This window comes from Anas acuta, chromosome 4, assembly GCF_963932015.1.
Source record: "Anas acuta chromosome 4, bAnaAcu1.1, whole genome shotgun sequence".
NCBI lineage: Eukaryota > Metazoa > Chordata > Aves > Anseriformes > Anatidae > Anas > Anas acuta.
Window position 1 is genome coordinate 62,976,644 of NC_088982.1, and position 1,153,433 is coordinate 64,130,076.

Here is a 1,153,433-nt window from a genome sequence, read left to right on the forward strand (position 1 = left end):
CATGATTTTGTCAATGTAATCAGGAAGCTGCAATGGAAACAAGGGAAATATCAATTATGCAGAGCAAGTTGGTAATTATTTATGCTGCATTATTAAACTAGACGCTACAGATTGCAGAGATTTCTGGAATCAGATGGACTGATACTCCACTGAATACAAGCAAGAGCAAAGTCCCAGCAGCTTATGCAGACAGAAAATGGTTTAGAAACCCAAAGAAAGTTTCAGAATCAAAGTAGGAAAAAATCACTCCTGCAGTTGGTTTACCTGCATTTTTTTCCCCTAAACTTCAAAGAAGAACTGCATAAAGAGGTGACAAAAGAGATGAGATTGAGAAATAAAGGATCAATCTGAACTGCCTACATATTAATGATGAATTAGCTAGGGCCATTTCAAAAGGTAAGACCACTGACCAGAGCACAGGATTGTCGTCCAAGATCAACGTTACCTGAAAAATCCTATTATGATCCTACATCATAAAATACAAATGAAATAATTTCCTGCAAATAAATTTGCCATGAATAAATGTTTCATTTGAAATAAGATCTTGTCTCTTTCTCAGAGCCAAAAAATGTATTTGCAATAGCTAGGTATTCATTTCAGTTTGCTAATTTAAGCAAGAAAAACACCTACTTTACTTTTGGTAGCCACTTTAACAAACTACATTGCACTTTTGCAAGATGGATCCTTCTTCACAACTTTCCTGATAACAGGTTTTTTTTTTTTTTTTTCTTTCAAGTCTTTTGCAATTGGCAACTCCTCAAAAGCATTCATCCAAAATTAAAGCACTCATTTTTCAGCAACTCCTATGAAGGGGCCTACAGGATGCTCTGAGCAGGTGACCAGTAGTCTGACACCTTCGGTTCATGTACCACAAATTTGTGGTGCCGTCCATTCCTTCCTTCACGGTAGCTTACAAGGCCTGCTTTACTGGGAAACCACTGCTATCTCCTAGAGAGACCTGAGTTACCTAATATGACACCTCAAGGGCTGACTTTCCTGCTAGACAGAAACACACTCTCTTTTTGGTTCAACAGAAGCCTGCTAGTTTTCCCTTCTCCTTCACTGCACACTTGCTTGCACACTCAAGGTGAAACAACCTGCAAAATTTGGTGTTCTCCTCTGCTCAGAACACAAAACATTATTAGTTGGCTTGTATTCTTTAGCAGCTTGTGGCATTTTCCATTGCCTGGACCAGGTAGGTATTTTTGAACCAGGTATGATCCACAGGGATCCCTGTTTCAGGTAGCACTCATGCATTTTCATAAACTCTCATAGTTGTACATTGCTGTTGGCAAGGTGAGAAGATATGTTGACACTTTCAGGTGAAAGATGTAAAGACACCATGCTTGATGGAAAAATTTATATGCAAGGTGCTTAAGACGAGTCCACAACGTGGGCAGGTTCTATTGTTCTGGGCTTTCTCTTAACATCTACAAAGTTTTTAAAAGCGTTCAGGAAATAGAAGCGAGTAATTAGATTGCACATAAAAAGCCGTGACAGCCTCCTCCTGCCTTTGACAATGTGGTGAGCTTAGCAGAATTCAATTAAAGTTTATAGTGTATTTTACCAGGGTGGTAATTTTGATGTAATCATAAACAAAATCAGATAGGAAGGTTGTCATAATGGCAGCAAAGCATTCAGAGAGGATATACAGGGTCTTCTTTGTGCATTTCATGTCTAAAACACATTTCAGGTTATCCCTGAAGGCCTCTGCTCTGGCCTGTTAGCCAAATAATGCCAGCTTCGATAGCAGGAGGAAGAATTTTACCCAGGCTCCAATTTCTGGTGCTTTCTCAAAATGAGAGACATTTTCACTTCACTTTTTCCCCATTAGGTTCTCTAAATGAGCTTCAGGATTCAGAGGTTAAAGATTTTAATTAAAGAAGTTCAAGTTAAAAACTAACAATTCACTGTCACTTTTGTTAAGTTGCATTAAAAATCTGAGTCCGCCCTTTGTCACCATTACCACCTGGTTTTCTTCGGACTCACTGCCAGAGGACATAAGGAGAGAAGTATCCCTCAGTATTTTTTCCCCAAAATTGAGGTGTAAAATATCTATTCATCTCCTTCCAGGGACTTCTGCAAGCCCGAGAACAGCAAGTTCACAGCCATATGGAAGTGATACACACACTTCAACAGCGAGGACTAAAAACACCGTAGTCATTTGTGGATAATTTTCAAAAGCAAGAATTCCACCACCACCACCCCAGAACATGAAGGCAAAGCACAAGTGAAGGACGAGATGTCGCACACCCTGGTCACACTGCTTCACCACAGCGCCTAGGCCTAAGGGCCCCTGGAAAAAGCACCCACTGGCTTACCGTGACGTGGAAGAGCTGTGCACCTCCACAGGGACCTCCCATGGGACCTGATGGCCTTTGGGGCAGTCGTGCTGCAGTGGAGTGGGGGTGGCGACTGGCATGGCTTTTTATTTTAGGTGTAGGACCTTGCATTTGCCTCTGTTGAGCTTCCTGAGGTTCCTGAGCTTCCTAAGAAGCCAGCAGTGCCAGCACACTGCTGTGCCACTGCTGCTCAGGGCGCTCGGCTGCTATCTCTGCATGGCACGAGGCTACACTGCGTGCACACAGCAGGTTGTTCCAAACCAGCCCATCATCAGGCAGCTGCACCAAGCATGGCACTGCTAGTCGGTGGTGCAGCCTCACTTCGAGCACTGTGTACAGTTCCAGGCACCACAGTACAAAAAGGTCGTGAAACTGTTGGAAAGTGTCCATAGGAGGGCTGCAAAGATGGTGAAGGGCCTAGAGGGGAAGACGTAGGAGGAGCGGCTGAGGACACTGGGCCTGCTCAGCCTGGAAAGAGGAGGCTGAGGGGAGGCCTCATGGCGGCCTGCAGCTTCCTCACGAGGGGCAGTGCAGGGGCAGGCGCCGATCTGTTCTCTGTAGTGCTATCCAGTGACAGGACCCGAGGGCATGGGGTCAGGCTGTGACAGGGGAGGGTCAGGCTGGACAGCAGGAAGAGGCTCTTCACTGAGAGGGCTGTCGCGCACTGCAACAGGCTCCCCAGGGACGCAGTCACCGAGCAGTCACCGAGCCTGTGGGAGTTTAAGGAGCGTTGGGACTGTGCTCTTAGTCATAGGTCTGAATTTTGGGGTAGACCTGTGTGGAGCCAGGAGCTGAGCTCAGCGATCCTTTTGGGTCCTTCCAACTTGGGATATTCTATGATTCTATGATTTTTACCCACAATTTGAGTTGATTTCAGCTTCCCAATGTAAAACGATCTTCATCAAACTCCCCTGTAAAAGGAGGAGATCAATACACACCCCTGTTACAACAGACAAAAGGAAACCCCAAAGAAACGCCCAGAGTATCACAATTGAGTGAGAAAAGCCTTGCTAAATTGCATGCTGTTGGCAGTGAAAGTTCTTAGCCAGCTTATTTATATGTTACTTCAGTGTACAGACTTCAACCTTTTCTAGAAGCCTTTAAACAATGTAATTATCGTATGAGGAGGACATAAGAAGGAAGAAGATGGAAATTATATTTCTTGCCCTCAGTTTCTGAGGTGGTAAGGGTTTATAAATACAAGAGTGACCATGTGGTCTCTTATGTTCAGAACATAAGGGTAGCACACTGGGTCAGGCCAAAGGTCCACCTGAGCCAGTATCCTTTCATTGATGGCTACCAAAAGCAGATGCCTAGGGAAACAGGTAAGAACTGATCCACTGTATTTGGTACTTTCGCCTCTGAAGAACGTCCCCAGGACTCTGGGCAACCATTTACCCCTTGCATGTACTCATCATCCAGAGTTTCACAGAAATCAGGACATTTTTAGCATTCATGACAGGCTGTTACAAAGACTTCTACTGTGAAATTAAACTTCACATGAAGAATAGTTTTGTTTCTTTGGAATCTGGCCCACAGTTCTGGTATTGAAGGAATACTTAATTTATGATCCTTGCCTTATCATTCAGTGTTTTTAACCTCCATCATACCTGTTCAAGGTTGTCTTCTTCCCAGAGAAGAGGCATGGAAGGCACTCCACACCTCTGCTGGGTTGCTACTGTTCTCTGAGTCATCCTTTTTGAGATGAGGAGACCAGAGTCACACATTTTCAAGATACAAGCAGGCCTCAGCCTCTTACAGCACCATGATGATGTATTTTATATTCTCTTCTATTCTAATTTTAATATTCCCAACATTCCCAGAGGCTAATGGCTTGTCCAGAGTCTCATAAGGTCCTTTCATAATTTTTCAGGCAGCCTTCATCTTTGCTGTTAAGAGTAACATTTGCTGATAGTACTAATGCACATCCCTAATAGCAATTCACACCATTTCCACCTCATTTATGTATATACTAAGAATGAATAAATGAATATGAATGAATCAGCATTGATCCCAGCACAAACCCTCTGGAAGTCCATTGGTGATCTTTTACTACTGTGAAAACAGATCACGAAGTCTTGTGCCTGTTTTCTACCTTTTAGGAGTTCACTTTGCATGTCTAAATGAATGGCTGTATATGCAACTCTCATATGCTGTAAATGCCCTGTTTTCTTAAAAGGCTTCAGGCTTGAAATCTTGTTGAAAGGTCTACTGAAGTGTAATTTCTCTCTGCCTTCATGTTTCTTAAGGAACTTAGAGCAACAGACAGAGCAGTTTCCAATCGTTATATGCATAGGGAACTAGAAATTTTTCTCTACTTGTGTAATTGGGGTTGGTTTTAGGTAGTTTTCCTAAACAAATTAATACGATTAAAAAAAAAAAGTTATAGCCCAAATAGAAACCTTACTTAAAACGTCCATAGATTTTTCTTAACAGAAATCAAATCTACATTCTTGTACAGACATCTCAGTGTGCACCCAAATCTTAGAATAAACTAAAACCAAAGAAGGCTGAGACTGTCTACAGTTTCAGCAAGGACCTACCTTTTTTCTCCTATGCACAAAACTATTCCTTGCTTACTGCACTGTACTTCAAGATATTTTAAAATACAGCATCTTGCTAGGTACTGTATAATAAATAAATAAAAGTGGACTAAAAAAAGTATTTATCTCCAGGGCAGTTAAATGTTGGTTATCAGTTATTCAGCAAAGCAGAAATGGACATTGACCAAGGCAGAAACTGATAAGCAGTCTGAGCCTCCTCCTGCTCTCCCACATCAGAAGTGAAGACAGAGCTCCAGCAGTATAGTGCTCCAGCTGTATAAATACCCAGGATTATGGAGACTTCTCACAATCCAAGATTTGAAACCATAATGCTTAACACAGTTGCATTTGGTTCATATAGAGAGCATGCGTTTCCTGGAGCTCAAGTGCCCACATGACATCTATCTCTACATGATGACAGACAATTAAACAGAGTAAGAAGATTGACCTCCCCTTCCTCTCACAGATCTAGAGTTATCTCAAACTGAAGTTGCCTCCACTTCAATGACAACAGTACTGAAATGATAACAACCAGCTCTTCCGTGTAGAACTTGAGACAAACTCTACTCCTGAACAATCTCCGCGTGGTAAACAACAGCCGCACCAGAAGGACAAATGGCTGTGACGACAATCAGGTTAGCCACTGTCTTGGGTGACAGGAATAGCAGCCCAGTGCAGAGCTGCTGCAGTCTCACTCTTTCATATTATGTTGAGAGGGAATGCAGAGAATGACATTCAGAGAAATTTTTTGGAAGCTGGGTGCCAGGAAGTCTTTTGCACTTGAGAACAAGTTTACAAATTTCCCCCCACCTTCTGTCCTCAGGCCCCTGCCAGCTAGCAAGACAAAATTATCAGCTTGGAGTCTGCATTGCCAGGCTGAACTGCTGGCTGTGCCAACCTCACCCCATTTTGAAGCACTCAAAGCCATCCTGGGTATTTCAGCCAACAGAGTGTGACGATTTAGAAGTGCTTAAAACTTGTATTTCACTGATTTTAACACTAAACACCTTGCCATTTCATTCAGAAACTTTGACCATAAAATCAGAAAGAAGAGCAAATAACTCTTTGTGTAGAGTTATGTTTGAGACAGATAATGTGGAATTACAATTTCATAACTGAAATCTGAAAAAAATACTGATTCATAAATTCTCTGGCAGTTGCTTACTCTAAGGAAATTGGGTTCAATTTTCCTCTCACTGACACTACTCTGAAGTGTCAAGTAACTATTAAAGTCAATGGAGCTATACTTAAATACATCCTCTGGGAACAAATTAGATATACAGTTTTCACACCATGCAAATTTCCAATCTATTTCTACACGATTAATTGTATTTTTGACATCTGCCGATGATCTGTTTGATCCAAAGCTACCATCTTTTCAGTGGCTATTACTGCACTCTTACAAACACATCTCAGGCAGGTTTTTCACCTACACCTCATCATTGTGGGAGGCCAGATAGCACAGGCTTCCATGGAATCGGAGCTCCTGAGCCTTTCAACTCTGAAAACCTTTTACTGAAGAAAATGCGCCTTAAATTAATGAAAAGTAGCAGTCGTTCTCTTTCTTCAGCCCATCACTGTCAGTTTTTTTAATATTTTAAAAGGAAAACCAGAAAATTGCAAGTCAAGTCTCAAAACTGTAATTAACAGGAAATGCTTTGGATATTTATAGCTGGCTATTCCCACTTAGCAGGCTATATTAATTTGCTTTTTATTACACCAATCTCTTTTTTGTATGGAAGGAAAAGAGAAAGTTAATCTTGGCATTAATGTTATCAGATACTGGGGAGGGGAACAGTCATAATAACTGCATCTCTGAAGATGGAAGTAATATCCAACACAGCCATGCAAATCCACAGAGCAAATTAAAATCTGCTGGCTACCTTCAGTACGGTGAGGATCTATACTTAGTTACCGTTACGTGCTTATATTGCACAATCTGCAATCCTGGTAAAACACTCAAGAAAGCTTTGTTTTGATTAGGAAGAAACACCCTTTTAAGGGACTGCATTACCTGGTACTATAGACCACACCATTACCTTGAAAAACGTCCAAGAGCAAAACCACAACGAACCATCAAAATATTTTCTCTTTTTCCCCCTAAAAGAATTAACTCCAAGACAACTCCTTCCCCCTCCATTTATATTCGTTCTGCCATTACACATCTAATATCCACACTAATCCTTTAGGGAAACGAGAGCATAAATAATAGCAGCAGCAGCAACAAAACCCAAATGCAACAAACAAAAGACAACTAGTCTCAAAGCATCTCCACAGACCTTTCCACCTACACTCTCAACCACCAGCAGCAGAAGAAAAAGAGAAATGCCTGAGATTAATTCTTATCACCAGCTCTGCAGGGCTGTCATGTTAGGGGCTTCTGAAGCAATCTCTTCTGCCTCTTCCACCTGCAGACACTGGAGGTGGCAACAAGGGAAAAAAAAAAAGAAAAGTTAAAGCTTTATCTACCAAACAGCAATTAAATGCAAAGTGGCAGTGCCTGCCTTTACTTGCAACACTTGGCAGCAAGAGCTGAGACTACAGCAGGACAGAGGCTTGCTTTCGAGTTCCTAATTGCTCTCTGCAAGACAGAAGACTGAGCAGTGGCTCTTACCTTAACCCCTTCCTTCTAGCCGTATTTCTCATCCTTCTTAGCTTCCCTCTCCTCTGCTGCTTTCTGTCCCCAGCTTTCCAGGCTTGTGCAGCTCGCCCCTTCAGCACCGTCCTACAGCTCAGGCAGCTGGTGGCCTTCCACAGGAGGACAGGCTGTAACCACAGCCCTGCTCCAGACCTGCAATTACGTGTGCTCACAGAAGCTCAGCAGGAACCTCGAGATGCCTCTACTGAAGGCAAAAACGACCCTGACCTCTGCCACAAGAAGCAATTCAAAGCCACTGCATCGAACACTTCACGCTAGCCTAGGTGCTTTCCATATGCACCTTAACCCCTTGTCACTAGATCCTGTCTGCATGTTTAGGGTTGCTGTTCTAGGCCAGGCAGGTGAGAGCTGAGGTTTGTCTGACACACCTTGCACTTCATTCCTGAAGCAGATGAATGGGTCTGAGGTTTCATTTGGTCATCAGACAGCTCCTGAGGGTCAGACACCACGAGGGACAAGTAATTGGAATTACTTCTTTTGGAGTAAACAGACCCAAAATAGCCACCTAGGAGTACTTGTGCTGGGCACTGCTATTACGAAATCTTGGAGGGAAGTGGCAGCATGATACAAGTCTTACTCAAGGGCAGCTGTCTTATCCCCCAGGAGAGATCTGTTAATAAGCAGGACTGCCTGGCTTTGGGAACATTCAGAAACCCGCTTGGGATGCATCTGTCCACAGGAGTCCACGGCAAAGGAAAGCAGAACTCCCTGCGAGAGCCAGGCATGGGAATAAGGCTAAACCACAACCACGAAGCTCCAACAGAAATTTTCTTGGACTAACATATCGAGAAGTCAGCCTGCCTCGGTTATCAGCATGTCCACTAGGTTCACACACTTGCACAAACACACACACATTATCTCTTCACAGACAGCTTACTCAGCATCTATACATTAAGATGAACTTAGAGACACTATCACTACTTTGCTGTTATTTCTGAGCAGCACACTCAGGCTTTATACTATCCCTGGCTCCTAATCAGAGGCAAAAAACCTGCTGCATGATGCAATTATATTTCGCTTTCAGAGCACACGTTTCCTTCAGCATTACCGACACGGAAAAATCTAGCTGGAGAGTTACCCTAAGTAAGGCACAGATAAAAATTCTCAGTCTATGCCAAAGTGCCTTTTTATTTGTTTTGTTGGTTTTGTTTGTTTTCCATAACTTCAAAACCATATGGGTAGCTCATATGCCACTTTGGAAAGGTTAAATGAATAGGGGAGTTTTAAACATCTTGAACTTCTTTCATTTAATCTCATCTCCTTTATCATCATTTCTGCAATGACTCCAAAATCCCCCTGGCACTCAGCAAGTGTTCAAAAGGGCAAGAAGTGTTTTAAGACATCACTCCTTGAAAATCAATTGAAACCACAGAACAAATGCCTTACTTCAGCTTGGACAGTTGTTCAGAAATGTTCCTGGGCATGACTCTACTTACAGATTTATAATTTGCTGTGTTCCCGAGAACTAACATAAGCAGCTGGAGAAATGAGATTCATCAGGCTCACACCCCTGCTTCTTATTCTCATGATATCACTTGGCCGTGACCCCTAGGCTGGAGATAAGAGCCCTCATTCAGCCAAAGAATCTAGATGTGCAAGATGACCTGAAGGACCAAATCCTCCAGAATTCATCAGCCAGAAGATGCTAGTTCTGTGCCATCTTCCTTTCTCATGCAATTTCTGGCAAACCTGACACTATCTCAGGCAGTTCAGAGAAGCAGAATACCCCACCGTGTCCTTCTCTGGATTATCTGTACAGAATTCAGCTTCTAACTATGATGTCTCATGACCTAATGGATGTCTTAGAGGCAGTTTTGGGGGCTGGGAAGAAGGTTGGGAGGGTGACCAAAAGAAGCATGAGCGACAGAAATATGGTTATTTACAGGTAGGCAAAAACCACTCAAGACCAAGACAGTTGTGTTCATGTTTCATATACTAGATTAAAAAAAAAAAAAAAAAAAAAAGACAAAGCATCTTAAAGAGTTTAACAATTTGAGCTAACAGCTAAACAACTAAAAATCACGTGCATACATAGTCAATTCATTAAAATAAGCCATTACAGCCAAGCATTTCCTAATCAGATAATTAGCAGCCTCTAATGCAATTAAGTTTACACAGCCAGCAAGCATAATTAAAAGACATCACTGAAACAGAACCATTATCAAAGGATAAGGGTCTTTTGTCTGATTTTCATTTTTCTTTAGAAGGCTCTAGCCAAAACTCTATGTCCAAGGGAAACATGTAGATTCCATTTAGATGCTAGATGCATTTCCACAGATGATCAGAGGTTATTTTCAAAGCGTAAGATGAAAAAAAAATCCATGTAAGTGATACAGGAATATTTTAAAGCATTATTATAATTATGCTACTGTACAGTTTTGTCACAGCTGTTGGCTGGATTTACCACCTACCTGCTCTCCCAAAAGCTGGCTCCTACTCTCAGGTCCTACACCAGGGATAGTGCTAGGCTGCAGCTCAGAAAGGTTTAAAAGAGCAGCTCCTCCAGCCATGGGACATGCAAATGCCAGAGGTGTGTGTCTAAATAGAGAACACACAACATAAGCCTTGCATTCAGTCCAAAAGAGTTTACCAGCAAGCATCTCCCCACAGTAACAGCACGTGGGATAAGGCAGGCAGTTTCTGCCACTGAACTCGTTGAGCACATCTTTATTCAATACCTGGAACAGGCAAGTAGCTGCCCCTGGGATCCAGAAGCAGCAACGAACTCTGCAGAAAGCCTTAGGGCTTATTAAAGTTTCAAGTCCCGCAGTTTGCTGCTCTTGGCTTTGTCACATGCTCACCACTTCCACTCCAGTGGAACCTTTGCAAATAAAACCACCAGATCTCTGCTGCCCCTTGAAGCTGAGCTTGCAGTTGGATCCAAGAATACCCCTGGTCACTGTTTTAATGGCTTGTTCTGGATTACATTTCCTTTTTCTTTCTGGACAGGGAGAACACATATATTTTCAGGCTTTGCTACAAGTGTCCCTCTCATGTGTTGTTTCCCACTGCATTAGCACAACCCGCTTACCTCTGACTGGCACATGAAGAGAGGAACATGCGACAGCCTCCTTGTACAGAAAGTTTTCTTTAAAAACCGAATCTTGCAAGGTCCCAGGGCAATCCAAAACCTTGTACTGAAGTATAATACCTGTATAATAACAGCTCCTGAAGAGTCCCAGCCTCTTTCATTCAGTAGATTTTTTCTTAATAATAATCTATGTCTGAACTGGAACTCACTTGCGTACCATCAAAACGAAGATACGGAGAGATGGATCCTATCCTATCTGCTAAAGCTGCTGGAGAGAAATCTGACCCATTCTCCAAGCTTTCTGTCCAGGCTTATTCCCTGTAGATACAGGCCTACAAGGTATGATGCCCTCTACAAAACACAGAAGCCACGACACCTAGCTTAGAATAGATGCCACACTTGTAGGAGCTGAGGTTGGGTGACTTACACACTCTGCTCTGACACAGAAGGACTCAGAGACTGAATTAGGGCAACTGGGTGAAAGCACCTGTGCTACAGAGGAAAAGCTGTGAATTTGTACAGGTATCTTTGCACTGTGATAAATAAACGTGGCTGTTGCCTTGCCTATTTGTGCAAAAATAGTAATACAATTTTTACTCTATTGAAATATGGAGGTTTATTTACAGTCACTTAGAATTGAATCAGGTCCAGCTGCCACCTGTGATAGTGCAATTTAAAGCTGCAGTACTCTGTGCAATGCAAAAGGAAATAAAAGGGACCTCGATAAATATGCCATGCTCAAAAGGAACCACAAAAGCCATGAATTTGCACCAGAGGAAGGAGAACTTCATGAAAAAAATAAATAAAAATCACTGGTTTTAGCATTTGCAAGTCACTCAACACCAACAACCAGGTTTAGCAAACCCAAAAGAGGCGAGTTCAACTGATGGACAGTGTCACATTTTAAGACTGTTTTGTCACACGTGTAACCAAAGAACTAAAAAGAAACAAAGAAAATTGCATGGCAGCCACAGCAAGACACGGGACAAAAGCTGAAGTGACTAGAACATCTGTGAACTTTTAAACTTACACGAAAATAAAATAAATTCAGCAACACGTGATGACATTTCATAACTTTCAAATAGTTTTTAATGTAGGGTCTTTAAAACTTGAAAGGTTTTAAAGAGATATGTCATGCAAACCCTGAGACATACAGACACCCTATTCATTTCTCACTGCAGGCTGGCACAAAAGGCTGTCTGCATGGAGGCTCCCTCTTCGTTGACTAAGTTAATAATCTTTTCTTCCCCATAAAATAAATATCTATAGTTAGACCTGAGAAATCTCAACAGCACAACAGCAATCCTACTTTACACTTTGAGTAGAAAATATAAGCGCTATTTACCTTTTTTTGGTATAATTAGAGCCCTTATGAGTGGAGGGTAGAATAGTATGATGATGTAAAGCAAGCACCCAAGCCTTTGTCCAGTTGATGGTTTCCTTTAACACCATGCTGACTGCAAATCATAAGCAAAGCTCCTCTGACCACTTACCAGCGTCACGGGACAGCATGTGTGCTCTCATCAGCTCTCTCATCACTTATTACATGTCTCACTGCTGAGTGCAGAGAAAGCAGTGATTCATCTTGCAAAAGCTGACATCTTTCTTCCCAGAAAGGGAGCTTGATCTAACGCAGCTTCACAGGCCTGGAGGCTTTCTGGTCCCCTCAGGTAGGCCTCGTATGCTTAAGAGAAAAACAGAGCTGATGGAACAACCGGGGTCTCAGGGAACTGGCAGGGGTAGTTAAAAAGAGCAGGGGCCCACACTCTGTGCTATTTCTTTATCTGGGAGTTCTTTGCTAAACTTTTTCACCTGAAACCATTAAACCTTGAAAGAATGAGCAGATCAGATGTGCGTGAGAACTACAGACCTTATGTGCCTTCACCAGCACCACCTCCATTTTTACAGGCAAAGACACACATCGGATGGAAAATATCCAACCTCAACTCAAGATTAAATAAAGAGATTGCAGGGAAAAGAAACCAGCTACTCAGGACAAGAGAGCAAGCTGTCCAGCACTCAATGGGAATGGAGGCTTTCTTCCCATTTCCTCCTGCCTGCGAAGGAAACGCGTGGGTTTTTGAAGCGCTTCCCCTCTTTCAGCTTTCTTTCCATTGGCCTCCTCAGGACAAAATCCCAAGCAACGAGGAGGTGGAGCAGTCCTCCCTTCCGTTATCCATTAACACACCGATTTTCTGAGCCATTATTTCCCGTACAGCTTTCTCATTTTGCAGCCTGCTGCACACAGTGATAGTGTTTTACATTTTTCCGTGCTGCCGGAGCAGTGGCATTTACTACTGCTTTCTAATTACCTCTTTCCGCCAAGCAGCGTTCTCTCGCCTTACACAGCACAACCTCCTACCGAATAAAGACCTCTTTGAAGTCCAGCTCCTGACTTCTCCCAAAGAGTTCCACAAAATCCTGTTATTCCTCGCCGGAGTATACAGCAACTAATGCTGGTAGCAGACTTCTGATATTGATCTTCTCTGTCTAGTTAAATTTGTGAGTAATAGCCCGTAAATTTAAGATTTTAATGGGTAGATGTCAGCTCTCTGCATACTGTACTTGGTTTCTTGTCTTTTCTCTCATCTAGCAAAGCATCTGACAAGGGATTTTTAAGTTTGTTTTTTTAAAGTATTTTTCTGCTTGAGCTCAGCATATGGCAAACTTCGAAACAGGAGCCGAAGTTTCATGTAAGGAAGTGTAAGCAATGTTTCAAACACATGTTATGTCAACACCTTTCTCTGTCTCGGCAAACCTGGGAGAAAGCACTCAATGCAAATCATCCCTCGAGCTGCTCTCAGAACTTTAACATGTTGACTTCAGCGCAGGCTTCCTCAGGTTTGTAAATACAGATTTATTATTCTGTGTGTGCTTCAGAGCGAGTGTGCCCACACACCTGCTAAATAAATACTGCTGTTCCCTCTCAGACAAACACAGAGATTAAAATTATTTGTTTCATCCAAAAGGATCACAGAAGCCTGCATGACTGATTACCCTCTACACATTCAAATCCCCCTCCCTTTTTTCTTTTATATAGGTATATACAAATATTAAAAAAAATAAATGTATATATTTTATATATATATATAATATATATATAAGGAGCTCTGTAGCCTAAGGGCAGCAGGATCTTTTACCTACCAAGATTTTGCTCACACATCTTTCCCCATCAGACAGGGGATTCTGAGGTTCCCAAGCAAAATAAACTGTTTTGTTCTGTCATATTCACAGCAGTGTGTGTGACCCACACAATTCGTAGGAAATTAGTTTCAGGTCAGAAAAAAAAAAGGAAAAGAAGGCAAGGTTAGGAGAAGGATGGACACCAGGACTCTGTTTTAAGCTTAGATTGGTCCTAGCAAAGAGTTAAATGTGATTTCTAAACCCCATCCAGACTTCCCTTATGGCAGAGTGGGAGAATGTGCTGCATTATAAACAAACTTTTGCTGCAAGCCCAGGGCCCCTGCAGGCTACCCTGTTAATAACAAGTAGCCTGAACTATGCAGCCTGGTTTCCTACCGTGTGCTCTGGTAACAGATTCTCCAGTGCCTAATTAGAGTGGCTGAGCTCCTGCTGCCCTCTTTGCCACTGCGGAGGCATCAATTTGGATGTCATTCTCCTCCACCCCATCACAAGCTCTCAGGTATGCTTTAGGAACATTTTATTTTACAATCCCTGCCCTTCAGCCAACTTTTGTTCTAAGCAGCGAGTAAATGCAAATGCTGCTGAGAGGAAGCAGAGAGGCAAGCAGCCTTCCTAGCCCCGTGAACTTTGTGTCCTTGCAAAACTGCCTGCCATCTTCTGCTTTCACAGCAGTCCACGGCCCGGTGGTACCAATTGCTGAACGTGTAAGACATTGGTGAGGATGTTCTTCTGTGGCTCGAGGAGCAGACGGGCACATGCTGCCATGATGCATTTGTCATCGGGTAGAGATGGATCACGGGCTGCACAAGAACCATTACTCCTATTATCATTTTAAATCCCCTGCAGCTCCATGCAACAAACTGCACGTGCAGTAGTCCGCTGAAACCTGAGATCTTCTGCTTGAAAATGCCTTAACACCATGCTTTTCACAGAAATACTGTTTGATGTGGCCACCGGTCAAGGCTTGCAGTTTCCAAAAAGGAGAGCTCCAACAAACTTGGAGCTGATTTTTTGAGTTTTTTCCTCTCTGGCAAATCTTCCCCTTCCCCACCCCAAGTCCAAAAAGTTTAAAAGTTTAAGTTGACTTATCAGAGGAGCGAAGCCTGCTGCACACACTCACCTTGAAAGCTCACTTCAGTCTGGATAGAGAAACACCACTGCAAGCCTACGAGTAGGCTCCTCTGGCTGTTTCTGGGTTAGAGTTATTAATTTATAACTTAGGGTTTCAACTTAATGAATTGCTGTGGTACAGTTAAAAGGGTACTTTGTGATGGTCATAACTTCACATCCACAAAGTGTTCGTCTCCTGCCAATAAATATAAATTGCTCTATCACTGCAGACATTGTCAGGAAATGAACAGGAGATGATCAAATTGACTTGCTTTGCTCTTTTCCCCTGTAGCTGCATGTGGTATCCATTCAAAAAGTAAACAAACAAGAGTACAAACTGGTTTGATTGAATTACCTGTGATTGGAAGGATGTGCCTTTAGCCCTCCAGCTCAGCGCTGCCCAGCTGCTTTAATTGCAGCCAGTGGAAAAACTCCCTTTGATTTTAATGGGAAGTAGCACAACACTGATGCTGTGCAAATCTTGTCCTGGATATTGTAATATAGCGACTGCAAATCATTTGTGATCTCCATATTCAATACCAGAGACCGTGCTACGTAACGCAGACTTTCATGACACGTTTACTATGCCCAAGTACCAACATTATATTTACAGTCCATGAGTTTCTGTTAACCTCTCTAAGTTATATGACACAAAATCATTATTTAGAAATCACACAGCAATTTGACACGGGTAGGAGGGGGCCCAGTGTCCGCCTAATGATCTCAAACAGCATGAACAAGGCTAGATGAATAGGGATCGTTAGCCTATTATTTACACAGCATTTCTCAAAGCACCACAGAACTCTACCAAGTAAATGAAGAACATAGGCTGCAACACAAGGAAAGGGGAAATAATGAGTTTGGGGAAGAAATTTAAATTATTCACAGAAATCTCAATCCTGCTTCCTGCGGAGAGCACCAATTACTACTGCTTTACATGCACACAGCACACATATTCCCATACTGAAACAAAACACAACTCTCTAAATCTTTGCCATCTTCCTTGTTTAATAATACCTTACTCTGTAACACCTCAATACGTCCTCAAAATTACCAGTACGCTGAATCGCATGGCTGGGCAGGAATTCAGACTTCAAAAGGGAGATTTAGCCTGTGAGATGATCTCAGTGCTTTGCAAATAAAGACATTCTGGTGTAGGAAGACGTGTCAGTGGTCTATAAAAACTCTTTTTGCATAATACATCCCCCCCAAGTGAAACAGACTTCTGAAATCAAAAAGAGGATGTTATTTACCTATTTTGGACTACAGCCTGCAAGTTTATAATGCTGCATTGTAAGAAAATTGTTTCCAGCTGTCTGCAGGAACTGTTGAGTCTTGGTGGAAAACTCAAAAAAGAAAGGACAAACACACACTGTCCTCAGGTCCCTTACTCTGAGATCGCTGCTGCCAAGCTAGCCAGTAGGTAGTGTCGCTTGCTTGTCCTCCAATGCTTCGTGGTAGGAGTGATGAATGCCTACTCCCTGTGCCATGTGCCAGGGGGAACGATGCTAAGAAGAAAGTCTGATGAGCAATTTAGCAGATGCACAAGTAAAGGAGGGCCTCCCTGCCAGGAAGGGGACGTACAGACCTAGCAGGGCCTCGGTGCTCCTGCAGTAGGTACCTGGCCTCAAGGTGTGAGCCAAGATCGAAGCAAGAACAGAAAGAAACAAGCAAAGCCTTGAAAGCTGTGCCTCCTAGCAAGGGCTCTGCTAGTAATTTATTTATTTATTTATTAGGGGGTTCTTGGACTGGAAACCTCCGACTATGTTGGTTTGTGATGACATTTCTATTTCTGACAGCCCAGGAACACTGTGATTTTACAAAACAAAAACCACTATGTTTTTTTCAACAAACAAACAAACAAAAACAAAACAAAGAAAAAAAACACAACACTAAAACAGATAATTTAGTTGCCTTAGTTCAGCTTCACACTTAACACAGCACCGAATACAGCAGGTCTTGTCTGTAGGAGACATCCTAAAGAGCCTGCAAGCTGAGCAGACACAGCAAGAGGCTGTCTGGGACCCGTCATGTCAAGATGCCCTGTTGCAATACATCAGCCCAGTTTCCAGCCCCTTCGCTCCTGGTGGCTGTGATAATGGCATCAGTGATGCAGCAGTGACATCGACAAAGGAGAGGTAACCTGCCCAGTATAGGGAGGAATGTTAATTACAGGTAAAGTTTTGAGCTTCTAAATAAAGCTGAGCATGTGCTTTGTGGTCACAGCCGTAATACAACGCCCATCCTCATCTCTCATAAAGAGCCTGAGCACTTTTTCTCTCCGAAATGTACCAAAGACTATAAAATGAGGTGCTAGAACACTTAACTGCTAGCGCCCAAGCAAACAATATTATTACAGTGTATATAAAAGTCTCCTGGGGGATAGGTTGGGCATAAAAATTCAGCTGGATCATTAGGAGCCGATGATTTAACTGAGAAAGCAATATAAGTCTCCAAGTTGGCAAGAGAAAAACAAACTGAGTTGGAGAAATTATTTAAGGACTAGCAGACCAATAAGGGGGGTATTTCAATGCACTGCAAGATGCTCTGTATTATAGGAAAACTGCAAGCTGTTAGGGTTTCGCAGCTAATTCTTGTCATGCCAGTGACATTAGTATTTTTTTTTATAAAAATCCCGAGACAAACAAGCATGAGCAAGAGTCAGAGGAAGCCAGGAGCTCCGAGTACTGACCCTCCCTCTGCTCTCAGCCAGAGCAGGCAGCTTTGGGGCCCACAAATGCTGTACACAATTTTATACGTGTGGGAAACAACCTCCTTGCACTCCACACAGCCCGAGGATGCCAAGGACACTGCACTTGGGTGCCAGAAGGCTGCATTCAAGTCACTGGCATGAATGGGATGAAAATTTTTTCTTTGACTCATGCAGATCAGAGTCCAAAATCTCATTCATTTGCATCCCAGAATATCTGGTTTAACTTCTTGACACAGCTTCCATGGTTGGCACTACATGATGGGCAGTCTGTGCTCTCAGCCCTCTTCCCCCTAGCCCCAGAAGACATGAGATGCCTCCACCCTTCATCCCCAGCTTCCCAATTCCACTGCTCAGACAAAACTGCCGCTACCGCAGAGCACTGACAGGAGATCTGAAGGAAATGCATCACACCTGGTATGTTTAGGTAAGGTAAAATAAAACCTTAACTTTCTTAAACAGCTGCAGACACCAGACTCTCAGCAAGCTCCCGCTGGCTCTCAAGGAGAGCTGAAGTCCAAATGTCACCAGAAGGCTTTGAGAATGCCATCCCAGAAGCAAACAGCACGTATATAACGTACACAAAAGAAACAGTTTATTTTTCTACTGATCCATATATCTAAAATCAGCATGAGATGGGAACATTTTTGGCTTCTTTCCATCTTTTCTTTGGCCTGGAGGACTGAGGCAGAAGACACAAACACAGCAACGAGAGTTTCTGGGTGGCAAGGCAGAAGAGAACAAACACCCTTGCTGCTGCCCAAAGCAGAGAATGAAAAGGAGCGTGCTGCAAAAAATAGGATTGTGTTTGGTCATGAGAACCAAACCCTGTACCCTGACCTGGCTGCAGAAAGTAGCACTGAAGGCCCTGGGTTTGGAGTGATGCTGTTGGACTTCTGCAAGGCCCTTCTTGAGCCACGTCACCCTCTGCACAAACCTTCCTGATTCACAGCAATGGGAGTCACAGAGAGACAATTAAACATCACCTAGCAATGTCAGCAGGGAGTCTGAAAAACGGCCAGCATCTGTGCACTGAGTCCTGCTGGAGGTGGCTCAAATTCCAGAATCAACTTTTCAGTGAGATGACTGAAAGCAAAATGGGAAAATGGCACCTGACAAGTAGGAAACCTGAGACACGGGATTGCCAGACTGCCATGAGGCAGAGCACGGTCACTTCTGAGCTACATTTTTCCCTGCTCTGGTCAGGGAGGATTCTTGGAAAAAATAAAATGTTCCTAAAAAGCTTAAGGGAAAAATAAATAAATAAATAAATAAATAAATAAATAAATATGTATATTTGATACATATTTAAGGAGTTCTGTGAAATCTTTATTTCTGTCATCTTGATGCTAGCAGAAACACATGGTCTTGGTAACTGAATTATGGTTTAGATTCCCAGAAATCTGTTTTGAAATGGGAAATGTGAGCGCTAGAAAGACCAATAACATTTGTAAGTATACACAACGCAAAATCCATCATCAAAATATTACCAGCACTAACTATGTGACAAATACAGACCTTGCAAAATTGGATTTGAGCATCTCTGTTGTTCACAGACAGTAAGGAGTTGACAAGTTTAAGCAGAAGGGCTTATTTCTGACATGGTCCCTTATGTTAACAGTGTGTGCTTTGGGGTTTGCTCAGTACATGTTCGTAGAGTTACCCTTCTGATTTGTAAGCTTAAAGCATCTCATCATTAATCACTGTACAGTTTTCATTTTCTGCAGAGGATTGAGATTCAGTTTACTGCCACTCAAAATACAGATGAGCTAAAGCAAGAAAAAAAGATGGGCATTTGATTTTTCAATATCGGTGAAGATACTGATATGTGCCTACCTTACAAAAACGTCTTTCTGGATTGGGCTTTCAGGATGTTTGCAGCTTCGGGGATGGGCACACAGCTATTCATCAGAGGTGTGTTCTTCCAAGGAAATTTCCTGGTTGCTGCAATTAAAATTGTTATTAATCAAAATCTCTTCAGTTAAAAAAAAAAAAGTTAAGTACTTAAAAAAATATATTTAATATGCTTAAAGGAGTACACAAGAGGAAGTGTCATAGGAAAAAAGGTTACATAAAAAATTCAGAGAAGAGTAATTATGTTTATGTTCATTCAGAACATCCCAAACTGAAAGAACTGCTTAGAAGTGAAATAAAAAATTTTGTTTCAACACTTTGATACAATTTTGCTTACCAAGGTTGAAATGTCTAACACTTCAGAGCAATGACTTATCAATATTTGGAAAAATCATTCATTTTCTTATTTAAAAATCTTAATTAAAATAAACATCAGTTTTCAAGTATATAAATGGATGTTAAAACCATCTTTAGCTGGAAAACACATTTAAGAAATGAAACACTGTGCTTCTGCTACCCAGTGTAATTTCATCTATGTTTCAAAAATGAATTTGTCTCTGTTCCCCCAGTAATGCATGCGTTACTACTGTCACAAACTGGGATCATGTCAGTATCCCAAAACTCCCATTCAAGAGCAGACCTACTGTTACAGACTTAAAACACAGAATTGTACATGATTCAAGAAGAGAATGTATGAGTAGTTGCCCCTCCCACACACACACTGCAAGGTCCACAGGTTCCTTGGGTTTGTATAACCAAGAGGAAAAAGCAAATTAACTCAGTACCCAACTGGAGTTAAAACCCCTCTGCTCAGCTGTTGTTTCCTATGTACCTGGGCTACTCCATTATATAGCAATTTCTTCCTAAAAAGACATTAAATCAGACTTGCACTACTGAAAGATGTAATGGAAATGTCTTCAAAATAAGAGGAAATCTCACAACTGAAGGACACGTCCCGTTATTAGGATTATACTTTGGGATCTTGGGCTCCAGGGAAAACAGGTAATACTTCAGTCCTTGCGTGGTCTGGCTATGTTCTTATGGTCTGACATCACCACCAATTAGTGTACGAGTTTGAGTGAAAGAAGTTATTTCCCTTCTCTTCCTGCTGGATGCAGCCAATAGGTACCAGATTCCAGATTTTGAAAGCGTGTTTATTTTTTTTCCTTTATAACAAAGGCAAATGCTTTAATTTGGGCTGGATTTTTCACAATTATGCATCTAGTATTCCTATTTTCTTTTGCTTTAGAAAAGCTCAGCAGAAAATAAAATCAAAACATTATTAAGTGTAGTGAATTCTTCCAGTGTAGCTATTACAGCTATCAGGTATTTGCCATTCTGATAGCAAATCAATCATTTTTGCTGCAAGGAAAGATCAGGCATTACTGGTGTGAGGCTGTTGTTGCTGATGATGATACATACTGATGCAGCACAACTAGTTATTTTTATTAAGTATTTTTATTAAGAAGGAAAAAACTGGCTTGGAGCTTTCCAAATGTTTGGACTGAAGAAAGCACCTACAGAAATAGTGCCACTATTACAGTGTTTACAGACCCCAGTGGGAATGAGTGTGTCATCGTGCCAAAGGTTCACTAACAGGGTGAAAGACAGCTTCCCATCTAAAAAGCTGACGGGGGGCACTGAAAGGGGAAGAAAAAGAAGCACAGACATATATGCTGGTGCCACAGAGAGATGGGCTAGAAGCCAGTAAGCGCTGCTGCCCTACAAATACGCATGACTGTTTTCAAAGCTACTTCAATGAGCTCCTGCTTGCAAGAGGACAAAGGAGCTGCCATCTGACTGAGAAGCAATGCATTTTGCAGCATAGAAACTGCAAATAATGAGGGTAAGGAGGAAGTTCAAACAGTTTTAAGCACCCTCTTGTCCCCCTCTCAAAGCTAGAGGGCCCAGTGTCAGCCAACAGCCCTTGGGGCAAGGCAGCATCTGCCATTCGAAGCTTCCCCGTGGGCAGAGGGATTCACCAGAGCATCTGCAGCACTCGGAGCACGTCCCTTTGATGGTACAGGGAGAATCTCTGGAGCTGGACTGCACAATGGGTTTTTGGACACTTGGTTTGGAGCTTTTAGAAACCCTCAGTGGTCCTGTGGTCTTTTGATACAGTCAACATAAAGCATCCAGATCAAGGCCATGAGACCCAAGCGGTTTCTGTAGGTGGGAGAGTTGAAGGCATAGCTCTGCAGTGCCTGTATCTTATGATGACCTCAAGCCAACTTCACCTGTGTCAAACCAAAAGCCGATGAACCATCAGCTTGTCTCAGTAGCAGTGCTGCTCACCTACGGTAATGTTATAACGCATGCAGCACGTGATCCTGAAATGACAGCACAGATACATTTCCTTCTTCATGTCATGAAGCATTCCATTATCGACTCATGTTTTCCATATATATTTTAGTCCAGAACAATCATTCTTCAACTGAGATATCAGAAACCCAAGTAGCCAAGATATCCATGAAATTAAAGTTTATGCCTGCTAAATACACTGTGCTTAGCTTTTCCATGATCCCTGCCTTCCTCCACTGGTGACAGAGATCTCAGATCAAATCCAACAGGATGCACGCCATCCCCACCATTTCCCCTTTGACTATCAAATCACTTGACTCTCAAGTCCAAATAACCCCTTTCCAGACTTGAAGAATCATAATCGATTTGCCCTGCTGGAATTCAAACATGCAGTGCTGGCAGAAATAAGAGGAAAAAATAACTCAAGCTGCATGACAGAAAGCATAATAACCATACAACCACAACGTGTCAATGGGGTGCGGGGGGTGCTGCTCGTTCTCCCATTCATATTTACCACAAGTGTCTCACACCTCTCCATCCTGTTTCGATTAAAACAGTTTTCAGAGCAGTCCTCCTTGCAGTTGTAAATGAATCCTTCAAATATACAAATAGCTCACTGATGCCAATAGTCCAGTTATGTGCTTCTCCCCTGTGGGATATGGAATACTTCCTGAACTCAGAAGCAACCAACAGCCATCATAACACAGGCAGTAATAATAATAAATAATAATTAAAAATAAACAATATTAAAAAAAACAAACACCAACAACCCACACCACAAGACAGCTCTTTTTCAGGCTGTTTTGGGACTAAATGAAGGATAGGTAGAATAATAACCTTTTAGAGGGTTAATGGAAAAACAGAATAGGAAGTTCCCCATCAGGGAAGATTAATTGGGTTATGTCCAGATTATACAGCTGATGGCTGGGTAGAAAATAAATGTGCTGACACACGTGCTTGAACATTTCTCCTGTTTTGGCTTCTGGAACTAGATGCAGGCAAGTCTTAAAAATATTTCTACAGTTTTCTAAAGGTTGGATCTCCAGGTCTGAGCACAAGTTCCAGTACTGAGTTCCAGAAATGAGCTGATGAAGACAGAAAATTTAATAACCCAGCTACATGAAATTCTCTTCTGGAGTATATCACTATAAAAAGTATATAAACAAGTAAAGTATATAAACAAGAAGGGTATGGCCCTTCTACAATTCAATTACCTACATCTGCAGCTTAGATTGCAATTACATGAACTGCTTGACTGGCACCTAATTCAGGAGGTGCCAGAGTTCAGTTGTTGCCTACCTGACAGCTGAAGCTGTCCTGTTGCAGACTCCTGCGGTATGTCCAGCCAGCACGGTGAGGTGCCTGGTTAGGCTCACCATCCCAAAACGACCTCGTCATGCACCAGGAGGTAACATACATTTCAGAGGTTGGACTCAATGATCTTGAGGTCTCTTTCAACCTAGAAACTCTGTGTGATTCTGTGTGTGATACGTAACAGATAGGTGTGTCACTGAGTTAAATCTCTTTGTAGCCTGTAGGAGTGTTGTCATATTTTCCTCTGGGAAGAGTTTTGTGCAGACTTCTCTTATCTTCTCCTCTCTTCTCCTCTCCTCTCTTCTTCTCTTCTCTCTCCTGATAATACTGCAAGTACTGTTAGTAGGGTATTAATCTATGGTCTGTCATTCACACTCTGCTCCTCTCAATTCAATATACTCTTAACCTTGATGACAGAAACAAGACGTCAGTCAAGAGTTGCCTGGCTCAAGCGGTGGTCTTAGCCAGACAGCCTTTGTGAGATGTTTTCCATATGTATGTTAGGACTGAAAGAGTAGAAAAATTAATGACATAGAAGTCTGTGTTGTCCCTTTTAAGCAGCATTCCAAAAAGGCACAGTGACATGCCTCAGAGATGAAGTGATTAGATTATCACTAGAGAATATGGTATTAGTTTGGGGAGTTGTGCAGACATTATTATTTCTTTTATGACAGCAGTTAAAGAACCCATATCATGCACCGTGAGACCTGAGATGGTGATTATACAGAGAGAAGGAAAAAGAAAAATCCCCACCTAGGGAGTTTACATTTGAAATGATACTCAGGTACACTAATTATTATGTTGCCTGACATTTAATCAATCGCTGAACAATTTAAATGCCTGACAGAAATGAAATATCTCTGTTTTATTTATGTATGAGCAAGTTTCTAGCAGCAAAAACTTAAAACCCTATAAACCAATTATTATTCCCATTACCTCATCCTGAGTGACTCTCTGGGATGATAAAACCCATCTTATTTGGACTTATTGCTGCGAAATAGACTTCTAAGGCATAAGGTTCTCTAGATGGATGCTTTTGGGGAATTAGTTGAACAAGAGAGATTTAATCCATCCAAAAGTCGGTATACTTAAATACATGATGAACATAAAAAACTTATTGCTAATCCAAAGTGACAGGTACTAATAGGGTACTTAGTGGATTAATAGCTAGCATGCTATGCTGCTAGGACCATGCTGTTTATTTCAATCGCGTGCTTGAATGGATGCAAAAAATAAACTCAGTCCCTTAGGCACATTTAATTTAAGTGGACAAAATGCATGGTTGTACATCTACACAGGCAATTGAACCTGTAAGTTTATCTTCAAGATGCCATGTTACTTCAAGCTCTTGAGGAAAGAGTCATAAACCAATTCTGGAAGAACTATCAAGCTGCTTCATGCGGAGGTTTTGCTGGTTTTCATAGCACTACCTTTTGGCAAAGAGAATTTTTCAGCTTTATAGCACTGTCTCCCCAGGTCTTAATTAATACCATGCACAGGTGGCATGCAGGATAACCACGGTAAATCACACAAAGGGTTATGATTCTCTGAAGAACTGTTACTGAAGAGAGTCACGTCATAAAACAATAGGCTGGAAGGATGAAACTGTCACACACTACCCATTTCAGTTGTGGTTTTTTCAAATCTGCAATCTTTCCTTCTACAGAAGAAATCAGACATACTTAGCCAGCGGTCCAACCCACTAAAAAAAGGGGAAAGAAAGAAAAATGCACCGTAAGCTTCTGTCTCACTAATGCTTTCTGTGACGCCAGGTGCTGAAAACAGTTCACATGATGAGCAGATGATATCCCTCATACTCCTGGTGCATTTTTGCAGCTGCTGTCTTGATGAAAGTAGTGTCATGCTACTAACAGCTTGCTTCTGAAACCCCCAGACCACGTAGCACCAGAAGCTACACAGGCCTGATGAGTAAGAAGTAGAAGGCAGTCATTCTCTGTGATTGACAAATAACAATCCCCCTTTTCTTGTGACTATGCATTAGATATGGTTCCAAAATGACTTAGAGGTTGCATGTTTTTCTATGGTCACATACGCAAAGCCAACAAAAACCTTCACTTTTCTAAGTACCATTTCAGAGTTTCTGTTCTCAAAGGACTTTTTTTTTCCTTCTGCTAAGAATTTCTGTCCTTGAAATCCAACTAATGGACTTCCATGCAGTGGGAATTCCCATTTCAGCACACTCTCAGCAGTAACAGTGAAGGATGCATACATGGAAGACTGAAATAGAAATGCTGATGACGATGGCCAACAAATTCTGCCCTCAAAAGCCACTGCTGTAAGCAGATCCAACATTCGTAGCAACACACTGACGGTTCATCTAGCTCAGTTGTCTTTATCTAACGGCAGATACACAGGAAGACACTAAAAAATCACAAACATATAACAGTACTTTTACCAATTACTTTCCCATATTCTAGCAATCAGCAGATTCTGAACTTCCTGAGCCAGAGTTTGTACCTATGCCTAATATACTCGGAGCTTTCTAATTTGTTTAATCATTCAAAATGTTTTACTTTGCAGTGAAGAAAATGAATTGTAAGATGTAAAGGCCACATTTACATTAGGATTTCTTCTACTTATAATGATCTTTAGTACAACTGTTGGTTTTTGCCACTGGTACCTTTCTAAATGAATATACTTCAGTGAAGCTTTCAAAGTCTTCTGGAGCAGCTACACATGAGGCTTCCTACATACAGACAATGTATGTTTGATTCGCCAGCGGTCACCTTGGAGATTTATAATGGATTGAGGAATTGGTTGAATACCACTGGTCAGTATTTTGTTTTTAAACTAAGCACTATATAAATTAAGAAGAAAAAAAATAAAAAAAAAAAACAAAAACAAACAAAAAAAAACAAAAACAAAAACAAAAACTAACCCTGAAGACTTCACAGAAGCAAACATTTATTTTCAGTGAGAAAACCGAGAAGATAACTAAATGGGTAGAAAAGGTTTTAAGACAGTGTCATCAAGGTTATACAAACAACAGGAAAGAAAGTTCACATTACAGACCAGAAAACAAAACAAAACAAAGTAATTTCTCACTATACAGAAGAATAGTCATGCAAAGGTATTAAAAAACACATCTGCTTACAGAAAAGTCAAGAACTCAAGTAAGCGTACCAAAAAACAAAACAACCACCCACAAAGCTGCTCAGGAAAACTTTGTATCATCTAGCCTAAAAGTCAATAAAAAGTAGCAGAAAATGCTAGGAAAAGCAAAAATACACTGTCAGAAAGCTTGAAAACTGAAAACCTCTTTGACTGTGAGTCTATGATTTCACATTTTTAGCAGATAACCATATTTTACTCATTCCAGAAGAAAACCAACTTCAGCAATTTGTGTATTAAGATTTTGAGTAGAAACAAACATACTGCTAAGCAGATTTTAGCAGAACTATGTCCAGATATTTATAATCAAAGGAAGCAAACTCAGCTGCTTGGAGTGCTAGATAAAAAATCCCATCCCTGCAACAGATTTCATTCTCCTTGAGCCTTGGCAGACTCTCTCTAGACAGAAAAAAGTGATCATCTGACCCAGCAGTCATTGCTCAAGCCAAAAGCTGAGCTGTTGAGAATATCCCTTCCTAAACTCAAAAGCTAAGTAAGACTGATTTTCCAATATTTTTTTCATTTTCATCAAGAACCTCCAAAGGAAAATGTATTTGGTATTTAGAACTTGCTAACTGGAAGTTCCAAGGTAAAATTATGACAAATTGGAACCAAGCACTTGATACCTATTTATTTATTTATTTTTGCTGCTGCCCAGTGTTCTGGTGAAAATCATAGTACTAACTGAACACAGAAACATGCCTTTGTAATTCCAGGTTAATAAACAAATACTTTATGTTTCAGTAAAGTTTTCAGAGAAAATCCTTTATAGTGCCACTTCAGAGTCCATTGCTACTTGTTACCCAGAGACTATGGGACAGTTCTTACCGTATAACTTGCACCCACCCTACTGCACAACCAGGCGTGGTGCAAGGATGCGAAGAGCACTCTCAAGGAGAAGGATGACATGGAAAAAAATTACATTACAGCTCTGACTCCTGTCAATCCAGCACAGACAAATACACTCGGAGACTGAAGAGACTGGCATAAGGACCATCTCCTGCTGCCCCTTTGCACAAGCTGTTATTTTGCTGGCTCTGTCTGAAAGGGTGCCTTCCTTAGGAAACTTATTGGCATTACCTCAGGCAGCCTGTTTCTTGGTGTTTGCATAATATCTCAAACAAAATAACTTCATAACTCCATGCAAAAATCCAGACGCAGTGTGAGGTACAGCAGTACTCAAGACATAACCACAACTAGAACCCCAAATGTGGGCAGTCCTGCACCACTGCCAATCCGCCCAACTGCATTCATCACAAAAGGTTTGGAAGGAGAAGATTTGCAGTTTGATTGGGCATCTGCTTCTGCAAATCAAATCTTGTTGCAGCTGTTTTGCAAGACCTTTTTGTTGTTTATTACTCTTGTTCCCTAAATGAACTCACAAAAGAAGAGACGATCCTTTGTCCATCCCACCAATGCTCCCTCTGCTATTTGTACAAGCACATACTCACACAGTCTGCTAGAAGATCAAAATCATCCCCTTCCTCCCAAGAAGCTATTCGGTGAAGTGACACAGCATCAGCTCTACCATCACACCGTCTCAGAAAGGCAATCGGCAGGTACAGCTGTTCCCAAATGATAATCTACTCACACAAAGATTACACGCTAATTAGAAAGGGTTGAATAGATTTCTAAAGAAACTGTCCAAAATGTCAGTTAAACGCAGCCTGAGTTTATTATGATTTTCACAAAACTAGGGTGAATTGGTTTCATCCGCATTGTTCGTTCTCACGGTCCTTCTGTTTTGAGTTCTGGCCAAGGATGAGAAACAAAAGCACCAAAAATGCCATTAAGGGCCAAAATGGTGTTCTTGTTGAATCTGTAATACCAATGTGTTCATTATCCAGGCCTTTCTATTTCTCTGAATGAACCTGATCTCTACCATGCCACGTCAACCTCCTCTCCAATTCAGAATTTAAGAAAAGCTGCAGGGACAGAATACCAAACTATGGCTCCAAGGTTCCCTCTAAGAGGCTTTAAATGCAGAGACAAGGAAAAATATGTTCTAGTAATTCCTGAAAGCTTAAAAAAAAAAAAAAATGAAGCACTGAATAGTATTTATTACTAATTCCCACAGAGAAGAAGGAAGCACTGGAGTTACAGCCCTCCTCTCTCCTCTTTAGTAGAGGAGCACAGCTCATAAGGGCAATTATGGATCCCTAACCCTAAGTGGGTTAGGCAACACTTAAACCTTTGTTGTGTAAAGGAGCGGAGGAAGAGTCCACTTTGAAACATATCTTTAGATTTCAAGGCTGTAGGGATGCTGAGCTCATAAGATCTACCATAGCATCGTGGGATTTCACTCATTGAACGCATAACCCATAAGTCATTCAAGAAATACATCACTGCAAAATATCTGATCTTGATTTGAGGTATTTTTCCAAAGGAGAATGCTTAATCACCCTTCTGTAAGTACTTCTGTTGCCAAACACCCTCACATTCCTCAGGCTGGATCCCTCCACCTCAGCTGGATTTCTCTAACATGAACTCCTAGTTGCTCCCTGAATACTGGCTGACCTGTGCCTTGGCAGAAGTGTCATTTCATCTTCACAGTGCAATTCCACTCAGGAATTCTTCCAGTGGCACCACGATGGAAGCTTTGCAAGCTGGAAACAATACTGCTCTCTTCTGCTATCTAGAAAAAATAGTAACGGACCGGAAACCGGGCTGACGCAAAACACACTGAATTCTGGCATATGGAAGTAGCAAACTAATTAGATCACAATAGCTTAAACGTTCCTTTTACCAGACTGTAAATTTGTTTATTATTTGATTTATTACAGACAATCTGTTGAGGAAAAAAATTCAATCGCTGAGCGTTCAGTGAACCTTGTGTGGTCGATTATCTGATATTTCCCTTCATTATTGTCTGTTGTATTCTGTTTGAGTGTCTTCAAAAATAAATACGACTAATAAAATAACTGTTTTCTTAAATGCACAAAAAAAACCCCAAACAACACAACAAACAACAACAACAAAAACTAGCTGCTCAGATGTCTATGAGTGACTTTAAAACAGCCTGGAAATCATAACTGCATGAATCCTACAATGGGACCTGAGGTTTAAGAGTAATAAGAATCAGAGAATCATAGAACAGCTTAGGTTGAAAGGGACCTTAAAGATATCCACATATCTAGGTCTCCATCAGAACATAATACGTGATAGGACCTAAGACATTTATTAATAATGGTCATATTCTGATGCTAAATGCAGCCCTTTACTGAAAGCTGGGAGGAATCCAGATGCTTTGTATAATGGGATCCACTTCTTTGATTGTTTGCAGTGAAATCTAGGAGCACTGGTTTCCTGGTTCAGAGTTTCTATGAGTGGAATTAAAAAATCATTCCCAGTGGGAAAAGCCTGTGATAATGTCATCATTCTGTGTGTGTGCTAAATGACCAATGCCATGAATACGTTTCCTAACATGTTCCCGTGCCTGAATCCTGAACTTGTCAAGAACTAAGACGCATTTATAGACCTCTGATGAACATAGAATCATAGATTCATTAAGGTTGGAAAAGCCCTCCAAGATCATCTGGTCCAACCATCCCCCTACCACTAATGTCACCCACTAAACCATGTCCCTAAGCATCACATCCAACCTTTTCTTGAACACCTCCTTGGGCAACCCATCCCAATGCCTGACTGCCCTTTCTGAGAAGAAATGTCTCCTCATTTCCAACTTGAATTTCCCCCAAAGCTGAACACAGTGCTTGAGGTGCGGCCTCACCAGAGCAGAGCACAGGGGGACGATCCCCTCCCTGCTCCTGCTGGCTGCACCATTCCTGACACAAGCCAGGATGCCGCTGGCCTTCTTGGCCACCTGGGCACACTGCTGGCTCGTGTTCAGGCAAGCATCAATCAGCACCCCCAGATCCTTTTGCTCTGCATAGCTTTCCAGCAATCACATCCACCAGCTCCCTCAGCACCCTTGGGTGGATCCTATCTAGCCCCGTGGACTTGTGACAGTCCAGGTGGAGCAGCAGCTCTGTTTCCACTCGAATCGCCCCACTCACTAAAAAAACAGGATTTTTTCCTGTTTCAAGAAAGATTTTACATTCCTAAAGCCATCCTTGTACAGACTCACTGCAAATCAAACAACACTGAATTTAAGTAGTCCTCAGAGTGATTATTACTTTTTTTTTTCTTTCTAATTGCAATTCCACAGCTGGAAATCTTACCAAGGTCACCTTGGTTAAATTATACTGACTGACAAGAAAAACAAATAGCTAACTACAATAACTCCAAAAACTGTGTAACAGTTCAATCTGCTTGAGACACTTAAAAGGGAAGAGGGCTTCAGGATCTTGGAAGGCAGAAAAACAACGCAGTCTGAAGGGAGAGCCTCAACACAATAGAAACTGGCAGGTGACACCAGCTTCATTATAGAAGCTGTTAATTTGGATGCAACGGTGTCAATAAGAATTATACTAATGAAACTGTCCTCCAAAATGTCAGGCAGTGACTCTGGTAAGGCTTGTGTACGATTTTCTAAGCTGGCCTAATGTTTACAGTTTGATTCACTCCCTACGTAATTTCAGATGCCTTTCTAATTATTCCCTTCTGTAAGAGTACACTGTACAGAGACAAAAGCGGATGGAAAAAAAAAATACAATGCAGAGAATAACTGAACTTTTTTTTTTCCTGTGCATTTTCTTGGAGCACTGGTAACAAGATCCTTGTAAGCACAGAAGTGATGTGAATGTACTACAGAAAAATAGCATATTATACTTACACAGAAAAAATAGCTGTTTTATTACATTTTAAGCTATATACAAAACAGCTCTGTTTATTAAAAAAATCCTCAAAAGTTGAAGAGCAAAAATTGCACATCCTCTTAGCACAGCAGTTTTGTGGCAGAGTTGGAAATGCATAACAGGCAGACAGGAACTAGCACTTATGTTTCAAAGAAGACGCCTTCAATCTGGACTGGATAGCACTGTCTCTTACATTAAGATTGTTTTACACGATTGGGATTGCACATTGCTTTCCGTTAAGCATCCTTGAAGTCAGTGCAAGTCTTTGCTTTTAACTCAAAGAGGCAGTGGGTAAGGCTGCAGGATACATCTATTTGTAAATAGGAATAGACCTTCGGTAGTAATAATGGGAGTTGAAAGCTCTTCTTTGATGGATAAAAAATATTTTAGCCATTTTACAGTGTGAACACCACCCCATTGTTTTACACCATGTATCACTTCCCACCACGATTACGATGTTATGATTATTATGAGGAGAATGAGAATGGTTTCCAAGGGGCTGAACCATTCCTTGGAACTTGCAAACTGCATCTCAGGCAGGGACACAACAAAATACAGGTATGGTTGCTGTGCAGAATCCTTTGCTGACTGCCAGAGTTTGGAAAAGATTTAGCTTATGCCTGATCTAACTGCTTCTCCATTCAGGTTCACCACTGAAGCAGAGTTAAGAGAGGCCCAGGCCAACCTTTCTGGGAAGCCCTACTGCTCCAGCACAAGCATGCCTTGCTCACAACATGCACATTCAGTTCCTTTATCTTATTCATTCATTCTATTCAGAATCGTTTTGATCCTAATTGCTCTCTGGAGGCAGCCAATATACATAAAAAAAAACCCTAACTAGTTTCCCTAAGAATTTAAGACTACCCCAATCTGATGTCAGGTGATTTTTGAATGAATTGAACAAATCTGTCCATGTTCATTCCAGCTAAGATACAGGTCTCACATAAGAACAAGACTAGTTTGATCCTTGGGTCATCAGGGATGCTTGGAAGAAGCCTCCCTTGTGCTTCTCACTGCAAATTAAGGTTTGATTCCCTCTCACCACCACCACCATGACATCCTTTTATTTCCCCTTCTCTCAAGACAATTACAACATTAAACAACAAGCAACACTCCATTACTTTGGTCCCATGCAATTAAAAAGAAAAAAATAATAAGAAAACCTCAGAGGGAAGGAGAGAAGGGGCAGAAAGCCTGACTCTTTGTCTAGACAGAAGACATTTCTGTGTTCCACACATACTTTCTCGACAATAACTCACACCAAAGAACACGCATTAGGTGACATTTGGAAAATGCGATTCAGATTCACAAACCAAGCAGCTTTGAAACCTACCACTTAAATCTTTAAGTCTGTAGAATCCAAGTGGGTTACTGGATGATGTTCAAGCCTCGCATGAGATTAGGGCTTCTTGTTTTACAGTTCCATAAATGCACAAGACGACACTTTCTCTGATCCATGGATCAGGTATGACCTATAAAGGAGCGATGAGAGATGGGCCAACTGCCCAGCATCTCACAACCTTTTCCTGGTTATTTGTTTAAGCTCTTTCGTGGATCTGGCATCCTCCTGCAGGAACTTGGCTAATCAAGGCCAGCTTTTGGAGACTGGGAGCACCCTGAAGACCACTGAGATCATCATGACAGGATCCAGGCCTCTAAAGGAAAGAGAGGGAGCCCTAGCACAGACGCTCAACCATCCAAACTGTGCCGTTGGTGGGATAATTTTCACATGAATTTTGCCACGTCAGTTAGGATTATCCCAAACACTATTAGGGCCCAGCAAGGGGATTTTCAGGACTCGTTCCCATTTGGTAGATTGGATGAGGCTATCATCTGCAGAGAGAAGAATTTAGGAAAAATGGATGTGAGCTGACTCATGCCACACTTGCTTAACTCTTACAGCTAGGAAATACACCCTGGTCTGGTTTATTTAACAGGAAAGGCAGCAACTTAGCACAGTTGCAAGTTGTTGGGGCAAAAGCAAGAGCCCGTGTGGTATGCTTTAAGTCAGCCCTGCTGCTCCTCATGCTTCTGCACTGATAGCAGGCCTTGTTGGACATCCTCACCCATAGCTTCCCAAGCAAAATGCTGCCATGAGAATGGCCGCATGTCCTGTCGTAGACCAGAAAGACTTCACTCCTCCACGCACAGCCAGATAGATTCCTTGTGCACCGGGTCTCAGCACAGAGCCTGCTGGGCAGCAGTCAGAGCGAGAATGAGTCCTGCCCTTGTCCTGTGATGGATGGGGAGTGCCCAGGTGCAACCCAGAAGCTTCACAGCCATGGCAGAGCCAGGACCTGGGCACTTCCCAGGGCAACTGGGAGGTCCATGAACCAGTCCAGAACATTTCCCTGCACCCACTCATGTCCCTAAGCCCTGCAATCTTGGCTGTGCTTCCAACCCTAACTCATGTCTTCGCCTTGCAGATGCAATACACTCAGCAGCGCAGCGGGCTGCAGGAATAGCAGGGTCCGGGATCATTTCTGACCCACGTTCATTTTTCTTCAGGGAGATGCTGGACTATAAACATCATTCAACAAGAGCGGCGTTTTCTTTCCTTTCCACAAAGAGGCATTTAGCTCGGCTTGGCAGAAGGAGGTAAGCCTCCGGGAAGACATTATCCTGACAGCAAACACTGGTGGCTGGCTTTGTGTGTATGAATGTGTGTGTTTGGCAGGCTCTAGATGCTAAATAAATATGGGTTATTAATAAAGCGCTAGCTGGAGATGGAAAATAAGATTGAATGCTTCATCTTCCCAGAGCTGTTTCAGGATCTTAGGGGGGAAATAAAGAACAAAGACAATGGAAAATGGAGAGCCATGGGGGAGGGGTTGGGGGGAAGGGAATCCAATAAAGAAGAAAATAGCAGCAAGGAGGAGGCAGTAAATTTGTTTGGCTGTAAAAGAGGCTCAAGAAAACAAAGGGTAACAAAACAGCACTGGTAAAAACAAAACAATGCCAACCACCTCCTGCCTCCCAAGATTGAAGCCAAGATGTGAAATCGCACTGCCATAGCCAAGAACGCTTGCAAAAGGCTGAGAAGGAATGGGAGACGAGGAAGTAATCTCAAGGTGGAAAAACAAAATGCAAGAAAATCAGGCATAACGCATACCCAGAGAAGGAGAGGGACTTTGAAGTGCTGCCAGGATCTACAGAAATGGCACTGAGACCAAGGGGCTCTGCTCCGGTGTTCACCCATGTCGACATCCCAGCCAGCACAGCTGTAGGATGCACCTGCTGTCCTCTATGAGAAGCCTGAGCTTGAAGGAGCAGTACCAGTAGTTTTTCTCCTCACTGTGCCATTTCTGTAACCTTTTCCAGCTCACTAAGTAAACAGACCATGGATCCACATCTTTGTATTCTCCTTCCTACAAACTAACCGTTTCCCACAAGCATTATTTCTGTGTCAGGATGATGGTGTCCTACAGTGACACTATGATAATCCAGCTTTCCAAACATTTAGTACTACAACAGTTTTTAAACTTAGCCTACATGTATTTTAGCCTAAGAAATCTTTACTTTCTTACACTTTTCAACTAACAGAGGGCTACATTTCTGGGTCAAATGGCAAATTGCTACATCTACCTTTATCCAGCTCTATTTCATTTGTTTTTGCCAAGTAACAAAGGACCTCATTAATTAGGTCTCTTGGGCCTAGTTCTCTTCTACTTGTGCCACAATGTTCCTAAAGCTGTCATACAATTAACAAAGGCTACAGCCTAGCGTTGCTGCCCTATGTTTGACCAAGGCTATAGAGTGCTTCAGATTGGAGTGCCTGGACTTAATGGTCCAATTCTCTAGGCAGATGTCCTAGGATGCAGTCTGATTTTCAGAGACAGTATCCACAACTCCACTGGTTTTAATGCCAGGATTGCCCACGTGAGAGATTCAAAATTTGGGTAATTCATATTTCTTTGATGCAGAAGTGGAGTCCCTTACCCTCAGGGTTCCTGAAGCTTAACCTGCTGCTAATTCCTTTACTCTGCCACACACAGAAACACATCATCCAGGCTTTGACAGATTACTTCTGTGCTCCAAGATGAGAAGCAAACTACCTTTCAGGACAACAACAGAAGAAAAAGTCTGCCATGCAAAACTGCCTTACTAGTTCCACAGAATCAGAGAACCATTTGGGAGCAAAAAACCTCTAAAATCATCAAGACCGACCATTAATCCAGCACTGCCAAGCCTACCACTACACCACGTACCTAAGAACCACATCTACACATCTTCTACATACCTCTAGGGATGGTGGCACAACCACCTTCCTGGGCAGCCTGTTCCAATTGCTTATTGCCTGGGAGAAGAGACCGACCCCACATCACTGCAACCTCCTGCCAGAGAGCACTAAGGTCTCCCCAGGGCCTCCTTTTCTGTAGGCTAAATAACCCCAGCTCCCCCAGCTGCTTCTCATCAGATTTGTTCTCTAGACCCTTCCCCAGACCCCCCACCCATGTAACACAGATGGGCTGACTCTCTCGTTTTGCAGAAACCCAGCTGTGCTGCTCGCCATGCCAGGGCACAGAGCACATGCACGCAGCTGCTCCAGCACTCCACACGGGTCTGATGGCCCATGAAAAATTGATACTTACGTACACGGAGAGGCCAGGACATGCGGGAGGCATTGATCCTGCCTCACACATCCAGGTCAGCTATGCACGGGGAAAATGCAGCGAACCTACCTCAACCCGCAGAATACCAACTATTCACCAGCACCCAGCAAGGACCTCCGGGGGAGGGAAGGAAAAAAGGTAGGGCAGCTGAAAACCTGGCTGCTGCCAGCCTCACCGGGGAACGCTGCTACCAGAAGCAGGTTATTGAGAAACAGTTCACACTCCTACAAGTGCTGTTCAGGCAGAGACAATGTACAATTCCTTTGTCTTCCTCCTCGCAGAAGGAATACCTGATACTCCTGCAAAGGTCAATGCAAAATGTTCAATATGAGGCGTTTCAGGTGGCTCTTAGCCTCTGATGTTATTTTTGCACTCATTTCTACCCCCATACTTTCTACTAGCTGCACCGTTCCATGAAAACACTAAACTTTGCAAACATTGCATGATGGTGCTTGTGCTTCGTGGGCCCTCACGCAGTTCTCAGCTAGAAACATAGGAATGGGTGCTTCTAGTAGGGCTCTATCAGTAGAGAAAAATGAACTGATTTTACAGAACTCTGACTTGCCATGTCTTTTCATACGTATTCCCACTGAAATAAAATATACTGGTGTGGCTAGCACTCGTTATCCACTGCCAGCTAATTAAGTGGAGGTCACTTGTATCTTCAACTAGTCATATATACTGTGTATCACTCAGAAATCACTTTTACACAACAGCTCTGTTTTAAAGGTGGGTTCAAAAAGACAGAAATCAAGGCATTGCTACATACAGTGTGAAAACAATGGCAACTGCACTTTGTTTTATTATTCAAAGGAAGAATTTCCAAGAAAAACACCACTGGAGACTAAAACACTATTAGAGATGTCTAGCATACGAACAGCTCAGTACAGCGAATGCCAAGCAAGAGCCTCTGTGAAAAGTTACTGTAAGCTGCAGAGGTGGTTTCAATTTTTCAGGCAGAACATTTGAAACATCTTTTCCCCAAAAAAGCAAGGAAACAAACAAAAAAGAAAGGTCTTGACAAAGGTTCTCTTCTGCAAGCTTTACACTCCCTTTCCTCTTTAGTTTGTCCCACAAAAGGACATTTTGTCTCTTCAGCAGACAAGGGATGATCAGCTCAAAGCCCACTGGGAAAATAAAATAAAATAAAATAACCCACCCTCCTCTCTTATCAGTTAACTATCAGTGTATGTATATAAGCATTTTTGAACCCTTCTAGGCCTGATGCAGGCAGGCACTCAGTCCCACTTGCAGGATAAGCCCTGCTACAACAAAGGGACTACTCACATGAGTACAGGCTGCTCCAATGACAGAGCTTGCAAGATACAGGCTGCAAAGGAAAGAAGCGTACCTGCACTCCACATGTAGCTGTCCACAATTACTCTCATACCTGAGGACATGCTGCTGCCACCAAACTCTGTTTGACATCTGATGTTACATCCTCTGCCTGTCAAACGTTTCCCGCAGCCTAAGATGGGAGAAGGATTTTTTTTTTTCCCTTCAATTAATCCAGTTACTATCAAAGACACACATATCACACAGAGTGACACGCAAGGCAAAAATTAACAAGATTGGTGATGAATCCCCTGAGACACCTCTCTGCCAGGTATTCCACCCTCCTTTCAGCCCAAATTTCAGAAATCTTGTAGTGCACACTGCCTACAACAGAGAGCAAACCTTCAGATGATTCGTGGCTGGGGATTTCTGTCTGCCACTGCCTGTCACCATATTGCTCAGTGGAGCTTATAAGCTTGCTGAAGGCAATAAATAGCTTCCTAAACCCAGCTCATTCATATAGCTTATGCTTTGATTTCACGAAACAGCAGAATCTATAGCCAACATAACCCAAATAGAACAAAACTCTGAGCGCACTTTAACAAAAGCTTTTAGGCTGCAGGAATTAAAAAATGTGTACAAGGTGATAAAACTTGGTAATTGGTCAAAATCTCCCCTGTCTGTGATGGATGGGCTTGGATTTGTTTCTCAGATCCACTCTAGCTAGTACACTGTGGCCAAATATTGTTCTTACTTACCACCATACTTTCCTTATAACATGTTGTGATGTTAAAACATTCTACTTATGCCACTGAACGAAGCATTGTTAGAGGAAAGCTCGTGAAAGAATCCTAGAAGAGGTGTCATGCATAGCACAGAAACCCCAACCCAGCCAAACTAAGACAGGGATAAAATTTGTACCCTGCAAGAGGTTCCGCAGAGGTCAACAGGTTGCTGCCAGGTTTTACTGTTATGAATTCATTAGTCAGAAGTTCATCTATCTGAAAAATGGAGTATATTAATGATAATTGCCAAGCAAAACAGAAAAAAACAAGATTTGAATTGTGTAGTTTCTGTCTATTCTACTTCCAATGATTTTCAGATCATTTACTCTGTCCTACAGAGTCCAATGGATGCTTAATAGATTGAACCAATTAGTCCAGACTTTTTGTTGACAAAGAGAACAAAGCAGCGGCAGAAATAATCTGCTAAGAAAGGAGGGGGTTCACCCCAAGAAACACGCACGCAGACTCCTGTGAGTACATCTAGCAGCATTTGCAGCAGCTGCTCATGCAAGCAGTGCAGCAATACCCAGGAGAGCAGGACTCACGGGCACCAGAGGAAATTGAGTGACACTGAACAGCCCCTGCGGCTGACAGAGGGTCCTGTGAGAGCTGTCCTTCAGAAAACCAAAAAGTCCCCAGCCCCTGCCTGAGAGAACTGTTACCTGCATGGCTTTGCACGTCTTGGGAATCTGACCCAAAGCAAGGGAAAGCAAGAACACCAACTGCCTCTGTAAAACAGTATTATTTCAGCCTCCTTGGGGAAAAATTTATTTATCCCCTAAGTACTGATCTCAGTGGATAACTACAAGTGCAGCTGTTTCTGTTTCATCCTCCCCACTCTTACAGATATACTGAAGCCTCTCCAAGCATCTGGCTCCTCGCTATTGATAGGAATATTTGTGCTATGAAAATTACCTGACAAAAGTAGGGCTGGACATGAGAGGCAGAGGAACAGCAGCACGTCAAAAACCTAACTCCTGGAAAGAGCAGCACAGGCTGTACATACACAGAAGGTTTTGCAGCATGAAGCTGTATCTCAGAGTAAAGAACACCTTGGAGACACAGAGACCATATGCTCAAACTCAGAAGTTAGAGCAGACGTAAAGGCCAGGCTCTTCGAACAGCACAGGAGAGCACAGCTCAGCCCAAGCTCAGGACTCTCAAATGCAAAAGATTCACTGCAACATCATCACAACGTTGCTCTCCTTCCCACCTTCAACCAACTGATAGATTCCAATTCTTTCTCCCTCAGTCTCCCCTGTACTAAAACGATTACCTCCCCTTTTCCTACTGCTACAAAGACTCGGCAGAGGAGTGTGCCAAATGTACCCACACTTGAAGCAACAACATCAGCGATTTGTACAAGAAATCAGATAAGTTGAGAAGAGTTTATTTGCTGTTTATGCTACTGATCTCAGTCTCCGGGCCTATCTCTGCAGTATCAGATGAAGTGACTGTTAAATAACCCAAGCTGACAATACAGGCTCACGAGAACACTTTTTTTTGGTCTGAAAGTGTTAAAGTGATCTCTAAATATGAATTTCAATAGTGAAGGGCACATGCCCAGTACAGACCTATTATTTAAGGCATAGCAGATCCCTGCATTAAATCAGGCCTACTTATATCTGATGAATACCAGGGAAAAACACTTCAGAAGAAGAAGCAACAAACTAACCCTTACATATTGCTCCTTGTTAGCAGCTCCTAAAGCAGTTAACAATATGCAGTTTAGCCTGTGCTACCAAGGAGGGAAGTAGAAGCATAAAGAAAGGGAAATGGCTTGTAATCAGGAAAAGAAATTAGATCTTCTGAACCACCCACAGTCAGTCAGTTGTTTTCTCCTCTAGCATGCTCTCCTAGGCAAGCACATCTCTAAATGTGATGCCATCTTCTTCCACAAATAGAGAGAAGGAAGATCCCCAAGGTCACTTTAAGAATATGAAAAATATCTTCATAGCGTAAGTCAAAACATTCTTATTAACCACGCAAATGAAATCCTGTCTGAAGGAACACAAAATGATTAAACACTATTAAAATATTAACGGGGCACTGATCTGGTAAACATTTTCAGTATGTGGAAAAAAGCATTCATGGAAAAAACATGCAGTTAAGACTTCCCCTTCCCACCGTGTCACTCAGGGAACTTGAAGCAGAGCTGAGCGACTGGCTTTGGAAAGAAACATCCCACACCTTGCTCAAGTCTCCTCCTGTGAAGACACGGGGAAGCATTTATTCTGTTTGTGGAATCAGTGAGGCTTTTTTCCCCCCACACTTTGGCACCGGTGTTTGGTTGTGCAATGACTTCCACATGGTTCTCACATCTAAACAGGAACGAAGCAGTATGGTACCAACTGGTTCTGCTTACTTTATGATTTAGCCATGACATTTCTTTTCGAAGAGGATGTTTGGCAGGGGCAAACTAATGCTTTTCAGAATAGTTTTCAGTCTGACACTGAAATCAAAGGCCCTGTCAGTAGGAAAGGAAAAAATCTGGATTCATGAAAAAGAAGCAAGGTCAGAACAGCATGGAGAGAATGCCGGATCATATAGATGGAACTGGCAGAGACCCTAACATTTAACGTCGTCTGACATCTCTCGTTATAAGACCTTGTTTTCAATTACTTACAGCTCTGCCAAATTAACCGGTTTGCCAGCAATTTCCTTTGCTAGGTGTATACCTCAGACTGTTTTGTTGGTTTTTCTTTTTTTCTTTTTTTTTTTTTGGGGGGGTGGGCTGGGGCTTCAGAAGAAAATGTTCCATTGTTTCTGCAAATTGGAAACAGACTTTATTACAGAAAACACATTTGTTGTCCCCCTTTTAAAAATAAATAAGCAAATCAAATTTGAACTTTTTTTTTTTCACCGAGTGGCAGTCATGTTCTGGAATGTAGCTCACAATTTTGCAGTAGTTTAGAACAGAGGAAGTTTCCATTTTCCTCGCAAATAAATAAATAAATAAAAATCCTGGAATGCAACATGGATGGTGAAGTGTTAGAAGAAATTAGCAACTCTGCAGCAGTGTCTTGTGAAAGAGAGGACTGGGCAGTGGGATTCACTCCTGAGAAGTAAAGGAAGCTGTTAAAAGGAAGCATCTGAAAAGAGGAAGAGATGTTTGCAAAAAAAAAGCAAAGGCAGATGAGGAGCTCCAAGAAAACTGATGCAATCAGCTGTAAGTGAAGACTCAAGAGAGCAGAAAAATGGGTGAACTGAAGAGGAAGCATATGATAATGAGGAGAAACCACGGGGCTCAGAGGGAAGGCTGCTATGAAAATTGCACCGCTTGGAAAGAACGACTGCGGGGAAAAACCACCAAGGAGGATCCCAACATACATCCGAAACAGGAATTGGGGCTGCTTTTCCATTCACAAGCTACGACAGCCAAAGGTCTGTGCTGCTCATCCAGCAATGTCTGTGTAGCACTGTACAGTGGAATTTCAGCTATTTTATACTGTTACAAACAATCATAATAAACAAAGCTGAAGAAATGACACGGTGTTGTTTAGAGTCAAGCACTCAAAATCTAGGCAATGCAATGTCCATATAATCTTGATACGGACCATTTAAGACATTGTCTTTGCTGCACAAGGTGCTACTAGAGGTTATCTCTGTCCCAGAAAGACACTGTTTTCAAACTAACCCCAAATGCATCCTTTCCTTTCCTTTTGATTTTTCAATAATCAAAGTATTTTTTAAATGGATGCTTTCCCCAATGAATACACTCATTTAAACAGTGTACTTCTCAGCAAGAGCCTGATTCTTAGCACTAAAAAGCATGTAAGTATGATTGTCCAGACCCTGAAGAGCCAAATCTAAAAATAAAAGCAGAACCAGAACCAGAGAAGCATTTCTGTACTATGGGGCTTAGCTCTGACCAGTGACAGCTGGGGAGCATTGGTCATTGCACCCTCGAGCATCCACAAGATAAATTCTTTAAATAAATCCACATGACACAAGCTAAAGAACATATGCTGCCGCCCCCTATAATAAACTTTAGACCTCTGACAGAACAGATCAGCATCCAGAGAAACCATAACATGCTTTTTGCAGAAACGTGGTACAGACTAATGATATCACCAGTTTCCTAGGGGTGGGCAACAGCAGCAGTCTTCTCAGATGAAAATGCCTAGTTCTTCTTCTGATCATCTCAGGCTGACAAAGGTATCCAGGAGCACTTCATAGGGTAAATCTGGCATAACATGAGGAGAGGTTCAAAGCATAAGAAGTGTTTTCTCCAGCTTTCACACACCTGGGATGGCCACAACAGCACAAGGCACTCACCCCTGACAGAGCACACCTAGGTGTGGCAGAACTGGAAGCAGCAGCAGACAGACACAGCTGTGAATAAACTCCCTACCTACGCTTTGCTCTCTTAGCATCACCAGCAAGAATTTCTGGAAAGGATTAGAAGTGTTTGCAAAATGTTTTACACCTATTGGCATGCTTTTCCTGCAGCAGCCCTTGAGCTACAAGAGAAAATAAGCATAAAACCAAAATTCTGTTCATCAGTTTCCGTAGCTTCTCTAAGAAAGCATTTTCCAGTTGGAAAGGGGAATATCATGTTGTCACTGGAAGCACAACACACATATTTTCTCTTTTAAAGGGCAGCACGTGTTCCTAAGGCAGTTCTCATCATCGCATATAAAGAAGCAGGCTGAATCCAGCACTGCTGGTGCTGGGAACTCTGCAAACATTTAGGGTTTTTCATTTTTCCCAAGCAAAAATACCTAATTATGGCAGCAGAGGTAATGAAGAAAAGAAAATCCATTATCAGAAGGCTGATATTTACTCAACCGGGGTCCACACCTGCACTGGAAAATTTCCAAAGATCTGTGAATTGAGAAGACTGAAACTCAATGGTCTAGAAAAAAAAAAAAGCACTGGTGTAGAAGTCATGCATAATGTGGGACACAACCAGCTCCCTCTGGAAGCCTCGCTGCAGTATAAGCTACCTCTCAAAAGCCCCTGTTGTCTCCCCTTTGGCTTTCCAAGCTTCATAGCATACCACACATCTTGCCAAGTCTAGATCATGGGCAGGCAATTAAATCCTGGTGGGGCACATGGCAGACGTGTCTTACCTGCCTCTCTTGCTGATGCAATGAAAGATTTCACACTGGGGCTATGCATCACCAAAAGTTCACACACCAGTACTTCTATTTCAGGACCAAATAAACAACTCTGAACAGTTGTGGTGAGGATATTAAACTTCTTGCTTGAAGGCTTAAGTCATAAGAGAACAAAAGGAGAAGTGTGGGACGGCAGGTTGTACCCCAGCTGCATCCTGCAGAAGGACAGACACCTTCCCCTGATATATCTGGTGCTGGGCACTACCACAGCCAATGACCCCAAGCAGACAGGCTTCGGGTCTCATTTGTACCAGTCATATCTGCGCTTTTACTTTGCAAGAAATGCAATTTTTATCTTTATTCTTCTGTTTATCTACACTGTACACTGATATGTTTTGGCAAAGCATGTAAACTGGCTTTATGTACCAAGAAATGAACGTACCTGTTCATCTGAGAGCACAGCTGATCAAGAAAACAACTCCGATCCTTCCTGGTCATTGCTCCAAAGAAAAAGAGCCTGCTAGCATCATCTCTGAAGGCAGCCTGCTACTTTTCTTGGTTCCAATATCGGGGAGCTTCCTCAGGAGGTTACTGACTTCACAACCACTCTGGACACAAAACACATTTCATGTCCTGGAGCTCAGAGACATCCGGAAAGTCCTGAAAGACAAAGGTGTTACCCTATGAGCTGGATTACAAACTTCTGCCATATTGTCACAGTCTGTAACTTTCTCATGGAGGGAAGCAGAGGGAGAGGTACTGCTCTCTTCTCTCTGGTGACCAGTGTTTGGACCTGAAGGAACGGCATGGAGCTGGGACAGGGGAGGGTCAGGCTGGGGGTTAGGGAAAGGGTTTGCACCCAGAGGTGGTCAAGCTCCCCAGGGCAGTGGTCACAGCACTGAGCCTGTAGAAGTTCAAGAAGCATTTGGACAATGCTCTCAGATGTGGTCTGATTTTTTGGTAGTCCTGTGTGGAGCCAGGAGCTGGACTTGATGATCCTTGTCCTTTCCAACTTGAGACGTTCTGTTCTAAAAAACATGCTCTAAAAGTTTACTAACTTGTGCATGATTTAAAAATTATATTTTTAAGTGAGAAAGACATCTAGCTGAAGATATAAATACATCTTATAAGAATAGGTACCAGCAAGAGATAAAAAACCACCACTAATCTCCTTGGTAAGATTGATGGTTGGATGTCATGATCTTGATGGTCATTGCCAATCCAAACGATTCTACGATTCTGTCATCATTTGGGCAGACCCAGAAATGCTGCTCAACGCCTGTGAAGATTTTATTTTTTTCTGAACTTTTCAATTCATGGTCAAACGATAAGTAGAGCATGAACCTTTGGCATTTTAAGAGGGAACGCTGTCTGAACACAACTTTTGCAGTGTGCAGAAACAGTAGTGTTCAACATCCTATTAAGAACAGTAGCCAGAAAACTATAGGGCAAATTTTATTATCACTAACATTTCATTTACTTGTGCATTCACCCATTTCATTTTCTTTCAGAAATCATCTTCCAAGGAGAAAATTTGCAGTAATTTTTATGTGCAATGAATTACTCACACCTTCTAGGACAATAAAAATCAATCACCGCATTGTTCAAATTCCTGTTGATTCGTGTTCCCACTACAATACTTACTTTCACTTTTATTTTAGACAAAAAGAGAATTTACCCGAGTAGCTCCACTCACCGGCACCTGAGAATACTGCTAAGTAATAAGAAAACTCACTATAATACAAAACCAAATAAAAATCACACATTGACAGCTGACACCCTTAATACAGGTCTTTTCATCTCAGGGCTCAGTTGTATTCTACAAAGGAGCAAACTAAAAACAAACAAGGGGCCTAGTTGCCACATCCTTCCTGCTGATGGAAGGTCCATTTAGTCCACCAAGAGAGAGCAGGGTTCATGGCTTAATTATATTTGATATTTTTTACACTCTGATTTTAGGCTATTTAATTCCTATTAATTGAGGTGCAATTATTACCAATCTTAATACAAAAAAATAAAAATAAAAAAATCAAGAAAGAGAACAGGCAAAGTCTGGAAACAATGGTCATAGGTATGTCATATTTAAATAAGAACCAAATTTAAGAACCAAAACAGGTCACCCAAGGCAGACAGACCTCAGCTACAGCCATATTTTGTTTGACCACACATTTCTATGGAAATTAGCACTCATGATGCTACAAATTTAGTTCTCTAGAAATTGGAAGAAACATGATGCAGGGAGAGAGGAAAAAAAAAAGTAGTAAGAAACAGAGACTCAACTTTTTTCCCACCCAGAACTTTTCTTCTCAACCAAACTCCAGTGGGAAGTGCATGACGAAACCCTGCTGGCAGCTAGAGCTCTGCCACACACACCACTCCAAGACTGCACACTCATCTCCTGAGGACCCCAGAGCCCTCAGGACCACGCTTTGCACTACTTTGATGACTGCAGTTCTGGCTAATACTCCCTGTTCCATGTTAGATATTCTGCTGCTTTCTTAGCTAGTCTCCTTAACACTCTTTAGTTTATTTTATTATTTTTTGTGTAAACGTTTGGTTTTCCTAAAACAAACAAATAAAAGATATGTGTGTGTGGGTACTCACATATTAAAAAAAATTCGAGTGAACACAGAATGCAAGAGCACTTCAGTTTTGCAAGAACGAAGATAATCCTACAGAAGGAAATTCCAGTTCATTTTAAAAAAATAATATTTTCTATAAAACATTCAATTTAATGCCTCCAGTTCCCTTCACCTACCTTTTTTGGTGCCTAACTTTGCCACGAGTTATTAGGTTTCTGTAAACTGCCTTTACAAACCAACCAAAGCAGGCACAAGATAGAACACTTTCTGACACAAAATGCCCAATTCTTACACTCAATTACTTCCAAGTAAAATTTTCACCAAAGATTTTAACAAATTGATGGTTAAGTCTGTTAATTGCAGTAAGGCATGTCATAGGAATTTCAGCACAATACAGTAAATAAGTTTGCAGCTATATTTATCTCCTCTGATGTTTTGAAAAATTGCACATTGAATCAGCCCTGGAATAAGTGATATAGCTATAAAACCTGACAGGTCACACAAAGGGTTTGAGAATTAAGTTACACTTTCACATATGACTTAAATTTACTTTGAAGGGTTATTCGAAGCACAACAACGTGAATATATACCTAGTAAGTCAGATTACCAAGAAGAGTCCCAAAGAGGTGTTTCTTACTCCAGTGTTGCCCACTGACAGCCTGGACAAAGGGACACGAAGTACTCTTCCGAAATTCATAGATGATCTGTACCTGGTTCGGGGTCACGTGCAGGCAGAACGACAGAATCCAGGTACAAACAAACTTGACAAACAAAAAAATGGTAATTTCAATGTATGAGGTTCAATTGTATGGGAAGGTTTCTGCTCCTGGAAAGTGATGCACAAGTTCAAGATTGCAGAGCAAGCTGGCTGAGGAGCACCTACAGCAGAAAATCCCTGGGGGGCTATCAGGTAGCATAAGGTCTTTGCAGACTAGCCCTAAGCAAGTCAAAATAATTTGTCCCAGATAAGACAAATGTTTTGGCAGGAGATGTACAAAGAGAGTAACCTAAGCAACAACAGACTGCTCCTAGTCTCAACAGCAGCAAGCCCACGGAAGAAATGCTCGGCACGGTTTGACAATTCACATAGGATGTGGACAGGGCAAGAGAAGGCCAGAGGAGGACAACAAAAGTCAACTACAAAACATGTAAGAAGGACTAGAAGATGGGCTGTGACCTGTGAGGCCACCGCTGAAGGTTTGTTAAATACACAAAAGGTTGTTGCAAAGGGAATGATCTGTTTACCACAGCCATGAGAAAAAGGTCAAGAAATCACAGTCTAACACTGCACAGATACATCCGACTTTGGGGAAAATATTCCATCAAGAGTGAACTAAAACTGTTTAATAGGGATGCCAGGCTTTCAGCTCTGGGAGTTTGGAAGGATGGGTCCTACTAAGTCAGCTGTGCAGAAGCAGCAGGAAAATTAGGCTAAGACTCCTCTTCTGCAGCTTCTTAACGTCAGGTAAACAGCAGCACAGCTTCAGCAAGGTGTCCCTGCCCACATCAGGAGGCTTGGAATTAGATGATTTTTAAGGTCCCTTCCAACCCAAACCACTCTGTGATTCTATGACAAGGCACATAAAAACCAGAGTTAGAATTTAATAGTTTGTCTTCAATGACACAGCCTTCTCCCTTTCCACTGCCACGTTCCCACCATGGGTAGCAAACACCAGGCTTGCTTGTGCCAGTGGCCTGAGATGCTCTGACCTGTGCCCTTCAGCGACTCAGGAAAACAAATTGTGGAGGAATCACCACAGGCAAGGAGTCCTGATGAATGTTGACAAAAGGCTACAGGTTTACAGAGATCCCGGTGAAGATCAGAACCCCCTATCCTTTGTTCTCGCATGAATACTTCATGCTGTTCATTTCTCTGCCTACAAATATACAAAGGATTCCTCAGAGGCTTCCATACTGTCCATATGTACAAAGCTATAATTCTTCCCTGCTCCTTCACATCACAGGAATAAACAAATGGCTTACTCCAGGATTGCACCTTCCTTTTTTCATCTGTGTTTTGCATCAGCTTACTAGCCAAGGACCAAATGTCTACATCTGAGCACCCAGTGATTTTATTTGCCATTTCAGGCAGCACCTGCTTAGTTAACCTCATCTCCTTCGCACTTCCTTTTGCTAATGGGCACCCAAACCTTTCCGAAGTGTGCAGTATCTTCAAATATTAGTACACAAATGAATAGTGCTGGCACACACAAAACATTTTGCAGAACACAGGGCATGAATTCTGGCAAGCTAATACACATATACTGTAATTTTAGCTTGATGACATATGGATATTTCAGACTAGTTTTCAGCAATGGCAGTGCTATACACACAAAATATTGATAAAATATTTTCCCAGATACCAAAAAGTCCAGAACACTACTAAAAATGCAATTAATTGACTCCTTAATCCAGATTAAGGAGTAATTCAAGCAGTGCCCTGAAACACTGGTCAGGACACAAACACGGGACTCATTCTTTCATTATACAGAGTGCCTTACAGATTAATAGGTTTCCAACCTTAGACTGACCAGAGAGACACAGAAGAGCATCCAGGCAGATGCCACAAATGCTCTATTTGCCAAATACAGAACAGAAAACGTCAGGGAGTTCAGGCCATTCACAGCTCCTCTTGCTGGAGCCGTGTAAACTGCTGCAGCAGGGTGTGGAGGGGCTGTCAGAGAGCACTTACATAGGGCACAGGTCTTCGTGCTGGACAGTACATGTAGGTTCCTCCATCCCTGCTGTGAACATCTCTTCTCTTCCACAAAGCTCTTTACATTAGGGTAAGGTTTGGCAAAGCACCCGTTAACATGATTTAGATTTCTCATCCAACTATTTTTCATGAGCATGCTAATTTTAAGTGCTCTATAGATTTTTAAAAAATCAAGTTTGTTTATTTAGAAGCATGAGTAAGATATGAGGATCCAAACTGGGACCTTGAGGAATGTTTTCTGGATCTTACATAAGTTTCTGGAAAGGTATCTGTAGACTGGCTCTAGGCTGCTTTCTGGCCAGTACCTTATTTTAATTATTAGACTCACTCCACTGAAGTCTACAAGGGCATTGAGATTCCTTTACTGACTAGGCAAAAGGTAATCAGACTACCGAAATGTGGTCCACAGCTTTCAAACCTTCATCTTTCTCATTTGGTGATAAGAAAAAAGGGAGGTACTGAAAACTCGTGAGCTCCACATAATATCCAGTGCTGTATCCAAACAGCAACCAAAACAATGAAAACCATATTTCAATGACTGAAGAGCTAAAGGTTGCAATCCAGATATATTCTCTTTAGTAGCATCTGATTTTTATCCAGTGAAAGATACAATAAAAAACCACTGTTTCACCGCTGTTATTTCTCCTTATAGAGAAGCATGCCTGGAAAAACAGTCCAAATCACTGCATCATCTTATAGGGGTGCTACGTTTGTTGAAAGATTACTCAGAAGTCTGGTAACACTTGTGTTGTAAGGGTCATTCCTTTACATACAACAGGTATTAATCACCTACTTCAACTTCATCATGTTCAGCAAAATCACAGCTGGGTAAGCCCTGAGCTGCTAAAGCTCTTCTATAACAAGATGTTAATTACTTTACTTTGTTGAGGGGTGAAAGCTTAATTATTATGGATTTGTAACCCCCTGTTTGGCACTTTGGAACAGGATTTATAGTATTTCCTTCAATCATCAGGTAGTCAGGCTGTGTCATACACAAGGGGGTAGTATAGCACAAAGGCATAATCCTAGTTACATCATCACGTTGTAAGGCATGCAGAAATAGAAAAGCAATGCGGGAAACATCGCAGGTAGCAATTTCTTCAGCTTTCTTCTCTTCCCTCTCGCGAAAATAATCCACCCCAAATCTGGAGGCACGTTTTGGATTACATTCTCCACAGTTGTAAACCAGTCTTTCAGTGACTTCGTGGAGCTCTGCCAGCTGATGTCTGCTCCAAGCCTGAGCCAAATGTGAGTACGAAATGCTGGCTGTATTTTACCCTTGCAGGATGTTCTCCCTTCACCTAGGTAAGCATCCTCTCAAAGAACACACAAACTACCTCGTTCCAAAAGTGTAACTCTTTCTGCTTCTTCTGCAGTTATATCTCTTATCAGTTCCACCAGCAGCCAAGCACAAGTTACCTGTTATTAGCTACTGGGCCTCAACAGAAAGCTGTTCTGTGTGATCACGTCATACATAAATCCTGGAGGATCAACTCTGAATGAAATCGTAACAGCTTCCTTACTGGGTTTAATGGTAATCTTTATGTTGTCATCTTCATGTTTAGTATAAAACTCATTTTCCAGCATAAGGAGATTAGAGATATAAGAAAATAAAGTACAGAGAAGAAGATATCATTGCTCTTTGGTGGGAAGTAAAGTGAAGAATTGCCATGGAAGGCATACATCTCAAGAGGAAACCTTTACTGGCCAAACTACTTGTAAATATTTCTGTTCCAGCCTCTTGCTGTACACTCTCAAGATCCTCCAGTTGGTCCCCCGACCAACTACAAGACTTGAGGCATGGTTAACACTGCTGGTTTCAAGTCCTGTGGCACGTGCATAAAAAAATACAGCTGCAGTACGTCCAGGCAGCCTGGCAACGCCGAAAATGCTTATTTTCACCTGGTAAACTTGCTAATTGCGTTTGCAGAGTCTGTAGCAACTTTTCTCATCTTCAGTGCTAAAATGCGTGTGAAATATTATTTTAATTTGCTGTTTTACAGACTCTGACTGCTTCTGCTCCTCCATATGGGAAGGCTGTGCTATACCTCAAAATGATGACCAGAGACTGAACGGAGACTCCACTCCCCACGAAATGGGTAGCGTTATTTCCTGCTATCTGCAGCTGGCACTGCACAAGTTCAGCCCCTGAAGGACTCCTGGGTATGAACAGAAGGGAGGAGGCTTTCCCTTTGCATAGTAAATTAACTCTAGAGAATGGGGGAAATGATACTGAAAGAAGAGGAAGCGGCACTGACCCAAATGCCTTCCTCATTTGGAGCCTAAAGGATTTAACACAAGGTTTCTATCGCTCCCTCGAGAGACTAGTGAACCTCATTGTTAGGAAATCTTACTTGACATTTTCTTTAATTCTCCTTCAGCCTATTTCTCTTAGTTACTCTGCCTTAGCACAGCCCAAAAAGCAATTCTTGACCTTTTCTCTGCATTAAACTCTTGAATTTCACTTTAGAAACACTTCTTCTGAGGGAAGTTGACCTCTGACAAACACGTGCACAGAATCAAACCTAAAAACCTCACAAAAACAAACAAGCCATTCAGTGTGAAAGCATCGTACGTGCCTGACTGTGGCTTTAGTTCAGCAAGCCCCTGTCCCCACCAACAGCTCCAGTTCCTCGAGGCACCAAGACCCGTCCCCACCTAACGTCCTGGCAGCACACCGAGGTGAGTCTCTGAACCGTGGGGTTTGCAGGGAGGGTTTATAGAAGAAAACAGATGGGAAAGTCACCTACCTGCACAGCAACTTCCATTGCAACAGATGTAGGAAAACCTGTTCAGGACGGCAGTAAGATACACACACAAATCCTTTGAAAACAAGGTACTTAGATGTACAATATATACACTGAGGGATTAGATAGGCGTTTTGAGTTTTTCCATCTAAAATGAGCCTGAAAACTTGTAGCTCTGAACTATACAGCTAGGTTATTTAGCAAAAATGCGGTTGGATGGGATCACGAAGTCTGAACAGAGTGTGATTCAGAACACCTGTGTCATCGCAATTAGCATGGCAAGATCTAACATCTACACAATGAGGGAGTCAGCCCCTTTCATTTTAAGGGTTTCTTTTCCTCCCGTCTTTTGTCCTTTCTTTGCAAGAGACAATTTATCACGTTTGCTGAATAGAACATTATAAGCTACATCATGAGATAGCAAATGCAGCACAAACTACTTCTGAACATGACCTTTCTTATACAGGTACGATTTATAATGCATATACAATTTACAAAGTTTTCTGGAACTCATGCTTCAAAAAGTAAAGGTGAAAAGTGTTACCATGGCTAGAAACTCTGTTATTTTTAAAGGAAATGTTACTACGACAGAAATGTTTGACCTTAACTGAACAAGCTCCGGTTTTACCAAGGAGTCCACACTTTTAGATATTTACACTGAAAACAAAATAAAATAAAAAAAAACAAAAACAAACAAACAAACAAAAAAAACTTTACAATATCCTGCATTTCCTAGGAATCGTCCTAGGAATTATCAACATTTTAGAATGAAGACTGTGATTGTGTCATGTGTTTGTATATAGTGTTACTCAAAGGCATCCTTATCTCCAGTCAGGTCTCCTAAACAGCAAATACGAGCAGTGAATTTGTAGAATTCTTGTCCTGTACCTAGGCATAGCATCTGCTTTTCTATTTGGAAGTTAAACCCCAAATTGGTGAATATTGGTGTGTGGCTGCCCCCAACTCCTCTCCTCACTCCCCTTCCTCATGGGAAAAACACCACTGAAGGCTGTTGCCTTCAGGTCTACGTTATGAGCACTACTGCTTGAGGATATATCAAGGAAGTTTCCTCCCTGGCCATCCAGAAGAGTAGTTACTTCAGATAATTATGAACTGAGTTTAAAATACTGTCTAGCTGTCACTCCCCATATATCTCATGGAGGTTTCCACTGCCATGGTACTTCATCTTCACGGACTCTTTGATCTATGTATCGCACAACTACTGCAGCTAGCCACATTGATTGGTTGATACGATGGTTTTAACAAGGATTTCTCTCCATTCTCAAAGAGAATTTTAATCCATATTGATAGCCTGGCTTCCTGCGCTGGGTGCTTTTGTTAGCATCTAACTTCACTTCCAAGGAACTAATACTCTGTCATTTGTATAGACTTTGTATCCAAATACAGGAGAATCCAATTTTTTTTTTTTAAACATTTCACCAAGTTTCTAAGATAGATGTTGTATCAGCATCTTCAATTATATCAGACATTTCCATGTGTCCTGGCTACTTCCTAGTCTTCTCAGGAAGGTTGCACACATTTGGAGTCAGGCTGGACGTCTCCATGGCCTGATAATTTGTGACTTCACATTTTTCGAACTTTGCTGCTGTTGTTGTTATTCCCCATCTTATTCTTATCAGTTCTTGTCCTGCTTATTGTCTAGTAAAATATTTTCATAACTTCTCCCTGAAACGATGCTTCTCCCATCACCATCTCCCCTCAACACGTCTACATTGCTTAGCTTTCCCACACCTTTCTTTCAAAAAAAAGATCTAAAAGAGCTTTAAATTTCAAACACCACCTTGCTGGTTCTACATAGGTTCTCTGTCCCCATACAGCGTCCATCTACTCCAATTTTTCTCTCTTTTTTTTTTTTTTTCCCTAAAGGATATGTCCTTACCCTATGTTATTTCCCTTTACTCCACGACCTGAGATTTCCCAACTCCATCTGTCCCTGCATGTGGCACTGGCAGCATTTCAGAGAATGCTATCACAGACTCTTGTCTCAAATCTTCTACCTCAGGCCTTACTACTGCATGCAGTAACTCATCTTTTTCCTTTCCACATGATGGGAATGTGCATGCAGATACCAAAAGTAACTCCACTACAACATGACAAAGGCTGTGCTTGCCAGACACATGCACAAAAAGCAGCTAGTGTCTACACAGCTTGCACTGGCATAAAAAACCTTTATATCTACATGTGTTATAGTCAAATTCCAAGTTTGATAACCTACCTCCTTCCAACAGCTGAGATATAAGTCCCACCTACATTATTTTCCTTAGCTATCATCCTTGTCAGGTCCTGTAACTTCCCCACATGCCATCAGCTCTGTTTCCCCCTCAAAGAATTTGGTTGCTGCATGGGCGCTGTCTTTCCTAACACCACCACGTTTAAGGGATAACACATGACCTTGAAACCAGGACTGAAATGAAGTGAAAATTTCTGAGCCACATACAGTTCTGGTCTCCACAGCAACAGAGTGATCAAATCCATGCCCCCTGCTGTATTTCAAAAGCAAGACATAAATATTGCTTAAATAATACAGGGCTGTGGAATCAACAACCACACATACTTTTAGTTTGGAATAAACAGGCTCTTTACCTTCTTTTTTTAAAAGAATTAAACTTACCAGTGGCGATACCAAAACCTAGACTTCCTTCAGCTTTGCCTCTCCTTTGGTTTCACTGCTCAGTTCAGATTCTCTCTCGGGTATGAATGCAATTCTTCCATGAAGTGTAAGATGCACAAGGAATCCAAACCCCTCTTAAATATGTCAGGACTCTCCACGGAAGAAAGAGCCTTTGAGGTCTGGCTCATCTCCTCTAATGTTTTCCAACATCTAAATACAATGACGTCACGAATTAAATTAGAAGGCACATAATGGGTCAGGTAACATTAAGAGGTGAACTTTGGAGTTGGTATGGCGTTGGGTTCTTGTGACGAACATTTATTTCACCAGGGAGATGACTGATAAAATTTTGGCCTAATCTTCCTTATCTGCTAAAAGAATAGGTGGTAGAGGTGGAAGAGGTTGGCCAATCAAAAGAATAAAGAGACCCCGAAACAACAGCCCCTCTATCAACGCAGATTTTAAATACCAAAGACATGTCAGTAGTAGGAAAGCAGACTGTGTGTGCAAGTAAGCGGTCTGATTTAGAAGCTAATAGACAAAAAATAAATAAAAAATCTTTGCATGTAATGAGGAACGCTTCTAAAATTACCCCTTTCAGACATCAATAGCAGTACTGCAGGGCCTTGCTAATCTCTCCCTCCCCAAATCACAGTCACCTACTTTAGATCATTACAATTAGCACCAGCACCAGATGTTCATTTACACCTTCAGAGATCCAGGTTTGTAAACTGAACGCTCCTGTGTTATGCTAATGTGATTTTAACACCCTCAACAGGCTTCTTGTTTCTTTCTCCTCCCTGTTTTTGGAATCTACTGATAAATTTAATCTAAGAATACAACTCCTGGCTCTAGAAAAAGCTTCAGCCTTGGTGTCATTTACTGGGGTGACCCAGGTGCCTTGTTGGGGGTGTTTGTCAGCACACAGAGGGTGCCAAGGACATCTAAACACAGATGACAAATATCACAGAAACTGTGGGGAACCTTCAACTTTCTGGATAACAAAAGTATTCAGATAACACAGTTATCTGTTACACACTTCAAACTTTCCTCTGGAATCTTTGATAACTATAAGGCTGAGCAATATTAATTTTTCAAGTGACAAGTAGGAGGCTGAAACCTTAGTTCAAAGCCAGAAGCACATTTTGCTGAGAACATACATATTAGGATTTCCAAATTTCCCACAGCCTGTGTCCCTGTGCACCCCAGCACTTCTGAATATTTTAGGTTAACCTCCTTTCTGTAGGCAAAGTTCTGCTCTGTTTGAAATGTAGGCACTGTAACACTTGACCAACATCCATAACTTTATCTTCTGAAATCCATTTGATCCAAAATCCACTCAAAACCAAGATGTGTCCCTCTGATTGAGTCCGTCCTGGACACATATTGAGACTGCAGTATACCCTGAAAGCCACTGCAGTCTGGTGATGACTCAAGTTCTGGAGTCAGAAATCTCTCTCCAAAAACACAACAGCTCTTCCATCCACAAGAGTTTTCTAGGATGAGTATTTCAGATTCTCTTTACTGGAAATTGAGGATGTTGGCACAGTCCCACACTACCTCAGGAGGTGTTATCATGACCTTATCAATAAAACATCAAGACACTTCTTCGCTTCAAAAAATTAATGGGAGAAGTCTTTTTTTTTTTTTTTTTTCTTGGTGTGTGATCTTTCCCAATACCTCATTTTCCCTACCTCTCCAGGCATTTGGTGTCACAAAAAGCCCTCAGCTACTCCGCCACTTCTTAGTTTAACTCAGCAGAGGTTAATGTTGGACAGCAAACCGTGGATGTGAGCTCCTTTTAGCTCACCATCAAGTATAAAATTATTGGCAAAAGCCAAGTTCTTCATCAGAGGTCTAGCCAAACAGTTCTTCAAGATATTTGCTTCTAAAATCAACATTTAAAATGACGTACACCTTAATACAAGCTTTAGGGCATGTGAGGCAACCTTCCTGACCTTACAATATCAGCCAAACCAAGCTTCAGCACGTAAGGCAAATTTCTGGCATCCCCAAGAGGAGTTTTTAGATCAGTCTGCAGATGGGCACGACAAGACTTCCAATAGCCACAGCTTTGCATTGAGATGTATGACAGCATTCACCTCAAACTACCTCTGTAGGCATCAGAAGCAACTTTACTCAAGCATAGACAGGAGATAAACCATTGCTGAAAAATGAACAAGCCGAGCGAGTTCCTAGAGAAGCCCCAGAGAGCTTCCAACCTGGAGAGATGGTCATCAAATAAAAAGATGCTTGCATATTTCTGAATCACAAAAAAGAGACAAAGATGCAAGAGGAGCAGAGAGATAATAATCAACAGCACTGCTTGAAAGGTACTAATGCCCGAGATAGCTAAAGAAACTGTTCAGTGTAAAAAAAAGCTTTTGCTACGTATAATGGGTGATATGAAGGTAGGGAAGACATAAGGTGAACATCACAGTGGAGGACTAATGCTATGTAACAATTTGACAAAGGAAGCAGAAGTTTCTCAACTGGCACACCTATTATTAGACCAAATCAAAACTTTACAAAGAACCAACTTTTCAAACAAGCTCAGCAACCTGAAGCTCCCAGCTGATCTCCTGAAAGCCAGAACAGCCAATTCTGGAATTTCTGTCACTTTATTTACTCGGTTCTCTCAGCAGGAGCTACAGTACAGAGATCTGGCCCCAAACTTCCATTATCCAGCCCAAGTAAGACTCCCTTCTCCACCCAGAGTTTTACCTCTAACGCTATTAAAAGGGAAAACAAAGCACTCAATGAATTGCAGTGGCTTTTTCTTTTCTCCCCTCCTGTAAAGATGTTGACTAAGAAGAATCAAAAGGAGTGTGATAGAGAAAAACAGCTGCTGCTGTTTTAGATTAGCCTTACAAAAACCTGTTTAGTCTGAACACGATGATGATGAATTAGATAATTAAACTGCACTCAAATTATAATTGGAAATATCTTTTCAATTACAGCCAACCCTGAATATGTACCCCTGATATCTGTTCTTTTATGGCTTACACTGATGGCGATCTCTACGCGCACCTTCTCAGTTAAGTTGGTTGGATGCATTAGACATTGCTCTCGTGCCTACACGTGCAGAGGTAAAAGGACATAGAAAGGATTATTTTTATAGCCAAAGGGTCTCAAAAGCTTCACTAAAAATATCAGCCACTGGAGTGGGTTAAACACATGAGTACTGAGTCTCATATCCAAGCACAGACAGCAGTTAATGCCAGATACCTCAAAAGAAGGCGCACGGAAGACTTTTGGACCAAGACACAGAATGGCATCCTCCCAACTTTGAATATGCAGATGGTGATCCCTGTTGAAGTATGTTTCTGTTTTTTTTTTTTTTTAACCTCTTCCAAAATTCTCTCTTTTGTTTATTATTTTCTCTTGCCAGTACATAATCTAGTTATCACTGTAGTATCCAAGTTCATCTTTAATTATGTTAAGATTTTCACCTGAAAGGAGTTTCATAGCTGGCAGAGTGCAGAAAAAAAAAATAAATCACTGCCTTTATACAGGTTTTTACCATGCTTGTTATCATGGCTACCTTCATCTAGAATTCTTCTGGCCTACCTACAGCCTGAAGACAAAGTACAAAAATCACCGTAGGGGTGGGTAAACCCTTCCTGGGGCCATCCTGGGCATTTCAGCAGTCAGCTGTTAGGCTCTGCCATGAATTTTCTTCCTGGAATACTGACGAGTCTATGAAAAAAGAAATTAGGCTGCAATATTCCTTTTGACATTGGAAAAAGCTGAGACTGAGTGGTTCCTGAGGTCACCAGTTTTTGTTTGTTTGTTTTTGTTTGTTTGTTTGTTTGTTTGTTTTGTTTTGTTTTTTTGAGGGAGGCTTTTTCCACAGATGGGGAAGCAAGGAGTTTTCATTTAGAACAAAACCCCACAATGCTGGACCATGAAAGGGTTTTAATAGCTTGCTACTTTGCATTTATTAGGAGTGTACTGAACATGTCTCACACAGGTGCTAATGAAAAAGAGAGGCAGAAAGACCAGGCATTCTTCAGATAAATAGTTAGCTATTTGAAGTAACAAAACAAAGAAATAACTGAAAGGCTTCTGCAATAAACGCTTAACAGACGATGCACTGACAAACCACTACAATTACAAAACGTATTTTCAGAATGGTATGGTTGGCATAATGCACCCTGCATGCATTAATGTATTATCAAGGCACTTGTAAATCACTTTATCAATTATTGAACTGCAATAAAATATTTATAAATGGGCCCTTAATATCAAATGCAACCGTGACAATTTTTAACTGTGGAAAATGGAAGGGAATGTGTTTATCTTTTCATTAACAGCAACTTGTGGAGTGTTAATAAATGGCTTTGCCTTAACTCCTGCTTCACATGCTTCTGTCTTCAGTAATTCTGACTTCTAATGAAATACAAGTGAACAGTTTTGCCACGATGTACCCAGTAAAATAACCCATTTACAAGAGCATTTTCATGTTGTCACGAGTTACAGCCGCTACTAGGTAAAGAAACTACCTAGTTTAAGTGGGTAAAACTGTAAGGAGCTCTCCTATGGACTCTTTTTGGACTTGCTACTCACTCTAAGTACTGGTTTGAAACCATTGCATTTTTTCCATTTGATTTGGAGGAAGTTAGCAGAACGTGTGATAACATTTTTGATAAAATGTATGTGCGTAGAAATACTCCATTCCAAATAAATCAAAAAGTTTTCACCAAGGAGCAAGAAGTTTGATGACTGTCATCCTGAAAAGCCTGAGCAGATCCAGGGTGCTTCCCCTGTCCCCTTCCAACATCTTCCTTAAAGAAAAACAAGTAAACCATGAAATACCTAGGGTAAAACCTGGCCTTTCATTCCAGAAAGGTGATTTGGCCAGACGTCTGTCACACAAAAAGCCTTCTCAAAGGTTCTGTATAAACTCCGGTGAAAGTGGACATCACTGTTGAAACAACCTCAAGAGTCATCACCATTGTCCAGCTTCCATAAAAACAAAACTTAAATTTACAAAAGTCAAGTGACAATTATAATAGAAACAGTTTATAAGGTGTCTCCTGGATCCCTGAATGAAAAGTATATGCTTACTTTTAATTTTTATGAGGTTAAAATTTCCAAGATATTATTCCATAACCAAACTGGAACAAAGTAGTCAGGCTACTATTAAATCCCACCTTGGTGGCGCTGGCAACAGGGCAAAAGTGAATAAAATCTTCCCAGCAAGACGTGACTGACTGCATTTTTAAGTGGGAATCTGCTGGTTTGTTCAGCACAGCAGACAAGACAGGGCTTTAGTCATCCACCACCACCGACAGACTGCAGAGGATGAAGCATGCAGTCAGCTGCACAAATTCTTCTGCCAAGCTCTCTGGCCGAAGCTCCGATGCTCTTTGCAAGATCACTGTCAGAAAAGGAGTTTCTGAGAACCGTCTTTGCTCCCGTCACCACAGCCACAAAATTGCAGCTGTCAGAGCGATTCTGTACTGTAAACCAGCTAATCACAACCTGATTGCAGAGTCCAAACATCATCTGGAAGCCTTAAAGTGCTGCAGAGAGCATCATTTTACATTGTAAAGCAAATTGCTAAATACGGGTATGCTTGATGGGGTGAAACCACCAAACTGAAGAAGTCTGTGTTAAATTCCTCCTGTCCCATCTCACGGGGCAGGTTCAGGAAGCTCTCAGAAGCACAGGGATGCTCATTGACGTGCACGATGGCTCTTCAGAAAACACTAACGCTTGTTTGATTTTCAGTGCTTCCCTCAGAGAATAAAACCTTAGAAAGCCACAGTGGATGAAATGGGATGCATCCTGCTAATCTCAGCCTAGGAGATCTAAAACCTCCCTCTCCAACACAGGTTGCCAACTGCTCCCTTTCTGAAGGCCTTCCCTGGTTCATCCTGCCGTGATCTCACCACGAGCAAAAGCCTTGGAGTAGAGTAGCTAAGACACTGCTGGTGGCACTGTCATTGTAAGCTCTTTCCTACATGGACAGCAGCAGCATACCACAAAGCCTGAAGGAGATGAGTGCTTGGATGAAGGGCAGCCAGGCCAAATCTGCTGCACTGCTTTGCCTGCCCCTTTCCTGCAGGATGTCCAGCCTACCAGGTATGGTTTGCATTGGGAAGTGCCAAGACCTGGTGGGTGAGTAGATCAAACCTCCTTGTATTTTGCCCTTTGGGAAGATTTCTACTGTTCTTTTCAAGTCAGTCTCCAGCCATTTTAAAAGGAGATAGGCAAGGGAGGAAGAGAAAACACATTTACGGCCACTTCATCTGGTCTCTTGAATATTTGGGCTTACCCTTCATTTTTTGACGCTGGGCAAGTGTTTATTGCCAGAATACTCCTTCATCCTGCTCAAAAACGTGGAGAGCTACTCATGTTCCTAGGTAAGGTGTTCGATGGTTAATTACCTTTACACATACCGTTCCTAACAATGTTTAGCTTCGGCATCCATGCCCTGAACTCTTATCAAATATAAACAGCATTTTGAAAACCTGCAGCAATGAATTAACCTTGAATTAACTTTGCTTCCACTGAAATTAATCCTGAGCCTCTAAGACAACACAGCTATGTTCCCCACATGCTTGTGGCACACATAAATTATACACTCCCCAACACCGTGCTGACTGCTTTACTGCATACAAAGAGGACTAGACCTTCTAGCTCACCATGGAAAACATTTAAAGTGCCTTAGCTTCCCTTTGCCACATGTCAGATACACAACCACAGCAAATTCAGTAAGAATGATGGAGTAAAGTTGGATGCTCCTGGTAGCTGGAGCAGTTGCTGACTCTCCTCCCAGCAAATTCTGCCTCCTATGAAGTATTTTGCATCCCGATGTGTTACGGTAAATCAAAACCAGCACTGATTTACTTTAATGCACTAACCTTTTTGGGTAGCTTTGCAAGAGCTGTAGCTTCTCTGCAGTGGCACAGAGGGGCACGACCTCAAGGTAAGAGGCTGTAATAGCACGGGACAGACAAACAAGTATAATACGTATGTGTTGCAAGCCCAAATGTGCTCTGCCACTTTGCATGAGAACTTTCATTCAAGCCACCTGACAGCTGAGCAGCTCTAAGAAAAGCCCAATTCATCCTCGTTCAGTGTCTGCCTGGTTTTAATAAATGGGCAGAAGGCACTGAGAAATGTCAGCATGCATATGAGAGGTCTGCAGCTGAGATCGCAGTAACTGAAAAAATGTCTTACAGGCATCTGTCTCCCTTGTCATTATTTCCCCTAGCCAATGCATGGTTGACTGGGGGAAGAGTTGATGCACATCAGGGTCAACAGCATCCTGATCATAAACCCCAGTAAGAGCCTGAGTTGCCCCATCATCTTTTGATAACTAACTCACTACTTTGGTGTCTTCATGTCTGTGGTGCACAAAAACCAGGATGAACAAGGAGCATGCTGCCTACTGCTACAAGACCAGCACCCATGCAGGCTTCATCTTGTAGGAAGGAAGAGACTCCTTTCAGAAGCTGAAGAGGTAGAAACTGACTACCCTGGCTACCCATTGCCCTTTTTTTTTATTATTTATTTTTTAATTAAAGCTCTAGTCTGAGATCCAGTTCTTTTCCTAATAAAGCATTATTGTTTCACTCGCACCACAAAAGTAACTGCCTGCAATTTGCTAAGTGGAACAAAGGGTTCTTCTATTTTCCTCTAGCAATTTCTGCAACCTTTGTTAAAGAACTCATTACAGAAACACTTCTGAATGAATGACAGCACCTAATGATATTCTTCTTATGGCAGCAATACACAAGTGGGACTATTTTACCTAATTTTTCTGCAATGGCAGAGCACCCCTGCCACAGTTATGCTAACTCAGGCTACCCTCATCTTCCCTAGTTATTACAATGACATTTAAAAAGCAGATCTTAAATAGACCCAGCAATTATCTGGGGTTTAGCTAACAATGCCTACATGATAGTTATGCTACACAGCAAAGATTGTGCATCCCTTACATTGCAGAACAGTCTCTACCCCACAAGACAATAACTGAATTTAAAAACGGGCTCTGTGTACCTAATGAAAGTATGGGGGAAATAATGGTCAAATTTGGTATTAAGATAACCCTAGCCTAATAACTTGTTTGGATTTTCTTATTTTACTTTTTTATGGCAATTAAAACCTGATTTTTTTATTGAAAGTGTTTTTATTTATTTTTTATCCTTACTCTGACCAATTCTATTCATTGTCTGCAAGTCCTGTTGTAAGCCTAGATTAACTACCACAAGTTTGGAACTCTCTGTGTCATCTTTGCAAGTCTTAGATTAGAAGAATATCGTGTGAGCCTTTAAAAAGTAAATCCCATGATATTTAAAAGCTACCAGTAAGAAGCTTTATTTTCTCAACCTTCCCCAGAATACTATCAACTCCTCATTAACAAGTTTTTAATCCAGTTCATCTCATATTCTGCCCTCAACATAATCATCCTGCTTTATTAAATATCTGCTGCTTTTACGATTTACAGGGACCCAAACCAACACTTCAGAGAGGAATAGAAAAAATACCTCCATTAACAAACAAAAAAAAAAGTATCTGCACAATCCCAATGTCCCATACAAACAACCTCGAGGGTTAACCAACCTAAATGTCTCTGGGCTCAGTGGCATTTTTTTTTCAGCTGTCATTTACGCAGTGCTATGGCATGACATTCATTAAAAAAAGCAGCATGACTGAAGTTCAGCAACAGATAGCGGTGTCACAGGATAGATCAAATGTTCCAATATCCAGCACTTGAGATGGGATGCAAACAGCTAGCTCATTAAACCCGAGCTAACAAAATTGTTGTCGTGTCTTCTGTTTTCCATCTGCTGCTGAAGGCTTCATTGCACAGTTGGGCTGATACCTCAGCTCTCCTGTTTTGCCACAGTTTAGATTTGCATTTCTGCTCAGGTGTAATGCTCCTATTCAAGAGAAAATGCCATCTCTACAAATTTTGAAGGGGAAAGTCTGATCTCTCTCTAGGTTACAACACACCTCCAGCACAAGAATGATATCAAAGATATTCACCATTTCTTGTGGGTCACACAAAAGTTATCCATGTTCAAATTCCCCTCCTGTTCCTAAGATGACAGATCACAAATGCTCACATCAGGGCAGAGGTCTCAATCTTTGAAATTATGAATGAGTTCTTTTATAATCTGTCTTTATGCCTTGAACCAGCATCATCATTTGGAAATCAGAGAAGCCATAACATAAACGAATGTTCACTCTCAGTGCACTGAATGTACACTTGCAGTACACATTTAAATGCACTGGTCCAAATATCCAATATGTAATTCTCAGCAATCGAAATAGTTATTAAATTGGCTTATGAAGAAAGGAGCTTTGAGAAAATGCAGCTCTGGTTTACTGTTAAAAACAAGTCCGCATGAATAGAGAATTCTTCGTGGAAAACAGCACGTTGCTGGAAAGGAAGCAAAGAGCTGACACACCGTCAGGAATCATACCCTGCTTTCCCTGCTTGGATTGTGTCTCACAGCTGGAGAGAAGTCTTGTGCAATAAAGATAATTGCCCACCAGCAAAGACGTAAGACGTATACAGGCAGCCTCTACTAGCCCTAAACAAGTAACTGCTGACTTCTCCTTCTCTCACCATGCAAAAACAGAAGGAATTTGCCAAAACGCTGAATTCAAAGAAGGTGCCAGAAAAGGAGAGAAAGCAGGACTGGATAGAAAGCTGCGGACATATTAATGTATTAACCTTTGAAAACTCAAGCTGCTTTAGTTTTTCAAAAGCTCTGAGTTCTGAACACGGGTTATTAGAAGTAAAGCAATGCCAGCTCAAGCAGAGGCACACTTACCCTGTGGTAATTTCGGAGTCACTTGCTCACAGCCTGAAAGACATACACAATCTGACTCTACACGCTCACCTGTTACACCACAACCTGCCTCAGGCTAGGGCACGGGGCACTTCCAAACATACTTGCCCCCAGTTTTGGATGTATGAAGGTCAGCTTGGGACAACGGGGACGGAGGAAGATGGGCAACTGGAGGTTTAGGATGCTATCAGAGACTTAGAAAGGTGAGTCCAAGGAAAGCTCTTCTAGAATAGGAAACAGAAAAACATGACATTTAAGAGAAAAATACAGTCTCATAAAAGCCGTGTAGGCTATTTTAAGTATTTCAGTAAATACTCACTGCGATATGGGCATTGTCACTATCTCACTGAGTTTGTTCTTAACATTTAGACTGATCCAATGAGGCAAAGGACAGAAATATAGACAACAGAGGAGGAAGTTAAACATCTGGCCTCCCTTGAGGACATTTTTACTCGTAAAGCATTTCTTAGCCATTTCTTGTGTTTTAAAACCTTTTTGATCTGAGCTTTAAAGGGCTTTTTCATTTTTCTATCTACGTGCTCCTCATCACCAGAGAAGCTGTCACTGTACAGTCACTAAAGCTGATATAGCCCCAATACTTTTAAAGCAGAGAAGTATAAATATCTGTATTTTACTATTTTGTAGAATAACCACCACTTGGCATCTTTCACTGAGACGGGGGACCCCACTTCACTCAAGATCACCTCCACTGCTATGAACTGCTTAGAATACTTTGGCACTGCTGCTACTGAGCAGTGCCTTGTAAAGCTTCAGCTATACTTTCTGGAGATTCAGGTCTTATTTCAGACATCAGAACCTAAAAGTCCCCATTTTGTACAGGCTCCTTCTTCCTTCTTGAAAAGATTTGAAACAGAAATTAAATCCAGCCCTCTCCCCTATATATTGACCATCACAGCAGTACTTCGTAATCCCTTTTACATTTATTTATCGTAAAAGGCTGATAAAGTAGCACAATTTCTCCTGATTTATGGGGAGGGGCAACAACTGGAGAACACAGACTTCAGGGACACCCTCAGCTCCTCTGGCACCAAGCAGTCAGTCACTCCAGCTATACCAAGGTGCTCGGTGGTGCACACTGTCCCAAACCCAAAAACAATCTCAAATTGGTGCACTGGCCACAAGCACAGCTTCAGACCTTTCAGTCTGTTGCTTCTGCCCAGAGATGCAAAAGCATGAGATGAAAGTAGCCCTTTTAGAAATTATCCTTCTATTTAGTGCAGGCTGGTCTCCCAGACAGCTTAGGGTGTGCCTAAAACACAAAGCTAACAAGCCTTGATGTGAATCCTGTAACAGGGCAACAGGATGCCACTGTGTTTTCTTAAGGCTGTATAAGAGCAATAGCTGAGCTGCACTGTACAACAAATATGTTTATACACACCTTTTTTTCTTGGGTAACAGAAGGAGACCAATTATCATCAGCTATTGAAACGAAGCTGATACAGACTGTGAAAGAAAACCAAACCAAGCCAACAGCTTTCCACAGCAAGATGGGAATGAAATAAAGAGCTACAGGCATAAAGGAAATTTCCTGCCACGTCTTTGACCTGCAGTCCCAAGGAAAAAATCTCAGCAATCCTGAGAGCAACCATCTTGGGTACTCTTCAAAAGAATACACAAGAAAGGAAAAATGCTTAAGGAAGGAGAAATGCCAGGGGTGATTCCAGTAGGATTAGACCTCAGGTACTCATCCTCTTTCTAAAATGCTATGCCTTTCTTGTTACTGTTTAAGAAAAAATGGACTTTCATTTAAAATAAATTTCCAGAGATTTCATTTCACTTGCAAAGCTCTTTAGACTGGCCCGTGGTCTCACAGCAAGTTTATTTTAATGCAAATTCCAAATGAAATGCATGTGATGATGCAAAGGGTATTTATTTCTGAATAGTTTCCAGCACTGTTTTGCATCGAAAACAAATTCTATAAATAAGAAGAAACTACTGTATCATTTTGCCACAATCTGATCTGGATTCTCACTCAAGATAAACGGGCACAAATTTACCAAGGCAGTGGAGCTGAACCACTTGCACTGCCTGATACTCAGCTCCTTACACGTACCTTAACCACGTGCAATTTAAATGCAGGCTTCAGAGCGGTACTTAGGAGGAAACATGATTCTGCTCTAAGTCCCATTTGCCAGGGCACTAATGCTCCTCGCTACCACATCTCTGAAAGACGTGCTGAGGACGCCCTGATGATGTCACTGATGGAAACTGGCATTTATAATTTACGCCAATCCTTTTCCTGAAGCATAAACATCGTAGGGAACCAAGGAAGTCAGGGCATTCGGAGCTTGGGTGGATTGATTTTTAAGCACCAAGGGTTGCAGGCACTAATAAACAGAAATATTTGCGACAAAAGAACTATTTGGGGCAAACACAGTGAACTGAGCAGTCCTGCTCAGTAATGATACCACCAGTTTTGGAGCTATTGTATATTTTATCTGCAGTGCCAACGTTAGTTGGCAATATGTTGGCCACGGGGCACTTTATTTCCTTAGGTTCCTTGAAGAATTGCAGAGCATATTGCTTCAGCCAAGTCAGTTGGCATATCTCACTTTAACATTGCAAGTCTGAGGAAACCCTTGGCTCGTTCCTTTAATCCTTTACAGTGTGAGAAGCACCATGACTGCAAGTGGGCAAAACTGAAAGTTTGGGTCTACAGAGATTTGAAACTCCTTCCTGCTAGCAACAGAACTGCCTCAGCTCAAAGTCCTTCGAGCCGCAAAACCTACCCAGCACGGAGGGTAACGTCACATGCAGTCAGGCTGATCCTGCACTGCCATCCCCTCTTTGCTGAATAAAACCATTCACAGCCACTGGAGCTCCACCAGACTGGTGTAACTAAAGCCAAAATATTCATTGTGTTTCAGTGTACAAGGTTTTGAGAATATGAATTCAAATACAGGACAGAGTTCCTTTATTTTGGGCTACCCTGACACACTGTTTCCTTTTGGAATATCTTTCCCTAGGGAGAAGAAAATCATGATACATCAGCAGAACCTGCAAAACCAAGAACCATTCTTGTGTGCTGTAATGAGAAACAGGATTAATCTGTTCTAACTCGGAGTGTCAAAAGGGAAAATTCATAATTCATAAACTCTCATTAAAAATCATCATCCTATAATGGTAGGTAGTTTACAGATGACAAACCTTATTGCTCAAAACCCTCCCGAAACGAGACAAAGTTGATATAACCAGATCCAAATCTATCCTGTTTTGCATGCGCTACTTTTTACATTAAATAACTAAATTTGCTGACAGTATTCTCCCAAGAATTGGTCTTTGTTCTTCACAGAATGTTGCACCTTTCTGTTTTATACAAACACCATGTAATTTTTATTTACTCCTGTTCTCATAGACGCTTTATTCTTGGTTAGAGCCGATTATGTGATATACACCCAAATGCTTCCTGCTAGGTCGATCAATAGTTTATTTACAAGTTAACTGCCTTATTTACATTGTGGCAGAAGCAAACCATTTGCTGAAACACTGGTGCATAAATAAAATTGCTGAAGAAGAAGCCTGAAAAGGAAATTTTATCTGAAGAATGCTGTCTGTCCCACATCGAGTACAACTGGCACCTTGAGTAAACAAAATCACAGGGCTAGCATTACATCATGTTATAACATCTGCTGCAGGGCCCTCACAGACAGCCGCCTACATCAGAAGTACTGAAAGCCTGCTAATTACAAGGCAAAAAGCAGCAGGAAGAGCTGGCCTGGCATTTTCACTAGCTATGCAGGGAACAGTTTCCCTTTCTTGGGACTCTCTCGAGTTCAAGGATCTTCTGTCCTGTATCCGGACAGCATGGGTATTTTTTGAAAGGGTGCTTTTGTTTTGGGAAATTCTGTTTTTGCAAGGAAGTATTATTGATGGGGAAGGTCAAGATAGAAAAGGAGAGGAAGAAAATAAAAGGAAAAAGAAAGGGAAGGGAAAAAAAAGAAAAAAGAAAGGCATTTCCCAGAACAGCAGGTCTCTCAGCTGATTAAACACTCCCATTAGGTGTAGGAGAACTCGTACAAATTATGTTCTATAATTCGTACTCCCCTTTCCACACCCCACACATTTACCTTTCTTCTCTTGGCCTTCCCAAAGACTCTTGGCATGAAACTCTACCTTGAGCATCCTTTTCCGTATCCTATCCTCAAAAATGGTACCTTCTGGTTTCTATTTAAAACCATCTCATGGAAAAATTCCCAGTCAGTTGTAATCCTACCACCTAATGGTCCTGCAAAGACATGCTATAGATACCACTAAGATCAATTCTGTGCGATCAGAGTCCTTTTACTGCCTAGTTTCCTCCTCCTGTAAAGGTCCTTCAACAGCAGTCAGGTCACCTCCCAGTCTCCTTCTTGATAAGCTGAACAGATGGAGTTCTTTAAACCTTTCACCCATCACGTATTTTCTCCAGCCCTCGGCACATTTTTATGGTTGTTTCCTGCACCCACATCATTTTTCTAACAATTTTTGTATTATGTTTAGGTATCTAAATAAAAGCTCGAGTCTACCTTCTAGGCATCTCTTATCAGAGCAATTGAACACTGTCCACCTTCAGTGATTATAATTAACATAGAGCCTCACATTCTGTACGGCTCAAATTAAGCCTTCTAATACGTATAGCACTACAGGACTCATCCTACAAATACATCACCACATTTTTCAACGTTGTTTTCATTGTATCACCCAGTCACTATGTTTTATTAGCTTACACAGGAGCTCTTAGCACTTTTTTGACATGGTGTTGATACTGTGAATTCTTTACATTTTGGCAATCCACTTCCTCCGGATTTTAATTTCTTTTTCTTTTTTTTTTTTTTTTTTTTTAAATCATGTTCTATTTTTCCTCAAATGTAGTATCTGCACACTTGTGTTCAGGTAAACACAGATTTCCAGTTTTAGATAGATTTTTCATTTTTAAAATATTTTCTTTCAGGCAGGATAACAAAGATCACAGAAACATTTATGCAACTGCCTAAGGAAAACAGAGGAAATAAAGAAATCTCATAGCATCATAGAATCACAGAACGGTTTGGATTGGAAGGGACCTTAAAGATCATTGAGTTCCTACCCCCCTGCCATAGGCAGGGACACCTCCCACCACACCAAGTTGCTCAAAGTCCCATCAAACCTGGCCTTGAGCACCTCCAGGGATGGGGCAGCCACAGCTTCTCTGGGCAGCCTGTGCCAGTGCCTCACCACCCTTACAAATTCTGGGAAAGAATTTGTTCTGAATATCTAATCTAAACCTATTCTCTGTGAGTTAAAAACTGTTGCCCCTTATGTCAATGCTAAGACTTCTCCAGGTAAAAAGTCTCAGTCTTCCTGATAAGCCACTTTATATACTGAAAGGCTGCAGTAACATCTTCCTAGAGTTCATCCCATTGTAGAGTTGAGACTTCATCTCAGAAAGGAGATGAATAAAAGTAGAACACAAACAGCATCACAAACAGAAGGTCAGGTAGGAAGCTCCCATTCTCCTTAGCACAAAACCCAGAATTACAGCTAGCAACAGGAAAGCAAGGGGATAAATACCATATCTCACGTACTAGGACCAATTTCAGCCCTTTTCCATGTGGGAACAGGCAGACACAGCTGCAGGTTCCAGCCCACTCCCTCCCCAGAGCCCCCTGGGCACAGCAGCTGCCCAAATCCAGCAGCAATACCGGGTGCTCCCCTCAGGCTGGCAGAGGACCATGGCATCCTGAGAGATGAAGATCCCCCTTCACTGCTGCTCTCCTATTACCATGGTGTCTCCAAAGGACAAACAGTGCTTTGTGTCTTAAACTGGTGCCCACCTCGTCTTTACAGCAAGGCCTCTTCACATCCAGACCACACTTTCTGGAAGAAACACTCTAGCTGGATTCTGCTTGGAAGTAAGTGGATGATCAGGACTGTAACAGAATATTTCAGGAACCATAAAAGTGCTGTTATACAGTGCCATTTTCCATGGAGAACTAGTATAGGTGAACAAAGAGTTTTGAGGCAGCAGGTCAGGAGAAGGAACAAGGAGAGGTTTCTTATGCTTACCATAACAGGACAGCTTCCCGAATCCCCTGTGTGAAATGTCATAAATATCCAGCATTGCTTCCAAGCAGCGCAGTTTCTCTTGGAAGAAAGTAATTAAATAAGGAATAATGTTACTTGTCTACTCTGTGTAACGTTTGCTGATATCAAGGGGCAACGGGATAATGAGCTGCATTACAGTGTGGCACCTGTGCAGTTCTGCAGCTTGTTCTCAGTAGCTGACCCATCTTTTGTTCTAGAAATCAATAAACAATGAACAAGAAAAGGGTGAAGAATGGGTTTGTTGCTTATATTCTGCAGAAAACTGAGAAGATAGCACCTTAAAATAGCCAACTGCCCACCTCACTAGCTCCACTCCTGAGATCCCAACCAGAACAGGAGAAGAAAATTGTGGAAGTATCCTCCCTTGACTTGCTAAAAACATTTGCAAAATAAAGATCTGCAAGCTGCCTGGAGTTTTTCTTTGCTTTACGTTCCCCCTTCTGCTTATCCACTCCAAGCAGTGTGTTTCACTTCTCGGTGCTTTGATAAAAGAGTAATTCTGGTGGGAGTTTCAGGCTTGCCAATGGAAGGGAATATTTCTACAGGCACCCTGTCTTCCCAATGTTCTGTGAACACTGTGCAAGGTCCTGGGCAGTGATCTACAGCAGCTTGTCTGTGGAAGCACTGATCTCATTACAAATCTTCATGGTTAGGGGGCCATATATGATTCTATGAAATACTTGGGGGTGATTTTGAATAAAACCGACTGAAAACAGAGGGAGACTAGGACTTGGGATGGAAGGACTCCACAGATGGTGCGAGGAATACCAGCAGGAGTGCAAGGACTGTTTAATAAACAGCCTGTGCAGAGGTCACATGAATATTCAAGAGCCTGATGAAGCCACAGAAGTCTATGAGCAGGCCTTGAAGAAAAGTACAAAAGATCCAGCTTCAGCAAGCAAAATTGGAAATGCACTACCCAAAACTCATAACTATTCAAAGGCATTCTATAAATACTCTATCAGACTAATTAAGCATTGATTTCATTATTGTCAACATGTGGGCTTTGCCAGCGTTTGTTTTGTTTTCAGGTTGAGTAGAAGAAACCTTTAATTTCATAGCGGTAAACAGACTTGTTATCCTGAAAGTAAGTTTGCAATGTAATACGTATCTGACCAAAGTCACAGATACTGGTGGGTATAAACCTGATGAACTGTAGTTCTGCTGACATGCAGTTGGTATGGCTTGGGCCAAGCACCCAAAACCATGGTTAGATACTTCTCCATTGGCCTAGCCTTGGCCTACTGTTGGAAAAATAGAAGACAGTTTTGGGGAGAACTCGTAAGGTTTTATGTTTGTAGTGTTGAAGTCCTCGCCTCTGTTCACGTTATTGTTATGATCAGCTCAGTATGGTTCCTGTCTCGTGCCATGATATTCCAGATCTGTGCGGAATAATCTAATGAACAGTGATTAAGGTTGGACCAGATGATCTTAGAGGTCTTCTCCAACCTAAATGATGCTATAAAAGGGAGGACACTCAGACCCAGACTTGCCCCATCTGAGTCATGGTGTATAGTTGAATCACTTCAAGAATCAACGCAGAGAAAGAGAGAAAAAGGTGTGCTGGATCACCCTCTGCAGAGGCCAGAGATTTGAACTGCTTTCCCTGTCTTGTTTTGCTCATCTTACGCTTCTTTTAACAGAGAAATGTGGAAGCACCCCCAGAGCAGACTCATGCACTCCCAGTTAAGCATGCAGCAATGGCTGGGACAAGCCTCAGCACACTGCCCCATCCTCCACAGGCTCCCCAGTAAGAGATAAATCCACTGCACAGGCACAGAGGACTTGAGCAGCAGGGTCTATAAAGCTCAAAAGCATCAGCCTTAGGACCCAAGGGAAAAATAAAGGATTGAGATACTCGTGTCAAGACTTACACTCAGAGTAACCTCACTGCATGATACAGATTCAACATATTTTTCTTCCAGAGCTGAATCTCAGCGAAGGATGCCATTAAGCCAATCCCTTCTCATTTCTCCACTGCTGCAATAAGTGGCTGTGAAAAATTAAGCGCAAATGGTAAATTCCTCTTCAGGACTTACTCCACTGAAGGCCATATTCCCTTACGAAGAGAGCTTCTCTTCGACATCTGCGGCCAGAAGTGTTTGCATCTTTTTCTGCCATTCACAGGACAAGGTGTCCTGTAAACTTTGAAGAGGTTGCAAATGGACTTCACTTGTAATGCCCTGCCTTTAATCAGGGAGGAAAATGCAGGCCGAAGTATGAAATGATTTTTTTTTTTTTAAAGTGAAATATTTTAAAGGCTGTGGGCTGAGAGTATTTCAAATGTGTCTGTATTACATTCCTGGTTCTCAAGCTTTTTTATGTAAGAAACTTTGTCATCAAATGTGTTTTAACAAAACACTTTCAAATTCTAACAAAAAGAAAGAAAAAAAAAAAACACTTTTTGAAAAGGCTGAGAAAACACCATAGCACTGTAAAAACATTCCTAAAGAACTTGGATACCCCAGAAGTTTTCCATTTAGTATTTGAGTTGATCTAAAATTGCATCTGGGGGTGGAATGAATCTACTGAAGAACGCCACTTGGCTTTTGCAGAGGAGGAGGAATGGAGTGCCTGAATCTCGCCCCAGGCAGGTGCACTAAAGGAGCACAGGGAAGGGAATCGGCTGGGAAATGTGACCTAGCAAAACACAGAAGCAGTAGAGCAACAGAGGGAAGCAGCTCTGTGGTTGGAGATGTAAGCTACATTTGGTCAGAAAATGCCCACTGCGGCACGCAGCAGAGAAAGCAGTGATTCCTGCTGTCCTGCAGGAGCTGAGGACAGAAAGCAGCGTAAGATTTGCAAAAGGAACTAAGCTCCAGGCTCTCAGCGGTGCTTCTGTTCATACTCACCCCCTAAATAATACAAATCCAGCATAGCAAAACAGGGCAGCCAACCTGACACTCACATCCCTCTAAGGGGTGAAGAGCCCTACATCCCCACCCAGATAACCTCTGCAAAGAATAACTCTATATATCTCATTTTTTCAGGCAGTGGGCAATGCTGTGGTTTCAAAGCATGGTAACCAGACGAAGTCCAATCCATGTCACTTTGGGTGTCTTACGGACTCACCTTCTTGCTCTCACTGGTTGTCAGCCCCACTGTTTTCTTCCTGCATGACTAAAGATGAAGAAACTTTAGACAACAGTTGAGTCATCAATGCTTTTTCCAGAGTGGCAATAAAAGGGATTTAAATGGGATTTAAATCCCCTTTAAGCTGAGGAAGAACTGTCTGGAGGTTTCCCTGTCACCTAGTGAGTGCTGTGCACGTGAAACCCCTCAGGATAGTTGGAAAGAATTTAATAGAGCTCAGGGTGGAGCAATGACAGTAACTGGGTCAGTCCTGGACGTAAGACAAGTCCCAGCTACGTTTCCCTTAACACCCTAGGGAAAAAGAAAGATGATACTTGCAATACCTTTGGTGCTTGCATACAGCTTGCAGCTTTTTCTACTGATGTTTTGGGATTCTGATCCCTAAATTGCTGTGAAGTTTTGCTTTCAGCACCTAAACATATTAGGAGGCTATTTCTGAGACACGAGGAAACTCAAGGCTCCAGGAAGGACAGCAGTACTTCAGATTGATTGGTACAAAAATCACTCTTCAAAATCGGACACGGGCTTCTAAATAGCCCTGGGCAATCAGATAGTTTTAGCCACTACAGATGTTCTCTATATTAAGCCCTCAACAAAGGTTTCAATCAGCAGAAACCAAGGTTCAATGAAGGGCTGAACCAAAGGCCTAACCCTTTAAACAGTCAATTTAGTGCCAAGAAAGATGACATTTATTGAACTCCTATTTCCATCCCAGCAATCCTATGGTGCTTGAATCTTAATCCATTGTTCAAAGGCTGATTGGAGCAAGCCTGAAATAAAACGTTTGAATGAAATAGAAATATCAGTCATAAAATCTGCTTTCAAGTCCTCTGGCAGCCAGTGCAACCACAATAAAGCAGAGGGCTGTGTAAGAGAACGCTGGAATGGTTAAAATGTGCTGTAGCCATGCCAGGTGTAAGCAGTCTTCTCTAAAAAGACCTCAACAGGGATATACATGCAGTTTTTTTTCAGCTTACAGTGGGCAGTTTCAGAGCACTGATGCAGTAAGGTGGCTTTTGTTCCCTTCCTCTCCTGTGAAGCCCTGGTGATGACAGCCAAGCTTACAGAGCATTTTCTAGTGAGAACTGTGGGGTCTCTGTAGCTGACAGGAATTAACACCTGTGAGTGAGACCCCATCAGCAATGCAGGAGTACGTAAACATCTGAGAGATAGGGCAAAACCTGGCATCTTCCTTGCTCACCTAGACTGCAAGCTCCTAGGGATGGTCACTGCAGCCTACAGTAATGCTGCACAGACTCATGTGCAAATCAAGATCTACTGTGACCTGTCACCATATCTTGAGAGCTAACCCAGGCCTGCTGAGCCTAGACACAAACTGGCACACACTCATGCCCCTTCCTCAGCTGCACAAGAAGACCAGAGGGTAACGATCCCATCCCAGGAATGCCACCAGCAGTTACCCATTTGACATCACGGACAAATCAGACTCCTGAATTTTAAAGGCAGCACCAATTACCCAACCCTTTTGTGTACCATTAACAACCTGGAAGCTATTCATCTACCTAATTGCAGCAGTAGCTTTGTGTCTGAGGACGGGACTTCAATCGTTAGTATCTGACAGCCACAGACTTCTAATTACTATGTTTTGGAGCTAAATGGAAGTGGGGAAAATTGACAGGTAACCCTTCAGCTATCTCCACCTCAACCTAAGAGAGCTCTTACTCACCATCCAACCTTAATATCCCCTCTTCTATTTTTCATCCTGGAACAGCACACCCCTGTGCTAATCTAGGAGGAGATCGATATTCCGGTAATCATTTGCAGAAATATTCTTGCCTGTCAACTGCAGGAAAAAAAAAAAGTTCAACTCTGCTATGACGAAATATACCTAGGATGAATAAGATTCAAACTCTAGACGGTAAGAAAATTAAGGATAGATATGAAATGAGTTGAAAATTGAAGTACAACGTAGATTTGTGTTAATGAAGAATCAGTTAATAGGAAAATAGTGAGGGGATAAATTGTGAACAGGTGCTAAAGGATAAGACTTACACAAAACTAAAGGAAAAGGTCATGACAGACCACCAATGACCACACTGTAGCCCATGAGATTCACTCAGAGACCTGAAAAAGCAAAAAGAAAATCATAGAGCAGGAAAACCTACCAGTGTGCTTTTGAGATTCCATTTCTAACAGGGGAAGACGTTGCAGTTTGCTCTTCTGATGAAGAACCAGTTTTCGTATGGGAATAAGAAAGTTCTCACATGAAATATGAGAAGCAAAATGGAGGTCTGAAGCTGCATTGCAAAAGTCAGCAGCAGATCCAGGACCCAAACCTTAAGGATATATTTGTCATCATATTACCCAGTAATTGGGATATAGCAATATTATATTTATATTACATACACACACACAATTTATATATTGGCAAAATTGCCAATATACTAACATGTGAAAGTCTTCCCTTTCCCAGTAACCATCACAAGCCCACAATAGGTGATGAAACCATCATTTTTTTTATCTTCTTTCTTTGAGCATAATGGCCACCTGACTTCCAACTTGCTTGAAAGAACCATTACTTTCTGCATTTATTATCACTTTATTATTTTACTGCACCACATGGCTGCACACATAATTAAGGATTTAAATAATGAATAGATATTAGCATTATGTAAATCATCATCATTTTCCATTAATGTGAACTGGTGGTAACTGCCTGTGAATCACAAGCATTAGAAGTCAGACAGTCATACATTTTTAAATTTGAAACTATATACCTGTTATAAATTACAATCAAAGCAGCTCTTTTGACTACTCTTAGATTGTTCCCAACTCAATCTGTTGCACATCTGTTAGCAAAACTTTATATCCGAGGCCCTCGAGAGGATATGGAATATATTAGTGTCTTGAATTAAGACAGCATGGAATGTTCAAACCATGATTATCCCAACCAAAATTAAATCCTCTGAGTTAACATTATGTATGTCTATTCAAATTACATTTAGCTAAGGTCAGTTATGAAAAACAATTGCCATCTCACCACTTACTGCTCTCATCCATCTTTTTTAATAAACTCATTACTGAGATATAATTGGAGAGGTTCGCTTAGCGGAGCACTGGAAAGCATTACATTTCTTAATTCTTCTTGCACTTCTTGCTCTATTTCCACTGTGGCTTGGGGCTTAGCCTGCTGACACCCCAAACAATGAGTGCAACAGGCAGGCAAGACAACAGAACCTATTCTGGACAGTACACCAAGCAGTTTTCTTGTTCAACATATATATATTTTTATATATATTGCCAGTTTTTATTTTACCAGTTTCAGTGAAAGATACTGAATGAGCAGTAAAGGCTAGTGGATACCCTTTTACACTGCAAGAGTGCTCAGGATTCAGTGATAAGGTTCACTGTGCTAGCTTCACAGTTATCCACATGCAAGCTGTATCACTCATCAGGAATGAGGTCCTCAAACCATATTCCTTATGACATAACCTCTTTTCACATGCAAAGAGACCAGAAAATCCAGTGCTAACAACACTAGTTCAGTGATCATGAGAGGATTTGTAGAACAGGGTCTGGAACTGGAATCTAGGGACTTATTCTATTCTCTCTCTTTTGCTTCTGCCAGCACAACAAGAAAAACAACAAAATAGTTTTGCAGTCTACAGTTTTCTACCTGATCCTACACTGTTCTGTAGGGTAGGATTGGCTGTGGAAAAGCCTGCTGAGAGAAGTTCCACATACCATTGTTTTACAACAAGATCACTCACCTGGCTGACCAAAGGAAGCCAGTTGGTGTAATCTTCATGGATTTCAGAAGAGCTTTCGATACTGTCTCTCACAGTGTCCTTTGGGACAAAATGACCAAACAGGTCATATTTGTCCAGTTGTGCCAAGGTTTCCAACTCCTCCTGCTTGTTTCCCGTGCTGTGTGTGTTGCTGTAGAGGCACTTCAGCTGGCCATTGGTCATACCACATCTCCAGAACCTCTCCTGATTACACTGGGACAGTTCACAAGCATTTCTCTGTTGTTACTTGGAGTGACAGTGTTCACAGGTATCCCTTCTTCACTCAGAGGTGCATCCCATTCCCCCACCACATCTAGTTTAAAGCCCTCCTGATAATGGAAGAAGCATTGAAAAGAATCTGTATCCCCCCTTAAGCTATTTATGGTTATGTAGCCCTACCGTATATTCTGCAAAATTATGTTTTCCAGAAACAAATGCACACAACTTGGCAAACTACTCCTTATTCAGAATCCTATCCACGCTTCTGATCTTTTCTGCCTGTCTCTGAAACTTCCTAACTCTCCAAAATGGTTTGAGATCAGAGGACAAAACCTGCACACATTTCTCAAGGTATAGCACAGTGATGTTTTCTGTATCACTATTTTTTTCATAGCACCCAACTCTTCCTCCCCCCCCCCCCACCACTTCCCAGCTCTGAGGTGATGTTTTCATGCAATTAGTTTTCATAGCTGCAAGACTGCTGCTTGGCAGTAATGATTCACTCAGAGGCCATTATTGTGTTGTTCTCCCCCAGTGCATCCTTCTGCTTTTGTCTATATTGAATTTCATCTGCGATTTTAATGCCCATTCACTCAGTTTTATAAGATCATTCTGTAAACCTTCAGACAGCCTTTGTCCTTGCAAACCCAAGTAACTTCATACGAGAAGCCAGCTTTATCACTTTAATGCTCAAACCTTTTTCCAAGTTGTTTATTAACAACACAGACCTAGCAGAGACTCCAGTGATTGCTAACCTTTCACCAGAAGAACCAAGCATTTACTGATGCTTTACCTTGCCCACGCATCCAAGTGCACAGAGTGCATGCTGAGGATTAATCACAAGTGACAGGGAAGCGGCTGATTTATGTGATGCAAAGCCCTACCACCAACACTCTGAGTAAGGCAACAGTTTTAATTACAGTGGATTATAATGTTTGTAACTTACAATCACAGAATCACGATCAATCAAACTTGTAGTTGCAGATCACCACTCAAGGGATGGTAGCCTGCTTTGGCAGTGGAAGTGAAACCTCTTCATTAGTCTCTGGGTTTGTCAGACTGGTCTTAAGCAGTTCAGGTGCCAAAGATCCCCTTCCACTAATTTCCTAAGCAGAAGCACTAGCATGTGCACTGCAGTAGAACCAGCCTATCCAAAATATCATCACTGGTCTACATGTAGATATTTCAGATCAAGGTTCAGCATGTCTAAGCCCCAACAAACAAAATTTCTGTGGGAGACAGACAAGATGTTTGCAGGAACCCAGACAGATTGCAGCAATACACTGAAATAGTTACCCTCCTAAGTACTCTATGTTAGTCCCGCAAGGCTTTGTCTTTTCTCAGATACAGAATAGAATACTTGATAAAGTAGTGACATTTTATAATGAAGCCCATGAGCACTGACAAAACAAGTCTGAATGTTATTTGTACGGCTTGCTTGTGCTGAAACTGCTGTCCATCAGCCCAGTAACCCAACATTACTACTTAGTATTACAGGTTGCCTTTACCTTCTAATGGATGAACTTGACTACATCACGAAGAGAAGTAACACCCAGAGAAATTATCAGGTTGAGCTAACGAAAGGCAGGCATTAGATACTGGCTCATAATTCTGACTGCTTCTCTTCCTGGCACAATTCCCATAGATGATGCACAACAAAATACCAGAGGGAAGTTATGTGATCATGCTCCAACTGCAACACAGGGTTGACTGCCAATAATATGCTAATTCTAATTAGGAATATCAAAACAAACATTTGCAAAACGTCATTCAATGAGCCAGTGCTCCAGAAGTCCCTGCTGCTAGTTAGGAGCTAGGGAGTTAAAAACGAAGCCTTTCCATCTCTCAGTTTGCCCTGCTTTAGCTATTATTGCCTCCCTGGCAAGTTTCAGCACACACAAAAAGCAGACAAGTTGTTGATCAATAAATTTATGTATTTTTAAAACAACCATGAGAATCCACTGACTTTCAAAATAGAGATAAACCTCTTGAAATTTTAGAATAATGGAAGTATGGCTGAAGGACAATCTACATGTATATTCTGTTTCTCAGATTCCGCCCTGGTAAGCTTATCCCCTGTTCACCCTTTTACAAACCCTTCTAGCTTTTCTTCGTATGGGCAGTGGGAATGAGCAGCATCTCTTTAACCCTGTATTTCCTTTCCCCAGTACTTACATACCCACTGGAAACAGCAGAAGAAATCAAAACGTATCTCCCCCGTATTGACCACTCCCAGAACGAACATCAAGAACAGTCTCTGCTGGTCCAGAAAACAAGCCCCCTGTACAGATGGGCCCCCTCTGTTCATTTCAGAAACAGAATTTGCATGACTGATTTTCACTGACTGGGAATTCTCCTAATAGCTGCACTCCCTTCCAGTCTGCCAACCCCATACAGCTAGACAAGTACATAATAACATGGGTGAACAACTGGAAGATATTGAGCTCAAATAGTTATAGTAAATGGGGTTACATCAGGCTGGTGGCCAGTCCCTAGTGGGGTTCCTCAGGGCTCCATTTCAGGGCCAGCTCTCTGTGTTTCAATAAATGATCTGAACACAGGAGTTGAAGGCACACTAAGTTTCTGGATGATACTAAATGAGGAGCTGTTGAGTCCCTCCAGGGTGGAGAGGCCTTGTAGAGAGGTCTTCACAAATTAGAGGGCTGGGCTACCACCAGCAATGTGAACTGTAGTAAGAGCTAGGGCTGGATTCTGCACCTGGAGATCTGTACAGACTGTGGGATGAGAGGCTGGAGAGCAAAGGGAGATTAATGTAATCTATTGCCTATTATTAACAAGTTAGACCAGTGAGAAATTCAAAACAAACTAAAAAACACCTCCCCCTCCATCCACACTCTTCTACATCCTACCTCCAAGCATTGCAGTGGAACAGAGAATGGGGGCTGCGGTCACTCCATGGCTCTCTGGCTCCAGCTGCTCCTTCACGGTCCCTCTCTGCCCCTGCTCCACGCGGGGTCCCTCCCATGGGATGCCGTCCTTTCCAAAATGAGCCTCCGGGGGCTGCCCACAGGCAGCAGCTCTTCAAGCACTGCTCCCACACGGCTCCGTGGAGATCTGCTCCATGTGGGACCCATGGGCTGCAGGGGGCCAGCCTGCTCCACCAGGGGCCTCTCCCTGCACAGCCCGCAGGGGAACTGCTGCTGCCTGCCTGCAGCACCTCCTGCTGCACTCACCTGGGGGCTGCAGGGCTGCTGCTCGCTCCTCACTCTCCCAGCTGCTGTGGTGCAGCTGTTTTTCCTCTTTCTTAAATATGGTCTCACAGAGCTGCAAACAACATCGCTTACTGGCTTGGCTCTGGGCAGTGGCAGGTCCCTTTTGGAGCCAGTTGAAACTGGCCCTTATCAAACATGGAGCAGCTTCTGGATTCTTCTTGCAGATGCCACCCCTGCAGCCCCCTGCTACCAAACCTTGCCACGTGAACTCAATATAGGGTGCCACAATATGAGAAAGACATAAAACTGTTAGAGTGCCCAAAGGAGGGCTACACAGACAATAAAAGATCTAGAGGGGAAGACATATGAGGAGAGGCTGAGGCCCCTTGGTTTGCTCAGCCCCGAGCAGAGCAGGCTGAGGGGAGGCCTCATGGTGGCCTGCAGCTCCCTCACGAGGGGAGCGGAGGGGCAGGCGCTGAGCTCTGCTCCCTGGGGACAGCGACAGGACCCGAGGGGACGGCATGGAGCAGGGACAGGGGAGGGTCAGGCTGGGGGTTAGGGAAAGGTTCTGCATGCAGAGGGTGGTCAGGCACTGGGACAGGCTGCCCAGGGCAATGGTCACAGCACTGAGCCTGTCAGAGTTCAAAAAGTGCTTGGACAATGCTCTCAGACGTGGTTTGATTTTTGAGTGGGGCTACAAGTTGCACTTGATGATCCTTGTGGGTCCCTTGCAACTTGGGATATTCTATGATCCTGCGAAATACATATCTTGTAGAAACCAAAGGTGTAAGTCATTGAGTTGTCAATGAATCCCTGCCCAAATAAGTTTCACAGTGTCTGTGCTCTGCAAGAGCAGCAGGATCAATAAGTGGCCAGTCTTTTCAAAACCGCCCTCTTCAGATCAGCCATTGCCCTGGGCACTGCTGCCAAATCAAACAATCCCCTGCAAAGCAATTCTGAAAGCCACTTCAGCTCTAGAGGAAAGAGAAAAACTTGTAACAAGGATCATCAGACACACACAGGCAGTATGGAAAGTTTCACTTCTCCCACAGAGGAGACCTAAGGGATCTGCCCTAAGGGTCTCCTGAGCTCTCTTGAGCACCAGTAACACTGATGCAAAGCCTGACAGAGTTTAAGAAGCATTTGGCTGGAAAAGGGCATTAAGAAGCTCTTAGTCATATGGTCAGAATTTTTGTGTAGACCTGTATGGTGCCAGGAGTTGGACTGGATGATCTTTATGGATCCCTTCCAACTCAGGATATTCTATGATTCTACTCACAGCCTTAGCACATCACTCAGAGGGAGTTCCAGTATTTCTCCTTCTAGACCTGGAAGGAGCCTGTCACAGCAGAAATGGAACAGGCAATGACAGGAAGGTTGTCATCAACACTACCAGATGTGTTTCCAAGTTCAGGGAGTCCCACACCAGCAGCAGCAGTTATCCTTCTCCCCAGCATCATAAAACAAACTTGCAATCATTCCACATAAAAAGGCAAGGTCTCAAAAACTACAGCACGCAGCAGAAAGAGCAAAAGATCAAAACTATACACCAATGTTAAGATCCCTGAAAGTAGCAGGGGAGTTGTTAAATGAAAATGCTCAAACAGTCTTGACAAGCAGTCTCAGATACCACTATACAGACAACAGAAAAAGTTTGGGCCACCATTCAGCTGAGACATTTAGCAATATTGAATGGGAGTAATAGTCTTCTGTATGAATTTTTATTATTCCCTTTGAGTCATGGAAAGAATAAATATGAGGTTTCATTTCACTTTAATGATTTTCAGAATGAGGCTCTGAAAATAAAGTCAGAAAATAAGCTGGTTGGGTATCTATTTTAGCCCGTACTATCATACTGCCTCTAATCCCCAGTCCTGGATGAGGAGCCGTCAGCCTGGAGAAGAAAAGGGCCTGCCTCACATGTAATCTATTAGGTAAGAAATGGACAGGCAACAAAACACAAGGAAACAAACTTGTCAGCAACATTTGTTGGACTGAGCACACCAAGGGGAATAATTAGACCACTTTATTTTACAGTACTTAGTTAAGAGCCTTGGAGAAGTACAGTGGGAAAAGTAATGGTATTTAAGTGCTTCAGAGTAATAAAATTAGGATATAACTAGACCAGAAATTAGTGGATTTGGGGAATTTTCCCAGACACTGCGTAACTACCAAAACGAGCTTAAGTCCAGATTGCAACAAAAATATTAACTTCCTGGTTGTGCACCATAAGTATCCATGACGTCTAAACACAGTCTAGGAAATTCCGGTCAAATATCTTTATCATGGATGAGCGTTTATCACAAGCACCCCTAGGCAGGATACAATCAGATGAGTATTGAACCCCAGTCCTTTCAGCTGAATACCTGTGAGTGGTGGATGGAGACCTCACAGCAAAGAACTGTCCCTTAAACACTGTGAGGACTGCAGCTAATGTCAGCAGATGGTGCCAGTCAGTGCTGAGGAGAATCGTTCTGATTTCGGCCAGCTGGAACATTGGGCCATTAAAGTTTCATTGAAGAGGCTGAAATTCAATACATTACACTGAATTTTAGCCACAAGTTTGGTGACTTTTAGAAACATAATACTTCAGAAAATGCACTGATGTCCCTTTTTTCTTAGCATTATCAAACAAACAAAAAAAAAAGAAATCTTATCTATGGGTTCTGATTCACATCTCACCTAAAAACAGCTGTAGCTTGCTACTTTTTTATTAAGGAAATATTTTGCATAAGGCTGACATCCTTAAGAATTAGAAGCAATAATTTCTGCAGAAGTGCAATGCCTTGAAATCTCAGAACCTTCTCATCCATGAGTACAAAGCAAGGCGCATTTTGTATCCCACAACACATAAAGAAGCAATCTTATCTGGATAACCAACGTCTCTGTGACTATTTGCTCAAGTTCAGCCCAGATTATTTTCATGATCTTGTCAGGCCACACAAATCCATGAAATAAGCAGAGACAACAGCTCACATAAAAATTGCAGTTGGGTCTTTGCGTAGTTGCTAACCTGTGAGTAAAGATGTCCTAAACATATCTTTGTCATCATGTGTATTCAATTTTGAGCATTTTTCCATGAACAGGCCTTGTTTCCATCTCCCCCCCCCCCCCTTTTTTTTTTTAATTAAAGCTTTTCTTTAAGACACTTCCTCAAATGATCCGAGGAGTATTCCCCAATGATATTTTACTGTTGAGCAATAAACTACTCTTGGTGCTTTCCCAGCTCTCTTGCCAATGTAACCATGGAGACCTTGCCAGCTGCTAGAACATCTTGAGGAATTTTGTCTCTCTCTCAGTAGCTTCCCCAATGACAAAATCATTATTCAAAAATGGAGTCGTAATGGCTGCAGGACTTTTTGTTGTTGTTTTTACAACATTTAGTAGCTTACATTCATATTTTGCCAACTGTTGCATTCATTGCACATTATTAAATAACACTATCTGCTATTTGCCTAAGAACAGCATCAAGGGGAAACGTACAGAAGTTACCAGGTAAAATACATGTATTCTAACCTGTCACAGGTTAAAGACTCCAACACAATTCATGATATAAAATAGTACATTAAAATGATCAGTTAGCTGAAACAAAAACCTGTATTCATCCGCCTTCAGAGGGTGTTAGAATACAGCTACTGAATTAGAGCAGCATGGACTTTCAAGTCAAAGACTCTAGAAGCACCTGCCAAAAATCAAATGTAACTGCTGAAACTATAAATGTAAAAACAGGTTCTGTTTTTCATCACCTCCTTCCAGCATCCTTCATGTGGAACAGGTCAGGAAGCATAATTCAAGCAGGATGCCAAGAGAAAAGGTGGGTGGGGGGAGCACAATTTCCACCGTTTTCTTAGACCCTAATTGTGATGTTTTTCCACTCATGCTGTTACTGATGCCTCACTGAGGTTCTGATTCCACAACAAGGCAGAGAAAAGGACTCTTCTAAGTCCTTTCCTTTCCCCTTCTTCAGTTATTCTTTTTCTTACCACTCTTCCCTGTCCTCCACACATTAAGGGCATGGCTTGTGCAAACACGGCAGAATCTTTTGCAGCACTGCTACATACCAGTAGATAAAAGCACGGTGAAAATCAAAGCCTTAAACATCCCATAACAAAGTAGCCCAAACCAAGCTAGCACAAGCTAGCCATGACAAACAATGAGCCACGTCCATTTCTACAGCACTTAGGCTACTGGTAATGCCAACACCAGGTGCAGTTTGTTTATTTTGCTCTTGTTTCCTCAGCCCTCTGAGAAGTCTTCATTCCTAATTCCTTTCAAGGAAACCTGATCACACTTCAGGAACAAGAACTCCAGCAGTTTTAGCCCATCTCACCTATTTTGTGCTCTTTTTCAATCTTTAATACCAACAAAGGCTTCAAAAGTATCCCTCCTCTCAATCACTCTGAAGAAAAAAAAATAAACAATATTGGCTATGTCTAACAGGTTAACCCTTTATATTTCAAATGCTGCAATCAAATATACATACATATATATATATATATATATTTAGTTTTCCCTATTGCATTTAGAAATATGTGGCAACTATTTTTAACAGGCATTTTTGCCTATGCACTAAGAGAGTTCAGGCACATACAGAGCTCCCCTACTTCTGACCCTATTAATTCACCGGCGTTGTGTCCACACACAGCAATAGGCAGCCTCCATCACAAACAGCTTGCATAAGCTAGAGACGCATAGATTGGGTTCATGGAGAAAAAATCTCTCTCCCCAAAACTCAGCAAAACTGTCTCATAGATCCAGACCACAGCAAGGCATGTTTATGGACATGGTCTGGAGCAACTGATCCTGCTGGCCTGTGGTACAAGATCCAAGAGAACACTGACATCCTCAGACCATTTTAAATGACATAAGAGTGTCAGGAAAGGGACGGAGCAATACAAACACCATGAACTTGCCTGTGGTCAATGGCAAATCACAGCTTGGCATTGCTGTGGTCATGGATATTGACTGAGAACGAGGAACGTTGAATGGACTGTAAAGAGAAGGCCTGTCATGAGATGCTGAGACCCTGCCGAAGAGCCTTTAAGACTCTTTGAGAAGAAAAAAAAGGGGACAAATCTGCCTAAGTGAGCCCTACCACAATCAGTTTTCTACCACCACCTCCAATGAGCTATATCACAGGGTTTACCAGAACTGCAAAACACTCCCGATAGTTTAAGGTACCACAGCTTCTAGGTTATGTTTCTTTCTAGACTTTCCTCCATTCCTACAATCCGTTTGAGACCGAGTAGGAGCTGCACAGCTTCTGGGGCTTTCGTAGCAAAGACGAGTCATTCCCACACCGTGCTGTCAGGGAATGGCACTGCCTCTTCACAGCCTGAAAAGATAGGGCTTGAGATCTATTACAGGTGGCAGAGCATTTGCCAGAGCTCTAACTTTACTTCCACAGTATGCGAAGGCACCCAGTTATTACCTTCTCTTTTTTTTTCTTGCTGTAAGGTTAGAATCTATTCTAATACGAGATATATAGCTCTCATGCTGTACGAACATGCTGCAGCGATGTAGAGCTGTCCAACTTAACAGCTACTCTTGTTCTACTTCAAAGGTCTCAGAGGAAGCTGAAGCATATCTGTTAAGTGCACAGCAGCTTGTTAAGCATGGGTGATCTTTGCTGAAGTAGCTCTCTCCCTGCATTTTACTAAGATATATTTGTCAGTCAAGAAAAAGGGGGATACTGCACCTTTTTGAAAGCTTGTAAGGAGAGGATGCTAAACAACAACAGCTCAGAAATATCCAAATCTGTGCTAGCCAAGCATTTCACTCATTTAGTAGCCAACAGTTTTCACATAGATGGTGTGAGCAGGCCCTTCATATGAGTTGGTCAATGGACTCTACAGCAGTAGCCCACACAAATTTTGAGCTAGTTCCCCCCCCCCAAAAAAACTTCTCCCCATCCCATCCACCTCAGCTATCATAGGACCTCATCAGAAGACATAAGTGACCCTCACACGCACCCTTGCCATAAATATTAGATGAAATTAGGTTGCCTATTTATTTTGATGGGAATCACAAGACTTAGGTTAGGACAAGACTTCATACTTGAAGTCAAACCATTGCTTTGCAAGTGGAAGAGAGCAAGCAAACAGCTTCCTAACAGTGCAATCATGCACAGAATACATGAATACCAGGGCAGCCAGCTTTCCAGGCGTCCAGGTGACATGCAGTACCGGAGAAGGGCGGGAGGTCTCAAAAGTACAGGCTGAGAAAGGATTAATAATCTGGTGTAGAAAATGAGAAGTTGAACAAATCCCCTACCACAGCTTGAGCATGTTCTCTTGCTCTAGCTCAATGTCTGCTAAAGAGACAAGGACAGAGCGTTCTGTAGGAGCAAGCGTCCTGCCCGATGTAGTCTGGTATTAGGCCCGGTTTGTGAGAGAAACACAGGAGAAAGAAATTTAACACAAGGAGAGACAGATTTAACACAAATACCTTTCAAAGACGATCCTGCAGCAAGTAAGCATGTTCTTGCTTTTCCTTTTCTTCACTTGTGTCACTATAAACTTCATTTGCATTGACTTTGTCTATTTTGTATTTCATTGATATCTTTAACTTGACCTGACTTAAAACTGCCTAACAACATGGCACTCCATTCTTCTGTGCTGACAAATATTCACAGAAGAAATATCTTCCAGTGAGAGGTGTAAATCAGGACAGCCCTGGCATAGTGGGGCAGCAGGTAGAAAACCCAAAAATAGAGTCTCGGGAGAGCACATAGCACCCTGAAATCATGAACTTATTTTTAGCTTAAAGGGCAAAAGCCATACCTTCTCTATAGGGGAGGAAAAAGCAGTCCTCTCAACCCCACATGGACACCTTAGCTTTAAAAGGACAGGGAAGCAATCTACTTTTTTTTTTTTTTTTTTTTTTTTTTTTTTTTTTTTTTGCAAGTGTTAGCTGTGAAGGTAAACTCTTCATTTTAAACTCAGCCTGCTAATTCATGAGAAGATTAAAAACTGCTCTGGCATGACTAAGACTTTAATTGAAGTTCATTACCTTGAATTAAAGAACATCCTTTCTTCTCCACCACACCCCCCACCCCTCTCTGTGGCAGCAATGGCAAGAAGCCATCCCACTCTGAGAGCATGTGTGAACAGGCTCCTCAAAGTGCCCGTCAGCAGCCTGCCAAAATTGCTAATCCCAGGAACTTCAGCAACGGGAAAGCAAGCCCAAGGCCAACCACTTCTGAAAAGCCTGCCTGGTTCAAGTACGTTCAAAATTGTTCATCGTGATTTAGGTACAGTCTGCACCTTTCCTATTGCCCTCCACTCTTAGATGTGGTTCCTGTGGCTCAGAATTTTAGGACAGCCTGGAAAGTTTTTCTTCTCCATTCATATATGACGCTGACTTCAGCTTAAGCTAGAATTACTACAACAGGTTTAGGCTAAAAGGTTAAATTTTGATGCTTCCTTGTGAAAACATCAATTGGATGATGCCAAAATGTTCAGAAGCGTGTATGCATAATATGAATATTAAAGAATTTGAAAGAATTTGAGAAAAAAAAAAAAGTAGATTTCAAAGGCTTTTCATTTCAAATGCCCCGTTGATGTTTGTTTGTTTTTTGGGGTTTTTCTCCCCAGCAACAATAGTAGCAGAGAATGATACTTAGGCCATCTGAGCTTTCTTAAGTAAACACCAGCTATGTAAAACATATTTACAACATGTAAGATTTTTAAATTTGCAATACATAAAGAACTTTTAATCAGACTTCCAGAGGAAAATGTAGAGCTGAGTCCCAGATCAAAAGGGTAGATACCACGAGAAAACATATCCCAAAAAAAAGAATTAGCAATCTCTCCTTCCACAAACTACTGATTTTAGATCACTTTCAGCCATGTAGCCTCCAGGTGATTATCGCTGGATTCACAGCAAATGAACCCCTCACAGCTCTCTTCAATTTCCAATCCTATTTTCTACCTGTAGGCTTTACCCCAGTGATTGCTGGGCTCTAAACACCACAGCGCTTCAGTTTAATGGCACTCTAGCTTAGCAAAACTCTTCATGGTCATTAAGAGAAAATGATTGAATTAATTCAGGAACTCAAGAGCATTCAGCTGAACTGATATTAAACCTCAAGAATACATGAGCCAAAGTCCATTTAGGAAAAGAGAAGGTAAAAATGGATAATAAGAAATAGGCACAATTCAGTTTTAATCGAACCAAAGCATCTTAAGATGAAAACACTCTAATGAAGCACTTAATGACTACTTAAAATTATTTTAACAACTGATGACTTCAGAGAGTTTAAGAGATAATTTTCCCATCAAAAAGCTTTATGCAAAGTCACACCACAGATCCATTAAGTCTAGGAATTTAGGTTGAGTAACCCTACGTAGCTACTTCACAGAAAAGGGACATGCATGTCTTCTAAAGGAGATGGTGGTCTGTGTTTTTTTTATTTACATACACACAATGAACTAATGGGATTACTTTCACAGGGACATAAATTCATCAGATATAAGAAATCAAGCCTGGTTCTTTACAACCTGCACTATACTTACCAAGTCCAATAGAGCCCACAACAGCAATATGTCCAGACTCTTCCTCATTTTTGTCTACATTTCACAAGCAAGAAACTTCTCTCAATGTGATATATAAGAATTTTAAGTCCTTCAGTAGCAAACAGATCAAGACTTAAAAAATCAGAATGTGATATAAAAAGAAGGATTGTGAATGCCTAAAATCCTTGAAATGCCATGGACGTTGTCGGATAGAAATACTAAACTAGTTCTAGTGGTGAACCAGGCTCCATGGTATAGAGAAATCTGTCAAATGGTTTAAAACAGAGCTTGTAGCACCCTGGGGGTTCTGAGTATGGTAGGTGCCCATCCTGTCTGTCCCTACTCCCCATTTTTCCAGGTCGTGTCAATATCCAGTTCTTACCAGGAAGGTGGAATAAAATAGGAAAGGAAATAATAGGAAGGAAAAAATAAAACAAACCACCACCACCAGCAACAAAACTTTAATGATACCTTCATATTGGAGGGTGCAGTATGCTCAGAATAATTAGTCCGTTTGCTCAAATAAACTCACATCCTTTCATTCTGGCCTGAGCTGTAGGCAGCAAAATCCTATTTATTACCTCCTCCTAAATACATTTTATTCCCTCCCATTCCTCCAGTAGCTTAAAAAGGTAGAATGAGGAGAGGTCAAAGGTACACCCACACCTACGTGGTCCACTGGGTTAGCTAAGTTATTTGTTTCCATAGCAATGGCACAAACAGGCGAAATCTGGCCAGCATGACAGTTCATCTTTGATCCCCTAGCCCAAATGCTCTTCTACTCAATTTACAGCTACACCAACTGCACACAGTTTTCATCAGGAGCAAAGGTGAAGGTCATGCAAGCTCCTCAGCAGAAGACATTGCCCCACCAGACCCCATGAGACTGCAAGTCCCAGACAACTGTTCCAGATCTCTCCCTGTCAGCCTAAAGTAAGGAAAACTTGTTCCTCAGCTGGTCCAATCTTTGCATTTTTCTCCACCGCAACGTATTCTCTTTTTGTTCCTCCTAGAAGTCAGACAATCCCACCAACCTTCAAATATAAATGCCCTCGCTCTTCTCTGTGGCCCGTCTGACGTTACAAGGGCTGTAACTGTTATAAAGACTGTAGGAAGATGGCTGTAAGTCGTCATCTTAACCACAGGACTTGGAATTTTGCTGTATGTGGTAAGCCTTGCTCTACTCAGGCAAGCATCCAAGAATCTGGACTCTAGGCTTCATAAAGCTGGCCCTCAGCTAATGTGTCTGCATGAGAATTATGTTATATTACCTCACAGTATGAGGAGCGCTGCTCAGCAATTCAGCTTTTCATCTAAGCTAGTCATGTACTAACGTGGCAATTCTCATACCTGATTCTCAGCAAGACAATTCCTTTACAGATGTTTTCACGGCAAACTGATTTCCCTTGTGTTTCACTGTAGTTACAGTCAGCACTGTTAATTTATTTTTCCTTCTACAAGGCAATAAACTGTTGCACATTTTCCCTGGAAGGGAGAGATATTACTGATTTATGTTGCATAACAGGAAAGTCTGATACCAACCATTGATACAGATGAGCAAAGGCCACTGCAGAATCTTGATGGAGTCAACACAACCTACTGAAAATATCACTAGCTTAGCAGGTGACAATGACATCTTCTGCCTTAACGTTTATCTTCACTATCTTCAGGGCAATTTATTTGCAGTATATTACTACTTAAGCCGTATCTTTAGGGAAGTTATGATGCTTAATGTTTCATGCTTGCCAACTGTCTGGAATTCAGCTCAAAAATTTCCAGGTTATAGCAGCCATTCGCAGTACAGCTCCATGAGAAGTAGGATTTGTCGTGGTTGCAGATGTCACGGACACATACAGCACTTGCAAAGAAGAACCCCTCTCTCAGGTATCAATACAGAAAGGCGAGGCTTCCCACGGTCTTGAAAGTGAACAGGAAGAGATGATCCTCCAGGACTTTTCACTTCAGACACGTCAGACTGCTCAGAGAAGATGCACTCTTCACCGTCTTGAAAAGCCTAGAGGAGGCTCTGTTTGAAGCTTGGACATCTCTCAAAATCTCACTGTCCAGGAGATAGGAAGCCTTAGAACAGATGGAAGTATACATGTAGTCTGTTTTTTTTTTTATTTTTATTTTTTATTTTTCAGGTTCCTCTCTGTCAGTCTCACCTGTTTCCCTTGTTATGAAGATTTCACAATGCTTTGGTTCAGTTATGCTGCTGCACTGCACAATCCATAGCCACTGCATCTCTCTTAAGAAAACCTGTGCGTTGCCCGCTGAGAAGTCATCGCTGATCCACACAACACTCTTCTCTAGAAAAGAATCCACCACAGGGCTTTATCCTTGGGTAGGGGAGAGTAAAAGGCTACCCTACCGTATGCCTGTGCCCAGATGGAAGTCAAGGTCACCGCTGCACCTTGCTTGGCTGATTAACAAAAACACATGGGATGGAGAGGATATAAGCTATGCTTCATTATCAGACCAGTTACAAATGTTTAAAACTTTTTTCTTTGAAAATAAGTCAGACATTTCTTTTTGACAAAATAAATAAATAAATAAATAAAAATGTTTTGGAATATAATACAACAAAGACTATTTCTTCCAGACTTCCCTCTTTTGATTATTTTCAGTAAGAAATGAAAGTGACAACAGCAAGAAAAAAGCAGAGATGACACGCGACTGAAGCCAAAATATTAATCTGCCAACTTTTACAGCTTTGTCAAATTATTTGTTAAAAAATCTTGCAGAAAAGCCCATTGCCTCACAAATTTAACTACCTACAGGAATAATTTTTCAGATAAAGAGAGCCTCACCACTAAAGGAAGATGTATTCTGCATAAGATGGTAACAATGAAATTACCTAGATGTGGGCACAGAGATTGTACAGTTACAGTGAAGAATTCAGTGTCTGAAGGACAGTAAGCAAGCAGAGGCCTTCAGGCTGATTCTATCTGTAAAACATGTGGCAAACTCAACTGAAAGGCAACTTCCATTTGTGAAGAAGCAAGCTATGCTTTGTCTGTGCATTCACCCAAAACGCTCAGTCTGCTTCTTGTCAAAGTAATACCAGAGTCATAGCCTCACACATGCCCTGAGACTTTGGTAGAATTAGAAAAAAAAAAAATCATAAAAATTTGTACCCCTTAGGAATTAGTCACTAAAACCAGCACATCATAAAAGAAGCACACGAGAAACAAAGTCTTTTGTTCTTCTAGTTTTATAACAATAATGCTTCAAAACTGTTTTTGTAAATTTACCATTTGCATGCTATAAGCCAAAGAAGTTGACTGATCTCGTGATAATGTATTATTTTCTTGCTCTGTGTCTTAAGGAACAGAAAAGTATACAATCACCGTGTGTGTCCCTGTTATGCCAAATAATGTCTCAGACCATAAGACACATTAAACAAGATCTGAGAAAGGTTTCAGAGATGGATTTTCAAGGCCTGTGAGGGAAATGGCATGTCTATAGAGACAAACAGAACCAGTGGTTCCATGAAGAGTAAGGCTAGTCATTCATACCAGGGAATCCACAAAGGTGAGAGTAATGAGGAAGTAGGTTGCATTCACTCTGCTGCTCAGAGCAATTGGCTGGTCCTGCAGTAGTTTTTGCACTTGAACTTGCTGAGGTGAGGTCCTCTGTTAGCAGAAATAAAGCACTGCCTTCAGAAGAGCTTGGTGTTTATTTCTTCGGGGGTATATTTGGTTTTGCATTCTTGAGTTATTTTAAAAGTCTGGGTGCACCTCTCAAATAAGCACTTCCTCTTAGATACCTAAAAGACAGATGAACTAAGAACATAAATATGTGTCTCACAGTGTCCCCATACAGATCAAGGATTTTGTTTTATCAGCATTTCACAAAACAGTGAGAGGGGGAAGCAATGTCTAGTGCTATAAATTTCTCCTCTTAAAGAGGGAAATTAAAGAAGAAAAGAACAAGGTAAGTGAGCAAGATCAGAGACTTAGCAGCGGAAGAAGGCAGAAGTTCAATGTTTCCTACCAGGAACGTGTTGGGATATCTCCAGACTCTGCTATGAAGTAGGGACATGGACATCGTGTATCAGGTATATACCAGATCCATCAGTGGATGTTATCATCTCTACGAAAATTGTTAAGGGCAATGACTTGGCCACAAAACATCCTTAGAGAGGTAAAATTTTGTGCAAAACAAGTAGGTAAGATCTTCCAGATGCCTGCACATTGCATTTAATGTGGCTTTTCATTGCAATTAACAATTTACCCGGGTAATTTCTTTTCTCTGTGGAAAACAGGATAACTCAGAGTTCACTGAATTGACTCAGCCCATAGCTGAGCCAAGAGGTGAAATTTTACAAAGCAGTGAGAACGCATTCAGGCAGTTAGCAACAGCCTGGGGAAAAATAAAAATAATAATAAAAAAGCCTTAATCAATAAGAAGTTAGGAGATTGGGAGGATTTCCTCATTTCTGTTTCAATGTTTGTTATTCACCACATCCACCACCATTTTACACTGCCATTTCCCCAGCAGTGCTATTTTCTACTTGTTCAATATGCTGATTAAGCCTCCCACAGTGCTTGCAAAGGTCTAACTGCTATACCTATTTTCTAAGAATGCTCAGTAAAAATTAACAGAAAACTGTTAATTTTTTGGTTAATAATCTGCTATCATAGACTGTGGTGAAACTAGAATCAGCTTTAGTAAACTGTGTGTGAGGCAACCCGTAGGCTTAATAATTCAAAATCAGGTTAACAGAAAAAGGGCCAAATAACTTCCACCAAGTAACACAGTACCCCATCTAATAATTTGTTGTTGGTGTTTTTCCTGAAAAAAAAAAAAAAAAGGGGAAAGCTTGAGAACATGAAATCCTCTGGCTGCTTTAATTTATGAATGCTAGTCTGATAGTGTTTTTTTCCCTGACTAGAAGGGAAAAGGAAAAAAAAAAAAGGAAAAAAAAAGTTTTATCTTTTGTGTCTTGCACACTTTTACTTGCACAACAGGGTGCCTGACAGCACGGTGCTGAGCCAAGAAAAATAAACTGTCTTCTGGCTAGGCTAATTACAACAGGTTTATTTCTACGTTGACATGGTTATACTACCTCCAGACTTGGTGATAGGTCTGTCAAATATACGTTGTTATTTCTGCTTCACTGCATGTGCACAGAGAAGACATGTCCAGTGTCTTCCTACACACACTCAGTTGCACCAGTTTAATTTTACTTCTGATGAAAACGGGTGCAAAAAAGGCGGATGTCCAGGCACAAGTAAGAAATCAGCTCTAAATACGTGTCTTTTAAACTGAAACTAGCTGCCTTTGACCAAAATGCATGTAATCACAGAATCATTTAAGTAAGGAAAAGACCCTGAAGATCAAAGTCCAACCATGAACCTGACCTACTGAGTCCCATCACTAAGCCTTAGTGCCACACGGGCAAATTCCTCTAAGCTGACTTAAGTGGTTGAATTAACAGATTTGTGTAGATCTCAGGGCTACTGCATGTAAGCTCCTTCAAGAAAGGGATAAGAAAAATATCATATAAGAAAAATATGATTTTACTGAGAATTCATTCTATCCCAAGCAACTTTGTTTTTGAAAAGGTCTGGGTTTTGAAACAGAACTATTTTTTTTGATCTAAAACCAGCTCACCAGCACTCAGTGCTTCCACATATCCATCAGTTTGCATCAAAGAAACTGAGAATTATACTTGGAAGGGACCAGGAAGAGTTAAAAATATGTACCATTTTCCAAGGAAAAAGCATAAAATTTCTTTAGAGAAACAAGCATAATTGCCAGGCATTGATAAATTGTGTAAGGAACGCTATCGATGATTCATACCAGTAGAACTTGCTGCTAAATAAACTCTGACCTTGATACTCAAGAGACCCACTTAGAACATCCTGCAAGACAATGATATATTTCTCCCCACTAACCTTTGCGAGCAGTCTGCCTCTTCAGCTCCTTGAAACAAGCTAGTTCCAATTAAAGAGGAGAAGTGGAACTGTTTCATACATTTGTTTCAGTGACAGGATACGCAGGGGTTATGATGTCATAGTGCCAAGAATATCGGGCAAGAAAAGCTGGGTATGGGCTTTTTTTTTTTTTTTTAAATTTCAGATATGTATTGTTGCAACACGGCAGAAAATACTTCCTTGTCAGGAGGAAGGTGAGGGAGAGAAAATGAATCAGAAGATAAAGCCTCGAGCTGAAGGGAGGTAGTTGTGTCCACCTTCCTGCCCCGTGCTCACTGTGCAGAAACAGGCAAGTTATTTCACCTTCCTGCCATTCAGGTTCTCAGGTGCAGTGTGCAGAGAATAATACAAACTTTCTCCAACTTCTACAGTGCTGGGCCCTACCTTCTGCATGGTGCGCTCGCAAACATCACAGTTTGGTTTTATGTTACCAAAGGGGTAACTCCCAGTAAAGGAATGCTCAACAGAGAAGACAACCACGAGATGGCACAGTCTTCAAGGACAACTATCTCTATGAGAAAAATGAAGTACTTCCCACTAAAGGCAAGAAAGACACTGGGGAGAACAAGAACAGAAAGAAATGAGTAAGCTTTGGATGTCAAACCCCTTGGTCTCAGTGTCTGAACCTGAGTGAATCAAAATTTTGGAAAGGAGCCTGCAGCAGCCTGGAGGGAAGGACCCCACACTGCTACTCTGTTGGCCATGCTCTTCTGTCCCAGTTGCATTATTTATGCCAAAATACTGAAACCAGGTCCAAACAGCAGAACAAGTAGAAATCACTACCCACAAATCTAGTTACTGAACAAGTGGCTTGAATTTCTATCAAATGGATAAGGAAAGGTTCAGGGTGGCATCTGCATCCAGAGTCACTTTTCCTTCACAACTGGAAAATTACCCCGTAAAAGTCTTACCAGGTGTGTTTAAGGCTTTCAGTAAGAAGCTGCTGAGCATCCAAGCCACGAAACATGGCCCTGATCCTAGACCTTCAGGCAGTCTAGGCTTAGGATTCAAAGAGCAGCTGGGATGGACTTGCTCAGTGTTGAGCAGCAAGTTCACACAGCAAGTGGAAGACACGTGCAAATGTGCTCCTGGAAAAGAGCAGCCAAGAAATTGGCACAGTTTGCTTAAGGAGTTGAAGCACGGAAAGAGGCAGGAACATGAGAAAAGGTGACAGTGATGGAAGTGAATGGGACGTAGGGGATGTTTCATAATGTAATGTTAGAGAGGCATTAGCATGTTTGAAAGCAAAAAGACAGTGACTGATGCAGAGCAGCAGTGGAAGGATGTAGGAAACAGCACGGCTGGTGAGGACAGGGAACAAGCAGAGTCAAGGGATTTGTTTTCATCCTGATGTATGCTGAAAAGAAGTCTCAAAACATTTATTTTCTCCTGTGAAGGAAACTCCATTCTCCAGTCACATTCAAAAGGAAAAATAAGGCTGGTGAGGACTCAGTTCTGAACTTCCCCAGGATGGAAGGTGATTGATTCAGGCTTGCTTCTCTTTGTTTTTCAAGTGTGAGTGGCATTCATCTATGCCTATTACTATCAGTTAATGATAACAGAAATCAAACCATAAGTTAAAGACAGAAGAATCCTTTGCATCACGGCATTTGCTTTATGAGTCATTGTTGCCTGCAGATGAGGACTTCTTGCCATACTCCCAATATACGTCAAGTCATTAACATTTCTGCTTTTGCCTCAGTTGTAGACAAATAGAAACAGGATAATTCCAGATCCTTCTCAGTGTTTCAGAAATATATTTTAAGAGATGAAGTTAACTGAAACTTTCTTTTCCAATTACCATGCTATTTGCTTCTAAGATCAGTCTTGTTGTGCCATTAAAAACAAACAGCAATTTCAGGTATTTGTGGTGGATCCCACTGTTACTGTACTTGTTCAAGTTAAATGCCATTCTCTTTCTCCTGCAAGCGATGACAAGGACCATTTAAAAACACTGATTGCTAATCTTACAAGTAGAAATGCAGTATACACAAGCAATAACAAGCAGTAAATAAAATTTTCTTCCTGTCTCCATCCTTACTTGTACAGAAAAAGTAACTTCAGCTGGTTGAATGCTGGATCCCTGTCCTCCATCTCAGAAGTTTTGTGTTTGTTAAAGACACTGCAGGAAGTTTCATTATTAAATTAAATTGGTAAATGAAAGTCCAAGCAATTAGTTTCACTAGAAGAAGAATGGTCCTACTGATCTGTTCCAACCTAAAGGCTGTTACTACAGACACTAATTGTTGTAGGCTGTTTCCTCCTGCCTTCCAGGTCTACTGCTACTATTCTCAGAAGATTCAAATTAATTCACTTGATTTGTTGCTAGCCCTTACCAGAACAGACTTTAATACATTGCTGGTGCTTTAAAAACTCACATAGTGGGTTTCCACAGTAAATTTTATATCCTAAAAAAAAAATAATAAAAATTTAAAAATAATTGGAAAGTAGTACATATAAGCATAGAAACTTAGTATTTAACACAGGCTTTTGGGTAATCATCTGTTTCCTTGAAGGGGTTGTGAATTTTCCATTTCTCTATGGCAGAGGCTTCATTTCCTACATGCTGAAGGTTTTTGCATTCATACGCATAGATATTTCAGATCTAGAACCAAGCCAAGACCAAAGACATGTCTCTGGCTCATAGCAGTCCTGTAAAAACTCCATTTTCAGTTTAATATGCAATGTTAAAAGTGTTCTTTTTTAATAGGTCATACATTATATTTCTATTTTCATAATAATGATAGTCTCCACTTTACTACCTACAGCATATATCATCTCATATAATATTAGCAACATAAACAATCTGGGCCTGATCTATGGAAGTTAATGGGAGTTCTTCCCACTTTGCAAAAGATGCAGTGAAATCTATCAAAATAGAAAATGACCTACTTTTAAATTAAAGATGTGATGGCAAATGTTTATTGTGCAGCATAAACATTTTAATATGAAAATAAAGAAAGACCAAATTTACTATTGTAAAACTCTTTGTGGCATAGGAAAGGGTATGTACAAAGAACAAAAAAAGTGGTAGTAAAGTAAAAACAAAAAACCCACAGAATTCTTATTGTCTCTAAAGCAAAATCTTTGTTACAGCAGATCTGATTACAAAATAGAAGCCCTTCAAACTAGATGCCCTTTCCAAAGGAAATATCAATGTATAACAGTGTTTAGGAGGAAAACAAAACAAAACAACAACAACAAGCCAGTTTGTCATTCCAGTCCCAAGAATCCCATCAGAAAAAACGGGAATTTGTTGGGTGTGGGAGTCCAAGCTGGCTGCCTTACACTGCAGTACTAACAGAAGCTGGTTGCTTCTGTTCTTCCTCTGGTTGCTCAGGGTGGCAGGTCTCAGCTGTTAAATCAGCCTTCTCCCAGGAGAAGGGAGCACAGAGATGAGATCTATCTTCTAGTACAGGTTCCCAGCAATAATGTGAAATTTCCTATGGGAAAATCATCTGAAAATCATTTGTGAAAATGTCAAGAATATGCCTAACAAGTATGGGACAAAGGTTGAAGATGCAGGTCCTTTAGAAGAGTTTCAACTACATTTCAGGTGGGCTTTCAAAACCATCGGCCTGACCTGGATTAAAACCAAAATGTCTCACCAACCGTGGCAGCTTGGTATGGAGATTAAGCCATCCACCACACACATACATAAACATTTAGAATTAAATGCTAAAAAAGCATGTTTTGCTCTGAACTTCAGCCTTGACATTACTTCCAAAGTGAAGGTATCTGTAGGCCAGAACCTTTGAGGCACTGACTATATCTGTATTTTCAAAAAGGTGTGGCAGACCAGCAGTGACTGTATCCAGACCAGCTGGTTACAGAGATTCCCAAGTACCTGCCTTGTATTGCTTCTGCTGAAGAAGAAATATCTGCAGTGCATCTGGCTGAGGAGCAAACGCCTCGATGGCAATTTTAAAATATGACTGCAATACTCACCTCAGCTTCCTAGTATAAGCAATGAGTATTAAATAAAGTTTAAATACATATAAAGTGGGTAAAAGACGATCATACGAATGCCTAAAAGTGGAGCTGAAATATCTCTGTCCTTTCTTTGTAGTAAGCAAGTTCACTAACACAGACCCAGCAGGCTGCAGAAGTATAAATGACTTCAGATAATTGGTAAGATACAAAGAAACCTCTGCTTGGACAAAAGCATAATTAGAGTGTCCTATCCAAAAGGAGCAGCACAAAGCAGGAGATCTCAGAGCCACTGTGGTACCATGGAAATATTATAAAGGGGAGATTTTTGTCATATCCTTCCATATAACAGGAAGCATTCCAATATATATAGCATCATTTCACAATAAAAACGTAACACTTTTGAAGCAATGAACATCTTAGTATCCTTTGGAGGGTGTGGGGGGGAATGTAACAGTACCAGACCTCTTTGAGGGTTAATTTAACACACGGTAAAAATGATTACACTCACAACAGCAAGAATCCAGAGATGAAACAATGACGCATGATACAGTGAATTGCAGAGATTATATTAAGTGTTGACATTATCGGTGGTAATACTGCAACATGCAATTTGCAACACCATGCCCTAGTTTATTTCAGCGCAGAAGGGAGTCTAATAAAAGCAAATCAACTCTCACTGGACCTGCAAGTATTTCTCATTTCCCAAAGCAATACTTCAGTCCTTCAAGAGAGGATCAAAATTGTGACTAGGAAAGCTGGCCAAAACAGCACTGACAGCCTAGGAAGCAGGTGGGGCTGGTGGGTTTTTATATATATATATATATATATATTTTTTTTTTAAATTTTGGATTCAGCTTGAATGAAACTCAAACTTCTTCCTTCCTTTCCTCTCAGAAAACCAAGATGCCCACGCTGATTCCAGTTCCATGCGAGGACATGGGCTGGATTCAAGCCTTGCCCCACCTGTACCAACTCCCCAGGGGTCTGACTCCATCTCTCAGAGCTGCCTCCCCTTCACTCAGAGAACCTCGAGGCCTTGGTACAGAACTAAACAGCTCAAATGAAGCAAGCTCTGTTTTTCTTACACGTTTACTTTCAGCCCAAGCCATAATATGTAGAGAAAGCCATATGGCCAGCAATGACAAACACCAACATTTGTCTGCAATCTCAGTTTTGCTGCGAAGAAAAAGGTCAGCCCCTGCTGACAGTGGTTTTACATCCCCACTAATGAGGTCACACATACACATTTGGTAGTTTTTTGCTCTAGAAGGTTGGTAGCCTCATGGAGAATAGTCTTCACTGCAGCCTGAGATTCACAGTCTCTGGGAGTGCTCAGCTGGACACGTACCTTCCTTTATAAATCTCTTTCCTTTTGGGACATGGTCAGAAAAACAGCGACATGAAGGACATGTAGCTATGGGAGCATGGAGCTTATCAGTAGTCTCCATATCAGGAGACAGAACAAGTTCAGAGAAGAGCACAGTAACTTGGTCACGAGAAACGTGAAGCTTCATTCAGGCACCTCAACAGTAGCAAGAATTTTCCAATCAATACACAAGCAAAAATCCTCACTGATAAATTAGGTAATACAAGGGACAGCCACAAGAATCTTAAGTATGCCCAACCATTGTGGATAATCACTGATCTCACTGAGATCAGAGGCAAGTTTCTGGCCCTTCAGCTCAGGATCTTCCACCTTCAGCTCTGGAGGCACAGCTACTCCACACCTCATCCCCCGTGGAAACTCTTTTCCTAAACAGAAAGCCATCCCTGCGAGGTCAGGGGTGCCAGTAGGAAAGCACTGATAGGATTCTCGGTGGATGTCCCATAAAAAGCCCCCCACCTCAAAAACAGTTCTACTCTTGTATCACACCACAACAGTATCAATGCTAAAATAGGTAATTAAGTTAATTGAGAAGAACCAATCTTCTGACCACTAAGCTCCTTAGGGAGCAAGCTCTAAATTCAAATAGTTATCCCTCAGGCAGCAGGAGGAATTACAATAATCCTCGTGTTAAAAAAGAAAAGTAATTTCTTTTTTTCACAAAGCTGGTGGATGGGAATAAATGGTTGTAGGGACTAGAACGCCGATAGAGGGGAAAAAAGGAGGGGAAAGGATGAAGGAACAAAAAAAGTGCATCTGGAAAAAGACTAGAAAGATGCTGATGTAGCATGGTCTTGTGGGCATCCTTTGTCAGGCACGTTCCCTGTCTTTCCTGACTAAAAACATTTATTTTTTTCTCATTAGAGAAAGAACAGAGAAGACTCCGTAATTATTCATTAGATACAAACATAGAATAAATTGATCTTTGCACATCATATCACTTCAAACTTTAAATACACAGAGACATGTGGTTAAATCAATATTCTCAAAGGAGACAACACTCTCTAATAGCTGGCTTTAATAACCATAATTTTGCAACCCACAGTGCTTTGAACACAGGAACGAATTAACCATGGCAAAGCCGAGTCCCCCTAGGAAGGAGGTCAGCATTACTGTGTCAGAGCCCTCTTTCAGCTGTGGAAACTGAGGCCAAGGGATTACCGGCAGCATTTACAAAAGGAGGAGGCATTAAATACCATGATCCCACCGGCTTTCTGTCTACACTTACAGGCCTAAATGCCTATTTCACTTCCAAAACACCATTTAGAGTATGAATTATTTTAATGGCCAAATTTCTGTAAGGGCGTTTGAAGTCCCTCAAGACACGGGTAGTGATCCAGAAGGTAAGTAACAGCAGTCACCAGGAGAAGACTTGCTATGCACCTGTCTCAATTAAACCACAAATTCCCTCTTAGAGTCATATAACGGAGAAGCACTGACTCTAAATGGAAACTGAATTTATCTCCTTTTTTTTTTTCCTTTTTTTTTTGGTCACATCTCCACTTGAATTATGCATTCAGGTGTGCACTCACAGAGGCTAACCTCCTATTGGTTTCCTTCCTAGGCAGCTCAGCCCCTATCTCCAGCTTTAATAACTACCAGCATGTGACATTTGTGGATCAGGATGTGAACAGATTTAATGATAATGACATGGGAGCAAACAGATCCAAACAACCCCAGCACGGACACAGCACTACCAGAAGATGGAACAGAACCACCACGTTTCTTCAAGAAGACAAAAAGAAGAATGGTGAAGGCCACAACAGGCTGAGAAGACTGTCAAACTAAGCATCTTTACTACAAAACACAGTGGGAAAAAAATTCCACACCATTTTCCACAGCAATATCTATTAGCAGGCAGAACAGAGCCCAAGAAATTGTAACATCTGGGAAGATTTTTCCTGTAATACAGAAAATCAGGCTGTATTTTTCTTGCAGATAAGTGTCCTTTAACCCTGTGGTCTGTCAGACACCAGGACTGTATTTGTGATGCACTTTACCCAGGAGAACATTGTGTTAGGTACACAGGACCCCATCTCCCTTCCCAACATCACATTTGTCATGGGGTTGCGTGCTTCCTTTGTCTCCTGTTTCTCTGCTGTGACCCTTTGTACCATTCAGAGACAACCAGGGGAATCCCAGACGGCACTGCACTCAAACACAGCAGTAGGTTGCCACAGACAAAGATTTCTAGGTATCAGAAACACAACACCAGAAAAGTAAGAGTCACTTGTGGCAGCAGCCACAAAGCACCCGGCTCCATAGGGCTTGTTCCTGTTCTGGACCAGCTGAGCACGGCCAGGTACAGTGGGAGAGACACACGAGCAAGTGTCTGCCCTAAATGCCACTTTCTGAAGTACCTGCACCACAACCAAAGTTTTCTATGACCCTTCTGAGACTCAGTACATGCTGAAATCACAACACAAGGAGGAAATGCCAGTTAGTTCAAAATTTGTCCACGAATACCACTGCCATTACTACGAGCTAACCCATTAATTGTATTGCTCAATACTTAACTCCAGATTTCTGAACTCACAGGTTCTTGGAGAGAAGGCCTTTCTCTACATATATGAGCATTTGAAGAATTAGATGCAAGGCAGGGGGCAGCCGTGCCAGGAAGTAGAGGAACTATGAATAGGATGAGTATCTTAGGGGAATATCTGCCCTGTAAAATTGAAGCCAAACAGTTTAGCTGCACGAGGAGAGGTTTGTGTTTGCAGCAAGCAGCAGAAGCCGAGAAGAAAGCCACAGCACCACTTTTTCAAGACCGGTTTATCAGTCATAAAACATATCCCCTAAAATATCTATCTTGCAGGTATGGTTTGATCCTGCATACATTTATTTTGTGATACCTAATAGTGCAGATAAAGTTTCCAATATGTCCTAAATCTGTATGTGCACTCCCTTGCTTTACAGCCGAAATTGCTGAAGATGTTCTGGTGCCTGATAGCAAATGAAAGCAGCAAAAGCTCTGTAATCTCTGCAGCAGTGAAAGGCCTCACCGAAGGAACCCGATGCTATGTCAGGGACATTTGCAATAATCACATTTAGGAAGGGAATGTGACACCACTTGTTCGATGTGATTGAGTCTATTGCAGAGACTCATACGAGCTAATTAATCACCCGGATTGCTGAAGGGGAAGAATCCTTTCCAGGCAGATTTATAGGCGTAGCAGGAATCTGCCTGAGAACTTTGTGCTCTCCTTCTGCGTGTGCAGAAAGGAGTCAATTGTGAGGCTGGCACTCGCATCGCTGATCAGCAAGCGTGCTAACAGCAAAACACAGTTCTGCTGGAGCTGGGGAGCTTACCCCAGCCTTAAATAGATAAAGCCCTTCGACGAATTTCCTCTGCAAAAGCGGAGATCAAAGTTGAAAAATTGTATCACATATCAGGCTCTGAGCTGCGGTGACAGCTGGAATAATCTGTTCAGTATTTAAAATGTTTTAAAATTCACTTCTATTTTTAGAGATCCTGATTTTTGTCCTCCTTAAGCAATATGAAAAAATATGCAGATTGTCAACTTCCTACCATTAATGCAGATGAGATCTACTTTTATTATCAATAAAAATTAGCTGTGTACCTTGCAAAATCTTCCAAATCGCCCTTTTCAATTTTAAGGCCCAGATCCTATAAAATTACATTCACATACAAAATGGCAAGCTTACAAACAGCATTGCTGCACGCAGCACAAACACCAGTGACCCAATCAATTCCCAGGGGAAAATGCACCCTTCTTTCTCCGATAACTCAAATTCCAGTAGAAATGGGATTTGCCTTGCAAAAGCCAAGTGCATCTTCATCAGTGCAGTAAGAAAAGCACAGGAAAATACTGTATCAAAAGAGAAAGAATGCTTTATAGAAAGATAAACACCAAAACAACGAGCCAAGATGCAGGCTGACTCGGATGTTTGTTCAGCAAGTTGTGTAGACACCTACAGCCTTCAAGCAGGCTGGACTGGTTAGAACTCGTTCCAAAATGAGTCTTTTAATTGAATTCAGTGCATAAGATATTAGACTAAACAGTTAGCTGGCTAATTATTCCATACTCAGGGAGATGCACAGTATAACTGTGTTACGGCATCAAAACAACCCACTACGACAACTAAGTGTTGTTACAGATGCAAAGAGTAGACAGAATAGCAAGTCCTTCTGATTGGGTTTCTGACAGAAATATCTTTATCTTGATCCTAAGAAGACAATTCTGCTTAATCCAGCTATACACACAGGTCTTCACTATCTCAGTCATCCTCCTTGGCTGTTGCTGCACATGTGGACTTCCTCTGAGCTTCCCTTCTGGTAGTTCTGCTTTCAGACCACAGAATTAATGTTTATTTCTAATTCATACATTTCCCATAGCATCCCAAACAGAGATATTTCTTTTTTCCAGATGCTTACTGCTACCCTAAAAAAAAAGCTGTACAGGTTTTGTTCAAGGGAAAAAGATGAGTGATTTTCAAGAAATATGACAGCATTTTCTGAAAGAGTCTATGCCTTGAGGCACAGCAATTGTGATTGCCTGATTGCGTAGCAGCACAAGTATCTCAGGGCTTATATTCTTTTGTTGTTAAATACACCATCAAATTGGATTTTAAATACACCATCAAATTGGAAATGGAGGAGGGGGGCAATCCTTATTGTGTTGCTTCTTCCTCCTCCCTCCCTTCCCCTGCCCCCTCACCTTCTAACAAAAAAGTATTCCGCAGCATTTCTCAGATGACAACATTGAATATAGGCTTGCCCGTGATGGTTCCAAGTGAAACAAACATGACTAAAGTGCATTTACCTGAAGACCAATTCCAGGAGACCCTGTGCTTCAGGGAAGCAGTGAAGCATATGACTATCACAGAAGAGATCCATATACGCTTCAGTAACTTCTCTATGCTGAGGTTTTAAGGATATAATCCAGAAAAATTCTCTTGCCCAAGTCCAAGTACCTTTCCTATCTGGCAAAAGATATTTTTTATTTCAGTATGTATTCAAGTCCATAGCAGGTTGAGCACAATCTTTTTGAAGATATTTTCCTTTCTTTTTCCTTCAGAGAAACACAGCCTTCTTACACACAGGCGAACTCACACACTGGCATGGCCATTCAAGTGGAAAGATGTTGTTTGAGATATTCACTTAACTCAGATGAAGCAGGATCTCCTAATCCCACAAGAATCACATCAGCTACCAGAACTTCGGGGGTGGGTATCCCCTCCTTGATTTCAATCCCAGACTCCTCACAGGGCACATGGGGATTGTTTTGCACAAATTGCAAAATGTGGTGCAGCACATGCCACAAAAGATTGAACCCCTGAACTGCTTATATGTGAATACACAGGAAGGGTCTGTGTTTGCTGGAGTAGGGTCTTCTTAAACCCTGCTCCAAGCACCTGGTGCTTAGGGACACGGCTTAGTGGGTGATATTGGTCATAAGGTGATGGCTGGACCAGATGATCTTGGAGGTCTCTTCCAACCTTAGTGACTCTCTGATTGTACGATTCTGCTTTAAGGATCACTCCCTTCTGGTGGGGAAGAGGAGTACTATCTGTGTTGTGATGCACAACTGAGAATGATTTAATGGAGTATTCCATTTGGTTCCCATCTGAAAAATTTTAAGGTAAGAATTTGCATCTCCCCAAGAATAAACTGTGAAATTTATTTAAAATGCATTTGAGAATGTTTACAGTCACGTTTCTGAGCCTCCTGCTGGTGGCAGTGATCAGGATGAAACAGTATCAGTGACATGAACAGTGTGACAGCATTATGTAAGAGATTATGAAGCAGTTTCAAACCTGCTTTGATACAGCATTAACAATCAGCAGGAAAAAAACTTTGTTTAATATTTCAACAACACGTTTAAAAGTTAAACACTTTCATTCCTCTGATGGTGTAAAATCCTGAGCGGTACCGAGATGGAAAAAGGAGACATGTTGAGTCTTTTGTCTCCAGTGTAGGACTGTCGCAGAGATCTTCTCAGAAAACATCCTTGCATTTTCACAAGATGGCCAACATCAGCAGAAAACCTGACTAGCAGCTGTTTCCACTGCATTTCCTTACGGGTACGACATTGCTTTCTTTGTCATTCTTTGCCATGAAAACAGTATATACAAGTTAAAGCAATTTTATAGAGCCTGAATGGAGACCTCCCTCTTCACTTCCCTCCTCAGTCAGCTGCAGAGAACAGTAAGGTCATCTCGTAGCCTCCTTGTCACCAGGCTAGTTACACCAAGTGCCTTCCGACTCCCCTCACAGAACATGCTCTCCAGTCTTTTCACCAGCTTTGTCTCCCTCCTTCGGATGCATTCAAGTGCCTTAACATCCTTTTTACGTTGTGGAGCCCACAACTCCACACAATATTCAAGGCGAGACCACACCAGTGGTAAATGCGAGAGAATCACCTCTTTTGACCAGCTGTGTTTAATGCACACCACTTTATCTCACAGTTGGACAACTTGTCCAAGAAGGGTGCTTTGAGGGGCTGTGTTAAAAGCCTTACTAAAATCCAGAAAGATTTCTGCTGCTTTCCTTTCATCGACTAAGTGGGTGTTCTTATCATAGAACAAGATCAAGTTACTAAGGCTGGACTTTCTCCTGATGAACACATGTTGACTATGCCTGATAATAGCTTTGTTCTTTAAATGGATTTCAGTGGCACCCAGGATAACCTTCTCCATATTTTTTCCAGGTACTAAAGTTTCGACTAATAGATCTTCAGTTTCTTAGTTTTCTGGGTCTTCTCTCCCACTCTTCTTGTAGCTTGGTATAACGTTGGCTTGCTTCCAGCCAGCACAGACCTCACCAGATGCCCAGGACTGATCCCCTCATTCTGGAGGCTGGGTGCATGTTCTCCCACTATTTTAGCCATATGAAAGACAGCATCTATCTCAAAATGGGGTCAGACATTTTAAAGCTTCTTTAAAAAAATGTATCTCACTCTGAACCATTACAACCGGCATCCCATCAGACATTTCATAACAAAATGAGAATAACATACTGATTAACAATTAGTATTTTTCATTACCACGTGTGAATAACAATCAAGCAATGAGCCTACTCCATCAATAAAGGAATTGCACCACTGCTGGGACACACATTGCCATTTGAGGACTCCAGAGATCTTTCAGATCCCTTCAAAAAAATTTAAAACACCGGAAAAATTGTTTCTTTCCTTGGCATAAATCTGGCAAAGTAAATTAGCTCTGTTATTGTGAAGCACACGGAATTTGTTTCGTTGAAGTCACCATGGAATTGTTAATGCTAGAGCTGAGACCTGCCTACAGTAGAAAAGGTCACAGGTCTCAAAGTCTAGATCCTGGCAGGGATTAGGGAACACCACCGCAAACATTTTCTTGCCGTGTGCCCATGAAAACCCCGCCCCATCTTTTCAAATGTCTTTGTCAGACTTTCTTCTTGTGCTCTATGAATCAAATTATCACTCACAAAATCATCACTGCATTGTTTTGCAATTAACTGAGTTTAGATAATTTTAGGTAACGACTGCTATATTATTTAAGTATTCTTACTACGAGGAAATATGTGAACAGTCCATTTCCTGCTGAAAGTTTAATACATTTCTAATAGGCAGTTTATACAGTTTTTGATGGCACACTAAATCATCTAGTATTTAACTGTGGCACTAAGATTGATTCAGCTTTGCAGTGGGAATAGAACAACTGCATGCAGACAAGAGTGTCACCTAAAGCTGAAACATGCATAAGTTAAGAAATAATGCTACAGTACTAAATCATAAAAGAATATGGAAACTTACTCCTATGAAACTAAGCTCAAGTAGGATAAACAGCTTCCTGGATCAAGGTACAGAAACCTGACTATGGTTCTGATTTTATTTTTTTTTCCTCCTCCTGGCTGTCCACTTCAGGTCAGTGAAGAAGGAGGGGGAGGAGGTGCTCCAAGCACCAGAGCAGAAGTTCCCTTGCAGCCTGTGGAGAGGCCCATGGTAGCACATGCTGTCCCCCTGCAGAAACTGGTGTACCACAGCAGAGTAGATAGCCATGCTCCAGCCATGGAGGAGCCCACGGTGGAGCAGGTGGATCTGACCTGAAGAAGGCTGTAGCCCATGGAGAGCCCCCACAGGAGCAGCCTCTGGGTGGACCTGCAGCGTGTGGGAAGGAGTGGAGCAAGCAATCTGGTGGGAGCTGTCCCCAGTGCAGGGGACCCAGGTTGGAGCAGTGTGCTCCTGATGGATGCACCCTGTGATATGGACCCGTACTGGAACAGACAGGAACTTCCACCACCAGAGGGTCTTTCTCCAACCTGGCTTGGCCCTCATGCAATAACCCAAACAGACAAAAAGCCCAGCACACCTGCAACTAGCACTTCTCTGGTCTTTCCCTCCTGATAACGTTATGAGGTCCATGATCAGCTACTTGCCTAGAACCACTTTTCCTTGCTCCTAATCCTCTCCACATCCTGTAAGGAAAGCCCAAGCCTTCACTCAGAATTAAATATCTCCTTACACTGCACAGCCCTATGCATTAAATATCACAATGTTTAAACATAATCATCCACATGTGCAAGGGCTACAAACAGGGAGATAATCAGATGCCAAACGGTTGCCTATTTATTAGGTGCCTAAAGATACAAAAAAAAAAAAAATAAAAAACAACTTTGGGTGCGTGGTGGTTTTACTCAGCTGGGCAACTGAGCACCACCCCTGCAGCCCCCTGCTACCCAAACCTTGCCACATAAACCCAATACAGGCGCCACAATATGAGAAAGACATAAAACAGAGTGTCAAAGTAGGGCTAACAAAGATGGTGAAGGGTCCAGAGGGGAAGATGTACAAGGAGAGACTGAGGCCCCTTGGTTTGTTCAGCCCCTAGCAGAGCAGGCTGAGGGGAGGCCTCATGGCGGCCTGCAGCTCCCTCACGAGGGGAGTGGAGGGGCAGGCGCTGAGCTCTGCTCTCTGGGGACAGCGACAGGACCCGAGGAAAGGGCATGGAGCTGGGACAGGGGAGGGTCAGGCTGGGGGTTAGGGAAAGGGTCTGCACCCAGATGGTGGGGGTTAGGGAAAGGGTCTGCACCCAGAGGGTGGTCGGGCACTGGGACAGGCTCCCCAGGGACGTGGTCACGGCACTGAGCCTGCTGGAGTTCAAGAAGCATTTGGACAACACTCACACATGTGGTTTCATTTCGGGGTGGTCCTGTGCAGAGCCAGGAGTTGAAATCGATCATACTTGTGGGTCCCTCCCAACTCAGGATATTCCCTGTTTCTCTGACTAACTACCGGGGCCACACAGCTAAGAACTCCTGCAGATTTCTCTAGGAGCTCTGTACAATAAAGCCTTCCCTTCTCTGCTGGCACACTTTGTATTTCCCTCCTAGGGAGCTCAGTTGAAAACGTCAGTCATCCCCCACACTAGAGAAAAACTTTGACACTCTTAAGTTCAGAGAATGCACTGAGAGAATCTGCAATTATTTATTTATTTATATTTCCTTTGTTTCTAAACCTTTGATTTGCGAGAATCACTGCCTAAATTTCCTGGCACAATAATTATAAATACTTCATGATAGTATATGAATGTAAAAAATTCTATTTGAAGTTTTGATGAGTCCGTGATGAAACATTCGCGCATTGAGTTTTCACTCATCTGGGGACTTCGATGCCACAGTCATTTACAGAGGATAAAACTTCTACGTTACTTCCCCCATTTCCTCATTATTTATCATCCCCTTTTCTCAGCTCAGAGTGCCATTTCCCAGCAGAAAATTCTGTTGATTTTAGTGTGAGTTACACACTTAAAAACTAGAAGGAACTGAGGTAGCTTCAGCCAGACAAAGGATACACTTGGCAAGAACGCACACGTATGAAAGCTTATTTCAGTGACAGTAACATCAAGCAAATGACGAGCTGGGAGCTACCTGTACACCTGACAAGTGGAGATGGTTTTAAAGCACAAGAGTACAACATAGCCCACTCTGTACATGATTCTGTTGGGAAAAAGAGAAATAATTTCCAAGACCAAACCAGTGCTTAGCCCCGAACAAATCATCACAGAGGTGTATACTATTTCCTCAATTTTCTCTGCTGGTCTCTAGAGACTAAGTGACAGGATTCTTCAATACATGTCACATAAAACCTAAAACAAAGTACTCATGTTAGTTGCAGCCCCTGAAAATAAAACTGTAAAGCTACCAACAAGGCAAGGTTGGTTTCCCGTTCCGAATTGTGAGATGAAACTACACCTGGAAGCACAGTGTATCGTCTCCTCTGCGGAGCTCCCGCAAAGGGTATGTGGTGATACTGAGGAGAAAACTCATCCTAAAGGGTCATCTTGGACTAGACACACAGCATAATAGTGCAAAAGCAACATCCAGGCAAATGCGATATGGAGCAAGTAACTTACAGAGAGTGAGAGGGACAACAATACATAGAATGTAAATTCCTACCTGTTTATCACTTAAAATGTATACAGCAATTAACTCTACAGTCTGTAATTCAAGGATACTAGCAACTCACATTCATGAGCCCACTCGCACAAATGAGAAGTCACCTAACACAAAGCAAGACCTTCCTTAGCAGATAGACCATAGGAAGAAAGCAGATGCCTTTCTTTATTAGAGGTCAGACAGGCAAGGGCAGCACGGTCAGAACAGAAATTCTAGTCTGTATGTACAGCTTAAGTGGAACCACGTAGGTGACTTCCCTATGAACAAGGAGTTTAGTGATTTGCACATATAGTCACCCATTCCACTTGAGCAGCAGCCTTCTGATAGGATATTGACAAAGCTTTGAGATTAACTGAGAAGTTGCAATGTGCCCCCTACATGCCTTTTCTTTCCCTTCTTTTCCCTTACCACACTAACACCCAGGCCACTAAGCAACCTTTGCAGTTCATACAACAAATGGCTTGCAGGAGGCAATATGGAAGCATCAAAAATCAGGAAAACGGGCTTCTGAAGTAGCAGTATCAAAAGCATTGGCAGCAATGAAGAAAAAGGAAATGTTATCTTAAATAATCTCAATGATGACAGGTGGTTCAAGAAAAGAAAATAAATCCTCAGTTTTATTTCAGCTCCTCAAACATCACATCGATAATTCTGAGGCAGAGACTAAAGCGTATCTGTAACTAGCTTTATCTTTATTACAAAGTTAGAGCTTTTATTGCAATTGTCACCTAAGCTTAGAAGTTCATATTTACATTTTACACGGTGCTTATGATTTGTTTACAACGCTGACATTTTCAATCCAAGCTCCATAAAATATGAAGACAGAAAGAGATAGTGTACAACCAGCTACAGAAACTTTCAAGCAGTCCACTGAAGCTCCACAAAAAGGCCACTAAAGTTACCAGAGTTTAAATACTCCAAACAAATAAATAAAATAAAATAAAAATAAAATAAATTTAAGATGACAAGGAACAGCCTTGTGAAATAATATCTCCTTTTGCTTCTTCCCTGAAATGATCCATCTCAAATTTGCTTTTCAGGTTAACCCAGGAAAACAGATCTGTCATTTTTAAACTAAAATAATAAAAATAGTTTCTCCTTTGAAATCTTCATTAGCATGCATTATATCCATTTCTAGCATGGTAGCAGTACTGACATTTTTAGATTTTCATGATTCTGAATGTCAAGCTCAGAAAGAAGTAAAAACCACAATGAGATTATTCCTTTTGAAAACATTCTTTAAAAATAAAAGACAGAAATTCTGATGAGAATGGTGATAAAGCAGCCAAATCTTGATATGAATAACTATCATTATGCTGAATAGTGAAAGGAAAGACATATAAAAAGACCTTTAAAATCACACAGCCAGTTGCGAACCAGACTGTGACTACTGGATTTCTTACGTGATGATTGCTCTCTGAGTCAGGAAAACCACACGTGCAATCCCATACGCATAAAAGGATGGAAAATCAGAGGCACTTTTCCTTACAAAGAACTTGATTCATTGGGCCTTTACATAATTCACAGCACTAAAAGTGCAGAGGATATCCAGAGAAGTGTCATTCATGACATTTTTCCATTGCCCCAGTTTAAAAAAAAAAAGCTTCTAAACAGGATTATGTAAATTATGTGAATACGCACACATTTATGTATGGACACAAACCTCTACCATTTCTGAGGCACACGTGCCCTTTCACATTTTTTATTTCACAAAGAACATAAAAACGCTACTGCCAAGTTTTCAAGTCATCACCATGGCAAATGAGCTTTTTCCATTTGATCATTAATTTAAAAAAAATAGAACTAGTAATGGAGTACATGCTACTTTTATCCCTTTTAAAAATACCTTCTACTTGATGCATTATGTTTTGCTATGTACCAGTCAAATTAAGCAGAGGCTGGCAACTACATATGGCAACCTGATTAATGGCTTTTAATATGATTTATGGGATTCACTTTAGTACATTGGGTCATTCTGATTTTTAATATATTCCTACAGATGTGAATGAGCACCACATTAAGTTCTGCCTGAGTAAAAAATTTCCCATTGAGATTGAAATGACTGAACATTTTCATTTAATGAGGATTGTCTAAGGGTTTGGGATGAGATTTTTTTTTTTTAAGGCAGCTCAAGTGCCATCTAACAGAATCTTCAGAAAAGCTGATACCAGCAAATACCAGGCATTTTAAAGACACTAATAACTATTGAAGTGCACATCTAGGTACCTGAAGCCTAGAGAAGATTCATGCCTTTTCAGATTTGGTGGTTCTCCGGGGCTCTATCGGTCTGCAAAGTCCTCTGACACCACTTTACTACAGCTGAGGTTTCTGCCCAGCCCCTGTATATTTTCACATTTGCATTGAGCAACAGAATGCGTATGTCCCAGCTGTAAATGGATCCAAATCATTCTGCATCAAGATCAGCTATCAAAGACATGGAGGCAGAAGAGACAACACCAGTTTCTTTGTGTTTTTTTTTTTTTTTTTTTTTTTTTTTTTTTCCTCTCTCCTTACAGCAGGTAATAATAACAAAAGAAGAAACATCGGGATCCAACATCCCTCTCTATCTCTCACCCACTTTCAGCAAATGCTTATATTACACACAGAAAAATCTGTCTGGATTGAATGAAATGCTTTGTTACACCATTGGTCATCTGGAATGATGATTTATTTATTTATTTTTTTTGGCCACAAGATCCTGCACAGACTTTTTGTTTTGCTTTGTTTTACAGTTCTGCAAAACTGAATGAGAAGAAACTAGTTTTCTTGTCTTTAAAACAGCTAAAAATGCAGCATTACTTTGGAGCTTTCTCCTGGCCCTAATACTGCTTCTTTTCATGTCAAATGATGAAAAAAACTAGGCCATTACTAAGAACTCTGAAAATCGAGCTCACTATTGAATACTTGAATTATCCAGCTTCTTTCTTTTGACAACAGTTTCAGAAATAATATAAAAAAGTAAGCTAAAAAGAGGGTATAAACACAGCAGCAAAATATTTGTTGGAATTCTGAAAATTTATAACCAGTCTCTACAAACCAGAGGGTCGAGGGAGAAAAAAAAATGGGCTAAAATGGAACCACAACATTTTCTTTTTTTTTTTTTTTTTTTTTTTCCAGTAAACATGCTTTGGTCATTTACAGATATTTTTATTTTAAAGAAACACAATTTTGCAATAGCCTTGCATTATGCCTGCAAAAGCTTTTTATTGTATCTCTTTCTCTTACAGTTTTAGGCAATGTTTGGGCCTATCTGGCAGTAAAGACAATTCAATTCATTAAGCTTAATTATATGGGATTGGAGTCAGGGATTAGTTTATTGCTTAAGTGTACACAATAATTATTACTGATGTTAAGAAGGATATTTAATCACTAAGAGGATCTTACTGCATTACTGTTGGTGACACTGGCACCAGATTACCAAAATTGTGTCTTTGGAGTTCATCAGCATCACAGGACATTTCTCATTTTGCTCCTTTCAACATTTTTTACTTCCCTTTGTTTTGTGGACCAACACAGGAAATACAGGAGCAGGCCTGTTCAACTCATTTCATTGGGGAAAATTAGCAAGCGCTAAGACTCAAGAAAATCTTATAGATACAACAGGTTTTGGGCCCAGGACTTCAAAGTCCAACAAGTCAAAAGAGGCAACACACAAAGATGCTGAACATTGAAGTCAAAACTGATGCAAGTTTCTTCATCCTTCATTCACAAACCAATGCAGAATTGGCAGGTTACAGCCTTCGGTAAAACCTTGCGGGGCAGTTTCCCATCCACCACACACTTATGGCTGTTTAGTCAAGAACCAGGCTGTGCTTTATGTTTTTGCAGCAATTTTGGATGCTTCTGCCTAGTTCTACTGTAGTTGGTCAGCGTGGTGTAGGAAATAGTGTCAGGAGAGTCTTCAGACTAGGGGGTTAGGAAATCAGTCTTCTATCAATGGTCTCTTGTCATCTTCCAAAATGGGCAAGCTAACACCAAAGCAATAATCTGTCATAACAGGAAGCAGCAACTCAACCCTTTCCATGAAGCCTTTGACCTTCTGGAATGTTTCCAGTCTTCACAAAATCATTGTGATCTTGCCTGTGTTTGTTCCAGAACAGCTACGTAACCTACGTCCACTTTAAAGGGCATGCCAGAACAAAGTTGATGTGCCCTATTCTACCTTGTCTAATTTTAAGCAAAGTTGCTAGACTCTGCCCTTCTTTATACCTGATATATATGAACCTGTCAAGTAAGTAGGAGTGTTTTTTATGAACTCCCTAAAAAGAAACCCCCAATCCTAAAAAGAGTAATATATGTTAATATTCTAACACAAAACTGAAAGCCCATCATTGTTATATAATTCTCTGTTTCTGTTCCCTCGTGATTAAGTGTGAGGTTATTTGCTGTGTGTGTGCTCACAGCAGGTAACGCTGCAGCTCACTGTTCTGTAATATACTGCAGGAACAGTTCAAAGCCAAGAATGATACTTTAACTCAACTGCTCATCACAAACTCATTTGGCTGGCAATAAACTATTTGTCTGGAATGCATTACACCAAATGATGGTAAGCTACTTGATGGGCAAAAGTATTATGGAGCTCTTACAAATAGCTTTCTTCATGAATAACTGAGAGGTTGCTTATTAAAGATTTCCAAATATGGAGAAGGAAAAGAACTTGCAACCAAATCTTTTTTTTTTTTTTATTTATGATACATTAAAAGAGTATTTTTTGTTTGGATCTACTAAAAGAGTTTAATGCTAAACTAAATCTTGATTTCTGTAAGATTCTTTAACTGCTTCAAGAAGTTCTGTTCTGTCTAGACCATTTGTTAAACAACAATATCCTGTTCAACACAAGCAACCGAGACATTTTATTTCTAAAGTCTTTCCTTCTTTTTACTGCTATCAGCTGGTCTCAAGCTCAAAATACATTCTACTCCCACTCCCCTCATTGAGGGAGAAGAAGAAAAACTACTGAACACTGCATTCAGAAGCAGAAGGTCTAAGAGAAAAGGCCTAAGTATCAGTAGCCTTGGTCTCATTTCCCATCCCCTGGGGCTGAGCTCATGGGAATATTAAGTGGCTTTCACTGCAGATTCATTTTGCAGCTTATCTGCCTTTGAAATGACATAAACCATGCCTCTGCCAGCCACAGGAGGGGTCTGGTCTATGCTTCCCACTTAGAGCAGAAATGGAAACACAAACCAGCTATCGGACATGGGCCGTAGAGACAGTAACTGCTGATGATGCTACTGTTATCCTAAGTTTCTATTTATTTATTTAGTCTAATTAAAGATATGTGAAATCAGCAACAACAATATCACTCTGGGACAAAGAAAACTAACTGATCATAAAAGGGCTTCTTGTGAGAGAGAAGAAAAGATTATTTTGGAGAGCAGATTCCTTCCTTCTGTATTTTATGGAAGACTATGCAAGTGAGTAAAGCTCAAAAGGAAGCAGGAATTCTTTCAACTGGAGCAAGGAATTTTCTCTTGCAGTTTTTCACAAACCCATCCAAGCTCTGGAACCCACATGCTTACAAAGGACAGCTTCTCATCTTGTGCTGTTCTAATACTTGCTGGCAGGCCTCAAAGACTGCAGAGATATATTACCAAACCATTGCTCTCTACATCTGTGTTTTCTACCACAAGCAGTATTAATAAAAGAACTATTAATAGACAATAACGATCTGTGAAAATATTAACATCATCCTATTGCTAGTCTATGATTCAAGTACTGCCAAGTAATCTGAAGGACTTGGGTTTGATCAGAGTATGTATTTCCTCCTGTGGACTACACAGCTAGCCTGCAACTTCTAACAAATATTGTTTTGGGCACTTGCACAACACAACATGGCAAGGTAGTCCTATCTCCTCCCAGAGTGCCCTTGTCTTCAAGCCCATCTATTTTCACTGTTTTCACTGTATCTCAAGGCTTTGGTGTGTGCTAACTTGTTTAATATGGTAAGTGCCATTTTATTTATTTATTTTTTTTTTTAAGAACTTACTCACTGGATATGAACTCTATCTGTAACAAAATTCAGAAGGGAAACACAAAAATGTTTCCCACATAAAACACAAAAACACATAAAGCTTCCTAATTGCACTCTGTGGGCCCTACATTTCCAGGGTTACAGAGAAAAATGAAGCTGCATCCTAGTATACAAGATGAGTTGTTCCACTATGCATTAACAGCAAAGCTACATGACTTTCAAGTGCATGCTATCCTCAAATGCTAAAAATCAGGAAACACACAGTGCCTGAGACCAGGAAGCCAGGAGGGATGATGACCATTTCCTTCATCTGATCTTTTTCGTGTCATCATCCATGACTCCCAATAACCATGACAAGCTTATGATGTCTGTCAAATCCTTAGCAGCTACTTCACAAAGTTAAAGAGTTTGTCCACGTGATAGTGAAGTTGTACCAGCACTTAATTACCTTCCCTGACAAAACAAGATGTGCCTTATTCCTAGCTTCTTTCTAGTTTTTATTCAGCAGGAACAACTGTAATTTTGAATTACAGTTTTCTGCTGTTGCTAAGCTTTCACTCCTGCTGGTGGATGAATAAAATGGATCCACTTAATTAGCCAATTAAGTTCTACAGGGACAGCAGAGTCACCAAAACAGTCAATACTGAAATTCCAATGCAGAGCTGGACAACCCATCTTAGGGCACACTCAAAGAAAAGAAGAACCCTAAGGTGTGAAGAGGGGAAAACTTGGAGGAGGGAGGGGATGAAATTTCAAGCCATTTGATTACTACTTCCATACAGGCAAGTTTTCCCACATGCCCTAGCAACTTGCACTTGGAAATATACCTGACGAATTACCTTCACTTGCCAATACTCAGAGAGAAAGAGAGAAGTATGTGCACGGAGTGTGCAGCTTTTAAACAAACGCACATACTTTGCTGTAAAAATGCTCTCTTTGTTCCTTACTTAAGTATAAAGGTGATAGCATCATCCAATCAAAGGAAGAAGCAAGAGCAGTTCAAGGAGAGAATTATTTTTATTGTAAATTTCCAGAGGGAATTAACCAATTTTCTGTATTATGATAGAATCAGCATATTGTAGATTGAACCTGTTGATAATGTCAAAGCAGAAGAGGCGCTCTCAGATTTGTGTGTCTGCTGAATCTCAAACACAAAAGGCTGCCTTACTTTTGTTTGCTCGGCAGTTTTTTCATCACCGTGCACATTATTGGACCCTACCGTGGCTGCGGCGAGCACTTGAGCCTGGCTGATGAGAGAAGTGAAAATACTCCTTGAACCTCATATGATTCAGTACTTGGCAACAACCGCCCGTCCCAGCAACGCACGGGTGATGGAGAAAGAACAGGGAGGAAATGAGATCATGGCCATAGCCAAAGAATTTTTTTGAGCGTGACTACATACCACACTGTTTAAAATAAAAATACTTATTATTGCTATCCTACAACCTAATCCTGAATATAATTACTTTATACAGAAAAGAAGTTGGCAGGCTACCAACATGAAAATAAGGGCAAACACAGAATACCTAGGAAAGCAAGGGAGCTCATAACCTTCAAATCCCACTTTTCTACATTCAATTAGCATATATATTTTAATGGCTGCTGCAACATTCAGGAAAATGACATAGTACCCTTCTGGATATATTTTATTGAAACCGGTGGATTTGGTGGTAGATTTAATGAAATAAGCATTAAAGATGATATTTTAGTTTGAATTAATTTTCAGAAGAACAGGTATGAGTGAATAGGAAAGAGAATGGGACTGAGCTACTCCAGTAGCAAGCTGTCATTTTAATCTAATAGATAAGTAAATTAAGTAATATTGCAGAAATGGGATGCAGCCTAACTTCCTGCCAGAGTTCCTGTATTTCTTACTGTTCTCCTTTCTTAGAGAACAGATGCAGCAGAGCACTGCAGCTTCTAGTCTTAAGAGCAGTAAATAGGACAGATCCAGTTTCATAGAAATGGAAACGGGAAAAAAAAATAAAAATCAAGTAGCCACAAACTCAGGGTTAAGTACTACACCAAAACACAGGTGGTACAGCCATTTAAGGACCACTTTGACCTTCTACCCTTAAATATGGTATGAAACAACCTCTAGGACTGCTTTGTTATTTAATCTTCACTGTGGCATAGAAACACAATAACCCCTGAAAACTTGTTTCAGACATTAATTACTCTGATCATTCAAACCAAAGCTGCACTTTAAATTTATAGTCACTGTATATTGCAGCACCTTCATATGGTAAGAGGTATCTGACTATCCAATTTTTCAGACTTCCAAATTAATATTGCTAGACTGTGATCAAATTATTCCACTTTTCCTTTGAAGAAATAAAATATATCAAAAAGTGTGCTTATAACAAATAGCTCAATTCTCAGGATCTCAATTAGCCTCCTTGCACTTCTCAAATTTCTCACTCCTGCTTACACTATAGACATGAAAATTAAAGATGCATTCCATTAATGGTCACACCAGCACCAAAGCACAAGTAATATAAATGCTGCTCTCCTATTGTGAAGCGCCGTTTATGTATTCAGAATTCATACAAGTCTCTTGACTCATAATCACGGTAGGACATCCATCATTCAGCATTGCATCCATCACCCATCATAAGGGCCAACCCATCTAGGTTCCCGATAGACACACGTGTACTTCTACAGCAATTCTACATTCACTGTTCAGGACGATAGAGTGATCAGATGCAGCCTGCACGGGTTTATGAAAGGCACGTCCTTGCCTGACTAACCTGATTTCCTTCTACGACAAGATGACCCACGAAAGATGAAGGAAAGGCTGTTGATGTTGTCTACCTGGGTTTTTGTAAAGCATTTGACAGTGTTTCCCCACAGCACTCTCCCAGAGATATCGTCTGCTCGTGGTTTGACCAGGTGTATAACTCGCTGGGGGAGGAACTGGCCTGGTGGCCAGGCTCAAAGAGTTGTCAGGAATGGAGTTGGATCTAGTTGGCAGCAGGTTACTCCTGGCGTTCCCCAGAGCTGAGCATTGGGACCAGCTTTGTTTAACATTTTTGTCAGCAGTCTGGATAAGGAAACCAAGTACACCTTCATTAAGTTTGAGGGTGCTAGCAAATTAAGCAGGACTGCATTTCAAGTACTGTGTTCAGTTCTGGGCCCTTCACAAAACAGATGGTGATTTTCTTAGAAAAGCAATGAAACTGGTGAAGGGAATAGAAAACAAGACATATGAAGAGCAGCTGAGGGAATTTGAGTTGTCTAATCCAGACAATAGGAGGCTGAGGAGAAACCCCATCGTTCTCTAAAACTACCTGAAAGGATGTTGCAGGAAGGAGGGTGTCATTCTCTTGTTTCTGGTGATGATAGGACACAAGGAACCAGTCTCAAGTTGTGCCGAGGGAAGTGTAGGCTGGATACTAGGAAGACTTTCTTCGTGGAGACAGTGGTCACACATTGGAACGGACAGCCCAGGGCAGTGGTGAAGTTGTCATCCCTGGAGATACTGAAGAGATAGGTGGGCACGGCCCTAAGGGACATGATTTAGTGATGGGACTTAATAGGTCAGATTGATGGCTGGGATTGATGATCTTGAAGGTTTTTTTTTCCAACTTAAGTGATTCTATGATTCTATTGTAGTTTCATAGGGACCACATTGATTTTGTACATTTCTGTTTAAGTAAAATGTCACGCAATACCATCTCTGCACTAAATCTCTTCTGCAAAATGGATAATAAAAGTACTTTTCTGCTTCACAGAGATATGAGAGCCTGTACTGAAACACTTTCATACTGTGGTATTAACAGGCAGCAAAGCGATGCAAATATCTGTTTTAAATTAAGAACCATTCAATTTTTTTCACGCACAAAAAAAGTTCTGAAAAGCACTTCCTGCTTTAGAACAAGACCTTACTGGTGGGAAAGCAGCGTGAAGAGGTTTGTGTTTCTGAAAAGCCAGGCCCAGAGACTCTGTGAACAATCCTGGAAAGAGAGACCAAGTACAAGAGATAACGCTCAGTCAAAAAAGCGGGCAAAGACCTGGTGTCATCAGAGGGAAATGAATGTGAATGCTAATGGAGAAATCCTAAGTAGGGGCAGTGCTGAGGCAGCAGACCTGCACCAACCTAAATCCCTTGGTGCTATTGCCTGTTGAAACCACATCTTCCTACTGGAACCTTCAGAAAGGATCCCTAATAAAATCCCCAGTCTATGGGTGTACAGACGAAGTTTCAAACGTGCTCATCACCTCGCAGCTCCCTTTGTTCTCAACAGGGAAGCTCTTCCCCATTGTTCTCAGCGAGAGCAGCTATGAACACTTCCAGAAGTCTAGCCCATGATCTCAGAACCCCTCCAATTTGCAGGATCAAAAATAACTTTCACAGTGCATAGCTTTACAGCCAAGAGGAACGTAATTCACACCGATGCTGGGTAAATAATTTATTCATGTATTTGTTTTAAGTCTTAATGCCTCTTTTAAACAAAGCAATAAAGATCTCTAGCAATGTTAGTGTGCAGTTTTAGTACCCAGAAATAAATTAAAGGAAGAGTACATACTCTAACAAAAAGAAAAGGGAAAGCATTTTTTCTTCAATGCAGTACATAAACTGGAGAATTGCATTAAGGACACCAAAAACTCATATGAAAAAGGAGTTTCATTCTACATTTTTAACATTTGAGGGAGCTGTGCAATGTCCTATCCCTGTAACGAAGACACACCAGAAGGTTCCTGCAGTCTCTCTAATCAGTAGATTTAAGTAACAGATCACTAAGTCACGCAGAAGGTTAGTAGTAAAAATGTGAGGAAAATGCAACTCCTTCTGCACTCCCTTTAGTGTTCTGCCCACTAACAGTTAAGAAATCAATAGTGAACAATAATAATGAAAATTATTTAATTCTCAGAAGGCATGTTCTCTTTCAAGGGCCAAGAAAGGTAATTAATATGTGCACCCTCCATAAGACAGGCAGATTAATCTTAAGTTTGTACAATTTTTACATGCTTTTGTCATTGTCCCTGCCTTCCCACCCCCTTTTTAAAGTATCTATCCATCAATGTTCAGATACTCCACTCAACTTCAAAAGGAAAGTAGCATCCTTCTGCACACAGAAAGTTACAGGACACCACCATCTTCCTATCTCCCAGTGCAGGTGTATCTTCCAGAGCCAAAGTGCTGTGACAAAGCTCTTTAGACTGAATATCTTGGGAGCTACATCACTCCCCACCTGGAGTACTGCATCATCTTGGAAGATTGCCTAAGCCATCCCCTTCCTCTGCAGAGGTATGTCCAGGCTTTTCCTATAAAATCTCTGCTACCTGAGACTCAGCATCATACCCAGGCAGTCCAAGGCCTTTATCTACTCCCACTGTTACAAAATTTCACATAACTCTTATCCAAACCTTCCTTTCTGAAGGTTAGGCCTACCACTACCAGTCCTATCAGTAGAGCAGCCATGTATATAGCCACAAAAAGTCAGAGCTCTCCTTTGATTCTTCCTTTGTAGGAAAACCCTTTCCCTTTACCAACAGCAGAATATTACTTCTTCACAGTGAGACACAGACAAAAAAACTACTAAATGGAACAGCAGAAGCTCCACTCGTTTGGATGTGCCAAGACAAACAGACCAGATAAAAACCAGTTGCACTGGGAACAATTTGACATTTGAAGGAAGGTATTTGAACTGAATAACCCGCAAGGAATATTCCAGTTCTTTGAGTCAGAGAATGGCTCTCAGAACACTTTCTTCATTTTCCTTTTTTTTTTTTTTTTTTTTTTTTTTTAAGGGTTTTGTCCATACAGATCTTTTGTTGAATATGCTTCGCCTGTGTACAGAACCTAATGCTCGGAGGCCCGATCTCTGCTGAGATTTTTAATTGTCTTTTTAGCAAGAATGCAAACTAAGCTGATATTTGATTCCAGTTAGTATCAACAGCTCATCTTTTGAGCATCCTGGCTGTCCTCGACCACCTAGAAATACCATCCAAGTTATGTCTCACATCTCCAGAGCACTTCAGAAATTCTGAGCTAATATTTACTTTATAAAGCGATTTTGATTCTACTTGTTTCCTTCTACTAATTGCAATATAGTTAATTTGTAAACAAGGTTGTATTTAAATCTTTCAAGCTAGGAAATTATTATACAGCAATGAAGGGGGGGGGCAACAGAGAATTATTTCAAGAATCTAGCATATAACATGCTGTGCCTGTGTATAAGCATGCTAATCCTTTCCTGCTTTTATTTTACAAGGACTCAGCACCAGTCTATGCAAATGGACTGTAATTATTCTTGTAACCTACAAAGACCTCGGATGTCAGTATCTGGTGGAAAATCCACAGAGCAGGTAGCTGTGATTTTTCTAATTTGACATATTCCTGTTTGCTAAGGATTTTTTTTTTGTTTTAATTGGAAACTTCTCTGGTGTTGGAGAGATGTTTTAATCAGCCATCAATCTCCAACTTAAAGATGTAAAGCAGGAAAAAATGAATTGTGAAACTAAAACGCTTCTACGTGATAAATGCCCAACTAGGTCCATTCAGGAAGATTTATGAGGAAAGATTTATATATTTAACTACCTTTTAAAAATTAAGTAATATGTCTTCTGAACATCTTGCTTTTCGTTATCACCTACCAAAATAATCTATGGCATATCATCTGCACATTGTCTCTTATCATGTAATCTGAATAGGGAGGGCTACGGTTTTAAAAGAGATTTTAGGACAGTTTCCAAAGAAATGTTAAATAAAATAATTATCCTCATAGTTAGTTCTCTAAAAGACAGGTACATAGATTTTTTGCCGTATTGCATAAGACAATCCTGCTTTGGGCAAGAAATCAATGCGTGACATTCACAGCTCTTCTTCTGTATCAAGCACGTTTAAAACCATTTGGCAAACTGGGTCTTTCCAGGGTGATTTACGGCAAGTGGGGCACAGTCAGCCCTGGATGCTTTGGGAAATTCCACCAGGAGCACCCATGCCTTCATCAATCATGAGGTAGTGCTCGGGATCTGCCACTCTTCTTACTTGTTCTACAGTGTCTCTACCGTCAATAGCAAAGTTTGATTTCTCTGTGGCTGGTGAGCCATAACTTCACCTTTCCCCATTATATTTGGGCTCAAGATGACCCTTCCACCCAGATGGCAGAAGACAGACATCCATGAGGAGGAACAAGACAATTCCTGCAATTTTGTTTCCCAGAGCCTGAATGCTTGTTTGAAAAGTGGAAGGGCTAGAGGAGTAAATACGCTCCAACAACATTTTAGATTCTGTGATGAAACAATCTGATTGCTGTAAAAACAAAAGGGCTATAGAGCTTCTCATGCTGTCATCCTGGTAAGACAGCTGCTGCTGCTCTAAGGAAGCCAGGCTTCTGTCATAAATTAGATTTCTCCTCTTTTTTTTTTTTTAATTGATTTGATTTTTCTCTCTCATGCAAGATGAGATCATGGGAGCAACCTGAAACTGACCAACAATTAGCACAACGACAAAACTTGTCAGTTATTTTTCAACAGAAGCCCAAAGAAAAGCTGAGCAAGATGCAGACATGTCAGATACTAGGCCTTTTATTCCCCTCTCATGCTCTTTCAGTGCCTTTCTGCATTTCCCACAGCGGATGACAAAAGCTGGACCTTATCCAAACAAGAAACCACCCTAGCTAATGAAGGCATGATCTTTCCATCCCTGCTTAAGCTAAAATAAAGACGACTAAAGGCGATGTGGCCATATGTCTCCGCGCATCCTTCCAAACCCTCCCGACTCTCTCCCCCTACCTTTTATCCCTTTTAGTCCGCTTGTGTGGCATCAAGCTCGATGAGAGATGGAAGCATGGCTGAAGCATGCAAGCACCAGACTGATAGGAGATAACATGAACGCAGATGGCTACAAGGAGCAAGAGAAGCATAACAGAAGAAGCAGTGCAGCAAGTTAAGAATTACACTGGGTTTACAGCCACTGCAGATCACCAGAGCAGCACTAGTCAATTAGAGATTTCACACAGCTCGGGAATACCAGCAATCCTTATAGGAGACTTTTTGATCTAGCACACAACACAACATTATCTTAGCTAGTACATCCATTTTTAAAACATAAAGCTTGAGATAAAGTACTGAAATATACCTGTCTTCAAAGTGTACTTTCATAGTCCGTGTACTTTTCACAGCCTTTGAAGTTCTAGAGCCAAACTTCAAAGATAAACGAATAAACACATCCCATCTCTGCTTGGATAATTTTTCCAAACTTCACCTATGCAAAAATTAAATGAAGTCTAGGTTTTATGACTCTTTCAGTCCCCCTTTTAGGGGAAGTATTTCTGAAACATTTCGGTCATTTAGGTACTAGGGCAACTAGTACCTAGGTACCACACACATCCGTCATTTCAAATTGCTGCGCTAATGTTTCCATTCCATATGTGTAACTAATCTCAGCAACAAAGTCTCTGTTAGTACGGACAGGGTAACCAGTGCCATGTAATCATAAATCTGTGTGAAGGAAGTTAAACAGATACCCGCGGACTGATGTTAATCCTGATATGATTGACAAATTGACACAGCAGCGAGCTGAGAATATTTTTCCTGCCATTTGTCTATTTGTTCATAAGAAACACAGCAGCAACTCTGTTTGCAGATGTGCTTGATATATTTAGATTTCTTCACCTGTGATACAGACTTACAGAAAGTTCTTATTTGGAATAACAATCAGACAAAATAATTCAGTAAGGAATAAACTGTAAATAGTGCTGGATTCTCAAGGCGACATAGAAAAGCAAAAAGAAAAGGTGAACAATTTCTCGTGAAACTAAGCAGATGCATTATTCAGTTACCTGCTATTTAATTCACCCACTGGCATTCTCTGCCTCAACCCAGCAACTCCCAGGACAAACATTTCCCTCTGACACACTTACACACCTGCTTCAGCCAAAGGACTTCGACCACCCGACTGCATTTTATTCCTGCAATCCCTCCTGCATCATACAGAAAAGGTAAATATTTCCGAAGTTCATGAACTGCTAAGGAACCCCAGTTTCCAGATCAAAATCACTGGGAGGTAGGGACCCAAATGGCTTGAAAGATTCAGGTTGTTAGGCCTCTCTCTGCCACTCAGATGAACTTTGGTTTATACCCACTTAAAAGCCTTTGAAAATGGGTTTAAGCGCTTAACTCCCATTGACACTTAAAAACTAGGTCCATGCTCAGAGCAAAAGACCAAGCAATAAATTCTCAATATTATCCTTGTTGTTCTTCCTAGGTTGGATACTCACTGGGGACCTCATCCATTCATTATAGCTCTCCAAATCAGGAGTTGCCAGAGGGTAGATCTTGCAAAATAATCACAGCACAACAAAGCATCTTCTTGTTATTCGCTGCAATGGGCATACCTCCTAAAATTACCTGGAAAGCATATGACCACAGCACCACTCGCTAATTTTACTTGGTGCTGAATTTAAGGGACAAATTGCTCAGTTCCAAATTAGCTAGTTTAATTCAGTTATTACAGGAGATGAAAAAGCAGAAAGCTTCTCTCAAGCATTACATCTACTGTAACTCTTTTGATTCCTACTTTTGGACACTCATGTTGTGTTTTGATGCAGTGCATGAAACAAACCAGCACAGCCTTTGCCAAAAGTAACAACATACCAGCCATTCTGTCAGGCCACACAAAAAAAAAAATCACGCTGCAGTTTGGGTTATCAGGAAAGAATTTCTACCAGTGGTAACATTTTACATTTCAGGTAAGTTTGCCTCCAGCTCCAGCTACACTTGTATTCATTGATGCTGTTACAAGGTTGAACCAGCCTAATCAAGATCCTCTCCAGGCCTTTCTCTTCCTCCTCCCATTATAGACCCCTCTTTTCTCATTTCAGCACAGAGGCTACAGGAGCTGTGGTCTCACTGAGCAAGAAAAGCACAGATCTACTTTGCAAGAACACGATACCTGGATGTATGACACTAGAGAGTAGACTGTGAGCAAATACCCTCTGAAGTGTTCCTCTTATCTTGAAAGCTGTTTAAACTCCCCACTTTTAACTGTGCCTGAAATCAGCGGTACCACTTATGTTAATCATATTTTGTCTTATGTTTTCATACATAGTAGCAGAGTCATCTCAACGGGACCATGGCACAAGTAAGACTTATCCCCTTCTCATCACCAAGTTCCCAGTGCATCAGAATATTATTGTCACACCCAGTAACCTATTCCTACTTCCAACTTAACTCTAAAACATGCTGCACTTAGCTCTTTGCTTCTACTCTTTCCTTGTGCCACAAGTCTGGGATGCCTCCCTGCAAGGCGGAGGAAGTGAAAGCCTCCAACCACCCATGCCAATTTCTTATCTCACCCATTCAAACCAAAGAAAGAATTTTGGCAGAAGATCTCCTGAAAAAAATGAAGACATACTTCAGTATGTCTGTGACAAATTAAGTTTTTAAGAACTCCACGTCCAATTAAAACTTCTTTGATTTAAAGAAGAAACGTAAGAAAGGGAACATACATGACAAATTATAGAAGCCAGATTGTAGATACAGGTTGCCATGTATCTGAGCAATTACTACCTGTTGACTATTTATTACCTGTTGCAATGGATTACTTGCATTGTAATAATTTTTTCCTATAAAAATCTGTGGTAGGAGCAATCACCAGGTTCCACCACCACCAATTCTGTTGCATTTTAGAGAAAGCCATATAATAACATGAAAGGGCATCACAGACTCTGACCTTGTGGAAAGGTTGTTGTAAAATTGCATGCAAGGCCAAACGTGCATCACTGACAGACACACAAATATTTTCCCTAAATCGTACCTGGAGACTTTCAAGACCAAATCTCTTCCCTTCACACTTTGAATGTGACAGTAGAATCAAGCACTAGTTTTGGTCTCTTCTTCCATTATTTCCATGCAGATAATCATAGAAATAAAGCATTAAGTACTTTATGGAGGTATATGCTGACAGTCTGCACACAAAAGAAGGGCAGGAAAAGCTGGCTTTAGGAGGAAAGCCAAGTATTTGCATGAGTTTCAGCTGGGCCAAGAGTTTGATGAAATAGAGAACAAGCTGCACCTGTGAATTCAAACCTTGCCACAAACACCTTCCACTCATGGCTGGGTACTAGAGAAACACTCCTTTCTACCAAGAGTATCTGAAATGAGAAATAAACACAGGATAGCTATACAGCTATACATAACACAAGAATATAAACCAAGTGTGCTGCTTAAAAGACAGTTCAGAAAAGCTCAGCTTGCTTTCCACTGCTTTGGAGTGAGGAAACACGCTTCAACCACACGAGCCAACAGAGCTCCAAATTGCGTGGTATTTGAACACAGCTATTGTGCAGAGACCTGCAAAAAGAATCTCATTGAACCATGAAGACAATGAAAGTAATTCTTTTTTGACCCTAAAGAAAAAAATGGTTTTATAAAGACACCACACTTGGACTTGGCCAGCCTCTTGTGTCCTAGGTGCGTGTCCTAATTTACAAGCCCAGAACCTCAATCACTTTAACCTCTCTCTGGGTCAGCACCATTTACAGAAAGTATAGTAATTTCTTATAGGACAGACAGCTCAGAAACTCACACTAGATTATCTTGTAGACTGATTTTCAATAGAAAGAAGAATAAAAAAATCCTAGCCCTGGCTCTGAATCATGTAAACCAGAGCCCTAAACCCTACCTCCAACAGGGGTCAAAGAAGTATCCCAATTCATAAGCTATTCAATGTTCAACCAGAGAAGAGAATTTCCACCATGATTTAGGGATGGTGCCAAATCCCTAATATGAATTTCAGCATTTTGGAATGAACAAGCTTTGTCAATACTTTCAGCAACCACAAAAAAATTGGATGAAAAATTAATCATTAAAGAGCAGTTTGTAATTCTGCGTTAAGTTATCTTCTCTTCTGAGCATTTTCACCAATTCTGAAAGGGGTTAATTCTGTTGCCAGTGGCAAGATGCTCTCTTCTTTCTTGTTTAGGAACCCACCAATCAGGCCAGGAAAAACAAAACAAAACAAAACAAACAAACAAAAACAAAACAAAAAACAACAACAACAAAAAAAACTAACACATGCCTATTAAAGGAATTCAGTAACTGGGCCTGTTCAACCTGGAGAAGAGGAGGCTGAGGAGAGACCTCATCACAGCCTACAGCTTCTTCACAAGGAGCAGTGGAGGGGCATGTGTCTATCTGTTCTCTGTAGTCACTAGTGATAGCACCCGAGGCTGGAAGCTGCAACAGGGGGTGTTTAGGCTGTTATATCTGGATTTTTTTTACTTTTTTTTTTTTAAACCAAGAGGGTGGTTGGGCATTGAAACAGGCTCCCCAGGGAAGTGGTCACAGCACCTAGCCTGCCAGAGTTCAAGAGAAGCATTTGGACAACTCTCTGACACATGGTCAGATTTTTTTTTTTTTGGGGGTGGTCCTTTAGGAACCCAGGAATTGGACTCGATCCTTGTGGATCCCTTCCAACTTGGATGGTCTGTGATTCTTTGAATTCTCACCCCTATGCATCTCTAAATCCTTAAGATAAAGTATAGAGAAAACTCATTTTTTTCTATGAATCTAGAGCTTTGTACCTAGTCAGTAGAGCTGCCCAAAGCCAAGAGAAACTTATGATGCTTGTGTATGCCCTTCAAAAAGCATGATGATGGGCTTTTAAAACACAGCAGGGAGAGCCACCAGAAATGATGAAGCAGTTAAACGTTAAGTATCTGCTGTTGAAATGATTAAGATGCCCTTGCTGATATTGGCAGTAGGGTTTTTGGGCTGTGTCAGAAAGCCACAACTTCATTAGGAGTAAGCTTGAAAGAAAAATTAAGCTTTTTCTCTTCTTCATTGACATAATGAAAGCTTTTTACCTCCCTGTTCCCATCGATGTAGGTACAGTTACAGGTGGTTTTCTTTCCTAATCATCCTTGTAAAACACTTTTGCAGGATGATTTCCTTGGTATTGTCTGGCATTTGAATAGCACTTTTTCAGTTCCTTTTCATCTGTTCAGTCTGTATTATTAGATTAGATGAGCATCTTTATGGAGTATTCTCTGAAGCTATTTTTTCATCCCTGGCTTTCCTCAGCACTTACAGGCACAATCTGTAACAAGGTAAAGGGTAAGGGAGCTATTGATTATAGTGCTATCACCACCAATACCATCTCCATAAATAAGGGATTTTAACACAAACTGGCCATAGGACAGAACTGACAGGATTGGTTCTGCTTTGCCTAAAGAATATATATGCATGCAAGGGCTGTTGAGCAACTAACATTCATCTGCAGACCTACCAGTTATGCTACCTTGAAAATTAATATAAAATGCTAAGCAACAGCCTAAAAATGGACAAAGGAATCAAATCAGGACAGAATGAAGAAACAAACATCCAAAGAAGCTGTATTAGGTACCTGCCTCGCTTTGGCCTTTTGTTCTTACATTCTTTTGGTGAAAGCTGTGCATGCTGCAATTATCCACGTGGAAATATTCCTAAAATCTGAAGGAACATGGATATCTTAGGAGAAGGAAATTTGGAAAGGACAGGCTCCTTAACATGTTGAATTTTTTCAACCTTTTCTACAAGCTTCCATGGGTTTTATAAGCTATAATATACATATCAGATGCACCTGATAAGATTCTGTTTCAAACGATCAATCATCATATGACTTGTGATCATCGCATCTTCTTGCATCACTCATAATGAATTGTTTTTTTCACACACACACAAAAAAACAACAACACCAACAATAAAGCTTTGGGTTAAAAGCCGTAGTATTGTATTTCACATTGTGTTTTCTTTAAGATGGCAGGATGATTCAGCACATGGGTATTTAAGCATAGGCTGAGGGAGTTGGGGTTGTTCAGCCTGGAGAAGAAGAGGCTCCAGGGAAACCTTACTGTGGCCTTCCAGCATCCTAAAGGAGGCCTACAGGAAATCTAGGGAGAACTCTTTGTCGGGGGTGTAGTGATAAGACAAGGAGTAATGACTTTAAACTAAAAAAGGGTAGAATTAGATTAGATATAAGGAAGAAATTCTTTCCTAAGATAGTGGTGAGGCACTTGAGCAGGCTGCCCAGAGAAGCTGTGGCTGCCCCATCCCTGGAGGTGCTCAAGGCCAGACTGGATGGGGCTTTGGGCAACCTGGTCTGGTAGGATGTTTCCCTGCCCATGGCAGGGAGGTTGGAATTAGATGACCTTCAAGGTCCCTTCCAACTCAAACCATTCTGTGATTCTTCACTGAACACTCTTCCACCCCATTCAAGGCAGCATTTCCTTCTTCAGGGGCCTGTCACAACTGCGAAGGATTGTGGTATGATGCTAACCAGTAAACAGAAAATTGGTATTATCACCATTACTCAGGTAAGGACCAGAGGAAGGCAAACTAATGCGTGAGGAGAATTGTAATTGCAACCACCCAAACTGAAACAACATGAAGGATTTTTGATTTTACTCTTCAGGGCACGTCAGATAACACAACTCTTTATATAACCAGACCTGTTCACATCTGTAAAACTAAAAATGACTGACCACTCAACACTATAAGCCAAGTTACCAGGCACACTATATTAGAAAAATCTGATGGATAATATTACACCACAGCTTTTTATCTACCGAGATGAATCTAAACATGTGGAAACTTTTGTCACAACATGACTAAACCCAGGAGTGGTGGGTGCAACAGCTGAGCTCTGCTTTGAATCAGGCCTACTACCTTATTTTGAACAAATACACGTGGAGTCCAGTTTTTCCACATATCCACTGATACCAGACAAGGTTCATGCTTGCTCAGCGGGCAGCTAATGGGTATGAAGGCTGTTTCTTTTTTAAGGGTCAGCCAGATCATCCAGAAACATTTGCTATGCTCACCTCTCCAACTCATGAAACTCCGCAGCTATGTCAGTGAGTGAGCCTACCAAGAGGTGGCACTGGAAGGACAGCGTTTGGAAGGAGGCAGGGAAACTTCTGCCCCAGTCAAGGCTGGTGAGAGCTTGCACATAGAAATCCCGAGGAAACCCATGGATCATCTTTTTCAACATGTTCAGTGAACACTTCCACCTAGTTCTGCAAGCACATCACAGTAAAACTCATCACACAAAACAAAACATGCATACTCCAAAGAATGAAGGGTTCATGAAAGGTCTTCTCATTATGTTTTTAAAAACACAAACACTAGGCACTAAGAAAAGCTAGCTTCAATTATTTTCTTTTCACCAAAAGAAAAGTTGTCAGAAGAATTATTTTGCTATTTTCTGAACAATGCTGATAATGAATTGGAAAGAAAAAGGCCAACAGCAAGGCATTCAAACTTAGTTTAAAGCTCTATTTAACCTTACAACTCTGTACAAATGTACGACAATTTCTAAGGTTACCAGTTTGCTTTTAGTGAGTTTAAACCTGATACACAGGAACGCATATTTACATGGGAAAATTTCAGCTACCTACAAATAGGAGAAAATTCACAAATCATGGTGTTACAAGAGTTCCTATAATATTATGTATGGCAGGGCACCCCTACTTGTAGTAAGCACAAATTATCATAACAGTACCTAAATTAAATTTTAGACACTTTGCTAATGAAGCATTTCAGTAGTATCCATTACAATACGGATCGATGATCCTGAATCAACTTACTGGAAATTCGTATTCTGTGGGAAGTTTCAGAAGCAAGTTTTTCTTTCTGGCTGGTGAAGAACAGCTCTCATTTCATCAGCCCTCCCTTGATCTTCCCTGGCTTCTCCACCAGAACAAAGCAACAGTTTCTGGTCAGGCTGTTTTTGTTTATAGCCATTCCGACAAAACAATTTACCGCAATATATTTAAGTCCCAATCCCGAGGGAATTTATACGCATGCTTTAGTTCATTGTAAATGAACAAGCTGCTGCAGTTAATCTGCTCATAAGTAAATCTAAGTGTGTATATTTGCATGACATAGACTCTAAAATCAGACAAAAACTTGGCCATGTTAAATTTAATCACATATAATAGCATCTATGTATGCATTTGATGCATTTTGTTTATAGTTTATTTTGAATAATACAGTTCTGAATTAAGGTTGTGTGTGCTGATTTGTATGCAGTGGCCCAATTGGCTTTTTCCCCAGACATATTACAAGATGGAAATAAAAACACCTGGTTTAACTGACATTTCAGGTTAGGTTGGTCACTCGGTTTCATCACAAGCAAAAAGTTGTAATATAGCCTTTATAAATGTTTACTAAATATTGAGCAGGTCTTTATGAAGTGACTGGATAGTTTTGCAATTCATCATAATCAAGAAGTAATTCATTTACAACATAAGGTAGTTCTTACAACTAGCAGATGATAACTGCAGTGGCAGAGTTTGTACTTAAATTCCTTAAAGACATGTACATAAATTCCTTACAATCCACACCTAAATTACACCTCTGTATGCGCACTCTTAAAATTTGTTTTATTGTCATTGGGCAGTAATACATTTGTTGGTGGGTTAATTGGTTATTTTTGGTTGGTTGGTATTTGGTTTATTTGTTTGATTTTTTGCTTCCAGTGGATGTAACAATGGAAAGAAACAAGTAAGACAGGGAAAAAATATTAAATGCTTCATAACCATCTGTACAACAAGCAGATGGAAACTCATTTCTTTTGCCTGTGTGAAGGCAAAAAGAAAATATCTGAGAAACAAGTCAAACTCACCAATTTGTTCCAACAAAATGTTATCAGAGTCTGTCACATTTCAATTACCTATGTAATCAAATCATAAATGAAAATCACACAGCATGCAGAATACCTCTAATGTTCCAAGTCAAAATATATTTTTTATATAGAGGGGTAACTCACATCGTTATGCTTCAAACTGATTAACACAAACTGTACCTATAATTAGATGTAACTAATGTAATTTAAAGAGAAAACTAATATTTGAAACTAAGCACTGTAAGTAATCTTGTTGCCTTCCAGTCAGTTACCATGTAGAAAATGTGCTGTCTCACTGATTATTAAAAACATCAGACTCTTAATCAATTCTGAGGACATAACTATGTTTCTAAGGTAGTATCTCACAGATGTATTTCAAAGGAACAAACTTCTTTTTTTGTTTGCCTGTTTGTTTTCTGAAGTAAAAAGCACACAGTTCCTCCATTAGTACTGTACAAGGATGAACCAGAAGAAGCAAACTAGGAGCTGCTGCAGTGTAACTAAGATTATAGAAATCTGAATTAAAAAAAAAAATAAATAAAGGAAAATTTCTATGAAGGTTAAATGACAGCTACTGTTATATATCCAAAGCAACATCTGGAGTCATTACAGCTAATACCTTTCTTAGGTATTAGCCTAAATTATTAATTATTAAATTATTAGCCTATATACCTCAACAATTCCTGCAAGATTCAGGTGACAGGACACAACCTGTTGGGCAATATTCTCTAAGTACGACCTCCCCCAAGTCTGTGAGATGTTTCTCTCCTCAGACTATCATTAACATGATTAGGACTTTACGTACAAACAGTTTTTCCTTCCTACAGCAGGTATAATGGGTTCCGCTACCTTCACACTAACCTCATTGTGTGGTCTCATCCACCCAACAGTTTCAGATAAGCAGTGCTACCATGTGCTAACTGTTGAGGTTTTTGCACAGCAGCCTCCTTTGCTCCATCCATCATAGCTGAAGGAAAAGCGTCACATGCCTGTTAGTCCCCAAATCTAAAGTTATCAGACATCAGTATTTTTCACCAACTACCCAAGTAGGAGGACTGAAAGAAGGGACCTTCCATTAGGATTATAGGAAGTCTCAGGGCCCTCTCACATATTAAATGACAAGGTTTCTTCTTCCTCTTTTCCACACACGAGAAATTATGGTAATCTCTGTCTAGTTGCCCACAGACAGAGAAGAAGCAAAGATAACTTTGTTATCTTGCCCTTGTTACCAGGGCAAGAACAGCATGGCAGAAACAGGTAAGGACCATACTGTACACCCACCCTGAAGAACCCTAAGCAGGACCAGAACTTGGTACTTCTCGATTCAGAAGACATAAAACCACAGTAATATGTTATTGCAGGATGAGAAAGTCTTATTACGCTAGCACAGGAAAAGCTCTGTTCTCTAAAGCTAGGCTTATGATGCTCAGGACCACTGCAAGCCCCCATTACTATCTCCCAGACGATTTGCCATGCTGTTATACGCCCTGCTGGCCAGTGAGCTCAAGGTACTGTGGTTTCCAAAGGGGACTCATTGCCTGAAGGCTTCACATGATCAAGGAGACATGCCAGCCATTGGAATTTACCTTATTTAATCTCACTTTTCAAGCCCAGCAACACTTTGTATTGAGCGTGACTCACCCACCTGTAAGGAAATGGTTTGAGACCACCCACTTCTTCGAAGGCCACCAAACACTACCTCCTAGCAAATAACTTGCCAGCATAACTAAATTCAAACCCTTGGCATCACATTGAAGTACCATCATGCCTGCATTCATCACTACTTACAACAGCAGCAGCATTCTGAGGAGTACATTCACAATTTTCACTTCAGGGTAAGTGTTGAATGAAGACCCCTTCTCCCACACAGAGAGAAATGGAAGAGGAAATCTTGTGACAAAGACGACCGTCATACAAAGAATTCTGAGCTTTTATGAGGTACGGTGCTCGCTTTAAAAGCCAGTTATACAACATCCAGAGAAAAAAGTTATGTTTTTCTACACAGCTGTAGTCATTCTATAAAATTGAACAAGAAAGAGTAGCACCAACTGGATTTCTAATTTCCTCCTTAATGCCAAGTGCCCAGAAGCCAACTGCTTTAAAGATCTCACGTTGGCAGCGGGGCCAACCATAAAATTACAGTTCTTACCCTTGCATCCATATGATCCCATCTAACATTCAGGCAAAGTATTTTCTGACAGACCCTAGCGTTCCCTTCTTTACCTTGCAAGAGCAAACACCTGACTATTCAAAAAATTAAAACAACAGAGGTGGGCAGCAGCAATACTGTAACGCTTGATGCCAGTTGGGCTTCAGCAGGTTCCCTCAACTGACCCACGATTTCCCATATTGCAGGCTCTGAGCAAGCACCAATGTCTGCCGTCAGGCCCAAATCTAAAGCCTTCCCATCCAAATGTGAGCCTCTGTGGTGGAGAAGTTAAGACAACATATTTCTAAGAACCAGTACCCACAAGGATGAAGGCGTATCATTAAGCACCTCAGAACAAGAGGTAAGACCACTGCTCCCCAGCGTCCCCGTGGCAGGATGTCATAGGGTGAGGTAGCTGCTAGGGAAGTGACCAATATCTCAATCAAGACAAGATTTTGTTGCTGAGTATCTGTCAAAAGTTTTTCTGTTGGACTGAGTTTAATTCCATGGACAACAAGGGAAGGAATATAAGAACCTGGTACCGTATAAGCACACACCCAGCATATGAAATGAACACAGAAAATCGGTTGTCTTCTACCATAGAAGAAATAAAATACATAAGCACAGAGCAACACTGAGCATGTACATGTAATTAAAGAAATAACCAGAGATATTCAAAAGTCTAACACTAACATATTACAGGTGCTGTTTAGCAAGTTAATCCACACAACAAGGATGGTTGCTCACACTTGATATTATGCACACAGGAACCATGCTCTTGCAAGAATTTTACCTCCATTTCAACTGCTTTGGTTTGGGGGGTGGTCTTCCACCTTCTAAAAATCTCTTGCTCTACTACAAGAGCAAGTTGGCATCACACACTGATATGTGGAATATGACCGTAACTGTGAAATAAGGAAATATAACTGGAGTGGGGCAGGGAAGAGGAGCAGAGCTGTCCTCCGGGAGAAAGAAAGTAAAGCGGCATCAAAGGAAAAACTACTTTCTGTAGGCTGAGAACTGTTATTGCTCCAATATTTCATTTGGGGATGCTATCATTGAAATTCTCAGGAACTGCAACTTGTCAACCTTCAATGAGCTTTGCCAGTAGCATGATCACATTAACCTTAACCTGACTGAAGGTCACCACACACACACGGAGAGTGAGAGTAAGAGAGAGAACCAGATATTGCAATTGGGGATTATATGCAAGGAAAAAAAGACAGACATAGAGAAATTAGTATTATGCTCTTATAGCTCCCGTGTTGATATTCAATGGCTGATGTTGAGTTTTAGTGGACACATCATTGGTTTGTTAATAGCAGAAGCCATAAAAGCCTTAATGAAGCCCCCATATGTCCCCTGGCCACATAAGCTAAAATCCTGTATTCTTGTTTCAGCACTTTAAAAAAAAAAAAAGACAGATTTTTCCTATGCATTCTTATTTTTAATTATTATCTTGGAGCGTTAGGTTCATATTTTGTTTGCCTCTTCCTGTCACTAGCTTTCACTTTCACTATTCTGACATCCTGAACTGTTAAGAGTCAATGTGTAACAGCTCTCAAACTTGGCTGTCAAAATACTGGAACAATTTTCTTGTGTTTATCTTCTTTGCTTTCTAAGCGTTTGCAATAAAACCTGCTTCCAAATTCAATGTTTGTGTTTAAGAGGCTGTAGTATTAGCTAGAGAGTCTCAGAGTGCAATCCTGGTGATATTACATACCATGAAGCTAGCGCAAAAGAAATCCAGAGCTTTCTATAGCCAACTTCTTACTATGTAATGCAAGAACAGACTTTTTTTTCCCCCTCTCACTCCCTCTCTGAGAGACAGTTCATTAAAGAAGCATCAGAAATTGCTTTCTCTTTTTTTTTTTGTGATGGATTTTGTGCTCGTAAGAAGTGACAGATAATGTTGGTAGCTGCTGTTCAGTCTTTGGGATGTTCATCTGCCCAAGAAGCCATCCCAATTCCCAGTTCACCAGTCAGGTTTATAAATCGTGCAGCAGCAAGTTGTGTTAAATGGAAGCGCGATGATGTTCATGGCCACAAAACACCATCTCTGCGCGTTTGACACCAGTGATTTAATAAGTTCCTCTCCATGCTGTTGCCACAGGGTTTTAAATAGGTCTTCCTTACAAATTATCATCAAACAAGACACGGGGCACTAAATTGCCTGCCATATAAGAACTGCCAACATTCAAGGCACTTGTCATGATGCCATCCAGCAGTGACCTGCCAACATAGGGCTGTTAAGGAGAACACAATGCCTTTATCTCCTCCCACTGGAAGCCCTGGCCGTTCTGCTCCACTACCTCCTGTGGCAACACTAACTTCAGAAAACACACATCACAGCTGAATTTCACAAGACGATTCATGCAATCAGAGGGCACAATTAAATTACGAATCCATTGTGAGTGTGTGATGACTAACTGGTATCAGAGCACAACCACGTTCCTAGGTTCTTCCTTCTAACCCACCACAGACCTAATAACTCACCATCCTTATCCTCCTCTGACAAATCTAGATCGTTTCAGAACATGCAACACAGCTGCAAAAATTCCAGTGAGAGAATGGTACACAGCCCACCTCAAAGTCATTTTGCCAAAGCCTGAACTGATTTTTACTAGGGTTGTGAAAGATTTGATTATTTTACATGCACAAACACCCATCTCCTAGGAAAAATGAAAAAAATAAAATAAAAATAATGGGGAAAATTGAGTGCCTCTTTTGAGTTTCACAGATCTCTATGTCAAACTAGTTCAGAATCACAATAGCCTCCAGAAGCCTGAAGTCTATCAAAAGAGATTTCAGGGCCCCAAGAGGACGAGTAAAGAACTCAGGAGCACAGATAATGTTTTCTTCAATCCTCCCAGTAATGGGGAGAGACAGGGAAAGAAGCAGGCAAAGCCAGGTCAGCAGTACCTGGCTCCAGGACTGGTGCCTCTGCCAGAATTTTGGGTTTTATAATCATGAAATAATCTTTCAGACAAAAGGTCAGCTGGCACCTGGTGGGACCCACATGTCTCAATGGGGAAAATGTTTCTCAGCCTATAACCTGGCAAGACCAATTGAGAGGGCTTTAAACTAGGAGAATACCCTTAGGAACACTGAGGTTCAGCAAAGAAATGGTACAGCACTACCTGAGAGTGGCAAAGCTAACAAAAGCATCTGTGCCCACTTCAGGGAGCACTGTTGTTTCAGGAGCACATCTGAAATGTTTGTAGATCTCAACATATGCAGTACGAGGAACAAACAGGGTGAACTGGAAGCTTTGGACCTTTCCCAGAGCTATGGTATCATTGGTATTAGAGAAATAGGGTGGGACAAGTCTCATGACAGGAGTGCTATCACAGGTAGGTCCTGTCTTGGGCATGGTGATCATGAAATAGTTGAGTTTAAAAATTTTGGTGTAAGGAGACAAGGTCTGAGTTGCCACTCAGTTGCTGGATTTTAAAAGAGCAAACTAAGTTTCACAGGGAACTATTTTAGCAGTGTCCCCGGGGAACTGGCTTTGGAAAAAATATATATATACACATATATATGACCACTGGAAGCAAGGTCTGGCTTCATGAGGAGATTAGAGCTGCAGTTTACATCTGCATGGAGAACACAGGAAAAGTCAAAACCCAGCTGGAGTTGACAGTGGCCACTGTAGTGTCAGAAATTTTTTTTTTCAAGTATGTCAACAGCACAAGGAGGTTAAAGCAAAACACTGGAAAGACACTTGATGCAGACAGTCAGCTAACAAGTAAGGACAAGGAAAAAGCAGAGGCATTTAATGCTCTTTGTCTCAGTCTTTAATAGTAATGATGGTCCTTGCCCAGACCTCCGAGTTGGCAGCCCACAGATGGGGAAACAGTGACTTTACATCTGTGGTAATCAGAATTGTAAGGGACCAATTGTGTCAGCTGAACATTTATAAGTCCGCAGGGCCTGACGGAGTTCAACCCAGAGTACTGAAGGAGCTGGCAGATGTTATAGCTGGAGCCCTCTCAACAATTTACTGGAAGCTAGCCAAAGTTATACCAATCTACAGGAAGAGTGTGAGAGAAGACCCTGGAAACGGCAGACCTGCTAGTCTGAACTTTAGTACCTGGAAAAATTACAGAGAAGGTTTCTACTAAGGTGGGCAGCCAAGCTCCACCACAACCACTCCCACTCCCACTCCCTGTCCTCAAAGGGAAAGGGGGAGAAAATACAAAGAAAAAGGCTCAAGGGTTGAGATATGGACAGGGAGATTACTCAACAATTACTGTCATAGGCAAAACAGACTTGGTACAGGGAGTAGAAAAAAAATTGCCTATTACTAACAAGCTAGACCAGTGAGAAAAAAAAAAAAAAAAAAAAAAAAGAAAAACTAAAAACACTTCCCTTCCCTCACATCCATCCTTTTCTACCTTCTTTCCCTGAGTGGCTTGCGGGAACAGGGCAATGAGGGTTGTGGTCAGTCTATAGCACTTCGTTTCTGCCGCTCCCTCAGGGTCCCTCTCTGCCCCTGCTCCATGTGGGGTCCCTCCCACGGGATGCGGTCCTTCCCAAACTGAGCCTGCGGGGGCTGCCCACAGGCAGCAGCTCTTCAAGAACTGCTCCCACACGGAAAAAAAAACAAGTTCCTTGCTGCTTCCACCTCGAGCTGTGCTCTTGCTAGGCATCTGTTAGTGAATATGGCAGGTAAGCCTCTACAGCGAAACCAAGCTGCTGGACCAACCCAGCCGTCAACTGGGTGAGCCAGCTGGGGGAAAAACTTGGCTTATTATCAACCTACCTAGATCTGTTGCATGTAACTGAGCCTATGACATGGTGTCCAGCCACTGGGACAAATAATTCGCTTAAAAACTGTCTAAACCACTTGAAAACAAACAGGAGCTTAGAGACACGCTATGAATGACACCTCAGCCAGGTAAAATTCTGCATGATTTATGTTAATTGCAGCGATTTACACTGCATGATTTACATTAATTGCAGCAGAGCTTCAGTTGTATCAGGCCCTAAACTACAGCCTGGGCTGTAAGTGTTGTTGCAAAATGCACTTAACATGTTCATAACTGCTGAAGAGATTTAATAATTAATTTAATTAATGCCCATGTGGTAATCTGGAGGTAGAAGAGCATATGGACATCCTCTCCTGACTCATAAAATCCCGACTTCTACCACCATAAACACAGTTACACCCATTAAGTGATCTAACTCCATTTAAATGCGGTTGGGTGACTCCAGTGCCCCCCTTCCAACATCCACATGCTCACTGGGAGCCTGTTCTAGAAGTTCACCCCTCTTCTATACAGCAAAATCTCTTCCAGTTTCTGGTCTAAGCTAAATCTGCAGTCAAGTTGTGGCTATTCCCACCCCACACCGGATGTTGTCAAGGAACAAAATTAGCTCATTTCTTTCCCCAGCTTTTAACTCCATCTATTTAGAGAAAGTTTACTTTGTCTCTGGGCACAACGTGCCTGATTAAAAAGTCACCTTCTCCTAGTACTCTAAAATGAAACAGGCTTGCCCTTCAACACCGTTGCTCCCACAAGCAGACCCACCTTCTTTGATCAGTAAACCCAGTTTGCACACATCATTCTCCATCCTCACGTCTAATAATTAAATCACTTATTTAAGAACAAAATGGTACACTGGGAAGAAAAAGTCTTCAACTGTGGAACACCTTGCACAGTTCCTAGTGATCACTGACCACCTTTCTCTCCATCCTCCCACATACTCCTCCACGAGCACAAATGGCCTAGTAAAGAGAACCCATATCACCTTGAGCACTTCATTTTGGGACACTTTGGAACAACTTAGTTAAGGCTTTTGGACTGGAAGGGAGGAAAAGGCTGGTAGTGTTTTTCTGAAAGGGAACAACCTTTCTACAGAAGCATTTTGAAGAGTATCCTCTGAAACCACCTACACATGGAAGGTTCTGCTCAGACTTGATCCAGAGCTCGGTCTCTGCACAAACAAGACAGTGTTCACATGGACACAAGAAGACACCTATCATGCACTTAATTGCACACCAAAATTAAAGTCTAGCAACAGATAAGTAAGTATGGAATGAGTAGTGTAATACTTACCAAGTCTAAATAATTACCAAGATATAAAAAGAGACTCCCCGGCCACCCAGCGCTGTTTTGCTTGCTGTTGGCTTACTCAATAAATTCCTTTCTATGGCTAATACAATGCTCTCTGAAAAATTAAGGCGGCAACTTATAACAATCTGGGCCTGCTTGCCCTGCAAGTGCCGTGTGAAGACACTCAAGATAATCTGCTCCATGAGCTTCCCCAGCACTGAGGTCACACTGACAGGCCTATAGTTCCGCGGGTCTGCCCTCCGGCCCTTCTTGTAGATGGGCGTCACATATGCTAGCCGCCAGTCAGCTGGGACCTCCCCTGATAGCCAGGACTGCTGCTAAGTGATGGGAAGCGACTTGGCCAGCTCTTCTGCCAGTTCTCTCAGTACCCTCAGGTGGATCCTATCTGGCCCCTTGGACTTCCATACATCTAAGTGCCGTAGCAGGTCGCCAACCATTTCCTTGTGGATTATGAGGGCCACATTCTGCTCCCCATCCCCTGCCACCAAGTCAGAGGGCTGGGTACCCAAGAGAACAACTGGTCTTGTCGCTGAAGACTGAGGCAAAGAAGGCATTAAGCACCTCAGCCTTTTCCTCAGTGGGGGCTTCCCTATGGCCAGCCTGCTCTCCAAGCTCAGCACGGAGCCTGCGGGGAAACCTCCTGCCAAACGTGTCAGTGCCGTTCGTCACGGGGTTGTGCCGCAGCTGCACCCCCTTACGAAACAGAAGTGGAGAGAAAGAGTGGGCATTGCGGGCAGCAGCCGCAAGCAGCTTGTGCGCATCTTTGGCTTTGCAGTTTTGAAGGCACAAGACGAACACTGTGGAAGCACTGGGGCGTGAAATGGAGAAGGTGAACTATCCAGAGGTGGCTACGGAGAGCATGTTGGCGCTGGCAGAAATACTTGGAAAGCTGATGGCAAATGGCTTGGGTGAGGCCTTCAGAAGAATAGCCTGCTTCTCCAGCTGAAATCAGCTGGAAGTGAGCTCCTGCCCCCTCCTCAGTGAGCAGCATCTGTGCTGTCTGCGCTGAGGAATTTGTGGGGAGGACCTGGGGACGCAGCAGCTGGGAGCGGAGGCCTGTGGCTGCTGCCTGTGGCCCCACTGCCCCAAAACAGCTCCAGGGGAAGGAAGGAGGGCTCTGTGCGGCCCGGGATGTGTCAGCCACGGAGCCGGGCTGGTGGCATCGTGCCACGGGAGGGTTGGGAGGGCCCTGGCCTTTGCTCCCCATCCCCCTCTGTGCGTGTCTGGGCCCAGAGATTCAGTTCCCCTAACCAGGACTCCCTTCTCTCACAGCTTGTGGCCTGACGAGGACTGGGAGAGTGGTGCTCCAAGTGCCTGACTTCAAGGAGCTGTGTGAGAGGCTGGAGACCATGGAGGACGGGTCTCCATGTGAGAGACCCTCTGTGCCCTTGGGGCAGGGGCTCGTCCCAGCCCTGCTCCGGACCTTTTTCCAGACAAACACTGTCTCATGGTGCACAGAAACTTCTTTCTTTGGAGACAATCAGGCAAAGGCACGGAGGGGAGCAGCGCTGCCACCTCCGGCCCTGCCCTGTGACGTGTCCCCGTATCTGTGGCAACCCTCTGTGAGGCGCGAGGCCCCTCAGCGAGGTCACAATGGCTGGGTGCCTTGTAAGTGCTGCGGTGAGGGCAGGTGGCCCATTGCCTCTCAGCGGCCACAGGAGGAGGACCTGGAGAGAGATTCTGGGGTGATCCTGCTGTGATGGAGAGGCTGAGAGGATTTTTTGGTAAGGGGCAGTGGGAGGCCGGGGGCTGCATCCCCATGAGTTCCCAGCACCACCAGAGATGGGTCCCCAGCCTGTGCTCTTGGTGCTGGGAGGATGCCTGCCCCACCTGGTGCGAATCCCCACAGCCAGCCAAGCTGATGCAAACTGGTTGTTTCCTTCCATCTTCCTTTGCTTGTGTAGGGATCAGGACTAGACGAAGACGTCACAGGAACAGTGGCAGAGAGACGGGGTCTGAGACTCTTGCCACCTCTGCCGCCGTCGTGACTTCCTTGTTGAAGAAGCTGCAAGACAGAGAGGTGAGCTGCGCACATCCTGCTGTGCCGTGGGGGGTTGAGGGCTCCCCTCCACCCTCAACGCAGGGGTCTTGCCTGCTGGCCCCTCCGGTGTCCTGCTGCTGGGCTGACGCTGCTGCGCCGCCTCCTTTCACGCAGCAGCTCAGCCTGGAGCTGCCCAAGCCTCCGTCCTTGTCCTAGCCCTGCACCGTGCTCCCAGGCTGGCGCCTGGTGCTCGGTCGCTTCCCAGGGCTTGTCGGCAGGAGCATCTCTACAGCTTCCCACCTGCTTTCTCACTTAGCTCAGCAGGGTGAGGGAGTTGGGGGTCACCCCAAGGTGTGAGACTTGCAGGCAGGAAGAGTCCCCCAGGGGCACAGGGGCACCACCGGGCTGGTGGGAAAGGCAGTGTTTAACAGGTTGTTTTGGGTCACATTTTCCTGCAGCTCCTCTGTGCCATCTCTGAGGTGATGTCTGCTCTGCTGACCACGAGGGAAACCGGGGACGTGCTTGTTTGCCTCTTTTTCGCCCTCCTGAAGCAGGTCAGCATGGAACTGGGGACACTGGTGCTGTTTCCCCCCCTGAGTCTTCCGGCAGAAATCTTCAACGAAATGGAAGAAGAGGAGCTGGTGTGCGGGTAAGGAGCAGCAGGAGCAGGGAACGGGGGGCTTCAGTTCCCCAGCCAGGCACATTTGTTCGTGATGCTGAGGGAGCCAAAGGGCTGCCCTGTTTCCCAGGTGTGGAAATTTCTGAGGGTTTTCTGTGGGTTTTCGTTCGCCAGACCCTACAGCGCTGCTCTGGAACAAGTGCTGAGAAGACTCCTGGACGAGAGGTGGCAGCGGGTGCTCTGGAATTATCGAGTGTGGCCGTCCCTGGACGTGCCTCAGTGGCACTGCAACGCCGTGCAGCTCCTGACCAGGTGAGAGCCCAGGGCTGCATCTCACCTCCCCCCGGGAAGCAGCCGCAGGACCCTTCCCATGTGCCTGGGGAGCTCTCCTGGGAGGCAGGGCAGCGCCTGCACCGCAGCAGGGGACGTTTCGGGCCGCGGCCCAGGGCCTTCCCACCTGACCACGTCACCTGCTTGTGCTCTCTATGCAGAGTGCTGCTCCGTGCCCAGCTCGTCTCACGTTTGCTGATAAACAGCTTCATGCTGTGGCTGCACTCCCCCTCACAAAACCTGCAACTCACGGCGCTGGCTTTCTTCGCAGAGGTGAGGCGGCGCGTGGGGAAGGGCGGGCTCAGAGGGCTTTCCGAAAGAAACTGCTGCTTGGGGTGTCTCTTCATGGAAGAGACCGGCCCAGGTTCCTTCCTGGCATTGACAGAGCTTTGGCTGTCTTGTAGGTGGTGAATGACCCGCCAGCTGAGGGGAAGCATCTCCTGAAGCCCCTGGTGTGGGTCTTCCTGGAGAAGCTGAAGAGTCCGAGCCATGCTGTGAAGCAGATGGCAGTGAGAGGCCTGGGCAGTGCTGTCAGTGGCTTGCCCAAGAAGGTGAGGTGCACTTCCCTCTGCTCTGGCTGCAGCCCCCCAGCAGAGAGCCGGGCAGGGCTGCAGGGCAGTTGGGGAGCCTGGGGCAGAGCAGCACAGGCAGATGGGGGCTTCCCAACAGCCAGGCTGCTCTCCCAGCTCAGCACGGAGCCTGCGGGGAAACCTCCTGCCAAACGTGCCAATGCTGTTCGTCACGGGGTTGTGCCGCAGCTGCACCCCCTTGCGAAACAGCAGTGGGGAGAAAGGGTGGGCATTGAGGGCAGCAGCCACGAGCAGCTTGTGCACATCTTTGGCTTTGCAGTTTCGAAGGCACAAGAGGAAGATCGTGGAAGCACTGGGGCGTGAAATGGAGAAGGTGGACGGTCCTGGGGTGGCTGCGGAGAGCATGTTGGCCCTGGCAGAAATATTTGCAAAGCAGACGGCGAAGGGCTCGGGCAAGGCCTTCAAAAGCATCGCCCGCTCCACCAGGAAGTTCTTCGATGCCGTGAGTGAACCTACTTTTCTGCCACTTGTCCGAGGGGCGTGGGGTGGGCGGGGGCCTGCCTGTGCTGCGTGGAGGTGCTCCTGCAGGCAACCAGCTGCTGGGGCCCCTCTCTCTCTGCTGCGGGTGGGACGCAGCGAGGGCCCCGGCGCTCAGGTGCCATTTCTTAGGGATGGGACGAGGAAGGGACCTTCCACATGGAGGGAAGGGGCCAGAATGAGGTGACCTCGTTCCCAGAGCACCGCTGCCAACAGCACTGCTCACACGCCCTCCGTTGTCAGTCCCTGATGCTTCGTTGTTGGAGAGAGGCTGGGAGGAGGTGCCTTCATGACCCAGCTCACAGATGGCTTTCTGGGTTGCAGGAGCAAAAGGAGCTTCGTTTTGCGGCCTTCAATCTCTACACGGCCCTGGCTGCTGGCACCAAGGGCAATCTCACCACGTTCTTCAGAGCAGAAGTGGAGCAGACGTTGGGCAGACTCTTCCTGCACCTCCAGGACCCCAGCTGTGCAGTATCAGGCGTAAGTACCCCCTGAGCTTCTTTGCAGTCCCACAGAAAGGCTCCCTGAGGAGCTGCCTCCCGGGCACAGGAGAAGGAACGACCAAGCACAATGCTCTTTTCCAGGCTTGCAGGGCAGCCCTCTACAGCTGCGCTCCTTTCGTCGAGCCAAAGGGGCTGCAGGTGGTCGTCAGGAATTTCATCGGGTGCAGTGGGGCAGAGCTGCAGCGCAATGTGTACTCTTACCTGGTGAGTGAGCCCTGTCCTGGGGGGATGCTGGGGCCATGGGAGTCGGAGGGCTCAGCAACGAGGCCTCTCTGGCCCAAGCAGAATTCACACCTCCCTGCTCTCCCCCAGGAGACAGCTGCTCCGGAGCTGCTGAAGAAACTGGAGCACCAGCAGGAGTCACCACAGGAGACGCGCTTCACAGATGCCACTCTCCACGTCCTTGGTGAGAGCCGGGACCGAGCTCTCTGCTCCGCTCCCACCGGGGCGGCCCAAGGGCTGCCAAGCGCTGCCCCAGCCGCCTTCCCTACGGTGCCCAGGAGGGCACGGCCAGGGGCCATATCTTGACACTGCCTCTTCTTCCCCACACTACAGAAGCCAGCCTGGAGCACCAAGAGAGCACAACGCATGCTGAAGACATCCCAGAGCATGCAGAAGATCTCTTCGGGGACACAGAAGACATCCCCGAGCTTGTAGAGGCCTGAATAAAAGTCCAGAGAGCACAGTGGGTGCAGACCGGGTCCTTCCCAGGGTGGTGTTGGTGGGAGCTGGGGCCGGGCAGCGCTGCCTGTGCAAGCCTCTCAGCACTGGTGGGATGGGGAGGGTCATGGCCAAAGCACCAGTACTCTGATCCCCCCCATCCATGTCCAAATGTAGTCACAAGGCTGGGAGAAACAAGAAAACCTTGAAGAAAATTGGGAGGCCTGTAGCTTGTGTAGTCTTTCAGCCGAAAGAAAGAGACAGGTAGCCTTGAGCTAGCAGAAGCAAGGAAGGTAAGGGATAAAAGGGTAAAAAGAAGGAGAAAGCCAGCTCCAGACTGGTTTTCTGACTGGAGTTACCTTTTGCTCGTAAAGGGGCATTAACATATGTTAATGTGGGATTTGGTGTCCCTCCCTCCACCGCTGCTCCTTTGTCATGAGCAAACTCAGTGGAGATAGCTTAGGTGAGCTAAGATAGCCAATCAAAAGTAACCAAAGAGAGGGTTTTCACAAGTTTGCTGCGTATAAATTATGGTGATTGGAGTCAGAGGCGTGCTTGCTTTGAGAAAGATCGCCAAGCACCTGACTCTGCAGAGTTATAGGATTCCTTATTGAATTAAAGGGCCTTCGTGTGGATTCTGACTCGGTGTGCCTATTGGCGCGGGCACGAACCTACGGACTACACAAACACGGCCTGGGGCAGAAAGAAAATCAAAACGGGGGCAGCTGAAGGCGGCTGGGAAAGCAGCTGGGGAAACTGGGCTGGGGCAGGAAAACAGAGGTGAAATGTTGCACGCTGTAGCTCAACACCAGTCTGTGTGCACTGGTTTGGGGGCCCAATGTGGAGATGAAGTCATCAGCTGTCTCTGGGGGGCTCAAAATGAGCCTTGTTTGGCTGGTTTTCAGGCTCAGCAATGCAGGCAGAGTCCTGTGGGTTTCGGCCTTTAGAGGAGGCTCGTTGGGCAGCTGTGGGCGGCTTGAAAAGGGAGACCAGCTGCTGTGTTTTGTGGGCTCAGCCAGGCTCATTTGTCCACTTTGGGCGCTCGCACACGGAGAGTAAGCAGCGCGTTTTGGGGGCTGGGAATCGAGCCCAGTGCCAGTGTACTCCGGCTCAGAAACCCAACCCAGCGGCTGCTTTGGGGCCAAGCCCTCGGCCAGGCCAGACGGCCTGTGTTAGTATGTATACAGTGCACAGCTGGGGCATTCACATTTCAGCTCTGACAGCCATCGAGTTGCCCAGGCTGTTTGGACAAGCCCCAGCTGTAATTCCCTGCAGGCAGCTAATGACACGCACAACGCAGCCGGTCAGCGTTCACACCACGTGCGAGCACAGCACCAAGATGAAGACCGACCGTCGTGACACAGGGGGCCGGGATCAGGAACAGGGGCCGGGCCTCGCCGCGCAGCTGCCACCTGCACGGCTCCGCCTGGCGGGTGTGAGGCAGCCCCTCAGCGCCCTTCCCGAGGAGACCGTTACATGGCCGTTAGGTGGCGGTGACAGTCGTTACGTGGGCGTTACGGCTGTGAGATGGCCGCTTCTGCCTCAGCTTTTCCCTTCGTCACCAGAAGAAAGGAGTCTGACACCCAAGGCTGCGGTTCCCCGTGGTCTGAGGGCTGCCAGCCCCGTGACACTTAGCACAGGTGGCTCAGCAGTTCGTTCCGTTGGCTTGTCAAGGCAAGCAAAGTTTAATCACACGCTCACAGAATCATCTGGGTTGGAAGAGAGCTCCAAGAGCGCCTAGTCCAACCTCTGACCTAACACTGACCAGTCCTCCACTAAACCATATCACATAGCTCTACATCTAAACATCTTTTAAAGACCTCCAGGGATGGTGACTCAGCCACCGAGCCCTGGGGTCACCACTAGTGACCGGCCTCCAACTGGATTCACTCCATTCACCACGACTCTTTGGGCTGGGCTATTCAGCTAGATTTTAGCCCAGCGAAGCGTACACCATTCCAAGCCAAGAGCAGCCAGTTTCTGGAGGAGAATACTGTGGGAAATGGCATCAAAAGCCTTACTGAAGTCAAGGTAGACCACAGCCACAGCCTTTCCCTCGTCCACTAAGCGCGTCACTTTGTCATAGCCAGAGATCAGGTTCGCCAAGCAGGACCTGCCTTTCATAAACTCATGCTGACTGGGCCTGATCTGGGCCTGCTTGCCCTGCAAGTGCCGTGTGAAGACACTCAAGATAATCTGCTCCATGAGCTTCCCCAGCACTGAGGTCACACTGACAGGCCTATAGTTCCACGGGTCTGCCCTCCGGCCCTTCTTGTAGATGGGCATCACATTTGCTAGCCGCCAGTCAGCTGGGACCTCCCCTGATAGCCAGTACTGCTGCTAAGTGATGGGAAGCGACTTGGCCAGCTCTTCTGCCAGTTCTCTCAGTACCCTCAGGTGGATCCTATCTGGCCCCTTTGACTTCCATACATCTAAGTGCCGTAGCAGGTCGCCAACCATTTCCTTGTGGATTATGAGGGCCACATTCTGCTCCCCATCCCCTGCCACCAAGTCAGAGGGCTGGGTACCCAAGAGAACAACTGGTCTTGTCGCTGAAGACTGAGGCAAAGAAGGCATTAAGCACCTCAGTCTTTTCCTCAGTGGGGGCTTCCCTATGGCCAGCCTGCTCTCCAAGCTCAGCACGGAGCCTGCGGGGAAACCTCCTGCCAAACGTGTCAGTGCCGTTCGTCACGGGGTTGTGCCGCAGCTGCACCCCCTTACGAAACAGAAGTGGAGAGAAAGAGTGGGCATTGCGGGCAGCAGCCGCAAGCAGCTTGTGCGCATCTTTGGCTTTGCAGTTTTGAAGGCACAAGACGAACACCGTGGAAGCACTGGGGCGTGAAATGGAGAAGGTGAACTATCCAGAGGTGGCTACGGAGAGCATGTTGGCGCTGGCAGAAATACTTGGAAAGCTGATGGCGAATGGCTTGGGTGAGGCCTTCAGAAGAATAGCCTGCTTCTCCAGCTGAAATCAGCTGGAAGTGAGCTCCTGCCCCCTCCTCAGTGAGCAGCATCTGTGCTGTCTGCGCTGAGGAATTTGTGGGGAGGACCTGGGGACGCAGCAGCTGGGAGCGGAGGCCTGTGGCTGCTGCCTGTGGCCCCACTGCCCCAAAACAGCTCCAGGGGAAGGAAGGAGGGCTCTGTGCGGCCCGGGATGTGTCAGCCACGGAGCCGGGCTGGTGGCATCGTGCCACGGGAGGGTTGGGAGGGCCCTGGCCTTTGCTCCCCATCCCCCTCTGTGCGTGTCTGGGCCCAGAGATTCAGTTCCCCTAACCAGGACTCCCTTCTCTCACAGCTTGTGGCCTGACGAGGACTGGGAGAGTGGTGCTCCAAGTGCCTGACTTCAAGGAGCTGTGTGAGAGGCTGGAGACCATGGAGGACGGGTCTCCATGTGAGAGACCCTCTGTGCCCTTGGGGCAGGGGCTCGTCCCAGCCCTGCTCCGGACCTTTTTCCAGACAAACACTGTCTCATGGTGCACAGAAACTTCTTTCTTTGGAGACAATCAGGCAAAGGCACGGAGGGGAGCAGCGCTGCCACCTCCGGCCCTGCCCTGTGACGTGTCCCCGTATCTGTGGCAACCCTCTGTGAGGCGCGAGGCCCCTCAGCGAGGTCACAATGGCTGGGTGCCTTGTAAGTGCTGCGGTGAGGGCAGGTGGCCCATTGCCTCTCAGCGGCCACAGGAGGAGGACCTGGAGAGAGATTCTGGGGTGATCCTGCTGTGATGGAGAGGCTGAGAGGATTTTTTGGTAAGGGGCAGTGGGAGGCCGGGGGCTGCATCCCCATGAGTTCCCAGCACCACCAGAGATGGGTCCCCAGCCTGTGCTCTTGGTGCTGGGAGGATGCCTGCCCCACCTGGTGCGAATCCCCACAGCCAGCCAAGCTGATGCAAACTGGTTGTTTCCTTCCATCTTCCTTTGCTTGTGTAGGGATCAGGACTAGACGAAGACGTCACAGGAACAGTGGCAGAGAGACGGGGTCTGAGACTCTTGCCACCTCTGCCGCCGTCGTGACTTCCTTGTTGAAGAAGCTGCAAGACAGAGAGGTGAGCTGCGCACATCCTGCTGTGCCGTGGGGGGTTGAGGGCTCCCCTCCACCCTCAACGCAGGGGTCTTGCCTGCTGGCCCCTCCGGTGTCCTGCTGCTGGGCTGACGCTGCTGCGCCGCCTCCTTTCACGCAGCAGCTCAGCCTGGAGCTGCCCAAGCCTCCGTCCTTGTCCTAGCCCTGCACCGTGCTCCCAGGCTGGCGCCTGGTGCTCGGTCGCTTCCCAGGGCTTGTCGGCAGGAGCATCTCTACAGCTTCCCACCTGCTTTCTCACTTAGCTCAGCAGGGTGAGGGAGTTGGGGGTCACCCCAAGGTGTGAGACTTGCAGGCAGGAAGAGTCCCCCAGGGGCACAGGGGCACCACCGGGCTGGTGGGAAAGGCAGTGTTTAACAGGTTGTTTTGGGTCACATTTTCCTGCAGCTCCTCTGTGCCATCTCTGAGGTGATGTCTGCTCTGCTGACCACGAGGGAAACCGGGGACGTGCTTGTTTGCCTCTTTTTCGCCCTCCTGAAGCAGGTCAGCATGGAACTGGGGACACTGGTGCTGTTTCCCCCCCTGAGTCTTCCGGCAGAAATCTTCAACGAAATGGAAGAAGAGGAGCTGGTGTGCGGGTAAGGAGCAGCAGGAGCAGGGAACGGGGGGCTTCAGTTCCCCAGCCAGGCACATTTGTTCGTGATGCTGAGGGAGCCAAAGGGCTGCCCTGTTTCCCAGGTGTGGAAATTTCTGAGGGTTTTCTGTGGGTTTTCGTTCGCCAGACCCTACAGCGCTGCTCTGGAACAAGTGCTGAGAAGACTCCTGGACGAGAGGTGGCAGCGGGTGCTCTGGAATTATCGAGTGTGGCCGTCCCTGGACGTGCCTCAGTGGCACTGCAACGCCGTGCAGCTCCTGACCAGGTGAGAGCCCAGGGCTGCATCTCACCTCCCCCCGGGAAGCAGCCGCAGGACCCTTCCCATGTGCCTGGGGAGCTCTCCTGGGAGGCAGGGCAGCGCCTGCACCGCAGCAGGGGACGTTTCGGGCCGCGGCCCAGGGCCTTCCCACCTGACCACGTCACCTGCTTGTGCTCTCTATGCAGAGTGCTGCTCCGTGCCCAGCTCGTCTCACGTTTGCTGATAAACAGCTTCATGCTGTGGCTGCACTCCCCCTCACAAAACCTGCAACTCACGGCGCTGGCTTTCTTCGCAGAGGTGAGGCGGCGCGTGGGGAAGGGCGGGCTCAGAGGGCTTTCCGAAAGAAACTGCTGCTTGGGGTGTCTCTTCATGGAAGAGACCGGCCCAGGTTCCTTCCTGGCATTGACAGAGCTTTGGCTGTCTTGTAGGTGGTGAATGACCCGCCAGCTGAGGGGAAGCATCTCCTGAAGCCCCTGGTGTGGGTCTTCCTGGAGAAGCTGAAGAGTCCGAGCCATGCTGTGAAGCAGATGGCAGTGAGAGGCCTGGGCAGTGCTGTCAGTGGCTTGCCCAAGAAGGTGAGGTGCACTTCCCTCTGCTCTGGCTGCAGCCCCCCAGCAGAGAGCCGGGCAGGGCTGCAGGGCAGTTGGGGAGCCTGGGGCAGAGCAGCACAGGCAGATGGGGGCTTCCCAACAGCCAGGCTGCTCTCCCAGCTCAGCACGGAGCCTGCGGGGAAACCTCCTGCCAAACGTGCCAATGCTGTTCGTCACGGGGTTGTGCCGCAGCTGCACCCCCTTGCGAAACAGCAGTGGGGAGAAAGGGTGGGCATTGAGGGCAGCAGCCACGAGCAGCTTGTGCACATCTTTGGCTTTGCAGTTTCGAAGGCACAAGAGGAAGATCGTGGAAGCACTGGGGCGTGAAATGGAGAAGGTGGACGGTCCTGGGGTGGCTGCGGAGAGCATGTTGGCCCTGGCAGAAATATTTGCAAAGCAGACGGCGAAGGGCTCGGGCAAGGCCTTCAAAAGCATCGCCCGCTCCACCAGGAAGTTCTTCGATGCCGTGAGTGAACCTACTTTTCTGCCACTTGTCCGAGGGGCGTGGGGTGGGCGGGGGCCTGCCTGTGCTGCGTGGAGGTGCTCCTGCAGGCAACCAGCTGCTGGGGCCCCTCTCTCTCTGCTGCGGGTGGGACGCAGCGAGGGCCCCGGCGCTCAGGTGCCATTTCTTAGGGATGGGACGAGGAAGGGACCTTCCACATGGAGGGAAGGGGCCAGAATGAGGTGACCTCGTTCCCAGAGCACCGCTGCCAACAGCACTGCTCACACGCCCTCCGTTGTCAGTCCCTGATGCTTCGTTGTTGGAGAGAGGCTGGGAGGAGGTGCCTTCATGACCCAGCTCACAGATGGCTTTCTGGGTTGCAGGAGCAAAAGGAGCTTCGTTTTGCGGCCTTCAATCTCTACACGGCCCTGGCTGCTGGCACCAAGGGCAATCTCACCACGTTCTTCAGAGCAGAAGTGGAGCAGACGTTGGGCAGACTCTTCCTGCACCTCCAGGACCCCAGCTGTGCAGTATCAGGCGTAAGTACCCCCTGAGCTTCTTTGCAGTCCCACAGAAAGGCTCCCTGAGGAGCTGCCTCCCGGGCACAGGAGAAGGAACGACCAAGCACAATGCTCTTTTCCAGGCTTGCAGGGCAGCCCTCTACAGCTGCGCTCCTTTCGTCGAGCCAAAGGGGCTGCAGGTGGTCGTCAGGAATTTCATCGGGTGCAGTGGGGCAGAGCTGCAGCGCAATGTGTACTCTTACCTGGTGAGTGAGCCCTGTCCTGGGGGGATGCTGGGGCCATGGGAGTCGGAGGGCTCAGCAACGAGGCCTCTCTGGCCCAAGCAGAATTCACACCTCCCTGCTCTCCCCCAGGAGACAGCTGCTCCGGAGCTGCTGAAGAAACTGGAGCACCAGCAGGAGTCACCACAGGAGACGCGCTTCACAGATGCCACTCTCCACGTCCTTGGTGAGAGCCGGGACCGAGCTCTCTGCTCCGCTCCCACCGGGGCGGCCCAAGGGCTGCCAAGCGCTGCCCCAGCCGCCTTCCCTACGGTGCCCAGGAGGGCACGGCCAGGGGCCATATCTTGACACTGCCTCTTCTTCCCCACACTACAGAAGCCAGCCTGGAGCACCAAGAGAGCACAACGCATGCTGAAGACATCCCAGAGCATGCAGAAGATCTCTTCGGGGACACAGAAGACATCCCCGAGCTTGTAGAGGCCTGAATAAAAGTCCAGAGAGCACAGTGGGTGCAGACCGGGTCCTTCCCAGGGTGGTGTTGGTGGGAGCTGGGGCCGGGCAGCGCTGCCTGTGCAAGCCTCTCAGCACTGGTGGGATGGGGAGGGTCATGGCCAAAGCACCAGTACTCTGATCCCCCCCATCCATGTCCAAATGTAGTCACAAGGCTGGGAGAAACAATAAAACCTTGAAGAAAATTGGGAGGCCTGTAGCTTGTGTAGTCTTTCAGCCGAAAGAAAGAGACAGGTAGCCTTGAGCTAGCAGAAGCAAGGAAGGTAAGGGATAAAAGGGTAAAAAGAAGGAGAAAGCCAGCTCCAGACTGGTTTTCTGACTGGAGTTACCTTTTGCTCGTAAAGGGGCATTAACATATGTTAATGTGGGATTTGGTGTCCCTCCCTCCACCGCTGCTCCTTTGTCATGAGCAAACTCAGTGGAGATAGCTTAGGTGAGCTAAGATAGCCAATCAAAAGTAACCAAAGAGAGGGTTTTCACAAGTTTGCTGCGTATAAATTATGGTGATTGGAGTCAGAGGCGTGCTTGCTTTGAGAAAGATCGCCAAGCACCTGACTCTGCAGAGTTATAGGATTCCTTATTGAATTAAAGGGCCTTCGTGTGGATTCTGACTCGGTGTGCCTATTGGCGCGGGCACGAACCTACGGACTACACAAACACGGCCTGGGGCAGAAAGAAAATCAAAACGGGGGCAGCTGAAGGCGGCTGGGAAAGCAGCTGGGGAAACTGGGCTGGGGCAGGAAAACAGAGGTGAAATGTTGCACGCTGTAGCTCAACACCAGTCTGTGTGCACTGGTTTGGGGGCCCAATGTGGAGATGAAGTCATCAGCTGTCTCTGGGGGGCTCAAAATGAGCCTTGTTTGGCTGGTTTTCAGGCTCAGCAATGCAGGCAGAGTCCTGTGGGTTTCGGCCTTTAGAGGAGGCTCGTTGGGCAGCTGTGGGCGGCTTGAAAAGGGAGACCAGCTGCTGTGTTTTGTGGGCTCAGCCAGGCTCATTTGTCCACTTTGGGCGCTCGCACACGGAGAGTAAGCAGCGCGTTTTGGGGGCTGGGAATCGAGCCCAGTGCCAGTGTACTCCGGCTCAGAAACCCAACCCAGCGGCTGCTTTGGGGCCAAGCCCTCGGCCAGGCCAGACGGCCTGTGTTAGTACGTATACAGTGCACAGCTGGGGCATTCACATTTCAGCTCTGACAGCCATCGAGTTGCCCAGGCTGTTTGGACAAGCCCCAGCTGTAATTCCCTGCAGGCAGCTAATGACACGCACAACGCAGCCGGTCAGCGTTCACACCACGTGCGAGCACAGCACCAAGATGAAGACCGACCGTCGTGACACAGGGGGCCGGGATCAGGAACAGGGGCCGGGCCTCGCCGCGCAGCTGCCACCTGCACGGCTCCGCCTGGCGGGTGTGAGGCAGCCCCTCAGCGCCCTTCCCGAGGAGACCGTTACATGGCCGTTAGGTGGCGGTGACAGTCGTTACGTGGGCGTTACGGCTGTGAGATGGCCGCTTCTGCCTCAGCTTTTCCCTTCGTCACCAGAAGAAAGGAGTCTGACACCCAAGGCTGCGGTTCCCCGTGGTCTGAGGGCTGCCAGCCCCGTGACACTTAGCACAGGTGGCTCAGCAGTTCGTTCCGTTGGCTTGTCAAGGCAAGCAAAGTTTAATCACACGCTCAGAGAATCATCTGGGTTGGAAGAGAGCTCCAAGAGCGCCTAGTCCAACCTCTGACCTAACACTGACCAGTCCTCCACTAAACCATATCACATAGCTCTACATCTAAACATCTTTTAAAGACCTCCAGGGATGGTGACTCAGCCACCGAGCCCTGGGGTCACCACTAGTGACCGGCCTCCAACTGGATTCACTCCATTCACCACGACTCTTTGGGCTGGGCTATTCAGCTAGATTTTAGCCCAGCGAAGCATACACCAGTCCAAGCCAAGAGCAGCCAGTTTCTTGAGGAGAATACTGTGGGAAATGGCATCAAAAGCCTTACTGAAGTCAAGGTAGACCACAGCCACAGCCTTTCCCTCGTCCACTAAGCGCGTCACTTTGTCATAGCCGGAGATCAGGTTCACCAAGCAGGACCTGCCTTTCATAAACCCATGCTGACTGGGCCTGATCTGGGCCTGCTTGCCCTGCAAGTGCCGTGTGAAGACACTCAAGATAATCTGCTCCATGAGCTTCCCCAGCACTGAGGTCACACTGACAGGCCTATAGTTCCGCGGGTCTGCCCTCCGGCCCTTCTTGTAGATGGGCGTCACATTTGCTAGCCGCCAGTCAGCTGGGACCTCCCCTGATAGCCAGGACTGCTGCTAAGTGATGGGAAGCGACTTGGCCAGCTCTTCTGCCAGTTCTCTCAGTACCCTCAGGTGGATCCTATCTGGCCCCTTTGACTTCCATACATCTAAGTGCCGTAGCAGGTCGCCAACCATTTCCTTGTGGATTATGAGGGCCACATTCTGCTCCCCATCCCCTGCCACCAAGTCAGAGGGCTGGGTACCCAAGAGAACAACTGGTCTTGTCGCTGAAGACTGAGGCAAAGAAGGCATTAAGCACCTCAGCCTTTTCCTCAGTGGGGGCTTCCCTATGGCCAGCCTGCTCTCCAAGCTCAGCACGGAGCCTGCGGGGAAACCTCCTGCCAAACGTGCCAGTGCCGTTCGTCACGGGGTTGTGCCGCAGCTGCACCCCCTTACGAAACAGAAGTGGAGAGAAAGAGTGGGCATTGCGGGCAGCAGCCGCGAGCAGCTTGTGCGCATCTTTGGCTTTGCAGTTTTGAAGGCACAAGACGAACACCGTGGAAGCACTGGGGCGTGAAATGGAGAAGGTGAACTATCCAGAGGTGGCTGCGGAGAGCATGTTGGCGCTGGCAGAAATACTTGGAAAGCTGATGGCGAATGGCTTGGGTGAGGCCTTCAGAAGAATAGCCTGCTTCTCCAGCTGAAATCAGCTGGAAGTGAGCTCCTGCCCCCTCCTCAGTGAGCAGCATCTGTGCTGTCTGCGCTGAGGAATTTGTGGGGAGGACCTGGGGACGCAGCAGCTGGGAGCGGAGGCCTGTGGCTGCTGCCTGTGGCCCCACTGCCCCAAAACAGCTCCAGGGGAAGGAGGGCTCTGTGCGGCCTGGGATGTGTCAGCCACGGAGCCGGGCTGGTGGCATCGTGCCACGGGAGGGTTGGGAGGGCCCTGGCCTTTGCTCCCCATCCCCCTCTGTGCGTGTCTGGGCCCAGAGATTCAGTTCCCCTAACCAGGACTCCCTTCTCTCACAGCTTGTGGCCTGACGAGGACTGGGAGAGTGGTGCTCCAAGTGCCTGACTTCAAGGAGCTGTGTGAGAGGCTGGAGACCATGGAGGACGGGTCTCCATGTGAGAGACCCTCTGTGCCCTTGGGGCAGGGGCTCGTCCCAGCCCTGCTCCGGACCTTTTTCCAGACAAACACTGTCTCATGGTGCACAGAAACTTCTTTCTTTGGAGACAATCAGGCAAAGGCACGGAGGGGAGCAGTGCTGCCACCTCCGGCCCTGCCCTGTGACGTGTCCCCGTATCTGTGGCAACCCTCTGTGAGGCGCGAGGCCCCTCAGCGAGGTCACAATGGCTGGGTGCCTTATAAGTGCTGCGGTGAGGGCAGGTGGCCCATTGCCTCTCGGCGGCCACAGGAGGAGGACCTGGAGAGAGATTCTGGGGTGATCCTGCTGTGATGGAGAGGCTGAGAGGATTTTTTGGTAAGGGGCAGTGGGAGGCCGGGGGCTGCATCCCCATGAGTTCCCAGCACCACCAGAGATGGGTCCCCAGCCTGTGCTCTTGGTGCTGGGAGGATGCCTGCCCCACCTGGTGCGAATCCCCACAGCCAGCCAAGCTGATGCAAACTGGTTGTTTCCTTCCATCTTCCTTTGCTTGTGTAGGGATCAGGACTAGACGAAGACGTCACAGGAACGGTGGCAGAGAGACGGGGTCTGAGACTCTTGCCACCTCTGCCACCGTCGTGACTTCCTTGTTGAAGAAACTGCAAGACAGAGAGGTGAGCTGCGCACATCCTGCTGTGCCGTGGGGGGTTGAGGGCTCCCCTCCACCCTCAACGCAGGGGTCTTGCCTGCTGGCCCCTCCGGTGTCCTGCTGCTGGGCTGACGCTGCTGCGCCGCCTCCTTTCACGCAGCAGCTCAGCCTGGAGCTGCCCAAGCCTCCGTCCTTGTCCTAGCCCTGCACCGTGCTCCCAGGCTGGCGCCTGGTGCTCGGTCGCTTCCCAGGGCTGCTGCTCCCTCGGCTCCTTGGTGTAGCTGGACGCAAGCTGGGACAGGACGCGCTGGTGCTGCCTGTGGGCTCTCCAGAGTGAGGGGCAGCAGCTCGCAGCTGCCCGGGAATAAGGGCAAAGCAAGAGGTGTCATGGTCTCTCCCTAGGGTGAGCGAGCGGAGACTTACCGCCGCCTCGAGCACGTCTTGCAAGGGGATGACACCCATCTGCGGAGCGGCGTTGTCAACCGAGTGCTCGCAGAGGTGTCTGGAGACATGAAGGCAGCCCAGGTGAGCTTGTTCTCTAGGAGGACGAACGGAGCAGCCCGCCTCTCCCCAGCTTTCTCCTGGGCAGCATTTCAGCTGTGGCTCTTTTTCAGGGCGCGATGACCGAAGTGACAGCAGCTGCTGGTGACGTCCTGGTGGCTCTGGCTCGTTCCCACTTCGAGTTTGTGATGTCCGAGCTCCAGGGCCACCTGAAGAGCATGAGGGGAGGAGCATGCCAGGAGTTTGTGCTCAGCACCTTGAGCAAACTGGCCAGCAGCTATGGTATGGCCCCTTTGGCCTCGTGCTCTGGGAGATGGTCCGTGACGGCCAGGAGCAGGGCCCCTGCCCCTCCCTGAAGGCTATTTTGGGCCGGCGGGCTGTGGGCTTGTGGCACCTCCTCGCCCGGAGCTGGGATTTCTCCCCAGCCCTCCTGCCCGCGGTGCTGCTCTGGCTCTGGCTGACCGTGGCTCCCTCTGTCCCTCTGCCCGTCCTCTCTCTGCAGCCCTGCGGTGCATCCCCTTCGCCCAAATGACGCTCGCTGCTCTGCACGCCGTGCTGAGCCACGTGGAGAGCAGCCGGATCCTGCGCGCCATCTGCAGTGGTGAGTAGAGGGGAAGGGGCCGGGCGGGCTCTCGCTGCCTCGCTCCGATCGGATGGCGGCGTGGTCCTGCGCTGGGGGGCAAATTTGGGAAGGGCAGGGCGGGGGCTGCAATGCTAAGTGCTGGAGGGGAAGAGGCCTGCGAGGAGGAGGAGGAGGAGGAGGTAGAGAAGGAGGCTGAGGTGCAGTGGGCAGGAGGGGAGAAGGGGCACCGTAGTTTAGTCCAGATACCTGGAGCACAGCACTTGCCGGTCCCGAGCTGAAGCCTGGCGAGCCAGGGACTGCTCCACGCGGGCATGGGAGCCGGGCACGCTGCCTGTTGCCGGCTTTGACGAGCTCCTTTCTTGTGGTGCAGTGCTGGAGCAGTGGTCGAGGGCGATCAACGCTTACTTCAACGCCTGGGAGCAGTGCCCCTTCCCTCGCATCGGGGAGGCGCAGCTCTGCGAGCAGGTGTACGGCCTGTTCTGCCACGCGGTGGGAAACTGGCTGGGCCGTGACGAGGAGGAGGAGGTGAGAGCTGCTGGCCCTTTGGCAGGGGAACGCTTGCTGTCCTCTGGAGAGAGCCAGAGATGTCTCTCCTCTGGAGAGAAGGGAAAGGGAAAGCCCCCTGTGGGCAAGGCAGGCATGTGCTGGGGGACGCCGAGTGCTGCACAGCCCTCAGAGCATCTCGCCTCTCTTCCCTCTGCAGGACAAGCAGGCCGTCTTGGGAGCAGTGGCTGCTATGATGGCCGTCGTCCTCCGTGATGCACAGCACCAGGACAACGTGTGGAAGCAGGTCTTCTGGCTCCTGCAGCAGTACCAGGAGCTCCAGGAGACTTGCCGGGTGACAGAGGTGAGGCGTTGCGCGGGGTCTGGTGCAGCTGTGGGCAGGGCTTCCCCATGCCACAGGCGTGCTGGGTTTCTTCCTTCCCACGTGCCTTTAACCCGCTCGTCCTCTCCCTTCTCTTGTAGAGCCTCCGTTATTTCCTGACGACCTTGGAGGAACTTCACGCTGTCGCCCCCCAGGACAAGCTCCGTGCCATCGCTGCTGCTGTGCACCACCAGGTAAAGGGAGCCCGTGCCTGTGCCGCTGGCCCAGGTCCTGCAGGCCGCATTGCCACAGAGGGGCGGGCAGGGCAGGGCAGGGCGTCCTTCCACCAGGACCTTCCTGGAGCTGCCTCGAGGCTGTGAGCACCCCGATCCTGGCCCGAGGGGCAGCTCAGTTCCTTCAGCCGTTTCCCCCTCAGCCACCTGGCAGGAGGCCTCTGGAGTGCCGGGACCCAAAAGGCAGCCTCTGATGGCTGCTCTGCCTGCGATCGGTCTCTAAAATGGACCTTTTTCCCACAGATTGTGGAGGAGGACAGGCAGCACAGCGCAGGCCACAAAGAAGAACTGAGGCAGTGCATTGTGCTTCAAGGTAAGGGAAGGAACGGGACGATGCCCGTCGCGTGCTCGCAACTTCCTTGTGAACCTCAGCCGTGGGGTTTTGCTGACTATTCACGCAAAACGTGGTGTCCTGCCCGCAGCTCGAATCTGCCCGGAGGAGACAATCATGTTCCTGCTGTCCCACCTGAGCAGCGAGGACGAGGGCACCCGCAGGACAGCGCTGACTCTGCTGGGAGCTGTGGCACGCACTGACGGTCAGTACCACAGGCCAGGCCTGGGGCAGTCGGGGGGCTGAAGCTATCTGCTGTCGGAGCTTTCAGGCCCGGCAAGGCAGTAGTAGCTGCAGAAACAAAGTCCTTCTGGGACGCCAGTGCTTCCCCTACAGTCAGAGCCCAGCCCTGCCGTGCTGTCCCGCTTGTGCGTGAGAAGCCTGGGAGCTTCGAGGGATCCCTTCTGCCATCTGAGCCCTGCCTGAACGCGGACCTCTCTGTGTCTCTTGTAGAGCCTGCAGTGAGAGAGAAGCTGCCCCTAATGGTAGAGGCCGTGCAGCCCTTGTTCGCTGAGGCCGGCACCCAGGTGAGCTCATTTGGGAAGGAACAGCGAGAGCAGTGGGGCAGGGCAAGCCCCCTGAGCCGGCAGGTTGTGGAGCTGTACAAAGCCGAGCCCCGAGCCCAGGCAGCGAAGGCTTCTCCTGCGCGCTCGGTGCCTCTCCATGGGCTGCGGGGGCTGCCCCAGGCGAAGGTGGCTTCCCTGTGGCTGCTGGCGGGGCAGACCGTAACCACAGCGTCCCCTTGGCAGGTGAGGAGCGCGCTCCTGGGTTTCATCAGGGACCTGCTCAGCGTCAGCATCCCGAGCTGCTTGGCGTGGGAAGCGGTGGCGCACATCTTTGTCGAGTTCAGGCGGGCCTCGGACAGACTGGTAAGGACAGAGCGGGACACCCGCGGCTCGGTCCCGTGCCCAGGCTGTGCCGAGAGCTCCCTCAGTGCAGCGCTCGCTGCTCCCGAGCTGGGGCTGGGACGTGGGGCCTGGCCATCCTCCTCCTCCACAGAGCCTCCTGAGGCAGGAGCTGGGAGTAACGGGGGGTTTCCCAACGCTGTCTTGCAGGCAGTAGAAGACCTCCAAGAAGAAAGAGACCTTCGGGCCCAGTGCATAGATGTCCTGGAGTCTCTGGATGTCTCCGTTGGAGGCATGACCCAAGTAAGTGGTCCTGCTCCCCGCTGCTGCAGCCGCTGTGCACCTGCAGGGTGTTTTGGCCAGCCCTCACCTGCCCCTTTTGGGGAAAGGCGTCCTTTCCCTCTCCGAGCTGCGATGGGCATGCTGACGTGCCAAACTGCCTCCTCTTCCTCTGCAGCTCTTGTGGCCACGGCTCCTGCAGTACATGGTGCCGGCCCAGTACTGCGGCCTGCTGCTCCCGCTGTCCCGCTGTCTCCAAGCCGTGATCGAGAGACAGAAGCAAACAGAAGGGCAAGAGGACAGCGAGAAGCCTGATGCTGCCCAGGGGCAAGGTGAGAGCAGAAAGTGCCCCAGCAACGTGTGCTGGGCTCGGCCAGGGGCTCCCTCCCAGCTGCATGGGGGCGTCGAAGGTGCGAGGGGCTGGGGGCGAGGTGCTCAGGGGCTCACCCTGCCTTTCTTCCTCCTTGCAGACAAGATGCCCACGCCACAGGCGCTCCTGGTTCAGCTGCTGGTGAGTAGCGGGGCCACGGGGAAAGAGCTTTTCTGGCCAGGGGCAGGGGGAGGTGCTGGGCAGGGCTGCTTTTGCTTTTTGGAGTCGAGCTCCCTGGTGGGAGAAGCCGCGTCCCCGGCAGAAGGAGTGAGCCCGTCTCTCTCTGTCCTCACCTAGGTGGTGGCGGCTTCTGCTGGGTGCGGAGAATGCGGGGCCGCTGCCCTACAGCTGCTGCAGGCACTGCAGAGCAGGATCCACAGATCCCTGAGGGACCTGTGGCCCATGCGCATCCCCTGCATGCTGCAGTACCTGGAAGGTAAGGTGCTAGTGTGGAGCGCCGGGCTCAGGAGAGCTGGAGGGGGCAGGAAAAGAGCCTCCCTCCCAGCACGGCGGAGGGGAACCGCTGCCGTCCCCCTTCCGGGCAGCCAGCGTGGAGGCTGGGATCTGCTGGGATCGGCTTGCCCCTGGGGTCTGCAGCCTGGCAAGAGCTGTGGTGCAGGCAGTCTGAGGCCCTGTCAAGCCTGGGACTTGTGGGGGTCTGGGCTCCCAGGGAAGGAGAGCGCGGAACTCTTCCCTGGTGCTGGCTCAAGTGACAGCGAGGGATTTTGCTTCCTCTTGCTTTGCAGAGCATCCAGAGGGCTCCCTGGACTCCGAAGAGTGGCAGTGCTATCTGCTTAAGGTACAGCATCCCCGGGGGTGAGGCTGCGGGCAGTTGTGCCCCCGCCACTCCTGTGCAAGGCCCGGGCAAAGGGCGAGACAACATTGGCCTCCTGTCGTGTTCCCCCCCAGTTCCTGACGGAGTCAGCGGAGGAGATGCAGGAGGACCAGCCATGGATCGTGTGCCTGAGCCGGGAGCTGAGCCAGCAGCTGAGCAGCTCCTCCAGCAGCGAGGAGGACAAGGTTTGTTCCCTGCCTGCGCCCTCCTGGCAGCACAGCCCGGGGCACCCGGCTCCGGGGCTGGGGCTGAAGGAGCGCGTTCCCGTGCGGGCTGTCGGCACCGCTCCCCCTGCCCTCGCCCCAAAGGTGCTTCCCTCCGCTACCACGGCTTGGGCTCGGTCTCTTCTCTTGCAGGAGTTCCTGTACCGGGCTCTCGGCACGGTGCTGGCCTCTTGTCGGCAGTTCACCCACGTCCAAGGGCAGCTGCTGAAATACTTGAAAGAAACGGATGCCACCAGGCCGTGTGACAAACAGGTGAAGGTTCCTCTCCCTCTCCTGTCCCCGCTCTGCCCAGTGTCCCCATGTCCCTGCTCCGGACCTTTTCCATTTCTTGGGAGCTGCCGTTTCCCTCGGGCAATGTCCTGCCTTGCCGTCGTACGTGTGCCAGAGCTCACTCCCATTTCTCCGTCATTGCAGGGAATAGCTTCCGTGGTCTCCTACGCTGCTGAGCGCCACTTCTACGTGGCCCTGGATGCAATGAGCACGGTCCGCAAGGCGCTCATCGAATTCGGCAGACAGCAAAGGGTAATGACTGCAGGCTTTGAGTGTTCGGCCTTCTCTTGCCCTGTTTTCACTTCCCGAACGGTGGTGGCCGAGTCGTGGCACCCACGTTGCACTTGTCCCTCCCGGTAGAGCTACCTAAGACGCCTGCCCCCTGCAGAAAGCTGAGGGCCAGGAGCCCTGTGAGCTGTGGCTGGCTCTGCCCCTAGCCTGGGGGCCACGGGCAAGCCTTCCACGGCCAGCACACCCCTGACGGGCACGGGCTGCTCGCCTCAGGGCAGGAACGGGACAAACTCTTTCAGATGCTTTTCCACGGCCCTGCACAGCCGAGCCAGACAGCTCCCTCACAGCCCCGCTCCCCAGCCCCACAAATTCGCGGCGGCCCGGGGCACAGCAGGGCATCGGACTGACATCTCGGGGCATCTTTGTCAACACAGCTGCCGGACAGGGAGCGGAGACTTCAGGCCACACGGGCTGCAGTCATGCTTACCTATGGCAAGATTGCACTGCGTGCGCCCAAGGCAGAACTGCTGGACTGCGTGGAGAAATGCATCCTGGCCAACATCCTGGAGCTCTTCCATGCCTGCAGAACAAAGGTAGGGGCGTGGGGCACAGAGGAAGGAGCAGGGAGGGCTGGGTGCCCCCACGTGCCGAGATGGACGGCCTCTTTCTGAGCGTCCCCTGCGTGCTTTGTCCTGAACGTCCAGCCCCAGCCCCGAAGAAGCCCTCGCCCGTGCTCCTCTCCCAGCTCTCCAAGCAGTTCAACTGGTGTTTTTCTCTCTCCGGTCTCAGGAGCTGCAGCACAAGCTCGCCCTGGTGCACAGTATCCAGGAGGTCACCCATGCCATCCAGGTTGTGGACACCAAGCAGAGATTCAGGCTCTGCAAGAAGCCGGAGGTGCTGAAGGTCCTGCTGGTAAGTGCCTGGAGCTGGGGCTGCCTGCAGGGGAGGCAGCTTTTCCCGGAGGTCTCCAGCTCCTTGTCCCCAGCTGCTGGGCCCTGGGGCGCTGGCACTCGGTGGCTCTGTGCTGGCCGTGGGGATGAAGGGGCTGGTGCGGGCCCCTCCGTGCCCCTGCCCACCCTGAGTGCGTCTCTCTGGGCCTTGCAGGACCTGATGAGGGAGGATGGCTGCGACAGCCCTGTGTCCCGAGTGCATCTCAAGGTGCTTCAGCTGCTGGAGCAGTTGAGGTGAGCTCTGTGCCCCAGGCTGGGGGGCCGGCTCTGGGGCTCAAACCCAGCTGGCGTTTGGGCCACTCTGGAGACGGCTGGTAAAGCCCCTCACTGTTTTACTGTTTTCTCCCCCTTTTTCTGCATCCAGCAAGCTGGAGCCTCGCGTGGACTGGGAGAAGAGGTGCTCCCAGGTGGCCGTGTGCTGCTGGAGAGTCCTGTCGTGCCCTCCTGCGGACACAGAGCTGCAGGTACCTGCCAGCCCTTCCCTGCACACCTCTCCGTCGGGATCGCACCTCAGCGCTCCCTGTGCTCTGGCAGCTGCCGCGGTGCTGAACCTCAGTCCTCCTTTCCCGCTTTCAGCCTCTGCAAGCGTCGTGTGAGGAAGCTCTGGGCCAGCTGATGACAGCCTTCCTCCAAGCGGAAGGCACCTCCCGCGCCTTCGCGGACATGGTCTCGGTGAGTAGCCGTGGGGCAGAGCTGGGGCCTTCGGGGATGCTCCGAGGGGGATCCGTTCCCTGCTGCGATGCCAGGGCAGGCAAAGGAACGGGCCCCGCGGGAGGCAGAGCCAAGAGCCAGGCTGGCACAGGGAGATGCCGGTGGGGAAACGGCTCCTGGGGGAGGGCAGGGGGGTGGCAGTGCCGGTGCTTGGCGGGGCTGGGGCCACGCGGAGCCCCAGGGCAGGGGCCAGGAGAGGAGGGAGGGAGGCAGAGAGGGGTGGCGGGGGGAGAAAGAAGGACGCCCGTCACGAGACACGTCTGCTCCACCCCAGGTCTTGCTGCACCAACTCACCTCAAGGAACGCGTGGCAGCAAGAGAGGGCCCTGCAGCTCTGCGCCCAGCTGCTGGGCACTTACGAAGAGCTCTTCAAGTGCTCGGTGAGTACGAGCCCCGCGTGCCCCATTCCCTCTCCCTGCTGGCCACGGCCCGGGGAGGCGAGCAGGCACTGGGCTGCCTGCGACCTTCCTCCTGCCTCTCGCCCCCACAGAGGGAACTCGCCTGCTCGGGCTTCGGCTCCTTGCTCGGTGTGCTGGGGCCTCTGCTGAGCGACTCCCAGGCCACGTCCCGGCGGAGGGCAGGGGCCTGCCTCAGCTGCCTTCTCCGGATCCAAGGTGAGGAAAGCGGGTTCTTCCTGGCCCCCAGCGGCCCCATCTTCTCTTCCTTCCCTGCCCAGCGCGGCCACTGCTTCCCATCCCCCTCTATGCGTGTCTGGGCCCAGAGATTCAGTTCCGCTAACCAGGACTCCCTTCTCTCACAGCTTGTGGTCTGGCGAGGGCTCAGAGAGTGGTGCTCCAAGTGCCCCACTTTCATCAGGGCATCAGGGAGCTGTGTGAGAGGCTGGACACCGTGGAGGACGGGCCTCTGCGTGAGGACCGTGCCGAAATAGCGAAGGTAACTGGCTCCAGAGAGTGGGGTGGGGGCCCCAGTGCCTTTGTCAGGAGGTGCGTTTTGCATGCAGGGAAACAAGACGAGAGGAGATGGTTCTAAGCCTCTCCGCTGCAGGAAGTACGAAAAACAGCGTGTGCACAGAGGAGTGTGCCCCGAGTGCCCTCTCAATGACCAGTGAGCTGCTGAGCTCAGAGGCCCCTCGCGTCTCCTTTCTGTCCGAAAGAGCTGGAGCAGAGCCGTGACAGTCTCTCCTCTCTCTCCAGGATGTTTGCCAGTACCTCCCCCAGGGACAGGCCAGAAGCTTCATGGCCTCCATCACGAAGACCTTCTCGTGCACTAACCAGGAGCATGCACGAGCAGCTGGCGACTGGCTGATCGCATTCCTGGAGACACGCGGAAACGAAATATACCCAGAGGTACGGGAGACACTTGTTCCCCTCGGCCTTGACTTTTCTCTGCTGGCTGTCGTGCTGCGCCTCGTGTGGACTGAAGAAACGCAGCCCGAGCGCGGGGCTGAGGGGACCGCACAGGCAAAGGATACGCTGAAGTGTTCCCTCTCGCCCCTTTCCTTGCAGGTGCCTGAATTCATGAAGATCCTGTGGGAGGCCAGGCACACCGTGCAGCAGAGCCCCCTCAAGGACCTCTTCTTCAAGGCACTCTGTCTCCTGGCCAGCTTCCGCAGCCAGGCTGTGGTGGACACCCTCCTCCAGACAGAATCGCCCTCAGAGAGGTATGTGCGCTCCCCCTTGCCCCTCCGTGGCCACCAAACAGCAACCCCATGGCTTGCCTGCAGTGGGGGGATCCAGGGAAGCAGCAGGTCCCATTCCTCCCCCAGAAGCCTGAGCTCTGCGAGATCGGGCGCTCGTGTCTCTGGGGAAGCAGGCATCGTGTGCCCTGCTGCTAGCGAGGAGAGTGTTTGGCCTCTGGGGAGGGAGGGCACCAGGGGTCCCAGAGGACAGGGCTCACAGGTGAACGTCTGTTTGCTTGCAGAGACGAGCGGCTCTGGAGGAGCCTGGGCAGCAGCGACCTCGGGCCTAGGGTGCTGTATCACTTAATTTGGACACTGAACGAGGCATCTGAAGGCAGGTGTCGGCTCACGGTTGCTGATCAACCACTGGATCATCTCAAGGTATGCTCGTCGGCAGGAGCATCTCTACAGCCTCCCACCTGCTTTCTCACTTAGCTCAGCAGGGTGAGGGAGTTGGGGGTCACCCCAAGGTGTGAGACTTGCAGGCAGGAAGAGTCCCGCAGGGGGACAGGGGCACCACCGGGCTGGTGGGAAAGGCAGTGTTTAACAGGTTGTTTTGGCTCACATTTTCCTGCAGCTCCTCTGTGCCATCTCTGAGGTGATGTCTGCTCTGCTGACCACAAGGGAAACCCGGGACGTGCTTGTTTGCCTCTTTTTCGCCCTCCTGAAGCGGATCAGCATCGAACTGGGGACACTGGTGCTGTTTCCCCCCCTGAGTCTTCCGGCAGAAATCTTCAAGGAAATGGAAGAAGAGGAGCTGGTGTGCGGGTAAGGAGCAGCAGGGGCAGGGAACGGGGGGCTTCAGTTCCCCAGCCAGGCACATTTGTTCGTGATGCTGAGGGAGCCAAAGGGCTGCCCTGTTTCCCAGGTGTGGAAATTTCTGAGGGTTTTCTGTGGGTTTTCGTTCGCCAGACCCTACAGCGCTGCTCTGGAACAAGTGCTGAGAAGACTCCTGGACGAGAGGTGGCAGCGGGTGCTCTGGAATTATCGAGTGTGGCCGTCCCTGGACGTGCCTCAGTTGCACTGCAACGCCGTGCAGCTCCTGACCAGGTGAGAGCCCAGGGCTGCATCTCACCTCCCCCCGGGAAGCAGCCGCAGGACCCTTCCCATGTGCCTGGGGAGCTCTCCTGGGAGGCAGGGCAGCGCCTGCACCGCAGCAGGGGACGTTTCGGGCCGCGGCCCAGGGCCTTCCCACCTGACCACGTCACCTGCTTGTGCTCTCTATGCAGAGTGCTGCTCCGTGCCCAGCTCGTCTCACGTTTGCTGATAAACAGCTTCATGCTGTGGCTGCACTCCCCCTCGCAAAACCTGCAACTCACGGCGCTGGCTTTCTTCGCAGAGGTGAGGCGGCGCGTGGGGAAGGGCGGGCTCAGAGGGCTTTCCGAAAGAAACTGCTGCTTGGGGTGTCTCTTCATGGAAGAGACCGGCCCAGGTTCCTTCCTGGCATTGACAGAGCTTTGGCTGTCTTGTAGGTGGTGAATGACCCGCCAGCTGAGGGGAAGCATCTCCTGAAGCCCCTGGTGTGGGTCTTCCTGAAGAAGCTGAAGAGTCCGAGCCCTGCTGTGAAGCAGATGGCAGCGAGAGGCCTGGGCAGTGCTGTCAGTGGCTTGCCCAAGAAGGTGAGGTGCACTTCCCTCTGCTCTGGCTGCAGCCCCCCAGCAGAGAGCCGGGCAGGGCTGCAGGGCAGTTGGGGAGCCTGGGGCAGAGCAGCACAGGCAGATGGGGGCTTCCCAACAGCCAGGCTGCTCTCCCAGCTCAGCACGGAGCCTGCGGGGAAACCTCCTGCCAAACGTGCCAATGCTGTTCGTCACGGGGTTGTGCCGCAGCTGCACCCCCTTGCGAAACAGCAGTGGGGAGAAAGGGTGGGCATTGCGGGCAGCAGCAGCAAGCAGCTTGTGCACATCTTTGGCTTTGCAGTTTCGAAGGCACAAGAGGAAGATCGTGAAAGCACTGGGGCGTGTAATGGAGAAGGTGGACTGTCCTGGGGTGGTTGCGGAGAGCATGTTGGCCCTGGCAGAAATATTTGCAAAGCAGACGGCGAAGGGCTCGGGCAAGGCCTTCAAAAGCATCGCCCGCTCCACCAGGAAGTTCTTTGATGCCGTGAGTGAACCTACTTTTCTGCCACTTGTCCGAGGGGCGTGGGGTTGGCGGGGGCCTGCCTGTGCTGCGTGGAGGTGCTCCTGCAGGCAACCAGCTGCTGGGGCCCCTCTCTCTCTGCTGCGGGTGGGACGCAGCGAGGGCCCCGGCGCTCAGGTGCCATTTCTTAGGGATGGGACGAGGAAGGGACCTTCCACATGGAGGGAAGGGGCCAGAATGAGGTGACCTCGTTCCCAGAGCACCGCTGCCAACAGCACTGCTCACACGCCCTCCGTTGTCAGTCCCTGATGCTTCGTTGTTGGAGAGAGGCTGGGAGGAGGTGCCTTCATGACCCAGCTCACAGATGGCTTTCTGGGTTGCAGGAGCAAAAGGAGCTTCGTTTTGCGGCCTTCAATCTCTACACGGCCCTGGCTGCTGGCGCCAAGGGCAATCTCACCACGTTCTTCAGAGCAGAAGTGGAGCAGACGTTGGGCAGACTCTTCCTGCACCTCCAGGACCCCAGCTGTGCAGTATCCAGCGTAAGGACCCCCTGAGCTTCTTTGCAGTCCCACAGAAAGGCTCCCTGAGGAGCTGCCTCCCGGGCACAGGAGAAGGAACGACCAAGCACAATGCTCTTTTCCAGGCTTGCAGGGCAGCCCTCTACAGATGCGCTCCTTTCGTTGAGCCAAAGGGGCTGCAGGTGGTCGTCAGGAAGTTCATCGGGTGCAGTGGGGCAGAGCTGCAGCACAATGTCTACTCTTACCTGGTGAGTGAGCCCTGTCCTGGGGGGATGCTGGGGCCATGGGAGTCGGAGGGCTCAGCAACGAGGCCTCTCTGGCCCAAGCAGAATTCACACCTCCCTGCTCTCCCCCAGGAGACAGATGCTCCCGAGCTGCTGAAGAAACTGGAGCACCAGCAGGAGTCACCACAGGAGACGCGCTTCACAGATGCCACTCTCCACGTCCTTGGTGAGAGCCGGGACCGAGCTCTCTGCTCCGCTCCCACCGGGGCGGCCCAAGGGCTGCCAAGCGCTGCCCCAGCCGCCTTCCCTACGGTGCCCAGGAGGGCACGGCCAGGGGCCATATCTTGACACTGCCTCTTCTTCCCCACACTACAGAAGCCAGCGTGGAGCACCAAGAGAGCACAACGCATGCTGAAGACATCCCAGAGCATGCAGAAGATCTCTTGGGGGACACAGAAGACATCCCCGAGCTTGTAGAGGCCTGAATAAAAGTCCAGAGAGCACAGTGTGTGCAGACCGGGTCCTTCCCAGGGTGGTGTTGGTGGGAGCTGGGGCCGGGCAGCGCTGCCTGTGCAAGCCTCTCAGCACTGGTGGGATGGGGAGGGTCATGGCCAAAGCACCAGTACTCTGATCCCCCCCATCCATGTCCAAATGTAGTCACAAGGCTGGGAGAAACAAGAAAACCTTGAAGAAAATTGGGAGGCCTGTAGCTTGTGTAGTCTTTCAGCCGAAAGAAAGAGACAGGTAGCCTTGAGCTAGCAGAAGCAAGGAAGGTAAGGGATAAAAGGGTAAAAAGAAGGAGAAAGCCAGCTCCAGACTGGTTTTCTGACTGGAGTTACCTTTTGCTCGTAAAGGGGCATTAACATATGTTAATGCGGGATTTGGTGTCCCTCCCTCCACCGCTGCTCCTTTGTCATGAGCAAACTCAGTGGAGATAGCTTAGGTGAGCTAAGATAGCCAATCAAAAGTAACCAAAGAGAGGGTTTTCACAAGTTTGCTGCGTATAAATTATGGTGATTGGAGTCAGAGGCGTGCTTGCTTTGAGAAAGATCGCCAAGCACCTGACTCTGCAGAGTTATAGGATTCCTTATTGAATTAAAGGGCCTTCGTGTGGATTCTGACTCGGTGTGCCTATTGGCGCGGGCACGAACCTACGGACTACACAAACACGGCCTGGGGCAGAAAGAAAATCAAAACGGGGGCAGCTGAAGGCGGCTGGGAAGGCAGCTGGGGAAACTGGGCTGGGGCAGGAAAACAGAGGTGAAATGTTGCACGCTGTAGCTCAACACCAGTCTGTGTGCACTGGTTTGGGGGCCCAATGTGGAGATGAAGTCATCAGCTGTCTCTGGGGGGCTCAAAATGAGCCTTGTTTGGCTGGTTTTCAGGCTCAGCAATGCAGGCAGAGTCCTGTGGGTTTCGGCCTTTAGAGGAGGCTCGTTGGGCAGCTGTGGGCGGCTTGAAAAGGGAGACCAGCTGCTGTGTTTTGTGGGCTCAGCCAGGCTCATTTGTCCACTTTGGGCGCTCGCACACGGAGAGTAAGCAGCGCGTTTTGGGGGCTGGGAATCGAGCCCAGTGCCAGTGTACTCCGGCTCAGAAACCCAACCCAGCGGCTGCTTTGGGGCCAAGCCCTCGGCCAGGCCAGACGGCCTGTGTTAGTACGTATACAGTGCACAGCTGGGGCATTCACATTTCAGCTCTGACAGCCATCGAGTTGCCCAGGCTGTTTGGACAAGCCCCAGCTGTAATTCCCTGCAGGCAGCTAATGACACGCACAACGCAGCCGGTCAGCGTTCACACCACGTGCGAGCACAGCACCAAGATGAAGACCGACCGTCGTGACACAGGGGGCCGGGATCAGGAACAGGGGCCGGGCCTCGCCGCGCAGCTGCCACCTGCACGGCTCCGCCTGGCGGGTGTGAGGCAGCCCCTCAGCGCCCTTCCCGAGGAGACCGTTACATGGCCGTTAGGTGGCGGTGACAGTCGTTACGTGGGCGTTACGGCTGTGAGATGGCCGCTTCTGCCTCAGCTTTTCCCTTCGTCACCAGAAGAAAGGAGTCTGACACCCAAGGCTGCGGTTCCCCGTGGTCTGAGGGCTGCCAGCCCCGTGACACTTAGCACAGGTGGCTCAGCAGTTCGTTCCGTTGGCTTGTCAAGGCAAGCAAAGTTTAATCACACGCTCAGAGAATCATCTGGGTTGGAAGAGAGCTCCAAGAGCGCCTAGTCCTGTTGCCGACGGAAGGAAGACCCAGCACATCAATATGAGTGAACAGTGAACTTCAAACTTTAATGGATAGCTCAGTCGTCTTTTATCTAGTTTGAACATAATCAACTCATACATATTGCAGAAACTAAGCTCAGGATTGGTTGACACTTCCCGGGCTTTTCAGTCTGGTCCTCCTTCTTTTGGCTACTTGTCCCACCTTAGGGACTTTCCCGATGGCCCAAGGGCATCGTGTCCTTGAGCCTGATTGGCTCTCAGCCAGCGGTGTACGTGCCAAGGCTCATGTGAGTTGAGTACGGTGCTTCACCAGCCCATTGTCTCCCAACTGCTCAACATTCACATGTCCTGCCTCACTTAACGATTCCTCCACAATTCCCCCGTTTTTATTTTGCAGCAGCTATAATCAATATAACTATAAGTAGAACACGAAATTCCTCTTTGACGAAGAAAAACCATCCACCCATGTTCCCCAAGAGATTTAAACCAACCTTCAAACCAACTATCTTGTACTACAATTTTTTGCGTATGATCCCTTAACCATTTCAAACATAATCAACTCATCAACGAAAGGATCAGACGCAGAAGCGAGGAATAGGCAAAATGAACTTTGTCCGGTTTGTTTTGCCCAAGTGACCCACATATTGGTTTGAGGATCGATTTTACTTAGGATGGCACTATTACGTCCAACCGTCATTGTCAAAGATAATGCAACCAGAATCCCTTGTGCCATTAGATCAGCCATGGTTGCTGTTATTCGTACTTGATGACTTTTCTTCAATGGCTGGTTTAACACATCGACTAGGAACCCAGGTTGGCCCTGTAGGGGAAGAGATACACACATAACCTCGCCCCATATAAATCACATCAGCAGGCCCCAGCCATTGTCCCGTTTTCGTATCTCGGTACAGTACTCTCATAATACATTTATTATTATTTTCAGACTTAATGTAATGACGTGTCGCGGGTGGTTCCTCATCATCTCCAAATACACACAAATGATTGAGAACAAATAAGGTTTTATCCACCCTCTCTCTAATATCTGTAATGTCTTTAAACTTTTCCAAATACTGCTTAACTGTTCCATTAGCTCTTTCTACTATAGCTTGACCAGTTGGTGAATGTGGAATACCAGTTATATGCTTAATGTCCCACAATTCCATAAATCGCTTAAGTGGCCCACTAACATAGGCTGGACCATTATCTGTCTTTATGGTTTGTGGTACCCCCATTACTGCAAAACAACTGGCAAGATGACGTCGTACATCCCGAACTTTTTCCCCAGGCTGCGGTGTAGCCCAAATCATGTGACTATAAGTGTCTATCGTTACATGCAGATATCTCAATCTGCCAAATGCTGTGACATGAGTGACGTCCATTTGCCACACTTCGTTGGTTTTAATCCCTCTCGGGTTTGTTCCGATTCCGATTCCCACACCCGAATTGTAATGACTACACGTTGGGCAAGCTTTTACTATCGCCTGCGCATCAGCTCTAGACAGTTTGTAAGCCCGCGCAAGTCCTTTAGCGTTCTGGTGAAAAATAGCATGAGCCTCCCGAGCTCTGCAAAAGGGTGACAGTGGTGCTTCAGTGGCTGTTGCGGCGACTAGTCGGTCCGCTCGAGCGTTGCCTTCTCCCAGGCCTTCTTCCCACTGATGACTCCTTACGTGTATTACTGCATACGGTTCACTTCTTTGAGCTATGGCGATCTGTAGACTGATTATTAATTCTGACAGCCGTTCATTTTTTAAGTCTCTTAAGGCTGAGTCTTCTATACGATTTGCTATGCCTACTACATATAAGGAATCGGATACCACGTTTAACGGAACATCTCTCCATTTTATAAATGCCCATACTACTGCAAGAAGTTCTAGTGTCTGTAATGAGTCTTTATCTTGGGCTTGTAAAATTTGGTGTTTCCAACCATGCTCATCCTTCCAAGTCACTGCAGCAGTTTGAGAGCGTTTCCCTGCGTCAGTGAAAACTGTCACTGCATTCTTAAGTGGGATAGACGATCGTTTTGGCTTAGTTATCCATCCCTGGTTTTCCATCCATGTCAGAGAAGTTGATTGTAAGGTTTTTGCTACTATAGTAGCGCCATCCTGTAGTAGTGCAGCTTGTAACTCTTCAGAGTTTTGTATATACCATTCCAAATCGCCTGGCTTCATGGGTAACCAGATAATATTTGGAGGAACCCCATCCACTTGCAATATTCGATTCCTCCCCTTCTTTACTAATTCTGCTAATGTTGCAATTTTTTCTTGAATTGTTCGTCGAGGTTGTAACGGAGGAGCTATCCATTCTAATACCACAGTTTCTCCTCCCTTCTCCCCCGTTTTTATTTTTTGCTGTGTTATGGCACCCATCAGGCATTTTGAGCCACATAGAACGGTAAGATCGAGTGGCTTGTCAGATATACGTCGATGCGTGACACTCGTTGTGATCAAAGATGCGATTTGTTGTAGTATTTCTTGTTGTTTTTCTGATAGTGTCACTTTTGAAGCAGGATCAGTTCCTTTTAATAACGGCCGAAGGGGATTTAACAGTTCATTCGGAATCCCGACTACTGGCCTGATCCATTGTAAATCTCCCAGCAGTTTTTGAGCATCATTAAGAGTTTTGATATCCGATTGGATTGTAAGTTTTTGAGGCTGAATGGTGGAATCTGTAATTTTCCAACCCAAAAACTTCCAGGGACTTGTCTCCTGAACCTTTTCCGGTGCAAGTACGAGTCCCATTTGTTTTAAGGTCAGTGTTAAGTCATTTTTCTGTTGTAGAGAAAACGGTTCCTTCTGGGCTAACAAAATATCATCCATGTAATGATAGATTATTGTCTCTGGCCATTTTCGTCGAATCGGTTGCAGAGCTGCGTCAACATAAAGCTGACATAACATAGGTGAATTACGCATTCCCTGGGGTAATACAGTCCATTCAAATCTTTGATCTGGACCTTCACGATTTATTGCCGGGAGAGTAAAGGCAAACCTCTGTTTGTCATTTTCATGGAGGGCTATTGTGAAAAAACAGTCTTTCAGATCCACAATCAATAAATGCCAACCCTCTGGTATCATAGCAGGGTTAGGTAGACCAGGTTGCAGTGCTCCCATAGCACACATTTGATTATTAACCGCTCGCAGATCGTGAAGTAAACGGTATTTCCCTGATTTCTTGGGAATCACAAAAATTGGAGTATTCCAAGGGCTTGTTGACAGTCTTAGGTGCCCTTGTTGACACTGCTCTTGTACTAGTCTGTGAGCATGTATTAGACTTTCCCGTTTTAGCGGCCACTGCTCAACCCACACAGGTTCATCAGTTTTCCATTTTAGTGGGATTGGGAAAGTCCAAGCAATGGCCATACCTATAAATGGTGATCTGACGTAAGAACCATTCCCATCTGAGCAAGTATGTCTCTCCCTATCAGAGCTTGTACTCCATCTGGCAACGGTAAGACAGATACACTGCATTTTACAACTTTGTCACCTATTGTCCATTGTAGTACTGGTGATCGACGAGCAATAGTTATACCTCCTACTCCTGCTACAGTGGTACTTGATTCGAATGTAGGCCAATGCGGTGGCCAACTTTGCGCACTGATTATTGTCACATCTGCGCCAGTGTCCAACAATGCCTCAATTTGCAGTTTCTCATCCTTTAAACATACTGTGATTTTTTGTCGTGGTCTCTGCTGCATGCCAAGCGTTAATAACGCTATTTTTCCTGTGGAGCCAAATGCTCCAAGTCCTCGGTCCTTATTGACCATCGGTGGTAGAGATGCCGCAAGGTGTGGCAACGGAATTAGTTGAGCTATCTTTGTATTCCGCGGCACATGCATTGGAGGAAACATTGCAGAAACTATAATCTGTATTTCCCCACAATAGTCTTTATCTATAAGTCCAATCAATATTTGTAATCCATTCAAGGTAGCAGACGATCTTCCTATCAATAAAGCTCCCACAGGATCACCATTGACAGTAACTGGTCCCATAACTCCTGTTCCTACCCTGGTGGGTTTAGAGTCCAATAGCGTTACATCTACTGCTGTTGCCAAATCCAAGCCGAGACTCCCTCTGGTGGCTGGTCGGAGGTAATCGGTGTCGTTCCGGCCTCTGTGGTAAATGCCGCTTTTTGTGTCGTCGCGGGGCGGTCCTTCCCGCTGCTCTGGCCGTTTCCCGACGCACCATACCGACAGATTGCTGTGTTATGCGTATTGGATTGGCAGTTCTGACACCACACTGATCTCGTTCTGCACTCTCGTTTCCTATGTCCGGTGATCCCACAGCGAAAACAACGCAGTTGCAGTGAAGACCCTCGGCCAGTAGGACGGCCTCCGGGCGTTTGCAAAGGAGCAAGGGCAGCGAATATTTGATTCTGCGATACCTGTGCCTGTTCTTTCATGCTATTCCCTAGTTGTTTTATTACATCTACCAACATAGCATGCGGACCCACGGGTACCTGAGCCATCCTTTCTAAACCCTCCTCAATTGTCCAAGTTCCCGGTAGCGTAGCTAATATACTACGAGTTGAAGGGTTGCAGTTTTGAATTGCACACTGCTTTAGAATAGCGCCCTTTAGATCATCAGGTACCCCAGCCGCTTGTATTGCGTTTGCTACTCGATCAATAAACAACCCAAATGGTTCCTCCCTTCCTTGCTTGATACCCATATAGGATGGTATCCCCCCTGGCTCTCTAATTTGGTCCAAGGCTCTTCGAGCCAATCTCATTGATTCTTTAGCTTTGTCTGGACCCAGCAACGCTTGTGTCTCTAATCTATAATATGGTCCGAGTCCCATCAATTCCTCCAACGTGACACCATACAACGGATCTCCAGGTGCCCTTATCACAGCTACTGCCTCTTGACAAACACTTTGCCAATGCGCATTAAAAAGAAGCTGTTGATGTTGTGTTAGGATCAGCTTCATTATACCACGTATGTCCCCGGGGAGCAATATATTAGTTCCCCAAATATAATCTAACATTTGCCGAGTAGGTTCCCCCTTTAAACCAGAATCATTTACTGTAGATCGTAATTGAGTTAATAGTTTCCAGTCTAAATTTGTCATATTAACGGTCAGATTCCCCTGTGCATCTGGTGGAGAGTATACTACTGGAAAAGCTTGTGTTAACTGTGCTGCCGTTTCATAATTCCCTTCACGCAGTGCCTCATTTGCTATTTGCCTCCATAGACCTGCTCTTCCCTGCACCCCCGTTGTGAAGGGATTTATATTTGATGGCCTTTCACTTGCTCCTTTCTCACTTTCTATTGGAGCAGTTGGAGCTGTTGGTAGTGAGAGCTCCTCCTCTGCTACAGAGGACATTGTCACAGGCACCCCCGAAATTCCCGAGGCCCCCTGTGTAATAGTAAAAGTTCTAACGGAAGGTGGCAACGGGCAATCTGTTCCTTCCATATTTATTTGCTGTGGATTAACACTATTAACCCTTCTTGGTGGTCCTGACCACTCTGTTGCAGCAGCGGCAACTGTTTGTTCATCTTTATGTGTGGCTAATGCATTAGCCACTATTCTCCATGGCCTCATCAAATCTCCCAGTAAACTTAACATCGTTCCTAACATCATCAAACAATTTATTTCCAAATTTACGCCACTCTGTTTGTTCAAAAAACTGTATCAGGCCTTGTAAAACAACTCTTAGCTAGCCCATATACTAATAACCCTGGCAAATCTTTTTCTACAATCTGTATCTAAAATGCTCCGCTTTTCTAAAAAGCATTTGAGCAAATAATACGCCGCTTATCTTTTCATACCTTTATATACGTCGGTTGCAGCCTTTGCAAAGACCTCGGCGGCGCTTTTCCGGCGGGACCCTAAATAGGCTCATCCCGGGTGCGGGGACTCCACGTCCTTTTCACCTTCCCGGCGCGGGTGCAGGGATTCTTGTCCTTTTCACCTCCTGGGCTGCGTTGCAGGACCGGCTTCTCCTTTATTCCGTCCAACCGTGGCCCTGGATCACTGCCAGCAGTGTCCAAATCCTGTTCAGACTTGTCCCTGTTCGGGCGCCAATTTGTTGCCGACGGAAGGAAGACCCAGCACATCAATATGAGTGAACAGTGAACTTCAAACTTTAATGGATAGCTCAGTCGTCTTTTATCTAGTTTGAACATAATCAACTCATACATATTGCAGAAACTAAGCTCAGGATTGGTTGACACTTCCCGGGCTTTTCAGTCTGGTCCTCCTTCTTTTGGCTACTTGTCCCACCTTAGGGACTTTCCCGATGGCCCAAGGGCATCGTGTCCTTGAGCCTGATTGGCTCTCAGCCAGCGGTGTACGTGCCAAGGCTCATGTGAGTTGAGTACGGTGCTTCACCAGCCCATTGTCTCCCAACTGCTCAACATTCACATGTCCTGCCTCACTTAACGATTCCTCCACATAGTCCAACCTCTGACCTAACACTGACCAGTCCTCCACTAAACCATATCACATAGCTCTACATCTAAACATCTTTTAAAGACCTCCAGGGATGGTGACTCAGCCACCGAGCCCTGGGGTCACCACTAGTGACCGGCCTCCAACTGGATTCACTCCATTCACCACGACTCTTTGGGCTGGGCTATTCAGCTAGATTTTAGCCCAGCGAAGCGTACACCAGTCCAAGCCAAGAGCAGCCAGTTTCTTGAGGAGAATACTGTGGGAAATGGCATCAAAAGCCTTACTGAAGTCAAGGTAGACCACAGCCACAGCCTTTCCCTCGTCCACTAAGCGCGTCACTTTGTCATAGCCGGAGATCAGGTTCGCCAAGCAGGACCTGCCTTTCATAAACCCATGCTGACTGGGCCTGATCTGGGCCTGCTTGCCCTGCAAGTGCCGTGTGAAGACACTCAAGATAATCTGCTCCATGAGCTTCCCCAGCACTGAGGTCACACTGACAGGCCTATAGTTCCGCGGGTCTGCCCTCCGGCCCTTCTTGTAGATGGGCGTCACATTTGCTAGCCGCCAGTCAGCTGGGACCTCCCCTGATAGCCAGGACTGCTGCTAAGTGATGGGAAGCGACTTGGCCAGCTCTTCTGCCAGTTCTCTCAGTACCCTCAGGTGGATCCTATCTGGCCCCTTTGACTTCCATACACCTAAGTGCCGTAGCAGGTCGCCAACCATTTCCTTGTGGATTATGAGGGCCACATTCTGCTCCCCATCCCCTGCCACCAAGTCAGAGGGCTGGGTACCCAAGAGAACAACTGGTCTTGTCGCTGAAGACTGAGGCAAAGAAGGCATTAAGCACCTCAGCCTTTTCCTCAGTGGGGGCTTCCCTATGGCCAGCCTGCTCTCCAAGCTCAGCACGGAGCCTGCGGGGAAACCTCCTGCCAAACGTGCCAGTGCCGTTCGTCACGGGGTTGTGCCGCAGCTGCACCCCCTTACGAAACAGAAGTGGAGAGAAAGAGTGGGCATTGCGGGCAGCAGCCGCGAGCAGCTTGTGCGCATCTTTGGCTTTGCAGTTTTGAAGGCACAAGACGAACACCGTGGAAGCACTGGGGCGTGAAATGGAGAAGGTGAACTATCCAGAGGTGGCTGCGGAGAGCATGTTGGCGCTGGCAGAAATACTTGGAAAGCTGATGGCGAATGGCTTGGGTGAGGCCTTCAGAAGAATAGCCTGCTTCTCCAGCTGAAATCAGCTGGAAGTGAGCTCCTGCCCCCTCCTCAGTGAGCAGCATCTGTGCTGTCTGCGCTGAGGAATTTGTGGGGAGGACCTGGGGACGCAGCAGCTGGGAGCGGAGGCCTGTGGCTGCTGCCTGTGGCCCCACTGCCCCAAAACAGCTCCAGGGGAAGGAGGGCTCTGTGCGGCCTGGGATGTGTCAGCCACGGAGCCGGGCTGGTGGCATCGTGCCACGGGAGGGTTGGGAGGGCCCTGGCCTTTGCTCCCCATCCCCCTCTGTGCGTGTCTGGGCCCAGAGATTCAGTTCCCCTAACCAGGACTCCCTTCTCTCACAGCTTGTGGCCTGACGAGGACTGGGAGAGTGGTGCTCCAAGTGCCTGACTTCAAGGAGCTGTGTGAGAGGCTGGAGACCATGGAGGACGGGTCTCCATGTGAGAGACCCTCTGTGCCCTTGGGGCAGGGGCTCGTCCCAGCCCTGCTCCGGACCTTTTTCCAGACAAACACTGTCTCATGGTGCACAGAAACTTCTTTCTTTGGAGACAATCAGGCAAAGGCACGGAGGGGAGCAGTGCTGCCACCTCCGGCCCTGCCCTGTGACGTGTCCCCGTATCTGTGGCAACCCTCTGTGAGGCGCGAGGCCCCTCAGCGAGGTCACAATGGCTGGGTGCCTTATAAGTGCTGCGGTGAGGGCAGGTGGCCCATTGCCTCTCGGCGGCCACAGGAGGAGGACCTGGAGAGAGATTCTGGGGTGATCCTGCTGTGATGGAGAGGCTGAGAGGATTTTTTGGTAAGGGGCAGTGGGAGGCCGGGGGCTGCATCCCCATGAGTTCCCAGCACCACCAGAGATGGGTCCCCAGCCTGTGCTCTTGGTGCTGGGAGGATGCCTGCCCCACCTGGTGCGAATCCCCACAGCCAGCCAAGCTGATGCAAACTGGTTGTTTCCTTCCATCTTCCTTTGCTTGTGTAGGGATCAGGACTAGACGAAGACGTCACAGGAACGGTGGCAGAGAGACGGGGTCTGAGACTCTTGCCACCTCTGCCACCGTCGTGACTTCCTTGTTGAAGAAACTGCAAGACAGAGAGGTGAGCTGCGCACATCCTGCTGTGCCGTGGGGGGTTGAGGGCTCCCCTCCACCCTCAACGCAGGGGTCTTGCCTGCTGGCCCCTCCGGTGTCCTGCTGCTGGGCTGACGCTGCTGCGCCGCCTCCTTTCACGCAGCAGCTCAGCCTGGAGCTGCCCAAGCCTCCGTCCTTGTCCTAGCCCTGCACCGTGCTCCCAGGCTGGCGCCTGGTGCTCGGTCGCTTCCCAGGGCTGCTGCTCCCTCGGCTCCTTGGTGTAGCTGGACGCAAGCTGGGACAGGACGCGCTGGTGCTGCCTGTGGGCTCTCCAGAGTGAGGGGCAGCAGCTCGCAGCTGCCCGGGAATAAGGGCAAAGCAAGAGGTGTCATGGTCTCTCCCTAGGGTGAGCGAGCGGAGACTTACCGCCGCCTCGAGCACGTCTTGCAAGGGGATGACACCCATCTGCGGAGCGGCGTTGTCAACCGAGTGCTCGCAGAGGTGTCTGGAGACATGAAGGCAGCCCAGGTGAGCTTGTTCTCTAGGAGGACGAACGGAGCAGCCCGCCTCTCCCCAGCTTTCTCCTGGGCAGCATTTCAGCTGTGGCTCTTTTTCAGGGCGCGATGACCGAAGTGACAGCAGCTGCTGGTGACGTCCTGGTGGCTCTGGCTCGTTCCCACTTCGAGTTTGTGATGTCCGAGCTCCAGGGCCACCTGAAGAGCATGAGGGGAGGAGCATGCCAGGAGTTTGTGCTCAGCACCTTGAGCAAACTGGCCAGCAGCTATGGTATGGCCCCTTTGGCCTCGTGCTCTGGGAGATGGTCCGTGACGGCCAGGAGCAGGGCCCCTGCCCCTCCCTGAAGGCTATTTTGGGCCGGCGGGCTGTGGGCTTGTGGCACCTCCTCGCCCGGAGCTGGGATTTCTCCCCAGCCCTCCTGCCCGCGGCGCTGCTCTGGCTCTGGCTGACCGTGGCTCCCTCTGTCCCTCTGCCCGTCCTCTCTCTGCAGCCCTGCGGTGCATCCCCTTCGCCCAAATGACGCTCGCTGCTCTGCACGCCGTGCTGAGCCACGTGGAGAGCAGCCGGATCCTGCGCGCCATCTGCAGTGGTGAGTAGAGGGGAAGGGGCCGGGCGGGCTCTCGCTGCCTCGCTCCGATCGGATGGCGGCGTGGTCCTGCGCTGGGGGGCAAATTTGGGAAGGGCAGGGCGGGGGCTGCAATGCTAAGTGCTGGAGGGGAAGAGGCCTGCGAGGAGGAGGAGGAGGAGGAGGTAGAGAAGGAGGCTGAGGTGCAGTGGGCAGGAGGGGAGAAGGGGCACCGTAGTTTAGTCCAGATACCTGGAGCACAGCACTTGCTGGTCCCGAGCCGAAGCCTGGCGAGCCAGGGACTGCTCCACGCGGGCGTGGGCGAGGGAGCCGGGCACGCTGCCTGTTGCCAGCTTTGACGAGCTCCTTTCTTGTGGTGCAGTGCTGGAGCAGTGGTCGAGGGCGATCAACGCTTACTTCAACGCCTGGGAGCAGTGCCCCTTCCCTCGCATCGGGGAGGCGCAGCTCTGCGAGCAGGTGTACGGCCTGTTCTGCCACGCGGTGGGAAACTGGCTGGGCCGTGACGAGGAGGAGGAGGTGAGAGCTGCTGGCCCTTTGGCAGGGGAACGCTTGCTGTCCTCTGGAGAGAGCCAGAGATGTCTCTCCTCTGGAGAGAAGGGAAAGGGAAAGCCCCCTGTGGGCAAGGCAGGCATGTGCTGGGGGACGCCGAGTGCTGCACAGCCCTCAGAGCATCTCGCCTCTCTTCCCTCTGCAGGACAAGCAGGCCGTCTTGGGAGCAGTGGCTGCTATGATGGCCGTCGTCCTCCGTGATGCACAGCACCAGGACAATGTGTGGAAGCAGGTCTTCTGGCTCCTGCAGCAGTACCAGGAGCTCCAGGAGACTTGCCGGGTGACAGAGGTGAGGCGTTGCGCGGGGTCTGGTGCAGCTGTGGGCAGGGCTTCCCCATGCCACAGGCGTGCTGGGTTTCTTCCTTCCCACGTGCCTTTAACCCGCTCGTCCTCTCCCTTCTCTTGTAGAGCCTCCGTTATTTCCTGACGACCTTGGAGGAACTTCACGCTGTCGCCCCCCAGGACAAGCTCCGTGCCATCGCTGCTGCTGTGCACCACCAGGTAAAGGGAGCCCGTGCCTGTGCCGCTGGCCCAGGTCCTGCAGGCCGCATTGCCACAGAGGGGCGGGCAGGGCAGGGCAGGGCGTCCTTCCACCAGGACCTTCCTGGAGCTGCCTCGAGGCTGTGAGCACCCCGATCCTGGCCCGAGGGGCAGCTCAGTTCCTTCAGCCGTTTCCCCCTCAGCCACCTGGCAGGAGGCCTCTGGAGTGCCGGGACCCAAAAGGCAGCCTCTGATGGCTGCTCTGCCTGCGATCGGTCTCTAAAATGGACCTTTTTCCCACAGATTGTGGAGGAGGACAGGCAGCACAGCGCAGGCCACAAAGAAGAACTGAGGCAGTGCATTGTGCTTCAAGGTAAGGGAGGGAACGGGACGATGCCCGTCGCGTGCTCGCAACTTCCTTGTGAACCTCAGCCGTGGGGTTTTGCTGACTATTCACGCAAAACGTGGTGTCCTGCCCGCAGCTCGAATCTGCCCGGAGGAGACAATCATGTTCCTGCTGTCCCACCTGAGCAGCGAGGATGAGGGCACCCGCAGGACAGCGCTGACTCTGCTGGGAGCTGTGGCACGCACTGACGGTCAGTACCACAGGCCAGGCCTGGGGCAGTCGGGGGGCTGAAGCTATCTGCTGTCGGAGCTTTCAGGCCCGGCAAGGCAGTAGTAGCTGCAGAAACAAAGTCCTTCTGGGACGCCAGTGCTTCCCCTGCAGTCAGAGCCCAGCCCTGCCGTGCTGTCCCGCTTGTGCGTGAGAAGCCTGGGAGCTTCGAGGGATCCCTTCTGCCATCTGAGCCCTGCCTGAACGCGGACCTCTCTGTGTCTCTTGTAGAGCCTGCAGTGAGAGAGAAGCTGCCCCTAATTGTAGAGGCCGTGCAGCCCTTGTTCATTGAGACCAGCACCCAGGTGAGCTCATTTGGGAAGGAACAGCGAGAGCAGTGGGGCAGGGCAAGCCCCCCGAGCCGGCAGGTTGTGGAGCTGTACAAAGCCGAGCCCCGAGCCCAGGCAGCGAAGGCTTCTCCTGTGCGCTCGGTGCCTCTCCATGGGCTGCGGGGGCTGCCCCAGGCGAAGGTGGCTTCCCTGTGGCTGCTGGCGGGGCAGACCGTAACCACAGCGTCCCCTTGGCAGGTGAGGAGCGCGCTCCTGGGTTTCATCAGGGACCTGCTTAGCGTCAGCATCCCGAGCTGCTTGGCGTGGGAAGCGGTGGCGCACATCTTTGTCGAGTTCAGGCGGGCCTCGGACAGACTGGTAAGGACAGAGCGGGACACCCGCGGCTCGGTCCCGTGCCCAGGCTGTGCCGAGAGCTCCCTCAGTGCAGCGCTCGCTGCTCCCGAGCTGGGGCTGGGACGTGGGGCCTGGCCATCCTCCTCCTCCACAGAGCCTCCTGAGGCAGGAGCTGGGAGTAACGGGGGGTTTCCCAACGCTGTCTTGCAGGCAGTAGAAGACCTCCAAGAAGAAAGAGACCTTCGGGCCCAGTGCATAGATGTCCTGGAGTCTCTGGATGTCTCCGTTGGAGGCATGACCCAAGTAAGTGGTCCTGCTCCCCGCTGCTGCAGCCGCTGTGCACCTGCAGGGTGTTTTGGCCAGCCCTCGCCTGCCCCTTTTGGGGAAAGGCGTCCTTTCCCTCTCCGAGCCGCGATGGGCATGCTGACGTGCCAAACTGCCTCCTCTTCCTCTGCAGCTCTTGTGGCCACGGCTCCTGCAGTACATGGTGCCGGCCCAGTACTGCGGCCTGCTGCTCCCGCTGTCCCGCTGTCTCCAAGCCGTGATCGAGAGACAGAAGCAAACAGAAGGGCAAGAGGACAGCGAGAAGCCTGATGCTGCCCAGGGGCAAGGTGAGAGCAGAAAGTGCCCCAGCAACGTGTGCCGGGCTCGGCCAGGGGCTCCCTCCCAGCTGCATGGGGGCGTCGAAGGTGCGAGGGGCTGGGGGCGAGGTGCTCAGGGGCTCACCCTGCCTTTCTTCCTCCTTGCAGACAAGATGCCCACGCCACAGGCGCTCCTGGTTCAGCTGCTGGTGAGTAGCGGGGCCACGGGGAAAGAGCTTTTCTGGCCAGGGGCAGGGGGAGGTGCTGGGCAGGGCTGCTTTTGCTTTTTGGAGTCGAGCTCCCTGGTGGGAGAAGCCGCGTCCCCGGCAGAAGGAGTGAGCCCGTCTCTCTCTGTCCTCACCTAGGTGGTGGCGGCTTCTGCTGGGTGCGGAGAATGCGGGGCCGCTGCCCTACAGCTGCTGCAGGCCCTGCAGAGCAGGATCCACAGATCCCTGAGGGACCTGTGGCCCATGCGCATCCCCTGCATGCTGCAGTACCTGGAAGGTAAGGTGCTAGTGTGGAGCGCCGGGCTCAGGAGAGCTGGAGGGGGCAGGAAAAGAGCCTCCCTCCCAGCACGGCGGAGGGGAACCGCTGCCGTCCCCCTTCCGGGCAGCCAGCGTGGAGGCTGGGATCTGCTGGGATCGGCTTGCCCCTGGGGTCTGCAGCCTGGCAAGAGCTGTGGTGCAGGCAGTCTGAGGCCCTGTCAAGCCTGGGACTTGTGGGGGTCTGGGCTCCCAGGGAAGGAGAGCGCGGAACTCTTCCCTGGTGCTGGCTCAAGTGACAGCGAGGGATTTTGCTTCCTCTTGCTTTGCAGAGCATCCAGAGGGCTCCCTGGACTCCGAAGAGTGGCAGTGCTATCTGCTTAAGGTACAGCATCCCCGGGGGTGAGGCTGCGGGCGGTTGTGCCCCCGCCACTCCTGTGCAAGGCCCGGGCAAAGGGCGAGACCACATTGGCCTCCTGTCGTGTTCCCCCCCAGTTCCTGACGGAGTCAGCGGAGGAGATGCAGGAGGACCAGCCATGGATCGTGTGCCTGAGCCGGGAGCTGAGCCAGCAGCTGAGCAGCTCCTCCAGCAGCGAGGAGGACAAGGTTTGTTCCCTGCCTGCGCCCTCCTGGCAGCACAGCCCGGGGCACCCGGCTCCGGGGCTGGGGCTGAAGGAGCGCGTTCCCGTGCGGGCTGTCGGCACCGCTCCCCCTGCCCTCGCCCCAAAGGTGCTTCCCTCCGCTACCACGGCTCGGGCTCGGTCTCTTCTCTTGCAGGAGTTCCTGTACCGGGCTCTCGGCACGGTGCTGGCCTCTTGTCGGCGGCTCACCCACGTCCAAGGGCAGCTGCTGAAATACTTGAAAGAAACGGATGCCACCAGGCCGTGTGACAAACAGGTGAAGGTTCCTCTCCCTCTCCTGTCCCCGCTCTGCCCAGTGTCCCCATGTCCCTGTTCCGGACCTTTTCCATTTCTTGGGAGCTGCCGTTTCCCTCGGGCAATGTCCTGCCTTGCCGTCGTACGTGTGCCAGAGCTCACTCCCATTTCTCCGTCATTGCAGGGAATAGCTTCCGTGGTCTCCTACGCTGCTGAGCGCCACTTCTACCTGGCCCTGGATGCAATGAGCATGGTCCGCAAGGCACTCATCAAATTCGGCAGACGGCAAAGGGTAATGGCTGCAGGCTTTGAGTGTTCGGCCTTCTCTTGCCCTGTTTTCACTTCCCGAACGGTGGTGGCCGAGTCGTGGCACCCACGTTGCACTTGTCCCTCCCGGTAGAGCTACCTAAGACGCCTGCCCCCTGCAGAAAGCTGAGGGCCAGGAGCCCTGTGAGCTGTGGCTGGCTCTGCCCCTAGCCTGGGGGCCACGGGCAAGCCTTCCACGGCCAGCACACCCCTGACGGGCACGGGCTGCTCGCCTCAGGGCAGGAACAGGACAAACTCCTTCAGATGCTTTTCCACGGCCCTGCACAGCCGAGCCAGACAGCTCCCTCACAGCCCCACTCCCCAGCCCCACAAATTCACGGCGGCCCGGGGCACAGCAGGGCATCGGACTGACATCTCGGGGCATCTTTGTCAACACAGCTGCCGGACAGGGAGCGGAGACTTCAGGCCACACGGGCTGCAGTCATGCTTACCTATGGCAGGATTGCACTGCGTGCGCCCAAGGCAGAACTGCTGGACTGCGTGGAGAAATGCATCCTGGCCAACATCCTGGAGCTCTTCCATGCCTGCAGAACAAAGGTAGGGGCGTGGGGCACAGAGGAAGGAGCAGGGAGGGCTGGGTGCCCCCACGTGCCGAGATGGACGGCCTCTTTCTGAGCGTCCCCTGCGTGCTTTGTCCTGAACGTCCAGCCCCAGCCCCGAAGAAGCCCTCGCCCGTGCTCCTCTCCCAGCTCTCCAAGCAGTTCAACTGGTGTTTTTCTCTCTCCGGTCTCAGGAGCTGCAGCACAAGCTCGCCCTGGTGCACAGTATCCAGGAGGTCACCCGTGCCATCCAGGTTGTGGACACCAAGCAGAGATTCAGGCTCTGCAAGAAGCCGGAGGTGCTGAAGGTCCTGCTGGTGAGTGCCTGGAGCTGGGGCTGCCTGCAGGGGAGGCAGCGTTTCCCGGAGGTCTCCAGCTCCTTGTCCCCAGCTGCTGGGCCCTGGGGCGCTGGCACTCGGTGGCTCTGTGCTGGCCGTGGGGATGAAGGGGCTGGTGCGGGCCCCTCCGTGCCCCTGCCCACCCTGAGTGCGTCTCTCTGGGCCTTGCAGGACCTGATGAGGGAGGATGGCTGCAACAGCCCTGTGTCCCGAGTGCATCTCAAGGTGCTTCGGCTGCTGGAGCAGTTGAGGTGAGCTCTGTGCCCCAGGCTGGGGGGCCGGCTCTGGGGCTCAAACCCAGCTGGCGTTTGGGCCACTCTGGAGACGGCTGGTAAAGCCCCTCACTGTTTTACTGTTTTCTCCTCCTTTTTCTGCATCCAGCAAGCTGGAGCCTCGCGTGGACTGGGAGAAGAGGTGCTCCCAGGTGGCCGTGTGCTGCTGGAGAGTCCTGTCGTGCCCTCCTGCGGACACAGAGCTGCAGGTACCTGCCAGCCCTTCCCTGCACACCTCTCCATCGGGATCGCACCTCAGCGCTCCCTGTGCTCTGGCAGCTGCCGCGGTGCTGAACCTCAGTCCTCCTTTCCCGCTTTCAGCCTCTGCAAGCGTCGTGTGAGGAAGCTCTGGGCCAGCTGATGACAGCCTTCCTCCAAGCGGAAGGCACCTCCCGTGCCTTCGCGGACATGGTCTCGGTGAGTAGCCGTGGGGCAGAGCTGGGGCCTTCGGGGATGCTCCGAGGGGGATCCGTTCCCTGCTGCGATGCCAGGGCAGGCAAAGGAACGGGCCCCGCGGGAGGCAGAGCCAAGAGCCAGGCTGGCACAGGGAGATGCTGGTGGGGAAATGGCTCCTGGGGGAGGGCAGGGGGGTGGCAGTGCCGGTGCTTGGCGGGGCTGGGGCCACGCGGAGCCCCAGGGCAGGGGCCAGGAGAGGAGGGAGGGAGGCAGAGAGGGGTGGCGGGGGGAGAAAGAAGGACGCCCGTCACGAGACACGTCTGCTCCACCCCAGGTCTTGCTGCACCAACTCACCTCAAGGAACGCGTGGCAGCAAGAGAGGGCCCTGCAGCTCTGCGCCCAGCTGCTGGGCACTTACGAAGAGCTCTTCAAGTGCTCGGTGAGTACGAGCCCCGCGTGCCCCATTCCCTCTCCCTGCTGGCCACGGCCCGGGGAGGCGAGCAGGCACTGGGCTGCCTGCGACCTTCCTCCTGCCTCTCGCCCCCACAGAGGGAACTCGCCTGCTCGGGCTTCGGCTCCTTGCTCGGTGTGCTGGGGCCTCTGCTGAGCGACTCCCAGGCCGCGTCCCGGCGGAGGGCAGGGGCCTGCCTCAGCTGCCTTCTCCGGATCCAAGGTGAGGAAAGTGGGTTCTTCCTGGCCCCCAGCGGCCCCATCTTCTCTTCCTTCCCTGCCCAGCGCGGCCACTGCTCCCCATCCCCCTCTATGCATGTCTGGGCCCAGAGATTCAGTTCCCCTAACCAGGACTCCCTTCTCTCACAGCTTGTGGTCTGGCGAGGGCTCAGAGAGTGGTGCTCCAAGTGCCCAACATCAGGGATCTGTGTGAGAGGCTGGACACCGTGGAGGACGGGCCTCTGCGTGAGGACCGTGCCGAAATAGCGAAGGTAACTGGCTCCAGAGAGTGGGGTGGGGGCCCCAGTGCCTTTGTCAGGAGGTGCGTTTTGCACGCAGGGAAACAAGACGAGAGGAGATGGTTCTAAGCCTCTCCGCTGCAGGAAGTACGAAAAACAGCGTGTGCACAGAGGAGTGTGCCCCGAGTGCCCTCTCAATGACCAGTGAGCTGCTGAGCTCAGAGGCCCCTCGCGTCTCCTTTCTGTCCGAAAGAGCTGGAGCAGAGCCGTGACAGTCTCTCCTCTCTCTCCAGGATGTTTGCCAGTACCTCCCCCAGGGACAGGCCAGAAGCTTCATGGACTCCATCACGAAGACCTTCTTGTGCACTAACCAGGAGCGTGCACGAGCAGCTGGCGACTGGCTGATCGCATTCCTGGAGACACGCGGAAACGAAATATACCCAGAGGTACGGGAGACACTTGTTCCCCTTGGCCTTGACTTTTCTCTGCTGGCTGTCGTGCTGCGCCTCGTGTGGACTGAAGAAACGCAGCCCGAGCGCGGGGCTGAGGGGACCGCACAGGCAAAGGATACGCTGAAGTGTTCCCTCTCGCCCCTTTCCTTGCAGGTGCCTGAATTCATGAAGATCCTGTGGGAGGCCAGGCACACCGTGCAGCAGAGCCCCCTCAAGGACCTCTTCTTCAAGGCACTCTGTCTCCTGGCCGGCTTCCGCAGCCAGGCTGTGGTGGACACCCTCCTCCAGACAGAATCGCCCTCAGAGAGGTATGTGCGCTCCCCCTTGCCCCTCCGTGGCCACCAAACAGCAACCCCATGGCTTGCCTGCAGTGGGGGGATCCAGGGAAGCAGCAGGTCCCATTCCTCCCCCAGAAGCCTGAGCTCTGCGAGATCGGGCGCTCGTGTCTCTGGGGAAGCAGGCATCGTGTGCCCTGCTGCTAGCGAGGAGAGCGTTTGGCCTCTGGGGAGGGAGGGCACCAGGGGTCCCAGAGGACAGGGCTCACAGGTGAATGTCTGTTTGCTTGCAGAGACGAGCGGCTCTGGAGGAGCCTGGGCAGCAGCGACCTCGGGCCTAAGGTGCTGTATCACTTAATTTGGAGACTGAACGAGGCATCTGAAGGCAGGTGTCAGCTCACGGTTGCTGCTCAACCGCTGGATCCTCTCAAGGTATGCTCGTCGGCAGGAGCATCTCTACAGCTTCCCACCTGCTTTCTCACTTAGCTCAGCAGGGTGAGGGAGTTGGGGGTCACCCCAAGGTGTGAGACTTGCAGGCAGGAAGAGTCCCGCAGGGGGACAGGGGCACCACCGGGCTGGTGGGAAAGGCAGTGTTTAACAGGTTGTTTTGGCTCACATTTTCCTGCAGCTCCTCTGTGCCATCTCTGAGGTAATGTCTGCTCTGCTGACCACGAGGGAAACCCAGGACGTGCTTCTTTGCCTCCTTCCCGTCCTCCTGAAGTGGGTCAGCATTGAACTGGGGACACTGGTGCTGTTTCCCCCCCTGAGCCTTCCGGGAGAAATCTTCAAGGAAACGGAAGAAGAGGAGCTGGTGTGCAGGTAAGGAGCAGCAGGGGCAGGGAACGGGGGGCTTCAGTTCCCCAGCCAGGCACATTTGTTCGTGATACTGACGGAGCCAAAGGGCTGCCCTGTTTCCCAAGCCTGCCCTGTTTCCCAGGTGTGGAAATTTCTGAGGGTTTTCTGTGGGTTTTCGTTCGGCAGACCCTACAGCGCTGCTCTGGAACAAGTGCTGAGAAGACTCCTGGACGAGAGGTGGCAGCGGGTGCTCTGGAATCATCGAGTGTGGCCGTCCCTGGATGTGCCTCAGTGGCACTGCAACGCCGTGCAGATCCTGACCAAGTGAGAGCCCAGGGCTGCATCTCACCTCCCCCCGGGAAGCAGCCGCAGGACCCTTCCCATGTGCCTGGGGAGCTCTCCTGGGAGGCAGGGCAGCGCCTGCACCGCAGCAGGGGACGTTTCGGGCCGCGGCCCGGGGCCTTCCCACCTGACCACGTCACCTGCTTGTGCTCTCTATGCAGAGTGCTGCTCCGTGCCCAGCTCGTCTCACGTTTGCTGATAAACAGCTTCATGCTGTGGCTGCACTCCCCCTCGCAAAACCTGCAACTCACGGCGCTGGCTTTCTTCGCAGAGGTGAGGCGGCGCGTGGGGAAGGGCGGGCTCAGAGGGCTTTCCGAAAGAAACTGCTGCTTGGGGTGTCTCTTCATGGAAGAGACCGGCCCAGGTCCCTTCCCGGCATTGACAGAGCTTTGGCTGTCTTGTAGGTGGTGAAGGACCCGCCAGCTGAGGGGAAGCATCTCCTGAAGCCCCTGGTGTGGGTCTTCCTGGAGAAGCTGAAGAGTCCGAGCCGTGCTGTGAAGCAGATGGCAGCGAGAGGCCTGGGCAGTGCTGTCAGTGGCTTGCCCAAGAAGGTGAGGTGCACTTCCCTCTGCTCTGGCTGCAGCCCCCCAGCAGAGAGCCGGGCAGGGCTGCAGGGCAGTTGGGGAGCCTGGGGCAGAGCAGCACAGGCAGATGGGGGCTTCCCAACAGCCAGGCTGCTCTCCCAGCTCAGCACGGAGCCTGCGGGGAAACCTCCTGCCAAACGTGCCAGTGCCGTTCGTCACGGGGTTGTGCCGCAGCTGCACCCCCTTGCGAAACAGCAGTGGGGAGAAAGGGTGGGCATTGCGGGCAGCAGCCGCGAGCAGCTTGTGCACATCTTTGGCTTTGCAGTTTCGAAGGCACAAGAGGAACATCGTGGAAGCACTGGGGCGTGAAATGGAGAAGGTGGACGGTCCTGGGGTGGCTGCGGAGAGCATGTTGGCCCTGGCAGAAATATTTGCAAAGCAGACGGCGAAGGGCTCGGGCATGGCCTTCAAAAGCATCGCCTGCTCCACCAGGAAGTTCTTTGATGCCGTGAGTGAACCTACTTTTCTGCCACTTGTCCGAGGGGCGTGGGGTGGGCGGGGGCCTGCCTGTGCTGCGTGGAGGTGCTCCTGCAGGCAACCAGCTGCTGGGGCCCCTCTCTCTCTGCTGCGGGTGGGACGCAGCGAGGGCCCCGGCGCTCAGGTGCCATTTCTTAGGGATGGGACGAGGAAGGGACCTTCCACATGGAGGGAAGGGGCTGGAATGAGGTGACCTCGTTCCCAGAGCACCGTTGCCAACAGCACTGCTCACACGCCCTCCGTTGTCAGTCCCTGATGCTTCGTTGTTGGAGAGAGGCTGGGAGGAGGTGCCTTCATGACCCAGCTCACAGATGGCTTTCTGGGTTGCAGGAGCAAAAGGAGCTTCGTTTTGCGGCCTTCAATCTCTACGCGGCCCTGGCTGCTGGCGCCAAGGGCGATCTCACCACGTTCTTCAGAGCAGAAGTGGAGCAGACGTTGGGCAGACTCTTCCTGCACCTCCAGGACCCCAGCTGTGCAGTATCCAGCGTAAGGACCCCCTGAGCTTCTTTGCAGTCCCACAGAAAGGCTCCCTGAGGAGCTGCCTCCCGGGCACAGGAGAAGGAACGACCAAGCACAATGCTCTTTTCCAGGCTTGCAGGGCAGCCCTCTACAGCTGCGCTCCTTTCGTCGAGCCAAAGGGGCTGGAGGTGGTCGTCAGGAATTTCATCGGGTGCAGTGGGGCAGAGCTGCAGCACAATGTCTACTCTTACCTGGTGAGTGAGCCCTGTCCTGGGGGGATGCTGGGGCCATGGGAGTCGGAGGGCTCAGCAACGAGGCCTCTCTGGCCCAAGCAGAATTCACACCTCCCTGCTCTCCCCCAGGAGGCACGTGCTCCCGAACTGCTGAAGAAACTGAAGCACCAGCAGGAGTCACCACAGGAGACGCGCTTCACAGATGCCACTCTCCACGTCCTTGGTGAGAGCCGGGACCGAGCTCTCTGCTCCGCTCCCACCGGGGCGGCCCAAGGGCTGCCAAGCGCTGCCCCAGCCGCCTTCCCTACGGTGCCCAGGAGGGCACGGCCAGGGGCCATATCTTGACACTGCCTCTTCTTCCCCACACTACAGAAGCCAGCGTGGAGCACCAAGAGAGCACAACGCATGCTGAAGACATCCCAGAGCATGCAGAAGATCTCTTGGGGGACACAGAAGACATCCCCGAGCTTGTAGAGGCCTGAATAAAAGTCCAGAGAGCACAGTGGGTGCAGACCGGGTCCTTCCCAGGGTGGTGTTGGTGGGAGCTGGGGCCGGGCAGCGCTGCCTGTGCAAGCCTCTCAGCACTGGTGGGATGGGGAGGGTCATGGCCAAAGCACCAGTACTCTGATCCCCCCCATCCATGTCCAAATGTAGTCACAAGGCTGGGAGAAACAAGAAAACCTTGAAGAAAATTGGGAGGCCTGTAGCTTGTGTAGTCTTTCAGCCGAAAGAAAGAGACAGGTAGCCTTGAGCTAGCAGAAGCAAGGAAGGTAAGGGATAAAAGGGTAAAAAGAAGGAGAAAGCCAGCTCCAGACTGGTTTTCTGACTGGAGTTACCTTTTGCTCGTAAAGGGGCATTAACATATGTTAATGCGGGATTTGGTGTCCCTCCCTCCACCGCTGCTCCTTTGTCATGAGCAAACTCAGTGGAGATAGCTTAGGTGAGCTAAGATAGCCAATCAAAAGTAACCAAAGAGAGGGTTTTCACAAGTTTGCTGCGTATAAATTATGGTGATTGGAGTCAGAGGCGTGCTTGCTTTGAGAAAGATCGCCAAGCACCTGACTCTGCAGAGTTATAGGATTCCTTATTGAATTAAAGGGCCTTCGTGTGGATTCTGACTCGGTGTGCCTATTGGCGCGGGCACGAACCTACGGACTACACAAACACGGCCTGGGGCAGAAAGAAAATCAAAACGGGGGCAGCTGAAGGCGGCTGGGAAGGCAGCTGGGGAAACTGGGCTGGGGCAGGAAAACAGAGGTGAAATGTTGCACGCTGTAGCTCAACACCAGTCTGTGTGCACTGGTTTGGGGGCCCAATGTGGAGATGAAGTCATCAGCTGTCTCTGGGGGGCTCAAAATGAGCCTTGTTTGGCTGGTTTTCAGGCTCAGCAATGCAGGCAGAGTCCTGTGGGTTTCGGCCTTTAGAGGAGGCTCGTTGGGCAGCTGTGGGCGGCTTGAAAAGGGAGACCAGCTGCTGTGTTTTGTGGGCTCAGCCAGGCTCATTTGTCCACTTTGGGCGCTCGCACACGGAGAGTAAGCAGCGCGTTTTGGGGGCTGGGAATCGAGCCCAGTGCCAGTGTACTCCGGCTCAGAAACCCAACCCAGCGGCTGCTTTGGGGCCAAGCCCTCGGCCAGGCCAGACGGCCTGTGTTAGTACGTATACAGTGCACAGCTGGGGCATTCACATTTCAGCTCTGACAGCCATCGAGTTGCCCAGGCTGTTTGGACAAGCCCCAGCTGTAATTCCCTGCAGGCAGCTAATGACACGCACAACGCAGCCGGTCAGCGTTCACACCACGTGCGAGCACAGCACCAAGATGAAGACCGACCGTCGTGACACAGGGGGCCGGGATCAGGAACAGGGGCCGGGCCTCGCCGCGCAGCTGCCACCTGCACGGCTCCGCCTGGCGGGTGTGAGGCAGCCCCTCAGCGCCCTTCCCGAGGAGACCGTTACATGGCCGTTAGGTGGCGGTGACAGTCGTTACGTGGGCGTTACGGCTGTGAGATGGCCGCTTCTGCCTCAGCTTTTCCCTTCGTCACCAGAAGAAAGGAGTCTGACACCCAAGGCTGCGGTTCCCCGTGGTCTGAGGGCTGCCAGCCCCGTGACACTTAGCACAGGTGGCTCAGCAGTTCGTTCCGTTGGCTTGTCAAGGCAAGCAAAGTTTAATCACACGCTCAGAGAATCATCTGGGTTGGAAGAGAGCTCCAAGAGCGCCTAGTCCAACCTCTGACCTAACACTGACCAGTCCTCCACTAAACCATATCACATAGCTCTACATCTAAACATCTTTTAAAGACCTCCAGGGATGGTGACTCAGCCACCGAGCCCTGGGGTCACCACTAGTGACCGGCCTCCAACTGGATTCACTCCATTCACCACGACTCTTTGGGCTGGGCTATTCAGCTAGATTTTAGCCCAGCGAAGCGTACACCAGTCCAAGCCAAGAGCAGCCAGTTTCTTGAGGAGAATACTGTGGGAAATGGCATCAAAAGCCTTACTGAAGTCAAGGTAGACCACAGCCACAGCCTTTCCCTCGTCCACTAAGCGCGTCACTTTGTCATAGCCGGAGATCAGGTTCGCCAAGCAGGACCTGCCTTTCATAAACCCATGCTGACTGGGCCTGATCTGTGTAATACACACTAAATGTTTGTTCATTGTCTTTTGTAGTATAAAAACAAGGAGTTCTGTTTGAGGAACAGGAGTTGCGAAAGCTCCCTGCTGAAGTAAGGAGCTGTATATAGCTTGGCTAGACACTATGAAAATTCTTTTGCTTAATGTAACAAAAAAGAGAACCCCCTCCCCTTCTCTCCTTCTGCATCTCAGTTGCCTCTTTTGTTCAAAGACACTGCTGCAAAGCTCATGGAACCATCTCCTGATAAGTTGCTAACCTAGTATATCAACATCCTGTCTTCCTGTCTCACACTGGGCCAACATGACCAAATAAAAAAAGAAGTTGAACCAAAATGCCAAGGAAGACTACGGCCTTCATCTTCACGACCACCAGAGGGACAGAGACGACCCCCTAGCAACAGTGCGCGCAGTCGCAGAATATACCAGGATGTGCTGCGTAATCCTGGAATTACCAAGATATAAAAAGAGACTCCCCGGCCACCCAGCGCTGTTTTGCTTGCTCAATAAATTCCTTTCTATGGTTAATACAATGCTCTCTGAAAAATTAAGGGGGCAACTTATAACAGGTAGCAGTAGAAAGAAAGATCTGAACATGGGTAGCTGTAAGTTAGTTCCTTGCAGGAGCAGTTTGTGGTCTCTCTTAGGAAACCATTGCGACCTACATTTGATTTCTCAGAAACCTAGGCTCCCACCACAAAATATAAACGCTAGCTACTCTCTTCAATCCATCCCTGAACATTATGACACATAAGATCTGATTTTTGCATCTGTCAAAGAGTAATACTGAAATGCTATTTTATTCTCCATTACACCTCTAACACTAGAATGCAGAAGGTACTCTTCGTTTATCTGTTGACACCACAGCAAAATTTTAAGCTGGTGCCTCAGAGAGTAGAAGCTGAATTTCCTCTACTCCATAAAGCCTGGAAGTTATATCTTCAAAGCAAGTACTCCGTTTATCCCGAACTATGGGAGTGTGTAACTTCACACATCTATCAGCCAGTCTATAGGCTACACTTTGCAGTGCACTGCTGTGTTTTCTCAGCTAGGATCATTTTGATGAACACAGCATGAGTGAACAGCAGAATTTCTTTCGAGCCCAAGCAGGAGGGGGGAACAGACTGGTTATGAAAGTGTTTGTCTTCTTGAGCAACTTTGAGGCCCTGCTTCCCAAGAATTGGCCTAACATTGCCTGCTTATGGGAAGCAGAGAATATCTTCACTCTTTTACTTCCAGACAGTTGTGTTTTTTTTTTTTTCCCCTTTTCATCAAATTACTCCTATCTCAAACCCACATTTTTTTTTTTTTCTTCCATCTCTTTCCCCCACCATCCTGCTGAGGAAGTGGAATGAGAGCAGCCGTGTGGTAGTTAAAACAAAATGGGTGGGGGATGGAGGGATGGAGCCTTGGACTGTGCACAACCCTAAGTGACTGAAATCTGTGAAATTAAAGTGGGACAAAGAAACTTGCTGAGCAGCGTGGGACTTTTTTAGGATTCCCATTAAAATGCTGCTTCACTCAGCAGATCTGAACATTCCTTCTTTAGAAGCTTACCTTGCCTCAGTGCACTGTTTTGTCCTTCAAACCAAACAAATAACTAAACTCTTCACTTATTCTTAATTTGCCCTTAAAAATGAAAATTAGAAAAATAATAAAAAAGAGCAGACTGGCCATCCTAGAGAAGGGAAAAACACGGTACTGTCCCCATTTTTCTGTAGTGAACTCAACTCTATCAAGGTTCGACTGCCACATGGTCCACATAGTTTCCGTGTTCACTGTTAAGAAGCTTTTCCTAGTATTAACCGTATATTTTTATTGCTTCTAATTAGGTTAAATACTTCCTGGCTTAACCTCAATGAGACACAGAAAACTTGCTCATTGCCTTCCTTTTGTGAGTGCTTTATATACTAAAAGAGATCTCATTTTTAGATTGAGCAAGCAGTTGCTTTTCTTAAAAGGTAGAATTTAGTAATATTTACAGCTTACCGTTCTTAGTAGAAAGGGACAGTGGTTACCGTAGGACTCTGAGGTTAATCTAGATGTTCTTGCAACACTTGCAGGAATGCCTAAACCAGTAATCTAACTGGGTTCTTCTATCAAACAGTAGAGTAAGTATCTCTCCTGATGTATACGTTCTTATCAATGCATCTCAGCATATTAAGAGCTACATTTTCTGCAACTGCATTACCTTGTAGCCTTTACTATTTGCTCCAGTACACCAAAAAGATTGTTCTTGCTGTTTCCCAATCTGTTTTACAGCTGCCTGAGATTCCTCGAGATTGTACGTGTCCAAACTGAAACCAAATGGCTGCATGCCTTCAGGCTCAGACCTTCTCTGTGGCCTCAGGTAATTGTTTTACTACTCATCACTTGTAAGGCAAAAAGCTAAACCAGAACACTCCAAAGAGAACTAGAGAAGTTCATGACAAATTAATAATGTTTACACACAGCAGCTGGAGGCAACATCTAGCATGAAGTCCCATAACTAATGATTAGTGCGGTGTCATTCGTAGCTGACCACCTCTTCATACTTGTCAGCTCCAGTCCCTGTCAGACAGAATCCAGGGCTACCAGACAAGTTCAGCTGTCTGCTGCTTACATCTGCCGTATGTCCACACAACGCATGGAAGCAGATCTCAGGAAACATGTGCTCGCTAATATGGACATCTGTTCCCTAAATACAGTTGACTTCTCTGCGATGAAACCATGGCTTCACAGCCTCCCATGTCTGCAATTTAATTAGCTCCCTGCACCTTCAGTCCGTTCTTCCACGTTGCAGCAACTTCTCCGTGGGCTCAATTTAGAGAACAGTCAGGGTAGCTGTGTGAAATAGCCAGCAGTCAGGCTAGAGACAGGCCAGCTTCATTTATTCTGCTGAGAGCTAGTAAATTGTTTGGGAAGCTGTCAAGTGCTGAAAAATTGTCCACAACAGTTTCTCCTTATTTTGAACAATGCATTACTCATTTGATCTAGGTTTTTAAACCAATGAGATTTTTCAAAGTATCAACAAGAAACATATACTTTATTTAGAGAAAAAACACATAATCCAAGTATTTGAACAAAATGGTATCAACTTTAAGTTCCAAACTGGATTCGTTAATCCTGAAGTCTCTACCCTGTCACCCTTCAGAGATAGATGAACGACTGGAAAACAGCTCTACTCCAAATCCAGCCCAAACTTCCACTACTCCACTGAGAATTCAGCAACTGAAGCCTCCTCGGAGCAGGGACCACAGGGCTTCCAGTGCTCCCAGACTCCTGGTTTCACTACAGCTGAAAAGGCAGGATGCTTTTGGAAGGAGGAGCTGTTAAAGGACAAAAATGCCACCTTCTCCCAGTCACAACTTTCTCAAGTGTTCATCCCACAGCAGGATCACTACAGAGAGCTGGAGTCCACCTCTATGCCAAGCCTTGGCCCAGATCCTGAGAATGATCAGTGTCTTCCATCCACATACACTGTCACCCTGCTGTACAAAGGAATGCATGCACTCCCAGCCCTATAACCAAATGCCTCTGATATATGTCCTTGTGACACACCTGTGAAATGACTGAGTGCTATTAGCACTTGTTATACAGGGGTGATGAACTAAAAAGACCAAGGATTCCTCCACAAGGAAAAACTTATGTGTTCAAGCATGTATGGAAACTTAACAGTGCGACCAGTACCTGTAAAAGTTTATGTGGAATGGCAGCTCACATAAAGAGCCAAGGTCTTCATATGCTGTGGCTTTCCTACCAGAAAATTCACACAGTTGTTCATTACTCAGCTACGCACCCATTACTCACGGAGTTTTCTATTGAAAGTCCAAAAAACGTGTCTACAGAGTCATAAGAAATTCATGGCAAGGCCATCTTTCAGTGCAGCTCAGGTGTATGCCAATTTCCTCAAAGTATACGGGAGGTTCACATCCTGGAAGTCTATTTATAAATCAATTCCAAGAGCAAAGCTTCCTCTTGACAAGGATATTCTCTGCGTGCTGCACCAGGCAGGTGAATGTGGCTGAAATGACAGCAGTTTCACCTCCTAAAGCCTCTTATTTCCACTGTAATTAAAATGCATTCACAGATAAAAGGCTTGTGGTTAGATTGAAAGGAATAGAAAGATCAGGCTGCAAGTGCTGCACGTACTCTTCAAAATGGAAAGGTAAATCAAGTTTTAAATTCAAGGTGCTATTTTTGGAGTGGATTTGGACACATTTCCACTCTTAACCAGGAAAAAAAAAAAAGGAAGGAGGAGGTAATGTCAAAGTTTAGCAGCACAACATTAAAATCAGAAGCTCGCTTTGGCCTCCCAGCAACTGATTTAATAACAAAGGCAGACAAGAAGCACTATAACGCACTTTGGCTCCTTATTATTATAATGCAGAGCATTTAAAGTCTAAATTGTCTCACAAAGGTAAGGTCTCATCAACCCCACAGCATGGAAAATTGAGATGGGAAGCAGTCATCTGACCCGCTCCGCTCCAAGGCAGAAAAATGGCAAACAGCATATTACCCATCAGACTATACCTCAAGGGAGCCTACTGCGGACTTGGGCCTTCTACTATACAAAGAGATGCACAAGATCAACATTCAAGCTCCAGCGTATCATAGTTTATAATTTGTTAATGACTAGTACTGGTAGCAAGGCTTAGAAGGGTGGACACAAGTCTCAAGTCCTCACAGGTCTGTTTCTGTTGCTAGTCCATTTCTGTGTTCCTGAACTGTGTCAGGTTGTGCCTAAACACACGAGACAGCCTGCCGCAGGAGGTCCTGGGCAGTCCTGGGTGGACAGCAAGCAGATCCATCTCCACACAGATCAGATCCTATTTTTACTGTGGAATCTAATAAGAGACAAGTCACTGTTTGCAACACTTTCACATACAAGAACACAATGCCCAATACCACCGCCATGCAGAAGATAAGCTTATCCTAGGGAAGCATAATTATCATTGCAGCAAATCCTGCGCAAAATTTCCTGAGGCATTACCACAGGGTAAGAAGGTTATGATCAGTAACGGTGATAATTACAGCTAACAGACAACTCCAAAATAGAAGCGTGCTTTGGACTAACCAGCACCATCAGATCACTGCTGTTGACAGGACATGACCACATGCACAAATTCAGACATTTCAACATTGCTTCATGCTAAGGTGTATAAATTCTCTAGCTTACAGCAGGTGCAGAATATTGATCATCATTCTATTCATATTGTTTTAACAGAAGAGGTTTTATTAATTTATTAATATATGTGGCCGTCTCCCAGATAGGAACGTAGCACACATCTGTATCTAACCAGACTCAGCCCTGATTAGCATGTTTTCTCCAAGCTCTAAGCTTTCAGAAGTCTCGTAACAGAAAAACAAAACCAAACAAAGCACAACCATTGTTTTCCACCTGTTCTCATAGGGAAACAAATGCTGACTTATATACAGGTTAGAAACCCAACATAACAGGGGGGTGAACACCCTACCTGTATGAATGCTATCTTCAATATCAAGAAATCCTCAAGACTACTCATTTATAATTCCAGCCATTCCTGATCATTCTTTGCTCCTAGAGTTACATGGCATACGGTGCACTCGATAACAAATTATCTTCCTTCGTCTCCTTGCCAGAAGAAGAAAGCTGTCACTAAAGCAGCATATAGTACATTTAGTCTAGAAAATACATTTATATCCTTAAAAATGAAGCCTCCTTGCCTAAGTTTTGACAGGCCCTGAAACAATTCTGCCAGGCACTTAGCTTAATTTAAAAATAATAATAGTAAAATACACACACACTGCTGTAACAGGCTAGTAAAGTTACATATTGAAAAATATGGCTATGATACTCAGCTTACACAAGGAACAGAAGACAGTACTCAAAATCTCACAAAAAAAGGAAAAAACACGCACCCCACAACACCCACGACATCGCTATCCTTCGGCCACTGCAGAGAAGAGACTTGATTTCTAGCCTGGGAAACAAGTCATGTTGTTTGAAACAAGTCATAGTGCAAAGCTCTATGCAATGTCGTCTCCTAACAGGAGTCAAAGATGCTATTTTTTTTGGTTCATGTCTGGACACTGCACTCTTATTCCAATTTCAGAGAAATTTGAAGGATATACATTTCTCACAGGAGACAATCCAAGCCTTGGGGACCCAAACAACATTCCTATGCTGAGGAATGCAACAGGGGCTGCTGCAAGAACTCAGCATAGGAAGAACTGGAAGGAGAAAGGTGGCAGAGGCAGCCTCAGTTTCTTTGATGGTAACTTCATAGTTAAAAACACAAAACCAATACCAACATGCCCAGGAATGCCTTAATACCATATGTGAGTTTGTGTCACCGTTGACAGACCTGAATCTCAACAAACAACACATCTGTACTTAACTTCTGACTATCCAATATATGTACTTTAGTCTGGATTAGACACATTTTCAAGTCTTTTCTTCTCAAATAGTTGCTTATGTGCCTTCACTTCTAAGATAAATCCCTTGATCTCACCATCTCTATCAAGTAGATACAGCTACTGGGGTTATTTGCTGCCTCCATGTGCAACCAGTAGAGTTGACTCAGCCTCTTCCCTGTGAATCCAGGGAAGGCATTTTAAGCTACTGTTTTCATAAAAGCTAAAGATTTTCATATGGGCCATCTCTTATGAACATTCAGGCTCACTGTTCAGAAACTTAGATTAAGTTCATTCACAAATATCATTTCAGCACAGAAATCTCTAAGTCTACCCTTTAAGCATCTCCTATGTCAATCAAGTCAATAAATAGACCTTCATTCATCAGCAACACTGTATGCTGCTGGGCCAAGCAGTTTTTCTCATTACTATAAAAAGCTGCAGTTCAGATTAAAAAAAAACAGACAATGATATTAGTTATTATCCATTCTGCATCTCAGCATAAATAGACCCCCCTTTAAATGTACACATTCTGCCAAATAGTTATGAGGCTGAGTTTCTTTTTAACTTAAAGAATATCAGTCACTATCCAAGACACACTAGTAGTAAGGGCAGCCAGTGGACAAACTGAGAAAGACAACTGTAAAGCTTCCCGGGCCTCCCACTCACCACAGCACAGTATTCTCTGCCCCTGCTTTTATCATTTGTTCACTGGTTGTTCCAAATATCAGTTCCTGAGCAGGTCTGTGAGTTCAGACAGCGCAACACCCCGCTATGCAGATGGACAGCATGTAGGCTAGGCACAAAACTAGGGCTCAAATTAGCAGGGATAGTGTGATAAATTGTCAATGCGTGGCTTGTCAGAACATTCATTTTCAACACGGCAATTTATTTTCTCTTTAAGATATGCTGCCTGCACCCATTTGCATGTGAAATGCAAGTGCAATGTACTTTATATTCACTAGGGAATTGTTTCAGAAAATAAACATCTCAAGTCCCAAGCCAAAGCCATGAGTTCTGTGAGGGAAGCCAAAAAGGGAAGGATCTCTCTGCCCCGTATTTTAAAAGCTAGGGTTCACGATTTCACACAGATAACATTTGCCATACACCGTCACCTGCACATCACCCTGACAAGTCAGCTAGGTACCTGCATGGAATCAAGGCTCCTGATCTTCAGTAACATCCACTTTAAGTTAGATTCTACAATCATTTCCACTGAGGTGGTGTCATGACAAAACAGAAGCAAATGAAGATCCTGTTGTCATAAATACAGGATACAATAACAGTTTTTTGCACCCACGAGTTCTCAAAGGAAGCCTCAAGTCAATCATAACTGAAGAAAAGAATCAAATAAAATGCCAGGAGTAGGATAATCAAATAATTAAGCAGCATCAGCTAGCACCAGATTCACATTCCCTCAACTACAAAGACTTCACAGCAAGCAATCAGCCACTGCCAGAAAGCTGAGCATTTGGGAGCAACGCCGAAACACCTTACACATTTGAAGTATTGGCATTTATATGGGAATATAATGATCTGCAGCACCGGCAAATGCATCATGACAAACTATTATCTGTACTGAGACTCCAATCAAATCCCTGCTGGTAAAACCTGAAACAACTATTTTATAAAGCTTTTTGTCAAGCTTTATCAATACCCATGTGCAATTGTAAATTCAGGGTTTAAAAACCCTGAAAAAGATTTTTTTTCACAAATCTAGCACTACCCAGTCAACATAAGGGGACCACAGTAAGAGAGGGATTGGTGGTTGTTCTGCTTAGATTTTAAGAGGGCAGTAGATGGCAGCTGACTGCCTAAGCTTCTTTTAAGTTTTGTTTTTGAAAAGTCTGCTAAATCAAGAGAGATAAGCCGTTAACTTTAAAAGGTCCAAACATTACCCCAGATTGTTTTTAAACCGAGTCGTTCTACGTACTCAGTGGTAACCATGAAGCTTTGACTTTCCTTGAAAAACAAAAGATGCACTCACATAATTTCCAAATCACTTGTAAATCCTGAATCACTTTCCTCCCACCTATTCAAGGGGTTGTTATGGTTGTAGGCTTTTTGCCAAGGTCATCAGTTTGCACATATTGTAGATGTTAGGATATTTTACCAGAGTTTAGGGATGGAAACCATCCCTTGTCTATTGATTTGATAACTAAGATTTACTCCTGAAAAATGTACATTTTCTTTCCAAGTTGAAAACCTAAGGCCATATGGTTGTTACATAAACACTTCACAGTGTCAGGCACATACAACTATTAATTACTATGGGAGAACCCTGCTTTTGTAGCTTTCAGTCTGAACTTTATTTAGTGCAAAGCATCTTGTCTTTATGCCTTCTTGTATTTGACATGCCCTGAAACTGCTTACTTAAGTGCCCGTAGAAATGTAAACGAAGCCATGAAATACTTCAATAATTACTGTGCCTGACCTCTGGCAAAGGATTCGCCTAAATTAAAACCTATTCGAATGAGCAGACCTTGTAGGAAAACATCCAGTAGGGATTAAAAAATGTCCACAGTCAGAGACAACCACAGCCTTTGATAAATTGTGCTGTGGCTCATTACCCCATAGTAGGGTTCTCATTCTGTTTCACTACTTGAAAGTCCTCTCAGCCCTACAGACAGTTTCAGTGCTTGGTATTTTCATTCCAGTCTGCCACAGCAAGTCTGTACAGCTTGGAATATGACGGTGTGCTGACCCACGCTGGCTCTAATTCAGCAAAGCACTGAACAGCATACTGAGCCTTAAATAGACACTTGTTTCCAAGGCTTGATTGCATGGAGTCACTGCTACTTTGACCAGTAGAGACCAGAGATTGGGACACCTATGAAAAGCATGAAGATAATCTTTTAGCTGGGGCTGTAACAGATTCCATCCACTATCAACCAGGGAGGACCTCTTCTACCTGTGTGGTAATTCGCTCCTACCAAGAGATTACATGGTCACTTCACAAAATCTGGAAGGAACGCTGCTCTGGTCTGGTAGACAAAGGCAGGATTTTCATACATCAAACAATACATCTGAGTACAGGCACTTCATTTTCCCCAGAACTTGCTGTCAGAGGAACAGTACTATACACACATGCACAGTAGCACGCCACAGTTGTTTCCAGAGAGCTCAAGAGTTATTAATTATTGTAAATGATGCTGTTGCAATCACGTGACTCCAAGAGCCTAATAGATAAAACCTCTACTCAGCTGATCCAAAGATTTATTGTATGTCAGCAAAGTAGTTTTCCCTCGCAGGGATGTTGCAAAAGAGCTTAGGTTGTCTGTGCCATGGGCACTACCTTTCCCCCATGATCCCCAGAGGAACTGAATGTTAACTTGTTGTGTCCAGCCAAGGCCAAGGAAAAATATATGGACACTCCAAAAAAATGCATGTCCACAAGGACAGCAAGCCTCTTAAAGAGAACATACTACATCACAAATACAGCTGGCAATTCAGAAGACAAAACTTGGTCACAGAATGCTGGTCTAGTAGCACAGCCTCATTTACCACCTTTCCTTCCTGAATAAACACCTCTATCATCTTTTTCCTGCACACTACCCCTCATTTTGCCTTTTCATTATTTCCTTTGCCTTGAAATTAACCTGCTCATTCTCTAATTTTATTTTGTGCAAACAATTTGCATTCCACAACTTCTTATTCCTTCATTCAACATACTAGAAAGTAGCTTACATTAGGGACAAGAACAACAAAAAAGAGAAAGTAAATTTCTCCCAATGAAAGCAGGCTATGAATGACTTGCATTTTAGTTCAAAAGTCCCCTCCTCTACAGACCTGCAAGGATAGCTAAAAATAATAATAAATCAGTTTGTATTGTATTATGCTATGCATTTGAATGAAACACAGGTGAATGCAACACCACCTTTAACGCTAATATTTGGATCAATGTGTTTAAAAATCAAACCTCCTGAAATGACACGGATCCCCACAAATAGATAATTCTCCACGACATCCACAGAAATATATATATAAGTTGTTTTTTTTTTTTTTTAAACTCAAAAACCTTATATAATCTACAATGGGTTAACTTTTCTCAAGTATTCTTATTAAGCAGTCTCAGTCCCCTTGTAAAACCAGAGCAAAACCTGGTTTCTGTCACAGAAGCCACAGTCCAGTGAAGGATTTGCTTTCTGTTGTGTCTATGTTAGCTCTTAGACTACACTTTTCATTCCTGCAGAAATTTTAATTGGGTCCATAATTAGTCTCCACCTCCCTGCCTTCACATACCTTTTCCCAGCTCCTTTTTCAGAGTGCTAGATCCTAACAATATTAACATTCTCCTCTGGAACCTCTTGAGATCCTAGCAGTAATTTCATGCACCAATAATATTTTGCTGAAAATAAACAGACCTAAAACATTAGTAACTTGGGAATTACCAAGAAGTCACACGTGTCCCGATGCACAGCCAAACTGCCTGGTGACCTCTGTAATTACGTCACTCATTAACATATCCCTAGCCAGCCCAATTTGCCTCTCGGTGATGGAAAGCATACCGACCCAGCTAAGCAGACTGAAAAGGTGCGACCGACAAAGGCAATGAAACCTAATTGGATAGAACCCAGGTGCCATAAAGATTTAGGCACACTGGATTGTTTTCTTGTAAGGGCTGATGATCAGATTCCAAGCCTAGAGCAGGAAACAGTTATTTTGTCTGGCACAGCTCTCATATTATACTTCTTAAAGAATTCAAGTCACCTCTTACATTTCTACTAATTACTGGCCAACCTCTACCAGACCATTCTAGACAGAGACATGCAAGACTTCACTGCTGTCTAAAACGAGGGAACTATTCCCCTGCAAAGCATGAAGGTCTCCATATCCATAACCCTCCTTCTCAACAGGCAACATGGGAACCTTGGGCACGTGCTAAGGAGTGAGTAAATGCAAGAAGAATATGCTAAAAATATTAAAAACAAACAAAAAACAGGGCTTTAAACCTCCAAGCACTGAGATGCATTCAGAAGAATGAGACAATCTTCATCCATATTATATTCAGTGATCTCTTTATACCAGTAAAACACTTCCTGCCATCCTTTACAGCATAAATGCCTGGTGTTTTTCTCCAAATTATAAAGCTTTACATATCTGCACCAAAAAATAAATAAAGGCATCTTTGTAACCTCTAGACCATCTTTCTCAATCGCAATAGAAACTTCAAGGCTTCAGACCATGAAAGAGATTGTTTAGGGTGATGTGGAATCTTTGTTACCAGAGTTGTTTTTCTTTGGAACTTTCCAGACAAACATGCACTGAAGAAATACACAAGGGTATCTTTCCCAGGTCATGGGAATGGAGTACCTGGCCTTTGAGATTCATCCTTAAATAATTTTCCTATGATTCCACATCATTTCTTGAGGAATTTTATAACAAAACAAGTAGGAGATGGACAATGCATGTTTTCCCCTAAATTTTTTGCTTTCCAAAAACTCAACTACAAGACGTCTCTGTCATTTCCCAAGGATCAACTTTCTCATCTAAGGTAGTCCAATGCAGAAAGAGAGGTACTCCAAAGCTCTGTTCAGATATTGCCTTCTAGATGAGGCAGGTTGAATCAACCTCTGACACATTGTCTGCCCAAAGACTACTGGCAGAGTCTGATTTACTGCTTTAGACCCAAATCCAGCTACAAAGGAAGATAAATCCTTCCCTTAGTCTGGCTCAATCAACAGGCAACTGGAAACAGTTTTTAACACTAACAGGCAGAAAGCAGTACAATATTCTAGATCTTCAAGCAAATTACTATATCCTTAAAATATTTTAATTCAATTCCTACTTCTTTGGTTTTGAATACAACTGAACTCACTTGTCTCCACTTCAGAAAACAGACATTTTTCTGAATTTTCCATTAAACCAAAATGTGGAGAATGATTTTGTGGTTTTCATCCATTTTCTTTTGGTTTTAGTGGCACGTTGAAATCTGCAGAAGAACAATCACTTGCTCTCATTATATTCCAATCTTCGATTACAGCACTACAGAGAAGATCTTATTCTGAAATTACTTTTTTAATGGGAATAAGTCAATCACAATTTATTGAGTTCTCAAACTGTAACTATGATGGCAAACACCGTGCATAAACTACATCAAGATAACAAATTACAGTAAGTAATATCCAACCACAGAAATGTAATTATACAGTTTCAGCATTTCTTATCAGGGCAGTTGAAAGAACTGAAATGAATCTGAAATCTACAACGAGTTGTGTTACATCCAACCTGAGATCCACCCAATGTGCCAGAGCCTGCTGCATCCAGGCTTCAGGATCAAGCTCTGCAAGACAATAAGTGCTTCAGGAAAAAGGTGTTAAAATATTCTCACATCCTAGCATTTACAGATTCATACCAATTCCTGTTGGCAAGAAACTGGATTCCATTTCTCTTTCTACACTTACCAGTATCATTAAATACTATAATTCTGAGTATTACAGGCAAATCTCTAGTCCATCACTCCCAGCACTAAGGACTGGGATACATCTGAGCTGCCTTTCTTTGCTTGGCAACAGGTATGGATAAAGCAAAAGTGAAGAGATACCTGACAACCTGTCACGTCATATATGAAAAGGGTACGAGTGCACATATCAACAGTTAGATAAATTATGGCCTACAGACAATGGGTTGCAGTAAGACTCCTAAATGATGCTAACTCTCTCCATCAGAGACTTTGCTATGACCCTGAGCCAACTGTTTATCTTCTTTCCCCTCTCTATCATAACAGCTCAGATTGCAGCTTCTTTAGGAAAGAAATGCATCTATTTACTTAGCATAAAGAGTAAGAGACCCTTATCTTAATTTGATCCTCTAGGCACCACGGTAATTACAAACAACAATAATCAGTGGAAATGATCAAATAATTAATGTGAAAAAACACTGAGATGCATCTTATAAATTATTCAAGCAGCCACAGTTATTAATAACTTCCTAGATTATTGAAACTAAGCCAACAATAAAAATTAATTTATTTATTTTTCCTTAACCACTTCCTTCTGCTACCGTCATTCTGTAAGACAGAAAACTACAATGGCATGTTTAGCAGCAGTGGTATCCTCACTGAAATTAAGTGTTGCCTTTGGATAAAAAGGTTTGAAAGAGAATTTTTCCATTATAATGACTTGCAAAGTCATAACATTTGTGTCCATATGAAGTTTTACAGATGCTCTTTTATTATTTTTAATTACCAAATATAAATTTGGGTCCTGTATTACCTGCCACACCATCTTAAAATAATTCATAGAATCAGTAAGGTTGAAAAATACTTTCAGGATCATCTGGTCAAGGTTACGCTGTCATCCCATAACTCTGGAAATTTGTAATCCTAATTCAAGCACTAGAAATATAACATGTAATGTACATCAAAAGAAACAACATAATGCCAAGCACAATTTTCTACTACAATAAGCTGGGGATTGGCTGAGCAGAAAATTCATCTTTTGTGCTGTATGCATCAGTAGGCCACAAGTGAAAATCAGACCTCTATCAAATGCTTGAATGATAATGACTCTTGTGAAGCTATTTCATAAGTGTCAGAAGACAACAGAAATGGTTTTCTGAAGTCCTGGAGTCAATTGTTAGCTCTCTAGAAGTCAAGGTAACAAAGAAATTTGGTTTTGCTCACTTTCACATTGTTCTCAATATACCCAGCTTTGGCTCCAGGTCCTCTGCATTCCACATTGTTTATCAGAACAAGGTGTTCCTAGAAGATGCAACTTTTGCACTGATCCAGAATAACATGGGAAAGCAGCAAGAAAATGAATTAGCTGCCAGAAACTCAGAGAAGGGAACTTACTTGTATTTTACATAACCGAGATGGTTAAAAGGCCAGAAACTCCATGCAAATTAGTTCAGTGACACTGTTTGTAAAACCTCAGTTTTGCCACTCTATGCTTTATGGTTTAACCCAACAGGTAGCTGACAGCCACTTCCCACCCACACCCACCCAGCAGGATAGGGAAGAGAACTGGAACAAGGTAAAACTCATGGGTTGAGATAAAGACAGTTTAGTATGACAGAAAAGGAAAATAATAAATAATAAAAAGAAAATACAAAAAAGTGATTTACAATGCAATTTCTCACCACCTGCTATCCAATACCCAGCTAGTCCCTAACCAGCAGCATCCTTGCCAGCCAGCTCCCTCCAGTTTCATTGTTCAATGTGACCCCATATGGCAGGGAATATCCCTTTGGCCCGTTTGGGTCAGCTGTCCTGGTTCTGTCCCATCCCAGCTCCTGCTGCATCCCCAGCCTCCTTGCCGGCAGGGCAGTATGAGAAGATGGATAGTTCTCAACTTAGTTGTTGAGCAATGCTTATACAACTAAAATAGTGTGTTACCAACATTATCTTTGTCCTAAATCCAAAATAAAGCACAGTACCAGCCACTATGAAGAAAACTAACCATATCTCAGCCAAAACCTGGACAGCAAAAACACACCCAATGTACTAAGGATTACACAGCCCCATGATTCAACTTTACATGCAACAGATTGGACCAAAGATGCAGACTTCTTTTAAAGCAGCCCAGAATATACTGATGAAAACACTGTCCGTTGATGCAGTATAGTCCTGGACTGCAAGTGTAAAGCAATAAAAAAAAAGCAAAAAAAATAAAGCAATAGCTTCACTGAATGCACCGATGTATGAATGTTCCACATTTGGTTCTGTGAAACAGTATGATCTGCAGCATCTTCACAGCTGTCTCTGCGCACACATGTAAAGAGATGGCTCATTTATATAGCTTCCTCCAAGATAGAAACAGTTCAAAAAGTAGATAAAGTCTGCAGACATGCAGTTCTACAAAATTTGCCAAGACAAAGTTGTTAGTTGCTACACTGAGGACACCTCCACTGTTCTCAGCAGCCCATGTTTCATAGTTTTCCATAAAACATTATTGAACAGGACCTCAGAAAAAAGTGTCTGCCTCCATCCCAATAAAGGAAAAGTGCAGTTATGTTGTTTTTCATTATCGTGCAAGAACTTGAACTGCGGGAGCACCAAACCCTGATGATACATGAAAGTCCAAGGAAATCAACAGACAACACAAGAAATGAAGCATGGGTCAATAGCTTGTGGAAAAAAATCTGCTCAAAGAAACAACTGAGCAGAGACTAGGCATAGTAGGAAGGGAAACTGCAGTCTTGCATCAGAAAAGGCACCATTTCATGAATTACACAGAACACTGTGCTAATACCATTTCTTCCTGTATAGTCAAACACCTGGCAGAGTGTAGCTAACAGCAGAAAAAAAAACATGTAGTGAACCCTTGGCAGAGATTTGTTAGCAAGTCTAGTATTACTGGTACTGAAAATTACTAACACCAAGAAACATTTCAAATGTATTCCTCACACTTTGAGTCAGAGCCCATGACTTTGCTGTACTGACATGTGGGCTATGAATATCCACCCAAGAAATAGCACACGACAATACTACCCTTTCCCACTCAGTAACCAAGACACATTTCAGACCTATAAGGAAAATGAAGCACAGTAGAATCACAGATCTTTTTTTTTTTTTTTCTGGCCTTAAGACAATTACCACTTTGTGACATGAAAAGACTAGCACCAAGTTAATAACTCCAGACACTAAGTTTTCACCTTTATCATGTTTAGCAACCATGAAGTTTTGCATTATCTTTAACAATGTGTCCCTGACTGTCCAGTTTGGACACCTGGTCAAGGAACAGGAAGTACAACTGCTGCTGCTGTTGTCTAGAGAATGGAGTTTGACACCACAGAGGCAAACAAAAGTTCATATAGCCAAATAATTTAATTGAGGCAATAAATGAGTATTTTTACTGATTCTAGCCAGACTCTCTCTACAACTGAATCTCAGCTACAGGATGAAGCTGATAACAGTGAAGTGCACAGTGATGACTCAACTAACATTAAGTTTTACTCTAAGAAGCAACCATTTCAAGTAACCATTAGAATTAAAACATTTCTTACCTTCAGAGCAAGATACAGACAGTGTGCAGTAGAAAACGTACAGGGACTGATTCTGAGAAGCACAACCAACAGTGAACAAACACCAGTTCGGCAAGTGCACTCTCTGCCTAGGCTGAGAAGGGGATCCTAAGAGGGGAAAAAAAAACCACAAAACATGATGATGCTTCTAAAACCCTATGAGAACACATACATAAAAGGGACAAGTGGTCAGTGCAAACCCATCCATAATCAGAACGCTTTAATTGTTCAGCATTGATTTGAAAAGCTTACCCACCTCTTTCTCTTTTCAATGGTTCTTTAGCTTATAAAATCATATCGCTTAATCTTCCACAGAATCATTTAGGTTGGAAGAGACCTCCCAGATCACCTAGTCCAACCTCTGACCTAACACTAACCAGCCCTCCCCTAGATGCAGAGCTTAGTGACATGATTTCAACATCTTTTAAACACCTCCAGCTTCATAGCCCTGCTCTGGACATGCTCCAGGGCCTCGATGTCCTTCTGGTAGTGAGGGGCCCAAAGCTGAACACAGCGCTCGAGGTGCGGCCTCACCAGAGCAGAGCACAGGGGGACGATCACCTCCCTGCTCCTGCTGGCTGCACCACTCCTGACACAAGCCAGGATGCCGCTGGCCTTCTTGGCCACCTGGGCACGCTGCTGGCTCGTGTTCAGGCGAGCATCAGTCAGCACCCCCAGATCCTTTTCCTCTGCACAGCTTTCCAGCCACTCTGCCCTGAGCCTGTAGCGCTGCCTGGGGTTGGTGCCCCACGTGCAGCCCCCTCACACTTCCCAGGGCCCTGACGAGGCTGCCTTCAGCAGTCACACAGCCAGCTCTGGCATCACGGTGGTTTTGCCAGGGTCATAACTGATCAATATTTGCCTGACCTGCTATTAAAGACCAGCCACAGAGACTCAGATCCTGACCAGAAAGTCTAATCTACTGTATTTTTGTGATGGAAATCGTTTTCCTAATATCTACCTGTTTCTTCCAGAAATTTAGGTCCATTAAGTCCTGTGCCACTCACAACATTTCCCTCCTCTTTTTAAAAAGAAGCATCTTCCAGAGATGCTGATATTCTGTAAGTCACTATTACTCTTAAGATAGGGAAATACACCCAAAATCTGGCAATACATCTCCTAATTATTCTAGGGAGAAATTAGGCACTGAAACTTTTCCCTCAAAACAATAACATTTACCCTATTGTTAACAAAGATGTTTGTACAACAAGCATTTTGCCTCTTGCAGTTAGTGCTACTTACTGTCTGGTCAGCATAAGCTCACTTACAAAGTCTACTTCTACAGAACATAAATTTATACTAGGAATAAAATGGGGTCGTTTTTATGTTAAAAACTTTCCTCTGTCGTATGTTTATGTCCTGTTTTTAGGGACGAACACCCCAAAAAGACATCTTTAAATTCCAAAAGGTGAGTTTTCATCAGAAATAAATGAAGCCAGTCAACTTTTTTATTTAAAGGAATAAAAAAATCCCTCAAAAATACCAAGGAGAAACATACGACTATAAACAATCCCCCTGCCTACTTTGCCCTCACTGCATGTCTTCTAGGCAAGGCTTCAGCCACACCTCCAAGGCTCTCTGGGTCATTGCAAGCTCTGCATGAGCCCTGAGATCCCTACGGTGTGCCCATCTGTCACAGCAGAGGCTGTACCGTGCATTCACCCCCTGCTCTTTGCAGAGCCCTGTGGTGACCTTCCATCTTCCCAACAACCCTAAGTCTTCCAGCCTTCTCACAAAGGCACATATCAACTCTCTTAAGAGATAAATTCATGCATGCAAAAAGTAAATCCATGCAGGCATTTCTATAAGCAAGCTCTGACTCAAGGTAAAGGAAGTGGAGAGTGGGACTTTCTGGCAGGTTTACCATAAATCTGAACAGAAGCAGTTAAACCAGTGCTCTCTACCTGAAATTCACCAGTGGTAACTGTAAAATGTATAAAGCCAAAAGAAGTTCAGAAAAGATTAAGGAAACAATTTGAAAAGAAAAATAATGATAAAAAAGCAGCTATTCTTGCTGTCAATTCTTCAAACAGTATGATAAACCTGAAGGCAAACAAGCAATCTGAAGACTGCTCCTCAGGAAAAGTTATAGTAACAGATTCTGGGAATCTCTCACATATGTGTTATCAAATGGCTAGCAGTATGTCTCAGAGTTGACTTATGTCTACCCAGAGATGGCAGCAAGCCTTGCAAAGCATAGTTTTTGCTCTTGAATTGTCATCACATCTCTCCTGGTCCAACTTAGTAGTCTGAACCCAGGAGCATTCATCATTCACATAAGGTTCTTCCTCCAAAAAGTAAACGCCTGGCTTGTTCAGCACAATCTCATTCTGGGGGGTGAGGGATGGAGCCCCTTGTGCAGGAGGGATAGCAAAAAGCAAGTATTTTATTTTCAAAGCAAGTTTGCTTGGAAATGCATTTGCATGTGTAGGATGAGCTTTAGCACATACATCCTTATATTTGATAAGCATAAAGCTAAGAAGAAGTTTGTTTTTCCTGATGTGAACACTTGGACAAAGATAATCTCACATCAAGGGCAGCTGTGCTACTGCTGGCCCAAGGGGCAGTCACTAAGAACCAGCTCTTCATCTCTACCATGTACAGTGGTGCAAGTCTGGGACCACACTGCCCATTGCACCTACTTGAAACCTAGTTGTGAACAAGAGCACTTATCACTAGAACAAGAAGGCCCTCAGCTTCCTTTCCTAACATGACTTCAGACAAATCTCCCACCTGCATTTTAAATCTATCAAGCTTTTCTTTCAAAATGACACTAAAATGAGGCTTGTGGGTATTCAAGATTAGCTTACAGTAAATGGAAATTAAAGATTAGCTCTCAGTCAAAAATAGTGGTTCACAGTTCTACACGCAGCTTGCAAACAGACTCTGGAAATATAAGACCCTAAATAACAGATGATATTGCAAAGTGAGTGGATGCCACATGGTGAGATACAAAACCGTCAAGGAAAGAAGACATTTTGTAAAAAGTAAATAAAAATGTAGTACCAAAAAGTGCCTATATTTATTTCATACCCCCATAGGATTTGGTTTCATTCCCAAATGTTGCTATACCAATAAATCCTCCTTCCCTAGGAAGCTACAGCAGCACAAAGGATAGAGGAAATGACACATAAACAATCTGTGTGTTGACAAGAAGGCAATTTTGTAATATGTTGTTATTTATGGGCGACGCTTAAGCAGATGGAAGATGCATCAAAATGAGAGTTTCATTTAGAACATGCAGGCCATGGACAAGTCTGTGCAGAAGCGGTGCACCACGGGGAAAATACAAGGAACTGCATTACAACATTTAAAAGATACACCTTGTATGTAAGGAAGAGTGTGGAGTGAGGCCTGAAGTGCACCTAGCTGTGAAGAGCCCTCTTGCTTCCAGAAGATGCAATGGGCAGATCACGCGATTGATCATGCTAGAAGTCTTCACCAGCACTGAGCCCACAGCCCAGATTTTGCAGATGGACCTCCCTGCCATTTTACTGCTCCTTCCAGGTAGAAGTCTTCCTTTTTACCAAAGAAAGTCCTGAATTGCAGTCACAACGGTGAAGGCATCTGCAGGATTTGGCCTCCATTCCGCACACTAGCTGACTGGAATTGCATTCATTACTCCACTTTGTTCATGAGATCCCAGAGACTACAGCAGGGGGAAGGAACAGGCTGGCCTAAAAGGCCAATGAGCAATTTCCACCCAAACTCTGAGTAACACAGCACGCAGCTCCCCGTGAATGCACTCATTTTAGCTGCATTGCTTTCCATCGCATTAGCTCATGCATGAAAGGGGGAAATAAATTAGCAAGGGAAAAATATTTATGCCTCCTCCTCTCCCTCCCCACTATTTCATTTGATTCTAAATCAATTTGGAAGCCCTGCTGGCTTCAGGGCCCTGAAGTGCTGACAGCCTCAGGGAGCTTTTAATATCTGCAAGTCCAACTCTCTATTTTCCTCTCAATTGGCAAGGCCCCTTAGTCATACCATGGGACACAAGAGGGAGGAAAGCAGTTTTAAAATAGAAGCCTTTTTCTAATAACCAATTTCATTTCCTGATCAAAGCTGAATTTTAAGAGTTTCCCACCCACCACTGAAGCATCCGCACACAATGCTAGGATAATAGCCATCTCACCCCCCTCCCACACCCTCTGGCAGTCTAGCTCCTCACGTCAGATGAGTGTGTTTACCAAGGGTTAGGTTTGTAGCTTGGTTTCCCAAACAGTTATGTGGTCTGAATGTGCCTTTCTGTCTCCCTCTGCTAATTCCGAGCTCATTAGCCTATTTCAACTGCTTTTGGCAGGAAGGAAGAGGCCTCAGAAACGTTTATGCTTTTTGCAGGAATCAGCTGCAAAGGGAGTGAACAGGCCACTCAGGACCTGGCTGAGGAAAAGGCTGTGCTGTGAGTGACCCCCGATCAGGCCCCAGAAAACCTACATAGGAGATGCACCTCAAGGAACAAACTCATAGGAAACTAAGGTTCATTAGCTGTGCTCCTCCTCAAGCTATTCTTTCTCTTCCTTCAGCTCCGTGCAAGCTTCATGATGCTAAACACCAATCCAGCCAGCAATATTTAACAATATTCTGTGTCCAGCAAAGTATTGTATGTACTTTTGTAAAAAAAGCATCTGCCCATTGTGTTGATATCAGCCACATTGTGCTCATGCCAGGACAGAAACATTCATGGTAAAAAGGGTGGAAAAGAAGCCAGGGCTAGGGCCTCCTTTTCTTTTGGTGATGTAGATGGCTCAAGTGCACAGTAAATTTCAGAGTCTATTTCTGGAGGTGATACATGAGGTCTGTTATGTTGATAACTGCTAGACAAGGCTCTCCGTGTGAATATAAAATCAGCTACCAAGAAATACAAGTTTAAAACACTGTTTCAGTTTGTCTGGAAGTACTTGCAAGCTCAAGTTAAATTTAGCTGATAGATACAGCAGGGAGTAAAAGACAGTAGAAATGAAAGTGGTCAAACGAACTACTTAAAAGTGCAGTATTTTGACACTTCTCTTCAAAGTGTTTTTCTCTCCTCCAAAAAGTTGTGGATTTTTTGTTTGTTTAAGCAGTATTGTCTCTCTCCACCACTGAAACAGTGTTTCACCTAATGCTTTTTACAATTTTTGGTAGACTTTGAAAGGCTGAAGTTTCTGCTTTACCAAAAAATAAAAAAAAAATACAGGAACAAAAATTCTCACTTTCAGATCAACAGAGAAAAAAAAAAAGGTTTTCTTTTTAGTTTTTGTTTTTTAAGAGAAAAGAAATCTGAAATTCCCTGAGAGTTTCTCTTCTACAGCTTTTCACAACTTTGCATCGTTAAGCTAAAGAACAGGCTTGAAAGAATTATGACTTCTGCTTCGTAAAAATACAAGTAGCACACTTTCTGTCTGAAGCCTAAGAGGGCTTAGGATGACTTAAGAGAGCTAGCTCACAGTCAGTACTGAGACTACAGGCATACATAGCATTAGCTTAAATACACGGGTTAGAATGAGCCCAAACATTAAAAGCTAGAGCGGAGAACACACATAATACAGCCTGTTGAAATGGGTTGGTTAAATGGTTTTCTAGATTTGTTTTGGCACTGGTAAACACCCACAAGGTGATTTAACAGTAACACAGCCATAGCAATACTGTGACTGCATTGCAATTCGGATGTCAGGGAAATATTTCACACAATAGCCTCCTAGGAGGAGCTGCCCGGTGGGGTAGCAGGGCACATCACCCACTATTGTTTATGAGCTCGGCAGCAACCCAAATATGCAAAAAGAAGTTAACGTAGAATATATAAAGAAGCAAGATCAAGGTTTTTTTTTCAAGAGTCCCTTTTCTCAGGGGTAATGATTATTAAAAACCTTGATTTGCTAATCATAAAGGTTAAACTAATTTTAAAAGCATGAAAATGAATATGGATTAGATACTGTAAACTACCTTGTCTCATTATTCTACATCTTGATAGAGATGACTGCTTTGGCTTTACAGGAGAAAAAGAAAAATGAGGGAAAGAAAGAAATACTAATTCATTTCTTCCATGGTTTTGCTCAATACCTCCAGAGGTGCACGTCAGCAGAAAGCAAGCCCCACATCACAGCAGTCCCTTCACCCACGCAGGGGTTCCCACGGAGCAGACTGCAGAAAAGAGAAACAAAATCCAGGTTTTCTGATCAAAAGACAGGAGTAAGCACAAAAGCACAATGCAGACACGCTAGAGGTGACCTCTCCTCTCTACTTACTTCAGGACCGGACCAGGCTAGGCCAAGGGCAGAGGCACAGAGTGTTATTTCAGGATCCACTCCACTAGCCTCTGGAAAGGTGATTAAGACCTCCAGGCATTATGAGCTCAGGTGCTGACCATTAATTAGTGTTGTGTGAGCCCCTACCCTTCCCTACCAGCTGACATCAATTGCCAGTAGCTGCTGTGGCTACAGAGGCTATGGGAAGCTTCTGGAAGCAACAGGGAATGACAAGTTCCCTATTCCTCCTCCTCCACCCCAGTTAATAAATGTAACAAATTTATTAACTAGTAAATTACTGAAACACCAGTTTAGTTTCACATTGAACCTGTATGCATGCCAAGCTACCATTTGTGTAGAGCAATGCAAGGGGATCCCTGGGCTGCACCTCGCATCAGGGGAGATGTAAAGAAACAAACTTCTGAACAGCAAACAGCCTGACATCCAAATAAAAGGCATGAAATGCCTAATCATGGTGCTGGCAGAGAAGAAAAAAAACACCTTTTTTGATGCAAACAGGATATTTTACGTTCTATTCACCTCAAAGCTTCCAAAATATGCCCTTCCTCTCAATTTATTTCATTCTTACAATGTAAGCAGTGGTCAGGGTATTATGAAAATGTTTACACGAGCTTTTCAAATGCAAAATAAGAAAAAAAAAACACAAAACAAAACAAAACAAAACAAAACAAAAAACACAAGGAGTGGAGAGGGCAGGAAGAGGAAAGGAAAGGCCAAGAGAAGAGTGATCATCCACCAGACCACAAGCCTGGTTGATTCCTTCTTATCCCCTCTTTGTTGCTCATCTCACCTGCAGTCCCAATCTTTCCCATGTAAAATGCATGTGGCAACCTCAACTGGCAGAAAACAAGGGTTAGGATGTATCAAATTCACTGATTGACACTTGCTTTGCCAATGGTCCTCTCTTCCTCCTCTGTAGTGCAGTACAACTCGCGTGGTGATAAAACAATGAATAACAATAATAAAAGTGCTCTGCACACATTCTAACTCGAATAATTGCTTTCTGTCTCTCTACATTCCCCCCAAAGTCTCAGCAGGATGCAGCGACTCCCATTACCTGCTTTGCTAACATGAAAAAAAAAACCCAAGCTCTTAAAGCAATGCATCCCCAGGGACATTAGGAATGTATTTACACAGCAGAGACACCTTGGCAGCAAACGCCAGCATCCCCATGGCTGCCTTCAGAGATACGGCAGGGAAACAATAGCAGCATGGAAGGCTTCAGCACCTTTGCCAGGTACGGACTGAGTAGGAAAACCAGGAAGGCTTTCAGCTTTTGCTATGAACATCCAGATCTGGTTCCCTCACTGTGGTGCTGCAAACTCGTGTGCTCCCAGAGTATAGCCAGCTAGTTGCCTCAGGCACCACCAGTAAGGGCTTTGCTGGCTAGAAACACCAGGGCAGCTGCCTTAGTCACCTAGCATTTGTACCCTTTCTGCAAGTATATATTTAGTCCTTGGTGGTACGTTATTACTGCCTTCCTTTCCCATGTCAACACAGAGCAGTACTCGTTTCCTAGGCTCTGCTACAGCCACGCTCATTTTACTACATGGCACCAAAACAAAATGCCAGAAGGGTCCGGACAGAGACGATGTTGGCAGCCCTGTTACACACCAAGTGCCTCACTGAACAGTTCCATCCATTTATAGAGAAGTCAGATTTACAGAGAGGTGAGCTGGTTCGCTGACCCTCAGCTGTTTGCTCAAGACCCTGCAAGATCACAAAGACAGGAGAGGCATCTGCAGCTCTAAAGGTCTAGGTTCATCCTCGGTCCTTCGTAGTTACTCAGTCATCCTCTTATCCTTTCTCTTCTTACACAGACCTACCCTGTGCTTCCTGGCCTGATCTCCCCCATAAAAGCACACATGAATGTAATAAAAGCAAGAAAAAAGTAAAAGAGCCCTGGGAAACAGTAGAGAAGAGAAAGAGGTAAAGGGTTAGAGATTTGAGGAGATAACGATGGAGAAGAAAAAGAGATTGGTAAGAAATGGTGCAAGGTAGACAAGCCTGGGAAGGCCATGCATGGTTTTATACTGAAATGGAACAGGGACATAAAAGGTGGGTTGCCAAAAGCTCTGTGTACTGGTCTGCCTCTTCTGTTTATCTTAGTGATATAACACTCGTACCAATATCAATGCTCAGGTCAGTGCTAAACAGTTGAGGAGCTCCCCACAGGGAGTGTGCAACATAGATTAAAGTTAGCATGCCGAACTGGAGGAAAAGGGGCTCAGGAAGAGAAAAGAAAAGAGGGAGAATAGGATCCTGCTGTGCTGGAAGACGTGCTCCTTTGTGATTATACACGCTCAGCAAAGTGCTGTTAGCTTTTCTCTCGGTCTTTGAGAGAGGGAAAGTCCATACCTATGCAACCATGACAACAGCACACAAATACAGATTATCTGCACAGTAAAATATGCACTTTAAGAGACCAACAGAAGGCTAAAAAAAATAAAAAAAAAAATAAAACCCAAAACCCAATCTACAAGGCTTACAGCATGAAACTCTTCAGTCACTGGACCACTAGTATGAAGCTGGCCACCACTATAGTCCCAGAAAAACTTCAGAGGTTGGTTCACATTTATTGGGTACATCTAACCGCTTTTGGTATGTCTAAAAAAAGCAAGCAAACAACAACAGTAACACTAAGCTGTAATTTCTCTCTAAACTTTAAAACTACTGATGTTTTTAGCATTGTCATTATACCTTCAGTCTGGTGTAACCCTTAACATCCGAAATGACTGCATTTATCCATTCATCACCATCTGCTGCCAGACGAAGAGTGACAAATAACCAGTAATGTCACTCAGCTTCGTCCGAGTGCTGCTGGAAAAACAAGAGCCACTTTTCCCAAGGTAGCCACACCACACCAGCCGTGTCCCTCCGGCTACAAAAGAACATCTGTGAAGCCTCAGCACAGCCTCCCAGCCCCAGCCCTGGCTTTTCCCCTGGTGATTCACTGACCAGCAGAGCCCAGTGCATCGGGCTATTAAAAGGTTAGCTTTGCGTTAGGGAGAGGTCTGTAATATGGCCAAATATGCCTCAAAAAGAATTTCATCTCGGGCCCTGTGGGAACAGCTTTGATACTCTGTCTGTAATGAGTTATTATTGTGAATCTTAATATTGGTTTATCATCTAGAAGCTCCAGGCAAGATCAGGCCCCCATAAATTTTTGTATAGCACGCTGAGAGAAAATCTCTGCTGCAGACCTCTCTGGTCGAAAGCCTGGCTCGTTTCAGTGGAGCCAGGATATAATCCCGAGCCAAGAAGAGGGCAGAGAGCCACACAGCACAGCAAGTCTCCAGGGGAGCTCAGTGGAGAGTGCTGGACTCCAGGTTCGCACTGTGATGCGCCACGTGGCAGAGCACTTTTCCTCTCCAAGATGTAGCTGGTATGTCAATAGGCTGTCCCTGCAATAGCAGCTTTGCAGAAGGGCAGCACTGGGCCGTACAGGTAATTCTCCTGGGCAAAGAAACACGCAGGCGGGTAGCTGATGCCACCTGCCCCTGACAGCCTTTCACATCACAAGTGCTTCTCAGCAGGGCAGCTCCACTATGACTGCACACATTCCCCGCTATATGGGTTTGTGTGAAAGCCGGCTGATCACACAACCTATTCAAAGCCTCAAGTGAGGGCTCTCAGGGCTTGGTGGCGAGGAAAAGAAACTTAATGCAATTTGCCTGCCATCAGCCACAGCTCAGCAGCAAGAGATACACCAAAGCTACTGATCCAGCCGTCTTAGGAGGGGAATGATCGATGGCCACTTCGCAAGCACAACGTCCTGCTTCAGTGCAATGTGGAGCCTGTGTTTCCTAGGCCATACAGAGAGGCTGATGCATTGGCTTGTGTAACAGGATGAGTATGTTAGCTACTGAACCTGTAACTTTTACAGCCAAAGACTCCACGTTCAAGCCCTGTTGTCAACAATCCACCACAGGGTGCCTTACATTATAGTATCTCCGTACAGTAGGGGTTACCATGGCTTCCAGCATCGTATATTGCTACTTTTAAATATCACCATGTCAACTAAAACTCTACAAGGAGTTGCTGTGTTTCTCAAGGGATTGGAAGTTCATGCTTTATGGCAGTAATTACGTCCTTTTTTTTTTTTTTCTTTTCCTTCCTGCCACTGGTACACAGTGAAATGCAAACCAGAAGCGGTGCCATGCACAAAACGGTGCTTGGGGTTTTTCAAGACGCCGTGATTCACTCTTGTGCCTTGTCATCCTTCCAGATGGAAAAAAAGAAAAAAAAAGAAAAAAAAAGAAAAAAAAAGAAAAAAAAGTGACATACTTCTCTAAAGTATAGCTAGCACACAGTGATCATTTCTGACTATACTAAGGGCGGATTGTCGTTGCTATGACAATACAGTAAAAAAAAAAAAAAAAAGGAAGGGTGACTCCTGAGTCCATGTAAGCCATCCTCATTCATCCCCACATCACTTCACATTTGATGCAGAAGCTTACTCAAAAGGATCACTTCTTTTAAAGAAAGAGAAGGGCTGGAGGGATATACAGTGCATTACTTGCAAGACCAGGAGATTAAAGTTTGGGAGCTCAAGGAGGGATTTTCAAAACAGCTCAGCTTTGGTGTAACTCTGCTTTTAACACAGCAGTGATAAGACTCCCATTGTCTACAAAGTGCAAAATGCTACTATTTTCCTTGGTGAAAGAGGATCAGCAGCACGTGGTTTCAAAAACGCCCAGCAGTTCTGAAGTTGTTTGGTACCACAGAAACATGTTTTATCACTTCATACATGTGTTTTAATCACAAAAGCTTGGAGTCTGACAGAATTGCCTGTCTTAAGAAGACAGGACACTGGCTGCTATGTATGTATAATAAATAGCCTTTGGCTGAGACCTAGCAACCCTGAGTGGGGACTGTGGCTGTTTGCAGAAGCTTGTCCTCATTTTTCCTCAGCCATCTCTTAGCTAATGCCTGTTGCTGTGCTCCAGAAAAAAAAATAAAATAATAAAAATAAAAACACTGTATGGGAACAGATGTGATGTACCTAAGGAGATGGCAAAGGACAAAACAGAGACAGGTTAAGTGAAAAGTCCCTATCCACTGTTTCTCTATAAAATCTTTCCTCTTTTTTTCCAACTTCGTGGGCTGAACAAACTCTACCCAATGTTGAGCGTCTGGAAAAATACACGTCTACAAAATGAAGGGGAAAAAAATTGGGAAAGGACAGCAGAGCACTGTGAACAGCAAGTGATGTGCTGAAGGGATGGTGAAAGTCTTTAACAGCAATGTGACAAAGAGAAGACAGAAGGAGGCTGGTGGACAAGAAAGCTCATCAGAACAGAGGCAGTACAAGAGAGAGGCAATTCTTTTAAGCCGGTAATTTGGGGAGGGACCCCAGGCAATAAGACCAGTTTGCATCTGCTGAAGGTACTCTCTTTGCTTACCACCATAGGCCCAACCATACCACTTACATTTGCTTTCTGATGGCAAGCAAGCTGAAAGGAGAAATAGATTAAAATATCAAGGGATCACAGAAGCCCTCTAAGGGCACACCCTTCCCTTCCAAACTCAAAAATGCTAGCAGAGACGGTGCCCACCTTGAAGCATAGCAGATACTGGCACGGCGGCGATGCTGGATATCAGTTCCCAGTCACCTATTCTTTACAGGCACCCAGACCCACCCACACAGCTAGATTTGAAAGACCATCGCCTAAGCAGACAGCTCTGAGGCTCTACAGCCACAAAAACACAGAGGCCCTTACAGAGGGTGGTCCGTAACCTCGCGTCAAGCGGTATCCATGACCTGTTGTTGCCCCAGAATTCACTTCCATGTACCACAAACTCCTAAAGCTAAGGTTTCCTTTTTTCTCTCTCCTGTTTTCCTCGTGCCATTTCTAACTGCATGATCAGCCCTTACTGTTTTTTATTTGTTTAAAATGAAATGAGCCTAAGGCTGTGCTTGGTTTCTGCATATTTTATTTGATCATGCTGTACTTCAAGTATAACATTCCTTCAGTGATGTCAGGTCTCAGCAGCTCTGCTGGAGCTCTAACACACAGAGAGGACAGATTCACTGCCTCATGTATTTTCAAAGGCTTTTTTCTCTTCGTTCACTGAGAATTATGCAGGAAGCTCAGGCAGAGCCTTCATATATTCTGCAGAGACCTTTAATTATAAGTTTCTAGGATGTATCCAGCTACTAGATTGTACCATTTGAGGATAAAGTAAGAGAACTTGGTGCCCCTTTGCCCTCCCACTTATACATCACTTTGAGTCCTTAAATTAACATTGTGTGCCTGCTCTAAAGGAACGCACCATCCTTAACCGTGAGGCATGCATGCCCCCAGTCTCATCCATGCAGGTCTCTTGTTTGCACCCTACACACAGCCCTGCTTAGCTTTCCGCATCAAATTAATTAGGCCTCCTACTCATGTGATGTGGGATCCTTTTAGCTTGTCCCCAGTGGGAAGAAAGAAGCTAACCTCATACTGCACAAACTCGGTGAACAAATTTGAGAAATACGCTAGCCTGGCTTTGTCACTAAAAGTCAGGAATCCTCATGAGGGTGTAGCTGCACTGATAAAGACATTTATACCATTAGTGTTTCCCTAAGATATACTACAGTATGCATATTGCAAGTGTAGCTAAATTAGCTAGGCTGGTTTAGGTAATAGCTGGGATATTGCCAAAATATCCTATGACAAAACCAAGAGCTAGGAACACAAAAGAGGCAAAGTGACATACCCAAGGTTTTAGAGCAGTTCAGTGGTAAAAGACACATTAGACACATTTATCTCCTTTCGAGCCCAACAGCCCTTACCTCTCACTCCGTAAAACAGACAGAGCTAAAGCCTATAGCAATTGCCTTCACTTAATCACTAGATCATACAGCTTGTGGGGAGGAATGAGTCAACAAATCACAGGCATGGCCAGGGCCAAGAAACAAAAGTAGTTTTAAATGTCAAAGCAGACGTCTGATAAGCTCCTGGTGGCTGGGGTGAAGAAAGCTGAAGTTCAGGGAGGAGGGACACACATTACACACAGTTTTTTGGCAAGGCAACGGGACATTCGAAATACAGTTGAGCTTGAGCAAGGATGCGAAGAGCAATTGGGGGGACAAAAAAAGGTCAGGGGACAAAGCCAAACAAACAGAACAAGCAAGTCTCTCCCTCACCTTTTCTACATTCCAGCCACAGAGAGAAGCGGCTTCAGCCTTGGAGACAGCAGCAGCCACTTCAGCAAGCCATGGAGGGGCTAATATTAAAGGTTAAGCCAAACTTTCAGGATCTCTTTGCAAAAGTGTGCAAACACAGTTAGAACTGATACCCACGCACTCTAAGTAACCAAAAGTCTTCAAATAATTCTGCAGCCCAAAGAGATGAGCTTAGGAAAGGCAAAACAGCAAGGAACTGTGGAAGGGACTTAAAGAAACCAACCAACCAAACAAAACAACAGAAGAAAATCCCCAAGCACTGCAGGATGCAGAAATGACATTATAATCCAATGTATTACAATTACCAATTAACAGCTAAGAGCACCAGCATCTAACTTCCTTCTGGAATAAACGCAATGCACATGCTAGATGCAGATGTACTGAGTTCATTCAAGCATACCTTCCTTCGCATCAAACCCAAATCTATACCTGTATTTCAGTTTACCTGGTGGCATCAGTCGAAGAGCAAAGAGATTTGTTTACTCAAATCATCTGAAACTCTGCAGGAGGCTAGAGCTGCCTAGTAAGCTGAGTCTCATACTTTAGAGGCTGCGGAGCTTTTTCCTTACAAAAATTTTGGTTTTGGAATTAGTACAACTCTTACACTTTGCACACAGCGGGGTTGGGGACAGTCAGTATTTTCTCCTACCACCAGGATAACTACAAATTCCTTATAATGCTTGCAAACTAGCAATGCTACTGAAACCATCCCATCCACTGCTATTGTTTGATTTCCAGCCTAATAAAGGGAGAGAAGGTCTAACACCAGCCCATGGCTCCCAGATTTTGTTAGAAATAGCAGCTATATGGTGTTCTCTCTAACGTAAAGGAGAGGAGCACTCAGCTGTTTCATGTCATGCTTGACAGTAGCTGTCAAACAGCACGATCGGGTGAAGCAATCAGAGGCAGCGCTCTAGCTACATCATAGCCTTTGCTGTTTCTAGCATCACCTGGTATTAAAAAGGGGTCTGGAAGCAAGCTTAACTGTTTATATTGCAAGATAACCTGAGAGAAGGTAAAAAGTCATAGAAAACAGAGTTTGGTTAGTTCTGCTACATACTGAACTGTTTATTCCAAGTAGCATATCCATAAATATGATTTCAGTGGAAGGTTTGATGAGCTGTGTTATTTAGGTAACTCTAGGCAAATAGAGAACTGCTAGAAGCACCCGGTTCCTTAAGGTCTGTATTCATTTGTGTTTATTTTGTGCAGATGTTTGAGTTTTGTTTGTTGAGTTGAAATGACCTGAAATTAATTTCTGTTTTACATTATTGGGAAACTTCATTCTGGATTCCAAGAGGAAGTACTGCTGATTTGGGGATGAGACTCTGCATCTTCAAGGCATAATGAAATGATGACCTGTAGCCTTTGGGAACAGAGCACACCTACAGAAGTAGCATTCACCATGTCCCCTTGCACACTCACACACACACTTAGCTAACAGCTCTGCCAAGAAGCTTCCTACATGCTCACAACCACATACAATAAGTGTTTTTCTTCCATGAAACACTTCTAATTCATTAATTTGACCAATATTGTTTCATGTGGTTTATTCATTTCACTCCTACCACTTCATTTTTTTGGGTGAGTTTCCCCCAAAAGTAAAGCATTAGCAGCATTTCCCCAGGAATGGGAAATTCCATCTGCTGTTGCACAGGTTCCCAGACCCTACTGCTCAAAACCTAGCAGTGGTATTTTTATTAAGAAAAACAGAACTCAATTGGAAAGTTAGCCATTTCATTAACAGAAATTAGAACACCATGATTTTGGCAGTATTAGAAGAGAACTGGGGCTAAAAAGCTTATCTCTATAAAGAAGTGCGGGAATGTTATGGAATTACATCGTTGCCATTACAGAGTTGAATTTCACACTATGTTGGCTGCAGCATCAAGAGATTAACTATTTTCTCATTTTATGCATTTTATGGAGACTCAAGCTGCACCTCTTAGGGGTTTTACAAGGAAATACAAGAAACATTTATTTCCAGTTTATTAGAAAATGTGAATAAATTTCATTGTAACAATAAACGCAACTGGAAATAATAGTTGGTAAGAGCTGGACATGACTAAAATTCTGGATGAGAAGTAAAATTTAAATTCTTCCTGATACCTGAGCTAGAACTACATTGCAGCATGTGATATGCAGCATGAGAACTGAAAACAATACCTGGAAGAATATACTGAACATACATGTACATTATCCTAAATCTACAATACTGAAAACTACGTGGAAGAAAGTAAAGGGAGAATGATTGTAAGAACAGAGGGAGGATAAAAACAACTTTCCAGGAGGCAGATGACGTTCACATGCAGTGTACCACTCATTATTTTTCTTCATGCTGTCCCACGCACATGTGAATAATGCACCCAAAAATGACTACAACAGAAACTCAAGATTAGAAACACGTCCTGACACCTTCCTCTGTTTGAGCACCATAATGTCCAGAAATCATGGCACAGTTTTGTCTTTTTTTTTCCCCCCTGCCATCTTGTTATAGTCTGCATTTGAGACATAAAAGGGCCATCTCGTCACATCTAAAGTTGGGTTGCTCCACTAGTGGATGAACAACATAAAACCCGGAGCAACTTCTGAACTTTGCCTCATCTCTTGAAATTCTTTTGGGCATCCAAAATTATCTGATGGATTTAGATCTCTAACTTTCCCTTGGCTTCAGTTGTAGCCATTCAGAGATACTGAAATCCAATTTTAGTGCAAATCTACTTTATCTGAGTGCAGTTAAATCAACTCATTTCTTTGATTGTAGCTTTTAACGCTCTAGAGATGTCATGCTTGTATGCACTTGCAAGGTACACTTTAGTGTACCTAGCTCAGGGATTATGTGTAAAAACATCATCAGTATGGAAATAATTATTACTTATGAATTAAGATTAAATGATTTTGACTTCAGGTAAAAAAATAATGACCATAATAGAAAACCTGGTTACAAATGCTGTGATGTAACTATGATCTCTGAAGGACAACATCCCTTCCTAGAGTAATTACTCCCCACTCTCATCTGGAGGGAAAAATAATTGATTTATGGTACCTGATCAATAGGGTTCTGCTATATATGCTATTTCATATTGTGAGTATTTAGCAAACCTTTATGATGATTTTGTGCTCAGCAGGGAAATTCTCTTTGCACATCCATGCAGAAACAGTCCCCTTAGCTTATGAGACAAAGGCAATGTGTCAGGTAAAGCAAAGGAGATACTAACAGTTTTTATGTTAGAAAAACAGTTCTCTCTGCTAATATATTAGTTTGTTTTTTTTTTTTTTTAATTAATATTTGAAATTCCTCATTGGAAACCACTACTACCAGTAATTCTTTTAATTAACCAGTATCCGGAATCCCATAATTTCTGTGTTCTGCACATTAAACCAACTGAGCACTTATGTATTGTGTTTCTCTAACACTTTCACTTTCTGGGCTGGTGCTTCAAAAGAATTAACAAATGAGGAGCGTTAACCTAAGGAAGGACAGACGATGCTTTAAGGTCAGTCTTCAAGCCAGAGCACGGAATGAATTTGGCATCCACTGTGTCAACGGAGGTCTGCGTTTATCTGTATGTAGGAGATGGATGTATGCTATTTTATTACAATATCTCATTACTGGTTTTATTAGGATCATTTTGCAGGTTTTCAGAGGGGATGCTTTTTTTTTTTTCTTCCCAGTATTACTATTCAGTGCCTTCTGGAAGCTGATAGGGGGAGCTATTATCACAAAATGTCAAACGCCAGTAATGCAGAGACAGATCTTTCACTGCAGTACAGTGGAAGTAGATTTCAACGAATTTGGTGCCCAGTCAGTACTGGGAAATGCTGAAAGCAGTTGCAGGGAAGGCAATTGTGAGACTGGTGTGATGAGAGAGACGTTTTTCAGTGAAGTGGAACAGGCTGAAGTGATGCTCAGAAACCCTGAGAAGTATTACATCTAATTAGTGTGGCTGTGCAAATGATGTAACAAGGCATTTGAGAATGAAACTGAATAGCAGTTGGATAAAAGATTAATAATCAGTATGTCTGACATCTATCAGCTGCCCAAGAGAGGACTGCATCAGAAAGGTCCAGATATAGTAATCCACACTGAAATAAGATGGTGCAGAGAGATACTGGAATAGTCAGTCAGAGGGAGTAGATGAGCAGCTGCAGAGTGGAAAGCTGAGAACAGATGAAGTCCTTACATGTGCATTTCGCTTTGGACCACACTTCTGGTGGCTTGGAAAGCCAGCTGCCACTTTAGTATCAGCTTTATTTCCACTGCCTTCAGTATGTTCTCTTACTTGCCCAGAGGAGTATTTCCATCTTGAGTGCTAAATATAGGAAACTACCTTTTCTCCTTGTCCTCCTCCAATATATTGACATTATTGTGTTGAGATGGTATCAGAAACACAGAGGGAATTTTCCACTTTCAGAATTATGGTTTCAGATTGTCTGCAAACTTGGGAGGAAATCATGAACTTATTTGCATGTTGATTATTACTTTTTTTTTTTTTTTTTAAGTGAAAGAGGAACATAATATAAGAGAAATAGGTAATTCCATAACTCATATAAGTCACATATAAACTGTGACTATATGCACCAAACTTGGGCCTGACCACTGGGATGTAAGCATGTCTCAGGATCCAAGTTTAATATGTTATTTTATGGCTATTATCTGTACAGATAAGGAAGATAAGGGATAAAGGATGAACTTTGCATATAGGTAAACTGCTTTGCCAAAAACTTCAAAGCGGCAAGGGCATCAGTGTTCACTCACTAGCCACAGGAAATGGCCAAAAACTCAAACAAAATCATCCCATTGCTCTGCCAAGACCATGAGTCCAAACAGATCATAAGTTATTTGGTGAGAGAGGGAATACCTCTATTAATATTAAAGAAATTACACTAACAACTCAGTTAGAATTTGCCCAATGGGCAATGACCAGACCTAGCTACAGTGATTAAAGGACCTCATTCATATCTAATGATCACAGAGAGTAATAATCTCGTTGTAAGAGGCAATCAGACACTTGTTCGCTCTTATCTTTTCTCCACATTTGTAGTTACTAAGAAAGGATCTGCCTTTGATCATTTTTCCTGCGTTGCCCTTTAAGTCATTTCATTAAAGGGCCAGAGTTTCCTGGATTAATGGTCATTTGTCATTTCCCCAAACCAATTTTGCCTCTAGTCCGTTGAGACTTCACAAACATTTCCGCAAATGTTTTTCAGAACTTCGGTAGTTACAATGGTTTCTTTCTGAAAGAGCACTGTATTTCAATAAAATATGTGCCAGACTGAAAACACTTCCTTCATGGGGAAGACTTGCATTGTCTCAGGGTAGCACAGCTGTTCTGATTGTTAATAAAAGAAATTCACTCCTTCATATCAGTGAAGGGCTGAAGTTCAGAGGCTGTGCTTTTCTTCAGCATTCGGAGTTACCTGGGAGACTGTATTAATGCCATCTTAATAATTGGACCCGACTTTCTTCAGCAGGGATATATATTTTTTTCTTTTTTTCTCAGACAGAAGCAACTTTTCATTTTTCCTATGGCACAAGATCGGGGCAGGCGAGTTCAACTGCTCCATTCCCATCCTATGCCAAGACTGCTCCCCTTTCAACTCCAGCACTCTTACTAAGAGGTACAACAAATTTAACATAACTTCACAGAGAGATCTCATACCACTTTAAACCAAACAATACATCTTCATCCACCAAATGTAATTTATCCCACTTTTACAGTGGTGGTATAGCGATAAAGAGACACTAAAGCATTCGCTAATTGTGTTTTACTTGTTGGGCACCTACCACAAGACACGTGTGGCCAGATTTTCAGAGTGCTTTTGAGGCAGGTAACTCCCCTTGCACGTCTGCAAAGCTGTTAGCGTGTTAGTCATTAGGGTAACACCAGAGACCCCTCTGAGGCTCTCTAAATACCAATGCCAGAGTTGTCAGATCACTGAGTGATACCAGCTAAGAGCCTGAGGAGGCCTTTTTACCTCAGCAAGCGAAGCCCAGGCCTAAATATGTGACCAGCTGGGTCTTCCCCCAGATGAAGCCTGGGCAGGTGCTGCATTTCTAATCCCTGCTGATCAAGTGGCTGCGCTGTAGTTTGGTTTGGGCAGGTGAGATGACACGTGAGCTCAGATATCAAGACAGACAGTTCCTGTTAACGGCAGGGCAAGAGCACGCATGTAGCTGCTAGCAAGCAGTAGTAGGACATGACAAGTTGCCCACCCCTGACATCCCTCTTTAGTTAAGTCCATGCTGGAGCTGAACCTATATCCTCATCACATTCGTGGGGATTGACCATGTTGAAAAGAGTCTGTTAGGGTTTGCTCATAGTCAATCACAGCACTGTGCAAGCCACAATACCACATTCTGGTCCTCTCATTAAATACCCTCATCAATTACAACTGCAATTTGTAAATGTGATCGTGTTTCTTTTATTTATTTATTTATTTATTTATTTAATAGTAATTCACCTAAGTGACTCCCATCCAATTGACAGGCATATACAGGTCACGCTTCATTCAATTCAGGCGGTTCAGTTCAATCAGCACTCAATTCTTTTCAGTGAAACCTTCCAGAAGTAGGCTGGCCAGGACCCATGAGATGCAATTGTAATAATAAATGCCAGTCTTTTTGAAATACATGTAGGTCTGAAATGCCTGACTGGCAAGACAGAAGGCAGCAGAGAGCTGAAGAATTGAATCTCATAAGAGTGCTTCTTAAACCCAAAGTGATGTGGCTACCCTACCAAGCATCTCAATGAAACAATAAATACTATTTTACGCAGATCCAAAGAAACAAGGGATCCAAGGAAATGTTTCTCCAAGCTGAATGGGCATTTCCCAGGACTTGTTGATTTTATGACCTCATCTGTGCCCTTAGCTGTCAGCAAAACAGTGCTGAAAGCTCCCCATTTAAAGCAGGCCATAGCAAACAGAGATTTACCGTCTATCCAAAGCTTGTATAAATTTACTGTGGGCAAAAGCTCAACAAAAGCTTATAAAAGAGGTACCTGTGGCTTCCAAATTAAGCTCATTTTCTCTAATTAGCCTCCTTTTTCACAGCTTTCCCTTTTCCTCCACTCTTAAAAAAAAAAAAAAAAAGCAGCAATACCATGAATGCCATAAAATTCATCTGCTTTGACTGAGCAGAGACTTAACACTTCAAAATTTTGCTGGAAGAGAAGTATAAACTTCTAGCTCTATTGCAAAGCAGACAAGGGAAAACAGGCACGCTGGTTGAATTGGATGTAGCGGTCAGAAATCTTATATGTTTGCCTGATGTTAATTTCCATCTGGTTATATTCCAGAAGAATCTGTCCCCTCCTTGGACATTAACTCCCGGCATAGTTGTTCATTGTTTATAGGCCAGTTTCTCTGTTACCCCTTGCCGCTGACAGAGCAAAAATTCATTTAATCTAATAAAAGTCTTACTGAAAGCAACCAGTACAGAACATCTTCATGGCAAATGCTGTCCTTGTCATTAGATTATCATTGCAAGGAGGAGGAGGCAGGCGATTTGTTCATTAACTTTAAGCAACTGCAAATAAAAGACTGGTTTCCTAGGACCAGTCTATAACTTAAGAGCTCTAAGCTCCTAAAATAATTATTTTAGTAAGTAGCTTAAGAGGAGTTAATGACTCTAGGGACTAGAATGGGCTACAAAGCAAAGAATAAGGTGCTCAAGTTCCCTGTGCTGGGCTCTGCCTGAATTCTTGGCTGCCTGAAAGCCCAGTTCATCTAGCCTGGCTTTAACCTCTCTCTGCAGCACTGGGAGAGGCAGGTACAGAGAGCAAAAAAAAAGAAAATCCACAGTTAAGTTTGGGTCTCCAATTGGATTCATCTGATCCCAAGAGCATCTTAGCTTTCCAGCTGCCCATGACACAAGGCAAAAGATACCTTCTGCAGCTTCCCATGGGAGCAAAAGTATAAATTGGCCAGAAAACCACAGCCCATATCAAGCAGCGGAGCTATCGCTTCCTCATTCTCAGCAGTTTCACATTTCAACCAGTTCTGCCTTGCATTGGGCACGTGCTATTGTTTGCTTCAAAAGAAAGGCGAATTCAGCCCATGGCACTGGGGTTTATTTGCATATCCCTTCCCAGCAGCAGCTCTGCTATCTGATGAGCTGACTGACTTCCACCTACCCTCTTGCTCCCCACCGAGGCAGCCACAGCTGCTCCCTGCTGTGGGTTACTCATCTCCAGGTCTACCACTTGTGTAAGTACTCCTGACATTGCTCAGCCAAAGTCAGAGCCGTAGTTAAGTGCGCTTTGAATAACTGCTCTTGGCTAACATTGGTTCTCTTGGCTGAAGCAGGTCTGAGGAGACGGGGGCTTCTGGATGGCAGAAGGCAGGGAGCAAGATAGACGGTGATCTCTGTGCAGCATCTGCAGTCCGAGGATGCTACCCAAACGTACCTTCATTTAACTTAAACTCATCTGTCTCCACAAAGCAGTGAAAAATTACTGTGCTTTCAAACAGTCCTGTACCCTGACTTAATTGCAAGAGAAGAAAAATAAGTCCAGCCACCAGGACTGTTAGCTGAATCACTCACAACTTAGCCTGCAGGAATGAGACTGGATAAGCAGGGAGGCTCTTTCTGCTCCTAATACACATTGATCTATTCACTGCATGCTGAAAACCTTCAAGCTTTTATTCTGTACCAACAAACAGTGCAGTCATTTAGGTTGTACCAGATATTTACCCCCTCCCTATCTCTCCTCACAGACATGAATACCATTATGAATGCAAATAAAGTACCTGTGAAAAACAAAGGGTCTCACAATCAGTGAAATGCAAACTGAGTTTAATAGAGCAGGCCTGGAAAATCTTCAGTAACGAGTTCTCCATAAATGTATCATACGGAGGCAACGTGCATGTAATACAAGATTTTGAGTCAGCTTGTTTGTTTGTTTTAGCAAAGAGAGTTATTATCAAACTACTTTGAAATGTTTACACTGAAGATGAGGTTTTCTCTCTGTTTATTTGTTGTCTGCAAAATATGTTCATCTTTTCACACAAGGATCTTGATTTGTACCTGAATCCAAAGCTAATGATGCTGACCAAAAATAATTCAGTAAACCTCTTTAAAAGGACAATAATAAATTCCTCCAAAATAAGGGGAGAAATTTAGGACTAATAAGCCAAAGAAATGATAGATCAGAGAGGGTTTAAAAATCACCTAGTTGTTGCTCAGCCTAATTTAAATACAGGAAGAATATCACGTTTCATCAGCTTCCATCTTCAAATTTAAGAGCTCCTTAAGTCCTCCTTTATACCTGAAGAGTCACTAGCACATACATTAATGCTGGCAAAATCCATTTACTGCAGGCAAGGTGTTCAAGTTCACCTCCTTGTTTTCCCCAATTGTGTTAATTTCTCTCAATGTTCTTTGTTTGTAGTAAAGAAACAAACAAGCACTTTGTGTTCATTAATCTGAAGCTCTTCCCCAATCATTTATGTGCATTTTGGGACTGTGCTTATGAGCATTGCCAGCATTCAGCCTGTGCTTTGAAATCCCCAGCTTATTTTGCCCTTTGGACATGGCTCCTCCATATCTCACTAAAATAAAATGTAAAATAACCTGGCATACCTAAACACATTTCCTAAAAGTACTCAAGTCTTCTGAAAAAATGAAGCCATCCACATTTTAAATAGTAATTAAAATTAAAAATAAATGAGAACTTTGTCAGAGACTCCGAGGCATTACTGTTCAAGGAAAGCCACACATCCTCTCCCATCCTCCCTCAGCCATGGAAAGAAACCCTGGGGATGTGACTCACCCTTTTGCAGCATCCTGATTTGTATCCTGATCTCTTCCCTAGGAAAAGAGCATCTTCTGTTTGTATCTGAGGAGGATATACAGCAGGAATTTACCTTACAACTTGACTCTTTGGTAGCTGACAGGGCACATGCTGTAAAGACATGGGCCTCCTCCATCTGCTTGGGCACAAAGTCTCACGAAACCAAGGTCTTAAGGCATCTGCCACCTCACTCAACTGCACCTAAAATTGGCCCATTCAGTCAGATGTTCCTGAAGAAGGACAGGAGGGAATCAATCGTTTCATACCAGCCTCATACCCTTATTGATATAGAAACAAACAAACAAAAAAGTCTTTCTCAGACTCCTGTTCTTTACATTTCCTTTTTTCTTTTATTTCCTCCCCCCACATAGGCATAGCCCTGTGACAAGCAGCCATTCACATTCTTTACAGAGGGGTCAGACAAGTCTATCCCAGCAGATATCCTAAGAAAAGAAGAGAAACCTTTAAAATTGTGTCAGTTCATCACCAAATCTCAACCTCCCCGACAAGAACAACTGTAGCACCTTACAACAGCTGAAATACCAGAGTGGGTCCCTTACTGGTGTTAATGAGTTGCTCGCAATTGATTTATACTTGCTGTCATCTGCTCCAGTCTAGCCATATTTTCAGTGCTGCTTAGAACATACCACTGGTAAAAAGCTTTGGATATTTCCTGCAGTAGCACAACCTTTTGTCGTCCAGCTATTGTATCTACAGGTACAAACCCCAGTGTTTCTGCACCAACTCTCATAAGCACCCCATGGCCACCTCTGGCATTCCAGCACCACCTCGGTCCCATTTCAGGAGGTAGAGGGAGGGTGCTCAGGTCCTTCTGCTCACTTCTCCCTGGTACCCCCCTCATCTTTGCCCAAACTGACCTGGATCCTGCAGGGAGCTCTGCTCAGCTTTCTTTGGCTTTCCTTTCTTCAGATGGGCAGTGGTTGGGAGGCCAGCAATCGGATGGAAAATGGGTCATTGCTTTAAAGACCTGTAATGTGGGTTAAACCAGTTCTTAAAGCTCATGGTGGTTGTACTTCTGTGTGGCTCAAAACCTACTTCAAGATGACTTCAGGAGTGGACAGCTGTTTCACCCATACCTCAAACCATGCATCACTTTGAGGACAGGCCTTACACTTACCCTGTCCTGTTACCCATGCCTGTAAGTCCCTATGGTTCAAAGCATTGGTGCACTCCCATCTATCACCTCTTCCCCCTCACCTCCTCTTCCATCGTAGACCACAGTTCTCTAAAACATTAATTTCTTGCTCAAGCCAGAGCCTAACTTTCCCCTTCCCCTCACTTTGTAAGCCTTGCTAGGACCTGTCTTGGTCACATGTATAGTCTCGTGGGGGCATATGTAGTGGATGGGGACATACCTGTACATCTCCATGCTGATGGGCTGCTTATCACAGACTCACAGAATGGCTGAGGTGGGAAGGGACCTCTGAAGATCACCTGGTCCAACCCCCTGCCAAGCAGGATCACCTAGAGCACATTGCGCAGGATGGCATTCAGGTGGGTTTTGGATATCTCCAGAGAAGGAGACTCCACAACCTCTCTGTGCAGCCTGTCCCAGTGCTCTGTCACCTTCACAGTAAAGAAGTGCCCCCTGTGCTTCAGTTTGTGCCCATTGCCTCTTGTCCTCCCACTGGGCACAACTGAAAAGAGACTGGTTTCTTGTGCCTTCTGCACAAACCCCAAGCAGGTGGGAGAGCACAGAGGACACAGCTTGTTTGCAAAACAGTGACAGTAGAGGCCAGTAAATTTAGTTCACCAGAGGAGAAAAAATAAATGACAAAAGGATCTTTTCCCACTTAATTACTCTTTTCTTTCTTTCTTTTTTAACTGCCAATTTCCTGCTTCCTTCTCTTTTTTTTTTTTTTTCCTTTTATCCAGGGCTGTTTTCTTCCTGCTGTCTAAGAAACCGAAGCGAATTGTTTTCAGTGGATCTATCTACATGTGTGAAGATAGGCATGAACAGAGCTGCTCATAAAATCAGCACCCTGAAGAGATGAGATCATTTCACACGTGCTGTTTGTTTCCCGTTATACTGGGGAATTTACAGTGGCTGCTGGCCACTATAAATACTGGGCTGGTATGAGGTATTTCTCATATATTTTACCGCAGTGTTCGCTGCTGCATTTTTGTCCTAAGAGTCATTTGATTTGTTGTAATTGATTTGGGTGGGTTTTCTTTCCTAATTAACTGTTGTTATGATGGAATGATGCAATCCTTTTCACAAACCAGAGCTTAGAAATGAAATTTGGAATAGGGTAATAGCAGGAGAATGGAGGAGCGCCTTACCTACCAGGAAGGCCTAGTGATGGACTGTGAATCCAATTAGCCATGGCAATTTTTGGTGCTCCTCTCATTAGTGGTGTGAGTGGACATGCTCAGTTTTTCCATGCTTGTGGTCAGCACCCTGCAAAATGCATTTCTTTTTAAGACTTATTAAAAAGGACATACATCAAGAAGAGCTCCTGAGCTAACATTGTGGCAGAACTTGCCTTTTGCTGGTGGCTGCACACATCTGCCCATCACTTGCTCTACTGGTTGGTGGGTGAGGCCATGGAACTTTGCAAACCTGCTGCCATCTCTGCCGAAGACTTCATCTGCACAAGGGCACACACACAACAGAAGGAAAGATCAGACGAGGCTTGTAGAGAGAAACAACACCCCAGTTGCACTGCCAACCAGTCTTGATTTACTTTGGATGCTTAAGTCCAGGATCAAATGCTGAAAGGCAGGCTAGAAGTGAAAGCATATCTCACCATTTATCCATCTGTCAAGCCAACGCATTTACCTTTGTTTAACTGGAATGCATGCTGTTATTTCTCTGCTTGCTTATTTTCAACAGAGGGTTGAGAGTGCTAAAAAACTCTATGTTGAAATCCTTTTCAGTTGTTAACCATGATTTTGGGAGGGGACTGAAACCAGGACTTGCAGGAATTCTTTGAGAAAACCTGAATCCTGTGTCTTATTTTGGAGATACCTCTTGAGAAAATTGTCATACAAGCCAGAAGGTCTCTATCAGCCTAGGCTTGAGATGGAAAGACTGTAATCACAGCACTCAAACTCTCCTCTGCTTTTCCAATACCATTGCAGCTGTTACAGTACTGGTATTTCCACCTTGATCAGATAATAAAAAATGCAAAAGCACCTATGTGTATCACTTGAATAACAAAAGTAAATATTATTGCTCACAAATATTAGCTAGTTTCTCCTGAATTTGTCTCTTCCCTTTCCTTCCCTGAGATGCCAGGCAGTGAAAACTAGGGTTTGGTTTTGTTTTGTTTTAAATCAAACCATAAATTATGTATATTAGAGAATATATTTAAAAAAAAAAAAAAAAATGACACTCCAGGGTTCAGATGCTGCAGGGTGTCCTTCTCTTCTGCAGAAAAGGTTCTTGACTTGGTTTTATGATGCACCAAGGTCAGGACTCATTGTCCTGATGTCATTGCCCTCTCAGGGGTCATTAAGGGTAGCCTAAGTGGATCAAGCCAGGGTACTTTGGGCACTTGCTTTTTCTGCCCAGGCCAGGATTGCAACTTCCAAAGGCAAAATAGAAGCATTTCTGAATTAAAGTCTTTTTGGATATAAACAAAAAACAAACAAACAAATCAATCCATTTTCCAGTAAAAGATTCTAATACTGGCATTTCCACAGGGGAGAAAATCTCTGCCAAAAACAAACAAAAAAAAGCAAACAAATGAAAAACACCCCCCCACACACACACATACTTCTCTTACCTAGAATGAAAGATATTACAGAAGGTCTTTTCCATTTAGTTTCAGGCAGACAAGCAAAGATAAGATAATGGCAAGCTTTCGTCAAGTCACAGCCTCTATGTCATTATCCATTTTTTCCTTTTATGGAGATGTCCATGCTGGGAGAAAAAAATGGCTGTCTTTATCTGAAACAAAAATGAAGTTACAAGGAAGAAGTAACAATAGCAAACTGTTCAGTGTTTAGTAAGGAGCAGAAATTATGTTTTCCTATTGGCAAAAGATCTCTTCTGATCCTGGGTTTCAAGAAATGGTGAGCTTGTGGAGGATGCATACAGTAAGCACATGCAGATACACTTTTTTTTTTTTTAAGGCCATGAAAAACATTGTTTAATTAAATAACCAGAAACAATTTTATTGAGCAAGAGTTGATCCTCCCTCTGTTTTTGCTCTTTCTCTTTTCCTTTTGCTTCTCCAGTCCCTTAATAACAGATGGGCACAATGGTGTTAAAAATATTCCCAGCATTCCCAATGGCAATACTGAGGAGAGCTATATGCTGCTATTAACATTAATTGGCAACATTGCCCTTGATGGACAAGCTATTATCTTCCTAAGCTTTAGTTGTCCCATTCTGAATACTTATCTTTATCCAACTCGTAAAGTCAAGGTCCCACTCTATTGTTTTCTCCCACAGAGGGTGATTTATTTGATAATACGGTTTCAAACACAATTTCTTCCTAAATTGTCCTATCCATTCCATTATTTCTTTTCTATTATCTCCAAACTCCAAAACACTAGGTAAAAAAATTAGGTGCCAAATTCACTGGAAGTTTAGAAACTCAGACTGACATCTCTAAATCCCTTTGATGAGATTCTGTGATGTCCTTCTGTCTTTCCAATTAACTTGGAGTGGTGCAGTTGTGATAAAAAGATCTGGTCAGTATTTGTCTTCCAGACGTTGTGTAAATAAAAGTATCTGTATTTCATCTACACTTAGTCATTGTCACAGTTGCAATGCACATTTTTTTTTATTTGATAAAGGTCATGCTTACTTCCTTTCCATGTCACAGACACATTCTGCATGTGCAGAGAGTGTCACGATTAAATAAAATTTAAAATAGACTGGAACAGGTACTAGTCAAAATGCTCTTGGGGAAAGCAGTGATGTTTATATTATCAGGACAGCCAAATCTTTAATGCTGTGATACTGTCATAGCAGTTCACAGCTAAGCCACTTTATAAACGTTAAATTTCTAAGGAAATGGAAATTCGTGTTGTACTAGTTTCAGAACGTTACTTCCACGTGTCACTTAGATCCTGAACGTGCAGTTGCTGTACAGCAAAGAACTTTGCCAATATGAAGATGTAGGTATCGGGATTTTCCTTCTATGTTTGTACGAAAATCTCAATTTTTGCTGCCCTGTTCCGTGCCACCCCCCCCCCCCCCGAAGTTATGTAAAAGTCTTTCTTCTCAGCATGGTCTTCTGTTCACAGGAAGATATCTGGGGCCCGGTTCTGCCAGTGCATAGACAAAAACCAGCAAAAAAAAAAAACAAACATTTCCCTATTGCCCAAGGAACAGCTATTTGAGGCCAACACTGTCTGTTGACCAAAACTCATCATCTGACAACAAGACCAAAAGGCAAATTGATTTTGTCTGTCTGTCAGGCAGGCTGGAGCACAGATTCTGCAGCTCTGCCTCCTTGGCCCCATTCACTAGACTTTGCTCAAGACAGACAATTACAGAACAGGCACAAAAGCTGGCAAATTGACATGATTTTTTTTTTTTCTCCCCACTAACACAACCCCTGGGTGTAGCTAGTTTGCTCGTTTTCCATATACCCACTCTAAAGCACTGAGTCTATTTAGCTAGGTAGGACTGGGTGAAATCTGTTGCTTTGTTACTGCCTTGAAAGCTCTGTAATAATGCCTTACCATTTCTTCTTCCGCCAGGTGAAAGCCCTTCTTGACTTTCAGGCAACATCTTGCAGACAGCCAAGAAGAGACCCGTGTGTTCAGCATCTTGTAATAACTTCAATTCTTTGCTTTGCTTCAAACTCGTGGCTTTCTCAAGAGCAGGGTCATTGTACTGAAACAGAAGAGAGCAAAGCTCCAAGCTATCAAGCAGAGTACAAGCAGATTAGGAAGAAATGAAATTCATCAATACAGTGCCCTCTTGGTCAAAAGTTCACTAAGAGAGAAGGGAGCTGTACGATGCCCCCATCTCCTTTTAATTGGCTTGGAGCTGTTTCCTACCATGCTCAAGCAGATGTGGTGTCAATAGAAGTCATGCAAAAGCAGAAACTTTTAATTATTTTAAAATCGCCTGCGTCATCCTGGGGAGCTGTGCTTAGAACTTGACAGGGAGAGAGAGGGAAAAAAATAGAGAGAGAATGAGCTAATATTTACTAGACTAAATCTCTGAATTTGCTTCCAAAATATTTGTGCCCGCTGTTTATTAATGTAAGAGTTAAGTTGTTCAGCAGCACATAAGGAAAAATAAAATGCTGTAAGCATTTTTGCAAACATGAGTATTTGTGGCAGAAGCATTGTGTGATTACATGGGATTTATTTAAATCCTTCTCTTACCTCAAAAAATTGCATCTGTCTGGGAAGGGAAGAAACAGGTCACCATGCAACCTACTGCAAATAACAAAACAACTAGCTGTATATTGGGTATCTGAAACTTTGGCTATAGGGCAGAAGTTAGACTGAAATACCTTTGCCACAGTGTAGGCAAACCCATATTTGAAATATGGCCACCATGGGACAGATCACAAGCTCACGATAACGTTTAGCGAGAGTGAAACCTAGCTACAGCAGGCTCATCTGAAAATAAACATTTCATCTTAGCATAATGTGCAACAAATACATAACTACATGTTGTGAAAAGCTGAAAACTTCCCCTCTACCATCATGGCAAAAGTGCTTTATAACACTGATTTGGCATTTCTCACAAACATTTTATTGACCTATCTTTCTCAGCACTGTGAAATTAAGCCACAACTGAAACCCTCAGGTTAAACCTAGCTCCATTATCCAAGTACCTCCAACCAATGTGAGTTTTAAAAGTGCTTACTGTTCACTCATTTCCCACTAGGTGTTACGAGGCACTTTACCACTGAGTCCAAAAAGAGATAAATGAGACTACTACAGCAAGCTTTGAAATACCCCAACCTACCTTTGTTTTCTGCCTTATGAAGCAAAAGAAAGATCAGAGGAAATATTTGTTGCTGATCAAATATTGATTTATTATGATAAAAATTCTGGCCAGTTATGGTTATCTGCAAGCTGTATTTTTGCAGGGCTGCTCTTGGTACCTGCGCCTCCTGGGACTTAGTTTAGCACATCAAAGTGTCTGTCAGCACCAGTTGTTCTTTGTAGCACTAACAGGATCAGTTCAACAGTAACTCCCCTTGAGGACAAATGTGTAGAGCTGCTGAAAAGCATCCTAGAAAACAAAACAAAACAAAAAATCTTACCAAAAAAAGAAGGAAAAAAAAAAAGGACAAGTTTGTGCAGGATGGGCAACAACAAAGTAGGGGGAAAAAAAAAAAAGTAAGCACTTGCAGTGAAGTCTCTAGATTTTTTCTTATGACAAATACCCGCTTTTCAAATTTCAGAAGTGACATGTAATTTTTTACTCTTTGGCAACACCACGTAGCCACAGCTAAGTCTGTTTCTGCAAATGCCCCCACGCAGACACCTTTAGCCAACACAGACAGTCCTTCTGCAGTCTGTGGACGGTCTTGTCTATCCAGACCATGTAGATGGTGCTCTCCCCTCCCTATGGTCTCTCCAGCTTGGCATCATACAGTCACCAACTATGCTGGGACACCCAGATGTGTCTGGAGGTACATTCAGTGATGCCCAAGCCCGGGCTTCCAGGTAACATGTCTGTTTTGAGCACAAATACACTTTCAATGGTGACTTTGTTGGCATGTTTGAAACCATGCACCCCATACTTAATGTATCAGGTGTAGGATGCACTTAAATGCCTGCAGAATTAGGGCGCTGCTCGATACAAAACATACTAATAACCATCCTGAAAGCTTAACTGCTTCCTGCTATAAATAACTGATTTCCTTTCTCCCCTGTGACTGTTTGTGTATTTCTTTAAGATTCTCAGTTTAAAATAAACACAGACAAAAACAATACATTAGAAGGTGCCAAACTGTACATAATGGAAAGGCATGTGGAAGAGCGCACGCTATTTTTGAAAGGCTGACAGACTCAGGCAATGTTTTTCTTAGTTTAATAATAAATAATCATAACACTCAAAGCACACGTATTGCATTAACAAGCACGGGATGACACGGAAAAATGCTCAGGCTTTTGGCTGGTGGAACTTACTTGCACAAACTGTTTGCCAGAAGTGACAGTTCGAAGGAAGATGGGAAGGCATCTCCTTGGATCAGAGGGGCCTTTCATCTAATTCCTAATTACTGTAGGTGCCCCTCATTTGTCTGTTGTTTTGTGTTGACCTATTTTAGTCAATATGACTTCTGGTGTTTCGCAGCAAGGATCACTGCCAGGGAGTCACAGTGAAAAAAAGGCTGGGGACTACAGCTAAGTGAGAACTTTCTAACCCAGAGGGGAGCCCAGTACCTTCACCTAGGTGGAGCTGAGCCTAAGAGTCTGAGCAACAAGGATAGCACAAAGATAGCCCAATGGTCAGGGACATTCAAAGTCCATCAGGCAAGGAACAAGGGAAAAACACACACAGAGGCAAGTCTAGATGAAAAGAAATTACGGAGAGTACACTATAACTCAGTCCAAAATAGCAGACAGGTAGCTCACCCATGAGAGGCAATGAGACTTCAGCAATAGAAAGAAAGAATAAGGAGGGATCTATAAGAAATGCAGCCATAACCAAGCAGCAGGCTGAGCAGCAGAGAGATTGCTCTTTGACTCCTGAGAGGAAAAATTGCTTGAGATTTCCAACTGATGAGGAAGACTGCACTCCAGGCTCCCGGTTTCCTTGTTTTCTGAAGTGATGGAGGTTGATAGATCAGGGTATAAATGGATGGATATCTTCTGGTCACTTTGGACAGAATATTTGTTACCTATGAGAGCAAAGGAATGGATGCAGCAGGGCCAGACTGCGTTGCTCTGGTTGAATTTTGATCCACAGAATTATGTTGCTGTTCCTCTCGGTTTTAACCAGAAGAAAACACATCACAATACACTCTTATTACAGTCTCACATCTTCCCACAGCCTTCCTCATCTGGAAGAATATGACAGAATCCAGCAGCTGCTGCTCCCAGCTCACCTTCCTTCCCTTCTCCTGTTGGCTTCTCTTCCAGCTCTCAAAATCAGAGAGGCTCTTTGCTTCACTCCGCACAATGTGGCTTTACATTTTGTTGGGCAGCAAACCATGCTGGCGTTCATGCTGACTTTGTTTTATTCAGCTCTTTCCCAGCCACACATGTACAAAAGCTGTTTTTATCTTTCACCTCTCATTCAGATGTCATATACACCTCTACTTTTCTGAGCTGTGCTCGCTTTATAACCCACTCACTCAGAAAGCTGGCAGGTGTCTGCTTCATTCATGTTGAGAATTTGTCTCTTATCTTCAGCAAAACTGTCCTGGAGATTTTGGTCTAAGTGACACCTTTCATATGTTTTTAGATATCATCTGGGTCTAGCCAGGAAACCTGGATGGATAGGACAGCCCACACTACACAAAGGTAGAGCCGAACAATGCTACAGCTGCATGGGATACCTGTGGATGCATCTCATCCCCATGAAGGCAAAAGGAAGATTTTCTCCAGAGTACTGGCTTGCATTCGGAGTTTGGATTTCTCAGAGAGTTTGAGTAACTAACTGGTAATGGCGGTACTTAACTCAAACAGCAGAGCCCGTCAGGTGCAGAAGCTTTGTAGAAGGAGCGAGGGGGGCAGCAAAATTCTGTCTCCAGAAATAAATGCTCAGAGTGATGTCATACTCTGCCAGCGCGGCGGCCGCAGCTGGAAAGCGTCCTGTTGCTTTCTAAATGTGAAAGTCATTGTATAGTTATATTTCATAATCATGTACACCTTACGTTTTTAACATTGCCGGGAAGACTGTTTAAATATCTTAGCACAAAGGGAGTGTTTGCAATAATCCTGTCTCCTGAAGAGACACAGCCCGTAGAGCTCAGGATGGTCTCTGCTGCCAACTCTCCTTTTAGCAAATGAATTCCCATCTGCGGGGGGGCGGGGGCTGCGCTGGAGAAATTTCAGAAAGAGATAATAAGACATTTATCCACCAGAATTACGGCTAAATAAAATTTGGCATAAATTCAGCCTTGTCTAGCCTAACAAATACCCGCTCCGCAGTTTTGTTAACTGGTTTGTCATAGTTACACATACAGGCACACCTGTACACACACATGGTGCTTTTTTTTTTTTTTTTTTTTGACATTTCAAAGTACTGAGCACAGAAATAGTACATTAATGCCCAGCCTGTGCAATCAGTACCCTTCCCACTAATGTTTCCCTCCTTGATTACCCTTACTGATTTCATACTGCTGGTACTCAGTTGTACCTTTCATCTATTTATGAAAAAATGTACATGCACGATTGTACACTAGTTTTAGACAACGCTTTGAATGTAAAGCTGATCAGATAATAAGCCTGTTTCTATTTCATGGTAACTATGGAAGTTTTGAACTGAAGTGTGGAGCATAACCAAACCTCACCAGATGCTTTTTGCAAAAACCCAGTCCCACGTCTTCCTCTCTCCCCTGCCACCCATAGATCAAAAGTTAAGATTTTCCTGCATGTAGCCTTATGGCTACTGCATTTACATAAGCTTTTTCCAGTCCTTAGTCTGAATTAAGGCATGATTTTTCATCCTGGATGTCTGGTGCTGAGAGCGCAAAGGAACCTTTTTTTCACATCCAAAGCTCGTGTGCTAAACCCCAGGAGTTTAAGAAAACAGAAAGATGTGGAAACATCACTAAAAGGAATGCATAGCCCAGAAGTGCTATGGTGTGACATGACATCATATACTGGCTGAGACTGGCTTAAACAGCAATGTTCTTACTGGTTCCTGTACAGTTGAGCTGAAGGCACCTCCTGTAAGCATCAAGAATGGTTATTGAATTGCAGACCATATTTTGTCTAGGGATCTACTAATGAAATGAAATAATTTCTGGGACAGATTGCAGGCGCCAGGTTTTCAGCTGCTGTAAATCAGCATAGCTCCGTACATTTATACCATTTGAGTGTCCAACCCAGGGTGTCCACCTGTATGCCTAGTTCATTAAGCTGGAGGAGAAAAGGCGTTTTGAGGATGGGGTGTACACCCTGTATTAAGTGTCAGTACCCCACATATGCTTTCTTGTGTCCCTTGCATATTCATTTGGTGGCAGATCTGTAGGGTGTATTCAGGACTGGACCCAACATTAAGAAATTTGCCTGGCCTCTGGTTCAGCATTTCAGTCAAAAGCAACCAGACTCCAAAAGCTACCACGACTTGTTGGAGGAAAATACTCCACATACTGCCTTAAAATAAGTTATACAGAAGGAAAAATACAGCTTGGGGCTTTCAAAATGTGTTCACGTTATACAGACGGGAGTCCTTAGCATGCTGGAACAGGGAGCAGAGCTTGGAGGAACATGGTTTTACAAAGTCAGAGTAAATTAGAAAGAAAATAGATAAAATCCCCTCACAGTTCACAGTTAAAGAATAATCATACAGCATCTGCCTTCATGTCTGAGGCTGCATTACAATGAAGGACACACTCAGTCTCGCAAACACACATTGCCGGCATGGCTTATCATCTCCTACCTCTCAAGCTGATCCTTCTGCCTCAGTTAAGTAGTTTTCCATTGACTTTTTCTGTTCCTCTTCAATGCAGTATGAGCTTTTGATGACATTGGCAGTTATGAAACTTCTAAAACTCAGATCTTGTTTAATATGAGGACAATCTGATTTTTCTGGTATCTTTTCTTTTGTACTTACCCTGAAATGGTTCAGCCTTTTTGAAAGGACTCAGACTCCCGAAACAGAGATGGATTTCTGTAGAGTTCAGCTCTGCTCCTGTAAAAGTCAGAAAGAATGAGCAAAGGGGAAGAGAAATGCATTACTGAACACATACCACTTCTGATATTCAGCCCCTCATTTACTTACGTAGAGATGAGGGAATATTGCTAAAATCTCTTTAAAAACTCACTGATTCAAAAATTTACACTTCAATATCAATTTAATGGGCCCTTGTGCCTTTGAAGAAACAGTAACCTTTCGTCCTAATTTAACCCTCATTTATTTATCTTTACTTTTTTCCACTCTCACACCCCTGCCCCCTTATATTTAGCTGGTAGCCAGTTTCTTTTAAATGTCACCTGCTATGAGGAAGGTTGTTAACCTGTTACAGATCTCAGCTGGATCGTTACGTACCCCCATCTGCTCTTGGTAATATTGCAACTCTGGAATTGTTAGTAAGTCATTACAAACTTCCTTTCCTAGATACTTGCATCTTTTATGGTTCTGTTACAGTGCTGCCTTAAAGATTTTGGGCACTCCTGATTTATATAGGTGTGTCAGGCCAAAAAAAAAAGGCAGAGTTTCCATAGGGATGTCCTGCAGCTCCTCAATGCGACCTGCACAGTGCAGAGGATGTCTCCCCAGCATCTGTGTGAAGCTGATTTTGTCAAAGAGAGAAGATGTGACTCCTCCATGGTCACGCATATGCATATATGCATATATATATAGATATATGTATATATCTATCAAGAACCACCTCATTCTCTCTTTATGTTCATGACAGCACCAAAAGAAAAACACTCAGGGACTCTGCGAGGCTGCACCTCCTCGTCCCCATGCCCACTGCTCACAAGTGCAGAGGCTCACGCTCTTGCAGAGCAGAGGTGACACTGTCAGAGAAGGATAGCTGGTGCTCAGGGAGGGCAAGCACAGCTCAGTGCTTGCATGCCACACTGTGCTGCTCTGAAGGGCTGCAGCATTAAAACCCCTAGGTCAAAGCATTTGCTGCAATCTGAAATGCTTTCCTCCATGCTGCTTTAGGGTCACCATCAGCAGATGGCAGGAATCACAGCTCCTTTAAGCCCAGCAATGATTCCTCCCTGTGCTCTGGCTGGCTTTGCTAGTAAGCCTCCGTGCTGGATCTTGATGCAAATCTGTGGTTTAAAGCCACTCGCTGCCTCTTTACTAACTGTCAGCACTTGGTAATTGTCTTAAATTTTGCTTTACATCACCATCAGTGCAGAATACTACGGCAAACAAATAACAATGGAGGAAAACATGGTAAATTGATCTTCCAAGACCTGTTTTGATGACAAGCAGAAATCAGAAGACTGATTCAGACATGTGGGGCAACCATTAAGAACATGCTTAAATGGATATATAGGTTTAAATGCCCTCCTGAACCTGGGACTAAATATTTGCAGATTGAATCTGTGCTGATTAGCACCAATAGCCATGTTAAATTTCCATTGAGCTCATGATACGCTCCTCCTTAATAGAGTGGTGAGGGAGTAGTGTACCCTCACTTCTTATTCAAACAATTATGAAATTATTTTGATTCCAGAACTAATTAACTGGACTGTATCTTAATCATTCGTCCTAGTATCATACAGACTGTAAGCAAGCTATCATATGATTCCCTACCAGCCTGATATATTTCAATTTAAACGTAACTTAATAATTGCAGCACCAATTAGTTAAAATGTAAGTAGGAAAAAACATTGGATGGAGACATCTTAATTTAAATATAATCCATTAAGTAAAAACTGCTATTCTAATTAGTGATAATGTAGCACAATTAGGAAATAAAATTTGATTGGTACATTGGAATTTAAACTTAATTAGTAACTGCTATTCTAATTAGTAAATGCAATACATTTGGTGCAGGGTTTTGTCAGGAAGAAGTGCACATACAGTAGAGATGACAGTGGGGAAAGAGGCATGAGGAGATTTGAGGCAGGTAGTGCAGAGTAGAGAAGTTAACCAAAGTCAAGCTCAACATCCTGTGTCTGAGCCAGCACTGACCTTGCAGCAGGAGAGGTTTGATATCACTCAAAATCCTTGACGTGGAAGAGAATTTGCCATCACCTTCAGGTGGTCTGCTCCCACGGTTAAATACTTCCAGTGCCCTGATTGAGAGTTTCACTTTGACTTTTACAGTTTTGTTTCCAGGTATGGATCAGCAGGGCAAATTTTGATAAACTAGGGAAAATAACTGCGGAAGTCAGCTGTATCAGAGAACTCAAGGTTTTGAATTAGGAAGTGTCTAGGACAGCTTTATATCAACGGCACTAAAACTAAGACAGATCTGCACTCTTATGAAGGGGAAAAAATTGCAGAAAGGAGCTTGAGACCTAGCTCAATCAATAGCCTTCTTGGGAAAGATATTACAAATTTTTGTTTTAAAATGAGAGGGGAGGAACAATAACAACAAAAAAGGCATTCGCTTTTTTTTTTTTTCTTCACAGACTAACCACAATAGTTACAGCATCTATTTCCTGGAAAACAGCTCATTTAAACTTCTTGCTAGGGATGCATATTTAGCACTGTTTTCCATTGTATTACTTTGCATTTATTGACACTGAATTCTGTTTCATCAAGCAGCCACTTCCTGTCTTCAACTCTTCAGTGGAAATTTTAGTTTTGTTTTTCTGGGATAGCACCTTACTGCTGGGGAGTTCTGCTGCTTCCCAATCACCTTTGTTCCAGTCACCTCTGACCTTGCAGAACATACGAAGTCCTGGTACTGATCACTAAAGGATGTCAATTTTTTCTTCCCTTCATTGCTTACCTTTTAACAGAGAAAACATTGTATAGGAACAAATCAACGACAAAGAATTAATATATAGGAATGCTATGCATACATCAATGAACATTTTCACTTATTCCATGGCTTTGGTGAAAGAGTCTTTGTCAAATGACTTTCAATATCCAATGTTTTATATTGATTGGATTCTCCTTATTAATATGTGTTGCTACAGAGAGCCTTAATGGATTTGCATGGTAATAACTTCCCTTTATAAAAACTACATAGACATTTTTTCCCACTGTATCATATTTATCCAAATGTCTACTTATTCCATTTTTAATTACAGTTTACACCAGATGCTCCCAGACTTCACTTCGAAAACATATGTTATATTTTCCATTCTCCTGGTACAATGGGCTATTTAAGGAGCACATGAAAGACACAGCTGGTAGGTCAGCACTTTCATACTTGAGTTCCTTTACACCCCTTGTGAGAATTAGTTAGTCCTCACAATTGGTTACTGTTCATCTTGTTAATTTATTTGGAAACCTTTTGTATCAGTAATTTAATTTCTGATTGCTTGTCACAAAAGCGTCCCAGAAAGATGTCGCAACGTGGGAAAACTCCCTCGGTTCCAAAAATAATTAATTTTTTATGACTTTTTCTTACATAGTCTGAAGTTTCTGACTGTCCCCTATTGTGCCTCAATCATTTATTACCGTTATAGACTAGATGGCAAATCCTTATTTCTGATGTGTTTGGGAAGTAGAAAGCATTCTCTTGTATTTAGCAAGAAACATCTTCTTGGGCTCTTATTAGATTTTAGCATTTAGCTTTCCAGCATTTGGGATTTCTTTGGTTTTGGGCTGTGGTTTTCTTTTTTTGTTTGTTAGTTTGTGTGTGTGTTGAAACAGAATTCCTATGTTTCCTTAGTGTCTTCTTTTAGTACCCTGTTTAACAATAGTACCTTTATTTATTTATTTGTTTATTTTTATCTGATTTTTCTGATGGATAACACCTTTACCCTGAAATTCTGCTCTGCCATACATAAATGTATAGATTACAGAATAAACGAATGCTGGTTAAATCCAATAATTTGACCCTTTCAGTTGCTCCTTTTATGTATTTATTCCTGTTTGGTTTAGCTAGATGACTAGGGAGTAAGCCTTTTCCTTCTTATTCATTCTTTCTCAAATTTCCCCTTGTGAAGTTAAAAACCTGGAAACACATTTTCTGTTTCTGCATGTAAAGGTGGAAGCAAAACACCAGCATGCATCCCCTGTGAGCAGCGTGTAGTTTCCACTGCCTTCATGAACAGGTTACAAAAATATCAATTAGAAGCTTTATCGGGATAACTGGGTTGGCTTTGAGGCAAGTACGGGGACTAGTTAACCATAAATAGTTGCCTGCAATGTTGGTTTTTCTGCCACTTTACAAAATATATGAGGGTTATAAACACCAGACAGAAAAAGAAATAGTTGTTTTTTAAGCTGAGGGCTCGAGCTGGTACAAGAATAAATGTATTTAACAAAGTCATGAATAAATTAAGGCTGCCAATTAGAAGGCAGTTCATGCCTATCAATGACAGACTTCCAGACAGAACAGCAGTTTAGGAAAATGCTAGTTTCAATACGGGGCTTCCTTAATCTATGGGAAAGATCATGGGATTTGCTTTCTATTGTGGAAGAACTCAACGTGCTAACTGAAAGAGATCCAGGTCCCCAGGACGCTTTTGTGTTATTCTGCTGGATTAGAGAATCCTACCCTATGAAAAAACTTTTGTGCTTGAAAAGTGATTCAAGATGCGATTCCCCACAAGATCACCCAGCCAGGAGCTGAAATTCCTCCTCTAACATTTGTCCAATGCCCCTCCTGCACAGATTGCTCGTCTGCTTTTCCAGTGCATATTGTAAATAGGAGAATACGTGAGCCTTTCAGTCTCATAGAAAGATGCCAACCGAGCCAGCAAAATCTGCTGGTATTTTGGCCCTGCAGCGTCATATAGCTACACTGTCAGAGGTGTTCTGTTAAACCCAACACTCCACAGATTTGAGTGCACAGAGATTATAGTCCATAGTAAGTATGTAAAGACACTTGTCTGGTCTCAGGGACTCCTTGAGGCAGAGAGGATATAATCACACCAAACCAACCTTGATGGGTTTTTCCCTTCCGTGAACTTATCTAATCTCTTTGAACCCAGGTATGTTTCTAGGCTAGCCCATGGTATTGGCAATGACTTTGATGGTGTAATTCTCCACTCTGATTGGGGGAGAAAGAAAAAAAAAAAAATAAAAGGCTGCTTTTGTTTGTACTGGATCTGTCACTTGGCAATTTAATGTTCCTAGCTCCTGAATTATAAATACAATTGACTTTCCCCTCTCTACCACACTAACATTTCTATAGGTTTCCCTCGTACATACCCCAGGAAGTTCTTTTCCAAACCAAAGAACATTAGGCCGTTTAGTCACCCCTTATATAAAGCTATTTCATATTTTTGATAATCCTTATTGCCTTGTTTTGGACTTTGCCCAGCTCTGCTAGATCATTTTTGAGCTAGACAAACTGGAATTGCACACAGTGCTCAAGATGTAAAAACACCACACATTTAAACAGCAGCCTGAGGGTGTTTTCTGTTCTCTTTCCCTAATAATTTTTAGCATAACTACTAATGAGGACTGAGCAGATGTTGGAACTCCAAGACCTCTTTCCTTACTGGCAGCAGTCACTTCAGAGCCCATAACTATATGTGGAAAGGTTTGAAGATTTTTTACCCCATGCAGAGCTGTTGTTTCTAATGATTTTTTTTACATCCTGAAGAAAAAAAGGCTTTGAGTCACCCCAACTGGCAAAATGTCATCTCCAGCATATAATTCCCTCACTGATATGTACCAGAAACCACTCACAAACAGACAGCTACATCCACCCAGTGCTCCAGACGCCTTGTAAACCTGAATTCTGGATACTTCTCTCTTGCAAAGCTCTCTCCACCAAAGAAACTCACATAAGCATCTGCTTAATACCACTGCTGTTAGCTAAATATTTAAGCACGTGGTTACCATTACACTCCTAGCAAATCTTCTCATCTCCAGCAACGTTTCAGCATTTGCTTGAATTTAAGTGTAAACTTACGTACTTTCTAAGTGGAGCTGCCTTCCTGAAAAAAGATCTTACTGAATGAATTAACTAAACAAACCCACACTTCCTAAATCCTAGGCTTTCTCCTTCTGGGAATGCATCGAGTGTGCATAGCTTAAGAAACGAACCCGGTGCTGAAATCACCCATCAGAATTATTTTACACCAGCAAGTGCAAATGTGTGCCTTCTCAAGAAATGAGAGCTGCATCCAAGCCAAACTTTGCTAAAAAAGGAGCTGCAGACTGAGGGGAAATCTTGAAACAACCACAGCGGGCTACCAGGTGCACACATAGAACAGAATCACAGAATGGTTTAGGTTGGATAGGACCTTAAAGACCTAAGGCCTTTAAGACCTTAAGGACCTCTAGTTCCAACCCCTCTGCCACGGGCAGGGACACCTCACCCCAGACCATGGGTCTGGGGACATCCTCACCCCTTGGTCATCTTTGTGGCCCTACACCAATTTTTTTCTAATATGTTCATGTATTTTTTTTTTTTATGCTGGAGGCCCCAGAGCTGAACACAGGATTCCAGGTAAAGCCTCATGAGAACAGACTAGAGGGAGAGAATCACCTCCCTCAGTCTGCTGGCCACACTTCTTTTGATGCAGCTCAGGATAGAGTTGGCTTTCTGGGCTGCAAGCCCACACTGATGGCTCGTGTCGAGCTTCTCATCAACCACCATCCCCAGGTCCTTCTCCCCAGAGCTGCTCTCAGTCCATTCTTGGCCCAGCCTGTGTTTGTGCTTGGGATTGCCCCAGCCCAGATGCAGGACGTTGCACTTGGCATTGTTGAACTTCGTGGGGATCACACAGGCCCACCTCTCAAGCTTGTCCCAGTCCCTCTAGATGGATCCTTTCCTCCAGTGTGTCAATCACACCACACAGCTTGGTGTCATAGGCAAACTTTCTGAGGGTGCACTCAATCCCACTGTCTGTGTCACCAACAAAGATGATAAACAACACCAGTCTCCGTACTGACCCCTGAGGAACACCAACCTCCACTTGGACATTGAGCCATTGACTGCAACTCTTTGAGTGCAACCATCCAGCCAATTCCTTACCCATCACATCACCATTGCCAAATCTGAATCAAGATAAAACATCAGCCTCTCTCTTGAAAAGCTTATCTGACCTTGGTTTAATGCCACAGGAGCCCCTTGAGGTGTGTGCATATCAGATTAAATGCACTCATGGTTTTAAAAAAGTCATTATTGAGCTTTAGATTTCCTCTGGTAAGTTAGTATTCAAATCAGATCACTGCCCTGACGTTCTGCCTGCTTTTCATTTGGGAAGCAAGAGCCACTTAATCTGCCCTTATGTGTTTTACTGGGAAAGTATTCCTTCCTGGTCTTCTTTCGCTGCCCAGGACATGGAAAGCCACACTACACAGAGGTGCAGAGCTGGGAAAAGTCTTCCCCCCGGGAGCTCCCAGCATGGCAGTTGGTGTGGAAAACACAAAAACCTCTCCAAGGAGAGAGATGTTGCTGTGACTGCCAGCTTGCATTAAGATACACAAGTATTTATTAACCTGCATTGCCAGTTTAGCACACTGCCTTCACGTCCAAACCTTTAAAAGCCTACCTCAGCTTTTTAGAGCAAGCTCTACCATTTTATTGCATGTTTTTACGGCCTCTAGCACAACAGCATGGTCCGCGACCTGAACTCTTTGGCTAAAATGTGATCCCAAGACCTGATCGGTAATCAACAGGTCCCTGTCAAGCTGGTAAATGTTTTTCTGCAAACTGCCACGGAAAGTAAAGTAAATGGAGATAAGGGACTTGCTCTGAGTCACATCATGAAATAGTGTTTGAGGGAAGAACATTACCTGCCTGTTCTGTACAAATTGCATTTCTCCTCCATCTGCATGGACTGAAATTACAGTTTGGCTCATACAATGGACCTGAAATAAGCACAGCATTCACATTGAAGGACTTGTACCATTAGGCCTTAGTGGATAAGTAGTGTTTGTTCCCAGAAAATGATGGTCATGTCCTCTAAATGCCCTTTTGCAGTGATGTATTTTGATTAAGGATCCTGAAGAGCCCCTGATAAAGAGCCAGCGTGCCCTCACACCAAGCACTAAGCACTGCAAGAACATCTCAGCTAATTTCAGCTGTCAAAAGATTAACGGCCTCGTCACAGCAGTCACCTGGGTACACTGCACTCAAGGGAGGTTTGCCGCTCTGGCAGGCTTCACCGTCCCCCAGAGATACCTGCCTCTCTGCAGGAGAGGGTGATTCATGCTATCCTCAAATAGGCACGTAAACTAGGGATTTGCATCACATTTTGGTAACGTTTCGCTCTCCCCCTCAGCCCCTGATGGCTCTCAAGGGAGCCCAGATACCCAGGACTGACCCCAGGGCCTGGTAGTTAAAATAATTTAAGATAAAACCCTTGCAATGAGCTTTTTCCAGCCCCAAGCAGCCAGCCACCTAAATGGGATAGATCTTCAGCAGAAAGCTCTACGGCTGTCAAGCCTGCTCCTCTGTGCAAGACAAATGCCATCCTCACTTACAGACATGGATTGCAAGTAATTGCATTTCAGACAAGATTTTCTATCCTTGTCTCCGCCGAGCCACGTGGGGATGTTCTCTTTTCAACATACGACTGAGCATGGCTTTGGCATGTTCTGTGCAGAGTATATTTGACATTTTAATTGATGCCATTTGTTAATTAAGAAGGATAAATGATGACAGGGAGAGGGGAGGAGATCTTATAAAGAATGAATAATAACCTCATTCAAAAGCAGGTAATGAGGTACCAAGCTAAAAATATGTAAGAGCTTGCAGAACTGTCTAAATGTTTTTCAGAAATCCAGTGCTGCCTGTCTCGTTTTTTCCTTATCGCAGAAATGTCAGGGAGCCAAATTCATCAACGACTCCTGACACAGGCTCTTTGCTGAAGGATTTGCTCTCGAGAAAGGCATACAGACCTTAGTTTTGCCAGCAGTGGCCACGGTGTAGATTGCCATTTGCCCTTACCTTTCTCCCTGCTGGCTATCACCACGGTGTCCACCAAGCAGAAGATGGGGCCACCATGCTGGGGCTGGATGAGGAAGCACCAAACGGCATTAAGGAGGAAGGAAGTGGAGTCAGTGGCATGGTACTGAACACTGATTCCCTTTCAGAGGCACCGGCTGCGTTTGGGGATTGTTTTCCTTGAATACTGTCTGTGTGCTGCGCAAAGCCCCTTAACAGAGATGAACAGAGCTGTGTCTGTTAGCCAAGATGGTTGCTCTACAGAAAAGCAGATCCAGAAATGTCTGGGGTCTTGCCCCTTTTCATGCAGACACACAGCCAAGAGAAATTGGAGGAAAGGCCAGGCAGAGGCTGGAGAGGAGAGAAAGGCAATCGGTGCCACCTGACACAGGGAGAAAGGATGTCACACCCAAATTGCCCATAAACTCCTCAGATATGGTGGTTAGCACAAAGCAGGGCTCTTATCACCATCAAGAGGCAGACTGTCTTTCCCCTCTAGCTTCAACAACCCTTTCCCATCCAGCCTGACATGGCATTTCTGCCTCTCCTTCTTCCCTTCACAGGGCCAGGCTTGGCCCAGAGATGCTCCCTACTGCCCTGAGCATGGCCCAGGCTCACCCCTGTCTTCCTCATCTTTCTCTCTCTCCTCTCTGCTCTTCGCATTCATCTGGAGAAGCACTGGTACCTATTTCCATCTCCGCATGAGGTATAGCACAGTAAATTCTTGCATCTAATAATGGGCTAGAAAGGCTGCACACATGAAAGCTTTTTACCACGGCCTATAATGAACATACAACGCATGCTTCCTAGGAGGAAAGGTGACACAGTTTACAGGAGGTCTCCACATCAAGGAGCACAGCAGTGAAGTTGCGTTGTTGGAGGAACCAGCAATGCACCAACAGATCCCACGCCTCCGTTCTGGCTTTTCTTGGGAGTCTGGGTTAATGCCAGCAAGCCTCCCACTTGCACCAGGCCTCTGCTTCCCCCAGCACAAGGGGGAAAAGCAAGGATGAGCATAACCCTATACAGAGCTGGGAGATGATCCCAGCACTACGGCAGTGGCAGGGGTTTCCACATGTAGATATACTGCAGAACTGCCAGAAAAGTTCATCTAAACTTCAGAAAAAAAAGATAAAAACATGAAAAGTTTGCAGAGGTGATTAAACCCAGCTCCAGATTGGTGCAGGCTGATTGTTTGTAATTTTTATATATTTTTTTTTCAGTATTTGTTTTAGGTTGTTTACTCAAAGTATTCATTTGTTTACCTTGTTGTTTTTCCACTCCCTACATCTGTTCATTTGTTTAAGTATGATTCTCCTCATTTTCCACTTCTGTTTCCTCTCATTACAGTGGAGCATCTGCTTAGCACTTAAAAAATCAATCAAAAATAATCTTATACTACGGAGCAGAAAGTTTTCATGAAGTACAATTGAAGAATGATTATTGTCTGCATAATCCCCTTTATTATTACTATTTGTTTAGAATCCAGCTTGACAAAAACTCTGGATAACCTTGGCAAATCTTTTTTGTGGAAAAAAAATGTGTGGGGAGAAGATGCTCTGAGTATACCAATGGGGAAAAAAAAAAATCAAAGAAATGAGACCATTGCCTTTCCGTTCCTTCCATAAACCCTGTCAGCATCCAGCTTGAAAGAAGAATAATCTACAGAGGTCTAGGATGTTCCCTGCTAGCTGGAAATCCCAAGTCAGGATGAGGCTAGCTGTGATCTGACTGTAGAACCTCAAATGGGAAGCTCAGATGGGTACATTAGTGCAGGGCCCCTGGGAAACACAATATGACCATTGCCTCCAACAGTTCCCCTTCCCTGCTGTGCCCTCCTCTCCTTCCCCCCATCCTTGCCCAGCAGTTGCTGCGGACACTCACAGTCCTCGTCGCCTTCCCTGCTGCCTGGAGGGGAGCCAGGAGAGCATTCCTTCATTCTTCTGCCTCCTTTCTGGTACGGAGCCAAAGCTCCCACTGCGTACTTGCACTGAGGAATCTCACCTGACCTGGAGAGGATTAGAGGGAATTGTTTTGTTGATTAAAAGGAAGGCATGGGGTCTGGGATTAAAAGATATAGGGAGTGCATAACGTGACATGACACCAAGCGTCTTCTTGCTGACTTCTGGCTGCAACGTTGGGTGTTTAGCATGGGTGATTAAACAGGTAGATGAACCTCTTTCAGGGAGAGCTTGTGCTTTTCCAGCAGGCTCCCAGCCTATCTCCTGCTTACATCTAGGAGCTCATCCTGCTGCCAGCACTCAGTCCCTGTGATTCGTGATTGTACACGCCACATCCCTAGCTCAGTCCAACCTTCCAGATTGTTTATTTCGTTCTGCAGCCACTGCTTTCAAAGAATTGTGAGCAGTGACTCATTAGAGATTTCCCCAAGCAGGAGTGCAATGGGTTAGTTATAGTCATTTTAAAGTAATAAAAACATAATTCTCTATTTTCTCCCTAGGATGTGATCACAGACTGCACTAAAATCTTACTTCCTAATGTCATAGACTGGTCTTCTTCACCAATCACTTGCACTTTTCTGGGTCTCAGTGCCCTGTTTTAGGACTTGGACTGCACTGGAGAGCCCAAATGTTCAGAGGAGAGCAAGCATCACCCTCAGGGCTGCTTTCCTCCAGCATGTGCCAAAATGGGAAATGCAAGGAAGACCTCTAGAGCAGTGTTCAGCCATGGATTGGCCTCCCCTCTGCAGGATGAACCTACTCCCTGTGAATAAAGAGAAACTGCAGCAGATCTGTACTCATTCTGGGCTGTTTACTCAGACACTTCTTTCACCTCTCACCTGACACAAAAAAAAGGGAAAGAGCTTCTACAACACAAGATAATACTTACTATATAAAAGTACTGTTCCTCTAATTAGCAGAGATATTCAAGGTAGTGAGTAGAGGAGAGCTTTTTTCTGCCTTATTCTACTGTAAAGATATGCTATCATTGAGAACATCACTTAATTAAATATTAGAAACGAGGACACTTTGAAATTAAATAATTCTATTCTCTAACAATTCTTTCTAATGTTCAAATATTGGTAAGGAAAAAAATATAGCCCTGCCACAGTCATCTGGTACTAATTGGTTTTTTATTTAGTTCAGTATTAAAGCACAAACTTTGAGGAAAAAATTAATTCATTGCTCTCCAGTGTGGACAGCTCACGATGAGTAATTGTGCAGAAAGAAAGAAAACAACCCAAAGTCTTTGTAAAGCCCAACATCTGATCTCAGTATCATCCATCATTCTTTACAAAACTCTAGCTGACGCAGGACATACATCTTTCTTTTGATAAAAAGACACATCTTTCCTATGCTTCCCTAGCATTAAAAAGCAAACCAAAGGTAGGATTTTCAAAGGTACTTACTTCCTTCTCCTCTCTCTTGATTCTCATTGAAGCCACTGCTCCCTTCGCAGAGACCAGGACAAGCCAAGCACATTGAAGCACCCCACATATATAAAAATCAATAAATGCTTGTTTCTATCATCTTGATTGCGTTGGGTTCATGATATGGAAGCCCAAAGGTCATTTGGGCCAACCCAATCCACTGAGGTTACTCCTCCCTTTGAGGTATCTCTTTAGCCCATGACAAAGCTTTTCTCATGGTCCTGGTTGCTCAGGAAGCAGAGATGACCCTGCAGGTGCCTTTTTCTCCTTTTGGCTTTGTCGAAAGATACAGAGAAAAGCAGCTAGAATCCCCAGGGGCAGGAGAAAAGAGTGGTGGGACTGCTTTGGGGTGCAGTGCCAACTTGCACAACGGGGGCTTGGCAGCCCACGTGGCCATCCCTGTGCTTCCTCAGACAGCATGTACAAGCATGAGCCAAATTTTCTGAAAAGCAATACCAAGACTTGTGTCAATACCAGCAGGAGCTGGAGGAGGGCTTTATACATGCCTGGCACATCAGGGAAACATGCAGTCGAGGATAAAGGACAAAGACTTGCTCAGGCCTGCCAGAAAGCTGAGCGCCTGGATGCAGAGAGCAACTGCTGTCCTTGTCCTCCCCTTGTGACAGTCTTGCATAGATCTGGCATGGGGTTGCCGGTCCCCATCCCAGCTCCTGCATCAGCAATATTCTGTGAGTGAGGATGATCACAGGGAAATTGCATGTGTGAGACTCTTAGCTGGAGAAAACCCTTACAGCAGACACTGTACAGGTGTACTTTTAGGAGAAACGGATGGATTTGACCATGTAAAAAAGCAGATGAGTAAAGACAAGGCAGGTCCTAATTTCTGCTCATCAGCCAATCATTTCCTCTAACAAGCTATATTAAAAGTTATAGACTATCCTGTTTTGCATGGCTGGTTTTCAAACATATCATGCTCTGGGGACAGCACTCTTCCTGGGAAGACAAAGGAAAGGGGAGAGGGGGGAGCAGAACACAAAGGAAGCTACAAAATCTGTGGAGAGTTAACACACAAGGAGATGGCAGTCTCTTCATTAGCACTGAACAGGAGCAGTTTCATAACACGTGAAACACTTGCAGATCCTTTTGTTGCACCATCTGTTTTGTCCAGCTATATTCTCATACTAATCATCTTTACTCCTTGTGAGTAAGTCCCTTAGGAAAAAGCTACAGAGCATGTTTAAATTTATTAAAACTATCACAGTTTATTAAGAGTCCATACCCAGTATCTTCTCCCTTTTGCACCTGCTGGTGCAGAGAGAAAAATGGTGGTGATTGCAAAAAGGTTTCTCTCATCTCTATGCCTCCCACTGCTATCAGTGGCAGTCACGAGCATTGGATTTGCTATGTCTTGTGCACATCCATTGCAACGTGTAAAATACTGCACCAGCGTTCCACATCTTTCCAAAGGCCTTTTGTCAGAAGATTAAGAAGAGGTGCAGATACAGTTTACAGCCAGTCTAAGGAGAACAAGGATATAAATGAGAAAAGAACAGCATCCATGAAAACTCTCAGCTGCTCTCCCATTACCTAGAGCAACGCGTTGACACTGCCAGACTTACCAGTCATCATTGGCAGGCATCAACCGCTTAGAGGTCCAGAGTTGACATCTCCCAAGACAGCAGAAGGAGTTTTCTGCCTTCACCATCCTTTGCCAACAGAGGAAAGCAGAAAACCAGGCTGGTCCCACAAGGAGCCAGGGAGCATGATACACCACATGGCTGAAGGACTTCGTACTCAGGATTTTTCAAGACATCTCTGAAAGCAGCAAGAGTTTTGATTGGGCTCTTCAGCTACACCGTGAGAGTGGATTTTTCAGTGATAGCAAAAAAAATTTTTTTTCTGGTCTGAATTATCATACTGTGCCTCATTTTCCTCCCTATGTAAGGAATGCCAAAAATATTTTCCTGCTTTATCAGTAGTAGAGGTCAATATCTGTGCTCGCAGGGCTGCCAAGCCATGACCAAAGAAAGAACAGGACTGCGAAGTACAAGAGTGAGCTTGGACTCAGGTTCACTGAGCAGTTTCTTCACTGAGGTTAACACTATTGCCACTGCTTTGGTTTCAACCCCCTGCCTAAGCCTATCTAACCCACACAATGTGTCAGAAGAGCAGCTTTCCCAGCCCATCACCCACACCATTAACACAAATCCAGCTTACTGGGCGACTAAGATGTCAAAGGGCCTAGAGGGGAAGACGTAGGAGGAGTGGCTGAGGGCACTGGGCGTGTTCAGCCTGGAAAGAGGAGGCTGAGGGGAGGCCTCATGGCGGCCTGCAGCTTCCTCACGAGGGGCAGTGGAGGGGCAGGCGCCGATCTGTTCTCTGTAGTGCTATCCAGTGACAGGACCCAAGGACATGGGGTCAGGCTGTGACAGGGGATGGCTAGGCTGGACAGCAGGAAGAGGTTATCCCAGCTCCTGTCAAGCACAGAGGGGCTGCACCTCCTGCAAGGAGCTACCCTGTGAGGGGTCTGTGACCCCCAACCCTCCCAAAACATTGTGCCACACTCCAGTGGCACAGGAACCCCAGGAATGAGATGAGGAGGGGGCTGCAGGCCAGGGCACAGGAGGGGAGGCGGAGGGCAGTCCCTGTGCCCAAGGGGCAGCCTGGCTCTCTGGCAAATAAAATGGCCTGAGAGAGCCACCCCCAGGGAAGGGGCCCTCAGCCCCCTGACCCTCCTCCTCCTTCCACACCAGGGCCTCTTTCAGGCCTTTTTCACAAGACCCCTCCCAACACGGCCATGTTGGGCCTGGGGCGTGGCACGCCATCACAGAGGCCTCCTGATGTTACAGTGGCTTTGCGGAGGAGGAAGAGCCCATGGAGATGGATCCACCTCCATCCTATCTGACATGGCACAGCGTCATCGTGCCAGGGCTCCCACCAGCGAGACCATACCACCGTCTTCGCAGAACCGCCCGGACTGCTTCATATTCCCGGCCCTGCCTCCGCAAGTAGGGGGGAGAGGCCATCCGCTTACCATCGCAGGCTTGCCTGCACCGTGGCCTCTCCCCCTCCCCTCATCCCCATCCCCATCCCCTATCCCCACCTCTCCTGCAGAGGTGTCATCTCTTCTGCACGGAGTCCCAAGCACTGGGCAAGAGTGCACTCGGCTTCCTCTGGGCTGCTGCACCGGGGCGACAGGAGAACCCTTCCCAAGGCCACGCTGGCCATGGGGTGTCTCGGCCTGAGGACGAGAAGGCTGCCCAAGGGGTGCCTGAAGACGAAGCCCTGCCCTGCATGGCGGTGCCCAGAGAAGAGCAGCAGATCCCTCAGAACGGGGATGCAGACAGCTGCTCCTCTGAAGAAGCAGAAGTCTTCAGGTCTGCCTGGAAGAAGCGCAGGAGTGCAACGTAAAGGCCCTTCAAGTTGCTTGGTTACCACTTCTTCCCAAGCTGGGGCAACAAACTGATAGAATAATCATCAGACAAATAATAAATAAATAAATACATTGCAACAAGAACAATAATAATAAACAACAACCAGCAAAACCGCTTTCCTCTCTTTGGTGTCATTGGTCCCAGCCAACAGGGCTTCACGAGGGGTAGGCCCTATTAAACAAATTTGATTTCCTTTTATGATAAGATCACCCGTCTAGTCAATCAAGGGAAACCAGCTGATGTCATCTTTTTGGATTTCAGTAAAGCTTTTGACACAGGTATGTTCTATGATTCTCACTGAGGTGTCAGCTACTGCACCAGGCCCTGGGCTGAAGCAAGGTCAGTGCACATAGTCCTTTCTGCCCACTTCACTGAGGGTGGTAACTTCAGGAGGCTGCAACGTGCCAAAGCCACCAGGCCTTGTACACCATAGACCACACCTGAGAAGAAGAGTTTCACCTCATGTTTTCTTGGTTAGAGCTATGCCAGGCTTGGTTTATATGGGACGGAGTGACATGGCAGTTGAGCACATCTGAATTTTCCAGCCGAAACCAAACAGATACAATTACTCCTGTAAAGCCTTTTTTTTTTTTCCTTCCTTCTTCTTTTCCAAGCTTAACTCGCTCCATCCAGGCAACTGCTTTTATCTGTACTGGCCAGTGACTCTCCAATAAACAAACTTGCTTCTCCTTGAGGAGGGTGCCAACCTAATTGGACTCCTGTGTAAAACCCACTGAAGCATGAACAGGCCATCTAGGGTGCTCAGAAACCCATTCCTGTGTAATTGGCTTCCTTAATGACTCACACACACACTCACAGAGTATAGAAAGGCTTCCCCCTCAGATTTGTTCACAGTACATACAGCTTTTCACCTGTAATGTAAGAGTCTCTCCCCCTCTCCCCCCACCCCACCCTTCATTTTTTCCTTTCTTGAATTAACCAGGCATGGAAAAAAGGGGATCTGGCTGAGTACCACAGCTAAAGGATGAAAATCACATGCACATGGAGAGCGAGCAGGGACATGCCAAAATGCCATATGGAGGGTAAACAAGCTGTAGTGACCTTCTTGGGCTCTATCAAATATTCATGGGAAGCAGGCTCATGGGGATACAAAACTAATAATGAACCCACCCAGCATCCTGGCACTCTGGTTTCCTCTTTCGCAGTGCTACCTCATCCCTTGCACACCAGATGCCTGCCAGCCCACCAGCTCAGGCCAGACCCAAACCAAGCCAGCTGGTGGGCTCCAGCCCATTGGTAATACTTGAAGCTAGAAGCATAGAAAGGGTTCAGTGTTGTAGGGGGTTTATTTGCATCCAGGCCTTTTTAAAATGAGAGAAGAGGTTGGCTCCAAGAATGATGCCAAATATGGTGGGAGAGAGAAAACTGTAAGGCTTTCAGGGAGACCTGGCAACCCGTGGACTCCATCAAATTAGAAGATCAGGATGGCTGTTTTGCAATACCACTGTCAACTTTTTTACATTTATACCTTAAACAAAGACCTAGGGGGTTTTAGCCTTGCGGAACATGTTCATTGGGTGCTTTCTGGACATCAGCAAAGGCATGTATTGCCAAATTACCATCCTCTAACATGAAGAAAGCCATTTTATTAAAAGCCAGCCATTCAACCATAGCAAGTTACAGTTCTTGAAGGATGTCAACCTTGAGTTTTCATTCTACAGTGCATTTCAAAGGAAAAAAAATGGAACCTCCTATACAGACAGCTGGAAGAATGAGCTACACAAGATGAGATAATTTTACCAAAGGACAATGATCTATTTGAAAGCAACAAGGATATACTGAATGGAAATGATTCAAATTACACTGATGTGAATACGTAGGAAAACTACACATGCATAAGTCTTAGCATCAGTGTTTTCAGCTTTAATCTCCTAAAAAGGAAGGGAAAAATGGCAATGTTGTCATTGCTCGAAAGACAGCAGCAGTATCTTGATTTCAGTATTCTCTACCTTTCTTTGAACTGTTTTCGTTTCTCCTACATGCTTCAAAGCTAACAAAAGGTATTTTAAAGTAGATGCTACTGCCCAGAGGTGAAATGGAAAAGAAAAGCAAAAGAAGAGTTGTATGAAGACAGAGGGCAAAAATAACTAGACATGTATAAAAACAACCTGGTCCCCAATAAAAACAGAGTTGGAAGCTTTAAGAAAGAGCTTAAATGTTTCAGAAAGCAGCTTAGATCTCTTGCAGTAACTACCTGAAGGTGAACATTAAGGAGCCATTTGCAATATATACTTTTATATGTCTTTACATAGTAGTATGGCTATAATTTTAATCACCTACCTTATGCTTAGCCCATTAATTCAGTATATATGGACTAACATCTAGTAGTCCAGACCTTTGAACAGGTCCAACTGATTAAAAAAGCCATCATGCATATAGGGAAAAAAAACAAACAAACAAACCAAAAAGCAACAAAAAGCAACAGGGAAAGAGAGAAAAGCAGAAAATAATTTTTCTTTGTTGTCCTGTGAAGTTGCTGCAACAAAATCACGTTCATTTGTGGTTTATCGGTGGAAAAATTTGTATTAAAGTATTGGGAGATGTTAAGCGAGGAAGGTCAAAGTGAAGGCAAAACAGGATTCCATCCTGCAAATACCTGGGAAGAAAAGCTTGAAGGGAGGAGGAAAAGGTGCTGAGAAGATGATAGAAGCAGATGGGTATCGGTGAGGTAGCAGGGATGAATAGAAAGACGAGAGCAAGCAGGTAGCTGTACAACAGGGCAGTGCAACAATAGCTTATTGTTGATCATGATGCTATTTTAACCCTTGGGGTGTTTTGCTCTCTCTCATAACCTAGGCAAATGTTTTCCTTTCACAAGCAAGCACACGCACTCGGGCATGCATATGGATACCCCTCTCACACATCCTGGATCACGAGCAGCATCCACCACATTATCAGAAATGGTCTTTCTTTTTGACCCAGCACATCAGCAGTTCTGGAGGGGAAGTCCTTTTATAATTATTTACTTTGTCCAAGGAAACTCTCCTTTCCCCCCACACAAAGGGATCTCGAGCACAGCATTATGTACCAAATAACCTCTAGAAATACGGCTTGCTTTGTTTTTTTCTTAATTCAATCCACCCTTCTGTTCACTTTGGTATTCTTTGCTCAATGTCACAGCAAGAACAGCTTTGTGATTACCTTGCTACATGTTTATAATTAATTTCTCTCAGGAGGATTACAGCCAATATTATTACCAAATGCATTTCCTAAGTATTGAATCCGCATTGGTTCCAAAAAATACATACGATTTATTTTCCCCCTAGGGAGTAGGTATTTGTAAGCAGCAGATTACTGACATGCTGCAACCAGAAAGCAAAACATATTAGCAATTAATACAGCATTGTGAATAAAAGCCTTCTCACTTCAGAAATCTCTCAATGGCAGCAACTCAGCAGTGCCCGTGTCATGAAAACTGCCTCAGGACTCAAAATACCAACCAAGGTTAAGAGTAAGAGCAGGGGGTTTAAGCACACTGTGGCAGAGACTATCCTTTTATTCTGTCTTTGAACAGCACTTACCAGACAGGGGTCCTGCCCTCCACCTGGTGCTCTGAGTGCTGCCACAAGGGATGTAGGGTAACGCGTGCCCATGAGAAAGCTTCGTGTTTTTTGGAGGAGAGATGAGGCCTTCTAGTGGGATAACTACCAGAATAAGTTCTCTTCTTAAAACCACCATTATTTCCGAAGGAAACGAGAGATTTCTTCTTCCCCAAATCATTAGCTTCTCCCTGCCCTCCCCTCATCAGTTTTCCATATTATTTTCCTTAAAACTCCCCCAAATCTGTGAAAAAGTCACTTCTGTTGATATCATTCTTAGGCAAAAGCAACTTTTCCCAAGAACACTAACTTCAGAAGGAGGTATCTTTAACCAGCTCTGAAGTAATAAAGTAAATAGCCATGGCATGATCTACTATGCCTTGTAAATCAGTAACCCCTCAATACAAAGGAGCACAAGAAATCTCACAGTCCTCGTTCAGTTCAATACATGTAGAATCTTATCCTTCCTTGCTGAGCCATTCATTGAAAGGAGCAAAAGAGTAGTATTTAATTAATAAAATACCCACTGGGTCACGAAGCCAAGCCATGGATGCTTGCTAGAAGTACCTTTGTGAGCCTGAAGCAAGCTGTAATATCACAGCCCATGCCCATGCATGCTCTCTGCAAAGCTGCTTGCACTGTGCAAGGTTGTTTCTTTTTCCTTTAGTTCATCCCTAGGTCACGTACCAGAACCTCTTCCAGGGGTCTTGAAGGAAACAGCTGGTGCTCAACGCACATTCTTCCTTAGGTTTATCTTTATGCACAGACAATGCAGGGAGGAAAGCGTGTAGCAAGAGGCCTGCCAGCTGTCTCCGCGGGCCTGAGCCTATAACCCTTAAGCCCTCTCCTTTGTTAGCTCCAAAGAGGTTGCAGGCTGTGGGAGCACAAAGATGAACAAGCCATCCAGGAGCTCCGTAGCACGGGAGGAGGTTGCATTAAAGAGGGCTGGCAAGCCCCTGCTCACAGACAGGTTGAAAATCAATTCCTAATTGCCAGTGTAGGTGCGACCTCAATTGCTTCTCACACAAACACTCGAGATATTGTACAAGAAAAACTGCTGAGAAACCACCAGTGAGGGCTTTTAGCCCTTTCCAATAGCACTTGGTCAGTAGGGCTGAAATGGTGCAAAGTGGATCTGCAAGAGTCCACCCCTCCCTACCTCCCCTTTATTTGCCCATCTGTACAACCAGTACGTAAACCTTTACTGGATGAATAAGGTAATTTGCAAATGTTAGTAAAACATTTTGCAAACCAAAGAAGGGAGAGAGAAGGAAGGTTTCAACAGTGTGATTTTCTTTAGCCAGCGGTAGCTTTTACAGTAGTCTTAAAGCGTGTGCCCAGGGCTAGTGGTAATTGGCGCATGGGGGAAGCCCGAACATCGCCAAGATCTCCCCACGGATATCCTAATTGTTACAGCATCCAAGCTCTCACCTAAGGAAAATGGTCTGCAAGGTTTTTAAGATGTAATTAATAACATTCAAATGTCAACAGCCTTAACCTTTTCAGTACCGTTTGCTGAAGCAGAACATCCAACTCCCAGCGCTCACGCTCTGCGGTTGCCCCAGTACCCTTTGACGCACTGTGCATTCGAGAGGATGGCATGTTACAATTAAGTCTGCAAGTCTGGATTATGAAAAAAAGGGCTTGGATGACAGGAATAAGTGAGCTTATTCACCTCCAAATTACACCAGCAGGACTGATGACGGTAATGCCAATTAAAAAAAACACAACATGAAACTTGTTTTCCCCTTCCCTGACCCCAAAGCTCACACTGCTTCATGCTGTCTTTCTTTTGATAGCTATGAACTTGGAGTCTGGCTCTCAGCCAGCTTTGTGAGTTTTTTTTTTTTTTTTTTTTTTTTTAAGATAACTTTGTGTGGTAATGGAAGCTCCTTGAAAAACATGTGTATAGCAACTCAGCTTTTGTCATATGGTATTGACTACCATAAGGTTAAGGCTATTAAATGACAAGATCTTGACAAAACTTCTGGCTTTTGATCTTGTTTGTGAGTGTACTTGCTGGGAGATATTACTGTATGCAAGCCTTGTTCTTCTTCCTCTTTGCTCATCTAGCTTGAAAAAGGGATACTGGGCCACGTGAGCCTAAGGTCTGTCCCAGCAGGACCATTCTTACAATATTCAAGACATACAGGACAAAAATCACTAGACTTCCGATTTCTCTTAAAGCATTTTGCTAAAATGCTTCAAAATGTATTTCCCCCCCTTATTTTAACTAACAGAACAGATTTTCCAGCTGATGATGTCTTGAGTTATGGCACATGCATTCACTTGGTAAGAAATGGTAACGCCTGCAGCTTAGCTGGAGTGTACAAATGTGTTTCTCATAGTATAACCTCCAAAGTAGGGGGAAGTCAGTATTCTGAAGAACAATTTAAACAGAAACAGATTTGTTAACATACAATTTGGCTGCTTGCTTGAAAGTCATAGCAAGATGAATTTCTGGGTTGTTTGTTAAGGCAGAGCAAGAGTATTTTGTTTTCTTCCCCAGGACGTCAGCTCTGAATACATCCCTGCAGCACAGCACATTTTAAACCTGGATTCGATGCTGCAAACTGCTACTGTTTGAAACAGTGAGCTGGTCCACAGAGAATTGCGATAATAGGGCAAGAATGACAAAACTTCAAAAATAACGTGTTTTGGGTTCTCTGCATTTTTATTCTTTGATGTCTACAGTTTGGAGTGATATATTTTACGTCCCTTCCTGCACCGTAAAAGCAACCCCCTGGCTGGGAGGACTCCAAAGCTAAATGAATGAAGCAGTATGTAGGGATCCCTGTGAGGGGTGTAGGTTTCCAAATGTTAACTCTGGTGAATAAAAGTATAGGTCTCTGCATTTTTATTTATCTGTTTTGTTTCCCACCTCTCTCCAGCAAACAGTTATGAGGACAGAAGAATGACTCACACATTTCAGGTATCTCAGGTAAAAGGAACATCTTAATTCTCATTGTGACAGCCTGACCTCAACCTCTTCAGGATGTTACACTCAGTTTATTCACACCCTCGCAAGTGAAAGCACATTTCTCCATACATTCACTGGGAGTTGCGTGCTACTGTATAAATTTTTATGTAATTTTATGTACCAGTGCCTAAAACTTGTTCTAATTACTCTCAACTTCGACAAGAACATGAGTAAAAATTCAGCATACTAAAACCAAAAGGGACCTGGATCAAATGCAATCCATGTGTTGAGTATGCAAATTGCCCCATGTCATAATCATAACTGTATAATCTGATTGTCTGAGTCCAATTATTTTAGATACTCCTAACAATCAATAGAGATTCATCCCTATAAACCTATTTGACCCCTTTTCTCAATGAGGCATGATTACACACATAACAGTCCTCCATTAACCTTTGCTTAGGTTGGAATTAGTGATCAAATCTGACATACAAGTGATGGAAAGTTGCCAGGCAGCCTCAAAAATCCATCATCAGAACGAACCCAACACTGTGGCCCTTTCAGGGAACAGAATTTCACCTGACAAGGTGGATATTAAAAGATAAGAGAGGATTTATTGATCTTTCATTTCTCTCTACTGCTCTGTTGTTAATTGCAAATGTTACAAGGAAAAGTATTCGGAGTAAGCGAAGCTTTCCAATATTAACCTCAATAAGTGAATTAAGCAGCAATACTCCACATAAAATTGGAGATCACTAATGGGTCAAAAAACGCAATTCATTCTTGCTCTGGGCAATCAAGACTCTCAGATATAGACCTCTGCAACTTACTGCAAGCCTAGTAATTGCTACCCATTACTGCAATAATCAGAGTCTGACCCCAGGGATGAGCAATACCAAAATCCTGTTGGATTTCGGTGGCAATGGGGCAGCAGCCGCCACCAACGGGCCTGTCCTTTGAAAAGCCCAGTCAACAAGTCACCTTACACACTTGAACAAGACTAAGTAATTTAAATTGCTTCCAGAAGAGCAAGGGGTTAAAATCATCCTGAGGCTATCCTGCTCATATCATGGTAAATCTGGAGCAGTGTTAATTAACAACCACAAGAGATTCTTTTCCAATTAGCAGTAAAAAAAAAAAAAAAAAAAAAAAAAATCCACACACGTGACCGTTCACAGGCAGCTGTATTTCAGAAGTAAAGGCATAACTGATATTTAAAGCTTCCAGGTTAGCCTCCAAATTATTCCTTAGCATCACAAAGCTCAGATGAAATATAGAATAATTCTTCTACAGCAGCAGGCACCAAGAGCAGCTGTGCAGGGATCAATAAAGTAAAACCAGGGGGCGGGAAAAAAAATGTGAAGCCTGGAATAGCAAATACAGTATTGTTGCTTACCCCACTGCAATTTGCTTTTACAACATGCAGAATTTGTCATACCCGATTTAAAGGTCCGAGGATGCCAGTAGCCTTCCTTTAACAAAAACAGCACCCGATGCTTTGGAAGAAGGCAGAAACACTCCGAACTTGTGAAAGCACACACAAGTAATAATAATAACTTTAAAAAAAAAGTATATTGCAATATAGGAAGGTTCCTACACATCATCCTACTAGCTCCTGGGTTAGCAGCACGAAACACCAGCTTGGCCTTGCTCTCTCAAAGGTATTCCAAAGTCTAAGGGTAGCTGCAGTGCAAAGAAATAGGTAAGCTACTGATCTCAGCAAAAGAGAAGACTAATCAAAGGTTATTGAAAGCACCTAAAATTGCTAAAGTAGCACACTTGTGATGGTTGAAGTCCTCTGCCAGTATCTTTTTCTTTGTATGGCCCTGACTGAAGTGAAGGAAAACCAGGAGGCTTTTGGCATTAACTTAGTGATGGCACCTGGAGAAAGACTTCAGAGACACACATGGGATTGATTTTGTGTTTGGCTTGTCTGTTAGAGATAGATGGAAAACAGTGGCAATATGCATTTTAATGAGTTTTAAATTTTGAGGATACCAATGAACCATGACATATTATGGCATGGAGTTAATAAGGTCAGCTGTATGAAGATAAACCATATGAGAAATTATAACCTCTAAATTATGAAAAAATTAACAGCAACTACCTTATATTTGAGCATATACATCCAATTTTGGTTTGAGCCACAAACAGCAGATGAACATGTAGTAACTCAATCTAAATTGTTTTCTTCATCTTGCACATGGACTAGATCCTTAAACTTCTGCCCTAAAATCAGCATGAGAGCTCACCCACTTGTTGATATGCAATACACTTGCTCTGTCCTTTTCTCAGCACTCTACCTGAGCCTCACACCTCTGTGAGGCAATGAAGAAGTATTATTCCCTCTTTGCACAGGTGAGAAATTAACATAATAAATAATAATTTAAAAAAGAAAAAAAAAAACAGCAAGCCAAGTTCTTTGAAATTAATAGAGTTAGGCATCTAAATAACTGGGTGAATATGGACATTAAAGAGTCATCTGCTTTCAGGCAGAAATTTCTCCTGCTGTGCTTCACTTCTAATGTACATATTCAAAGGCCTACCTTCCCCCTAACTTTATTTTATTTATTTTTTTTGCAACATGTGAGCTTGGAGCTGACTTGCACTTTGTGTCCTAAGAGCTGTCTCATGGGTCCTTCAGCCCAGAGCCAGCATCTCCCCTTTTCCACCTGCCACTTAGAACAATGAGCCTATGAAGAGCACACTGCTGTGTTTTAACCCATGATTTAGAACTCCCAGAGCAATGGTCTGAGCCATGGACTTCCCCATGGAAAGCCTGGGACATCCTGGAATAGCTCAAACCATCTCTTAATGGACAAAAAAGAAAAACAACAGAGCTCTGGCAGATCTAGGATGTGATAGACTTTCCCTCTGTGCAAACACAAGTGATTCAGAAGTCCTCTCTCTCTCCTTCAAATTCAGCAGATATTTTGCTTCCTTGAAGCTCTTGTTTCAAACATTTAACACTGAGCTGAAAATACACACACCCATGTTGTACTTGCAGCCCCTTTTAATGAAACCGATGATGCCAGTGACCTCAAAGACCACATCTAAAAGTTCCTTGCCAGCAGTATTTTCCAGAGAAGATAGCAGGGTGACAACACTGCAGTTCTGCTGTGAAATAATTGTACATTTTATATCCTTTATCTTCCTCTGGCACTGATCTTGTGGGCTTCAATGTACTGGAGTTCTCTATAATACAGTGACGTGAATATAAGCACCTTTTCTAGCCAGCTACAGCCAGCTAGTTCATATAGCCTGGGAGCCAACAGCAACCTACATTTGTGACAGTCATCGGTAGACTTTGGTCACAGAGCTATTCTTGCTGATGTTCAGAAAAGGCTTTGTTCATTACAGACATTCCAGAAAGCCATCCAGGATATCAAAGAGCTGTTTTACATCTGCCTATCTCAGTGCTGTTTTGTGTATGTGACTAACTCCCCTATTAATTTCTTATCTCCAGTGTCCCAGTTTCATCTCCCACTACTAAGTTGTCTCCCTGTCAGTCACTAATGATTTAAAAAAAAAAAAAAAAAAACAAAAAACTTTCAAAGTGGTATTTGCTCTTTTGAGATCAACCCTTTTACAACCGAACGAGTGAGGAAAGCAGGCACAGGATGATGCAAAGTATCAGGGGAAGAAGAGCCAAAAGAGCCCATTAAAAAGAAGTTGCTGGTGTCGTTCATCCATTTCATACGTAACTGCTTCTTTTCCAACAAGTAATCACACCATGCTGAAGATGGGCAAAGTTCTCATTAGATAGCATAGCTCTTCAAAACAAACCCTGTGCAGCGCGGGCATGATTCATAAAGAGCTGTAAGGCAGCACAAAACATGTTGGCACAACAGGATGCTCAGCAGCACGGGTAAAAGCACATACAGAAATTATGACAACAGTGCCTACTGAAACCCTCACAGAGTTCCTTCGCCCCCAAATTGCTAGGAAGTGTGATAAATCCCTTCTGCAAAATCGGTGTCCCTTTCTCTCTCCCCTCCTGCAGTTTCTGTAACGGTCTCTCTCGTGCTCCGACTTCCTTGCTGCTTCTCTTAGGAAGGACAGCAATTCATTGTGTGCGGGCAAGAACAAAGGTGCTTTAGAAAACCGTTCTTTCACACATTTGTGATATTTTATTTCTCCCAGTTCTGCATGTTTGTTTGCATTTTGCAGCTTCCAACAATTTCAGAGGCCTGCGTTCATAGTTTATTTTTATCTTGTCTCCATGGCTTGTAAAGAAAGACACAGTACCTCATCTTGCCAGGTAACACAGCAACATTTTTTAAGGCATTTTGCTTAAAGTATTCTTTGTTCTTTCCATGCCCTTCATCCTTCACAGCCCTACAGCAGCATGTAGATAGTCAGGCATGCGAATGGGGCAGCAATGCCCAAGATTTACACTCCTCATCCTGAGCTTTCTGCAGCCTGTGATGCTATGCAACAGCAGTAGACAAACTGAACGTAACTATTGGTCACTTCACACACAATTTGGCTTTGTACCCACGTCCAGTGACTTACCTCCTCCATGTATGTGGCTATACATGGGCACTGAGGATCAGGCTCAAACCCAAGTGGTGCTCCAGGATCTTCCACAATGTGTTAAGTGCACCTCAATTTTATCAGCAAGTCAGTCACACAACTCTAACCAGTTTCCTTTTTAAGTGTTTGTTTCAGTATGTTTTGGCCCACCTAAATATGTCACATAATTAGGAGAGTGATCAGCTGAAGTGCAGGCACAGGTGTCTCTGCTTGTTATTTATCTGTGCTGCCTGACATTTAGATGGGAAACAGCAAATACCTGTGTAGTGCATCTTGTGACAGCCCTAGCCTCACCGTGGAGGAAAATAGTCATCTCAAAAGCAACACAAAGGGGCGGGTGCCACCCTCTGCAGAGCCTTTTCTTTTACCTTAGAGATCCAGTGCCCCAAGGAAGGCATCTCCACTTGTCTCACTGCTTAGCCACCATGGAGACAAAGCAGATGGAGCTATTCTTTCCTGCATACTGAAAAAGTTTCTTGTGTTCTTTCCAGCACCTGACTGTAAAACTTCAGGGGTATTAATATTGAACTTGGGAATGGGGCTACGGCATGCTTACGTAGTCCTGCCGATGCCAAAATCCATCTAGCAGCTACAGTGTGACTGCCACCTGGATCACCTCATTTGGTCTGGCTGCACTGTGCTTACAGGGCTGGAGAAATGCTACTGTACTCACCACTTCCAGCAGGACGTATCCTCAGGGCTAGGAGCAATTCCCTATGATGATTAGCAGAACAAGAAGCCAAACTAATTTTAATCTAACTATTAACTACAGCTACTAAAGAGAGCTGCTGGGGGTAGGTGACTGCTAAACCACATAGCCCCACCAGTCCCTTCTTGCTTTCTTCTCAGCCTCTTACACCACACACAAAAAAATATTAATTTATTTGAAAGCAGGGACAGTTTTACTCTTTATACTGCATTTTGAAAGTGATTGTGAGAGTAAAAAGTGGGATCTATTTGCATTCAAATCCCTACACAGTAGAAAGACATGCACTTGTGACTTGTCCCTATTTAAGTCCACAAAGAAATTCAATTTAATCCTGCGAAGTAATACTAAGTAATGGGTCATGACCTCTGATCCAAGGATGTAAACTGAGGTCCCTTCTTCAACTGTCTGGTTGCTAATAGGGAAAAAGCACGTGCAAGAAGCAAGACTTCAGCTGGAGATATTTTCCCATAGTTACATTTCCTTGTTTACTCAATGACTCCCGTTCATACCCATGGACTAATTCCCATTTGCCCTTTTTGGAGTGGAAAAACTCCAGTTCCAAAACCTTGTTTAATTTTAATGCATAGGGCATTCAGAGTAAGAGCTGAGACCTCCAGAAACTGCATGTAACCCTTTTAACGTGGATTGCATTGGTTCCACACAGGTTACACTACACTATGGTATTTAGTAGCTCAAACCACATCTGTGAAAAAGATCGCAATCTCAAAAGCAAGCTGTTGAGTGGATTGCAGGAGAAAACTTGTTCAGAAAAGAATAGATCAAATCCTTGAAAACCGGGCCCTGATGTTTTCTATTGGCATTGCAAATGTGACTGTAATTGGGAGCTGTCAGCTCTCAGGTAGCAGTTGCAAATTAAGGTGATGAACCAAGGTAAGAAAGGGAGGCGATAAACAGAGACACTTTACTGTCTGCAGACACACACTGTCATATGTGAAGGCTGTAACACAGAGCACTATTTATAACAACACTCCTTTGGAAACAGCTCCTAGTACCGTGCCAAATAGCTACAGGTTTTAAAAGAAAAAGGGGCAGGGGGTGGTGCAGATTTTCACGCTGAGTTTTCTTCCAGTTGCTTTTCCCCTGCTCTGTCCCTGCTGAATTCTCCCTGCAGCTCTGCAGTGGGTTGCTCTGTGATGGTGGGCCAGTGCCTTCACATCCAATACCACTCTTTGTCCTTCATCCCCTGATTGTGCAGTGCATCGTGCAGGCCTTACATTTTCTCTTTGCAAAGTTAACAAGAACTGCAAATGAAATTATGGCTCATTTTCCTCCCTAATCTGTTTTAACTACAGTCTCACGTATGTATAATAGCATGTGGCTTAGGCTAGTGTATATCTCACCAGGATCCTTGTCTTCTGAAGCGGATTTTGATGAGCCACATCTCTGCAGGAATAAAACAAGAATGTATTCTCATGACGCTTCGAACATTTTCTCTCAGAACTTGGATCAAAAGCAGTGTGTCCATTGTACTGCTAACTCTGCTATGGATGGATCTTCTCTGATTCCTGCTGCAAGGGCAAAATGAGTTAGCAACCTGAATGGGCCAGTCATGCTCCATGTATCACCACCCAAACAAAGCCATCTATTTCCAAATCCAAATTGTGCCCCCCATTTACATACAATTGGGTACATTGGGCTGCATACCAACTAGTCTGTGGAGGTGCCTTGCACTTTACATTAACTGTGGAGGGAGCCTGGATACCCAGGGGCTTGCCTGCTGTTGATGGCTAACATTAGGGGAGATGGCTCCAGCTATTTTGGCCAGGTCTGAGGACTCATGAAGCCAAATGCAGTCTTTTCTCTGGCAGCTTGGGCTCACACACCAGTATTAAAGTGCAATCAGCATTAGTTCAGCATCCATTTTGCATTGTGGCATGTGCTTATACCACAATAAAGCACCAGTTTCGGGGTTTATTTTATTAGCTACATTAATTACTAATCACCTGATTTCATGTTACAAAACCTACTTTCACCAGCCTGTCGACTCCTCCCTAAGGCTGGCACAGGTCAAGGATGCAACTCTCATTTTTCATGTTGGTGCTCAGACACACTTCTCCCCACTTAAGTTGATTACGGCTAATTAAAAGTTTATATTATAGAAAGACCAGATAAAATGCACTTTAAAGTCATTCCAGAGATTTTGCCAACAATAAAACGAAAGCCTTTCTTCCAGGCCATGTTTTAAATTCAGACTGAAGAGTATTTTCTGCAGTGTTTTATACCACTGCATGTATATTTCAGGCTTCCTTGTTTTAACAGAATTTATTAAGCTCAGGAAGATGTCCAGCATTGTGTCAGTTTTGTCTCAGGTTAGTTACATACAGTTAATGGTGCAGTCAAAGTGGTTTTCAGATGCACGTCCTGTGAAGTGGCTACACTTTCTCTCCAGCTCTGTTGTGATGCTTAAGGCAAAGATTTGTATCAACCAGGGCTGGGAGTGCTCCGTGGTTTTGCCTGCTCCTGCTTTGAGGAAGCAGACCTCCTCCTCCCTCATTTGGTGACTTCTCATTTCTTGCCCTATAGGCTGGATGTACTGCATGAAAGTTTCAACAAGACGTTTTGCCTGTGTGCTATACATGCATAAGCCCACAGGCTGAAGGGAACTCATCATAAACACCCTCTGTTACTGCTTTTTATCACTATATGCCAATATCCTGTTTAATATATCTCCCTTAGCATGTTTTACTTTAAAGATGACAGAAACTTCCCATTATAGAGCACGCTGACAGTGAAATAAATCAATAAATAAATTAAAATAAAGGAAAAACATCCTTTCAAATGCATAAAACTGCAGTAACTTCCACCATTACTGTTTTAAACATCAAAAGTTACACCAGTTTCCGACAGCTTTCCTTGATTTACTGACAGTATTTAAGAAGTGCATATTTTATAGCACGTGCTGCTACCAAGCTGTATTTCAAAGCATTCAGCCCACATCGCATCTGCCTGCTTGAGTGTGGTGTAATAGGAGAGGACAGCCTATGCAAGCTGGGTTTGATAGTTCCAGGCATATTTTTCACCAGGAACCTCATCAAGTTCAAAGCCCATGATTTAGCTGAGGTCAAGCACAGGATAAAAAAATACACCGACCTATCTTTGACTAGGACCATGTCTAGATGTCCCACTTTTCCTTGCTGGATTGACACACAAAGAAGGGAGATATTCTCCCTTTATACCTCTGCTTTAGAGGTTCTAGAGGGAAAGCAGTGCATGGGATTTTCCTGCTACCCACCCACAGAGACAGCAAAACCCTCCAGACTTACCTAAGATGGAATTAGGATGTCCATTTTATGGGCATTTTGGTAGCTGCTGACCTGATCTCAGGATCACTGAAGTCACTAAGAAGTTTCATGGCATCTTCAGCGATGGCTCCAGGAAAGTATAATACAGAAGAGGGGCACTTATTAAGGGAAGGTATTAAAACCAGCGATTCAAGCAGCATCAATCTCCACAACTTCCACATCCCATGCCCAGGAGATCTGTCATGAAGATATCTGTGGGTGGGAATAATCTGCTTTGTTTTCCTGCTTCTATTTCTGTCCAGGAAAGTTTTGAAGCATCTCTTTCTCAAAAGCCTTAGAAGGTTTCAGGGTGTGTATGTTGGGGTGTGTGTGGAAAGGCTGGCAATGCTGCCACAATACCACCTAGGAGAGGTCCTTCACGATCATATTCTTCCAAGTTCCCCCATGTGGACAGTCCATACCACCAGCAAAGACATCACCTGGAGTTACACCCAGAAAAAAGAGGGATTTTTCTGCCTTGCACCATCATCACATTACTGATAATTGTGGCTCTGAGACAGCACGGTCTTGAAGGCTGTTTAGTTATCAGACTTTATACACTTGCTAGTTGGAATTACCAGTTGTAGTCAGATGACATTCGGAAGCCATGAATGGCCATGTAACACTGTTAAAAAATAAATGAAAAGAAACTTTGTATTTTCCCTGTCCTTCAGTCCCTTAGTGGAGGACAGCTCAGACATATCCATTCTCCAAAGCCTTGCAAAGCAATTCATGTACCCAAGGGAGCTACCACTGATGATACACAGCAGAGGTGGTCAGGTTGGTGGGAGTTACACAAAGCAGGCAGAAACAGGGGCAAGGATCCAGCCCTGTGTATATTTATAATGAAGAGGAAATAGCTAGAAATAGCTTTTACAATGCCTTAAATGCCATTTTCTAACTGCAATGTGTGCCAGTGGCTGCCCAGCTTGATACAAGTGAATATAACTTTGCAAAAGCAACCAGGAGCTCTCCGGTGTTTCTCACGATAAAAAAGTTCTCTCTGGCAGGGGCAGTTATGTGATCTTGCTGCCTGCACTCTTGCCTTTCCACTCTGAAGTTGTTTTTTAACCTCTCTGGCCATTTGTTCCTAAACACAACAGATGGATCTCTCACAGGCATTTAGATCCTACACGTGTGGTGGAGCTGGGTTGTAGGTAGGGAAAAATTCTTCCCTCTCCTTAGCCCCCAGGGAAATGTCTAATTACCTTTTTTAGGCACTGGCATATCTGCACAGGAGAGAGGTGGTAGAAAATGTGCTACTTCCAGTGTCTGCAAAGAAGCCTGGTTTAAAGTACTTACTGCAATAGCCCTAATGCAACGCACAACCTGTGCTTATTTGTCCTGAGGCAGCAAAAGGCTTTACCTGGATAAAAGACTGATTGGGACTGATAGACCAGCTGTGCATAACTAAATACAAGTGTGAGTCCAAGGTGGTTGGTTCTGCACGCAAGAAATTTCTGTGCACTTTAGAAATTCCCATGCTGCCTGCATCGGTAACATGCCTGTGACTCCAGAAGATAAGACATACGCAAGATATCCAAACACTGGAACATGAAGATGACTGGAGTGCAAGGCTGGGTTTATCAAAAGTCTATCACAGGCAGATGCTCTGCAGACTTCAATGAATACTTTGCATTTCAGTTCTTTTCAAATGCAGCTCTGTAAACAGTGAATAGTCCCACTGTTAATGACTAGCTTGCTGTATTTATAGAAAGCCAGATGTTATTTAGCTATAGTGGGATTTAACAAGCAGTCTAAGAACTGAGGGCTTTTATTTATTTATTTATTTATTTTTATTTTTTACATATTTTACCTTTAAAAAACATAAAAATTTCCAGCAACTGATGCATTAAAGTTTTGTTGCAACAACAGCCCCTAATAAAAGAGCATCTACGATGCTTAGCAGCACCAGCACAACACAGGACAAGGGAGTGATGTTTTTGTAGGAAAAGTTACACAATTTGGAAAGGAGACTGGGGTTCAAATAGAAACAAATGCTCTAGCACTGCAATGATCCTTTATAAGTCAGTCTCTCTCCTCCTCCTCTCCACTCTTTCCTGCTTTGAGCACAAACTCTTTGCAGAGAGGGAGTGCTTCTACAGCACGCGTGTAACAATACTGGGAATCTTGGGGCTCTCTTGTTGGCAAGGGCATTTTTTGGCATTACTGAGATACTGATAATAATTGTAAATCTCTTCCTACCAATTCCAAGTCTAATTTTTTTTGGTAAAAATAATATTTTGGTCCCCATCAGTTTAGGTGCCTACTGTCCATGTCAGACTGCTCTTCATCCAAGCAGCTAGGGCCAAAACTTGAAGAAGAGGTAGGGAACAGCCAAGACAAAAATGAAGTGCAATAAAATAGAATTGCTAAACATAACTGAAGGTCTTCTGACTCTACCACGGACTAGATGTTGCTTTGACAATGCTGCTGGTCAACTTATGAATATCAGCTATTCAAACTCAAAATCATGGTATTCAAACTTCTCTTTTAAACTAAGCAAGGGCCCAGGACCTACAGGACAGCAGTCTTTACAACCTGCAGAAGTCTCAAGACTCTAATGCTAGAGCTACAGCTGCCCAGGGAGCCCAAGCGGCATTTTCTTCCTGACGTGACAGTCTTCCTAGCACAGCACTATGTAACCAGCTGTTAAGGCTGGGTCTAACTCAGGCAGATCTCCAAAAAGCCAGTTCACCCTGCAGCTCTCTTATTTGCGATGAGGCATCCCTCCTTTTCATTGCAGCAAACCCAGTTAACTCTCCACATCCTTCTCCCACCCACAGGGAGCCAGAGACTGGGGTCATGTCACTTTTTGACAGCACATTGCCAGAGTGCTTCCTCTGCCTTCTGAGACTGAAGGAATTTTTTATTTTTAATTTTTTTTCATGCACAAAATTGAGCCTCTTAATTCCAATGAGGACCCTTGCTATGGTTGAGAATGGTCTTTCATTGAGTTTTATATGGAGAAGAGCTATCTTCCTTACTGACATTCTTATTATTTATTTATTCATTTATTTTATAGCAGGTCAGGCTAGTTTCTTGGTATTTCTTCTGCAATGCGCCCCCTCCAGGTCCTGCACAAGTACATTCACGGCTTTTTGTCCCTGCCCTGAGCCTCATATACAGAACTGAAAAGCAAGCTGCTTTGTCTCAGCCAGCATCTGGCTGTGTATGTGCAGAAATACAGACCCCTTTCACAAACCCAAACTGATTTCTTTCCTCCACCCAAGAAACATTCCAGCAGATATTACTGTGAGGCTGACAAGGCCGTCTTTCTTTCGGGGTTTAAGGCAGAAATCCATACCTCGCTTCTGTGATATACGTGACTCACACTATCAACATGTCAGCCTGGATTTAAAGAAAATACATGATCACATCTCCTAGGGGATCTGAAAGCACAGACTAGGAATGGTAGGCCATCTGTCCCCAGACCAGGGAAAAAGTTGATGACAGGTGCAGTGGTTGCCCTGCTACCTTCAACGTCTCATTCTGCAGCTTGTCTTTTTTTACACTCTTTTCCTCTGTTCATTCAGGCTAAGGCAAGGAGCCTTTGTTATTCAATACGTAAAATACCTTTCTGCCTCCTAATGCAATGCCTCTACCCCATGGGAGAGGGAGGGAGTCACACAGTGGCCAGCCTCTTTGGGTTCAAAAGGTGCCACACTGTTAAACAACGTGATTGATCTGCAGGTGAAGGCACCGGAAAATAGTTCAGAAATCAAAAGGAAGCAAAGCAGGGAAATGCCATAAATTGGGAGCTGAAGAGCCTGCTGCCCCGTTTAGCAGAACAGTATTTTCCTTGTCAGGCAGCAAGTCATCGTCTGACAGATTCATAACAGCAACTATTAGCCGGTTCATGCTCCTTATTCCTCGCCTCCACGTTTATGCTCAGCTGATTTTACTGTGCAGTGCAGAGGAGGCACAGGCAGATGAACCTGTTGTTGTTAAAAGCCTGGTTTCCAATCTTGAAACCCTCTGTGCATGCACCTACATCTGCACTTAGACCTAAAATTGGCACTTGACACCCACTGAAAAAGGTAAGCGCCGACAGGCTCTCTGAATCGCTAATCAGTGTGCAGGTGTTTAATTGCTGAATTAAGAACCTGATTTTGAAAACCGAACTCTAAGTGTCTGCATTTCTGTACCAGCGTTAATACTGCCTTCGGAGTTTTTCTAGGGGAAAAATAGTGTGTCTGGTTACACAGGGCAGTTCCCATGTTTTTGTTTTTTTTTTACACACCGATCCTCGATGCTGTGCCTCTGCCTAGCATCAAGTTTCCACCCTGTTTTCCTCAGGCAAAGGGGATAACAAAGGGCAAATTATTTCTCTTGTAACTTCTGCTCCTGAAAGCCTTCCTCTGTGTTCCTGGTCCTCCCAGCCTACATGAAAGTCAGGGGAGATGAGACCGGAGGAGCTGCAGAAGACTTGAGGCATACCCCTGTTACTATTTCAGGGTGGCTCTGAGTGACTCTTTTTTGTTAAGAGACTGGAGATTGAACAATCAACTTTTTTTTTCCCCCTTAAAAAAAAAAAAATCAATGCCTTGACTTTAGAAATAATTATGGTTGCAATAAAAGTTGGGAAAGATCAACTGGGAAATAAAGTGCAGGATTGTTAACAGCAAGATCCCGTGAGATCTGATGCATCAGAAAATGTTGTGATTTCTCTCCTTTTAAGGTCATATAACTAAAATTCCATATTTTTTTCATGAAGATCAGGTTATAAGTACAGAAAGATTGCCAGGTTCCCTGTAAGAGCAGCTGGATGACGTGTTTTGCCCCCTGTTCCTGAGGCTTAATGTAGGATACCAGCTCTGTTCTTGCTTTCAGATCCGTCAGTTTATCATTCCTTTATAAGGGACGAGCAAGTCAGGCCCAGAAACAGTTAACAAAGAGCAAAGCCCATTTCACTGTCTAACAGCACAAGACTTCTGACTCCACGCTGGAATAAAACTTGGTGATCCACCTAGGCATGCTGGTTTGTCCAAAGACAAACTGTCTGGAGACACATTGTCAACAGGAAGCTTTGAGAGACATGTTTGTTCGATTCAGGTGACCCCAAAAGCCAATACAAATAAAGCAGGAGAAGACAAGGAAGACAAGGAAGGTTTTTTTTTTTTTTTTTTAGAGGAAGGTGGTGTTGTAGGTATACATTAGCATGCTACAAAAATGTAAAAGCAGCTGTACAGTTAAACATAATCTCAGGCTACAAAGAGAAAGATTTTATATAATTATATAAAATATCCTGGAAAAGGAACCAAAACAGTTCTGCTGGCATAGAATAATCATGTTCTACGGGGAAACTAAAATCTGAATGCCAGAGAAGAGAGTTCAAAAATCATTTGCCTTTCCACTCAGGTTTTAACACACCGATGTCAGTAAATGGTCAGACTTCAAAGGTATGTAATTACATCTACACTTAAACATACCTGAGTGAAGCAAGGCTGCAGGCTACAGAATACAAGACCTCTACAGATGGCTCAGTCCAGGGCACTTCGAGACAGCAGTTAAAAACATTTTCTTTGTGCCTAACCTGAATTCTTCTCACAGTAATTTAAGACCACCAGTCCTTGTCCTATCCACCATACAGAGGCAGCTGACCTCCAGACTCTGGTGTCACTCACATTGTTATGCAACATAACTAACACCTCCGGAGATTTATTTCAGATTACCTGCAAGTTGTAGTAGTTGGTCTCTGCTCCAGATTCTCATAATGTGTGTGATACTCCCTATAGCAGAGGGACTTTTTCTGAGACCATTGTTGTAAGTGAGTGATCACCTTTGGCTCTGTATATTTAATATTCTATTCTGATTTTTTCTTCCCTTTACAAACACAAGTCCTTAAAAAAAAAAAAAAGTCCTTTCAATGGCACTGTACCATGCTTTAATATTTAAACATTTGCCTTTTTAAGGAAGGGTCAATAAATCTACACTGTTGTTACAGATAATTTGATGGGTTGATGGGCAGAGGCTAAGGCAATGGGGTTCAACAAGGCCAAGTGCTGGGTCCTGCACTTTGGCCACAACAACCCCATGCAACGCTATGGGCTTGGGGCAGAGTGGCTGGAAAGCTGTGCAGAGGAAAAGGATCTGGGGGTGCTGATAGATGTTTGCCTGAACACGAGCCAGCAGTGTGCCCAGGTGGCCAAGAAGGCCAGCGGCATCCTGGCTTGTGTCAGGAATGGTGCAGCCAGCAGGAGCAGGGAGGTGATCGTCCCCCTGTGCTCTGCTCTGGTGAGGCCGCACCTCGAGCACTGTGTTCAGCTTTGGGCCCCTCACTACCAGAAGGACAGCGAGGCCCTGGAGCGCGTCCAGAGCAGGGCTACGAAGCTGGTGAAGGGCCTGGAGCACAAGGCCTGTGAGGAGCGGCTGAGGGAGCTGGGGGTGTTTGGTCTGGAGAAGAGGAGGCTCAGCGGAGGCCTCATTGCTCTCTCCAGCTACCTGAAAGGAAGGTGTGGGGAGCTGGGGTTGGCCTCTTCTCACAGATAACTAGCGACAGGATTAGAGGGAATGGCCTCAAGTTGCCCCAGGGGAGGTTCGGGTTGGAAATGAGGAGACATTTCTCCTCAGAAAGAGCAGTCAGGCACTGGGACGGGTTGCCCAGGGAGGTGGTGGAGTCACTGTCCCTGGGGGTGTTCAAGGAAAGATTGGACGTGGTGCTTGGGGACATGGTTTAGTGGGTGACAGTGGTGGTAGGGGGATGGTTGGATCAGATGATCTTAGAAGTCTTTTCCAACCTTTATGAATCTATGATTCCCATCCTCTATAGCTCCTCCACAAGGTCCCAAATGAATTGCTCACCTCTACAGCGCAGCTCATGCTTTCAGCATACCGCAGTTCCCTCTTTTCTTCTCACATTGAGCCTGTATTTCATTTCTGAAATGACACCCTGGGAGTGCCCAAATGGAACAATCAGGAACTGGTTCACCAGAAAGTGGCAACACATTTGAAGGAGAAAATACAATAAAACGTCCAGCTGTGTGTGATTTATATCAGTCTTCCCTGATTTCTGATCAACTTTTGGTCTGTAACCCTAATTTCAATTGTTAGACCCAAGTTTTTGTACCAAATCACCCTCTATCATATAAAATAGACTAGATGAAATTATACAAACATCAGAACATCTGATACCGCCTGTGTCTTCGCAGAGGACATTTAGTTTATTACCCCAGACAATGACAGCAAAGCCTTGCCAGATGAAGCTTTTAACTGTCAGTTACCCAGAGCTAAATGTCCCCACCTCATTTCTATGTATCCTGTTCCCTTTTTCCCTACACATATTGGTTGCATTTTTTCCACACTGCTGCATGCTCTTGGCAGTAGCTTAGCTCCCCAGGACAGCCTCAAAAAAATGCTTGCCCTTTTGTTTTAAAGGTAACTGATGATCATGAGAGCAATGAAAATAGCGTGGTCTTACCTTGTAGGCTCCTCCCTACTTCACTAATGTTATTTTAATACAAACAGCAAATATATTACATTTAGTAATGTAACATATTCCTGTTTGCTGAAATATATGCTGAAATTATTCCAAGTTATTCTATCTCTTTATTGCTACTTATTTTCTATATTTTTTCTATAAACTATACAACACCTCGTTATTGTACCTACTTGCTTTCTGCCCAGTACTTCTTGTTTAAATTTAGCCCAGTCTTACCATTTAACTTTTCTGAAAGTTTCAGGGCAGAGATATCATCTATTCCCTTTATTCCTTACACAGATACATCTCTCTCAGAGCAGCTCAGAGAAGATTCAGACAGTGGCTAATTCAACCTTCTGGGTCCTCTGGAGCTTTGATGTGCTGTCAGAGCAATGGGAAAGCCATGGCTAATCTGAATTTGGTAAGAGATTTAATATCAAGCTCAGATGAAATAAATGAAATGGAAAAAAGATGGCATCAAACACACATGGTGGAGAGATCATGGGGGGTTAATTGGCAACCTTTCCCTTTGATCATGATCCAAACATCACTGAGCCTAAAAGCCAGATGTTTGGTTTGCTACCTCAAGGAACCAAGGGCTATGCGTATAACTTATTAAAAATAAATAAGCTATGTTGTTTTTTTAAAAAATGCTACCTCTGTGCATGAACTTTTAAAACTTTCTTTGTAAAAGTCTACTCAAAGGCCTTTGAAATCGAGCAGGCCACAGATGAGGTCAATTTAATAGCTGATTTGTGTTGTATGCAACTTTTCTACATCAAAGTTCTCTTTAGATAATAAAACGTTGACCTCTTTCATTCTCTTTGGTTCATACTTTTTATTTTTAAACTTAGCTGCTTCAATATTGTCGTCAATAAGAAATTCTAAGCACGCATGGGATAGCACACACTTAATTATACTCTGAGTACAGACTTCCAGAAAGACAGTCTACATTGTGGCCAATCAGCAGCATTTTTGTGCTGCACTCCACACATTGCAACACACGTTGCTTTAAATGACTCTCACACTACTCAGTTCTGTCTTTCACTGCTTTTTGCACCTGACAAACAGTTCAATCATTAGCACAGTGACTTGCATTCCTCTATAGGAAAAATAGATGTTTATGATGGTAGGACAGGACCTGAGACACTGCTGCGTGTATAATCAGATCTGGTCCAATAAATGAGATGCAAAGGACCAGTGCATGGTGGAGTGGAGATCCAGGTGAGACTTGCAAATTAAGCTTTTTTTTTTCTTTCCTATTTTCTTCTTCTTTTTTTATTTGTATTTTATTTTATTTTATTTTTTTCTGGACATTTTACTTGCGGGTGTTTCTCTGATCCATCAGAAGAAATGCAATTACCCACGGAGCAATAACTGCAATAAATATATGAGCTAATTCTGTACTCTAAGTATGAAATAGGGGAATTGAAGCGCTGCCTTAGATGGCAACTTCAACCCAGCTCTAGTTTGACATTCCTACCAACCTCCTCCACTGTATATTTGCTTGCTCCAGAGATCACTTCAAAAAAAGTTCAATCACTACCTTGGAAATTAGAACAAGCTTGTGACTTTGATAACCTTCTGTAAATCAACTTGTGCAGTGCATTTCCGAAATTGAAAAATTCTAAATCTTTTCATCAAATATTTACAAAACAGCTCATATTAGACTGAACGCAAATGCTCGTTTTCGTGTTGAAACCTCTCCCGGAGCTTCCTAGAGCTCTGAACACATCTAAGTCAGAATGGAAGTGCCAGCCTTTTTGTGGTTTGCAGCACCAAGAAGCTAGTTATAAGGTATTTTTAGACAACTAGACAAGCCTGGATAACAAACTGAGCTTCTGGTGCTCATTTGAACTGAAGCACCCAAACCCTTTGATGTTTTCTCATCATTAATTATTTTAGCATCAATGTTAATTGCCTACACAATGCATGGAATTGACAGTACATCGAGGACTCAGCCTGCCTACTTTGTAGCCAGCTAGCTGGGGATGCAACTGCTTTGCTGTTCTCATTACTATTCTCATCAGGCCAGACATGAAATAAAAGCAGTGACTATTTTTTCCCCCCGACAGTCTGTTGTGGGTGCGAGTCAGATCAGATAGTTACCAACAAGAGAGAAAATGGACTCAACTGGCATCGCTATAGAAGTCCACAGACAGTGTTTTTCCCCTTTTAATTATTAGCTTCAAAAGATAAATGCAGGGACATTAAGGCAGGCTTAGAAAAGGCTGCATAAAACCGTTACACATGCTCTTACCACAGGGACCAATTTGCAAAATTAATACAAAATGGAAACAAAGCATTCAACGGATATAAAGCAAAAATATACTGAAACAAAGAAGAAAGGACAATAGGATTCTTCCTCCTCTGCTGTAAAAATGCATCATTAACATCATGAATCATACCAAAGTTAGTCCAGGCTCAAACAGCTAGGGCTGCTCAGCAGCCTGTGCAGTAGCCCAGTGTGCCACAGTCCCATAATTAGAGCCGCAGCAGCTCACACACGTTCCAGATGTACACACTTTACATGCTCTACTCAAAGAGATGATAGCATTTTAACCCACAGCATGCAGAGGTAATCTCACTGTTTATGTCCCTCGTGCGTCTTCCTTCCCCTTGCCTTCTGGAGGATGCAAATCTGTTCCCAGTTTGAAACTTCTCCTCTTCTGCAGTTCAGGGTGGAGGAGCTTGGGAGGCTCTGCTCACATCCACACCTGGCAGGCAGTGGATGCAGTGGGGTTACCCACACATGTGGCATGCCTCCAGGCTCAAATCATCCTTCTACAACATGGTTCAGTCCCAATGGTCTGGATCAGCAAAGACCGATCACATAGATGGGTTAATCTTGGCATGTTTTTGTTTTGCTAAGCTGGACTGGGGGCAATTACACTGCAATTATGTTGTATGAACTATGTGAAAACGATGATGACTGGCAGCAAGAGGTGAAGAGAGGGGAGGGAGCCCAGCATGGGGGTGAAAGGCTTCCTCCATGAAGCTGCAGCTGGAGCAGGAAACATAAGCATAGCCTGGGCCTTGCTGGAAAACCCCGTGCTCTGCCCTTTCTAACACAGCACAGTGGATGAATAAAGAAAGCAATACTGAAGCTATTTCCTTCTGCGGGGACTGCAGGAGCCTGACAGTGTAGTGCTGTTTAAATAACCAAGTCAATCTTTTGCACAGAAAAGCAAGGTTTCACCCAACTCCCTGGGATTTAGAGGAGTCCAAAATCCCACTAATCTGCATGTGTCCCAGATGCAGGGGAAATGCAAACCCCAGTGGCGATTTTTACATGCAGACTCAGAAGAGGACTGCAGAGATGCTCTATGGTGTTATCAGCTTCCCATTCCTAGGAGCAGAGCATGGACGGGCTGGTCCAAGATGCCCAGAAGTCATCAGAAAAAGTAGCTTCAGTAGCCAGACAACTGTACTTCTGGGCTCTGATTAAATATAGCCTGCTAAGCTACAGCAGCTGGTGCAGGAACCCCTCAAAAGCCCCATTTTCCTGCAGAAAGGCAATGTTTCATTTAATCAGCTAGCAAGCCAGTGATATTGATCCCATGTTCCACAGCACTTGAAGAAAATGTTTCAGTTTGTACCCGCAGCACATACCAGATCCACGCAACCACATCTCACCAGCCCTTTCCCAGTTCGAGTTTGGGTTTATTTCTGTGTCTTCATGGCAGCGTCCCCCTGTTTCTGCCCCCGTGTCCTCCTTAACACAGCTTAGAAAAAGCAAATGCAAGTGGATTGCCATAATAGCCATCTTCCACTGCACAGGACTTTCATGAACCAGATTGAGGATGTTGCACGTTGGCAAAACAGATACCAGCTGGCTGCTCCTCATACCATCCCAGACACATGGGGTTATAACTGAAGGACAACAAGGATCCAGCATGTGCATAGCCTGAACACACCAACACAGAAATCTTGTAGCAGAACAAAATATCCCTGTAATGCTGGGCTGGATGTTCTGAGCTCCACATTCATGTCGCTTTTCCCTATACCTCTCCTCTTGTTACTAAATCAAGTTTCTTGTTTGTACACCATGGCCATGGTGGCAGCTTCTACTTAGATGCTCAAGTCTTTGAAAGTGTTATCATTACTATTATTGTTATCTCCAGTTTTTCATGGTTCATGTCACTTACTGCAATTTAAGAGCAAGCTGGCAACTGTCACAGACCTGTAATTGGAGTTACTTCGATGTCCCACCTTAGGAGCCAGTGGTAATCCAACAAGAAACCATCTAACTCTGTTTTACCCAGACTGGGACAACCCTCCACTCCCACTTACTGTACATTATCAGCCAAGGTTTTAGGCATGCCTTTTGTCTCACTGTGGTTTGGGGTGTTTAGCACCACAGTGTCACTTAGTTCCCCTGCCAACCAACTTGCATCTTCTTGACAGCAAACAAAGAAGGTGATAATTTGAAATTTTTGCACCTAATTCGGCACCTGTAACAGTGTTTATGTCACCCAGAGCCTGTGCCAGTGTGGTTCCAGTTTCTTCCTCTGCAGTTTACAAAGACCCCTTTGTTACCCACACACCTTTCCTAGCAGCCTGCTCACTGCAAATCTGAGCCACATGTACGCTGGAATATTGGTGTGTTTTAGCAGAAAATGGTATCTTAGTGCTTTTTCAGTCTTTACTATTTCTCACTGCACCTTCCAACCTAACACAAGCCAAGGCAGACAAGAGACCTGCCCTAGCAGCACAACAGTCTGGGCCAGTCTCATGTGCAAAGCTGGAAACTTTGAGGCCCACCTCTCCCTTCTCCCACCACATACACATCTAGCAAGGAGTCCCAGCATCCTCCCAACCCTCTGGTCCCCTATTCGAGGATCATATAAGTGTCACAGACTGTCATAGTCAAGCTTATTTGGAATAAATTAGTAGCCAGAGTTGTACTACTAGTTGACCATCCCTAGAAGCTTTGGCTCTAGAAATGGAGTTGCAGCATGCCCACGACAGGCAACCTGCAAAGCTGAACCTGGATAGTGTGCCTGGCTTAAGGAGCAGGGCACAAAGAAAGTGATGTTTCCTTCTGGCAGGTGGGCTGAAGGGACGCTGGAAACTGATCTCCAAGTAGAGTACATGCAAGAAGAAAGGACGAGGAAGTGTCTGAGGTCTCAGGTCAGAGGAAAGCTTAGAGTATAAAATGTACAATTTTGGAGTCTGAACAGAGGACCAAGCCACCCACCCACTCTGTTTAGGAGAAGGAAGCCCATACCAGCACCTGCTCAGGAATGTGCCTGTGTCAGGCATCATAGACTGGGGCTCACTCCACAAACTTTGTTTACTACACAGCCAAAAATGACACTAAGCCCTGAGTTGCCTGCTTGTTTGCCCATGAGTTCAAAAATAAGAGCAAACTTTCCCTCCTCCTCCTCCCACAACAAACAAGCAGAAAAACAATCCACAAAAAGATCACATGCAGTTAGATCTGACTCAATTAAACCCGATGCAATTATTTCCTGCATCAGGTACTTGCTGTCCTTGTAAAACCAGCATAAAGCATGGTCTCACGTTCCCCAGCTGATTTAAGGAAAATGAGATCCTGCAGCGCACAGATTTGGTGGGAATGACCATCACACTTTCCTGCTCACTACAGTCAGCAAAGAGAGATGGACAATTTGTGTCTCCAGGAGGATGAACCCACCTCCCTCCTTTGAAGAAATACCTCAACTCAAATTCCATACGGCTAAATTTTGTGTGCTGTGATCGTCCCTTTTTGGGAGAGAGATGCAGTCCCTGGCAAGTAGAGGTATTCCTGTCTGAAAAAAAGCTATAGGTAGGTGGAGAGGGTGGGACAGAAAGGTAAGACGGCCTCTCCGAGGCAGCCAAGAAACTGGTCACTGTGCCAAGTCATTGCCTGTCTTCTCTAGTCCCTCACGCTGCCTTTCAGCATGAATCAGCCATCTGGCTTTCTCTTTGCTTGTGCTTTGCTATGCCAACAGAGCTCAGCTCCGCCACGCGCACAGAGCTATATTTAGGGGAAAAGGACTTCAGCTCCATCCAGCCAAACAGGTGGTGGAAGGGCTTTTGGAGGCATCGCTCCTGCACAAGAGGATAGGGGAGGCAAAGCTAACCCCAGCGCCAGACATGCTACAGCTGTGACCTCTAGCTACGCCAGAGCTGCTCCTGTGCAGTCATGGCATTGAAAGCAACGTGGTACCTGATGCAAAAGCAAACCACACTGTGAAGAACACGGGGAAAAAAAAATGGCAAGGAAGGACATCTGCCGTGATATGCTTTTCCAGAGTGCCTGAGGAAGGAGCAGCTGGTCACACTCTCGCTGCAGCCCTTGGTGTCTTACAACCAGACCATCTTGCTTGCTCTCTGCAGCTCAGTACATTCAAAGTCTTTTCTTAACAGTGGCTACATGCTGGGTCTGTCTTGCAGTGTCATTACACACGTGCCCTCTCCGCTGTCCAACAGAGGTTTTCCCTTTCCCACAGATGCTCTAGGGCCTCACTTCTCCACTCTTTGGCCCCGTCACTCTCCACCTCCATCAGTCCATGCATCAGTACACATCACTGCAGCTCCTCTCAGCTTGCTTTCCCTCATCTGTCTGAGTATGCAAAGACTGAGGCTCTGTGCACCTGCACTCCTTGCACCTTGAAGGGGTTACAGTATTACCTTGCAGCAGAAGAGGAGAGAGGGACGGAAAAGGTTAATGAGGCAGGTTCCTGCCAAGCCAAGCACAATGCAAACAAAAGGCCTGTAAGTGGCAGAGTGCATTTGCAAGCCTGAGAGACTTCACAATGAAATGCCTTTTCTTCTTTCTTGTTGTCTTCTTGTTACAGGGAAATAGCAACTGGAGAGGATTCTCCTGCAAGTTTCACACTGTCTTCACTGACAGCTAAATGATGTCTTGATTTTGAAACCCAGAGACCGCATCAAAGAGGATCTGCAAGGCTTTCTCTCCCACTATATGCAGCAATCTCTTTGAAAATGATACGCAATCAGAAAGGCAATTGTCAGCAGGCACCGGTTCAGATGATGAATTAGGGTCAGCGGTCCGCCTCCTTGCAGGTATCTGCTCTGTCCACTTGTGGAGGGGACACAGGGGGCAGGACCACTGCTCGCCCTCACTGCTTTGCCAAGACCCTGAGACAAGGTCTTACTTGTGTGTGTACAGAGTGATTGCTAAATTTACAGGCACTAGACTTGAAACAGGAGAAAATTCAGGAACAGGTAAAAGAGAAGTGTTATATTACAGGTGAAGCAAGGACCAGATCCAACTGAGGTTCAGGGAACTCCCTCTTTTGGTCATGGTGCCAGCAGGGATTGCTAGCACCACCTGTTCCCCACGCTGTGCTTCTGCCACCCTGTTCTTCCTGAGTCCAATGTAGCTTTCACCTGTCTGCCTGGACTATAAATGCTCTGGAACAGGCTAACCTCTGTATCCTCTCTTTGCCCAAGGATGCTGACAGAGGACTGTTACCATGGTGCAAGCAGTACACAGGCAGCCAGACCCTGCCTTGCTGGAAGCAGGAGAGGCCATGCCTCAATGCAAGTAGCAACAAAATAAAACAATCTCCCTCATTCTCATTATTATTTTTATTTTTTATTTTTTTTTTTGTGCAGACTCTGGCCATCAAAACCTATTAAAGTGCATTAGCTTCAAAAGTCACAGCAGCCCAAACTACGCAGATGGCCAGCGGTCTCTCCACACTAATTCAGCCTAGCCTAATACTTGCTAAAGAATTGTCAAGTCCCCTTTTCCTTAATGCTTTAAAAAAGAAAAAAAGAAAAATGCAAACACATACCAAAATAATGAGTACAAAAGGTTATTTATCTTTTTTAAGCATGCAAATCATCCTTTTCTCTCTCCTTTTAATCTCTCAGACTCATCTGACTGCAAAATTCAAAAGGCTATATTAGCCTCAACTGAGTAACTTTTATTATCATTTCCCTTCCTCCCCTCAATCAGCAGATGTAACTTTCCTCTGGAGCAGTGAAGCTTTACAAGCCTTCAGAAATGATTCCAAATAAGGACAAATTAACAGGCTGCCTTTTATTTTCCATTAAGAGGCTGCCAGGGCATCTCCCAAGGAGCTCCTGTGGGTCTGACCTCAGAAAACACCGTGCCCTCTGCAGTAACTCTTCACATATTTCATCCCTCATCCGTAAGGACTCACCCCAAACCACTCGTCTCTGTAAGCCCTGCCTGATGAGTTCATCTCCTGCAAAGGGCACTTGGATCCTGGGGACTTGTCTCCTGGGAGTGCACCCCAGGAGGCACCAAGCCCTCTGGGCTGGCATTAATACCTCTCCTCAAACACCCCTTGAGTTTCTGCTCCGGGAGTGACAGGATGGTGGTCACACACAGCTCTCCAGATGCTCTCCCTGCTCTCCGGTGACAACATGAAGACTGCCTCCTAACTAAGACATTATACCCAAAGCATGATGTGGGCAACCTGCTTCATGTCTCCTCTTGGCTTTCTCAGCATCCCAAAGCTCACCTGGGAAGATGGGTTGCAAATGAACAGTCAAGATTCAGGCTGTTGCGAAAAACCACCTGGGAGAAGCTTGGGACTAAAAGCCTAAAACTCTTATTAGTCTAATTGCTTAATAAACTGAAGGCACTTTACAGTCTTTTTCTGCTTAAAAATAAGAGGAAGCTTTTTTACAAAAAGATAGATGACAAAAGGATTATTATTATTTTTTTTTAACCACGTCTACCTGTTATCACAAAATGCCGTTACAAAAAGCAAGTCTGTAAGGTCAAATGGTATTTTACATCTAACTAACAAAACCTCACCTTGACAGTCGTTTTCATTGCGCTCCAAACTGACTGACAAATTGATCATTGCACACTCAGGCACGTCTTTCTTTCAGAAAAGAGAAGCAAGTGCAAAGCAGCCTTTGCTGGATTTTCTCCCCAGACTATTTTCCTCCCCAGAAGTGCATTGCATTCAAAGAATCCCACACAAAAGAGAAGTAAAATACTACTTCTGCTGACTTGTATAAAAAAGAACCTTCTAAAAGGTTCAAATTGTGATTATAGAGCTGAAATATTGCTAGCCCACAAGTGGTTGGGAAAAATATATATAAATTGCAGTTCGGTGTTTTACAACAATTATATTTTACCTCTTAAACTGACTTGAAATCCTGACAGATTTACTGCAGATTCAAATTAACATACCATAGCTGAATCTTACCGTTGCCTTAAGTTTTATTCTAACAGTTATATTCCCAACAGCAGCAACTAGACTTTTATTGTTGAATAATTTTCACTAAGTAATATAAACACCCTTTAGATTTCGGCTTTTGCCTGTAATTCAGCTGAGGACGTTACCACTCAGCACCAAGCTGCACCCACCGCTCTTACTACAGGGGAAGTCACACATCCACGTATTTTTGCTCTTTGGTGGTTGGAGGTAGCAGGAACTTATGGGTGGAAAGAGGTCTGGAAGAGTAACTAATACTCTTATGGGCTAGCTGCTGTTGTCTGCTGATGTTGCAATGAGAAATGGTTTTGGGCCAACTGAAGGACGCCATGGACTTTGAAATAATTCCCATGATAAATACTGGCTCTAAGAGGTATTGAGATGTGATTGTAGGACAAGGCCTATTTATTTGTAAAAGGAAGCAAAACCACAACTTGCTAACCAGAATTTGAAAGGCTATCTGGGGGTATTCAGCAACAGGAGAAACTAGGAAGATCTGGAGCTGGGTTATTTGGGGAAAATTATCTTTAATAGGCATTGAGACAGGCAGCTGGATTCATGCACCCAGGAGCTCTGCAGTACTTTGTTCATGTGAAATTTGGGCAGGCAGGGACCTGCTGCTCCTCCCAGGCAGTGAGCTGAAGTGCTAGTGAGTAACACTGTCCCTCGACCTGGGGCCAGCAGCACGGACTGCGGGCACACGTCTGGTCTTACAGCAGCTACCGTCACCCGCTGAGATAACATGGCAGGATAACATCTTTCACAAGGGCTCGCTCTTGTAAAATATCCTCTACATAATTGATCACAGCTTCTTTTAAAAGACCGTCAGGAAGACTTAAGGTGAGGTGTAAGGCACATTCATGGCTGCAGTTAATGCCACCACCAGGAACCCGAGCCTGCTGTAGCCAGAGCCGTAGTATAACAATAGGCATTACACAAAGGCTAGCAGTGTGACATAAGACAGACTGAAGTCATGGTTTACCCAGGAAATCCACTCTCCTTTCAGTGAAACAGCTCATTCATGCCTTGCAATGCTTATGCTCCTAAAAACCAAGCCTGGAAAAGGCAATTTTCAGGTGACTTTCAAGTCTCACTCTGTGGACTCAAACCCAAATACTCAAAATCATCTGTTATTCACCATGATCGATTTCTTATGAATGCAGAGAGACTGCTTGCTTATTTATTTATTTATTTATCGGGGGGTGTCAAGTTCAAATGCATTTGGTTTCTCAATAAAAATAAAATAATGCTACGGTACTTTGACAGACAGTATTTCAAGCCTGCAATTAAAATGAGCATTTCCTCAGCTACGAAGTCTTCCTCTGCCTTCACTGTTAAGAAGCTTCACATCATTACCTTGGACCACTGCTGACAAAGTGAAATTTATTATTAAATTCAAAAGATGACTTCATTATAACCTTGTTGGTCTGCTGATAGTTCGCACAGAAGTTGCTATACACATACATCAGGCAATCGTTACCATTTGTCAATTGGTATGTCCCATATATCAGTATAGATGGGAGAAAAAAAGTTAATATGTCCGATGTCCCTTGCTTACACAAAAAGTTCATACCGAATTTGATGTTTCAAATCACACACTTGACAATTTTATTGTTGTCAGTGATAAGGGAAAAAGCTCAAATGAAACCAACGTCCTTTGCTGTCAAAGACAAGGGTATCTCGTGTCTTGAATGCCGTCACAGACAGGAAATTGCCTGCACTGGTTTCAAAGAGATTTCTGGAAGAAGAAGGGAACAACTTCTTGACAAACCACACTCTTTTTGAAAATTGTCTGTCAATCAAGGAAACCAAATCTGCGATTAGATGTTAACTCTTTCAAGGAACACCGTAACCTAGTGTTGTCCAAATGGCGTATTTAGGCACATACTTCAGTACAGCATTATTTGGCAGAGAATAGCTTTGTCTGATTACTGAAGTTATTGGTCCTACGCTACCAATTTGACAAAAAATTCATTGATTGTTTTAGTCACCACCTATTTATCATTTCTATCTGCAGGTGTTTATTGCCCTGAGCAGTGGCTCTGGAAATGCTCAAACAACCATTGTTTGATTCATAAGCCTGGAAAGAGACAACCGTGGTGTTCACTGCTCACAGAAGACGTACAGAAACAGGGGGTGCAGAAGCAAACTGGTGAGAGCTAAATAGCACAGGCCTGGACGACAGAAACCCTCACCTGGGAGGGCTGAGTACTGCTATCTTCTAATAGAGAAGAAGGAAAAAAAAAAAAAAAAAGATGAAACAAAGATGACAACAACAACAACAAAAAAATCCAATCCCAGCACAGGAAAATTAGAGGATATGTGCTTGGTTTGTGATTTGCAGGAGTACATATCTCTGTGAAAATCTGCCCATATGCCAAGCCTGTTTAGGAATCCCACAGCTCTCATTCCCATAGACATAGGGTTTACTATTTTATGCATATACAGCACCTAGAGCAATGATGCTAAGGCTTTGATAGGGGATCCCTCTGGGCATGACTGCAAAATGAAATTAAACGCTAAAGCTGGAAGTTTGGGCATTACAGAATAGAGGGCAGTAAGTTCACAGCATCCTTTCCCTCTCTTCCACTGATGAGCAATTCAAACAACCCAAATGTACCAGGGCTGTACCAGGGTACAGCCAGGGAAGTTTGGAACAAGATTTTTATCTAAAACTGCATAGAAAGAGATCAGAAAATGCTAAAATGAAAGGCAGCACAAGAAAGCAGCATGTTGTACACCACAAAATATTAGGATGCTGGCCACAGTAAAATGTTAACAAAGTCCAAATCAGTAAGTTCTGGCATCAGACATTTACGCAGCCCTTTAGAGCAGCCATAGAAAATACTACAGGGTTATACAATCCCCTGCTACAGGATTTAAAGTAATCTAACTATGAGATAAAATTAATATAAAGATCAGATTATTCACTTTCTGCCCACTCCTCTTTCTCCCAGGGCAGCTGGGTAAATTGTTCAGGAGACTTTCAAATTGCTGGGAGGAAGCCCACTAAATCTTTTTACAGCATTCTCTGGGTCTGATTGGAAATGGGATTTCAGCCCATGCATCATTTATCTGCTTTTGCAATTTTTATCTCAGTTGCTCTCCACTCTGAGACCACATCTGGCAATATCTACAACCGTTCTCTACTCATGAAAATGTGATGAATACCAGGGATTGCCCAGGAGATTCATATTAAATCTAACAGCTTTATAATAGTCAATAACTTACCTGTCAGGTCAGGGTATTTTATTAAAGACCATACTAAAGGCTTTTCTGTATTATTACGTTATTGAATATTATAGGTGGTCTTCACCACAGAAGAAGAGAATGTCACCTCGTCTGGTTTAGTAGCTAAATAAATACATATATATGTGGGGGAAATCTACATTAGCTAGCGGCACATTTTTGAAACGCCAAGGCCCCACTGACATGCACATATGTATTTGCTCTGCTCCATGCATTTTTGTTTCTGTGTTGGCCTACTACTTTTCCCTCTGTGCCAAACTAGCATCCCCTGAGAGGTCCAGGACTGCCTCCTGCAGAAGTTGTTCTATTTCACCCTCTCTCATGAAGCGTTTTGATTATTCCTCCCTTTCCCTCAGGGTAGGATTACTCTTGGCTAACATCAGCTGCTGACCATTTGCTGCTCTGAATTACCTCAGACTGGTTGCAGTGTGAGGGATGGGGGATCTGATTCAGTCCAGTAGCCTCCAACCCTGTGAGCATCGGTACTGAGTGCTGCTCAGGGCTCACAGCAAGAGGTCCAGGTCAACAGCATAGGCTTGGTAAACTCACCTCATTTTGCTACCTGTTGGGAATATGTCTGGTTCAGTCCCAGCTATTCATTACAGGGGCAAAAATTCTACGACTAGTTTAAATGCTGTATTTTGGACAGGACGCACCCTCTGCCTCCTAACCTGATCTCCCATCACAGCACCTGATCTTATAACATTGTCCAGCAGGCAGTTAACCCATCCCATCTCCTAGGTCATACTCTGCACGTTAAGAACAGTTTTGTCCTCACTTGAGATTGCATTATAGGCTTGAACAATGCAAGATATGATTAACCCAAGGCACTCCAGCAGCCAGTCACTGCGGTTGCAGACCAATGAGCCCCTCTGCTCCCCCACTGTGGGAATCACCCAAGATGTTTCCCTCCATGTTTTTTTTTTTTTTTTTTTCTCTTTTTTTTTTTTTTTTTTTTTTTTGTTTGTTTGTTTGTTTGTTTTTTGGGGGGGAGGGGGATGGTGAACAGAGATGACCTGTTGTGTGGGAGAAGGATGAGAGGAAAGAGGAGCTGCTCTGAGGGGCTCAGCTTTTCTCCCAGCAAACATACCAAAGCAATAAGCAAACACAAATGATTGATGGGTTGCATAAACAACGTGATACAGCACATCATGTTCATAAACAGAACAACTGCTCACTACAAACCCAGGATGAAGAAGCTGTGTTTTAAATCTCTACTCATTTTGCAAGCAGCACCGAGCTCAGACACCAGGCTACCATGACTGACATGCGTGCTCTGGCTCCACCTCAAACGAGAACAAATGCTGCTGCTCTTGAAGTCCATTCAGCAATGTTTAAGCTAGTTCAACTGTAGTGGGTTTACGTGGCGAGGTTTGGTAGCAGGGGGCTGCAGGGGTGGCCTCTACAAGAAGAATCCAGAAGCTGCTCCATGTTTGATAAGGGCCAGTTTCATCTGGCTCCAAAGGGACCTGCCACTGCCCAGAGCCAAGTCAATAAGCGATGTTGTTTGCAGCTCTGTGAGACCATATTTAAACAGGAAAAACTGCTGCGCAACAACAGCTGAGAGAGCGAGGAGACTCAGCCAGCCCTGCAGCCCCCCGGGTGAGTGCAGCAGGAGGGCAGGAGGTGCTGCAGGCAGGCAGCAGCAGCTCCCCTGTGGCCTGTGGAGAGGCCCCTGGTGGAGCAGGCTGTCCCCCTGCAGACCATGGGTCCCACATGGAGCAGATCTCCACGCTGCAGCCCGTGGAGAGGAGCCCACACAGGAGCAGGGGATCTGGGGGGAGCTGCCACCCACCCGTGGAGAGGAGCTCCAGCTCCCCCTTTACTTTTGAGGAGGGGGAGCGAGAGAGCGGTTTTGGTGGAGCTCAGCAGCCCACCTGAGTGAAACCACCACATCAACACGTGTAATATTTGTGTGAGACAAGAACTACCCCACAGACACCTTTCCTACTGGGGCTCAGTCAGCACCATAAGCCTCCCCTCTGCACCTCCCAGCTTCCCCGCATGCACAAGCCCACATCGCTACCCAGGCTTATGTGTGTGAGGTGAGGCCTAGAAGGGCAATTAGAGGCTATTGATGCCATGGGTCCCTAGCAGCTTTCTGTGCATGATGCAGGGTCTTGGCACACCTTGTCCATGTGGTTTCAAAGCCAAAATGTGCCAGGAGAGCCTGTGGAAGTCAAAATTTTAGGATGAAGCAGCAAAGTCACGGGTGAGGTCTGAACAAGTGACTACCTTTGCACTGGGGATGGGTGAGCTCTGCTGGTGCACAAACCTCGCTGAAGGCTGGCATCTGTGATAAAATGGATGGCTCTTCCTGTCAACAACCATATAGTTTCTATTTAATAAACAATCACTTCTGATTTTTATTTATGTATTTCTTTTTGGTGGCTGGTGGCTGAAGACAATTGGTCCATTTCCCACGGTTGGACATGGAAAACACATAGTAAAGGACTACGACAAATATACATGCGAAAATTAGAGACAAACGTGGAACGGGAATGCTAAAGAGACCAAAAAATTCTGAAGATGTTTTCAATGCCACAAAACTGTGACTCCCAACACCCACTCCTTGTTAGCTCCCTGTGGAGCTCTCCTGTGCGCTTTGCTGAAATGCCGTGATTTGAGGGCGAAGGCTGGGAGGAAGGGATGTCTCACATTGCAAGCTGCAGCTGGGCTCTGTTAAATATTGCAGGTGATGGCACCAAATTGTCTCCCTGACTGTGACTCCAAAGCGATAGTTCACCCAGCCCAAGTAACACCAGGCACAAAGCAGCACAGGGCTCATTTGGAAACGCAGGTGTTGAAACCAGGCAGTAATGCAAAAGGCAATGGTACCCAAGCCAACGAATAAAAGAGAAGGTGCCACCTGACACAACCCCTCGGGATGCTACCGAAAAGCTTGTGCTTTGTGGCATGACAATGACTGAGAAGGAAAGTCAGGTTACAAGCATTCCCAGAGCCCCAGTAGCAGAAAAATTGCATTTGCTTCCCAGCCCCAAAAAGCAGCTGGACCCACATCTCCTGTCTCCACTTGAACACCCCCTTACATGGGTGCATGCACATCCTTTCCCTCCCTCACCGCTATGAAAATGCCCAAGGTGAGATTTCTCACTGATCAGCAAAAGGGCATCTGAAACTGCTAATGAGTGTAAACCCTTAGAAGCCCTTTTAAGCAATTTTTCCCCCCATCTCAGACAACAAGACCAGAACTGCCTGGTTATGTTACTTTGAAGGACTTGCTGGGTGTTACGCTGCATATATGTGCTACAGAGGATGGAGTCATAGCTGAGGAGACAGTCTGGGGAGATACAGAGGTCTGTATGTACTTGCTGCAGTCACCTAAAGACTCTCTGAAGAGGACAGATCTCGCCTTCCCTCCCTTTTGCAAGGTGGGTCTGGAGAAGAAGTGTAGAAGAGAGATCAATTCATGGCTATGGCCGTGCTGGGCATGCCCTGCTTTTGGTGGAGCAGCACTCTGGATCCTGTTTCAGTCTTTAGGAGGGAGAAGCAGTAGGAGTTGATTTCCTCATTTGTATTCCTGCTCAGAAGCAAGAAGCAAATCTGTTCTTCTGAATTCACATCATGTATCCAGCCAAGCCACTGTATGCCCTTTGGATGGATTAATCTACCTGCTCATAGCTTCACTCTCCAATTCCTTCTCTGCCTGAGCTGCTATACAGTATTCTTCATCATGCCACAGGAGCTCTTGTCCGAACTCTTTCCTGGCACTGCTAGACACAAGACAATGAATGCAAGGAGCTGTGCTGATGCCAGATGCCTCTTCCCCAATTTAAGCAGCAAGGTGTGCTGACAGAATGCTCCTGGGCCACCCACCCCTGAGCTGATCAGCGTGGCCTGCTCATTTCTCCTCCAGTCTCAAGCATCCAGCCAGTAATGCCAAATGAGCCATGAAAACTTATGGGAAAATGGTGACTTCAGTTTGCCAGTGACTTAATTTCTCCTCGTTACAACAGTGTATAGGGAGAGTAATTATTTCCGGAAAGCCTTTTCATACTCTATGGAGTATTAAATAGGCAACATTGGATTCCCTTCATTTAAATTGTTTCCTCTGTCAAGGTAAATCCTGTGCTCAGATTCCCTCCATCTCTTGCTCATTTTCCTGGCTTTAGCAGGCTGAGTCTCCCTAATTGACCAATTATGACCACTAACTAAATCAATCATCCAACTAGAGGTAGATGCCTGCATTTATTTATCTGGATCAGGAATGCTGTAGATCACTGAAATTGTAGGTCATTGAAAACTACACTTTCCAAGCAACAGATATCATGAGCCTGACTGGCAAAGAATGTGCTTTCAGATAAGAAAGAAGGAATAAGAGGGTCAATTAGGTTATAATTGGCTTGGATCCCTGCCCTCTCATATACCAGCTTTATTAAAACCCTATAGTTGAAAACAATAGCTTATCTTTGCTTCAGCAGAATTATTTTTAAAAAATGGGGCTTCACAATATGGGGATCGCCAGCATGAGATATCTGTTACCAACAAATCTGAGATTATAAAACCCTAAGGGCAATCAGATTGTAAAGCCAAAGGTCATCATGGAGAGGAGATAGAGAGGACAAAAGTGCTCTTCTTCTGCCAAGCTAAGCTCAAGCTTTTGGAAAGCGTGATTGACTTCTGAAATAAAACACTACTGGTCTAAAAGGAGCCATCCTGCCTGAAGTTACTTGAGCCCTGCAGCTGAGCCATTCCTCTTTGCACTACTATGGGGTTTCCATAGCCTGGAAATGGCTCTGTGGCTCCGGGGATATCACAAAGCAATCTCTCGTTATGAGCATTTGTTCTGGGGAAGGAGAGAGAAACTCCTCTTAAGTCTTTCTTAAACTGACTTTTCAAGCTCTCACTCTAGATATCTATTTTTAAGCTAGCCATATGTGATGAAACTGGCCAGTAAGCCCCAAGCCAGGGAGCTGGTGATAAAGCACTGTCTGCCAGCTCAGATCCAATGTCATTTCTCTGACCAGGCCTCCAGGAGCAGGGCTCCCACTTGTTTTCCAGCTACCCACTGTCTGGTTTTGCAGACTACCTTTTCCCCCCAGTACTGAACCAAGCATCCTTGCTCTGTGGGGTCTGGCAAAAGTGTTGCTGTTGATTTGCTCCACAGCTTGGTTGGGAAATGTTGAGAAGGCATCTCACGGCTCCCCTGGGGGAAGCAGAGTTACGTGAGGTCAATCCTGAAGGTATTTCAGGTAACAGGGAAGCCAGATTGCTTGGAGGGAAACAACCAGAAGAGCATCAGAACAAGCGCACGGCACCTGGTGATCATCATCAGCTTTTTTTTTTTCTTGTTGCACTACTGCTCTCACACCTCATCTTTGCATGACAGGACTTTGTATGAAAGGCATGGGAACTGAGAACTTGAATCCCAGCCTCATTTCTGCTCCTCACTTGCCATTTGGCTTGAAGCAAGATATTCATAATCTTATATATCCACTTTTGAAGGTGTCATGAGGACTAATCAGGCCCAGGTTTATAAATAACACCTTCTACATGCAGCATTGCACGCCTTACAGTCAGCATAATGCTGGGCCTGGGGAAAAATGGCAATGCAGCCTTCCTGATAGCTCCAAAGTGTCCTGAGGACTGTTACAGTGAGGGCTTCTGAGATGGCTAACAATCATGACACCTTCCAAATAAATCTTTGGATTAGAAAGAAAGTCTAAGGATGGATTTGGAGAGTTGCCCACAGTGTTTTTACTCATATAATTCCTTCATCTTCCTCATTTCTTACAAGCTATAACCTTCCTCAAACATTAGGGAAAGAAAAAAAAAAATATTGCAAAAATTTGCAACATTTTAATCCCTAGAAAGTATAAAAATTCATTCAAATCTTGTCTCCATTTCATTCACCCTGAATATACATGCATGTCTTAACACTCAGAGGGGTGACAAAAGAAATTCCTCCTCTACAGGGCAAGCAGCAAATTTTGATTAAGCATGCATTTATAGAATAAAATTTCTGTAATAACTGTCTGCCTTTTTAACCATATATTATAGAAACTGTCAGCTACATCTTACATGTATGTGCAATCGCCACATATTTAAAAAGAGAGAAAATGAATGCATTTTTTACCCACATTTAGCCTGGAGAGGCTTCATAATTTATTACCTCAGCTTGCTGTTGCTATGATTGAGCGATGGAGAAAGGGAAGCCTCCAAGCAGGGATCATGGGAATATAAAGGGAATTGGCACACGCGAGGAGCTGAGAAAGTCTTGGGCTTGTGGCCTCATTTTGACTCCTATCAATGCCAAGTGTAAAATAATAGTCTGATTCAGAGCTAAATGCCATCTAGATTTCCCACTGAGTCCATTAATTCTCTTCTTTTATTGTGGCAGAAAGTATTAAATACCTCATGCTAGAATCAGGGTTTCATGCAGGATCTGTATTCCAATTAAGCAGCATCCTTTTCCAATTCAAGACATTGTATTGATTTGTTTGGGGGTAGGGGGCATTCTTTTTCTCCTATTTTTTTTTCCTCCCCCCCTTTTTTTTTTTTCAAGTTAAAATGAGCAATTTATTCGTTCTTTATCCAGTAGTTCAAATTGCAGATTTTTTGTCAAGCTGCTTCCCATCAGAGCTGGTGCATTAGTGAGGAGAGTGGCTGCTCTCAGAGTAATATGTGGATATTAGCCTTGCTTTGTCCAGTCAGATCCCCTCTCTGCAATCTTTGAGGATTATCATCAACTATGAATTCCAAAGTGACACCTGCTAGAGGCAGTCCAGCTAATTATTTGCAAGCTTCTCTGCTTCTGCTGAAGTTTTGGCAACTGGCCTGTAAAGAATGACTCTGAGCTGTGTTTCCACAATAAAGTGCCTCTAGGAATGACACAAACTGCTTTTCCCAGCCAATGCAAAAGGCATTTGCCTCCCTATCACCACAAAAACAATATTAAGCAGCTGCTCAGCACTCTTTCTGAAGGCGCTTCTGTCACTGATCAGAAGAATTTAATAATGTCCAGATTTAATCCCGCAGAACAGAGCTGGGCTCCCAGCAGAGACAGGGTGTGTGGAAGCTGGTTTTGAAATTCAAGTTCTCTTATAGGCAGGGGAACAGCTGGAGGTGTTCTGTTTTGAAACATTTAGTGAAGGCCAAACGAGCAGATTGGAAAGGACAGTAGCAAATTATACTTTAAAGTTTATTTTTCATTCCGTGCTGGAATCACTCTCCTAAAAGCCACCAAAAAAGAGTTCCCTATCAACTTATACATATATAAATATAAATAATTTGGAAAATGCAATTTACAGAAATGAAAATAAAAAAATGCAATGAAAAATGAAATGAAAAGGTCTCATTTAGCTGGAATGAAAAGCAGCCTACCCAATATCCAGAAATTTAAGCAGACGCATCTTTGTGGTACACAGATCCTATCAGGGTGGGTGAGGGGACATCAGTCTGCAATATCAATGAATGTCCCAGCAGACAGGCTCAGGAACTTCCCAACAGACTGTGTTGTAAAACAGAAGCCTCACCATGCCAGGCTTTTCCTACACAGAAGTGAGGACCCTCTGAAGGTGGTCAGTATACCCAGCGTCATCCAAGGTGCCTCAGTTGGGTTCTTCCAGAGGTTGGGAGTTAGGCTGTAGGAACCCTCCACAGCTTTTCTCTGTTTTATCTCACCCTTCTCTGTCCACCTACAGAAAGGTCATTTTGACACCAAGGTATTTCAACTATTCTTCATAAAATGGAGGCTGTTTGGTGAGGTAAGCAGAAGCAATTGGTTAGAAACAAGTGTTTGCAGAGGTTTGCGTAAAGCCAATTTAGATAATACCTGCCGTTTATCCTATAGGACAGATGTTCTCCCTGTTCTTACTTTATTGTTTTGCCCTGTAAGACTGGGGCAAAGATTAAGTTAAAACTCACAAAATCTGCATGGAAAATAAGTCCCAAATGTTCAATTAGAGGGCTACGCGTAGGAAAACATGGAATACTCAGCTCCAGAAAAGTCACCCTAAAAACAAATAACCCAGCAACCTCCTATCAGATACCTCTTTTTTCTGCATTCACACCTGCCTTGCAGTTACCACCTTCAAGCCTTCCTGCTCCCTTGTGCTGCTGCAAAGGGTGAAGAGCTGATGATGCTTGGCCATCTCCATCCCTTATTCTGATTTTCTTGCCGTCACAGGCAGTAAGGACGCTGGTTATTTTCAGACGTGAGATGTCTGGTGTTTTTATAAAGCCGAGCAGTCAGCCAGGTTATTCCATGGTTATTCCAGGTTATTCCTGTCAAATACTAAACACTCCCCAGCATTCGCCATCAGTTCCCAGAGAGCCCTCCTCACTGAAACCACTTACTGTCTCTCCAGCCTTTCTGGTGACCCTGTTTTGGGTCACAGTTTTATACCTGCAGTCATCTTACTGCAAGATCCAACTTGCCTCCTCCTGCCTAAACAAGAAGCACCTGCCAGTTTCGGAGGGACTTCACCTAACCTGCAGCATGCTGTGAAGACAACGCTGGAGAAACATCTCTCTTTGCTTCACTGAATATATAAATGTGAATTCCAGAGTGCTTCTATTTCAGAGTTTAATAAAAACAGTTTGCAAAATTCACATTCTCAGCCAAAAAAATGTTTGCTCCCTTCTACCCCTTATCCTTTAATAAATCCTTGGCTGGAAGCAACTCCAAACCTCAGACAGAGCACAGTGCAACACAGCATTTTACACCCATCCTCCTTGCAGCTGAAGCCAGACTAGACTTCCCAGAGCGGAGCCAAATGTCCCTTTTGGCTCAGAAACGGGCATCCTAGGGAGGGAGCCCAGCCCCAGGGCTATTTTTATGGAAGGAGATGTGCTCTGGGGAAGGACAAGGCACAAACCCTCACAAGGTACCACCTGAAGTACATTTTAACCACCACAAAATTGCAAATTGTTTCAAAAACTCCACAATTTTATAATTTTTCCTTATTTTGAGGATCTTAAAGCCAAAATTTAGTACCTTACCTTGTCAGCCGTAGCCTTGCAAAGCCAAACCAGAATCCCATCACTCCTTACACTTGCACCAGAGATACTGAGATCCTGCCTCAGCTGTTCTTCATATCCTTCATTAACCAAACTACCTCACACAGTCTCAGGAGAGGGGAATAGCCTCCCTATCACTAAGAAATAAGCAAGACTTCGGGTTTTGTTGCCAAAAGTCACCTTTTTTCTTTTCTTTTTTTTTTTTTTTTGTCTCCAAAATAAAAAAAAAAGTAATTCTGTATGTTTTTCTCTTGACAATTCTGGGCCAGAAATTGAGCTCACAAGGGCTGGTGTAACTTCCTGCTATTCACTGGAGCTGGGACAATTCCCACCAGCAAAGAAATAAATTGTCATAAATGAGGAGTGATAACACTTGGTTTCAGTAATGTGAGATTACAAATGAGAGATTTCTATTTTTATTTTTTACTTCTGGTCTCAGCCATGTATAGGTAGGGAGATTTTTTTTTTTTCCTGTGAGTTTTTATTCCAGCCCACCTGCGGATGATGGTCTCTGAAAATTTTCCCCCTGAGGAAATAATAAATTCCATTTTCAAAGTTATCTCAGCAGTAGGTGGCACTGCTGGGACTGAAACCTCTGAAAGGGAAAAGCGAAAATGCAAATTTCATTCGCAGAAAGGACTGTTGGGATTATAATTGCTATAAAATATCCCATACGTGCAGGTTACCCTAATAACCACATATTGATTATAAATTGTTTCCATAATTGCATTTTTAATGCATGAAGTTTCTGAAAGCTTTGCACATGCTCTGTAGTACGAGACAGGGATGTTGCATGGCCGCAAGCAGGCAGGCGGGCTGGTAGCAATTAAATTTTGATTTGTGTATCACAACATATACCTTCGAGTTAAGCTTTTTTGGAGTGTGGCTGATTGTTTATCTGTCTTACAGGGTAATGAAGAAGCTTCCTATTGTGGGGAGCATTTGATTTATAGTCTGCAAGATATCCTTGCTCTTATTTAACAGGATTAGGCTGACTTCTTTTCTAGGCCTAATCTCTATTAGATATTGTTATAAAATGTGGTTACACATTATTTAAAGCATGAACATTTATAATACTCGGGTGGACTGAAGCTGTTAAGCAAGTGTGCCGTATTTCTTTGAGAAAACCTGTGGGAAAGTAGGAGTACCGTGACCAGCAGCAGAAATTGAGGTGACTTCTTGATACAGAGCTGGACTTATCCCCACCACCACAGGTGCCCTGCATTTCACCTTGTGTTCAAGTGTCTCGTCATCTCTCAGTCCTTAAAAAGAGCCTTTTTAGGGGCTCAGCTCCAGGCCTGCAAGGTCCATTTTCATCAGCATGGGTTACTTTGGGGTGATCACGATGTACTGGTGTGCTAGCACGCCAGGTTCTACAGCAGATGAGAGCATCTCCTGCGTTGCTTCTTCAGCATGGCAACCCAGCTGTAAAGAGGAGAGCAAAGAGATCATTTTTTTGAGGGGGATGGGCTGTCTGCTGGCATTTCCCTTGTGGGTGGGCAAGAATGGAGACTGGGATATTGGTCAGAGATTCGGGTTTGGTCTGTTCTCCCCCGTTCCCCATGATAGGACAAAGGGGAAAGGGCTAAAGTTGTGCCAGGGGAGGTTTGGGTTGGATATTAGGAAAAGCTTCTTTACCGAAAGGGTTTTGAGGCACTGGAACAGGCTGCCCAGGGAAGCGGCTGAGTCACCATCCCTGGAAGTCTTTAAAAGACGTTTATATGTAGAGCTTAAGGACATGATTTAGTGGAGGACTGATTAGAGTTAGGTCAGAGGTTGGACTCGGTGATCTTGGAGCTCTCTTCTAACCTAGATGATTCTGTGATTCTGTGATATTTCACGCCATCAAACCCGTGGAACCCCAAGGGTAAATTTATGCAAACTTATAGCTGAGGAAGTTTGGAAATTGCAGCTGTTGTTAAGGAAATCACTCTAGCGCATCTCACTTAAAGGACGCTCTTCTGTTCTTTTGATTTCTGTGGGATCTTAGGCTTCGGAGCAGTCAACCAAGACCTCTATTTGCACATAAAAACCTCGAGCCCGTGGAGGAGCATGTGCCTGCTTTGAAAAAATGTATGACAAAGCAGAAGAAAGTACAATTGTATTTCTCAGTGGCACAGATGTCTATATGAGTATCAGGATGTGCTGGTTCTTAGTAAACAACCATTTGCTTAGAAGAGATGGAGGGGGGGAGAGAATTAAAAAGCTGGGAGAAAGTATTTCCTCATATGTAAAAAATAAAAGAAGAAAAAAGGAAAATTGTGCAAAAATATTTCTTCCACAGCACGGCTCTGCCTGCCTTCACAGCTGCAATGCAACATGCGAAAACAAAAAGCACCATTTAGGGCAAACTTCTCCAAAAATAAGATACGCTTATAAATTATGCACTGGAACAAAAGGGAATAAAACCAGCGTGCCAGCAAATGATGTGTGTGCCAGCAGCTAGCTCTTTTAGGTGCTACTTGCAAAACTCACTGGACAAGAAACTGAAAAGTGCTGTTACATGGCGTAATCCTGAACTGAGCGGGGTTTTAGCTGGGTAACCCCATATTCGCCTCTGACTCACTTGCAAGTGCAGGTAGGCTGAGCAGCTCTCAATTTTGGGGTTGCAGGTCTTAATATATGTACCAGTGCTGTGGCACCACTTCCACTGCTTCTTCTGTTTATGGGTTGTGCAGGGTGGCTTTTTTTTTTTCTTTTTTCTTTCCCCCAGTCTGTGACCTCCTGAAATTGGGAAACAGGCATCGTTGTGTTCCAAACATTGATCCTATTTTCAATAATAGTAATAATAATAATAAATCACCAGATACAACTTTGGACATACGCTGGTAGCTTTTGTCACCATGCCAGAAAACGATTAAAAAAAAATTACAGAAATTACTTTTGAAATAATTTACCATTTCCTCTTCATTTTTTAAAATCTCTTTTCACTTTGTTTTGGTTGAAAAGCAACAATAAAAAGTCAAATGTGGGAGGAAAGACTTTTTTTTTGACAGAATTTTGGAATATGCAACTGTTTGGGGAGAAGCACTTTTTTTTGTCATTCTCATTTGTATTCAATAATGCAGGTTTTATTTATTTTTTATGTACACATATACATGTACAAACAAGCAGACACTGCCTGGATATTTTTTTTCCTGCATTTACAGTGCCTTTTCTACTTTGCCTTAGTTGTCATTGTTGTTTTTAAATAATAATCATTATCCTAGCATTTCATTTGAGAATCTGATCATGCCAGGAATGTAAAGATGGTGGCACCTCGTTTCCTATGATCTGAAAATCAAAATGTAAGTGTTCTGCTCTTGAGTTGTGTTGTATGTAAGCAAACAAAGAAACAGCACAGCTTTGTTGCCTTCTTTGGGTTTTGGATTCCTCCCCTCCCCCCAGGAATAAAGGAACCAAAGCATTAAAGGGGGCTGAGTATCATGGAAAGGGTTGTTGTTAAAGAACAAAGCTTTTCTTTTAAAAGATTTAAACGTATTTTAACCACTTCTTTCAATCTCCCACTCTCCTGTTCCTCTGGCTCTCCTATAACTCTAGTGATATTTTAGTCAGAAAGAGATTTACTAAATATTGTTTATTTTGTTCATCAGGGATAAACTAAAACAAGTTCTGGAGTAATTTTGGGGGGTTGCTACATGTGGAAATTCAACCGTGTCTTCTGTCGCCATTTATCATGCTAAAACCAAACTCGGGACTGGTTTCATTCAAGTCATGTTTCTCCAGACAGATGACTCCAGGTTGCTCTCTGCGTGTTTCAGAAGGCAAGACAGAAATATGACCCTACGTTAATGTCTGGGCCCAGGGCCCCTAGACATCAATGGAACTATTTCCACTGGTTTCACTGGGGTTTAGATTAGAAGTCCAAGGCAAGTTGCATTTTTTTAAACAAAATTCTCAGCACTCGACAGCTCCTACTGCAACTTGATAGATACCTCTGGAGACCCCAGCTGGCTCAGTCATTTGTAAATCAAGCCACTTAACTGGCTGCCAAAACATGAACTTGGGAGTGTGCGTGTGTGTATGTGTATATATATATAAAATATTAGACACAATTTTAAGGTTAGCAGCATTGTAAATTCCAAATGTTCATTTCATGGTGCTTTGGACAAGAGAAAATGTGAATGGGACTTGTCCTCTTTTAATTTACAAAGTTTTATCCTGGTGTCACTCTCTTTGCTTTAGTAGTGTTATTCCCGATTTACAGAAGAGGAAAGCGCTGTTTTGCTGTCTTTGCTGGTATTTTCCTTACCGTCCGTAGCATGTCCCTGTAGAGCAGTGGAAGAAAGGGAGGAAACTATTGAATATTTGGGAAGCGAATGTAGCTATTGACTTCCAGTTTGATGGCACATATTGTGGTGATCTCATCTGGACTTCTGATGATCCCCTTTACGCACCTCCTTCTCATCCGCAGCTGTGATTCGGGATGGCTCCAGCAGAAATGAACTTCACTCCTGCAGCGTGGCTGGGGAGCCTAGCCGTGATGTTTTTGTAGGTCTGAGACTAATAGCTATGACATCTCTTAATCTACCTGTGAATTTGCACAGGAACACCAGGAAAATGTATTGCATGCTTCCCAGGAGTGCTAGGAAACACAATCCAAAGGACACTATTCACCATTGCTTTATCCCTAGGACTCATCATTTTTCCCCCTCAAGTTAACCATTCAAAAGGAGCCAAGACACATGAAGAGGAAGCTACCTGGGAAAACATTAGGGAGTTATGCACAGCTTCAGGAAAAAGCAACATTTCAAGGATGTTTCCAGAGAAGACCCAAGCAGAGCAGACAGCTTGTGCTCTCCTTGGCTAATGATCTCGTCCCATAGCCTGGGTTATAAGATCAGAGAGGGACCTGCTGTATCTATTCCCAGAAAATTGAAGATCCAGTTTTGAGTAAGAGGAACTAGCAAAATATGGAGCCCTTGGCTTATCAATTTGCCTCGTTTCCTCGTGTCCCCACATCTATAACAGCTGGGGATGATACACCTTCCTGCATCCATCACCTGCTGGCTCCTGTGGCTCCTGCCTAACCTCTCTAACGATCCTGGCACCCAGCCTCCCTTTCACTGCAGTGGCCTCTTTTTGTCTCTTGTCAACTAATTAGACCTCGCAGGCACATCACCAGCATGTGCAGACAACAAGGCCTAAAACAATTATAGTTTTTATTTAAAAAAAAAGGTACCAGATGTTTACTGCATCTTATCCAAAGGGGTTTTATGACAGGCTCGGCACACTCCCAATAGAAGAGCATCTGCGAGTCTCCAAACTGAGAGACTTCATTAATTCCTCAATAGTCTCACTTCTATAGGGGCCTAAATTTTTCTTGTTTTCCTCCAAACAGTGCAGCAGATCTCAATGGCGAGGGATTGCTACTTGTGCCACGCAGCAGCATTTCTTGGCAGACGGGGCGTTTTGCGAAGTTTTGGCGTGTCACCAGTCCTCAGCATCAGAACGTAAGTGAAGGATGCAGCTGAGTTTTAGGACTGGCAGGGTGCCTAACTTTCTATGAAGGCTGAATTGCACCTGCAGGATGGGAGACTCATTTGAATTCTCCATGAAAAAAATAAAAATAAACAAATAAAGGCCAGAAACTAATATGAAAAAGCTCATCATCACCGAAGGAATTCATAATAAAGGAGGAAGGAGACAGTAGGTCTGCAGTGTGTACATACTCCTCATTCCCATTTGTTAGGGGATATCTCCACTAAAAGCGTATTATTACCCGTTAGTGTGGAGCAAGACCAGTCAGCAGGTGATCAAAACTCATAAGGTATTGTCACTGCACAGGAAGATGTGCTGAGGCTCTCGTCCTCCCAGTGCTGGGCAGGGAGCTGACCCTTCCTCAGCTGCCTTCACGCTCCGGGCACCTGCAGCTTGGGCGGACTGGTGCTGGCTGCTGAGTCCCACTTCGGATGATTTATGAAGGCGAACAGTCTCGCAAGGCCCCTGTTTGTCCACAAGCAACACTGACACCATCATTTCAGCCTGTGGGAGCCCGAGAACAGGCTCTTTCCTGGGAAACCTGCTGCAGCAGGGCCGGGAAAGCTGCGGCTGCTCATAAATCACTGCAGCGGGGGAGAGGAAGAGACCCTTATGTCTTTATCAACACGACCCTTGCGTCTGTTCTTTGTCTGACAGTCATGGTTCTGCAATAAAGGCAGAAATATTGTTGGCTTCCACAGCAATTTACTACAGGGGAAAAATCAGGTAGTGGCTTCAGTGAAAGCTTGACAAGCACAACTAGCACTCAGCTGTGTGCTGAGGAAGCACGAGCCTTTACCCTACAGGGAAGGAAGGTGGGACTGCTTAAGGTGTTTTCCCCTTATTTTTCACCCTTTACCCTCTTCCCACCAGCCTCAGACCCAACTCCGAATTCTGTTTTCAAAGAAGGAAGCCAGGGAGGGGTGCATCCTCACTGCCTCCTTTTCCCCTCAAACTTCCCTTGGGTTTAACTTACGCAGTTTCTCTGGAGTTTTGTCCAAGAGAAGGAAAGAAAAAACGAAACCAGAGGACAAACGCCTCCTGAAGGAAGGATTGCCACAGGCCAGACAGCAACCACAGCTAGGGATCTGTGTTTTCTAGACAGAAAAAGGAGCAGTGGTATCCTTAAAGTAAAATGTGTATGTGCAGTAGTAATTTAGGTGACCAAGAGGACACACAGCTAAGTTCCTGCACACCTTCCCAGTGGAGGACTAGTTAACTGATAATTTTAATTAACCTGTTTCAAGCTCAGAGTGATTAAAAAAATAATCGGTGGCTGGATGAATTAGAGCCAAGCCTCCTGCCCCCATCTTTCTCCCGGTGGAATCTGATAACCAGTGGAATCCCTACCACAGAGGGATAGTTCGCTCCTGTAAAAGCTTAGGTGTTGTTCAGGGGCCAATTTTCAGCATCTTATTTCATTTAGAAATAAAGACATATTGAAACACCACAGGCTCACCTCCTTTCCTTCTGAAGAGTTTGCAAAGGGGACAGCAGGGAGGCATCTTCCAGCATCCAAATCATCTAGCAAAGGAAATGCAAAGCAATAGTTTTTTCTTAGTCCCTGTCTCCATGTCTTCCCCTTCCATTTTCTTTTTCTACAGTGACCTAGCCCTGCACTCATTTGCCAGAGCTTAAGAAAAATAAAAAATAAGGATCTTCAGAACATCACCACAATCCTTACAACCACCTCTCCCCAGCTATCAGCTTCTTCAGCTTGAGAGCACCCTGCAAGCAGTGTTTTAATGGATGGTAACGGCACACCTGTCCCCTCACAGGTGCTGAGATGTTTAGGGAGCCCTCTTCATCTCTTCCACTACTAAGAAGAGCTCAATTCTGATCTGTGGGACGGGGACCAGCTGGTTAACCCCAGCAGACAGTATTCATCACATGAGCTTCACAGTGAGACGTTAGTGGTGGGAAGGCAGAGAACTGAAAATACTCCTTGAGAGCTAAATTCCCCCTCACATCAATCCTCCAGATGTCAGTTTTCCTCCTGCTTTTTTTTCTTTTCACTGGTCTAGCTGAGAAGGTGCCTTCTGTCCTCAGCTGAGTGCAGGTCCCATTGCACGGACCGGTGCTGGTGAGGACCACATCAGTGCAGCCACATCCACACTGCTGGACGTGCCTGTAAAAAGCCTAAGAACAATCTGTCCTCCTGCTGCATACCACAACCCCTGGAGGTGTGTGTGGGGTGGCATTTGGGCTGGTCTAGCTTCAAATGCTAAAGAGCACACGTTCCTAAGGATAAATGGTAAGTGCTGTTTATCAGGGGAACTTTCAAAGGGCTGGTTTTGAGCCCGTCTCAGGACAGCACTGATAACCCTCGCAGGAGCACATCTCACCACTGTGAATAGGAGTGGGGACATGGTAGCCCCTCCTTACCTGCTGACAGCTGTAGCAGGAGCTGTGGGGTGCTGCACCTGCGGTAAGGTCTTCCCATTTCACCCACCTGCTGGAGCAAGCAGGCTGCAAGCCTCACTCGTCAGGGTAAATCAAGAAAACTGGAAGTAAAACTGACAGCAATAGTAATTTCGGTGGAATGGTGTATTACCAGCAGCGTTATTGCATCCACTGCCTTTATTAGTGTGTACGCGGTGTGTAATAATGTAATTAGGTTTCACAATGTGTAATAATGATTTTTATGCAACTCAACAACTGCACATTAGGGGAGGGAATTGGTTCCCATTATGGAGCCAGAACAGCTCTTGGGCTGATGCTGCATACCTGATAGCGCATCCGACAGGCCTCAGGCCCAGGCCGTACTCCAGTGGGAGATGGAGAACAGCCCAGAGCAGGGATTTTATCCTCTGCAGCCCCCCAGGTGCCTGCACTGCTTTCTGTCCCACACCTTCCTGCACCGGCAGCATCACCAGGTTCCTTATCACATCCCAAGGGACCCTGATACACAGCTCCTCCCCACAAACAAACAGCCTGAACTGTGTGGGGGAGGAGAAGAGACTTTTGCTGAGAAGGGAAGATGTTTAGCTTCCTTGGGGAAGGCCATTTAGGAGCCAGGCTGTGCCCACAACAACTGAACTTGACCTGCTGGGAAGCAAATGAGGGGCATGGCATTAGATCAGGGAGGGAAAATGTAGGTGGGGGCTTAACAGGGGCCTGGCAGTGCTGGAAGCTGAAAATAGCAGAAATCCCACTCCATCAACCTCTTGGGCACATCTTTAAATACATTTCCAAGCCTGGCCTAGCTTGAGGCAGGAGAGGGAGCCAGCAAGGAGCAAGCCACTGGCTGCCTGAGGCCACTGAGAAGGTCAGGAAGAGCTGGGACTGCAGCGGGCCTGGAGCTAACAAAGGAAAAGGGAATCTTAAAAGCAGTCTTTGACCACTCAAATATGTGGATGGGAATGAGGAGACATTTCTTCTCAGAAAGAGCAGTCAGGCACTGGGACGGGTTGCCCAGGGAGGTGGTGGAGTCACCGTCCCTGGGGGTGTTCAAGGAAAGGTTGGACGTGGTGCTTGGGAACATGGTTTTGTGGGATGGTTGGACCAGATGATCTTGGAGGGCTTTTCCAAACCTTATGAGCAGCATCCACCAGCTTGCACCTCCAGCGATGCAGCACAGCCCTGCAGCAGGAGGGCAGTGCTCAGCTTCATGGCAAAAGCCTCGCTGATCCCTGCCCGACCAGCAGCACCACATGGCTCTGTGCTGTGCCCTCGGAGAAGCTAATTCTGACAACAAACATTTTACTATTTCAGAATAAATCATTTGGCTTTCCCTCCAAGCAGGCTTGTTTCAAATGCCACTTGCTCTGCCACCACTGCTAATGAGCACGAGTTGACCCATTTATTCTCTGCTGCACTTTCCACAGCAAATCACAGCTTTCCTGCGAAGGTACAGAATACTAGAGCCACAATTTCATTGGCAAGATTTTTTTTTGCTTGTGAACCCATTAGTATTTTTCCCTGAACAGTTTTCCTCCCTCGTCTTGCTAGACTGGAGAATTGCTCTTTTGCAGGTCTGTTCTTTCTGCTATTCCCTTGGCTTTGGTGAAATATATATGAGATGACTCAGAGTTTGAACTCTCGGTACATGTTTCTAATACAAAGTCTGTGTGTGTCTAGGGACTTAAGACAGATATTTAATTTTAGATGAGAAATGCTGATGACATCATGCCTTTGATTTCCTTGCTGGATGCGTGTGCAGCAAGCACATGGTGAAGCTGTTCAGCCATGAGAGCCTCACAGCACTTAGGAAACCGCTTAATATTCAGGAGAGCTGGAGAGCCACGGGCAGCTCCTAGGTGGTGCTTAACAGGAGCATGCACCACAGCTTTTAACCCAGGTGAATCCACGATAACAGGCATATAAGGGTAAAAGATCTCGCAAGGAAAAAAAAATATATATATATATATATTTTTTCTTAAGACTGCTTGATGCAGCTGCTGCACGCCCTGGACACCAAAGCTCCAAGCAGAGGATGTCAGCATGGAGCTCACCCACCACCACCCCACGCACCATGATACATGATTTACACGCACACCCCGTGCTGCAGGGGTTGGCTTCAGCCTCGCCATTGATGCCTTCAGCTTCCCACAGCAGCAGACGCCAGCAAGTGCAGCCGAGCAAAAGGGAGCACGCACACAACAGACTCATTTTTAGCTTGAAAGCTAAAAAAAGAGGCATGCCTCGATTTTATTTTGAAACATGACTAACTAAAAGCTCATCCGCGTGGAGGGAAGCTGGTGAAAAATCAGACTCCTGCAGCACCACCTTTTAGTCAAGGCCATTTTGGTGACATTACGGTGACGAATTTTCAGCCTTTCCTACAATTATATACCTCCCCTACACAGCAGGCATCATCCAAAAAGATCGAGGAGAGATATTAGCATGGATAAACAGGGCATAAGACAGGAAATTGAATCTAATTGTTCAGACAAGAGGCAAACTACAGCGCTTGTACATCAGCAGGAGCAGTTAGTGCGTAGCGTGACTTACCAAGGGGTCCAACATCTTCCTCTTTCCTTCAAGAGCTGCAAGCACTTAAAGCACCTTCCTAAAGGATAGTGTCTGGCTCAGCCAGGAGTTACAGACATGACGCCAGCACCATCAGCTTCATTGCTTGGGTCTGCAGAGGGTATCAGTGTCCTTCTTGGCATGCTGGGGGGCCTCTAAGGAAGACCCAAGCCTGCTGCTGTTACTCTTATAGTTAAGGACCACAGCTGGCATCCAGGTGGGCACAGAGCTGATTAAAACAGCTGCTGGCTTTCACCTGTTCCTGCAGTTTTAAGCAAACATTGCCATTTGGCAGAAGCCATCTTTATACAGAAGAATCACAGTGCTTGCTGTTGTGTTTTTGGTTTTTGTTTTTTGTTTTTTAAGACCTGGTCAGGTGCATCTCCTAATTGCCTTAAATTAAGGTGTAACCAACCTGGAGATTGTGGACATCGCAGGTAGAATAGTAGCTAAGTGAGAAGGAACAGTGAGAACCCACTTGCAAAGATGCCCAAGAGACATCCCAAACAGCAGCTAAGGTCCTCTTCCAAAGGGGCAGAGCCTCTCACATCCAGCAGTGTGCTTTGGTGTGTCCCCATGGCTCCGGGGCAAAATCAGCCCATGGTGCACTTGAGGACGGCGGGGTGTCATGTCTGTCCTAGAGCCTGAAAGCCTCACAATTAATGCATTTCCTATTCCTGGTGCTAAGAGGCCAAGAGCTGCCTCCTGTGCGAACAGCTCATGAAGCACGACTGACTTCTTAGCTTGTACTGGTGTTTTTGATTAATTTTGCATCGCTCACATTTACGGGCTGTCCAAGAAAAGCAACTAAAAATCTCGTTTTATGCCCCAAGGAGTGTGTGCACTAGTCCTTGGTGAACCGAGTTTCCCGAGGCTCAGCTGCTCTCGCCAGATTTGCCCATTGGGGCAATTTCCAGACACTATGAGCTCTGCTGGCTTTGCAGGCTAAGGAGCGTGAGGAAGCAGAAGCGTCCCAACATTTGCATGGAATATAAAATGTGCTGGTTACACACAGCCTCTGCTAAGCTCAATACTGCCAAATATTGCTATTTGCTAATAGCTGAGGCTGTGGGCAGTGTCAGCAAGGTGCACAGGTGGCTAGATAGCAGCCTGTATGGTGGCAGGCAACCTTCCCAAACATTCACAAGCCACGCACTGGCCACAGGAACAAAGCATCTCTGGACGACGATGCTCCCCACGTGCTTTGCTCTAACTCCTGATAGCTCTGCAGGGAGGGGGTGTGAGGCATGTGTAAGAAGGTATAACATTTTGCTGAAGCTCATTGTCCATCATCTTACTGCTGTATTGGGTCATGGAGTCCGTGGGGTAATCGTGTGCTGGGTAATGAGGCAGTGCCTTTAACTACATTTAAGCCTTCACCTCTTCGTTTCCCCACACAGAGCCACTTGCTGTATTACCTAAGGTGTACTGGCATGCTCAATTCACCTTCTCTGGACACTACTTACTATTTTATATCCCTCTAACATATCACTTCTTATGTGCCCTGCACTAAAAATATTTCCAAATGGCTCCTGAAAGGGAAGTCTCCTCCTTGGTTTAATAAATCCTCTTTACTCAGGATCCCTGGGAGGAGCAGCGCGGTCGGAGGGCACCCCAGCTCAAAGCAAACACGTGCCATCAATCGGCCGCCTGGGATTAAGCCTCCTCGGAGAATTATTCCAGCAAAAGCCCATTGTTGCCTGGCCACTTTCCCGGCTGGGGTGCTGGGTGGGCAGATGTCTTCCTTCCCCCCTTTGGCCGGGTTCTCCTCAAGCTGTCGCAGCAGAGAGCTGAGCAGCTCAAGTGATTTCTTCCAGTGTGCGCTGAAGCTTTTCACTTCATTTTATCTGGAATTGGGGTTTTCTCATGATCTCTCGACCCAGCACGAAGCAGAGCCCTGGGTGGGGATGTAGCCGGGGCGATCCTCCACCTCCACGGAGGTTTTGGAGGCCGTCTTTTACAAATGCTGGCTGTGTTTTTCACATCACGCTGTGTTCACATACATATAACTACTGCTGAATGCTCAGAGGCCAGCCAAGCAGGTAGCTTGGCACCTACAGCAATGCTTCTACGTATTTGGGGTACTTATGGTGACTTTGACACACTACCACTCAGATCTCCTGTATTAGGGTCTTTTTTTTTTTTTTTTTTTTTTTATGTGAAGGACTGCGGTAGCTAATTGCAATTACCAAAAAGCATATACAAGAGAGCTTGTTGATTGCCGGGAGACAAAGACACTTTGGAAATCTTGGATTTTCGCTATAGATGAAAGCCTATAAATTTAAAAATAGACACCATGTTATCATTTACAATTTCCGTTTGCTAACAAATTCCGCTAAACAAAATTGGTGGCTGATTAAGTAAACATTTATACATAAATAAAACAGTGAAGATCTCTTCAGTTATTGAGATGCAGCCAGTTCAGTCTCTTGTAAATAATACAGTGATGAATTCTGTCGTTACAGTGCATGATAAACCTACCTAGCCTCAAAGTCTTAGGCAAACTAATCCATACGCATGAATCAATCAGTTCATTTTAGTCATACCAGCATTATATAAATGCCACTAAAATCAATGCCTGAAAGACGTAACAGATTAATAAATCCTTGTGCGGTACATCTACCCGGGATGCAGCCCTACAGCACGTAACTTGCACCCCCTACAACTATGTGAGTGGTTTGAACGAGGCATTTTAACAAAAAAGCCTCAAGGGCAGGCCTGTAATGAGCAGGCATGGATGAGAAAAGTCTGGCGTATTATTAATTTCAGACAATACCAAATTCTTTTTCATAATGTACATTTTATTAATGCTCTCCGTGATAGCTTTTCATATGGTTTCATCGACAGGAGTACAGTAATTACAATGTATTAAGATTCATTCCATGCCTGAGGAGTAAGGAAGTTCAGTTAAGATATGTAAAGCAAGTGAAACATAAATCACTGTTGACTTGGGGCTGGATTAAATCAAAACTCTGCCCCGGGGAACCACAGGGCCGAGGGGTTTGCTAATGGGAATTATTGGCTTTGCCAATTAAGTTCCTGGATCCCTTCGGTGGCAGCTGATTGTCTGCATTATCCCAGGGCCCTGGAGAAGGCCACGCAAAACGCGCTGGTGCTCTTCCAGCGATTTCACGGTGGCCGATATCTGCAAGAGGTAACCCGTGTGCCATCGGCCTGGAGGCAGGAGGCAGGATTCATCATTTTTATTGGGACTCGGGCTGGTCTCTACAGCCCTCACCATCAGTTACCGGGTGTCAGCCTCGTCGGGGCTGAAGAAAGAGACAGCGAGCGCCGTCGCAACTGGCTCCAAGAATAACTCTTCTAGACATCGTGTCAAAGGCTTAAGGTGCAGGATGATAGGATTGTCTGGGGAGAGAAACTCATAGTGAGGGCTTGAATGAAAAAAAAAAAAAAGAGAGAAAAAAAGCAATCCGGAGGATTGCTGCTTTCCAATAATCTGTTGAAAAAAAAAAAAAAAAAAAAAAAAAAAAGTAGAGGATTTCTGCTTTCCTGCAATTGCAGCCCCCCTTTCACCCCAAGCAGCACCCCAGAGCTCCCAAGGGTTGGGCAGCCTCAGGCCAGGATTTAGCACTGCCCTTCTAGGCTCTAGAAACCGTAAGGACCATCCCCTTGCGACTGAAAAAAATCACGAGCTTTCAAACTTGGAGCTTTTTATTTTCTTCCAAATTCCCTGTCTAGTTCCCAGAACCTTTCCAGCATAAAGCAGGGGAGGTTGTTCACATTTTGTCCCTTGCTGTAGCCCAGGAAGGAAAAAAAAATAAATCTGACAGCCTTCATTAGGGGTGCAACCTGAGTCTCCTCCTTGAGATGACGGCCACCTTGCCCAAGGGACACCGCGCAGGGCTGGAGGAGAGGTGGGCAAAGGAAGAGGTGAACAAAAGCCTGGTATCTCCTGCGTGCCACAGCGATAAATCATTCAATCGCTCGTTGCTGGGCAGCTGTGAAGTGCTGATGGTAACAACAGTCCCACAGAGCCAGGTGACAGCGGAGGTATTCAAGTATGCGAGAGGAAAACAACAGCCCTGCAGCGGCAGGAGGCTTCCTGGTGTGGGTGCCTAACCCCCTTGGCACTACCAGGCAGCTTCTGGTAAGCTGCTGGCCTTTCCCTGCCAGGAGTGAGGGCTCTACCCCAAATACCACGCTGGATTTGTGCAATGGGTGTTTCTATAGCTACCAGCAAGCTACCAGATAGCCGTGCTAGCGGGCTTTTCATAGGGAGGGGACGCTTCCACATTGGCACTGCTTCACTGAAAAATGCCAGGTGAAATAGAGGCTTTTATGTCTAGGGAAAGTTATTCTGGGCCACATTTTTCCATCTGCTATGTAATTTTCTTCTGCTGCTGTTGGGCTCAGAGTCAGTAAGGACTCAGTAAGCTCTGAGTTGTGCAGGGTGATGAGGAAGCTCCAGAGCTCCCCTGTGGTTTCCACCAGTGCAGAGGAGCTGCCCAACACCACTAACAAGTCTGCAGGGTTTGGTGTATGTTTTCCTTTTTTTTTTTTGTATTTTTTTTTTTTCTGTTTCTTTTTGTGATTAATATTAAAAGCCTCGGGGGAACCACGCTGATGGGGTCTGCATCCCTTACTGGTGATTTCTGCCCATCCCACCTGCCATGCCCGCACCGAGAAGCCCGGGCCGTAGCTCCCTGGGGAGGACACGGGCCGGAGAGTTCACCCCGCTGACAAGACCGAGGGAGAAATGCCTGCTGAGCCCCCTGCCCACCGTCCTTCAGGTGCCTCCTGCACCGGCCGCAGCGGCACACCTGGGCTGCCAGACCCCTGCCGCAATGCCAGGCAGATGCCGTGGCTTTGCATATATCCATTCACAGCCGAGCTGATGGAGAATCGTTATCTTCGAGAAACTAAGGCTTATTTTTTTTCCAAAAAAAAAAAAAAAAATCTCTATTTACACATGACAGCGAAATCCAAGCAGCATTCCCTGGAAGCTTTTGCTGAGCAGAGCTGCTGCTAGACGTACGTGCCGGTCCCTATGTACAAGTGACAGCTTGAGAGCACTCTGCTGGCAAGTTCACCTTCCTCTGGTGTGAGGGCTGTTTCTTCATCCCTTTTTTTAGTTTTTTCCTTCCCTTGTTGACCCTCCCTGTATTTACAATAGGGCCCTAGCTGCAGCAGGGTCGCCTTTATACAGCCCAGTAGGTGAGCACGTAGCGGGGTGCACCAGGGGGGGCAAGCACGCTCAGCTGTCTGTAAGCGTTTTCAAGTCAAGAAGCCGACATCTGGAGCAGAAAGGCCTCCTTTGTTACTACAAAAGATTATTATTATTTTTTTTTTTTTTTTGCTCGTTCTGCTTAAAAGAAGTGGCCAACCAACAAGCGTGCTTCCCGGGGCACTGCCAGGCACAGGGCAGCAGCGATCTCAGCCGGGCTGGTTTCTCCGTGGGGACGAGGGTGTTTGCCGAGGGTTTTGTGGAGACTGGTTCGTGGGCCTCTCCCGTCTGCGTGGTCCCCGTTGAGGGATGGGTAAACCGAGGCACAGAGGAGCTGAGGCAGCACAGCAGCGCGGGCTCGCTGGGGCAGGCTTGCGGGTGTCCCCGGCGCTAGATGACACTGTCCTCCATGGTCACTCTTCTGAAGACCGGCTCCTGCTTGGGCGTCCTGCTGCTTTCTGTGGAGAAGAAGGAGAGAGCTGGTAAAGCCCCCGAGCAGCACCCAGCCACGCTCCACAACCAGCTGGATGCAGACCTCCCCAATGCAGCCACCTGCTACTTTTTAAGAGCATTTTGACCCAACCAAAAGGCAGCGAGGCTTTCCTCAATATTTACGGGACACTGCTCACTGCAGGAAGGGCCACAACAAGGTGCCCGCTGCTCCCCGGGGTGGCCCTGCTCCACCAAGGGGAGCCCAGAGCTGAGCTGCAACCCTGAGCTTGCACCAACCCAGCCTGAACAAACAGCGTTTCTCACGGGTTCCCCGTCCACACCCTTTTTAATCGGTAGGGATAACTGCAGAGTAAACGTTTCTGTTTTAATATCAGATACATCTGTGCTATTTGGGGTGGAGTGGACACACGCAGACGCTCTCATAATAACATTCAGGGAGTGGTTAATAAAGACCAGACACATCCAAGAAGGATGAATGCTGTCCCTGAGCTGTTTCTTAAGCATAAATCATTTCACCCCATCTCCCACCCACCCGAGGGCCAGAACATCCCCGTTGCAGCAGATCTGCACGGTGCCATTGGAAATACCACCAGGAACTGCTCAGGCTTATCCCTCAATGTGGCTATTTTTACTGCTCTTTCGGGGTTTTCGGAAGAGAAGGGAATTTCTTCATTTCTCGTTGCTCATCTCTTTTTTTTTTCCCTGGCAGTGGGATGCCCTTTCTCCTCTCGTTTACGCTGCTGCTAGCTCGGTGGGCTGCTTTGCATCGTGGTGCAAACTGCCTGCGTGCGTATTGTAACCGTGGGGAGAAACTAGAAAACCCCACCTATTTAATACAAAGCACTCTGTAATGCCATGCTATCCTTTTACCCGTACGTACAAATGGCAGCCACACAAGCAAGAAGGAGGAACCTGCTCAGAACCTGCAGGCCGTGAAGGCACCTGCACCAAAGCAGCAAGGTTCACAAGGCTGTGAACCATAAAACTTTCATTTTTAAAGAGAAGAGGCTAGGGGCGTTGCCAGCCACGCTGTGCTGGAAACGCTGCAGCTCCACCTGGCCACCCAGTGTACCTGGGTGGTGCTGCTCCCTGAGTGCCAAGCCCTCAATCCCCCTTTTATCTCCCATAAAATCAGCCCGGCTAATGAGTCTGTTGACCACTCACCCCCCAAAAAACATTTATCAGCAGAGGTTACTGGCGGCTCGTGCCTCCAAGGTGGGACACCAAACCTTCGCAGCACAGGAGCTTGCTTGTGCTTCGAGCACTGAGCTTTCCTGCCACGAGGACCTGAACCAAGCTCTGCGTGAGCTGCCTCAGAGGGAGGTGGGAGAAGACAGGTTGCAAACAGCTTTATTATAGCCATAATTTACCCACGGAGCATCCTGCTGCTGGAAATAACCTTTCTAAAGCTGTAAGGGTACACGCAGCTGATTACAAGCGGCAGCCAAAGACACCGGGTCATCCGTGTGCGTGGAGTTCAGAGCAAAGCACCACTGCTTTTCTGCACCACAGAGGTACGGGTGCTGCCCCTCCGGTCACGGGGAGCCGGTGTGAGTGATGGCACACGTGGCACCAAGGGGAAGCCATAAATATTCAACGCGTTGAGGCCAAAAATAAAATAAAATAAAGGAAATAAAAAAGAAATAAAGGAAAAGACACCTGTAGGTTCTCGCTATATTCACTCTTGTCACCAGGATGGGACTTTTTGCCTATTAAAATGCGGATGCTTCTTGTCTTTGGGCATAATATCCCTTTTAAAGGTCTAGGATTCGGGCCGCAGTCAACGTGAGGCCGTGAGCTGCTGGCAGCACTCCCCTCACACCAGCTGAGTCAGTCGTGCAGCTCCGCTGTGCTCTTAAGTTGTTGTTTGGGGGTTTAAGCAGCACTGTGAGAATATCAAGCATTTGCTTCCAGCACATAATAACTGCTCTGGGTTTACCAATATATATATTTTTTTATTATTGAGGTTTTAGTTTGGGTTTTTACATGTGTACAGAGTATTTAAGGAGTAGAAACATAAGAAAAGAAGCAAGGGAGGAGGAAATAAAAAAAGACAGCAATTAGTTAGAAGCTGAGTTTTTTTTGTTGGCATTGTGTGGGAGAAGACTATCACCACCTGGAGAGCCAGATACGACGAGCAGTAACCACCTGTAGCAAGCTATTCTGGTGTGCAAAAGTAAGATTTCCAAGCTCTGGCTGTCCTGCCTAGTCTCAACATCTCAGCATTGCACAGATCACCTCTCCTGAACTGGGAGGATGCCCACATGTCCCCAGGGCTTGCTGCCCTCCTGCGGGTACCCCTTCGGGTGCTCCTCCAGCTCCCCTCCAAGCCAGCAATGAGCCCCCTGCTGCTGTCCTGCCAACACCCAGCAGCAGAAGTCAGCAGCAGCAGTGATGATTTCCTCATCTACAGCCTCTGCTGTTTCTACAGCCTCTGCTATTTCCTCATCTGTAGCCTCTGCTCTTGTCCCTGCCAAGGATGCCCACGGATAATGCGGCCACTGCTGCCTTCCCCAGCAGCATCAATCGCTGATTTTATCTGGTTTCAGCTTCATTCCTTTGGATGTTCTCGGCTGCGTTACCAGAGAACCTGCGACGACATGACACTTCTGTAGTAGTGTTCATGAGCACAGACTATTTAAACCCTGAAATATTCATTAAATAAAATTTGCATAGAGTCTAGCTGCATGCAGCAGGTAGCTAAAAATAAAGACCTTCTCTTTTTAAGTGTAAGGAGGAGATCAGGGTGTGACAGATGACCAAGCTAGTGCTCTTCGGCTTTCCTGAGAGAGCTTTTTATAAGATGAGCTACCCTTTTATTCCTGTTATCCAGGCAAGTCTGCAGGGTACTGTACTCTTTATAACCTCGTAAGATCAAGAGCATGTGGGGTTGTATGGCAGCGAGGCTGGCCAGCCAGAGAAGAGCCCCAGTGGGGAAGCAGGATGGAAGCAACAGGGACACGGGTAGCCAAACACAAAGCCCTCCCATGGCTCAGCACCTCCTTCTGCCCCATCCCTCGGGAGCACCTTGCTGCTCGTTGTCTGGGGGCAAGGAGGAAGGGAGCAGGCTGGTTAGCAAACACAGATTTCAGGGAGCTCAATGCAATTAACAGGAGGAAAGGAGCAGCACTGCGGTAAACAGCATTGCCTACACGGTGTCGCCAAAGCTGTGATGATCCTCCCCTACTTCCAGCCTACATAGTCTTGTAGTCTGTCTTGGCGTGTGTTTCCCGTTGCGTCTCTCCTTCGCATGTTTTAGGGAGATCTTTACAGTCTTATGCAGCTCGTCTCCCATGGTTCCTGCAGAAGACTGACAAGCAGAGCCCATCAGAGCCAAAGCGTCCTTGAGTGGTGGGAGACGTAGCGATAGTCCAGCAAGCTTGTGCACCAGGTAGCTACAGGGCGCTCTGTGATGGGAACGCACTGGGAAAGTAACCCTGGGTTTGTGCAGATTAGAAAAAGCAGGGGAAAAAAGGATTCACCACCTGCAAAACATCCCAAGAGGCTTTCCAGGAGTATGCGATGCACAAAGCGTGGCTCAGTGCTCACCTCACAGCCTTGAGCTTCTCCCTTCCCCTTTCCCACTGGCATGCAAGGCTTTATGAAGGAAGGATGCCACAAGCTACATACTGACACTGGAAAGTCTCACTCTTTACATGCCCAGCAACCAGCATCTCCAAAAGGTGGTCCCATGTTTCCAAAAAGCGCAGCCTGTGTACCAGGTGGATGGCTTTGTAGGACCAAGCACTGCCTTTTTGCCTTTACTCTGTTTTTCATTGAAAATGGGATGCTCACCGCAGCTGAATGATGAAGTTTTAATATTCTATCTATCTCTACATGCGTTTTTTTCCCTCCCTTTCTTTTAACAAAGCTCTAAAAAAGCAGATCCCTAAACACTTCAACCCAGCTTGCCAAGTTGCATGCCCCGAGCGTAGGTACGGCTATAATACCGTAACAGCTACTTCAGCAGGCTGCCGTGTGTGCCACGTGCTGTTCTCTCGTGTCTCTCCACCTTTGCCCACCACGAAGAAATGCCCCAGAAGCATTTCTTAGAAGAAATGCCTCCCTCACGCTCTGAGTTTAGGCTCCAAGGGCTTGAGCTGAGCTTCATGTGCTGCAGTCTGCATGGACGACACTGCTACGATCCCAGTCACATAACGCCTGCATCCACTGAGCCATTGATCAAAGAGCAGAAACCTTCACCATGCCCATAATCAACTATCTAACATGACAAGAGACTGCTTTGACAGGGAAAAAAATGATGAAAATACCCCCCATCCTGCTCCCTGCCCTCCCCGAACCAAACGACAGTTTTAAAACATTTTTGGCTTAATGTAATTAATGATGTCTATTTCCCCTGCTTTGCGATTCAGCTGTTACCAAATCTATAAGAAGCACCAACAGCGAACCCTGTGGTGCCAGATCAGCCTGGGGACGGAAATAATCAGCTTGAAAATAAGCAGCAGTTTTTGCAATCAAAGCGCTAATAGGCAAGGAGGCCGGAGGGGAGACGCTGAAGAGAGAAGGGATGGAAAAGGGGGGAAAAAAGCCTGTTCAGCCATAAATCAAAAACACGTGGGAGGAGAACCAAAGAATGACAAAGATATTCGGTAGGACACAAGTCACCCCATAGCAAATCCATCACTGGTTTGTTCGTGCATAGTTTCAGCCACTCTGCACCGATCACCCCCCTCCCATTTTATCGTGGCAATATTTGCTACAGTGGAGCTCCCCCTCTGTGTGACATAAATCCCACCTGGAAACCTGATTTTTGGAGACTCATACTAGCGGGCAGAAGAGACCGATACTAATGGGCCCTTTTAACTTTCTCTGAAATACTCCGAAGTGTGTCGGGTGTTTCGAGGCTTTGCAGCCTCAGGTGGGCACGGCCACAGGGTCCGCACCGCTCGCTTCGCATGGCACGCACGGCTCTGCCACGCGCCTCCCAGCTCAGTCCCTGCTGGCACGAAAAGTAAAACCGAACGGGGAGGCACAACCTGGCTGGCCGACAACCCTTACGCTACGACACCAGGGGATTCCCAAGGTCAGGATGCGAAACGCCGAAATCTAGACCCCGCCGGGAGGCACAGCTTGGTCAGGAATAGACCTCATTGCCTCCCCGTGGCATTTTGGCGTGAGCAGCTGGCTGCAGGAACACCTCAGGCGGCCCCAAACAGACCCTTGCACAGACCTGATTGCTCCTGGGGGATACGAAGGCAGGCTGGGCCCTTGGCCGTGGGATGGGAAGGCTGACGGGGTCTCTAGGGCAACGTGGCTGGCGGTGGCGATGGCGCCTTCTGTGGGGAACGCCCGGAGCAAGAAAATAAAGAGACAGCAAACAAAGACTGAGGAGGCCTAACGGGGACTTGTTTTACTCTTTGACATGCTACCAGCAGTTTTTAATCTCAGAAGAATCAAAATTAAAAAATTAAAAATTAAAAAAAAAAAAAAAGAAAAAAAAAGAAAAAGGAAATTACAATGATTAAAAAAGTACGACACATGAAATACTACACTCGAATCATCTGCACGTCACCGTCTGGTATATACAGTAGGCACAAAACAGACCTGGAATAACCTGCGAGAAACGTGGACCAGCTTTGTTCTCGCCCCTAAACAAGTCTCGCTAGCCTGATGTCTCTCGTCAGCCGCAGCCGCGTAACACTTGTGCTTAAATTGCTCAGCTCAGCTTCCCTTCTTTGGCATTGCTCACCCATGCCTTACAGGAGAGGAAACGTACTGGAGACAGCAGCAGAGGGAGGAACAGCAGAGAGGAGCGATTAACCGTACAGTACATACATACAGTGTCTTCTAAATTGTGATCAGTTGTTTATTGGTTGGCAAACAAGCTTCACTTTTACAACAAATATTAGTAATGAGGTCATTCAACTGCTGAGACCGTACAAAATGATCATAAATTAAAAAAAAAAAAAAAAAAAAAAAGCGGAAAGAAAAAAAAAAAAAAAGAAATTATTCTCCGTGCTGCTAATTTACCTCTGGAAAGCCTATGTTACTTAAAATCCTGTCAAATAAATAACTTTCCTGTTAGGCGAAGTAACGAACAGAAGACTTCTTTTTCTTTAAAAATCACTGCAAAAAGTACTTTTTAGATCACTACGCATCCATCAGTTTTCTTCGTAACCACTGCAGTACAAGTGCCTAAACTGGGGGCCGGGCAGAGCCGTGAAGGCCCTTCAGCTCCTACGGGGAAGTCGCCGTCTCATGCAGAAGCCCCGCTACGACTACAAAAACCTCTTGGCTTCTCGATGCGAGCCTATGGCCTGGGTGAGGGGCTGCTTGCCAAAGACGCTTCGCAGGATTATTGTTACGATCAGTTGTGCACTGTAAACATCAAGTTTGCCCTGCTCTATTCTGCAAAAGGTCTGCCGGCAATACGCCGGCCGAAGAGAAAGACACAGCAAGGAAATAAAAGACTCCCTTGGCTGGAAAGAAACTGTTATCGCGTTACTAAAAATGGTCCTTAGAAAGTGGTGTTTGTATTTTTTTTATTTTTTATTTTTTTGCCCAGTGAGACTTTTTACCGGGATGGGAGGGGCAGGGGAAGAGGCAAAAGGAAAGAAAAGAAAAATAGGAGTTATGAAAAACCTTGCTCCTACTGGTAGACAAACTTACAAGACCAGCACAACAGAAAAGTTCTTATTTTTTTTTTTCCACTACATTAACAGGGACGCAAGTTCTGGAGGAACAGAAAGCAGACTATATGTGCAATGCTAGTATCTGTACATTACATAGAAATTGTTCGATTCTCTTTTTTTTTCTGCCATTAGTTTTTTATCATCAGTTAATACAGCAAAACGTAAAATATGCGTTTAGCATATAATTCTAGGATTCCCTTCCGTCTCATTTAATTTTTGTTTGGTTTGCTCCGGCAGCAAAGGGTGCTGCGGTCAAACCCAGCTGTGAGTGACCAAAACCCATTACGTGATCTGGATTTGTAATAAACAGCTTTGCTAGCTCGTTTGTTTTGTGCAGCACTCCCACCTAGATGCGTCATCTCTACTAGTTTCAAATGCACATTTTTGGCCTTTTTTTTTTTTTTCTTTGCCTTTTTTTTTTTTTTTTTCTTAAACCGGGTCTTCGGTATTAAGAGCAACACAGCATCAAGGATTGTTTAAACAAACACAGCATAACTTGAGAAGGCCACGAAGTGTGCCGTTATCTGTCCTATCTCTTTCATTAACATAATGAAGTCTGTCTGAAGGGAGGAAGGATGGGGAGGAAGAGGGGCGGCAGCAGTTCCTGTTTGTTTTTTTTTTTTGTTTGTTTTTTGTTTTTTTCCGGGCTGGCCTAAAAATTCCAGTAAAAAAAGTCCAAGAGTTTCATTTTGTTTAGAACAGCATGAAGATTTAGGAGTACACACAATATTACCACTGCTTGTATTAACTCAGAACAGTAAACCGAGTGTTACGGAGGGGCTGTTTGTTGTCTGTTTGCTTAATTTTTGCTTAATCTTCTATAGACTAGTGACCAAGTGAGCGGGTCCTTTTGCATTGCCGTCCGGGGGAGTTCCCTCTTTGTTTGGCGGGACTATAAAACCGTCGCTGCTGCCTCGACCTAGCTGGTAGTACGTGTGTAGCTGATGGACGTGGTTTCTGGAGCCTAGGTTGGGCATGCTTTTGTAGTAAACATCGTCGGCATCACCGCTTTTGGCTGGCGGGGGGTCGGTCTGGGTGCTGGCGGTGACGCTCTCTGTCATGGGCATGCCAGCCAGCGTGGGCATGCTGGTGTAGAGAGAATCCCTGTTGGGCGACTGGAGGTCGTCCGTGTGCTCGTTGGTCAGCAAAGGGAAAAAGCTCTCGCTGTTGTCTTGCGGGATGCGCCGCCGGCTGTAGAGGTGGGGCTGGTGGTTGTCTGCCGAGTACACCCGGGGGGGCAGCAGCGGGGCGTCCGACTCCTCGTGGATGAGCTCCAGGCCCAGGCTCTCCTCGTGGGTGAAGGAGGTGGCGTCGTCCAGCACGATGGCGTCGTCCTCGCTCCCGCCGCCCACGCTGTTGACGAGTTTGTTCATCAGGTTGCGGCTCTGCTCGCTGGAGCGCTCGTGGTTGTTCAGGTAGGAAGGGATGTAGTTGGAGGTGAGTTCCTTCAGGATCTTTTTCTCGAGGGCGTTCTCGGTGTGGTTGTACCCGCGGTCAAGGATTTGCACGCAGTTGCTGAGGTACTCGCCGCTGGCGATGCTGTAGCTGTTGCCGTGATTACCATTCAGTGGTAGAGTATCCGTGACACTTGTATCCCTGGCATTGTTCAGAAGCCCCTCTGAAAAACATTACACAAGAGAGGGTGACTTGTACAAACAGGAGGACACTCACGCGGGATGTGCACACTCAAAACCCCCTTTCCTAGGCTGCCACGCTGCTGGGGGAAGGCACCTGGCGGGCCGGGCTCAGCAGCGAGAAGCGCCTCGGCCAAAACGAGAGGGCACGGCTCCGCCTCGCCGACTTAAGGTCTGGCCACCGAAAATTGGAAAAGTGCTGCCAAGAGTTTTAACTTGATGCAGCAAGAGCTGGTGGGAAGGAATAAGCTCTCCTCACCAGCATCTCCTACGTGGCTATGGTGCGCGGCTGCTGCCAGAGGCTCGGGGCTTTGCTCTGAATGTCTCGGGGGGGCTGAGGGATATGTGAGCCTGAGCTGGCCCAAACAGCCCTTGCTCCACGCTCTGTGGCAATTCACTCCAGCTGAGGAAATGTATTCACAGCACAAGGCTAATCATTACCCAGATTTCACTTAGGACTGCATCCTTACTTGCTTTGAAGGTGAAAAATAAATCCTCTCTCCACGTCAGAGGAAAGGCATAGGCCCTAAAGGCAAGATTTGGTGATTAGCTTGTGCAGACATGCAAGACAGGGGCGCGGAGCGCTTCCTGTCTGAAGCTTTTTGGGAATAAGGCTAAATGCCCTACCTCTCCTGCTCCACGGCCGTGGCCAAAATAACTTAGTTGATGCTGGGCAGGTGGCATTGCTAATGTAATCAGTGCTGCAGACAGCTGCTGCCGGCTCTCGCAGAGCCTTTAGAAGTAGCTTCTATTTTACTTTCCCAGTGAAAGCAGAGGGCTTAATGAAGATAAACTACCATCGCTGCCATGGTACGGCAGGCTCGGGGGGACCTGCACAGAGCGACAGGGTCTTGGGGATGCCCCTAGGCCTGGCTCGCTACCTTCCTGCCTTGCCTGCTGTGTCGGACAATGCAGCCCAGTGAAATTCAGCTGCCTGGCTTGCATGAGGAGCGTTTAATGCACAGACAGCCACAGATGAGACCTTTGGATTTTAGCAACAAATGGGCCTGGTCACTTCTGTCCCACTAACTGCCTGCGTCAACGCTGCCAGCAGAAGTCTGGGCTTGACTCCTGCCTCCCTCACGCTGCGGGGGATGGCGGAGAAATGCTTTGAAAGCAACGTGGGACGAGTGGGCAAGGGAGGAGAAACTCGGGCCACTGGCAGTTTAAGCTGCCCTGCTTTCTTTTTTTGGATTATTGGCATTCCCAGAGCGAGGAGTGCATGAAATCGTGTATCTACCTTTCAGCTAAGGGTTTCGGGCGTTGCCAAGAAAATCACAAGCAACTCCCAGCAAGCAGCGGCTGATTAGAGGAGCCTTTAGCCAACAATTTAGGGTTAATGGTTGCTCACGCCATGCTTGGTACATGGCATGGGTACCTTCTGAAAATACAGGGTTTAGTCTATATCTGCGATGTAGTAGTTGTGTATGTCAACGGCTGGAAAATGCTACTGCATGATTTTGTTCTCTTTTGAGTGAAATGCCCCAAATGTGACCGAGTTTAGGTTTCTGAAGCTTAGAGCGTGCTGCTGTGTCCCGTGTTTCCAGAAAACAAGGGAACTATGCAAAAAAAAAAGTTAGCTAGCCATCACAGACATAGAGCAAAGCCACTTATTTTCATGTTGGAAGCTCCCCCAACGAGCCATGATGTTTAGGGAGAGATGAGGGGTGAGCGTTTTAGGGGAGGCCTGTATGCGATGCGAACAGTGATCGTCTGATGGCTGGGCACTGTATGCATTGAGGCACCGAGTGCCGCTTCTGCTGCCAATGCATAGAGCTGGAGGCCGGGGGGGTCAGCGGGGAAATAAAACGGAGGCATTGCACGTGAAAACAGAGCGGGGTGGGGAATGAAACACGCCGTATAAAAATGCCACGACCTTGCAAATTAAAAGGTGAAGTTCAAAGGAATCGTACGCACGGCTAAATGAAAAACTAGGCTGGGTAAATGATACCACAAAAACGGGAAATAAACAAAGAAGGCACCATCTAATCTTATCTCTCTTTATATATATGTATGTGCACATACATATATATACCCACACACATACACACGCACACACGTACATATACACATGTATATTCATAAGCTTTAGATTCTTCCAATTTCAAAACTGTGAGATGAATTTCCTTTATTAACTACATCATCTATATGTGATGCAATAAAAGTGAACTAAAAAAAATTACATTTGATATGCAATGTTTAGCTTTACTCCCATACTTGTCTCTCTGTAGGGCTCTAAACGACAGCATGAAGAAAAGGAAAGAAAAAACAACAAGTAAGCTTACAGCGACAGTAGGAGAAACATGAGTAAAAAGCAAGTTGATGATATGCAGAAGAGAGTTAACGGAAATAATTTTCACTGCCCAGAATACATGAATTTGTTACATGGTTTATTTCAGGTTAAAAATATTGACATTTTAGACAGAAAATTATTTTACGCGCAATATCAATAGGCTACATTTCATTAAAAAAAATAATCACATTTAAAACTTTTTTTCCAATGCCATTATAAATGTCCAGCGTGCAACACAAATCAAGAAATAATCCCTGGAAATTTTAAGAAAAGTCTAAAGCTCGCAACAGTCATGCTTGAAAAGACAGGCACTGTCAGTGTCATTTCCAAAGTCTTAAAACGAATGGCTTTACTTACTGTTAGTTATAATAACCCCTGGCAGTTGAAACTGAAATCCATTTCCTTGCTAAAATGTTTTGCTGTCCATCCTTTGCAACAGTGCTTTGTAAGAGTACGACTTTGCTCATCATGGGGCTGCTGGCACGTTACACACTTTTGCAAGGAAGCTATTTTTTTTTTTTTTTTTTTCCTCGGTTCTTTTATAACCAAAACGCATGGAAAGCTACATGGACTTTGCAAACAAAGGTGAGAGAAATAGTAGATCGAATAATGGCATCTCTAAATGAAGCTATCGAGAAGGAAGGATTAAAAAAAAAAAAAAAAAGAGAGAGCCAGAGATGAAGATGAAGAGCCATTGTTTAACTGTCAGCTTCCCTCTTTGCACTGGTCTGTGGCACGCTGTGATTTAAGCAGAGCTCGTTACGTGATTTCCTTCTTCTCTTAAAATTATCACTCCTGGAAGCGGTTAGGCCATTCTGAGACACTTAGGCATCCAAGAGACCGAGCGAGCGTACATCCATCAGCTGCAAATGGCAGCAGGCGCTGTGCACGTGCTGCGGGGTGCCAGGCTCCTCACCTACCACCTCCTCCTTCTTCTACGCTCTGTCCCACTGAAGGAATTGCTTTTGCCACCAGTAAACAGGCTTTGGCCTTTTGGGTTCTCATCCCCAGCCTCTTTTCAATGCTCCTGCTGAGACTCTAACACAGATGTGGCAGCTTCGGCTTGAACAGAGAGGGTATTTTAATGCCTGTAACTGGGGAGGGGGAGGCATGGACAGAAGAGGTAAGACCCCAGGTTTACCCTCTCTATAGTGTCCTGCCTCTGTCCATGGGCAGCACCAGAAGTGGCAGATGAAGGTGCAAAAAAATCATAGCCTTGGTGACATGGGATGAGTTAGTAGAGTGACGTGAGCTAGCGAGCCCTCACTGCACACCAGTCCCAGCAGAGGCTGCAGGGTTTTTAATCCCAAAGAGCCCAAACTGCTTTTGCTAACCTTCGTTTCCCCTGCGGGATCTCCTAATATTCACACTTTCTAATGGCATGCTTGGTCCCAGGACAACAACCAGTTTGCAAAGCAATAGCCGTACCGCTTTCTCTGATCATTAATTAACTTGCAGCTTCCTGAACACAATGGGCTGCATTCTGCTGCCTGGTAAAGTCAATGGGAAAGCTCCTGCGGCTTAAATGGGATCAGTAGTGGTCCCACTTTCTTTAATCTCCTACGGATGGAGGCTAGGCAGGTTTCTCTCTTTTCCATCCGCTTGTGTTGCACCAAATAGCACTTCCGAATCAATAACACTATTTGTGGAACAATACGTTGTTAACTCAGGCAATTGTATCAGAATCCAGTCTCAACAGCTAGAAGAACACAAGATTATTAAAATGTACGTAAAACCCTTTTGTCACATTTCTGCTCAAAACACTTTTGTTCGCTCAAGGCACCCAGACTTGCACATTAGGCCTTGTCTTAAGCCAGATGTTGACCCACCATTACCTGCTGCAACCTGTTTTGAAAGTCCCTCAAATCTCAGCATTATCATGCAAGGAAACACACAGAATATCAAAGCTTGTTCTGACATTGGCGATACACAGAAATTCCTATAACGCAGAGCATTTCAAGCTTAACAGGAGTCCCTTTTAGAAAAAGCATTAGTGAAAGCAAATTGATTGCACAAAGTTAGCATGGCTTAGGAAATTTAGGAACAGCAAAAAGGGCAAACACACGTGCTTCCTTGTGGTTTGAATGAAAATACCCTAGTGATACAGTTTGATATCTATTCCTGTTGTGAACAGTACTCTGCTATACAGCATAACGGGGATTTTACTCTTTGCAGGATAACCATCGTTATTCTCCCTTCCTTAGGGATCCTTTACTGGGATGGGACAGCTTCACAGGGAGGGGACCCCTGACATGCTTGGAAGTAGCGTTACTCTGTGAGGATCTGGCCAACCCTCAAGCAAGCCCCCCTGGATCAAATGGAGGTGGCAGAGCCGTCACAGAGAGGAGCTGGCAGAGCTCCTTCCTCCCCAGCTGCCCCTCGGGTCTTGGTTAAACACACCTGCCTGTCCCTACAGCAGCACCTGGACATCTGCCTACAAACCCCAGCGGTCCCCACGGCTGGAGGAGTCTCTCCACGTAGGTGACAAGAGGCTGATCTCCCAGCAGGAGCCTCAGCTAGGTACCACTGACTCTACCTGTTCCCTTTTTATCACCGCAAGGAGGGTATGCCAAGAGCTCCTCGTCTCCCCTACACCTTTTTTCTATTCTTTCTTTCTTCTTACTTCCTAATAGCATATAGAAAACGTATTAATGCAAACGGCAAAACGTTTCCTACAATGCCTAAGCTCTGCTTGTTAGAGCCGACCTCCACTCCTCGCTTCAGCTGTCATTTTTTTTTCCTACAGATCAAGGGCGGTTTTGCTTTGTTTTGCATTTTTACTCGTGTAACCTCTGGCAGACACGCCGGTGCGCTGCTGACCGCATTTCTCTCTGCCATTTCGAACGAGCAGCTTTGGTGTCAAAGGCCATTTTAGCTTCACTTACCTTCAAAGGTGTTCCTGTTTCTGAAATGAATGGTTTAACGAGGAAATGTGCTGACAACAAAGAGAGGAATGGATACGTCTGACAAAACACAGACACAAGACCAAAACAATACAAAAGCACAGGGATTTGAAAAAAAAAATCAAAATAAAAACTACTATGAATGCTTTGAGTGGGACTGATGAGTGTCTCTCAAAGTGAACTTGATCGCTCATGGAAAAAAAGCCTAAGGAAAATGGAAAAATGCACTGAAATGAAAGGAAAGGGGGGGATCATTTTTGTGCCCAGTTCCAAAAAAACAAAGCGTGTGTGTGGGGAGAAAAAAAAAAAAAAAAAAAGGAAGAAAAAATAAAAGAAAGAAATGGGCCAAAAGAAGCCACAGAAAATGGAATTCTCACTAGAAAAATTAGAGAGAAACTCCAGCACACCTTGTGCGTTGTACATGCTGACAGAAGGGTTGTTATAGACCGCCGATTCCCCGAGCAATGTATTATAAGGGTTGTTAGTGCCATGAGGACGAAGCAGAGCATTGGTTATAAGATGATTAGCCATGGCTCCTGGAGCAGCCCGATAGAAAGACAGAGAAAAAAAACAACAACAAAAAAAAGGTCAATCAGGCAAATGTGGCATAAAAAAAAGGGAAAAAAGAACATTCAGAATGACAACAGTTGAAATAGTCCTGATTACAAGCAGCCAGCTAATTAGACTCAAAAACTGTAGGCCACTAAAGCAGCACAGATGTTACTGACGATGCACAAATCCAAACTGATGCAAAAGAAAATGGATCAGAAAGCAGATAAGCTACATTTATGGTGGTTCCCCAGTTGCTCCGAGTGTAAGCAAGGCTATGCCCACATGCTTGCTACAAATAAACACAGGAAGATGGCAGCCTACACAATGGGGGGGGGGGGGGGAGAACTCTCCAAAAAGTACCAAATGAAGAAGGAAAAAAGAAAAAAAAAAAAAAAGATTAACATAAAACAGCACATTTAATTCCCACTGTGTGTTAGGATCCCTTTTGCTTGTCCTTTGAAACACATCTTAAATTGAAAATAGCGTAAATAAAGAGAAAGGATGGAAAGTGCATCCTCTCCGGAAGGCTCTCGGCACTCATCGGAGAGCTCTGCTCCACGAACCAGTTTCTCACTGCTAAGAGGGCAAGTTTCACTTCAGCTCCTGGTCCTGAAAGCCTCCCTGTACCTCCTGGCAGGTGGGGAGCAAGAGCACCGCAGCCCCAGCCGGTGTTTCTATCAGGAGCAAGAGTGGACCATGGAGATGTGCCTTCTCTTGCTCTCCTCTTTCCAAGCAAACACCTTATTTTATTTTATTTTTCAGCACTCCCTGCCCTCCTTGCAGTCATTTCTGACCACACAGCCAGCAGCCAGCCTCCCGCTGAGGTCTGTCCCTTGTGGTTGCAGCCCCTGGACTTGTGCTTTTTAGGGTCATCACGGTTCGGCAGGTGGCTGCTGAGACCCAGCGTGTTTCCCACCACAGGCATCAGCCCACGAAGCAAAGCCTCCCCCCTCCTTTTAGCTGACCACAAATCTATTAAGCCCTTGCCCCATTAAGACTCCTCTGGGATCCGGAGAGGCAGCTGACACAAAACCTCATCCCAGGGCAATTCCCAGGAATACTCAAGGACATTTATTTTTTACCTCTTGGGCTAAACCATTAGAGCAAAACCTTCCCAAGAACAAGCAAGTTTTTGATGGGCTGACTCCAGCTAGCCAGGACAGGGCTATCAGAGGGCAAAGAGGAAGGGAAGGAGCACAGAAAACAGACCAGCACCTTTCTCCCCAGCCTGCTGCCACGCCAGGGCTGTCTCAAGCCTTCCAAATATTCCTTCCCAGCTTCCAGCATCCTGGCTCAGCCGCTAGTCAAACTATTAGCCTTACCTGGCTGTCACCAGTATCTGCTGGCCCAAACCCAAACAAGCCATCGAAAAGCCAATTCCTCAAAACCAGCCGCTCTCACAGCGATGCCTTTGTCGCTTTTGGGGCAGGGGAGACCACCACCTGCTTCCTCTGGTGGCGGAGGTGGCCCCGTGGAGGCAGCCTTTGCAAGGCAGGCGAGGTTCAGGGCACAACCTCTTCTCTGCAAATAATTACCTGGCTTCTGCTCTGCCTTGCCTTGCCTTAGCAGCAAGCCCTCTGAAAGCTCATACCAACAGAGTATCTAAAGAAAGCAAAAGCCGGCCAAACCCACGGACCTCCAGAGCTCCAGAGTTGCCTCCTGCAGTGCTCGTACACTGGCTCCACGTCCCAGGATGGCGCTGCTCTACGATTGCAGGTCAGGAGAAAGCAGCCCGCTGTCCTGCCCCTCTTTTCTGCTCCCCCCCAGCCCTCCCGCCCCGAGGCGCATGGCATTAGCAGGTCCCTTGGCCTTTTGAGCGCAGGACATGGTAAGGAGGCAGCACTGCATGAGGGCTGCATGCCAGGGAGGCTCCTCAACACATGCAGCTGGAAAACATACTGTTGTCTCTCACCTGATGGTTTTGGCTACACTGATGAACTGTTGGGATTGGAAATAAGGAAACAAAGCTGTCTCCTGTAAAAAAACATTATATGAACACTTAACTAAGCAACCTTGAATATAACTCGTAGTCAGATGAGTCAATCCTTTCTTTCAGGTAACGCATTTTATCCATTAATCTCCTGTACAGGTGGGGCAAGGGACTGTAGGCACAGCTTGTCTTCTTGCACTGGCTTTACACAGTGTGCCTACCAGCTGCATCGAAGTGTTTCTGCTTTTAGGCCACTTCTAAACAAGCTGGGCCATAAAGGATTCGAAACGGGACTCGCTTTTGTTCAGGTAACGGGAATGTCCAGAGCTAATGCCAGTCATACATCCAGAAGTGATATAACCCTCCCATCTGAGATTTAACCCAACCCCCAAGGTGGTCACTGTGAGATTCAATAAGGAAGAGGAAGATACACCTGCCACGTGATTTCGGATGCTTTTGCTTGAGGCATCTTCAAATGGCAGCTGCCAGAAAGAGCAGCTCACTCGATATATTCCTGGTCTGATCTCACCGAGAACACGGCTCCTGCAACAAAGGCAGGGATGCTCATGGGGTCTGCCCCGTGTCAGCCGGGCAGGTCAGAGCGTTTAGCACCAGGGCTGCTTGTGCCGCGTGACAGGAGACAAGAAGGGACAGATCTGTGTCAGCACACAGTGCCTGGCTTGCCTGGAGGCACCAGGGGGGTTCTTTGCTGTCCAGTGGGCTCTGAAACGAGCTGAATTCACACAAACCTGGCTCTTCTGGACTAGGTCATTTCTGGCAACGTTTAATGCAGATCTGCGGTCCCAACTATAAACACCACCAAAGGCTGAAAACTCGGAATAAGTCATTTTCTCTCTCTCAGGTGTGTAAAAGAGGATGCTTGGTATAACACAACAGCCCATATGCAAATACTAAGCAAAACTATTGTATCTTCTGCCTTCCTCTCTCTTTATTCCTGAGGGCGAAGATTTTTTAATTTACTGATGTAAATGCCATTTGTGATGGCAGTGCCGAGTAATTCTCCTGATGCAAAGCCGAAACAAACCCACCCATAGCACTTTCTGCTCGCTTTCAATACTTTTAGGCACTGGGCTGGGCCCTAAGGACTCAGCAGCAGGTTCCTGTCTGGGTGAGCTGGCCACAGCAAACTTCACCTTCTGTGAAAATTTAACCTCTGGCATCTTAAAAAGAAACTGGCATACAGCTCGTGTTCATTAATCTGGGCTCTTGTTTCTCCTTAGCTGCTTTAAAGCTGCAACAGTCCCTGCCTCAAAGGACTTTGAGAGAGAACTGCATTCAGGCTCCAGAGAGCCTGTAGTTAAAGCTTTAGATAAAACAATAATACAACAACCAAATCCCCATTATTGGGTTTCTCCTTCCCAGGAGGGAGAAAGGAAAAGGTAACACCAGCCATACTTTTAAGTATCATCCTGCCTTTTTCATAACACTTTGTCATTGCCATAGCAACCAGCGGGGCTATTAGAAAGGATGGATTAAGTCTGCAGATGAGGCACGAGCACAAGAAGCAGGTGGGCTACCAGACTATGACCCCGTTTGCATGAAAATGGCCTTGGTAATCAACAGCCAGCAAAGCTCGATAAAGAAAGCCTGGGATGAAAGCAGCACTCTCTCCCTAAATACGAGAGAAAGTAAATAGGCTGATTTGACCCTGGGTGCCACGGTCTCACATGACTGAAAGGCAGAAGGATCAGGGCTTCTTGCACCTACTGACTGCCCCGAATCTCCTCCTTCGCGATGTGAGCCTTGGCGTGAGGCTGGCAGTGTGCCTAACACCCTCAGCAAGCAGCGTTTGTCCATCGCTTGTTTTTCTTTACTCACTTCTGGCTGGGTCCTCAGCTCTTGTCCTCTTCTGTGGCATGACACTGACTTCTCCCAGCAAATCACACAGCCCTTGCTTTGCAGCCTTTCGGCAGTAACATGCCCTACACAAGCGATCCCTCTGCCATCTCCTGAAGCACCTGAGCCCAGCACACAATTACCAAACGTGCTCCTTATTTGCTTAGTTACGCTGGCTGGCTTCGGCTCACCTGCCTTGAAACACCTTCACTTCTGCTAGCCAAAAATGCCCTGCTGAAAGGAAATCCACTCCATTTGCAAACTTGTCTTGTGCTGTGTGCATGTGGCCCTTAAGGGTGGGAAAAAGATGAGGCTTCAAACTCAAAGGCTCACCTGGGCATCTGCTTGTTCAGTGGGATGAGAGGACCACAACCAGAGCCTGTATTTAACATCAGTAGAGCAAGAATTTGGTGTTATGACCATAAGAGAAAGCTGCACCCTGTTAAACATAGGTAAAATTTAGACACTAGCTAAAAGCAAAGGATGAAAAGAAAGATGACAAGCATGTGTCACCAGGCTCTAGATTGTATCATTCGGAAACAAAATTCAAACCATTTCTCGTGGGCAGCTGGCTGACAAAGCCACACAAAGGCATTTAAGCTAACTTGAATCATCTGCGTGGTCTGCTCAGCAGGAAGGGAAATGTATCCCAGTGCTCCTCCAGACCTTCTGAAAAATAACGTCATCCAGCATGGCCCAACCAGGCTGCAAATGGCTTCAGCTTGCCTGCTTTAGTCTGGGTCATCTGTCCACAAAGATAACAACGCCCTCACATATCACTCTTGGCTTTCTATCTCTTCAATCCCATGCCAAAATTGGCTCTAGCCTTGCTGTGAGTATTTCAGCAGGGTGGGAACACGCTGGGGAAGGGAAGATTTCCCCAACACCCAGCAGACATGCCTGAAGTGCAGTTTTGCAGAGAAAAGAGACCAAAGTGTTTAACAAATTGAATCTGACAAAGTAGTGAATCAACTGAGCATTTAAAAAATGTCCAAAGAAAAACCCATGTTTTCCAAATGAAAATTATTTTTTTTTGGTTGTTTCCAAAGAGTGATTTGTATGAAAGCTGACTTGGACTTTTTCTTATGATGTCATCTTTTCATTAGAGCAGAAACAGAAATAAATAGCTTTGAAAAAGCACATCGGAGTTGTAACAAAATGTTTCATTGCCTCTGACCCGGGAGTCCCCAAATGTAATTTTTCTTGGTCTTTTTTCATTGTTTCCCGAAGAAGGAAACAACAATGAAAACATGTACTGCTGTGTTTTTGGCCAACCTTAATCTTTCATCTGACTTCACATTTTCCCATCCATGCAGCTCTTGCTACTTCCATCCCACAGGGCTAGGCTAGGGCGCTGTGCTCCTGCCCGCTCTGCCTCCCAAAGCAGCCAACTTATCTTTCTGTCCACAGCCACCATAAATCAAGCACCTCGGCTTCTCACACTTCATATATTTGACTTCAGACCACCCTGCAGAGAGAGAATGGACACATCCCCGGGAGGTACTGCAGTGCCTGAGCTGCCAGCGAGGACAGGGGACTGCTGCATCCTGGACACCAACTAGGTGGTTAGAGATGACTCCTTGACTCAGTGCTCATTTAAAAACAAAACCAACCAACCAACCAAAAAAATATTAATAAATAAAACAAACAAAAACAATAAAACAAGCAAACAAACAGATCTGCCATACCCTAACCATAGTAAATAATTCATTTCCTTAACCTGAACGTTGCTGAACCAATCTTGCTGTGCAGATCTCAGTTTGTAAGTTCTGGCTGGCTCTGTACCTCACTTAGCATTAACTTTTTTATTCCGCTTTACTTCCAGGGAGAGAAAATATATTCAAAGCAGGTTTGTATGAGTCAAAACTCCAGTTATCATCGTGACTGTCCTTATCAGCATTCAGTAGTGTCCTTTACTGTATTACACACAGATTTTTCCTGTATTTAAAGAATCCTGGTCTTCCACATGTTCTCTTGCAGTTTATTCAAACGATTAATGCAATTATGAAAAGTGAAATCACACATTTGCTGAAGGACCAGAGGCATATTCAGCATTTTTCCTGGTTCCCTTCAACGAATGCTCTGATGTTTAGATTTATCGAACTCTGTTCTTATAATAGCCAACAGGATTCAGTTAATAAACTTCAATAAACCTCCCTATTAAATTTCTCTCAAATAGGTTTGTTGTCACTTGCAGCATCTAATCTATTCATTGAGAAGCTATTAATACTGACTGCAGTGAAATGGAATTTCAGCAAATGAGGTTGTTAAGCTCTGGGCTATCCAGAGCTTAACAAAATGAAACATCCCATGCTTTTATGCAGAGACAGGGCAGGGAAAGTATTTCTTTTTCCCTGTTTTCTTCCTTTCTTACATAAAATTTCAGATGATAAAGGTCTGCTGGATTATAATCTGCAGGCCACGTTCCAAACACATTGCTAGTCTACAGGGATTTATAAATATTTGCCCCAGGATAGAGGTCATCACTTAACCAACTGCTCAGAGCAGAAACACATTCCCAGAATGGGACATTTCTTTTTACCATTGCTGCCCCATCAAAGGGTTTATAATTCTCTATACTGTGACTATACAAAGGTGCATTATCCCTCATTGTTCCTCTTTATACTTATTTCTCACTAGTCTTAAGCTCTTAGTTGTAGGGAGCCTTGCCTATGGCAGAAATTGGCCTGTACTTACAGGAATCTGTATAAGCAGCCATGCTTTCTTCCTCCCTCTTTCACAGTCATCATATTAAGATTGCTCTGCAGCAATACTCTGCTGGATCTAATACTCCCCAAAGCCCGCTCTGATTTCAGAAATTGCCTTGCCCTTACTTTTCCTCTTTAAATCTGATCCACCTAATGACTGAACTTCCAATTATATGGCTGTCAATCCTAAAATCAAAGCCAGTTCATAATATCTCCCAAAGGAAGAATGCCACGTCACTCACTGAAATCACTGCAACAAATCTCAGCTAACTCAGTCCCAGGCAGCAGAAAGGCAAAACAGACGGGAAGACAATCGGCACTGGGATTCATTTCGCACGTAAGCAGAAATATGAGCTAAATTCCTTAAGTTTTGATCCTTGAAGCAGAAAATCATAATTTTTCCTGGCACAAAATGTATGGCTGACTGGGAAAAAAATGTACAACAGAACAATAAAAAGAGAGAGCATGGCAATCACTAGTCCAAAAGGATACTGCTTTTACGTTACAAAACAGAAAATATTAATTTGCTTACAACTACCTCAGCTCCCTGGAATTCATTTCCAGTTCATATCTAATTATCAGGATGGTTCATTCTGATGCCAGATACTGACATTTAGCCAAAACAACAGCCACTTAACGGGGTTGCAGAGATTTGTGCCTCCAAACAGCAATCCCTCCTGGCTGATTCAGTGCAACTGCACGTGGGCTGCTTCACCCAAATACGCCACCCATTTGGGTGTGGGACCCAGGTGGGGGCATCCATAGGGCCAGGGAGGGTAAGGGGAGGATGTACGCACTCTGTAATGGTTACAGAGAGGTAACAAAATGCAGGGGCACAGGGTGTGAAATCAAAGAGTTAAATCTTGGGCAGTTTCATCAGAAAAATGCCAGGGGCAGTGGGATGGTGAGGTAAAGAAATGGCCTCCTGCGCCGGGCAAAATGGAGATTTCAGAGTCTTGACACAAATCAAGCTTCTGAAATCCCCGGGCTATTTCTTCTGGAGGATCTCCTCGCTGTTGTGACCACTGGCACAGGCATTTCTGGTGCTGGGACAGCGTGTGCTCTTGAGCACCGCTCTCCCCAGAGAGGGAGCAGAAGCCACAGCACTCATGAAACTGTAGTTAGACGAGACGCTGGAAAAGAGCCCTTGGGCTTGCTCTGGATTAGCACAGAGATGCCTCTGGGGAATCTCACCCTGCTTTTTGCCCTTTGACTTTCACCAAACATCCAGGGGACACATAAACACCTCAGAAAAGCGCTACTCCACTCTCAAGAGGCAGTCTTGACCATAAAGGAACAGAAATTGAACAGCTAATCATACTCCTGAGGCGGGAGGAAAGTGGGTTTTCATTGCTGTTGCTGTTTGTGGATAAATCAGATGCCTCCAGGCTCCAGGACTGTTGAAACCCTTGAAAATAGGGACTAAAGAACTAGATTTCCCAGGGCTGGGGCTAAAAAGTGGGAAGGGAAATGCTCAAGGGCAAGGAGCACTGGGTCTGTGCACCTGCTGACTCAGGGGAGCATTGAGCACAGACACCTCTCAGCACCCTGCAAAAAGGACAGGCTCTGGAAAAAAGTGCCCTACCTTTGACTGAAAGCAATGTTGATGATGAAACGAGATTTGCACATTGGCAGACAATGGTCTCCAAATGGCCACATCCCCTATCAGGGCCACCCCAGGCTCAACTTCAAGAATCACAAGAAGTACTCTGAATTTACTGCTCCCCTCCAGAAAACCCCGAGAATCACTAAAAAACTGAGCACAAAGCATCTAAAGCATCTCCAGGGCAAAACTCAGCTTTAAACAGATGCACCTCTTGCTCTGCACCACGTCCCCAGTTGCGCAGTGATGGTACTGCCAAGGGCAAACTGTCTGCGGGAGACAGACACTTTCCTTTAGTCAAATTATTCTTGAACCGTTTGGTGCTTAGAAAGAAAGAATGCAAAGTAGTTTTACACCCAGGAATATTGTGATGAGCTCCCTCTAGGCATCTGCAGATTCATTCATGAACCAGGAAGGCAACCACAGGCGCCTTGGACGTACTTGGCGGTCTGCTGTGCTGAACCTGGCGACAACAGTGCCACAATAGGAGTGAGGATAAAAGAAAACGAGCAACCCAGCACATTTGAAAATGTGCTTAAACGTTGTACTGCTCACCATTAACTCTGCCTGCCAACTTGTGTGCTCATATAGCCACATCCTGCTCATTAATAATGAAAACAAAACAAAACAACAGACAAAAAAAACAGAGAAACTATCTTTGTGAAAGCCACGATATGAAAACTGACTGGCTTCACAGGAGAAACGGGAGCGCTGCCTGCTGCTAACTGTAAAAAGAAAACAAATGGAGAGAAAGCAGAGAAAGTATTTCTTCTCTAATATCTTCCAGCCACGAGAAGAGTGATTGGTGTTACTCAGAGCAGGTAAGAACCGTTTAGCCTGACTGTGATACATCAATTCATGGCGCCCTCCGAAATATCCTATCGAGATGAGCAGAGGCATTCCCACCTCTCCCAGAGCTCAACTGCTCGCTATTTGTCTTATATGCAACATAAATTCGGCAGAAATCTGACTGTCACACTGGTCTCATAAATCCATCAGGGAGCGAATGAGCCACTTGAGAAAAGACTGACACCTGACAGCGGTAACGCTGCCACCATCCACATTTCCACCTGCCCTCCACTTTCTCTAGGCACTGCCAGCAAAGGGTCAGCTTTTCGATGGGCTCAGATGAGCAGCAATCACTCTTGGAAGTGTATGGGGATGGCTCACCACGGAGAAATTATTTAAGCTCACGAACAGGGGCTGACACGGCTTGCATGGCAGCTTGGATCCCTGCTCTGAAGCCAGCAACTGGAAAAAATGCTGAACCAGGTTAAGCTGTTCCTGGGCAGCTTAAGTGATTTTGTGGGATAGGAACTGTTTTGTGTTTGTTTTTTTTTTTTGCTGGGCACAGGCACTGGCAGTTTTGTGGGGTATCATTTGGTGAGAGGGGCAGTGGGATCCACAAGAGCTGCTCTTAGCATGGCTTGCTGGAGCCCCTCCTCCAGAGAAGTTTGTGGTTTGAGATTCCCAGGGAATGTTGATTTTTTATTTTACTTTGTTTTTCTTTCCCCTTTTTTTTTTTTTTTTAAACCTCTTCTGTCTCTCCTTCTAACCACACCAAAAGCCACTCTGCTTTCACTGCTGTATTGACAAGTCATGCCCAGACCGTGACACCTACTACCACCAACCCTATGCGGACAGCTTAACCCAGGCATCTTCATCTCACCCTACAGAAGAGGAAAATCTGGGGAGAGCAACCCCAAACTGACTCGCCTTAGTACTTCTGTGCTTCCTTGGTGCTAACCTGCAGCTACTATCTTTTTGGAATGACAGCCCCCTGCCAAAGGCAGGATTTCACCTTCTGCTGCGTTTCCTAAAGAAATGTCTCCTAAAAATGCAGGCTGATATGGCCATCTGAAGGTAATTTAAAACTTCACCCACCCTCCCTAAAACACACACAGCCGTCCCTGCTGAGTTAACGGCACAGATAGGGTTTCAGCATGGAAATCGCAGCTAATTATATTTTTGGGTGGGTGGGAGGAATTTGATGGGAGATTTCATTTAGGAAACAATCAGGTCTCAGTTGGGTTAGAAATCAGGATATTAATGTTCTTCATTTTAATTTTCCTCTCTGACTCAGATTCCCACTGTTTGAATTTGAGCTCAATTTGTTCTGTTCATTATGAAGAAATCCACATGAATTTGACATTAAACTGATTATCTCTGAAAACAGTAGCAATAATTTCCCTTTTTCCTGTGTACGTTTCAGATTATGTCTTTGTGGTTGATATGAAAATGCAGGGGAGAAATAATAAAGCCAAGGGAAATCGAGTATTTATTCTGAAGCACTACTTAGAAGCTGAGACGTGCAATGACACTTGGGCGTTAGGAAAGAAAAAGCAAGGGACAGGGACAAAGAACGCCCCCATCTCCATTTTCCGTTTCGGTTTGTCTTCATGGGAACAAACATGAAGCGAATATTTTGATGGTGTTTCTGGCCTTCATCCCCCCATCCAGCATCTAGTATTTTCTAGCAAGTCTATGTATGCATTCACCCTTGTGAGCAGACTCTTGGGGCCACAAAGAACAATTCGTTAAGACTTGCCACCTTGCAGAAGGAGTCGCCGGAGGTCCCAGACTCCAATCCTGCACCAGCTTTCAGGGTTTTTCTGATGTTTCTGCCTTGAAGGACATGTGAAGCAATGCAGACTACCAAGAAATCTCTCTAGGAGACCTCTGTGGATGAGGGTAGAGGAGATTGTGAGCACTGCTTTGGGTGTGAGTGGACTAAAGCGAAGAGCCACAAGTCAAGGAGTGCACATAACTCGTGTTTCTCTAGGAAGACTGGGGCTGGACTATTAAACTTGCTGTCTAGTTTGTAAGCCAAGACACAGCACTGCAGTGGGAGTACAGCACTTGACCAAGCACAACAGACTTCTGGAGTAGTTTCTATTTTCTAAGAAATTTGGTAGCTCTATCCCTAGCTCATTTATTTTCCCAAAGAGGAAAAATCCACTGCTAATACACCGGGTATTATGAATACACCAAGTGCTTGCCACGAGTGAAGATACAGTTCCCCTTACCTGCTAACTTCAATGGGCACACATAGCTCTATCAGCACGTTTTCCTGGAACAAAATACCATCTCATACCAACAACAAACTCTTCCTTCTTCTCTACTGCTCTCAAGCCTCACCAAAACAAGGAGCACTCCTTCTTTTAACAGGTAACTCCCATTTTTCCTCTAGAAAAATACATCAAATCCCTAACTTGAAAACCTAAAAGGCAACAAAGTATCATAGGGTTCCTGATGACTTTTTCTCTCTCGGTTGTTTCATACCCTGAGAGAGAGAGAGTAATTACTGTATTACCTCTCACCTAAGACATGGATAAAAATAGGCTGGAGTCACATTGCTGTCTTGTGCTGACTGCTTGTTTGCCAGGTTGTCTAAGCTATCAGAGTGGTTTCTGACAGTAACGCTCCCGAGGTGTAAACAGACCTGTCCCTCACGCTCAGGATGTAGACACTCGGCTGTACCCAAGGCTAAGGTCCATGCCACACCGTCAGAGCCCAGCATTCACATTTGCAGCAGTCCCCTGCAATCTGCTCCTCCTGCCATCAGCCCAGTGCTGAGCAACAACTCCATCCCAACCCCATCCCCGTGTGCTGTGCAAGCCCGTGACTAGATTTCACAAGCAGAAGTGCAATAGGATTGGAAAGACAGTAATGATGTTAATTGCTTTTAATCTCCTGCTCTTTTTGAAAACTGTCTTAACCCCAGGTACCAAAGGCTCTGCTGTTGCAACCACACAGTTACCTGCTCTGTCTTCTGATGAACCCAAGATAAAGTGAAGGCCTGCCTGTTGCTTTCTCTTTATGCCTTCTACTTTTCAGCCTTCATGGAAACAAGTTCTAGCCAACAGTCCATCCTTCAGGGATGCCAGCATGCTTTTTTGGTCCATTTTTTCAGCTTTTCTGCTGAGTGTCTGTATCAAGACCTCTTAAGCCTCCCAAATGTCCTATAGGCAGACTTTTTTTCTGCTTACAAGGTGATCAGCTTGATCCAGTTTTTATCCCATTTACCTTTTGTGGTTCAGTCTGAAAGAGCTTACAGTTATAACTTCGACACTGTGAGCATGCCCAACCCTAGCACTGCTGGGACGCTGCTTGGGCAGGCTGTTCCTCGGATGTTAAACAACCTCATCTGGGCTTCTAATTCAACACTGGCAATTACTTTGCCATGTGGCACTTGTCCGAGCTCAGCACGGCCCCACAGCCTTGGCTAAGGTGTAGCAAAGTCTAAATAACTCTGCACCAGGGGAAGCAACCTGGGAGACTGAAGTCAGCTGGAAGTCACGGCATTCATATCCCAGCTGCATCAATTCCTAGTCAGGCAAGAAGGATGACAAAATGCAGGCTTGGGGACTTTGCAAGCAGGCTGTTCCACAGTGAATTACAGTCTAGTCATGCCTAACATAAATAAAGGGCAGTCCTTGCTGTGTCACACATGAGATATAACAGGACAGGAACGCAGAGAAAAACAGAAACATTAAAAGGATCATGAGCACAGGGAGATGAGGAAAGTCCCCAAAGTAATGTCTGTGCTTTTTATCTAGCAGGGATTGGAGTCACGGACAAGCTGGAGGACCACTGAGACTAAGTCCTTGAAGCAGCAGATCCATCTCAAATCTTCAGTGCTGGGAGGAGCACAAGGTGTTGTGAAATAGATGGCAGAAACATCCAGCCAGACCCAAGTGGGAAAAATGACTGTGAGGAGCAGAAAGGCTCCTGGATCCTGAAACGGAGTACATGTCTACAGGATGGACTGGCATGGTCTTCCTTTGACAGCAGAGGGGGAAATCCACGGCCAGTTTCTGTTCCCTTCCTCCTGGTTTCAGTGGTATAACTATCCCAAACCCACACACTAAGCTACGACAAGAAGCAAGGAGGAACAAAGCCTGAAACACTTCAGACTAACCTTTAACTAGAAGCTGCCTTCAGAAAAATATCTGAAATGGTCATGTATGTCTTGGGAGCTGAGAGTGAATACAGGTTTCACTACAGAACATGCTACATAAGGCAAGTCTGGATTTATGTCTGAAATTCCTGGTAGGATAAATGAGTATAACATCAGGCAAGAGGTGAAAAACCAACGTTACAGCCAATGATTTTGTGGGGAGGTAGCGGGTGAAAGAGGGGCTGGAGCTGGAAAAAGCTGTAAGCAATGTGACTTCTGCTAAATCAGAAAAAGATACATTTACATGTCCAAAGGAGGGATGCGCCAATACAGGTATGACATTCCAGACGTGCCTATGAGATTCACTGAAGAAGGAGAAAAAGGGATAGGGTGATATAGGTGATGTTAATCTTGAAACAGGAAAACAGGTAGCAAGAGCAGACTTGCCTGGGACGTTAGCAAGCAGCAGGGGGCTGCAAGTGCTGTGAATGTGATCAAGGGAAAAAGGCTTAAATGAGAAAGTACCCGGTTAGAGGAAGTTTCACTGCTTTCCATTTCCATGACAGGAGCATGAAAAGCCAGCGACAGCTTAGGAAATGTGGAGTCAGACCAGGAGCTGAAGGATGGGATGATTCTGCAGAGAAAGAATCCTTTTTTTTTTTTTAATTTTATTTTTTTTCCCTACTTTAGAAATTGGGATGCTGTCTGAAGGTTCTGGGAGAAATACCAGTGCACAAAGAATGTTTAATTTGGGATTACACAGACAGTTTCATGTAGAAGGTATCCAGCCTGGGAGGCCTAGAGAAAGACTTCTGACAGGGTACACAAGCCTGCTGTATCAACCCCAGGCAGGGAATGATACCAACCAGACAATTCAAGGTTTGTACTTCACTCCTCTGAGCTTTAATTGCACACTTGTAAATAAAACATTAATGAAATGGCTCCTTTAAAGCTTGATATATATTAAAATATTAAGAGGAAGACAAGAACTGTGAAAACCACATTGCCCCACTGGTCCGTTCAGGCTTCAGCTCCCTCTGGAGAGACTGAAGAAACAACTTATGCTTTATGCAAAGCCCTAAGACCATGAACATTTCTTTCCAGCTGGAATAAACAAGATAAAGTGTGAAATATCTGGGGCCCTGTGCAGCTGGGTTCCTGTTGATGTCAGGTGTATTTTCCTAGCACAACTGACCACCTGCTGCTTCAGAGACACTAACTCCCGAGGAAATGTTTTAACCTCCACTTTGCAGATCCGTCTACCAAAAAGGAAAGAAAACAAACAAAGCCAAAATAAATAGTTTGCCTGCCTGTGTGAAAAAGAGAGAGGGGTGCCCGTGCGTAATAGTACAATTTATTCAAGTCCCTTAAGTTTCCCACCTAAAAGGCGTCCCTTTGAAGACAGTTACCAAGCTGTTTATGCAGTCTGTGGAGAAATTCAGGCCCTTTGGGTGATTCATCTCATCTGATGGCACACCACAGAAATAGCTGGATGAAATCCACTTTGAAGATGCCTCCCCCAGCAGCTCATTTCCCAACTGACCTTCCAATAACAGGTACGTCTAGCAATGGGCTCTTGCCACACTGGGATGAACATTACCCGCTTAAAACCTCTTGACAGCTTTCCCAATTTATGGTCATACTCCCATATTTGCATGAAAAAAGTCAAAACTGACGAAGGAGGGATGCCTTTCTTCTCCCAACAAACCCAAGATGATCCTGTTTGCCAGAGCACTTCCCTTTTTAGCCTCAGCTGCATCAGGGAAGAAGGAGAAATCTGTGCTAACTAGAGGAGTGAACATTTCATGCATAACACATTTTGGTTTGCCACTGAGACTGAGTGATGGATGGCAGAGGGGAGCTGTGGTTCTTGCTGTAACCTTTTTACAACAACTGATCCCCCTTTAAATTAGCCCCAGAGAAGCCTGGTTGTAGCTCTCCAGTCTTTGATGCAAAGATGTAGAGAAATGCAAGGGCAACACACATGGATAAATCAATAGGAAAAGAGGCGTTTGCAGGAACGGCATCTTATAGCCATCTTTATCAACAAATCTCCAGTGCAAAATGAAAATATACCGGCACAAAATCCTTCAGAGTGGTTTGAGGGATAAAATAACCTCCGTGTTAACCACGCTGCCTTCCCCTTTGCACTGATCTGGGCAATATATGTAATGTTCAGAGAAATTAATCATATATCCTTCGTTCCCCAGCACTCAGTTGTCAATGCTACTAACAGCACAGTCAAAATCCTTCAAGCCTATCTTTATATTATTACACAGGCCAACTTTGCCCTAAAATCAGTGGGAATAATGGGTGAATAAAGCTTGAAATAGAACCAAAGTCCCAGTTCAATTTTCAGTTGAGCTTTTCAGAGTCTGACCATCAGCACTGGAAATATTTTTGATTTTCACCATCATGAGAGAGCAGGTGGGCCCAGTGACTCAAATTCTGCCCCCTCCTAATTCCAACAAAACGTGGGTGGGCACTAAAAGCAGAATTTGGCATCTAGTTTCTCAAAGTTGAGCATTAAAGTAATTGCACTGGAGGTGAAACAAACCCATCTCTGAGGCTTTTTTTTTCCTGCTATTCCCATACTGTTGTTTTCCCATAACTCACTGAAAAGACTTTTTTCTTTAAAAAAAAGCTGTTCAGATTTCCTCTGGTGCCAGGCACCACATTTTGTTTGTCATGCCTCTATTTCTGTACTTCTCTGATAGCCTTTCCTCCACAGATGTCTGTAAAGTTCACGTTAGTCAGTTCTTCAGACTAGGTATTAACATCGACGCAGACCATTTTGTTCCAAGCACACAGTTTTTCTTACGTATGTGCTCTGCTGTTCATTTTTGCTTCCACAGAGATGACAGAACTGCTATGTACCCAAGGCAATCACAATGTCTATGATGCTTAACACAGGCTGTACAGTACTGTGACGGCCCATTTTCACCGCCAGCAATGAGGCCTAACACCTCAGCAACTTATGGCGCTCAGAGTTTGTCTGGGGGAAGGTGGAGGGTTTTTTTTTCCACTTTTTTTTTTTTTTTATCTTTTCCTAACTCCCTTCCAGAAATGACAGTTCTTAAAAATGCGTATGTAAAAATAGAGAAAGAAAAGAAAACAGGAAACAACCACCACAAAACCTCCTACCACTTAATAACGCAACATTTCTTGTGTGAGTGAATAGGGTCTGATGCCATCTGAGGTAAGGAGGAGAGGGGAAAAAAGGGGCAATATATTTTAGACTCATTACAGCCATCACAAGAGTTAGAGATAAGAAAAATAGTTTATAATTACCTCTGTTGAGTGAAGCTGAACTGTTTATATCTCCAGTAATAAAGGAAGACTCGGACTGCTTTCGAACTGTGTCATTCCACATCCTACGAATCCGGCTCTGAAGAGGGATTGAACCACAGCAGGTAATGAATTTTTAGCAGCTGCAGATAGGTTTCTTTCTGCCTCACTAAAGATGGCTATTGGCATGTCTAGCTCAGGATGAGACTTGTTTCTATCCAGCTGTAAGCAAGCAGTTGCTGTTTCATTATAACCCGCCTCGTGTATACCAGACACTGCCTGCCTGACTTCATAACACAAATGCCTACCTCATATAAGATGTGCATAATAGGATTGCTCGGATTGCTTACATCTTAATTAAAAAAAGCAATAGAAATCTCATATGAGATGAACCCAGAGCAACACAAGCTACAGATTTACCAATATAGCACCCAATAACTGAAAAATAACTTACACACGGAAGCAAGCACGCCTCCTGTATTACCTCGCGTAGCCTGTGCCTAGTTTTTGCAAAGTGTAACAGAACAGTTGATGTGTGTCCTGCTGTTCCTGAATGAATGGAAGTTTTCTATAGGTATGATCCATCTTGGGGCATACAGGTTAAAAAAAAAAATCCACCACAAATGAGTAACTTCTGTTCCCCTACTGAAAACTGTGCGATGATTTTGCCATCTGTGGTAGAGCTGCTGGGGAAACAGTGTCCTGAATGTCCTGGCCTTCTGTTTTGTTTCTCAGATACACAGTGAAGCATCTACCTCCGTGGCTTTTACACCACTCTCCTGCTCTTCCCCATGTATACCTTGCAAAAACTCAAAGTCAACTACAGTCCCCTTGCCAAGGGGGCTCACCTCACCTCAGAGAGTATGATCCCATGGCTGTGTGACAGTGCTGCTAGGTTGTCTTGGGGATCCCAAATGCAGTCTCCCTCTGTGACAGACCATGCTTTTTTGTAATAGCTAACAAGACAGTGCTCCCTGTAGTGGAACTGTAGCCATGCAAGATCATCTAGGCCTTACTCATGTGGTCACAGCTGGGAAGTGTGTCCTGCTCTGCTCGTTACCTATGTATTAATGGCATCTCCTAATCACGCATTAGCCCTCTAGAAATGGAACCACAATGTAACATGCTGCCCATGCACTTTTATAGCAATTATTTTTCACCTGGACATTTAATCTATTGTATTCTTCTGACATGATACATGTGGATTAATTATTCTGTAGCCTAAGTGCTTTTCAGAGGTAAAAAAGGATCTAATGAGTTTTGCTCCTCTTAGACTTTCCTGGTCATTAGTTAGGGGTCAGATATACTTAACAATACTCAAGATCTCCATCCACCCTCTGAGGTTTCTCCTGCCTGTGGTAGGACTCTCCTTTGCAAGGACAAGCCTCTAAATGAAAAATAATCTGCCTCTGTACCTCAAAACTCCCTTGAAACAAGGGGGTTGCTGCCAGGGCTTTGAAATCACCCACCTAAATGTTTCTGGATACAGTATTTTTGCACACTATTGATTACTATAGGATTTGATGGCCTACTGGGGAGAAGCCCCTTATTCTGTTGCTGTTATTTTCGCTGCATAACATCCAAACCTAAGTAAATGTCAAAGTGGAGCTCTTGGATGACATCTTGGAAGCCACAGAAAATAAATAACAATTTGCTCCAAGACATAAATCGCACATTATGTTTTCCTGGGAGGTTATAGACTGTTATTCACTGCATGTCTTTCATAATTTAATAGTTGAACTGTCATGTATAATTACTTCCATTAGTAATACTGAATAAATTTGTGTTTGGTTCCTATTGATTAAGAAGTAAGCTTCTTCATTTTATATTAACTGTTCTTCCATAAATCTGTATCTGTATGTACAAGTTAGCTTGAAAATTACTAAGTGTACAGTCTACACAAACCCTGAAATTTAGATGACCAAAGCACAAAAAATCCAGTGACTTAGTAAGATAATCTGGCCCCAATGGATTCTCTTTACGGATCTATAAACTGAGGAATATTGAGTGAGGCAATGGAATTGATCAAACCACTGAATGCCATAAAGCCTTTCACTGTAAAGGGCTCCAAAACTCTTGTAGTCCTTTTCTAGCAAGAAAAATATGTGTTTGTTACTGTATCATTCCTGTACATGGCAATAACAGTGGCAAGAACCTTCAGATTTGCAGTTAAAGGACATGCCAGGATGTAGAACAAAGCTGACAAAATGCCCACAGCTCCTGATCTCCATGGAAAGCAGGCAGTGCAGCTCAGGTTATGAGCACTCACCTGCCTCTGGGAGGCAAATTTGGACTTTTTGTTCTCCTTGCAATTATTTAGAAAGTTCTTGGAGAGGCACTAATTGCCATCACATCCCAAGAGATGCAATCATATTGAATTCAGGTCTGTGAAGGAGGGAAATCTCGGCAATGTGCTGGGTATAGCTCTAAGGCAGCTTCTTGCTGTAATCTGGGAGGGTGAGGCATGGAGCAGAGCTTCCCACCCGACACGAACGATACTGGCGTAGAAGTGCCAAGCGTTGGGATGTGCACAAGAAGTGTGGGTTACCTGTGAGCCTGTGGAATATCTTCCAGGTGTCCGTGACCCCGAGGTTTTTCCTGAGCCAATAGAGCTCTCTGTACTTTTCCCACTACAGCAATGCGTACGCAGGCATTTTCCATACTCTTTACGTACCTAGCCAAAGAAACAGTAATGGTGGTTAGCAGGCAGCTCCTCCTCCGACCCACAGCCTTCAGATTTTCAACACAGCCCCTGATTTTTCCTTGGTGGTTCATTAAAACGATAGCTGTTGCAGGGAAGAAGCCCATCACACCTCGCAGCTGAACGCTCCCGACATGTTAGCTCACCATTTACGACTGCATAAGGAACTGCTTTTATGCAGCAAAGCTGCTTGTTGACACCAGTTGGTTGTAGCTGCCTCTGAGGCACATCAAAGGAGCACTGGAGAAACTACAGATACACTATTTCTGACTGAAAATTAATATCCTCATAGATTTGATGTAAACTGGCATATTGGCTCATCAAGCTACTAGAATTTATTGCTTCTGGCAAGGGACTAAGAAGAAAAAAAAAATCCAAAAGAAACATATAAGAGCTATTGATTTATTTTTTTTTTTTAATTTTGTTTCTTTCAGTCAAATTGAAATCTGAGGCAACTGTACAGCCAGCATCCCTAGTGATTATATTCACAGGCTATAGGGATGGCTGGAGCCGCAGCACAGCACAAGCCAGTCGTGTTTTAAACGGGCACTGCAGTCAAACCTGGGCAGCTCCTCACCTGGAGTAAAGCCTTGCCACCTTTTGGGGAGCTACACTGAGCTGCAGGTCTGAGGATGTGTGATCTTAATGGGCAACGATACCCAGAAAGCAGACGGGACTTGGCTGAAAATGAGCAGACTGTACTGAAAAGTCAAAAGCCGGTCGTGCTGCCCATTGATGGGGAAAAAAAATACAAATACATGCCTGCCCAAAACACCAGTTGAGGTTACTTGGAGCACGCAGTTAGCTGTGAAATTTCCCCAGACCGTCTATGAGCATTTGAAAACTCTGTGAAACAACTGTTTAAATAGCAAATTACAGCTTTTTCATTAGGCTTTTCCTTAAGCGCTTGAGACAAACACAATACCATGAGTGCCCAATATGCTCGAGTGCCTAATCAATCCTTTGCTGAGGGAAAATAATTCAATTGCTTTAATTAGCCACCCACTGCTCGCCTCTCTGCAGCTTTTTTGCTGATTTTCTAGTCCATGATAGATAGGAAAGGAAGGGATATTTTTTTTCCTCCTCAAATAATTCCTCCCTCAGCTCCTGGCTCAGAGAGAAGCATCCCCCCACAGCCAGGTACCGGCTGCATTCTCCTCCCCTCCGTGTAGCCATAAATCAGGAGCAATCCCACAGTCATCGGGGATGGTTTAAGAGTGTAGACTGGCTTGAGGGAGAAGGGAGCATGGGTTTTGAGTGTCAAATGAGCACCCCGAGAGGCAAGGAGTACAGTGCCGTGCTGGGATGCCATGCTAGGGACTGAGCCTTTGCGAGGCAGGTTGGAGGTGAGAGGATGGGACAGTGAGAATGGTGCAGGAATTCAAACCCCTTGTCAGAGGGGCACCTGCAGTTTTAACTAGCCCTGGTGAAGCTTCCTACATTCTTATCATCATCTTGCCTGGAAACGTTCTTGTCAAACGCTTTAGGATCATCAGCATTGCATTTGCATCTAGCTAAAGCTTTACACCGCACACATCTGGGATGAAATGGCATGCAACAGAACTCTGAACCACAAAACTCTCTTCTGAGTCCAAAATGATGTTTTCATATGGCTCTGCTGATCCTCCCAGAAGGATCACACTGGGAAATTGGGGCCTGGATGTACCCACATCTCTTCCCTATGTTTATCTTGGATGAAGAAGCTGGCCTTTGAAACCACGATGTGCATCAAAAGTTATCAGCAGACATGCACAGATCGGGAGGGCTCCGCACTACTGAATTTCAGTGGAGAATAAAATGGTTCTTAAAAATATTTACTGCTGACTGCCAAAGGCTGTAAGTTTGATCTATATACACACAAAGATTTTTTATTTTTATTTTTAATCAGAGCTTACCTAAGTTATTCCGCTGTTAACTTGCAAATGTTAATTGGGGCATACTTCAAGCTCCACCAAGAAGCACTTACCGTGCTTGTTTCAAGGAAGATTTTAAAAATCCCCCATTAGGACCAAGCAATGCAAAGTCGCATGAACTGTCGCAGAGCGTAGGTCCTTCAGTGCTTAAAAGAGCAGGGGAAGCAGTCCCTATTACCTACTTCCCCCAGCTTATCCTGCTGCAGAAAGGGGTGATTCCCTGCAGAGCCCAAATGAAGACGGAAAGCCTCATTTTGCTGTGAGAGCGCTCAGCCACACGAGGACCCTCTGGATGCCTGTGGAGTCGCTCACACTGGCACAAGTGCAAGGAGAAGCTGCCCGAGGGCGGGCAAAGCCCTTCTACAGGTTTGCTACCGTAAAGCCCTGCAGACCATGAGCTGCCTCATGTGTTTCCTCCACCACGCTCATCGCCACCACCACGCACCTTCCTTATCACCTCACCCCCCTGCACCTGCAGCTTTCCAGCCTCAATACCACCCTGGTTGGGTGCAGAGAGACAAATCTGCTGGATAGGAATTGAGGGCACACAGGTAACGTTAGGCTGCAGTTGTTAGGCAACAAAACACACCATTAGCACCGCTTTTGCCACTGGGAACCGTCTGTCTTACCTTTTTCTGGAGGACACAATGGAAAATGAATATAAACATTCCCTGCAGAGAATTGAATATGGTGAAGAGATACGCCATGATGACTGTGCTTTCATTAATATACATGAGTCCAAACGCCCAGGTCAGTCCTAATAGGCAGAGTAGAGCTATTGCACCTATAACCCAGGACCTAGTAGGAGAAACAAAACAAAAAAACAAAAAAAAACAAAAAAAAAAAGGAAAGAAAGGGATTGGTTTTTCGTCTACAAAAGAAGGCACATGTCTGCAAACAGGGAAGGCTTTGGCTGTGGTTTTAGCAAAAAGAAAACAGCATATCAATATGAGTTGTAGGGATTTTTGTCTTCAGTTGGATGCAGTTTACAAGTCTTCAAGCTTGAGGAAATATACAGAAATGGAAATGTTATGAGCATGGAAATTTATCATAACCAAAGCATATTTGTATCTGCAATGTTTCTGGATTTTTGTTGTTGATTTTTTTTTTTTAATGTAAAAGCAGTGCTTATGTAAATGATATGTAGATGCTGGTTCTGTACATGGCAGGAAAAAAAGAAAACAAACCAACCAAAACAACAACTCTAAATGTCACTTTTTTTAGTGTCCACTGGTTTCACTGGGGCAGGACTGCCAGCTGGACTAGCTGCTTTACCATTAGCACCAAGACACATTTATTGCTGGTTTTTAGCTAGTCCCATATGCCTGTGAGCCAGACAAACGACGACAAGCAGGTGGGCAAGCCCTCACCTCCTGCCAGATCAGCTCCTCCAAAGGAGGCTCTCTGTGACCCTGCTTCACACTCCTCCCACCGTGTGATGAGGGAAAAACATATATATATAAACACCTGAGCACTCACACACCATGTTTGCTCCAACAGCAGCTGCTGCCCTGAGAAAAGGAGTGCCAGTCCTACCTCACATCAGCTGCAAAACTGAAATTACTGCTTGCTCCGCCCCAGGACAGATCTGCGAGCAGGGGGGCAGCCACTACCTGGCCCAAAATATTCCTCAAGCAAACAATTTTGACTCACTTTGTCCCGGCAACCTTCAGCTAGCACAGACAGTGTCCCACCGTCCTTCTGCTGTGCCTCTGGGAGACGGTGCCTGGCTCCCCCTCAGAGATGCCAAGGGCAGTCGGAGGAGCCAGGGATGAGGAATGGCTGCTACATGCCATGTTTTTTGCTTTATTTTTTTTCAGGTGGATTTTAGGCAAGCTTTAAGCCCATCTGAGACGGCAGGAGAAGCATTCCATGCCACCGTACTAAATAACAGCTAGCCATGTGCTAAATTAACTTCTCAGAGGCTAATCTTCCAATTCCAGGACATGAGGTAAAGTGTGACGAGCAGGATAGGGACAGAGGGGGGACTGGGTCCTGCTCCTAACCATCCACCTAATTTCCACTTGCTAAATTACCTACAGCTATGAGGGAATAGCTGCTGCATGGAGGACAGAGTCAACTTCCAGCTGGGAAGCCCAGCTGCATAGCAAGCAGCACGGTGAGCATCCCTTTGCCCTTTCCCTCATGACCTTGATTTTCTCCTCTCTACCCCTGGCATAAACAGGTACAAAATCATAAAAAGGAAAGCCATGATACCCATCAGTCATCCCCAGTCTTTGCTCCCTTTCCTCACCATTTAACCCTTCGGTTCCCCAGAGCATAGAGCCTGCAGCCAACTGGTAACTGCTTCCGTGCCTGCCCCAAAGCAGCCCAGGGTGCTACAAAAGGGCTCAAACGCCCTGCCTAAATTTTAACTCACTAAGATACTTCAGCCTCATAGAAACATGTCTGGAGTTTGGGCGTATTTGGTTTTTCCTCTGCTAAGCAGGGCATGGGGCAGGGGAGAGAGAGATAAGGCAGCAGCAGCTCAGGGGAAAAAGAAGTCGTGCGCAGGGCAGGCTGACAGTCTCTACGGCAGCTGCAGCTTTGAATCCTCTTGCTTTTAGCAGGGCTTGTCACAAACAGAATCACACCGATGTCGTATTAATGTTCCCTGTTGTTTTTCTTTAGGTATTAGAACGAAAATACAGCATTATGTCTTCCGCTGAAGTTTATAAAATATGTATTATTTAACCACATGACCAGCAGAGCTCCCTGAGGTAACCGCTTCCTTAGACTGTTCTTTAAAAATCACTATTATGTATCTATCAGACCAGAACAGCTCCTTTGAAGCATTTCCAGTCAATCCTGCTAATAAATATTTACCGTGATGCAAATTGAAAATGCACTCTCAAAACACTTTGGGAAGGTAGCCACTAGATTAAGTGTACAGATTTACCCACTTGGTTTATTACTCTCCCTGAGATTCCACCATCAGTGAGAGCACATTATCATCTTAATTGCGGGCCAATTTTTAAAATACAATTTATTTATTTTTCCTTAAAAAACAACCAACAAACAAAAATAAATGAAGTGGAAAACACCGTTGTTTTTTTTTTTTCTTCCCCCTTCTCACCGTGATTAAAAGGTTCCTACATTGATAGTGCCTTTCAAAACTGATCCACAGGACATCACAAAACTATGCTGCCCTAAAGTCTAGCCAGCTCTTGAACCCGATCAAAGAGCCTTTGGCTGCAGTGGTGCGCAGGAGTGAAACAGTTATTTAGCAACGAGAGTGGAAATATGCTACCTTCAGTGATGGAAAGGAAGCTTTGGGTTAGAAGACCCTCAACAGGGCAAACTGTACGAGATACAGGGTTGTGCTTCAGAAAACAGACCTGGAGATAAAGAGGGCATGGAGATTACTTTGAATGGGTCCGTCCCGCACCCGCAGAAAAAAGAACCAAGCAATGAAAGAGAATGTGCGAATGATGCTGCAGGAATGGACACAAAGGACTCTTCACCAGAAGAACAAACTGAAAGTCTACTGCAAAGCCCATCTGCTTCTAGGTTGTGCTACTGTGCTTTACGTTTTGTTCGCAGGAGAAAAAGCACGGATGCCCTAAGGCACGTAATTTCTAGGCATTTTTGGCTTGCTTGGCGTTTTTGTTTTTGTTTTGGTGTGGCTTGTGGTTTTTGCCTTTTCCTTTGTACAGACTTGCTGTCGGTTTTTCATGTTTTTTTCTTTTCTATAGTGTCATTTTGGAGCAATAAAGAAATAAAACCATCATGTTCTGGTATAATTGAATATTAGAGGTGTACAATTAGGGACAATTGGGTACTCCAAGGTGTAAGGAGACCGTGCACTGAATACAGATTAGCATGCACTGCACCCATTAACCAGAATGTGACTCGTGTGGAGGACCACCCGTGTACCTCTGTAAAAATTTACTTCTGTATTTATATTGCCATAAAGCACTCTCAGGGATAGAGCACAGTGGACTGGAAGGTTGCTGCTGGTATAACAAGTCTGTACAACACAAGATTAATCGGGAACGTTCACCTTGAATTCAAGTTATGCCCAATCAAAGAATATAAAGCCAATACAGCGACAAGTGGCTGGCGATACGTATGCAGCACATTTACTCTGCACGTTAGCTGTATGCCTGGCCGTTTTCCTGCACAGTTTGCTCTTCTGCCTCAAATGTGAATGACAGAAGCTTTAATGATTTTTCAATATTGATCTGACAGCTGGTTCATGGGACCACACTGATAAATGAAATTTATCAGCCATTCAGGTCATTCTTACTTGATGAAGGGTCTGTTATCCTCATAGCTAAAGAATGCGTAGACATAAAGACAAGAACACCAACATTAGAAATATAACGACGTATAGAGAATACAGCTTGCTGCTAGTCCCCCCCCGCCCCTTCTCCCACCAGCCAGCACCAAAACCGAAGGCAGAACCACATCAGGTGTGCTTGGTACGCACAAAACGTATCTCTCTGGAGAAAACTAGCTTTGAAAGTCCTGCACAGCCACCATGGAAAGCTTGCACACATTCAGGTGGCAAAACTTCACGGCACCTCCAGCGCTCTCCATCTGATGCACTGCAGCGTATTACAGGAACCTCTTTATTGCTTTTTATTTTTTCATAAGCGTAACTCCCAAGTTGCTGACTTATGAGCCAGACTACAGCGTTATCTTCTTTTTGAGATAATGGCATTAGGATCTTCTAAAAGCCTGAAGACAGAAACCAATGACCTATTTACTCCCTTTTCACAGGGAAGGACAAAGAAAGGACTCAGGAGAGCAAAGAAGCCTGCTGCTGCTGCTGAAGGAGCAGCTTGTGTCCCACTCCAAACAACTTTCTGCCACCATGGGGACAACAAAATTAGCTGCACCCGTAACTCTGTGCCTCTCCCTGCCTGCATGATGGCTGATATACAAAGGGTGTAGAGGGCAGGACACCTCCCAGGCCCTCTCTGCCCTCGTTGCTCAGTGCTTTTGACCTGGTGATCCGTGGCAGCAGTGCCATGGGTGCCAGAGGTAGAGGCTGGCTCAATATGCTCATTTCATATTAGGTTTAGAAAGCAGCTGGATGAAGCTGAATGATCTTCAGCAGTAACTTTTGACTGAAAGGGACACTAGGTATCTCCACTATGAGGCTTTGTTTTTTTCTCCTTGCAGTGGCTAAAGCCATGGAGGGACACCTTCTGCTTCTTCCTTGGCTGAGACAGAAGAGGCAGTAATGCTGCTCCCAGCTGCACCCTAGCACGGTCACTCAGGGGCTTTGGGAAAGAACAGGAAAAATCATTGAATTGGCTAATCCGGCCACACTTTACTCTACATTTACCCTACCCCCTTCTGAGCAGTGAGAAACAAGTAGATGGGCAATAGCCTTGCAGACTAAAAAGGCGTACAGGCTGTGAGGAGATCATAAGCATCTTTCAGAGCTTCATGGAAAATAGTTAGTTGTATTAGTACATGAACATATGAACTGGTTTGCTCAAGTTAGTACCTGAACCTATGCCTGGCTTCAACAGGGCTCATCTGCAGGAAGAAAAACCATGGGGGACGACTGCTCAAGCAACTGCTGTTATAGCCTCCTGGGACTGAACTTGCCTTCATCCTCACCAGTCACTGACAGATCCCCAAAGCTCTGCTCCGGCATCCAACCACCCTTTCATCTTCCCAGGCTGCCGTCCCTGCAGGCTTTCCTCCACTCATCTGCTGCCATGCCGAAAGCTGCCTGCCTTAGATCTCGTGTCACATCTGCCAGCCCTGTGAGGACATCCAAGCTACCCCATGGCAGTCGGTGCCTCATCCCACACAACTGAATCGTACCGCTTCTGTCTGGGTACAAAGGCAATACATCCACTGTTCCTGTGCCCTGCACTCATCTCTGTGCTCAGAAAATGGGAAATTGGGCACGCCGATGGAAAGAACGAGAGCTGAGCCTCAATAACAGTGTCTAATGATAACATGAGGAAAGCACAAAGCACACCTTGATAGTCTTGTTGCACCGGGGAAGTATTAATTCAGTGATAAATTCTCTTCAAATGCTTCAGCCTGTGCTGATCAGGAGGGATAAATGAGTGCAGAGGAGGTAGCTCGGTGCAGGAAACTCCTTTCTGGGTTCAGCTGCAAACATGCTGCATAACCCTAATGAAGTGCCCTCAATGGATGGAAACTTGTGATAGGTACCCATGCGTGTCCCATGCCATTTCTGTGCACAGCCACCAAAACTATGGCCCTGCAGAGGAGTGACTTTTTTTTTGGAGAACTGACAGAGGATTTTTTTCTCTGTTGCTGCTGCCCAGACCCTCGCAAACGTAATTCGGTGAACTGCAATAGCCTTTCTTCAAGGCAACTGGAGGCTCTGTTTCATCTTTGTACAGACAAAACATGAAATCACTAAACTCGGATTGCTTTTTAGCTTGAGGATAACACTTCAAAGGAGCTCTAGAGAGAACTGTCAAAAACACCCAAGCAGTTTGTACCCCATTTCCACCCCGTTTGGATATGGATGTGCCTAGGACCCACTGCCCAAAGCATGCAGTGAGACATTCAAGCACTTCATATCTCTATATATACGGCCTGTAGGACTTAGTCTCTGATTTTCCTCATGAAATACAGATCCTTCCTTTTCATTTCACCAACTTAAACATTGTAAGAAGCCTAACTCTTGTGTTAGTAACAATTCCTGTCTGACAAAAATTACTCCAGAATGTATTTTTTTTTTCCAGGTAAGATCTGTGAAATCTATCAGCACTGCATTAATACAGTGTTATTATCTGCAACACATTTAAAAACATCACTTAGATGAGAGAAAAGCCTTGGAACAGTCTTAGCTCAGGGGAAAATGTAGCTGCTAACTGGAAAACTGAGATTGTGTTTACTAACAGGGCAAGAAAATAATAGCCAAAGCATAAATCCTTGGAAAACCGAGCCTAACACAGCCTGAGGGGCTGGAGATAAAATGGTTTCTCCAGAACTGATTGGGATAAATCCTTCCTGGTTCCTGGTGGTAGCCATGGGATTCAGCACGTTCAATTCTAACTACATAGCTCTGATCTCTTCACAGTTATCAGGAGATTGGCACCCCCAAATTGCAACTTATCCCGTATAAGACTAGGTATTTAAGGCAGGTGAGACTTGGCCACTCCTTGAAGAAATGCCCTTCTCCAGTGACTAGGGAGGAAATCTGAATAATGTCTTAGTTGGGGGCTTTACTTGCAAATACCTGAAGTTAAAAAGCTGATCTTCAGTAGCTGCATTATCCCTGTAACTCTGCAAATCTTACCTTCCTTCCCTTGTGTTTCTTCACAACCCAGATGATGGATAGTGGATGGCCTCCCAATCCACAGAAATACCTAATCCATTTTCTAATCTTAAAAAAGCCCTGACATTACCTTGGGGCAAAGACTTCTTAAGGTTAATTACACATCATGTAAAACTCTTTCAAAATCTTATTTAAGTTAGATGTCTTTCATTTTCCCTAAGCACTTTCGTTGTAAATTATGAGAAAGGATTGTTCTTATTACTTCTTACATTCCTGTGATATTTCCAGATCAATACCGATTTTTAAAGTTGCTAATATTAGCTACTTATGTCCTTGTTTGGATGCTTGAGAAATTTCAAAACTAATGCATCCCGGGCTGTTTTCAACAAACAGAGAAGACAGAAGCTTGGAAGTCTCCTTCGAGCTGCCTGTCTTTTTAAAACGCCAGCATGTACCTTTTTGACACAAGGTGACCCAATTGCCAGAATATACGCAGACAGCTCAATACAGGGGCACAGATAATCTGGAAGTTATATACTACAGTGCAAACCACTTCCACATAGGTGGTTTAGCATCACTCTGGATTATTGAAACCTTCATTTTTTGGAAGCAGGAATAGTAAGGCAAGAATTTACCTTTGCATTCATCTTAAAATGCTGATGAACTGACAATGCCTGTTATCAAAAAGCAGCTATGCAACTCTCATTTAAAAATAATAATGTCTGTTCTTCCGACATTTTGAAGAGTTGTGTTTTTTCTATTTAAAAAAATGTAGTTTTTAGCTACATTTACTGTAAAACTACCCCTCTAATAAAACCGACGTAACCAATCGACTTCACGTGTTACCATTTTACTCAGCCCTTTATGGTTTAACTTTATCTAATGCTATCTTATCACTCTTTTCACAAGTTGAAGTATTTCCCCATATCTCTAACATCAGGAAAAGGCCTGAATGGAGCAAGCATGTGGACTCAGAGCTCAGGCCCCAAAACACATGGTTTGGCTCGCAAGCAAAAAATGCCAAAGTGAATGCACAGTGAGCAGGACCTTTAGTGGCTGTTATGAGTGATGAAACCCAAATAAAAATAGATGGATGATGTGCACCCTCTAGCACATTCAGAAAGACCCAGGGAATTCATTTTAATATGGCACAAAGAGAGTACAGAGACAGATGTTTCCTGCAGAAAAGCACGAGAGACACAAAATAACGTGTGCTATTGTGCCTCCCTGCTGTCTGCCAATATGAAGCAATAGGGAGGTTTGTTTGTTTTTTTTTTTTCCTTTTTTTTTTAATTTCAAGGATTACAAACGATTGATTTATCGAACTTCTGAAAATCTACAGGAAGTAGCTGGAAAGTCCAGAAGTGCCCTCATAAAGCAAACGAGTTCATCGCTAATTAGTGGAGGAGCATCTTCACATTGAGAAAAATCAATAGCGAGCAATAAAGGAGTGCTTAAAGGATTTGTCTTCACATTTGGTGACAAAGTTACTACGGAAGTGGCATGAAGTCAAATCTTTTCCTAAGCACCTTCCTTAGGCTGCTGATGTAGGCTTCCCTGACACCACGCAGGCTCTCAAAAAATAGTCCCCGGGTCTCATCTTTTGGCTGCTTCCCCGTCTTTGACAACAAGCCTCCATCCTCCATTTCCCCCCAGCCCACTGGTGCTCGTTTGTGGGTCTTGCTTTGAAGGCAGACTGGCTTGTTTGTGAAAGGAGCCGTGTGCCTTTCAGCTTCACTTGCAGAAGAAACCCCTGGCTTTAAATTCCTTGGAAATCTGTGAAGGTCGGGGTGCTACCTCCTGGCAGAAGGGAGATGCCAGGCAGCTCCTGCAGGCCACAAATCCTTTCACCCTTCCTAGGGAAGTGATGATGAGCACACAAGGGCTGTGTGATCAGAGATGGACCCTCCACGGCACGTGTGGCCACCAGACATCCCATCTGCACTGGGGTTGTGCCGCCAGTAGCTCTGAAGATTTTATCTGGACAAATGAACCCAAATTTGCCTTGGCCCTGCATGATTTGGGGTGGCCTACGTCTGCTTTTCTCTGTCAAAGGCAGAAGTATCACCCTTTTCCCACTCAACTTGCCTGGGGAAGTCATGGCCTGCTTTCTGAGATTTGTTCTTAATTATTGCAATTGGAAAGAGCAATTCTGTTAAGCTCGCCTAATTTTCTGTAAGTAATTAATTACCCTCTGAATTGCCTTCCCTGTTTATTTCCTTCCTCCTAGCTTTGCAAAGGCATGCCATGATTATTCAAAACACGCTAATGTGTAACCACATATCTGATTGTTTCCACACGATCCAGATTCCGCACAGCCTTCAGACACATTTGTATTTCACAAACAGCACCAGCAGGGCTTGCTGACAAAATACTTAAAATGTATGGCCTTTTAAAACAATAATCATGATTTATGGGTTCACAGAAAGACCTTAGGTATTTAATATCTTCCAGAACACTCTCTCAGATCAATAACCGCTGATTGATTTTTTTTTTTTTCAAGTTCTGGGAGGATGACACGTGTCAGTGGAAAGATTAGTGCTTTCCAATCGCCGTGCAACATTAACACAGCCATCACAAAAGCCACAGATAAAGAAGCAAAACCCAAAGCCCAAACGGTCAGGTATTAACCAAGCCGAGCTGTAAAAAACGGAGACAGCAACAAACAAAATCCAAAGCTTCAATCAACATCAGCAGGCAAGAAAGGCACGGGGAAATACAATCTCGGATGGTTTTTCAGCATAAGCAGGGTTTCTGTCTCCAGGGTGCTCACACACTCCACGCCCTGACAAAATATAAATGTGTTATATCTTCTCTTGGTAGGAAGCTCGTAAATACTTCATTCTGTGATTCTCTAAGTGATTCTTCTGGGTTTGTTTTAGGCTGCCTGCTCAAAGTTTGCTATGCAGAGATGCAGATGAAAGCTATACAGAAATACCACTGAGGTAACCAGCATGGTGTTTTCTTGCCCAAGAGCCAGGAAGACAAGAAGCCAACCACTGAGCTGATGAAGGCATGGTGTTAATGGATAAGGGCTCTCAAACCTTTATCGGAAACAAAGATCATAGCCTGAGCTCCTAAACTTTGGGTGGTGGTAGGTTTTCTATGGGAGATAAAAAGCTATGCCTTGTTTTCAGAAGCACACAGGTCATTTGACCATGCTTACAAAAGATTTAAAAAAATAATAATAATTTAAAAAAATAATTAAGAGGTGACCCTTCCCTGAAAGGCATCCCTGGAGCTGCAGTGCTCCCAGCCCTCTGTCCCCAGAAGTTAAAGAGTCCAAAACTGCAGCACACAGCACAGCTGGCAGGGAAGCAGAGATTTTCAACGCACCCTTCTTGAACAGCCCACTCAAGTTGTCTTGCTACTTTGTTAGTAGGGCCGTACAAAAATTTGAACAGAAAGCCTGTTTTTCCAGGCACTGCTATATTATTTAACACTCTAGGTTATAGTAACTGGTAAGGCACCAGTCAGGGTTTCGGGTCATGTTTAACAGAGGTTCACTGTGGCTCCTGTAACTGTTTGCATTCTGTAGCTTGTGTTTCAAACCCTTTGCACCTTGTCCTTTCCACCACTCCAGCCAACACACACACCTCCTGGCATCTGCACGGGGTTCAGTGTGGGTGCACGTAACCCCCTCTTCTCCCTGCTCACTGCCCTGGCTGCTGCTCTTCACGACCTCCCTTCTGCCACCTGCCACATACCCTCAGCTCTTTCTTGGATGGGGATCGAGATGCTGAACGCACAGGATTGAACACCCAGGTGCTGTGCTGGGCCTGCTCCCAAGGGCTGGAGCCTTACGCCGGGCTGCATCCTTGCTGTGCACTCCCAGGCAGCTGCAAACCCAGACGTAATGACAGATTAAAGTGCTCTGCAAGTCCAGCCCCCCGCATGAATCCAATGGGATATTCAATTCCAGAGCCTTTGGCATCACAAACTATATCCAAGTTATAGTGTCTTAAAAAATAAAATAAAAAATCCAGGAACTGATCGGTGAATCGACTAAATCTCAATGGAAAAAAATATGAAATAATCCTTGCTGTCTCCCTAGCTTCACTTGTTTTTAAAATGGCTGAAAGCACCAATTAATCTTTCTTTAGTAAAAGGATACCCTCCACGAATGGCTTGTCTGCACCAGTAATGCAGGCTCTTCCTACCCCAGGATAAGGATTCCTGCCTGTTCAGAAATCTAACTCGTTCCTCACTGCAGCAAACCCAGGATGTTTACTTTTTCTGCATTTCAATCAGCTGAGTAAATAAAATGAGATTGGTAAACCTCTGTTCCTGCCAGCACAATACTGCTGCGTTAAATCAAAGATTTCATTTAAACAGTTCTGCAGATGTTTTTTGGAAGTTCTATTTAACCTTTAGTTTAAATTTTATACCTAACTCTCGAGGAGATTTTTACGACTTCAGAAAAACTGCAGGACTGTAACAACAAGCTAATCTGGGGGATGGAATTAGTCATGTCTCTTTAAATAAAATACATATGTTGAGAAGCAAGAAAATGAGCAGATAATCACTTACACCCATACAACATATGGGGAGAGCAGGATATGGAAATGGTTTGTAAAGTTGAAAAGGAGGCGCATTTTGGAAAAGGGGCTTCTCGTTTTTGTGCCTGATGCTGTAGTACACCTGACCATAATTCCCAGCATGACAGACTTTGTCTACAGCATGTAACTTCCCTCACCCCTCGCCTCCCCGTGCTTGGGCCAAGCTCCCTAAAAGAGCCCAGATTTGGCTATGTGAGGTTTTATATAGCATTATTAAATGTTGAGTCTTTGCATTTGGCTCCTGATTTTTGCGTTTAGGTTGCACATTCTCGGATTTATTTTTATTTCTGTAAGCCTGTGAGCAAGAGACTCCTATGGAAAGAAAAAAAAAAAGATTAGGGGAGCATGGTGTGAGTCTTTTTTAATTTGGGAGCTGAGGCTCTAAGGAAAAAGAAAAAAAAAAGAAAGGTCTACCAACTCAAGGCTTGCTGGAAACCCCAAATGGTGTTGACAGTGAAGTTGTGTATCCTCCTCACTGTTGTTAGCTCTTACTAGAGCTCTGTGCTTCTGAAAATCAGGCCTGAATGTGCTGCAGAGGGGTGCCCTGTGAGTCACGGGGGCCAAATGCCTGCTTTAGACACTCAGCATTGGTGTCTTCCTCTCTGAATAACGCACATCCTCAAGCAGCGTGGTGTAGCAGGTTAACCTGCTTTTCTCTGTGCTCGTGGACACAGACAAATGGGTATTTCCCCTCTCCCAGCACCTCCTCCTGAGCTTGGTTTTCAATGACAGCCCACGGGGCTACAGGCTGTATTTCCTTGGAGGACAATTAGCAGATGAGAAACGTGGCCTTTCACTGTGGAATAAATTCAAGAGAGAAAATAATTACTGAAGTTAGCTGAGACCGTTCAGCTTTCTTCGAGTCAGAAACCGAGGAGAGCATACACTTTTTCATTTATCCATTAAATCAGGGCCATGTGTCTTGAGCCTCAGACCATTTGAGGCTCCCATGGCAGCTGGTGAGCCTGGGGAGGCTCATTTTGGTTACCTGCAGGCTAGGGGGGTGGGATTGATTTCTGAAGTGCTGGACATTTCTGTATCATCCACGTTAATAGGATTTCAGCATGTGTTCTTGTGAATCCAGCCACAATAGCGGAAAACATTCTTTCCTGCGTGTGCAGAATAAATACATTTGGAAGGAAATTTCGTGTTTTTGATGGAGTGCTTATCCTATTGTTGAAGGAGAAGAGATGGGAGCACGTTTACACAAGAGGGAAGAAACCTGCAAGAAGAGCACAGCGACTAATGCCAGGATTATACTATCACAAGGCCCCTAATTAATACTGACTCTTCCGAAACAAAAGGAGCTACCAGCTAAGAGTCTGGGTATCCCTGTCTGAAAGAAAGAAAGAAAATTGCATTTCCTGGATGATTTTGGGGCAGGTTTCTATTGCACTGGACAAGCCTTTCCTACAAGCCCAGGCCTGCAGCCCGACACACTCCTCTTTGAAAGGGTCCCCACAAGTTTTCCTTTCTAAAGAGCATCCTGGTGGCCTCAGCACAAGCCAAGCTATATCCTGGCTAAAACAACAATGCACCCACCTAAATAAGACAAAAGAGGAGGGAGCTGGCAAAGCCCTCTGCTGCCTGCCTTCTTTTTAGTGGGTTTGTAACTGCGCTCAGCAGCTCAAGCCTACGTGTCACCCTTCCAAAGTAAATAAAGTAAAATCTCACTGCCACAGACTGCAGTGCGGGAGGACGTCAGGAAGGCTCGTGTAGCTGCGGGAAACACTGACAAACCTCAAGGGGGAAGAGGGAAAAGTGTCTGTGGGAGCTTCAAAGGGAAGATTGCATCTGTAAGGAACAGCAAGAGTGGCTTCTGGTCTCTGCTAGGAGAAAGCAGGTTTCACTCTCTCCCCTCTGGGCATCTGGAGATCAGCTGGGATTCCTGTGTAACTCCAGGCATGGCAGTGTCCCAGCCACACCGACGAATTCTTCTAAGCTGCCTACAGGACCTGCCTTTTATTAGCTAAATAACTGCTCTCCCTACCTGATTTTCTACCAGTTTGCCATTTCGTTAATTAACAAGCTCTATGCTGTGCACCACACAGCAGAGAGAGGACCTCAGATTTCAGCAGACATGGTGAAGAACATGTCTGGATCAGTGTAGTCCGTCTTTTTTTTTTGTTCCTTTACTAAAACCCTAATGATGACTCTAATGAGGAGTATTTAAACAGCTGCAGAACAAGGCTTTCACGTAAGCACTGTACTGATCCTGCATTTTGCACAGAGAATGGGGTTAAGACTTAGGAGACATACGGATGCTTTGCCATGTTGCAGCATCTGCTCCAGGTCGGATGAAAACCTGTGTGAGGACCTAATCCAGCAAGCTACGTGCCTTTGTACCCAGAAAGGATTTGATGGATGGAAAGCTTAAGAACTGTGCTGGACTAATTCACATACAGATGCATTCTCCTTTGTCACATAAGGCTTCTTAGAGGAATGCGAATATAAAAAAGAGGCAGCGTACTCCCATCCCCGACAGTCTGAGACATTTCACACATCTAACATCTACCCGGCACAATGGCAAAGTGTGAAGGGAAGGCTTAGAGCTACTCGACTCCAGAAATCACTCTACACAGCAGCAACCTCCGGTGAAACAGCCTCACAGCTGGTCTAAAGCAATCCAGCTGGTAACACGCCTTCACGAGGAGCCATCTGCTAGCAAGGGTGCATCAACGCCGTACCGACATGCCCACAGTCTCCACCTCGCAGGCTACAGATGCGAGTGGCACAGCAGGCTCTCCCCGTCCAGAAAGCTGGCACGTCCCTGGCTTGGAAGAACTGCCTTCCTATCAGCAACACGCTTCCCTTGTAGGTTCGGAAGAGCTGCAGGAACTAAAACTCCAAAACAACACGTTGCCAGATACTTTTCTCGATGGTGGATCAGTTTGTGTTGGTGAGCAACCTCGTGGAGCATTCACATCCCAGTTACACCCTCAGATGGGCCACAAGTGAGACACAAATCATGCCGACAGAGCTACCAAAGCCTAGAGGATCCTCCCTGCTTTCCATTTCAGCTAACCTGTGTTTGCTGACAAGCCACAAAGAGAAGAAAGAGTGATGGCCACAGTGGGCCTCGACCTCAGCACACGGCGTGAATAAATAACTCCAACCTAGAAATGGCCATTGGAAAAGGCTGGGAGGAAATCTTCCCTCCCGCTCAGCATCTGAGGAGGCAGGGTCAAAAGCTACGTGCACCACCCATGCATGCAGCCTTTCCGGCGTCCTCTGCACTGCTTCATGTAGAAGCGATCTTTAAAAGGCAAAAGAAGAGATCCCTACCCAGGGCAAGCTCTTAACATTTCTGTTTAAATGCACTGAAGGCAGAAACCAAACCCTTCTGTTTCAAAAGCTCCTGTTGACAGTACCTGTCGTGAACTGGCGTCTAGTCTGCCCTCCTGGTGTCAGCAGCTGGCACAGAAACCCTTGCAAAGCTGAAGAGCACATACACAAGCTCACATCTCCCCACCACACGGGAATGTTTGATATGGAAATGCAAACAAAGTAAAGCCTCTCCCTCCGAAAATGCAACCCTGCCGTGAGAAACCACACGGCTGCAAAGCAGGACTGGAGCAGGGACCTCACTCTTTTAGGGGTACACCCTCTCAACTGGCTCAATACCCACCTGACACACGCAGGATGCTCTCCGAGTGGAGAAGTACCCACGTACCTACCCGACAACAGATTTGTCCTTCCCCAAAGTGCTGGGCTAAGCTGGAAAAGTTAATGTGGCTAAGAAGTAAGCCAGCTCTTTACGCGTTGAATCTCTTGCTGGGTAACCCCTAGGTACCCAGCGCTCCACTGCAGGAATGTCAGGTTCTCCCATGCTGGCACAATAATACAGAGCCTGTTCCTGAAGGTTAGGGAAGTTTATTTTTACAACTTTGCACAGTGCCTACAAATCTTTCAGCTGCACAGCATCTGGTTCAGGCACTGCCCTTTGAATGGCTTTTCTGTTGGTGCAGTAATTAAAGGTATCCCAGGTGACACCTGATCCCTTATCAAGTTCATTAATTTAAGTGGAGTTATTTGGCTCTCTATTTTCTATACTTCATAATGTATTTCTAACCTTTAAAGTGACATAGGCAAGCACCAGATTGCAGGAGCTCTTATTAACAGCCTATTAAAATATTTTATGGCCTTTATTTTTACATTGCCACAGGGAATCAAGTATTTTGCTGTTGTTGAACTGGCTCAGGATTTATGTTGCGAGAGCTTCGCCACAGCCCAACACAGAGCAGTGCTAGGAAATGAACTGGGAGAACAAACTCCCATTCAGCTCCCCGCATGCCGTAAAGCTGTCAAATGCAGATCACAGCAAGGGGCCCTCCAATCCAGGCCCGAGGTTTGGTTTATGTTGTTTTTTTTTTTTAAATACAAACTGATAAGACAAGATCCAATGCTCTGGAACCACACTGAGAGCCCCTGAAGTCAACGTGCGTATAGAGAAAGAGATCTGGGAATGTTTGGACCAACCCTGTAAAGCTACAGAGGTAAGCTCACAAAGGCTCCTTCTGGTCACCTCAAAAAGATTTAGGAAGATCTTGTTCTTACCTAGAACAAAACTATGATCCTACCCACAGGATTTCTGGAGATGGTGAGCCCCTCACATCTCCAGGAAAGCTATCTCAAAAAGGTAAATTCCCCTCTCTGTTAAAAATCTGCACCTTCCCCTAACTCAAGTATATCCGATACCACGATAACACATAACTTTGATTTAGAAACTTACGCATCTGATTTCTGCTTAGGTTTTCATAAATTGCAATCAAGTCACTTCTGAAAATCTTGTTTTGATAAACTTCAGGCTCGGGGTCCTCCTGAGTTTACTTTATGTTCTCTCTTTCTTTTTTTTTTTTTAAACATAAAAAATCATTTGTAATGAAGCAAAATGTTTGGAAGGGTATCAGCAGCATACTTTAAAGAGTTTTAATTGCTTGTGTTTTCAAAATGTTTTAATGAAGTCAAATCACGAATAGACACTCATCTGCCAAAGAACCTATAAAATATTTTACAATGACATGGTAATTGACATAACTGGTTGTATAAATTCCTGGCATTTTAAACAAAGATACTACAGATTAGCACAAGCAAGATTATTCAGTAGGCAATTATTATCTCTGCTTTAATTATAAAAGCTTTGGTGTTTTTTTTAGTTGATTTTTTTTCCCCGATTTTTAATTTAAATGTCATCCTGAATGGCTTTCTAGACAGATTTTGTGTGGGTAACCTCAGAAAGGCTGTTTCAGCACACAACCCCATAGCACTAATGCATGACGAGTAGTCATGTTGCAAGTCCCAAGCGTTATTAAATGGACCGTTCCTTTAGCGCCTCATCCAAGCCTGTCTGAAACGAATGAAAAACTGTCATGCTGGGCTCAGTCCTGGACATCCAGGAGGGACTGCTCCTCCAGTTTTGTCTTCCAGCTGAGTGACGGCAGGAGAAACAGCGACACGCCACAGAGCAGCCTGCCCACGAGCCGGACAGGGACAGATGTGGCAGATGAACACCCTGCGGGTCCCTGAGCTCACAAAATCACAGACTTACTTAGCTGTGCCTGCATGCTTGCAGGACCGGGTCTCCTGCACTTGGAAGGGAGCTGGTCCCGTTTCCTTCCAGCCCTCCAGCAAGAAGCTGAGCCTAAGATATAAAAACTTCACCCCAAAGACCACGCCATGGCATGGTATGCCAGTGGCATTGCCTGCTGGGGAGTTTTTCAAGGGGAAGCTGATCTACTTGGAATTGAAGCAACATCTGCAAGAGCAGCTCAGCATTAACAACAATAACTCGCTGAGAACTGTCTTGCAACTGTGCTATTCAGTTGTTTCCTGTCGAGCTCCCCTCTCGCCTCTTCTCCTGCTCCTGTCGTGCAAGAGAAGGGATGACCAACTTCCAGCAGCATTACTGCACAACACGCTTCTTTTCTGGATGTGTACTAAAGCACTGACACCAACAATTTCCTCCTGAAGTTCATTAGATGGTTTTCTTAATTAGCCGGCTCCCCATCTTATCACACGCTGCACCTGAAATCCCAGTCATATTTTTGAAGCGAGTAATTAAAGCCAGAAGTACTTGGATAAACAGGCACTGGCAGAAACTAATATTCTATCCATCTAATGAGGCAGCTTGCTAGACAGTAAGATGCCCTGGCTCAGACATCATCCAAGGCAAGGGCAAAACATGCCTAGGATGGCAAGTGCTTCCTCTGCTGTGGGCACCCCCAGGTAAACCCCGGTAGCTTTGCTGAAACTAATCAGACTGTGCGGGGAATTTGGGTCATTAAATCTGTCAGTGGCCAAAATAAACAGAAAAGAAGCAAGGCTGTGCTCCCAGCGCAGAGGAAAAAGCAATGATCAATAGTTTCAACACCTTCCCTGTAGAAACTGCAATAATTACCTGGTAATTATTGGGCACAATTTCCTCTTATGTAAAGGGAATAGGAGGTTACCTGCTTCAAGGACAGCAAATGCAACTTTGCTTCCTTCATGCAAAATTGAATGGAAAATGCCACCACAAGCACTGCCTGAACACTAATGCAAGCTGAGTCACTTCAAAGACAGTCCTTCATCATCAGCCACTTGTTGGTATCCATTAGAAACCACTCTGCAGCGCTGTAATCCAGTCTATTGCCCCTTATTATCATTGCTGTCAGCAGAGTTGATTCCCCTGTATGCCTTCAGAGAAGAACAGGGGTATAAACAGCAAAAGAAAGAAAGAGGCAGAGAGAAAGAAAAAAAGACAACCACTTACTTGATATTGTCAAGACATCCAGATTCGGGTTTCAGTATGGCAGTATGATGAAACATTTTATAGAGAGCAATCCCAAGGAAGATTACATTAAGCTGCAAAAGAGGGAAGGGAAAAAAAAAAATGGTTACATGACACGGCAGAACGTGATGGGGAGAAAGTCAGTCTCTCCTCTGTAACAGATGAGTTGCTTTAGAAAATTAGCTCTCACTACAGTTTTATACAGACCGAATCACAGAAAATTGCCAAGTGTTTTATAAGGTGACCTGGCCTGTGGAGTGCGGAGCAGTGATGCCACAGCTTTACCAAAGCTGTGGTGCCGGGTGTGTTACTGATATAGGGCTGGTTCCAACATCAACTGTAGTGCTTCAAATGACGTTATAGCAAATGAAAAGCAATTGCTCTAATGGCTCGTCTGTGTCTGGGAGGTGTACTGTTGCAAAAAGTCACTCAAAGCTTCTTGCTTAGCTAGCCCCATAGAAATCAAACCCATAAAAGCATCTTTTTCTGTGAATTTCTGCGACTTTGTCTTTTAAATATGCTCTAATAGGGGAGATGGGCAGGGAAATTGCTATTGTTGATGATGCTTAGCACAATCCAATGTTGAAAAAAAAAAAGAGTTTGATTTGTTCAGTAAAAGACATGATGCTGTTGCAATGCCTTAGTGCTAACAGGGCCACCAGTTCCTGGAAAAGCATTTCCAAAAGCTCAGTGTTTTAGACATTATCAGAAAGGGAAGATATCTTTTCATTAATGCATTGCTTATGGGGGGAAAAAAAAAACAAACACGTAACAGTTTTGGCTAGTGGTTCAGCCCCCCCCCCGATGCGGAGGGCTGCTGAACTGGCCCCCAGTTGCTGGAGAAGCAGGGACAATGTCTGCATTGACGTGAGAGTGCCTGGTTTGCTGCATTAGCCAAACCCTCGCCCATTCAAAACAAGGGATGGTTTATTTAAGCCATATTGTAGCGATTAAAGTTTGAGAAAACTCCAGCTGTCTCTAAAGTTGTGTGCTCTACCTTGCCGCGGCGTTAGCTGATACGCTGGCAGCGTGCTAACTGTGAAGTCACAGGAGCTCCAACTTCTGCAGGGGAGGAAAAAACCCCCATAAAACCTCTCTTCCAGTCCGGGCTTTATTTCATCCCCCACACCTCAGATCTCCCTTTCTGCAGGATCCATACACAGGTTTATTCGAGTTCAAAAGGGGGGACAGCAAGTGGCAGTTTGGCGCTGCTGCGCACCCAGCAGCACAAACCAAACCTCTGAGCACCCGCTCTGAGGCAGTGTCCACAGCACACACCACACGCCCTCCCCTCCCTGTTTTGATCAAGTGTTTCACAATGCAAAGAGCCTCCTGTAACGAGCATCTAATTGCTTGTGCCAGGTGGGGTCACGGAAGAACATGCCTTTCTCAAATTAATCTGTGTAAATTAAAGATACGGAGTAAAGGGACAGCAAAAGTTTTATTTCTTGACCTGAGAGATGGAGTAGTTAATTAGGAGTTCTTACCATAATTATCAAGGTCGCTGGTCCTATAAAGCTCCAAATGAAGTAGGTGTCAAGACGGAGCCAACATCTGTAATGAAACACAGGGGAGAGAAGGCATTCAAGGACTGCACCCAGGACATACATCAAGAGTGAGCGAGTGACAGAGAAGAATGTGAGCTGCAAAACACGCCGGTGGGAGACAGGAAATATTACATTGCTTGTTCATTTAAATGCTGAATTATGTGCCCAATTTCTGACAGTGCTATTGATGGAGTAAGATAATTACCTCTGGAGGAAGGAGGGGGAAAATGGCACAAGGCCTAGTTGCTATGGCTTTCTGTGTTGGTTGGGAAATAATCTTAAAATCTTTTTTTTTTTCTTTAAGGAAGGAGTCCGACAAGCAGCCGTGGAGCTTCTTCACTTTAAACTCAGCTTTCCTCTCCAGCCCTGATGCAACGCAAGCTGTCTGTCAGCTGTCAGGCGAGATGACATTTCTCCATCAAGCCGATCCGAGCAAATTTGGTGCAAACAGGAAGCACGATTTTGCTAACAGAAGGCTGAGGTTTAATTAGGTTCAGCAACTTCCCCTTTAGAGCGTTTGATTTCCCTGAACCTCCAGAGTGTTTTGTTTCCACTGATGTTTCAAGCGTTGCATATGGTCTGTGCTATTCCATGAAGTTGATTCATGGCCTAAAACTAAATTATTAATCGCTTAATTTCAGCTGCATTTAATACTCCCCCCATTTTTTAGGCCCCTGGGAAATTACATTTCCATTCCTAGTTCATTCCGGGCGACAGGAAGATAAAATGGAAGTGACTGGTTACAAGACAGATGAATGTAAATTCTAAGAAAGTTTCACATGATGTTTAAAATAATAATATCTTGTCGTGTTTGCGACGCTGCAAATCACAGCTCCATTTATACGCCGAGGACTAAGAAAGCGTAAAAACACTCTTACACTAAACGTCCAACAAAATTTCGTAATTAGATAAGCGACAGGAACTGTATATGGGAATTTATCATGGTGCAAGAGACAGTGATTCTCACAAATGACAGCTCCAGTGCATGTGCTGCATTTTTTTCCCTTCCAATGGACTTTGAAACAAGCAGAAAGGTTTGTGCCAGCAGCCCCACAGCAGAGATCAACACGAGTCTTCTGCTGAGAGAATAAAACATGCCCTGAGCCTCAATGGCTGCGAAAAGTCAAGATATGAATAAATTCAAGGATGTAGATAAAGCCTCCCATTTCCCTCCCCGACTATCCACACTTCGGGTCTCTGCAGCCTTAAAGAAGTATCAATGTTTACAATCACGCCCGTGTTTATCACAAATTAAAATACAGTCACTTCCACGACACCACTCCCGAACCGACTCCGCAGCTGTTCATCAAAAATCCTAACGTGGCTGCATCCAAATCGTGATGCGAGCGGCAAGCAGAGGGGCCTTCAGAGCGACTGCACGGAAATCTTGTTTCCTCCACGGCTGCTGAAGTTCAAGGTGATTTAGATGCAGCTGGTGATGGAGCAACACGAGTGACTCTGAAGTATTTCAGCCTGATTTCCTATAGGAAAGGGTTTATGCGATCATGACATCTGTGCATCACCCATAACAACGCCTGAAATGTCAGCCAATTGCAACTAGATTTGACAGAGGAATAGAGGTTTCAGGGATAATGAAGTACCTGTAAAGAGTCCCCCTGCCACGAAAAAAGATGTTTGCATAGCAGCAGCTCACGCATTATGGGACATTTAAGTCTTAATAACTACCCCATCCCACAGGGAAACAAAAATTACCTAGTGCTTATCGTGCTTACGCCTCGACTGCCAAACATGAACTGGGAAATAGGCAGCCCCACAACTTCTTCCCACTGATACGAGTGCTGGGTGGAAGAGGACCCAGTGGTGTTTCTTTTCTTTTTTTTTTTAATGTCAATATTTTGAACCTTTTTGCAAATTTATCATGCACAAAATCCTTGGTTGGGAACACGATGCATTGGAGTTGCCCAACCACTCAGTTTTCCTTCGGCATCAAGTGCAAGACACTTCTCAGAAAGCCACTGGAGGATGAAAGGCATAAAACCTCTCTCCATCCCTTAAAACACATTGGCTAGCCACGTGGTCACAGCTGATGCAGCTGGGTTTGCTCACGAATAGATTGGGACATGGGGAAAACCTGCACCTATTTGCCTACACCCAAGTCCTGCCTCGCCTCTGGGCGGGATCCCAGATCCCAGCTCCTGGATTCCCCACGGATCCCAGGACTGAAATACAACAAGACGAGGGAAAAGCTGTGCCAGGCGAAGCACAGAAGTGTGAAGCAACTAGTTCCTTCCCTGCTAGCCAAATGAACTTTCTTGCTTTCCCCTAAAAAGCGGTCCCTGTGGTTATGCAGCGCAATGCAGTGATGATGGAGGGGTCCCAGGGATGGCAAGCAGCCGAGAAGGCAGGTCAGGGATCCATTATGCTGGCATGCCAAGGTCCTGCTCCCCAGCCACGTGGGGCAGACACCAAGCAGAATGGTCCCCATCCCCTGAGAGGCAGATTCATCTGAGCAAGGATGAGAACGCAGCTTGCAAAAAAAAAAAAAGCAGAATGGGCTTTCTCGCCTCTCTGCGTGCTTTAAGGAAGGCGATGCGATTTTTTTTGTTTGTCTGAATAGAAAAATTGACTTTCTATGAAACCTTGTATGACAGGCAGTGCTGGGCGACTGAACTGAAAGCTGCAGGGTTGCATCTAATCCACACGGGGATTTTGAAAAGCCAGGCCTGCCGTGGTCATCGGCGAGCGGTGCAACTCTGAACCCATTTAAGTCCCACCTCATTAAAAATGCAAATTAAGAACAAAACATCAAAACACAGGCGTCCTGCCAATTCTGTTGCAGAGATGTAAATTGCTAATCAGACAAGTACCACACTGAGCTTTTCTTCCCTTAAAGACAAAACCACGCGCACAATGAGCTGCATAAATGAGCTCCTTGAAACAAGGAAGCAATCAGGCAACTCACTTCCAAAAAGTTGCTAATCTTGGGCTGCCGAAGTTACTTCTGACCCCCATGCACAGCTGCACTGTGAGCACGGACTTGCTTATTACACGTTTGTGCTCCGCTGCCATTAAGCAAACGAGCTGCTTCAGGGCTCAGCACAATGCAGAGCAGATTATCTGCACATCCGCGGACGGGGAACGCTGCTCCAGAGCCCATTACCGTTAGGAAGAGGCACACCAGCATAGGCAGCGCTGTGCCTGTAATGAGTTCCGTGGAGCTGCTTTCCTTTCCTTTTTAATTTCCTCCTTTTCCACAATGACAAGTCGCTCTACTCACCTCCAGCTTTTCCGAAGCAATAAAGGCTACAAAGAGTTTGCTCGATTTTCTGCATGAAGAGAAATCAAACACTAAACTATCCCCGGTGTGTATTAAATATAACCAATAAACAATCATTAGCTGCCATCGGACCATAAAACGCGAAGAGCCCTAACATATCATGTTGTTCATGGGAGTTCAGCAGTTCGTTTCACATGGCCATACAGCCTCCTTGGCTGTGTGTGGTAATGGGATATGTATGAACAAGCCGTGCCTTTCAGGGGTGCAATATATGTTCTCCAGCATCCCCATTGCTCAGGCTTCCTCTGCCAAATACCCAGCACAAGCACTGAAAATAAAACAAGTTCATGGGGCCATCCAAGAAGCACCGCGTTGGTAGGAGCTCTTTTCCAGCAACATTAACATGCAAGTGATGTCGGCAGCTGGCTGATGGAGTTGGAGGCTGTGTGTGTACACCCGGCTTTCATTTTGCTTTATGACAGCTGGATTTCTTGCCACGTATATCCTGCTTTATAGCATACCAAGGAGGGGAGGGAGAGAAACAATAGAGAGATTCCTGGCACGATGAATTTGATCACCAGTAGATGAATATACCTACAAGTACGTTTCGTAAAATATATTGAGCCATTCAAAGCATAGCTGCTCTCCTCTGAGATTTGTAATAGGCATTGATATAAAACCCAGGGCAGTATGTGATACGGAGTAGCTTCTGACTGTCAGTTTTGGACGGCCTGCTACTTGAGCAGGTCTTCTCACAGGGAGAGGCTGCCAAAGTCTTAATCCGGGTTTTTACTGAATTTTAAACACAAGTTATTTTCACACAACAACAACAACTGCAAATACGATTTTCCCTCTGCATTTTGCAGCACTGCCCACTACATCAGATGTGGACAGGAGATAAATGGATTCGGTTAACACACAGGACAAGGCAAGTGCAGTTTTTAAAACTGCAATCCTGATGTCATATTTTTTTTTTTTGCAGCAAAACTTGAGATGTGGCCATTTAAGACTCAGCAGCTGATTTGTTACAGCCTTCAGATCATGGTGCTTGCTTCCAGTTATTTTTGAGACCTCAGGTTTTCTCATGCCTCTGAAAAGACCTGGTCTGTAAGAAATGTCCACTTGGAGGTTTATGTGAGCACTGCCAGAATCACCTGAGGTCTCCTGACCTCAGTGTCTGCAGTGGGGCTTACCTGCTTTTCACATTTACTTTAGAAATGACAGCCAGAATGAGGTGAGATGCAACACTTCTGATGAATTTGGGTGAAAGGGCAAGCACAGCTCTGCTTGCTCATAAGAATATTCCCAACTGACCCGAATGGGATGGTCTTTTAATGTAATCGCTGTGCTACTGCCTGGTTATAGCATTGAACTAATTAGCCCTAAATCTTCTGCTGTGGGTGATTTGAACTGCTCTTAAACAAACAATAACAAAAGGGAAAGAATCAATGCCAATTTTTGGAATAATTAACCGTAAGACAGTATCTTTACTAGGCAGCTACTCCAAAATATCAATATGAACACCGGGGTGGAAAATCACAAGCACTAACAGATGAGCAAAGAAACAGAAAGAGGAACTGTTTTTGGCTGTATTTGCCTGTTTTTGACTACATAATGTGGGCACGAGGGTTGGATTCAGAAAGGAAAATGAAATCAAGAAACCCTACGTGGGGTGTCTAAGCAAATCCTTCTGATATGTATGAAGGGTGGCACCAAATGCCAGGCAAGAAACAAATAACACTAACAGCTCCGTAAGTCCTGCTTAAACAAATGCAATAAATAATGGAGGGAGGCAAGTAATATATTCCAGAGGATGTTTTACAAAACCCGGCAAAACCAAGCAACTTCTTGCAATCAAATTATGTATGCCTGGCATATAGTTCACTACAAATTCTAATCAGTTCTACCCTTCTAATAACATTACACAGAAAAATACATCATCATCCATCAACCAGATGGAGCATGATAGTTATACAAAACATATTGTATGTTTTTTAGTTTTCCAGTATGAGAACGTGATAAAATTGTGCACTCTCGAATTAGAGATTATAAATAAATATTTTAGGCTCTACAAATCTCTGTAAATATTTATTTGCAAAATATTGTATATACATGTTTAGTCATTAAAAATACTACTTTATGCTGTGGGGAGGGAGAGAGAGCTTTTACTGACAGAGGCATATGACTGCTGCCTCATCAACACAAAGGCAGCAAAGTTTTGTTGTTCACCTCCAGTGAATTTCAGCTCAACTTTCTGTTTGTACCACCTACGTATGGAAATATTTGGGCTGGGAAAAGGCAGCATCTTCCACGGAACTTGTTTATTTTGCTGTGCTTCAGAAAGGAACTTTTACACACTTACAGGAGTGGAAATGTTGCAGCAGTGCAAAGCTGCCACGGTGCTTTATGGGTGCCATGGTTAGGTGCCATGTGTTACCTGCATGCAGGTACCTGTCCCACCTTACATTTGTATGTGGTTTGTCCCTGCCAAACACCCAGACAGACTTTGAGAAGATGGGAGAGATGCAAATCAACCGAACTCTGATGCAGCATTGTTGTCTCATGTCCAAAGTGATACCCTGGGCTTGGGGAATTCCTTTAACTGCAAGAAATTTTCCATACCCGAAAGCGACAGAGCACTGTAAAATGATGTGTTCAGTGCAACTTTTCATCCAAAACCAGCTGCTGTGATGGGTTTTCTTGGTGCACAGCACAAAGCATTGGGAAAGTATGCAAAAGGATTGCTGTGGTGCTTAACTCCTGCAACAGAAATCATGGGGTGAACAGCGTGGGAGGCAGCCAGGAAAGCAAGCCTGTGCCTCGTCATCCAAGTTACTCCCTGAGGGCACTATACAACCAGGCTGCCAAAAAGACTGCTGGAGATGCAGCTCCAGCAAGGGCAGACGCAAAAGAGCATCTCAGCTGGCCTTCCAGGGGTCCAGACTCATGGCCTTCAGCCCTAATGGGTCCTCAGTAGAAACACCACAGCAGGAACAAATTTGCCTGAAGGGACAAACAGACTATTGAGGCAGAATGTTTCAATACCTGACTTATCGCCCAATTATATATCCCTCGCAACAGGACAGGAACAGAAGAGGCAAAAAAGCAGGAATCAACTGATGGAAACACTCTCACCCACTGCACGAATTCCAGAAACTGCAATTGGATGTTCTGCTATTTTTTCTCTAACCCATAGGCCTGTCAAAATAGGATATGCTACCTGAGATAAATTGGTAGAGCTCCATGAAAACTTACTCCCTCTTGCCCTCATCCTATGTGGGCCATTTCCTTCCCACCAAGTATGACATACACAAATTTAGGTTGCTATTCTCCCACTCATGGAAGAAATATGATGCAAATATCCAGCTGGGATTGACCCTACCTGTTGGCACAGTACTGGATCATGAGCAGCTCCACTGTACTACAGGTTTGCTTCTGCAAGGAATTGGGTTCATATATGGCAATAAGGTTTGCAGGCAAAAATTCTGCAGTTAGATTTAACAAAATATCAACTACTGCCATGGCCTGACCCAACCTATGCTAAAAAAGAGCTTTCAAAAACGCCACTGGCTCATTGCTACTTGTGCCTTCAGACCGAGCTTTTAACTGAGTTAAAATGACAAAGGAAAGGCAGCCTGACAAGGGAAAGCAACAAATAAAATAAAATAACATCAATAAAAATACATTGTTAGCGCTATTGTAACAAAGCTGGCAAAGAAATCAAAGGCTCAATTTTTCTTTTGTTTTCTATTAGACGGTGTTGCTGAGCATCTAAATTGTGCTTTGATACCAGCTTCAGCAATACTGAAGACATTTAAGAATATTCATAATGGTAAGTGATGTAGCTGTTCCGATTTGCAAAGAGGGTAATGTACCCTACAGTCACCACCTAGCTAAGCCTCCAAGCAAAATAATTTGATAGAACACTGAAAAAGAAGAAGAAAGCAACATCTCATCCTCTAAGTGAGAAATACTCTTTGGTTAGAGAAAAAGGATGACCTGGCTGATACAGGACCAAACTGAGACTTGGGCTGTCTGGGCAGAGACTTGGCACAGCCACCTCTGCTGATATTATGAAATGATGTGGCGAAATTTTCCCCATCAGACTTTCCCAGAAAATACCTTTGCAAATCTCTTCATGGTGGGGAACAGTCCATGATCATGGACTACACTGGGAGGCACAGAGCTATGTCTCCCAGCTGAGTGCTGCCTGCACAAGCAGCTTTCACCTGCTGGGTCTCCAGCCTTTTGGCTTCCCTTTGCCCTCCCCTCTCCCATCCTCCGGCCCAGAGCCAAGCAATGCCAAGCCCCACTCACACTTTGTCCGTGCCATAGCTCCGGTAGTCCACCGCTGCTGACACAGCCACGATCAGTGCAGGCATGCCGTAGCCGACCAAATAGAAGTACTTCCTCCGGGAGTGTTCACTCTCAAAAACCTCCACCAGCATGATGTAGAGCTGCACCCCCTCCAGGAACATCCAGGTGAAAGCCGCCAGGAAGAAGAAGTGCAGGAGGGCAGCAAAGACAGCACAGGCAATCTGCAGACGAGTTTAAAAGAGCAAGAGAAGGTGTTTGTGCTATGCTAACTTAATGCAACAGTCAAGATTACATGCAGACAGGCTGGGAAGTTTAATAAGAATGAGGGAGTTCATCTCCAAAGTAAGAACTTTTTTTTTTTCACTTGGGAAATGTATAAGAACTATTTCCAGAGTGACACATCTGTGCATACAAACCATATTCAAATACACAAAAGGAGGTATGTACGTAATCTGGCATATAAACATATAAAGATGTGTGTAGTATAAGCACATTTTTATAAGCTGTTGATTAAACACATACACACACATTATGTACAAACAAAGTGCATACAGCCTCTGAAATGAGCGCAGACCTTTTCCATCATTCCTGCGATCTCTGAGTCAGACCCTCAGCTCCCAGTGTGTCTCCAGGGAGTGTGCGTGTGTGTATACATATATTTACCTTTCAGACTGGTGTGTGTGTTGACAGACAGAGTCATGAATGCATGCATACATGTGCAGAAGCGTGCAGACTAGATCATAACTGCCCCAACACACTGGGGTTTTGTCTGTAAATTCACAAAGGCTGTGTTTCTGCTTCCCAAATTCTCCCTATCGACTATTTTTGCTTGGGAGACTTTCCGAATGTCAACATGCCTTGTGAATATCCTTGGGTGCTGAGGACATAGTCGGATGTGCACCGGGGATTTCCCAAAAATCAGTTATAGTGAGAGGAAGGGAGTTACGCAAAGGGATTTGAAAAGCTGGAAAGACTGTGAAAAATCCATTCCAGTTCTACGAAGAAGGCCTTTTCTTTTCAAAAACTGAACAGCAACATGCTTTCTAGAATTAAACAGATGCAGAAAAGCATCATTTAGGGAATAACTTTTCCCACTCAACCAGGAAGAAATCTCAAGACAGATAATACTAGCAAGCGCCTTGGTCTTCTTTAGGTAATTAAGATCTGATTTCCAATTAACAACCTCACCCTGCAAGGACTCATGCATGAGATTAAGGCAGCACTGGAATATATCCCACTCCATGACAAAACATCCTATATGCAGAGGTGAGAGTGCACTTTCTCTCCCTCCTGCAGTGGGAGAACAAAGCACTTGGCCTCTTACCGGCTGGTCAGTCCGGTTGATGCCAATGAGGAAGAGGAGTTCTGCTACAAAGAGGCTGATGCACAAGTTCTTGTGAATCGTGTTGCGGTCACTCTGCAGCCCGCGGAAGAAGCAGAAGGTGAAGATGCAGATCAGGAGGCAGACGAGTGACAGCAGGATGCCAACCCACGTGATAAAGTCCAGGAGCAGGTCATGTACTGCATCGCTGTGCTGGAGATAAAACAAACAACAGCAAAAAAAGATCAGTCACATGCTGTATGATTTCTAATTCATCCCAGGCAAAGAGTGAGGTTGTCTGAGACACTTCCCAAATATTTTTATCCAGTCACCAAGCTGTGGCACAAGGGACTAGTTTTGGCTAGGATAGAGTTAATTGCCTTCCTAGCAGCTGGTATGGTGTTGTGTTTTGGATTTAGGACGAGCTCCATTTTTCATAAAAACATGGCAAACAAGAGGACACAGTGTCTAAAGAACCATCACACACTTTGATTAGGTGTAAAAATGTTTCATATGAACGACATTGTGGAGATGAAAACCATGAGTCAGTTACAGCCATTTACCAACAGTGAAAAAAGACTCTCTTTAAACATCCACAGAGGTGTACGAGCTTGAAGGGTTTGGACAGAAAAAGATCGCTTAAATGTCTTGTCTTTCTTTTCACTTGGGAAAGAGAAGGGAATTTTGAAACCCTGTATTTTAAAACTCCTGGGAAGTCCGACTGAACCCTGGAACACTACCCAGAAGAAAAGACATCACTTTTCACATTAATTTTGTCTTAAATTGAAACAGAACGGCAATGTGAAGATGGTTTGGAAAGTTCCCTCTGCTGAACCTGCAACACGGATTTACCCCAAACCATGCAAACATGTCCATGCAGTGGACAAGTTGGGCAACCCAGCAGCAAAGTTTTGCAAAGAGCAGCATAGGTGTGCTCGGGTTCTGCTGATAAACCCCTGGATTCCCTGCTGATCATCTCTGCCGATAAATCTCTGGATTGCTCCTGGGCTTGTGCTGCATTTACTTCCCCCAAAAAGGAGGGGGTGCTGAGACCCTAACACCGAGGGTATTCCACCACCTTACTAAGGCTGTAAAAGTCACCAGTGACTCCACAGGTTTCCACCAGATGCGGTGAAATTAGAGATATCGTTACTTAGTAAAATGTAAATAAGAAATGAGAAATATATGGTGAGTTCCAAGGAGGCTGCTCGGGGCTAAGTGGTTAGAGTCAATGAGCTGAGGGAAAGATTGCCTGGAAATCTCCAGGGCCTTTTCAACAAGACCTGAGAGCCTTGAAACCCAGCTTTGTGGTCCACCAGCTTGTGTTGTAAATGCTTTTCACATTCTCCCCACTTCTGGCATTTTGATGACTTCGGCATTATATAGGCTGGCAAATACAATAGTGTCACACTTCAAAAAGCCAGGACAAACTGGAAACATTTTCCTCCCTGTAGGATAAAAGCCTATGACAGATGGAGGGAAAAGGTGATTAATTTATCCATTTTCTTTGCCTGCCTGCCAATGATAAAGCCACATCAAATGTCAGGCCTTTCCTGATATACACTCTGCTATGTCAGCACCCGTGAGCAGCAACTCAAACCTTTCAGCTCTTTGGCTTTATCAGCGTGAGTGATAGGCATCAGATGATAATGAAAGGAGGGGAGCGACTTTCCCCTCCGTCTCTTCCATGATGGAAGTTTTCTTTCCAGGAAGACTCCCTGCAGGGGGTGGAAGATGAGGGCTCCTTTCCCCAAACACTCCTGCAGTTCTTTCTGAGCATTTCTGATCTCTAACGAGTACAACAGAGAGGCAAGAAATTCTCACGTGCTTCTTGCAGACCATGATAGCAATGCCAATTACATCCAGCTACTTCAACAGCACCCAGACAAAGAGATGAAGTGCACATCATTTTCCTGGTGGCTGTGCATTGCTTCATCTCGGTGCTGTTCCAGCTCATCCAGCCCTCTTAACTCAGAGCAAAAAAATGTGAATGCAAACATCGTGTCTTGCAAATCACTCTTTCTTTCATCAGAGGCTGCCGGGGAATAGGAAGATAACATCTCCCTGAGCAATCGTGCCAGCTCACCTGGTTAGATGGACCTGCTAGGCAGAAGTGACAGAAGGCTCTGGGACTGGTAGGTGGGTGGCTGTAAGGAAAAGGCAACCACGTGGATCTGGAAGACTGAGTGACACAAGGCCAACGGCACAGCCTCGCATATTCCAAGACAAAACTAGCCTGGCACGAGGAGCACTCTCAGAGCATCTTCCTCTGCACGAAGCAAACCTCACAAGGTCTCAGCTCCTGCTCTTCTATCAAGAAATCACTGCTCTACTGACACGAAAACACAACGCAGGATTACGGGTGGATTTGCTTCTGGAAAGGAATCCTGCTACTCATACAGACCATGAACCCCAGAGAGGGGCTGCTTGCCCACGACGCTCACCCTACTTAGCAAGGAAGGCCAACTTCATTCCCGTGTTATTGCTATCACTCCTACCGCTCTTCTTTTTAATATTAATCGCTACGTTAATACTGTTTCTATGTACATCACACCCATCCCTGGAGTCCTGCGAAACGACCATGAAAACAACTTCTCCATAATTACAACCTCCTCCCCAACCTCAACAAACTCGCAGAAGAACAAACAAGGAGGAATAATAACAATAAACTGGGAACAAGAGCAATTTAAAAACTCCTCAGGGCAAAAAATAAAAATAAAAATAAAAATAAAAAAAGATTTTGCAGCTATTCTTGTAAAGTCCAAGAGAAGAAGTGGGACAGATTTCAAAGGCTAGGTGTGCTCCACCTCATTTGGGATGACCAATTTTGGGTGCCACGGCAGAATCCCCAGGGCAGTGAGGACTGGAGAAGCACTGGTTTTGTACCTGCATCATGTCTGAGCCCATTACCCTGACCACAGAGACGACCCAACAACAAATTCTTCTCTTTCCCCTGCTCCTGCCCAGCACGGCTCAAGCATTCCCTGACCAAGGACAGAATAGCTTTGATCCAGGCACTAATGACATCCTTCCAGAACTCTGCAAGCCCTAAGGTCCCTAAAGCACGTGAAATGCACCTGGAACCATCAGTGTGCTGGTAACAGTCAACTTGTGCTTCTCAATAACCTCCTGAGGACCTCAGCAACCAGAAGAGCCCATGGGAGATGACAGATGTCAGGACGAGGGATAATTTTCTGATAATATCAATCAAACATCAACTTGCCTGAACACATCACGACTTTCAAGACTGGTGCTACATGACCCAGCGTGCAAGCCACTGAGTTTTGGTACTGCTAAAATGATGCTAACTTTAAAGATAAGTTGACACACGGATTATTTTCAGCCTAGGAGCAGCTTCCTAAGTAAACTGTGCAAAACCTCCCAGGTGGATTTATTCCTTTGAATTCCGTAACTGCAGGGCAGGCTTAAAAGCCAGCAGCAAAGTTTGCACGAGCATTGTAAAAACAGAAATAAAATAATCCACTTCAGTCAGAGGGTTTCTCAATTAATTAAGTTTTACATCTGCAATTTGGGCATGAGCCTGACCCAAAATCTCAGCGTAGGAAGAGCTCCCTGGCTTTGGAAGAAAGCCCTGCTTTTGCTCCAGAGGAGCTGGAGGAAGGGAGCTCTGATGGGAAGCTTTGCAGGAGGAGTTGCAGGAGCGCTGTGGTAGCCACCACAACAGGGTGAGCAGGCAGCCGAGATATTATCCGGGCTGTGAAATCAATGAGCAGCTCTGGCAGTGCCTGCACACCAGCGCTGAGCTAATAAAAACAAATCCCAGGGAACGTCAGCTTATGACAGAACGGCTCTCCCCGAGATGAACAGCCATTTCCTCCCTTATTAAAAACATCAGTAGAAGAAAACAGCAGCCAAACTGAGCTGCCAGCAGCAAAGGACACATTCCTTTGCCTAATCTGTCCCTTCAGGAAAGGAAAGAGTAATATGTTTGGGGGTGGAGGAATAAGCAAGCGGTAAATAAAAACACAGTGTCACTGACTTGCTCAGATACGACTCCTTGGTGCCCAGCAGGAGCTGGCAGAGCAGGGCTGGGCAGAGGCCCAAGTGGGACAGATCTGAACTCCTGCACGTTGCTAACGCTGCTCCTCAGATTTGTAGCTCTCCAGAGCCGCGTGGGCTCCCTCTGCCCTTTTTCCCCATCGCTGGTGTCAAGAGAGGATTACTGCTACAGCCTCGCTGTAATGCTTCGTGGCTAAGCACAAAGGACTTACTTTACAAGCAAATGGTTTTGTAGATGTGCCAGAAGTGTCAGCTGGGCTACACAGACCGGGAGGAAACCCCAAGGGTTCCTGTGGCACGTCTGTGCTGCCTGATGGCACCACTTGCCATGGGTATGCAGGCACGAGAGGTTTCAAGGGGGGCTTTCCTCTCTCCATGGCTATGCAGGACACGAGCTGGAGGGATCCCACTGCTCCAGCACCCTTCCTGCCCCTCCTTTCTGTCCCTCTGCTCCACAGGGACACAGCACCCCCTCCGTACTCTGCAAAGGCAGCACGTCTCTGTCCTGCTGTCACAGGCACTGCCAGGACCTAACCCAGGAACAGAAGAACTTCATGGCCACCTGAAGCCCCTGTGCAATGTCACTGACTCCTGACTGCGGTCATTTGAAGTAAGGCTTGAAATACAGACAGCTAAATGGGTGCAGCCCTCACCTCACCATGCATTACAGACCATGCTGAGGATGTAGGGTGTGGAAAGAGCTGGGTGTTTCCGTCTCATTTGCTGGCACTGCTGCACCTTCCCTGTGGCAAGGAGGCTCCGTTGTGTGATGCAGCGAAGCATGGGCTGTGTGAAGCGGCTCGGGCCGGTGATCACAACGTCCTGGCCCTCTCCCATGCTGGCTGGAGTTAGCAAAGCAGCACAGCTTTGCTTACTCATAAGGCAGCTCTAGCCCAAGAAATGAGCTACGGCAGCGGTGCCAAGCTCACACTGCAGATGTCTAGCCAGCCAAGCTGCTGGCTCGTTAGCTTCAGTTCCCAGCAAAATCTGGTCACAGCACTGGCAGCTTCTGCTGTCGCACACCGATGGCCTTACCCAGCCCGGCTCCAGGAGACAGCTGGGACGTGGCTGTGCCACACCATGACCTTCCCTTCAGTCCTCAGGCACTCAGCTACACTTCCTAAGCTAACGAACAGCACAAGCCGTGTGTCCTCTCATCCACCACCTCATCCTGCTTATTCTTGTAAGAGCCAAAGCATAATCTTTCCCTGTCTTTATTCACCTCATTCACCTCTTTCAAAAATGTGACTCGAACTGGTTTCCAAAGAGCAATCCAAGTGGTTAAGACACAGCGAGCCTGAAAAATTCAGCCTAAGTATGATCAATGCACAACAATCTCCCTAACTTAAGGACTTTATTTAGGGGATGGTAGGATGAATTGGACTGGAGGGATAAAGATCAAAGAGATGCACATTTAGCCTGTCTTTCATAGCCTAAAATCTGACCAAGGGGGAGCTTGCCCTGAACCTTACACTTAGTGAGAAAGGAAGGTGGTGGCAATAAATTGGGCAAGGCTTAGTGCTTGTGAACAGGAGCTATTTCAATGGTGAATTTTACAACAGAGGGGTGATACAGCCCCCACTCTGCGACACAGTTCCTTACCGAGGGTCTAGGCACAGCTCACAAGTCAGAGAGCCAAGAAGGATGATCCTAAGTAAATAAATACTCACTGGACTGGTGGGAAAGGAAGCCACAGCTGATAAGCTTCTGTGTGCTCAAATTTCTAGCACCTGGAAGTGCAGAGCTCAGAAACTGCAAGTTCAGTATGCAGCAGATTCCACGGTTCAGCCGAAATCTTTTTGAAGCCAGACTCTACATTTTTTTTTCAGGCTGGACACCCCAAAGTTACCTGAGCAGACCTGTGTCAGTACCTCAGGGAATGCCCAGATAGATGCTGACCAGCAAAAAAGTCCAACTGGCAGAACTAGGACTAGCAAGACAGAGCTGCAGCTCAGTTCAAGAAGAGTGTGTTAAACTGAGGGTGGGGAACTCAAGGAACTCCCTGCAGTGATTTACTCGCCTACCTAGACAAAAAGCTCAAGGGTTGCCACCGGTTACCACTCTGAATCGACCCCGTAGGCATAGATTACTTGACCTGATAGGTTCACCACAGATAATTTCTGTGATTCATGACAGGGCAGTCAGAGAGCACGCTAGATATTCTTAACAGCAAGGTTTGGGTAGTTTTCCAAGAGAGGCTAGGCAAATGCTAACATCGTTTTGTAGGTAAAACATTCATAGCAACAGCAGCACGCAATATATAACCGACTGTGCCTTTTACATCTTATTCTTGGAGTTCATCGGTGTCACCGATTTCTATTCCTAACACAAACTCAAATACTGCTGTACCTGGAATTTTAAAATCTCATTCAAGACGAGCAGATTTAATAACTTCTCTGCTTAATTAAAAGAGTTCTTATTTAATAACCTTACAATAAGTTACGTATTGCAACGTGTAATATACCTTTTTTTTGAGAAATAACACTTTTGATGGTACAAAATGATTTGTCTTGCAAAATTCATCATATAACGGTTTCAGTAATTTAATTCTGCAGTTAGTGTTTTTGCAATCCTTCACCCACTTCTGCTTTCATTCACTGCTGTTTAATCCCACAAGTGCTAATATATGGATAAGACAGCACTGCAATAACTTTAGCTTGCTCTTTTTATCTGAAATGGCTGTATTGCTTTAGGCAATGGACCACTGCATTCCATTTAGACTTCATATATTTTTATTCCTTTCTCTCCCCAGCTTGCCTTATGCTTCCATTCCCCAAATAATTAGCATGATGTAATGTGTGTGTGGTATTGAATAACATTTGAAAGCTCCAGATTAATTGCTAGAGTTAAAACACCTTTCTTTTTTTTTTCCCCTTTCCCTTTTTGTTTTATTTATTTTTATTTTTTTTTTAAGAAAAGTAAGCTCTGGCATTCACTACACACTGATAAGCAACATTTATCAACCCTAAGGTACCTTTGTTTATTCCGTTTTGGGTGATTTTTAATTGCATTTTCCCACTAGCTCTGAACTTGTTTTCTGGCTGCATATTTTTCCCATGGTACATTTAAGATGCATCTGCTATAATTATTATGATGCAAAGCGCAAGCTTATATGAAAAACAGCTTGTAAATTCTGAGAAGTAACTCTGCAGCAATTACATAGGAAGAATGGCTTATTTAACTATGGGCTTTCTCCCATGGCATGGGAACCTCTATGTTTTTATAGCATTTAAAAATCGTAATGATCATCTCACTGATACAAACAATTGATAGATATTTCACATAGACCTCACCCATGTTGAATGAATCTCATAATTTAGCAAAATATCCATGAGACTGCAATAATCTTCCTATAAAACGAGCCAAATGCACTTCCCAGCTGATGAAAAGAGGGATTTATTTCCAAGTCTTACATTCTCACAAAGAGGTTCCCATTTTCTCAGGAAAATTGTCCAAAAGGGCAAGGACCACTATGGGCCCATAAGGTCAACCCTTGCTGGGAGGAAGCATGGCAAAGTTGTGCTCACAGGTCACTACATGCATGCTGTTCTCTTCCCATGCTACACAGGACCCTGACCCGTGGTGCATTGCTCTTCCCCACAGCTACACACCCTGACTGTGTGCACAGCAGGCCCTTGGGTTGGGGCACTTTTGCTTACCCTGCTGAAATATATTTGTCCTGGTCCTGGAGAAGAATATCTAAGGTAGGATTTTTCTAGGTGTGCCTGTTTTCCATGGCCACGCTTTCCAAAACAAAGTCACTTCCAGGGGGGCTTCTGGGTGCCTCCAAGTCACTGTGCACGTAAATCAAGTCTGCAGGGAGGCTTTCTGTTGGGGTGCACAAGCAAATCCGAGCCCAACTTATTTTAACAGGCAGAAAGCACCTGCAAAAGTAAAATCTCCTCCCCTTGATGGAAGTCCTATTAGGACTGGAATTGATACCAGCAGCTTGGTCTCTTGATGCATACCAATAAATCCCTGCCACCCATGGTCAGCCAATGTCATTTTCTGCCCCTCTGGACAAAGACATATTGCTGTGTCATGCTGGGAGCCAGATGGCCATCAATCACCTGCTCAACGGTGCTACCTTCCAACTCCGCCTCGCCACATACGCACTGCTAATAATTAAACCCCAGCCCGCAGCTCCCAGAGCAGCCACCGAGGTCTCCTCAGGAGAACACGCTCTTTTGCCATGCTATCAGGGAGGGAGATCATTCATGACCAGAAATGACACTTGTCAGATCGGTACTGCCTTTTGATTAAGGAGCAGGACTCAGATGTCCACTTGCCACGCCGTGTGGTGCTCAGTCCTGGTAGGTAAGGTTTTGAGAATACTCATTACAGCGAAGAAACTACGGTTTCAAAACCCCACCAAACTCAAGTCAGTAAATTACAGACCTCGATTACAGAAGAAAATTGTTTTTGTGGCAAAATTTCCAGAATACTATTAATTGTGTATATGCCAGTCACACTTAGGGACCCTAGTGACTGACCAGAACGCCACTGTGTGAGGTCCTGCACCAGCACGCAGCATCCTTTCCCCAAGGACCAACCTATCTCACAGATGACTAAAAAGTCTCTGAGGCAAGGAATGCCTTTTTGTACAAAACACAAGGCAACAAAAAGACAGTAAAGTATGCATGCAAGATATGAGTGTGAGTCAATGGATGACAACAATCCCCATTTATTTTTAAACCACCACCTGGGGTGGTTTTACTCAGCCGGACAGCTAAGCTCCACCACAACCACTCTCTCACTCCCTCTCCTAAAAGGGAAAGGGAGAGAAAATATGAAGAAAAGGCCTCAAGGACTGAGATAAGGACAGGGAGGTCACTCAACAGTTATAGTCATGGGCAAAACAGAATCAGCACAGGGAGATTAATGTAATTTTTCACCTATTACTAACAAGCTAGAGAAGTGAGGAACTGAAACCAAACTAAAAACACCTTCCCCCCATCCACCTTCATCCACCTCAGAGTCAACTCACTGCAACAGAATAAGAAATGTGATACATGCTACTTCCATTATTTGCCTCAAGTTAGCTGTAAGGCCATCTCCACCAGCAGACCGGAGGAAGATGGTACAATGAGGAAGAGCAAGGTGCTGAGTAGCTGGAGGGAAGAGCTATGGATGTTTGCACGGCAAACACTTGCCCTCACCCTGAGACTGGCATGATCAGTAAGACAGACATGCCAGGAAGCTGTCCAGTTGTATCAGAGTCAAGAAAGTGGGGCAAATTAGGCTGTTAAGTCAACGATATTTTGGCTTCAGCAAAATGACAAAACATGACCTGAAAATCTGGAGAGCACTCACTAACACCCAAAACATCCGTGGGAAGGTAGCACAGGGGTTTGGCCCTCAGGAAGCTTCCAGTTGCAGGTCTTTCCAAACTGTTGGATGCGCATGGGCAAGCAAGGGTCTTGCTTTCTCTTTCTGCAAGATGAGATAGCACCAGCACTACTAGTCTAGTGTGCTTCAGGTGAAATGCCATGCAGACAAGGCCGACCTACTTGAAGTTTGGGAAGGGACCTGTTCAGTGCTAGCCCGTATCTGCACCGTGCAGTACAGCTCACGTTCATTCACACCAGTGGAGTGGAAAGCTATCTGCATTTCCCAGGTGCAACCTTCGGTGACTCAGGTATATCTGTTAAACCCAGGCAGGCGATAACCAGACAAACATACACTGCTTGTGAAAATTCAAGCAGTTGTGGGAAACTGGCAAAAACGGACTCAGACTGCTCAATACCATTATCCTGTAAGCATGTGCTCTGAATAGGGCATTTCTTCAGACAACCCCCAGGATAATGATGCCACAGCCATTTGATGACACATCTCCTGGACTGGTAGTGAATCCTGCAGAATACAATGAATATGTCATTCTGCAGCAGCAGATCCATCCTGTCCTTCTCAGCTGGACCCAGCTGTTGTGGCAAATGAGCCGCCAGGCTCTCATTTCTTTTTTTGCAGAGCTTTGGTCATGCATGACAGTGCTTTAATATATATTTTATTGCAGCTCTTCACATTCCTCTTCAGATTATTAAGTGAAACAAAAATATACAAAGGAATGACACTGGAAGACTATTTAAGAAAAGGTCTTTTAAAATTATAATAGCTTTTGTGGTTATGCAGCCATGGAAGTGGCTCTGAAATATTCTGCCGGCACAGAAGCTCCTACAGGATCTATCTCAAAACAGTGAATTCTGCAGTGGTGCCAGGCACACAAAATGGAAACTCTACAACACAGAAAATCATGAAGACAAAGTCCTTCAGGAATCAGGGCTTTCTCTTCTTTCTACATCAGGTGAGATTGTTTTCAATCTCACTAAATACTGCCAAGACAGCTCAGGTCATGAGGACTGACTCAACCATTATCCTGTTCTTGAAAATAATCCCGGCTGAAAATCCCATATTTTCAGGAGTAACTTCATTAGCCCCAGTGGGGATAGCCATGTGAGAAACCAGCATTACATCACGGACCTAAAGGCAGACAAAGGAACTAACTGCTCATGTAGAAGCCTTGGGTGGATGGACAATCCAGACAGGATGGTATAATAGCTTCCTTTTTGTGTGTAGCTTGTTGCCACATAGTGAGACACAGAGAACGTATCTTTAGCTGGTGGCTGGAAAAAACGTCTCCACACATGCACCTCACAAATAAGTGCAGCATTGTATTTGCCCTGCAAGCAGGGTGCCTGACTCACACCCCAGAAGGCAGGCTCTGTCTGATCCTGTCCCACTACCAGGAGATGTTCTGGACCAGTAAAGCAAAGGATGTGGTACTAATGGCCAATTCTGCTCACTTGTCTTCTGCAGCTCTGAACTTCCCATGCCAGGAGCTCAGTGCAGCCTTCGCATAGGTGTGACTGTTTCCTTTTTCACTATGTTGCAGAAAGAAGGTTTACGTGAGGTATTTCCCACCATTTGTTGGTGTGAGTTGCCATCACACAGCAATTTTCCTGAGCAGCTGCGCTTTGTGGGGGTCACACATAAATTATGTTACATTAGCCACTTTTTCTGACCAGTCCATTGGCAGACTGTGATTTTGCAATGCCTACCTTAACCTCCACATGTGCCATCAGGACTGCGAAGTTGGTTAGGTGATTACACGAGCACGTGGTGTGTGTCTTGTTAGTTGTCAGGAGGCGACATCCCTGGGTGGACCAATACCCTGTCATTGTACGCTTGGTATAGCTCCAGAATGAACAGTTTGGATTGAAATTTTCTTCTGACTGCTGCAAGGAAGCAATGAGTAAATGCAGTAAAATGATAGGGTTTCAGAGATTTCTAAATGCGTTATTTATTTATTTATTTTTTCCCAGAGGCATTTTGTAACTCTTACCCTTTAATTTTAGATAAATAATCAGCAATGACTTAGATGTCAAGTATTACTTGTCGACACCAGAGAAAGTTAGGTTGTTGCTGCTCTGTTTGCTAATGCAAACTTAGTTCTTTGTTCTTGATTAATTTCAGACATAGACTAAATTCAGCTCTAAAAACCAGATTGCTTCATTTGCATTGCAGAGCAGAGAAATTAATTGCTTTAAGCAATCAACTTTTGCAATGACTGTGCTTGGCTAATAGGACTAGCTGTCCTCTTTCACTGTAATTCCACTTTCCTCTAATATCCCCTGCCACCATGATAAAATAACATTATGGCCCATTCTAATATATTGTTAGTTTTTAATTACAGAATGACGTGTGTCAGCAACTGAGCAATGGACATCAGCTCAAAGTAGACTTTCGTTACTTTTATTAATGCAATGTAAAAGAGACGTTCGCCATAAATAACACAAAGTGCAGAGGAAAAAATGTATAATTCTAAATCTAATCAAGGTCTGCTGGGGGCCTCAGATCAGCCAACTTTTGTGGCAATTTGTTTTAGAAATTGAAAAGAAAAAAGAAAAAGCTTTTCAAACTCACTCACCTTGATATGCTTGACAGTAAACACCACAGGATCAGCTAGGTAAACCTTATTGCTGAACTCTTTGTTTATTGCTGCCGTGATGACAGGTGAGTTGACAATGACAGAGTGATTAGTCGACATTGCTTCTGTTCCTAATTTCATGCTGGCATTCTCCGTGGAGAGATAGGTGCCCAGGTTGTTGTACAGCACAAAGGCCACCCTGATTTCACCTAGAAGGGGAGGGAGAAGTTCAATATCCAGGTCATCGCACTAGGTTTTGTTTTAGACAACAAACCTCTTCTCTGAACCAACTTTAAAACTTTTTTTGAGAAAATGTTAAAAGGACCAAGATGTGGCATATGAAAATTCACCTTCTCCTGTCTATTCCAGTGAGTACCATGAGGTGCAAGAGGAGGTCCAAGGACAAGAAGAGCAGAAGCAAAGGTGGGCTTATTTTTGGCATAAGTGGGAGTAATGGGCTCCAGGGAAAAGAGGCCAGGTGGCCCATTTCCCATCTGACATAACACTATTCTCTGGCAATGCTTGAGAAACATATTTCATTCTGGTCTGCCATGGAGATGCCATACAATATAATATATAATATATATATAATATAATTTAGTCTAGTGCAAACTCCTTTAATAAATTAAGACAACCTCAGAAAGCATGGGGTCAAATCTGGGAAAAGAAATCCAAAACCTTCCAACACAATTCCAATCTCACATGAAGGATAAAACAGAAATTGCAGAAATTTGCCAATCTGATAGCTTTTCTCTCCATAAAAATCAAGCCTGCAGAAAAAAAACCCACAACATACTACCAACCGTTTTTTTTTTTTAAGCTGAGACCATCCAGTTTGCCTTCAGTTTTGCACATTTTTTCACAGACTACAAATAAGAACCAAATGTGATTAGTTTGCCTTATAAATATTAGCTGTGGGGAAGCATCTTTTGTTTCACCCCAGCTAATGCAGAAGGTGAAGCACTGATGACCCTGGGCCCTTCCCAACCTAAATCCTATGACAATTTTATTCCCAGGTCTTTGGCAATCTCTGCGTGGGTGTAAAGCTGGTACAAATTGATGTGAGTCTCCTGATTTGACCAGAACTCCACCGATATCATGCTCAGAAATACAGACTCTCCCTTGCTGCCAACAAAATTTCTCTTTCTCTGTTTTTTTTTTTTTTTTTTTAATCTACTCCAAAGTCCACTAGTGGAGTGAAATACACATCCCACTGCAATTTTGCTACTCATCTTGGGTTTTACGCCAACTCTAAATGAAACTTTCCTCTTTAAATCATACATACAAAAGTACCAAATCCCATTAAGGAATTCTATGGCAAAGCTCTCTTTCTGAACCCCCAGACCAAATTCTTCTCTCAAAAATTGTCAGAAATTTTGGCAGTTTTAATGCAACTGGTCTGTCTGTAATAATGTCCTATTGTTCTATGCTTTGCCTACAGTGATCAAAGTCTGTAGTAGAGTGCTTTCCCCCTACACACAGGTTAATGTTGAAAAGACAGCCCCCATAGAACGCACACTCCTTGCAGAGTGGCAAAGCACCCAAACGAAGTACAAGCTTTAAAGAAACTCATAAATAGGAGCATGTCAGGCCCATTAGTAGAAAGCCTGGCACTTTGAAGTTGGTCTAGAGTGGGGCTGGAGAGATCAACAAATGTGTCTGTTCAAATTCCTGATCTGGAAATAAATGACTTGGCAGCTTGAAGACAGTTCACGTACAACATCATCTTTAATTTATGGTATATCAGGAGCTTCATAAGCTACAGAGAGAGAGGCACTGAAGATTTAGACTCTTAACAGTTAATCAACCTTTCCTGCTACACTGGCTCATTACTAATATTTGCTACTATTATTTCTTCCCTCTCTTTTCAGATACTTGCAGAGTGCCCCACTGTGGAACAGGTTACTCAAACAAGCCTCTTATCCTGTACAAAGGCTTCCACTGCAGACAATAGTAGTTAAAAGGACTTTTCTGGACTCAGAACAGTGCCCCAACAGAAACATCATTTAGGGATCTGGCATATTTTTAACAGCACGTAATGCTTTTGAAGGCTGTCAGTCACTCGGCAATACAATACTTTCCTTGTCAGCCAACTTAGCCTGTAGTTAAGAGCTTGGGAAGCTGGCATTAACATTAATGTAAATATTAACACAGTGATTAATACTATGCTTACAATTGGTTAAACACAAAACAATGTTTACAAGCTGTTCATAAACAATGCCTAAAGCATGACTGATTCGGAAGGCCAGCATGGCCAGAAGTTTTGGACCTACCATTTCGACCATTTTGTTTCAAGGTATTTGCTGACAGCTGAATGGCGCTACCATGGCCCAGGTTCTGGGGAAACTTCAGATCTTCCAGATTCCCATCTGTGCTCAGCCTTGCAACCTCCAGCTCTGTATGCAAAAGAGACCAACAATAAGAAAAATCACTACTGAAACAATCCTCTGTGCAATACTTTGAAGTTACAAAATGGTGCTCCAGACCACCTGAAAGCAGAGGAATCAAGTTACAGTGTTTCACACTAGACTCTGTTTGGACTCCTATTTCTTTTTAAATCTCTGCCCTGAAGAAGTTTTAAATTTAATTAAAAAAAAAAAGCAAATAAATTCTACTCTCTGTGGAACACAAAAGACAACCAGTTCTTGTAAACAAGAACCTCAGGATATTAAGGACAATGGTTAAAATGAAAATCTGAAAATGTTACTTCTTTGCCACTGGCGATTGCTACTTTCTGTAAATGTTATCAGTGCTCAGGATCTGTATTCATAGAAAAAGAAAGAAGAGTTGTTCTCATTTTACATATGCACAGTGGGAGTGCTGGTGCTTTCCATCATGCTTGTTTTTTAATTAAAATCAACAATCAGCCAAATAAAGACACAAATTTGTATGAAATGAAACACAATTGCATTACAGTGAACCATCTCCCTGTGAAGCGATGCTCTCATTGCCCTAGTAGGTATTTTGCACTTAAAGCCAGGAGTAATAAAGGCAGCTTAGGTGTTCATTTTCCATGGGATTTCAAGGGTAGAGAGTTGCCTTATTCCTTTAGGCTCTTCTGGAAAGACTTCTAACTCTTCCAGACAAAATGCCAAGCCACATCTAACAGATTGCTCTCCAGTTAACGTATGGCCAAGACAGAAGCCAGGCTCCACAGCCCTTTCTCTCCTTCTGGCTGCTCTCAGTATTTATGGGCTCTGCTTCTTACGGATATTGTCGGTGTTTTCCCGGACGATGTCCGTCTTCAGCAGGTTATCGGCCAGCACGAAGGCACTGTCCTCCACGGTGTCGAGTAACTTGGTGGCTGCTCGCTGCTGTTCACTTGCGTTGAGGTCCCTCCATGCATTCAGAGCCTGTGGCTGCAGGAGGTTGTTCACCGTCTCCACCATGGCCTGCAAGGGAGAGGAACTGAGTAAGAAAGGACTTTAGCAAACCTAAAGTCAAGACTGCGGACATGCACTCATTTCCCTCCTCCACACACGTTAGTTTATAGGGACAGGGCAACATTTCCTCTCCCTGACCATCAGGGCAGCCTAAAATGGAGTTAGTTATCATTTATCGCATTAGACACAAGAAAGAGAGGTCTTGATTTTATTCTAACGCAGGCTGTGCTCAGATTAAGAAGGAATTAAGAACTAGGGGTGACAGAGTATGGGTGGAGAAATCCCTAAGGAAACGTGCATGAAAATATTTTTCAAAACCCATTCGTGAAGCAGGTTGCTGCTATCAGCTGCACCAGAATTCGGAAGCAGGGCTGGGGCACCCATGGAAGCTATTCAGTAACTATCTGCACGGGTTAGGCTCGATACAGAACACTTCCCACCACATAACCTCTGTCAGGCTGTCACGGCGATGCAGAGATAGTTGAGTTACGCCGCTTCATCCAGAGAACCAGCAGGTGCCCCCACAGAGACTTTGATAAGCCGTGACATTTCAAATTGCTCCGTTCAGGAAGGAGCCGGCCCCATAGTAACAACCTCAGGACCTCCTGTGGTGCACCTTGCGCCCCGGGCTGCCCTGCACAAAGAGCTTTCCCATGGAGAGCTTCCCACAGGTTAATCTAGGAGCACATCCAGGGTCACACGGAACCACGCCGGCCTTGTGATCGCTAAATTACAGCGCTAGAGGCCTACCCAACCTGAAGGTTTCGCTCAGCCTTAGACCTCTGCTTAGTAACTAAGCAGAACTGACTCAGCTGTCTTCCAGGCAAGGATTTTCAATGAGACCAGCCACACCAGCTGGTAAAACTGATTGTGTGGAGATAAATAATATACTTTGACAGCGTTTTCTTCTGCTGGTTAGTGTCTAGACATGAGGCAGGCCTGCCCCACAAAGAAACACCTCCATTACCAGCTATCGCTGACTACAGAATCCAACCTGCCCTTTGAGATGAAGGCGCCATTCTCAACAATTTTCTGCATGTTGAAAGCGCAGTCATCAAACCATACCTCTGATCTTCAAAGCAAAGACAGTCCCATGGGATTTCTACATGTTGCAAGCCTAAAGTACCCTCCATGGCTCACTTTAATCAAAATACTTCAGTATTTACTCCTGACCGTTCTCCAGCAGCATGCTAAGGAAGAGCATTACAATAGTAACACATGGCACAAATGCCTCATTACTCTCTCCATCTACCTGAAAGGAAGGTGTGGGGAGCTGGGGGTCAGCCTCTTCTCACAGATAACCAGTGATAGGACTAGAGGGAATGGCCTCAAGTTGTTCCAGGGGAAGTTCAGGTTGGAAATGAGGAGACATTTCTCCTCAGAAAGAGCAGTCAGGCACTGGGACGGGTTGCCCAGGGAGGTGGTGGAGTCACCATCTCTGGGGGTGTTCAAGGAGGGGTTGGACGTGGTGCTTGGGGACATGGTTTAGTGGGTGACAGTGGTGGTAGGGGGATGGCTGGACCAGATGATCTTGGAGGGCTTTTCCAACCTTAATGATTCTATGATTCCCAGCGTAAGGCATGCTGACGTCAACTCTGGGTCACATCGAAACAGAATTGGATTTTATTGTTATATCCATGTGACCTTCAAGAATTTTCAATTACAACAAGGTTCAAGGAAAATCAAGGACATCTAGACCTGCCACTGCTAGTGCTTTTAATCCCAGCAAAGACGTTTCACTTAGATAATGCCATGTGCATCCTAATCTTAAATGTACTTCAGGTTGGATGTTTCTCATATCACCACAGCTCCTGCTGGAAGACAGAGGCAGAATCGGGCACCCCGACAATAAAAAGCCCCTACTCTCCAACCTAATTAATGACAACTTAACTCAGTTGCTTTTCTGACAAATCTCTCCTTTACCTTTAGCAGATCTTTCCCTCCCTGGAAGCTATTGCCCTGGTCCTGTGATTAATAGACAACATTTCTCCTGAGCCTCACAGCTTGGTTTCCAAAGTATAGAGTAGCCAATGCTTCCATCACTGAAGCAAACTGAAATGGCAGAAAACCTCTTCCTTTATTGCCACTGTAAAAATCTTTTTCTTGTAAAGCTTTTACATTCCAGAGCTGGGATCCTGTTCTCATTTGCTGTTAAGCAGAAATTACTAACCATACATCAATTTCTTAAACTAATTATTAAACTAATTTTCCTAAGTAGTCTAAAAATCATCTTAACAAATGTGGTGTGTGCACAGAAAAAACAGGTTAACAACTTCAACGGCCAAAAAGAAATACTAAAAAAACATTGCGTTTAAGTGTGGTTTTTTTTTCAGCGTTTTAAAATCTTGAAGCCTAATCGCTGTAGCTCTTAATAAAATTCAGTAGTTTACTTTGGTAGCTTATCTCCTTTCAGGCAAAAAGGAGGTGTTATTCTTTCACAGTGACCAAAAAAATCAACTATTTTGCTGTGCTGGCTCTACACAACATGGAGTTTTCTCACAAAGCTCTTATATTCCTGGAAAGAGGAAAATAAGGATTTTTCTCACCTTTCAATATTACTGTGCAGACTACAATTTGCCTTACTTCTATTTAGCTCAGTTGTTAATAGTGTTTTTAAATCTCTGCTAAAACAATATGCTTTCATCAATATCTGAGTGGTGGAAATAGTCTTTGCAGCAGATCTAGCTCCTGGCTGTGGATGGAAAGGCAATGCTTATTTGTCTAAATATGAAACAGATGATGACATATTTGTGTTATGGTTAAACTGTTACACTGCGAAGATATTTCCCCAGAAAAAAAAAAAAATTAGCATTTATTTATTTATTTAATAACTAAGCATTGTGCATGTATGCATACAAAGCTTGACAGAGAACCTCAGTTAGATTCCTCCTGCAAAATGTGTGCTCTCCGTCCAATGGGCATCGTGATGCTGAGCATCCTTTAGAAATGACTAAATTTGAAATCAGCTACATCATATCACTTTGGATCCTGGTTCTGACACTAAAACTCTGGAAAGATTTCCAAGGACTTTGGTTCGGGTCCTTAGCAGAGATCTGAGTGAAGTTGGTAGACTGTCATCACTGGCATTACAACCAAGATGAATTTAGTCCATAGCTTTTCCCAGAGGGTCAATCCCCTCACCTGCCTCAGTGCATTAATCAAGTGTTCCCCGCATTATATTTCTGAGTGCAGCACTTCATTATGGCTGAGTGCTGCAGGCTGAAGCCAAGGAGATGAGGTGCTAATGAAATGTTTGCATTTTGGACATGAGCTGAGGTAGGTGTTTAAATGAAACAAAACAGCTGTTAAAGCAACAGTGTCTCTTGAGACAGAGATGCCAACTGGGAAAAGTTGGGCAGGGAACCAGGAACTGTGGAAAGTCAGGCACATGGGACGAGTACTTGCCTGTGTCTTTGCATTTAAGCTGAGGCTTTGTGGTTTAGGTGGGTTTGGCACCAACTCCAATGACTTTGTGGTCTGATGAAGCTCCAGCATAGGAGCAGCAGTGCCAATCTTCCAGCAAAGCCTCTCAGTGACCAGCAGAAGGGTTAGCCCTGACAGATGACCCTTGAAATGAAGAAGGCCTGAGACAGGTCTGCTAGGGAGCTGATGACTTGTTGGGTTTTATCTGAGACCCTTGGTGATGGTGATAAAGGTGGGTATTTTCAGAGGGAGCTAAGGAAGTTTTGACCCAGTTTCATCCCACCTCGCTTCAAGAATTTAACATGCAGCACAGTCAGGAGCCCAGAAGCTCTCTAGTGTCTTTTCCCAGTCAAAGTAGAAGGAAGGATCATCTTCATATAGGTACCCAAAGACACGTGAGTTTAATCCTGTCCCTGAAGGACCCAAAACCTATTTAAGGGTTCTGCATGAACCCTTACTGAAGACCTTGTCCCTGCTTCCCAAGCTGAAGGTATTCCACTGTTGTATTTTAATTCTCTCCCCTACCTTACTCCTCTTCCAAAAGCAGCTCAACTAGGTGAACAACTTCCAACTGAGCCAAAGCACTCTTGTGAGCCTCATGGACTCCAACATAACTCTATGTCCCCTACAGCACAGCACAAAACCAACGCCAAGGTTGCAGAGGCTTTAAGAATGAACAGCGTACGCACATATATGCCCAGGGAGAAGGACAAAAGTAACTTAAATGATATCAAGGGAGTGCTTTCAAAAGGCAGAGCTTGCTTGTTTGCAGCCTTAAAGTATGAAGAAATGATGGAAAAAGAGCACCAAGAAATAAAACATCCCATCTATTTTTTTTATCCCGAGATCTGTAGGTGTACTGACTACGGTATCAGGGTGCCTATACAATCACTGAATGCTAAACCCCCTTAATGCAAGCCCGTACAGAACAACCATTCTGGGTCTGATGACAGGTCCAATAAGTCTAATATTCTGTCTCCAACAGTGGCTTCAACTGGACATTAAGAGAAGAGTAATGCCAAGAGCGGAAGATAAATCCCAGGATGGCAATTCCTTTCATTAGGTGGCTATACAGCCTCACAGAGCATACATTCAATGTAAATAAGTGTTAATAAATTGCAGTGGGAGATTTTTTTTTCCCAGATAAGGGCATATGCTCATGGTTTCTTGATTTTGTCCCGAGGTTACAATACAGAAACAACATGTAAGACTTCCTTCTCAAACACTTATAAATTGGTATTAAAAGCTGCGTTGTCAAAAGGGCAACTAATTAGGAGTCTCACAGTAATTACACATCACTAAAAGGCTGATCATATATGTCCCATTGATTTCCTCTGTGACAGCTGCTTCATTCCATAAAACTGATTTTTGCATGTTGATTTATTTTTATCTTCTCCCCCTCTAGAAATGCCTGGCAAGAATATCTGTCTATGTGACACATGGTTTAAACCTACAGGATAGTACATACCCAGCGACACCACATCCCTTTGTTTGTCTCTCACCATAACAACACCTAAAGCATTGTTGTTTGACAAAAGTAGGCTCTGTAATGTAAAATCTGTCTTCAGCTGGGAATTGAACCTCAAAATTACCAAGAGATGTCAGGCCTGCTAATCTCATTGCCGATTTTGGACCAGAGCTTGTTGTGCTGTGCTTAAGCAACTCTCCCGGTGCTAGGTCCTAAAGGTGTTAGATCCTAAATGTTTATAGTTCATTCTAGCTTTTCACTAAGCAGCTGATGGAAGACGGAAACCCCAATGAATTTAGGACTGGAGTACATTTTCAAGGGTGTGTGAGAAAATATTGCTTCGTGCCAAGTGAACACCAGCAAGCCCTACAGGGAACACTGGTTGAGCGCCTCTGCTCAGTAATTTTCAAATTCACGGGTTGTCCTTCCTTACAAAACAGCACCTCCTTAAGATGAGACTGGAAACAGTATAAATTATTTTGCATGCACCTTATATCAAAGTCTAAGCTCCTATAGCGGCACTGGGTGAATAAGGAGAGTGGCATATGGCATTAAAGCACCACTTTTGCAATGACATTTCTACTAAAACTATGTGCTTTTTATAACTTATAAACCCCTATCTCACACTGCTAACACTCGTCTTCCTTGACCTAACTGGAATACTTGATGCAAAGCACTTTGAAAAATTAGTACAGAAGGAGCTCCATCAACAAAGCTGTACTTTGCATTGATAGACTGAAATCATGGCTGGTGCATGAAAAAAAAAAAAAAGCAGTGCTTGTACAGCTGCCCCTGCACAAAAGGTGTTTGTTGGTACAGCTTCGCTAAGACAGGTTTGCTCACTCTTTCCTAGAACAGTGGTGCTAAGACCATAGAGGGCAATCACATAGATGCAGCCTTTGGCTGTGCTTACAGGTTGAGGTTCTGGTCCTGTTTGAGGCCTCTGGGTACTACTCCAAAACAAGTGCATCGTCATCTTTATTCAAAGCATGCAAAAAATGTTATTAGCCCACTTTTTAATAGCAGCTTGAGATTTTATGGTAAATCGGTGGAGAAAAAAAAGCACGAAAACCCTTTCAGGTCTAAAGTGCACAGTGAAAATGAAAAACACTTCAGAGAGTAGACGCACTGAAATGCGGATATGGTTCAATGATTGCAATATTGTGCTCTTTTTTTTCCCTTCTTTCTACTAGAAACTAGTAGTACTTTAAAAGAGCTTACCTGCCTCCTTGCTCAAGAATAGCTCATTTTTGTCTGTATTCATATGAAACACCCAGTGCCAAAATAACCCCTTTTTTAAAGCTATCAATATTTGCAAGACTCCAAACTAATTGAGTTAAAGGCATAATCAATGATATTGAAGACAAGTTCCGCTGGAAGCTGTGCAATTGTTGCCTCTGGCCCTAAAAAGTACCAGTACAAGAGAAGCTCCCATTAACTCTGAATATACCTGGTATAGCCAAAATGGGCACTCCCAATAAGAAGATGGGGATGAAAACCTGGATTTGGGCATGTGAGGAGGGCTGGTTCTGGCAAGGTAATTGCACTGAAAGGGACCAGCTCATGAAATGATGGATTTCAGAATGGCACCCCAATCCCTCTACAACAGGGTCACCAATCATACCGAAACAGTCGTCTGCTATGTAGGACTTAGGTCAAAAATAGATGCACACATTATTTCCTCAGTTCTCTAAACAAGAAAAGGGTCTTTTTGGCTAAACGATGGCATTACATCCTGTTTCTTAGCTGAGATGGGCATTCAAACGTGTCTGACAAGGCTCTTCACCCTTGCACTTTTTTTTTTTCTTCTTGTCATTTATTAATTCCAAATTAAATTTAGTCTCTGGTCAAAGCATAAATAAGCACACTGGAGACAATTCCTTTACGGGGAAGCCCAGCCAATGTCTACGGCTTTTTGCAAAGCAATTTGGTCATCAGAAAACAACAATAATATTCACTGAAATGGATAGACACATATTTAGATTGAATCTATCTGAACTGTGGTTAAAAATTAAAATCATTAGAATACCTACTGCTAATCTCCACATCTGCCTTCAAGACTCACCCAGAAACACCAGTCCACATCTAATACCAGAGTAGGTGACTAGCAACTGATGACATCAGTTTTGACAAACTGAACCAAAACCCACGATTACTACTCATGGTGAAGATCTTCAACTGGCCTTGCAGAGGAATTTCCAAAATGACTCCATAGATTCAGGATATAGGTTTTCAAGAAAGAGCATGCAATCTCCTCTTTTAAATGCTACACAAAATGTGTCTGCTCCAGGCACAGGAACTGTACCAAATCAGAAAGCGCCTGAATTTCAGCGGCGCCGAGAACTCACTGCAGTGGGAATAAAGGCACTGACCTTTATTACAATTAGGCCATCTACAAAAGCTTTCTTATGGAATTAATGGTCTTGCACTAGGCATGCAAGGTTTGCAATCTTGGCCTTCAACTACCAGTAATCTCCTAGTGGGAGCACAAAAAAAAAATAAAATAGGAGATCTAAGAAATAAAAGGTGGTTACAAATTACAGGGTATGGTTTTTTACTTTGCTTAGTATATGAGGAAGAATATTTTAAGGTCAGAAGGCATCTGTAGGACTGAAATAAAAGCAATTGATTGGGAAGAAGGAAATAACATATGATCTATTTCATCTAATGAGATCTTCCCTGCAGAATAAGCTGAAAACTGCATTTATGAATCATCTGTATTTGCTGCCCTACTGTTTGGGATTTGAGACTATACAAGCAACTGTTAGAATAATTACACAGGGGAAGTGAGTAAAGATGTAGAAAAAAAAAAGAAAATGGCTTGCAAACAATAAGTGCTTCTTTGATGGAATATCCATAGCCTTCAAGGGAACTCCTAGGGTGGCCATGAGATTCTTCTTTTCTCCCAGTGGTCCAAATTAAAGGGACATCTCCCACTGGCCTCTATGGTAACTCGTATTGAGACTTTTTCCTGTGCCACCAGATTTAAGGGCTGAGTCAGCCTAAAGCAGAAAGTAAGCACACAGTAACACAGAAAACATTTTTTTTTTCAGTTTTGCTGTGTTACATGTGACAGTATCATCATATATGTAGCTTAGCTGTAGGTAGAGGAACATGCGGTCATATTCCTTTTTAATATTTACTTGAAGAATTTGGGATTCCAGCCACAAACCCAAGGCTGCAGCTTTGATCCTCCTCTCCCCTAACAACAGGCTCAGTGCAGCAGAAACACGCGGGGTGGGGATTTATATTTTTGCTCTTACTGACACAAATCAAGTGCAGGTTTATCAAGCTGTGAAGTATATTAAGTTCACAGAGTTTTAACAAAAGGGCTACCAACCCACAGAACCCTGCTGTGAGTCACACTTCTTTCAGATGTCCTTTTAATTATATTAAATGAAAGTTTGGGGCACTTTGATGCTTAGGGGCAAACATCTAGCTATCTTGAAAAAGCTGCTGAAAGTACTCCCCATAGCTATAGCTAATATCCTACATTGTATGCACACTGCTAACCAATTTATTCCAGCCACTTTAACAACGATACCTCTCCTGACAGGCCACGCAGAATAGCATCAGGAGTTGAGCAAGGCACAAATCATTAGAGGACTCTGAAAGTTGTTTGACACGCACCGCGGAGCTCTTTGTCATACAGCCAATTAAGTGACCAAACAAGGAACTCGAAAATCCTCATTAATTTGCCCCTTTCTCTATAAATGGAGGTTAGAGTCTTTCTTGTTGCAGGCACAACAAGAACACAGCTAAACGTGGCGTAATTCAATTTACTCTCCGTCTCAAGAGCTACAAGTTTCTTTCGTTTCATCCTCACAGAAGTTTGAGCCAACTGAGCAAGCAAGCAAGAAGGAGAAAAAACAGAATTAATCCACTTTAAATATTACTGGCAAAGTCCCAGGCATACCTTTTATCTACCGAGAGCTGCTGGGTTTGAAAAGAATAGAAAAAAAAGTCTCTTCTTTTACTCAGTCCTAAACTTAATGGCTTGAATCCCCTGGGGGAAAGCCTTTCATTTTTGCTTAGTACAGCAATTCCAACAGCCCGTGTTACAAGGGTGAGGTGTTCAGAAAACTTCCAGGAGAACTGGAAGGCTGAGGCTGACTGCAGCCACCTGCTGCCATCTGCTACCTGGACCCTGCCAGGCTCTCAGCACTGGCCTCGCTGGTGGCTGCAATGCCACCTGCACCCAGATGCGCTTGGGGTCCTCATGGGGCGGGTGGCACCTCTATAATCTCCATGTAGTGTACAGACAAGCCCCGAATTACAAAACAGGGCCAACTCATTTACAGGACAGCCCAGAGGATAGCAGGAACCAGAGCAGAAAATGCTGTTAAGCCAGGAAAATGCTGCAAAAGCAACGCTCTGCTGCTTCCTTCCACACCTCCCACAGAACAGCCACTCAGTCTATCTATTGTATTCACCATCCTCCAGCTTTGAAGCAACTGAGACTGGCTTAAAAAAAATAAATAATAATAATGGGACCCCCTCGGGAAGTTTTTGCCCTCTGAGATCTGCATCTCAAATGCAGCACACAGTTTCACATGGGAAGGGGCTGCTGCCTGGCTTCATGATGCCTCTCAGCTGCAGACCACAAAATCCAAGCAGAGCAAGGAGGTGAGCTCAGACGCTCTAATCAAGAGCACACACGTGCTCAGGAGGACTCTGCATGTCTGGACTGTGTGGTGTGAGCTTTTATTAAAAGCTTGTGTTTCCCATGTTTAAGAATTCCATGTTAATAGGGCCTCCCTTATTGTAATATCTGAATGTTTTGGTTTGGTTTCGTGTGTGTGTATTATTTTTTTTTTTTTTAAACTTTATTACCCTTCTCGTATTCCCAGAGGTCGGGGGGATTTTATCCACAGCATTATGAGATGAGGAGCTGGGAAACAGTGAGCATGTGTCACTTGCTGAAGGGCATGGAAGAAATCTGTGACACCAAACCCAGTTTCACAGCTCTCCGTAGACAAATGTTTAGTGTTTCCTGCAACTCCAGAGCTTCACTATATGGAGAAACACCTTCAGAAAATGAGTAAGTTCTGAAAAAAAAAAAAAAATCCAGAAAATTCTGACCAGCTTATGTCACACATCAGTCACCAAATGAGGCTACACTCACCCAGTGTGTCACCCATTGTGACTCACTCTCCTGCACAAAGACTTTTTCCTTCCCTTCCCAAAATAGAGTGCCAGGAACAGTGCACTGCGGAAAGGTGGGCCTGAGTAATGCGGGGAGATGCAGCTCCAAGGGGAATTGGTGCAGAGATCTTCAGCCACTAAAAAGCCAGTCACCTGCTCCAAGCTCTCCTTAGCCGATGGAGAACCCTTCCAAGTCCACTCACCCCACCCCTGTTGGACATCCACCTCTGTAAGCTCAGCCCATCTAGGAGACTCCTACCATCACAAATTAAAACTGATGTTGCAGTTTCTTTAACATCATGGCGATTGGCAAACCCCCAAGCTGTTGTCTGTTAACTTGCATTTATCATACCACCCGTCAGATTGGCTCTTGTTGGATTTTTGAGAGAAAAGAGATCATCTACCACATTTGCAACTAAAAGAGGAGCATCCATAATCTCTGTCTTCACTAAATAAAATCCCTGAGTTTATAACTCAATAAATATTGTGGCATTTTACAGACATATCTAATCAATACTTGTTTTAATTATGACATTACCCAGAAAAATAAGATGGTAATCTGATACTGCGTCCCCACTGTTTCATCTTTGAATGACTCAGAACATTTCCAGTTCCATTTTACACATTTATTTATCTTATTAATTTATTTTGGACTCTATAGGACTTTACACCTCAGCTGGCACAGGGGCTCTGTCATAACCTCTTAGGTTTTGTCAGCCCAAAGAAACCACTGACTGATATTAGTAATTATCATCTTCTCAAGTTACCCTCCCCTTCCCACAAATTCACCTGTTTTCAATTGCACATTTGATTTTTATAGTTACTGAGCATCTCTCACATAAACTGTACGGTGTTATCCCTTGCCTGGGGAGCACAGCTGTGGATGCTCTTCATGACAAAGGGACCAGCAAAAGGAGATCATGTCAGCAAGGCTGAAAACTCAATTTCTCTGCCATCGGTGGCATAGTTCCACGGAGCATCGACCTCCCAGTGACTTCACAAGATCTGGGACTTCCCCATTTAAAATCTGTTGAAAAATTATTGCTAAGTTGTCTTTGCCAGCTCAGACATTTCACTACCTGGTAAAGGAGAAGTGGCCTGTAACAGGAATACCTGCAGTCACATTTAATTGCTATCACAGACAAACACTCCCCCACAAGATTTTTTGCTGACTTCAGCAACATGATTTTCCAAATGGAAACATACTGTATGAAAATATGTCTAGATACATTATTTTACCTCCATATATTACAAGGCTGAGCTGAAAGGTTCAATTAGGTCATCTAATTCATTCTTCAAGCCCTCCATTACAGGACTGTCCTCTTCAATAGATTTACCAGCTTTGTTCATATTTACACTAAACAGCTTAGGCAATGAGCTTTCATCAGCTTTGGTCTACTACAGAGGTAGGCAAATGATTAATGTTTAAACATAGAAGTAGCCTTTCCAAGTGAAAGGCAAGGAGTCCTTGAAATTAATGGTAAGCTTAAGTCTATGCAGAATTCAAGTTTTTATTCTATCAATGCCAAGATTTCTGTAGAGTATATTAAATCCACTATTCAGTACTGTTTGAAAGAAGACAAAAAGACCAGGAGCCTGCAATGAGTCTGCAGAGTGCACCTGTGCAGCTAAGGAAAGGACAAGGTTGAGTAGCATCCAACATCCCCAACAGGGGTGTGCAGTCCATGGTCAAACCAGCTTCACCATGTTTCAACCGTAGACGAGATAGCCAAACTGGGAGTAAGCACTGAAGGGTAAAATTTCCTTAAAATGATAAATGATCCTAGGGGAGGTCAGTCCAGATATGATACGTATAACTCCATAACTCATCTTTATCCATTAACGTTTATGTTAGGGAACAGATGAGGGATGGCTTGCTGTCATGGCCAAAGGGAAGACAGACATGCTACCAGCACTGAGGTGAACTGTTTTATATTTAATGCCCTAGAAATCTAAGCCATCTAATCTTCCAGATTAAATGAAGTATGCACTCACAAAATAAAGTCAGTATGAGCTGTAGGAACTTCCACTATGCAGAAAAAAATCAGGTATTGACAGCCCTCTCCGCAAACGTGGGTTTCATTTTCACACCTCTGTTATATATACACACATAAATAATGACCAACCATCCGTAAGTTTAACATCGAAGTTCATAAGCACAAGACAGAAATTAGGAGGTAAAACACTCACATTTCTTAAAGCAGCATTAACTCACCCATAGTATACAAACAGCTTTATACAAAAGTCACTGGAGCAAGTGCTACAAACCTAGGTGACAGGATAAATAACGTCATGACCCAAGGCCCCGCTCTTGAAAAGACCACAGGCAGGTCTTTCCAAAACACTGGGACTTGACTTCGTTCATGTAAACACAATGTGAGCCTGCACATTCAGGCCGCAGCTGGGTGAACTTTATGGGATGTTATGTTCCTAATCCTATATTTAGTTTGCAGCACTCTCCTCCTTCTTACATCCCTCTGCGAGGACACTCTGCATTTCATTATGATTCTACCTCCTCCCTCATGCCAAGTGCTGCAATTTTGAATTGTTTCTAAATTTGCAAGAGAAGAAGGAAAAACAAGAAATCGCATGCAGCAGCTATTTGAGTGACACGTTGCTAGCAAAACCCAGGTGGTCTGGAGACACCTCTGCGAGCAGGGGGTTTTGCATTCTGGAATTGCATGCATCCAGACTGTTCTGCTTATTCCAGTGTCTGAATGGGTCTTGTCAGATCTCCCCTTTTTTTCCCCCCACTTCCTTGTTCAGAGTTTTTGTCCCACATTTTTGTCAAGGCTGTGAACAACCGGGCAAGTGGGGAAGGGAAACGAATAATGAAATGATCACATTATCCTGTAACCTTAACCTTAGAACTTGCTGCCACACAGGTGGTAAAATCAGATTGACAGACAAGAACCACTTCACAGTCACTCAGTCAAACAACAACTGGACATGTGGATTAAAAACACAAGAAATACCTGGACATAGGCCCTGCAAGAGCGCTCCCTTTTCTGAAGCTGAGTCCATAAAGACAGCAGATTAAAGACGGAATAGAAAAAACAAGTTAGTGACAGAACAAGGGAAAAAATTTTGAAGAAAATGCCTATGTGAAAACCTCATTTCTCTTTTAAACAGCTCTTGAGAACGAACCAAACCAAAGGAAGCATGCGAGTTAGGCAGCAGTGGAAGGCTGGAAGGACGGGCTCCAGAGATAAAGGTTAGTCCTTTTGCAGTTAAGCACACACTGGGAACTTTGCAAGAGCAGCTGTTAGATGGTAGAGACACTTAGGTAAAGTGGAGGTGGTCAGGAGACAACCTTTTCCTTACAGCTTGGAGTTTTCATGTCAAACAAGGCTGGGATGGATGGGGATAATTGTTATTTTTGTGAAAGGAGAGTGGGCTCTGCAGCTGGAGAGTGCTGATGGCATAGTGAGCTATAACCCAGCTTTGGACAAGCAGGGAGCAAGCTGTACGCAGGATATATCTATACATAGGCCTAGACTCATCCTGAGACACCTGCTCAAGGCAGAGCCTCTCATCCAGCTTTACCTCACCTTAATGCCAGCTCTGGAGCACGTCAAGTGTGATCATACCTGAAGCTGTGGGAGAGAGCGTTGCCCAGAGCTCCTGAATGCATGAATGGCCATTGAAAAGCTTATAACTAGGAAATGGGAATCAGATTTAGTATTTCCAGTTGAGGCCATTTTCTCCTCTTTGGATTAAGCTGCTTGTTTAGGACTGAATTTTCCAATTTTCTCTTATACTGCATTGTGCTTTCCTTTGTAATTACTGGGTCTAAATACTTTATATGCTGAATAGCCTTTCCATAAAGAATCCCACCTTCTTAATAGGAGCCACATTTAAGACTGTACTTTGATATGCACTTGCATGCCTCCTGCCTGATAACTGCACTTCAGTGTGTCATGAAATTCAAACAGGCACTTATTTACCTCCCTGGGACTTTGCAGGCTGTCTGCAGCAGTGAGCTAGAAATGAGACCGCTCTGCAGCAGCGCAACTAAAGTCAGGCTGCTCGGAGCCACTGGTTTTGGTGGGTTGCTTTTTGCTGAGGTACCTGAGTTGGAAATGCCTGTCAACGGAGATTCGGGGTAACATACTCTCAGCTCACAGCAGTGCCATCCCATTAGGACAGCTGAGAGCCAGATCTGTCCCCAAGAGTTCTGAGACCCCGAAACAAACAAAGTACGCTCAGGTATCAGGCAGCGTCTAATTTCAATTTCTAAATCATCAGTTTCTAACAGTAGAAACCTTCTCTGGGTAAACTTGGCCAGTATGAAGACTTTTCAGACACAAATGGAGATCAAAGAAAGCCTTGCTGGAAATTACAGAGCTATCTACTTGGGGGTCTCACCAGTCCGCTATAGAACGATTATTACCTTAATTAAGCCTGATCCAGTGGAAAGCACAACGCTTTTAGTGACAGGAAAGTGGCTCCTTAAAGATGATGGCTTTTAAAAACTCTGATTATGCCAGTTTACTTTAATTCATTGTTTATCAGCTTGTAAAAAATAATAAAAACCATAAGAGCACAGGTGAATGCTTTCAGATGGAGCATGAAGGCAAATCCCCAGCACATTTCCTTTAATGATTAAAAGAATATTTAATGGCTAGTGCTTACTTTATTTCTCCTTTCTGACTAAACAACACTAACTAAAACTCTTTGTAAATTACTTTTTCCTTTTTTTTTTCTTTCTTTTTTTTTTCTTTTCTTTTTTTCTGGAAATACTCTTGATCAGTGAAGGGGAAAATGGAGCAGTAACTCTGCTGCCTTTTGTTTGCCCGATACTACTTCCAAGTCGAATTCATGCATTCTTAAATGAACACAGAGCAGTTGCTCTTCTAAAGAATTAAGTGGGGAATGAGAGCAAGTAAATTACCGAGCCTGTCATTTGGATCACTGACTCGCATCGTTGTTTTGCAGGACTCCACACGGTCCAGAATTTTAATGTGGAGTGCAATTGATTTGTATGAGCTGCTTGTGCAAAGCTGATGGTGGTGGTGGTGGGGGAATCTGCATGGGGAGCCACAGGAGGGACAGCAGAGCTCAGCAGCTCTGCCTTTCTGAACCTTCCCGTGACATCGGTAACTCCCACCTTTCCCCAAGATACAACCCCATTTTGTGTAATCGGAACAAATATTGGAAGGTAGGATATAAAAAGGTGAAAAATATGTGATTGCAAAGCTGAAGTGACAAAATGTTGGGTATGGCTAGGACATATTCAGAAGAGCAAGCAGACTAGAATCATGAAACCCGTTAGTAGGTGACATTAATTGCTGGTTTTACCTCATATTGTCAGATATCGCCATAGTTTCAAATAAAACCATGGTTGGATTATAACAAAAATGTTATGCTGATGTAACAGTTAATACAAGTATTACCTACTTTGTTATAAAATAGCTGGAAGCAGCACTAATTAAAAGCATCAGGACAACCCCATTCCTTGCACATGCAAAGCACATGATATGCAGGACTTCAATTCCCATGTGGCTGTAATTTTAAACAATCCCGAAGCCCTTCTCATTTAAAACAGAATCAGTCCACAATAATATTTTACAACAGAAAGACAACGTTACTTCCCTGAAAAATATGTTTCTTCAGAAGACACGGAAGAAATTTTAGGCTTAGCTGGGATCATTTATTCCCCGTATAACCTTGTGACCAAATTCTGTTCTCACTTACATGGATGCCCGAACTGTCCGAGCCAACTACACAGTTGAGAACAATATCTGGTGTCTTATTTTAAGTAGGTGGCCAATATAACCATGTGCTGGTAGCCACAGGATTCAGCTTCACTTTGTTCTGATGACCAGGCCTGCACAATGCACTGCCTGAGTCCCAGATAATTCTCATCCTGTGCATTTACATGAGATTCAGTGATGAAGAAGGCTCTGGACCCAGGAAAACCTCAACTTTAAATATATTCTTACAGACTCCACAGCCAATATTTTCCTCCCATAATTGGCAACGTCTAGCATCTTTAGTATGTAGCAGGTGCACTTAAATATAGAAATGACAAAATGGCTAGTAATTCTTTTTCTTCAGAGGGCACATAAACCTCAGAGTCATCGTGCAGAAATGTGCTTCTGGACTGTCACAGGTAATTATTACAAAGGCCCTCTAATACTAAAACATCTTAAGCACCTTAGATGTAAATAAGCTGCCATCTAATGTGACTTTGATAAATGTATCTCAAGTGTAAATAAATGTGTATCTGCTTTTGTTTATATTTATGCATAAAAGTGCCCATTTGACCTTCACATCCAGCGTCTTTTAATGTTACAAGATGAAAAATCAAAACTCAGACTGTCTCTGCATCTCAGGGTTTTAAAAATTCAAATTTTCTGGATTATATTACATGTCGTTTCACAGACAATTCAGCACTGGAAACGCTGGGCAAAAGTCTCGTCTCAGTCACGTTGGCACAAATCCACAATAATTGCCATGGTATCACTTGAGTTATTCTCATACTGAGCCACGAGTGCTGAGACCACAATGAAGTACCAGGAGTACATATATCTACACATCTAATGGTATACATTTCCCAGCACCAACAGTACACTTGGCATTTACAACTGTTTCGTTTCTCAGCAGAATAAAATGCACTGTAAACGAAAAACTGCCAGGTACTCTTGTCTACTAAGAAAGAATGGCTGCCCTAAAATGGCACTTGTTCAGAATGAGATTTCTAATAGCTCTCCAGGGACAGCCAAACCTTTCTTCAGCCTCCTGTCCTTTCCCAAGGCCCTTTGTTTTTACCTTATTTAAGCTGCGTGCAGCGCTGTCCTTCCCGCCTGGAGTCAGGTTTCGGAGCTGCACATCAAGCAAGTTGACCAGCTGGACCATGGCAGACACGGAGTACGTGATATCACCAGCGTACAAGTGGTTTTTCGTGTGCTCCGCAAGTTCTCGGGCGATATTGGCAGCCATCTCCCCCGACTTCATCTGCAATCGAGAAAGCAGGGGAAAAGGTTGTCCCTAACTGTTAGTATGACATTACTCCAGGCCCCCCAGCCCCACAGAAGAAACAAAAAGGAAACACAAATAGATGACATAGCTCAGACAAACAAGAGGAAAAAAGCTGACAAATTCCATTGCATGGATTTAGCAATCAGGTGTTAATTTAACATGTAGCGCTTGCACACAAGAGATGTGCTCCTTACCTCAATGGGCACTACTTCTGTGATAAGTCTAGTGATTCTTAGCTTAAAAACATACTAACTCAGGAGTAAAAGGTTGAAGCCTTCAAATAAAGTCTTGCTGGAAGGAAAAACCAAGTAGGCTGTTTGGTTGTATCTGCTATTAAAAGACTCTTATTGTCTAATTGAGTTATAAAATTCATGACTCACCTACAGAGAAATTCACTGTGTAATTATTTGCGAAGCTCTCTCTTTCCATAATGTTTTTTTCCTTCTTTCTTGCTCTCCTCACCTGCTGTCCCTTTCCTCTCCCACACCACGAGGATTGGGATCAGGGCAGCTAGTCCCACCTCCTTTCTATGAGCAGCCCAGTACAAGAATACTATTGCAACTTTCTAATCTTCCTTCATTATATGCCACTCCAATCTGAAACGCATATGCATAGGGAATATGCCAGGCATAAGGAGAAATTACACAGGATGACATTTAAATGAAGGTCCCACTTCTCCGTCAGGCTTAATGACCAACTCTGCTGGGTTCTTCATATGAAATTTCCCATTGTCTTATCTTCCAACAGTTAGGAATCAGATATTTCTCTTCCTCCCTCAATTTCTGGTGCTTATTGTAAAAGCAAGATTCCAGAGAAAGATTGCAGACAGAGCTTCTACCTCTCAGTAAATCAATTAGCTCAGTTATAAATGAATAACTTACTTCCATCAATTTGACAGCAACAGCCCATCTGATTTAATGAGATCTAACTGAAGATGTTCATATGCTCATCTTCAGAGAATTAAAGCGTATGATGATATAGATAAGACAAATAAAGGAGATAATGTGTTGTTCTTCCCATTAGAGCAATGATAACATATATTCAAAAATTGAATGATTTCTCCTTGTAACACACAAGGCTAATGCCATAGAAACCAGATCCTATTCTTACAGCTGCCTGATCTCCTAAGCAGCTGAAGAATGCCACATGTCAGCACAGGGGCTGAATTTTAACCTCCTCCATTGGCACCCGGGCCTTTAAAGAATGGCTGCATCAAATCCCTTTACATATAGAAATCAATGACAGGATTTTCCTGCAGTTTGTCCCTGGAGCTTAACATGTATCATGACAATGTTTTTGTGCGCCCTACAGAAAACTGCAAAATTCCAAGAAGTGCATTTTTTACTCGTGTCAGAAGAAAAAACACCCTGCTACTCAGCATTTGATGCATCCATTTTCCCTTGGGCTATGCACCTTCGCAGACTGGCCTACTCATAGCAAATGGCTCAGCTTCTACAAAGTCAAACCCCAGAGTTTTCCTCCTCTGGAATAACCGCTCATATTGAGCTGCAAGCTATCATTGCTCCTACCTGTCTGCAAACCCAGTTTGGCCAGATTTCCTGATACACCATTCGCCTGGGACATCGTGTCTGGCTGAGGGGCTGATGAACTGCTTCCTAGCACTGACACTCATTTCCAAACTTCTTCACTGTCGCCCAGAGATGCAGCTACAAGCCAACAAAACAGTGCTGAGACACTCCTTCTATCCTGCCTGCGTGCATAATGCGAGTGGTGCCCACAGTGATGGCCATGAGACCTAGTAATGCCAACCTCCCTAATTCTTTCAAGCGTTTGAAGCTGCAGTTTTGGTGTCCTCCATGCAGTCCTGTCAAAACCAACTTCTGCTATCAGTCCCTAAATGCTGACTAAAATGCATGCCTGGTGTTGTGTAAAAACATGACTGAACTTTTTGCATTAATTATACGTAACACAGCAAAGCTCACTGCTGCCTAAGAGGATGCATTTAAGTCATATTCCTTGGGAATTTCCCTTCTGTAAAGCACCTCTCCACAGCTTCCCCTTCATTACTGCTGCATGGAAGACAAGCTTCTTATTAGTTATTCCTTCCCAAAAGTGTAGTAGTCTTTAAGTCAAACACTAACACAGTCACCACCATCCGCAGGATCAAGAACAATCTTACAAAGTTCTTTGAAGGTCAGGCTGTTGCTGCAAGGCAGGCAAGAAGTAGAGAAAAAAGGTACAAATAACTGAGTTTTCTGCTGGTAGGCTGAAGAAAAATAAATGAAGTAAAAATAATACATCTCTTTTTGACTTGAGACTAAAGTTTTTTTGTTTTTTTTTTCCATTTTCTGTCTTGATTGTGAAAAAAATTAAGATTAAAAATAAAAAGGATTGTGGGATAAAAGAAAACATTCTGTTCAAACTAAATTTAATTTCTGGTTGTTTTGGGTGGTTTTTAGCCTTTTGCAAATTGCTTAAATCTGGTCTTAGAATGCTAATTTGAAGGAGAGAGAATGTGTTTCCTGCCAAAAATCTAAGCACACAAACCCATACTTCCCTAGCTTTGTCAAAAAATGCTCCCCTCTTCATTTGAGCATGCTGGCAGCATTCAGTCCAGATTTACAAATGAGCACTGGCACACCTGAAACCATGCTGTGCAACCCTCGCTAACATTTTTCTAGTTTATACCGCCGTCTCTCATATTATTACAACTGAAAAGACTGTGAAGTAATGGTTGTTGGGTAGGGCATGTTTTCCTGCCTGCTTCAGATACTCCAAGGAAGAGAAATAGGGAGTTTTGTCTGGAAGGACTAACAACAGCCCTTCTGCGGCGTGCTTGCTGTTTCATCCCTACCTTTCTCACAGGGAAATGACTGAAGAAGAGGATGGTAGAATAAAAATGAGGGAAATTGCAGAGAAGATGACTTTAGGGAAGAAAAATCACAGGAAATAAGAAAGATGCCGGGTACGGGAGCAAATGTGCTGAAACATCAGCAGGCATAATGGCAAAAATATTTTCCTGCAGCCTGGGGCAGACAGCGATATAGAAAACAAGAAAACATGGTATGAAAGACTGAACTAGGATTTTTAAAAATAGAGGCATGCAGATGGACCAGCCAGCTTTAAAGGCCACGGAGCTGAGGTCATTTTCTGGAGGGACAAACATCTGACAGGTTTCATCAGGGCCAAAACAGGGGCTGTGGGACAACTTCCAACACCGCAAAGACTTCGTGGCCGTTTTGTTTCCTTGGCAGAGGTTTCATTATGCACATGCGTTCACATAACAGGGTCAGAGCATATCTACCATCCTTCTCTTTTTTTCTGAAGAAAGTGTGACTCCAGCTGACATCCAAATCCAATTAATGTCCAATTAATATCTGAGAGCTGTAGCACCTGTTGCACCAAGTACCTTGGAGTACCCTCAACACAGTCAAAAGCACCCTGGATGCAGGATTTCACAGGGGTGTCACCAAGGCTGTGACTTCACCCTCAGGCCTGGACACAATGAGGTGGTGACATCCTCCACAAAACCCCACTTTTTCTGTCATACGTGGCCAAGCAGATCCTTCTTATTATCCTACAAAACAGAGCCTCGAAGCTGGGCTTAGTGGGAGGACCCTCCACTGAAAGTCACAGTGAGGAAAAGACATTTTCAGGCATCTTGCAGAGTATGCAAAGGCCAGTACTGATGGAGGTAAGAGATAAAACAAACAGGCTGAGGCTGAACGTATGACCTCATGATTAGGGCGATGCAATGTATCCAAGCTGACCTTTTTGCTTCCTTTTACTGCTTGACTCTGGAAGTAACCCACACAGCAGTGCATAATTCAATAGCACTGGCAAGTTTATTCTCCTGCTACAGTACGAGGGCATGGTAGGCACCAACAATAAAGTTAAAGTAAATGTCAGGGGGCCAATGAATTGCTGAAGCAGACATTTGTTCTGATCTTCCATCAAGCACAATAACTCTAATGGAAGCTAATAGAGGGTTGTAAAACCTAATACCGTGATGCAAGCAGGCAAACACCCAGCGTACGGTTTGAGCAGAGCAGGAGAAAGAAAAGAAGTAATAATCCTTTGCTACAGAGATGTGAATGCAAGCATGGCATTCCCCTACCATCCCTACCAAGGGAATTGTCCTGTCCAGGCTGGGGATGTGTAAATCCAGTGCCTAATTTATGAACAAATCAGACTCCAACTCTAAGGCCAGTGATGATTGCCAATCTCCTTACTCAGGCAGGGGCACCAAGTGGTTATTGGTTATTTCTGAAGTGATTTAATATTCTGTTTGCGGTAAGAATTACTGAATGAAAACCCCAACACAAGCCTGTAGGTAAGCCTGGCATGGCTTTCCTCTCAGAAGGCACTCCTGGAAAGGCTGGAGGCAGATCTCCATAGTGGTCGGGCCACAGGGTCCCAAGTTCCCAGAAAATTCCCACACATGCACCAAAACATTAGATCCAGAGCTGTTTGGCAGATCCCCTTAGTCTTTTCATTGACTGATGAAAGGTCCCCAAAGCTGAACGTAGCTAAATTTCTCCAGAAAAACAATATCCTCCTACCCTTCCCCCTCCAAAAAAAAAAAAAAATCCTTCCCTGTTGTGGCCTGCTCAGCATTTCTGAAAACCTGGCTCTTCAATTTTAGCCTCTTTTGAAAGCACGTAACAAATTAAATGTGCCTCATTTGTTAGGCAAATGATAGCTGTGGTTTCAAATAAAATAAGCCTAACCTTGATGGAAATTTCATCAGTGCAGGCTATTATTTCCCTCTGCTAATGGCTAACGGCCTAGCCATCTTCACCGAGCAGCAAGAGGTCTCCCAGCTGCCTGGGTGAATTATGGCTAGAGTAAGTAATATTAACCCCTCCAGGATAAGTACGTGGGTCATAAAACAAGAGTTGCACAGCTGCTAATGGCAGCAAAGGCAGTCTTTATTAATCAGCTAGCCTTAGCATATGGCAGGAGAGCTGCCCAACCTCCTGTGTGGGACAAAAGCACCGGGAAGGACCAGGGGCTTCCTAATGGCTGTGCTGTCCCACAGCAGCCCCACATTAACCAATGTCTTCCCCTATTTTGGGGGAGGTGTGGGTATAAATCCAGCTGAAGTTGAGCAGGGGTAGTCGGTCACAGATTGATGAGCCTCAACTAAGATGGGGGACAGTGAGGAGAAAGACAGACAGCCCATTTGTAGGGTCATCCCATCCCGTTCACCAGCGAGCACGAGGTCTCCCAGAGCGCAGCACGGCTAGCCTGCAGTACTGGGAATTTCTTGCTCCGGCTAAAGGAGTGAATAAATCCACCCAAATTGCTATAATAAGGATTCAGCCCACAGACTCTATGGCGTAAACACACATCTGGTCTCTGTTTGTAATGAAATCAGCTGAAAGCACCACTGTGCATTAATAACAAAAATGTTCAACATATTGCTACCAAATAAGCTCTGCTTGTCTTGAACTTCCATTGTCACATGTTAATGCACTTTTAACACTGATAAATGACGAAGTGCTACAAAACATTCATCAAGGGACTTAGAAGTCAAAAGATATGCATTACTGCAGCATTGTTTTCTATTCCACCACTGCTTTCACAATTTGGGAAGAAGTTAAAAACAGAAAGTCAGTAGCGCAGCACAAACATTTCATACTGAGCCTGCCTTTCTTTGGTAAAGATTTCTCAGCTACGGGGTTTATCCTGTGCTTGCATGGCGGGAGAAAATCCTTGGGGACGCATGAAAGGGAAAGTTTCCTTTTGCGTTGTCGGCACTTTCCACATGTCCATCTGCCTCCTCCTCTGTCTTCCTCCTTTTCTTGCCACAAACAAGAATTATCATTCATTCCAGTTTAATTCCACTCTCCAGCCCATTTCCTTTTCCTTCCCTCACCCTCGTTACCTTAATTTCCATCACATTTTTGCAGTCTTTTTTTTTTTTTTTCTTTCTCCTTGCAATACTTAGCTACTACACACGGCTCATACTGTAAGCATGATTGCTGGTGATTTTGGGGCCTCTGGAAGGTCACTGCACACACTTGGTGTGGTCAACATGTGGAGGAGGTTTTACCTTCTGAGTGATGTGGTTGATCCAGGGAGAAGAGCAGTTGCTGAGGTCTGGTCCTTGGGGCTCCCAGATCCCATCTGGTGCAAGACACCGGAAAGTCGCAACACCTGGAACAGGAAAGGCACCGTGTTCAGAATTACCACCTGAATTTCCCCCACAGGACTCCATCTCACAGGCTTCACGTCACACCGACAGAAACATCACGCAAAGCCTGGGAGCTTACTAGTGCTTGGGACCTCAGCAGGATGCCTCTGACTCGTCTCAGTGCTCTCATCTCCCATCACCTTGTTGCTTAGGGCTCTCAGGCATAGAAGACTAATGAAGTAGGGCAGGGATAGCATTTCCATTTCACCTAATGGAGACTACGGACAGACGTCTTTGCCTCAGGCCAGATAGGAAAGCTCCCAGGGAGTAAGGAACTGAAGCTGGATCTCAACCATTGAGCCAGCACCCCAAGTGCTGGGCTGGCCGTTCTGCCTGCTCTGCCCCGCTGCTGGTGCCTCAGTATCAGACCCCGAGCTTTGACTTCCTTGCCCCCCGCTGCTTTATGAAGGTTTTACTGCTCTGAATCATCATTAAACCGTTTGGGTGGAACCATGCAAAAGTTTAAATGCTAAAAATGCTAAGATGTAATGCTGGGCTTTACCATCCACCCCTGACCATTAAGAAGGACTCTAGAGGAAAGTTTTGTTTGGCAAATACCTCCCAGATCCCTGCTGCAAAAGACAGTAAAGAGTCTCTGGCCCTTCCAGACAAAGAAAAACATGTCCAAAATGATGCAGTTTAAAGAACTTTAAAAAGCAAGAAAGCCAGTACGTAGATTAAAGACTCTGCATCCTATAAAGTGCTCTACCCTGCAGAGCTAAACTTTTCAACGGGGGAGTGAATTACATACTAGGTCTGATAGTAGCGCCGATTAAAAACAGTGAGGGTTTGCTGATGCCTTCAAAGGGAGTGGGAAGAGGCCCACTGCTAATATACCGTGGCTTTTAACAAATCACATGAATCACTGAAATTAGAGACTGGAAAAGCTTATTGCCTACACCAGACCATCCCCTGTCAACATGTTGGGTTTGTTCTTTTTTTTTTTTTCCTTAGCTATTTCCATCCAACCCTTTGCTCTTCTGCTTAGAAAATAGCTCCCTGCATCCAGCCTTCATTTTCCCTTTTTATCATTCCTTTCCCTTTTCACAGCTTCAGTTCAGGCTACCCTTTCCTCTCTCTGGGAACCACATGATACCTTTTGCACACCTAATTTTACCAAACGGGGCTGAGAAAGACAGTAAAAATGTTTTTTACCTACTCTCACCATTGATGTCTTTCCATGCCTCTCATCCTTGACGTACATTTTATCAGCCTGACTTCACTGAATTCAAGAGAGAGTCAGAATTTGTATACACAGGTGTGAATGGCTCTCCAGGGCAATAGAGAGGAGAATTAATAGAGCCTCCTCTGCAAGCCAGATCCCTCCAGCCCTTATTTTCAGGCAATTTCCTCCACCTTCCGATTTCTTCTTGGCAAGCTGGTTCTCAGGTCTGGACACCAAGACTAGCTTGAATAATAAACTCTTTCCCAAAAACTGCATTTGTTAAAATACAGTAAACTAAACCATATGTCAGAGCCCATTATTCAGTCCATTGTGTTTTAATTTGGAGAGAAAATCTCCAAAAGCAACTTTTCGGAAGAAAACAACTGAGGGAAGAGTAGAAGAAAAGGAACAAAACCCAATAAACCATAAACCATTTTGAAAGAGTTGGCTTGGTTTTCTCCCTGCTTTCCCTGCTGATTGCACCGGATGCTGGCTGCAGCTTGAAAAATCACTCGTGGTGGTTCAGGAGTACGATCTGGGAATACCTGTGCTAGCAAAGGCCAGCCACGGCCTTTGAAATGCAAACAGTGAAGCAGAGAGCTTCATCAAAATGTGTGTGTTGTTGTTGATTTTTTTTTTTTTTAGCCAAACAAGTGAAGTGTCAGCCATCAACACCCCAGTCAGTGAGCCCAGAGGCTACAAATACAGCCAGAGCAGGGATAATAGGCGTACTGTATACAGCTTGTGGAGGCAGGATTTCTTATAGCACATCGAGCTCAACCCCGAAAGGTTATTAGCTTCTCTTTTCCTTCAGCCAGAGCTTGGGATGCCAAAGATTGTGCACAATGTGCTCAACACATCGAGGCTTCAGCCAGGCCAGCTGTCTGCCATACTTCTCCAAGGCAGTACAGATCTGACAAAGGGCTATGGCGTAATCCACTGATGAAAACGTGTCTGCCACAGGGGCCTTTGGTCAGGCCACCTCTCGACTTACCTATGGAGCCCATGGGACACGGCTGCTTTGCCATCTGCCCCTGCCGGGTACGAGACCACATAATATCACGGGCTTCCATGGGGTCGCAGCTCTCCGCGCCCGCTGGGGGCAGCTGGGAGGAGGCAGGAGGCAGGTGCGTGGTCATTTCGTCGGGGACATCAGCCATGGGCGACGGCGTGCTGGTGCTCCTGTTCCTCCTGCCCAAGGCGGAGGTGGTGGTGGGGCGGCCGGTGCTGCTGGTGGCCATCCGCGGCGTGGTGCTGGCAGTGGTGCTCCCCGGGCCCAGCGCCCCTGAGGTGGATATTCCTGAAACAAAACCAAAGCTGGTTAAAGAGAGGGAGGGAAAAAAGGCAAGTGGAGTGGATTCAGTCCCGAGGCTGTCCCTGCAGGGTGTAGCAGGAGCTGCAGCGAGTGCGGTGCTTGCTGCCTTTAAGAGATGCTCGAACTCACGGTGAGGGAAGCACACAGGGGGGTAATGACCACTGGAGCACATCTGATTTTCCAAAAGCACAAGCATCTGATGAAAATAAAGCAGCATTTTATGCCCTCCCCGTTTTTCTTTCTGGCATTTTAATGTACAATCTTATTTTCCATCTTTTAGGGAGCACCTAGCACAGAAGTGCTTTTAATTTTTTAGTGTTTCTGAAGACCCAGCAGGTTTGGACAGGAAAACATTTTCCATGGTATAATAATAATAAAAAAAACCAACCTGCACCACAAACCCAACCCCCCAAAACGAAGCAGACGGAGGGATGAGTACAGGGGTGCTCTCTGAAGCAAGTCCCTCGTTTTCTCTCCCGTGCCTTGCTGCCTCATCCCCACAGCAGCGCTCAGCTCGAGCTGCTGGCCACGCAGCAGGCACAAAAGCACACATTAGCCCAGCCAAATCCTCAAGAGTTTAATCCTCAAAAGGCTATTTCATTTACAACTAATGGTGGGCAGTCAAGCAGCAAGAGGTGGCGAACTTGTTTTAGAAATGCATTAACCCGTCCTCCATCCTGCCAGAGCTGCGCTAAGTGTGGTAAATATTGAATGATGTCCACCTTCTAATTACCTTGTTTTGCCTCCTGTTTAGATCCAAGTTTTTTTTGCGCTGACTGCAGCCTCACGTGGCTTTCTTTGTGGCTTGACCTGAAATCTCAGGTCTGGAAGCCGAGGCTGGCTACCTCCACCACCCCTGCTGTGCCCCAAAGTGCAGAGGCTTGTGCAGAAGTCTGCTTTTCCCCCGTCCCAAAGATAAGCACCCTCCTGCTTCTCTCAACATAACACTTCTACTCTAGTCAGTAACAGATGTTCACGGCTGTCCCATCAATCCCCCCAGCAGTACAGCCACAACGAGCCAAGGAGGACTTGTCTGCTCTCAGTCCCCCTCAAATTCCCATGCCACACCTCCCTGATGTCTCTGCCAGCATCCAGAAATCTTTCAGTGCGATGCTTGTACCACGTCCAGCAACAGGAATTGGAGTTTCTACATTAAAGACAGCCACGCGTGAACGCCAGCCTAGCCAGAAATTAAAATTAAATGCAGGAATCACCCTTTCGCCCCGAGGAACAGCCTCGTATCAATTCAGCTGTGCGAGCAGGCTCAGACTACAAGCTCCTGAGAGCCAAGACTTTCCTTTCTTCGAGGACTGGTGAAGCAGACCGCTTTCGCTATTAACGCAATACTCGTTATTAATGTGCAATGATATTGCTGTCACTGGAGTTCAGGTAAACGCTCATTCAAGTCAACCTATTTAAAGCACAGAGATGACTGCCTTTAGTGTGGAACAGGAGATCTTCCATCCTGAAAGCTTTTTTTCTTTTTTGTAATTTAAGTAATTACCTCGTGCCAAAGCCACGGTGCTGTGAGCAGTTCCCGTGGCCCAGCATAATCAATAATGTGGCAGCTGAAGTGCACGCTTGCTCTGGGCTTAGATAATATCAATCCAAGCCTGAGAAACCCTCTCTGCAAAATTTAAAACTAAGTCAGAAGCACCATAAACACAATTTTCTGAGGCATCGGACCTTTTGTTCCAGAAAATGTTCCACTTACAAGTACCAGCTCCGTGATTTCCAGGAAAACTGGATGTGGGCTAAGCAGCCTGATCCAAAATCTGGTCTCCCACCTGAGCCAAGAGGCTGGTGGACAGCAGGACTTCAGGAGTCTACTTTTTTATTTTCTTTTCTTCTGCTATTATAGCATATCAGATGCTTTAGCATCAGTTCCTTGCTCTCTGTATTTCTCCCCCTGTTAACATCGGTCACCTGTGGTTCAGCCCCCAGCCTTTTGCACAAGTTTCCCCGTTTTTAACCTTGCAGGGAGGCACTTCACTCAGATGCAGGTCAGCAATGCTCACGGGGACTTGGACTGATTTGGGTTAAGGGCTTTGACTGGAGACTCTCCAGCAGGGCTTGTCAGCACGGGAGGCTGTGGTTTCTGCATGTGCACTTGCACACACACACATGCGATGCTCAAAGGTTTGGGAAATGTCGACATTTCAGCAATCACAGAGCTCACTGATTAGACTTTCCAGCCTTCTCGTGCCACCTCCCTTCCACTAAGAGCCTTGGGTTTGAACGGTTTCCAACAAACACAAAGCCAAATTCTGCAGACATTGACAGATATCTTCTAGGTCCTGCTCGAAGCTGTGCTACAGCACGAAGCGGCACATGATTTCCATCTGACATTGCAGGAAGGACAGAAATTCGTAGAGAACTTCAGCAGAAATTGTCGGCTTTTACTACGGCAGGTCTTGCCATGAGTACATATTTTATGTTTTCATAATAACAATCAGTCTGATACATAACTACCTGCAGCTCTTCTCCCCTTTAGTCATGCAGTAACAAGTTACTTTCCATTTGCAAAACGAGCCACCCCACACACCACAGGCACAGAAGTACCAAGGAGAAAGAGCAGATGCAGTTTTAAGGGCAAAACTGGTAAAACACCCTTAAAATCATTCTTAGAGCCATTTGCAAGCAGATAGAAACAAATCTCCAGCACCCAACAGAGAAGAGTAACTACGAGCTGAAACTTAAAAGATTTTTTTTTTTTCTGCAAGAGTTCCTGAAAATGAGTTGTATTAAGCCCTAATTGGGCCATGGAAAAGGCAGCAAAGTGCCCAGGCACCCAGGAGCCTGCTCGCAGGGGTATTGCATTTCTGAGCCTCATTTTCACTGACCATTATTGAATACCTTGTGGCATGTTGCTTCTGGAATAGCCCTGGCAAGTTTACTGTGTCAGCTATGCACAAGGGACTTACTGGTATTTTCCTTCAGTCATAAAAAAAAGAAAAAAAAATGTTTTATCTTTCAAACCCCCTTGGCATTGGTATCAAAATCTCTTCGAGGGCCTGCTCTTCCTATTTTTTTTCTTCTTCATCTGGGCTTTCTCTCTGTAAAAATACACATCTCTGCCATTTACATAGCATAAATTATAAGAAGATCCAAAAGAGCCGACCTGAAGTGCTCTCGTGGAGCGAGATGGAGGGGATGGCACTGGGTTCAGCTCAGAGGGCTGGTTACTCAGTGCCTCAACTCAGTAACAAGCTCCAGTGAGCATGACGAACGCACCGACACCACCCAGCTTCAGAGCCACCGCCACTTGCTGATGTTGCTCACACAACTGTGTGCTTTAAAACCAAGTTAATTGGTTAGAAGGGAAGGAACGAGAGATCAGCATCATTTGCATGTAAATGATTCTCAAATCCAAGCAAAACCACGCCAAGACTGCAACCTGTGCACAATTACCTAAGCGCAGGCCAGAGATCAAACCTCCAGATTATCTCAGGCTGCCAGCAAACTGTGATTTTTTAACTTGGAGAAAACCAGCACTGCCTGAGGTCATTTTAATAGAAGGACTCTTCCGAAAATACTTGGTAGTAAAATCCTTGCCCAGAGACGAGTGGTGACCTTTAAAACTCATCCACACTGTTACAAACAGGAACGTATAGTCTCGGTTATTTTAATTTTACTGCTTGCTTTCACCACGTTTTGCCATATCAAGAGTTTAAAAACATGTTTTAGGCAAGACTCAGTTTTTACTCCTACACTCAAGTCCCAAACATTCACAAGACTTTACAAAACTCAATCCCACGAAGCACCGTCCCCAGCACAGTGCTGGGACAGGTATTTTCCCAGTGCTCCTAAGAAAGCGAAGTGTGGTTGTTGTGGCTGTGGAAACATCTCTTTCCCACAGACACCCCAAAGTGATACTTTGCTTTTTTCTCCCCTGTGCTATCCAGAGAGCTGGTGCTAAGAGCAGAAGTCTAAGTTTTGCCATCAGTCAGACCAGAGTGGCAGCTATAAAAAAAAAAAAAAAAAAAAGCATTTCCAGGTCCACAGGGGAGTAATTGCAACTCCCAGAGGAACCTCCCTCTATTCCCTGCACATTTACCGGCAAGAAAAAGCAATGGCCAATCTTTTCCCCTCTTTCCTTTTTCCCTTGCACAGAGCTCAGGTGGAGGAATTTTGCATGGCCAGGGGAAAGTCATGGGAGGAATTTGCTCACAGGAAAAAAAATCTCTCTATGTAAATGAGGTTCTCTTTCTTTTCTCTCTCCGTTTCCTTCTTTTCTTCTTTCCTGGCCTAAAATGACAAGCACACAACCAACCAGCACTTCATATTGGCCACCAGGAAAACCCAGCACCGATGTCCTGCTTTCTCCTCTGTTCACATCTTCCTGGTGCTCCCAGCCACGGGTGGCAGCTTTTTGAAGAGTGTTTTCCTATCACAAAAGATTGTGCAAAGCAGTCTCGATTGCAGTCAAGCGTATTTGCCATCACTCCCAAGCTTCCTTTTCTCTGATTTTTCTTTTCCTCTTTTTTGCACCAAAGTATCCAGCCTATAACCAGCCCACGTAGTTAGAAGGAGAGACCACGCTTGACGTTTTGTGAGCAAGGTCCAAGCAAGCTCCCATTATTTCACTCTCCTGCGAGTTTTGCCTTCCCCAGCCTGACGCTGGAGCAGATGTGTTGGGGCACCGGTGGCCAAAAGACCCCTCTTGCTCCTTGCGCTGCACGTGGTGCACGCAGAGCCACTCGCTGGCAGCTCTCAAGCGATGGAGGTACAACTAATCCAAGGGGCTCAACTTTTGGGGGAGGATAAAGCAATCCTACCACCCTCTTGAGCACATCCAGGCTGTGTGTGCAATTATTTATGCACATTAACTGCTGCACAAAGACAAACGTAGCGCTGCTCCTTCCTGAAAGGCTGCACAAACCTGAACGTCTCCCCTCTCCTGTAACTGGTGTTGTCCTTGTATTTGGCAAATGCATCATTTGCTTACATCAGCCCACTTCTTTTTTTTCATTTCTTCCTCTGAACAATGGTGCAAGTTGTATTTAAATAGCAATAAGACGACTTAGGCATGTCTTGAAAGAAGAAGCCCAAACCTAATGCAGTTGGAGGATTATATCACAGCTGTTTTTCCCTTCCCTGGCACATAAATGCATCTCCTGGGAATTAGTTTTCTACAGGCATTTTCAAACGCACTTCAGAATATTTTCTGAAAGTCACTAGAAAAAAAAAATCATTTGAAAATAAATATAGTCCCATTTTTTTTTCCACATACTGCAATGTTACAGCAAGCCCATGCCTCAGAAGACATCACCCTGCAAAACCATCTCAGGCTGGATGTCCAGAGGAAGACCAAGGGCCACACATCAGTGCCACCCCGGAGCTGCAGCATGAAGCATCAACAACGCCAGATTAGCCCGAAATTATGTACAGCTCCTTTCACGTGTTTGAGAGAAAATATGATTTATTTTTTATTGCAAGTGAAGGCCAAGCAGGCTTCACATCAAACGTCTGAACAGCTCTCGCCTGTACTCACACACACAGCGAGCAGCTTGTGTAAGCTAGGCCAGAGTCATATGTGAACATAAAAGTTCACACACTTGTGTGTGAACAACTTCGGAGGGTTGTTTTTTTCTGGTTGTTGGAGCTTTATTGACTGAGACTGACAAAAAGCTCACAAAAAACTATTTGTAGGAAGAAAGATTAGATATATGATGGTCCCAAAGCGTTCAGCATATCACGTCGTCTTGAACAACATGACTGCATGTAGTCCCGGACACTGGAAAAGTTGTATAAAGTATGAGTGCATACTTACAGATTAACGTAGTTCCTTTTTTCCCCACTCTTACCTAAGATCTGAGGTAGCAGAAAGGAGAGCAGAAAGGTCCATTTCTGCATCTGAGAGCAGAAAGGTCCATCCAGCTGTGGACTGCTGCCAAGTGGAAACATCCTCTCTGGATTTTTTTCTCCTACCTCGCCTAGCAGGGGATCGTGATTTGTGCCCAAGGCTACTCTGCCCGCATGTAACAGCTCTGCTGAGCCTGGATGGATGCTGCGATGGATATGGGCCAGATGTTGAGCGAGTTCCCAGCACTAGGGAGAAACTTTCTGCTCTGGTCCAAGATCTGGTGCAAACTCAGCTGTTTCTCTGCACTCCAAGCTGGAATCACTTAGCACACTTTTTTTTTTTTTTTTCCTCTCTGGATCTCCATTTGAGAGCTTAAAATTAACCCAAAAGACAAAGAATGAGAACTCGAGTGTGCAAAATTTTCACAACAGGTTCAAATCCAGTCAATCTGCCCAAACTCATCCCTTCTCGCTGCACCACAAATACCAGCAAGGAGAGTTAAAAGCAACCACCACGCGGGACCAATTTCCAACAGGCAAAAACCCATCTCTGTCCAAGCCCTTTCGAATCAAACCTTCACATTTCTGACAGTGATCAACTGCTCACTACGTACACCGAATTGGTATGGAAAGGTCAAGTTGTGTGGAAAGCGGTCTAGTTATTATTGTAAAAATTTCACATTTTGCCTGAAAAAAAGAGTCCAAACAACTGATTTTTTTTTCTTCATTTCAACATTTTACCCGTAACTGCAGGGGGCTAGAGCACAGCAGCATACCTAGTCAGGACAGGAAATTCAGTCCTACAGCACACGAGCATCAGCTGCTGCCTCCACCATGGTCCCTTTCAATCAGTCTCAGTGGCCAAAGACAGTACTTAAAGTCTTAGCCCTGTTTTTCTACCCAGGATCTCTGCCAAATCCACCTCTGTGGACCTCTCGTACGCTGATGCCGTATTGCTATTTCCAGACTTCGCAACTGATTCTGATTCAGCCCGGAGGAAATGTAACTGGACCGTCATGTATAAGACATAAAAAAAACTTACATTTTTTTCAACATCGTTCTGTAATGCTTTTAGAAACGCAGATGAACTATGCCCATAGGATGCCTGGTAAACAGGAAAAGATTACAGAAGAGCAGATCTAATAGACAGTACATCAGGATTTATTACAAATGGACTAATCAAATAGGTTTGAGAGTTCAAGAGCTATTTTTAGGCAATCTAGCTTTCTATTGCTCTCCTTCTCAAAATCACTGTCAGATATGGTTGCTTTTATTTTGAATTCATGGATTTTAACATATAAAATCTGACTACTATTTTTTATAATCCACATGCTATTTCATACAGGGGAAAAAAAAAAAAGCAGACAATCCCTTTTTAAGGGCACACCAGCTGCATATCATTACTGAATGCATGGAGTGAACTTCTAACCTCCACAACAATCTCTGTCCCCTGGCATGATTTACATCCATCAGAGCCAGTGGTGCAGATCTTATGTACTGTCTTTCAACTTGAATCCTTCAAACTCTATTAAAGAGAAACCCAGTAGGAATTCCTCCGTATCCCATTGTTAGAGGAACCGCTTTTGATTTCAGTAGCAGGTGCTGTCAGTTTTTCATTCAGACCATGCTAGAGCACAGACACGTGAGCGCTGTGCTTACAGCTTCGGGAGTTTCACTGGAGGCTGAGATTTTAAGGTTTTCATTTTGTTTTTTGCTTTTTAATTAAACCACGTATGTTTTATCCGTGAGAGCTGAAACTTAAAGGTAAGTTTCTATGCAAAACGAGCATGTGTGTAGCTGCTAAGGGGGAAAATAATTTTTCCCCTCCATTTGGCGACGGATGTAACTTTTTCCTTTGTGTGTTTCCTGCTTGTTACCTACACTTCTGCGTCTTTAATTAAAGAACTTGCAAGCCTTCTGCAGAGGCAGTGCCAGATGGAGCCAGTCCTTCTCCAGCAGCTCTCCACCTCTGCACTTGGGATGAATGGAAGCAAGTGCAGGAGCCCTAAAATGACTATTCATGCCCCAGCATTTTCTGACCTACCCAATCAACACGACGAGTGCTTCCAGGTGCCAACAGCGCTCAGCTTATATTGCTGTCTGAAATGTTTTTTCCGTGCAAGCTCAGGCACAACTTTAATACGAGCAAACTATCATCTTCAAGTAGTCTCTGCTCATCTGTGTGTGTAATATCTCCAATCTCGGTGCTGGGCCGCAAGATGGCCAATTGCATTCAGATAAATGCCTTGGACTCCTTTAAACATATCATAATCTGCCTGTGAAATGGCTGGATAGTTACTTTCCAATTTGTGAAATGGTTCAAAGACTGTAAATAAAAAAGAAATTGGACAGCTTTCAAAAGTACAGATTAGAGTTTTCAATTCTCGGTGATACAGTGCTTCCCAGCTACACTCCTGTGATCTCCGTATTAATATTTAAAACCTGATTGTGTTGTGCTCTTATCTTGAACAAGAGAGCAGAGTACGACCAAACCCAGGCAGACAATGTGCTGGAACAACAAGATGGCAACTCCCCAGCCCTGCAGCACGCACTTGTGCGAGAGGCATGGGTGGAGAGGTGGGTGGGAGCCTTCTGTCCTCCCTTCCTCCCATCTGATTTGGCATGTTAAAGTTACAAAGGCAGCTTTTTGCATTTACTGGGCACCTCCCCTTACGCTATGTGCGCCATCCCTCAATCCCAGCTGCTCTGAGGCTCAGGGTTTGAGTTCTCTCTCAGGTTTGCACACGATTGCTGAGCATCCAAATGAGCCCCGATGCCCAGCGGTTTAAGCGCAAACATGCTCCATGGGTGGGCTGGTCAACTAAAAAAAAAAATAATTAAAAAATTTTAAAAAAGGAAATAGAATCCCAAAATACAAAAGGTGGATTTCAGGCTGCTTATACCCTTCATCTAGCCAATTTTAGGCTAAATGAATGGGAAGGCTTAAAGCTGGGACTGCCATCCGTCCCATAAATGCTAAACCCATACCACACTTCCAGCATCCTCTGGAGCAAGGGCATGATAAACCTGCCAGCAAAAGCTCACCTTTTGTCTTTCACCAAAACTGTCTATTTTCTCCTCCTGCTACAACCCACTGTTTATTTCAAACCTTATTCAGAGAAACCAAATCCTTCTCCAAAGCTGCCAAGTGATTTTTCTCTACAGGGGAATTGCTCCGCTCAGTCTCTGACTGCATTGGCTTCTGTGTTATTTATATATTCCATTTATTCTTGCTCCTGCAAGAAAAACAGCCTGAGCTCCGAGGAGAGCTGATTATTCAAACGAGCAGGAATAGGGAAATGCTGAGAAAGGCTGTCTTGTCTTGTCCTTCAGCTATGCTCTCACGCACCTCAGTGTGCATGTGGGGTGAAGACCTCTCCCGTAAATGACTGCTCCTGAAGAGAGGGTAGAGATGGCCTCGGCCTCTCAGCCACATCTCATTTTGCTTTTTATAGTGCAGATTAGGTCGATCATTTCACCAGACTTGCCAGCTTACCTTACAGCCCTGGCAGGACAGACAGAAGAAAGGGAGGGAACAAGCTGGCGCTAAACAGAAGAAAAAATCTTCCATAAAAGCAAATTCTAAGAAGCTGACAAAACTCCATTGTGAGAATATCAATATTCAGCTGCTTTAAGAAATAAAGCAGTTTCCCTGACAAACCGTAATACTGTTTAGCTCCTTTCCAAAACTCTTTATTGCTTATGTAGAAACGTCAATATTTTGTAAAGCTCGCTTCTAATAGCTGTATTCATGTTGGCTCAGGGATCTGCCTAAACAATGCTTAACTAGAGGACTGGTATCTAAATTTGTTTTATAGATATCTGGTGTTCTGCGGAGGGCTTTAACAATGAAAGAGCCATTAATATTATGAAAAACACATTTGCTTTAGCAAAACAGATTTATAACAAATAAACAAACTGCAATACGGGGAGTTTTAAGTTGAAGCAAACTGGGTAACATTTCCATACGAGCATTTGGCACTTAAAGACGCAGGCAAAACAAAGTACACTATCCAAACCACAGCCACGTCCTACCAAGGCTGACACACAAGCATCCCTTACCTGTATTGTGGGAGTATTTTTGTAGAGAGAGGGCATTGGGGTGCAGGTAGTGATGCTGAATATGCAGCAATTTGCCTCAGCATCATTTCAAGGAGATGCAAAGATCTCCAGGCTGAAGCCTCTGGTGCTGAAGTCGTTGTCATGGCTGGTCATCTGTGTTGAGAAGTCACGCTGCAAAGCTGAGAGGCTGTAAGGACCAGCATCCAGCTTCGAAGAAGGAGTTTTAGCCCTGCTTGTTTGGCTCAGCACCACCAAGAGCTGCCAAGTCTCATCAGGTCAGCTCTGGCCAAGGTGCAGCTTCAAACTCTAACTAGAGGGGCTTGATAACAAGGTGACAATACGTAAGAACAAGGTGGAAAAACCTTCAACGCTGCTTTCTTGCTTCACACCTGTCAGCTTTCAGATTATTCTTGCTAATGGCTAGTTCAGACCAGCACACTGCAATGTAAGTTTAATATTGGTTCTTGGGAAGAGGATGAATATACCCACTGGCCTTGTGGGGCTTTGAATGAGTCCCACAGAAAAGACAGACATCAAAAACCTACAGGAAAGTGAATAGTGGTGCTGAAGTGCACTATATTTTAGCACAAAGCCATATTCCTGCCTCCCCAGGTTTGGCACCTGGTTTGGCACACAAAGGGCAAAGAAAAGAGGAAAATGCTAAAGATTAGGCACCCAGAGGGATTACTGGTCCAAACCAGAGCACAAAAGACACAGAGGAACATTAAGATGCTGCTGTGTTAGAGATTTTGAATCATGTACTCTTGACCTGGAAGCCTGAACTGCACCTGATCCACCTGGGCTACCAACAAAGGTGTTGTGGATTCCTGCAAGCAGCAGCAGAATAAGAAGTTGGAACTGGTAAAGAAAAGCAGGTAGGACAACACAGAAATGAGAAAAGTAAATGTTAGATTTTGCAGATTTTTAAAACGTGTGAACTCATTGACATTGTGTAAAACATATGCCAGTAGAATTAAGTGCCTGATGCCACTGCAAAGCAGAAATGTAATACTTTGAGCAAGAGAATCGTGTCTCTTGTAGGGGGAAAAAACAGATTCATATATTCAACGTGTGAAAAAAGAGGAGATGGGAGAGAAAGAGAGAGAAAAGGAAGCCTGACTTGGTCTAATGCATGTATCTTAAAAAAGTACCTACTGTCTGGTTAAATGTGAATGCATTCTTACGTGATTAAAAGACTCAAAAGCATAACAGAAAACCAGGAAAAGAAAGAAAAAAAAAATAAGTAGCCAAGCAATTTGTTTCAGATTCTGAAATACAGCAGAGACTCTTTGTTCAGATATTATTGCAAGTATAGGATATAACTACTGATACAATACAGAGCTAGAGAGCTGCTGTATTCCTCTAGCACAAAGGCTAAAGCTCATTTTATAGCTCTCACAGGCAACATAAAATAAATACACCAATCTAGAGTGTGATTATTATCCCCCTCCACCTTCAGCATCAAATACTGAAATATTTTTGTTTTGTAAATATTTCACATCAAACCGTTCAGTGCATGTGTTGGGACCTGTAACGCTATTAGCCTTGAGCCTTTCACATTCCATGCATGCATCGAGACGTCTTGTCAATTCATGGGGAAGAAGTATATTAGTTTTTCGAGTCATTGCAGTGCTTTACAGGTACTAAAACCTCAAAATCCCTAATATTTTACATTATCCAGGCAGAACTCTCATTTTATAATAATGCTAACCCAAAATCTAGCTCACTTATGTCATCAAAAGCAACTCTTCTTCCATTATCTTAAATGTAAATGAGAAAAAGCATGCAGCTGAAGCAGACAGAATAATTTATAACAAGAGGAAATCTGTCAGGCCAGGAATGCTAAAAACAGAGCATAATACTGAACTCATTTGGAAATAAATGAAATAACTGAATTTCGAATATGCTGGTCAGGCTTGAGATGGCAAGGGAGCAAGAAGGTCTCCTGTGGTAGACCCTCATGGTCAGCACCAAGCAAGACAACAAATGTTTTAATCTTCTAAATTAAAAATAATAATAATAAAATAAGAGTAGAGCCTGACTGACCATTCATCTGAAACACCGAGATTCTTGGCATGCCAACCTGGAGCCACTCAGCAAAATGGAAATTACAAGTGTCAGTAGTGCTGGCTTGCCCATTCTGTTCAGCCACCACAGGGACTGATTCAGTGCAGAAAAAACACACGGCTTTGCTTGAAGAGAGAGAAAGAGACCGAGAGGTTTTGATTTAAGAATCTGAATCAGCCAGTCCATGGACAGGAAAAAGTAGCAACCAAAAGCCCAGGACCTGAGGTGCTCTTTGGAGGTGCCTCACTACAGTGATGACAACAGGAGCTTACAACATCCAGGCTCCTGCAGTGCCACCACCTTCACCATACTAAAATCTCCATGCCTGAGACTGCAAGTGCCTCAACTGTTTGCTCACCTTTCTTTAGGTGGTGCTGGAGAAGGCATAAACCTTTCCATGGAAGACTGGAAAATCCCGAATTTCATCCAGGGTGGATGATGATCACAGACTGGTGGGCAGAGGCAAGACAAAGCTCAACCCAAACTAGAAAACTGACTATCCTTACTTCCTTCTTCTGCAGAGGACATCATCCACCTCAGTCCACAGCCTGCTCCTGGGAGGTGCTGGGATGTAGCAGTAAAGCAAGGAGAGCAAGGAATGCTTGGTCCCCCCATTGTAGGATGAGGAAATTGCTAGCTAATGCAATAGCAAGACCCCTTCTCTCACTCCAGACTATTCCCCAAGGACTCTCCCTGTGAAAAGTCCAAGGCTCAGACAAGGTATGGGACCAAAGGGCCCGCTTTTCCTATCTGTGCCAAGCCTGGCATGTCCGCAGTATGTTTCTGAGTACAACATACAACTCTCTAATCCTCTTGGCAGCAGTCGCTTGTACAAGGTCAGTCCCCCTGGCCCACAAGATGTTTTTCCAAATTAAACTCTTATTTTCCCTTATTAAACTTCATCTTTGAGCTAAAACAGCGACACTGATTCAGTTAAACCACCGCTGTCTCCAGCTTTCGTCGAGAGCAGAGTGCACAGAAGTCTCACAGACTCTGACGCCTGGGCGAACAGGCTCCAACGAAGCAATGGGTTTGTTTTGCATCCTAACTGAGATATTTCGCATTCAGTAACAGCAAGGGGCTGCATCCCGTGCTGAAGAGATCCAAGAGGATGTCTAAGAGCAGCCTGCCCGAGCCACCTGTACCTCTCAGGGCACGGTGACCCAACATTTATTTGTCACACGGGGTTTTCAGCCCAGTGCCAGCTGCTGCTCTCAGTGGAGACAGGGGTGTGTGTCCCTGAGGGGAGCTGGACATAAGGAAAAAACTCACCTCCCGGTCCAGCCAGCTTTTAGAGATGAGCAAGCACTCACCGGATAACAAATCTGATTAATCAGCTCTGGTTGAGTATGCTCTAACAGAAAGGAAATGTTAAGCGTGCGCAAAGAGAACCAAACAAAGCACATCAGGAAGGAGCCGGGTCTAAAAGCAGATATTAGATTTCTTTTCTCCGTTGCACTCCGAGCAAATATTGTTCGAGGATGTTTGACAATCTGTTTGCCAGCTGAAGCGTGCAGCATTCCGATAACAATATAACAGAAAATTATGTGTCCATTCCTGTCAAGCCGAGGCAAGTCCAAGCTGTGCTGTTTGCCTACACGAAAAACAAAACCGTGGAAGAACTGGGCTGGGACAGCGAGAGCGTATTGAGGGAGAAGGGACAGTGCTGGGGAGCCAAGGGTGTAAAACGCAAACCAAGTGCCAGGGCCAGCTCAGCTTAATGATCCCTTCCTTGGACAATTAGAATATGAAGTTGACCCTTTCCAGGTTGCTTGTTTGCCTTTTTATAGTGTCAAAATCCTAAAGCCCAGCGCAGCGCCTGGCTGGATGAAAGCAGTACGAGCTAGCCGGTGTCGCTGAACATTTTTTTTCTTTGGAGACGATTTCTCTGCAGGGATCCTCCAAGTGGGAAATGCGGTGTTAGATTGCCTTCATCAGCCAAGAGAAACACTGTGCCGGCGAGGCTGAGCCCTCGCAGATGATAGGATTCCTGCTGAAACTTCAGGCTGACATTCAGAAATCCCCCAATCTCCCTCTTACCCAGATTTCTCTCCCTGCATGCTGAATAAAATTTCATTCATGTGAAACCTGCATTACAGCTCTCCGGGCACGGCGCTGGCTCGCCTCCACCGAAGGGGAACTTAAATCACTATTTTTAGCTCTTTTCCTTATCCCAGGTCAGTTCCAAAACTTTCCCCTGCACGCCTCACCTGTCATTGCCTACGCACCACTTCTCCATCTGCCCCCTGGGTAACAAGTTGCACCTTCCAGCTTTATTTCTCCATTGTTTGCCATCTGCTTTTAAAAATTGCCTTGCTTTCCCTTAGGCACAGAAGGGTTCCTGTGCAGAGGGGGAACGTATATGGCCTTTCTGCCCAGGGCTGCAGATCCCCAGAGCACGCCTCAAATTCTCCCGACAAACCTTTCCATCTTCCAGGTAGGGGTCTAACGAACCGAGGGAAGCCCACCTGAGTACCAAGGGCAAATGAAGCTTATAACACCCCGGGCATTTTGCTAACATTTATCATCAGCTTTCCTTCTGCAAAACCCAACGCAGCAGGACACAGGGAGGGGAGGAAAAAAAGCCTGCTTTCTGGCTACATCCCAGTGGTAATATTTGCTGAATTACCACTTTGGAGAGCCACCGCCAGTAGGGCAGTGCTGAAGCCTGATTGCACGGTGGAAACAACATTCATTTTCCCACCCTCAGAACCACCAGATGAGCTACCTGCGTTGCTGTGTGTGTTTATATTTCTCTATATACCCTTTTTTTTTCCTCCACAAAACAAATTGCAATTAGAGTTAACTGCATCTGATCAAACAGCGCATGAAAAAGGATGTGACAGGAGATTTTCACTCGAAACACCTGTCTGTGTAACTGGTATCCTTTACAAGTCGTTTGTTTTTTTATTTTAAAGACAAACTGAGCCATAACTGATATCCATAAAAACCTTTGTGATTCAAGCTTCCTTAAGGTAGGTGTGTACGGTAGGCAAAGACATATTTTTGCCCATAATAGCTGAGCTTCCAGGAAAAAAGTAAATTACAGGATATTTAATCCTCGAACAACCAAGCCTGAAGCCAAAGGCATCCTTCGTAGGCCAGAACACATTTTGTAGAACAAAACTCCCCAACATACCACACGTGTCGGTGCGATCTCCCTTGCTGCATGCCTCCCCGGCCACACTGCCACGCAGCACAACGGGCCCACAATGAAGCTCTGCTTAAAGCTTCCTCCTGGCAGGGCGTCCTCAGTTTTGTCTTTGAAATATGGGCTCGCTTCACGCTGTCCTTGGTGGCCAAGGTGAGATGAGCTGCAGCAGATGCGCAGCTGGCAAGAGTGATGCGAGGCAATGATTTCAGGAGCACGGCCCGTCATTTGGGCCCTCGGAGGGAGGCAGAGAGAAGGATTTGTCTTAATGCCTGCCTGAGGAGAAGGTTTAGGTTGCAGTTAGAGCAGCTGGAAATTTATTCCAGCCCGGCGATGCTGGAGGTGGCAAAGGGTGCCAGGGAGGAGGAAGGCATCACCTCCCAGAGCGGGTCACGGCAGCCTCTCTCGGGTAAAGCAAAGCCTGTATTTCCCCAAGCCAGGAGGCCAAGGATGAAAATAGCTACAGAGTGAAAAAGCACTTCAGACCTTGAAAAGCAGGGCAGCTAGCCAGATGCTGTCCCGAGAACACCAACAAGTTGTGACAGGGATGTGCCGGCAGTGAGAGAAGGAGTCGGGCATACTCTCCTCGGGGAGCTCCTGCTCTGTGGGTCAGTGACAAGGCTTGGAAAGGAGGCATGATCTGGGGCTCCTTGGTTTGAAATCATTGCCTTGGAGATGTTACAGTCCTTTGCAAATAAAGAAAACTCTTCGGTCATGAGATACTTACAAACTCGTTGTCTTACCGAGAGCAGGAAGAGAAATGTGCTGTGCCCAGAGCCGCACGCAGCCCGCGCCCTTCCACGGGGGTCAGGCAGGACTCTGCAGGCTTCCCTTACCCCTAATTCTTGTTCTTGTTATTTTTGCCATAGGAAAAAAAATATGCAGACACCATAAATAAGACATTTAGGTCAGGACTTTCATAAACAGTACCCGAACGTTAGTCTCTGAAAAAGTGGCCTGATTTGAAAAGCACTAAGAAAGCAGCATCTCCCACTGACTTCAAAAAGCACTGCCTTGTGCTCAGCCCTTTCATGTCTCGGGTTATTTAGGTGTCTCGGCCTTACTTTCCCCTTTGAATTTCATCTTTGCATAGCACAGGTTCAGCTTGTGAGTCCAATCAATTCGCACATGTGAGGCCAGACCTAACCAAGCCCTAAAAGATGAAGGCACCCGTTTCACTCAGCCTAGCCAGGAAATCCTGACTGCACCTCGCAAAGCATGGACTTCAGTATTTCTATCACTCCTAAAACACCTGCAATTACTGGAAAACCACAAACAGCCACTTCATGCATCTCTGCACGTGCTTTTGGATCTAAATCTGGAGGTACTCCCTCAACGGGAGAGGGAACCCGATGAACAGTTCGGTCCATCTCACGGTGGCTGAAACATCTCTCATGGTTTGCTGTGGCAGCACACCTCACATCTTTGCATTCACTGGACAAAATTAGCAGCAAGGCCAATGCTTATTATGGTCAGGTTGGATTAGGGCTGGTAGCTAGAGAGCAGCGTCTCAGTGCTGGTGAGCTAAGATTTGCTCTGAAAAACCTGCAGAGAGCCTGTGCTGCCCTATTTCTCTCCGCTCACCGGCAAAGAGTCCTGCGACAGCCTACGTGTGCGTTCTGCCTCCCACATCACTGTTAGAGCATCAAATAGAGTGCTTTCGGTGTCTGAAAAAATCTTTGCAGCTTTTTACCAAGTTTCGCTGCTGGAAACAGCATTTCTACCTGTGTATTCTGGGATTGCATTGTACAACATACTCCACAAGTCTTCAGAAAATACCACGTGAAATAAAGCACTGGTGGGTTTTGTGGTGTCATCTTAGTGATATGGTTTAGGGGAAGATGTGTTGGTGTTAGGTCAGAGGTTGGACTAGGTGATCTGGGAGGTCTCTTCCAACTTAGATGACTCTGTGATTTGCAGCAGAGCTGAAAGAGACTGAGAGTTTTGAAGTATTTTGATTTGCTTTTCAAAAAAAAAAAAAAAACCACCCACAACTGTGTAATTACTAATAATTATATGTGACATAACTTAAAAAAAAGCAAACAAAAAAAACAACAGCTGACAGCATGTTAACCTTGCTAACATGGTAGTGCCCAACGTGGCAGCATGCAGCCTCCAATTTTTAGTAGTTTTTAAGTCTAGGCTTAAGGTTATTGGAGCCAACACTTCAGAGCACAGCATGGGCTGAACTCCTTTCCTAGCCATAGACCCAAACTTCTAAACTCTTGTTCACTCCTGTTCTCCCTGGGAGATGAAAAAAAAATCCAGATAAGGCAGAATTAACTGAGGCATCCAGCATCTCCCCCAGGCAGCACCTACCTATCGGCTGGGATCTGCCGAGTCCAGGTCAGATTACAGAGGAGAAGAGCATATGAAATGCATTTTGCTATGAACCACAGAACAAATGAAATCATATATGAGGGATCAAATGCTTCAATAGCACAAGCCAGGCACTGTTCTGTGTGCTCTGCCCATCAGCTCAGTCCCAACAAGGGGTGAATCTGACTTAATCTTTTGCACAAACTCCACCAAATGCTGTTTCAATTGAAAAAGGCTTAAGGTGAGATTTACTTTTTTCCACACAAACTCCTGCCACAAGCACTGCCGAGATACTTGCATGCATTAAAACATGACAGACACTAAATCACAGAGTGTGTTATATTTATTTTTAAGCACAAGCAGGCATCTCTCTGAAAAGGACTTGTACCATCCTCGATTTTAATTCAGCTCCCGTTTGTCTAAAAGAGGCATCCTCAGCCTCTGCAGCCTCGCCTGGCTTCTGTGCTGCCGTTAGCGAGGCTATCAAAACACCACGCACCCACGTGGAGGTAAGCACTTTTTTTTTTTTTGTCATTCCTCTGGATATACTTATAAAAAATGGATCAAGGTTTCTCCAACCTTGTTTGCTACTCGTGTTTGCCCTCTCCTTGTACCAGGAGCACGTTCTGGTTAAAAAAAATAATAAAAAAAAAAGCTAGTTGATGCTAAAGTTACAATGCCACAGGCAGGGTTTGATAGGAAGGGAATACATAACAGAAATAAATTAGTCTCTTACCGAACAAGGACCCTGTTTCTGAATAAATGTCCTCAAGAGGAGGGAAAAGCTGTAATGAAAACCTAAGATTTATAAAACATAACTAATTTGTTAAATTGCCTTGGAACAGATTTTTTTTTTCTTCTTCTTCAAGATTTCCATGGAGATACCAGTGTTCCTTCCATAAAGCACTCTGCAAGCCAATAATATAAAATCTGCTGCTTTGACACCTCACAAGACACCCGACACTCCTCGAACGGTGCCGGTGCTCCAGGTGCTGGAGGTGGCGGTCCAACATTTTGGCTGTTTGATTAGAAGGGATCTGCGTCCAGTTATTGCTATTTCCAGGTTTTCGATTTTTCTTTCGGCTGCCAACAAATTTTCAAACACATTACACGCCGCAGATCTTGTGGTTTGGAGCTCCTCCAGCACTTCGCTAACATCTGCCAAATTCCTGTTAAATCCAACACTGGCTGATGAGCGCTTTCCGATGGTGTGAAACTTAATGCAAGTAACTAGTGGAAGCTTGGGAGCAATTAAATTTTAATCAGAGATAAGTTTAGTTTTTCAGCATTGTGAGTTATCTCCAGTGTCTAAATAGCTAATATATATTATAATCCTCTGCTCCCCTTGTAATCGGCAGCGTTGAGCCACAAAAAGGGGAGAAGAGTAGCAGCTAAAGAAGCCCCGTTCCCAAGAAAGCCACCTACCATATTAATAACCCATACATCTTTCCTCTCTGACGTGCCATCTGTAGCCCAAAGTGCTCAGGTGTGTTACCCAGGCAGATTCAAGCATCTGCCCCTCTCTCCTCACGCTCCTGCCCACGATCACCCCTTGTCCCTCCCTGCCTGGCCCTGCTGGCAGAGCTCTTTATCTCGCTGCTCTCAGGGGCAAGAAGCAGGACTAATGCTCCATTTTGAAACCATGTTTTGCTGCCATCCAGCCTCCTTCCAGCATGCACCAGGTCCTCGAGCACAGGTTTGCTTATTCCTGAGGTCTTGGCTTGCTTTTACCTGAGATCTGGCTCCAGGTGCGCCCGCTGCAGCAGGACACCTCCAGCCCGCCTCCAAACTCCTTCTTCCCCCAGGCCACGAGTTTATGTTGGCCTGTCAAAACCCAGTCAAAAGCTGCTGAATCCTCAACCTTCCACATCCTCGAGGATGCACACAATGAAAGAGATGGCTTCTGATAAAATAAATCAAGCCTTTCTGTCTCTCGGTGAGTGACGGATGCGAGTCAGAGTCCCTTTACTACGCTGCTACAGTGGGCTCAAAGCTTTCCCACTGCTCTTCTGAGTTCAAAAATCTCCCGTTGTCAATCCAGAGACTATTTTTGTGTGTGCTCTGGCAGGACCGATGTAGCAAGTGGAGCTCAGCAACTCCCAGGCTGTTTTTAATGGAAAATGTACCCCCAAACACAATGGTTGGCAGCCGAGGGCTGGGAACCATTTGGAGATGAAGTGGAAGGATCCCTGCGAAAGCCACTCTTTGGTATGAAATCTTTGTTCAAAGGCAGCCCCACAATCAGAGCCAGGCTTCAGGAAAGTACAAAACACAGCAGTGGGCTCCCTTGCCTCAGAAGACTACACAGGAAAGGGGGAGAGATAACAGAAGCTGGCTATTTTTTATTTCTTTGCAAGTGAAAATATCCTAAACACCCGCAGCATGTGCAGCGCGGGGAAGTTAGATGAACAGCTGCCTGGAACCAAGCACTAATTCATCCATTTTCCTCTTCGGTAATGAATATGGACAATGGGAAATCAGTAGATGCAGAAAACCCACGATTTTTATGGATTTACAGACTGATTTTCCTTACCTCATCTAGTCATTTTCCGCCTGTGCGAAGTGACAGCACAGTTGGTGTAAAATACTACCAAATCATCACAGGGATATTTTTACCCTCAGTTTCCTTCCACGGGTGCAGAAAGTGGCTACAGGTGTCAAAGGCATAGAAAACCTGTCTTTTAGGAGGGAGGAGATCCCATTCAGCAGAACTAAAAGTGAAATTAGTTTCGTTATCCCCACTGTGCTCCCTAGTGCACGAATGTGTCAGGCATTGTCTCCTGGGAGCCACGCTTCCCTCTCTACCCCTGCCCCGAATTTTTGCCACGGCAAGTGGTGTGTGCCACCTGGCACCTCTTTAGAGAAGAGCAGGAGGAACATCAGTCCCAGCTACAGTTCTGGGCTAGAAACAGCCGGTTTCTCTCACGTTTTTCACACCGTCAGAATCACACCCCACTACACATTTCTCTTGGTACATCACAGCCTTCAGCTCAAATCCGTCTGGATTAGTGATGGACTGAGCTGGGCTCGAGGGGAGATTGAATATGGAGCGAACAAACCGTGCTCTGACTCGCACAGCCCCTCCTGGATCCTAGTTGGAAGTTGTTTTTTTTTTCCTAAACACTGTGTAGGGTGAGAGAAACATCTTCGTAAAATGTGAGTGCAGCTATGAGACAACCTTCTCTTTTTAGTTAATGGCAAACTTTAAGGTCACGTTCATTACGACAAGGCAGCTATTCCCATGCGCAAACACAAAATGCCTTTGATGTTGAATGTATCAGCGGTTTCAAAATGCACCAAATCCCACAGAAGGCTGCAAGGAGAAAAGGGGAACTTCCATTTCCCACCAAACCCGAAAGGATAATGCAGAAGGCCATTAGAGGATGCACATTCGAAGAAACCACTGCTCTTCAAAAACACAAATGGACACTCGAAGGAGGCACAGCCTCAGCATCAGCTCCGGCCTCTGGGGAACACGGCCAGTTCTGCCCCAGCCTGGGTACCTCTATCCCAACCAGGCTCTGGGGTTTGGGTTAGATCCATCTTGCTGAGTAACTGGCACAGAAAGCAAGGACTGTTAGCCAAAAATCTGCTTGCCAACCTTTATCTTTGATACAGGCATTGACTGCAGCGAGTTACTCACAGAGCTACTCGAGCATCATCTAGCAGAGCCCAAACAACTCACCATTGGCCTTGCTCAGCATCATTTTTGTGCACACACACACACACAAATACCCCATCAGCAGACAAGCGACCCTCCCCAAAACTGCAGGTTTAAAATCCCCGACTTTAAAAAAAAAAAAAAAACACAGAGAAAATCCCATCACTTTTTTTTTTTTTCCTCCAGGTGAAATTAGCTACGTCTATATTTGGTATCTGGAATGCAGCGAATACTACAGTCCCCAAAAACCATGGCAACCAGAAAATCTGAGCAACACCATTATTATGATGATTATTATTTTTAAATAGTTCTTCTCACGGCTGAGACTCCTGCTTTGGTTTTTCAGATAAAGGTGAGGCGGCTGGGAGCCTCCAGCCTGGAGCGTGTCTGCTGGCTGAGCCGTGCATCATTTCAGGGCTCTGGGAGGTTTTGCACTGCCTTTCTTCAGCTTTTCCCTCAACCACTTTCAATCAAAACCTTCAGCTATCCCTCACTCACAGCCAGTATCTTCATCCGAGCATCTCCACCCTAGGAAGGAGGTTTTTTTTTCTGTCATACCCAACAATATGAGCTATTTGGACACAGACCCTTTTTTTTTTTTCCAGGTCTATATTACATTCTTTTCCCTATAATCTTTTTTCCCTTTGTCCACTTAAAAAAAAAAAAAAAAAAAAAAAAAAAAGGTGAAATGCCATCAAACAAAAGCAGAGCAACAGCTTGCTTTAAGGCTTCCTCCCAGCTGAAGGAGAGTAGCAATTTGCAGCTCTCTCCCTGCATCAAGAGTAGAGATTACTGCCATTTAAACCCACTTCCACCTTGCAATTTCCACCATTTCCTACTACTTTGCAGCCTGGACTATTAAAAACCAAGACACCAGGGCTGAGGTCTGACTTGAAGAGAAGCCCATCTCCTTCTGCTCGGGAATTACATCATATTTCAAGGCACTGCACATCTTTCTGTGGACAAAATTAAGTCCAATAAAACCAATTTCCGCTCTGACATTATTCAAACATGGCCACAATCAAATAGAGTAGAAAGCCAAATGAAAATCCCAAGCACTAAAGTGATTTCATAGATGAAGGCTGGAAAGCCTCACAGATTTGAGCCCTCCCTACCAGTGAAGGATGTCCTGCAGTACGTTATCATCCGCACGCCGCAAAACTCTGAAGTCTGGGGAGTTTTTAGCTGTACTCATCATTTTAAGTGGACTCCCTTCTTTGATGGTTTAAATCCCGCTATGTGATTATCTTCTCCTTTAATACATCACTTTTTACAATAGCAGTCCATCAACATTGGGAACAAACCCCGGCCAAAGAGATATAAGGATGAAAGACATGCACATGAGGGGCACAGCCCAAACGCAGCCTCAGTATCTACGCTGGGGGTGGCTGCAGCTCACCTTTGCTCGGGGCTGTTGCTGGAGCTAGGAGAAATACCTTTGCCTTCTGAAAGCTGCTGTACAGAAAGCTCTCAGTTACCCAATCCACACTGTTAGTTTCTGCAAAGATTTCTGATAAGCTGTCTTTAAGTGGAAAGAGAGAAAAAAAAATCTTCATATATTTGGATCCAATAAAAGTTCCCTGCGTTTTCTTTTTCCTTTAGCTCATTTCTTCACCTGTGCATCTTTTGGCCAGCTGCCTGCTGCTCTGCCCTGTCTCCTGAGGCTGCAAGAGAGTGGCAGAAGAGATTTTCTCTAAATCCTTGCTCATCTGACAGTGACTTGCAGTCCCCAAATCCAAACCCACTCACTGAGAATGCCGTCACAAGAATGCCTGGTTGCAGCTTGTCCCTGCAACCCTGACACAGCTTCAGGAAACGAAGCAGACGAGCACAGACATTTGTGCCATTTCAGTACGGGGACGCACGTTCACAACAAACATCCGAGCAGCAAATTAAACACACAACGTGCCTCCCTGCTGCCCGCCAGCCTGCGAGGCACCGAGAAGCAGTAGCTGCACTACCACCCTGAGGACACAAAGAGCAGAGCCAAGGCTGCCTCTCAGCCCTGCCTGCAAACTGCAGTGAGCATTTCCAATCCTCTTCCTTTTGTTTCTTACCTCTTCCTTATTTTTTTTTTCTTTAATTTGTTTATTTATTTATGTATTTGTTTTTGGCATGTGAACAAATGATAACTGAGAAAACCAGAGAACAAAGGGAAGATCAGGGACTGCAGGTAGCTAGATCATTATGTATCCCAGCTAGGGCAAGAGTTTAAGCCTCCAGGGCTCACTTGCCAAGTTATTTTAGAGTTATGCCAAGCGAGCTGTGCCCTCCGAAGCTGCCTGGCATAGGAACTGTTGCGAGGTGAAGCGATGAGGTTCCCAGTGCTGCAGGAGGGATGTCAGGCTGCAGGAGCCACCAAGCACACAGGCAGCTACTTAATTCAAGCACAATTACAGTCAGTAAAAGCTGCTTGTTACTTAACATCTCCCCAGCATCGGAGCTGGAGAGGTGCTGGGGCCCTCTCTGGGGGCAAAAGATTTTGGAGAAGAGGCTGGTGTTGCCACACAACCAAACGCTAACCTCACGCTGGTATTTCTAGCAAGGTGGTGGTTGGTCTTACCTCATTTTGGTGTCCTTGAAACAGGGAGGTCCCAGGTGGAGAGACCCCTCAGAAAAAGCAACCTCTATATGCAGAAACGCTCAAAGACCCAGTTTTGGTGGGTGGGAGCTCCTACCTTGCTCAGCATGCACCTCTGTTCCTCCACCCTCACTGCTCCCATAACCCACCCAGGATCTTCCCAGCACCTCCTGCACGGCTGAACACAATTAATCCTAATTAGCTATTCACACAGCTCTTTGTTTGCTCCTGTTTTGCCTTTCCTCCCCCATTTTTCTTCCTTTCCATTTCTATTGGATTTGTGCAAGACTTGTAGCTTGCAGCCAGCAGTACGAGCTACAAATGGGGCTAAAACGCTTTGTACTAATACATTTTCCCCTTCCCATGCCAATGTTCTCTTATAAAGCACAAACACACCTCTGGGAGTATACTTTCTTGATCTAATTTGTAATTGTCTGTGCAAACAAAGCAGAAGGAATATGCTAATTTCACCAGCTACTGATTGCAAGAGCTGATGCTCCTTGAGCTGTTTGTGCCATTTCTCATCACGCCAATTCTTCCGAAGAAGAAATAAATTGTCAGAAAGTGCAAAATGCTTTACCCATGTGTGCAGTTTACCACCAGCATTGTCTAGAGAGAACAACAAAGAAAAATGTATCTAAAAGTACTGTTGCTTTTTTTTTTTTTTTTCCTTTTTACGTGTGTATAGGACAGCCATAGATTTCTGTCAATACCTGCTCATTTCAGAAATATTTAATTAATTTAAACCTTAATTAAGCTGTGTCAGCAGTATCCGGCCAGCTCCACGATTGCCTTTTCTATTTTCCCCCAAAGCTGGAGCTTCTAAAGAACCAAAAAGACCACAGTACACGAAATAAATATCCACAGGGCGCCACAGTTAAAAATCACTTACTAGAGAAGCTGGATGTATTTGTGGAAGCACGAAATGCCTAATCTCACAATCAGGAGAAGGAAACATAACAATAAAACCTGCTCTCTCTACGACAAGTGATGGCTTCTTGTTTATGCCCAGCCTTTCCTGCTATTCGGAAGGAGCCACCCTTCATGAGTGATATACCACAGGGTAGGGAACGAGGGGATGGGCAACGCTTTCTCCTTCTCAATGCTGCTTTAGCTCTTGCTCTCAAGGTTGCTTCCATTTGGCCAAAAGGCAAAGCACATCTTGTAGGAGGGACAGGCTGAAAAACCCTCTGCAGAATTGGTCTCTGCTCCACCAATGCTGCCTGGTCCCCAGCTCGGCAGCCAAATTCAGCATCAGTACCGCACTTCCCAGTGCTCGTTTTAAGTCTCTGCTGCAAGCGAAGGGCTCTCAACGTATTTAGCGAGCAGGCAGAGCAGCACTGCCACGGCACTTTGGCAGAAAATTAAGCTCCTCACCATTTTACTGAAAGCAGAGAGCCGCAGAGGTGCTGTCTGCGTGACCACACGCAAGCCCTGCATCTGGGAGCTGGGCCGCGAGGCTACGCCGGGAGCAGAAATCCCCTCCTGCTAAAGGAGGCTCGGCACCTGCCGTTCTCCAGTCTTAGGCCTTCGTTTGCTCCAGTAATGAACACCTTTGCAAAAATAGCTGCAGATTAGAGAAGGAATTAACCTCCAAACAAAGGAGAAGCTTAATTAAGCATTGCGCTAAATGAAAACAGAGGGGAAGTACAGGTAAAAAAAAAAAAAAAAAAAGACATGACAGCTGCGTGGACTTAATTCCAATTTCCCCTCCTGTAGGTCATTTTACTCAGTGTAATTTCCTTTCTGTATTTGGACAAGTTTGTTACTGAGGCACTGCCCGTTAACAGAAGGGGTTTTGTCGCTTTCCATTCACTCATACGTTTTTTAATGCTTTGCATTATGAGCCCTCCATCAAAAAAGCAAAACAGATTTAAATTAGACTTTGGGAGTATGCCATTTCATAAACTTCTCCCCAAAGAGCTTCAGCTAATTAAACAAATGATTGCAAAATACTCACAGTGTCAACCCTGTCAGCTTATATGCGAAGTATCTACTCCAAGCTGCGGTTATTTAACCAAACACAATGTGGAAGAGCAACGTGCTTTAAAGATAAGCACAAACCATTGGCAATGAGGGGGTGCCCACTTTTTAAAACCATGGGTGGATTACTGGGGGACAAAGACTCTAGACATCCCTGTCCACAGCCCTTGGAGCCAGCAGGTAGAGATATTCTGGTCTGAAAAGGACAGGAACTGAAGATTTGGGTGGTCCATTTGACAGACTCGAAAAACATGAGCGATCTGTGCCACTCTCACTTTTGGGGCTGAGCTCTGTATTACTGCAGGTTAGGAGCGGTTAATGATGCTGGAGGAGAACGAGAACTCAGGATCTTTGCTGTTAGCTTGCAGAGACCTGGTGCAAAGCTGGGAAGAAGAGAGCTGGCAGGAACGGGTGCCTGGGGTGGGTAATCAGGAGAGCAAGCGTTATTTTATTACTGTGTGTACAGTTGCTGGAGGTGGTAGCTCATTTACTCCAGCAGCCAAAATTCCCACCTGTCCCAAACTAAAGCATTGGAGGAGGGATATTTTAAACCTCTCTACATGTTGTGTATAACATAACACAGGCATTTTGTCCTTCCCTTTCCAGTTCATCTTGCTTTCCTCAACTCTGAACTGTGCGACTTGCCCAACAATCCCTCTCCTCTCCTCTCCTCTCCTCTCCTCTCCTCTCCTCTCCTCTCCTCTCCTCTCCTCTCCTCTCCTCTCCTCTCCTCTCCTCTCCTCTCCTCTCCTCTCCTCTCCTCTCCTCTCCTCTCCTCTCCTCTCCTCTCCTCTCCTCGGCCACTGTCCTGCTGAAATCAGCCATGTGCAGGGCTCGCCCTGCACGGTACGCGAGCATTCGGATGAGCTCCTACCCATTCAGTCCTCCCTTTGTGGCTGCTTCATGCCTTGGCAGCACTATTAATGAGGAAACAGTTTTGAAAGGGGAAAGTCAGTTCAGAACATTCCTTTAGGAGGAATGCCAAGATCCTTCCTTGTTTATTTTCCTTGTTTTGTAAACATTTTTGTAATACTCGTCAATACAGTCTGTATAGCATATTTTTTTTAAAATACCCAGCATGGACATCGTTATCTTGCTCGTGACTTTGTCCTTTTCTTTGACTCCATACACCAAAAGCAATGCATTATGTCACCATTCTGCTTTGTGCATTGTGCTACTTGATTGTGGGCTCTTAGTGAATCAACCTAACATTAAATGAATCAGAAGGTACCTAAATCACATAACAACAGCACTGGAAATGGTCAGGAAACAGGAATTAAGGATGAATGTTCTGTTTACATGATCAAAACACATTAAGGCATGAGAAATGCTGAGAAATTCTTCACTGAAATGTCTGGTAAAAGCATTTAGTTTGCTTCTGCCAAGTTTTCTTTTAGTGGAGCTGGTTCCAGATCCCTACTGCTAAGCAAATTAAAAGTTCAGTAAATAAATTCTGCCAATTGTTTGGTTTTCTCACATTTTTCTCTTTGAATTCCTCTCAAATTCAAGCTTGCTTTTTGTCTTTAAACGTGACCTACAATCTACGGAGTATTAAATCAAAATGGTGCATTAACTTCACTTTTCCCCCCGTAACTTTATTAATGTACAAAACCCAGCCTGCATAGTTATTATCACGAAATATTAACATAATGTACCTTTTCCTTAGCAACAGCTATAGTATCTGGGGAATGCAGCCCATAATAATGCAGCTTGATCTAGAAGCACAATAAAATATAAATAAGCTTGTTACACTTCAGTGGCACACAGGATTCCATCGCAAAAGGCCTTCATGAATTTAGAAACCTTGTCTTCTTCTTACTCTCGAGCCCAGATTTTGTAAAGGAAGATTTATGGACACACATTCCTTTTTTATTCCAGAAAATGAAATGTAATTGTTTACTCAGTATTATTTTGCTGCATGTCTACTACTAAATTTGTGGGCATAACACACACACACACACATCTGTGCAAAGCAGCAGTCTGAAAGAAATAAAAGACGAAAACAGGACTTAGAGAAAAACAGCAAATCTAAAGGGGAGACTGCCAGCACAGCACCTATAATTGCGGTAATTTTTTAAAGAAGAAACACAACTAATTTTATTTTTTTTTTCCAGGAAAAATACAGCTGCAATGAAGCAAGGGATATACTTCTTACAAATTAATATGCTTCATCTAAAGTTGTCCATTCATGAGACTCCCAATGTACCAGATCTGTCAAAGGAAAAAAAGGAAGAGGTGAGAGCCTGCTTAGCCCTCACACGCAAAGGGGAAGAGGCTTTCGGGAAACTCATTTCCTTAGCTGAAGGTCAGTATATTTGGCTGCACTAAAAATATATCCAAAACACACATGTAAAGGTGTCTTCAGCTGGGTGAGAGCAACATCTTCTCTTTGCCCCATATCCAGCTCGTTCTCCCCAACCCCGAAAACTTGGCCAACAGCCCCATGGCCTGGATCGTGCCCTCATGTCCTTCTAACTCCTGTAATTACATTTGCAAACCATAATCTCCCTTCTCAAAGGCAATCAAGATCTTTTAAATACTGCTTTCCATCAATTTTCCAGGAGAATGAAAAACATTGAACTAATTTGAAGGCAATAACAAACCATTTGGATCTAGAGGATAGCGGCCCTTGTCTTCTGAGCAAATATTGCCGTTATCAGGCCAAAGTGACTTGGCTGAAAGTCTGAAATAACCAGACCTCTTAAGAGAGAGCCAAGTTACAATCTTAACAACAGGTCTATGTACTGTTTATCTGTTAATCAGTATGTAGCGTGCGTTTATTAAAACTGGGATTTCCAAAAGCACACTTGAAGAGCTGGGTACCCAATTCATGGAAATAAATTTCCCTTGGAATGGATTATAACACATCACCACAATTCCCCTGTACAGAGCGATATAAAAAGTGAAGATTCAAATTGCTTTAAGGAAATTCAAGGGCCAAAATGTTAGAAGGAATCAGACCATTGACTCTCTGGTGGAAACATCTCTTTTTTTTTTTCTCAACAATTTCTGGTTCAACCCAAAATGATTCCAAGTGTCAAATAGCGTAAAAAAAAATAAGAGGGAACAAAAAAACCCACAACTGTTTACCTTCAGAAAATCCTACTGCAGAGCTTTCTGAAGATCCACCAAACAAACATGAAAACTCCTTCCCCTTTTGACTCTGTGCTGTCAACAGCAAGCATGAACCAAACATGATTTGCTCGTATGAGGAATTGGTTGCCTTTCTAGAGAGGCACAAGTCTGATGAACTTCAATGAGATTACATCAAACGTACTGACTGACTACTAAAATACTTCTGTGCTTTATTGGAAGGCAGCCAGATACCACCAGTAAATAGCCCAGGTCTTTATCAGCTGCTTTTCCTAACTTGTCTCATATACAAACCTAGACTTGACCACAGGGTCATTTCGGATCATTTTTGTCAAGTGAATGTAGTTGGACATCATTTATGAGAGGAACTGAACCTGTTTTATTCCCAATCTAACTCCATACCATAGATTTTACTGGAATTAAAGTAAACATTACATTGCTTACATTTCTTTCGTAAGGGGAAAAGACCTTCCAAGGGAGTGATTTTCTTTAAATACATACAGTGAATTTTCTAGCAGCTTTTGTTGATGATATAAAAACTCTAAAATAACAATCACAGAAACAGAAAAATATAACGAAAAATATTTGCCAGTAGAAGATGCTATAGATGTAATGCAATATTCCACCGCTGCAAATATTTTATCATACATGCCACTCACAAATCCAAGTTATAAGTCTGGGAAGCATTAATTTTTTGTTAGGTAAACATACCATTCATTATCTAGTCTAAAATCATTTTGTGCTGTCAATGGAAAACTCTATCAGACATGAAGAAGTCATCTGCTATTATAAATGGTGTTAACTGGATCATTTTTCATCCAAATTTATACCTGATGAAGAATAAAACAAACACTACCTCTGTAGCTGCAATAGAATAAAACCCATTTTCTCATTAAGTAACTACATCAACATTGCAACGGGAGGTGGCTTCCTATCTCGACTGCTAACTAACTGTCCTCCCAGATTTAGAGTATCAATTTGTTCTCCACCAGAGTTCTCCACCACCCAAACTAGGCCATAAATTAAAAAAAACATACAATAAAAATGCATAAAAGTAATTCTGCAGTGGGACCTGTGTCTACCTGACCCTTTGAATTTGTACCTATTTGTGAACATCCACAGGTCCTGCCCTGAAAAACAGCTGGGATCTTATGTCCCACTCTAATGCAAACCCATGTTTCTGAAGGACTCCTTTAAAATAAAACATCATCCTCATATGCCCCACCTTAGATTTTCAAGTTATGATGATACACTTCATTGTATAAGTCATGGAGCACTTCTGCAAATAGGCAGCACGTGACGCAAGAAGCAAGATATTGAAAACGATGCCAATAGCATGGTTGCCCTGCTTTCCAGGGGCTACGTCCTTTGTGTCGGAGAGTTCCCCTAAGAAGTGCTATCTCACATCGTATGCCTCTTAAACTTCTTTGAATGGGCAACATGAAGGCCAGTTATGCCTCTCAATCAAACTGCTACAGACCGATACCGCTCCCTTTTAAACATCCGTATGGCTTCGGTAATCAGTGGACCTGAAATTTGATCTCTTGTATGATTTATTTGCCCTCCTCTCCCATTACACAAATATAAATATAACAGGCATTTTTCTACAGGCCTGAAATGATCCAGAATTAATACCAGATGACAAAACGGACCATGTACCAGGAGGGGAAAAGTTACGGTAAAAGCTCCTTCCCATTAATGGGGCCATTCATTCATATGGCCACTATTCCACAGGGGAGCTGGACATAAATTATGTATTTGACATCTAGTTATAGACGATTATATCTGACATAATGAAGTTATAATGGAAGGAGTTTGCACATTGTTTGGTTATTAAGTGCCCATTTCTTGTCCCTGCACCAGGTGCAATGGTGATAGGCCATACAAATCATCCAGAAGAAATGCCAAAATGGGCTCCCTTACTGATAAAGCACCACACATGTTTATTAATTTAACAGCTTGTCTTATGTCTCCCCCATCTGCTCATTTAAAACAGTTATTTGCCCTATAAATATTTCAGAAAGAGAAGTGTAGCCAAAAATTAGTCTGGCAGAAAAGGGAAAAAAAAAAAAAAAGTTTGAGAAGAGTCTCATGCTGTACGCAGCGCTGTGTTCGTTTCCACATCGAATTAGTTCCATGGCTTTTTTTCAAGCTGGTAATAGGACATTCACTTTGGATTAGTGATGCTTGAGGGTGTGCTGCCATAGCTGTCTCTGCTTTCCAGCTGTTGCCACTGTCGGATGGGGGAAAACTTGCCCTGCTGACGGCAACTGGCACAACTCAGTACAAGGGAAAATGAAGCCCTCTGTCAAAAGAATCTCCCGGGTGGACATCTCTGTCCACTTTGAACACATCAGAGTGTACCGTAGCTTAAAACAGCCTAAAAAATAACAAAATTTCAAGGCATCTTTAAATGACAGTCTGTGCTGATTTCCATAGAAAAACACTTTAAAGAAAAAAAGGTAAAAAAGCGAGTTATAATGCTTTTTTTTTCTTTCTTTCTTAAGATTTGTAGGAATAATGGAAAAGGTGTTAAACATCAGTCAGACTCTTTCTTCCCCTCGATTCCTTAAATATTTTCAAGTGGTAAATACTTTGAACAGTTCCCACCAGCATACAGGATTTAGCACTCCTCCTTGAGAGACTTTGTTTGCTCCGGTTTACTGCTAGAGAAAATGCTGTTATCTTATAAATAAACAGCAATGCCCTGAGGTGCCCCTCTGCAATGAAAACACACATTCCAAAGAAGTAAGAGCAACAGTTCAACACCACAGTAAAAAAAAGGAATCAGCGAAAGGCATTCAATTAACTCTTTCTGACTATGGATAGCTACAGGACGTAAAGCGGACCTTGCTGATCATAGCAAGCGGACAGGAGGATTGCAGGCTTGCTGCAAGGTTTCCAGAAGCTCTGGCTACCCTGGTTAGGATGCTAGCTATCCTCATTCATGCTATCTAAATGAGGAATTAATAAATGCTGAGCATGGCCCGTGTTCAAAGCAGCTGGCTGCTTCAGGGAAATCAGCGTGTTCCACAAAGATGAACATTTCAGCACAGATCTGAACCGTGAGGACAGATTTTTGAAGAGCTGTGGCTGGGACTGGGAAAAACATCACATACTTCTATCAGAGCTCACAGTCCATCACATTCACAACTCAAACAGGCTCCATACCTGGCAGCCGCATCCCTGTGGCTGCATCTACCACACTACCCCCCCAAAAAAAAACCCTCAGTCTCCACACTAAGTTGTTTGAAGACTCATCTCCAGCATAGAGGCTTTGAATGAGCAGCCCATCATGACAAAAAGCCAAGTTCAAATGAAAAAGAAACAGCAGAGGAGTCAACAAGTGGATCTGTACAGATGCGTTCAAGGTAAGGCAACTGAAAATTGACTGCACATATGGTTGTTGCAAAACCTTTCCACTGACAGTAGGTTTACAGTGAGATTACTGTGAATGGTTGCCTCTCATTCAGTTGGTGAAACACCAGTTACCTCTACGCCTCATACACCCTACTTGCCTAAAAAGCCACGTGGGACAGAGCCGATGAAAAAACACCGTGTTTTCCTCATGGAAAACCAGAGAGGCACTGTAAAGGATTCCCAAGCTACATAAATTAGGGGGACTCAAGCCAACGATGAAAAAGCCTGGAATTGGGAGGTATCTGGCCACCTTTAGTTCAGAGCAGGGCCACCAAACAACACAACTCTCCCACAGCACTGTCACCGGGGAAGGAAGGCAGAGGGGTGGGTGTTTCAGGGCCTGGCAAGCACGGGATGCGTGACTCCGTGTGTCAGCTTGAACTCATCCAGGGAGCACCATCGGGCCTCACTGCCCTGATCCCCCTTTCCCTGGGTCTGGGAAGGAGGACCGGGCTGCGCAGTAAGCCCTGCTGGGAACCGGCTGTCAGATCCTCCCAGATCGTCTGCAAAGACATCGACCCTCCATGGGTCCTCTGGGAGGAAGAAGAAAGAAGAAAAAAAAGACCCAGAATGCGTGCATTCAAAAACCTCATCTATTTTTGGTAGTAAGATTTTGCAATGCTTCTGATGTTCAGGAACAGTTGATTATTCTTCAGACTTTGCAAACGCAAAGATAAGTGACAGAGTGGGCCCAGTTTTTGAAGGAAAAATGCATGAAGGGGCACACCACTGAGTTGGAAAGACAGAAAAAGTAGCAAAACTTCTGTTTGTCTCCCTGACTCCATGCCCTATAGGATTCCCTAAAGGAAGCGATTCTGCATCTAAGGAGGCTGAACCACACAACCGAGGTTTAGAGGAGAAAAAACCAAGCCTGTACTGGGGCCAGAACAACTTCTTCACTTGAGAAATATGCACGGAAAGGTGAGAACCTCTCTCCCGAATTTGCTATGTATTTGTAGAACTGGGGACCAATAAATGGTTTTGCTTATAATTTCATATTTTGGACATACACTGACTTCAAGTATATCAATCTCCAAGACAACTCTGTCTCCTGAGATTCGACTTTGAAGGAAACCATTACAAAATGCTAGCTCAACAGGGTAGGAGAGCTTCCTGGACTGCCTAGCTGTAAAAGCCAGGCACATATTTCATGTTTAATATGATTCCACACGTACACTAAAATCTGCTTCTATAAAGCTTTATAAATAGTTTTAGTGTGTAGATTCAGTAAGTTTAATTCACTCTATTCGCTGTATTTTAGTACCTGGCAGAAACTGAGTCCAAACTCTAAATTTAATTTATTGCTGTGTATGATAATTCCATAAAATTCCTTTCTAAGCCAGAGTGTCAGAATTAGCATTTATCTCTGAAATTCCTTGCTATTGTCAGCAACCAGCGATCCATTTTTAAATGCAGGTTCAATCCTCAGCCCAGGAGAACACAACTGGTGGGTACAAGAAATGTTTGACTGGTTTGTCACGACAGACCAGTGATTCACTTCTACGGCTCATTACAACAGGGCTGCCCGAGTGAAAGGAAGAGGCTCCTGAAATACTAACAGCTAATAACTACTCGTGGAGGACACGAAATAGGGCTCACTAAGGTAAATAGATTTCTCCTCTTTCTGCATTAGCCTCAGCATCCAGCCAACAGTCCTGGCTTGCAGTATCTTCAGGACCACACGTGATGAAGCTGAAGACACAACTGTAGCCTCAGCAATGTCACAGCATTTTCCTTATTTCCAGTGGCCCAAGGTCTTGGCTACCCCTGCAATCATTCTGCATGCAGATGGTGTAAACAGTTGTGCAAAAATAACGCCACCGCATCTGGATCATCAGACGGAGAGGAGCCGTAAAAATAATGGTGAACAGTGCTTTGCATAATAGAATTAATTTTAAAACACCCTCAAATTAAAAAGGGGGTGGGGAGAAGTCAGTGTCTTGCTTCAAGCGCTGATTCAGCACCTTATTTCTATTAAGTGATTTACGGTGTCATTACTGCAGTACTATACAGAGCAGTGGCTCAGAGTAATTACCCTGTAATGTATGATGACACTAATGTACTAGTAAACTACTGGAGTTTATACTCTATTCAGAACTAGCATCAGGACTCTGAAAGGCAGGTAAAAATGCACTGCATGCATAAACAATGTGGGTAAATGTCACCAGTGATAAAATTTTTAAAAAGGAGAAGGAAGAAGCAGTTACAAATAAATCTGCCAGCTGAGAATTGCAGCTGCACAGACCCACGGCAGCACTAAATCTGTATCATTTTTAATACAGGAAGGAAAGATGTTTTTATAACCCTATCCTGGCTTCATTTCCATTTATTACAATTAAAACTTTAAGGTGGCTACCACCTTTCTTCTTTCTGCCACTGTAAGTGCAACACTGACCTGTACACGGTGTTCAGTCAGTGCTAGGGGGAACATGGAAGGGAAATGAAGGGCATGAGAATGATTATTGGCATAAACTCACTTTTTTTATTTTTAAAGTACCAGCTACTGGAACTGTGGTGAATCAACAATAGCTTCAGAATAGAGGTGTTTTTTTGCCCTCTCTGTTTAAAATAGCCCTCGTGGTTATGAGATAAGGCCTAGAACATAACCTGAGTGTGTGTTCCATGGTGTCAGGAAATGTAGCCAAACAAGCAAACAAAAAAATCTCATCACCTTCATACACTTAGAAAAAAATAATCATGATTTTTAGTACACCCTAGTAGATTTGGGGTGCTGAGGCTGGAAACGAGTCAGCAGATGCATAAAGAGATGTACATGCCCCTGGGCCGAAAGAAAGCCTTGCTCTTCCCTGTGAGACAGTACCAATTGCCACATTTTTAAGACTCCCCACAGTCACCAGCTAATGGATTGATGTCTTCAGAGCCGACTGCCTCCCTGGCCTTCTCCTGTTAAATTATACAAGGGATTCAAGTCCTTCTTCCAGTATGTGGCAGCACTAATATCACTCCTTCCACTCTAAGCAGTCCTTTCTTTAAGATGTCTCAGCTGGAGTGGGGGATGCCCCACTGAAAGCAGCTAATGCAGCCATTTATGTTGGATAAACTCTATTTCACCTTCTCTTCAAGTGCTGCAACTGTTCTGCCTGACACACTTTGCCCTGTTCCTGGTGGCAGGAGCATCCGTCTCACAGAGGTAGCTATGCCCTTGTGAACGGCAGGCTACTAAAAATTTTTGTTAGTCTTTAGCTCTTTTACCTTGGAGAAAGCAAGGCACGGCATCATCTTTGCTGCTGTTTCATCGTCCTTGAGTCTTTCACAGACTGCTTCAGACCCCGCAGCAAAGATTTACATTGACCTATTCTAAGTAAGCTCTGAATCATCACATTCAACCACAAAAAAGTTTTTAGTGAGAAGGTGCTGGATGTCCCACCTGTTTCTGCATCACTGAAGTGCTCTGCTAGAAAATTTAAAGCAAATTTTTTAAAGCAAATTTTATCACAAACCTGGAGGTTTTCCAAGTGGCTTGGAAGTTGACAATCTCAAGTGCACGTGTTGAATCTCAGGGTAACTCACCCCAAGTTGAATGGAGGTGGTGGACTGCCAGGAGATTGTGTATGACCAGCCTCACTCGTGACAAGCCCAGCTTTGGAGAGAGGACTGTGAATCTGGCAACCTCATGCCCAAGCTCTGCCACCCAGCACATGGTTCTACCCAGATTAATCTCACTATACGCATCTTCACGTGGCAGTATGAATGCATACTCAGGGTCCAAGCCTGTTTTCCCCAGGCCACGGGGCAAACAGTGAGGGTTCATCACTCCACAGACAGCTGAAGATCCTTCAGATCAGACTGGGAGATCAAAGGCTCACATTCACACCACTTGATTTTCACCACTTAGCAGAGGCACCTGTGCAGGGCTTCTGTGGATTCAGTGCACATATATTAGCTGCTAGCATTGCTCCCAAGGGCAATCAAGTGACTTAGAACTGGAATCAACCTCTGCAGTGGACACGTCTCTCTACCAACTCGAGAAAAAACCTTAAGCAATGTCAATGTGAATTGAATCCAGACTCAAACCGCTGCACAACTCCTTTTGTGCCTTCAGTCGCCTGAAGGCAGCTGAAATCTGCTTTTCTACATCCTGCCACCAGCCCCCTTTCCCTGTGCAATACCATTAGGAAGGAAATGAGAAAGGCAGAGGGCAGGAGCTAAAGTACACATCTCCCTGCAGAAGTAAAGTAGTGAGGAGAGCAACGTGGCTTGTGAAACAGATGGCATATTTAGAGCTACATAATGCGGCACATGGGACATGGTCTTCTCTCATACAACTGTCCCAGAGGAATTAATTTGTTCCCGAGAGTGTCCTTGGATGGAGCATGGTAACTTTGCCGTGGAGGCTCTATGAACAAATGAATGAAATACGCTCGTGTCTATGGCTCTTTGGCGATGCATGTGCATGGAGACTGCTTCACTGACTCACCCTTGGATGGCGGTCGCTCCAGATCCGAATCGAGGTGGATCGGTGGGGCAATATAGGAAACTTGCCCGTGGTGAGCCTGCCCTGTGGACAAATAAGTGTTTTAGTGGCACTGTTTCCTGCAGAGGTCTACCAGGGCTATAATTCAACAGACAATATTTTTATGGCATGGGACTCTGAATAGGTTTGCAAGTAGTTTTTCCAATGCATGTTTTTCACGTTCGTTGACATTCAGAACAAAGATGAACTTCCATTTTGTGGAAAGTGATCATTTTTTGTGATCAAAAGTTGAAAACACTCCAATTTCTTTTGCTTTTTCCTTGCAGATACGGGTAGCTATTCAGAACTGAAGTTGTACCTGCTTCACCACTACCATGTACATTTTGCACAGCGTTCTCTTAAGAGGCCATATGCCACAGAAGACAAGCAAATTCACTCAAGCCCATTCAATCTGTTAATCTTACTCTAAGAGGGAAGCAAATACTTCTGTATCGCAACAATTTGTGAAGGACGTATGGCATGAAGTATAACTGCATCTGTTTGTCCCACCTGCAGGTACGGGTTTGTGGAGCTTGGCATTGCTTTCACCTGAGTGGAAGTTTTTCAGTTCCCAACACTGCTGTGCAGTTTCCCAGTTGCTAAAGACCCAATTCTTCTCCAGTAATTTGGAGGTGACTATATCAAGAAACTTTTATTTATAATAAAAACATGTTGCTGTAATTCATCTATTTACTGTAACAATTTACAGGGTTATTAATCTCTTTTTCTAAACACGGAAAGTTAATGACACATAGATTACGATAACAGCTAGAGTAACCTTCCTGTTTCAAGTAATATTCGTGCTGCAATAAAAGCAGTTGATTCCTCTTATGAGGCACATTCCAAATAATTAATACGGCTCCCTGTTGACACTTGCTGTTGTTGCTCCAAGCCATTTCCAAGCTAGCGTCACAGGCAGTGGAGCAGTGGTACAGTGTTCAGGCTTCTTTGTAATGACATCCAGGAATACCACGAGCACAGTATGCTGGTGCACATAATATGTTGAAAGCATCTCCTCAAGGGGATAAAATATTAATGGCAAAGGGGAGAAAAAAAAAAAACAGAAGTGTGTCTGAATGGACGGGATATATTTACTGCTTTACACTGAGCCTGACTTAGATAATTTGCATTATTAGTAGCCATTACAACAACTGGACGCTATTCAGGTTTAAAATCTACTGACACATCATAAATTCTGTCTTTGCTTTTAAGTGCTTTAACATGGGAAACCTGCTTCAGGCAAACCCATATCTAATAACGAGTTAACTCTGATTTCCCCTTCTTGTTTACATGTTAAAAATCCATTTGATGTCATTACTGAATGCAAGTTATCATCTAATAGCTGCTCAGTTCTGCAGTGGAAATAGGTAGATGGTCTCCTCTCACTCCAAGCTGCTCAATGAGCAGAATCGGTGCCCTTCTAACTATGGGACAGGCTCCCCATTTGCTGCATCACAGATACCACTGGAATGCAAAACAGCTGAGGTTGGAAGGGACTTCTGGAAATTGCAGTTTGTGCCCATTGTTTCTTCTCCTGTCACCGGATGCCTCTGAGATGAACATGGTTTTATATTCTTTATTCCCTATCACCCCACTCCCATCATGTACTTATGTACATCGATAACATTCCCCTGGACCGTGTCTTCTCCAAGCAGAACAGCTCCAGCTCTCTCAGCTTCTCCCCACAGATCTTCAGTCATCTCTGTGGCCCTTTACTGGACTGGCTCCAGTAAGTCATAGAATCACAGAATCATTATGGTTGGAAAAGCCCTCCAAGATCATCTGGTCCAACCATCGCCCTACTATCGCCCAATGTCGCCCACTAAACCATATCCCTAAGCACCATGGCCAACTTCTTTAATACCCCCAGGGATAGTGACTCCACCACCTCCCTGGGCAACCCGTCCCAGTGCCTGACTGCTCCTTCTGAGGAGAAATGTCTCCTCATTTCCAACCTGAACTTTCCCTGCTGCAACTTGAGGCCATTCTCTCTATTTCTATCACTGGTTATCTGGGAGAAGAGGCTGACCCCCAGCTCCCCACACCTTCCTTTCACATAGCTGCAGAGAGCAATAAGGTCTCCCCTGAGCCTCCTTTTCTCCAGACTGAACAACCCCAGTTCCCTCAGCTGCTCCTCCCTGTCTCTCTTCTGCTACTAAGCCCAGAAAGAGACTCAGCACCCACATGTAGCCTCACCAATACTGAGCAATACTTAATCTGCAGGCAATGCTCTGCCTAATGCAGCCCAGGACACTGGTACCCTTTTTGCCCCTTGGGCACATTTCTAGAACATTGCTAGTGATCCAAACCAGAAAAAAATAAAGAATAATTCCGCAAGTTTGGAGGGCTAGGCTGGAGTAAAGATACACACGCAGTATAAAAGACTACAGAACATCTGTAAGTTTAGACATTCATTATGATTCAGTAATAACTAAGGAAGTTTATGAATGTTTTATAAAAGCTTTTACCTAATATGGAGGAAGCGGTAGCATCAAATGATTACATGTGATAAATGAAACAAGTTGCAGAAAGCTTTTATCTACTTGCTGCTGATAAAAAACACTCTGATCCCAAAAATATCAAACTTGACTCCTGTTAGACTGTATATTTCTCACAATATTAATAAATCAAATTTTGGGTTTTAATACTCTCTATAAAAAAGCAATGCATACAATTGCTGTACTTCATTTTCTGGGCACGAATGCCAACTTAGTTTCCCTTCAGACTCATTATAGCTTTTCCCTAAGAGAAAAAAAAGCTCTCCACTGTTATCTATGGCCACAAATACATGCTCAGGTTCAAGATCCTTTGCAAACCTTCTTGTTAATCAACAGAAACATATATTTTTTCTTTGATTTCACTATTACTTGCAATAGCTACACACCTGAGTGGGTGGAGGGAAGGGAGGCAAGGCAGGGAGGCTGGAGGAAGCCCCAGCAATGAGACCACTGCACAAGTACACAGAGGGAACTGAGTCAGGCAATCAAACCTGAGTATCAGAGTATGGTTCTTCTGTCTTTAGCAGTATTAAAAGTTTTACTAATGACTCCATTAAAACCCTCAGCTTTGTCCAGTGAAACCACACAAGATTTTGAGGCTGATACCACTGATGCAGCTCAAGACAGACTGACAGGACAGGTTTGCCAAATGATGCCAACCCCTGTCCATTTCATATGAGTTTAGCAGTTCTAGGTGTTTACTTCAAGCCTCAGCTTTAGGACTGAGTGACCCCAGACAAGCTCCCCTTTCCAGTTCCAGCTACCACAAACACTTGGAAAGGGGAATGAGAAAATATTTTCTTTTTATAAAAAGAGGTGGGGGGGAGAAGGCGGGCAGAAACTCTCAACATCTCCCTCTCCAAATCGCCCAGTCCTTCTGGTGTTTGCACGTGTTTGGTCTGTGCTGCCAACCTCACAGCACCGGGAGGTGGGACGTGGGCCTCCATTGCCCACGTAACCATCTCTCAGTGTATCAAGCTTTGATGTACACCTGCACATCTATTGCTCCACCTCCACAAACCTATTCGATCGAGTCTTCAAGAGCGTGAAGAGCTGCCCACAAGCTAACCAACACTGGGCTGTTGTTCAGGTACCCAGCCCTATGGGAGAGGCACTGGCTGGCGTCAGGCCCTCCCCAAATTTTACTGAACACTCTAAAAATAACTGCACCTCTTTAAATAAGTGACCCACTTTTTAGACATTAAAAAAAAAAAAAAAAAAAAGAGAAAAAAAGCCTGTTTCTAACAAAATACCAAAGGTCAAGATGTCTCCGTTTCTGATGGAAAGTTGGGCATGCCTTGTATTATAACAGCTTGCACGGCCCTCTCCAAATCCCACTCTGACTATAACCATCTGGTGTTTCTGCAGCCGGCTCTCAGGTAAAAAAGTAAACAGCAATCAAATGTAATCATCAAAGTAATGCGTGATGAAGTTGCCAATTTTGTATCTAATCACTTCAGTCGGGCTCCGCTTCCCTCACTCCTCTTGCTCTCGAGGCCCAGCCACCGCCATGGCGGCGGCCTCCTCAGGAAGGCGGGCACCGAGGGCTGAGTGCTACAACGGTTCAGTCCCTGTCTGCTGTTGTTTTTTTTTTTCTCTTTTTTTCTGTGTATCATGCTGTAAGGATTCAAGCCTGGCCAGTGCTGCATAAACATCACAACCACCTTCTTTGCCAGCAGCTTCGTGCTCTCACCCGCACGTCAAGTCAGTCAGCAAACCCCGGCTCCACTCCCTCCCACTGCGGCACAGACCCTCAGGCAAAGCAGAGCAAACACCCAATTTGACGTGGGCAGCCACAAACGCCCTGCCTTCCTTCTTTCCACCTACATTGCCTCCCTCAGCAAGGATAGGGAGCAACCACAGCAGGCAGGACAAATGCACGTGCTGTGGCAACGGGATGTTTGGTAGCTGCAGTTTAGGGAAAGAATCATAGAATCACAAAAGCTTGGAAAAGCCCTCCAAGATCATCTGGTCCAACCATCACCCTACCACCAATATCACCCACTAAACCATGTCCTCAAGCACCACATCCAACCTCTTCTTGAACACCCCCAGGGATGGTGACTCCACCACCTCCCTGGGCAACCCGTCCCAGTGCCTGACTGCTCTTGCTGAGCAGAAATGTCTCCTCATTTCCAGCCTGAACTTCCCGTGGCACAACTTGAGGCCATTCCCTCTATTTCTATCACTGGTTATCTGTGAGAAGAGGCTGACCCCCAGCTCCCCACACCTTCCTTTCAGGTAGCTGCAGAGAGCAATGAGGTCTCCCCTGAGCCTCCTCTCCTCCAGACTGAACAACCCCAGCTCCCTCAGCTGCTCCTCACAGGAGTTGTGCTCCAGAAGTATAGACATGGCCTGGAAAGTCCACCTGGTGCCATGGCCTCCCTCAGGAAAAGGAAACAGAGGAGATGTTTGTGGATTAGAAGGAGCACCTGGCTTTTCAGGTCTTATACATGAGAGATGCAGCACATCTTAAAAAGCCAGTAACTTACAAGAAAAGAGATGGCATTTTGTGAGGACTGTGGGAAACGTAAGAGCATGCATGGCTTGAGGGATTTTTTTTTAAGGGATCTGAATGCTTACAGACACAAAATAAACATTGACACATCTTCAAAAATCTGGCCTTAAATAATTTAGCCTACAGATTTTTGTGATAAAATTACAAAAGAAAATCTGCAAATGCATGAACAAAAAAAAAAAATAAATAGCAATAGAGCAGTCTCATCCAGTTATCTATTAAAAACTCTTCCCCTTGGTTGTTTTTGGAAACATAGCCACCACTTGTAGCATGTAACAGTGCAGAACTCCCTTCTGACCCTATTCCAAGTTTCCAGTGCCTGGTTATCTCAATGTTATCTCTACTGTCCCCATCCAGGGGAGATCACTGCAACACATTTCTTTGCTGTCATGTCAGACTGTATCACTTGCTTGTTTTTCTACCCATTTTCCATCCTGTTTTGGTATATTTTCTCCTTCTACTGACTCCCTTCTGTTCTTGAGATCCTTCTTAGACAGTCTAGCTAGCATTTCACCCAGATCATTTAATGTTGTGCCTGTACCTCTCACAACTCACTGCTCCCTTGCACTGCCTCTCCTATGCCCCTTGCTTTCAGCACCTCTGAATACAGCCACCTCTGTGGACTGAACTCTTCATTCTGTTTATCCATCCACTAACGAGTAAGTTAATAACCGTGAAACTGCACATCGATTCCTGAGACTTTGATTTCAGTTCTTCACCTCATTTTTTTTAATAATAATGGGATGGGCACACACCACTTAACATACATATCCTAAGAAAAAGTCTCAGAAAAGATACCAGCAATTTTAATAAAATCATTACATATAAAGTTTAATTTACATGCTACAGCTCCCTCCTTCCCACCTGCTCCTCTCCCCCTCCAGTTGAACATTTCCATTTTCAAAAGCAATCTAGTTTGTCTGGTGTGATTGATCTGATCTGTAAAAAACAACATCACTTTTTGACCACATTTCTGTAATCCTCTGTTAACAGGATTTTTTTTTTAAATTTAATTTATAATCTAGATGAAGACTACATTCACTTTGTTGGATTGCAATTTCCAGGATCATCACTCTCGTTCTCTTTAATTTCCAAAATTAGTACATTTTTCTTGTCATTTTTTCTCCAGTCATGGGTCTTTTTGAACTGCATAATATGTATGCATATATAAAAACATATGGAAAGAGAAATTAAAGAGCTGGTAGGTTTGCTAACAAACTCTTCTGACATGCCATTAAACAAATTTCATTCAGACCTATTACTCTGCATATATTCAGGCTTCTCCCAGCAGCCTTTTTACTGCCTTTCATCAATGACTATCTTTGCAAAACATCATTTCCTCACTGCCCACCCTTTTCCATTTTGCATTAAAAGCTTTCTTTTTAAATAAAGCTTTTATAAAGCCATTCCCTACCTCAGAAATGTCAGAGTTAGCACTGATTCTGTCCACCGCTTCATTTATTCACGGACTTTTATGGGGTTGCTCTCTTTCATCTGTACATCTCTCTTTCATCTTTCATTGCCCTTTTAAATCCTTAAGGTTGTTGTAACTCATCTACTCCCTCTTCTTCCCTCTCTCCCAGGATTATTTCTTCGTCCTCCCCTTGAAGCCTTGCACACTTCCGAATACAAGAAAACTTCTTTTCCAAAGAGTGCTCTCTGAGTACATTAGCTCTGCTCATTTGCCATTTTACCTCTTTTATTTCATACTAGGAGTGATTGGAAGCTTAAAGCAACCGCAAAGGGAAAAGTATGGTATCCGTGAGCAAAGCTGTGTCCAGGTGCAATGCCTGTGGGAAGGGCAGGACTGCTAGAAGCAGCTCTGAAACGAGGAGGATGGGTTCCATGGCACCATGGTCATAGGGTGGGCAGCCTGTTTGGGCACATGAAATCTGCTTTGATACATGAATTTCACTGCTCTGCCTTCCAAAGACAGGAAAACCCATGAGGAATCAATTTGCAGAAGAGGAGAAGGTCGGTTCTCATCTCCCTGTAGGAAGCTGTGTCTGAGTTCCCCAGTACCAACCAGAGGAACCTGCAAGCACAGCCACAGGGCCATTAAATGCAAAAACAAAAACAAAACAAAACAAAACAAACAAACAAAAAAAAGCACACCTCGGAGTTAAGGAAGAAACCTTAATAAAAGAGGCAGGGAGAGGGGTGAGTTGGGAAGACGTTTGGCTAAGTCCCTGCTATACAAGCATCTCATGTTTTAAAGTGAATGCAAATCCACGAACAGCGCCTGACAACATATTTGTGTGAGTGGAAAGCATGATAAAATGGGCTAATCTTTTTCCAAGAATGTACTATTTCTGTTTTGAATCTGTCACAATAAACAACACCCTTAACCATGGGGGAAAGGAAATCAAAACAGCATTTTTTGATGACCAAACCGTCCCTCTTTTGACAGCCATTACACAGGAGGATCTATGCTAGCTGAATTTCTGGGAATGCTTTGCAACTCAGATTTGAACCATATACAAAGATAAGGATAAGAATAATGCCAGAAGAATGGATTAAAGCCTGACTGTTACAGCAGCTGAAGCAACTGGAGACTTTTCACTAGTGGCAGCTGCACACTTTCAAATGAGCTTTTGGGACTCCGAAACTCAAGCCCCATCTGAAGTCAGAGGTAAGGAAGCTTCTTCAAGTCATACTGAGATTCCTCCCTATGCCCTGCAAACATTGCAATTTGTGTTCTGTGTTTGGTTGAACCTCACGCCTCAGTTAGAGGCTTAAAACATTGGCTGTAGCAGGGCCTAGACTCCAGGGATGCTGTGTAGACTCCAGCAAACAACCCAGAATTTACTCTGCAGTATAAGAACCTGGTATGCAACAGAGGAAGAGGAAAAAAAGTCAGGAAATATTTCACGTATTATAATTGAATAGTGTTAAATAATTCCTGTCTTCCCCACACACAGAAGAACGTGGAGGAAGGCCCTCTCCAGGTCTGGCTTTCCCCAGAGCCTGGGGCAGGGAGCTGACCTGCAGGGCTGTGCATTTTCTAAGATGTGCTCCCCAAAAGCTTGCCCAGCAGGCTGAAAGAAAGATGACACATCATATTACCCTTCTCCTCCCAGATGTGTTCATCGTGCTATGAAACATGATTTACCACTCACCTGCACTGGAAACTGGGGAGGGAGGAGTGCAGACAAGACTGAGGGATTTGGAGCAATGCAGTGCTCAGAGCCCTGGAGGAGACGATCAATGTCCATAAGCAAGGACTGTCCAGAGCAGCTTTAGCAGTGGCAAACACAGCGAAGCCCCAGGAGTTTTCTTGGCCACCTCTCAAAGATTTAATCTGATATGAAGAGCGCTGTGCCAGCTCTTGCTGTCCGAAATTCCTCTCTTTTCCCAAAAGTCAAACAGGAAGTTTTCAACCGCCTTAGTGGGCTGTGGACCACGTCCAGCAAATTCTGCCCCAGATGGGACTGAAAAGACTTGGGACAGAGAAGTTTGGAAGAGGGGAAACCCAGCCAAAGCCATCCAGTCCATCTCCTGCAGAGGCAAAATAGTTCCTTATGTTGTTTTGAAAGGTGCCTCCTCGAGGCTGCCCACTGCTTCCTCCAAGACACCGATCTACAGATCCTGCTGTCATGATTACATCTTTGTTCTCCCTGTCTTTGGGGAGGGATTCTGCTGCCTTCCTGCCTGTTTCTGCCTTATTTTCTCCCGTTTCTTGTTGTTTTTACCCACCAGTATTTCTTTAGTCCTGCACTTTGTTGCTGTGGTCTCAATAACGCGCACATTTCTTCCCTCTCTCAACTCCATGAACTGGGCATTATTAAACAAGGGTGCAGCTTCACATCACAGCTATACCATTTAACAGTGGTCTCCCTTCTCTCAGGACACTGCCGTGCATTTCCACCCCCCTGTCACAGCAGATCTGGCAACTAATGCAAGCAGAGAGCAAGCTAGAGCTGATCTGATGGAAAACGACCCACCGAAAGCAGTAATTACTGGTTTTCAGCTGGATCAATGAGCACCACCAATTCAGTCTGCCACGGCAGCAGCGCCAGATCCGATAAAACATGAAAGAGCCAGGGCTAGGGGGGCGACGGGGACAGCTCTCAGTCTCGGTGTAACATAAAACCACACCTGGGAACAGCAGCAGCGTTGTGTCTAGATGCCCCTCTGTTCCCACACAAGGCTCTCCCCTTGCCCCAGGAGACTCCCACCAGTTGCATCCTTTCTTTGCCACCTTTCAGACAGCTTTCAATCCACCTGCCGGGACAATTTAGAGAGCTACATCTCACAGCTCCAGGTCAAAGGTTCTCATGAAAGCCACCTGCATTACAGCACGCTCACTCCTTGCATATTGAGCTGGGGACACAGCCCTGTCTTTCGGTTAGCTGGGCAGCTGTTGTTAGTGCAGGAAGGGGAGCAGTGGGGAAGAGGAGAAATCAGGCAGTGCTTCTTGCTACGTTGAGCTTGAATTTCAGTGGCAAAGCATCCAGGGGAGGCTGTCAGAGAAATCAGCTGAGATGCTGGATTACATGGTAGGAGACACATTTGAAGCAGGCAGGTAGGTATGTGACTCACCAGCACAGAGATGGTAATTGAAGTGTCTTGTGGTTTCAAACAGTGTGAGATGCAGTCCAAGAATTTGTCACTCTTGCTTTCTTCCATTTGTGACAGCCTGTAGCAGATGTCCACTCCAATATGCTTTTGTTTTCCAGTCTGTATGTCTTCGCATAGCCGGCATGCTCTCCATCCCCATGTCATACCTCCCTGATCCTGCCTATACCTCTGCTGTGATCCTCTCTCCCTCTGTCACCTCCTGAGGAGGTGAGCCCTTACTTTTTGCTCACCTGCTACATCAGACGAGTCTCTCTCCAGGAACTCATGCCTACAGCCTCCAGGAACCAATATAAACACGCAGCCCTGCTTCCACAGCTCCTTACATGCAACCTCTCATCTAGCTTAATGACCTGCATCCTCCACTGCCACCAAACCACACACCACAAACTTTAACTCCTATCTTCCACAGCTTTCAGACGCTCATTCTGTGACCAGTCCTGCACTGTGACTGCGGCCCAAATGGGACTGTCAGACAATAAAGAGTTACAAGGGTCTTCCTCATTACGGTATTTTTATCAACTTCTATCATTAAAGAAGTGCAAGAAGATGAGTAATTTGTTTTCCAAGTGGGTCCGTGCACCCTAACTTCATTAATCACTTCTTTTGATCTCCTACAGAAGCTTTGAGATGAGCAGCACAGCCTGCCTGCCTCTGTTGCCAGCTTATTGCCAAGCTCGAGCTAAGCTAAGGTGCAAAAAGTTCCTGCAAGAGGGGATGTACTTAACCCTAAAGCAAGTGATCAGACAGTAAGAGAGATCAATACGAGATTATTTGGTAAAGAAATGAAAGGAGGGTGGATATTTTCTCTGTGAATTTAAAAAACAGTAATCTAAGCCACCTGATACTTTCTCTTTTCTTTTCTTTTCTTTTCTTTTCTTTTCTTTTCTTTTCTTTTCTTTTCTTTTCTTTTCTTTTCTTTTCTTTTCTTTTCTTTTCTTTTCTTTTCTTTTCTTTTCTTTTCTTTTCTTTTCTTTTCTTTTCTTTTCTTTTCTTTTCTTTTCTTTTCTTTTCTTTTCGAGATAATATAAGGTATGTCTCAGCATGAAGGACATGGCTGCCTGTAGAGAGATTTTGACAACTCCCCTCTGAGTGCTAAAATGCTGTCAGCTGAAAAACTGAGCTGTTTGGGCAAATTGATCCAACTCTGACAGACTTCCTCTCTGTTTTCATGTTTTCTCTCTCAATCAAATACCTTCTTAAAAAGCAAGCTTTTTAGTCCCATTTTAGAGAAGCAGAAGAAGAGAAGAGATCGCCTACCTTTGTGGCACTGCTCTTTAACCTGTGTGGATGGACAAACCCACGAGAGGGAGAGGAAGGTCTCAAAAATCATTTGCAGCTCCCCAGTCGAGATGTCACACACAGAAAGAGGATCTGAATACAAGGGCTTCTCCAACTTGCAAATATCAGCTGTGTGCGGCCTTTCTGGCTACCAGTTGACAGATTTTGCAGGTAGATGGTGACAGCGCAGGAAGCAGAGCTTTTAGGCCTGAGTTTATCTCAGATGCCAGTAACACGCAAGCAGCTGGAGCAGCTGCCCAAAGAAAGCCTCACTGAGGTTTTTTCAGTAATCATCAGGAATCATCTCCCCCTTCCTCAGCCCAAAGAAAATGAAATCTAAGCATTTTTAAGCCTGGTCCCTAGCTGTGAATATATCTGTAACCTTTCCGCATCAGTGACAATTTTGAATACAATTTTTGATGGTCAAATCCTGGGAGCACTCTTACCACTTTATAGCAAAGATTAAGCGTGCTGCTGTCACAGTCAGTAAAAGAGCATCTTTTTATATTGCCTCAACTGGGAACTCTGGAAATCTCTAGTCCTCTAAGGTGAAGCAGGGCCAAGAAGCCTGAAAGCGTCTTGCACAGACAACTTGGGGCTGCACTTTTTTGCACTCTTTTCACCTTTGCATATAACAGAGCTTTGCAAATTGACTTCTAACTTGCTATTTGGGAGCTTCTGCACAGTTTTTCTAGCCAGCTATCAAAACATGTTGATTTTTATTTCTCTTTCCACTTTTCTCACCTGCTGTCAACTCAGCTAAAGGAAACCACGCTCAATGTGACCGATTTTAAAAATAATTTTTAGAAGTTATTTTAAAAGACCTGTGCAGCAGAATTGCTGATTTATATATTCAAGGAAATCTAAAGTTTGTGGTGTAAGAATTTTGGTGAAGCCCACTATGGACCCCATAAACATCATTATGTCCCTTTCCATTGCCTCACAAAGCCAGCAATGACACGGGAGGTTTCACCATCTGTTCCTGCCATCCTGCACTTGCTTCCTTCCAGACGACCAGGGACCGAGGAGTTTGCAATGGGTCACAAAGTGCACAAACCCACCAATATAGCTCTGTGCAGAACAGAGGTCCATATATTCAACATCACTCTACAAGCAAGATATTTTATACAAGGTCAAAAATATACACATCTCTCTATATATATTAGAAGTAGATATTCTGTATTTTGAATGTAAACCCTAACTCGTTTCATCCAGGTCTCTAGATCATTCTTTTCTTAGTTCCCACAATGTTACTGTAAGGCCTCTGGATGACAGTTTTGATTACAATTCTGCACATTTCCTAGAATAAAACAATCTTGATTGGTACTTGTTGAATAATACATACTAATGCCAGCCCAAGCTTCCTTCACACTGTATGAGCCATGCTGGATGCCTGTCCTCTTCACAGGCAGTAAGTGGATCTACAAGGGCACTGCTCCGTGGTACTTGCACTGGGGCAAGAGTCTTGAGGCTGCCAAATTTCCTGATCCATTGATCTCTCTGTGCACATGGAGGGGGAAGAGCCATGCTACACGGTTTCTGATGCACCTGTCTGGCCCAAAGAAGGATTACAGGAAAAATACAGCATGATAGAAAATGACGTGATGAAGTCTGAGGAGTACACCCAAAAGATGGTGAGTTTCAGCCCAAATGAAAACTCTTTCAGCTCTTTCTGCCTTGGGCTCCTAGTCTTTGCTGTGAAAGATGCTCCTTAAAAATTAATAGAGAACTTTAGTTCTGAATATGCAACAGGCAACAGTCAATTTGTCCTTAGTCATACACTCCATCACCTCTGAAACATCACCCAACAGCGAGAAAAAATGATATATACTTTTAAATTATCTTAGGGGTACAACCCCTTGGTTGCATTAATGAATGGATAGATTTACATGCCCATATGCTGGTGCTGACCACTATCTCAAGCTAAATTTCCTCTAACAGCCTCACCTTTGACCTTGCATTTGTGTCTCTTAAACAGTCTTCTGATCAAAGAACTGACAAATGGAAGCTTCAATTCCCTGGCCAAACTGGCAGCTGTCAGTGACACGAAGCTCTTTCCTCACCCTCTCCTGACCTGAGCAAAGAAGAAATGCCAGTATTTCTGAATAGCTGTCCCAATGACATGGGAATAAAAACCCACTCTCAATAATATTGGCCACTCCAGCTCTGACAGTCACAATAGATTCGGTTTTAAGTAGCAGTGGCTAAATGGCTTGCTCAGTGGCTACTAGAGCAAGAATTATGTGTACATAATGTACACATAAAGCTCCTTCTCACAGGAGATTTCATTGTGTGGGAGCTCAATCTTCCATTGTCCATCCCTCCAGGGATGATTTAAGGGTTTTCTGCTCAAGTTACTGGATTCGGGGAATCACGCTGTTGTTATTTCCAGGAAATTCAAACCAAGGCAAAAATGGACAGAAAATAGTGGGGAAAAAAAATCCATAAACAAACCAAAGAAACACCTGACACATCTATGCACAGCATAAGACTTGCTTGCCTTCACTGAAGGTTGGAGATCCTGGCATTCAATCCCAGATCACTACAACCAGGGAGTTTTTAATTCTCAAGAAGCCAGCCAAAAATCTCCAATTAGTTTCACGTAGATGAGAGGCCGGATTGCAAAGTGTCCATTACTTGATGCAAAGGTGGCTTTTTGCTCAGGACAAGCAGAGGTTTAAAATACCAGGAGATTTTATTAAGGGATGAGATCAGGAGAAAGGAGCAATCACAAGAAAATGCAGAGGGGAACAAAATACCTGTGCTATAGAGGGTAGATGCCTACATCTTCTGCTTTATGAGCTGGATAAGCAGGGAAGCAGGTTTTCCGTGGGTACCTCAGTCATGCTGACTGCAAAGGTTACAAGTGACTGGAACAAGCTTAGAGCTCCCGGGACAAACAGAAAAAAAAAAAAAAAAAAAAGAAAGGAAAAAAAAAGAAAAAGCCTAATGCCTAGGTTTATCAGGAGCTTGAAATGACATTGCTCAAAATCTGGTGCTCATAAGACATTTCACTGTTAACCTCTGGCATAAAAGTCTGGAGAGCCACCCCCTGAATTCTAAGATTATTCTAAGATTATATCCTAGGACTTTTAGGCAAAATGCAAATAAAACTCACAAGAAATAAGAATTATTATGTATCTAGGCTTTTCTCTACTATGTCCCAGATCTTTGTGAACTGTATTTTAAAGCATTTTTTCCTCTTAGAAATGCAAGAAGACTTCTGTATTTTTAAACAAAACTGAAAATACCATGAATACCATGATCACAGATGCTGAGGGTCTCAAAAAAAAAAAAAAAAAATCATCACTGAGCTCAACGATGCTGTCACTGGAACTGACAGTCCTGGAATTTAACTCCAGAGACCAAAATGTCCTACCAGCTCCACTGGGAATATTGTCTCCCCCACAAGGAGATGGTAAGTTGGGAACTGGAACATCTCTAAACAGCCAAAGTGCCTGGGCAGCTCAGGTCTGCAGAAAGTCGTGGAGTCACGAATTACAGCCATACATTTTAGCTATTCAAGGTCTATACCAGGCATGTGCACAAGAACAGTGAGACAGCCTGAATTGTTCAGTGGGAGAAATCATATTTGAAACAGCACGTCGGGTTTTGATTAAACTGGCAATTAGGAAAGCAAGGAGCAACATGCCCTGGGGTTGCAGAGATGGTAAGCTGGTTGGACAAACCTTCAGGTGGTGCAATCAGCTGCATGGTCTTCATCCGTGCTGACCTGCCTCGTTTGGCAGCAGGCTTCTTTAGAAGGGGCAGCTGGGAAAAAGGAAGAGATCAGGAGAGGAGCAGATATCTGGCATTATGCTCCGAAGCTGGTAAGGATCTTCAATCCTGTTTGTGAAGTTTGGCACCACTCAACAAACTGATGCATCTTCACCATTTTGATTTTCACCATTCAGAGGAGAAAGGAAACCAGAAATTTTATCATAATCCCTGAAAGTTAATGATTATCTACGAAAATTTCATCAGTCTCATCTACAGTGACCTCCCATTGAGTAGAAGGTCTCCAGCATGAAGAAACGAGGGTCAGCTGAGGTCAGCGGTCCTACTACTCAGGCTTTAGCTAAGAAAATTGTCGTAGACAAATGAAGCCATTGGAAACGTCAAAGCTGATCAGTATGTACCACCAAAGGATGGGCTGCTGTCAGGTAGAGATTGTGTAGGCACGCTTTGATGTCAGCAAACCCTTTTTGATCTGGTCCGTGTCTCCCAATTTCAGACCAAAAGGTCCAGAATTCAATTTAAAATACTATCAATACCGCGCTAACGTGGACAGAAAGGAGTACACGATAAGCTTAGCACGGAGTGCAATGAAATGAGAAAATATCACGACCATCTGAGGATGCAAAATATGACTTAGCTGGAATCTCAATGAGCACCCAAGCATTTGGGAGATGCTGTGGTTGAATGAGGGCCCTACGATGTCAAGACGCAGGGTAAGCTTGTGCTGCTAGGAGAGGACTGTGCACCCTTCACCTCAGTGAAACAACTACAAAATAAAAAGGGCCATATTCACAGTTAGCTCTGCTGGCCACCTCCCTCTCAGGCCTCCACTCCTGGCATTGTGCATTTTCAGCCCCATTATGCACGTTTCGGCTCCCCTTGCTGGCTCCTTGTTAGTGCAGGGCACCTGACCATCACAAACCCTGGCACACGCAGCATCCCCTGCTAAATGCCAGCCCCAAGCCTGAAGCGGAATCTCAGCCTTTGCATCTAGCAACACAGAGGAAATATGTAGATCTGTCTTAGTACATAATTAAACACTGGACAGTGCTGGTTAACTCGAGATACCAAATGCAGCTGGGGTGGAACATGAAGGTTTGCTCCCTGTGCAGACTTCACGTGTTGATTTTTATATAGACAAAAATGTCACCAGCAGGCACAGTTATATCTTCCTAACGCGAGATTTATGAAGATAAAAGATTCTATTGCGGAATTGCAGATAAATAAATCATCCAGTAATTCACTTGGCGTGCTCGCTCCTTTTGCCCCAGAGCAAAATCCAGGACACGACTGATCTTCTTACTGGGTGATCAGCAAGCTTCAACTCTCCCTGGCCAGTCCAGCAAGGACTGCTGAGATTTTCTGATGTTTGCCATCTGCATAGGAAAGTTACAAGCTACAGAAAAAGGCAGAGTATGAAAGAGTCACAAAATGGCTGTAGTGCCAGCTAGGAAGGTCAGGAAATACTCCTTGTAAGATCCTCTCTAGGTAGCTAAAACACACGGTTTCTCCGCTTGGTCTAAAAACGCACCTCGGTCCAGGGTGTAGGGCTCAAATCAATCACAAGTACAAGTGCTTTACATTGCTCTGGCAGGACTGAGGAGCCAAACGGGTGCTGGTCAGATAAACTTGCCCTCTGAAGGGAATTCTGACGTGTGAGCACCTATTTTTGTTATGGCCTTGAACACAAAGCTAAAAGTTCTGAAGGAGTGCGGCTTTCAAAGGACTCTGACTCGGAGGTGACCAAACCTTTTGGTTTCATAGAACTGAGTTTTTTCCCCCCTTGGGTAATATTTGAATGTCCCACGCTAAACATAAAATTCAAATAATAAAAAAGAATAATTAACATTGCTGAAGCCAACGGTAGCATCCAAGTTGCTCGTTTTGATAGTTTCCTGCCAAAAAAGGACAAGTGTCTGCCTGCAAAATATTTTGGTTTTGTATCAACGGGACAGTTTCCAACATAAAAAAAAATATATATATATATATGTTCTAATGACAGTCCATTGGTGTGCTGTGGTCTAAATGTATATTTTTTTTACATTTAAGCACCAGGGTGGCATAAAAAACCTTTAACCTTAATAGAGGAGGAGGCTGAAAGCAGCGGTGTCTCAGCTGTCCCCATTTGCCACCTGGCTGACTCTTCTCCTGCCTGTGAAATTCTGCCTCCGAATTTCCATCGGGCTGACGCTGTCTCCTCTTCACAGCCATACCTGCACTTGGGAACACCGGAGGTCAACTCAGGAACCTCCCCTTAACAAGTCAAGAAAACATTACGGTGTCAGAGTTTGGACTGAAGTCGTTGCTTCGCTACAAGCTGTAGGAAGATGTCCTGAGTACGAAAATCTGCCCATTCCCTCACTTGCTGAGTAACTTTAGTTTGGGGTAGGCCTTTTGTCCAAACATTTAATCTCACTGTTGGCCATCTGGCATTATCCAGCAGAGCCCAGGACTGTCGTTACTTTGCCACTTCACGCTAATCTCGCCCAGAAGATCCTGCAGGCAGGGAACTCGGTGAAGGGATGGAAATGCACCAATTCCCTATACAGTATCTGGAGTAACATGGGGAACCAAACAAATTAAGTAGGTCTGCATAGCACCTTGATGGCTGACTAAAGTCAGGGAATCCTACCGAATGTTTTTATCCTTTTATCTATCAGAACACGTGCATTGCTTAGGGCAGCTTCATCCAAGGAGAAAAAAAATAAAAATTAAAAAAAAAAAATAATAATAAAAAACACCACAAAAAAAAAAAAAAAAAACTGTCTGTAAAGCTACCAAGTATGTCCCTGTCTTCCACGAGAATAAATGTATATTTAGTTAAATCACCTTGGCAACTGAGTCAACTTGCAAACCCTGTTTTTTCAAATCTATCTAATTAATGTGCAATTATCTAGTTCTATATATACACGCGTATAGACGTATCTCAGATGTGTACAACTTATTGTTGACAGTACTTCCTCCAGCAGCATTAGCTGCAGACTGGGCTATGCTCAGTGTCTGATTTCAGCTGCCGAGAGATGAAGCCTGAATACCAAACAGGCCCCAGCAAACATCTCAGAGACGCGGGGATGGCTTTGACCAGGCAAGTAAAAGGGCCCTCCAGATGCCTGTCCAAAAGAGCTGTCCTGCTGAAGCAGCACAAAGTCTTTCCAGAAAAGACTTCAAGTCAGGTTCTTCGCCTCCTGAAATTCAGAAACGGGGCTAACTTTGACCTTGAAGCACTGCTCATAAAAAAAAAAGCAGTGTATTTCAGTAGACTACAAATCCAGGTATATAAAAGTCTGTAAAGACAAGATGATTTTTTTCCCTTAATGCTTTGAAATTGCCTGAAGATTTTTCTTTTCTAATAACTGGATCTATTTTTTTTCACGCATTCAGTAGAACAATCTTTATGTTGTTAATAAACACATTTGTCTAATGAATATCTCTTGGTAATCTTGCCTGTAATTCAGGAAACCCAAGTGCAGCTGAGATAAAAATATGCACATACTAAAAGCTCAAATTGAAGAAAAAAAAATCAATTCAAAGTTAAATTACCCATCTTAAATTTCAGTATAAAGGCTACCAGAAATACCGAGTTCTTGAACTTCAATTAATCTTTAGCTATTAAGCCAGAATGGAAAAGGATTCTTCAGAGCCTCCGAAGGGGAGCTGCACAGAGCTCAGGCCAGCTCGTGGCTGGACGTCACTATCGCTTAAGCTACCATTCATGGCTCCACTGGGCTGTTTAACTCGTGCTTCTCTCAGGCTCCTTTGGGTTTCTTTTCTTTTTTTTTTTTTTTTTTTTTTTTTTCCAGGCATCCGCGTGTGACTGCCTGCATGTGTGTGGCACACATTTTCCAGCTTCACTTCTCAGGGATTAATTGGCAGAAGTGCTTGTCATGGTTAAATAATTTTATTTAATTTGCACTGTGTGAAGATATTTGGGCAAAAGGGAAAAATAATTAAAATTTAATTACTTTTTTTTTTTCCCCCTTTATAATGAGAAACAGTTGCATTCCTTGGAGACTCGGTTAGGAATAGAACATCACTCATTTTTATTGTTAAATATGCAATTCAAAAAAAAAATCAATCATCAATCTCTTGTAGGAGAAGAGTGACGTGCAGCCAAGCCTAGAACAGGTAAGACACATTTCCAGAATCAACAACAGCTTAGGTTTATTAGGATGCTTTGGGGACAAGATTACATCAGCATCCCATAGAGTAATTTTTAGGGGACTTTCACACAGTTTCTAGGTATATAAATGCATACATACAAACATACTTTTATGAAGGGTTCGGAGATGTCTCTCCAGGTAGTCACACCAGCTATGGGAAGTGCTGCCCCCAATGCCAGGTCAGAGGCTTTGCCACACATGCTAAGAAATTTCATGAAACTGGACAACCTCTCATTTTTTCTAGTTTCGGGCCCATCTCAGGCATGAATACTTCCAATTAAAGAGCTCACCCATTGCCAGCCGCAAGCCTTGCATTTTCCCTGGCTCCCTGCTTGATCCCAACAGCTGCAGCCACTTTTGGCACGAAGACAACCTCTGCAGTAAGATTCACCCACAGAGATGCCACGTGGGCATCCTTGGCTGGTCCCAAGCTACACGGTAGTAGATAACCATCCAAATCACCCAGTGCATCTGCTCCCTCCAAAGCTCCTCACCTCCAAGAGAAGAAGCAACAAACTCTAAGCTCCTCCAGCAGCACCACGATGCCAACCAGGTCTCTGCAACCCATGCACAGCAGCAAGACTTATGGTTAAACACAAGTTTCAGGAAGTTTTGGGTGAACTCCTGGTATGCACAAACCCAGGGTTGCTGTTTCAGCATCTGCAAGGCTTCCAGGGGAGATGGATTAAAGAAATGCATGCTGCATTTTTTTAACAGGTATTCCTTTTGCAAATTAAAATTGGCTTTCAAATTAGAGCATGGAGAAGACAGTAATGTCTCTGTAACTCAACTTTCACCATTTTTTATAGATCTACTCTCTAAAGCAAATGCATTTGTCACTGATAAATGTCAACTAACTGTAGAGAGAAACTATTCTCCAAATCCTCACCCCAAGTCTGGAAGTAACAAGGAGGAGCAAATTCATTGCCATGCTTAAGGCCATGGATGTGCCATGCTTACTGCCTTCCACCTCCAAACACAAGGCAACACCTTGTGCACCAGCTAGTCCCCAAGCCATTTAAGGGTCATTTTGGCTCTTTTGGATATATCTTTGACTACAGTCGATGCATCTGCTGCCAAATGCATTGGGGTGATGGTATTCAAATGTGTACGAGAGCACTGTGGTCCCAAATTTCGTTGTTAAGGGAGGAGAGGAGTTGCGCAGCGCTCCTTGATAAATGCTCATTTTTATGTTTCTTCTTTCCAACAGAAAAGTGAGAAAGAGGGGGTAACACACCATTTTTCACAGTGCTTAATGTAATGAAACCACAAGCCTAGATGAAGCCTCTCTCAGCTACTATAGGTTTGGGATGGCCAATAACCATAACGAAATGCCCAAAGGTGAAGCTTACCCAGAATATCACAAAATACGGTGTTAGAATGAAAAAAATACATTGTTTATACAGTAATATCACAGCGTAATAAGTGAGACATTTTTTAGTGCAGCCAATTCATGATTTCATATTAAGGAAATGGCAACCTCTTCCCACCAGAATATGCTAATACAGGTTGACATGAAAAACCCGGTGTGACTCTGCCCATGATATAATTTAATGGCCATTTCCCAAAGTGCTTCTTCTGTCCTCTGCGGTTCACTTCCCTGCCTCTCTTTTACTCAGTATAAATACAGGCTCCTTTAAAAAAAAATAAGCAGGGAAAACAAAAGGCAATAAAGCCGAAGCAACAACCAGAAAACCCATTTGGAACTAAATCTTCCAATACCTTATGGAAAAACTGCTGGAACGAGTTTTTGCCCTTTCCAATGGACAGATGTTCTCATCAACGAGAAAATTAGAACTTGATGACAAACTCTGAGGTTTAAATGTCACTCCCTACCACTCTGGTTCAAATAAAAATGGAAGTGGCATTAAGAGAGCAGTATGCAAGCACTGCAGACTGGTAATTTCTTCTAATTAAAAAACAGAGTTTACAGAAGCATTTAGTGATGCTCATCATAAAGAACAAATCTGAAAGTAGAAGGCTCCTTTCTTGTTTTCAGTGCCCGGCAAGCTACTTTGCCACTGCTAGTGAATTACCTTTCTCAGTCTATTCAGGAATTTCTGACTCAAGAAATTTCTAACACCTTTAAAAAAAAAAAAATAATTTAATGTCAGAGCTACCAGTGACTCCTGCAGAAGGCAACCTCCTGAGCACGGGGTGTAAGGTGCGAAGTGTGTAATTCAAGCAGCACTTCTGTGACTTATTTTACTTGTGATGCAAAAAGGTATAATTGGACTCAATGGCTGGGCAGTACAACCAAATATTTCCAATACAAGTATTATTTTACTTCTGCAGCATGGGAGAGAATACCCCCACAAGAAATGCACCCCTCGAAGTGCCACGTGGATTGTCTCTTGGAGCCTGGGTGCCCTTTCTGGAAGATATGCTTTAGTTAAAGTCAAGTCATTAGGCTCACTACAAGGGGAAGCGGATGAAATCCAATCGAATGCATTACAGAGGTCAGGCTAAATGAGCTAATGGTCCCTTCTGGTCTTAAAAAATCTATTAATCTAATTTAATTCTCTGTTCTACTCTTCATACCCGAGTCAATTTAAACTCATTTATATGAAAGGAACACATTGCAGTGGCCTTACACAACACACCATGCACTTTTCGGCTACCCAAAAGCTTTGCTTAGTTCCCACCAGGCTCAGAAGGAGGTTTTTGTTGTTTATCTGCAAGAAGAGCTTGTATTTACACGGAAGGCACCAGGCAGAGGACCCTCTCCCTGCCCAACACTGCTATTTCGTTGCTTCCCTCTCCCCCAGCCCTTTTGAGCCTGAAGCATCTGGTACTTTGTGAGGACACAGACCTGAGTAGGTACGTAACATGAAACATTTGCTTATTCGGTGCCAGTCCTTTTAAATTGTCTTTTATGTTTCACTGAAACGTACCTTAAGTCCTGTTGCCTCTCAGCGCATTTTAATCAAGCAAAAATCCTATTACAGTGAAGAAATCCCGTTGCAGAGAACAATCACTGTGTTGTTGTAATGGACGCGTCTCTTTCAGCTAGGCCTTCATCATCTGCTTTGCCCCCCCCACCATAAGCACACCCTTGAAAAAAGCCTATTCAGAACAAAAATGCAGGGCAGATACCGTGACTCAGCTTCACAGGGGCAGTCACTGTTTGTTTCATACAATTTATATTGTCCTCTTCTGCTGATTTGGACACGAATTAGGAAGTCAAAGTGCCCATTCCTTCCAGGACTCGCTCCTGAAGTCCAGGTCCAGACCCCCACCAACTCTGGAGGATTTATCTAAAGAATGGCTCTCCAAAATCTTTGGGATTTTGTTCCATAAACTTTTTTTGTTGTATTAACCTTTGCCTGTACATACTTGGAAGACTGCTTACCCCCCAAAAAATGAACACTGTTTTATTCTTGCTTTCTTCATTACCAATTCTCTTGATTTAACATAGTCACTATGCCAAAATGCACTTCAGGAAGGTATACTTCAACGTGTCCTTTTTTTTTTTCTAAAAAAAAAATATTTTTTTCTAGGCTTTGCCAGTCTTCCCATGTCAGGCTGTTGACAGCATCACTGCCTAGCATTTCACAGCCCTTCACGGCTGGTCCCACTTCTCCAGAAACATGAAGATCTAGGAACCAACTACAAAAATTCTTTTTGCATGTTCAACATAAATTCAATAATTTTCCTGTGATCAAGCCATCAATCCAACCCTACCATGAGAGTTCAGCTGGGTTTCTGAGTACTAGGCTGACCTTTCCACTTCTCCTATATCCTTTGGGTACTTTTCATCCCTACAGTTATACCTTAGGTGTCCGGAAAGTTTACTTGCTGCTACATTTGAAGGATGTGGGGATGCTAAATCACAGCTTCCTCAGGTCAAGAGAAGGCTCTGCAAAGCCTCCTTCAAAGGTTCACTAATTTTGTAGCTTACGCCTAAAGAGCTTTTTTACTCCTCTTTAACCTCTTCTATCAAGGCCAGGATCCTGAAAAGCATCCCTTGCGTCCTCTGCTTGCTTCGACTCTAAAGCAGAAAGCATCAGGGCATCTGCATCAGCTTTTTTTGACCTAAAAAGAGGAAAGAAAACCTGGCATGGCAGCACTGCAGAGTGCTGGCGGCACTGAAGAAGTTAATTAGCAACGCTGAACAAGGCTTCAGGAGACGAGTCTTAATAAGTGGTGCTAAAAATATTACAGTATTCATTTCCAGAACAAACACAATCAGTGGTAGACAAGCGAGGAGAGCCATGGTGGAGGTATTTTCAGTGGGGAGCAGGAAAAAGGCTGCTCATTGAAAAAATACCATAGAAAAAAAAAAAAAAGAAGAAAAAAAAAAGCTGGCACATGAGGAAGGCAACCTTGTCCCCATGTCTGCAGCCACACCAGAGCAGAGCTGCAGGGAGCACAGGGTGTTTGCACCCTATGGGGTGAGCCACGAGGAACTAGGTGCAGAATTATAATCTAAGTTGAGAGGGCAATGCATTGAGAAGATGCCATTTAACACACATTTAATGTCTTTTATCCCTCTGCGACCACTGCACTACCTCCAGCAGCACATCCAAAAATCACCGGTCTCCTTTTGTTATGAAGCTTGAAAGTCAAGTTTTGCTTAATCACTTCTTTCTCACTGACCTTCCTCACTGCCAACCCATGCTGGCTACCCACCAGCCCAGTCCCAAAGCACTCCAGCTTGTAAGACCCTAGGAAGAGGACATGGACACATCCCAGCCTGTGGGGAACAGGAGCTGTGACTTGCGTGCAGATTTTATAGCAAATTCCCATATGGTTTGCAACGGGAACAACCCAACTCCAAAGAGATACAGCAGCAGCCCAGTTTAGCTCCCCACAGGATTAGTTCTGCTGTAACATCTTCTGAGGGTGGCTTAAAGAGGTGCCCCAAAGAGGACTTCTCTGCCTCTGCATGGTAAAGCTGCCTCCCGTTCCACACCCACGGAGAGAAGTGTGTTGTTACTTAGGAGAAGGGAGCAACCACATATTTATTCGTACTGGAGAGGCAGTGAAGATACTCCCGCTGTGCTAACCAAACAGTATTAATATTTATGAAATGCTCCACAAAGGGAGTATTTTGAAGCTGAGGAATCTTGCATTTTAAGTTTTCTTTTCTTTTTTTTTAAAGATAGAGAAGGGAGCTCAAACTTCAGCTTTCTTGGTAAAAGGCAGAAATCACTAATTTTAGAAAAGCGTCCAGTGGTATGATGCTTTGTTATTCTGTAATCTAACACTGCTTTATAAAGAGAAAAAAAAAATAATCAGGACAAAAATGAACAGAGAGATTAGGCCTCAAACTGGTGAACAAACATGACTTGTGCACTTCTGGATCCCAGTGTGTCCCAGTTAGGTGAAATATCCCCCTGTCCTTCTAAGCTTCATGTACTGGCTGTCCAACAAATGTAGGTTGAGATGCCAGCTTTGTTATAAAAGATGAAGAGTCTTTGTGCTGCTTTCCTCACCTCCGAACTTAGACAGGTCTTTCTGTCTTGAATAGCAAAAAGGGGACTGAAATATTTATAGCATAAATGGGACAGGCATATATGTGCAAATATCGAAAGATAAAAGCCAAGGCTCCGATTCATGATACGAATTAGCAAAGGTTGCTGAAAGCAAGGGCTGATCTCTCCAAAAACCTCCAGCAGCACTGTGCAACCAGCAGCTGTCACTGTAAGCAACGGAGAGGAACGGGAGGGAGAGAGCTAGGGATGCTCCTAGATGGGAGGAAAGCAACTGGAAAATAAAAACACAGGAGAAGCTGCAATTAAACACTCAGCAGCTCCCTAAAAACGGCCCTTGTCTGCCAGGAGAAGCTGCTCACCCGAAGGGCTCAGCTGGCCTTTTAAAATGCGGCCTGGATTCAACTCCAGAGATGCTAAGCATGTCTTATCGCAACGGGATCTCGGAGCGATAGCAATTCATATCCTGTGCACAAGTGGGGTTTAAGATTCGGCAGCCCTTTTGATGCATTTCCCAGGCAAGGATGTATGGCATTAAAGGCGAGCGGTGCAGGAAGCCGCTCTCAGCTACCTATTAGCACGTGACAGCTCTGAAACGTTCAAGATCCTCTGCCCACTATCCACATTACTCAGCTGTCAAAGTAAAGGCCTCAGATTTATGATGTGAAAATTACATTTTAACGAGGTGTCATATGTGTTTAAAGTTCTTATTCATCACCATACCGCCACATCTTTTACCCAAGACACAAATGCACTTAATTAGCATATTATAAGGACGGAGGGTTCACCTTATCTGCATTGTAAAACTGCTTTAGGAAGACAAAAAAAAAAAAACACATCGCCCTTACCGAATAAAACGGTTGCAATCACACGTCAAGAGAGCATCCTGCAATATTTAAGACAAACGTGAAGGATAAAAGTTTGACAGGCACCCTCTGAGGTTTTTAAAATATCATGGATATGGATGGAAGGCTCACATCACATTTCATTACTGGACTGGCACTCCACAGTGTTAATATGCAATATAGGAAAGCCACTTAAGCACAAAGAGGCTGTATTATAAGCCCTATATCATGTCACTATCTTTCTTATGTATAGGGCATATTTATTTATTAACTTCTTACAGCCATTAAATAGCCAATATTGTATTTCCAGGGTCTCTTGGACATAACTTAATGGGAAGAACAAAATGTCTCCTCAAAAGTGGGAGGTCTGCATTTTCTTTCCTGCCACAGAAAATCACTAGTGGCCTAAACGGAGCTTTTCCAGCAGAGGATAGCTACGGCCAGGCAACGAGGGCAGCACTTCTTTCCCCAATGCCTCATGCTCCAGTGCTACCATCCACGTGCCTGCAAAGAGCTCCACCATCACCAAGCGTCACTGCAGGTGGCTGCCACCATACCCGGATCCCAAACACGCACGCAGGGATCCTTATCTCAGTGCTGCTTTATCTCGAGGCCTTACTGCAGCTGCCCAGGGAACACACAGGAGCTATGTGTGCCCTGCTGAGGGGGCTGAAGCGGTGGAAAGCCACGGTCATGCCCTGCCCAGACAGGCCACGTACCCCTGGCCTCCACCGAAGCCCTCCTGTCAGGCTCCGCCATTTCAAAACGCCCAGCACGCGGTGACAGGCCGTGCCTTAATAAAAGGTTGCTGGTACAAATCACACTGTGAAAACCACCTCAGGGCAGGTTCTTAATCACTCCGTGCTATCAGAGGCAGGTTGGGGTTGAGAAGGGTTGTGTCTATGGCTGCTGACCCCGTGCCACAGCACTCGGTGACACGTGTGTGTCACGGCGCAGCCGCCCCCATCACTGCAGGGTACAGCACCGGGGTGGGCACAAGGGGTGCTGGTGGTGTTTTACACCACACTGAGCAGCCATCTGCCCCAAAAAGACCACGGGAGAAAATCCTTGGCTCTGGGCTTCTTCACAGCTGAGCTACGGGACAAGGCTCCCCGCTCTTTACCTCTGGCCTGAAGGGCCCATGCATCATGAGCTCCCTCACAAGGACAGCACTTCAAACCTTTAGAAGATAAAACTTTTCCTCTGGCCCACCTGGCACTGGAAGATATTGGCCATTTGGTGCTGGGCTGGGAGCTGTGGAGGAGCCACGAGGCGCTTGTTTGTATGCAGCGATGTGAGGGAGCGCGGGATCGGAGCGCTCAGCTTTTTGGAGAGGAGGATTTGTTGATACTTCCCTGAGTTTGTTTATGCAGACTGTATCACAAGTGGGTGATGATTAAAACGGGTAACTCTGGTGAATATTAAGATTTATTAGGTTGTAGAGAATTTTTCATTCTTGTTGGTATGGGCAGGTTTACCTCTTTCCACGTCTAGTGGGGTACAAAAAACATCGACCCGAACACTTTCTGCGTTAAGCATCTTGAAGCACGTGACAGAAAATACTTCTAGATTTGCATTGCTATTCTCACTATTTCATCAAATCAGCAAACTCAAGATCAGCTATACAAGAGAAGAAAAAAAACAAAACAAAACAAAATAAAAAACCAACCTCAGGAGCATTTATTGAAAAACACCCTCAAAAAAAAAAAAGAAAGAAAAAAAAAAAAGACATTTTAGAGGCCAAAAGCTGAAGGAAAAATGCTTCAAAGATTTTTGGTGCCTTCAGGTTCACTTCTCGAAGTGAATGGTTTCAGAGGGTTTGCAGGCAGTGAGGAGTATTTGCTTTCAAAACTGCTTTTGTGATAACCGAAAATAATCCCAGCCAAATCCAAAATTTCAAAAGGAAAAGAAAAAAAAAAAAGGGCAAATCCTGAAAAGGCACCGTTTTCAATTTTTGAAAAAGAATAACACTTAATTTAATTCAATCCAGAGCCCTGAATTGTTTCTAGGTCAGATGAATCCAGCTTTGTAGCTCACCTAAGATTTTAGTATTTTTTTTTGTCTTTCCTTGTACCTTTAGCTGCTAGAGAAGCCAAGCACGGAAACTCCTGATTTTGACACATTTTCTGTGAGATATAAAAGCCCGTTTTTTCAATCAACGAGTTGGAAAAGCTCTATGACAGTGAAGATCTCACAAATGCACCAAACCTACTTGAACAAACAGACCTTTAATTAAAACATACAGAAAGTGTTTAATCACTGTGAAGAGTAAGAGGATATGATCTCTGCCTTTCCTGTAAGACAAAAGACTTCTGCCTCCTTCCAGGTTCCCTGGACAATCTGGGAAAAGACTAAAAATGTTTAACTCTAAGTGAACCGGACCCTCCAGCACCTGTTTTTCCAATTTCACATATCCTTGAAATGCATGATACTAGAGATTTCAAATACGTTACTGGCTATTTTGGTTGCTAAATACATCACTTTTCTTGTTATGATCAATGTTTTGGTTTTAAGAGCTCTGTTTCTAAAACTTCACCCTTAATTGTTTTTTAACAACCAATTTGTTTGACCCATCAATTTTACAATCGTTCTTTTATTTTCTAATTAAGCTGATATTGTTTACATATTTTGTTACTCAAACTGTAAAGCTATAGATAGTAGCTGCAAAATGCATTCTCTCTTTGAACATTACCTTACTCTAAAGAGAGAAACAATGGCGATTTTGAAAGAGGGAGAACATATCCATAGTCCACTGTTTATAAAAATGAATAAATAAAAAAAAGAATATTAAAAATATATCCAGGGTTTTCACTGCTTTCCCAGTGTTGCATTGGCTCCTGTTCTGCTCTTTTATGGAAGAGCCATGATGGGTTTAATCCAGCCATATATTTACTATTATATATGGAGCAACGCAGGATGAAATTTCACATTAGCCATAAAATGTGTTGCATTGGATCCTGACCTCAGGAAAAAGAAAAAAAAAAAAAAGAGTCATATGGACCTGGTCTACTAGCTCCCCTCTACAAAAGAAATTGGTGTTGAGCAAGTGTTTGCTCACCTATCCAACTCAAAATCAGTGCTTCTGTTTCACTGACTAGCAAAATAATGTTCCCACTAATCAGGCTGTGGGGGTAACAGAGCACTGAACTGGCTCTGCAAAGATGTTTTTCTTCACTTTGAAGTGCCGTGGCCCATTCGAGTTGTCTAATCGAAAATTTCACTTTCTGTCAGAGCAGCCCTCTCAGAAGTCCTGTAAACCCGTAAAACAGTGAGGTAACGGGATACGAACACAGTTCTGCCAAACAGGAAATCCCAGCAATTTTCAGAAAAGAGAAATGCATGTAAAATTCAGCTTCGTGCCCACATTACAAAGCTATCAAAAATGTAGGAAAGGAACATCGGAGAATGCTTACCAGATTCCCTGACATCAACTTAACCCTCTCCTTTCCAAGATCAAAAGCCAATATCTACCTCAGCTTTCCATTGTAGTCACTCTTGGGTTTTAAATTCTCATCCAGACATTGGCAAAATTAAAGGGGCAAACAGAGTGACACGGGGATACATCCAAGCCTTACACTTAACACATTTCCATACCTCTGCAAGATTTTCAGCTGCCCTCATACCTCGCCAGCTTAGACACAGTTGGGAAAATGGGATGTGGTGAAGGCATTTATTTTTTTCACCAAAAGAAGTGCAGATTTGAGTTTTTCATTGATTACAGCTTTTTTATTAAAGATACTATTACTGAAAATGGTCACCTTATGAAAACTGAGTAGCAGAGAGTCCACTGTAATACCTGTAAATGATTCACTGAAAAGGAGAGAAACCCTGTGAAATATAAGGGATGCAACTGATTTTCAGTCCTTGGGGATAACCAATAACTCACAAATTGCTCTGCTTCACTCCACCACTCAGAAAGTACATGCTCATCATTAAGCTGGGAGAATGAAAAGTATTACTTCATTTTTTGCTCATCTGAGATCTTGCAGAGGTCAACAACATTGAAAGGGTCCTTGCTCTTCCCTTAACAGTCACTTGGGCTTGTTCATTTGCCTCTTCATGATATCTTTCTCCTCTTCCTTACGTTTTTGTATAAAATTGGAAATTCACTGCTCTTTTACTACTTCTGTTCCACCCCTCCCCAGATTTTCATATTGCCAGTTTCTTTCAGCATCTCTTTTTATTTTAATTTTTTTTTAATATGGATGACAGGCTGCACAAAGGAAAAGAAAAGCTCAGCAGCAAAAACCTCTTTGCTTGTCTTTTGGCAATCTGAAGCTTTAAATCCACTGATCTGCTTCCTAGCATTTCTTATTATCAAAAAACAATATTTTTGGCATAAACATGTTACTAACCAAGTAGTTTACTGTCTACATTATATTTCTTTCACATTCCTTTTTCAGCATTTCTAAATACACAGTCCACCACAAGAAATACCTGATAACTCTGACTAAAATATGTTTATGTATAGCAGTAATCATTTGAAAAATATTGAGGTAATACAGTTTGAAAATTCTTGCACCACCAAACAAGTCTGACCACAATTTAGGCTAAGTCATGATATTAATCAAGTAGCAACTGTAACCACAATAGTTGCAAAATGATGAAGTTGGTAATCTTTAGTGACTATAACCCAACTAAGTAATTACCAGCATAATTTATGACATGGAAAACACATGAGAAAGCTGGAAATCCTCTGAGGACTGGATGTTCATATCTTAGAGAAAGTATTCTAAGACATAGACCTGAATGAAATTCAGAGGGAAAAAAAAAATCAACTTTAAAGAAAGGGAAACAAACCAACAATTTGGTAGATTTTGTTGTCAGTTCCTCTCCTGACTCTAGTGATACACTTGTGGGTGCACGCTCACGTACGCAATTATTGTTGGCTTCTGTAAAAGGCCCGGACTCCCCCAGCTTAATGGAACCAACTCATTTAAACTGGCTGGCAATTTGCCCCACGCTGTTTGCAGTGACAGTATCTTCCATGCTTCGTTTTGCCAAAATTCCTGCAGAAGGGATGATGATCTTATGTATGGAGCAAAATTCAATTAAGAAGAAAATAGTGTTACTATTCCTGTGATGTGAGAAAGAACACGACCATTTGGAGACTGTTTCGGGTTAGCTATGGGTAGCACACTCCTTTCTCTATTTTGTTTCAAGCTAAGACATTAAAAATATATTCTGCGTGTATTAACAACTGAATATCCATCATAGGTCTTGTGGTGGGGCTAAATTTACAAACACATGCAGATCATTAACACAGAAGCATATTTCAATTTGACACCTTATTTGTGTGGACAAAGAGAAAACCCAATTTATATTTTGGTTCAATATCGAAACCCTTACCTGCTCTGCTGTCCAGTGGGCCAAAATCCAAGGAATACTTCACTACATGATAGTTGTTCCATACATAAAGGAGGTTGTCCCGGGGATTATAATCCACAGCAGCAATGTACTGATAGGAGTTTGGAAAGGGCACATCCACCATGCTATCCTTGCTTTGGTCAGTGTTATATATGTAGTCTATTTTATTCCCCGTGGCTTCATTGTCGTCATCTTCATACACAGACTTCACCACATATAAAATCCCACAGATCATGAAGGCGTTAGAAGCTGACCTCTTGTCATAGGCAGTATCCCATGTCCCTTCTATCCTTAACGTGTAAGGGTTTAACTGGCTAATGACTATTTTGCCATTATTTTGTTCTGTTGCATAGATTACCCACAGCCCGTTCTCATCCACAGCCAGGTCTATATCAGACTTGCCTCCCCAGCGGTAGGGAGAGGTGTCATGGTAATTTGCGTTAGCTATGATCGCCTCCCCGCTTTTTATTCTTGTCCGCAAGTCAAACTTGACTATGTTTCGGGTTCGCTCCTTGTTGAAGAACAAAGCCCCATCGTACACCACAAATCCCGTGCCGTCCACGCGGTGTGGGAGTTTGTAGGTTGTGGTTGGCCTCCCGGCAATGAAGTCGTCCTTGGAGGAGTACTCCGTCAGCGTGTCCGTTCGGTACGGCGTCCAGGGCATGTAGTAGATCTTGTCAGATGCCTGCAGAGGGTCTTTGCACCAGGCACCGGACTGGTGGTCAGATTCGAATAAGTGCTCACTCTGGTATACTCCTTTTAGCAGTCCAGGGCAAAGAAAAACTGTTGGAGAGGAAAAGAATTTCAAACAAAAAAACAAAGTTAATGACAGTCCGGGGGTGCTTGGCCCAAACACTGAAACAGCCTCTAGGTCTGCAGCAGAGGACACTTGAGATCAGAGGAAACCCACAAGCAACGACTTGTAACTGGAGACCAGCCTTTCCAGCGGCCAAGTCTCTAGAACAAGACTTGCTCCACCAAATTGATTGTTTTTCTGCTTTTTCTATCAACTTCGGCTCATTTTCTTATTGCTTTTCAAATCTATTTTTACAGGTGTACTTACTTGGACCGCTCGCCTTTGTAAACTCTGAAATGAGTGTGTGCCCCCAAAGGATTTCTGGGTTTGTATTTCCAGATTACATTCTGCAGTGAATCTGTACCTACTAGGTGAAGGAGTAAACTCCCGGGGAATTGTTCCACATAGTTATTTTGAACAGCCCACTGAAGAGTGGCCTAGAAATGGAAATAAAAGAAAGAAAGTCCCATCCTTATAGCCCAAGTGATATTAAATATTTAACGGGTACCAATAGCAAAGCAGAGGCGAATCCCTTAGCAACTCAGAAGAGCATTTAAAGCAAAGGGAGTGGGAGGGAATACCCAACTACAGCCCGGTAGTGTAACTAGGAATGAGGTTTTGGAAGCCGCTACAGGACACACGAAACATGCAGTCCACACAATTGAAAATGAATGATGTATGAATGCTGAAAGGAAAAGAAAAGGAGAGAAAGAAGAAAGGAAGGAAGAAAGGAAGGAAGGAGGGAAGAAACAAAGGGAGGAAGAAAAGAAGGAACGAAGGAACAAAGAAAGAAAGGAAAGAAGGAAAAGCATCAAGTTCACTGGAGAGGAACCCAAGGTCTAGATTTTAATCAGTTAAAAAATGTCCTGTTAAATATAGTAGTGATTCAAACTTAAGAACATATACCTTCTATTGTTACATGAGAGGAGCACAGAGGAGCAGTTGGACTAACCAGGGTGCTTTGCTGCTCAGACTTCGGGGGGGATGAGGGGGACTGGCTCGTGGCCGAGGCATGGGAGGAAGCTCTGGGCTGATGTTGGGCTCATGGAAAGGCCAACAGCCCAACCGGCTGCATGGGGAGGCAACAGCGGGGTGTGAGGGATGCTGCGGAGCCAAACAGGCTCGCTTGGCCCTCACCATCCACGTCAGCACCCTTCCGACCCGGAGGGGCTGCACGTGCTTCAGGGGGAGAATATTTGTTGGTTGGTTGTCATGCTGATCTTCGTGAGCTTGAATAACCACCACGATGAGATAGGCAGCGGGGAGCCACGAGGAGCCATCCCACCGCGGGATTAGGGTAGCACAGGGCCAGCAGATGGGATCCCACATCTGTACTCCCTGCTTGGAGGTTAACCAATTATTTCTGAAACTTCAGAAATTGATAATATCCTCTGGAGAGCGAAACAGGAGGAAAATCAGATTTAGCAGCTGGTGTAAAAGCATATTGCTCTACTGGAGTCTTGGTAACCACCCCAAGGAGCTGGTACAGGGGTGCCATTTCTGAAAGGCTTTTGCAACGTAATTAGATATACTTATGCACATACGTATGTGTGCGTGCTTTCCAAATTCTTCAGGGCAGGAGAAAAGGGAATTATCTAAACCTTTGAATAGAAAATTTAATGAAAGGAAGTGGCACTGGTAAAACTTTTCAGCAAAAATGAGTTATCTCGTGAAGTTGAGCAGCAGAGAGACTAAATAAACTTTAACAAAAAAGTAGTGAGAATTAATGACAGAGTATTTCAACTAAAACGTTAAACTGTTAAATAACTTAGCCTATACATAAGTAATATATATATATAATTTGAAAGGTATTTAATTACCTTTTTGTTCCACTTCTATTGTAGAGAGAGAAGTAAAGAGAGAAAGGAGAAAAGAGAATAGATTAATGGTACTGTATTGGCCAGGTACTTTTCTTTACCTCTTTCATATGAAAAGGAAGATTTAATAATTTACTTTAGATACTACTACATTATGTGAACATTTTTAATATATATATATATATATTTAAAGCCCTTCCGCCCATATACACTGAATAATATGCGGACAAGCTGATCAAAATACAGGCATATTTTAACTTTACAAATATTTTAAGAGGAAAAAAAAAAACAATACTTGGGACATACCAAACCCCCTGAACTTTCTGAGATACCTTGTCAGCAGCCTTGGACTAGGTTCACAAAACAAAATGAAATACCCATACTCTGAAATACAAGTGATCCAGATTTATGTATAGAATGAACTTGTCCAAGGAGAAACATTATAAAATACACATCCTCATATATTTAGCCAAAAACCTGTAAGATAGAGATGCCTACTTTATTGAGCAGAAGAATATTCCCTTATGACACTAACAGAGAACTTATGAGAGTCAAATGAAGCCCATCGGTAGACATTCGCAGAATATTGTCCCATGTCTTAGAGAAGCAAGCTCAGGAGGACTTGGGAAAAAAATAAAAATAAAAAAAGCACACACATTTTAAATATTGTAATACTTACATGATTGTCAGTAAAAGTCCGAAGACTGATAATGATAACAAGTTAAAAATATCTAAGCGCTCTTTAAAAAGCCCAACCCCACATCTTGCAGAATGTTTTTCCTGTGAATTATTCACCACGCATAATAATGCTGCAGAAGAGGCTGTGTCCCTTTGGACACAGCCCCTTGCAGCCAGAATAAATATAAGCAGTGCACTTACTAATCTCTAAATGCTCACTTTCTGTATCTCACAGCCTCCTGTGAGAGGCTCTGGGGGCTGTCATCTGGAAGCCCCCTGTGGTTGTGGCACCAACCCCTTCTTCTGGCTGCAGCTGTGTGCATCCCAGGGGGATGAGGGTCCTGCCTGCCTCTGCCCCATCCTTGGCTGTCTGCGGGGCAGGATGCTGCCAGTGGGTCAGCAAAGAGCTGGTGCTCTGCTTGGATCCCTGAGTCGTGAGCCATGCCAAGCCAGCAGTGCACAGCAATCACGAGGCTGCTACAGAACAAGCCAAATGGCCAAATCTCTGGAAAAAAAAAAACACCTATTTCTTTAGAGGAGGGTAGAACCTGGAAAACGATGCACAAGCCTAACAAAGGAGCAGCACTGTTTTCTGTGCACCTGCCTCTCCTTCAAGTGGTACACAGAAAACCTCATGGCAATACACTGAAATGTCAGGATATCGCTCTTGCGTTTACCAGTGGTGGTGTGTTGTGTGTCAGCGCTTTTCTGAAAAGAAAACCAAGCACATGGCACGGTGAGGCCCCCAAACAGCTTCTGCACTCCCCTTCCTCGGGTGTGCTGGGTCTGTAGGGCCCCTTCCCTGAAGGTATGGGGGAAGACAGGCCCCATAAAATATCACCGAAGGAGAAGTGAGAACTTGCCAGTAAAGCAGTACGGTTTTGACAGCTGAGAGATCTCTGTTCAGAGGAGCGAGACAGGAATGCAAAGGTATGCACACGTGCTTTGTTTTCGCTTGTGCAGAGCTCGCTCTGGCCCCTTCCAGACTGAGACACTTGCCAAATGACTGTCCTCCAGTGCTGGGATTGCAAACCCTCTGCATTTAAAAGTCTCGTTCGTTTGGATGGGAAACTGCAGGCTAAATGGAAGATCAACAGGCTCAATAATTTCAGGATAAGGCTGCAAATGCATTGGCTAGACATGTGGATCTGCACTTCACCATGTGCAGAGGCGCGTGTCCAGGGCCAGCTGTATAACAGAAGCTCCCCAAACGAACATTTCTCCAAGCTTAAGCAGTCTTTTTTTACCTGGGCTTTGATTCAGGCTGTTCTCTACCTTGTAACAGGTTGAGGTTAAAGGTAAATGTTTTCCCCATGTGGCTGTCAGGGCTCTCGTGAGCAGAGACAACACGTTTCAGTGCAAGTACCTGATTTTGCAAGGGAAAAAGCCAGCAGAGCTAAAAGGCACCAGACCCAGTGACTGGAGCAACTCACAAAGCAATCGCTCGTCCTGTCCCAGGCTGTTATAAAACAGGTATTAATAAAAACACTAAATATCCCTTGCAAAAGCAAGAAAGTAGTGACAGCCGTCCAAATATATGCCTCCACGCAACACCAATTCTTCTGGCCTAATGGGACACTGTACCTCTGGCAGCGTAGATGGCTGTAATTTATGTTTCACAATGAGCAAAAGCGTTTGTAATGCACTCCAACAACTGAGCAATATCCTAAAGTGAAGCTTCTGTGGGAGATAATACATTCACAACGAGCTAGGTGACCTGAAACACTGATCACCCTTATCCTGAAGAGCTTGGGTGTGCTGTCAGTGCTCAGTGCCACAGCCAGTCCTGTTACAATCCCAGACACGCTGCGTGTTTTGGTGAGCTCCTGCACGGTGCTTTTGGGATGCATACAAGGCAAAGCACCACATACACATTTTCTGATTTAAGACTTAATGCTTTTAAATGTCACTAATTCCTCTGCTTCTGCCTGGGACAACATTCTGTTATTCAACAAGGTTGCAAGGAAAGCTCGGAGGGCTTACCTCATTGCATTATATCCCAAGGAAGGGTTGAATTAGGGTCTGATTGTTTCCTCATTTATGCAAAAATAGACTGCAAACCTGTTTGTACACAGCATTGACAGAATTTTTTGAATTTTGTCCGATTACAGTCCATTTTACACCTCCACAATGCCAAAATACATTGGACTTGCCCGTTTGTAGCATTTAAAAGCACAGGAGGCACCTCATCTTCCCCTACAGGGATCTAAGAAAAAAATGTGTACACGTAGTTATTTCTCTTTCCGTGAGACCTTCTGCTTCTACTACTGACGGCGCATTCGTTTGAACAGAGCACGGGTATTTCACCTTGATATCCTATGCTGCTTGCAGGCCGGTGCCTTTGGCTTCCACAGCATGGGGGGCTGGAAGGAAATCAAGAACCCCTCAGTGAGGCTGGGGGAAGTTACCAGACTTTCCACGCGCCCTGGTTTCCACCCATTTCTTCAGATGGGAGAGAAACCAAGCCCAACATGTCACTGTCAGCCGCTGCAGCCTGCCCCTGCTGAGCCCAGAGCCGAGCAATCAGGCAGATTCACTGCCACCCATTCAGAGAAAATCACACAAACAAATTAATTAAATACTCGTCGTGCTGCCGGGTAGAGGCTCTGAAAACACGCTCTTAATTTCCGGCACAATTAACACTCGAGCAACGTTAACTGCTCATTTTCTTACCACCACGTTGAGCTGCACTCAACTCTACAAGGCACGAGCACACTGCGGCATCAGGAGGGTCCTGCAGAGAGCTCTCACTCCCTGGCACTACTTCAAACCCACAACGTGAGCACAAAACTCCTGGAAAAAACAAAAAATGAGCCGAGCAGGGGGGATGTTAAATGCAACTGCAAAAGTAAACAAAAAGTTGTGCCCTGTACTCTGCCAGCTGTTTTCTTCAGGACAGATGTGTAACAGCAGAGTAAGCGAAATCCAATCCCTGTTGCTGTCCTTCCCAGGTCAAACTTAATATGCAGAGACTCAGCATTAAGCACGTAATTAAAGATGAAATTGAAGGGCTTCTAAAACAGTTTTTTGAGGCTGACCTTAGTGGTGTAAGACGCAGCACTGCAGCTATTCTGAGGGTGCTCCGTGCCAGATGTGGCTAACTGCTGTTCTCCTGCCCCCACCAACCAGCGCCTTGGACCAGCAGCAGAACAGCCACAACTCTCTCAGCCTTTGACTCGAGGGCTTCCCTACAGCACCCAGAGACAGCTCTCCCAATTTGCATGGCTCTCCCCAGCACGCACACACCTTTCAGTGGGTCGAGGAGAAATAGGTTTGGGAACCTGCAAACCTAGCAAGGTACCCCAAAGCGTGCCCAGGGAGAACTTGCTCAGAGACGAAGATGCTCTTCCTTTTTGAAGACGCATCCGGGTGCCTGATTCTTGGTGTTTCTATACCAAAACAAGGGACTTGTTCAAAACTCAGTCCACCAAAGCACACGTCAATAAATTCCCTTTTAGCTACCACACTGGGAAGTCCAGACAATTAGGCAATATACAAATGGTACCAGCATCAGACTCACAGCATGGGTTCAGCGTGGTGGGTCACTGATGAGAGGACCCAGCAGTCAGTCCTAAAGAAACTCCAGGCTACAAGAAAATCTGCTGCTGGGTACGATGTCCTCCTGGTGATGCTAATAGTAAGCTCCTGAGGGGTTTCTTTTCCCAATCCCTACGATTTATACAAGTGGTTGAGGTTCCCAAGGGAATACATCAGCCAACAGACCATAGGCAACACAAGTGGGGCGTGCACCTTGCAGGAGGGTCATCATCTTCTCGCCAGTTCCCTGGCGCAGCAGATCTAAAGTAAACACCTCTCTAAACGCAGAGAATGGAAATATGTTACTATTTATTATTTTGTGCTTAACAACACACAAACTACAACATATGGATTGCCAGAACAGTCAGAGAGATAGATAGCTCAGCATCGATATGACACAAGCTGTTTTGGCAACCTCGAGTTCAAAATGCTGCGCAAGTACCAGCCCCTGTTTTGTTCTGCTCTCCTGACACGTAATTAAAATGACAAAGGAGACCACATAGCCAAGCTCCGTGCTCACTCCCTGCAGCACACATGCAAACCAAAGCAGGTTGGACCATTTCTCTCACCCTGATATGAAAGCCTGGGGTCCCACTGTAACACAGCTGGGTGGCTGCTGCACCCTCAACACCCTAATAATGAGCAAAACCAGTCACAGGCACTGCAGCTAGCTGCAACCAGCAGGAGGCTGGCCCACATTTAGACTTTGGGGAAAGGAAAAGCAACAGCAATACGGTGTGTAGCAGGCTGGTCTTTGGTCTCTGTCCCTTCAGTGCAACTGTTCCCGTTACAGAGGACAGAAGCCTCCCTCCTCACCAAGCTGCCCCCTTAGCTCCTGCCCTGTTTGCCCCCAAGAAGCACTTACTTTAAGAGCTTTTCCTGTGAAAAGTTGCAGCGTGCAGCCAGAGAAGCTCTCTTGGGTCTAGGCTCAGGAGCAATCAGAGAGAATGGAGGAATTAGGATTTCTGAGACTATTTTGCAAATAGGGTATGTACGGTTGCCACCTTCCCGTTTTTGCCATCTGATTCCGTTTTACCACTTTTTTACTTTGCCCTCAACATGACAGGTTTACTAGAAATCATTTCCCTTACCTTTCAGAGCAAGAACAATGTCAGGTTCCTTTAGCGAGGTACAGTAAATAAATAAATCCGTAACAGATTGTGCTTTGTGCCCTGCCTCTGCTTTACCTGGGGGATCTCCCCTGGGGGCCCAGGCCCCATTAACGTTACCTGCCTTAGCAGCCCAGGAGCAACTCGACACTTGAATGTAAAGCACACAGACTTCCCGTCTCCAACCAGAGGAATGAATAGATTATTCTTATCAATTATTGCTGTTAATTAACCTTCTCGCAGCTGCCAACTCCTGTTATGAAAGAACCCCACACAGCTCTGAGCCTCCCTCCTGCCTTTCTCCTCCCGACCAAAACTGTTCTGCGAGCTCAGGTTCAAACTTTTTCCAGCCACTCTTCCCTTTGCCCCGACACTGAACCCTGGGGAACACCGCCTGTGACCATTACCAAATGGATTTCACTCCACTGTCAATGACCCTTTGGGCCTGGCCACCCAGTTTTTTACCCAAAAAAACAATCCAGCCAGCCAAGCCATGAGCAGCCACTTTCTCCAGGAGAAAGCTGGGCAACCACGACTTATTGCACAGCAGAAGTGCTTGCATTTCACAGCAAGTAAAGTGCTAATCCTTTATTTAATAAAAGGGAGGAATACTTGCTCCATTTCTACATTATATTTTTCATATAATACCCAGGCATCCATAAACACAGGTGCTCTGTAAGTAACTTGTGTTACAGGGGCCTCATATAACACCTTCCCAAAATTACCACTTCCTAATTAATTTCACTGTGAAGTTACAGAGATTGGAAACGTCGATAATCCATAAACGCTTTCACAAGCCACAACCTAAATGAGATCCTTAAATATGGTATCTATGGATTTGCAGAAATCAAAGCTGTCAGTTTTCATAAATGGATTTGTTTTTTTTTAGATTTTTATTCATCTGATAAATTTGTGAAACCTTTCAAACCATTAATTTGGGCTTCCTTGAAATGTCAGTGCTTTCAGTCTGCTTTTTAATACATAATAACTAAATTTAATAGATGTTCACTAAAATAATACTAAGGATTATTAATGTTAAAACACACGTCAGCGTAACTTAGAGTCATCAGGACCCAGGAAACCACTAATGTACATTAACTCTTGTCCACCAGAGGTTTCTGCCATATGAAAAAAAAAAGTTATAGCTTCCTACAAAATTGTTTTGTGCATTATAGATCAAATTTTGGACTTTTTGGGTAGAAGCCATCTTTTTGCTAGAGATTTGTATAATGAATGACAGGCATCGGGGGCCCTAGCCCTCACGTGGACTCTCCCCAAAACCCAAGAAATAACAAATGCTTTTCCATGGCACTGTCCCCTCGAGGCCAATTTTCTAGGAGCTTAAATATTATGACTTCATTTCCTCATTTTAGGTACCAAAACACACAAAAAGTTATGCCTTTAAATATTTTGTTAAGGGGAAAGAAAAAAAAAAAAACAAGCATCAGTCTTTCAGAAAGCCAATGAAACTTCTGGGTTCTGAGTTTTGGGGTTAAACAGTAAAACCCCTGCTACGTGCCCAGCCCTGCAAGAGCCTCTGCTCTTTGGCAGAGCAGAGATCAGCGAGACAGTTCTCAACTGTTTTGCAACATTCGGCTTTCCTGAAATTCTCTGAATGATTTCTATTCTTCCTTTGACTCTCTCCTCTTGTTATTATTCTAGGTGGCAGTCACAGTGACTGGCTCCCCTGAAGAGGCAGCCACTTCATCAGCTTCAGCAGATGCTGAATGTGATTGTGCTGTGCTTCTAAATGTATTATACAAGAGGTAAATATTTTTTGCTCAAGTAAAGATAATTCACTTAAGGTATAATGAGCCCTGAAATATACTACACTGAATAAAAACATATTAAAAAAGAAAAAAGTAGCAGGTATTGTTATATTCATAGTTCATCTTCAGAAGAAGTATCTGATTTTTTAATGTGTATAAATCTCTTCTGTGGTGAGATTTTATGGTTAGAGTGCCATCCTAGAGATAAAGAAGCCTGAAAACCCAATTCATCCTTGATAAGGCATTCAGGAGACAAAAAGGTTGCTTATGCTACTCACTGTGTTTGTCAGAGGTGAATCATTTAATTTTCTCTGCTCTGTCTGAAGAAGCGACATAACCAGGCAAAACGGGGCAGGGCTGCTCCATTGCCTAGGTATGACCACGGCCACCACTTTTCCCAGGTTTGAGAAATGCCACGAGCATTGGCCACTGCTCATCATCAGGGGCAGATAAACAAGCCAAACAGACTTCTGGTGCAACCCTGTGGCTGTCACACATCCTTCTGTTACCTCTACATGACATAAAAAAACAAGCAGCAACTTCTTAATTTACTGCAACAATCCCAAGTCGTTGTGCAGCCGCATTTTCCTTTTGAAATTCAGCAATTAAAAAGCAGCAGCAAGATGAGTTTGGTGTGAGAGAAAAAAAAAAAAAAAAGGCTCGTACAAATACTGTGTGAAATTCAATTACAGCCACAAGTCACTCAGCCAAACTTCCATTGGCAGTTGGCCTCGTATTGTTTCCAGCATGACAGCAGATGAGTGAGCTGCTATTAAATTGCAGCAGAATCAGCCACCTGGACATCATTCTCCCATAATAAAAAAATAAAATAAAAAAAGGAAAGAGAAAAAAGAAAGCCCGGATCCAGAAGGGGATGTAAGCACTGCAGGGCTGAGTGTCCGCAGGGCTTTTTCGGCAGCTGGCTGCTGCTGTCAATGGCAAGTCTTACGCCGAGCACCCAGCAGTCTTCTGCAACACAGCCCCGAGGCTCTAAAGAGCAAGAGGTGGAGATCCGGGCCCTGAAATGAAGGCTTGAATTAAACCTCATTCGGGCTGTGAGCTGCTTTCTAAAAGAGAGAGGCATTGCTGTGCATTACTTTCAGCTCCAGGTTAAAAAAAATAAAAAAATAGATAGCCAAGCGTTGTCCAAGAACGTTTAGCGTCCCTCTGAAAAAAGTCTGGGCACAAAATGAGCACTGAGCTGCTCCCTGCCATCGGGAAAGGCTTCTGCACATGTGGAGGTGGATCAAGAAGTGCTGGCAGCAGGGTTTTGTCCTCCAGAACTGCTGAGTGCAGCTTTCCAGGACAACAACCCACGGTGCACCTCATTGTCCTTGTTGCCCACTCAGCCCAGGAGAACTCAGAAATGGGGCACAGGCAACAAAAAATGGTTTAAAACCCCACAAAGAGCTTTTTCAGAAATAATTTTGCTTGGTACAGTCAATCTAACCCTTGGAAGCTCTCATAAGCAAGTTGGAGTCTAGGTCTTACTGGTCTTGGTCATTCAGTCCACCTGTAACTGGGTTGGGTGAACAGGGCCAGAAAACCACCCCAGTTCTTCCTTCTCCTGCGATGTTAAAAGCACTGAAAGATCACTTGGCAACAGGGCAAATGTAGCTAATTCAGATAATTATTATTTGCATAGCTATTTATATCTTCTTTGCCAGATTAATTGTAAACCCTCCTTGTCTGACTTTAAAAAAAAAAGGAACAAAAGCCTGATGTTCATTAAAGATTTGTCCTCGTCCAGGCATGAGATAAATTTGGGATGTCGAGAGCTTGACAGAGCCATCAAGGCAAATGTTAGGTACCTTGCCTTAAGCCATAAACGGGAAGGGAAAACATCCTAGGTGGGGGAGTGCTGAATTGAAGCTCTGTGTCTTTTGGTCAGATTTCTCTCCAAAGAGGAATAAACTGTTTGTCATACTGCCAGTTCCGAGACTAGCTATAAAATAATGGATTCCACAGGCCCAAATGAGGCTAATCATGATTGCCAAGGCATGTCTGTGCTGTGAGAAGTGAGTGAAATCTGATGCTCTTTAGAGAAAACATTTTTTGAAAAGCTCTTTGCTCTGCAATAAGCCTTGGCAGTTATCTCATGTCTTTGAGTATCTACCATATTTCTTGTTTGATTGCGAGGCATATTGCTGACACCGGCTGCTATGGCTGAGTTTCCTTTAATAATGCTTGGTAGGTAAAACACCACTTCGTTTCAGCTGTTGAGAAAACCGTGAGGATGGATTTTGCATCAGCTGCCTCTCTCAATAGTACTTATTCTTAAGTGTCTCCAACTGGATGCTGGAGTAAAATGCCCATCAAAACAAGAAAAGTCTTTCCACAAAACCGGGCAATAAACCAACGCGTTTGTTTTCTCCTCTCTGAATCGGGGAACACCTACGAAGTAGCTGGAGAGGTGGGATTTTACCGCAACTGCTACGGAGAGCCAGTGAAGAGCAGAGAAAGGAGGCGTCGGAACTGGTGCTTTGGAACAAGGTTTTACAAGCTGCACGGCCAATGTTAACAACATGCACTATTTAAAAAAAAAAAAGAAAAAAGAAAAAAAGAAGAATCAGGAAAAAATCAGGCCATAACTTCTAGCATTTTCAGGCGTAAGTAATGAACCCAAGTTACACATATGCACAGGAGTGATTTGCAATATTTTAAGATTTAAAAAATTCGCCAACCATGTCAAATGCACATACACTCATTTAGGTACTGGCACAGATTACGCTTCAAGGCACGCTCCCAAAATGCTCTGAAGAAACAATCACTGGAGCAGCAATAGTCTGACACCCACATCCAGCTACACATCACCAAGGCAAGTATTGCTGCTTAGGAGCCTTCATTTCATCTTCTGCTTTCCTCCAGCTCTCAGCAACAAAACCTATGCTGAGATGCAGGTTTTTTTTAGAGGAGATCGTGTCCTGCTGAAGGTGAAAGGCCAGGCTCCTGTGGTTTTCCCCATGTCCTGCTCCAGATGTGCTGGGGAGATGGGAGAGGCTGCGGGCACGCCTGCATACGTGCAAGGGCACAACCGCCTCCTTGAGGGATGCAGATTTAGGCAACACCAAACGTGCCTCTTCAGAGCAGCTCCTCCACTAAACTTCGGGGCGTCCTCCAACCCCAGCTGAGCAGAACTCCCTCTTCTCCGCTGTGCAGCAGCATCTTTCTTACCTCTGTTCCGCTTGTCTCCTTGCCGCGCCAAGAACTCATTAATCACTGGCTGCAGAAGCGCGCAGAAAGCCCTCGCATACTTGCCGAGCTGACGAAGGAGCAGAAACGGAGCCAGGGGCTGGCGGGGGTCCCCACGGTGCTCTGGGGGAGGCTGCACCAGCCAGGCTGTCACCAGCGGTGGCTGCCACACAGGCGGAGCTGGGCAGGTTGGTGTTGGGATGTGTTGACTTAACGAAGCACGCAGGTAAACGTGTTAGCGGCGGGCATCTCGCACAAAAGGCATGCCCCGAGCCCACGCACGAACGAAAAGCACTCTCTGCGTTTCAGGATTTGGATCCCTACCGTACGAGCCGAGGACTGAGAAGGATGACATTGTATTTTATACTTCATTTTTTTTAATGAATAAGTGCTGATATAAAGCAGGGACCTAGCTGGGATGGAACTGTCACTTTAAAGGAATACATCTGAGACCTTTAACTTGTGCTGGTATATTCGGCGAAGTAAAAATATTATTCTGCTTGGGAGAACCACAAATTACAGCAATAAAATATATGCGGTGAATACGTAGAAATTTGGTACTATTTGCAATGAACTGAATATTAGGCACCACTAAGACCTATCATTTTCACCATTAATGAAAAAAAGACTATTTTATTTCTAATTTAAAGCATATGAATTTATGAAGGTTCAGAAAAGTCTTTTGTGCGCTTTTGCAACAGCTTAACTTCTAATATATTTTACATTCGGAAATTAGGATCCCTGAGCTCTTGCACAATATTTACTGGTGTACGTTATTACAGCGGTCAGTATGTGGTGCCCTCTCTCTATTTCTTAGCCAATGCAGTATTTTCACCATGGCATCAATAGATTTAAAAAAAAAAAATCTCACTGGAGTAAAAAGAAAAAATTATGTGACAATGAAACACACTCATTTTGCTATGAGGTAATTCAATAAATCTGTCCACTTTGCTAAGGCTTAGTTTTTATGTAAAACAACACTTACTTATCTTGCTAACTTCAAACTGGAAAAAGAATTAAGGGTGAGGTTCAGTTTTCAGCCCAGCTTTTAGTAATCTGAAAATAGGAAACAGGGCTAAGAGGGGCCCTAAGAGGTCAAAGGGACAAAGCCAGACGCTGGGGCTATGCACGCTTCAGGCTCTCTCTTTTGAAATCTCTCTTTTGGACAATTTAGATGACGAAAAACCCAAGAATGAAATGGCCACGTTGCTGGAGGTTCCCAAAGGGACGTCTGCAGGGCCGTGCCTATATGGTGGTGGTGATGGGACATCAGCCTTTTCCTTTCATTGTAGCCTTCCTCTTCTGTTGTTGCGTGGCCTCATCTACCAGATCTTATGGGAACATATTAGAGCCTAAGCCCATGAGCAGCACAAACAGAGCTTACAGTGTCTCCTGGGAGAGCCTTCTGAAGATGCATCTTGCCATCAAACTACTAAATAAACTTGGGGGTGGAAAGAAAAGGAAGAAGCTGAGAATTTGAGAAGAACTGGACCAAACCCAAGCACAACTGGGTCACCTAAGATGACCTGGTGAAAAGATGCTGTGCTAGGCTAGAAGGGAAACAGTTTAAGCAGCATCGCCATTAAGACTGGTGAGAAAACACAACCCAGAAACCCAGAATCATTGAATCATTACAAAATTCAGATCACTTGTAGGCATAATCCAACAAAAGTTTGATCTTCTCTTTGGCCTCAACAAGCTTATGAAACCCTAGGTGTTGAAGGCAAGAACAGTGACTTGAGTGAGAGATCGTGGGTAGCCCACCCTACTAGTAAAAGAAGCTCGTGTGGCCTGATATTTCACAAATGCCTACTTTTATAAAAATGTTACGAATTTTTAGCGTGTTACCACATTGTCACCGAGCTAATGAGAAAAACAAGAGAACTCCTGCGATGGCTCTACCTGGCCCCAGTGAAGTGTAACACCTGCTCCTTGGCTTTAAGGGCATTCCTCTAAATTAACAGAAGTCCAACCCATCTTGAAATGCTCAGAGAATGGCACAGAAAAGCAGCGCTGGCTCTTCTCCTTCAGCGTCTGATCTAGGGTATTTTCACCTCGTGTGTCGGAGGCTCAAAGACTTTTAATAACACCAGATTTTGTGACCTGAGACTCGGAGGAAGGATGAAAGTGTATGCGTTATCTAGAAAGGCCGAGACTGCCCTTCTCTGAAACAACAAGGAGGGGGTGACAGGAGGCAGGGAGGGGGCTCTCGGCAGCTGGTGCTGCCTGTCCTGGTGTCAAACTCTGACACAGGGGAAGGAAAAAGGGAAGATGAATGGATCAGCTCCAGCTCTGCATGCTCACAAGCAGCTGGGAGACACAGCTGACACAGGAGGAGGAGGAGGAAGAGGCAGCAGAGCCATCCTGCCCTCTGGCATGCGTGTCAGCAATGCGGTGTACTCAAGTTTTTGATGACCCCAGGCCAGGCTTTCAGCGAAGGAGCCCAGCACTGGCTGCAGTGTTCAGGCCAGGCCACCTCATAGTCTAGGACTTTTTTTTTTCCATAATTTATGACTTCATCCAGCAGAACATGTGCCACTGAAACACACCATTGGAAAGGAATACAAAATGAGCACCAACATGCTTTCTTTAGGCTCCCTCATTCACTTCATATTGTGTTTCAGGGTGCGGTAGATGAAGAAAAGATGTCCCCATCCCCACAGAAATCCCCACAGCCCTCTTGCAGGAAGGCACATCCAGAAGAGCCCAAACAAACCCACGCTTTCTTGTCCTCTGCCTATGTGACCACATGTCCATCTCTTCCAGTCGACTTATCTGCCACTCTCGCCCCCAGCAGCTGTGCAGCAAATAAAGTGTTCCTCACAACAGCTGCGAAATGTATAGGTAAAGACAGAGCCGATCAATTTACAGGAACCCCCCGCCACCAAGCCAGGCTGCTAAGCAGTTCATAACCCCAGCAGATGCCTCTGGTTTCAAGCCTTGGGAACCTTCCCGACAAGGCTCTGGCATCGCTCTTTTCATGACCAACAGGCAAGAAATGCAAACTGGGAACAGCCCGCTTTGCTGGCTTCCAGCTCTTCCAGAAGACCTCTCTGAGAGTTTGCAAAATACTAGAACTAGGTATTACACAGCTGCTCCCTCCAAAACTGCCCCCGAGTAAGAATTATCCCCAGGTAAGGAAGCAAACACAAATGTCAGCACCCTGAAGCCTTGTCAGAGCAAGGATCAGTGACCCCGCACACTGGCCATTTGTCAGGTATCCAATTCACTGCTTACGGCAATTCTGAGTTCACAACTCTCTAGGAATACTATTACTGCAAAAAGAAAAAAAAAAAAAAAAAAAAAGATTTTACAGTTTGCTCCAAATCGTGCAATGAAGTCAGAGGAAAACTGGACCAGGTGCTCACAACACAATCTGTAGCGAATTAAGTGAAGTGAAATTGTTTGACATATGCACAGCCGTGCATGAACGCAAGGACAGGAGAAGTTTGTTCAACGAAAAACTGAGATGACAGGTCCAGTACCGTCAGAGCTCTTTGGAGATCTGGATGTCCCACAGAAGGCCTCCATTTGCTAAACATGCATCATTCCTTCCTGAAACACAAGTGGAGCCAGGAGAAAGCATTCATAGAATAAACTGCAGGAGCACATTACAATCTCTTGTTTTCTCTCTCTCTCTTTTTTGGGAAAGTGGGGGTTGTGAAACTTGACTATGTGTAAGTCAAAAGCAAAATACAACCCCCCACACCACATTAGGTATTTTAAGATATTTAAATAATAATAATAATTTAATTCCAAAGCCGCATACCCTGTGGACTGGACTTGCAATTTTAACTTCTCAAAAACTTGTTTCACTACTTAAAATTCTGGTCGTCTCTGATTGCATCACGACCAAATAGAGAGAGAAGATACCAGCCAAAAAGAACAAGGCTCATTTTCCTAAAGAAAAGAGATGAAACAATAGCTTCATGACTTATGTGCACTGAAAAAAAAAATAGTTTTAGAACTATATATATAGTCTCAACTTGTCATGCTGATTCTCCTAAGCAAAGGCTTTCAGAGATAAAAAGGTATTTTGTTTTCACTTGGTAAAAGTTACGAAAACAGTATCAACACTAAATAAAAAGTAAAAATCCCTAAGACAGTTGGTTTTGCTGTGAAGAAAGATGGCTTTTTCAGGAATGTACCTTGTTTTGTTCCTCATAATCCTATTTTAAACACAAGCCTCACAGATGTTGCAAAACTGCTTCTCTCAACATTCCTGTTATGTATGCTGGGATTAAAAAAATCCCAAATTGTGGATCAACAAGCCAGCAACAGCACTTCCACTGGGGGTGTGACTGCCACAGCTGCGAAGATAACAGGCAAGGAAATGTACTGTTGCTTTTGATGGTACTTTTCCTATAGCAATGCCCCAGGGCCTGAGTGGAAATAGGCAATGGTCCACTGCTAATGTGAGAAAAGACTGCTCTCCCGACAGCTTGCAAGCTAAACAAACAAAATAGCCAGGGTTAATTAAAGATTGACTAAGATTCCCATTTGGGAACAGTGGCAGGAAAGTATTTCCTGATTTGTTGAAGGTCACTCAAGGAAGCCATGGAAGAGATAGGAAATAGTGCCAAACCTGGATTTGAGGGCTTTAACCATAGTCAAATATCAAATAAGAAACAAGTGCAAGGGTAAGGCGTGTCCATGGATCCTTTCCTCAAGAGATGGTAACTGCAAATGCAGCTATTGGCACCCTTCCAGTGTGTTGCATGCAAGATGGCAAGGACACCTTGCCAGGTACTTTTAAAGGGTGGGGGGGATCACAACACGGCAAATTCCTTTTAGAGATCATAGAAACATGGATAATTGTTCTGTCCATCTAGTCCTGCAGCTTCAGTGTTGTGAACTCTCATGGATCACTTTCCTCAGGGCAGAGCATGGAGGGGTCAGATTCAGCTGCTATCATTCAAGCCTTTGATGTGTTTTCCATAAACTCAGAGCTATCTTCTCTCTTGCAGCCTGCCTGGATGCTTGTTGGTTGTTGTTGTTGTCAGCAAAGCCTAGGTGAGACTAGAGAATGACTGTGCATGAGGGAATCTGACTGAAGGGACTGAAAACGTTTCTTACCTTACAGCATCGTTTTCAGCTGTTTGGGCTTGCCAGTTTTCCATGCACTTCCCAGTGACAGACTCCCCAATACGTTCAACTCCAAAAGGTTGGTTCTTTGAGTAGCAGAAGGAAGAAAAGCCTGTGTGGGATGTTTCTCTGTCTTCTTCAGCTTGTCAAAAGCTTGTTTCTTTTCCCTATGAGAGCCAGGCCTGGCCTCCACCATTTTAAGGTCGAACTCCCAGAATGGGCCGCACATGTGACAACCACCAGGAGGTTAAATCTGATCACAACACAGCTGCTCCCTTTTACACGTCAGCTCCCAAGAGGAGGGGCTGTGGTCTGTGCCCCGGACAAAGTGCCAGTTGCCTTCTGGATGCACTTCAAGTCACCACAATGCTTGGCAAAGACCCCGAAGCATCTCCCCCAGGCACCCCGTTGTTGGAGCAGCTGTCTGTGAATGGACCTGCTGACGGTACCCATCCCGGGAATGGGAACAGCCAAGGAGGAAACAGCCTTCATCTCCAGCAGTAAAAGCTGCTGAGATGCCACCAGCACGGTCACCAGTGGTGAAGCATTGTTGTGAAGAAGGCCTGAGGCAGCTGGGGATGGAAAGGGGGGTGTTGCTCAAGGGCACCAAATGCAGGGAAACAACATGGGGTTGGAGCCACAGCCCCTTTGGAAACTGGTCCAAGGGTGCTGCTGTCCTTCACATCTCTAGGAGAGCACCAGGGCATATGGTGCTCTCCCTGGTGCTCCTTCTCCCCCATTCCTGGTGTCTACACAGCCTGTTAGATGCCAATTTAATCATGAGGAAGAGTATGTGCCAATTCACCACTAATTTGATACAAACAGAGCTGCCCCAGTTTGCAGTGTCAAATAGACAAAGGCCTGTTTTCTAGCGATGGCAGAGGAATTGAACAATCAGCGAGATGCCACCTTCAAAAAGCACAAACCAGATTCATCAGAAGTAGAAAATACAACAGCAAGAGCAGTAGCAAAATGAGATTTCAGATGCTTCAAGAAGATAAATGCCAAGATAGACAGGTACCAGTGGGGCACAGCAGGGTAGGCCCTCTGTTACGTTTTCAGCTTTGCCTGGCCATGATTGCACGAGTAGTGTGGTATTTGTGATATGCACACATGCACACAACAACTTGTCACAAGAGCTTTGACTCTGAATCCTACTGTAAGGGTAGCAATAAGCCTATTAGATTACACAAAAAGTCACAGAATCATCTAGGTTGGAAGAGACCTCCAAGATCACCGACTCCAGCCTCTGACCTAACACTAACAAGTCCTCCACTTAACCATATCACTGAGCTCTACATCTAAACACCTTAGCATATTCATGCAGTAAGGACAGAAAATAAAGAAAACAGCAACTCCTCCCCCTTTTCCCCTCCACCAAGAAACAGCATGGCATGTAGTTCTTTCCATGAAGGGGTTAAGTGGCTCTGCAAAGCATATCTTGCTACCGCTGCTCACACCAAGGATAAGTAGAGAATATTTGGTGTTCAGAGAGGACCTCCGCTCCGAACACTGCAGTCCTCGGGGAGGAGCTCTGGGAGCAGCTCAGCATGATATTTTTTTGTTACTTTCTTTGTTAATAAATCTAAAGGGGACTTTGGGCTTTACATGCAACACGGACCTTATTTATAGAGCAGGTCAGGGAAGACTCCTGCTCACAAAGTCGATAGTGGAAAATGGCACCGCTGTACACAGTATCATCACACCAGGGACCTGAGTGTGCAGAGTGCTGAGCTTGTTGACTGTAATCAAAATTTCTGATTCGTCTTCCAACCTTTAGCCATATAATGACTATGTTTCACAAGCAGAAAACTGGAACAGAAAATAGTAGCCAACAGGTTAGGGCATAACTGGGTCTCCTTCTGGACCATCAGGATTCATCCAAGTCACATCCAGTCAACACAGCGTTTGCAATCATGACCTTCTCTGGCAATTACAGCTCCACTTTGCTTTTAAAATGCTTTATCCAGCAACGATTTTGCAGCTCCATGAAGCATTCCTGATTAGATTTTCAACACTGTTACACATGAGGTCTCTTGTACAGAATAGTTTCCACACAGAGAATGTGAGAATTGCCATTCAGCAGTTTTCAGTGCACGTTTGGAAGAAAAATAGAAAGAGAAAAATAATATATATATATATATACACACACACTTTTTTTTTAAAGGACTTTAGAAGTGCTCGAAAATTCTTTTAAAACAAGTCTAAGGCTTTTTTTTTCTTTCTCTTTTTTTTTTTTTTCTCAACATGTGCATTTAAGCAAATGCATATAAATAAATGAATGTGTGTCTAGAGCACAAATTTAACTCATGGGATCATACGTGTTCAGAAACTGCAATCCAAAATTACAACCACCAATAGCATCATCATAGGCTATTGCCCTCAAGTTTTATGGCAAACAAAGGAGGAACAAAGAGACTTTTCAGCTTCTCTAAGATTAACTCTACATATTGGAGTTGGGGATAGGAAATACGAATGGGATATCCAACAGTCTGTAAGAAACCTTCAGATCTTACCAGACAAAGCATTACAGTGGACATTTTAAAGAGAAAGGGGAAGAGGAGAGATGCATTATGACCAAAATAATTTGCAGTCCAATAGGAAGAACACTGAGTTTACTAGTGTGAACTCATTGCTAGTTTATTTAGAAGCAATATCAGCAGAAGGAAGGATGGAGAGATCTTGCACCTGCTAGAAATACAGCCTCTAGCACCAACGTGAAGCTGTAAAGTCAAACCCTGTTTCCTTCCCAACGATGGTAATCTAATACTAGGGAGTCAGGGTATTAGCAAGAGCAAACCAGGAATGACAAAAGGAAAAAAAAAAAAAGAAAGAAAGAAAAAAAAAAAGCATGACTTGTCCTCCTTATACCTTCACATTGCAATGCTTCTGACCAAAGTATAAAATGTTGAGATGCAATTGGTTTAAATTATCTCCATAATCACAGACAGCCTTCTTTTCCCTAGGATGCTATGTGGCAAGCCTGGGCATCCCCTGAAGCACTTTTCAAACAGCTTGCATTTGGCAGCTTCGTTCTGCCACCAGAAGCTAGGAGAACAAAAACCCCAGGCTGCAATTTCGGCTCTGCAGGTATATGCATGTGTTAGAGTAACAGCTTCATTTCAGGGGAGCAGGTATCAATAAGAGAGAGAGAGGTACTGGTGGTTTGTTCACATCAGTATTGGAAACTTCAATGTTTAGGAAAACAAACAAACAAAAGGAACTGGAAAAAATGATGGGACACAGACAAACAGCAGTCAGTTCCTATGTGGTTACTCTATTGCTATGTCTTTCAGCTGATATAGTTCTAACTCTTTTAAATCAATTTATTGAGAAGTTCAGATCAACCTACAGGTTCTACACTTACTGTCAAGTATGCACAGGCCTGCAATCAGCAGGCTTCTTATTATTTTATTTGGTCAATTTGCTTAAAAGCAATGAAATTTTAACATCAACACAGTTAGGGAAGTTCCACCCCAAGTAACTAGATGTGAGATTTTAGTATGTTGCTCCACTACCAGTGAAACAGTCAAGGATTAGTTCTGGACAAAAAAAGAAAAAGAGAAAGAGTGCCCAAAAACTCTATTAATGATGACTTCACACTAAATGGAAGAAGACTATTTTTTCTATTATTTCACTTGCAAGGTTCACCTGCCAGGCTTGCTATTTTTCTCACTCATCCTTTCACAATTACTCAGTTGCTTGAGCAGCCAGGAGTATCACAGGCAGTACAAAATGTCCACTGCCAAGCACCTTTAGCAAGATAACCATCAAACAAGGCTGTATTAATCATTTCTTGCAGACTAAACTTTACAGAGTCATGACCAATTTTTTACAACACTTCACTATTTCTGTCTATTCCAAAAAATTGAGGGTTAAGTTGCATGCTGCAGGTACACAACAGAGTATTTATACTTCCAGCACTTCCCTTTTTTTTTCTTTCTTTTTATTTTTTTTCTTTTCTTTTCTTTCCTTTTTTTTTTAATTTTTTTTTTTAAAGTCCATGTCAATTAGGTTTGGAGTCTGGCACACCAAGAAGTTGGAAAACATCTTCCACTAGGTATGTACTAGTGAAGAAGCTTCACCTCCGTACAAGCATCACTGATCAGGCATCTCCCTGAGAAACTACAGTGATTTTTGTTTAGATTTAGGGTAAGAGGAGGGCTCAAAGGTTTAAGCAGCAGTGCTGAAATTCTCTTTTCTGCTCCAACCCATTTCAAGGCAGGCAAAAACCCTCCCAAAAGGCCAAACGGGAGCATTTTCCAGTCCAAAATTCAGGTCCACATAATAACACATTCTTTTTCAACTAGAAAGACAAGCAAGTAAAGCCATAGTTTTCTTTGCTTGCTGTCCAGAACATCACTTGCTTTGCCATGGGTTTTTACAGAGCTGCCACACACCACCACAGAAATGTCTCTGCTGCAGGACTGCCTGAAAGGAGACATTGGGATGCTGCTAGGTTTTAATTTACATGTGAAAGAAATCCTGGCTTTTCCAATAAAATGTGTTTTAGAACAAGAGATATTTGCATATTTATTTTTAATGGAACTAACAAGCCACATAATAAAACCTACAATCAAAGGCAAAACACTATAACATTAATTTTCTCTTAGGTACCTCCAATTCAATATTTTCTGTAGCACATCATTCTTTGGGGCTTTAATGTCTATGCTTTTATAGACCTAAAACAATTCTTACTATTTCACTTAAAAGACAACCTGCAGGGTGTGAAAAGGAGGCTCTAATTGACTTATTTGGTTTTATGACAAACTGTGTCCCCAAATTCTTTATGCAGCAAACTGAATTTTCAAACCGATGCTTATCGTATGCACAATTCTTTCCAGAAATGAATTTTTAAAACACTGATACTGGACAGACGACTGGGGGTAAAGAGCTTGCCTGATGTTTTTAAAACTAATGGTTGCACTAAAAATGTCAGTCTGAAGAGGAAGTAACAATTTTGGCTTCTACTGCTAATTTCGTAGGTTTCGAAATTGTATTAGGGCTTTCATTTACTGCCAGCGTTAATCAGGAGACATATAGCTGTAGGTCAGTGCAATTATGTGCATTTAGAAGCAAGTCCATCATTTCTGCATAAGATTTTTCTTTTGAAGTGAAGAACGGTTTTACGGTGAATATATACTGTTATTCTTCAATAAAAGCTTATTCCTCCTTATTTTTAGATCCGTTACACACACACGATTCATTCTGGGAACTTGTGCAGTTGAGATTGGCGGGCTGTATTTAGAACAGAAGTTGTTCTCAGTTTGAGGCTTTCTTACTGATCATTAACTACCACGCAGCTGGCAATGAAATCAACCTCACAATTGTCTTTTGAATGCGATAAACACGTAACTGGGTCATATCATCGCTGTGAATCATCTGTAGCCACTTTTACATCATGTAATTTAATATCCATTTGTAGAAGAGCTGACACTACCGCTCTATTCTTGTTCAATATTGGAAAATTTAATTGGCTACCTATTTGACTTCAGGCAAACGGTGATATAAACCAGACAAACTCTCACCTCTTGACCCTATTGATTGGCCAAAGTAAAACACACCGTGGATGCCGCAAAAGCCATGTGAGCATTAAGTTAGGCTAATTCTGCATTCCTGGGACTGAGCAGCCCTTCAGTACTCTCTGCCAGCACGACGAGAAAAAGTTATGAAAAAAGGGCCTGAGCTGAGCGATTAGCAGTAAATCCAACGCTCTACAAGCTGACATCCTCCTGGAGCCTCGTCTTCCAAGAGACCCTCTGCTCCTGAAAGGTGAGGTCAACTGCAAGGAACAGCATTTGGATTTAAGAGGCTGAAGCTTGTAAAGCCATAGTCACATCCATGCAGGTATATTTATGGTAGAGTAAGCGAGAATCTGAGAAATGAAGTGGAAAGAGCATCGAAGGGGGAGAGGAAGGGTGAATTTTCAATAAAACCTCCCTGAATTCAGGCAGAGAGAAAAGAAAGTGATAAATAATCTCTCTGCAGATAGCTTGCATCTCCACACTGTTTAATGGCATTCTTATACCCGATTTCCATGGACTCTGGATATCACATGAAAACCAACAAATCTTGGCTACCCGGGGCTCCTTCCAACAAATTCTGCTTTGCAATGAGCCTGTCAGCCTGCTCAGATTTACTCAGCCTGCAAACCGTGCTGCAAAGGTAACTGACTGCACATGAAATGGAGGAGCTCAGTGTTGGACCAGAAGCATCACAAGGAGGATGATCACAGAACAAGGGAAGAAGAAAGCTTTCATGTCTCGTGGAGCTTCAAGCACCCAGATTTGGGTGGTGGCAGGAGCTGCTGGCTGAGGTACTCTTGCCAATGTACCTTATCCATATCTAAGTCTGTTTCTTCTCACGCTGAAGTCTATGGGAAAATAAATCCTTTAGGCATTGCACAACTCCCACTGCACTCCTGCAGAGGGTGAGGAAGACCCATAGAGCATAGTATCTCGCTACAAAAAGACTAAGTATGCTTTTTCATGGGAAATCCTCTATATTCAGGTCTGCCCAACAGCACGACACAGGGAGTTTGTCCCATGCTTAGCAAAGGACACTGCAGAATTCTGATTCTGCCTGATAAAAGTTAAATAAATTGTATTTTTTCCAATTAAAATAAATACCTAATGCAGTACTTCAGAAACTTCTTGGTTAACTTTACAGCTTTATTTTGATTCACTTATTTTCTTTTCCTGAGGAGAGGGCTGCGTAAATGCTGCACTGTTAAGGGAAAGAAGTTCAAACTTTATATAAGGGCTTTTTGCCCAGTGTCTCTTGGCATGCTTCCTTGGGTTTTAGATTGCTTTGTATGGTGAAGCATTACAGAATAAGATAACACTGTGTTATCTAGGCACTAAGGAAGGGCTTTGCGCTAAAGAAATTGAGCCAGAATTTCTTTTCAAGGAGAGCAGAGAGTGCATTTGAATAAGCACTAAATTCAGCAGGGGAATAACTAATATGATTGGTTTTAAAGATGCAGAAATGAATATTTTGATGTATTATGAATGTTGTGTGAATTTTAAAAAGCTGGAGGAAGAACGTACATGCTTTTTACTCCCATTTTCAGCCAACACGCTGTAGCAATTTTATAAATCAGAAAGTAAGCAAATGCTTGTGATTTTATTTTTGAAAGGCTACTATCACAAAATACCTTTGGCTCATTTGTTCTGGCAATATGTGCCTTAATGATGTATTTCACATCATAGCCAGCAAATGTTTTTGCAGCATGTTTTGTAGAAGTGATGAAGATTTTTAACAGCCTGTTCTCCACCAAATTAAGCACTGATCCTGCAGATGCTTACACAGTTTACTCGTTTCCACATAAAGCATGTGCACAGATAGTAAAATAGTAAAGATAGGCGCATGCTTAGAGAATGTAGTCTCCAAGATGGTCAGTCCAGTTTCTGAAGACTACTGGGCTGTGATCATCTGAACATAAACGAGTTACACCTCTGCTCTCATCTGGATCGCTCTTCAAGAGCCATGCTTTTGTTCTGCAACGATCTTTCACATGTTGTGTTTAGAGAAACCATTTTATTTCTCAAACAAAGCAATGCAACTGATATTGACTGAAAAGAAAATCGGCTTACTGAAGGAAAATGCAGTATTTTCCACAAAGCCAGGCACCTGAAAAAGCACTCATCAATGTCATCAGGATACGCACTGGTCTTACGTTACAAATCGGCCCCTTACAGTAGCACTGCAAAAACTTCTTGAATCTTCAGGTAGGAAGTTATGCAGGACCTCCATTAACCAAGGCCCCTTAGGAAGGGCTGACCAATACTTGTGCTTGCAACCATGAATCTCACCCTTGCCCAGACAGGTGCAGCTCTCACCAAGCTGAGCTGAAAAAGAGCAGGATCCTCTTACACCGGAATTGATGTTTGCTCACAGTTTTCCATCATGCAGTATTTCATGGTCTCCATTTTCAGGTTATTAAAATAGGATATTATCCAACAAGTGGAGGGGAAGAAGGGGTCAGGGAGTTGGTTCCTGTCTCAGACATGGCAACTAAAGCTGCTGAGCAACATGTGTTTCTCATTTGAAATGTATCACTCATTCTTAAAAACAATAATACATACCATCTGTTGTAGCCATTCATAATTGATAAGATTTGGGCTGACTTTGACTGTGAAAACCCATTTTAACATGAGTATCAACATGCACACGAAGAAGTGTTGCAAAGCAATTTGTTGTTCCTTTCCATACATTACAGCCAAGGATGGCCAACTGTCACTTGGCACACACAGGCTGCTCTGCAAACCCGATTCATCGAGCCATTACGAGGCATCATCATCTGCCCTCCAGAAAAATAGGTTAATAATTAGGCGCCGTTTCCCTCCAACAGTTAATAACCAGATTGCTAGATGCTTGTATGACTGGACAGAACGGTTGACTCTGTATCAACAGAGCTATTAAAATGCAAGGATACACAACAGAAAGCACTCTTTTTCTCATAAAAAGTAAAAAACAGAATGGTTGTCTTGTATACTCTAGGGCTGGTTTGAGACTTTGATAGCCATTTAATTTTGTCTCTGAGAAGAGAAGGGAAGACGGAGTGGTCCCCTTTGAGAAAGAAAAGCCTTTCCTTTGCACTGCAAATGTCTCTCCCTATTAACATCACCACAGCTCAGATTTCTCAGCTCACAAATCTGAAGCCCCAGACTCACCCAATTTATTAACCAAGGCTACGCTGAGTCTAATGCTGCCCAATTTCAATCCGTACATTCAAATTACCTCCAAGTCAACGAGAAAACTCCCAGGTGTTTCAGTGGGCTCTCATCAAAAGCATGGGCTCGGAGACAGCTACACCTTTATTAAGCCCATTGTTGGCTTGGTTTTAAACTCCAGAAATTAAAGATGACAATTTGACCAGGATGTGTTTGCAATGGCCTCGATTTGAAACACCGACTTTTTGTTTCCAAAGCGCCAGCGTGCGGATTTGTCACTTTATGATAATTGCTGTGTCCCCCCACACCACAGTCATCTGGAACATATTTCATTATTGACTTCATTTAAAACGCACACGGCATGTGCTCGCTCTTCTGAGCAAGCCTTTAAATGGACAAAGGCTGATTTGTTCCTTCTTCACAAATCCTGCCTCAGCATGCAAAGCTATCCCTGGTTTAGGTTTATGCTGTTTGTGTGTAGCCTATATAAAACGTAAACACGCTGACATTCATCAAGCTTTTAAGCACATGCCTAGGTGTAAACACACAGGTGGTCTCCCTGGGAAAAACCCCAGCGAAACCTGGGGTACAACTGCAGACATTCTCTGTACATGCAGCCTGTGTAGTGGAAACACACCATGTGAACGAAACCTGCTGCCAGCACTCACACACGACTGCATTTTCGCTGTTACATTTTAATGTATGATGCCTCCACATTTTTAGCTTTCTATCGAGTATCAGCGAACAGCCTTCCCTTTTTCAGGTGCTGCTAACCTGAGTATAAATACTCAGAGCAGCCACAGGACACAAACGCAATTGAAGCCGGGCTAATTTCATTTTATGACAACAGAAAGACCACCAGTAGCGATTCTGTGCAATTTTACACCAAAGAGAGCCACTAGCCACTCCTTTCCTCTCTCCCAAGCGAGGCTACAATATCAAAGTCACGTACCTTACAATTTCAAGGTTTTGTGCCAAATCTTACCAATAATAAAAAAAAAGTCTCCAATATCACTTACATATCGTTTCCTGTATTTTCATCTCCTTAGGGTCAAATTTTCAAGCCTGAGTCTGCATTGGCTACAAGGCCTCTACACACACACCTTCCCTCCTCCTGCCCCCCTTTTAGCTGTGCTGCAAAAACATGGGAAATGTCTCCTAAGGTTGCATTCGGAATAGCACTTAAATGCACGTTTTGTTGCTTTAAATAGTAACATAGGTGGAGTAACTCTAGAGTGTTTCATATATAGACATTGGAAGTAGATTTCCAGGGAAGCTTAGCTTTCATTAGGGCACCTCAATGTAACGGGCTCATTTTCAGAATCCCACAGAGTGCAATAGCTCCCATCCTGTTTAGCAGAGCTATTATTTTGCAGATCTGAACATCCGAGGTTTCTGAAGCTTTCAGGTTTGCGTGTCTGTGTGGTCCCACAGGCCTATGCAAGAGCTTAAATTGAAGAATGTGCAATTATTAATTTTTAAAGCAAAAGGATAAATGCCTGACACTGCTTCTACTGTGATAAAAAAAAAAGAAGAAAAAAAAAGACGACGACTTGGTAGATTATGCAGGGATATGCTAGCCCCAGCCTCTGCTGAACTAGTCTGTGCTCTCCAGCAAAGACAATAGTTTCACTATGACAGACCACTCAATGCACAAGAGGGGAAAAAAAATATTGAGAGTTAATGAGGCACTGCTGAATAATACCTTCACAGAAGCACAGAGAAACCAGGTAGATGTCATCTGCAAGGTAAATTAAAATTATACATCTCTGAGGATTATCAGTGAAATTTGAGATCTGGAAGGGAATTTGCTTTTGATATTGGAAGGGATAAATACTCCATGTAAATCCTTTTATGTGGGTCTGTAGAGCGGAACAGAGAAATTAAAGATAAATGAGATTAAGGCGTTTTTTAAAACTACATTAGACATATTTAAGTTACCCATGGAGGGAAAAAGACTTTGGAGGAGGAGATTAGTTTAGACCCTCAGCAGTACATTCATCTGGGAAATCATTTGGAACAAATCTTTTCTAATCGGAATCGGTCGCTACCCCAGCTCCCAAAAGGCAGCCAGCCCCCCCAGCCCCCTTCAGGAACAACCTGCCATAACTGCACAGGCTTTCCTCCTGCTAGATAGCGTCTGTAGGAAATGCACGAGCCTTGCAGCTCGTTGCAGCCAAGGTCTTCCTCCTGCAGTGCCAGGAGAGCTGATCTGGCAGCTGGCAAGGACATGAGCCCATTGAGCAAGTCAACATTTCTGCACTATCTGGCAACCGGCAAATTTTGGGTGAGGTTTAGGAAAGGAAACCCATAGAGATAAGTTATTCTGTTTCTTTTTTTTTTTTTTTTTTTATTCAAAAGGATGCCCTGGGGAGGGCCCCTTTGCCTCAGCTTCCCACAAATCCTGCCATTTAATTCCTCTTGGAAAGGGAGACAGAAGCTAACCAAAATCAAATGCTGTGCAGTCTGTGTTTCTGTCTCCCCTGCCAGAGTTTGAGGTATATACAACTATTATGGTTTTATACAGGCCTATATTGTTATTAAAAGTTGACTGGAAATGTTGTTAGCAAGGAAAGTGGAGGAAATGAGTAAAAAAAGTAATACATTCAGATCCATTTGGCTCTCTTCCTGGGAGCCCTTTTAATATAAAGAAACTCAACAAAGCTGTATTTTTAGATCTGGAAAGATGCGTTTTACTATTTCGCACACTAAAGGGATTTACCTTAATACACTCAAAATTTCCCCCTCCCTCCTCCTCCCTGATGTGCTAGAAGAAATGAACTTCAATCCTAAACTTAACCACTAGATACAGATATCCCCTTTTCCCTATTGGCCAGAATAAAAACCAATAAATGTATTTCATTTCTTTTGTGGATTTATAATAGCACCTGGCAAGGATGGTCTTAATCTCCTTACACTGCTTGCACCAATGACAGAAACCTTTGCGGTATTTATTGAGAGAGAGATGAAAGAATGATACGAGTAAAATCTGGAAATATAAATATTATCTTCATGAAGATCTGTTATAAAATATATGAAATCCATATCGGCCTCTCTGGAGGGTGCTCGGTGTAATAGCGCAATTTAGACAATAGGTTGTTAAAGATGGGAAGAAATACATTCCTCTTAATGACACAGAATTGTTCAGAAACAATTGTCAGCTATGGGGTCATGGTTAGACAGCCAATTGGTGGCAAATACCTAGAGGTACACCTGTCAGGAGTAGAAGAGAAATACCAGTTAGTACAAAGGACCTAAAGCCGGTGGTTTCTTCCTGTATGTACAGCAGACAAGCTTGACTGCAGGGGCCAGACTGCTATGTTTTCTAGCCATCTTTGTTAATTAACCCTACAGAGATATATTTCAAAAAGTAGAAAGATGTTCCATTATTTGGATACGGAATCACCAGCCACTTAGGTGGGGGAAATCATGGATTATTAATGTATTGAGGAATTGGCCAGAATTTCATTATTCTTTCTGCCCAGCATGGTTACAATTTCCATTATTAGCTGAGATACTATCAATTACTCACTGTGCTGGAAATGGGTGCGACAAAGATGGATTTCTTGAAAAAGATGAACACCTTCAGAAAGCCTTGGGTTGCTAGAAACCTGGCACAAAGTTTGCTGATACTGAAAGAAAGCTTCCCAGTGCCTTTAAAGACTTTTTGATTCAGATGCAAAGGCACTCAGACAACAGATTTAAAGATTTTTAAGCCAATTTTAGTGGAAGTGACTAAATAAACCCAGAGCAACGGTGTACACTTTCTCACCAGAAGTGGGACAAGACTGGGGATAACAGTGCTCTGAAGTCACGCTGGTAATTAAGTTACTCCCTTAGATTCATAATCTTCATAAAATGAGATAAATCTCATTTTTCATCACAGTTTTCCATCTTCAGCTTCCATAACAGAAACCAGTCATGGAGGCCTGAAGGAGAACTGACAGAGGTCGACATGAAGGAGAAGATCCAACATGAGAAACACGCAGCATATCTGTGGTAAAGTCTTTGACTTATTTGAACTTCAGGGCTCTGCAATGCAAAATTTGTGAGCAGGAGATGATGGTGGGGATGCAGATATGAATGTACGACCTGTTCCTCTACCACGGGAACCTTTTCAGATTATCCAAAGAAAGGAAGAAACCTTCTCACAAGCGTATTTGCTAAAAACTGTAATGAACATTAAGCTACTGTCATGCTTAGCATGCTCCCCAACATTCCCCTCAATATGTTTGTGAATTTTACTCTTGCAAACGTGTCACTGGTCTCCATTTCACTTTACACCTACTTACGAATTAATTGGAAAGGAAAAAAAAATAATTTCTTCTTAATTATATCTGTCACCAGGAAAAGAATTGCACCACTGCTGCTGTTTCTCTCACATATATTCAATGTTTCCTAAAAGATCCTCAGGATTTTCCAAAGAAACGGAAAAAGAAGTTCTGAATTTCCCTTAAAAAAAAAAAAAAGTCAGCAAACCTAAAGTCATTTTTCTTGCCTTAAGTCTTTGAGTTTGGGCTGCGGGTGTTAAATTTGTGTCACGTGTAGCCCAACACGTTGTGCCATTCAGACACCTGTCGGCAGATCATGCTCCTGGCTGCTGCTCTCATAGTTCATCATGTAACTGGTCAGTTCAGCCTTCAGTTAAAAAAGCCATTTTGTAATGCTGCAAAAAAAGAGTATTTTTCTTTGGACTGAAACACAAAAAGTCTGGAAGTACTGAAACTCTTACAATAAGGCTGACAAAGAAGAATGTGGAGGGGTGTACATCCTCCTTGTGGTCAAATTAAACTCTCCCCTGCTATCTCCTGTAATATTTTGGTCTTCGCTCTGCTTGAGCGTGAGACCTTCAACAACTATGAAGCTTGTAGGTGTCTGGCTCAATTGTCAGACTTCATTTTAAGGCTTACTTCGCTTCCATGATTACTTAGGAGTGCAGTTTGAAAACAGGATGGTCAGAGAAGTAACTCTCAAATATTCACATGACTAAACGGGTACTTACTGCGGCAACTCTTCCATAACAATCTGCTAAGCTACAAAGCCATTTTTCTAACCAATATTAATACATGTCCATCACACTTTGTCCTTACTAACTTTCACAGCAAATGTGGAATAAAACACCCCCTGATAGCTGACAAGCTCACGGATGCCCAAGCTGTAACCTTGTCCAACCTTCTTCCCCTGACGCATTTCAGATCTAATCCAGTTCAGCTCAGCAGAAACATTATGATGTCTTTTCCAATAAATACATGTGCACAATTCAAAGACACCAGGGAACACACCCTGTCGGGCATGCAGATAGGATTTTCAGAAGCAGCATGTGCTGTAAAGACCAACACATCAGGTAGCGGAGGCATTTCAATACGCTAAGCCTGGGTGGTGAGCCAGTTCAGGGGCTGACCTGCCAAACACTCAAGAAAAATAAAAGAGAAAAAAGATGACTTTTCACAGAAATACCATGATGGCACAAGTTGGGGAAGAAGTGTCCCACAATCTAGAGGAAAGGACAGAGATGACAGAGTCAGCAGCAGCTGGCTTTTCACAGGAACATGCTGGAAATTATGGATGGAGCAGGTCATGGTGGCCTTCATGATGCAGAATTGGCTAACATTTGTTTTAACTTCTCCTCAGGAGAAAATCCACAGTACTCTGCTGACAGCAGGCCTTTAAACAAGTACACATTACAGACATAAATACTTCAAATATCCTTATTTTTTAATTTTACTCAAATTCAACTCATATTTAAAAATGAAGCACGTTGTCGTACATCTCATTGACTTCACCATTTCTCACAAAAAAAAAAAAAAAGATTTTTTTTCATCTCAGGCTACTCTCAAATTTTCAAACACATTTATTTCCCCCAGCTGTCAGCATGTAGTTTCCCTCCCATTCCTGAAAACCTCACATTCACCTATTTCACAGATAGCTCACGAATTTCGCAGATAGCTCAGCCTCCAGGCTAAGAGGCTTCAGGTTCGCAAAGCCCCGCAATATCGAGTTATTTTAATTAAGGGTGCTTTCCAGGCAGCTATTGTCTATGTGCACTCTCCCCACCAGTAAATAGTGAAAGAAGACTGATAGGGGAAGTAACAGGTCCTTTGTTTCTGCCTCCTTGGACAAAGGACCGACAAGCAAAGCTGAGAATTTCAGTGCATACAAAAGAGGGTTTTTGGCCGCAGTGCCCGTGAAATTGTATGCCTTGGAAGAAAGGCAATTTGTCAGCAGGATACAAAGTAAAGAGTCTTTGCTCAGAAATAATCATAATGGGTACTTAGTTATTTTTTTATTATTATTATTGTTCCCAGCCCACGCGCACAAATCATTTATTTAACTAAAACAAAGGATGCCTGGCTTTAGAGGGGAATTCACTCTTTACTGACCAAAGTGTCAATAGCCTTGTTTAATCCCTTGGCATTTTCTCCGTTTTCTCTGGGGGAAAGTTCTCTTGGGAAGAAAAGGGGGAAAAAAAAATAGAGCAAAAGAAACTGGAGAAGCCACAAGCTCATTTGTTTACCAAAATATGGCATTGCTCTCGGTGGGCACACGCTGCTTCTCAAGCAATAGGGAAGGTGTCAAGAAAACGCACAAAGGGAAAATGTGGAGGCCTCATAAGAGTCTTACAGCACTTCAGAAATAATTAAGAACCATGTTCTTGGAAAAAAAAAGTGGTCTCATTAAATTGTTTTCTGATTGTAATTTGCTCCCCCTTCTTTCCCTTTCCACCAGCAATCTCGGAGCGATGAAAATATCAGTTTGCTTTCTAGTGCTTGTATTCTCTTAAAAATGTCATTATTCAATTATCTGTCTATTCACTGGCCCTAAGGTCCAGCGGAGCAGATATTGTGAGCCTTCATTTAATGTTTTTAAATGCACTTCAGTCCACTTGTGATACAATAAAACTTTATTGAATTCTGTTCCCACATCACACTTACCATCCCTCACTTTTATTGATATGTGAGCCTATCTGCTCTTCTGTCAGCAATAAAAGGAATATTTCTAGCAAAGAAATGACCTTTCCTCCTATCAATATCGCAACTGGGAAATGTGATTTCAGTTTCCATGTTTAAAAATAATAATAACAACAAAAAGTCTTAAGAAAAGATGAACACTGCTCCACCATTGTTTTCCTTCCCTTTATTAGCATTAAAAGACTAGGAAAATGTCTGCACGCACCAAAGGTATTTGATCCCTCTCTAACATTTATTACCTAGAGGAATGGAAAGGGAGGACAATTCATCCTGCCTCAGAAGTCACATTTTTCCCTTGCAGGAAATAGTCCTTGGAATAGATCTTTCCGATATTAAAACCTGGTAGTAGACTTGTCGCCCGGACGAGCTGCAAGTTATCACAGTGTGATATGATAGGTGAGGTGCTGCCATGCCCAGGGCATGAATCTCATTCCCTCCTGCTCCTGCAGTCCTTTCTATCAATGCAGCAACATGCTTGGGCCTGTGGAGCTCCCACCCTTTTTTTTTTCCACTTTGCCCTGCTCTATACCTCAGTATTTGTAAGTCTCCTGCAGGTTTTCACATTCTTTAATAAAACAGCTGGGTTTTGAAGGACAACAGCACACAAGATATTTTTTTTTGTTAACTTCAAAACCTAGAACCTAGGGGACTTCAGAGCTCAGGAAAAACTGAAGGTAAATTTGACCTAGCTATCCCCTTTCCAACAACGTGATGGATCCACGAGAGCCTGAACGGTTGTCTGAAGGGGAAAATGAACAGACAAAACACTCCAAAATACCTCTGCACTTCAAAGTCACACCTTTTTCCAAGCTGAAATGGAATCCAAATGTGGGCAGTCCCCAGGTTTCAGCTGTGGCCAGTGGGAAACGCTTGTTCACAGATGATCTCCCTAAGCTCTGATTTCAGGTGTGCCCCACCAAGTGTGACACGATGGCCACAGCCCACCGAACACATGTGCAAAGTGCAGAGGCTGTATTTGTGCACAGACTATATGTGCATAGGCAAAACCAGTATATTGGTTGGGATTTGTCAGATTATAAATTGAAAATGTGTATTTTGATTGATATATTATGATGCTTACAATGACAAGTAGCTCAGCAGTTCTCTTACCACCATTAGTCCTGTGAGACTGGAGACTCTTGCTTGTCACCAGTCTTGTGTATGGGCAGCATTGGATAAACAGCTCATCTGCTTTCTGCACTGGCTCACAAGTAACACTGGAAGCCCCTTAGTACATTATAAAGATGAAATAAGGAAAATTATACTCCTAGACGTACTGTCACTATGAGAACAGGAGAATAAAAGCGCCATAAACAGACACATGCTGGAAGTGTTTCTGTGGTATCCACTGTCAGAGTGTTACACCCAGCTTCGCAAAACCACTTCCAACACGGCTGTTTCCATTACCCGTTTAACACTGCCCAGAAAAGAAAGAAGGGGAGACGGATGTGCTAAGAAATAACAATAGAATACGGGATCACAGGGATCCTTGCAACACGGGGTTTCTCATACATACACACAGCAAAATGTAGCTTAAAATGCAGTCTCAGACATATCTCTGCAGTGTGCCACGTCTCCACAACAATGGCAAGCTGCAGGTCTACAATAGCACATATTTAATAGAAAACCATGGAAAAGCTCTCTTGGTCCATAGCCATTAAAATAAAATTCAGCTGTAAGAAACATGGATTAAAAAAAAAAAAAAAAAAAAAAAAAAACAACTACAACAACAAAAAAACACAACAGTATTTCAGAAGAAAAGGAGAGGTATTTCAAAGAGACACCAGAGGATAAAAAAACAGTATCCACCAAGGTCTGGTTTAAGCCAAGATTAATTTGGTGACTGTTTCTGAGATCAGAAAAATATGGTAACTGATGCCAGTGAAGCCTATCAAATTAGGTCATCTTTTTACTTGCTGCAATCACCTGCTGCTTTTCACCTGATTGTTATTATCAGAGAAAAAAAAAAAAAAGCACAAAAACAACACACACGGTTTCTTGTAATGACTCCCCATTTATGTACATAGCATCTGCCATCGCATAAACTTACTGCAGGGTCAGGAAAATGAGGAGAGGATAGGACTAGCTCTATAGTCATCTGTTTTCCCCACGCTGAGAGTAACTGCAGCCTCATGAAATGCTCCTTGTCAGGGGTAACCCTAGCAAGTACACAGGAGTGCTACAGGGAGGGTAATATAAAGGGTGTTTTAAAATATATGAGCTACTGAAGTTAGGAGAGGAGGTTTTCCCCTCCTGAGAGGAAAGGGGGATATTTTCTTCTCGAAAATGTTCCACGTTATTGGAAGAGTGAAAAACGAAATTAAAATAAAATAAAATAAAAAACTCACAAGAGAAGCGGGCAACCCAACTGAGAGTTTTAAGTTCCGTAATTTTCCTCCGAGGGAGTGTATACACTAGCCCTTTATTGAGTGTAAGTGTCCAAGGTCAGTCCTAACATCTGTTAAAGACGACTCCTAAACGCTGCTCTGCTGAGACCCACATGAGCTCCCCTCTGCCACCAAGCCAGCGCTTGGCTAAACCCTACCTCAAAGTCCACAAGCAACCACTCGAAACCTTAGGGAGCAAACCATCCGACCTGACAAAGCAAGCTGGAATTGCACACAAATATACGTGCCTGCTGAAATATTAATTCCTTTGTTACGCAACTGCTGTGTTTCTTCAGGAGATGGCCATCTGGTAGATGCTGCTGTTCACCAAGGGCTTGGTGCACGGAGCTGCGGAGCAAATGCCAGTGGCTGAGCAAGGATTTCCCTGGCATCGCCCTAGCAGCCCTGAAGAGACCATACAGCCTGCTCCTCTCCTGCAGCCAAGCATCCAGAACTGTAGCTGGGGTCAGGTAGCGGTGCCAAGAGAAATGGATATGAAAGGACTTGGGCAGCAACCCAAATTGGGCTGAAGCACCTGGGCTTGGTGACAAGAACCCAGTGGGAGACGGTGCTTCTGTGCAGGACCAGCTGAACCATGGCAAATGGCTGAGGCGTCACCGAGGGGGAAACAGATTTTATCCACCAGGAGTAGCTTTTGTCCAGATACACCCTTGCTGACCTCGTTTTCCTGAGCTCACCCCGTTCCCCGTTGCTTGTATGGTTTTTGCTTGTGGCACTAGCCACGGGGTGCTCCTGTGGCCCACGTGAGGAACATCTGCTAAGTCATGCCAGCCATTTTCAGAGAGGAGAAGTAAAAGGCAGTAATGAAGCCAGGGAGAGACTGAGGCACGAGAAGGCCTTAGGTTTCACACTTCAGAGCAGCAGATGAGACTGCACGGTTTCCATGAATGCAGGCTTGTGAGCCAACTTCCATGGTTCTACACTTGTGAGGATTTGACCCAAAATTTCAGTCAATGAAAGGACGCAGAACAATAAACCTGGGAGAAGGAATCCTATGTACAATATGCTTGTCCCCCGCTTCCTCCCATAAGTCTACCCACATAGGCAGTATATTTGATTCATAAGCAAACAGAGCAAACAGCCACCAAAGTCACTAACTTAATTGCAAAGGTAGCACAGCTTGCTGTTGTTGTTGTTTTCCTCACATCATTCAGGTCATTAAAACACATTCAGTCCCTACTGTACATTTGGTACTGAGCAACCTCTCACAAGAGTTATTTTAAATCTTGTACATAAGGCCGATTAACACCTCGGGGCATAATATTCGCATATTACCTTTCTCACAAGGCACCACTATTCCTCTTTGTTTTATATACAACAAAGGCTACAGAGGGGTACTGGGTAATGACTATTGCTTTACCAGCCCAGTCTCAGGAGGGAACAGCATACCTCATGCAAATCACAAATCATAAGGAAATACAACCTGCTATGATAAGTAGAAACCTATCCCCCCTCACCCTCCCTACGCACAGCGTTGTTTGTACAATGAAAGACCTCATTTAGAGTGGAATACCTTCAAACCAGTCATTTGCTACGGCAGACCTTAAGCCCTTAATGTCACGCTTCCCATGGGTTTAATAGCTCACCCCATAAAAAATATTCCATCACCGTATTTAGAAGCTGCACATTTTTGTGTAGAAAAATCAAATACAGACCCGCTGAGCACCCCCCCCCCTTTGCCCGAAGGCAGAGAGACACAGAGTCCCTCAGTGAAGAGAGATCCCTCTGCTCAGAGATGAGGTCTCAGCTGCAGCCCTCACTTTGAGGTTTCCAACTGCCTCACAACAAACAAAACCCTCTGCAACCTTTCCATGTCACAGCGGCAGGCAGGCGGTCACCTACCACACGAGGTTATCGCTTCCCCTCCAGACAGCCTGCCTGGCCTCTCTCAGCCATGTCTGCCCTCCTGCAGCCCATGCTTGAGGCAATGGTGCAGTGCCTGTTTGCAACGAGGATGCTCTTAATCCTCCAGCTGAATCTTAAATTTTGGCACATTGAAGTCTCCTGATACTCTCTCAACACAACTCTGTGGCCTAGAAGCACCCATTCCTGAGCCTGTCTTCTTATTTTGAGAGGTATACTATGAGCTTTGGGTTTTGGCCTTCACAAACAGAAAACCTAGAAATAGTGCTGTTATTCACTGCTCAGCTCTTTACAACTGCTAATAAAAAAGTACACTCCTGGTATTACCGGTCTTACTTCTTTTTGAGGTATGCCATTTCTGACAGTATGACCATAAGTGCATCTAACAGATTTGCTTTCCACGGAAAGCAAATTCTGAGGTACACTTAACTTTTTGTAACTCTGACATTTCCCATTCAGCCCATCCTGCTGTAATCCCAGATGACTGTCTTTCCGCCCTCAAAAATTCAGGCTAAATGGCAAGTATGCAATTTGCCTTCATAATTTTTGAAGCTTACAAATTAGTAGTTTCTACCATCAAACATCACGCTTCCCAAAACATAAGCTTTCTATCTTCTTGCTGTTACAATACTGTATTTAAGGCACTTATCAAATGTCACCAATAAAAGGACACTAAAAGGAAGTGCACTGCCATTCAATGACAAGCATAAAGTTCTGGAAAGAGAAGCTATAAGCTAGCAATAATGTTTTATTCCTACGGTATATGCATTCACTATGTATACGCATTCACTAATGAAGCTTTACAAATGTTTTCCAAAAAGGTGACACATAACTGTAACACTGCATAACAAGGCAAACATGGGGTACTATTAGGATATTTTTAACCTAAGCACAAACCTTGCACAGAGGACAATTTTTCATATCTTATCACCTCAGTCTCATACGATGCACATAGTTTGTCATTGAGTGTTTATTTGTCCTCAGGCAAGAAGAGACAAGCTCAAGGCTGGCCCAATCTCCACAATAAATCAGTTCTCCATTAAAGAAACAAATGCAAATATATCAAGATACATACTGTAAGGGACACATTCGTACTGAACTTCTAGGTATTTATATGTCCCAGGGCAAGGGTCTGGAAACACATCAGGGCCAGCCACAACTGCACATTGGGTCCGATTACTGCATCTGAAAAGCAAAAGAAGAGAGTCAGAAAACAGCCTGGGCAGAAGGACAGGTCTGGCACATCTTCTGGCACAGCACCAGCAGGGGTGAAGATGCAGAAACTGGGACTTCAGCATCAGCTCGGGAAGCTCCCCAAGAGAGCATACAAAGGCTGATGGCAAACACTGACACACGTCCCCATCAGCTTATCACTGCTCATTAGGCAGCCATTTTCTTGCATGCTGTCTAAATTCCAGCTAATTCATACCCATAAGATAATACTTTGCCTGTACACATAACAAAGAGGTGTTTTTTGTTTTGTTTTGTTTTGTTTTTCAAAAGGGGAGATGAACAGTGGCAAAACCCCTTCCCCTCCAAGCAGTTCTTACAGCACCAGGAGCTATTTTTTTCAGAACAAGTTGAGAGGAAGATTTATAAAAAATGAATATGGGTGTGTGGCCCTCTAGTTCTTGAAATTAGCCTTAAATATCAGTGTCACAACTAAATGAAATGTAAAAGCTAAAGCAACAACATTTGTGGCAAAAATAATCACTGTATATTTTACGGCAGGCATAATAAATAGATTTTACAAAATATTTACAAAATGTTTCCACAAAAATAATCATCTTGAATAATGTTGTTTAATGCAAAGCGAAGACTGGAAACAGTAACACTGAGAAGAAAAAGAACTATTCACCAAATACACTGTCTAGAAATATCTGCAGAAAGCTCTGGACAGATTGGAGAGCTGGGCGACCACCAACCGCATGGAGTTTAACGAGAGCAAGTGCCGGGTCCTGCACGTGGGGCAGGGCAACCGTGGCTACATGTACAGACTGGGTGACGAGATGCTGGAGAGCAGCCCCGCAGAGAGGGATCTGGGGGCTGTGGTTGCCAGCAAGCTGACCATGAGGGCTATGAAGATGTCAAAGGGCCTAGAGGGGAAGACGTAGGAGGAGCGGCTGAGGGCACTGGGCCTGTTCAGCCTGGAAAGAGGAGGCTGAGGGGAGGCCTCATGGCGGCCTGCAGCTTCCTCACAAGGGGCAGTGGAGGGGCAGGCGCCGATCTGTTCTCTGTAGTGCTATCCAGTGACAGGACCCGAGGGCATGGGGTCAGGCTGTGACAGGGGAGGGCCAGGCTGAAAGCGAACATTATCCTCAGCGAAGGTCTTACTGTTCCCCTACAACCCTTCCCATTGCAGCACTTGTCTTTCAGGTGGAAAGCACACCCAGGCTGGGCGCGGAGAGATACCAACCCTGCAGCACATATGGCTCACAGTTATGGGTGATTGATTTGTACGTGTGTGTGTGTGTGAACACCCACATTTGCTTCTGTTGTCATGGTACAAGCACTTCTGTGTACAACTTCCAAGTATTTGGGGGATGCAAACATTCAGGAAACAGCAATCCTACGGAGAAAATTCCTTCACTTTTTTTTTTTTTTTTTTTTTTAACGAACAGGAAACAGAAATAAATATGATTAGTCTTTGATTTTTTATCCTTTTGCATGCCAGAAAGAGATCTCCTAAGGGCTAGACCACTACATTTACTTTCTCTAAGATGCTGCCTCCTCCGATGTGACACGGGACCTCTGACCCCACTGCTCTTCTGGCAGAAGCCACAACATACAGCACAGAACACATTTAGCTCTGCAGTGGAAATGCTTTGTGTTTACCTGAGGCTATAGTTTGTCAGGCTTAATGAGGATTTTATTTGAGCCCATAAATTAAAATTGATTCATTAGTCACTGCCTTAAGCTCCATAATTTCTTTAATTTTACGGAAAGATTAATAAGAGCTGATACGCTTGCTCATCAGGCTCTTTTGCTGGATAACAGATAATCCAGAGGGCTGGGATGTTTTCATGTTTTCTTGTTGACAGAAGCCAGTTATCACAGCAAGTGACTAGTTTTATCATATACACAGAAACATAATTTTATTAAAAGAAAGGATGACTTTGTTGTCCTTACCCTCACTACTACCAGACAGGTGGCTTGGCTGGGATATCACAGGTAGTTTGGACTGTGTGAGTGGGCAGCCTTCCAGAAGAGGCACTGAACATCATCCAAAACTTCACTTTCAACAAAAATCCTTTACTGGGCTCAATGTGCCTTTCAAAAAGCAATTGCACTGGCCTAATCAATAGTTTCGCTGGCAGTAGGGACAACCCTGGCCATGTTACATAGAATATAGGAGCAATGGATCAAAGAGACATTTCAAAATAATGAGTCAGGATCCAAAATTATTAGGATTTTGAAAGGGGGAAGGAACATGGAAGAAGCAAGAACAGACACGTTTAGGGCTCATCTGCATGTGTTTTCTTGTTTTTCTGTCTGTAAAGAAGCGTTTGCTTTGAATGGCCAAGCCTTTCTCTAAAGCCATTTCTTTTTCATGCTTTCAAGGCAGCAAGAACTCGGAACCAGCATTTTGAATGCAAAAACCAGAAGCAAAAACACGCAATCTAGAAAGCTCCAGGTTCATAACCAACGTTTGAAAACCTGGGTTATAAGCCCAACTGCTTCAGGCTGCTAACACCAGCTTTAATATCCCCCGAGGGGGGATTCCTGTGTTCTGGAATATCACCACAATATAAGAGGTGAATGGGGAACATGGGTTGCTAGGATGGGCTTTTTCCCCTAACGCTACCAAGTGCTGCAGCCTCCCTGTACATTAGTAGTTCCCTACATAGAGGATGGCAAAACACTTGCCTACCAAGCACAGAAACGTCAGAAGAAGGTGAGATCAAACTGTCAGTGCCACCTGGGGAAAAACAACTGAAAACAAAATGAAAAACTCCCAAACAAAATCTGAAATACTAAGTGCTATCAGTACCTCACATAACTTTCAAAGAAGGGCTCATAAAAACAATAAATAAAATCTTTCCCACACATATTTCAGCACATTTCATACCAGCAGCAAAACTGTGCCCTGTACTTGGCATTTTGAGTTTCTTTTTAAGACCTCAAGATGAAACCTGCAGGTTTTCACTCCAGCATGCTTAAAGGAAGAAGGCAATTTGGTCTAAAAATGTCAGGAAAAAAAACTAATACCCATTCAACCAACTATTACTGTCAGACATCAGCCTACAAAAATTTTAAGGCAAGGAAGAGGTAAGAAACACTCATCGGTAAAACTTCGGTTGCCGTGGTTTTGCTCCTACTTTTTTCTACTTTTATAACAGCTTCTTGGTCTCTTTGGTTTTGTCATTTTTCATTCCAGACAGATTAAAGGCCCAGATGACACTAAGTGACACACAAGAGGTGACTTAGAAAAGGAGATGCATAAAAGAAGATGCATCTCAAGCCTTGAAAAGGGAGGGAAAAACATGTAATTGTACCTTATTCTTTTTCCAGCAAGCCAGCCCACGAGCAGCACAAGCTTTTCCTTCTAAATCACGGTATTTTACACTGATTTCTTGTGATTTCTTGGTGCTAATGGCAAAGCAGGCTCCTTTTATTTGCTGAGACGAATTAGGGCAACTGCAACCAGGGAAAAGATAACTCAGGGATATGCCACCTTTCACCTCTACCTTCGAATTCTGCCCAAGTCAGTAATTGCAAAAAGTCATTACCATGGCAAGAGCCCTTGGTGGCCTGCTGCCTGCTATGCTTCTAATGAGTTGGGCGCCATCCAGCTTCTGGTAGGGATATGTCTCTGCTGCAAAGAGGGCTGCCCTAAGTGGCACCCTGTGCGTGTTTTTGTGGAGACCATTGAAGCTAGCCAGCTGTGGAAAGGGGTCAGCATCCCCCTGCATTACACCATAAAAAAGCAGCTCCACATCTTGCTTGATCCCCCTCCAACAGGGCAGGATCTACCTGCATCACTGGCTCTAGGATAACAATATTCCAGGAAACCACAGTCACCCTTTTCCACATCCATCTATACCTCTTCCTACTGCCTTTTCACAAGCACCTCTTATTTCTAGTGCTGATTCATTGGCTCCTGCAAACAAATCTACTTCTTTGCAAAGGTACAGGTGCCTAACAAAAGATCTGAAAACGAAGCATAACCTGAGATCTCCATTTTCACCCCAACTTGTGAGACTGAATGCCGTATGCTCAGGAAAGGAGAATGCCCCAAACCCTCCTAAAAATCAGCCTGAGGCACCCAGCATCTGAGAAACCAAAGTTCATATTATTTACATACGTGTTTTGGAGAGAAAAGCAATCTCCTGGAAAGCACATGAACTGTCCCACTAACAAGAAAAGAAGGGTAGCTTTGTTATTTTTCCAACTATACTGATTTCCTCTTATCAAGGTAGCTGTTCTGTCTTTCAGATACGGAAAAATGTTTATCCTAGAAGAGAGGTGTTGATCCAGTACAACTGCAACAGAAAATCAGGATTATTTTTGCAGAACTTCTTCCTGTTCACTGGAAAATGAATTTCAGGAGTTTAATGTGAAACAATAATAATTCATGTGGTATTTGTTTTTCATTTACGACAGTGGGATTGAAGGAAACATTTGAGTTCAGAACCAGCTTCAGGGCTCAACTCTGTTTGCAACTCTCAATTCAGACTTTTTTTTTTTTAAAGAAAGAAAAGAAAAACCAACAACAATAAAAACTTAATTTCCCTTCAGCATACTTCCATTCCTTCTCCCTAGCAACATTTTTATGATTTTTAAGTGACAAGGTCATCTTATGATAGTGAGGGAGAAGCACTTTAAGACATAAACAGCTGCTTATTCCTGGTCTGACATCTTTGATTTTTTCCAATGCTGACATTGTTGATATATTTACCAAACCAGAAAGAAAGAAAGGAAGAATAGTTTGGCAGGTGATGTTTATTTTAGGCCTTTCCAGAAACTTTAATAGCACAGACATGTCAACAGCATCAGGCTAGACATGTCTGGGGTGTTATGTTTGCCAGAAAATAAAAAAAAATGCAAAGACAGCACAAAATAAAAGATCAATCCCAAAGAGAAGCCTTTCAGCACTAATCATCACAAGCACAATAGCAGTAAGCCTTCCAGCTCCCCCCACCCAGGCAGATGGGTCATTCGCCCCAGAAACGAAAAGGGAGTGCCAAAAACCACAGGGGCAGCCTCCATAGAGCTAGGGACCTGGGAGAAGAGCAAGCAGAAATCTTTGCACAGGGCTGCAAAAAGCTTCGAGATCCAAATGTCCATTTCATCCTCAACACACGGTCTTCCTCCTGGTCCTTATCCCTCAGAGGCATTCTTCAGAGGTGGAGCAACCCTTGGTGTGGCCGGGAGCTCCTGTGAACGGGGTGTGCTGGAAGCCACTCCAAGCGGGGACATCACCCACCTCCCTCTGACACCAGGGGGAAAGCAAGGATGCAACTTATCAGACCTCAAAGCCCCGGAGTAGGGTCTCAAACACCTTTGAGGTGCTTAGCCTCTATCTCTTAACCAGCTCTCACGGCCCTGGTGGTTTCAGAGCTGTATCTTGCTCAGAAGATGGATTTTCCCGGGGCCACTGTAGTCGCCTTCCTGACCCCGGCACTGAAATGCCCATTCCTAAGCCACAGCTCTGAAATGCCTGATCTCACCCACACATAGCTCAGCTCTTAATATGCACTTTTAATAGTTAAAATGTTTATTGGCCTACAACTTCAGGGCGTTTTTACACTATTTGCACTAGCTTTTAAAGACAGGAAGAATGAGAATTGGGCTATTGCAGGAGGGGTCTTAAACACAGCACGGAAAATTGCAGGCCACACAGCCATGAACCTGGCTTTAAACTGGAAAGCCCTGAGCTGCCATTTCCTTTACTGCTGTTGCCAAACCCTGCTTGTAACTCATTCTACCCTCCTTCTCCTGTAGCACAAGGCAATTCTTAATGCCTACGTGTGCCCACCGAGCCAGCTCATCTGTGTTCATTACCACGAGTCACCAAAACCCAAAGATATTCTTTCCCTCTTCCCTCAGCTGAAACACCTATTTCATATAGGCAATATTTTTGTAAAGATGAGGAAGCCATCATGTGACTAGACATGCTAATATAGCCAAGACATCAATATCCAAGCCTGTTTCTCAAGGTCTATTATACTTTTCTAATGGTTTTACAGTAAGAGACAGACTTAATTCATTATCCTTCATGGCAACGCTGCAAGACATCCTTTTCCTTCTCTGAAACACGAAAATCTTCTCTCTGGATGACTGCTTAAAGAAAAAGCCTGTCATGGTGAATAAATCATCCAGGAGTGTGTTCTTCCCTGTCAATATGTGATATTTCCAAATCAACCCTTTAGGAAGGGCCAAAAAGAAAAAAAAAGAAAAAAAAAAAATATAATAATACCCTGGAGAAAGAAAACAGGAAGCAAAGAGAAAATTCCCTGATAAGAGGAGTCTAAGTGGAGTCAACACGATGGCTTGCAAATAAGAGGAAAAATTAAAGAGAAAAAAAAAAAAAAGGAAAGGAAAAAAAGAAAAGGAAAGGAGGCAGTGGAGTGTAGAAGGGGAGAAGAGAACCACAAGCCCTGGGAAAAGCCTCTGGTTCCCCACATTTGCTTTCAATAACGTTCTGCACAAAAGCAAAGCCAAATCCTCCGCATGTGTAGCTTTCAAAAACAAAGAATTCCTCAACAGAACCTTCCCCTGCCTCTGCAAAACCTTAAAAGCAAAGGACCTAATGACAGGGAGATGAAAATCCAGTTCCTGTAACATTCTCTTCATTACGAATTGGTCTTTTTTATTGATCTCTCGGAGCATGGAGAAGCTGGCTCTCCAACCTCTGCTGTGCGGTGTAATTATCTGTGGTGTTTAATGCTAGCACAGACGAGTCCCGCTGCACGCTGCATTTTGTTGTTTTATTGACGGGTTTTAATTATCTATCCAGGTGCCCGAGCTGTCAGTGAGGCTGCTTCTTATGTGATCAAACTAATAGAGAGAGAGGCACCGAGCACTCTAATTGCAGCCACACCAAGCGGCTCCGTGGAAGCACGCCAACGAGATGCATTTAAACCGCTATGGTTATTGTAAAATCTTACGATGTTTTATTTGAAATAGATTCCTCCCTCTATAGCTTCGACCCATTTCATTCCTCTGATTATTATTTTATATTAAGCAAAGCAAGATTGAAGAAAAACAAACCACCGAAACCACACCAAAACCCGAGCCAGGCAAACAGCAGAAAAAGCCTGCGGAGCCAACCTGAATTTGAGCAGTAAAGGTCACCGAGGGGACTGCCTAGATGTATGAAGGAGAGCCTGGGAGCAAGATGGAAAACAGGTCCTGGAAATAATTTAATACCAGTTTTACATAGGAAAAAAAAAGGAAAAAAATGAGAAAAAAAATGTAATTAAGCCGTTTCAACTCATTGATAAGGCCCTTAAATTTTAACAAGAAACATTTAACAGCAAATTCACAAGATTTAACAGATTTAAGAGCAATCCAGGGCACCCCTTGACATGCTGCATCTGCTCCAATGCCAGGGATTCCTCAGCTCAGGAGGTTGAGGTCTGGGGCAACACCTGCCAGTGGGGACAGCACGGATTTGTCACCCAGCCTCCAAAGGACAGTCCCCCCAGGCAACAAAAGCTTTCTCTTCCGTGCTGCACCCTTGTGTGCATTAACTTTTCTCTCTCGCATCCCCAAAGGCAAGCAACAAGCACCCCAAGAGGAAAGCCTGACAAGTGCCTTGTACTAATGTGCCTGGCTACAGCCACCCTGTGGCAACGGGGAACTCGAACTTGCCTGTTGCAAGAAACACTCGTCATTAGGTCAGAAATGACAAAACGACAGCCTGTCCAAGCAATCCCAAGTGTTTGGAAAAAAGGTTTGGGTTAGCACGGAGAAAAGCTCTGCACTGAGCACCTCTGAAGTAGTCGCAGCGATGCTCCAGCTGCGAGGAGCTCAGGACACAAGCAGGTTTGCAATGCTATCACCTTTTCTTGTATGCATCCATAGGGCTGCAAACAAAACCAGGCAAGCCTTCAGGCTGTAAAGCTCATCTTTTAAAGGACTACATCTCCCCTTTTACAGGTACTTTACTTCTTCCAACTCCATAAACTCCTGTAGCACCCTAATAAAAATCCACTTTACAAAACACTGGCAGGATATCTGGAGAGGAGAGTAAACACCTAAAACAAACCAACCCATAAAATGCTCGGTGGTTTAGCCAGAGTTAACACTAGTTAAAATAACTGTGAACAGAAAACAGTCTGGCTTTTAATTTGGGTTAGGAGGTCAAATTAAAGGCTAGAGGAGGTCTGGGCTGGATTTCAGCTGGCACTCCACCCTACTTTGTCTTCATTGCCATTTTAACGCAAGCCAATGCAAGCTGAAGCCCATTTTTTTTCTGCTTCCTCAGCGCTGCCATCAGGAGCTGGGATAGCCAGAGCAACAGGTAAAGGGTTATTTCCTCCACAAGAGCTCTGAAATGCATTCAGAGCAGACTACCACTACCTACTCATCCCGTGTCTGCAGCACAGGGAGGTGGCCCAAAAAAAGAGATGATGCTATGGCAGACACCAAAGTGCTGCACAAGGAGCCTCACACTCACAGAGCAGCCCACCGTGGTGGGTGGAGGTCCCAGCCTGCAGCTGGTGCTGACAGCTCCTGATGCCCAGGACTTTTCCCCGTGTCTGTGCGAGGCGTTGGGATGTCCTCTTCAAGCCTACCTCCTTTGCTGTGCCTGGCAATGCTGCCCCTGTGCATGCTCAGCCTGCTGGAGGGCTGCTAATTCATGCTGCAGACAGCAACAGCCTTGGCTACTGCAGTGGGAACAGCCAGAGCTTGGGTCAGGACCACACGTTTCAGGGCAGAGAGGAGAGGTGGCTCACATGTGATGTGCTTCACCTTCCCAGGCATCAATAAAAAGACTTCATTTTCTTTTCCTGTCATTCTCAAAAGCTGCTGCTACACTCCACCTCTCCTCTCCTCAGAAGCCAGTCATCCTGAAGGCAAATCGGAACATTTAGACACCTTTTAAATATATTAATAACAGCTGATACAAAAAGATATTTAGTCCTGTTCTTAAAAGGGGAAGGGAAAATCTTGTATTACTTCCACTGCATCCCCACTCAATAATTGTCATATTTCCTTGCAGTACAAGGAAGGAATTACACAGCCTGTAACAAACGTGATGCTGCAGTTCACTGTCAGCACCCAACGCTTCCCTCCTGGCCTGTGACAGATTCCTGCAACAGGAAGAAGTGAGATTAGAGAACACTGTCTCTAAACAGGCTAAAATAATCTGTATTCATGGGCTGGTAGGTTTAATGTATTAGCCTTTCACCTCTGTGAATAGGGTTAAAGAAAGGTTTTGGGCCAAAATCATTTGTACCGCACTCCATCTCAAATTTGACATAATAATTGAATGTCTGAATGAAACAAAAATGAATACGTCCAAACAGCACAGGAGGTCAACGCTGGGCAACTCCCTGATGAACTCAGAAGTGAACTGGAGGCATCGATGCAGCACTGTTTCTAAAACCCACAGCAACCTCTCTCTTCATCACTCTTGCCAACGGCATGATACCGAGGTGATTTTTTTGTGAAGGTCCACGGTTTCTAGTTATGAAAGCAAATGCCCCTCAGCCTTGTGGGGGGAAGGCTGCGATAGGGAGCTTCCCAACCAAGTGAGCCATAGGATCAACACGTGGCAGGTTATGCCTTTAGCATCACGGCTAAATCAGTTCAGACAAAAAGACAGTATTAATGAATGGAACAGCCCGCCGGGGTCATATACTATTAATACAGCATCTGTTAACAGCCCCTGAGTTCGTACAGCACCTTGTGCAAAGAAGTCTTGGCCAGTCTCCGGCTCAGGCACTAAAGCAGTAAAAATAATAATCAGAAACAAACCAAACTTTCTCAAAAAAAAAAAAGAGTCCTGAAATGAACCAAGTATGGTTTTGATATTCAAAAGGGATTATTTTTTTATTCCAACGTAGCCAACTCTGCCTCTTTGATCTCCAGCCCAAAGCTTGAATAAAGGCAGCCTGCACTTTGATTCTAAGCTCTAGAGAGAGCACAGCATCACAAAACCTTCATGCGCTTTCCAGCCCAGTGTTGCTTAGCCAAAGCATATACAGAAGGAAACTTTTTTTTTAAAAAAAAATAAATAAATAAAAAGCCTAATCTTAGACGTATTACTTGAAACTGACATCGTCAAGTTCCTCACAGTGTCTAAACATAGCACCAACCTTTCTGCGGGTGCATGCAGAAACGGGGGAGCAGATGAAGGGATGCATTTTGGAGTGCATTGGCCCAGCAGATCCACTGGGAATTCTCAGCCGTGCTCAACACACAGCTGAGAGATGCCTGGGATCACACACCTCTGTCCTCCCACCACGCCATTCCCTCCCCATCCTTCCTGGGGGAGTTTTCAGCTCCACATGCACACCAGCTTTTCTCCCTACCCCATTCTCTCCAGTCACCCTCCCGAAAGGGACACTACAGATTTGGCTAAAAAGACTCCCCCAAGAAAAAATCTGTTAGGAAAGCAGCTTCTGAACATCAGTAAGACAACGACTACTAGGAAGAGAGTAATAGGGCTACTGGGAAACCTCAAGCCTCTTTGTAAAGATGAGGAAAATACCATATTAGTGGAGTGCTGGCTATTTCGTACTGCAGAGTCTGCCTAACGCCATGCTCATGGAATTAAACATGCTATAAAGCTTCCTTGGAAGAAGCCAAAGTTTTCCAGAGCAGCTTTGCCTCGCACCAGAGCTGAATTTTTCAAACGAGTTTGGTTCTTGGAGTAGCTACAGAAAGGCCCAGCTGTTTGAAAATAGCCTGGGACTCCGTGGTTCTCATGGACAGCAGCAAAGCCCATGGCTATTAAGCGCTTTTCAGACAGCAGGCTATGTCATGGAGTGCCTAACCACTTGGGTAATCCAACCCAGATAGCTCTGTGGAAAAAAAAAAATAGCAAAGCAAAACAAAACAAAAAGAAAACCTGCTTGGGATTGCAGAGCAGCATTAGGTGGGGCAGAAACTGGGAAAACCACATTCCTGAGCATGGAGCATGTCTCCTGCAAGACAACTTTAAAAAAAAACGTGACTGATGCTGCTCAGACATACTAGCTGAAGTCCAGGGAGATGGATGAAAGGGTAAAGATGCAGGATAAATTCATCAGATGTCTCCATAAATCATTTCTATAGTTCACATTTGTTCTCTGCCTTTCATTACTTACATTTCTAAAGCCACTGGGTGCCTTGGTGCACTGGATCTAATAAAAAGGAAGATAAATTTTAACATCCTTTTTTGAAACATCTTAAAATGATCTAGCTTTCTTCTGCATGCTAATGGCAAGCATTACAAGGAGCGCACTGTCTCCACACAACTCAGCAGGGCTGGAGGTGAAAGCAGAGTCCCACCGCGACCCGGAGATTCACAGCCCTGGCTCTCCCCTTGGCTAATGTGAAAGCTCTTGTTTCTGGCCCTCATTTTTCGGCAGCCCGAATTCTGTCACCGAATCCCGCCGTCGCTTCTCACAGACCCTCTGACTCAGGGGCGAAATTCCAGACTTGAGAAAAGGAGGAAATATTTGGGGAGATTGGGACTTTGCGAAAGAACTTGAGCTGCCCGACAGCTGCTGGGAGATGTGAGCTGCCCCAGGGGGTCCCAGCGGAGCGCGCGGTGTTACACACGCGCGCGCACGCACACAAAAATCATTAAAGTTTCCGTCTCTAAAGTTTCACATTTAATGAAAAGATAGCGTGCGAGATATCTGGAGAATTCTTGGGTTCTATTAACAGCTCATGATACTCGCCCTGCCAAGCGCTCGGCCCCGAGAACCTCTCCGGCACGACAGCCCTGGTGGAAGCGATGCGGGGGACCCAGGGCCAGGCAAGCGGGCCAGCAGGTAGAGCTGCCCTTCTCCTCCTCCCTGGTGTCAGGAATCGGGCAGGGAGCTCGCTGTTGTGTTGCTGGAGCTGTTGGCGTTGTTCTACTACAGAAGCAAAGACCTTTGTAACAGAGCTTAATCCGGCGCAGGTTAAACAAAACAAATGACTGCACAAGTGAGCAATTAAAGAGCATTCCACAGCCAGCACTGGGAAAGCCTCGCTGTTGATTAATTAGGTTCAAAGGGGCAAGGCTAACCTCCCAGTCCCCTGAGAAAGAGACCACTTAGCCCCTTTTAAAAAAAATTAAAATAAAAGTCCAGCATTCTTATTTAACACTTGAGCATCAGTTAAACAGCTGCTAAAACAGTGAAACAATTACTTGGGACTGACCTACATTCAGCTGTATGACTTTATTACATTCAGGAGAAACTTAATTAAGCGTCTGTTACTTAATAAAAGCAAATAAAATCCTCCATTTTATGACAAGGAGCTGCACTGCTGCAGCCATGTGAAGCTCTCAGGTTTGGCAGTGGGCTTCCCAAGAGAAGGCTGCTCCCCCCATCTCATTCCTTCCCGTTGCATATGAAAGCTAAGCACATACATGAAATTTTTATGCATTAAAACTCCTTGAGTGGAGCTAGCTCCGTCTCCTAGGCACTACCAAGGTGCAGAGGGCTGTAGCCTCTGATATTTGCCTGGGTTAACTTATGGGACCTGCTGTACCTGCACACTATGGTCTGCACCCAGCAATGCCATGGGCTTGGCCATGAATGCTTCAGCCCTGCCAGAAGAAAGCCATCCGCAATCAAGTGCACTCCTCTCTTAAGAAAATGCATACAAGAAGAGTTTTAGCAGTCCATGTCACTGAACAGACTCCCCAGACCGTCCACCCAAGACCTCCCTTGAATAGAAGCATTTTTAAGTTACAAATTACCAATTTAAGTCACTACCCTACACTGCAATCGTGACCAACTTCCCTCGAGGATTATCAGCCAGGTACCACATTCTCCTCCCTAAAATGCTCATTTTGCTTTCTTGTTCCCCTGCACTCACACAAACAGCTCACCGGCTCCGATTTACCAAAAGACCTGGTTTTGAGGGAGAAAATTTGGCCCCAGTATTTTACAAATAATAATAAAAAGTGCTTAAATTGCAAACATCTGTCTGAAAACACTCCCTGGCTTGCCCAGCCCCTCTGGATGAATAGGTTCATTGAACTGACCATGGATGCTCTGACAAATTTTGGAAGCTTTGGTGAGGCCGTGGGAAAATTTCTTCCCTGTGAGGGATAAAACACAAGCGGTGGTCCTTGCTGAGCTGCAGCCACAGCTGGGCAGCTCTGCACCGCTTGCACCACAGCCAGAAAGTGACTTGTGAACATACGATAGCTCCTGCAGTGCTTCCCAGCCAAGGGGTGACTTGCCAACTGGCTTTTGGTCCTCGTGAACTCCGTGTTGGATGACAGACACCACAGAGCTGCTACTGGACCTTTCTGCCACATCCAATTCTACTCGTGCCCATATTCATTTGACCTTACCTTGTCCCTCACTCCTCCTTTGTTCCTACTCTTTGCAGTACTTCAGTGGTTGCAGGTTTTGCTCAGTATCTGCAAGTTGGGTTTAATTCCCTGGATGGCCATCGACCCTTAGTTTGCATCCTCCAGCACAACACCATTATGGGGGCAGAGTCCAACTTCTTCCCTTTGCAATGGGCTTCACTTCTTCTGAGTAACTGAGGAAGCATTTTGATAGGGGCTGAAAATGCCATCCCACCTTCCTGGTAAAAGTTGGACTGCTAGAATAAAGACTCTGCTGCCATCTGACTTGGTGAATATTTGACCCATTTATGTATGAGTGAGAGCAGCATTGGAAAAAGTGATACATTCAGTTCCACATAATGTCATTAAAATTATGATGACTTAAAATCCTGCAGGACTTCAGTAATCCATTCGGCAGCCTGCCTCTCCCAGGTATTTTTCCAGTAAAAGTGAAGAACAGTGGCGAATGGTGTCTCAGGTGAGGATATCTTGACTTAGCTTCATGGCTAAAGAAACTCTTCATGTACTCACTACTGCTAACCCTGATGACTGAAGAAAAATAGGATAGGGGCTACGTTTTATTTTCTTTCTTAGTATATACAAAAGTAGTATGTTCAGTCACAGGTGGCACCCAATTCTTCCTTCTTTTTCTCAGCGTATCTATGGAAAATCAATTCTTTTTCAAATGTTGAAAAGATGGGATTTTTCTTGTGCCTTCCTTCCCCATAATAGCATTGGTGTCACTCCAGGTTTTGTAAATTGTGTATGAACAGCCAGTGCCCTTCATTATGCTGAATTTAGTGTATGCAGGCATACAGACACTGCTGAGAAATAGTTAACTGTGAACAGATTGATGAGCAAACCCTAAAATATTAAATATTCATAGTAATATAAATAGTAAAATAGTGAAGTAAGAAAACCCCTTTGTCCCAGGTAAGCCTTGTATCTGTCACTCCCTGGAACCACACAGCCCAGGAAAGTGATGCTTCGGTTTCCCAGCTAATGACTACTTACCCTGTAAGTAATAACCAAGGGCTCAGGCACTTGATGCCGTGGCCTCTGTCTTTATGAATACTCCAAAATCTCTCTAAAAAAGCCAGTGAGTTTCATTTCACTTACTCCAACATGACCAAGTAAATAAATAATGCTATTTATGCACTGCACACCATTTGTCAAGCCATTTGTCATTTCTGATCTTTCATTGCTCATGCAGTAAAACTATGCAGGATTTTATTCAAACCTCCCTTGCAGGTGTGATGAATGCTTTATTTATACAGCAGCATTTCATCTTGCAGAACTGTTACTATGCAAATACAGGCCTTCAGGACCCCGTGTGGTGTAAGCAGGAGGTGTAAAGAGATGAAAACTGGAGGCAGTACCATTATTAAAGCCGAGAGGTGAATGGAGGATGGCTCAGCTAAATTGTGAAATATACGCCATAAAAAACATACCCCTTCAGAAAAAGCGTTCACTCTCCATCATCGGGCAGAATGAAGAATGAGGACCTGTTCTCAAAGACCATTTTAAAGGTCAGCACGATGCTGCGAGACCATGCCCAGCTTATCAGTGCAGCCATGACACTGGCGCTCGCTGTTACTAGCGAGCGCGCTATTTCCAGCCAAATCACCTCCCGTTGACTTCCCCCAATCAGGATTCCAGCCAAAGGAATGAAAAACCTGGAAAGAGACGCTGCTACAAATGATCACAGCTGAGTGAGTGACGAATGAATTCCCTCGGGCAGCCTCTTCCAGGAGCTGGAAGACCAGGCAGGGAGCGGTGAAGACTCTCCTGGGAGTTTTGCTACCAGGCACAGTGAGCCTGGGGACAGCTCTTCTTCTGGTACCTTCCTTTCTCCCCCTGGAAAACGGGAAGCATTATACTGAACTCCCCACAATGCCTACTAAAATCCACAGATAAAAAAAATACTGTTACTACTATTATTTACTGAAGTGAATCTCCTGCCGAAACCTGCTGGTTCTTCAGGGACTCCTTCAGAAGTAAAACATTGTTGAGATTAAGAGCGTCAAGATATGTCCTCACTTTCTATTTTGCATTGCAATCAATAAATCGTGGCTTGAGTTGCACTCATGGAGTACACACCACATGCTCCCCTGTCTTACAGGAGCTTCACATACATTTGACTTAAGCCAGTTTGTAGTAAAAGAGTAAAGGATCAGCCCCACACCAGTGGGTCTGGTAAGGAGCTTCCTTGGTAATTTTCATCAACATGAAGAGCACGGAGGCAATACCTCATCAGCTCCAACCCAATTTTCCTGGCAACTCCCAACTGCCTCAGATAAATCTGACGGGGCTGCCACCAGGTCTCTTAATTTTGAGGTAGCTGGGGAAAGAAAAGGTGAGAGAAACAGCTGTGGGCTCCGTCTCAAATCTCTCCTTCCTCCACTTTTTAAATTTCAAGATGGGGGGGATTCATAAAGAACTGTGTAAACAGACTTCAGAATCATGTTTATTGCCTAAGCAATAAAAGATTAGAATTGACAAATGGAGAGGTTTTTGGAGACACAGATGCTACAATCATTTTAATATAATTTGGATTTCCAAATCAGTAATTACTCTATCACATATTTATAATTTTGTAGATGCTACTAGAAATGCTGATGTCTTTTTCTATGCATAGTAATGAGCAACAACAAGGGCTGTTAATATAAAGCCTGTAATGTTTGTATTCATATGTAAATAGGTTATGTAAACGTTTTAGACATTTCTCACTAAACCGCTGAGTTCTACTCTAAGTGGCTCTATTCCTAAAGTAGAAAATCACACTCTGCATAGAAATTGTTTACTGGTCTGTCAGCAGAGCCGCCAAAGCAGCGAGCTGGATTTATAGGGGTATTTACATCTCTCCATTAGTGGTGATAGCAAAATAATTGGCAACCTATAAATGCCCAGACAGACACGCAGGTTGGCATTTAGAAAGTTGCTTGCTTGCATGTGGTTACACGCACATTCAACACATGCACAAACCTTCTGTGCACACACACCAGAGCTATACCTGCTCCTAATTGACTTAGGATAAAACTGAATAAGGCACATTAAAACACCAACACGTGTCTCCAAGCAAGAATAAATTAAATTAAAAACTAGAAATTTATTTAACTCCAAAAATGCTCTAGACAGAGGGGGGAAAAAAAAAAAAAGTGGGGTTAAGTGCCCCACAGCCACCCTTTTCACTCTGGGGTCTCTGTCCCACACAGATGTTACCATTTTTCCTCCAACCCCTTCTGCTCAGGCACCTGCAACTGCAGTCTTCAGTTGTCCCACCAAGTGTGGAGAGCTTGGTGAAGGCTCCTGGGGCTTCCACAGGCCACTTCTAACACAGCTGGAGCATGGATATACCATGGTGGTACTGTCATTTACACGGCTTGATGTGCCTCCTTAAGGAAAACCCTGGCTCTCACATCTTTGAATATCGTATGCCTGCCTCCTACTAACCTTGATGAGATCTGTTCTTAGCTGTGTGATACAGAGAACCACAGCTTCAGACTTGTTGTTTGGTCTCACATCCAGCCTCAGCCCTTTCTCTTCTGCTTGGACAGATTTATTTGCAAAAATGATTAGTAACAGTAAAGGCTTTGGCAAGACAGCCGGGAGACCCCCACAGCTCTGCTATAGCACATGCGTAACTCTCATTTGTATAGAAGACAATAAATGTCTTCTTTTCATCAACAAAAATAAAATGGAAATGACAACAAGGAAGCCAACATTCAGCTGTTCCTCCAGCAACTTTCAGCATCCTCCACCATTTAGGAATACTTGGAGAGTACTTTCAAGATCTGTTCAGTCCTTTGCTTTCAACAAGACTGCCAAAAGCTGCCAGGGCAGCTGGTGGCATTTTGACCTTGCTCTCTCCTGCTTTCCCTGCTCCTCCTTCCTCCTTGATTTCTCTTTGTTTCACTTTGAGGCGCTCCTGCTCTGCTCCTGGAACTGCATTAACACCTGAAGAGCCAGTGCACGTTTATATCTGATGCAACTGTAGTGCTACTCACCCTGCCCTCTTAACTGCTGCCTTACAAAGCAAAGCAACACCATGCCATAAGGCAACTGGGGACAGCGAGGCCAACAGTGATACTGCAAGCGGTGCAGTTATTGCCATTTCACCGGTGAGCCACAGTGATATGGGATGGCCTGTGACAATCACAAGGATGTTTCCACTGAAAATAGGGGAAAGAAAAAAAAGGGAAACAACAACAACAACAAATCAGGCAGATAGCTTTACAGAAAAAAAGAATAATAAATTTCTCCAGGCCAAGAGTGTAGACTCTGCTATGCCCCTGCCAAGAACCATTACTGATACGAGTAAAAGGACTACTGACGAGGTGAGTAAATCCATGAGCACTTTTTTTTTTTTTTTTGGAAGGAAAAAACCTCCCCCTGGCAAGGCTCTGTTTGTACACTGGTAGAGCAGTATTGATTTCAGCAGTTATTCCAGTCCCTCAGCACGGGAACTCTGCAGTGAATCAAACCCTCTGCAGCTTTGCCCCTGCAATTACGCTCGTGCTACCGAGCACCGCGATGCCCACTGCTAAGAAACTGGGTCACAGACTTCTTTGGATTATGTTCCTTCGAAAGGGGACACTCTGGGATATGATAAATGATCAGCGCTTTGTGGTGATGATGTAAGTGTTAAAATCTGGTTGCATTTATTAAAAAAACAGTCCAATAACAGAGAAGTGAAAGTCGTTCTGCCTGTTCACCTGGAACTTGTTACATAAAGCGAAATAGCAGACAAGCACTCACAGCAAAATGAAAGCTTTTTGCTCCTGTTTGGTGAACCTTCACCCATAAATTTTAGGATGAAAAGGTAAATAATCAGACATATGGCACATTTGTTCAGCATCACTGGTGGTCTGACATCACTACGTTACTTCATTAGAGCTGTACACTTACCAAATCTGATCAGATTTCTCATTACCTAACTGTTTCCAAGCAGGACGATTATTTTTACGGTAACAGTTTGAAGAGTCACCCCCAATGGGGGACCAAATCCTGCTCTGGTTTTGTGGCATAGCTCCTGACCTGATGAGTTGGTAGTCCAGCCTGCAGGCCCTGCAATAGACTGGGTGCTCTGAATAATGTTCTGAACTAATGTGGGACTCCTGTGTCACCCAGGAGAGAGGACTGTGGTTGGAGGAGCTAGCCTTTGCCCAAGGTCTCCACGGGGAGCCGAGTCAGCAAACCTCCGAAACATTTCTGTTAAGAGTATCAATAAAAGTAAGGTGGGATGAATAAGTTTTGGCATTTGCATTTAATAAAAATAATGCTTGCTTCATAAAAACCTCTTTCTGGCATAACCATATCTAAACTAAACCAACTCAACACCATCATGAAGTAAACGAGGCTAATAACTGAGGGCCTTTTGCTGGTCGAGCTTTCCTCATCCTCTGTAAAACTGGCTACCTTGGCCTTAAATTATTTGCTAATAGAGCTATCCTCAAATTGTGAGTCCTAGAGGTGTGGTGCAATGCCTTCCTATGCTGCAAACCAGCGTAACTGCGTTGGCAAGACTGCTTAATGCAGAGCAGAGTGCAGACAGATGTCCAGTGTGACTGCCAGAGGCTTCCACATACATCAGGAAAATCCCATTCGGCTTTTCCTTCCTCTGGTGACAACGTATTGCTAAGCATCTGCTCTTAAGATCCCCTCCTCCACATTACTTCACAGCATGATTACGAAGGCATAAACCTGGAATCTCCCTCAGCACACACCCCAAACCCTCTCACCCTTCTGCCTCTTCCCATATCGCCCTCCAGTTCAGGCAACTGCTGATAACAGCAACACAAAGGGAATCACACACCTTGGTTCAGACACAGCCTGAATATCCATCTAGAGAGACTAAGCATTTATATTAGTAGGTCGAGGCCTTTCTGCTTCTTTGCCCCCTTCTTTTTTTATTCTTTTTATTTTTTTTTGTTATTGATGTTAAGCGGGGATCTATTACTATTTCACCAATAAAATAAAAAACAAAAAAACTATGGTCTTGTGAAAAACTACTAAGAAATTATTTCTTTCTTTCCGTTACAGATGTGTCGTTTGCTCACATAAGACATACCGCGACAAAAGATATTTAGGTCCCTATCAATTCATCCTAAATCCACTCGGTTGCGGGTTGGGAGAGAAAGCAGGATGGAAAGCTAAAGCAGGAAAAAGTTTGTAATTTCATACCACGCTCCGGAGGGCTGCAGGGAACATTCATCTTGTCAATTCATCTGCTTAATCAAAGAGGTTTAATCAAAGTGCAGTTCTAGAAACCACTGGCTAACGTGGACAAATGATAAGAATAATTAACCACTCAAATCATTTGTAGGTTGTCTGTCATCTGCTTCTAAGCACATCGGAGGTTTGAAATAGCGTCACCTGGCTTATTTAGTAAGCTGGATCCTTCGCAGGTCTGAGTCAATGAAGACTCCACGGGGCTCCCCCTGATATCCCCAAGGCAAGCAGAGCTGTTACCAAAAACCACTGCACTGCTCCAGCCTCTGCTCTTCTTCAGGCACTCCTAGGTGTCCACACCAATAACAGCTGGGCTGGTTTGCATCAGCACAGGTGAAGCCATATAACTGAAACAGTCAAGTATTTTTGATGGGATATTTTCTCTTGGAAAATGAGGAACCGCTGAATCAAAATGCCGTGTGGGAACCTGCCACTTGTCTAGTGTCATTTAGGGAAAAAAAAAATCCGTTTAAAATGCATTTTATGTTCTCTTGTTAAACCTGATAACGTAGCTTCGAAAAGAAAATATTCTGATTCAACAGAAACATCCATTTCAACGGAGAACTGGTTTTATGGATAATTTACAAATGTTTGATCTTGCACCCATTCAGATTTGTTTTACATTGTCATGCAATGGCAGAAATTCCTGCAGCACAGAATATGCAGTCTCCAGGCAACTCCAAGCATCGTTTTGTTTCCTTCACATCTTTTAACTCAATATACAGTTGCTCTCCAGCAGCTGAGTGTGTTTTCAGCAAATGTCAAGTAATGCAGCCCTTATTCACCAGCATACAAACTACCTCAAACTGACCTGAGATTACTACAGGTTTTCTCAGAGTATTTATAAAAATACCTTTGAGGGTTACTGCAAAGCCACTGACCTCCAGTACCCTTCCAGCCAGCCAAAGCCATTCCTTGGTTCCCAAATTCTGGATGCTTACCATATTTCTAAGGATTGCCTGAGTAGATCTGCAAGCATTAAGACGCAAGGCGAGCACGATCATGACCATGAGAGCCCCGCAGCCTGGGAGGAAGTAGTCAGAGAGAGACAACCCGAATCTCCTGCAGGAAGCAGGCTCACGAGAAGGGAAAGATTTCGGAACAGTCCAACTGTGCTGTAGTATCTTTTAAGTTGAGCAATTTGTATACCACTGAGCATTCAGGTTTTGTAAAAACACGCTTGTTGCTCACCAAAAGTTATCTCCCGACTTTTAGATAAGGTTTGCAAAAAGGACAAACAGCCACAGTGAAGGCAAGATGATGACCGAAGTGATTTTTCCACCACCATTAAAACTAAGAACTGGGACTGCCAGAAGAATAAGGTCAAAATCTCCCAGTTACTCAGAAGAGTCAGGGAAAGAAATAATGCAGCGTGCCCCTTGGGATGTGGGCAGTCAAAAAGAGGACAAGGGGATCTTTTACTCATAGTCAGCAAGATGGACCTTGTATCTCCACACACCAGGACTATGAATCAGTAGGGAAACCAAAGCACAACCGCAGGTTGACCATGATCTTTTGAAGAGCGAGCCCTAAAAAAGAAAATCTGTTCAGACTAGCCTGGTGAAACTTGGTTTTCTTCATCTGTTAACTTCCATAGATATAGATATACAGATATATTTTACACTACTACACCTTGGTTACACAAGACCAACTTATTACCTAACATGTTGCAGTGGCAACTGCTGTTTATTACCACACGCTACGTTGCTGTTCACTCAAACACCCAAGAAGAACAATTTCACTTCTCACCCCGCATTGTTCCTTGGGGCACACATTCATATCGATGCTACACGTCATTACGCTGAAAACCACACATTAGAAATGTAAGTTTCTACCTGTTTGCCCCTTTGTTTTATCACTGATTATCAGATTAATCGAAGCAATGATTTATTTATTTTTTTCTTTCATCTGCTTCTAAACACATTCTGCTGTAAGTTGTTTTCACTCGGGTCGGGAGATGGCTATATAATACATTAGACATTTGCCTTTGCAGCCTTGGAAAGGGATTTAATCAGTACATGAATGAGGCTTAAAGAAACAGAAAGCTTCCTAATGCAAATGCAGCTGTGACTGATAAGAAGGACAATGGACAGAAATCCTTGACTTGATTAACTTAGTGACCTAGAAAGAGGGATGTGTCTCATTCCAGCAGTGCAGAACAGAGAAACACTCATTAACTGTTCCATTCTGCTGAAAGGATCCGTGGCGCTCACTTCCGCACCCAAAGGAGCCATTCACCAGAAACTTGGACACACTAGGGAAGCCTTTCTTTCAGTTTCTGGCTGTACAAAGTCAAACAGAGGGACAGACTTCACATAAATAAGTGTCTTTCTCTCTCCCCCTCTCCCTCTCTCACTCCCTGCTTCGCCTTTTCAGAGGGTTCAGCTGGTCCTAAACCACATACAGTAAGAAAGATTATTTCAGAAGGGCTTAATTCACTTTGATGTGTTGTTTTGTTTTAAGGGGATGTCTTTTCTAAAGACACACGAGCGCGATTAACTGTTTCATACCTTCGCACGTAACGTGTACAGATGTATTGTCATCACTGTACAGGAAAGAGCAAAATTCAGCAAGGCTAATCTTAGCAAAACCTTTCAAAATATTTCAGACACCCTGTACACCTTCAAAGCTGTGTGGACAGGAGCTAATTAAATCTCTCACCACTCTTCTGATACAGATGGGTTAAGAGTAGTTATCTATGCTTTGCAGGTGGAAGGAGGGAAACAACATGACACGCTCCCGAATTTACAGAGGCTGCAGGCATTTTGTTCTCCGGCACCTGGCTCTAAGTGCACACCCCAAAACCATGTGAAGCTGTGTGGGCAGAGGGGGTCATGCCCTGCCCCAGGGGGTTCGGGCACTCTGAAAAAAGATGTGAACCCAGAGCCAGTCTCCTGGCCCTAAGTACTCGCCCCACAGAGCAACACTGAATTTTTTACACAGAAACTGAACACAGAGGCCTTGTAAAGAATCAATTAGACATTACAAGAGGATGCAAAATAAAGGGGGAGAGGGGACAGGCTATCAAATGGAGAGCAGAACCGTGTATTTTCTCCAGAGCGTCAAAGGGCTGGCTCACATCCCTACCCCAGCTACTGCGGGGCTGACTGGCAGGCAGGAGGATGGGAATTCAGAAGCGTAAGAGATCTTAAAGAGAAGACTGACCATCCTTATCTTGCCACTGTGGTCCCAATCCTCCAAACAACAGGGGTTTTGAAAATCAGTTAACATTCTGAATGAAATACCTGACCGTAAGAGCGGGTTCCTAATTATCTACCGATTGTGCTGAGTCAAGGCTGACCGTACTGACCACGCAGGACAGGGGGCAGGTCCTGATCAAGCAAAAGCAAACAAATCTGGAGACTGCTTACTGCCATGGTTCATGGATTTTGGCACATTGGCTTATGGGATGCTGGGATTGCAGCCTATCTCCAAGGATACTAATGGTGCTTCCTAAGAAATAAGACATGCATGCCTCTGAATGCCGGTATGAGCATAAGTGTTTTCTTTCTCTCATCTCAAATCAGCAGTGTACAAAAAAAAAAAGAAGCATACAAAGTTATAGGATCTTACCTGAGCCTCAGCCCTAGCTGGATAATATCACTAATAACTCATGCTGGGTCAAGGATTACGGAAGGGATGGGATAAGGGTATGGGAAGGCAGTGGCAATGCCAGGACTCTTCAATGGATGTAGCTCTTCTACAATCCTAGGCAGGTAGACTGAGAGTTAAATATCTTGGATGACCAAAAGAGTGACAGAGACCTTTGGGAGCTGGAACAGTGGTGACAATCTCTGGGAGAGCTGGCTGAGATTTCCAAGGTAAATTTAATCTCCCCAGTGCCACCAGCATCACCTTCCACACACAACCCTTCTCATAATGGCAATCATCTCTTTTGGTGGGGTTCAAATTTCCTCCTGGAGCCACATCTGAATCAGAATAACATTCAAGGAGTTAGGGCAGAAGAGAGTTTATGGAGAACTAGGGCAGGAAATAAGAGCTGGGTAATCTAAAGTGAAAGGCACTGAGAAGCAGAGAGGCTGAAGACCACCGAAACACAGCTGGATGCAGTTTGCAGAGAACACACATCTTGAGAGCTGAGCAGGGTGAGGAACCAAAGGCAGGACCAGGAACCAAAGGCAGGACGAGGTGTGCAAGGGAGGGGGCCAGCTCTTCAGGGCACAAAGCACACAAAAAGCAGCAGCGAGTCCTTCCGGGGAGGATAAAGCAACAGCCCGAAAGTGGGATCCTTCGGAGGACAGGGGGAAGCAGGAGGTGCCAGCTTCTCCTGCCAGCCTCTGAGGCTGGCACAAGGTGATTGATAGGGAACACGTGAGATGCATCAAGAAAAGGAAGGAGAAGGAAGAACCGGCTAATTTACCCACAAGCAACTAACGGCGCCAAAATCGTGCTAGGGTCAGGAGCCAGGCAAAAATCAGCAGCTTTGACTAGACAGGAAGATGCTGGGCAAAGAGACAAAGACAAGCCAGTTTCCCTGCAGAAAGGCTGTGGAAATGGAGGTAGCTAGGAGAAACACAAGGAGTGGTTAAAGAAAACACTCAAAAAACACAGAAGGTATAAGAAGAAAGACGGCAATGAAGGAAACTTGATCTAGAAAGGGAGTGGAGTATCTGATATGAAGCTGTAAGTATGAGCTAGTCGGTGGCGAAGGGAAGAGGGAGGAGAGATTTGTGAGTTTGGAACAAATCACTTAATTACAGATAGAAGCAATAAAGCTTTTACCTAAAGCCTCCTTCTTAATGCAACTCCCAGACAGTTTGGTGTGTGCCTGCCGATAAGGAGCTAGTCCAAAATAAAAGTGCAAATCTTCGAGTGCTTAAAAGGTTTGTGCATCTTACCCTGCCGACAGGGATCGTGTGGCCACAGCCAGCAAAGTCCGAGCAATGGACATTTAGCAGCCAGGCAGGACTGCAAGAGGAGCAGGGCTCTAATTCTGGGTGAACCATCTGACAAGGTGGAAACAAACACCCAAGCAAGCTGCCAGAAACACGAACTTCAGAAAGCAGCCTCTGCATAGTCCAAATTAGGGGTATACATGAGGCCTGATGAGAAATAAAGTCTGTAACTACAGTCTGAAATGAAGAAGAAGAAAAGCGCTATTACCTCTAAAGGAAGGCTTGAACGTTGTTTAATTCAAAGCAAATGATTGAAAAATCGCAGGAACCTCTCTAATCCCATCACTGACACCTTATTTTCCAGCCACCTTATCTAATCTTCTTTCAGCAGGGAGAGGAAAAAAAAAAAGATTTTATTAATTGAATTAATAAAATCCCTTGTTGACTCCGGTCCATCCTTGGTGATAACAAATCCTTTCCAGATGGATTGTAATTTCCATTTAATCTTTTATTCCTCTGCCAGTCAGCAACCGACATGGTATGAGAACTCATTTCTGGCTATCACCAACATGGTGTTAGATGTTCTTCAGAAGGCCTCCGAACCCTTAAGGGGGCACTTGGGAAAGATAACGCTAATTTAATAAAGGTGGGAATTTAAAGGTGATGAGTTAAAACTGCGTGAAGACAACACACGGACTCTCCCAGTCAGAATTAGCAAGGCTCTAATTCAGTTTGGAGCATTTCGGAAGGGAAGTGCTCGACGCCAATTTCCCTCTTTACTCAGAAAATGAAACAAGCTACAAAGCATCAGAGGCACTTCTTCATACCGATGGAGGCAGCCACAAAATCCCTTTAAATTACTTTAATTAATCAATTTTAAGAGTAAATTCAGATCAGTTTACTTTAGTATCCCCACCTAGATAATGTGATCCCAAGGAGGGAGTGAAGGTTCATCCTAAGTTGATCCTGGATAAGGAAAGATGGAAAGAGCAATTCAGACAGCAGCTTTTCTCAGTCGTTTGTTAAGCAATATATCCTTTTATCATCAGCAATGCTTCCCTGAATCAACCTGAAAGAACAAGCTCCTTCCCTGCTCAAGTATGGTTAAAGGATTAAAAAAAAGAATTTCCTCACTGTAAGTGACTGTCACCCACAATACAAATTCCCTACCCTGAAGAAAACCCAAAGAAAACGTTTCTTTCAAAACATAGGAGGGACAGAGGCAGGGAGAGACACCAAAACTCCCTTCCAAAAAAAACAGAAACTCAAAGCCACTTGGTTGTTGGGAGAAGAAACATAATAATAATAATGATAATAATAATAATAAAGTAATAACAGAGGGAGATGCAAAATGTAAAGGAACGGTCAGAACCACAACGGAGTGTTAAGCCAGGCTTTGTTAGACCTAGGGTTTCGATTTCCATTCAAAATGAAAACTACCATTCAAGCAAATCCAGAAGAGAAACCATCTCTCTCCTCCTGGCATAACTGTTTCAAAGCAACTCCAGTCGCATTAATTTACCTATGCTTAACTGTTGTAGTCACAGAAAAGCAAGTAAAAGCTGCACTGAAAGCCATAATGAACCAGCATGTTAAATGAGTTCTGACTCCTCTCTTTAGTGGTCACTTAGCTCTGCATTGAGCCAACAAAAATAATGTTTATTTAAAGGACTAATAAAGAACAGCCGTGATAAAATAAATCAGGTTCATTTTCCCTAATTATTTTTCCTGTTTCCTTGAATGATTTACCTATGCTTATTGAAATGCCATTACCAAGTACCTGCAGGTAGACAGCTAATGATTTTAATAGGGACGGTGTTTCAACCATTATGTTCAGATGTTAATCACATCTGTATAAAATCATATTCCTAATAATAGAGTGTCATTCTGCACACATTCATACAAAGCAGTTACACATGGGGCTACGCTAATAGTAAGTTCCTGGTCTGAAACACAATTTTACTTGGTTACTTGTGGCCTGGAGGCATAAGTATACAAATGCACATACATATTTTCAAAATACACATACAAAAACATATACACAGGTATAATATATTCCAGAAGACACCACCCAACATATGAAAGAGGGGAGTCCAAGTACGATCAGTTATGATGTACCAGCACGTGTAAGACCGCTCTCTGAACAGGATTCCTGGAAATTCTGTTTGGATGGCTCTGAGGACTGCTTGCACATCTACAATGCTGAATGCAGAGATGTCTGGACAGCTGGTAGCCCAGCTGGAGCTACTGTAGGTCCAGAAATCTCGGCTGTGCACACTGTACAGGCACCAATGGAATTGCACAGCACAGGCACAAAGGGTCCAGTAAGTTAGGGAAATGTTTGGTTTAAGGCACGTGCATGAGGGCAACCCATGGACATCCAAATGCTCATTTCCATGGAGCGTTGCACTGACTTTCTGAGCAGCAGAAAGTCAAGCAGATAGCCATGGACACAAGCTGGAAGCCTCCTGCATCTCTGCTTCAAAGGCACCTGGGACAGAATTACAGTACGTCTGAGATTCAAGGCAAGGAAATCCTCACTGCTACAGACACTGATATTTTTCTTCATTTTCATTCAATTAAACTTCTTTGGTTAAATGCGGTACCCAAACCCAACATACCATCTGCTTAAAATATATTGGAAAAAAAATCTTGATTTACTAAGTTAAATTAGAATCAAACCCAGTATATTAGGACATTTCTGATGTAAAGCATCTGAAGGGACTGTACCACAACCAAAATCTATTACATGTTTTTTTAGCTGTAGAAAAAGTCAGCTGAGAAAACTTTGATACACTTCCCATATTGGGCATTCTGTGCAGAAGACTTCTCATTTCCCTCCCCTCCTCTTGCTGTCAAAATGAAGAATTGGGAAGCATTTACCCAGAAATTGGCATAGTCTGTCAAAGATTTAGCAGTGTAATTGATGGGAAATCTAGCGTGTTTAGACAGCACTGACTGACATTAGCCTCTACACCATAGCATGCCAAAATTCTTATGCCATTACAAAACACGTCCAACGAAAGTGGTCCAATCTCTGGCAGCTTGTAATGGCAGCTTGTTTGGATATGACCAAAGCGGCTTCATCCAAATATAGAACATAGATTTACTCTGTGAACTATTAAAACTGGGTCTGTAGCCAGTAAAACATAAACGACATGGGACAGGACACTGTTAAACAACAGAGGCATAAGATAGGTGATAGCATTCAACAGCAAAGTTGCATACATAAGGATGCAGCAGTTTCGTAACAACACGGACTAATACCACCAATTAGTACAAAAGTTTCAGAATAGAGATGACGTTCATTAAGACAAAAGGTTACCGACAGGGAAGAGCTCAACATATCAAACGTGGTATCAACAAATGCTTATGATTCAACTGGCTAAAAGTTTTTACGTTGTATTTCCTGTGGGGCACATTGTGTGATATATGCAGACTTAACATGAATGCTCAACGCCTGTACACAGAGCTATACTACATCTTTGCTTTTGTTTGTTTGTTTTATTTTTATTTCTTTTGAGAAAGTCTGTAGGCAGACAGCAGGTATACAACTCCAAGCTCCCCAGAAGACAGCTGAGCATATATATTAGACGACAAGCTTTGAAAGATCAAAGAAATGTCCTTGACTGAAATAACAACAATAATGGTCAAGCGAATAGCATCTCTTTTTTGATGTTCTTTAAAAATTCAGTTTTAACCAAATTCCTCTCTCCCTCTGTCAACTTGTCTTCTAGAACTAAAGCCGTGTTGTGCCAACGCAAGCTTCTTGTGCAACGATACCATAAGGTATAAAGGTGTATGGACACAAAGTAAGACAAGGTCTTTTATTACATCCCCTGTGCTATACTAGGATGACTTTTCAGATGCATAATCTCAAAAAAAAAAAAAAAAGTTCTTAAAAGATTAAAAAAAGCAGAAAAGGAAAGTGCAAAGATATTTGAAGTATTGAAGCATTGGTCTCTAAGACATTAAAGCATTTACTTACTAAAATTAGTACTATGATGTTAGGATGTGATAAACAACCTCAGATTAATTATCAGTAAGAAAATCTTTTTATTTTTTTCAACGTCTGCCATACACCTTAAAGCAGGGTTTTATAAGAAAAAACTCTGCAGTAATGGAATTTAAGAAAGGAAGACAGCTTTATATAAATGTGCTTCTTGATAAGCATAATTTCCGTGGGTAGCAAACCATACAAACCAACAAAAATATGGAATTCTTAAGTGGGAAAAGATGCATGCCCTTATTCCTAGTTAGTAGTAAGGTGGCGATGTTTTCTTTACGTACAGTTTTTGCTGGGCTATTTTTTCACTGTAATAATAATTCTTCATTTCTTCATTAAGTAATATATTATAGCAAAGAAACATAGGGAATTGAAGGAAGTAGTTAGGATTATGAAGAGTATAAATAGTGGCTCATTATTTCAGTATTCTGACACAAGTTCTTTTTAGGAAATGGCTGAAATGGAAACAAGATTCACCCGAATCATGTTTTCATTAGCAAGAACCTATGCCAATTGTTAACTGAGTAGCACTGCCAAACACAAATGCTTTAACATCATGAGTTAATCCCCTTAAAATTACTAAATTGGTTTAAGAAACAAACTGTATGAAGAGCAGAGATATTTGCCTCATACCTTTGAGCACAAATCTCTCAAAAAAAACCTTGGTTTTGAATAGCTGAACTGTAAAAATATTGTTTCAAAATGTTCGAATACAACATGCCTTCATCAGTTAGAGAAAAAACATTCAGTCTGCTAAAGGTGAGAAGAAAATTACTAGCATTGGAAACTTCAAAAAGCTACTCCTCGGCTTCTCTCCACTCTGCAAAGCTGGGATATTATTAAAGTTGGAAAAGACCAGCTTCTCTCGCAGAAGCAAATGATGGTTCTGATCCCGCAAACAGATTGCAAGTGTTTCCAGGACCAGAGTGGATGAATTGAAATCAATTCCTTTTTACAGCTTGTAATAGCAGGATCATCTGTATTCTGCACAGAAGACAATCCATTGCAGGCAGGCAAGCAAATTAGATATTCTTGGGGTTTGCAAGCTGAGCCTGTTATTTATCATTAACAACTGCAGTAATTATGCTGCAAATAGCCACCTGTTTAAATTACTCAGGTATTTGTGTACCAGGCAGAGTGTTAGGAAATCTAGGCACGTGGGGTTTCAAGGAAGGAAGTCCACAGTTCAATAATTGAGTCGGATCTTATTAAAAACAGAGGGATGCTTGGAAAAACTGTAAACACTTGCAGACTGGGGAGCAAGCATGCACTCAAAATGCTGCCACACTACAGGAACGCTCGCAGAATATGGATACATCCTACCTGCTCCTTTGTGGGGCAGTAACTTGATTAAGCAGCTCAATTCCTGATTTTCCTTCTGCCTCCCCATCCCTGACAGCTCCCTTCCCACGCCCAGAGCACTGCCTTAATTCAGAGCTGTTCCTTGATGTGCTCTGGCTTCCTTGCCTACATTTAAATGTTCCCGTTTTGTTCCACATTTCCTTGTCGCAATGCATTCGGCGTTTACCCATCCCAACTGCTGTTCCCAAAAAGACGCTGTCAGATTTTGTGCAGGAGAAATCTGCACACGAGTTATTTAGACCATGCATCATCTTTGCCCAGGGAGCACAGTTCTGGGAAGAGATCTGAACGTACAGCCCTCACAGAAGACTGATAGGAAGTGATTCAAAAGGCTTTAAATGAACGCTTGTTAGCTGTCCATTTCAGAAACTTCAAGAAAACCCACTAAACACAGGAATTAACTTGCTAAATAATTAGCTTACAACTTCACCACGTCAGCAATGCACACGTTCCTTCAAAGTACAAAGCAGTGGGACTCCCAGCTCAATGTAGCTTCTTGATTATATTTTGTGTAATATGATCAAAATGCTGCAATGATTTCAGTGCCTTCATGTGCTAGTACGGTTGACAGTGTCAGTACCCAACAATATTTTGGTTGTTAAGTGAACTACACTGCATTTACTATTCCACGCAGGGAAGGGAACTAGGAAACTGCACTGACTTGCAGAAAGAGGCACGGATAGTTTTTGGCACAAAACGCAGCGTGATAGACTATTAATAGGAAATGCAGCCTTAAACAAATATTTAAGAGTTCCAAATAAGATGTGAAGAGCTTCTTGGCATCATATTAACAACTTCCATTTTCTTAAGATAATGCTGTTGCATCCTCAAACAAGTTCTTGGATATAGAATAGAAATGTTAAGCCTTAGCTCTTGCTACTACTAGCCAGTTTTCTTAGGCAAAAGCTTTAGGGCAAACTGCTTTCGACTGCTGGAAAATACCCATACTTTACTCAAAGGGTTAGTGATTTTATGGCATGCGTTTCTTGCCAACTCTCTGTCAATTTACTTTTCAACTAATTTAACACATCTTGACTCTGGAGTGTTTTTTTTTTTATTTTCTTCCCCGCTGATATCACAATGTCAGAGATCAAAGGCTCGCTCCCATCTTCCAGCTCGTGCTACACTGAAGCAAATTACCAGATATGTTACAGAAAATTCGCAGCACTCACCCAGACGTGGTCACAAGCAACCCAACAAAGCCTTGAACACATCGCAGAGTCAGGGGTACTGACAGGCCAGAGCAGGAACAGCAGGCTAATGAACTAGGAAAATGTGGCTCCTATACCAAACAGGCATGTACACATGTGTGGGCTGGAAAGAAAAACCCCAAATCCTATTGGGGAAAGAAAAAATAAAAGAAGGAAAAAAGATACATGCAGTTTCTTTTAGCTTGTTTTAATAAAGCTAGTAAAGAGATTTGTAAAGATTTGGCAGGTCTTTTTTTAACCTGTTCTTGCCCATACGCGTGAAGAAGGACTTGGGGAACGCTCAAAAGAAAATAATGAGCAAACGTCTACTAAAGACCAGGTCAAGCGTTTCTAGCTCACCTCTCTCCCCCTTTCAGCACGAGCTAATCCTCCTTTGGCACCGAAATAAAGAAATGCAAACAGAAATCCCTTCTGCGTTGGCTGCCTGCCTGAACTATAGTGTCTGTAAACTTTCATTGAAAGCCACGTTGGAGCGAAAATGAATTCAGCGAAGACAATTCATTGCTACAATAAGTGGCCCTTTCATAACAAAACATACCTGACAGTTTGGGTTTTATGACCTACATCGGAGGAAAAGACGTATGTGTATACAACACCTGGCAAAAAGGCATGAAAAATAGTGAATAGATGGGTTCCAACTAAGTTTGGAAGCATACTTCAAAGTAAAAGACCTGTGATAGTGGTGATATCGCACATGGAAAATGAGAAGGGGGGAGATTTTTTCTCACTTCTATTTTCAGTGTTTTGTTGTTCACAGCAACCACCCCACCCTGCCCAAGCATTCAAAGTAATTAGCTCTGATAGCCTTAAACCAGTAACTAAAAGATAAATTAACTATGCAAAAGGACTAAATCCAGCCAGCATCACTGGCTGGGCAGAGCTTCAATCTGAGGTTATTCTGTGGAGAACTCCACAGCAAGCTAACCAACACTTAGCAAGAAATAACTAAAAACAAAACAAAACAAAACAAAAAAACCCTACCACCAAAAAAAGCCTGCGTAGAGAAAGCATGTGCTACCTGTTACAAATATAAGAAAACAAATCAGGGTGAAACCACTAACTGAAAAAGCTTCAACATCAATTTAATCTAATTTAAAACATTAGAGAAATGAAAACGTTGCTAGTTTATGATTGCTGTCATATGAAGTGCATTTGGAAAGCCATTCGGGATCTTTCATGCCTCTCCCTTCTGCTCCACCTTTGATGTTTCAAAACAATTTCAGTAATACTTTTGCAAAACCCCAAACTGGCTAATAAACCAGAAGAAAAGCCACATTCCCAAACACCTGGGCAAACCGAAGCGGAGTGTACACAAAAACCCCAGCTGGATGTTTGGAAATGCAATTTTTGACCATTTCCCAGTGGTTTTCATGTCATATACCTTCAAGCTATTCAACTGTACTACCAACCTATCAGATGTAATAGCTAGATGGATAGGAGGTGATTAGCATCAGAAATTTCTGGTTAGGTGCTGGAACACCCAAGGCATTCAAGAGGAAAAAAGGAGCAGGACATAAATAGTGCGAATCATATAGGGTGCTTGATAATTCAGTACAAAAGGATTTTTTCTGCTTCTCCAGGAGGGTGGCAGTGACAAGCACCAATGAGGAGAAAAACAACTCAATACAATCTCAACAGTTACCAGTTACTGGGACTACAAAGACAACAGCTTCCACAAAGAAAAAGCTGTCAGGTTACAGCAGCCAAGCATGGAATGAAGATATTTAAATTAGATAGTGAAGTTGTAATTTTTTTCCTCTTTTTTTTTTTTTTTTTTTGGACAAAATCATCAACCTTCCAGAGGTGTAATCTTTCTCCTACTTGTCAGTGAAAAATCAGAATTCGATTGAAACTTCCCAGGCAACTCTGAAATGTGTGGTTTTAACACCCATTCGCTTTCTCTGTACAGCAGTTACCAAAAAGCTCATAGCCTCGAGCTGGCAGCTGTGTCGACACAGTGCTGACAATGTGCCCCAAACAAAGTCTGCCCAAACCACTCCTGAGAGCATTACACCAAAGTGAACTCTCAGAAACCTCCTATCAGAGCACAATTCAGGGCTGATGGGCTTCTCCCTGAAGATTACATTACATGACACGCAATGCAAGGTGCCACGTTGCTCCGATTTAATGAAAGGTGCAACCCCAAACCAGTCTGAACGCAAGATACCAGCGTGAAGTGCCCTGAATCACACCTATCGATGAAGTGGTAGCCAGCTGGCTGTACACAGAACAGCTTTCAAAACAGGTAATTTATAGAAATTTATTCTATAAAACATCACGCACTTATTTTCCCCATTTTACTAGCGTACCGGTGTGAACATCAGGAATGATCCCACCCCTTCCGATGGCCCACTGCAGCTGCCATAGAGCAGACAGCCCTACCAGTTGTAAGAAAACTGAACTGATGACTAGAGGACAGATGTTTTCAATTATGTTTTTAGGCATCTTATTCAGTCCTCTTTCCAACAAATGGCATCTTGCTCATGTAAATGTGAAATACCCAGGATAAGGTTATATGAACAACTACCATATTTTCTGGACTAGATTCTCCCAAGTGCTCAGCTCCTGTTTAGGCTTTTAAGTGAACCAGCCCATCTTTAAAGGGTCTGGCAGCCAGCAAAATAATAAGTCACACTGTTATTCCCCAAGAAAGCTACTTTCCAAAATGACAAGCCTTACCCCTCTCAGTTGTCAAAACACAAGCACAAAGCCATACTACCATGCTTCGTCTGGAGCAGAGATTGTACCGACAGTAAATGCCAAATCCCTCAAAACTGGATAGTCACACGTATCATCACTGGAAGCACATAGCACATAAAGTTGTTTTCATTTGGATTATTCACGGACTTAGTGTTATTTACAAAACAAACAAGTCTGTCTTCCAGGCGCTTCTGGAGCACGCACCTCGTTTTAAGCAGGGGTCCATCCCACAGCCAACCACATCCTTCATTACTTCTGTATTTTTGTAAATCAGATCATTCTGACACCAGGTCTACAGAAACAGGGAATTAGTTGTTTTAAAAGGAGAGTCAGAATTAGTCTCAGCAGTGTGAATGAAACAGAGGTTTTACTAATGGTGAGAGCAGCTTGTTCACACAGAGTGAGCTGACTCAGGCTACAAAATCCACCTGAAACTCTAAGCTCCCGCTTCACAGAGGGCATTTTAACTCAGGTTGATGCTGTCCGTCCAGTTTTAATTGCCCTTTTTCTTTCATCTATTTACTCCCTCGATATTCCTTATTCTTTTAAATCCACACGCGATCCTTGCACGGCTTCTAACTCACACACTTCAAAGCCTCCTCCCCGAGCAGTTTACCATGTGCCAGAGCTGACTGTGTGCATTTCAGCACTGAACACTGATGCAAGGAGAAAGGCGATTTTACCCACAGCTCCTTGAGCATGTGAGGGAGCTTTCTTTTACCGTGAATGGTCTGTTGTCACCTTGGCTGCAGTCCTCCATTAACGTGACTTGGGAGCTGGTGCCAAGCTGCAGTCTCTGCACTGCGACCCCCCTTTTTATTAGCTTTTCTTTTTTTCTTCCTTTTTTTTTTTTTTATTAGGTCTGCATCTCGACTAAATGACACAGAATATCTTCCTCAAGAATGAAAGCGATTTTCTAGCCTTTGATTGCTGAAAGCATGTTTGATAAATTGAATGAGAAGGCATAAAAAAAAAAGGGGGTGACCAAGAACAAGAGATGTTAACAATGGAGCTCTTATATGAGGAGGATTCAGGTCATCAATTTTCCTTCAGAATGAATCAAATACTGTTAACAACATGGAAGCGGCTCCACGATAAGATGCACAGACGCGCTCGAGAAATTTAATGCTTTGCCCCTCATCACAGAATTTACAGCATTTAATCGACCAAATGGAAAGGCAGAGGCTCTTATCAACTGGAAAGGGGAAGGCATGACAAGGGAGCGGGCTGGGATAACGAATGCACACTGAAGTCATAGGACTGCTTGTAAAGCCACTCCAGTGTCTCAGCGACACTGAGGTTCTCGCAGATAATTAAATTACATCTCCCCCATGGGCACAATCTAATTTGGGATATGATGGAAGTAAGGGACAACCTCCATTTTCTTCCATGCCCCAGAGGACATGGGGGATTGCTGAGTTAGAAGCCTGATGATCCACATCAAAGTTTGCATCTGTATCAGCGAGCTCTTCTGCTTCTTACTTCTGCCTTTATCCAGAAGCTTTCCCTCTCATCTTCCTCAACTCCTCTCTCCAGACTCCTTTCCAAAACACTTTCCTTGAAATCTCTCTCAGTCATCATGCAGACTTCCATCCTTGCAACCATCCCATTTAAGAGTGACCATATTTGTTTGCCTCCGGGCTGTGCCCACTGCATGCTTTGATCTCTTGCCATTCTCTGAATTCAACTCGCTAGTATGCAGTACATCACAGGTAACACCAACCAAAAAAAAAAAAAAAAAAAACAGCAACGAAACCAACATAACCCCAAAACAGCAATAAAACAACCATCCAGCACTGTACGAGATCATCCAGTTCTCCACCAGATCCTTGTGCACATCTCTTCTACCCCAAAGGTGTTTCCAGTAGCTTGGGGGTTTGTTTCCATCTAAACTCCTCTAAGAGGCAGGGGTGAAAGAAGTGCTTGGTATGGATGCAAACCCTCACGTGCAGAAAGGTCTTTATTAAACAATGTAAAGGATGCAGCGTTCAATGAAAATTTAAAAAATCTACTAATATAGACACTGTCATTCTTCCCCATTACCTATTTAATGGTAACAGAAAGGATGCCAAGTGAGCTCTACAGATCATCCAATATGTTTCTGGCCTCTATCGATGTAACCATGCATTTTAATGCACGAGAATGTCACAGACATGAAGTTTTCTAATATTTCTTGGAAACTGAATTTTACTTACTGTTCACAAGCAACCTGTCCCATATAAATTAATGCCGAAATTAATATATAGCACCCATTTCCACACCAAACAACCTGTAGGCAAAAAATTGAACAGAAATTGAAGGTTATTGGCAGTAATAGTTGCAAACAGCTGTCCAGGGGAGTTCTCTCTGCTCATGACATTCATCTAAACATTGATTCAGCACACAAAACTCATCTTCAGTAATCTGAATTTGATCTGCTAGTACATTTATTTCGTATTTTTCATGTTACTTGAATGAAACAGTCTTTTGGCTTCTGGAGAGCAGAGAGACAGATATATTCCTTTGGTAACTACAGCATCAGCCTCCCTCAACACATTCGTTGCAGGATTTCTGTGTTGACAAGTGTTTCATTCTTTCTATTGATCCAAAGCACACATTAAAATGGCTTGCAGAGGAGGAATTGCTCTTCTCTTACTTTGTTCAGCAGTTGCCGCTCCATAGGGCCCGAAACCTTGTGCCTTCACATTACAGAGAAGTGGACAAAATGCATTTTCCTATAAGATGTGGCAGATTCCTGTCAAAACCAGCTTTCCTGCCCATTCTGGTCTCAGTAGCCACTTTTTTTGTGGAGATCCCAAAGCTCTCATGTGGCCACAGGGACCAGCCAAAGGTCTGGGAGAGGTTCCATGTGCCACTTGTGTGTGGTTGCAGTCGATGCTGCTGATAACCTTCCTTGATAACCTAGTACAAACTCATCATCTCTGCTACAGGAAGGATCCATCCTGGATTCATGAATTTACTCAGTGAGAAAGGGCACTGGTGACAAAATCTTGGTAAGCAGTCTGTAACCTTCAAGTGTCACAACAGTTATGGAAAAAAATAAATAAAAAAAACACAGTACTCCCTTCAGCCCCGTGGGAATTGCTCACGGGACTGCAATCTCAACAAGGTGTTTGTCTCTTGATAAGCAACACTGAAGCTGAAAGAGAATTTTTTCCATATAACAGTAACAGTCATGTGAACAAGGTTTATTAAAGAATAATTCTCATGCTGCATTCACATTTCAGCCAACATGCTATATCCAGGCATAGATGTAGACACAGCCATTTCATCACAGGAAAGACTACACGAATGGCATCAGCTCTCATTTCAAAAAACAGAAGCTACTGCAAACCTCAACTGAGGGGGAAGTCTGTTTTCTTCAGGCTGTTTCCAAGAAAGCACACGAGAAAGAAAATTATATGAACCTCTAGAAATGCCAGAGGCTTTGACCATGCACCCAATGCCCTGCAGAAATTTTCGTTTGTCTGTCACCTATACAGATAACAGAGGTACACACAGCCATGAGATACTGCTATTGCATCTTAATTCTTGACATGAGCAGGTATATGCCTTCCTCTTTAGGACAAAAGAGAATGGGAATTATCCCAGCAATCCATTCCCTGCATGTTTCTGGGTAGAATCAGGATGAGAGGTGGAAAGTTTGGGAATGAGCCCTTTTTCCTCTCTGTTGAGCTTGCCATGGGTGTGTCCACACTGGAAAAGGGATCAGAGATCCCCACCATAGCATTATTTTGGCCTGTATGCCAAATTGTATTTTTGTACACTGGTTCTGTTTTACTGTGCAAGAGTAAAGTGGGAAATAAAAAAAAAAAAAAAAGAAAAAAAAAAGAAAAAATAGAAAAGGAAGCAGCTCAAGTCTGAGTTCTGTGTGTGACAACATTATCTGCAAGCAAACCACGTTTTATGATTTTCATGACTGCAGTGACAAATTCCTGACCATATTATTGCGGGTGTCATAGAGACAATTAAGCGATCACCCAGAGATACAGACTATCACACAATCCTGCTGTCAGCAGCAATCAGAAGCATGAAGTACATCTGCAACAAAATGGATCAGCAGAAGCAGGATCAGTGACATCAATTCATTCTAAACAACTTACGGAAAAGTAAATGCCACGGACAGGCACAAAAATAGAGATCTTGCTACATTGAACGGGTATATTATGCATTAAAAACCCCGGAAGGTGTTTGCACTGAGAAAAGCAAAAGCACAGTGCTGGCAAGCCAGCCGGTTAGGACCGCAGAAACTTCTGCCACTTGCCCCAAGGGTATCCACGAGCTCTAACACAATATTCAGATGCCAGAAAAACAGAATAGAGAATAACATGATGTGTAATATTATATCTGGTGAAACCTACTAAATCAGTGACAGCAGGGATCGGAGAGAAGGGAAGAATTTGCCTTGAAGGCAAATTATAGCACAACTGCCTGCTTCACGGTGTCCTGAGCGCTGGTCTAGTTAAATCTCCATGAAATCAGTAGGGGATGCTGAATACTCTGGGTTTCAAAAATCATTATCAAGATTAACATTTATAGTAATAGCATGCATTTGCATACACTGTAAGTGGAAAAGTCATTAGCAAATAGCACATGAGTTCAGACAAGACTCAGCCTAACAAACCCAGAAACCATTTCTCCCCTCTCTGCGTTAATTCTCGGTCCACAGCATGCCGGACAATGACAAAGCACTGTATGGTTTTTAACCAGAGGATCAATGGCACCACAGACAACATTCCAAGGCTTTCTTTGGAAATGGCCCTTTTTTCCCCAGCCCTGCTTCCCCCCACCATTGTAATGTAAATTAAGTACTTTGCAGAGGTTTTGACTTCATAGAGAAGTTCCTGTGGCTTTGAGTAGAAAGTTTTCCCATACCTACAGCTTTGGCCTCCTTAAAGGTATGAGGAATAAAGATAGCCTGAGATACAGCCCTATGGGATAAATTCATTCTCTCAGCACAACTAAGCTGGAGGAGCCAGGAGTATTCGCTTTTCATGTTATTAACTCAATTAAGCACGCAGTAACGATTGCTGTATAAAATGCAGTGTATCTGTGTGGATGTAAAAGGCAGGCTCAAGGAGTCTGAAAATGCCCTTATAAATACAGCAAAAATAGACCAATAAAATATTTTGTAATGACTATTTATGTGTGTGTAACAACTCATTATTTCAATTCTCCGCATCAGGGATTTCTTGTTTCTTCCCTCTACCCCTTAAATAAATCTAAATAAATTATACATTTAAAAACAGTCTATGCATCTATAACAACAGAAACAAATTTCATTTAACATCCAGCTGTCAAAGCCAACCCTTCTGTCACTCTTTATTCAAGTCTGTTTTACATAATTCATGTTGTCTTAATTATTTCCTTCTCTTTCTGGTTAGGGTAGCACTTAAGGATGAGCCACTTACAGCGCAGTCATTTCCTTCGGAGATGGCACGACTGGGTGACACGATCACTTACAAAAAATTACACTGATGTTACAAAGTCCACAGGTGGGGAATTATGTACACGCAGGGCCTATCAAGATAGGACATCAGTAGATCCGCATACTACAGCAATAAAAATAGCAGTGCATATGCATGATAGCGGGGTTTAATGCAGACATCCTGTGCTATGAATAGCCTTCCTTTTTGCTCCTTTAACTCCTTTACAAACAGAAGCTGATACGAGTTTATGGGAAGCAAATAAATAGAGCCCTAGATTGAATGAGATGGATTTTTATTTATTTTTTAGGAAATCCCCCAAAACTAAAATTTTTTAAGTCTCAGCCAAGGCCCTCCCCATCCTCCACCACTCCATGCAATTAGTCGGTTGGTAGGAATTACAAACAGAGCTTTAGTCATGTGTACACCAAACTATATCTAAAGCAATACACACATCACTCCAGAAATATCCTGTCCCATTTGCACAGGATAAATAATTAAATTGTTTAAAGTGGTCTAATTTATTAATGCCTGGAGAGGCCTTCATTTGGCCACTAAATTTCAAGAAGCTATGTTCATCAGTTCAATACAGTTAACAATCATAAATCAACTTCCTCATCGTACATGACTAATGAATTTACTACATGATGAAAAAAGCCAATTCCTCAAATTAAGGTTTCACTCTAATATGTTTTTCATTCTCCCTACTGCCCTGCGCTTTTTTCTTCCCTCTTCCTCCTCTCTGTGGGCTCCTGAAATCTGCAGCAAAAGATCTTCAAAACTAATAGGCTGGATCCTGCAAAGATTTGCTCAGCAGACTAACCACTACCCCTTAGGCGATGCTCTTGGTTAAACTGAACCACTGATAAAAAAAAAAAAAGAAAAAAAAAAAAAAGTTATTTAAAATATTGCAGCCCTGCCAGAATCGGATCCAGGCTCTTGATATTCCAAAGCCCCACTAGAAACTTTAGTGACCACTGCACACACCTCTGCCACTACAAACTCAGCTGGCTTTTTGTATGTATAGTCCTATACTTTCCACCGTGCTCTGCTGCCCTGATTGCTTTGCATCTCAACTTACTCAGAGCCTCAATGAAGCATGATCACTAACTCAAAGCTGAAATAAAATGGCAGGAACATCCCCCTGTCTCACGGCTTTCACTATCCCACAACGCAGCCCGAGGCCAAGAATATGAGAGTGGATTTATCTATTTCTGATGGCCATATAGAGCCACAAGCACAGCAAAACTCAGGGGTTTTGCCTCCCTGTGTAGAGGAAAGATCAAAGGGAGTGAATGCTGTCCTTGTAAAATGTTAACATAATTCTATAATAGCTGACCAGGCAACACCGAAGAAATTACCCTCTTCACCAGTTATGTGATATATCTACCAACGTAGAGATTGACGTCAAATCTGGATGCAAAGATAGCTCATCCATCCAGTGTTCATTATAATGCTGGTCATGGGAAATCACTGAACATGGAAACTGCCCTCCCTGGCATAGAGGGTGATATCCCTGCGGAAAGCATTTGCTGTTGCAGCAACACAAGGGCTGTATTGAAGAGTACAGAACCTCAGTGCTTGCAAATCAGGGTGCTCTGCCTACAGTTGGCAAAGTGCAGCTAACCTAGAGAAGTTCAGGACAGAAGTCCACATAGTCTAGTGAAAGTCCCTGCAACCACATCAAACAGATACAAGGATTAATCAGAAATATGCAACAGCACGGGTTTCACAGTTTCAGAGAAAATGTGATGATCACCTGGGAGCAGAAGGACTCTGAGAAGCACCTAGCAAGAAAGAATCGAGCAGACTAAGTCAGGATAAAATAGAAAGCATTAAAAGCAAGAGTTATGGCCTCCTCCACTGCCTGATAATAAGATAATAATAAAGTAAAGAGTTTGGATAAGATTGAAAAATTTAAGATGATAAAAGCCAAAGGCTATATCCTTGAGCGCATTATGGAGCTAGCTCCCTTGGACCCCAGTTGTGAACCATGGTCTTACACACCACAGGAAAAACAAGCAGATACGGTCACTGTGTCAATTCATAGATCTGCAGTCATAAAAGTCTGGAGGTGCTGAGCTGAAAGTCATGACACCTGCATGGGACAGCAATTTTTCAGCAACACATGTGGTAGAGCAGCACAAGTTTAACAGGTATCCAGGGCACCTTACTTACTTCACGGTTTGAAAGAAAAACAGATGACCAACAAATCACTGAAAGATACTTAACATAACAATCTGGATTTGCTAGCATGCTGCAAGACCTTTAGGGTCTTCTGAATGTTGATACTGGCTTTAATTCTCCTCTAAAGAGATATGGGTTGCTTCCTGACTTTAAATCAGTTCTACTTTGTGTAAGTGAAAGACACAAATCGTGAAGTTTCCTCTTAAAAGAGGCTGTCATTTGCTATTTTTCTGGGCACATGTTGCTGTACTTTCGTATGTGTACATTCCTCTCTACATATATGCAGTCATACAAGAAGTATACACAAACATGCCAAATATTGCACATTAAAGAAATGCATATATTTAAAACATCATACTGTATATGGTCTATTATGGCAATAGCCATCTGGAAAGGAAAAAAGTAGAGAAGAAATAATTAAATGTAACCGTACTAGATTTTTATACTTCTGCCAACCTACAGGAAAAAAATAAATTACTTGCTACTTCTTGCTCTGTGAGCAAATTAACCATTGCTGCAACATTTTTTTTCCACACAAAGACACCCAAGCTACATTATATGGCAATGAACTTCAGCAGATCAGCTTGCGTATAAGCATGTTGTTTGCTGCCACTGAAGGTAGGACAGGACAACTTCCATCACCATTAAAAGACACAGCTCTGCCAATCGGTCTCCCTTTCAATAGAAAACCTATTTTGTTGTGTGGTCAAAACATCTTAGTACCATTTTGTTCTTGTTAAACCCTCCCTGTGGTGGTTTTACCCAGCTGGGCAGCTGAACTCCACTACACCGCTCTCTCACTTCCCCTCCTCAAAGGCAAAAAGGAGAGAAAATACGATGGAAAGGGCTCAAGGGTTGAGAGAAGGGTTGATTCCTTCTTGGGCCTTAGCTTGACCAGCAGGGCCTTGCTCAGCTCTCCCTGCCCGCTTCTTCAGGCAGGCAGATGGAGAGCTCTTGTGCTCTAAGGAAAACATTCTTAAAGAGTCCCCAGCTCTGCTCAGCTCCTTTGTCCCTGAGGACAATGTTCCAGAGGATCTCAGCAACTAGGTCTTTAAATAACTTGAATTTTGCTCTTCGGAAGTTCAGGGTCCTGACTTTGCTCTTCACCAAACCCATACTCCTCAAGATCACAACCTCAACCAGGGCGTAGTTGAAGCAGCCCAGACTGCCTCCAGTCTTGACCTCTTCAATCAGCTCTTCCACGTTAGTGAGCACCAGGTCCAGTAACGCTTCTCCTCTAGTTGGTTTGTCTAATACCTGGACCAGGAACTTATCCTCAATGCACGCTAGGAATATTTTGGATTGCTTACAGCCTGCTACATAGTTTTCCCTGCAGACCTCAAAGATTATTCAACACTTACCTGTGGTCATGACCAAATACTCCAGCCATTTCAGCTGCCAGTGCTAAGCATGTCTTTAAATCAGTGCTGCAGCTACTGCTGCTTTGTTTCTCTTCTAGCTGAGCAACACCAGACTGCGACCAAAGCCATGCATGTGTCCTATAGATTGCCTCCTTTCTGTAAGAGCCTTAATAAAATTTGTGATATTCAAAAAGTGTCAGGCTCCTGATTTCGCATTCCTCTTCCACAGCTGCCTTATTCTTGCTGAAACAGTCGAATGAAATTATGCATGGAAACTCTGCTGAGAATTTTCTTCTTCATGGAAGAACAAAAAATGCCCGACATGCTCAGAATTCAAATCAGAACCAAGAGGGCCCTAATTCCGTATACATGTTATCAATATGGTACACATTTGAAAACTGCACAGTACTTGCCAAACTTGAGGGTATGCCCCTGGGAGGAAGGGATTAAGATGCAACCTTGGGTCAAAAGAGGCTACACAATCAGGATTTCCCATACCAACACTGAGGAAATTAAATTCATGGTGGAGATGTTCAGCTCCTAAAATGCAAGGAAACACTGGAAGAAACTAACATGATTAAAAAACATGAATTAATTCTTTTATGCAGGAGAGCCCAAAAACACAGATTTGGCAGGAACTCTCCATAAACTCGCTTATTTATTCATTCATTTTAGTGGCCATGCTCTACTTTGTGAATTATTACTGATAATTCAAGCGGACATGTAAAAATGAAGTCAGTTCCCACATATTTTAATACATATTATAGAGTCTCAAAAAGCATTACTATCTTTCACCATAGTAATAGTTTCTAAGTGTGCATATCTGTGTGCATCTCCAAAGATGACAGCTGAAAAGGGGGATATTTGTTTTTAATTTCTTAATTATACTTTTTCCCCTCAGTGCATTAATTTGGCAATTCAAGGTTTCTGCTCTCACTGAAGGGTGAGACAACAGGGCCTATTGGAGCCCTGATTTTTGGCACCACCTCACTCCTGCTTTCTGCTTGAGGCTGCTTCCCCTCTGACTGATTCTTAATTTGAATGAGATTTCACTGAAGACTGTATCAGAACTGCAGCAAGCTAATCTTATTAAACCATACGAGTTTAAAAACTCAGAGCTTGATGTCAGGCAGGCTGTTTCCAAATTGGTATACTTAAGATCCAAATTAGATCATGAGTGAAATATTAAAAGGCACTAGAGCCACTTAAGAGTGAACTTCCATTTCCAAAAGAAATTTCTGGACACTGGGAACCTGGGACTCATGCCAGTTCAGTGGGAGTCAGGCTCCTGGCTGCAATGAGTCCTTTTAAGTGTTTTAACTCTTAAAATTTAAGCTATTGAGAAAGGCTGTTACGACAACAAAGGACATTATTTCACTTTCTTAATACCAGCACAAATGTATGGGCCTTCCCTAAGATACTCCCACCCAAAGGCTCCTGACAAAATACACCTTAGGGGGACACGATGTTAATTGAAACTGAGCCCATAAGCTGATGCAATGAGATGTCTTTCGAGAAATGTCAAAGAAACTTTTCATCCCCTTCCTTCCGCTCCCTTTGCTCTTCTGGTTTTTAACTAATAGACAACTTGAGTTTCGCTCCAGCCATCTCTGGATATGCAGTAATTAGAAATGGGGGAAGTGACGACAGTAGGATGCCACCCACCCACCCTTGGCTTGCAAAGCTGCTCACACATGCGGTTTGTAGGGAAGGAGGTGGCTGCCTTGTCACCCGTATGTCCCATCAACCTCCCACTATTCAGAGAGATGACCCGTCAGGTGCCATCACTCTTTGGCCATGATCCAGGCAAAAAAATAAAATAAAATTAACTTTGCAGAGATCGCCTTAAGCTCTTTTACCCCTGCATCAACTTCAAACAGCTCCTTTCACACATGCAGAGTTATACAAGCACATGAGTGTTTTCGGGATCCCAACCCAACACTTCAGACATTAGCTTGCATTGTTTGATGCCTGACTTTAACTCTTTACATCTAACTACAAGTGCAACTAATCAACAGAAATTGATTTTCCAGAGCTCCGTCTAATCCACTGCATTGAAGGTGACCTATATTCTTTGTGTATGTATGCAGTTAGGGTTTCTGGTTGTTGTTTTGGTTTGGTTTTGTTTTTGTTAAGGTCTCTTGAATATTATATGCCTGTGTTTAGCTGTCTGCAGCTTTGCCAGTAATTCAGACGGATGCCAAGGAACACTTCCGACACAGGCACGTTTCAGAGGGATTTCTTCCCTGCTCCTACAAATGCCAACAGTGAAAAATCACTCATCTGTTTTTGCACAGCCAACCCTCAACTACCCAGCAGAAGATCATTCAAGGTACTAAGTTGAGCACACACCCTGGTCCACCAACTTTCCAAGTGGCCAAAAGAGCCGATCATTTATCAGGAATAGAACAGACATCTGGGGGAGGGACATTATTATATTTGTGTGGTTTGTAATACTGAGTCAAATGGGACTTGCTGCGCAATTCAAAGCCACCTGGGAAAGGGAGAGAGGAAGCAGGCTTTCCAAGGAGGCCTCAAAGTCTTGTATTTATCACAAACTGTTTTTTCTCCCCTCCTCTGTGCATTTCTTTGTGCCTAAGATAAAGAAAACCTTCATCATATGAGTAGGCTTCACAGGAAAAAAAAATAATAAAAAAAAACAAGTAATAAAAATATTTTGCCTTTCTATGGGTAGAGGCTGCAGCCCGAACTGAAAGGCAGTGTACAGTACAGCTCGTCTTCTCTCAAACATGGCAAGGCAGAACTAAAGGGCAGCCAGAGAGAAACAATGGCAACACTCATGACAAAACCAAAAGCATCTCCCCTAAATAAGTATTTGTTAAGATCACAACTTCCTCCCTTGGAGAGAATACATTACAAGTAATATGACAAATACGTACAAGTTCATGAATGGAAGTGGAAGAGGTAGCTCGGGTACCTCTGTCTTCAGTCTGAGGACACAAGATGAGGAGGACAGCAACGAAATTAAAACCTGACAAAGCCAATCCTATTTTTCACATATTAAGCTATTATCCTGTTGGACACAGAGCTCCTGGAAGTCAAGACCAGAGCCGTAATGAAATTCAGAAAGGCTCTGGGCATTTGTGTGGATATCAAGAACACCCAGCAATTACAGGTAATGCTAACAAAGAAAATCTAGAAAGGATATGGAAAAGGTCTTGGGCATTTGGGTGAAAGCCCCTCTCTAACTAAAAAGGATTAGGATGAAAGAAGGTGTGGGGGTAGCTGAGACAGTCCGTGCACCTGCCCGCAAAGGGATGCCACGTGTTGCCCTGCAAAGCAGTGGCCTTGCAGGGCACTAGGGCAGACCAGTGAGCGCACAGGGAAACCCTATTCTCTTTCTGGCTTATTTCCTTCCAGCCAGCTCCAAATCCCCCCTTCATCCCTTGCATTAGTTTTATAGCTTCGTACATTTCTCTTGCCCGTAACTCCATCTCCCATTCCTCTCGGTGTCTCTGCAATAAAGTTCTTCCTTCTTTGTCACCAGTCCTACTCTGAGTAAAAGCCTGTTATATACTGCCTACTACGAACTGCAACACTCGGTAACAGACTGAATGCTGAGGCCGTAATTCAGTCCAGAGGCTCTACTACTGCCCATAAACTACTCGCTGTCTCCCAGTTTACGATGTCAGCAGGACTCCAGCTGAATTAAGGCTTCTACTGTATATAACTGACACCAATGCATTATCTTATGCATAATGCATAGAAGATGGCTCTAATCATAAATCCCACATCCTGCCCTTCTTTTACATCACAGATGCGGCATGGCATCTCGTACGCGCTGCTTACTGATACATAAAATCCTTCTCCTGAATCATAATGGCAGCAGAACCTTTCCTTGGGTCACTGCTTCCAATAAAAGCCTTTCATTCCCTCTTTTCCCCAAAGAGATTGAAATAAACTTCAGCTCATCCCACTAGCAAAACTCACGCTTAAATTTCGGGGCCACGTTGAACTGACGATCCAGGAACCCTGCCTGCGCCAGGCCGTATTTTTGACGCTGGCAAGTGAAGGATTTGTGCCTCACAGCCATCGTTCATCTCTTTGGGTCTCATCATCACGCAGGCAAGCACACTGAAGCTTCACGAGCATTCGGTATCAGCAGAGTGATCACAGAAAATGCAAAGCCCTGTGGTGGCTGCCAAACTGCTGGTGTGCGAAGGTGAGAGTAAGGTCTGCAGAAAGCATCTGCAGTCCTGCAGAGAAATGCAGAAATCCCAGTCACCCACATATAGAGAGGGTGAGCTATACGGGCCATTGCTCGTTTTACCCATTTGAGAATGGAATAAAGAGTTAAAGCAGCAAACAGTCCAAAAATGATGCAATCAGAAAAACGTACTGAATAAAAGCTTTGAAATATCCCAGGGAATTGACAAACCCCTCTGTATAAACCCGATTTTGACCACAGGAACAGACTAACTGAGCTCTTTTGTACCAAGAACAAGCAAACAAACAAAGCAAGAAACCAAACCAACCAACCATCCAAAAAACCTACGCAACCAACTAACCAAAAAACAAACAAACCTCAACCCACCACTGCAAAACAAAACATAATATAGATGACTTTAGAGTCATCCTTCATCACAACCCTTCAGCCATTATTTCTAGCTAGAAGACTGAATGGAGAAGGAGCGCCCAGGTATCTTTCTGCTCAAACTAAATTATTTATTGTCTATTTTAAGGTAGTATAAGTCTGTTTAACCTGAAAAACAGACAAACAGACTTACACAGTGTTGTGCAATGCTCCAAATACATCTAATCTTTTTGACAACAAGACCAGCCCTCTGAAGACCACATTCAGGTAGGTTAAAGGTGTATGAAGACTGAGCAGAAGCATCTCGCTGCTTATCACTTCAGCAATTTAGGTGCTACGGTCAGGATGAAGGTGCCTGAATTCAGGTTTTGCACTTTGGGCACCTGGGATAATCGTACAGAACCTATTTCAGTGATAGGGGAGACCTGTACCTGAGGGCCTAGAGCAGCCTGTTCCTGCACTGCCCTCCGTGCAGTTACAGGAAGGCTTTCTGTGTGCTTGCACCCACCTCCTGCAACGTGGTAATGAATGCAGTACACGTCTCAACTGGCAGACTCCACTGTCAGCAACATCTCCATCTCCGCTCCACGGTTCCTCCCCGGGTACAAATTAGTAGCTGTTCTCAACAAGCCTCAAATGTTTAGGAAAAAAAACAGATGACAGGAGCACATTTCTCATAGGGCTTCTCCCACCGGCAAGAGCTACACGCGGCAGGCTGCCAAGGGTTAGCTCGTCCCTTCCCTCTGACAGGCTTGAGCCAGCCACTTTCACACTAGCAGAGTAATGGATGGAGTAACAAACCTGGATTTTCTCTGCACGGATGCCAGCACCTGGTACCTTCAGCACTTCTGAGGCCTCTACAAGCCGTGAGCTACCCAAGAGATTACCCTACGTCTTCCATTTGTCGGTTCAGGCCAGCGGATGGTGGGGGGAACAACCAAAAAATCAAAAAGCGGGCAAACTGAAACAGCCTTGGGACAGTTGCCTGGTGTTTTGCCAGCTCAGGTCTCTATTTCTTCAACAGTGGCACGTTGGAGTCACATCCCAACAGCTACCAAAAACCAGCAGCCACTGCGCACTGCGACTGTCTCCTTATTTATTTTTTTAAGTGGGGTGTTTTATAGCTGGCCGTGGCTACCAATTGGTACCTGGGGAAGCCTAGGGCATTACTTTTGATCTACAGAGCCTTCCATGGTTTGGAACCTAATTACCTTCCAAAACTACTACCTTCTCCTCATCTGTTACCATGGCAGCTGCAATCAGCAGAGATGCTGGGGCTGACAAGCCCTGATTTACTGTGATACCAGGGCAATTCCAGGGGGCTGTCGTTTGCAGAATTTACTCCTGCTTGGTCTGACAGCGTTTTCAAGAAAGGAAGAGGTAGGATAAATTAAGACCGTACAGGCTGGGAAGTAGCGATCTTTTTTTAGAGTGATTCAACAGTTCAGTGCACACTGCTCCACTAGCATTAGATTTTTTTTATTTTTTTCCTCTTAGTAATAGTGTACGTGCCCTTGTCCCAGGGTCAAGGTATAGATGAGATTAGTAGACTTTGCTTCTTTTTAATCTATCTTCCTGCGCAGCAAGAAAATAGATTGCTTAACCAAGTGGTAAGGTTTGTTTTCTAGGATTTAAAGTCAAAATCTGATGAACATGATCTTCAGTGTTCCCTGTTCATTTCCACTGGTTACAGAAAACACTGCTTTAACTGAAACATGAGTATTTTTCCATATTGATGCTTTTCATATGGTGATCTCAAAGAGCCAGACTCATGCTTCCCAGTGAGAGAAAAGCCTAGCTTCCCACTGCAACAACTCAGTTCTTCAGAAATCCACTTCCCATGCCATCTGTGTAATAACAAATTTAGAAAAATGAGTAGTATCTTGGCAGTCTTCACAAAATGTACTCAGGATGCAGGGGAAGGCGGAGGGGTTCCTATCAAATGGGGCATTCTGTGTCTGAGTCAGAGGTGATGACGACGTCTAAGCAGGGCGCTGTTTTCTGAGAAATACGCCATCCATTTTTTAGGGCCTGACACAAGTGTGCTGCAATTCAGCCGAAATCTGCTCATTCAGTCCTGCTGATGGCCTTGTAATCACATCACGAGGCAGAGCCTCCAGGTCTGCAGTTCTGCTTGTCCTGAGCATCTTCTGGGTGCTTAACAGAACGAGCTGCTTTACATAAAAGATTCTAGGAGAACATCCCAAAATTGGCACGATCTAAACCAGCAGACACTTTAGCAATGATTAACGTGAATTATTCTACCTGTAAAACAGAGATAACCCAGCCTCTTTATTTCCTAAGACAAGAGTAGATCACTGGCATTTGAGAAGCGCCTTGAAAATCGCAGGCGCTGATAGCATCAATAACAGCACGCTACGCGATGCAATATTATTACAATAATAATGACAGTCGTTTCAGACTCTTGCATTTTTCAGGTCATCAACCAAAAACATTAACAAAGCACAGCCCTTCAGGAGATGAAAAATCTTTGCAATGTAATGCAAGCTGGTTCGTACAACCTTCTTCTCCCCCACCCTGTGCAAAGTGCCTGCCAGCATCCTTCCAGCTCCCAGGGAAATGTGAAGCGCCCCTCCTCACCCAAAAGTATCAGGCCCCCAAATGCTTCACGGGAAGCCAGAGAGCATCTAGAAGCTGACAACACTTATACGCTCTTAATTTCACTGACTTTCTTTGTTGTTGTTGTGTTTTTCTTTCTCTCTCTTTTTTTTTTTTTTTTTTTTTTTTTTTTTAATATTCTAGGTCTTGACTTGCACACCTCATCAGCAATCAGCAATGCCACCACAAAAACCACAGGGACCAAACCATGCATGTTAGACTTGAACCTGAAGGAACCTACCTCAGCTATCGAACTGCAGCTCAGCAACCAGAAATTTTCTCTCTGCTCAGCCAAAAGAGGTAAAATGCAATGCCCACTTGCAAGGCCCAGACCCTGCATGCCACTACCATGGCAAAAAACGGGACTTGCACAAGCTGTGCAAGTGGTCCCGTTGGCATACTGAGCTCTGAGTGCCTGAGCGATACACGAGAGTTCCCTAGCAAGAGCTTTCCATATTTTCTACCTTCAGGAATTTGAAAAGTGAGAAAGAATTTGGCTTTGATTTTGGGAACAGATGTTAAGACCTGTGAATATTTCTCCCCTGGCTCCTCTGTTACACCTGCTGGTTTCGTCTCATTCCTCTCTCCTTTCTCCTCTCCTTCCTCCAGTTTAAGAGCAATGGACAACAGCTGGGGTAGAGAAGGATCATTTTTTTCCTCATATCTAGAAAGCAACAAGAAAACTTTGAACTTGCCTTTAAGGCAAAAACTGTAATTGTTTTGTGTGTGTGTGTGTATATTCAGACTTCCCTCCTCATTTCAAGGTTAATGCTGACAGGAAAGGACAAAAAGCTCAGTAAAACGGTCTGCTTCAAATTACTAAGTTAAAAACAAAGGTGGTACCAGCAGCGTGCAGTTCTGCAAACATCCACGTGAAGCCTGATCCATCCACCAGCCTCCTTCCATTGGCTTTAACTCGGAAAACTACATGGGCAGATCTTCGCTCAGCAAAACACTTCAGCATGTGCCTAAAAAGAAGCACATGCTGGCATGTGTGTCCGAATCAAGGAGGAGGCAAACAAATGTTTAACTCCCTTGCCTGCGCTGAAGTCTTGAATTTTTGGGTCAGTTTTAGCCAGTGACTAGCTCCAAAGACTACAGTGAAACCACGAGCACGCAAAAAGAGCCACGCTGGGTTTATCTGTCTGGGACATGTATTTATTTCCTTGGCAGAAAGCATCCACAAGAAACGCAAGAGAGAAGGCTGAGAGCAATTATTTTTCTTTTTCTTCTTCTTCTTTTTTTTTTTTTTGATAGAGTAAATGACAGTGTTAACATTTATAAACACAAAGGCGATTCTTATGGGAATAGGAGGCTGCTTTTCCCCATTGTTTGAGGAGGACTCTGGCTGTCTGAATGGATGACACGTTAACTTTGTGGCATAGCTGCTCAAGGGAGAGCATGGTGAAGCCTCCCATGGCACTGTGCACACAGTTTACAATGGGCCTGGTTAGAATTTAATTGTTTGTTACAGTCCTCAGAAAGACATTGCTCCAAAGCAAACATGCTATGAAATAATTTTTCTCTAATTATATCAGAATAACTCCAGTCCATAAAACACTCTTTCTGAGCTTTTATGGGCAGCTGTTGCTCTCACGCTGGAAGGAAGAGCCGGCAAGTTTGAAAACAAAATAGGCCACAGAGATTTAATTTCCTATCAAATAGCTCCCTACAAGCTGTTTAAACTTTCTTTACTTAGAGAAATACTCTGAAGATTTTAGAGATTTTCAGGGCAACAGTTGCAGCAAGAGCTCCTTGTGTTCTCACTGCTCAGGGGGCTCCGCAAACACAGCATCAGATTTATGCCTTTCCCTTTCAAAATAACCCCATGCACTCGTCTGCAAAATTAATTTAAATAAACATACAGAAGAAAGGAGCATGCCAGCTCAATTTTGGGGAGGAGAGAGGAGTCCTTGGGGGAAAAATTGCTAATATCTACCATAAATCTGCTCCCTCGCAGCCTTGGCTCACATACTAATAGCTCCGTCTCTCAGACACACGCTTTTCCTCCCTACCTTTCACTCTTCTCTTCCCTGCAAGCCACGCCAGGATGCCTGTAGGTTGACTGGACAATGTTGCTGATTAAAAACCGCGAGCAGTTAGAAAACTTATTATAAAACCTACAGGGGGACTGTGTATTTGTGAATGCAATAATTAATCAATGCAGAATAAGCATGCACTGTGCATATGTTTTTTCTCTCCGTATGCAGACAGCTTCGATTACCGCGAGGGCTACGTTGCCCCCACTCTATCGCGTTAGCAAAGACAAGTTAATTGTATCAAAACTTGCATTCATCTGCAAAACCACCTAAATAATGCTGAATTGATTAATTTTGCAGGTAGAGGCTTTCAGAAGAAAATGTCACAGTGACTAGGCTGTCAGGATTTTCCTTTTAGGCTATTTTTTTCAGATGCTCAGCTATAAGGCATATGCTGAGCTGTGAACTGGCAGACTGGTTCGCATCTTAGGAATGTATTTCATTTTAATGGTTTTATTATTTTTTTCAACTCTTTGAATTAATGGAGATAAAAGAGAAATGAGAATGGCATATAAATGCAAAATGGAGTGTCGTCGTCATCCCCCTCCCCTTTTAACCTGCCTTTTAACTAGAAGCAGGTCATATTTACTTTCAAGAAACTCACAAGTACCCAATTAATAACATGATTGCGCACTTCTTCAAGAAAATTGATCATCACATACTTAAATGAAAAGAGCTACCACCCTTTCCTGAGAGTCCTTACTGAAAAACAGCATTAGGCAAGGATATTAATATTCAGCCAGGAGGGATTCACATTTCCCTTGCAAGAAATCTCCCCCTCGCTGGTCATTCCTGCCTAAATGGGAAAGCAGAGATGCTCTGCCTGAGAAGGTGTGCTTCCCTGCTAGCTCTCTGCTAAGCAGTTTGGGTTGGCAGTGACAGTGTGCAGAGCCAAGTAATCAACGTGAGTTTTCATCCCAGCACTGTGGGCACACAGTATGATTATGTGCTCTCCTTGAGCAAGGTGCCAACATTTATTGCAGCTTTGCTACGCATGGGAACTGACCAGAAGCTTGCAGAGCTCTGTGTGTGGCTGGGAAGCTAGTGCCTGGAGGACATTACCACATATAAAAAAAAAAAAAACAAAAAAACAACACATATATTAATACTTTGTAGTGGCTCCACAAAGGGGATGACATGGTTTTCTTCTGCCAATATGCAGATGATAAAGGGTTTCTGCTTGAAGCCACTAACAACCTGTACAGGAGAATTACAGTAATGCTACTAAAACCATGCTGAATTCAAGGCACTGGATGATGTCATGTTCTTACCCTTGCCACACATTTTGAAAAAGCAATCATCACAGTCTTACAAACAGGACTCGAAGCAGCAGTGCAGGGGGGTTCGACATAAAGAAGTGCCAAGTCAAATGGGCTTATACAAGCCGTTTGCAGCAATGAGCACATTTGTCATGAGACCTCTCAGCAACTTGGGTTCTAAATCTCTGACATGGAGCAACTCTGAAGGGAACTCAAAAATATCCATTAACGTGTCAAATATAGATGAAACTCATGTTTTCTGTTGCTCACACAACTCCATTTTTAGTGCAAAGTATCTTGCAACAAACTATAGCAAGATACTCCATTAAAACTCTGCACTGCTTTAGCCATTAGGTCACCATACAAACACTGTTGTCATGACATCAATTAGCGGCACTTTGCTTATGTCGATACTATTATTAATATCCTGAAACACTCATTTCTATTACTATTTAATTAACAGCAAAATGTCCTGAATAGTTATTTGTGCGTAGTTATTAAAAGAAGCACGCTGAATGTGATTAAATATCAAGAACTGTGACTTAAAAATCCTTCCCACACCACTTCTTGTGCCAAAGAATATCCTGAAAAATTTAGAAATAGTTAAAGGCTTTCCATAACCAGGATATTATAGATTGGAATAAACTGTTAGGCCCTGGCTCTGCACTACAAGAGTCTATCCACGTGGAACATACCTCAGTTACCGTTTTCAGATGCAGTGTTAGCAATTAACTGCACTAGTATTTGTACAGAAATTTAGTAAGTCTTCTGGAAAAGCAGTAACCCTGAACAAGTTCTTGACTACAAATTCAGATCCCACCTAAAACTGAGGCTGGCAACACGATGAGCGTTGGAGAATTTCCTTTGTGTTTTAGGAAATTGAAAATGTTATTCTGAACGCAAAATATTAATAGTTCAAAGGAAATTACTGACCACCTATGCAAAGACAGCAGAGCAGAAGACAGGCGGATATGAGAAAGACTTCATGTCTATTCATGAACAGCACTGGTATACAGGCATTTCAGAGGTAACATCGAGAGTCTGTGGATATCAAGCGGGCTGATTAGCAGTACTTACCGCAAATGTTATTTATATTGTTTGATCCTGACCTACTCTGGTAAACGCACAGTTTAGCAATGATAGCTGTAATTCTGTGCCCGTACACAGACACTAAGAACCTGCGTTTTCTCATGCAAACACACAAACAAACTGGTGTGTACGTACCGGATTAAAAAAACAACAGTCAGCAAACAAAGAATATTAAATGCTATACCTTTGAGTCATAATCTTATAGGCATCTGGCAGATAACAGCGGATATTCTCCATCTGAGCAGGATCAGAGTCACAGATTTTATCGTCAGTCCTCCCGTAGTTGGCACTTTCAATCATGATAACATCTGTTCCCGGGCAGCGGAGCTCGATGGGGTAACTCTCACAGGACAGCTCCCTTCGGACCACAGCCATGGGGACCGGGGCTCGGCTGAAAGCTGCAAGGATTAACACAGAAACACAGCAAACATTTACTTTTCCACGCTGATAGGAGGATTAAAAGCAGAATGACATTTAGCAGCGTTTTTTTTGTCTGTATGCTGTACCGAGATGTGCTCTGGATAGCTTGGGTACCCTCATAATATGGCCTGCAGAAGCGAGGTCTGATCCCCAGCCTGCTGGCCACCTGGAGAAATCACTTCCCCGCTCAGCTGCTTGCTTTTCTCATCACAAAAAACACAAACGATCCCTTTTGTAAAGGGCTTTAGAAACACCATATTGAGAGAGCTAAACAGCAACTCCGGCGTTGTTATTACTTCGGCTTGCTAGGTGAAAGGCTTTGATATATAAAATTACAGCCCGGGGTTGTGCCTGATCAGCTGGGGGAAATGGTCTGTCCATGAGCAACGCAAGCACCAGGATCCCACCTGCTCAGCGTGACTGCAGCTGCCCTAACATCTGCATGGCTCCCAGTCCTTTTCCAGGTCCTCAGAACACACACAGGTGCCAGAAGGTTTCCAGCACCGCCTGCAGCGTGCCAGGGGCTGGCCTGCAGGTTCTGGGAACCACCCCGACGTCTGGTACCCGCAGTGATATTTTCTGATCTATGTGCACTCGATACTGCCACATGCTTGGGAAGTTCATTTAAACAGACATCAGAAATCTTATTTGATTAAAAAAAAAAAAAAAAAAAAAAGTTGGCTCCGTGTTGGCAACAAACAAAGAGATGTGCTTTGAGACGCCTTGAAAACAAAGCCCAAAGTATCAGTACACAAACTCGAAAGACAAGAAGCAGCAATACTTCTCATCTCCACAGTCTCTTTGATCCAAAGATCTTCAGCAGCCTGAACAATGTGAAATGCACCGATGCCCTCACACCCACGTGAACTAGCTACGTGTTGTCACTCTCATTTGAGCCACAGAAGTGTTACTTGTCTTCCAGAATATCTTTCAGCAATCCCATGGTGAAGCTGGGAACCAACTACTTGTTTCCCAGCCAAACGTGCTGGCCACGAGCCGAAACAAAAGCCAACCCCTACTTTTCCTTATTCTACAAGGATGAAAACCCCAATACCACAAAGGTTTCCAGTTGTAGGGACAATGTGCCATTGCATCAATGTCTTCTCTCATAAAACTTCAACCTGGTGCACACACTCCGTGCTTCCTTATGGAAAAAGAGTGCACTGCTGTTTGCGTACCCCTTAGCTGGATGAAGGCTGCCTCTGTCTGTCTGTCTGGCAGGCAGCGATCCAGCACATTACATTAACTCCTGTGCAACATCCCATTACTGTCAATTGTCTCATTGAGATCCGCATTATCGGACAGATGAACCTTTCCATTTCTGTGACTTTGCGGGGATTACTCTAAAAGCAGATACTAGTGATGTGGTAGAGCTGTGGACTAATTGCCAAACTCCTGAGACAGACGTGCATTTCATTCTTCGATAATAGCTTCTCCGATTACCATAGCTTCAGGGTTTGGATCATGGAGGATGTGCTTCTTTCCCGAGATTAGAGTAACAGTTTTGCCCTGGTCTCTTATTGCACCATACATCTGTTTAATGCAATAAACCCATAGCGAAACCAAATCCTCGTGTTTCAGAAAGGGGAAAGCCAGGAGAAAAAGCACAAAGCTCCAAGATATAATTCCTCGTTCTCACCTTTGGCTTGATATTACTAACCAACTACGAGGTGAGCGGAGGAGGAACAGGACGTGGAGGCACAGACAAGATCTGAGCAAAGAAAAAAGCCCAACGCTTGACTTGATGGCAAAAGGGAAGAGTTTCTAGTTGCCTGCATTACCTTTCGCGATCACAGGCCCACTGCTGACCAGAAACTTTCAGGTTCAGGAAGGAGCTGCGGTGAGCTCGCTCTCTGCTAGCTCCGTACTAAGCCTGAGCAGGTTGGCAATATGGGAGGCAGGTGGTTTTGAGCAGATTTTGGCAGAAGGCTGAGGCCAAGAGTACTCTCTCCTACTGCCGTGTGCTTAGAGGACTCTATGAAGTGCCAAGAAAATGGCACAATGAGGTATACAGCTAACATTAGCTGTTTGAGACTAAGTCTTGGCCAGTTTCTTGGGGAATTTGGGTATTTTCTCTAGGAGGTTAATGACCAGTTCTGTTTTATGCAAAAGAAAAGGGTTGGAAACAGAGCAGGCTCCTCTCTGGCCACTTGCTCCATTGGGCTGTGGATGTGTCTGTGGACTACCATAACCACAAAGACAGATGCTAAAACTAATTTATTTTTGCAGTTCCCACTACAAGAAAACAAAAAACTCTGAAGCATGGTGACCAGAGGTTTGAAAGTGCATTTTTGCCATTAATTCCTTTGCCTCTTTTGCAGTAACTATGCTATATTGTCAAGGAAGGCAGGCATTAAAGATACGATGGCTGAGGAAAACCCTGCTTAAAATCATAGAAATTAATTGACTGGGAATTCACTTACACAAACCTGGTGTATTTGTCAAAGAGCAATCCTGTACGTACGCAGCTAATCTTAACTCTCATGTTTTATTAGAAATAGGACATCAGGAGCTGCTACCAGCAATATGGTTTCATTAAAATAGAAGTTTATCTGAGGGCAAAGACAGTGTCCTAATCTCACAGCAAGTCTATCAACAAGGATGATGCAGTACTTACGGCTTCTAGTGGAGGATTTTACAGTTAAAATGAAAATACAGAGGTTTAATAAAAGCTATTGCACACAGTTCTGTACCAGATGTGAGAGCACATTTCTTGTATGTTCTATATGCACGTGAGACTTTATGAAATCTATCTACTAAAACTGCATGAATGTTAATGGGAATGGGGATGGGGATGGGAATGGAAAACAGCTCATATTCTACTTCCCATTAAAGAGTACCTGGATGGATGCAAATGTTTCCAGATGTGGCTTGTTATACACTGGAATTCACCTTTTTGTTTCTCACACAGTCACTCAACCACCTGCTATCAGGACAGCTCTCGTTTATAGATACCTTACTGTGGTATCACACAGTCAACAGTTATTTCCTGGATATATGGCATAAGATAAATGTGACACCTTGGACGAGCTTTGTTTGGATCAGGAATTAGGGATAACGGAACACCATAATACAATGAAATAGGAGAAATCAATGGTGCATGTTTCCCATCCTGCCATTCTCTATCAAATGAGTTGCTCCACGTGGCCTTTCTCTACCCTGATATCTGCAATAAATACTCCAAAGAGAGACTTGAGGTTGGTTGTTTATCTCCTTTGCAAGCACATTTGTTGACATTGTGTCCCTATGTGATAATCTTACTTTATCATTTTTACTGGTTTTCCAGTGAGGAGCAAAGATTTTTTTTATTATTATTTGTGTGTGCTTCTTGCTATGAAATAAGATACATCAAAGCCCATCTGTGAAATACACAGCACGACTGTATTAATTCATTAATCCATTCTCTCTCCTTTGAGCAGCTCCCTATCTTTGCAGTCTCTCACTGAGCTCCTTATTTAATCTCCTAAATAAGTGACCTAATTGTTGGCTGGGAGTCAAGAAGAGCTGACGGCTGCTCACTACGTTGGAAAACAGGTGCCTTTTTCCAGGATCCTATGTGCAGACATCAATCTAGCACAGACAGCTGAACCTAAAAAAATTGAAAAACGCTTTTTTTTTTTTTCTTTTTTAACATTTAATCATGTGCCAGTTTGAGTCTTCTAACTGCGGCCGTTTGGTGGCAACCCATGCTCCTGAGCTTACACAGGGCAAAGCGAGAGGGAGAAACAGTCACAGACAGTGTCAGGATTTTATCTCAGCGATTTAGAACTTCTTTGTCTCTGCTAATTTCAGGAGCTTGAAAATTAAGTAAGTCATCAAAATCTTGCGCTTTTTCTCCCCCTTGCTTTTGACCTCAGAACATAATTGCCTCTTGTCATGCCTGCAGGGCATGGGCTTGTAGTTATCACTGTGTGCTTAATCAAATGCTGAAATAGCCTTTAAATTACGTCTCTTCTTGGCTGCTAGAGACTTGTTGAGCTCTGTTACATTTAGAGGCATGACGGTAGTAGATGTACTTTTAAAAGAAAAGTGTGGGATGATGTTTTTAATTAGGTATTATATGCAATTTTCCCAGAGAAATGATGTTCTGGCTCAGATTTTTCGGAGTGAAATTTAAGTGCATATTTAAGCACGGCGAAACAAAAAGCTGGAAATGTAGAGATAATTATTTTCACAAGCTCTACACAGGATTTGGTCTGCCCAGCTAAACACCTGACTTACTGTTCCCAAAGGCAAACACACCACGCTGGGGGAAAAGGTTTCCTGCTAGTTTGGAGAAACACTTCTGTGTTTGTAATTTCACAGTACTTAATATTCCCACCATTCATTTTGATTCTGCAGGAGGAAAAAAATAAAAAGTTATATATATATATATATATTTATATAAAGCCACTCTCTTATTCTGCAGCCTACTCTGGTATGGGTACAGGCTGAAATCCCATTTGGGTTACAAGGCCTTCTATGAGTGTCGCTCCCCAAAGAAAAGCACATGCCCAAGTGCTTTTCTACACCAGGGTCCCACTTTTCCTGTTAAGAAACAAAGCAGCGTTACCGCATTCATTTGCAGCACGCAAACAGAGCTCAGTGTTTCTTCTCTCCCTTAATCCAAATTACATCTGGCCTCTGATCTGACGAACAATATTGGCAGCAAACAAAAACTCAAGTTAAAGATAGCGACAACAAACATTTCTCCCATTTGCACTGCGCCCGTCCCCCCAGCCTTTCCATGCTCACAAATATTAGTTTAGTTCTGACAAGATTAAAAATACCGGCTGGTTAAAAGTTCTCGGGAAACTTGTGATCGGAATACAAACAGGGAAATGCTCTTGTCTCTCCCCTGCTTTCTCTGTGTATGCTGACAACAAATTAAATAGCCAGGAAGCCTGTGTCCTTTCTAGCGGGATGGGGTAGAGGAGCCTTCCTTCTGCTCTCAGCCCACAGAGGGGTTAAAGGTGGAGCCTACAGACAGCGGCTGGTGCCGAGTTCTTGCAGGAGATGCTTCCAGCATCCACAGCCAGGTTCTCCAGGGAGGAAAGGAAGGCAGCGTGGCCAAACGGCTGGAGCCTCTGACAGTGCAAGGCTGGAGCCAGGCAGGGCCCGACTCCACTCCTGGCTCACCCCTCCGGCCCTCAGCTGATTGCTGTCTTATTAATGAAAATGAGAAAACTATCCTCGCCATTAAGCACTCCAAAACCTGCCCCAGAAAGGAAGAAACCCCAGAAGGTGAAGAATATGGCTTCAGCCTGTCTTTCCTCATATGAATTGAATACCCGCACCCCCGGGCTTTATTATTTCCTAGAACAATTTGCGACTTTCCTTTGTGCATCTTTACCCTAAGCAGAGCCCACCTCCACCCAGCAAACAGCCAGCTGTGAGCAGACCTCACTAACTGCAGGATCATCCTCTGGAACGGAGTATGCAAAAAAAAGACCGAAAAGAAATGCAATCCTGTGCAACAACCTAGAAAAGACAACCAAATAAAAAGTCCAAAAAAAAAAACAAAAAATCAAGTCCTTCCCTGTGCATTTTATGTGGAATTTGAGGTCAAAAATGGTTCCAGCTCACAAAAAGTTAGTTAAGATCATGGAAAAGAACCAAAGCATTCCAAAAAGAAAGGTGGGAGGCCGAATTTAATGTGCTCTTATAAAATAACGTGATGACCTACCTTCAAATTAGAGGTCAGAAGTCCAGTCCTAGCCTGAGTTAAATGTTACTTAACCAAATTCAGTTAAAGTACAAACACCAAGCTGAGAACAACAGACAAAAGACATCCTGTCTCCAAGGGGACAGTCCAAAGCAAGAATATTAATATTTAGGCCACATCATGGGAAAAATCTATTCCCAAGGATATTTCCCTTGCAGTGAATCATCTCATTTGTAATGAAAGACACGGACGAGAAGATACTCAGATACAACTGCTCTTTAAATTCACAGTCTTCCTGTGAGGAAATTAACTTTCAAGAGTAGGAAAACTGTAAAGATAGGGTAAGAACCTGGGGTTGAAGTCCTGCACTGCAGAACAGAAGACCCACAAACAACTCTCATGCTAAAGTCACCCTCCAGCCTAACACAGACATCGCTTAAATATCAGGGTTTCAAATCCTGAAGTCCTCGTCCTCAAAATTCAGACGCTGGGGCTCTCAATAAAGGAAATGTTAAGTTCTGTGCAAGAGACCATTCTTTCTTTTTGCTTGTTTGTTTTATAACAAATCCACATACCACACACCACACCAGTGCCCTGGGTAAGGAAAAACATGACACTTATCCAACCCCAAGTTACTGCTGTTACAATAGATGCTTAGCTGTCTTCAAAAAGCAGGGAAGCTTTGACTTTGACATTGCCAAACAACCTTGAAGTCTCAAATTTAATTCAGTACAAATTAATGTGGTGAAGCGAGTGGAATTTGAGTAATAACAAAATTCACCTCATTTTAAATTACTCCACTGTAGCTTTTTATTATAGCCATTAGTAAGGTTAATTTTTTAATCTCAGATAAAAACTTTTATCAACCACCATAGCAGGTATGCTCATAGAGGCACTCAGGTAAATGAGTACCAAGGGTTTAGCCCTTGTAAGGAAAAAGGATTTGTTTATCCTTTTCAGATTTTGTATTAAATCAGAAGTTCTTCCGATAATTTATTACCACTTTATTTACACTTTATTACCACTTCCACCTAAAACACCAGATTAAATTCTTACAGATGCTAAAATAATGTCAATCTGGAATAATTTCCCTGTTAACCAATAGAGTTGTTTGTTTGTTTTTTAGGTGTCATCTGAATGGGCTTCAATGCATAGTAAATCGTACACACACAAGGATTAACGGTGTCTCCGGCTGGATATTGCCCAGGAGCTGAGGACATGCTGTTCCCCGTCACCTGCACCACCACGAACTGGGAGGCAGCAGCATTGAGCTACAGGAAGCAGGACAGGGATAAAGATAAGGAGACCAAGGAGGCTAAACCTGATTTCTAGCCCACTGTGAGGGAAAACAAAAACACAAAAATTAACAAAAACAAATAAACAAGCAAGCAAGCAAACAAAAAAATCAGGACCCAATCCAGAAGTCATCAGGTTCAGAAATCCTTTTTAAGTTAGATACAAATCAGGTTAGATGTATTTGGGGTTTAGCTGAAATACTGTGACAGCAAATAATGTATTCCTACCAAGTAACACCTCCTCAAAGTTAAAGTTTAATTTTGATTTACAGTTCCCTGAATAGCCTCTGAAGGGGACCATTAAAGCTCTTGTAGAAATATCTGCATTATTAAAGAAATGATGAACAGCATGGTGAGGATTACTCGGTGATGTTTATGGACTTGTTTAGCAAAGCAGTAAATCTATTTTTAAGTTTGCATTGCCCAGAAAGGAGAACTGTGTGAAATCTGAAGAAATGTCCAGAGAGAAAGGAAAGCAGGCAAAAGGGAAGAATTTCTCTGCAAGTTGTACAGGCTATCATTCAAAGACCTGTATACAAATTTTGGGTGCCAAACATTTAACATTTAAACCAATTCCGTCACAGCACTGTATGTCAAGAGTGACTCCCGTAGAGTTAATTTTACAAGAAGTTACCCAGAACTTGAAGCCTAGCCATTTTTCAGGAAGTAATATGGCTAAACGGTAGACCATTAAATAAATAACTGTGATTTTTCTTGGTGCTTTAGACATCACAGCCTCTTTGAGTCTCTGCCATAAATAGCAACAGAGAATTTGCTCTTTCCACTAGCCGTAACTCTGCGAAAGTTTTATAAAGAAGTCAGACTGCTTGAAGATCTTGCCTCTCAGAATTGTAATCCATCATAAATGTTATATATACATAATATATATCTATGTGTACACACGCACACTTCTATAAATGCATGACGTGTGTAACATGGGGCTGAACAACCCCAACTGCCTCAGCCTGTCTTCATAGGAGAGGTGCTCCAGCCCTCGGAGCATCCTCGTGGCCTCCTCTGGACCTGTTCTAGTGCATCCGCGTCCTTCTAGGGCTGGAGGCCCCAGAGCAGCACTCCAGGTGGGGTCTCACAAGAGCTGAGCAGAGGGGGAGAATCATCTCCCCTCAACCTGTTGGCCACATCACAAAGGTAACCCATCCCCAGCCGCTGGATAGGGATTTGCAAAGCATGGCATCTATTAGCTCCACCTCAGAAGTAGAGGCATGAGGTCCAACATCCTTTTTGCTGATGCTTTAGCAAGAACTAACAAGTAGGCTTTGTTGAGCCATTCTTTGTGACCCTCCAAATCCTGACTCTCAATGAAGCCTTTAATGTAACTCCCCTCTGACTCTGAAAGATCAAGGATTTCACTCCAAATACACTAACATCTAAAAAAAGCTTTGCAGAAGCGTACGCTTTCATCTGAACGTCAGCCAACTTTATCTACTTCCACCAAGCTTAAAAATAAAGAACAATAGGAGAATTAATTCTAGGAATGAACTGAAATGCACACACGTGCTCCAGGTGGAAACATATTCCAAATAAAAACAGATTTTCAGGGAATCACTTTTTTTTTTTTTTTTCCTGCAGATAACTCTCCTCCTCAATGGAAAATAACAAAACATTAAGAGTAATGAATTAAATTACCTCTACAAAATGGTTCGCTTGCTAGGAAGCAAACCCAAAAATCCTAAGTGTCCAGGTTTCTTATTGCACCCACCTGCTCACAGAAAACACTGGGGTTAAGTATTTTCCCCGTAATGCATCCTGTGCAGATACTGATCTGGAAATACTGCATATGTTCATGGGTGTAAATATGAACACACACAATACTGCCCATCTCAAGGTGAGGCAGAGAAAAAAATCTGAAGTAACGCTTACCTGCAGACTCCCCAGATGCTCTGAACAGAGTAATTGTTCCCAAAAGAGCCAGGTGAAGAGGTCTGCAAAAGAGCTGAGGGCTCATAGGATTCACACCGGGGAAGGGATGCTTGTCCTGCGGTACCACCGTGACTGCCACTGGCAAACCAGGGTGGCTGGGGCACGCCAAGGTGGAAGCAAAACCAAGCATGAATAAAGTCACAAGGACATTGCGCTCAATGAAAGCACCGTGGCACCAGATGAAACCTGTAGGGTTTATGAAACCCCGGTTTATGAAAGTCTCTAGAGCTCTGGATACCATGATTTATGGCTCGTCCTGTGGGAAAGCACAGGCCAAGACACCTGTGTGTATAACTGAACCCAAAGAGGGTCTGTGCCACAAAGGACATTTAAACTAAAATACCAGAAGAGGAAATATATGCACATTCGAGATGTAGCACAGAAAAGGATAGCCATGTGGCATGGGTGACAAACAGATACAGATGTACTTGAGGGCACAACGCTCACCAGTTTCATGAAAATATGGTTGAAGAAAATCTAACTTGCTTCAGGAAAAACACACTGCAACCAGCTATGATGGATGGAAGGCTTGATTTCTCAACACATTCACTAATCTTGTTTCAGATTCTTCTCCTGCAAGAGCTCCCTCTCTAAGCAGATGAAATTAAATCTTTTGTTGATCTGCCATCAAAAAACCAGACAAACAAACAAACACAAATCTAACTGCCCGACAAAACCAGATAGAGATAAGGGCAAAGAAAAGTTTTCAACATAACACCTGATGGAAGACTCCAGTCCTAAAAATGGGGCTGATCCCCTACAGACACAGTATCAGAAAAAGCTGGGCTTTTTCAAACCTGCTAGGACAGCAGAGGAATCACAGGCGGCGGGGATGCAACTCAGAGGCAGCCTGCAGCAGAACTGGAAGGGCAAAGTTAGTTAAAAGTTATTGGTTAACTTTCTAATGTAAGCATGTTACGGCACATTTCTGTGAGCTTTCTAACAAAGGATCCGTTTCAAGCATGTTTTCCTGTACTTTTAACACCCATCACTTTCTGTAGGTGTTTCAGGCATCGTTATCCTGGAGTTATACATACCTCACATCTAGAATTTTCTGCCTTTTCTCAGAATAAAATTGTTGCATATTTCCACCATCTTGTGCTTGCAATTCGTATCTGAGGAAATTGTTCTGCTATCACTGCCCTCCAAGGGCACTGCTGGAGTATGAGGGAAAAGCTTTATAAATGAAATCAGGCTTTTTTAGTTTTTATTCCGTGGTAAAGCACCTTAAAACACCCCCACAGGACTTACCGTGGCAACACTCTGCAGAGGTAGGGTTAACAAATCTGTTTGGCAGGGGATGTAGGGAACTACCTAAAAATACCAAAGGTCACAGAGAAAGGCTGGTGTTGAACCCATTTTTTCTTAAAAAATAGTTTTCAAAGCACTGGAACATTTGCCATGGGGACTTTTGGGTGAAGGTGCTACCACATGGGATGTTGCTTTGGTGGAGGGTTGCCATTACCCCTAGACTCAGATAAGGAATGAGGAAAAGCAGCCCCTAAATCTCTCTCTGAAATTTTTTCATGGCATTACTGTCTGAGAAGTAGATGCTACAAGTCTCAGGCGTGACTGGAAAAAGTAGTAAGGTAGTGTTGCCTACTAAGCATAAAAGTTAAGGAAATTTTATAGCAAGACTGTCTGAGGGTAGTTTCATACAGGATCCTGTTCCTATTGTTTATGTCTGTTGAACAAAGACAAACCAACACAAAAAGGTGCCGATGGCCAAGTAATCACAAACCAATTTAACTTGGAAAGCAAAGTTAAGACCACAGCCCTCCCTGGTAAGATACCTGTTTGGGGGTTTTACCCAGAACAGCGTCCTGTAGATGAAAATATTTCACACCAAACTGCATAGAAATAAAACTTTAAGCATTTAAATGCGAACAGTAAATTGAGAAGTCCGATTCCAGGTGACAAATTCCCCACTCTACAATCACGAGAAAAAGCTTCTTTTGTTAAGAAGTTTACCCTCGCTTGAAAAAGAAGACAAAGGCAGCAATGCAGTTTTAACAAGTACAAATTGCAGTTTGGAAACAAAGCTTGCAGTTATGGAAGCTCAAAGTATTAAAAAGCAAAACAACACCAACACAGAAAACCTGCCTACCATCAGATTAAGAAAAAATATGCTCGTAAAACTTTTAAGTAGCGGCAGTATTTTTAAAATAGTGAGGTGTATAGGACAAACACAGCCAGGTATCAAGCATTAAATAAACCCTCTGCACATATCCCCCAACTCACTCCAACCTGTATTTGGAGAGAAGCAAACAGATGTACTCATAATTCAGAGAACAAAAGCACCTCTTTATCACCATCAGATATTAGGAAAGATATAACAGCAAGTGCTACAGCCCGACATTTTTCATTCTGCAGAATTAGATACCTTAGATATAAGAGCTTGTAGAAAAAAAAAGAAAAAAGACACCCTCTTAGGAAGCCCGTGCTGCTTTTTAACTCGATCTGGGACACTGGCACATTGCTACCGGCAACTCTTAAAGAAATCAAGGTTATGAGAACAGAACATAACTCCCATTGCACACAGGAAAAAATGCATTAGCTCTTGCTTCTCAAAAATAATGTAAGCATGGAATTGTCACCCCAACTTGATGCATTTCTGGAAGTTCAGCAAGAACCTCATCAGTCCAGTATCATTCAACACACTTCTTGATGATCTGAAAGAAAATAAACTCCAGGCTTGCCAAATCTGCAGTCAGTGCAAAACCCGATAAAATGTTAAGTAATGATATGGACCTTGTCAGCTTTGCAGATTGATCTGTACACTGTTCGAGCAGACCATGCTTTAACACAGACAAACGCAAGCCCAAGGAGGAATACAAGAAGTGCTCATTATGTGAGACCACAGCCTAGCAAGCAGCCACTCTGAAACAAAACTGTTTGCATGATTGATAAGCATTTGAACACTACACAGTGGCTCAAAGGGCAAACATGATCTTTGTGAGTATTAGGAGGTGAATACAAGGAGAAGTGGGAAGACAAAATTGCCCTGCATATGATATTAATGAGTCCATTAGGGGAACATGTACATTGTGGTTTCTGTACTTCAAAAAAGATTGTCAGAAACTTTGAAGGAGGTTTTGCAAAAGAGCTTAAGATAAATTTTAAAAAATAAATGAAGTAGAGTCTGGAAAACCAGATTTATAGTGAGACACCAAAGGTGCTTAAGTCTGTTTAACTAGGACAAAAAAAACACTGCAGCCTGGAGGTTTCTACAGAGGGAAGCTATTTCTAAGGACAGTGAGCTCTTCAGCAGCAAAAGGCAAGCACGATGCAATGGTTGGAAGCTGAAGGTAGATAAATTCAGCCTAGAATTAAGGTACATATTTTAACAGTGTGAGTAATTTACCATGGAACAGTTTACTTAGGTATGTGATGTATTCCTTATCAGCTGAAGTCCCTAAGCTATGCCTGGGTATTTTTCTGGAAGATATGTTACAGCTCAAACTGGAGATATGGGAGCCTGATGCACAAATCACGGGGTGAGATCTCTATTGTGCACAGTCTGGCTTGTTGATCATAGTAGTCTCTTTGTATTTTAAAGATCTATGAAGATTTAGGAGAAAGAAAACAGGAAGAGAGAGGGACGTTTGGCAGCAAGGAACTTGCCGAATTTATTATCTCAGTAAAAATAAAAAATAAAAATGTCTCAGTCAGCTTTTATGCAGATACCTGCTGCGCTCATCCATGCAAAGAAGGTTTGTATCTTGCCTTTATCTCGTGGTTGTGAATGGACAAAAATGTTCCAGGACAGCTTCCTTGAATTCCTAGGAATAAAAGATGCCAGGGAGGAGGAAGGGAATTGTTTAATGCAAACCAACAGATGGGATTTCAGTCAGAGGCTTGCTTTGTTTTCATAATGAACCATAATCTGTGTAATCTAAAACAGTTTTTATTTGTTGCAGGAAAACATAAAGACTGCAGCTACGGCACTTGAATTGCTTTCTCAACCATTTGTTACCAGAGGTGCCTCTTCGTTGCCGAAGGTGCACTGGACCTGGCCCAGTCAGCCACATGGACAGGTAGGGCAGATGAAAGTATAGATGTTACACTGACATTTTCAGTAGGTTTTTCTGTGTGTGTGTTTTGTTTTTTGTTTTCTTTTCCCTTTTTGTTTGCCTATTCATTTATTTATTTTTACCTTCAGCCTTCCAGTATGTGCACAACACAACACCGAATCAACAGCAGAGGCAGTTATGGGCCTGGTACGATGTTACTGGGATGGGTTGAAGGCATTATTTCGCAAACCCTACATCCCAGTCACATTGATGCATCCCAGTCACATTGATCCCGTGTATCGGTGTGGTTCCTTAAGTCCTCTTTTTGCAGCCACTCGTGTCAGGCATGGAAAGGTAGAGAAAGCCAGCAGCACTGCAGAGATACAGGGTCTCCACTCTGCTGACAGCTCTGTTCCACAAACCTGCTCTGCCATACGTTACCTTATACTACATTATCTCCTATACCTCAACATAGAAAGGTGAGCAATTCAATGTTAAGGTGCAAAGAAAAGATAAACTTAAGCTACTGGGAAGCCTGGAGCTGCAGCAAGTGGGTGCCACGTACATTGCTTATTATGTTGCTACGGCTCAATATTTAGGTCTCAGCAATGTCAGACATCTATTTGTGGCTTCTCAGCACACTTGCATCCGTATAATGCTTTGCAATTTAAAATACTGACTTCTATTCATACATATTTCCTCATGTTATTTAAGTTCATCTTCATATTAAAAATAAATGGATTTAAAATGTAGGCAGCTATGCATATAAGCACTCTGCTTGAAAGACATACTTTATCTTTAAATAGCAGCAATCAATATACGCAGTATATAACCTAAACAAATTTTTATTATGAATCCTTAATGGATGTATGCTTTGGTCATTTTTATTACTAATATATTATTGATTTACAGAATACATTACCACCTTAGGCACTGGGATCCACTGGAGTCCTTAGGCTGTGCATATAGTTTTAGTCAAAACAGGAGCTGAAAGTCAATAACCCATTTACCACCAGTGTAGACCCTCTCTGGCGTTAGATATTTTAATGATGGTCTGACTCTCACAGAGGAATCACTTGTCTGACAGTGGCATTTCTAAGTCATCGTTATTAATGTAAAATTATCCGTGAGGCCTGCCTGCTTATCTTTCACACTGCTTTATTGCCAAAACGCTTTGGGAGTCACAATTACGAGGAAGGCATTCAGACTAACCTTGCAGAGCCCTCCCAGGGCAGGGTTTCTATGAAATCAAAGCACCCACTTGGGCTCTTTTGCTCTGAATCAACGAATGGTTCCCCTGCCTTTGTTGCCATTCACATCAGGGAGCAGGGATCAACTCCTGCGGTTGCCCAGGAGAAAGGGAACCAAACAGCTTCCTTTGATACGAATACTAATACCACCAGACAGGCAGAAGACACGCCAATCAGCCCCCCCACTACCACCACAAGCAGGCTGCAGGGAACATCCTCCGCTACTCGGTTAGGCTTCAGGAAGAGTCTACAAGAAGGTGGGTACATCACAATATGGTCACACAAAGCAAATCCAAAATGTTCCTTTACTCCTGCAGACAGAAGGGGTTGGGGGGGACAATTAGGGTTACAGTGACTTTGGAGAAACAATCCCATATTGTTAACAAACAGCTCTACGTTTGGAAGGCACGGCAGTGTGGATGTCTTGCTGGGATATTACGCCTCAGGCAAGCGAGGCTTTACGCCAAAAGCCAAGCACAGAAATGGCAGAGATACGGTATCACAAGCATCATACGTTCTTCAGCTGCTCAATGAGATTACTTTACAATCTAAAAATCAGCTACTTCCAGAGTAAATCCCAAGTCGTATATTGCTTTTCTGCTTTTAATACATGTTAAGAAACAGATGAGAAACCCATTGCTTGGAGAGAAACGTCTGGAAGTGGGGACCCCAAGCCCTGCTTTTGTTTCCTCTTTGCTTTTTTTTTTTTTTAAGCAATGCACGTGAGGACAAATTAGTAAAATACATACAGAATAGGAGCGCGATGCTCCCTTTTTGCAGCAGAACAAACTACTGCAACAGAGACAACAGTAATCAGAAACACGCCTGAGAAAATAACAGCTGCAACAGCAAAAGTCATATCAATTGCTTAGGCCTCTATGCACACGGAAGTTAAGTGAGGTGAAGCGAAAAAGTTTAATTCACCGAAATTGCTAAAATTAAACAAATAAGCCATCTAAAAAGCAGGAGGCGACTTCCTGAAAACCCTTCTGTAACGCACACTGTCACACTGAAAGTCGATTTCTTTCAGTCTTTCTCCCATTTCTGACCTATGGCACAGTGCTCACCATGATTTCTTGCCCGTGTAGGGATGGTTCCCAGCAGGTGCCATGCAAGGGATGCACAGCATCAGCCACACTGGGCAGCCAGCTCCGTCCTGGCCCCTGTTCTAACACCAAAGGCAATAGAAGAGCTCCAGCAGTATTCTGAGAGGTCCCAGAGTGTAACGAGAGCGTGAATGAGACCACGATAGTGCTCTTGACAGCCCCCAAATGCTGCAAAATCAAAAAGACTAACCTTTGAAGCAGTACAGGAAAAATCTTACAGAGACCCAGCTTACATCCACGAGGCATTTTGTATGCAGCCCTTTCTGCTTTCACCTTCATTCACCAGTGCCAAGAAGGAAACGAGACCAAATACAAAGTTATTCTAACTAATTCTTGTTATTAATGGATTTGTCACGCAACGTGATAGTGCCCCCTCTGGCATGGCTTGAGTCCAGAACCCCCAGGTTTGATGGCAATTCCCATTTTTGTGACCACGCTTACCGAACTGCCATCCCTTTTCAGCACGTGCAGAGCACTGTGATTCTGGTAAACTCAAGAGTTATTTCTATACATCTTGTGGCAGGCAAGGACAGGACAAAACACCATGTTTCTACAACTAAATTCTCTTTTTTAATAAAATTATAGAAAGAGGTGCCACAACTTCAGCTAACTTTAAAGCCATGGGAAGAAAGTCGTGGCAATTGTTTTTATCAACTGTGTTATTCTCCCAGATTCCCAGTGAACACTGCAATCTGTAAGGCACACCAGAGCTGGAAAGTAACATTCAAGTCATATCTGCCTCTCTCGTTTTTAAACACATAGCCAACACTGCTCCACTGAAATATCTTCCAAACAAAGCAAATACCTTCCAAAGATATTTTTCTTTCCCCAAATGCTATTTAAAACAGCTAAGCGAGATAAACAAACAGAACCCACAGGAAATGTTTCCTTTCAGCCCAGCTGAAAAGCTTAGCTGGATCCAACATAGCAGTTGGGGAGAAGCTTTTTTTTTTTTTTTTCCCCCTTCTTCTCAGTTGTTTCATCAAGAGAACTGGGGCAGAGAGATGGAGAGATGCAGGGTAGGGGATGAAGGAGCTGTGGGCTATCAGCAGTTGGGTTTGGTTCAGTTTGGTGAATTTGCCTGTATTCTCTATCGCCCACCTTTTAGGTGCACACAGATCTTGGCATTGTGATTTCTGCTGATCATCACCTGTGATGTCTTTGTCCTCCTGCCACGCAAATACCATGAACAACAATCTCCATGCCTAGAAACCCGTCCACCACAGGCAAGTGTATTCACAAACACTGCAATCACTTCCTTATGTCAGGAAGCTGAGTAAGTCATCCAGGTCAGCTTGCCATAACCCACAGCAACAGCCATTTCTGTTACCCATAAAGAAGTGTACCTTTTTCCCTTGGCAACAGCTTCTTTCCTGCATCCACACTGACGTTCTTGTACTGGACCAACTCCTTGAGAGCCTGAAGGGCTCTCCTGATGCTGTCAGGCATACACTGAGGATGGGGTGGTATCAAAGGATGCAATGATTTCTCCACAAGCACTGGCAGTACATTGTGCTTCAGAAGTCATAGAATCATAGAATATCTTGAGTTGGAAGGGACCCACAAGGATCATGGAGTCCAACCCCTGGCTCCACACAGGTCTACCCCAAAATTCAGACCTATGACTAAGAGCACAGTCCCAACGCTCCTTAAACTCTGACAGGCTCGGTGCCGTGACTGCGTCCCTGGGGAGCCTGTTGCAGTGCGCGACAGCCCTCTCAGTGAAGAACCTCTTCCTGCTGTCCAGCCTGACCCTCCCCTGTCACAGCCTGACCCCACGCCCTCGGGTCCTGTCACTGGATAGCACTACAGAGAACAGATCGGCGCCTGCCCCTCCACTGCCCCTCGTGAGGAAGCTGTAGGCCGCCATGAGGCCTCCCCTCAGCCTCCTCTTTCCAGGCTGAACAGGCCCAGTGCCCTCAGCCGCTCCTCCTACGTCTTCCCCTCTAGGCCCTTTGACATCTTCATAGCCCTCATGGTCAGCTTGCTGGCAACCACAGCCCCCAGAGCCCTCTCTGCGGGGCTGCTCTCCAGCATCTTGTCACCCAGTCTGTACATGTAGCCATGGTTGCCCTGCCCCACGTGCAGGACCCGGCACTTGTTCAACTTCATGCAGCTGATGATCGCCCAGCTCTCCAATCTGCCCAGATCTCTCTGCAAGGCCTTTCCACCCTTCACAGAGTCAACAGCTCCTCCCAGTTTGGGATCATCAGCAAATTTGCTCACAACACCTGGTCCTCAAATGGACCCTTGGGGGACCCCACTGGTGACCGTCCACCAGCCTGATGCGGCCCCGTTTACCGCGACCCTTTGAGCCCTACCTGTCAGCCAGTTATTCACCCATCGGATGATGGTTTTGTCCAGCATTTGGACATTTGGTTAAGTAGGATACTGTGGGAAACTGTGTCAAAAGCTTTACTGAAATCCAAAAAGATGACATCAGCTGGTTTCCCTTGGTCGACTAGATGGGTGATCTTATCATCCAAGGAAATCAAATTTATTTACCAGGACCTTCCCCTCGTGAAGCCCTGTTGGCTGGGACCAATGACACCAAAGCAGAGAGGAAAGCGGTTTTGCTGGTTGCTGTTGTTTATTATTATTGTTCTTTTTGCAATGTATTTATTTATTATTTGTCTGATGATTATTCTATCAGTTTGGCTGTGTTGGGAGGGGGCTTGTGCAGCCTGAAAGAGGCCCTGGTGTGGAAGGAGGAGGAGGGTCAGGGGGCTGAGGGCCCCTTCCCTGGGGGTGGCTCTCTCAGGCCATTTGATTTGCCAGAGAGCCAGGCTGCCCCTTGGGCACAGGGACTGCCCTCCGCCTCCCCTCCTGTGCCCTGGCCTGCAGCCCCCTCCTCATCTCATTCCGGGGGTCTCTGTGCCACTGGAGACTTGAGGAATAGAATTAGCAAAGGTGAAGTTACAATGCAGCATCTACCCTGGCCATGTTCATAGGCTGCCCTTTCTCTTACTTCTCCAGCCTGGTCTCCTTCCTCCCGGTACCAGGGAGTTCGTTATGGAGACTTCTCTGGAAACAAGGGAAAACAGATACCAGAAACACAAAGCATTGACAACGGCACGGAAAGAGCAACAAGCATAATGGCACTATATCCTTTGCATTGATAAATATATTTTCCTTACGTCTTCATCTGAAAAGTGTGCACCTCCCCATTACGTAACGGGGGCTACTCAGTGTAGCAGCGTTACGTCAGGCTGGGCAAGTACCGAAGATGAAAAGAGACGGTGGTTGGGCAAGCACAGGTGAGAGGCACTATATGTGCCTGCCCTGTTTTTTCTAAGAGCTTCTCCTACATGTCGGCAAGCATATCACCATGTTCTGACAGCGCGAGTGCTCCTACGTACTTGCAGGGGCTGCCACACAAATACAACAACTGCAAAACACTGCAATCCTGTCAAAAGAAACTGCAGTACGTCTTTCATAAATGCATGTGCTAGGTCGTTTATGGCTCTTGGTGGGTGTTCTTTTCATCTTGTTTATAAACCTGGTTTGCCTCCGAGATTAGGGGGCACAGGGAACTCGAGAAACAAACTGGTCACAACGATTAGTCAGAACAAGTTATAAGACCTTTTTTTTGCTTAGAGCAGTTGCAAATGCCTTAAGTCATCACTACTGGCTTTCAACACTTCCTCTGAGATGTCCATGCAGCTCTCAAACAAAAACAAACTGGTAGGCAACACAAAGGGAAGATGTCAAAGCAAGGAATGAGAAGGAATAATAAACAAAAAAAAAAAAAACACACAATAAATTGGAACAAAATTTAGTGGCAAATTACAACAGCAGCTCTGTTCTCTCAGCAGTACTCGGGACTGCTAAGTGATCCTGCAGACATCCATCCCAATACACCAAAAGGATGGAGAGAAGCAAGGTCTAAAAGAGGTTAGAAAATAGGTACTTCTAACTACACAGACTGCTCCAGTTTTCTGGGTTATGCCTTATTTTATCTCCTTAAAACAAATGACAGCACCTGGTGGTTGTTCAGTGTTTTCAATTTCTCTGGATATTGACCTCGTTATCTTCACTTACTCCCAGTGTATTTGTTGATAGAGCAACATCAGGACCTTAACCAGAGTCTGAAGACAAACGCAGTCCCTGGTCAAGGCTATTTTACACACATACATAGGCACGGTTCCCACAACGTTTGAGCACATTTCTCATTTTTCTGCTTGCCATGCAATGGCAGACAGAAGAGTGCTCCTGTCCTCGCTTTATACACTAACATTGGAAGGGATTTTGAGGCGGGTCCAGAAGGGAATGGTTGGAAGGACTGGTATGAGCCTTGATCCAAGCCAACCCTCACTCCCCATTGTGCATCTCCCCTACAAGCCTTAGTTTTGCAATTCTATCAGCATCTCTGGTAGCTTCATGATTGCCAGAGCCACATTCAAGCACCTTGTTCCCCCTCACCAGCCATCTCTGGAAGCTTCGTAACACATGGTAACGAGTCCAAGCACCTCACCAGACTTGCAAAGAGTCTATGCAAGAGCAAGATCCTCAACCTGGACAGTTTTGCTAGCCAATTGAGAGGGCTGGAAATATTTGGGCAAGGAAAGACACTGCTGTGCCTCTCTCCTTGCCTCAGGACTGGTCAGACCATGCACAGTGAGCAGGCAGCGTCCTGGTGTGTGGGCATGCTGACAAGCAGGCAATGTGCACATGCCCCAAAGTGCAAAGCCCTGTTATTATGAAGCACTCTCTCTCCCAAGCTTTCCCACACCAAGGAAGTTCCTTGCTCTAAGTAACTTTCTGGCTTTCACCAAGATCATTAAAGAATCAGCTATTAACTTGACAGGTAGGGGGAGGAGAGGCAATTCAGCTCTGCAAAGCACACATAAGGCACGGATCTCTCCTTGCTGCAGAAAAAGACGCAGACAGAGCTGAGGGTACAGCAGCAAGTTGCATGTCTTCTGAAACTCCAACAGGCCTATCAAAAAACATCCCCATTTACACTTCACTCAAAGGCTGCTTGGTTACTACAGACCAACCATTGGAGATATGGGATGGTGTCCATCCAAGGAGAAACTGAAGTCCTCTTTATAAATATGCTATGGAAACACTGAACTAGCTTCATCAGCTTGGAAAAGAGACAACAGCAAGGAATGTGCTTGAATTCTATGACATCAGTAATGGTGTGAAGAAGGTAAATAGGAAGTAATTTCTCAGTACTTCTCATAATACAACCAGGAGGCAACCAATAAACTACTCACAGTGCCAAGGCTCAAACAAGCACGATGATGCATTTTTGCAGAAGTCAAAGACATTCAAAAAGAACTAGACACATTCATAGCATAAGGTCCATCAGTGGCTTTAACATGACAGTCCAGATGTTGTCTCTGGATTAGACAGTCTTTAAATCAGAAACAGGTAGTGTATGCCACAACAAATACCACAGATATGCCCTTATTCTCATCCTGCTTTTCTCTTTACCCCCATCTGCTGCTAACAACGGGTGGAGACAGGACACTGAGCCAGAGGGTCTTACAGCCTGATTCAGTAGGGTTTTCCTTTTGGGTCTCACTTTGTGGAGCAAAAGAAAGAGTAAGGTAGGGGGATACTTAAAGTCACCTTAAAGTTTGTAAACAAAACGAGGTGTGATTGTGAGAAAGAGGGGAAAATCAGGGCTAATTAATGTAAGTCACATCCCATCCAGCTACTGCACAGAGAAAATCTTAAGAAGGACATGCATTACCCTCCTCTTCCCTGCACCCTATTGCTCTATTAAAGAAGGTATCATTACATCCGTAGAAAAAGTTATTTCCTAAAGAAAAGATTTTCAAAGCTTCCACTGGCTTAATACTGCTCTCTCTGAACTCTGTGTTGAAACTCCTGTTGAGTTCAATGATAGCACTGAAGGGAGGCAGCAACGGCAGCAGGGGAGAGCACATCTCACATGCTAATCCTCCAACTAAGGCTAAAAATCACTAAGGGAAACATTCAACAGGAGCCCAACATACATTTTCTGTCTCTATCACCTCAAATGTTAAGAACTAAAGTAGAATACAAAGTTCTCAGATACCAACACGACAAAGGCAAGTGTTTTAACCTAGTTCTGCTTTCCAGTCACCAAAATACCTTTCCCAGTTCAGCCCCCTGCTGCCAACCCTGCAGGAATCAACCTCTAAATCCCTTCTTCGTGGATGGGTACCCTTCTTTTAGGTACCAGCATCCCAGGGGTTAATTATAAAACAAATATTGATCAAATCTAGTCTATCCCACACCCAGCCAGATGGTGCAGCTGTCAAACAGCTCTGTCATTGTGTAGGAAGAATTAATTGTGTGCTACTGGTCCTACCGTAAGCTCACGGCAAAGTTACATTTTAACAGTCAAATTAATTTCGAGATTTCACTTTGTTCTTGCCATTTTAAATCACCATTAAAAAAAAAGATACAATATTTCCAGACTATAATAAAGCACTTTCCCGTGATCTTTAGCATGGTTCTATTAATACACATCACTCAGCTTTTATAGCTTCTCCCAGCAAGCCTCACGTGAGATCCGTGCAATAATTCAGCAAAGGTTTGCCCTCACTCCTCGTGCATACCTGAGACACTTCTCGACTGCATTTTAATCAAATCTGTAGCCTGCATAAAACTAACGAGGTATACACGGCAGCTCAAAATTCACCTACTAAAAGCCAAAAAAAAAGCTTACTAAGCAGCATATAGTTACGCCATTCTATCAGCATTTAAAATATTTATATAAAAATTATGTAATACATTGAAAATAAAGAGGTATAGAGAAATGCAGTAACAGCCAGGGCAGGCAAAATCACCGGGCCATTTCAGAGAACTGTTGTTGATGTCCCCAGATAACACAAGCAATGAAGTACCATCACAGATGCTGAAAGAACAGATGATTGGACTAAAAAGGCTTCGCTGAAGTAAGGAAATAAATCCAAAGAAATCTCAGAATAGTCACTTTGCTTAGCAGAAGTTGCTGAAATCACATGACATAGAGCTGCACCCAGGTGAAAAATAATATTTAGGTCTGAAGAGCTGTCTACTGGAGTGTTCCTTCTCTTTCTTTCCTACAATGAAGAACATTGGAATTGCAGCTTCCGAGGTGCTTGAAGTGCTTGCACCATTGCATTTTAGGGCTTTGAAGAAGATCTGCCTTTTGAAAGATAATAAAGATGATCTCTGAAACTTAGTAGGGTGGGTGAGCAATAAAAAATAAAATAAAAGGAATAAAATAAAAGTAATAATAACAAATAAATAAATAAATAAAATGAAGGGAAAAGCAAGAGAACCACTACCTTCCAGCCTGGTCTAGGGCAGCACCCCTAGCCCATGCTGGAAAATTACTGAGGAGCCTCAGGTTTCTTGCTTCTACTGTTGTCTATCTGCCCTTTAAAAGATCCAGGAAAGACTATTAAAAATGCCTTGTTTCCACTAAGGTGAATACTGGCCTGTCTGTATCTGCAATACAGAGGGGTCTAGCACACAAATCCATCAGACAGCCTGGCAGGAGCAGCAAGCACCATCATCTTACAAGGATCACGCTTTTCAGAAGAGCAGAGGCTGCCTGGCTCCACAGCCCATATCTAGAAGATGACCCGTTGATAAACATTGGAGGAAATCAGTTTTCTGCTCTATTTCTGCTTGTGTATGGGAAAACATGGCCAAGGGCTAGCATCAGTCACACCAGCCTACCGGAGACCTCGGGGTTACCGCATGTGGCTGCATCTCTGCTATCCCCACCTGTACCGCAGGACCTGTCTTCTTTGGAAAGTTGGAAAGCCTTCTCACTTTACTGAAAAGTCTGTGAAGGAGGATTTACTAGGAAACATTTATTATACCTATTTCTACAGAAAAAACTTTTGGTGACTTAAAGCCAGGTTTTTAAATACTCTAGCGTAAGAGCTGACTTCAAAAACCAGCAGGAAAAGTTCAGGGTGCACCAGATATACTTCAGATATTTCAGTTTTGAGGACAGCAGCTTTTCTGAGAGGAACACGAGCGTGCATCCTACAAGGCCTGCCATGTGTACAGATGCCATCCCCACAAGCTATACATTTTCAAGCTACCCAATATAGCATAAGTATAGTCCGTGGCAGAACAACATGACTTCCTAACAAAGTATGCTACTATTTCAGTTTGACACTATACCACCCAATTTCATCGCTTTCTTCACTATAAAAATTACACACAGCTACTTTTAAACTCAAAAAAATAATAAAAATAAAAATTTGCAAGCCATCACTGGTTCATCTCTAATTTACTGTGTTATTTGGGAATACCAAAAAGTTAAAAGAGACAACAAAATCTGAAATGCAGAATCTAAAATTCTAGTTAGCATCTACCTGTCCTTACACTCGGCTTGACACACATGTGGGTTAGGAAAGCCTGCGTGTCAGGTCAATGTTGTTCAGTACATATAACATCGAGAAAAGCTGGCTGAGAATTTTCTGACAAAACTTGTTCTTTCATCAGAAAATGATGATCTGTCAAAACTAAATCTGTTCATAGGAAGGAAGGAAATTCTGAAAAAAAAAAAGTTAAAAAACCCCAACCATATATATATATATGGTTTATATTTATATACATAAAACTTCCAAATTGTCAAAACATCCCACTTAAACATCTTCTAAATTAAAGGATTGAATTAGTTTAGAATGCCTTTTAATTTCCAAACTCTTACTATTTTTTTTAAATTATTCAAAAGGTTTTATTATTAAAAAATTTGGAATTAAAATATAGTGCTTTCAAATACAATGCTTCTGCTGATGAGTTGTCATGCCCTCTTCCCTTACTCCCAAATTATATAGTGATTATGTTGATAGACTAACATTCCAGTCAGGAAAAGTTTTCCTTTCTTTCTCCTCTGTCCTGGCTGTTTCAGCATGATCAAAAAAGCCTTTTTCCTCTGACTCTTCTGAGTAGGTAGGGACTTTGTACTGTCACAGCCATGCACAGAGCCACACTCCACTGAGTTCCTCTAAGATTAGGATTTTATGGAACAAATAATCTCTGATGAATGTTGAATTTGAGAAATAGAAGAAAGCATGAGAAGAATAGGTGTGTTTATCATAAAATTTAGTTTCTTAGAGAATATCAGAGAAAAATCCCCATTTTCACTGCAAAGCCTTGCCACAGATGACACATTTTAGGAGCTAGCTGTGTAGGAAAAGATGTCTTGTAATTCACCACCACCACCACTTTCTGGTAAAAGTAACCTCTCTGACAACAACTGCAACACAACACAAATCCAGGCTCAGGTGAAGTAGTTACAGCAGCAAAACCATTACAACCTTTTTTCCTCTGAGCTAGAATTACCACTGCCATTTTCACCCCACGCTTCTGACACTCGAGATATCTGAAAAAAAAAAAATCATCCTTTTCTGGACATCTGACTCAACTGGGAAAACCTGAAATGAGACCTGGTCATTCTCCATCAGGACGAGATGGAGAAAAGACAGCACTCCCAGGAGATTCTTGCAGGATTTTATTCCCTTACCTGATGTGATTTTTCTTTGCTTTCTGTTTTTTTTTTGTTTGTTTTTTTTTTTTCCCCCTCCATATGAAGTAGTTTAATGATTTCTCCTTGTGCTGGGAACTCACCTACCTGCGAAGTTTGAAGACAGGGCACACTATACCAGCACCATTAAAAAGTTTGCTAATTTGGTGAGCACCATCTGTCGCCGACTGTTCTCCCCAGTTAGCAGAAGAGCAGCGAGCAGCGCAGAGCATAAAAGCCTTAAAGCCATGCAGAACAGCTGCATTCACAACAGCCATATTAACGATTTATCACTTTTTTTTTAACGTAAGGAAATGCCACGTGGCACAAGCAGAGCTGACACTGGGTTTTTGAAGTTTCTGCAGGCGACCTTTGGGGTGGGCAACGTCAGAGAGCTGCAGCGTGGGAGCCAGCTCCTGATCCTGACAGTAATGGGCAACTCCAGAAGGTCACAGCTGTTGAGCAGCTAATTGTGACTTGAAAACCTGAGTTCTGAGTTATTAATGTTACTGCTGATCAACTCCCTACTACGCTTCCCCCACAGCCATTATCGCTTTTATTGTATTTCTGATACACGCCGTGATATTTACGTGGCGAGCACCAGATCGAAGCCATTTCTAAAAAATGCATGCTTTGGTATTTCTTCTGGTTACCTCCTTTCTGGCCCAGAAATGCCTTTTTGAGCTCTGAGACTGCTGTGAGCCTACCACACCAGCTGTGCCAAGCGTTTGGTTTGAGCTAACTTCTCCATACAAGCTATTCTCCTGGTTTCTGTCAGGGAAAAGACAAAGTTTCAGGCTCATCGGGGAAATGAGATCACCCATTCCTTCAAGCCTTGCCTCATGCATTTGCAATGCCCACGCTGATCCTGGGGTAAGGTCCAGACAGTTGCTGTCAGCCACGAGCAGGGCAGAACAACTCAAAACTGCTGCGTTCATTAACAGCAACCTGTTAACTAATCAACACCACACACTAAAAGCAAATAGATTTTAAACTTGACTCAAGACCTCCTTGAAATGTGAAGTCATCTGAAGCACAAACGTTAGTTGAAATGAATATATCCTGCCTGCCACTTGTGGAAAATTAGACAGGCCATAAATGTCAGTGATCCCCCAAAACGTGTACGTCTCTCTGCCCTCTGCAATTTCAGTCCCTTTCCAATTTCACTCCCTGGCTGCAAGCAAAAGCTTGCAAGTGTGATTCAGCTCCGACACGCAGCTTGCTTACCAAAATAAATAAATAAAGACACCGTGGCAGGGCTCTGATTTTATTGTTTCTGTGATTTCCATATTAAATGCCAGCAGCACATAGACACAAATACCGCACGTTTGCTGGGGTCTTTCAGACATGAAAACAGAGAACAACAATGCCTCTCCGCCAGTGCCAACAAAAACTGAGCCTGGAATGTGAAAACCAGCCCAGGATCCATCTCCTTTTGCATATCATCGTAAGTAAGAGAAGTTCTTCGGGCAAATTAAATCAGAGCTGTTGCAATTTAATGGCATTTAGTGGAGATGCACAAGTGTAACTAATTATCCATGTAGAAGAAATTTAGCAAGCCATGCTTTCTCCAACACAGCAGAGAAAGAATAACTTTCCTAGCTCAAGTTTGCTAGCAGGATGCTTAAAATATAAATATAGCAATGGTGGTTTTTGGTGGGGCAAACAGGAGCTGGAGCAGGGAGATGACATTGCATCCAACAACTTAGTCAAAGGGGGTGATCTCTTTACCTATTAAAAAGGACATTTCCATCCAACAGCTCCCTGAGCAACCCACTGCTGTAGTCCTAGAGAACTGAGCAGTTGATGCAAAGCATGCAGCTTTTTCTTCGCTGTGTCTCCATAACCTGCTGAGCATCCAAATCGTGACCTGTGATCCAACACTGATGTTACAGGAAAATCCACGCACAATTTAGTACTGGGATTTCTTTCTTTCATAAGTTTTTTGCTCTGTTGAGTGCTGAACACAGGTATCCACATAAGTACTGATGTTCTGACATCTTATTTATTTCCCAACTTCCCCTGGATTTCAATGACAGCTGAGCTGCTTAATTATTTCCCTGGATCCAGCTGGAGCTCCCTTAAACCTCCCTGAAAATCCCAGCCTGAGTAGCAGTTGTGTGCCTGATCAGTAGGCAGCTCATATTGCCTGCGTACAGCTCCCCTTGTGCTAAGGGACTGCAGGTGGAAAAAAAAAAAAAAGATATACGCAGAGAGCCTATCTCCCTCCAGGCTGTGTGTGTAGCATCCCAAAATTCCCTCTCTGGTAACACAAGATGTACAGAGAGAGCATGGCTTGTGTTCTTATTAGCATACCTGGCAGCTAATATCATAGCCCAGTAACTTTTCATCAAATTTCCCCCTTTTGCCCCCAGCACACCCATAAAAATGTTAAACTCAATTGGAGCCCAAATGCCTACCCAATTAACGCAGCTGTCATTTATCTTGGTGCTTTTGACATACATCTTGCACTGCCGGTGATATCACGCCAACAGAATCAGATCATGTTTGTTAGGGATGCAAGAAAAAATGTTTTGTTATCCTTTTTTAATGACCTTCAGTACTCCCTCCCAGTCCAGACTGTTTAATCAAAACTCTAAAAAGGACAAAGTTTCAGCAAAGGAAAGCCCAGGCACTCTGCCGTTCCTTCCCCGTTACCATCACAACAACTGCAGTACCATAAATGTGCGTGGCACCTTCCCAAGCAAATAAAGATGACACAAATGAAACACGCTGTGCCCCAGAGAACTTAATTTCTGGCACATCTTGAGACAAAGAGCAACAGTTCAAGCATGAGAGGGCAAGGGATCACCCCGCAGATGAGGGAAGGGACCAACGGTAGAGCAAAAAGGTAGAGAGAAAAAAGAAGTTATCCTTTCTCTTCCCTTTTTTTTTTTTCTTTTCTTCTTTTTCTTACTGCACAAAGGGCAGCGGGAAAGAGGAGGGGAGTAGGTAAGGAAAAAAAATGCTTCAGTGAGTACAAAGCAGGAGGAAATACAGATCTCTGCTAAAACACAGGAAGAAAGAGAAAACCAGTGAAGAGATGGATGAGACGAAGCAAGCGTTGTGGACAGAGAGAGCATCCTCATGTGTCTTACTGAAAATGTCAAGACAGTCTCAGAGCATCCACAGCACATTTAACTCCTGGCACAAAGGGTTTACAGTGACCTTGAGAGCGGAGATCTGTTTAAAGGCCCATAAGCTTCTAACATTTGGAAGACAAAAAAAAAAAAGTCTTTTGGCAAAACAATTGAAGTCCACTGTGCTCCCCTTGTGGATGTTAACTCCCAGCCTCATTCTTGCTGTTTTTGCCTTCCCAAATTATTTACTAAGTGCATTAACATAAATGGAACCAGAAGATTTATTTTTAATTAAAAAAGAGAGGAAGAGACCTAAGCACACTGTTAATATTGCCAATGCCTTTCATGACTTCATTAAAAAATAAATTTTAAGATTCACCTTTAGTAGCTATTGTAATAGAGCTATTTTTCATTGACTCGGTGAAATTCCTTTCACATTCCTTTTATTATGAGAATGAAATGTAAAAACAGACCCCATTTTTCTAAAGCAGAGACTTCCTCCAATAAGGAAGCAAAACAACTAAATTATTTAACTGCCATGTATAGGAACAGTGAAAGGAAAATTAAATCATTAGCTTTCTTCAAAACAGGAAAAGAAAGCAATCTCTCATCAGATACTTGCTTCTTCGGCTATGAATGTTGCACTAATTATATTCAGAAACACACAGCAGGGTTATTAGGAGGAGGCATTTTCTAGCACTTCCAAAATCGAGCTTGTCTGCCTGCCTCTTCCATGTTTTCCTGCACTGACCAATGACTCCCCACAGCACCCTGCTACTTACAACTGTTCAAAGAGGGTCTCGGTGTCCCAAAGTGCCGAACAATGAAGCTGAGAGCTCTCAGCTAATCCAACACTTGCTGTACAAAGGACTGCCAAACTGCGAGTAATTGCAAAAATCTAAGCACAATTAATATCTCCCCGCCCAAGGAAGAGAGGGTAGCAGAAACAAAAGGCTATTACACTTTAGATAAACGTGTGAGGGATTATGATTTCCTTTTAGATATAAAATGGAACAAGGACAGAAATTCAAAAAAGCAAAATTAGAGAATCGGCTTCCTTTGATAACCATGTCTGCATTTCATTGCAACCTATTAAACACAGGCCTTGTGTTTTCCAAGGAAGTGTGAAAACATCCATATCACAACCTCACACAAACATTGCCACGTTAAGATTCGCGTTCATTTTGTTGTAACATCTACTCCGTACTCCCTCGCAGCTGCACCACGGAAGGACACCAGGTATTTAAAGGGTGACCTGAAATTTTCTAGGAATCCATTAGCGAATTCGTCTGCATGTCCACACCCAGGCGTGCCGACACGGAAGACAGCGGGCACTGTGCCACGGGGACAGCGTTGTTGCTAAATCCAAACTGTGATGGAGGGAGTCCCTTGGAGGGATGCCAGCTGGGCCCGGAGGCATGGCGCAGGGCCCTACCTCCGTGGCATTTGGAGCTCGGCAGGAGATACGACCCGGGAGGCCAGTTGCTTTCCAGATCGTCTTTCCTGGTCTCCTTCAGGGATTTTGGTTCAGTGCCACTAGATGCAGTCAGGTGTCCCTGAGGCCTGAGAGCAGCTGCCCATCAGCAGCTGCAGGGCAGGGCCCGGCCAGGCCGTGCGGCTCCCGCTGCCGAGCTGCTGGGGGATACCACTGATCCCTCGGATTTCTTGGGAGCAGGCATTGCTTTACATGACAGAATAAGTTGTGTTTTCAGGAACCTGGGCGGAATCTCCAGGTGCTGTGCCCTCCAAACCAGCACAGGGTTGTCGGTATTCAGGCATGGCACCACATTCAGCGCGGCCTGAGGCACACTCCTGTCACGTATGAACACGGGGCACTGTGAGAATACAACATACGCAAGATAAAAATACAAAGACTGCCCCAAAAAAAAAATCAATGCTGAGATTTAAACAAGACCAGGACATGGCCACAAACACCACCAGCACGGGATCTTCCACATGGAAGCTGTCAGCACCTATAGCAACAACTTTCTTCCAACATCTGGCTACGACAAAGGATCTAACATTGGCAAAGGACCACGTTGTCTAAGTCAGCTGCATGCAGTCACCCTGCTTTGGAGGTTTCTATCTATAAATATCCATCTCAGAGCTAAAGAAAATACCCAGGCCCATGAGACATCCCAGTGCATTTGCTGGGGGACGAGCAGAGCGCATCTAACTCTCGTTCCAATCCCTGTGACATTGCCAAGTGTTTGGATGCTGCCATGGCAAAGGCAGCCTAAGAGCCCGACCCACACGGACAACATCAGTGGAATCCACCCTCAGCTGCCTTCGAAAATGGGTGACCTTCTTCCTCAAGAAGGAAGGAGTGAGCAGTTCCTGGGAGCAAAGGATCTGGAAGACATCCTGGGGAGGGTCTGAGTGAATCCAGTCAGGCAGACACACAGACAAAATAAAGCAACCTCGAGATTATAGCAGCTGTACTCTTACAGCATTTGTATTCTTGTTTATACGAGATAATAATTTTCAGCAGATCTCGTTATTTAAAATCCTTCAAACGCCCCCATGTAAAGCCGTGAAAAAGGTTAAGGTTTCATTCCCACAGTGAATTCCATACAGTGGTAAAGCACTCGTTTTGTTCATTGGGCTAAATACAGACCCTGCCACATCACTGGGGATGCTGTAGATACCAGGCTCTCTAGCAGCCTACCGTGTATGTTTTGGCATGGGCTGTCTTTGTGCACGCATGTTTCTTACAAGAGAGAGTTTGCAACAGCTTTTATGCAATGGTAACAGTGTTAATGTTTGTCTCTGCTTCCCCAAACACAAACTATACCCGCTTCCCCCATCTCAAGTAGGTAATGTGACCCAGAGCAATGCCTTGAAAATTTGGAATAATGACTGTAATCCTCAGAGTTTGATCTTGTGAGACTCTAGCTGCCCAGAGCTCCCATATAAGCCATCCAGCAATGAGATTACTCTGCTTCTGGCTAAGGACGCTTTATAGCACCTCCCAGGACTGAGCTCTGCCTGGTCTCCTGAATCCATAAACCACGTGATACAGCTTGTCTAAATCGCTAACCAAAATCAAATCAGATCAAATCATGCACTGTAAGCGTGACAGCCAAACAGAGCCCTTAATCTCAAATAATACGACAGCAGCGCATAAAAAGCAGGAGTGATAGTGCAGATAGCTTTAAAATATATTTTTTTTTGCTCTGTACAGCAGCCGCAGGTTGCAAACCTATCACTGAGGGCTGAATCCTGCAGACTTGCAAGATGTCTTGATACCAATGAGGTATCAAGACATCTTGATACCAATGAGGTATCAAGCTGGCCTTCCTGATTGCTGCCAACCTACAAATGCGTCTCCACAGATGCCGTGCATGGGGAAAGCCCCTTGTGCAGCCCTAAGAAGTGCTGCACTCTTCTGATAGAAGCACTCTTAGTGCTTCTATCACTGATGTGACCCAACAGAGATGGGAACCTGAGGCTTATGCTCAGCTGGGTACTTCCATGCACACCAATACCTGAGGCTGTGCCTCTCCGAACACTCATTCATATGTGATTTCAGTGACTGTGTATTATCTTCCACAATAAAGTGATATCCACAGTCAGTGGTGGTGTTGATGTTAATTACTTAAGTTTAAATACAAAACATAATGAGATGCTGTAATTCCATTTTCAGACAGTTTTACCCTGAACATTAAACAGCATTCAGCTTATAAAAAAAAAAAAACACTTTAGCACAGTCATCTTAAGGGACTCGCATGTTTTAATCATCAGTTTTAATTAGGCTAAAAAGTAGAGTATAAATCAAGGCCCTTTTTGAGGCACTCTCAAAAGGCACAAAAAAGGTTCCATTCTTTATCTGACTGAAGCGTGCATTATGCTAAAGCGTTAATGAGAGCAAATGAGAGTAACTGAAATCAGTCTCCTGTTAATTTTCATAATTTGTAATGGGACACTTTTCTAATTAATAATAGACTTCTGGAGACATCTATGTTGACAAATACACACGCGCTGTACTTCTTTACCTTTCTGTCACCTCTCCTCAGAGAGATGAGCTGCAAATGTAAGGGTGATTTCATACCTCGGTTCCTACAAGCAGGTTAGCATTGAGAACTTGCATTTCTCCGTGAGTCTTCTGATTGTACTGCCCTGTCCAGTATTTGTGAGTCTACTTTAGACGATACTGATATTTTGCAAGTCTGAGAGAACCAGTAACAGCAACACAATTCTGAATTCAAATATACACTGAAAAAATTGGCTTTACAGAAAGGCTTGTCCAGCAGAATTTGTAAGAAATAATACATTTAAAAAAACAAAACAAAAAAAACATTAAGTAGGTTTGAATTTCTCTGTCTTTAAGGTCTACAGCTTAATTATATTGCTTACATGCCAGGAGCTGACAGGTGACACAATAGTCCAAGTTAACCTATGCTATCAAGTGTATCATGGAAGGATGCATTCATGTGCCTTTGGCACCTGAGGATACCAGAGATCGTTAATCAGACACCAGAGGTCATGAAAGGTTGCGAGGCTTTCTGCTGCTCACTCTGACCGATTGTCTTACATAGTCCTAGAAGTGAAGAAGAGAAAGGCAAATCACCTCCTTCAACACAAAATCCACAAAGATGAGGCACCCCAGTCTTTGCTGTCTCTTTGCCACTTGAGTCCGACACATCACATGCGCAGTTCCCATGCTTGCAAAACCCGTCTTCCACCACAGAGCAGCCTCAGTAGTCAAGACCGAATAACAATTAGTGTGGTAAACAAAAAATCACTTCTGCTCCTCAAATGAGTTTCGTTCTAGCTTGCACCCAGTTATAATCTGTTCATTGCATTTTCGTGTGCAGCACGATGAAAAAGCTGCTTCCTATACACTGCTTGTTACTTCCACATTTCTGCATGCTTTTGCTCTGGCTCCCTGAAAGCTGCTGCACACTGACAACAACAAATAGCATCAAACACTGCTCGAAGGCAGCGTTCATTTACCAAACCACCCCACAATGCAAATCAATTGATTGCATTCCTCCAGCATTGCCCACATCAGCACTGCAGAAGTCAGTCATCAGGCCTGGATTTGAAAGCATTTGCCTTGCCCTCCTAAGACAGGCAATTTCATTTCATTCTCATTTGTTTTAAAACGCTGTAATCTCTCTCAGAGCTCATCGCTTCTCCTGCCTGTTCCAGCTCCCTGACTCAGCTCACGTTCCTGCCATACATACCACCAGGGCTTCTGGACGGCACAAGCAGCAAAAGGATCACGAGAGAGGAAGGGGCACACCAGGGGCTACAAAGACGTCAAAGATGTATCTGTTTTCCCTTGTTTCCAGAGAAGCCTCCATAACAAACTCCCTGGTACCAGGAGGAAGGAGACCAGGCTGGAGAAGTAAGAGAAAGGGCAGCCTATGAACATGGCCAGGGTAGATGCTGCATTGTAACTTCACCTTTGCTAATTCTATTCCTGAAGTCTCCAGTGGCACAGAGACCCCCGGAATGAGATGAGGAGGGGGCTGCAGGCCAGGGCACAGGAGGGGAGGCGGAGGGCAGTCCCTGTGCCCAAGGGGCAGCCTGGCTCTCTGGCCTGGCAAATAAAATGGCCCGAGAGAGCCACCCCCAGGGAAGGGGCCCTCAGCCCCCTGACCCTCCTCCTCCTTCCACACCAGGGCCTCTTTCAGGCTGCACAAGCCCCCTCCCAACACAGCCAAACTGATAGAATAATCATCAGACAAATAATAAATGAATACATTGCAAAAAGAACAATAATAATAAACAACAGCAACCAGCAAAACCGCTTTCCTCTCTGCTTTGGTGTCATTGGTCCCAGCCAACAGGGCTTCACGAGGGGAAGGTCCTGGTAAATAAATTTGATTTCCTTTGATGATAAGATCACCCATCTAGTCGACCAAGGGAAACCAGCTGATGTCATCTTTTTGGATCTCAGTAAAGCTTTTGACACAGTTTCCCATAGGATCCTACTGAACCAAATGTCCAAATGCTGGACAAAACCATCATCCGATGGGTGAATAACCGGCTGACAGGTAGGGCTCAAAGGGTTGTGGTAAACGGGGCCGCATCAGGCTGCTGGACGGTCACCAGTGGGGTCCCCCAAGGCTCCATTTGAGGACCAGGTGTTGTGAGCAAATTTGCTGATGATCCCAAACTGGGAGGAGCTGTTGACTCTGTGAAGGGTGGAAAGGCCCTGCAGAGAGATCTGGGCAGATTGGAGAGCTGGGCGATCATCAGCTGCATGAAGTTGAACAAGTGCTGGGTCCTGCACGTGGGGCAGGGCAACCGTGGCTACATGGACAGACTGGGTGACGAGATGCTGGAGAGCAGCCCCGCAGAGAGGGGTCTGGGGGCTGTGGCTGCCAGCAAGCTGACCATGAGCCAGCAGCGTGCCCTGGCAGCCAGGACGGCCAACCGTACCCAGGGGTGCACCAAGCACGGCATCGCTAGTCGGTCGAGGGAAGGGATTGTCCCGCTCTGCTCTGCGCTGGTGCAGCCTCACCTCAAGTCCTGTGTGCAGTTCTGGGCACCGCAGCACAAAAAGGATGTGAAACTGTTGGAAAGTGTCCAGAGGAGGGCTGCAAAGATGGTGAAGGGCCTAGAGGGGAAGACGTAGGAGGAGCGGCTGAGGGCACTGGGCCTGCTCAGCCTGGAAAGAGGAGGCTGAGGGGAGGCCTCATGGCGGCCTACAGCTTCCTCACGAGGGGCAGTGGAGGGGCAGGCGCCGATCTGTTCTCTGTAGTGCTATCCAGTGACAGGACCCGAGGGCATGGGGTCAGGCTGTGACAGGGGAGGGTCAGGCTGAACAGCAGGAAGAGGTTCTTCACTGAGAGGGCTGTCGCGCACTGCAACAGGCTCCCCAGGGACCCAGTCACAGCACCGAGCCTGTTGGAGTTTAAAGAGCATTTGGATGTGCTCTTAGTCATAGGTCTGAATTTTAGGGTAGACCCATGTGGAGCCAGGGGTTGGACACTGTGGTCCTTGTGGGTCCCTTCTAACTTGGGATATTCTGTGATTCTATCTATGTACATCTAACTGCACTGACCACACAGAAGGAAGTCCAGCTTAGCACACTACGCTCACTTTTATCAGGTGAAAAGAGTGAAATAGCATGAGTCTTACGTGACGCAAAGAGGTAAACAAAGCCAAGTTTACTTTGAGATGCAACTTCATACATACACGTATCACCAGTTTTGGTGTGCCCAGCCTTATCTGTATGGTGATTCTGTTTGCCTTATGAAGACAGAAACTTTAAGTCACGTCTTAAAAAGGCTCACAGCACTGCACTGAGGGCAATACATTTTGCTTTTTTATTTTTAAATAGAAGTTGAAGTTCTAAGGTAATCACTTCTAAATATTATGTATTTTAGTAAAAACCACTAAAAATCACAAGGCATGCCACAAAATGTCACAAGATATAATTTAATCCTGTCAACTTTGATGCTACAGGAGAGGAGACGAGCTTTTTCTGCCTAACATACGATGCAAGTTTTTCAATTTAATAAGTCCAACCACCACAAAGCATTTCTAAAGTTTTTAAGTGCCTTCTGTAGGTTTATTTTGAGATAACCTAGGAGTTTCAAATAACTGGTTAGACTGAAACATTATTAAAAAAAATCTAAAAATTAAAAATAAAACATTTTGTTTGTACTCATGATGAAATATAATTTAATCCAAGGTGTTTTCTGTCAATAGGTTTCCTCCTAGTTAGAAGTTCCAACTTAGAAAATTGATCCTCCACCCCCCAAGGATTTAAAGAAATAACTATTTTTCTTACTTTATTGCTCCAATTTCTGGCCTGGCCTTCAAACAGAAAAATCACATTTTTCATGTGGATTTGTTTTTCTCTGTCCAATGAGGGCAAATGAAGCGTAAGAGGTTTCCAGGAGCCTTCACAATGATACAGAGCTTTCTTAACAAGCACATATTGAATATGTCTCCACCAAAACTCAGCCAACAGCTGGCTCTGATGGGAAAAATCATGCTACAGTAGGAAAAATGTCAAACCTCAAAATAGGAAATCTTATTTTTTTTAGAAAAATCATGAGTCAAGTGAATTATTCCCTCTGTGAAAGTTTCCAGCATTTTTATAGAGTGTCTTGAACGTCAGGAGTTTCAGGAACTATTTGCATCTTAGCAGGGATCTAAGTGCATATGCTGTGCCTGATGATGACCCAGCTCATTATTAAAATAGCTGGCCCAAAATTAGGGAAATACTTAAGAAGACCCATTAAAGACAGAACTTACTCAAAGCAAATATTTTTCCTGGATGATTTTCTTGGACTTACCCAAGCTCATTCTCCACGGAAGTAGGAGGGAAGCCGTGGTTAGCTTAGGCTTCAGCAAGCACTGGGGTGTAATGAACAGCAAGACTGGATTTGACTGCTTTTACTTCAGTTCCTGGGGAAAGCATAACCCCAATATCACATCCCTTCCATCTCTACTGATGCACACACAGACCAGCTGTTGCTCCCCTTTAGATACCACCCTGTAATACCACTCTAATTACCAGGCAAAAAAGTTATCAGCTAAGGTAAGGAACGACACCAACAAGAGTGTTATTCTGACTGTCCCCTCAATTTATCGTCATCCAAAACTGGGAAAAGAAAGGAGGCAGCCTATTTGGTAAACAAACAAAGGAATAAATGAACAAATAAACCCTCTGAGCTTCAGGGAAATGGCAGACGACTGGCAGGGCATGAGAGTCATATAGTTGTACTTCTTCCCTACCTGGGCATCACCTGAGGAGAAGGAACCTGGTGATAAGGAAAAGGTCTCACCTGAAGCTCTGACGTAATGTGTTCAGAAAGCAATCCCCATCGTTTGCACGGTGTAATGCCTGGTGGTGCTGCTGCTGCTGCTGCACAGTGTTCCCAAAGGCAGATTTAAATTACATGTATTATAGTGGCAATTCCTTGGTTCCTTCTCACAGCAGCCCAAACTAAGTCACCTTTGGGAGAGATTGCAGCTGAAGCCACAGTTGTGAAAATTACTCAGTGCTAGGAGTGCTAAGACACACAGATGCCTGCTCCCTCTTCACATTTTTCACTCTAACTTCTGCTTTTTAACTACTAAAATACTACTCATGCTCACATCTCCAAGAGCCAGCTCAGAAGTTTCAGTACATATCATCTAAGAATACTACATCGTTACCAAAAAGGGAGAGCTGCCCACATTTCAGACACATTCACGCAGAAGCCCCATGTGAAGCTGCCGAGTGGAAACCACAGCATCCAGAAAAATCTAACAAAGACATTTGTTGCAGGGAAGACAAAATAGTTGATCGCACCACCACCAAGCAGATGGAAATAGCAACAAATGACAGATAGGAATAGATGCTGGCATAAGAAGATGAAATGAAAGGAAAAACTAAATGTACTAAGACACTACGTAGCCTGCAAAGATGTTACGCTAGATGCTCTGCAATTAACCAGCAAGCAGACTTTGGCTCCAAAGACTTCGTGTTTATAGAACCTCAGCAATGGGTGTCCTTTTGTCAGATTGACCATGCCAAGGAGACTTGGATTTTAGCATTTTGCCATGTTTCATTGTTACCTTTGCAGACTTAAAACTTGCATTAGAAGCAGAATTAAACCGAAGTCAAATCAAAATAGCACAGAACATAAATATAAGCAGCACCGAGCATATCTGTAAAGTACGGAGCACAGAGGGTATCTTCATTGTAAATTCACATTGAAACATTCTACACCTATGAAATTTAAGGGACTTAAATTATAATTTAAGAGGCATGCAGTGCAGTCTCAAAGAACACTGTTCTGTTTCTATTTTACGAGATTTTATTGAATTTTGCCAATAGTCTGTGCAAATTTCCACGTGATCTCCTGAACAGAAAATAGGACTTCTCTGTCAAAAAAAAATGCTTTGTATAAACACATTATGGTATTTTTCAAAAAAAAAAAAAACAAAAAAAAAACTAATAAATTCAAAGCCTGGGAGGAATTAGTTTTTTGCAAAACACAAGAACTAAAGTATCAGTTTACTGCTAATTCACTATGCTGCAAACGCCCGCCCAAACGCAAATAAACTCTGTGTCCTTTAGGTCAGGTAAATGAAAATAGTCTTTACAACCTACTACCAATAAAAGGCATCTGTCAAATTTGCAATACGGAGATGAAAAGCATTTGAAAGTTAAATCTGAAACCCCAGACTGAAACAACACTGTGCTTTAATTTAAACACATTACACTGCATGGTTATTATTAAGCTCTTCACTCAGAGTGTAATTTAAGTGCCATTTTGATATTCTGTTTGAACAAAGAGGTGTCAAATTAAGGAAACTGGTGTCAAGTCCAGAAGCTTTGGGAAAATGAAGCTCTATGTGTAATAGTACCCTATAGGGTTTCATTTCAACAGCACTGTCGCATAAGCTTCAGCGGTGTTGGAGCATTTGCCTCACACAGACCCCCACCTCTACGAGCATCCTCCTTCCGCTTAGCTATGAGTGTTGTTGACAGATTATATAGAATCAGCTTATTCTATACAACTTTTGCTGCAGTTTTCATGTGAACGAATAGGACTGTGAACAGTGTCTGCATTGCTAGATGTGAAACTGCACGCTTACGCTGACAGACAGCCCATGTTTCCCTTAAGGCTTCCTTGATATTCAAGGCTACGGAGAGCTGTGGACCCTACAGGGTTCCTCAACCCTATATAATGCAGAGAAGGATGAAGGTGCTGGGCCAGCAGATGCCAGCCACGCAAGGAAGCAGCAGGCAGAAAGAATAAGGGTTTGGTTTTGCTTATTTTTGGTTTTGTTTTATTTTTAACTTGTTTTGGCTCCTTCTTTAAGGATACTGAGGCTAATACGAGCCTGCAGACCATGTCTATTGGTCAGTGTCCCCCTGATCTTTTTCAGTCTGGTGTCCATTTGGATCCCAGGTGGGCAAAACGACAGAAGGCATCAATAATTTGATTTCTGTAACTTCCATGGAAGTGAGCAGTGGAGACAGATCCAGTGAGGAAAAGAATTCAAAACAAGAAATCAGTCTCCATTACTTCCTCTGCCCATGGAACAAATTATGTTTTCAAAATGAGAAAGCTTGTTTAATATCTCCCCTATGGAACACCAGGGGAACCTCTTCAGACTATTTCCCAGAAGTTCAGGGAACTTTTCTTAAGTTTTCTAACATTTCAGGTCTTTTTGCATAGAATACAGTTACGTGAAGAGAAGAGTTTCCCCGATACCAATGTATGATCTACACTGAAGCTGCCATAGAAAAAATAAGATGGTTTCCTACGTCCCTTTCTTCTTGCTAAAGGGATGAATTGCTTGTGCTGTGCCCAGAATTTCAGCTGGGGCTGCTGATGTAATAAACTATTTACTACAGCTCTGAATTAGAAAGGGAGTCAATTAGTTAACGGGCCATCAGTTAATACGCAGCAAGGAACAACAGGAAGAAAGGGATTGTTCGGAAGAACACAGCTCCCGAAACAAAGAGTGTGCGTTTAAACCAGATACCCCCCTATTCGAGCCAATAGCTCGCCCCAGTGAATGCCTATTTTCATAGATAAGCAGTCACATTTGCTAGACATCCTGTTGACACCTATTTAATCCTGCCCCACTCTGGCATGACAGTCTGGTGCATTCTGCAGGGTTCAAATGAGTCCTCAAATGTATTCAAAGCATTATAATGCAATGTATTTGAGGGCAAAAAGGCAAAAGCTTTGTTTCCCAGAACAAAGCCTGAAGGGCAGCATCCCCTTGAGGACCTCGCAAACAAAGTTACCCTGGAGACAGTCTCTGAGGAACAGTCACAATTTTCAGCAGACCAGATGATCTTCTCAGTTTGGTATTTTAAGGGGGAGGGGAGGGTCTCCGTTCCTTGTCTTGGAAGTAGGAAAGGAATGAAGGTTAAAGAGGGAAAACGAAAGTTGATTGTAATTTTTATAAGTTTTTTAAGGACCTTTATAATGAGAAAAGTTCTTTGCTCCCTCCGCAACACAAGAGAATCATTTTACTGGCATAAAATACATAGCATTTATGGTTTATTCTCTTTCTTTGCATGGTTTTCTCCCAAATTTTGCTTTGAACTCTATAGTCTAATAACCTCATAAAAGCAGAACTCAATCAACCTCTCTGCTCAGGACTGGAAGAACTTGCAGTGTCTGCATACATGAGCTTTGTATTGCACAGCTTATCTTCAAGGGTCAAGCCCAAAAGATTTGCCATAGATGTGAGACTGTGTTCAAGCTTTTAGCAAAATGCTTCATTTGCATGACATCCCATGCAAAATTTCATTTTGGGGCCTGGGGTAGGTGGCACAGAAATTTAACTCCTAAAATCTCTTTCACATTAAACCTCTCCCTGTATTGATGGCATCCCGTTTGACACCTCCTCTTTTGACCTGCAGAGAGGAGGTGGGTTACCTCAGGAAATGCATTTTGGACGAAGAGACTGACCAGGAGAGGAAAACACCCGCAGGGAGCTGGGGGATTTGAGAATCACCTGAGCCATCACAGCAAACGCTGCGTCAAAATAGACTTTTTAGGTTGTCAAAGCCACCTATTCAGCTTTCTAAACAAATATTCCCCCACGCTTCCCCAGAAAGAATACGTGTGCTGTAACACTTCAGCACAGCTCCGGCTAGGAATACCAACCCTTCCAGACGATGTGTCTCAGCTCTATACGTCTTGGACGTGTGTTTCTCTTCCTACGTAAAGCTGTAGCAGTTTAGGCATTATTACTCCAAAACCACCAATGAATATATTTATAAAAAGCAAGGAACATCTGACAGCTTTGCAATTACCACCTCTGTGAGATTTTCAGATCACCATATCCCAGTGCAAACCCTCAAACTCGCAAGCTGTGGGGAAGTGTACCGAAACGGTCTTGGCATCTACCCTAGCTGCGAGTCTAGTTTTCATAGAGGTCTGTAACTCGTAGCTCCCATTGACTTCAAAGTTTACCCTTTCTAATGCATTGTATTTTTATGAGTGCTAGCTAGACTGATCCCATCTCCTTGTATCAACTTTCTTGTGCCCTAAGCTTGTTCCTGTTTAAGCTTTTCCCTACAATAGCGTTCCAGAGTGATATTGGATACGCCATCCCTCCTCAAAAGTTATTCTTGATTGCATTTTGCCAACTGGCCAAAGAGGGATAATGAAGTTCAACATGTCAGCACTCCCCCAAGAGCTGGAGAATTTCACATCTGTCATATATTTACCATCCCCAAAGAAAGAGGCTGTATTTGTACAAGGAACAGGGCCTCGAGAAACAGGGTCGCACCAGATGTTCCAGGGCTGCAAGTCTGCATAGCCTCAAGACGTAAGGCTAATCAGTACAGACCCTAAATAATTAAGTTACTATGCTTTGTGAGATCTGCTGGCTAGTTAGAGGAGAAAGACCGCAATTCAATGCCGTAGCGAAGAGAGAAAGGCAGGAAGAGCTCAGATATTATATATGTGGATGGGAGACAATCCAGCATTACTGGGGCGGACAGAGCACAGGACACAGAACATCAATCCATATCAAGCCCGGCATCAAAACAGACTGCTCCTGCCCCCTGAAGACTGCTATGAAGTTTTTGGCACTAGCGCCACAAATCACGGCGTACAGCAAGGCAGCCTAAATCACCCGGGTTTCTGCAAAACAGGATTCCTGCCTCCAGCTTTACATCAGCTCCCCAAGGACACGGAGCAGAGCATAATACAGGTCCATCCATTTTGTTCTTCATCCCCTCCATCTTACTGTTTCCCACCCCTTTAATCTACGGCTCCCGTGAATTCAGACACACTTTCTGAAATGAGGACTGTGGCTGTCAGGATGCAAAAAGACGCCTGCAGCTCCTCATGGTGACTGCTTGGTGTCTGGAGAGGTAGAAACGCAAAGCGCGTGCCAAAATCCTCTCACAACTAAGTGCTCGGCACCTCACACAATTTACAGCCAGACCCGTTTTGTCAGACAGCACAAAGTTAAGGAAGAACTTGTTTTTTTGATGGCTGTCTGACACCGTACCGTACAACTTCCAAGCCCTTTTATCAGCGGGGCTTGGAGGCTCTGAGGTGTCTGCTGATGATACGAATTCATTACGTATTTGGCTTCCGATCAACAGGCCTGTTTATTTATTTATTTTTCCTCAATCAAATTAAGGAAAACAACCAAACATTATTAGATTTCTTAGGCCTCAGAATTCCCCCAGAGGAATATCTAATAGTAAGATTTTTAATTGCGTATGCCTATAAAACTACAAAACGCCAACGCCAGGCCACATTTCAAGTCACGCCAATGAAACGAAGGCTTGTTCAGAGTCCCTTGCGTTATTCCAAGTTCAGATAGATCACCTCTCTGTAGGGTTATTTGTATATATGGTATGAAAATCATATATGAGCACAAATACACACATACATAACATACACAAAAAAATAATTCAGTGACGTGGATTTTCCTACGGAGGTTACAAGGAGGCATTCTTCCCTAAAACATGCTACAAATGACATAGCACAGACGTGAGCAGCAACTCTGGGAAGATATTAAGTGAGAAATAGGATTTGGCCATCAATCTGTCTCACAGGGAACAGCCATGCCTCTGCTGGAGGAGTAAGAGGGGGTCCTCACAGGCCCGCCTGTCAACACCACTACTGACTTCTCCCCTACAGCGGGGGAGCAGACACGTAGCAAAAAGGAAATGCCACATTTCTGAGACGTGCATGGTCGGTAACCTGGCACGATTACCCAGAGTAATATTTAATATCCCTGACTGCAGGGAAACCACTGCCATGTGGGTTTGTTCACTTGCACCCCGAACGCCAAAGGATCCCAGCTCCTAGCTCAACTCCAACGTGATGCAGCAAGCCTAGGCAGTCTGATGTCCTTGCTTGTAAACCAGCACACATATTTCCCCTCCAACCTCACAGAGAGTAGAGCATTACATGAGATTCTGCTCTCTTGATACTAAATCAACCCTTATTGCAGCCTCCAGCATTTCAGTAATAAAACTAAAACACTGTGAATTAAAAATTGGAGACAGGTCTTTGAGCAACAAAAGCCACTGAGAGAAGAAGAAGGAAAAAAAATCATTTAAATCAGCAGCACTGATGACTGCTAATTGTTCCTAGAAGAGCTTGGAGGAGCACAGCATCCCCTGAGAACAAGGACTGCGTGCAGTGCTGCAGTTCTTGGGGCAGGTGAAGAGCCCACGACCTGCTCGGCTCACTGAGGGCACTAAAATTTGGGAGAAGCTTTTGCAAACACAAACCCAAGGTATGATCTCTCCCATATTACGCTCCAGCTTTTCCCCAGCCCTCTGGGCTGAGTAGACCAGATTCGAAGTACATTTATACGGAATGCCTAACTTGCATGGTATCTGGATCAAGCCCTAAAAAACTCTGTATTAATACACCATTTATTTATGGCTTCATGTTCTGGAAATCTAAAAACATCAAACAATTTGGACTGAGCTCCTAAAGCCCACCTAAAGCTTTAGGACGAGCAGACTGCAACATTTGTGTGGGGCTGGCTGAAAACCTTTTGAGCATCCCCAGGCCTGGAGCAGATTGACAAGGGGTCATAGATCACAGAATCACAGAATTTCTAGGTTGGAAGAGACCTCAAGATCATTGAGTCCAACCTCTCAGGGAGGGTAATTCAGGCAGCTGCCTGGCACCAAACGATTTCCTGGAAATCATGGAAATTCCAAGCGAGGGAAAGCATCTAAATTCCCTGACACGCTTTTAATTTCTTCCCCTTCCAGAGTGCCTTTCCCAGATGAGTTGCTCGTTGAGCAGCAGGAAACCTCTTCCAGATTCAAATGAAACCGCATTACCAAACAACATAACCAATTCAAGAAATTGTGATCGCTAAAGGAACCGACTGAACAACAGCGAATGTGCCCTAGAGTAATAAACATCAGATGGCTCTGGGATTCGCTTAACATGACTGCAGAGTTGATAAAATGGATGTTAAAGATTTCTTCTAGGGAATCAGCAGTTTCATTTGCAGTAAAGAGCTTCTGCTTGCTATTAGTGCTGGGCCAAGGGTGCTCTTTTTCACAGGAGAACAGCAGGTTTGCTCCGATCCTGGGGGAGCAGGTTAGCAGCAGCTGAGGAAGCGGTAAGAGAATGAAGGTGGCCATCATTCATCCCCCCATTCTCAACTCTTTTCTCATTTCAGCTTAAAGTACCTCACTGTGCCCTGCCTTTAAGGATGAAAGAACCAGGGCCAGATAACCCTGAGAAGTAACTTTTTCCCCCTCTCCAACTCCCGTGGCTTAAGCTTAGCTGAAGTTATTAGGAAAAGAAACAGGAATGACATCCCATCTGTGGGAGTATTCGCTTCCAGAAAAGATGTGTTACAGATGCAAGCTTTCGGCCCTTTCAAATCCTAGCCATGGCTCCCTTCCTGCGCTGCTGGAAAGGTGGCTGTGCCCCAGCACTGCACAGCTACCTTGGCTGTGAAGCTGTCTTCAGGTCCTGCACCTCCCCAAGCATCAGGGAGAAGATACAGCCTTCTGGCACAGCCTCATCCATCAAAACCCCGCACGCAGCCCAGAACAGCAGGCTCCCTCCATCCCCTGGGGTAGCTTCCTGACATCTTCACCGTATAAAAGCTTTATCAGGAAGCTTAATATTAGCAAAGTATTAGCTAGAACTAGCAGCGAGCCACATAGATTTCCATTTTCCCACTCAGGCAATAACGCAATAGGCGAAAGCAAACCTAGTAGGCAATTCTCTCCACTACTCAGTATGAGTATGGTACCACTGGTTGTTGGCTAAGGGATGCCTGTATCCTTAACAGTCAACTTGGACCCACTGCATTTTTTTTTTAGTGCTGGTTACTTGGGATTATTAACTTCCCAAAGTTGTATAAAAATACCATTCTGATGTATTTAACTGAAAAATCAGTTGTTGTTGTTTTAATTACAGATCATGTTTACACCTCAACTCAGTCCATACTAATTATATCACAGGCAGTTATGGCTTACATAGTATATTATCATATTTTTTTTTCACTGGGACACTATAATGTTCCTAAAACCCAAATATCCACCAAGAATGAAACAGTCCTAGCCCCGCTAACATCCTGATCAACTAGAAGTTTCTGGGATTATGAGTAAAACTGATTCAGAGAATAACTCACTTTAGAAGAGTCCACTTTTAATAGCTATTGCATATTTATTTTGCATTTAGGCAGGACGAGGAGTAGTCAAGGACAGGACTAGGTAATGGTGCCTGCTATCCAGGGATTTCACACCAGGACCAATGTGAATGGAAAAATGCAACGTCCACCTGAATCACAAGAGAAAGAAACATCCAGGCACTTCCCCAGAGATCCTATCATCTAACCAATCGATGTCCCAAGTACATTGGAGCTCTTTCATCATATCATTGAAAACAGTTCATTGATAGGACAGCTTTAGCCCTGCTACCCTTAAGCAATTAATCCCATCAGCCTTGTTTCTCCAGTGCTTTTTCACTCTCCCGCAGACAACCCATCCTCTACTCACTCATCACTCGCTAGGACCCAAACCAAATCTGCCAGCAGTAATGAGTTTCTGATGTGCACATTTGCATAGTCTGAACTGAAGAGAGATTAGATGGCTCAAGAGACTGGTTGGGAGCTAAAGTTTCCAGATCAAGCCAGACCAGGCCAGGAACAAATAAACCTAGCCATACTACTTAGCAGCTGCTTGGCACCTGAAATGAAATGAATAGCTTGTGTTAGGTCAGTTTTTAGATGGCAGACGTCTGCACCACAACACCCATTCATTTCCTAGGGCTAATAACTACACAAATACACCTAAAAGCCTATAGATGCCAAGATCCAGCAAAACTTCTTCCCTCTCCTCCCAGAGCTCCTTATCCCGCTTGGTGACAAGATCTGTGTTGTACTTTTCAATACTGCTTTGAAAGGTAACTTTTCTTAAGGAAGTTCACTAACAAAAACAGCTTTATAATCCCAGTAAAATATAATGGGAATTAAATTATGGTACAATAATTCACACTTAGCTGCACAGAGGCCATTTGGCCTTCATCTTTGTGCCTGAATGTGCTGGGCGTGAATTACTACACTGTAATTCACATGCTGTCACATCTTATAGCTCAATTAACACTACAAAAATCAGAGTGCACAGAGCTGGTCACTAGAGATCAGGCACCAGCCTTGTCAGGAAACGGTTACAAATGCAACCAGTACCAGAGGTTACAGGCCTGCAGGACAATACAATTTCCCACTTCCTATTGCTATGAGAGCAAGAACTCTTCCTGTTGCTGGAGCCCACGAAGAAACGAGCACGTCCTGCTGCTCCATGCCACCAATATTCAGAAGGCTACAGGAAAGGATAATTTCCATACATTAATTTGGGCCCTAGTCACTACTCTGCTTCTGTAGCTCCAACCCTACAGCTTCAGCTTTATGGCAACTACAGCTGTGCTGATGGCTATGCGCTGCACGGAAAGCATAAGCACCTAACTGCACATGGCAAGTGAAAATGGAAAAAGATCCTGTTTCCTTCTGTAATGTAGGAAGATGCTATGAGCACTGCCAAACACTGGAAAAAAAAATGAAGAAAAAAATTAAACAAAGACAACACACACACACACACCAACCATTATCAGGTTAAAATCTCCTTCTTTATTTAGTGTGAAATTTAGAAATGAATGAAGTGGGTGTGCACACAGACCTCTGCTCACACTTAATGGTTTAAGTGAGAATTAAGTGGTGCACGGAGTCTTTGCAAGGTTGAATTTCACCCTCTATCAGCTTATAGATTGGTCAGTCATCAGATGGAGAACTTAATACTCCTGATTTTAGTACACTCCTACTAATGAAAGCACTGTAGTATATACACAGAACAACCGCCCTCTTTTATCAGGGAAAGCCTTCCTTGATCACTTGTTCTGCTGCTGGAAAGGTGGCACTGCTGCAGGTAATACAAATTGCCAAGAATAGCAAATATTATAAATATTTCAAGGATGATTAATCTTTTAGAACAATGAAGTTAGGCAGAAGCCTGGAAGTCAGCTTGGCTATTTCACAACTAATAAAACATGTCTCTTGTATTTCATTTTGACTATATGAAGAGCATTGTACAAGTAGAAAAGAAACACAGTATGTATTTTAAGCAGTGACAGCATTTTCACCGTATTAAAATAGTAGTGAGGCAAATGTTCAGCTCACATTAAACGGCACTCTGTCACTGAGGACCAGCTTGCTAGCATCGTATATTCCCCCAAGAAAGATAATGCTGCTCGCCTTAACAGAATCATTGTCACCAGGCAACTGCCAGTGCTATTCAGTAATAAATATTTCCACTGTTCCCACAGAAACTGGCTCGGCATCTCGACCTGCTAATGCCTAGAGAGATCAGCTTAACCTTCCAGGACCACCTTCTCACAAAGGCACAGCCGTACCTCACCACCGTCATCTCCCAGAAATATCGGGAAGATGCTGCAGAAGCGTAGAGGGGCACGGCCGTAGACCAGATGAGGCTCTCTTTCTTGCTGCTGCAGTGATTTGAGAGAACTTCAAATTTCATTTTCTACTCTGCAAACATATGAGTTCAGCCCCTTCTTGAAAGCTTTGCTACACCTGCACCTTGCTCTACGATCAGATGACTCTTGTCTTGCCTATCCATGCTGTAACAGCAAAAACTAGTATTAGAGAACTACTGGTCTGTGAATGCCAAGCTTGGCTTTGGTTATATTATCACCTAAATTTCTTTTGCTTCAGCCTTGTTGAGCTTTGGACAAGTGTATGGTTCTGCCCCTTCCCCCACAATCAAGTTTTATATGGAGAAGACGACTTAAAAGCCTAAGTCATCAAAGGAATCACTAACTAACCCCATGGATCATCTGGAGATAAAGTGCATAACCCACTAACAAATACAGTGCTAAAACATAAAAAATAATCCCAAGCACACTGAAGATCCCAGAGGAAGAAGGAAGAAACCCCCACCACTGCCACTGGGTTTTGCTCAGGCAGGAACCTGGAGGCTAATGGTTCCCCCTCGCAATGCATTGGCAAGACGAGGGCTTAGCAGCAGAGGAAACGGGCAGATAGCTGTGCCTGATGATTTGATTGCATTTGCAATGATCCCCCAAAGAAAACGGGCAATTTGAGTTATTGCTTCAATCGGAGTAATCAGCAGTTGTTCTGTTTTGGATCAGACTACTAAAGCCTTACAGTGACCAAAAAAACCCTCATTCTTGGATCCTCAAATACTGCGTCTTTCAGGTGTCTGCTGTGAAACTATTTGCACAATACAATCCCTAAAAATAAACAAATGAACAATAAAACAATCCGATGGGATGATAAAGATCTTGGATACAACAGGCCTTCAGCATTCTTCCAAAACATAAGTTACGTGGTTGAAGACCCGCAAAATTTCATTTTATTCTATCTTTTCTGCCCTGCTCTCAGCAGCATGCCATCTTGAATCGTGTTATTTTTACTATCATTTTTGTCCACTAGCCTGGAAGTTTGAAAGCTCAGCTCTCAGCCACACACGAGCATGAAAGCAATGTGACAGAGCAAGCGTACAGCTCTTCGGGCTTGTGAGCTGAGCTGCTGCCTGTCACGTCCACCTCATTTTAGGTGAACTCTGACAGCACTCATTAGTCAGTAAAGAGAAATCTGCTCTGTTTGGGGTTAAGAGGAAGAAGGCTGAGGAAGATGAGAACAGCTGCTCATTCCAGAAAACGCCTGTGGGAAATCCACATGTTACAGGATCGGTTTGCTCAGGTGTGCATGGGGTGGATGCAAGCCAAGCAGCACTTTTCTGGGAGCCCAGGCTTTTGGGTGCTTTAGAAAAAGGCTTCAAACGAGCAGAGAGGAGGTGGGGGTGCAAAAGCAGAGTCCGTTGAAGAGTCTTTGCAAAGACTGACAGCATTTTCTTTGTTATTTGCTATTTTTGTTGTTGCTGGTGGTGGTGTTTTTTTATTACTATTATTTTTTATTTCTGGGCATTGTTGTTTTCTATCTCAGTTAATTCTCTAATTTTGTGTATCTGGTTTAGTTTTACTCAACAAATGGATTTACAGACTTTGCTGGAGCTTAAAAGAAGGGGAGAGCTTCCTGGGGTCTTTTGCACTGCTCCACTGGCACACAACGCTATTTTCCATTGAAGAGCAACAGTAAAGAAAGCATGCACTACTCACATCTGCTATTATCTTAAGTATTTCACATGTTTTGAGCATTTCCTGAGCTATGATTCAGAGCAGTCTGGGCAAAAGCAGACATCACAGTGCCTCTGCATTTAGGATACAGTAGATTAACATAATCACCAAGAAACTGCAAGGATTCAAGACTTGTTCGCCTGTCATTACTGCTGCAGAACAACAGCAAGAAGACACCGTACCAGGGCAGTATTCTGGGGGATTACTTTCCATCTTGCAGATCACTGAAGTCATCTAAGCTGTTGACTCAACACTTGTCGTAACCCAAGACACAAAGAATACCCCCAGAAATGGGAGCTAAAAAAATAGAGTCAGCCCTGTCCCACATCCTGCCTCTCTCACCAAAAAAAGAACAAAAGAAAAAATAATGATAATAATTTATGGGATCCATCTCTTATGTAACAATCACTGCAGATGAAGAGACTGCGTAAACTCAAACAGGGAATGAGATGTAGTGAGCCACGGACTGCAGAAACAGCTTTTATCAACTCAGGTGATCGCTGCAGGACAGGAGCCCTTACAGTCCACGACACAGGGACTCAAATGGTCGAATCCCTTAAACAAAATACAAAAGCTTTCTATGTATAATGAAAGGGGATTACTAGAATGGAAAAACTGAGCAGGGCTTAAATGGATCATTTTTATATGCGAGGTTAAGTTGAAGAAACAGAAGGAACAACTTCTGCATTGACACCGTCTTGCCGCCTGCTTCATGCGGCTTTCTGTCCATGCTTGCAGGGGGAAGGGCAGTGAGGGAGGGTACCCGAAAGCCATCAGATACTCAGTGTCCGATTTCAAAACCTTGGAAGCCCTATTAGACGATTTATTGCAACCTCCAGTACAACTCCAATGCACATGCCCTTTGTTCTCCATGGGACACTGAATGGGTTTGACTGCCCAGTGCTAGCTGATACCAAACATACTCTTATCATGACACACGGCTATATTGTATTTTTTCCCTTTGTTTAGGATCAAGAACATACCACTCCTAAAAGCCAGACACATGCTCAGTACCTGCTTCCCTCACGAAAAGCAACAGAACAAAGTTTCGAGATGCTAACCGCATCTTGGTCAATATTAGAGAACAAAACAGGGAGAGCTAAATGTGACTCCAAGCCCTTGTGCTCAGACCAAAGGTCTTCACTATCCAATACTCAAAAGCATCTAGGAGCCTCTACTGCACTCTTATTAGTGATTTACAGGGATGAGAAAACATGTAAGGGTCAGATTTACCACTATTGACTGCTACCAAAAAAAAAAAAAAACAACAAAAACAACACACTGAAAAAAAACACCCCAAAATAGACAAAAAAAAAAAAAAACAAAAAAACAACACAGCAGCCACCCCATATACCAACTTTGCAGAAAAGCATAAAGATTATAACTGTAACAACATTTCCAGGCGCCTGGTTTCTGCATCCCTGGTATTTGCTCATCTGTAGCACAATATGACTCTTAAGATAGGTCTGACATTTTCATTTCTTGCAACTATCATGCAGAATTTTCCAGCCACAGGGGCACTTTGATTCAAAAACAGAACCGCCAGAGGCATGTTTAAATTGTTAATTGCTTTAACTGTTAATATTGTTTAATTATAAAGATTTACAAAACATTTACCATTTAACTTTCCTGGAAAAGAATGGAGAGCACCTTTCCTAATAGCTCTTTCCATTCCACCCCAGTTGGTTTGCTCAGTTTAATTATTCATTCTAATTTTCAAGTCAGTGAGGAGTTTTGCTTAAAGAATGATAGTACAGATAACCTTTGTGCACAAAGGTGTTATAAGTGATATGAGCAGACAGGTTGTGCTCTAGAAATAGATATGTTCAGCCAATTACACAGAATTCATTTTTTTTTAGCCTTCTTTGCTGTAAAACTTCACTTTCGAGTCTTAGCACACACAATAGATGCTGAGCACAAAGGCCTTTTATTTTGCATTTTCAATGCAGAGGCACACAGGCTAAATACAAGGAGTCATCTTGTTTACAGACATGCTCCCACTGAACTGAAATTAAAATGGGATACTCAGTGGAGCTCACCTTCCATTTGGGCATCAAGTAACTAGCCAAATTTTCCAAAGCTCTGCTCTGACGATTTAGGAACCTAAATCAATTACTGAGATCGATTCCTAAGAACAGGAGCTCCTGAACCCTTCAGCATTTAAGAAATCTGGAAATTTACTCGTGTGGCCTACATTTGGGTTTCTCACATTAAAAACAAAAGCAAACAAACAAAACAAAAACAACCCAAGGCCTTGAAGTCTTATCCCAAGTAATTAATCGTGTTATATTTCATTTAACTTTTTCCTGGCTAATAAAATAAACATTTATTTTCCACTTAAAAAAATAATATATATATATATATAAAATGCACACTGTAGGCAGACTTTGGAGTGAGAGCTAATATAGCAGTTAATATAACATAGCAGTGGTGCCTTATGATCTTAGCTGAGCTCTCAGAGGCTGCCTAGTTGCATCAGCACAGTGCTACAGCTACTGACTGCGTTTCCATGTGGGTTACAAGGTATACCAGGCTAAAGGCGACTATGCTGGTTTTGGTTCTCATGGTCTGACGTGACAGTGATTAAGATCCCACCCTCGCTGAAGCTGTGGCTAAAGAGTTGGACATGACCCCTATTGAACCATATTCACAAAAGGGAAAATCATTTCCATGTAGAGGCCAGGAGAGACAATCCCAGTGACACACATCCAACAGAGTAGGCTTGGGCATGAGGAAGGAAGTCTGCCTTATTGTAGCAGCTAAACGCAAGGACAGAAATCTTTCTGTGACCAGAATTCTTTGTTTCAAGACTTAATTAGTCATAACGTAGCCTGAGAATTCAAAGACCTTGGGGTGGAAGTGGGAAGAGAAAACAACATCCTGGAAAAAACAGATTAGGCAGAAAAAATAGAGACATAATCTTTGCTATTTTCCATTCTCTCTTCCCATCCCGCAGGCAAATTTCCCCGTCTCTCACTCACCATGGGCTAACGGTGTTAAGAGCATTGTGAAGAACAGCAGCTGTGATGACCACATGACTGTGAAGGAGGGCTTGAAAGTATCCCAGCAAACAAGGGTTCAAACAAAACAAGGTGAGCGTCCTCCTGCGCTTGCTTCCAGCACTTCGACCGTTGGCCTTCGACTCACATCCGAGAAAGGGGAAAAAGCCAATCAAAAATGATAATAAAAAAAAAGTAATAAAAAAAATCCCACAGACAGAATCCAGAATCTGAGACCTAGAAATGAGAAAGGAAAAAAAAACGTAGTTAGTAAAACACTAAGATAGGTGTTTTCAATCAAGTCTTGCTGCATTTCTCTGCTGCCAACAGCTGTAAAGGCAAACACATCTTCCCCCCAGCCCTTCAGATGTTCTTTATGTACAACAGGAATTAAAACTTGTCTCCAAGAGAGACAGTTTGTGCATCACTAATATTCCACTTCGCCTCTTAGAGCAGGGCTTAAGGCAGTGGTTTTGAACATAATGGCCATGGGCCCAGGGAGTCCACAGGCTTGAAAGGTGACTGAAAAAAACAAGTCCATACAGATTGCACTGGAACCTACATACATGGGACTTCTAAAACAACCTGCAGCTCTCTGGGAAACACTTGTGTATTTACAAATCAAAAAATGAGAGAAATTTCATTGCTGAAAAGGGTTTATTTGGTGCCGAGACTCTGGGCCTATTTCTCTGCAAGAGATTAATTTCTACCCCAGCTGCTTCCTTTCCACCCAAAACCCTCAGGTACAGGGCCCAGCAGTAAAGTCAAGCTCCTGAAAGGCAAACCAACAAACTGCAGGTGCCAGGGTTTGCTTCACCCTTTGGTCTAGGCCATAACTGTGAGCACACATGGCAGGCGCAACGTGCTTAAAATCATCGAGTCGCTTAGGTTGGAAAAGATGGATTAGTTGCAGCAGAGGGGATAGGATGCCTGCACAATACTCCTGCTTCTCTTTCATCTTTAATCTCTAATTTTAACCCAGGTCGATGCACTGGCCAGGAGATATCCATGCACGTTGGCCATGTGTCCTGAATGCCAGTACTGCCATGGCAGTGCCATGGATGGCCTCACATTTGCACTGCTCACAGCATGGGAGACCTCTCAACAACTTCCTCCTCACAGCACCAGGGTTCCCTCTTCAGCGTTCGGTTTTAACCTTGCTGAACTTACCACAGCTGACAGCCCTGAAGACTTGGGCAGAAACTGAACCCAGTTCTTCCCCAGGAAGCTGGGCACCATATTACTCCTTCCTGCTAAAACCTTTCACTCCCTCTGTTGAGGCCCTCACCAAGATGCCTGTCAGTGGGGTTAGCAACATGGTTTGGGAACATGACTGCTGATAACATGACTAAAAGCTTCTTTATCCCCTCTCCTTTGAGGTCTCCTATATGGCTCTTAATCACCAAATCCAGACCGGGCTTTGAAGCCAAGTAGAGCCTGGAAGTCCCACTCACCCTGCAGCTACCATCTCTGGTTACTGCTGGTGCCTCAGTCTCTCACATCTAGTCGAGCTCACAGAATCACAGAATTCATTCACATGTTGGCTGAGGTGGGAAGGGACCTCTGGAGATCATCTGGTCCAACCTCCCTGCCAAGCAGGGTCACCTAGAGCACATTGCACAGGATGGCATTTGTGGGTTTTGGATATCTCCAGAGAAGGAGACTCCACAACCTCTCTGGGCAGCCTGTCCCAGTGCTGTGTCACCCTCACAGTGAAGTTCTTGTCCATCCCACACTCTTACAGGAAGGCATGGGGAAATTGGAATCTACGCTTGAACAGAAACATTCACTCATTTAATTGCAGAAAGGATTCCAGCTTCCCATCATTTTAATCTCTCAAGAAGGGGCTAGATGGCCACAGTGACTCAAACTTGGCAGGAATAAAACAACAACTGCACAGAGTTAAGCCATGGCATCAGTTTGAGACCTAGCTCCCTGCTGACTTTGAAATGATGATAAAATATGAGGAATTGTAAAGTACTTTGCATATCTGTTTTGAACTCCCTAGACTCTGCAGCCTTCACAGCACTGGTCTAATTAAAAATCTCTCAAAAAAAATCTCTGATCAACAGAAGTTATTCTTCTCCAAGCAAAGAAGCTGTTTTTGCCAATTTTTGTTCTTACCCAAAACCCAGTTTGAGCCAAAAAGCTCTATGAAAAACTATGCTGCATGCCATTGTGATGTGGATATATTCCTGTAACTCCGGCATGACAAAGTGGCCTTTGTTCTGCCTCCTATCTTTGCTGATCAACCAAGTCAAACCCCACATTGTTCAGCACCAAAGTCTATAAGGAAGCTGCATTTTTTCTGATAAGTATATCTGCTTGCTCTGCCAAAATTTTGTTCTCCCGCTTTTCTCTCCTCACCAGTCTCCCCCTGCAATTTGTTCATTTAAATGTAGCATTTAATTTCTGAGGCTTTTTCTGACTGTGGTGACTCAAAAGCCCAAGGTCAATGTGCAGGCAAGTGGCTTCTTTACAGACAAGCAAGAAATGGGAACTTGCTCAAGCTAGGACACTAGCCACTGACCATATTTAAAGCCTGTTTTCCAAAGGAAGACAAGACCTATGAATATTTTAAATTATATTTTTGAAACAGTGAACAAGTTTTCCATTTATATTATAGAAAAAGCTAGCAGTGTACATCAAAACACCCCACGGGCCATTGTTCACGTGTGCTTTTTCTATAGCATCATCATTATAAAGAGTTTTAAAAGTGAGAAGGTTTTTGTGCTACAAAATTTGAGAAGCTATACGCAGAGATAGGAGGAAGCTGTCTGAGCTCAGGTACGCTGCCCTGAAGGAAAAACCTCAGTCAGGGAGTGAAAGAGTGTGGGTTTGTTTTCTAATTTTTATTTGTGTAAGCTGATTCAAGTTCTGGATAATCTGAACCTGTTAGAAGGAGATAACATTATGGTGCAATAAAAGCTTTTTGGGTATAAACTTGAGAAGCCACAAATGATTTATGATACCTATCCCAGAGAAGGGATAATTGCCAATAAATATTTACATGGTAATCTTAAAAATATTTTTTTTCTGCCTGTGTTTTCCTACACGATTGAATTCAATAACTCTTCTGGGGTCTCATGGGCTGTGACTCAGAAAGCAAAAGGATTCACCTGCTTTTCACAGAGTCCAAACATTAAATTGGGGACCTGATGCCCTGCAACCTGACAAAAAGTGCAAATAAACATTTCATCCTACCAGAAGGGACATTACCCAGTCACAGAGCTCCTGTGCAAAACAGAAGTGATAGGACTAGCTCATTAGGCACCCTTTACTCTGGTAAAAAGTAAAAGTATGGTCCCCATACCCCTACCTACATGTTCTTTCCTAACAGAGTAAAAGGAGCCAGAGACACAGCCTGTCTGGCTGTTTCCACTGGTGGACGTGGCCTTGCCCTTAAGCCTGCTCCTACAAAGGCTTGTTCAAACCGTTAAGATTTGTGCATGAGCTTAAGCCTACCAAATCCACACCATGCACAGAGAACTGTTGAAGATGCCTAACAACTTCAGCACTGCTATATGAACCAAACACATTTTAGTGCTACAAAATTCTGGGTTTTTGTTTGTTTGTTTTTTTTATGGTCAAATAATCGTACTGTGTTCATGAACGTGAAATATGCAGGAGAACAATTAGACAGAAAACAAGTAGAGCAAACCTTTTTTAAATGGTCACACAACCTCTCTCAAAAAGCATTTATGAGACGCAAAAAGAGGTCTGCAAAACAACATTCACTTCATCTTTGGATTATCTCCACGTAATGTACAGCCAAAGGGGGAAACTAGAGCACGCACCCACGAACTTTAGAGTTCTGTTACATTTACTGACGCAAGAAGGGGATACACTATCACAGTGAAAGAGTTAAGGGTTACACTTGACCTAAGGGGTTTGGATTTGAACCACGAAGATGACACAGCCCGCATTAATTTACAAGAATGTTCTTCTGGTCAATGACCTTTCTGCCTATAGGGCTGCCCCTGACAGCATCATGGGCTGATCTGCTGCCAAGCATCATCCAAACCTGATTTGCATGCTGACAGTTCCCAAAATCCAACCCAAAGTGGTACTGACAGGATAGGAGAAAGCCAAAGGAAACCACAGCTTTGTGAGGTAGAGACGTGCAATAAAGTATTTGTCAAGGCATTCATTCATAAAGGAACATTATGGATTCACTAACTCAACATCTACCCAGGTCTCCCATTTGGTAGCTGATGGGAAGCAGCACACTGGGGCATTTTCTGAGCTCACCTCCTGACAGCGTCCAGACAGGGTGAAAAAGAGAAGGAAACCAGTCTATCTAGTGAGCGAACAAAGTCTGAATTCAAAGCAGAATTTAGAGCAGCACGAGCCAAACCTGTCACAAATCCCCTTAATTACTGCCTTTGCCTAAACATGAGCATTTGCACCTGCACAAAGCCGGACACTCCTTTTCTTGCCTGGCAAAATCTTCCTGCCTTCCTCAGGCACCCAGCATGTTCTGGATGGTCATGGTGTGGCCACAGGAAGGTTTTCACAGTGTTTTCAATGACATTGATTTGCAAAAGCCAGGCAGAAATGCATTGCTTTTCTTGCCCAGTTTTACTTCAAAAACATTTTTCTCCCCTCCCCTGAAAATGAGTTTAGCAAAACTAACTCAAAATTACAAATCACTGATGCAAGGATTGCTTTATATTCCTTAATAGAAAAGATTCCTACACGTATCTCCTTCTTTGGCAGAAGTTGCTTACTAAGTAAAAAAATAAGTACGTTTCAACCAAATACTGATTAAATCTGCTATTTACAGGAACAAAAGTTTGGAAGTAATAAACTGTTTGAAGCTGATGGGCCAAATTGGAGCCATGGATGAAATTCTCAGCATCTCAGCATTTGCTACTTGCAGAGCAATGTATACCAGAAACTATTTTCAGAATTTGACTAAGGAAAGAAAGAAGGGAAATAACCACAGCAAGAGAAAAGAAAAAAAATACAATCTCTTCAAAAGTAAATAAATTCACTGGAATTTAAAGATAAAGAAGTCTCTTTCAAGTAAAAGAATGTCCTGCATTGCTGCTCCCATTACCTAGAGCTAAACTAGAGAATTATTGCTCTAGTACATTTGGTTACAAGTTGTCTGCAAAACACTTTTTAATTTTTTGCACCACTACAAAAAAAAAAAAAAAAAAGAAAAAAAAAAGAAGAGTTTTGCCATTCCCACCTTTATCCAATTTTCAATCCTTTCCCCACACAGGATATGGCTCTATGGTCACCTTCAGGGGCAGCAAACTCCAAGCACCTTCACTGCTGTCCACCCACCGAAGATGCCACCAGGGGGACAGGGTTATTTATGGATTTTTTCAATGACCATTTTTCATAAGTCAGGAACACCTTACTGATATATCAACTCTGAACTGCCTGGCAACTTTTCTGTGTCTGCGTTTAGCCCCGGAGAAGATTCATCCTATATGGCAAATGCTGATCAAGTTAGAGATCTCACAAAGTTCAGGAAAATGAGTTTTGGTTACTCAGAATTAACAGCGGCAGCCCTTTTGGCGCTTCATTTCAGGTTTACGTTTGTTCAATGGATGCACTGAGAGAATCGGGGCAGTCAGCCCAGAAGCCCTTCTTAGGGTGAGTGTGCTCCCCAGCTTCTACTTCAACCTGCTTTGTGCCTACACATCCTTTCTGTACCACAGCCTCTGTTCCCATTCTTCCTCATGTCTCTGCTGGGCCGGCAAACGACGAAGGAAGCTACGCAACCCTCTCATCCCAAATGCACAGAGATATTTCCAAGTCCTCATTCCCAAGCAAGGGTTAAGACAAGAGCACCTGCACCTCCATCCCCAATGGCACATGCCTTCATTAATATTATCCCTACTCCTCCTCTGTATCTCACACTGTAGTGTAGCACTTTGAGAAGTAATTTAAAAAACCCTAAAAGCAGGCAACAATGACTGATAAGTTCACATTCACTCTACATCCTCAAATATCATTGCAGCACTACTTACACTCCCCCAAGAGGAGCCACAGAGGCAGCAAGGCACCGCTGTCAGCTCAAAGCGAGCCTCATCAACCACCTGTTTAGGCTGTAATTCAAAGTGACAAAGAACTCTTTAGATATACTACAGGATTCACGGCAAAATAACTCTCAAGTGTTAAGTGAGTTAATTCATTTCAGATTAATCAAGCCTTTGATAGGTGCACACCCGAATACAGACCAGCTGAATCTAATAGCTTTTTTTTTTTTCCCCTTCAGTATAGGTGAAATGGGAGGTTTTTGTGCTCTCCCCAAGGTCAAAGGGGGAATTTAAGCTATCAGCTGCTTGTTGGTTTTCCCATTCAACCCAGGATCAAAGCAATTTCAGAGGAAAATGGTAACCAAACTAAAAGTGAAACCACTCACATGTCCTGTGCCTACACACTGGAAGATAGGGGGGAAGGAACAGAGAGAAAAGTCTTGGAAATGCTTTCCAGAAGCTTTTAAAAATCGTACTGATTGTGTCCACCACAATAGCACCGCTACTGAATGCACTCGCTTTAAGTGCCTGCCAGTTATCCTCTGCAACATGCTTCATTACAGGCTTAAAAGAGGAACCTACAGCATTCACCACGTCCCTAAATGTACGCAAATATACGGTAATGCTTACAACATTTCAAAAGGTGGAGTGTATCGTTTGAGCACATGGTTAAACACGCAAATATTTGTACTCCTTTACTGCTCCTAGACCAGCAGGTGTTCCCAAAACCAATGACAAAAAGCTTTGTAGCTCTCAGTGGTTAAGCACTGCCTGCTAAAGCAGCTCATGGATTGCAAGAAGCAAGTCATCCCCTCCACTGCTCCAGCATCAAGGAGAAAGCCCCCCATATGCCTTGCAAATAGCTACGTAATCCTAAAACTCACAACCACCTGAAACAATGCCATCTCATTATCACATACAAATCATCTACAAAATAACATACTGTTGTTACAAATGTGGTCTGAAAAACTTTATTTTTTGGATGGAGGAGGGGGAATTCAGATCCTTCTAAAAATTTATCATACCTACATAATATGCCGTCTCTCTCAAATGTATTAGGTTGTCGTACATCTCCTTTACCAGGCAAATAATACCCAGGCAAACACTCCCTAGGAGCATTGCCAACAGTCATGATTTCATTGCATGACTCTCAGTATGTGGCAATTCCTCGGAATAATGAAAATTTCAGCTTCGTTTTCAAGTTAGTTTCTCCTTACAGAGAAAAGCTGAAAAATAGGGCCCAAATGCAGTTTAGTGGCTCAGCAAATCAGTGGTAAATAAACACAACTCAACATATTTGTTTGATTTAAAATTCATATGACTTTTAATCAATCTCGTAATTTTTTTCTGTGAATGATTCATGATGTTGAAAGCCTGGGTTTGACAATGCTCTCATAATGCTTATTTGCATGTCACAGAGCTTTGGGCAATTCTTCCGTGACAAATAAAACATGTGGTGCACGCGTTGCAAATGGAGACAAGCTTACCTCCAGGGTCCGCATAAATTTAACTTCCCTTTGCTACCACGATCACTGCTTGTATTTTGAGGCATCACCTCTCCCATACCTCCGGGCACTGTTGAATATATTCAAGTGTCTTATCAATGCTGTAATTGTGATGGCACCCGTTCTGCATAGGGTCTTGCTTTAAACCAAGGAAGTGACAGCCTCCCAGAAGCAAATTAGCCAAAAGAAGTTACAGAGGACTCCATGAGAGTTTAAATAGCACATCTTTAAGTGAAGTGCAGTACTGGGGCCAGAGGACACATACTCCTCAGTGTCTCTGGATGTAACCTTTACAAATAATTTTCAGCATCTCCACTCTCTCTCACTTCCCTTTCATCCCACCTCTAATTTTCTTCCTGTAGGATGGTGCACATGCTTTCAGAGCTGTTTGCTCTCAAAAAAAGTGGCAAATGCTGAAGATGGCTTCTTGAAATGAAGCATCTTTTTCGTGGGAAAGGGGGAAAGAGACTGACTGCCTCGTGTCCACCTCTTAGTGGACTCCTTCACAACCCAGTTGCTCTTTGCTGGGACATGAAGGTTACACAGCAAAATTAAAGACACCAACAGCTACAGAGAGATGAGCAATGCTGAGCTGAAGCAGGCAGCCCAGCCTCTCTGACGGCTTGTTTCATGGGGCCCCCAGCAGCAAGGACCTGACAGACAGCAGCGCGTGAACCGAAATACCAAATGCGGTCAAAACCACATTTGTCATAGGAAGCAGCGCTTTTGACATTGCTGTATTTCCTCAGCCCTTGACTGACTCCAGCTCCCGTCGCTACGTGCGTATATAACTAACTATATGGGGTAATAAAAAGGAAAAAAGTACTACTTGCCTGAGCGATTGCAGTGAAAATAGCGCCAAATCTGCGATCTCTCTCCTGTATGTAAAATGTGTCTCTGGTGCCTTTTTATTCTGCTCTTGCTTACTATTCCTTTCTCAAATGGATGGTAACAGATATTTCTTGTTTTGCACTAAGAAAATGTAATTTCCTTCACTTTTGTGCTGATTAGGAAATTAACAGGCAGTATAACCAAGGTTAATTGCTTTTCCCATTTAAAATACACTGCTGTTGAAAGAATTAGAGCAACAACGAGAGAGCACCTATACACGTGTGCACACAACTGTGTGCACGTGCACCCTATCAAATAAAAAAATCCCTGGCAAATGAAATTAATGGGAAAAGCCAAATGAATAACACTTTTTTTTTTTTTTAGAAGAAAGTTATCTAGGAAAAAGTTAAGTTTAATTGTCTTTCAGATCTGTTATGATGTAATAAATGTCTATTAATGTTAAGCTGCAAATTGGGTTTTAATGATCATTGCTATTTTTGGCTGGTGGGTGACATGTAGTTTAAATATAAAACAGATTTATGGTTTACACCGGGATGACTTTCTCGGACGACTCTCCTTGACTTAACCTCTTCACACCCCACAAGACATTTAATATAATTTTATTTCTAATAGACTCCAAGCCAATAGGATCATATTTGCTACTACTGATGTTTTCAATGAGAAATAAAATCAATGAGGTTTATGCTGAAGATAAGTGTAAGTGATTACTTAAGTATAAGTGGCTTGGAAAATATTAGGAGGGTTATATTATTCAACCAAATGATGCAAATTAAGAAACAGTCTGGGTAGAAGTAAAATGTATGAAAAACTCCTGACCTTGCCATGTAGAAGAAACCATAGAGATATACATATACATAGATTTTTATTTTTTTTTTTTTATGTGGGCACTCTCAAAAACTGGTACTAGTAAGGAAGGAACTTGGATTCATTTTTCAAAACAGGTGGTTAACGTTAAGCATTCATACCTCATGGTAGGGTAAAAAATAAATAAATCTCTTCTTAGACCCAAAGACAATAGAGCAGCCCGGTTGCTAGGAGAAAAACAAACAGCACTCGATGTAGTCTAAGAAGAACAGGCAAGCCAGGCAAAGCCAGTCCACAGCCTGAGTGGGAACGCAAGACAGCGACACAGAAGTGCCCTGTGTCAGAAATAGTAAGGGAGAGAGATGCATGCAGAAGAGTAAATGTGGTGTCTAAATTTCTGGGTGTGGTATTTTCCAGTGAGCTAGACACAGAGGCATAATAGAAAACCTAATAGAGCACGTATCAGAACAAAAAGAATTTGCAGTTCCCTGTAACAAAAGTCTGTGTAGTAATAACAAAGAGGCTGTTTTGTCCCACATTTTACCATGTTAATGACTTATGTTACATATTAATCAACAGCCCAGTCTCTTTGATCTTTGGAGAAGAAAAAGATTTAATTATCGTACTCATTTTCTGCACTGTTACTTTTTTATTATTATTTATATTTTGGTAACAGAGGTCGCCATCTAACCCAAAGTCTATTTTAGAAAGGTCACCAGCATTTTCACAGCAAAACACATCTTTTGTCCCCCTTCCCTTTTCCTCCCTGGTATTATCCAATCAACAAAAAATGGGAGAAAAAAAAAAACCCACACCATCTCTTTAGCAGAAAATCGAGTTGTAGAGATAACAGCTGTGATTTCCATGTGTGCCATTCTACAACTCGGAAAACGAAGCTTCAGCCAGTAAGTGGACTATTTCCAGCTAACTTTGATAACAAGCGGTAAATATTCAGCACTTCTTTAATCCCTGAAGGAACAGCCCTTCCCAATGAAAGCAACCATACCCAAAACAATCTCTGATTAAAATATTTATTTTTTTCCAGTAATAGGCAGTTGCCTTGGCGTTATCCGTCTCCAAAGGTGCGCGCTGATCCTTTGGGATCTCTCCAGACTATTACTTCAACACTAATGTTCAGAGGCCTGCTCCAAGACTGAAGTTCAATTAGTAAACTGGATACTAAAGCTCTCATTGGACCTTCCAGAAATTAAACAACAACCCTCAGCATCCCTCTTATTGCCTTCCAGAAGATGAAGGCCAAGTTTATTGCCAATAACACATACAGCACTGCTGCTAAACCCACCCGATGACAAAGCAAGGGCTCACCTGTGTGTGCATGCACCCCAGTGACACCCCGAGCCTCTTCCTCAACCTCCAGCTGACCGACTGCACCTCCTTTGGCTCCTCTGAAATAAGGAGCATCATACAACTAGACATTGCGGTGATTTACAGCCACAAAGGGCCACTGCACTACAGCCGAAAGCCAAGGCTTCTCTTGGTACTACAAAGGAAGCATTTTATACCAGAAACTCTCGATGGATAAAATATTTATACGCTATGGATCGCATACACTTCTCTTTTCCCTTTTGAAGTAAAACAAAGGCCAGATACTTCCAGCTGAAATTACAAGAGGGATCTTAACTAAACAGACCTTTTAAAGATGGTTGGAACGTCACCAGGAACTTCCAGTTGAAGTCTCCGTGCTTGCATCATGCCTTGGAGTTATCAAGAGCCATGTGGTGGCCAGTTCTGCTAAACGAATGGCCCTCTACTTCTTGCAAAAGGCATTTTTAAAGGCAATATACGTCCTTGCAAAAGAGAAGAGACTAACTCTAGTTAAGCATGTATTCTTTTTAAAGAGAACTATAAAATGTCTAAACAATAAAACGTTTGGGTGGGTGAAAGGCTAAAATTAATTAATTCCTTGAGTGCTTTCCTGCTGAAATTAACTGCTAGGACAATCAGGACAAACGTGCTTTTTCAGAGAAGTGTCTTGGGCAGCAGCATGAGGAATGTGAGACATTCACCCTATTTTCATGCCTCATAGCTGAGGATCAGTAACAACTGACCAAAACAGAGAATACACCTGTTGGGAAATTGGTCAAACTATAATCTGCCTGTCTTGATAAGCCACAAATTAAACACTTTTCTTAATAGCCTCTTATAGAGTATCTGTCTCTAAAATATTCAAGGGAAAACTGAATGTGATTCCTACCACAGAACGTTGGATTGGGTATTGGGTATAGTATATTTTATTCTACAATACTTATATTTACAGCATTATGTTCATCTGTTAGACCAGGCCCAGAGGAAGGCCGTGAAGTTGATCAGAGGCCTGGAGCACCTCTCCTATGAAGAAAAGCTGAGACCAGGTTGGATGGGGCTTTGAGCAACCTTTTCCATGGCAGGGCGGTTGGAACTAGATGATCTTTAAGGTCCCTTCCAACCCAAGCTGCTCTACAATTCTATATGAACAGAGCTGTAAAATGTTAACACCATGATCCACAAAATATGTTTGTTTTCTTATCCTTTTATCTTTGGTGGTCTTCATTTTTGGAAAAAGATTTTGAAATGAAACATTCTACATGATTTTTTCACCAAGTAACTCCTACTTTACTACCCCTGAAATACAGATACTGAAATTAATCTTTTAGATAAATTATTGCAGGACTGGAGAGACTGTATTAAACAACAGTGGTCTCATTTGTAGGTTGCCAAACTGAGGCAATGAGCTTCTATAACGTTCTGCATTTTTAAATACATATTGAACTTAAAATAATCAAGAAAATGTAAACGGGTAGCTCAGAGGCATCTGGCAAAAATCATTCACCACCAGATACAGTCAGACTGAAATGTAATGGCAGTACCACCGGGACTCTGCAATGAACTTCATTATTCAATTTCTATTACTTCCAAAAACCCAGCAAACAGTAACGTTTCCATATACCCTAAATATAGCAGTTGTACAATGTGCACTAACACCTTTATTTATGGTGGTGCATATAAACTAGGAAAGACCACTACTGATTTTACTCTTAATGCAGTGCTTCCACCCAGAAAAAGCAAGGTGCCTCAGTAGTCAGGGAGAAACATTTAATTGTAAATATCACATTTGATTCCAAAGAAGAAATCAAGCACTTCTGGTAACTGTAAAGGAAGATAATTCATCTGATGTATGGACCTGCCTTTTATGATATTTTGCAAGGGACTTTATAAAGAACAAAATGTAGCTATGTTTAATATGCAAGATGAATTGGTGGTGTGGGATGCATTTTGGTACTCCCTGACATTTTCCCTATAAGAAGCCCACGTTTCTGATCCTCTGCAGGTGAGGATTTTGAAAGCGCTACCCAAATGCTAGATCATCTGAGGTAACAGGCAAAAACCCACTGAATTCTGCAGGAAGCAGCATGGCCAAGAGAGGGCCTTTGAAAATACCACCCTACATATAGCAAGCAGCAAGTAAAACCTTTGTTACTTAAGCACATAGCAGGAACTGGAACTGCAATAAAGTATTTCATTCAATTATCTGAAAAGCCATTCACGATAAACAACAAACCGACTTTTTACTACGTCTTTACTTTGACTTATTTACTGTAAGAGGTGTATGCACTCTAGTTTATAAAACAAAGGGAAAACCAACCCAGAGAAATAAAAATAAATAAATAAATAAAGACAACTCTAAAGGTTTTGCTAAAGCAATCACTCCTTTGTTCATTCTGTTCTCCCTATAAGGGAGATTCACAAGGGCAAAGAGGGAACACCAGGCTTCAAAAGTAACCAAAATTGGCAAATTGTGCAGAAAGATATATAGTGTCATTGTTTAGCACTTGGCACCGGCGTGGATCTGAGCAAGCAAGAACACAGATCGCCTGTGATGGGAAATCTATCAGATGTAACAGAGCCAACTGATGGCTAAAAATCTAACATTAAGATCCTTTCATCCACTGCTTACCTTATATTTACATAAGCTTAACTTCCAAAGCAAAAAGACACCAAAGAGGCAATGTCTGAATTGAAAGAAAACTGTATTTCAGCTCAGAGGAAGGCCAAGATCTCCTGTGAAGCCAAACTGACCACCAACAAAAAGAGCAGTACCTAAAAGTAGTGTTCTCCAAAGTAACATTTTCCTATCCAGGCTTTGTTTGGATTGCAATAGAAATAGGGAGGGAAGATTGAGGCTGTCTTCTGACAAGTTCCTGGCATTAGTGTCCCTTCCAACAGCACTATTTAACACTGCCTTTACCCATAAGATACATTTAGTGTAAAATCAGCCAGCGTAATTCAGAAGTGTATCATACACAAACCCGCAAAGCAAGATCCCAGCCAGGCTGTCTCACTACTGAAAAACAGAAATAGCATTCATGAATTGGACACGATCACCATGAACAGTTTAGCATCAAATGCTTTGGAAATCTATGTAGAAAGCCAAAATGTAACATGCCAGTAGATTTCATGCTGCAGATAGCTTTGGAGTGACAAACGAGGGAGAACCCAAGTGGGACACCGCTTGCTATCAGACCCTTTATCAAAGAGTTTCTGCGTTATTTCTTCTTCATACACTGGGAGTTAAACCACTGATGATCAGCAGCGATGATCACTGAGGAGCTGTAGAGTAAAGGATGGAAAAAAAAACACACACACACAAAAAACATGTATTTCCCACAGCTCAGCTTCATAATCACAGCTATGGAGGGAGACGAAAATGTCTGCAAAGAGAACTCCACTGAAGACAGAGGTTGAGTCTTCATCCATAAGGTCACACAGTCACACGTCACACATCAACAGCAGGCAAAAAAAAAAAAATGCTTTTTACAGCAAACAGGTTGGGAAACTTGCAGGAACTTCTTTCCCTGTTATACTGCCCTCATTTTTAAAAGCCTTTCCTTTTCAAGAGCAATGAGGTCCACTCCAAACAGAAGAAATTAGGTTGCCACAGGTGCTTTTACAGGCCTGGAGTCCTTATGAGCCACATCACCAGAAAAGGAAGAAGTTGATAATCTCAGAAGCAACAAAAACGTCCCAACCTACCCAGCTACAGAGCTGAATTTTACTCTATGGCTCCTAAGACCCTTTTCTTACTTGACTGGGGTACAACAAAATCTCTTCAACCACCCTACATGTAAACAGAGATATTCTCTAAAAGTTACCTTAACCTCTTCCTTGGCAGATATAAATTCTCCTCCTAGAGCAACAGAAGATACAGCTTTGCTGTGACCCCAGTACTGCTAATCCCTGTGAGTTTTTTTCTGGTTTTTATGTTCTCCTGAAAATAATCAGGTTACCAATTTCAATACTTTTAAGATGAATTGTTCCAATTATCCAATTAAAAATTACTCTTTCTGATAAGGTTTAATTTTACGGGATTTCATTTTATGAAACAAAGGTGCTCAGACTGGAAAAGATTTCAGTTTTGTTGAAACATTCTGGCCAGTACCTTATTTTGAAGGGGGGAAATGATCAGTTTGATGGAGAAAATAGCATTCCCTGGATTTTTTCTCCTAAAACGTGCCCAGTGCTTAGTTTTCTCTTTTCTATAGAGAAAATCTGTGCAATGCGATGCATCAAATCAGTGTTGCATAAAATGGTCAGCACATTGGGCACCCTACTATGAGCTGAAGATAAAATTGGGAGGACAAAACATTCTTCCACAAAGGAAGGCTGGTGCTGGAAGGCTCACCCTGGACCCAGCAGTTCCCACCCCATTTCACCTATACTTCCCTCAGCAAAAGAGCAAATCTTTTCTCCCCCTGGCTTCCTCTAATGCCAAACCCACACACATTTACAAGTGCATTTTTTCCTGCTATGATGTACACTTCAGCCTTTATACCCTTAACCTCCACCCCACTGGACTAATTCCCAAACCCAGTACTTTTCCCCCCGAACTTCCTGCCATGAGCCCATGCCTTTCATTACTCTAGGCAAAAACAAGACTGAGAAGAGAAGTCATGGATCAGCCCATCGCTTAAGGCTAGTGAGTGAAGAGTAGTTGAGAAAACAATTCTGTGGAATTATATTCTCCGTACTAATTAGAAATTAAATTAAACCCACAATTAAACCCAAACAGCTAGCCAAATGATGGAAAACTCCCTGGTATCAGGATGTAAGGATGAATGCAACATGGTCTTCTGTCCATCCCTGCCAACTGCAGCATTACTTAGGCAAAAGAGCAGGGAGGTAGGGAAGAGAAGCAAAGAAGTGCAGCATGATCCAACATTGCCATCCTCAAGTGCTACACAATCAGTTCAAGCACTTTCCTCTGCCAGCCACACAGACTCTCCTGTGTTTCATCTCCCTCTACATACTTCAGTTTCCACCTGCCTTGAAATACATACACTAATATTTAGCTTTCCAAGAAGCAAGGCGTGAGACTGAAGAGTTATTTCACTGATCTTTCACCGACCTCATCTGGGTTTTGCTATTCTGATCTACAAATGACTGGTACCAGAGAGGCAGTGTTAGAGTCTTCCTGACCATGCATGGCAGCATTGCCCAAGTCAATACTGAAGACCTAAAAAGCTCATGTCGGGAATAAATGGAATTAAAGCTTGTATTCGATTCCCTGTTTTAAAAGAGAGAGAGGGGATTAAAAAAAGAAAAAAAAGAAAAAAAAAAAGAAAGAAAGAGGGGGAATTCTGAATTAGATAGCATAGTACTTTTGATCCATAGGACTTTCTGTTAATCTGTAGGCCTTGCTCTCCACAGCATTTCACCACCATTTTTGATTTTTTTTCTAAATACTAATCTTCCAGTTGGCAGAAGGATTTTATCCACTTCAAGTGAGAATGAGTCTGGTTTACCCTTCCAAATGAAGGCATTGTCACACACACAGTTTCAGGAAATACCTGCAGTCCATGCTTCAAGATTTTACCAGGAATAAGCCTTCCTCACAGCCCTGGAGTGTCTGTACCTCTCACTGCTGTAAATTAAACTGAAGAAATTCCTGTGAAACCCAGCAAGCCCTAGCTGTTAAAACATGTCCCTTCATCATCTTAACCAAATAACACCTCAAACAGGCATATCGGGAACACCACAGTGTGCTTATCAGAGGCAGAAGCAAAATGATTGCTAGGATAACCACCAACGTGAGAGCTCATCTTCACAAAGCCAATAATTCCATCCATGAGGCCAGCAATTCCAACGGGAGTCTGTATGAAAATCACTGCAAATTGGAAACATGCAACTTTCTATCTCCGTGGTACCAAGTAAAGCTATTTTGCAGTAAAATAGTGGAAAAACAAAACAAAACCCAACAAAAATCAATACTCTTCAGGGCCAGTATTGGTAAGCTACTAACCGAAGAACAGCAATGTTGAACCTATTGATTCTGTAGAGCTACACTTCTACATTATTTTCTTCATAGTGTGAAATGTTCCTATCACCTTACAAAACAGAAAATAAGAGACAAAACTTTAATTAATACTTCCTAAAAATCTGTTATTACACTTACATAATTATAAAAACCTTTAGTGGTATGCTCTGCTTTATGCATTTGTCAAAATGCCTTATGTTGAGATAAAAAAAAAAAAAACACATTTTTGATTTTTTTTTTAAATGATTCAGCTACAGTTTTATCAGGATGAATAGTTAGTTATGACAATCTTAGACAGCTTAGCAAGGATACCTAAACTGGTTCATAACATGCTACAGCTGAGTGACAAATGTGCTTGCTGACAGCAAGACAAGGAGAATGCACAAATACCTCTTAATATTTAAACCAGGGCATCAATGGATGCCTCAAATAGTAGTAATTAGGGTTTACTGAGTTATGGTCAACTACTGTCCTGTTTGTTTACACGTATTTATACAACCCCACAAAAATATATTCCCAGATTACTCAAAAACATGTTTTTGCTATTAAATAGTGAAAAAGTTAGGTCAAAAATTCGATTCACCATAACACAATGTCACCTTAAGACCTGTTCATGAAAGATTAGAAGAACAAAATTGTACACATCACTATATGGGGACAAAAACAAGTAAATTAATGCATGGGATTATTTTAACCTGTGTCTATAGGAAGAAAAGCACATCAGACACCAGAGACTTGGTTGGGAGTTTGCACGTCCCGGTCTTTCTTCCCAGCCAGGTGAAAGACTTCTGAAGATGCCCTTAGCTTCCCCTCCCTCACCTCCTCCTTGCTCCTTCCCCCCCATTCCAGGGTGAAAACCAGGGCACGATTAGAAGAGAGCTCCGGGATAAACACATCGCTAAAACAATAAATACCAGCTAGACAGCTACGAAGGTCAAGAGATGTTTAGGAAGATTACAAGTTCAAAGACCACAGTCGCAGCGTGTACTGACAGATAAAGCATATTTCTTCTTCTGAAAAATATATGTAAGTTGTATACAGCTACGTTTATTATTATTATTTAAATTTTAAAAAGAAAGGGAAAAAAAAAAGGGTCTGGAAGATAAAGGGCTACTTTTCTTCCTAGTGCTGTCCTACTGAGGGCTGTCTCCGTAGAGGGCTGCATGGGGAGGAAAGCCTTTGACATGGTACCAGAAACCTCCAAAAGGATTTCTTTAACAAATTATAGGTTGGGGTTGTGGATGACAGGGTATAATACCTCTTGGTATAATATGGCTTTTACACCAAAAAGGTCTACACGCATGAATGGCGAGGAATAATGGTTTGCAGAAGACTCATCGTCTGAGACTCGGTGTCTTGAAGCCACTGGGGAACCCCAAAGTGGCCCAACAAGCCCAAGTGCAGCAAGAAATTGGTTGCTGCCTTTCATCAAATAAAGAAAATTGAAGTAGTGAGCGAGCACCAACAGTACTACTCTATAAACAATTCATCGTTTGGAAAAGGTAGCCTAAGATCTATAATGTTTCCCTGCCCCTCTCCTCCACAATAATCACATTTTAAATACATCCTTTATAGCAATGGTCTGGCCATTAACAGTAACTGTTTCTTATGTGCACAGTAAAAGACGTAGTGCTACAGAGACTAAATGGGACTTATGGAAAAGAAGCCATAAATCTTTGTCAGCCTCTCAGAAATGAACACTTAATACAACTAGCTTGGAGTACTTCACTTCTCCCTCAGCCGAGGTACCAATTATAGTAACGCTATGATAAATTTTAATCATTGTTGTTAATGGCTCCCCCAATTTATTTTATCCCCTCTCTGCACTAATGAGCTGTGCTCAAAGTCTCATGATTCAAACACTATTCCCTCCCCACACGTAAGCAGGATAAAGCAATCTTTTGGATATTGACCCATAATACTGCTGACCTATTCACTAATATATGAAAGGACTCGGAGCATTTGGGAATACAGAAAGTTTGGTCGGAAAATATAGTTATAACACAGCCAGAAATCATTTATTTCCACTTTCTTTCCCCAATTTCTCCTCCAATTCTCCAATACTCCCCTGTTTCCGCCATTCCCTCCAGTGCTTTAGTTTCCTTATCATCAAGTGAATACTTTCTTCTCATGTTGTAAAAGCGAGCATAAAACCAACACATCGATTAGGGCCACAAACAGAGTTGCCTTCTAAATCTCCCCCACCCCTTTAGTCACTAGCTAGTACTAATTTAACAAGCAGTTTTACACTCACAGAACAGTGAGCATGCTCTGATCTAGGGAGAAGCCTCACTGCTTCCACAAAACTTGGTACAACTCCAATCTTTGTATCCCAGTGGTGCAAAGGAAACCAATAATTCAGGCTCGCCAAAGCAAGAACAACCACAGATACCCTGCTTGCATACATCCTACGCACGATGGAGACACGTCACTTAAGGTAGACACCACTTTCAAAGCAGTGTTGGAGAAGCTCGATTACAACAGATGGTGCAGGTAACCTGGACACTTGCTGTTCACCCTGCAGTAACATTAAAAAGCAACAAATCAAAACAGCCTGAAGAAATTCTCCCCGTCCCACCTAAGCCAGGGAACGCACTGCCACAATAGAGTGATGAAGCCAATTCACAAAGCAGCAAATGTTTATATCCCAGCCCCTAATCCTCAAGAGCTCACAAAATCCTTGTGACCGGGTTACCCTGAGACCATTTATCAGACATTTCTTTCTACAAAGTGGAAAGTTCGATGTTGTTAGCAGAGGGAATGAGAGGGACCTGGCAATTCCTGTACTGCTCATGATCTAAAGAAATTAGAGAGAAAAGTCAAAACTTTCAGGTCTGTTGCAACAGTAAATGGGTAACATGGAAGCAAACATTCTTACTAGCTTTTGCCATCACCCCAAGGAATTCATGACAAAAGTAATCCAAGCAAGAGCACGTCAAAAACAACTTATCTTCCATGTTAATGGCTAAAAATAAGCTTTTTCTTTTTTTAAATACATATTTCTATTTTCCTTCCCTTTCCAAACTATCAGCCACAGACTTTTCTAGCTAGTTCTAAATTTTTAAGCTTTCTTCCTGCTGTGTACCAAGAACATGGGAATTTAAAGCAAGAGCCATTTTCAAAACTTTTTTTTCTTCTCTGGAAAATACACTGACGAAAATGATAAATACCCCCAGTGCCCTTTCTGCATGGTATCAGCCATTTCCACACACATGATCCTAACTGTTCTCCAGAACATACTGCCCCCTCCTCTGTGGGTGGCAAAATCTTCCCTTGTAACAAAGTTTTGCTCGTGAGCCGTTTCATCTTTCGCAGAGCTTTGGATACTGCTGTGACAGCAGCTATCTTCTGGGCTCTGAAGACCTGCAGGCCTTCAGTTAAGAAGCATCCCCTTCTGCTGTACGTACGGGAGCCAGTTTTGGGGTTTGATCGTGGTGGCAGTCGGGTATGGAATGGTCCCATGGAAGGCAGCAACATATTTCATGGGGAGTTTCCTCCTTGCTCTCAGCCTGCAAACGATGTGCCATATGGAGAGCTGGCAAAAGGGAGAGGACAGATGTCTGGAGACATTACAGTTACTACGTTAACTGCCTGTGAGTTTATTCATCAAAAGGTGATCACCCTTTGTTCTGGTAAGGATTTATTTTAACTTCCTTTGCAGCTTTGAGAGGTTGACAGCAAATCACTATTACACAGTTTTCAAAAAGTACCAAGTGATTTGCAGCCTGATTAAAAGGCACATTTCTTGGCCTGCAATACCAAATGTTAAGTAAAACCTACAAATGAGGAAAACAACGAAGAGTTGACAGCAGCAGAAAAGGATATAAATGGAAACCCTCACTGTAGCTGTCTGCACGCCCGTGTATGACACTGGACCAGGCTGGATGTCAGGGCTGCACAGAAAAGTGTTGCTACATGAAAGAGAATCTTCCTTCTCTGAATGCAGAGAAGGGAAAGTTTGAAGCATTTCAACAACAACAACAACAAAAAGTTCCCTCTTCTTAAAAAACAAAAAGGACTTGGATGTGCATGCTTAGAATAAGAAAACAAAACCCACCACAAAAGCTATTCACTTTCCAGCAGTGTTTCACAGACAGATCTCTCATGAGACACCCTTTGATTCAACCTGGAGTTCATTTCCTGTGGACTAGGGAGCGCATTAAATGCCCATGTGGTTCTTGGAATATAAAAAGTAAAATTGGAAGACTTTCTCATTTTGAAAGCCTCTTTCAACAGTACATCTGCTTTTGGAGTTCGCATCCTTTAAGCGATGCTTCCTGCAGAGGAGTAGCCGTTGGCCATGCACGTCTGCTGTCTCCTGCGCTGAAGAAGGGAGTTTGAGTGAGAATTCAGCTCACAGAAGGGCACAAAGCCCAAAACTTACACTGTTTTAGGAGCAGAGATGCACAGTGAAGACGGTTTCATCCAATGCCAATTGATGTGGAGCTGAGGGGAGTCACCACCTTCACCTGGGAAGTGAATGGATCGCAACGATGAAACCACAGGCACTCAGTCAGAGAACAGGGCGAAGAAGGTAACTATTCCTTTTCCTAAAAAGGCACATTTTACAAGAAAACTTCCAATGCTGCTCACAACAGAAATCTCAATCAACAAGCGATGGAGTAATTTGGCAAAAGGGGTAGGAGTAGGTGGCATTTTCCTCAAGTTTGCTACCATCACATATACACGTAGGTAGTGCTCCTCAGCATAGCACAACTATGGGGCATCTTCACCTAATTTCTGTTAAAGGCTTGTAAGATTTTACCCTGTCCAAGCATGGCTGTAGAAGATGCTTTTTACTGCATGTGGCTGTGCAATAAAAAGAGAAACATTAAGGAAACAAAAGGGAGAAGAAGGGGATAAAAGGGGAAATGGGAAAAAAAGAATGAAGTATCCATTCTTCATTTAAGCACCATTGTATCCTAGCACTACCATCAACACAAAAATGGTTGTGTCCCTCCCTGAAAGAGTTTATCATTTACAATTGGAGAGGAAAAATGGCTGGAAACCACACCAGCAGTTCAGGAGATAAAGAGCTATGCAGTTCTCTAGATGTAACAGCATTTGCCAGTCTATCATCTATTTCTTGTGGCACTTGATGAAACTGCCTGTTTTCTCCACCAAAATTCAGGTCAGTCACTGTCCCTCATTCACAGTGTCACAGCTGCTCTGAAAATATACATCAGAGCATTAGCTGAAATCAAACTGCCAAGCACCACTGCAATGCAGGTCAAGTACACAGACATTTCTCTTTTTTTTTCCTGAGCAGGAGGCCATGCTTATCCCCCCCAGAACACAAACCCCAGCCATCAGCAAGGAGGCAGATGTCATAGCTGAGCAAATGGTGCTGTCCTGCTGCTGGTGAGTGGGAAATACCACGTCACCTCCCACAAACCTCACCTCAACAGGTGACGCGCTGGGCAGCAGCACGTGCACGCACACCCTTCCTTCTCCTCCGGGATCTTCCCAAGGTCCTTGACACAAGAGGGTTTTTAAATAGGTCCTTCTCCAAAGGAAAGGAGAACTTAAGAGCAAAACAGAGACTTCGATAATTAACCGTTCACAAGGGCTTTATCTCTGCAGGGGAGGGATTTGTTGGTTTTAAGTTCTCAGCCAGCAGATGATGAAACTCCTCTCCCCAGGGTTTACTGACCGACAGTAAACACCGTGCATATATGCATGTTTTTTTTTTTTAAAAAAAAGCTCCTATTACCTTTAGCATAGGTTTAAAAGAACCTAATGTTGCACCTAAGCAGCAACGATTGCACAACAAGTGCAAAACCAAATTTCATGACTTGCTTTTGTGTTGTTGTTTTTTTTTTTTTTCCACCTTCCACAAAGCCCCCTCTCACCTGCTCATAACAGATCAGCATCGAGAAGCACAAACACAGGACAGAAAGCATTTGTAGTATCAAAGGGCTAGAGCAGGTTCCAGAAGCTGGCACCTCTGCCCCAATGCTGAGCCAAAATAAATAAGAAAAATAATACAAATAAATAAATGATGATTTTAAAAATTAAAAGGTGGGGCACAAAGGCAACCCTCAAATTGCTCTTAAGTATCGCTTTGCCTTGAAAATTGGGAAGTTAATTTTTAAAGGGAGAAAAGCCATACACACACAGGTACCTTAAGAACTGTTTGCATTAATTCATCTTTTACGTCTTCCAGTTGTGGGGGGGGAACGGGGAGACGTGCAGCTCAGAGACCAAACCTGAGCTGCAGTTCTGCAATAACAGGACTGGAAGAGCTGAGGCTTCAAGAAAGACACCAGATTCAGGAAGTTTCACAATTGAAGTGCTGGAAGAAGGAATTCTGAAAAGTCATTCTCACCAGCTCGTGCTGCCAGCAGACACCATTCCTGTGTGTAAAGACTCAAATCCTTTTCCCCAGCCATGGTCCTCTCTTCTGAGAGCACAACGGAGGGAGCCTCTGAGCTTCCCGAGAAGCTAGAGGAACCCTCTTCTCTGAAGCAGCTGCTCATTAAACTGTGCTCAAGGCCAAAACATCCAACACACTGAAGTAGCATAGAACTGCCTCAGACAGGCAAGGATTTAGCCAGAGTAGAAGTTCTTTCATCATTTTTGAATGCTGTGTAATGGCCTCATCCAAACCGCACGCTGCCACAACAGGAAAGTACTGATGGGTATGAATAAGCAGGGAACTGATGCCTAGCTGCAAACATGAAACATTATTTTGGCCATCATAGTTGTTTTTTTTTTTTTTAATTAGAACAATAAATTTTAACAACAAAAAGTTCTGTTTCCCAGGGACCCAACTGCTTCTACCATAATTAATGGAAGATTGTGGGAATCGGGCCAAAACAACGCTAGAAATGGCTTGCAAGCAAAGGGACAACTCTGCCAGGAACAGCAAAACACCCGAATACCGTGCTCTGAAACAAGCTATCATAGATCACACTCTCTGGTAAATCCATGCACACGCTTAATGCCACGGTAAGCATGAGGCAGCTCTCACAGGAGAGCAAGCTCCTGTCTCAAATCATGTCCTGTTCACTGCAGAACAGCAGCAGATGTGTGCCCACGGACCATGAAGCACCAGCACGGGGTCTCTCACTGTAATTTCCCCATGAATTAGGTATCTAGCTGTGGCTATGACCTTCGTGAGAAAGCACACCTGAAATTTCTGAACTGCACTCAACAAGAACAGTGCGAAAAGCTAAATCGGTCCCATCCCTGCTCTGTAACTCCACTTCCTCCCCCAGCCTTGTGCTTATTTTGGTTACTTGGATGAGCAGCAGACAGCTCTTGCATATCTGGCCATCAGTCAGCTGCAGCCTGTGTATATTGCTAATACTGTAAGATTTATAAAAATACCATAGATTCACAATGTATAAAAATAAACAGACTTCTAAGTAGCGATCCTGCACCTTAATTCTTTATTTAAAGCAAAACAAAACCAGAATAGAATCCCATTTAAAAGTCATTTGGAGAGAAGATGCGTACTAAAAGCAGGCAGACACTGCTGCTCTACTTCCCTACACATCCAAAAAGGGCGGGGATAACAGCAATACTTAGCACTAACTAAGACTTAGGCTACAGGGATCTAGAGAGAAGCAGCTCAATAAGTAAATAAATAAACAAAATCTCATCCCCGACATGCTGGAAGTTAAAATGGATGATCTAATGGTCTCTCCTAGTAGTAAAGACCTGTAATAGCTAAATCCAGAATGCCAGACAAATGGCTAGCCATCAATTATGTATTATCAAACACGCCAGCAAGGCGCACAATGGTTTCGGAGATGGAAACATGGGAAAAGTCAAGGCACTTGTGGCAGGCAGCAAAGGAAATCACTGGCCCCCAAGTAACCCACGAGACTCCAGCTCCCCATGTTCCACAGGCAACTTGCATTTCTTCACTCCTTGTAATACCTGGCAGTATTTCTGCTCTGTTTTTAAACACGTACTTTTAAGTACATGTTTAAAAATCGATCAAAAAAAAAAAAAAAAACAACCAACAAACAAACAAAAAACAGTCTGAGAAGCAAGGTAGGTACTGCCGGACCCTCAGCTCTTTGGGAGCCTTCCAGGGGGAAGCACAACGGCACGAATTTCTTCCTACTTGTGTCGGTGAGGTTGTTAAAAGCATTGGCTGTGTTTGTGCCATGTTATAACGTCCCTCTGAGAGGGAGAAAGACAGGTCAACGGGATCATTTAAATTGGACTCAATAGGTATGAAAGAGAGCGACCCTGCTGGAACCGATCCATTCTTGGGGGCTGAGTTACGGTCACCATTATTTCAGCCCCCCGGAGAGCGCAGCAGGCCAGAATACAAATTAAAAGATTATAAATAGCACTGAGCGAGGTTTTGTTACCATCTCGGAGGCAGCACTACGCTGACCTGCATTCAGGTTTCACTACAAATCTGAAATTCAGCTCGAGCCCCCAGAAGAGTTCACACAAGTGTCAGCACCACCCCAGCGCGGGCCGTGGGCTGGGGTAACCCCTCGCTTTCTCTCACGGTGCCAGAGAAGTATTTATGGCTTCGACTCAAAGCCAGATGTAAATGGACGATTTTGCACAGCCTTCAACCAAGACCTGACTTTCTCTCCAAGCATTTAGAGCAGCAATTCAGCATGCTCTGGGGGAAGAGAGAGACAGCGCGTGGTCCAAGACCAATAAGCATGTGCAAAGTTCAAGCTTCCTTTCTCTCAGGTAAACTTGGGGCCAAATCGAGCTGCTTGTCGTACCCCAGTGGAAACAAAGCATTCCTCTTGCCCTGCGTGGCGATGAGGAGCAGCACGGTCCATGGGAGAAGCACGAAGCTGGGATTTGGGAACACAATTTCTGCTTGGGCCTCTTCAACTCATCGCACCTCGTCACTTATGCTGCTATGTTTGGCTTCAGATCCCCCTTCTAAACAGGACCACGCTCTAGCTTGCTTATACACCTCACGTTGACTCTCTGATCTCTCAGAAAAAAGACTTGGAACCAAAGACAACGGCTTTGCCATGACTGAAAGATTTGTTGTTTGGTTGTTTGGGCTTCCAGTTGCAAAGCGAAGTGTCTTCTCCGGAATAACGTCAGCAGGATGAAGACCTTAGTCCTGGCTCAGAGCCCATTACCCTGGGTGGTGTAAGGACACTTTCTTCACCTCCGAGAGCTCACCATTTCCAGATGAAATAAGTGACATCTGATGGCAAGATGCCAAATAAGCTGTAATGGCTAAACCCTGCCTCTGCATAAATAGAGGTCATCAGACTCATTTTGCAGGGCAGGGCTCTTCACAGTCCCGACTCGTCCCAAGGATGGCAGGGCTGTGCAGCAGCTCTGAATTCATGGTAATGCACCCACCGTCTTCTAGCGAAGAAGAAAGAAAAAGCAAGGCTTGGATCACTTCAAACTCGCCAGGGCAACAGCTGAACCTTATCAGTTTTGAGGTAAGACAGATGCTAAACTGACCTCTTAGTGCAATGTTTTCCAAGCTGGAGGGGAGGGTTTCTTGCTCTTGATCCTCCCCCTTCAGAGTTTTCCAGAAGAGCTGTGAAAAGTGACTGGTCTGAACAAAGGGATCCTTCACAATTATCTGGAAGCCTTTAGAGAAGGCTGATGTTAAATGTCATGTTTTATGCTGCTATCTCACAGGCCCCAAGGAGGAACGGAGCTTATGTCAGAGGCAGTGTTTGTTTTTCCTTCTGTGGAGATACACACTTTGGCATGAAGGCTTCTCTCAAAGATACATTTGTTGAGTGAGATAGAAATATGAAAAGAAGGATGGTTTGAAGATTTCCCCTCTCCCCTTTTAATTACGGAGTTTTAATATAATGCTGGTGGTAATAAGAACAGACTATCCCACCAATATGCACACTGAGCAGGGCTTAGCACACAAAAGCTCTCACCAAAACCCCCGGGAATCAGAAAACCAAGCTGCTGAGCGCAAGCAGAGACCGCAGGATCTGGCTCAAAGAAAATTTGTAGAACTAACAGCCCCTCATCTCTACAGAGACCATTTAATGATAACACGACTGCCACGTAGCTCAAAGGTGGCCCGTCTCTGCTTAACAACACGGATGCTCTGGGAGACGTCTCTGCTGAGCGAGGAAGGATTCAGAAACTCCCATTTCTCCGCCACCAGCTGCCTCTCAATCCCCTCATGCACCCACACCGCCCCTGCTCAGCTCCCATTGCTGCCTTTCCACCTCGGCTGCTGCTTTCTAACCTTGCAGGCAGGACCAATGACTAAGGGACCGGTTTGCAAACACAAGCAGACTCACGGCTCTTCCCGCAGGCATTCACCAGCACGTTTTAGGGAACTGTTTGCACAGATGGCAGCAGGTTGCTGGAAAACTGTTTAATCCTCTTCCATGTGCTTTGAAGACAGCGTTATGCTTCGAGCAGGCAGCACTGTCTTGATCTGCTGTAACCAAACTACGGCTTTATCAGTGTTGGTGTAATTAGAAACTGGCAGTTCACTCTGAAAAAAACGGTGCCGAGGCACTTTCCCTACACATCAGTCGGTACGAGCGTGTGCCCTACAGTGGGGAGGCCAAGCGAGCTCCAGGACAGGCTCACTTCTTGTCTTCTGCCTTGCAGCAGGAGCATGCAGTCTTCCAAAATTTTCTTCCCCTCTTGATAAACACACAACATGGTTTACAATATCCTTCCCACCTAGGGGTATGTCCAGCAGGAGCTACTAGGAGAAAATCTGTGTACTTCCAAGCCATACTGCATCTCTATTTTATTTTTTTTTTCCTCTTAGGGATTCAATCTCCACCGTACAAATCTACAAAATGACCCAAACAAATAATTATAAAAACAAACAGAAATCCCCTACCAGGAGGGCCTTCATCTGCAAAACCTTGTTTAACACCCGTAACTCAGTGACATGGAGTAAGTGCGGGAGATGCATTGGAAAAGGGGCAGGAACAAAACAAATTAAAAAAAACAGTTAAATGAAGTTGAGATGAGTACAGCCTGTTCACCGCTTTAAAAAAATAAACAAACACAACCCACAACCATTTCTTTCAAGCAGAGCCTCCAGTCAGCTGCCCGACGTGCTACACCTGAGCAGAACCACCTGGGAACAGTCTGCCACGGAAAGATGAGAGGAATGGAAACCCGCAGCATGAGGAAGCAGTTAGGGCAGAACAAAGTATCATGGCATGAGCACTGGACAGCTCTTAATGGCCATCTGGAAACAGAACAGCTCAATTAATTTTTCTTATTTAACAAAACAGCCTTCCTGTCCTAAAAGTCAGCGGGCCAAGCTCAGACAGAGGCAGGCACTAGGCACACAGATGGCTCAAAGCATCTTAGCTAGAGGGACACGTGTATGGGAGCACACCTGGCTGAGCTCCCTTCTTAGGCATTGCACCCAAAAATCTTTGCAGAGCTCGTTACAATTACAGAACAAAAACGTCTAATGACAAAGGAGAAAATGGGAGAAGAGAGCAAAGGCTAAATTGAAAGCAATTCTTTAGAAGAAAGCTGCTTCTTGTTTGGAGTCAGGCTCAATACTGCCACTGCCCATACCTGGTGAAGCATCCACACAGGGTTTAGGATTAGGCACATATATTGGAATGACTCAGAAAAAATGTAAAGGGGAACAAGATATGTAACTTTTTTTTTTTTTTTGACAGAAATATGAATCATTTCAATTTCTAGGCTTTAAGATAAACTGCATACTTTCGAAATTGCGGAAGCCTCAAGGCACATCTGTATCTCTGTCAAAGGTGAGATTAAAACATGTCGACATACCTGCAGTGTGTCTGATCGCCCCGATTCGAGTGCCAGGAGGAGTGACAAGAGAGCCTGTCCCACCGCAGCTTCCCTGCCACTGCTGCCACAGTAAACTTGATCAAAACGAGGTCTCACGGTGCAATTACAATTAACAATACTACTGATTTGTCCTTCATAGACTCTCAAAAGAACTTCAGCTGACTTCTTTTTTAACTGCTCTGACAATTTTCCTAACTAGTCCCTCCTTTAAAGATGCTCACATGATTGGAAAGCCTAAACAGCATCATTTTTAGTGGAGCTATGGGTTTTGACCAGCACATGGCCACACATTGAAGGTCTGAAAGGCTTCACTAACTCCAAAGATACATAATGCCCTCCTGAATCATCATCAGTAACTACTCCTGCCTCCCTTTTTCAAGAGTAGTTACCGCCCAGCCCTGCTCCCAATTCATCACATCAAATCTGATTTCTGGTATCATGCTCTGAAGAGCCGAGGATTAAGTCACGAACGAGCACTACCTGGCTGTGCAGTAAGCCTGGGGACAGCAGTCGAGGTGGAGAACTGACAGCCTGGCTTGAAATTAGCTCCAGAGCCAGCCCACTGCCCCGGGAAGGCATCTCATGCTACGAGGAGAGACACTCACATGCAATTAATTGTCACATGAGCTAGTCGTCCTGGCCCCCTTGTCTGTTACGGCACTGGTGAAAGGATGTTGAAAAGAAAAATTGCATCCTCCTGTTCTCTGAAGACACAAAGCCCTCTCCTTTCTCTTTCTCTCCTTGCTCTGTAGAGCCTGAGTCATGGTGCTTCCGATGCCACCTCATCCCACCTCACCGCGCTGTGCCTTCCAACTGCGACTGAACCCCTGCTCCAGTGACAAAAGAAGAAATTACCAGCGGGGATTATAATGCAGACAGCAGTGGCCACAAACAACCTAATTTTCCCCGGAGGCAGGCCGTGTATGTTTTTTGTTGTTCAGAGCCATCTGCAAGGAACTGGATATTTGCAAATAAAAGGAGATTAGGACAAGGCATTAATCCAGCGTCTGCTGCTCATTCATGCTGTCCCCTGAAAGAGAGCCCAGATACAACATTTAAGTTGCTACATTCAGTTCTGAGCTGCTGGTAAATTAAAGAAAGAAGAAGAAAAAAAGATAATTAAGAGATACACAAAGTTGGGATGTGACTTCCTATACCAACTAAGCCCCAGGAGGGCGGTAAAACACAGAGCGGTAATGAAAGAAAATGGGACTGCCTTTGAGGAGAGGCAGCTCCCCCTCAGCTGTGCCCTTATGTCGGCCCAGCAAAGAAGAAACCTGTCCCAGGAAGAAGTTGGGAGCAGAAATGGGAAGAAAACCTTGCTCTTAGGAAGGCCTCACTTGCCTGCTGTTGGATGGGAACACGTGGCATAAAATGGCACCTGAACCTTTTAAAAGGAGCTACGCTCTGCGCACCGTGAGAGAGCAGAGCTCACTTTCACATTTTATTTACGTTTTCATCCTATCCACACTAACCACGTAGCAGTCAGTGCTGCCTTTCCAAACTAATATTATTATTATTAATAAAGCTTGGGGATAAAAAAACAACGCATCCAGTTCGGAAACGGATGAAAAGCACTTCATCTCTGCGCCCTGCCGCCTTTTCAGCCGGCAGCCTTCTTCACAGAGAGCTTTGCCTGACAGAGCTGATGGGCGCTCGCTGCTGCTGAAGTTTTGGGCTTGATACCTTTCAGATGTAGCTGGCGTGCTCGGCGTTCAAAGGCATCGCACATGTGGCACCACCTGCATCCCCTGCCTTGGGAGCCGAGAGCGCGTCTCACATCACAAGCGCTGACTGTCAACCGCGGGTGCCTGATGCTTTCTGTTCAACGTTTTTCCAGCTCCGCTTTGTTTACTTTAGGTTAAAAAAAAGGTATTTTATTAAAGGCACTTCCCACAGCCTGCTTTAAATGTAGATGAGCCAACATACATTTTCATCGTGTCTGTGTCTCTTTGCTCTACCTTATGTCTTCAGCACTGCCGTGCCTTGTGGATCATTATTCACTGTACCCGATCGTAATTCTGCCTCGCTAATGCAGAAATATCCGACGTACAGCAAGCCAAACCTTCACCCCACCAGAATTCACAAACATCTCAGAAAAAGTTGGTCTTCCGGTGAAAATTCAGGTCAAATTTCAGGTGAAAGACCTGGCCGGTCACAAAAGACCTGGGCTGGGTTCCTTGGAGGAAACCCTCGTAGTAATTTTTGGAAGAGACCTAAGGGGATTTAGGAGCATGAGTTTCAGACGTAGAATAGACTCAGCAATCAGCCCCACTACGCCACATGAATTAGGGGAAGGGGACATTCAGCCTGAAGGGCTGACCCCAGGTGGCAAAGCACGGTTCCCATTTGGGACCGAGGACTGCAAACTGCCTTATGAGGCAAAACAGCGCGCCAGATATCCTAAGAAAAACAACTATTTGCAGCTGAACGCATCCAGCTCAGCACCGCCACTTTCTCTGAGGCAGATAATAAATAGGTGGGCTGGCTGCAGCTCCTGGGGTTGTCTACAGGACACGCAGTAACTTTCCCAGCTCCCTCCTCTTCCAGTGTTTCTGAAACCAGCCCAAGAATCGCTCACCCCAAGCCGTGTTTTGGTGTCTGTACGGCATTAAAGCCACCCAGTTGCTGGCATGCCATTAGTTTAAATCAGTTTTACAGCCAGTTCCACGATCAATAAAATGCAGAAACATGACTGGAGAAAGGAATTAGCATCTGTAATCCCATGATTACATAAATCCCTTTGGTCAATCAGTTATTAATGGCTGTTATATTTATTGGGGTTTATAGCAGGCCTACAAACCTGAGCCATCAGAAGCAGACACTGAAGGAGACACTAAAAAAGCCATTTGATTACTGACTCCTCACAGCAAGTGCTGACAGAATACAAATTTGGCTCGCTCTCCCTCCTCTTAGCAAGCCTGCTAATGAGCTTGCCAATTAAGAGCCAATCTGAAGACCTTGGAGGGGAAGCTGTCAAGAACACGAACCCCTGCGCCTCCGAGAAGCAGCTGTGGGACTCGTGACAAGGGCCACCCCCGAGGCTTACCGCTCACACCACCCACCGACCCCTTTATCTCCCTGAACTCATTCCCTTCGCCCAGGAAACACAAACACTTGTCACACGTGCACAGTACAGCTTCTCAGGCGTGGACACTGAAAATAAACACATGGCAACGCACAATAAAACCTCCCTTGATCCCTGACAGCGCAAAAAGCTTGCTAGCTCAAACGCTGGAAATACTGGGTAAGTGCACAAGCTTTACAATAATAATGAAAACATCACTAATTAAACATCACCATGTCTATCTAATTATTTTGGGATAACTTTATCATTTTTGGATGCGCGTGTTTCTATTTCAGGAATCAAGGACACTTTGGGCAAGGGAATTTGGGCTCCTCACTCTCTGCGGGTATTTCTGTGCATGTTCTTCCCCTCGCGTCAGCAATTAACTTAATGCAGTTTACGGAAAGGCAAAAGGATAAATATCCCACCAGATCCAACTCTCTGGTAACAAAGCATGATGAGTTCCAGTGCTGCTGGCCACGGCGTGCATCACTGTGACGTTTGGATGGGGCACAAACGCGTGATCGCTGTACAAGCCTCCCACGGCAATAAGGTCCATCGGCAGCTGTGTCTACTACACCTCTCCCACTGCCTGGCAAAATTCATTTCAGAATTCACCCCCCTGTATTCCTTCATACTTTTCCTCCAGTAACAAACACGATCATTTCCAGCAGAGGATTACAACCGGCATACTTCACCCCAGCACCTCCCCAGGGACTGCTCGTAGGGGTCGGACAGTATCGGGATGCTTGCTTTGTCCAGGGGACTGGGACAGAACAGGAGCTGGACTCCCAGTCTAGATTTTCTTCCAAATTTATCAGTCGCCCGTTTATTTCATCACGCCACACGATGAGTAACCCTCTGGAAATAACCTTTAGCAGAAAGCCCTGTTACTGAAATGAAGAAATGCCATAGTTTCTCTGAAACCATATCCTTCTGCTGAAACTAATTATGAGAAAGCTGTTGCTTAATGAAAGTTTGCTTTAATATGACTTATGCTATTCATAAGTTTGCTTTGGACTGCATCCAGGTTTTTAAAATTAAATATTAGCAGTCTGCTAGCCTATCAAACAAACCTAAGCATGTCAGGTTAGTATTTTAATGGTGGTGTGGGTTTGTTACTTTTTTTTTTTCCCTTCTCCCCCTCTTCTCCCAGTTTAGGTTTGGCTTCCTAATTGACTTGCTGCTTTAAAGTCAGTAAACTCAGAAGTCTGAGGAGAAGATGTCACACTGTAATGGTTTAGGAGTACATACTTTGTCTGGGTGATTGATGGATCAAATGTGCGCTGAGGAATGCCGCAACGTTTCTTTCATCATTTCTGCTTCTCGTGGGGATGAGAGCTGGACTATCTCTAAACCTCTTTGCTGCTAGCAACAATAATCAAATTATCTCATTCATTATAAATGTAAAAAGCATCTTACTGTCCTGAAGGGATGTTATTGAACTGACATTACCGCATGAGCACTGACAAAGGTTTAAGTGTGAATTTATCACCTAGGATTCTGCTGAAGATATGCACTGGGTCTGGTGCTCAGGCACGCTGGGCTCTCTCTGGCTCATTACGCTCCTTTCTGGCTCTTGCCAGTCCCAACCTGTTTGGCAAATGAGATATGGAAGAGCTGCACTGACACAGTGGTGACAGGTCCTTCAAAAATACACGCGGTAAGTGGGGTAACATTCACAGATGAATGGTAAAGGAAGGCTGACGCATTAATCGAGGGTTGCGTATCTGACAGGAGACAGAAATGTAGACAGAGAGCACTTATTAAAGCAATATTTAATATTTTCAGAGTTCTTTTCAACTGTAATTATTTACAGTGCTGCCTAACCAAGTCAAGGACTGCAGTGTTTCTGATCTTGAGATAAGGGCTGAATGGTAGAAAATGTTTTAAAATAACACGTACGCCCTGCAAAGTTACTAACACGGGCTACACACATATTCACATGCTTATATCAGATTTGCTCAGCTTCTGACTGCAAGGCCTGCCAGTGAGAGGTAAAAGTGAGGCAAGTTCCTTAAAGCGCTGACATCCCATTTATTAAAGGTTTTATACCTATAAAGCTTAGTTAATAAATCCGCTGACAACGCACAAGGCAGAGTAAAAGCCTGCTCCTTCTCTGGAGCGGGGATGCACTCCCAAATTAAACGTGAGCAGAGGCAGCGTTGCAGCTCACTGAAGTCAGGTAAAGGGGCTGGCACTAATTTCATCAGGGCAAAGCTGCTGGATGGGTCCCAGGAAGAGTGGACTGCAAGAAATCCCTCAAGACTAGGAGTCCCATGCACTGGAGGGTAAGTAATCAATCAGAGGAAGAGCGGGGCACAAGGGATCAAGAGTCTTGCCAACGCCTTCAGGCCCTGAAATAGTAGAGGATTTGTTAAATCCCAGGGAGTGGCCCCAGCTCTATTCAGCAAAGGAGGATAGAGCAAAGCCCCAGCAGTGACAGCAAGTCTGGAGGGGTGGGAGCTTCCTCCCTGATCCCAGATCTGGGGAGCACAGCTCGAGCCAAGGAGCAGGGCGCGACAACCAGGTACCTGAAACACATCCGTGCCCCTGCAAACAGCTACCAGCTCTGAGACCCCACGGGGATTTCAGCAGGACTCAACTTGCATTTCAGTCCCTGAACAACATGGCCTTTATCAACGTTGCTCTGGCATTTGTCTATGTATTAATGTAGCTCTGGCATTCAGCTACACCCATCATCCTCATTGCTCCCTCGAAGTCCCGATCTGTTCATCCGCAAGCCTAAAGGGAGAGGTTGGGTGCTTTATCTGTGAAATCCTCCCTGACCTGCCTCAAACAGTTTCACCACAGCGCTTAGCTATGCCTCTTGTTTGTTGTTTGCTTGTTAAGCTTTGCAATAAAAAGGAAAAGATCCAACACTTGCTGTGATATATCCAGTCTCGTACTGCATCTGACTACGCTACGTACCAGCAGCAAGGAGGAATTGCAGGAGCCAGTTGTGATTTTTCCTCTGCTCTTCCCAATTTAATTTGTAGGATAGCTGCTGTGTATCTTCACATTTTACAAATACCTCCAAGACTGTTTATTTACCTAGAAATCACCCTCACCACAAAGACAAGTCAGGAACATCAGCCCCCATCCACTCTATAGAAGTAGAGAAAATAAAGCACTAGCACTGCTTGGGTAGGCAGACACGTACTTCAGTCAACATTTTCCTTTGTAAATGGTCAAGGTCAGGGCCACCCAAAAGCACCATCTCCCCTGCAATTTTTGCACAGGGTAGATCATTCCCACCAGCATTGTGCACTGTGGTGCTGGTGATGTTTCACAGTACCACCTGCAAAGGAGCTAGGGATTGAGTTGCATCCAGGAGAGCTTCGTTGGCTCACTGCTCCTAGGACAGTCCTGCCTGCCTTTGTTACCCATCTCTTTTCTTCAAACTTGCCTGGTGCTTCCTCCCTTCCCCCCCGTGCTCTGGCAGGGATGCCGAATGCTGATGAGACAATACTTGATCCATCTTCAAGCACTTATTTTCGGGCAATTAACTTGGCATCATAGAAGCACTTAAGAAACCTGGCTTTCCGGAGTGGGAGACAACTGACTAAAAAGCTAAGCAAGGTAGTAAATTGCTGTCAAATGGCTGAAAAAGAACAGGAAAGGGGAAGAAAATAAAAAGAAACGAACACTTTGATGAAAGATGTTTGCTGCTGTTGGACCAAGTCTAAGATGTGACCAAAAAAAAAAAAGCCCATCTAACCATTTGAGCAACTATTAGCAGGAGCCCAATACCAGTCACTATCAACTGTGTCAACAATAATTATGTATCAATTATTGTAGTAACCATAATTATGCTTTGCCATTCAAGGATGGATGCCTCTTTTCTGACATGTCCTCATTGTGTGTTACAGATTCATCCTTGCAATAATTAGCCAAGGCAAGCCGTCTATCCGGATAGCTCCCATTACTCCAATGTTCAAATACCTACCCACGACTAGTGGATTTTATTAACTATTTTCAGCTGCAAAACTTCTTTCCTGCTTTCAGTGGCAATAATTTATACATTATCAATGCTGTACTTATTGACTAGGTCCTAATTTCAATGCAGGGAAGCAGAACCAGAAGCAAGTAATCCTGTTTTCCATAAAGCAAAATCCCAAGTTTTCCTCGTGCCATTATTCTCCTGTCCCCAAAAAGGACGTTTCCAAGATGCATGTGTTTTTTGCACCCTGCATGCCATTTATCCTGCTGTCTGGCTGTTCTAGCTATTGCCTCACCCCATTTGTGCACTGCTGCCCTCAGCGAGAGCGATGCCTTGGAGCTGAAGCCCCACTGCAGCACTTGCAGACGCAGGTACCAGGGCTGCTGTCAGAAACAAAGTGGAAGCAGGTGGGGACAGGTAGACGTAGACGTAGAAAGAAATTCCCCTATTTCTCATGGCTTGCAAAACTTGCCAAGTAAAAACGTTCCCTTTTCCTGACTGAATTGACAGATTAATATAAAGCCAACATATGAAAATCCACAAAGTACACAGAAAAATCAGCCTGCCATCCTCCTATATAGCAGCTCACACAAAGAAGCAGGGATCTCAAACACCCCGTAAGTCTAATGCTGTAATTTATGACTTATTCCCATTAACTATTCAGCGTTATAAATCAAGCCCTCTGTGTTCTGATACTTTATATAAATAAGTCACAGCTCTCACACAATAGTATCCTACTTGCATACATTTACATTGTTCCCTCAGAATAAATGTATATCGAAAAAAAATGTTTATTTCAGGCAATACTATTCGTGCAGTCCTCTTAGAAGAGAGTTTAAAGGGAACAAAACCTCAAATGAAGGCAGACGATGTCTTTAAGAGGAAATGTCTTTAAGAGGGATTGGCCAAGCAGCATACAGCTGTTCCAGGGCACGGGGCCACAACCCCAGGTATTACAGTGTATGATGAATCAAGTCTTGGGTTGCACACAAGAGAGGAATCCTAAGCCAAACAGCCCCATTTTCCCCACCTGGTTCTCTTCTTCCTACAAACACCCTACAGGATGAGCTGGTGTTGGTCCAGAGATACAACAGGGACACGGACATGCTGTTATATCCCAACGTTGCCCACAGTGGATGCCCAACCCAGAGCACCAGGACAGGATAAGCGTTCAGTCACAGCCCTAGACGTGCTCTTCGACACAACCACAGACACACTCTCCCAGACTTGAGTGATTCAGGGACCTGAAATTAGGCAAAACTCAGTTCTGCACAGAGGTCCTTCCCGACTAATGGTTTTCATTAGCACTAACCCAGCTGCAAAAATATTTGTCAGTGCTTCATTAATGCCAAATGAGCCCTGAAAGCATGCAGGTTTTGTTAGGAGATCCTGAGGTACTTGAAAGGTAGGACTTTTTTTGTTGTTGTTAGTTTGTCTTTTTTTTCTTCCCTGTTTTGAATTTTTTTTTTTTTGGTCCTCCCCATGAAGTTCAAAAGCTGGTAGCAATTTAGAGCAATTTACAATTTGAAAAGGTATGCACATACATATGTGCCTGTGCACGCACACAAGCCAGAAAAGTCAGCAAATCTCTTTTAGGGAACAAAATCCCATTGCGGGATTCTGGACCCGGTACTCAACAGTCAAAATGGGACATTTGCTGGCTAATCCTAATGACAGCTTCGGGCAACAGATTGCATTCCGGCAGATGTTTCTTCAGAAAGAACACAGCGATCATTATACACCGCTATTACCAAAATCAAGTTTGGAAATGCATAAATCTTCCTGCCCTGGAGTCATACGTAGCACCTGCCTACAGACCGGAGCGCTCCGTGCACCAACTCCACCTTCCTACTGCCCCTGATGAGGAAAACCCAGCAAGGGATTTCAGGCCAGTTCGTTAACACTTGAAGATGTATCAGCACTGTTTAGGAAAGCATTGTAAAATAATTTATCCATACAGGCACGTCCTTACCCCAAACTTACTTATACATGCCAAGAAGGACAGACCTCTCAACATTTTATTCCATGTTTGCCACGGGGCTAAAGAAAATAAAAGGCAGGAAAAAGAAGTCTAGAGACCCTGCTAAGCTGCACTTCTTGTCCTCCACTTACGCCTATGCCATGAGACTGGATACTCCAGCAACATGTTTGAATGTCACATACATCAGCATTCCTCATGGAGAACAAGCAGGCCTCTGTCTTCACCACATTTATTTGGGGTTTCTACCTGCTGAAAGACCCGACTTAAGGCGCCCAACCCGCAGGAGGAAAGCCTGATGAGAATTAAATCTTTGCCGGGGAAGCCAAATGAAATAGAGCAGAGCCGATTGCAATCACACACAGCCATAAAGCCATGGATCCTCAGAGCAGAGTGCAGGATTACAACCGCTGCTCAGTTTCACCACGGAGTTTGTAGTCTTGGTGAGGCTGAAAAGGATGGATTTCAGCACGTTAAAACCCCAACAGAATGCCAAAAGAAATGGCACGCCACATGTGGTGTGCAGTCCTCTGGTTTACCAGAGTATTTCACAAACTTCCAAAATGCTTTCATGGAAGATCCGTGGAGATTATAATGGACATCCACACTCCGCTGGGGATTTGCAGATCCCTGGACCTGAAACGACAGACTCACGGGCTTTACAAGTACTGCCGACCGGCCTGCCTAGCTTTTAAATTTCATGAGCCCTGAAATGAACAACTAACTCACGGAGATTATAAAACATATCATTTTGCTACAGCAGTTTGTCGGCTCAATAAAAGCCGAAACAAAGGGCTTGGGGGCTATTTTAATTTCTACCGGAGGTGTCGCCTGCAGACGACAAACCCGGACCCAGACGCATTGTATGGCCTCTATAGAAAAGAATAACGACTACTATTAAGTGTCTATATTCCTTCAAGTAATGCCAAGCAACCTCCCAAGCTCACCGAAGTACATGCTGAGATGACACAGAGACAAAAGATGAGCCCTTTGCTGCCTTAGATGCTGATGCAAAAGGGAAAAAAAAACACAGTCCGGCATTTTGGAAGCTCTGGCACCCAACCACTAGGAGCAGTTTCAAGTACTATTGCTCAGTGAGAATAGACTGATGCACACTTAAATAGACCCAAGGCCTTTGTGAACTTTAAAAGATCTTTTACATATCAAAGAACCCTTTGTGAAATGTCTTCAAACCCTGTATCAGAGAAGTGCTCTCCTTTTCCCAAGCTATTTCCTCAGTCAAGAGAGAAACAGGTCAAACCTCCAAAGGAAAAAGAGCCTTCAATTCCTCCCCCTCCTTCCTCCAGGAATTGTTCTGGGTTTGGGAAAATCACAATTTATATTTAAATTGTTTCGTGATCTTCCTGAAAACATTTTAATTGCTTCCTCCAGGTTCTCCATTCAGTGCGTAACGCTCAGAGACATCCAGCTGGAATCCCAAGGGCTCGTCGGGATTTCTAATTGCATCACTTACAACAGTTCCCTATCAAGGATCCACACCAAAAGCAGGTCGGAGGCTTTCAGATCAAGGATATTTCGACGGGTGATGGAATAGAGATAAGAAAAAGGCAAAGGAAGGACACGATGTTTTTATACACTACGGCTAGCTAGTGTCTGAGTAAGCGCCCAGGTGCAATGCACGGCTTTGTTTTTAACATCCTCGTTTTCATACTTCCCGTAAGTTTTCAAAATATTGCTTATTATTATACATCTTTGCAGAGCAGGCAGACTGGGGTTGTTCACATCTTTGTAAACACGCACATTTTAACAGATCATGAGTCTACATAGCTCAGAGGTGTCAAACGAAATAAAAATAGACTGCATCATAATGAAGTTCAAGTAAGGAAAGAATTTAATTATGCATGCTTCTCCAATGCTTTGGACATCGCTTTTTAAAGAAGAGAAAGTGTCATAACTCAGAGGTATTTAATCTAATGAAAAACTACAATTGTTCATGCTGTTTCCAATATCTTCCAATAAAAGAAGATGGGTTGAGATTTTTCCCTTCAAGAAGAAAGCTCAGGAAATTACATTCCCTACAGCCCTCCCCCCATCTTTTTGTCAGCAAATCCTATAAACCCACAAAATGCCAGGAATTAAATGCTAAGGTTGGCAATCTGTCATCGACATATGCTCTTGCCATCTTTTTTTTTTTTTCAACCAAGACCTAAAACAGGGCTGCAGTTTCAGCCTTAGCACGGAATTTCTTAGCAGGGGTTATTATTTGTTGTTTTTCATCCTCCCCCTTCCCCATCTCCAATCAACGTGATTTACTTTTCTGTCCTACGTGCCAATTCTTCAGGAGTCCTTGGGAAAAATAAAACCACACGACTCGTAGGGAGTCAGGGCACTCAACGCACGTAACAGCGTGCTCTGAACCACGATCGTCAGCTTCCAGCACGACACCGGACAGCCCCACGATACGCTGCCACGACAAAATAGGTTCTTCCCTTTGGAAAAGCCTCACCACAAGCTGTCCAAACATTATTTACGGTTTCGAGTGTTGCTTTATTTATTGCTGAAATTCTCCTGTTCAGTAGAGAGAGTAACTGAGTAACGTATTAGGAATGTTCCTGGGGAATGGGAGAAAGGGGGAAATGAGATCACTCGTAACTCCAGAAACATTTACAGCTTTTATGCAAAATTTGAAATTGGAGCACTATCAAAAGAAAAAAAAGAAAAAAAAAAAACACGCAACACAGCCTCAAGCTGGTAGTCTGCCAAGCTACAGGTGGGCTTTGTAAGAGGAAGAGGATTCCAGATTTCTTGTTTGGAGAAGAAAGCATGACTTCTGGGAAGATGAAATACTTGAGGTAGATATATTTACACAATATGTGGGAAGTGTGAAGAGATGCTACCTAGGAGGCCTCCCTCATGACAGCATCTCCAGAACATAAAGGTTATTTTTTTTAAGGAGAAAGAAAAAAAAAAGTGTTTTGCTATAGGAAACATTAATTTCCTGTAGACCTACAGACTCTGCTATTAATGTTCTTTTGTTTGTTTGTTTGTTTCCCAGTAATTAATATAAATAATTGTCGTCTTCTTACCTGTATCAGTACTTCTATGATGTTAAAATGTTGTTGCCAACACACAGGGACTCAGGTTGAGTGTTAAATACTGTTAGATGCCACTTGCAGCAGCAAGTATGACTACTCCTGCTGAATCTCTACTGGTTACGGATGTTTCCTACAACTGCAAATTCAGCCCAGACACTGTGCTTTCCAAACCGGTGATCTGGGTTACACTCAGTGACTACAGTAAAGGTTTTCAAATATGTAGGAAGGCCTTCTCTTTCAAAGATACCCTAAGGTAGAGTAAGTTGAATCTCCCCCAGTGCCAGACAGACGAAGATATCAATGGGAGAATTAAGAAAAAAAAAACAGGATGCACACCACCAGACCTTCTTTTGTTTAGTTCATTAGAAAGCGGGGCCCGCATTGCTAATGACAATGAAACGATATCATGATTTGTTTGGGTACAGCTACAGGCATCATTATTTTGTGGAGAGTTGGCAGCTCCCAAATAGTTGACTTCCAGAGAGTTCAGTTAAATATAACCCTCTCTGACTGAGCCAGGAATAAAATCTATTCCATTTAATGTGATTTCTGCTAAATCTGAAGAGTTAACAGCCAAAGAGGTACATATTGATTATGCCACTTCCATTCTGATGAAAAGGACTTAGAAATAGCACCCAGAATCCAATATTTTCCTTGATGCCATTAAGTTCTGCTACCAAGGGTTTTCTAATACCCCGTTTATTTTTATAATAGAGTAGAGTACTCACAGGCATACTTCCAGACCCTCCTCAGACATATATCAACCAATACAAACACACATATGACTACATCCTCATGCATATATACACAAACAGTCATTCCTCCACATGCATTCCCCCTTTTCTATTTTTAGGGTAGAAAAAACAGGGAGACTGGATTTGTTTCAGTGGCTCAAACCAGCAATGAAATTGGGCTGTCAGCTCGACAAAAGCTACTCAACGCTGCTGATGGGAATAGTCACTCAAGCTGCTTTGCAAGAAGATAAATAAATAAAGTTTGATGTGCATATACACAAATACCATATATACCAGAGAATATGGCTAGTGGGATCACCTGCCAAGTTTCTCCTACTTCTAATGCTTCACAATGATTTAGCTCTCTACCCTGAGGGCTTGTAGGTAGATAGACAGGCAGTTTGAAGACTCTCCCCTAGCTCATTAAAAATATCAATCAGCAGAGCTCTCTTCTGAAGCCGAGTGCGCACCAGCCATGTTAAAGCAATCAGAAGTACTTCCCATCAAGGTCCGCGTGGAATCTGTCCTTGTGCACAGCCCATACAAATGCTTGTTCCTCATAACTAATCTTTACGTTGGAAAGATACTTGCCTCCATCTTCCTTCCACTGCAGGAAAACCATGGGAATAGAAAGAATGCCAGGATGCTCACAAATCTGACTGTTTTACTCGCTGTAGACATTTCTTAACTAATGTTTATGCCTCAATAAATAAATAAATAAAAACAGTGTTGTTCTTTCAGATACTTTTAAGATAAATTGCCATTTTTCAATGAGAGATCTAGAGATCAAAAGAGGAGAAGCCCTCAAATTTCGTCATTTTTGACTGGTTCATCAACCTGATTGTAAGGTTCACAAGCAGGACTGCCCAAATGTGTGGTATCTAGTTAAAAATAAAATCAACACTTCCCAGATTTAGCACCAAACAAGTCTACAAACAGATCAGCATAACTAACATTGGACTCGATCATGATTCTCCTGTCTTCACTAGCTCCATTAGCAGCCTTAACCTTTCTACACAGCAAACTGTCAGGTGAGACACCACCATCACAGACTGCACAAATCCTGCACAGACGAGTTACAGGGAAAAATGAGCTGCAAGAAAAACAAATGTATAAGGACATCATATGTTAACCATTTGAAGTAAGTATGAAACTCCAGTAATTACGTGTTTGCTGAGAAGGCTGATTGCAAGATGTATCTAATCACCAGCAAGAGCTCCACTGGAGCCAGATGTCCCAGGACTGCAGCATCACAAGTCTGCCCCCACGATCTCCTCTCTTTCTTTGCAAAGAAAGAGAATTAAGGTCTTATCTTGGGTGTATAAAAGACAAGTGTGGCCTTTTTCCATGTTTGGCTTCCTCCTCTGTTCTACATGGAAAGCTTCCCCTTCCACACCATACCACATCCCAGTTCAGTAATCAAGCAAGTTCAATAAAATTGATTTGTCTCTTATTTTGTCTGTGGCAAGTTATGGGTATGTATATAAATAAAAGGCTGAAAGCAACATCCTAAGATATCCTAGCCAGAGTCCCAAGCAAACCCATGGAAAAGCCAGAGGTGTAACTGTTTTAAGAGTATCTTTCCTCCCATTTTTACCTTGAGCCAACAAAGTATGGCAACACTACATATTCCAAAAACATTCCTCAATGCACTTCAAGACATCCACATTTTGGTCAAATTCTCTGCTGTGAGTGCTCAGCTCCTCTAATGCAAGGCCTCAAGGGTATGACACAAGTCAAAGCAGAAATTACAGACAGCAGGGCAAAAGCAAGGAGTTTTCAATCACCGAATCCAGCTTACTCTTTAACACTGTTTTTTAAAAAAAATATATTAAAATGCTCTGAAACCCATGTGGCTTTTGACTTTGGTTTGGCACAAGGATAGAAGCCTGGTTTCTGGTTGCTTGAGCAATATGTTCCCAAGACCCAGGCTTGCTCCAAACATCACGTTGTCTCAGTTTTTCAGTTCACACAACTTCAACTCAGCTCCAGCCCTCAGCAACCAGATGCCAGAGGCTGAGGATTGATTTCAGCTTGCATCCAGCCTCAAGGCCCCCTCTGGGGAACCACCACAAGGAAAGCCGAGTGGGTGTTAGGGAACAGCGCACCTGAGAAACTGCGACCGACATCTGGCTCATAACTCTGTGACACGCTTTTGCTCCTTGCTGCTTTGATTTAAAAAGCTCCTATTTAGGGATCCTTAAAAGAATTAAAAGCACGGGGGGGGAGGAATGAAACACTATTTGTAGGGTCTTAAGAACTAGCGTGCTTCCTCCATAATCGTTTTCAGGCCTCTCTCAACTTCAGTGGTACCAGGGCTTAAAGACAAACACAAGTTACTCATAAGTCATTGGGAAAGCCCCGAAGAGAAACCATCTTAAGCATACCCATTAACTATGGAATAAAACATTACCTTGTTCTGCTTGGGCAGTGCAGCGGACACGAATTGCAGGAGAGGGCCCAGTGAGAAGACAGGACAACAGCCACTTTGGAAACCGAGCGCACCTGGGTTTGGCTACTGCTTGAAATGGAGAATAAAAATTTGGACCCCAAGCACCCAAGGCAAAGACCATTGAGCCACTGTTGGTCAACTGATGGTTTTTCAGCCATAGAAACATTGGACAGAGTTTCACAGTGACATTTTAGCAGCAGCCAAAGACTGTAGGAGAAACAGCATCGCCCGGACCAAGCGTGATTCTCCAGGTCTTTATTATGGTAGTGTCACTCATTAAGCAACTGATGTCATGAAAATCACGCTGGCAGAAAGCCACCGCAAATAAAAGAAAAGAAACAGATACTCAGAGGTTACGAACCTGTCTGCGCATTTCCAAGTTTCGGGTTTCAGTTCAGCGAAGGTGCTGACTCAGGGAGCCCTGCCAGCGCGCTAACACCAAGCATCGGCTCGACCGCGAGCAGGAATTCAGAGCACCTAAGCCAGACTCACACCGAGGCACCTCCCTGCTTCAGAGCCTAGAACCAAACACCAACCTGTTTAACGTGCAGAAATTAAGCCGCTCCAAAACTAATTACAAACATTCGCCTCACTTAGCTAAGATCTTTTTGGCACAGTCCAGAGTCAGATTAAGCTTCCAGTTTAGCTCCGTTTTCTGACTTGGTAAATTAATACGTTATCATATTACAGGTGACATGCTCTCCTTACTCTACTTCACATAACAGTAACTGCTGATTTTCTTCAGTGCCTTGATCGGTAGCAGAATGACCCACATACATGCGTGCTAATGTACAGCATCATGCAAAAAACAAACCCAAGTCTCCTCATATGGAAAAGGCATGCAAAGATGGGATACGACTTGGATTTTTGTTTTAATATACATAGACACACAGACGGTTTCTGGCAGAGTGTTTTGTTTCATTTTTCGTAAAATACTTGGCCTGGCCTACAACATACCAGGCACACAAACTGAAAAAACAAGGTTGGAGCTTCCCCTCAGAGAAATCAGAAGAAATTTCACTCTGCCTTATTCCATCACATTTCTCAAAATGAGATCACTTTGCAAGATGTAACAAACCTGTAAGTCTACAAAACTAAGGACCTTTTTTTCCCTCTTCTGCCTCAGTAGAGTCCCTGTCAAATAAGGATAACCCTTCTTTTTTCCCCACTTTTTGTCCATTTTGTCTACCCAAAGATGCATATTTTTCAGGATGGGAATAGTGTTCAACTACATGCCTAAACCAATGAGGCTCTCAACCTCAAGAAAAAGAAAAAGAAGAAAATAAAGAAATATGAGCTATTCCACTTGCATTATGAACTACACACACAACTTTCATTATGATTTAGAAAGAATTAGAATATTCCACTCAAAACAGTATATTGCATGATGAGGATGGGTAAAAGATGGGAACATCATGTGGAGGGTTTATCTACATTGTGAAATAACGTTGTGTTAGATCGTGATGCTTGAAGACTGTCAATAACACCTGGGATCACCTTTTTGGATGGTATCATCTGCTCCTACAACTTTTTTCATGATACTTGCACAGATTCGCACCATACGCAGACCTTCCCAGTGCTTAAGGGACTGAGCTAACAATCGCCCTCTGGGATTACATTGAGATATTTAGGACAGTTTAAGCCAAGCTGATCTAAGCATATTCCCCCAGATGGAGGGGGAAAATAAAAAGCATAAAACAGTTTTAAATACTTTTCAAGACCTAAACTTTAGCCAAAGTAAACCAACAACAAGGAAAGGAGAATTCGTACAATGCCTATAGGAGTGCTGGGTCTTCAAAATAAAGTGCTAGAGAAAAACTTCCTTTCAGCACTACAGGAAATGATCAAACTGACAAAGATTTCATGGTCACTGGCTTACATATACAGTGTGTAGGGTGGTTGGTGTAGGGGGGCACCACGTAGACAACATCCCCTTTTAACAGTCCCAGCAGATTCTCATTTGGGAGAATCGAGCAAGGACTGACTTGTATTTCCACCTCTTTGCCATCCAATCTCCTTCCAAACGCATCCTGAGTTCAAGATACCAGAAAAAGTCACAGTTACCACCTTCGCAAGTCTTGCTAAATCAGACAACACGCAGATCTGATGCTCTTCTCTGAGAAGTAAGTTGTTGAAGACAACAAGAAAAAGGCACATTTCTGTAAAATATTCAGTTTGTTTGTTTTCCCCTATAAATTTTCCTCAAGTAAGTGAGAAAAGGAGTTCTACCAGAGAAGTTTTTGCTGCAAAAATGTTGATATTCCTATTTTCAAAAGTATGTTTGTGCACCCCTTCCAAATATTGCTCAGAGATTTTGACAGAAGACTTCAAGCTGAAGGCTAAAATAAAGGTCAGGGAAGGTCTGACATGCACTGTTCAGAGGCAGAGAGCTACAAGGTTTCCTGCCTCTTCTGCCAAAACCCCGTCCTCCACTCCTCCATGCCTTTTGAGTCAAAGCCACTTTTTTCAGGCAGTGGGAGAATTTCACCCAAAGCAAGGCAAGCCTTCCTACGTGTGGAAGGACAACCTCAGCCATAGACATTCGGGTTACTTAACACGGGCACGTTTTCTTTTTCCCTGTGGCAAAATTGTTTAAAAGCTTACAGAACAGTACACTTTGAATCATGGTAGATTGATAGTCACAGAAAAAAAAATAATAAAATATGTTATTCCTTTTTCTTTCCTTGTGCTAACTTACAAGTCATAAAAAATAATAAATTCAGACTTACATCCTGATAAACAAAACCGCAGCAGAGCGCGGCATAATTTCTCCTCTTCTGCTGCTGTCTACCTCAGCTTTCTTAATTCGTGCCATATTTAATCTACATGTAGGAAGTCCACATTTGTTTCTAATAACAGAAGGAAAGTAATGAGATGTCAAGGAACAGTTTCCTTAGGCCAGAGACTTCAAAGGTGAGTCTGGCAGCTTGTCCTGCATTTATTGTTTGTGTCAACCTTAAGATTTTCTAAAGAGCAACTGCCCATTTAAAATAATTATAAGCTGCAATTTAAACCCGGACGGCACATGAATGTATGATAAAACACTTACACCATCATCCGAGTCTCAGCATCAGCCCTATATCAGGGCACACGTAGCTCCAGATGCTGGATTAAAACAATAAGTACAAGCTGAAAATGAGCAAATAATTCTTTCGGCTAATGCACAATGGTCATGCTGCTTAATGCAACAGCAACGTTAAATGAAAGCATGGACTACATTAGCTCAACGTATGAGCTGCAACTACAGCTACTTCTGCTGCGCCTATCGGCTATATCTATCCTGGAGAAAGAGACAGGGACTCCCATAAAAAGGTAATTCCACCGAGGGATTATTTTTCCCTGACTACTCTTTTAGTCGAACTTCTAAATTAGAGCAGAGTTGGGAAAAATGGGGAATGCATAAGGGAGGAGAAAAAAAAAAAAAAAAAGGCATCCTGCTGATTGCTTTTGTTAGCAAGCTGCTCCAGCACGGTCCTGCTGCTTGTTCAGGACCAAGCCTTTCTGCTGCTGAAGTCAGAAGTCCCTCTGAAGGGAGCTTCAAAAGTCCCATGTCCCTCATATGGCGCTGCTGGACAATGCTTGGCATGCCACTCCCTCATGGAAATACCGCCTCTGCTACGCAATCTCAGCTGGATTTAGAAAGACATCCCCCTTGGCCTTGCTCTAGTCCTGCCAAAATCAACAGGGGGTTGGCAATTCGAAGAATTTGGCCAACAGCAAGCATTTCTGTAGGTCCCTCCAACCCTAAACGTACACCACATGATTGAGTAACACACAGCTGCTTGAGTGGCATGGACTAACTTCACATTGGCTCCAACAACAAAGAAGGGAGAGCCTTGCATCCTTCTGTGTTGTGGCTGAAGGGCTTTTTAAGAACTGGTTTTGCCTTTGAAGAAGGCAACTCCGAGCACAAGGGAGCTGCCATTTCACCATGGAAAAATTACCTCTCCCAACCATCACTGTTGGGGTTGATGCCAGCTAATATGCAGAAGGAAGTACCCTTAAAAAAATAAAAATAAAAGAAATGAAAGGACCAGAAGAGTAGACAATAAGGATTATTATCTACCAGGATCCAGGTTCAACACTAAAATCGAAAGGAAAAGAAGGCAGTACTTTAATAACCACGATACAAAACCCACAAGCTCTAGGTTGTGCAAACGGTGAGACAGCCGAAATTATTAAATTTGCGTATCAGTGACACCATCACTAAACCAGGAATGTACCTCCTAATTAATACCATTTTTCGTCCCTGTGTGTGCATGTATTTATAAACACGCGCGCACTTCACTGTTTATCATCTTTCAGCACACACTCTGAGTCAGCAGCTAGAGGGAAATATGTTTGAGGAGTGTTTAAAATGACACCCTTTACAAATGAAACCATCTAAATCCGGTGTCGGGGAATTAATGAGCTTCTCATGTAAATCACGCATAATTTACAGTGGAATTTGTCCTGGTGCCAGCAGCAACTCGTGCTGCATCGTAATGAAGGCAGGGCTGTGGAGACGTGAAGCTATCCACAACCTATTTGTGCCTTACCTCTGCATTTCCCCGAGTAACCAAAACGCTACAAACCCTTTCACAGAGCAATTATACGAGGCAGCAAATAACACAGCCTTCGTCTCCTATTTCTCATTTCCACCCCTGGCTGAGGAGCGCTGCAAACATCACCAACGCTCGCTCATCTTAAAAACTCGCCTGTTTGGGTGCTGGGTTGCATGCCTGAGAAGAAAATTAAGCCTTCACAATGCCCTTGAAGGCACGACCTGTATTCTAGGCAAAAGGAGGAGCAATGACAGCAGTAAGGAGCATAGGAGGCCCCGGCAAGCCAGCCAGGCACACAGCAGAGCAGCAGCCCATGAGTGCAATGGCAAACACTTGGATTTAATTTCACCCAAACCCCAACTCTTTCAAAGCTTGAGAGACCTCACGAACGCAGCCCCAAAAAGCACATTTTTTTGATGATTAACATTAAAGCTCACTAAAACACTGCCCTGCATACCGCTACCCTCCTCCCCAACAGCCCCCTCTCCCCATCCTACCTCAGGGACCTCCCGAAGAGCTGCAAACAGGACCCCCAGGGGCTGGCAGCCTCCTGGCAGGAGAAGAGCTGAGTGCCTCTACCCTGCACGCAGCTGGGAGCTATAACACCTCCTGCCAGGGGGAAGGGGAAGGCCGGGGGGCTGATGGGCACACCTGGGCAGCCTGGCCACAGACATCTCCTTCCTTCCTCCCTCCCTCCCTGCTCTTCCCTTCCCTGCTGGGGATGCTGCAAGTCTCCTGGGATGGACACAGTACAGCAGCAGAATGGGGTGTGCATGGGGACAGCTACCTGTCCTTCCCTCCCAAAACCATGGATACAAACCTGTTATCACCTCCACTGCCTCTCCAAACATATTTACAAGGGCTCCCCTGCCTGTCCCTTTCTGTTATTACAAAGCAGTTGCTTTGTGCAAGGCAGCGAGACTGTACAGGAGGAAGCAATAAGATCCAGAGTTTTGACTTTGTAAAGCAAAGGGCACATCCTGCACAGCTCCCGGCAGTAACAAGTGTTGGTGCCCACAGAGCAGGTGGAAGCATGTCCCCATCAGCATGAAGTGGGGGTCTGCAGCAAAGTCACAGCTGTCACAGCTTCCCCAGGTGCCACGGGTTTCCCCCAAATTGTGCTGGAGGTCCCCAGCCACAGTTCTGTGTTGGGGCACTTATTATTATTGAAGGAGGTAATCATCACCACACAAAGCGCCTGCTAAATTAAATGATGATTTTCCCTCTCACTATAGCTTTGAAAACCTGATGGCCAACAGACATGAAATTATACCTACTCTGACGTCTCTCTTTTTTCTCTGAGTTGTCCCAGTAAATCCGATGGGACTTTTGGTAGTTAATTCTACTTCCATGGGAGGGAAGGTGGCAAGATCTGTGCCTCGTTTTGAGCAGCAAATTCACACCTGAGAGATAACTGGTCTCTCAGATCACCTGCAAAACATCAGGTGTCATCAAAATCCCAAGGATAGTATTGCTCAGGCAGATTTGAGAGCTGAGTGCTGGCCCCAGAGTCACCATCACAAATAGGCTTCCCCAGCCTGGTGGTCCCTCTTCTGGGATCTGTGACACAGAAGCAAGGCAAGAAGCAGAAAGCCCAAGCCCTGTGATGGGTACTGCTCAGCTGAGTGGCTGCTACACGAGCCTCTTCCAGCCTCTGCTGAGATCTGGGACTTTCTGTTACCTGATTTTTCTAGAGGTATCTCCCAGGCTGGAAGCAAAACGTTCGGGCAGTCCCCCAGGGTGCAAAGCGAGCCCTTGTACTCATCTGAAATAGTCATTAAGTAAAAATATAGAAATAATGGCCTCTTTGTCTGTAGGTGGTCAGGAAATAATGAGTTAAAGCTCCAAGCAGCCCTGACTTCTCGTTAGCTTATCTCAGTGGTCATTAATTGGACATTACTGGTAGAGATAGAGGCTCCTAATGCTTCCCTATAATGCGGTATTGCCTGCACACCTCCACACCATCCTACAGTTATGAGGGATTCATGGCAGACGATAAAAGCGTAATCTCATGCCATATATTCGAAGACATCGCCCTGTAAAACAAATCCAAAAGGGAAGCAGATGCCTGGGGAATGGCATCACACGACAGAGCCAGCGAGGGGGGAGCACCTGAATCCCTCTTCCACTTCGCCGCCTTTCCTCCGGACACGGCAGCTCATCTCTGCACATCAGCAAAATTAATTCCTGCTCTTGTGTTCCTCCTAACGAAGCTTCTCAGAGCAGCCCCGAATTACAAACATTTACATAATGACTTCGTTTTTAGAATCAATTAGCACTTTTTAAGAAGTCCTTCTACAACCAAAGCTCTAGCACCGAGCCAGGTGCTTTGCACTTCTCCCCTGCAACGGCGAGGAACCTTCCCTTCCAGTTTCAGGAAGCGGAAAACACTTTGGGTTTAAACCCCATCAGATGATAGGTATCACAACTGCACACACACAAAAACCTGAAATTAAGGTTGGGCAGAAGTCCAACCACATTTAATACAAATAAAAATAAAGATCACCACTTAGCAACAAAATTTAACTAACAAAATTAATTAACAAAATATGCTAAACAAATTTAAATTTGTTTAAAACTAAAAAGCAATACGTCTCCAGATGCAGTCTCCCACCCCAACAATTTAAGGGTGAAAGCTTTCTGCTTGTTTCCTAAGGAAAGGAGAGCAACGCAGCCACAGCCACACTTTTTTGGTCTCTTTATTTGTCTTCCTGCCCTATACCTCTGAACCCACTGGCTGCTTTCAATCATTTTTGAAGGAAGGGTAGAGAGATAAATTGATTTTTCATGATTTGTGAACGCAGGCAGCTGGATAGAGGAGGAGATGCCAATCAGCCCACTGCCTAGGGAAAGGCAGGTAAAATTCAGCTGTTAGATGCAACTTGGAAGTAGATGAGTGACTAATTAGTAGACACGAGCTCAAAATTAAAAGCTAATGTTTTACTCAAAAATGAAAACACCAGAGTTAAAACAAAACAGGAGCTACAACAAGCTGCCCATGAGATCTCAGGATAAAACCACCTTTAGTGCCAAAACACGGGACACTTCGATGATCCTTCTGCACGGGGGAGCCCCGCTATGCAGCCTCCCCTCCAAAACCATTTTATTACAAAAATTTTAACCACGATGTGAGAAGCAGCCTGGGGCCATTTTACCCTATTTTTTTTTTAACTTCCCAGCCCCCACACCCCAATTTTGCCTCTCCCTCTTTCATTCCCTGGGATGCCCCAGTACTCAGAGGTGGCAGAGCAAGCTCCTGCACAGCTGCTGCACCTTTCCTGGGGCACACCGATAAACAGGGCACATCCTGAAGACTAGGGCTGTGTTGTGCATGCACAGATTTACCTCACTGCAGCTGAGAAGGGAGCAGCTCGCAGATCCATGAAAAGCCAGAGCCCTTCCTCATTACATTATGATGTGGTTACTACAATATCCTCTTCTATGGCCTTAAGAGAAAGTCATCTTACTGTGTTTGTTTTTCTTTCGATGTCCTGTCCTGAAGACATCCTTTCTGCACTTTGCTGCTTTGACCACATCCCACTTCCATGTTTTTCTTTTGTGGTTGGCCTCGGCTTCACGCTTTCAGAATAAATGCTGTGCTTTTAGCTCTGGGGTTTTGGGTGTTGTGTTTTTTTTTTCATGGCATATCTCCATCTTGAGCTTCACCTCTCACTCGCTACCAAGATGTACTTCTCTTCTGCCACTAAGAGGAACCTTTTCCCCTGAATCACTCTATTTAAAAAAAAACAAAGCTGCTTTGTTTTGCAACCCCCTGTCATTACACACGCCACTAAAATCAACCTGTGCCCTGCAGACCTACCTGCACCTATAGTGAATTTGTATGCTGCGTTTTTAATGGCTCTTGCCTTTTGGCATGCCCAGGCTCACAATGGATGTGGAGCACTGTCCTGTTTCTCAGAGGCTCCCAGCCCTCTTCCTCCCTTCCAACACGTTTTTACATCCTTGCCCTGTTCCAGCTGGGTCACCGCCTGCCAGTCAGAGCCCTGGTTATTTTCAGTTGAAGGCAGGAGGGGCTCAAATTAATAGAAAACAGGTAGGTTCTGGTTTTCATCTGCAGGGTTCTGGCTGGTGTGGACAAACAAAAGGCTTGGACAAGGGAGGAAAACAGCAAAGGAAACCTATGCAGCAAGCCCCTGCATCCCAATTGTTGCTCTGACCAGGGTAGCATCCCTGCATCCTCAGGAGCTAGAAGCCAGGTGAGGAAATCCAGGCTTACCCTGCTTCCCCCTGCTAAATCTGCTGCCAGAGTTTTACAGCTGGTCAGATGGGATTTCCAAAATGAGGATGCTTCAGGGGTAAACGAGCAAATGCTGTCCTGCATGCAAAACCTTCGTATGCTCAGCCAGAGGTTTAGGAGCAAAGGCTGGGGTGGGTTGGAGTAGGGGCTGGAAATGGTCAAGTGGTCTCTGTGTGCAGGACCAGTGTTGCTTCCCACCTGCAACAAGGTATGAAACAGGGATGCAATGACTGCACAGCTCGTGGAAGACTGGGAATTTGGGTATAACTAGTTCTCTTTTACAGCAAACATCACAATTGTTTTCCTCTGCTCCCAAGGACTGTGCATTCAGACACATGTCTGTAGATAGGGCTGTTGTGACAAAGGTGGCAGAACAACGAGCTGTGTCTGAGGCATACCTACAACCACTTCCTCAAACCTATTCTTCACACTGAAAAAGAGCAACACGGTTTTGAAATACCCCTGTGTTCAAAGCACAAACGCAGGACAGAAATGGGACTGCTCGGGCCGCCTCTCTCAGATGAACACCCTGTATCTGTGGGGCTCTAATTGCCTCTCTGTAATTCGGCGATGAGCGTGTACTCATGAGCCAGGGCCCACTCATGTGCTGCGTGAATAGAAATGTGCTTATTAATGGAAGTTTAACCTTGTTGAGGCTTTTTTCATTATGTCTTCTTAGAAGACTGCCAGAGCTTCTCTATATGTTTAACGGCGGGGATGAGACAAGTTGAGTGTTCTGTCAAATTTGGGGTCAATTTTGCAAGAATTAGAAGAAAAGCAAAAAAAAAAAAACAACTTCAGGTTCAACATACTTCTGGAGTTTCTTAGGCTCCTTTGGAAGTGATAGAAGCTTTAAAAAAAAAATGCACACAAAAACCAAAACACCAAAACCGCCCGGATAGTTAGATATTAACAGTATTTTCTCCATGCACGCTATATAACTTAACTAGCTCTTTGGCATTCCGAACCTTTCATCTGCAAAGAGAATAAAGGAAGACAAAATGTTCTGAAAATGCAAATATACAACTCTACATTAAGCTGAGTACCTTCTGATATCTCTATATAAAATGAGAGCAGCGCTTAAATTCTAGTTCTGGAGTAACTGAACTCCACAGAGGAAAAGCAGTTCTTAAAAAGATCTATTATTGAGCAGTCTGAAGGATGACACATCTGCTTGTTAATATATAGGAGGCCGGGAAGGCTGTGGCTATGAGTGATGGGTTCTGAAGTATTGCCTATGTACATCAAATCAGACTGCTTTTTGTCAGAGGAAAAGCAGAGGTTTGGGAAATGGAGCTCAGGAGAGGGAAGTTTTAACAACCAAAATATAACGGGAATAATTATTAGCTTCCATTGTTCCTGCAGACAAAAGGGCACTCACTTTAATTCTTCTACATCTTGCCAAGTCTCTTATTTCTAAACTCTCAACAATTAGCACGCCAAATGAATATGAACCGGGATACAATTACCGAAGAGCCGGGAAGGGGAGGGAGAGGCAAGGGAAGGACTGCACGCTCAAATTATTCTCCTTTAAGGAACATCTCGGTGAAAACAGCTCAGGCACACTATTAGCTGAAGAAAAATGAGCCAAAAAAAAAAAAAACACCTTATGGAAGAACAACCATGAAACCAGACCCTGAATTCCCCATCCTATAGAGGCTGTGTGTGGGAGAGAACCATTCCCCCGTCCCGAACAAAGACCCTGTATTCGCCGCTGCCGCACACACGTCTCCTCAACGACACGTTGATGGGAACCGATAAAAACAAAGTGTTTCTTCTTCTTTCTTGGCAGCTGAGGTTTATCTCAGGCAGACGTACACCTCATGTCATAGGTATTCTCCAATCTCAGCAATCAGTTTCAACAGCTTTTCTGTTTCAGAACCTAAATGAGGTGCACGCAGACTCCGTATTATCTTGCAGCTGCATGAGCCTCCCCCTCAAGATAAACACAGTTTTCACACAAATGAAGAACTTTTCCTGGTAGGTTAATATTGATAGTGTTTTTTAAAGCTTTCATGGGAAAAAAAAATAAAAATCTAAGTCAATTTTTGGAAAGCAAGATGAAATGACATAAAACCAGAATGTTTATGTATTTCCAGTGACATTTTCCCAGTGTTAATGTTTCCCATGTGAACCCTCACCATTGGATCTATTTGGCATCTGAAGGTGAGGGACAGTGACAGGGCATTCACGTCAGCAAGACCTAAAGGAAGAGGCCAGAAGATGACGGGGTGAGTGGCTCCAGAGCTGTACCCATGCAGGTCCCCCTTTACATCCAGCTCAGGGAAATCCTGCAGCATGCAGCGGGCTGAAGTGCCTTCCCTCTGCCACGTAACTGATGGGCTTTTTACATTTTTTACACAGTTACTCTACAGCCCTGTGACTTTTAACCTTTTTCAGCCTGCAGAAAATGAAAAATGTCCCAGTCAAGCTCACGTCCTCAGCATTTACCATAAGGGTCCTTGGCAGACTGGGTGATTTTGCATTGAGTTCCCTTTTCTGCTACAGCACAGCCGTATACGCTACCCACATCCACATGCGCATGATTATATAAACCTTGCAAACCAAAACACTTGACTTCACATCCTTCTTTCCCCGGGGAGCAGATGAAAGAGCTCATACAGATGTGCACTGCTGGAAGCCATTTGGAAACTGCAGCGATAAGAGGCGTACCAAGAAATGACAGAGCGGAGCAAACAGAAACACACCAAATCAAGGTGAAGTGGCGTGTCCACCTGGCCCTGGCAGGATGATCGAACAGATTGCCTTTCGGTTAAAAAACGACCTTAGATGGAGTGTTATCGGTCCACGTGAATGCATAATGCACATTTTTTACAGTGGAAATGCAGAAGGAAGAATAAAGCCGTGGTTCCTGCAAAAGCCCCAACTGTGAACTTCCTGACAGGGCCACAGCTAAGTCTCTGCCTTAATAATGCATGTGTTTTGCGTTATTTTTTATTGACTTTTCCAACTCATAAAAGGAGAAATTAAAACAAAATCTCAATGACTAGTCACACAACAGATCTATCTGGGCTCATAATCCCCCAAACCTTTACAACGCGGCCTTATTTTAAACGCGGCAGTAATCCTGTTGAAGTCAGTGAGATTACTCACGCTGGTGAAGTCAAAGATGTGAATCACAGTGTGTCCCTGCTGGCAGGAAAGGCACAACTCCCACAGAGACCCTCGTGAAACGCAGAGCAAACACCAGCCCCAGTGGTGAGCGCCTGGATTGTTTAATATTATTTTTTTTTTCTCCACATTTTTCAAGGGGAAAACTAAAATAAGAACTGATGCAAGCATGAGACGCATCAGCCTCTTGTCTCAAGTCTGCGGAAAATCAGAAATGTCTGAAAGGCAACTCAGAAGCCGGAGGGGGGAATGAAAAGTTAATGTAACCCTGGCCTGACCCGCAGCTGCAATGTAAGTGCTGAAGCCGTAGCGGATTCGAACAGGAACGAAGATAACCTGCAGCATCTTCGTGGAGCCTTGGCAAAGCACAGGAAGGTCACCAACTGAGGAAGCATCAAACGCGGGATTAGCTTCATTTCTAAGGAAGCCACTGCAGGGGGAAAACGGACCGAGCAACTTCCATCTCCCGTGGGATCATGCCTACCTGCCTGAGCTGAAGGCAATTGGCTCCATCAACAGTAAATCCATTTCAGATCCGTAAATATAAGTCTGATTGCCTAGGAAGAAACACGATCCACAGACATCTATATATTTTTCCTTCTGCTGATCTCCGATTCGAGTGCGGACCAATTCCGGCCCTGCTGCTCATTTGAAGTCGCACGAGCCCAGGTATAATATTTCAAGCATCCAGGTTTGGGTCGTTTAATTGCAACTTTCTGAGACTTCATGATTTATTCATCTCAGGATGCACTCAAAAGTCTACTGTATCGCCGTGATCCCTGCACAGCACACTGTTAGCTTTAAAATTTCATAAACCACCACGCGCCTGACAAGTTGAAAAGTTAACAAGGGTGATAAGGCAGCAAAAAAAGAGCACGCTGAGCTCTGATCAGCTCAGGCCCCAGAACTGCAAGCTTTTCAGAAGTGCAGCACACAGCTTGCTGTTAAAAAGGGAGACTCTGTTACAATATTGGCTTTATTGCCCATGTTTCCCCCATTCCTCAGCTGAGATAAAATGCGTCTCCGTTTTAATGAAAGCCATACTTACTTCATACATACTGGCTGTAAACTATCAAATAGGATCTCTATCTGAGGAATAAATGAAGTCTCACCAGCAGCCTTTCCTAAAAAAAAACCTTTGAAAAGAAAATGGTTTGAGGGACTGCTCGCTCCTACACACACACACACACATGTGAGGAGTCAGGAGCAGCCAAAACCTGCCTCAAGCCCCACGTGAAGCAGTGCCCAGCTCCGTGATGACCACCACATGCTCGGGAGCACTCCTACCTGTGCCAGCTTCCAGCAGGCAGCCGTCATCCTCCACCGAGAGGGCTTTCCTCCTATGTCAGACCTCGTACCTCTTCAGGAATAAACGTGTGCTGAGGCTTTAAGTGAAGGCTGGCCTGTGTCCATTTTATTCCTTCTTCAGGTTGCTCGCTCTGATCCAAAGGAAACAGCGGAGGAGCTGCCAGACTGCCCAACCACCGATTTTAACTAGCTGAGGCTCCTTTGGCCTCGAGCAACGAAGGGGAAGTCAGGAGAAACCTTGCAAATTTGGAAATGAGGGATGAAGCCTCCCATTTCCCCTGCCACCGGCTCTGAGCCATTAACAGGCTTATGTGCAGTTCGATCCTCACCAGAATTCGTAATGGCAAATCTTGGCTTATGCTGAAATCCATGGAAACCTCATTAATGATTTTGACAGCATCAGGATCTCAAAAATTCTTCCTTCTCACCTCTTGCTGTGTCATCACGGCGCGTTTTATCCATCCTGGTGCAGCGGTGTGGGCGCACTGTCCCACTGCCCCTTTGTCAAAATGACAATTTCAGACATTGTAGTTAAAATAAGAAGCCTCTTTATGGGAGATAAGCACCAAAAATCTCAGCCCGGGAAGGCAAGAGGCTTCTAAGAGGGTGAAACATGTGAGGTCTCGACCTAAAAGTTCTCAGATCCAGCAATGTTTGCAGTGGGACCCACGGGGAGTCGGGGTGGATACCTTGCTGCAGGGTGTCTACAGCATCCTGCGTGCTGTGGAACACCACATGAAGTTTCAGAGGGTGACAAAGCTGCCTCTCAGCTGCTCTCCAAGTCAATAAACAGCACTTTCAGAGCAGCTGACCATTTCAGTAGTCCCGTGAATGGACTTTTCCAATGGGCAAGCAACAACACTCATTCACTTTCCTACCAAATTAAACAAGAGGACCACAGCTCAAACAGAAACCATGCGTGTATGACAACAAACTATTTGATTATTACTTCTGAAAATACCCAAGTAGCATGTAAATCTGCCGGCAGGCTACGCCACACCATGTTTTCATTTTCCAAATGCAAATTGAATGTAAGTGGCTCTGCAAAGCCCTTTTTGTTAACAAAATTAGTGAGTGGTGTGACACTGCCCTGCCTCTCTTTTGCCTACGTTAGACAGGATGGGATCAAATCTACAGGATGGGGACACACAGGCGTGGAGCAATTTGTTTTCTGCACCCAACTCAGAAATTAGGCGAGCCAGTGAGAAATTTCAAGCCTACCTGGTAAGCACTAAGCTGATGAGAAAACACAGCTTATTAAAAATTGGGCTGCAGCAGGCTCTCCTTGCAGTAGTGATCCTGCAAACTCAAACAGAGGCATAATAAAATAAAATGTAGTGGGATTCAGGCTAATCATAAAACTTGCCATGATGAGCAGGCTGAATGAAATTGCTTCATCTCATCCATTATGCCTTTATTTTTTTTTATTATTATGGAAACAAAAGCCGGGAATCAAAATGTCAGGCTTTTTCATCCCCGATGGGTTCCTATGGATACTGGAAAGAAAGCAAGCACCTTGATTCCTGTAGAGATAATTAACAGACTTTCGGAGTGAAAAGTAGGTGGAGGAGAGCCATTAGTGGCAGGCAGGCAGCTCCCTGGATGCAGAGGACGTGTCTAGTCAAACTCCAAGCATGGGTACAGCCACACTTGCATCCTGCCCCAGTCCAGGTGCTGGCTTTCCCAGACCTTCTGGCCTTGTCTGCTTTCATTAATGGTGGTCGAAACCTGTTAGCCCCCTGTAGAGGCTCTCCTCCTTGTGAAGTTGGGTGTTTCTCTGGGATTGGAGCATCTTTGCAAAGCCAAAAAGCAGGCTGGGGTGTCTGCCCTTCCCTCTGGTTCATCTGGCAGAGACAGGGTGGTTTGGTATTTGAGTCTTATACAGTGCCTGAACAGAGACCTCAAAAGCTCTAATAGATATAACGTTAATACTCCACCAGCACTCAAACAGACACGCTCAACACATTTTCCACTAAATCCATCTGCTTTAGCATACTGGTTATGCAAAAGCAGTTCTGGAAAGAACCTTTAATAAAAAGCCAAATCTTATCACTACATTGATTTCTAAAACGAGTACATAAAAATACATTTATTTCATGCTCTTGCCATGACATTTCATTACTTTCCAGAAAATGATATGCACTGGCTCTTGTTTCTTACCCGTTAAAATGTATACTGTGATGCATTTTGAAGTATGGAGTAAAAAACTCCTCAGGCAGAGAGGGTAAAGGAAATATGTGAGTCAATACGAAGCTTAATAAAGCTAACTGGCATTACACGCAAAATCTTCCTCGTGCCACTCTCCCCAACTCTTAGCCTCTCTCTTTCAAGGCTATTAAAGCTGTTAAGTTGGGTTTCTTTTAATTTCTATCCCCACGCTTCCCAGCCACGAAACAAAAGGCTGCTTACAAATCTGTGATCCTTCCCAAAATGATGCACGCTTGCATCTGCCCAGGCCTTTCAGCAGCGAGCCTGCTGTCACGAATACTCACACCATAAATCTGTCGCTACTGGTTGACTCCCTCCAAGCCTGATCTGCATGCAGAAAAAAAGTCACATCACTGGATTATTTTTTTAATTAGCATTATTTATGAACATCAATGACTCTCAGGAGGCCAAAAAGTGAACTTTGTTCCACGAGCGGAGATTTTTTACTCACCCATGTGTCAAGTTCCCGAGAGCACTAGAGCCTGACTTCCAAGCCAAACTGTGCTCGCATTGCTGGTGGTGTTTAAGGACAAAACAGGCCCTTAGATCACTCTCTGAACTGTCGATGCAACTGTCTTTCACTGGGACTACTACCACAGCCTATATGGATAAAATGATTAATCGCTTCGACTCTAACAGCCATTATTTCTAATTAAAAACTAACCCATAAATACCTATTTTATTGCTGGGTCTGTGTGGTAAATAAATTCAAGCGGTCAGTAAAACACTCATGAAGGAAATTACCTTTAAAAAATGACTTTTCATTTCCAAGTGTATCTTCCTAATTAAAATGGCTGTTTCCCATACATATCCCAGCAGCAGAGTCTGCAATAATTTAAGAGTCTATGAAAGCACAATTCTCAACAAAACCATTAAAATAACTTCTTGCCATCGTCCCTTCAATAGGAACTACAGCATTTTAATATTATACCACACTTCTCAATGTTGACAACTTTACTGCTGCCCTATCTCCCAGCCAGGCAGCCAAAGAAAAAATTAAAATAAAATTAAGCGCAAGCAACAAGAAAAACATGCAAAATGTGCAGCTTCCTAAACAGGCGACTTTACGTGTGCTGATTAAATTCCCACCCCCCACACCCACAGGGCTGATGACAGACACAAGGCTCTAGGTATAATTAGAAGAGCCTTGCTTTCCAGGCAAATCTCAAACCTAAGAGCTACTTGGGGCACCTTGGGACTTCCCTGGTAGAAAACTCCTCTTTTTTTTTTTTTTTTCGCTGTCGAGAAGCAAAGAAACTGCTTTGTAGCAAGCCCCGAAGGTGGGACTGCCACGCCAAGACACTGTGTGTGTTCAGCAAGAAAATGCAAATGTTAACACCCTCCTAATCATCACTCTGCATTTAGTACAGCAATAACTTACTTTTGCATGCAAGGAGCCCTTAAACATCTGGTCTGTCTTAGGCGTCCCAAGAGGGCACGCTTCACAGGGAGCAAAGCAAACTCCTCCGCCCCTGACAGGGCAAAGAAATACAGCCCTGCTCCCTGGCACAGCCTCAGTGCCTGCAGCAGAAAACAGAGCCCCAGACCCTAAGATGTGTTTCACAGTTTGAGTTTCAAGAGGATGAAGCAGAAGGATGGTGCTGGGCACAGGCAATGTTTTCAGTGCAAAGGAAGGAAGGAAGAACGGCTCAATTGAGACTTGAAAAAAAAAGGCAAATGCTGCAAGCAAAGCAGCAGCTGAACTACCATCTATAAATATTTGAATTATTCTATGCAACGTTTCAGAACATAACAAACAGACAGCACTGGGATTTATATTAAAATTATCCCTCTGTGTTGGTTCCTGTATGTGTACATGAATCATACATATTCTTCTTCAGATGCGCTGCATATAAAATTATAGATCATATAAAAGCTAAGGACCAGAATTTCAAAAGCGCTCAGCACCCATTTGGATACTAACTGGCAGCAGAGTCTGCCGGAAAAAAAAAATCATTTGATTATTTTGAAGGTAGCAAGAACGGCTGAAACCTCCACTATGCTCCTGAATTTTGCTGATGCGCAGCCTGGGTGCAAAGGCTTCCAAAACCAGGCCACAGTGCTCCAATGCTAAACCGTGTGTTAAATGCACTTGGAAAAAAAAAAAACTGACCCTAAATGGCCAATTTTACCTCCGTTGACTCTGTTCAAAACTACAATAAAGCTATGGCTTTACATCTAGCACAACTACAATGCACCTGAAACATTTAAAATGTGCCGTGTGCATTACTTGTTATTTATTCTTTAGTCTAAACACTTAAAAAATTAATTACACGCTCTGTCAGAGCTGTCTAATATATAGGCAATCTCAACTATAAAACACCACGGTGCTCTTTTCCATAACCTCCCCCACCCTTTGAAATTACCTTCAGATGTTTGTTAAGGGACATTAATGCCTCCGAAATCTATCAGCAGCAAGAGGTAAAGCACTGGCCTTAGTTCATTGCCATGTATTTAATCCCTGCATCATTAACTAGTGGCCACTAATTCTATCCTTAAACGATGATACAATTTTATGGGACTTTTCCACTTCTTGTAACTCTTGCCACTTTGGGAAGACAAAACTAACAAGCAAGCAAAGAAGAAACCACCACCGACAAAAAAAAATCACATCCAAACAAGCCCATCCTGAATTACCATCCTCCAGCTCAAGTGGTTTTATAAAGCCTTAGGTGCTGGGTTGAAGTGCTACCAAGGAAGTTTACGGCACAGCTCTCCGTCTGCCTGGATGGACACACAGCAACAACACCTCTGGCAAAGCTGTCTTCAGCATCGTTTCCATTAAGCTGGCAAAGATTTCACTGGAGGTAACTGGAAGTAAAACGCTGGAGCATATGCACAAAATCACACTGGGCAATAAGGTATCAGAGCATGAGCTTGGATATACGTTTTTGAACTGAAAAGGGAAAATAAAAACATGAATATGAGTAAAACTTAACAAATGACCTTTCTTCTACTATGGGCACGATAGGAAATCATCTCTCCACTTCGGAAATTATGCAGGAGAAAATGAAGACAATGCATTTAGCAAGAGGTGTTTTCCCTATTTCATTAACTGCAGGGTGATTACCAATCAGTTGTGAAAGTTATTAAAGCAATTTGTAACTTTAGGCATCTAATGGCGTTTATGCGGGAGGGAACTGGCAATCAGCACCACCTAATGCAGCTTGTGGTGTTTCTGTTGTGTTTTTTTTAATATATCATAAGTGAATTACAGCTGCGCTCCTAACGATACACCACGTCTGGATCCTACCCTTTGTTAGTGCTATTAATTTGCACCTTTTTAAGCTGGCTGGAGCTCACAAGCAAAATAATCACATTCTCCTCCTGTGTAGGGCTGTAAGCAACAACTGGAGATGCCCCAGTGACCTTCTGGGCTGGTGTCCTGTACCACCAGCTGCGATGCTGACCACAGCACCTAGCCACAACATCCAGGGACACCGTAAGACTTCCTTGCTCTCCTCACTCCCTTTTTTGACTGGAGAAAAGAAATATCAGTCCTTGAAGCCCCATTTTGCTCCAGAATAAATGCGATTCCCCTTGAACATGCAGAACTCATTTTAATAAGGTAGAGAGCTATTTACAAAAAAAAACCTTACTCCTACTCAAGTATGTGGGACTCCTTACTTCTCTCGCTTGGAACAAGATGTAGTAGAAACAAGACTCTCATTGGAGCCAGATGAAGGCTATAATTAACACGCATGCTTTAAACCACAAGCAAGTCAGTGAATGCTTATCACCTAGATATTCCCCTAAATACCTTTTACCCTTTTCAAGCAGAGTTTCCTATTCTTTTTCTGGACCTGAAGATCACTGAAAACATAGGCACAACCTGCTGATGGATTCACCTTCAATTCTAAACAACCTGTACCCAGCCCTTTTGTAACTGCAGTAGACAATTTGAATGACTCCAAATTCTGCAAAGCACAAGACGTTATGCCATCATCTTCAGTTTCCCAGGACAAAACGTTTGCGGTGACTTCCAACTTACCATGCAGGGAAAGGAAATGGAAAGTCACACGCAAACATTGACAGAAGCAGCGAGTGCACCTCAGCAGACACAATCTTGCAGAATCACAACTAATCAACAGAGCAAACACAAAATGCTTATGGAAATCAATTACCCATTAAGGGCCGTTTATTTATTTTTTTTTTACTGCTGAATAATTCTGAGCAAACAAAGATACTGAAGAGCAAAGCAGCAAAATAAAGGTATTGGCTGATGCTTTCCTTATTGATATAGCACTCAGTTCCCCGGGCAAAGTGCTCCTTGGGCAACTGCAGCTACTACGAGCAGAGCTGTGATTGTGTTGGTGGACTTTCTTCTAACCTCCCCAAATGAAATAAACTGCTCACCGATTAATCTCATCGCGGCACTATTAATTATGCTTGTCCTGGCATTCTGATCACAAGTCACAGTTCATCACCACTCTTGAATGATATGGATATGAGAGCAACAATTCACACATAACCTTGCCCTACATCACCCATTACAGACTGCTTCCACATCTGAGACTATCGGACAGTAAGTCCTCAGTCAGAGCCCTTTTGCTAGGAAATAACTCAAATTTCAACCACCTGACATTTGAATATAATATTGACTTTTAAATTGCTATCTTAATGCCACGGTTAAGCAGCATGAATACAAATGTGTTATGCAGAAATAAATTGATATATTTCCATCACTGAAAAAAAAAAAAAAAAGCCCCATGGAACTATTTTGGCTGCAGTAAACGCATTTACTGTTTCCCCCACTTTCTAAGATGTATTTTTTTTTCCTTCCAGGTGTGATAGTAAATCTGTCTTCCTCTCCTCATTTTACAGACTCCAGCCCATGGGCATTTGCTAAGGTATGTATCTTAATTTCTGACACCAGGCACTGCTGCATTTCTGAAGAACCTTTTGGGAAGGTGTCAATCAGTTCTGCGTGCCTCTGCATCCTCACAGATGTGCCTCAGGTACTCAAATCTAAATGAAGCAGTCATAAAAATTGCCTTTTTTTTTCTTTTTTTTTTTTTTTTTGTGGAATGAGGAGATCTGCTGACTTTTGATCCCTCTGTAAAACATCTCCCCGCAGTCTCCCATGCAGTCCTCTTTCAGCCACCACGCAGAACCTGTGAGGCTCATTACTGCATTGACAGGCAGAGCAAAGAGTGATCAGAGTTTCTACCTGAGGTGGAAACTGGGGAGAAAATAAGCACCTCGTTCTAGAAGCTGCAAAAGTCCAAAAGCACCATTTCTCACGTTAAAAACATGAGAAATATTCTATCTGTTGCTTCAGCTCCAGGACACAGCAATTTTTTTATGCCTGGCGAAATGGTGCCCATTGGAGGGATTTGCAGGAGTGATGCTCACTTTATTACCATTATTTTGGGGAAGGAGGGAGAAATGACCAGATTAACGTCTTCAGAGTTTTCATGGCTGCAAATAACAGAAGAAAGATACTCTTGGATAATAATGATATGCAGCCACCCCCTGAAGGTTTACATTATAACCTATCTTCTAAATTTCCTCTGGGTAATCTGGTACCTTGCCATTTGGAGAATAGCTTCTATGATTTAAACTGTGAGACCCTCGCCTTTCCCCTATTTGTACCCAGGAGGTTTAGGTGCTTACTCTCAAAGTAAGGTGCGGTTAGTGACTACGGGATGCTGGTTGGGGTCAGGGTCAACGGGAGCACTTCTGCACGCAGAAGGTTTTGAGAAATCCTCCTCGTGTTCTCTCATCTTCTACTCTTAGTCATCTCTCCATGCCCAGGAAGATTTTTCCCTTTGGGAGTTTTTATTCCACGTGCACAATAAATAAATAAATAAATAAAGTTTTACCACAGGAGGCAGCGAGGAGGGTATGGTAGCGCAGAATAAGTTGATTTCAGGATGACTGGGAAAGGCTTTTTCTTTGTACTTCTAGCTCAAGACTTAGTGAAGTTTAAAATTTGAAATGTTCAGGTTGGCTGATCCCCTCCAGGGCTTTGCATTACTGCTAAAAGTTATGACAGCAAAAAAGACCTGGATTAGAAGCTGTTACAACCTCCATTTTGTCTGTAGGATAAAATTGATGGGAAAGCACCAAGGGGAAAGAAATTGCTGAAAAATTCCAGTTCTTGTAATACCATGACACAGGTTATATTCCAAACCCACTCTTCTGCTTTGGTCTTTTGTTGTTGTTGTTGTTTAAATGTGCTCTTTAATGCACACCTGAAACAGTGCATGAGTATACACGTAGGTAAAGGATACCCAGAGCACTGGGCACAGAGAGGAGCTGTGCTAGGGTACACAGTTTGGGACACTGATGAATTTGTTGGCGTGTACATCAAACTGAGTACAGACATAAAAAGTTCATGGCCAGGCTGCAGTCCCCTAGGAACAGCTCTGCTTCCCACCTGGTCCATCAGGATGAAGAAGTGGTTCAGGGTCCCACAAGATAGTAAACATCCGATTCTTACACAGCTTTTCATCTTTAAATCATGCATTTAGGTGCAGCCTGTTAATAAGCACTTAGATGCGTGCATACCGAGCTGCCTTTTTGAGACCTTGCTGCAGATACTGCAGAAGCTGTGGGTTTTGAAGAAAATCAGGGACCATGCCCACGCAAGCAGAGGAACCAGAGCACTGCAAGACAGAGAACAAGGGAAGCAGCCTCGCTGCTGTATTAACTCCATCGAACCAGGACACAACTGAAGGAAAAAAAAATAATGTTCATTTAGGGATGTTTTTAGCTGTGGTGACACGCAGCAAGCCTGGTTTATAACCCACCAATATGTACTGACTCTCTGCCCTCCTCAGAACTGCTTCCAATCATGAAGATCAGTGAACCAAGCTCACAGCCTAACAGGCAGAGTTCCAGTTATCTAGCAAGCCTTTCCTCTAGGAAAAAAAAAAAAAAAAAAAAGAGAGAGAGAGATTGAGACCCAGACAAAAAAAAAAAAAATCTGCAAAAAAAAAAAACGGGAAATAATTGGGTTTTAAAGAGCTACAGATACAGGATTTATGTATGTAATACTGGAAAAAAAAAGATGCTCAAGCCATAAGACTTTCACCGTGGGCATTTTCTAAGTGCTTCTTACTATGTTATACAGCAGTAGTTTTGTTTGTTTGCTGTGCTGATTTGTAGCTTTCTCTTTTCAAAATGAAACAAACTGACTCCTCTCTGCAAGAAGGGTTAAGTGTTTAAACTTGTTGCTTTTTCAGAAAAAATTACAAATTGGGCTATGAAGCCAATGGGAAATAAAAGGGAAAAAAAATAAGTCTTAAATGGATAAGCTATTCTAGCAAGCTCTGGTGGTTGTATTGAAAGCACTGTCTCTTTTTTACATTACATGAGAAATCTAATTAAATGCTTCAAGGGGAAAAAGCAAAGTAGTTCTCCGGCAGACTATATTTGACCTTTCTTCCTTCAAGGTGACAAACAAACAAACAAGATGCTAATTATTGTCTCAGCTTGAATTTGCACTTGAAAAAAAAGTCAAGTTTGGCTTAGGGGAGACTGAAAGGAAAATTGTAAAGATGCAGAACAATACAGCTCCACTTTACCTTGGTTTGCAATCTGATGTCAAACGAGTATTCACTCAGGACTCTTTTGCCAAGCTTCTAGTTTGAGCTGAGCTGTGAGTGTGGATATCAAACTTGTGTCAGCTCCATTCTGACCTGCCAAGCTGGAAAGCACTTGTTACAAAACGCAATCTGATGAGGATTGGGTATATATGAAGAACAGCCTTGTCAAAAACTGCTTTGATCTGATGTGATAAAACCGGACTTCTGTCATCACTGCAGGAAACACAAGGGGACGGAATAATTCAATTTGATTTTTGGAAGAACCCATCAGAAGATACGCCTTTTTCTGCGGGATTTTAAGTAGCACCGACAGCAGCAGCATCCTCCAGCCAATTCTGACTTTCCCCTCAACGAGGGATCCTGTGCAGCGATGAAATGCTCCTGCAGACAGGAGACTGAACCACGACTCCTGTGATAGCACAGTGACAAAAAGCTGCTGCCGGTATGGCATAAGAAAAAATCATAAATAAATTACATTTTGTGCGTCTTCCCAGCAGCAGAGGAACGTATGCATTTGTCAGCCCTGTACAACAGATCCATACAAAGGACGTTAGGTTTTCTTTATTCAGCTGCTGCTGAATAAAGAAAACCTGCCCTGCAAACAGCCCTGCTAACGTTATGCACCTGATCATGCACTTGGGCCACGTGGAAGCTCAACCACAGCAGCAAGCCCGCTACCTGCACCGGTGACACTGCACGCACACGCCAACATTTCCATTCTGAAAGAGAATCACAGAATGGGTAAGGTGGAAAGGGAACCCTGCAGGTCAAACAGGGACACCCGGAGCAGGCTGCTCAGCTCTGGGCCCAGGCAGCCTCTGAAGATCCCCAGCAGAACCTCTCTCAAAACCAGCAGGAATTACAAATGAGGCTCTCAGGCTCTTAGCTGGTGTAGGTGTGATTCCAAATTTCATCTAGCCAATTTACCTTTTATTTTTAATCAGTGATATGTTCTAAAAAGCCACGGGAGCTGCCAAGATGTACCGCTTACCTAGGAAAATAAAACCAGTTTCCTTATTCAAATGCCTATCTTCAAGCCCCTCGGTGAAATGCCTTTTCAGGCCCCCTAAGCTTTGAAGATAGCACATGGTTTAAACGTTTATTTCTTGTATTGGTGTCGACTTGGCAGCATCAGGAACATAAAAAGGTAGCCACACAGAGTGGAAGAGATACCTGACAATCATTTCAGTCCAAGGACAAAATCATAGCTGTGGGTTAGTGCCTGCTGCCCAGGGCAGTGCTGGGATGAGAGGCAAGATGACTCCAAGCTGGGAGCCCCAGAGAGCAGCAGGATAAATAAATGCAGGTGCAAAGCTCTTGGGACACCACTATCCTGCTTTCTACACAAGAGCTGGCTCCTTATGGTGCAAACAGCATGAAAATTTGCTGAGGCAAAGAAAGAAAAGCGTTCCCTTAATAGCTATTGATGTCTACATGGTAGAAGTCATTGGTCACTGTCATATGAAATGTTTCTCCTATGAGCTGCAGTATCAGAAGGAGAAAAGGTAGGCGGCACTTCTCATCCTATTTAATGTCAGCAGCATGGATATACCCACCTGTTCGCGCCTCTGCTTCAGATACCTGCTTTTTATGAGCCGTATTATGGGTTTTGAAGGACGTCCCGCTGGAAAGAGTGGGGTGTCCTGCCCAGGAAAACTGCCCAAGGCTGCCTACCTGAGTGCTGAAAGAAAAATGAGTCATGGGCAACGGGTCAAGGAGCAGTGAGAAATGGGGGAGGAAACGCAAACAAGAAGCTATTAAAAGAAATAAATGCCACAAACACAGGTGAAATTACCAATGCTTTGTGGCAGTGACACCAGTGGTTTGCTTGTGTTGTAAAAGCTCACTTGCCATATTTTGCAAAGTAAGCCAGGGTTCAGAGAAAAAAAAAAAGAAAAGAAAAGAAAAAAAAAAGTAAAATCCAGGGTCAGAAAACAGCTCCTCAAAATAAAATGCGTTCGATGCAGTCAAGACAGTGCTTTTAGAAGAAGAAAAAAGCATGCTACAGGTTCTTTATGGCATGTTGGGAAAGCGCTTTTGTTCAGAGAAACTGATTAAAGTATTTCTGCTCCTCCTTGATCTATGCGCCACTGTGTAAGCTACAATGAGAAACAATCCCGTACACCTTTAAATATTTTATTGTTCAAATCAAAATGGCTCTTCTATGCCTAAAATGGACAGAGGTTTATTTTTATAAGGAGGAACTGCAACAAATCTTTTAGAAATCTTTTATCAACGTTCCACTTTGCAACATCCCTGCCATAAATTTTGCAGTGAGGAATTCATTACATAATTGGATGTGGCTCGACACAATTTATTTTAGCTTCCTGAGAATCCAAAGGTAATTCATGATTCATGTATAAATTATACACGGGAGCAAGTGATCTGAGTGCAAACTGCATATTGCATTAAAGAATACCATGCTGCTGAGCTTTGGAGTGTAACAATTTCATTTGAAAATGGGAAAGAAGTATGGGAAAGATTTTTGAGCTTTCCTCAAAATGTGAGAGAGTGAAACACAGCAAGTCCAGAGGGTGAAGTCTATGTCAATCTGAAACAATTGGAAAAAAAAAAAAGTACAGCGGTAAACATGTAATTTATATGCAACCTTCACTTATACCAGTCCAGAGAATAAGTTAATCAAGACAACCAGCCAGCAGGAGCTGGGACAGGAGAGTTATATATCAGGAAGAAAAGAAAAAAAAAGTTGCGGGGCTTCTGTGTCTTTTTTTTTTTCCCCTAATTTACTCTTTTTTTTACCCTCTCACTCAGCAGGTTAGTGTATGACCCAAGGAAGTAAATCCAGACTTTTAAAATAGGTAAAATAATTGAGGGATGAGTTTTTAAAAAGTTCTCAGCTTCTCTAGGTAAGGCCAATTTTTCAAAATGTGCCCCAAATAGCAGCTCCCAGCCAGAATAACAGGAGCTTTTGAGCGCTAAGCTCTTCCAAAAAAAGTTTTGTACTTAATCTTCCAGGTAGAAAAGCCTATAGAAAAGAACACCAGCTCTGACTCTGCTTTTATTTCAACACAGCTATTTCCAAAAGGGCAAAAACTGAACTGCCTGGAAAAGCTGAAGCAGAACCGTTGACATTTCATTAACATCCCGAGAAGAAAAAATATTAAGCAAAACCAAAATTCCCATCAGGTTCGTGCTCCCCTGATAAAGAAGCTCTGCTGATCTATCGGTGGGCAGCATGGCAGTGACAGTGCTGCAGAGCATCTCAGGGAAAGCAGCTGGGCAGGGAGCTCAGCTGGCAGGGGAAAAGCTGTGCAGTGCTTGGGAAGCAGGGCAGTAGCTCAGGATGGCGTGAACCAATGTCAAAATGAGCTGGGAGAGAACAAGTTGCACTCTTCTGCATGGCCTTCCTTGTTAAGATGCTCTTGCTTTTTATTTATTTATTTATTTGAATTGCAAATCAAACCCATTCCTTTTCTTCCTTTGCACTACTGGAGAACAGTGAGCACTCATCACCACTAGAGCAGCCGCAACAGGATGCTGCTGGGCCTGAAGCAAAACTGGGCAATTCCCAACAGAGCAGCCTCACCAGCACTGGAGACTCCTTCCAATGGGACATGGGACCTACAGGACCCTACACGTGGGACAGCTAAAATAGACTCCAACCAGAAAGAAAGAGAGAAAGAGAATGCCAGAAGGAGAACGTAATGACTAAATATTTGCTGAAGCACTGAAAAAAAAAAAAAAAAAAGTCCATAAAAGGACTTCACAAAAGGCAAGTAATAACCAGGAGCAGTTTTCTCAAACAGAAAAAAAAAAAGGTACAAAGCTTTCATTTTTTCACAGAGCTCCCTATCAACCACACTTCAGTCTCTAAAGGAGAAGGTAGTCAGGGAAGGGAGAGGAAAAGAGAGGGGAGCTGATGACAACAGCAGATAAAGCATGCCATCCACCTGTCCATCTGGAGCAGGTGAAAAGGAGGTTTTAGCATTTTAGGAGTTCATTCCTAAGTGTTTTTATAGGGCTTGACTCAACAGCAACTGTGCTTGATTTAGCTAGCACGGTAGAAAATAATGTAGTTACTTACGGTTTCTTAAGAGCAAAAGAAACCATCAGACTTTTTTGACCTAGATCAACTTTTATCTAGGCTTCCCAAAGAAACCCACCAGCGGCTGGTGAACATTTCCTCCAAGGGATTTATGCAACCGTGACTACACAAGCATCTTAAATAAGCTTTTGTATGTGTGCCATAAGTACTATTCCTGCACAGGTGCCTTAAATATCTTCAAAGAAGCAAAGTTGATTTTATTGGTCTAGCTGAGGACTTCCTGATGCACTATTTCCATAGAGCTGCTTAAGAAAACAGAAAAAAAGCAATAATTATGAGCAACGATCAGCACTGCAACTAAAATACCACCTGCCTCAACCGAAAAACAAGCTGGGGGGGTTCCAGTGTTTCCGTGGCTTCTTCACACAATAACCACAACAGGCGTTTTCGTAAGCACCAGCAAAGAAATCCAAACTTTCCCAACAACAACAGATGCCCTTCCACTTAACAAATAGATATGTTCAGTAGGCACAGAAATTCTCACCAGTCTTTCCAGAAAAGGTGTTTTGTACACTTACAGTCCCAAGCTTTTCCAGCATCCAGCACTAAAATCAGCCAGGGCTCTGACAGTCAGAAAATTAACCTGCTACCGAAGCTAGCAGGTACCATCTCCCAGCAAATCATTTCACACATGGATGTGATGAGATTTTCATCACGCTGTTCTCTAGACTCATTTGGAGCAGAAATGAGCTTGCAGAGTCATTAAAATGCCAGCAAACTGCCATTAAAATGCTAACAGTGTCACCACAGCTAGCAGGGGCATAACATTATTATTGTTTAAGTGAAACACCAATACAAAAGTGTTTTGTGGAAGAAGCCCGGGGCTTCGGAAATACCAAAGTCCAGTCAAGGGAAAAAAAAAACAGCCATGACGTTATGGCTACAGGCTGACTGCAAGGTCCTCTGCTTGCTGCAAACCAAAGCAGAAACACGCTGCGATAAAGGAGAAAATAGAGATCTCCTCTCATCTTTGCAGCATCTTTCAGAAAACAATGACCGTTGATAAGAGCCACTCTTTCATTCTTCATGAGTGGAAAATTATCTGGTTAAATACACACACACTTCCAATTTCTTATTTACAAGCACTGGGCATAATTTCTAATATAAATTAGGTCTTTATAAATAAATGCAGAGGCCTGCTAGGAACATCAGCAAACAGCTTGACTTACAGCATTTCAAATGAACCAAATCATGGCACTCAAATCACATTAAAGCAATTTTTCTATGGAAAATTGGGTTTGCAATTCTCAAGCTCTACTATAATAAAATACCCTATTAGTATATTTGTGTGTCAGCTGATTCCAGGGAAGGGTTTGTGCTATATGTTTGCAATTCTTTAGTAAGGATATACCAATGACACAACTCCATGATGATGCAGGCTAAGCTCACCTCTAAAAGAACAATGCTTGAAACGTTTTTGTATCAATCCTCTACGAACTTTACGAAATTTATGGTTCCTTAAAGTTTTACAATCCTAGAAATTCTGTGTAGACTGAACCAAATGCTAATCTTCATTAAAATATATATATGCTTCAACCCAACAGAGACATAGCATCGTTGATTAATAACCAAATTCTTCATCGTGTCATCTTTGAAGGATAGTTAAGGAAAACTCCTTTGTGAAATGTACTTCTGAAACATTACTGATGTCTGAATTTCTTTGATTTTCCTCACTCTTTCAGTGCTCCGCTCCACAAAAAGCTTCTTTGTATCCTTCAGAAAATATCTTGGTAAGAAAGTTCATCACTATAGGAAGAAATACTTCTATATATATGTATATATGTATTTACATCAACCCACTAAGTCTGGACTAAAATTACAATTAACAAGTTATGGGACTGAAATCAGTCTCTAAGGCAGATTCATGATCCCAATAAGGTAAATTGTAATAGCTGTCGTTGACCTCAGTAGAGCCAGAATTTGGTGCACTGCAATTTTTACAAGAATTATTTAAGAAGTAAGTCGCTAGATACCCACCCAGAAATCAAGCACACTGTTTGATGTTTCCTCTAGCCATATCTTGTGTACTTCGATAATACAAGAACCAACACTAGACTGTGAATTTGTATGACCTCAGTAGTATCACCCTATGCAACCCAACATGTGTGATGGCCAACTATTAACATTAGAGCATTAACTTTTTAGACTAGCTTACAAAACAATCCAGAATTAGCATCTCACAGTACTGCATTCCATGATGATATTTTCTAAATGCCGCTCTGTGTAGCAGCTACCTCTACAGCTGGTATGCAGGCAAGTCTTGCATTCGATTTGGTGAGAGATTTCAGAAAGTGAAGAATGAAGAGTTTTGGCCACTAACATAGAATTTACATTCTGGAATCTGACACTCACTCTTGAATTACTCAAGCGTTTACCCTCTTCTTTGTCATCTTCCCTAAATCTTGGTAGACACAAAGCATCTGCCATGAGGTTATGCTGAAATCAGCAGGCAGGTCCCATGGAGGAGCTAGCTCTGATCTGCAACTGCTCCAGCAATAAAATGCAATCAGCGCCTTCTTGAGATTGCTCAGTACGCATCAGCCAAATGAGAAAATGCAGTCTGATTAGAGGCTGCATTTTAATCGAGTGCAAAAATAAAACCTTCCCTTTCCAGAGGGACACAGATTATTTATTAGTGATTATTTCTCTTGAAAACTCTTTTTTCCAGTAAATCATCTTTTCTCTCTTCACTTCAGAAAGTTTACACACAGCTTTCCAGGATGTCACTAAAGTGCGAGCAAACTATTTACATTCCTGCCATATGTCTACCGATATCCTGCAGCTGTCTATCTAATTTACAATTAGATACCAAACTTCTGCTTGCGTAATGATTTGCATACTTCCCTAATTGCATGTTTTTAACACCAGTTAAGTAGATTAAATTATTTTTTTGATTGGATATTATTTTTTCACCCCCACAACTTATTCAATGCATTTCTCTTATTTTAAGCAGTCGGTGCCCTGGGACGGGACATCAGAGAGATGGTGGTATCTCCACCAGCGGAGTGGAGATATATATAGTATATATTAAAAAAAAAAAAAAATATATATATATATATATATACATATACATATATATATATATATATGTACTTTTATAGCTCAATGTTAAGATGCAACGGAGCCAAAATGTAAACTCCAGGGCTTTGGTTACCCAAGAGCACCTCATGCAAATTTCTTTCTCACCGAAATGATTTCCCAGTGGCCAGACGCAGAATTTCCATCAGTCACCACCATGTTAGCCAAAAAAGCCAACACAGAAGCTCCATGGACAAACCCCATACCAGTGGCCATTTGTGTCGCCAGCAAGTTTTCCTTTTTGGTGAAACAACATTCTAGAAAGAAACTCATTTTAGGTTAATTAAAATAAGTTACATTAGATGAAAAAGAAAAGCCTCATATTCCTCTTTTCCCATTAAAACACAGTAAGTCACAACTCTAAAGATAGTCACTTTACACTAAAAATATTATCAATTCTGCAAATATCAGGAGGGCATTCTGACATTTTCTGAATTATTTTTGTCTTATTTCCACCCAAAAGAAAACGTCATTAAAATTTATGAGTTTTAACAACCAATTTTGTGTCAAAGAAAGTCTTTTTCTGAGAGAAAATTGTTTCAGTGGAATTTCTTCTGGTTTGATTACTAACTAATTATTCGAAGATACTGGAGTTCTCTGATCCTGGACATATGACATGGATTATAGTGAAACCAGCTGGAGATTAAATTTCTCACTCACATATGGAGCTCATGACCCTCTTTATGAATCATCACACCGTTTGTTTAATATTTAATGCAACTCTTAGTTACTCTGAAGAGAATGTTGAACAACAGGGGCCCATAAAATTAAAATCACACAGCAAAATCACAGCTACTTGCAAATCCTCTCTCTTCTTTGGGACTTCATCACAAATCTGTCTGATCTAGGTTCATTAAGTTTATTTTTTCACTCCCGAGATGGTAAGATATGATGGAACACTAAAATTTCATATAAACATATCTGATTACAGCTTGCAAGCCTCAAGAGATCCAGCCTTGCTTTTCATGCAAACCTAGACACGGCAGTATCTTGAGCTTGAGAAGAAATATTTCTGAGTCTGTTAATCTGCTGAACTTATAGGAAGAGTGGGAAATCTAAACGGTGCAACAGAAGAGAACCACCGCCCTAGGCATAATTTCACTATCTTAAATGCATAGAGTGTACAAGACAGAAATGTAACTGCCTCGGTCGTGCTCTCTCTTTCCTCTGCTCCTGAACTTACCAACTTGAAAAATAAATTCAGAAAAGTGTCAGTAAGTAACTACATATCTCAATGAAGGCAAATCTGCATGCAGTCAGGAACATTTTATCTACCTATTTCCCCAAAGCTAAAAGAAATACTTTTTTTTTTTTTTTTTTCCTAAATGCATTTATACAGCTTCTAAGAATCACCACTGCATTATTAAATTAGCTGTGCAAGAAGTTTAAAGTTTCCCCAGACCTCACCATCCGAGCAAGGTCAGTGAAGTCAAGCCAAAACCCAGCTCCCATTCTGTCAACCTGAATCTGCCTTTTGTTCAAAGACCTGTTTCCACTCAATATTAAGACAAGTCTTGCCTCCAGCTTTTAGACCAAAGCACAGAATTTGCATCCAATCCACAGCAGACATCCAACAACCAAAATCTCTTTACTGTTTTCTGACATCAAACTCCCTTCTGCCTTCCTTTTCAAGGAACCATAGGATGGTTTGGGTTGTAAGGGACCTGCGTGGGCTCCTCTCCACGGGCTGCAGCTCCGGCCCGGGGCCTGCTCCTGCAGGGGCTCTCCATGGGCCGCAGCCTCCTCCAGGCCACATCCACCTGCTCCACCGGGGGCTCCTCCACCCATGGGGGGGCTGCAGCGTGGAGATCTGCTCCCTGTGGGACCCACGGGCTGCAGGGGGACAGCCTGCTCCACCAGGGGCCTCTCCACAGCCCACAGGGGAACTGCTGCTGCCTGCCTGCAGCACCTCCTGCCCTCCTGCGGCACTCACCTGGGGGCTGCAGGGCTGCTTCTCACTTCTCTCTCTCTCCCAGCTGCTGTTCCTAGCAGGTTTTTTTCCCCCTTTCTTAAATCCATTCTCACAGAGCACAAACCACATCTCTTATTGGCCCAGCTCTGTCCAATGTCCAATGTGCACCCTGTTATGTATTGGAAGGCTGCTGTAAGGTCTTCCTGAAGATCTCAGCAGATCTGCCCACATCAGCCTACATGGGTCTCCTGGAACTTCTTACCCTTTCCTCCCTCGTGTTTGCCAACAGATTTCTCAGGTCAAGTGCTGGGCTACAGCCAAGACTTGGAAAACTGAAAGTGCAACTTGCTAATGCGTCGCCCACCTCCCTCCTCGCCTCTGCCCCTCGTCCTGTCCGTCTGAGGCACCAGCTCAGTGTTGCCTCAAGCAAAGCCCTTCTCCCTGCATCAGCTTCTTCATGGCCCTTGAAAGACTTGGAAAGAAAACAAAACTTACGAGCAAGATGCACGTTTCGACCTGGAATTGACTGATACAGCATTAGTCAAATCTTATGTTTTCATGGTTTGGTACTAATTACTTGGTGTCGGTAGGTGTCATCATTAAAAAGTTCCTTTTAACAACACAATGACTGGCTGAGTGGATTCAGTGGTAGGAGCTCCTCATCCTCTCCCATGCAGGTTCACATGCCCCACACTGTAAAGATGACTGATTACACAGCCCTGATAAAGAACAAATTAAGTGTTTCTGCACAGTCCATTTTGCCAGCTATGCCATGAAAGCAATGACTTGTGATTAACATCACAAACTGCCCCTGCTGCCTTTTCACTCATAACAAGGTCAACAGCTGCATGGGCAAAATATTTGTGCATATGCAAAGAGCCACAAGTAGTGAGCCTAGCAGCTGTCCATCTCCAAGTCTGCATGTGCAGCAAACATCTAATATATTCGTGAGATTTTTCCACGTGAAAAGCACACAACTGCACCTTTGGATTCTGCACATCCTTCTTCTGAGCACCTAGCAACTTCAGATAACTTGCCTGGCTGCTGAGGTTACTGCCTCTACAAGCCTGAACCCATCTGAAGAGGTGGCCGCAGGCACAGAAATCCCAGGTCACTCTGTCTCTGAAGCAGGGCAGCAGCAGTGGGGATATACCCTCTTCCTTTGGAAGCACTGAGTACCCACTCGGTGGAGAAAACAGGCATCTTAAGGTAGGTTTTGCTCCCATGAAACCACTTGTTGTGGAGCCCTTTGCAGAATTTTGTATGTAAGTACAGACCTCACAAGCCCAGAAATATTGTCCTTGCCATCTCTCTCTGCTCCGCAGTCTGCATAACTATTCCAACACCGCTTTCTTGTGAGCTCCCCAGCAGAATTAATTAACGTTTGCACAGTACTTTGAAGATGAAAGTACTATGCGAGTGCTAAATATCAGGCCAGATTCTCAGCTGGTTTAAAAACTGGCATTTACAGCACGGCATCCAGAGCCACAATCACCCTGTCTTATTAGAAAGGTTCTGCAGAGAACGCGAACAAAAAAGAGTAAGACGAAAAGAAAGAAAAAATACTTAAGAAAAAGATATAAAAAAATACAAAAACACATAGAAAAAACAGCATTGTAGCAATAACCTTCGTGCCTCTTCAGAGTCACTGTTTCTGCAGGTGAAGAGTACGAATCTGTAGAGCCACAGTACCATTCTCCTTCAAATCTCCTTAAAACTCACCTCTGCTGTGATGCCTACAAATCATTCGACACTGATTAGCCAGCTGATGTTCTGTGACTTCGCACATTACGCTCACCATAACCATCCTGCTCTTACACTGGCCTGCCCCAGCTGTTTACTCAACGTGATGCTGCTTTTTCTTTCCTATCCTCTGTCTGCAGACTACTTGAGCTTTTGCAGGTGTTTTTTTTTCTTTTTCTTTTTTTTTTCATATATATGGGTACCAGGTCCAGCCCAGGGATACATACATGTAGACAAAATGTCTTTCCAGTCCTTTGCAGGCTCCCTGCAATATTAGGGATGTGCAGAAGTCAGTCACAAAGGAAAATACTTCGTAAGTGTAGATCCACTTAAAGAGATGTATGTGTTCCTCTATACAATGGTTGATCATAAAAAACAACCCAGGAGGGGTTGATTTCAACTCATGCACTTTTATACATAAAGCAGCTATGTGCTTTTACAAAAGGCACCACACTATTGCAGTTTAAGGGCTAAACTTACTGCTTATGCAACATTTTTTTTAATAGCAGGAACCACACTTAAAATTGCGAACACATGGTTCGAGAGGAAGTTTCATCGGCAAATCAGTCTGTCACTTGAATAAACTACAATAGTTATAAGGAGAGACAAAGTGACTCTTTAAATATTATGGAAACTGGCAAGACTGCCTTTCCTTTGGGGGCTTAAAATAACACAGCTGCCGCCGAGCGAAGAGAAAGCACCAGCAGGCTGCACGCATCTCATGCCGGGATGCCCCAGCTTACCAGGGAAGCACCTCCACCCACTGGCCGTGGGCCAAGTGCCGATTCTCCAGCAGGACAGAGCAGCTCCAGATCAGACCTTTTGGCTCCCTCAGCTCGGCAGGAAAAGAGAGCGGGCGAATTTGAGGCCACAGGGCAGCGTCTGTGCACAGACACGTGATAAAGGCAGCATGGTGTTACGCTGAATGGCAAATCCACAGTGCGTGCCTACTGCCTTTTGGTCCCTCTTAACTGCTATCAAGTTTTTGGCGTGTGTCTGGAGGAGGGTTAATGGGCTGCATCTGGAGGGTGTGTGCTATTCCCACCTAATTACCAGGCCTTTGGAAGTAAGAGTTACTGTGCTGGACCACCACAACACCGGTGTGAGTGAGACCAGGCTCAGAGCCACAGCCAGCCTTAGAGAACAGATTTATCTGACTGTTCCTGCCACTTTTTTGAAGATAGCCCCAGGGTAAACCTCACTGCAAGTCCTCTGCACAACTGGCTAGACTGGGGTCCAGTGCAACATCCCAGCATGCCGGGACAAGCATTTTTGTATGTTTTTAATAGCAGTTGCAAACAACAAAACAAAGTATTGGAAGGACAGGCATGGGCATAGACAGACCACACATCCCTTCAGCCCTGGTGAAGCAAGCCTGGGTATCCGTGGGGAAAGCTGTGCCACAGGGAGGCTTTTCTGTGAGGTGAGATGGCCATGTGCTTGGAGTGGCCCAAAAATACATGGGACCGCTTTATCTTCCTGTTTGGGTGGTAAAGCAGAAAGATGGTTGCTCCTTACCCTGTAGATCAGCTGTGGGAGTTCACCTCCTCTCCTTCTTGAACCAGTTCCTAGGAGGAAGCAGGGTAGCTGCCTACTGAAACCCTGAGCCCATCTCACAGATGAATTATATAGATGAATGACGCCACAGACTGTTTTCTACAAAAAATTCCATAATAGGCACCTCGATTTTTTATTGCAGGATGAAGTGTTAATGATGAAGATCATCTGAGGGTGAGGCATTCAGAAGGGATCACCTCACTGATGGCACACGGACTGATGCTACGTGCCTCAGATCCAGACAGATCTCATATCATGTCCACATGATCTAGGTGCCAAATTCAAACCTTAGAGATCGCTTTAAATTATCACAACTATTTCACAATTATTTCAGTAGAAAACCATGCATGGAAAGGATGCTGATACTCTTTCCATGGTCTCCACTTCTCCACTAGGCCTTACGTTATCAACTCCTTTGCTAACTCAGTCACATGCGCTATTCATAGAGATTCGAGAAAAGAGCCCTCAAGCCTTTTCCCATGTTCAACAGCAAGACTCTACCCACACAAATACCTAAAATACTTCACTTTTAAGTAATAAAATAGGAAAAAAAAAAAAAAAAAAAAAAGTGCACTGGAAATGAGTTCCCATACTATGAGTTTCCAGCGAATGTTACAAAACCCAAGGACACAGGCTTTGCAACAAGCCTTCTTTTGAAAGAAGACAAAATCAAAGAGAAACCTGAGGCTGGCAGCCTGAAGCGCCTGATCTGTACTCCCTACATGTAGCAGTTCTGCTCAAAACACAGGAGAAGAAGATGCCCTTCCCACCCCAAACTAGCAAGTCTGCCCATACACACACACTGCAGGTAGCACTGTGTTATGGATGCAAACAAATGGCTTAACTTTCAAGCCCCAGCAACTCATGCCTGGGGCAAAGCTTCATATTTCCCCATCTGAGTACAGCTCTTTCTTACCCCTCCAGTCTGTTTTGTACTCTTAATTTCCTAGTGAAGCCTCTCTCCATTGAGAAACATCCCTTCTGCCTCTTCAGCATGACTTAGGCTGATGCTCTGCACTCATAGCCTTAATCTCTAGAGAGCCTGGATGAGATTTTCAAAAGCACTTAGTGTTGACCTACCTCTGCTCCAAATCAGTCTGATCATATTAGGTTAACTATATTTAAGTTTGGCCATGTATATTTTGTCATAATAAACTTACCCCAAAGGAACGCTGCTGCTTTAAAACAAGATTACTAAACCCACAACTATTTATGCATCTCAGTAAGGAATCTGATTTTCCACTTCCAGTTCTGCAGATTTTTTGGAGCATGTTGAATATTTAGTACTGGCAGAACAGAGGTCAATGCAATTATATTCTATATCTTAAGAGGAAACAGTACCCTCTAAATTCAGTGCTAAAGAAGAGCTGTACTGGAGACCTGAAGGCTCAAAACTCCTAATACTATCGCTGAAAATTAATACCAACCTCGACCCATCCAGAATGCTCATGTTTCAGCATCTGTGGATAGCTCTGCAAAGCCATGGCCCAAACACCGACATAAGACCTCATCTTTCTCCTCCTCCCAATTCTTGTTTCCAGGCCACCAAGCAATGAGGGTTTCTAAATGGTACAAGGAGTGACTGTCAGCTGTCACCATTTTTTTTTTTCCAACACACAAACATTGAAAAACCACTTCTCAGTGTAGTCCATACGGCACCTCCACAATGACCAGAGTAATAGTTGGAGAGTATTGGCCATGAGGCTCAAAGTGTAGGACTAAATATACCTTTTTTTTTTTTTTTAATTAGTATGTTGGACCTTCTTCTGCTGCATTTTTCCCATTTTGATGTATATATTTTTAACTGAATCCATAATTGGTCTATCTAAATGATTGACACCGAAGGTGAAAGAACAGCCTGTTAGTCTTGACTGCTGGGGTAATGAATAGAGAAGCTGACATGTTAAATTTCTTCACCTCCAATTGGAGTTATAAATTATAGACTTCTTTTGCATTATCTTAATACTAAGTTCATCTTAAAAATAGAATGATTCCTTGGGGGTGTATTTATAGTGAAAAAATACATATCTAATGCTACTGTACTTTGCATACCTTCATATTTTAATATAATTGTATTGATTTTTTTCATTTTTGTTCTTATCTTTGGATATTAAGAATCAAAACCCGATCATCTTACACTTTAAAAAGGCACCATTTTGCTTCAGCAGGACATTCAGAAATTTTCAAAAGCTGTCTGTAATTTAGCATATCTACCTGCTTTTCCTGCAGCTACTTTGACAGGTTGCATCTTCACATATTGGCCAAAGACCACTTTATCTGAGTTTCTACAAACTTTGCAGGATGGGGAAAGAGGACTTGAAGCAGTCTGTAGGAACTAAAGTTTCCACCCCATAAAAATCCTTAATTCGGCCTTCATCCCCGTGCAAACAACTCCTGTGAAACAAATCATCGACTTCAAATTAATCAGTTTATGTGAGAGCAAACACAGCCCATCAATAAAAAAACAAAGTAATAAACCGCAGGAAAATGCCTCTAAGCCAGACACAGTGCATTTAAACTCTCCAATTTATTTTGCATGGGAAGGAGGGGAGATAGCTCTTAAAACTTTGGTCTAAATTAGACTTAATTCAAATCATGCTGCTATGAAACCTCAAGGCCCAGCTCCTAATAGCAGTGCAACCGTCTGTGGAAGTGAGGAGGAGATGAAGATTATCTGCATTGTGGGAGGCCAAAAGGAGGTGGGAGGCCAGCCTGGAAAGGATGAGTCCTTCCCTCAGTGCTGGAGGAGAACGAGGAGGGAAGGAATAAAAGGCCCAGGCCCAGGCCCATGCTCAGGCTCTCCCCTGGGCCTTTATCTCTTTATCAAGAGATAAACCTCTTGACCCACCCCTGTGATGGTTGGGGTGTCTGCCAAAGTCATGTCAGAGGAGGGTAAAATGGAAGTCCACCACAAGAGCACCACCTCCACCACAGTGCTTGCTGTTCCCCTGGGTTTTCAATACCTTTAATGCATGCAGCCCTGTTGGCAATGATGCTTCCTCCTCAATATCCCACAGGAAAATATCAGCCTCAAGCCATCAGCACCACGAATTCCCCTACAGCTCAGTTACATGCTGCCTGTCTTCAATTCGAATTGTGTGCTTCAATCTGATTATTTCCTATTTCCAGAATCATTTTGACATGGGGAAGAGGAGGGGAAGGGACAGGGGAGAGCAATACACTTCAAATAAAATTTGCAGCCATTCAGGACTTCAATCACCTCAGCAAAAATACGCTTATGACACAAATATATGTATGTTATTAACTTAGCAGGGTCTTCTCTTAATAGTGCAATTAGCTTTCGTAGGAAACAGGCCCCTGTACCATCTTGAGAATAGACTCTCAGGCATATGTTTTTACATAGCACCAGGAACGCTTCTTGCAAATTAAAGAAAGCATTTGTCATCTCCAGTGTTTACACTGAAAAAGTGGCGTTTTAAATGCTGCATTAGCATCAAATCCCAAGGGACACCATGAGCAGCCTCAAGCAAGGAGCGCTCACCCAAGCAAAGGCCGCACTAAAGTGGAAGCTCTGGCCATGCATCCTTGGTTTAATATATTAGCAGCAGGAGGAAAATCTGGTGCCAGCACAGCAAATTTCTGCACAGAACTCAGACTGTCTGCAGCATCAGGGCCTCTGTCAGGTCTCTGTCTTGCAAAATACCTCTGCCTTCCTCCAGCAGGACCTCCACACCTCAAAGACTGTCTGGGAGCTCATCGACAAGTCATGCTTGGGATGTCTGAAAGACCTGAAGACTTCCCTTCTTGCAAAGAGGTAAGGGGTCTCTGCAGCAGCCCCATCCCATCAGGACCTCCTGCAGAGGTCTGCAGCTCGCTGGCCCTGCACGGACATACCCATGAAAAACTGCATGTCGCCTGCTACTCCACAGATTAGGCAAAAGCAGCTTTGTTTTATTTCAATTACTCTGGGGTTCGTAAATTGTCACCCTTATCCATCAATAGGATGGTCTTCATTAGTCTGTTCCCCGTCATTTAACATGCCTATAAGCCATTGCCAAACAGATTATACCGACTATTCCATTAATATCCTGTATTCAGCAAATGGGGAGGAAATTGTATTATTCTGGTAACTGTTTAATGTTTGCCACCAGACACATGAAGCAAATGTGTCCAGGAAATGCTTACTTGCCCGATGTCACCTGATGAATAAGTCCAGACACCCTATTCATTTGAAAGGAAGCCACAAGAAATAACTGCAAAGAAAGTAGAGCTACTGCACATAGCAAGAAATAAATGAGCTAATAAATACTGCCATACCATATTCTCGCATGCTAAGTAATGTTTTATTACAGCCTTTAAAATTAATGCTTGATATTTTGTTGGTATCAACACACGCTCAAAATGTATGATGCTTTACACTACAAATGCTATCCAGTGACGAAGCAAACCCCACCACGGGCACTTCATCACCTGAGCAAAGGCACAGAGTAAAAAAAAAAAACAAGTCCCCAACCCTCCCTTCCCACCGTACATAACCAATATTAAAAGCGGCATGAGCCATTTTATTCTTGTCAAGATCAGTTTTCTCACCTGGCTCCCACAAGCCGTGTTTTCATTTCCCTACAACAGTTTTCCCCTGTCTCCTACTTTACTTAAATATAACCTTTCAACCACGTTATTGGCCTGAATTTAACAAACAAAACCCAACAAGCAATCAAAACAAACCAAATACACAGACAAACTAAAAAATCCCAACCACCTAATACCTGGATAGTGGTGCCGGGATGATGGAAACGTGCTTCCTGCTGGCTCCTTCTGTGACCAGAGGAGAAGTAGGATTGCCAAGCGCACATCTCAGATGTGCTAAGGCACCTTCCAAGGTTACCCAAGTTTCTCAGCCGGTACTAGAACAGTACAAGGCTCTTCATGACAGTACCCTCAGGAAGATGCATCCCTGACCCATCTGGAATTTATTTTTATTTTCCTGGCTTAGTCTTGAGATGGAGACAGGAGGATGCTGACAACAACGCTCAGTTTTTATTACATCCTTTAAAATCAATACTTGATATTTTGTTGGTATCAACACATGCTTGGAACATCTGATACTTACACTCCACAAATGCTATGCAGAGACTAATCAAACCCCACCATGGGCACTTCACCACCTGAGCTTTTGTCAGCCCACTCATTTAATATCTAGAGCATCTACCAGCTATTTTGCTAGGAACTGCACCTAATTGCTGCAAAATACACTGGGGGTATGTACAAACAAATTCTGGCAGATCAGCAGCTCTGTATCAAATAAAACCGGCATCTGACAATTGTTATGCCAGGACTGTCCATCAGTTCAGAAATAAAAGTGCCTTTCTGCAAGGTGTCCTCTGAGAGGGAAGCAAACACGCAGGGGCAGGCAGATTGCTGTCTGAGGTGTCACTGGCAACAGGACCACCCTGTCCAGCAGAAATCCCAGCGGCTCCTAATCCAGCGGGGCTGCCGGCTCCTTGCTCCAGCAAATCCCTTTTTCTTTCTCAGCACAGTCACTTCCACTTTAACGTGCAGAACTCAGACCCATCCTGCCCATGGCTTTTGGCCTACGAGAGCAACCAGCAGCTCAGAGTCGTCCACTAAAGGCCACAGATTAAACCCAACAGAGGCTGCACTTCCAGGGAAATGAGGCAGAAGCACACCGTGCCCCTTGCTGGAGCGGCTTTGCAAGTCCAAGCACTCCTATTTCCGTCTGGGAGCACCAGGGGGGCACCTCCCTGCCCCACCTGCCTGCACAGCCCATGCCCTTCAGCCTTACCCATGTTCCCGATGGCATGCTGAACCGATCCCTTATACCCATGTCACAGCCAAGCTTTACAAACGCTGTCCAACTGCAAGCCTTGGCAACAAAGCCAACCCAAGCTATGTAAGCGGCAATCTGAGAAGATACTCCCCAGGAATTAGATTTTGTAAACAAACATTTCAGCTAATTGCATTCTTGTTCTCAGTGCAATGAAGGCCCCATTTAGCCGGAGCATTTGTCTACGGAGTTTAGTTTCTTCCACTTAATGAATGCTGATCCTGTCTTAGCCTCGGCTGGTATATCATCAGGATCAACATGAAATGCTAATGGAGAAAGATGCTTAATATCATTTCAAGTGTTTAAGTTACAACCACAGCTATTAAAGCAAATCCATTTTACCTGTTCCTCCTCAGGCTCCCCAGTGAGACAGATTTAAAAGTTTCCGTGGGGAGAAGTGATTCATAAATGGCTGCACAGATCAGAGAATAAAGCCTTTCGCTGTTAATTACAGCCAGCATTTTCCAAACTGAAGCTGGTCATTTCGCCGGCAAAACGCATAATTAGCAAGGCTCATTTTATATCATCGCCTTCACAAATTAGTCCACTTTTTAAAAAGCAAGGTGGCTGCCTCTGGCAGCAGGCAGAAGCGTGCTGGCCAGACAGGAAAATGCGGCTCTGTTCTCTGCTTGCAGTCCACGGCAGAAAATCCAACAGGCTCCCCAGTTTTCAGTTCCCTCGTGGGTTCAGTGTGGAAATCAGTGTTGCTCACTATAGCATCGCTAACGTGAGAGTCTGCAGTGCACCCAAGTAAAGTGATCACTGTGGTCCCACAAATCTCTTTCTTCCTTGCAAGAAGAGCTCCCTCATTTCCCAACTTCCCCACTGCTAAGTCAAAGCACTAAGGAGGAGACAGCAGAAAAAGCACTTTTGGTTAGCAGGCAGTGTTCCCTGTAGATGAACCACACTGGGTCCAGCCCAGGTGGCATCCGTGACTTCCTTGCTTCCACTCTGGGGATTTCACAGGAATAGCAGGAGAGGATGATACATTAAAAGAGATGCTGCTGTTCCCTTGCTCAGAGAGGACGCTCTCAGACATGATCTGCATTTTAAAGCAGGTCTGTTTCCTCCTTCCCGTGGCTCAGGCTGCCCCTCACCTTCTTGAGGCATAACTTCACTGCAGAGGCTTCTGGTGGAGGTGCCTGCCAAAATCCCCATTTTGAACAATGCACCCGAAATACTGGCCGGGACCCTGAGTGCTCACCAAGCAGCACGCTTCACCTGGCAGCCAACGTTGGAAATGCTGAAGTTATCCTCATGCAGATTTTAAAAGGCCACTGTTTATGCATGTAAATTCTGAAGGGCATTAGCGGCATAGCTGACACACACTGACAGCCAGCGCAGCTCCGGGAAGGGAATAAGCAGCAGCGACTGCCTGAATAATTGATGTGCTTTTACTCTGCCCCATGGCCCAGTTATTACATTGCTCACTCTCTTCAACTGCCTGTGGTTTCTAAATTAATTAGAAATCTTAATGTCATGGCCAGCCAGTTAAAAAAGAAAAAAAGGCACAGAGTACAAAAGAAGAGAGCGCTGCTGATGCCCTTGAGCCTTGGGATCTCTTACGTTGGCCTGAGCAAGCAGAGAATAAAAGCAAAATCTCAATTTCTAGAATTTCGGACCGATGCTAACAGCTGAGCCAAGACAAGAGCAGACCTTCACGTGGCGTGAAGTCAACTCCATCTGCAAAAAGCCCTCGACTCCTTCTTCGTCGGGGTGAATACCCACATGGAGGTCACCTCTCCCAGAAGATGAGGCAATGCTTTTCCAGGGATAGACGGCACACACATGGAGAAGCTAGAATCTATTCAATAAGATGAAAATGGTGCAAGCATCTGACACGTACCTAACCTGGCCGCAGCAACCTGGTGACACACTGTACCGACCGAAAGGACACTGCTGAATCCAGGTCTTGAGAAATTACGGAGCTGGTGGTTGCCCTGCTCGTGCAGTCGACAAAGCTAAATGTCTCTGTGGGATCCGTTTCATGGGCTTGAAAGAATTGTGTGTGACCTGACCTCAGAGCACAGGAGAAGCTGATAGAAATGACATATTGATCACGCATAACAACAGGAGTGGCCATTTCTTTGCAACACGCAAAACCTTATCTACTTACAGTATTGTTTATGTCTGAACTTTAAAACAATGCCTATAGCTTTTAAGAAACCCAGTGGGAATAATTCCCGTTTGAGCCACATTGCATTAAAGCACAGGGAATTTCATTGCAAGTCCTTTGAAAGCACTTAGCCATGATGAATCTGGGGGGTATATTTAGTTCTTTCCTTGCTTGCAACAAGAAATACAGATTTCTTTGAAATCTCCTTAAAACTGTACCAAAAGCATAAATAAATATAAAGGATTGGATTGCCCGAGATCATTTTAAATTGATCGGATAACTTAAGAGACTAATCTTTTACTTTTTTAAAGAATTGAACCAAGTAATCAAAATACCAGTGAACTCCACAGTGCAGCAGAGTTCTTGTCTTTGCCACTATATAGCACGTTACTGTAATCTGCAAGATACCTAGGGGGAAAAAAATGTACAAAACACCTTTGTACAAAACACCTTTCCATTACTGCCTTTTTAAAATTTATGATTTAAAAGAAATTGGATTTTTGAGTTTCTCTTTTTAACATGGATAAAATAACCTCACACTCAGAGCAATGAATTGCTTGAGTCCCCATGACAGTTATTGTGCACTTCCCATACACATCATAACAGTCCAAGGGCAGAGAAGAGAGCTGGGGATGGTCACACAACGCTTTACGGTTTTATGTGACACTGTAAATCCTAATGGGAGTATCCAACAAAAAAAGAGTCCCATTCATCATCAGATGGAAGGAAATTCAAAACACTGTGAGACAACACTACAGGGGAGCGTGGTTTGTAAAAACTTAATGCATTTTGTTCAAATGTTTATTTGATCCTAGAGCTTCTCCTTCAATCTCATATTTTTCCTCTCCTGTCATAATTTCCTACTAAACTGAAGAATGCAGTCCACCACAAAACATGTACAAGAATGAGAGCAAGTTGCAAAGGTAAGCCCTTTCATTGTCTTTCAACATATTTGCTGAGAACTGAGACGACGCTTGCAGTTGCTGTGCAGGAAAATGGGCTTTCAAAGAACTGTAATACTGATACACGAAGGTGGCATCGGTCCACTTACATGATCTGTCTCTGCTTGCCATCTTTGTTTACATACTGCCTCTAAAATGCACGTGCTAATTATTTGAGAGGGCACTTCTTTACTGGGAGAGTGACAGAGCACTGGGACAGGCTGCCCAGAGAGGTTGTGGAGTCTCCTTCTCTGGAGATATCCAAAACCCACAAATGCCATCCTGTGCAATGTGCTCTGGGTGATCCTGCTTGGCAGGGGGGTTGGACCAGATGATCTCCAGAGGTCCCTTCCCACCTCAGCCATTCTGTGAGTCTGTGTCCAGCAGTACAGCATTGCAGACATACTGAACACAAGATGTCACTCACATGCATTTTTCAAACCAACACGATGAAATTAAGTGGCTCATAAGAAGTTATGAACTCATAAGTTAGGGGTGCATACAGAAGCCTTCCTGACCCCACAACATTCCCTGTTTGTGCTCTCCGTATCACTTCACATCTGTGTTTTTAAATATCACCGTGCTAGCTTTTTTATACCTACGTGTACAGACTTTACATTATATATTTCCTTTTGCTCTCCATACTGTGGCATCTGCATGTAGGCATCTCTCCTCAACTTGAAGTAATTACATCTATACAGCTGGAAGGAGGAACTGGATGAAATAGGACCACAATTCTTTAATATGGCCATGCCTTCCTTGCCCAAATTGTACGTCACTTGCCTCCAGAAAGATGGAAAGTGCCAAAACACACTAGGTCCTGCAGAGGTGCTTGCCTCTCAGCCTTGGAAAGAAGGTGGAACAAAATACACGAGACAGTGGCTGAATGAAGCTGCACCGCTTTCCTCACTGCTTTCCAGAGCCTACTCTGTTAAGATGCAGCCCCTGGCAAAGTGGCTCATGAAAGTTTGATGACCAGCATTTTGTTTAACACCAGCAACTGAGCAACAGCCCTGTCGAGCTGCAATACCCAAGCAAAATGTCACGACCTGAGAGGATCAGAAGACCTGACTGAAGGAAGCAGGCTCACAGGCAGCGGAAGACCTCACGACCCCCAGAGCAGGGTGCACCACCCCACGAGTGACTTGGTCACCAAAACATGGGGAGGCTGCTGTTGCAGTGCTGAAAACCGAGCCTCCTTTGATACCTGCCCCCTGTGCTACAAGGTTGTCTGACGTGCCCTTGCAAATATAAAGAGCTCCACGGCATTTTCCATTGGCACACCTAAACCTTGATTTTCTCTTTTACCTGTTTCACATTTACGTGCACTGAAGAAATTCACACTATGCTATTCCGTAGCATTTTACTTCAGCATCTTTATGCTTTGCTGCCTTTGTTTCCCTGCTCCCTTTCCATAGAGAAATATTTTCAAGAAACAACTGTGAATGCATAACTGAAAACTGAAATACACAAAACCCACATGCAGAGACAATGCTACAGGCTCACACAACATAATCAGTTCGAGAGGTTTAACATTTTAGCATGGCTAACAAATAAAGGTAGACTTTGAGATGCAGTAATTACCTTTTCTTGTTCTTCAGGTGCTAAAAATCCATACGCTAGTTTTGCAGAGTACCGAATTCAGCATTTCTGGAAACAAAGAGAAAAAAATAATTAAAAAACATTTATATTTGTCTCTGAGGACTTATTAGGCGCTCGTGAACTTTCTGCTCTACAGAAATACATAAACGTCCTCTGCGACAGAGGATACAGCAAGGAACAAATGTTTTTGGACAACAGATCTGATTTTAAAAAGCCTGTACAATTTATTTTAATCTTTATGCAGCGTATCTCTGTATCGAAAGACAGTAATAGCACGCAGCTATCAAAGGCTGCATGAAAAATCAGGGGAACCTATCATTGCCGACGGGAAAAATAAAGAAAAAAAAGAGATACAGGTAACTTTCAAATATATGTGCACATACATGCACATATACACCATGACAGTCACCAACAGGATCTGGATAAACTGCTTTTATACTTGAGGATTTATCATATGGTTTTAGAGGTTTCCGCGCCAGAATATTAAAGAAACATCTGGTTTGCAAATAACATAAAATGAATTCTAATTGTAAGGATGCTATTTCCTGTTCCTCAACAGTTACACCATAAATTTCCTCCCCTTATAGCTTCAGTATTTTCTTCTACACATAGTGCTAGATGCTAAATGTAACGTTAATTGGTAAAAGCATGAAAAGCACGGGTCCAAGTCAGCCTCCTGGCAGCGCTGAGTTTACTGGTAGCAATTGCATGTGAAAATTTCCTGTTCCTAGCTGGGGTTGCTACAGATGAAATGTCAGTGGGAATCAGTTTTGTCAGAGCCAAGCTGGACGGCGCAGGACCCTGGGATGCTACCCAGCCCTATTCATGCAATTAGAAAATAAAATAAAAAAATCCATGGAAGGGATATAGCAATGACTTCACCTCCCCACATCTTGTTTCCAACAAAAGATATAAAATTTGAGGAAGTATGTCAAAATGGCAAACAGCAACTGCAAAGCCTGAAAACAGAAGGATCCCATGTTGAGTCCAGTTGCTTCCATAGAGTCGTGTGTGGCAGTGGGCCCCTAAAACCTTTCCTGATATGGACTGCAGGACAGCTTTCCCCATCCTCCCCAGTTCCCTACCCCACAGTCAGCTCATCCCATACTGTAAAAACTCTGCAGACAAAAACCAGCAGCCCTATGGCTGTGCTTTCACAGCACAACTGATCTAGAATGGTCGTCTTTAATCTCTGATGCCCCGATGAAAATTTCACCCCAGCTCCATGTATTCTTCAACAGACAATCCCCGGGGAGCAGGAAAGGAAGGAGCTCATATGGCTGAGGCATCGGTCCCCAGTGCATAACTAATCTTATTTACGTACTAAAGGAGCAGTCACTTGTACGCAGTAACCTTGGAAGTCAGAAGTAAATTAAAACTTAAAACAATGCTGGAGAGTCCAGCATGCGTGCCAGTTTTTGAGTGATTTCTCCATAATAGGCAAGAATGAATGCTCGGGAAGAAAAAGAGACTGTTCCGTGCCTGTACGTCAGCAAAATTGCCTCTGTAAGCAATAAACAGGTTGTGGACGATCTAAGAAATGTACAGGCAAACTCAGGGTAAGACTGGCCATTATTTCTCATTGTACAAATGAAAAAGTCCCCAGATGTGAGCTGTTTGCAGCCTTGGATTTTGATCAAATATACACCGGTTCAGTAGGAAAAACGCTTTCGCAGCTGCAGAGCAGACCAGGCAACACCTCAGGAGGGCATCCATATACTTTATTTCTAGGAAAAGTGCTATTTGTTTAGACTACTCTACTTATATTTTATTGCAAAAACTGCACCTGACTCCGAGAAGCTGCTGGAGAATCACCAGTTTGATGGCAGCTGTTTAGAGCAGGAGTGGTGGTTTGCAGAGACCGAGCATGTTAATGTCTGCTACCCCATTACCTTGCAATGACTTTTTAAATGAAATTAAGACAAGATCTTTGTTTCATTTATGATACTCGGGGTTTTGCTTCTGCTGAGGTCGTAAAGGGCTAGAGATAGCACAACATACAGTGGTTTATGCCTCTGCTGTGCTGTTTTAAGGATTCAGTGCGTGTTCGCCTCACAACTTACCTTTATGTTATCATAATGTGAGCGTACTGACTGGTAAATCTTTCTTGCTTTCCCTCCCCAAATGTCAAGTGTATAACCTTGGGTTGGCCTCTGCCATATGCTATTTCTATGCAGATTTCAAATGTGGTTTGGGGAATTTTTGCTCTTATTTTACTCACGGAAGGGAACAATACCTGGACTCCTGCACAGCAAAATACTTGCTAGAGAGTCAGAACTGACTGGGAGTGGGTGCAGAGCAGGCACTACAGGGGTTTAGCGTTAGATGATGCCCTAAAACACAGAACGAACACATTAAAGGAGGAGACGATGCTTTATCTCTGACTCCTGTTAACACCCACAGCCTTACAGCGCCTGCCCCCCTGTGCAGTGGGAGCTCATTTTTATTTTCTTTCACTGCTTTCCGAATCACTCTGCCAACGGGCTCTGAAACCAACAGCACTTCTTCTCAGGAGGCATTCGTCATTTCTCACCCAGCTGTACTCAGCCTGGACTACGGGCTCGGGGTCACATTTCTGAGCCACAAGCGCACTCTGGCATGAGGTTTCACTTCAGATACTGATGGCGTGGGGGAACCATCGTCTCCCTCTTGCTCTGCCCCGTGTTATTTGGAGCTCTACCTGAAGGGATTACTGGTAAAGGGGTAGCATACATACTTCAACAAAGCCTGCTCTTCCTAACGTGACTGCTGGCATTCGTGTGGCTAAATGTTTCCGAGTCTTCTGCTATGGTGAGTAACTCATCCGCCTGAGCAGGACACGGGCATGCTGCTCTGCCTCTCTGGATGCCAAAAGAAGGGCGATTAATCTGCAAACCAGTGCATTGCTTCGCCCCTGTGCCAAAACAGAAGCGGCTATTAGGGAGAGGAATGATAAACACTGTCTGTTCAGCAACAGCGAAGGCTGGGAGAAGAATCCATCACGATGGGATGGCTCACCCACAAGCTGCTGTCTTCACCACAACGCCAAATGGCCAACCAGTCACTGGTGTTCTGCCTCTGCTCCGGTACAGCAGTGAGCACCCAGCGCAGTGCTTTTGGGGCTGAAAACCCATACAGAGCAGCACGGCATCACCCCTGGGCACCAGCATCTCTGCATCAGCCCTGTGAAACCAAACCACGAACTTTCCACCTACAGTGGCTTAATTAACATGCACCCTTACAGATCTTTCCCAAACCCGCACATTGACATCCTCCATTACCAGCCTTTTTTTTTTTTTTTGATGAAAGTGATTAAAGCTAACAATTATAATTTGTGTTACAGAAGCCCCTAGAGGCGCTGGCTAGGCTCAGACTTCATTGTTCACAGAACACAATGCAAACAAATCTCTCTCCCGAAGAGCTCATCCTCCAAGAAGATGAGGAAATCAAAGAATAGCAGAAAGAAAGGCATGGAGACAAAAAAAAAAGTTGCTCAAGGTCAAACAGCAGGCCACTGGGGGAGCTAGAACAAAGCCCATCTCCTCAGCTGTTCAGCCACAGCCCCGTTCATGAGGCCGTGCTGATTCCCCAGTACAAAGCTGATCAACTAACACACTTTATTTATCAAGTGCCAAAAGCAGGTTAAGGGGTTCATAGCGTTCTTCTTTGCTGCTCTCTGCTGTAACACGTGTTTTCGTGGTGGCTCTCCACACAAAGCTAGCCATGGCAGTGAGTTACCTTAAGTGGGCATCACAGCTGTAAGACAGTAAGGGAGGTTTAGACAAAACATGCAGTCCCCATGTGCAAAGCTGTGGCCAAAAGAGCTCTTTGCTTTGATAATGGTCTAGTCCCAGACAAAAGCACGCCTGCTGTTTCCCCAGGCCTTTTTTCCCTCTGCAAGAGCCTCTTGGACCTAAGCAGAGACCAGCTTTAAAACAACAGCCCATACTTACTGCCCCCATTGCTCAGTATCTTCAGCATCCCAAGACAGACATTTTAGTAGAGGACAGACGTGCACCCAGTCCTTTGACAAGGCACCCAGACACTGAATCATGCAAAGAGGAATGGTCGACACAACCCTACAAGGTGACAAAACCCTACAAGGTGAGCAGCTGAACACCCACCACGCGACAGAAGTGGACGAGCGCCTGCCTTGTGACAAACCAAAGCTGTCACTTAGTAATATAAGTGTGCGTACCACCTGATGGAGGACATCTCTGCCACCTCTCTGCTTTTCACCTGACACATACACCTCAAAGACATGCAGATTACAGTCGCACGGGATGCTACAGGCTTAGATCCCCTTGACCTGTTGGAGTAAGGGATGGAAAAGCAGGACACAGCCACAGGGAGCCTGCTTTGCTGGCGCCAGCTTTTGCCCCTCTCCCATTGTGCACTTCCTTTCCCCTTCCATAGAAATTCTTCCCATATGTTTCGAGCACATTACTGACCAATCGATCCCCCTCAACGTTTTATTCTTCCATCAATGCTTTCAACACAGAGCGATTGCTCAAGTGCCCTTCTCCATCTTGCATTTCCAATTCTTTAAGGAATGGTCAATCTCGGCGTGCACAATTTTAATTGCAAATGGATCGTTTTATCTTGTACTCTTCTATTTTAATGGGATTATGGACAGTCAAATCTCTACGGTAACATTTAAAGTCAAAACCTCCTATGTCATTCAGTAGTGTTTTAGATACTTAAAAATATTAATATGCAACTAGTGATATTGTGAAAGATTAGGTTTCTAACTACCCAGACGGGATACGACACCATAAATCTGATATAGTTTTCACTGATTACTAGAAAAATCTTTCAAAGACAGTCTAACTGCAATTTAGTCAAACCTCCTGCCATACAATTAGTCTGCAAGAGAGTGCTTCTGTTATGCTTTGTACTGTGAAAGGACGAAGTACTAGTGTGCAAAGTGAGGGAAGCTTTTAGTCTTTGTAAACAACTTTAGCACATAAAATATTAAAAGCAATGCTAAACTAATCTTTGGCAAGAGTTACAGGCAATTCAGGGCAACTCGTATTATGAATTCGTTCGGTTTACCATTTAAAAAACATTAGAGTCTACCATTATGGTTGTGTATCACAGGGCTGTACATTAACCTCTGTAATTTTCTAACATGGTATATTGCAGTAACACAAATTAGCCTATCTGGCAAAAAGGCTTAAAAAGATGCAATATTTAAAGCGAGCAGACAGGAAAGCTCTTCTCTCCTTCCTGCCAAAGACAGCAAGAGAAAGTCCAGTCCTCTTTTCCTCAAAGCAAATGGTAAAATCCCATTAATTTCCACTGGAACCGACAGACCCGCAGCATCTGGGAAAGGACTCAGTCTAAATACATCACAGACATAACAGATGAATGATTTGGGGTAGAGGGGTCGTCTGCTCTCATTTTAACACTTCTGTGTAACAGGAACAGAGCGGGTCATTTCTGCAAGCTTGAAAATGCTTTGTGGGCTTTCAGGAGGATTTTCCCTTCAGCGATTTTTTGCCTTCTGTCTCCATTTTCTTCTTGTTCACATGCCTCAGAGCTTTCAAATCTGTTATCTGAGTGGAAGAAGCTTAAAGCCTGCCACCCTTACTGTTGCGGTGCCCATGTGGATGAAATTTTGTTCTGCCATAATTAATAGTAAAATATTTACATTTCATATGTTCTGTAACAATCACATCCTTTCCACTAAAGGAAACAAATTGCAAGCTAAATTTTCACCTACATATTCCAGGGAAGCTTTCATAGCAAGACATCTATTTTAGGTACAGGAAAACAATCACAATAAAATACTCATTGTGTTTGCAAATGACTCTAATTTCCGAAGTGGAATTTGTCGGTCTTAAATACATCTAGCGACTGAAACAGAAAGATGGATTTGATTCCTGTTTAAAGATTTCTTTTTTTTTTTTCTCTCAATGGGATGAGAAAGAGACTTTGAGAAATATAAAGATTAAAAAAAAATAAAATAAAATGGAGGAAGAAAGGAGCAAAAAAAGAAAGAAAAACAAAAGAAAAAAGAAAAACAGCACACTGGCTAGTACTGGGACAGCATCTCTCACCTCAGGGATGTTGGAATCACGCTTCTGCTCTGCATCATGCAGAACACACACTTAAGCCTCATGTTCTCCCCTACGAGGCAGCTGGGACACTGTTCTCTTTCCAATATAACTACCTGGCTCCCTTCCCTCATTTTCCACTTCTAACATATCAAACAGAACCTGAGAAAACTCCGTCCAAAGCCATATGCTTCTGTGAAATATATTGAGTTTGAGGATAAAAAGGTCAGCTCCATTTTGTCTCCACTGGCTGTAGCTCCCAGCTGTGGGGATGGATGGCTGCTGGGATTAAGCGAGACTTTTGTGTGTGTCTTTGGAGCAGAAAGCAGCCATTATTTCACTCTGGCATCCCAGGGACTTTTCCAAGCAATATACTAGTCCCAAGTGGGTTTGGAAGCAAGCAACCAGGCAGCTATGTGAAGCTCAGGCCCTGGTATTGGAAGACCCAGTGGGTTGCCTGCAACAGCAAGTCATTTAATTTGAGAGGAGAAGGGAGCCTGGGGTCCTGCCAAATCTAATCCTGCGTATACGTGTCACAGCTGGATTTCTTCAAGCAGGGGCTATTACACTGGCACACCGCTGACCAAAGTCTTCTGTTTCATGTAAATTCCCAGCAAAGACCTTAGGAGATAAAACTGATTAATCCTAATTAAAATGAGAATCAAGGAAATGACACAGTCTGTTGAATCTACTTGATGAATCAAAAGCCTCCCTCATTTCTATGCTAATTGTCTTTTTACAAATGTGCAATACTCTCATATGCACGGAATAATGTTTTCATATTTCTCTTCACTTGGAGCATCATAGGCCAGATGTTAGAAAGCACTCAGAGAGCCCTTCTGCATATTGGGCCCCCGCAGAAATGCCTAAATGCACGTGGAGCACTTCTCAGACTTCTCCTGCCTTTAAAAAAAAGCTCAGAGCCTGCAGCAGTGGGACAGCCCAGACCCTGCAATTAGGGTAGAGCCAGCACTGGACGGGACAGAGCACCTCCCAAGCAGGACAAAACGTTGGCCCTACTGCTTCCAGCTAGAGGGAGACACCACCCTCTGAGCCCCAAAGATGAAGCCAAGGCCTGCTAGAAAGAAGGGAAGCAGCACCCACCAGTTCTTCGTGGTCCATTTGTCAATGCAAAACATGAGTCTGAGCCTAGAGAAGACATGCTGCCATCCTAGACCTAGTGCAACCCCATCCCATAAAAATAAATATTATAGACATTTAAATACGCCATAAAATGTGTAGAACTACATGAGCCTGGATGCCCCAGCAGCTCTGGGAAGGGAACAAGCGATGAGTTAAATTTAACAAGATGAACCCACCAAATCCTTCCTCTCAGTCTGCACAAGACTGGTAACACTTCGAAGAAATACTGTTGCTTGAATTAGATGAAATGTTACTTGAATTTTTGTAAAAAGGCTACTTTCACGTAACGCTGTACCACTGCACAGACATTTGGAAAAGCCATCAACGTGCAGAGGCATTCTTGAAATGAAGAAATGCATAACAGATCCCTTCAAAGACAGTTCAGCTCAGGATGTGAATGATTTAAAGAGGAATGAACACAGCACACTGCTAACCCCAGCAAACCAAGAGGTGGGATGCATTTGGCACAGGAGGGGTCTCCTTCTCTGTATGTATGTAACGCATTAAAGGGAACCACATTCAATTTGTATGCAGTCAAAATAGTATGGTGCCTAAAGTTGGGGGGGCAAGCTAACCTACGAAAAGTGGTGAAGACAAACTGGATGAAATCCAGGATCTGCTGTGTTACTTGCTTAGACACCATTTATTATGGTTACGTTTTATTATACAGTAGTAAAAAATTACAAGGCAACATCCTGTGTTATTTCCCACTGGGATAAATGATACAGATGTACTATTAAATCTCAAAACCAGCACCAGTCTGCCAGGCTACATTCCATTTGTGTCTTTATAATGTGTCAATAGGCTGACATTTATGCCTTCTGATGGTAAAGCTATTTATATTATAGACATTTAAATACGCCATAAAATGCGTAGCGCTACACAAGCCTAGAACCCAGCCAATCCTTACCAAAACACCACACACAAAGCCAAAATCCCACCAGACACCACCATCCCAACTTAGGAGATGCTGTCCCCATCCTTTCCACGCTAAATCAATCTCCTGAGAGTTTCTTTAAACGTCCTTATAGAAGAGGGTTAAAGCAACCTTTCTGCTATGCACAAGTTCAAGCCGTAATTAGCTTTAATTTTGCTGTATGGACTTTTGTCCCTTCCCAAAACAGCACTCTTCAAAACCTACATCATCGGCCTTGTGATCTGTTGGGTGACAGGACAAGGCAAACCCTTAAGCAGGACTGCAGGCCACCAGGCAGCCCTATCCCAACATTTGCAACTTAAAATAGGAGCTGCGAGGCGTCTACCCAGCTCTGCATTGCCGTTGGCAGCAGCTGGGGAGTCCTTCCTGAAGGTCCATCACAACCCACTTCCCAAGGGCATCCTGAACTATGCAAACACACTGCTAAGTGGATGGCCCTACAGGGATCTCACTGAACCTCATGGAGAACAGTTGGTGCCTGAACTGAGATGCAATCCCACCATAGTCACTGGCACCAAGGATTTGAAGAGCATCTAGTCCCATAACTCTTGAGTTAAAATGAGATCTCTCTGCCTGGGCACCCAGCAGTTCCTTTGGAAAGGCCAACCTTGTGAGAAATCATGACAAAACGCCCACAGATCCTGTTATTAAGTGGCCCACTTGTGGGAAACGTGAAGACAAAATTGTGCAAACTACCATACAGTAATTATCTTGGCCCCATTGATGGTCTCTCCATAACACCGTACCCCAAATTCTGCTAACTTGAAACAAGATGAATGGCTCTTAGAAACTGAGGTCAGAGAGCCAGGTTCAGAGACACACAAAATCATTTTCAGTGCTAGACAGTCAGAATTCAGAAATCCATCAACAGCCTGATTACAGGAGCTTCCCAGGCCAGAAATAGGCTGGGACAGTGGTAGCAATGCACAGGGACTGCAGAAACAGCAAAGGAAAAAGGGTTGGGTCTGAAACCAAACCTGTGCCCCAAGGCTGTTGTTGAGGCACCTCTTGTACGTATCGAATTCCTTAATACTGTAAAAGATAAGCAAACAAAAGCAGAGAATGAGTCCAGAAATATGCAGCCAGGGAGGACATACTGGAAGGAGGGCTCCGCGCTCCAATTACTGCCCCCCCAGCAACTGGCAGGCAGGGAGAAGGAAAAGTTACGCACATGCTAACTCAATAACTTACTGCAGAGATCACATCTTGAAACGGTTACGGTTGAAGTAAGGGCCACTGATATTTCAGGGGCTTATTTTAAAAATCCTAGAAGAAGATTACCGTAGAAAACAAAGTTCTATGCGTTTTTTTCCTCCGAGGACATCAGAGCCTAACACATTAGAAACGCAACAGCACCAGACGCTGCGCTAGGACTGCCTATGCTCCGGCTCCAAGAAGTGAAATGCCAGGCGGCTCCACTTCATTACAGTGCTTACAATCAAAACGAGACAGAAAGTGGTTGCTTCTCCATTCTGACAAGTTTTTAATTGCACCTAGAAATTACCTCCTACTTTAAATTTCATTTGGAGATAGCGTCTAATAGAGGCTGCTCAAGATGAGTTTTCCACACTTCTAAGTAATTATTATTAACGTGACACTAGCATCCTTCACTGGAATTTTATGCCACCTAAATAACTTAAAAAAAAAAAAAAAAAAAGATGTATTTATCATGAAACTTAGAATTCAATATGACTGAAATGCAAAATTATCTTGACCTTTTGATTTAGAGTGGCTCACCAGCCACAGTTCCTCCTTCATGCGGAGACCCACCCCCTTTTTCTATTTTGGTGACATTAGTAAACATCTGAAGTGCAAAGGAAGACCTTCCTACACCAGAGTTTAAAGGCCTCGCATACAGGCACAGCCTTAGATCACATTAATATCCGACACAAGAATGAAGATTGCTAACAGGCTGCATTGTCTCAAGATAACGCGGTCCAATCTACAAGTCCCAGCACGGCCAGATTTCGATGAGCGTCTTTCCATGACCTTTAGGTGAGCTTTCACAAACTCATTTTATGAGCTTTGCAACCTGTCAAGGAAAATATTGTGTGTGATTCTGACACATCAGATATCACCAACTTCGGGGCACCAGCAGAGCACAGGCTTTGGAAATCCTGTACTGGGATGAGAAGCAAGAGCTTACATAGCAGAAAAGGTATTAAAAGATGTGCCTTGGCTTTTTGGTCATCATTGCTTGCATTGACAAAATGAGGCACGTGAATAAAATCCAATGTGAGGAGCGAGCGTGCAATGCATGTGCTGTAAATCTTCACCATAAGGATCGGCAATGAGCAGGAGCCAAAAGCCACCATGGAAACAGGAGTCTCTTTGCAGATATTCTCACAAATTCAATTATCTAAATTATCTACTATTGCAATCCAGGGGGATTGGCCCTCTAGCTAATAATAAAGATTATTAAAAGGGAAGGAAAAAAAAAAGGAAAAAGAAAAAAAAGAAAGCTTCCTGCTGCTCCTAATGCAGAAAATAACCCTTTACCAAAAGGACAGGCTACAAGGACATTAAGGGATGCTAGAAGAGATGTAGCATTAAGGAATCCTTGAAGGAAAATCCTTGAAGTTTCTCCCCAGTTAGAGGATCACAGAAAGCTTCAGGCTGGATAGGACCTCTGGAGATCACCTAGGCCACCCCCCCACCAAGCAGTACACAAGAAGTTACTATGCAGTAAGTGTTCAATGCCATTTTTTTTCTGAGAAGTGAAATATACATAAATATAAAAATGACAGACATATGAAGACATCTCTGACTACAGCTATTTTGGAAGCAGCTCCAACTGTCTTTGGTTTCTTCCTCCAGATACCACGATGTTATCAGAAGCCTTTTAATGCCTTTTAAGACCTTTTCCAGTTATTCCTAAATTATTAGGTGTGAATATGTGCATGTGTGTGGTATTTCTTTATTTCTGCAACCATGTGATAAACTGCAGTGCCACAAGATAAATTGCATTCAGTTTACACGTTTGACCTCCTCACTTGAACTCTGCCTGCTAATCCATTTCAGCTGGGACTATTTCTAATACGCCATACTTCCGAACACCTTTCCAACAGCTGCAGGGGCTCTGTGGCTGTGTGTTCTGTTTTAAAACGGATTTTGCGTTAAAAATATTTTCTTCTTTGCACCAGAAAGTGGAACAGATCCGAAACAGAAAGACGATCCACCTGGCTTTGCCGGGCTGACATCGCTTCAAGCCTCCAGCCGTGCAAGACACCGCTCCGCCCCGCTGAAGCCATCGGGGTCTCTGCTCTCCATGGTTTTCATTACGCGGCTCTCCGACACACAGAGCCTGCGGTTCGCGAGATGTCACACCTCCCATCTGTAAACAGGGTGATTTATAGCAGAGCTATTTGAACAGCTGCCCTGGCTCCTAGGAGCGCCGGGATTGAGTGTCAGACACGTCCTGAGCCAAGAGGCAGCAAGTGCTGCTAGAGGTGTTTCGGCAAATATTACCGAGTGCGCATCTGATGTTGGGCGCTTGCACCTTGAGCAGCATCCCTGATAATGTCTGCTACACACCTACACTTCCATTAAAAACCTCCTCATAACCAAGACTTCTCTCTATGAGCATTCTCGTGAAGGTTTGGAGACCTGTATGTACCTGGTCTTGATACCTCACATGGGTGGGGTAATGTCATAACGTCCCTAATGCCACAGAGAGATGTCTGTTGTGGCCAGGGCACGCAGCTAAAACAGGCTGAACTCCTGCTAATCCTCCCTTTTCAGGAAAACTGCTGCAACTTCTGGAATTGAGAACAAATAGCTCAGCCCGTTCGTTGTGATATGAAAAAGGTAACCAAGAATCACATCAATTTGCTTTTCATTTCAAAGCAGATAACTCGGGATTTTGTCATTGCTGTTGGTACCCAGAGGTAGCACATACCCAGCTCTCACTAGCACTGATTTTCTCTGTGTATTTGAGAAGGTCACTGCTTTTCAACAGCTTATTTTTTTTTTCCCTTTTTTAAATTTCCTTGCTTGGTTTCACTCTAAATTTTTTAAAAGGTAAACAATAAAGTTTTGTTTGCAGTTAGCCAGAATAAACAAATCATCTCTCAAATACTCACCACAATTTTTCACAGAAAGGACAAGAATAAGTGTTATAATAACTTGCTTAAATATCCGTGACAGAAGAGTCCTTCTGTTGCAAAGCTGCTGCTTGCATTTGACACACCTGACCAAACAGCAAAAATATCACTTTCTCAGCTTCTTCTTGAATCTCAGGCAAGATGGATGCTCCTGGTAGCACTTATCTTTTATTTAGTTTATGAGTACATTTACTATCCATTCTGAAGCCTGAGAGCATCCGACTGCACAGTTTAAGCATGAGCTTAATTCTATGTGTGCCCTAAAACCCCAAGTTTGCATGGGGTTTGCACTGGTGCATGCTGCCATGCCATCTTTTATAAATGGTTTAAAACTTAAAACTTAGCATTCCTGCTGCAGCAAGGCAAACCAGCCAGCCCTTCTCAGCTTCCAACAACCACGGGGTCTCATCAGCATCTGTAAAAATACCATGGATGAAAATTAAGGATGCGCTGAAGGACCCTGCTGTACTGGGGCCTGGCTGTATTTTTCCAAGAGAGGCACGATCGCATCAGATACATGAACACAACTGGCTGAAGCAATTAGACCTGAATTTGTTACAAACTGCAATCAAATATTCATTTCATTTTGCAATGTCATCAGCAGTCTGACACAAGCAAAAGCAAATTAAGATGCAGGCAAGTATTTCAGGTAAGCATAGATTTTTTAAAGGAGCTAAATTACTGGTTATTTACATCACAGAGACACATTGGGTGGGATGTCTGCAAGAAAAACCTAGCAACTCACAGACTGGTTTCAGGGAAAACAGCTTTTGTGGGGTGGTCCATCACAACAAATACACCAACACACAAGGTGACGTTTCTGTACCCACAGTAAGCCCACATCACAGATGCTTTCAGCTTCTAGAAAACTGTACTCATTTGTACCCGATAGCTGTGTTTGACTACCTTCTAGGCATATAGGTTTTAGTGGACGTGTTTTTTTCTATAGTCACGTAAATAAATGAATAATCCCTTCAAATTAAATAATAAAAATAAAAGGCATTAAGCAGAAGTCCATGTTTTCTTAAGTGCTCCTTTACGGAAGTTTTGCACGGACAGGTGTCTCAATGGATACCAATGTTTTATTTATAGCTATTTTGTTTTGAAATATGAGAGAGGGTTCGTTGACTCTCAAAATGACAGCACTCCTCTGGCTTTCCTGAAAATGGAAGCAGCAGTGCATTGCCCAACTTTTCCAAGTCTAACTGTTGACAGAGGCTACTCAAGGGGGTAGGAGATTTTACTAATGGTTTGACCTGAGAAAAAGAAGGCAGAACTCCAGTAATTGGAGCAAAAAATGTCTTTAAATTTCTCTTCTTTTTTTTTTTTTTTTTTAATGAACCATTACAGAGGTCATTTGTCCAAAAAGCATCAGCTGCTGAACATCACAGAGCAATTTCTGACTATCTCTATTCCTGCTGCTGCTTCTTTGTTGATATGGAGAAGTATAAACAGATAAACATTGTTCTAAACATCTTACCAGAGCAAGGGTATTGGTTGAAAAAACATCAAATGAATGACAAAAGGAAAACACAATCATTTAAACAGCATGAAAAAGAAGCAGTGCTAGCCATTTAGCAGAATATTGAGAAGCTATATGTTTGCATGCAGTATTAGAGTTATCAGTAAAAATTCCACTTTGAAGAAAGCTTTTCTATCATGGTTCTTCTTCTTTTTTGTTTTTTTTTGGTTTTTTTTTTTTTCCTTCTCTGTAATGATCTGTACACACACAAAGGAAAATAATCTTAAAAGAAAAAAAACGTCATTGTGCCTCAATGGTGCATGATGTAATGGCTGGTGTTGCTGAGCACCCCTCGTATATGCTGGAGCAAAATCCATGCCCTTCGCACAGGCGGATTCATAAACTCTGAAAATTGGAGGATTAGAATCATAGATTGAGATTAGAATCATGGATTGAGATTAGAATCAATTCTGTGATTCTAATTTTCACAGAATTCTCAATATTCTGCTCAATTATGGCTGTGGGCACCAATTCCAACACAGCTTCCCCTAATTCCCAAAAATTCTTCCAATCTCCTGCCCCACAGCTTCTCGCAGAGCTACTACAGACCAAAAATCGCAAAAATGGTTGGTAAACTTAGGAGCAGGGGGTACCACTCTCTTGCTTTACTCAAGTTGATGGTAAAACATCACTGATGCAAAAAATGATTAACAAACCCACTGCAGATCCCGATGCCAACCACCACACCACACAGACTGGCTTGGGAGGACCATGCCAGCTGAAATATGAATTTCCTCGAAAGGCAGTCCATACACAAACCTGGCCAGCATCTGGCATCACAAGGAACGTTCAACATCCTCAAATTGCAGTTTATCAGGCACTTGCCAGCTGGAATCTCCCAGAACGCTCATCAAAATCACCCACATCTATTCTGAGCAGTGGGTGATCTCACGTTAGAAATGGGAGCAGCTCTTTGCTTCTCCATCTCAATCCCTTGCTCAACACCAGCAACGCAAGGACTTCTCTACAACCTCGATCTTCACAACCTCTTTCCCTTCCCCTTAAGACATATTTTATATATATTATAATATATATATTACATATAATTAAATACATACTTATATATACACTTCCCCTTATGTTTCTGTTGTTCACATGGTACCAGCAGAGAGAGAATGACAAAAAAAAAAAAAAAAAAATGCAGTGATAAACAAAATGTATATAAGCAGAGCTGCCAGGAAGGTGTGTTTTTGCTGAGCACTATCAGAGAAATAAATTATAAAGAAATGTAACTGCTGCCTATTAAGAGACAGATTTATATGATAGCTAAAGCTTTCATAGTTTATGAAACAATGTCTAATAAAATGGCACAGCTATGATTTAGGAAGGTGTTTAAATTCGTCGTTACATATATTTTGTATTTCAGACTGGTCTTCACTCCCAAGTCATACATTGGCTTTGATGCACACATCTATTTTTGCATATGTAATGAACTTATCAGTTTCCAGTAGAAAAGGCAATTTTAGAGCTGTCTCCTCCTAAGGTTTGCACTTAAACGTGCCAGATGATTCATTCACTGTACTAATATGTACATTGAATTACACGAGGCGAAAAGGGTTAAAGGGTGTAACTCTGTGCAGCACAGCAGGAGGATGAAGAGAATAAAGGAACTGTACTGAGAGGGACCACCTCACACAGCAAGACACGCTGGGGGTGGGGAAAAAATAATGAAAAAAATCTTACATATTGTTATCATTTGCTAGGACCACGTAGTTTCTTGTACATTAAACCTTGATCAGGTGGGCAGCTTCTTCACTGCTGTCAACGCAAGTCCGGGGGGCTGCACTGCAGAAACAGAGGCTGAAAATCCCAAAATCACTGAAGCTAATCACTTTCGGTCACCTGGATAAGGAAGCTTCATCCTCAGGTGTGCTGAGGCTCCTAAACCAGCTTCCAACATCATCAGCAGCTGGTGGACCTTAAGCATGTCTGAGATTTGGGAGGCTGTATTTCAAAACCTCACTTTGGGCATTGTTCTCCTGGATCCTGGCCCAGACACACAGCTCTCCAGGCTGGAAGGGACCGATGGATCAGCTGCCCTTGGGTCTGCTGTGTAACACACGCCAGAGGATTTCAGCCTGATACTCCTACCACACTGAGTGCACTAACTGATGGTCAGCCTATGCCCTGCTCCAGAAAGTGGGAAACTAGAGGTTATTTTATCAAAACCAACCTTTTTAAGGTTCAGGGAAGAACTACATCAAACTCCAGTTCCCCTCCCTGGTCTCATCATACACATGGTTTATTCCAGCCACAAGAAGAAAAAATCTGCAGCATTTGGTTCTGTAGCCACAACAGAGAACCAGAGCTGGGCATTAAGACAGCCAGTTGCATACTGCAAGACTGCTTTCTTACCAGAATCCCCATAATTTCCGCAAATAGTTAAATGAACAAAACCAGAAAACCACAATGAAAATGGATTGCCCAGTTACAACATTCGGAAAACAAAGTCCAAAAGACTTCTCTGTGGGATTTAATAAATGCTGAATTTCAAATGAACATTTGGAGAGAACTTACAGTTTTCAGAGCACTGTGTAAATGCAACATAATGAATAATCTATAGCCCTGCTCAGTATGCCTGCAGCCCTCTGTTTCCTGAGTATCTGCATGCTTCAGCCTGCCTTGTGTCCTGCATCCCTGTGACCTGAGAGCCACCTAAAACCGATGTACTGGCAAGGTGCAAGAATTTCCTATCGACAAGGGCTCCAGACACTACGCTGAAAGATCCTTGATTTGGCTCATCTCTATGTTTTAAAGCAGTTTCCAAGTCAGAGTCAATTTGCAGCCAAGATCTAGTTAATACAGCTCATAAAATACTACTCCATTACTCCATCCAGCTAAACAGGGAAAAAATACACAGCGAGGCAAATAAATAGAAGTGTTTTACCACTATTATCTCTTGGACCGTTTTTGCAGCTCCCGTTTTGTGTTCTGCTTTTTTGTTTGTTTGTTTTGTTTTGCTGTTTCCCAAATAGCAGAGGACTTCTTATGTCTATCCTCAAAGATGCTTACAAGTCAGCTCTCTCTTTTAGTCACAGCACTTAGGAGAGTAAATAATCTTAATTGTCTTGCACATTGCTGACTACATCAACGGGGATACTGCACAGAAAGAAGCTGCTACATTTCTCTTGTCATCAGGGATGAAAGAAACTCTGGCGAAAATACAAGGACTGCAGGAGCCCATGGAGGCCTGACTGATGGGTCAATGTGCCAGGACAGCTTCTGACATCGAGGCAAATATTTATCTTTCCTATCTAGCTAGCCTACAGACTTATGTATGTTCAGCTGGGACACTGGACACCCAATCTCAGATGGGAAGACTGGTTCAAAGAATCAAACCAACCACAACTAAAGGAGGTGGATATATTTGTATGAGCCTCGTCAAACCAAAGCATGCACCTGCCTTTCTGCAAGCAGCGACGCTGCTGGAGTTCCCTGCAAGACTTGAATGAGAGCCTGGAGTGGAGGGCAGGTGAGGCACAGGCTTGGATTCCTAGGAAGAGAGCAAAAGGCAAACTGAAATGGGGACAGATACTGTTTGATAGCCTTGTACTGCAGTCAGAATCATACAGATCTACAGTTGTTTTGGGGATATTAACACTTCGACAGTGAAAACGTCTGAAAAGTGCTACAAAGCCTCCAGGTTTTTGAGGGCAATCAAGAGATTTGGTATTTTTGGCAGCACACAGGAAATCCGAGCAACGCCCTGTACTTACTGAAGGTATCAGGACAGGATTGCATATCTTCTGCAAATATCAACCCTTGGCTACAAGTACGAGCAGAGACAGCTTTCCAGGAACTCTAAATTTCAAACAGGCAATCATTAAGTGCACGGGAAAACACGGCTGGGTGCACTGGGTGCTCCTTCTGGCACTACTTTGCTTTTACCTAATGTAATAATTTCCCCTTCTGCCTCTTCCTGCTGTTCCTACTAGGGTCAAAAAATTATATCAAGGCAAGGTCTGCCTGTCCTAGGGATAAATAGCAGTATACGATGAAGCTGCCCTCCCAGATTAAGCTCCTACTCTCTACTGAACAACAGCAAGAGGTTGCTGCCCCGAAGACCTCCAACCCATACGCATAATTTATGACACTTAGCTTTGGGTGACCCATTTAGCTGCCGCAGGCAGAACGGAGCACACACTGAATTATCACCCACCCTCACAAGCCCTGTGGGCCTTCCTTGGACTGTTTATATGGTTGCACCAGATTTGCCAAAACAAAGAAACGCGTGGATTTGAAACCTGTTTTCCTGGGAACACAAGTGGAAGACAGACTACTGAGCTCGATTACTTCAACAGCCTTGAAAAGAGGCAGCTGGAGACTGGCAGAGATTAAAGGGAAGACAGGCGTTTGTACCAGCCATGTACCCACTGCGGCTGGGACTCCTCGCCCCACTCTGGCAGCTTCAAGACAAGGACAGTTAGCTCCAGCTTATCATCTGTTCCTCTTGCTTAAGGGCAAAAATATGCTACACTGCATGACAAAGCCAAGGGGGAAGCTTTGATAGATACATTATGCCTAAGCCTGGAAATAAGACAACGCAGAGAACACTTACTTAAGAGGAAGGGCTGAGCATTTTACAAATGTTCTTCCCCTTTCTGTCTCCTCTGCTTTGAAGAAAGTACAGAACAGAGAGAAAGCAGCAGGACCCCAAGCATCGGCTTGCTTCCAACGTCCACTCTGACTTTTTATTCCTGGAAGCAATTTTGTTTGCCAGGGAGGAAGAACTTACTGGTACCAGGCAAACAGCAGTGACAGCTTCCCAATTAGCTGTGTGGAGCCCGTTTGCATCTGGAACAAAAGCAGCCTTCCCCCCGGGAGTCACCGCAGCGGGGTGAGCAGGCACTGCTCAGCCAGGCTTCCCATCCTCTGCTGTGGCTGGAAGTCAGCCACAGGCAACATAAGGCTTCGGAGAAACCAAAAACCCAAAGCGACTGTTAAATTTTTTTATACAGATAAGTAATGGAGTATGGAGTAAAATGCCTAGAGGTAATGCTTGGCGCTGGAAGCCACGGAGCCATTGCTCAGGGCTGCTCCGCTCACCCCGGCCAGGGAATCCATCCAGAAGTCTGGAAGCTACTTCTTAATCCTGCAGACATCATCTCCTGAAGGCTGACTGCTGAATTCCTGAGGCGGGGAACCTCGCAAGGGACTCGACTGCAGGAAAATGAACTCAGCTTCACAAGGAAAGAGCACAGTCAGCAGAATCCAGCCAGCCTTGGAGGCATGCAGAGCTGGCAGGACCCAGCGAGATAGCAGCAGACGAGCGCTGGGAGACACTGGGCGCTCAGCAACACTTCAGTGGAGATCTACTCGTTCCTCTTGGGTCTGCTCCAGCCCCCAGAAAAGGGAAATTAATTCATGGCTCTGGCTTTTCCAAAGTGGACACGCCAGTAGGATGGAGAAAGGCAATGATGGTGGAGGGGAGCTGAAAGAAGGGGAAGAGGGTCTGAGGCTGTGGAGCTTGCATGTCTTGGGGGAAAGTGGACTCCATCCCTGCTGTCCACTGATGAAGGAAATCCATGGCATGCACGCTTTTCAGAAGTGGACAGTAATTATATATTCCTCTTTTATGGATTTCTGGACCCTGGATCTCTGTTTCAAAACTTGTATGCACAAAAAAAAATTACAAATGAAGTCCAGAGAGCCCGTGCTTTGATTATACAAAGCAAGACACACGCTCACTACGTGGGCACATCCGAGCCCACGCACTGCATGGGTGCATGAAGCTCCCCATGCACAGCACGAGGCTCCCGTTCGCAAGGGGAGGAAGGCTAACAAATGGAGCTGACATCTCCACGCTGAGGCTACTGACAATGGGAAAAGCACTCAAGCTTTTTGAGCACGTCCTTCCACACGGCCTATTGCTTGCTGGCTAAAATGAAGTTAGTAGTGAAATGTTTTAAAGCCAAATATGCTCAGGTCTCCTAGGGGTTTCTGAAGGCATCCGAAACAGTGAGAAAAGCAAGTTCCTGGGGTAGGCAGAGAAACCAGGTCATGTCATGCTTTCAGAAAATGTTTACCCTCAGCTACCAAGCTGGTTAACCTTGTTGGGGAAGAAAGGTTTCAGGGGAGGGGAGCCCAAGCACTGTTTCATTTCCAGCTTCGAATTTCCTCCCTCCACCACCACCCCGTGCACACGGCCAGCTACCAGCCCCTGGCAGCCTGACTTCCAGCCAGGCAGCTCAGCAGCCATTCCCACTTCTCAGAGAAAAACCAGGATTGTTTCTAAGAAAACCGCAGCCCTCAACCACTACACTGGATGTTTCAACCCTTCATTTCTCTGGAGGCAAAACTGTGCTCCACACCAGGCAGAAAGGAAGAAACTGTGCAAAACATGTCCTTCCTCTGCTTTAAAATATAGCATGTAAACTCCATCATTTTCATTTTGCCAGTCTCATAGCCATACTGCAAATTATTTCTGCACTGTGCTAGACTTCCCTTCAACACAAATTCTTGTCTTCCCTTCAATGCAAACTGCAAGGAAGGATTTCCTGCCCTCCTCACTGCAGACAGGTGTTTGCTGCAACTGGGAATCATCTTTAGTCTTCTACTTGCAAATTGCAGTAGTGGGATGATGCAGGGTGGCATTTAACCCCCCATGAAAATATTGCAAACAGAAGTTGGAGCATGATACCGATGCATGATTACATGCATGATGCACACCTTCAAAGCAATGGAGGAAAAACCTTGCTTGGAGGACAAATGAGGCTACAGGTGGTCCCCTCGCGTGAAAAAGAAAAAGCAAACATTAAAGCTCACTGCTTTTCCCCGGGACAGGACCCCAGCAAAAGCAGGTCCTGGGTGCCCGCTCCCTGCTTTGGCACAGGCTCCTCCTGCACCGTCATGATGAGCTTCACAGCAAGGGCAAAAGGCGGCCACTGGCAAAGCTCTTGGCTTGAGCACCGTCAGAGAGGTGGCTGCTGATTCCTTGTTCTCTTGTAAACGTGCCAAGGAGGGTGCAGTGACTGTTAGCTACATGATATCATTGCAAATTAAGGACCTTGTGAATAATTTATTTACATTTCGGGAGGCACTGATCTCTTCTCTCTGCTAACCAAGGATAGGACATAATAAAATGGTACAAAGCTGTACCAGGGGAGGTTCTGACTGGATATTAGTAAAAAATTCCCTACTGTGAGGGTGGTTGAACACTGGAATTGGGGTCCTAGAGGGGTGGTTGGTATCCCATGCCTTCAGTGTTCAAGAGGCCTCTGGATAATGCCCTCAATAACATGCTTTAACTTCTGGTTAGCCCTGAAGTGGTCAGACAGTCGTACTAGATGATCTTTTTAGGTCTTTTTCAGCTGAACTACTCCACTCCATTACCTAGTGGATATGCATATATATACACACACACATCCATACTCTGCTCTGGTGCGGCCTCACCTTGAGTACCACATGCAGTCTGGGGTGCCACAGTATAAAAAAGATACTAAGCTGCTCAGAGAGTGCCCAAAGGAGGGCTACAAAGACGGTGAAGGGCCTAGAGGGGAAGGTGTACGAGGAGCAGCTGAGGGCACTGGGTTTGTTCAGGCCCGAGCAGAGCAGGCTGAGGGGAGGCCTCATGGCGGCCTGCAGCTCTCTCACAAGGGGAGTAGAGGGGCAGGCGCTGAGCTCTGCTCTCTGGGGACAGCGACAGGACCCGAGGGGACGGCATGGAGCTAGGACAGGGGAGGGTCAGGATGGGGGTTAGGGAAAGGGTCTGCACCCAGAGGGTGCTCAGGCACCGGGACAGGCTCCCCAGGGCAGTGGTCACAGCACTGAGCCTGTCGTAATTAAAGAAGCGTTTGGACAATGCTCTCAGATACATGGTCTGTTTTTTTGGGTGGTCCTTTGGGGACCCAGGAGTTGGACTCGATGATCCCTCTGGGTCCCTTCCAACGCATCTATTCTATGAGTCGATAACAGAACATCAGGCACACAGTATGCTAAGGACTAGGGTATCCCTGCATAAAAAAGGTATTACTGCTAGGTACCATCCCAAGCAATGAAACCAGAAGAAGTTTTAGATACACCTCTGTCAAGTTGGCAACATGATCGTGAGGTTTTCGTACCCCTGACAAAATGGCTTGGTTTAAGGTTTTTGTTTGCTTGGGGGAGAGGTAGGAAAGAAAAGACAAAAACAAAGCCACAAAAAGCAAATCTCTGAACTACATAGAGGAAACGAGAATTGCACTATGTAAAAACAGATCCACTTTAAACCCTTCAAGTCCATTTGAAGCTTCTATTTATAAAAACAGCTGACTAGAAAAGAAAAGAAATTAGGCAATCGGGTCATTTTTAGGATAAAGGGTGTCCCTTTGACTATACACCACTCCTCTTCCCACCAGCCATTTCACCTGCCTTTGAAGGCTGCAGAGAGCTTACTAAAGCAGAACAGAGCATTTCATCGGTATTCACTCCAAATTACGCTTGTTTGCTTTTATTGGTGAATTATTTTCAAGGGCTGCAATAAAAGCTGCAATAGACTGCCTAAAGGTTTACACTAGATTCCTTTGCCATCTTGCCTCATTTAAGGCCAGAACAAAATGAAGTTTTTTTTTTTTTTCCTTCTTTTTTTTGTTTGGTATGACTCTACTCTGACAATCTGCACATTGTAACGCCCCAGGCAAGGATATACTGTAGTAGGCTAGGAGAAAAACTGCACAGTAACATCTTACAACTATGCAGCTACCTCCTAAGGTCAGTTTTCTTATTCAGACCTTAATTAAAAGAGTAAGAACTGAGATTAGCAGAGTCCCTCTTACTTGAGTGCAGTGGAAAATCCCAGACAGCTTTTCACCAAAGGCTCCCCACAGCTTTCCCTACAGGATCTCAAATAGACTTGGAAGAAGCCCAGCTACCTCATCTCCTTGGCCAAGGAGAAGAGAAACACAATGGAAATGTGTGACACCTTACCGCGGCTTGATAAAAGGAGCCTTTTTGATGCAACTGGTGAGGTGCATTGCCACGAGGCTGCACTTGGGGTGACACATGGGAATTTGACTGGGTGACAGCATCTCTGAACACAGCAAGCTGCGTGTTACACAACACTTGGCAGAAATGTAGACTCCTCGTGCTCAAGGAATAGCAAGCCAGCCACAGTGAACAGTGGCACCACTACTGGTTTTTCAGCATGGAGCTACATTCAGCGCCTTTGTATGTGTCAGTACACAGCTGGAAAAGGGAACATGCACACATGTATACAGAGAGTCTGAGGGACGACCAACACTGGCAGCAACAAGAAAGCAAAATGAACAGGACTATGGGGGATTTATTTTTTTTGACACCTATTAAAGTTTCCTCTACATAAGTTAGAAATATTCTGCTAATCAGATATTTGCAGAAAATCCCCTGTCCCCTGAAGAGCTATTGTGCTAAATTTGTAGGCTAAATCTAGTCATTAAAATTGAAAATGGAAGGACACTGGTGCATGGCCCTATTCAACATCACAGCTGTTTCTCTTCCACTTACAAACCATCTCTGCTTCTGTCCCTCAAAGGCTAGAATTGCACCCTGCGGTCAGAAAAGGAAGTGACATTCAGGATCAGAAAAGTTAAGCCTCCAAAATTCTGACATATGGATATCAGAGCATGATTCAAAACATAAAAGTCATTGCCTAAGGATTATTTGACCTGAATAGCCATACATTTTTCCATACATTTATAACCCTTCCTAAAAGAGGTGAAAAAAAGGAGCAACAATCTTAAAAATTCATGCAATTTTTCATTACTGGAATTATTTAAATCAGTATCGACAAAGACTCTGTTAATTCCAAGAGAAAATTGGAATCTCTACTTACAAAAAAAAAAAAAAAAAACATTAAAAAGGAAGTTGCATGATAAAGCATCATTCTGAATATGGCTCACAAAGACCTTGAATTAAGTAAGCTTTCAGGATGTTATGGTTATGCTTATTCTTTACAGGCGTACAACAGGCATTTTCAAACTATTTCCAGTGTTTTAAAGAAAAATCAGTTGTGATACAAAATTGGGTGTTGGGGGGGAGGACAACAGATTTGCTTTACGTTGGAGAACATCATGTGTTTACAACCCTGCTCTCCCACCCCCGACAAGCACATATTTTAGCTACGAACAGTTGGACAAGGAGAAGTTGCCAGTGAAAGTCACACACAGACGTGCAGAAGGCACAGAAGGCACCCCCCTCCACCACCACCACATCAATTAGGGAAAGAAAACCTTCATCGTTTAGACACAGGGATTAAATAGACGGATCCAAGCTCCTCGTTATCAGAAGAGCTGCTATTCCCAAAAAACATGGAAGATCACAGTCAAGATTTATGGTTGTCTCTTGAAAGGTGGACACGATCCTTCCCCATTTCTCACACCCTAGATGATACCTGGCCATACTGTGCTCCTGTCTTACCCTCAAAGCCATGGAGGGAAGAGATGAAGAACCTGCCAAAGAGTCAACAGGGCAGCACGCTGCCTCTGCAATATGCAGCAATGCCTTTGGCCACTGCGAACATATATATCCTTTTTACTGCTGACTTACGATAAAGAAAATGTGTATTTCAGCTATTCTATCAGATGATGAAGCTCTGTTTAATTAATCTCTAATCACTTTAAAAATGCTACATTCCTGCGAGTCACTGGAGACCTGCTGGTCACGGCAACTGGCACATCTACAGAAAGGAATTCTGTGAACAAGATGAATTTGCTTTAAAAATTATTTAAAAGCCACTTGGTCTAATATACTCTATAACCATTCCCCAGCAAGTCTAAGTACAGATTTTCAAACAAGCATTTAAGGTTTTGTTCCAGTATACTCATTGAAGCCAGGATGTGCCTGAATTTGTGAAAAGTTTCAGCAACGATTCCTAATCGTGGCATAACACAAACTTCTCAAGGGCATGTCAGGTTTATCTTCTTTCAAGTTTTTTGCTACACCACTGAATTTTTAAGCACAGCTTCAGTAAATAATGAGTTTACAGATTGGGACTGTTCCCAAAGCAAGGTACCTGCAACTGGTAATGAAATAAAAATGTAAAATACATGTCAGTTGCATAAGCTACATATCACTTGTGAATTGTTGCATGGACTAATGGTCACAGGAGACCATTTCAAAGCTGATATGGTAGCTTTATAGGCAGAAAAGGGGTCAGGATGGCAATGGTAATAAAGTGGGAGGAAAGCAGAGTGCAAGATATCATTCATTATTTTACTACCGCAGTACCCCAAAATCCCAGAGGAGTCCTAAGCTCCCACCCGCTAAGTACTATACACACATACAGCAAAGCCCCTTCTCCCCTGAACAATATATATTCAATATGTCTGAGGACAAAGGACTATGAAAGAGGCAGCAACATCATCCCTGCAGTGCAGACGGCCACCCGAGGTAGCGGGAGGTGACATGCCTTGCGCAAGGTCACATGAAAAATCAATGGCAACGCCAGGAAGCAAGCACAGGTCACCTGAATTGCTGTCTGAAGCCTGCCACAAGGCCAGCCCCCTCTCTGAAGGCTGTGCCAGCACTGCTAAACACCGTGGTGAGGTACTTCATGCACCTTTCTGGAATGCCACTCTCTGCCACGGCAGGCTGGTTATTTGGTGAGGCAAGGAAAAGAGGCCCAATGACTGCCCTACAAAAAGCGAGTGATTTGGAGCTGTGCTCTGAGCCTCTCTCAGGATTTTAGGACCTAAGAGATAGATGAGGTAATCAAACGCCCCAACAGATACTAAGTGTGCAGAACGTATGTCCCTTAAGGATGCAAAACCCTCTGATACCCTCCGTTGTCAACGCTGCCACAAAACTCCATGCAGCACTCAGGACACACTAAATTTTAGCAAAATTGCACGAAAACAGGAAGGGCCCCATTTGCAAAGAAAACTTGGCACAAGCAATTAAAACCACCAATCCATGACAGGAAGGGAAAAAAAACCGATGTCGTGGTGCTCCAATGGAGTTCATTCTGTCTCAGCAGCGTGGCTCACTAAGGGAGGAACAGGATGAAGCCCAGCAGCATTCCTCCAGACCTTCAACGTACAAGCAAGCTATGCTCTCTATTCCCACCAACTTCACAGCTACCACTACCATGTTCCCCTCTGGAACAACAGAAGATGGCAAGCTCTTGTATTTTATGGATTCAAAAATCAACACAAACTCGGTTGTATTAGTCTTAACTGATGCAGCCATGCTTTGCTCTAAATGGTAAGATTTGAGCAGCACCTCTGTAGCAATTCCCTGCACCAACTTTAGATTGATTTGGTGTTTTATTTACTTTGGTGAAAGGATTTTTCAGACATAAACACCCCTACTTTCTTAGGATCGTCATAGCAAAGAGAATAAATCTCATCATTTTGCTTTTCCGTCAATCAAAGCTCCTTAACACAGAGGCTAAGAGTTCACCCATTAATGGGATAAGGATTCATAATCTATCAAGCATATATGCCAACATCTAATCATTAGATCCTCTATAAGCCTATACATTATTTACTTTTGACAGATTGTACAGCTCTTTGTTTTACTCAGAATATCAAAACCTGTTCTATACTCACATCGCTCTTGAATGGAAGAAAAATTGCTAGAGAGGAGAAAAGTGTTTAAGACCAGAAAACCAGAGAGCCTGTGTCAGCTCCTCAGATGAGACAAATCAACACAGTCACTGACCCAGTTTCTGTGGTGCTAAATTAATTTACATCAGCTGAACATTGGGTCCATCATCAATAGATCTGGAAATGAGCAAGCAGACACAAAAACTCATTTGGCCTTGAAAGAATAAGAGCAAGAGGCTATTATGAAGGCTTCTTACTGAGGGTTTGACTTTATGGTCCTGCTGATGAGTACCTGGCTTGTGCACAGAGTCCATGGATCAAGGTTTTGAGGATATTATAGCACAGGGCTCTTCCACAGCATGGTTTCGAGTATATGGAAAAAAAATAATAAAAAAAAAAAAGTTTGGCATCTGGGTGATTTCCATGTGCATCCCCAGGGACAAGGCTAGGTGGAGGACAGAGAGGGGTTAAAGCCATGAAGTGCTCCTCTCCCTTGACTCAGCTTATCCATTCTCCACCTGAATACCCATCCTGCAGAGTTTCAGCCCAGAAAGGAGCTAGGCCATCCAGGCTTGATTGCTTTTGTAGTTCTGGAAAAGAGAAGATAATCTAGACTCAAGTCAAAAGATAACTTCCATATTCAAATAGCTACACATTCTTTCAACCTATTTCAGGAGCACAGGGAAGATAATAAGAAGCTCCACTTTCCAGGCTTACCATGCTAAGAGGATAAAAAGAGAACTCTTTTTAATGCTTGTGCCTAGATTGTAGAGCATTACGACTTGGTTTCACAAAGGGATTTAGGACTCTAAGTCCCACTGAAATCAGGAAATGAATGGGACTTAGGCTCCTAAGGGCCTTTGTGAGTGCGGGTCTAAGTGCCTCCTCCTTTTGAAGCCAATGGGAACAATGCCATGGCATTAAGCACGGGCAGAGCCTGCCCACGAAGCTTTAACTCTATTAAAAGACTAGAGGTTATCTTGCAACAAACAGGCACAACACGCTTGGTGATGTGTCTCTGGCTTGAATGCCTTTAAAGCTTCCACCACACTCCATCAAACCGAGCTGAAGCAAAGTCCATACCTGTCGATGGGAGTTTTGCAGTGAATTAAGATTTCAGTCCAGTCCCTCGAGTCAGAGGCAAAAGAGTTGCCACTGTGAAGAGAAATGCTGCCATTAACAAGCCTGGGCCATGGACTGGCACTGCACAAAGCTATTAAGGTAGGCAAAATGCATATTATAGTGTCTCCAGTTTCACCAGTGAGCCTTACTTTGTTTTTGTGTGATTAAAGTTTGAAATCCCGTGGTCCATGCTAACTTCAAAAATTTTCTCTAAAGTAAATACAGTTTTGGTATTTCTACTTTTTTCCTTATTGATATTTTGCATACACATTAATAAAGACCACTGGCATGAACTCCTTTAGGAGAAAAACTGTTTTTCCAACATTGGTATTAACAGCATAGCTAAAATTTCCACATTGGTGAGAAAAAAAAAAAAACATGCCCTACGTTCTGTAATCCTGTACAAAGGTTAAGAGAGAAAAGGCATTATCTAACCAAGGATCAAGGATTTAAATATTGCTAACCGCTAATAAGCTCTTCATTGTGCTTGCATAAAATGTCCCTTTTGCTTATATAACTCCAGAAAACTTGGTGGTGGACTGGTGTGTCCATACACTGAATGGAAATCACATCTGGATGGCAAACTTCTCGCCAGCCAGGCACCTGAAGGTTTCATCTTCTCTTCCCTGCGCCCACAGAATGAGAAGTGTCCCTTTTGTGCTGCCATGTGTGCTCACGTCCCATCCTCCTGGACCCAAGATATTTCCTGTCCCACTGGACATGTAGAAAGGTAGCCACTGGAAAGATCCAGATGGGAGGTCTCTCTCCTGGGCTTGTGCCAGGATTAATCCTCTGTGAGGATTAATCAAGCCCAGCTCAGCGGGGAACAGAGAGAAAACCCCAGCCTCCGCATGCAGCACCAGGGAAAGGCACCAAGCCACGGCAGTGATGACCCGGGACCATGCAACACACCAAAGAGTTTGCCACACCTGTGTGCAGTTCACGGCCACCTGAAATGCTTTCTGTATCCATACACACATCCCTATAGACCCAGTGCAAGGCTAGATACCCTTATAATTAATCTCTGCATTTAACAAGTTTTAGTGTGATCTGTATAGCTTGTGTGCTTAGATCAGACTTCAAGGGTCCAAATGTGCAAGGCTGATACGTGAGAAGCACTCAGCCCCATCTGCAGCACTTTCCTGTTTCACTTGAACCACTGCACATAGCCAAGAGGACTGTGAACGTATTGTACATGTCACAGCATTTTTGACAAATGGTCCTTCCTTGAAAAGCAGCCCTGAAATCAGCACACACTGCAGACAATTTGACACAGGGTCAGGAAAGATATTCATGTCTCGCTGCAGCAACGCTATCCAAAACTCTCCAGTGCATGTAGCCAAAGCTGCATCTGCTTCTTCTCTACCTAGTCAGGAGGAGGAAAAAAAAAAAAGAATCAATAAACACCAGCACTTCATCTCTGCTCAATTTAGCCCTTTCTGGGAGCATAGATAATTCCTGATGGCAATTGTCCAAAGTGTCCGAATTCAGACAGTCTGATAGCCCTTTCAGTCAGGTCAGTCCTACTGGAGACAATAATCAGGCCTCCCACGATGAATTTCATTCACAGAGCGGTGCTGATTATGGAGTGGGTCGAATCATTGCACAGTATTGACTGTAGATCAATTTTCAGCTTGAGGCATTGTGGAGAACATATAGTACACAGCTAAGCTAAGGCAGGGAGTAGGAATTCAATAGTCTACCCAACCATGTCAAATAAAAGCCTGCACAGATAGATGCTACAATTTTTACCCCCCGAAGCCTGTGTTTTTAAAGATACACACTATGATGAAACATACGCCCTCAGGAACTGTATTTCATCATTAAGTTTTGCTGCATCATTAAAACCACCATTTGATTTCTCCGCCCCAAATTTCTTCCAGGTGATGCACTCCGCATTAAAAAGACAACTTGCCCGAATGTCTGCGCCTTTGATCCCATCTGTCCGTAATTAAAATGCTCCAACCAAGGTAATGACTGCTCGTCCTGCTGCAGATGATTTCCCCTTTTCTTCACCTCTAACTGTGCCAGGCGTTGTGGCTTTCAGCTCTGACCCCACACCAACGCTACCTTTGTAAATGAAAAACTGGTGATGCTGTGTTCCTCGTAGGCCCCACACTCCACTCGTTGCTTGTTATTCGCTTCTAGCCCTACGCATCTTTGAGAAGAAGCAAGTTTTGAGGTAAGGAAATACAACAGATCCTCAAAATATGAGGGGAAGAAAAAAAAAGGCTCTTGAGGAAAGATTCCTTTCCCATTTACACCCACTATAACTATTACACTCACTATATATTCACCGGTTCCTCAGACCACTTAAGGTGAACTGGGGCTTGATCCATATGAAGCTGCAAGAGCTCTGCAGCAAAGAAAAGGAGACGAAACCATCTGTGCTGAGCTGAAAATGCCTGCCCATAGGACTAAAAAAGTGCTCCAAAAGCTGGGAAATTGCATGGCTTCCCCTCATGGGTGTTGCACATTATTACACCACGTATCGCACTGAAGTACCTATGGGGTCAATACAGAGGATTTCCAACAGACCTGGGACAGGGCTCTTGGAAAGACCCCACAGCATCCTGAGGCTGTCAGTGCTTGCATCCGCAGGGTCTGCCCCCATGGAGGTGATGCCCAGCACCCAAAGACAACAGACATGAAAGGCACTGCTGTGCTGCTTGACAGCAGGGAAACAAAGACCATAAATAAAATTAAAAACACTGCTTTCCTTGCTGAATTACCGCACTAGATCTGCACCAAACCTGTACTCTAACCTAAAACACCACTTTCACAGCTGAAAACTTCCAGTGACATTTGCAGAGACGACTTCTGAGTGTGGCCATTTTTCAAGAGTACAATGGTAAAGATCTTCATCTTCTAGAGACCGAGGATCTCGATGCTTTTTTAACAAAGATTTTTCACACATCAATTATTTACAGAACCCATTTTACAATTTCCACAGAGCTTAAAGAATGTTAACACGAGGTGTCTCTTAAATACAGACAAACTTGAAAATAGCTAGAGTAAAAATCAAATGTAATCACCTGAAATGAAAACTGAGCAACAGTGAAACTGCTCACAATGTCATTGAATAATACTGTTATAACAGGTTGTAGCGTAGTAAGGAGGCACAGATTTCCAGACATCTGCCTCCCTGTCAAAAGATCCAGGTTAATACAGAAAATAATAAACCACGAGAAACTCTCAGCTCCAGCAAGAGGAATTCTGACCCTTCACAAATCAGCAGCTGTACTGACTTTACCTCCCACATCTACATACAAAAAGCAGAAGCTTATTCGCATGGTAACACTTCAACATTTTGCATAAGATTCGACTGTTTTCCCTTATTCTCTAATTTTCTGTTTTCTTGTTTTCTTTAAGCTTACAGAGCTATTTAAGTCCTCTTACCTATACATGTAATTTCTTCTGACTGGAGCTGTTCTCTAGCCCTCTTTGGGTTCTCTCCAATCTTCTTCATTTGCTTACTAAGTCATTGTTAAATCGAACCTAATTTGGTTATCAGTGGGTAAAGAAATAAAATTTCGTGGTCCTAGAAAAAGTACATTAAATGATCCCACGCAAGCCTAGCTACAAGTACAAGAACTACCAACAGCATATAAAAATAGGGAGTTGTCAGAAGATTTTTTTTTCCCTCTTTTTAATCAGCCACAAAGCAAATACAAGACAAGGACCAAAATAAAATATCCATGACAAAAAGAAAAACCCAAAAAAAAAACCCTAAAACTGTGCTTGATATTTGAAACAAGCCAGTGAGTTCAGTCTTTGGAAACTCAGCTTACAAGTCTTACCTACATAAGTCCTCAAACAACGCTGCAATGCTAATGGAGTAATGTGTTATAGTGCATCGGAGTTGCAAACAAGGGATTGGTATCCTGCAGTGCCAGAAAATTACTGCTGGATGACAGGGCCTGCAAAGTTAAATTGTACTGCTTTAAAGGAGAAGATAAGAGCACCGCCAGGAAATGCAGGTTGCTGTACAGTAGAGCATAATATGCCCACACCAGGATCAGAGGTCTCTTTCTTATTATTCGGCTATTGTATCAGCAAAGGCATGTCAAATGAATTAAGGAACTTCATAGTGGCTTAGAAGTAGAAATAATTTCAATTTAATAAAAATATATATAAAAAAGACATGGCCTGGAGCTTTGCAAATCAACGAATTCCTGTGAAGTATTAAAAAAATATTAAATGAGAATTTTACCTGCTAGATTTACAAGTTCTTTTCTTCCCTCTAGAAGAACAGACAAGGTGCTCCTTCTTTTCTAATGTCAGCCAGCTACAACAGTCTTTTCTGAAGATATTTCTGTGCCTTAGTTTCCAGCTCTTCCATCTGCAGGGCTTTATACTAGGGAACAGCACTTGCCCAATGGTATCCCCCTAGTATTGTATGCAACATATCTTAACATTTTTGTACTTCTCTCTACTATAACAGGTATCTGTCTCTCATAATAAATAGAAAAAAAATAACCACCCAAATGCTTGTTCTAAAATCAACTGTTCCTTTCAGTGTGCAAAGCAATTTAGGAGAATATATATATATGTATATATATATATTTATTTTTTTTTTGGCTGGGGGAAGTGGTGCATACTTGCCCGTTAAAAATGAAGCCTCTTTAGAAAAGCCCCAACTTAGGCTTCTAACAAGTGTGACACACAAGGTCTCTGGTCTGTTTGAAAATCACAGCCATGCCTCCTAACTTTAATCCACTGCCTCTTATCTTCTGAGAAGTTTATCCTAAGCTGGCCGGTTCAACTACCCAGCAATAAAATTAGAAAAATATATGAATTTCCATTTCTGTAACATGAAAGCTTCTTTAATTGAATAAATCCAATCAGCAGTCCTACAGACTGGACACAGCCCGTTTCATAACAAGAACGGGTGAGATAAGAGGAATAGTTCAACACGACCCCTATTTCTACACAGAAAATTTGGTGCCAATTAAAAAGTCTGCACTTGGGGACAAACAGGGACTTGCCTTTCCACTGAGAAAGAGCCGTGAGAGCTCCAGATGCACAATTCGGGCAGATCCTCAGATCCTCCTTAATGCTTTTACCTCTGCAGCTTCCCCATGGCATGATTTCCAGGCAGCCTGATGAAGCTCAGCTATAGTTAAGGTACCGAAATAATTTGGTTCATCACTGAGAAGCCCTGAGTGGCTCCAGAAGCTGGTGTGCATTACCTCTGTGCCTAGCTATGGGTTTCAGTGCCCCAGGCTCCGAGTGATCAAGGTCTGTCAATACTTGCCTGCAAACCGTCTCCTGTCCCACAGCACAAGGGCTCGTTTGAAAGAATCTGTTTTGATTACTAACATGTGTCCTCACTTACAATATTTTATTTCACGGTGAAATTCAGATGCAGTTATGATTTCAAGTTTTAAAACACTGTAGCAGTGGATTTGAGTGGATAAACAGACTAAGCACAGTTAAGAGTCCCACTGAGACGTCTTAAAAAGACTAATTTATGAATATGCAAACACTTTACTTGTCACTCAATTCTGATAAACTCCAGTTGCATAAGCCTGCGAGAAAAAAACTAGCAAGATGAAGGAAATCTGATACTAAACAAAACCACAAACTGTAAGAAGAGCAACTTACAAAAGAGTGGTTATACTCAGGGACTCCAACCTTTGCAGAAGGCTTCCTTTCAGACAGATTGGGTTCTTGTGCTTTCCTGAAGACCTCAGATATCATTCCTTTGTGACTGGCTTTGTCCTTACACGAGCACAGTGCTAATATGAACTTGTAACATCTGCATTAAACCAGCCTACAAAGTTTTGCCCTTTCTGTGGTAAGCTGTATAAGGAAAAGATCTGGGTCTCTTTTTTTCTTCTGACGTACACAAAGTCAGAAAGGTAAACGTTCCTGTTGCACCAGAAAGAAAAAAGATTGCTACTTGCGTGCAGAAAGCTTATCACATACAAAAATACATCCTCGCTAGTAATGCAAAAAAAAAGTGTCAGTGGTGATGCACAGGGCTTGCAAAATTATCTCCTTCTAACTAACGCCACCTTTGCTGAAATTAGCAGTGAAAGTGCCACTACCAGCTTGGGGGTGCAATTTTGGCTGTTGCTTTATTAGAAGCACAGAGCCCACAGGCAGCCCAGGGAGCAAGCACCCCCCTTAGAGCACTCAAACATCAGATGCTGGGCCGCAAAGCAATTTTGCTTATTGCTAGCCACCGCCTGTATCCTCTGTGCTATGTGCAGGCAGAGCTACACGCTGACCCAGGCACCCTCCCTGTTTGGCTTGCAAGTGAAAGAACTGCTCTTTTATCATTGTCCTTGTGTAATATTGTTCTAGGTACTGTGGGGCTAACGAAGCACTGGTGTTAACAGCTGACTGAGCCACCCACTCATCTTTGACCACTGTTTTTTACTTGGGGGAGAGGAGAAAAATCAGCCCCACATTATCAACCTGCGTGGCAGGAGCAGGGGTTGGCACAGCACAGGCAGGAAAACACGGCAGCTCCTCCTGTGGCTGTGAGATGCCAGAAAGCCCACGGCCCCCTACAGCCACCGGGAGAGCAGATGTGCTGCCAGCGTCCCGTCAGGGAAAGAGACAGGACTAATTGCAGTGCTAAAGATCACAGGGTCCCTGCCAGTACATCCGTCCCTGGATGCCGCTGGATTAAATAAACGCGGCCAACCCGGGCTGCAGGTTAAATGGAAGCACGTTAAGTGCCCCAGACTCCAACCACGGGGGTGGATTTCCTCCTTTGAAATCTATATGTTTAATTTCTGCTTCCTCTCTCATTAGCCTGGATTGAGACCACCACCACAGGAGTATTTTCTCATTTGGCCAAATGCACATAGATCCGCCCTGGGACCAGAGAGCAGCAGGCTCAGTAGCCAAAAAATACAAAGACTGGGACAAACATAGTTTTCAGAAATGTTTTTGTCTTGCAAAAAGGACATATGCTATCTTCCCATCCTACCCTGAAGCTCACAGAGTTCACGTGTTGTTTTGGGAACAGCTCAAACCAACAGGTGAAGAGGAAAGCAGGTAGCCAGGGCCGGTACCTTTCCAGGGCAATCAGCAAAGCTTCAGACCGAGGACACGATGGGACATCCTGACATCACGGGGGCTGGTGACGGACCAGAGAGCAGGAAGAGGAACGTGGTGAAAACCACAATACTGCCAAAATTAAAACCTCCCTTGTGACATGCTATTGAGGACAGCTTAGAAACAGAGAGCTGAACCAAAATGCCTTCCCAGTGACTTAGGGCTCCGCTCCAGTCTGAGATAAAAGCAACATGAATGAGGTTTTGGTTCAATTTTGTCCTTTGCATAAAACAAAAAACTGCTTGAACTCATATAGCTGAAAGAAAAAGGCTGATCTTTCAGGCATTTCTGAAAGATGATGGGCTCTCAGACATAAGCAGGAGTCTGAAAGCCTTAGCTGCAAGTGGCACAGGCTGCAAAAAGCCAAACTTGCTTCTTTTCAGTCCATAATGACTCATTTTCTAGCTGATTACTGACATGATTGTTAACATCTAGTATTTCATAAATCTGCATCAATAAAAGATTATGATGATATTTCAAAGAATGTGTAACTATTACGTTTTCCAAAAGCTTCTCATTTAAAAAATAAGGATTTATTAAAGTAAAATATCATTCTTTCTTTGTCAAATATTCTGCCACTTGTAGAAAACCCACACTGAGGATGAGGAGGAGGATATGTGAAAGGTAGCAAGGACCAGAATCCATAACAGAAAAAAAAAAACAGGCAAGCTCAATGACTTGAATGTGAATGCAGCAACGGTGCAGACCCCAGGAAAGGAGGGTTTCAGCACGTGAAATTACATCCCCTACCAGGCTGACTCTAGAGCCCACTTGCTGCAGAAGCTGCTGCTCCTCACGTAGTCCAAAGCAGTGCTTTCGAGTCGAAACTGAATCATAGCCAAGGTGCTTGATTAACAAAGATGTTCATGCTGCTGCGCCTCTCCTCCCCGAGTGACACGAGTTAACAAAGACAACCGCTGGTGCTTGGGGAAGAGAAGAGGCTTCCAGCAGCCAAGAAGCAGAAATATAGGGAAGCTAAACAGTGAAGTTTCTTAGCTATGCCACGTCTGAGACACAGGAGGCACATAACACCTTCAGTGTAAAAGCAGATGTAGGGAACCAAAGAGAGGACCGAAGTCTGTATGGCTAAGGTGCAAAAGATGAGAAGTCAAACCAGTACCTTAAAAGTCAGCTGGTATCTAGACCCAAGGAGGAACATTGACTTTGGTGAGTAAAGCACGAAATGCAAGATTAAAAGGATTTTCTTCCCTACTGGCATACAAAAACACAGACCTCAAATAATCAAAATGCATCAGATGTGGGAGATCTGGAAAGACAACTTGTCAAGTTGTGTGTAGAGGGGCTGGCAGGCAAAAAGAGGGGGAGACCAGCTTTTGTGGGTCAGCTGGCACACTAAAGACAAATGAAACTTGAGACAAACATAGCAGAAAAGCTCCCAGAGACAAAAGCATGGCATTCAGCTCTCGTCTCTTCAAGGGAGAAAGGCCTCCCTGACAAACCAGCAGCAGGCAGAGGAGGCTGGAAAGGTCTGGGTGCGTCCACGGAGGTGTCAGCAGGATTCAGAGCCAGGAGAGGGAACTAAAACAAGCATGCAAAGTAACAAATCAGCAATAAGCAATAAACAAAGGCAAGACAACATCAGCATACTCTCTTTGTTCTCCCTCAGTGCTGGGTGGGGCATCAGTCCCTGCAGGAGCAGCCAGAGCCTCTGGCGGAGATGCTCCCCAACACAGGAAAGGCTGTCCCGAGGGACCTGCACCACTGCTTCATTAAAACTACACAACCAGATAGAGCCACAGGCTGCACACAGGCAGACACACACACACTCGGGAGGAGCAGCCAGCCTGGCACGGCAGGAAGCAGCCCCTTGCCCCAAGGGACCCCTCCGAGCAAAACAGGAGGGCCGGGACACAAAGCTCCTGCAATTATCAGCAGCTGCTCCTCAGGCAGCCTCTCCTCTACCTGGGGTGTTTGGCCACATCTGCTGCCTTTGTCAGGGAAAGGGGATGAGCAAGAGCAGGAAGACGCCACTCTGGTATTTGGTGCGATACGCCAGTGTGACCCCAGGCCCTCTCAGCAAGCAAGAGCTGCCCCAAACCCTTAGATGGAGACTCTAGGAAGTATAAGGCCAGAGAAACCTTCCTACGTGTCCTGGAGGCACGGCTCTGACTGACAGGTTTGCCCAAGGGAAACCAAATTTGAGGTTTAAGGCTTACCTGCACAATGGGCAGGTTAAATCCTGAAGGAGGGAGCTGGGCTCCGTATAATGCCAAAAGGAAGAACCTAGGGGGCTGCAGCCCCAAAACCTACCTGCCTCTCCACCTCCTGGGTGCTTTTATTCTAGTGAGCAGGGACTGAGTCAACAGTAGTTAGAGGAACCCAGGGAGGGAGTCCTCTGACCCAGATAGGGGTGGCTACCAGCGTGTGCAACTAGCAATCTGCTTGCCAAGAGGACCGGCCAGCGGAGAACATGCTTGTCTTCATAGCTGCAGCATAACTTCCGCAGCTCCTGCACAAAGATGTAATTATGGCCCTCCTCACACTCCTCTTCAATTTTGCAAACGGGGCCCCAGCCATCAGAGTAGTATCTACCCAGGGAAGCAGGTATTCCTCGCCAAGCCCCGTCACTATTCCCAGCCTGGAAAGTGCAAACTGAACCTAAGTCAGTGCCCGAGCATCGTCCTACTCCTGCAGATGGGCAGTGCTCTTGGCATATGCACAGGCAGACAGACATCACTTGAGCTGCTTAGGAAGTTTATACCCAAAACTTTGGGAAAAAAAAAAAAAAAGGTGAGAAATTCTACTAAGGAATATTTCCCCATCAGGATCGATTGCCTTTTTTCTGTCCTTTTAAGCATATCTAACTCTGCTGCAAGACGTGGTTAGATTTGTCCATGCAGGCTGTAGCCCATCTTGCTTTATTTATTTTTATTTAATTACTTATTAATTTTCTTTTGTGCCCTGGATGCCCTAGAGAAGGGAGGATTTTTATGTCTGAAGCTTGCCTGAAAGATGAAGCACTGGAAAAGCCCTCTGTCTGCCTCCAGTGTAAAACTGTACATGATGCCTAGCACTGAATTCACCCGTAAGGAGCCATCACCATCCCACCTCTCTGTCTCTCTGCCAGGGGAAAAATGTGCGTTTTCCTCCTCACCCTGAAGTACCAATATCAAGGCAAAAAACACACAGAAATTGGAAAAAACACTCATAAAAGCAAAAGGTAGACAGACAAAAGAGTAAGAGAAGAAGAGGCAGGGAAGTGACAAAGAACTACTTTACCAAGATCCAGTCTGGAGGTGCTGGATGCAGAGGCTGGAGCCCACAACACCTTAAAGTCAGCAAATCCGTACCCTTTTGGGATGCTTCTGCTGTGTGAAGGCGTAGGCAGGGAGCCTCCTCTGCAGAGGTTTGAGCAGGGAGGTGCGGAAACAGGAGGAATAAAGGCTGGGAGCCAAACTGGGGTGTACGGAGGGTGTGGAGGGGGGTGGGAGAAGAAGGGCTCCTTGCTACGTGACAGTTCAGGAATGTGGCTCACGAGACCGGGCCAAGCCCGTCATCTGGGTTCGGAGTTGCACAAGGGCTTAGGAAGCTCAGATCACCCCCACAAAGAAAAAAAAAAAAAGCATGCAGGTAGGTAAGGAACTGGTAGTTGTGCTGCCACAGGATGCCCAGCCTGGTGGAGGCTCCCTGGGCTTGCAGCTCCTTAAGGAGAAGAGAAAACTCAGCCTGTCCTCCAAAGCTGCAACAGGTGAGGACATTTCTCATAACTACAAAAGGAAAAAGGTAAAAAAAAGTAGGGCAAGATAAGTTCTGAGCAAACAAATGAAGGAACTACAGCACGGCTGTGGCAAGAAATGGTGCAGATCAAAGCAGGGCTGAGGGTTTTCAGATGTCAGTGAGGTCCAGACGAGACAGCAGGCTACAAGGGGCTCCTGTTGCTGGCTGAATATTTAAAAAACAATTTATGTCACTTAAAAACACAAGCTCTTTGCACCTTACCAAAAAGAACAACAAGCACAAACACAATTTAAATATTTTTCTTCACCCTTTTCTTTGGTTTTGTTTTGTTTTCCAGTATAATTATGAAAAAGTTTAAGGAGAGCTGGGTGGGACAACACAAGAAGACAATCTTTGTATGGACCTGTTATCTGGGCTCAGAGAGAAATCCTCATCGAACCTTTTCAGACCCAGTCTTAGATTAAAAATGGAGTTAAGGAGGTAAGAAAGCCTCATAAGGGAAAAAGGTTTCTTATTTGTTTATTTTTCCCAGCTGCTCCCCCCAGAAAAAAAAATAATCTATGAGACTTCCCTGCTATAGTGTGAAACCGAGGAGATTCAGAGACCTTTTAAACTTCTCTCTACCGCTTTCACAATTTTTCTTATTCAAGCAGTGTTCCCAACAATTGGCTAATGTCAGCCTTTTGGGAACATCTGTTTGCTTCCGTATAGTCCTCACGCTCACTTTAGAAAAAAAAATAAATAAACTAGCAAATTTTCTTCCGTGCATCTCCCATAAACATCTAAATGACTTCCTCTAAGAGAGCAAGCTGCTTCAACGCCATCAATAGAGGTTTTCAGTTGCATGTGGCACTCTTTGTGCGGGCTAGAAGAGTTCAGCAAAAGGTGGCAACGTCGCACACAGCCTGGATGAGGCATCGGAAACTAGACATGCCTGAAAAGTTAACAGACAGCTTTCCTTTGTTGATCCCAATCAGTATTTAAACGTTGCTCTTATTTAGAAGAGCAGGATGAGGCAGAGTATATCACTTCAGATTTGGGGACGGCACGACATCTGGATAAAGGCAGTTTGGATTAGTCAGCTATCGTGGAGATTGCAGGACCGATATCTTGAACTCGCCTTGGACGTTTATATTTGCATACATCTGCACAGGAAGCTAGCGCAAACTGTTTGCAAAGGAGATGGAAGGAATAATTCTGCTTTACTTTGTAAATTACATTCCTTATCCTAATTAAAGAGGAAGAACGAAGCATCACACTAACATTATTATTAGCTCCTCAGATGCACTCACTTGGAAAAATAAAACAGTTGCACCAAAAAAAAACAGTACTTGTCACTCATTTGCAATCCAGCTTCCATGTCAAGAATAACTGTGTTGCTTGCTGGGCTGTGTTATCTCCGTATCTCTGCGCTTATATGCTAATATACCTGCAAAGGCATTGAAGGTGAGCACTGCAAAACCCCCTTTCGATTGACTGGAATGTAAAAATGTCTGAGAAGTAAGACAACGTGTTTAAAAAGCTCCTATAAATTGGGCAGAATTGAAGCTCTAACTCCCACAGAAACCAGCACGAGAATTATGCAACAATTCACTGGGAGAAGTAAAGCCTTCTGTGACTTCAGCCATATCAAAGCATCCTTTACAGAAAAAAAAAAAAAAAAAAAAAAATTATTTCCTGAATGCTGAAGTTTATTTCAACACAGATGCTGAGCAAAAACCGCTTCTCCAAACTTCCAGACAGGGATGTGTCAAAAAGCAGAAGATAGCCACATTGCTTTGCGCCTGCGAGGACCTTTATTTATTATTTTATTATTATTTTAATGCAGAAGCAGTTGTCCCAGGGCTTATTATTTGGCTGAATGAGCTGAAGTGAGACTCCCCGGGCAGCTGCTGACATAATGAATGATTGTGTGGTGAAGCTGAGAATGTGAATGATGAAGAATTTTGAAAGGCTCTGGAATTTGTGAATAACAAAAGTAGCTACAGTCCCCAAAATCTCACCATTTGTTCTCCACAACAAAAGAGGACTCAAAGGCCTTTGTTTAACAAAATGATTCAAAAACAGGATACGAAAGGAATTAAGGGTTATCTCTACTGGCATAATACAGCAAGCAAATTGTATCCCTAAGTAGAAAGAGTTATGAATGTATTCTGTCGAACATATTGTTAACTGAATTACTACAGTTCTGTTTCTTTTATCCCTTTTCCAGTACTGTTACCATGTTTCCTGTGTCAGTAATTCTCAAGGTCTTAAGGCCTTTCAATCCGGAGTCTGAAAAAGGGGAGCCACTCTCAGCAACTTCCAGGGGAGGACCTTGCACATCTGATGTGATGGGCAAGGAGAAAGCAGCCGACCATGCAAAACCCCTTCCCTTCCTTCCAGCACCGCCGTCAGGCATGGGCTCGTGCCTTACCCCACTTCTTCAGTGATACTAAAAATAACCACGCTTATGCTTCACCTAAATATTCAATTTTCATAAAACAAAACAAAAAAAACTTACTGGTGTCTGTCAGTACTGCAGTATGGGACAAGGATCGATGGTGCAAGCACCAGATGGGCTCAGGATACTCGACAGGCATGCCCCAAAACTGTTGCACTTACCCTTAGGGGGAAATGAGCCTTCTGTTTTCGGAACGTGGGATTATGTATGAACTTGGCAAAAGACGAGTGAACCTGAATGAAGATTCATACCGCAACGACAAGTGTTATCCAAACAAATATAAATTCAATTAAAAGGACTCCGTTGTGCGAGCAATAAACCAGGAAGCGCGCTGAGTGAAGGAACGGAGAGCCGGCTCACCCATGAAGGTTGTCAAGCACGAGAAACTCCAGTCCCTCCTCCTGTCTGGGACCTCTACCCTACCTGAGGCACTGGCACAGGCTTTAGCACCCTGGCAGCTCCACTGCCCACAGGACAAGCTATGCCAAAAACCTGGCCCCAGTTCCAGAGGCTCAGCACTTCTGACCCAGCACGATTTCCATGTGTAGAAATAAGTTTAAAGGACACAGGACAATTACAGCAGTTATCTCCTCTCACACAGAGCCCCCTTTCAAACCATGGGGAAGGCTTTACTTTGTCGTTTCCAGCCCGGCTTCGTTCCTCTTCTCCAGGAAGAGATCTGACAGGGTGAACAAAGCAACCTGTCCTTTCCACTAAGAGCTTGCCCCAAAGTCTCCGAGGGTCAAGCCGAAACCAGGGTGCTCTGGAACCAGGCCCTAACACAGAAAACACCTTTGAAACATTTCCAAGCATTCAGGCATTCATTATATTAAGCCACGCATTTCCTACTGCAGCAGATGTAGTCAATGCTGCCTGTGGTGTCTTTTTTGCAAATTGCTATAATGCTCTAGCTGCAAGCAGTGCAACAATACTGCCTGTACTATCCCAACTGCCTTGAGTCAATGCGAATTTGGCAATCCTTTCAATGAAACCAGGGTTTCACCTTGGGATGCAATTCAGACCTGGAAGAAAAAGTTGCCCTTCCATTAATTTCTACAGGTACCTCATCAGCTCATCCTGCCTCTCAGAGGAAACGCTGATTAGACTACAATAAAACGCAGCAGTATCCTGTGACTAAAGAGGATCTTCAGTTCCAGGCCTCCTTCATTTCCCTGTGCACCACACAAGCCCTGGCAGTAATAGCTCTCAGAGAACACGAGAGATTTGCCAACAAAGACTTTTGTCTTTACAAAGACTTCCGTGCACCTTTGCTGACTTTCACTGCTGGATTTTGTTGCTTAAGGTATAGTTTTAATGAAAGCAGAAATTATCACGAAATATTGCAATTCCAGGAGCTGTACCAGAATTAAAAAATAAAATAAAATCATGAGAAGCATGATAAAAATCACAAGATAAGACAGCAACATTGAGAAGTTGCCTAGAGAAGATAAGAGGAAGAAATCTAATATGAAATTGTCATACCCAACATGAAATAAAGCCCCTACAAAACAATGCAGGGTTGGGGAGGCTGAAAAACTATGCTTTCCAGTAGTGAGGACTATGAAATATGGTTTAACAGCTGGTATTAATTCTGCTGCATGGCATATTTGCACCATTACTCCTTCCGTCTCAGCTACAAATTCAGAAGATTGTGTCTCAGTCTGACGTTAAGCTATGGAAACACCACAGCCAGAGTTCACCCATCCTGCATGTTCAAAGGAAAGTCTTCTTCTCTCTACATTTGCTTGGCATCTTGTATTTTGACGTGCAGTAGTTTTAGCCTGCCATTTAGAAGGAAACTCTTAATTCCAGCCCAAGACCTATTATCCCTTCCTGTCAACCCCATTTTAGCCATTTGCCTTCAGCCATGGTAATTTATGGATAAAGATATATGGCATGGCAGTAACTGTATTTGAGCTGCTGATTTGCATCACTTTCTTGTATTGAGCCTCTAAAACCACATGTAGGTTCCCCAGTGGTTCCCTGTTACATTTGCAAGACATTTCAGGAGCAGGAAGAACACCTTTGCCTTTGTTCCTCTCTCCTGACCTTGCCCCTGCCTGAAAGACCTGTTTTTCAGAAAAGGCCCTGTTGCCTCTATTTCATTTCCTAACTCAGTTCTGAACACAGCCTTAACTATTTAGGAAAAAAAAATAATAATTAAAAAGTCACTTCTTGCTTCTAATATAGCCAGAGCAATGAATAACTGCACTAGAAAGGCCAACAACTTAAGAAGTTGATGTTAAGAGGGTGGTAAGTAAAACTTTGGAGCAGACATCCCCAAACAAGGCTGCTCCTCCCAGCTCTGGATAAGTGACTACACCCTTCAAAATTCCCATAGCCTACATTTTGGGGGGATTTCTGCATTGCCACAGCTTGACACTAGGAATTACTTGGACCACACCACGCACAGCATACCCATCCCAAAATGTTACACAGATATTTCAGTATGTTGAGGCAAAACATCTCTTCACGTGGTTTTGGGACATATAAAAGAAAGGACGTGGTGACTCATCTAACGAGGGCTGCCACAACGTCCAAGATGCTTTTAAAGCCCCTTGACACCTTCCAAGGGAATGCTCTGGAGGAAGAAAACATTGGGGTCACACACTGCTGGAAAGTGGGCCTGCTGCATCGCCACAGCCCTTCCAGAGAGGAGGATCCCATTTGCACAGCAACACAAAGAAGAAAATGGAGTCCCTGCCCAAAGAGCTTCCTAACACAAAGCAGGGGGGAAGATAACAGAGTCAGGAGTAGCTTGAGGGAAATCCAAGGGGGGCATCAGTGGCCACCGTGTCTAGCCAGGCAGGCACAAACCCGCAGCGGCCCTTACAGGTTTTCCAGCATCACCCTGCCCTCACCCTGACAGCCTACAAGAACAGAGTTTGGCCCCTAGATTTTTCAGCTCCCTCTGATCTCTGTGGTTATTAATGTACGAACAATAGGGCTGGTCCCGTGTCCCCACTGCCGTGCCCTGCACATGACCTGTAATTGGCATGGGACACAAAGGGACATAATGGGACACAATGCCTGGCTCAAAGCTGCTCCTGCCGACCATGTCGCTCCTTACTTACGCTCACCAAAGCACAATCATCGCTTCTTCCGAGCAAAAAGGTTATGGATTTACTTTGTCAGGATGGCAGCATGCAGATGGTTTTGGGGACAAATTGAAGCTCCAGTTAATCTGTATACTATAGTGCACAAACACATTGCCTGCAGGGCAGGGGGTAAATAGATGCTTGTCATGAAGGAACGTGCTGGCAGCATGATTTTATTTCTCCAGGACATCCAAAGATAGTATTTTACCTTATGGTATCTGTTTTCCCTTGTTTCCAGAGAAGTCTCCATAACAAACTCCCTGGTACCGGGAGGAAGGAGACCAGGCTGCAGAAGTAAGAGAAAGGGCAGCCTATGAACATGGCCAGGGTAGATGCTGCATTGTAACTTCACCTTTGCTAATTCTATTCCTCAAGTCTCCAGTGGCACAGAGACCCCCGGAATGAGATGAGGAGGGGGCTGCATGCCAGGGCACAGGAGGGGAGGTGGAGGGCAGTCCCTGTGCCCAAGGGGCAGCCTGGCTCTCTGGCAAATATAATGGCCCTAGAGAGGCCGCTTTCCTCTCTTTGGTGTCATTGGTCCCAGCCAACAGGGCTTCACGAGGGGTAGGTCCTGGTAAATAAATTTGATTTCCTTGTATGATAAGATCACCCATCTAGTCAACCAAGGGAAACCAGCTGATGTCATCTTTTTGGATTTCAGTAAAGCTTTTGACACAGTTTCCCATAGGATCCTACTGAACCAAATGTCCAAATGCTGGACAAAACCATCATCCGATGGGTGAATAACTGACTGACAGGTAGGGCTCAAAGGGTTGTGGTAAACGGGGCCGCATCAGGCTGGTGGACGGTCACCAGTGGGGTCCCCCAAGGCTCCATTTGAAGACCAGGTGTTGTGAGCAAATTTGCTGATGATCCCAAACTGGGAGGAGCTGTTGACTCTGTGAAGGGTGGAAAGGCCCTGCAGAGAGATCTGGGCAGATTGGGGAGCTGGGCGATCATCAGCTGCATGAAGTTGAACAAGTGCCGGGTCCTGCACGTGGGGCAGGGCAACCGTGGCTACATGTACAGACTGGGTGACGAGATGCTGGAGAGCAGCCCTGCAGAGAGGGGTCTGGGGGCTGTGGTTGCCAGCAAGCTGACCACGAGGGCTATGAAGATGTCAAAGGGCCTAGAGGGGAAGACGTAGGAGGAGCGGCTGAGGGCACTGGGCCTGTTCAGCCTGGAGAAGAGGAGGCTGAGGGGAGGCCTCATGGCGGCCTGCAGCTTCCTCACGAGGGGCAGTGGAGGGGCAGGCGCCGATCTGTTCTCTGTAGTGCTATCCAGTGACAGGACCCGAGGGCATGGGGTCAGGCTGTGACAGGGGAGGGTCAGGCTGGACAGCAGGAAGAGGTTCTTCACTGAGAGGGCTGTCGCGCACTGCAACAGGCACCCCAGGGACGCAGTCACGGCACCGAGCCTGTGGGAGTTTAAGGAGCGTTGGGACTGTGCTCTTAGTCACAGGTCTGAATTTTGGGGTAGACCTGTGTGGAGCCAGGAGTTGGACTCCATGATCCTTGTGGGTCCCTTCTAACTTGGGATATTCTGTGATTCTATGATAAGCAGAGTTTGTGGTCTGCAAAGAGGACAGAAGGCATTTTGGAGTGAGGTCCAAGAAGCTGAAACACCCTGACTCCCTGCGACTATCTCTGTTCAGCCGGCCCTCCCGTCCCAACACACCTCCTGCTTGGAGCAGCCCCCTACCACCCCAACTGCTGCAATGACAGTATTTGTATTTTCAGTTCTGCCACCTCTAGCATCTGAAATGGCACCCCACTGTTCAAAACAGCTCAATGCTGTCATACTGTCCTTCAAGTTTGGTATCACATCTCCAAAGTAATTTAACAAATACTGAAAAACAGCTCCTAACAGGTGGCATAACCTAATCTCAGCACCCCATGACTCCTTTAAAACAGCCATAGCCTAAACGAATAAGAAGGAGCAATGTTTCCCCTGGGAAAAGCAGCATCTTTTCCACGGCCCAATCATCATTTTATGACGTTGGCTACAGAACACATTTTGAGGTTTGTACACACTCTGAAAAACGGCAACATTTGTTCAACCATAAAACTTTCCCAGAAGTAATACCAGGGTAAATTAGCTATCGTTTCTTCAGGTGGGCTGTTTTTCTTTTCTGCTGATGATTTTTATGCTTGTGGTGCACTTAAAGTTAGCCTCACCAGACAGGTATAGTGCATTAAAATGGAAATGTCAATATGGTGGAACAGGATGTGTCACATTAAACAACATCGTTACGTGTATTTATACTGCAGGAGGCAATGACCACAAGATGCAATGCAAGAGCAACTTTATCTGCATGTTATTAAAAATGTCTAGCAAGTCAGGTGCCATGACAATGTGCTGCATAATACCTACTATTGGCAACAGGAATGGTCATTTATAAAAACGTTGTATTTATAAATATATATTATGTTTACCAAGCAGATAAATTCTGAAAATAGCTTTTGCCATAAAAACAAAATGTTTTAAGTTGCCCATTTCATACATTTAAAGGCTTCTTCTTTCATAAACTTTTAAGATTCTTAATACAACAATACCTTGGCTATGCACATGGGGCATTTAAGTGTTTCAAACTTTAAAATTATTGAATAAACTTTCCTCCATCTCTGTTTATTCCATTGTTCCTACTAAGATTACAGATAAAATAGTCAAGGGCAACATGTTCCCTTGTTCTCACCTGCCAGCCTGACCTTTTGGCTGGCTTCATCCTCCTGACCCACAGGTTGCTCACACCCTGTACACCATCTCAAGCACCTACCCGACATGCCACCCCACAGCCCACAGTGGTGTTGGCTCATGCTCAGCTGCAAGGTATGAAGCATTTGGGTATCAGCATGCTTTTGTTCAGCACAGCACTATCAATATTTCACTGATTTCTGACCTAAAAACATGCTTTTCTATACTACTTTCTCCCTGGATACAAATTATTCCTGCTTAAGAAAGACATTAAAAAGAAGACTTTAGTCATTTGAGCTTAGAATTTGGGGAATTATAATTTTGTTCAGCGCACACATATCACAGATCCTTTTTAAATACCATTTATGAAATCTAGGCCCCAATGAGGTCCACGTGAATACGCCTTTCAACCTCAATATAGCCAGGATTTCAAGACTGACAATGTAATTAAAATCTTTAGATTGCTGACTTGCTTCTGCAGTTCTTGAAGATGCAGCTGTACAGGGACTTCTTCTCTACAGCATGATAGAACAGCTTACAACCAAACTCCAAAACGGGCTTGCAGCCTTTTTATACAGCTTGTTTTCCCACTACATGCTTGCACACAAACACACACAGAGCTTAAATGCACCAACCAGACACTGTGTCCAAAACTGGCTTGAACGAGTGAGTTTAGAAGAGAAACGCTGCAGCCTTTGAGATCTGTGAAGGAAAGAAGGGTTTATCTACATGTACCTTCTGCTAGTACCCACCACCTCTGCCACCACCAGGAGGGGAAAAAATGCAGAACATTTCCCAGGCAGTCATAAAAACAGAAGCCCTTGCTTAGGGCTGAGGTTTTGCTTGGAGTGCGTAAAGCAGCGCAGACCGTAAGAGATTGTTTTTGGATCTTCCCTTACCGAGATGGTTTGGCCCACACAGCATCATTAGCTGGCAATTAAGCTAAGCAGGCACATGAACAAGCAGACATCGCCCTCTCTTCCCCTCATCTCTTCCCTGGCTCATGGTACAGTTTGGTGAACGTCTTAAATATCTGCAAAATACTGTTTCCCTAGCCTAGGAAGGGACGTTACCAAAAAGCATTACCAGGAGGTTCTGGACAACATTTCAGCATGTTTCAGAGCGTAGCATTTCCCTGCTGCTCTCATATTTTCTCCTTTCCATAGGGACTGTGAGCACTGCAGAAATATCAATGACCTATTCATTTTTCCAATGTGTTAGAACAAAAATATCTAAAGAAAAACAGAGGTTGCCAATCTATTTCATGCAATGAAACAGAATATAATTTTCCTAACTATTTTTCAGTTTACAGAATGATACCTACAATAAAAACAGTTATCTCTTTGATAGAGGTTGTTTTGAACTCTAGATTGCAGGTTAAATATTTCAGCATTTTGCGATAATATCCGGTATCTCACTACAGCAAGCAGTGTGCCCAGGTGGCCAAGAAGGCCAGCGGCATCCTGGCTTGTGTCAGGAATGGTGCAGCCAGCAGGAGCAGGGAGGTGATCGTCCCCCTGTGCTCTGCTCTGGTGAGGCCGCACCTCGAGCACTGTGTTCAGCTTTGGGACAAGGATATCAAGGCCCTGGAGTCTGTCCAGAGAAGGGCTATGAAGCTGGTGAAGCTCTCTTACAACTTCCTGAAAGGAAGAAATAGCTCCTCCTGAACAGCTAGGGATGTTAAAGTTTTCATTTCACACTGCTGTCACTTTATGAGTGATGTCAGGCTATCTGGAACCATTAAAAAAATGGACTAAAATTAAGCAATAATAATAAGAAAAGAATAAATAAATCAATCACTGTGAAAGCAATGATAGAACTGCCAATAAATAAAAATAAACCCATCTCTCAGAAGATTGGCCAAGGCTTTTATAAGCAATGAGCAGTTGTCTGCATTTCCATTTTGGGAATGAACAAGTTTTAATGAGGTTTGTCCAACAAAATTGTCAAGTCTGGCTATCTGAAAGTAAAGCAGCTCCAAACCCAAAGTTTACCAAAATTCAGGTGCCTATGTCTTTTCACAGTAATAAATACAGGGACAACTAATACTTAGATTACTCACAAAAAAGGACTGGATTTTAACCAAAGAGTTATATTACTTCTAAACAGGTAAAGAAGAGCATTTGCATTATTTATCCACGAAGGTTAGCTTCAGCGCAGAATATATGAAAATATTGCACTTCATTTTATGGTTGAGACAACTAAGAAAGACCTACGTGCACAGGAAGCATCCTTTTACAGATTGCTCTAGCACCAGCTTGATGATGCATTGTATGCAAGTTTAGTAAATTACAGACCTAACCAAAGATTTACTGTAGCACCACAAGGCAGAGGCAAAACGAGCAGAATGCCACACAAGTTTAAGAGCAAAAAACGAAAAGCCACCTTGGAGCAAGCACCTCTGTGTCCAAATGGAGCAGAAAGCATGGCTGATGATGTGCCAGGGCTGCTAATTCCTCCATTCACCCACACGAGCTAATGACAACCAGAAAAATCATTGGAAAGGTCAAAAGCAACCTCACTCAATAAAACTCATGTCACTACAAGCGAAGTACCAGTACATCAAAATTAACAGATTGATTCAAAATTCTTCTTGCTGCTGAAAATCTGGAGGAACGGCCGACAAGATTTTATTTTATTTTTTTCCAGGAAAGAGCTCGAGTTTCTGCTCAGCTCCAGAGCTTTATGTCAGGGGAGGAAGAGCTGAAGTAAGCCCCAGAGGGACACATTGTCTTCAGCTCCCAGGGAAAGACAAATGGCACGTGAACTCATCACCCACCTTAGCAACAAATGCTGGCACTCCCAGGAATTCACACCAGCTCAGGATCGATTCATGCCAACCAGACATCTGCTCTGTTTTTTAAAACCAGCACATCATTTAGCTTTCACCAATACAGCTTTATATTCATATTAAAGTCAACGGCATTTTGCTGCTCTATAATACACTTACACAATCATTCGAGACTTCACAGCAATCAAATTGATGACACCAGACAGTTTGGGAGATAAACCAGAAGCGCTATAAAAACTGCTCACTGAAGGTTTACTCGAAACTTAAAAATAGTTAAGAGGCAACGATGGTAGCGATAATGAGTCGAGTGGCAGCATGGAGAAGGCAACTCTGGCCTCTCAGCAGGACTCTCTGTGCTGCAGCAAGCGGCCTCTCCAGAGCCACCAGCAGCACTGCCCAGAGGGACATCGAGCCAGCAAACCTTTCCCAAATTAATCTTGGTTGTTTCCCTGTTGGTGCTTCAGAGTCCCTTCTCCAGGACTTCAAAGCTGCAAGACCTCGGAGATGCTATTGCATTTACACTGGCCAGAAGACCTAAGATATTGGGTTTACACTGGCAAGCAGCCCGCAGACTCTCACACCTGGCTGACAGACTCCTGCAAAAGCTGGGCTTTGCTCCAGGAGCTGCTATCTTTACAACTGTTTCAAAGAAAGTATTTATTTAAGTCTCTGAAAGTTTCCCTTTGAAGAAAACTTGTGGAAGGGCTAAAGAGGCCTGGAGGATCTCTGCAAATAGCGGTGGTGAGCGAGGGGATAAGCATTTGTGTGTTTAGGAGGGTTATGTTATCTCTTCTACATCACCCTTTATTTTATGGCAGGAAAAACTGCTCAGAAATGTTTTGAGCAAGACGCAAAGCGAAAGTCTTGAGAAACGGAGAAGAGCTAAATTTAGCAGGTAAATCCCTAAGCTTTCCTACAGCATCCCCAAGCATGCTCGCTGGCAGCAGTATTCAGAAAACAAACCCTTAATTCCTAAATATAAGGTGTAATGATTGTTCAAATTATACTAGGAGCCAAAACAGGCTATTAGGCTGAGCTACACGCTTTCTTGTTTGTTTGTTTCCTAACTAGTTCCAGCGCTTGTGTTTTTTTTTTTTTTAATAAAAAAGATATTTTAATTGCAAAACACGAGGAAATTCCCTCCTCCCTTTCCCCCACCACAGAAACAGCACATGATGCCAACAGCAGTGTCCCATCAGCGTGCTGCAATTCCAGGAAAGCAATGCTTTAAAACATTTTACAGGCACTCAGAGCCTTCTAGTAGGTATAAACACTGAAGCTGTGAAACGAGGAGATAGTGCAATCCAGGGCTAAGACATGGCTCGCTTTAACCCTGGCTCGAGGTATCATCATCAACTCCCCTGGAAGATTAATGGAGATGGAAAATGACAGTCATGCTCTACAGCACCCCTTACAGCTCTCAGTGTTTCTCAGCCCGATTTTTTTTAACATCAGGGGTAAATTTCCAAAAGACCCAACCACCCCCCAACCTTTCTTTACTGATTTCCCCGGCTGGAACCTGTCAACAGCCAGGGCAGCACACTGCATGCAGAAAGAGACGAGAGAGGATAAATGAGGGTTGTTTTAGGAGGGAACGGTTTTCACCCAGGATAAATCTAAGCTGAAAACGTTCTTTATACAAGGCACCATTTCCTCTTCTGAAAGGTCATCCTGCCCTTCTTCAAGAGGCACCCTGTTTCTTCCTGAACGTGTTGCTATGAGATACATCGCTGTTCCTGCCCCAACTCTATGGGTTCATACAGAACAAAAAAAAGTGATGGAAAAAAAAAAAAAAAAAAAAAAGCATGCCAAACTTGCAGCTCCCTCTGAAACCAAAATAGGAGATTTTTTGCATGTTACGAATTTGCAGACACATACCTTGACCCAGGCATTCAGCAGCAGCTCCCCTATACTTAAGCAGCTGAACCAGGGGTGCAGGAGTGCTGCGGACACAACATCCCATCCTCACTTTGAAGGTTGGCAAGCTCCTGATGAGCATTTCCCCATATGCAGCGCAACCTTGGATCAATGCAAGTGCAAATTTATTTTGAAAGGCAGATAAGAATTGATCTGCCCACTTGCCTAAGGAGTGATAATAGATGCTATATTAACAGTAAAATGCTTTTTCTTCTCCTCAGTCTTTATAATTAAGATTTCTATATCACTTTAGGGAAAAGCAGCTCCTGGTGTCTTGCCTTACTCTCCGAAATATGAAGAGCCTCCATGGTTTCTACTTTCCACGTGAAACAAAATAGAAAAGGCAGTGAAAAATGATCCTTGGCCAAAGGAAGGGGCCTTTAATTTGTTTTAAATAGGAAACCCACAATCATTTCAGGTTATCAGCAGCGCCTAAGCAACTTAGTAAAACAAATCCCAATAGCTTCCAATGGGGTGTCTGCTTCCAAAGCTGTTAAATGTGATTTTCAAAGTGCTTCAATGACATAAGCACACAAATCCCACTGACTTGTAAAGTGCCTTAAGTGCTACCAGAAAGATTTTTAAAAGGTGTTTAGGCTCCTATTTCCCACTGAAATCAACAAGAATTAGGCACAGACCTTTAAAAATATTCCCCAAAGGCAATATAGAATTAAACTTTCAAGCTATTTAAAGGAGGCTTTTTCAGTTCATAAATTACCAGTACTTTCAGCTCCTATCATTTAATGGATGAGGGAAAATGAAAAAAATAAAAAAGGAAATAATGCAAAATATTATAAAAATTTTAAAAAACACATTTCCTCTTTCTAGAAACGCTTTTCTTTACAACACTGAAAATAACATAGAAGCAGAAAAATGATCAATTGACAGAAAGATTTTTAAGCTCAGAAAGATACTTAGTAAAATATCTGACTTTATAACGCTTAATAATGTCTTCACTCATATTCCAGCATTTCCTCACTCAATCTCATCAAGGCAGAAACCTGCCATGCAAGACTCCCATTAAGCATCCTTTTTCAGAGCTGCTAATGATGGAAACATTCATTTCTAAAGATATTTTTTTTTCTGGTTTTTGAGACATTATAAGAAAAAAAAAACAAACACTGTGAGGTTTCAGCATGTCATAACATGTAGCATTTAAATGGATCATACTGTCTATAGCTTAGAGGATTGCAGTACCTGGCTGTGTAACACTACCTATATAGTAGGTCTGGGATTTACAGAGGATTTAAGAACAGTGTATAGCACCTATTGAGTTTTCCCAACCTTCAGGATTGTTTGTAAATCCTGCCTAACAACTCTTTGCAGCAATAAATTAATACCTCAATAACCAGTGAGATAAAGTCTTTTATCTCCTGGAAAACTGGTTCAGTGATTGTGTGATACTGATTCAAAACAACTTTGTGCTCTCAAAATTGCGGCAGTAAATACAGGGGCTTTGTCTGTCTCTAAAACCCTGGTCAGGGATACATTCCTGGGTAAATGCTTGCCCTGTGGATATGCAAGGAGATGAATAAGGTCAAAAGTCCAACAAAGCTCAGCTAGCACAGACCAGTGCTGGTTATGTCCTTGAGTCAATTCGGGAACGGCATGGCCAGGCTTGCATCTGGACTCCCCATGCTCTGTAGCTGGAATAATTAAATATCCCTGTGTAGCTGCAGCTACAGAAGACTGTATTTGGCTGTCCAAATTGAGACCAAAATGTCCCAAATGGGCCAAAGGGCAGGACACCTGAATTGCTCCAAAGTTCGTGCATCCAGGAGTACCAAATGCATAGGCATAACGTTTACTTCCCCATGACATATTGCTCAGATACAATATAAGCTGAAGTGCATCTTGTATACACAACATTTCATTCCTCATTGTCAGCAAACATCTCCAAGAAGAAAAGGAAGGAGGGTGAACAACCCTGTGCATGGTCATTTGGTGCAGTGAAGTACCAGCCTGCAGAAAATGGAAATTCGCCTCTTGTGGAAAATGGCTACATTTGCTGGATTTTCAAGAAAAGCTACTCTAACATTTTAAAATGTAGCGGCAGATTTAGTGAAAGCATTAAATTGTTCATAGCCCTGGTTATAAATTCCATCTCTGCAGAAAACACAGAACAGTACAATTTTCTATAAATACTCTAGGAAAAAAAAAAAAAAAACAACAAAAAACAAAAAACAACACACTATAGAAACTGAAAATATGTTGTAATGCTAACATTTTTGATTAAACAGTTTACTCAAAAAGACTATTTAGTTAGTAAACCTGGGCTCCATTTTATTCCTTTTAAGGTTAAACAACCCTTTTTCTTCTCAGACCAGATTGAGACTCAAAGTCCAAAATTACTGCTTTTAGAATGCAAGAGTACAACAGTTTCAGATCAAAGGCCTGGTACCAATTTGTTCAGATATTTTTTTTTTTTTTTTTGAAAAAGAGGTATAAAATTGGTCTCGGTCACTTTGTTGCATGAGTCTTGCTCCCAAATAGCAAAGTCTTTTACTTTTTAACACCTTCTTTCCACTCACATTCCACTTTTCTCATTTCTTGTGTGCACACACTTGGTTTTATTTTTTCTGTATTTAGAGTAGTCACTTTCTCCCTAATTATTTTCTGCTTTAAGCCATTTGGGAAGGAAACCATAAACTTCAAACAGCTGCTCAAAATTTGCAGGCCATACTTTCTCTGCTTCCTTGTCCTGCTATCATTTCAGCTACCCAGCTGCATCACATTCCCATCACTTTCTTTTCTTCACCTCCTGATTTAAGCATTGTGCCTCAACGCTGCAAGCAGAGCACCTTGTGGGCCATCACGCCAGTGAAGAGCTTGCAAATACCTGTCACTGCAAGGCTGTTTTGCATTAATTACAGCGTGGATAACAAGTTGTGCATTTGTTTGTCCACAGTCACAAGCCAAACACCTAACCGTGAGCTGGACAACAGCTAGGAGAAAGGGGTTGGAAGAGCACCACCACGTCAGCTTCTCTGCTGGTCCATGCTGAGCACCGCTGGTGTGTATAAAGTAATGCTTCATCTTACAACACATGAGCCTGGTAAAGCATGCCCAGCCTCATGGCTTAATTATTAATGAATTACATCTACCTAGGTGGTTTTTAAATGCAAGAAGAGCAGCATGCTGTGGTTATCAGATGAAAATTGGAAGGATTAATAAAAGGCTTTTCTCCCGTACAATAGAGCTGGCAGGAGTCAGACCCAAACCTACCTGCAGTGGGCTTTGAGGTCTACGTCTACTGCTGGCCAGGGAACACGGACATTGGGTTTATGGGGTTGGTTTCTGGCCTCAATCACGTACAAAGCTACACTATCACTGCTGATTGCAGATCTGCACCTAAAGCCCTAATTTGTCACATTGAGATTTAAGGTATTGTGCAAGATAAGGCTGGAAGAATATTGCAAGTTCGTCTAGGCCTCCACTCACCCCTTCCTGCAATCCTTCAGTCCTCCTCCTACCCATTCCGAGGAGTCAACTCCATCTAAATGATCCCTCATAAACAATTGCCTAAACTCTTCTTACCTTCAGCCTACAGCTCTCCTTCTCTTTAAAGCCTTCCTAAAATCCAGCCAGTCTACGCAGAGGACACCGAGGTAGATATTCCTGACCCCTGAGGACATTTAGTCCCATGCAAAGTCACAGCGTGGGCTCTGAAAAGCCCAGCCCAGCTCGTGGCCGCACCAGCGAGGAGAAAGCAGGCAATTCAGCAACATTCATCTCTCACAAACAAAGAAATCTGATCATCCCCGGTAATTTCCTTAGGATAGATTGCAGGAGAAGCCTAGAGCAAAATTAACTGAATGTTCTGTCAAAGCCATTAGGCCTGGACTGAACTCAAAGAAAATTATGTTCGCTGATGTCTTCATATTTACTTTAAAATGCAGTCATTTTGACAGGCTCATGAGGTAGAAGATCTCATTTTATGAAGGTCTTAAGGGACACGAGGAACAGAAATATAACATGCTGCTGTCTCAGTCAGCGAAATCATCACAAAATTACTTTACAACTGACTTCCAAACCCAAAAATCCAGTTATTTTGAGTAATTTCAGCCTCTTAAAAGATACATGGTGCTTCAGGTTGACTAAAAAAAGAAGCAAACTCGGTAAGTATGACTGGGACAATTTTCCTTACTTGTAAAATAACGTTTGCTCACACAACCACGTTCATCCCCTTCAGTTCAAGAGCGATTCAAGGAGAACTGCCTGTCAAACGGGCCACCAAGCACAGGTTTCATTTGCACCAACATCACCCCCATCTTCAGGGTATTCAGACAGAAGCAAAACCAAGGCAACTGGGAAGGCAGGAAAGCAGGAGAAACAACCTATTTCCTCCTTTTGATGCTGAAAGCAAACACCAGGTTCTTAGTGCCCTGCTCGCACGGTGCCTAACAGAGAGCTTCTGGGGTGCTCAGGGTGACACACACCTTCACAGCTATGCAGCGTGCAACTCAACCATTTTAAGTCATTTTAAAATATACAATATATAAAAAAGTAAATATGTGAAGGAGGCCACAGAACCAGCTACATCACTTTGTAACGTGGGATACCTAAAAACTGCTCCAGAAAACACACTGTGTATGCCAAAAAGGCTGTAAAGGGTTTTGCCAAACTCAAGGTTTGCCCCAAATTCTTGCAAAGGTTTACAGAATACCAGCATTGGTCTCCTGCACCTTTGAGCAGCTGCTTCAGATCCCAGATTATGATTTGTATCTGGAATGAGACATCCAAGTTTCTCCAACTTGCAATCCTCTGCTTGTAATTCACTGCCTGCTTTGCATCAAAGGCACGCAGCAGCCCTTTTGGGGATGACATGGCAAAAAGATAAAACAAGGAGAGGCCAACTTTGATACCAACAAAAGGAGGAAGTACTTCTCAGGAGCTGGCCATTACTGCTCCTAAAAGCACTTGGCCAGTGATGCCAGGATGGGGCTTCAGAAAGGCTCACCTTCCCTGCCGAGTCAACACTTGGAAAAGCTGTGTTTCTCCTACAGAAGGTAGGAAATACACAGGTTACTGCACAACACACAAATGGAGAGCTCTTAGGAGCAACTATCCTAATAGTAAAGATGGTAAACCACCTTACTCTGCAAAGACAATAGAGTACAAATTGGAAAAATATCACATAATAACAATCCCCTGGCTGTAATTACTGCATCCCCCAGTCCTGAAATTACCTTAGTGCTCAAAGCCTTGCTCACAGCTGGTTGAAACGTGGCCTTTCAGGAGAGACTTCTGGCACAGGTTGCTGCTGTGCTGAGTTTTGCTGTGAACAGAGCCAGGCACACCCAACGCCAGCTGTGAGGATTTAGCAGGACTGCTCCCAACACAGGGCTCACCCTGGGTGCAAAGCAGCATGTTTTTTTTTTTTGCTGAGGAGCACCAGGGCTCTCATGATGAATTCATGTGGTGGTAGCACAGCTACCACAAGGGCAGGGTTTGCTGGAGGACAAGGGAAGCCCATCAGAAAAGTCACCACATCAGCCCAGCCTCACTAACAAGAAGGTTTTTTGTTGATGTTTTTGTTTTTTGTTTCGTTTTGTTCAAGCAGGGAATAGCCCAGAGCAGGGGCCAAGCCACGGGTGGCAGAGCCAACGCTGGGTTATATTTGAGGCAAGAAGGAGCTATTTCTGCCAGCCCGGTGCGAGCCCCAGCAAGCCCAGGAATGCACCACGACGTTAAATCCCTTCCTGGGAATCCGCAGCATGTGCACCCCCCGTGCTGCCCTAACGTCACAGAGAGCCTAAACTCATCGGGGACTGGATAATTAGGCAAAACACAGCTTGTAAAATTATCAAAGGACATCCGAGTTACACACAATGCTACAAGAACTGCAATATCTGCATAACACGTCAGGAACAATACGAATAAATGAACGTTCCTGTGATTAATGCTGAAGCAGTCTTTAAACCCATTAAAATCCCCGTAGCCTCAGACCCAGGGAGGAGAAAGGTGGCGCATGACATATGCGCTGATCACAAGGAAGAGGAATCCGGTCAAGCTGGTAGATACAGTGCTTCATTCCACACAGTGCTCGGAAAAAGTTATTATTCCTTGGTGAAAGGGAGCAGTGGACTGGACTGCATTGAGAAAATAGAAATAAATCAAGGGGAAAAAAGAAAGAAACCTCCCTCTTAGCCCTCCTCCTCTCCACCCAAATTCCACCTCCCTTTCCCCCAGAAAAAATAAAAAGAAAAAAGAAAAAAAAGATGTAGAATATATCTATTGGAAATCAGATTTTAAAAAATAAATACAAGTCTAGCATGGTTCACTATATAAACATAAATGAGCAATAACTAAATAGATGAAGAGATGGAAGCCCGTTGAGAAACTTGTGGCCAGAACAGACAATACTTGTTTTTTGTTGTAATGAAGAGTGGCTTTAATGGATAAATGTTGATTCTGGCGTCCTGTCGCTCGCCCAGAAGCAGCCGCTTATAATTTCTGATTACCATTAGCATTTCAAATTGCCCAGAAAGTGAAACTGTCTGAAGTTATCACCGGCAATAAACAGAGTGCCAAAGCTGACTATCAAAGTGAAACGCTGATTTTCGGCAAACACCGCATCCCGTCGAGCCTCCCCTGCTCAATAGGAGGACGCGGATTAAGAACAAGGACCCAGAGCAACAGGCGGATTTGTGGTTATTACAGGGAAGACAGAGAACAGCGTGCGGGTTTTGGGCACACCCCGATGTTGCAAACAGGCACACGCAGCGCACATTCCTGGAGCAGGATGGTGGTATGTAAACAGAGGGCTAGACCCAGGGATCGCATTACAGATGTAGGTCAGGGATAAAAGTCACCTTGGGCTGGAGTTAAGAGTAGATAAATGCTTTCTGCGTTGAGTACAGGTGCTAAGGTGTTCGCTGCTGCTCCCCGCAGCTCTCCCAGCCCCTGCCCACCGAGCACAGAGCACAGCAAAGCAGGTCCCTAAGCATCACGGTTTGATGAAGGCTGAACAACAGCAAAAAAACAAACAACCCAACAAAAAACACAACAAAATAAATCTGAACCAAGATGCTGTGGTTCATTACTGTGGCTTTTCTCTCTCCCACAGAGAAGGGGTCTTGTTTTATACCGCATAAAGTGAGGGGGGGGTGGAGGGAAGCAGGGAGTGAAAGCTGCTTTGTGGTGGCAAATGCAACCCGAGTAACCCAGCTTTGACATGAAAAAATGTGATTTTTCAGAGTTCAGCTCTTTGCAGTGATTCACAGCACTACTTTCTTCGCAGCCAGCAGCAGGCAGCTTGCTCACCAGCTCTCACAAGCAAATTGGTTTGCTCCTTGGGGCAAAAGCAACTACAGATTCTCTTCTAAAGAAATTCCCAGGACTCAGCTTTTAAGGATGATTTTTTTCGTAACGGGAACTGTTTATTATCTAAATAAACTTCAGGTGGCTACACATCCATTCTCACCCCAGCTACCTGCCTAGCTTTATTTCCACCTGCAGCCAGGATGGCTTGGGAAGTACACCCAGGTGCACACGTGGCAAGCGAGCTTGGCAAACGTGAGCCATCGCCCAGATTTTTACACCTTAACGCTCCTGATTGTAGCTCCTGTCATTGCCAAGCTCTTCTTGTTAATAATGTATTTACCTTTTGATGCTGTGAAGATCCTCTAGCATGTAATTAAGTCCAGGGAAGTACTGCAGGCAGCAGGAGGATGAAACTGATCCAGTGCTATGTAAAGTCTAGCGTGTAGGTTATGCAGTTGGTGGGTATATATAAATATACGTATCTGCATATAACATCTCCATTCCTTTGCACACCCATGCCTTCTGAAGGTATTATTAATAGCAGCAGCTCTCAGAGCACTGCATACGCAGGGACATTGTTGATGTAACATTTCACGTGTTTATTCTCAGCGGATATTTGTGATTAACTCTGTGGGACTCTTCTTTTGTTTCTCTGTCAAGAAAATATTATTCAATGGAAATAAAGCCCTTCTCGCAGATGGCCTGAAGATTTCGTGTTCTGTTAAAATATTAGCTACAAGTTAATTTGGAAAACACAGTAGGAAGGATAAGCTTTAGTCCTTTAGTTAAAACTCTGATATAGCACAGTCCTTTGTTTGACTTTTTCCTCTGTTTTCAGGAGCTTTCTTACAGAGGAAGATGGGAATGGCCAGAGACTACAAAACCAGGTGTAAATCCCACTGACTTCTGTACTACATTGAAAACCTGGTCAGCATAATATTTAATTTCTATCAATCGTGAACATTATCCTGAACACAAAGAAATGCTTCTGCATATCAGTTTTCTTAAGAGTTCTCTAAAAAGGAGTTCACAGTGATAAAAGTTAACTTTTATCAAAAAAGTCCCTTAAATGCATTGTTATTAATTATACTGCAGAGAATAACATCACAATCCTTATTAGCACTTAGTGAGACCACTGACGTTGACTCAGTGTTTATTTTGAGCACTTGCTCCTGATTAAAAATAATATAATATGAAGTTAACTGAAATGTCAGCCATCAGCCCACACTTAATCTACAGCATCAGAATTTCAAAAAGGGATATAAAGATACACCTGCCTGCACACAGAATAGATGTAGAAGGTGCTCTGATGCTGACGAACCAGTGTTCCCTGCTTTTCCTCCTGAATTCTGTATTGTTTTGGTTTTATTTAAACAAATAAAAATGTTTAAAAAAATCCACATTGTGCTCAGGAAATAAAGATATGACCCATGGCCACCCCAGATCCTACATGCACACACATTTTGTCCCTCCTGAGAGCAGTAATACACTTTTTATCAACTCTGAGATTCAAATTCCTGCTTCTTATTGTCAGCAAACCACTGCATGGCCAGCAATGCTGGTTTTCAACCCCGTGCCTCAATCCAGAGCATCCAGGCGTCCTACCCAGGCTTAGATGGCTGTTGTACATGTAGATCGGCCCAAGGCCAACATAGCTGTCACGCTGGTATGTGAACCCAAAACCCATCCTCACAAACTGCCTGGGAACCACACCTGCAGAGATGGAGGAGCACATCTGGAGCCCAGGAACCCACTCGCACAACTAGGAGATCCTGAAATTGGTGCTCCCATAGGTGAGCTGCACGCAGAAAGCAAGCTACTTGCAGGCACACCAACCCGGCTGTGCTGCAGACACACACAAAGCAGATGCAGATGTCCAAGGGAGTTAAGCGTAGGGCTTGTCCATGCCCACCTTCTGCTCTGCAGGTGCACATATTGATGTATCATGCATCTAAAGCATAGGGCTTGAGGAAAAAGACTGCAAACTGGAAGATGTGTGATAAAAAATGACAAGGAGTTAGCAACAAGAGGAATTTTACCTGGCGCCAAGAGCGCAGGATGAAATCCTTTTTTTGTAATTTGCATTTTCTCTCATGCAAACTCTACCCCAGAACAGCATGAACTCAAAATATACAGCTAGGTGGGAAAAGAGGATTGCTCAGCATCTCAGAGAGTTTTTTTCTTACTGTGGGTCTGTAAAAACGGGCATTAATGGGGTCCTGATTCTGGTTCATATTCTGAGAATTAGGAGACCACAAATACATAATAAAAACTAGTGCAAGAGGAATTTATGGTCTGTCAGTGTATGCAAGGAAGCAAAATAATAATAAAAAATGATAATGAATACTGCTTGCAGTGCTATCTTTGAGGATAAAAGCATTACTGCTGATAGAGCTCAGGCCTGCCAGCTGCCAGACAGAGATGGGCAAGTTGTTCCTTGATTTGTATCATTGCTGCTTGCACCAAGATACTTAGAGCATTGGGCAGGGTTTTGGTAAGCATTGCAATAAATCCTAAATAAACACAGAGCGCGATAAATCTCCATCTAAAATATTTTGCTGTTAGCAGAACTGGGGCTCAATGGCCATTTCTCAGCTATGTGGCTCCAAGCACAGGCAAATGCTGGCTGCTCACAAAGGCAGTGCCCATTGCCCACTTTCCACTTCTCTAAATAGCCACGTGGGGCAAGGGTAATAAATACAGAAATAAATGCTGTCACATAATCTAAAGACAGTGCATTAAAACACAAACAAAGAACAAAAATGGCTTGCTTGTGGGGTCGCGCTGAGCAGAACTGCTCTAAAATAACAACGTTAATTGGGAACAACACAAACCTCTTGAAAATCTGAGGAAAATTTTCCTTCTCATTTCAGTGGATTTGTGGGGTGAGTGAAAAGGAGCAGCTCCAAACTGCCTTAAACCACCCCGGCTCTTCGCTAAGCAAACGTGAGTCAGAGCCCAGTGTCACCAGAGCCAAACTGGGACACCTCCTATGAAACTGCTGCTTTCAGTAAATTATTTTTAGCTTTCTAATTATACTGTTACCAAACATACCAGTGAGGCTGAACGGGCACCTCCTTCAGAGGGGGAAAAAAAAAAAAAAAAAAGAAAGAGTAGCAGGAAGTGAATACAATGAAATGGATTCAGTAAGCCAAAAAAAGTGACTACCAGCATTGAAGACCATAACACACCAAAACCCACAAGTCTGACAGAAGAGAAACACGGCAACAAGGTTTGCAAAGAAAATACCAAGAAACACCCATTTGATGCAACACCACTGGGGCCACCTCCCCGCTACTCTCCACCCACAGAGAACTCCCAGAGCATGGAAGAGCTGAAAATTACACCATAACCTCTCCATATATCCTGGGGCAGCGGTTGACATTTCCAAGCACCTAGTGAGCTGTCAGCAGCCAGAAGGAATTGTTATAATAGACCGTCTATCAGCAGCAAAGTTGCATCATAAACTGGTAATAATATCCTACGATGGAGCCTTTTAATTTATTTTTAGTGCTTTAACGCCCAGCAGCACAGGAAGAATACATCTGCAAACGGGTCGCCTGTCTCACCACGTCTGCCCCTTCCTTCTCCAAAAGGCTTGGGCTGCTGGCATTGGGGTAAAGGGTCAACATTTACAGCACAGCAGCCCACTGGGATAACTGGAGACTCTTCTCATTGTTACGATGATGGACCCTCCCTTTATCATCATGATATGGAGTTTGATCTCTCTTTTCTCGCAAAGTTTAGTTATAGATTTTAGAAGACGGGTATTGCACGGTTCAGATGTCTTGGGTAAAACCAGGTCTGGGAGAAGTGGCTGTTTCTTTTTCAGATATCCCCTGAAAGAAGGGATGGCAAGATTTTTATTTTTTTTTCCCCTGAAACCTCTATCACATGAGTAAATTAACAATTCACAGACACCATAATCCTCCTTCCCTAAGGATGGTCCTTCCAAACCAACGCAACTTTTAATGAAAACAAAAATGAACGTACAAACAAGATGAATGTATTTCCCTTATGTTTTTGGGAGGCAGAGCAAGCAAGACTTCCATCTTTCATAATCGTGGTTGAAATTAGCTCCTTCCAAGAGCGTGGCACAGGGGCTTGAGATGACTGACCATGCTGGCACCTAAATAACATGAACCAGGCACCACCATTCTGTTCCAGGAAAGAGCTGACGCTCTTCTCTGCCCAAAGACAAAGCAGTAAAGGACAGCCCCAGCTTCAAGAAAGGAGAGTTGTGACCGCCCAGTGATCTTCCTGAGCTGCAGCAATAGCTGGCTCCCCTCCCCAAAACACCCTGGGTTTGAAGCACTGGGCATAAACCAAGCAGATCCCAGCATAACTGATAACAGCTACACACAAAACAGAGCATGTCATTAGGAAAAATATGCTCAAATTAGAAACCAGCTACTACTGGCAGAGATAATCTCCAGTCTGCCTCTGGTCTTAGCGCATCTCCATCACTCTTGCCTTTCCCAACCAAAGACCCGTTGCATTTAATCTTTCTTTCCCAGATTTGTTCATCTCATACGGGACGGTTCTTGGAGGGCAGGGGAAGCAGCACAGGCTTTTCCCCCTGACCTCATCTTGGAAATCTATTTGCTGCAACACAGCCAGTCAGTACAAAATTGTTTCTTCGTCCTATTAAAAAACAAGTGCTAGCTCTGTGCGAGAAGGGGACGGGTATTTAATAAATATAAATAAATTACATTAAAATATAATAGTATTCTATACTATAATCTATATTATATAATATAATGTATAATATAGATTTAGTAATTGCCTTTCCCACAGTTTAAGGGACATTCCCACACCATGGCGCACTGCTGTACTTTCTACACATTAAAGCCCTGCAGTGTTCTGGGAAGAGGAGGAAGGAAACCAGTCAATTTTTCCATGCTTCTTTTGAAACCCCAAGGGCTTATTTCAAGCCTTCCTCTGTTCCAAATGTGCAAGTCACAGTCCTGCAAAACTCCGGGTGCTTCTTTTCTGGTCCTGCCTTCCAAAAGGGCATCACCCAAGTACAGCAAAGTCCAGGGAAGACCTTCCTGTGAAACACAGGCTACAAAGACGCACATCTCAGAATTGGGTAGCAACTGCTACCCTGTGCTGATGAAGGTTACAACTTCTGCTGGCCACTGGTCTCCAGTCAGAGGAAAGGACTTGACAACACCAAAAGAAAAACCAGAACTGGAAAAAGATCGTGCTGTTACAAGTCTCAAAGCTCAATTTCTCCAGTGAGACCCCTGTGCCTACACAAGGTGACTCCACCTTTCCAGACAGCAGCTTAGTTTCAAATAAAATGGGGCAGGTGTCACCCAAAATCAAACTGCCATGGATGCCATTCACGCATCCTCCTCAAAGGCTTATGGCACTGCATGGGATCTTGAATTTCTTCAAGTAACCACCTCACTAATAGCGCCAGCTTGCATCCCAACACAGTACTGAAGTTATGGGTAAGTTACCCAAGTTATCTGCAGGAAAAAAAAAAAAAAAAGTATTTCTGAAACTTATTATTAGTGTAATTTATTGCCAGCTCAATGTAATGTGAGCAACCTCTAGCATAAACTCATACTCTGTTTACAAGTCTAAACAGATTTAGTATTAGCTGCTGGCTTGAAACAAGATAAAAAAAAAAAAAAACAATAAAAATAAAAAACTTGATCGCTATTTCTAAAGCCAATAAAACCATGGGACCAGGGTCACTGGGTTTTCATCCTTCCAATTGCTTTGCACCCATTTCACCAGACTGGTTCTGTACGTGCTTGGTGTGCACTAACAACCACATGTTTTGTGCCAGCTCTGCTCCGAAACCTTGCAAAATCTTAGCAGGTAATTCAGCAAACTCCCTGGAATCGACGAATCTCACGATGGAGTGCTTTTCTCCCTGCAGGTGCAAAGAAATGGAAAGAGCCAAGTGTTTTTTAAATGAGCGGACATGTGAAAGGACTGAAGCAGTACCCTTCTCTCGTCTGCTGCTTTTCATACAAAACACAGCCAGATGGGCAGATGCCATTCAGTCCCTGTTTTACTTAGGCTCTGAAGAACGTGTATGCTGCATCTTCCCTTTCCTGCTCTGCCCCTGACCAAACGTATCAGCCTGAATCTGAAGGTGGCTGCTGCTATCCGCCTGCCTCAAATCGCTCCAGGGAAAAGGCTTAGGGAAATGGGGAACCCCAAATGATGGGTTTTGAGCTTTTGTACCAAAATCACGTAGAACTTCAAGGAACAGACGTGCCAGCTGCAGGCACACAACCCAGCCACAGACACAGCCTCCCTCTCCACCCTTTCTTTAGAAACGTCCTCAGCTGTCATAAAGCATGGGAGAGACAAAGAAGCTGACACAAAAAGCGCATTTCTGGCAAGAAGTCAGAAGGGTGAGTCAGCTGGGTATTAGATCTGTGATGGGAATCCAGGAAATGCCAGGCTGGATCTCCATCTGCATCCACCATCCCCTCGCAAGGAGTCCATGCTCAGCCGGAGATGCCATGGGTTAGTGCTCGGTCCTACACCAACTATCTGGGCAACGGAGGCCAAAACACCTCTCATGGATGAGCAGAGATGACCCGGATAGAAAAGCTGGTTCTCCCTGCTCTGAATGGCGTGTACTCGGAGGGAAAATACAGAAATACTGAATGCGCTTTAACGGTAATAGGAAGCATCTCGAGAGAGCGGGCACAGGAAATCTGCCAAGCTTTTCTGTTGAGAGATTTCATCTTATTTCTTGAGGGGTCTATTTTAAGCCAATTTCAGTGACCTTACTTAACAGAGATTATGCTGTGTTTCAATTAATTTTTACAGCATTATAATTAATATTTTGGTGTCTGCTGGAAAGCATGCTGAGCTGTGTAAAATCCACACGCGCGGCACGATGACAAGTGCTATTACCGAGGCGGAAGGAAGGAGATGAGAGCCCTCAAGCCTCGCCTGGCAGGGCACAGCACCACCCCTTCAGATGCCTGCTCCTAAAGGACCACTACACCAAATCCTGGGAAAGGTCAGCATTCCTCCTCACGTTACGGATCCGGAGTTGTCAGGGTGGGAATAATTCCCTGTGCTAATAAATTTGCCCGTGCGCCCACACTGTGAGCAGAGCTGCTTCCCACTACCTGCTCGAATAGCTGAGCCCCAGGAGGTAAAAATCAGCCAAACCATCATAGCTCATACATATGCAGTCGATATTAGCACCGCTTTTCTTTCCTGTTCAGACCACTGAACCTTGGCTCATTCCAACCAACACAATTCCTGCGTGTGTCGATCACCTCCCGAGTAAATCATTCTCACACCCCTGTACAGGCTTCTTCCTGCTGGGCTTATTTCTATTTCTGTTGCATCCTGGGCTTACAGGAGACCTGAGGACATGGCATGATATCATCCCTCCAATGCCATAGTACCTGCAGGCTCTCTGCTCCTCACATTTTACATCTCCAAGACGAGACAGATCCAGCAGTTTTGCCAGGTAAAAGACGTCTTCTATACACCCGTGTTTATAAACACCCATGCCTATAAAGGAAACAAAACTCAACGGGACATTGAACCAACCCATTCAAGGCCATGGGGGTGGTACTACGTCCACGGCATTCTCCCTCCAACACTCGTGTCATGCTCTCTTACGTGGGCAGCCGCTTTGCAGCACTTGGTGGTAGCGCAGAGGCACTCAGCTGTGCAGCCTATTCCACAGCGCTCAGCGTTAGGCTAACAGCCTGCCAGCAGCTCATTCACTCAACGGCTCGATGCTTCCTTATACCAAGCTAATCCAAAAATCACAGCGTGGTTAGAAATGCATTGACTTCAGTTGGTGATGTTTCAGCGAGCCCCGGCCTTTGGCTGCTTTTGCAGAGCAGGACCATGGCATCGCTGCGTGAGGAGACTCACAAGGATGCTGCCAGCCACGCACTCACATCAAAAACTGCGTGGCTGTCAGGGGTCAGTGCACTTGCTCAAGTCATCTGCACCTTAAAAAAAGTTTCAATGCATAATAGAACAAAAATAAGTATCTTACAGTTCAGGAAATTCAGACAATTCTGCAAATGCTGGGCACTGTCACGAACACAAGTTCCGATCATCTAAACCATCGCAGGAGATTAGGATGCTGCACAGATAGGTGCCACCAGCAGTCTTGCTAGAGGCTGCCTCAAACGTTTCTCCACGAGTTCATAGCAAATCCTAAATCAGGAGGACGTGAAGGAAGGTCATACACCCAAGCAGACCAAAGTAGCCTTTTTTTTTTTATTTTTTATTTCTTCTCCTGCTTGAGTAAGACTGACTTTCACGATCAAGGAGGTAAGGAAGCAGCAGCTCACGAAGGGTTATTCACTGCAGTATTTTAAGCTCCGTTCTTGATAGAACAAAGCAAGCACACTGATGGTATATAGTCTTCACTGTAGTGTTCATGGGGAACACAGTCTTCCCCATGAAACGAATGGTGGCTCAGCTCAGTATGGTGTGCAAGCGTTCCTTTTTTGAACAGTTCCATAGTTTAAAAAAAATACATAAAAAACCCTGATAGCACATATGAAATTAGAAATTCTCTTCCAAAACAGCCTTATACCATTACCAATAAACACAAGGTCACCTGCCTAGCTTCAGATCGTTTACATCTGCGGCAAGCTTAGTTAATGTTGTTGCCTGTGGGCTGGAACCACTCCAGACACCAACCAAGAGCCATCTTCAGGCAACTCATATCTCATAATTTGAGTTCCCATTCCCTAAGCTATTTACAGCACTACCTGATGTACACAAAGCAAACGTGGTATTTCCAGTGCTACTTCTCCAAAGCTCCTCAGAAGGCTCCCAATATCGTTCAAGCCAGCAGAGGTAACAACTTCATCTTCCAAAATACCCTGAATTCAAACGGGAAGATGACACAAGTAATTATCTGCATGCATGAACTGCAGGAAATAACGTTGCTCAGATAACGAAGCCTGCCTCACCATGATTAGCAAATAAACTTCAAAAGTGCCTCCCACGGGGGACCTCAAATACTTGGGACTAGCCTGAGGAACCTTTAATCACCCAAGATGAAGAACAAGCCCCAGTTTTTCTATCAGTGCACAAACTGCACAATGCTAATAGGTCCATAATATGGTATTTTAGAAGTCTACCATACAGAATGATACCTTCTGACGGGCTCAGAGCCTGTTGCAGCTGGCAGGTTGTCAGCTATATTTGGCTCAGGTAGGGTACAACCAACCCAAGCACTGTTATTTATGCAGTGACAGATAAAGGAAAATGATGTGTAGCCTGACAAACAAGGTCTTGCCATGAACAGGTGTAGACACTGATCATTCATTGGATTTTCAGGGTACAGCCCTCATTATAACTGGAACGGTATGAAAATTGAAGTATTCAGAACATTTCAAGGAGAAATTATGTTTGCCAGAAGCTCCAGCTTTATTTTCTTCCTTGCTCTGAAATCAATTAGATGTGAAGCTGATAGGAAAAAAATGGTTTGCATCTCTACGGATAAAGCAAACAGGAAAAATCAAATGTATTCAAATACAAAGAATCTACCTTCAGATGTAAAGCTTTTGTCACATGCTTGTGGCTATCAATTGCTTCCTTGTCATCACGTTTATAAGCAACACGGAATAAAAGCCTTAAAGCTCAGGTTTGGGGTAAGGAAGTAATCTCAACAGATGGAGCAAAGGTCTCAGGCCAGCTTACTGGCTTGCACACTGCTTGCTTGTTGCTACTGCAAGAGTTTTTGTAACATGCCGTGCTTATGTTCTAGAAAGCAGAAGGACCTACAAAAGCGCAAATGTGTTAGTATGAGCAGGCAAGCACAAAAAGAGAGCACGGGGGGGTGGGAAGACAAACTTTTTTGGTAAAAGCTATATATAAAATTGAGGGTGGCAACACAAAGTACCTTTCCTGCTTACTTGGGCTGTCCATGGGGATTGCAAAGCCATTCCCAAAGTGGGCTTCGCAATCTATTTCCAAAATGCTGATGTGTGCTCATTGAAATCTTAAAAGAGATGGAAAGAAGGGGAAGGAAAAAAAAAAAAAAAAAAAGAGGACACACTGGATCCACGCTGGATTTCTTTTTTCTAAGCTTCTCGCTTTTCTCCAGGAAAGCAAGAGCTGTTGTACAATCAGAGGATAGCTGTTCTGATAATGGAGCCTGAGAGAACTAACAAGCTAGTCAACATAGGGCAAGACCTAAATCCTCAAATTACTAATCACTGTGCTGCCCTCTTAAAAGCGGATTTAAAATAGGGACGAGAAAAGGAACAGAAAAAGGGGAAGAAAAGGAAGGGCAATGTTGGCCCTAGGACTGCAGTATTGATCCTGCCACGAGGAAGAAACAAATGCCAAATCTATATATTTTCATTGCTCCTCACGTGAAATGATCTACGCAGTTGCTTCCCCATGTTTCTATGACCTTTAAGAATGAGCCAGGAAAAAATAGCCTCGAGAGCCACTGTATGAACAAGGCATTTCTGCAATACTACAGTTTCCACTTAAAAAGGGCGACATTGCTTTACAATTCACTAAACAACATATTTACTTGCACACTGACTACATATGTTGTACTTAGATGTCACAGCAGATTACTTGCTAATTACACTAGGAAAAACCCAAGTAATTACCACTGACTCTTTCTTCTGGTTCAGGAGAGGTTGGAGCCAGACATTTACATGACAAATAATCACGCCTACAACGAGCTGCGGCTGCTTCGCAGAAAGGACTCCTTGCCTTTGGACACATGTCATTAAGTAAACCTCTTTATTTATTTATTTTAAACCACAGTAAAAAGTGGGCATGAACCAGAAACACGCATACTGAAAAAACAGTGCTCTGGCTGTTAAGGATTCAGTCTGCTCAGGCCAATGGAGCAAAATCAAATTCTTTCCTAACATTTTATCTGATATTTTAGGCTGATAAAAACTTTTTTTTTTTCTTTTGCTACTGAATGAAGGAAATCATATTACCAGAGCTGATACTCATCAGAAATATTTTGAACTGAATATGTGAACTGCTTTTAACTGAATTTAAATCGATAATTCTACTACTGTGGTTAGTTTTATTGAATTGTACATTGGAATAATATCATTTCAATTATGTTATGATGACAATATTACACTCCACTACAAGCTGTATTTATTCAGCTGGAAGGTGAGATGTACTACTTCTTCATTTAACGAATCAGACTCACCGTAGCTTTTAATGTTATTTCATTGAATAATCACTCAGGGTTTACACTGCTTTGCGTGTAATGCACACTTTCCTTGAAAGGTCAACACCTTGAACAACCTTGATGTTTGATATTGTTTCTTTTTTTTTTTTTTTTCTTCAGAAATAAAGTTTAAATTGAGATTTTAAAAAGAAGATAAGGAAATGAAAAGGCTGTTCTTGCAGGAGAAATTCAACCAAATTCTCTGGAGCTGAGATTAGTTTTCTCTTGATGACAAATCACGCAATTTGTACCACATCTCCATTCTCCTTGTGGAAGTAACCCATCCTGGCCATGTCCATTGACTCAATGGCCAGGCATCTCCTTCCTCCAGCTGTCTCTGGCACGTTGCACCAGTGAAAGCTGCAGATGGGGCACTCCTTCCCTGTGGGTGCCATGGTCCCAAGCACCAAGTCCCATCACTGCCTCTGCTATCCACAGAGCATCCATGGCCCAGCGGTGTTCTGCTGTCCACCAAATGTCGATGTCCCAGAAACATTCACCAGTTGCACTCATGATACTCAAGCCTGAAAAGTTTTTGTCCACGCATCCTATTTCAGATCTTCAAAAAGGTCAATTTCCATTTGAGCATCTTTTTTTCAAAAGTCAGATACATTTAGAGGGAGAAGGTTTCAGGCGCAAACGTCAAACAACATTGGGAAAAATAAAAAACATCTTGAATCCCGTAACTCCATTGGGCTTTGGACCAGATGCTTGAACAGCTGAGCAGAAGTGAGGGCAGGTGTCGAAAAGGATAGGGAACTCATGAAAGTAACTTCTGCACAAGCCAGATTCATTAAGAAAAAAAAAAAAAAAAGCATTTTTTTGCTTTATCATTTTCTTAACGCATAACCAACACCTCAAAGTTGCACCAGTCACTCTATTATCTCCAGCGTATTTCACAGATTAACATTCCCGGACAAAAATCAAGTTTCTCACCCCAAACCGCTCAACACATGGCTGTTTTTTTGTTGTTGCTGCTGTTCTTTTTAAGGTAATGCTCTGCATGTTCCCATACTCTTCCCACTTCACAAGAGCAAATGCTTTCCCTGAGTGAGGTTGCTCCCAAGGCCCATGACAGAGCTGGGACCTGCCTCTGGATTATGTTTGGACCTTATGAAAGAGTTGTTCTTAAAATTAATTTAAATCCCAATCCACTCCCCTCGCAAGCACACACTCATATAAAACCACCCAAAATGGTGTACATTAATTACATATTGCTCTGCACCTAAAATTACTAAGGGCTGCTTCCACAGATCTGAGTAGGATTTGGATGCAAGGGTGGGTGGCTGGGGCTATGGGGGTGTAGGTTTTGCACACAAGCATACCTAGACATGTGAGATGATAGCTAAATCTTTATCACCTCTCCCTAGTGAGCATGCAGGAGGGAGATAGTCTGTCAGCTACTATAAACCTCTGAAAGCCTCATTACCTGTTAACATCCAGCTTTAAAACGGGTGGAAAAAAAAACACGTACAGATTGAAACTTCAATTCTACATTTTCTCCCAAAGTATTTTCATTTTCAAAGCATCAGCCTCACATACCTGAAGCTTGTGTTTTCCTTGTTTAACTCCAAGAACATTCAGAACAGCAAAAACACAAAAACAGTGCGGGAAGCAGAAATAATGTGTCACCCCGATACACCACTTCTCAGCAATGAATTTCAGAGCACCTGGCAAAGGTGGTCAGAATCACCAACCTTATGCCTATGGGCACAACAAAGAAGCCAAAACACAAAGGATAACCTGCACACGTGAGCTGGGAACAGTATTCTGCTCTCCTGCCCAGCCCTGGAAACACAGCAATCTCATTTACTTACTATTAACATTATGACCATTTCGTAGATGTGTTCTGTATCCCAAACTGCAGTCAAGTAGCTTTTTTTTCTTTGGTGAATCAAAAAGTGGAGCTGCTGAGTTTTGCCTAATTGTCTGAGTAATGGTAACAAAAATCACCATTGGCTTCAATTACCTAGCAGCACTGTAAAGGCACATATAAAGCATCTCTCCTTTACATGGATAAAGTGCTGCTAAACAGATTTCCCCACAATAACCAATCATCACCTTCTCGGTCCAACGTTACCCAATTATGTTTTCTTTTCATTTACTTTGAATGATGCTTTTCATCACCAGAAAAGTCTCCGTCCTACAGACCTCTGTATTTCATTAATTTCTGTACCTGGGTCCCTCTACAAATCCCTAACACGTGATAAATGCCCTGCCCTGTTCCTCACCTCTTGCTTCCTCATGGATTCCTCCTCCCTTGACTACTGCTTGGATTTTAATTAATTTCAGTGGAGACTCGCTAGAGAAAGATCACGTGGAATAGCTGCTTTGAGAAGAAGTCCAAAGTGCAACACGTTTTGCCCTCAACAAACAGTGCCAAGAACAGAATTAGCATGCTTTTTTTTTTTTTTTTTTTTAAATATCAGAAACATCTTCACTGGAAAACAGCAGTGGACTCTGTCCATCTACTGTGGAAAGGCCATTAATTCAAGGTATTTCAGCATGTTATCAACAGCTAAAAATTAATTTCCAACTTACACGTTCACCTTTTATGCCTGTAGAGGTTTATGCTCTCAGGGAAGGAAACCAAACGAAGCCAGGACAACACCGAGTGTCACCCAGGTGTAGACAGCTAATGAGGGAACCCAGAAAGCCATACAAGCCCAGTTCAAATAAACCTTCACTTCTGCAAATAGGGACATAAAGTCACTGCTCTCTTGTTCTTTAATTTAATCTGAAGTAGGACTATAAGAGCCACAAACGTCACATGCTTCAGCTAGGTCTCCTCTATCCACAAAATAACATTCCCAGAAACATCCGAGTCTGCGTGCGCTGCTGCAGCCTAGCCAAGAAACTATTACCATTTCACAGCCTTCAATTTAAGAGCATCAGTGTGTGACAATTAGATACATTAAATTCTGTTAGGCCAACAAAACTTACGATTTAACTAGCAGAACACATACCAATAATTTCTGTGTAATTTTTCTATCAGCAATTAATCCACCAGACTTCATGCATTGATCATACTTGTGGGTTTCACTTTTCCATAAAAACATTACAGATATGCAGGAAAGCGCCAAGTTACAACACTACCTATAATTTGATTCTCCTTTCTGCCAAGTTGAGCTTGGGTCTTTTGCTATGCGCACAAATGCTAATTACAGCTCAACACTAATGCTAATCCTGACATCTGCTAATTAAAAGATCACATCTTCTGCAGAGTCAGCAGTGCTATTCAAATGAAAACATTAATCAGTTTAAAATTAAAAAGAAATAAAATCAATCAACAAAGCAGGAATTCTAGTCCTTGGTACAACCAATATCAAAGTGCAAACTGGGAGTACTCAAGAGCAAGGGTCGGTAGGTTCTCTGAGAATATCTCATCCTCGGTAAAAAAGAGGATTTTTCAGCACTTTGTGATTTCTCTGTTCTCAGCAATTGTCCACTTTCCCTCTTATTCCTTCTTCAATCCTGGTTTCTGTATAATCACAGCAACCCAGAAATCCAAACCCAACCCTAACCAATGGCTCAGAGTACACTCATCTACGCAACATGAATTTAAATAGCTAAGATGTCCCACTTAAGCTTCATGGTACCACTCTTTTCTACAGATAACGCGTATCTATGGGATCAGGGCCCTTGTGGGCAATTACAGTCCCTCTTCATTCTTTTCTATCAGCCTCCTCTTGGAGACGATAGTCCAGATTTGTTTCCCATTTAAACACACACAGTGAACAGGGAAGCGAAAGCAGGATGCGAACCAGATGCGAAAAGCCACTATTAGGGCCCCTCTGTGTTACAAAGCTATCCCTTGATGCTGCAGACAGTCCATGAATTAAACATTCAGCTCATAAACAAAAAAATGCTAAGCAACCCACACGTGCCTGTTCAAATTATACATCAAATATATATATATATATATATATATATAACACTTTTTGCACTCCTCAGAAGCTGCTTTTTCAGTCCATTGCAGAAAGCCACTTAAAAACTATTTTTTTTTCCCTGGAGTGGTTGCATGCACATGCCATGGTGATCTGCTGACTACCACAGGGATGAGAGGCGTAAAGCTGGCAAGATGGGTAAACCAGAGCCATTTCAGCAAAGAAACCAGTTCCTTCATCTATTAGTGTCTCCAGAGCTTGGAAATCGTGGTAGTGGTGCTCCACAGACAAAGTAGATCTGGATAGACAAGGACCCTCTTGCTCTCGGGAGTCCCCAAGTTGCAGGTCTTCTACCCATCTTTCTGGAAAGGTGGGTGCTGCACAAGTTGGCATTTCTGTTCATTCTTCAGCTCTTTTGAACACCAGTGTGAAAACCCTGCCAAAATCAGAGGCATCTGCCAGAATGCAGCCTGTCCTTTGCCAGACACTAAACACCTTGGGTTAGTTTTTCCACTGTTCTTGTTAAGTTTGGATAGGGATTCTGTGAGCTGCTCCGTTCCAGAGAAATATATTTGCATTTCTGGGTGAAGAAGGAGATGAAGGTGTTGAAGTATCTGTTTCTTCGTCCAGCTTTTGCTCTAGAGACCTCAGGCAGGTGGGCTAGGAGATCCTAGAAGTCCAATCAAGCTCCAAAAACACCATAGCCAGTGAATGTTGAAAGAAAGTCAACTCTGAACAAGGCCAAGTCCCATTACATTACATCACAAGAGTCAGTACATGCAGTTTGTTTTATTTTGTTTTTAAGAGAGATGGGGTTAAGTCGACACATTAGTCACCAGAAATTTTGAGATGATTTTAGCTTGTCTTAGCAGGGTGATAGACCCACAAGCTCAAAAGATAAAAACAAAGTCAATTATCAGCAGCAGCTTCAAACCTAGCATTGGGCCAGCAGCAAAATAAGGCTCTTCACTAAATTAGCATGCTGCTGTTTAAAATTTCTTTAAAGTAGTCAACATTTACTGTTCTGCTGTAGCATAATGTGAGGAGGGGAAAGAAAAAAAAAAAAGCTGTCTGCATTTGCTATACCAGTTATTTATAAGGAAACCACAAATCAAGTTTACTGCCTTTTTAACAATGCTAATATGAAAATGCTCTTTTCACATAAGGTGCCAAGGTTTCTTTCCTTTACCTCCTCAGCTATATCTCCTGCAATTGCCATCTTACTTGCACTTTAAAATTTCCTCTCTGGGGAAGTCTTATACTGTAATGTATCTATGGCTAATAATATATGTGGCCAGTTATAAATGAGTCATTCTGACAAACATGCAGCAGCCCCGAGAGGGACTTGGGGGTGCTGGTTGATGAGAAGCTCGACACGAGCTGGCAATGTGCACATGCAACCCAGAAAACCAACCATACCCTGGGCTGCATCAAAAGAAACGTGGTCAGCAGGGCGAGGGATGGGATCCTGCCCTTCAACTCTGCTCTTGTGAAACCCCATGATTAAGGGGGTGAATGTGAAACGGATGATTAAGGGGCTGGAGCATCTCTCCTGTGAAGACAGGTTGAGGGAGTTGGGGTTGTTCAGCCTGGAGAAGAGAAGGCCCCAGGGAGACCTTATTGTGGCCTGCCAGTACCCTAAAGGGGGCCTACAGGAGAGCTGGGGAGGGACTCTTTGTCAGGGGGTGTAGCGATAGGACAAGGGGTAATGGTTTTAATCTAAAAGAGGGTAGGTTTAGATTAGATACTATGAAGAGATTCTTCACTCAGAGGGTGGTGAGGCCCTGGCACAGGCTGCCCAGAGAAGCTGTGGGTGCCCCATCCCTGGGGGTGCTCAAGGCCAGGCTGGATGGGGCCTTGAGCAACCTGGTCTGGGGGCAGGTGTCCCTGCCCATGGCAAGGAGGTTGAAATTGGATGATCATTCAAGGTCCCTTCCAACCTAAACCATACTTCTGTAACTCCATAAAAGGTCCAAAGTCACCAGTTATCATTCTGTAACACACAAGCAATATTACAAAGTCTTATTTAAATAGAATGGGCGATTCAATCAAGAAAAAAAAGTGTGACAGAGCCTTCCAACTGCAAAAGAATCTTAAATCATTAATGAAACTAAGAATTTAATGTATGCAAATTAAATTATATATGCATATTTCAACGGGCTAAAAGTTTATGTGCATACTTTACTCAGGAATCTGTCTTATGATACAATTAGAAAGAAATGGTGACAATTCAAATTTTTTATTACTTTGGACTGTAAAGCATTCATATAATTTATGTTCACTTAAAAAGGTACAAAAATCCATCAATTAAAGACAGATTTCAGATGGTATAAATAGAATGCAGTCCCATTGAAGGTGCTGGAAGCACTGTCTCAATACATCATTGAGAATCAGGTCTTGCTAGTCTTAGGTCGTAAAAAAAAAAAAAAAAAAAAAAAAAGAGGTTATGAAAAGTCACATTTGTAACATTATCAGTAATATCATATCCTCCAAGAACAAGTCACTCCACCAGGCATGAAACGAGAAACCTGATTTATGAGAGATTTGCAAGGGAAGATGTGGATTCTTTGAAGCATTACAAAGGACCGATCTCATGGTGAGGCCCTTGCCATAAAAAGATGTTGATGGGACTCTGCCCAGGCAAAAGCTTTTACAGAATTTGGAGAAATGGATTTGAGACCTCTTCTCCTCTGGCCACCAGTAATGAAATTCAGCAGCAGGTTCAAAAGCCACCAAGGCATGACACAGGGTAATCCAACCTCTGCAACTATTAAATCAGCCTCTTCCTTTGTAAAAGACTTTTAAAGGTGGGAAAAAGGAATGATATGTGATAAAGTATTTATCTTATTGATTGTGCTGTAAAAAAAAAGTTACAATCCAATTGCAGAGGATATGACATTTTGCAGTTATTAAAATTCTCTTTAAAAGTAGTATGTTGAAGCTTTTCCCCTTTCTAGTGGAGCAGAACATAGAAACATCCTCTCCAATCAAACATCAAGATTTTGGACTTCTGAAACCTAACCCGTTGCTTCCTGCAATAAACCATTTGCTGACAAGACAGGAAAATCAAGGCAGCCAAAGGGCCCTTTATGAAGCTTTCCCCCCAGAGAGAATTGCTCTATTATATTGATTAAAATATATACTTAAGTTACTACAGTGAAAGCATCCATTGAAACTCAGTGCAGTGAGAAACATGATGTCATTTTCCATGCAGAATTTACCTTCCAGCCCCCCTCTCCTCCCCCAACAGACGAACGACATTCCCAGAGCAGAAATACAGCAAAGGATGAATACCAAGGCCAATTCCCAACACGCAGCACTGCTTCCAGCTAAATCTGAAATGGTGTCCAGGGAGCCCAGCTCACCAAGTTCACCAGTTCCACTGCACCACCTCCATCTGCCAACGTGCTGAGCCCTCCTTGTTTAAGGAGGAAATCCATTTTGGGCTCGAACCTAGCAAAGCCTGTGCTCAACTGCAAAGGAGGATTTAAGCCCTAGTATCACATCTGCATAAATGCTTTTCTGAATTAAGTCTCTGCCCATTTACACCTCTTCCTGTTATCATTTCTCTCTGGGCAATCACCAAATCACACAGGATCTAATGACCCAATTAAAACATTTCTTAATGCTCACAGCATTTGTGATGCCAGCTTTCAACACAAATAATAGCAAATGAAGGTTAATAACTCGTAATTACCATACTCTTTTAAGATTCTTTTTTTTAACAGAAGAATGAAAATATGAAAAATAAATCACTGCAACAAAAGAACAATCACAGACACCATTCCTGAACAGTGTTAAACAAACCAGTGCTATTGTACACAAGGCTATGTAAGCTATAGAGGCTAAATATTATTAAAAATTATTTAAAAGGTCAAGTTAATCTAACAATATAAACGTTAGAAACTGCACATATCCAGATTTTCAGCTAAAATAAACAAAAAAGGCACCTGATAAAAAAAAAGCTATCAACATGTAACCTTACTAAGAGACCACTGACAATTCTCTGCAGACCAGGAATATGATCTAAACCTGAATTCTCTTCAAGGTGTTAGGTTTCAACCCAAGCCCTGAAAGGCAAATACCTGCAGGGTCACTCCTTTGAGGAGGGGTGTTGGGAAATATCTTCAAGATGGGAAGAGGAACAGACAAGGGCTTGTGCCATTAAGCCTTCTCCTGCCTGAGATCACTTTAATATGGTTTAACAAAGTCCTGACATTTGACACCTTATTAAAAGCATCAAATAGCCTGGAAATGTAAATTAGCAAGAAATCTGAAAGACAACAGTCTGCCTCTGATCCATGCCTTAGACCCCAGAGTGAGTCCAGCTCATTCTTGCAAAGACAAGGAGGGTAAGCAAGCCCATTTTGTATTCAGACTACTGCCTAAAATCATTCTGTGTTTTTGCATTGTTTCACGCGCAGCTAAAGCTTCTTTCCCCGTTAATTAACTGCTGCAGTTTCAGGTTAGTGTACAGTGATTTACTGATATCTTGGGAAATTTCCACCAGGTCTCGTGCATGCATATTTGGAGTTAACACTGCCTGTTGACTGTTATTAGTTAACACTGCCTGCTTTCATGCAACATGACAAAAAAAAAAGGGGGGAGGGAAGGGGAATAAATCCTGAAGAGCAGCCCCATACTAGTGCTAAAGCTAAAGCCAACCTATAGAAATTGGACTGATGGCTGCTATGACTATTATTGAAGTGCATCTTCTAACTTCTCATTGTTTCGAGGTCTGTAAACAAGTTTGTTGTTTGCTGCGACTGTCCTTTCACGTCTGCCAACCAGTCCCCATGCCCCAATTTTTCTAACGGAGCTCCAAATTTACATACTCTCTCTTAAAATAAAAAAAAAAAAAAGAAAAAAAAATCTTACGAAATAAAAATCAACACTACAGAAGTCAGCGCAGCTCTGCAAACAGTTTGCGTTAACAGCTGCTGTAAAACCAGAAGGAACACAAGCCTGCATTAAAATAATATTTAAGATTCTCACAACAAGAGAGTAGCAAATTTGCAAAAATACGGGATGATATGCTGAGAGTAGTAAATGCTTGGACTTTCCTATTCAACTGTGTGCTTTGGTAGGAAAGGCTGGTCTTAATGCAATGCCTCAATGCCATTCAGGCTCAATCAAGTCTTTCTTACAGAGGCAGATGCTAAAGCTGTATTGACTGGTGTCCCTAGTGTACCATAAACTCTAACCAGAAATCTAAGTTTTGTCTAATAAGAAGAGGATTTGTTCAGGTTTCAACTTTGCAAATATTAGGAAAATTAATAAAAAATAAGATTCAACTAAGATATCACTGAAATACCATATTTAATTCCCTTGGCCCCTGGCTCTGTTTGTAAGTACTGCCCTGGAGAGAAACAGGCAGATTTTGAACTCAAACTTATGAGTTCTTAATTCAAAGTCTTTGTGGTGCTTACACTGTTTTTATGCAAATTAATTTTATTCAAACAGAATGCACCGGTCTTTGTGATCCAAAGACATTTTTAGGAATAGATCTGTGCGAAAGCGTATTACACAGCCACAGTTACGGGGTAATGCTGAGCTGAAAGCAAGCAAAAGAGTTTGGTGCACAGATAAAACCCCAATACTTGGACTAAATCAGCAAGGCTACATTGCAAACACACCTAAATAAATCCTAGAAATGCCCTAAATCTGAGAGAGTTCATTGTAAGGAAATGCACACACAGTTTCACAAGATCATGGAAGGCATGAATATACTTCATAGCCCGTTACTTCTGAAACAAAACTACCAACGCCAAGGGCTACCAAGTAGCCCAGAAGGGAATACTCCAAAATTACATGAATCAGAACTGGTTATTTTCAGCCAAGGCAGTTAAAATTTTCAAGTGATTTCTTTTTTTATTTTTTTTTTTAAGGCAATGAGTCATACCAAGTACTCCGCTGGATCCAAGCCCATGTGCCTTATATTCACTTTTTTAATTTGATCTGAGTATTATGACTGTAAAGCACAAACTGAATTTTTAAACCACGCTGAAGTAAATACTCAGCAACGTCTGCTTTGTTTTCATTGTTTGTTTAAAACTTACTCGGAACAACAGAAGTTTTATTTTTTTCCATCATTAGCTGATATTCTAAAAAGCACTTTTTCTATTGCAGTACTTGGCATATGAGTTTATCTACCTTGTACACCGTAATTAAGAATGCAGAGATCACTTGATCATAATTGAACACAGCAGTTACCATGGAGGACACAAATGATGGCATCCCAGCAAATACTCTTCTAGCACGTTTGCACAGGCCAAATGAAGGAAGCCTCTAGATCAGCTTGCACAGATTCTGCCACAGCCACCAGAGTACTGCTGCTTGACTGCAGCCCTAGGAATCTGAATCTCCATCCAACTCCAAAGGAAAGGCTGTTCAGGGAGTCAGGCATCTGCCTAAAAAAATTAGAGCCAGCAGCGCAGAGAAGAAATCACTACCAAATAATTAGGAACGGGGTGAATGAATTTAACACGATGTATCTGCAATATTGATGGAACTGGGCATGTGCTATCCATTTATAGCACCGCTTTTAAGATGCAAGAAGTGCACTTTGCTCTCGTGTCTCTCAAAAGTTCTGTGGAAGTTGTAAAATGAGATTGTATGAAGCTGAGGTTAAATTCTGTCCTATTTTCCTTGAGCGTATCAGAAACGGTTGGAAGGAAGAGAAAAACAGAACATATCTTGCATACCAAGTTACAGTATATTTATACAGTGTGTATAATAATATACACACATACACACTTATCCATACGTTAAAAAAAAAGGAAAAAAGAGAAGAAAAAAACAATGAGGTATCTACCACACGTGTTGTAGTTCAATGAACATTTCCACCCAAAAAGTGATGCTATTTTGAGCAGATCTGACCCCTGTGCTGTCCTGTAACACGTGCTAGTACCACACAGCTACTCAAAATCAGCTGTAAACCAGCCAGGAAACCAATCCCAGTTGAAAACAGCCCATCAAGAGCTACAAACCAAACGTAGGTTTTAAAATCAGAGATGCATTTCCCAGGCTGGTTCCCCATACAGCCGCAGAAACAGATGGCAAAAGGAAGGGTTTGCTTTGGGGGCGGGGGGGAAGCAGCCAAAACCTGCGCTGAAACATCTGTCCAGACCGCAGCTCTCAGTGACTCAAGGAAGGAGAGCAAAAAAACATATTTTTTTTTCCAAGTGTTATGAAGAAACAGTAGTAGGATCTGTACATTCCACATTCACGGGACATAGTTTCACTAGCTCAATCCTTCATTTGTCCAGGGGCATGAGGAACTCCAGGCTGCCACCTGGGAAGGTCCTCTGCCACCAACAGGCTCACCATCCCACACACCTGCCCTGGGATACCTTCCCTCACCAGTCGAGGCAGACATGTCCCCTAGCATCTGCCTTTTTAACACGTTTGCAGACATTTCAGTGTTTGAAAGAAAATGGGAGGTGAAAGGTGGAACTGACCAGGCTCATGGAAAGAAGCAGAGGTACAAAAGCAAGCAGTGGGAATCCCACTCTCAATGTGGAGCACAACACCTTGATATCCCACTACAACAAACAGGAGGGATCACTCACATTCCACCACCCTTGCATTTACTTTTGTGATATTTAAGGTACATGCCTGAACGCCAATATGACTCTTGAGATCTTCTCCTGAGTGCGAGCTACACGAAGACCTGGGGCCATGTCAGCTCCTCCACGTGCACTCCCAGTGATTCTGCTGGATCAGTGCTGCTGTGCTGTGTACCAGCCTACCACACAGATCCAAATTTAAATTGGAAATGTCCTGCACGCTAAAGAGAGCAACTTCCTAGGATTCACCTCCTCTAACTGAAGGTATCTGCAACATAAATGTCTCTGAGGTTTTCACCTTAGGCTTCCTTTCCAGTTAGTTGAGAGAAATAAGCATTTTGGGGTGCAATTCCTCTGACCTATTTTAAATGTCTGCATGAGAAGGCAAGAAATCAAAGCACCAATCCCACAGCAGCAACTGGGTAAAGAATAAAAGAAGAGAATTATGAAAATATCAGTTAGCTAAGCAACCAAGCCAGAACAACGCCTGCTTCCCGTGCACCACACTTGAGCACTGCAATAAAACCTCTCCAATGACTCCGTGAACCATCCCAGGCTTACACGCCAGCAACCTACAGCAAAAAACAGCTGATCACTAACAAGGAGGGGCCGGTTGAAGCAGTGAAGGCTGAGGGCAGCCTTGGTTGCAGCGACCATGAGATGGTGGATCTATAGATGGGACCTAGACAGGCCGGGGAGAAATTTAATGAAATACAACGAGGGCAAGCGTAGAGTCCTGATGAGTCTCCAGCTGGGGCAGCCTCTCACTCTGCATGGCTCCGCGACTGCCCTCGTACCAAAAGGGCAGCTAGACTGTGAAGCTTTTCTAGACACTCCATAGGATCAAGTAATTTTATTCAGTAATTTCTGGGAGAAGAGAAAACAAACTTTCAAGAATGCTGTACTTGTCAAAAAGCAGCCAGCAGAAGCTCAAGCAATTTGGAGTCAAGGTGAGATGCAAAAGAAAACAAAGCAGTTGTCAACATAAAAATACAAAGTAGCAGCATCCAAGTATCAACCAATGTTTCTACACAAAATAATATATATTTTTTTTAATTTTGTATCTTTTTTCCTTTGCTCCTTTCCTATCTAGCTTGTAACAGGTGTTAATTCCGGATCAGCAAGACCTGCTAAGGCATCTCTGAAATTCACAGGATTTGGCACATCGCAATTTTGGTGAAGTCATTGGACATACCTTTCAGCTGAAGCACTGAAACATCATTTTTAAGCAGTGGCATACATATAGATGTCCAAAAATAAAAGGCAAGAGAACAGAAAGGTCAGCAGGGACTGAAGCGAGTGCATCAGATCGATCGTGTGGCACACGGGGATTACACCAGAAGAGACAGTGCCACACTCCTTCGATGGGCTGAACTTGAAACTTCTTACCCCTCGGTAAGGACATCCCAGAGACATCATGATGAGTGCTAGCAGGGACCTGTCCCAGCTGAGGCATCAGCAGGGAGGCACGGGCACACTCTCCCTGTGACCTCTCCTTGTAGACACGGTCTGGTGGGAACGGCAGATCCCCAGATAGCGTACCTGAACTCAATACCTGCTGCTGGCACCAGCAGGTGATGGCCCTGCTAATCACATGTAAATAACAACCTGGGAGCAACATAGCAGGAGCTTCACCTTCACTTCACACTGCCTTGGCCAGAGATCAAGGTCTCAAATTCAGAACCACTCAGCTTTTTCCACTGCGCTCCTTCTACCAGCACAGTAACTTGACTGCAAACCTTCTCGCACGGTTCCCCCCGCTTCCTAGCCCCCAGCCTGAGTGATTCCAGCTCCTTCCTTGCTCCTTTCACACAAGCAGCCAAGTGCCCTCAGCAGAAACCACACACGAGGTGAGGTTTTCAGATCCAGATGCTGCAGACCATTCAACGCGGGACAAAATAATCCTTCAGGTATTCACTGAAAGCAAGCAAAAACATAACCTGAACGCAGCCAAGGCACATTCGGCTGAATACTCACGCAACAGCCTTGCAATCTTTACCCCTATGGCAAAGATGGGTAGAAGGAAATTCTGATCATCTGCTCTCCTGTTCTTATTAAGATTATGCAGACAGTGTAACGGCTCAGGAATTCCTGCACCAAATGCAGTACCTAAAGCGTATATTTGAGAGAAATGCCTCCCAGTGCATTCAGGAATCCCAGTGCAGAGATCTTCCCTTGCCTCCCCGTCCTCAGAGAGCATGTGCCTCTCTCCATACTGTGCAACATCTACTTACAGCAAATACAAACATACTTCTGAAAGCCACAAAAGTGACAAGATGCAGCACTTCTAAAGAAATTTCAATTTCCCACATATTTTAGCAATATTATGAGTCACCACTAGACTACTTTTCAAATGCATCTTTATCCCTTCCCAAATTGAAGGAAGCAGGTCTTTGCAAGCATCTTGAAGCAAATTCACTCTTGCTTAACCAGTAAAACTTTTATCCAAGCTGAAGTGCAGGAAAATTCAAGTTCACAATGTTCAGCTCTCACTAAGGGACTATTTTTAATTAGCTGCAAACTCTGTATCCAACAACTTTATCAGCAGCAACTGGCCTGAATCAACACACAAGGAAACGGAGGAATTTTTGAGGAAAACAAAGCAAGCCCACACAAGAAAACCTCTGCTGGCCTCCACCCAAACAAACTACGGGACATTTTCCTATCACTCCGAAGAGTTCAGAGAATTGGCCAAAGCCAGGTTCATAAGGGAAAGGCAGCTTTTTTTCAATTCAAAAGAGAAAATTGACTCTTCATGATACGTTCATCCAACACCAGGAACATAGAGACAAGAAAATCAAGGGAATACATCTTCCATTGGCCTGATATCCTAAAATGTAAATAAGATAAGAACCAATAGGCAAGTTGGTGATGGTGAAAAAAGACAAAAAAAAATCCCTCCCAGCTCACTGCAGCCACAAAACAGCATTAACAGCAAGGCTATCTGCCCATCTTCCTCCATCAGCACATGCTGCTGGCTTTTTTTTTGCTGTGAAGCCAAATCAGCACCTATAGCTGAATGCTGCAATGCAAACATTGTGAGAGAACATCAAGATATCAGAATGTGATTAATTTGTGGCTCCTAGCAGGTCTTCCCAGATGATTAAGCATCTTGCCAGCTGTTGAAATCTCAGCACCAAAGCCACAGACCTGCATTAAACAAAATGGTGCTCCTACCATCTAGTATTTTATCTTGCACTATCGATGAGAGATGTCCTCTTCTTTAATTTAAATAATCAGTCTATGCTACAATAGGATAAATTGATACACTTATTTTTAAATACCCGACGTGATGAGTCTAAAAGTGCATAAACTCTCAGAAAATAGAGCAGGCATATGACTGGGAAAAGCCCTGGGTGGTTAGACACCAGCACCTGCCTCGCTGAAAGGGAAGACACTTGTCAGGGCACGAAGGGATCTTCATTTCCCCCCTCAATCAGCAGAAAATTAGCAAGAAGGCTAGAAACTTCACATAATTACACAGCCACCTTTGAACCTTATTACTGCAAACACACACAACAGTAACTGCACGGCTGTGATTAGTCTCTTGCTCCCAAACATGCCAGAAATTAGCCATGTGAGACTTGCATGGTTTAAGCCAAAACGCTCTACACGTGGCAGAGAAACAGTGAGTTCAAGAGAGGTTAGACAAGCTCTCCCGTCAACCACAGGCACAACCCCAAATCCAGCAGAAGACGTAGCTGCTAAATGATGAGAGGTGATTAATTCACACTGGAGAAAACCATCATTGTAACAAGAAGAAAGAACACGGTAACAGAAAGCAAGCAGCACTACAAAGTGGAATAATTAGGATACACTGCAGCAAGATGCCTTGTGCTGCCTCCAGCACAGGCACTATCCCCTTTTCACATGTTTTGTGCAAGGCAGGGTCAGTTTCCCCTCTGTTTTTACCACCAAGAGGAAAAACAGTGTTGGTAAATGTGGGACCTTCAGCAGGAACCAGAGCCCCAAAGTTCACACCAAGTCCTCAAGTTCTGCCCTTCTGGTCAGGCAACAGGACCATAAAAGTGTCTCTTGAAACAAGGAGAAGCACAGCTCCCGTGCTCACTTGCCAAGGATCACCGCATTTCCCAGCAGTGGAAGCATCAGCAGAGCATGAACATATACAGCACCCCCAGCAGATGATGTAATTATTATTATTTTTAATTAAAAACATGGGCTTATCTTTAGAAGCAACACTAGTAAAAAAAAAATGCTACATCTAAAAATTCATGATGGATTTTTCTTCTCATTTTATAGTCCCATTAAGAGTTCAAAATTAGGTGAAGTGCTCCGCAGCATTTACATAAAGATAAAAGAAATAAATAAAAAAATACATCCAATTACCATTCCCAGTTCATAAACCCGTTGCCACAAACTCAGCTTTGAAACTTCCCTTGTTGACCACTCCATATGAAGTTACTTAGACCGAGTTACTTCTATAGAAGAGCAGATGGCAAATAGACTTGAGCCTGGTCAATTTTCCATCTTGATTTTCCTGACTGACTTCAAACTCAAACAGAGCATAATGGGACCATTACTTTTGCTAGCAGGCTGTCCTTTAATGTGCAAGCTTCACCTGCAGAAAGAATTATTTAAAATATATATATATATATATATATACACACAATATATATATATATACACTGATGTGTATTAAATATGTAGTGTATTAAATAAATGGTGTCCTCTGACCCACGGCTCTGGGCTTGATGCCTCTGCTACAGAGAAGACTTGTGTCCAGCTTCAGATCTATGAAACAACTCTAAAATAAGCCAAAGAAACAGCGCCCATAACACGTAATGTTCACAGGCTGTATTCCTCAGTATACCCCATACAGAAACCACCTTGCAAAGCCAGGCACCTTGCAAACAGAAAGCATCCCCCAAGCTGAGCCAAGTGTTGTAGCAAAATAGGCAGGATTTCCAGATGCATGAATTCCCCTACTTCACAACCGGTCTCAGGAGTCGATATTTGGCATCTCCTGGGATTAGCTGCGTGACAGGAAAGAAGAATGGCTCTGTAATTAAAAGTATCCAGAAGTCCTGAGAGCCCTGCAGCCTTTAAGAAAAATAACCACACTACCCAAAGAGCAGGGAAGATGGGCAGCTGGAGCATCAAATGCTAGGAGTCCAAACCTCGCACCTCAGCATATCATTAAGGCATCGAGCTCACATCTTCTCCCGACTCATGTAACGGAAGGCTTTGGTTTTACCTCTGGAAGGAGAAATTGCTTAATCACCATCTAACCTGATGTAAAGACAGCTGCTGTACAATGCAGGGGAGCACTGGGGCAGATGGAGATTGATCAAAACGCAGTTTTACAGCAGAGGCACTCCGGGACTCCTTTCATTCGAAAGCAAACTTTCTATCTAAAAAAAGGCCCTTTTGCAGGGAAAGACTAAGCTTCTCAGAAAATTCACTCATCTCTCAGAAAACTCACTCATCTCTCATCCTCAGAGATCACAGCATATCCCTTTAATTCTGCTACTGGGGGAAAAAATAAAATAAAAAAATATATATTTTCAGGTATCCGTGTTCCTTCTCAGCTTCACTTTGGGAAAAGGGAGGCATGTAATCACACGTTGATAGCTGACAATCCTGTGCAGTCTACATGCTCAACAAAACCTTATCTCTGTGAGCTGGATGGGAAGCTATCATGAAGTTGACTGGAAAAAAATAACAGATGTATAAAATCACATCTCTGATAATGCTGACCCCAAGGGTCAACTACCAAACTCTTTGCTTTTTTTGTTTAGAGATTTTATTTTATATTTTTGGTTTCGATATTTCCATTTTTTTTTTTACTTCCACAAAATCTAAGCATCTTCACAACTCTAGCTAGAGGATAACATTATTGATACAGAGTTAGAGATGCATTTGCATCACCTGATATGCCAAGCAATACACCAACGTGGATGCCTCAAAACATACAAACTTTGGCCCAAATGCAACTCTTAGCAGAATCAGGGCTTGATTTTGCCCGAAACAACATCAAATGCAAGCTCCCAAATCTCTGCTGCAAGGTACGACAGGATAATTTCTCTACATATGCATCTGATTCTCATTCCTGTGCACTTGTGTTATCTTCTGCCTGCTATCACAATGCAACTCCCTACACATTTAAAAAAAAAAAAAAAAAAAGCCCCAACCCAAAAACACGTTGCACAGCTATCTCTCTGTCATCTATTATTCAAGAAAGGTCTCATTGAATAAATGTCTGTTCAGAGGCTCTAAACAAATTTCATTTCTGAACACCACTGTCTGCAGCCCAGCGGGCCATTTCACCAAGATAAGATCACACATTTAATCAAACGCTTCAAAAAAGAAATACACACCAAGTTTGCTTAATAACGTCAAATAATAAAAGTGCAGCACTGGCAGCATACTAATTTTTAGTGCTCTTTCTTCTTTGAGGGTTGTCTCAATAGTCAAGGTCAACCGTACATGGGATTTTTTCTAATTAGGGTTTCTGGTAAAGGCTAGACCTGCTTACTCTCACCACTTAACCGTGGTTTTCCCTAAAATGAAGACATCTCTCTTTCATTTTAAATTAAATCACTGCAGTATCCCACCCAAGTGTGACAGACAAAACTGCATAACTCTGCTAATTCAATAGAGAATGCACAAGAAAGGCAACAAAAAACACATCTTTTGTGGTCAGTGAGGAACCACCCACATAAAAGTCTACGGTATAAAAGAAAAACTGATTTACTGAAGAAAAAAACATGATTATCTGCTCTATGTTTGGCTACAGCTCCTGTTGCAGCGCTGCACAGACTTATTTTAGTTATGAATCAGGAGTGGACCTGGCACCCCGAGGTCAACATACACTTTCCCATTCATTTTATCGCAGCAGTAAGGGGAAGGACCAGTTCATGAAGCAGTGTTACTTTACCACATTTACAAAATACATCAATATTACTACAGATCAGACTCCCATAACATTCATCACTAATTCATCCACTACATCTTTCCATTATTTCATTTATTAAGTTGACAGCTGTACCACAATGACTACTGATGAAACAGGCTTGAAATTACATGAATTTGGGAAGAACCCCGGACCCTAGCTGTGATCAAGCCCACTGCTTGAAAAGGGTCAGACAAAGGCTTGTATCCTCACCCCTGCAGCCAGGCCCATGGGTTATGCTGGTCTGCCCTTCGCTCACGGAAAGTGATCGAGCGTGAAGATGCTGGAGATGACAACCCCCCCATCTGCTGCTCCCAGAGCCAGAGGAGACAAAACGGGAGGCAGCTTCTAGAGACATTCCCCCCACCAAGCCTTTTTCCCAGCTTGAAACGCCCCAATAAACACCTCTTTCACAGACACCATGCTGAACACAGCAGAGATCCAGATTTTTTCCCCTGAATGGGAAAGTTACAAATCCTTAGCTTAGCCTGGCACAAACAACATCTTTCTGTTGGTGCTGATGAGTTAGCGAACATCTCAGCCCTGTCACAAGAACGGAGCTGCTCACAGTGTCAAGCACTCTCTGGACCCTTATTTCTTGTGAAATCAAGGATATTTGCACAGATGCAATTATCTTGTTACATTTTAGCCTTCCTTCCAAAATCAGCAAGGTTAGGGAGAAGCGCTCCCTGCTCCCACAATCGAAATGCATTACACAGGCTTTAGGAAGACTCATTGCAAATTGGTGACCTACTTAAAGAGATCTATAAAGTACATTACAATTGTAACTGTGGATTGCTCGTCAAAAGGTCACAAATTATCACTCTGTGCAGCTTAATCACTGTATTTCAAATACCTATCGGGGTAAGCTTTACACAGGGACATGCATCGCTTCTGAGTTACACCAACTACAGCAGCCCGTAACGTTATTGTCCTCAAAAACAAGAGAAAAAGACACACACAACCACTCCACACACCTGCATCCATTAACGATAATCCAAAATGACATTTTCCTTGAAGAAGGCCGTGCTGCGGGAGTTTAAAGTGCAGTAGTCACATCGTAATTTCCCTCGGAAGGAAGTGGAATATATACACCGCGTTTCCAAATGATTAAAGGCCGTGATTGCAACATCCTAAATCTGGAGGAATAACAGTTCAGATCACACACGGCTCCAAACAAAGTCAAGCAGAGGCACAGCATCCAGTTTAGCTTTAGTCTGGTGTGCTGGAGGTAAAAACGGCTGGGGTCTGGATAAACCATCTATTACATAATTACAGACCAGTCTTGTGCACCTAGCCTTAACATAAAGAGTCATTCAGGGCAGAACCCAAAAGCCTTTTGTTACTGGTGCGGGGGGAGAATTACCCAAAAGAACACACAGACAGAAGTCGCAAATTAGGATTTGCATTACGTGGCTGATATTTCTCGATACAAAACCTTCAGTATACCTCTTAATAAAAAAAAAAAAAAAAAAAAAAAAAAAAGGAAAAAAGCATACACACAACTCTCTCCTTTGAAAAGAGTGACAGGAATTTCCAAATGATGATGTGACAGTAACACACGCAGATGTTAAAGCAGTGTAAAAGAAAAGTTGTAAGAGGAGTTAACATGATCTCTGAAACCCTTCTCAACTCTATCCAACATTGAAACCTATTCAAAAGACAGCTTCGATGGGTGCTTTTTTTTTTTTTTTTTTTTTTTGCTTTTCCCCAGCAGTCCTTGGAATGGCTTTGAGGGAAGGAAGGGAAAAAAAAAAAAAGTAAAAAGAAAAAAAAAAACACAGAGCTATTGAAAATCTCCTTACAGGGTCAGCTGTCACTGAAATGCATTTTAGTATTCAGGGTACCCACCCATGCAGAACATCAAAAACTGGGCTCGGGTCCCTCCCCTATTCTCACAGGCTTAGGCTAACGCTCTGCTCCTGACACCGTGCTGAATAGCAACGCGCGCTGCCTCTGCAGGGCTTGTAAACAGCAACACAAGCCGATCAAACAGAACGGGGGTGTCGCTTCTGCTTAACGTTTCCCTTTTCTCCCGGTGTACTCGAACACAACCAGCCGGGTACATTAAAAAAGTCAACAGCCCGCAGCTCATTGTGCCAGGCTCTTTGAGCGCTCACCCACCACCGGGAGCAGGCGCAGAGCCTGCGAAACCTACACAGTGAGGACCATCCTCACTGCTTCAGCTACAGATTTTATTCGCAATCTTGAAGCCACTTTTTGCCAGGAAATGTTTGTGTGGCTGTTGAGATTTGCAGGCTCGAAGTCAGCTTGTCCTGGCCCTTCCTAGCGTGGTTAGGGATTGAAACATCTTCAGCATTGGACAGTCACGGTCTCACCTTGCTGTGTAACGATGCTGTAAGCAAAGTTGAAGCTTACTGATGCAAGTGATATCTCCTAAATGCACTCCTGCAGCATCTTCCTTTTGCTTCCGCCTTTATCCAGGTTGCCTATAGGTATGCAAGTAACTCATTGGAAAATAGGCTGTCTCTGCAAAATTTGTTTTATTTTTCTGCCAGGTTTGTTTTATTTTGGCATCTGACCACTAACCTAAAATCTCAGCCAAAACTGAAACCGTAAAAAAGTGTTTTGGTGTTGTTGTCCATCACTGCATCTACATCTCTAGAACTTGAAAAAGAGTCAGAAAAATCAAGAGGGATAGAGAATTTTCCAGCAATAGAATTTTAAAAAGACCTCTATGAATCAACAGCATCATTCACAAACAAAGCACACAAACACGCACATACCAGCATACGTTTGGAGTATAGGTGCCGCTCTCTATTTTCCATTCCCCCAGGTTTGTCCAAAAGACCCAAAAACCAGAGCTCTGTGTCTGCTCCCCAAAAGATTACAACACTTTCTAGCCCTCTAATTTTAAACAGCGTCCATTCATTCAAGGTCCTCATGTCTGCAACTAGGTCTTTGGTTCCCACAAAGTGGGAAAGGTTAAGCGTTAATAGAGAAGGGACTTATTATATTGATGGGTATTACAAGGAAACAACTTGTTGCTGGTTTCTACCAGTTAGAGCATCTCCAAAGTGTAGTCTAAAGGCATCAGGTTTAGATGAGAACTCTGTTCAGAGCAGCACCAGTAACCACTGGCACCTTTGCACAGGACTCCATAGTATGGCAATGCATTGATCACATTTTAAGCACACCACTTCAGGAGAAGCACACGCACTCATATTCACTTCATTTTACCTTTGCACTGTTGTAAGAAAACGTTCATGTTGATGTTTCATCACAAGTTTAAGAAACACATAATTCCACTGAGAAAGCTTAAAATCAGTTACTTGGATTCTTACCTGGTGTAAATCAATGCAACTCCAATCAAATCAGTAAACTATTCCAATTAATAGTAGGAAAGCTATGATCCCATCTATTCAAAATATAGTACAAAATATTTCAAAGTTGTTCCCTGTGAGGTATCCACTGCAATGAATTGAAGCATTAGGTTTATAACCATTGAAATGCTTCCTATGCAACTCAAGTGTTGACTGAAATGCTTATTAAAAGAAAAAAAAAAGAAAACGTGGTAGTGTGGGGCCATACATTAATGGATACTCTGTAATAATAACAAATTTCTAGTCATTGAATTTTCTCTGATTCCTTCTGAATGCTACCTATTTCACCCCCCTTGAAACCAAAAGATGTCAGGTCTGAAACAAAAATGTCTTAATTGTATCTGTTTTCATAAGAAGATTTTAGAAGCCTGCACATTCTTCTACTTTCCACCTGTTCACGCAGCTTTGTTCAGTTGGGAATACCACCTCTGGCAAGGCTACTCCAATATAGTTACTAGCAACGTGGTGCTGAAGTGGGGGCACGTGTCTGAAAAGATGCCCCATCTAGGCTTCCTGAGCATCATCTCTTCTTGACTCCAGCAGGGGAAAAAATCATTAGCCCATCTTCACGTCTCATAATTCACATTAGAAAACTAAAACAAACAAAAGAACAACCACAGAACTACTTGCTAACCAGCCAAGACCTTCAGATTAGATAAATTAGGGTAGGTTTCACTAGCATACAATACGAGCTGTTGCCTGCAGGTTCAGACAGGATGCCCTTCTGTTCCAGTGCATTAACTACAGATGACGCAGTATTTTGCATGGGTCATATTTCCATCACCACGCTCTGCAATGGTATTCCTTGAGCATATGCAGAGCTTATCACAGACGCCTCCTCTCCCTCTCCTGCACCTGAAGCGGCTCAGGCTGAAGCCAAAAGAAGCTCTCCATCAACCAGCAACTACAGTGGGAGCTCGATCACAGCTATAGTGGCACCTCCCTGGGACAGCTACAGGCCTGAAGAAGTAGACATGAAAGGTTAAAAAAAAAAAAAAAAAGTAATTTTAAAATATCTTCTGGTTCCTCTTTCTCTGCTAGACTTAAACATAGTTATTACTATGTTGTTACACAGTTGTTATAAATATAGCTATTGAAAAAATGCCATCTTGACCACTACTTAATAATTAATACAGCGGTACAGAACAAATTCCAGATGAATTTTATTGCCTGAAAAAGCTAGCTTCCTTCCTATAGCTACAGATGTATGGTGCAATGACTGGTAAACGTGCTCGACTTACAAAGTCAGAAGGCTCTCCAAAAAGACCACTGAGGAAAAATGGGCCTGCACACTGGGCCCATATTTCCCAACCCGTCTGCTGTCTCAGCTTTGCAGTTCCCATCCCATATGTGCCTTCTGCAGAAATCACAGTCTCTGCCCTGCTGCATTACTCAGTAGAGGAGCACCCATTCATCTCACAGGGAGCAACGACTATGTATAGACCGCTTGCAAAGTTCAAAACTGGTTGAAATTGCTGCTTGGCAGCACGCAGCGAGGTGACTGAATCCCACAGACTCTTACTCATTAGGGAAAACGACGATGGAAACCAAGGTGTCTTTAGACAAGTCATCTTAAAAAGGAACGCTTGGCTGGCTGGCAGGAACCAAGGAAACACACGCATTTCAGACCATGCACTGCAGATATTATCTAGTGAGAAATGTAAAGAAAGCATTACACCGCAAACTTGGAGGCTAAAAACAGGCAATGGGTAACGTCTCAGATATAATCACATCACAGATTTGAGTAGGAGGTGGTTTCCTTGTCATTAAAGTAGCCAAGAATTAGAAGTAGATGCTTAAAAGCAAACTCCTCCTCTTCTACTTCGGCAGTCTGCTTTGAGGAGCTTCCACTGCCTGCAGACATGAGAAGATCAGGGAACGTTGGAGGATCTCGGCACCTACAAAAACGAGGACATATTCGCATGCATCCCAAGCAGAGACTGGAGTGCCTGATAAAGTGCTGGCGAGGATGCTGACGAAGACTTGTGAAGGTAGACACGACCCTAGGAAGTGACGCAGTCAGATGCCAGCATGCCTTGCCTGGGACAGTTACGTTCCTACAAATAACCCAGGGCGCAATGAACTGCTATAAACAAGACGTTTCCCAGCTCCGTAACACAGACATCTGAAAGCATGGCCTATAGAAATAGCAGAGACTGAAGTGTGTATATACATGCAAAATTTGGCAACATGGTACATTTCTAGTATTCACATCCCAGCAGGAGTGCATCTGTCGAAAAAGAAAGGGGCCAGCAGGGAAGAACGAGTAGTCCATATGAGTTACAGGAAAATCTCTTCAGAGCTCTTCAACGCTCACCACGTATATCCCACTCCAGTAAGCAGCCTCATGTAAAGTGGCAGGAAAACACTTGTTTACTTTGCAGGGCTGTCCTGGTGGCTCAGCATTCTCCCAGCCAACACGTCAACGCTGCGCTGCCCGGCTTGCAGAGCAGCAGCATCACCTCCTACAAAATAATAATTCTTGAGTTGTTTTCCCAACACTCTCTTGTGATGTGCAGGAATGCTCCAAGGAGTAAGAAGTTTTGTCAAAACCACCCCAATCAGAGCACTGAGCTGCTTCTACAACAAACAAGCAATATAATTAAATAAGTTTTCTTCTTTTTAAAAGCGTAACAAGCCTTGTGCCCATCCTCCATATTTTAGCTTTTCCCTGATCCATTCTTCCTCCTTGAATTTCAATTCTTTCGTTGGTCTTCAGCCCATCCTTTATACCATGCCACACGTGAAACAGTTTCCGAGTCGATCTACACCAGTCCCAACGCTATTAGTATCAAAATTTGCAATAATAAATCAGCGACTCCCAGGACTACTCCATTTACAAAGACTGCACTCTCCTGTGTGCATCTCATTTACTCGTATTGATGATGCAGACACTCATGCTCTGAATGTGAAAAGCCCTCAGAGCAGCACCATGCTCCCCAATTGACGTGCTGACCGAGGCTAAAGGTCACGCATTTTGCTCTCCAGCGCTGGCCAATAATGCAGTCCATCTGCTTTTATACCTTTATCTGTTTTTTCTAGAGAGCCTCTGTTTCCATGACTCTTGCTTCAAAGAGTAGCGGTAACAAATTTGCTTCCATGCTTCTGAACCTTCCGTGAGCACACTGAGAAAGTGCATCTAATTAGACAGCAGCAGCTAAATGGGTTCATATCGCATATCATTTAATGAATTGAAAAGGAAGAGGTGATCGGGAGAATGCAACAGCAGACAGCCTCATAAAAAAAAAAAAAAAAAATGTATAAAAATCTTCAGCTAAGATCTCCCGCTGCATGCTTCGCTGGGAAAACCATCAGCGGTTTCACCAGGCAGAGCAGATACCTTAAGGACCACAGCCCTGGGACTGTGAAGCGTGCAGACACCCAGCTTGTCAGCTGCCAGCCTCCATGCATCTTCACCTAAAAACCTGCTCGCGTTTCCTTCCCGACCAGGAAAGGGCATTGGCTTCCTTTTTTTTTTTTTTTTCCATGCTCGTAGGCAGGGCGATTCATTTTCTGCTGAGGGAGCAAAAGTCTCTTCTGCAATTAATGCCAGGAGGCATCAGCTGAGCACCTCCACTGCGTCGCCCCTGGCTGCACACCCTGGTGGCATCCCAACCTGGGGGATGCACGGCCGCTGAGCGCCAGCTGCAGCAGACAAAGGGCAGGGGACAGACCCAGCCCCTGCCACACGTGGCCTCAAGTGCCCTAAGGGACAAGTTTCCTGGGTGAAGAAATTGCTCCATGATTTCCAGAGTGCACCAGGAAAACAAGTAACCCAAATTTTGAGTGCAATCGATATGCACCGTCACTCAGCTTGCTCTGGAATTAAATGCAAAATTAAACATATCCTCTCCTAACAGCCCCCAGAAGAAAAGGGAATTCATATTTTATTGAGTAACAGAATCACACAGAAGTCGTGGGCCAATTCTGGCTTTATGAAAACTTCAGTCCCTTTGGAAACAGACAGGCAATAGACCTGTGTCAGCTTTATTCCTGCTGGCAGGTACCAACACAACAGTCCCTGTGTAGCAAAACCACACTAAATAAAGGAGAAGTACTCCTAACGATCCGGAGCAGCCTCCACCACAACAAGGGGATTGTAACCCTTCTGCTAATACCGTGCCCCCTGCAACCCGAGAGCAGTTGTTTTACCCCTAGAAAAATACCGCTTCACAGCAGAGCCCTAATCTGAACTTTGTCACCCACCGTCAGCACGGGCACACAGATTTGCTCTCTTCCTGGTCTGGTATTCTTAAGTGACGACTGCAGGCTTTCTGACAGCAGCCTCTTTAACCTGCAACACCTGGTTTACCCCATAAAACTCAGTGGAAGGATTTTTCCTAATGAATACACAGTAGAAGCCTGTTCATATCGCAAACCCCTGGAAATTATGATAAATGAGCTCTACAAGGCACACGCTACTACTCAATACCAAGCAAGCAGTATTGGCTGCAATCTTTAGGAGACGGCATTCCACAACAAAAAGAAATGCATTTATTTTTAACTCCAATTAACTTTTTTAATTTATTTTTTTTTTCCCAGCTTTGAAAATCTTGATCTAGCACCCTGGAATAATGCATGCCACAACACAGAAAGAAGCTGCAACTAGCATGCCAGCAGACCACCTTTCTGCCTCATAGCCAGGCATAAATGGCATTTTCACCCTTTTTCCTGCATCTCAGCCTCCTCCGAAGCAGCTAGCTGCCTGGAAGCAGGACTGGGAGAGTGGAAATGCTAATACCTCCCAATGAGTAATCTAAACAGGAAAGTAAATACAACAGACCTCCGTTGTTTTGGCTAAAGCTGCGAATACTACAGCGACAAGGACACAACAAGCCATTTCTTTTGGCCATATAAAAATCGTTATAACTACAGCAGAGAGAAGAATCACATGCCTATCAGGAAAGGAGAGAGAAAGAGAGGCTCCTTTCCTACCTTGCAATCCCTCCTGCAAAAACAAACATATGCCTATCTACAGGGAAAAGGGGAAAAAAAAAAACACAAGTAAATGCATGGTGGGGGGGGTGACGATGACGACTGTGCGGCTCCTATGGGCAACTCTGGACACAAGCCTGCTGATCAGCCACAGACCTCAAAAGCTGAGGTACCCAGGACACATTTCTGGGGCTCTGTACCTCAATTTTCATTAGCCGTGAAGGCAGCAGCTTGAGCGAGGCTCCTTAAACTGGGCGACAGGAAAGGACTGCTCTCCAGCTCATGGCAGGGAGCAATCGTCAGGCTTACAAGCATATTTCCAAGTTAAACAGTCAAAAGATGATTGCGAGGGAAAAGCAAATAAATAATTAAGCAAGCAAATAACTCAAACAAATAAGGGGGGGGGGGGGGAAAGCAATTCTCATCCTCCACCCATACATACTGATCCTGCTTACTCAAAAAATGTCTCTGCTGAATGCCAGCCCTACTGTTACAGCCAGCAAACACAATCTTACAGGCAGGAGGTGAGAAGCACTCATGTTAAGATTCCTAGCAAGGCATCTCTCTACCTGAAGCCTACGTTTCCCTCTCTGGCTGTAAGGCAAACAGAGGCTCGCGCCTACCTGTAACCCAGGGAAGCTGGGCTGGATGCAGACCTCTGCCCTACCCCATGTCCATGCACACACAGCCCCCGATGCACCCCAAATTCAGCAACATCCCTGTCCATGGCCCCCGTCCACCCACCGCCTCCTGCCATCCAGGAAAGCGGGTGCTTCTGGAGGCACCCTTCACCCATTAAACAGAAACACACATCCACGAAGGGGCGAGCAACCAAGCAGCCGGGAAAACTCGGGAATTTCTCCGGATAACGGCAGCCCCAGTCCAACGCGGTGGTGCCTTTCGTAGCCAAAGGGAAGGGAGAGCAGGAACAAAACCCATCGGGGCTCTTCTGCCTACCCGCCACCCTCGCTGTCCACAGCCAGCCCTTCCAAACCTGGCTGGAGCCAAGAGGATCCAAGAGGAACCAAGAGGATCCAAGAGGAACCAAGAGGAGCCAGGAGGCATTTCGCAGCTAGCAGCACACCCCGGTCCCCGCTGTGCCCTCCAGCATGCAGACCCAGAGATGTTTCCCTCGTTACCTGGAGGACGCAGCCCCCCGGCACCTCTCCTGGAGGCAAACTATCCTTATTATGAAACCATTTGATCCAAGCTCCTGCCCAGGGCAGCCGGCACCCTTCAGCCCAGCGCAGCCAGGCGGGTTGGCAGGGCTGGGCTCGGGGGTGATTCACGGCCAGGCGAGGGCTGCTGAGCATCGATCCGTAGGGGTGGTTAGTTACCTTTAGTCACCTCCGGCTCCTGAGATGCAAGTCCCCATCGGCTCCTCAACAACCTGCAGCAGGGAGCTGCTGCCACAATCCATCCATTAAAAAAAAAAAAAAAAAACAGGGGGGAGGGGGGGGGAGGCAGGAAGCAGACCTGGCCACAGTACCGAATCCCCCCCCCCAAAGATAGGAGGCTGGGAACACGAGAAGCAAGGACTGTCGCCCGAGAAAGGAAAAATGGTAAAAAAAAATAAAAAGGAAAAAAATAAAAATGAAAACGAAGAAGAAAAAGTCTCTCCTTTACAGCCTCGTTCTTCTGCGACGCCGGCTCCCCCCCGGAGGACGGAGGGTGTGTGGGGATGGGGGAGGCGATCGCTGCCTCCTCTCCGCCGTCGTCGCCGACCCCCTTTTGGGACCTCAGCCCCGGCTTTTACCTCCTCCAGGTGGGCAACTTCAGGGCAACGCCACGGCCCCGGAGCCGGCACCCGCGGCCAGGCGCTTGGGATGCGGCACAGTCATTGCCTGTGCTGCTGCTGCTGCTTGCTGCTGCTGCTCGCTGCTGGGGAAGCACACAGCCGCTGCCGGAGAGAGAGAGAGAGACCACCGAGAAAAAAAAAAAAAAAAAAAAAAAAAAGGCAAGAAATCTTCCACCATCCCCCTTTTTCTCTTCCTCTCCTCCAGCACCAGCCGCTCTTCGCATCCGCTACCCTGCCCCCGGCCTCTCGCTCCGCCGGGGCTCGGGGACGACACAAAGGCGGCCGTGCAGAGGGGGGCGGCTGGCCCTCAGCCCCCCCGGGCACCCCGAAGCCTTCCTCCTCCTCCTCTTCCTCCTCCTCCTCCTGCTGCTGCTGCGGACACCGCCAGCCCCGGAGCTGCTCAGCTCGGCGGGCGTGCCTAGCGGGCGCGGGGGGGGCCCATGGCCGCGGGCGGCACGGTGCACACTCGCACACGGCTATGGGGAAAGGGAAATGGGGCGGGGGGGGAAAGAAGCCGGGAACCGCAGCCCCCGCAGCAGCGGGGCCCGGGAGGCGGCGCGGCGCTGCTGCCCTGCCCGGCGGCGGCCGCACGGAGCCGGGCGGGCGGCGAGCCGAGGGGCGGGGGAGCGGCGAGGGCCCGGATCTGGGTTGCGTGGACGCGGGCTCCACCTAGCAGCCGGCCCGCAGTGCGCCCAGCCCGGCCACCGCGACCCCCGCCCCGCAGGGAGACAGCGCCCGCTGGATTCCCCGCCTGCCCATTGGCTGCCCAGCCCGCTGATCCCCGCCCGAAAGAGCCAATGAAAGGCAGGGTGTCGGGATCAGGCTGCTCCGGGGTGGATTCTGCACCGCCCGGGGGGCTACGCTGCGGTCTCGCTGCCAGCAGCTGCCTGGGTACCAGCACTCTTAATGCCCTACCCAGGGAGAGCTCCCCAGCAGGTGGAAAATCGTGGAAACACGGGGTTGGAAAGGATCTACAGGATCAGCTAGTCCAACCGCCCTCCTATCACCAATACGAAATACTGAGCTACCAAATCGCATCTCGTAGCACCTCATCCAGGCGCTCCTTGAACACTGCGAGGGACGGTGACTGCACCACCTCCCTGGGCAGGCTGCTCCAGCGCCTGACTGCTCCGAGAGATAAAAGTTCTGCCTGGTATCTAATCTAAATCTCCTCAGGCTCAACTTGAGGCCATTCCCTCAAGTCCTATCAGTAGTTACCTGTGAGAAGAGGTAACTACCCCAGCTCCCCACAGCTTCCTTTCAGGTAGCTGCAGAGAGCAATGAGGTCTCCCCTGAGCCTCCTCTTCTCCAGACCAAACACCCCCAGCTCCCTCAGCCGCTCTTCACAGGCCTTGTGCTCCAGGCCCTTCACCAGCTTCGTAGCCCTGCTCTGGACACGCTCCAGGGCCTCGATGTCCTTCTGGTAGTGAGGGGCCCAAAGCTGAACACAGTGCTCGAGGTGCGGCCTCAGCAGAGCAGAGCACAGGGGGACGATCACCTCCCTGCTCCTGCTGGCTGCACCATTCCTGACACAAGCCAGGATGCCGCTGGCCTTCTTGGCCACCTGGGCACACTGCTGGCTCGTGTTCAGGTGAGCATCAATCAGCACCCCCAGATCCTTCTCCTCTGCACAGCTTTCCAGCCACTCTGCCCCAAGCCTGTAACACTGCATGGGGTTGTTGTGGCCAAAGTGCAGGACTCGGCCCTTGGCCTTGTTGAACCTCATCCCATTTGCCTCAGCCCAGCAGTCCAGCCTGTCCAGATTCCTCTGAGGTGCCTTGCTATGCTCTGGCACATCAACTATACCTCCCACCTTGGTGTCGTCTTCAAACTTACTAAGGGCGCACTCAATCCCCTCATCTAGTTCATCAATAAAGATATTAAACAAGATAGGCCCCCAATCCCCTGCTCCCCTCCTCAAATGTGAATCCCACACTCTCTGGAGAGCCACAGACAATCTGGGCAAGGGATGCGAACTCTGTTTTGCTCTACCGAATGAATAGTTTTCTTCAGTGCTAACAACGGGCCTCTGGAAATAAAGGTGCTCAGTTGAAACATAATAAATGTTTTCCTCCCTGCCCTCATTGTCCGTTCACCTTTAGTTTTGGAGAGAAAGACACAAACCAAATAAAACACAGTCTCACATGACACTGGATGGCTACGCTGGTGGCCATGTTGAACTACGCAAGCGTGCACAGCCACCACATGGGCCGGTGCCTAAGTGCTGACACAAGCAACACACCGTACTTCTTAGCAGTGACCACAACTGTCTGTTTAGACATTGTATTGCTGGCTCTTGAATGTAGAAAAATTATAGCCCGGAGAGCTGGAGAGGCCCAAAAGAGGCCACCTAGTCCATGCAACTGGCCCAGTGCAAGGCCCACCACATTTGTTATCCCAGCCACATGTTTCTTTAACAAAATCTTAAGGCTGTCCAATGGCAGAGGCTGTGCAACCTTGCAAAACTGTCCTTTTCAGTGGGAGAGAGGAATTACTTCATCTCATTTGCTAGCTCAGACCATGAGTCAGAAGAATGCCTACACACGTTCCAATCTGCATTGCTGGTTTTATGTTAAAAAGTGATATTATGGAACTATTGATGTGCTGTGGAAAATTAGGACTGATACACATGAACACTCTTTTCTCAATAATAAAATCAGGGCACATCTCACCGACGCTGCAAAAATAAAGAAAATAATGTCCACCATGTTGAAATTCAGGTAAAAAAAATATCTAAAGTTACAATAGATCTGTCTCAAGAGCTTCCACTTCCAGTAGACCTGTGTGAAGTCATATTAAAGAACACCTGGCCTCTCCCACAAGGCTGAAGAATAACCCCAAAAGTCCAAGCAAACAGTGTGCAGCCTTCTGCAAATGATTACTTTACGTAAAAGTAGGTTTTAAAACAATTAAAAGGCCCATTGTGTTTCAAGCTCTGCATTTGGCTCAGCAAAATTATTCTCTCTGGTAGGAAAAGCCCTCACTTCAGCCTTAGGGAATCTACTGCTCCATTCTCAGGCCTTCTTCCAGGGGCCACATGGAAAATAAATAAATAAATAGAAATAAAAATAAATAATAATAATAAATTAAAAAAAAAAAAAAGGAAAAAACACTCATCCCCTCAAAATTTGTATTGCTACCTCTGTTGGGGTACTCAGAGATATGAGATTCTCCAAAATATGATTACCTCTCTGATGATATTCACCACATCTGCTCTGGGAATGGAACGAAGCTATACAAGTTGAAATGAGTTTTGCTATGTATTTTTAAGCTCTGTTTTAATGGAGAGGTGAGAATTAAATCAGTGCTTAGTCAGCAAGTGAAAAAGACAAATTACAACTAAGATTATAGTCTTTTTCTTTTTTCCTCTTGTAGTGTTACATATTATGAAGATGAAACAAAAACAAAACAAAGAATTTCAGGGCAAGTCAAGGAAGAGCTTCAGAAAGTCACCAGCCCATGGTTGCACATTAAAAGTGTGATTTGGGCTTAATATTGCAATCAAGCCAGGAAAAAAAAAAAAATGAGACACAAAAGTCTTGTTGGGTCATGCCATTGTAGTCTCCAGTACAGGCAACTGCAAGATTTTTCCTTTAAGGATATTTTCTTGCTACTTTGTCCAGTGAAAATTGAAAGGTGTCCAGGGATGAGGTTTCTACCAATTCCCTTGAGTGATTACTCCCTCGTCTCATATATCTCACCATTTGGAAGATTTTCCTGCTGTTCAGTCTACATTTTCCGTTTCTTAATTTCATCCTATTACTTGTGGTTATGGCCCCAATTAATCAAAGTACTTCAGTGCATGCTTAAATTTAGGTATGTGCTTAAGCTCCGTTGAAATCACGTATGTCAGTGTTTTGCAGAACTGATGGATATGTCCATGTGTTTAAGTACTGTGCTGAACTGGGACCATGCATCATCTGAAATACTTATCCCTCTCTTACATATTTTTAAACCATTACCCTTCCTTTGCTTAATTATTGATTAGATAAGGTATATATTAAAGCTACCTAACTTCCTCTTGTGTATCAGTCTTCCAAGCATTGACATCTTTTCTTCTCTGAATCTGAATACCCTCAAGTTTGTGTTTTGTAAAAACAGATAACGAGGTAGTGCAATATAATGCCATATTCCATACGCGAAGAAGAGTTGGCTTTTGCTGTTGAAGGATATGACCTACCTGCACTGGCAACCCCAAACTGCATTGATTTGTTTTGCTGCTCTATCATTTTGTAAGACTCTGTAATCTACTCCGTTATCACCCTAGCATACTCAGTTTTTTCCTCACACAGACAGACAGACCTTAGGTCTTCAAATTCATTTTGGTGTTTTGCACCGGAAAACCTGTGCCAGATCCAAATTGCATCCTTAGAGGTTTCCAGAACTCTTTCTCACATGGAGAAAAAATATCACAATTTCAAATTAATGCTCTCCAGATGCATTATGTGAATGTGCTCACCCAATGTTTTGGGTTTCCAATCCATTTTCTTCTTCAGGAGTGTTTGTAAAGTACTCCTGTGGTATTTTTGGCAAATATAATAACTGATCCTTTCGCCCTTCCCTACAAAAAATCATGAATAAAGACACAAAATATAGCATTTGTCATCTCATTGCCTCACCAGAAACAGTCTTCACGTGACAATGCCAACAAGTGAATAAAAGCCTGTTCCCCCAGTCTGCTCCCAATCCTGGTGACAGTGCTCATACCCAAAGCAATTTGAATTAACTGCAAGAGCCAGATCTCATTTCATAAAACAGGCTGAAGCGTGCTTTGCTCATAACCTAGTGCTGTCAGTGTGGCAGGTTCCCCTCAGCCACCAATTTTGCCATTCTTCTGAAGAAAGCAGTGAAAGGAGTGAAAAAGTGCCTGAGCTGCCCCATCCCATCACTGCAGGCTGCCTATTTCATTATCCCCCAGGTAGATGCAGAGCTTTAATAACCACTTCATTATTTTACTGTGGATTAAAATTAGGTTCAATGGATTGTAATTGCCTGTGACTGACTTTTTCTTTTCCCTTCCTTCATTTCTTCTTCTTTCTTCCTTTCCTTCGTCCTTCCTTCCTTCCTTCCTTTCTTTCCGTCCTTCTTTCATTCTTTCTTTCTGAATATCTGTGTCCCATTTATTTTCTGTCTTTCTCTCAGATTTTCATGAACTTCCATAAACAACTGTCACTGAGCCATTATGTTCTGTAATGGATTACCTTACTCTCAGAGATGCACGTCATCTGCAAAAGTTCATGGGTACACACTCAGGCTTTTTATTTTCTAAGCCAGTTCTCCTTTACTAGGTATGTTTCCCAATGCTTTCTTTACCTCATGATCAAGTGTTATGTGGATTGCTTTTCAGTTATTTTTCCAACGTGAAGTTTGTTATAACAAAAATACAACAACTGTAAAAATGTATATATATACGTATGGCAAATAAACAAAATACAAATAAATGAAATGGGCTTCCTAACAGATCCTGCAAACCTCATCTTGCCCCTTGAGCAAGATTTTCATTTGCTACCTGCATCACCTTCCTCCCACAGACTTCATGCCAGCAGCTGTGCTGGGTGTGCAGAGCATGCCAAAGCCCTTTGCTTCCAACTCAGTCAAGAGCAAATGGTTCCCACCCCAATCTGCTTCTCCCTGCACACGCCTGGTAGCCCAGCACACAGCTTTGCTTCAGGATTAAGGTATGAACCCTTTTCTGCCAGGTGAATGAAAAGAGCAAGTTCTGTCTCTCTCCTCCTTCAGGAGGTGTGTTTTCCCTGCTGGAGTTGTTTTTCCAGAAATGGGGGACCAGATGTGGGCCTCTTCTGATGTCCTGCACTCCTAAACAGTGCCACACAAGTTGCCTGGGCATCAGGATACTGGTACCCCAATACCAGCCCTACATAAATCAATGGGAATTTGACATTTGGGGCTAGCCTGGGTGGCCAGGCTGACTCTACTGTCTCATATGAAGACATGAAAGCCTCTTCGCAAGAGGAAAAATAAAAAAGCTACTGCACAGGGGCTTTTAATGTTCAAAACACTCATGCTAATAACGCTTTTTTACTTGCTATGTAGAGATGTCATGCATACCACATAATTTGATTAAAGCATTTTAGTCTTTGCAGATTCAGTTTAGCTGTTTTTAAAAGACATCTCCCATTTTAGTCATGAATTTCTGCTTTCATAGGAATCAAAAACAAGTCAGAGGTAAGACTTTTTCAGTACTTCAGTGGTACATCTCTTGCATTATCGTTCACTTTTCTTTCTATAATAAGTGAAACTCTGAGGATGTGCAATCATTAGTTTGTGGATAATTGGCGCAAATTTTCCTTCTTTTTCAGTCTCTTCTTCATGACACATACCTTCACCTTCATTTGAATATCATTTCTCTTGGCCTATGAACATTCTAAGCGAAGAGCAAGTTTGAGACCTCCTGGTGCAAATTAACAGCTACAAGCCTATAGGCCCTGATGACATGCATCCCAGGGTCCTGAAGGAATTGGCTGATGTAGTTGCCAAGCCTCTCTGCATCATATTTGAAAAGTCCTGGCATTCAGGTGAAGTCCCTAGTGACTGGGAAATGGAAACATCACTCATTTTTAAAAAGGGCAGAAAGAAGGACCTGGGGAACTACTGATCAGTGAGCCTCATCTCTGTGCCTAGGAAGATCATGGAAAAGATCCTCCTGGAAGCAATGTTAAGGCACGTGCAGGACAAGGAGGTGATTGGAGACAGGCAGCCTTGCTTCACCAGGGGAAAATTATGCCTGACCAATCTAGTGGCCTTCTATGATGGAGTAACTGCATCAGTTGACAAGGGAAGACTAACTGGTGTCATCTACTCGGGTTTCTCTAAGAGCTTTGGCAAGGTCCCACACGATATCCCAATCTCTAAATTAGAAAGATATGGATTTGAAGGGTGGATCATCCACTGGCTTGAAGGTCACACCCAGAGAGTAGCGGTCAATGCCTCTATGTCCAGGTGGAGGCCAGTGGTGAGTGGTATCCCTCAGAGGTCTGTCTTAGGACCGGTGATTTTTAATACCTTCATCAATGGCATAGACAATGGGACTGAGTACACCCTCTGCATGGTTGCAGAGGGCACCAAGCTGAGTGGTTGATAGCAAAGAAGGAAAAGATGCCATTTGAAGACAGCCAGAGAGACTAGAGAAGTGGGCCCATGTGAACCTAATGAGGTTCAACAAGTGAAAGTGCAGGGTGCTGCACCTGGGTTGGGGCAATCCTGGACAGGAGTACAGGCTGGGTTAAGAACTCATTGACAGCAGCCCTGCAGAGAAGGACTTGAGGGTTCTGGTGGACAAAAGGCTCAACATGAGCCAGCAGTGCGCGTTTGCAGCCCAAAAGATCAACTGCATCCTGGACTTCATCACCAGAGGGGTGGCCAGCAGGTCGAGCAAGGTGATTGTCCCCCTCTGCTCTGCCCTTTTGAGGCCCCACCTGGAGTACAGAGCCCAGGTTTGGTACCCTCAGCACAAGAAATATGTGGACCTGTTGGAGAGAGTCCAGAAGAGGGCTACAAAGATGATCAGAGGGCTGAAGCATCTCTCCTATGAAGAAAGACAGAGAGGGCTGGGGATGTTCAGCCTAGAGAAGAGAAGGTTCAGAGAAGACCTCATTGCAACCTTTCAGTACTTGAAAGTATCAAAATACCAAACAATACCTTTTTATTTAGCAATAATTTATTTAATACTGGCACACCAGCCAGTTAAAACAGGTTTGTAAGAGCCTGGCACCATCAGAACAGAACAAAGAACAGAAAGTGCCATGGAGCATCCAGTCCCTAATTTGCAGTTGATTCATTTCCTCTTGGTCCATATCAGTAATCCCAAAGTCTTGCACTGTGGAAGATGGGTTCCTAGTCTCTCAGTGAAAGAGGTACTCCTTCTGTACTCCTTTTTCTGTAAGCAGTGGTGCTGTTTCTGTGCTTCTTGAAGGCTCCCCTTCAAGTAGTAGGGATATAAGAAAAATTTCTAGCACAGATGCTCAGGGTAGGGTGCTGCCCCCAAAAGCATGACATCTGGTTGAAGCAGATTACCATTCTTGATATCAAAGATCTATCTTGCTCACAAAGCCATCACAACTGGGAAGGCCATGCAAACACACTGCAGAGAACTGGTGGTGACTGGTAGCTTGGACATGGCTAACAAAATAGCCCTGCATAAGAATTATCTGAGCTGCTGACCCAAATCTGTCCGTAGTTGAGGAAATAATGCAATTAGACACAAAAATCATTAATAATTTAGCTTAATTGAAGCTCAACAATACCATGTTCCTGTAAGACTTTAGATGTTTGGAAAGCATGACCTATGTTGTTTCAGTACATAAATAATGTGGTAGAAAATAGAAGTTGTCACTAGAACCAGTACTTAGAAAACTTGTTTAGTCTTGTTTTTCCATTAATTTGATCTCTGAAATTAAGTTTGACTCCTGAATTCACAGATCTGGCTCAGCATTTTTGAAGTGCTATACACATTTTGGAAAAGGAAGGTAAAAGCCTCTCTTTGTGGGTGGAAAAGTTAGTCTGGAAGATGTAAAGAACTGTTGTAAAAGAGGGACTTTGATCTAGAAGCCATGGTAAAGCACATGGGTGTGCTGAGTACACTTCATCCAGGCTAAATGGAAAGAGCAATTAAATGCACCTCCATGTAGTTATTGTTGAAACAACAGGAAGCAGAAATAGGAGAGGGAAAATAAGCCACGCAGCCAGAGAGGTTGCCCTAGGACTGGCAGCAGATTTGGAGGCAGGGGGGTTGATTGGTTGCAGCTGCTGGTAAAAGTTGGAGAACTTCAGGGAAACCAGGAGAAATTCAATAAACAGCAAAAGCAGCAGCTGGGATTAAGATGAAGAGTCAGAATGACTCTCAGGACCTGTGAGGGAGGCAGGCAGTAATTTCCAGGCTGCTTGTCCATTCATTCTTTTATGGCATTAGAGAAAATAGGATGCTGTATGTGAACAGTACACCATGACATATCTACTTGGCACTCATATTCCATAGGAAAACAATGTGTTAGTCTTTATCTATAGGGTATTTGAAGCCATATGCTGTGTGCTGCACCTTAGCGTGACTCCATCAGCCAGGACTACGGAGCCTTTACATGCTACAAGAAACCAAAATCTCCCATGAAGAAGAGGAGGAAATCCATTCCTGGCATCCACCGCAGCATTAGCATGCAGGATGAATTATGCTGATGTCCAGAAGAATAAGTTTCCAGTTCACATTGCTCGCTGGCCTTGAGAGAAATTTGAGCTACTGGCAGGAATATTGTATTGCCCCTCAGGGACTGCTGGGCACGGTGCTTTTGCAGTACTTTTAGCCATGGATCCTATAATGCTTGTATCATCTGTAACCACTTATCTCACCTAGCTCCTGGTGAGCAGTATCAAGAGAAGATACAAAGGGAAAAAACGCTGCTCTTCTGACAGCGCAGTGAGAGGATTTAAAGCCATTTGTGTAACAAAAGTAGGAAATGATCATAGCTAAGAAGTCAGTGTTTTAAGGGATCTCTCTGAGGACTTTAACCGCAGTGATGTGAATTTAGTATGCATGGTATTAAAAGGCGAAACTCTAAACTGAATAGGAAATTAACTTTCTCACTTGGGGTTACGCTGCAGGGGTAAAGCGATCCTAATTTTTAAGAAGACTGAATCAGGTTACAGAAAGAGAGAAATCAATATTGCAAGGGAAGTTTTGGAAGATTTCAAATAATGAAACCAGGTAGACTAGTTTGTACCAAAGAGCAGAGAAGCCCCCTTCAGTTAAACATACGTAAAGTGAAGTCTTAGGCAGATACTTGGTGCATACAATTTGATGAAGAGGGGAAAAAAATACAAACAAACAAAAGAATAGACAAGACTGAGTCAAAACAAAGCCTAAGTGATTATACATAAAATCATGGTTTTAAGAAATCAGTTGCTGTGTGTGACTGATCTTTTTGGTCTCCTTTGTGATCTTTTTGCCTTCTGGGTTCCAAATCAAAAATCAGTGGAATAATTTTTTAATAAGTTCACTTTTCTTTTAACCTGTATCAGCTGTCATTGAAATATGATTTCACCCCCTTCTGTACAGCTGATTGGCACATCTTTGTTTTGCACATGTATTTTTATAAATCTTTTCATGTTTACTTTGATAGGGTCACAGGAAAATGATCCACAACAAGTGGGAGATCTACTCTTCAGATAGTGTAGTGTGAGGTGATGAAAGGGAAAGCAAAACACTGAGGAACAGAACAAATCAGAAGAGATTAACAACACATAAAGGCCCAGTGGACCCTCACTAGAGGACTGTAAGAGATGTCGTGTGCCAGCATCTTTGCCATTGCAAAGATACTGACTCTAATAGCACAAATAGGGCAACTTCAGAGCTAGATGTTTATAAGTATGGGTATAGAAGAATCCAATTCGTTTTGTGCTCATTAGAGCTGAGAAAGACTTGCTGAAACACATTCTGAAAGAGAAGGAACAGCCAGCAAGATGTGTCTAACACCTTGTATGAAGGCTAATAGGCCAGACTATAAAGTTTTTATCTACCAGCACATTGGAAAAAAAAAAGGGGGGGGGGGAGGAGGGTGTGCATGCTTTCAGGGACCTTTCAGTATCTAAATGGAAATCTGAGCTTGACTGATAACAGGAGCAGATTTCAAGAAATTTCAGACACATCTCACCACAAGCCAACAGGACTTGTGCTCCTAAATCCCTTACACATTAATCCATACTACTTCATGGTTATTAAATAAGCACGCAGAAAGACTGTAGGTAGCCTGATATTAGCATGTATAGGATGTGTCATGGTAGCATCTCCTTGAGTTTGAACTCATCATTCAGTAACTTCACCTGAGTAGTGTTTATTATTCATAACACTGAAATCTGTCCCATCCCACTTCATTTTCTGAGCTGTACAATCAATAACTCAAATACACCTTTTAAGATTTCCAAATTAATCCAGACACCCTAATATATAGGACGTACCACAAATAGATTAGTATACATAACAGTTTCTCAGTGAAACAAGATCAAAGCAGAATAGTGACTTGAGAGATACTAACATTGATATAATGAAGAGAAGTAGGCAGTTTTGATGCTTGGACATTATTCCAAGCATTTCATTCAAACTGCTTTTCAGATGTGGTACTTTTGGAGACTGGATCCCAGTACCAGGCCCTGTAAACTGACCAGCAAGTGGCTGGCTCCCATATCACCACACTCTTTCACTGGTTTCAGTCAACCCCCCAAAACCCAGTAAACAGTGACAGAAGTTTCACATTTCATTTTCCAAACAAACTGCTACGTCAGTTTTGACTTTCATCCGTATTTTGTGCTCTTCAGTATTACACGAGGAATTGCAGTCTATGAGGACACCCAGATGGAGGAACAAACAGAAGGAGCAAACTCCCATTTCAACACTCAAACACCGAGCTGTAAATGGGCTGGAGACGACATCAGTTCTGTACTCAAAACAAAGCCTCAGCAGTCACCAGCAGGTTCTTATCTCACAAGAGCACTGTGTTGATTCTGAAGTCTGAGGACAGCCACAAAGATGAGATTTCTTCCCCAGGAAGTGTGCCTTTGGGCCCAGACCTTAGCTCACTTCAGCTGATGTGTATTCACCAACATGCACAGATCATACATCTGTTTTTCTTATCCAGGGCACCCTTTTCTCCTGGTATGTCCTGTTCAGCCACAACTTGCAGATCTGTGCAGCAAGAGATCTGCACAGCTTGTTTCTCCAGCATTTCTTACCTGGTGCCACATGCCTGTTCACAATTATTTCATGGAGATGGATAGATACCCTGTATCTGGGAATAGAAATTCCCAAATCCATCAAATTTGATGGAAAAATATCCACTTTGTGGTGATCCATCTGAGATAACCTAGATTTAAATGTAGGTTGGGCATGCCTTACTTGCCTGTTGCTTTTTAAAGCTCTGCAATAGACAAACTGTTTTTAAATAGAGCCCCAAAATTTTTTTGTATTGTGTGCCTACTTGCATGTTGAAGATAAGCACTAGCAGGCAGAGCAATCAGATTTGCGATCCTAAAGCAGGATAAAACCCTTGGTCTCTGCGATGTTCCGTCCCAAGTCAAAGAACACGACAGCACTACATTGGACTGTTGTTTTAGTTTGTTTTCTTTTACTTGCACTGCTTTCCTTGTTATCTCTTGCATACTAGCTTTTTGCCCTTCTGCTCTGCTATACTGAAAGAGATGAAGCTCATGAATTAAGTTTTGCTTCTATTACTGCTGACTTTAAAACAAACAACACCAACTAGTCTGTTAGTAAATTGTGGAAGTGGCTGTCCTCAGATTTGAAAGATTCAAAGCTCTGGTGTTGCCTACTCCTTCATAACCTCTCAATGACTGACATATATGTGGATATGCTGTATGTTGGCTCAGTGACCAAACACCTCATTCTTCTGACTTTCCTTCTTCTGACCTTGAACATCCCCCTCTTACAAGTCTCTGGGGCTCATTTATACTTTTAAAGCAGAACATATTTACTTTTACACTTGATTCAAAGGGAAAAGTTTTCCCAAACGAGATAAAACCACTGTTTAATTCAGGGAGGAAAAAAGTAAAATATTATACTGACAGTGGGGACCTTTAAATGTTGCTTCAGAAAAACAGTCCTGCATATCCCAGCCCCTGGGTTAAACAGGGGTTGACGGTGAAGTGTCCTCAGGCTACAGAACTTATCCTGCACGCAGAAGCTGGAGGGGGTGAAGTGGGCAAGACAGAAGAGTGCATTTTAGCTGTTCAGGCTTACCTGTATTATCACTCATGCATGACCTTCCTGTACAAAGAATACCAGGCAAGAAGAGGCCACCTGCTTCATCAGGTTGGATCCATTCCTGCTGCAGACAGCCACATCTCGATATTCATCTTGAAGCATCTGGTTTTTCTATTCTATAGTATATAAATACTAAACATTAGTACATGCTCCTGTAGCTGTATTAATTATAACCAAAGACCACTGTTACTGTTTTTATTATTTTTCCCCCTCTACTATATACATTTTCAGGGGGTCCAGCTATTAATGAATTTGAATGCTATTACCTTTTTTTTGGGGGGTGTGTGTGCGGGGGTGGGGGGGGAGGGAACCCATGGCTTGTGTTTCTAATATATGCAGTACTCTGCGAGTTTTCCTTTCAAGTAATTTGCAATTACTTGGAAGCATTTATGCTTCCCATGTCCTTGGGATCATACATATTTGTCATTTCCCCCATTTTCAGTCTGACATTCACATGAAGTAGAAAAGCAGTATGCATGATGCTGCCATATCCCTCCTTACTTTTGAAGGCCACTGTGCTGGACCTGCTAACGCATACCTTATGCCCATTAACAGGAAAAAAGAAAATCTCAAATGGATTTTTATACGTTAACTTTTCTCACTTGGACCAAGATAGCAACACATCTCCAATTACTTCCCTTTTGTTTTAAAACTCCTTGCATTCTGTATCTCTTGAAGAATACGTGGTGCACAATCTGACAGCTTTTGAGGCTGCACCAATTTAATAATCTCTAGCCATACTGGTATGATTATTAGCCGAACAGCTAATAGTCTCTGAAACCTGACTGCAATTCCCATGCTGTTCTTCCTTCCCTCTATTTTTATTTTATCGTCACTCGTACAAGAAGCCCATTCCTTTGCAACCATAATTAGTCTCTTAGTGTCTTTTTCCAGTCCTTTTTTTTTTTTGACAGTGATTATCATGTCTTTTTTGTTTCTCCTTCCAGTTGCTGAAACTGTCACTCCAAAATACTTCCCAAGAGCAATGTTCAGGGCTGCAAAAGCAAGAACAGAAGTCCCAAAATTTGATCATCATTTTAAAGATGAGGTCCGATCAGGGAGAGAAGGCTGCTCAGCTTCAGAAGTTTTAAAAGCAGCAGATGGTTCATGTTCTGCATGAAAACAGCTTACGCACACACCACATGTTCCTCCCTAGATGTGTTCGTAAGGGTACAGCTGGAATGCAAGAGTGGCATGAGCACACATGGTACTTTCTCCTAAATACTTTCCCACCCACTTTCTTCTCAGGGAGTTTCTCATTTAAGTGTGGTTTCTTCAAGCTTAGCAATGTTCTCTGCATTCCCCTATAAGCTCGTTTTCTCCCTTGAAGCCACAAAGATGTGAGGCATCAATAGAGCAGCCCATAGTAAAACCTCAGTGAAGCTGCATCCCACTACCTCCATGGGTTTCCTTTGTGCCTGCCTCATCCTAGCATTATAGCCTACAGACTGCCATGGGCAGTCTCCTCTCATTCAAATCTTCCCCAGAGCAAGAATTCATAGCTTGTTTGCTCGTTTGTCATGGAGAAACTGTCCCACATGCTTTGTCACCTGTGTCACTCTCCTCTGAAAGTCTTTCCAGTCCCTGCTCTTCTATAACCTAGGCTCTCTACCTTAGAATACAACTTGTAATTTTTCAGTCAACCCTTGTTTTCACTTTATATCCTTTATAAGTATGTTGAATAGGATAACTCTTAGCACGCAGCTTTTAGGAGCTCTGTCAGCAAGCTCCATCCACACTGAGACCAATTATTAACTCATACCACCTACTTTACCTACTTTCTATTCTTAACCAGTGACATAGCCAGGTGCTGTCCCTTCATAGAGCATTTTTTTTTCCTTCCAGTTAAATTGATCTGTCATTCCCACAATCACAGCAGGTGTCTCCCTGTCCTCGCTTCCCCCACTATGACAAACTTCAGGGCACGAAACAACAAAAATACCAAAACCAACAAAGAATTCTCTATTCAGAATAAATGTGAGACCATTGCATTGCCACATAAACAGTTATTCTGCTACCAAGATACATTTCCCTATTTTTTAAGAACAATTAAACACACAAAGCTTGCAATACTAGAAAGTAGTTGCTTACTGATAATGCAGAACAATTCGTAGATGAGGCTGATTTCACTGGCAGGGTTTAAGTGAAAAATAAAATATATATACTCATTGAAGTTGTCTGAATAAAGCATGAAGGGCTTGTAATAAGAACAACAAGCAAAACAGTACTTCTAGGCCTCAGCAGCAACATTTTTTTCCAGTATGGAGTCAGAAGGACAGCCAGGACAAGTAACATTCTGGAAGTCATATGCTAGTTTACTACCTTTAGGTGCCTCATTTCAAGCTTAAAGATCTATAAAAACATCTTCGGTATTATTCACCCCCACCCTTTGAAAAGAGTAATATCACAGATTTTGGAAAGTACTCACATCATAGGCTTAATTGAGAGATCTAGGATTAAGGGCTGCCTTAGCAGTAAGAAGACTTGCTCTAGGTTGTGTCTGAAGCACTGCGCTCTGACATATAAATAGCACAGCAGACACTAACTCAGTCCTCTTTCATTCCTTACTGATGGCTCCATCAACTGTTATAGAGCTGCTCTGATTATTCCCAGCTGAACCTGGTAATTGGTGCCTGGCCAGGAAATTAATTAGAGGCATACCTGTGGTTCTCCTCATAAGTATGCATGGAAAGTTTTTCTTCATTTTATTTAGCAAGCAATGTCATTTTATTTGGCATCCACACACCTCGTTTCTTTTGGATTATTTATTCCCCTTTCTTTGATAGTAGCATGGACAATTCTTACCAGCTGTCCCCAGATTTCATTATGTTTCTGTTTACTCCTGCTTTGAGAACATTCATGAGAATGTCGACTAAGTCAGGGCCTGCCACTAAACTCCGTTATGCTACCTGATCGCACATCTCCATATTACGTGCTGTTATTTACCGTTGCTCCTTCCGTGGACTTTTTGCCAGCTCTCAAAATGCTTGAGAGCAGAACTGGGGAACAATTCATTAATGACTTTGCTTCTTATTTTCATTCATGAAGTACATACAAACAGCCTGATTGTTACTGATTTGTTTGTTACTTGAAAATTTTCAAGAAACGTGTAATGCAAACATGTTTAATATGCTGGTTGCTGGCAAATTACATTAATACATCCCAGACTAATGCTTTTTGCGATGTGATCAGTTACTTAAATGGTACAGTACTGCTTTACCTCCCCTGTGTGCTAACTGAATATTTTAAGAACCCCAATTAAGAAACCATAAAATGACAAAAGCAAGCACCGGGCATTTATGAGACTGTTACTAAGCTTTACCAGAAGAAGTATCTTGCAGCAAAATTTACAGAGAACAAATGAGAGATTGTCAGTGCTTTACAGGTGTTTTTCTTCTAGTGAGTGATCACAAACACTTGGTTTTTGTATTATGCATGAATCTACTTCAGAGTCTGTAAATCAGTTTATATTTCTAAAATACAGTTCCATAAAAAATATCTTATGAAGGTATAAAATCAATGGCACCACATTTACCAAACACCGTTTACTCACTGATTCTGTATTTCATTTTTTGTTAACAAAATACGTATAAATACATAAAATATGTTATAGTTATATATTATACCATATATTAAAATATAAAGCAATAAAAATCAAATAAATAAAACATTCATTTTATATGTTATATGTTGTATGTTATATATGTTATATGTTATATGTTATATTTTAATCTAATTATATATGCATAGAGATTTATTTTTTATGGGATCTAGCAGAGTTTATACATTTATTCTTCCTCTGTGTGCTCAGAGATAACTCTGCTGATATCGGTTCTTTCATTTTTTAGAAGATTTATTTCCCTAGGAAGCATTTTCACCTCTTACTTTTGTTTTTCTTTCAAAAATCAATACCATATTTACCTTTCACTAATATATTGATGGGTCTCTGGTTGTTTATGAGTTTCCAGTAGTAATTGTTGTGCTATAGTAGAATATCAGGCTGAATTTATTTCTTGAAATACTTCTCATTGAGAAATTGATTTTTTATTATATTTTGGGGGGAGATAAAATATATGTTCTGTCATAAATAGCTTTGCCCTTGTCAGATAGCTAGGCTGATCAAATGAAATGTATATTTCAAGGATTCTTATTAAGGAATTAAAACACTAGATACATGTATTTTTTTTCCCTTCTGATATTATTGGGGTGGGGAGGAGGGATGGAAATCAATTTAATACCTCAAGATCATCTAGGTCCAGTGATTTTTTTCTAATATTAATACATGCATTTCTACATACACATATATGTTCAATATATATCTATTTATAGTTATATATGTTTATATTTGTATATTTTTATATATATATGTGCACATACATGTATGAATACATGGATACATGTGTATACGTGTAGGTTTAGCTCACCAGTGTGGATCTTTTCCCCAGCACTCAGCAGAAACCACAAAGAAGCAAGGCTGGGGGCAGGCGTGGGCTCCCCATGCTGTCTCAGCCATCAAAAACAGCTGATCTGGTGGGAACCGCAGCAGAGGTGTCCTGGAGGAGAGCAGCAAGGGAGGGAATTAGGGAAGCAGGAGGGGAACTGCAGGAAAACACCTCTAAGAGCCAAGACACAAAGCCTTTCCTGTATGCAACAGCTGGGATACTTTCATACCTCATTGTGGAGTGCGGCTTTACTGACACACAGGTGCTTATGTTGGACTGGTTTATGCTCATAGCAGAAGTGGGTAAGTGGTATGGATACGTATACAGCATCACAGGGTTTGAATTTAGCTGCATTTGTCACATTTTTAATGATAAAACCCAGGATTTCTAGTGAGAATGCCAATTTCAAATACAACACAAACACCAAAATTAAAAACAAATCTGGCTCCTTAAATGAACCGCAAAATGCAGAGCCTCCATGGTGCAAAGTGACACAATACACAAACTGAGATCAAATCTCAGCTTGAATTGTATTACACTCAAGCCCATCTGCACCTATCTTGCATTTTCATCTTGATACAGTATTTTTATTTCCTTGCCTGGATGTTGCATGCTGCCAAGCAGTGGGTGTGCTGTGCCTTGGACATAGCTGCCCCTCACATACAGGTGTAATGCCTCCTGTACATCTGGTAACCAAAATCCAGCCTTCTGCTAAAAGGAGGATGTCTTATTTCAAGTGCCTCAGAAGTAGCAATATGGGCGCAAAACTTGCTGTTCAGTGACAGATGCTTCACCACCAGATCATTGGAAGAGGAGGAACATAGTGGAGGGAAAAAACTCAAGCCCTCAAACCCAGACTCGAAGCACAACATTACGCCACTTCAGCCTATGTTCTATTTTCAGAAAATGCTAAAGGAGCTGAAACACAATGGGCAATGATTTCTTATGTTGCTCACAACAGAAAGTATTTGTACGGTAATGCAAATACGTGGCGGTGGCCTGCAGGGCTGTTGTTGAAGAGAAATGTTTACGGGGATGTTGGATGTGATTCACCGAGGCTCTGCAGCAGACCATGCTGGGATGCAACATATCTGGACTGCAGGCAAAGCACGAATAACCATTTCCCCATCCTGCAGAGAGTGTGGTGGGGGGACACCCAACAGGATAGGTGAGGGACCATGGCCACCCTTGTCCCTTCCCATGCAGCTTGGACATGAAGATGCCAAGTCTTCTCTGTTTGATCAGACACTTGAAGAAAGTGGAAGACAAAAGTACTTTAAGATACACAGGACATGGAAACAGAAAAGCCAAGAGAGCTCACAATGTTTTATCGCCAAGGAAAATATCCGAGACATTCTTGTTTTCTATTCATTAAATGTGGAGAGTCATTGCTTGCTTAACAGGAGAGTGATTTTGATACATGCTGCAAGGTGTCTGCATAAAGAATGGTGGATGGGCTGACCAGACCCCGAATCAGACTGCAGGTGAGCTTTAAATAACACTCTTTCAATTTTTTAAGGAGTTCCTTACACTAGGGGGAAAACCAGCTAAAGAGAAAGGAAAAAAAAAAAAAAAAAAAAAAAAGGAAAGAAAAGAAAAAAAAAAGGAAAAGAATAAGACTACTGCTGTAGGGAGTCCTGTGTCCTGCTCCATGGGGAAACACCAGTCACCCATCACGGGAGCATTGGGACCCCATTGTAAGGGAGTGTGTGCCTAAGTTGTGTGCACTTGTTTTCATCACTCTGCAAAACCATAAAGTTCTTAAAGCAGTTTAAGCACTAATCTCATTATCACTCCCTCACATAGAGAAGTAAAAAAAAAAAAAAAGGCTGGATGATATTGTTTCTTTGGTAGTAACTCTTGCCCCATCTCCCACTCTCATCAATGGAAGTGATTTTCTCGAGCCTTTACGAGTGAAATGAAAGTAGCTTTCCCTGGCATCAGGCAGAGTCTAGGACAGGGATGATTCCTCGCTTTTGCTTTAAGGCTCTTGCAGGATTTATAAATATTTGGCAACTACTCTTAGAAAAATGTGAATTTAGAAGCCACCCGATTTGGGGCTGGATCCTTGGCTTCTGCAAATTGTCACAGCTGAGTTGAAATTATTGGTGCAATAGGACATTTTGCTTCAGCTCTCTGCTAGAAGCCATTAAATCCCAAACAGCCTCTGTGAATGGTTGTGACAAAACTCTCCCACTGTCAGCTCAGCTGGAAAAACAGCAAAATCTTAGGTTGGCCTGTTAACACAGGGGACCAAGGAGAGAAACCAAAACCTGACAGGGATGCAAAACTCACAGTACACATCAGGGCAAATTTTAAAAAGAACACAGCACTTGTAACTGGGCCCAGATTTTCAAAGTGCTCTCTAGGCTGTAGCATCCATTGTCACACCAAAGGGCTGTCAGATGCAGGCAGCTAACTAGGCATAGAGGAAAAAGCTAAATTTCTATGCCAGTGGCTTCTGGATTTAACCATCTTAGATGCTCATGTGAAGATAATGCTGGAAAATGAAAATGCTGCAGATAAGATTTGGGTGTCTTTCTATGGTTTGAGCCTGGATGCAACTGAAGATCAGTTGTCTCTGATCACTGAATTTACCTAGATTCACAAGTAGCATTGGGCTGATGGAAGATACATTTTTCTGTGAATGGAAAATTTCTATGGACCAAAACAGACAAACAAACAAAAACAAAACAAAACAAAACAAAACAAAAATCACCAAACTTTCACTTCAGGCTGTTCTAATTTAAGGACTTTCTAATAATAAAAAGAAAGAAACATATTTCAGGAGTTAACCTAACAGGAAAAGATTCATCCAAATAAAGACACCTAAAGGCACGAGTCATTATAAATGTATCCATAAGCATACCTCTATCAACACACTTGACACAATATATTTCTGTGGGAGACTAATGTAAAGAAACAGGTTTCCCTTGTGAAAAATCTGTGATAACACCTGCCTGTTTTACCATTTTGTGATCAATCACTTTTTACAACATATTATTCCTTATCTATAACGTTTCTTCAGGTTGGGTTGTATATCTAGTCTTTACATGTGCGCCATTCCCATGACGGACAAAAAAATGGGAGCATGGGAGCATTGCCTCATTATGCCCTAAGTCAGGAATTCAGGTTTCAACTTGTTTTGCAGTTGGAAAGATTACCCTTTTTCAAATCCTTTTTTTTTTTTTTTCCTTCCCCTTTTTGGAGAGGCATGCTTGTTGCCACAGGCTTGCAGCAGAAGTGATTCATTCTGGGTGAGAAAAATCATCGCTGTTATGATGACAGGGGAAAGAGCAGGCTTGGGTTAGCATAGAAATTATATCTACCAGGAATTGCATCTTTATTCTATTTTTAACCTATATGTGTATTATATGACACATATATATTTCTTATAAGGATGCCTGGCTTGTTCTGTGCAATACCATTTTTGCTTATTGGCATTGTATTTTTTTTTCCTTGTGCAAATAACTCTTTATTTCTTTATTCCCAGGTAATCCTGCAAACTTTCCACCTCCTCTGCACTTATCCAATAGCAGCATGGGACCTAGAAGGAGACAGAGTTTCTCAGACAGGGAAACTAAATCTGAATGCCACCCATCCCCTGGCTTTCACAGGAGAAATGTGATGGTTAGCACTATGAAAGTAGGGGGGTTTCCGAAATTTCAGTATCTGCCCTCTAAGGATCAGAGGGAGACCATGTTATTTGTCATATGCTGCCAACATTAATGACTTCTGGTTACTGCAGACAAAATATACACTCCATATAATCATTGTCAGCCTGTGTACAAGGTTATTTCTTTGTTGTCATGATGGACTAACCTGTGAAATGAGGCGGGAGAGTTGCAAAACAGGTAGAGCAGCAAAAAACTATGGCAAATATGGGTCTGTGTGGTGTTCAGTTTGTTCTCTTCAAAATGAAGTGAATGCTTGCCTTTTATGGGGAATCAGATCAACAAGTAGTGGTCTGTGAAAATGATAAACTGAAAAATTAATGAGAGATGATTGCTAAACCCTCAGATTCATAATGATAAGCAGGGGACCCGTGTCACAATAGCTTTTGGCCTAACTCTTTTCTTTTCTGAAGTTAGAGGTAATCTGAGCTTGCTTGACTGACAACTGAGAAAAAAAAACAAGACAAGCAGAATTTCATAGAACCAGCTCCATAGCTCAAGTGATGTATTTTATCAAGCTAGGCACTACTGTTTAGGTAGCCTAGGTAAGGTAGTTGTATCCAGCAGAAAAAAAAAAAAATCTACAAGAGATATGGGACCAGGCTGATTTGTGCTTTGTGTTCTGCAGTCAGTTTTCTTCCTTGCTCTTTGGGTCATTCCTTGCTATAAGCAGTGAAGGATTTTGGAAGTCCATTCATTGAGATCCAGAGGCTTGTTTGTACTGTGCTTTGTGTCAGCACTTTCAGAGCATATGATAATCCTTGAACACTGCTGTTTATCATCCACTACATGAGAATATTTTCTTTGAGATGGTTTCCCAGTTTTCGGAATACCTCTCCACTCAACTTGGTCAGCAAACTTCTTACGTTTTCTTTAGAGGAAAAGTGTGTTTGTTCCCATTTTTGCCTTTAAATGACAGAAAACACCACCACGAATTAACAGTGAAAATATTATTCTGTCCATGTATTTTTCAAGAAGATGAGAAGGAACATTTGTCCAGGCAGGAAAAAGCTATAGAAAAAAAAAGTGGTGGGGATTAAGTTTTCTTCATTTTACATTCTAATGCCATTTCCAATCACTTGAGAACTGCATGATTGCTTTTCATAGCTCCTGGGAATCTTGACTCTGAGAGAGAAATGTACTCTGAAATAATGGCACTAGTTCTAGATTTTATCCTTAAAAGTCCATTGGATCCTGATGAATCAGTTCCTTTGCACAACCCCAATCATTGTGTAAGTCTGCCCTCTGACAATATCTGCATGCAAATACTTCATGCACTATTTTTAGCAAAGCCTTCTGGTGGCAAAACTGCAGGTAGTTGTCATTTTCAGTAGTTCACCTGGCCCATGGGTTCACTGCCATTTTGGTTGCTTTTTATTTTATCCTATTTTATTTTGGTTTGGTTTTATTTGTGTTGTATTCATGATTGTATTTGTATTTGCAACTGTATTTGCATTTGTATCTATCTATTTATTTATTTATTTTTCTCTGATTTTTTTTTCCTCTCTTATACCAAGTTCTTCTGACTCAAATAATTACTATAGTCCCCCAAATGTCAGGGGAACAAGTTCCTGAAACTGTGGAATGGAAAGGAAACACGACTGATCATTTAAAGAAAGCCTTATCCCTCATACTTTAAAAATACTAATTTACATTAATATAGGCAATTCCACAGGCAGGTCTGAGCTAGTCCTTTTAGGTGACCAGCTCTCCTACTAGACATGGGACTATGTAGCCAAGGCACAAAGGATATTGGCTTCTAGAACAAAACGGCTCTTCCTTTTTACCCTTGCCATTGTTGGAACTGCCAGCGATAAACTGTCTTGAAAATTAGATCATTTTTATATGCTTATATGGGGAAATCAGGTTTTTGGAATACCTAAGTGCAGTTATTACATCATGTTAGTACAAGAGGGGAACTAAAATCTAATATTTAATTAGTATTTAAATAATCTCTGAAATTACAAGAAAAAAAAAGTACAGTCTTTGAAATTTAATGATGAGAGCCATCCTTTTCCCACTTTTATTTCTTATTTTTTAGTCAGAAGGCTTACATTTTATAAGAGGTTGTTATCCTGTTATGTATGCACATCTCCTACCTCCACATGTGGTGCTGGTACCTCTGCACTGCTAAACCCACCAGGCTACTGAGAACACTTTTTCTGGAACTCAAATTCTACTTTAATTATTTTTACAAACAATTGTACTTAAGAAGCATATGTATTTATTATGAATTGTTATGCTTTCCTGTATCCATGCATAATGAATTTATTACAGTCAGGCAATTTAGCACACCCTTGTTTTCAGTTTTAATTGGATTGTTTTTGATGCCCATACTTAACCCTCAAGGTGAAATATTTGATATTCCTTCGGGAGCTGCATTTTTCTTCTTCCATTGTAGACCTTTATGTATCTCTGTTGTGAAAAATTTAGTTGTTTCAGATGGTTATGAATCATGGAAGCATTAAGGTTGAAAAAGACCTCCAAAATCATCTGGTCCAACCATCCTCCTACTACCAATGTCACCTACTGAACCATGTCCCTAACCAAAATGCCCAACATTTCCTTAAACACCCTCAGGGACAGTGACGCTACCACTTCCCTGGGCAACATGTTCCAATGCTTAAACACCCTTTCTGAGAAGAATGTCTCCTCATTTCCAACCTGAACTTCCTCTGGGACAACTTGAGGCCATTCCCTCTAGTCCTATCACTAGTTATCTGTGAGAAGAGGCCGACCCCCAGCTCCCCACACCTTCCTTTCAGGTAGCTGCAGAGAGCAATGAGGTCTCCCCTAGGCCTCTTCTTCTCCAAACCAAACACCCCCAGCTCCCTCAGCCGCTCCTCACAGGCCTTGTGCTCCAGGCCCTTCACCAGCTTCGCAGCCCTTCTCTGGACACGCTCCAGGGCCTCGATGTCCTTCTGGTAGTGAGGGGCCCAAAGCTGAACACAGCGCTCGAGGTGCGGCCTCACCAGAGCAGAGCACAGGGGGACGATCACCTCCCTGCTCCTGCTGGCTGCACCACTCCTGACACAAGCCAGGATCAATCCAGCAATCACATCCCCCAACTCCCTCAGCACCCTAGAGTGGATCCCATCTGGCCCCATGGAAGTTAAAAAGCAACTAATTTTGCATGTAATAAGAATCATAATCACATGATCATAGAACAGCTTGGGTTGGAAATGACCTTAAAGACCATCTAGCTCCAACCCCGCTGCCATAGGAGGGACGCCACCTGCTAGACCAGGTTGCCCAGGGCCTCAACCAACCTGGTCTTGAACACCTCCAGGGATGGAACATCCACAGCTTCTTTGTGCAACACGTTCCTGAGTTATTGAGTACCTCAGCCTTCTCCACGTCTGTCATTACCACTTCATCCTTCTCACCTATCAGAAGAGGTACACGCTTGTATCTGCATAAGTGAGCACCAGGTCCAGTAACCCTTCTCCTCTGGTTTGAGTGTCTAATACCTGGACCAGGAAGTTATCCTCAACGCACTCTGGGAGTCTCCTGGACTGCTTACAGCCTGCTGTGTGGCATTTCCAGCAGACAACCAGGTGGTTGAAGTCCCCCATCAGGATGAGAGCATGCGAGCCTAATGCTCTTGTAGTTGAAGCAAGAAGCATCAACAGGCTCCCCTTGATCAGTAGAACTTTGAGAGAAATTTTAATGTGAAAAAGGTTTTTTATTTTTATTTTTTAATTTTAGTAAAATGCAAAGACAGTTTTAAAAACGGTCAGTTTTGGAATGTACATTCTACTAGTGTTTTTTTGGTTTGTTTTGTTGTTTTTTTTTTTGTTGTTGTTTTTTTTTTTAATTAGAAAGACTTGAACCAAATTTTTTGTTTAAAGAATTACAGGCTAGGAGACTAGGCTTCCTTGATTTTGTCTGCAGCTATGAGAGAGAAAGACCTATTTCCAAACAGCAATCTGCAGCACACTCTTAGGAGTCTACTTAAATGCGATTTCTACATCACTCCTTGGAGATGACCTGCTTCCCACCCCAAGAGCCCAGTTTCTATAGCGATTGCATGAGCACTCCCCTGAGGCTATTTGGGAGAGTAAACACCGTGGTGTCACAAGCCCTGAATACCATGGTGTGAGCCTCCCCACTAATGAACCTTCTCCTTGAATGTAGTAAAACCTTCAGCAACAAAACACTGTACTTCACAGCAGCTCTGATGAAAGCAATGGGCCTGCTGATGGAGTAGGGCACAACTCAGCAGCAGGAAAGCAGTTAGAGTCTGTCACTCAAAGTCGAGGGTAAATGCAACTGTACCATGTTGTCAGAGCAAGGCTGTTTTGAATGCTTCTGATATCTTCTTTCAGATCTGTCTCCATAATCTCATTAATCTCTTTATTTTTAAAACATTTAAAGAGTCTGAGACAAATATTCTGGTGTTGCTTTGGTGATTCTGTCATGCATCCTTCTGTAGTTATATTTATGTGTGAATTTTATTTTATTTTTTTTATTTAATTCTTATTAGACTCCAGATATAAGGAGCACAACAGATGATGAAAATGGTCAAAAACTATGTCACAAGATCCAAAAGATCTTATCGATGCTGTGTTTCTTTTTTTATCAAGAAATCTGAAACATTTCAGGCAGAAAACCTATCAGATGTTGTTCTTATTTTCAGCAAGATGTTTTGATAGAGCCAAAACTTTTAACAGTTTAGGAGGTGGCAGGCCTATTCAGCTTCGCTGTGTCATTAAATGCAAATGGCTACATTAGTGCAGCTTTAAGGTTCAGAATTCAAACACACATAATTCATGAAAACTGAAAGCTAAGGTTCCTGCGCTGATGTTAAATCAATCCAACTGCTCAGACTGTGCACATTAAAGAGTATGTTTAATCACACAAACCAAGCAGTTGAAATAACATCTACACAGTATTGCCAGCTTAACTTCAGTGCAGAGCATTAACAGCTGGATGAACTGTCCCTTTCTCTTTGATGAGAGAGCCTGAACCAAAGGGAGGAGATGGTGAAGGACACGCAGGTGTGTGGGGCTAGGGGTCACACCTGACTTCTGGTTTCCACTCGACCTGAAAACACTAGGAAACGTTCCTGATACCTTTCTCCACATCTCTGCTGAAAGGTTATGTCCTCCTTTCTGTTTAGACATGAAGCAGTTCAGACAAACAAACAAACAAGGTTGTTGTAACAAAATGCCTGAGAGACACATTTCTAGACAGGAGTTTTATTTCCTTGGTCTAGAGTCGGTAACCTAAGACTGTCTAAGCATTTCAATACATGACCTCTTGTAGGGCTGGAGGGCACCAGCCATGCTGCCTGAATTTAAATAACAGAGTGAGTTCTGCTGATAACTTAAGTCACATCAGAAAGCAGGTGAAGAGTTAAGGCTCTGACATCACCCAGGGGTAATGCTATTTTGAGGACCCCAATTTTAACTTGACTTTTCATGTCTGTTTAATCCTACTGTTTCTCTGTCCTCTGATCCTAGAACTTCCTCAAAAAGTTTAAGCCTGGTGAATTCTGAATATAAACAACAAGAACTGAAATGTTTTATTTCCTTACCAGGAGCTGGCACTTTTGGTGGGATAATTAACATAGCTTCAGTGAACTTCCACTGTTGACCAGAGGACTCTGTTTTGTGCTTAAATGAGGTACAAAAGTCTAGTAGGCTTTGGGCTTGAACCTGGTATTTATTAGTGGGTTCTACTTATCTTCTCCTTTACACCTGTATATTCCTACTGCGGTACGTCAGGCAATATTTGTCTTGTAAAATCACTATTTCTAGTGACAATGCATAAGCATAAGAAACTTGGCCTGGCACTGCAAGCATCCCATGAAATACAATGTGGAAATGTGTGACACACAACGAAAACCCCACTTTTACTGTAATCTTTTCCCAAGGTAAACTTTGCCTTTGTGCCTTTCCCTGTGCTGGGCATCCTGGAGGGGTAACATAGGTTCTTACAGCCCCCAACCCTGTAAAGACTTAAGTGCCACCACATCAGTAAAAGTGCTCACAAGACATTTAGTATTTGCAGGACCTGAGATATATAGGATGAGCTGAAAAAAATAATAAAAACAAACTCCAAGTGTAATACTACCCAACAGATGGTGGCACCAGCCTGTTTAGCACAATTTCATAAGTAGACGTTTTTGTCCTTTTGAAACTGGGCGAAATGTTTTTTGGATTGCATATTCCCTGCTGTTTTTGATAAAGCCAGCATACCATTTTGGGGGTTAATTTGTGACTTTTGGGGCTTTTTTTTGTAAAGCTGCATCATTCCAACAATGATTCTTGTTTGACAAATTCCTATTTTGTTTCAACATCACTGGAATGGAGCCTTCACTGGAAATTATTTTACATATGAAACATTAAAAAAAAAAAAAAAAGTAAGAATTGATAGAAACATTCCAGATGCTACCAAATCAAAATCTATATTTGATCTCAAATAAATTTGCTCTAAAGTTTGTATTGGAAAAAATAAAAATCTTATTTTTAGGTTCACCTCCTAAAATGAGAACAAACATCAAAATAACATAAATTCCTATAGAATTGAGATCAATGAACTCTATGGATTTCAAATGACTGACAATAGATTAAAACAGAGAATCAGCTGTAAATAAGGCCAGTAGTTGATAATTTAAAGTTAAATTTAACATATTTATCTTGCAATTTTCTGCTTATATTTAGAAAATTTTGTTTGGTTACCCAGATGAATTTAAATACACTAATCTTCTGCTATCAGAGTTATGACCAATGTTCATATTTCCAATGTCAAATGAGGCTCAGTATAGGCTGCAGTTTTCTCCTCTTAAATATTCTCTTAAAATTTAAAGAAAATTTGTTTTGCTCTAGGCCTATTAAGAGTTTTCTTTTCACTACTTATCAGAAAACAGATTTATTTTCATAACCTCTTTGCATAAATATATTTTTTCATTTCCTTGAATGTTTTCTAAAAACAAACTCAGCAGTTTAAATCAATCAATGGGGATGATATGACGCTTTATTTGGCTGCCCAGTTTTGGCAACTGCTCCAGTAAACCCTTCCAGTCCTGGGTGTCCAAGAGGGAGTGAGAAGACCTGTGACAACCTTGATGTTGCTGGAGGTTGGTGAAGGCAATAACCTGAAATACAGCCACAATTCCACCCTGAAGTATGGGAACGTTCACTAATACCAGATGACCAAATCAGAAGAAGGGTGAAAAAGCAATAATTGTGCCCTATGCAATTTGCATTAAATTGTATTGGATGTCTTATTACTCTCCTTGCCACTCTCTGCTTCAAAAGATAAAGAAAGGTGTGTTGGGAGGTTAAAAAAATTTATTTTATGGAGACGTATTTCTGTCTACTCTTTCCTGCTTCCAGCTCAAACTCTGAAACTATTCAAAGAGTCAGAAAAACAGGAAAATCAAAACTCTTAAAAGAAACTACACATTTGCTGCATTTGCTGAGGGAGTGATCAGCCTACACAACCTGTTGCCATGTGATACCCCAGCAAGAGGGTTAGATGTTTATATACGCCATCAGACAAAAAAAAAAAAAAAAAAAAGAGGGAAAAAAAAAAAAGAAAAAAAAAAAGGCAGGACACTGAGGGCTTCAAACCTTGCCAGTGGAACCCTTTTAGCTCCTCTAGAAGATATCTATAGACAACTTAAGCAAGGATGCTTTTCTATTTGACATTCAAGTTCAACAGCAGAGTTCTATAAATAGACTATATGCACAAAAGAAAAGCATAACTAAAACCTAAAGATAGAAAGATGTTCTTTCAGAGTTGCAGATTTATCATTAGCTCTGTTACAGGGAAGCTTATTTGGGTAACTTGCAGTGGCAGAGAGGTGACAAATGCAAAACTAGCTGACGTTCAATGTCCCCACAGCACTCATGATAGTAACGCTCTATAGTATTCTACTTCATGCCATGCTTATTGGAGTTTAAAAGATAGGTGCTGTTAAAGATGAAACAATATTTTTTGTTTGTTTGTTTCGTGTTGTTGTTTTGTTTTTGTGTAGGAAATTTTGTAAAAACAAGACTTCTGCATTAAAACAAAACCGAGCAATTATTATACAAGCTTAAGAGGCCACCTTCTCCGTTCAGTTCTAGCAATATTAATGTGACACAGAAGAGTTAATTCAGTTAACTTCATCTTTCCTCAGAGAAGAACAAAACTTAACCTAGATACCCTTACCACCTCTATGGGATAATATGGATAGTCTTGCCAAAGTAGCTTACCCTGATAACTACATGAACATCCAACTGCTCCCTGTTGAAACAATATCCAACTTGTATCACAGATCACCTCCATTTCTTCATGTATCTTATTTTTCAAATGGTTAACAGCATACCTACTGGGGAGAGTAGGAGGGCCCATGTACATAGTCAGGCATTGCTCAGATCAGAGGTGTTTTAGAAATGTCCTGCCTGTGTAAGAACCAGATTGTCTGATGGGGTCTGCTGTTGGAGGTAGTTGCTTGGTGGGTGAAAGATTTGGGTTTAATTCTTTAATATTCCACAAACTTTCCTTGGCTATCCTTTAAGAACATTGGACACATCACTTTTCTCTGCTTGATGCTGATACAGTGAGAATCAATGTATTAAAAGTCAAGTAAGCCAAGACTAAGGTAAAAGGGGATCTAAACATAAAAGGCTGGAAGTACTGAAGGTGAGAAAGTTTCCTTGCACTGCATTTCTTCTCTAACACAAGAGTTAAAGCAAGGTTTTAGCCAACATCTGTGCTTAACAGATAGAGCTTAACAGAGAGAATAGTTTGCCTTGGATACATAAGGCACAGGATGATTGCATAAGAAAAAAACCTGTGTTTTTTTCTCTAAATTCCAAAACTTCAAAAAGTCTTTAGATATGTATATCAGAATGTTAGAAAAGAAATGCAAGGGAATGGAAAATACTGCAAAATTAATGCATTATGTGAATCATAACAAATAGTAAATAAGGTATGGGGTAAGTAAATACATATTTTATTAAAGGAAATTACTAAATATCCAGCTAAGAACTCACTTTTGCTAGTAAGATGTTGGGAAAAGATCTACACAATATCCCCCATATGGGATTCCTGAGTGTACATGCTGCATCCTGTGTACCTTCATACATAAATTAGTGCAGAAAAACAAGTGTGAGTTTTTGTTTATTTCTTGGTAGTAATTAAAATCTGAGATGTGTGGAAGAATGGGGGTCAATGTACCGGAATATATTTACCCTGCCATTATTTACAGCAATTAGCTTCATTTCTCTCCACCATACTCTGCAGAGCTGTTATACAGCTATCGTGGATCTCTTTCATAAGAAAGGCTGTGACTCTCAATTTAAATAGTCACAGGCTTTGCAAGTGGAAGGCATCTCATTCAGAAAAAAATATTCTTAAAACAGAGTCCCTTTAATTTAAGGAGGGTGTTTGTTTGTTTGTTTTTATGTTTGTTGTTTTATTAAATGGGAAGTTGAGGATAGCAGCTTGCCTTTTTCTGAAGTCAATGGGAATTTTGCTGTTAATTTTGGTGGGGATAGGATCATAGAATCAGAGAATGGCTTGAGTTGGAAGGGACCTTCAAGATCATCCAGTTCCAACCCCCCTGCCATAGGCAAGGACACCACCCACTAGATCAGGTTGCTCAGGGCCTCATCTAACCTGTCCTTGAACACCTCCAAGGATGGGGCATCCACAGCTTCTCTAGGCAACCTGTTCCAGTGCCTCACCACCCTCTGAGTTAAACATTTTCTCCTAATATCTAATCTAAATCTTAAACCTTCTTTTAGTTTAAAACCATTCCTCCTTGTCCTGTCATTATCTGATTGAACAGAGTACCTCTCCATCTTTTTTATAAGCTCCCTTTAAGTACTGAAAAGCTGCAGTCTGGTCACCCTGGAGTCTTTTCTCCTTTAGGCTGAACGGCCGCAGCTCTCTCAGCCTTTCTTCATAGGAGGGGTTCTTCACTCAGCCTGTACTCATGTCCGGGATTGCTCCAATCCAGGTGCAGCACCCTGCACTTGGACTTGTTGAATCTCATTAGGTTCACATGGGCCCGATTCTCAGGCTTTTCCATTATTATTATTTTGAGCTGTTTATTCAAACAATGCCGAGTTCAAACCTTGATATTACAAGCATCAGATGTGGAAAGTGAGGAAAAAACAACTGATGCTGTGTCCCCACCATACGGATCAACTACCAGCCCTTGGAAGGGATGCAGTACCTGCAAGGAAAATCAGATGCCAGTATGAGCAGCTTCCCCTGTGTAGGTGGACTGGAAGGAGGCTACGCAGCAAATGTCCTGACTCTAATCCACAACTGCCTCTGATCTCAGTGCTCCCCCTTCCGCTGAAATCTTGATCTAATTAAACTGTCATCACACCGTTAACGTAATGCTTCCCAGCCTTTTTACAGAGCTTAGATGAAGTGAAAATGGGGAAAATGAAGGAGTCATTATGTCCCTGACACAAGGCATCACACACCTGCATTTTGGTATCTATTGCCCTCCATAAAAGTGAAACAGATTTAGAACTAGATGAGGAGGAGAGAAAAAAAAAAAAAAAAAAAAAAAAAAAAGGAGCATTTTTCATAATTTGCTTGCCTGACCCTTTTTCACAGGATGTCACTGTTAGGCTTGACATCATGGCTTTGAACCTGTCTGTGCTTAACAATGAAGAGCCGTACCAGCTCAGAGAGAGAGGAGCCCCCAGATTTTGCCTCGGTAGCACTACTGGGGTGTTTCCCTTGTGGGCACCAGGGCTGAGGGGTTTCCCCTGTCGGAGGTGGGTGTGCAGAGGAGCACTGTCTTTGCTCCACTCCCAGCCACTCCTCTGCCTCACCTGAATGCTTTTCCCAGGTGCACTACAAAGGGCATGCATGCATGTGTGTGAGACAGACTGCTCCGCCTCATCCCAAAGGGATGATCCCCACAAGGAAAATAACTTTTCAGTCTTTTCCCCATTTCATTGCTTTCCCCACATTACCTGCAATTTCTTTCTTTATTTATGGCTTGATACAAAGAATTTGTGCGCAGACATCTGAGTGCCAGATAAAGCAAAACTATGTGATGTGCTGTTTTCCTCCCCCAGCGCCTTCTTCCACACTATATTCTTGTTTCAGACTTTGAAGTTTCACACTGTTTCCAGTACTTAGTGCGTGGGCTCCAGAAACCAGTTCTCATCACTGAGTAACTCCCTGTCTTTCATTTCCATTTGTGTCCTTCAACTTACTTTGGCATTCGTGTCTGCACTCTGTGTTATTACAGTAGGAAACACTCAGCGTTCACATGAAGAGAATAGGGCTTGCAATTGTATTTTCACAAAGCTGTTTTCCTGATCCTGAGGTTTTTCTAATTATACCAAGAGCAAATATCTAACATCACACTCACAGGGGCCATGCTAGAGGCCCAGCTTCTCCTGAAGTGAGTGGAGAGCCCAGGGATGCTTAATTAGCTCTTTAGTTGGTGTTTTGCATGTAGCAAATCTCCCTGTTCCGAAACTCTCTGGCTTTCATCAGCTGCATCTCTGACACCAGGCACAGCTTGAAACCCTGGGCAGCAAACCACCTGCAGCATAAAAAAGTGGCCAGCTCCTGCGAGTGTGAAAACCAGGGCTCCACCGTGCACTTAACTGCATGTGCCCTGCAAAATTGCTTGTGCTTATGCTGTGGAGAAAGACTTATTTCTGAAGGTGGGGATGGGCAGGACAAGCTCTGCCACAGGAGGCACTGACCAGTGCTGGCTTCATTTCCAGGCTTGTGCTCGTGGCAGGAGGTGAGGCTGCTCTTGGGAACAGCCCTGTCCTGATTCTCAGGAGAGAGAGAGGTCTCCATCTGGTCAGCCGGTGCGTAAGAAGTTACACACCCAAATAAATCATCGCATGACTTTGGTGCTTGGGCTGAGCTTTTGGCTGGGGCTCTGACTGCTATAGTGATTCTATTATTTATTTATTTATTTTACATGACTATTTTTAATAACTGTATATTTTCTAGGCAGTTGTTATGTGGAGTTTTTAAACACGTAAAATACCAACGCTGAAGAATTCAAGGGCACTCACGCATGCGTTGCACCCAAATTGCACTTGCTGCGAGCCAGACTTGAAATGGCTACGAATAAAACCAGCAGGAGGAAAGCAAAACAGAAAAGCAAACCCACTCCTATTCATGGGAACAAAGGTATTTTCCATCACACACTTTCAAAAAACCTGAAGTGATCCATTATGGATCAAATAAAACACATCTTTAAGGAACTGTAAATGCACACATGTATTCGCTTTCAGTGCCTGTGTAGCGGTGGCAGTTAAGCCATCACAACCTACCCATTGCTAGCTGCCACTCCTGTAAATATTCAGAGGAGCTCGATGTGTTTATGTGTAGCCTTCCCATTCATATTGCTGAGGTGTCTTTTCACTTAAAAGAAAGCCACTGAAGGCAGTATGACTGCCGGAACAATAATACACGCTTATTTTTATTCAGATTAACACGGTGAGTCAAAAAAATTGTTGCATTAAGAAAGCAAGGAAGAAGAAAAAGCTAATAACACAAAGAGAAAGATAGAAGATTTCCAACAAAACCTTTCTTTGCCAGAAGATAAGGCTTAGCTAAAATCAGAATACACTTTGGATATGTGTCAGTTCTGCTAACAATTTTTTTTTCAGAGGTTGGTGAACTCTTCAGTAATTCTTGGAATTGAAATAGCATGGATTTTTTCCATACTCTGTTCCTATTGATTTCAAAAGTTGATTCAGCATGTGCAACCCATTCACAAGCATGCCTCTGATATGAAATGCTCCTTAATTATTACGGTTGAACACAAATAGAAACATAGTCTAGCTTCCCTATATGTTCTTCTATTAACTATTCTGGTCAAGTGTTTTGCAACTTGTGTACTTATTAATACTGAAATAAAACAAATTAGTAACAAAAGCCTACTGTTATTTTGTTGATTAATGAGCTTGTTTGCTAAAGTGTGTAGAGGATGAAGGAGCTCCTGTTCAAATCACTCTGGAAATAGAGAGGAGCAAATCAGAGCAGAGTCTGTCCCCTGAGGGCTAATCCAAAGATACTTGAACCTAATGTGAGGCTTTCAAACTTTTGTTTCATAATTGTTGTGGGTAGGATTTTTAATTGTATCTTTTATTTTTTCTGTCTTTCAGAAAAAAGGGAAGGGTTTGATACACTTTTATTTTTTTGTAATTTTTTCTCTTGCTGCTTCAAATAAGTGAAATCCTGAAATTTTAGGGTGGATTTAATTTTGGTGAAAATTATTTCAGTAAATTAATGCTGTGAAAATTATGTAAAGGAGCAAAAAAATTGTCTTATTCAGGATCTTTGCATAAAATATATAACAGTTTTTTCAGCTCACTATGGCATATGCTTTTTAGGGAGGATTATTCTCTTTGTGTAAGTAATTGTCTCAATCCTCCCCCCCCCCCCAATCCCTCGCCTCCCCCTCAAAGAAAAGGAAGAAGACAAAGAAAATCGTGTTGAAGTCAGAGAATTACGTAAATACAATAGCACTAATGATTTTGGCATTACTGTAACAGGAGGGGATTTATTCATGTGGCCAGGCTGCTTTACAGGAATACCTGATGCTATCTTTAGTTTTCCTATTTAGCAAATGCATGAAGTAATATTCTGAATATGCATCTAATGGCTTTTATAACCTTTTGTAAACTAATTAGATAACAATACCTAGATGGTCTTACACATAGTCATATCTAAGAAGGTCAAAGGCAGGTGTGCACTACTTGTGATCAGAAAAAGATATCTTATCTTTTGATGCTGGTATTTATTTATTTATTTTCCACTTAAGTTTATGTTTTCTATTTTAGCATGGTGCCAATTCCCCCTTCAGTGAGCCAGCCAAGCCTCCAAGCAGAAAAGGCTTTCAAACACCAACCCCCCTGGGGTCTTGGTGCAGCAAACCCCTTGGACAACGCATAGAACTAAGCACAACAAGGTGGAAATTGTCCAGAATGAAGATCAAAACTAAGCTTTGACTCGAGCTGCTTAGGAAGCCATACACACTGTTTGCTGCGTGTGGGAAATAGGATACCATCCGTGTGAACAAACCCAGTTTTGTCAAGGGGTAACTATTTTAAATAAGCAGGTATAAAGAAGAGATTTTAAACACTGCACCCCCAGCAGGTGATGCTGTGTCTATCTGGATGCATCAGCAGCACCTGCGCGGTACCTGGTCAGCTGAAGGCTGTTTTATCCCTGTGCTCGGTGGCTGTGGGGCTTGGTGGCACACCAACCCCTACTGACCCAGACGTGGGACTGTGGCTGAGCACATACCTGCTGTATGGACTGAGGAAGTCTTTCTGAGCGCTTCTGCCAATGCATAGGGTCCGCAGGCAAACTGTGCTCCCTCTGCTGGGCAACGGGCTCCCGCATCTGAAAATAATCAAGCCTGGCTTCACTGCAAAGAAGTTACTAAAAGCACACATTAAAACCACCCCGTGGTAATTGCCATCCTTTTTTTTTTTTTTTTTTTTTTTTTAAAGGGAAGTTTCTGAAACACTTCTAGTGATGAGAGAGAAACCTGCCTGCTGCCAGCAGACACGGCGGCATCAGGAACTGCTCTTTAATTTCCATTTCTGCTATGCTCATTAGTGAGAGGTTACAAAATGCGGTCCATTCTGGATAACCAGGATATGTATTAATGTTTAGGCAGCAAAACTGCCTGAAAAACTGGGAAGGAAGATTGAATGGGATAGCAGATGAGGATATCCCTCCCCCCACTGCAATCCTTCCCTCTGCTGTGGCCAGTAGCAAGACTCAGAAGTTGCTTTTGACAACCATTTATAAACTGCCTGGTAACACCTGGGACAAGAATGAGATATTAAAGGTGAACACGAGTGTAAGAAGGTAGTGAGCCACTTAAACTCTTCCCAGGGACATTATGGTTGTAGAACAGCAGCACTTAGAAAAAAAAGTAACACTTCGAATTGTCTCGTTATCTGGACAGCACATAATTAATCTTCAGAGCATCCTTAAGAGGTGGGAAGCTCTTACCAGCTTGGAACTACAAAAGAGAAAACTGAGGCAGGGATTTTAAGAAGTGGATGTGATTTCAACCAACCCCATCTGCTGAAAATTTTCCTAAAATTGGGCAATGACTAATTGCATGTTTATATCTGAATGATTTTTTAAGTGCTAAAAATAATTTCAAAGTACCAGGTAGCAGTGGAAGACCCTTGTCTGGCAGTTTAGGATGTGATGTTATCACTCACTGCCCTTCAAAGCCAGACAGCTAAGGGGAAGCACAGGGCTCACAGTTTGCACAGGGCACAGACCAGAAGATGAGCATTAATCTCTTGAAGATTCAGCTGTAGGGGAAGGAATGCAGCAGGACTCATTGGAGGCCACTGGGACTTACAGGGCCATAAGATCTAGGTCTGGCCCAGCAGCTTCCCCTCTTTGCTGCCACCCTGCTCTCTTTATACAGTCAGCCCCAAATTCTATTTTAATAATTACAAGGTAGAAGGTACACAAAGGTTACTATTGTCTCTACTACAACAACAACCTTGTTAAAAACAAAAGACGCAATTAAGAACACCCTCTAAAGCCAAACGAAGACAGTGAAATCCGTGCAGTGGCAGGAAGGTGGAGAAAAATAAATAAATTAAAGAAAAAAAAAAACAGCAAAGAAAAAACCAGGACCCAGTGCTGCCAGAAAGAGAGGGGGAGACAGATGCCCACCCTCTCTTATGTCTCAGAAATGCTTCTTCTTGAGACCTCAGGGACACAGGGAGGGCTCTTCTAAAGACCTCCTCCAAAGGCTGCTCATTATATATAACTACACTCCTTCACCATCCTTCTTCCATTGAACTGAACTACTCTAATCTCACCACATAAAAACGAAAATAAGAAAAGTAATCCCTTTAGTCATTGTGATGGTTGTGGCACAGCGTGATTATAAGGCAGGATATGGATGTCACAGATATTGTAGGAGACCTGCGTATATCTCACAAACAAGATGACAACAGTAAAATTTGTAAGCATGAAAATTTTGCCTTCAAAAACTTCACTCCCCCTTCCCATAATTCAGTGAAACTCCAGGCTGCATGCACAGCAGTGATGAGTGAAAAGGTTTTATACCAAAGAGTAGATGAAGACAGAAGCTGTATAGACAGTTAAAAGTGCCTGGACAATCTCATTGAGAGATCTGGCTTGAGATTTGCCTGATTTACAAGAAAGTGGAGACTGCCCACAGTAGTGATTTACAAGTTTTTTAGCAGATAGATAAAGCTACAGTATTCTGAGCTGTTGAATACAGCAGCAGTGTTTGTCCCAGGCAGAGGATTATAAACAGCTTCTTTAGAAGCTCTTTAGAGCTGTTTAAGCATCTCAGTATCTTCATTAATTTATTTTTTTATGCACATAATGTAGTAAGAAAAAAATGAAATAATCTTAAAAAGAAGGAAACAGCATGAAAGGGACAATCAATGAGAGAGAAATAAATTACATAGGAAAAAAAGCAGCTAGAACAAAGCATATCCTGTACAAGAGATAAACTATCTGGTGTATTTTATCTCTTTGTACTCTCAGAGTATGGATGAGTAGATCACGACTTCTTTAGACTTAATACTTAGAGTCCCTTTAATGAATTACTAATCACTTTCTCAGCTTCAAAACTTGGTCCCTTTTTTCTCTGTGCCTGGAAGGTATTTGCTCTTTTAACTGTAGCCCAAGGGAGCCTGAAAACCCAGTGTGACACATTTTCCTATGGACTGCATGCTGTGAGCTTTCACTGTACTGCCTGTGAGCACTGCAGTTGCCCAAGCCTGGTCTAATACCTCTGCGTCTAAAGAGCAGACAGGCTTTGGTACCCAAGAAAATATAAGATGCAATTGGGGCTTTTCTTGTAGCCAGGTTTTCTCTAACAGCTCACTTCTGTGCTGTGGCCCTGCCGACTGATGTAGTGTCAGCTCATTCCCAAATCACCTTCATTTAGCCATTCCCAGCTAAACTGGTTGCCTCCTTCTATAGATTCTGCAGAAAAATAAAAGCTTGGAAAACTCTGCCCCGTGTTAGATCTGCTTCAGAGAGGTCTAAAAGGTCCAGAGTTTCAGGGAGGAAGGGAACACAGAAGAACAGCATGTTTGCCTAGCCTTTCTTTCCACAGGAAAAGATAATAAAATAGAAATCGGATTATCTCTATGACTAACCACTTGTGCAAAATACTTAAAAGGGAGTGGCTGGAACACTTACAAATATTATATGAAAATGTTCTCCTATATCTAGCATGATAATCAAGTAAAAATTTCCCTAACTTCAGTGGAAGCTAGCTGGCATGGCAAGCTGAATGTGTCCCCTGGTACAGCACAAGATGCAATTACAGTGCACAGTTAATCTAGTAGAGATGAAAACCAAATATTTTTCTCACCCCAGTATCAAGTTGAGTACAAAAACCAGTGGTGTATTTCTATTCTCTAGATACATTTATTTAAGTAAGCACCACAAAACATTATCAAAAAGACATTTCCCCCCGATCCACTAACATTTGTTATAACTGGTATTTGGTACCTTTCTAAAGAACCATGTGGATTCTATTTCAGTGATTCATCTCTGTTACCTAAGGAGACAGTGCTTTAGTTCCCAATATCATAACAGTCTTGAGCTGTCTTTTTGCCTAATTGGCTACTGATCTTATAATCATTCTTGCTGTCAAATGTGCTCTGCTCCATTGATTTCAGCACAGCTTTGCTAGGGTACAAAAATATGGGTTAATAGCCTCAGCTGCAGGATTAGAGTTTATGGGACTCTCATACGTAGGCAGTTGAAAAACACCAATTATTTTTCATAGGAACTTGTTCATCCTAAAAAAAATGCCTGAGAAAACAATCTGTTTTGTTGCAAATGAAAAATGAAACTGAAAACAGAAAAGACTGACCAAAGCAATAAGAAAGTACATTTTCCTCCTTCCTCCTATTTTGTTTTTCTGCAAGATTTTTTATTTTTTTAAAGGAAATAAAAATGATGCATGACCCATGAAAGCCCATTGTATGTAGAAAGTTTTATTTGGGTGAAAAGACACCAGCGAGCTCTTCCAAATAAAGCCATGGGACTACTGGAGGCCACAAATAGTCAGGAGCACAGTTACATGCAGCAGTGGAAAAGGTAATCCCTTTAGTTACTAAACCACACTGCAGTGCTGCTACTGTGGAAATTCCTGGAGGAAATCAACAGTTCCTAAAATACCAGCACCTCTCATGCATCATGTGGGTGGTTTTTGGAAGCGTCTCACTTGCCTAGGCCATTTCTTGCTTGTGTTGCAGGTTTTGGAGAGATCATAGTCAATGCTTGGTACAATTTGATAGGAAGACATCAGGCTCAAAGTAATTCTTTCAGTGACACTCTCAAACCTTTGAGATCAAAGGTGCTGACTGAAGTTGGTTTTCACATAGAGATTACAACATTATTTGATTTCACAGTAGTGAAGTCCCCAGAGAGGACATGAGTTGATTATGCAGTAATTCCAGGAGTGCCTCAAATCTCCCAGAGATTGAGTTCCATGAAATGAATTTTCAAGAAAGGACAATTGACCCTAGTGGCATTTTTTTTCTGTTGTTTTTAGGAAAACTACAAACTCCATTAAGATCAATCGAAAATAATTGAGGCTGACAGGCCATGGCTTCAATAAGCTATCTGCTGTATTGGGCAAAGTCTAGAGCCATGTTCACTCTCTCATTTGAAAGGCACACTACAAAACCAGAGGTAACGAGCAGCCTACAAGACCCTAGGGAGAACCATACAGCATTTTGCTGTAAGTCTGCAGCAAAAGTTCATGCCACTGCATGTCGCATGTGATACATACGTAAGGTCACAAATGGAGAAGACTAAAATGAAGACTGAGTTGTCTGTGAACTAGATCACAACTTAGAAAGCCATGTACCTTCGCAGAGTGTTAGGTCAAGTTAAAGACCAGCCAAAAATACAGCTTTCAAACAGGCTAACAATGAAGATTTTCATGCCAAGAACTGACATAATGCATGGCAAAAATTACTGATACATGCTACACATTGTCAGATTTTCCTTCTCGGAGTAAACTTTCCCCAGGCTGTTGTTTTGGGGGAGTGGATAACAGATGGACAATGGGACACAACTTTCTTCACAGCAGCAAGGAGGCAACACTTTCTCTCCCCAAAAAGGGTCCAGATTGAAGACACACAGAGAAAGATTACTAAGGGAAGGGCTTACAGTTCCCCAGGGGCCTCCATGTGAATACACACGAAAATGTTCCCAACAGCACATACCACACGCGCAGCAGTTGCGTTTGGATGGCTCTCAGGTCAGGGTGGGTAAGGCCATAAGTACATTAAGCCCACAAACCAACGTTGTTTGTGGGTCTACAGATCTCCTTTTGGGCAGGCAGACAATACCTCCCATTAGCAAAGGCATTGCTATTTACAAATATGTATATTGTATCCTATTTCTAAATGATATTTTAAAACCAATATTAAAAAGCAACTATTTCATCCATTTCTGCATTATTTCTAAAGTTGCTTTCACCATATAGTATTTCTAGAGCATGAAGACAGATAATTACCTGGCCTGGGGGAGGAAAATGATATAAATATCTTTCTGAAGAAAAAAACAAAACAAAACAAAACAAAAAAAACACTGTAAATTATCTAAGGAAGGAGAACAATGTGCCAAATGTATTGGTCATTGCCATTCAAGGATTGAGTTTTATGTAACTATTTATAGTTAGTGATGTTAAAAAACTGAAATCTTTCTCAGATGCTGGGTCTAGTATTAAGTCATAAGCAGTGACTGTGTATGGCAGAATGCCAGGGCCATTGGATGTACCTGTGCACAAAGAAATGTCCGATTTTCTTGTTCCAACTAGTGAACTGGAAAGAGCTGTGTTTTCCCAAGGGATAGTCTCATGCTACACAAATACTTCTTTCCCTAAGCAACATACAATGTGAGAGACCTAGCAACAGAATATTGGAAGAGAAGCTAAATGACTGCTCCCCAGCACTTCCACAGATCCAGTATCTCAGTCTTTTGAATAAATAGTTGGAAAATGCAAAGGTCTTTGAATCACATGAACTATGCAATCTTTAATCTGCCTTTTGAGAAACAAACATGCTGCCTCTGAAGGAAAAAGACTGTAAAGAGTATCAGGTGTTTTTGCACTTTAACATGCTGCTTCCAAAACCAAAACTTCTCAACTCTTTGCCAAAAAGCAAGACCACCTTAAGATCACAGTCAGTGAGCCACTAAAACCAAGGGGAGTTTGAGAAGTGCAGTGACTGAGGTGCTAGCACTTTTACATATACATGACCAATAACCAGATAAAGAACCTAGATTCTGATGATAGTCAACTGGAGTCTGACAGGGTCACTATGCCACCCAGTTCTGTAGAGCTAACTATGAACATAAATGCAGGAAAAACTCTTTAATTTTTAAGTTGCTTTGCAGAAACAAAAGCCACAAGAAAAGATTTAAACTTTTTTTTTTTTTTTCTTCCCCCATTGGTAGCCACTGCTACTCAAAATGAGTGGCAGCAGGATGATCTTCCATGCGAGACCCAAGGCAGGAGAAGCTAGCAGACAGATTCTCTAGGAAACAAGCCAGTAATCCAACGGCAGAAGAAATAGAAGCTAATTTCTTACATTATGTTGCTGAGTTGTCTGTCATCTGCACGTAGCCTAGGAAACTTTAACGATGAGAGAGATTTTTTGTGAGCAAGAAAGCTCTAATATTAAAGAAGAAATTGTTAAGAAAGACAGATGAACCCCTAGAGAAGTGCTTCTGAATAGCAAGGGCTGGTGGGATATTAGGGAAAGACAAGACAGCAACAATCACCAGAAGGAAGCGTGGCACCATGATAAGACATGTCAACTACGAAAAGCGTCATGCACACGGACACCAAAGGAGAAGTCATCAGGACAAAGCTGCCAGTAGTAAAGGCAGCAGGCAGCTGTTGAAAGAATCAACAACCCAAAGCTTTAATTAATAAGATGTAAAGCTCCGGGTTGTGCCAGGACACCATATGAGGAGAAAACAATTACACTGATTATACATTGAGCTGCTTGGCAGAACAGAGACATTTCCCTAAAACCTTAGGAGAAAAGGGTGAGCTGACAAAGATACTGACAACCTCAAAGGCATGTGATATCCAACAGGCTGGAAGCACTAGAAACTGTGGTTATGTCCTTGAGCCAGGTAAAGCATAAGGTCAAGGGAAATCAGCACATACGCTGGCGCAGAAGATGTAGCCACTACTGTGCCATTAAGGAAAAGATGCAGCTTCACCACAGAACCACAGAATGGCCAAGGCTGGAAGGGACCTCTGAAGATCATCTACTCCAAACCCTCTGCCAAGCAGGATCACCTAGAGCACATTGCACAGGATGGCATCCAGGTGGGTTTTGAGTATCTCCAGAGAAGAAGACTCCACAGCCTCTCTGGGCAGCCTGTCCCAGTGCTCTGTCACTCTCACAGAATAGAAGTGCCCCCTCATATTCAGCTGGGACTCCCTGCGTTTCAGTTTGTGCCCACTGCTTCTTGTCTTGTCACTGGGCACCACTGAAAAGAGACCAGCCCCATCCTCTTGACACCCTCCCTTAAGATACTTGTATACATTGATAAGACCCCCGCTCAGTCTTCTCTTCTCCAATCTAAAGAGGCCCAGCTCTCTCAGCTTCTCCTTGTATGAAGGATGCTCCTGTCCCCTTATCCTCTTTCTAGCCCTCTGCTGGACTCCCTCCAGTAGCTGTACAGGTACATGTGGTTATTCCTCCCTAGGTGTAGGACCCTGCATTTGCTTTTGTTGAACTTCATGAGCTTCCTGTAAGACCAATGCTCCAGCCTGTCCAAGTACCCCTGGGATAAAAGCAGCACTACCTGTCAAAGAAAAGTTTGGAGAAAGCACTGCTTAATGAGACTGGGAGCACAGTGCTAAGGCACAGTTGCATTTACAGCAGTGTCATACACTGCTCTTTTCATAGCCAACAGGGATTTTTTTGGTCTATCTGATTTGGTTTTGAAAACAATACATTTCTCTCCTATCATTACTCAGGATGTAGCACGTGAAACAAACGTTAAATAGCGTATTTAAAAATAAGCATTTTGAACAATGTGTGCACTTTGTTTTGCCCAAACTGGCACTCTGTTAATTTTAACCTAGTGATCAGGGAGCACCAAAGCATTCAGGATATGTCTTTGGAAGCAACTTGGACAAAAAAAAAAAAAAAAAAGAAAAGAAAAGAAAAAAAAAGTGTCCAGTGGTCACTTCAATTCTGCCCCAACCATCCTGCCAACATGTACATTTACTGTTTAGTCTTCATCTCATAGAATCACAGAATATCCTGATTCGGAAAGGACATATAATTATCATTGAGTTCAACTCCTGGCTCCACACAGGACTACCTAAAAAGTTAAACATACGTCTGAGAGTGTTGTCCAAATACTCTTGAACTCCAGCAGGCTTGGTGCTGTGACCAGTTCCCTGGGGATTTTGTTCCACTTCCCAACCACCCTCTGGGTGCAGAACCTTTTCCTAATATTCAACCTGACCCTCCCCTGTCCCCATTGTTCCCAGAGAGCAGAGCTCAGCGCCTGCCCCTCCGCTCCCCTCGTGAGGGAGCTGCAGGCCGCCATGAGGCCTCCCCTCAGCCTGCTCTGCTCGGGGCTGAGCAAACCAAGGGGCCTCAGCTGCTCCTTTTATGTCTTCCCTTCCAGACTTATCACCACCTACCTTTGCAGCCCTCCTTTAGAAGCTCTCTTAATAGTTTTATGTCTTTATCCTGTGGTGCCCAAAACGGCACGCAGTACTCAAGGTGAGGCCTCACTAGCACAGAGCAGAACAAAACAACCATTTCCCTCGTCTTGCTGGCAGTGCTGTGCTTGATGCACCCCAGGGTACAGTTGGCCCTCCTGGCCTGCCAGAGCACACTGTTGACTCACATTTATCTTGCCATTAAGCAGAACCCCCAGATCGCCTTTCTGCAGGGCTGCTCTCCAGCCTCTTGTCTCCCAGTCTGTACATATAACCAGCGTTGCCCTTTCTCGGGTGTAGAATATGGAAATTGCACTTGTTAAACTTCATACAGCTGGTGAAAGCCCTCTAGTTTGTCCAGACCTCTCTGAAAGGCCTCTCTACCCTCAAGAGAGTCGACAGCTTTTCCTAATTTAGTGTCAGCTGCAAACTTACTTAGGATCCCTTCAAGTTCTGAGTTCAGATCATTTATAAAAACATCAAGGAGAACTGGCCTTGAAATGGAGCCCTGTGGAACCCCAGCTAGTGACTGGCCACCAGCCTGATGCAGCCCCATTTTACAACCCTTTAAGCCTCATCCATCAACCAATTATCCACCCCTTTTGTTATGTACTTGTCTAGCTGTATGCTACACATTTTGTCCAGAAGGACACTGTGAGAAACAATATCAAAAACTTTGTTGAAATCCAAAAAGATTACATCAACTGGCTTCCCTTAGTCACCTAGATGAGTGGTGTATTTCCTCACCGAACACATAGGCCTACTTTTCTCAGGAGAATAATTCAGGACCACAGATATTCTTTTCTTGGTCATAGCCTTGCAGCTCTGCTGAAATCTATAGGGGAGAACATCTGTTAGAGAAAAAAGTTAGAGTTTGACCTTGTCTGCCTTACTAAATTCTGCTTTGGTATTTTATTTTTTTCCTGTGCCCAACTTCTTAACCTTACTTCTCCCTGGCTGCATAACCTCGTGTGTTTTTTTCCTTGAAGATGGTTTTGTGGAACCAAAGCACTGGATAGTTAACTTTTCCTCACAAATTTTCTCAGCCAAGTTTTGAGAAAGGCTCATTTGGTGACATGTACACTGGAATAAAAATCACATATTGCTGATGGGGATTTTTTTTTACCTGGTGGCAAGAGGAGATGTTTGCAGAGACTGACAATGTCTGAATACTTATCTTCTACTCCAGGTGCTGCCTTGAAAAGTCTTGATTTTGTGTCAGCTTTGATTAAGCATGGCTTGTCTCTCTTACGTGACACTTTATGGCAAGTTTTCTATCTTTTCACCATGCTTGTTGTAGGTATTTGCAAAAACTGGTGGCTACGATCATCTATTTCTGTATTCTCAATTGTAAACTAGGTGAAAGCACCCTTCTTATATTTTTCAAGACATTAAGGAAAACACTTACATTGTACCTGATTGGTGATTACTGATGTAAACACAATATCCCACAAACATACCTCGGTCCCTTCCTTCTAATGTGGTTTCTTGCTGTTTTCCTACACACCTATTTTTTCCTATGCAGTGCTCAGGACAAGAATTCCTCTGGGTATGGAAGCAAAAATACATGTAATACATGTAATTTTATGTAATACATAAAACTTTTGCTCCAAGGAAAAATTTTTATGCATTTCAGAGGTTTTTATCTGCAAATGCTGTGCATGAGTGCAACTTGGATTAGCAGTGTGCTGAGGAAGCATTTTTGCCAGGCACAGCAGGGGCCAATACATGAGGATGTGTGGCTGAATGAGTGAGAGTAGCCCTGTTGGCCATACAGGGTGAGGGCATGCTGGCGTTCACTCCTGCCAAGTGGCTCAGAGCTTCTGACTTTCCTGTGGGCTTTATCTAGCTTCAGTCATTGAAGCAATTTCCCAGAAAAGTGCTAACATAACAGAACAGTGACCTAGATATGGGACCACGATAGCAAGAATCACAATCAAATAATTTATTGTACATTAACTTTTTCTAATTTGCTCTTCCTTTCAATAAAGAGCTTTAGGAAAGGGCATAAGTAAAGGAAGCAATAAAAGTTTATCTGGCCTCACATGAAAGCTGTAAAATTCCAGTGAGCCTCTGTGATGACCTCAGTGAGAAGCTGGAGCCCTAAAGAGCGTTTTATTGGCAAATATGGGAGAAGGCAATGGCTACACTGTCTCTTTGGTAATGCCTTTCTGACCCAGCAGCTGGGCATCTTCAGATGCACTCCTCTCTCTCACATTTTTTTTGCAGCCATATTCCCTGCTTCGCAGACCCTAGTTGGAAGATGATAAGCAGCACACCCTCCAAGCATGCAAATAGCTGGCAGACGTGGTCCTGATGTTGTCCTAGATATACTGGGTAAAATCCTTGCTCATTTTGAGTGCAGGAAAAACTATGAGCTGATTTGCTGATGTCAGGATGCTACGCGGAGACACGCTACCTCCAAAGGGTCTGCAGAGACCAAGAAGCCTTGCCCTGCCCTCCTGCTGCAAGGGGTGAGAGTGCTAACACCACATTTCAACTTTAGGCTTTGCACAGCCTAAAGGATATGGTACAGGTGCCTGTTGAACAACATTGCTTCACTGACTGTATTGGAGGTCTCGTACAGACCAAGGATCTGGCCTGGAGTTTCCTATTATGGTATCAATTGATTCAAATTATTGACTTCAGTAGCTAAAGAACAGATCTCCACGTGCCTGTCTGCCCACTGAAGATCAAAAAGCAATCCATTTTTGCACCCTGCAAAAGACAGCCTTCTTCTTTTGAAGACAATGCATAGAAAATCCTGGGTTAAACATGTTAAGTCAGGAGCTAGGTTGACATACCACGTTTTGTAGTGAAGAAAGGTTGGTCTAGCAGACTGCCTCTGATTTTAGCTCTAAGCATGCATTTCAACTGAAACACGACTTTTCTCTTTGAGCTCACAACTTCCTAACATTTACTACCTTTAAAAAGCTGAATGGAAAATTCTGCAATATGGGGAATTCAGATTTTGATGCTTTTCTCTGCAAAAGAAGTAGGCATAAAACAGAACACAAATACAGGAACAAGTTAAACCTGGGAGAAGTGAGGCCAACCTGCTGACTGCTCCTGATGACCGAGATGTGGAAGGAACCATTTTCCTACACAGATCATGTTTTTCAGGAGTGTTCAGCCTGGGCTCTAGTTGCTTGCTGGGCATGGACTAGCAGCATTTCACATTGCTCCTTAGTGGCTATGGACTGATGGCTTTCAGGACATGACACAAAACACACTTGTTCTTTCCTCAGGCTACTAGAGACCAGGAAAGATGAAGTGATGACTGTTGTTGGATGCGACATCTCCTGTTTATCTTTCTGGTTATTTTTTTTCTGGCTATGAAAATAACAGCTAGTTTACTAATTTAAATATCTGTTGAGAACAGCTAGAGGCAAGGGCTTTCCCCACTTGGATGAAAATGCAAGTAAAGAAATGATAAATATCCACTTTTTGCTTGCAGAATTATGATGCACAACACAAATAAAAAGCATGTGATGTGCTGCAGGCTAGATCATTGAAACCATACTTTCAGACTTACCTGTGGGTGCCTTTGTTTGTCTATTTATGTCACCGTTCCAGAAATGTAATGAATTGAGAGCTGGTAATTGAATTTGCTTCTCTGCTTCTGTGACCTGCCTTGAGTGGCCCAGTGGCCAAATTGCCTGTAAATTCATGTGGATGCAAGAGCAGCAACCAGCAGGTTGCAAAGCTTTAATTTAATCTCAGGCCTGACCAGATAACTAATAGAAAGTGATCAGGCAGTTAAGGATGCTTAGGCAGATGGAATTCCATGAAGTTATTTACAACCATGTGGCACTGAGCTTCCTGCCCTGGCATTTAACTCCCCAAATATGCCCACTGTTCAAATCACCCGACTGCAGCAGATGGGCAAAACTGCCTCAGTGGGGCTGTGACCCTCAATGACTCAGAGAATCAACATAGTCAAAAGAACCTTGTGCCTTTGATCAGTTTAGCAAGGGCTAAATCTCTTTAATCCACTTCCTAGTTTATCCATTTTCACCATTAGGATGTGCAGAATATGCATGTGATGGGACAGACTCTAACCAAATGTTCTGCTAGAAACCCCAAAACAACTCCAGGGCTCCAAGCACTATTGAGTGTGTGCCAACATACCCACATACGTGCACTGCTCTGCAAGTGATCTGCAGCAGCCTGCCCCTCCCCTGTGCCCCCTACTTAAGTAGATATCTGGATGCTGACCATTATTTTGAGTCTAAATGTTCACCTGGCAAAAGTTGAAATGACCAAAAGGCCGAGCAATCCTTGACTCCTCTGTATGCCCTCAATTCAAAGAGGCTGCAACCAGATTTGTGTGTTGCTTCCCAGCTAGCTTTGCTTCTGAAACAAACACATTCCCTCAAATATCATTGTTTTTGTCACCATCCAGCATGAAACCACAAGGATATATCAGTTCCATAAAAAATATTCCCCAATCACTCCCCTTCCCTCCTCCCCCCCCCCCCCAAAAAAAAAAAAAAAAAAAAACAACAACAAAAAGGACACAAGATTTCTCTTGTTCAGAAAAATAACACTGATAACTTCTTGTGTCACACAGCATCAGCCCTACAGCAGGTGTATACCAAACCATGCTGCTGCACGGTGAGGGATACCTCTCTAACTCATTATTTTGATTTCTGGCACACCACCAGCCAGATGTTCAGCAGCGGCAAGATTTGCACCAGACTCAGAGGTGTTCACTCTCCTCAGCGTAATTCTGGCACATCAGATGTGGTGACTCAGGGCAGCTTCTTCTGCTTTCTCCTCCAAATGAATTCTTCAGGAACTGCACAGATGACTCAGTGCTAACACGCAAACCACATCGTGAGACTATTTGACCTGAAAGGTAGTTAGAAAGAACCTCTGTAAGGAAAGATTGAAATACTTATTTCCAAAAATAAAGGATAAACCTCTGCACTGGTTAGCGAACAAATAAGAAGTTGGCAAATAAGATGCCACAGAGAGGATTTGTTATACTTTTAATATTTTAAATTCCTTCCATACATGAAGAAAGATGGGAATATAAATTAACAGAAGGAGGAAGGCTACACCTGGAACGATCAATGAAGAGCAAAGACAAACACCCAATAAATTAGCTGTGCAAATGTATAAAAAGATTAAAAAATAAAAATAAAAATTAGTAAAAAATCACCGCCAACAATAAGAAGTTGTCCAGATGAGCTCTTCTGTAGTTTAAAATACAGAGAAAACATTTTATTGCCACTCAGTGAGTCTTGCGTCAGTTTTCAAACACACCCACTACCCATCCCCAAATCTCAAAAAGCACATGCCAGCATTTATAGGTAAACACTTCCTAAATGTGTAGCATAACCTATCCCAGGTCCCACATACAACTTCTAAAAGGCTTGTACTGCAGCTTAATGCAGCATCTCTGTTTCCATTTAACTCTGCACTGTGGGCTTCCCATCCCCTATGGGGAATTTTCTTTAATATATGATTTCAATTTCAAAACAGCATCACTTTAGGGACCTATTCTGCCTTTACTTATGCAGCCTGGGAGATGATTCATCTGCCTACTGATAGCAGCTTTAACCAAAAAAATAATACTTTCAATACAAAACTAAACAATTAATTAGACACTTTAGAGAACAGGTACATTACATTCTTGTCATGGGTCCTGGGAGCAGCTAGACTTTAAAACTGATAAATAAAGTGTCCTTGTATTCTTTAACCATCCCACAGGAAAAGTAGTTTGTAAAATAGTAAAATTGCTCAGGCACAAATATTTATCACATATCCAATAATATTTTATGTGCCTTGTAACTATAATATTGCATGTTTTATGCTCCTTCAATCTTTGGTTTAGAGTGCATCCAGTTTCTTCAGTATAGATAACTTCACAACCAGTGGATATTTGTAAACAATATTTTGTTACAGCCCCACAAACACTAGCTTCCGCTGTTTCCCCTGGGGTTTCAATGAAGCTTTATTCTCCCTGAACACACACTGTTCATGTCCTAAAAATGCCTGATGCAAAATGCATAATTATCTTTATTTTATTAGATTTGTCAGGTTTACACAGTTTTCGGTCCATTAGAGGTTAGCCATCATTACACAAGCATACCTATTTAATTTAAGTACCTGTCTGTTTCATCTCATTCAGAACAGCTTGTACTTTAAAAATGCAGCCACAGCATCACAAAACCAAGGCAACCACAAAGGCGTGCTTCGTCCTGCCCCTTTGATAAAAAGGCAGTTAATGGAGGTATTAAATATTGCATCTTCAGGTGCGCAGCTGAAGACAGGTTGCTCCATGCGAATTAGTGCAAACACTCGTGGCTAGCTGGAAGGTGTAGCTTGAGTATTAGCACAGCTGGTGGAGTCAGGATCCACAGATCCCACAGAGGGGCACAGAGGATGTACAAGCAGCCAGCCAAAGCTGTATTCCTCCTGAGAGTAACCTCAACTGGTGAACCCACTGCAGGTTCACGTGGCATTTCAGCTGTTAATGCAGGCTCTGGCTATCTGAAAAGAGCAGCGTGGCATGAAGCAGCCACTCATTTCTCTCTGCCGTGTCAGCACAAGCAGGGAGATGGAAAAGGGAAGTGGTTTGACTACAAAATACTCCCAGTGAAGTCAGGGAAGCAGGTAGGGAGCAATTGCTGAAGCAGCGCTGGTGCTGGCTATCCGGCACAGGCTCACTGAGTTGGGGAAGCAGCCCTGACTGAAAGGGGTGCCCCAGACCCATTAAAAATTAATAACGATGTCTTAATTTCACAGATATGCAGCCTCCTCTCTGAGCTGGATGTTCTGAGCAACTTACGCTGCGCACAGAGAGACTTTGCAAACAGGATACACAGAGCAGACTAGGGTGCATCAGTTACTAACTAGTTGGTGTGCACAGTAGCTAGACAGACTAACAAGCTCACAGGCTTGAAGTTAACACATCCACCACCGCAACAAGGCAGCTGCTGCATCTCTCCTGGCACAGTAGGTGAGGAAGGGGATGTCTCCGTTGCTGCATGAGAAGAGGCTGATCCTTGATGTTGCCAAAAAGCCAAGAAAACCCACATGCCTCTATATGGTCTCCTTGGCTTTGTATTCCTCACCAATGGGCAGAAGCAGCCATTTCAAGATGAGGAAAACTCATGACCTAGCTGCTCTATTATCCAAGATGGGGAGAAAGATCAAGCAACAAGCTTTCTTACTCTATTTTTATAACCCTAATCACTAGGCAGCTGAGTTGCATCTTGGAGGTGGTATGTGCTGCTGGAAGAAAGGCAGATACTGCATGATTCAGGAGACAATGATTTTTAGTGTAGAACACTCCAACATAAATGCAAACAAAGCATTGCTTCCTAACTTGCATTCATAATTCTTGGTTATCCTCTTCTTCCAGGTGTGTCCAGAAAAAAGAAAAAAAACACCTCTTTGCATCAAGCCAAAATGGAAAATACTAGTTAGTACAGGTGACAAGAGGAGTTAAATCTTTCAAAAGATCTTACCTTAAAAACGACCACTATAACAATCAATTTATTCACTGACAAAAGGTTGGGAAACTCTATGTAGAGAGAGAAAAGAAAAGCAGGTGGAAGGGGCCAGCTGAAAGGCTTAGCAACATACTGTGGCTCCAGTTAAATACAGAGGATGAGGAAGAGGAATAGGAATTAAAATTGAATGATCAGGTAGCTGCAGATGTCCTGTATTTTTCATCAGATGCTGTCACCTCATAAAGAAGACTGATGTTCATAGGAATCTTGTAGAAATATTGTTTAAGGAGAGACTGAGCGAGAGTTTATACTGGATAACCTCAAGAGGTCTCTTCCACTCAGCAGTTCTATGGTTTAAAGGGCTGGAGCACAGAGGACCAAAGACCTTTGGTCATAAGGAACTGTATAAGTGAAGATGGCAATATGAGTGGAGAACAGACAAGAAATTGGTGGGTGTTTTTTTCTGGTTAAAGAAGTAAAGAAGCAAAAACAGAGTGGCCAAGCAAACTTTGTGCAAAGTTATATTTTTAGATGCTTGTCTTGAAGTCACCTTTTACGTGATCTATTTAAAGGTAGCAAAATATTCTTGAATTGTCAGCAGATGAACAAGTGCTTGGAGGTACTCATCTCCCTGTCTGATGTCAGCTGGCAAGGATTGCTCACCTTCCCCCTCCCTACTAAAATTAGTCAGGAACCTCCCAGCGACTTCAGTGAAAACAGTCTCAGCCTTCAAGCACTTGAAAGCCACAATATTTTAATAAGCTCATAACCTCTGAAAGTATAAAGAGATAAAAAATGAGAGAAAGGAAAAGTTTAAGTTTATATTTTTGTTTTATATATCTTTCTTTAGTAATATAAACAAAAGGATGATTCTTTTGTTTCTGTGTAAAAAAATAAATAAATCTTAAAAACCCACTTCATCCATCTACACTTCTTGTCTTAAAGCAATGTCCCCTATCTCTGTTCAGACAAACAAAACACTAAAGGACTGCCCCAACAGCCTCCATCTACACTGTTAGCTCCGAGAGATGACCCCACCATTGACATATCAGGCAGAGGTTAGCTCGTAGATGCTCTTAGAGTGGCTGCACTGTTACTGCTTGGGAAAGCAGATGGGATTGCTGATCCACCACATTCAGTTCACTACAAATTTGAGGAGCTAAATCTTGGTAGTTCCAGTGTTTATGTCCTTCCTCAGACCCGCCGGTTGACATGGGCTGTAGACACAGCCTTTACTTACCAAATAGCAAGATAACAAATGGAGATCATGTTACAACCATGTTTTTAAAGGGAAGGAAAACCTGCCCTAAATGTAGTGCTGATTGCCATTTCTCTTCATCTCTGATGTTTCAAGAACATATACGTTCATATAGCCAAGTCCTCTAGAGTATCGTTGGGCAGAAAACCAAGACAGAGAGGTTTTGCAGAGGCTGTTTTTGCCATTATGTTCCCTCCTCAATGCAGACATGAAGACGGCCAAATTGAAACTGAAGACTTCGGAGGAACTCCCAGGTCAAAAGAGTCAAATCTATGTATTGAAATGAAACCCCATCATGGATGTTAGCAACAAATGCATTGTTCAAAGTAAAGTGTTTTTTTAAATGTAGATTACTTACATACAGTCTAATTAAAGCTTCCCTTTGATTGATTCAAAACTGAAAATAGTCAGGTCTGTACTCCTTCGTTTCATTTACAGGGTATTGCCTCTTATTATAGTATTGTCAGCAGCAGCTGTATAAAAATAAAGGTAGGTCTCCTTAAAGAAAAAAATTCTCAAGACCATAAAACCCCAAAATATTAATCTCATTCTTAAAACCATTTTTTTTTTCCTTTACTCAGGGAGAAGGTTTATATTTATACCTTTCCTACCGCAACAAAACATCATAAGGTACGGCGTTCAGTATTTAGTAATACAGTGACTGTTGTAACTGTTGTTGTCTACATATTGATATAGAAAGCACCACTCCAAGTATCTGTACTCTCTCATCTAAGGTTTTTCAGTATTTCTCAGTAGAATACCTGGGCTTCATTTATAGCTTGGTCTGATTTAGGGGGTTGGCTTTTATTTACTTCTTATAAATGTATTTAATATGATAAGGGGTTTAAACAGTGTCTCACCATCAGCAGGGGCATTGAACTAATTGGCAAGAGCACTGCCCACCCTGCTTATATTTTTAGCAGCTTACTTTTAGTTTGACAGCACACAACACTGCTGTTCTCAGCTCCTTGGCTGATTGCTTGACCTGGTTTCCAACCCTTGCAACTTTCCTGTGCCTCTCCCAGGCTGAACAATGAGGACAGCATGCTCTGTGCAATCTACTCAGGCCCTGTGAGTCATTTTATCAGGTGTACATGTTGCGATCAGATGCCTACATGAATTTTTAGTACACAGACTTAGCCAGAAACTGCTTGTATGTATTTCTAGATTGAGCACTCCCAAGACTATTTACCTGGAGATGTTATGAATACTGTATTTATAATTTCTGTGCCATGTGGGAAGAAGTATCAACACTCACTTTCGTTATAGGCTTGTGATGTTGTTGGATGGCACTGGTGATTCCTCAGGTGGTGTTTGGCAGCATTTGCCAACCACTGTCATCTAAATGTCCACCATTTCTGGTGAGCAGAGACAGGCTTAGATCAACCTGCTGGGCGTTGAGTGAACACCTGTGACAAGCAGAACTTGTACATAAGACACAAGGTGCTCCTAAACTGTCTTATTTCTCTGCATGACAGGAACATTGCATGGAGAACTGCAGCAGTTCTCTCACACTTAGGTTTTGTTTTGTTTTACTCTGTTCCCACTCTTCCCCCCGATTTAACTGGAAGTCAATGTATGCTGGGTTTTGACGCTGAAGCCTGGACAGGCAAAAAGGAAAAACAGCAGTGAACCAGGGGAGATGAAAGGACTAATTGGCAGGGCAGGCAGTTGCTGTAGCATTCATAGATAAGGCTAATGGAGACAGCATCAACACTGTTAAGCTGCACATTATTCATTTTTATATGCTGTTAGTAGTTACACTGAGCCCTTCTCGTCAACCTTTATATTAGTAATACCCTCTAGCAACTCTTGATTGTTTCCTCATCCTTTGCAGACCAAAAAAAATATATATATTCAAATATGAAACCATTATACAGTTTTCAACAGGCATTGATACAAATAAGATGCTTAGGAAACAAAGACATTAAGATATTCTGGATGTTTTCTCCACAAAATTCAGAATTCTTTATACAGGAGAGGAATTTCCATTGACAGACTCCCTGAGCCTGCAAGAACTTCACTATACCATCCAATATTGTAAGCACAGATCTCTTAGCTTAAGCAAATAAATGGAAATATTGAATAGACATAGCAATGAATCCCAACTCTCAGGAGAAAACCTGCTGTCTCAGATAATAAATCACTGAAAGAAAAGATAAAAGATAAAAAAATAAATAAGGACAATACTGCACTTTTAATCTTTCACTTTCTTGCTATCCCACGAAAACCCGGAGGAAGTTATTCTGAAAACTAATTCAAGGCAGCAAAGGCACTCATATTTCTTTTAACAGTGTGATCCATGAAGCATTTTATAGGTGGATGCTATGAACCCCAAGTTTCTGCTGAGCTGATTCACAGCTGCACTACTCTAGTTTTATCCTGTGTGCCTCCATTGATTTCAGCATAAAACTGGAATACTGCAAGGATGATTCAGACGGCTTTTGTTTCAGAGGAAATGGCATAGAGACATCTAGGAGCAGTAGAGCATTCACTTATTTAAACCCTTCCTGTCCTTGGAGCAAAACACTGATTAAAAAAAATAAGACTCCTTCTGAAGAGCTCTGATCAGAGAGCACAGCTTAATGGATGAAAGAACATACCTTTCATAACTAGATTAAGTGCAGTCTTCAGAAGGAAATGTGCCATCTCCTCTCAGACAGGATGGCACAGCTCAATCAAAGCAAGATGATGGCAAGAAACTGACATTTTAAGTGTCAAGATAGGGGTGGTTTAGAAGCTGAAGTTAACATTAAGAGACTCTGGAGCTTCAACATTTTTGGATCTCCAAGAGGTTGGTGAAAGTGGCTTTGAGGACACATTTCCCTGCTCTGTCACCCTTCGTTGCATTGCATTAATTTAGGACTTTCAACACTCACTTCCAGAAGTACCAGAAGAGAGATATTTTCTATTTTGTGCATGGAAAATAGTTTTTCTCTAAGAACAGGTCAGAAAAGACCATTTCTTACCCCTATCCAACACCTCTCTTGTGCTGGCTACTTCACAGAGTAGCTAAGCAACTTCACTGAAATCCCTGTCATCACATGGAAGTAATGATATCTCTATTCTCATCCTGTGAGATGGTCTTGGGAACCAAATTAAGCCAGAGAAACTGAAGGTCTAATACTTCTTAGAGGGTTTTGGCCCTATGTGGAATAAATTAAATAACTATCTCAGACTGCCTGAAACCAGCATTAATGTATAAACCCCACAAGCACAGGAATCAAACTGCATGAAAGCACAGGCACTAAGAAGTTGCTTTGAAGTTCCAGCAGCTTGACAAGAGGGAAAAAATAAATAAATAAATTTTGAAGTGAAATCCTTGTTTCCTGATATGGCCTGCAGAGATGAGGCATTGAAGAGCTCTTGGCTCTCGCACCATTCACATCTCATTGAGCTGATGAAGAGTTTCATGCTGATTTGGAGAAGGAAGAACTGGAAGAGTCAGGACCATCAGGAGTAGGTGCCTGTGGAATATCGCCAGGCTTGTTGGTGTCAAAATAGTGAGTGTGCGAGCATAAATCAGAAGAGAATTGCTGAGATGGGCTTGAACAGGAATGTGAGTTAAATAACATGCAGGAATGTGAATTGATTAATATGTATACCTTGCTCATATCTTGCTGGCCAAAGTACAGGACAGATGTTGGAGGTTTGCATTTGAATAGGCCCATCGGCCACGGCAAATAAGCAATGTCTGGGATGAGATGGAAGCCTCACATCCTGATGTTGTTTGAAATAAAGCTGGGAAAGGAACCAAATGTACCAAATGTTGGCCTCAACCCTTCCTCCTTTTTCCTTCCTTACTAAACAACTCAACAAGCTTTGTTAAGAGCCAATCAGCACACAACAAATGACTTACTCCTACCTTGCCAGAAGTAGGAATCTGGTCTCCAGAAACCCCTGTTTTTGAGGATGAGAACTCCAACTATTGGATGGATTGATGGGCCTGGACCTCTCTTCTTCCCAAGAAGGGATACCTCTTTTGTAAGACTCCTGCCTCCAACTGCGTCCAATGTTAGAAAAATTACCTGGAAAAATATTGATAGCTAAAGCACTAAACTATTAACTCAAGCTCAATTATTACATTAAATGAATTTACCAACAGCAATTCCAAATATGTTATAAATACATATACATAAATATATATGTGTATATATATACACATAAAAGTGTATATAAATATAAATTACCCATCTGTTCAACTTTGTGGAATTGTCAAAGTCCTTGGCAGGGCTCTGAAACAGTCAAATGTTGACTCTAATAAGTGGCTATACACATAATCTTTTAGACATAAACCACTGACCAAGTCTGGGACTAGGACTGGATCTTGCCACACCTGGTCTCCTCTCTGAGAAGGAATTTAGAAGACAAGGTGTACCTTTCTGAACCTCATGACACAAGGGGAGGGCCTCCCTGAGCCACACACCCTTAATGTGACAGTGCCTGCTTGAAAAGCCAACCTAGATGTCCCAGCAGGAGGAGTGAGCTGCCTGTTCCTCTGCACACCACTTCTTTACTGTGTTAGGCAAAATATACCACCATAATTGACACAAAATCAAAATAGGAAGAGGAGAGAGAAACTACAGCAGAGGTCTTCCTGTGGTCCCACGAGAAAGGAAGAGTAAGACAGACATGGAGAATTTCTTGTCACATAAGCTATGTCCTTGTGTTGGAGTCTCCTTTAGGATCCCCAATGCAATCAAAATGATGAGTGTATGATGGCAGGAATGAATGAAAAGCAGGTTTCCAAAGAGACCACAGACCTCTTTCCTCTTATTGTCCTCCGCCATCCCTTGCCTCCTTTTCACTTCATCTGGGCTTTTTTATTTGTTTGTTTGATAGCTCTATTCTTCTCTACAGTTAGACAGCAAAAAATAAGCCATCAGCACATTTAACCAACAGTGATTAACATCCTACAACAGTGCAGGAGACTATGGTATGATGTATTAGACTGTCACAGAACAATTCTCCTTGTCAAACACGGTGCAGAACATGCTTGAAAAACATTTGGGGGATCTAATATAGAGTTTGTGTTATTACACCTTAACAGGATACCACGTATGGACAGAGCTGCAAAACAAAAACCACAAGTGCACGTTTTTAGCTGATGGCAGATGTAATAGAATGACTTCACTCAGCCTGCAAGGAACGAGAATTAAGTTAAGTTGCATTACCTTGCTTTTGGCAGGGTCTATGGGAGTTGCACAGACAGCTATCGCACCTCAGCTGGCTCATGGTATCTTGATAAGCTGTGTTATCTGGGTTGTGTGAGCCCTGAGCTGAGTTCTGAGATATCAAATATGCAATGATCTTTGCTGGGAAGCCACATACCTCTCTGAGAGCATGATGAGATTAAGCGCGATGGTTATTCCCATGTAGCCACTTGAGACTTATTGGAAGAACAGCTTACTCTCTGGTGGCTGTTCCCCAGCCAGGATCTCCCTGTGGAAAAACACTTGAAAGGACACGATTTCTGCATCAGAATCATTAGGAAGTTGCAAGAGATGCAAAAGACCCTCCACATAAATTGCAGATAGCTTGTAAAAAAACTGTAATGAGAAGACAGACTCTATTTGCTGAGGTAAAACAAAGCACCCTTTTGCTCCCTCAGTTATAAAAGTAACCCAATTAAAGCCCTACAGCTGAAGTCAGCAACCTAAGTGAGAAGATATTGTAAACAGCTGAAGTCCCACTGGCAATTGGTTCTGTAACAGCAAGCAACAAGTAATGAGAAACTAGTAATAAGTGCATGTATTTTCATTCTTCTTGAAAAATGGCTCAGCAGAGAAAGGTCAACACCAACTACACACATGCAACTCTGCTCTGACCACAGCAGAAATGTACTGAGGAAGAAGATGGCTGGAAATGGAGTGAAAAGCACAGCAGATCCTCTCCACCACTGTATCTCTATCACACCTGCTGGGTTAACTCAGTGGTTTGTCTGACTTGCTGTAGAGGCATAAAGCAAGGTACTTAGAAGATTAGTGGTGGGTGAAGTGTTTTCAGTAAACCCATGTATTTCTATGGGTTTATTTCCCATCCATGACCTTCAAGGCCTGAAGCACAGCCAGCTAGGCTGCAACAAGCCCCACAACACTTAGTCATTTGGTTTTCTCTTAGGCAGTTCAGTTTAGAAGCCCATAATGACATGTTCCAAATATTGCTGAAGGGTCTCAGCTCCATTCAGTACTGTTATCATTCTCTGGCAATGACTTACCTTGAGTCCTTCACTCTGGAGGTAACAGCCTGAGGGCGTGTTACAGGTCTTGTTGTCCCAAGCCATAGCCCAAAATTAATCTAGGTATGTTTCAGCCGCCTTTGAACACAACAAACTTAAAAAAAGAGGTTGCTTTAGGGCAACAGAATTTAAACCTTCATCTTTATTTATGCACCAACACCAATCCTTGCCATTGTTACCTGTAACTCTGAAACAAATGCTATCTAACTTCATCAGTACTGTCATGATGAACATTCATTCATCTACCTCTTCAGCAAATAAAGGCAGACATTTAAAACCATTCTTACTAGATATGTTTGTTCTTTTGTCCTCACTGCCACACAAAAGTTTTAGAGTTCTCATCTCCAAAAGCCCCACAGTTAATAATGATAATGATAATTAATAACAATAAATGTAATGATAATAATAATAATAAATCTTCAAAACCCCACTGCTTTGAAGATAGTGACCATCCACCAGCCTGATGCGGCCCCATTTAACACAACCCTTTGAGCCCTACCTGTCAGCCAGTTATTCACCCATTGTACAATGGTTTTGTCCAGCTGGATGCTGGACATCTGGTCCAGTAGGATATTGTGGGAAACTGTGTCAAAAGCTTTACTGAAATCCAAAAAGATGACATCAGCTGGTTTCCCTTGGTCGACTAGATGGGTGATCTTATCATAAAAGGAAATCAAATTTATTTACCAGGACCTACCCCTCGTGAAGCCCTGTTGGCTGGGACCAATGACACCAAAGAGAGGAAAGCGGTTTTACTGGTTGTTGTTTATTATTATTGTTCTTGTTGCAATGTATTTATTTATTTATTATTTGTCTGATGATTATTCTATCAGTTTGTTGCCTTGTCTTGGGAAGAAGTGGTAACCAACCACCTTGAGGGGCCTTTACACTGCACTCCTGCGCTTCTTCCAGGCAGACCTGAAGACTTCTGCTTCTTCAGAGGAGCAGCTGTCTGCGTCACCGTTCTGAGGGATCTGCTGCTCTTCTCTGGGCACCACCATGCAGGGCAGGGCTTCATCTTCAGGCAGCCCTTGGGCAGCCTTCTCGTCCTCAGGCCGAGACACCCCATGGCCAGCGTGGCCTTGGCAAGGGTTCTCCTGTCGCCCCGGTGCAGCAGAAAAAAGACTCACTGAAAGTCTCCTCACAAGTACAGCAACCTCACCACATCTGTTTGAAAAAAGTATATTTGAGGATCTTTTTATGTTGTAGGCAACCTGTTTTGAAGATACCTGGGTGGACATGTATTACATTTAGGCAGACACTTGTAGATATACAGGGGTATATCTAAGATGTAATAGATCGAAAATTAGATGCTCTTACGATGTACTGGATGCAATGGATGCTTAGGATGGAAAACTAGATAAACAAAAGTCTCAACAGAAATCTGCTTGCACAGCTAAAAGTGAAGTCAGCCTTTCTTTAACTCATACTTGAGAAGCATGAAAGCTGAAATACTGTCTCTAGCCTTATATTCAGCCCTGAGATGGAGCCACAGATGAAGCATAAATGATGCTGCCTAGATGGATACAAGTTTCAGAAGATCAGTTCCAGGGTGCTCAGGAAAAAACCTGATACTTTTCTTTTGTTACCGAGCCCCACATGGATAGGAAGGAAATGCTGAGGAAAAAACACACATTCATTCAATCTTATATATTGTGTGAGTTAGACCAATCTAAATATGTAGAAGTATGCTAAAGACTGCATGCAAACTTTGTATTTATTTATAGCCAACCCAAGTGTCCACCGACACAGAATACACCTCTACATACACATATACTTATATACATACCCCTTCTTCCTTCTCACAGTTAGGAAAACATTGTCAGTATCATCCTAGAGGAAAACCTAATTAAAGCACTCTGCATATATAATGAAATGGAAAAAATATAATCCAAATTAAAATCAAAATGCACGTGTAAATCAGTGGCCTAAAGAAGGTGACATAAAAATTTTGTGCATCTCAGGAATAACATAAGCTGTCTGCAGCTAGAACAGCTGGGAGGACATGCAAGTGAAAAGGAGGTGGAAGCAATTCTAGTTTGGATGTGCTCCTCAGATTTTGAGTCATGATATACACAGCTAGCCAAAAGTACTCAGAGCCTCGGAGTACAGCTCCTAGAAAGACTAAAGAAGGGGGAGGTGAATCAGTTTAGACATTTTGTCACATTATTTAGGCTTACATCTGGATTTGGTTCAAGTTCTTGTGCCTGAAATGTAGAAGACATACCACAAAAATGCTGCTGGTGTAGCTATAAAGAGCACTGAGTTCATCCATGCTCCATCCAAATCCAGCTCAGTCACATGGGGGCATTTACAAAAGCCTTGCTTTCCAACACAGCCAAAATATGGTCCTAGCTGCACCAGAGAGGCAAGAGCTAAGAAATTACCAATGAATCCCTCTCATACCCCAACACCATTCAACTCTACTAAAGCATTTCCACAAATATTACATCCCCCACCATGGATTTTGCAGAACTCTCTGCAGACTAGAAAAGCTGATGTAGTCTTAGGCTCATTGTTAACACATTTCACAGCAATACTTAGCCAACTGAAAGCCTCTGTCCACTTCCTATAACCCATAGTAGAGACTCTGTTCTCCTCTCCTGCTCACATTCAGACACAGCACACCCCTTTGGTACTGTACAGCAGATAATACCTAACTTTTCTAGGCATCCTTCTTCCAGTTGCATACTCTTGTTGAGTCCACATCACAACCTGGCCTTGATGAAGTGACTATACTTCTCCATCCTGCTAAAATTACTTCTCTACCCATGGTAGCTCCCTGCTTCACCTCCCTAATCAACTTTCTAGACTAGATTTTTCAATAATTGAAAAACAGTAGAGCCACAATGACTTCAACAAGGTTCTGCTGGCTGTGTCAGCTGAAGACATATTTTCTCTGGCTCCACATTGCTTGGTGGCTTCCTTTTTTTATGCCTGGCAAGTTATGTTTGCAATTATGCATCTCTATCACAACATGCAGATAGAAAATTAGTCTTCTGAGGCTCTCCCTTAACACCCTCCCCTCTGCCCCCCCGCTCCTCACTCAGTCCTTGAAAAGGCCATTTGAGCATGCAATATTAATCATTTGCTGTGCAATAATCTTGGAAAAATGTAATATATTCTGGCAAATCACAGGGCCTCCAGAGGAACTGCCTGCCTCTGAACTAACGGCTCTCATCTATTATCAGGCAGCAATGAATGCAGCTCCCCGCTTGCTTGCCCCATCAGCATGCAAACAGTGACTCAATTCAATTGTGAGAAATGGGAGGAAATGATCTGTATTAATAAATGGTGAGAGCGTGAGATAGCCTGATTTCAGAAAATAAGATCAAAACCACTGAGCTCCCTTCATTGTCTCATTTGATACCTTCCCTTTGCTGTAAATGCAGCACTGGGAGTAATTAAGCTTCTGAAAGAAGTTTCACAGTGAAGCCACATCACCCAAAACAATTAAGACAAACATTTTGTGCACATTGTCATCTGCCTTCAATGGTGTTTAAAGGTCAAGGAAACATTTCATTAGGAAAAAAAATGAAAGAAAATAAAGGTAAACTGCAGTACACTCCCTGGGTATGTCTAAGAAAAATGCATGCAAGGAATTAGTGTTCAAGCAAATGCACATGCAGAATAACATTCATCTGGATGGCAAATATTATGCAAATTGCTTGGCTTACTCTGATGGTGTCTGGAAACCTCAGTGAGATGTTGTGAGTTATGCTAGGCTCTATACAACGAGGAGGCATGCTTCTTTGGCCCCATAATGCTCACAATCGGATCACACTAGTGGACACAAAATGTGGACCAAAGAAGACTTTGATGGTAATAATCCTATGAGTATTCTTTGCCTTGGCAAGCAACAAAGTGGTTATCCCCTACTGAGAGCTGGAGTAATGTAAGCCATTGTTACTAAAAACAAAAAGTTCTTAAAAAACAACAACAACAACCAAGCAAAAAACTTTATACAGTCCTAACCATCAAGAGTGATCTCCATTTTAGAAACCATTGTTATCAATGCCATATTGCATGTACATGGCTAGGGGAGCAGACAGCTATTACTTTGCAGAATATTTTTTAACAGCAGAAAATGAAATGTTTTTAAAATCAAAACATTTCATGGGAGTATGTCAATTTCAGATTATTCTTTTGACAGGAAAATGTTTAAATGAACCATTTCTATTTTTTTGTTTTGTTTTGATAAGGCATGAGCATTTCATTTCAATAACGTGAATGTGTTTTGTTTCTGCTTTTCCAGTTCTGTTCATTTCAGCCTGTATGGCATAATAAACTATGCATGGTAATATTGAACTTACACACCTCCTTTATTACATGTATCCAGCATATAATTTTGATAATAAATGATATAATTCAGCAATTATCAAAAAGAACATTTTAATCTTACTGAATAATATGTTTTCATACTACTTGATTGAACAGAGTAGAAGCCATCTAGGTGAACAATTTCTGAAAGTTCTGAATTCATTTTTTCCAGCTTTTATCCAGTGTGAACTTTCTTACTCTGACAATCTGCTAAAACCACTGGTTCTGCGGATTGAAGGTGGACCATCTTTCTCTTTTGCATTGCTCAGCTCCTGCCACCATCAGGTCTTGAACTTGTGGCTGCTATTTGTATTATCATCCTCACCAACATTGATTGTAATACAGATCAACAGAGTGTAATACACTCTTTCAAGGAATCACGTCATCATTTTTGTCCCTCACCAGAGTAGTTCACACTACAGTGACAGCAGGTGCTTGAACTGGCCAGGTAGTGATCTAAACCAAACTCTTAGGGAACTGGAGGAAGCCAGTGCTAGCTAAAGGTTCTGCTTGGGCTGGGCTCAATCCACAAGCACCAGACAAATTTTGCAGTTCCCTGATTCCTGCTTTCATTTGCATGGCATTGGGCTAGGTAGGACACAAAACAGCATTTCCAAACACTTCTCCAGGGCACCATCATCGACAAGCTTTGTAATGTCTGAGTTACACACTACAAGGTTGAAATGTTATGTGTGGAGGAACAACCAGCCTTAGCTCATGTAAATACAGAGGATGAGACTTTAGAAAAATAAGCAAGATGGACAGTGTGCAATAACCCAAAAGGGCAAAAACCAAACCAGTGTGCAACTAGGGGCTGGTGGGTAAGACAGAGAGGCAGATTAGGATCTCAAGACTCAGGAGTGTTGTCCTACCATGCGTAGATGTGTTATATTGGCTGCATACCAAATAGTGGCCTCTTGCTGGTTGAATCTGCTGGTATATGACCCAGATCGCTTGTTTGAACCCAATAGCATGTGCCACTAGCAGTGTTTTACCATTCACTTTCCCTGTAACAGGTTAATTCCTGGCAGTCCCCAGCAAAGTGAACAGGCCTTCTCCTCCTCAGTGGGTAAATATTATCTCCGAAATGTCAGCTGGGGTTCTGGATACACAAGCACAGGAAGGGGTTGCACAGGGATCCACCCTATGAGGTCCTGTTCCCACTGTGTCCCCTGCAAATCAGAGCTGCCTTCTTTACTGAGGCATCTATTAGACAGATTTGTAACCTGGGAAATCTTCCAGATTTGGGGTTTTAAATATTCAAAATTAATAAAATTAAACCAAATACAATCAGCACATGACTGTTCAGTACAAGATGTGAGGAAATAGAATTTAACACCTCCTCTCTACTAAAGTGAAATCAGAAAAATATTTAAGATAGTAGCTTGAAATTCCACAGTTACATGAACAGAAATATACAAAAGAAAGGGGAGAGGCATGCACCTCTAAGTGGACTGATTAAGTTCTCTTAATTTTGCTAAATTAAAATTAAGGGAAAGCAGCAGCCCAGGCTTGGAAAAGATATATTTTTTCCTTGTCCTATTGGCTAACTATGGTAAAGAGAAAAGAACACACCTCAGTAATATCCTGACCCTTTTCTCTATGACTGCATTTTGATTATACATAACATTGTCATATAAAATTACATTTCTAATCAATAAGAACCATTAAAATAATTTCAAAGCATCATTTAAATCCAACTCTAATTTGATTTCGCTCAGAATGTGCTTAAGCATGCCACTTAACATGTGATTTGGTTCCAAAAAATGGCTCTTTCAAAATATCATTCTGGAGTGCTATGTTTATTGAATCATACTAATCCTGCATTAAAAGTGCTCCACTTACAAGTAAAAGGGTTCCTCTTCCTTAGCTGCTTGCCTCGCTAACAGTCTGAATCATTTGTTTGTTCCTTTTCAAACACCATCATGAGTAATGAATTTCTATCAGGTCTTGCTGACTGCTTCTAATTGCCTTCTAAATGTGATTAGCAGCATGTCTTAGGACACTGTTTTCCTCCACCTAAAGTCAGGGACACCCCCTGCATTCCTCAAAAAACACATTTTTTAGCTTTCTTGCCCCGAAATTCAGAGCTGGGATGGTAGGCTGTTGCTGTTCACATTTCTCCAGAGATGGGAGCTGCCGGTCCCGTGGTTGAGGTATGGCCTTTGGGTCCTGAGGCAAATTAATGCCACTCAGTAAATTTGCACTGATGTAACAGCCAGCAGTTCAGCAATTCTGCTGGTGATGTGTGATAGCTGGTATCTTGGTTGATGCTAATGGCAGGACCAGGAGCCTCTGCAGTCAGAAGCCCAAGTAGTTCATTTTACGTTCTCAATAGATAACGCATCCGCAAAAAGCCAGTGCATTTGCTGTACTCTCCCGCTGCTTTGTTGATGCTCAGGAGCTAATGGAAGCAGTAAAACTTATTTCTGGGTCTGAATGAAACCTCTGATTTTAACTGATTATGCACCAAGGACAGATACACCAAGAGAGGAGAAGCTGGCTCAGCTTTCCGGTGGAGACAAATGATTCTGAGCACCTCAATTTTTGGACATCGGACTTGACACACTCTCCAAAGGGTGTGGTAATCAGAAAGAGCAGAGTGTACATCTCCAAACATCAGACCTCTCCAAGGCATTTTGTGTTGCTTATTCACAACCACTTCTCACTTTTAAACACTTCAGCTACATTTCTGACAAAGTCGTTTCTCAGAGTAGCACTGCATTAAAAGAGCAGAAGAAAAATATGAACATCCAGGATCTTGAGGAATCTTTTATCATGTCTTATAATAAACCAAAGATTAGTTTTCTTGTCATTCAGTTAAATATTTTGAATTACAAAACTTTCTAGCTGCATTTCTTTTTCATGCAGCTTTAAAAGCACAACCCAGACACTTCTTTAGGAAGCACAGCTGAGCAACTATCATTTCTGAACCTGATTGCAATTATTTTGGAATGCATATTATACCACAGTTAATTATACAGTGGATCAAAACCAGACAAATTCTAGAGAACAATTCACTCTTATAGATTATCCAATGTGTAAATGTCTTTTTTTGTTTTGTTTTGTTTCTGTTTTTGTTTTGCTTTGATTACTCTAATAGTGTATTTACCAAATCACAGAATGGCCAAGGTTGGAAAGGACCTCTGAAGATTATCTAGTCCAATCCCCATGCCAAGCAGGATCACCTAGAGCACATTGCACAGGATGTCAGATGTCTACTTAAGGTTAATTCCAGGCTGATTGTTCTCTATGTTACCATCTGCACCTTGAAACATTATCAACGTTGTCTTGGTTGCTAGCTGTCCCTTGCCTTTACTGCATATAGATGGCCTGGGAAAGTAGGAGGGAGAAGTCTCACAAGGCAGCCTTCATAGGCACCTCTCCCATAGTAGCCCTCTGACGTTTTCCAGAGTAACACGTCATTTTGTATTCAGTGAAACGCAAACCTTGGTTCCTGCAGTGCCTGATTGTAAAACTGAGTTTGTGCTGCTGTCCTCAGCAGAGGACTCTGAGGAGGTTGTTCTTCTGTCTGCTTGTCTGGAAAAAATAATAATAATAATAATAAAATATATATATATATGTATTTAAAGGAAATGGCAGACAAAAAAACAACACAATAAGATGAGCAGGATGCTGGTCAAAAGTAAGCAGGTAGTTGTGAAAAGACTACTCTTGTTTTAAAGGCATTAAAGCTTCAGTGCTCTGGGCTTCATTCCCACTGGGCAAAGTATTTAGGAAATACCTGCATTGCCCAACGTAGCATCAAGAAGCCAGTGTCAGCGGGGCTCAGTTTAGGTGCTGTATCAACACAGCCATCCTGCTCCTGGCACCTGTGCTAATTACCTGTGGCTGATAACTAACTTTGTTGTGTAGCCAAGTGGACTTGTCTTTAGCATGAATATCCCTAATGTGATTCTGCTAGCCACATTCTTAGTGTCTCTATACTCTTCCTCACCTGTCAAAAGGCTGTTAGTATTTTCTTTGTCTCCTTTGTCCAGTGCTTTATGAATACTTAAAGTCAAGAATAGCTTCCATTTGCAATCACAGGAACCAGGGCTCAGTCCCGTAGCAAAGCCTCCTGCAAGATATGTACATCAGAACCTATGTGACAGGTTTATCGTCGCTGTTGATATCTCCTTAGTATTTTATATTTTCTCAACAAATTGTGGGCAAAAATAATGTCCATTAAAAAATGGAAAACACTTCATTGCACTTAGGGTTTCATTCAGGTCTGCAGCAATCATCTGTTGGATACCACAAGCTTGTCACATCACAGCAAAGCGTGGTCATGATGCTTTAAAACAATTGTGCAAACAATTTGGCTCATATAGGAAAAGTTACAATGTTATTTAGCAATACTGTGATTTTATAGTGCCTGAGAGGACAGCAGTGTGCTTAAACACTTCTGGTTGCTTTTGTAGAATTTCAGATCATTTAGCTATCAGAATACTCTTTGTATAACTCTAAGTAATCTATTAGAACCAAATTATGCCTTGCCTTCCTGCTCAGATTATTTTACTTCCTCTAGTAATATGTCATTCCGCATTCATTTAGATTCTCTGGAGTCTGCAGCTAATTAGGTGTGCCTACAGCTCTGGAAAATTGGTCTTCCATCTTATTTTCATGTTTGGATTCAATTTGCTATATTGAACAATTGCTTTGCTCTGGGATCTGTCAATGTTTTCTCTTCCTGTCCTGATCATGGCTGGAGAGGTAAAAGCAGAGGTGAGCCTAAGACGGCTCAGTTCTTTTTCTTCTCTCTTTTTTTTTCTTTTTTTTTCTTTTCCAGCACTCTCTGTGGTCAGTCTCAGGGAAAGCTGTTTGTTACAGATGTGTTCAAATGAAGGATGACTCCTTCCAGGCCGTTGGAAGAGGAAGAAAAAAACAAAACAAACCAAAAACAAAACAAAACTACTTTCCTGGATAACCAGAAGACTTTTCTGGATAAATATGCTGTTAAAACATGTTGTTACTTGGATTATGAGCTCATTTGTGCATGAACTGTTTTGCATCTGCACAGTGACTAGGGAAATGACCCAGGAACAGGTCTCCAGTGATGGTGATACATAATGAAAACAAGTAGTAATAATAACCACTAATGCTTTGGATTGCCCACTTCGTCTCCAAGTGCCTCTGAGCCATATTCTTGCTCAAACGCTTACCTGTCTATAGAAACTTCTTGAAAACCTATGAAAGTAAAGCACAGAAAGCATGGTATCTTTTAACAGAATTTACGTTGTGGCTTTTTTTTTTCTTTTCTTTTCTTTCTTTTTTTTTTTTCTTTTTCTTTTTTTGTGGTAAGAATGTGTGTGAAAGCCTGGGGTAAGCTGAGAAAATGCCCTCCAAGTAGATTCTCCATCTGTTCTGGAGGCCAAACCCTCTTCTGAGTCCTAGCACTGCGGGGTCTTTTTTTCGCTTGTTGTATGTTGAAAGGAAGACAGATGACTTTCTGGCCTTCTCTGCTATAAGAAAAGGATGCAAAGCATGCAGTACTTAAAAAAAAAAAAAAAATACGTAAATGTACTCAGTCATGGCTGTGGGTGCCTGAAGAGTCATTAGGAACAGCATTAAGTGGTGATATGCAGAAGAGAGCAGCTAGTCTAACACCTCACCTCCTATTCCCCCATGCAGATATCATCTGCAGCCTGCAAAGTGAACAAATCAGGCACTTCACACCAGTCACAAAAGCAGGAAGCATCACTTTTTTTTTGTCATCTTTCACAAAATCAGCATGTGTCAGGAATTTGGCTGTTGAACTCTCTGACATCACAGAATCAATCCTATGAGAAGCTGTGCTGAGCACATGCTTTTCCTTAAGTAACACATCTCTTTGAATTATCTAACGCAGAGCACAGCAACCCAGAATTAATCTCACAAAGATTAAATCTGGTTCTAGTACACCCAGCTCAGAACCAGAAAAAAATACATAATTTCAGCACAAAGGCCACGACAAATTATTACAGCTCTCCAAACCTGACAATCTCAATACTGTACAAGAATCCTGAAAATGACTTTGCTCTTGCCTCAATCCTGCAATCTGTGATCTTGAGGCCAGATTTTGGGCCTTTTTTGTGTTTGCTGATTTTAAAGAAGAGCATTCTCACCTCCTGCTGCCTTAGTATGTGTTGACTGCAGGTTTGCATTTAGCAGATCTGGAGAGAAAACAGCAGGGCCTTCTGAAACTTCTCGGTCTATAGCAACTTTTAAGTCATCACAGTGCTCCCTCCATTCTTGCTTAGCCTCATTTTTCGATCATTGCAGGAGTCTAAGTGGAGCAATATGGCTCTTTATGTTCTTTTTATTAAACAGTGAATAAAGGAAGAATATGGCTCATTCAACATGTACCTCAGAAGACATGAACATGCAGTTTGCCTGTCAGTTAGCTGCTCATGAACGTGGAGAACAGCTTATATTAACTCCAAATACTTTTGTCATATAAAAATAAAAATATGCCACATACGCATAAAGCTATTATCAAAGACTTATCACTTGACCAAATCTGAGCTCATTTTTATCAAGCCATTTAAGAGAGTGTTCCGATGAGGCTGACGCCTGCTTCCCTTGCTGAGTGGTATATGCCCATATCTACGTCTTGTGAACTGCTTGTAAAACAGAAAACACAAAAACCTCTTAAAAATCAAGATCACTTTAAGGACCAGGAGAAATGAATTCTTTCTCCCTCAAAATCAGTATTCATTCATGTTTGCAATAACACCTCTACTATGTTTATTCTGGTTTTCCAAAAAAAAAGTACAGTTCTGGGGGAAATAACAAAAGTGCTAATGCAGGAAATATATAACTCAAATGGTCTAGTGATCTTCTCTCTATGTGCTGGTTAAATTTTAGCTGTAATAAATACAGTTGCATTGCATCTTTCCCTGTTTGTTGTATAAAATTGTTAAGGCAAATCACCCAGCTGAATTGCAGTGATTAATGTCTCTCAAGCAATCTGCCCTGCCTCAAATCACAAGAGAGTATGGAAAGGCATAATTTGACTGCCGTCAGCCCTTTTACAACAGCAAATTAATTCCCACCTCACTGGGCTGAGGGACCAGGGTGGAGCTATCCACACATCTCAGACCACTTGGCCACAATGGTACTATTTCAGGGAGCCCAGCCAGTTGTACCCACAGTGGATCATCAATGGATGCTCCACCCAACTGACTTCATGTTAAAGATGATATATAGTCAGGTAGGCACTCACATAGTTCCTTTGTCTGGGTTTCAGATGAGTTGTTTCCATGGAAATAGGTTGTTTCTGTTTATTCATGCCTGTACTCTGCTTAAAATCCTTATTGTACAGCGCTTTCTTTCTGGAAGTGATTGAAGTAGGCATCTTGAAGCTTTTTGGCTCCGTATCTTTTAATTTAGTTTTTCCCTTAAGTTTATAAACAAAAAATTTACAAAGATCTTCTATTACAGGATTGATTTGCAATATACGTACAATATTAATGAAAAATAGCAAACAGTATTACAAACACCTACTGCTTACTTTAATAGCAAAACATATGTGGGCAGCAAAGCAAATTTAACTTTTTTTTTTTTTTGTCTTTTTTTTTGAATATTTATAAATATCTGACAAATTTTAAAAGAAAATTGGCAAGTTCACAGGAAAAAAGTCCTTTTCTTTTCTGATGGAAATTAAATTAATTTTCACAACAGTATTTTCAACACGATCTTTTCACGAGTGATGCAGCATTTCACAGGACAGTAGTGGCAGGCCTACTGCTATGTGTCTAGCAGAGAGGTGACTAGATATAGAACATATATCACAGGAAAAACAAATACAGAAAAAAAAAAAAAAAAGGTATTGTTTCTCCCTTACTTCTTTGGTATGTGCCTTAGCACTGTATGAAGTTTCTTGGTAGTGGTGAAATAACAATAGTACTTTTCTACATTTCTTTTTTAATCTGCAGAATCTTTTAGAAGAAACTAGTGAGCTGGGTCTAATGATGCCTCTGGAAAGAAGACAGGTATTGTCTTCCTTTTACACGTGATGAAAATGATAGATGAAGGGTTTAAGTGATGAAAGGCAAAAATCACCTTCCCCTTTCATGGAGGAGATTTGGCCTCAGACGTCTCAACTAAGGTAGTTTTGTTGCACACGAGGGACCTGCATTTGGGAAAGAAATACCATGCCTCCTTGCAGGACATTCCCTCATAGGTCTCCCTGGACCTGTTAAGATAAGTTAACAGACTGAGCAAACTCCTGATTCAGGGGGCACAGATGTGAAATGGATCCGAAGTCAAATGCCGTGCCACAGCCACAGCTATCCATGAGTGCAGCTCCTTGACACAACGACAGGAGAAGGCATGCAGGTTTTGGCATGAAAGAAAGGGATTTGGGAATCTGCATTCTTCAACTCGAATATATTTGTTCCAGAGAAACAGAGGTGGTGTAATGATACATTGTGGGAAAAAAAAAAAAAAAAAGTACATTGCAATTACATTGTGATGTTCCCACCACAGTCATTATGTACTCAGATTAACTTCACTGTGTCTCTCAATTGCATCAATTAGAGCTGTACATTCAATTTTGGGGATAATTTTCTCAGTTTGGCACTGTAAAAGGGTGCTTTTACCTTCTTTATGCTCCACAGGTCTTTACATCTTTCTTGGCCTATTTTGAGGCTGTTTGCTTACTGTTTTCACTGTCCCCTTTTATTATTTAGAGTTATTATTATTATTAGGCAGACTTTTTGTTACAGCCACATTTGTTTTGTCTGTGTACTGGAAACTTTCTACTGCACAGTGAGCAAGCTCTTGATATTGGGTGCAGCTTAAAGAACATACATGATTCAGCAAGGATTTTTCTTTAATTTGGACTTCATGGCCCCATCTCCACTTCCACCATGTGGAGATTTCTTCAGCCACATCTAAGCATCCTGAGAATAAGTGGAAATGTTTTGCTGAGAGCAGGGTTTGAATACATGCCGTGAATTTATTAAGTCCTCTGTGCCAAACTGCTTGAGGTAAAACTGATCCTGCATGCGCAGGATAAACATTCCCCATTGACATGGTAAATTAGCAAGCCTGCTGAGTTATCCTGGGTTACAGACTATGTAGTCATTATCTTCCTTAGCACAGGACGTGGAGATTTGGTGTAAACTTTCAACATCCTATCACCAACCTTCACAAATGCACCATCAGTCTGCAAATATTCCATTTTCACAATGCAAAAAGAAAATGAAATAATACCAGCAAACAAACAACAAACAAACAAAACCACTACCTGGGCACCTCTCTGTTTGAGAAACAAAAGTGGTGACGCTTTGATATTTTTTTTTTCTGCAATCTGTGGACAAAGAGGTTTCCACATTCATAAATTGAAGCTGCAGATTTTGTAGCATCCACCTGACTGTTTTAGCCATCACTATAACAAATGACCATACAATCAATACTAAAGAGCAAGAATTGTCAGCTCAGCTGCAGAACCTCTTTCTATCCCACAGATTAAAATGAGTTGTTTTTCAGTGATTCCTTCGTATTAAGGATTTGAAGTTTGGTGGGGAAGCTGTTTTGGGGTGTTGCAAAACTGCGGAGCAGACGTGGGGATGCTGGACCCCAGCTTTGCTTTTAATTACATGGGAACAGACTTCAGAGGCCACACATTTCCTTTTGCCTTGGGTTGCTGTGACTTGGTAGCATCCAGCAACTGCAAACAAGACCTGTGTTCGCCTGCAGCTGAAATGAAGCCACCCATCTGAAGAAACAAGGCATCTCTATAAACTATGATTTGGGAATTATTTTCTCCTATTCTCCTATTTCAGGTGAATTTAGGTAGGCTTAACACATGTAGTTTCAATGGTTTCTGGCTGAGACTGATGTTAAAACACCAGCTTCTGATAGTGCTGGGCTGTAAGAATTTGTGGTTTACCACTTGCTGGAGTGCAAGGAAATCACAATATCTCCAAGGAGTTTTCAACATATTTTAACATGTGCTATCAGTCTACATTTTCTGAAGAATTCAGTTACGCAAAGCTCTTTCTGGGTAGAGAATGTTGGTTGGTGATCGCCCAGCTCTCCAACCTGCCCAGATCTCTCTGCAAGGCCTTTCCACCCTCAACAGAGTCAACAGCTCCTCCCAGTTTGGTATCATCAGCAAATTTGCTCAAAGTACCTTTTAGTCCTACATCCAAATTGTTTATATAAACACTGAAGAGAACTGGCCCTAAAATGGAGCCTTGAGGGTGACCGGCCACCAGCCTGATGTGGCCCCATTTACCACAACTCTTTGAGCCCTGCAAACACATTCTTGTATTGAATGGCAAGTCCCACCAGGCTTTTAATGAAGAATTCTCTATTCAGAGTAAATCCCCAGTGGTGCAAAGATATGTGAACTACCACGTTACTGTCTTTATACCATGTTTCTGTCTTTATTTGTCAGAGGTGGTACATGCTCTCCTTAGTCCTTCTTTGCAGCCAATGTACCTGTAGAACCCCTTCTTGTTATTCTTTGCATCCTTCGCCAACTTTAGTTCTGTCAGTGCCTTGGCTTTCTCTATCCCTCCCCTGCATGTCCAGACAGCATTTCTGTGCTCCTCCCAGGGCCCACGTCCCTGTTTCCACTGTTAGTGAATAAAATCTTTGGGGATGCTGCACCGTTTGGGAATAAAAAGCAAACCTCCCATATGACAGGCAAGAATTCTATCACCGAACCACCAATGCCAGATAAAAAGTCTTGAAGAAGGCTATGAGAAGATGGCTCTCTGAGGAGGCTGGTTGAAGCAGAGAATGGCAGTAGCTCAAACTCAGACCCAGCAGCCAGAAACCACTGTTTTCAAGGCACAGAGCTCAGAGAACTGAAGGTTAAGTCCAGTCCAGATACAGAAATGCATCATAGAAATGTTCTGTGCTTATCACACCTGGCCTTTGGATCCAAGACAAAATGAGACACAGGATCCTGCAACATGAAGACTTTCAATGTGGCAATTTGCAGAGCTTTGCTTGCCCTTGCTACATTTTTTGTTTGTGTCCTGATGAACTTCTTCCTATTCAAGCATGCTGAAGACAGGAAAATAAATAGCAAACTGGTGTTGTTATATATAGCACTGATTTCCCTGTGGGAAGCTGTCTGCAGATCATTACATTCATTTTATGTACCTGAACTGTAACTTGCACTTCCAAACCTTACTGAAAATGCACAGCCTTCTACCTACAATGTGTTTCTATTTGATTCATTTACCTCAGCAAGAACTTTTAAAGTTAGAATATTACAGGAAAAGGTAAAATATTTTTAAGTTATTTTTTTCATTGTGATATTAAAATTTGGTCACCAATGAAAGAATAAGGGCAAAAATGTATGAAAGAACAACTTTGTGAAGCTGCATGACAGGATTTGGAAAGAAAAAGCACTTTTTTGCCCTTTTCTTTCTTTGATTTAGCCACAGCATTGATATGACAAAGCAGAAGTTGCCCAAGTCATCTCATTTTTTATGGAAGATGAAGACAAGGGCATATGCATTTAGTTCTCCCATAGGGCAAAAACAGAACCCTACCACAGTTAAAGATCATTTTGCCTTTACCTTCTGTGAAGTCATGATATCAGATACTCCTGCTGGAAGGTATGTCAATAAAGAGGACAGTGGGAGACCAGCCCTCTGGGATACACACATAGCCTTTGCAGATGCTGTGTCAGGTTCTTGCCAGCCACAAGGCTCTCCCATTTGCCAGTATCCTTTCTTGCTTTGCATGGTTGCCCAGGACAAAGCAGAATTTAGGCATGATGTTCACAAAGCCTTGTAACCTTACCACAGGCTAGTGAACAATCTCAGCAAGCTAAAAATGGTCCACTAAAAATGTTGCTCTTAGCAGATATTATTTACCATTTTTCTGACAAGGTGAATCCAAAGTATAAATCAAACTTTGCAGCACAAATCTTGTTAGTTACCATGTTAGTAAATCAGCTCACCTAAATAATCTTGAGCCTTTGACAATGATGCAGCCTTCTGGATTGAAAATTCAGCTCCAGTGTGTGCAGTGAAGTTGATCTACTGACATTTCAAAGGATTGAGATCCTATTTCTGATGGTTCAGTTTATACTCAACTGTAAACTACTTTCGGCAGTACTGAGCTGAATACAAACAGCTGATGTTCAGGTCTGGAGTCAAACAGTCTGTCTCGTCTAGCCTAAGTAGAGTAGGTTAGGGAAAGCACATCATTTGTACATGTTTTCCAACGGAAAATCACAAGCAAACACAGGAATACATGGAGACAAATAAAGCAGCACATAGAAAGAATGCTCCCAGGAACTGCTTTTTGTTTGTTTCAACTTTTCCATTTGGAAGGCAAATCTGATGTTTTCAGTCCATACCTTCAAGCTTATTCCCAAAATAAAAAGCTTGTGTTAGAGCTATGTGATTTCTGATTTTCACAGAAGGTCTGGTATTGTTTGGCAATAAATTGCATTTTATACAGATACAGTTACGAATCTGCTCAGATCTGACAGCCCTTAATTATTCAAGACACGAACTAATAAAATCTACATCTGGAAACAATGTCACTGATTTTGGCACTGGAAAATCTGACTTAATGTTAAACACATAGTTTTAAATGCAAAGCTTTGAGAGATATTAATACAACTGAATAGTCCTTTTACAGTAAATTTTAAAATACACTGCACATACCTTTTATTTAATAGCCACAATGTTTCACCACATTTCAGTGTGCTGCATTCTCTCCATAAATCTACCAGCTGAGTTTTCTTGTCCCAAAAATCTGATGCTTGCTCTTGTGTGATTCTTTCAGCATAGCCATGACAGGGAACAGTACTTTCCAGGATTCAGAACTTGGCTGTTTCCACGCTGCTTGACTGGGTTTTCTGATATATGATCAAGATCATATCTGCATCGCTTGCAAATATGCTTGTCAAGATGCTTACTCTTCAAATAGTCACGAGGAAAGGAAAACAAGGATTTTCTGTTACTGTCCTTTTCACATATAGCCAGGGACGTTTTGAAACTAATACAGAATTGCTTTAGTAAATAAATATTCAACTTTAGAAAATCTAAGCTACTGGATGAGCCAATAATTAATAGATTTGAGGGTTACTAGAACATTTGCTAATGGAAAAAGAAGCTCATTTTTAAATAAACACTAAGGAAAGCCAGATACCAGCCTCAGCTCAGTAGTGTTCATAGCATGTGGAATAAAGTTTTCCAGACCATATGAATTCTGGGCAATTTTTTTAATTAAAATGATAGATGGCTGAAATACAGTCCTGGCATATTCACCAATGGCATTGCTGGCAGAACCGTCAACCACAGAAGATGTCTTCAGACTGAGGGTTTTGTGATGTTTGTTTTTTTTTTCCATACTTAGACTGGTAAACAAGTCTAAAAAGTTTAGCAAATACCTTTCTGCCTCAGCTTAATTAGAGTGGCATTTTATAAGAGCTTGTTATTGTAAATCATCCATTGCTTTGATTAGAATCCATATATATGGAATAAGGTGGAGTCAGTTCAAAAAGTATGGTGTTACGGACACACTAGGGTGTGCTTGGAAACCACGCTACCACCTGCCATACTGATTAGATCATCTACTGGTACGAAGAGCTTCAAAACTAACTTCCCAATAGTATCTGGTAGCACAGCACTATCAGCATTGCTGGCATGAAAGCAGAGAACAGATATTAAACAAAATGGAAACAGTCGAACCCTGGCAAGGTGTGCTGTGACCAGCCTGTTGAAACCCAGTGGGCTTTACTGCTGAATTCCACGCAACCCTGTCTGGAAAAATACTGCAGGAAGAGTGAAAGGATGGAGCTCTTTAAATGATGAAGTTTCAGTAGATAGCTTTCCTCTTGCTTATCGAATTTTCATTAAAACTCCTAAAAAGCTTTAAATATTTAAATAAGCACATCAGGGTTTCAAACCCAGAAACTGTTTTTCTCAGCAGGCTACTCATGGCAACACATGGTGTTTCTGAAGGTACACTGTACACCTATAAGATCTATTCATTCAATATAACTGCCTCTGTCAGTCCCCAAAACTTGGAAGGTGCAAACATAGTTTTAGAATGGCATCACTTCCATCCACAGGTAAGCTCTGCAATGTATTTCTTGGCTGTGTCCTGCAGCAGGCCCACGTAGATGTTTTTTAACATACTGAGGTCCCAAGTCAAGCACTGCTTATTGATGAGTGGTTTGTGAAATTGCTCTTTTTTTTTTTTTATTCATCTATTTTTACATTTATTCATCAAGCGGGAGGTAAAAGAGTCACACAATGGTACAGAATGAAGGAGCAAAGTTGTTCACAGCAATTAGAGCAATTATATTAAAAATTAACAGCGTCTACCCTTAAGGACTGAAAGTAATCAGATCAAGTATGCTATTTGCACTGTACAAGTTCTATTTTGTTTGAATTCATACAGGGAGTTTTGCTAGCAAAAACCACACAATAAAGGGTCAGAGGGCAGCCCTGGAGAAAATAAGAGAAAAAAATGCAAAAAATTTGGGTCTCTACTTATTTTCCTTCGGGCATGCTTTGCTCATATTTTCAAATTTAGCCTTATAGATGTAGTTTAAGCAAAAACTATGATCTTAATATAAAACTATGCATTTCCAGGGACTGGATTTTAAAGTAAATCTCACATATTGTAACGTAAAGCATAAAAAATCAATGTGTCAGAGGCAATATCTGATCTTGGTTCCGATGTGCAAAACACATACTCCTTGTAGCATTCAAGCACAAGTTCAATGGCATTCATGTTTCCCAGGAGAGAAAAATGAGGGCTCTGTCACATTTCATAGTCAGTTACTGTATTTGAGTGAGGGCATCATGTTTAAAAGTACCTAAGTGGCTCCAACTAACAGTGACAGTATTATCTTTCTACTATGGTATCATATACCTGCTTACAAATGACATGATTTTAAGTAAGATTTGGCATTTTCACAGCCTTTCTTTCCCTCTTCTGGGAAAATGCTGACATTGAATCAAAACCAGACAAAATGCTGAAATTGAATCTGTGACATGGGTATTGTTGCAATATCAACAATGTGATGTCATCATCATGGTTTTGTGACTTCACTACAAAGTCCAGAAGAAAGCAGGGGTGTGCCCTAAGAACATTTAAACATTAAAGGAAAATTTGGACCTCAAATTTCTATTTTTTTTTTCTTTCTGGATTTTATTTTATTTTTAAAGAACAAAAATAAGGAGTTAAATCTGTATTTCATTAGCCAACCACTCTCTTTTCTCACTGCAGATAGCAATATCAGCTAATTATTTCACTGGAAAACATCTGCTAACCTTTTTGTGAATGGATATATTTTAATGGGTACTCCTGCTTTCCCATCTTAAATACAGGGTGTCAGATGAGTACTTCTGCATTCCTTGGATATTTTAACTAGCATCAATGAAAATATCACAAATGTTTACAAATGGTTTGTTTTTTAATTCCTTCTGAGATCCTTTTCTACCAAGTCCTGGAGCTACCTGAAGGTTCTTGACTGATCTAATTCCTTCCTGATTCTTCTGGTACCTTTCTCACTTGTTACCTGTTTTTCTCCTTCCCAGTCTGCATGCAGCAGAAGTAATCGTGCTTCCTCAATTTTCCCTGGTGAGCACAGATACAAGGAAGTCATTAAGATTCCTGGTTCTGTATGCTTGCTTGCCCTGTCTTTCGAAGCCTAGAGTGTTGCCCCAGCCAGGCTATTTTGTAGGACTGCAAAATCTTTTATTCATCTTCACAGCTTCTGCAGTCCTGATTTCATTTTCACTAGTGGTTTTCCACGGCTGTTTCTTGTATTCATTGATCAACACAAAGGTAGTGTTTCATCTACGAGGTTAGTGTCTTCATACACACTTTTCTTTATCAGTCCCTGTGTTTCCCCATTCAACCATGTCTATAGTTTACTACTTTTAGTAATTATTTATTCCTTAGTGTGTTTTGTTTTATTCTTTTATTTTATTTTATTTTATTTTTCACAGAGGGCTTGAAAAGCTGTTTCTCAGTGCTCAGTTCTGCTTTCATCTGCCTTATTTTACCCAACAGCAGATTTTTATCAGTATAAACTTTTCTAAGATTTTAATGACTGAATTGGACGCTGGTGTTTTCATTTGGGAAATGAAATGCCACTCTATTGCTAGCAAGCACAGGCCAACTAGTGAAATCCTGATGAAGTTAATCATTCGACTCCACTGGTGCCTGATCTGTAAAATCTTACCCTGATTCCTTCTTGCTGCTGCGTATCCACATTGAATTAAGTGGTTTCTGCAAATGAAAATGAATAAAATATGCTCATGATTAAACAGAGACAGAGGATTGCTGATCCCTGTCCTCCTGCCACATCTTCTGTCCTAGTCAACAGCACTTCATGCTCAGAAGTGCCTCAGGCATCAGAAAGACCAGAGATCATTCTGGGTCTAATCACTGCCTCAGGTGGACAGGACTTCCCCCATAGGGGCTGACAAAGTTCATCATTAATCATATGAGGAGGTCTACAGGGTGCCTTGACTGTTGCAGTCATGGCCTGGCTGGTGCTATGTACATGTCAGGATTAGTTGTAGACAGGTTGTTGGGGATCATGGGCTGGATCCTCAGCTGAACCAGGCAGGAATCACCTGGTGTCTTCACGCTCCCCAGTAGATGTTTGTGCCTGCTTACTCCGTGCTGTATCTTTGCACAGGCTAGAGAAGCGTTCAAACTACAGTTTGACCTCTCAGAGGGTTTAAAGAGAGGTGATCCCGGAGGAATACAGAGCCCCAAAATAGTTTCAATTTTGTATTACTCAAATAATGCCTAGGGTTTAATAGCCAGTCCCCAGGAGCAGATGCCACACTGCTGAGATAGGTACCAGAGATGAGGCCTCTGCATGTCTCAGAAGAGGAATTTCAACAGAGAATGTAGACAGGGAACTCTTCAGCCATCCAATGCCAAATACTGGTGAGGGTGGACTGGCAGAAAATGTCTTTTTTAATTAGGTGCACCAGAGAAGGCGGGGCAAACCCACTCTTTGCTTAGGGTAAGTTGCTAGGCTCAGTCTTTTTCTGTAAAAGATGGGTGGAGGAGTTCACCATTTCTGTAATAACAGAGGTTAGAACTGCTGATAAAGGCATAAAGCAGAGGGTGGAGGAGGAGAACTCCCTGTGGTAAATTCCCTAACTACCTGGCATGAAACTGGAGTAACTGTGCTGCTGAAAATTTTCATATAACAAAAGGGAATTCAAGTCTCAGGGACCAGAAAGAACAGGAGAGGGAAAAGACCTGGTGGCAAACAGGAACCCTGGCTGTTCTCATGGATTTATTTGCAAGTCTTATATGAGAGATCTACAGAAACAAACCCATGGACTCTTTCCTAATAGCTAATCATTACCAGCAAAAGCACAGCTGCCTGGGATCCCAAATTCCTCCTAGAGTGGAGGGAGAAAGTCAGCAGAAAACAAATTCACCAGATGTTCTTCTACTGGATTTCACAGTTAGTGCTCGTGCTTAAAGAAAGCTATTGTATGGGAGTGGTGAAAGACATGATTCAACACTTGTGATCAATTTAGAGGTTAATGAGCTCTTAATTGCAGATTGTGCTTTTTCACTGCCCATTAAAGTAAGGTAAAATTCCTAAAGAAACAAAACAACAACAACAACAACAAATCAGCTATAATAAATTGTGACCCAAGAGTCCCTCTGATCTTAAATCCTCTCATTAATGGTTTGTTAGTTTTGAGACACATATCATTAGCGGCTCACTGCTGAGTGTAAGCTCTTTGGCTCTGGAGCAGTAGCCCAACTTCTGTTGTGTGAATCCGTGTACAAGTTTCAAGAGGCCATTTATTTCAACCTCTGGCTACGACCTCACACAAGCTCACTGATCTCTTGCTTGCTCCTGTCACCACAAGGCACATCTAATTCCTTCCCTAACCTGGGAACAAAACACCCTAATATAAAGAAATCTCAGAAAAGCAAGCTGCAAACAAGTAGGATATACAGCAAACATACACATTGAGCTCATTCCTTGCACAATGGCTCATTTCTGCAGTCATGCCAGGCATCCACTTTGGAAAGAGTGTTTAAAAATGGTAACTTCTATCTGTAGCTGTAGACTTAAGCAAGCCATACGCTTACCCTGTGTGAATAAACTGGACTAGGAACTGGAATGTTTTTTCAATTAGATGGACTCAAAATTTTTTTAGCTTCTGGGCAGCTCTTTTTTGATTTACTCTGAATCCACAGACAAACTGATCTGTGAATAGCCATTGATTTTGCAGAGGGATTTGATTTGAGGAATTATGGCGTAGATTCATCATACCAATGACAGATAGATTTTCACACTTTGGGTTTTATTAATGGCATGTTCTTTGCTTGTTAACATTCAAAGGAGATCAGTCACAAGGTATTCTGCTGCTAGAGTTTTCTGGAGCAAGGTCGGCATATATGGAGACAGGAGTACATGTCAGCTTGTACCAGCCTCAGAGAAACACAATGCCTTTACTGTCTGGGAATAATCAGAAACGGGCCTAAATTTCAGCCAGTACAAGAATATCACCGATCTCTTGTCAAATTCTGCATGGACTGAAATGCATTATTATCAGTGTGATTTTGTTCACAATGCCTTGATTATCCCCCATTCCCAATTAATGGAAGAAAACAAAATTTTGTACAAAGCTGTTCAGGGAATATACATTTATCAAGCACTCCTGATAACCAATGCTGTGCTCTGGTTACTAACCCCTGGTGCTTTTCTCCATTGATAGGCTACCCAAACGAACTCTCCAATCTTAAAAGCTTTGAGCCCTACTTATTCTCTGGAAAAATCAGCTACCACTTCCTCAAGCATGCATCATTTAACTCCTTGAACCTGTGCCAAAGTAATCAGTACTATATAGGAAAATTGTATTAATGTTAAGTAACCCTTTTATACAGCCCATGCTGTGCATTTTCTTTTCAACATTTTTGGCATTCAATGCTGTAGTTTAAAAACTTTCATTCACAATTAAATTAGCTGACTGAATAAGCTCTATGAAAGCTCTGTCCAGCTGCAGAGAAGAATTGAACACTTAAGTTCTGCAAGACTGTTTTGTGTAAGATCACCGAAATAACTATGTAGTATTTTTCAATTCTGTTCATTTTGGGCAAAACTGTGTGATAAGAAGACAAAGTTTTACTTCAGTGACCCAGCCAGCCCCATGCCTGGGAGACGTCAAAGCACTGAAATGGTTAGTTTGCTGTTTGTCAGGCACTTCAGAGCATGGATCCAGCTTATTAGCTTCAGCCTTGAGACAATTCCCAAGAGCACAGAAGGCACAGGACACTGAGAAAATGGCATAACGAATGTAAGAGACTGATGAATGTGTTGTCCTGGCTTTAGTGTTAGCAAGTTTCTTAGCAACAGAAATAATTCAGATGATCACATTCCTAATTTGGAAAGGCTGAAATATTTAGCTGCCCAAAGGATACTTAAAATATAATAGAATTTTTATTTTATTTTATTTTATTTTATTTTATTTTATTTTATTTTATTTTATTTTATTTTATTTTATTTTATTATTATTTTATTATTTTATATTTTTGGCAGGAGATAACAAGAACAGGATTATCAAAGACTGGGCTAGTTGATCTGCACAGTGTTCTCTTATGTGTGTCATTGGTTTCCCTTCTGGACTTTTGGGGAAAAAAAGGCAGAACTTTTCCCATCAAACCACTCGTTCTTACTAAGTTTAATATTTTTTCCTTTCCTGATGATTCTCTTTGAGCTACCAGTTTTCTTCTGGCCTTACTTTGGAATTGCATGTATATTTTTTGAGTGCAAAGCTGGAAACAATATACTGGTACACACAGAAAAATGGACATTCAAAGTGGGTGTTCTTTTATTCCTTAGGAGTTTTGCTGTATCTCAGAATTTGTTCTAAGTTAATGCTATTGCATATTATATACTTCACAGGTTGCCTAGATGATCTTTAAGGTCCCTTCCAACTCAAACCATTCTATGCTCCTTGGTTAAGAGGAGGAGACAGGGGGACCTACCTGAAGGCCTGTACTCTAGACATCACCATCACAGGTGGAGCATGAGATGGCACTGCACTGTCAATGGGACTGTGCCTAAGTGCTGGTACATGGCCTGCTAAGGGCAAATTTGAATTGGCTGAAAGGGATCTTCCTGGAAGGAGCTCCTTTAACCAAAAGTGAAAACTGCTAATTAAGCAGGGCAAATAGAAAGTGCAAATATTCTACTTTCAGGCTCCATGAACTTCCCTGAACTATCATTCATCAGATGACATCCATAATTTTTAAAATTGATTTTTCCTACCTTCACATAGTGCCGAACAAGATGTTTACTATGCATATTTCTCTTTAGAGATGTACATATTTACAATTGTGTGCAACTGGTTTAACAGCTGGTTTCAGAAGGAGGTAGGGATAAGTATATAACTTTTCATTATTCTAATGTATGTTGGCAAATAAAATTGCCATAGCAAAAACTGTCTTTGATTAGAGTCATGTGCCTAGAGCCTTGAGAATATATACGAAGACAGTGAAAATGTAGATCATACCTGTTTGATTAGAGGCCATCTCCCAAGCCTCATGTCAGCCTCGCAAATACATCGTTGTGTAGCTGCACTGCAGGACTTGGGATGTGCTGAGCGTGACGTGCATTTTAGTTTATAAGTTCCCACCTGGCTTTTGTCCAAATGATACTTTAATTCAACTGTAAGTGGAAAACATTCAATTAGATGAATATAGATCTTAATAAACTGCCTGCTTCACATCACCACTTGGAAAAAATGTATGCTAAATACTAGTTGAAAAATGCAGTTTCACATGTGAGCACTTAAAAGATAGTCTATTTGTCCTGTAGTGAGGAAGGGCTGGTTAACCTGCTTATCTGAGGCTCAGCTACAATTGTAAAAGACACATGTTAACAAGCTGAGACTGGGATGACTATCTTCATTTTCCCAAATCAGCCCTTGCCCTCTCTATTGGTGAAGATCAGGAATAGAAAGCACAAAGCTGCGGCAGACGATCTTTGTTACCAACCTCAAGGTGCACAGCTGAGGGTCAAAGTCTCACACTGTTCCAAACCTTGGGCTTTCGCTAAACTCTGCATGGGTGGAGGACATCACCCAAATATCTGTAAATAGAAATACCTCTGTCAGTCCAATGTAGTCTGCAAGGACTGTGGGCTAAGCAAATGCTTTATCTTTTTGTCAAATGTCTTATGTGTTTAAAATTACATCAGCACGTGATTCATTCAACAAGAGAGAGGGGAGGGAAATAATAATAGTAGCAGTAGCAGCAGTAATAGAAATGCATCCCTCCTTCTCCACAAAGGCATAATGACCTTTATGAACCTGGTTTCTTACTGCCTTTATTACATGAGAGAAAATAGACGCTGGAATGTGTTTTCATATCTTATTTTGAAAGACAAAATTATTCTTAATGGAAGTGAAGATTAATTATAAGCAGCAACCTAAAATATTACAGATCACAGGTCAGCTCTCTTCTCCCTCCTCAAATAACAAGATTGACTTAAAGGACACGAGTATTGTCGCTTTCTTCCCTGAATAGATGTTGCATTCTTATTTGTTCTCTCCACATCAGGGGAGAACCATCTACTCAAAACCTCTCAGTAAATGTAAGGAGCTGCCTTACTTGTTCCTGATTTCTATGATATTTTGCTTCACAGCTGAAGGGGAGGCAGGAAGCGGCCTGTATCTAAACTGGTCTGACTGTGTACCACTTCCAAAAAACAAGATAAGAGTTGTGCCTTTCTGAACCTGATGTCCACAGGGAGCTGTACAACAGAGCACTTAGCTAAACACTCAGCTCAGAATGATTGTGGAAAACCAATTGCCTGTAATACTGGATTTCAGAAAGGTGCTCACTGACCAGACCACATGGAAAAACAGCAGACAATATAAAGCTCCCAATACTACCCATAGCAAGCTAAAATGCAGTATTACTGGTCTTCCCCTGAAAAGGGGACGTTGGAAGAAAATGGCATTCTGAAATCACTTTGCAGAATAGGTGGCAGGCTCAGCTTTGCAAATCTACCTGTACACTGACAGCAGTTTCAAAGTATTATTCTCTTCCATTTTTGGTCTGCCAGCCACAGAAGCTGCTTTATATGCTTTTAGGTACAGCATGTCACTCATTTGTCATCTCCAAAAATGTTTCCATGTCTGAGTTTTATTCCCTCTCTTTTCTCAGAAAACAAACAAACAAACAAAACACATATTTTTGTGGACACCTGGGTTGTTTATTCCTTCAGCAGACTAAGAGTGAAGGATTTGTATGTTTTGTTGTGTTTTGTTTTGTTTTGTTTTATTTTATTTTAACTGGTTTGTGTCATCAGTTCTCCCTAAATGGAAGTATTAGAGAAAATGCCATTAAACAGGAGAGTTACAGTCATGTTTTTCAGGAGCTTCTTCAAATGCTTTAGGTGGCTGCTTTTGTAGTCATTTTACTTCCAGATTGTACCAATAGACTGAAATATTCCCCTCTGAAATTTGAAGTAGGTGGGTTTGTTGACAAAAGGCATGACAAAGTTACAGGATCTCTTTATTTTCAATAATAAAAACAGCAAGTCAGACTGAACTTATGTTTCAGCTTCTGGCCTCATCTTCTCCTTTTTTGATTGCCTGCCTTGATTGGACTGCCCAGACCCACAGTCTTCATGCCATCCTGCTTAACCTAGGGACAGAAGAAGCCACAGCAATGACAGACTGACAATGCCTTTATCTCATATTGTTACAAGCTTCTTTGCAGCTCTGCCAAACTTCTATAGATGCAAGCAGAAAACTCAGGCACACATGGGAATATGACAGTATAATATTAAGCGTCTGAACTGTAGATTATTCAAATAATTAACTCAACTATCTACTTGGTGATCTACCTTAAATGATTAAATCTCTGGAGATACATGCTGAATCAGATTTAAAATGACTGATATGCTTAATTACAATAATTGCAAGCAGAGCACATATGAAGCATTTTATTACAGACTTTTGTGGACTATGTCTGGCTTAATTGATAAACTAATTAACCAGCAGAAGGCGGCTTTGGTGAATTTATGTAAATGACAATAGGCTGGAAGGGTTTTAAGGTTTGCATCCTCTGGCTTTGCTATTGGGGCTTTCTGAGGGTATTGATGAGATTTACTCTATATACTGTCTAAGGAAAATTAAAGCAAGAAGGCAGAAGGGTGTTCTTTATGCATTCATATGCCCAAACTTACAGTGGCTCTAGTACTATCACCAGCTTCTGGCACCTGATTTCTCTGCACATCTGCAGAAGCAACCTTTTGCTCATAAAACTGTCTGCCAAAGCAATATGCATGACAGAACAAACCTGCTGAGACCATGTAGCTGTTGAGACTCAAGAGACTTATGTGGTCAAATGAAAAAAATGTAGCCAAACTGGGGGCTTGCACTTTCCGGAATCCCTTTTGATTACAGGAGAAGATCTGAGGATCTTCTGCAGAGTGCTTTGCTAGAACCCCTTGCTATGATCTGGGTGTCCAGCTCCAACAGATCTTCCTAGAAATCCCAACCATGATTGTCAATGAAAGAGTAGAAAATACCATCATATGCCAGTAGATAAGTTTCACAACATAAATATCAATTCATCAGAGATTAAAAAAAAAAAAGAAAGGTCTACAAAGATGCAAGAGACGCATTTGTATCAGGGACATAAACACTTTTCATGTCATGCTCTCCATATGGGATCCTGATGATGATCAATTTATATCTTTAAATCACAAATTTTGCTGAAAGACCGGGGAAGAGATACTAATATTTTCAGAACAATTGAGTACAAGATTTTTATATCATCCAGCATATATCTCCTTTATCCATAAGCAGTTTATTTATCAAGAACTAATAAGCTCAGTATACTGAAATGCTCAAATTCAAAAAAAAAAAAAAAATAGAAATGAACAGAACCTGGAATGTGACAGAAACTGTGAGGGATTCATGCTCTTAATGTTGTGATTCTTGGCTGTATGATGTGGATGATAAATTGACTAATTATGTTACAATATGTATTGCCAACATCTGCAAAATTAATCAGTTTGAAATTAGAATAATCCATTTCATGTATTTTCCATTCTATGTATGAATGTATGTATGTATTTTTTTATTTATTTCAGTAGAGCCTTAAAATATATATATGAAGATTATTTTAATGTATTTAATTAAGTTCTCAAACCCATATGAGGTTTTTGTTGTTGTTGTTGTTTCTTTTTCTTTTTCTCTTTCTCTTTCTTTTTCTTTCCCTTTCTCTTTCTATTTTTCTTTTTTTCTTTTTTCTTTTTCTTTCTCTTTTTCTCTTCTTGAAAGAAAGAAGAAAGGGCAATTTCTATTCTGGAGCTACAACAACGGATCACACTGCATTCTCCTACACAACAAAATAAATAGCATACAGCACTAGTCTGAAATGAGATAAATAATCTAGAGCTCGAAGGTCAACAGCATGCCTGTGGGAGAGAAAAATGTATGTTAGAAACACCCTTCAAGGTATTTGTGTATATGTATGTTCTGGGAGATCTGGTTACGGATGGTATTCCCCAGTAATTCCTAGAACTGGGAACAATGATGAGTTGTGCCTCTCTAGATGGTTGTAATTAATAATGCAATTGCAACTGCAGAAACAACTGCAAAAGGTATGCAGAGAGTGATAAATGTGGAGTTATTAGAACGCATGCACCGCAGACATCTGTGAGCAGTGATATGAGGTAGGAGGAGGCTGGGGGAGGAAAGGGACAGAGAGGAAATCAGTGCAATGAATGTCTCCAGCCTGCACGTGTGCGAGAACCCTGCTCAGGAAACCATTTCCCCTACAAAAGAGCTGGCAGTGAATAAACTCGACTGTGGGGATTGATCAGCCTTTTGTCCTCAGACAAAGGAATTGCAACGTTTTAAGCCTGTCTGTAAACATCTTAAAATGATTGACATTACTATTAGCATATTTGACTTCCGTTTGTGACTTGATGGGTTTTGAAAGTCTATTATATCCTATTTGCAACATGAAAACGGTGGAAACAAATAGACAGAAAAGAACAGAGGGTGAAAAAAGGCAAGGAGGAGAACAAAATAGAAAGTGTTAATTTGGGCAGATATAAACCAAACTTTTAAAAACCAAAAATCCAACATAAAAGCAATGAAGTGCTTTTGCAAGATGCTGGCCAGCATCAAAGTAAATAAGCTTTCCTAGAGCTTCAGATTGCTGAGTTTTTCTGTTTTGAGTTATGAACAGCACTCCCAGCTTAGAAGCTGAAATCTCTACATTAGAAAACATTGAAATGCTTTGATATTACAGGCTACAGTTCTCCTCAAAAAAAAAAAAAAAAAAAAAAAAAAAAAAGTAAGCTTCAGCCCAAAAATTCATGAAATCACATTTTTGAGCTTACTATCTTCTGAAAAGAATTTGCCCAGCTGTATTTTCAGACTTCAATGATAAAGCATGCCTCCTTCAAGTCTCAATGCATGTTTTCTGAATTGATGCCTTTACCATTACCACAGCATTGCACTGGCAGCAAGTTTCAGACATCTTCCACACTTGCAATCCAGAAGACACTTCATGTTGTAATGACAGTTTCTAGGGATAGCAATTCTAGAGACATTTATCCATCTCTGATCTGCACATCTAGTTTTTCCAATGGAGGTTTGGATCTCTATTAATTGAACTGAGTTTACTGAAAAATGGCCTAGTTTTTATTGCCTTCTGCAAGGCTTACAAATAGTCCATATATTTCCCAATGACTGCAATATGGAGAAACACTGAACTATGCAGAACAAGAAGTCTGTATTTGACAGACTGGGCTGAGTCACATTTACATTTAAGCACATCATGTGGGAACTGTTGAAGTGGAGCCCTAATCTGTCTTTTCCAACGTATATTATGCCACCTTTAGCATGAAAGAGATAAGATCAATATTGGCTTTCACAGCTTTCCTATGCACAGTGAGTGTGATCAGGTTCTGGCAAGTTATACAGAATGTGGAGGTTGCAGCAAACATACAGGCAGCAAATCTCAGTGGACAAGACTGTTGAAGCCTGACCTCTTTACCGAAAATGACTGGAATATATTAAATATTTCAAAACAAAGTACTACAAAGAATCTCACCCAGTGTGTTCCACCAGAAAAATAAGAGTTGAATATCTCCCTATTGCATAAGTTCAGCCCTAGGAATCTGAAAAATGTAGTAGGTGCTGACACTTTGTGCTTCTGAACTGTGGTTGTGTTTTAAAATATATATATGTAATTGCTCTTTGCTTTGGCTCCACCTCTGTGCTCTAAGGTAACATTAGAACCTGCTAACTGTTTCAGAACCTGTCCTTATTCTTTCATTACCTTAGAAGAATGTCTTTATTTTTAAATTGTGTATGGATGAAATTGTATACTCTTGATTTTTGCTAATACTCTATACCTGCATTTTATCTCTTAATTACAGCAAATATAAAATCTAGACAAGCATGAATACAATAAGAGAATGTCTCTTAACAGCAACTAATTAAACCACAAAACAAGACATGCTATTTAAGGGATAATGTTCATGGCACTTAAACACATCAAGCAATAAACTGTGTTTGTAGTTGATTAAATGTCAGAGTGAATGTGAAGCATTAGATAATTGCAAAAATCAGTTTCCTGCAGGTATGCTAATAATATGAATAGGTGGAGCTTCACAATAGATGAAGTATGGATGGAAACATCCTGGAATTACAAGGTGGAGGAAAGGTTTGATCCAGAACCAGTGGTCTACTGCTGAATTATGGACAAATATCAGACGAGAAAGCAGTGCTGTGCACACTTGAGACAGCACTCCTCTGATCCTGCATTGCACTAGTCCTTCTGCAAAGTGAGAAATGGGTTGATTTCAGCCCTGTTTGGATGTTTTTGTTTTCTGAGAAATTCAAGGGGACATTATATATTCCTGACATTTTCCAAAAAAGTAAGGACATGAAAAACATTGTGGCAGAGTGTAGACAGGTCAAGGTAATAGCTCCATGCTTTCTCTATTTCTTCTCATGGTTATAATTTAATAAGTTAAGATCTGAGTCTTTCCCTATCTCAGTCTTTAGTGTTGCTTAGACAATTCACCAAAAAAAAATAAAAAATTGTAAGGTTAAAAAAAAAAAAAAAAAAAAAAAACGAAAAAAACAAAAAAACAAAAACAAACAAACAAAACAAAAACAAACAAACCAACAAACAAAAAACACTTTATTGCATGTAGCATTAGTTTACAATGCCCTGTAGGATATGTATTCTTAAGCAGAATTATTTGTTGTAAAGGATCATGTATGGAAAGAAGAAATTTCATCTACTTTTCTGTTGTGGATCTATAAACAGTACTTCTCACTGATTATTAATACACTTGCTGCCCTTTCTTGAGTCACTGGTCTCAAGTATCAGTGTATAAATATTAATGAAAGCTTTCTGTTTGGTGATACGTGTAAGCTGCTTGATCACATTGGTGCATATTTTCTGGACCCAAACTTATTTGCTCACAGTTGAAACTATGCATACTGTTGAATTGCAGATAAGTTTCAGACTCATTTTAGAGTATCTGTTATACAGCTTCTGGCCCACAATTGGCTATAATCCCTCTCCTGTCATCACGTAACTCTATAAAGTGTCTTGAAACAGGAGAGATCTGGCTAACAACATCTCAGTGCCATATAATTATCAGACGGTAACTGCCCACACTGATTACCAGTCAAATTAAACAGGAGTTTAAAGATGGATTTGTGTATGTATGTGTGGGTGGTGCTTGTGGCTCATCTGTGCCCAGTCTCTTTGGCAGTAGGAAACACAGGTACTGTATTTCCTCAAGCAAGAACACTAACTGAGAATTCCTAGCTAGAGCACAGAAAAAGAAAATAGGCTTCAGTCCAAACTGTTTTAAGAGGAAGAAAAAAAATATATTTCCTAACTTGGCTTGTTTAACATCAAGGGGAACTATTGCCACGGAAGGGTCTGTGCTGAAAGTTAATGCATTCATGCAACTTGTTCTGTTTTCCTTATGCTACCTCTTGGCCAAGTGAGGGTTCATTTCTGGGCTTGTAACAGATCAATATACATTTCTGGAGAGAAAGTGAGGTCACAGAGCCCAGTCTGGTTGCTTTTGCTCACAGAGCAGGCAGGTGCTCTAACTACGGACTGGATGAGAGCAAGAGGATGTAGTCACCAAGTCAGGGAGTAAAAACAACAGCTGCCTCACCATTTAGCCCCTTAAAGATCTCCAGCTATGCAATACGTTGCATTAAAGAAGGAATCATAAAAGAGCCTTAACTATCTTTGCAGCTGTGGTCCTCACAAGTGTGGATGACTATACATTTCAGTTATCTCTCTGATACGTTACACAGATTTTTAACTGGGACTTCTACCGATATTTGACCAGGTTGCCACATCTATCAGGTTTAATAGGAACATTATCTACAATGGCATTAATCCTCCACTTAATTTTTTAAATAAATGAACCTAAATACAAGTTCAATTCTTCTAATCATGCAATTTACATTAAGGTGATCTGTGAACAGATGTGGAAGACAGAATCATGACAGTGCATCAATCCATTTGCAAGGGGATTATTTTACCGTTTCTGTTATTACCTAGATCATCATCTGAGAGGCAAACCAACTTCACTCCAAAGCACAACTGTAGTAGGCATTTCCGTTTCTAGACTTTTGATAGAAGAGAATGAAAGCATGTGGAAGCCTTAAAAAGGAACAGTTAGAGTCTGGCAATCTGTACCTGTAAATACTGTAATTTTCTGTGAGCATTTTTCAACAGGAATCTCAAAAGCCTGTTTTTAAAGAATGGTGATGACTTTAGAGATCTAGCAAATCTGGATGCTTTTGCAAGTAGGCATTTTGGATGTTGGGGCTTCAGGTTTTCCCCTATTAAATCTTGGTCTTATTAATAAATGGTATGGGCATGGACAAGAAGAACAGAAGTTGAAGGAAAATTTCAGCAATGGTCAAGAAGTCTTGGACTTTGCCAGGCAGAGTTAAAAAAGAAAAAAAAAGTTACAGGATTTTGTGGGGGACCAAGATCACTGTCAGTGTTACTACAAAATCAAAGGTCATTTTGGTTGGAAAGATGAGGTGTGCATTTAACAGGTTTGACTTGCCTCAATGTGGCTGGGGACAGAGATGTTGTACACATGACTGTTCTATTGAATTCTAGATGAATACTAAAGAAATCCAGCTAGTACAATGCAATTAAATATCATATTGGCAAAATAGGGAAAAAAGAAAAAAAGAATTGGGGCTATTTTATTACCGTTAAAAGTGGGTGTATACATGTTAAATGGTTATAGCCATCACACCTCATTCCAAGGTATATGATAGCCATCTTTCCAAACCAAAAAGGAAAAATAAAAAATAAAAAGAATGGCAGGGGGTATTTATCTGATCTTTGGTGTACTATTTCTCATAGAAAGACTACCTGGCCTTTTTCTGAATAGGTACTTCAGCTTTACATTCTGTACAATATTAGATGAAGGCATCACAGCTCAAGGGAAAACTGTCATTCAAGAGTCACTGCCTCTTTTAACTCAATGTTACAGCAGTGGTATCATCAGATACGGGGTCAGATTTCTCAAATGATATGAGAAGAAATTCCTGTCATTACCAATTATACAATGTTATAAAGTTATACCATTTTCTCTTATCCAGCGGTCAAAAGCTTGGAATGCTACTTCAAGTTATGAATTTAGCACTTTTGGTTTTTTATATTTTAGAACTTCTGCTGGCATAACTTGGTTTATAGCCCTATTAGTTTGAGTTGCTAAAGTGTTACACAAAATAGCAGTAGTGTTCAGACAGATTTTGGAGGTGCAGAGTCATACATTTTGATGGCATTTTATTTGATGAAAGTAAATAGTGTCATTTTCCACTTTATGAACTCCATTTGACATACACTCTGATCTTAAAAATTTATTGCATTTGGAGAATGGAGAAGATGGGCTGTTCAAATTCTCCATGACCAATAATTTATCAAATCTGTCTGCCATTTTTTCTTCACTTACAAAAGACTCTTCTGCTAATGTCCTCCAGTATTTAAAGCTAATGGGCTCTATTTGGGGTATTCTATTATCTAGAATATGTGACAAATATTAAGCATTAAAGATGTCTGCTGAAAGGGCAACATGATTTATTATTAATCAAAAGAATAAATCAGGTTTCTTTCCTCTTTGGCAATCCTTGTCTATTTAAAATGGTTGCTAATATTCCATTTCTCATATCTCATTGCTAGTGAAGCTACAAATATTTCTGTTCCTATGGGGTTTTAAAAAGTTTTCACCAATTCAACATCTATGTCCCTACAAAAGGGACATCTACAATTTTTGGTTCTGGACTGAGAAGTGCAGGACAATAGCTGAATACTAGACATCAGTATTAAAATTGCATTTTTTTGAGAATATATTTGTGTTCCAAAAAAAAACCCAACATTGCTACTAAAAAGACTTTTTGTTGGGTAAGCCTTACTTTTTTGTTAAATGATCTAGAAGTGCAATGACATAGCTGGGTGCAGCTCAGATATGGGACTCAACAAAAACTCCAGTGATTCTAATTCCTCTCTTCAGCTGCAGCCTATAACAGGAAGAAACATCTGTCCCCATCATATCCAGAATATGGGGAGTACACTGTTTTCACAGAATCACAGAATCATTAAGTTTGGACAAGACCTCCAAGATCTTCTGGTCCAACCATCCCCCTACTTCCAATATCACCCACTAAACCATGTTCCTAAGCACCGTGTCCAACCTTTCCTTAAACACCCCCAGAGATGGTGACTCCACCATTCCCTGGGCAACCCATCCCAGTGCCTGACTGCTCTTTCTGAGAAGAAATGTCTCCTCTTTTCCAACCTAAACCTCCTCTGGCACAAATTGAGGCCATTCCTTCTAGTCTTATCACTGGTTATCTGTGAGAAGAGACTGCTCCCCAGCTCCCCACACCTTCCTTTCAGGTAGCTGCAGAGAGCAATGAGGTCTCCCCTGAGCCTCCTCTTCTCCAGACCAAACACCCCCAGCTCCCTCAGCCGCTCCTCACAGGCCTTGTGCTCCAGGCCCTTCACCAGCTTCGTAGCCCTTCTCTGGACACGCTCCAGGGCCTCGATGTCCTTCTGGTAGTGAGGGGCCCAAAGCTGAACACAGTGCTCGAGGTGCGGCCTCACCAGAGCAGAGCACAGGGGGACGATCCCATCCCTGCTCCTGCTGGCTGCACCATTCCTGACACAAGCCAGGATGCCGCTGGCCTTCTTGGCCACCTGGGCAGACAGGTGATTGAGCAACTTCCGCCAGCTGCTTATAGAACTCCTCATCCATCTCCTCATCCAGGTTTGGTGGTCTATAACAGACCCCAACCAGGATCTCTGCCCTGTTGGCCAACCCCATAATCCTTATCCACAGGGACTTTACCATATCATTCCCAACCCCAAGCTCAGAGTATCCAAGGGGAATACAGCTTCTAATGAACTGATGCTCCCTGAGCCTTTCAGGAGGGGAGACAGAGAGTTACTAGATTTTCATGAGAAGAGTGACAAAATACAGCTGTTTCCACTGACTCAGCTTCTATTTTTTTCTTCTTAACATGACAATTGCATGCAGATACTCATATATCTGTCATAAACCCTAATTCCCACTTCATAATCCCTTGGTGGGCAGGACAAGAGGCTATTTAGTTAGTAGGTGGGCCTTCATTGCAGTGCAGTGAAAGAAGTCAAATCACATCAAAAAAGCTTTAGGAATAAGAAGGATGTGGTCCATAGAATGTGACTGCTGGGAAACACTATCAAAGGCAGAGAAGCATTTCCAGCTGGGAAGACCTAGTTCCTTCTGTTTCTGGAAAGCAAGATGAATACAAGAGTTTTCTTTAACATCTTGTGCTCCTCCCTAAAGATCCAGTTAGATGATACATGACCTGATGAACCTTTTATAGAAACTAATATGGCAACACTTATGTGAAGAAATGCTGTTTGGGGTTGATGATAATTTCACAAATTATCAGACAGCGTTAGATGGGAAGAAGAACTGTGGAAATCAGACTTCCAGTCCATTACGTTTTCTGTTAAATATATCTGTGCTTAGTGCTCCCAGTTGGCTTTTCTCCCTCAAGGCAGGGATTCTATTTCAAAAAGAAAAAAAAAAAATCCAGACAGTCTGGGGAGGAGGCAGGGGAGAAGGCAGGAGAGAAAACAAAACAAAACAAAACAAAACAAAACAAACAAACAAAAAACACCACCACAACAAGTTTTGACAAACTTATTTTCTGATACTCAGTGTGTTTATTCTGATCCCTAGCATCCAGCCCCTCACTGGGAATTGCAGTTTGATTAATGATACCATGACTGTCCTGAACCAAGAAAAAGTAGACATAAAGCTAAGCATAAAGAGCTGTTGGACACCCCAGCCCAGGCCACAGAACAGATATCATGCCCAAAGAGCTAATGGTGCTTTACACAAGCACATGTACAAGTCATATCAATGAGAGCCCTTTAGGGAAGAGAGGACTTCTAGCCCATTTTTCCTTTTTCTCCTCTCCACTCACTAGCTTTGGGTTATGTTAAAGCCACAAGTTATTTCTCAAAGGGGAAAATAAGTTCCTTTTCTGTCCTCCCTGCAAGCTATCTTTAACTGGTCAGTCCTCAGATCAGTATTCAAAGGGGTATTGCCACATCATCTACCCTCACTATTCTACTCCCAAATTACTCTCATGAGATGCCTACTTTGACCACCTGGACTTCTTACATAATTAGATATTCTGATGTAGCTGAAGCCACTGATGCCATATGGGGATTTTAATCCTCATTCCTTTGTGTGTTTTGATATGTGTTTCCATCTGTATTGTTAAACTAAAATAGCATAGAAAATGGGAATACATTAAGGGGATCTTCTTAAATATAGCCTGAAGTCTCATGCGAAGACCTCACTATAGAAATAAAACATTTTTGTTATTTTACTGTATATTTTAGGAGAGAATAATATCTCAATTCTGGGCCTGTAACCACTTGCCTTTGAGATGTTTAGAAGTCTTGCTCCCTGCCACAACATAATTATACAGCATATAATAATTATTCTACAGTCAATTAAGTACACTAAATGTGCATATTTAAGAAACCTGATTTAAACATCATCCCTACCATGTTGCATAGAACACTTGTAATTCCTCCATCTAAACCACAGATCAATGAGCACTAATGAAGCTCAATGTTTCAGCCACCTTCTAAAGCAGTATTTGAAAGTTCCCTTTCAAGAACCTGCCTCAAAGCTTGTTCTAACTCGTGTATTGCTAAAATCAAAACTATAGAGAAGCGCCATAAAACTTACTGCTTCAATTCCAAGATTAAGATTTCTTGTGGCAAAGCAATACATTTTTAAATCACATATCCCATAAGTCAATGAAAACTTTCATTTTTGTAGCAGACCATATTCAAAGGATGCACAGATACTCTGTTTTTTTAATGGCTGAACAATGGTTTATGAAAAGCTCTTATTAGGAAAGATAATAGTCATGTAGAAGTGATCTGGTGTTGGGGGGGGTTGTTTTCCAAATGTTATAATATTAGAAGAATGACTAATATTACGATGTGCACAAAATTCTTTCATCTTTTCTGGGGCACAAGTTTTTTAAGTCTACAGATTAACTAATAGGCATGTAAGAAGGAGAAATCATAGAATCATAGAATCATAGAATATCCTGAGTTGGAAGGGACCCTTAAGGATCATCAAGTCCAACTCTTGACACCGCACAGGTCTACCCAAGTTCAGACCATGTGACTAAGTGCACAGTCCAATCTCTTCTTAAATTCAGTCAGGCTCGGTGCAGTGACCACTTCCCTGGGGAGCCTGTTCCAGTGTGCAACCACTCTCTCTGTGAAGAACCCCTTCCTGATGTCCAGCCTAAACTTCCCCTGCCTCAGCTTAACTCCATTCCCGCGGGTCCTGTCGCTGGTGTTAATGGAGAAAAGGTCTCCTGCCTCTCGACACCCCCTTACGAGAAAGTTGTAGACTGCGATGAGGTCTCCCCTTAGCCTCCTCTTCTCCAGGCTGAACAGGCCCAGTGCCCTCAGCCGTTCCTCGTACGTCTTCCCCTCCAGGCCTTTCACCATCTTCGTAGCCCTCCTCTGGACACTCTCCAACAGTTTCATGTCCTTTTTATACTGTGGTGCCCAGAACTGCACACAGTACTCGAGGTGAGGCCGCACCAGCGCAGAGTAGAGCGGGACAATCACCTCCCTTGACCTACTAGCGATGCCGTGCTTGATGCACCCCAGGACACGGTTGGCCCTCCTGGCTGCCAGGGCACACTGCCGGCTCATATTCAACTTGTTGTCTACCATGACCCCCAGATCCCTCTCTTCTAGGCTGCTCTCCAGCGTCTCATTGCCCAGTCTGTACGTGCAGCCAGGGTTTCCCCGTCCCAGGTGCAGGACCCGGCACTTGCTCTTATTGAACTTCATGCGGTTGGCGATCGCCCAGCTCTCCAACCTATCCAGATCCCTCTGCAAGGCCTTTCCACCCTCATTCGAGTCCACAACTCCTCCAAGTTTGGTGTCATCAGCAAACTTGCTCAAAATGCCTTCTATTCCTACATCCAGATCGTTTATAAAAATATTGAAAAGTACCGGCCCTAAAATGGAGCCTTGAGGGACCCCACTGGTGACCGCCCGCCAGCCTGACGCAGCCCCATTCACCATAACCCTTTGGGCCCTGCCCGTTAGCCAATTGCTCACCCATCGTATGATGTTTTTATTTAGCTGTATGCTGGACATTTTGTCCAGTAGGATCCTATGGGAAACCGTGTCAAAAGCCTTGCTGAAGTCCAAAAAAATCACATCAGCTGGTTTCCCTTGGTCTACCATACGGGTGATCTTATCATAAAAGGAAATCAGGTTAGTTAGGCAGGACCTACCCTTCACAAACCCATGCTGGCTGGGACCAATGACTGCTACATCGATGCAAGATGAAAAGTTAGTTAGCTGCTTTTCCACCCACCATTTTACTTCACTACTGAGATAGAAGACATCTGATATGGCCGCTAGACTAAGGAAGGGATGCCACTGACTTCAAACAGAAGCAGAGCGAGAATGAACCAATACAGTGAAATAATAATTTTTTCAGTGAGAGCTGAGGTGCTACCTGAAACAAGTTCTGTATCTTGAATGTTTCTTCCAAGTATATTTAAAGAAAAAAAAAAAAAAAAGCTTTTCTTGATTTTTTTAAAACTCCACCTGCATCTTAATTGTTTATTATTTACTATGTTTTACCCTTATCATCTACTTACAGTAGGCAAACACAAAAGTGAACAACACAACCCAAAATGTCATCAACTATCTGGGGCTTTTACATTAAGTCAACCAAATATTCTGTTAGTAGCACCTCTCTACTTAACAAAACTGTATTATGGGGGACAAGAAAAAATTGTAGTACTACAAGGTTCCTATCCTGTTCTGTGATCAGTCCAATTAAATCTCCTGAAAACCTCTGTCACTTCAGACATTTCTAAAAATAAGGATATCATTCTGACAAAGATGTCAATGCTAAATGACAAGGGTTATCTCTCTTGATTTCACTGAGCTGATCCCAGCTCACATACCCAAACCTGGTAACTTCTAGGTTACCTGAAATGTTCTCCCACTTTTTAACTTTTCAACTTTTTAAAAGGACATTTTGACAAAATGTCCTTTAATTTGTTCTTTTAAAAACAAAACAAACAAGCAAACAAAACAGACTTCAGACATACTCCTGAAGCAACCTGGATTGTCCCTGTTCTTTATCAGGAGCTAGCAGCCCAGTAGAGTGAGTGTGATAAATTAGATGTGGGGTGAAGGAAAACAATGAATGAGTGCAGACTCTGTCAAGGTTTTTCTGGTAGAGAATGTTAACAAAGTATTTGGAGTTTTGTGATAACTCTGTCAGATGGTCCTTTACTGGGAAAAATCTTCCCACCCAACGCTATACCAATGTTGCTGTGAAGTCACAATTTAGAAGTAGTGGCACTTATAAAATGCAAAGTGCAGGTAGTTTTGTTCTCTGGTGCCCAAATACAGGATTGAAACAAAAATTTCTCTGTTCTGACTGTCATAAATACAGTCACTATACCTAAGTGAGAGCAAGATATATAGGGCTTGCACAGCAATTCAGGCTGTTTTGTAGGAGCACAAATTCAATGAGTTATCTTTCTGGCTGTACAAACAGACATTTCTTAAGCTATTTATGTATGAGGGAAATGAGATGAACAGCCACCTCACTGGACTTAAAACACATTAATTACTTGCATTTTTTAAAATATAATTTAATTTTAGTATTAAGCTAGGATTTCAATCCAGCTGCTCAGAGGAGACATCTCCCTAAACTGAGTGAAAAAGGTGAGGGGGGACAACCCTGTTTCATGATTCAGATGTCAAATAATTTCTTCACTCTTTCAAATTTAGGCAAAAGATTAACATGATCTCTCATGGGTTGCTGAGGGCTCTCCATTAATTCCAGAGGCCAAAGCATTTTTGCTTTGAGTGAATATGCTATTTCTGCTCTGCAGCATTAATTTTTCTACTCAAATGCAATGAAATTCCTTTAGCTAACCTTGAAATAAAACCAGATTGATTAATTCTGTCTTGAAATGAAATACACTTCTGTATTGAAATCAACACCCTGCTGTGTGAGGGGTGGCAGAGAAGGGGTATTGAAAAGGGGCTTTATCTTAAAAATTTAATGTTGCTTCCCTTGTGTAAGGGAAAACAAAACAAAACAAAGCAAGCAAACAAACATAAAGTACTTGCCTGTGTAAGCGTAGCTTTGGATGTCTTATGAATTCCAGTTGATATAACAATTATCTCTCTGAAAGTTGTTCTGGGAGTATCCTTGCAACTCTGAATTTATAATATTCCTTACCAAAGGCTTAAACCTGGGAAACAAATCAGAATAGTCTATATGTTAGCTGTTTAAACGTAATTTTTAAAGCATAGGGGCTTGGTGTCAGAGTACATTTTGTCTAGCTACTGTATTTTTTCCAGCTGCTAAACTGCATCAGTGATCCTTCTTTACATGACATTCTGAAAGAAACTCCATTAAGGAAAGACTTTGTATGTAAACACCACTATTCCAAATCTGAATAGGTGATATTCATCTAGAAACTCACTAGATATAAAAGAGAACAAAAGAACAGGACACATGATTTGAGCTTGTATTCAAAATGCAAGTGCTCTAATAGAAGAACAAAATCAAAATAAAACTGGGGGAGTCTTTGGCAATTACAGTTACACGCACACAAGTAAAAGTAAAAGATAAAGAAGTTTGCAGAATCAAGACTTGGGAACTAGTAAATGCTAGAAATATGAATATATGTGAATTATGTTCTGCTCCCAAACAAGTATGATTTTAATGAAGCAATTACAGACTATTTCTTTTCCCACAAGACACCTGCCTCCTCCAGAGCACAGGAGGGATGGTGTCTGTGGATGAATCAGGCTTGTGGAGTGAAGGAGACTGTTTGTGGATTTGCCTCCTCTCATTTGAGCGAAGCCTTGCCAAGAAAATTCTGGCATATCTGTACTTTTTAAAAATTGCTCCACCAGATGGTTATTATTCAGCTTACGGGGGAGGCACTAGGGGAGTTGTTTAGGAAACCAGAACTTTTGTGTGTGGATGTCATCAAATTAATAAGGATTGTTTCTCTCAAAAAAGAACTTGGTCTCATCTGGTGCAACGTACGGGCCTCTGGCATACAAGACTGGAAATAGTAGTGTGATGCCAGTATAAGCTGCTTTCCAGGCTGGCCTTTCCTCTTGCTATAGTACCTTGCATTGGCTATATTCCTTCGGTAAGGTGGGATGCCCACAGAGATACCTGGTAAGGAGTGAGGATGTAGGACATAAAAACATAAAAACTGTACTGAGGGGCCACTTAGTAATCCATATCTGAGGGTCTTCACTGGGAACTCCCATGGGCAGAGCAATATATTCACAGTGCCTGCTGGTAGGCAGTGTCCATGGTGTCTGTTGTGGTTGGTGGAGAGAGACAGAGACTCTTGGTGAGGTCAGTTCAGACCAAGTTCACACCTCGACTACCCTGAACTGCCCTCCATGGAACCTCCTTTCCCTACACTGACAGCAGAATGGTGCAGAGGATGAGAGGCTCACTAGGTGTGCCAAGGGTTATTCACACAGAATAGTACTGACCTAGCATTTCTGCCTACCACTCACTGTGCTTCTAGACAAAAGAGGAAATGGAGATATTTCTAAAGTTGCTTGGACAATAGGAGAGCTCAAGCATATATCTAGAGCCAGACCAGAGGTCAAACCATTCCACCTGAGCCCAATGGGCAACAAGAAAGTGCAAGCGTGCTACCCTTCACGTGGGGAAAATGGCCAGGAATTGGTGTCTCCACATTTAGGTTTTCATAGCAAAGCTGTCTGATGATAAAGTCCCCAGTGTCAGGGTTTGTTCCTTCTACTTATTTATTCATGTGTTTTTGTTGTTTTTTTTATTTATTTATTTTGAGTCCACACTAAGACTTTTACTTTAACATCCTCCTTTACTCAGATATATATATATATATTTGATGGAGGAGAGAAAGAAGGGGTGAAATATTTAAAAGTGTCTACTTAGCTGGGTTTGAAAAACCCAAACATCTGTGTGAGCATGGGAGAATCTGTGGCTGTTTACTTGCTCTGAGTGCTGTTCAGACATGTTTTCATCAGTCAGTTTTCATTTATAACTTCAAATGTAACATGTTCTGCCAGTAGTCTTTGATATAGAAAATTTGCTTCTCTAAGACTGAAATAAAAATATTAATTAAAAGATTAAATAATTTCAGTAAAAATGGTCAGTGATATCTTGGGATTTTTATTTTTAATGGCTTCTGGGTGGGTGGTGAATTTTATCCCTATACACATGCAACAAGGCCATGCAATATTTCTGCATCTCTGCACACAAAAAATAGTGACCAAGGATTCATAAAAATACACTGCCATGTGCTTACATCTTTATTCATTTACTCAGGTAGTCACATCAGAGTCCTGTCTTAGTTTAACTCAGTTAAAAGAAGCCAGTAGGTGTTGAAAGTCTTTGCAAGTTTGACAGATTTGTTTTCAGACAGGCTTTGTCTGTCTAGTTTAGATAAAATATTTTGAATCATACTGTGTCCTTCTCTAGGCCCACTTCTCAACCATGGAAGCTAGGAGATTTATCGTGTCAGATTTATTTTTAAAAACATTTTTTACAGGAGCTTGGGCAGAGCCTATTGTGTAGGACTTGGTGTCAGTAGGGTCTCCAATAATAGTAATGATTATTATTAAAGAAAATTAATTTCTGTAGGTAAGGACTGATTACCCAGTCCTTAGAAGTTGCTCCCAGTTGTAAGCACCCACTCATCACTGTCCCAAATCTGCTGGCACTGATATTAAGAGAAGACTCCCTCTGGAGTTCGGATAGAAGACACAGGCCAATACTAAGTGCTTCTGAATATACCAGCCTTACAATCCTTCTATTTGAATGGATGCATTCTCTTTGAAAATGGAAAACTGAACAGGAATTTTAAAGGCAAAACGTTAATGTCATTAAATATGTTGCACATCTACCTAACATCTTCCAGCCCAAAGAGTAGAAATACACTCAGCCTATATATGGAGTGCCTTGATACCCTGATAACAGTGAATATATCATCAAATTGTTCTGTTTGTCAGCAAATGGGTAGGCAACTCTGGTACACATCAGTTGCTGGGTTGCTGAACAGTTGCTATGAATGAGCCTTAAGGCAAGAACACCAAGATAAAACACTGTTCTCAGATATTATCTCATGGGAAGCTTAATATCCATGCAAAGAGGCAAGGATGTGACTTCTTGAACTCCTATCTGGAAAATCCCCAACCACTGCCTACCTGCTTTTGCTGAATAAAGGCATAAATTCACCCTGTGAGGATGCATAGCCATGGACTGTAGAGGCTGGTAGGCATTCAACCCCAGATGTGGAAAGGCATGAAGCTTCCTGTCTGAACAGCTGAAAAATACTGAAATTTTATATGTGTGGAAGTATGGAGAACTGCTATCATTGTGCTCTCATAACCTCTTATACTACAGTAGAAGAGTACAGCAACAAACACGGTATAGACGGGCAAAGTAGATACGAATTAAACTACACATTAGGGGTGTAACAACCATAGTATTGATTGCATAAAAACATGATACTTCCACATTTTATGCCACAGGCATTGCCCTACTTTCATTTTACAGTGCACTTCATAGGCTCCTGAACTCAAGTAACACCTAGAAGAAAAAATAAAAGCTGACAAAGCAAGAGTTATCTGCCAGAGGAAAGGGAGAAAGGACTGCCAGTGGATAGCTGCAGGTATCTGTCTGCAGCTGGAGAAGACACAGGAGGCAAAGATCAAGAAAAGGGAGAGATTCACATAATAAGATCTGTAACAGTAGAAGGTCAATGAAAACTGACCTAAAATGTGAAAAAGAGCAGTAGATTGGTGAGGGGAAAAATAGCTGCCACTTGGAGACTTCCAGAGTGAGTTTTAAATATTGCTGAGACTATATTGCTCAGAAGCTAACTGAATTGTCTGGGCATAAAATTTCATTTAGCACACTGCATTAAAGTGCTGCAGCTGTCTGCAAGGGTGGCAAAGTTTTTTTATGCAGTCTTATGCATTACACCCATCACTGTGATATCTGGCAAGTTTGTGCGTAACACGATCTGACATGTATCTCACAGGTTATTCTTCCTTCCAGCGGGGCAATTGCGTGTGTATTATTAATGGATAAATTATATATCCTGTTGGATTTTATTTCTTTTGTACTTTTCTTATTAGATCAGGAGCAAACTTAGAACTTGCTAGGAAGTAATGTGTTTCCTCTACAAAAATCATAATTGAAAGCAATTTATTTTCACTTTGTTTTCACTGACAATTACATTTGAAATGTGAGCTTTTTACCATAAAACTGATTTTGATTAAAAATATTAATGCAAGTTTTCACTCCTCTGAAATGATATTTTTCATAGGAAAAGTAAATTTTTGACACAATTCTTTAACCACATTAAATAATAATGCATTTCTCACTATGATAGAGATCTACCATAGCACTCGTCACCCTGGAAGGGCTCAGACTTAGCAAACAGGCGTTACTATGAAGCAGCTTGGGAAACATTTTAGCAACACAAAAGGCAGCGGATGAGGTTAAATTGGGAATATAATCTTTCAAGTGATGTAAAACAGGATATTTAAATATAGGCATATTACTTAAGTTGGAAACTTAACCTTGCCAAAAACCTGTTTCTTGACTGAATGTGAATTCTAACTTTGCATTGTTTAACATACCAAAACCCTTCTCCTGTATCCGAGTGGTTGGCAAGTAGGTGCGAAGATAAACATTAATATAACTGTTTCCCCTATATTTACGGGTGTCCAAAATGTTGGCAATTTATGCCTTTAAAAGTGTATTGGAAGTGTATTGGTGTAAAATACCAATGAAATGCCCTTGAGAAAGACAGAATTATTTGGGGGGGGGGGGGAAGGAAAAAAGTTTACCTGTTTTAATCTGCATTGTAAATTCATGATGAAGCACTGATGGATTTATTTATTTATTTTTATAAATGAGAAAACCTGTCAAAAAATTTAGAGTTGTGAAGTTTTAAGAGGCCTGTTAATTCAGTGCTCAGCTTATCTGTAGCTTCTGTGTGCAGCTGCAGAGCACTATTGTGTCAAATTTATTAAAATGAGGCACTGATTTAGTAAAAGGGACTCTGCAGGAACTGATGAAAGCAATCTCTTGAGAAAAAAAAAAAAAAAAAAAAAAGGGAAATATGCTTCTCCAGAGCTCTTAAAAGGGACACTTTGACAATGCACCAAGCAAATTGGAAACTCAAATGAAAACACACAAAGTCTGTATCATGTAGCTATCCATGATAAGGTAGCTATGAGATGCCATAACTTGGTACTCTTCTTTTTCAGAATAGATTATCATGTGTTCAACCTTAAGACCAAGTTTAGGTCTTGCTGATTTCACTGGAAGTTAAATCCACACCTAAATTAGAAGCACATCTGAGAAATACAAAAGACTTTGTGAGATGCAGCAGATACGTTTGGAATAATTGCGTGAGGTTACTTGGAAATTAAACTGATATTCACATTTTAAAGAAAAAATACAGCATTGAAGAAGCTTCCAGGATGGAGTCCAGGGGAACTTGGTGTGCTGCCTCTAAGAGGAGCAGTACAGAGTGTGGAGTGGATCAAATGGAGGAATACAATGGATTAAAATCACAAACTAGATATTCTCAGGCATTTGCATTCAGAAGCTCTACCATTTATTTTTTTTTTCAACCTCTGTTTGAACGCTGGTGTGAGTGGGATGAGCTGTTTCTGCTCCAGAGATGGATGCAATGGCACGATGGCACATTAAACCAGATGAACAGCGTGAAAGTCTGCTTGAACATATCGGGATCTGAGCATCAAAATCAATATACTAGAAAAGTTACCTTTTTAAAGAACATCTACAGCCTGCCCTGGTCACCTCCTTCTGAGGACACAATGGAAAGCTGCTGCCCAAACAGGCAGTCTGGTAACTTCTCTTTCTGAAGTTCAAAGGAAGGTAGAGCTGCCCCTGGCTTCCTGCCTTCAGATACAAGCAGATTCTTCCTCCTCCCTCTGCAAGCCCCTATGCACAGCTTTCTTCACATGAAGGCTGAAAGCTCCTTAAATTTTTCACCTAACTTCATGTAGTCACAAATGTTTTTTTTTAGTATAAATAACTCAACCCTTTTAAAATCCTGTTAAAGTTTTTTTTTTTTCTCTCAACTATTTCTTGTGGTATTGAATTCTATGGGCTGATAACGTTCTACTTTAAGCAGCTTTCCCTTCTGTTCATTTCACATTTTCTGCCTGCCAATTTCATCAATTTTTCTCTTGTACCTGTGTAATGGAGCTGGGACTAGCTGTGGAGCAATACCAAATATTTTTCACCTAAACCATACGTTATCTTTGGTGGGCCTACTTAAAGTCATGCTTTCTAAATTGAATAGTCTTGGTCATTTTAATCTCTGTCAGTATTTCATCTCTCCTCCACTCTGTTTTCCCCTGTCCACCTACTGCTTGTGTTACACTTCAGCTGCCACCGCGTGTTACAGTATTAAGGGAAAAAATGTATCACCAAATTAAAAAAACCCTAATCCTGCTCCAGTATTTTCTTTAGTGATCCTTGCCAATTATTTTTTTTTGCACAATCATTTCCTTTTTTGGTTGTTGTGGATTTGTTTATATTTTCATCAACACGTCAGCATACTAATGACAAATGTTAGATCATATTCCTGAAATACTCTGGAAAATTTAGATCCCAACACTGTGTGAATAGTACTTGGGATCTTTCTCCCACTTTGTATCACTTCACATTTATCTAGTTTAAATTGTAGCTGCCACCTAACTGCATTGCTGATAGGTTTGTTCCATCCTCTTGCAGCTCAAATATCACCTATCCAAGTTGCTATCTTTTTGTTGATTCTAAATTAACAGTATTTTCCTACTCCCTAGAGACAGAGTGAAGCTAAAGACATAATGGGTTTAGTTTCAGAGCCCAGACAGAGTGTTGGAAGATTGTTTAGCCTATAATCTGTCTCATGCAAAACACACAAAATATATGTAACCCTTACCTTACCACACAAGATACCTTTTGCCATCAGAGTATCTAGGCAAGAACATGTGTCTAGAATTTTTTATGATCCTTTTATTATTATTGTTATTATTATTATTTTTGCTAGAAGACCAGTGACAGGATAGTTCTTGGGGCTTCATTTGCAAGACAACTCAGGACCCACCTGGTTTAATTTTGGATTTGTGTTTTCTTTCACACTTGGTTATCAAAGCTTTTCATGACAATTCTTCAAAGCTGTAAAGGAATGTGTTTGGGTTAGAGGTCCAGAGAATGATGGCTAGTGAGATCTAAAACATGGTCTAGCAGTATATTCTGCTCTACTGCTGTAATTGGGTCAAGCTCATATCTTTTAACTATGCATTTCTTTCAGACTTTGAATTCAATAGAGCTTGAATCTAATACATTGGCTGGTAGGCACATATGAATCAAAACTGAATGTAATGGCCAAAGAAGAAAAGTAGTGTAAAACTGTCTGTCTCAGTGTTTTTCAGTGTCTGTTACCATAGTATCTAAACAATTATGGCATATCAACACCTGCAGCTGCTGCTGGCTTTAAGAATACTTCCAGATTCTGTGATTAAAAAAAAGGGAGGGGGATTTTAGATTAACAAACATGCAAGACTTCCTTCTTAACACCCACCCACAATTTTTCTTTTCTTTTTTTTTTTTTTTCCTTTTCCCCTAGTGTTCAGCAGATTTTTACACAAACCTGATAGGATATTGTAGCCAACAAAATGAGAAGAACCAAAAAGTGTAGACAGTTTTCATTCTGGCATCCGGCAGTCCTGCATGGACTGCAAACATATCCTCACCAGGTTGCTCAAAGTGCTGACTGAAAGTAACCTAATAAAATATAGCACTTGTTTTAATTGCTTGAGACACTCATTAGTATCATATTCACTGTTAATGAACTAAAGTGCTGTGTTATAGTAGCAGTTTGATCACTGATAATGAGATAAACTGGCAAAGTTTCTTAGTGGTTGGCAGTTTGATTGCCTTTCATTTTTCAGTACCATGTAAGATCTCTGTTGAACTGATAAGAATACCGGGATAGTAAACAATGATAGCTCATCAACTACTGCCATGCTTTCTTTTCAGTTAGCTTAGGGCGTATGAAAGTAATGCACTGCTTTTCTGTATGTTGTGCTTTAGCCTCAGCAGGCAGCTCTGTACCACACAGCCACTCACTCACTCTCCCCAGGTGGGATGGTGGAGAGAGTAGGAAAAGTAAAACTGCGAGAAATTGTGGGTTGAGATAAAGACAGGTTAGTAGGTAAAGAAAAGACAGTGCATGCAAGCAAAAGAAAATAAGGTATTTATTCACTACTTCCTATCAGCAGGCAGTTGTTCAGCCACTTCCAGGAAAGCAGGGCTCATCACATGTAATGGTTTCTTGGGAAGACAAATGCCATCACTCTGAACACCCCTCCTTTTTTCCTTCTTTACACCAGTCTTTACTGATGAGCATCGTGTCATTCGGTATGGAATATCGCTTTGATCAGTCTGGGTCACTTGTCCTGGCTGTGTTCGTTCCCAGCTTCTGGTGACCCTCAGCCTCCTCACTGGCAGGGCAGCACAAGAGGCAGAAAACTCCACGGCTCTGTGTAAGCACTGCTTTGAAACAGTTAGAAATGATGGTGTGTTATCACCACTATTTTAATTAAAAATCAAAACTACAACATCAGATGAGACTCTATGAAGAGAATTAACTCTGTCCCAGACAAAACCATGACACTATGAAACATCAGATGCTGTACTGAACTTATATGGTGAGGTTTTGGTGGCAGGGGGCTGCAGGGGTGGCCTCTGTGAGGAGTCCCGAATCTGCCCCATGTTAGATAAGTGCCAGTTCCAGATGGCTCCAGAAGGATCTGCCACTGCCCAAAGATGAGCTAATGAGCAAAGATCGTTACACCTCTGTGACAGCATATTTAAGAAAGAAAAATCTGCTGTGCAAGAGCAGCTGGGAGAGAGGAGTAAGGAACAGAGAGAAACATCCCTGCAGACCCCAAAGTCAGTGAAGAATGAATGGGAAGAGAGACTTGGGACCCATGGGGAACCATGGTGGAGCTGCATCCCACAGGATCCCATGCTGAAACACAGGAAGAGATTTAAGAAGGAGTGGCTGATGACAAAGTGTTCTGAACTTACAGCAACCCCATTCCCCTGTGCCACTTGGGTGGAGGAGGTAGAAGAGGGTGGATGGGGGAGGATGTTTTTAGTTTCTTTTTAACTTCTCACTGATCTAGTCTGTTAGCAATAGGCAATAAATTATATTAATCTCCTTACGCTGAGTCTGTTTTACCCATGATGGTAATTGTTGAATGATCTCCCTGTCCTTACCTCAACCCAGGAGCCCTTTTTCATCATATTTTCTCCCCCTGTTCTGCTGAGGAGGGAGAGTGAGAGAGTGGTGTAGTGGAGTTTAGGTTCATCATTTAAAAATCACTACAGATGTGGAACAGGACAATATAATTTTTTCTGCTTTGGAAATTATTGGTGATTTGTAAACATAGAGATGAGATTGACAGAGGTGGCTTTGACTTGGTACCTTCAGAGCATCTCAAATTTTTAAAGGAATTGTGATAGTTGATTATAAACTCATGAAAAGAGACAGTGACCTGCAGAGATGGATTAAGTTCTTGAGGTTTTCAGTTCCTATATGACTGCCTTCATTCTCATCTCAGCTTCTATTGAAAGAACAGTCTTTTTTTTTTTTTTTGTCTTTTCAGAAGAAAAATCTTTACAAAAGTAGTTTAACATATTAGACACTGTCTGAATCTACAGAGGGCCAGAAATTATGGCCAAAAAGGGCCACTGGACAATGTTTCAGTGAGTCAAACTGCGCAGAAAAAGATAGTAGGGCAGAGCTAGAGACCAGCGTACGCTGTAGCATTTTTTAGGCATCAGATTTCTACCAAAGATAAAACTTCCTTTCCCCAGTCATTCTGCTTGGCCTCGGGGACCTGGGATTCCTCAAGGCCAGTCTTGCTGGTGAAGACCGAGGCAAAGGCGGCATTCAGTACCTTGGCCTTCCATCGTCCTGTGTATCCAGGTTCCCTGTTTCCTTCAGGAGAGGGACCACATTTTCCCTAATCTTCCTTTTGTCATTGAGGTACTTATAGAAGTCTTTCTTGTTGCCCTTAATGTCCTTGGCCAGATTCATTTCTATCTGGGCTTTAGCTTTCCTAACTTGATCCCTGGCTGCTCAGACAATTTCCCTGCATTCCTCCCAGGTAACCTGTCATTGCTTACACATCCCATAACGTAAGGTACTTCAGTAAGTATAACAAATATATAAAAAGAAGATACACGAGTGAAGACAAGCAACCAGTAAACACCAGAATGAGTGAAGAACTGAAGAAAAATAGACATACTCAAAGATCTGATAGAAAATATTTCTCGCAAAACAGTGATTTCATGTTTGCCTTTTCAGTTCTTATCCTCGAGGGAAACCTGTAAAACTGAAACCTTCAAAATAAGTCCCTGGGAACTAAAATTCATAATGCTATTGGATGCCAGAAATCACAGATTGGCTAGAGATATACTAGTTTTATGGTAAATTATGCCTTCTTTTGCACACGTCCAGTAACTCCTACAGGTTCAATTGATGATAAATTGCCCATCTTTTTCACACAGGAGAATGCTATCTTATCTCTTCTGTCACAGGTGTCATTCCTCTGTTCCAGGGGTACCTGCTGCCTTTCCTCTCAAATGATATGACTGGCAAATTCAAAGTGATTGTTCTCAGCTTGTATTTAACTCCAAAGATCTCTGCTTCTCTTTCAAGCCTGAAGAAGGACTTACATGCTTGAAAGCTCGTCTGTTTTGCTTCTATCAGTGCTTAAAACAAAAACCAAACAACTAAACCAAGCCAAACCAACAACAAAAAACAACCAACCAAACTTCCCTATCCTTCAAATCTTGCCTACATGTAGTTCAGGAAGCACACCTACGTTTTTAGACAGCGTCATTTATGTAAGTTAAATGTCATAGTTAAAGACTGGGTATTTTTGTTCTGCTTGGATACACACTGAAAAATGAAATAAAATCTGTTTTATCCTTTGAAGTAATGACATCCAATATCATATCTTACCACAGGAGTTAAAACAGTGCAAAGATAAATAGAAAGCTGATGTTTATAGAAATACTATTCTGCAAAAGGCTAAAGGAGATAAAATTCTCCGATAATTGCCTCCTGCTGTCTTACACATATTTCATAAGGCACGTTGGGCCATATTTGAATGATGTAATTTACCATACACAATTTTTTTAACTGCTCAGATGTGTGCAAAAAGCATTGTGTAAACACCACACAAAGATAATCAGTCCAACCATTCATATCTCTTAAAAACATTAACAGTTTTCATTCATCAGGAAATACATTCCTTCCCCTTGTAAATATCTCTGAACACAGTTTGTTAAATTAGACAAAGCCTATGCTTTTAAATAGAATGAATATATTTAAATATATATGTATATTGTTTTATTTTTCCCTAGTGATTGTACTTATTTATTTGGTTTTGATCCAATTTACTCTTTTTTTTTCCCTGATTGCTTAAAACTCCATTATGATTGATTGATGCTCCATTACAGAATTACAGAATTACAGAATTTTCTAGGTTGGAAGAGACCTCAAGATCATCGAGTCCAACCTCTGACCTAAAACTAACAGTCCCCACTAAACCATATCCCTAAGCTCTACATCTAAACGTCTTTTGAAGACTTCCAGGGATGGTGACTCCACCACCTCCCTGGGCAGCCCGTTCCAATGCCTCACAACCCTTTCAGTAAAGAAGCTCTTCCTAACATCTAACCTAACACTCCCCTGGCGTAACTTTAGCCCATTCCCCCTCGTCCTGTCACCAGGCACATGGGAGAACAGGCCAACCCCCACCTCGCTACAGCCTCCTTTAATGTACTTATACAGAGCAATAAGGTCACCCCTGAGCCTCCTCTTCTCTAGGCTGAACAAGCCCAGCTCCTTCAGCCGCTCCTCGTAGGACTTGCTCTCCAGGCCCCTCACCAGCTTCGTCGCCCTTCTTTGGACCCGCTCAAGCACCTCGATGTCCTTCTTGTAGCGAGGGGCCCAAAACTGAACACAGTACTCGAGGTGCGGCCTCACCAGAGCCGAGTACAGGGGGACGATCACCTCCCTAGCCCTGCTGGTCACAGTGTTTCTGATACAAGCCAGGATGCCGTTGGCCTTCTTGGCCACCTGAGCACACTGCTGGCTCATATTCAGCCGACTGTCCACCATCACTCCCAGGTCCTTCTCTGCCTGGCAGCTCTCCAACCATTCCTCTCCCAGCCTGTAGTTCTGCTTGGGGTTATTGCGCCCCAGGTGCAGGACCCGGCACTTGGCCTTGTTGAACATCATACAGTTGACCTCAGCCCATCGGTGCATTTATTGCACATTATATGCTTGATTCTGTTCTAATTATTTGTGCACAGTGTGCTTTGATTTTCAGTGAATTCAGTTGATTCTCAGTGAATTCAGACAGATACATGCACAATTGTCTGAAGCACTCGGGGATACATCGTTAAGTCTATCTACCAGTTACTGTCTACATGGGGGATATTGATGTTTGGCTTTGGTAGCAGCACTCATTCTGGGCTTCAAGGTTCCAGGCCTGGCAAGGAGGTAAGTGCCAAGCCTCTGGGGAGCAGGGAAAGCATGAATATTGATCCTTTGTAGTGGCAAGGCCCTGCCTTGTGCATTTGTAAAAATGCGCAGGGAAGTTCAGAATGGAAAGAAAGCACTGTCTGCAGAGGGTGGCAGATGCCATCTGTGCCGTCTTTAGCCACATTCCCTGTATTGTTCAGCCCTGCCAGAGACTTTTCCAAAGAAGGCAAGTGCTTTTCCTGCCCACTTCTCCCTCTGCAGAAGTATTTGTTTGAAAGATTTGTTGGTACTTACAGAACAGGCCAGCATATAATGCTGTCTGAAGTCATCTATTTTCTACATTTCAAAACACAGTAGGATAAACTTAGGGGGGAGTGAATATAACACTGAACCCCAGCAGTTGCAGCTTAAATCACTTGTACACACCACGGTCGATTCTTTCTTAATGTAGCTGCACTTGCTGTGAGAGAATTAGGTTAAATTTGCAACAGAGTATGCTGCCTTACATTTACAGGTCTCGCAGCCTTGGGCATAGGAGAATTGGAATTTAAATACTTTTATAAAAACAACCTAAATATAAGTGCGTGCCCATTTTCTCCTTCCCACCTCCTGCAAAAGCTGCTTTTCTGAGAGAAAAAAATAGCACTGATTCAAACAGAAATAAGTTGTGTTAGTTGGCACATCCAAATCCACAACATCAAAAAAGATGAGCAACATAGAAATCCTCCTGCCCTTAAATATGGTGAAACTTCAAACATCCCTGAACTGTGCACTGCACCAGCTGATGGCTGGGATGAATCAGAGTAACCATATGGCAGGGAAAGAGCTGCAATTATGAAGCAGGAGGCTTAATTTGCTAAGCTTAAGAAGGGATGTCAAATAGCCACTAAAATAAATAAGGGGTAAATAAATAAATAATGGAAACTGCCTGAATTCAAGTGAGAAAGAATGTTTTGGGATGAATACTTACCCAGGAATATAATACAAACACACCCAGTGCTTTTCTAATGCTGTGCTCTTCTGCTCTTTTGAGCAGCCGGTCGAACACATTGGGTATATAAATATCCTGCTCTGTGAAGCATTCTGTATCTTGTGCTTGTCATTACAGCAAAAAGAACATGTGCTGGTTTGTTGTGGTAGGGTCAGCTTGCATACAGTGGTAAATCAAGTGGGTTTTGTGTCCCATTTGGGATTTTTGCACATAGGGAAGTATCAACAATCTTATTTCACGAAGATGCTAGAGTGCATTATTACCATGACTCTTAATTTACATACAGCCTTTGTTGTTTAAGATGACAGTGTCCTTTCCAGGGTACTGCTGCAGCAATATCTGGGATACTCTCTGGCCAGCTAGGTAGTAAAAACACCAGGGAAAGCCTTTAACTTTATTTTTTTTTTCCCAAAGAAGACACAGCTTGTAAGAGTAAGCAGGAAGAAGAAACTGATATAGCTCTTATATGGTCTAAAGCTGCTTGATTTGAGTCCTATCCGTTCAGCATCCATTTAAAGAAATAGCACCAGAGTTATCTATAAACTTGTGAGGAACTATAGTCCTCCCTATCAACTATGTCACTTCACAGAAAGAGTCTAGATGCACCTCTTCTTTGCATGTCCACCAGGTTCTTTTGATACACCTTGTATACAACACTGAATCACACCTAAGTAGCCGAAAGGGATGGTACAGATTCTTCCTATTTCCACTACCAGGTAACATGCTTCCTGAGCTTGCAGAGTATCTCTAGAAGCCTTCTTCTCCCTTATAGCCACACACACACATCACATCAAGGAACAACAAAGCTCCCATTTTCTTTCTGAAGTTAAGGATATATTGTTCTGCAAGCGCTCAAAAATATTGTCACACATCCAAAACTTTGTCATCTCAGACTATGACTTCTTCTCACATACCATAAGCAAAAATTTTTTTAAAGTGTTTTTCAAAGCTGGTGCATGTGCCAATAATTCTCTATTAGCTGAAATATACTCAAAAGAACTCAAGATTTTGGAAACATTGCCAAAATGTCCCCTGTTGAATGCAGGACCATAGATACTATGGACCTTTAAGCTGCAGGAAACAATATGTTGGACTGTATTTCATAGAATCATAGGATCATTCAGGTTGGAAAAGACCTCTAAGATCATCTAGTCCAAACTTAAACTAGTACTGACAAGTCCACCTCTAAGCAATATTACTAAGTTCTTCATCTACAGGTTTCTTGAAGACCTCCAGGGATAGTGATACAACCACTTCCCTGGGCAGCCCATTCCAACACTGTGCAACCCCTTCAGTGAAGAAATTTCTCCTAAAGTCCAACCTAAACCTTCCCTGGTGTGACTTGAGGACATTTCCCCTTGTCTTATCACTTGGTGCTTGGGAGAGAGACTGAACCCCCACCCTGCTACAACCTCCTTTAAGGTAGTTGGAGAGGTTTATAAAGTCTCCCCTGAGCCTCCTTTTCTTGAGGCTAAATAACCCCAGTTCCTTCAACTGCACCTCGTAACGCTTATTCTCTAGACTCTTCACCAGCTTCATAGCCCTTCTCTGGACATGCTCCAGGGCTTCAATGTCCTTCTGGTAGTGAGGGGTCCAAAAATAAACACAGTACCTGAGGTGCAGCCTCACCAGAGCCAAGTACAGGGGGATGATCACCTCCCTGGTCCTGTTGGCCACACTATTTCTGACACAAATCAAGATGCTGTTGGCCTTCTTAGTCACCTGAGTACACTTGCTCATATTCAGCCAGCTATGAACAAATACCCCCCCCAGGTCCTTTTCCATCAGGACATTTTCCAGCCACTCTTCCCCCAGTCTGTAGCACTGCTTGGGGTTATTGTGACCCACTTGGCCTTGTTGAACCTCAATACAGTTGGCCTCAGCCTATCAATCCACCATATCCAGATCCCTCTGCAGAGCCTTCCTACCCTCAAGCAGATCAACACTCCCACCCAACTTGGTGTCATCTGCAAACTTGCTGCAGGTGCACTCAATCCCCTTGTCCATTGATAAAATACATTGAAGAGAACTGGTCCCCAGTACTGATACCTGGGGGACACCACTAGTGACCAACCTTCAACTGAATTTAGTTCCATTCATTACCAGTCTTTGAGCGCAGCTGCCCAGCCTTTTTTCTTTTTTTTTTTTTTAGCACAACAAAGAGTGTACCTGTCCAAGCCATGAGCAGCCAGCTTCTTCAGGAGAATACTGTGGGAAATGGTGTCAAAAGCCTTACTGAAGTCTAGGTAGACAATATGAACAGCCTTTCCCTCATCCACTGAGCATGTCGTCTTATCTAGAAGGAGATCAGGTTTGTCAAGCAGGATCCACCTTTGATAAATCCATGCTGAGTGTCTGATTCTCCAATCATCCTGTAAGTGCTGTGTGATGACATTAAAGATGATCTGCTCCATTTGGAGTCCTGTGGCTCAAAGCCTCATCTATTCATTCCTGTACAGCAATGTGTGTGACATTTGCTACCAGAAAGGGGTCCAACTAATTTGACATCAGGTGTCTCCCTCATCCTGCTCTGAAAACAGAAACAACAACAACAAAAAACACCTTCTCATTTACTTTTCATTTTAGTATGATTCAATATCAACTAAATTTCCTCACTCAATATCTAACGTACTGCTGGTCAATTACAGTCAAAACCAAGTGGCTACACAGGAGAGCTGCACTGGGAGTGTTTTGCTTTGGCACCCAGCAGTTCTTTTTCATTTATTGTAGCAGGATTGTTCGACAGTTACTACAGTAAGTAAGATCACATACAGCATCTTGACAAGAACCCAGAAAGCAAATTCTATGGTGTTTAAGTGACCCCCCACCCATACCACACTTTCTAAGGAAAAAATCATCCAGGAGATTTTTTATATATATATATATATATATATATATATATATATATATATATATATATATATATATATATATATATATATATTATATATATATATATATTGGATCAATTTATCTTTAAGCTCTAAACTGAAGCTAAATGGTAATTAATCACTGATTAAAAATCTTCTGTAGTACACTGAGTTTGTAGTGTTCAACTTTAGGAGGGAAAAAGAATCTGAAAGTCAAGTGAGAAGAAAATACCAGTAACATTTCTATGATCCAACAGGGGATTTACAAAACTTTCTTTTGTTCTATATGCCAGTATCCAGCCATAATTAACATGCTCTGAAAATAATAAGACAATCTCTTAATTATTTATATTTGCTTACTTGATTATTCATTAGAATGTGTTGGCTATAACTTTAAAGATGAAACTCAAAAATTTACTGCTACCAAACCTATTTGGGCATTTTAGTTGCTACAGTAAAAATGGATCAATGTATGCACAAACATCCTTTTCTGCATACAGAGGACGGTATGGAAAACAAAAAGAGAGCAGTCAGAGATGTAACAGACTGAATTTATAAAACAATACATGTACATTGGTTGTATTTGTTAAGGCTCTGAACTTGCAATGATTTATGCCAAGGGACTATTTGGAGTACATAATGTATTTATGTACATAAAGATACATTTTATGTATCCCAGCCTATGCTATTGAACTCAATATTTTGTGTTGAAATCAAATATTTTGGTGCCTGTTATAGAAATGAAAGAATGTAGCAGTGTATATATAGGTAACACGTTTTTCAGAAAAATAAAATAAGTTTTTATCTTCAAGATGCCTACTCTCATCATATACTTTTTACGTGTAGGTTAGGTCCTTGGCTGGTATAAAGCAATACAGCTCTGCTGAAGTAAATGACTCTTTTCCAATGCATATGGAGTGAACTTTTAGCTCTGAAAGCAGATTCAGGACAGCAGAAAATACAGCAATTGAAATTCCCCTACAAGAAGAGGTAGATCAATCACCACAGAAAGAAAGAGGCCCAAGTCTCCGGAGAGCTGATTTAAGACTATATCAAAAGAGGGCTATAGTACATGGAAGGAAAAGATGGATATATCTGAACAGGGCACCTTCTCATAATTAAACATGATCCAGAAATCAGACATTTCTCTGCGTATGTTCTACAAGGAATTTACTTGGGAAGTCTACTGGGAACCTCTTTACCATACAAGAGGATCGGATGTCTGTGAAAGGTCCACACACCTGCCTGTCATTTTCTGCTCAAGGAACTGCTGGACGAATCTCCTTTTAATGTGGGAGCACTCACCTACATTTTGCTGAAAATGCAGGCCTAGTTTAGTGTTCTGCCTCCAGTGATTCAACTCTACCTCTTTATTGTCCAATCGAGCAGCATAGCTATCAGGCTTTCTGCTTTTCAGAGAGGTGTCTGTGTAAATGGGTGTTTTCCGCTCCTTATGTTGCCTTTATGCAGGGGAGACTACAGGATTCATTTCACCAGAAAAAGAGAGTGAAAACATTTATGACCTTCTCTCCTAATGGTAGTCACCCTGGATAGTTAATGCTAAGTCTTGTACAGAAGCTGGGGAACAAACACAGGTTTTCTGGGTAAGCTTATTCTTTTTTTTTCCCCCCACATGAAACAATCACTGGATAAAACTGTGAAAGTTAAAGCATAAGAGCTTATGAAGTACATTACCATGCATGATTTCATCTAATGACTCATTCAAGCAGAGTAGCAATTTGTAAAATGCAATGTTTAATCTGTTGGTTACTAGAAAGAATTCAGTTAGATTCTAGACAATATTAATGAATTAATGCTCTTTTAAAGTCTTACTTAACATTCACTCTTCAGGCAGTGGCACTTAGCTCTGAGTGGGTGTTTTAGGTGGGGCTGAATTTCAACCTTACTTTGGATTGTGGTATTGAATATTTATTCACTTATTCCACTGGGCCCACCTGGAGAGTAAGGTCTTAGTGTAGGGCACCAAAAGCAGACTCTATTGAAGTTCACCTAGTGGCTGAGAATAAGGATTCTACTGAAAAACACCCATGTCTTGTAACACAAAATTAATCTTAGTTGTCCTTCCAATTTAATCATCTATTTTTCACCATTTCTGATGGTCAGTCTATAATAAATTAATGGTGGAAAACAAGAAGATAGCCTTGCAAACACTGAATGCTCATGTGAAATATTCTGTAACACTTACCCTTATCTGCTTATTAATAATAAAAAAAAAGTGTAATCTTAGAACCTCAGTTTCTTATAAAGCTATTACATTCTGGTGGTAATGATGCATCGTGGTACTTGCTGCTAGAAGTTACGAATTCAAATGCTGCAGGCATTTTCTGATCAACTAGATTATGTCTGTGATTTATTGTTACTGTGATGTAGTGATGTTTGAAATCTCTTATTAATGTATTCAATGTAAGATGAAAGGCTGAGTGATGATGGCAGTCCAGCAACCAGAGACTGAAAATCAGAGGAATTCTGAAGCAGAGGGAAAAGGCTGTTGACAAGATATCTAAAATCCTAAACTTTTAGGGCTAGATGCTGCAAAGTCTCCTGTCTATGCAACCAGATCTAGATTTCCTCTTCATGTTTTTAAGGAAAGTATTGTAGTACGAGGTGACAGTTCTAAATACTTGTTACTCATACTTTCCCATTCTGTTTCACTCCCAGACCCAAAAAGAGGTGTTACACACAATGTGTGCACAGTGTGCATAAAGCAATAGGACCACCACCACAGGTCTTCACTGAATTATTAGTGATGTTGTGTGAAGCAAAGAGGGATCTCAGTAGGGTTCACTACCAAAATAAGCTAGAAGCATTTGTTCTTTGCCATATAGATTATTACAATCAATTTTTTTTGCTCATTTTTACAGGGTATTTTTGATTGTACTGTATTTAATTATTTTGAAACTATTTTTATGTTTGCTGTTATCCAAAACTACAATAAAGGAAACAAAACAATAGAGCATTAAAACAATAAATAACATCTAACAAATCTCAGAGAGAACAGACATTGCTTTTACAAGAATGAAAGGGGAGATGTAGACATGAAACAGAAAATAGAAGAAGCATTTTTATGATGGAGTTTAAAACAAGGATCAAGAAAGTGATGGTAGGAGCAAAGAAGTCAAAAAAAGTTGAACCTGAAAGTGAAAGCAATATTTAAGAACAACAACAGACAAGAAGATATGCCAAGGTCATTTGAAAAGAATGAACCAAGAAAGACAAGACAGGAAGCATTTGTTTGAGCACAGCAATTTCTATGATGCTGAGGGCTTTGAAACAACAACAGTAACAGAAATGAAGCCAATAAAATGAGGAAAATAAAAAGACGACGCATGAAACAAGATACAGCAACACTTAACCATGTAGTCCAGTCATGGCTGATATAAAGTAGAGGAAGAAAGATGTTGAAAAGGCCATTGAACGATCTGGTCTTCAAATGAGTGGAATACATGTATCACTCTGGCTGGCTTTTGTACTTTGCTGTCTTGAAATAAATGTTTTTAACTGCAATGTTTTGGATAGGGCAACTCCAGGAATTATCACTGGAAGAAAGTGTTGAAGGAAGAAAGTTGTCTCCAAAGATGGAAATACACAAAGCTTCATTGTAGTGGCCTCTGGCAAGCTACAACTAGAGTAAGCAAGTAAAAATAGAAGAGCAGATAAAGAAAGTAAACGGATGAAATGGAAGAATAAAGCAAATAAATGCAATAATTAGAAAAGCACAGGCGCTCATTCAGAAACACACATGTGCATAGTTGTTTTGTCTCCACTGAAATAGCAGGCAAAGCAAGAGATATTGCAATGTATTTATATGAGAAGAGGTACAGCTTTTTTGAAAAAGCTGCCTGGCAGTACATCTGACTTGCAGATAGTTTAGAAATGATGATAAACTGTGAATGTGTTTCTGGCCAATCTTGATCTCTGTAAGAATGTATGGCTAGAGTTTTTGTTTGAAAGTTTTGTCTGGTTAAATCCTTATAAAGTAATAATATTCTGTACGTGAGTACAGAACACAGGAAATACTGAAATACTGAAAAGAAAATACACTGCTGTTTATCAGTTGTTCCAGCAAAACAGATTACACAAATATTTAACATAGCATTGCATGCTACACTCAGTACAAGCAAGGTGCTACACAACTCTACTTACTTCCTGCATGTGCTGAAGAGAACTAATAAACAGATTTCAAAAACCACATGAATGCACTGCTGTAGTTTTGGAACTTACAATCAAAGTACAAGCACATAGTTTCCAGACTATTCCTTATATCGTGATGCAAAGAACAAACTTTTCCCTTTTGAGAGCACAGTTTATGCCAAACCCCCAAGCAAATTTGGACAATGGCCTTTGAGTAATCTGTAGTGTAGTGCCTAACCTGATGCTGATTTTACATTTGTTGGAATAATAACACAAAGAAATCATAAGAGGCTAAGCGAAATGACAGCTCCAGCCATCCAGAAATAGTTATAAGGTTTATATATGCACTTCTGATTTTACTAGAGTATCCCTATGAAGCATTGTACAAGAGTACAAGAAAAATCTGTTTATGTTTGCTTCTCTGTAAGTGTGACACAAACAGGAACTTTTACATGCCTCATTTTTTTTTCTTTTTTTTTTTGGGGGGGGGGGGGGGAGGGGAAGGGGGAGGGAATGGAAAAAATCATGAGTGCTTTTGCAGGCAATGGTAGCAGACTAAGTCTGTCTGTGCTACCAACCAGCACACCTCTTTAGTACTTCACATGAAAAATATCACCCAATCTGTGGGTGCTGGCTGATATCCTGCAGCATCACTCAGTAGCCAGCCCTTCTACCTGATCATTCCCATTCCCTCATTCTTTGCAGTGCAGACTTTACCTTCAGACATTGACATCCCACTGGGACTAAAACCTTATAATTTCTATGGGCCTTAAGTTATTTTTTTTCCTGAGCACTACTGTTCTTCTCTCCTCCAGAACTACTGGTGAGATGCTTGCCTGCTTCTGAAGAGCTCATGGTCCAGTGCAGTCAGGGCAGTCCTGTAGGAAATGGGACAAAAGTCTGAGAGGGCCTGATTCAGAGCTTTAGACTTCAGTATCACTCATCCCACAGGAGTAGGAAATTCCAAGTAACTCACTTCTTGGCTAGATGATCCTTCTTACTCTGAGTAATGATGAGTTTTATCCTAATATATTGAACAAGGCAATCTGTAGCTGAGAAATTTTCAGAAGACAAAAATCATTTTGCAGTTCTATTTACAGCATCTGGACTTGTTGATGCTCAGCTCAGTGGCAGACTTTATGCTGATGTTTTTCTTGCTGGACAGTTCTCCATTGGCAATACTTCTGGAGTGCTGAACTTGTGACTGTGTCTGCTTGTCTTCAGCTGAACTTCTGGTTAAATCAACTGTACCTGTTTTAAGCCAGAATTAACTCATAAGGGATGGGTAGCTGCTGACAAGTAACTCACTCAGACATGCAATCCATGGACTCCCATCCTCAACACAATTGTTTGCTGCCCTCTGAATATCTCCCTGGAAGTTAAAAGTGGATTGGATCTGCCAGGCTTCACTGTACAGTATTGGATCTGAATTTTCTGTATCCATTTCCATTTGAATCAGCAATCCTAACAATGAGGTTACCCAAAGCACCCGAGGGAACATGCCAGGGTGAGGTACAAAGCCTCATTGAGAAGAAGTTATCAATTAGCAGAGTCCCATTTGCTATTCAAGCTGCACTAGAAAGTAATTAAATTTAAGCAGTCCTTCATTCAAAGCTGCAGGGGCAAGTAAATAAACTCAACAGAAGCCACAGCTATTAAATGAAGACATATGGCTCAGGCAGTCAATGGCCGTAAAAGACTCCTGAGAAAATAAACTCTTTCAGCTTATGGTTGAGGAGGAAGCATAACAGTGGACTCTGACCAGAAAAAAAACTTGCTCTAGGTTTTGGAAGCACTTGCTGACAGCATCGTAAAGTTGAGTTTTGTTCTTAACAAAGGTCTGGGGTTGTAAAAAACACTATGTAACATCTGCAAGTTGACAGCACTTATTCTCTGTATACAGAATGACTTCTCCTATGAGCTACAAGTAAGCCATTAGTTTACAATGTCAACGAATTAAATGGAACTCTCCAAAACACATGTTAACTGTTATGGTGTGGGTATGCATAGAATGAGTAGCCATGCAAAATAACTTGTCTTTGCTGATGCCAGTGGAAGGCAGGGAAAGAAATCACATCTTTAACAAAAGATTTTCATTTCATTTGGGTCAAAGGTATCCAAAGTGCTTTTGTTGAAATCACCTTGGCACTACATGATATTCCAAAGGGACAAGATGAAATTTCACTAGTGCCAGGAGTATCTCTGTGGTTTATGAGTATCTGGGATAACATTGCAGGGAACTTATGCAGCTTTTCATGTTGCATAAACAAATTTGACAGCATGGGGTCATGGCTATTAGGCTCTCTTGAGCACAGCTATATGAACAAAGTCATACTGTGTTCTTTATTCCACTTCTTCTGTTACCAACTTTTTAAATTACATTGAAAACATTTGTTTTAGGACCCTGTCATGTGGAATTCACAAATTTACAGGAAAACTGCCTTTTCTTTATCATCTCCAGATTTATGCCCGCTTTCCTCTATCTAAATTTTTGAATGTGGACTCCTGTCCTTCTACAGTACATCTCTGTAAAACTGGTTTCAGGGATATTTTCAACCTACATCCATTCTCTACAAAAATAAATTTTGTTGTTTTTAGCTCTGTCTCAAGGTTGGATCCTACTTACGTTTGTGATCAAAATAGGAAGCAAACAATTTATCGTGCTCCTTATTCTTGTACATTCTTGACTGAATTTTTAAGGCTCTTTATGCTCTGTTTTGCTTCGACTCCGTGATTTGGTAATCCAGTCCACTGAGCATGGAACTTTCTCTCCAACATGTTGAGACTGATCTGTCTCTGTCTTATAGATTGACATCATTTGCCTTTTTTCTTCTCTAAGCCTCAGTCAAGATCTTCTAATTGTCTTTTCTGTATGACTCCTCAGAAATCCCCCAGAAAATAAGCTTGCTTTTCCTTGTCTTAACTAGGCTGTTAAACAAGTCTAATGGCACTGTCTTGATAATGTTAAAACAAAAAGTCCCCTTTGTTCATCTTTTTCTCTCACACTTCAGTTAATTTTCCTACTTAAACAGCTCCTGAATTTCTGAACCTCTCCTCACTACCTTCACCCCAGTGGTTCTATTTCTTATGATTAGGCAGTGATCTTTCATGGAAATCCTCAAGTTTCATCACATAACAAAAGTAAGTATTCAAAGTAGTAGGGTTAAAACACAATAATGATAAAATTTATTTAAAAATGGGTAAGGATGTAGATTTGTCTCCTAGTGAGTCTAATTAATGCTGGTACTGTTGATAGTACCTCTGGGAACAGATTTCCTGGAAAAAAGATATTGTGTGAGGCTCCTGGCCTATCCTTGTAACTAGATGGCATATCACTTGGAGCTTGACCTCCATTCCTGTACATGTATTTGGGTTGAAACCTCTAGATGGTTCAACGTGTAGCTTTCCAGAGCCCATGTGTAGATCAGCTCTCAGTACTATGTCCAGCTGCCACATAGCATCATTGCAAAAGACAAAAATCAGGGAATCCATGAAGCTAAAGCAACATGAAAAACAAAGAAAATCTTATTTCACTCTCTCCTAGAGGAGAGTCAGTTACTAGAAAATACTGGTATCTTTTGGCTCAATCTTGCTGCCATTCTCAATGTCAATAGGAAAATAGAATGAAAAATCCCCAAAGCACACAATGTTTAGCCTGACCTTTCAAAACAACACTTTTAAAAAGATGGTTAACAGTAACAGTCTCAGCACTACAGCTATAATTGTGCACATGCCTCCACATTAAACAGAAATCAGAAGAGCCATTAAAACTCAGGTATAAATGTCAACCTTATGGTGGACATGTATACTTTTTTTTTGGATGGGGTTCAAACAATTGCTTCTTTTATCTGAAATCCTCCAGATCTGTAACGCTTTGAAATGTTTAATATATTATGCATTGAAATGTTTAATGTATTTGACATGATGTATTATTCTGTGTCACTGTTACACAGGATGCTTCCTTAGATTGTATGACACAGTGTCACAGGGGGAAAGACATCAAGAGGAAGTATCAAAAAGGTAATATGCTTTTGATTTCACCAGGGTAGCCAGAATATGATGCAAGGAAAGGTGCATTGTATGTGTGATAGTATGTAGAGTAAGGTCTTTACAGTAGACAGGGAAAGGAACAGTTTGGGGATGGTGGTTCTACAGATGATCTTTAAAATGATCATTGTCTCAGTTTTAACTGTTGTGCATTTGGACTTCTCTACAACACTTTTTTTCCAGATTAAATGTTTTTACAGTTGGAAGGAGCAGTGCATGCCTGGGATTTCTGGCACTAACCTTTCAGCTTGGCAGGGCTTTGGTTTGACTCTGAACATGCAGAAGTGCCAGTCAAATGTTAACTGCAGACCTGCTATTCTTACTCAATAAATCTGAACTCTTGAGAACTCCTGTGAAGGTATTGCCCGCACACAGAAAATCGGACACTTCACACAGTGGTAGATGGAAGCATGAAGCACATGCACATATTTCTAGCTAGGAAATGCTAGGAGAAAATGTGTGGCTGCTTCACCATACTCTAGGGCCACCATCAGTTTGCAGTGTAAATACAGGAGTTTTGTTGTCTTTGCCAATGCACAAAAAACAACCCAAACTACTGAAGGAGAGGGGTTTTGAATTGCTTATGTCTCTTATCAGGCAGTATGATTAGTAATATTTTGGTTTTCATTTTACCAGATGTCTTTTATTCATCACTGAAGGCAGTGGGACACCTCCTCTCAATTAACAACTGCAGGAGTGCCTGGCTCTGTCCTTCACCCCCAGCTCCAGGGTATATTAGTTACCATCCTGAAAACTGCCTATTACAAGTGCAGAGTAGCTCCTTGTCTGAGTCTCCACCTTTTAAACCCATTAAATTATTTCTTTTAGCAAGCCCAGCTACCCTCCTGGGTCTTTCAAAGACCTAGTGCTTTTTGAACTCAGGCTTTCCCAAGATCTGATTTTTTCCATATGTGAATGTCTCTACCACCAAATAAGGCCAATTCTACAACCATGACTCCGCATGATCTGGCCTTCCCCCAGCATCCTTGTTCCTAGTGTTTATTTGCAGAAATATCTGTGCAAGAACATGCCTGCAGATGTCAGAAATGCTATGCAAAGTACTGTTGTTATCTGTATATTTTAAAAGAGCCCTAAATCCCTTGAACAGACTTATTCACACTTATGTTGCCCTTAAAGTTTCTATTTTCTCTATATGAATAGCACATACTGGATACATGCAATATTGTTACCTTTTCTTACTGGAATAATAAAGTTGCATTGAGCTTCATAAAAAAAATGTATGAAATTTAATGAATGTTAATTCTGTTTTAGAGTAAAACTGTTGCAATTTTAATCCTATTTTATCAAGTTGACTCTTAAAACTTGTCTATAAAACGTCATTCAGGTTTCAAATTAGGCATGCAAAATTCCTAGGCAAAATAAAAACAATTAAAAGGCAGAAGAAATAGGCTGGTTTTGAATTATACATATTAGGTCAGAACAAACATGCCAGTTTCAGACATCACTTAAAAAAACAAAACTATAACTTGACAAGGGCGTGGTTAATCTTATTTCCTATTGAGCTTTTCAATCAGCTTTCCAAATGAATTTGATAATGACATCAAAAAAGTTATACTGAGAGGGCACAGCAGTGCAACACAGATCATTTTGTAGGTCTGTTGTCACCTAAATACATAGCTACTTCACATTGCAGGTACAAATGCTGTTTGCATAACTGCACCCATCTGTTAAATGAAAACACTTCTGAATGAAATGAATCCCAATGTAAGTTCTTTTAAATATACATATAAATAAATGCTTGTATGCTCTTGTAACACACCACTATCTAGGAAAAAAAAATCATTTTTTAAAGCTTTTTTCATGTGCTTAATATCACTTCTCCCAGGCGAGACTTTTAAGATAGATTTTGAATTAATACAGTAAATTATAGAATGGAGAGACGCGCAGAAGACATACTTTAGATAACCTCTGAAGAACAAGACTAGGCTGTGCTTTAAATCGACTCAGTCAAGTGACAATTGTGTAATCTGCCTTTTGACAAGCTTAAAACCAGATTAGGCATCATATACATAGATTCATATCTCGGCCTTACAATCGTTGACCAGCTCCCACAAAAAGATTCCCAAATAACCAAGTTCAACACCTTAATTAATCCAAATATAAGCCCTCTATTCTGAACACAGCAATACAACTACCTCATTTCAAGAAGACAGTGATGAGAAATTGTAGGAACTAAAGCACATATGTGAATTGGGTAAAGAAAAATGATTAAAATCCAGGTAAAGTTTATGATAATAATTCCAAAATAATCCTGAATCTCTCTTCAAATTTTGCAGAAATGTCCTCATTCACTTTCAGTATGATCAGGACAATTTTCCATTTAAAGCTAAATTTACAATAAAAATGAAAGAAAGCTATTAATAAAGTTAAAATAAGTTTCAATTACTATGAATGAAGTCTGTAGCTACACTGTGAAAGAACAATTTAACATTTCTTCAAAAAATAAAAGCGTGTTAAGAGGAAATACCTAAGGGCTTGCTTCTGACAGGTGCTGAATGCCTCACAGAAGCAGCTCAGAAGCTGTCAGTATCCTACTGAAAATATGATTTTCACAGAAGAGCAGAATAACTGTGAAAGCACATTTCTAACCTCAAATAAACACTAGTTTACCAACTCCACTTTCTAAACTAAACAAAACCAAGAAAGGAAAAAGTTTTTAAGCATAAGATTTTTTTTTTAATTTAAATTTTGAATTTATGACCAGGAATGCGCTTAATGTTAAGGAAAAATTAAATTTGCTTTTATTTTCAGTTTCTCATCACTGAAACTGGAGAAACTGAAAAATTCTCATTAAATGTCAATTCATCTGCATCTTGACCCAAACTCAGGATACGAATGAGATTCAATGTGAACATTTCTTTTGTCATCAGTCTGTTTCAGAGTAAGCCTTTGGCTAACTGAGTAGGATGCCTCTCCAAACTTCTCCGGACATGTTGTAAACTGAGCTACAATCAAACGCTAGCCTTAAGAACTCTCTAATTTTGCCAAAACCTTGGTTAAAAAGTTATTAAAATGCTAGTGAATACTGCTGAAAGACAACTTCAGCCATGAAAATCAAATTATTATTATTATACTTTACACCTATGAAAATCAATGAATTAATCATGTCTTCAAGTTCGTGCTTTAAGTCTTTCAGTTCATTTGAGCTGCAACTTTACTATGACCAAAGTACAATTGTTTCCAGATTGCCTTTGCAACCATTTTTACATGTTACCAAGTAAATTCTCAAATCCAAAATTTGTGTACATGTGTATTTGTTTGTTGGACTACTTTCGGTAAACTGTAGAAAATAAACTTCAGATTGCTTTGATAGATTATACAAAAATTTATGCAGGGGGAAGTATTCAAGCAGGTCTTTTTCTCCCTCAGATTAGATATGAATTTCTTAGAAAATCTTGATTTTCTATGCATGAGACAAGGTAAAGAAGAAAATTAACACAGCTTAACACGTTCTGTTTAAATTTCAGTCCTTAATTTTATGCAGATTACCATGTAAACACAGCTAAGTATAATAAGACAGTATTGCTGAAGACTACTAAGGTTTTTGTGTACACAAGAAAATTAATTGGCACTAGAATAACTGTGGGGGAGCTATACCCTAACAACACCCTGCATATATGATTCTGAAATAAAAGTGATTTTATTCTGGAGTGATTATTCCCCTTTGGGAGAAGAGTAACTATTCTGGAATAAAATCACTTTTATTCTGGAACTGAATTTCCGCACTAGGGAGTTATTCCAGAATAGTTAAATTGTACCAAAACAGCTATAATGGAAGTTATTATGGAATAGCTCTACCGGTTAATTTCCCCCGTGTAGTACAGGCCAAAGGTTGAATTGCACCAGAATGTATTATACATAATTATGTGATCGATTGCTGTGGAGTAAGAGGGGTTTTAAAAGAGAATAACTCCCATTTAAGGCCATTTCTCCTACTCCTCTTCCCCCAAAATGCGAAATCCTAGATAATTAAGTACTGCAGCTTAGAAAGCTTTGAGGGAAAAAAGCACTGAATGGGTTCCAGATCAGGACATTAAATTACTGTCACAAGTTCTACCCAAATTATAAGGACCGTCTGCAATTGGCACTACCTTGTTTACTGTCTCATACATCTGTCATCCATATCATGTTGTCCTCCTCTACATTCACAGTGACAGCTGTCAGAGTATTCAGGAAACAAAAACATCTTGCATCTGTTCTTGGTAAACCACGGCTGTTTCAATAGGTTTTGCTGTATGTCCTGTAAAATGTGAAAAATCAGGAAGCATCATTTCAATTTGCCTTTCTGAAGAAAGCCTTTCACTCTGTGCCTCATCTAGCTAATGAGGAAGAGAGGAGGAAAAGAGATGGATATTACAGCATTTAAAAACAGGTACTTAGCAGTAGTAAAGTAGAATAAACTAGGGGCTGTAGATAAAACAGATCTCAGCACAGTAGGTTGAAAATATAGTGGGGATAAGCTTGTGGGATTTTGTCAAGCCTCTACCTAAGGCTTTTGTTGTCCTTTCAGTTGTAGGAGCTGGGTATCAGGGTGAGGTCCAGGGTTTGGACTTCATAAACTGATCTACACTATTAAGGCTGTGGAAAGCATTTTAAAAACAAGAAGTATTCACTTGCACTCCAAGAGCTTATTCCAGTTTGCTGTGGTGTATCCCAGCCCCAGCTCAAATGTGTGCCAGGTGCCCTGACTCCCCAGCTGTGTTAAATGAGCAGTGCTGGGATGGGTATGGTCCCATGCTGCAGCTTTCTGGCATGGCTCTGGAAGCCACTGAGAGACACTGATTTCTGTTAGATACACTGAAAAACAGTAACTCAAAGAAAAGGTGGGTGGGGGGAGAGACTAGGAGCTTGGAGCATCCATGCATTATCACGCTGGAGAAGAGGACATTGCAGCAGGCTGTTCCTGGATCTGAGATCTAGGTGTTTTGGCTGGTGGTGCTGTGCAGAAGCTGGCTTAACCCCATCTGTTAAAACCTGCCCCAGTGAGTCCTACTCCCTGTCACTCCTCTTCTCTTTCCTAGAGCCAGTGTAGGGTGCTGGGGACATAGACTCCTGTTTCTCATCCCCTTCCCCAGCTCATGCTCTGACACAGAATTTCTCCTTTCTGTGCCAGATAGATGTCTAATCCTTCCTATCTGGCATTAAGCCTTTCTTTTGCTTGCTGGCAATCCCCTTGCAGTATGTTGATGTTTTCTTGAGAAGTAATATTTGCTGGCTGTTATTATTTTTAGTGAGAATGAGCCCTATAAAGGAATGAAATCTCACTTGCAAGAGAGACACTTATAAGTATGATGAATGTTTTATTCTGGAAGTCACATTCTCATCTGCTCCCAGGTGTTTTCCAAGTAATTGAATTAATCAGATTAATCCTGAAAGACCAAGAACCTGTGACTTTCATGATGACTTCTTTAAAATTAAGTCAACAAGAGCAATTTAGTTATCAACAAGAGGATGTTGAATCTTGTTGCTGGAATGACTGCTACTTTTGCCCAAGTAAGGGACTGGGAAGGCCTTCAAAGATACAGGAAAAAGAATCAATGCAGTGGCACCCAGGTTGGGCTGATCTGTTAATCCATGGCACCATTAAAAAAAAAAGGAAGCTAGGTGTGCCCTGTGATCATTAGGAAGCTTTTGAAAATTTAAGATCAAAGTCAAGTAAGATCTTCAGTAAGTACTGAATCATGTTACCTGGCACTGGAAGTGGCCCAATTACTCTAAATGGGAGCTGCTGAGTGTTGAGCCCTTTGGAAATCTCACTCATCAAGTAGCCTGATAAGAGAACAAGTCTGATCCATAGCATGTATTAAATTACACTTCAGTTTTTGTCCTCTTTATACTCATCTCACTATATGTAAAAAATGTAGGGTGTTTGTATTCCTTTCTGCATTCCTCCTCTCAGAAAGTCAGGTAAATTGCACGTGGACTTTCCCAGCAGTGTTCTAACATAACATTTATCAAAAATGTATGATCTATGTTGCAACTTTATTATTTCTCAGGTTCTACCTCAGGGTGGATGTACCAGAGGGAACTACTGTGCAAAGTACCTGCTAGGAGGCTGGGATGGATGGGCAAGTGAAAAGACTGTACAGAACATAGGTGTGAGAAAAAAAAATCTAATGTATCCGCTTCTAATTTATTATCTGGCTTTTCCAGATCTAAGGAATTTTTCCACAGTATGTATAGACTCTGAACGGGGAACAAAGATGGCATTTCATCATGAAAACATTGCATCTTCAGTTTTAAGACTGATACATCTGTAATACTGTTCACAGTTTTAGACTCAATTTAAGACATTGGAAACTTACTGTGATTACACAGTCTTCAGCTTATGAAGTGTCCTTGCTGCATGTCTACTACTTCTGGGTGGTCAGGCAGCAACAACAGGTAAGAATGCAAACCACAGCAGTCATATGTTAACTGATCACCAGATTAAAAAGGAATAGAGTAACAGGCAATACAGATCATATGAAGTAGCTTCCAGCGCATGACCTTGCTAGAGAAAGGGAATTCCTGTAACTAATGCAGTGGCTCATCAATCTCTACTCCCTTTTGTTTGTTTTCTCAGACCCTCTTTTCTAATGCATTTTTTCCTTTTAAATTACAATATTGCTAACTCTGAATAAAAATTACTTTATGAAATATTTAAATATTTAACTTAGTTTAATCAAACAGATATATTGCCTCTTCTTAAATGTCCTTGTCATAAAGGAATTCAAGTGAGTCATTTGTTTCATCTTTAGCTTCTCTCCTTAGAAACTCTAAGTCTGGGACTGCTTGTCTTTTTTTTTTTTTTTTGCTAGTGTTATTCAGGTCTTCATTTCACATAGACTTGCACCTCTAGTTTTACCTTCTCCCATCCACAGAAATCAAGAGGCTGATCTGCCATCTTTCTGTACTGACATAGAAGGGGCAACAAAGAGTGAATGCTGTATGTGCTTTTCTGGTTTAAGCAAAACAGGGTCTATGTACACAGTATGGTGTTTCTGAAGCTACAGTCAGATCCAAATAAATCACTCCTTCCGCACCATGGCTGATTACCTGGCACCTGCTATTAGGTTCCCTTCAACTCTGTGGTAGCGCTGAAGTTAATTTGCTATTTTATACCAATCTAACACGCTAGTCCCAAATCCATGGTAACTTGGATTACCATCTTACTCCAAAAATGTACCATTGAGAAGTGACCCAACAGATTTCATGAAGTCAAAATCTTCAAGACTACAGGGTCTGCTATGACCTTTCAGTATAACCTCCAGCACAAAACAGACCATACTGTTTATACTTCTCCTTGGACTATGTCTTTTCAAGGACCAAGCAACTGCCAGGAAAGGAAAACAAAATGCTACATGCTGGGCATTCTTCTCCAACTGACTTGATTACCTCTTTACCCATAAGCCACAAGTCTGAGGACATTTGGTTTCCGCCCTTTACGAGCTTCTCAATTAACAAAAACAGATTTAAGAAGGACAGCACTCTTTTCAGGACAGATTTTGATGGATGCTAGAACATTAAATGTCAAACAGAAGAGAAATTTCTCATTGGGGTCGTTTTCTATTATATTGTATTGCGCAGTGTGACTGCTTATCTCAGGTTGCAGAGGTTATTTGCTGCAGGGAAGGCTGAGAATGTCGTTAGTGCACTGTGCCCTGAGATAACCTGCAGCATATCATTAAACCATCTAATGACTGTATGGCCCATTGACCTCCATCACTCATTTGCTAACAATGTTTGTTATTTACAGGCACTAGGGAAATTACTGTTGAGTTATTAGTCACCCTTCTCTTGCTGCTGCCACCACAATATTTGGTGATATCCAACAGGAAAAATTAAGAAGCCAGTTAATTGACTTTAATAACTGGATCTGGTGTGCACACAAATTAATGTGGGTGTGTTTAACCAGTCCTCCCTGTCATCTGTTGCCCTCCCACCCCCAAATATTCTGGTAGATTGTTGTTATCATTGAAATAATGTTTTCACTTAGCAATGTCTTTCTATCCAGCTATGGAGTCCAATAGGTGTACTTTTCTTTTAGAAGCATGTTATGCAACAATATGGCATGGAAATGAATCCAGTGTTGGAAGAAGCTAAATAGAGATCTGTGCTGAATATGTCACTTTAACCCAAGACTATTTCTGCTGGTGTGAGGTATTTGCTGCAACTCTTATTAAAACAGCATTGCCATTAATCCAGTTATTTTCAAAGGCACTTAAAGCTATTAGGCATTTAAACCTCATGGGAACTGAAAGGTACTTGGCTCTGATTTTTATTATTATTTTATTTATTTTATTTTTTTTTGTTTTGGTGCAGAGGGGTGGAGGATGAAGAGAGTGAAGACAGTAGTTCATTTTTGGTTAGTTTACTTATTTTTAGGTTGCTATTTTTCAGTTTATTTAAACTATTTTTTTTTTAGTTAAAATGTAACAAACAAAATTCATGTTGTTTTCATTAAATAGTAATCTTTCCTTGTAGTTAAAGGCCTATTCAGCAGGCTAAATTCATCTGCTTGAACTTTTCATCTGAATTGAACTTTTATTTGAGGTAAATCAAGGCTAAAGAAGAATGTGGAATACACATGAAGTAGTATTCCAATCACGTGCTTGCTTGAAACCTCACAGAGAGGGGTATAGCTTTCACCGCCTTCAGTGAATTATGACAGAACAGAACAAGGCGTTGTGTACTGCTAGAATTAATTAGCATCACTGGCTCCATTCGAGGGTGACCAGATGTACACAGCCAAAGCAGGATGCCTATCACTGTCTGCCAGGATTTCAAAAGTGATAGGACAACAATGTGCAAATAAAGCCACATTATGTTGGTATTACAAAAAGCGCTTCAGCTTTTGGGTTTTCCTGTGCAAAAGGAGAAGTGACAAAAGCAAGGGTGCTCCTATGGCTTCAGTGGTGTTTCTGCTTGAGAGAGTTTGATTCAATTACCAGAGCTACTGAAGTTTTCCTTTTTGAAGCAAAAGTAAGTGCGCTGGGTTCATGAAAGTCCCACTGACTACCACTTCATCACTTCAATTTACCATCTGTAAAGTGAAGTTCATAAATTATATTGTACAGGTAACAGTGCGAAATGCACTGGATTGTATGTCTGGGATACAGGTCCAGCAACAGCAAATAATCTGTCCAGCCAAGGACATTCTGGGCATCAGCTCAAAGCAGTCTATAGAGCACCATAACTTAAGGAGGTTACTAATAACACATGGTATTAAGAAACTGAGTAAAGTTTTACAAAGCTAAAGAAAGTTGCAATCAAATAAAAGGTATATTGTTGCAGACTAGGATCATTTTTGTATTATTAATCTAGGATACACCAAGAGCTGGAAAAAGCTTAGCGTGAAGACGCACAAGTGACTTAACACAACTTAATGATGTATATCATACATCCGCTGACCTACAGGAGCTGACTATAGCAGCATCTTTTACCACCAGCAAATGCTATCCAGAATGCATTAGTCTAAACCACAGTGTAACTGTACTGTAATAACTTCACTTTATTTTGTTTCACAGACCTTTAAACTTCTCACTAGGTTTCATTAAAGCCAGTGCAGATGGCTTCTAAACTCCTGATCCTGAAGGCAGGGAATTCACAGGAGAGAATATCATTTAACTTCATTACATTCCAGAGTGGGAATCATGCAATCATTCAGGTTGAAAAAGACCTGAAAGGATTATCTTGTCCAACAATCACCCTGCTACCAATGTCACCATGACCCTAAGCAGGATGATGTAGAGAGCCATGCCATCACACCTCTTTATATGCCTGTCCCTTCTGAAGAGCTTGTAGCCATCCATTGCAGCACTTGAGTCTGTGGTCCCACCACATTTCAGTGATGGTGACTAGGTCACAGCTTGCCTGCTGTACAACAGCTTCCAGCTCCTCCTGTTCATTGCCCATGCTGCATGCATTGTTGTAGAGGCACCTGTGTAACGCCATTACCCTCAACCCTGGGACTGCTCCCCCAGGTTCATCTCTATTGAGTCTTATTTCCCCCCATCCCTCTTCATACCTAGTTTAAAGCCCTCTCAAAAAAAAACAGCCCTCAGGGCCACAAATGCTAACAGGCCATGAATGCACAGCAGCCCCAGCAGGGGTAATCACAGACTTTACAGCTAAAAAAGGTGACCCTGCTCAGTCTCTTGGTAATACTGCACCTATGTGGTCAAACCCCTTGTGGTGCATACTAAAGCTCTTTGTGAATCCTCTGGAGTGTTACACAAATGGCTTTAAACGTCTAGAGATTAAAATATAATCCAAAAGCAGGAGCATACCCCACCATGTTGCAAAAACAAGTTGGCCAGCAACCTCTGCTGAATATCCCTCTATTAAGTGAATTCCAGGCACTTAAAATCTAGATAGCTACAAGGTCTAAAGACTCTACAGCCAGCAAAACAACAGCAAAAAATCTCCAAAAATATAACAAACTGTCCCTAACTCCAAAAAAGACTATACCTTACATGCCTACTGCCGCTGGTTTCAGATACATTCTGGCACAGGGAACTTGGAGAATATATTTTTTTCCCTAAACCCTGCTCTATGACTTTACCACCAAGGTTGTAACTTTGATAACATTTGACATACAATTTAAGACAAAGTTACATTCCCAGTAAGCCCCATAATTCTGCAAAAATCAGAAGAGACCTAGAACCACAAAGCAAACACACGAAGTAACATTGTCATCCTATCTGTAAACAGGCTGTAAGAATTACTCACCCGAAGGGGAGCTGCATTGAATACATGCACCTACTACTACATAGATTGCTTTACTCTAAAAGATCCTACTAGTTGTTACCGCAAAAAGATGTGCTTACCTCTCTCAACTTGAAAACTCATCAGTCCATAGGCTCTGACCCACCTAAAGATCTCTGCAACTGACTGAAGGAAAAACATAGCATTTTTCCCAAAGCGTAGCTCAGGCACAAAAAGCTCTCTGATGAGATGCCTGCAGCTCATATACCATCAGCCCCACCTGACACTCACCCCAATCACCTGGGAAAGGGGAGGGACAAAGCAAAAGGGAGAAAGATAGCAGGAGGAGCAACAGCTGTGTGTGTTTATTGATTGATTATTATTATTATTAGTAGTAGTAGTAGTATTTTATCTGGTTTAGCTCAACAGGGTGCATATAAGAGAACTGGGCTGTCTCTGGAAGCAACAATTCCCGTGCTTTTGCTTCAGCTTTGAATATTGAAAGGACACTATGACCAAGCAAGTAACTGAAACTATTTCAGCTGAAATTAGCTCAAACCTTTCTTTACATAGGCAAAAATAATCTAGGAGCATAACAGATTACATGTCAAAAAAAAAAAAAAAAATCAATTCCATGTAATAACATGGATTGCAGGAGAAATCAGGCACTGGAGGGCTACCCAGTGCCCTCTAGCTCCCCTGGAAAGCCTCCCAGTGACACCCTGTGTCCTCCTGGATGCCCTAGAGGTCTCCCAGGGCACACTAAGGTTCCCTACAAGCCTCCTCTTGCACCCTAGAAGCAAAATCAGGACTCTTCCAGGAATCTAATTGCCTCTAGAGGCCTCACAGGGCTCTCTAGTGCTCTCTTGGGCACACTGGAGGCCTCCTGTGGCTGAACACGTATGCAGGAGTTGTGTAGTATGTCATAAGGTAAATAAGAAAATTACCTGCAGTCAGACCAACAGGGGACCTGTCTGAAGAAAATTATTGAGATTTTTCTCACACCCCTCCCCAGTTTCCTGCACAGTGGGTGCTGGTGCTGACACTGCCCTGGGCATTTGTTCACCAAAGCTTGGTGCTGCTGGAATAAAAGTCAGCGTGAGAACTGGTCCTGAGCACATCCATGGGGGGAGCTGGAGGGCGGGGGGTGGGGAGGTGTGTGGGGGTGGCCATGGGAACGGCCATTGATGCAGTGAAACAGCGACAGAACCATGGCCCAGAATTGGGTCCCCGGGGGAGCATCGTGGCGACGATCCTGTCTGTCCCTGTCCAACCCCATCCCCTCCCCAGCCATAATGACGTTGGTGGTGGGTGGCGAGCTCTACGATATTGTGGACATAGTGGGTAAGGGGTCCTTCGGGGAGGTGGCCAGGAGCTGTCGGAGGAGCACAGGAGAGATGGTTGCCATTAAGATCTTGAGGAATGAAGGCAACCAAGGCCAGACCGCCTGGAACGAGGTGAAGCTGCTGCGGGCGCTGCAGGCGGTGGACACGGAGGCAGCGCACATCGTCCGCTTCCTTGAGTCTTTTCAGGACAGCGCCTGCACCTACCTGGTCTTCGAGCTGCTGGAACAAAGCCTCTTTGAATTCCAGAAGAACAACAACTTCTCGCCGCTGCCCGTGCGGCACATCCGCACCATCGTGGCGCAGGTGCTGGTGGCGTTGGCCAAGCTGAAGGAGCTCGCCATCATCCACGCTGACCTGAAGCCAGAGAACATCATGCTGGTGGACCACGCGCGTCACCCTTTCCGCGTGAAGCTGGTGGACTTCGGCTCGGCCTGCATCTTCAGCGAGGTGTGCTTCATCAAGGAGCCCTACATCCAGACCCGCTTCTACCGGGCGCCCGAAATCCTGCTGGGGCTGCCCTTCTGCGAGAAGATGGACATGTGGTCCTTGGGCTGCGTGGTGGCCGAGCTCCACCTGGGCAGGCCGCTCTATCCAGGCAGAAATGAGGACGAGCAGGTCCGCTACATCTGCAAGACACAGGGTTTGCCACCAGGGAGGCTGCTGTGCACTGCCCGCAAAGCTCAGCGCTTTTTCCAGCGGGCACCAGATCCGGCTGGAGCTTGGCAGCTGAAGCCGGAGGTGGCAGTGGTTGGGGCAAAAGTGAGGGTGGGGTGGAGGAGATACATCCTCTCCTCGCTGGAGCAGATGGTGGCAGTCAACATGCGACCGCTGCTTGGCGCTGGGCAGGAGGCGCTGGCCGAACGCTGTGACCTGCACGGGATGGTGGAGCTGGTGCAGAGGATGCTCACCTGGGACTCACATGAGAGGATCACGCCCAGCACTGCCCTCAAGCACCCGTTCATCTCCATGACGCAGCTGGAGTCCAGCTTCCAGGCCACCCAGTACTACCAGCTGTGCCAGCAAGCTGCCCAGGCTTCCCGCGAGGATGCTGCTGGTGCCGCTGCCGCTCCTACTGTGGAAGAAAGCATCGCACTCCCACCAGAGGAGCATGGTTGTTGCAGTGCACAGACAGCCACCACCCAGATGGACAACCTCAGCCTGGGCGAGGAGAGCCAGCACGGTGCCTGCCACCCCATCCCCTGCCACTATGGGAGCTGGCGCCGGGCAGCACAGCACCCACAGCGCCCCAAGATGAACACGGTTTCGGGTAACCTGATTGTGTTGGGGCCACCACCGTCCCCTCCCGGTGGCAGAGCCAGGTGGCAGCTAGGAGCAGAGCATGCACAGGGGAGCGTCCGCCTCACCCCATACCAAGGTACCACTGTGGGGTAGGGGGATGGCACAGGGTCCAGGGTGCTTGGGGTCCCCCGGGGGTTGCAGGTGCCTGGGTGCTCCAGGTGCCTGGTGCTCCATGTCCACTGGTGCTCCATGTCCCCTGGTGCTCCATATCATGGGTGCTGCAGGTCCCTCATGCTCCCTGAATCCCATATTATGGCTGTTCTGGGTTCCTCAGGGCCCCAGGTTCTCCATTTCCCCATCAGCCCCGCATCATGGGTACTGGGGTGCTACCATTCCATGTCCCCATCAACCCCACATCATGCATTTTGGGGTCCCTGCCATTGCATGTCCCCATGTGCTCCCCACATCATGGGTTCTCCCTGTCCCTGAGTCCCCAGCTCCACACAGAGACCCACAGCATGGGCTGTGACACATCCCCCAGGCCCCCCACACCATGCTGCTCACCCCCTGCTGCTTTTCTCACCCGCAGCGAGTCCTGATGAGGCGGCACAGTCCTGACTCCCCTTTCCCATCACCAGCCTCGAGCCCGGCTCATTGGACCAGGACTCTCAGCTCCTTCAGGTCCCCACTACCTGCAGTGCCACTGAGCTGCCAGCGAGAGACAAGAGGCCCTGCGCCCACCTCTGAGCATCCCGGACCTTCCTATTCCTCACCTCCGCACAACCTCTCTGCTCCACTCATAACCAGGTGCTGAAGGGGGAGCAGGCGTACCACCCTTGTGGTCACTGGCCATTGCAGTGCTCCCCAATAAAGCTGTTGAATGAGCATTTTGTGTCTCCTTGATGGGTACAAGATGGATTTGGGACCGCAGGGTGTCCCAGGATCTCAGGGTGTCCTGGGACTGATGCTCGCTTACACCACACAGGGCAGCACAAAGGATGCAAGTGCTACCCAGCGGCATGGCACCCACCTTTAATTTCAACACAAAACCTACAAAAAGTGCTCTGTACCCCCCAAAACACCCAAAGCATAGTGCTGGGATCGGCTGAGGTCTGCTCCTCCTCACCCCACAGCAGGAGCCGCACAGCCGCTCCCAGCGCCCCGCATTGCGATGTCCACACTGTACAGGGAGCTCCGGTCCTGCTTGAACACCGCCCACAGCTGGCCCTGCACAGTGTGTCCCCCCTGGTATGTGTGTCCATGTCCCACTCGTATGTTTCCCCCAGTTCTATCTCGAAATAATTGTTGGATTTGTACCCAGATGCCTAGAAAGACTGAACAGGCCTTGTCCCTGACTGCTATTTCCAGCAGCAACTGTGTCTGGGTTCTCTAGATTTCTAAGGACAACAGATCATGCTCAGTCACAGGAAGGAATAGATTTTGAAGTTGAGCTTCCTAAATGTAGTGGGTTTATGTGGCAAGGTTTTTGTAGCAGGGGGCCATAGGGGTGGTTTCTGTGAGAAGAATCTAGAAGCTGCCCCATGTTAGATATGGGCCCCACTGCTGACCAGAGCCGGGCCAATAAGCGATGTTGTTTGCACCTCTGTGAGAGCATATTTAAGACAGGGAAAAAAATGCTGCACCACACAGCAGCTGGGAGAGTGAGAGGAGTGAGGAACAGCCTTGCAGGCACCACAGTCAGTGTAGAAGGAGGGGGAGAGGTGCTCCAGGCGCCGGAGCAGAAGTCCCCTGTGGCCTGTGGTGAGGACCATGGTGAAGCAGGATGTCCCCCTGCAGCCCAAGGAGTACCATGGGGGAGCAGGGGTTCATGCTGCAGTGCGTGGAGGAGACCATGGTGGAGCAGGTGGCCCTGCACTGATGGAGGCTACCGGCTGTGGAAGACCCCTGCCGGAGCAGGTTCGAAGCCGGAGCTGCAGCCCGTGGAGAGGAGACCATGCAGGAGCAGGGGGCCTGGGGCGAGCTGCTGCCTGTGGGGGACCCAGGTTGGAGCAGTTTGCTCCTGAGGGATGGACCCTGTGGTATGGACCCATATATGCCCGCTGCCATCCCCAGCTCTGCTGCAGAATGCGTCTGCCCCAGAAAACCTTCATATCCAGATTGCCAAACTCTCGAGGAAATACTGACCCAACAGAAATTGTTGCCATCATATCTATCCATCAATGAAAGCATCTGTTCTTTAGGTCAGTAAATATTCTGACAATCAGTCCGGCCCGTTTCTGACTACAAGCCTTAGAAGAGGATGCACATGCTGCATTAAACTTGTAACTCTCCTAAGCATTATCAGGTCTTTCAGGGCTCACAAGATTGTTATGAAGATTTCAAATGACACAGATATCATGGCCCCTGCCAAATCATTTCAATGGTTAACTGCTCTTCCTGTATAAATCAAGGGTTCCTTTCAATCTGAAAGTCCTGCTTCAGTTATCAGATATTGGAGTTTATTATGGCTCCTACTGACCTGTTAATAAGCCACCTCTTCAGGTCTCCTTATGCTTCTAGATGTGAAACTGTAAACTCTCATTTTGTATGAGAAACAGCGTCTGCTTTCCCTGTTATCCTTCACTTCTGTGGTCAAAGAAATTTTGAGAGTTGACATATAATTAACATGAAGAATAACGGAGTAAATGACTCTCCTCCAGGGAGAAGCGCAGTGAAGCACTGAGATGGTAATAGCACAGAGAAACCCCAACCCTACCCTGAAAGGGAACAGTTCTCTAGCACAAGAACTTCCTTGTAAACAGCTGTTGGTGTAGCATCTTAAAAATGTAATGGGGAAAAAAAAAAAAATAGTTATAAGGGGCATCAGTCTCCTGGGAAGAAAGGAGAGGCATGCTTTTGTTGCAAGTGGATCTGACTTAGCTAGTGAATGAGATAGGTGGTTGTGAAAGAGAGCTTGTGTGATGCAAAGAAAAAAAAAAATCAAAATGAAGGATACTATGTTCCTTTAAAAATCCTCACCAAAGAACCAAAGAAAACCCTCTTCAAAGAATGACCAGGCATGGTGAAGAACATGAGTTAGAGAAATGCAACAGGACTGCATATATCATTTTTCTGACAGATTTCAGAGTAATCGTATAGAATCACTTATGTTGGCTATGTGTCTCTATGCTATTGATTACCAGATGTACTCAGAAGGTTAATTCATAAATCTAGAGAAATTGCAATATTTGGGAGATGAGGAAAAGTGTGCTTAAATTACTAGACAATCTGGGAGCAATAGTCCTAGGGCTGTGGGACAGCATCACAATATAAGCTTGTGTCTGGCAGGAAATAATGTGGTGGAGGAATCGTAAAGAATGTGGAAGAAAAAAATGGAATTGTGCTGTTCTGAAGTTAAAGTAATGTATGGAACTGGCTTCCTGGGATTTGAACACATCAGCTTGGCAAGCTTTCAGGTAGGGAAAGCTCACCCAAAGCTATGTGAAAGATACCTTTTCTTTTATAATTACTTGTAGACTGTGACAAAGCTACTTCTTGCCCTTCTCTCAGCTCAGATAAGGAGGCAAAGATGTCTAAGGCTGACTAGTCAGAAGCCCAGCAAGGGGTGCAAATCTGAGACAAAATAATGTGAGAACAAAAGATTATCTTTTGGCTGGGACTTTATCTCTTTTGTATGCAAGCCTCTTTGGATTCCATCATTAAAAGCACAACACTCTGCTCTTCAATGGTGCTTACATGTAGTAATCGGTGCAGTGCTGGTGTTAAATATGCTGGATACTGCACTTCGCTTTTTGGTATCCTTCAGTACTTTGCTGCTTCCTTGGCAGTCTACAGAGGTGATAATTGTGTGTGGAGTGGTTTTTTTGAAGGTTTTATTTTTAAAAAACTTGGTAGCTATTGTGTATTTCTGTCACAGCTTTTATTATGTTCCAGTGATGGTTTGACAATTTTTATTTTCAAATTGACAGTTCCGATAATGATGTACCTCTCAGGAAATCCGTAAATCTTCTGGTAGATAAATCCACTGTATATTTTTGTTTAATGTATTTGACAGCATTATAATGGATTTAAAATTACATTTATTGTGTGTGTTACTGTGTGACAAGGGATAGATTTCAACCATTCATTTCCCAGGAAACACAGCATTATTACTTGATGCAGAAATACTGCTTTTACATATAGGCTACTTATCACAATTTATACTTGCCCTCTGACAGTGATTCACATAAACCTTGTGTGCTCTGTGGCCAAACCGGGAAAGCTCAGCAAGCACTGAGTATTATCAGACTCTCGTGCTGCAAGGGAAAATGTAGGGATTATGATTATATTAAAGCTACTGATCCTGTTTCATGCTGTACCACCATAATGTTGCCAGATCTAAGAGCACCTCTCAACTCTGCCCAACATGGAGCCTTTCTTTCTGACCATGTGTGTTCTTCACATGCATCTGACTGCAGCAGAGGACCAGGGAAAAGGGAGCAGCAGGGCAGGACACCTAGCATCTCTCTGCTCTTGCACATGTCCGGGAAAGATATTTGATGAGTCCTAATAATTCAGATTTGTTCTTTGAAACTGTTTTTGTACGTGAAAGTTGTTGTTCAAAACTGGTTTTGCATGTGAAAGTATACTTTATCCTCTCCTGCTTGAGTAGATTTAACAAACAAGCCAATTTCTCAGGCTTATACCATGGGAAAGGCCACGATATCATTACCAATTTCAAAATTATGCAAAAACTCTTTCCATCAAATTCACTTTCAGATCTCTTACAAATAATTCTCCATCTTTATGTAACACCTATCTTTGTACTGGAAGACTTTTGTGAGATACCTTCTGGGATAGGGCTTTCAGTACACTGCAGGTCCAGGCTCCCTAGCCCGCAGGACTTTTGATTAGTTTTCATGAGTTAAGTATGAACTATCAATTAAAGATCCATTTTTGTGTGTCATTACAACAGATTTGCTACAACCCACACTTACCTCTTCCTGGCAAAGCTCTTCTAAACAGCATCTTACTGCTTTTCTAGATGCCCACTAAACTGTTATTATCATCAGAGAGATTTACAGTTCTTGAACAGACTCTCTTAGCAAATGAACACCCTTAACTTTGTTAACACAATGAATGTATTTGCCTCACACAGCTTGTTCATAAACTATGTCCTTCATACTGCTGGCTAGTCAGTTAATTAGCCAGCACAGGCATCAGATGGACTTTCATGCTCTTTCCCATCTTATCCTTCCTTATCCACTGCACCTCAGAGAAGGGCTGCCTGTGTAAAATCATAGATCCTATTAGCATGTGTGGAGACATATGCTAAATTAAGTGCACAGTTTCCTCTCTATTCTCTACCTGTGGTTCCCCCATGGCTCATATCAAGCTTGTGGCTACCAAGGATAGAACATTCCCTCCAGATTCCTGCCACTTTTGCTCTCTACAAGCAAGCAAACAAAGAAAAACAGAACATCACCACCACTGACACCAAAAAAATCATTCCTAAGTGTTCCAGAAAGGGAAGGGGAAATGGCAACATTTCAATTCAATCAGAAGATTTTGTTTTGGCTTTGATGCTTTTCCCCAATGATTTAGACCTGTCTTTCTTTAGTTTTCCTTTATTTAGTATGTGGGTGAGAGGGCAAGAACACAGAGAAAATTGATTTTCCCCTTTTTTCTTCTTTTATTCCCTCCGGTGAAACTTGGAGAACCGTTTTTGTTTTGTTCCATTAAATAAAAAAAAAAAAAAAATCAGCAAGTGGCAAGAAAATCCCTTCCTTTCACTTTCCAGTTTGAGAAAATCAGGTGTTGGCCTGTTTTCACTCTAGTGAGATAATGTGTTGTTACTGCACTTAAAAGAAAAATTAAAAAAAAAAATGCAGTAAAAAAAAAGAGTGACTTTTTCTCTAGAAAATTATTCTCTGATGCATGTATTACACCAGTATATTGATAATGGAATCATTTTCTTTCTTACCTGCAGTAGCAATGACTGCAAACTTTGCTATAGAATTGTAGAATCATTTAAGTTCAAAAAGACCTCTCAGATCATCAGGTCCAACCATTAATTTAACACAGCCATCTAATCCTAAGCCATGTCCCTAAGCACCACATTTACACATCTTTTGAATATCTCCAGGGATGGTGACTCAACAACTTCCTGGGCAGCCTGTTTTAATATTTCACAACTCTTCCAGTGAAGAAATTTTTCCTAATATCCAGTCTACCATCTTCCCTTCCCTCCCAGCTTTCCTGGTGCAACTTAAAGCCATTTCCTCTTATCCTATCACTTGTTGCCTGGGAGAAGAAACTGACCCTCACCCTGCTACAACCTCCTTTGAGGTAGTTGTAGAGATTGATAAGGTCTCCCCTTATCTCCTTTACTTGAGGCTAAATAACCCCAATTCCCTCAACCACTTCTCATAAGACTCGTTCTCTAGATCCTTCATCAGCTTTGTTGCCTCATGGTATTGCCTCAGTGCTCCCAGTTGTCTCCATTCATCCTTTTTCAGGATTTTCTTTTCTATCTTTTCTTAGCCTGATGATGATAACTTATTCAAGAGTTGTTAACATGAAGGAAGGGAGTTTACACATTTTTACTCTCCTTTTTTTCCAGGGACCAAAGCTCATTATGAACATCTAGTTCCAATACAGTTTTTATCTCTTTTTTGTCTAAAACTTATTTGTTCTTAAAAAAAAAAAAAAAAAAAAAAAAAAAAAAAAAAGTATAAGTAAAAAAAAAAAAGAAAGTAAAATAAAAAGTAAAAAAAAAAAAATAAGGTTAGTATTTCACTGCAGAATTCACACTACCAATGAGAATTTCCCAGATAGAAGTTAGCGGAAGATGTGTTATAAACTTTATCAAACCTCAAATAGTAGCATTATATATGGCAAAATTACCCAATACAATTCAGTAGACTACAGCCACCATTAAATCATTCATGAAGCTATGAAAATTAAAAAAAAAGATAACTTTGATGTTATTCATTGGGACTTTAAAGAGAGGAATTAGCATTTTTTTCTCCCTTGACACCATGACTGGCTTTTCCTCATCATTCTTTCTTGAAAAGAATCTTCTCTCAGAAACACAACTAAATATTATGAAAAATTAAGACGAAAACAAATATGGGTGAGTAATGTTGACTACACCAAGGGTTGTGACATAATTTCTCTCTCTCATCAGCAACTGCTTGCGCAAGCAGGCAAAGCACATTTAGGAAAGTTACAATCATACGATCTGTTCCATTGAACAGATGAACTTTTGACTTTTTACCTACGTGTTCTTTTTACCTTCCATTACTCAACGGCTGTGATCACTTTTTCTCTTCTAGAGCAGAGGATGAGTGTTGAAGAGGTTAGTATGTCTTGCTAGCAGCTACTCATTCCACTTTGGGAGGTTACTGTCCTTAAAGATTTTCTAGGGGAAAAGTCCACATGAGTGCTCCCTCATCCACTTCAAGCTAAATTGATCAGGTTAGTTCATCACTGGGCACTATTTGACACCTTAAAGCAGATTCTTCTTGCCTGTATAGAGAAAAGGGTTCTTTTTGCTTAGTCTAAAATGCTAGTCATCCTATCCAAACTGCCCTTTGTGGATTCCCCTCATGGTCTGTTGCCACAGATATTCATCACATGTCAGTAGACTGAATTGCCTCCATGATTTTCAAAGTTCCTTCATCAAGTGTCCAAAGAGAGTCTAGCTGAGACAAACACCTGTTTTCAGATGGTGAAACTTAGATGAGATGAATCCTACCTTAAAGCAACATAAATTGCATTAAGAATCTTCCCAACTGCTTTTTTCAGTTGTTATTTTTTAAATGGCATTATTCCTTCTGTGATTTAAACAGAGCATTTATTTAACAGAGGTTTATAAAAATCTAGATTTGCAAGAAGAGAGACTTTAGACATGTTACATATTACTCTATAACTTGGACAAAGCCAATTCTGTTCTCTGTTTCCAAGTGGCCTGACCCCAAAATCCATTTAGGTAATTTATTTTTATTATTTATTTATTTGTTTGTTTGTTTGTTTTCTTTTTTTATTTTTGACCTCAAATAAAACTATTGAGCAATTCATTTTTATAGCTTCAGGCTACTGTCTAGTAATAAGCGTTGTTTACCCATGCCATGGTTAGAAATCTAGCTAAAAGAAGCAGCCAAGTATTTTGGTCCAATTTTTCATGGTCTTCATGGAAATGAAAGAAGGGAACAAAATAACAAAATCCACTTATTAAAGCTTTCTCTTGTCCATTTAATTCAAATGGGTCACAGTTTCATAAGTTCCTAAACAGATATACTTCTGCTAGCAATGATTCCAGAACTTATTTAAATGAGCAGGGATAAGACCTATCCATAGTGACTAACTGTGAATGGACACCTGTTTATAATGTACTTTTAGAATACTTCTCTTTAAAAATATTCATAAATATGTTAAAATTGAAATCTTACTTCCTTTTCTTGGACAGCATTTTCAACGTGACTAATCCATTTCTAACTCAGCTCTGTATTACTCAGTGAAACACATCCAATTAGAACATTCAGTGATACACATAGAATAAGGTAAAAGACATAAAAACCCTCACACTTCCTCCTTTAAGATTAGCCAGATGAGAAATGGATTAATTAATTTAACAATAAATAAATAAATAAATAAATTGGTGACACAGTAAAACACTCAAATACAATTCCTAAACATATCCCTGCTGAATCTTGCTTCAGATGAGTGGAAATATTTCTCTGGAATGGATTTCAAAATGTAATTATGAATGTCAAACAGGGAGTCTACACGATTTTATATCTGAACATTTTACTGTCTCTCTCCTTCCCTCTCTCTCTTTCCTCTGTTTATATTTTAAATTCTTAAAAATAAAATAAATTAAATTAAAAAGCTATTAAGTAAGGGCTTTGAGTTTTTTTTAACCCATCGCTCTGATTGTAATGTCGAAATCCTAATGATTTCTGCTTGCCATCCAATAGAGCTCTTGAAACTGCTCACAGATGTATTTTGAAGAAGAAATTCTCTTCCTTAGGTCGCCATTTCTATGGATCATTCATAGCTGAATCTCTTGTCTAACTTTAGCCTTTGCCTAAAACTCACATTTCCCCATTTCAGTGAAAGCTATTTGATCTTTCTTCCATAGACAAAATAAATATTCAGAGGACCAATACCAAGCACCTATATTGAAAAGCATGGTCTTACAAGCATGTGTAACTGTCCTTAGAAACACAAATTTAAATACATTTTAAATACATGAATTCTGTCAGTACCTTTGAGAAAAAAAATCTATTCTTTCTTGGACCATAAATTAAGCTTTTAAATTTATTTAGCAATTCAAGCTGTCAGAGAATGAGATCATCATTATTTATTTATTTGTTTGTTTGTGGCAGCTTTGGAAGCTTCTAAATATTTCCTTGTTCACTAGAACACAATGAGGGACTCCAAAGGTGTTTGGGTATTAGGAACTTCATGAAAACTTCTGTCTATACTCAAAGTGTAGTACTTTCCATCAAGAAGAGATTATTGAAGAGGGAAATCTGAAATTGTCACAATAGTTTGAGTGAAGCTTTCCAGGAAGTAGTATGTTCTTAACATTTTCTGTATTTTTCCCCACATTGAGATGTGGGAATTGGAACTGTGACTTCTGTAAAATTTTGAAAACTTATAAAAATACTCTTTTATGAAGATTTTTGTCTATTTTTAACTTCACTGAATTAATAGAATAGAATAGAAAATGATGTGTAGCATAGTCAAAAAGCTGTATGGGCAGGTGCAGTGGTTTTATTCGTGTGGATGGGGGGCAGGATGTTACCTTAGCGTTCTATTTCTAAATTGAGCTGTGTATCAGAGGGTGTTCAGATCTTGTTAGCGATGCCTGTAATTGCCATGGCTAAGTCTTGTATAGGATGGATTCTGAAAGAGAAGGAATAATTCCATACTCACTGAGGAAACCACAAGGGAATATTACCATGACATACAGCAAATATTGTATCAGCGTCCTATTCCTCCATGCCAGTGCTACTGTTAAAATCGTTTTATCTCTTTAAAGTTCAGAAACTTTTTTTATTTTAAATTCTTTCTAAAAACTTAAATTTATTTCTAAAAACTTTTTTTTTTTTTTCCACAAACTGACATTTGTCCAGATTCTTCAGAAACTAAACAATCTGCTAAGAGTCAAAGCAGCAACCTCAAGCTAGATACCATATCTGAACTGTGATTTTATTAGTCCTGGTTATGGCTTCAGGTATCTTGGCAAAGTTTTGCAACTAGGTTACACCGTGCTTTTCAACCCCCTGTTCACTCATCAGCGGAGGGTTAGAAAAATGAACACAAAGTTCATATTCCTAAAGAAATTAAGATGATTCTGTATATTGATTCTGCATCAAAATCAAAGCAAACCCTTTCAAAGCTTTTCATCAAAAACCCCAGTAAGGGACTCATGCTCACGTCTTTCTCCTTAAGGACTGGAAGGAGATTGGATTGTGAGATTAGCCCTCTAGTGTTTCTTCTGGTGTCTGCTTCTGTCTCTCAATTATGTCCTTCAGGTAAAATAACTTTAGGGGATTTTTAATCCTAGTTTTGACACACCATGGAGATAGGCAGCCTGCTCTTAGCTAGGATGCCAACACATCGCCTCCTTTTCTTGTGCTTTCACATACAAACAGAATTAAGCCATTGTAAACAAGAGTGTAGTAGCCAGTACCCACTGAAGAGGAAAGATTTACTGCTGAATAGATGTGCTGGCTGCCAGCACCTAGCCTCATTTTTCATCTGTTCTTCAGGCTATTAAATTATCAACTGGTATTCATTAATGGGAAGAGTCATATGGTGTCGACGTGGCAATGCTAGCTCATTCTAACCCTGGGTTACCAACACACATTCAGTGGGAGGTACTGTGTCAACAAGGCTGTGGAAAGCAACCTCCATGTCTCTTCCTTAAAGACACTGCAGTTTTGTGTCCCCTCTCTTGTCTTCTCCCAGGAGTTCCACATTAATGGCAGTTCAGTTCCATTTGTGTGGGTATCAGCATCCAAGGAATACAATGGTAGAAAGCCATCGCTCAGGGACTAGCTATTTACCTTGGAGTTTGTCTAAAAATGTCTGAATATCCATGCTTTGAAGCAGAGTTTTTCAGAGGATTAGATAAACATATTAACATTAACTCTAAGCTCAAACTAAGAGGTATTACCTCACTTAAAGCAAGGAATCGAAACCAAGTCTATCAACAAGTGTCTGTGCCATATATATTCTCATGGTCATTTACGTTCCTCTCACATATAACATTGAAGGCTCTTTTAAATTCCTCATGACAAATAATCTCCAAATGTGACTATATTCTGTGTAGTGAAGTTATTATTTTCACAATAGCCTTGGTCAACATACATTAAGGAAAAAGGAGCTGTCCAAACATGCTTGTTACTAACAAAAGCCAATATCCAAAGATATGCCAGTCTCTTTTGTGAGACTGAAAAAGTTTTCCAAATTAGTGAAATGTAAAAAGACAACCGGGCTGCAAAACAGGCTCCTTCTGGTGCTATGTTCTTCTGTCATAATTTAAGTAACATTATGTGATCTAATATTCCTTTCTTGCTATAAGAAATAAACAGGTCTGTGATCTCCCATGCTTTTTATGGGAGGGTGTTAATGAAGGCTGGTTACCTTCATGTCCAAAATTCAAGAAAATGGTATAAGAAAACAGCCTCACACATAAGGTGCATTTGTACATGTGTGTGGTAAGGTTACTATGCTTCAAAGAAAAGGTCTTAAAGAAAGGCCACTGGTGGCTATGCCACAGAAGCACAACATAGAAGGAGGGTTAGGGTGAGGCGAAAGGCACAGCTTGTAGTGCTGAATCAGAGGATTGGTCCATTCCTGAATTTCCCCTCAACAGCAGCTTTTAGTGACATTTCAAAGGGAAATAAGGCTAATGATCAGATACTTAGTCCTACATTACTTCTAAAAGACTGTGTTGTTGATACAGTATAAAACTTTAGCAGTTTCCATACCTATATCTATTAAAACTGGATTCTCCTGTAGCTATAATATGGAGCATCATTAATTTTTTTTAGCCAGGAAAAAATATTGTTGCATAGCTTCTTCAAATGCTCTATGCATTCAACCCCAATGAAAGCATCTCTAACTTCAAAATGGGGGAAAATATACTTTTTAATCCAATGTAGATTTTAAAGTAATTATATTCTGATCTTAAGTTACTGTATCTATTCTACATTAAATTTCCACACCTCAGCTTACTTATCCTAAGTAAACGTAACTAAACTGATAAGTAACACATGTACATACGGTTCTCTCCCTGATGGAATAATAGAGACAAATCTGAAATGTTTAATGAACAGACAGGCCAAACCTTTGCTATGCTTAATTATGTAGAAGGCAGTTTAAAAACTTTATATGTGTAAATGATGACCCAGGCCTGGAGGATGTGTTTGAAAAGATTAGATGAGGAACTCATGATATGCATATGTCGTTGGCCATGTAAATAACTTAGCTTAGTATGCATGCCTAAATTGACTGTTGACCTATGAAGGAGCAATGGAAGAACCTGAAAGACCACCAGTAGAAACATACTTACTTTAACAAGTTTCAGAAAATAGTGTGGATATGTTAACTATTTTTTAAATCTAATGAATATGTATGGTTTGATTGTATATAACCCCTGTAGCCTGGACATTTTGGCACACACACTGGGTGGAGTGATCTCTTGTGCATCTGGCACCACAATTAAAGAATGTCTGCTTTCTAAACCTCCAACTTGAGTCTTAGAGAGTTTCTTTGACCAACTTTTACAGCAACAAAACTTTATTTCTGAATTTCCTGCATTTGTAATATCTAAACTGGAGATAATTGCAATGCCTCTGATGTTTGTTTGGTCTCTTCCTTAAATTGCTTCAGTGTGCTTTTAACCTCACTGTCACTTTATCAGTTTCTTTTAGAAAATTAATAAATGCACTAAGTTAGGTTGACCCTGACAAACCACCTCTGTGTTCCACTATGCTAGCCCTCTGCCCTGAGGAAACTGTTTATTCCTGACCTTTGCTTCACGTGTCACCTTTATTGCCCATTCCATGAGCACTGAGATGGGGTAAGCATGAGCAGAGCAGGACACAGCACAGGTGCCCTAACATAATCCTGAATATACAACTGTGCTTCGAGGGGTAACAAATACAGATCTTATTTGCTGCAGAGCTGCCTCTTCTTGACTTATCCAGCTGGCTTTTAGCTTTGCCCTGGGCTGTGCTGCTGATGGACAACAAAGTTGGGGCAGTTATGGCAGGCACAGCAGCTGGGGCAGGTGTGGCATTTGGGAGAGTTGGGGAGGTGTGCCAGTTTGATACAGTAAAGGTCAGTCAAAGAAACTCTCTAAAACTCAATTTGGAGTTTATAAAGCAGGCATTCTTTAATTGCAGTGTCAGATGCACGGGGGATCACTCCACCTAGTGTGTGTGCTAAGTTGTCCAGGATACAGAAAGTACATACAATTAAAACACACTTATTCATTAGATTTCTGAGAGATAATTAACATATTCATATCATTTTCTGTAATTTATTAAAATATGTAAATGTTCCTGGTGCATGTGCATTTGTTTCCACTAGTGGTCTTCTGGGGGTCTCTGGTGGTCATCAGTAGTCTTCCTCACTATGTTCTTGTGCATGCTCAGACCATCTCCTTCTTTTTTATCTTGTTCCAACTTAGCCATGCATACTAAACTAAGTCATTTACACATCCAAAGAGGTGCATACCATGAGTCCCGCACCTATTCTTTACAGGCACCTCTTCCAGGCCTAGGTTATCTTACCCCCCCTTCCCCTGGCTGTGTTACAATTCTGTATGGTCTTACAGATAAGGCTGGTTCTTTAGTAAGGCAGCATTAGACATTCAAACTGTCTAGTCCTCCTTCTAACTAAACATAGCAAAACGTTTCAAATTTGGTCCTCTTGTTCTATCGGGCAGAACTGTATGACCCTCTGACTCAGTATGAAGTGCAGTTAGGAGGTGCAGCAATTGGAACAGATGTAGCAGGTGAAGCAGTTGGGAGGTGGGGCAGCTGGGGCAGTCGAGTATTTGCAGAATTTTGTACAGTATTTGCAGCAGAACAGCAAAGGCAGGAACTCCTGAAGTGACTTTTAGTCATTAAAGATGCATTTTGGGGGGTCAAATCTCTACGCAAGTGGGAACGCCCATGTTTTCAGATCAATATACTGCTGTTATATGCAGTGCTGTCACTAACTACATACTTTTAACCAGGCTTTTTTTTTTTTTAATAATATTTTGCTACATGGGAATGGTTCTTAATAGATTTCAGGACTGGAATGGCTGCAGATGCACAGGTCTTTGTTGCAGAACTCTTACAAAAATTGCAGCCTCCCTATGAGGGCTCCAGAAATGTAAAGACTGCTGCTGGTGGCAGCAGAGAGTAGACAGTTATTTAAAATGCTATTAACACATGGTATATCACAATGCACCAGTGCTGTAAACAGACCCAGCATGTACACCAGTGGTTCAGTTCACCTATCAGTTTCCCTATAGCAGCCTATATTAGGCTACATTCCACTGGGCTAAATTTCAGTACTTCTAGCCAACACTTCCTATAACAGTTTGCCTCAGCAAAAATGTTTTGTTTATTATATTTTCCTTATTTGATAAAATTATTTATTAAGTTAGGGAGAATTCATTGCTTGCTTTGTGCTGAAACATCATAGCTGTATCTGGGGAAAAAAAAAAAAGTTTCTTTTTGTTTCTGATGGGAGCTTGCAGCATGGTTGTCTGATCCCAGGGAGATGCGTTCCTAGACAAATTTAAGGTTGTCCAAGTTCAAAGTCTCTGACAAGCCACCTTTCATGTTGTGTTTAATAGAGATGTGCTTGCACCTAAATCCTCTGAGGCTTTGCACTGCCTCTGAACACATGCTGGGAACACACAGGAGCAGTGGTCCAAGCACGAGTAAGGGTGTTTGTGTGTGTGAAAGCCCTCTCCAAGTGGCCCAAATCAGGTACCTCAACGTCGAAGGGTTGAACAAAACTTACAAGGCTACTCCTCTGCTGAATCATATATAAATTATATATTACATATATTTTATATATATATTTGCTATTTGTTTTTAAAAATTCAGGGTTTCTACAGCAGGTTTCCAAGCCAGCAGGTTGTTTTAGCAGTGAGGGTGTTGCCATGTATTAAGTGGTGGACTTCACTGCCTGTTTGTAAAATGAATACCAAAGAGTTCTGACATTTCCAAATGAATGCTTAGCTTTACAATATTTACTTTGTTAATACTTCTAGCACACTTTTAAACGAAAGAATAATGTTCATTTGGCTGAATTTTAACAATGATGTAACGCGTGTTTACACTTGTGGTTTAAAGTGGGTGTGTGTCTCTGAGCATGTGGTGCAGTGATGAGCTGCAAGGCCAGACTAGTATTGCACTTCACATTTCTCACACTTGCCTCCTCGTTGAATTCTGTACAGACAATTGAATCAAATTGAAGTGTTGAGCTCTGGTGAGCTGCCACCCTTTCCAAGTACCCACACCATAGATCAGACAACAGCATTAATACATTCTCCTTATCAAGTTTTAAGAGAACAACAACAAAGGAGCTATTGTAGGTTTTAACTGCATACTTTAGAAGTCGTTTCCTCTTAAACCTCACACTACATCAGTAAGTCCAGCTCCAAAGATTTCTGCATTTTTTCACTACCAATAAATAAATCATAGCTTTATTGCTTCCATGAGCTCACGGTAAGGTGTATGTTCACCAAAGAGAATGTTCAAACACTTTTCCATTTTACTAACATTTTCATATACAACAGATCATCATTAGAATCTTAGTTCTCAATTCTGTCTTGCTAAATTAACAAGTTTTCTTAAGAGAAACAAAAGATATTTGAGAGATATTTACCATGATGTAATCCTTTTGTCCTGAAGTTAACTGATAGTTGCTCCTTCCTGACCATGTTTCACTTTTCAGGGATGTTGTACTTGGTTTTAGTGATGCTCCAGAAGTGTAATGTTGCCATGTCTGGAAAAGAAAAAAAGTGAAAAGAGTTTCAGTTTAGACATTCACTTTTCCAGTTAAAAACACTTCTTTTAAATCTCTTGTGTGAAATAAGAAGATATAAAAATAAAGTTTAGTTTGAATTAATGCTATGCTCAGCCTGTGGGTAAATTATGAAAATCCCTACAGTATGTAGATCCTTAGATAAAGAATATTTTTTAAAATGTTGCATAAAAATTCAATTTTACATAGATCTGCAAGCTAGAATATTTCAAAAATGCGACATTAGGAGGCACGCTTATTGCTATTGCAGGAATTATAAAAAGTGCAGGAAGCCCACTGTGATGGTTCTGTACTGACTACACTTGGGAAAGCTACATTCAGTCCTGGTTTGGGAACAACGTAGTTTATGTGTGTTTATGAAAAATTTACTATCATTTTCAGACAAGACTGTGCATATAGGAGCCTAAAGGAAGTTGAGGGATTTAGGTACCTGTGTACCTGGGACTCAACTCCAGTATGATGACTGATTCAAGCACGTACTGGCCATGGGTATTTAAGGTCTAGCTCCCTGTGCAGTTGATAGAGAGATGTAGTTACAACTTCTGAGTTTAGGACCTGTAAGGGGACTGACTGTAGCCTCCAGGCTATTCTGGAAATCCTTATCAGCATCTCCCTGTACCTTTTGATGCCATAATACCTTTAGATTTTCCAAGTCAAACCGTAACAAATGCAGCATGACTTTCTCAAAACTGCCAAAGGTTTCCCCCTTTCCTAAATATATTAGTATTCTTTCAGTTATTGTTATGAGAAGGCAGTTGTGCTAAGTATAAGGATGAAGTACTGATAGAAATACCTTGTTTAAAATTAAAAAGTGCTCATAATAAATTATTTTAAGTTCTAAGAATTCAATAGTTTGCTTATAAGTACAACATTTCCCGCTGATATTTTCATAAACATGTTATACATGTTGATCTTGTTGGTAATGTACCTTAGAATATCTACTAATGAACTATTACAACTTCAAAAGCATTTATGAATATCTCTTCCACACAGAATGAAGCCAAAAAGGGCTTATTTATCATATGAAAATATATATTAACTAAAAATTGCAGTGAGCCATGTGGATAGGCAATGCTGTGTGCTTTTATCTATTTTGAACACAATCTTTTACCTCCTTTTTTCAGTACTAATGAGTTTAAAGGTAACCAATGCTTGAATGCTACTTAATGTGTCAAGTAGCATCATGCTGAAAAGAGACAAAGGAAGACAGTTTCTAAGAATATTACTGCTTTAGAATTGCATTTTATTGACTGATCTGTTGATTTATTTTTATTTTTTTTTTGCAGCAAAACAGAAACACAGAATGGTTTAGGCTTAAAGGTCTGGAAGTCATCTTGTCCAACCACATCACTCAAACAGAGTCACCTAGACCCAATTGGCCCAAGACCATGTACAAAATTTTTCAAAATATATCTAAGGACGGAGACTCCACAGCCTATTGGAACAACCTGTCTTCCGTCAGTCACTGTCACAGTAAAGAAATATTTACTGATGTTCAGAGGGAACGTCCTGTGTTTCTGTTGGTGCCTGCTGTCTCTTGTCCTGTCACTGGGCACCACTGAAAGAGGTCTGTAGGGTGAAACAGCTTCTGCCTGGAAGTAGCAGAGATGTATTTTACAAGGAAAAAATTACCTGTTGTGCTATGTCTACTTCCCCTCTTTCCCATTAAAAGGTCCAAACTCTTCTGCCGTTGTGCCTGAAACCTCTACTTCTGTTCAGCCAAAGATAGCAGCTTATCCTGTTCTCTGAAGTGTTTCTCTCGTTTAGCTGGAGTTTGTGGAGCAGACTCACAAAGGCCACAAGTCCACTACATACCTTCCTTTCTACCTCTGTGCTACTCAGATAATGACAGATTACTGCAAAATGATAGGATCATGTGTCATGCTCCATGACACATTCAGACTTCTAATCATTCTTCCACATATTTTTATTTTCATTTACTCTCTATTTCTATTTTGCCTATTACATCTACCTGTTGCTTCTCATAATCCTAGGGCATTTGAGTTTGTGTTTCAGCTGCATTTTATAGGGCCCCAAGCCAAAGATCTCTAATACTTGTTTGGGCCCTGTGAATCCTACTATCATATTTAAATACTTAAGTGTTTGAATATTCTGCATAGTTCTGGGAAAATATTTTAATATTCATTTTGTCCTAGTTACTCTGAAGAAAAATATTTCCTGCTGTTTCACGGTCTGTGCTACTCACACTATTACTTTTACCTAGAGCTGGCAGAACAGGATGAACTATGTAGAAGATGATGGATGACAGAAAAGGAGTGCTGAATCACAAGAAGGGTATCAAACCATGCCACAGCAATCCAAATAAAGCCACATGATGTGGGAAAAAACACTCGTCTAATCATGTCTTGATATTTATACATGCCTTATTGTAAAGAGGCATTTCTGAGTGAAAGACAGCCCTCTGCTGTTAACGCAGGAAGCAGGGAAAGAGAAAATGAGAAGACAAAAATCCTTTTATTTTACCCTGTAGTATGTGTATATATGAGGTCTGTTCTTTTTGTTTGTTTGTCTGTTTTGCTTTGTTTGTTTAATTTTTTTTTTAAGTACATATCATTTTATTTCATTCTTATTTTAATTTCTTCAAATATGTTCATTCTTTCACTTTTATTCCCCTCAGCCCATCAGTGTGGACTGAGATTCTTAGTATTTCCAGTTTCATTTGAATGGTACACTTGCTAGAACAAAGTATTATTCAAAATAATCAGGATGGACAGAATCTTCCCTAGCACTTTTCAAAGGAGTCTTTCTCAGGGTTACAGAAAGAGAAATATTTTGGCTGACTATCTTCTTTAACTTCTGCCTACTTAGCAGTCTTTGATATTCAGAAATTATCCCAAGTACTGTCCACTTCTCTACGGGGCTGTATGAATAGGAAATGTCTCCTGCACAAAGCAGTGTTGCTTTAGTAGAACTGTTGCTTGGCGCGTTGCTGTGCTTTATGCTGATGTGGTGGGGTTCAGTAGTTGTAATTGTCACTTTGATGGTATTCTGTGAAATATTATTGTGGAATAGTGCACACACTAATGTTGTTAACTATCTTGACCTGTTTAACATGCAGTGAACATGTTTCCTATAATGTTTGTCAGAGTGAATTCCATTTCTGTATTTTGTTTCTTTCCTTTTCAATTTGAAATTCTTTTTTCCTTCCATCAAAACTAAATGCTAGGATTAAAATAGCCAAACATGCGTGCATAGGAATGGGTAAGTTTCTCCGAAATATTATGAATTTCTTATGATTTTGAATATTTTGTTCTGAAAATACTAATTAAAATTAGGCTCAGAGTTTACTATCAATCTTTGCTTCTGTTGCAAAGTATGTATTTCTGAAATTAAACATTAGCCTTAAATGTATAATTAACTATAGCAAACTATTAGCTATTAGAAACTTCTGTTTCTGTTTCATAATAAGCTCAGATCACAGCCAACAGTATCATCAGAACTCCAGCTGTGTCTCTTGACTTTGTCACATTTCTAACCCTGCTTCTATGAAATCAGTGTTGGTGTTGGCACATGAAATATCACACATTTACCCAATGACATCAACATTACTTGCATCTTGAAATGCAGCTGTCTTTCTCCTCTTCTGAGTCCAGGCTGACTGCTAAAAGTTCAGTCATTCTAGGCACCCATCTACAAGCCATTTTTTAAAATAAAGAAGCCATGGTTAGGTGATTAAGTTTTAGGTCTTGTGGATGGGATAAAATGTAAACATCTTTTTTTCAAGCAAGTTAAAGTGGGTAAGAACTGTAAATGAACACCAACTCCGAAAATCAGGGCTCACTACTAGCTTTGTAAAAGGACTTACTCCTCAAAATTTCTGGCATAAGCATTAGAAGAAATGGATATTAAACAGGTTTCAACATCATTTCAGGTTCATAAAATAAGCTAATATTGGAATTGCTGGAACTGCTAAGCATTTCTGAAAATCTACTTTTTACATAGGTTTTTCAGAAACATTACATTATTTTTTTCTTCCACAGACCATAACACACATGTTTTCCTATTGCTCCAAAGCTAGGGAAAGTATGTTGTGGGCTCTTTATGAACAATACTATTGCTTGTGAGATTTGTAACTTCACTTCCAATCTGTTTTACTGGTTCTGTTTTCCTCCAAGGAAGAAATAATTCCTTCATTCCCTTGGGATATTGCTTAACAGGGATGTGTTAGAAAATTCAGCATATAACAATAATGGCTATTTATGGAATACAAAGTACTCAACAAAAAACAAGTAAACCTACTACTGTCTTAATAGTAATAACATGGAAGGTCTTTAACTCAGAGACATATGTTAGGCCACTTTTTTTTTTTTTTAATGTTGGGATTTTTTTTTTCTTTGAGGAATTGCTTCCTTCCTTTCTACTTTATAAATCATTCTTAGATAGATGGAATTGTGCATAAATTATTAATTCAGGTAAACATATCATCCAGTCTGTCTAAGCAAGTGTTGTCTCGTCTAAACTTTTCACCAAGTAACAGGCAGCCATTTTCTTATGTCAAGAGAAGGTAGAGATGAGGAAATAACAATTAATGACAATTACAACATCAGGCCTCTCTTGGGACTTTCAGTATCACGATCAAGGGTTAGAAGGAGCTGCTCTGAAGAGATGATTTGTGGACATAATCCCTAAATTGGACAGGCATCGCTTCCAAACAGGTAGATTTCAGTCATTTCTGAGGCACAGAGTATTTTAGATTGTCAATAATGGAATACTTACAATTCATTAGACCCCCCCAGGTGCAAAGCTGTCTTCTGAGTTAGACAATTCACTTCATAATTCCTTGGCCAAATGCAGCAAACATGGAAAATCAAACATTTGGCTTTCCAGCATAGACCTTTCAAACCACAGGCATTTAAATATCACACCTGCTGGCCAGTTCATAGAATCACAGAATCATAGAACCATTCACGCTGGAAAAAGACTCTAAAATCATCAAGTCCTACTATTGACCTAACCTAACACTGCCAAGTCTACCACAAAGCCACGTACCTAAGCACCACATCTACACATCTTTTGAATACCTTCAGGGATGATGGCTCAACCATTTCCTGGGCAGCCTGCTTCAATATTTCACAACCCTTTCAGTGAAGAATATCCAGCCTGAACCTCCCCCAACGCAGCTTCACATCTTTCAGGTCCTATTGCTGATCACTAGAGAAAAGAGATTAGCACCTCCACCTCCACTCCCCCTCATGAGGAATCTGTAGACAGCAATGAGGTTATGCCTCAGACTGCTCTTCTCTAGGCTGAACAAACCAAGTGACCTCAGCTGCTCCTCATACATCTTTTCCTCTAGACCCTTCACCATTTTTGTTGCCCTTTGTTGGCCTTTGGAGAAGGACATTCATACTGAAATGCAGCTGCAGCACAGTTATATCTTTTGCCTTCTTGGCAAAGAAGACTTTCTTCTGAAAAAATGCAGCATTGTGCCTGTATTTTTGTGTATGCTCTCTTGTGAGGGAACAAATTTGGCTTAAATTTTGAAAATTACCGGGCCTTAGCACAGTCTTATCCTGAAAGAAGGAATCCCAGGAGTGAAATCCTCCCTTTTCAGCACGATGTTAATTTGGCAAGTCTTTTGGAAGCCTGCATTAGACATGGAGAACCTTCTACTTGCAAAAGCTTCCCACCAGATTTTATAGATTTCAGTCCAAACCTAACAGCTCTTGAAGAGCTTCCTCCTACACTCTCTTCTCCTTTGGCAGCCTCTACACTAGTCATATGGAGCAAGGGATGGTATTTCAAAATGTTGTGGCTGGCTTGCACAACCCTATTGACCACCTTCTGAAAGAATGTTGCAGCAGTATTTCATATGGCTGTTGTCTAGGGGGCTTTTAGGAATTCAGAATCATAAAGATTCTGCCTTAGACAAGCAGGTGAAGTTAGCATAATGAGATCTTTAAACAACTTAACAAAAGGCAAAATCAATGCAGACTTTTGCTTGATCTAAAGCCCTGGTAAGAGAAGACACTGAAGCAGGAGGATGTCTGAGGATAAGGAATAATACAGAAACATTTATAAATGTCATTCTTTACATTACTAATTCACTCTCTCTTCAAAAGCTATGTTCAGTTGTGGGTACTTGATCTCAAAAAGCATAATACAGAATTAACTGAGGTTCGACAAGAATGAATAAGGGTATGGAAAAATGTTTATAAAAAGGGAGGCTGAATTAATTGGGGCTTAGAGATTAGGTGTGTGGCTGCTGTAGTTTAAAGTAATGCTGAAACTGCCATTAATATTAATGGAACAGCATCAATGAGCAAACCAATCTGAAGGTGACACAACAAAAAGGTTTAAAATAAAGAAAGGACATTGTAAAAGTGAATCTGCAACAGCTTTACAAACAGGAACTAGGAACACTGGATTGTAGCAAGTAAGCTTAAACTCTCTGATGATACCTCAGACCTTGAGGCATTTAGCATCTTCTACGTAACAGACCAGGAGAAAACATTGTTAAGTTTTGAGCTGTAACTGCTGCTTTATGGTTTCTTACACACGTGGTGTAAGATGACAACCCCTCTCCCAGGAACAGAAGGTTGTGTTGGGTGTTCTGGGATCTGCCAGGCAACTCCTGTGTTTCTACAGCCTGGAAGTGGAAATCTCTCCTAGGGTCCGTTTCTTCTGAAACCATTGATGTTAAGCTGAGGACACTGAACTTCTGCATTTGCTCATTTCTCATATAGTTTTAGAAGTTCCTCAAGATTCTTCATCTATTGAATAAGGAAGGAAAGGAAGTCCTGGCACCCTGAACTGTTGTTTGGGTCAGGGCAGTGAAGTAGTGTTCATTATCATAACTCTCCTTATTTTAATGGTCTCATTCACCTCCTTGTCCCTTAGACCCTCCCCACAGCGACATCCAAATCATACTTTTAAATTTTATTTACTTCCAAGTCCCCTTCTGTAACTCTATCTTCAAGGATTGATTGTTGTCATTCCTTTTTATGTAGTCATATGGTAACATTCTCAAAAAGGGCCCTCTTGAAGGCAAACAACACAAGCTCCTGTTTGTGTTTTGAATTACATGTGTATTAAATCACCACTGTCAGTAACAGAACTGACCCCTGTCTGCACTTTTCAGACACTGATGAGGCATTCTTTGATGTCAGCTTTACAGACTCCTGATTTTGGCATCACACAGGGGCCCTTAGTGCCTATGGCCATGATTAGAGACAAACGTCTATTTGCTATTCAGTGATCCCAAGACAATGTATGGTGGCAGATATGTTTAGTGAGCTTTTTTTTTTTTGCTTTTTTTTAAAACAGGAATTTTGCTCCTTTTTGGCTTTTATCTTGCCTCTGTTCCTGTACCATTTTGTTTCTGCTTGCCACTAACTTCACGAAGGTGCTTCTCAATCATAACATTTTCCACTGGTTGTTTGCTTTTTTTATTGCCTTTAAAAAGTGGATTATGGAAAAGGAACCAGGGTAGAGAAAAAAATAGAGGAAAAGCTGATCTTTTAAAAAAATGTTATCCAGATCAAACAAACAAACAAAAACCTGTAAAGAAAATGAAATATGATTCTGTATAACATTCTAACCCAGGGTTTGTTTCCATTACCTTCCATCCAGACATCATCTGTCACAGAGCTTGGAAATTATCCACCTTTATTAGCATGCCAGGTTAGGTAATGGCCTGGTTTCATCTGAGAGTTAAAGTTAATTTTCCTCCTAGTAGCTGGTATGGCACAGGTTATTGAACAGGTTACCCTTGAATGAGAAACATGCTGCAATCACGCAAGCCAAGTGGTCAAAGCCCCTCTGGTGTGGAGTATGATGGCTGAAAAGGGAGGCTGACAGATTGATTATATCACACTCTCTTAAACGTACAATGGCAAGTACCACGTACTTACAATGGTGGGAAAGCAACCATTGCATGGCTGGAAATATATCCTATGCCCCATACCACTGCCTGGAACATACATTCGGGCTTTAAAAATCAGGTCTCATGGCAACATGACACCCCAGAAAGAACTGAAGCACACAATGGGACTGATTTCCAGAAAAACCTCTTAGACACCTGGGCCAAAGATCATGGCATTGAGGGGGTGTATCACACCCCCTATCATGCACCAGCCTCTGAAAATCAAACAGTACAAAGGACTGCTAAAGACCACACTGAAAACAATGGGTGCTGGGACATTTGAACATTGGGGTATGTATTTATCAAAGGCCACCTGGTTAGTCAACACTAGGGGATCTGCCAGCTGAACTGGACCTTCCAAATCAAAACTCTTAGGTACTCTGGAAGGGAATAAAGTCCTGTAGAGCACATAAAGAACTGCTGGGGAAGACAGTCTAGGTTATTCCTGCCTCAGGCAAAGGAAAACTCATCTGTGGTATTGTTTTGCTCATGGAGCTGGGTGCATTTAGTGGGCAATGCAGAAAGATGCAGAAGTCCAATGTATGCCTCAGGGAGATTTGATGTTGCATGAGAATAGCCCATGACTAGGCTATGAATTATTTGATTTTAATTGCTATATAATACTGTACGTCATCACTATTATGGTTACTATATACCATATTAATGCTGTTACAGTAAGAGTCATCCAGATAATGACAAATGAATTTTGATAGACAACTGGACAAGCACAGTGGTGATGGGACCAGCACTGACTTCAGCATGCAACAAGCAGTGCTTACACTGAGTCAAGGACTTTTCTGCTTCTCTACTGCCCTGCCAGCAAGGAGGTTGGGGATGCACAAGGAGCAACCAGGACAGCTGATCCAAACTGGCCAAAAGGATATTACACACTATGTGATGTCATGCTGAACAATTAATATGGGGTGGCTGCCCAGGCTGTGGGGAGCCTCTGCTTGGGGCTGGACTGGGCATCGGCCAGTGAGTGCTAAGCAACTGCATTGTGCATCACTTGCTGTACACATTCTATTATTTTTATCATCATTTTTTTCTTTCCTTTTATATCCTATTAAACTGTTGTCTCAGCCCACGAGCTTTTACTTTTTTCTCACCAGTTCTCCCCCCCATCCCATGGAGAGGTGTGTGCAAGCAAATGGATGTGTTGTGCTTAGCTGTCTGATATGTTAAACCACAACAGATAACTTCCTGATGTACCTTCCAAACTAACTTCTTAGATAAATCTGTGTTTCAGCACATCATGTAGAGATTGCATAGGCATTAGGGCAATATGGTTACTACCTGACCAAGAGAACAACATTTTTTAAACCTTTTTTTACACTGTCTTTGCATTTCTCTCAGTTTAACACATTTTGGTTTTTCTTCAATTTAACTTTATTAGTGAATTATATGAGGCTTCCCAGGAATTGCAGCAGCAGTATAATACTACGTTTACAGATGTGAATGAGCTCCAGTTTAGCATAATGTTTTTCTTACTCTATTTTCAGCATTTCTGATGAATAAATGTTATCAATGCATTTTATGAGCTCAGGCTTAGTATCAAATTTGATAGTTCTCTTTTCTTTGCTTCCTCTCCTCTTTTTTTTTTCTTTTTTTTTGACAATGTTCTGTGTTTGATTGATTTAAATCCAGTTTAGTTTTCCTTGTCAAATTGCATGATGCAACCACAGGCTGAGTGTAGGAGATGCGTGACTAACTTTGGCTGACTCAGAGGCTGACCATGCCAAGGGAATTTTATAACTTGCTACTAGAAGAAAGCGAGTTTTTAGATATGTTGCACAATCTTTTACTCAGGTCTTAAGCAAAAACCTGTGGTTACAGAATCAGTCTCTAAGCTGTAAATCAGTTATGTGAACACATTCATTTCATTTTGCGTGTATTGAAGTTGTGAAGGAGGCATCCATAAAGATGTTAACTCTATATGGCTAAAAATGCATGTCTTCTAACAATGAATTACAAAGATTAGTGAAGAATTATGTTAAAAAAAAAAAAAAAAGTAACCAAAGTAGCCATACCTGTCTCTCTTTATCTATGTAAGACATACTGCCTGATAATTCTATGACATTTCTTCTAGGTTGGGACATATGAGCAATAAGCCCTCATGATTTTAACATTTATAGCTTTAGCTCAGCCTAAATTAAACAGTTGCAATGATATTTTGAGCATATTTCACTTTGTTGACGGTTTTCTGGTTGTTTTTTAAACCCCACGCCAAGATGTGCTCTATTACTTTTCATCTGATGTAGTCTTGTTTTAGTCGCAGTCAGTGGAGTGAAGTGTAGGGTTTTTCTGCCACCGTTAGGGTGGGAGGCGTACTGCAGCAGCTCGGAAGCAATGGAGGGGCTCTTAGAAAAGCAAAATAAAGACAAAAGAGTGCTTTCTTATTCCTAAAGGTTTTTCAGGTTTATGCAGCCAAAGTACATGAAATTAGATGCTCTTGTTCTTGTCTTGCAGTTCAGAATCAAGGCAAAAGGGCATCACTGCAGGTGAAATAACAATGGGTACAGTGACTGAAAACTTAGATATCCACCTACTATAAGTGACACATTTAGTAAGAGCACTGCATTAACTCTGGAATCAGCAAGTGACATTACAGCAGATTATAAGCTGAGATATAGAAATGACTGTCTTCATCAAAGACCAGATTGTCCAGCATCCCACTTGCCCTTCAGAATCAACCAATTTTACTCCTTTGCCTCTGCCAAAGGGTGATATATTTGCTCAAGTTCATAAAACAAAATTCAGTCACAAAAGGAAATAAAATGTTTTCAGTGAAATACCTTCAGTAAATTTGGAAGGTTAAGAGAAATAGCCAACATGAGAGAAGATTTGCTATATTTTATGTGATTACAGAAGATTGATATATAGAAGCATGTTTTCTTTTTCTCTCTCTCAAAAAAAAAAAAAATCATATTCAGATTTAATTTGGAAAGAGTTTGCAGATATAGTTACAAGTAGAAGAGGAAGGCTTGGAAATGAAGAGAGCTTATATTTGCTCAATGAGGGGCTTGTTTTGAATTTTTTCCCTTAGGTTGATTACTAGCATTTTCACAGAAATCAGTATGGATGATCTCAAGATTCTGAGATTTGGCAATAAAATATGAAGCAATCAAACATTGGATTCTCAAAACTGTAAAGAAGACATGGCTAGGAGGAATCTGTTCTATTTCTCATAGCACTAGAAAAAATGCTCCTTCACCTTAGTACATCACAAGAAAAGCTGAATCAGATCAAGTAACCATTCAGCCTTGTATCTTGTATTTTCTGAGAGTGGTGAGAAATGTTCAGGGAAAAAGCACTGAAATATGGGATTAGGTGATAGGGTGAACACACATGTCATGTGTATATCCCACTGCTAGTCCTGAGAAGGACTTTTACTCTCCCTGTACTCTTCCTCCTTGACAGTAGCATGATCATGCTCATAAACCTAGATTTCACTTATTCAGTTGCTTATCAGTTCTTGGCAAGTCACTCTACATTGCTCTGCCTTCATTTACCCATCTGTAAAAAAACAGTGATTGCTTTTCCCTTTGGAAAAAAAGAAAGAAAGAAAAAAAAAAAAGGTACTTATGTCTGGAACATTTGTCTTTATGTCACTGGCCGCCTCTAACAGTCTTGTCTCCATCTTGCTACCTATCTCCATTAAAATCTAATCTGAAAATTCATTTTTCTCTCTTTTAATTATATTTGATTTTATTTCCTCCTGCCTTTTTATTATATTTTTTTTAATCTCTGTAATTGCATTGTTGAACAGTTTCACAGATTTCTCAAATAATAATTAAACTGCTAAGAAGTCTTCCTTGTATGTCATATTGAACAAGTCTCACACCTTTATTGTCCCATAGTGTCAGATTTTTCCACACTATAGCAAGCACATAAACCTGTACCTCCTTCTGTTGAAATGCATTACCACCTAGATAGCTTTTCCACTACAGGAGGAAAGGTAACAATCCCTTAGCTCTTGAGTTATTATGGGAAAAGGAGTCTAAGTTTTCACCAGAAACTGTTGGAGACCATCTGGTTGTGCCTTGCTACATGTGGATTGTCCATGACCTTTACTATTATAACAAGAAAAATGTTTTGGCCCATGCAGGTCAACTTTTGTCTTCTTTCTTGAGAAGAAACCACAGTCTCAACATGAGGCTGAAGTAGGACCGGGTGAAGTACAAGCATTGCGCGTAAGCATTTGTCATGCTTCTAATCATAGGTTTGATTACAACAGAACCTTAACATTCTTTTTCTGCTCTGTAAATTATGTTTCTGTCCTCAGCTAAGTGCAAATTATTAAAAGAGATGGCTGAAGTTGACAGGCCAGTGGGAACAGCAACTCAGAGGGGAACACAGCTCTATGCATGTTTAAACAAGCTTAACACTACACTCTGCTGTCTGGATATTGTCCAAGGTACATCTAAGTTGAGGATGCAGAGGTACAGCTACAGGAAGGACTGAATCATAAGAAATAAAGCCTTGGGACCTTCATTCTTGGCTGGGTGGATATCCTGCTCCTAGCATACTGGACTGCATTGTGCTGGGCAGCAGACACATCTTTGCTGTTTTTCCTTATTTTACTTAAATTATTATAATGTACATGAAGTTTTTGTTTGGTTGTTTTGTTTTTGTTTTTAATCCCTCTTCATTTAACTCCAATTCTGATGCTCAGGATCTCAGGGGATTTCTTTCTCTCAACAGTGTTACAGCACAATTTGCTTGAACAATTAGCATTTTTAAAAATTATTTTTAACAACTGGTTCCCTCTATGAAATGCACAGACCAGCTGTGAGTAAGTGATGATTATGAGGAAACATACGGTCCTTCCTTGAGGCACACTGCTAAGGCTCAGAATGTAATATACATGTATGGTGTTTCTAAAATTATTACATCATACAGCTTTCCTTAAGCTCTCTTCATTTCCAAGCCTTCCTCTTCTCCACAGGTGCTAAGATTTTATGACAGAATAATTTTTGAGAAGGTGACTATTTATTTGTAAGTGTTGTTTTCTTGCTCAAATTCAGCACTAAACTGGCCTTTTGTTGCAAGTCTTGAGTAAATCCCAGGCTTACATGAAAACATACATAGAAGTAATAGAAGATGTCTTGCTGGGCTTGTCTTTCTTGGATGATGGCAGGAATTTGATACCAGTCTATTTATTTATTACTGCTTTATTCACTAAAATGGATCAAAACTCTGAGAATTTTATCTTTTCCAGGAAAAAAAAAAAAGTTATATATATTAAAAAAAAAGAGAGATATAAGCAATTCCATGTGAGCTTGTAGTTTGTTGTTGATGTTTAAATCTAGCATTGAATTGTAAAAACAGTATGGGAATACAGACAAGCTCTTAGTGTAGAACTGATAGTATTTAATCAAAAATCAAACTGTCCAGTTTAATGTCCATGTTTAACTGATCACACGAGAAAATCTGGCATCAGAAGCAGTGCATGTAGGGAAACTGGATCCTCAGGAGGCCTAGCTATTTGGGATATTTCCTAATCTACATAAAGGAAGCTAGATAAGCTGACATAGTAAGATTTGTCATTGATTCAGAAGGCAGCTCCTCCTTTTGGCTAATAGAGTGATAGGGCAACATCACTTTGGGATGTGTAGATTTATTGGATTAGAAGTGGCTTATGCTGCATAATGAAAATATTTTCTTGAAACACATATGTGTTAGGCTGTTCTGATGCTGAAGATCTTTGAGATTTTTATAAGGTCTCTAGGAGGTTATTAGAAGTATCAATATGGAAGCAAGATAAACAGATATGAAATAATATTTCACCTGTAGAATAAATACTCCTCATCTATAATGGCCCTCAGCAGCCCCTCAAACATTTTGCCCTCCAGACCCTTTATCCTCGTTGTAGCCCTCCTTTGGACGCTCTCTAATAGCTTTATGTCCTTATATCTCAGCATCCAACACTGCACACCGTACTCAAGGTGAGGCCGCACCAGCACAGAGGAGAGCGAGACAATCCCTTCTCTCCACCAGCTAACCTTGCCGTGCCTGATGCACCCCAGGGTAGATTTGGCTCTTATGGATGCCAAGGCACACTGATGATTCACATCTCATTTGCTGTCAACCTAAAGACATTTTTACTAGGTATTTTGTTCCTGCTCTATGCACTGCATAGGTAGCAAAACAGAGGGAAGGTGTTCTTGAGAAGAAATATTAAGAGAGAACGATGAAGCACATCTTAGCATAATTACTTCCCCAGAAAATAATAATATACTACACTATAAGATTTTGTTTTCAGTTTTCTTTCTTTCAGACACATATATTCCACTGTGAAAACTATTCAGCTTATAGAGATTGCTTTCAGAACAGGAGAAGTTGGGGGGTGGGGAATGGACAGAACTTTTCCTGTATGAAATTTATCTCAGGGCCTTTCTGTGTTGCAGCTGTTTTAAAAAATATTCACTGTGTGTGCTTGAATGTCAGGACTGGAAAAATGCTGCCAAAATATTTCTCCCCACAACTAAATTGAAATTTTAAGAAGTGGTTTATAATTGAAGGAGAAACTCCTCCAACACTAACTCAAATGAAAAAAGATAGATAGATACTTCAAAATAGAAAATTAGGACAGTTTCTGATTCACAGAAAACCATCCAATCAAAAATACATTTACTTTACCTCAGGTGAACTAGATGACTCTCTTTATAGATTCCTATCCATTTGCACTAGCAATGCCAGCACCATACCTGAATTAACTCTAAGGTCAGCCTGCCACAGCTTGAAGTTTTACAAAATGGGGAAAAAAAAAATAAATCAGGGACAAAAAAAAAGGAGGTATACTTTTCTATTTTATGTGCTCATGGGTTAGGGCAGTTTTGAGCAACTATTCTGAAATGATAAGGCAATCTCATTGCACACATTCAAAGTTTAGGTTCAATATAGTGAATAGCATAACCTATCAGCATAACCTGGTATTTTAATTACTCACTGTTTGTAGTAAATTGTCTAGGTTTTGATTCTTTTGGACCTAATTGCAGATAGCCTAGCAAACTTTATAGATCATTCTCACTAGACCACAGTAATAGCGTCATTCATAAATTGAAGCAATATATTCAAATTATATTCCATAACATGTGCTTATCCCCAAGTTACTACTGGCTAAACTACACACACTGAAGGACAACATAATGGTATTGCTTAGCCAGCCTGAGTAATTAATTCCTAGGGACCAAATTCAATACTATACAAACTCCAGGTGGGTAATGCCATTACAACAGGGTGAAATTCTTCCCACTCAACTAAATGTATCTGATACTCTAAGCTATGGATGATGGCAGGTAGAAGTTTTGTTGACTAGCGAGAAGAAAGGTATTGGGATTGTGTTATCCTTCTAATAGTTGAGGTGTTCAGAAAGTGAAAATTGCTTCCAGGGAAAATTGCATCATAAAATGTACCCCAAATTTTGCATAAAAACAAAGACACACATTTTCATTGGAGGAAGTTTTCTTTAACTTTTGCTTTTTTAACATTTGCTTTTAAGCATTCTTCTTACATTCTTGCAGCCACACTTGAAGGAAGGCACTACACCTTACTGCAAGTTGAAAATGGTTTGAGTAGAGGCATCCAATTAGAGGGAAGGGCAAGGAAACTACCTCCTAGTTCCTTTGTAAATCTACACTCACACTATTGCTGGCTTCATATACGACCACGTAATCCTACTCTCTTTCAGTTCATTCGACTTTAGGACAATATTGCTTTTGCAGTACATTAATTTGCTTTGAAGCAGGTAGCAAGCTCTTCCTATCAGTTACATGTCAAGATGTCTCACAGAACAGCAAACATAAAAGCTTACATTAATATATTTTTTTTTTTTTTAGGGAATACTATGTTTATGGAACAAGTTTCAGAGTTGATGAATTTATTTTGGACAAAATGTTAAATAATTGTAATGGAGCAAAAGACCTGCCTTTTGTGAATAAATTAATGAGGAACTCAAAAGATGAGGTAGCAGGGTGAAGCACTGTATTAAGATACAGTACTTCATTTTCTTGCCCCTCTCTTTCAAATTTCCATCCTAGTAGGATGCTGCTAAACTGGAAAAATAAACTGAAAGAGAAGAGGAAACAAAAAATGCCATCCATACTGAGGAGCTGTGTCCTAAATTTCAAGAGAAAAATGGAAACTGGAAGCTAGTATTTTAGTATGTTCACAATAGAAAGTTGATTCTTTTATATGGAGTGTGTGATAAAAATCAACAAGGCTTTAAAGCATTAGAAAAGAATCATTTTCTTTTCAGTATAACTAATTTGCCTACCATAAATCTGGATAAAGAAGCACTTGACTGAATAAATATTGAAAATATTGAGATGGGAACAATTCAGGAGAGGATAAACTTAACAAGAACTGGAAAAACCTTTCCCATGATTGCTGCCTAAGTAGAAAAGTTACGTTTGTTTTTTAGAGTCACACTTTTTTTATAATTTCTACTTGCAATGACCAACATAGGTGACTTGCTAAGGTTGAGCTGTATTGCATGGCTTCCTACAAAAAATGTTTATATTTAACTAATATTTGAACTCTGTATTTGGACAAAGGAAAATAGGGAGATGAAGTCTATGAAGAGACAATGACCTACAGCAAACTTTTGACTTGCTAGTGCAATGCTTTTCATTATTCCCCATAGGAATGAAACAATTATACTGACCTCCTTCCTCAGTCAGTGATCCCAGGCCAGAAACCTTAACTATTAATACCAACTGGGATGAACTCATCACGATGCTTTCAAAAGCTTTCTGTATCCTTCTTACCTTCTATTAGTCAGAGTAATCTTTTTAGAATAATAGATCAGCAGAGAAGGTATCCCTGCCCATGGCAGGGGGATTGCAATTAAATGGTCTTTAAAGCCCCGCATAACACAGTCCATTCTATGATTCTACAATTTAATCTTTACGTATTTTTATAGTCTCATCCGATGACAATTTTATTTAATTATTTATTTACTGCTTCAGGTGTACATTTATTGTCCCAAACAGGTTCTATACTAAAGTAGGTAGATAACCTTTATATGCACTATCAGTATTTTTACATTATGAAAACATATTGGATGAACAGTATGGGATCTGCAACGCAGAACAGGTAGGATCCACCTCCACTAATTTTTTGTTTAGAAGAGGAATAAGTATAAATTCTGTCTCAGCAATTTGACCTCCTTTTATAAAAAGTCACCTGCTGTAGTGAATGCGCAGTCTTAAACTGGGGAAAACAAGGAAACCTTGAAGAAAATAGGGAGGCTTGTCGCCCTGTGTAGTCTTTAGCTGAGAAAATAAGGAAACCTTAAAGAAAACAAGGAGACTGGTAGCCTTAAGCTAGCAGAAGCAAGGGAAGTAAGGGATGAAAGGTAAAAAAGCAAAGAGAAAAACAGCTGCAGGAAGGTTCCAGACTGACCTGTGGTAACTTTTTCCTCATTAAAGGTCATTAACATATTGAAAACGCACCCATCAAAATGCTAATGCATGCTAATGCAGGATCCCCCCCAGCTGGTCCTCTGTTAACTCTGTAATGCACAAACTCCACAGAGGTAAGTAAGGTGAGCTGAAACAGCCAATTAAAAGTAGCCAGGTAAATAGTTTCACAAGTTTGCTCTATATAAATAACAGTGATTCAAGCCAGAGGTGTGCTTGCTTTGTGAAAGATTGTCAAGCACCTGACTCTGTAGAGTTATAGAATTATTTATTTAATTAAAAGACCTTTTGTGTGCGTTCTGACTCTATGTGATTATTGGTGGCACACACTGCGCACAAACCTATGGATAACAAATGAAATTATGCACTTCACTTGGGAGAGGGAAATAGTAATGTATTTTAATAATAAAATGTTGCGGTCTAACAGAGCGGAATCAAAAGTAAGAGTGATTTAAGATTCATGATGACAAGTTACACTAGATTATTTACTGAAGCAGCAAAGAACACTTAATTACGAACTACATAAGAGGCATTACATAAAAGACATTAGATACTACACAAAAGCTACATAGAGGACTGGGTCAGATGACATTACGTCATGGAGACCCTCCTGTTGAGGTTTGGAATTTGGAATGGAGTCCCTGTCTGAACTCCAAGGAGTCTAGATTTGATTGGATCCTATCCCATTCCCAGCCTTAAGAGTGACACCTTTTTTGTTTCTCCAAACTGCTCCACAGAGGAGTCTGCCTACACCTGAATCCACCTTCAGTCCCCGACTTGGTCAATGGGGTTACGAAAGCTCTGCAAGGTTTCCAAGGGCTGTTAGTCCATTACAGGACCCAATCAAAAATACGATTTAGCAAAGCATACAAAGGTTTAGTATGATACTCATCACTTACCAAGGATCAGTCACAGCAAGCAAGTCTCAGCTTGCTTGAGAGGTGTTCCTACTCAAGGGGAGGTCCTGTCACACAGCCCACTCTTATGCAGGAAAGCTCAAAAGGCTCTTGGGCTGTTTACTATTTATGGGGTAAATTGATTGACTCATAGTCATACTGTTTACCAGTTGATCTCAGTAGGCACATTGCTCAAATTAGCCCTCAGCTGTTGAGCAAGATGCTTGCACATTAATTTCTCCCATTAGTCCCTCCAGTATTTGGCTTGAGCTGGACAATAACCAGTATTGTGGTTGCTGAGCAGGGCTCTGTAATTAGCCCTCAGCTGCTAAACAAGGCTTTGCAATTATCCCTCAGTTGCTGAGCAAGTGATTTGGGTCAGACAGTCAGTCTGAAGGCAGGGGAAGCAAGGGGAGCACACTGTCACACTTGGTGGATGAAGGGAAGGCAGTGGATGTAATCTTTCTGGATTTTAGTAACATTTTAGCTACTGTCCCTCAGGGAATCCTTCTGGACAAACAATTCAAATGAGAGATAAACAGGTTCATGCTATGCTGGGTGATGAATTGATTCAGTGGTAGAGCTCAACCTGTACTCGTGAATGAGGCTACAACAGTCTCCAACAGTGTTCCCTAGGGCTCAGTTCTTGGGCAAATTGTGTTGAATCTCCCACCAGACCAGCTTGCCCAAAGCCCCATCCAACCTGATCTTGAACATTTCCAGGGATGGGGCACCCACAGTTTCTCTTGGTAACCTCTTTCAGTGCATCACCACCCTCAGAGTAACGAATTTCTTCTTAATATCTAATATAAACCTACCCTCTTTTAGTTTAAAGCCATTATCCTTTGTCCTATCTCTACAATCCCTGATAAAGAGTCCTTCTCAAGCTTTCTTGTAGGCCCCATTTTGGTACTGGAAGGCCATCTTCCCAGAGGCCTTTTTATTAGATCATTTAGGAAGGTCATTTTCCTCAAAGTGCTCTTGATTAAATTTTAATAAAGGAACATGTATGTGGTTATAGAAATCTGTCATGTAGCCTCTCTCAGTAACCTGTTCTCATTTGTTTTTTTCTGTTGTTGAAATGTGATTTTGAGGAGATTTGGTGTATTAATAAGCCTAGTTGAAAACCAGCTCTTGTGACCTGTCATTATGTTGTTGGAATGAATGCTTTTGTTAGGTCCTCAGATGTATTTTCAAATACTCTATTGATGTCTCCCTCTAAGCATTGAAGGCTGCATCAATTATAAGACTTTCCACATCTTCATGTAGTACTAATGACCAGACGCATTCCTCAGGCTCTGCAAGTGCCCTGTTAACACTGTTCATTCTTTGGACTAGACTCATTTCATCAATAATACAGACAGATGGCTTGGTATGGTTTCAGCAGGGATCAGATTCTCTCCTACCCTTTATCTAAAGGATTTTTATTTTTTTTAATAGCCATCCATCTGATGTTGCCTTGCACTTGGAATGCGTCTGTGGGATTTGCTGGTTCTTTCTCAGTTTCCAGCTTTCTGTATTAAACAGCAGTTAATATATTTCCAAATAACTTCTCAGCTGCTTTGAAAATTACTTAATTTTTAATGTATTTACAACCTGGTGGGTTTTTTTGTTTGTTTTTGTTTGTTTGTTTGTTTCTGTATGTGTCTGGAGAGAAAAAAATGAAGGAAAAAAAAAAGAAAATTCTATTAAGTCATCTTGATATATTTCTGATAAAGAATCTAATCATCAGAACTATAAATGTAAACATTGTGTACTTGCTTCTCCATTCTCTGTACCTTCTTCTAGTAATAACTAGTAGATCCAGCTACATACCTGTTCTACAGCATTTCCAATAAAGCTACAGCATCTCCTCAGTCCTTGCAAACATTAGGTATCTGCGCAGTTTAACTTCAGGTTAAATGGCTGTATTGTATCTCTCTTATGTCTCAGTCAACTGCTTCAATGCTCAACAGTCAGATAGCTACTGACAATTTCTTGCTTGAGATTCCTCCAAAGGAGCTTAAAGAGTCAAAGTGGAAATTATTTCCATGCTGATCTAAGAAAATTCCTCATATATATCATTGTGAATGGAATATAATGGCATTGCCCTTCAGAATTGCAATTTGATTGCAAATCTGGGATGTACTCAGAGACATATACTATGCATTAATGTCTCAAACTGACAGCAGATTGACATTAAGTTATTTCATATTTGCATGAGTTAAATTTTTTTGAGTTTACTTATTTGTCAGTGTTTGTTGTCTTTTCTTCTGCTGCTTAATGCCAGGGAGAATGCTTGTGCATTAAACTCTCAACAGATTTGCAGGTACTGTGACTGTCACAGAGCTCTGTTGACATTGTGCACATAGGAACAGGAATAGCACCTGCATAGCTCCCCTGATACTCCGTTATTGAATTTTCACTTTGATTATTGTCTTTGGCTATTGGAGAAACTCCTGCAGTGCTAAGAATGTTGCCCATAAAAAGAAGACCAATGATCTGTAGACTAAGCCTATCTGATTCAAAATTTGCCTCATGGCACTTTACTGCTTTTTTTCAAAGACAAGTGAATGTTCATTGAGATGAATGGAAGTACAGGCATTACAATTCATTCTTTCTTATCATTCTTTCTCATCACAATATGTGGCTCTAACTGAGCTAATCACTGCCAGGGTTACTGGACTCACTATTGCGTGCTGTAAGGGAAACTTTCAGAAGCATAGCTGGGATCAGTCACCCTCACCCCAGGCACATTATAGTCCTATGTGTTTTAATTGCTCCTGCATAGTTTCTACCAAGATCCAGTAATCAGTTATACATACTGTTAATACTTCTATATAGTAAAAATAAATAAATAAATAAACTATTTTAAATGAAACATAGTGTTTGGGATATGGAAAGGCTTTACAATGAATGTGTGCATTATATTATCAAGAAAATTGATAATTGACTTAATCCCTCTTCCTATTCAGTGAGTAACTAAAGGCAGTCTAAGAGAGTTTACTGTCCCACATCAGGACAGAGTGGCAATTTTTTTCCTGTGCCTGATTCACCACAGGGTCTGAATGTGGGTTTCCTACTTTTCTGGGTACTTACTGGTTTCTCTACACTTTTTACCCAATTACCTTGAGCAAGACACAAACGCATTATTAACCCAGAGATTGTAATAATTGTTAGGAGCTTATATTGTTGTGATGTGGTGAAAGGACAGGGGCTGGAGTGTGTGCAATTGTCCTCCTCTGATGGTATTGTGACGATGTTATGTTGACTTTGATGGGGGGAATTCTTTTTGTTGATATAAGTGGAGTTTGTGAAGACTGTGTGATGAATATGTGTTTCAGTGATAAATCTTATAATTCCTATAAAAACTGGAAGTCTTACGTGACAAAAATATTAATCTTTACAAAGTATCTGGACAATGTGATGGTAATTCTTACTACTAGGAATTCAGTACAGAATGTATACAAAAACACAAATTTTTTTGTACAGTGCCTGAGCACAGAGATTAAAAGATGAATTTTTAGCTTTTCACACATAGCTTGAAAGACAAACATTACAAATTAAAAGTGGTTGTATCAAATGAAATCAGATGATCAAACTTAACACAAGGACATTTTCTCAAGGAATAAGTTCTGGGCTATCAGAAAGCAGTATACAAAATAGCTAAACACAAAGAAGAGTGAACCAAAACTTCCAAATCAATCAATCAATCAATATACATATGTATATATATATAAAGGTTTTATGCAAAGATCTAGGGTTGTATAATTCAAAACAAAACCACATATATAAAAATATTTTATGCAGAGGTCTAGCTTTGTATGTTTTAAAGATGACGTGTTTCTGGGAATAGTGGTGTTTGTCAAAACAGTTATGGAGTAGGAATCTGAGTGGTTGCCCCAGAATCCTGCTCCAAAGGGGAACATTTTTTCTGTACAATATTTGAGGTTCATAAGGGACAGTGGTCATACTCTACTCTTTGATGGTGTTTATGAACATTTTATTAATATTTCATTTAAAGTTAATAGATGTTCCACCAAACTTTCCTTACATGTTAATAAGCATTGACTGAATTTTTAATTCCAGTGGCTGCAAACTGATAAATTGTTCCTAATAAAGCTCTTCAAAAATTGCCTTTTTTATCTTTCGTAAGTCTTCAAATATTTTAACACATGCTAGGGGAAAAGGACTCTGCACAATTCCTGGATTTTTCCAGTAGAACATTTCAAGCTATTTTTCATCTTTTGTAGCTGTACTTCTAGGCATGAAGTATCAACTTTTTGCCCAGAGAACTGAAGTAAAAATTGTTCCACTAATATAGGTAGATGGACCCTATAGCCCTTTAGCTGGGTAAGATAAGGAGGACACATGAGTCTAGCTATCATTGGTGTGCACAAATATATTCACTCTCACAAGCAAGGTCTTCCTTTGATTTCTGGAGGCATTTAAGCCTTCAGACTCGCTTTGTACACTTCTGGCCTGCTTCTCATTGCTGTATCTGATACTCCACTGGTGGCTGTACAACCCAATTGATTTCCAGAATTTATACTTTAAACATGGGAAGTTGAAAGAAAAAGAAGAAGGTTCACACTGTTTAAATTTTAGTCATCCAATTTAGCTGCTTAGAATTGCTTTCTAGAAGTCTCTTTGCTAATGCCATAGGGAATGTCTACCTGGAAATTCAGATGTAAGAAATGTCCCATCATAGATGCCTATATACTCTAAAACATCTGGTAAACATTCTGCTGAACTAAAAGAATTCACTTTAGGAAAAGAAACCTTTAGTTTCTTAGCAAGAATAAATCTAGGAGAAAATGTTCATAGTGTGCTGTGCAGGGCTGACAAAGGGGGAAAAATAGATTGTTCACTAATTCATTCAAATAATTTGTTATGGTATTGCATTGAGACATAAGGAAGATAGAGTTCAGGATAGAGTTGGCTTTAAATATTCTCATGCCTTGAACTAGCCTAAAAGAAACTAGTGGTATATTAGAAAAATATATAAGACCAACACACTGCTAAAAGATACCACTGTCAGAATAATTCAATTTTAATGTATTGAAGATGTGACACCTGCTTTTTCAGGATGAGCATTGCTTATGTGTGGGGAAGAACTAAGCTATGTGTAGTATCTCTAGCTGCTGTTCCTACCCTACCATGAACATACATGTCACTGTTAGAGGCCAAAACATTTGAGTACACTGAATGTATATGCTCAGCTACAGACAAGGATAGTTGCAAGGTCACCAACAGAGAGCAAAACTCTGATCAACACTCATGTTTCAAATTAAAAGTGTTTTGTTCATAGAACAATGACACACAGAGCATGCAATGTCATCATGGTCCTGTGGTCACAAAAGGAAGACTACAATAAAAATGACTCATATTCTAACAGGACAAATAAATCAAAATAAATTCTGGCAGACATTTTCCCTATTTTTAGACGTGTTGTCTGCTGATGTTACAATGATATAGCCAAGAATAAGAGAAAATTTGATTCTTCTTCCCATGAGGACATACTTCGTTAAATATCCTACTATATTTCACTAGCTTCTTTTCTATGTGCTAGAACAGATTATTTGTGTATATTTCATCTGGCTATACTTTTTTCACTTTTTTTTTTTTTTAATATTAATATTTGCTTTACTGAAAAGAAGTCCAAATTTACCTCTCTTTTTTTTTTTTAATCCTGGAGGAAATCAAAAATCTTTTTCCTTCTTCTTTTGTTGCTTATGTCTATTTCCATGGCACATTTCAACATTTCAATACCATATTTTTTAATTCTAGAAATGGACATATGGACATGTTTGAAACTCAGCTGTAAACTTTCTCATAGCCTAGTAAGATGATTCTGATACTACCTTAAAACCTATGAACACAGAGATGTAAAATTCAAGGTCTTATCATAGTATTCCTGACTTATATCTTAATATAGTCTCTGATGCATTAATGACTCAGATTATATTTGCCAAGTAATGGTTTGAATTTACTTTATTGAATTCTTACCTTTATATTATATATGTTATTTTATATTTATTAATATGTATCATTTTATATTTATATAAAAGGATATATAGTTAAAATTCTGTCCCAAAAGAGTCATTTGAATCTACAGACTGCATTCTGCATTTCAGAAATGGGGTCTGCAAGATATGATAAACTGTATTTAAAATTCAGGCAGAACCATATATGTGAAAGAATAAACATTCATATTAATACATATGGGCAAAAAGGATTTACTTGACTACATAGCAACAAAAAATTAGATTTATAACACTTTAGTATTTTTTCTGGGAGCCAAATTTTGGTATCTGGGTTACCTCTGTTTTGGCTTTATTTTCCTTGATTTTGAGTCTGAGAAAGGAGTATGAGAATGGGAAAAATGAAAGGAAAGGTAGAAGGAAGATCTTAGTTAAAGGAAAAAAAAAAAGTATTCTGTATGATGGGCTGCTTTGTTGTAGTTCTGGAATTCCTCTGCCAAAAGAACTGAAAATTTCAAATGATCATCTCCTGCAGACAAACACAACCCAAATAATAGACTTTAACTAAAATACACATAAATTAAATTTGGACAGTATTTGGCTCAGTATAAAAGCTGAATTGTCAGCTTGTACAGAGAAAGAGAAGCCAACTATTGTACCACTTTGCAATACCCTTCATCTTAAGGAGAGAATGGATTAAATATGACTAGTGTGATGATGTTTTGATTTCTCCTGGATGCTGTATGATATGCTGAGGATGCTGCTCATCAAATTTGTCAAAGAATTTGTTGAAGAATCTCTGCTGCTATCTGAAAGCACACAACTCCTTAGATCCATGGAGAGCTACACCCATCTTCTCTCTCCCCTCCGACACACACAGGTTATGAGAGGACCATCAGCTACCTAGTTTCACTGTAGTTAACTGCTTCTCTTTTCGGGGAAAGTCAGGCAAGTTTCTGTCAGAACTGACACCTGCCATCTGGTTCCTCAGTCTTTTCTCATTCAATGGCACATGTTTTCCAGTAATTGTTCCAAGGCCCTTTCTATTTTTCATTATCCCCTGCTCTTAAACAGATGGTTTCCAGAACATCTATTCAATAATAGATATCTATTTGGGCAAACAAGGATCATGAGAATGGCTGAAACTAAAAAAGGGAAATAGTGATCGTCACTCTGATGTCTCTGATGGCATTAATACTGGTGTTCTTTTGGGCCAGGAGGTTTTTCTGTCTCTTTAGGTTCCTTGTGGCTGTGGTATATCCTTCCTGAGAGAATTCCACTACTTGTGTGCTAAGCTGACTCCTTCCAACCTTTTTGAATATGATCAGAATTAAATTATTTCCTTGCTTGATACCCGAATGTACCTCTTTGCCTCGGTCTGCAGTAGTAGTCAGGCTTTGACATCTCTCAAGTCCCCTGACCTCTAGGTGGGGGGCTGGGGGAACAGAGTTCCTCCCACTGTAAGCAAAGGGCCCAGCTGTTCGGGACCTCCTGACACAACTTAACAGCTACAAGTCTATGGGCCCTGATAACATGCATCCCAGGGTCCTGAGGGACCCTGAGGTTGATGTAGTCGTCAAGCCACTCTCCATCATATCTGAAAAACCATGGAAGTCATGTAAAGTTCACAGTGACTGGAAAAACAGAAACTTCACTCCCACTTTTAAAAGGGGCAGAAAGAAATACTCGGGGAACTACAGACCAGTGAGCCTCATCTCTGTGCCTGGGATGATCATGGAATGAACCCTCCTGGAAATAATGTTAAGGCACAAGCAGGACAAGGAGGTGGTTGGAGACAGGCAGCATGGCTTCACCAAGGGCAAATAGTGCCTGACCAATCTGGTGGCCTTCTACGATGGAATAACTACATCAGTTGGCAATGGAAGACTGACTGATGTCATCTACCTGGATTTCTGTAAGGTTTTTGACATGGTCCCACATGACATCTTAATCTCTAAATTCATTTCTAAATAAACGTACTCCAAGTTGGTAGAACCAGGCCCGGATCACTGCTGCTTCCTTCCCTTTTCTCTTGTTTGTGCCTCAGCTCACATTCTAGTATCTTGTGGGTGATGAAGTAGACGTGACCATCAAAAACTCCATCAGCACCAAAAATTCCTAAGTTTTCCATGTATTCTTATGTACGTACCCACCCACAGACAAGTTTTGCTTTTATAATTGGGGTCTCATCTTCATGTGTCATTTCAGAAGGGTGTGAGGCGTCATTGCCACTTGTCATCAAAAACTTTGAAAACAGCTGCCCAAACAAGTAACGCCCACTCATGCTCTGATCTATTTTAACCACTGTGTCACTGTCTATACCCACAATGATTTTTCTACTTACTTGGAGCCTTGTAGTCCCTATGACAACGATAGAAATAATCTGTGACATGGTTTGTGTTGCTTGGCACTCTGTTGCTGATTTGCCTACCCAAACTAGAGAGCAAAGAACCTGCCTTGTAATAAATGTATTTCTTTATTCAGGAAGGATGAAGATGTCTATGATGGTGAGCTGTGTTTGTGAACTGAGATGTGTCTCATTATAACCTTCTGAGGTATGACTCACCTTAAAAAGAAGTGATTCATGCTGTTTTAGAAGCAACTTCAGCTCAACTCCAAATGCATTAAAAAAAAAAACTCACATTATTCCCATCTTGTAGATGTGTGGAAGCATGAATACATGCTAGTTTTATAGCTCCTTCATGAGCCAAAGCAATATGTGATTATTAGTCCTGTCTGAAGGCTCTCCATCTTCATTCTATTGGCAGGAGGCATTCAGGAAGGTGTGCCATATGGAAAACATGCTCAGTAAGTCTTCCATTCTTCATGGTATCAGCAAGGTCCCAGCTCAAATGCTATTCTGGTTTTGGGTTCTGATCATCAAAAAATGACACAGTTCTTTTCAAACGAGCACAGAAGTTACAATAGAGGCTGACAGAAGATCTTCAATAGCCACACTAGCATAGCATCCCAATAGCCACAAAGAACAGCAGGTGACATTTGAATTCTGTAGAGAAATGAGTCATTATGATTGTCTTCAAAGTATGTAAATGACTGCTGCAAAGTGCAAGAGAACAAATGAATAAATAGATTGTTCTGTGTTCACTATGGGTGAGACAAAGCTTTGGAGGCTGCAAATACGGTAATGGAAATTTAACTAGACTATTAGAAAAAAAAATCAGTAACATTGACACATGGAATAAGCAACAGAATGTAGGAGGGATGAGACACTGAGGAATTTTAAGTTGATATTAGACGTGATTCTATGTCTGTTGGGTGGGATGGGACTAGAGATACATTTGTGCAGGGAGTTCTTCATGGTTCAGCTTTATTTTTCTGGACTCATTTATCCATTTTTTTATGTAGATAATAAGATGATAACACTGATCTCTAAGGAGTCCTCTCAGGGACTTGATGTTTTGATGTATTAGATCTTTGTGGTCATCCAAGCATTGTAGATAGTTATATTTACTCTGGTGAATTTTCCAACCCTTTGTACCTACAAGTTCTTTTTGATGATCTGTTGCTGTGACTGTGACATAACCTTCTGAGGCTCCAAAATACTTGACATGAAATGGTTGATACAGTTGCCTCTTTCACCACAAGGCCACTAGTAAGCAGGAGAAAATACCTTGTGATGGTAAATCACAAATTTTAAGAAAGCTGTAGGTGGTGGCCACGCCCTCAGCTGTCTCTCTTTTTGTCAGTAATACTGATTGAAATTGATGAATGTCACATGCATCTGAACATGAGGAGAAAGCTCTTTATGAACAATGACATTGCCCTCTTCCATGAATCAGTGTGCCTTGTGCTGGTGCTCAGCAGGCCTTGTTTAATAACACAAACAAGCCCAGTCCTTGTTTTTCTGTATTATTGTTATGAGCTATGAGACTAGAAGTATCTGGTCAGCATTTCTTGATTTGTGTTCATGTATTGCTGTTTCACATAATGTCACTAAAATAATTCTTCTTGCCCAGCATGTGCCTGAGAAGTCTGGACAGAGGAAATTGCCATACCTGTATCATTTCCCTCATTAGAAGAACTGTCCTCATCCCCATGACAGCCTCAGTACAGAAAAAAAAAACATCCTGCTGGCACCCTCACCAAGACCAGTGACTCCAGGCTTGTACATCGCCATATGCTGTGAGGGAGAAGCAGCACTGGACTGCATCCATGTGGAACGTATATTGTAACAGCAGCTGACAGAGCATGACAGCTAAGAGCCTGTCATCAGATCACAGAATTGTAGGGGTTGGAGAGGACCTCAAGAGATCATCGGGTCAAACCCCCCAGATCTGGAGTCAGCCCAGCCTGCTCCCTTGCACAACTGTGCTGGTGGAGAGAAGCCTTCACATCCCCACTTCCCACCTCCCTGCCCTGTGCAAAACAACATACTCTTGCTTCCCACCCATTTAAATTTTACTGTCTGGCCCCTCAGACCAAATTCTGCATTCGTGTCAAGTTCACTCCTATAAGTGCAGAAAAATTATTTATTCCTACCACTGGCTAATTGTACTTTGGCGAATCATCACTGAAGTTATATAGATTAATAAATACTCCTAATAGGACTATAAAGCTAAAGAAAGTTCTAACTTTCTTGCCCCTAGAAATCCCCAAGGAATTGTAATAAAAAAGGAATTAGCACTGTATAAGCAATTATACTTGATTCTGCATGCATTTTTATTGCTATTAGCACCTTGCTTTAAAAGCAGCATTTCTACTTCCTACTAATAAGAGGAAACAAACTACATTTTTGTATCAATTTTTTTAGTTTTAGGGCTTTAGTTCTTTCAATTTCTTCTATCATATAATGAATTTCATCTTGGCAACAAATTGTGATTGCATCTTTCAACCAAGGACAGATCAAAGTCTAAAGTTGTTCCATCCTCAAGGGAGTTAGTAACTAAATTATCTGATTACATTCTAAGTAAGGAGAAATGACAATATGCATACATGTACTGTACATATCTGAGTCTACCCCAACACTTCTGATCTTTTTATGCCTGTTATTTATCTAAAATCATGTTGTTATTTATCTAAAATCACGTCGCCAGATTATCATTAAAAATCTGGAACCTCTATTGCAGAAATGCCATCTTTATGTCTGCAGGCCGAAATTAAAGTTATTTAAAATAGGTGAATAATAAGACTGGAGGAATCAGGAACCTGTAAGAGGTATAAATTAGAATGATTGTGGCACAGATCGGTGTAAATTCTAGTAGTAACCAACAGACAAAGTAAAATCTCTTTTCTGGACTTTGGTCTGCAGAATGGTGTCTGTGACCTGACAAGAATTTATGCTCTACAGATAGGCTTGTTGGAAAGAATGAGGGAGAAAAATAATAATAAGGTACAAAACCCTTTGCTGCTAGAATATTGATATCAATTGGTCCAGGGTCAGGTGTCTCTGGAAGATACCAAGCTAGAATTGTTCATGGACTTTGTAGTTTCTGGTTGTCTACTCCAAACAGGCCTACGTCACAAAGATGTTAAAGAAATACTCTGAAATAAGAAATACTGCTCTAAGTCAAGTTTCAGTCGATGTCCAGGCAGTTTCTGATATGTAGGCAAAGTACTTGCAATGAAGATTACTCTCCTTGGACATAAATTCTGAATAAGATCAATATGCCACCAGTTGTTACAGGGCCATGATCTAACTACTGAAGTTTATATAGCAAAGTACCAATTTCAGGCCAAAGTTTTTTTGTAGAGATGAAACAGTCTTTGATTAGGAAACATGATGAATTGATTCCACTGTGATACATGAGCAGAGAGTGAAAGCATCATACTAACCATTACCGAAATGAGACTGCGGAGTTCGAGGAGATGAGGTGGAAGGAAAAAGCAATTAAATCAGGGGAAAATTTTAAAAACAGGCAGGGGAAGGGCAGATGGGTGGCAGAAGAGAAAAGACAGACAGTAGCTTAGCACAAGAGGATATAATAAAAAGGGGGGGGGGAAAGGAGGGGGGGGAGAACAAATTGAAACAACAAAAAAAGAGGGAATAAGGAAAAGATAAAAAAAAAAAAAGCAAAGATAGAAAAAGAATTTACATGAGACAAGTATTATTCTTTCAATTACAGAGTTGACTGAAATTATTGGTTATTTACAGTTGGAAATTGAGGTCTTGGGTGGCATGAAGAAGATGCTTCCTATTACTTCATGTAACAGGTGAATGAACCTGCAAAAGGAACATATTATTGGACCTAGATAAAAGTCATGGTCCAAAAGAAAATCATTTTATGTCTCAGAATTCAGGTTTTCCTCTTTTTGTTTCTTTCTTTCTTTTTAGGGGTGTGGATGGTTTCTTTTTCTCCCTTGAGAGAGTAAGAGGAGGCAAGGGATAAATTTAAACAGTAGGAGTATACAAGTTATATCAACACAACTCCTTAATGAAAATATCCCTGTTTTTATCCAGGGGAAATAAAAAAAAAGAAAAAAAGAAAAAGAAAAAGAAAAAGAAAAAGAAAAAGAAAAAGAAAAAGAAAAAGAAAAAGAAAAAGAAAAAGAAAAAGAAAAAGAAAAAGAAAAAGAAAAAGAAAAAGAAAAAGAAAAAGAAAAAGAAAAAGAAAAAGAAAAAGAAAAAGAAAAAGAAAAAGAAAAAAGAGAGAGAGAGAGAGAAGAGAGAGAAGTAAAGATACATCAGCTATTGTGAATTATGAATGGTCAAGTCAAATAGTCAAATCCAGGATAAATTCATGTGTGAGTGTGTAATGGGGCTCTAAATCAAGAATCTATCCTCCCAGATGCTTCTATCACTCAAAGAACAACACAACTCTAACATTTCAGGTTGTAATATGCAAAATGAAACTCAATTGCCCATTGATAAATGTGGATTCAGTTACTTATTTGACAAAGCAGCATGAACTGTGAAATATATATTTCTTTGGTCATTAAAAATAGCTAGGGTGACTTACACCATCTCTATTAAAAATTAATGGTCTACTGCTAGAAATAAAGAAGACAAAAGAGGAGGCCTGTGTTAAAAAATTTGAATGGAACAAGGATAAAATATAGAAGGAAAAAAGAGCAGGAAATGGGTAAACTTGAGGGAAATCGATGTCCATCCATGTAAGGTGGAATACATCAGGAGACAGTGATCAAAAACACTTTCAGGAGAGAGTCAAACTAAGTCAAATTGTATGATTTCCAGTGAGGTATCTAGAGTGCAGTAGAGCTTCCAAAGCACATGGACTTGACTCCCAGAAAAGCATGAAAGTTAACACAAAGAGTCAGGAGGGGTTGAAAATGTTATTACAATTTAAGCTGAGAGAATCTCCCTACGCAACTTAAAATAAAAGTCAGGCTTTCTCACCAAACTCTTGAAACAAGTACAAATCAAATAGACAGACTTTTATCTCTACTATTGTTTCTATTCTGATAGTGAAAGTAAGAAGGTTGGAAAAAGGAAAAAATAAATAAATAAAAATAAAGAACTTCCAAATAGAAAAGCAGAGAAACGCTTATCCAGGACATAACTCATGGAAAATTCACTCAATAAATTAACAAACACTTCCATTAAAGCATATATGTAATTTACTCCACAGTCATCAGATAACTTAATTCTGTGCTACACGTGGATTTAGTGGAACCACAGTAGACATACATGTACAAGATTAAACACGCGTTCAAATGCTTTGCTGAATCAGGGCATGGGTTAGGTGACAAGAAACTGTGGTTCTGCTCTCTCTGCACTTACTAAATTTGGCAGTATTATGCAGGTTACTTCCCTTCTGTTATCATTTGTGGGAATACCATACTGTAGCACTGACACACAAGGAACAAATGAATATTTCATGAAACTCTCAGTTATGGTTTAATCACAGCTCCTTTATGAGCTGATGGAATTTGTGTTGACTTGATACGAAGGGAAAATAGCATGGCACTTTCTGAAATGTAATAGTGAAAACAAAGCCAAAAATAAACTAAGTTAATATTTAAAATGTAAGAAGTGCAGAGGAGAAATATGAAGAAATGATTTAAAGTTAAATACAGACATTTGGATGTCTTTACAAAAAGATCAATGCAACACCATAAGACAGAAGTGCTTATTTCTACGATATGACATTTCCATTCTTATTTATGTTGAGGATCAGCTCCTTCCATGAATATCCCATGAAACTACTGATTAATCTGAGTCAGGGCTAAAATGAATTGCAAGTAGAATGAATGTGACAAGTACATAAAATGCTGGTCCAAACTGCTCAACTATTTTTCTAAACCTATCCTTATCTGACAATATGCAGTATGGAAAGTATGGCTATTCAAAATATAAAATCTTTTCTTTGCCTACTAAACTCCTACTATCAAAGTTAACAGCCCAATCAAGATTATTAAATCTAAGGTTAATTTTTTAATAATTTATCTAAATTAATTGGACGTAAGGTTTGTTCTTCCAGACCATTGTTATTGTGGCCAATCTTAACCAGAAATACACAGTACTTCAGATTTCTTAACATCCATGTGCACAATCACTGTGCACATACTGTGTTCTCTTAACTGCTGTAGTAGAGCCTAATCTAAACCCTTTGAAGCCAATGAAAGGACTCCCACTAACTTCAAAGGATTTTAGGTCCAGGGTATTTTCTTTGCAAGGTTTTAGTACTTGATAATATCTGGTCTAGTAGAGAAAGAAGGTGAGAGGGAAATTGATAACAAGCTTAGGAGATCTTCCTCAAAGAACTTCTATGTATATCTGGCTATTTCAGGTCCGTCAGTGCTTAACACAAAACTGCATTTAATTGTCTAGGTCCTTACAAAAACAAAACAAATAACAAACAAACAAAAAAACATACACAAATGAAAACACAGCTTTTTTTGCTTTTTGCTCCTGTGCCTTCTGTTGAAAACTACGGAATCTAGTGGGGAGATTGATGAGTGTTTTGAAGAGCTCAGGTTTTGACAGGAGGGACTAAAACCTCTATAATTCCTACTTCTGGCATATGAGACTTGCAGTGCAGCTGGGAGCACAGGCTTAATTACTGAATGATGTGCAATCTTTTATCAATTAAATCAAAAAGTTGCCCACATTCACTTGCCAATGAATCATATTATTTCAGTGGTTGTAGAGTGTCACTTTCCTGCAAACCAACAGGAAATGTGAGCCACCACTTCAGCAGTTACCAGAATCTTTTCTCCTGAATTTTAATGTCACTAATTAGTAGTACTGAGTTATTTCCAAAAAATAGTTCTGGTGTCATTTGTCTGTTTCTTTAAAAGCAGGGTATGATCATTTCCTAATAGGATGCCTTTCCACTAAATAAATAGCAGTCCAGTCATAAATCAGAAAAGCAGTAGTGCAGGAATTTCTTGGATTAAGATACAGTCATAAAAACAAATCTTAATAGAAAAATGAGTAGACAATTCACTTACACGATACTGAGCTGTGCATTCACACAGTATTTGGCAAGTGTACATTTTTAGTATGAGACGCAGCAAGAAGGGTATACCTAAGTTGTCTTGTGCTGACAAGGTGATTTACCTGCTGGCTTCCTGCTTTAGCTCTTTTCTTACACAGCTATTCTTTGAGGACACTGCATTTCAACAAATTTGTTTTTATAAGACTAGGTAGGTATGATTTTGTAATTAACCAGAATGTAATGAAAGGTGGCTTATTATTTATCATGATTAACTTAATATTCTATTTAATGAGTTTTAAAATGCTGCCAGAATGCACAATGCACACCCCAAAGCAGTAGAGGTGCTTATGAATCCCAATTGCTAATAGCTGGAATAATAATTGTCTTGCATTAATGTGCCATTTTGTGTGCTATTCCTGTTCATGTTACGTCCAGGAGTCACTACTGTATCCACTTCTGTAGCCACTGCTATCTGCAGCACTCACATTTTATTTACACATTCTGTCTCATCACTACACAAATGTCCATCTTCCTGTACCTCTTGTCTAGGAGGGCCTAGGTACAAGACCTACTAACACCAATGGAAAGCTTCTTCCCGAGTCTCCTGGGCTTTGGATGTGGCACACAACTCACTGCCAGAATGATAACAAGTATCCCTAAATTACTGAGCCATCATTTTGACATTTTTGATAACATTTTTGTTATTTTCAAAGCAAGTGATTTTTCACTAATTACGACGATGATTACAGTATTCATCTCCTAGCTGGGAAATTGTTCTTGCAAAGGAAAAATGCTAGAACACATCTCATAAGGAACAGATGAGTATCCCAATATACAACTACCTTAGTTCCCATAGATCTGTTGGAGAGCTTGTTGCCTGAGCAAGTTGCAAGCAGACCAAGCGAAAATGGGGGCACACAGGAAAATACATACAGAGCTGGCTGTTCTTCATTACTTTTTCAATGAGACAAGATTTACTTGAAAAATTGTTTGCTGAGCCTAGCTACTTTGGTTTAATTTAACTTCCAGAGTACTCCTCTGGGTTTCTAGGCAGCTCACCTCAGGGTCAGAGGCTCTGAGACCTCGGTGTCTGTAGTAATTTCCAGGGACTGTAAACAATGTCACGTTTTAGATGCAGGTCACTCAAGATTACCCTTCTAACAAGGTGTGCAGGGGGTTCACTGGCTTCTTTTCTCAAAAGCAAGTACTGCAGAATTCGTACGGCCTGTCCACAGAGGGTACCTGGCTTTTAAACACTGTTCTTACCCAGGCCTGCTCCTCAGACTGAAGCAATGAAGAGGCAGGCACGTCAAATCTTAATACATTTTACTGTCCTATGTCAGTCTTAAAAATTAGCAGTCCTTTCCTCAAGTTTGGGATCTCCCAGATCCATTAAAATTAATATGTTAGTGAGGCATTATTACAGTGTGGAAGATGGCTCCAAAATAAAATTATTTTTGAAACTCTGGGCATGGATTCGTTTCATGACAACAAAAGTCACATTAGAAGAATAGTATCTATGTTGATAGGTAATAATGATTCAGATTTTTCAGAGGAAACACAAAGGCTGCCAATGAGTGTTAGAGCCTTGCCTTGGCAAGAATCAAGGCCAAAGAATGTGCTTCTCAAACATTTCTATAGTTAACTGCCCAAATTCCATCTAATAGGAGAGAAAAATAACTAAACCTTTTTCTCTTTAAATCTATCCAGACGCTGGATGAAGAAAGAGAAAGGCTTTCTATTTTCAAAATATTTTTAGCTGAAACCACCAACCCTTGTGGCCCAGATGATACCTTTTGTGACGAGGAACAGCAGTTTGCTGGCTGGTAGCAATGGTAGTGGTATTTGCCTTATAGCAGTGTCACAGAAGCATTGTCTCTGCAGGCACTGAGACCACGGAGATCTCTGCAGTGAGATTTAGACAGCTGAGGGGCACGTAGAGCTTGTTGGGCAGTGGGGCACTGAGCCACCTGCTTAGCTTCCCATTGACATGGAATAATGGTACAAGAGAGAGCTGACTCATCAATCTCCTGATGTGCAGGGATTTCTTATCAGTGGCTTTGGGGTCTGTTTTCAAGAAAGATTTTGTTCTGCTCATGTCACCCAATGTGCCTACACCACTCCTACCCAACTTGCACCATTTATCACAGAAAGACCTAGAAGCATGACAATATCTTTGCTTTGTTGGCTGCTGCAGCTCAGCCAAGACAGCCAGACCATGGAAAATATCATGGTTTCCATCTACACGTTGCCACAGAAAAAGCTGTTACACAATGATCTCCAGCAAGTTCATCCTGAATTAACCTGAATAAGAACTACTGGGTCACATTCATAAAAACCTAATGTTAAACCAATTTCCACCCACCACTTTTTCTCTGGATTTCTTTACAGAGCGGGCAGTGGTTTGATGGAAGTCAGGGCAAAGCTGATGCAGTGGCCATGTGTGTCTTAAGACATAGCATAACATTGGGAGTTGAGCATATCTCAAAATTAGTAGCCTGGATTGACCCATTTCTCTAATTCCTTGGTTTGGATACCCCTACAGTAGCCAGGCTTGATCAAATATTTCTACTGTCTGGACACATGAAATTATGCACATAACAGAGCAGTAAACAGGACATTGCTTGTTACAAGAAAAACTGTATTTGTGATGGACCAAATTGTGATGGCAGCTGTCCTGGGAGATTGTGCTATTAGCATCCTGTCTGTCAGAGTAAAACACCTTGGATCAGGCTTCACAAGCTGAAAGAGAATTGTGTCCTCACCTCTCCCAACTGGCAAACATAAAACTGAGCAACCTTGGCATGTTACATATGGGGAAGATTGAACCATGATAAAGGGGGAGGAGAGTTTCCAGCTTGGCAAGCCCTGGAGGCATGCACCTGTTCTCATCCTGAGCCATCCAGAACCATCTCAAGCTCTCAACCTTTCTTTTCCCCTGGCACCACAATTACACATACACAGCACCATCCCTTTCCCCAACATCTCACCCAATGTATGGATTAAAAGGGATGTTTCTTTCATAGCAGAGGAAATTATCTGTATATCATCTAGTAATGAGGCCATATCAGAATTAGAAAATTGAGTGGATTTTATATATTGAGCAGAAAAGGGAAAGGGAAGAAATCTCACAGCTCACTTCTGTGTGTTACCCTGCTGCTGTTCCTCCATCTCAGTTAAATTCAAAGCTCAGTATCCCACCAAAAATACCTTTGTGGCTTTTGCGGTGAAATAAACCCTTACTGGTGTAGTTAGTAAACTAGCGCAAAAGAGTATGAGACCTTTCCTTCCTCACCCTTTCTAATGTCTCTGTCAGCTAACATAAGACCCAGGAAGATGGAAGCAATGTACAAAACCTAGCTCAGCTGGGTCAAATACATTGCATTGTAACTGTAAACTCCCACAGCTGATGTGGGGCATGGCCTAATGGTCATTATGTAAATTCACAGGTGCTCACCCCTTTTAACATAATCCCCATTGCACTCAGGACTACAACAAAGGTATAAATTGAATCTACACATTTTGGACTCAGATTCACCACTCCCATTTTCATGTTTTCCTCTTCAGTATCACACAATTCTGCAAAATCTCCCTGTACTAAAGCTGAGTTGTTGTCCAAAGCAAGAAGGAGTACTGCTGCACAGAACGAAGAGAAAGGAGAAAAATAAATAGTTGAGACCAGGTCTATACAAGATGGTTCCTATGCTGTCGCTTGTGCTTTGCCTCCTTTATGCATCACCATCCAGTGGGAAAGGCTTCCACCTGCACAAACTGCTGGCATTCAAGCACAACAGCATTAAAAGTGGAGGACAATTTTAAGCCTGTGATGGAGATCATATTATTCTCTGTGTAAACTGTGATCCTGAGGGTGCAGGTGAAAGGTGATCTTAGAAACCTATTTGGGAACTTAGTTTGGTATTAGTTGTGCCCAGAGGGACTGCCAGGCTGGGAGCACCTGAAGAGGACAGGGACAGTGTTTGTCACATTATAGACAAATATCATAGACAGAGTCTTTATGGCAACAGCCATGGGCCAAAAAGATGCCCACAATGCTCTCTTCCATGAACTTACCTCTCGTGTGCTGTCCTCTCAACATTAAATAGAGCCCATCCTGGTGGAAAGCACAGGATCATGCTCTGTGAGCAGAAAAGACAGGGGCTTGTGCCATTTATATGCTTGTTATTTACTTTAGCCTACCTCCTTCTGCAGTGCACGTGGAAAAACAGCAGCTCAGAAAGCTCTCCGTGGAGTCATAAATAATTCTTTTGAGAGCATATTGGAAGTTGTGCTCATCAAAGTTGGAACAAGAGTTTGCTAGAAAATTCTATTTTGGCTCTCTTTTGTGCCAAAAAGCACAAAGGAGTATGTGTTATGTTCCCAGCAAAACTTCCTTGTGGTCTGTGGTTCTCTACCAGAGGAAAATAGGGCAGGAGAGAAGAGATGCAGAAGTGATGCAGGGCTCTTTCTGGATCTCAATAAGAAAGGCCTGAAAACAACCGGTGTAATAAAATTGTCATTTTAATAAGATAGAATAAAGGGGCATACAGGTAGTAAGTAAATCTTACATCCCTTTCAGATGCTGGAAACTCTGCTTTTGTGCAGCACTAGAAGGAACCTGCATGGATTTTCTGCTGATGTGTTGCACGGAGTGTGTCCTGTTCACAGGGAGCTGCTTGAGAGAGCCCAGCACAGGGCCAAGAGGATGATTAAGGGAGTGGAGCATCTCCCTGACAAGGAAAGGCTGAGGGAGCTGGGTCTCTTTAGCTTGGAGAAGAGGAGACTGAGGAGTGACCTCATTAATGTCTATAAATATGTAAAGGGTGAGTGTCAGGAGGACAGAGCCAGGCTCTTCTCGGTGACACCCAATGACAGGACAAGGGGCAATGGGTGCAGGCTGGAACATAGGAGGTTCTGCTTAAATAAAAGAAGAAACTTTTTCATGGTGAGGGTGACAGAGCACTGGGACAGGCTGCCCAGGGAGGTTGTGGAGTCTCCTCTGGACACTTTCAAAACCCACCTGGACACATTCCTGTGTGACCTGATCTGGGTGTTCCTGCTCCAGCAGGGGGATTGGACTAGGTGATCTTTCAAGGTCCCTTCCAGTCCCTAATATTATGTGATCCTGTGATTCATGGAGAGAGAGAGACATTCCTCCTTTTCGGTCATTGAAGATATTGTATGTAATTTCTTACAAGAAAACAACTCTATTTCTAATGCCTGCTCGCATGAGAGCTTCTTGCTATGCAGCTACATAGAGGCCAGGCCACACAGATGGTGCAATTGATGGTACCCAGTGGGTACTACCCTCAGGCTCCTCTGTTATAAGGAGCTGCTGATCTTATCCTGTGGCCAAGGCACCTGTGCAACACAGCACGGCCTGATGGCCACATGGGACACGCAGCACAGAGCACCACAGGGCTTCACCTACTCAGGTTGACCATTAATCTGGATAACTAATTCCTCCATGTACAAGGGTCTCCTGGTCAGGCTCACTACAACTACTTCACTAGTTGTTCTGCTTTGCTCTGCTTGTTTATGCCACAGTGCTTGGCACTGAATCACACTTTTGTTTGTCTGTTTTAAAGAAAAAAAAAAAGACATTTCCATTAAAAGCTTCACCAGAGATAAAGTCCCATTTTCAAACAAGAAATCAACCGTATAACCAGAGAACCAGTAATCAGTAAGACAGGACTCAAGAATTTTTCCTAATAGAGGGGAAGTGATGCTGTACAACTCATTAGAATGTGATAAAGAACTAAACTTCTGCTCAGCTTCAGTAGCTCTTGGTGCCACCTTTTCCTGACTGCTTTTCAGTATAGATTAATGTTTGGTTGAACAGAGAAAGTTATTAGATCTATGCCCCTCAAGTCCTAATCCAGCAAAGTATCCCAGTATCAAACTTGCATGCAACTGCATGTTTACATTTAAGCACTTAACTTAAATCTGATCTGTGCTGGTGTGGGTGCATATATCACCCCGAATCATGACCAAAAGGCCAAATCCAACTCTCATTGTTGACACTGGGCATTTTCCACTAACCACAGTGAGCACTATGTTATAAGAGGTGTTAGCAAGCCCTCAGAAAGAATAAGTGATAAGATCATAGAAAAGTTGGAAACAATTTAGTTTAGTCAGGAGACAAAGGATAAACACCAAGTCCCCCTGCATTAATAACTATTTACCATATTTTCAAAAAAAACTTTTTTTTTGGAGTCACAACAGGTGACTGGTCTTTTTATTCAAAGAATTTAAAACATATAATACTGAGCAAGATTTTTATTTTATCTGTAGTCCTTATTTCTGCTCCCTTTTCCTATATATAATTTCACAACTAAAAACCAAAAACAAAAACCAGGCTGTCTTTCAAATTGACTGTTTTTCTCCTTTTGGAGGGGAAGAAAGAAATAAAGAGTTCAGATGGTTTGAGGCCACAGCTACTAGAATGCAATTTTTCTTCAGGAAAATAAATAAATACATAAATGGGAGAGAAAAAGACTAAGTAATGTTTCTCTTCACATGCAAACCTTACCTGAAGAATTGTTTTGAACTCTGACAGACACAACACTACAAAATCTGAAGACAAGGCTGTTAAAGTTATATTAAATAAAAAATCAGATAGCTTTATCTGGACATCTCTTCTGATATATCTTTCCAAAAATCTACTTCCAGAACTTACAGTCACAGCTGTGAAAGCATAAAAGAAAAGACTTCAGTGTTAAAGAAAATGCACGTCTTATCTATGCATGTCACAAAGCATGCTGTCATAATTTTAAATCATAACACCGCGTAGGATGTAGTGTGTCATGGAATAAAAATAAAAATCTGATTAGGTACATGCAACAGCTTCGTCTACTTAATATCCAGTCTGAGAAATTAGTGGTCATTCAGCAACCTGGTTCTGTTCCAGCAGTGGGAGTTTCAGTTATTAGAACTAGATCAGATCCAGGGATAATTTAGTATCAGCACATTTCTGATTGAAGGCTTTCTCCCACAAAGCATCTGATGAGGCTAAGGAGTTCTTTTCTCATTCTGTTTCCTCACAGTTGATTTTTCTCCTTTCTTTGCATTTTATCATAATTAATATTTTATTTTAGCTAATTTAATGCCATTCTTTCCTCTCCTTATATGTAATTTATTTCCACCTAGAGAAAAAATATCCTTCATTGTGCAAGTTACATAAAGGAAGGTTGAAAAGGAGAACAACAGAAAAAGTTCTCTTGGGATTCTTTATTTATCTCAAACCACTCACATCCTAATAGTATCTATTCCCAGCATTACCAGTCTTCCTCACCCTGTGTCTGCAGTTAAGGTTCTTCATATGGCCAAGAGTTCAAAGGCTTGCACCAAGTATCTCAGGCAGCAAGGGAAAGGATTCACAGCTAGCACCAGATAATGTTTCTTATGCTTTCACTGTTCTGCCAAGGCATGGAGTTCCAATTACAGAGCCTTGTTGGCAGTGCAAACTGACTGATAATGATTCACAAGTGTTTAATTGGAACTGAGCCTTTATAGCCATATCAAGCAGTTTGGTCCCTGCTAATTGCTCGAAGTAATGCAATCCTTTTAAAAGGCTTGTGTTATTGCTCCCAGTCTTACAATCTGACAACAAGAAGACACCCTGCCCAAAGCTCCTGAATGCATTAACTCAAGACACTAAAGACACAAGCAAAGACATTTACAGTAGAATCAGTAGAACAAGCCAATCACCAACCCAACCTTGGTTGTTGCCTATTTTCATGCTGTAGGATGTAGGCACCATTAAGCAAAGGGTTTGTACATAGGAACAACAGCCACAAAAGAAACATATCCTTGTCCTTCACTCTTAGTTTCTCACCATCAAGCTACAGAGGTAATGCATGGGCATGCTGGATAGTGGTGGGAGCACCAGTCTTTCTGGAGCCCAGCTTTGACCATGCTTGGTTTTCCAGCTCCTTTCCCCTCAGGGCAGCCCATCTGCTCTGTGGCTATGCAGAGAGCACAATGGCCGGTCTTTAAACATAGGAACGTTATTGTAAGCTGCCAGCCTTTACTGGTGGGTGTAGCTCTGTTATGTAGACATAACGGACATCAGTGGTACACTGCAGTTATTTTTGAATATAAATGTGTATGTATATATACACACACACATATTAATTTGTGTATATATATATACTTTCTAACAGTTTTCCATCTACTGCTTTTTTTTTTTTTTCTCCTTTTTAACCCTTTGGTGGATAACCTTGGGAACCCCTGCAAGGAAGGAGGTGAATGCTGAAGGGAAGGATGTAACAGAGATTGCACAGAGGGAAGAAAAATACTTAAGCAAGCAAATGATTGAATCAATGACTGGAACAACCAGTTCTCTGCTGGAGATTAATATGAATGAGATGTTATGCTTCATTGACTGAGTTTACCTAATTTCTACAAAAAAAAACAGCATTGTTTTTATGTTGCAGCTGCCTAAGTTACTTCCAATTTGATATTTAATCTATAGAGCCACTATTAGCTGAATGGTGATTGTTAAAGCAGAAGAAAGATGCTCCAATTGTGCCTTAATTATTGCCCTTCACCTGATCTTCACAGAGAAGATGCATGGTCCTACCCTTCCTTGTTGTTCTCAGAAACTCACACTTTAGCCATAACTAACATTATTGCATCTGTTTAAGAACAGGACCAAATGTGTTTCAGAATAAGCTGTAAGTCTACAAAGCTTTGTTTGCCTTCCCTTCCTTCCTGTTCCCAGGCATCAAAAGGAGATATTTGGTTAACAGCTAATTAAACACTTCCAATGAGCAAGCCAGAGCTCTGTAAATCCACATCTTCCTAGCTGCACATTTGTTTGGAATCAGTTGAAAGTTTTGAGTTTGCATTTTGCCAGGTTGAAGGCTATATTCACACAATTGGAAACTGTGAAGCAAACCAGCAGGTTCTTAGACGAAGAGGTATGAAGTGGAAAAAAATCTACAACTCTCCCTTTAGATAGAGACCTGAAGATATATCCTTGATAATGAGGTGCCATGCTGGCTTATTAGACCTCTGATCATTTAAAATGTAAATCCTAACAAAGATACAAAGAGCTGTGGCAAATAGAAAGAGTGGGTTGGTTTTTAATAAAAGAACATGCCATCTGCCTCTTATATCCCTCAATAAATCAAGCATTGCCATCTTTGCAATTAGCACTTACAAACTGCACACTCCCAGGAAACAGGGCAGTGAGATAAAGTGGATTAGTTTTGCACCCCCCTTCTGAGCTAGCATGGGGCCAAAACTTGGTTTGTGTTATGACATGATTGCAGTTCCTGCCCAGCAAAGCACACCGGTACAAATAACAGAGTGACTGAGGTACACACATAATCACAAAAGCCTGTGGAATTTATCTTGAACATGCATTTACACCACACTGGAGGTGGCATTTAAAACCTAGGGGGAGGTCATAACTGGGTAGAAATGGGGCTCCTTCTGGCTCCCTTCTTTATTTCCTACATGGTCAGTAGGGAGCACAGGTAGATTAAGAATAAATCCCACTGGAGTGCTATGTTAATCTCATAAAAATTCATCAGTAGGAAATATTTGACCTGAAAATAGGAAGATGGTTGTCTTTTAAAAGGCAAGCTTATTTACTTTGTTGAAAGTCCATATCAACAATCTTTTTTCAAAGCAAATTGCTGAAAATATACTGAATCAGTTGTTTCAGCTACTTGCACAGGCAGCCATTAAAGAGGCACAGATATGTTAAAAGTGGACATTTCTAGTGTATACACTATATAGTGTATACAGACACTGCAAATGGAACTAGCATTTTGCCTTTCCTTCCTAAAGTAGACAGGAAAGGGCAATTTACATTACAGAGGAATTCACTTCACTGCAATTTTGCTGATCTGCACAGGAGGGAGACACAATTTACCTCTTAAATCAGTCACAGAAGCTTTGCTTGATGCTTACATCCCTGGAAAGTACCGCTCAGCTACTTGCAAACATACATTTAGGGATTCTGATGTGGAGCAAAAAGTGCACAGGATGCCCATGAAACATGCAGAAAACATTTATATATATATATACATACGTATCTATATAGACATAAATATAAAAGAAGAAATTTGTAAATAAGTACATAAATACATGGAAGATAAATCTTTTCTATTTGAGGTATGTTTTGAGCTTTATTTTTTTAGGGAACACATAATAACTGAGTGTCACCATTAGACTTGTCAACATAAGATTATTCATTTTTGTTGTTGAACCTTTTGAAGGCATTTGATGAGGAATATAATACAAAATCAAAGAATATGCAAGAGACTGCCCAGCTGAGTTAAATACGGGCTAATTTTGCCACTTGTTCTAGAAACTGGGATATTAGAGGGGATAGGACATTGCTTATCAACAGTAATTTATACTGACATTAAGAAAAGTTCTCTCCTGGATTTATCTTCTATTTGTTATGTGGTATATGAAGTATATGAAGTTAAAAGTAAAATAAACAAATTAAATGTTCCATTTAGTAATTAGTTCCATTTGGGTCTGCAATCCCAGAAAAAATTCATGCTGTTTCATTTGGTGACAGCTACATATTTAAAACTGTAGGAGAGTGTGAATTCTTGAAGTCTATCTCTAAGTCAGGTAAATACTGAGAACATAAACTTACCTGACTTAGAGATATCAGTGTGTGTTACCAACTTTAGAAACAAGCTAGTCAAAAAGTACAATAAAGTTTTATGAAGAAAATTAAAGTTCATAAAATTTCATGTAAATTCATAGAATAGATCTTCAAGAATTATATTTAAGAATTTCAAGAATTAATTCTATTAAGTATTTAACTCAGCTGGTTCAAAGATGATTTGCAATGCTGGAATCTTTCCCACATCATGTTTTAATTTATAAAGAATTCTTTTTAATATGATTCACTTTATTTTGATTAGCAAGACTCACTTCTTGCTTTTTAAATGTCTTTCTCCACGAAAAAAAGGCAAGAGAAAAAAAAAAAAAAAAAAGAGAGATAAAATGAGCTATTTCCATTTATTTTGGAGCAAAAACCATTCAGAAGTTGCAAAAAAAAAAAAAAAAGTCTGTGAAATGATTGTATTTTGAATATTGTTGCAAAGAATTAGCATTAAAAGGAGTTTTAGTTCTTTTACAAAAAGTAACAGAAAGAAATAACATTGCTACAGGTTTATTTATTTATTTTTTTTAATCAAAATTCTCAAACAAATAAGCAACACAGTTTTCTACCTGTTTTACTGACATGTTTTTGAACTTTTTAAAAGGGTTTGTGGCTTGCCATAGCTGCAGGGTAAGACGGGGACACATTTATATATTAGCCTGGTCTCTTATGTGACACAAACGATCAGTGCACATGATTCTGTGGAAACCACACCAGACTGAAAAAGATGAAGTTTCATTATTAAGAGTCTCAGGCAAAACCAGACTTCTCACTGGCCAAGCCTAGCTTTGTATGCCTCTGTGCAGAAATGGAGCGTGATTCCTAACAGTCTAGTTGAGTTCCCAGACAAGCGTTTGGCCACTCAGAAAGAACACAGATTAGCAAAGAAGAGCAATGTAAGTAAAACAGGTCAGTAAATCCTGCAAAGAGCCAGAAGCACTTCTGGTGAGGACATGGAAGGAATATTAACTAAGTCAACAAAAGTTTGGGTAGAGCCATGAAGCAAAAGTATTTTAAATCATAGACACGACTGAGTTGTAAGACTTGCAAGTTGTAAGGAAGATACAGGCCTGGCGTCAGCTGTCCAGGGCATTTCCTCTTTCTTTTCATTAAAGGTCATCTACTTTTGGTTGGTTGCTTGCTTGTTGTGTTGTGCAAAGCCAGATGTGGTTGCCAGAGAGAAAGACTGCCCCTTGGCCACAGGGACTACCCTCCACCTCCCATCAAGTGCCCTGGGTTTATTTTGGACACTGGTTTCCCTTGGTCAACTAGGTGGGTGACCTTGTCATAAAGGGAAATAAAGTTAATTAAACAGGACTTTTCCCTTGTGAAACCATGCTGGCTATGACCAATGACTATGCTGTTTTTCAAGTTTGTTTCAGTTACTCCCAGAATAATCTTCGTAATTTGAGCAGGCACTGAAGTGAGACTAACAGGCTTGTAATTACCAGGGTCTCCTTTCTTGTCTTTCCTGAAAAATAGAACATTTACCAGCTTCTAGTCAACTCAGACCTCTACAGGTTCCTAAAACCATTGAAAAATAGCTGAGAGAGGTCTCATGATGACATTAGCAAGCACTCCAAGTATCTTGGGATATGCCATAGACTTATATTCATCCAGGTGGAACAGTGAATCCCACACGAATTTGGGGTTATCTGGGAATTTATCATTACTGGAGTCACAGTCCTCCAACTCAGGGCACCTGAGGTACCAGAGCCCAGGATGGTAAGAAAAATGTCATTCAGTAATGCCATTCTGTCTCCCTTACTCTTGCTGACCCTACAGAGAAAAGGAACTTGTGATAGCTTGCAGCCCGCTGCTATATTGCTCTTCTATTGTTGCTAGAGAGATGTGTTGTAAAGCACACCACATTTATTTGCCTTACAAACAGAAAATCCCAGCCCAGATTGTACAGACCTGTGGAAGATCAGCTGTTGTGACTTCTCACTTGCCCCACTGTGGGACAAAATATTGGTCACTTGCTGAGGTAGCACTTATTACACAATATTTATCTGTGGCTCTGGTAGCCACTATTATTATATAACAATAACACACCCACATCAGACTAAAGGATAAGGGTTTGAGTGTTTTACAGCTAAATGCTTGCAATAAATAAAATTAGCAGAAAAAAATAAGGATGTCATGGAGGGATGCTTCATTATTAAACAGAAACATAAACAAAATAACTGCAAAACTAATTGGCCTACTTTGTGGCAGGATAGGAATACTCATATTTATGCAAAGAGAAGAACAGTGTACATACCTACGTACTCATTAGAGTATATGAAACCTTCATTTACAGAAAGATTCTAATTCCACTATACCCACCTTTGTTCTGGAAGCAATTATCTGCTAATGAATGTTAGCTAAGGCACAAGAATGACTACTGAGCAAAACAGGCTGGGTGAGTGAGCAGGTTGGTGATGTCAAATTTGCCCTCCCTGTATTGGCTAGTAATAGCAGAAAATTATGGGGTGTGAAGGGAGCAGGGGGTGACAAAGTAGAAAGGAAGTTGAAAGGAAGACATGTTTTAAAACATTTTCATAATGGTGGTCAACACTGATTTTTACCTCAACACGGGTAATTTGACTCAACCTGGACTCAATAGCACAATGAAGTCTTCATGGACTCACACTCAATAGCAAGAGGCAACCATGCAAAACCATAACAGAGATGGCAGAACAGAAGAGATACTTAAGAAACTCCCACTCACTTGGAATGATTCCCTCCAGCTCTCTTTTAGATGCAATTTCCTTCTAAAAGAGCATTTCCTATTCAGGAACTCATCTCCAAGGAATCTACCTTGACATGCTGTTATGAATGTAATTTGAAGCGTTAAAAAAAGAAAAAATCAGAAAGAAGTTTTGCAAAGATACCTTGGTGTTTCCACATACCATCCTCTACAACACAGGCATGACAACCTTAGAATAATATTTCTGTCCTTTTTTAGACCTAAATACTACAGCTCATGCCCCCGTACACCAAATACAAAGTGGCAAACAATCAGGCCTTGGCTTCATATCACAGTTGTTTCCCTGTCAGAACACGTGGGAAGAAATCTATTCTCAGGCTCTCTCCCCACTTCAGCCTGACATGCTCCTTTACGTGAGCCCTTGGACCACTGTTTTTTGGCTGTGTGTGGTGCTCAAAGACCCAAGAGTCCCTCTAACACCTGATTATGTTAGAAAGCTGACATGAATATACATGTGCAGTAGTCAAGATGCCCCCATGCACCAGGAAGAAGAGCCCCCATTTTCTCCACTCCTTACATGCCATAATGCAGCTAGGCAAAAGTGATGACAAAAGGCCTGATCCTTTTAGCCACATAACGAACCTCCAGCCACAGGAAGGCAGCTGAGACCTCTGGGCTCTGGATTGGTTTGGTGATTTTCCAGGTAGTAAGTGAATCCCCCAAAGAGTACAGAAGAGGATGAGTTTGTAGGGGGGTTTTCCTTTCGGTGAAGGTGGATTATTCACTATGACTTTCTGCTCCATAGTGCATCCTGTCTAATACCTTTCAAGCTGCGTTCCAGCTCTCTGACCTTTTGATTCAATGTCAGTCCCAAAGGGTGGGAAGTGCTCTTCTAAAGCACCTTTCAACTCACAGGAAGCTGAGAGCCTGATGTGAGCTTTTGAAAAAATCTGTAGGCCTGGCCATACATACTTACATACATTTTGAGGAGCTCAGTGCAACTGATTGTGGAGGTAAGCTTATTTGCTTCTTGTCCAGAAACAAGTGCTTGTTTAGAATACTACTGAAATAAAATGACTCGTTTTTAGCAGTGTGAGCAATGTAGCAATACCACTTGTCTGTGCCACTAATAGAGATTGAAACATGATGTGAATAAAAGCCTGAGCTCCAGTAAAACTAGATGTGATAACTGGAAGCATTAAGGGAGAAGAGGAGTTTCCCAGCTTATATTCTTAAACCTTAAATACAAATGAAAGTGTTTTGAGTATTTTTTCCCTGAAATATATTTACATCTTTATGTGTTTCCGTGTTGTTTTATAGTACATCATTCTGTAGCAGTAATTTCCTCTGCAACATTACTAAACACAAGCAGATTCAGCAATTATGAATATAGATACATATATAAACACACATACAAGTATAACAGAATCCAAAGATTTAGAATCTGATCCACAAATATTTAACCTACTAGGGAAGCTATTATTTAAATTAAGTTGCAACAGAAGACTATATTCCTTTTGAACAAAAATGAAAATTTACTGGGAGGGGAAAAAAAACACACACAAAATGGTAATATGATCACTCAACATTGCTGCATTCTCCAATAATTTATTAGGAAGGGTCTCAAAGAAGTAATCTGTAACACAATATCAATGGATCAGGCTATGGCAACCTGCCTCCTGCTTCAGCACATAACTTAATTTTCATTTAATGCTTCTCCATGTTTGATACATTATTCCCTGAAAACCGTAATTAGGAGTAACTGAGAACAGTATAAGGAGCTAGAACTTGTCCTCAGCAGAAAGTAGCAGGTATCTGAGCTTCTCTTGAGGAGCCCAAGCCTGCTGCTCTGTCCTTGATAGTCCAGAGATCCCCATTTTCTACCTGTGTGTGTGTATACTTTGTGTCAGAAAAACACTCTGTGACCTGGAACAAGGGGTAAAATTCCTTGTTACCTTATATATTTCCTAATGTACCTACTCACTAATTTCTGGGCAAATGTGTGTTTGGGAAGCTAATGGTGAAAGCACTGCTATCAAGAAAGTCAGAAATAGGAGGTTCAGGTGGAGTGGCTCTAGGTGATGGCCTCAGCTTGCTCACACATTGTTGAACAGATACAACATCAGAGGACTAAAAAAATCAAGGCAAATTGGGGATGTCATTTAAGGCAATGAGTAAATGATTGCTAATGCACAAGCCTTTGTATAGTGAAACTCCACAGAACAATGTTCTGCTAACAGGTACCAGTGATTTAAAATGCCTCTCATATTTATTTTTAGATCTTCTGGGGTGAAGGGGATGCTAATCTGCATGGAGTATTCTGCACCTGTTTAACTTAATAAACTGCATCAGTTAAGGGTTTATTTATTTTCTGTATTATATATCAGTTTTAATTAAATTCATGTTGCTTGCTAGCTTTGGGACATGGAGTGCCATTTTATAAGTGTCTATAACTCACTTCTTTATTTTTCATGTTTCAATAAAACATTCTGACATAGCTACAACCTGTTCCCTTGCAACAGAATGGACAATGACAAGTGCTTGAACAATCATAGAACACTACTAAACTCATAAATACAAACACGTAAAGTATTCATATTCACTCATTTTTGAGAGAAAATTCATCTTTTCTTTATATTTTCTTTTTAACCTATAACACAAGACAAAACTCTTTGGAAACACAGAGTGCAGAGAGAAAAACAAAAACAAAACCAACAAATAAATAAAAAAACAGCTACTTTTAACAGACAGTGATTTGAAAATCAATTTACTAACACTATTAAATCTCCCAAATTGAGGAAAGGGAAATCACTGATAGCTTTATAGCTTTGACCTGCAATGGTACAGGGGGGTTGTAAGCAGAGTGGATTTGTCTTTTTCTTTCTCATTAGAGTTTGTAAAGACTCCAGGAATCATGGAAAATTATATTAAATTTTACAGGTCTAATCTAACAAAATCCCTACATTTCATTCCCTCCCCTCTCCCCCCAAATTACGAATGAATGAATCCATTTCCTAACATCCACATGAGTTTTGGGGGGGTGTTGTTTGTTTGTTTTTTACAATGATAGCATAGGCTGCAATGCTTTTGGTAAATTCTTCTGTGTTTTGTGATTTGAGTTGCCTAGAGTTTGCAAGGCAATAGGAAAATATATTGGAAAACATTCCCTTACTATAACAATAGTAATTGTTGACTGTTCATTGATGTTCAGGTCAGTGCCCAGCATAGCATGAATCTCTGAATTAATTTTACTTCTGTATTAAAGGCATAAGAGGAAAAGGGAAGCAGTCCTGAAACCCCAGGGAGAAGTTAGTGATGGCTTACCATACACCTTCTCTTGTACCATTATAAGCTGCAGAGCTGCAGCAACAGCATGAACTGGGTTTTCTTAACCTAACTGACCATGTTCTCTGTGACACCAAAGCCAGGTCAGCTCATTCAGGTGGAGAGTTTGGAGACACATTCCTTCCACCCAGGTGCAAAAAAAACATTCCTAGAAGTGGCTGAACACCTGCCTCCTGATGGCAAGTAGTGAATGAATTCCTCCTTTTGCTTTGCTTCCACTAGTAAACTGCCTTTATTTCAACCCATGAGTTCTCACACCTTTATCTTTCTGATTCTCTTCCCCATCCCACCTGGGGAGAGTGAACAAGCACCTGTGACCCTGCTAGGGATAAACCACAGAACAGTGGCAGAATTTGGCAACAGGGGTCTGGTTTGGTAGTGGTGGGATGTTGTTCTCCTTGAACCACGCGATTATTATTATTATTTCAATTGGGAGGTCAAATGAAGGATTTTTTTAAGTTGGGTCTGAATTGGATTAATTTCTGTATTCATTCTGTGTTAATAAATAAACGTCAGAATTTCACTGAAAAATTGTATTTGATAGAGACGGATTCTGAGAAGAATTAATTATATAGAAAGGATTCACAAATTGTCTCATCAGAATCTGTGAAATTCTAAATTTTCATCATTACATTTTATGTATGTATATTTTAATCCGGTAATTAAGATGACTTGAAGAAATGTTTGATCTCCTGAGATTATCAGAGCATAATCATTCCCAAGTGTAGTAGGTTTATGTGGAAAGGTTTTGGTAGCAGGGGGCCATAGGGGTGGCTTCTGTGAGAAGAATTCAGAAGCTGCCCCATGTTAGATAAGGGCCCTGCTGCTGGCCAGAGCCGGGCCAATAAGCGATGTGGTTTGCACCTCTGTGAGAGCAAATTTAAGAAAGTTTAAAAACAAAAACAAACCTGCTAGGGAACAGAGGAGAGGGTGGGTGGGAGGAAGGTGTTTTTGGTTTCTTTCCTTTGTTTCTCACTTCTCTAACTTTTTAGTAATAGGCAATAAATCTTACTGTCACCCTATGCTGAGTGTTTCACCCATTAAGCCATTCCAGTTGAACTGTTTTTGCCATTGAACTGTTGAGTGATCTCCCCATCCTTATGTCAGCCCTGAAGCCCTTTGCATTTTATTTTCTCCCCCTTTCCCTTTGAGGAGGGGAAGTGAGAGGGTGGTTGTGGTGGAGCGTGGCTGCCCACCTGAGCAAAACCACCCCACCCAGGCCTTGAAAATAACTGATATACTGAATTACACATTTCTACTTTTTCTTACAGTCTTTTTTTCCTCAGATAAAGACAGCCAGATTTACTGCCTGTTGTGTTGTTGAATCTAGAGTAAACAAATTATTTTGTTTTATATATAAAACCAAAAATATTTTTCTTTTACTCCATGGAGTCCTTTCATGGTACGATGTTCTGTAAGTGCATGGTCTTTGTTTCTGTATAGGTAATCCCTAAGCTGAAAACTGTCAGCAAAAGTTAAATTTGAGCAAGTACCATGTCAATATGGGAGTGAACTGATGTTACAATTCAAGGAAAGGGCTGCTTTATTCACTTACACTGGTGAGAATTTTCACTCCTGGGTGAACAACCGAGTATGACAAGCACCAGTCTGCCAATTGACAAGTGACTCTTCCTTAAGAACATTGGGAAAAAAACACAGCCAAAAGCAACCTCGATCCCAAAACTTTGTAGACAGGAAGGGAGGTTTTGTGGCCTTCACCCTCTAAACAGCCTGTTTCTGTTCCTGGGCTGGGCCTGTCTGCTCAAGCACTGCAAACCTTTTCATCTTCAGCCTTCTGCACCCTCACTTCATTGATTTAATTGTCTCCCTACAATTTTCTCTCTGAACCCAGGCTTTCTTCTGTTTCCATTGCCTGAAGGCTTCACAAGGTGCTTGTTCTCAAAGAACAGGAAAGTAAAGGTTTGAGAAAGAATCAAAAAGGAAACGACTGTTTCTAGCATGACCATTCTGAGGGATTGTCTGCCTTTCTCAGCAGACAGGTTCTCCCACAAGGAGAAATTTCTCCACTGTGTTTAGATTGACATAAGAGGGAAAGCAGCCCCAGGTTCTTTTTATTTTGCAAGACATTGCTATGTAACAGCTCAATTGTCTTGACCACATGCCTAAGCACCAAGTCAGGATCCCACTAATGTTTTCATACACAGACATCTATTCCCTGTTGCTATTAGGGTTATAAACACATTTAATTACAGACTGCAGACATGATGTCTAACAATGGGTATGTCAGTGGCTATTTTAATCTGCAGGATACTGAAAGTATTCCCAGTCTGCCCAAGCAGAAAGACTGGTTGAGTTTTACCCTCTGATCACCAGAATAAAGAACATAAAGAAAAAGACCTGAAAACACGTTCCTGCTTTCCTGTGGATGTCACTAGCAAGTGATGAAAGTTGTCTATATAATTGTTGCCCCTGTCTGCAGCAACAAAGTCCATGTTTCAGGCAGAAGACGATGAAATTACAAACAAGGAAATTTTTGTTTTGTTTTTTTTTTTCATTATTCCTTCTCCCCGTTCCACTGATAATGTATTAGTCTGAAAAGCCCATATTCATTGACCTAAAGAACCACATATATGTTGTGCCACCACCTGAATCAAATGACACTTCTCCTCCTTCTCCTCCTCCAGGGCTGCAGCTACTCCGTCACCATTGGTAGCTCCTTGGCCCTGTGCCTGACTTGGTGACTTACTAATAAGGTCACTTGGGATCTGCTCCTTCAGTGAAACAGGGACCATCTGCACCTGTGAAGCTCATACAACACCAGCACTCCTTCAAAAGCTTTTACACTTCACCTGCAGTTCAAGTCCGCATCCTTACTAGAGGATGCCAGGCCATTGTACGTGAGCTCCAAATAGATCTCTCTCCCTCTGCTGGCTCTGAAATAAGGCAGATGTTACGCACATGGCTGTGCAGCTGGGCAGGCAGATGGATGCAGTAGCTAGACACACAAACCCTAGATGTAAAGGGACGTCAGCACAAATGTGCTTTCCCAGTACCGCTCTTGTGGGAGCTGCAACTGAAGATGCTAACCGGCCTGAAATCAGAGGGAATTTCAAATGAGGAAATGTCACAACCTGGGCATTCAATATTATTCTCTACCCTGTGTTATTTTCTGTATGTAAAATTAATTCACTGTCTCACCGAAGTGCTCTGTACCAATGAAATGGGTTGTATTCTCTCCCCTGCTCATGTGGTATTAACGGCTTTTTACAAACCTCTGACATTATTTCAGCCTTAATGGATACATTGTGAGTTACTTCATATTTATGTTATCTTTTAATGCTCTATCAGCATAGAGAGAATTTTCTTTCACTAACTGAGCTTGTTCCCTTTTGATCCATGCAAGAGTAATCCTGTATTCAACATATCTTTAAAAAATGTTGCATATGCAAAAAAGCACACAACACCTCACACCCCTCACCCCAAAAATCTACAGTCATTTCTAGTGAGTGTCTCAATAAGCTTATTCTATTACAATTTTATGGAAGATTGTAGAAAATTTATGGTTACCAAGAATATAAGAGCCGATGTCTGTTTGTATTTGGAGAAACATTTTCTGGGCAAATGCCCAAGATACCTTCAATTTCTGTAAAAGCAGTTAAAATTATTCCTGTCACAATAGCCTGATTATGGTCCATTATAACAGAATTAACGTAAAACACGTAGAGAAGCATTTCAAAGTACATTCAAAAAATTTTATATAGTAATCTGATTTGGAGTGTTCACTAACTGAGGAAAAATTCCTTGAAGATTAACATGACACCCTGTGCTAATGCAGAGAGAAACACTCTCATGCTCTGATTGGGAGTAGCCAACTGAATGCATTTGTCTCAACACACTCCTATAGATCTGAGGAAAGCCAAGAAAGCATCGAGGACTGGGAACAGGGGAACACACTGTACCATGACTGAAGTCAGCGAAAATTAATCAGATATCAGAGACCTGATCCACATCTAGTACAGAAGATAATGCATTTTGAAATAGGAGAGATTTTTGTAAAGGTGAAGTCATGAAACATCTGAAGGAACCATGGTTTTCCAAGCTTTCAGTCTTTGTGGTTGCTCTCATGCTGGATTTAGATTTCACAGACTGTTAAGAACATAGAATATCGCTGTCCTGTTCCACGTTAGCATCTGTAAAGGCAATCTGATAAAGAACCTAAAAACTTCAGTCTCAGCATTAGAACTAATCACAGCAGAGCACATAAGTTGCCAGCCCACAGTATAGCCTAACTGCCTGAAACAGCACACAGCAAACTTGCTATAACTACAAAAATGCCCAAGAATCATACCCTGGGGAAAAAATATATATAATAATAATTGGAAGATAGTAGCAAAATTAATTTCAAAAATACAAATAATATTTCTGTAAGTGCTCAACGTATTATCTTGCCTTGCATACTCATCTGCCTCTTAAAGTGCTTACATCCATCATCAGGTGACCAACAGCAATGTTTTTTATATTCAGGGCAAATCAACACTGAGTCACTGAGAGTGTGGTGAACGCAGGCAAAGATGAGCAGCACCAGGAATATCTGGATTTGCCTCGATAGGCCAAGTATCAGTTGTGCAGGTGTTGCATTAAAGATTAAAGTAATTGGGAGTGCTGCTCAATTAGCTTTTACAAGTCTGATCGCATCTAAGGTATTGAGATATCGTGATTACGGACTCATGATAATGACATTATAATGAGCAAATTTCACCAAAAGGACAGCATTTTGTCAAAAACATGGCAGACCATTGGCCCAGCGTAGCAAACGTGCATCTTATCACTTCTGATGTACCTTTGAGCTCCCATCTTTTCACAGAGCCTGGCTGCTGTCTCCACTCCACCCTCTGTACAGTCCCTCTTAGAGTCAGCACGCCATGTCCCCCCAGCGTGGCCAACATCTAAGCTTGGAGACCTAGGAAACTTCTGTGGAATGCAGCTACATTCCACACTGGAAGCTTCTACAATATTGTACATTCTCTTAAAAATATGTATATAAGCTTAATTTAGAAGTCACTTTAGGCAATTATTCCACAGTAGGAAGAAATTAGATTATGAGCAGATTATGAGCAGAGATGCCATTTAAATTGAAAATAAATCATTTATCAAACCTAAGAAGGCCTGTTATACTTTATTACTCATGATTTTAAATTACCAAGTTGTTAATTTAGTGTTGTTTGTTATGTGTGGGTAGCTCTGCTACTGGCTGAGTGGTTCTTTTTTTTTTTTTTTATATGACTGAAGAAGAGTTTTTCAAAAGAACACATTTCCAGGTACTTTGGGAAATGGCCAGATATTAAAAAGTTATTTGCAGATGTGCTTAGCTTTGGAAAAAAGTGACCTGTGATATGTTTCATAATTTTTGAACATAATACCTAGATGATGGAGTAAGATACTTTCATATGTTTGTATTATCACAGAAAAAAAAAAAACTCCAAAAATGTCATTTCCAAAAATGACTCTCTGAGACAGTCTCAGAGTTAGTCACGTTTGCCTCCTTCTTTTTCTGGAGGACATTCACCTCCCGGTCCTCCACATCATATCTTACATCAGTCTTTTTTCTCCTCCTCTATCATACACAGTTGTTTTAAATACAGAAACAAATATATCCTTTAAAAATCCAAAATAAACATTGGTTTTAAAATTGTTTCTTCTTTGTTTTTAACAGGAACAATTCAAACTTGTGACAAATTTTGGAAACATTTCAGTATTGCCAAATAGCCTTTATTTTTCCTAATGAAAATAAGCTTCAAGTGAAAAATTTTGTCAAGATATAATGTTTGAGTGCTCTGCCGTGTTGGACCCAAGAAGGTCAAATGATTTGCTGAAGGTCACAAACAAACGGTTAGTACTGGAGAGGAGTATGGAACTGCACACATCCTGGATGTCCAAGTGCATGGACTTTCCTAAAATATTGCCTCAAGTGCCTTTTCAAAGAGATGACCTGCACAGTGTCATGGTACACTGTAGAAAGACTGGTCTCTTTTGATATGTGTTGGTGCCCTTATCATATATACCTTGTTACAGGTCTTTGCATTGTAGTTCACTGTTCAGAATTAGCAGAATAATTCATTGTTTTATTAGCTGCCCTTCAGCTAGCTATCAAGGAGATATTATTTACACAGTTCTAACCTAAACTAAGACTTTACTGCCTTTAGAGTATCCAACCTCCCTATATTGCCTCTGTATATCACTTTCTGAAGGACTCAGATATAAAGCAGAATGACTTCCCCCGTAGAGACTGTTCAGTAATTCTGGTCAAAGACATACATGAAGCAGGCATAAAACAATCATTTAAGCATAGTTCATTCTCCCTTACATTCATGACAGAGGTAAAACAAAATGATCAGTGTTGCCAACATAGATGCTTCAATTCAGACAGCCAAACTCTATTTTATTTACCTTAAAAAGCAGTGCTCCAGGGAGCTGACCATCATACTGAAATCTATGGAGCACATTTTCTTCTTCTTTGCTCAGAAACCTACACTATTTCTAGAGAAACCAATACAGGGGCTGCATTAATTTGAGAAAGACGTCTTGATGTAAAAAGACAACAGACAACTGTTCCTATTAGAACAGCAGTTACATGCTGTCTAGATGTGAAAGTCAAATCTTACTCAAGGTCAAGGCTGCATTCCCTAAGGCACTGAAAAAACACATAAAGAAAGAAAATCCTTGCCCTCAGTAGGTCCCATTCAAAGCTGAGAGGTGAAACGAGCTGCTGGAGATTTGACAGCTCCCAGGCAAAGCACATGGGCTTACAAATTCCCACTCTTAAGGTCTTGTGCACCTGCCCACACTGCCAGGTATGAAACATAAAACTGAAGGAAAAATTGTCTTTGAAAGGGTGAGCTGGCACCACTAAAACTAAAAGGAGATAAAGCTGAGGTGTCAGTGCACGCACACAACATGGGGGCAGTCTGTTTCTGACAGAGACTGAGATAGAAAACAGATTAAAACAACTCCTGTAGGACTCCTGTTCAATTGATTGGAATTACTAATTGCTTCTGGTGCTTCAATACAAACCAAAAGGGGATATTAGGGTGTTCTTGAATACATACGTGGTTTCCCCCCACCAGTAATAACATTTCAGTTTTTAGGACTGGTGTTTGAATTGGTAGCATGCTTGGCATGAAGCCTGAATTGTCTCCCAGGAGTGTGCAGTGCAGGAGTTGGGGCTGCAGAGGGGTCCTGGCTTTGATCCTGACTTTAAGCATCTCCAGTGCTCACTGCTAACTGGCTTGTGTGCTTAGTTGGGCAGATTATCAGGCTCAGTACTTCATCTGCATGGCTCAGATACAGCTTCTAGATGCACAGGCCAGAGTCAGTAGGATTTTTACAGGCTTCAGTGTGATATTTCTCACCATTTCTGGATGCCAGAACAAGTGGTTAGGGAGAAGGACTGTTATGAGTAAAAGAAAAAAAAAAAAAAAAAAGAAAAAAAGAAAAAGAAAGTTTGCTCACAGACAAATAAAGCCAGGAAACTGTCTCGGAGTTATTTTTTTTTTTTTGTCTCCTGGAGTGCACACTGATTTTTGTTGTCAAACAACCCTTAGCAAGTGCTATCCTGGAATTGGTAAATTCCATTAGGAGCTGTGCAACTGTTCTCCCATTTTTATCTCCAAAACGTACTGACAGTTTCTTCTAGGTGCCAAAGTACATCAAACGCCATGCACAGGATACGCCAGTTCATACTGGCAGAGAATGAGAGACTGGCATAAGGCATGATTTGGAATTACATTAAAGCTTTTGGCATGCCATTGCTTTACATTCCTCTTGCAATTAATTATGTTCAGTCCTACCAGATGTGATGTGGAGTACACTTTAGAAGGGTAATGTTGGCTTTTAAGTTGGCATATTTACATTAAAATTAAGGGCTTTCCCTTTTTAAAACAGGAAAGAAGAGGATTGTTTGGGCCACAAACGACAAGTAAAGAGTCTTTTTCCCAATGTATGTTCTCAAATGTGTAGTCTAACAGTGTGATTATCTACACAGTTCATATTCTGTTTCTCCAATTGGATGATGAAATAATCATTAATTACCCACATGTTGGGACAGTTACCAATCCAAAAGAATTTATTTGAAAGTCTGCTTTCAGTGGACATCTGTGTAGATTTTATCTGTGACTGAGCAGATCAGAAGGCACGTGAACAAGGTTGAAGAAAGCATTTATTCTCAGCTTTTCAAAATATCCCTAATTGCTTTCTGCTTCGATCCACCAGTAACAGTTGGTCCCAAAATACAAGTGAGTGGGATCCTCAGAATGATTTCCTACCATTACTCAGCCTCTGAAAGCTAGTCATAATACTTTCTCAACTTCGATCAGATTTTGGCCATTACTTGAAGCATTTCAGAATTATCCTAAAAGGCAACTCTGAGAGCCACACACTGTAGACAGAGGTCAAAGTTTGCTCTGGACTCATCCTGAAGGCCACTTTTAGTTGTGTGTGCTCACAGTTCATCTTAGAGAACAAAAGTCAGCAGGCTGTGAAGTAAAATTTACTTCTATACTGTAAGTTTGTCTTTATGAGGACATTAGCCTGACTGTAACCTAGGCTTCAGCAGACTAGGGCCTAGGAAATTTAAGATGCCTACACTATCTGTCTGAATCTATATCCTATCATAAAGAATAAGAAAGCAACTAAAATAAAGACTTTCTGGGAAAAAAAAAAAAATAAATCTGTAAAGGCACAAATCTTTTACAGAGACACAGAAATGTCCATATATGTGACTTTTTGGCACAGAGGACAGAATTGATGCCCAAATACCAACATTTTTCAAAGGGCTTGGCTTACAATATGAGTCCAAAAGGCTTTGTGCAATTAGTTTTCCCCTTGTTAATATCACGGTCATACAATAACTCAAGTTGGAAGGGAGGCCTCAAGTTCAAACACTTGCACAGAGTGGGGCTCCACCAGATGAGGCTGTTCAGGGTCTTGTCCAGCTGAGTTTCAAAACTCCTCTACAGGGACTGAAATTTCACAGTCTGCTCCAGCGCTCAGCTGCTTTCACTGCACGGACATTTTTTTTTTAAATGTAGCCATCATTTCCACGTGCAATCATTCACTCACAACCATAATTTCCAACCAAAAGTATGTAAGCATTGTGTCTTACTCCAGAAGAGTTTGGCTCCATCTTATCTGTAGCTCCCCACACTGGGTAGTTAAAGACAGCAATTACCCTCTGTCCGACAGGGTGCATCTATTGAAACAGCCAGGCCTGTTGGCATTCACTGTGCAGGTTTGTTTCCATAGACACCAGCAGTTCTTACAGTGATCCCAGCAACTGCTGTAAATTCCCTTATTTGAAGAAGAACAGTGTATTTTGAAGTTACATTAAAGCTACCAGTGCATCTACGAAAAAGCAGCATCTGGTTCAGATACCAGATAACTACTTTGGATAACTGCTTATCAACTTTATAGAAGTCAATAAGAGCTGGTTAATTAAAACATAGCATGATCAGAAAACTGTATGTTCATCTGATCAGAATAGCTGCCTCCCACGTCTTCACTCTGATGCTTCCACACACATTTTGAAAGTTATTAAGGCAGCGCCAGATTACATGTGATTTTTAACATTCCATGTAGTATTAACACTTCAAGAAGAGAATTTTCCCCCTTACAGCAAATGTAAACATTGATATTTTTACCACATTTATCACAAGGAGAGCTTCTATTTCGTAATAGGAGTTATTAAAAGTACTATTTGGAGGTTTCCTTTTCACAACAAACATATGATTGAACATAAGCATATGCATAAAAATAAGCATACATGCTGACACAAGTGGGTTTTCAACATATACTGTCAAATCTGAGGATGTGCTTAATTTTTATCCTGATCAGAAGAAGCCTTCTAAATTTTGATTTTAAAATATATCTATATTATACTTACTTACTTATTTTCTGATAACTAGAAAGGCTACTTGCAATTCTGTTCCTAGGTACCAAATTGGAATCTATAAGTGACCCGATTTTGCTAAGGGTAGAATATCTCATACCACCCATGGTCCCTCTCTTTTTCTGAAAAACACAGCTCATGTCATGAATGCATATGAACAAGAAAGCACAGATAAGGCTCACGGCCTTACATTTTATGCTTTTTTTTTTTTTTTTTTTAATTTTAACCTCATGTTTTAAACCATGTAGCCCTCAGTATGATCTTCATGTTGGTGCAGGCTGAATGGTTGTGTGAGTTTTATAACAAAGTTTGCACCAAGTGCCCTCAGAAAAAAATCTTCCTTTGAAAAGTGCTTGTGCTGAGAAAATTGGGCTTTTTAGTACTTGCATTTTCCAGGAAGCTGTTTCAATGACGAATACCCGGTGGGATCAGACATAACAGCTATGAATGACAAGCTTGTAGAGGGGTATCATGAGCTGTATCAAGGCAAAGGTGGTTGAGCGTGGGGCCAGCCTGTGCCTTTGAAACTCCAGCTGACAAAAAGCCAGATCTCACATCTCGAGGGGGCTCCTCCTTCATCCCATCTTGCTCACAGTGTGGCTAACTGGAAAGGTGTCATATAAAGCCTACTGTACGGAGAGCTCTTCAAAGTGCAATCAGTAAAACAAGCTATTTTTACATCGACTAGAGGAGAGTGTATAAAAAGTTATAATTGAGTATAATAATTTTCCCCTTGAGTAAAATAATTTCCCCAAGTTTGTACCATAGATAGACAGCATTGACAGTATCATTGGAAAACGTCTCAAATAGTACAGAAGCTGTGGGAAGCCAGAATATATGTCATTAATTCACACCAATATGAACTAGTAGGTTAGACTGGAGAAAAAAGCTCTGTAAGCACATAGTTTCTGATGTGAAATGAAAGTCTTCTTATGGAACAAAAACCCTGCAGTAGGATTCAACCTATTTAAGATGAAATTTTATTCCACCACAGTGAAACACTGCTCTTTTCCTTTTTTTTTTTTTTCCCCCAAATGAAGAGCATTCTGGAAATCCTTATTGCAGAGATTAATGAGTTCAAACTCTCAACATAGCTATCCTAAACTCACAGCACTGTCTGTCTGCACTGACCCCTACCCCAGTCAACTATGAAGACACAGGTATCACTTAAACTAAACAATTTGTAAGTGCAAAAATGTACCTGGGAGCAGCAGGAGATGAAACAAAAGCCATCTTCTTCCACCTGTGGAGGATTCTGGTGTGTGAGGATGTGGTGGTTTCATACTGATGAACAGATAAACTCCACAACACTGCTCTCTCACTCCTCCTCTTAAAAAGAGCACAGGGACAAAATACAATGAAAAACAATTTCAGAAACATAAGGAGAATCTCTCTACAGCTACCTGAAAGGAAGGTGTGGGGAGCTGGGGGATGGCCTCTTCTCACAGGTAACTAGTGGTAGGACTAGAGGGAATGGCCTCAAGTTGCACCAGAGGAGGTTCAGGTTGCAAATAAGGAAACATTTCTTCTCAGAAAGAGCAGTCAGGCACTGGGATGGGTTGCCCAGGGAGGTGGTGGAGTCACCGTCCCTGGGGGTGTTCAAGGAAAGGTTGGACGTGGTGCTTGGGGACATGGGTTAGTGGGTGACATTCGTGGCAGGGGGATGGTTGGACCAGATGATCTTGGAGGGCTTTTCCAACCTTAACAATTCTATGATTCTATGAAATTTTAACTGACATAGGAACAGGAAATCATACTGTCAGCACAAAGAAGATAAAAAGAATAAGATTACACTTCTTTCATGTTTTTATACAGATATCAAATGCAGTGCGTGTCAATACTACTTCAGAAGCTTTCATTCTGGTATATGTGTATTGTTCAACACCTCAGCTGGATCCTCAGTTCTGAATAGCACAGAGCCTAGGGACAGCACAGCGTTAAAATAGCTGACTCAGCTGCTATCAGACAGGCGAACAGAAAAGCAACCCAGAAACACCACCTTACTCCCCACTCCCCAGAACACAAACAGGCAGACTGGCTTTGATACTGGCTTCAAATTTTGCTGTTGATCATAAATAAATGAGTCACTATACCTGATTTTCACCTGGAATGAACTGAGCTAACAGACAACAGACAAAACTCTATCTACAGATGGTTGAAAGTCTGTCCTTTTCTAGTTAGAATGATTAGGAAATGTATGTCCTCTTCCCAAAAGGGAAACACAACAAATTAAAATGTGTCCACTAACCTGACTAAAATCTCATTTATTGTTAAACTACAAGAACTTCCCAAACCACTAAAATTAAGCTCCCTTTTTGTTTTAAACAGATCTGGATTGTATTCAAAATTTTAAGCTAAACCATTTTAAAACTAAGATCTGAAGTCACCTAGGCTCCTTTGGCAAGTGCTTGTCTCTTATTTCAGTCTGTATCCTGTTCTGGAACTAAAAAACAATGGATCTAGCCACAGCACTAAACTAGTCCTCTAATTCTGTTTTCATGAGTAGCAGCTCCACCTCTAATGAAACAGGCACGTCCATAGAAAAGGGGGAACGTTCCCTGACATAGACAGGCACTTTCATTTTCTACCAGTATATTTCGGGTTGGATTTGGCAACTTGATACTGACATCAGATTTATGAAGATCTCTACACCAGGAATGGTCCTAGGAACTGCACCAAATGCACTTCTACCTGCTAGGTGTCTACAAGCACACAAAGAGAAAAGCAAGGAATGAACAGTAGGAGAGAGTCAGGGAGAAAAATTCTGCTCTAGAAACACGTATGCACTTGTGAATAGAGTACACTTTTCAAAATACTAGCATAATGCACCAATTTGTTAGCACCTTCTCTGAAGTGCTGTAATCATTCATAACATACATCACCATTACCTAATCTTTGGAGGATGCATGCTCCCCTGAGAATCCCTTAGTTTGTGCTATTAATTATCGTTAATGATTTTGAATGCAAGTGCAAATGACACTCCCTTTACTCTCTTTCTTCTTTTTTTTATTATTATTTTTATTTTTGGAAGCTGCCAGAAGCATTTGGTTTGGAGTTGATACATATTCCAATACCAATAAAACAAGGCTTTGATTTCCCTTTTTTGCTCCCTTCTCTCTATCACCAGATTACATTCCATAAATCAGGAGCAATGAAAACTGCAGGCTAGGACCTAATATTAAAAATGTAACTTGGAAGAAATACAATTTGTACCATTCTCCTTTATCTTTCAAGCAGCTAAAATGATTACTAATATTTCATAAATGAAAGGGGAAAATTAAAATGTAACCATTACAATTGGATCGGATTATAGATATAATGCTTACTAGGTAGATTTTGAGAGCTCTTAAAAAGACAAGAGTCTCTGAGAGGAACTGAGCTGCATGTTCCACTATGCCCTAATGTTACCTTTTGAAAAATATCCCCCTAACTCATTAGATCACTTAAAAAAGTATCACAGAAACAGAGAAGACAGTATTATGGAAAGCCATAAATTGGACTTGGTTACTAAGGGACCAGAGCTTGCAGACTGTGTGTGGTCTTTTTATTTCATTACACTGCAACCCACTACAGAATGGCCTGCCTCCTCATTTATACAGTGACTTTTCCAGGACATAATTATTATTATTATTATTTATTTTTTTTTTAAATCTGGCATAGATGCTGGACACTCTCCTGTTTCTTTGTAGACTAGTAGAGCAGTTGTTTCAAGCTTTTTTGGACTAAGCCTCATGACTCCCCCTTACCTCCTTACAGACTCACAGAAGGGACCTCTGAAGATCATCCGGTCCAACCCCACTGCCAAACAGGATCACCTAGAGCACGTTGCACAGGATGGCATCCAGGTGGCTTTTGGATATCTCCAGAGAAGGAGACTCCACAACCTCTCTGGGCAGCCTGTCCCACTGCTCTGGAACAGTGCCCAGAACTGGACACAGTACTCCAGATGTGGAGTACTCCTTCCTCTTTAATGTACCAGTGGGGACCCCAACCATACAGGCCAAGCAAAATTTATTAATTTGGGATCTGCTGTAGGGGTATCTTCCTCCAGTACTATAGCATTTCAAACAGTGAGTCACTATTTCAGCTAAAATCCAACACCACCAGGAAATAATGTTCCTAACAGATTCTAGCTTTTATGATGCATCATTATTGATTTCTCTGTTGCTTCACCTCAACCAAAATGTGTATTTTTGATATAAAGTAATTCTCTGTTGCCTCCCTTTCAGATCCCTAATTTGAGAAAGTGTCCTGGAGTAATAAAAGGCACTTCTTAAAACCAAGGCTGTTAACAGTCAACGAAGGTTTGGAGAGGAGTTTTGTCCTGTGGCAGTCACTATCAGTTTATCTGATAGAAGATTTTCTTTTTCCAGACGGTAGCACAGCCACAGCACAGTCCATGTCTGCAGCAGCAGGATCAACACCTGCCCTCCGTGCAGTGTCCACCATAAACATTCCACCCACAGTCCACCCACAAGCACAAGTGATCCTGTGCCTCAGCCTCCATTCTAGCCTGGCAGCCTGCACCAGCTCTGACCAGAGATGCCTCTGGATCCTGAATGAGAAAAGCCAAAAGAGATATTCTGGAAAGGAATATAAAAATTAGTTAAGCATGCAGTGATGTTTCCCTCATTTCCCTACCTCTAGCTTCCTCATCTGGACATGGTTTTTATGTCTTAAAAACCCTCACAGCGTACTTCTCAATAACTTCTGTCTCAGACTGAACCCCCTAAACTCCTAGCATCCAGAGCAGTTTTGGTCAGCAGTGCCACACACAGGTCTCTGAAGAACTGCCTCTATTTGCTGGCTTTTGATCTACCTCGTGCTAGTTTCCTCTGACAGCCCTTATTCTTCTTTAGCAGACACAGTGAACAGTCATTTCCCTCTCCAATCACATCAGGGACCATTAAGGAACAGTCAAGCAGACAAGTATTTTAAAGATACAAATTAAGGAATCTGAGAATCGTTTAGAACCTAATCACTGAACCAATGTATCCAAACTTTTCATACATAACAAGTCCTTAGGTATAAGAGATTTTTCCAAGGTCACAGAAAAGGCCAAAAGCAAGGAATTCCTTGCATTTGCCAGTGCAAGCAGGCAGGCACTCAAGCTGCAAGGCCAACTTTCTCCCTCAGATCAACAAAGAGCTCAACAACCTTGTGAAAGCTGGAAAGAGTTCTCATATACAACACATAAATTCATTGTGTCCCTATTTTTTCCCCCTTTTGAAATGGGGGAAGACATTTTATCCAGTTTCACACACTTTAAATGAACAATGGTGATGACGAAAACACTGTCTTTTGAGCTGCAGAGGAGATGTAATCCCATTCATCTTGAAGTTGGCTGCACTTAGCCTTAAATGAGACTCTCAGGAAGGGTCTATGGATGGAGAACACTACCAAAGCCCCTGCATAGAGTTTGTGAGTTTTTTCATTTACATTAAATAGAGATAAGTTGGCCACCTACCGTTCGTATTTGCATATCAGATGGTTTTGTCTCACATCAAGAGAAACTAAATGGTTTTACTTTAAAACAGATGGCAAACTGTTGGCAGGAGCTTTCAGAGGCATTAAACAATTGTACAGGAAAGTAGGACTCATAGGACAGATGAAAAACAAAATACCCAACGATAGAAAAGTGACCTGAAATGAAATTCAAGGTATAGACCATCACACAGCATGATGTTGAAAACCTTCCTACAGATCTGCATTCTGCAACTAGCTCCTGCCTCTTTCAAGGACAGAGCAAAAGCATCAGGTTGAAAGGAGGTTTGCTCCTCAGAGCAATGAAAATCCACATTCAAGTCTAGATCAGAATATTTGCATGGTTCTCACAGATTATTTCAAGCAGAGTTTCCATCTCTCTTGAGCCAGGTGAGAAAACCTCTAGGTGAGGCAGAACAGCCGAAACAAAACACTGTAAAATCAATTTGCAGTAATAAAAGTCCATCAAACAAGATTATACAGAAGATATTTCTGAAAAACACACTTATAAATACGCACTGTGTAGGTTCTCACCTGCAGCTCATCTGCCTGAAACCCCAATTTAGACATCTGGCCACCTAGCACCAGGGAAGACACTGTTGTCTGGTAAAAGGCTTGAATTCATTACCCAGTGTGCAATAAACCAAATACACACACTAGGTTGAGATACTGTTTATTTCAGAGCCATGCAAGTCTAGGTACCAGGTGGTTTTCCACAGAGCTGGCCCAAATCTGTACCTTCTCTTTTATTTTTATACAATTCTACGTAGTCATTATCATATTAGTACATCCTCCTAAATTCTAACTGGACCTAATAATAGTCTCCCTGGTAACAATACTGCTGTGGGGATGCACAGGCAGATCAGTAAGCCTGCACATGCTGCGAGGTTACCACAGCTGGCAAAGCTGGAAAGACTCACATTTTGTCTTGCCTCAGTGCAGATTCTTAAGCATGGGGGAGCCCATGGGACCGTGGCTGGCTCTTTGTCTGGTGCAGGAGCTGCTGCTGGGATGGGAAGCACTCCCTCAGAACAGGGACACAGCCCAGAGGCTGTTCCTGCTGCAGGAGATGAGTCTGAAAGCTGCCACATAAATACTCTTGCTGCTTAGCAAAGGAAGCACAGGCCAAGGGCTGTTTAATGCAGTCTGGAGGAAATGAGTCAGCCAGACATGCAGGGTAACAGCTGGTATGTGGCACTTGGATGAAGCCGGCCATACCAAGCTTTTGCCACAGTGCAACCATTTCTACAATTTTGCACCATTTCTACATGCCAGTTAACTCTTTCCCTACCATTATCACCATAGACAGTCAATCACTGTCCCTAATCCTCCTTCTAGCATTCATTCACATTCATCCCTTCATGATGCCCTGAACTTTTGGTCCCAGGATCACACAGCCCCTTTTTCCCTTACACTTTCTCATAACTCTAGTGAGTCAAAAATGCTTTGCAGATGAGCCTAAGCTGAACCAAATGCTTTCAGAAGATGGCATGTTTTTCTTAAGCTCCTTTGCTTCGTGGTTCTCAACTCGAAGCTCTTGCTGGAGCCTCACCCTCCTGTGCTCATTTATACTACACCCAGGCCTTCCCCAATTCCCAGAAAAAGAGTAATGGTTAAGTGTGATCACTGCTTAGGTTTCCATTTTCACGTGAAAGATTACATACCACTGGTTTAATTGATTCAGCTATTGTTTTTACTGAATCATCAGAATAAAACTGTTACAAATCACCTGAAGTTGCACTTAGAACAAAGTTGACATACAACATTTTTGCATCCTTTTGTATTCAAGACAAGTTGGCAGGATTTGCTAGATACACATGTACTACACTGCTGAATCTTTCATTTTCAATACAAAAAATGCTTCAGTCCAATTTTTTTTTTTAAATCTCACCTCAATGTTCTTGCTCTCACTTTTTTCATTCAGTCCTTTCCAGCACATACTACTGCATATCTCTGCATCTTCAATATCCTACATCTGGAAGTCATTCCATGTAGTAAAAGATCTTTTTTCCTTTGTTCAGAAAGGCTGACATTAGTTAAAATATATACACTTTCTTACAGACCATTAGAAAATCAGCACACAACCATAAAGCCTTCAAATATAGTATAATAATAATAAACATTTTTTAAAAAAAAAAAAAAAAAAAAGTACCCCTACTGGAGGGGTACATTACCATGGATTGGAATGATAGAGATTAGCATGGCCCCTAGATTTAGAGCTTAGTGATATGGTTTAGTGGAAGACTTGTTAGTGTTAGGCCAGAGGTTGGCCTGGGTGATCTGGGAGGTCTCTTCCAACCCAGATGATTCTGTGTCATCTGTGTTTCAGCAGCAGAACAGAATCTTGAGGAACGTGGTGTCCAGAGTGAAACCTTTGCTTCAGTATTTGTTCAATTAATATTAAAGTTAACACCCCTGAATATGACAATGAACTTAATGAAGTACATGTTAAACATGTATGACTATAGTACCTGACTCTTCACCCAAATCATGATAACTGTCACCCCAGGGGATGAACAGATAATAGTCTTTTATACCCTTTTTAGGATATATGCTTTTTAGGATATAAAAGAGTGTTAGGAGTTAGCGTAAAAAGGTAGGGTGTTAGGAAAAAAAAAAAAAAAAAAAACTTAGAGTGAGGGGAAAAAAATGAGGATGCCTTCTTGGTAAACTCTGCACCTTCACCCTTTGGTGAAGAATTTACAGGACAGCACTTTGCTAGCACTATTGAGATATATTAGCGCCATTGCAGTAAGTGTATTTATCAATGGCATTTCCAAATATGTTATATTTGATGCCTAATTAAATAGGTTCAACTCTGTGAAACTGTCTCAGTCCCTGACAGGGCTCTGAAGCAGGCAAATGTTTGACTTTTGTAAGCCCCCTTAAACATGGCAACACTTCAGGCCTATTGGATTTTATAGCAAAAAAAGAATAAAGTTAAATGTGTTCTTCCTTTAAGGAATACAACTGATTTGGAAAGTATTCTCCAGATATTGTCCTTTATCTTGCTATCTTTCAGTTTTTCAATTTGCTGTGTCTGTTTTACAAAAAGAGTGAAGAAAGATGCAATGAAGAGCAAAACCTGGAGAAACTACTTAACCTGTGTGCAGCTTTTACATTGCTGTAAGAGTGAAATCATCTCTCAAGGAAGGGTTTACAGGCAGCCCCAGCCGTGTTTAAAAGGAGGCATGGAGATGAAAGTAGTGAACAGAAATAGCTGGGATCTAACAGCTTGTAGGTCCTGTCAGCATTTATTAGCCATAAAGAAGATGTGATAATATAAGAGGATGCAGAGTGAAAAGCACCTCTATTTTCTGGATTACAGCCTTTGTTAAAATACCTGACTATAGTGTAGAGCAATAGGAGTTGAGGTAGGACTCTGAATAGACTCTGACAGTGCTACCTTTTCATACTTTGTTGAAATAAAACGTAGAGAAAAGTGATAAGACACAGCAGGCTATAATTTATCTTGAGGTCATCAACTCCAACTAAACAGCAATCGCTTAAGAAGCACATTACATGTACTCTCATAAATGAGAGTATAAAGCTGGCATGTGAACTTTCTGTCACTGCAAAATTTACTCATCTGTTGATGCACCAAAGAGACAGTCACTCTAACCAAGTGCTTCAACTGCAAATTTTACTCGACCGCAAAGTCATAGAAAATACATGCAAGACCCCTGTGGTGAAAAAGATTATTAACAGGTAATTGTCAGCAACAGTTTTGTTTTTGTTTTTTAACCTGGGAATTGGCCTTGAGCTTTCTAGTGTATGCAAGAGCTCACCGTTCCCATTTAGCTGCTCACCCTGTAACTCACAGGGCCATGCTCTCAAGACTCTACAGCCTGGTAAGGAAGTAAAAATGAGTAGCTGACCTAAAACAAAAGTTTCATGGCTGACCAAAATTACTTCTGACTGGTTCTAGAAAAAACTGAATGGGATAAATCTGAGCAGAAACATTCTCCACCCGACCACAAAGAAGAACATTAAAAAAAATAAAAAATAAAACAAAATTAACAACAAAACACACACACAAAAAAAACAGAGCATAGCGATTTCTGGGTTTATTTTACACCTAAATAAATATTCCTGAATCATGCAACAAGCAATGGATTTACAATCAGAGCCTTGTTCCCATCACATGGTCATCAGCATCAAAACAGGATCTCAATAGGTCATGCCAGAGCACCACAGTGCTCCTCATCATCTGAGGGGACCTGACCTGCCTTTTCACCTGTGGGTACAAGCTATTGGAACAAATACAATCATGCTCATGCTGGATCAGTGAAATTTTGTTATGTGACTGCTGCATTTCTGGTCTGAGGAGGAGGGTTATCCCGTGCTTTGGCCATTAGCTAAACCTTCAGCTGAGTTTTGATGCAGCTTTGCTGGCCAAGGAGGCAATTATAAACAGCCTGCTCCTATTTCTCTCTCAATTACCAACAGTAGAAACCTCCACTCCTTTGTATGAGCCTCCCTTCAGACACGAGCTGCTCAAGGAAGCACCGCAGGGCACAGCCAAAGCTGAAAGATTATGTTTGCCCACAGCCTTACACTTTGGCAAAACATGAACATAAGGGACCGCATCATCAGCTACTGTGGACAAGCTGTTGAGGATCTCCTCCCATCTCCACAGAGAACTGGGAGCCAGGCAGTCTTTTGTGGCTGTTTCAGCTGCTTAACACAGCATTGCTGCCTCTGATACTAAAATCACAAGAGTTGCTTAAAACTTCTAATCAGCAACATAGTAATGGTATTAAAATGGTGATGATAGTGGGGGATGTGAGATTTTTTTTTCCTCCTTTCACAATCTAGTTCCTGCTTTTAGACATTACTCCATGAAGTACAGTCTTTCCTTTTACTTTTGTGGGACATATTCAACTGCAGAGTTGTTTCTACTTCTCACAGGTGAGGTTTGAGAAAAAATTCTCCACTGACGTTGAAAGTCTGCAAGATTATTATCAAGGGATTTAGGTAACTGACTCTACCAGCAGTCTTATCTTATTGTCTGGTACTTTCTTCATACAGTGAATGTTGTCTAGGATCCTGATTCCCAGCAAAATAGAAGTGCCAATTTTGCTCCACTCACCTGGGTAATGGCTGGCTGCGTCCGAAGCCCATTTCCAGGTAGGTACTCCTGATCAGGTCCTCACAACACTCCAGGTGTGCATCATCTGGCCAGATGCTATGGGAAGTAAGGGAGGTTTGAGGCACCGACCTCCAGGTCAAGGCCAACACAGTGCAGTACACCAAAAAGTCCTTCCCACCCAGCTGGCTATGACATTTTACAAGTGAAAATAAAAGATAAGAAGAAATGAAAAGATGCCAAGAAGAACAGACAAATCTGAAAGCAGAAAATGCTGATAAAAACTGACTTTTTGGCACAGATTATAAGTTTGTTACAACTAACAAATCCTTTCTCTGTTTAACAAGAGAAATAAGGTTGCATGAGCAATGCTCTGGTTCTTTCTGTGATTTGTTCACTAGTTCAGGCAGAGAAAAGGAATAATTCCAAGCACAGCACAGGTAGAAAATTCCTTTTCATTTATTCAGACTGATGAATGGGCCATGCAAATATGAGTTTTTCTTACTCCAGTAACAACTGAAGCAAGAATACAACCTTACTGGACTAGCATAGAGCAATTATAGGAAAAAAAAAGGTTTCTTTTAGAAATCAGAATTCCAAACTGGAAGAAATTAAATTGTTTAGGAGAGGTTCAACATGATGTCTTTAAGAAAAAGTAGATAAAGAAGAAGCAGTGGTTTGCAAGAGCTGTTGGAAAGTAATTAAGATATTTGTGTTGATACCCTCAATGCGTAGATGTCTGCAAATAATCTAAATTGGCAGTCTACTTTAAGGAAATTGTACTAAAAGGGACTTGCTTGTATTGTTTTTTATCTTGCTTTCTTGCTCTGTCAGAGGTAATCTTTCTTTCTCTCTTCCTTTTTCATTTTCTTTTTCTTTTCTAGAACTCACAGTAAATACAAATACTTTTAAAAGCTGGGAAATGTAACTTTAGAGCACAATCGTGAGCACTGATAGAGTTGAAGTTCTTCAATACTCCACCCTCACCCCTCTTGTCTTTTTCTCATGTTAATTTCTGTCCAGGAAAGTTCCTCTAAATGAAAATTTACCCAATGCAATTTTCTGACAGAACAACAAAGCCTAAAAAGAAGGAAAACCATAAGCAATATAACAATAGTAATCTTCAAGAATAAAACTCTTATCACATCAAGTTTCCATTAAGTTGACCTGAAATCACAGCTCAAAAACAACAAGAGAACTATTAAATAGTGTCATCATGCTGTATTTCTTAACCCTCTGCTACATTTATAGCTTCTTATGTCCCCGGATTAGGGCATGTCCTCAGTAGGACAATTCTTTTCACAAGTAGCCAACTTAGCCTTATGTTAGCAAAGACTATAGTGGCTTCCAGATTTCTTCATACAAACTATGATGTCAACAAAGCTACATGTATTCACATCTTTTCTGCAAACATCTCCTCTATTGAAGAAACATTGAAGGAATAACAGCAAAAAAAGAATGCTTGTTTTGTCTCAATTTGCTTCTTTCCAAGCTGGTACAATTGTAAGTGGCATAGAAGTGACTACTACTCTTAGTTATTGACTGCCAAGGCTCCTTGGGACCTTCCTAGGAAAGCCTCATGATCAATAGAAATACTGTTCTTCACTGTTGTCACCAAAAGATTTACAAGATGAACGTTTTCTACATCTATCTATTGTGTACCCGTCTCTCGCACTTGGAGCCTCAAGCTGGTCTCAATGTCACCAAAAATATAATAACGCTCCTACTGGCAGTGTTTATCAGTTAAATCCAAACCTTCTGACAACTCAGAGAAGAAGCTGATTTACTTCAAGTATCTAATTTTATCCCTTTCGCTCCCAACTCAGTGGCTTATATTTATACTTTTTCTTGACCTTATTCTGGTTTTCGTCACAGCAGGGCCACCTGGCAGGGAACAGGACCACTGGGACAGTCAAATGTATGTTTTTAGAAAATTTTTTTCCTCTGTGTACTGAATTTTTTTTTTTTTTTTTTTGCTTGATACAGAGTTTGACACATGGATTGATCTGCCAGAAAATCTGAGTGGCAGCCAGCAAAATGAGGTGGTGTTTTATTGGTTTATTGTTTGAGTTTTCAAATCTTGAGCTTTTCATTGCCAATAAATAAATAAATAAATCATGTGATAGATGGAATAGATATGAAGGACGTGAGACACAAGAAAAACACAAAAGGTGAAAAGCTAAACCAGCATGGCCAGCTGCCACAGATTTATTGCATGCCTACCAACATTTATAGGTTTTCTGAATCCCTTAAGCGTCCCTCAAATAACCTGTCAGTTTTCTTTCTTGGATAGGTTATGCATTTACGTGCAAATTTCTAGCCATATTTAAAATAGGAATACTAAGTACTAGATGCAAAAGACATATATGAATATGATGCAACTCTCAAAGACGTTTCATATCCTAGATGTTACGCTTTTCAGCAAATAGCATAATTTCAAAGGTGTCACTGTTGTTGGATCAACAGCGTAGCATGAAGTTACACGGTTTTAGAGAAACAGCCTGATTTAACTTCTTCACCTGATTTCTTAGAAGTTGATTTTACTCACTAAAAAACAAACAAAAAAAACCTTCAGATTCTGGGGAAATACGAATGCATCAACAAGGAACACTTCTAGATCACTGTGACAAGTTCACTGAAGCTGAAGTGCTATTTTTGGAATGTATTTTATAGATCATGCTCATCTTCCTTATTTCTTTAAACTTTTAGATCACACATTCTTAAGCCAAATTATTTTGTTTCATTGAAATAAACAGAAATTCTGGGGACTTCCTTAATACTTCAGATGAATAAAAAAAATATAGAAACTGACAGTATTTTTATGTTCTTTAAGCTATTGGTTACACTCTTCCTCAGATACTGTACTTAGGTGTGACATAGGAATCTAGATGATAGACTTCTCCCCGTCCTCTTTCATAATTTTATGCAGTTGCATTAGATCATCTCTTCCAACAGGATAATTAAAAACAAGGCTCGGCAAAGGTCTATTTAGAAATGCTGCTGCTTATCATAGCAATGTCATGTCACATGAACAGATGGGACATTACTTATCAGGAAAAGTTGTGATGAATTTTAGATGCAACTGACAAAATGATGTGAAGGTGGGATGGACTGGCAGAGAAGTTCAGTAAAGGCCTGTTGAAGGGACAAGACGCCAGAAGGAATATACACAGCAATGGCATATTGTTCAGAAGAACCCAAATAGTCTCTTACACTTATGGCTGTGAAAAATAAAAAGCACAGAAAATTATACTGAAACCATTTAAATGCAAAAAGATAGTATCAAGGTTGAATTCTCTGAGGGAATCCTGTTCACTTCTGATTATCTATTGGGAGAAAACAAAAAAGAGAGAGATGGAAGAGATACTGCAAAGAGGAACTGAAACAGCTATAGGCCCATCAAGACATGGACAGTCTGATAGAGGAAATAAACCAACAAGGAAGACATGGAAAAGCGTAGAAGGTATTTGCTGCCCAATAATGTTTTTGAGAAGATGAACTGTAATCTTCTTAATGAAACAACAACAACAAAAAAGATTCAGTGGAGTAGAAGCTTAAAAAAGGAAATAAAAAGAAAATCCAATAAATAACACCTAATTAGAATGGTAAAACGTGGTATATTTCTCAAAACCTAATATAACAAACTGATAAAATCAGTATCAATATTTAATGATTGTGGCTCTAAGTTTTGTTGGTTTTTTGTTTGTTGTTGTTGTTGTTTTTGTGTTTTTTTTTTTTTTTTTTTTTTTTTAAAGACTTGGCAAGCAAAAGCCATCCCCACTCCATTTTACCACAAGTTAGACATTTCTATTGAGAGCACGCAGGCTTATGTCAGAGCTGATTTTAATTCTTAATGGTCTTAGGAACCTGTGGAGGTCTCAGTCAATTGGAAGCTGGCAAATGTTGTCCCAATTTTCAAGGAAAGCAAGAACGAAGACCTTGGTAATTAACGGCCTCTCAGTCTTGCTTTCGTGCTTGGTAAAATAATGGAGAAGCTTATTCTGAGAGTTACTGAAACAAACTTGAAAGCCTCTTGAGGCAGCCAAGGAAGCTGCCAGGAGCCAGCAGCTCACGAGGGCAGCAACCCCAGGGGACCTTGGACCTGGGGCGTGGTGTGCCATCACAGTGGCCTCCTGATGTCACAGTGGCTTCATTTTTTTTCTGGTCTGAATTATCACACTGTGCCTCATTTTCCTCCCTATGTAAGGAATGCCAAAATATTTTCCTGCTTTATCAGTAGTGGAGGTCAATATCTGTGCTCGCAGGGCTGCCAAGCCATGGCCAAAGAAAGAACAGGACTGCGAAGTACAAGAGTGAGCTTGGACTCAGGTTCACTGAGCAGTTTCTTCACTGAGGTTTACACTATTGCCACTGCTTCGGTTTCAACCCCCTGCCTAAGCCTATCTAACCCACACAATGTCAGAAGAGCAGCTTTCCCAGCCCATCAGCCACACCATTAACACAAATCCAGCTTACTGGGCTACTAAGATGGTGAAGGGCCTAGAGGGGAAGCTGTAGGAGGAGCGGCTGAGGGCACTGGGCCTGTTCAGCCTGGAAAGAGGAGGCTGAGGGGAGGCCTCATGGCGGCCTACAGCTTCCTCACGAGGGGCAGTGGAGGGGCAGGCGCCGATCTGTTCTCTGTAGTGCTATCCAGTGACAGGACCCGAGGGCATGGGGTCAGGCTGTGACAGGGGAGGGTCAGGCTGGACAGCAGGAAGAGGTTATCCCAGCTCCTGTCAAGCACAGAGGGGCTGCACCTCCTGCAAAGAGCTACCCTGTGAGGGGTCTGCAACCCCCAACCCTCCCAAAACATTGTGCCACGCTCCAGTGGCACAGGGACCCCAGGAATGAGATGAGGGGGCTTCAGGCCAGGGCACAGGAGGGGAGGCGGAGGGCAGTCCCTGTGCCCAAGGGGCAGCCTGGCTCTCTGGCAAATAAAATGGCCTGAGAGAGCCATCCCCAGGGAAGGGGCCCTCAGCCCCCTGACCCTCCTCCTCCTTCCACACCAGGGCCTCTTTCAGGCTGCACAAGCCCCCTCCCAGGAGTGCAGCAACAGAGTGGAGCAACTCTGTGCCATGCCTGCAAGAAAGGCAGTGGGGCGATACAACCCAAATAATGGTGGACCCCCTCTGCCCTGTAGATGTTGGGCAGAGGGAGGGGACCTGGGAGATGAAAAGGAATGGAAACAGGTCCCTGCTTGGCATCGCAAGCAAGCCCCCTCCTTACCCACCTAACCAAACAGTTAAGTTCCACAGCAAACACTAATAGCTCTTGGAAAAACTAATCCCCCCCCCAAAAAAGTTGTTACATCTGTGTAAGGCACTGAGCACTTATTCAAGCATTTTGTTCACAGGCCACTGATTCCTAATCATTTTGCTCAGTAAGCGATGTCTTCATTACCTCAGTCAACTACAATTAAAGCTAAGTTTTCAGTCCCGCACAGCATGTCTAAAATCACAAGTGGAGCTTATTTCTTCTTTAGTTAAGCAGAGAGAGAGAGACAGAGAGGGCATTGTTGCAATTTTACTTCACTAGATCAGCCTAGCAGCTCTAATTTGTCTGTGGAAAGAACAATTTATTATCTGGATTTAATTCCAGCTATGAATTTATTCAGCCTTCCTGATTCCTTTCATCAGTGAGGCTTTCTGAACTCATAATATCGTACATCTCTGCGCAAATGTAGACAACTTGTTACCACTTGAATTGAATTCTAAATGTTTCTCTGGATCAAATCAAAGTGTTTTGACACCACCTTATCAGTATGGTAGGTTCCTCATAGCTGAAGCTTGTTTATATGTGTATAGGCATATGTGCACAGGAGATCTAGAGACTAACCTGGAAAATTTGATTTTTTTTGTGTCTTTTTTTGTTTTGTTTTGTTTTTGTTGTTATTTTATTGGTTTTTTTTGTTTTGTTTTTGTTGTTGTTTGTTTTTTTGTTTTGTTTTGTTGTTTTTTTTTTTTTATTATTTCTAATCTGAAGTCCTAACAGCAATAGCTACTAGGATTTCTTTCCAACTGCCATGTCAGATTTTTTTTTTTTTAAACTGTAATGCTCTTTGCCCTACTTCATTACACAGAACATTTTAAACTCTCCCCTGTTATCTCAGTCACAATGACAATTGCTTCTAGCATACAAAATTGAATTATTTTACTCTTTTAAAATTGTTAGACCTTTTCCATTTAGGTAGTAGTTCAGCAGGCTTCTTAAAAATCTTAAGCTGATTTTTTTTTTTGTAGTAAGAAACATATCCTCCTAAATAAAACTTGTCTCAGAGGTCACAGTGTTGTGTATGTTCAAGATGCACCTAAAGAATGCATATTACTGGGGGGGAAAAAAAAAAAAAAAAAAACACTATACATTTTACATGACCTGAAAGTTTGACATCTATAATTCAGATAATGAAGAATATCAGGTGGAAAAATGATAACATAATAGGAAACAATCCATAGCTGTGCAAAGCCATACTAATATTCTATAGTACTGTTGGAAAGACTGTAGAAATGATCTCAGCATTACAGTTTTGCAACTGAGTTGCTGTATATTTCGAAGTAGGTGGACAGTTTGCCTCCTGGTCCATCACAAGTCAGATTTTCTGAGCATCAGTCTTTCCTTCTGACAGTGGATGGAAAACGCTTTCTCCTACATAATATCTAGTGTTTAAAGAACTCAATTTTTAGTTATTCAGAGATATTTTTTTTTCAAGTATCATGTATGTTAGAAAATAAAACTGGAATGACTCTGTTTCTTTGTATTAGTCTGAATTCTGCATGTGGTTTTGTATCCAGGTACTGGATGCTTGCAGTGAAATGTGACATTTACATTGGCTTTTGTAAGTGTTGCTTTAATTAGTTGGGTTTCCATGGGACCCTAGGTGTCATGAGATACGGCCAACGGGCCAGGACAATATTCATAAAACAAGTGAGGTCACTTCTGTAAACGTTTGCACAGCTTTTCCAATACAGGAATGGATGCTGTCAGATAGCTTATACTAAAGAGGATTTTTTTCTAAAGCCCTTCAAGAAATAAGGTATAACCCTATTGTGTTCTCCAGTCCCAACAAACGCTGGTTTGTTGGGACTGGAGAGGAGAAACCCTTTGAGAACTACGTTTTTCTCCTACATACCAGAAGGAAAAACAAGACAATCAGATTGCAACACACTAAATACCTGCCTGACAAGCAAGGCAAGATAAGGGCAAAGGGCCGCCAACACCTGATGAGATACAGGGACTGATGGAGTGCCCAGTAAATTATAAAATAGCAAGTGACTGAAAGACTTGTGGGATCCAGCTCCCTAGCACTCCCAGCCATGTTCCCTGTCAGCTGCCAGAGGGACTGCAATGCATTGCAGGCAGCTAAAAGGCAGGGAGAGCGATGAGTCCTCACAAACTCACTTAAATACAGGAGTTCTTGGGGTGAGGGAGGGATATAGGCAGGCAAAATGCACCAAGAACCGCACATACGCAAACATGCCAAATGTCACACAAAAAATACAAGCTGAACTAACTCACCAACCACCTGATCCTAGACAAATCAAGCTGTAGTATTAATAGATGTGTGTCAAAAATAATAATGTTTTAGTAGATTTTTCTTCATTGACACCATCTGGTGCACTATGATGTTGCTACAGTAACTGGGAAAAGCACCCTGGTAAAGGCATTTAAACGACCATATTTAATGATAAGCCAGCGTCAAAGTTCACATTCTCAGCAGAAAAACAGCTTATGAAAAATGCCTTCTGACTCTTTCCCTTAGAAATGAGTCAGGTTCAGACAGACTGCCACGAACTCTCCTGGAGATCTTCTGAAATTGTGAAGGAAAAAAAATACCATATTTTTTTTTTTTTAATCAATTGAGAAATAGATTGTGAAGTTTGCAAAACTTTGTACAAATTAAAGAAGGACTAAGACGTGTCCCCTTCACACGTGTTTTCTGGTTGCATACATTGGATATCAAATCTTCTAAAGATGCTGAGACAGAAGAGCAACTGGACATGGTATGAATCCTTGCATGGTTTGAAGCACTTACAGGAACTCTTTTCTTCCAGAAGTGTTCCCTCCTGCTAGAGGACTCAAGATGCTACCTTGTCTGGCTTGCTCTTTTTTTTTTTTTTTTCCCTAAATGCCTAATTGTCTGCCTCAAACAAATTTAAATGTTGTAGCTGCTGTTGCTGTCCAGACCCAGTGCGACCAGTGCACTAAATAAAACCTGAGTGATGTGAATTGGACAGCTGAAGCCATCATTCAGCTTACTTCAAGCCTCCTATCTACCCCTGAAAGGTATCACCCCTCTGAAGAAAGCACATGCAGCTCAGTAGATCTGGACAACGGCAGTTGTGCTGTCACTTATGACATTGATGCTATGTACTATGTTATTGATTAGCAGTACTAAGATGGCATCACTCTGTAGATGTGTTTCCTTTAAACTGTGTGACAAACATTACATTAATATTGCTAGAAAAAATAATTTATTTCATTTAAGACTTTGATTTCGCTGTGTCAGTTTACCAACATTTGGAAGAGAAATTAGTATTTGCAGATGAGACCTTTAACTCCTGATTTTAAAGTTTAAGATTTTTTTTGTTTTGTTTTGTTTGTTGTTGTTGTTGTTTTTTTCCCCTTAGACAGAAAGGAAAACAGAAGAAAAACAGGTAAGATATCTGTTTTCTTCAGTAGTTCAGAATAAAGCCTTTCTGTATTATCAGGACAATAATGACGAGGTTGCTGCTGTGCTTGGAAGATCTACTGGTCCTTTATGAGCTTTGTTGGACATTTCAGTAGAAAGACCTGGATCTGGACCATAAGCAAAACAATGACTGCATTAGCGGTCAGCTGTGAAATAAACTCTGAAGAAACCCTGAGTTCAGTACAAAAGGTTTGGCAGTAGCAATATCCAGTATTCTAGTAGTCATTAGTTCCAGATGATCTACTATTCTTGATGTAGAAAAGGTTCATTTCTAACTGTTTTAACTCAAGAGGTCTCCTCATAATGAAAATGAAAAGCCTGGGGTGAAAGCGGTAGAGTTTGACTTAATTCTTCTGTTTTTTTGTGGTGTCATAAGCCATTTCAGCATCACAACTGTGTTAATACTCTGTGTTTCATTGAAGATATCACGGAGGATCCTTCTAGAGTGCAAGAGGTTGCCACTTACAGAGTCTTTTTCCAAAGAAATGAAAAAGCCACTTCAACCCCCCTCCCCCCCACACACTCCCCTCCCTCCCTTCCCTTCCCTCCCTCCCTTTTTCCTTCTCCCTCCCCTCTCCCCCTCCCTCCCCCCCCCAGACAGCTGGAGCTCTGGTGCACAAACCTTGAATTTATCTAAACAGATAGAATCATAGAAACACAAGGTTGGAAAGGACCTAAAAGATCATAATCTAGCCCAACCGCCCTCCTCCCACCAATGCTGCCCACTGAGCTACTGAACCATGTCTCGTAGCACCTCATCCAGGCGCTTCTTTAACACTGCGAGGGACGGTGACTCCACCACCTCCCTGGGCAGGCTGTTCCAGCGCCTGACTGCTCTCAGAGAAAAAGTTTTTCCTGATATCTAATTAAAATCTGCCCAGGTGCAACTTATGGCCATTTCCTCAAGGCCTATTTTAGTTATCTGGGAGCTGAGGCCGACCCCCTCCTCATCACGACCTCCCTTCAGGACATTCGTTGTAGAGAGCAATGAGGTCTCTCGAGCCTCCTCTTCTCCAGGCCAAACACCCCCAGCTCCCACAGCTGCTCCTCACACACTTTGTGCTCCAGGCCCTTCACCAGTTTTGTTGCCCTGCTCTGGACACGCTCCAGGGCCTCGATGTCCTTCTGGTAGTGAGGGGCCCAAAGCTGAGCACAGTGCTCAAGGTGCGGCCTCACCAGAGCAGAGCACAGGGGGACGATCACCTCCCTGCTCCTGCTGGCTGCACCATTCCTGACACAAGCCAGGATGCCGTTGGCCAAAATGGAGGACCCAGCACTTGGTCTTGTTGGACCTCATTGGCCTCAGCCCTGTAAGCCCAGCCTATCCAGATCCCTCTGCAGGGCCACCCTACCCTCGGGCAGATCAGCACTACCTCCCAACTTGGTGTCATCTGCAAACTTACTGGGGGTACACTCAGTTCCCTCATCTAGGTCATCAGTAAAGTTATTAAACAAGATAGGCCCCAGTACTGAACCCTGGTGGACACCACTTGTAATGGGACGCCAGCTGCACTTAACTCCATTAACCAGAACCTGCTGGGCACGGCCCTCCAGCCAGTTCCTGACCCAGAGAAGATTATACCTGTCTAGGCCACAGGCAGCCAGTTTCCCCAGGACAGTACTGCAGGAAACCATGTCAAAGGCTTTACTGAAGTCTCAATAGACTACATCAACAGCCTTTCCCTCATCCACCAGTCTGATCACTTGGTCAGAGAAGGAGATGAGGCTGGACAAGCACGACCCATGCTGGCTGGGCCCGATCCCCTGGATGTCACACATGCGCCGTGTGATCTCACCCAAGATGATTTGCTCCCTAACTTTCTCTGTCACCAAGGTCGGGCTGAGAGGCCTGTAGTTCCCCAGGTCCTCCTTACTGCCCTTCTTGTGGATGAGTCACATTGGCAAGCCTCTAATCCTCTGGGACCTCTCCAGATAACTAGGAATGCTGATACCATCTCCCTCAGCACCCTAGGGTAGAAATTTTCCTTGGCTCTTCTCTTGCTCTTAATATATTTGTAAAAGGATTTCTTGTTCTCTAACTGCAGTGGGCAATCTGAGTTCAAGCTGGGCTTTTGCCTTTCCAACTTCCTCACGTCTCCCACCAGCACTCCTCTGTCAGTGAAGAGCAGATCTAGTGGGGCACCTGCCCTGGGAGGCTCTTGAACCAGCCATGTCAGGGAGCTATCTCCCACACACTCTAGAAACCTCCTGGACTAGTTCTTCTATGCAGTATTATACTTCCAGCATATATCAGGGAAGAATTCTCCCCTGAGAATGAGTGCTGGCGATCACGTAACTTTTGTGAGCTGCTCATAGAGACAGGCCAAGGAGAGTGTTCCCCTTCTGATAAATGAGACAGGAGAATTGGCTTCCACAGACACGGAAAAAGCTGAGATACTCAATAAATGCTTTGCCTCAGTCTTCACTAGTGGTCAAGCTTGGAAGGACTTGAGGGTCCTGATGGATGAGAAGCTGGACATGAGCCAAGCACAAGAAAGATGTGGAGCTTTTGGAACAGGTCCAGAGGAGGGCCACTAAGAGGGCTGAAGCACCTCTCCTATGCAGAAAGGCTGAGGGACCTGGGCTTGTTTAGCTTGGAGCAGGCTCCGGAGAGACCTCATCGCGGCCTTCCAGTACGTGAAGGGTGCGTAGAGACAGAAGGGAGAACAGAAAGTGGCTCAAATGGCGCCCTCCGCTCCTCAGAGGTCTGCGCCTCCCGCAGCCACCCTGCTTCTCTTCAGCGCCACAGGCACGGCGCCGCCCCCATCGAGCCCGGCGGGAACCGCGCGGCACCGCCCTCCGGGGCTGTCTCCGGGCAGAGCGCGGGGGCGCGGCCGCCGCCAGCCTCTGGCCAGAGCCGTGGGTGGGGCCTGGGCACAGCGCTAATAAGCTATTTTATTAAAATCATTTAGCAATTCTAAGCTATATTTGCATTATTTGATAGCTAAGAGAGTGAACTCCAGCCTCTTATTTTCCACAGGTCCCAATATTAACTTCCCTGAATCTATGAAAGTTGAAGGTCTATATCTGATTAATGCATTTGTGACATGTTTTCATAGTGAAAAACATTGGTTCAGCTGAGCAAATTACTTCCAAAAACCAACATTTTTGGTGTAGACTCTGTGTTACTGCCGCAAAGTGAAATGAGCTGGAATAGAAGCACCTGCTACACATCTGTAACCCCAGGTATCTATAAAATCCTTGTGAGTTTTATTGAGCCATTAAGCTGTGATACCATTTTGAAAACTATTATCACCAACAGAAGACCATAATTACGAGAGTGTCATAACAGTGCCAGCCAATCAGTAATACGAAGGCTGCAATATGGCTTTCGGAGACAGCGTGCAATAGTGGGGCAAAACAATAAGAAGGTTGCTAACAGCAGCAAAGCTGTGGTAGAAATACAGCTACTCCTTCATGGGCCACAATGTGGTTTCACATTAAGATCACACCATAAGCAAGTGAGGAATGCAGTCTTGTACATGCCCTGGACATGCCAGTTTTGGGGCAAAGGAGTCATGACTGTAGAGAAAAATCAATCTGAAAGAGACTTTCCTTGAAGGGCAGCACCCTTCTACTGGTAGCCCTGCCTCAAAGGATTTCTTCCAAAGGCGTAAAAGCAGCCTTCTGGAAGTAGCTTCTTTCTTTGCCCCAGGCACTTTAACTGAAACTTGCCATTTTGATGGCAGGAACCTCCTCACAATTTCTGTGCTTCCAAAATACATGGCAACCTTCCTCTCCCTGTTTTTCTTTCACCTGAATGCTCCATAGAGCACTAGCTGGTCCTGCTGTACTTCCCACAGACAACAGTAATATTCACCTGTCTGCTAGAAATATTCTGATGGGCATGCTGTACCACCTGAGCTGCAGTCACACTGTTAGTAGTCAGTAGCCACCCTGGAAATAAATAAAATCTCTTTCCTCAGTATAGCCCATGCAGTGGTCTTGCCACAAATGCTTTGCAGGGCTAGAGTATCCTTTCCAGGAAGAGATCCCAATTAGCGTAAATGATTTGGTGACAAAGAGCCCTCCCACTGTTACACCAGAAGCCTCCCACCGATAAGTTCCCCACAGCAAATGAGAATATGTTCTAAATTTATCACAATAAACCCTGTTCAGACTGCCTGTAAACACCTTAAGACCTTATTTTGTCAGGGAAGACAAAAATGGTGTCAAATGGTGTGACTGGACCAGAACATTGTTTCTTTCCAAAATTATTTTACTTCAGGAAAGGAGGAGGGTTTTGGTGACTCATTCCTTTTATGTAAGGCATGCTGATATCCTCCCCTTTCAGAACTTCTACTGTAAAGACTTTTTTTAATTTTTGTTTCATTTTATTATTATTATTGTAAAGAATAAAAATAACAAATGTCTGAGTGTTTAGTACAGGAAAAGGAAATGTGACTCCTTTTTTCTACATAGCCAGTATGACAGCATCGGCATTTGTGTTTTGAGTCTGGGCAGTGATAGGAACAGACCATTAAATTTTTTCTTTCCCTCTGTAGACTCTTCCAGCCACAAAGCAAGCCTCAAATGACGGATAAAATCTGGTAGCTAAATGAATTCAAGGGAACCCACTAAAGCCTTGAAAGGCCTCTAGGAATTTAGCTCAAAATGTTCCAGAAAGAATGCAGTGTGTTCTTATATTAGAGGCAGTAAGATAGCACTGAATTATTTAAAAATTTAGTTAGCTTCCTTTGCTTCATCAACAAATGTTATTAAATTTTAATAAGTAAAATGGTGCAATAAAACTAACAAAGTTGGTTTTACTAGGAAAATGCAATAAAGAACAGTAACTTCTATTTTAAAGGAAATATATGTTTAGTACAGTTTGTTTTATAATATAATAAAAGGAAGATTATTGGTTTTCATAGCTTTGGCATAAGTATTCAGTTTGCAGTTAGGTCTACAAGTACAGGAACAATAACCTTAGGCAGCTGTCATGTGAACACTTGTTCACGCACAAACTTTCCAAGCAGACACTAAATGGGGGGAAAAATCATCATGGGAAAATATAAAGCACCTTTTCACAAGTTCTTATGGGGTCAGTGCATTATCCTAGTGCCATCCTTAAAACAAAACAAAACCTGAGTATAAAATACAAGACATTAAGCCATCTGTGGTTTAGATACAAACCAAATCTTAATATTCCTCTCTCAATTAAGGAGGCTTTGGAACCAAAGCATGAATATTAACATAATACTCTTGTACTTTTTTTTTCCTGAAAAGGACCAAGTAGAATAACAACACTAAACGTCCAGGAAGCAACTCTGTGCAGTATGTTTCTGCTTCCCTTGGATCAGAGAACTCCTTCAAAGCTGTTTGCGTGGCTATTTCAGGCCATCAGGTAGTTCTGTGAGTGCATTGCTGCTAACTATTGTTCCCTGTGCTGGCTCTTTCCTGCAGTCTTTGGCTTGTCTCAGCAGGTGTCAGAGATTGGACTCATGTTCACTTGACTTCATCTTTGCAAGAGATGTCAGTGCATGCTTTGATACCTGCTACAGAGCAGCCGACGAGCTGTTATTTAGAAGACAGATGATATCAAGGGGGTATTGAAGCTCCTGAAAGCGTCCAATAACTTGAACAAGAACACAGAAGCCTTCGATAGATGCTTACAACACAAGCTTCTGCATAGCTTCTTGAGGACAGTCAAACCAGTAGGACACAAAGTGTGTTGATGGGCCTGCTGAAGCCCATTGGGGCAGCTTTTCTGTACAAGGGTGCAGAGTGCTGGAGAACCCTCATCTAGCACAGCAGCCAAGGCCTTAGCAGAAACTCTGTGCTGCTCATTTGGCAGGAAATACTACTTGATCTTGCAGCCTGCTGTTTCTCAGGGCACTCACATTCAGGAAATTCTACCAGGAATCTTCCTGGCCTGGTTCACCTCTCTGATTTTTACTCCTTTGTGATAATTCAGGCTGGCAGTGATGAAATCACTGAGAGAAGCCTAAAGGCTATCAAAAGGGACTTCAGGGGATTTGGATGCTTAGTGGATGGAGTGGGAGCACAGGTAGTGTTTTCCTCCATCCAGTCAGCGGCACAGAGCGATACTGAGTGGACCTGGAAGGCCCAGCTGATCAATACATGGCTGAGAGGCTGGTGCCATCACAGGATTTCTGTTGTATTTATATATTTTTTAGAAGTTTTAAAAAAAGTAAAATATATATTTAATACATATGTATTTAAGGAAATATTCTGGTCAACACTGTTCTTATTTCTACAGAGCACAATGGCTCATACAGACTGTAATTCAGATGGCCTCTGGGTTAGGCTCCTGCTATGATCCATCAGATCAAGGGAAAAAAAAAACACACACCTGTCTGTCCTGACAAGACAGAACAATTAAGAACAAAGTCTCAGCTTCCACTTCCAGATAAACAGCACAACCATCTGTTACTCCACAGTGCTTATCCTTAGTGTTGTAAGCTCACCCCCACAACCCACTAAGGACCCACTCACTAATGACTTCACATCCACAAATCCATGGGCCCTGATGAAATGCACCCACAGGTGCTGAGGGAGTTGGCCAATGTCATTGCTAGGCCACTCTCCATCTTTGAAAGGTCGTGGAGAACAGGAGAGGTGCCTGAGGACTGGAAGAAAGCCAATGTCACCCCATCCTTCAAAAAGGGCAAGGAGGACACAAGCAACTACAGGACAGTCAGCCTCACTTCCAACCCTGGAAAGGTGGTGGAGCAGCTCCTCCTGGAGGTCATCTCCAGGAATGTGGAGGATAAAAAGGTGATCCGGAGTAGTCAGCATAGATTCACCAAGGGGAGGTCATGCTTGACCAGTCTGATAGCCTTCTATGATGGGATGACTGGCTGGGTAGATGAGGGGAGAGTTATAGTTAGCTTTTAAGAAAAAGAAAAAAAGAAATTAAAAAGAAAAAAAAAAGAAAAAATTAAGAAAAAAGAAAAAATGTCCTGTCTTGATTTAGGGTAGCTTTCTGTGTGCCAACTGAGCAGCAAAGACTCCAAAATATTTTCACATCAATTTGTCCTCTATTCTGCCTTAAAACAACTCTTGTGAAGCAGGCAGGCAGTGTAAAGGGACAGCATCCGTGTGTTATAATATTACAGCTAGGTAACTAACGTTCTGTTGGATGTGTAATGGCTGCACTTTCAAAGAACACATATCCAGATTACCAAATAGGTAACAATTCATGTACAGTAAATGGGCTTACTTTTCACCAAGATATATTTAATTTAAAGTCCATTTCTAAAACCTTTATTCACAAGCACAGTTAATTGGATAGGGAATAAGGAGGAGGGAAGCAAAACTCATTACTTGGCATGATGCAGCTTCTCTAATGGTTAAGCTTCTGACGGTTTCTCTGGTTTTCCTTAAAGTCCTATCTAAGTTTGTCCATGGGTGTGCTAATTAGCAAGAAAAACAAATTTGGAAACAACAGAAATTAATTTTACTTAATACATCTTTTATATGTTATCTAAGGAACAATCCATATCTGTTGAAGAATATGCAAAGGTGTGCACACCTAAGAACTGGCATCAGGTGTAGATTAAAGGAAACCCTGTACTTTATTGATCTGCCAGAGCAGTTATGAAAGGAGCAAACATGGATTTAACCCCAAGCACAAAAGTCTCCCCAGGCCACATGGCTCATTCAACAACACAGATAGGCATTGTTGAGAATCTACCACTTCAAAATACAGAGAATTTAGAAATAAAATTACAATCTCAAGCAGTGTTTTCTAAAGGAGGAACAGTAATAAATACAGGAGATTTTAACATCCATCTTTTTGATATGGAAAGGTATCTAAATATGCCTAATTTCTCCAGTGAAGATGACATTATCCAGTTTATTAAGCAGAGTTTTCCCAAGTTTTCCCAGGGCTCATTTTGACCCAGGTAGGCCTGGGAAGATTTTACTCAACTGCTGTTTGAGAAGCAATTTGCCAAACCCAACAGTCTGAGCTCCAGGATTTGTTCAAGCACAGTATAGTAACAAAAAAAAAAAAAAGCAAATCTACAGTTTATTATGTTTTCATTCTCACCCCAACTTATTCAGCAAAACAACATTTGATTATGTAAAACCACTGTATTAATCTAAGGTTATAAAAGACAACTCAGTCAGGAACATTTCTAAAACCAACCTAGAGACAAAGCAAATCTTTCTGGACTATGCTTACTATGATATGCATACAGCAATGAAAACTATTTATCATGTGATATCCAGACAGTTCAGAAACAACGTAAGTCAAGATTGTAAAATGCAGTAGAGAAAAATTAAGCTTCTAAATCTGTATAAAGTAGACTTAGATCAAAAGCTTTTCATCAAAAATAGCTTTATGTGTAACCCAAATATTTTCATGGAAAGTCCACAAAGCCAGCTTCCAGCAAACTTTGCTCTTCTTAAAGATTCATGAAATTCTTGTCCATGATGGGAAAAAAAAACCACACATTTTCCCAAACAGCTCTAGAATATCATCCTAGTTTTATTTTACTTATTTATATTAGGGCAATGATTCATCACCTTTATTCTAGCAAATCCTTGATTCTTGACCTAACATGGAAAATCCCAAGTAAGTGGGATCATTTCTAAAGCTTTTGATCAACTAGCAACTTCTGCCGCAGTTAACTAGCTCTGAGAGGACAATTTTGTACAAAAATCAGTCCAGGCTCATTTAAAACTTACAAGCTGTTAGCGAACTTAACCTTATTTGCTCATTAAATTAATAATAATGATAGAGGTGAGCTGTGACCATGACCCTACAATCAGGGATATAATTTTTTCTTCGAAAATGGTAAGCTCCACAAGGCATTTTACAAGCACCACTTTCCAAGTAATTATATATGCCTGGTTAAAAAAAAAAGTGACATTAAAGCCAGTTAATGCTGAATCACAGGCAAAAACATACTGAAAAAGCACCGCTCTCTTAACACCTGCAGAGCAAGTAAGTCCTAATGTAGATTTGGCATCCACCTATTTCATGCACCAATATTAGCATAATTATTTAACTTACAGCAACACTCTGGAGACCAGCTTTCTCCTCCTCCTCCTGTACTACAGCAATTAGCAGTTGCTGATGCATTTAAATTAGCAGTCCTCAGACTCACAGGAGCAGGGGCTGACTGATGGGCTTTTCCTGTGAGGCAGTTCCCACTTTAGGATCTTGCTGCTCTCCTAAATGTAAGATCTTTCACATCTGATGTCAAAGTAGGTCTAGAAGTTAAAGAAACTCCAGAATAAACACATCATTAAGAAAGGTGATGTGGTAAGAAACAGATGAGCAGAGGCCAGTGGGATGTGAAACAAAAATCTCATCTTCCATTGATGTACAGACCCCATAGCTCCTGCAAGCCCTGGTTCTTTCCAGATATTTGTAACTTCATATTGCTATACACTGCAAATTGACCAAGTTTAGCCTTGAGACACGTTAGAGGAATGCTACTTTCTTTTTGGTAAGCACCAAAGACTGACAGAAGGGACAAAAATAGTTATCAGTGGTAATGCCGCCAACAAAAATCCACTAACAGTGTCCTGCGGTTTTCCTTCAGAATTAAGGAACAGGGGCTAAACATTCCTCTTCTGCAAGAGTCCTGGTAGTTGATCTGCAACTTTCCCCTTGTCAGCTCCACTTACTCAATACTTAGAAGAAATGAACTTGTAGACCACAGCATCCCACTACTCCTCCCTGTGGGAGGTTCTCACATAGATGTTCTTGTAATGAAGCTCCAAAACAGTTGATGAGACTAATTACGTCAGAGGTTTCCCCATTCACCACAGGTCTACAACAGAGCTTTAGTATTAAGAAATTAAGTTACTGTCTGTTCATTACGTAGAACTGTTCAGAAAAACTCCGGTTCTGCTGCTTCACATGTGTTAAAGTACAGACTTTCAACAAGGTGGGTGATGCAATGACCCAACAGAAGCCCTAGGAACACCTTCATTTGCTGAATGCTTTCAGCTGATGTAGTCTGACACAGCTCCAGGATCAGGACATGGTAAATGTACCATCAGCAACGTTCATGCAGTGGTTACTGACCAGTTTAGCTGACAGGGAAAATGGACGGCATCTTTAAGTTATTTAAACATATATATATACACAGCAAGAACTATGATGTGCAAGCAAGAAAGCAGCAAGTCAACAGGGGGTACATGTGGCAGGCAGTGTTTGGAGGACCTTGGTGTCGAACTCTGTATCTTGTCTTCTCACCTTAAAAAGGTCATAATGGAAGGGGGAAGTTGTCATTCATCCTTATTTAAAGTTTGGAGGCAGGGGTTGCAATTTGTACTTTTTTTATTATCATAGATGAATGACCACTGCCAGCAGCAGTCTACTGTAAAGCAACTTTACAAGTGAGAAGGCTTTTATAAAACTTGGGAATATTTCTAGAAGATTAAACTGAAAGACAACTGTCCTTTTTTCTTTTTTCCTTTTTTTTTAATCCTTTCCTCCATAACCATCAAAGCTATAGCAATACTTGCTTTCAGCAGGCCTAAGGGAAGGCCTAAGGTGAAGTTAGAATGACAACACTGGGAAAAATTATACCTTCTTAATATGGATCCTGCTGAAGTTCCTTTAACATTGTTATCCAAGTTTTTTAGAAGAAATTTCATTGCTAGTTTGTGATGGCACAGGGAACTACAGAAAAAGAAAACCCAAAACCTCTGTATGCAAGACCCATATCTTTCTTGACAAAGACATTTAAAGAAATCAATTCTAATTTCTTTCTGAAGCCCATACTTTAGCAAGGGAGCACAAAGAAGAAAATTGAATCTATGGCTTTGTATGACAGTATTATATATACTGTCCCCATTGCATTTATTTACTATTGTTTGAAGAGAGGGCAGAAGATGGAATGGATTCTGATAGACTGAGAGACAAATTTATTCCAAGGATATACACATGCACAGTTCCTACTGAAGTCTACTGAACTGCTATACATTTAGTAAAGTCAGCAAGACAGAAGTTAAAAGCATACAGTTGAGAGCACTTCCCAAACATCTCTTGAGCACTGACAGTGTTCAATGTCCTAGTCAGTACCTGTGTCCAGCATTACTGTCTTATGTGCAAGACTCAGTGAAACAAGCTCACCAGTAACAGGTGGAGGATAGCGCTAGGGTTACATAAAGGAGGAAGCCCTATGAAATGATGCAAATGATATTGCCAAACCCTACTGGAAATGTCTGCAATAATCCTCTAAACTAACTTCCACTCAGCGGAGACAAATTGTGTGTTAGTCTTTTTATCTGTAGCAATTAACCCTAATTTTTTCCTCAGTTGGACTTGTCTGCTAATGGTCTGCAGGAACATCATGCAGGATACCCATGCTTGCCCTCTCAGTGGTCTCTCCAGCATTCCCATTTGAATGATGAGAGTCCCTTTTGTACATTTTATGCCACAGGAGTGAGCCAGGAGTTTGTGCCTCAGATTCATCTAAAGGCACAGCTTCACTGCTGGCTGCATGCAACACAACATAAAGGAAATGTTTTTCTTTGAACAGATGTTCAAAAGCTTCGTAGAAAGAGGTCACCTCTGCCAGTTTTCTTGTTGAGATAACTGAATCATGGGGTGATTGAGGTGTCCAGATACTCAGAAGGACAGTAGTAAGGCCAGAGTTGATTTCAGTTGTTCTGAAATCCAGCACTCCTATTAACACTCATGACTCTTAAAGAGTATGCTGTTGCTCCAGATTAAGAGCCTCAGACAAGTCACTGACCTTTCATATCAATACCCTGGGGAGTCCAAAGAACAGAGACAGATGGTATTCCCATATTTATTTTTATTTTACTCTTGCCAAGATCTGCGATTACCTTCAGTGCCTTCCACCTGCATCCCAAAGAAGCTCACTTCATCACACAAATTAACGTGCCACATGGTCTTCCCTTTTCATTATGTTGTGCAACTACAAGTGAATTAGCAGCACCAAAGTAAAGCAGAGATATGCCTTCAGCTACCTGCAACCAATGAATAAGTAGTACCTGCAGCATCAGTAGCAAGTATCACAGGTCAGAGAACTTTCTGCACTGCCCCTCGACAAGTCAGAATAAGCCAAGTAAAGCACACCACTTATTACTATTTCTTTCACTCATACCATGAAGAATCAAGTTGCAGATAAATTAATCTTTAGGAAAAAAAAAAAAAAAAAACAAAACAAAACACATGAAGCAGTGTTTCCTAGGTATTTTGTTCTATAGAAATTCCCTGCCCAGGGACTTTTTATAGCCTATGAGATGACTATCCCCAACCTGGTTCCTTCAAGTACACATTAGCTAGAAAAATGTTAGTTGTGGTACTTCAACATTGCTTTTTGCAATGCTTTGCCATTTGATAACATCTCATTTCTTCACAGCTGTCTCTCCTCTGCTCTTCATCTCTATGCTTATTTAAGCTCCTAGATTAACTTAAAGAACATGTTGTGCTATCAGTCCTTTCTCAGATAATTGGTGGCATGTCATACAGGCCTTCTCTTGGCTGCGTAATTTGTCTAAATATTACTGATGACATGAACCTTTATCTGGAATCTTCATTTAAATTTGGGTTCAGAGTTCTATTTGGATGCATCCTACATCTTCATAGCATTAACACAACAGGACTGAAAAACACCTGTGACAAAATTGGCACTACTGTTTATTTTCTGTGGGCATACTTATCTACAAAGAAAGAGAGAGATGTCTACGTAAATATCCATACACACACAAAAATGCACTTAGAATCATAGAATCATTAAAGATGGAAAAGACCTCCAAGATCATCTGGTCCAACCATCACCCTACCACTAATGTTACCCACTAAACTAGGTATTTGCAGAAAGCAATGAGGTCTCCCCTGGGCCTCCTCTCCTCCACACTAAACACCCCCAACTTCCTCAGCCACTCCTCACAGGCCTTGTGCTCCAGGCCCTTCACCAGCTTCGCAGCCCTGCTCTGGACACGCTCCAGGGCCTTGATGTCCTTCTGGTAGTGAGGGGCCCAAAGCTGAACACAGTGCTCGAGGTGCGGCCTCACCAGAGCAGAGCACAGGGGGACGATCACCTCCCTGCTCCTGCTGGCTGCACCATTCCTGACACAAGCCAGGATGCCGCTGGCCTTCTTGGCCACCTGGGCACACTGCTGGCTCGTGTTCAGGTGAGCATCAATCAACACTCCCAGATCCTTCTCCTCTGCACAGCTTTCCATCCACTGCCCCAGTCCTGTAGCGCTGTATGGGGTTGTTGTGGCCAAACTGCAGGACCCAGCACATGATCAGCTGCAGCTGAGTGGCAGTTTAGGAAGCTGCTGCTGCCTTTTGCACATTCCTAATTCCTTAGACCCAGTTTCTATCTAGATATCCACAGATTCAAAGGGATACTGTACTGTGCCTCTGGGGCAGCCTGCGATGATTCAATGCTTCTCATATATTACGTAACCCTAGCACTTGCACTGCCTTACCATGGAAACCAGAGTTAATTAAAATAGTTAATCACAGGACTTATCATGGAAGGAAAACCAGGTGGGTATGGAGTTTGGAGGGGAAAAAAATGCCTATGCATGTCCGTGGACAGTAAAACTTCCAGCTTAAAATAGAGTCCTAAATTTGTCCATACTGAGGTAAAAGGACTTTGGCTTGACATTTTGCCAGTCACACCACATAGGAACCTTGGGATCTAAAGCAAAACCACGTAGCTACACTCAAAAAAGCATTAAAACCTCCTAAAAGACAGCCAGGCTATACACGACTTTGAAATTTTGCAAGTTTCAGCATTTGCTCCTCTGCCTTTTGAAAAGCCCAAGTCCTTGTTTATGTGCCCATCTGTGCCAATATAACTGCGCATTTACAGGATGCAAAGAAGCAAATTTGCTCTGAGTTAATTAAGAACTATAAACTAAAACTAAATATTGTGTTAATGCATGGGATGAAACAGCAAAGGGAAAGGAGGTAGAGGGCTGTCAGGCACATCAGCATCCCTAAACCGTTCTGCAGTGATTTGATAAACCCGTAGAGTAGCACACAAACACACCGAAACAGCCATCAAATGAAGTCTAGATTGATCAGTACCCTGGGTACTCTGCAGGATCTGAGGATGTACCTTCCATATGGAAAGACATCACTGTCCAAGAATCTGTTACTGTGAAGGCATTAACAATTCATGTTAACAGAGCTGTTGGAAAGCTACCTATCCAGCTATTCTGGCTCACACAGCAGTGTACTAGAAACCCAATGGGGAATGTCTGTGATACAGAGGTCCTAAAGTTTACATCTGAATTAAGAGCAATGCTAAATATGCTACAAATTCTCTTGGGGGACAACTCCCTCATTCCTTTTTATTTTTTTCCTTCCCTCCAGAATTCAGAGAAGCCCATTTACCACTTTGCTGTGAGCTTTCTATTCTCTCTCCATAGGAATTACTGAAGTATTTACACATGAAGTTGGTTGTATGTGTTTTCTGAGTGGTCTGTTTACAGAAGTAACGCAGGAAATTTTCAGATGATTGCTTCGTAATTTGTGAGTTACAACAATCTATATTTTCATGGCATATAGCAGTAGCTATCCCGTGGTTCATCCCAGGTCCAATCTTAATCAATACCATCTTTGTAATGCTATTTCCTACATGAAAAAAAAAACAAAACTATTTAACTGGGGACTTGCTTCACGCTCCTCTCAGAGGACATGCCTTCTAGCCCTTTTAACAGCCTTGTTGCCCTCCTCTGGATGCTTTCAAGTACCTTAACATCCTTTTTATATTGTGGAGCCAAGCATATGAAAGACCAGATAAAGCAAGAACACACTGCAGTAACACTCAGCAATCAATCTGATGAAGGCTTGACCAGGCTAGAAGGCACACACAAGCAGACAGGTTGCAAACTGGCTCTGCTTGGAGATATTTCTAACCAACAATCAGGTGTTCAAGACACTTGCCTATGTTCCTGTACAAGGATTAAGGCAGAACGTTACCTACTTTACAGTGAAAATTGTTTTCACACCTTTTTGTTGATACCTCATTCAGCTTGCTTTGAGGACACACATAAATGTAATGTTAGGAACCAAAACAACTTTCTAAGATCAGCAACAAGAACCAGATGAACAAAGGAAGATTTATCAACCCCTTTGACAATCAATTGTTTGGAGGTACTTGAGGACAAAATACAAACAAAGGCATCTATTATCAGCCAGATGATAAAGGCAGAAATTAAATCTTTGCCTGCTTCATTTCTACCCCTTCAAGAAGAACAGAAAGACCCTTTGCCCTCTGGGAGTGAGGAGAATTCCTGTGTTGAGAGAAATGTGGGCATTTGCTCAGGAGACAGGAGAAGATGGGAGTACATTCACAGAGCTCACACGACAACCCCAACCCACATCAACCCTAGGCGGGAGTCAGGGTCCAAAAAGCAAAAAAGCTCCACTGTGGCAGCAGAGGCACTGGGCTCACTGCTTGCAAATATTACCAGCTGCTACTGCCAGGTCAGCCCCATGTCAAAGGCTGCAGTGAGGTACACCACAGACCAGAGGCCTCTGCTGCACCATGTAAATGCTTCAAATATCATCTGCAAAAAGGGTAGGGGAAGAAGAGTTAGGACCCTTCTCCCAAAGAGGAAACATGAATGCTTTCAGCCTTTAATGAGAAGTAGCTTCTATGCTCACTGCTACCAAAGAAAGCAAAGAAAACCCAATTGGGTTTGCCCACCTGCACAACAGGACCCTGCCCTTCTGTCCACCTTTAATAGGATTAGACTTTTTGTTTTACTTTGGACTGCTTTTTAAATTGCTACTTTTGACCATTAAGAAGTTCAGTTTTACCCTATGAAGAAGGAAAAAAATGACTATATGGCAGAAGTTTACAGAGCTGAATTTTATTTTTCAACTTTTTCCATAGTTCCTTCTGCTAGCCATTGCATCAGCAGCCAAGTGCACACTGCCTAAGGTGCTCTGTCTCCAATACTCAGCATGAATCAAAATGCAGAAACAACAAAGCAGACATTTAACTCTGACATCCACAAAAAAGGACAAAGAGCAGCATGGTGAAAAATATTATCTCTTCCCAGTCTCCATAAGGGCACACCTTTCCAACGATAAAAAAAATTTCCTCAACTGTGGATATGAGCAGTGCTCTACCATTTGCTTTTTCCCCCTGTTGTGCACCCAGCCTTCTAAATTCTGCTGCCAGTTGGTCTTCTTAATTTAAAGCATATTCATAAGTAAAGAAGTCTTTCCCCCTCCAGGTTCATTAAAGTCCCAGGGTATTTGGAAAGCCCTGCAGCAAGAATGAAATGACAAATATGCCTCTGTATCTGATCCCTCTTGATTCACAAATAAATCAAGCTAAACAGGCTTCCAAAATTACCTCTCTACCCCCAAGTCAAAGCTGAACTTTTAACAGTAGTAAGAAATTTTAAAAGTATTTTCTTTTAGTTATCATGGTAGCTCCATGTTACTTAGTTTACCTTCAAATTTTCTTTTAAAAAAACTGTATGAGTTGCTATTAGCTTCTGATAATGAGAGGGGCAGAAGGAAATTAAAATATTCACTAATACACTTGCTGTACAGTCTTTAGTGTGCATCACCTTTCTATTGCTTGTTGTCATTAAAATATACTTGATTTTCACCTGTTTAAAGCTAAAGCATTAAGGAGTATTATTAGAGACAAAATGCATTTAAACAATCAATGTTCATAGTTGAGAAAACGCATGTCATCTTCAGTTTCTAGTTGGTCAAAAACATTTAAACATTTAGGACTGCCCAGTTTCTCATGCTCTCACCTGGCAAAGCCCAGGTGTCCAACAACACTTGCACATTTTGTAGGGGCTCTCCTTAAGTCACTCAAAGCTGGGTCAATATAAAAACAAAAAGAAAAACCACGACTACCATCCACTTACATGCTCTGCTCACCCCACTGCACTGAAATTCATTCCCTGGGTCTAGTTTTTTCATGAGTGCCACAAACAACCATTCCAGTACAACCGAGAAAACACAGAATAAAGTGCACAGAATAGTGTTAAGCTGTGGAGGTGCTGGAGAAGGCTAGACAAGATCTCCTGGCTTGTCCAGTGCAACACGTAATTTAAGAGTGCACAGGTAACTGTGCATGTTTATTCTGACTGCCTCCACAAACTATCAGCTCATCATGTTCTGGGAGCTTAGTGCTCTGAAGATTTTTACAGAACAAATCTGCTTCATCCACCTTGAGGCACTCGCTTGGCAGTATGGGAATAACTCAAGGACTTCAAAAGTGAGCATTTAGTAACTCCTCTAGGACCTGGCCTGCACCCATCTGAGTCATTCCATCACCTGCTCACTTGATTCAGAAAAAAGGACTGATATTGCCAAGAGGCAATTTTAGCCTTTCCATTTCCAAACTCTTTGTAATTGTTAATATCCAATAGATGCATTTTCAGGTATGCATTTGATTTATATCCAACATAATCATCACAAGTGTAGCAGTAACTAGCTAACCACTAATTCAAAGTTTATGCCAAGCTTCCACTAGCTGAAAGGTAGAATCCAATTCAGAACAAGTAAGAAGTGTAAAAAGGCAATTTTGTATTTGATCTAATGTAGGAATACCGAATGAACATTTCACCATTTTCAAAGCAGTAAATTTATCAAAGGTCAGCAATTGACATTTTTGACAGTTCTGAGCACCTTAGCTCAGATCAGCATGACCTGATTTTTATTCCATGGTGATCTTGTCAAGGGCCCTTTCCCCCATCTCAATCCTTAATAATGATTTGGAAATATGGAGCAGATAGAAAAACAAGCACGGTACCAGTCTAACACATATACCAAGCATAATATACCTGACAGAGGTAAAACACTCTTTCAGAAGGTCCTGATTTTTTTTCATCCTTTCCAGGATGTTATAGAAGGCAAACATATCCATGCATCTAAGATATTATTCTCCGTTTCTAGGAAAACAAGATGTCTTAAAGTACATTATGCTTTAGAAGACCCCTAAACATCTAGCTTTTCACAAGTTTGATCTCCAAAAGACGTGTGGAGAATATATTCTATGCAAGTAGCAGAATTGACTATCCGTCCTGTTGGGCGATTAGCTGGCCTTGGGATAACCCACAACATGTTGTATGGTCTGCTTAATTTTAATTCTCCTAATGCTTAGTTTGCAGGAACTGTTAATTCGGAATAATTGAACATGCAGAATAGTTTGTGTTCTTTTACTATTTTCAGAAGAAACACCAAGGATCTGGCTATGTTATTCTTACTCATAAGGGGTTATACCTTCCACAATAATAAGTGTAGTAATACTGAAGGAACTTGGGGAATTCTTGTGTTCAATGTAGCTAAGAAAGCATCTGATTCAAACCTTGATTGACTTATAATACCTTACTATATCACAGAAGTGTGGTCCAATAAATGTAAAATACTTAGAGGTAGGATTTTGTCAATAGTTTAGATATCCACCCCTTGGAAAACCCCATAACTCTTGAAGATGGTGAAGGCACAAGTAGAAGCATATCCAGTGAGGAGTGTTGACAGTAAGTCTGTACTGGGTTCAGAACAGCTCATAATACCTGTAGCATCAGCAGCTGGAGCTGAACAAAGTGACACTGTTTGCAAAGATATAGGCTGCACCACACACACAGGTGTTTCCTATACATAGTCTCACTGAAATCAGATCACTTACAGAAGTAGATGTGTACCTGCAAGGTTGGGGCTGTAATATGCTGTGGGAAATAGCATCTTGGCCTCTTTCATTTTACAGGAGAGGTGCCTTTCTTATGCTATTCCTGACAGCAAGAACCTGTGCGACAGACATTAAACACCACATACCGAGGGAATAGTAATAAGTGCCAGAAAGGGTTCATTTAAACAATAAATTGCTTATTTGTAAGCAAACAAGGAAAATTCACAGTTTAAACAACTGCTTTGGAATACAAACTAAAGTGAACTCATAAAGTTGTCGGCACCCTGTAAAATAGAGCTCTATAATGCTGCTGAGCTGTGAGTATAAACTATGTAGGAATCACTGCCCTGGCATGCATTACATATGCATATGAGTATCTGCCTTAAGGTAAAACAGGAGTGGGTAGATAGCTGTATATTTTCGGAGAAAACAATCTGAAGGTCAAAATGAAACATAACAGGAGTGAGGGTGGAAAGAACAAGCAAATCACAGAAACAGGAAACAGTAGGGCAGAAGACAGCCTTAGAACATAAGGCACACAACAGCTGCATGCAAACAGACCAATGGTTTATGAACTCCAAATTATACAGAGAAGAATGAGTTTGCAGTATTTTTAATCTCTAAACGTGTAATTCTGTACCTGCTGGCAAGATGCACGTTGGACACCAGGGCTGGTAACAGATTCATTGTGCACAGGGTTTGAAACATGACAGCCAGTTTGTATTACAATTTCCTACCTTCCTAGTTCTGGCAGAGAAATAGGGAAACTCATTTGCTTTGCATTATCATGGTCATGCTGACATTTATTTACCTAAAGGGAAGAAGGGAGAAGATAAATTCAAGGTGGAGAGTCCCATATCAACTACCAGCTCCTCATTCAAGATGGAAATCTTTGAGCCTGGTAGAGCTCACGATAGGTTACGCTCCTTCCAGAACACTAGTGGGGTCTAAAGGAAGGCTGCTTTCTTTCAGGATACCAGGATGCTTCTGACCTACCACAGCAAGTGGCTGGTTACAGCCAAACTTAAACATAAGAATTAAAGACTGTCAAACATGTTTCTTGCAGTCATGTCAGACTGGGCACAAATTTTCTGCATTGCATTTATATTAACAGAAATATTCCTGCATGGTTTTCTATACCACTTTGTAAAAAGTGTTTCAGGTTGGAAACAAATTCTGTTTGGCCTATTCGTATCGCCAGAGTGACTGGGAGAGGATGCCACACAACACACAGCAACTTAATCTTGGACTCAGGACAAGGCATTAGCTCCAGGGATATACGTGCCTGAGAGCAATGTTAAAGCCTGAGCTGTGCACTAACCACCATTAAAATTAGACTCAGGAGATGGGAACTTTAGCTTTTCTACCTGGAAAATTAGTGATTTAAGGTCAAAGACTGACAAGATTTCTTAGAGCATTAAATCTTTTCCTAAATATTAGGAGATAAGCCACGTTGCATAATTCACTTCCAAAACTGTTAAACTGTTCTGTTTGCACATCATGTATATATCAGTTCTAGCATACCCCGCTTTGAGCAGGGGTGTAGCACTAAAAAAAAAAAAAACAAAAAACAAACCTAGGACCATTTCAACCTCAACTGTTCTGTGATTATATGATCAGAGTTTGGCCCTGAGATACCAGATCTCAATTTCTTCAAATCAGCAATAACCTTACTTTACTCAAATATTAGTTTATTTCTCATTATCCAAATTCAATCTGAAATGCCTACAATCCCTCTTTATTTTGGCTAGCTATCACAGCATATTGAGCTACAGTAGAACATTCACCAGCCTGCTTATCCACCTCCTACTCAGACATAACTGCTGTATGTCTCAACTCCGTATAAATACCAGAGACATACTGCTAAATTCATCCTGCTCTGGAGACTGCATTCTCCTTCTACAATTACTCCCATTTCCCTGTCCTTGGTACCATCCCTAGTGTGTTTTGTTTGTTTTGTTTGTATTTTGTGGTGGTTTTTTTTTGATTGTTTGGTTTGTTTTTCCAGTTTTTATTAAATGAGTTTTCTTCAAAAGACTGCAGTCTCCTGATCATCTCAGGCCATCACAAATGGAAGATTCTACCTTTAGATCAGCTATTACTGAACATTACTGTGGTGCAGCCCTCTGAACAACACTAGGCACAGCCTTCAAAATACTTTAAATTCCACACCCCCCAGCACAAGACAAATAAAAGGGCAACACAATAACATCATAGTCACCTCGGTTGGAAGGGACTTCAGGAAGTGATCTAGTCCAGTCTTCTGCAGAAAACAGGTCCAGCTAGGGAAGGCAGCTCAAAATTATCCAGTCAAATTTTGACAGCCTGAAGGTTATATAGATCCCAGTCTCTCTGATTACCAAGAATGACTACTCTCATGATGTGCGAGAGTCATTGCAAGCATCGCTGCTTCCTTCTGGATGGATTCAGAACAGCCCTACTGGATTTTGGTAAGAACCTAGAATCCTTTTTTATGATAAAGTGGAAAGACTGACACTGAAATCTTCCAAAATGCAACTATACCGAAACCCCATGCAGATGCAACAGAAGACTGTCTCTATGCTGCCTTTTCCAAGGCTCAGAGCTCCACCACACTCTTTATTTAAATTGGCCATTATTGCTGGTAATTAGACTCTTAATCTGTACTGCTGAAATTGAAATAACAGTAAAGAAGATATTCAGGGAAGAACTGAAGACAGCAAAGAAAAAAATTTGAAAGTTTCCTTTCAAAGCAATCCACTACATCTTCAATTCAATGGGTATTGAGAGCAACCCCCAGACCCCTTCTGCACCTACCCACCCAGCTGTAACTCAAATAATGTAAAAAATCTCCTGTGAAGTTCTTTTTCCTAATACATTTAAAAACGCTTAATATTATTTGGTGACTTGTTCTTTATATTTCTCTTTGCCCTTTCTGCTTCCATTCTTAGTATTATTGTATTAGAGAAACTGAGAGGTCTTCACGACAGGACAAAGTAGTAACAGTAAGATGAAGTACTGCACATTAAAGTACATATCAGATATTTCTCTTGAGAACCTGGATGATGTCTTTTTCCTTTTCATATAGATTTATTAAGCCTTGCTACACATACAATAACTTTTTGTTTTTGTTCTGTTTTTCTTCTAAGACTACCATTTTCATGTTTCTGCTTTCTATTCCAGACAGTACCAAAGCAAACTGAACACTAATCTAACTGCTGGGGAACAAGGGAACTACCAAGGTGAGATTTATCTTCCCTTCTTTTCTTTGCTGAATGTTGCAGCCCAGGGGCATGGCATGTTTCACTGATGCCCTGTGGATTGCACTGCCCTCAAAGTAATACTCTGCAAGGTTCCTGGTAAAGCTCTCCTTTTTCAAATGCAAAAATTTCTCATTTCAGGTCTTGCTGTTGTCTCAACAAAAGTGTAGTGGGTTTACGTGGCAAGGTTTTTGGTAATGGGGCGTAGCATCTGTGGTGTAAATGCCTGAAGTAACTAGGAAAATAAAACTAACATTCACACTTTTAAGGAAAAGGTACAGCATTGAAGAGGCTTTCAGGGTAGGGCATAACTGCATTACCTGAGCGCTCCCTAGGCTCCCAACCTTAGATGCTATCGCGCTGGGGAAACTTGGTGTGCTAGCCCTAAGGAACACCACGGAGCGTGGAGTGGAGTGGAGACACCACGGCTAGGCTCTGTAATCAGGTGGGGCCTCGATTGTTCTTGTGCACAAAGCTGCACTTTTTGCCACCCTGAGCCAAAGACCTGTCATGTTTTGACAAATGCTGTACCCTAGTGTACTTTTTGCTCATTATAGTATCATTATAATACCAAAACACACCTCCATCCCAAAAGCTACCCGCCTCCAAGGTGCGACCACCCCTCACTGAGCATGCGCCCTGAATTTCTCGGAGCCTATTACTTTAAACGGAAACGGGAAAACTTTACACCAATCATAACTAAGATATGCTTGACTAGAGCCACTCAAGCTCCACCTAAAAGATAGAAAATAATATAAATTGGCCCAAGAGAGAGGGGATGTTAGGGAAGATACCACCGTCAGGGGAGATACCATCCCAAGGACATACAACATCCTTAGGACCTCCTGACTCCTGGGATCAGTCGACGGGCTGAGCCTCTCTTCCCCCCCCATTGGGACGCCTTTGGGTGAGATCTGAATATTTGCTTATAAATCTCTGTAGAGTCTTTGATCCTTTTAACACGTTTATTCCTAGAACCCACACCTAGAACCCACACCTAGAACCCACACCTAGAACCCACACCTAGAACCCACACCTAGAACCCACACCTAGAACCCACACCTAGAACCCACACCTAGAACCCACACCTAGAACCCACACCTAGAACCCACACCTAGAACCCACACCTAGAACCCACACCTAGAACCCACACCTAGAACCCACACCTAGAACCCACACCTAGAACCCACACCTAGAACCCACACCTAGAACCCACACCTAGAACCCACACCTAGAACCCACACCTAGAACCCACACCTAGAACCCACACCTAGAACCCACACCTAGAACCCACACCTAGAACCCACACCTAGAACCCACACCTAGAACCCACACCTAGAACCCACACCTAGAACCCACACCTAGAACCCACACCTAGAACCCACACCTAGAACCCACACCTAGAACCCACACCTAGAACCCACACCTAGAACCCACACCTAGAACCCACACCTAGAACCCACACCTAGAACCCACACCTAGAACCCACACCTAGAACCCACACCTAGAACCCACACCTAGAACCCACACCTAGAACCCACACCTAGAACCCACACCTAGAACCCACACCTAGAACCCACACCTAGAACCCACACCTAGAACCCACACCTAGAACCCACACCTAGAACCCACACCTAGAACCCACACCTAGAACCCACACCTAGAACCCACACCTAGAACCCACACCTAGAACCCACACCTAGAACCCACACCTAGAACCCACACCTAGAACCCACACCTAGAACCCACACCTAGAACCCACACCTAGAACCCACACCTAGAACCCCTGTGTATTTCATGCATACTAACTTGCTTTTGCAGATAGTCACTATCACCGGCAATCCAAAAGAACCTGATTATCTGTTGCTGTAATAAACCATACTTGATTGCATTGTGATAGCTCTCATTAATGCAACTAGGGTGAGGGTGGTTATCCGTGATAGTTCAGTGTTCTGAATCTAACCAGACCCCCAGACGGTTAATGCATTGTTGGTGAATGTCCGAACGGACCCCCAGTTTTGGTGAATGTCCGACTGGTTCAGTACTCTGAATCCAACCGGGCCCGTAACAGTTAATCAGCTACACCCCTTTAATGCGACAGCATCTGTGAGAAGAATCCAGAAGCTGACCCATGTTAGATAAGGGCCATTTTCAGCCAGCTCCAAAGGGACCTACCACTGCCGAGAGCCAAGTTGGTAAGCAGTGTTTTTTGCACCTCTGTGGGAGCAGATTTAAGAAACGGGAAAAAAAATGCTCCACAATAGCAGCTGGGAGAATGGGTGAGCAGCAGCCCTGCAGCCCCCAGGCCAGTGCAGCAGGAGGTGCTCCAGGCAGGCAGCAGCCATCCACCCATGGGGGACCCATGTCTCCCAGTAAAACCACCACACTAAGGCATTCCCTAACAAAACCTCAATTCTACTGACTAAAATATATTTTCATCTGATAAAACTACATGGAGTCCCTAGTGATGCCTTTGGGAACACTGAAGCAGCCCTAACTACATTGCAATCATCCTCTCTCATTACTCACCAGCTTTTTAATAAAGAAAGGTATTTCCATATCTTATTGGCATTTCAGTTCTTACCCAGGAAGGTATAGGAAGCAAGCTCTGTTATATGCCCTACATCCCTTTCACTGCATGGAAACCTTTAAACACAGATGCCCACAAATAAGGTATTGGAGCATTAGATGTGCAACATTGCATCAGCATACAGTAGGTGCTGCCACAGTTGTTGGGCAGGTGTGCAAATTTTCTACCAAAACTCTCTCTTGCAGCCCCCTAAGAAATTAAGGTCTGCTTTCAAGAGCAAATATTACACATTTGACATTTCATTGCAACACTACAATTTGTAGTTTTTTTTTTTTTTAAGAGGGGAAAGGGTGGGTTGGGAGAAGGAAGGTGGTGTTCTTTCAGTTTATTCAGTTGTTCTGCTAGTTCTTAATTGCACACAGCTTCAACAGATCACATCCTTCATGAGGCCCATGATGGTCTTTTACAAGTAGGACAGGCATTTCTCAAAAGAACAGCAACAGCCACATGAGTGAAACCCTCTTGCTACTGTTAACAGGGCCTGGGTAATGCACCAGTAGGCACTAAATATACAGTATTATATATGCAATATACTAAATAAATATGCATTTCAATTGTTCAGGTCTATGGTGAAAGCAGAGATCAAGGAAAGTGAGTGAGGTGGAGTAAAGAATGGTTTAAGTTTTGTGATCAAAAAGTGGAAAGGTATGTGCAGAATAATATCCCAGCTATTTCTACTAGGATTTCAGATTCCAGAAAAGTTCTCATCTCCATAAATATTTTTTTTTTTTAGATTTACTTAGTTACAGAAGACAATCACTAACTGTGCCCGTGATTAATAAATCCAATGCATCCAATTCTTGAAAGACCTACCCTGCGGGATATACGAGAACAAACTCCCTGCACAGGAATGAGATGTACAGACTGCTGTTAAGTAAATAGCAGGCATATACTATTCATTCTCTTCACTCTCCTATTCAGTAAGTCAGACAAACAAGCAAAAAGTCAATGTTTAAGAGAACTTTTTAATTATTCAGACCACACAGTAGCTTTTCTCCTTGGGTGATGATAAAGATAATACAAGAATAATGTTCATGTCCTTATTAAAGTTTTTAGAGCCTGATCCTGATGAGGATCTTGCGAAACAAGTTTTTCCCTCTCAGATTATTAGGACACAGAAAACATTTATTTCAGCCTCCTAGCAGAAATGTTTACCCAAGGTATTAAAAAAACCTTTAAATTACATGTCAGTTGGCCTCATTAACACGTAAGGGACAGTGACAACTTCCTAGAGCATCAGGTACAAGCTTTCACAGCTGAATCAGAAAGTCAGCAACATTCTTAGCTGAATGCTAAAGCTAAGGATACTCCCTTTTTTCATAATGGGAGCAACAAACTCCACTAAAACAGAAATGGCTACTGAATCCTATCTAAACCTCTCACTAATGCAAACAACTGATAGACGCATACATAACATATAAATACCTCTTAGCTTTAACCATCTTTTATGTACCACAGATGTTCAGTGCTTTGACTGTGTGGTGGTTAAAGATGTAACTTGCAGCCAGCTGGAAAGCACGGACAGATATTTCCTATCCATCTCCAAATGGGATTACAAGCTCTTATTTCCTATCTTTAAATAAAGAAGGCTAGATAGCTGCAGATAATTAGGTTAGAAGGCAGTCAATGAATACTCTCCAGAGAAGTTTGAATCCTGTAATATCGATCTACACTGTACTTGCTTCTACATAAATTAGGCACTACAAAGTAGATGGCATAATATGTAAAAAGTTTAAATCAAATATACTTAATTTCCACACGTAAAGGGATGGAAAGTGGGGACAATAACAAATAGAGAAATCCTAAGTTTTTTATGAGATCAATATTTTGTTCCTATACTTATGGATACTGCAGCTCAGAGGCTGTATGTGTCCAGCCTTCTTACATTTCTCTTTGCAAATACTTCAAAAAAAAGAAAAAACACTGTGGGAGGTATGCACATCTTGAGATATGTAGGATGATCTCAGAGGCGAGACTACTCAGGAAAAACAGCACAAGGCATCTAAACCAAGAACATTCCCAGAAGACCCCACAAAGTTTCCTAGAAGTCAGACGTTCTGGGAAGATTGATGAAGACCGAACCTTTTTCCCCATCCAGGACAGAGGAAATGGAACAAAAGGTTCTCTTCAGCTTTATTTTTTGGTGTTACAGACACACGAGGAAGGACAAAGGAGGACAAGGCTGGCACAAATCTGCCATTCTGCTTCCAGTAGAGACACAAGAGATACCAACCAGTGATGTGAATACTGATTACCTTAAATGGAAGGAAAAAGGAAGGACAAAAGGAGTGAACAACTTGGAATAAGACAAAGATTACAAGCTTTGAAGCAGATGGGTCTATAGTACTGTGTGAAAATGCAGAGCAGAACTCACTGAGACCAATTCTTCTTGCATCTCTTTGTCCAAACCTCAACACAGAAGCACAGAGTCAAGCCAAGATCATTCCTTATTTGAAACACTTGACAAATCAGATCAAATCTACCGAATATCAGAGACCTGTAACCCTGTTGGCTGATGCCTCATTGTTGTTTTCTTTTCCTCAAGACTTCAATTATTTGCTAATTGCTCCTGGGAAATCTGCGTCCTAGTTTTCTAAGGAAACAAAGAACTTCATAATTACATAAAACTGACTACTTCATGGTTAGAGGAACAAACATCACCAAAAAAAGTAAAGTTTTAAATGATAAACAATGGTAAACAAGTAGGAACTAACAGCATAAAGATTAAAAAGAGGGAATTATTATTCAGAGCAGTAATACAAATGGATACAAAATAAAATATAGAATGATTTACATCATTTTTGGTCCACTATGACTTCACTTTGATTTTGAAGTATGCTTTACTCCTTAAATCAGGAGACAGCACACTTCTCTACATAGACTGATATGGATTTTCATTAAAATTGTTATGCTTTCATATGCCCTCCTCTACAGACTGTTTATTAAAAAAAGACAAAACTAGTTCACATATTTAATCATTTTAACTATTGAATATTATGTACAGTTTGGGGCTTCACAGTATGAAAAGACTTATGATACTTGAAACATCCAGAGGAGGGCAACAAAGCTGGTAGAAGGGCTAGAAGGCATGTCCTGCGAGGAGAGACTGAGGACACTTGGGCTGCATAGTCTGGAAAAAAGAAAGCTTAGAGTCAACCTCATTGCTCTCTACTACTTCCTGAGGAGGGGAAGCAGAGAGGGAGGTGCCATTCTTTGCTGAAAAGGAAATTAAACTTCTAACTGCTTAGCAATAGTAGTTAGTGGGGAAAAAATGGGTTGAATACAGATTCATAGAAAATTAACATCACAGACTACAGAAGGTGCAAAACGCTCTCCATATCAACAGTGTTCAGATTTGCTTCAAGTGTTCAGCATCCTACATGCAATCAGCATTATAGCAAAACTGCCAGAACAACAACAAAATACTATTTATTATTATCTCACAGAAGTGCAACTGACATCGCTCGTGGCTTGGCTCTGGCCAGCGGCAGGTCCCATTGCAGCCAGCTGAAACTAGCCCTTATCCAACATGGGGCAGCCTCTAGACTCCCTCCACACACACACACTTGGCATTTACAATGCAAGTTGGTAGTTATCACTTTTGTCAGAAATAGCACTATTCCATCCTGGGTATCTTTGCTTTTGAGCCAGGAGAATACACTAAAGGCTGCAGACAATAAACACCAGGAATTTGGTGTGACATAAGCTTTCAGCCATGTGAGAAGAAACACCACATTTCAAGGTTGACCACAGAGTAACAGTTCTCCAAGCCCACAAAGGTACTGAAAACCTCAATACCTTTAGAGCATACAATGCTACTTTTGAGTTTGCTACTTGTCCTTTTATGCTCTGGTATAATTATGTGTCTACAGAGGAGGCAGAACACCTGGATTTTCAGTCTTGTGGGACAGAAACACAAAGTTCAAAGTATGTTACTGAACATTCACCTAAAGGCTAAGCCTCCCCAGTCTATGTGAACTAAACCCCTTTCCTCTCTTCCCCCAGCCCCTCAGTTCCTTACCCCTCTTCCAAAGCTGACTATGGTATCTCTGAAGAGCAGGCAGCTTATAAACCTGCACATACAGAACAACCTCTAGTTATCAAATAGTAACTTCCCTCAGCAGCCAGACCATAAGATCTCTCTCTGTGAAAAACTCGAGGACAATACTTATGACAAAATTCAATACACTTTTAACATCTATAAATGATAACAAGCACTAACAGCACTCAAACTTTAAAATAAATTTAGAATTGAAAGAAAATATATTTTATGTGTAGCTAGAACATTAAAAGCTAGGCCATCCTGCATCTCTTGAAGGAAGAAGATACTGAACAGTCACTGCCCCTGCCTCAGCTAACACCCTCACCTCACACGTTAACATTAAAAGCAGCATTTTTGTGGTGCTTTACCATCTGCTTCTCAAGGTGGGCAGAGGCTACAACACCCTACTCACCAGACTGCAGTTGTCTCCTAGAAGATGGGCAGAAATCCTCAAGTCGCAGGGTAAGCAAAATCAAGACAACCTCTTGTATCCCTTAAATAAGAGAGGTGCAGATGCAGCCCCCCAGCCTCAAGAACACAAGGCCTTCAGCCCCCTCTCCTTGAGGATGGGGCCCTAAGATTACTGACTCCCACAGCCATATAGTTTCTGGCAGGTGAATACAATTTACCATCATTGTGATCACTCTATAGATGAGCTTGCTTGCACAGCTGCATCCTCTCTGTTCCCTCTCCTGCCTGGCCTCTTGGCCCATGGCCACCACCTGTGTCCTGAGGGCAGGCTTCACAGCTTCTTCCCTCAGGTAATTGCCAGCTTTGACCCAAGCAAAAAGTTGTGTCCTCCCTTCCCTGGTATCACAGTTATTGAAGGATGGAAATGTGATGAGAGTAATACAGCAGACAAGCCTCCCAGGCAGACAGTGCTCTGCCACATGCCAGTTGAAAATAACTAAAAAAAAATAAAGTTTTCTGTGGGTATTTCCAGTTGGCTGTGCTCTGAACTAAACAGAGCTCTTAAAGTGCCTTAATGTGTGGCAATAAAGTCAGTGGGTTTGGCATCTTCAGCCACGAGTTTTTCCTCTGAAGTGGCTAAAATGTAAAGTACCAGCTCCCGGGGAAAAATTTTTGTTCATTTGATTTTGACATAGCTCACATTTAGTGTAAACTTCGGGGGAATAAGACCTTTCCATATTCTCTCCCTGTGGGTGCATGCCGAACACAGCATTCCCTGGACAGCTCTCCTAACCCTTTCTTGACATCTTAAAGAAATGTTTCCTAATGTTTGATAGCTGCCTGGACATTGGAGGACTTTTCCCATTTCGTGATATGCGTCTTTATTGCACAAGCTGCTCATCTCTTGTGATAACTTACGTGAAAGAATTTACTACTATTATAATCATTTCCTACTTGAGGGCTATAAATCAGATCTGCTCTCATAGTAAAGATCACCGTTTTCAACCTGTTTTCATTCATGCTTGAATATCACTAGGCAGTAAGGAGAGTTTGTGTGTGGCTTTTAGGCAGCAAGTACATTTAGCGGCAAGTGGATATCAACATCTTGTGCTTTAATACGTGAAGTTGTTCAAGCGCTGCAAGAGTGAAATGATTTATAAGATGAAAAATTAATATAAATAAACTCTAGTGAATACACACCATAGATTTATCCGTAGAAAGGGGTAACGAGAGACTGTCTCCTACAGCTATAGAATATATAGAATACAGTTCTTTTAAGAGGAAAATATGATTTCTATTACAGCCCATCCAGTGCAACTGAAACTTGAACTCTGGTATCCAATCAGAGAATCAAACAAAAACTGTCCTTATTTGCAAATCCATCATTCCTGTGACTTCACAGGGAACAGGACTGCAACAGAATGAGATCATGCTAACAAATTATATTGAGTCATTTAACATCCAAATGTAATTCTCTGAAGAACAGATTCCACCCAGACAGTGTATTTATATGTCCTTTCATTCAAAATGCCTTTGGAGGTCAGTGTATTCAGTACACTCGAAAGTGAAAAGCCCATTTACAAGAAGAATATTCAAATATTAAATACCCATAGTGCTAAGGAAGTGCCTGGATTGGGGATTTAACTTTAGATATGCCTCTGGTTAGAAAGCAATCACTCTGAAAGAGTAGAAAAATAACTGACCTACAGTGAAAGCAAGTAGTCTTGGTAAATACATTTCAAAGAGCCCAAGGACACAAATTATCAACATAAAACAGACAAAAAAAAAAAAAAAAAAAAAAAAAAAAAACACTTTCAAATGTATCAGTCAGAACAGTCTTAGAAACTTTGTGGGTTTTTTTGTTTGGTTGTTTTTTGTTTTGTTTTTTATTATTAATAATAATAATTATTATTATTATCATTTTTAATGAGTTGCCTCTGTTTTCTCTCTCTGCAGGTTACCTTATTGCACTGGAAAGCAAACCTTTACAATTTCCAAAATAGAAGATAAACCACCACGTCTGCTATTAGTTAGAGCTTCTGTCGACGTAAACTGCAACAAGTGGTGTGGTTGAATTCAAAGCAAAGGAGAAAAGTAACCTTAGGATTGTTAGTACAAAAACTCAGGTGAAACTCACCTCTCTTTAGCAGGAATGCACATAATGAAATCCTGCCAGCATCTGAGCTATAGATCAGTTGATTCACCTAACTTTAAAGTGACTTTTAATTGTTGAGTAGCAAACCCCATTTCTTTCATGCTTCACAGTTGACATTCATAGCTGGAGAAAAATGTGGCGAGAGGTGGTGGCTTTGTTTCAGCATAGCACAGCAGCTACCTGATCACCAGCTTGTATGAGACTATATCTCCTGGCTGTCTTTTTTGCCCCAAAGTTCTGTTCTAACCCCAAAAAAGATTTCTCAATGTTATTATAAGGTAAATAAATGACAGCATACATGAGCAGTACCAAAGGCTGTTACAAATCCAAAATTTACTCCATAACTGTGTAGGCTGTTTATTTCTTCAGTGTCCATTCCACACTCTGACAGCTGTCCTTTCATTTGCCTCCATTAAAGTTTTACTCCCTTGACAGCGACGTTCCCTGTACCAGGTGATGTAACTGCTAAGGCTGAAGAGTAAGCAGTAAATAGACCTAAAATCAGAGGGTTGCAGAAAAATTTAAGGGGAAAAATCTAAGTAGAAAAATCTAAGGGGGTTACATACTGCCAGAGGCATAGATACTGAAGCTGGAGTTCTCTTAAAGAGCTTTTTAAAAGGGTCTAAACAGCTATCCAAGTGAGTGACATGCCCTCTGCCCCACCAGAGACAGTGTCAATACTCACAAAAATGGCTCCTTCATTCCCTACAGAGATAGAAGTGATGCTAATGTGTCTGTGTAGACCACCAGCGTCCAAGACTGCAACAGAGTAGATTGCGCTATTCCTTCAATTTTCCACAGTGAGAAACAGCTCTGTCTCAGCAAGAAGATAGTAGACAGCCAACACAATTCCTCCACCTAAGCAGCTTGAGGGATTAGATCTCTCCAAGGCTGCCTCCTGCAGAGTGGAAGACCAAAATAGGCTAGGCAACAGGGTAGTCCACATCTCATGTCCTGTAGCTTATTGCAGTACAATTCAAAATTAGCTACTCTTTGTCAGGGAGCAGGGTGGAGTTTTATTCTTCATATCATACCAAACATTTTCATCTTACATAGTAACAGGCAACAGGCGTTTATCTGATCAATTTTGAGTACATGGCTATTTTTAGACTTATAATAATATTATATAGTCTGCTTAAGTGATGAAATGAAAATGCCATCACTGTTGACTACTAGCCCTCAGTGTGGGTTCCACATATTCTAATTGTGGAGCAGAAGTATTGCACAGTAAAGCACACTGCTACCTCCCTTTTTCTTTCCCTCTGTAAAGAAACCATCTCTACCTCTTACATATTTCCTCTCTAAAATGAGATTATATCTCTTCTTCCTTCTTCTCATATGCTAGGAGAAACAAGCAGGCTGCATTCAACCAGCATCAGTACATGGATTGCATTGTAAGCTCCTTTCGATACAGAACATCCCATTCCAGTTTGCCCAGATGTTGTCAATGAGCAAATGTTTCCATGTTGTTTAAAAATCACATGTGATGTGATAGCAAGACTAGCAATGCTTCTCCCAGCTTTCTCAACAAGTACAACTCTGTAAAAAAGTGTGAAAATGTCACACATTAAAACTGATTTTAATCCTGATGCACACTCACTCTTTCCCTAGCATTTTGGTTTTCAAAACAAGCTTCTTTTTTATAAAAACATTTTGGGATGTGTAAGTCAAGGTCAAGATTAGAGAGTGCCATAAAAATCATCTAGTGTGACTAGATCAGAAGAGATCACACACAGGTTCACATCTTGCATAAGCACAGAGTTGTCTCAGACAGACCCAGCTGGAGGGTGTAAACCCTTACAAAGTTAATTCTCCATGCAGTGCTTGGAAAAATACACACATTTGTTTCTGCTGAAAAACAAAGGGGAAGAAAATAAAGGAAGACAACACAGGCATCAACCAAAAGTGAAAATAGCATTTTGCCTAAACAGGAAAATCATCAAGCTATGGTTTTGTGACTCTTTTAAACTGTGTGAAAGAGCCTTTTAAAGACAGATATTCTTAAGATTACAAAGTTTATTCTCCATGAAGTATCTGCTGGAAATAAAATGCAGTGCCTTTAAAAATGATATACATCCACATGACACCAGCAAATGTATTTTTACTGAAAACTATTTTTGGTCAGATCACAATTTCCCATTCTTTACATTAACCTTTCAATCTTAGTCATGGGCAACAGCTAAAATACCTCACTGTCCCGTTCGTTTCCAAAGGGCATCTAACAGTTGTGCCTTTCCAAATGAGAAAAACAGGGTCAAGAATGAGTCTGGCAACCTAAACCCATGTCTCTTTCTGGAATTAACGACCCATTTATCCAGTAGAACTATTAAGGAAATAACCAAAGTACTTCATGTATCAGCAAGAAGAGCAAAGGTCACTGATTTTATTTTTTATTCCAATTGGAGGCATTTTCTACATCCTTGTCTTGGTTTTGGCTTGTACAGAGTTAATTTTCCTCCTAGTATCTGGTATAGTGCTGTGTTTTGAATTTAGGATGAGAACAATGCTGATATCACACTTATGTTTTAATTATTGCAGAGCAGAGCTTACACTAAGCCAAAGACTTGTCAGCTTCTCAGTCTGTCCTGCCAGCAGGCAGGCTGGGGGTGAAGCAGGATTCTATCCCTAAAACAGTGAAAAAGTTTTAATACTTTGACGGGGTTGTTTTGAACTAATTTCATTAATTTGTGTAGGGAAAGCTCATATTTCGTAAGAATACTTGTGACTGGGGGTACTATGCCCAACACAATTTAAAGCATAACCCATTTTTCTAGTCCAGGCATACTTTCACCAGTCATGAGAGGGAAGTACACTTGTTTTTCAAGACAGCAGACACTCTGAGGTTATTAATTTTACAGTAGCTGTGATTCCTTGATAAAGTAGTGTTGTGTATAAATTAATGTAGTAATGAACAAATGAGTTATTTTCTGACATTCTAAATGAAAACAAGGTCCAGATTTATGTGCTGTGCAGCAGCACTCAGAGTGATACGCACCTTTAAAAATAATTTGTTTCTTTTTAATGGAAAAATGCAAAATTGGCATAAGCCTCAGAACACTGAGAATTTACAATCTATACACTGGATATGTTAGGTCCTAAAAGGATTCCCTGCAATTGAAAGCTCACTTCCTTATGTTACTGTGCATATTATACCAGAGAAACATATTTTACTGAAAGGAGCAACAGAGCAAAATGATGGCAAATGCAAGTGTATTTGTTATCTTTCTGTTCTGACTTCAGAGCAATTCAGTTCATGTATTCTGTTTAATTGTCATAGATGGAGGAAAGAAAACCAAAGATTCCCAGTAAATATATTTTTGGATAAATATTTTCCTTTTTTTCTCCATTAATTGATAAAAAAATACTGAAATTTCTCACCTTCATATATGCAAATCTGTTTGAATATTTTTGAATGGAGGACAGCAAATGAACTTTCACAAATATTCAGTTGTTTTCTAGGTTAATCACTTCTGCTAGGTGATTTCATATATACACTTCCTTTAATATGTGGTTTATGCAAGCAATCAGCATGACATAAGTGGAAATTTCACAAACCCAACTTCAAAGCAAACTCTTTTGGGGAAATATTTAAGCACAGCAACCTTAATGTTTGATATTTATCAATACTGTAATTATGTCAGTATAATTCCACAGTTGCACATTTATAGAACATGATCTTCAAAAAGACTGTTTACTTGGCATTCTGATTAAACATCTGTAGACAAATGTATCTGCTAGAAACTAGCATCTTCTTGTGCTTCTCAATTGGAAGAACTCTGCAGAAATGATGAAAAATTAAATGTTATAATATATATGCTTGCTCCCCAAGAGAAGATGATAAAAAGGTGAGCAGTGTGCAACTGTAAGAAGAGAGAAACAGCTGAGCCACTTTCTTCTGTCTTATGTAGGAGGTTGCTTTGTTTCATAATGCTTTTTATACAGAACTTCAGGTAACTGTGCTCCAGATCAGCTCATCATCGTACTTCATTAAGCCATTAAGCAAGGAAACTGTGTGTTGTTGCTTCATTTTGGTATTCGTTCACTTTAAAGATAAGGTTCTACTCTGTAATACCATTAAATAGAAAGGAACTGAAGATACAGAACAACCATAGATGAATTTCTGTATTGGTGATAGTGCACATATTAATTAAGAAGATGGTGTAAATTCTTTCCTGTTATTTCTTTTGAATACCATGATTGATATGCCATACATAATATTCTGAAAAACATCTTATTTTGATGTTGCAAAATGGCAGAATTTGACTTATAATCAAAGTTTGCTACAGCATCACTGAGTTTCTCCTTTTCTTATACATTCTGATATCTGTGAATGGTGTTCAGAAATCAAGGCACTCGCAGTTTAAGGGGGAAATGTAACACATGCTCCTGTCTCCTGAAAAGTGAAAAATAAACCTAGTTGGCCTTGTGGATACAGAAGAGGGAAAGACAAGACATGGTAATTAATTATAAAAGCAACTTGAGAAGGTCTTCAGAATGGAGGAAATAAGACTTTATCAGCAGGTAAAACTTCACTGAATAGCAATTTACTTCACTAAAAGTCTACTCCTATTTGTGTTTTATAAGTCTAGTGAAGAAAACAAAACAAAACAAAACAAACAAATAATAAAAAAAAAAAAAAAAAAACAATGAAAATCCAACAACCCTCATATTCAGAGTTTAACCTTGTTTGCAAATTAATTGCCTATTTTCCTGCCTAAATCAGCCTAGTTATCCCCTTTATAGCATTACTTACAGCACTGTGGCTAGATTGAGAAAGGTCATCATAGGGAGAGCTATGGTAGCAGAGCATGGAAGACAGTATTTCTGCCTGAAATAAACATGTTGACTTATATCTTCCAAATGGTTTTCATGGACTTTCTTGCTTCTTACTTGGAAAATAAAACAAAACTATTTTAACAACTAGGGAAATAGATCTTATGTTAGCATGGGAATATAATAATCTTTTTTTAACTTGGTAATCTTATGTAACACAGTAATTTTATGTTAACATGGTCCTTCCATATCTAAATATATAACGCGCTACTTACAGAAAATAATCATTTTAAAACTATATTAGTAAGAGGCACCTTTGTGGTCGTGCTACAAGGCCTTGGCACCATAGGATCCCAGGACCTGTGTGTATTGAAATCAGTAGCACTGTGGCTACTGTATGTAACACAACATCTTGCTTCAATGTTCCTTGTATGAAAGAACCCAAGATAGATGTTGGACACCTAGTCACTGTAGGAAGATCTCCTTCAAAAGCACAATACATGTATATATCAGACATTTACTGAAAGGGGTAAGAGGAAAAAAGATATTAAGGGGCCTTTTATTCCTGCCTTAATATTTTGTGTTGCTTTCCACCTCCTGTCCTCGAGCCTTCATCTCTCTCCATCCATGTGATTGCTGAGATACATAACACCACTTTCACACATTTCCCTTCTTTGGCTTCATTGGAAGCTATTAGTTCCTTTGACCTTTAACTGGGCAAGTCCCCAGACTGACAACAGTGAAAATTGTATTTCTTTCTTCCACTACTTACATGTAGACATTTTTTTTTTCTGCAGTATATTTTATATCAAAAATGACAGTTATCAAAAGTAAAGTGTTTTTTTCAAATTATTTTTGAAATGAATATTGAAAAAAAAATGTTTAGATAGGTAAAAGCATTTCATCCTGACCTTTGTGGAACAAAACATTCTAATCCTCTATTTTGAAATTCTTTTTCATTTCTGTATTTTTCTTTGCTTCGTATTTATAAAACAATAGAAAGGAAAACCTCAAAAATGAAATTTAATATATTGATTTTTCAACCCTAATGCAATATTGAGGGCTGTTTAACTTATCAGAGCATTTACATAAAAAGCATTTGTTCTTTCACAGAAGAAGACATTTCAAAATTATGAAACTCAGCCAAAGTGGCTCCTGCACAATTTTAATGAACAGAAAAAATATACATGTGTGTTACAGCAGTAGGAGATTTCATGAAGCGTGCTATCATTCTGTTAGCTAAAAACTGATGCCTGTTGAAAACTGAATTTGTGAGTTATGAAACAGTTCATACTGTACCTCACTCATAGATGATGGTTTATGAATACACCAGTTTTAAGACTTTAGGAGTTTTAAGCACTTAAGGTATAAGTTCGATGGCTTCTCTTCTCTGAGAAACAGCCTATGATCAGCAGCTGGCTTCAGAAGGGCTGCCACACAGCAATATAATTGTAGTTCCTTAGTGAAATATTATTATTTATAATATTATTATCATTAATGACATAGGACTAATTCCAACAAATGCTTACATGCTTAAACATATAATTAATATTCTATAAAATATTTACCTTCCTCTAAGTTTTGAGGGGAAGAAAAAAAAAGAGGAATCACTGATTAGCAACATAGATACAAAAAATCTAAACTAATGCATAATACTGTGACAGCCTATGTAATATTCTTTGGCTTGAATACTGGGTTTTAGATACGTGGGTGTAAGTAACATTTAAAGAGCATAGGACTGTACTACAAAGGATGACAAAACCTACCTAACAGAGAACCAGATGTTCAAGAAAATACTACTAATTTCAGACAAGCAAATATGTCTTATATTTGGATGCACAGAAAACAAGTACTGAGGAAGAGCAAACTCTTTTCCTGCATCTAGTGTTGAGAATTCAAAAATCAGTCAATACAAAATTATTACTGTGTTCAAAACTGGCATTCAAATTTTAAAAGGGACCATCAAATTTAATCAAAAAGACCACCTGAGGGTGCTGAGGTATCAGGTGGGTGTGATTGATGAGCTGCTTTCCATCATCTATTAGCAGTCATGGTCAACTGGAGAGGTCCCAGGTGATTAGAGATTCGCTAATGTGATGCCCATCTATAAGAAGGGTAATAAGGAGGACTCAGGGAACTACAGGCTTGTCAGTCTAACCTCAGTGCTAGCAAAGGTGATGGGACAGGTCATCTTGATTACAATTACACAATGTATGTGGGACAACCAGGGGATCAGGCCCAGTCCCCATGGGTTCATGAAAGGAGACATTTCTTCTCAGAGTGTTTAGATGTTTGTAATGGGTTGCTCAGTGAGGTGGGGAAGGCTTAAGGAAAGGTTCAATGTGATACTTGGGGACATGGTTTAATGGGTGATCGTTGGACCATGTGATCTTGGATGTCTTTTCCAATCTTAATGATTCTATGGTTCATTAGGAGGAATAGTTCTTAAATTAACAAATGCAGAAAGAAAAGTCTGTATTATTTGGAATGCAAGCAACAGCTACATACATTGAAGATGAAAGGCTGATATGTGCCAGCTTGATACAGGTATTGGAGTGATGATTGAAATGCTTAGGCTGTTATGCTTGTTATATCCATGTTACTGGTCCTTCAAAATGTTTTCATTGCTATTAAATGATCCTGTTATTTTTTTTTATCAAGTTGAAAGCACCAGCAAACTAGGAAAAAAAGTTGGGAGCAGAAAGTTCTGTTCTATATTGTTACAGCAATTCAAGTTTAATACTAACCAGATTTGCCAGAAACTTGTGAAATGTTGTACTTGGCAAATTTACATTAAACAAATTTCTAACTTGTATAATTTTAGTATCTTAAATAAGGCCATTCAAATATCATGAATAATGCAAATCTCATTCATATTCACCAGGAACTTTACCTATAATCATTCTCATCAATCTGGACAATTTACTTTTGGGGGTGTAAGAACAGGGGTTTATCCAAGACTTTTTTGAAGCATTTTACCTTCTGCAATTCAAAGAAAGTAAGGATGACAGTGTGTGAGGGCTGATTTTATGTTCCTCACTGTGGTTTTACAGCAGGACTTGCTCTTTTTGTCTGTTACCTCAGCTCCTCTTGGTGTCTCCTACTCTCAAGGAAGTCTGCCTTACTTCTCTTCTCTTAGAATCAGTTTTCTACTTCATTCTTCCCATTTTTTCACTCTTACTCCTCTTTCACTCTTCCCCTTCTTTCTACTTTGTGCTTCTCACTATCTGTCTTTCTAACCCCTACTCTCTTATGCATTTCTCATTTAATCTTTTAGATAATTTAATCATTATTAAGAAGTTGTTTTTAAAAAAAAAAAAAACTCTAACAGATTCAATTACCTCAACTAGCATCCAGAATATGCCAGCTAACTTTACAACCTGCTCATGTACTGTAGGTGACACCCTTGGCCCAGGTAGGATTTATCCAGTGAGAATGAAAGGCCCAACAAGACTGACAACAGAACAAACACTTGGCTTTGCTCAAGGATTCTGCTAATGCTCCCCTAGCAGAGGAAAAAAGAAAAAAAAAAAGTGGGAGACTTTGACACAAGTCTCCCAGAAGTAAATATACTGATGGGACACAAGACATAAAGCAGTTGACATGCTTAATAGAAAATACTGATGGAAATTGTCACAGGCTATAGACATAGGATATCTCATGACATGGATAGCATTTAACACCTAACACAATTCTAGTCTTTGAGCATTCATCCACTTTAAGTCTGAAATATTTCAGCAGCAAAATGGCAGATCTCTCAAACTCAATAAGAATTTGATAGAATTCAGCACTGCCTAATTATCTGATGAAAACTTACAGCTGTAACTGATGATGCTCCTCGACAGGCTTCTGAGACTCCATATTATCACAGAAGTCAGTAGTAGAGGCTGAGACAATAGGCCTAATTCATAACCACAGCCTATTATTTAGGATAAAGCTTTCCTCTCTAAAGCAAAGATAATGACAAGTCCATTTAGCCATGAAGAAGGCGGACAGCCTGCATAAAGAGTCCTCTTGGTCCAATTTATCTTAAAGAAAGAATAAGATCTGCACTTTTAAATGAATTATTAAAATGAAATTACTCCTAGAGAAAGAAACAGAATGAAATTCTTGTCCAAATGAAGCCAGCGGCCATTCAGATAAATAGGACCAGAATTAATCTCCATAACCTCATTTTCTATTTATAGCATGGAAAACCAGCTTTTACCAAGCTAGCAATATCTGGCTATTCCAGCCATGCTGTTTACCATCATTCCATCACTCTCCTAACAGCAGATGAGTTTTTTTCACCTTCATAGGCCTCTGCCTATGGTAAGATCATTTTATTTCCTGAATCCTAATTTACAGTTAGCAAGTAGTGTACGATTGATGGATCCATAACATAGTGCTCTGCCAAACAGAAGTACATCAAGTGTTCTTGTCATAAAAAAATATTAGTGCACAGTTTCTGAATGCATTATCTACATATAAGAAATCTCAGACATACTTCCTTTCAGATAACAGTGCTGGATATTGCTGTGTGAAAGGGGAAGGAGAAGAAAGGGAGCCTATAACTTAGCTTTATATGTGAAGTGGGTTTACTTGGCAAGGTTTTGGTAGCGGGGGTTTCAAGAGTGGCTTCTCTAAGAAGAATCCAGAAGCTTCCCCATGTTAGATAAGGGCCAGTTTCAGCCAGCTCTGAAGGGACCCTCTGCTGCCCAGAGCTGAGCCAATAAGAGATATGGTTTGCACCTCCATGAGAACAGACTTAAGAAAGGGGAAAATAAAAGTTTAAAAAAATGCTTCACAATAGCAGCTCGGAGAATGAGTGAGAAACAGTCCTGTAGACCCTACTGTCAGTGCAGCAGGAGGGAGGAGGTGCTCCAGGCACGCAGCAGCAGTTCCCCTGCAGCCTGTGGAGGGGCCATCCTGATGGGAGACTTTGTGTGGTTGAGACATGATGGTGACGGGGACCTCACAGGGCTACACCAAATCCTGCACTAGGTGTATACAAATCAATTCCAGGAATGATATTTTGTCTAAGTGAACTAAAAGTATAAATAAAGATTGTTATCTTCAACTGTTTGCCTGGGAGTAAAGTTCTTTCACAAAAGAAAAAGAACCTAAGTGTGTTTTCCACATCCCTCTCTTTGCATTTGCAGCAAGAACAGTTGTGGGCTGGGCTAAAAATAAGGTTGTTTTTATATAGCATCTTTCACCCTGACGGTCTTTCCCCAATGTCTCACATTTCAAGAGCTGTCACTCACGTTAGCCTAACTCAGCTTGGTCAGTTTTTCCTTGCCTTTTTTCTTTTTTTTTTTTCTTTTCTGATTTTTTTTTAATTTTGTTTTAATTTCTTTGTGGGTTTGTTTGGTTAGGTTTTGTTTTTCCTTTGGAAAGTGACTGGTGTGGATAACAGAACCCATCAGGAAGAAGTATCAGTGTGTCAATTAAATTCTAGGAAAAATTAATTATAGTCTTCAGCATTTGAAGGACTCCGCATAATTTTTTATTTTTGTGTACTGCCCAACAGTATTTTTGCTGTACACTGACTTCCTATTTGGCTTTGAAAAGAATGAGAGTTTAGGGCAGTGCTGCCAAATCACCTTATACCATGCAATACAGGGATCATGTACCTCCTTTTCAAATCTCATTTCTCTAGGTAGAAACAGGATGTCCCGTCAGCCCCTGCTAGTCTACATCATATCACAGAATCACAGAATTTCTAGGTTGGAAGAGACCTCAAGATCATGAGGTCTCTGACCTCATGACCTAACCAACATGACCAACCTCTGACCTAACCTCCTTTTATTTTACTTTATTTTATTTAACTGCTTCTTCTGCTCAGTGGGCACGGGTCCTGGTGATGTTATGGCCATGTCACAGGGGACAGAATGTTGGCGGTGGCTGTGTCACAGGGGGAGCCTGTGGTGCAGCCAGCCCTGGCAGCTATAAAAGGGCTGCAGCAGGCCAGTCTGGCAGAGGAGCAGCCAGGTGAGTTTGGGCTGAGAAGGGAGAGGAGAGGCCCTCCATGGCAATGAAGGGCGGCCACTCCCCTCCAGCTGTTTTTTTATTTATTATTACAGATAGAATCCTGGAAAAGGACAGAGCAAGACCATGGCTACAGCCTTCTTCCAGCACTCCGCTGGAGACGTGTCAACATTCGACAGGAGAGATCTCTGGACTCCATGGCCACATGATAAGGTCAACACCCAGTCCCTTCCCATATTGTGCTGCTGGCACCAGCTCCACTGATGTCACGGCTACATCACAGTGGGGCTGGTGACATGGTGGGCCCAGGAGACGCCTGGTATTAGACATACTGGTTCTCGTGTTGCCTGTACTTCTCTGCTAGCCTCAGCGCTGGACATGGATGTGAGCCCATGACACGTCAACGTTCTACAGGAGAGATCCCTGGACTCCATGGCCACTTGCTAAGGAAGGTCAACACCCAGTCCCTTCCCATATTGTGCTGCTGGCACCAGCCCCGCTGATGTCACGGCCACATCACAGTGGGCTCAGGAGATGCCTGGTATTAGACATAATGGTTTTCTTGTTGCCTGTACTTGCTTCTTTGCTAGCCTCGGCGCTGGACACAGACGCGAGCCCATGACACGACAACGTTCTACAGGAGAGATCCTTGGACTCCATGGCCACATGATAAGGAAGGTCAACACCCAGTCCCTTCCCATATTGTGCTGCTGGCACAGGCCCTGGTGATGTCAGGCCACATCACAGTTGGGCTGGTGACATGGTGGGCCCAGGAGACGCCTGGTAATAGACATGGCGGTTCTCTTGTTGCCTGTACTTGCTTCTTTGCTAGCCTCAGCGCTGGACACCGATGAGAGCCCATGACACATCGACATTCTACAGGAGAGATCCTTGGACTCCATGGCCACATACTAAGGAAGGTCAACACCCAGTCCCTTCCCATATTGTGCTGCTGGCACAGGCCCTGGTGATGTCAGGCCATATCACAGTTGGGCTGGTGACATGGTGGGCCCAGGAGATGCCTGGTATTAGACATGGCAGTTCTTTTGTTGTCTGTACTTGCTTCTCTGCTAGCCTCAGCGCTGGACATGGACACGAGCCCATGACACGTCAAGGTTCTACAGGAGAGATCCTTGGACTCCATGGCCACATGCTAAGGAAGGTCAACTCCCGATCTTCCCATATTGTACTGCTGGCACAGGCCCTGGTGATGTCAGGCCACATCACAGTGGGGCTGGTGACATGGTGGGCCCAGGAGACGCCTGGTATTAGACATGGCAGTTCTCTTGTTGCCTGTACTTGCTTCTTTGCTAGCCTCAGCGCTGGACACGGATGCGAGCCCGTGACACGTCAACATTCTACAGGAGAGATCCCTGGACTCCATGGCCACATGCTAAGGAAGGTCAACACCTAGTCCCTTCCCATATTGTGCTGCTGGCACCAGCCCCACTGGTGTTACGGCCACATCACAGTGGGGCTGGTGACAGGGTGGGCCCAGGAGGGGGGTGGCACAACACACAGGGGTTCGCTTGTTAGTGCTTTTGCTTCTCTGCTAGCCTCAGCGCTGGACATGGACACGAGCCCATGATACCACGCTCCTGGCCGCCTCTCCTTGACGCACTGCTGGAGGCGCATCAACATCCTACAGGACAGTCCTACAGAGGAGCAGATGGTGCCATCAGCTGCAGATAAGACTTCTGCAACATCCCACACTTGCTATATGAACTTGTCTATGTGTAACCTTTTCTTAATAAAAGAACTTTTCTTAATAAAATGCAATTTTGAGAACCACTATGAATTGTGATGAAGTATCTTTTAGCTGTTTCCTGCTGATTTCCTGTATGCTGTTCTCCCACAAAGACCAATGGAAACATAATAATACCCATTGTTCAGCCATGAGGCCATATTTACACTTCAATCCCTTGTATGCATAAAATATTAAACTGCTCCTACAAACGTCTAGAATTAATTTCTTTGGGAAGAACTCAAAGTTAAAACATTCTATCTTGAAAATGAAATGAAACCGGAAAGCTAACCCAAAAAAGGTATTGTTATCCCTTCACAATTTCACAGAATCACAGAATTTCTAGGTTGGAAGAGACCTCAAGATCATTGAGCCCAACCTCTCACCTAACACTACCAAATCCTCTACTAAACCATATCCTTAAGCTCTACATCTAAACATCTTTTAAAGACCTCCAGGGATGGTGACTCCACCACTTCCCTGGGCAGCCCATCCCAATGCCTAACAACCCTTTCGGTAAAGACGTTATTCCTAAGATATAACCTAAAACTCCCCTGGCGCAACTTTAGCCCATTCCCCCTCGTCCTGTCACCAGGCATGTGGGAGAACAGACCAACCCCCACCTCGCTACAGCCTCCTTTAAGGTACCTGTAGAGAGCAATAAAAAAACAAGATTTCTGTGCTGGCACCAGCCCCTGAGTCATGTGTTTATCAGGTGGGCTTTTCATGTTCTGTCAGTACCTCTCCCTGCCACCGTAGGGATAGATGAAAACACCACCTGTACTCCCGCTCCCTCCACTAATCGCCCCAGCCCCCTAAAGTCCCGTTTGATAGCCTTGAGGCTTCTCTCTTCAATGTCATCACTGCCCACCTGGACTATCAAAAGAGGATAATAGTCGGAGGGGCGTACCAGGTTGGGAAGTTTCCTGGCAACATCCCTGACCCTGGCCCCAGGGAGGCAGCAGACTTCCCTACGGGTAGGGTCAGGCCGACAAATAGGGCCCTCTGTTCCCCTGAGAAGAGAGTCTCCCACAACAATCACCCTTCTTTCTTTCTTGATGGAGGCAGTCCTGAGGCATGGAGTTGACTTCCTTGCCCTAGGCATCCTCCTGGGTGCACTTTCTATCTCTTCCTCAGCTACCGGTCTCTCAATCTGCAGGGCCTCAAACCTGTTTCGTAAGGGCACCTGGGAAGGTGGGGCCAGTAGGGGGGGGGCATCGCCTGCAATGTCGAGCAGGGACCTGTCTCCATTCCTCCTCAACTCCCAGGTTCCCTCCCTCTGCCCGACGGCAACAGGGCAGGGGGTCCACCCCCATTTGGGGTATCTCACCCAGGTACCTGTCCTTCAGGCCCTGCAGGGAGTTGCTCCACCAGGTCCCTCTAGTAAACAATTAGAGGCATATAAAAAGTACCTCGAAGATTTTTATTTTTAACTCAGTAACACTCTCAGGCATCTAAGACATTACCTACAATACACTCACCAAAATGATCAGTGAGATATTAATGAATGCTTCATACACCTCCACAGTGGAAAAACCTGCACATCTCACATTTCAAAGAAATGTCTCCGCTTGCATCTACTTACAGATTAATTTTTTTGTACTTGTTTCTTGCTTGCAGCTTATATTAATCTTCCTTGTCTACATTTCACTTATAGAAAATCAATGTCAGTCAGCACATTATGATCAATATTGTAGCAATTTCCCCAATTCCCCTTTAAGCTTGCAATATATAACAAAAACATACTTTCTATTAATAATCCTTGTATACATGCAGTTACTCAATATTTAAAACTTACATTGTAAATTCAATATAGAGACTTACTGCAGTTTATGGCCTGTACAGAAACAAACCCTTTAAAAAATCAATCAGCTCTTTCAAAATCCATTAAAAAGTAGTATGTAATAGAAAACCTTCATTTTAAGTGCCTTAGTCAGGCAGTACTGGAATATTGTCTTTCTTTATATAAAATTTTGTAAGGACACACCTGTAAAATAAACCAGTCATGAAGACATTTCTATCAACATCTAGGTCTAGCAGGTGGTACATGCACAGTCTGCCAGAGATGGACAGCACAGCTCTCCCACATGCACTCAGGAATTTCAAGGCTTCACGATGCCACTGATGGAAAAAGTGTTGGTAGCCAGGAAAGAGCATCGAATAAATTTTCTACAACTCTGTGATTTATTTTTCTCACTAATTTGGGCTTAATTCAGGAACTGATGTGGGTTGTTTCATTTTGGCTCTAAGCTGTATTTTTGAGATTTTGGTTTCCAAAAGCATGTCTTTTGTCATTGTAAATCAAGTTTTGTTTTGCTTTTTTTTTTTTTTTTATTGAGGTATTGAAAATCTTTTTGTGCAGGTTGAATAGAACTTTCCAGATCAATACACATTTTCTTTTGTCATTGTTCTTTCACTTCAGTCCAAGTCCCCACAGAATAGCTGTTTCAGTTCAAGTAAAACTAATTCGTCCCTCCTATATTTTTTCTTTTCTTTTTTTTATTTTACTACTGAACCAAAAAAATAAAAAAAAATAAAAAAAGGCCATTATACATTAAGCTTGTCTCTGCATTTCTACACTTCTACCTTCTCTTAATGCCCCCAGTTCATTTACCATATCATCCTGTTTCCTGCATGGGCTCTGCATCAGCTGTAGCATGCGAAGGATATGTGTGTTCACCTTTTTCCCCTAAGGTCAAGAAAAAGAGGTGGTTTCAAGGGCAGATTTACAATGTTGTTGCCCTTCATCAAAAATATAGCCATTTAATCTCCCTAATAGTGGTTTTAATTTAGGATGCAAATATTCAATTAATCTGGAATATACAGTGGGTTTCACAGTTGAGTGAAATAACGTGAATGAAGTATTTGGCCCAGGACCACAATTTATATTCTGTCCTCTTCACAGAAGTGGTGTTTTGCTATGAGTTATATTTTATTCAAATGCCCGGGTGCCAAAGCCCTGGGATTTGGAATATTTAATTACATCAAGTCTACACCCCACTTGCATGCACAATGGTGACAACTCCCAGGACACCTTTTCTATTTTCCCAGCATTACTAGCGTAATATCCCTCCATTGCTGTCCTGGAAAAGAGGACATACATATACTTCCATATTTTCCTACATGGAAGGGCAGTTTTGAGGAATGTCTATTTACAAAGTACCCAGAAGATTGTATCTCAAAGTCATTCTTTTGCATGGGTAAGACTGTTAAATCTGCTCCAGATTTTGTGTGAGCTGTTGAATAAATTTTCTATACAACTTGCAACTCTGTAGTCCCTTTGTGATGGGTAGGACATTTCCCTTTCCCTCCCTAGCTCATTTATGCTAATGATAGATTTTCTAAATTCTACCCATCATCTGGAGGTTTCCCAGAGGGCACAGTGGAGACAACTTATTTCAGGTATAATACAAAAAAAGCAACCTATCAACCAGAATAAGTCATTCAACTCACCTCCGTCCTTGACCCTGCTACAGTGAAAGCCCTTGCAAAATATACATCTTTAGTGGGAAGGGATTTTTGAATGAGTCTGCTATTTGAGAAGCCTTTTGCCCAAGTGAACAGGGAAGCAACTTCAACTGGGATACCAAGTTGTACTCCTCACTGCTTCCTGATATGAGTTAAATGGATATCTTATCTTACAGCAGCTGCCCAGATTAGGTAGTCCCTTTTTCCAAACAAAGGAAGGAAATATCTGAGGAGTTCTCAGCCAGAAGATCATTCTGCCTGGCTGAAGAACAAAACCAAAAAGCTGGCTATAAAGCTCTGGAACAAGCACATTCAGATTAATGGTAATTGCTAAAAATCAAGTTCTAGGGCATCTACTATCTATCTTAATGTGCTTCCATCTCCAGTAACTGAAAAAATATACCTTATTCTTTTAGAATACATGTGTTTTCAAAGAGTACTTTCTTCATAGTACTGTGTTTTGAGTTCATATTTTTTTCCTTAAAAAAAAAAAAAAGTTTTCCCCAAATACTAGGAAGAAGTTATGAAATGCATATATTTTTTCAGACAGATAAATATGAGAGATCTATGTGACACTTAGTGATTCATAAGAACGGAAGTGACAATCCTACAAACAGAAAACAGTATCCAACAAGAGCAAAATAATAGCAGAGAAGATATTTTTCCTGGTTGAATAAATGATATTCTTTCATGAAGCCAATTTCACAAATGTCTTTGTCACTGAAATCTACTTCAAAACTACTTCAGCTGCAGCACTAAGTTCAACTTTTTTAAAACTTGTCATCGAATTAGGGTTCAAATCTGTGACCTTGTCAGAGTAGGATCTGCAACTTCTTATTTTATGTTAAGTACTCAAAGCTGACGTAATCATTGCTTATAAAGTATTTACACTGTAGTTCCCCAAACATTAATGATAACTCCTCTGGTCCCTTAAAAAAAATCCAGACAAATGGTTTGCATTTCGAAGCAATGCTATATAACAAGCAAATGTGTGTATAAAGAAAGCTGAGGAGAAAATCCATTTCAACAATAAAACATATTTCATTTTCAAGTTCCTGAGATATTTTTTAAAAGAAGGAGCAGAACAAATAGGCAAGGAAACATGAAAGATATGTTGACAGAGTTACAGTAAACATTCAGCAGGATATTTAAAGTTAAGACGATGCTCACATTATGCCTCTAGTAATGGCATCCATTAAGGATTCCTTGGGCAGGTTTTCATTTCATCTTGAAAGCTAAAGATCACTATAATCTTAATTTAACATGCTGTCTCTGGTTGTAATACCTACTCAGAATGTGAAAAGTCTTATATGGTTAGTGCTCTTTTTATTTGGCATTGCATCAAACAGTTCAACAGACAACACAAGCTTTCTCTCCAAGCTTGCAAAAACAATCACTCACAAGGCAAAAATGCCATATGTTACCCACTGCCCCCCAGCCTTATCATGTATTTGTGTATTAGACTATGGGAAAGAAACACAATGCCCAGGTCCATCTGGCTTGTTTCCCTAAGACTGCCTCCCTAGTTCTTGCAGGGTGCCAGTCATCTCAAGAAGTGGCAAGGTTGAGGTAATTGTCTTCTTTGGGTACTCTGGAATGGCATTGCAGAGAAGCTGCTCTCATTTTATTTGCAACAGAAGCAGCCTAAGGAGACTTCCCAGCTGCCTGAAACAAATAAGTCAATTCTTTGAACTATGGCCACATAAACACTCCCCATTTATGAGACAAGGGTGTACAGCCACAAAGTACATTTCTTTAACACATGTTTTCAGAAGATCTGGTTGTTGTCTTCAATATGGAGCCATTTGATACCTGCCATGCATTATGCAAGAAAAAACGAAATTACCATTAGTTGACATGTGCTGTTTCTGAAACTTCTGAAACTGAAAGATTTATTGGTTCAGCTTTTGCCATATTCACAGCTCCATTCTTTTCCAAACCACGCACGTTTGAGAGAAACCTTCAGTACCGCAGTTTTTTGTACACTTAGAAGTTTCTTATTTTCATTTAGCTCTTCATTTTGTTTACCATTATTATCCTTAAAATTCAGCCCCAATGATCACTGCTAGAGGGGTTACCCACGCTTCTCATCTTTCACTGATCTTTTAAATCTTCCTAGACTCTCCAGAGAACTTAGAACAGGAGCTTAATTCAGGTACACTCAATTGCCCCTGCAAGTAGCTCTCTCCATGGTTAGAAGAGGGTGATTCCCTGTCTGTGGACCTCAGTTATATGGTAGAGTTAAGTACAGGGAATACCCTTCAGACTTGGTATGGAACAGAGCTTTTCTCGTATTTAAGGCATAATTTTGGTCCTGTAGTCCCAGGTAGCAGCTATTTAAAAATGATTTAAAAGCATGTGATTTGTATGCTACATTCCCTCTCCTTCCAACTGTTTTTACACATTTTGTGTGTTTTACTCACTTTATAAAAATCTGGTGTGCATGTGCAGTATGAATATGAAGCCACTAAAAATGTGTCAGGGTAAAATTGTATATAATATTTCACCAGTCTTCAAGAGCAAGGGAGAAAAATACCGAAGTGTTCAGAGTTTAAGAACAAAATAAAATGAACACTTTTTATTTCCCAGTTTACCATGAATTTTCAATGTCTGAGATGGTGGTTTGAGGTACATTACCTGATGTTTTAATAATACATGCAGTCTGCGAGCTAGTGCTCACTATTGTTTAGCTTAGTTATTCCTGGCATTTTACCCTAAGGCTCACCTTCTCCATGGGAACCAACCAGTAACTTCCCTATTTGAAAGACAGAAACTAGTATCTAAAAATATACGAAAGTCATTAAATAAAAGGATTTTTTAAGCTGTAACTGGCTTGCTACAAATTCCAGCAGTGGGTCAAAGGGTGGGAGAAGGGGAGGTGGCATGTGGTGCCTGTGCAGTAAAGCATCACGTTCGGACTGAAGAGCACTCTGTCACTAAGGACAGTGTGTCTGCCTACTAGTGCATGCTCCTGACAGCATCTCACAGCACACTCCTGACTTCTGATGGAGCTATAAATTTGAAATCTTCCCCTAAATTGATCACATACCATCCCTCTACAGTGAGCTCTTCACGGGTAGTGATTTACAGGTAGTTCTACAAAGATGTGCTACCTTGAAGTGTGCCTTGATAGAAGAGCAAAAAAAGAAAAGGAACTTTGAAAGCTACTGTTGACATCACATGGAAAATAAGGAGGTGATTGGTGACAGCCAACATGGCTTCACTAAGGGCAGATCATGCCTGACAACCCTGGTGGCCTTTTATGATGGGATTACAGCACTGGTGGATAGGGGGAAGAACAACTGACACAATCTACCTGGAGTTGTGCAAAGCCTCTGACACTGTCCCCAGCCCACTCAAAGCAGGGCCTACAAGATCACAGCAGATAGAGCAACATTTGCTCCAGATCTTTCCCAAATCCCAGACACACAATATTCCCCACATCCTTATGGGAACTTTGTTGTTGCTGTTGTTTGTGTCATTCTCTTGATCTCTTGGAGAGCATCTGCAGCACAACATTTCAGCCCATCTAAACCACAGTCCAGATAGGGAAGACTTTGGGAAAGGATTACCTCCCAGTTGCTATAATATGCACCATCACCCACACACACATATCAAACTGATTCATCTATCCTGGGAAAGGGATGAACACCACGAACCCCATGGAAACAATATGTATGTGTCCAGGCATATAGATTTCATTTTCCCTATGACTGATGAGCTATCTACAATTTAAGCCTTTTTAGCTCATCCCTCCTTCTTGAACTCCCCAGTAAGATGCTTTCCAAGGATAAGAAAAATCTGTTTTTCACCAGATCTCTTTTGTCATTCTGTTTTTCACAAGGAACAAGTTTCAGGGACTTTACTCACTTCCCTTATTTAATTAAGGTCATTTTAATTAACTCTAGTGTCTAGTTCAGCTACTGTAGGTGTCTCCTCCAATTTATATTTAGATTTCATCCAAAATATTCAGAATCATTCCAGAGGAATGTTGTTAAAGAGGAAAATTACCAGAATTGTATAACCTAACTCACAGCAAATATATTGCAGTGGCCTACCTGCATGTATGCAGAATAGTGAGTAAATCTATATCAGTATTTAGTTTTAACTAAGATTTTAGCCTCTCATAATTTGCTTCTGCCTTGCCCTGAAAAGCCCCATAAGGTTTAGGTTCTACCTAAACATAACAGAAATAAAAAACTACCATTACAGAACCTCTTTGCCCATTGTGAACTATTAGGAACTATTTGTCTTGTCCTGTACTAGCACCTTAGCACCCATCCAGACCATGCTCATTGTAAACCATCAGCCCATTCTCAAGATGCATACTTCTAGCTTTAAAATGAGAACCTTAAAATTGGTATAGGAAAGCAAGTTATCATTTAAGCATCATTCATTTTTTTGATGTGTATATTTATGCAAGAGATAGATCCAACACCCCACTTTTCAGCACTCTGCATCTGGTATTATGAAACAATTTTTAGAGCTGTTAGACACTAAACATCTAGAAAGATTTTTAAAAGGCTACAGCTTAAGAACATAAACAGGCTCAGAAGAAAGTGCATTTGAACAGGGGCCACAAATTTTAATATATTTTCAAGTTCTGTTATTAGACTAGAACATAATGCATGACCTCAGACAACTATTTTGTTTCCTTTTTCCTTCAGGTAAGGATGCGTGAATAATGCTTTGCCTGGGGGTACAGAGTTTCCCACACTTTTTGTCTCACATGTGAGGGTTCAAAACCATTCATTAGCTGAACAGTGCAGTAACCAAAGCCTAGGGAACTGCAGATACTAGTCTCTAGAGTGGACTTCAAGCTTCCTGAGTTTATTGCACATATGGTACAAAGGAGATTCTGAAGCAATTTTGCTCCATTCTCAAATTCCATTAACTTCACTAAATTCATGTCGGTTTCTCCTCTAGGTCATTAATAAGCCCCCAAAGTTGCTATGTAACACTTTTTCTCTGCTTGCAATATCTTACAATTAATTTGCATTTTCTCAATAGATTACTGTTAAGGAATCTATATTTCTTGTTCTAGTCTGCTCACTATCCAGGAAGTCTTTGTTTATTATGCTATACACATTTATTGTGCTTATTTGCTGACTAGTCTCTACTTTGTTTTTCCAGTGATTTTTTGGGGGGTTAGAAAATATCATTCTGGCCTCTCCTCCAGCCTCACAGAACAAATTCTACTGATGCTCTGTCTGCCTTAAACTTCCAGAATCTTTACGTCAGGCCTAGACTTTAGTAGCATCACTGCAACATTGAGTCTCTGTGAAATATCTGAGGTGATACAGTCCCCACATTGCAGGATCAACCTGGCAGCCCACCTCTGCCACCTCCACAGGGGAAGGGGAAGTGTGATGAGCACCTTTCTGCTCCTGTTCTCAACATCTTGGCAGATATCAGCCCCTGGCAGCAGGCAGGCAGTAAAACCATGCTAAAAACTAGCCTTCCTCACTCCTCTGATGCGGCCAGTGCTGGGGCTTGGATGCCAAATGGTGGCTGGCTACTTGCTGCTCCTCTCTTCTGCCAACCACACTCTGTGCTGATGCTGACTTGGAACAAGCAGCATCTACACACTTGCACCAGCTGGTGTACAACCGAGGGTTACAGTATGCTGCCTATATGTTGGATGACAGCTTTTTGACCTAGGCATCTCCTGAATTATTTGGGCTGATACAAGCACCTGAAAAAAATATGCTGTTTCACACAACAAATCCCAAAGACTCATCCAGTCTGCTGCCTACCTGGAGTGAAATTCAGCTTTCTTATACTGGGCAAGACTTCCATTTTTTAAAGGATGATTTATTTTGTCCTAAATAAACCTCTTTCCTTTCCTTGCCTTGTCATGTAAATGCAACTCTCCCTGTACCATCCATTAGGATGCTCTTAAAGTTTCCTACCATCTTAACTTTTTTTGTATTCACTTTGCTTTTCATTCTGCTTTTTTTTTTTTCATACTGGTAACTTATAAATATGTCCTTTCTAAGTTCACTGCCATTGCACTTCCCTTAAGGGAGTCATGCAGCAAATCTAATTGTACAGTGATCAAAATTGCCCTGTGGAGATTCTAGACTCCCTGCCTCTATTAAATCCTGACTCCTACAGAAAAGCCAAGAGTCATCTCCTGTCTTGGAGGCATCAAAAACAAAGCTTTCAGAAAAAGTTTAAGGTGATTTATTTCCGTGGGTTTGTTTTGTTTGTTTGTTTTGGTGTCCTTTGGGTTGACCAAGGCCTACTTGTTTTGTATGCTGAATTATTCTGAAGCCTGTAACATAAATTCCTTTAAAGAGGGTAATGGATCTGGGAGCAATGTCTCTAATTATCCCTAAACTGCCCAGAAATATTCTGTCATTAGGGTAGAAAAATAGCAGCTATGTAGGTGGGAGGAGTGTCTTTATTTTTGTTAGCTTTAAAACATAACCAACTTTGATTACAAGGTCCAAACAAAAAAAAAATGAATGCTGGAAAAAGTCTAAGTGCAATTACCAAGATGACAACATATGCCAATACATGCACAGGGAAGTTATTTAAGGGTTTAGAGTGGCAGAATGGAAATTCCATCTGGAGGAAGAAGGAAAAGGAAGAAGTATTACTGCCAAAGAAAATGAATGCTACCACTGGCAAACACCTTCTAGATGCTAAGATACTCTGCTAACTGCACTTCTGGTGGCTGTTGGTAATCTGTGAAGCAGGCTACCACCACACAAAGCACCCTGTAAATAGCACCCACAAGACAACCCAATGAGAATGATGGCTTCCCAGGCTTGGGTGGTGCTCAGGAAAGCCTACGTGACTGATAGGGGCTTAAAGCAATGCTCACAAGCTGAGACTGCTCCAGAGGTTCTTCAAGACCCAACCAGACCGATTCCAGAAAAGTATATGTGCTGTAATGATGTAAAGATTTGTCCTATGCTATTCTTCTAGTTTCTAATTATGGCCACTAATTAGAGAACTGCTTGTCCAGTAAGAGAGTAAGTACAAAATGCCACCTTGATGAGAGAATCACCCATCATAATGGAAATAATCAACCAGGCTTCAGACTTTGTTCTTTTCATTCAGGGCTGGGGTTTGCAGGTGAGATAAGACCCGGGCACCTATATCCCATTAGCAAACTCCAGTATTTGCCTGCAGCTGTATTTGCTATCACATTGTCATTGACTTACGAATTTATCTGACTACAGTTTTGCAATAAACACATTTAATAATTCTCCTGTGAATATTTTAACTCTAGGAACTTGTCATTGATAGCAAAGAGAAAACAAATGTAAGCCACAAATATGGTAAAATAACTTTAAAAGTTGCAAGGTCCACTTAGTGCTGCTGTCATGGTTGTTTGAAGGATGTAACAACCCGGGCAATCCAATCTGGTGGGTGGCATCCCTGCCCATGGCAGGGGGAGTAAAGGGGGGGGTGGAATTAGATGATATTTAATGTTTCCCAATCCAAGCCGTTCTATGAATCTCTGTATATAATCTTGTCTTTGCAAGTGAGATTCGCTATAACAAACACCCAGGCTAAGGTGATTCAAAAACACATCTGACATTAGCATACCTATTTATTATTATTGTTATTATTATTATAATCATTATTATTACTGTTATTATTATTATTTAGGAAATATACAGCAGTCATGCCTAGCCCTCTCACTTCCAGAGGACCAAGAAACTGGACAAACTACCAGGGACCTAATTTCACCCACTCACATCCCAAATGAAATGTGAAAGTAGCTCTGTAAAATGGGGGACCAGACACAGGAAAAAAAAATGGAGCAATAAAGTAGAGTAATAAAAAGAAAAGTACCAAATTAATCTATGAAACTTCAGGTGCTTTACCACTCTGTTTTCCTTTTATACATGCATACAGGTATACACAAACATTTTTAAAGAATTATAAACAAATGAGAATGTAAAAAAATGGTACACAGTCACATTATAATAGCAAAACTAAGACAAAAAGTTTCCTTGAAAGAATTCTCTGAATAATGACTCCCCAGTTTCTATTTCATATCTGCAAGACAGGTGGTCACAGGGGGTGACCTTGGATTAAAAGGCTTGCTCAGGTAGTTATGCAACTGTTGGCATAAAAATGGCAAAATGAGGTCCTGCAGTTTTCTGTGCACCAACCCTTTTATAGTATCAGTAAGACTCAATGCAGTCATACAGGATCATTTGCCTGGGTTTCTCACAGGCTCTGCTTCTTAATATTTAACATGGCCTCCAAGAGCCTTATTACAGTTGCAGTGTAACCACATATACCTTATACAGTATAAAAATGTGGAGTAAATCAAATAAAAGCCAGATCCTTTGCAAGACAAAATTGGTGTTAAAGATGATTTTCAGGAGCTGAACATCTCATTTACTGTTTTTCTTTACTGTCTTTAGTGTGAACCCAAAATTAAACAGAACAAACATTTATGATAATTAAGGTATGCTAAATTGCTTGTGTACCCTTTTGTTATGCTGAAATCTTGTCACACGGATCAGAATCCACAAGTCTTCCCCAGCAGAGTTGCTTAGTTAGGCAGCGCTCATTAGTGCTGATTAGGTCTGTTCCCTGAAGTATAGGTCTTTAATTTAGCTGTGGTTGTTTGCATGTTGCTGAAGGTCTCAGTTATGAAAGGAAGGGATGTACAGATACACAACTTCTCTTCTCTGCTTTTAGAGAAGCAGGACTGGGGAGGAGTACACAGACTCAAACGAAGACAACCACAGATGAATCTGAACTGATTTTTCCATCAGTAGGAAGGACTGTGATCACAGCAGTAAATAAATCTATTCACTCTTCATTTTCTACAAAACCGGTGAAGGGCCTAGGACACAAGTCCTGTGAGGAGCGGCTGAGGGAGCTGGGGGTGTTTGGTCTGGAGAAGAGGAGGCTCAGGGGAGACCTCATTGCTCTCTGCAGCTACCTGAAAGGAAGGGGTGGGGAGCTGGGGGGTCGGCCTCTTCTCACAGGTAACCAGTGATAGGACCACAGGGAATGGCCTCAAGTTGTGCCAGGGGAGGTTCACATTGGAAATGAGGAGACATTTCTTCTCAGAAAGAGCAGTCAGGCACTGGGATGGGTTGCCCAGGGAGGTGGTGGAGTCACCATCCCTGGGGGTGTTCAAGGAAAGGTTGGGAGTGATGCTTAGGGACATGGTTTAGTGGGGGACAGTGGTGGCAGGGGGATGGTTGGACCAGATGATCTTGGAGGGCTTTTCCAACCTTTATGATTCTATGATCTGCACAACCATATTCCTTAGTGAATGTATTTAGTCCAGCTGTGAAACCAGTGTCCTGATCCATGTTTTTAATTCAAGAAACAAGAGAAGAAGGAAAAATAGCAAAAGAATATGACAGGAGGTGGGATCAATTCTCCAGTGCCAGCAAACAGGTGAAATTGAATTCATCTTCACATCCAGTGCTATTCCTTGTTATAGATGAGGCTTGTCTTTAGTATTTTTCTGTCAAAGTCCTGTACAAAAACAGAGATAGATTCTTGCCTTCACTGGTGCTGCTGTGAGCAGTGCACAATGCTTTTTCTTACAAGACAGCAGCTCAAAGGAAACAGCTGAGAAATCTGTGCACAATGTCTGAACAGCCAGTCATGAGGTGCGGGGGTGAGCAGAGAAGGAGTCCCTAACAGCATTGCCATGTCTGGGCTTTCACATGCTAGATGGACAAGCAACAGTTGATTAACATTTTCTTCTGCATTTTTTTTGAATTTAAATATATACTTTTAGAGTAAAAATATGCTTGAAAAGTTGATCTTAAAATATTATTTGGCAAGGAAAGCTGTAAGTGGGATTAAAAAAAAAATCCAATATTAGATTTTTACCAAAACTTTTCATTGCAAAAATATCACTTCTGGACCAGCTCATGAGAATCTGTTGGTCTAAGTACACTTCCATGTATTTGTGTGATTGTGAATATATCCCTCAGGAGGCAGAATGGAACTCTTATTTTGTTATGTCTCATACCTTACTAACGCAAAAGAGGTATTGCCTCCACATAAAACAAGCTCCCCCCAAAAAAGTTTGGGGCTCTGGAATCCCTAAGCCTCTCTCCGTACTCTATTAGTTCAAGTACATATGGATTGTATATTTTCAAGTATATATAAGAAATCCCTACAATACTGGAGAGGTGTAAAATCCATTAGTATAAATAAGGACCAGACCTTCTTGTGTTCTATATTAATTATCACTTTTACTTTTCTCATTAAAGGGGAGCTCCACTAAGGATCCATTAGACTGCATTTTTTAATCAAGGCTTAAATTATAGTGCATACTGCAATCAAAGCTATTGTGTGACAGCATGAACAGTAAAAGCTGTATCCAAAGCAGCAAAAACACTGAAATAAAAGCATATTGTTATGCTAGGCACAGTGTTATGAGATAAATTTACAAAATATTTGGGTAACAACCAGAGCTATAGGCACATGAACAAACTTTATAAGGTTGATTATTCAGCAAGTTACATAATGTATTTGTTTAATTTTCTAGAATTTTGATAGCTGCTTTTCTCCTAATATAAGGAATCAGATTCCTCATATGCATTATAGCATCAGACATTTGTTTTAAATTTGTAGGCGTACACTCTCTTGCTATAAATTTCCATTCCCCATTGAAATGCACATGCACACATCTTCTTTTGAAATCTTGTCTTTCAAACAGCTTCTCTCTCCTCATGCAAAACCCCTGCCCACTCACAACCGGGTGCTGCAGCACTGCTCACTTCTCACATCTCATCAAGAACTTTAAAAGTATTTTTAGTCCTATTGATTGTAGGAAAGAAAACCATGACAGAAACCCTCAAAATGCTAACCTGCAGGTGACAAAGTAAAAGACTACCTCTTTTTTGTACTCGACGTTCTTTATGTTTAAATCAATCCTAACTTCTCAGTTTTTCATTTTGTCCCCTACTCAGTTCCCATGGGGTTGACTTCTTTTCTAGGTGATCACACTGTCCTGCTGCTTCCTTCTTAAGCTTTCTCACCTCTGAAGCAGCCAGCCTCCTTTGGTCTCACCCTCAGCAGCTCTTTCTTAGATCCAATTCAGCTGTAAAATATTTCTGCTCTCCTCCACCTGTCCTGTGTTACAGCCCTGTTTTAGCATTGGGATGGCATGCTGTGGTAAGCTTGGCCTCAGAAAACAATTACAAAATAAAACCAACAAAAAATGCAACAACAACAAAATGATCAAAAAATTTAGCATATAGAGTTGAACAACCAATGAAGTACATTAATAAATAAATTTGACATTTTCTTAAAATCTATAAATTCAATAGTCTCTCAGTTCTATTCTTACAAGCAGAGAAACCATTCATTTGCTCCTTTGAAGCCAAAGCTGACTTCTGGAAGCTCGACACTGTGCCTTCTCTCACTATCACCAGTTGAACTCCAGACTAAACAGCACACTTGAATTTCCTCATTGGCAATCCTGAGCTGATTATCCTTGTGCACATACCTCCAGGCTACTAACAGTCAATGCCCATCTGGTGAGGTGGCCTTGTGCCAGCTCACAAGCTGGCCCTAGAGCTTAGGTGTCGAGGTGACGTCGACAGGTAGCTAGCATAACTCCAACAGTTTCCATCTCCTCTACAGAAACTCCCTCTTCAGTGGAGAGTGATGAAGCATTTCCAGAACATGCCCAGCCATAGAACACACCATCAGGTTTTACAGAAGAAAAGGTGCTTTTGTTAAAATTGCAGGATCATTCTTGTTACCTGGAACTGTCCAGCTGTTCCTAGGGAGTCAATAATTCCTAGTACTGATGAGAAGCAAACAGCTCAGCTGCACTTGTCAACATGACCCAGAGGAAAGCTCCTGACTCTAGCTAGAGGTACACAGCTTTTATCTATGGAAGCCAGGCTGCAATCAACATCTATTTCTGTGGGAGGCTGATTAGAGCAGCCAATGGCCTGCAAATCTAATTATACAGTTAGGAATGAATGAATGGAGGAAGGACACTGAGTGACTAGGCAATAAACTTGTAAATAACATTCCTTGTAAAGTGAAATAAGAAAAACAATCCCAACGTAAGTGTACAAAGTCAGCTTCTGAGCTGACTGTTCCTGCTCAGAAAGGAACTGCAGGATAATAACACCTAATTGCATGAAAATATCAGCTCAGTGCTCAGCAGTGAACATAATTATTAAGAAAGTAACAAAGAGTAGATTATGGCACTAAATCAATGCAGCATCTGCATTTTCAGCAATGTATAGAGCTCTGCTCTTTTCTGAAAAGACATTGTAGAACTGAAAAAAGGGGAGAGAAGTTGGGCTCAAGTTGACCAAAGGCCTCAATAACAAGAACAGCTTAAGAGTGAGGTTCATCAGCCTAGAAAACAGATATAGCACCCACACACATACAATTTCCTCAGAGGCCTGTCAGTTCTTCGGTGCCATCAGTGGTAAGAAGAAAACATACCCAAAATAAAATAAATAAAATAAATAAATAAATAAATAAATAATAAAAAGGTATAGTTGTTTAAACTTTTGCAAATTTGAGAATTGCAATAGCTTGATTATTAGAAGTAGTATTTTAGATTGCAAGGCTCTTCGAAGACAGCGTGCTCTGAAAACTCTGTATTCGAGATCAGATCACAAGCAGCGTATTTAAAAATATTTTTAAATTGAATATTCATACTATAAAGCTGAATGCGCAAATTAGGTTTCAAAGTTTCCTTCTGAAGTCACTGGAAAATCTAACCATGCATTTGTTTAAGCATAATGTTACTCTGCTATATCAATATCCTGTAATAATGCTTACAGTAAATGAGATACGTTTGTTTTAGCATGCAACCGATGCTTTCAGAGCCTCAAGCTTTGAATACATATAAGTTCTTTGATAGAATATTTTATTTCTTTAATGCTTTCCTCATGTTTGTTTTTTTTTTTGCTTTCAATGAACAGCTACAGCAAAGTCCAAACATGTATCTAGTAAGCACAGATGTTTGCTCAAAATAGGCACAGACTAGACAGTCATAAGACTGCCAAGCCCCCAAAGTCTTTTCCATCCCACTATGCCTGTCATTCACAGCAGCATTACAGTACCTCGCATGAAGGGCTGTGATTAATAGTTCCCTGATTCATCCCAGAGAAGGGTATGAGAGTGCAAGATGGGATCCCATCCATGTGCAGTGGCATGCTCAAGTGTTTTGTTTTGATGGGACGTGATGTTTCTCAGGCCATGTTTTGCTGTGCCTACATCTAAAACAGTCAGGCTTAACAAGAAAGGAGGAATGGAAGTTCAGCTTCTGAAGTCAGCAGTACTAAAAGCTTTGTAAAGAAACAGCAAAAATTTCAGGTTATAAACAAGATCTTTGCTCAGGTTATATACTGATACAAACACAAAGCTTGCTTCAGATCTCTTTTTCACAGAATCACAATTTTCCTCATCACAATTTCCACCAATATCAATTGAAGATTTCTTTTTTTAATCCAAACTAAAAGACAACAACAAACAAACAAACAAACCACACCCACAATCTAATTACAGCTGCATTGGAACAAAATAAAGCAAAAAAAGCTGTCAGCATTTCTTACCAGACAAAATACATGTGAAAAATATTCACCAATTAATTTATTGTGAACAAAATCTACTCATTGTATGCTCGTTCTCACTTATTGGATACTGTGAATGTATTTCAAATCTCAAACTTCAAAAGAAATTATTGCTTTTTTAGAACAGACTGTTTGAGACTTTACTGGAGTTCCCTTTCTTCGTACTTTGTGATCAAATACAGGACTTAGGCAAGTATAGTCATCACTGACATCAGACAGAGAAGTAGCAGGCTCTTGGCAAAGAGTTTTTTGAGACTGGTTAGTATGGAGGAAGCAGGTCAATTATTTCAATGACAATTTAATCAGATAAATAATTTACACTTCTATTTACTTTGAAAAAAAATATGACCATGTTTTTTTAGCAATGCAATGTCCAACAAACCTAGTTTGGGCAATTTTTCAGTACTGAAATGCCTTCCCCAAACAACTACCTAAGCATGGCTAACAGGGCAGCCAGGGCAGATCTGTATATATGTATTTTCTGTATTATGTTAACTTCATGAAAGTTATTGTTAAAAAAAAAAAAAAAAAAAAAAAAAAAAGGACTTAAAGGACTTAAATATTCTAGTAATCCAAAACCAAATCAAGTGGTCTTTTACATTTTTATTCTGCTCCAGCAGTACTCAGACTATGACGTATTTTTTCATTAATTCAGAACATATTTTTGTGCTATTCATGTAGTTTGGCTTAAGGAAAACTGTATCCTTAACTGACAGGAGTCAAAAGAGGAGAGTGAAATTGTTCTCTTAGTTTGTAGATGAACTGCCCAATTCTTCTTCATCAATGTCTAGACATGAAGTTTAACTGAAACTGGGAAATAAAAGTACAATAGAGTCTACACCTTAATTCTTTTGCTATCAGTACATTTTAACACATCATGAAAAGTGGAAGTACACAATATACCAATTCTGTTTTTCCAGTGTTATATACAATAGTCCTACAATTATATGTGCAAACAGCATGTTTTTAAAATTTAGAGCACATTAACAAATTACACAGCATATTTTCTTAATTTAGAACAAACAATAATTCTATATATAAGTGCTTAAATCTTGTAGGCAAAATAAGCATGCATATCTGCTTTGAATTTAATGGGGTTTCCTCTGCCTGTGGAGAAGTAGACTATGCACACTATTACCTGTCAGTGTAACAAAGGGGAGGAAACCTGAAGGAGCATGCATCTAGTGAAAATCACTTTTACAATTAGTCCCAGATCCTGTAGCTTTAAATCCTTTAGTTATACATAGCAAATACGTAGAAATAATGTTTAATTGTATTAAGCATTTTTTTCTTCCTAGACCACAGGGCACATTTTTTTCAAAGCTCTCAGTTCTTGGGCTGAAATATCTATAAGGGAACCAAGTCTTCTTTTCCCCTCCAATTCACAATAGTGATATCCTTTAAAGTGTCACCATTAATGAATGGTCAAAATCACTTCAGGTCTGGATAGCAAACTATACCCATAAATCACCAGCCTCTCTTTTACTTTCCCATTCAGAGAGTGAAGCTAGCTTAGATTAATGTGCACAGCTAGCAACATGGCAATTCACCTCTCATCCTTCCATCAAGTATGGAAGAAACCTATTGGACCTCTTTACAGTCAGACAAGTCAACAAGTTGGCGTCTAAATAATTCATGTGAGTGTCAATGACTGCATACACCAGAATGTGGAGCTTCATTAAACCTCCATAGAATTAATATGAAGTATGGATGACACTTTATATTCACCTACCTTTGCCCATTTAATAAAGTGATACTGTGCTGGTATCTCCAATCCTATCATGCTGCTGACTAGCCTTGTCCAAGCCTTTCAGAAAGTTTAATTACTTTTGTGTTTTAAAACCTAGCTCATGCTAGATTTTTCTCAGAAGCCATGGTATATATATATATGTATATATAATTTTTTATTATTATTATTATTTTTGGGTGTAGGACTATATCATTGGTCAGTACTACCACTGTTCATGTGTGTTAAAAACATTGATTTGGATTGATGAGGTTGTTTTGTTTTGTTTTTCCCCGACTCTCCAATGTTCATTTACTCTGAAATCCCTGATTTTACAGTAATACACATACCCATCATTCTTCTCTGCCACAGTGTCCTCTGTTGAAACTGAGGTAGGGAAGAAACTACTACTGTGAACAGGAAGAGGCCTGGCTGGAACAAACCTCAATGCAGCTGATGTGGTTGTCACTAATGGTCAGACTTACCAAAAAGACCATGTCAATGTGCTGATGAACTTATCTAATGCAAGGACATTTGAAATTGTCAATTCCTGACATACAGTCCACTAGTTCCTGCCCATCTGGTCCAAGCAAGGAATACATATGTAAATAGACTCTTTTCTGCACAGCCAAGACTCTGGTTGTATGATACAGAAATTCAGGACAAATCATGTTCTGTCCTCACTCTGGTCACTTAGAAGAGCAGCAGATATTGCTCTGTCAAGGCAAAAAGATCACTTTAACTAACAACTCAGACTCTGAGGTATGGGATTAAACCAAGAATTCATCAGGCAGAGGCAGATCAGCTCAATATCCAAAGCACATACTTCCTTGTGAAAGACTCTTTTTGCCTGAAGGGATTTTATCCTCTACATAAAATATCAAGCTTTTGAAGGAGACAATGCAATTCAGCATCTAAAATATACTCTGAAGACATCACCCAGCTCTTCTCATGCTTCATGAAACAAAGAGATGGAAGAAATGAAGCCACATTGATGGTTTTGTTCCATTTTTCCCAGAGAGTACATTGAGGCAACTTTCTCTATCACTCAGCAGTTCCAATCTCTCTTACATCTAACACGGGTTACTGTGTTCACCCTATTGCACTTGAATATCTCATTTGCCTACTTCTCTGAAGCATAACACCAAGTTTAACACCATGGTGTGACATGATGAATGTCCCTGCTTTCCTGCATGGCTCAAGAGGATTTGTTCAACCAAGCATACAAGTACTGTGTATCCTCAACCCTCTTAGGCTGTATCCTCAGAAAAGCATTTAGTACCTTCAGGCTTCTAGAAGAACCTGAACATTTGGGTCAGAGACTATCTTACTGTATTTTGACAACATCAGATTCCTTAAAATTTCCTTTTACCACAATGACAATACATGGTTGGAAATTAATAAATTTGGAGCTGCAAATTTAATTTATGGGAGAGACCTTGCATGCCACCCATTTAAATCATCAGGAACCTTCACACTTATTTTCCTGGGATTAGGTGGGAGAAGTCAATTCACTGAAGAGTGAATTGACTTCTTCATCTAAGAAGGCTCCTTGACCTCTTTGAGACAGCCCAAAGACATCAGTGTAGTTTTTTTCTTCATAATTCCAATTAATCTTGGCCAAGATTTTAGATTATGACTAGATTTAATTGAATTGTTTGAGTTAATACCTTCATTTTTTTTAACTTTGAGACAAAGGTGTTTAAAGAAATTCATTGCAACTGTCAAACAGCATGCACAGTAACCTCAGAATACGTAACTGCAGCACCAGTTTGCCCTTCATATTTTTTATTTGTATGTTTTTAATTTTTAAATGGAAAATAATTATGGTAAAGGCATCTCCTATTCTCAGAACAGATATACGAACTTAAAGAAATGTTTGGAAGAGTCTCATTTAAAATGACATATTTATTCAAGGTTTGTAGGTCTTGGGTAAGTGTACTTAAAGACAATGGAGATTAAAAAAAAAAAAAAAGAGACAGTTCAGAACTGTGACTTATAGACCTCAACCCAAGCTCTTTGTTGGATCTCCCTTATCAGAAACTAGCTCCCGCTGCACACAATACAGGTCTTAAATTTCTTTTTGTGTTTGCAGTGTAAGTGACCATGGAATCTACTTCTTGCTACCTCAGAGGAACTAAAAAACAATATGGGCTGTACAGTGATGCTAAATCAATCCAAGAGCCCATTAGTAAAATTTAAAGCAACCTCTAAATGTAGTCTGGCAAATTGCAATCTTGGTATTACAGTTGTATCTGTACCTCTTTGTGAAATCTTACAGAAATCAAGAGACACAATTTGGAAGGGTACTTTCAGGCCACATACATGGCCTTTATTTGAATGGAACCAAATAAGCCAAAGGATACTGCTAACGGTTGAGGTATGAAAGATTGCAGAGAATCTATATAAGACAGAAGCTGATGTGTACATGAACAAGTAAAAGGGAACCCCACTTTTGCAAAGCAGAGTCAGGAGAGAAGTGAATGACAATACCTGTTCTGCATCAGTACTGAAATGTTTGTGCAAAATCCTGATATTTTTGACTTAAAAGTTCTGATCCATCAAAGAACTGAAAAGAACTGTGCAATCACCAACCATATGAAATGTAAATAAGCAAGTGCCAGATTCTGCACCTGGGACAGGACAATCCTGGATACACATACAGAGGGGGACAAGATGCTGGACAGCAGCCCTCCAGAAAAGGACCTGGGTGTTCGTTTGACAGCAAGATGAATATGTCATTTTCCTGACACCACAATTGCCCAGTATTTCCGGCATGTTGTATGAATATGTCAATGTTTGGCTAGCCAAGTCACTTTTTCACCTTAGACTAGGACAGAGTATCAAGTTTGCCATTCTGAGCAACTGGGACAAGAAGGACAAGGTACTCAGTGCTTTCTTAGTCATTCAGAGCACCTTACTTTCAGAACCAGGCAGATGAATGATCTAAAAGATGTATTTTTTTTGAAGTTTGCTACCTGCCCTCTCAAACTGGGAATCAGCACTATCTTGTATGTCACTTCCCTAAACAGGCCACAGCTTTTCAGTGAGTGAAATCATTGCACCAACAATGTGAGTTCAAGTGCAATGGAATGGGGGAATAAAAAATTAAAGGGGGGGGGGGAAAAAAGTCTTTTGGCATCTCTAATGCCTAGCTGCTTTACAACCTTGTGTGAACAAACTAGGGAGGAGAGAATAGCAGTAACAAAACAAAACAAAAAACAAAAAAAATGCAAATATAAGAATTCACAGCAGTGGAAAATATTGCCCAAGTAGTTCTCTATTACGTATAGGTTCTGTGCAAAGTATTAGAAGTATTATACCAACTTTATTCCTATCCCATAAAGTATCTTTGTATCCTCAGCACAATGGACACAACCAACATACAGAGCCAGGATGCAAAGAAGTATATGGAGGTATTTTCAGTAAAAGGTCTTAAAAGATGAAACTTCTTGTGAGAATGAAGTATAAGAAAACAGGGAAATCAGTCTAAGCAGATCATAAAACCAAAACTGAGTTACTCTACTTACTGATGAAAGAAGTGAATCAACAGACCCCTTCAGAGTGAGATGTTTTTGCACACAAACACACAGACACTTCTGCAGCAATCAACAGTGGATTGAAAAATTGAATTTGAACCTTGTCTTCTTTCCCTTTGCAATGCATAAGCTTTGTAGTGGGCAGCACACAAGCGCCTACCTAAAGCAGAACATAATCAGATTTACTTAGCAGTGTTATTTGTTAACTGACTTACTACTAATGAAGAAGCTCACAAACCTTTCTGTTGTGAACATGGACTATCATCAAGGTCTTTTGATGCCAGCTGGATTTATTGGTGTCAACTAGACCTGAACCAAATTGATTGCTCTCTGAACAATTTAGCAGTAGATATAATTTAGTATGTAAGTGATACAATGAATAAACATTACTCAAGAAAAAGGTGAGGTCATTCTCCAAAGGACAGTCTTTGTAATGACTTGCACATCTAATATAAAAATGTAATATTTTACACCATGATAGGAGTTAGATTCTGATTTCATCTGTGTTTTACTATATTGTATCCTTAATTTGCCTTGATATATATATGTTATTTTTCAAGTTTACTTTAGGAATGTGGAGTTGAGACAGTCCTAAAACAAATGTCTGTATATCTCGCACAATTCACAGCAGGTCATCTGTAAGCCAAACCATACTCCTTGTTCTGGAACAGTTCAGAGTTACATAGCAACTCACGCTCAGGAAAGCTCCAGTGTTAACATTGCCTTCAGTCCTTAATATGACACATGCCACATGACAGCCACCAAGAAACTCAGATATGAGTAAAGAATTGAAATTACATTGCAATCCCATCCAAAGCCTAAGCTCCAACTTGAGACTGACATTTGCTGTAGTTGATAGGTAATCATCATCATTATCATCCTGTAAGGAACTGCCATAAGGGGAAGAAACACAGTCAGTAATTATGCGAGGCTCAGGCAAGTTCATTCTTCATATTTTTTTAATTTTACTACATATTTAACCATTGAGCAAAGGTCTCTGGTATCCATGCCTTCAGTTGTTATGTGAAGGCTTTAATCTTTGAAAAAGGAGGATCCTTTATAATCTTATTCCTGGAGAAAAGAAAAACAAAACCAACCAAACAAAAAAACTACAAAGCAAGGAAATAAATATTGAACAATGAACTATTGAGCAATTCAGACACAGTCTGAATGTAGAAGAGTTCAGAGAATGCTGTGAAGCACTCTTTGTTAACTTTGGAGGCAGTATTTAGGTAGAGTAGGAATTGCAAATTTCTGATAATGTTGATGGTCATGTGTAGATTCTTCTGTAATTCATTAAATATGTATTATTTTGCTGAGATTTTTTTTCCATGTTCTTCCCTCACCTTGAGAGGTGCAACATACTTAAAAATTAAAAATGCTACTTCAAAAGATTGTTCATTCTTTGTGAAAAGAACCCTCTTTAGGGCGAGAATGGAAAAACTTAAACTGGTTTCTAAATTCTAATTTTAACACACATGCAAATTCCAGGACAAGCTCATGCATGAGGTCATTACTCATACTGCACACATACAGCAATACACAGAATGATGCCATAATGCTTATTACTTACCACACAATACAACACAACTTATTCAATACACAGCCTGAGTTCCTAGCATGTCTCCAGCACCTGCAATGAAGGTTCCTTTTGAACCAGGGATGTAGAAGCAAGTGAATCCCAACATACTCACTTTGATACATGATTGGAAAAAGGAAAGGTTACAGATTAAATAAAAAAGAGGCCCAAATAACAAAAGCTAAGTTGAAATTTTGATTTCTCTACATTTTCACTGCAACCAGTGAGTGTACTTTCAGCCTATTATCGTGCAATACTGCCTTCTAGCTCTGTAGTTGGAGGTACCTCAAGTCATATCACAGACTCAAAAATGGATACACAGATCTGCCTTCAGAGACAACGACGTATGCATCTGAAATAACCCTTTGAGTGAAGAATGTTGGATGGAAATAAAATAGCAATGATCATGGACATCAGAGTAGTTTCTTCTAATTGCCTTCCTACAACAAGAATAATTTTATGTCTAGTCAGTCACTTGAAGTTCTGCCCATTAATACTGTGTTAATACATTATTTTAAATTTTAAGTAGAACACCATAGAAGCTTCTTCAGAAACATCTGAGATGACATGCCACATCTTGCTTACTATTTTACTGCCTATGCAGTAAAGCTTTAGCTCCTAATTTAACCCTTCCTAAAGGCATTGTTCTGACCTAATTAAAATAATCCCATTCAAATCTGTTAGAACAAACTTCCAAAGTCTTTCTGAGTTTCTGAAGAGATGAATTACAGGATGAAAGGAGACAACATGAAGAAATCCATATTGTCTGTGTCCATTTGGGAAGCCACAGGAGGGCCTTAAAGTAGGCTGTAGCGAGGTGAGGGTTGGTCTATTCTCCCAGGTGCCTGGTGACAGGACGAGGAGGAATGGGCTAAAGTTGTGCCAGGAGAGGTTTAGGTTGAATATTCAGAAAAACTTCTTTACTGCAAAGGTTGTTAGGCATTGGGATGGGCTGCCCAGGGAAGTGGTGGAGTCACCATCCCTGGAAGTCTTTAAAAGACGCTTAGATGTAGAGCTTAGGGATATGGTTTAGTGGAGAACTGGTTAGTGTTAGGTCAAAGGTTGGACTCGATGATCTTGAGGTCTCTTCCAACCTAGATGATTCTGTGACCCAAATGGGACTCCACCATGTTGTCTTCTCTTTCTGACTGCTGCTGCAGAGATAATGCCTAACAAAACAGACAGTACAGGACAGTTTTACAGAAGACTGTAACCAAAATCATAAACCCACATGGAGGCCAAGGCAGAGTCAGTCCTGACACAGAGTACCAAACCTGTGGCCTTCTGAACACACTCCTCACCTAGTGAGCAAGCCACCCTGTTATTCACTTTGGCTACATGGTGGAGTCCCAGGTAGAGCTTTTTGTCACCAGCTAACCCAAGCAATAAGCATATGCAACAGAAGAAAGTGCAGCTGGGCTGGTTTTACACATTCTAAATCCTTGACTATCCCCCAAAATATTTGGAATTGAAAATATGAGAACATGTTTAGAGCACCCCAGAAGGATTTGCAACATTAGCATAGGACCCATCCCAAGAATTTACACAGTAATTCTATTTTGTGATACATGACATTCACATGTTTGAAATGTGCTGGACACTGCAGCACATCTGGCTCCAAGAAAGAGATGAATTTAACCATTTATTTTGGTTTGGTTTATTTTTGGGTTGATTAAGTATGAACACTGAAATGAGGCACTGCTGTATGGTATCAGCAGGAAGTCATGCACAACTGTTACTTGCCAAGTTTCAGAAGCACACAGTGAAGTCAAGTGAAACAGGAGCTAACACTCCCTTTGCTGCAGAACCTTTGGTGAGACCATTTCACCACAAAAATATAGGGAAGATGTGAAAGGGAATTTGCATTACATTGCATATTACTAGCAGAGTGTAGTTATACCGTGCTTAAGTGCTTGCAGACATAATTTCATACACTCTAACAAGATATGACAAAGATCATTATTTCCAGATTTAGAGTAAAGGATTGCAGCCCCAGTATCTGTAGGCAGCAATTACCTTTTCATAAGATCACTGCATCAGTTTTCAACTCCAGTTGTTTTGTTAAACACAACAAAGGAATGACACTAGCACTAGAAGAATTCCAAGTAATGCTGCTAATTAAATGCAAACAGACGTTATACTCCTACTAATCCCTCTCAAAATTTCATATGGCACAGTAAAGAGCACTTCCTGGTTTAAGCTATTTAAAAGAATACTGCCTGCACACTTCAACCTGTATAATAGTTAACCAACATAGTTGGAGTTATAAGCAGGACATGGTACTTATAGAACATGGAGTGCAGGAAAACTTCAAAGTTTTCACGTAGAGAAAGAAAAAAGCTAGTAAACAGTGCAAGCACTAAGATTTGGCTGAAAATATTAGCAAACCTAAGTAATAGCATATCAAGTGTGCATTTGCAGGACCAGCAGACTGATGTATCAAAAATCAGAATGTGAGGGACATATTCTGTAAGAACATTTTTCAGCAAAAGTACTGGATGTTGTACTTATTCTGGCAGTTCAATAACATGAAATTATGTTATGATAAAAGCATAGGCTCCAGTCCTGGAAACATTTACGCATGTGTTTTATTTCTTACTTTTTTCATTTATTTCAATGGCTTGAAAGCTGTGCAGAGGAAAAAGATCTGGGGGTGCTGATTGATACTTGCCTGAACACGAGCCAGCAGTGTGCCCAGGTGGCCAAGAAGGCCAGCGGCATCCTGGCTTGTGTCAGGAATGGTGCAGCCAGCAGGAGCAGGGAGGTGATCGTCCCCCTGTGCTCTGCTCTGGTGAGGCCGCACCTCGAGCACTGTGTTCAGCTTTGGGCCCCTCACTACCAGAAGGACATCGAGGCCCTGGAGCGTGTCCAGAGCAGGGCTGCGAAGCTGGTGAAGGGCGTGGAGCACAAGGCCTGTGAGGAGCGGCTGAGGGAGCTGGGGGTGTTTGCTCTGGAGGAAGCTCAGAGGAGGCTCAGGGGAGACCTCATTGCTCTCTGCAACTGCCTGAATCAGATGAACACATTTCACAAAAGAAAGGCGTGGGGAGTTGGGGGTCAGCCTCTTCTCACAGGTAACCAGTGATAGGACTAGAGGGAATGGCCTCAAGTTGTGCCAGGGGAGGTTCAGGTTGGAAATGAGGAGACATTTCTCCTCAGAAAGAGCAGTCAGGCACTGGGACGGGTTGCCCAGGGAGGTGGTGGAGTCACCATCCCTGGGGGCTTTTAAGGAAAGGTTGGGAGTGATGCTTAGGGACATGGCTTAGTGGGTGATATTGGTAGTAGGGCGATGGTTGGACCAGATGATCTTGAAGGTCTTTTCCAATCTTAATGACTCTACAATTAATTTCTTGTGGTCCCAATGATATCTGAGGTCAATTGCATTTACAGGTGATCCTTTCCAGGATCAAGGATTTCCTTTGTTAACCCTCTACTGATATTGAAAATATACATAAAGTTTATCTTAACCCTGCTTACTGCATTACTGAGTTTGATGTGTATTTGTTATACAATTACAAAAAACTTCAACAAAAAAAACAAATCAGTTACAAACAAGCTAAGAAAATGCTCACATTTTTACTTCAGCGCATGTTTAATATTTGATACTATATGTGCAATAAATGACTTTTATTGCATGCAGTAATTAATTTCTATTCACAGATATTTGTGTGTGAAATTAAATATTTCATACATTCATTAATTTTATAATTTTAGAAGCTAGTCACTCTGAGGTGCACTAATCAACTTTTCCATTCTATGTGAAAGCTAATTCTTTAATGGGCAGTAATAATTTTCTCTGCATAATAAGTCACAAAGCGTGTTCTGAATCCTGATCTCTTTAAATATAGACCCATCTTTATCAACTTCAGCAATATTGTCATGCCTTTTTATTCACTGAAATTGATTAATCCCTTCGGCATCCTCCCCCTACTTCAATCTTTACCTAGATTAATCAGACCCTAAAATGGTTTTGCCCTAATAAGTTTCTTGTTTTCATTATACATTCATCCAAAGCACACCTGTTAATCCGTATTGAAGACGAGTGTTTTTAAACACTAGCAGTACGTATCCTTCTGTTAGGACAAGAACAGTGTTGTTACCTGTACAGCGAAAAACCTAGCCAGGAGGTCTTTAGAGAATGGGCACTTACTCCCTATTCCCTTGTGACCTTCAGTGAGCTATCTTTGCTGTGACTCAATTCCTCTCAGTTTATCCATCTACAAATTCATGTAGATCAAAGAGATAGCCTGCTAGTTTCAGGCTTCCAGATATAAGACATAGAATAGAATATCTTTCTTTTGAAGTTCTATTTTGTTGCCCAAAATTTCTGGGGTGGAATGTTTTCAAATTAGTTATTTTCTGTCCCATAATACAAAGAGGACCATTATACTACAAAAAAAAAATACCTACCTGTGGTGGGTTGATTTTGGCTGGGCCACCAAGCTGCTTACTCATTCCCCCTTCTCAACAGGACAGAGGTAGAAAATGAGATGAAAAAGCCTCATGGGTTGAGATGACAGAAAGATCACTTGCCAAGCATCATGGCCAGAGTCAGCTTGGGTAAAATTAATTTAATTTCTGTCAATTGATAATGGAGTAGGGCAGTGAGAATTAAAAGCACGCTGTAAAGCAACTTTCCCCACACCTCTTTTTCCCAGGTTCAACTTCATCTGTGGTGCTTTTACTCAGGTGGGCAGCTGAGCTCCACCACAACCACTCCGTCACTCACCCTCCTCAAAGGGAAAGCGGGAGAAAATATGATGAAAAGGGCTCAAGGGGATAAGGACAGGGAGATCACTCCCTGTGGGGTCCCTCCCACAGGATGACATCCTTCCCAAACTGAGCCTGTGGGGGCTGCCCACAGGCAGCAGCTCTTCAAGACCTGCTCCCACATGGCTCTGTACTGTGGGGTCCATCCATCCCCCAGGAGCAAACTGCTCCAGCACGGGTCCCCCACGGGTGGGCAGCAGCTCCCCCCAGACCCCCTGCTCCTGCGTGGGCTCCTCTCCACGGGCTGCAGCTCCTGCCCGGGGCCTGCTCCTGCGGGGGCTCTCCATGGGCCGCAGCTTCCTCCAGGCCACATCCACCTGCTCCACCGGGGGCTCCTCCACCCATGGGGGGGCTGCAGCGTGGAGATCTGCTCCACGTGGGACCCATGGGCTGCAGGGGGACAGCCTGCTCCACCAGGGGCCTCTCCCTGCACAGCCCGCAGGGGAACTGCTGCTGCCTGCCTGCAGCACCTCCTGCCCTCCTGCTGCACTCACCTTGGGAGCTGCAGGGCTGCTGCTCACCCCTCGCTCTCCCAGCTGCTGTTCCCCAGCAGTTTGTTCATTGTTGTTTTTTGCAGCAGGTCCCTTATCTAACAGGGAGCAGCTTCTGGATTCTTCTCACAGAAGCCACCTCTATAGCCCCCTGCTACCCAAACCTTGTCACATAAACCCACTACAGAGCCTAAAAAAATCCAGAATATATATCCTCTGGAAAGAAAACGAGTAACATACTCAATGCCATAGAGATCTGGCATATCTGTTCTTAGCCAGCCTTCCTCTCTACCAGTAAAAATCCTAGTGAGCTAGGAAACGGGAGACACCTTCAGATGAAGAGAGGAGGGGGAGGATGAAAATGTTGATTTTTTTCACCCCACCCCTGGACACTTACTGCAACTTTGGCCACAAAAACCTTTGGTCCCCTGTTGAGGAATGGCTAAGGAAAGGTTAGCACATTAATCAGATATTTGATTCATGACATCTCTTCTCTATGGTTGTAGGATTTTCAATGCATAGCTATTTGCTTAAATAGAGGCAGGTCAAGTTTCACAAAGTTTAGGTACTAAGCAAAACTTACAATTCCTGGTCTGTTTCAACACTTCTCATGTAAATCACAATACAGACTGGCAAGTATATCAGCCACAAGAAGAGGATACTTACCATAATTGCATTGCTGTGCCTAAAGGACCGCAACAGGCAAAAATATCTAAATTAGTTATGTCACAATGTCTCCAGCCATTGACATGTCTAAATTAATTGTTCAGTGTCCTGCCTGAATGGTGTCACTTATCCATATAAACAAAATAATTTAAATGGCTAGTGTCAAAGTTATGCACTAAATGAATTAGTTGCTGAGTTTACCGGCGTCAGACTGCTAATAAATAGGTTCTCTGGACAACATTTATAAATTAAACATGCCTAACAGTGTCAGTGATGAAGTTTGAGAACTGCTTTTTTATTGAAGGCTTGAGGAGAAAAGCATAATAACAAGTCAGAAATAGCATAAGAAAAAAGCCTAGGAGGCTTTTTTCTTGAGATTATAGATGAAGATGGTCCACCCACCCCTATTAACAGCTTGCTGCCAGAAAGGCCTCAACTGCTGAGATGAACATCTTCCCTTTGGGATATCCTATGCCACATTTTCTAGAGACCTCAGCTCTGCCTTACACTTCATCTCACCTGACACTGCTGGTAAGTGCAGCAGACCACTACTCTGTTCTTATGATGTGACATAGACAAAAGCAGCACAGGAATAAAAGAATAGGAAAGAAGGCAGATCTGCTATCCCTGCAGGCTACACAATCCCAGTTTGTTACCTGGCACACCCCAGCTATTCAAAGAAGAATGAAGTTTTAAGCTCCTACTTCTACAGCTCTGGAGATTCTTCCCTTCTTCCCAACAGCACTGCTTTAGCTTCTTGTTAATAAAAACAGGCACTCTTAAATATTGCAGTGATCAACAGCAGGACACAGGGAAAGTTGGAAAGCATCTGTCAATCCTAGCTAAACATTTGATCTCATTCAGCAATAAATCAGCATAGGATCTCAGGAATTCGATTACCAGTGGGCAGGCACATACAGCATTGCAGACCATGTACTGTCCCCACAGGTCCACGCCTTTCAGGAAAGGAAAAACTACTCCAGGGTGAAAAGGCCTGGTTTCTTGACTCACTGGACAGACACTGAGACATAAGTGGACTGTGTTGATCCAGTCCTTTGGCTTGAAATTACCTCTAAGACACTTCAGTACAGTCACATGTAACATCTTAACACCTCACCTGTCATCTACATGAAGGTGCTTCCCTTACTAAGACAGAAACAGGCTCTGAATGAGAAGTACAATGTTAAGACTGTGTATCAAAAAGGTGGATGAACAGCTCCCGTTGATTCATCTGAACCTACAGCAAAATCATTCAGTGAAGTTCTGCTAAACACTAATAAATTAAAGCACATTCTTCCTTCCTAATATACGTATTTGTGTTTTGAGTATGGAGCATTGAGAGGCAATCAGGATGCCATTTAGATAACTTTGATCTATCCTTAAAATTATTCAGTGCTTACTACGGGAGTATTACATCTTATATCCACATGAATGATACCAAAAGAATTTACTATGATTAATGTTTGTACAATCAATACTAAATGAAGTGCAAGTAATTTGGTACTCGTTGTAAAGCATTGCCAAATTAGCCCTCAGTAACATTTTGATCATATATATTCCATTACATTCTGCTCCCTCCATATAAATAGAGTGAAAAAGTGGCAAGTATGAACAAACACAGTAGATAAGCCAAACAGAAGCATTGTGTTCTTCTTTGTTTCTTTTTTTGTGTTTGGTGCTTGAAAAATCCATTCTTTCAGCTATTTTCTTTACATTTCATATTAACCAGTCCAAAATGAGCACTGGCTGGTAAACCATGCCTACTGTACTGCCTGCACATTTTTAAGCTGACACCTTTTATTCAGCCTTTATACTTATTCACTCACTGATCTTCCACCTGGACAAAAATTTACAGGTAGACACAACCATGACTTGCTCCTAGGATATGCTGTTGGACTCTAACTCCACAGAGGCACCTGAGTAACTATCAGACAAATAATTCTGCTGCCGACAGCCTGGGGCTAATTCCACATGAGCATCATAAGGCAAAAAAGTCATTAGTTTCTTGGCCTCTAGAAAACTGACAGTGTTTTCCCCCAACCTCTTCTGTCCAAGGAAAGAAATATCTGGATACAAATTTACCCAGATATTATGGGAAACTGGTGGGAGTCAGACATTTATCACCCCTAAGCTGCTGATCCATTCACAACAGGATCAATCATGCTGCTAGCATGACTAGCAGTGGGTGGGGGAGAATGGGGAGTATGTGAAATCTGTAGTGTCAGAAATATGGCTTTGGAATGAAAGCGAAAAAATCTCAGATACATCTTTCACTTAATTTAGGAGCCTTTTAGGGATGGAGAAATGCACACAGCAAAATGCTTCAAAGCTAAAACCAAGACAGACAAATGGCTAAAGGAAAAAGAGGCAAGAAAGCTAACACAGCTGAAAGAGACATATAGCTTATGAGACTTGGCCCTAATTTTTAGGAATGAGAGATGGCGATGAGGCTCTGGTATTTAAAGCTAGATTATTTTCCACAAGCAACAAGCATCTAGCAGCTCCCATTGAAACCAGAGAGATACAGTGACTGCTCAACCTCCATTTTGAGACATCCTTCTACACTGAAATGGGAACTTCATGGAAAAGTTTTAGTCATTGCTTTCTGGTAGGCCAATCACCAGTTTGTTGCAAAGAGGTCAAGGTCAAATATTACAGCCACCATGTGGCTATTGAGAGCAACCATGTCAGAGGTAAATACCCTTTCTGGAACAGACCAGAAAAAAATCTTGATATTACTCAGGGCTTTGCCAAGATGACAAACAGTTAAGCATGAGGAGGAAATGAGTGAAATAAAATGGGATTTTTTTGGGGAAAAAAAAAATTAAAAAGTCAGTTTTGCTGCCAAACTCTGAAGAGCCAAAGTAGAAAATCCAGAAAGAGAGAAGACTGAGGAACTCAAGCATGTTGTAATATACACATATTTTAGAGTTTCAGGCAGACAGAAAAGGTCATAGTCTTGAGATATTTCCATGATATTAATATGAGATTTTAACCATCTGAATGCGCTTCCAAAATGTCAGTGGCACAGACTGCATTATATATACCAAAGACAACACTTCACCTTTGCATTGCTGTCAGAAAAGCAATTCAAGCTATGAACCATACAGACAGAAATTATATTGAAAATACATATTTATTATGTTCTTCGTGGTTCTTATAAAAATATGATAGTGCAGGCCTGGGCATGTGACTAGTCACCTTGTGGCTTAAGCGTATGGTTTTCCCAAGTTCTTAACCGGTGCAAAAGCACAAGTCTCAGGGGTCTTCACTCAACTACCTGATATCACACAGCTCCCTGCTGAGAAGTTTTGTGGTTTTGTGCTCCATGCTCTTAATGCTCTGCTACTGAATACTGCCAGGCAGAGGATCAGAACAGCGCTGACACTTTCTGTGCTCCCAGTGATCAAATGTGTAAGTGGAATGAAGGTCTTTACGGTTAGTGGAGCAAACCTATACATCATCTGGAGCTCTACAGCAAGAAGCATCAGTCAGGTTCCAGCTGTTCTATTACGATAAGATTTCACAGAGGATCTAAAACCAACACAACAAAGTTCTGAAAACCAAACTGCCAGATTTTCCAGTATTGCTTTAGTGCTATCCCGGTGCAGCTCAGGACCCTTTCTGAACTTTGAGTGTTAAAAAACGAATCCATGTGCCAAAGCAAAACTCTTCCAAGTGAGCAAGGATTCATTTTAAACAGGTGCACATCTATGAACAGGCACATGAACAGGCTCCGATAAAAGAAATTAAAAGTGAGGAGAATCCCAGATACTTGGCATAACATCTGCCACAGCATTTCCACTTTGAAAGTTAGCCCTACCCAGATTTGAGTTGTTAGCAGTGTTTAACAAGACCTAGACCTGCCATAGACCAGAAAATGTTGTACAGCCACCTCTGTTACCACTCTCAGGGCAATGCAGAAGCACACACAAATATGAAGAAACTCACTGGTATCAAGCGTATCAAGCACATCTGTCTTCAGTATACATCATTGCTTCACCTCTGAGAGCCTCATTTCCTGACATCCTCAGGTATTTGACCAGCACACGTATTCAGCTGAGTAAAAGAAAGAGAATCCAGCTCACTAGGAACAGATTTAGGGCTTCAGAATTTTGCTTTCCAGTGTGACGAAGAAAGAAGCCCCTCATCAGGCTGAATAGCTTCCTCAATCATTTTAACTCTAATGATTACCTAGCCCTTCAGTGCAGGTATGTTCTGCACTTTACAAAGTTGTCAATAAAATGGTAATGATTTCAGAGCCTATATTAACTCTTTCTGTAAACAAAACCATTTATTCCAAAAAACAACTTTGCAGCTGCCGAAGTATATTAAAAAAAATGAAACCAATCAGTCTTTTTACCTACTTATTAAAATTATCTTTGACATTAATTAATTGACATAATATATTATTCAGATGCTTGCATACAGAATTAAGTAGTATGTAAAGTGAAGGCCATTTATTTAAAAGGAAGTAATATATATAATAAAGTGCTGTCTTTCTAGAATAGCTACAAATTTGCAAATATATTGAACCTTAGTTAGCCCTGTTCTTGGTGGGAAGCCAGCTTTCATCCTGTTTAATCACGCATTTGTTGAAGAGCTGGCTAGTAAAAGAAAATCCTAGCTCTGACACATGAGAAACAGTAGTTTAACTTCAGAAAATGACTCATGTCTAAATCCTTTCAAGAGTCATATGCCACACAATCACTATCCTTTCCATTAGATCAGAGAAGACTCATTGACAGCATCAAGGAGGGAGGACTCTGACAGTAAATGGAACACAGGGCTGGACCAGTCTTCAAAGTCATCCAAGCATCAGTAAGCAGGAGACATCAAGTCATAATCCTCTTGAAAGGCTGACAAAAATCCATCTTAATATTTCCAGGGTTTCTTGCTCTCCATCTCTCATACTAGAAGGATGCCCCAGAACCTCTTTATATTTGTGCCAGAGTCTGGGTTCAATTTCTTGATTTCTCTGTTTCTAAGTTGATAGTAAAATACAATCCTCATAGGCCAGCCCCACATCCAGGTTTCATGGCCTAGAGTGTAACTTTTTTCCCACACCCTCATCAAATGAACCAGGTAGTAAGCCAAACAAGTTTCATCAGCAAGGTGGGAGTCTGGACTCACATTCAAGCTCAAGCCCTAATTTACATGATTTAACAGATATAGATTTATTCTCCTAGCTATGTCATTATCCTCATTTCCTTCAGCAAAATAAGAAACTGTATTTACCTCCCTGCTTTCCTTTCACTGCCCCTTCAACTTGCATCTTCATTGTCTTCAGGCTACTACAGTTGTGGCTCAGAATCCTAATGAGTGACAGGAAGACCTGTCCCTGGGCAAGTAGATTTAAGTAATTAGAGTGGTTGCTCTACATCTTGCTTTTACTTGCCAAGTATTCAGCATGTCATATTATATGAAGGCATCTTCTAGTTATTGGGAGCTATGAAGTATTAAATTAATGACCTAGCTCTAAGTATTTCTTTCATTGAGTTATCATTCAAGAAATTAAATTATCAGTGCATTTAGGTGAGGTGGAGGGAGATCAAATAAATTGTTAGTTTGTTTGTTTTTTTTTTCTAAAAAGAAATTATTGGTGTTATTTAGGATTGAGAAAGGCTAGAACATGGCAATTACTTTGATTACAAATTTTTGTAAAAAAAATTACAATTTTTTTTTACAAATTTGGTTACAAATTTTTAATTATGCAAGTTTATTATAAATCCTTTAAAGCCTTAACCTACCTCACCCTCCTAAGAGGTGAATCCTGAACTCAAGTCTGTTTTCCTCAAGATACTTCCTATTTTTGTAGGAAGCAATTTGTTTAGAAAACAAACGAACCAACCAGCCTAGGACATGAGCCACTGTTTCATCCCTCCCTCATGAGAGGCATATTACCCTCTGGTTAGGGACAGACCAGGGAAGGGGTGGAGGATTTATATTGCATCATTTCACCATCTCAGCTTTAGTTAGCAGCTTTAACATGGTCAGACTTGTCAAGATAAAGAAAGTTTTGAATTTCCACAGAGACCAATTCTAAGTCACCTAGAAAATCAAAGAATTAGACACCCATGAAATCAAATACATAGATGGAGCTTTAAAGATTGCCATTTTGGAAGCCATTGTATCCACTGTACTTTATCTTATTTGGGGGAAAAATCTGACTTCTAACATCATTGAGATTCCCCTGCTCTGATAAAGAGGAGTAGCCACTCCCTACCTCACAGCACAAATAAGGACCACCACATTTAAACTTAACATACTAAGACAATTAACAAGAGCCCTCATGAGCTGAAGGACCACGTAAGTGCCACCAATCCAGAGAACAGAATAGGCCATGTCTTGCTTAGGAAGGTCATATGCCACTGTTGTGATGCTGTGCAGTAAACCTCCAACCTAAAAATCCACAAGTAGCAACCCCAGGTGTTAGTAAGCACATCTGAACCTCCAGGCCCAAACCCCTACCAATAAATGGAAAAGAAAGTTACACAAGAACTGCTATAAAGTGACAACAGTAGAGCCTTGGTCTGTTCTGCAAGGAAGAGAGATTAGTTTGGTGTCACCCACTTGAAGCTACTAATATCTGTATATAGTAAGCTTAACACAGACTATCATCAGCTTTGAACACTCCTTTTAGGAAAATGTCCGAAGTAAGCATTTCAAACCATGATGAGCCTGTGTGTTTTTTGTTGTTTGGTTGCTATTTTAAGTCCAATTTGGTACTTAAATAAATGCAGATCAGGAGTTTGTATAAAACGTCATGAAAACTTCTGATATAGTTTCCCAGAAACTTCTTGGAGCTTTCTGCTAAGAAGCTTGGGCTGAGAAAATCCATACCAGAGAATCCCATTGATTCCTATTCCTACTGAGGCCTGAGCATTGTCCCTTACAGCATTTGAGCAGTCTGAAGGCTGAAAGGAAACTAAATGCCTTGGGAAAAAAACAAACCTCTCTGAGCATCATATTCGGTGTCTGGGCTATATTTCATTTTAGATCTCTTATTTTGAAACTTTTCAGATTTCTTCTAGCATATATATACATATATATTTAATTAAGACTCCTCTTCACAGCAAAACATAACATTTCCTTTTGCCTTTTCCTGTGTTTCATGATGAAGGAGAACTTTCTTCTTATCAGTGCTAGGGAGTGACAACATAGCAATTTTAACAGAAATAGTATCTCTATTACATAACAATGTCTTTCTCAGCAATACCTTCAGATTATTGAGCAATTCAAGAAAAAATAAAATAAAATAAAATAAAAAAATGAAAAAAGGCCTCCTTGTTTTGTGATCTTTTGAGAATCCAGCTCATGATTTGGCAAGCTCAAATGCTTTTCTGATAAAGTGGCTGTCAGGCAGTTACAAAAAAAAATAAATAAAAAAAAATGTAAAATATAGTGTACGACAAGTTAAAAGGATAAAATTAATTGAATGTACTGGTATTGACAGAACAACTCAGCCATCTTTGTTCTGAAGGTGGAAGAACATTTCATATATTTTTCACTTTTTCTTTTTTTTTCCTCAAACTGGTAAACTCTAATTCTACATGACTGTGTAGTGCTAATATCTTGGTCAAGTAAAAGCTTCAACATTCCTCTGCTACAGCTACCTTCAGCCAGTGCCTCGTATCACAGAAATAACTGCAAGGCATGGAAATACATGCTTTCACAACACTGTGAAAACAGTGACTATCTTGGCTTTTTCTGTGTTCATCATGTGCCAAACCCAGTGCTGTTTGAAAACACCTGAGCACCATGCCAGAGCCGGTCTATTATGAGCCTAGCAAATGCTCAAAATGTCCTCCTGAAGGTAAACCTTCCATGGCCTCATGTGCAGCCTGAGCCCTGCCTCATACTTAGCAGTTGCAATTTATGTTAACTGCTGCTAGTACTTCTTGCCCCTGAGCACTGTGGAGAGTGGTACAAAGCATCTCTGCTCACCTTATCCTCTTTCCCACCTCTTGCACAGAAGGCTCCATCTGTTCTCTAGGTAAGAAATGCTAATGCTAAGGCCCTTTGTCCAATTGGTATCATAACAACTGCAGAAAACAACCCAACCTTTCTCCACTAGTCCCCTGTTTGCTGTCCCACCCTGGACGCCCTCCATCACGTAACCCTGCTGGAGTAAATATTCCTACATTCTCGCATGCTCTCATACATTGGTGTGAATGACCAGATTCAGATCCCATCACTTTCTCTCTTTCTTATTATCTCTCATTGCCTTGAAAAAGGACCCTTGACTTTTAGGAGCAGACGCTCTCTTCACATACCCTTACACCAACCATCTTTGTATGTATTTTAATGCAAAAACTTTGCCCTCAATCCAGTTCTTCTGGTGCATCATTTGAAAATCAAGTTTAAGTAGTATCTTTGTAAGTAGGTTATAGAAAGCCACTGACTCTGAGTAATGAACATTCTTCGTATAATCACCAATACACCTCAACAGATGTATGTTCTGGTGTGTAACTGTACCTCAGCTCATTCCAGTACGCTGTTGCAGTACTTCTCAGCAGCTATAGTTCATCCACCTAATGGTTCTAGTTTCATTTGGTGACCTAAATTCCTCAGGTGTTTCCTCCCTTCCCATAAGGCTCCACTTCCAGCTGATTGATATCAAGATTTTAAGATATTTAGATGAAGAGACATCTTAGCAGCAGCAGGAGCAATAGCATCCCTTATATTATGAGTTGAGTTATATTAATACAGGAGGCTTCTTAGCTGGAACAATCCAAGGTGCGTGTGGGTGTTTTTTTTCCTCTTCCAAGAAGGGAATTGCTTCTACCCTTGTGAGATACAAAAGAATAAATTTATGAGGGGAGATAGTAAGAAGCAGAAAGCACTCCAGCACAGCACTCAGTATTGGCATTGCACTATGTGGAAAAGGACTAAGAGTGCAGACCATGACTGGGCTCACCAAAAAAAAATGGTCCTTGCACTATTACTTGTTTGTTTGTTTAAAGATAGCCTTCAGAAATAAAGCAGAAGTTGCTGATAAAAGGCAAAGCCAAAGTCAATGAGAAGTAGTGCTGCAAAAGGGTAGCCTCTTAATACTAATTATACGTGAAGCAGAGAATCCACTCAGCTTGCTTGAAAAGGACAGGTTAAAGTATTTGTACTCCAATCCATTTAGGGAATTAGAGGTCTACCTGAAAACATAACTTCTCAAATTTTTCAGTTTGGTTGTGAATCTTTTGCAAGATTTCCAAATAAGATGGAGGGAGATGAATTTTTGCTCTTCCACTGGTAGAAGAGGAACCGACCCTATTTCTGATGATGCTCCCAGCAGAAAGATTTTCCATCCATTTAAGAGTAACATTGACTCAAGGTCAAGGGTTAGAATAGCATTAGAATTCTACCCATCTCTAATCAGTTAAAAAGCATTCTTCCGAAGTCTTTCAAGTTTCTTCTCATTTTGAGAACTGTTTATTGTAACAACATCAGAAATGTCTCCTAGGCAACAGTAGCAAACAAAGGAGGTAGTAGTAAGGCATCCATACAAGTAATAAGAAATACAATCAATAGGCTGCTGCAATACAAATGTAGATGTGGCACATATACTGAAGAGATTTCATTTACCTTCATCCTTGAAGAACAAACTCTAGTTTCAGTTTGTTGAATAGGATTTTAGCACAATTCCCACTTAAGACAGTAGAAAAGGCATGATTAAAGCCTCAACATCAATGGGTGATTTTATTTTTTTTTTTTGTTGGTAGGAAATTCTTAATAAAATACTACTCTGGTGCCCTCAGAATCCTAAACCAATTAAGGCAATTAATAATTTATTCTCTTGTCCATAACTAGTGAACTAGAGCCTTAATGTTTTTAGCCACAATTATTTCTACAAATTATTACTACTAGTAGCAAGAAAGCACCAAGAAAATATCAAAACGTACACCAGCTAAGTGAAGTAAGGGAGTGTCAGAAGTTTATTTGTGTTATCCAATTTTCAGGATGATATGTGATAGTTAACTGGTATATCAGCATAGAAAAAAAAAAAAAAATCCTGTGATGCATTTTAAGAAGCTAATTGGCAGTAATAGTTCTTTTCTGAGAAAAACACAAACCCAGAAGTGAGCTGTAACTGAACACAACCACTGTGGCATTTGTCCACACGGTCACAGTATAATTAAATTCTTGATTTATAAAGTGCTTCCAGAGTCCATCACACAGGCAGTAGCATGCAGCACCAAATTTTATTCTGTACAACTGGAGCAGCCCTTAACTGGTCACATGGGAAGCACATATGAAATATATGCACATATATAATTTCTGACATAATAATTTCTGACAGCCTTATGCATTTCCTATACCTTCTGCGTACAAGAATGCCCCAACACACTGAAGTGCATCTTCTGAGTCTGGATGAGTTTCTGAAGTTTTATTTCTGAGGAAGAACTCTGCTGTATAACATAGACCTCAAGCAGCCAGGCAGAGTCTGAACAGAACTGTATGCTGGCTGAAGTACACAGTCAAGAAGTGGAAACTGTGGAAGTGAAACATCACTGGAAATTATAAAAGTTGGGCAGGTGGCCTTTTTCCTCAGGGAAGATAAAAGAAAACAGAAAACCCCAACAACCTATGCTCACAAAGAAATCGTGCACCTTCACCTTTATTTTTTAAATTGCCAGTGGTTCCTGGAGAACTCTGGGGAGCCACTGATGACTATTATTTTTTGCCTTCCTGTTCTATATTCTGCAAATCTTTCTCTGTAACATTTGTGTTATGACAATAGGGGCATTTGCATGCAAGCAGGATGTTTGCGACTTATGAACTTGTCTGCTCCTGCTGTTCATTCCTCACCTGAAGCCATAATGCGCTCTCCTTAACATCATAATCATGTACACAGCAACTCATGTTGATGTCACAAACAAAGGCTTATGGCTTCAGCTGAGAGATCAGTAGGAACAGAAGGGCTCACATAAAGAAAGATAGTCTACATGCAAATGTGGCCATTTAAGATGGGAAAAAATAAAAAATGAGTGAGAGTCATTTATTACAAAGTGATATGTTAGCTGAGTTGCATTCTCATGGAATATTTTTTAGACTCTATGAAGCCTTCAGTACATCTTAAAAATATAAAATAAAACACAAAATGATTCCAAATTTTCACTGTTATTTAGTTGGTACAGATCACTGGATTCTAGCCCACCTACAATCTTCTGTAAATTGGGGTTTGCCTTTTGCTTACTACATGAAGACAATGTTGGTACTTCATATCTGTTTTTACCATCCAGTCCCAGTTTCAGTTCTGTTCTTTATCTGAAATCCCCTGTGTTCAAAAGCTGCTGTATGCCAGAGAATGGCACTAGAGCTTGGCACCAGCTGTTAGCAAATAAGATAGTTGAAGAGCAGGTGTGCATTAGAGCCCTTGCTTGCTCACACAGCAGGTGCCAGTTGAACCTTAATGCCACCAAATGAGCAAATGTTCTGCAGTGAAGTTGGTGGTCAGGCTGCTACCCTTACTGATTTCATTCAAGGGCAAGGAGTATGAAAGATTGCCTACACACTGAGAGATGCAACCCTCCCTCCTCACCTAGAAGAGTTTCTGCACTGGTCTTTGGTCCAGCTGTCAGGTTTTATCCTGGAGAAGTCTGAGAGGGGATCTTATGTATCAGTGCATATAAATAACTAAACATATAAATTATTTTATATATATATATATATATAAATGATGTGAAATCATTTAGGATACATTCCTGGCCTAAGTTACAAAGGATGATAAATTACTTCAGTTACATATTATCTATCTTTTCTCTCAAATGCATCAAATGTGGAAATTCATAGTATCTCTAGTTCTTTGTACACATCTATTATTTTATTAGCTATTCCAGTAATTACATGAAATCCAACCTGCCCCTTGTTAACTGAAGTAGTTTACATGATTGCAGACTCTGACCATGATTCACCATCAGTTTTGTCCCCAGCAGTTTAATAGAGCTTTCTGCTGTGGCATTTTCAGGATAGCAATACAGGTCCTATCCAACTGTGCAACACAGCTTAGCTGTAAAGGCTCAGGAAACACTGCATGAGCTATTCAGCCCTTTTTGCCCAAGGTATAATAGCCCTCAGTCCATGTGTGCAGTTGTATTAAGAGCCCTAATGGCAGTAAAGTAACTCAAATCTCCTTCTCACGTCACAAGAAGCAGCCAAACACAAAACATTAATTTCCCTAGTTAAACATTATCATTCAGTTGATCTGTCAGCTGACCGTATATATAGGCTACTGATACACATATAGCAGAACTTGGTGACAAAGAACTTCAGCCCAAACACAAGGAAGATGTGCTGCAATTCACAATTTCAGTTTCTTTATAATTGGGTTGCAAGAACTTTTCGTCTTACGTCATACAAACGTTTTCTAGTGTAGTACAGCAGCACTGATATTTCACTGCTTCATCACAATTTTCATTCAGTTATGTTCTCACCTACCCTTTCAGCCAGCTCTCGTAAGAACTGGCTTACAGTGCTGGAAAAAAAATGCATTGAAAAAGAATAGGTCACTGCAAGTGAAAAAAAAAAAAAAAAAAAAAAAAAGATTTTATTTTTGAAAATACAGAATCCTAATGTACATAATGTACATATGAGCAAAGGCCAAACAGCAGTAGTAAACAGTAAGACAGTGGAGAGAGAAAAAAGATGTACTATAAAGCTGTACTCTAAATGGTAGCCATTAAGAGAGATAGTAAACACTATTCTATGCAATGGACACCACAGATGCACTGCCCATAAAAATAAGCAATAAGGAAATTGTACGTGTGTAGAAGAAATGTTAGACACAAGGGACACTGTTGGAAAACGATATATATCTCAGGGCTGATATGGGCATGGACAGAGCATGGAAGTGAGCAAAGGGTTGCAGTCTGAATTGACTTGTGGCAATACATGGAAGTTAAAATGAAGTCCGTGAAGAGTAGAAAGATTTTCTTGGAGTTATAAAGATAAAATAGTTAAGCAACTGTGCACTCCTAGGCAAGGAAAGACTACAAGGTTACTACAATCTCTTTCATGTATTGCTTCAAGTATTCCAGAACCAACAGCCTCTAAACTGCTCACTGTATTTCTGCTTTGCTGAAGTTCATTTGATGCTGCTAATGACTTTGATCAGTTGTAGCATTGCTCTGTCTACTCTCTGGGACTGTAGCCAGAAGCTGCTAAGCTGTGCTCTGCAACAAAGCTCTACTTGTTACCTCACACCTACCTTGGGTTCTACATGTATAACACCATAACGCACTACACTGAGGGATGGACCTGCCAGCAATCTGCTCCCTTACGATGAGTTTTGCCAGCTGTGAAATCTTACGCAGGGCCTTCCCAGCCTTATTTTACCTACAGAAGAGACATAGAAAAGCAACTGGTTTTCCAGTGACTGTCATGAGATGAGAAATAAGAACTGCTCTCCTAACAGTCTGCACTACTGTGCATCCTCACATTCAGCTTCAAAGTGCCACTGCAAATCCCCAAAGACGCTACTGAAGTGGCGTCTTGCCAGAGGCTGCCTGACTCACTCCTTCTGTACCCTGCAGGACTGCATTAATACTGCAGCTGATAAAATAAACTGGGAAAAAAAAAGAAAGAAATGAAAGAAAAAAAAAAAAGAAAAGAAAAAGAAAAGTTGCTGATGAATTTCATTTGAGTGAACAGAGTTTATCCTCTTCTAAAGTAGACAATCTTTGGTATGCATCAACAAGGTGAAACTGTTTCTTTGCCCAGTTTCCTTGTTGGAGGAGGAGGTTATAAAATAGCCTGCCATCTCTTTGCTCACAGAGGTACGAATAAAGCAGCACACAGACAGTGGTTAGTGACTGAGCACTGCTTCCACAAAAGAACTGTGATGCCACCAGGGGCCACAGCAGCCAGCAATGAACCATTCTTAGTAAATCTCCAGCACAGGGTGGGGAAATACATGAACTTCAGCTGACGCAGCATTTCTTCAAGTTATGTTTGTGTCACTAAATTGACAGTCCTGATGGATGGATTACAGTAAATTACATCAGATAGAAAACAGCCCAGGAAGTTAGTTAATTACCTTTCATTGGGTAAATGTTTAAGTGCTTACATTCCATCTTCCAGAAAGACCTGGCAATATTTTTCAAAACATATTCGACTGGCTCAGAAATATGTAAATGACCACTGGGGGAAGTTTTCAGAGGCCTGTGCCTGAATTTTTAAATGTCTAATTTTAACAGATTTGTGAGTGAAGAAACAGTGAAGCCTAGTTTCATAGACACTCTTGTCTCCAGGGGAAATCCCCTCTGGTGGACTGTCCAAATGTCTAATGGAACAGAAAATGTACTGTCGTGTTTTCCTCAAGGAGGTTTTAGAAAATTGTTTTTTGGCTACCTAAGATTTTTTATGAAAGCAGTCAACTATATTTTTGATTCCTCTCTTTTGTCAGATTGGATTGAAAGGGGCTGTTTTAAAAGCTAATCTTTAAGACATAATGATATAAATGTATGCAACTCACTCACTTCATGATTATTTTGACCATGTTTCTTAGGTCAGGCAAAAACCTGTCCTAGAGTTACTTAGCCCCAGATTTTCAAAGATACTTGGGCAATACTCATAGCACTTTTTCAAGACAGAAGGCACAGAGATGCCTCTATTGTTTTCTACTATTTTATGATGGCCAGGACAATTGTGGTAGAAAATAGGAGAAGACAGATGAAGAGGATGAGAGGAGGTAATACCATTTTCTAAGCTGTACTCTAATTTAGGACATATGCCAGTCCTGACTGGAAAAAGGAGATAGAAATCAAATGATCTGAATCTACCACCAACTAAGTTATATGAAAGTAGTTGGTTCTTGAATTTCAGTCACTGCCACTACACAAATACAAATAATATTTTCTGTAAAAACACTGTTATAATTTGTGCTTAGGGTTGTTTTTTTTTCTTTGTTTCTTTGGTTGTTGTTATATACGTAGAGGGTGACAATATAGTTGTCATAGTTTAGTTCTCCTTCCACTAATAACATTAAAAATATAGCAGCAGAAAAAATACAAAAACCTTATCTTAGCAAATTCATCATTTTTGAAGCATTTGAAGTCTAAATTAACTCCACTTCATTGACTAAAAAATATTGCTTACAGTGAATTGCCAGAAAAATACATTCAGAAATTTAAATTAGGTTAAGTATTTTTTAGTAGAGTGCCATAATAATTTTCCAAAGTAATAAAATCAGTTATCAGAATTAATGACGCATAAAATTCATTTTATGATTTTACTTACATTACTTTGCTTTTGCTCCCTCATCTGTTTTCAAATCAATTCCCATAACTTTGTAATGTGCTTTTACACCACGCAGTGACCCTTCCTGCAGCTGAAAGAACAACACCATTCAATACAACCCCTTTAAAATTGCCTTGTTTCTTCAATACAAAATCAAAAGGAAATACAGAAAAGCATGGGGACAACCTTATAGAACAGTTGTAACTGCAAAACAATGAAAAGCTGATAGGGTGGCAGATGTCAAATCAAGCAAGATCCTTTAATGTCATAAAAATAGTGAAGTGCAGAATTAGGTCCTGGATTTCCCAGTGCTTTTAAGCAGAGTGAATGAAGCAGACACTGCTTCTACAATATAAGAGACATATTTAGCATAAGAATCATCTGTCAAGTTACAACCAGTGTTTCTCCAAGACACAATTACTACTATTCTAACTCTTCTAACTACCTGCCCATGGCCCGGACGGGTACACTCTTCTCTGGGACAAGAACTGGCTGGAGCGCCGTGCCCAGCCGGTTCTGGTTAATGGAGTTACATGTAGCTGGCATCCTGTTACAAGTGGTGTCCCTCAGGGGCTGGTACTGGGGCCTATCTTGTTTAATATCTTTATTGATGATTTGGATGAGGGGATTGAGTGCACTTTCAATAAGTTTGCAGATGACACCAAGTTGGGAGGTAGTGTCAATGTGCCTAAGGATAGGGTGGCCCTTCAGAGGGATCTGGACAGGCTGGGCTGCTGGGCTGAGGTGAATGGGATGAGGTTCAACATGGCCAAGGGCCGGGTCCTGCACTTTGGCCACAGCAACCCCATGCAGCGCTACAGGCTCGAGGCAGAGTGGCTAGAAGATTGAAAAGGGACGTGGGGGTGCTGATCAGTGCTCACCTGAACACGAGCCAGCAGTGTGTCCAGGTGGCCAAGAAGGACAGCGGCATCCTGGCTTGTGTCAGGAATGGTGCAGCCAGCAGGAGCAGGGAGGTGATCGTCCCCCTGTGCTCTGCTCTGGTGAGGCCGCACCTCGAGCACTGTGTTCAGCTTTGGGCCCCTCACTACCAGAAGGACATCGAGGCCCTGGAGCATGTCCAGAGCAGGGCTACGAAGCTGGTGAAGGGCCTGGAGCACAAGGCCTGTGAGGAGCAGCTGAGGGAGCTGGGGGTGTTTGGTCTGGAGGAGGCTCAGAGGAGGCTCGGGGGAGACCTCATTGCTCTCTGCAACTCCCTGAAGGGAGGTTGTGATGAGGAGGGGGTCAGCCTCTTCTCTCAGATAACTAGTGAACTAGTGATAGGACTTGAGGAAATGGCCACAAGTCGGGCTTGGGGAGATTTAGATTAGATACCAGGAAGAACTTTTTCTCTCAGAGCAGTCAGGCACTGGAGCAGCCTGCCCAGGGAGGTGGTGCAGTCACCGTCCCTCGCAGTGTTCAAGAATCACCTGTGTGAGGTGCTTTCAGATGCGACTCAGTAGCTCAGTGCGCAGCACTGGCGATAGGAGGGCGGTTGGACTAGCTGATCCTGTAGGTCCTTCCCAACCCCGTGTTTCTATGATTCTGTGATTCCAGCTCTGTATAAGGCCAGCTACCTCGGAGCGGCCCGGGGCAGCGTGGCTACCAGCCCCTCTCCTGCGGCTCTGGCCAGAGGCTGGCGGCGGCCGCGCCCCCGCGCTCTGCCCGGAGACAGCCCCGGGAGGGCGGCCCCGCGCGGTTCCCGCCGGCAGCAACCGTGTGGCGGCGCGCGGGCTGTGCGCGGTCACACACACACCTTCTGTGGCGTCCCCTGGGCACAAAGCTCTCCCCAAAAACATAGTGGCGACCCAAACCGGGTGCCTGCCCAGAGACGGGCACCCTGGCTGCAGGGAGCTCCTGGGCTTGCCGCTGCCAGGAGAGGGCGGCTGGGACACCGCCTGTGCTGAGGGGAAGGGCGGCTGGCCGTGGTGGCTTGAGCTCAGGGAGGACGGGGAGAGGCTGAGGAGCATCAGGGAGCAGATTGCTTGGTGGAGTCGCTCCCTGGTGTGCCAGAGAGAAGGCCACTGAGGGGATGCCCCCCAGAGACTGGTGGAGTCCCTGCCCTGTTGCTGTCGGGCAGAGGGAGGGAACCAAAAGCACGAGGAAGGTTGGAAGAAAGTCCCAGTTTGGTGCCACAGGCAACCCCGCTTCCTAGCTACCTCGCTTCCAAGTCATTTTCTCTTCCCTCCTTCCATTCTGGGGTGATGACATGGGACTGAATAGAAGGATACAGTCCATAAATGATTGGCTGTGTGACTGGCGCTACAGGAGGCCTTTGGGTTCTTTGATAATGGCTGGTTTTATAAGACACTAGGCCCGACAGTAATAATCAGGAAAGGTTTATCTCACAAAGACAAAAAGGTTCTGGGACAGGAATTAGCAGGTCTCATTTGGAAAGCTTTTAACTAGATCTGAAGGGGGATTGGGTTGTAGCTGGGCTTACACCAGAGGGGCAGCACCCTAGCAGTGATGAAGACCACTCAGCTTGCTCCCTGAAGTGCCTTTACACCAGTGCACGTAGCATGGGGAATAAGCAGGAGGACTTAGAAATCCATGTTCAATCAGGAGATTGTTACAGAATCGTTTAGGTTGGAAGAGACCTCCAAGATCACCAAGTCATAAGGAAATGGCTGGCTGGAAATGAGGATTATGAGGGCCACATTCTCCACATTCAGAGGAGTGCTGCTGGATCTCGTCCTCACTAACAAGGAGGGGCTGGTTGAAGCAGTGAAGGTTGAAGGCAGCCTTGGTTGCAGCGACCATGAGATGGTGGAGTTCAAGATCTCATGTGGCAGGAACAGAATACTGAGCAGAATCACAACCCTGGACTTCAGGGCCAACTTTGGCCTTTTCAAGCATTTGCTAGGGGAAATCCCATGGGACAGGGTACTTGAAGGAAAAGCAGCCCAAAATAGCTGGTTAGTGTTCAAGGACTGCTTCTTCCAAGCTCAGGAACAGAGTAACCCAACAGGTGGGAAGTCAAGAAAGAGAGCCAGGAGACCTGCATGGTTAAACAGGGAACTGCTGGACAAACTCAAGTGGAAGAGGAGAGTCTCCAGATCATGGAAGCAGGGGCTGGCCACTTACGCTTTTGTCAGAAGTTGTAGGAAGGCAACTAGGAAAGGTAAGACCTCTTTATAATTAAACCTTGTGAGAGGGGTCAGGGACAATAGAAAGGACTTCTTCAAATACATTGCAGATAAAATTAGCACTAGAGGCAATGTAGGCACTGAGAAAAAAAAAAAAAAAGAAAAAGAAAAAAAAAAAAAAAAAACACTGAAATAAAGGCACTGAGATAAAGAGAAGGCAGAGTTACTGAATGCCTTCTTTGTCTCTGTCTGTAATACTGGAGGCTATCCTGAGGAGTCCTATAATTCTGAGGCCCCAGAGGAAGTCGGAATAAAGGATGAGTTTGCCTTGGTTGATGAGGACTGGGTTAAGGACCGATTAAGCAAGCTGGACATCCATAAGTCCGTGGGTCCTGATGAGATGCATCCGCAGGTGCTGAGGGAGCTGTCAGAAGTCATTGCTAGGCCACTTTCCATCATCTTTGGTAAGTCATGGGCATCCGCAGAGGTGCCTGAGGACTGGAGGAAAGCAAATGTCACTCCAGTCTTCAAAAAAGGGCAAGAAAAAGATTCTCGGTCAGCCTCACCTCCACTCCTGGTATGGTGATGGAACAACTTAGCCCTTTTTAATACTATGTAAACCTTTAACTGTGAAAAGGCCACAGTGAACCTCATTTTTAGAGATCTGGTGATATATTTTAGGGGATAACCTGAACATTTCTTACCTGTAGTGGATGCTGAGGATGAGTGTCTCTAAACTACTTCTTTCCAAGTATGTGATAGATTGATTCCCACGTGTTTTATATTCAAATATATGAAATAAAACCACTAAGTTAAAGTAAATTGCTTCTCAGCCATTCCAGAGCAGTGGGACTGTGAACATATGATTGAAGCAATCAATCAAAGCAAAAAAAAAAAAAATCTGTGAAAGAGAGCTGAAGAATTGGTCAGGATGAGATGGTAAGCAGATAGAAATCTCCAGTTCTGGCTGCTTGGTACAGCCTCAGGAAAGCAGGGATTTCCACATGCATTTTATATGATCTCACAAAGGTCTCATTGAGTTAAGGTACAGTGGATCAAAGCCTAATCACAGAATCACAGAATCATCTAGGTTGGAAGAGACGTCCAAGATCACTGAGTCCAACCTCTGACCTAACACAAACCAGTCCTCCACTAAACCATATCACTGAGCTCCACATCTAAACATCTTTTAAAGACTCCAGGGATGGTGACTGAACCACTTCCCAGGGCAGCCCATTCCAATGCCCAACAACCCTTTAAGTAAAGAAGTTCTTCTGTTCTAGTTCTGGTTTTAATCAGAGTATTTCTGAGACCTTCCAGCTCCTTAGAACCTAATGCACTCTCAGTTTGAACTAATGCAGAGCTGAAAAATACCATATATCATGCTGGATGAATGTATATTTGTATTGATTTCTTAAACTATCTCTATTTCCTTTTGCAATGTGAAGTCTTACTGGTTTCACTATGAATACTCTTCCATTCACATGCAGATTTGGTATGTAGATAAAACACGACAGAGTTTTCCACAAAGAAGAGATTACATTTTATACTGTGGAATTTCTATTCTTTCTTTCCTGGAATGTTAGAAGATTCTTAGAGATAGAATAGATATTTTTAATATGGAAACTCTTGTTTCAGAGGGGAAATGAGACAGCCTTTTAAATAGTAAAGGGAAAATGTTAAGGTAACAAAGAAAACAGTTAATAATACTCAGCATTTGTAAACTGGCTTTCATCCAAGCGTCTCCAGAGCATATTACAAACAGTAGGTAGGACTCACAACAACACTTTGTGATCAGATAGCATTCTTTTTATACTAGGTGATCTCTATCCAAGAAAAGCCAAATGTGTGTTTTCTGTAGCAGAGGGAAGTCCAATACCCACAAGAGCATGCATTTTGAAGCAAATGTCAAAAATGAATGCACACAGAAAAATTAGTTAATTCTTGAACTAGAATTAATTCTTGACTAGAATTCATTTTCAATACTAAGGTGATTGAATTCTCTGTAAGTCATTTGAATTATGTCCCAAAGCAGACATATCTGGATGAAAATCTTGAGAAGGAGAGTAGGGAACTAAGAGGAAAATGCCTTCCATGCCACTGATCTTTCATGTCACAGTCTGGGATATTAGTGTAAATCCACTTTCATTGCCCTTTGAATCAAGGATGTGGGTCTGTAGAAAGAAAAACTGATACTGCAGTTGTCACTGTGGAGACGAAAACATCAAGTAAATGAGAGGGTTGGGGAGGTCTAGTTGCCATTGCCATAGGGCCCAGAAAAGGTTGTCTGTGAAGCACTGGAGAAAATATCAAAAGCTTTTTGAAATGGGTGATAATTATTTATTTGTATTTCATTTCATTCTTTGACACTGGACTGAGGGTTTTTTTGTACATAATGTCACTGGAGATGCTTCGCACGCAGTAGCTCACAGAATAACGTCTCATCAGGGGTTTGCCGCTGAGACTCCAACCACAGATCAGAGACTGGGTTGCATAGCTTCTGGGATTTAGAGAAACTTGGTGTGAGACTAACTGCTGTTCAGACTCTTATACTCGGGCTATCATCATTATTGCGTGCTGTGCCGGGTTTTGTTTCAACATTTCATCTAGCTTGTACATGTTTGTACCAGTTCCCTAGCTTTTTCACATGAGCTTTGCCTGGCCACTAGTTAAAACTCTCCTTCCCACTGTGAACTGGTACTCCACCTGATTCCTCAGCTTCTAGATCTCAGCTTGACCTTGGCTCTAATGGCAGTTTCCACTTCTGGGAGCACTGTATGCAGAGAGACAGATGAGATGAAGGACTAAAGGATGCAGTGGCTTCCTCTTTCTCCATGAGGAGAAGCTCAAACTCAAAAGCTCAGAGTAGTTCAGCACTATACCAGCACTTCCACAAGAATCCTCTGTAAGAAGAGGACATCAAGCTTTCATCGATCTGGGTTGTATGCTAGTACTGTGAGCACATCATGCTCCCTCATCTTACCATGAATAAATGGATGTCTTGGCTATCAGCTTATATTTGGTAAACTCTTTGCTTGGTCTTCACAATTATACTTTATGCTTAAAGGAAAAGGTACCTTCATAAGCACCTCAAATAAGGAACCTGGACTGTCTATGCATAAATGTTAGTGATCCTAGTACTGAACAGCATGCACAGCACACTTGCAGCTTTTCTTACAACAAAGACATGGCTATTTCCTTGAAACTTATAAGACCTTAATGTCTTTGCACATTTGACTGATCTGTCAGATTTGTTTGAGGTTAACCAATGCAGACAAAGATCATTGACAATAGCTTGAGGAAGGGAACAAAAAGCACAGTGTGGACACTGGATTAGAAATGAGGTTGCCTGATCTGTATCTGTGAAGATCTATGATCTAGAAGTAACCACAAAAGAGGCCAGAAGGGCACAGCAATGCCCCAGGTCCATGGAAATACATACAAAATGGCTTTCTGCTCTTTGTGCACATCACTGAAAATGTTTGGTTAATGAGACTTGGCTGGAAAATGAAAGTTGGTAAATTTCTCAGCTTGCTTGTAATTACATGCCCTTATTATGAATAGATATACAAATATAATGTGTCTAATTACAGTTCCATTACTGAGACAAAATGTATTTTCTCCTATTGTCGCTCTGAACATTTACTATTTTGCGGGTTAGCAACCAGTTTATTCCCACTTAGCAAAGTGGGTCAATTAGCAGGTCAA

General features: G+C 42.9%; 7 protein-coding genes and 6 long non-coding RNA genes across 29 annotated transcripts; 7 read left to right on the plus strand and 6 right to left on the minus strand.

Moving 5' to 3' along the window:
• Positions 1–142,851: 142,851 nt before the first annotated feature.
• LOC137855276 (protein maestro-like) lies at positions 142,852–146,307 on the plus strand. The gene is made up of 9 exons (XM_068679325.1): positions 142,852–143,062; positions 143,207–143,344; positions 143,524–143,635; positions 143,767–143,913; positions 144,212–144,394; positions 144,754–144,909; positions 145,014–145,136; positions 145,245–145,338; positions 145,488–146,307. The coding sequence occupies exons 1-9, from the start codon at positions 142,896–142,898 to the stop codon at positions 145,595–145,597; spliced, it is 1,230 nt and encodes a 409-aa protein (XP_068535426.1). The 5' UTR covers positions 142,852–142,895; the 3' UTR covers positions 145,598–146,307.
• Positions 146,308–148,411: 2,104 nt separating this feature from the next.
• On the plus strand, positions 148,412–163,902 carry LOC137855325 (maestro heat-like repeat-containing protein family member 2B). Its single transcript, XM_068679363.1, has 25 exons — positions 148,412–148,523; positions 148,888–149,339; positions 149,520–149,635; positions 157,192–157,314; positions 157,404–157,572; positions 157,793–157,891; positions 158,244–158,398; positions 158,577–158,720; positions 158,840–158,932; positions 159,215–159,284; positions 159,394–159,507; positions 159,756–159,829; positions 160,052–160,171; positions 160,358–160,450; positions 160,605–160,758; positions 160,897–160,937; positions 161,094–161,232; positions 161,543–161,595; positions 161,706–161,816; positions 161,988–162,107; positions 162,270–162,377; positions 162,791–162,949; positions 163,146–163,268; positions 163,461–163,540; positions 163,671–163,902. The coding sequence occupies exons 2-25, from the start codon at positions 149,315–149,317 to the stop codon at positions 163,900–163,902; spliced, it is 2,715 nt and encodes a 904-aa protein (XP_068535464.1). The 5' UTR covers positions 148,412–148,523; positions 148,888–149,314.
• On the plus strand, positions 150,035–153,490 carry LOC137855277 (protein maestro-like). Its single transcript, XM_068679326.1, has 9 exons — positions 150,035–150,245; positions 150,390–150,527; positions 150,707–150,818; positions 150,950–151,096; positions 151,395–151,577; positions 151,937–152,092; positions 152,197–152,319; positions 152,428–152,521; positions 152,671–153,490. Exons 1-9 carry the CDS (start codon positions 150,079–150,081, stop codon positions 152,778–152,780), a joined length of 1,230 nt encoding a protein of 409 aa, XP_068535427.1. The 5' UTR covers positions 150,035–150,078; the 3' UTR covers positions 152,781–153,490.
• A 67-nt stretch (positions 163,903–163,969) lies between the features above and the next one.
• Positions 163,970–168,979, plus strand: LOC137855326 (maestro heat-like repeat-containing protein family member 2B). The gene is made up of 15 exons (XM_068679364.1): positions 163,970–163,978; positions 164,507–164,630; positions 164,777–164,910; positions 165,171–165,323; positions 165,483–165,637; positions 165,898–166,036; positions 166,233–166,423; positions 166,568–166,705; positions 166,885–166,996; positions 167,128–167,274; positions 167,573–167,755; positions 168,115–168,270; positions 168,375–168,497; positions 168,606–168,699; positions 168,849–168,979. The coding sequence occupies exons 1-15, from the start codon at positions 163,970–163,972 to the stop codon at positions 168,956–168,958; spliced, it is 1,968 nt and encodes a 655-aa protein (XP_068535465.1). The 3' UTR covers positions 168,959–168,979.
• Positions 168,980–178,913: 9,934 nt separating this feature from the next.
• On the plus strand, positions 178,914–191,564 carry LOC137856346 (maestro heat-like repeat-containing protein family member 2B). The gene is made up of 40 exons (XM_068681633.1): positions 178,914–179,084; positions 179,265–179,380; positions 179,758–179,880; positions 179,970–180,138; positions 180,359–180,457; positions 180,816–180,970; positions 181,149–181,292; positions 181,412–181,504; positions 181,787–181,856; positions 181,966–182,079; positions 182,328–182,401; positions 182,624–182,743; positions 182,930–183,022; positions 183,177–183,330; positions 183,469–183,509; positions 183,666–183,804; positions 184,115–184,167; positions 184,278–184,388; positions 184,560–184,679; positions 184,842–184,949; positions 185,363–185,521; positions 185,718–185,840; positions 186,033–186,112; positions 186,243–186,342; positions 186,455–186,550; positions 186,864–186,968; positions 187,079–187,202; positions 187,349–187,470; positions 187,731–187,883; positions 188,043–188,197; positions 188,458–188,596; positions 188,793–188,983; positions 189,146–189,283; positions 189,463–189,574; positions 189,706–189,852; positions 190,151–190,333; positions 190,693–190,848; positions 190,953–191,075; positions 191,184–191,277; positions 191,427–191,564. The coding sequence occupies exons 1-40, from the start codon at positions 179,060–179,062 to the stop codon at positions 191,534–191,536; spliced, it is 4,731 nt and encodes a 1,576-aa protein (XP_068537734.1). The 5' UTR covers positions 178,914–179,059; the 3' UTR covers positions 191,537–191,564.
• Positions 191,565–191,581: 17 nt separating this feature from the next.
• LOC137856347 (uncharacterized) lies at positions 191,582–216,386 on the minus strand. Of its 6 annotated transcripts, none has more exons than XR_011096390.1 (4): positions 216,251–216,385; positions 216,066–216,146; positions 210,006–210,131; positions 191,582–191,716 (listed from the first exon to the last, which is right to left on the minus strand). It is a non-coding gene; the product is annotated as an uncharacterized lncRNA (long non-coding RNA). The 6 variants fall into 6 exon arrangements; XR_011096391.1 differs by lacking the exon at positions 191,582–191,716 and adding an exon at positions 195,691–197,685; XR_011096387.1 differs by lacking the exon at positions 191,582–191,716 and adding an exon at positions 195,691–197,728 and having other exon boundaries at positions 216,251–216,383.
• Positions 216,387–241,211: 24,825 nt separating this feature from the next.
• Positions 241,212–271,780, minus strand: LOC137856348 (uncharacterized). 4 transcript variants are annotated; one of them, XR_011096396.1, is made up of 6 exons: positions 271,588–271,780; positions 258,778–258,973; positions 255,691–255,815; positions 246,969–247,072; positions 244,923–245,000; positions 241,212–243,181 (listed from the first exon to the last, which is right to left on the minus strand). It is a non-coding gene; the product is annotated as an uncharacterized lncRNA (long non-coding RNA). The 4 variants fall into 4 exon arrangements; XR_011096395.1 differs by lacking the exons at positions 241,212–243,181; positions 244,923–245,000; positions 246,969–247,072; positions 255,691–255,815; positions 271,588–271,780 and adding exons at positions 258,395–258,675; positions 268,511–268,589; positions 268,672–268,820; XR_011096393.1 differs by lacking the exons at positions 241,212–243,181; positions 244,923–245,000; positions 246,969–247,072; positions 255,691–255,815 and adding an exon at positions 258,395–258,675.
• A 9,517-nt stretch (positions 271,781–281,297) lies between these two features.
• Positions 281,298–304,549, minus strand: LOC137856349 (uncharacterized). The gene is made up of 3 exons (XR_011096397.1): positions 304,429–304,549; positions 282,424–282,511; positions 281,298–281,462 (listed from the first exon to the last, which is right to left on the minus strand). It is a non-coding gene; the product is annotated as an uncharacterized lncRNA (long non-coding RNA).
• Positions 304,550–308,017: 3,468 nt separating this feature from the next.
• LOC137856350 (uncharacterized) lies at positions 308,018–315,173 on the minus strand. 3 transcript variants are annotated; one of them, XR_011096399.1, is made up of 5 exons: positions 314,881–315,173; positions 311,387–311,451; positions 310,169–310,592; positions 308,844–309,969; positions 308,018–308,714 (listed from the first exon to the last, which is right to left on the minus strand). It is a non-coding gene; the product is annotated as an uncharacterized lncRNA (long non-coding RNA). The 3 variants fall into 3 exon arrangements; XR_011096400.1 differs by having other exon boundaries at positions 308,018–309,996; XR_011096398.1 differs by having other exon boundaries at positions 308,018–309,969; positions 314,881–315,168.
• A 12,623-nt stretch (positions 315,174–327,796) lies between these two features.
• On the minus strand, positions 327,797–840,630 carry ADGRL3 (adhesion G protein-coupled receptor L3). Of its 6 annotated transcripts, XM_068681635.1 has the most exons (28): positions 840,490–840,630; positions 838,038–838,177; positions 727,286–727,351; positions 638,030–638,284; positions 585,908–586,121; positions 531,443–531,552; positions 495,087–495,101; positions 492,453–493,253; positions 462,015–462,095; positions 425,114–425,419; positions 422,814–422,917; positions 416,585–416,770; positions 412,786–412,824; positions 399,600–399,783; positions 398,665–398,787; positions 396,392–396,600; positions 395,523–395,699; positions 384,451–384,660; positions 383,127–383,347; positions 375,512–375,578; positions 374,007–374,098; positions 359,721–359,747; positions 356,101–356,269; positions 353,406–353,531; positions 350,861–350,957; positions 334,427–334,555; positions 331,041–331,058; positions 327,797–328,807 (listed from the first exon to the last, which is right to left on the minus strand). In XM_068681635.1, exons 4-28 carry the CDS (start codon positions 638,082–638,084, stop codon positions 328,008–328,010), a joined length of 4,560 nt encoding a protein of 1,519 aa, XP_068537736.1. In that variant the 5' UTR covers positions 638,085–638,284; positions 727,286–727,351; positions 838,038–838,177; positions 840,490–840,630; the 3' UTR covers positions 327,797–328,007. The 6 variants fall into 6 exon arrangements, with proteins under 6 accessions (XP_068537736.1, XP_068537738.1, XP_068537739.1 ...); XM_068681637.1 differs by lacking the exons at positions 838,038–838,177; positions 840,490–840,630 and adding an exon at positions 824,817–825,895; XM_068681638.1 differs by lacking the exons at positions 331,041–331,058; positions 334,427–334,555; positions 359,721–359,747.
• LOC137855278 (uncharacterized) lies at positions 715,806–718,863 on the plus strand. Its single transcript, XR_011095665.1, has 3 exons — positions 715,806–716,472; positions 716,571–716,704; positions 716,981–718,863. It is a non-coding gene; the product is annotated as an uncharacterized lncRNA (long non-coding RNA).
• Positions 840,631–873,393: 32,763 nt separating the features above from the next.
• LOC137856352 (uncharacterized) lies at positions 873,394–883,450 on the minus strand. Of its 2 annotated transcripts, none has more exons than XR_011096401.1 (4): positions 882,923–883,450; positions 881,457–881,619; positions 881,197–881,332; positions 873,394–873,721 (listed from the first exon to the last, which is right to left on the minus strand). It is a non-coding gene; the product is annotated as an uncharacterized lncRNA (long non-coding RNA). The 2 variants fall into 2 exon arrangements; XR_011096402.1 differs by lacking the exon at positions 873,394–873,721 and adding an exon at positions 877,254–877,861.
• Positions 883,451–961,330: 77,880 nt separating this feature from the next.
• HIPK4 (homeodomain interacting protein kinase 4) lies at positions 961,331–962,877 on the plus strand. The gene has a single exon (XM_068679365.1). The coding sequence runs from the start codon at positions 961,351–961,353 to the stop codon at positions 962,875–962,877; it is 1,527 nt and encodes a 508-aa protein (XP_068535466.1). The 5' UTR covers positions 961,331–961,350.
• Positions 962,878–1,153,433: the final 190,556 nt, after the last annotated feature.

Excerpts from the sequence above, each read along its gene's own strand:
- ADGRL3 (XM_068681635.1), bottom strand. The coding sequence starts at position 638,084 with ATGTGGTCATCACAGCTGCTGTTCTTCACAATGCTCTTAACACCGTTA. Across the intron at positions 395,700-396,391 it reads TTACTGTCAAGCATATCAAG|CAGTCAGAAGAAAATTTCAA; the intron begins GTGAGTGAGTTT and ends GCTTCCTTGCAG. Across the intron at positions 384,661-395,522 it reads TGGCACATGTGGAGGTTAAG|CACAGCGATGCAGTACATGA; the intron begins GTAGGCATTGCA and ends TTTTATCTCCAG.
- LOC137855325 (XM_068679363.1), top strand. The coding sequence starts at position 149,315 with ATGGAGAGGCTGAGAGGATTTTTTG. Across the intron at positions 158,399-158,576 it reads GCCGTGACGAGGAGGAGGAG|GACAAGCAGGCCGTCTTGGG; the intron begins GTGAGAGCTGCT and ends TTCCCTCTGCAG. Across the intron at positions 158,933-159,214 it reads CTGCTGCTGTGCACCACCAG|ATTGTGGAGGAGGACAGGCA; the intron begins GTAAAGGGAGCC and ends TTTTTCCCACAG.
- LOC137855326 (XM_068679364.1), top strand. Across the intron at positions 166,424-166,567 it reads GAAGAGGAGCTGGTGTGCGG|ACCCTACAGCGCTGCTCTGG; the intron begins GTAAGGAGCAGC and ends TTCGTTCGCCAG. Across the intron at positions 168,700-168,848 it reads TGCCACTCTCCACGTCCTTG|AAGCCAGCGTGGAGCACCAA; the intron begins GTGAGAGCCGGG and ends CCCACACTACAG.
- LOC137855277 (XM_068679326.1), top strand. The coding sequence starts at position 150,079 with ATGTCTGCTCTGCTGACCACGAGGGAAACCGGGGACGTGCTTGTTTGC. Across the intron at positions 150,246-150,389 it reads GAAGAGGAGCTGGTGTGCGG|ACCCTACAGCGCTGCTCTGG; the intron begins GTAAGGAGCAGC and ends TTCGTTCGCCAG. Across the intron at positions 150,819-150,949 it reads CGCTGGCTTTCTTCGCAGAG|GTGGTGAATGACCCGCCAGC; the intron begins GTGAGGCGGCGC and ends GCTGTCTTGTAG.
- LOC137855276 (XM_068679325.1), top strand. The coding sequence starts at position 142,896 with ATGTCTGCTCTGCTGACCACGAGGGAAACCGGGGACGTGCTTGTTTGC. Across the intron at positions 143,063-143,206 it reads GAAGAGGAGCTGGTGTGCGG|ACCCTACAGCGCTGCTCTGG; the intron begins GTAAGGAGCAGC and ends TTCGTTCGCCAG. Across the intron at positions 145,339-145,487 it reads TGCCACTCTCCACGTCCTTG|AAGCCAGCCTGGAGCACCAA; the intron begins GTGAGAGCCGGG and ends CCCACACTACAG.
- LOC137856346 (XM_068681633.1), top strand. The coding sequence starts at position 179,060 with ATGGAGAGGCTGAGAGGATTTTTTG. Across the intron at positions 182,744-182,929 it reads GGCGGGCCTCGGACAGACTG|GCAGTAGAAGACCTCCAAGA; the intron begins GTAAGGACAGAG and ends GCTGTCTTGCAG. Across the intron at positions 191,076-191,183 it reads ACAATGTCTACTCTTACCTG|GAGGCACGTGCTCCCGAACT; the intron begins GTGAGTGAGCCC and ends GCTCTCCCCCAG.
- HIPK4 (XM_068679365.1), top strand. The coding sequence starts at position 961,351 with ATGGCCCAGAATTGGGTCCCCGGGGGAGCATCGTGGCGACGATCCTGT.